Source organism: Podarcis muralis, chromosome 11 (assembly GCF_964188315.1).
Source record: "Podarcis muralis chromosome 11, rPodMur119.hap1.1, whole genome shotgun sequence".
Lineage (NCBI taxonomy): Eukaryota > Metazoa > Chordata > Lepidosauria > Squamata > Lacertidae > Podarcis > Podarcis muralis.
This window is the reverse complement of record NC_135665.1, coordinates 41,526,004-42,432,450: the sequence shown is the minus strand read 5'-3', so window position 1 is coordinate 42,432,450 and position 906,447 is coordinate 41,526,004. Positions and strand designations below refer to the sequence as shown.

General features: G+C 42.7%; 11 protein-coding genes and 1 long non-coding RNA gene across 44 annotated transcripts; 6 read left to right on the top strand and 6 right to left on the bottom strand.

Annotated features, from left to right (window-relative positions):
* Positions 1 to 15,981: 15,981 nt before the first annotated feature.
* Positions 15,982 to 54,599, bottom strand: DEPDC1B (DEP domain containing 1B). 2 transcript variants are annotated; one of them, XM_028748658.2, is made up of 11 exons: positions 54,450 to 54,596; positions 50,315 to 50,580; positions 41,791 to 41,926; positions 40,552 to 40,679; positions 38,669 to 38,799; positions 34,980 to 35,027; positions 33,014 to 33,154; positions 26,243 to 26,409; positions 25,046 to 25,222; positions 21,626 to 21,811; positions 15,982 to 18,015 (listed from the first exon to the last, which is right to left on the bottom strand). In XM_028748658.2, the coding sequence occupies exons 1-11, from the start codon at positions 54,522 to 54,524 to the stop codon at positions 17,854 to 17,856; spliced, it is 1,617 nt and encodes a 538-aa protein (XP_028604491.1). In that variant the 5' UTR covers positions 54,525 to 54,596; the 3' UTR covers positions 15,982 to 17,853. The 2 variants fall into 2 exon arrangements, with proteins under 2 accessions (XP_028604491.1, XP_077792466.1); XM_077936340.1 differs by lacking the exon at positions 15,982 to 18,015 and adding an exon at positions 19,257 to 21,084 and having other exon boundaries at positions 54,450 to 54,599.
* A 2,391-nt stretch (positions 54,600 to 56,990) lies between these two features.
* Positions 56,991 to 96,584, bottom strand: ELOVL7 (ELOVL fatty acid elongase 7). The gene is made up of 8 exons (XM_028748887.2): positions 96,412 to 96,584; positions 72,219 to 72,308; positions 69,218 to 69,408; positions 66,939 to 67,019; positions 66,101 to 66,157; positions 64,351 to 64,456; positions 58,627 to 58,763; positions 56,991 to 57,690 (listed from the first exon to the last, which is right to left on the bottom strand). The coding sequence occupies exons 2-8, from the start codon at positions 72,280 to 72,282 to the stop codon at positions 57,481 to 57,483; spliced, it is 846 nt and encodes a 281-aa protein (XP_028604720.1). The 5' UTR covers positions 72,283 to 72,308; positions 96,412 to 96,584; the 3' UTR covers positions 56,991 to 57,480.
* A 14,754-nt stretch (positions 96,585 to 111,338) lies between these two features.
* ERCC8 (ERCC excision repair 8, CSA ubiquitin ligase complex subunit) lies at positions 111,339 to 149,184 on the bottom strand. 12 transcript variants are annotated; one of them, XR_013394702.1, is made up of 13 exons: positions 148,989 to 149,183; positions 145,402 to 145,497; positions 142,399 to 142,500; positions 139,232 to 139,355; positions 138,074 to 138,155; positions 136,120 to 136,188; positions 133,757 to 133,823; positions 130,119 to 130,222; positions 127,148 to 127,272; positions 119,140 to 119,337; positions 118,971 to 119,049; positions 115,012 to 115,098; positions 112,184 to 112,235 (listed from the first exon to the last, which is right to left on the bottom strand). XR_013394702.1 is itself a non-coding variant. In XM_028748275.2 (12 exons), exons 1-11 carry the CDS (start codon positions 149,063 to 149,065, stop codon positions 118,987 to 118,989), a joined length of 1,107 nt encoding a protein of 368 aa, XP_028604108.2. In that variant the 5' UTR covers positions 149,066 to 149,184; the 3' UTR covers positions 111,339 to 112,235; positions 118,971 to 118,986. The 12 variants fall into 12 exon arrangements, 10 of the variants coding, with proteins under 10 accessions (XP_028604108.2, XP_028604105.1, XP_028604112.1 ...); XR_003708808.2 differs by lacking the exon at positions 112,184 to 112,235 and adding an exon at positions 115,713 to 115,770 and having other exon boundaries at positions 115,035 to 115,098; positions 148,989 to 149,184; XM_028748275.2 differs by lacking the exon at positions 115,012 to 115,098 and having other exon boundaries at positions 111,339 to 112,235; positions 148,989 to 149,184.
* Positions 149,185 to 149,283: 99 nt separating this feature from the next.
* NDUFAF2 (NADH:ubiquinone oxidoreductase complex assembly factor 2) lies at positions 149,284 to 203,436 on the top strand. Of its 2 annotated transcripts, none has more exons than XM_028748281.2 (4): positions 149,284 to 149,560; positions 190,502 to 190,591; positions 197,100 to 197,140; positions 202,918 to 203,436. In XM_028748281.2, exons 1-4 carry the CDS (start codon positions 149,320 to 149,322, stop codon positions 203,170 to 203,172), a joined length of 627 nt encoding a protein of 208 aa, XP_028604114.2. In that variant the 5' UTR covers positions 149,284 to 149,319; the 3' UTR covers positions 203,173 to 203,436. The 2 variants fall into 2 exon arrangements, with proteins under 2 accessions (XP_028604114.2, XP_028604115.2); XM_028748282.2 differs by having other exon boundaries at positions 149,321 to 149,564.
* Positions 203,437 to 204,900: 1,464 nt separating this feature from the next.
* On the bottom strand, positions 204,901 to 649,021 carry SMIM15 (small integral membrane protein 15). 5 transcript variants are annotated; one of them, XM_028748284.2, is made up of 3 exons: positions 210,451 to 210,585; positions 207,856 to 207,934; positions 204,901 to 205,644 (listed from the first exon to the last, which is right to left on the bottom strand). In XM_028748284.2, exon 3 carries the CDS (start codon positions 205,614 to 205,616, stop codon positions 205,389 to 205,391), a length of 228 nt encoding a protein of 75 aa, XP_028604117.1. In that variant the 5' UTR covers positions 205,617 to 205,644; positions 207,856 to 207,934; positions 210,451 to 210,585; the 3' UTR covers positions 204,901 to 205,388. The 5 variants fall into 5 exon arrangements, with proteins under 5 accessions (XP_028604117.1, XP_028604116.1, XP_028604118.1 ...); XM_028748283.2 differs by lacking the exon at positions 210,451 to 210,585 and adding an exon at positions 210,021 to 210,111; XM_028748285.2 differs by lacking the exon at positions 210,451 to 210,585 and adding an exon at positions 208,519 to 208,742.
* Positions 210,412 to 228,225, top strand: LOC114606831 (THAP domain-containing protein 3-like). 6 transcript variants are annotated; one of them, XM_077936349.1, is made up of 6 exons: positions 210,412 to 210,552; positions 222,265 to 222,468; positions 224,236 to 224,443; positions 224,853 to 224,972; positions 226,085 to 226,174; positions 227,905 to 228,225. In XM_077936349.1, the coding sequence occupies exons 2-6, from the start codon at positions 222,389 to 222,391 to the stop codon at positions 228,025 to 228,027; spliced, it is 621 nt and encodes a 206-aa protein (XP_077792475.1). In that variant the 5' UTR covers positions 210,412 to 210,552; positions 222,265 to 222,388; the 3' UTR covers positions 228,028 to 228,225. The 6 variants fall into 6 exon arrangements, with proteins under 6 accessions (XP_077792475.1, XP_077792472.1, XP_077792476.1 ...); XM_077936346.1 differs by having other exon boundaries at positions 226,085 to 226,201; XM_077936348.1 differs by lacking the exon at positions 210,412 to 210,552 and adding an exon at positions 210,639 to 210,787 and having other exon boundaries at positions 226,085 to 226,201.
* Positions 276,297 to 378,109, top strand: ZSWIM6 (zinc finger SWIM-type containing 6). 4 transcript variants are annotated; one of them, XM_077936338.1, is made up of 14 exons: positions 276,297 to 277,044; positions 327,855 to 328,211; positions 334,693 to 334,841; positions 337,414 to 337,564; positions 354,831 to 355,010; positions 357,483 to 357,659; positions 357,937 to 358,083; positions 360,481 to 360,612; positions 361,287 to 361,547; positions 363,651 to 363,786; positions 367,654 to 367,811; positions 369,616 to 369,779; positions 372,268 to 372,349; positions 375,073 to 378,109. In XM_077936338.1, the coding sequence occupies exons 1-14, from the start codon at positions 276,312 to 276,314 to the stop codon at positions 375,933 to 375,935; spliced, it is 3,690 nt and encodes a 1,229-aa protein (XP_077792464.1). In that variant the 5' UTR covers positions 276,297 to 276,311; the 3' UTR covers positions 375,936 to 378,109. The 4 variants fall into 4 exon arrangements, with proteins under 4 accessions (XP_077792464.1, XP_028603802.1, XP_028603803.1 ...); XM_028747969.2 differs by having other exon boundaries at positions 360,466 to 360,612; XM_028747970.2 differs by lacking the exon at positions 327,855 to 328,211 and having other exon boundaries at positions 360,466 to 360,612.
* On the bottom strand, positions 379,579 to 384,700 carry LOC144329157 (uncharacterized). The gene is made up of 2 exons (XR_013394580.1): positions 384,576 to 384,700; positions 379,579 to 379,999 (listed from the first exon to the last, which is right to left on the bottom strand). It is a non-coding gene; the product is annotated as an uncharacterized LOC144329157 (long non-coding RNA).
* Positions 603,415 to 650,129, top strand: KIF2A (kinesin family member 2A). 4 transcript variants are annotated; one of them, XM_028748253.2, is made up of 21 exons: positions 603,415 to 603,691; positions 619,381 to 619,475; positions 620,955 to 621,071; positions 621,701 to 621,755; positions 623,351 to 623,473; positions 624,766 to 624,866; positions 626,141 to 626,236; positions 627,105 to 627,159; positions 631,073 to 631,235; positions 633,180 to 633,270; positions 633,845 to 633,908; positions 634,821 to 634,912; positions 635,125 to 635,267; positions 636,600 to 636,804; positions 641,177 to 641,287; positions 642,831 to 642,898; positions 644,619 to 644,732; positions 645,314 to 645,464; positions 647,028 to 647,129; positions 647,715 to 647,850; positions 649,206 to 650,129. In XM_028748253.2, the coding sequence occupies exons 1-21, from the start codon at positions 603,628 to 603,630 to the stop codon at positions 649,289 to 649,291; spliced, it is 2,232 nt and encodes a 743-aa protein (XP_028604086.1). In that variant the 5' UTR covers positions 603,415 to 603,627; the 3' UTR covers positions 649,292 to 650,129. The 4 variants fall into 4 exon arrangements, with proteins under 4 accessions (XP_028604086.1, XP_028604087.1, XP_028604089.1 ...); XM_028748254.2 differs by having other exon boundaries at positions 603,416 to 603,691; positions 623,351 to 623,416; XM_028748256.2 differs by lacking the exon at positions 644,619 to 644,732 and having other exon boundaries at positions 603,418 to 603,691; positions 623,351 to 623,416.
* A 1,982-nt stretch (positions 650,130 to 652,111) lies between these two features.
* DIMT1 (DIM1 rRNA methyltransferase and ribosome maturation factor) lies at positions 652,112 to 663,332 on the bottom strand. Its single transcript, XM_028748264.2, has 13 exons — positions 663,171 to 663,332; positions 662,350 to 662,500; positions 660,692 to 660,765; positions 659,151 to 659,237; positions 658,363 to 658,424; positions 658,180 to 658,273; positions 658,030 to 658,079; positions 656,396 to 656,519; positions 656,174 to 656,266; positions 654,977 to 655,041; positions 654,178 to 654,241; positions 653,949 to 654,055; positions 652,112 to 652,679 (listed from the first exon to the last, which is right to left on the bottom strand). The coding sequence occupies exons 1-13, from the start codon at positions 663,330 to 663,332 to the stop codon at positions 652,637 to 652,639; spliced, it is 1,176 nt and encodes a 391-aa protein (XP_028604097.2). The 3' UTR covers positions 652,112 to 652,636.
* Positions 662,647 to 733,595, top strand: IPO11 (importin 11). 5 transcript variants are annotated; one of them, XM_028748258.2, is made up of 30 exons: positions 662,650 to 663,022; positions 668,284 to 668,427; positions 672,868 to 672,968; positions 676,536 to 676,608; positions 679,466 to 679,669; positions 680,758 to 680,890; positions 681,957 to 682,015; positions 683,089 to 683,137; positions 683,881 to 683,951; positions 684,298 to 684,490; positions 684,607 to 684,759; positions 684,993 to 685,036; positions 687,419 to 687,509; positions 688,437 to 688,484; positions 689,008 to 689,113; positions 690,127 to 690,253; positions 692,587 to 692,620; positions 692,746 to 692,786; positions 693,815 to 693,931; positions 694,507 to 694,620; positions 696,051 to 696,166; positions 697,727 to 697,803; positions 701,431 to 701,510; positions 703,339 to 703,419; positions 706,084 to 706,179; positions 709,461 to 709,574; positions 710,954 to 711,075; positions 721,663 to 721,758; positions 723,572 to 723,656; positions 733,227 to 733,595. In XM_028748258.2, the coding sequence occupies exons 1-30, from the start codon at positions 662,984 to 662,986 to the stop codon at positions 733,389 to 733,391; spliced, it is 2,973 nt and encodes a 990-aa protein (XP_028604091.2). In that variant the 5' UTR covers positions 662,650 to 662,983; the 3' UTR covers positions 733,392 to 733,595. The 5 variants fall into 5 exon arrangements, with proteins under 5 accessions (XP_028604094.2, XP_028604091.2, XP_028604095.2 ...); XM_028748262.2 differs by lacking the exon at positions 662,650 to 663,022 and adding an exon at positions 663,230 to 663,353; XM_028748259.2 differs by lacking the exon at positions 662,650 to 663,022 and adding an exon at positions 663,439 to 663,588.
* On the top strand, positions 711,083 to 718,099 carry LRRC70 (leucine rich repeat containing 70). Its single transcript, XM_028748263.2, has 2 exons — positions 711,083 to 713,996; positions 714,363 to 718,099. Exon 2 carries the CDS (start codon positions 714,374 to 714,376, stop codon positions 716,282 to 716,284), a length of 1,911 nt encoding a protein of 636 aa, XP_028604096.2. The 5' UTR covers positions 711,083 to 713,996; positions 714,363 to 714,373; the 3' UTR covers positions 716,285 to 718,099.
* Positions 733,596 to 906,447: the final 172,852 nt, after the last annotated feature.

Here is a 906,447-nt window from a genome sequence, read left to right as displayed (position 1 = left end):
GGGGGAACCATGAAATTATAGGCCAGTTAGTTTAGCATCTATTCCAGGAAAACAGAAGGGAAAATATAGCACGACCCTCCTTTCTTCCAAGCGGGCTGCTCCCAATTGATCTTGGCAACGCAACAACTTTGTCACAGGTGGGGCTTTTCTTCAGGCTAGCCAGCAGGTTCTCCACGAGAGATGTGGATCTGGCCAGCAAACTGCGGACAGAGGGAACTCCTTGGTAAGATTGCTAAGTTAAATTTATCTTTTTAAACTTTTAAACACAGAAGGCTTTTAAACAAACTGAGGCTCTTACTCATAAGTAAGAAAGAGATCTTTATTCAGGCAGGTCACAGTACAGATTCAGTAGCAGATGCAGAGCTGAGGAATTACAGTTCAGGGTGAAATTATCACATATGTCCCAGTAAAGTTCCCTGACCTTCCTGCCAAGCCATTAAAGATGAGGCAAGGCGACATCACTCACAAGAGACTCTTGTCCTGGGGGAATGTTGGGATTGCAAACATGCACTATGTCAGGGTGTGTGGGTCTGCTACCATCAGTGAAGGCAGCGCCTGATTCTGATCAAAGCACTGTGATGGGTAAACTACAGTTCCCAGGATTCTTTGGGGAGAGCCGTGATGGGTATAAATGTGATTTAAGCATATGGGATGCGGGTGGTGCTGTGGGTTAAACCACAGAGCCAGGGCTTGCTGATCAAAAGGTCGGCGGTTCGAATCCCCACGACGGGGTGAGCTCCCGTTGCTCGGTCCCTGCTCCTGCCGACCTAGCAGTTGCACATCAAAGTGCAAGTGATAAATAGGTACCACTCTGGCGGGAAGATAAACGGCGTTTCTGTGCACTGCTCTGGTTCACCAGAAGCGGCTTAGTCATGCTGGCCACATGACCCGGAAGCTGTACACCGGCTCCCTCGGCCAATAAAGCAAGATGAGCTCCGCAACCCCAGAGTCGGCCATGACTGGACCTAATGTTCAGGGCTCCCTTTACCTTTACCTTTAAGCATATGGTGTGGATGTAACCTAATACATGTATAGTCAAACTGTCCCCATTACCTGGGGATTGTTAAATCACTATCAGTTTGCATCCAGGAAAGCTTTTTTGGTGTGTGGTGGAAAGATTTTTGATTTTTTTTCTCAGTGTTGCTGGACTACAACTCCCAGCAGCCTCAGCAAGCATGGCCAGTGGCCCGGGAAGATGGACATCTTAGAGTGGCTGGGGCAACCTAGCCCGATGGACAGGGTATAAATAATAAAGTTGTTGTTAGTTCAGCAATGTCTGGAGAGCCACAGGTTCCCCACAAAGGCTTTAGGTGTTTTCCAAGAAGCATGGGGCCACTTAACTGTGAACAGGTCACAATCATCTGGGAGTATGTTTAAAAATGTCTCTAGCATAGAGGCATGAAAGACCCTCATGAGGAGCTTCTAATCACATAGTTGAGTGATTTAGAAGTTTAGAGATGTGTCCCTGATAAGGCTGACATACAGTCATACACACACACACTCCCCCCCCCCAAAACCCCCACAATAAATTGGACGGCAGAGCACATGTTTGAAGGAACAATGCTCAATTGTTGGACTGGGAAAGATCTGGCGAGCTGCTGCCAGCCTGAGTGGACAGTACTAGTCTACATGGGCAAATGCTCTGGCCTAGCATAAGACAGATTCATACACTGGCTGCTGTGGTGTGCTGCAGACACACATATTGTGGCATGAGCTTTTCTAAACATTTGTAGGGACAAATCAGAAATTTGTTTCAGCTGCATTTTAAACCTTATTAATTCACCAACCTGTGACTTATATGCAGATCAGAATGCAGCTATAAATTGGATTACATACTTCTCTGAAGCTGCATCACAAAATTCAATTACAATGAGAAAGCTTATTTTTAGGAGAATTTAAGTATGAATTTTCCATAGCTTTTTTTAAAAAACAAACAAACACAATAAAACCCAGGGTGGAACAGACCTATGACTGAGCAGATGTGAAACTGAAATAGACAGATCCCTCAGTATCCACCAGATGCTAGCCTTGTATTTCTGCTGAGTTTGCCATACAAGGTCTCAAAATATTCAATGGTAATTAATTTTATGTCCATTTGATACAGCAGGAAGCCAAGACATCAGAGGTTTACACAATTAGCTCACAGATCAGCCCAGAATTGGTATGGCACATATTAAGCATATACGATCCAGCACCACACCGGAATAATTTGAAGTCCACTAATTTCCCCTATGGGACGCGGGTGGCGCTGTGGGTAAAACCTCAGTGCCTAGGACTTGCCGATCGTATGATCGGCGGTTCGAATCCCCGCGGCGGGGTGAGCTCCCGTCTTTCGGTCCCAGCTCCTGCCCACCTAGCAGTTCGAAAGCACCCCTAAGTGCAAGTAGATAAATAGGTACCGCTTTATAGCGGGAAGGTAAACGGCGTTTCTGTGTGCTGCGCTGGTGCTGGCTCGTCAGAGCAGCTTCGTCACGCTGGCCACGTGACCCGGAAGTGTCTTCATACAGCGCTGGCCCCCGGCCTCTTAAGTGAGATGGGCGCACAACCCTAGAGTCGGACACCACTGGCCCGTACAGGCAGGGGTACCTTTACCTTTTTAATTTCCCCTATAAGTTCAAGTTTAAATATTGGATATTCTTCAATATATGACATGCCTGGAAATGTTTCAGAAATGTTTCCCCCCAGTGTCTGTAAGCAAAAATTCCACATTAAAGGACTTGAAGCAGAAATGCACTGCTGTTAAATAGCTGTGAAGAAGGCTTAATAATTTAGCCTGCTGTTTTGCCAGATGCTTGAAGGACATAAAAGATCTTTATGTGATTGCCAGAACTCTTCTCTCCACACACAAAACAGAAGGAAGGAAAGTATGTGAGGAATTAAGACATGTCATGGCTTGAGCAGCCTTCACACAACCTGATACCATCCTGACGTTTTGGATACCAGTTCCCATAATTCCCAGCCACCATGGCCAGGGCAGCAGGTTGATGAAGGCTAGAGTAATGTCAAATGCAGAAGAATCTGAATACTACAACAGAAATGCAATGGTGAGTAGGGATTTGCGCTGCGAGCACAAGGAAGCACCAGAGAGGTTTCCCCCTCCGCATGACTAGCAGCCTGGTGCCAAATGCTGGCCGAGGGAGCTCTAAGGCTGACAACAGTGAGGATACCAGCTGTGCTTCGCAAGATACGCTTTGGGGATTGGACGTATACGGATTGTTCGTTTTCCAAGCAAGCATCCAGATTTGACTGCTGTCGGTTCCGAAACAGAAACACAAAATGCCAACAGAGCATGAACTTTCTCTCTGTGCTTTTTTAATGCTGCTGAGACCACAAGGACAGTCAGATCCTGCAAAGGTCCCAGTCCATGGTGGGTTGGTGGTGCTAGCACATACTACAAGGGATGGATGTAAACTGAGAGCCAGCTGTTTTGTGCAGCTGAAGAATTACCGTATTTTTCCGTGTATAAGACGACCCCTGTTTTTTGGGACCGCAAAAAAATAATAATGGGGGGGGGGGGAATTGCCCAAAGTTGTTCAGCTTTTTTGGGGAGGTGGAGATTGCCCAGAGTTGTTGAGCTTTTTGGGGGGTTGGGTCACTGCCGCCAATCGCTCTACACCCTGCTCACCACTGCAAATCGCACGCATCACCGCGGCCACCAATCGTCTACAGGCTCGCCACCAAAAGCCCACCTGCCCACTTGACGCAACCACAGCTGATTGCACGCATGCCTCGCCGCTGCCATAAATCAACATCCAATTGCCACAGCTGCAGCCAATCATCAGTAGGCCTTGCCACAGCAACCAATCACACGCCCGATCGCCGCTGCCGATCTCCTGCTGGCTGCTGCTACCAATCGCCCATCCCCTCTCTGCTATCCATGTACAAGACGACCCACAATATTTGCCTATTATTTCTATGGAAAAAATATAATCTTAAACACAGAAAAATACAGTACCCTTGCACAATGAGGTGGAATCAGAATTGCAACTATGGTTCTGCACTGCATCTCATCCAGGGTTTTTATCACAGAGGTGACTTCGTAGGGTCCCCACTACAAGGCAAAAGTGGGACAGCATTACAGAGATGGGACGGGCATCCTTACAGCACAATCTTAACTATGCTCTTTTTCCCCCAATGGTCCTTATGTCCTAAAAAGTTTGCAAAGGTCTCCACTCTAAAGTGGTTTAAAGCATACCTGCAACATGGTTGAAACTTCTCTTCAATCACTTCCTGAAGTGTTTTCCCTTCTGCCAGATCCCCCCCCCGTGCCCCCCCCCCACTCCTCAATTACTTGTGCCATTATTTTTACTGGCCTTGCTCCTCTGCTTTAAACAGCAGCCTGTCCAATGGTTAGCAATGCAGCTGGAGCTTTTTCCACTACTTATTTCCATGCTAGGAAAAGCTATACCTGCTTATTTTCTGTGTGGCAGGCTGCTGCTAAAAAGTAATTGAGCAGGACTATAAAAATAACAACACAGCAGCGACTGCTCTGGTTAGAAACAAAACAGCATCTGCCAGTAGCCTAAAGATTAACTGCGCAATTGCAGCATGAGAAGCACCTACCTTGTTATGTGCACTTTCAGAAATGAAAGCCCTTTTCTCCACTAAGCTTCCTTTTACACCCGTTGTTTGCATACACTCTGACATCCCCAAAACCTCTGAGCCCTATTGGCACAAAGCACAGAGCCCCCATGGTATGGTTTTCACTAGCCTTGCCCTTCTAGGGCGGCCACTTGTGCATCACCCCCACCCCCCAAAAAGAGGACACATGAGCAAACCGTTTTCACTAAGCCAGATATTGTTGGACTCCCAACATCACATCGACACTTAGAATTGTAGAGTTGGAAGGGACCCTCTGAGGATCATCTATCCAACCCCCTGCAATGCAGGAATAGGCAGCTGTTTCACACAGCCATCAAACCTGCAACCTTGGCATTATCATCAGCATGCTCTAACCAACTGAGCTCTCCAGGCAGCCTGAACCTGATCAAGGATGATGGGAGTCCAACATCTGAACAAGTCCCCCAGCCTGGCATAAGCTAATAGAGTATCTGGATAGATTAAAAACAAATAAGAAAAAGGCTATAATTTAAACCTAAATATATATCTCAGCATAGCAGAGAAGACTGCAACCAGGTTACCTTTGCACCTGCTTGGTCTGATGGCCAGGAATTAGCAACTAGAAGACCTTTGCTCTTCCTTATCTTTCAACTTATGACTGGACAGGCCTTCAAACAGATGACTATTTCATTTAGAGGACTGTCCTCTGTAAAGCAGGGCACACCACCACTCTATTTACATCTGGAAGTTTTCCCTCTGGTCTGCCACAAAGTCCTGCCCCTGCGCAAGCCAGCTCCCCCTCAGATTGGCTGTTAAAGCCTCGTGAGCGTTCCCCAGTCTCGGCATGACTAGAAAGGAGGGGGGAAACCTCTCCCACCTGCTCCAAAACCAGGAAGGAGCCAACCACCCACTACACCTGCCTTGCTACAATTGCCACCCCCAACAATATGACGAGGACAGGTATTCATTTCACTGAAGTTAACTTCTGCTTTTGCACAGAAACACTGTTTGCTAACCATCTTGACCACTGTCAAATTATCAAACAGGCTAACCAAGGTCAGGCCTACTGGAATTGGCACAATACTGTATGCCACCCGCCACCCCCAAAATTTCCTGGTATAAGGGCCTTTCTCAGGAGCGCAGGTCCTTTTCAGTCTATGGCACTGGTTTGGGATTATGTCAGTGCTGAAGTAAAAGAACCGATATTGTGTTACCGTTAGTGTAATTGAGCCCCTGTATTGCAACATACAAGATTCACGTCTCTGGGGAGACTGACATGTGTATAAGTACTATTTGGACGCATTAGCTACTTCAGTTGTTTACAGAATCTAAAAAACGGTCAAGGCTGAAGTGCATCTAAGAAAGGAGTTTAACTGACACGGAACTAGCCAGCAAAACCAGTTGTGTAAAGTTCAGTAAGCCTGATTTGCCAAGTGATCTGGGATTTGCCAAATACAACAGCTTTCACCAATGGGACCGTGGCAATTGAGACAATGCGTAACATAAAGGAGGGAAATACACAAAAGCAAGTGGAGCTACGCAATTTTTCCATGCTCTCATCCCCCAAGCTCCACAAAGCCTCCCTCACCTAACCAGGTATCGTGCAAAATCCTAGCAGAAACCTTGACTATGTACAGCAGCCTTGATTTCAAGTTAATTAGTCTTCTTGCACTTTTTTTTTTACATGAAAGAAGGGCTATTGATGAACTGAGAACAATGCCATACAGAGCCACAACACATTACTTCATAACCTAGCAAACCAAAACAAAGCCCCAATCTCCGAGCAGTGAGAGATTCAAGGTATGCTTACCCAAAGTTCGGTTTCCTTAGAATGAAGTTCATTCTGTTGTGTGTTTAGGATACAGTGGTACCTTGGGTTAAGTACTTAATTCGTTCCGGAGGTCCATACTTAACCTGAAACTGTTCTTAACCTGAAGCACCACTTTAGCTAATGGGGCCTCCTGCTGCCGCCGGAGCCCGATTTCTGTTCTAGGTTAGCGGAGTGTGTAACCTGAAGTGTATGTAACCCGAGGTACCACTGTATATTGTTTTATTTACACATATATACAACCCGAGAACAAGATGGAGGGGCTCTAAGCATTAACACCCCAGGAGATCTTGCTTCCCCACTAAGCTTCCAGGGGAGCCCCAAAGCCCAGTACAGATCAAGAATGTCTATATCTCCAGTTTCAGGCCTGCTTCCAGCCTACATCAACAGCAGTGGCTTTTGCTCTCCTACCTAACTGCTGAGTGAGCAGAGGTTGGGGGGAAGGCCCACCCATTTGTTCTATGGCACAGAACAACTTCTTTGTTTATGCTACTTACTTAACTAACTAGAATCATAGAATCATAGAGTTGGAATAGACCACAAGGGCCATCGAGTCCAACCCCCTGCCAAGCAGGAAACACCATCAGAGCACTCCTGACATATGGTTGTCAAGCCTCTGCTTAAAGACCTCCAAAGAAGGAGACTCCACCACACTCCTTGGCAGCAAATTCCACTGTCAAACAGCTCTTACTGTCAGGAAGTTCTTCCTAATGTTTAGGTGGAATCTTCTTTCTTGTAGTTTGGATCCATTGCTCCCTGTCCGCTTCTCTGGAGCAGCAGAAAACAACCTTTCTCCCTCCTCTATATGACATCCTTTTATATATTTGAACATGGCTACCATATCACCCCTTAACCTCCTCTTCTCCAGGCTAAACATGCCCAGCTCCCTTAGCCGTTCCTCATAAGGCATCGTTTCCAGGCCTTTGACCATTTTGGTTGCCCTCCTCTGGACACGTTCCAGTTTGTCAGTGTCCTTCTTGAACTGTGGTGCCCAGAACTGGACACAGTACTCCAGGTGAGGTCTGACCAGAGCAGAATACAGTGGCACTATTACTTCCCCTGATCTAGATGCTATACTCCTATTGATGCAGCCCAGAATTGCATTGGCTTTTTTAGCTGCCGCGTCACACTGTTGGCTCATGTCAAGTTTGTGATCAACCAAGACTCCTAGATCCTTTTCACATGTACTGCTCTCAAGCCAGGTGTCCCCCATCTTGTATTTGTGCCTCTCATTTTTTTTTTGCCCAATTGCAATACTTTACATTTCTCCCTGTTAAAGTTCATCTTGTTTGTTTTGGCCCAGTTCTCTAATCTGTCAAGGTCGTTTTGAAGTGTGATCCTGTCCTCTGGGGTGTTAGCCACCCCTCCCAGTTTGGTGTCATCTGCAAAGGCATTACCTTAATAAAGGAACTGGCTTGGCATGCTTGTTCTTATACATTCTACTCTCACAGATACATGATTCCAATTACTAGAAGGGACTCAAGGTATCATCCAGACTGACCCCACCTCTCAAACTCAGAACAGCGTTATGGTTTAAAATTTTATCATGTAACTCTAGCAAAACAAAACAAAATCAAAGAGGCAGGTCAAATATGTATGACAAAACAGAACAGTTTTTTTTTCAATAGCATATCCAATAGTGTATATCAGCAAAGCACAGAAATGCATTCCTCATTCATCAATATTCTATATTTTTCAGGCATTTTCCCACTCACCTTTTCACATCATGGAAAATGTTAAAGGAAGACGGTTGCTAAAATGAGAGCTTGATGGGATAATTGTTCACCTGTGCTTTTCTGCTGCTTTTCTTCTTGCTTCAGAAAGATGCCCACTGTGCAGGAGTCATTGAAATACGAAATTTGTTTATTGTCTGTGTTGTGATAAAGCACATGCAATGGTGCAGGGGAAAGGAACAAGTTCATAGCTGTAGGAGGGGCCTTCTGCCTTCCAGAGGCAACAGAGAAAGATGTCGCCCCTGGGTGTTGTCTGTGTATTTGATAGGATGGCCGGCTGCTGTTAGAAGCTCTAGGCCTCAGTTTTGGTTTCTATTAAAGCAAAAATTAAGTTCCTTTGTTAAGTAGCAGTGCCTGTTCTTACTGAAAGCCTGCCAACCCCTCTGGCTCAACTACAGCATATATGTTACTGCAGGGTGGTTCTCTTTGTTAGAGTCACTGAGGCAGCTGTAATAATTAAGGAAAAGGAATACAGGTGACTTCTGGTTCTGAGAACCAATCAGAGGCTTGGAAGAAAAGGAAGGCCCAACAAGGCCACAATCACACCATCCATTTAAAATGCTATAATACCACTTTAAACTGCCATGGCTTCCCCCAAAGAATTCTGGGAACTGTAGTTTGTTAGGGTGCTGAGAGTTGTTAGAAGGCCCTTATTCCTCTCACATAGTACAATTCACAGAGTTCCCTGGGAAGCAGCATTGTTTGTTAAACCACTCGGGGAACTGTAGCTTTTTAAAAACAAAAAACAAAAAAACGTGATTAAGAATGTCAATACGTTGTTGTATGAGCTGCTGGGAGGAAAGTAAACATATAATACATACAAATAACATGGATATGCTTTACAATGCAATCCCATGCATGATTACTTGAAAGCAACCCCACCCGCCTTGTGGCCAGCAGAATATACTTTCATGTAAACGCGGCAAGGAGTTCAGCCTAACTCTCCTGCTGAAATCATGGAGCTGAAAATAGCTAACTTTTGGTTGTTCTGCAGGCTTGGGTCAGTGGATTCTTCTGTAATCTTACTGTCAATGTGACCAGGCCTCTGTTATTACATTGCTCCTTACATGAGGAAGATACTTTGGTGGGTGATTTATTTATTTTTATTAAAGTCCTCAAACGTTTATAAACAGGAAAGGAAAAGCATGGTAATTCTTAAAGTGTCTGGAGCCTTCCCTTAAGCCAACTTCTAATGAAGGAATTTTAAAATAAAGATAATGCTTATGTTTTGTTTTGTAAGCCTTTTCTTACGTCCTGCTCAGTCGTAGGCTGAGCTTCTTCAACAGGAACATCTGATTGTACTGCATGACATCTGAAAACCAGTTTGGCACCAAAACTCTTGCTTCAACATTCCTCACAGTCTTATACTGCTGGTCAATCTAGCTCAGTGTTGTCCACACTGACTGGCAACAGCTCTCCAACATTTCAGCCGTTTCTGCAGATGCTGAGCCTTGAACCTGGGACATGGCTGATGCTCTACCACTGAGCTACCTACGGCCCTTCCTCTGAAGTCATCATTGCTGTTTCTGAAAGGAGTGGTCCAGGTGTGCTTGGGCCTCTCTCTTTGGATCCCAGCCACATCCTCTATCCCTTATAGGTGTTGCAATTGAACTGTCCATCCCCTTTGCCTTTGAAATAAATGTTCAATTAAAGTATCTGACAAAAAGGAGGAAATGATTCGAGTGTTGACCTTTTAAGTATTTATGCTTAATTATAATAAGCCTAGACCTGGAACAAGATCGACTCTTGCATAATGTTTCGTTTTGTTTGGTCTCGTTTCCACAACATATGGGATGGGTTCCGTGCTGGGTTTCTTTAAATTATATATTATTTTAAAAATAGACTCAATGGGTGCATTGTCCAAGGACTCCAGTATGTGAGTCATCCCTCTCCATTTCTAGATATTTCCTTTCCACTTGCTAATAGAGGCAGGTAAGGATTCCAGAGGACTCTCTCTGTGTGGTTTTTGCTCCCTGCTGCTGGATGGGGAGACATGGGGTGGACGAGACACCAGAGAGTGGTCTTTTTAAGTACAGACACATAGAAGTTATACAAGGACTGGTTTTCAGTGTAAGGGTCTGAAGATGAGTGTGTACACAGGGGCTTTGAGATCCTTGCTGAGCCCATTCAAATCTAGAACTGGGGGAGAAATGTGATTCAGTTTTCATTTAAAGGCAAATCTACCTATTACACACTTTCTGAAACAATATACAAACTGGAACACAAACACCCATCAAAATTTGCACTTCTCCAAACAATGTAATGTATTGAATAAAATGCACATACTAGATAAAGCATGCCTTAAAATGCATATATTTATGAAAGTAACAGACGAAAAAGCATTATATTTGAGGAAACTGTAGATTATGCAAAATTGCAGACAAAAATGTATATATTGGGAGAAAATTCACGAGGGCTTTGATGAGGACTAAAAAAAAAAAAAAAAAAGGATTTGAGAAACTGAAATTGACCGATTCACCCATCCTTATAAATCTCAGTGTCAAAGCTAAGTGAAAGATGTGATGTACTTTTCTATGCATATAGCATCACAGGATTACTTGAGAAGGCTAGCTCAGTTGGTAGAGCACAAGACTCTTAATCTCAGGGTTGTGGGTTCAAGCCCCATGTTGGGCAAAAGATTCCTGTAATGCAGGTTGGGCTAGATAACCCTCATGGCCCCTTCCAACTCTACAATTCTATGAGAAGTCAGCCTATGGGAATAATTTGCTGCATCTGAAGAGGCCCACCCACATCCATCCCCACTCCACCCCACACAATCTAGATATACGAAAAGGGAGGACCATTTTCAACATTTTGTACTTATCTGGATTCAAATTTCCATCACACTCCGTGAGAAAATCGATACTCCAAGATCATAACCAACCAGGGATCAATGTCACATAGTGTCCATTTGTTTCAATGGGACTCATCCAGGTCATCCTAGGACTGCAATCCTAGGGATGCTCTTGAATAAATGCACATAAGGCGGGTCGTAAGGCTCCAATTCTCAAACCATTTTCCTTGTAATCGTCCCAAAGCCCGGTTGCTGCAGCAAATTATTCAAGAGCTGAATTCCAAATGGTTTCTTGTATGTAAAGTGAATGGCTAATAGCAGTGATCAAAAGCAAACTGTCAGTAAGTCTGAGCAATGAACAGTTTTGAATGATGAGGGATGTCCTTTCCTGCTCCTAAGTAAGGACTTAAGAAACGTTGATGGAATGCACAATTCATAAATATTCTGACTGTAACCATGAGTTCCTTGTAACAGACAGCCTCTGTCCCTGTTACTATTTCCCCCTTCAACACAAGATGTAGGATGGGATGGAACATCCTGTTCCATTTTAAATTCAGTTCCCCACATTTCCTCAGCAGTTTACAATTAAAATACAATAAATCCCCATTAAAATATGCATGGAACAACAAAGTAAATAAACAGGGAAGATCAGCTCATCTGTAGCTGTGGGGCTGTTAGGAAGACAGGAAAGCTCTTGGATTTGTGGGAGGAAGCAAAGGATGTAAATTCAATCAATATTGTCCGGGCCCTCACTGCCAGATGAAGAACTCAAACTCCCAAAGGTTTCTGCCAAAGACTTTAATGCTTAAATCAGAGCTGTGCATAAGCAAGGCACAATTACAAGGAAGGTGCAGCAAGAGTGCAGGAGAATACATGTCCGGGAGTCAGCTAAGGTGTTTCTTATGGTTCCAAGGGGTTGCTCGAGAGCAAGCAGGCAAATGCCTCCCTGCTCGGCTGTGAAGCCTTGCTTTTGATGCCAAAATACTTGATCTGTCCAGAGCGCCACTCTCCCGTGGCTGGCTCATTCACTGGCAGAATCCGTGAGTGGGCGGTCCTTAAACCTTCCCCAGCAAAGTAGTTTCTTGACGCCCAGTCTGCGCCTCCCCTCTTGGCGCGAAAGCTTACTGCGCAAGGAGGGCGTGGGTAACGGAGGACCTCTCTCCTCCCCGCTTTGCCCAGGCAAGGTATCCTGGCACTGCCTCCCCTCCTCCGAGCCCTGAAGCTCCTCTCCACTGGAGGCATGGTTACTCTCCTCCGCTGAGGAGGAGCTGCTTCCCACGATCTTTGGGGGCTCTCTGTAATCCATCCAGCTTTTCCCCTCTCCCCCCTGAGCCGATGGCAGTTCCCTGACAGTGTTGATCCATCAAGTAACATGCCTCCTGCACCTTCCTTCTACCAGCCAGAATCCCAAGACCGGGCAAGCGAATGGAAACTACAGCTGGGCTGAGCTTGCAAGGTCCGTTTGTGTCAATTCTGGCGTCTCTGTGCCCTAGGAGGTGGAGATGGAGTCAATGCCTGTTTGGCGTCAGATTCGATCTCAGCGGCCTCCCTCATCACTGACAAGGGAGTGTGCTGGAGGTGGTTCTATGACAGGAGGGATCTGACTAGCTGTGTCCCATGTCACTAGAGCAGAATGCTCCTCTGCCAACCTGCTTGGTCCCTCCCCAAGAACCAGCCCACCATCCTCCATGCTCCTTCCCTGACCCTTCTTGGTCATGTCCCACTGATGCTTTCCCAATCTCTGCTAGGATGCTCCCCAGCTCCAGCTAACTGTGCTCTTCCCAGTCCTCTTCGGGATCAAACTACCAGCTCCACGACATAAAAAAAAAAGAAAGAAATAAAATCCACTTTAATAATCACAGCAATCAGATGGTGGTAAACTTTAGATACAGACCTTCATGCAAGGAAGTTTCCCTGCTGCCAAATCGGCCTGTACCAATTTCCTCTTCAAAACTTGAAGAGAGTCAATTACATCTGATTGTTGTTATGTATTGATGTCATCTCCACAATGACCTTGTTTTTATGATGCTGTAGGTACTTGATAAAAAGCTTCTTATCTTAATGAGCCGTATAGCGCGAGGAAAGGACGGCAAGGTCGAGAGCGTATGTGCTAATAAGACAAGCATTGGAAGTATTTGTGTACTCAGCATCAAAACAAATTGCAACACCTTCCACCTTCCCTGAGAACATTGTTTACGGCTGGCCAAGAGACAGCGTTCTCAACAAGGCCAACGTAAAATTGATTGCATCTGTGGAACAGCCAGGAATAAATAAATGAATTGTTTTATTATAAGTAGCGTTTTCCCTAATAACACAAAGCAGATGAGGCAACAAACAAAATGGGGTGTTTGTGTGTTAAAATCTGTAAGTCTGCCCATTATTAATGCATTACATATTTGCATTACATTACATATCTTTGTTACCTACATAGGCATATATTTCTTTCCCCTCTATCTCTAGTAACACCTATTGAACTCAGTGGGGCTTATTTCTCAGTAAGCATGTATAGAATCATTCAGCACTTTACATAAAAGAGTAAGCAAGCAAATAAATAACATTTTAAATGCCTGAAAGCCTGTTTTTCTATTTATTGTTTTAAACATCATAGCATCAAGAGTTGGAAGGGACCCCAAAGGTCATCGAAACCCACCCTCTGCAATGCAGGAATCACAGCTGCATTTTGAGGCACAACTTGTTCTGCAGCTGGTTAATATTTTGTTATTTTAAATTAAAGCTTTTTTGTAGCCTAGGACTATTTCTGCAATACATAAATAAGAAGTTAAAAATAAACTGAAATGTTATAATGAGGGGTGACCGCTCTTAAACAAGTGGCAAGGAATATATTTTTTCCCACTTTCAGTCTCTAAATACCCAATATATTAGTAGCTCAGGGCATCAGAAAGCTAAGCGATGCCACTATGTATGTAGCTTCTACCTCTTTCATTGAGGTTATGCACGCACATCTCTACTTTAGTTGCTACTGTGGGCTGCCACAGGACTGACCTCTGCTGGAAAGAGTTTTGATTGCACCGTAAGTTTTCATGCTCCGCACAGAACTCCTCAAAATAAACCAAAAATATACATACCTATATTTGAGATTGAGCTTCAAAAGCATCCTCCCTCGTTCCATCATGCAGGTTCACAGCCAACGTATTCTGGGGCAAGAAAACTGACATCACACAGGAGGTTAATCACGTAAAGAGAGCCTCTGGCCAGCAACTATTCCCTGAATCAATGAACTGGAAGTGCCATGTGACGGCTCCTGCTTACATAATTTTCTTGACACATCAGCATTATAAGTAACCCAACGATGGACCTTTGCAATAGATCATGATGACGTTTAGCACTAGGTTCGCCAAAGATGCCAGGACAGCATTTAGCACACCTGGAAGCAAAATGATTATAAAGACGGAGATGGCGAGGGAATAGAACAGAACATCAGACGCAAAGAAACTTACAATATTACCTCCTATCATATTGGGTGCTTCTATAGCTTCAGCCAGTCCCAACAACCTTGTGCTGGTTTGAGCGGGGCCTGACAAGCCTAGTGGCCAGCAGAAAACTAGTTTCTCTCATATAGAAGTTAATACCTGTCAGGGAACTGACATCGGAGCAAAATAGAGAGGCGAGGCTCTCCAATGATGCCGGAGAGGGAACCAGTACAGGAGGAGAGAGGGCTCCCGCGGGGGAAGGAAAATCAGGTGACACCAGGAAGAAAGGAGGGTTGGAGAGCACTTCGGAGGGGAGGCTCCGAGACTCTTCAAGTGAGGTCAGTGAGGAGAGTGGAGGACCACCGATAGGCACGCCCACTCTGCCGCGCAGAGAGGCGAGAAGGAGGCTGTCCGTTAAGGAATTTTTATGTTGGAAGAAGTTTAGGAAACGCCCACTGACGGATTCTGCCAGCGACTGAAGCAGTCGTGCCCAAGGGGGACTGCTCAGCCGGGGAAAACGCAACCGCCTCATGCAGTTCGGAGCAGGTGGAGGTTTACACACAAGCAACCCCAATTCCCATGATAATACCCATAGCAAAACAAATTCCAGAGGCTCGGTTGTGCCCTGTTTGCTGTCAGACACAGTCTTTTGACAACAAGCTTCTGCAACAAGAAATCTATTAGCCTTATAGGTGCCACAATAATTTCTCTCTCTCTCTCCTTTTCTCTTTCTCCCTACCCCTTTTGCCTTGCAGAAGGCCTTTCTGCTAGTCTTAAGCCACTGTTGGATAGACTAGATCAGTGTTTCCCAAACTTGGGTCTCTAGCTATTTTTTTGAACTACAACTCCCATCATGCCTCACTAGCAAGATCAGTGGTCGGGGATGATGGGAACTGTAGTCCAAAAACAGCTGGAGACCCAAGTTTGGGACACTGGACTAGATGGTAGATAGGGAACCTGTGGCCCTCCAGACGCTGTTGCACTCCCAACTTCTATCATCCCAGACCATTGGCTGTGTTGGCTGGAGTCCAGCAACATTTAGAGGACCATAGGTTCCTCACTTCCTGCAACAGACACTTTAAAGGGAAGAATCATTCTCAGGGAAAAGTGAGTGACCTACCACGGAATGGGAGAGAGGAGGCAAACCATCCAATAATGAGCGAAAATAGATCTTTGCCGTGGGTCAGTTTTCTAGCAGGTAGAAATATTCAGTGGAATAGCACATGCCCTCTTGTAGTGCCTCTTGTCAGTAAATCAAGTGGGGTTTGCACTGAGTAGGGGGTAATGCTTTGGTATCACGCCTCAAGCTACAGGTGGGACACACTGAAAAGAGGCTTAAAAAATTGCTTTGAGTCCCTTATCCAGTGAGCAAGGGGTTTCTCAAAAAAAAAAGCTTATTCACAAAATTGCTCTATTGTAAATGACGTTGGTTCCTCTGCCTCCATTGCAACTCAACGCTAAGTTTACCTGGAATTAAATCAACAGAGTTAATTTCTAGAATATGTGCTTAGGAGTGCAAGCATGGCTCAGCTCGAACGGCACCCGCTACAAGTTTTGTCTAAGCAAGCCAACAAAGTTCAACAGGAAATTCTCCCTCACATGAAGTGTGAGATAAAAATGGGCCTGAAGCAAAAACCCTTTAAACCATGGAAGATTTATTCCTTGAAATGTTTCAGAAGTGCAGCATCTTGGGGTACATTCAAAAGTGTTACATTTACAGTATGAACACACAGAGACTTCAGAGTGCCTAGTACAGAGCTGAAGGATCCACATTCAAGTTAGTGCTCAACCATGAAACCCATTAGGTGACCTTGGACCTACTGATTGCGTTCTCTCTCTCTCTCTCTCTCAGGCTAACCTACCTCGCAGGACTGTTGCAATGATAAAGGGTTGGGGGGGGGGAGAGACGACACATGTTTGTGGGCCTGAGCACCTTGGCAGAATGGAAGCAGGATAAAAACTGCATGTCTTTATGTTAGGAACACCAGCTTAGAGGAGCTGGAACCCATTCATTGGTCATGATATGCTCCTGTTGGGTTTTCTGCACCAAAAGGTACAAACTGGAAGCGGTGTCTCTGTAGCAATAGAATTGTTTCAAGTGTGTGGCCATCTTCTCCCTAAGGACAGCACCCACACGAGCCCTACATGCGTGAGAAAGAATGCAGGGGTTCGTGAGAGAAAAACTGTAGAAAGCGATGGAGGCAAACTTTCCAGACTGTGGCAAAAAAAACACCAGTAGCTGTGCAAGCAAGAGGCAGGGGGCACCACAACGCTCCCTGCCCCCCCCCCCCCACAACTAAGACCAAAATATTTCTCCATGATTGGTCTAGCTCTACAATCGAGATCACATGTAGAGCACCTGAAGGCATGATCCTGCACCTCGAGGTCCCTTTCTGAAATGGCTGTTCTTCATCATGCCTGTGACCAAGAACGCAAGCCTGTTGTTGAAATCAGTAGTACAAAGTTTAATTAACTATCTGATCTACAGCTAGTACAATTATCCAGTGTTTCAGGTTCATTCAAGTAATTACAGTACTTTACACCCTTCAGAAATTCGACATTGCCTATATACACAGTAGTTTAAGCTCCTTTTAAGGCTTTCCAAAGTAAGCATGAAGGTTTCCAGAGAGATTGCTGCCACTGCACTCCAGGCAAACCACTCAATGCTTCTTCTTAAGTTTCCAGCTCACGGTTTGCCTAGAGGAGACAAACCATGAACCTGGGTTCAGATGACACACTAAACCATGGCATGCTCAGAGCAGCAGCAGCAGCAGCAGCAGCAGCAGAGACAGTGATCAGTTTTCTCTCCAGGAACCCTCAGGCACATGAGCTCATGCTAAGGCATGGTTTGGCTTAGTGTCATGTCAACCAGTTCACTCCAAGTAGTAACAGATATATAAATGAGCGTTTATCCCATGAACACAACCCCTTCACTCTTCCCCCTTTGTGTCTTTAAAGCAGGGAGTCTTTAATTAACCATGATTGAAAGTAGCCAAGATATTGAGCGAACTTCAAACCCTGGTTTAAGATCCCGGCCTCTTCCAAAGTTCCACAGCTCCCCAGTTCAGATAAAATAGAAAACTATAGTTAATTAGGCTTCCTTGTTTGGTTATAGCTCGTTTAAAGGGAGGAGCAAAAGGGACAGCATGCACAGCCAAAAAGCTTGTTCCGATCTTATGTTGTTGAGATGCGATCATCAAACCAGCTCATTGTTTAAAAAAAGAAAGAAACACAAAGGCTTGGATCCAGACTTTAGTCATTACCATAGGCCTATTGAAATCATGACTAATTTGTCCGCTTGTTTTCCATGGGTCAACTTTAAGCATAGCTAAGTCTGGCTCCAACTGAGTAGATTTACAAAAGAAAAATACTGATAATGGCTCAGCGCAACAGTTTGCTGCCCAGAATTATTTTCCCTCGTTCAGTGTGACTTCAGTAGTCAACGAAATTCCAGCTGTACCAGATTCACAAACCTGGTCATTAATGAGATGCAGTTCATTCAGAGTCTTACATCCGTAAGCTTCTTGTTCTTTGAAAAGGCTGGAAAGGCTTTTTAAATGCCCACCCCAACAGCATTGGTCTCTGTTTGCTTTTTTCTGGAAACAGAACTGCTTCACTTTCAGGAGTAGGAAATCGCTCCTTGTACACCTCAGGATAGGATTTCTGAAACTAGAAAGGAAGCATGCAAAGATTAGCTAATGAATTTATTCGGGCCATTTGAAAGTGGCTTGCTTATTCAAGCAGAACATGTCCAGTCTCTGACTACAAGGGGGGGTGGGGAATGCGTTCATCTCTTGCCAAACATTATGGCAGAGGAACTTACTGCATAACAGTGCTGTGCTGGGAGACTTTTGTTCCACTCTTTGCTCACTAACATCTGGGGTCCCATCTTGTCCCCTCGTGCCTTTCAACATCTACAGAAAGCTGCTGGGAGAACTCATTTAGAGGTTTGGGCTGAGGCTTCATCAATACAGTGGTACCTCGGGTTAAGTACTTAATTCGTTCTGGAGGTCCGTACTTAACCTGAAACTGTTCTTAACCTGAAGCACCACTTTAGCTAATGGGGCCTCCTGCTGCCACCACGTTGCTGGAGCATGATTTCTGTTCTCATCCTGAAGCAAAGTTCTTAACCTGAAGCACTATTTCTGGGTTAGTGGAGACTGTAACCTGAAGCGTATGTAACCCGAGGTACCACTGTATACAAATGGCATGCAGTTAAACTTTCATTTAATTCTAGGAAGGCAGGTGATACCTTGAGCCACCTGGGGGCAGTACTGAGATGGAAGAGGACTCGAAAAGCTGGATCTGTATCCAGATAAGAGGAAAGTACTGCAGCTGGGGAAATCTGCTAATCTGCATGGAGATTTGAATCTGATTCTGATGGGGTGAACAGTCTGTGAATAGGTACAAGGGAGCTGCAGGTGGCATTGCTTGCCAAGAGTGCTTTTGACCGGCAAGGGCTAGGTCAGTAGTGCAGCCCAGTTTCGGAAAAACAGTCCTAGCCACTGTGATCCACCCCCAGTTAAATCCATCTTAGATTACAGTAATACTGTGCCTGAAGCTGCTCTTGCAGAGGATTTGGAAACTGAAACTGCAGAGCAATGTGGTAGTGGGAACCTTTGCAAAAGTTGGGCACACTTATCTTATCTCACCTCTTGCGTACTGGTTAACTTGGTCACCCATTTTCCCCCATTTTAAAGTGCTGACTTTAAAATGATAACATCTGGGGGATGTTATCTGAAGGACCAGTACACCTGTATGAGCTGGCCCAAGTATCTGAAAGCCTCCTCTCTGGGCCTGCAGCAAGAGCTTATAGGGATTTCTCAATGGCAACACCCTTTGAACTCCTTCCCCAGGGAGGTGTGTGTGGCCTCACCATTGCTGGTCTCTTTTTTTGGTCTTTTTTAAAAAAAAACAAACATGTTTATACAAGTCTGCATTTGGCTAAATAGTTTGTACTCAGAAATACATTTAGCTGTTAATTTTTCAGTGTGTGTGTGTCTGTGTCTGTTGTAACTGTATTTTCTTTAAAAAAAAATCAGTATGAAACTTTTCAACGCACAATACAATAAAAGCCAAACTAATCTACCGTATTTTTCACCCTATAGGACGCACTTTTTCTCCTCCAAAAATGAAGGGGAAATCTGGGTGCATCCTATGGGGCAAATGCAGGCTTTCGCTGAAGCTTGGAGAGCGAGAGGGGTCGGTGCGCACCACGCTGCGGAAAGCAGCCTGCCGCCCGGCGGGCAGGGCACCCTGAAGCAGAGCGCCCCGCGTGCCGGACAGACATCCGCAGCGTGGGGAGCCCTGCAGGAGTTCCCCGCAGGGCTCCCCACGCTGCGGATAGCAGCCTGCCGCCCGGCGCGCGGGGCAACCTGAAGCAGGGCGCCCCTCGTGCCAGGCAGACATCGGCCAGCCCCACAAGCTCGGGGGACAGCAGGGAGGCGCAGCGCCGCCATCCCGCTGTCCCCCGACCTGGTTCGGTTTCCCTGACCTGCTTTTGGGGGGGAAATAAAGGGGGGGGGATTTCCTTTATTTCCCCCCAAAAAAACTAGGTGCGTCCTATGGGACGAAAAATACGGTAAATAAAAATAGAAGAGAAAACAAAACACACTAAAATATAAAAGAAAGAAAGAAAGAAAGAAAGAAAGAAAGAAAGAAAGAAAGAAAGAAAGAAAAGAGAAAAAGCAGAAGAAAAGAAAAATACTATCAGAGGGGATCTTAACCCTTGTCCCACACAAAAGGTGGTGGACCCTTTCCAGCTCTCACCTGTATTTTCAAGTCCTGTAAGCTACCTTCTGAGGGCTGTGAGCCCTAAAAGGGGAATCAAACCATTCTTAAACTGCCTCATTCTGGAGGAGTTCCACACTTTCACTACCCTCAAGTTTGTAACTGATGGCGTCTAAGCCATGAAAGTACAGTGTGGTATTTAACACCACACAAACTGCATTTAAACCATAAATTGGTATAACATTTCTGCTAGGCAAGCCTATATTTAGGGACCTTACGATAATGACATCCCATACTGTCATGTGAACCAGGAGGCCTATTATGTCTAGAAAGGGTATTATGGTTAACAAATGGAACCCAGTTGGTTTTGCCACATCCTGAAGGCTATCAGGCTTGTGAGGACATAGAAGCAGGGTTTTTTTCGGTTGGTGGCACCAGTGTTGTGAAATGTTCTCCCTGCTGAAATAGAGCACACCACTTTTGGTATTGAAATTCCACCAACTCTTGGAGACATACCTATCCTCCTCCTAATCTCCTGAAATGAACCTCCTGCTTTTACTGTTGTTGCAACTGTAACACTGTTTTAATAGCCCTGTTTATGATATATTTTAATTATGGATACAAAACTACATGCATTAATTAGAACCACCATGGTGTAGTACTTAGGCGTGTCAGACTGGGAGAACCGAGTCACAGAACTGTATAGCTGATCGTCTTAGTCCAAGCCCTGCAATGCATAAGCATCCAAAAGGGAGGGGGCAAACCCAGACCGGAAGAACTAGCACTTGTAGAGCTGAGATATGAGACAACGTGTACATATTCTTCTCATCTGTGTGTGAGGGAGAAATTAGCCTGCCTTCTCCTGCCAGAAAAATTCCTGTCCGTGCCTGAAAGACCAGAGCTCCAGTTCCAATTCAGCCATAAAGTTCACTGGGTGACCTTGGGCCAGTCACAGTCTATTCTAACTCGGAGGGTTGTTGTGAAAAGCACGTATGCTACCCTGAGCTCCTTGGAGGAAAAAGGTGGGATATAAATGGAATAAAGAAGTGATTTTAAAAACAATCCGTACAGGGCCCACACACATACAGAGCTGTGTTTGTTGTGGGGGTGAGGTGCTTGAAAAATGACTGGGAAACCTGCCAGGACCAGGATCCTGATCTCATGTAAAGAGAGCAGGGGTGGGGATCCCTGGTCCCTAAACCACCCCTGCTTTGCAAATGTTTCCCTTTACAAACATCAAGGGTTTTTTTTTCTGTAGCACTAGTGGGAATATTTACATATGCAATACGTATGCTCTTGTCACACAAATATTTGCAGATGTTCTCATGCCATGAAAATCTTCCAGTGAGTTTACAGGATCAGAACCAACACAAGCAGATTCAAAGGTGACAGATAGAAGGGACAGAGGAAGAAACGAAGACCGGAAGACGCCTATTTACCATTCCCCATGATAGATAAGAGTAAATATCACATCAAAATCCTTTTTTGGGGCTGGGGAACAATGTGAAGAGGAAAGCTTTAAAAGAGAAATTTTGACCATTTATTTTACCTGCTTCAACTTTTTCTTCTTCTCCTTGATGGACATCTCCCGATTCATCACAATTTCTTCCAACAAACCTACCAAGGGTTCTTGGGAGCCATTTGTTCTTTGGTGTTCAAACTCATCTGCGCTGATCTGATGACAAAACGACGGTGCAGGCAAGGTCGAATCTGCATCAGCTCCTGGATATTTTATCTGTGTTAGAACAGGTGGGAGGTATGCTGAGAAAAGGAGCTTAAATTTTGGTATCCCAGGATAAAATCTTTTGTGCACGCCTCCCTCAATGGTTATGATTTGAGATCAGGAGATATACACAGCCAACACTGCAGGACCTTTAGGTGCTATCGCTTGCTTGTCAAATTCCCTCTTGCAAGAGAGATGCAGGAGCAGCGAAATATTTTTATTTTGCCAGGCCTCTCTCCACAGGGACCTACGCTCGTTTTAGAAATCGCCTTGTCTTTTGTGCTGCGTTTTATTAACTGCGCCTTTCATCTTAGCTTTTCAGAACGGATGTTGTAAGCCGCTTTGGGGACACGGTTGAAAAGAGGCACACAAATGCAGGAGTAATAGTAAAAAAATAAATTGTGTGAGAAAGACATTTGCATCTTGGCTTGTGGGTAGATGCCACTGGATGAGTTATTTTCATCTTGTGTTGCAGGTGATGCCAAAGTGACTTAGGACCAAAGGATTAAAGGATTAGAAAGGAGCTTCCAAGGCCCAGGGCCGGGATGGGAGAACATTTTTGGCTCTACGGATCAGCCCTGTGGGCCAAAGTTGGCAGGTAAGCACTGCCACCCACCTGTCAAAATTCCTTGCATGGGAATTTCCAGTTGAGGGCTGGCAAAGCAGTTGTTTCCTCCACCTTCCCACCACTTGACGGGTACAAGATAAATAAGGCAAGGCCCAGCGCTAAGCAAGTTCAGCTGAGGTGAAAGGAGAGTAAGTAAAGGTAGAAAGGTAAAGGACCCCTGGACAGTTAAGTCCAGTCGAAGGCAACTATGGGGTTGTGGCGCTCATCTCTCTTTCAGGCCGAGGGAACCGGCGTTTGTCCACAGACAACTTTCCGGGTCATGTGGCCAGCATGACTAAACTGCTTCTGGCGCAACAGAACGCTGTGACGGAAGCCAGAGCACACGGAAACGCTGTTTACCTTCCAGCCACAGTGATTAATCCACTTGCACTGGCGTGCTTTCAAACTGCTAGGTTGGCAGGAGTTGGGACAGAGCAACGGGAGCTCACTCCGTCGTGTGGATTCTAACCACTGACCTTCCAATCGGCAAACCCAAGAGGCTCAGTGGTTTAGACCACAGCGCCACCCACTGTGATCCTGCTTAGCACTGGGTTCCGGCTTTGTGTGGTGCTTCCGAGGCTCCAAACAACCAACTGGCTGCCGGGTGCTTTGGGAGCTGCACAGATCAGACCTTGGACAAGCCCAGCTTTCATCTGTGTGATGTCAGGTGTAGGGCTGAGTGGCTATGATTGACACTTTGCAGCCCCAAACGGGGAAGGCTGGTGGGCCGCCAAGTGTCAGGAGCCTGAGTCAAGTCAGCAATAAAAAACAAGGTTAACTATTTATTAAAGTATTTTAAAATATTTTTTTAAAAACTAAGTTATCTATTTATTCAAAGAATCCAAAACAGCTCAGGCCTAGTGATTCCAGGGACTTCCCAATAGGTCTTGCCCCAATGAGGCAGTTGTGAAGACTGAAGGTCCCCACTATCCCACCCCTTTCTAAGGCTCCTCCTCTCTGGGGTCTTTTCCAAGCAATCTCAAACTGTGTTGGCGCACAACCAATCTCTGTTCTGCTCTTTTCATTTCTATGTCTTTTTAGGGGTCGCAGGAGGAGGAGACTCCTTGGATTCTTCAGCAGCTTGACTCCACTCCTTCCGAGCCTCCGCTTCAGCCTGGGAGTCTAAACTGCTCTCTGCCACAGCCTCTCCCTGCTCACTAAACCCTGTTACCTCTTCTGCTTCTGACACCTCCTCCTCCCAGTCTGCTCCCTCATTGTCATCTCACCACCAAAGCTGGTGCCTTCTTCCACTCCTCTGCAGCCAGTCAGCCTCTGACACCAAGACTGGCCTGCAGGCTGGAGGTTCCCTATCCAGTGCAACTTCGTGGTCAATTCAGGATCCACAACACAGCATGCAGCTACTGCATCCCTGGCAGGTGGCCATCCGACCTCTGCTTAAACACCTCCAGCAAAGGAGAGTGCACCACCACCTCCCAAGCCAGTCTGTTCCATTGTTAAAGCAGTTTCTGCTATTAGTGTTGGCGCTGGCACCTGCTTCCCTGCCAACTTCTATGCACTGGTTCTTGTCTGGAGCAACAGAGAACATGCCTCCGCCATCTTCTGCGAGGCAGCCCTTCTGATATTTTAAGATTGCTATTGTGTCCCCCCTTTGCCTCCTCTTCTCTAAGCTAAACATGCCCAATTCTTTCAACTGATCCTCACAAAACTTGGTTCTATCCTGGTTCCCCTCCTCTGGGCACACTCGAGGGAAAAGGGAGTGTTGTGGGAACATGAGGAGAGGGGTGGACCCTGCCATCATCATCTGAGGCCCTTCTTCATGTGCCTCTCCCACAAGAGGTCTAGAGGACAGCAAGAGGACAGCAAAATGAGAATGGGCCTTTTCTGTGGTGGCTCCCAGTTCATGGAATGCTCTCCTCAGGGATGCCTGGAGCCTTCATTCAACCAGGCCTTGGGCTGATTAACATTCTATGGCATTTTAAATGTGTCGCTGGAAGGTGGGGTCTCCACCACTGGTCCAATTCTCTTTCACACACAGCCTTTCCCCTGCACACTGTCACAAATGTGCCCTTCCTCCTCGTCCAACCTTGTACCCTACCTCCTACCCCATGTCCAACTGACGGAACTGGAAGCAACCAAGAAGCATGAGGGAGCACAAGCCCTGCTGGTTGTTCCCGTTACCAAATCAGCTGGGCAACTGGAAGGCGTAGGATGGAATCTTAGTTATGCCATCATGTGCCTCTGCTGTATGATTCCTTCATCCTTTCCCCCCACCCCCAGCTGTTTGGCAGGCCATGGGGAACAAGAATGCTAGTATGGGGTTATTTTGATAGTGGAGCCCTGGTTGGGCAATCTGTAGCAGGCTATAAGAAAGGCCTGAAAGAGCTGCCTGCTGCCCACAGGTGGTCCAGAGGCTCACAGGCATTAATGGCCAAAGTGTGGCAATGGAAGATATGGACAAAACAAACAAGAAATGTAGCAATTCTAGAGCAGCAACCTTAACAATACAAATGCTCAGAAATAAGACCCACTCAATTCAGTGGTGCTTACTCCCTGATAAATGCTTATTGGATTATAGCTACATGTCACTTTATTTGTTGCATGAGAAGAACTGGTTTGGTTTTAAGAAGGTAATAAAGAACTGAGTTGGGGAGAAGACATTTCTGTTCTACAGCTCTCACCTGGACCCTTTGGAGATGTGCTACATGCTCCTCTATTTTAGCTTTCAGGGCACAAGGTACGCTTAAGATCTCTTGAGATTTGTCCATCAAGAATGACACCAGTTTAGCAGCCAGAAGTTCATCCAAGTCCACATCATCCTTGGAGCAAAGAATACAGCGAGAAAAGGACTGAACCATCTGAAACAAAAGAAGACTGGTTATCACAACAACACTTTCTTATTCATGGGTCTTCCCCATTCTTGCCATACCAAACACTCTCAAAGTGGCTTGCAAAAGGGGAGCACAGACTTCAGATTTTCAGGAGGTACTTTGTGCTTGACTAGAACCCCCAAAATCCACCAACAGGACCCAGGTGCAAAAGATGTACACTTTGAATTAAACAGCAGGGTGCCTCTGAGCAGCTGCTGAGCCCAGGGATTCGTTTCAACTTTCAGAACCAATCTCAGCTCACAGACCTTTGACGCACAACAACATTCCTGGCTACCTCCAAGTTTTCTTCATTTCAGCCGCCTAATCAGCATTAGGGGAGTCACTTTTTAAAAAAGCTATTTGAGACATTTTTGTCTACCTACTGTACATGAGCAAGAGATCTACCAGAGGATCCCCATCAAACACCTGCTGACCCCTGGGCTTCCTGGTCCCATCCACCCTCAAAGATGGCTGAGCACTTTGGTTCAGTGCTGGTGCCATTGAAGACCTGCTTCCAGAACTGTCAACAGCTGAACAAGACAGAAGCTGCCACTGGGGAGGGGGAGGGGAGAGGTTTCCTAGAGAAGGCAAGGTGAAAGCCAGGCTGCAACCTGAGAATGAGCGCCAACAAAACTGGAGGAGAGATTCCTCCCCCTGTCCTGCCCTTCCCTATCAGCTCCCACTCCCTGCAGCACACAGTATGTCTGATGCTGTGCAGCAGGAAATGCATGGGGAGAGAGACAGACAGAGGGCAGCGATGGGAACTGGGTGGGAGAACCCACAGCTGCTAACTCTTGTCAGCTCTATCAAACACACAGCGTCTGCTGCAGGTTGCAACCTGGCGATTCATGTTACACAGGCAGAGAAAGGGAGAACTTCCACGCCACACCCTCGGTTAAATACTTTGCTGCTTTCTTTTTTGTAACTAAGGAGAGTCTTTCCCCCAAAGCAATTCCAGGAAGATTTCGCAAGCCCAGCTCGGTCTCTCAGTTCCCAGAAGACGCTCACCAGCGTTCTCGTCCCGACTGTATCTGAGAGGGGTGGCAGATCTTTATTTGAGCCAATCCTGGCCAACAGAGTCATCAGCAGCTGCAGCTTTCGGCGGTTCGCTGGTGGAAGGAGGAGGCAGCAAACCCGCAGAGCTTCAATGGCCAGCTTCTCTTTCTGCAGGAGACCTGGGTTGGAGAACATGGAAGGAGAGCACACTTCAATGTCGGACGCTTCTCACAGCTTATTTTCCAAAGGGGGGGGGGGAGGTCTAATTCTTGCAGGCAAGACATCTACTGGCACACTATTCAATGGTTAGCAGAAACCAGAATCGCCTTGTTAACCATAGTTTGCAAATCAGCTCAAGCTCTGGCTATTTGCAGTGAGAAACCTCATTAGCTTTAACCACAGTGAGTGCCAGGGCACAGAAGAAACAATAATCTATTGTTGAAAGGGCGGGAGGGAACTTTGTGATCCTGAAGAGAGGAGGAGGAAGGAGAATTTGAGTCCAAGGCCTTCTCTCAGTCCTATAACCATAAGAGACCAGCAGTATCTCTCAGGGCAACATGCAAGTCTCTCAGGGCAACATGCAAGTCAAGTCTAGGCTCCAACCAAGCCTTATCTGTCAGTTTTGCTAACAGGTTCTCTCTCTCTTAACTTTTCTCTCCCTCCTGATTGGCTGACACTTCACCCAGTCTCTTCTGGGTCTGCAGGAAGATGACCCAAGGTCTGTCCATCACAGAAGTTAAGTACATGTTCATCTCCCGCTTTCATTGCCCTCTGTTGCTGCCTTTCTCTGTGGTTTCCCTGCACCTCTTTTAGATTGTAGGCCCCTTCAGGGCAGGATCTAGACACACCTGTTTTTTGCATATAGATGCTACTATATCATAATTACCATGAAGAATTCTCAAGATACTAATGTACATAAATCTCACATCCCATTCCAAACATACCATTTAGCTTTACAGTCAAACTCTTATCCAACAGGTTTTAAGGGGTGTGTGAGAGAGAGAGCTATATAAAGGAGAAATTAATTTCAGCCAAAAATGAAATGTCAGCAAGCCAGCAGACTAACCATAAAAGGCATATATAGTACATATACCTCTAAAAAGTATATGTACAATTCACAAACATATCCTTCATAAATCTTTTTTTTTATTTCAACACAGAAATCTTCTAATTGATGGAGAATGCAAGCCAAACTCTGCCAACTGCATGTGAAATAATAATAATAATTTATTATTTCTACTCTGCTCTGGGGTTTCCCCAGCCACTCTGGGCAGCTTTCAACAGAACATTAAAACCAGAATAAAACTTCAAACATTAAAAACTTCCCTAAACAGGGCTGCCTTCAGATATCTTCTAAAAGTCGGATAGTTGTTTATTCCCTTGACATCTGATGGGAGGGCGTTCCACTACTGAGAAGGCCCTCTGCCTGGTTCCCTGTAACCTCACCCAAGTCAAACATAATGAAGTATCAAAGTCATATTAGCAGAGACAACATAAAATAAATTCTATAAAAAGCCTGAGTTTTCGCTCCTATGGCCCAGTGTGGCTCCCAGAGCCAGTGTGGTGTAGTAGTTAAGAGCAGTAGACTCGTAATCTGGTGAACCGGGTTCGCATCTCCGCTCCTCCACATACAGCTGCTGGGTGACCTTGGGCTAGTCACACTTCTCTGAAGTCTCTCAGCCCCACTCACCTCACAGAGTGTTTGTTGTGGGGGAGGAAGGGAAAGGAGAATGTTAGCCGCTTTGAGACTCCTTAAAGCAGGATATCAAATCCAAACTCTTCTTCAGTGGTAAATGGTTTTGAGGTTCAATCCATAACCTTGCTGCCCTGCACTGATAGATCGCCGAGCCTAGCATATTCTAGGTACACGTAACCTTGAAATCCGCAGAACCGGCCTAATTAAGGTTGCAGGCTTCCACATTTGGCTCACAAGGTTGTTCTGGCCATGCTAAATGCCCTGGCCCTACAACTGAACAATATATGAACTCACTATGGTAGAGCATGAGTCTTGCTGGGGCTTGTATAGAGTTCTGTGCATGGGGCTAATCACTGGGGATTGCAAATCACTGTGCCTTTGATTTCAAACTGCATGAGCAGCACATGGTTGCCTGATGAACCATTTCCCCATCCCTGCTCTAGATTCTGCCTAGCCCACAGCCTGCGCAAGAAATGAAAACACGGTGCAAAAGTTTTAATCTCTTTTGACAATCTCCCAGAGAGAAGCTACGTGCATGGACTGCCGCCCTGTACCTGGCCAGGAGTGGTGGCCCCTTGCAAAGATAATTAGCAATAACTACATATGTTCTAGAATAAAATGGTGTGCCGGAGCTTGGCTTCCTGCACAGGTGTTGGAGAAGGCGGCAAAATTGTTGTGCATTTGTGACACATCCAGTAGCTCAGGGTTCACTCCCAGGGCTGAGTGTGAACCGCCAAATAAATTTGCAGTTGCAGGCAAAGACAAATGGCAGCAGCTCTGAATCACTAAGAAATGATTCAGTTCCCACATCACTGCAACCTTGAATTTCAAAACATCTCCTGAGATAGTAAACACGATCGTTCAAGACTGGTAAACTCTGACTTTTAACAGTTATATCTTTCGGGAATTAGCATAACCATGTTTAGGGTGCAGTAGATTCCTAGAGTTTCAAGAAAACCGCAGTAGCTGCAACCTTTCTGCTCTTCTCTTTTTCTTTTCTTTTTAAATGATATTTATTAAGAATTTAAAATTTACAGAAAAACAGAAAAAGAAGAGAGCGAAAAAAGAAATTAAACAATACAAGTCAACAAAAAGTAAAAAAAAAATGCAAAACACACAATGCATCAAAACCAAAAACAAAAGCAAAAAAAGAATTAAAAACAAATCCAATATTCCCATACCTTTCTGTTCTTCTCATCTGCACTGCCTCCCTGAAAAGAGGTTTCATCTCCAGGCTTGGGAGAAATCCCAGGTCAAAGTTCTTCCCTTCAATCCCTAGCCATGCCTCCAGCAGTGGAGTAACTTTACACCCACCTGAGACCTGGGGCAACCAATCCCCCTCTGCACACAGACTGACACCCTTCACGTCCATATGATTTATTGTGTTTTATATTCTGCTAGAAAACGTCCAGAGTGGCTGGAAAAACCTAGTGGGGCACTGGCACTGGTGGGGCACTGGCAGTGTTCTTCCAGGGGCATTGCGAGTGTGAAAGGGTCTCGTGGTAATTCACAAAGCCCTAAACAACTTGGGCCCAAAGCACCTCAAAGTTGCCTGATTGCTTATGGAATCTTCAAATTGCAGAATTGGAAGGTACCCCCCCAAGGGTCATCTAGTCCAACCCCAGCCATGCAGGAATCTCAGCTAAAGCATCCATGACAGGTGGCCACCCAACCTTTCAAGGAAGGAGAGTCGACCACCTTCCGATGAAGTCCATTCCACTGTAAAACAACTCTTATTGTCAGAAGTGTTCCTGATGTTTAGTCAGAATCTCCTTTCTTGTAACTTGACGCCATTGGTTTAAGTCCTGCCCTCCAGAGAAGGAGAAAACAAGCTTGCTCCCTCTTCCACGTGACAGCCCTTAATATATTTGAAGATGGCTATCATATCTCCCCCTGGAAAAGACCCTGATGTTGGGAAAGATGGAGGGCACAAGGAGAAGGGGACAACAGAGGATGAGATGGTTGGACAGTGTTCTCAAAGCTGCTAACATGAGTTTGACCAAACTGCGGGAGGCAGTGGAAGACAGGAGTGCCTGGAGTGCTCTAGTCCATAGGGTCACGAAGAGTGGACACGACTAAACAACAACAACAACAATCATATCTCCTCTCAGTATCCTCTTTTCCAAGCTAAAAATACCCAGCTCCTACAACCATTCCTCATAAGGCTTGGCTTCCAGACCCTTGACCATCTTGGTTGCCCTCCTCTGCACGTGTTCCAGCTTGTCAACATCCTTCTTAAATTGTGGTGCCCAGAACTGGGCACGGTATTCCAGCTGTGGTCTGACCAAGGCAAAATAGAGTGGTACTATTACTTCCCTTGATCTGGACACTAGACTGCCATTGATGCAGCCAAGAATAGAATTAGCTTTTTTGGCTGCTGCATCACACTGTCGACAATGTTAAGCTTGTGGTCCACTAAGACCCCTAGATCCTTTTCACATGTACTGCTAATATGCCAGTAGTGTCCCACCTCAGTTGCTGAGATCCTTCGACAGGCCGTTTTTGGTGCTCCCAAATGCCCCTGAGGTTCAGTCAGCCTTTATGAGGCACTGAGCTTTTAGTGTGACAGGTCCTCTCTCCTGTGGAGCTTTTCACGGACAGAAGAACAGTGGGAGGCATCCTTATTTTCCACCACACGTATTTCAAAGATGGCACTGTTCAGCTGGAATTCCAGACTGCCTTTGAAATTGACTTTTTTATTTTAAAAAATCAACTAGTTTTTGTTGACATGTGTGTTGCTGGTGCTTTTGATAGCTGGATTCCCTGAATTGGGACCCAGCTGGATCCCATGACCTGGGGCCAGATGTCAGGACCCACAGTCAGCCCAGCCCAGCCCACATCTTTGCTCATGTTCTCTCACAGTTTGTTTATGTAGCACATATTTCTGATACCTGGGTGCCATAACTCAAGAGGTTATGGTAACACTGAAGTCTACACATCACATATGCAGCTGAACCCCGAGTCTGCATAAACACACTCCCAGTCACAAGTACAAGATGTTCCCACTGCTGCAACTACAAGGCCAGTTACGCCTGGGCTGGCCTGAATTCAGGATAAGGGTCAGGAAGCAATTATTCTGTAGTCAAGAAGAGAACTTAGGCATGCTTTGCCCACACACATTCCTAGCTAATAGCAATAGTAAAAGTAATAGTAATAATATTTATTTATTTTTATTTATACCCCACCCATCTGGCTGGGTTTCCCCAGTGACGCAAGAACTCACACATTCATGTGCTTGCTACAATGGTGTAAATGCTTTGTGATCTCTACACTCAGTCTTTTTGAGATATTCTGCTGAGACTCACTGTTGCAGCTTTTAATTAACTCTTTTTACCCTTCCACCCACTGTCTCTTTAGTGGCTTGGTGGCGACAGCGTTCTGGACTTGGTAACACTTTTACCAATGTTACAGTGGCTTTGTGTTGTACACTGCCTTACTATGTTTCCTATGTAAGCGTGGTTTATACATATTCAAATAAACAAGTGAATGAATTATTATTTTTTATTAATGAGGCTGTCGTTTTTGTTTTATTAGCTTTGGGCTTACCCTGAAAAGGGAGACCAGGATATAAGCCATAAACAAAATGAAAACTCTGACTTCTTATTGTGCCTGAGGAGACCAATTGCCTCAAGAACATGTTCCAGCCAGGCAAGAACGCTTGAAGAGGTCATGGAGCAGAGGCAATGAGGGGCATGACTTAGGGAAGGTGAGATGGGAGCTAGGGAGAGCCCCAAGGGCCAGGCATGGAGGTCTGCAGGGCTGCATTGCCCCTCAGGCCTGAGGTTCCCTACTCCTGTCTTACTCAGTCATTATGGGGGACGAAGCCCTCCTAGTCATGGCGCAGGCTATGGTACCATGGCTAGGAGCCACTAGAAAGTGGGCCTTTTTGACGGATCCATTTTCCCTCTGAGTTTAGGAGACCACCAATGATGTCCAGGTGTCTTTTAAAAACATACATTTGGGCTCCTAGGCCTTCTCGGTCTCATTCTATTATAAGATTTTTTAATCCTCCCCTAGGTTTTTTAGTTGCATTTTCTTCCTGTATTTTAATATCTTGATGTGCATTTTAATATTGTTGCATAACACATCAAGACTTGCCACTGGAGGCGATACAGGCATGCTTTAAATAAACAAATAGTTTATAGTGTTTTCATTTTGCTATTGCATTTTTTTTGTACAAGGTTAGCTGCTCTGGGCTCCCTTTGGAGGCTGCAAATAAAAGGACGACGGCGAAATGCTCGACATTGAATTTTTGTACTGTTTTTTATTATCATTATTATTATTTGCTTGCTTGTTCACTACCAGATGTGTACATTTCTTGTTCTAGAACTTGCTAATGAACATTTGCTCCTCATTATCCGCTGGATTTATTGCTCCCCGAAAACTCACCTGTGCAATTTTAATTTGTATCCTGTTTGTGTTCCAAAGAGGAAATTTATTTATTTAGTCAAAGTATTTATTTATTTATTCAAATTTTCATACCACCCATCATCTCCAAATTCCACAGTGGTTTATAATACTTAGAACACAACAAGGTAAAAACAGCTCGCGCCAGAGACACGGACAACTGCCACTCAAGCATTATGTCTGAATTTGACATGTGCAGCAGGCCCAGGGCTGCAAGTAACCCCACCCCTGGTCACTACCCAAAAACTTTCCTGCCTGCTCAGTGCCCCCAACCTTCCCACGTTGGGCACGGGAGGTCTGAAGGGGGCCTTTACCTACTTTTGCTGGAATATAAGTAGAAGCTTCCAAGCCTGTATTATCAAATAAACAGCAGCTTCTACTTTTCTTCAAGCAAACGACAGCCATAAAACTATTAACTTTAAACAGGAGGGCAATAAAGCATCCCCACTGACCAGGATTTGCCAACCAGGTGCCCTCCAGATGTTTTGGACCACATCTGGATAAGGTTGGAGAAGACATTGGCAGGTCATTCTGCGACTCAACAGTTCTCTCAGCCTGACTAACCAACAACCTCAGGGAAACCCCCGAGGCCTGGATGAAGAGACACATCTTTACAAGTTAAAAAAAGCGGGGGGAAATAGTCAAAGAGTGACAGACCTCTAGAGGGAAAGGGTTCTTACCTAGCACATTGACGAAGAGATCAAAAAACTGGAAAGTGAGAAGAGGCTCCTTCATGTGGCCATAGTAATCCGCTATGGTTCTGAAGACATCTCGTTCAAATCCTGAGTATGTCGGTTGTTTCAGATCCGGACACCTGGGCCCTATTGTGATGGGCACAAAGGAGAGAGAAGAAATGAATGGCATTTCTTCTTCGACAGAAATTATCAACAGTTACATTTCTACTCAGTATTGGTGTGTCCACAAGAGCAAAGAGGAAACAGACAAATTATTTGACAGGAGGGGGGAACTGTGTGACATTCATCAGATCAGAGTAGGCTAGAACTCTGCCTCTTCCTCAGAACACTTTTTCTGACCAATGAGTGACCAAGGATTTCTACCCTGCAAGCCAATCAGAAATGAAATGGTACAACCCTCCAACTCCATGCCAGAGCCCAGCTTTCCCCCAGACCAGTCTTACGCAACTAAAGAACTTCAATGCATCAATGGGCACTTAGTATTTCAAGCTTAACCCTTCATATAACCCCATATACACATTAAACTCTTATACGCTGTATACAGAACAAATCCTGCCCCGGTGAATTCTCCACAACAAATTGGGTTGGCAGAGATGCTGCTTTCTCAGTATTACTTTCCCCTCTAGGATGGGAATGTGAGGAGGACCACATGGCATATACTCTGGCATAGTGGGCGGGTGGGGGATTTGGCCCAGGGGCTTCTAGTGGCTCACATCCCATGAAAGCATTGTACATGGAGGGAGATCTTCACAAAGATTGCTTCAGATGGAAAATCACACAGACGTAGCTGCCCATATCAGTCAATTCTGGGTGATGGTTGATCATGTGATACATCATAGCAGGCCAATGCCCAGCATGAGGATTTAAGATGAGGACTACCACACAAGATACCCATAACTGATGAGCAGCCAATGTTTCCAAATAAGCAGCCAAGCATCCCAGAGCCATATGTGTGAAGAGGAAGAGGAAGGGGTAGGGCTATAAAGCTGCTGAGCTGGGGCTTAGTCAATGATGAAGCAGAATCCTAACCTATTGTGCTCCCTGTGACTCTATGCAAGACAGTTTTCTTGTCGTCCTGAACGTCTTGATCCACTGGGCAGTTCCTAGGGCTCTCCAGTAATACAAAATTTGAAGTCAAGGTAGTAGGAATGGGATACTCTACTATGAACTAAGTTCCACCCATGTGAGCTTGGACCTCTGTCCTTACTGAGCAAACAGGGAAGGAACAACACTGTGCAGAGTGTGATGATGAATGAAGCCTTATTGACAGAGCGAGTTGGAGTTAACTCTCTATTAGCAAAAACAGGATCTGCCCAGGAGTGTCAGAACAAATGAGCACAGCAGCTCTTCTCCAGCAGGTCTTGCCCACATGAAGCAGTTGCTAAGAATGAAGGTTTCTGCCTTCCCACTGTTGCTTTAGCCTCCCCCGGGGTCTTCCCAAGCAATCTGAGACTACGCCTGTCTCTGCTCCTCCCTCTTCATACGTCTTCTGGTCCTGGGATGCCGGGAGGGGAGCTTCTCACAGCAGGAGGGGGAGACACCAGTGATCCTTCACCAACCCGACTCATCTCTGCCTCTTGGCCTCCCTCCTCTCTGCTTCAGATTCCGCCTCTGATTCTCGACTTCTCTCTGCTACACTTTCCCTGCTACCTAAGCCCTGTTGCCTTCAGCTTCCAACCCATCCTCTTCCCAGTCTTCTCCTTTTTCTCCCTCTGACCACTCATCGGTGTCCTACTACCAATCCACGGGCTGAGCCTTCTTCCCTTGGTGGTTCCCCAGCTGGTTCCTCCCACTATTCCTCTGCGTCCAACTAGCCCGTGACAAACGGACAGCCTCACACTGCGGATTGTAATGATGAATGAAGCCTTATTTGCCCTTGTCAAAGTGGCTTTCTTAAAACAGAAAAGGGGGGGGGGTTTCCCTAATCACACTGAAATCAAACGATACTTACAACTTGCCAGACACTTCATTGCCGACAGCACCCAGTGAGGCAGCTCCTCTGCAGTGAATAGAGATGAGAATTTTCAAAAATCGTTAAATAGATCAACACTGACTTTCATGAAGCAGAGGAATGGATTTACAAGCTGCAGGAAAGCCTCATCCAGGAGCTCATCAACAGCCATAGAGTCATCCCAATCAACTCCAGGGTGGTAGCCTGGCAGAAGGCTTTCTCTATGGCAACCCAGGTTTTGGAACTTCCTCCCAACAGGGCTACATCTGGAATCTTTGTTATACATCTTTCAACAAAGCCTGCAGACTCTTCTGTTTACCCTGGCTTTTGAAAACTGGGGTGTATATTTTCAGGACCCGCCTTATTTCTGTGATTGCAAGTTGTTTTAAAAGGTTTTCAACACTGTGCTTTAATTGATGTAACCCGCCCTGGGAACTTCGGGGAAAGGGCAGGTAAACAGTAGTGATGATGGTGATTAGGACAGCGATTTCCATCAGAGAAGAACACAATACAGTCTCCACCTCAGTCTTGAGCCATAAAAAAGAATGGCATGTATCTCTGAGGACAGACATAGTCACTCTTTGTCAGGGTTTCCCAAACTTGGGTCTCCGGCTGGTTTTGGACTACAACTCCCATGACCCCTAGCTAGCAGAACCCAGTGGTCAGGGATGATAGGAATTATAGTCCAAAAAAACTACTGGAGACCCAAGTTTGGAAAACCCTGCTCTATATCTTTGGACAGTTTGTATTGGCGGCAGCTGCTCATTTCCATCCCAAGAACCACTTCACATATGGCACAGGTGAAAACAACTATGTCCTACTTAGACCCATTGAACCCAAGTTAGTCATGTCCATTAACTTCAATTGGCCTACTTTGAGTAGGACTGCCATCTAACTCCAACCCAACACCATTGCAGAACAAGTGCTATTAGGACCCTCGTATGCCCCACGGGTGGCGCGGGTGGCGCTGTGGGTAAAAGCCTCAGCGCCTAGGGCTTGCCGATCGAAAGGTCGGCGGTTCGAATCCCCGCAGCGGGGTGCGCTCCTGTTGCTCGGTCCCAGCGCCTGCCAACCTAGCAGTTCGAAAGCACCCTCGGGTGCAAGTAGATAAATAGGGACCGCTTACTGGCGGGAAGGTAAACGGCGTTTCCGTGTGCAGCTTTGTCACGCTGACCACGTGACCCGGAAGTGTCTCCGGACAGCGCTGGCCCCCGGCCTCTTAAGCGAGATGGGCGCGCAATCCCAGAGTCTGTCAAGACTGACCCGTATGGGCAGGGGTACCTTTACCTTTACCTTTACCTTTATGCCCCACGGAGGACCTTAAGGTCCATAAATAGCAACACCCTAGTGGTCCCGGGCCCTAAGGAAGTTAGATTAGCCTCAACCAGAGTCAGGGCTTTTTCAACACTGGCTCCGGCCTGGTGGAACGCTCTGTCTCATGAGACCAGGGCCCTGCAGGATCTGATTTCTTTCCAAAAGGGCCTGTAAGACAGAGTTGTTCCGCCTGGCCTTTGGCTTGGAGCCAATTTGATTCCCTCCCCCTCTTTCTTTTTTCTTTCTCCTCCTGTGATGAGGCTGCATTTTAATATTTTACTGTTTCACTATTTTACTGTTGTATTTTAATCTTGTTTTGAAGTTGCATTCATTCAGTTTGTTTTTATTGTAGCTTGTTGGCCGCCCTGAGCCCGGCCTTGGCTGGGGAGGGCAGGGTATAAATAAAAATTATTATTATTATTATTATTATTATTATTTGAACAGGATAGTCGCTTGTTGTACAATAAAGGTTTCCAATCGACCTCCATTTTTTTACATGCATAAGGACATGTGTGTTAATAACAATAATAATAAAATTTAAAAGTAAATAATAATACATTATAATAAAAACATTTGCAGTGGATTACGATCTGTTAAGCACCCCCCAATAATAGCAGCAAAATGCTTCAGCAGCACAGGATCACCTAGGTTAACTCATGTAGTCTAGCATCCTGTTCTCACAGTGGCCAACCAGATGTCTGTGGGAAACTGACAACAGGACCTGAGAACAAGAACCCTCTCCCCTCCTGGCGTCTTCAGCAACTGGCATTCAGAAGCATTGCTATCTCTGACCATGGAGGCAGATTAGCCATTGACAGCCTTAACCTCTGTGAAGTTGTCTAAATCCTCTTTTAAGGCCATCGAAGCTGCTGGGCACCACGGCTTCCCACAGGAAGGAATTCCGCAACAATATGCTGCAGAATCACCATAGTGCAACAAAGACCTATGTGCACAAATGCGTCAAATTTGGAAACAGGGAAGTATTTAATTTTGAGGAGCGACAGGGAGCCTTCTAAACAGATGTAACTGCAGAAAAACAAAACTCATGCTGCCTTCAGATTACATGCCCACAGATTATGTCCATACAAAGGATGTGTCATGGGGGGAAGCCAGCCTTAATAAGAAACAATTACGCCATGTTTGTTGGTTGTGTAAGGTAAAGGTAAAGGTACCCCTGCCTGTACGGGCCAGTCTTGCCAGACTCTAGGGTTGTGCGCTCATCTCACTCTATAGGCCGGGAGCCAGCGCTGTCAGCAGACACTTCCGGGTCACGTGGCCAGCGTGACAAAGCTGCATCTGGCGAGCCAGCGCAGCACACGGAAACGCCGTTTACCTTCCCGCTGGTAAGCGGTCCCTATTTATCTACTTGCACCTGGGGGTGCTTTTGAACTGCTAGGTTGGCAGGCGCTGGGACCGAGCAGCGGGAGCGCACCCCGCCGCAGGGATTCGAACCGCCAACCTTTCGATCAGCAAGTCCTAGGCACTGAGGCTTTAACCCACAGCGCCACCTGCGTCCCTTGTTGGTTGTGTACTTAGCCTCAAACAGGTTGGCATCACATAAAAGGAAATTACTCAGCAAGGTGATGTTGAATCATGCAACTTTAACACTTCTGCTTATCCACTTAAAGGTAAAGGGACCCCTGACCGTTAGGTCCAGTCGCGGACGACTGGGGTTGCGGCGCTCATCTCGCTTTATTGGTTGAGGGAGCCGGCGTACAGCTTCCGGGTCATGTTGCCAGCATGACTAAGCCACTTCTGGCGAACCAAAGCAGCGCACAGAAACACCGTTTACCTTCCTGCCTAAGCGGTACCTATTTATCTACTTGCACTATGATGTGCTTTCGAACTGCTAGGTTGGCAGGAGCAGGGACCAAGCAACAGGAGCTCACCCCGTTCAGGGATTCAAACCGCGACCTTCTGATCGGCAAGTCCTAGGCTCTGTGGTTTAGACCACAGCACCACCCACGTCCCACGTATCTACTTAGATGATAATAAAGAGCAGCCTGTCTTTTAATTATGGATTTCTTTACCTCCATAAAAATAGTGTACAATTACCACCTAATGCTCTTACTGGTTCAGAATGTCTTATAGAAAGGACATGAAGTTGTATTCGTGGATAACTTATCAGAAATCATTCAAAAATATACAATAGTCCAAACTTGAGAAGCCCTACAAACAACTAAATAAATGTAAATAACATGACACTCCCCAATATACTCTTTGATGGTATATAGTAATTTTCTTCTTCTGGGGAGAAATGTTTATCTTTATGATTCGGCTACAGCATGTTCCTCCCCTCTCCCCGCTGAATTACCATATTATCAAGCACAAATCCTAGAAAAGCTGTAACAAACTAAACAAATCACTCTACTTACTTGATTTATCTTCTAGGATGACAACCCCCTGCTTGTTAACATTATACACATTCTGAATTATATGCTTTGGATTCACAAGTTTAATGTCCAGCATGTCATTCAGAGAATCCAAGCCTAAAGTCTTTTGCAAGCTGCAGTAAGAGGGTGGGAGGTGGGGAAACAAACAGGTTTATCAGACTAGCATCACAGTTAGTTGTAGAAGCACCGCACATCACAATGAAGTACTTTTACTGGAATACCGTACTTTTTGCACCATAGGACGCACCGGACAATAGGACGCACCTTGTTTTAGAGGGGGGAGAACAAGAAAAAAATTCTCCCCCTCTCTGCCCAGCGCCCCTTCAGCGAAGCGGCAGGAGGCGCTGCGCAGAGAGGGGGAGAATTTTCACCCTCTTGTTTTCCCCCTCTAAAACAAGGTGCCGTTTAAGGTGCGTTCAGTCGCCTTCAAGCAGCTACCTTGGAAGCCTGGAGAGCGAGAGGGGTCGGTGCGCACCGACCCCTCTTGCTCTCCAGGCTTCAGGTTCCTTTCGACCTGCTCTTTGGGGCTGGCGGGGGGAAGCCCACCACCAGCCCCAAAGAGCAGGTTGGGGAGCAGCGGAAAGCTTCTATGGCTTCTTTAGCCCCACACGCGCTCTCCCAGCTGGAGAGGTGGCGCGTGGCTAAAGAGGTTGCTGCCATAGCCGTGCTTCACCTCTCCAGCCGGGAGAGGGTCGCGGGGCTATGGCGTCTTCGCTCCATAGGACGCACACACATTTCCCCTTCATTTTTGAAGGGGGAAAAGTGTGTCCTATAGAGCGAAAAATATGGTACAAAAAGTTCAGACAGGTGCAGTATTTTTTAATAGGCATCACAAGCCGCCTTGAAGCTCGCAATACCAATAGAAAAAGCAACATTCTGGTTTAAAACGAACGCTTAACAGCGCCCGTATATTTTAGATACATGTGACTATAATGCTGAGGTTGCATGTCATAATGAAAAACCCGTTCTTACCCATCAAAGTGCATTTTATAAATGCCAACATCCCCCCAGTTGGGAAAAACCAGTGAGAGTGTCCACACGCTAGTTTCCCCACCTGCTGTAGAGAACAAAACAACCCCAAAATAACTAAATTAACTAACCAAAATAACTAAAGGCATTCCAGCAATATTCTATAGTAAACAGTGGTACCTCTAGAACAGTTTCAGGTTAAGAACGGACCTCCAGAACAAATTAAGTATTTAACCCGAGGTACCACTGTGCGTGGTTACACGTATACCACATATACAGGGGCGCGGGTGGCGCTGTGGGTAAAACCTCAGCGCCTAGGACTTGCCGATTGCCAGGTCGGCGGTTCGAATCCCCGCGGCGGGGTGTGCTCCCGTTGCTCGGTCCCAGCGCCTGCCAACCTAGCAGTTCGAAAGCACCCCCGGGTGCAAGTAGATAAATAGGGACCGCTTACTAGCTAGCGGGAAGGTAAACGGCGTTTCCGTGTGCTGCGCTGGCTCACCAGATGCAGCTTATCACGCTGGCCACGTGACCCGAAAGTGTCTTCGGACAGCGCTGGCCCCCGGCCTCTTAAGTGAGATGGGCGCACAACCCTAGAGTCAGACACGACTGGCCTGTATGGGCAGGGGTACCTTTACCTTTACCTTACCACTGTATTATTATTATTATTTTTAAAAAGCTGGGCATTGCAGTTCAGGGGCTTGAGTCAACAAGCCAGCTGAAAAAAGGCAAAAGAATTTCAGTTTATGGATTACTGAATTGCTGACTTTGTATTTTCTTAGTGGCAATTTGGAATATTTATTTATTTATGCATGCATGCATGCAAAGCACAGCCTGTTGCTTTCTGCTACTTACTCTCAGCTTAGGTTGACAGAGAAAGGTTCATGCAATCTACTTACTGTGATAGAGTCATGGACCTCCATATATCTTCCAGATTTGATTCTGTTAGTTGTCGGCGATGTATGAGTTTGCATGTTGGTACTTCTCCAATTGCAATACTATGACGTTTGAACCACATTTCAGAATTCTACAAGAGACGAGAAAGATAACAAGTTTTAGTATTGTATATAATAATTCTTTCCCTTAATGAGGACCCTAATCCTACACCGATCCAGAGATGTTAGTTGCAAATAATTGCCAATTCTTCAGTACATTTCTAAGCAACAGTGCAGAAAAGATAATGTGTTCAGCGGCCAGGTTGCTCACCGGAGCAAGACGGTTTGAGCATATTACACCGATCCTGATCTGACTGCACTGGCTACCACCTGGTTTCTAGGCCCAATTCAAAGGTTATAGGTTTTGAGCTATAAAGCCTTAAACCTCAAGGAACACCTCTTCCCATATGAACCTACCTAGACCCTGAGATCATCTTCTGAGGCCCTCCTTCGTGTGCCTCCTCCTCGAGAGGTCCAGAGGGTGGCAACACGAGAACGGGCCTTCTCTGCAGTGGCTCCCCGTCTGTGGAATGCTCTCCCCAGGGAAGTTCGTCTGGTGCCTTCATTATACACCTTTAGGTGCTAGGCAAAAATGTTCCTTTTTAACCAAGCCTTTGGTTGATCTGATTGACATCCCATGCCCTTATAAAATGCAGCTCTCCTTTTTTGGAGGGGGGGGGTTGTCATTGGGTTGCTGTTTTTATTTTCATTATATACATTGTTGTTTTTCTGCTGATCTCTCTTGTGAACCGCCCTGACCTCTGGGTATAGGGCAGTGTATAAATTCAATAAATAATAAATAGTAAGATTAACCATAAGCTCTTAATTGCTGTAGGGAAGGCAAAATCCATACCACACCACATGTCGTGAGTAGGACTCCTTTCCAGTCCCTACAACTATTGACTAATCATAGTCCACGGCAATTATGTTCTCTACCCAGAGGGAGGAAGGGAAAGTTGGTGATGGCAATACCAAAGCCACAGCCCAGCATTGTCTGGTCCACACCCAAGTGGAAGTCACCTCCAAAAGGTGTCAGGGACTAGACTGGGTGTAGCAACACTTCTCCACAGAGCCTGATTGGCTCCTCTGTTGCTCGCCCCTTGGGAGGAACCAAAGGATGCCTTCACAGATATGTCAGTGAACAGGAGCTTGTAGTTAGCATCTTCCGCATCAAAATGATATTCGTACAGATGGAAATCTTACCAACATGAGGGGCTTCCCTGGGATCTGTTCTCGGAAAGTATCCCTTTCAAAATCATTCCAGTTTGGGAATTTGACAACTTCCTTTCGGTACGGGGATCGTTTGGGATATGGTTTGAGTGGCGAGAAAGGAGGAAATCTAAAATGAAAAACAAAACATTAAAGCCACAATTGAGTCCAGCTTGTGAACATTGTGAGGGGCAGGGAGAGAGAGAGAGAGGACTCCCATCTTCTTGTTGCAATCTAATTGTTTGAGGCACATGTGAAATGTTTACACACTGGCCTTCTTGACCTAGAAGCTGATTCTGGGATGAATCCAACGAAGTCATCAATGTGCAAAAGGAAAGGCTGGAACCCTTTCATATTATGCACAGACTTTGTTGATGGAAACAGCAGAATAATATTCTATTGCTCCATCAACATGGACCCTTTCCAGAGCTGGGCTGGTTAATGAAAAAAGTAATGGGCCCCATCTGCACTATAGATTTAAAGCAGTATCATACCACTTTAAACAGTCCTGGTTTCCCCCAATTAATCCTGGGGACTGTAGTTTGCTAAGCACACTGAGAGCTCTTAGGAGACCCCTGTTCCCCTCACAGAACTACAGTTTCCAGAATTTCCTGGGTAGAGGGTTGATTGTTAAACCACTCTGGGAATTGTAGCTCTGTAAACTGTGGGTAAAACCTCAGAGCCTAGGACTTGCCGATCGCATGGTCGGTGGTTCGAATCCCTATGGTGGGGTGCGCTCCTGTCGTTCGGTCCCAGCGCCTGCCAACCCAGCAGTTCGAAAGCACCCCCAGGTGCAAGTAGATAAATAGGGACCGCTTACCAGCGGGAAGGTAAACGGCGTTCCGTGTGCTGCGCTGGCTCGCCAGATGCAGCTTGTCACGCTGGCCACGTGACCCGGAAGTGTCTGCGGACAGCGCTGGCTCCCGGCCTCTAGAGTGAGATGAGCGCACAACCCTAGAGTCTGGCAAGACTGGCCCGTACGGGCAGGGGTACCTTTACCTTTAAAAGCAATAAGCACCTCACAACATCAGCACCCTTAACAAACCACAGTTTGCAGGATTCTTTGGAGAAAGGCATGACTGTTCAAAATGGTATGATACTGCTTTAAATCTATAGTGTAGATGGAGCCAAGGGGAAATGCCCACATGAGGAAAGTGGATGGGTGAAAAGCCAGGAGCTAGTATGTTCTTCTAGGGAGCAGTTTCTCTCATTAAGTTGCTTACAGAATTATACAGCAGCTCAAAACTAGTACAGCTCATCAGCTGGAGTGTTATCCTTTGACCCTAAATCAAGTCAAACCACAGAGCCAGTTGATAACTTTTGCTCTCTTTTCTCTGCCTGTGAAAAAAAGAAAGGGCAACTGACCCAAGCCATTATTCTGAAAATAACAAAGCTTAGATTAAGGCTTTAGGCATCATCAATTGCTGTGTAAATAAGCTTCCCCTATGTGTTCCTATGCTATTTAATTCATTTATGAATCACTCGCCATAAAACATCCTGAAGGAATTTAACAATAAAGACAGCAAAAGTAAAAGCAACTAAACTCCCACCTGCAATAATTACTAGGTGCAGGGGGGAGGGGGAGAGAGAGAAACTGTTGGCAATTGTCCACCAGATGGTGCTCCAAATATATCCATTGTCCTGAAAGTTAAGAAGAAGAACACGCTTTGGTAGATAAGATATAGACCTCCAAAGCCACAGCTTCAGTTTACTGCATTGATCTCTGGCAAGTTAATTCACTCTACGGGGACAGCCATAATAAAAAAACTGGCAAAAGAATACGAAACTGCTGAACAATTAACACCAAGCACTGCTGAAATCTGAAAGTTCCTTTACATTTTTTTTAAGAAGGGAAAATAGTTGAGAACCATGCTTTGTCACTGCTCTATTCCATATCCTCCTTGAGTGGTTTTGCCAGTCTGGAATGTGATGCTGAACTATGATAATGCTTCTTGCTTGAGCCTTGATGGAAGGTGGAGAGAGAGGCGTGTGTGTGCAAAAGCCTCTGGATTTCTGCATGGCTGGAATGTAGCCAACTGTACAAAGGTTTGAGTCACATATTTTGATCCACCCATTGTTACCTTTGCCCTGCCTTACATTATTCTATAAAAACATATATTTGTTTCATCTTCTGATACAGAAGCAGGTAGAACAAATGCCAAGACAAACAGAACAGAAGGAAGGAAGGAAGGAAGGAAGGAAGGAAGGAAGGAAGGAAGGAAGGAAGGAAGGACAGTCCAATAAAAGAGAAAAATAATCCAGTGGAAACACAATTATTATTTATTAAATTCGTATATCTCCCTTCATACCGGTTCACAGAATAAAAAGATGATTACTCAGCATCATGTACACTATGGGAGAAAGCACCACAGGGATACAGTGGTACCTCGGTTTTCGAACGTAATCCGTTCCGGAAGACCGTTCAAGTTCCAAAACCGAAAACTCAATATGGAAAACTCAATACAGAAGCTGTGTTTCCTGTTTGATATCAAAGGTATGTTCAAAAACCGAAGCATTGACTTTTGGGTTTACGGCGTTCGAGTTCAGAAATGTTCGTCAATGGAGGCATTCGAAAACCGAGGTACCACTGTACAGGAAAAATACTGCAAAATATATTTTTGGCTCTATGGACAGTCACCATCCCAGACCATGGGTCTCCAAACGTTGCACCCTGCTCCCTTTTAAATCTGGAACTGCCCAACACTGGCATATGGGCCCTGGAAGTCTGGCCACAATGAAATTCAGCCCACAGGTTGTAAAAGGTTTTCCCATTTTGTTTGAAACAGAATAGTTATAGCCTTAATTTTTCATGCTTGATAATACTACTGACAAATACTAACTGGACAAAGAGAGGTTTTGTGTAACTCCTTCCCTAAAAAAATAGCTTCTAGCTTTTTAAAAGTACTTTGATACACATTCTGGGAACTTGGGGCAGGGGGGGCACATGTTTAAGATGGGGGAGGAAGCAAAAAAGGAGAAACCGACTTCAACCTAGAGAGGGAAAAGGTTGGTTCAGAAGGGTCAGGGGACCAATCCAGGAAATCAGAAGGGAGTTACTTTGTTCTTCTTTCATGAAGATCCTGCTACACCACGGGTGTCAAACACAAGGCCCACGGGCCGAATGCAGCCCGCCAGACCTCGTCATGTGGCTCGTGTAGCCGCCGCCGGCCTTCACCTTTTATTCTCGCTTCTTCTTTTTTTTGACACAAGAAAGCCGCCTCTTCAGCGCATGCGCGGCAGCCTACAAGCCAGAGAACGTCTGCCCTCTAGTGGCGCCGGCCGTTCTACACAGGAAACCTCCACTTTACATGCATTCAGGAACCTCCACTTGTTTTTATATTGAGCGCATGCCATCCTGTGATGTGACAGATCCAACGGCTGCCTGAACCCTTCTCTCCTGTACTGTAAGTACATATGATGTATGTGGGGCGGGGGGGGGGGGTCTGCTTATAGTCCTACAGATACAACATAGTCCTACAGATACAACATAGTCCTACAGATACAACCGGCCCTTTGAGAGTGACCAAACTGCTGATGCGGCCCCCGATGAATTTGAGTTTGACACCCCTGTGCTACACCCTGCATAGGGCATGTGTTGGAAGGAGACCTGGATGTATTGAATGAAGGTTCCGCTTTACAACACTTCTAACAGTACACTAAAGTTAGGGGGAAGGATAACTGCTCAGTTGTGCTTTGTATGCAGGAGGTCTCGGGTTCAACCCCTCTCACCTGCACTTAAAAGGTCAGGTAGCAAGAAAGGCCCATGGAGAGCTACAGGCAATGCAATGCAAATGAATTGCACTGGGCAATGCAAAGCTAAATGGGCTAATATGTGTGGTACTTACATAATGCCGTGAGCCTATTTCATCATGCTAATGCTCATGAACTTATTTCATCACGGCTGCAGCATAAACAAGCAGGGATCAGCCGCCATGGAATAAAATCCATTATTTTGCAACCTATTACGACATCATTTGTATAAATAAAATGACTGGTACACCCAAGGGAACACAACAGTATAATTATAAAATTACATTATGGCACTATCTGAAAAGATTAAAGTTCAGCATTGCAAAAATGCAAATACCCAATTGGTCTTAAAGGTAGACCAGTGAGCAGGGACACTTATTTATTCATTTCAGTATTATAGTTTCATATAAAACTGTGTATACTGTGTGTTTCGTATTGTAACATTCATATTGTAACACACAGTATTACAATAAAACCAAAGAAAAACGTAAATAAAAGAAGAGTCCTGAAATAACATTGTTGGGTATATTCAATGGAGACAACCAAGGATTATTATAGAAACATTTACTTATTGGTTACTTATTAATGGCAGCAAGAATAATGATAGCTAAGAACTGCAAAGGAACAAAGAGTTTAAATGGACAAAATTGGTATAATGTAGTTTCGGACATAGCACTTTATGAGAATCGGATTCAAAACTTTGTGTGGCGAGAGGGCAAGAAACCCAAGAGAAATTCATGGCAGGCTGGTGGCTGTTGATCCAGCACACAAGCAAAGACTCTGTAGGACAAAACTGTACCTGCCTCCTTCCATAATATATGGTTGTATTAATGTTTTCCTTCATATTTATATGAGCAGCTTTCATTCTCTATCCATTTTAGTGTCTGTATGAAATTTATTGTTGTTGTTTACATCTGAACTCTTTTTTTTTATTCTTTAAATAAGGAAAACCCATCAGGTGAAGTTGGCTGGCAGAGAATCTCAGGCTTGAAAAGCCACGATACAGTTTTTACAAGACCCCTAAAAACAAGCAAGGTTGGCTCCTGCTGAACCTCTCTTGGCTCAGCCCTTTGTAAAGTCTCAATGAACCTCAGCAGCCTGTGACTCTTATTATTATTATTATTAATAATAATAATAATACCCCGCCCATCTGGCTGGGTTTTCCCAGCCACTTTGGGCAGCTCATCCCAAACCATTTAGTAGGATAATGCTCACCCCAAACCATTTAGGACTTTAAAGCTTAAAAACCAGTACTTTCAAATGGAAATAAGCCAGTGCAACTATTACAGAACCAGTATGAGCTCTGACTGCCTAGCCCCAAACCTAGCGGTTGCATTCTATAGCACCTTCGGTTTCTCAGGCTGCATTCACACAGCAGTTTATTCTGTTTCCCCAGCATTTCCCTAACTATTAATTTCTGTACTATATTTGAGTTTACACATAACATAAAGACCACTTCCGGAAAACTAATAGTATATAGTGCATGTTTAGCAACCATTCCCATGTTTTTTTGATTCCAGGAAAGAAATCTGTTTGCAATCCCCTTAACCTGGAAAATCGCAGGAGAAAAGTGACAAAATTTGGTGTGGTGTACGAGCATAAAGTACTTTCTAGCTGTTTACATGGGGGAATCAAGGATGGATTTAAGCACATGTGTGTGGAAAGTATCGACATTGTCCAATGACACAAATTCTTGAGCCACACCATGACCACTGGTGTGAATGTAATTTAGAATGACATAATAATAATAATAAATTTTATTTATACCCCACCCTCCCCAGCCAAGACCGGGCTCAGGGCGGCTAACAACCAATAATAAAAACAAGTTGATTAAAATACAATTTAAAAAACAAGATTAAAATGCAACATTAAAACATTAAGATGCAGCCTCTTTACAGGAGGAGAAAGGAAAAAGAGGAGGAGGGAATCAAACTGATTCTAAGCCAAAGGCCAGGCGGAAAGAAATCAGGTCCCGCATGGCCCTGGTCTCATGAGACAGAGCGTTCCACCAGGCCGGAGCCAGTGTTGAAAGAACCCTGGCTCTGATTGAGGCTAATCTAACTTCCTTAGGGCCCGGGACCACTAGGGTGTTGCTATTTATGGACCTTAAGGTCCTCCGTGGGGCATACCAGGAGAGGGGATCCTGTAGGTATATGCCAGTATATTGGATAAAAAGGCATAACACAATACTCCACATGCCCAAATGCACACTCAGTCATCTTCAATGGCAGCCCCACACAGACCATATTACAGTAGTCTAGTCTGGCTGTAACTCAGGGGTGTCAAACTCAAATTCATCGGGGGCCGCATCAGCAGTTTGGTCACCCTCAAAGGGCCGGTTGTATCTGTAGGACTATGTGTCCACTCTTTATTATCATAAATTATTGTCACTGCATTCAATTATTACTGTTTTTTTGTAATAATGTAAGTAATAACTAGCTCTGAAAGCAGAAACATAGTCAGAATAACAAGCTAACATTGTTAAAAGCCTGTCTCTGCTCAGGGCACACCTGTTCACATACCTTCAGCATACACTGCTTTACAAATGCACCTTCTGAAAAGCACTTTGAAGCTCGCGCAATTTCTTCAGCCACAAGATAGCTGGCTTTCACTGCTGCATCATTTTTTGCTGTCATTTTTGCAAAAATATTCCGTTGAGAATGCAGGCTACCTTTTAATTCTTGGACCTTTTGTTGCTTTTCCTGGTAGCTAAGGTTAGCAAATTTGGCCCCATGTTTGGTCTCAAAGTGCCGGCGTAAATTGTATTCCTTCATCACTGCCACTGCCTCATAGCAAATAAGACATACCGGCTTGTCTCCATTAATCACAAACATGTATTCACTTTCCCATCTCTCCTGAAATTACCTCCCCTCTGCATCAAATTTTCTTTTCTTGGACATTTTTGGGTTATTTGATTGTAGTTTATGGTCCCTATACCACTGTAAAGTGACACTGAAGTGGTTTCCTGAATGCATGTAAAGTGGAGGTTTCCTGTGTAGAATGGCCGGCGCCGCTAGAGGGCAGGCGTTCTCTGGCTTGTAGGCTGCCGCGCATGCGCTGAAGAGGCGGCTTTCTTGTGTCAAAAAAAAAAAAAACGAGAATAAAAGGTGAAGGCTGGCGGCCGCCGGCGGCTACACGGGCCACATGACGAGGTCTGGCGGGCCGGATTCGGCCCGCGGGCCTTGTGTTTGACACCCGTGATCTAAGTCATATTAATGTTGGCCAGTTATTTCCTTCATGCTAGAAAGTAATCATTGCCAAGGTACACAAACGTGTAATCTCCTGCCTACAGTAACCAAGGATATTATCACATTATTTTAAACTCCTAATTTATTGTAACTGGTGGGTCCAATAACTGTACAGGGTTATCTCGGGTTAAGTACTTAATTCATTCCGGAGGTCCGTTCTTAACCTGAAACTGTTCTTAACCTGAAGCACCACTTTAGCTAATGGGGCCTCCTGCTGCCGCCACGCCGCTGAAGCACAATTTCTGTTCTCATCCTGAAGCAAAGTTCTTAACCTGAAGCACTATTTCTGGGTTAGCGGAGTCTGTAACCTGAAGCGTATGTAACCTGAGGTACCACTGTACTCTTAATCAATGGATCTCATCCAACACTAATAGGTCATACCAGTTTAATTAAAGACTCTTGGACAATCCATATTTGCTGTTTATACTGCACATTGCTTCCTTTTTATGAAAAAATAACCCTTGGGTGTAGTCAAACATTTGATTAAGGTTTTAAAAGCCTTTGCTACATGACCTGTTACCCATTTCCTTTTTATGAGGGCGTGTTTAATGCCTTAATGTTTGCAGTCTACAAATAGCAACCTTTGAGCTTTCAAATGTTATCTGAAGACCAACCCCAGTTACTGCCTTGAGCTAGTGGAAGTTTAAAAGCATTTCGGGGTAAGAATTCATCATGGGCTGCCACCAAGAATATATGCAGCCAGAAGCTGTACCCAGTATCAGTTCCATGAAGCCCAATTTATTCACTGAGTGGGAAGATTGACAGAAAGCAGACAGCACAAACTGGAACCTTTCCCACCAGAAAGTACATATATAATCATGATACCTTTCTGCTCTACTTCCATTTATCACCTAAAAACTACTTAAGAAATTAAAAAGGGGGGCTCTCTCTCATTCATACCATTCACACCTGAAGACTGAATTTTACCTTTTTTGAAAATGAACTTCTCTTGCTACACAGAAGCAACAATATGGTAGTCAGTTTTGTATTTAGAAATGTAATGGTAGCAGGGATGTTTTCATAATTCTTTTTCAGAAATTGTGCATTCGTCATGGATACTTTTTTTGTATTGCTGCTTGAAAACATGTGTTTCCAAACTTGAAATATAGGTGTGAACAATGTGTACCAAAATAAAAAAAGAACAAGAGTTAAATTTGATAAAAGTTGCAAGAAGGTGCTGCAAAACCACAACGTGTGAACGTGATCCGTGCGGGATGCACATTCGCAACCCGCAGCGTTTGCAACCTGTAGCAGTGCGTCTCCGCACGCACGGGTTGCGATTCGGCACTTCTGTGCATGCGCAAAGTGCAATTTGGTGGTTCTGTGCATGCACGACCTCCGAAACCTAGAAGTAACCCGTTCCAGTACTTCCGGGTTTCGGAGCGTCCGTAAACTGAAAAAACGCAACCTGAAGCGTCTGTAACCCGCTGTATGACTGTAGATTACAAAATCTCCTGCAGTTAAGTCTGTCTCCCTCTTTCATATTTCAACCCAAATAACCATAGTATCCAGTTATTTACCTATATAGGTGACCATTGTCCTCAAAATCCTCTTTGCCCCATCTTCCTTTGATATCTTCGATAACGTGGTTTCTCAGGAACTTTTTGAGGAGCTGAACTGTTTGGGTGCGGGTCACTTCTGGGCTGAAATTTTGATTGTGCTGCAGCAGTCTGTGTAGCCAGTCGACGGCCTCCGAAGCTGTGAAGCAGCGCTCATAGCTTTTGAAGCGACAGCGGTGCTTCCGTAAAGGCATCCCACCTCGGAAGAGCTCAATAGTCTCATTCCACTGGGAAGACAATAAAGTATACAAAAAGATTTACCCAAAGCCAAACTAGTGCTTGTTTGCTCAGACATAGGCAGTTCTAGGGAAGGTCAAGGGAAGAAGGTAAAGAAAACTTACTTGGAAGTGGAGGGCTTCATAAATCAGGAAAAGTATTGCCCCCAGACCTGCAAGTTTTTCTCTACATACCAAAAAAGTCATTTCCTTATACCCCAAAGCTAAGGGTTTGGGGGGGGGTTCCTTAAACTACAAGAAATTACCCCCAAAGGCAGTAACTAGCAATTATACTTCAGTGCAAAATACCCTGCAAGCTGACACAACTGAACAACCTCCAAAGAGATTGTTAATTATCCAGACACTGGCAAGACAATGTAATCGTAGTATCTCCAAATCTGGGAGAATTGTGTACAGCTATTAACCAAATGAAAAACAACAAAGCCAGCGGACCTGATGGGATACCTGCCAAAGTCTTCAAAGTAGAGGGAACTGAACTTACACAACAACTTCACAAGCTCATCAAAAAAAATATGGGAGAGAGAGGAGAGCCCAGAAGACTTTAGGGATGCCAAAATTATCAATCTGTTTTAAAAAGGTGATAGAACGGATTCCGGAAACTATCAAGGCATCTTTTTATTAGTGGCAGCCGGCAAATTTTTTGCAAGGATCTTAGCAAACAGTTTTCTAACAATATCCGAGGCTACCCTTCCTGAATCCCAAAATGGTTTTCAACCTTCTAGGGGGACAATCAACATGATTTCACAGCTGCAAGAAAAATGTAGAGAACAAAACCAGCCCCTGTAAATGGTGTTTATTGACCTAAGACCTTTGACACTGTAAATCGTAATGCCCTGTGCCCTTCTGAAAATTGGCTGCCCAGATAAATTTGTGAATATCCTTCAGCTCCTCCACGATAATATGACAGCAACTATCACAGATAATAATGGCTCTCAAAGTGAACCATTCACAGTGGGGTCAGGTGTTAAACAGGGTTGTGTTATCACCCCAACTCTATTTATTATTTTCATTGCCATGATCCTACACTTTTTCAAAAGTAAAAGCCCCACCAGAGTAAAAATAATATATCGAACAGATGGAAAGCTCTTTAATCTGAGTAGGCTGAAAGCAAAGATGAAAGGGAGAAACGAGCTAAGAGGAAGGCACGATTGGCAAACCCTCACCATGATCAACTCCCGCCCAGAAACCAATGTCCCCACTGTGGAAGGACATGTGGATCCAAAATTGGCCTCCACACTCACTTACGGACTTACTGTTAAGATCGTGTTCATGGAAGACAATCTTACTCGGCTACAAGTGATCACCAAAGAACAGAAGATAAGGGGGGTGGATGGAAGGGAAACAAAATGAAACACACTGATATGTGTAAGTATGTGTATAGTGGACAGCAATGTTAGAAACTCATATATGTAATCTAGGTGGCAAATAGCTCCTTAAACCAGTATTACAGTCACCAAAACTGAATGACTAGTTGCCATTTTGGTGCCAGATGGCTCAAAAGTCCTATTTTTCAATACACCTTCAAGCAGAGCAATACATTTGGTACCAGCTTGGCTGCAGGAATTGCTGGAAGGAGGTGTACAAGGTGCCATCCAACCGACTTAGGTACTCCACGCTGAATTTGTGTAGGGTTGGTGGTGGTAGAGGCAGAAGATAAAACTCACCTGTGTAAACCATGGCCTGGTTCGCACAATGGACCAAGCCACTAAACACAAGCTGTACCCAAGAGAAGACTTGGCTCAGCGCAGCGCAGCAGCAAAACGTACCAAAGAGGGGGAAAGTGGCTGTGTGCTTCTTTCCAGAAGTCTGCAAAATAGTGTCACCTCTTTAGTGTGTTGTGCCAACCATCTACTGCCTTGGTGGGAGGTATGGTTATGCAGAGAATGTAGCTCCATTGTGGTGGAGAACTTTTGCCCACAGGCCAGCTTTTGATTTCAAAATCCTGGCATGCAAAGAAGAGCCTCTTTTCCACAGAGGCTTCACTGGTCTGGCCCAGGGGAACAGCAGATAAACTGGAGAATTTTGGCACTTCCGCATGACCTGTTTATTGAGCATGCATCTTTATTTGTTTGCAGGGAGATTAAATGGTTGCATCAAAGCAAGTGTTATCCCAGAGTTTCCACGACATTTTTCCATCACTTGCTTTATCACAAAAATTGTGCAACCTGAATTTATCAGTATGTGATGACATCCCACTCGTAAATAGTGGCATCCTGGAACCAATCTCTGAATGAGGCAAGTAGGTTGGCTTGAAAAAGATGCTTCTGCAAGTTTCTGGAATGCTCTCCTCAGGGAGGTTCACATGGCACTTTCAATCTATGCCTTTAGGTGCCAGGTGAAAAGGTTCCTCTTCAAACAGGCCTTTGGCAGATTAACATTCTATGCCCTTTTAAATGTGTTGGGGCGGGCAGTATTGGTTTATTTTGTTCTTATTATGTATTTTGTGTTTTTATTTTATATTTTTATGCCGTGAGCTGCCCTGAGATCTTCAGATAAAGGGCAGTATGCAAATTTAATAAATAAGTAGAAGTCTGGGAGAACAGAAACTTCAAATGTGCAAAGACTGGAGGACTCATCGTTCAGTGCTTCGAAGAGTTTCGATTTCGATTTGATATCCCGCTTTATCACTACCTGAAGGAGTCTCAAAGCGGCTAACAATCTCCTTTCCCTTCCTCCCCCACAACAAACACTCTGTGAGGTGAGTGGGGCTGAGAGACTTCAGAGAAGTGTGACTGGCCCAAGGTCACCCAGCAGCTGCATGTGGAGGAGCGGAGACGTGAACCCGGTTCCCCAGATTACGAGACTACCGCTCTTAACCACTACACCACACAGGAGGTTCTGGATTTAACTTCTGGCTTCAAGGATCACCTAGTCAGTGATAGGAAGGACCTTCTACCAGAGTCCCAGAAGAGCTACTAACAATCAAAAGCAGCACTGCTGGCCTAGAAGGTCTGACCTGGACTGACATAGAGCATCTTCCTATATTAATGCTGGAAAACAGGAAATGCTGCCAGCTGCCTCTGTGGTCCTTCTAGAACAGGGGTCAGCAAACTTTTTCAACAGGGTGCCGGTCCGCTGTCCCTCAGACCTTGTGTGGGGCCAGACTATATTTTTGGGGGGAAATGAATGAATTCCTATGCCCCACAAATAACTCAAAGATGCATTTTAAATAAAAGCACACATTCTACTCGTGTGAAAACACAAGGCAGGCCCCACAAATAACCCAGAGATGTGGTTAGGCAAATTACCGGTAAGGCACGGGGGGGGGGGGCCGGATCCGGCCCAATCGCCTTCTAAATCCGGCCTGCGGGCAGTCCGGGAATCTGTGTTTTTACATGAGTAGAATGTGTCTTTTTATTTAAAATGCATCTCTGGGTTATTTGTGGGGCCTGCCTGGTGTTTTTACATGAGTAGAATGTGTGCTTTTATTTAAAATGCATCTCTGGGTCATTTGTGGGGCATAGGAATCCGTTCATTTTTCCCCCAAAGTATAGTCCGGCCCCCCACAAGGTCTGAGGGACAGTGGACCGGCCCCCTGCTGAAAAGGTTTGCTGACCCCTGTTCTAGAAGGGCAACTCCTGAGTAAGTGGCACAGCGCGCTTGAATCCCCACGTTCATTGTGGGGACTGGTCGCCGAAGAACGGGATGGCTGGAGTTCTAGCTACCTGGTAGCCCCAAACTTCCCGTGATGCATTCGTGCGAGGCTTCGTCTGAGATAGGCTCAGCCCTGGCGGAGCGGCAATATTGAGATGAATGCGCCCCTGAGCATGTGCAAAGTGCGTTTCTCGCTCGCGGGAGCAAAGGGAAGCCGGAGCCCCGGGCAAAGAAGCGCGGCCTCCGCTGAGCCGCCGTTCACTTACCAGCCGGGTGGCGCGGTAGGGCCCAGGCCCCACCAGTCGAGGCTCCATCGGCCGCCACGACAGAAGAGTACTCATCGGCCCGTTTCCACGGCGACCGGCCGACACACCACGCAACCCCCGCGAGGGGAAAAGTTTGAATCAAAGACGCGCGAATCCTGATTGGGCCGTGTTGAGGTCACGTGGCTACTCGGGACGCACCCGATTGGAGTGCGGCACTTTAAGGGGCGCGTCTTAACCCTTCAGTCTCATTCTCTTTTCTACACGCACACGTATATATTTAAATAACCTCTAGTTCTCTCGGCGTCCCCCACAACGCAAAGAGTTGATTGGCTGTGCTTCAAAAACGTCAGGGGCTCGTTTTGCATAGCTGCGGGTGATGGCCAATGGGCTTTCTCTCTCTTACTACCGGTTAGCAACAGCGGGGGCGGGCTGGGAGGAGAAGCAGAACGTGCCCTGATTGAGAATTCTTGGAAACACGGAAGGCGACCCTGCGCATGTTTTGCTGGAGCGGAGCCAGGGAGCGCCGCGCCGCTTCTGAATTCCAGGGTCTGCAGCTGCGGCGGGGGTGGCTCTCGCGCGCGCTTCTTTCCATTACACGTTATTGTGCCTCCGCCGCCCGCGCAGCCAAGGTCACTTATGCCGTTGTTCCATTCCTGAGGCGGGGCTGTTGTTTTTTGCACCCTGACTGACTAAACCCGATGTTTATGGGCCTGAGCGCAAACAGCACGGCCCCCCTCCTCGCGATTCCCAGCAAATTGGTATTCGGAGCCATATGGTTCGGCCTCTCATCATGGGCATGAAACAGTCGCTGGAAGCCTCATTCTCTGCCAGGCCCTTTTTAAAACCACCGGAACTGGTGGTCGCCACTACAATTTGTGGACAGCGAATTCCGCGTGTCTGTAATGCATCTCCCGGGATTCAGACCCACCGGGTGGCCCCTCTTCTATCACCAAGAGGGCAAAAAGCCATTCATAATTTCACACAAAAGCCTTTCAAAACAAACCATTCGGGTTTCTTTTACGCATCTTCCTCTCATTCAACTGTGATCACTGTAGTTCCCATGTTGCAATCTCTTCCAGCTCCGTAGTATTTTTAGGTGCATGATTCGACTGGACTTAACCATCCAGGGGTCCTTTTACCTTAACCTTTATCTTTAGATAGCGGCAGTGGAGACACAGCTTTGCACCGCTACAATGTTTCTATAATTTGTCTCCTGCCTTACACAGAAACTAAACTACTTGGCTCATCTACTTAAGTACTGTTTATGTTTTCATATGTGTAACATATATGCTGGAGTGTGTTGCACCCCATGCAGATTACTTGAAAGAATCTAAATCTTTTAGAATCAAGGTTTAGACAGTATCAAAGAACTGGTTATGAAACCAACCCAAAAGCCCTTTCATTGTGTTTCTAAATTTAGAGGATGTGTACAGTGAAATGGTTACTATCCTGCCCAAAGAAGGAAATATGTTGATTTCAATCTATGGAGAGGGAGGAATAATTTCCCTTGTACGTATAAACTGAGCTATGTTGAAAGAGCGGAAAATGAATTGTATATTAAAACAGTTTGTTGAAGGATGGGTGATCTTTATTATATTTTGGAATGCGAACGTTGGTGAGGATGTAATACAATATTCATTGTTTACTCCCCCCCCCCTTAAACCAAAACATGTATGTTTATATTATATGTGTGTGTATGCCCCTTTTTCCTCTTTTTTTTGTAAGAAACTCATTAATTTTTTTTAAAAAATGATTGGCACTCTAGGATTTCATACAGGAGTCCTTCCCTTGACAGGATTCCTTCAATGGAGATGCCAGGGACAAAACCTAGGGAGGTCCTTTTTGCCTGTGAAGAATGTGTTCTAACTACTGCTAAGGAGACAGGGTTAGCCTTTCAAAAAGAGGTGGAGGTCAGAGCTCTCATAGGATCTATTTTTTTGCAACATGAAGCTCAACCTGCAGAAATGCATGTCTACAAAACAGAGGTAGCCAACCTGTGTGGTCTCCAGCTGTTGTTCATCATCCCTGACACTTGGGCTCGGAGGCTGGGACTGATTTTAGCAGCAGGTGTAGCACCACAGAATTGCCACTCCTGCCAAAGAGGAACTAACTTGATGTTTAACATTTTGGGACTTAAGAGTTTACACTAGCTCCAGATGTGCGGTACATAGTCCTTCATACACAGATATAAGCATTGTATCATTTTACAGCCCACTTCTAACATACATTCATGTGGAAGTTTCAGTAAACTTAAAATTATTTTCACTGCAAGTTAAGTAGTGGTCAGAATCCAAGGGAAGTTTCTTTCCATCTTCAGTTTTCCTTGAAACATGCAACCCATAGGTATTGATATTCTCAAGTACATATGATTCGGTTCAAATCAAGCTTAAGCTCAGGGTACAGGCAACAACCATTGTCCCTCAAACAAGAGGCTTGAGATTATCGTTGCAACCAGTTCAACCTTTCCAACAATACCTCCTTCATACCCTAAGGCACCTTAGAATTACAAAAGTCCATTTTTAAGACTAAATAGTCATAGTATTTCATATGGTACAGTTTTATAAAATACATTAATGTTTACAGTAGCTGTATTTGACAATGAGGTCTATAGTTGATAAACTGAATTCCATTTCATTGAGTAGCCTTTAGACCTTAGTAATTTACAACACCAGCCCAAAACAATTGTATCTTTGTCAGTGTTCAAAGTACTTTTGTATACTTATCAGGCACACTTCATTTCCATAATGAATATTCATATGCATCTCCAAGAGTGCAACGCAGTATTAACTTATTTCATACATTTTTTAAAAATATGTACATTGGTGCTGAAAATTTCAGGTCAGTGCCTCTTCTTAATCATTAGATTAACCCCCCCTCCCACATAAAGATTATATCCCAAATAATTTATAGTAAAAATACAAGGTTTTTTGTTTTGTTTTGGAAAACCACATATAAAACAAGTGTGTGCTGTACACCTATGCATCTTGATTGTCAAGTCAAAACATTCAATCATGTTTTGTGGCAGAATCTTTCATTCAGTTTTGTTTCTGGTAATGCCGTTTTGTAATGTCTTGGGGGGTCTTTTGCCTCTGGTGTAAGCATGGTACCAAAAGTGCATGAACAGAATTAAAAACAAAGTGCCATAGAGCCAGATGATGAACATAAAGATTGGATACTGGTATGGGCAATGATCCATAAAGTAGATTTGTCCTATATGGACGGTAACCATAATGAACTGGATCTAAAACAGAAAAAAACATAGTAAATCATTAGGTATTTGTTTTAATCACACAGTGGAGGTGGGGTTGGGGGAGTTGCAGCACACGAAGGAGGGAACTTTCTGTGTAAAGCATCAAACGTAAGTAAGGATAGTTATGCGGAACTAGTTCTACATCCTTGGTGATGGGGAGGTGAGGGTATTATGATGCTCAGCTCTCAAAGCAGGCTACTGGAACTACTTTACCTTACTTTGCTTTACTTACAGTTACCACCACCCCATAAATTGTGGAGAAGGGGCTAGGGTGCCTCTCTGAGGGCCTCTATTGGTGGAGAAGAGTCCTAATGGTTGAAAGGTTTTCACCATGACAGAGACCTCAGTTTTGGCTAGGCAAGTGGTGAGTTCCTGGCAGCCCCCAAATTGGATGTTTCTTTGGATCTGCTGCATCCAAAACCCCATTGTTAAAGAGTTTTTAATCTTCTCTGGGAGGTCAGGCTAAATGGTAGCAGTTCAGGAAACAGGGTGCACAGGCCATGCAATGAGTTCAGCTAGCTCACAGCCGTTTACAGCATTCATATGCATCTGTGGGTTAAACCACAGAGCCTAGGGCTTGCCGATCAGAAGGTTGGCAGTTCAAATCCCCGTGATGGAGTGAGCTCCCGTTGCTCGGTCCCTGCTCCTGCCAACCTAGCAGTTCGAAAGCACATCACAGTGCAAGTAGATAAATAGGTTCTGCTCTGGCGGGAAAGTAAATGGTGTTTCCGTGCACTGCTCTGGTTCGCCAGAAGTGGCTTAGTCATGCTGGCCACATGAACTGGAAGCTGTATGCCAGCTCCCTCGGCCAATAAAGCGAGATGAGCGCTGCAATCCACAACTGGAGCTAATGGTCCCTTTACCTAAAGTCAACCTACTCCTAACAGATAATCTAGCTTTCCCCTATGTGTTCTGAAAGTTACTCACCAGTTGTATAGTCGTCAGATGCTTCTTCCACCACAAGTATTTGTGGTAAGCTGGTCCCAAGCAACAGAGTCCATAGTAGGTGTACATGATCACATGCACAACACAGTTCAACATACCATGGAATGTTCCCAAGCCACCTGTGAGTAGAACAAAATCCAGTCTTGAAACAATCTACTACCAATCCAAAGTACATCATCTGGGACAAATCAGATATATGAGGCAAAGAAAAGCAAAACTTGAGGCTGTCTCTGGTAACCTTGCGATCGCTTTGTATGCAACCATAATGGCGTGGCTGTCATTAACAGAAATAATTCTGTGAGGCAGAAGCTTCATGCAGTGGCTGTAAATGTATCTATGGGTTGCATCATATATGCCAACTCTGTTGTTACAGAGCCCCTATACCCGCTCTACATCTTCCTGGGGTGGAGAGACTATAGAGAAGCAACAGCTCTTATTAAAAGCCTTCTGCACACATTAAAGCAGGCATTGGAGCCCTCTAGCACTTCAGTAGAAACAGCAATATCCTTGTACCTAATCAAAACCTATGTATGGAAAGTCCACAGACTTTCATGCTTTATACTCTGTATATATTTTCCTATGACATTAATATCTCGTCTTTCCTCCCAGGAGCTCAGGGCAGCACACATGCCACCCACTCTGTCCTCAAAATAACCTTGAGAGGTAAGGTGCTGTGATGCCCTCCAAGAGCTGCTGGACTTCCAACTCCTGTCATCCCTATCAATCATCCTTGTTGGTTGGGGCTAATGGGAGCAAGGGAGTTCAGCAACCTTAGGAGGGAACCAAATTAGCTGCTCCTGGGCTAGGTTGAGAGCTGGCAAGTGGTCTCAGAAGATGGTTTAAGAGTGTACCTTCGGAGCTGAAGGCAGTTTAGTGACAATTTAAACTCTAGTATCCCCAATCCAGGTTCAACACTGCAATCAATATCTTCACATGCAATAACATAATCAATCAATCTGGGTGTGCCTCCTGCCCTGCAATACTGAGACACAGGGTGGTGGCCTAATTTGGGAATTCTGTCCTCAGCCTATGGACGGTATTTAAATTGCAACTAATCTGCACCTGTTCAGGCAAAATAAATGCTGAGCTTGATTTTGCAGGTCCTCACTTGTTTTAGTTATGCTACTCTGAAATTACTGTCTTCAGATAAGAACTTCAACCAGTTTTGGAAATCTTGACATGCACACTTGGAATAGGTCCAAGCTCCTTTGAATTCGTTTCCAACTATTCTTGTGCCATATTTTTAAGATTTCCCTAACTCACTCTCCCATACCCTCATCTTTATATTCAAACTCACATTCTCACTGCTTGCTGCCCCTGTTTAGGCTGCCTCACAACCATGAACTTCGAGGTGTTCAGCACTTCTCATTTCTGGAAATGCATGCGGGTTCAAGACTGGTGCATCAGTTAAAAGTGGAGAAAAGTAAGTTGATGCAGACAAAAAGTTGAAAGAAAGCATTAGCTGCCTGGTCAGGCAATCACAGCAGAGCTATGAACAAGTTCTTTTCCAGCCCCTTTGTGGTACAAACAATCAATCCAGAAAGTGTATCATTAACCAGAGTTTCCCATTTCATTTTCAGCTTTGGAACAAGCCATACTATTAAACCAACTGGCTTAATATCCTGTCTCGTTCCAAAAGGTGGCAACCATAGATGTCCTGGTTTGGAGGAAGCACTTCTTGGTTTGATTGCTCTTCCCTCTGCAGCACAAGCAAATGGGCAGCTTGTATGAGCAAAAGGCATGTGGTGCTTAAAAATTCTATTATTATTAACAAATAAAGGTAAAGGTACCCCTGCCGGTACGGGCCAGTCTTGCCAGACTCTAGGGTTGTGCGCTCATCTCACTCTATAGGCCGGGAGCCAGCGCTGTCCGCAGACACTTCCGGGTCACGTGGCCAGTGTGACAAAGCTACTCTGGCGAGCCAGAGCCGCACACGGAAACGCCGTTTACCTTCCCGCTGGTAAGCGGTCCCTATTTATCTACTTGCACCCGGGGGTGCTTTCGAACTGCTAGGTTGGCAGGCGCTGGGACCGAACGATGGGAGCGCACCCCGCCGCGGGGATTCGAACCGCCGACCATGTGATCGGCAAGCCCTAGGTGCTGAGGTTTTACCCACAGCGCCACCCGCGTCCCTATTATTAACAAATACTATTAATTAAATTATGATTTTCTCCCAGGGCGCCAAACATCGTAGTAAAATAATACAATTAAAATAAAAATATATCAAAATCATTTAAAAGCAATTAAGGACATCTAAAAGCAGTTAATCAAAATGAGAAATAATTATATATATATATATATATATATATATATATATATATATATATATATAGTTTTGTGTACTTTTGATTATGAAATTTAAAAGGTTTAAATAAGGTTTTTTAAGGGGAAAGTAGCTGGTCACTGCAACACAAGTGTTAACTCAAGCAAGCATTTCCCCCATGGCTGAGTGAGGCTGAAGTCTTGCTCTAGAATAGATTCACAAGCAGTTTCCAAATTACAAAACTAGGTTACTGAGAACTGACACTTGGCCACTTTTAAATGGCAACAATATAATTCGGTGGTTTTCATCATGATGGGCAGGGTGGGCCACATTTGACACATAGGACTTGTGCAAAATACTGCATACTAAATTCTGTTAATAAAGAGCAGTTGGCTTTATGTATTTGGGATGGCAGCCTTGAAGATTCTCCTAATTTCTGAAGTGCCTAACCTTACCACAAGAAAGAGTCAGATCCATCACACATAAGCTGCAATGACAGAAACCATCTCTCTGTGTGTGTGCTGTGGAATAATTAAAACTCGCATGCAGAAACCAGAAAAGCAATCTCTCCTAAGCCAAAAATGGAAACTCGCAACCTACTGATATGTAACAGTGCCTGAAGGATTTGCATTTTCATGAAGCCAGTTTAGCAGGAATATCCAAATTACTCAAGCAAGGAAGCCTGCCAAATAATCCCACACAGTACTTGAGGGGTGTGTGTGTGTGTGTGTGTGTGTGTGTGTGTGTGTGTGTGTGTGTAAGGGAATATTGTTAAACGTTTTACTGCTGGCTTATAGTGGCATTAACTCTGATGGGCAATTGCCTTCTTCAGGTGCATAGTAGAGCAATACATGCAAAGTGTATGAAAAGGATCTCTGGTTCTTTTATGTCGTTTCGCAAATGAGATCTAAACACACTGTGTTCTCTACTGGGGGGGGGGGGGATGCAGTTCTCCTCTTGGTAACTGCTTATCACCAAACACTTCTCACTTTATTCTAAAGCCCATCAAACCCAAGGAGCAAAATAAGACATGCACTCCACAGAAGACCCACTCCTTCAAAACCTCTTGCCATTGGGTACATCAATCTGGGCTGTGGCAGCACTCAACTAAGACTACAGTTAAAATTCAGGTGGATGCAAGTGGATGACTATTTCTGCTTTGTGCCACAAACTAGCAGTTATTGACCTTGTTCACATCGTGGTAAACCAGGTGTGACTTGTCTGTGGCCTTCTACATGTTGGACTTCAACTCCACTGCCATTCCTGATCCTTGGCTATGCTGGCTGGGGCTGATGGGAGCTGGGGCCCAACAGCATTTGGAGGGCCACAGGTTAGCTACTCCTTCAGTAAATAATTGCTACCCATTTGGGATGCTTTCTCTCCCATGTACATGCAAGGAAGAGCAAATGATAATTCCTGACTTATTATTATGCCTGAACAGTTCGTTCTTGACTTACTGATAGTCATCTTTTCCGGGGGGTGGGGCAGGGAGATCTCTAGTTCAGACATAACCCTTGGAGCTAGATTCCCCTATCTAGTTGAACTAGTGGGAGGCAGTGTGACAAGTTCTGCTAGCACAATGTGGCTTTTTTCCCTGCCCAAGTTGGTGGCAGAGGCATTTGAGAGAAGCCCAGAACAGCATGAAGAGGAAGGAGAGGTGGTATCATTCCATTAGACGTGCAGAAATGCTTGCAATGAGTTAACAATCTCCTTAGTGCTACTTCAGATTCTAACCTAAGCCAGGTTTGTTTCTCCTAAGTGCTAAGCATGGAGGCCAGATCAGCAGCTTCATGGTAAAACTATTAACTAGTTTACTGCAGTGTGGGAACTGGACCATTGTGATGTTTTGGATGATTCTATTGCCATTCTGGACGACTTCTATAATGAAGGCCAAAAGTTTTTAAAGCAAAAAATCCAAAGCACATTAACTGGGAGAGTTCACAATGCTGATTAACACAAGGGCATCTCACTCAAAAGTACTCAATTTCTGTCCACAGAAAAATCCATTAAAAAAGACCTCATGGCAAACACTTGGATTAACATAAATTAGTATTAGGCAGCATTAAGCTAATCATTTTTAAAAGCCAAAAAAAGGAGAGTAAATAGGATGGAATACATCACTACTCTTCCAAGGGATAATAGAGGGCATCATTTCATTTGTCAAGATCTAATATAGCCTTCCAGAGAAGAGAGCACACATTTATGAAAACTAAACTTGTCTTGTTCTAAATATATCTGCTGTGATAATAACTTTATTTTTGCTGTTTCACTGTATATCTCCTTGAGTCAATTGTGTAGAAGGCAATGAATAAACTAATGACACTATATTATTAATAATATAATTACCATCATCATTACTACCACTGTTATTAACAGGCTTCTCCCAAGGCAACACTGCCTCAGGCTCCCCAGGTCAGATGAGATGTCCAGATTATTACCATCTACCACCCCACCCCTTCAAGAGACGCTATCTATGAAATTTGTCAAGTCCCAGCACACAGTAATATGAATCTGAGAACAATAGTAATCTGGCAATAGAACACGGGTCAGAAATCGTCTTCTAATTTTTAAAAAATAAAATAGTCTTCTGAATGCCTGTAAAAGCACAATGCAACCTTTAGATGGGTTTTTTTTTTTTACATGGTCTTTGCGTTAGGAAGTTAGGAAAACCTATAGTTTTCCCTATGCCCCACTGCTCTCCTTTCTGTACCTCCTTTTTTTGCCCAGGTGTGTCCAGTTTCAACAGGCACCCTTCAAAGGCAGAGAAGGCGAAGCAACATGCAAAAGAAAGGGGTTTGCATAATTCAAAGTAAATAACTTGTTGCATCTATGCTAATGCTCCCAAAAGATTTCAGCTTGCTATGGATTTTGGGCCTGAGAACATTCAAGGGTTACATAATAGGGTGGGAAAAGAAACTAGAAATCAGATGGAACTACTGGTCAAACGCCACTATCAATAAACTGCTAAAGCTGCAAAGCTAAAATAGGGAGAAAAACAAAGTTCTTAATCCAACAGAGAGCTAGGCATTCCTATGCTAATTTAAGCCAATATGTTTAAGAGCACCTACTTCTGTGCTGGAACCAGTTAATGTGTTGAGACAAGTAAGAAACCTTAATAGGTTTAAATGATACACTTGCTTCAGAATCTTTGTATTGTTTGCCTTTTCCTCTGTGTCACTTTAAACAAAAAGCCTTGTGCGAGCTGTCTTTTGTTTAGCCACCCAGTTGCAGGAACCAGCCAGAGACCAAATTTGCAGAGTGACATGCCAACACCACCTACCTGGGAAAAGTTGATATGTACACATGACTTTCTAAAGCAGGTGGGGTGCATGCACAGAATTTTAAGGAAAACCCCATAGGTAAAGCAGCAGAAGGAAGGAAATTTCCACTTAGAAACATTGTATTATTTATAAAAGCAAGTTTCAATTTAGAATCGGAACTACCTGGAGCAAATTTGACTCCAAACCACCAGGTCCAAGGCATGATTGTGTGATGGAATACATGGAGAAACGTAATTTGGGCATTCTTCTTTCGGAGCACAAAGAAGATCTGGAAGGATTTAAACAGGTATTATTACTGCAAGTCACACTTAACGTCAGCAGCATGCGCAATTCAGTCTGTGCGCTGAATAGCTCATCATGTTTTCATGGCATGTATAAAAATGCATTTATTCACACTGCCGTTCCATGACTATTAGTACTGACTACACATACTACTGCCCAAAATAGTTGCTAGAGTAAATAAATAAATAATCTGTTGGCTTTTGTTTTACAGAAGATGCAGGTGGTTTTAGAGTCACTGGAGTACAGTATATAGAACACCAGCTTTTCCACACAGTCTGCTCACAATGCACCCTTGTGATTTGCCACTTGCACTGTGTGTCTCCCCACCACACACACACACACACACTGGTGCAGGGGCGGACAAAGGGTGGACAAAGGGCGTGCGGAGGGGGCGGGCTGCTTCGAGTGTCACTTCTGAGGGGGGTGACAAAATGATGGGCGGCACTCATGGGGAGTGACGCGGTGGCTTGGGTGCCTGCAGGCTCTGCACTGCCCCAAATGGTCCGCCTGCCGCCTCCCCCTCAGCTGAAGGGCAGCTGAGTGGGAGGAGGCAGGCGGACTCCTCAGAGGCCCCACAGAGTGCCCCAGCTTGCCCTACGTCACGGGTGGCTGGCCCGGCCCTGGGCGCAAGGCACATGTGCCGTCCCAGGTGCCCAATCGGCTTGCTCTGCCGCTGCACTGGTGTCCAGTATTTTAAAAAGACATACCAACTTTCACATGGTTTGTCTGGAAAGCAGTCTTGTGCTGCTGTTGTTTCTAGCCACAGCTCATCTGCTACTGGATTTTTTTTATTTTTTGGAGTGGAGAGTGTGGTGCAATACTGCAAGCTATGTATCAGCTCAATAAACACTACATAGATTTCTTAGAGACTAATCATAACACATTGAGAAGAAGCCTATTGGATCAGGCTGAAGTACCCATCTACTCCTACAACTTGTTCTAACAGTAGTCAACCAGATGCCCCCGGGAAGCCCAGAAGTAGGATCTGAGTAGAACACTACCAATGATTCCCAGCCATTGGTACCTCGGTTCTCGAATGTAATCCATTCCGGAGGATTGTTCGAGTTCCGAAACATTTGAAAACTGAGGTGCAAAGGGCTGTCAGCAAATTCAGTTGAGAAAATTGAAAAAACATGCTGGGGAAGCCATTCGACTTCCGAGGCGTGTTCAAAAACGGAAGCATTTACTTCCGAGTTTTTGGCATTTGGGTTCGGAAACATTTGTCAATGGAGACATTTGAGAACTGAGATACCACTGTATTGTGAGGTATAGTAAATAGAAAATGTAGCCATGGTGACTAGTAGTCACTGAGAGCCTTATTCTCCATGAACAAAGTCTTAGAAACTTGAAGGCTAAATATAGTTGACTAAACTACAGACATCATCACTATGAGAAGCAATTATTATGGAAGCCTTCCCACCCATACAAACTTCCCTGCTTCTCTCAATGAGGAAGAAAAAATAAAAGGTTCTCCAGGTGTCCTCACCACTCAAATAAATTACAGCACGTGGAAAGTTTACATCCACACAGTGGAGTTAACACAACCCCACCTCATGGCAAAGGAGAAATACAATCTGAAGTATACAAAGGTGCTCCTCGTTCACTTGTTAGATTCTACGATCGTGCTTACCGTGTCTAGCAATTCAATGAATTTCGAGAAATAATACAAGTAGCAGGCACGAACCATCTGCAGAGAAGAAAAAGATGTGTTAAAAACTGAAAACATAATGGAGCTCAAATCTAACCTTAGTTGAACTTTATGAAGGTTTTTCAAGCTTTCAGTGATGAATTTATGTGCAACAGCTTCATGGTGCACCTCATCACCATTCACCAGGTGATACAATCCAAGGAAACACCAGGGAGGGTATACAGTGGTACCTTGGTTCTCATACTTAATCCGTCCGGGAATCCAGTCCGTTCGACTCCTGAAACCATTCGAAAACCAAGGTGTGGATTCCGATTGGCTGCAGGAGCTTTCTGCAGTCAAGGGGAAGTCGCGTCGGACGTTCAGCTTCTGAAAAACATTAGTAAACCGGAACACTTCCGAGTTTGCGGCGTTTGGAAACTGATTTGTTCGGCAACTAAGCTGTTCGAGAACCAAGGTACGACTGTACACACAGAGAGTGGAGCTTCTGTATATTTCCTACACAGCAGCATGCAGCGCCCACAAACACCTTTTAAAAACTTCTGCAATGCAATGGGAAGGTGCTAATTAAACTTTCTCTCTCTCTCTCTCTCTCTCTCTCTCTCTCACACACACACACACACACACACACACACACACAGCAAATCTTTTCTGCATGTGTGTAAAAAGCTGCATTGGTGTCCATGCTTCTCATGGCTGCTCTTTTCATTACACATATATACACACATTCATTTGCAACTCTTCTGTTGTAGCCAATGCAGTCAAATGACAGCACACATTCCTGGAACTTTGTGAATCACAATAAAGTCATTACATGACTCACCCTTAGAGCCATAGGTGACCTGGAGTAATCAACTATGTCACAGCGATAGGTATAGCCTGTAGCCCAGCCAGACATAAGGAACTGTAGATGGAATAAGATAATGATTCATAACAATAACGGTAACAATAATTTATTTAGATATACAAAGTTCAGGGGTATTTTTTTCCAATTGCATGATCAATGTTTCATTTTTTTTGGACTGAACACAATCCATGTGTATGTTTTAGAAACAGTTAGCACTTCTAGAAGTCTCAACAAATGTTTCAGTTCTGTTAAAGGTAAAGGTACCCCTGCCCATACGGGCCAGTCTTGACAGACTCTAGGGTTGTGCGCCCATCTCACTCAAGAGGCCGGGGGCCAGCGCTGTCCGGAGACACTTCCGGGTCACGTGGCCAGCGTGACATCGCTGCTCTGGTGAGCCAGAGCCGCACACGGAAACGCTGTTTACCTTCCCGCTAGTAAGCGGTCCCTATTTATCTACTTGCACCCGGGAGTGCTTTCGAACTGCTAGGTTGGCAGGCGCTGGGACCGAGCAACGGGAGCGCACCCCGCCGCGGGGATTCGAACCGCCGACCTTTCAATCGGCAAGCCCTAGGCGCTGAGGCTTTTACCCACAGTGCCACCCGCATCCGTTCAGTTCTGTTAGCCAAAAACACATACATACATAGTGTTCAGTCAAAAAAATTAATGAAACATTGATTATGCAATTGAAAAAAACACCACCATGAACTTTGTATATCTAAAGGGTTCAGAAGTAGGTTTTGTTTTTTGCTTTTGTTTTTTTTACTTCTATCACAACAGGTGTAAAAAGCTACTTGCCCTGTCACTAGGGCAGCAAAGAGGTTATTCCGGGCAAAGTTAATAGTAACTGGAAGTGGATTTATTTCTTTTTCCAGTTGTTCCTGTTGTCCATTATTTTTACAGAGGTGCATTTGGCAGGGAAACTACTAAATATATATTTTAGGTATGCAAACATTTGGATACTTATTACCAAGGCTATATAATCAGGAGCATCTTACTGAAACGAAAGGTTGCAAAAATTATAATATGGAGATCACTATGAGCATTACAAAAGAAAGCAATTTTTGTGATACACGGATCAAGTGCCCTCACTGAAGAAAAAATTGACAAGACAGCCCAGAAGTCAAAGACTGTTTCAAGTATCTACAAAGAAGAAGAAAAAAGTCACAAAAGCAGTTTCATAGCATAGCTCAGTGACAGAGAACATGTTTTGCATGTAACAGGTCTCCGTACAGAGTCACCCAGAGAAGATGATTCTGAGCTAGATGGACCAGTGGTCTAACTCTGTATAAGACAGTTTCCTATGCTCAGTGAAGTCATGCTTCTTATTTCAACAGCCTGCACCTACAGGTATAGTTAGGTGACTTCTCAGTTAGGTTCCCAATTCACAGGCAAAATATACCTTGTGCTTCCCTGTCCACACATCCACTGCCTCATATATATAACCAGGCACAGAGGTGACATCACTATACAGGGATTTTACCCAACAGAAATAATAAGGAATGGGGCTTAATATTCCCCTCTCCCACCTGGCTCCTCATAAATATAGGGAAGCGAAGAAGAGAGATGCAGATATACCGCCTGGTTAACTTGTTCACTTGTCACTGTGGGGACTTGGGTGTGTGAAGCCTGCAAAGCCTGCTCCAGGTCCTTCTACTCTGCCCAGTAGTATTCTGGAACAGTAACGGGAAACCTGTGGCCATCTGGATGTTGTGAAGACTCGCATCAACTCCAGCCAGCATGGCCAACGATCAGAGATGATGAGAGATGAAGTCCACCATTTAGGAGGGCCCACAGATTTGTCAACTTTGACTTTAAATATTAAAGAGCCACGTCATTTTTAGGATAATGTTGTTGCTGGGAGCATACTCGTGTACAGTTAACAAAGGGAGGAAGGAGGATTCTTACTCCCACAAACACACACTTTCCCCAGGAGTAGAGATAGAAGCCTAGTGTGGACTCATCCATTTGCTTCACATGTTGGCAGAAATATTTGCTGCATTTCCCAACTGCTAGGCTATGGTAGAGGGAAATACAATTTAGAAGGCAATCCCTAGGCTTCAAAAAGCTAAGAGGGACAATGAATTTTCCCTGGGAACAAAGGATCACATTGTGGCATTCAGATTTGATGAAAGTGCTTCTAAACTTTGGTGTTGCAATCTGGCCCACAGCAGAAACCCATTAACATTTTTTTTGGGGGGGGGGGAATTTGTGCACATCTAATCGTCATAATGAGTCTATTCTTAGGCAATACTTACCTCATAAGTCATATAAATTGAAAGAGCCACTACAATGAAGTTGTAAAAAACCATCAATTGCCTCAAATCAAAAGGTTTCCTGTTCTCCATGAACTTTGGTCCCAGGTTGGTGACAAAATAGATATATGCTCCAAGAATAAGTGTCTGTGGGAAAGGTGAGGCCATAAGCGGGTAGCCATCGACTCGTGGATCTGGAAGAGATTTAGTTTAAAAGGGACCAAGTCAGTCAGCTACCATGATTAATCAATCATCAAGTATATTATTAAGCAAAAATAGGCTGTTCATTCGAACAAACATTTTCACCTGTACAGGCACATTTGTTGTTTACCTCAGCTTCTCCCCACTTTACACAAAAAGCATACATTACGCAAGGAAACAAAAACCTGCATCCATAAGTTGCAACAATGAGAAACTTTTGACAATGGCATGACCGTGTTATTTTTTCCTTGAATACTACAAACAGAAGTCACGCGCTCTTGAAATGCATCATTAAATTTTGCTATTTTGGCTAGATTTGAGACCTAGTGCAGCCACTATTTTGGTGTTTGATGAGTTGCATCATTTACTTCAGCAGTAGCCAACCTCAGGCTTGCCTGATGTTACTGGACTACCCAGCACAGCCAATGATCAGTTGAAATCCAGGATCATCTGAAGGATCTTTGATTTACTCATTCCCTGTATTTTTATCGCTGTCAAATTTCAAAACAGAATAAAGTATTAGCCTTCATTGACCCACTTGACTAGTCTAGCAAAATACTTACAAGATTTAAAAGGAAGTAACTTGGTCATGTATATATTCCACCAATTCCTCCCCAATGACTGGGACATCACCAAGAATGTCCAACACCCACCCCTATCATTAATGGCATATAATAGGGATGTCCAACCAATCGATCACGATCTACCTGTTGATCGCTGGGTGTCCCTGGTCAATCACGGGACCCTGATCAATCGCGCCCCCCCCCAAAAAAAACCCTCAACAACTCTGATCAATCCTCCCCAAAAACAACTTTGATGAAGCTTCCCAAAAAAAAAGCTCTACAACTCTGGTCAATCCAATGGGGAGATCACTGCCAGTTTGTTTGTTTTTTTATAGTGGGAGTAGATAGCAGTCTCTTGGAAGTTGGACATGCCTGGTATATAATATACATTAGTATCCTCAATCTGCTAAGAATATTTCATTTTTTCCCTTTTATATTAATGCAATACTCTTAAAAACAGGTACTAAATTTATCCCCATTAGCAAATGGAATTCCTAAATAACCTCATTGCTACACTGCTCAGAAATAGCAGCTTTGGTCCCTCCCTATACCCAATAATATAGTCTTCTTTACACTGAGTTTATCCAGTAATCCAAGAAGTATTCTTGGTGGGCATCATAACACTTTCATAAAGGAGACTCGTTTGGAGACAAAACAACTTGGTATTCTGTGGAAGAATGTGAAAACACAGAGCGAGGGCACTCAGTGCCTTCTAGGTTTTAATATTTGTGAATGGCAGAAGTGCACAAGTGCACCATCTTCCTTTCCTCCTAGGCATTAACAGGAAACATTATGCACAAATTGTTCACATGCGATATTCATGTTTGACTGAAGCCAGAAGCAAAGCCAGAAGCAATTTTGGGAGCGTCAGTTAATGTCTTCCTAGGATGCTTATTAGTGTGGAGCTTATGAGTATTTGTACATCCTGCTGACATATTGTTGGGGTATTCTAAATGTGGCATTAGGCCCTGTGTGTGAACAAGCATGCATAATTTGGCCCCTCCAGGTGCTGAGGGGAAGTGCTGTGCCTTTCAGGACCTGTGTGTGGACTTCCTGGAATCACCTGGCTGGCCACTCTTGGAAACAGGATGCTAGACTAAATGGAGCTGCGATCCAGCTATGTTCTCAACAGCTGTACAGGCATCACCTTGATCATAATTTTTCCCGAATTTATGGTTATCTATCCCTTATTCCAAGACAACTAATGCTCTAAAACTGGAAACCAGTTATGTGCCATTTCATAGTTGCACAAGCATTACTTTGGCATTCTACTTCAGTGGAACTCTTAATAAACAACACCACAACAACTCTGATATTTTGAGAATCCTTTCCTTGTAGAACGCCTAAATTTAATTTATACACATTTCCATTCAAAAGAGCTGGGATCCCAATCCAGAGGTGTGTAGAAGGGATCTGACAATACTGAGAAAAGAAATGATTCCTTTTTCCTGATGTGACAACCAGCCAATGGATTTGCATGTGCTCTACATCAAAAAGTAAAATCCTGTGCCTAAAATCCTTGGCCTGTATGAATCCACAAATTCAGTAACATTGCATAGATTCTCCAGAAGTGCAATCACACCACCCAGTAAAGGGCTATCAATGGGTACAAGCCACAATGGCCATGTGCTCCCTCCGCTGTCAGAAGCAATGTCAGTTGCTGGGAATCACAAGTGGGGAGATGGTTATTTCGCTCAGGTCTTGCTTGTGGGCTTCCCACAGGCATCTGGCTGGTCACTGTGAACAGGATTCTGGACAAGATGGGCCTTTGGACAGTATTGCATTGTGCTTTTTCTGCACTCTCAAGCAATCACAGGATGCAAAGACCTGCTTATTCATTTTTCAGTTAAGTAATACACGTGTAAGATGGTATGCATGACCTTTCTGTACATTGAAAAGACTGATAAACATTGTGCAACATGTAACTCATAAAGTTAAATCCTGTTCCTCTGGAAGCAACTCATGGGTGAGTCAACACCATGTAATCTCTCACTTGTTAAACATCTGGTGCAATCGATTACTCATTTTGTGTTCCATCTTCAATTATCCCAAATTAACACCCGACTTGTTCCTTCCCAAAGCTTCCAATATGCCCACGTATCCTGGAATAGCCAAGTGCACAAGGACCTACTGGCAAACAACTGTACATTTCAGTTTTACATAGATACTCTTAATAATACTATTTCAGCTGTTGTTAAATACCATAAAACAGAAAGTCACTACTGTGGAGCAAGACTTACCAGCATCTTTAATCCACTCATCATAAAGCGATGCAGCCTTCAGCGTCAGATTGTTTAGGGCCATCTCCACCGTGGTGAGAAGGATCTCTCCTGAGGTGCAATAAATTGGACATATTAAAATATGCAAAGAAAAAAGAGGGTGGAAGTCTTCACACAACTGTCAATGAAATTGTTGCAGGGAAGCAAGTTGATTGTAGTGTACACTAGGCAACAGTTTAAGGACATTTAACATCAACCTCATTTTCTATTTTATGCAATGCATACCCCAGTCACAATTTCATCTTTACACACCAAAAAACACACACACATACACACATGCCTGACTTGTAAAAATGGTTACCCAGAAGAAAGCCCTGCTGGATTTCATGGACATGGCTTTCCGAGTATTCAGGATCACTACTATGGTGAAGATCAATTTAATAATATCAGAGTGCCCTTATTCTCACCAGTGCAACTTAAAGACTCTACAATCAGATGCTGTGGAAAAAAAGAGAAGCTTCTCTGTTGTTAAGCTCAGCTTTTTCTTTTCCATTTCCATCTGCTGAAGCCACAAAGTGGCAGGGCAGTCTTAAGCATTAAACCTATTATGTATGGATTTAGAGTGGGGGAAGTAGACAAATGCAAAGATAATAATGAGACCAGACTGTACTGGGTGTCCCTAGATCTGCTGAATGTCAGTTCAACCCATGTAGATCACAGCTAACCACTAGCTCAAGAGTGGCTAATCCTTAATGAGCTCCCTGAGCAAATTTTCTGCTTCCCTCCCAAGATCCTACTGATTCTGCTGGTGGCAGAAAAACGGGGAGGAAAGTAGACAGTGATGGGGTGGGCAGAAGCCAGGAAACAAGTTGGAATGCAAATGGCCCCCTCCCTGGTCTTCAGATTGATCAATTTAAGGACAGAGAGGAGGTGATAATCTATCATCAACTGATCTGTACTGAAAAGCTGAGGGAAGGGCTGTGTATGTGTGCATGTGCATGCAAGCATGAGGTGTGGCCACATCCACTACTAGCATACACACTAAACAAAGGTTAGCAACTCCTGACATAGGACCAATTTATCCAGGTGGTTTAGCTGCTATCAGTGGCAGGAACGTGGCTTCCATTGACCTGGGTTGACCTGCCCTGCTGGTATGTTTTTCACACAGCTGCAAGCAGAAACACAAGCAGAACTCACTGCATTGATTCTTGGCCCCACTTTCCTCTAACCATGCCAAGAGGCCATGCAAATTGGTCCTCCAAGCTTGTTTTCCAAACTTCTTCCATGTCTAAACAAGGTCCAGATCAAAAATATGCAGGGAACCAATGGTAGAACTCCTCTAACAGGGTTGTAAGAATGCTCACAGTTCAATGACTACATCTCCCTGAAAATGGAAAGCCAACCTATCAGGGGAAGGTTAGAGTAGAAATCTTGTTTTCATGTTTGTTTTTATGTTTGTCTCATTTTGGTGTTCATCTTAGATAGGGTGGAGTGGTTTTGTTGGGAAAGAACCCTTTTACAGTAGTACTACATTCTTGAATATGTTTTTAACATGCTTACATTATTTTTATTATTTTTACTTTGGCTGTATTTTGCTTTGTGACTTTTTGTAATAGGAAGTGAGAGATATATATTTAATAAACCTAACGTTGACCCTAACCGGGTAGTCATTTGCGAATCAGGGTCAATTCCATCACCGCTGTATGCCCAGGTTGTCAACGGTAATGATAGCATGACACTGCACAGCAAAGTCTTTTTACTTTTCTTGTCCCCTTAATCTTACTGCCAGCTCTATAAAAGCAGCTTCCCAACCACAATGCCAAAAGGGCTTCAAACTCAGGACAAAGTCTTTGAGCTGCCAAGTTAACATCCTGAAACTTCAAGACAGTTCAGTATGACCAAATTCATTAATAAGTACAGTGGAACTGTGAATTTTACAATGAGCTCTTAAAACAAATCCACGATGTAAGAAAGGGTTGCTCAAGCCATTCAAAAGAAGCAAACTAAAATATTTCACAAACACCATCCCAATCACAGTTTTAATCATCAGCATCATAATTTTATCATTTATACCCCACCCATCCGGCTGGGTCAGCCCAGATAACATGATTAACAGCATTTACATATTGCTGCAGAGTATTCAAAATATTGGTTATGTGCTGTGCAAGTCAATCACAATGCCTTGTTTCCCTTAATCAATTTAGTGTTAGGCAAGCAAATTCCTTTGGGAATCAATAGGCGATTGCAGGGCGAGATCACTGTGGGTTTCTTCCCCCTTATAGGACTCCAGATCAGGGCTGTGATCTCATCAATACTGGCTTTCCCAGGGAGAAACTATTTTTTTTCCGGGGCCTGATCCTACACGACAGATATAAGCCTATCAGTTGGAATTCTGAAACATCCATTTGGGTCTACATAGCACTAACTGAGAGTGGCTCCCATTTAAAGATAAACATATTCCACCCCTACCACGAGTTTCTAAATTTGTAATCATTCTGCAGAATAGATACATACGCTAGTCTAACATCTTCTCAGCCTTTCCTAATTCAGACCGAATGAAGAGAGAGTGCTGCTACAAATCCCTGAATGAAACCTCCCAATGATATTATATGAATGTGGAATAGCATAGGAAACAGAATGGACCCTTAAGGGAACCCACAGAGTCAAGCAAATGTCTCCTAGGACTCAGCTACATTAGTTTTTTTTTTTTTTTTAAAAAAAGCATTTTAAATGTGTTATAACACTGTGACACCAGATAGCGCTGTAGGGTTTGAACCTTTGGCAACGTGATTTCCCATTATGAGTTTTACAGCATGTTTTCCTGAAATGTTTTTTTGTTTTGGGGGGGGGGGTTAATGTCTAGATCAAGCCCTAGTACAACTTTCTGGTCGTGAGCCTGAAGGCAGGACTAGAGCCACCATGACAACTCCTGCCCCTGTGGGGTGCATGTTTCTCTCCTGATATAGGTCATTAATCAGGGTGACCAAGGCTTTTTGGTGGCAATACCAGGCCTGAAACCAAACTGTAATGAAACTAGATAGCCTGTTTCCTCCAGGCATACCAGCAGCTAGCTGGCCAAGACCCTCTCAATCACCTTGCCCAGGAAGGGAATATTACAGACATGGTAACAGTTTTCTAAAACCTCCGGATGCAGTGACCTCTTCAAGAGAGGTTACACCGCCACCTCTTTCAAGGCAGTGCACAACTGTCTCTCATAGTGAGGCACTAACTAATCCTTGGACCCATACAGTCAGTCCCTGTTACTAGATTTTATCAGCCATGATGAGTGGGGATCAAAAGACCACACAGTCTGCCTCACCACCACAAGCATCCTGCCCACATCCTTTGGCTGCAACAGTCAAAAACTGATCCCACAAAGTGACAGTGCTTTAGGGACCTGCAACAGACCTGAACCAATCATGGCATCAAGTTCAGCGCAGATCTGAATGATTTTGCCCTCAAAGTGATTTACAGAGATGCCTCCCAGCAGGCTACTCAGTGGCCCATTTTCTATTATGCAACCTTGTTCTGAACCAGCCAGTTTGCTACTCTCAGCAGCCGTGCTGGGCAATTCACCAAAGATGTGAAAGAGGCTGAGAGAGATATGATCTTTCGGCCGATGCCACCACCATGTAGTAATCAACTTGGCTCTCTACCTGGCCATTTTCATGGCAGGACTTACCTGTGGCATCTGACCTGCTTGGTTGCCTTGTGCTCTCAAAAAGCCAAGGAGCCTCTCAAACTCTCTGCAGCTGAATAAGGCACTTAGGGGCAATCTTATCAATAGCCCTCTCTGTCTCACTATTCCAAAGTGGACCTAGGGCATTAGCAGGAGAACCACATGGGAAATCCTTCCATCAATCTCTGGGGGTAGACGAGAGGGTCACAGGCAATGCAACCATCATCAGGGAGCGGTCCATCCATGACATCCACGATAACTCACCACCACCCCATTCACTGTATTATTTTTTTCCAGATCCTGCAGCTTGTGTCTGACACATATATGTATTGCAAAAGCCCCATGGTTATCATGGCAACCACAAAATCCTGGGCTGGTCTAGATAAGGCAGAAACAACATGGGCATTGAAGTCCCCAAGAATAGTGTCCTAAGATTCTGCAGCACCACAATAGAGGCTGCCACCACCAGGGTCATATCTAAGAGGTGGACAGTAAACCAACAAGCTCCCCATCAGGGGCTATACACCATCAACATCTGGCTCCCTTTTTATCTGTCCCAACCCAACAGCCTAGCAGTCACTGGGAACTAGGATCAGATGTTCCAGTTGCTCACTCAGCCAGCCACTCCTCCACAGCAGCTTTCTCTCAAGCAGACCAAGCAGCAGTGATTGTTTCACAGGAAGAAGAGGTGTTTGGATTTGATATCCCGCTTTATCACTACCCAAAGGAGACTCAAAGCTGCTAACATTCTCCTTTCCCTTCCTCCCCCACAACAAACACTCTGAGGTGAGTGGGGCTGAGAGACTTCAAAGAAGTGTGACTAGCCCAAGGTCACCCAGTAGCTGCATGTGGAGGAGCAGAGACGCAGACCTAGTTCACCAGATTACGAGTCTACCACACTTAACCACTACGCCACACTGGGGTTTACTTGGCACTGCCTCTCCTCTGCTCCCACAAACCTCACAAGCCTGGTGAGGTACTTAGCTACTTAGAAGGCGCCACACAGAAGGTGCTACTTAGAAGGTGCCACACAGCTGGCTTCTTTTTTAATCTCTCCTTATATTGTGTCCTTAAAACACTCAAAGTCAGCTAATGTGTGTATGCTGCCATTGCAAGGCAAAAAATAAAATAAAAATGGGTCCACAGGTCCCAAAAGGTTGGCTGGCGACGCCTGGGCCAAGAAAGACATAATGCAGGGTATCAAACCTCAGAATAATGGGGAAGAGGGGCTCCAATCTCAACCAAATCAGAAATGCTAGAGGAAGGTCATGTAACCCTATCTCATTCACTATTTCCCACAGATGGTCCTGGGACAGGGTGGAGGAGAGAGAGACATAGGGACATCCTTAACTCTCATTTCACCCTCCATCAGGACCAGCACCACCTTGGATGGTGTATTTAGATTGAGAAGACATATAATCTGCGTTGAGCCCTATTCAAAGTGCTCCTTAACTTTAAAGCCATGAACAACTTTAGTCCCAATTATCTTAGTGTATACCTTCTCTCATATGAGTTCTGCAAAACTTAAGATCCATCCAATGAAGACCTGCTCTTCTACTAGGGACAAGGACATTTTGAATTTTCTCTTTCTTTCTTTGGCCCTTTATGCACTTCGTTGCTGTGGTGTTTGTTTTAATTTTTTATTATTATTGTAGTCTATATTTTTGCATTCAGTAAGAAAACATAGGGTATAAAGTTTTAAAAACACAAAAAATCCAAATAAACAGGACTACTGGTTAAGTGATTTCAAAAACCTGCATTACCCAACAACAAAATATGATTGTTGTCTCTTGGGAGTGAACAGAATGGAAACCTGTACCTGTTTGTTTAAAACCCTACCTGACCAGAGACAGACAGCACAATAAAAACCAATTAATGAGTATTCAAAGGCAATGATTCCATCTTATCCCTATTCATTATTACCGGTACTTCTCTTCTGGCTTTAGTGATACCATCTCTGTGATACCTAGCTCTTCCCAGCTATGAAACGCCCTCTATTGCAGTCCTAAGCCTTGCTAATTTAAAGAAGTGTTGTAAGGCTTACCTTTGGGGCTGGCCTTTGAGTCTCAGAACATGCTAGGAAAATTTCAATTGGCTTTATTCAGTGTTACTGGGTGAAACAGGGTGTTGGTTTTTTACCTGTCCTGAGTCTTTGTGATGGGTGGGTTATTATGTATTTTTAGAATGGCTGGCCCCCCAACTAAATAAAACCTTAAATCAAGCATATGGTTTTCACTTATAAAATATGCATATTAGTAAAAAGCAAAACAAGATACCTTGTTTTATGTAGACTGGGTTGGCTTCGTATTTGGGGGCCCATGAGAAAGATGTATTATTTAGATATACACCCCACCCCCTTGATTAGATCCACCTTCTTGACAGTATTGCAGCTGCTCTTTTCCTTCCCCACTCCCTCTGGGCCAAGTTCACACCAAATGGAGAGGGCAATATCCTCTCAATATTGCTCATATGCTCAGAAAGCACACACTAGAGGAAGCCAACCTGCTGTCACCCAGATGTCACTGAACTGCAACTCACATCAGCTCCCACAATTGGTCATGCCAGCAGAACAGAAGAAAATTTTAATCCCAACATCATGTAGAGGACACCACACTGGCTACACAGGTGCAAGTTACAAAACTGCTACCTGACTTGACCAGAGCAGCTTTTAGTAAACTGAAAGGTTTAGCTGATTGACCTAAATGATAGAAAAAAATAGTATGCAATCCTATACAAGTCTACTCTGACGCAGGCCTGTATGGCAGCCTTCACCAACTTGGTGCCCTCCAGTGTTCTAGGCTACAAACACCATCAGCAGCCCCAGGTAGCATTCCTAATTTCTAGCTAACAAAATTCTAAAATGTTGAGTTTGCAGTTTAGCCTCAGTGCAACTTTTGAACAGAAGTTGTCTTTCCTTGGCAGCTAAACATCAATAAATTGGCTGTACAACTGATTTGTAAAGAAGCGTCACTCCAGTGAACAAAAGTTGCTGGTGAGAGGAACGGGAATATCAGACCCGTAAACCAGGCAGGAATATCTTACCATGCAGGGAATACTTAAGCGTTAGTAGGCATTTAACACTTTCTATTTTCTATGTGTTTTTAAAAGCAAGCTCAGCTACCTTACTTGCCCATGGGTGGGAGAAACACAGGCACACGACAGCTAACTCCCGAAAACAAAATCTACTTTTCCTATTTTCATTTTAGTGCCAGAAGAACAGGCAGTTTCTCCATTTGCATCCACCATCTCCCCCTTGGCTTTAATCACACAGTTAATGGCAAAAAGGAGCAATGCCAATTTCTGAAAAGCAAATGGTAGCCAAAGCAAAATGAAAGAGGCAATTGCCTAGCAACATTCAAGCATGTAAGGAATTGAACACTTTCCCAGGGGGAAAAGCAAGCAAACTTTGAAACTGTGTCAGCAAAAGAAACAGAATCAGCCTCTCATTGTTTTAAACACCCTTTTCAAAGATTGTGGAAAACCCATTTAATTGGTGCCCCCTTTCCAAGTGCTGCTATATTTTTCAATTTTATGGAATGTATGTCTGGTCTTTCCACAAAGTTCCTTTAAAAAATAGTTTTGGTATCCTAAACATATGTACGGTACTATAAACCAGCAGTGGCGTAGCGTGGGGGGTGCAGGGGGGGCCGGCCGCACCGGGCGCAACATCTGGGCTTAGGGCAAATCCACAGGTTAGGGGGCGCAAATCCACGGGTTAGGGGGCGCAAATCCATGGGTTAGGGGGCGCAAATTACTTGCCTTGCCCCGGGTGCTGACAACCCACGCTACGCCACTGTAAACCAGATACACTGGAAACAAATTAGTACTTGTTCTGAAATTCATGCTAACAAAGGTGGCCATGCCTCAAACTAGTATCACATGGACACACACCCTGACAGTCAAAATAATCTATGCATTCGAGTTGGTGGTAGTAAAGCCCTAGGAACTGGTCCCTGCTTCTTGTCTACGTAGCAGCCACCCCCTTTAAATACATGCCATTTAAATGCTACATCACAACATACTTAAATACCAGAAGGTACTATAAAGGTACTATACCAATGATGAACTCAAGACTATGTCTTCATGCAATACCAGGCATCTGGCAAAAGAGGTAGCGAGAAGAAAAGAACAAGAACAATAATGTTACTACTGAATAACTCCTTAAACCAGGGTTACAGTTGCTAAAACATAATGTATAGTTACCATTTTGGGGCTCGAAAGTCGTATTTTTCAATAAGACTTTTTGGTTCCTGAAATTCATTCTGATTGTGAAGATAAAATGTCACGAATAAAATTCTACAGGATGTGCTGTTAGCGTGTGAAAACAGGTTAGATCCAATAACCCCAGCCATGCATCGCCATATGGTAGAAACATCAGGAGCCATCCTGGTGCCTGGGCAGCTTACCGTAATTTGTACACGTGGCCAATAGCCAGGTGTAAAATGCACCTGGTTAATATTAAATGCTGATTGAGACAGATTCAAAATAGGAATCTAAGGTAGCATTTATTGCATAATGGCAGAAAGACTCTTACACTCGGCAGTCATCTAGGATAGCACGAAATGTTCAGAACATCCAAACTACTTAGGATGAATATGTCTAGTTGTGGAATATTGGTGGGGCTATAAGCCAATGGGGAAAAGGGGAGGCAGGTGAAGAATGACACATAGGTAACATAAAAGAAAGAGGAACCAAGAGGTGTAGAACAGAAGCTAAGAGAAAGGACAGCTGATGGAAAGGTGACAGGAAGTAAACAGACCATCTAGCAGGGCTTCAGGAAAGGATGAGCAAAAGAGATATGAAACTGGGGAAAAGAAAAGTTCGGGTAAGCTGAAGGAAACTTTCTATGGACTTTTGGATAGAAGTGCAGTGGTACTTCGGATTAAGAACTTAATTCGTTCTGGAGGTCTGTTCTTAACCTGAAACTGTTCTTAACCGGAGGTACCACCTTAGCTACTGGGGCCGCCACTGTGCCACCGCCGCACAATTTCTGTTCTCATCCTGAAGCAAAGTTCTTAACCCGAGGTACTATTTATGGGTTAGTGGAGTCTGTAACCTGAAGCGTCTGTAACCCGAGGTACCACTGTACATGCATAGACAGGCTGAGTGTTAGGATCACAATAGATTCTTTAATAAAGGTCACATTTTAAGAACTGGAGTAGGGAAAATCCAATTTGAGAGGTGCAAAAAGTGACTAGGGATAGGAGCGAAACTGTCTCAAAGAGGGAGCCCAGGCTTAATGAGGTATTTGCTTTGAATACTAAGGAATCCAAAGCCACACATGGGATGAGGTGTGACTGCCTAAACTATTCAGGGAATTTTCAGCTGTAAATCAGCTGGTGAAAATGGATCAAAGTATTTCTGTAAAAAGATTAGCATTCCCTCCCCCCATGCACACAAAGGTGAAGATGCAGTAAAACATCCCTATGCTGGAAATTCACTAGGGAACTATACACTACCAAGAATAGTCATGTCAACCATGCATTGAGTTTTATTTACATTATACTAATAGGGCTGCAGCACCTGGGACATCAGTGCTAATACAGGATTACCGTACATGGGATATTGTGGGAGGCAGATGGGCCTACAGGGCAGCAAGGGGGAAAGGGTGGGGTTTTCATAGGGAGCAGAAGACTTTCAGTTGTTGGAGGGATCTCAAACCATCCAAATTCCTGATGAAAACTAATGAGGCATTGGGCATTTCTGGCGAAGTGGGGGTGAAGGAAGGGAAGCAGAAACTGTTGGTGCTCAGTTGCTTTAATAGCATGCAGTAAAGAGCAAGAGCACGCAGTGGGAATAGAACACCACTCAAAATCAGCTAATGACATCTGGGGAGGGTTATCAAAGTAAAGCTCCATCACATTACTTAGGAGGGAAGGTGCAATGTATTTAATATAATGGATGGTAATTGTTCAGGAGAGGGGGAGAGGGAGGGAGGGAGAAAAATATTCTCAAAAAGCCCACACAAAATGCATTTGCCATTCTTCACCCTACTTTTTATTTACATAAATGGACAATATATAAAAGGTTTTATATATGCACACAACTAGGAAGGAGTTTAAAATTAATTGCTTCCATGGGAAGTTACCAATTTGGAAGTTTCCAAGCAGGCCTTAATTATATACCTCCATCTACTTAGAAAGATATTTTAAGATGTACTCAGAGTGTTCTACCAATGTTGATTTTTCAAGTTCATACTCTGTTTTAAACACATGAAAGCACCCAAAGATCAAACACAGCCATTGCTAGCTAAAATGGTCTATAAAAAGGAGAATACACTGAATCACTCCCCTCTCCCTATTACAATGATGGTCTCACTGCACTGGAAGTTAAGACAACCAACTTTGACTGCACTCCTATGCACACTTACCTAGGATTCAAGCCCTATTGAATTTAGTACATAGAATTTTTTCTTTTTGATAGTTACCCCTCTGAATAGCTCTCAAAACAAGGGTTCTCTTTGACTTTTTAAAAAGTGGGTTAACTGGAATACAACACAAAAAATGCTGGACAGTTTCTGCAAACTACAACTATCTGTATCATAAAGATGAAAGTCAACTTGAGCCTATTGTGAACATACTGGTTCATGTTGCAACTGATGCCAAAGGCAGCCAGTGCTTCCAGAAAGTCAAGATGCTAAATGTCCCTCCCACACTTCCCATTATTTTCATGACTCTTTCTTTTGGCTCCAGCCACCCAAGAGGCCTCTAATCTGCTGCAATATCAGCCATGATAGCTAAAGAAAAGCACCATGCTCAAAGATGAAATCTTCAAAGCGTTAGCTGCCAAGGACACTCATCAGATGTTGGCATCTAGAGTACCTTCCTTTATTCCTTGGACTCTATCTGGCTAGAAAAAGCTTTGAATGGAACACCGTGACCAGATACACCCTTCTACAGAGGCAACATTCTGGTGCAAGAAGTGAACTCTGAATTACCATTCCAGTGCCTCCCACCTATTTAATTGCTTTTGAAAACAGAGTCTCCAGGTCCCCTTCTAATTCATTTCCCCTTTAATCCAAAATCTATTCATTTCCTTTCTGGAGGCCGCAGAAGTCAGACAAATCTCTCTTCTTATCCCATCTTGGTCATAGGACTGCAGAAGAGTTTTAAGAGGAAGAGATGGGGAATGTGTGTCTGTGGTGAGGACTTCCATGCTGCTTAGTAACACACACTGTTACCCTCTTCTTTGACAAAGACCACCACCCCTCTCCAGAGATGTGAGATGCTCACAAAGTAAGTCACACAGTTGCAAAGGTATTAATGGGCAACTGCTTTGCTGCTTCCATCTCAACCATCTCTCCACAAAGAAAAGGACAAGCTGTTCTTGTGCTGTTCCTGTTTCACCTTCTGTGGATGTAGGTAGTCAGGCAACAGATGACCTCTCCTGGCCACCCCAGCCAGCCTCTTGACTACATTTCTGATTTAATGTTGGGAGGCATTTTTCTAGAAAATGTAGAATGAAGTAAAAGCCAGACCACTAAGGAGATGATGGACCGCAACCCCTTCAGCACTATTTATGACAGGTGGTCAGACTCTGAAGCCAAAATGACCCTTTGTCTTTATTGGTTGCAGTGACTAAGAGCTACTGCTAGATGCCACCACACATACCATTACCGCCGGCACTTTCTCCTACTGAATGCCAGAGTTTCAAATGGCATCTTATCAAGCAGCACAATGAAGTGTCATTGGCAAAGTTATCAAAAGCTTTCTTACATGCCTAAAATGAGGCATATTTAGGACACCAAAACAGCTGTGCTCATGAATACACCCAAAAGAAATGCCTAGACAAAAGCAGCGTAATGCACCCAGGGTTCTTCCTTAAAAGAATATCCATACTTATGTGCCTATACAGTTGGAGTAGCTACTGCATAAACTGAGGTTCTAGGAACATTTTTTATTTTTATGCAAATAAAAGAGGAGCTTTAAGTTATTCTCTTTGCACTGTGTTCTATAGCTTGGGTCTTTGGTCCAGGTTTCTAACAGAGAGTTACTCAGCGAGTTTAGGTAGTGGGGGGATGCATGAGGACAACTGCTATAAAGTTAAACTACTTGCACACAAGTGTTTTAAAAACCAATCCCATCACCTAGCAACATGCAGCAAGCCCTAAAACAGCATGAACAATACAACTACTTGCTCTTATCTTGACTCCTAGAAAAGCAGCTCATACTTCAAGGAGGTGTTGGACCTCGGTGTATGGTTTTTATGACAGTGAGACCTACACATTACACACTACCATGAACATAATAATACTTATTAAGGGGTTAATAAAGTAACCTCTCTTTTTCCCCGGGCTTGAGGACCAACATAGCAGCAGCAATGCCCAGCATAAAAATGAAAAGATGGTTTTGTGGTTGTTGTGTTTTTAAAAAGAAAAGGCTTTTCAATAATGCACAAAACATACATCTCAGGCATATGGATTCATGCCCTTACCTACCTATCCAGACCTGCACAAAAGCTAGAAAGGCTGCCAGCTTGACACCTGTTTCACTAGCCAATTTGAGACAGATGGCCGTGGGGATTAAATAACCCTCATAAACACACGCAAAGAAATTGACAGCCACAGGAAAGTCTTAATTTCTGACTAAAACGAACCCTTTCTCTATCCCATCTTGTATGCCTACATTTGCTAATTAAAGCAACCTCTATTAATAAAAAATAAAAAGTAGGACACGCTGGCTCTTTTCACCGTGGGCAAAAATGTGCTTAAGGTATACAAGCTTTAGTCTCTGAACTGACTTCAACCTTGGAAACAATTCTTCTCACTTTATAGCACAGCTGCCATTTGAGTAAACAAGTGTCAGTCTGCCCAGAAAGAGGCTTTTATTTTCATTTATTAAATTTGTATACCACCTTTCATCCAACGATCACAGAGCAGTTCACAACAGAAAAACATAAGATGAAAACACAAAATACATAATAAAAACAAGAACAAAAATAAACTAATAACCCCCATCCCACAAACACATTTAAAAGGACACAGAAATGTTAATCACCCAAAGGCCTGGTTAAAGAAATATGTTCTTGCCTGGCATCTAAGATATGTAATGGGGGCACCAGGTGAGCCTCCCTGCAGAGAGCATTCCACAAAGTGGGAGCCACCACAGAAAAGGCCCGTTCCAGTGTTGCGACGGGACCTCCATGTGGATGAGGCACATGGAGAAGGGCCTCGGATGATGATTGTAGGGTTTGGGTCGGTTCATATGGGGAGAGGTGGTCCTTAAGGTATTGCGGTCCTGAGCCATTTATGGTTTTATATGTCAAAAACAGCACTAGTGATGAGAGACCTCTTCTATGTGAGTCAAGTTGACTGTATATGCAGAGAAGCTTCACAAATCTTCTCAAACAAAACTAGTTTTCTTCCAGCAATGGGTGACTGCTCAATAGAACCCCCTTATCTGCTTCACTACTAACATTTACCGATAATGGACACTACCATCAATGGGTGGAATTCACAGTTTCTATTTGCCAAACTCTGTTTACCAACCGTCAAGCAAAAGAATGTAGAGAGAAGCAACTCTCTCCAAGATGTCATTTGCGTTGTAAAATGAATAAATATAGTAATGTCAACAACAGTAGGGAGAGAGAAGTTTCCTACCCAGTTTAGTATCTAAAGCTTGTGACCTCCTGAAAAGACTAATCTGACCTGCAAATGTCAGAAAATGCCTACGGGATACTGAGGCTGGGATCTATGTCAGTACACAAAGTCTATTGTTAGTTATAATTAATGTTTGCTCTCAGTTGCAGATGCAATTGGCAAAAAATATATATTTTTTGGCTTCTAGGAATATGATTTTTCCCAGGTGACTAAATAGCTGAGAAATTGTGACATGATTTCAGAGGTGTTCATGAATGTCAGATATACAGCAGCAGAGGCCAAACCCAAACACCAACACACACAGCATTTCTAGAGGTATAGAAAGAAAACACCTTCCCTGTATACCCCAATATAGGCCCTTTTTTGCATAGATAAAAGTTGTGTGCAAACCAGCTGCTATAGGCACATGATTTACTTTATACTGGGTCATCTGCTGCCTTGTGGGACGTCTTCGGGAGAAAGCTATGGATTAAGCCCCACACAAATCGAGAGTGGAGTCGCTAAGACGGTTGGATGGTGCCTCATACGCCCCATTCCTGCAACTCCTGCAGCCAAGCTGGTGCTAAACATATTGCTATGCTTTCCTTTGGACCAGATCAGCGAGGCCAAGAGGGAGGTCTTGTTGCCTGGCCATTCCAGGACCTCTGTGCACACAGCTCAGGCTTGTAACCCAGAGAGGTCACTTGGGTGCTGCTACTGCAGCAGTTTGATTTCATCCCTGGAGGAGCACTCCATCGCCTCTTGAGACAGACGGATGCCAGCAACAGGAGAAGTATAAGAGATTAAAGCATTAGGCCCTGCTAAATGTTTGCCACTCACATACAGTAGATAGGAAGCCTGCGCTGATATGCTGATGTGCTCATCAAACCCACAAGCTTCACCACATGCAAGTTTTTAATCCGCAAGCTCTTTTGGGATTTTGCTTCAGTACTTTTCACAAGAAAAAGAGCAGAAGGAACCCACGAACTAGTCAAATACTGCTACCTCTTAAATACTTTTTGGACATGGGCATGGTGAATTTCTGAATTTGGAGCAGGCATAGGCAAACTCGGCCCTCCAGATGTTTTGGGACTAAAACTCCCATCATCCCTGACCACTGGCCCTGTTAGCTAGGGATGGTGGGAGTTGTAGTCCCAAAACATCTGGAGGGTTGAGTTTGCCTATGCCTGATTTGGAGGGTTAAAAGGGCTTTCCAAGAAGCTGTATTAAAGAAATGTGAGGTGGGGGTCATTTAAACCCTGGGGCTTCCAGACTTTGCCAAAAAAAAGTAAGAAGAGGTTGCAGAAGAAGCTGGCTGTGTGAAATGACCCACATACAGCAAATCCATTTTAATATATGACACTCAGAGAAAAGCATTATTTTAGAGCAGAACAAAAAATAGAAGGAAAGGGCAATTCAAGTGACTTTGAAAGGCTACCATAAAAATAGATACAGGGATGTGTCTGCCTATGTATAAAATGCTACTTGGTTGCACATTTTGAGTTGCAGTGAAACAATTATATAAGCAGAATCAACTTTCCTAATGTCAGAGTTAAGAACAGTCTGAATGGGATTTCTTCAGGATTGGTGACTAAGCTTCAAGCCACAGATCTCAAAGGAGTGCTCTGAACATTTGTATCATGACATGCAGAAAGACTCTTGCTGCCATGCATATGAACAAGGAATGAGAAAAGGCTTAGTTCAGAACACAAAGGAATTGGCAGAAGAAAATTAGCAGTAGTGTCCCAGTGGTAGTTGGTTCTACACTGTACCGGCCAGGGAAGGACAAATTAAAAAAACAACAGGCATCACAGCAACTGCTGACTTAGGGCATCATATGTGATGCCGCAAATTGCATGGTTTGAAGTAATAAAATATGGTAATTATATGACTGAAATAAAACAAACTGCAAAAAGCCATGATGTTCATTTGCAGTGGTCAAATAAAACGAACAGTTTCAATACTACAGCAGACTTCTCTAAATATGTGAATGGTAGACAGACATTTTTCACTTTGGTACAGATTACTTTTTAATGCAAGGACAGCCAATTTGATGCCCTCCAGATGGCCACAATTCTCACCTCTGTATTATCAATTTAGATTTCAAAGAGAGGGGCAAATATCACTAAGCAAGCACCTTCTGCTTTAACTTTTAAGCAGTTTGCTGAAAGTTATGTACACCGCCTCTCTGGGCCCATCTTTGGACTGGGCCCAGTCCACTAAGGCCTAGCCATTCACAAGTGTGCATCTTCCCTGGCCCCACCCATATGTTTGGCCTTGAAGGTCAATATTTTAAACTTTGAACTTGCCTGAGCAAAGACACCTTTGTACAATATTCATTCATACTGCAGCTGCTTTTGTTCTGTTCAGCAAACAGTACTAGAAACAGAGTAGTAGCCAAACTGTTTCCATTTCTCTTAGTAAGCCTTCTGAATATGTGCCTGGAATTCATAGTTCATAGCTAAGCACCTTGAAGTTGCCATGGACTAGACACTCTCGGCTCCACCACTGGATCTCAGAATGACATAATGCAAGTAAGTGCCTGAAAACCTTGCCAAGTACAAACACCACATTTCAGATGACATAATCCATGCACTTCTAGGCCTAACATTACAGAGAGATCAATGAATTGATCTAAGAAATGCATCATGACAGGCACCACGAGGATAGCATCTAGTGAATATACGATGCACTCAAGCAGCAAGTATTGCAGATGTGACTCAATTAAGTAACAGAATGAGCCGCTTTTTAAACACTGCACAATACAGTGCTGCTTCAGAGGCTGAACTTTTAAGTGATCTAACAGGTGTTGGTTGACATATGGAAACACCATTTACAAACCAGTGTACCTTTTTTCCAAAGCTGGATCCAGAACATGCTGCAATTCGGAAGGAAGCTATTCCAACTGAAAATGCTATCATGGTGCTAGATTAGGAGCATAAACAGAAAGCAGAATGGGATGTACTAGGAGATCTGAGTAGAACATGGGTAGGCAAACTAAGGCCCAGAGGCCAGATCCAGCCCAATCACCTTCTCGATCCGGCCTGCGGACGGTCTGGGAATCAGTGTGTTTTTACATGAGTAGAATGTGTCCTTTTATTTAAAATGCATCTCTGGGTTATTTGTGGGGCATAGGAATTCGTTCATTTTTTCCCCTTTCAAAATATAGTCTGGCCCCCCACAAGGTCCGAGGGACAGTGGACCAGCCCCCCTGCTGAAAAAGTTTGCTGACCCCTGGAGTAGAACTTAGGACCAGGTCAGGTAATGGATTGCCTTCATTCTCATAACAAACACGCACACCTCTCAGTGCAATGTGCCTGTTCTCTGGAATGCCTACCCATCCAGGAGGCTCCATCTGTTGTAGAATATTTTAAACCCTTACTGAAAACCCTTTTCTGTTTAGGCATTTTCCGATTGTTGATCACTGGATTATACTGCTTTATCATTTGATTCCCCCCCCCTTCTTTTTGATATTTTATCTGCTAGTTACCTGCTGTATTTAATATTTATTGAATCAGATTTTTCCCCCTATATGTAGTATGTAGTCATAGAATCAAAGAACTGTATAGCAGGAAGTGAGCCCCAAGGGTCATCTAGTCCAACCCCCTGCCATGCAGGGATCCCAACTGAAGCATCCATGACTGATGGCCATCCAACCTCTGCTTAAAAGCATCCTATTAACTTGACTAAATTGACAGTGGGCCAGCAACAATTCTGACTGTCAACTGTTTAATCATAGCAGCAGCAACAAATAGTAGGTTTGGCAGAGGCAGATGAGGATAGGACTCCTGCACCCTTTAATACTTGTGGATTTTTTTCTGCTAAAACTTTCTCTTTCATACAGCCATTAAAGGCACAGGAGGACCATCCTCTTTTACACCTGATCACCCTAACAAAAAAACTCTACCCCTTCCAAACTGCAGAAAGCTGGTGTGAGTGGGATACCAGGACAGACATTTTTTGTGGTAGGACTGTGAGGTCAGCTCCGCTTCTAAAAACAAATTTCTGCAATGATCAAATGCTCAGAGGCATCCCATTCCTTAATAATAAAAGCCTGTCGGCCCCTCTTACCTGAGCCACCATTATGCACCTGGTGACTCTCTGAGGTACAGTAAAAACAAACAAAAAGAAAGATTCTTCAGGCCAAAATTTGGCCTGCCCCTGAACTGGTTTATATGGTGCTCTGGGCTAATGAACAGGTAGTCTATTTCACACAAAAATTATGCTACTTGGTTATAATAAAACCTCAAAGTGGTTGATGAAAAGAATAAAACAATACAATTATCAGTTTAAAAAAAGTTTTAAAAGCACTACTTAAAACATTTAAAAAAGAATTAAAACCCTCAATAAGTTTTACCTCTACACTCTAGCAATTCAGTCTCCAGTTTAGATTTAATATTTGCAAAGCCGTTATTTTTAACATCTTCCTTAAAAACATCATGAAGTTGGAGTTATTATTCCAGCAAATTTCTATTATCTCTTCCAAACCTCATACAATGACTTCCTTGTGATATGATTTAGGAAGCTTCTGTGTGCCTTTACTTTGTCAGACGTGCCAACCAAATCTGTTGTTGAAACCTTCAAAATCCAATAAATCAGTATTTTCTAATAAAACCCACTCTTTCAACCAACAGAAACAAGACACTTCATAATAAATTTTAAAATCAAAGATGTATAATCTACTATTAGAATGGCATACCAAAGATGAGCAAGTCAAGTGTGTTATGATAAAATGGGCAAAAGATTTTGGGTATAATATACAACTAGACGGCTGGGAAAGGCTATGGAAGAAAGGATTAAAATTTACTGCTTGTACTGCTTTAAAGGAAAATATAATGAAAATGATGTATAGATGGACTGGACACCAACAAAATTAGCCAAAATGTATAGTACAAGTGACAATCTATGTTGGAAATGTAAAGGAAAAGAAGGGAATTTCTACCATATGTGGTGGACTTGTCCTAAGGTAAAAATTTATTGGGATATGATATATAATGAGCTTAAGAAAATATTTAATAATACTTTTCAAAAGAAACCAGAACCTTTTTTGTTGGGCATATTAGGTGATGAAATCTCTAAGAAGGATTATAATATATTTCTTTATGCCACAACAGCGGCAAGGATTCTTTTAGCCCAGAAATGGAAGCAGCAAGAAATTCCAGCACTAGAAGAATGGGAAACTAAGATGATTGAATACGCAGAACTGGCAAAACTGTCCGGGAAAATCCGCGACCAGCGAGACCAACTGTTTGAAAAAGACTGGAGTAAAATTATTTTATATTTGAAAGAACATTGTAGATCTCTGACAACACTAACAGGATTGATTTAAAGGTTTTTGCAGTTTAGAAATAGAAACTTATCTACAATGAGAAGGAATTTTAAGGAATGAAAGTAGGTAGATAGGGGGAATTGGAAATGCGAGGAAATTATGTAAAGAAGATAGAAAGTCAGTTTGGGGGGATGGAGGGGAGTTAGAGGCTCAAAGGAGCCAAATTATAGGTGATGAAAAGATATGTTATAAATGTTTGGCTGAAAAATGAAAACTTAATAAATATTATCATAATTTATTTATTTTTTAAAAAAAACCCTCAGTAAGTTAGAAACCAACATTCTACATGTCGGGGGAGGCTGGCCAAAAAATGGTTTTAAGGAGGTGCCAAAAACAGAGAGAACATGTCTGCCTGATGTCAATGGTCAGGGAGTTCCAAAGCTTAAGTGCTGCCACATGAAAAGATCAATTTCCTACAAGTCTGGAACAGGTATTTTGTGGCATCTCTGAAGCACTGTAAGTTCTGGAGATCAAAACAGCTGAGTGGGCATATATGGGGTGAGGCAATATTACAAGAAAACTGTTTCCAAACTGTTAAAGGTTTTATATGCTGATAATAACACCTTGCACTTGGCCCTGTAGCAAACTGAGAAATGCATGAAAAGGTGTTATATTACAGATGCTAATTGATGGCTCTCACGTAGCAACAGCAGTCTGCACAAAATGCAGCTTCCAGATCAAGTACAAGGGAAGCCCTACATAGAGCACATTGCAGTAATCGGATGCTAAAGTAACCAATGCAAGAACAACTGCAGTCAAGTTTTCGCAGTCCAGCAAAAGTCTGAGCTATGGTACCAGTTGCAGCTTCTAGTCATTGAGGCTACCTGAGCTTCCATTGACAAAGCTGGATCCAGCCTGCAAAGATGCTCCATTAGGGGGGAGTGTGAGTCCATTCAGCATAGGGAAGTGACCATTTTTTTCAGATATGGGGACCACCTGGCTCTTGGCTACTTGCAACAAAGTGAAGATGCCCAGGCACCAGGATGGCACCTGATGTCTCCACCATCTGCATGCCTGGGGATCCTTGGCTCTTGCCTGTTTTCACACACTAACAACACATCCTATAGAATTCTGTCTGCGATATTTTATCTGCGCAATCAGAATGAATTTCAGGAACCAAAAAGTCATGTTGAAAAATATGATATTTGAGCTGTCTGGCCCCAAAATGGCAACTAGACATTCCGCTTTGGTGACTGCAGCATTGATTTAAGGAGCCATTTGGCACCTAGCTGATGTACCTGAGTTTTTAATATTGCTCACCACTGCATCCAGGCACTGGTGCAAAGCCTGCATGGGCTCTCCTGGTTCAGTTGTTATGGAAGAATAGAACTCAGTGTCATTAGCGTAGTGATGGTAACTTGTCCCAAAACTCCTAATGACCACTCTCAGTGGCTTCATTAAATAGCACCAAAGACAATGCTCTGCCGCACCCTATAAGGTAGTTAAAAGCATTCATTCCAAGATCTCAGTTTTCACACCAGGTAACAGCCTGGACCTAGGCACATTTGCTCAGACGTAAGCTCCACTTATTTCAGTAGGACTAATTCCCAAGTGGGCAGCCAACTAAAGAGTACTAAAGCTAAACACTGCTTGCACACAAACAATTGCTGTCAATGCAAGAATAGACTCGGATGCACCTGCTAGCTTCCACTTCTCCTTAAAACCACATATCCAGACTCCCCATTTACACCCCCACAAAAAGCAGGACTAGACCAGGCAGCAAAATGTTCTTTCCCTAGGCTCAGTGTCAACGCGAATTACTTGAATGGGCTAGCTAATAAATGAATTGAACTAATCCTTTTACATTTCTATACCACCTTTATTCCATGTTGTAAATAAAGGTGATGTATGCAAGCATCTCTGAAGGTCAAAAACTGTGTAATTCAGGCAGGCCTTTTAAACCTGAGATTCTTTGCTAACCAGCTTTTCCTGATGTCTGGCATTCTTGCTTTTATGACAGCATTGGACTTTGTAATATTTTTTTATGAAAATGTCATTTATAAATACTTCAATAATAAAGAAATAGTACATTACTTGAAATGCATATTTAAATCCTGTGTGTTTTATTGCTTTAGAATTGGCATGATATGGGCGAACCAGGTCACAGTCTAAATCCTGGCAGCAATATCCTGTACTAATTGAAGCTTCTAAGCCAGGCATCCTCAACCTTCGGCCCTCCAGATGTTTTGGACTACAATTCCCATCATCCCTGACCACTGGTCCTGTTAGCTAGGGATCATGGGAGTTGTAGGCCAAAACATCTGGAGGGCTGCAGGTTGGGGATGCCTGTTCCAAGCAGTCTTCAAGGGATAGCCCCACTGCAGTGATCCAACAGGGAGGTTACAAGGAAAACTCTTTCAGGAAGCATCCCATCCCAGAGCTGTATACATACCAAGGCCTTTCATAAATCATCTGAAATAAATATTGGTAAATATTCCAAACCATCTACATTCCTTAATACACAAGGTCATGTCTATACAAATACTAGCCAATGTTGCACAGCCCTTCACTTAAAGACATTGGCAAACCATGTGGTCTGTTTCTGTTTTTTTAAATAAAACCTATATACCACAGGCATGGCAAGAAGCATAAAGAGAGAGAAAATAAAATAAGCCTCTCTTCCAAGGTGAAGGGTTCAGGGCTGAGATGGTTAGAGGACTTGTGGGAGGTGAGGGGAGATAACAGAGGCCATGCATTTGACAGCAGTAAGAGGCAGAAGTTCAACAGGTCAGTTTTTGCCTATCCATGGAAAGTTGAACTAAACCTTCTGAACATACTGTATACCTGTCACACTGAAAGCATAAAACAGATGGGGGAAACAGTAGCTAATAGTTGCCAATATAAGCATGCCAAATAATGTATCCTTTCCAGCCCTGTGGCAATAAGATATGGTTGTGAAACCCATGGTTTAACCTGCTTCCTCCCTTCCTCAATCAGTGAGTTTAATAGAAGCATTATAGGAGATACTGTATCCATCTGGTCCACCTATCCACCTCAATGACATATCAGCCACCTCCCAGATTGACACACACAACGCCAATACGATGCTGGCCATACAAAAGGTACCTAACAGAGCACGTCAAGTACCATGAACAAGTCAAGCCACATGCTACAGGCAACAGTAATTACCTAGCATCTTTCCCAAATTAGGTTGCCCTCTGGGAGGAAAACACCTCCCCAATCCTAAATGTAGCAATTAGCCAGACTGATTGCCAGAATAATCCATTTAGACCTTTGAATCCTACACGCCGCTTAGGGCCTTGTCATGCATTTTTGTCATATATGCATTTTTAAGTTGTGAATGCAGCAGGCACGTGAAGAACCTTTGTATGGTACTGGCATTATTATAGAGCCTGAATTCACTGCAATTCCCTGTGGCAAATCTAAGATTGCTGGTGTGCACTTTGTAAAAATGCACCTTGGGCACCTAGACCTACAGCATAATCAAGTGCATCCCAACAGCACCTCCATGAGACTGATCACTTTTGTGGCTTTTCCTATTTTGCGGGGCAAGAGGCCAGTCAATTTCATGGCTGATCAGAAATGTGAACCCAGCTTTTACAGCTCCACAGACCACTGGAATGCAAAGTTTTTGGAGGCAGAGGGAGATCAGATAATCTAAATGTAAAACTAGAAGAAAGGACTGGGGAGAAAATAACTTGGGAAACACTCTGGTTGGATTTTGAAAATGGCTTGCACCATCTTTTACTGCAGGAGAGTTGTTAATAAAGGATGGAAAGAAAAACAGCAGCTGGAGAAACAGGACTTAGCAAACTGTTTTATTATTCCTATTGCTGCAAGAGAAGTACCGTAATTCATTCATACTTCTGGCGACTGGGCTGGGTTCAGAGCTGGCCAAATGTTTTTTTCTGCAAATACTGAAAAATACTGTTTGACAAATGCAAGCGTGGAATTTTTCCCAAGCTCCTCTCATTAATGAGCGTTCCCACTCTGCCAATTCGGTGTGTCAGGCCATATCAGTTAATATCAAATAGTTAAGAGTTACTGCCAGTCTTCACGGGCTTTCAGGCTCTTTTAATCACGGTGGGTGGAGTCTTGGGAAGGAGCCGAAACTTAACCCTTGGTAGTAGGTGGATTTCTCCAGCAGCCACCGCAAAGACAGGCACACAGGAGAGAGGTCTCGAGCGAAGTGCGTTTTGCAAAAGGCAAATTATGCTTAATCCAGTCACCCCATTCCAGTTGCATTATCCAAGCGTGAATAAACCCCTTCCTACACCCTTCAGGGGTGTGGAGACACCCAGCTGAGAACCACCCAATTCCCAGCAGATTGCCATCACTTGCTCAACGCAGAAAAATGATGTCCCATCGCCTGTTTTCCATCCTCGGCGCTAACTTGTCCATACAAGTTGCGACTCATGCCAGCCCATTGCAACAGCCTGGAAGGGAAGACTGCAGTCGTCTCTCAGGTGCCAACTACGGATGGAGGCTGCCTTTGATCAGCAGGCACACAGCCTCCTAAAAGCATTGGGACTCCTCCCGAAGGGCCAAGCGCATCCACGGACACCACTTGCAGGAAGGAAGGCGGCGCAGAGGTGGAGGAGAGCACTCGCGATTTGCAAGTTCAACAGAGGCTCGAGAGCCCAGTAGGGTTCCGCCAGCAAACAAACCGCGCCGATATCCCTATCTTTCGCCGCCTCCGGGCCGGGCAAAACCACAAGCGAGCGAATAAGACAGGCAGGGCAGCTCCGAGGCCGCTTCCGTTTTGTAGGTCAGGCCGGGAAACACCTTGGCTTCCCTTCCCTTGGGCCTCGAGCCGCTGCCTCCTTAATCCGACCAGAGCAGCGCTTCCCACGTGTCCGCGCCGGTCCCTCGGCGGCGACGTCGAGAGCGGCAACAAGGACCACTGGAAAAAGTGCCCGCGGTTCAAAGGATCCCAAGGAAAGCCCACCCACCCAGAGCGCTCGGGTTATGCCCAGGTGGGGCCGGAGCTGCTCTTCGGGGGGGGGGGGGGAGCGTGCGCTTCGCATGCAAATAGCCTGGATGGGTGAGGGAATCGCGCCGTCCTCCGCCCTACCCAAAAGAGCCCCCCACACACACACAAACAACCCCGATCTGTCACAACACATCAAGTCCTCCACCAGCCAAGCCATCGCTTTAGTTCAAAAGAAGGAAGAACCATTAGATCAGGGTGAGCCAGACCAGAAACTCCCCACAGCGAACCATGCTCTTCTTCAAGTGTTTTGTTTTTGAGAGGGTTTAGAAGCAGGTTATCAGTGGAACTGCAACGGTGAGAGGAGGATGCCCTACTCTGACCTCTATTGTTATGACTATTTCTATTATGACGACGACGACGACGACCAGCCCCAGCAGCCCTTGCCCGCCGTGTCCCGGAGTGAAATCTCCACACCGCACTTCTTACTGCTGGTGCGTTAAGGGAGCGCACACTCCCTCCTCCTCAACTGCCCTCTTCCCCCGCTCAAAGACCCCTCAGTCCCCACCAGAGAGTCCCTTCCTCGGCTCCATCCTCTCCAAGCCTAAGTCGCTCGCGAGGAAGTGGAGGGTCCGGGGCGGAGAGCGCGCCGCCTCCTCCCCGAGTTCAACAGGCCTTTCCTCCCCGGGGTAAGCGCGCGGGAGAAGGGAGGCGCGGAGCGACGAGAGCCTCACTTACCCCCTTCAGCGAGCCGGGCTCCCTTTCGCGCCCGCAGCAGCAGCAGCCGACGAGCGAGTGCGCTAGAAAAAGGAAGCGGCTGCCAGTGTGCCGCCCCGCGTGGCGCGGCCCAGCCTTGCGCCCGCCCTCCGGGCCGGCCTCGGAACCCGCCCGTGGGATTGGCCGCAGGAAGCCGTGAGTCACTGACTCCTCTCCGCCGCCGCTGCCGTACACACGCCCGCACGTGACGCTGGGGGACAGGCCCTTCCTCTCCTCCGCCTCCCGGCCGCGGCAGGCAGGACAGGTGGAGGGCGGGAGGCGGAGCGAGCGCCCACCTGAGGGAAGCGGCTGCCAGGAGCCCGGACTCCGCTCCTCGGGCCGCTTGGGCGGGAAGGGGAGCCGAGGAAAGGGCAGCAAGGGCGCCGCGCTTGTTTAGGTCTCTCGTGGCGGACGGTTAAACAAAACACTGTTTTCCAGCTTCAGGGCAGCCCTGCGGTCCAGTGGGAAATATATCCAGCAGACACCTCTTCCCCAGTCTCTCGCCTCTTCAGTGGCACTGTTGCCACAGACCCCCCAAGCGCCCCTGTTTTCCAGGAACTGCCCTAGATTTACAAAAGCCATCCTGTTTTGATCCCAGAATGTCCCGCTTTTTCTTAGGACGTCCCTATCATCATTTGAGAAACGCTGGAGGGTATGGAATTCTCAGACCCCCTGAGCAAAGGAGATAAGTAACTCTACAATCTTTAGAAGACATCTGAAGGCAGTCCTGGATAGGGAAGTTTTTTTTTGTTTTTTAAGTGTTTTATCATGTTTTTATATATATGTTGGAATCTGTCCAGAGTGTCTGGGGCAAGTGAGATGGGTGGGGTTTAAATAATAGGGGGAAATGTTGGAGGGTATGTTGTCATTGTTCAGAGTTCAGGACCAAAAAGAGCTGCCTGCTGTGAAAAAAAGTACTTAATCATACTTGTTTCGGAGTAATTTTTGCTGTTTGCATGCAAGTACAATGCAAAAAGAAAAGAAAGTTATGGAAATGCTTCATCTTCAGGTGGTGTTGTCCTACTCTGTCAGACCACGCATTGCTGAACTCGTCAGACAAGTTCCTTTGCAAGATAATGGCCATAGCTTTCTTGCTTTGTTGGCAGCCCATGAGGGGGGCGGGAATAGCATGTTGCTTTACAAGTGCCTGGAATCTCTTCATCGTTTGGAGATTGGTGTGGCATGCAGCTGTCTTCTACTTTGGCCAAACTTTAATGAGAGCTTACCAGCTATCTGCTGGAGAGGATGCACACGATGGGAGGATTATTATTACATGTGGTGGCAATGCTCAGTTGCACAAGACATTGGCGCAAATGTTTTCCAAACTATTCCTTCCATAGTGCAATAACTTCTTCCTCCGGAGTGACCCAGGTCTAGCAGTGCTATCACACTTTCCAGAAACCATGCAAAAAGTGTCACACAAAACAAAAACCAAATTATCCACCTAGTCACAATGGCAAGTCTGGAGTTGGTCCATCACTGGAGATTCCATTCCCATTTCACTCTAAAGGGATGATGGAATAAGACATGGTCATTAGTAGAAAAAGTCACAGAACATAATAGGCAACTTTGAGGGGTTGAATCTAAAACATAATTCTCAGTTATCTGGTTTCCGTTTGATTGATTGATCACAAAAGAAATTCAACAATCAATCAATCAATCAATCAATGAAAGTATTGTGTAAAGGCCTTTACAATGAACAACAGAGAGGAAAAGCAAAGCTTTCCTCTGAAATTACACCACATAACCTCTAAAAGTTTACAGCATAAAATTTTTACAGCATAGTTTTAAAATTAGAAAGCATTAACATAGCTGAAATGGAGCTACATAGCTGCCAGAGCAAATTTGGCTACCAGGTGTGTGATTTGTAGAACTTTTATTAGCTAAGAATTTGTTCTGTGACAACAAGGAGCAGTTTCTGCCCCCCCCCCCATCTTATGGACTGGTATTGTATGTAAATATTGACCTTTAGTTTAAACATGTATAAAATACTTTAATCTTTTTGTAAACCACTTTGAGATTTTCTTTTACAATCAAGCAGTGATTTATTTTATGAAATAAAAGCTCTCCATAGGCACCAGTTGCTCTCAGTGCTATTTTTCTGGAAAAAGAGATGCCGGAACTCAACATGAACGCCCCCCTTGTTCTCTTATCATGGCAATGGTGCCCACCTGAGAGGTGCCGGAACTGAGTTCTGGTGAGTTCTGGGGGGGAAAGCCCTGGTTGCTCTTGGCCAGAGGTAGGAAACCTAAGGCCCGGGGGCTGGATGCGGCCCAATCGCCTTCTCAATCTGGCCCACGGACAGTACGGGAATCAGTGTGTTTTTACCTGAGTAGAATGTGTCCTTTTATTTAAAATGCACCTCTGGGTTATTTGTGGGGCATAGGAATTGGTTCATTTTTTTTCTTCAAAATATAGTCCAGCCCACCACATTGTCTGAGGGACGGTGGACTGGCCCACGGCTGAAAAAGGTTGCTGACCCCTGCTTTTGGCCATGCATGTCTGCCTCGTGCACCTCTCCTACACCTCTGGCACCCATGGAATGAGGAAGTCTATCAGCAGCATCTCTTCACTTTCAGCCTTCTCACCCTTCTCTGCAACACTTTCTCCTTTCCTCGCTGGCCTTTCATCTTCCGCTGTTGATACCCAAGGAGTGGTGGAATCAATTAGCAGCTGGACCTCAGTCCCAGCCTTCTCACTCTTCTCTAAAGCAGTGTTTCCCAAACGTTTTTGGGCAACGGCACACCTGTTTACTGAAAAAAAATCTCGCGGCACACCACCATTAAAGCCCCGCCCCGTGACGTCAGCGCGCAGCGTCACGCCGGGAGGGACGCACAAAAGTGAAAGTTTTCTCCCGCCGCGCAGGAGCGATGCCTCTCTCTGGCTCTCCCTCCGCGCAGGCTGAGGGAGGGAGGGAGGGGCGCGTGTGACCCGTCTCTGCTGGGAGACCAAACCCAGCGAGGCAGAGTCGCGCGGAGGCGCCCAGGCAGCGCTGCCGGCTGCGAGGAGGAGCGCCAGGCAGCAGCAGGAGGCGCGGCCTCTCCTCGCCGCCGCCGCCCCGCCTCTCGCCGCCCGACTCGCCCGCCTCCCTCCAGGCATCTCGCGGCACACGAGGCAACGTCTCACGGCACACTCGTGTGCCGCGGAACACCGGTTGGGAAACACTGCTCTAAAGAGCTGTCTTCCTCCTTTGCTTCAGCTACCAACTGCTTCTCTTTGGAGCCCAAGCCTCTCAGCTGCTCATCCATTTCCTGGATCCCTTCAGCCTGGGTGTTCTGAAGCTGGACTTCTGGAGAACCCTCAACCCCTTGTAGTATCTCACTCAAACTCTGCTTGCCATCCAACTGCTTGTACTGCTGCTCCATTCATTGGTACATAGCATTCAACTGCTGTTCAAACATCTTAGATTGCTGGATCTGTTGTTCCAAGAGCTGCACGCTTTGCTGCTGGAGCATCCATCTGAATTGTTCCAGGAGTGTTGCCTTTTCTTCCTCCAGGTCAGCTCAGGCACACCTCGCTCACAGGTCCTCCTCCAGGAAGCACGAATCCCACTTCTAACACCACTGTTGCACACCACCCCAATCTATGAGTGGTGGGAGATTCCAGGGGTTCCAGGTGCTTGCCCAGGGTTTGGTTTCTTTGGAATGAGGGACAGTGAAAATGGAAGGGCTCACAGCCTTAATACCCCTAAAAATATTGCTTCTCTCATAGTCACAGCCTTTGAATCAAGCAGAAATTAAGCATGGCTGTATCTCTAGCTGCTGCCTGCTTCTAGCTCAGCTCACACACAACTGCAGTAGTTATTGCTCTTTTAAGTACAAGCCAGGTAAGGGCATCATCACTTATTTTGTTATACTAATGCCCTTAGGTCCTTTGGTGGGAACTATCACCATTCTCTCACAAAGAAATTTCCCACTAGTTAAACAACAGAATCCTCCATTAGATTTTAACCCTTGCTGGATCCAGGACTCCAGGAATTAGAAGGGGTTCAGGCACCATACAGACTAACTCCCCAAACTCACAACACTTCTTCTCTCTAACAACACGTTGGATGGCCATCTGTCATGTATGATCTAGTTGAGATTTTTGAATTGCTGGGGATCTGACTAGAAGACCCTCGGGATCACTCCCAACACTACAATTTTCTGATTCTACAAACAGCAGACTAGCAACTTCCCTGTAGAGAAATAAGTTAACAAAGTTAACAAAGACATCAAAACATACACAGTTACACTGGTACAGTAACAGCTTATTCTTTTAAAGCAAGTTTTCTGTCCATCACAATGCATAGGAAGCTCTGGGCAGTTTCCTACTTAAAACATTTCCCTGCCCCAATTACTAGTATTTACCCATTAAGGTGTTTACCAGGCCCGTGCAAAGCTCGTCTGAGGCTCAGGGTAAGAGTCTTGTTAGAATAAAGTTATAAACTCAAACAAAGAAAGCAGCCTGTCCGGGGGGGGGGGGGAGCCAGCCATCTTAGCCCTCTGGTGTGATGCCTGGGGCAAGTGTACCTGGCTCCCCTCTGCATGGCCCTGCTGTTTACTGTAAACAGCACCTTTATGGGGAAATAGCAGGCCAGGAGAGATGCTTTTGCTTGGAAATTAGCCCTGGGACTCAATCTGTATCATGGTTCTGCACTTCTGCTTTTCCTTCCAACAAACTGCAGGTAGCTTAAGAAATGCAGGGGAAATGCAGACACTTTTTGTAAAAGTGTCTCTGTGTGCTTTCCGCAAAAGTATGAACATAATATTGTTACACACCAGCCCAGTCTCTGAGTGGTGAGAAATTCCAAAAGGCCCATACACTTTCCCCAGGGTTCAATTTCCTGGGTATGGAGGTCAATGGAGACTGTGGTGTCTTTAAGATATACGGTGTATGGTTTCATCTACACACATAAACAACCTGAGCATTGGGTGGAGCAGCTCACAGCATTCACACCCCAGATTATCTTGCTTCTTCATTAGATAGCCACAGATGCACCTTATGCTCAGAAGAGAGCAAGACATGTGTCTGTCTCCAGCTCCTAGCATCCAGCTTTCAGCTCACACCTGCAACAACTCTTCTACCCAGCCCAGGTTTCAGCTATTGTTCTCCACCAAAGGTAATGTGTCATCAGTCCAGGCGAGGGGAGTGGGGAAAAGCCCCACCTCTCTTCCTGGAGAGCACCATTGTCTTACTGCAGCTTCTGCAACCTATCTGCTTCTTTGAGATCCTGATGAGATCCCTTATCAATTAACAATTTTTAGCTAATTGCTAAAAACTGGGGGGAAAGAAACTGTGCCAACAAAAAAGGAATGGCAAGATAAACTGTTAGAGTATATTGAACTGGCTAGATTAACAGAGGCAATTAGAGATCACACTAGACAAGAGTTTCAAAAAGCATGGGGGAAATGCAGAGAATACTTCACAAAACAGTGCCCTAAAATACATACCTGGACTTGTTTCGATTGATGTCTGCAGGAGACTTTGTGGATATTTAACTTATAATTAGAAAAATCTTAATACGGTAACTATTCATAAAGGAAACAGTTTATAAGAAGTAATAAGGAGGCCAGATACAGGATAATGGAAGTATTTTATTTGGTTGTTTGTATTGTTGTGTGTTATGCTCACTATGTTATGTTCATGTTTAATGAGGGTGGATTAATATATTGGGGGTGGGGGGTTGTGTTATGTTGTAAATAAAATTCCCATAAAAATTTAAAAATTAAGCTGTCGATAAAAAATAAGAGAGAGAGAGAGAGAGACTCCTTCTGTGGCCAGTTAAAGTCATTTTCTTACAAAAAAAAATGTCTGACTGGTTCAGCAACCTCTTCTACTAGATTCTCACCCTCGCTGGATACAGAATCAGTGGCCTGGAAGGGATCCAATAACATCATCCAAACGGACTTCCACAAACTCGTGACACTATGTAGTTTGACCCTTGGGACAGATGCAGAGCAATCCTATGTATACAGGGATGGTCCCTGCTCCGTTGAAAGAAGTTGTGGTGCAGCCTCTCCTGAATAAACTGGATTTTGAACCTTGGGATTGGAACAATCAACCTGTTGCAAATACCCTATTGAAGGAGGTAGTGGAGAGGGTTGTGATACGGCAGCTACAAGCATTGTTGGATGGCAGAGATTATTTAGATCCTTTCCAACCTGCCTTCAGATCTGGCCATGGGGCTGAGTTGGCTTTGGCTACCTGGATGGATGACGTTTGCAGAGAGTGGGACACGGGGAGTATAAGGTTGCTCCTGCTTCTTGACTTCTCTCTCTCATATATACATAATATGTATTATGTGAAAAGCCTACACACACACACACACACACACACACACACACACACACACACCCCGGTATATGATTTTCATATAATACATATTAAGAACATCATACACTACCATTCTTATGTTTCTGTGACTTCCCATATCAATAAGACGTTATATCTCCACTGTCTGAACTGTCCTCTTGTTTCTAACATGACACAAAGTGTAAAATATAAACCTGAAAATAACATATTCTTGTTCTTCTGTTGCACGAGATATACATCCATCTCATATTGGACAAGAAATAAAAGTATTTACGTGTAATCCGAAAAGGGTTTCTATTCTTCTACAAAAAAACCTCATCAGTAGAGGCTCTTAGTCTAGCAGGTAATTTTGCCATTTTGGCATAGTCCATCGGTTCTTCTTTTGTGGGTATTGCCATTTCCTTCCACTTCTGCGCATATAAAATCCTTGCTGCAGTTGTACATCTCTCTTAAGCTGTCGATAACATTGGCCATGGTATTCTCCTAGATCAGCTCCAGGGAACAGGAGTTGGTGGCACTATGGGGGTTAGATTTTCAGAACAAGACTTCCAATTCCAAAATTAAGCAATGAGACAGCAGCAAACACTGCACACACCCCTTTAAAACAGAAGTGCCGGAATTCAGTGGTGAGATGGATGAGGAAAACAAGCTTAGCTTAAATCCTGGTAAGAAAAAGGCACTGTGGCTGAATGGTTCCTGTGTCCAAGAATTTGGTCAGTTGCTTGCCCTCCGATGGACTTGCGCTCCCTATACAGGAGTGGGCTTGCACTCCAGAGGTGCTTCTAGATCCAGCTTTGTCACTGGAAGCTCAGGTAATGTCAGTGGCACCTGGATTTCAGGGAGATGCCTTTCAAATTGCCGCTTCCATTGAGAGATAGAAAAACACCTCCCATTTACAGAAGACTCCTAGTTCCAGACATACCTAGCAATTGCAAAGCATTTTGGGACATTTCAGGTTTCTATTTAGATTTGATTGAAACTGGGAGCCAAAAAAGGCAGAAACTGACAGGCTGAATCCACAACACCCCCAGAGGGGATTCTTTGGCATTAACCCCAAAACTGAACAGAATAATAAAAACCACCCACAGTATAAGTGATGCATAGCTCTTCCTATATATCCCAGAGGAGTTCCTGCTTGTGTCTGAAAGCTTTTGACTGTCACAGGTATGATTAGCAATGGAAGTTGGGGGCATGGAAAGCTTTGGATAAAAAAGCATGGTCCATAGAAATACCAGAACTCACTTGCAGCATAAATACAGGGTTCATTTTCTCTCCACACATATATAACATTCGAGCAGCAAAGGGGGCAATCCTGTGCACCATTTTTTGGAAGCCAGTCTCACTCTGTTCTGAATCACTTTGTGCATTAGTGTGACATGATAGACATGTTTAGAATAAGTATTCGGGAATATATTTCACTAAATGCCACACTCCTTTAAAGGCCCAGGATCAAGTTTTGGACCAGCAGAAGACAACAATGCTGATGTTCCCTATCTGAGAATGTGTTCCATATTCACTGATCACACCGTTCATTGTATCAGACACCTTCAGACTACTCTTCCCTCTTTGGAAGTTTCCCAGTACCAGGAGCAATTTCTTTTCAGTCCTGCCCTGTATTGGAATGCAGGCTCACTCGAACCTGTCTGCTTTTGCTGATTCCAGCCTCCCAGCAATCCCTTTGTATAGAACAGGCTAGTCAGAAATTTACCTTCTCATTGGTTGTGCCTCTTCATGAGTTCATATCCTAGATCTAGCCCATTTCTCCTCCCCTCCCCCTCTTTGCTTCACCTTCCTGCTTTCATTAGTGAATTTTTACTACCTTGGGGGCCTCCAGATGTTTAGACTTTAGCTTCCACCCCCTTCCAGCCACTGCCCTTTTAATTTTCTACACCAGGGTTGACTGACCTGTGGCCTTCTGGGTACAGTGGTACCTCGGGTTAAGAACTTAATTCATTCTGGAGGTCCGTTCTTCACCTGAAACTGTTCTTAACCTGAAGCACCACTTTAGCCACACTGCCGGAGCATGATTTCTGTTCTCATCCTGAAGCAAAGTTCTTAACCCGAGGTACTATTTCTGGGTTAGCGGAGTCTGTAACCTGAAGCGTCTGTAATCTGAAGTGTCTGTAACCCGAGGTACCACTGTATTGTCATATTGCAACGCCATCAACTGCAGCCAACATAGCCAATGGTCAGGGATGCTGAAAGTTGCAGTCCAACAATATCTGGAGGGTAACAGGTTTGCCAGCTCTGTTCTACACAGAAACCCCAATCCAGCATTATCTGATGTTGATCTCAGCTGTTAACATCTCCAAGTTATACCCAACTGAAAAACATAAACTGATCAATAGCTTTATTTCGATTTGTGACCCCATTGCAAATAAAAAAATGTGCAGGGTAGAGTCTGAAATTCAGTGTGCTGAGCAAATCCCTTAAAGAGGGAAGTGTGTGGACAATTGTGGAAATTAATTAGTTTTGCTTTGTCGGTTCCAATGTTATTCCTATTCACAGGGCTCTGTGTGAAGTTTTCAAAATTGGGGTAATTATCTTGTCCATTGGAAATTCCACTCTCCAGGTAGTTTTAACCCATGGCATTATTTTCAGAATACAATGACTCATTAGGTTGAAGTATTTCATAAGATGTGTGTTTTTCCATAGAAAAATAATCATCACTAAAGGAGGTTTTGAATTAGCTTTGCTGGAATCCTTTGAAAACCCAGCCTCTCTCTGTATGTGTACAAGGGGGGGGGGGGGAGGAGAGAATCTGAAAAAGGAAGAGAATCTTAAAATTGCAGTCTAGAACACATTAGGAAATGTATGGGAGATCAATGAAGGAAAAAAAACTGACTTTCAAAGCATGCATTGGCTAACCTTTTTACAAGTAGAAGTCTAGATGTGTACAGTGGTACCTCGGGTTACATACGCTTCAGGTTACATACGCTTCAGGTTACAGACTCCGCTAACCCAGAAATAGTGCTTCAGGTTAGGAACTTTGCCTCAGGATGAGAACAGAAATTGTGCTTCGGCGGTGCAGCGGCAGCAGGAGGCCCCATTAGCTAAAGTGGTGCTTCAGGTTAAGAACAGTTTCAGGTTAAGAACGGACCTCCGGAACGAATTAAGTACGTAACCCGAGGTACCACTGTATATAAAAATGATTAGCACTCTCATCTGGGCTTGGACTTGCTTTCCTTTGTCTCCCGCAAAACTTCCAGACTTGGGACCCATGACTGTGACTTCATTTCTCACCAATGTGGCTTTAACTCAAATCAAAATTCTAAGACACTTGGCTTTTTTAAACAAAATTAGTTCATTAGCCAACCTAAACAAAATGACAGCCAAACTAAAATCACTGCTAGGACTTTGCTAAAAGCAGACCCATTCTACTTCTCGCTGTGCTACAACAACCTGTACTTATTTCTTTTCTGTTGCATTTCCCCCATGTAAATGCTAACTTGTTCTCCTTAGGGAAGATGACATCTCACATGCATTCTGTACAGTTTCCAGACAGTCTTCAAAGACAGCCTCATGTACAGGTGCATTAATTTTCTAACCTGGAGCCTCTTCTAAACCAGTGGCTCCCAATTAGCTAATTATTGAGGACTGCCTATTTTTCAAAAGCCAAGCCACAGACCCCCCCTACTTTTGAAACTTTTGATAACTCTATGGTAGTTACCTGTACAAAGCAATTTTTTGAAGAAAATGTGGGGTGGCCCCTAATAAGCAAAGGATCTTCTGTACAGTAAAAAACAGACCATAAAATTTGTGATATTACCACAAATTGCCTATCCCCAAACAGTAGGAAAATCTTGTCTCCACTGAATTTAAAAAAGCAATTGTGTCCCTAATTTGCAAGTGTTCTATATGCAGAAGGCTATTTATATGAGAGAGTATTCAAACATGCTCTTCTTTACTTCTAATCTGAGATGGTACATTTTAGCAAACCTTTGCCACAGATGGTTCTGCTAACTGAGGGATATTGCACCTTCAAGACATGAGCGAAGGCTTGGTCAGGGCTTGCTAATTTATTGGTGAAGACTGAGTAGGAAAACAGCTGGAATTTTGTAATGTTGGTAATACAGTGGTACCTCGGGTTAAGTACCTAATTCGTTCCGGAGGTCTGTACTTAACCTGAAACTGTTCTTAACCTGAGGTACTACTTTAGCTAATGGGGCCTCCCGTTGCCGCCAGAGCACGATTTCTGTTCTCACCCTGAAGCGAAGTTCTCAACCTGAGGTACTATTTCTGGGTTAGCGGAGTCTGTAACCTGAAGCGTATGTAACCTGAAGCGTATGTAACCCGAGGTACCGCTGTAGTCATCATTGACGTGGCAGGACAGTCCAATATGTGACCTGAGGGCTGCACACAGCCCTTGAGGCCTTTTTTTTTGCAGTCCTCAGCAATATTTAATGCCCCCCATCCGCCCTGCAGCCCTCGTGTGGGTAAGCAAGGCAAGGAGTTGGGCTTCGGGCAGAAGGCAAGAGGGCTTTGGCAGGATCCTAGAGTCCCTCAATCTCCTTCCCAAAGTCTAGTTAGCATAGGAGCAAACTCCTGGGGACCGAGGGGGCTTCAGTTCCCCCATAAAATATTTGAGGGGGCCAGGTCACCCCAAAGTTGATGGGCACTTGCCATTCAAATGGTGTGTGTACACCATGTAATGCGATTGATTATGTGGGGCAGGGTTTACCTGCCCCCCCCCAATATTTTAATCAAGTTGGCACCCCTGCTAGATCTGCACAGGTTGCTGATTTGTTACTGGGCCAAGTTATATTAGCATATACCGGTAACACCCTTAACTAAACCTGTAAATTAAAATCCTACAAATGCTTACCTCTGGATCTTTGGCATGAGAAGCAAGACAGGCAAGGCTAGCATGCACTGAAGCACTTTGTTTACTGCAAGGATGAAAAGTGCTGCTTGCTAGCAATCATGTGGGCTGGGATTCCTTACATTCTACGCGTTCTATGCTCTCAGCTGCAACACCAAATTACAGTTCACAGATGCCATTTCTCCCTACAGTAAGTAACCTCTGGCACCACTGCTTTGGCAGTAGCAGACAGCTGGATAGACACATTCTCTATTGTCTCAATCCCCTTGCTTGCAAGGAAGGTGGAGAAAAGGAACGTGGTATTTCCGTGTCTCCTCGGTTTTTTGATGACAGCAGCAGCCTGTGTGCTTTTCCTCTGCAAATGAGAAACGCCTACTTTCAATTGATTCATTCAAGCCTTCTATGAACACACTGAAGAGCACTAGCCACCTGTTTGCAGCGAAGGAGGAATAACCTTTCCATTCACAGTCTCAGTCAAATGTGACCTTCACACTAAAGCTCCACATTTCATGTATTAAGTACTGTACATCAGTTTTAAACACCTTACAATCAAGTTATTCTGCCTCACACACAGGGCAGCAAGGGATAAAAATATTGCTGTTTGGGCATGATTCATGACAAAGTTATACTAATCTGCTTCCCACATACAGCTTTCTCCACCCACCCTCTCTCAATTTTGCTAGGATTTAAACTGTGAATAAGTACTTTCCTTTGGATTTTCTTCTTCTCCTCCAAGCCCCAGGGCATTCCTGTTGCCTTACTGTGAAATAGTCCAAACACTCCCATGCTCTTGTCATTCCAAACCAGAATCACGCAAATGTCTTCGTAACCCGTTCATATCAGGAACGTGGGAAGAGAAAGCAACACCTGTAGCTGCTGAGTAAACCAAGGTTTACCTGGCTTTTTCTCTTCTCTTTAGCCACAGCAGATGCTGTAACTCTCCAGTCGTTTGACTTCACCCCTGAAGTCTTCCATTGTTTCGAGAGACAGACAGATACCAACAACAAGAAGACCCTGCTTACCCTCTAGTTCAGATGGCAAATATGGTATCTTGCATTCAGACTCTCTGTGCTTTCTTTATAACACTGAGAGGAAGGGGATTGGAAGTTTTAATTATTTAATTTAAACTATTATTTCAATCAATTCATTCATATTTAATTAAAATAATTATTGTAATTATCTGGTGCAGAGGCTTAGCCCCCTTAATGGGAATGTAAACTGAGTGGTTAATCTGTTTAAAAGTGGGCCATTCTGCAATTGCACCAGGCCATGTGGAGAATGTGAACCCTTGCCTTGGACACAGGACATTGTGGGGCTGCAATTCTTATGAAGAGGAGCGCTGCTGCTTCCACTTCATTGCACAGGAGTGTTCCTTCAGCACAGCAAAACAGCTCTAGACTGGAAGCACTCTTTTAACTAGTTTATTCCACGTCCCAGATGAGGGATTCCTCATCAGAGGACAACCTGAAGGCCCCATCATTACATGAAGCCCTGAATTAGGCTCAATATGGGGGTGAGGAACCAGGATTCTCAGAAGAAGCTAAAGAAGGAATGTCTGCACCAAGGGAGATTCTGACCTCTGGCACTGAGGCAAAAGAAGTCAAAGCCTGAGGGGGAGATGGCACCTCTGGGTGAAGATAGCTGATAGGAGTCATCTGAGGTCAGGAGTTGGGTCAAGCAGTTCCAACTCAAAAACTTTAATGTTAGGCTGGAAGAGAAACACCATCTCTGCGCCAGTGTTCTGCTTCATCTGCTATCTAATCTCCTGCCTGTGGTGAACCTGACCTGGCCTGTCTTGCCCATGTCCTTATTTGCTTCTGTATCAATTAAATGAGGAAGACAAACAATAAAAAATATTATTTATGGGGTGATATGAAAGCAGAGGTAGTATTTGTATTGCTCAGTCTTTTCAGGTGCCCTGCTGCAATTCAAAGAGGAAGAAAAAGCAATTTATGGATGCAAATCAAAGGAACGCTGCAGAGATTATGTACTTTCCTTTTGTGTTGTTTAGAATTTCAATTAATTTTGTTCAGTTGATGTATTCAGATTTGTCTCACCCAGCTGCACTTCAGGATAGTCCTACTTAAAAAATTATTTATATGGGAAACATAAAATTCCTTTAAAAATAAGTAGTAACTAGGGCACTTTCTCCAGCCTGTAAACATGGTTTTATTGAATTTCACTAGTGAGCTCTGAATTCCATGCAGAGTGGCAGCATCTATAACCAGCAAGGAAATAATCATATTTCAACAGTGTACTGTCACTAGTAACTGGAATCGGGCCTCCCACCTTCTGTAATTGCTCTGTATAGGGCTTGCAAGCTCTCCTGCAGTTTTGGGCCACAGGCCACAAATCAGGCAGAATCATGCCATGGTTTCCTTCAGATTTTCTCAGGTGTGTAGCTTCTGAGAGCCAGTGTGGTGTAGTGGTTAAGAGCGGTAGTCTCGTAATCTGGTGAACCGGGTTCGTGTCTCCGCTCCTCCACATGCAGCTGCTCCTCAGTTTGGGGGTTTGCAGCTAGTGTGGTGTAGTGGTTCAGAGTGGTGGACTCGTAATCTGGTGAACGGGGTTCGATTCCCCGCTCCTCTACATGCAGCTGCTGGGTGACCTTGGGCTAGTCACACTTCTCTGAAGTCTCTCAGCCCCACTCACCTCACAGAGTGTTTGTTGTGGGGGAGGAAGGGAAAGGAGAATGTTAGCCACTTTGAGACTCCTTAAAGGGAGTGAAAGGCGGGATATCAAATCCAAACTCTTCTTCTTCTCTTCTTTCTTCAAAATTTCAGCTCCTAAATTGCAGCTGAAAATTAGGTCATCCTAGGTGACAACTGCACTAATATCAATTTCTGTTCTGTCAAGTGTAATCTTTTTACTTGTTTACATAGCTGGCCACATTTCAAATCCGCATGTCTCTAAGCTAATCCGCATTGTAATATTAGGTCAGACTTATATATAATTTAACAGTGTTTCTCCCAAACTTTAAGTGCATTATATATTAGAACACTCGGTCGCTGGCTTCCAAACTGTGGTTGCATTGCAGCTCTGATGCAGCACCTTCCTGTACAAGGAACAAATGCACTGTAAGGCACTGTAAGGTATTCCAATAGCAGGTGCTGCAGGTCTTTGGCTGACAGGCACCTAGCACAATGGGAGGCCAGACGCTTGCTTGCATTGACAGCAACAGTATGCTGGCAAAAGGTCTTTCCTATTTCATGTTGGTTAATGCAACACTTCTGCACATTCCCACTTCTAGTGGGCTGACAGTCATTACAACACAAAATCAGTGTATAGTCCCTGAAACACAACCAAGCTTTTCAGCCAATTCTGAAATGTAAACAAATTTACTGTATACACCGAGAACTTCTCAAGACAGAAATATTTCAGGCTTGGACCCAGATCCAAACAGACTTGCTTGCAGTGCACAGAGATTTCAATTACTGTATTTTTCCGTGTATAAGACTAGGGTTTTTTTAAACCAAAAAATTAGGTGTAAAATTGGGGCTAGTCTTATACACGGGTAGGTGTTTTCTCAATTTGGAGTCCCCCAAAATAGGGGGCGTCTTATACATAGGGCCGTCTTACACATGGAAAAATACAGTATGTCTTACTGCCTGCCAAACAGAAGTAATAAGCAGTGCCAGTAAACAGTACACAATGTTCATTTTGGAGGTCAGATGTGGGAAGATGAAGAAGCTGCTGAAGCTGTAACCTTGAGTTGCTGGGAGAGATAGTTCGCCATGATACAACTTTAGAATAACATTGGGAGGTTAACTGTGCTTTAGAAAAGCTCATTAGATAGATAGATAAACTTTATTTGCATTAGCCAACAGCCATAGCAACATAAAACAAGCAATATATTCAATTAAAAAGACAACAATGGGTAAAAAGGACAATCAAATGATCAAGATTATTGCTCAGATAGAAGCCCTTAATCTCACGGCACCCTTGATAAGCTTGAGAAGCTCATTTTTCGACTGTTAGTAGTATTTTTGAGCTTTGTTTTAGAATCTGAACTATGTCAGATGCCAGGCCTTCAAGAAAGTGTAAGGCCTTGGGGGAAAAATGATTAGTTAACGCTTGCCAGCTGATCACCTACAATTCTGAAGCACTATTCCTTAAGAACTGAAGAGTTTTGCCTCGGGACATCCTCAAAAATACTTTAGGTTCAGGTGGGGAACCTGTGACCCTTGAGATGTTGATGGACTAAAACTCCCATCAGCCCCAGCCAGAATAGCCCAAGGGAACTGGAGTCCAGCAACACAGATAAGAACACAAGAGCCTGCTGGATCAGGCCAGTGGCCCCTCTGGTCCAACATCCTGTTCTCACAGTGGCCCACCAGGTGCCTGTGGGAAACCTGCAATACTCTCCCCTCCTGCAGTTTCTAGCAACTGGTATTCAGAAGCATTACTGCCTCAGACCACAGGAACTCATGGAATTGCGTTACCCAGCAGGCCTGTTTTTATGAAGTGGCAAACAGAACATAAAAATCTGGTATTATTTTAAAACAAGAAACACTGCACAGTTGAAACAAAAGGCTGTTGTCTGGACCTGTGGTTTAATATCCTTTCTTCAGAAAATACTTGTGCATGGCTGAATGTTTCATGTCAACAACCTATTAAGAATTCATCCATCCTCATCGCTGCTACTCCATGCATCTTCATAAGCAGGATTCAGCCGCTGCTGAGGCCGCAACTGGAAAAAAGAAGAGAAGATTCCATCAGCGATTCCATCCAGTCCAGCATTCTGTTCTCACAGTAGCCAACCAGACGCCTGTGGGAAGCACACAAGCAAGAGCACAACAGCAGTCTGCCCACAAAAACTGGTAATCAGATGTCCTGTCTCTGACAGTGGAGGCGTGGATTTCAGCAATCCTCTTTAAAAACCATCCAAATTTGTAGCAATCACTGTCTGCTGTGGGAGTTTTATGGTTTAACCATGTACCAGAAGTACTTTGTTTTTTCCCTGCCCTGAATCTTCTGACTATATGATTGCAACATTCAGCTTCATTGGATGGCTGTCCATGAGTTCTTGTATTATGAGGGAGGGAGAAAAACTCCTCTATTCACTTTTCCCATGCCGTGCGTAGGACTGAGAGTAGCTCAGTTAGTAGAGCAGGAGACTCTTAATCACAGGGTCTTGGGTTCTAGCCCACATTGAGCAAGATTTTCCTGCATTGCAGAGAGTTGGACTAGATAACCCTTTGGTCGCTTCCAACTCTACAATTCTGTGATTCTATCCTGTCACCTCTTACTCACCTTTTCTTTTTTTAAATTTTTTTTTTGTGAACCACCCTGAAATATATGGGTGTAGGCAGTGCTTTTTTCTGGGGGGGACGCAGGGGTACACATACCCCGAAACAGTTCGTGAATCTTTGTACTTTTGTCCATTTACTGTATTTATTTTTCCCGATTTGAACAATAAAATGGTGATTTTCTTGTGTCAAAATGAGAGTACCCCTAAACATTTTTTAAAGAAAAAAAGCACTGGTTATAGGGCAGTAAACAACACACACACACACACACACACACAGAGAGAGAGAGAGAGAGAGAGAGAGAGAGAAGACAATAAGACAAAAGAAACCAGTCTAAATAAAGACAAAAACAGAGAGAAAAAGAGAAAAGGAAATGCAGAGTCCTCCCTCAAAAGTTTTGTCTCACAAAGACAGTGGTAGACTCAGCTCTCACCTGGGAGCTTTCATTTCTCCTCCCAGTCTCTCACTCTGGAAAGTCTTCCCTTTTCTCACCTTTTCTCTAAACCCAAATGCGGCAACCTTTCCTCATAGGGCCGCCACTCAGTCCCCTTGATCATTTTGATTGCCCTTTTCTAAATGTTCTCCAACTCTCGAGGTGACCAGAACTGTAGAGTATTCTAAATGCAGTTGCATTTGTGGAATCAAGCCAGTCCCCCCCCCCCCAGTTCTGCATGCATTTTATTCTGTATCCTAAGTTCTCAAGACATTTTAATTTCCCTGACCACAACAATAATTTTATTATTTATAAAGGAAAGGCTAAATGCAGAAGGGAGGGGACATGCCAACTGGATCTAGATGGATAGGTAAAGGTACCCCTGCCCGTACGGGCCAGTCGTGTCCGACTCTGGGGTTGCGCGACCATCTCACTTAAGAGGCCGGGGGCCAGCGCTGTCCGGAGACACTTCCGGGTCACGTGGCCAGCGTGACGAAGCTGCTCTGGCGAGCCTGCACCAGCGCAGCACATGGAAACGCCGTTTACCTTCCCGCTATAAAGTGGTACCTATTTATCTACTTGCACTTACGAGTGCTTTCGAACTGCTAGGTGGGCAGGAGCTGGGACCGAACGACGGGAGCTCACCCCGCCGCGGGGATTCGAACCGCCGATCGGCAAGTCCTAGGCGCTGAGGTTTTACCCACAGCGCCACCCGCGTCCCTAGATGGATAGCAGGGCCAAAAAAAGAAGACGGGTGGGGACAGAACAGTACTTTGCACATGTTGGGATGCATGTGATTTCTGTGTCCAGGGCAGCTGTCTACCAGCTCCATCTGGTACAAGTCTCTGGTACACAGGCTGAGACTTGTCTTGCCAGAGTGGTGCATGATCTACTTATCTCCCACTTGGACTATTGCAATGCACTCTACCTTTGAAGTTGACCCAGAAACTACAACTAATCCAGAATGCGGCAGCTAGACCGGTGACTAGGAGCGGCCCCTGAGACCATATAACACCAGTCCTGGAAGACCTACGTTGGCTCCTAGTATGTTTCTGTGCACAATTAAAAGTTTTGGTGCTGACTTTTAAAGCCCTAAACGGCCTCAGCCCAGTATACCTGAAGGAGCGTCTCCACCCACATCGTTCTGCCAGGACACTGAGGTCCAGCGCCAAGAGCCTTCTGGTGGTTCCCTCACTGTGAGAATGAGGTTACAGGGAACCAGACAGACGGCCTTCTCGGTAGTGGCGCCCGCCCTGTGGAATGCGCTCCCATCAGATGTCAAGGAAATAAACAACTATCTGACTTTTAGAAGACATCTGAAGGCAGCCCTGTTTAGGGAAGTTTTTAATGTTTGTTGTTATTTTATTGTGTTTTAAATATTCTGTTGGAAGCTGCCCAGAGTGGCTGGGGAGGCTCAGTCAGATGGGTGGGGTATAAGTAATAAACAACAACAACAACAACAACAACAAATAACATATAGGATTCCACACAATTCCAGGACCTGGAATTCCATACTATGCTTTCTATTAACTATTATCCAGTACTGATGTGATGGTTCTGCAGAGGAACGCGATGTATCAGGTCCTGCATTACAGCAGCCTAAACTGAATGGATACCTCGTTCAGGCTTATGGAGCTACAATCCATCATCCCAGCCATGTCAGTGAGAAATCTTTCTTACAATGACTTCATTGCTCACATGCAGGGATTTCTTCCTTTACTATCATGTGCAGAATATATCCCTTGTGTACAGATGCTCTAATTCTCATTTTGCTCTACCATTACCTCTTCAGAAGTATCATCAGGCTCTGGCTCTCTCAGAGATGGTACCCAGGCAAGGATATTGCCGTCTCTCCCACCACTATAAAGTTCCTGCCATGAAGGAACCAACAAAAAGTCACAGATCAGTTACTGAATACTGAAGAAGGCGAGCTTGAGGCAAAATAGGAATTGGGGGAAAGGAAGTAAATTATCCACACTGGAGTCTTCTCCCAATCATAGCAACTTCAGTGGGACTAATAGTGTGATCTTGAGCATAAAGGTAAAGGGACCCCTGACCATTAGGTCCAGTCGTGACCAACTCTGGGGTTGCTGCGCTCATCTCGCTTTATTGGTCAAGGGAGCCGGCATACAGCTTCCGGGTCATGTGGCCAGCATGACTAAGCCGCTTCTGGAGAACCAGAGCAGCGCACGGAAACGCCGTTTACCTTCCCGCTGGAAGGTACCTATTTATCTACTTGCACTTTGACGTGCTTTCAAACTGCTAGGTTGGCAGGAGCAGGGACCGAGCAGGGATCCGTCGCAGGGATTCGAACCGCCGACCTTCTGATTGGCAAGTCCTAGGCTCTGTGGCTTAACCCACAGCGCCACCCGCGTCCTCCCACAAAGAGCAAGAGGACTTACTCCCAGGAAGTGCATTTAAGGTTGGATCTCAAGTCATTTGCTGCAAAGTCACGCTGAAGCTAAGCCCAATTCTATTCGCATACCTCATAAAAGCAACATAGTTGTACTGAAGTTGTAGATGAGGGGATTACAGAATTAGTCCTGCATGAAAATATAAAGTAACTTTTAAAAAGTATAGCACCTAATTTACAATGCATGTATGCAGTGCATAAACGTATCCTTTTTCTGTAGTAATTTTATTTTAAAAACACTGATAAATAACTTAAGCTTGCTGAATTTTTTATTTCCATCTACTTCATCTTACCTGCTTAAAGCATTTTTACCCTGCTATTCAGCCAAAAAGGCTTTCAGAGCAGTAGACAAAGAAGCAATAAACGAGTTTATTCTATCTTACTTAGGAATTGACTTATGTTTACTTTAACTTATTATGATTCATGACCTGCTATAGGCCAAAGGTTGAACTGATGTTAATCAGTAGAGTAAAGCAAAATGAGGCCTAATTAACTAATGTTACGGAAATGACAAACGGGGGGGGGGGGGGACATCTTTAAAGTTGTTACAATGTTACAAATATTATGCCTGAATACAGTGGTACCTCTGGTTACGGATTTAATTTGTTTCGGGGTGCCATGCACACCCTGAAAAATCCGTAACTAGAGGCACCGCTTCTGTGCATGAGCATGTTGCACTTCTGTGCATGCAGCAAAACCCAGAAGTATATACTTCCGGGTTTGTCACGGCTGTTACCCAAAGATTCCATAACCTGGAGGTTACGCAACACGAGGTACCACTGTATATTCTTTCGACTTGACAGGTCACGGAAAATACCTAGCTTTATAAATTTGTAGAAAATCCATACTTTAACCGACTCTCCTCATTCCAACGCCATTTTAACCTTTAAAGAAAGGTGAATTTGGGCTCTACCTCCCTCCCTGAACCAAGAAGCAGGAAATCACTGTAGGCAGCAGGAACAGGGCATCCTGCCATAACTCCCCAAGTGTGAGAGCACATACATGGCACCCCACCCAGGGAGTGACCAAGGGGGCAACAAGAGACATCTGCAGAGGCAGTTTAGCAAGTCAGGTGTTCTGAAAGCCCAGCTCCAGACAAGTCCTGAGGGCAAGGATATGTAAAGAGTTTTATTGTTCTTTTGGTGTTGAGAAAGGTGTCTCATAAAGTGACCTAATGTTGAACTTGTAAGCCTTGTATACCCTGCCCCATTTGTGACATGCTCGTGATGTAGTGATGATGTATCAATGATGCTGCTCGAAGTGTATTCTGGGGGAAAGAGGGAAGTTTTAAAAGAGGATGTCACCCCATGCTCGGGGTTCTTACTCCTGTGGAGACCTGTTGCGCAACAATAAAGATTGTGGTCTACTGACCGCTGTTTTGCTCCAAATTACTTGGCTGGAACTTCCTTCTTTTACTGACTGCATAGACCTGCAGGGGACTTGCACCCCGATGAGCTGGGCTGTTGAGTAGTCTCTCACCCCGGAATTTTTTCCAAAACACTAACTAGATATTAATAACTAGGGCTAGGAATCCATGGCAAGCTTATCTTAAAACTTATTCTGGTTTTAGAGTATCAGTGTAATACAGGCCCAGGTAAGCCCCACCCCAACCCACATAATCGATCACATGACCCAGTGCAAACACACTATTTGAATGGGAATGCCCATCAACTTTGTGGGGGCCTAGCCCCCACAATAATTTTATTGTGGGGGCCAAAGCTCCCACTGCCCCTAGGAGTTGGCTCCTATGGTATGTGTAGAAACCTCTGGCCTTTGCATGCTTGAAATGCAACCTACCATATAAGAGTAAGCCACACATCTGTTGCCCCATCCACTTGTTTTCTGGCCACACTCACTATTGGCATATAGCACCCAGAAGGATGCCCACTATTGGCATATAGCACCCAGAAGGATGCTCTGGGTTGCCTTGGGGAAAATCAGTGACTAACAAATTCAATAAATAATATTGATAGTGGCAATCAGGGCAGACTCAGGATACCATTTCAGATGTGGCACAAAGCAGCTACAGCAGTTCTCGAAAACTTACAAATGAATCTTTCTTTAAATGACTTGATTCTAGAGGTGTTGGGACAAGACACTTCAGGGGGAAAGGCTTAACAAGTCAATTTATTTCTAAATTGAGCAAAGCAGCTTTAGCAACCTCGCCTCTTTTCACATCACATTCTAAAAATATTTCCCATGGAATCTGAATACAGTTAGGGCGCTGCATGTGTGCACAGCTCAATCAGGCAAATTGCTAGGCACAAGGAAGCCTTTATTGAGGCCAGCAAACCCATTATAATTTACGTCAGTTATTGCATAAATGTTACACCATGCTGCCAGCCTTTCAAGTTAGGATTTCGTATGTTTAATAGCTGTGCTAGTGGCAATTTCATATTAGATGTCCCATTAGAAACACACAGATTAAGATAAAATGTTAAGGTTAGGAGAGTGTTATACAACGTGTGCCCTGCTTAGCATCATAGCCAACTTGCGTTCACACTTGAGCACCATTATGTGCCTTTAGTTGTATTTAAAAAACAAAAACAAAACATTGGGGTGTTTTTTCATTGAAAGCTACTTCATTGATGGCTGCAATGGCTAATAATTTCATTATGGTCATAGGCTATATAAAAAAAGTTAAGTACCTAGTTTAATTCCTCAAGACGATACCAGCCACAACAGTTTAAGACAGGAGAGGATTCAGTTGACTAGCCCTGCCAGTAGAAGTCCTGTGCAAGGAGTTCCATTTGTGCAATAAGGCTTCCTCTCCACAACTGGGTTGGGAGAACCCACACAACAGCTTGCAGGGGGAGAAGAGGGGATATCTTTTCATATGGGAACCTGGAATGGAATTCCATTCCCAGTATTTGGAGGGAACTGTACTGGCAGATGACGTAGAGGGGAAGTATTGTTTTATATGAGAAATGTTACCTCAATAGAGATACAACGTATCACTATTCAGCATCAGATAGCAAGCTAAATTAGTATTTTTAGTATGCTCTCTCTCTCTATATATAGTATATATATATATTTAGTATATATAATATGCAGAAGAGAGAGTAAACCTCAATCTCTACAAATAATGTTATGTATCTTTTCAGTGATGTTCCCAAACATTATTTCAATACATTATGGATATTTTCCAGTCAATTTAAGCACTCATAGGCAAAAGGTGTGAAACCTATAACCCTCATATCTATCACTTTTGAGTATTAATTATTTTCAGGGCGTGTGTTTTTAAAACACAATTAAGATGCTTCTTCAGTGAGAACCACTCATTGCTAATGCAGTAATTTATTTAATTGAACCCTTTCAGATAATACTGACCACTCCTTCTGGCCCATCAGTCATAACAGCAAAGAAGATCCTTCATGTACAGATGCAGTATATCTCTTATTATCGGGTACTGAGGCAAACAAAAGTGAAAGGCCATTAAGCATAACTGGTCTGTTTTTAGGCTAAATAGCCTAAAAAACAGCCAGATGACTTCACTTACCTGAAAATTAGGGTTAAAGACACAGCAGTCGACGGAACTATAATGCCCCCCAAGCATAGCCATTCGATTTCCTGAGTAAATTGTATAAATAGCAATAGTGCTACCGTATGGCACAAATGCAAATTCTGGACTGCAGCCATGTGAGACTGTAAATTTGAGTCCTTTTCTACTTTCATTGCACACCTTCCCGTAATTCACCTGTAAAGATGTAAAGATACAAGATTTTAAAGCTAACTCCTGATGTCACAATGCAGGTATACGATGATTATTCATTACATTTACAAACTGTAGCTCACTTCCTGTCATTATACTGCTGAATGCATACTCACACACCTGTCACATTTTATAGAGTTTCAGATTTGACGTTGATGGCTCAGGGTTATCTTGTAACTTGATAGCATCAGAACAAAACATGAGATCAAAAGGGGAAGCAGCTAGCCAGCAGGAGTAGACTCTGTTTCCTGAAGACTATTTACCTGGTCTTGAACAGACCATAATATATATATGCAGCATATTCCTAGAAAGGCAACCAAACCATTAACCAGCTGGACTAGACTCACCTGTGTTTACTAAGCTGGTGCATGTGTATTTTCATCACAAAGACATGACAGAGTCCTTCAGTCCATGCATTCTTACAGGCAAGGATATATGTTTTTTAGTACAGTCGTACCTTGGTTCTCCAAAGGAATCTGTTCCAGAAGTCCGTTCGACTTTCGAAAACATTCAAAAACCAAGGCGCGGCTTCCAATTAGCTGCAGGAGCTTCCTGCACTCAATCGGAAGCCGCGTCGGATGTTTGGCTTCCCGAAAACGTTCGCAAACCTTACTTACTTCCAGGTTTGCGGCGTTCGGGAGCCAAAACATTCGAGTCATAAGGCATACAAGAACCAAGGCACAACTGTATCTGGCTATCTCTAATGTGATGGCCAGATTATAAAATTCTCTGTTTTGCATAATATTGCTTGGGTGGCATACTGTATGAGCCCTATTGTGCATGAAGGGAGCACACAGTGCCCTATCCCAAATGTCCGGGTGTGCCAGCTCAGTCCCTTCATTCCTCACCATTGAGCTTTTGGTGCGCTTGGAACACAACCAGGTTGATATAGAAGCAGACTCTACCTGGGGCCCAAACCACGTAGGGCGGGCACGTCCAACAGGTAGATCGTGATCGACCGGTAGATCACTGGACATCTGTGGTAGATCACTGGCTCCCCCCAAAGAAGCCCAAGAACTTTGGCTCCCCTAAAAAAAGTTAAACATTTTAGCCCTGCAGCCCATAAAAAGAGAAGCTCAACAACTTTGACCTGAACCCACTGCCAGTTTTTAACTGTGTGAGTAGATCACAGTCTCTTGGGAGTTGGCCACCCCTGACTTAGGGCTTTAAAAGTAAGAACGAGTTCTCTGAATTGGACTTGGACATGGTCAGGCAACCAGATAAATTCTTTTAAAGACTAGAAATTTTTTAACTTGTCTCAGAATCTGACCAGCTTGTATCCTGCGTTAACCATAGCTTTTGGATCATCTTCAAAGTAAACTGTCTTGTCCAGGTCTTAGACAAGGGACACAAGGGAAACCACAGCTGGCCATAATGTCATAGTAACTAGTGAGTTAGGCAGCTGTGTGAAGATGAGAAGGTTAAGTACTACCCATTTAATTTATGGAAGCATCACTGCAACTGAAATAAAGGCACATCAAATACATTGTGTGTCAGGAGCTAAATCCCAGCGGAGGTAATCTGTTGAAAAATTATAACCCAATAACTGAATCCAAGGGGCAATATTATTGTAGAAACTTACTTTTCGGTTCTACTTGAGCAGTGAAGCCTTGTGTGGCTGCAGGAAAGAGCAACCAGAAACCTAGATTAGTCTCCAAGCCAGAGGCCTGGAGGAAATGACAGAGGTTGGGAGGGTGATCTGGCCCTGGAAAAACCTTCTGTTCGTTTTTTCAGCTGAAACAAGTTACTCACTTGTGAAAATTCTTCCTGCTTCTTAAATTAAAAGTAAGCCGGAGTGAGAAAAAGGGAAGATGATTCATGAAACAAGCAGAGATCCACTTACTGTATTGGCGATGTGCAATAAAGTTGATATAGGCTGAAACACTTAACCTGACATTACAACTAACAGCAAGTTTTGTTTGCCCAAGGGAGAAGAAAATAAAAGCAAGAATAACTCCTCTTGCTTTCAGCAGATTGTCTTTCCTAGTTGGAATTATACATGCAGTTTCCAGTGGCTTACTGTACAGTATGGTAGGGAATTGGAAAACAGGCAACATGAAAGGCATGCACAGAGATATCACCTGGAATAATGCAATAAACTTTTGTTTCAGAGAGAAAGATAACAAGAATATATGGTGAATTACAGAATAAAAAGTCCACTGTCTCTTTGCAAAGTACTTTATGTGCAGCTTTTCACAGGAAGAGTTCAAGTGAATAGTGATGAATTAAATTTGTAGATCTTGTAACATGCAGTGGAAGGCGATTACCCTTCTGGAAGATTCGGGATTCAAGAATATAATTGCTTCCTCAAATACCTTTGATTATGGGATCATAGCAACAATATGACACACAAAGTTTCAGAAGCAGCCACCCATTTGTGCAACATAAGCATGGATTAAATAAATTGTAGATTCATTTCAATGAGTTGGATGGTGCAATCAGAAATATTTTCAGTAGTTCGCTGCTGTATCATCATTTAGAGCGAACATCTGTTCTTTGCTGGAGGCCAAATTGTTTGGAAAACTACTGTCATGCTATGCAGCAAGACCTCTGATGACACCAACAAATCAGGACAGGAAAGCCAAACGGAATCTTTACTTGCCACACACCTGATGTCAAGTATAGGGGAGGTGAGTGTGGCTTGCTCAAAACAGCCTGGCAGGCCAAATGAAGACACCCGTGACACAGAGGTTTCCTTCCACTGCTCAATGACTTTGGCTTCAAGTGTCACAGAACATCTTTGAAGAAGATACAGACCAAAATCCAGATAAACACTACTACTATGTTTGTACATGCTAGCTCACTGGAGCTATACACATTGTTGTACATACAACTGCTACAGGAAAAATCAACCTACAACTCAGGCATCAAGATTTTGACATACTGTTGTATGCCATTTACTGTAACTCAGATCAAACCACAAAAGATTTACGGTTTTCATGACACTTGCCAGAGTCGTTTATATGCAACTAAAGGAAGGTATGCTTAAAGATTTGTTTGTAGTTATCTTCTTCTAAGGAGACAAGATACACTTTTAATTTTTAAGAGCTGATTGTAGCTTTAACTTTAACCAGAATTAATCCAGAATATATGTGAATTCAACAGCGCTTAGTCTGTGTTTGGTTGTCAGTTTGTTAATGCTGTTGATAATGTTCTGTGGAATATGACTGTTGTAATGCTTTGTGAATTTTATAATGTGACTTTTCTTGTGGCTGTGCTGTTTAGCCTATTTTTTAAGTTGCTTTGTAAATAGTGTTTTATAGACGGTGGTTGTTTTACTGATGATCTGTAATTGTTTTACTGATTATTTGTTAATTATTTTATATGATTTGTATTGTAATTGCTTTTTAAAATTATTTTTATTTCCGCCCCCAAATTATTACAAATCGGAACAAATTACTTTAATACAATTTCTTAAACTCAGGTTTCTCATTTCCGTTACAATTGTACGTCCAAGATATTCCCCTTTCACTGTTTCCTTTCTTATTTAATCTCCAGCTGACATTCTTCACTTGTCGTTAAGCCATTCTTCCAGCTGTCCGCTTTTCCACCTTACAAACAGCAACCTCGGTTACATCTTATATATTTATAATCGATTTCAGGTGTGCAGTCCTTCATCTTCATTTCATTCCAGACCTGGTGTGTCTTTTGAGTTCAGTTCCTTCTCTTGTTGTTCCATTCTTTGTAGTGTTGGCCTGAGTGGTATAAGGTCACATTCCATTCCATTCCGCTGTTATCGAACTAACATGAGAACCACAGCCATAGATAACCCGCAGAGTGAACTTTCTAGACTTCCGCCATTAAATTTCCCTTTGCAATTCTTTTTTGGCACACAACACACATATTTTCTCAGCTTCAGCCTCTCTTCAACAACTGTCCAGTTGTGGGTCATTTCCCCTTTTTCTCACTGCATTTATCCAACAACACCCCCATCCAGAAGTGGCAACTACACACGCCTCTTCGTTGTGTAGAGGACAGGAGAGAAAAAGACCATGAGAAAACCATAAGAAAGCACAAAGCACCTTGTCCTCCCCATTTCCTTTCACGGCTGTTGTAGAGATTCTCAAGCTTCAGAAAACCTTTCAAGTACCTTCAGAAAACCAGTCCCAGTTCTTTTGGCAGCTGATCGATTGTAGCCCATTTGCATATGATGCTTTGGAAGCGCCTCTTGATTAATGCCAATTATCCAGATTAAGGAAGAACCTTCCACAAATTATGCTGGTAACGGAGGGTTGTCCATGGCAGGGGCACACTCCCTGATCTCTCCTGTTCTGCCTTCTAAATTGGCAGACACAGGACTGTGCGACACTGCAGGATGCAGTGAACTCCCTAGACCCCACTGGAGAGCATCAAGAGTATTTAAGCCTCATTTCCTCCCTTTTCCCTGCCTGAACTTCTTCCTAGCCCCCGGAGGACTGCGAAGAACAATCCCCATTGATTGTGGGCATGGCTGGAAACCGATTTGTGTTGTAATTGCGATGTTCTGCTATGTTATTATTTATTGTATGTAAGCCACTTTGTGACTCATGTGAGTGAAAAGCGACACAGAAATATAATAAAATAAATGAAAATACAAAATTTGTGGAAATGTACTTTAAATACACTGACTTGGAACCTGAGCTGCTCTTTCATTTCACAGGGCAGAGTGATTTCTCATTCCTTTTGCAGATCCCTGCAGCATTTTTCAAAGCTTCCCCATTGTCTTACAACCCTCAAGAGCATATTTTCAAAGGTACAGGAAGCTGAAGAGAGAAGATGGTGGCATGGCCTACCATGAAGGTGTGCAGTTCACAGAAGGGAAGTTAGAATTCAAGCCATGTAAGAACATAAGAGGAGCTTGAGGAGTCAGGTCAATGGCCCATCTAGACCAGCATCTTATTCTCACCGTGACCAACCAGATGCCTATGGGAAGCTCAAAATCAGGAACTGAAAACAACAGCACTCTCTCCTATTGTGATTCCCAGCAATGGGTATTCAGGGGCATACTGCCTGTGACAGTGGCAGTAAAACATATAAAGGCATGTTCTGTTTGGGTTTGTCCAGGTTCCCATACTCTGCTGCCTTCCAGGGATAGGAAACAGCAGGTAGATTGAAAGTTTACTGCAACTCAGTGTGTTGTTGTTGTTGTTGTTGTTTAGTCGTTTAGTCGTGTCCGACTCTTCGTGACCCCATGGACCAGAGCACGCCAGGCACCTCTGTCCTCCACTACTTCCCGCAGTTTGGTCAAACTCATGCTGGTAACCTCGAAAACACTATCCAACCATCTTGTCCTCTGTCGCCCCCTTCTCCTTGTGCCCTCCATCTTTCCCAGCATCAGTGTCTTTTCCAGGGAGTCTTCTCTTCTCATGAGGTGGCCAAAGTACTGGAGCCTCAGCTTCACGATCTGTCCTTCCAGTGAGCACTCAGGGCTGATTTCCTTAAGAATGGATGCGTTTGATCTTCTTGCAGTCCATGGGACTCTCAAGAGTCTCCTCCAGCACCATAATTCAAAAGCATCAATTCTTCGGCGATCAGCCTTCTTGATGGTCCAGCTCTCACTTCCATACATCACTACTGTGAAAACCATGGCTTTAACTATACGGACCTTTGTTGGCAAGGTGACGTCTCTACTTCTCAAGATGCTGTCTAGGCCTGTCATTGTCCTTCTCCCAAGAAGCAGGCGTCTTTTAATTTCATGGCTGCTGTCACCATCTGCAGTGATCATGGAGCCCAAGAAAGTAAAATCTCTCACTGCCTCCATTTCTTCCCCTTCTATTTGCCAGGAGGTGATGGGACCAGTGGCCATGATCTTCGTTTTTTTGATGTTGAGCTTCAGACCATATTTTGCGCTCTCCTCTTTCACCCTCATTAAAAGGTTCTTTAATTCCTCCTCACTTTCTGCCATCAAGGTTGTGTCATCCGCATATCTGAGGTTGTTGATATTTCTTCCGGCAATCTTAATTCCAGCTTGGGATTCATCCAGCCCAGCCTTTCGCATGATTTATTCTGCATATAAATTAAATAAGCAGGGAGACAAAATACAGCCTTGTCGTACTCCTTTCCCAATTTTGAACCAATCAGTTGTTCCATATCCAGTTCTAACTGTAGCTTCTTGTCCCACATAGAGATTTCTCAGGAGACAGATGAGGTGATCAGGCACTCCCATTTCTTTAAGAACTTGCCATAGTTTGCTGTGGTCAACACAGTCAAAGGCTTTTGCATAGTCAATGAAGCAGAAGTAGATGTCTTTCTGGAACTCTCTAGCTTTCTCCATAATCCAGCGCATGTTTGCAATTTGGTCTCTGGTTCCTCTGCCTCTTCTAAATCCAGCTTGCACTTCTGGGAGTTCTCGATCCACATACTGCTTGAGCCTTCCTTGTAGAATTTTAAGCATAACCTTGCTAGCGTGTGAAATGAGTGCAATTGTGCGGTAGTTGAAGCATTCTTTGGCACTGCCCTTCTTTGGGACTGGGATGTAGACTGATCTTCTCCAATCTTCTGGCCACTGCTGAGTTTTCCAAATTTGCTGGCATATTGAGTATAGCACCTTAACAGCATCATCTTTTAAAATTTTAAATAGTTCGGCTGGAATACCATCACTTCCACTGGCCTTGTTATTTGCAGTGCTTTCTAAGGCCCATTTGACTTCACTTTCCAGGATGTCTGGCTCAAGGTCAGCAACCACACTACCTGGGGTGTACGAGACATCCATATCTTTCTGGTATAATTCCTCTGTGTATTCTTGCCACCTCTTCTTGATGTCTTCTGCTTCTGTTAGGTCCTTACCACTTTTGTCCTTTATTATGGTAATCTTTGTACGAAATGTTCCTTTCATATCTCCAATTTTCTTGAACAGATCTCTGGTTCTTCCCATTCTGTTGTTTTCCTCTATTTGTTTGCATTGCTCGTTTAAGAAGGCCTTCTTGTCTCTCCTTGCTATTCTTTGGAAATCTGCATTCAATTTCCTGTATCTTTCACTATCTCCCTCGCATTTTGCTTGCCTTCTCTTCTCCACTATTTGTAAGGCCTCGTTGGACAGCAACTCAGTGTAGCAGTTTATGAAAGCCAATAGACTGATGGTAAGGATGGATGGGGAAAAAACAGAATGTTGTCCATTGTGGAGTGCCCAGCCCTCTGCTGTTCAACAAGTGGCTCTTACAGAGTTTATTTTTAACACTTGATTGAAAGGGCAAACAAATTAAGTTATTAAGAAGTTAATTCTACCATTACAACATCATTCCAGAGATCAAGCTGCAAGATAAATCTTTCCAAGTGACCTGAAAAAGTCTCATAACATGGGTTGCACAGTGTGCAAGTGAACAAGATTATGTTTCCTGGGTACTGTGTGTATATGTGAAATTGCGTATAGTGGGGGACGCCATCTAAAAAGCCTATAAACATCCTCTAAACATCTGGAAATCCTTGAAAAACTCTTTTAAAAACCAACAGCACTTAACAGGCTGACTTGAATCCCCCAAACTCCTCTAGAATCACTTCCACCAAACCTCCTTTCTCAAACTCCAACTCTCCAAAGGTTGGTGCAACGACTCATAGGATGAAGTTGAAAAAGCTCCTAGAATTGCTAGCTGTTTTCCCCACACTTTTTGCACAGTTTATGCAGTTTTCGTACCTTTTTGTGGCCCATTTATGGTGTATACATGGTCGTGAGTGAGTTGAACATGCATAATAGGGGAGTCACATCATTACATTCCTCAATATCAGGACCAACTTGTTTAGTCATAGGTTAGAATGAAAACAAAACTGTACGCAGTCTAAGTTGCCCCCCTCCCAAACCCCAACAACTTCCTCAACTTACTAGTGTGTTCTCTCCACTGGAACTGTTCCAGAGTCTCATGCGGTCATCTGTACCAAATGTCAGAAGGTGAAGTCCATCATTTGTGAAGCACAAGCCATTAACTCTTCCATTATGGGCAGTATTTTCTGTTAAGAAAATATGAACAACACCGGGTACTACAGAGTTTGATCAGGAAAATGTAAAACTCATCACAGCAAAATATTTGTAATTGCAGTGTTTGGAAGGGAAATGGTGCAACAATGTATTCTACTATGTGACAATGCTTGTCGCCAAGGGTGAAACCAAATGCTTAAGTGTTGAAATGTTTAAGAACTTGATATAAATGTAAATGCAGGTCCTGCTATCAGAACACACGTTATCTGCAAATTCACTTATCTGAACATAAAGAATTATGCCCAAATATCGCTACGTGAATGGTTGATTCATATATTTGAATAGCCAGAGTTTGCCCACTTCCTTGTTTGTGCTTTTCTGGTCGGCAGCAACTATTTGGGTAGAAACCATGCGGGGGGCGGGGGGCGGGGGATGGAGATCGGACAAATCAGGGAGCAAGAGAGATCAGACAAATCAGTTTTCCCTTTGTCTCTCTTCTGCTGGTTGGCTGCAGCCATTTCAAGAAGAAACCATGGAGGGAATGGGGCGGGGAGAGACTGGACAAATCATGGATTAGAAATATTCTCATATGGACTTCTGGGCAGATGAATGGTGATTTGGCTATCTGTCTGCTAGCTCCTGTTGACAGAAGATAATTATGTGGTAACTGATAAACAGATAGCCCGACTATTCATCACTCTGGAGTTAAGGGTGATCTGGAAGTTTACCTCAAATGCTTGGATTGAGGCGATTTTCCTGCTGTCCTTGTCTGGAAGCTTGGACGGGAGTTAGAATGAACTGGCAAGCTATTCTGCCCAAATATCACACAATCAACACCCTCTCTTAAAAATACTTCTGGGACAAGAAAAACTGTAACAAGAGATCCCTACATCAGCTGATGAAAATCTACAATCTGAAAATCTGTAAGTTCCACCTTTTGCCATTAAGAAAAACAAAAAGGAAAACTGATTGTTAAAATGTCTAAGGCAGAGTGAAAAGCCAGATCTATGGTTGACAATAAAGATTGAACAAGGAAATCCCTGTGTGAAAAATATTTAACCCCTTTTCTGTTTCCTACCACTAAAGAACTGAAAAAACTGAAGTAAAGCGGCCATTACTAGCCATGGGAAAGAATTTTCTATTAGACATGTTGCGGCTGTGATTTTAAAGTGGGAATGTTAAAGTAGACTGAGTTGCCAATAATATCCAGAACATCAAAAGCATTCAGTATGGTAAAGGTACTTTTCTATCTTCCAGTGACTATTGGTATTATTCAACAGTTGATGGCTGAACAATTAAAAATGATCAGATGAGCGCTTGATGAAGAAAATGAACCAGAGAGATATGAAATGGAAATGGGGAATACTCAAAGGCTTCAGACCAAATTGATGAAAAGTTAGCAAGACTGGATCATGAAATACCGTATTTTTCGCACGATTGGACGCACCGGACCATAGGACGCACCTAGTTTTTTTTGGGGGGGGAAATAAAGGAAAAATTTTTCCCCTTTATTTCCCCCCCAAAAGCAGGTCAGGGAAACTGAACCAGGTCGAGGAACAGCGGGATAGTGGCGCTGCGCCTCCCTGCTGTCCCCCAAGCTTGTGAGAGATGTTGAGCTTGACGAATGAGTAAGTGGAAGAGAAGGGGGGGGGGGGAGGCGTTGGAGATTCACTCAGGACAACACCATTATCCAAGAGGCTGGGTTTTGTAGCCTCCCTCTGTAAATACTGAATGGTAAGAAGATTCTTTGTCTGTGTATGTTCCTGGGCAACCGGCCATGGAGGTTGCTGGCAGCAGCCTGACTGATGTGTACTATCAGATTTCAGAGTACTATATCTGGAAAAAGACGGGGGGGGGCACCCAAAATGGAAGGTCTTAGAGGAGGAGATTGGGATACTATTGTAAACACAACAGGAAATGGAATTTGAGCATATGGAACTGGACATGAACTAAAGGATATATACTAAGAAAAAAATTATGGAATATGTGATCACATATTCCATGGTGGAGGGAATTTAAAATGGACACGGATAGAATAATTTACCATCACTCAAAATGGAATAATGTGATGGAAATTAATAGAGGTAAAGTCAAAAGAAAAAATATGGTTGACATTTATTAATAATAATAACAATTAGGGAACCCATCTTGGACTTTTCGTGGGGAAAAAGAAATGAATGATTCTGAGACACCTTGAACAAAATATATATTGTTTAACAGAGTGGAGAAGATGGATGTTAGCATGGACTGAATGTTGTAAATAATTTTTTCTTTTTTTATGTAACTGGCAGATAAGTTTTCTTTTTGTATCTTTTTCTAATGCTTCTTCTTCTTTTGCCATTATTTTATCTTCCTTCCTTCCTTCCTTCCTTCCTTCCTTCCTTCCTTCCTTTCTTTCTTTCTTTCTTTCTTTCTTTCTTTCTTTCTTTCTTGTCTTTCTTCTTTGTTTTTCTTCCTTCTTTGGAGTCCTATATCTGGGGCCTTTATTAAAGTCCAGAGATTGTATGCTCATGGGAGTGGCAGATGGTGGATGGAGGACCCTTGGTGGGAGGCAGGGAAATGTTGGTCTCCTAAAGTGAGAGGCTGGGAGGAGAAAGGAAAGATCCCAGGGGAGAGCTGGGGGGAGCTATGGTCCTCTGTGTGTGGTAAGGGCTAAGAATTACTTTTAAGAGAGGACTCCATATTCTACCTATTTGATTTGTATTTTTGTAGCTGCTATTTTATTGTATAATAGATTTTTTTAGATAAAAATGTCATTGGGGGGGGGGGGGGAAGTTCCCATATGAAATATTGTAATGGAAATAATCTAACAAACGATTTCCTGGGCATTGGGTTTGGAAAGTGAGACCTGTGTGTACTGCATATGTATACTGATTACCTGCTTCAGAAGATGCTTTTGACTTTTCACCATTATGTTGATCAAGAGTAATCAGACAAGCAGATGCTCTCCTTACATCCCACAATTTCACTCTACTGTCAGCACTAAAAGAAGAACAACACCTTGTATTGATTTATGGACAAGATTCATGGTTTCTATCCAACCCTGCCTCACTCTGTCATAAAGGCAAGTATGTCCTTAGGTTGGATTAGAAATTTTCTGTTAACATTTGTATGGTTATGTGCAAGTTCTTGTTAATATGTACACAATATCTGGTCTTCCCTATCCTGTTATTTTTAATACAGCAAGTTACCGTTTTCCAAGTGAAAAGTTTCTGACTACTTCATGCGCTTTAGAAAAAGGTAAACCAAGGAACGGCTTATTTCTACAAATTCCTCTGTATTTCATTACTGGCCTATTCTGTCAATGAATTATATTCATTCTGAATGGAAAAACAAATGCAGTGTAGTTAAAAAAATAATCTTGCTTTGGAAAGTACAAATTTAACAATTGCTACTTATAAGAGTACCTTATTAAATATATATATATTTACTTCAACATTGGACCTTAGACCTCAAGGCAGCTTACAAAATTTTAAATGGTAGCCATAAAAATGAGACAATTGTTATCAAAACCCAGAAAGTCATATTCACAAAACCTTCATAAAACAAGTAAAACATATCAACAATAATAAACAAATTCTATTACTTGCCACTAAAATGCCTAAATAGTTTTTTTTCCACCTGGCACCTAAAAAACCTTCAGGAATGGCATCAGATGGTTAACTTAACATGCTTTTTGTTTGTTTCTAAGCATTACCACATTCTTTCTGTTGATGTACATGTTAAACATGTTATTTATGGCACATACGAGCTATCTGCAGCCTTGGGTCGATATAAAGCCCTTGGGACTCCCCTTTATATCCTGCTGAATTTGGCCCCATTGCCACCAATTTCTCCGCACTGCAGAAAACCTCCCCCTGCCACAAAAGGCTGCTACTCCATTCCTAGTGTGCTCTGTGGTCTGGGTAGATGCTGGAGTGTTTTTACGGATGCGGCTCAGAGGAAGAATTAGAGTGTGCCAGGTATAGTGTCTACTCAGTATTCCACCTGGCATCCCTTATTGTTGGGCATCACAACTTGACAGCTGGGCTTGACAGCTGTCTTTGGCTGGCTCTTCTGTTTCCCATTGAGATGGCACAAAGGTAAGTCACCGGGCACAGAGGGAAACTGGCTGGGGGAGATCCAAAAAATGACATCACCATGACAAGAAACAGAAGAGCTGGTAGGAAAAGCTGAAGAGGCAGGAGCAGTAGCAAAGACCTTGGGACTCACAAAAGAATGCAAACTGGCTAGCAGAAGAGACAGAGAGACAGAGTCTCTGTGTGAGAGAGACAAAGGAAGAGGGAAGGGATGTCTCCACCCACTTTTGGTTTTGACTGTACCTGCCTCTAGTATGTGTCCCCCAACTATTTTGCCTTTAGGGAATGCGGACCTTGACTCTGCAAAGCTCACCCTTCCCTGATTTAATAATTCTATCCTTGTTTTCAGCCACATTGAGCTGTTTGGAGTAAAAGCGGGGTATAAACGTGTTAAATACATTATTATTGACTTTACCCCCAAAAGGCGCACTCCTCCGTTGTCTCCCAAGATAGACGGATGCCAACATCTATTATTATTATTACAAATAAATCAATGCCTGGTCAAACAAACAAGCTAGCTTTTCATTTAGCTAAGCATTCTGTGAGTCCTCCGCTGCAGCTGCCATCACAAGTGAAAAACTGAGAACTGACCTCCTCCTCCTGGTCATCAGAACATCACTTGTCCAAAATAACTAGGTCAGAGTCTGAAAGGATTGAGATTAAATTGTGGCTGGTTTACTTCTGTTCAGGTATAAAGTCTGTAATTAGTCTCTGTTGGTGATTTTTGTGTAGGCTTTTCCACTTGCACGTGAAGTGACTGAGTTCAGGCAACTACCATTACGAAATGTTTTATTTGAGCAATAGCACTATCTGCCGAAGGGACGCGGGTGGCGCTGTGGGTAAAAGCCTCAGTGCCTAGGACTTGCCGATCGAAAGGTCGGTGGTTCGAATCCCCGCGGCGGGGTGCGCTCCCGTTGCTCGGTCCCAGCGCCTGCCAACCTAGCAGTTCGAAAGCACCCCCGGGTGCAAGTAGATAAATAGGGACCGCTTTCTAGCGGGAAGGTAAACGGCGTTTCCGTGTGCGGCTCTGGCTCGCCAGAGCAGCGATGTCACGCTGGCCACGTGACCCGGAAGTGTCTCTGGACAGCGCAGGCCCCCGGCCTCTTGAGTGAGATGGGCGCACAACCCCAGAGTCTGGCAAGACTGGCCCGTACGGGCAGGGGTACCTTTACCTTTACCTTTACTATCTGCCAGCCTCTCCTCAAGCCTGCTTTTCCCCTTTTCCCAAGCAAGCAAACAGTCAATCAAACAAGCTTGTATTTTTTCCCCCTGTTGGCAGGCAAAGATAAGCAGTTATGTTAAGAGGTGGTAAAACATTGAAAAGTTTGAAAGGTTTTTTTTAAAAAAATATCCTTAGAATAAAGTTTAAAACCTGTATAGATAAACCCCAGGAATGCCACAGAGACGGCTGCTGAACTCCCTGTGAAACTGATTTATGATTCTTGGCTCCTTGGAGAATAAAACAACACTGAAAAGGTCCTTGCCCTCAATAAATCAGATAGCTGCTGAGCCGGGAACAGCATTATCACATAAAAAGAAAAAACAAAAGAAAAAACCAATTAAACAATTAAAACAGACTGTGGAGCTCAGTCCAGAATGATCTTTCTTGATGCCATCTTGGCCGGAAGTCTGTGTGAAGAGATGGTTCCCACCTGCCTCAAAAGAGGCGGTGGTGCAGCTGCTTATAAAGAAACTGGATCTGAACTAATGATGATGATGATGATGATGATGATGATGATGATGATAATAATAATAATAATAATAATAATAATAATAATAATAATAATAATTTATTATTTATACCCCGCCCATCTGGCAGGGTTTCCCCAGCCACTCTCAGTGGCTCTCAACAAAATATTAAGAATACAATAAAATATCAGACATTAAAAACTTCCCTAAACAGGGCTGCCTTCAGATGTCTTCTAAAAGTCAGATAGTTGTTTCCTGATGGGAGGGCGTTCTACAGGGCAGGCGCTACTACTGAGAAGGCCCTCTGCCTGGTTCCCTGCAACCTTACCTCTCGCAGCGAGGGAACCACCAGAAGGCCCTCGGAGCTGGACCTCATAATCCGGGCTGAACAATGTGGGTGGAGACGCTCCTTTCTTTTACCCAGATACTGTTCCATATAGTATCATCTAATGGCTTACCCAGATCTTTTTCCCAACATGCTTTTAAGGTTGTGAGAGATGATAGCATTTGAGAGTTTAATGTTTTGAGGCCTTTATCTCACAGCTATACAAATACTGCACACTCCATTCAAATAACACTTAGTTTTAAATTTCAGTGAAATACATACAAAACACTAGTTAAGGGGAACTCCCTATATTTCAAGTTAAGAGCAAGAGACTAGGCTATGAAAACAATACAGAACTGTTTTTTTTAATGGGTTAATTTTCATTTTAATCGTCACTACTTTATTGTTGGTTCTTTCTTTTACCTTGCAGTTGCTAAAATATATTCATAACGTGGTGACCAAGATACTGCTAGTATTTCTTGTTTGTGACCTAAAAAATAAGAAGCCATAAGAATCCTTAGTGGTATACAACATACTACTCATATACAAACAGCTATGGCACAATTCTTTGGGATTACCAAAGCATCTGACTGAACAGAACCTTATCTCTTCACCACTATTGTAAAGGAGGCACTGTACCAGGATGGAAGAAATGGAAGACATGCCTTCCATATCCTCCAGCATAGGAAGTGAAGGAGGGGGCTAGATAGGGATACAAGAGCAGCCTCCCATTCTCTGAATTGCAATGGTGTGCCATATGCACACCAGGGGGGAGAAAACTGAATTAAGGCCCCTCCTGCCATTTGGAAGGATAAATGCTTAGCCCTGTTTTGTTTTGTTTTGCTTTGCTTTGTTTGCTATGGTAAGAAACCAATTCTTCAATGTATAAATGAGTTATTTCAAAGTAAATAACTCTCTCTGAATTAATTCAGAGAAAGATTGATTGCAATCTACCAACTACTTGAATTGGTTTAGTTCCTTTATTTTTTTGCAGAGCATGTTATGGGATCGCTTTCTAAACAGAGACTTCAGTTCAGTAATGGTCAACACCCTTCTTTCAATGTCCCCCAGTTGAGTACACTGCTCTGTAAATTCAACAGCAAGTTATCTTTAAAAGAAGAGACATGCAGTCCCTCCAGTGATTATTTTGCTTATGAAGCTACAAAACACAATCTGTGGAATCCTAGAGCAATGTTCATACAAGTAACTCTACAGCTTAGGCTAGTTTAGTACCTTAGACTATACAAATTAATTTTTCTACATCAATTGCCTCCTTCTGAGGAGAGACTCAACATTAAATATTATTTTGGTAAATAAGAGAGTTAGGGACGCAGGTGGCGCTGTGGGTTAAAGCCTCAGCACCTAGGACTTGCCGATCGAAAGGTCGGCGGTTCGAATCCCTGCGGCGGGGTGCGCTCCCGTTGTTCGGTCCCAGCGCCTGCCAACCTAGCAGTTTGAAAGCACCTTCGGGTGCAAGTAGATAAATAGGGACCGCTTTCTAGCGGGAAGGTAAACGGCGTTCCGTGTGCTGCGCTGGCTCGCCAGATGCAGCTTGTCACGCTGGCCACGTGACCCGGAAGTGTCTCCGGACAGCACTGGCTCCCGGCCTATAGAGTGAGATGAGCGCACAACCCTAGAGTCTGTCAAGACTGGCCCGTACGGGCAGGGGTACCTTTACCTTTACCTAAATCAGAGAGTTACGCGATCCCAAGAGCATAGCAAGACCTAGTGTGGACAGCAGACTAAGCAAAGTGGAACTCCCTGCAGCTTCTTTCATAAAAATAAATTGGAAACTAAATATTGCTGATGCAGGAGGGAGGTAATATAGTCTGGCCTACAGATGCGGCAGAAAGAGGTGGTAATGAGATGGTAGTAAAATGTGCAGTACCACAATAGACTGTAAGAGCTTTGAATACTCTCCTGCACTGTCAATAGAAAACAAGCACAACAGAGAACAGATTGTTATGCTAGCTTTGAACTAGAAAGGAAGGTTTTGTTCTGTTGTCACTTGGGGGAGCATTCACACTAGTATTCCCTAATTGCTTCCTGAAGTAATACAGTTCATTGTTCCTCTTAGGAATTCTAATTCTGTTGCATGTGTAGGTTAGGCATGGCACATATATTCTTGCCAGCTACTATGTACTAGTCAGCTGTAGCCGGCAAAACATCTTATGTTTTTTATATCAATTGTCATTCTAAGCAACAAGAAATGGGAACTCCAGCACTATTAAAAGTAGTATATGGCATAAGGGGCAGGGAGGAAGAGCAGAGGGCAGGAAACTGAGAGGCTGCCCAGGGTACAGAAATGATTACTTATGGAACCTCCTACTACATCCTTTTTAAAGCTATCCCAAACATTCATTTTTTGGAATACAAAGTTTTATTTCATGGCCTATCTGAATTAGGCTTATCGGCTGCACTCCAATACATGCAAACAAGAATAACCTAGGCAATTGTCTAGCTGATTTTGGGTAAGTGGTTTCCTCAGTTTGCTGGGAACACTTGCCACTTTATATTTTAAGGATGTGAAACTCAATGAATCTAAACTGAACTAAACTGCCCAGCGTTTTCATAGTGACAAATCAATATTTTTACTTCTTCAGACCCACAGTGCTAGAACAATATGTGGAATTTATTGCTATTCTTGCTGTGTCGTTTCACAACTGGAACGTAAGATGTCTGTCATATTACTTACAAATAATATATTGTTTAGAGCAGTTCTTTATGCTGTGTAGTTTACTCAAAGTAGTTATGGTCTAGAATTTATGTTTCAGACTAAGACATACCCTGCAGAATGTGAGAACATGATCCAGACTTCAAGTCACAAAGCTGTACTTTGGGGCTTTTGGTACCAACTGTAAGAAAAAAAGACAAAATACATTAAGGAAAAGAGAAACACACTCTGCAACTTAAAATTGCAGCTATAAAAAAGCACACAGAGAAAGTGCTAGTTGTATTGTATTTTATATATCTTTGGGGGGCTTTGAATAAATGTATTAAAAAAGTTACAAATCTCCCAATATTTTTTTTTCTAGTAACTGCATTCTGCATCTTCATTCAGCTTATTTACCATAACATTAAAATAAACAGAACAGGGTGAACAGATATTCTTTCATTCTTTATAAATTGACACAAAGGCATGTTTCATAAATGAAGCATTTGGAAGTACAAACAGAAGTCCACTGTGTGCAAATTACAAACTGGACACTGTTAAAAGTATTTATGGCTCTTAAGTCTAAATGCTAACTTGTACCACAGTAATTTGAGCCATCTCTTATCTTGAATATTGTCTCAGTATTCTAACAAGGCAGAATCTGAAATACTGATCAATTAATAGAAGACCAATTAATGCATATTTAGAAGGTACACTGTATTTTTTAAACAATGAATACAAAAACATACATTTAATTAACAGCACAACTCTAGATAAAATATTCTGTCTTATTAAGGAAATTACTCTGTTTTGGTAAATGTGTTTGATTTATGAAGAGCCTTAAAGAAGATGCTGAAAGAGCTAGAGAATTGGCCAAGGAGAGAGCGCAGGAAGAACAAGCATGCTCTGTCCCCCACTCTGCCTTCACACCATTGGCTGCTTGGCACCTGCCACTTCAAATATGATTCAGATTTTCATTTATAAAGTAATTCACAATATATAGGCATCATGGCAACAACAAAAATATTCTAACAGTGCAATCAGTCTGCATGCTTACTCAGAAAAAGTCCTGCTGCACCTACTGAAACTTTTATCCTAGTATGTGTATTTTAGCCTGAATGTAGGGGCTGCAGATTTCAATGGCTGCAAAATAGTAGGCAAATAAAAGATTGCAGCACAATTCTTTGCAAATTATTCAGAGGTAAGCCCCACAGCTTTAAATAGTGATTATAGGATAGCAGTCATAGCCTTTTTATCTACCCTGCCCCAAAAAGGTAATTTTAAAAAGCAAGGTTAAAATGTTCTTACTAATCCAGGTTAATCCTTACTGAAAAACACCAAAGTGATTTGTCATCTGGCTGGTGCTTTTTATTAGATAAGATTTCACAATGTCTCTTTAATAATGTTTAGGTGATTTTTATCGTTTGTTTTTTATTACTTTGGTCACAAATCGCTTAGGGATATTTTTAGTAGCAAGAGATGTGCCAATTGGAAAAAAAAACCCAACCCCAAAACCTCCACCCAACACATTTTTCATATTCATCTAAACCTGTTTCCTAAAATTAACTGGAAGCACAAACATCTAGATAAAGGTAATGGGACCCCTGATCATTAGGTCCAGTCGTGACCGACTCTGGGGTTGCAGCGCTCATCTCGCTTTATTGGCCGAGGGAGCTGGCGTACAGCTTCCAGGTCATGTGGCCAGCACGACTAAGCCGCTTCTGGCGAACCAGAGCAGCGCACAGAAACATCGTTTACCTTCCCGCCGGAGCGGTACCTATTTATCTACTTGCACTTTGACGTGCTTTTGAACTGCTAGGTTGGCAGGAGCAGGGACCGAGCAATGGGAGCTCACCCCATCGCGGGGATTCGAACCGCCAACCTTCTGATCGGCAAGTCCTAGGCTCTGTGGTTTAACCCACAGCACCACCCGAGTCCCTAAGTTAACCCTAAAATTAACTGGAAGCACAAACATCTAGGGGCCAACAAATTCACAACTATCTCTTAGTAAGAAGAAACTGAAATTAACTGTAAGTCAAAAGCATTTGCTTCTAGGCTCACAGCTGACCTTTTATGTGAATACACACCTGCGATTAAGCAATGCTTGGTAGCAACTGGAGACATATGATGACTGTACACTGTTTCCGCAAAATGAAACACATCTGCTGGCTGTCAATTGAAAGACAATATGTTTATTTAATTTGAATGTCCTGATCCAAATCTTAACATAAAAATAAGATTTTAAAATCTTATGATTTTATGAAATATATTGTGAAATATGGCATCAAAACCCCATCCTGAGAATGCCTTCAAATTGTACCCAGGCACACACTTACATTTGCAAGATGGGACCCTAACCAAAATTGATATTTCTGCTAAAATGATTAGTTTAAACCTGCTAACTATGACAATGTAAAAAACAACATAGTAGTACGCACTGGGGTATCAAGAAACAGCAGAGAAAATTTTGAGTGAGATTGACTATGCATAAAGAGAACAACAGTAAAACAAACAACAAAGAAAACTATCATTTGAATATTATCCAAGGCAGGTAAAGATGAAACTGGGTTGAAAAGAGGTTTGTAGGCACCTTGAAAGCTCTGTGGAAAGCCTACACACAGCACTTTGCAAGCATCAATAATCACCTTATTGTTGGGGCTTGAAACACCCTGTGCACAGTGCTATGTAAAAAATGTGTCACCTGATGTCATTGTGACATCATGTGGTGACAGGTAGGTGGCTTGTATAACTGTAATCCAAATCTAACTCAGTTTCACTATGCAAATGTTATTAGCATGGCGGCAGAAATGCAGATTAGGAAGAATACATCATGAAAATCACATAATATGGAGCTGTTTGCCCAAACTGCAAAAACATTTGATTATGCCATAGACTTCCTTTGTTTAAATTGTTTAATTTGTCTACTGTCTGCCTCTATTAGTGAGTCAACTGACTTACTTACTCTAAAGGTGATCTTACCAGCTAGATTTGCATGCTTAAGTTTCCCCAAGTATGGGTCCCTGCTTGCCAGACACAGATCCTGGATCAAGTCCTGGTACCATAAGACTTGATCCTGCTGCAAATAATATTTAGGCAGCCTTGCAGAAGTTGAGTAAATACTTGTAATTACTGTTTTTATAATGTATTCTAGAATTTAAGCTTCCCATGAAACCCAAACACATTTCCGCTTTCAAAACACTAAATACTTCCCATGACTTAACCCAACAATTAAAGATATGACTTACTTGTAATGTGTTTGTGTCCCATATTTTCAGGGTTTTATCAAATGAACTTGACGTAAACATGCCAGTATCATGAGGGTACCACTGAACTGTCTCTACACTGAATTTATGAACATTAGGATGGCTTCTACAATGCAATAACAGAAGGACAAAGGTTACAACCGGCAGGTGTTTGCCCTAACTATGTGCTTAAGCCTTTGTGGCTTAAGAAGCAAAACTCTGAAAGACCGGGGTGGGGGGTTGGGAGTCTACGGTTTCTTCATTTAAAGTTTTCTTCTCTACATTTATGATTCGGCAACCCTCCTCTGAATGTTAGTTCAAATTATATTTGTACAAGCGGGGATGGAAGAAATTGGATTATAAATATGGAATATAATATCAAAGGGAACTGCGTGTGCAAAAAAAGGAAAAAGGGAGGGAAGCTCTATTTTACAAAAGGTTTATGATGGAAACTGACTCTTCCCCATCCTTTATTAGTTACGAAGTGAACTGAATAATGCTAAGAGGACTTGGAATTTAATTTAATTGGAAGTATAATTGCTCATATATGTTCAGCTGGAAGGAAGGATGAAAGGAGTCTGTGAACTGCCAAGGTTCTTTACCGAGTCATCTGCAGTTCGACAGACCGCTCTTCTTCCAAGGCTGACAGGAAAAATGGAGACAACAGATAATATTTACTGGGACAGAGTGACTTTTGCAGCTGTTGTTAAAGTTGCAAAACAACGAAGCACGGGGGGGGGGGGGAGCAATGGAGAAATTTCTGGAACAACAATGGGATATCAGCTCTGCCCAAGGCATGATGGGTAACAGCAACAACCGGGGGGAAGAAAGACATAACATCTTACAAGGAGAGGAAGAAACACCACAGACAGAATAATTGCCCTACACAGGAGGAACAAGGATATAGTTTGAGTTCCTCACTTGTAGTTTTATAAATCATTTAATACGTTAAGACAAATAGAAGTTATCAATATTGCAGTTGTTGTATGAGGGATTATTATTATGACCAGAATGTAATTGAAATCAATAAGATTTTGAAATGCAGAAATAAAGAAAACCATCAAATCTAGCACGCCAGGGTGTGTGTGTGGGGGGAACTTCATCTAAATTATATACCGTAATTCAGTATTTGAACGATTGGTATTAATAATTATATTATAAATAAGGTACTGTTATAATGAAACTAATATTGGACTATAATTGAAAACTAATAAAAATTATTATTTAAAAAAGAAGCAGATCTCTGCAGGTAGTGGCTGGGGCACTAACAGCACTAAAGTTCCTTTAATGATTCAAACAGGGGAGAAGGTCTAGCACAGCTCAGGTAACAACCTTCCCAGCCAAGCAGTCTACTTCTACTCAGAGATTAGGCCAAGTATACAGACACACATGGACAATTTCGTGGGGTCACCTGTCTTTTGTGGGAGTGGCTTGCCATGCTACATATGAGGAAGCAGAGGGTTCCACGCCATCTCTCTTTAACTGCTAGAAAAAGCTTTGCTGCCACTGCAATTGGCAGTCATGTTCCTCACTTGAGTATGGCCCAAAAGAAAGGATGCTACATCATGGCATAGTGTTGTTCCCAGAGGCCTTCTTGGTAAAAGAAAAGTAAGGATGGCTGCCACAACTTATAAAACTATGCATGTCTACCCAGAAATAAGTCAATTTGAGTTCAGTGGAGATTAATCCCAGGTAAGTGGGTACAGGATTCCAGCTTAATTTGTGGTAAAATGTTTTCCCAAAATTTTCAGGAATGGAAGAGGATCTTCTTGGAAGCAACAGCATGAAGGAAGTATATAAAGAGATACTAGTGTTATAATACAACCATTGAAAAACAATAAAATAGTGTAATATACACAGAGACACAGCATACAAGACAGCAAAACAGATAAAAACAGGAAATCAATAATAATAGGCTCCAATAACAGAGTTCAAGTAAACCTTGGTGAAAAGATTTGTGTTTATCAGATGTCTGAAGCAACTGATGGATCATGCTTCATGTATGGTAGAGGGAATGGCATTCTACAGGGCAGGAACAATGGCAGTAAATGCCCATTTTGGAGCCACAGTTCTGCGTATTCTATATGTTAGAGTGCTGCAAGTAAAATTTCCCCAGATCTAAGTGATCTTACAGGTCTATACAGGGACAGGCGTCTTTCAGATAACCTGGCGTCAGGTTCTTCAGGACTTTATAAGTCATCAACATGACCCTGAACAAGGTCCAGGAGCTAATAAGCATCCAGTGCAAAGCTGCAATATGTACCAAGGTTCTCCACCCAACAACCTGGCCACAATAAAATCGATGTCTCAATATTTTATTACACCATATAATGATAGTCTGTTATTGGATTACCGGCATAACAATGCAAATTTCACCTACTCCAGACTTTATTTCTTCTTTTGTTTCCCCTTATGGTAATAACAGCTATACAGGTAGATCTCATCTTATGCGTGGGTTATGTTCCTGGCTATCGGGACGTATATGCAAAATCACATGAAACCAAAACAACCCCTGGAATGATCCTGCATGACTATCCCTTCCTGTCCAAAGCTGGCACTTAGCGGGCTTCTTAAGCCGCCTGCCTTGCCTACCATGCTCTGGGAAGGTAGCACAAAGTCTCCCATGAGATCAGTCCCTATTATTTATTTATTGGCGATTTGCGTAAAGCTGTGATTGTGTAAGTAAAATAAGTGTTGTGGGAAGGAGGAGTGGTAGTAATTTCTGCCTTCTGAGTAGAAAGAAGGAGGAAGAACCCGGACACTGAGGTCCAGCACCGAGGGCCTTCTGGCGGTTCCCTCACTGCGAGAAGGCAAGTTACAGAGAACCAGGCAGAGGGCCTTCTCGGTAGTGGCGCCCTCCCTGTGGAATGCCCTCCCACACACCAGATGGCAAAGAGAACAACAACTACCAGACTTTTAGAAGACATCTGGAGGCAGCCCTGTTTAGGGAAGCTTTTAATGTTTGATGTATCACAGTATTTTAATATTTTTTTGGAAGCTGCCCAGAGTGGCTGGGGAAGCCCAGCCAGATGGGCGGGGTATTATTATTATTATTATTATTACTACTACTTACCATGGAGACAACAATAGCTAGCAGTACATTGTAAACATACAGTATAATGCCAATAAAAGGTATATTTATAAGGATTCCATTTGTAAAGAGTACATACCTTCCCACAGAACAAACAGCTTTGCAGGTATAGCATGGTTTTTGGCTAAGGTTTTCAAGATCATACAATACAATAACACCATCAGTGCCACCAGAAAGCATGCTGTAAGAAAACAAATTACAACTAGCTTAGACACATTAGACTCGGGGGGGGGGGGGGGCTGTGTGTGTTAAACTCCCAAAAGGTAAGTCCAAAATTAAGGCTGTATTGTGAATCTGAACATTTTCCTGGAAATTTCTCAGCTGTAGTAAATCAAGTGGAATCCAATTTCCTGTGCATCCAGAAAGAGTTCAGAAGCTATTGCTTACACACTTTTTGAAACTCAGTCTTGTCATGTTGAGTGGACAAACCAACAGTTGTTAACATTAACTACAGTTTGTTTCAAACAAGCCAACTTCAAATGATAGTTATTAAAGTTACTAAAGCTGGCTTAAACCAAACCATAGTTTGAGGTCTGGACTACATACCATTCTGTGATAAATCAGAAGCTTCCAAACTCCTTCTCCCAGTTGTTCAGGAGAGGAAAGAGGATAGCACGTTAGTTTTGAGGGTTGCAAAGAACTATTTCGTCAAAAAAATAGTAATTAGCCATTGTAGTTCAAAAGCTTTCTTTAGGAAGTAATTTTATTGGGCTACTAATACATGTTTTAAGACTAGAGTGGCCACTTTTGTCCTCCTGAGGTTTCCACTACTTCAGGAGTCATTTGCCAGGGATCACATGCCCGTGGTGAGTGGGGCGCGTGTTACATCAAGTGGTAGACCGAGAAAAGATCTCAAAAAGCTTGCTGAAAGAAGGTGGCTTTCAATAGGCCCTAAAAAGATGACAGAGACGGTGCCTGTCTAACATTCAAGGGAGGGAATTCCAAAGAGTAGGTGCCACCACACTAAAGGCCCACATCCTACATTGCAAGGGACAGACCTGCTGATAAGATGGCATCTACAGGAGTTCCCCACCTGCAGTGATTGATTGAGTACATAAAGAGTGAGATGTTTTGTGTGTCCTGGTCCAAAGATGTATAGGGCTTTATACACAACCATCACCCTGAACTTAGCTTGGTATTTGACAGCTGACTGGGGATGGGGGGTGGAATCATCACCATCATTTGTACCCTGCCCATCTGACTGGGTTGCCCCATAGAATTGTACACTTGGAAGGGAGCACAAGGGTCATCTAGTTCAACCCCCTGCATTGCAGGAATCTTTTGCTCAACCTGGGGCTTGAACCCGATTAAGAGTCTCATGCGCTACCAACTTAGCTGTCCCTGGGGATGCAAAGCAGGATGAGGCTCTAGGATCTCCTGGATGGAAATAATGAGCTGTTTCCTTACCAATTAGGGCTCCTCCTCCTTGGCTTAGGTCTTGGGGAAGACAAACATTCCATGGTGTTTGATTTCTGATTGCTGTGGTTGTGTGGGTAGGGATCTACTCATGGTGTTTGCAGCATGGGTTCAAGTCCTGGGAGTTCTCTCTCTTTTGCAGCTTAAATTCCTGCTGTCTGTTTTCCAATCTCCTACCATACTGTGCAATAAGCCACTTGAAAGTGCTGTTGCTGGCATGTGCATGTGGCTCCTCTGGTTGGATGTCCTGGATTCTTCTTAGCTGCTTGGCAGAACAGTCTTTCTGCACAACCACCACCCTGGGTGGTCGTCAAATCTTGGGTCTCAAGAGGGTCTCTTGTAGTGTTAAGGTATCTTACCTAAGGAACTATGAGGCTGTTGTTGAATGGGCAATCAACCTTTCCCTTTGTGTGATGTGCTTGTTAGCACCAGAACAGGATTCAATGTTGAGTCTGTAAAGATGTGTGGGGACTGGCAGTAGTAAGGCTGTTGCTGCCCTTGCCATTGGGACATGTGGAGTAGGCATGCCATGGTGTGCACAGAGTAGCAAAGAGAACGTGACCCAAAACCAGAACTATACTAATTTTTGATGAGGCAGGACATAATTTTGTTGCCTGAAAGAATCTGTTGAACCTGAACTGAACAGAAAGGTAGGTATGTGTGTCAGGTTCACAATCATATTCCAGCCAAACAACAAAACACCTGATGTGATTCATTAGTAGCACCAGAACTAAAATGAGCACATTCAATAAAACCAACAGCTGGAAGGATTTTTATATTTTGGATCTGTACAGACTTCTATAGGTCTTCAGGGCCTGTGGAGGAGCACAGTGCAGCAGCATACTAGCCTAGTAAAGGCACTGGGAATTGGGGAGATGAGTGAGCAGGTCCTCCTAGGCCCAGGATATCTGAATAAATCTTCAGCCCAGACACTGGGGAGTATGGTGTTTGTGTGGGGAAGGATAATTGGAGATGGTATTCCTTTCTGGACTGGTTCTGAGGTTTTCTGCTTCCCGGGGGCTTAAAAGTATGTTGAACACTTTTTATGTTAATGCCCAGTGGTTACCCTATCATGTAGCTCTTATGGTATGAATTGGGCTAGGATAGTACAGTGGTACCCCGGGTTACAATTTACATCCTATGCCCTGTAAAAATGTGATGGGGGAGGGGGGCTATTGGTTTGTTTTTACAGAGGTACCTCAGGTTACATACGCTTCAGGTTACATACGCTTCAGGTTACAGACTCCACTAACCCAGAAATAGTATCTCGGGTTAAGAACTTTGCTTCAGGATGAGAACAGAAATTGTGCTCCGGTGGTGCGGCAGCAGCAGCAGGAGGCCCCATTAGCTAAAGTGGTGCTTCAGGTTAAGAACAGTTTCAGGTTAAGAATGGACCTCCGGAACAAATTAAGTACTTAACCCGAGGTACCACTGTACTTAGTGGGAAGGGAATGTTACTTTTAGGTTTGAATCTGCCCGTTTTGACTAGTATTGTATCCATTCATTATGTTACCAATTTTATTAAACAAAACATTTTCAGAAATTGATTTTTTCTTTGGAAAAAATTATCAATGGGAAATTTTCAATTATTTTATTGAATATATTTTAAAATATGTTTTATACAATACATTCCACAATAAAACATATAGTAATATCATGTACATACTATCGACTTTCCACAGGTTCAATATCCAAGGTGTTAATACCACTTCCATGGATTCTTTCTATATCTTTATCCTTGTTTAACTCCAGGCTCAGCACCCTTAACAAGAACAACAACAAAGTCATTAAGAAATGTAATATATGACACAACTTCAACCTATTCAAAAATTGTCAGTATCAGGCCCTTCAACCTGATCCATCAAATTCACCATTCACTGATTTGTGGACTCACAAATCAGTTTCAGAAAACTGATCTTCTGCATGTTGGTGGAGCATGTTTAGGATACATTTATATTTACATCAAACAATAAAAATGATAAATGTATCAACAGGCATATAATGCTAGAAAGAAAGTCCATAAAACAACAAATCTTCAGTTGTATATATTATAGATATCCAATTTGCACTCACTTGAAAGAGAGTGACATATCTGAATCCTATGCATATTTACTTGAAAGTAAGTCCCAGTCGGTTCAGTAGGATTTACTCCCAATAAGTGTGTATCAGATTGTGGCCTCTGAAACTTAAACTGCATGGTAGACACTAATAATAAATTTAGGACATCTAGTGGACAAAATGATTTGAGTAACAAATGAAACTTCTGTCATCAGTGAACTAGTATTTCAAGTTCAAAAAACTGTAATCATCCCTGAACTGGGGTTCATTAAGGTTGTCTTAATTGGCATACATTCAAAACTGAATGAAGTATCATTGCAATCTTATTCAAGCGTATGGAAAAGCAAGCCATATTAACTATGGGACACACTTCTGAATGAACAATTATAGGATTAGACAGCAAAATACGTCACTAATTTGACAACATTCTGTTTACTAGAATGGCATGCAGTACTTGTTCTTATAGTTTAAAGTATGCATTGTATTACAGACCCGGAAACAAATGGAGTTCAGATGCTTTAAAACAGGTATGGCAAACCTTTGGCTCTCCAAATGTTGCTTAACTACAACTCCCATCATCCCTGGCTGTTGGCCCTGCTTCTGATGGGCCAAAGTTTCCCTATACCTCCCTGACTACTGATAACATGATTAAAAAAGTTAGAAAACCTACTTGTTAGAATATTCTAGAAAGAACTTGAGAATTGGTCTTGAACAGGTTGCTAGGCAGGGTGGATAAAAAAAAAGATTTTTTTAAAAACAAAACAAAAACAATTTTTTTTTACTTAAATTGGATTTTTTTAAATTTAAATTGGATTTTTAAAATAAAATGGTTTTGGAGGAAAAATCTTTCTAAAGATAGTTTTCTACTTAAGTTATACTATAGTCCAAAGGCTATTCATCAGGAAATAAGGATTTGTTTTAAGTTTTTCATGTGTGCTAAAACTCAGTCTGTTTTAAAAAAAAATCGTTTAACCACATCAGTTAACAAACATGGATACCTATGCTATAATGTTATTGTTTTAGTTAAATAAATTGTTTAAATTGTTATTAAGGAAATGATTATTTTTCTCCTTCCAATAAAGTAGAGCAGAAAAGTTGTCTAAATATAAATAATAATTTCATAATTATCTGTTTATGTATTTGTAATAGTATAACCAAATCAGTAATTTTTTATATAATTGTAAAAACTACTCTGAAAATTTCTTATTCCAAAAATGAAACCTTCATCTGGTTGTAAATATTAAGATTATACCAGCAAGAATGAGTCTTTCTGTAAAAAAATGATTTAAATAAAATCTTACTGACTAGTGATTTAAATCATTTGATTTAAATCAAATCCACCCTGTTGCTAGGCAACAGAAAAATCTCCCCAGCAACAAGTGCCTTTTTAAAGGGCATGTGGTCAATAAAGCTCAGTCAGTGTGTAAATGCACAGAAGTGTAAATGAGTCAGCAACTGAGTCTCAGAGCTGGATGGCTAGAGGAGAATGAATTATGTTGTTTTATTTGTTTTATTTGAACCAGTGTAAATTTTTGTAAATAATAATGATTTTATGTAAAAAGAAACTCTGCTGCAAGCCTGAATAAGAATACAACCCAATAGTTCCATACAACTGACAGTTCCAGAACTGGATGTTGCAGAACCAGATGTCTCAGTACTGGATGTTCCAGGACTACACGTTCCAGAGAACTCAGTGAGCACAGAACATAATGTTTCGGAACACCCTAAGATAGGCGTTTTGTGTTTCAGGTTCTACCTTAACATCAGTTTCTCTATCCTGAACAGTTTCTTCACTCATTGCTCTTTGTCTCTTAACCTGTTTTGAATTTTCAGTTTGTCTCTGTGTCTCCCTTTGAGATAATCTCTGACTTGAAGGAAAACACACTTCAGGTAGACATTTTGTCTACCTTGTGCTTGCTCATGAAAAATGACATCTCAACTATTACACTTTTGCTTTTAAGAGAGCAGTCTATACCCTTTTGTTCGAGAATCATAACCAAGAAATTAACACTCTAACTCTCTTGAAGAGAGGTTCCTGCATGTATCAGCTTGAACATGCACAAAACATTTACATCCAAACACACGCAAGTGTCCTAACTTGGGTTTTACAATGTTAGTTACATTCCAATCTATTTGGAATGTAGTTTGCTGTAACCAATGATTCTGCTCAGAAAACCTCTGACAGTTCTCCTTTTAATTGTGCTCTAAGCATTTCTTGGTAGAAGCTCCAAGTCTCTGTGCCCCTATCAACCCTTTCCAGCTCAGAGCGAGGTGTACATAAGCTGCATTGCAACTCTCAGCCCTTCATCTACAGTTAAACAATTTACAATCAGAAGAACAGGGTGAGTCCTAAAAATATGTATCTCAGGTGTCAAAAACCAGTATGAAGTGGTGGATCTTCAGCATATGACAGAAGATACACACTGAATGTGCCACATGAACCTCTTTGGGGAGGGAATTCCACATTTGAGGGGCTGCCACAGAAAGCCAGTCAGTGTAATGTGATCCCCTGCAGTGGTGCAAGGGTAGGACTCAGGGCCAGGGTCCCACTTCACAAAAGAAACAGGTGGTTCCTCAAATACAGAAGAGCTGGTTTAGAGCACTTTGAAGTAAGTGAAGCAATACACATTGCCATCTAAAGAGAGGACTCACCAGAGTTCACCAAACTGCACCACTACTCCCTTTTCTATGTATGCACATACTCTGAACACCTGCGAAAGGACTTGTCCAGAGAGAGTCTTGCTCTGCTGGGATGCAAACCCAGGCACAAATCACAATACCACACAGCTTCTGAATGAGATCTGGCCAGCTAAGTGACACATTACCATGATTCCCCAGATGTGTGTGACATCAGGAATTGCTTTGTGAATTAGTAGGGTTCAAAGACTATAATTAGCCCTGCCTGTACTTTTCTGCACTTCATTTTCCTTCCACCTCACCGTGTACAACCCCCCTCCCCTGTAAACCACGCGCATGTGTGTGTGTGTGTGTGTGTGCGCGTGTATAAAATAACTCAGGATAACACCTTATGTATCTGATGACACGGACCACAGTCCACGAAAGCTTTTGCTGCCATAAATGTCTTAGCCACCAATGCACCCCAAGACTCTCTGCCGCTCTCGGTGCCATAGGAACCCAGACAGCCAGAAAGAGCTGCCAGGCGAGGCCTCCGGCCTGCCCTGAGACTTGCTTTACCTCCTGGTAGACTCAGCCCGGCGAAGCCTCAGCGGGTCTTCCAAGCCTGCTTGGCGGGCAGAAATAAAGCCCAACATGACGAAATGTGATAAGCCGCAGCCACGGCACCGCCATGTTGTGGGAGCGATCTAGCGCTCATTGGCTCCGAGTGAGAGCCCCTCAGCCAATGCGGGGGCTTGTTATTTAAGACGTCGTCTTTCGTCGCCAGTGCTGAACGGGAGCAACACAGCGCCCATGCGCAGAGTTTTGGAGGCGGGTCGGCGCGCGCGCACTCCACACCCCTAGTCAGCGTCGGGCTTAGCTTGAGCTGCGTCAACGGCGGGAAGCGGACATGACATTCAAACGGTTTCTCGACGGTTCGAGGCTCTCGACCGTCACGTGTTTGAATCCTGTCAGTGTGGGGAAGAGAACTCGAGAGAACCGCGCATGCGCCTTATTCTTCCACAGGCATGAGCGGCGTCTGGCGGCTCTTGCGCTCGCTGAAGCTCCGGGTTTTGGGGCCAGCGAAAGAGTATGTCGGCGCAGACCCCCAGGGCAACAAGTACTACCGTGTCCCGAAGCACGAAACCTGGGCAGGTGAGGGGAGGGAAGGAGGCGGGGCGAGTCGGTCGGAAGGTCAAACCCGGGTTATGTTTACGAGCCGCGCGCTCTCCTCAGAAACGAGCCCGAAGGTTTTGGCGTATCCAAAGTTCCCTCTGGCCGAGCTGGAATAACGGCCGCCCTCTCGGTCGCTCACACGCTCCCTGGAGCCTGGCGGGAGTTGAGAGCCCGGCGTCGTCTGAAGGGCCACAGGTTCCCTACTCCTGCCTTTGGCTTCCATTTAGTGGGCGTGATCAAAAGCTAGCTCAGTTGGGCTTTCTCCCAAGGAATGGTGTGTAGAATTATTAATCTGCATATGATGGAAGCTGCCCAGAGTGGGTGGGGCGACCCAGATGGGCAGGGCACAAAGAATAATTTTATTATTGTTGTTACTATTAAGGCTCTGAAGACCATTGAGAGCTAACTTATTACATACTTCAGGATCCTCTGCAAATTTTTAGGGATCTCTGGGCTTGCTGGCAGTGATGCAGGCAGCTGGATTGAACTGTCGCTTTATAAATTAATATTTAATATTTTGTTGGGAGCTGTCCAGAGTGGCTGGGGAAATGGGCGGGGTATAAATAATAAATTATTATTAATTCTTATTATTTCCCACAGTGCCCCAGAGCGATACTTGGTTGGAATTGTGGGGAATTAAAAAGGTAGTTTTACATTCAGCTGTCTGATGCTGTACCAGATCTCCAAGGCAGGCATCGCTAGCGAGCCTCTGGGACATTGACAGCTGCTCAAGGATGCCAACTGCTGACACAAACTCTGTGAATAACTAAAGCCCCAGCCATGTCCACTCAACACTTAAATAGTATTCTGTTAAATGGGACTTAGTTAAGTGAGGCTAGGGTTGCAGCCTAAGGATTGCATGCTTACCTGGAAGAAAGTCTAATCAAACCCTGCAAGTTTTATTCTGATTAAAAATGCCCAAGGATCGGGCTGTATGTCTGATAGATCTCAGTGGAACTTAAAGGTAAAGGTAAAGGTACCCCTGCCCGTACGGGCCAGTCTTGCCAGACTCTAGGGTTGTGCGCTCATCTCACTCTATAGGCCGGGAGCCAGCGCTGTCCGCAGACACTTCCGGGTCACGTGGCCAGCGTGACAAGCTGCATCTGGCGAGCCAGCGCAGCACACGGAATGCCGTTTACCTTCCCGCTGGTAAGCGGTCCCTATTTATCTACTTGCACCCGGGGGTGCTTTCGAACTGCTAGGTTGGCAGGCGCTGGGACCGAACGACGGGAGCGCACCCCGCCGCGGGGATTCGAACCGCCGACCATACGATCGGCAAGTCCTAGGCACTGAGGTTTTACCCACAGCGCCACCCGCGTCCCTAAAAGTAAGTGGAACTTACTTTTGAGTAAACACGCATTATATTGCACAGGGCTTTATTTTGACCAAAGCACATGCACATTTTATCTCCTTCACTGTTTAGGCATGGTCCAAAGTCACTTTGGGGCCTATATATATAATTTCTGCCTTAGTACTGTACAGTGTTCCCAAGTTTTTGATACTTGGCTTACTCTGTGTGTGTGTTAGATTTCAAATAAGAGGTATGCTGCAGTCTTGCCCTACTGAAGGAACATTCCAGTTGTTTTAAAACAGCATAAATTATACCAGCTTTCCTCAAGATGGTGTAAAGTTACACCAGATCCAATCCCATTTTGGAGCAAGCCTACTAGTGACTGAGCTGGCCTAAGCTCATCAGAGGGAAAACAAACAGACTTACACCACCCTTTATGTTGATATAAGTTCCACTGGATTGCTAGGTTACATGACTGAGCAGGACAAAGATAAAATCCAGCTCTGTAACTGGTTTATATATATATATTTTTAAAAATTGGAAGATTTTGGAAGTTCCACATAGAGCATATTGAAGTAATCCATTCTTGAAGTAACCAATGCATGAATTACTGTGGCCAAACTCACTCAGTCCAGGAACAGTTGTAGCTGTTGTACTAGTCACAGCTAATACTAGGTGTTTCTAGACACAGAAGCTAGCTGGGCCTCCAGTGAAAACACTGGATCTAGAAACACCCACAGACTGCTCACTTTCCTCTTTAGGGAAGGAGCACAACCCCATCCAGAACAAGAAATTGAAGATTTTCTCAGGCACTGGAACCACTCGACCACAGTGTCTCTGTCTTGCCAGGATTCAAGCTCAGCTATTTTACCTCATCCATTTTACCATGTATCTGGTAGACTGCACTAATTTCATTAAGATATTAACCAAGTTATTCTGTAAGTGAAACTTAGGTTTGTATTCAACATTAGTTCTACTCAGTTCTACTTAGTTGAATACAACCCTTTGTATTTACATTTTAAAAATCTATTTTTATCTACCGTGACCCTAGTATAGTTAAAATAAAATTCTTTATGCTGTTATTTTTTCTAGTTGCCAAGAGAGCTATGCTCTCTGATCAGAAAGTAGCTTTACTGGAAGGTCACATTTGAGCTAAAGTTCCAATCAGTAATTTACAGATTGGGATTTGGAGAGAGACAGTTTTAGTACAGAAGCTGCCACTTGCCAGCCCATTGTTAGATTTCTTTATGTATCTTGAACGATGAGGCTCTTTTTCCATGAAGTCGTATAGAAATAAATGATTAATAATCACATTTTAGAAATTAGCACTGAAATTCTAGATCTTTGTACATCTATGATATTTTGAGTTTACCCTTGAAAATATGAAGTATATTGTGCACATGGGCACAAGAACAGGGTCTTTTCTGCAAAGGCCACCCAATTATGGAATTTAATTGTCAGCCATATCAGGCCAGCTTCATCTCTTGTGTCTTTTGAATAGGCCTGAAAGATTCATTTCATTCTTTTGTCTTTTAATATAGGATGATGGTTACCAGATTGTAGTTTTCAATCTGCCACTTTTTTCTTATGCTGTTTTTATATTTTTAGAGATCATTGGATATTTTAAATGTATTAAATGTGTTGTGTTTGTATGTTTGGTTGTAAACTGCTTTGAGAGATAGTCTTGCCTGAAAAGCAGAATAGAAGGGTTTAATTTAAATAAATATTATACTGGTATACCGCTTGGGTTGCTGTGCTTTACCGCAGCTTCCTGTTGAGTTTACACGTAGTTGGAGACCTGAATGTCTGCGTGAAAGGACCCTACATAGGATTGTAACTTGTCTCAGCATTACCTGTTCCCAACTATGTCTGTATGACTGCGTATTCTCAGATTTTTTAGCACGTTAAACTTGTTAAAAGATTAGTTTGACAGTGATTAAATAATACAATTCCATCATGCTTGTCCCGAGAGAAACATCCAGGCTAAGTCATTTACTCTGAGATGACTTCTGAGTTGCCACTCTTGAAACTGGATGAGCTGGAAGGTGGGATTGGACACTTAAGCAACCATGATTGATGACTCATTTTTAGTATCTCAGTCAAGTATTTCACTAAAAAGGGTAGATTTATCTGTGTAATACATTTATTTTTTTACTGTATAACACTGTCAGGGCTTCACCATAGCTTTGCTACATGATGAATTGCCCTTGCTATACCAGCCTATATTGATTTTCAAGCTATTCATATCTCAGTAATTACAAAACAAGTTCCTTGTACAGTTTATGCATTTTATTACAACATGCATTCAGTGTGAAATAACTCTTCCTATTTGGTAATATGAATACAAAAATGGTTTGTAATAGTAATAATGAAAAATTATGCTGCAGCATAAAACATGCTAGACATTTAATATCTAGCACATATCCTCTAATGCATATTGTAAATATGTTTTTAAAACTTTTTTTAAAAGTTTTGAGATAGTAGTACAATATTAATCAATAAAACACATATTCAGTATGGCAGCTTTAAGAGAATGAAAGTGGTGGAGGGGAATCATCACTGGTTTGCAACAAATCTCATTTCATTGTCATCCTTTGAACAAAGAATCAGTGCAAGTTTATATATGAATACCATCACTTGGTTAGACAAGATCGAGCAGGATTTTTCTAAATAAGTTATTAGCTGGCACCATTCTTCGAGTTCTTCATTTGAAATGTCAAGTTTCAAATAATATAAATGTTCCCAACCTTTAAACACCATTGTTTGTTTTTCTGACTGCCTAGAATAACCTATATCCAGATTACGTTTTTGGCGGCTGCAAACAAGACACCTAAAAGGTTCTTGCGCTTATAAACGGAAGTTGGCCAATGAAGAGCAACCAAGCAGGAATAATAATAATAATAAATAGACATTTGTATACCACCCTTCATCCGTAGTTCTCAGGGTGGTTCACAACATAATATTACAATATAAAAATGGCAAAAAATATGACAGCGTATGGTCTTAAATGAGTTAATTTGGAAGATGCTTATTCTCACCATCATAAATATGTACTAAGATCACAAAACTTCAAATATTTGGAACCTCAGTTTGTATCCATTTGGTAAGAGTCAGGCTCACCTCATACAAAGATGAGGATGCTCAAGTTTCAGGTTCTCACACTTCCCTCTCTCCTTTCTGTGACGTGCATTTTAATCTTGACTGAACTATCCTGACTGACAAAGAGAAACGTCATTTGGTCTACTTCATAACATTTTTTATTATCTCTTTCACGGTGACACAATTAGTTTTTTTTAAATATGATTCAAGGAATTAAATAAGATATAACATGAACCCTTAGCTTAAACGATTTTGTGGCTTATTGGGTCAGCTAAACAAAGCTTAGCTTGCAGCTATATTTATTTGAACAGAAAAAAGCAAAGTAATATTAATCATTTTTAAAGTTTTGAAAGTTACCTAAAGACACACGGGGTTGCTTGGAATATAAAGGTTACTTAAGATCAGAGGCAAGTTTATTAGTAACAAATAATCATGTTAGTTACAAACATGCACATCTAGCTATTGTTTGGTACTCTGTGGATACACCCAAACAAAGCTAATTATTTTATATTTAAGTAAGGTAAAGGTACCCCTGCCCGTACGGGCCAGTCTTGCCAGACTCTAGGGTTGTGCGCTCATCTCACTCTATAGGCCGGGAGCCAGCGCTGTCCGCAGACACTTCCGGGTCACGTGGCCAGCGTGACAAGCTGCATCTGGCGAGCCAGCGCAGCACACAGAAACGGCGTTTACCTTCCCGCTAGTAAGCGGTCCCTATTTATCTACTTGCACCCGGGGGTGCTTTCGAACTGCTAGGTTGGCAGGCGCTGGGACTGAGCAACGGGAGCGCACCCCACTGCGGGGATTCGAACTGCCGACCTTTCGATCGGCAAGTCCTAGGCGCTGAGGCTTTAACCTACAGCGCCACCCGCGTCCCCATTTTATATTTACATTTGTTTAATTTGAGCCCCTGCACTCCCTACTAGGATGTTTTGTTGCCCTGGGTATGGTTTGTCATAAAAGAGTAGGATTTTAAAGCAAAGATAAGTAATAAATCAGTAGTTTCATTGAGATGATCAAAGTACTGTTTTTAAACTTCACCTTAGTTTCTGAGGCCAGGTGGGTAAATCAAAGGCTGAAGCAAGTTAAGTTGGTGTTAGCACATGATGAGTGACTGTGACCAAGTATAGAGTCATCCAGTTTGTCAGTTATAGTGCACCCTGGGACCAGTTTCAAAGATTCATTCTCCAACAGGATGTAGTCTTTTTATGGAGCAATGCCGGCTCCATTTCCTTGTGGGTAGAAGGAAAAGGTAGGGAATTTCTGTTCACCTCTTCCCCCAATGTGTTCCCCAAAGAGACTGCAGAGGGCTGTGAGACCTGCTGACACAGATTTAGGGGAGCATCACAGATGTTGCAGGGGAAGGAGATGAAGCGGAAATTCTATTGTACAAGCAGAAGTCAATTATGCAACTAGAATTAGTTATTTAGCCATTATCTTCTGTTTTTTATATATCATATTTTCATGCTCTTGAAACATACAGCGGAAATGGCATGTTGCATACCAATTCTGAGTTTCTTTGTTTCCAGTCTTCATCTTTGGAAAAAATGGTAATTGAACCAGCAGAGGGAGTACTAAACCCTTAGAACTATAGGTTTTGCTTTAGTCCTAGTTGGTTTCCTTTTGAATATCCTTATGAAAAATACAGTAATGTTGTATGAATCTAATCAATGCCTTAATAACTTTGGGCAATATTTTTGAAACAGGGTTCTGAGCAGAAGGGGTTGTCCCTAATTGCCCATGTCATACTGATAATGGCATATAAACAACGAAGTTAAAAGTTTTCTAGAGTACAGTTGTGATACTGTAATAGAAGAGGAAGATGAAATGACAGGAGGACTGTACAGGTTGTCTTTTTTCTATGTGCTGATAGGGTCCTAAGAACTGATGCACCATCTGTAATGATTTTTTGCTTTCACTACAGAATCTATTTGGAGTAATTAGAGTTGTTATCTGAATAAGCAGCTACTTGGCTAGATTAAGGAAGGCAGGGTCTGTTTATAAAAGCGTCAACTACTTGTTTGCAATTTTTAAGCTATAAGGGTGGATGTTTTTACGAAACTATCAATTATTAGTACATTCATTGTCTAGTCGCTGATAAAACTGATTTTTCTCGTCTCCTGTCTTTCATCCCATTGTTTCTTTTCATTCTTTTTAAACAATGCTGTAGATTTATATTAATGTATACATTGTATGCAGTATTGATTAGATACTTTGTACCTCAGAATGGGGGGACGACGACTACACAGATACTGTATACAATTTGTATAAATACTACAGTGGCATGGTTTGTGGGAAACTACTGTATTCTTTGATAAAACACAAACTTGTAGAATTTAAGTGTGGCCAGACGGCGGCAGCATTGATTCAAAAAGCTTTAGATTGATGGCTTGTCCGTGCACTCTTGGCAAACAATATTGAGAGATAGGCCATTTCTCCTGCCCTGTTCCATTTTAAAGAGAGATGCTCTAGATTTGGAACAGTACAAATACTTATTTCTTTATGAATCACTTCCCATAAAATATCTCAAAGTGATTTTACATTAAGAACAGCAACAATTTAAAGTGTCACATCATAATCACAATAACAGTGTAGAATCATAGAATTGTAGAGTTGGAAAGGACCATGAGGATCATCTAGCCCAACCCCCTGCAGTGCAGGAATCTTGCTCAAGTATACAGAATTGCATCAAGGAATAGAAACAGTCAAACTACAAAACACAAGAGAGTGGTAATAATACCAGTATTATCCTTGTGACAAATTGGCTAAAACACTAACACAATAAAGTAAAAATTTGAATAATGAATCATGATAGAGTGATGTTCATAAGGTCATTATAGCAATGCCTTATTCTTCAAGGGGCACGTGTTTCTGTAATTTGTACTTCCTTTATCCTCTTGTCTCATGGCATCTCTTTTTTATTTTAAATAATTTGATCATAAATTTAGATTTCACTTACAGATCCAAGCACTACTACCATTTTCCCATTGCAAATAGAAAAATAAGAATTTTGTTTTAGCAGAAATGTGCATTGGCAGAGTACTAAAATTGTACTCCTGTTGACCACCATCTAGTATTTGTGGACAGATAATGTGCTATATCTAAATGGTTTTTTTAAAAAAAAAGTTCCATGAGGGTGTGTTTTTTGGAAAAGAACAGTAAAATAGGTATCTCTCTGTAGCAAGACTTCCCCTCCCTTCAGCCTGACTTCCATTGTTAGGGAAAAAATAGCACCGTAGTCATAGCAGCTATTAAAATTCAAAATTGGAAACAAAAATTGCCTCACATCATTCTCATAGGAATGCATATAGAGCCTTAAAAATAGCTCTTTAAGAGTATGAGCTGCCACCACTCATTTTGATATACTGTTAACATTGATGCCTAACAAATTTTGATAACTTGTTCCTGGGTCAAAACAAGCTGGCTGTTTTGTTAGATTCTATTTCATGGAAATATTTCTTGTATTTTAACTTCAGTATATATGATCACTCTATTATTTTTAAAAATATTTTTACTTTAAGTTGACCTCTTGTAGAGCCACACATCTGCTCTATGCTTTTGTCATCCCCCCCCATCATAGGCAAATCTGTGCTAATAGTGGCTAAATTAGTGTAATATAATACTTTGATTTCATGAGAACTCTTCACTGGGCAGCTTTTAATAGTCCAATAAAAATCTGATGTTTCATCTGCAGTGTAAAGAATGGTCAAAAATCAGTTTTTCCTGTGATGGGACTTTGCCTTCAGAGAACCTGGGGGTCAGCTTCTGATTACATAGTATTGTAAAAATGCTGATTAAATGTATTCATAGGATCATCTCAGTTCCTAACAGTGCAAATAAAATTCATAAATTATTTTTAAGTCAGTGGTGGTATGCAATAATCTTGTTTTATAAGTTAACTCTTTTTACATTTTGTCCTTTTCTATAATCTGCCTCTGGGTTCTGAAACTTCAGATCCCTTTATTATCTGTTTTGTGGTGCAATAAGCAATCTAATATTGTTGTTGTGTTTTGCTGTCATAACTCTCCTTTATCTAGTTCAGTTTTATTTTAAAAATTTGTACACTGCTTAGTTTCCAAAACCTAGCAACATCATTTTAAAGTGTGGAGGAGAAAGAGGGATTTAAACCTTGATTTTAAGTTTTTGCCCAAGTAATTTCATTAGTCCAGTAGAATGCATATTTAGCTCTTGAAAACAGTATTGCACCTCTTTAATGAAATACACCTAGTATTCTGGAATGTTATTGTAATATGGTTACCCATTCAAGTTAATATTAAGATCCTAAATTGGTAATTTAAAAAAGTTTTCCTCAGGAAAATAATTTCCTGATGTTGTTTTGATGACTCCTACATTTTTATTTTTAAGTAAGGATGTGGGATGTTGCTGGGCCTCCAACTCCTTCATCAACCCAGACCAAAGGCCATGTTGGCTGAAGTCTATTGAAGCTGGAATCCAGCATCAGCTGGAGAGCCAGTTCTCCATCCCTATTTCGAAGCCCACTTTAAGAATACTGGCCACAATTTTTAATATATGAAGAAGCAGGCGCAGGAATTCTGTGTGCATTTGGGCCACAAGGGGAAAGGAGGAAGCTGATGCTCTCATGTTTGTATGTCCTTCAGAGGTGTCTTGGTAATATGAAGAGCCAGGCATGGGAAAGGGTAGGTTGGATTTGGGTACCAGGAATGGTGTTTCTTTTTGATTTACCCTTCCTTTGCATCCCAATGGTTTGTTTGGAAACAAATCCTGACTATCATCTGCCAGTGAGTGATACATAGTCTCTTTGTGAAAGTTTCATTGACATCTGTACAGTTCTATGCTGTGTTCTAGTTACTGAGGAATTTTTGCCATAGATGTTGCACATAGTAATGTGGTGGATTTCTTTGTTTTATTGGCCCCAGGGATGCCTTGAAATGTGATAAGATTTACATCCAGCATATTCTATCTTGCTAAGGCCTGTTTGCAGTGACAGGATTTCAAATGGTTTCTGGAATGCATGCATAATCTGTAGCAAAAATGGCACAGTGCAGCTGGTATTAATGAGCTGTGTTTACTATTTGGAGGTTTTAAATAAATTATTTCAAAACTCAAGTGTAGTTTTAAGTGCTTGCCAAATGGCACTTTTTGTAATTCAGATTCCATTGATGGGAATCAGGGAAAACATTAGAAATGATTTCTAAATCCCCATTCTCTTACACTTAAAAAGAACAACACATTTATAATAGCACTTTAAGTAAAAATGGAAAGTGTCCTAGAGTAATTTTTATGTTGCTGAGGAGAGAAGGAGATTGATGTTCAGCATGTTTGGTATAAATATGATACTTTGTATTCTTGTGCAAGATAAGGAAGTCATCAATATCTTTTTTTAATAGTTTAAATTATGGAGTAATATATGAAATTAGAACACACTATATGCTGCTATTTCTCCGATGCTTCTTTGCTAATATTTCATGTTAAGGCAGTTTGAATATTCTCTAGTGTTCTTATAAACAAAATTCTCACACAAGTGTAATTTCTAAGAAAGTTTAGTTAATTGGATGGATAAAGTTGCTAAAATGGTACAGCAGGCTTCAGTTTGTTATTAAATCATTGTTAACCTGCTTTTCCATTAAAAAGGGTCCCAGAATGACTTGCAGATATCAGTTTAATAAAACAGCTCCTGCCCTTAGGCATACAGTCTAAAAGACAGGTCGCAACGGGGAAAGGGGTTGGGAAAGAGGAGGAAAATCAAACCAACGGGTGTTATATTTTAGTTACAAAGTTCCAGCTGGGTTAGAAACAGTTCAAGAATTTGACTTAAGTGTTGGTCATTTTTACTGTATTTTATAATTTCATCATGTATATCACCATGATATTTTTTGAATGAATTGTCGGGTTAGAAATACTTGTGTACAGTGAGGGGGGAAAGTATTTGATCCCCTGCTAAATTTGCCCGTTTGCCCTCTGATGAAGAAATGACCGGTCCTGGGTTAAACCACAGAGCCTAGGACTTGCTGATCAGAAGGTAGGTGGTTTGAATCCCTGCGACGGGGTGAGCTCCCGTTGCTCGGTCCCTGCTCCTGCCAACCTAGCAGTTCGAAAGCACGTCAAAGTGCAAGTAGATAAATAGGTACCACTCCGGCAGGAAGGTAAACGGCATTTCCGTTCACTGCTCTGGTTCGCCAGAAGCGGCTTAGTCATGCTGGCCACATGACCTGGAAGCTGTACGCCGGCTCCCTTGGCCAATAAAGTGAGATGAGCACCGCAACCCCAGAGTCGGCCACGACTGGACCTAATGGTCAGGGGTCCCGTTACCCTTTACCTTTATTGTAGCTGTGAGAGACAGAATAACAACAGGAAAGCCCCCAGAAACCCAGAAGGCAAAAGTCAGAGATTGATGTGCATTATAATGAGTGAAATAAATATTTGATCCCCTATCAACCAGCCAGATGTCAGGCTACCTGGTATCTTCACGGTATGTATTGAGCTGAGATTAGAAGCACCTGCTGTAAGGGAGAGGTCTTACCTGTAATCCCAGCTCATTACAGTACCTGTACAAAAGACACCTGTACACAAATTAGCCACCAAGACCATAGAAAATAGTTGGTAACACACTACGCCTTGAAGGACTGTGATCTTGCAGAGCCTGCAAGGTCCCCTTCCTCAAGACAGCACATGTACAGGCCCATCTGCAGTTTGCCAGTGCACATCTGAATGACCCAGAAGAGAACTGGGTGAAAGTGTTGTGGTCAGATGAGACCAAAATTGAGCTCTTTAGCATCAACTCAACTCGCCATGTTTGGAGGAGGAGGAATGCTGCCTACGGCCCCAAGAACACCATCCCCACAGTCAAACATGGAGGGGGACATATTGTGCTTTGCGGGTGTTTTTCTGCTAAGGGACAGGACATCTTCACAGCATCGAAGGGACGATGGAAGGGATCATGTGTCGTAAAATCTTGGGTGAGCACCTCCTTCCCTGAAAATGGGTCAGGGATGGGTATTCCAGCATGACAATGACCCAAAACACACGGCCAAGGCAACAAAGGAGTGGCTCAAGAAGACGCACATTAAGGTCCTGGCCAGTTTCCAGACCTTAATCCCCTTGAAAATCTGTGGAGGGAGCTGAAGGTTTGAGTAGTTACACATCAGCCTTGAAATCTTACTGACTTTAAGAGGATCTACAAAGAGGAGTGGGACAAAATACGTCCTGAGATGTGTGCAAACCTGGTGGCCACCTACAAGAAATGTCTGGCCTCTGTAATTGCCAACAAGGGTTTTGCCACCAAGTACTAAGTCATCTTTTGCAAAGGGATCAAATACTTATTTCACTCATTATAATGCACATCACTCTCTGACTTTTGTCTTCTGGGTTTCTGGGGGGTTTTCCTGTTGTTATTCTGTCTCTCACAGCTACAATAAACTTACCATTAAAATTATGGACTGGTCATTTCTTCGTCAGAGGGCAAACGGGCAAATTTAGCAGGGGATCAAATACTTTCCCCCCTCACTGTAAATAAAGGAGGATCCAGGAGTCACTGTTAGCTTAGCTTAGCCAATGGCAAGGCCCTGCAGTCCCATCAGTCCTTCTACTTTAGCCTGATGGAATATACTTGAAAACTGAATTATGTTAGCCAGTGCTAGAGATGATAAAAGTCTGCATTCAAGTCAGGTAGTGGAATTGGCAAGTGGAATATCCAGAAGAAAATTGTTCTGGGAAGACTGGAAAAATAGAAATAGCCAGACCTCATAAAACATGCATGCAAGTGTATGATACCTTTATGCCTGTCAACCTAAAAAACTTAGATATTATCACATCTGGATTTTATTTGCTTCCTGAGATGACTGTGTTTACATTATTCCTGCAGTTTGCTTTTGCCAAGGCTATTCACAATTGCCTATTATTCTATCATTCATTTGTATACTAGTATTACATTTGTACAGTAACATTAATTTTAATCACAGAGTTCCATGTTATGTTAAGCATTCCACATTTGTTTCTTGAGTGAGGCATTTGCTTCCTTACAAAAGGGGGATAGTTGCATTTAAGTGTTGGTCCATTTTTTCCAAAATGAAATAAAAAAATCCATCTGTTCATCTGTCACGTGGATGAATGTGCATTATCATATTTTAAATTGACAGCTTAATCTTTCTGTTTCTCAACTTCTACTCTGCTTTTCCCCTACAATTCTTATTTGCATGCAGAAAAGGATCAAAAACTGTCTAAAATAGCACTGTTTCTCCCCTATCTTTTAGAGTCTTTTTTGCAACATCTCAGTGACCTATCAACCCATGGATAGCTATTTTAATAGATCAGGCTTCCTCATACTCGGCCCTCCAGATGTTTTGAGACTACAATTCCCATCATCCCTGACCACTGGTCCTGCTAGCTAGGGATCATGGGAGTTGTAGGCCAAAAACTTCTGGAGGGCTGAGTTTGAGGAAGCCTGCTCTAGATGGCCACTTGTCTTTTCTTCTATAGTCCTAGCATGGTTGTTAACTTGCTGGTTAAACTATTAAAGACTGATATCCTTCCCTATGTGAATGTAGTATTTCTCTCAGCTTCCATTGTTTGACAAATGCAGAATATTTTAATTGTTCATAATTTATATTTGCAGTATATGTTAGTCCTTTTTGAATTATTCAGGCCATTTTCAGTGATATTGCAACACTGTGAATTAAGTCTGTATGAAAATAAGGAGCTGTAATAAAATCAAGCTTGATGGACCACACATTGCTCATCTTAGAATCAGAGGAATGTAACCTTTTGCACGTGAAAGGAGGCAGGACCTTTTATCTAAAAAAGATAGTTAAAACAGTAGTCCTGATTAGTGGTTTGGCCATATTAGGGTGGTAAATGAAATTGAAATATAGTTTCTATCTAGTGGAGAGTTCACCTTTACAACACACATGTGCAATTGTGGTTCACACAGAATTTTCTCCCTTCTGTATGTGTGCCAAAGCTATTCACTTAGCAAAAATCAGGGAAAACTGAATGTACAAAATGACCCCTTGAATGCTGGTGAACAAGAGGCATAAGAAAGGAAAGCGTACTCAAATATAAAGAGAGAATACATTATAAAAAGGGAAATATATGATTCTGAGCCTTGGATTCATCCAGTGGAGATGAGTGATGCATTGTTAAAGATGACTGAAAGCTGCTAAGAACTCTTGAGAATGATGAGTAAAATGTAAAGAAATGTGCAGTGCTATTGAAAATTGATGTGGGAGACAATGTAAAGAAGTGGTGTGTGAGAGAGAAAGAGAGATATGTTTACAGACTGTTGAAAAACAAAAAACATCACCACCACAATGCTATATTGGAAATCTAGAAAAAGAGTGACCATGGGTAACTAGTAAAACACCAACACTGAAATGCTGAATGGCATTTAGCAGATTCTTCAAATAAGTATTTGAGGAGAAGAATGTTAATAACACCATTCAAAGATGTTTGAGGGCTCTTGAGAGAGAACTGAAAGAAAAAGCATTCCACTGAAAAAAAGAAAAGCAATTACTTAGGAAATGGAAATATCTACATAGTGAAGGGTCAAGGCCAAATTAACCAGTAACTTTATTGCTAGTGAGAAAGTAATGTATTTGGGAAGAGTTAAGTATGGGAAGGCATGCTTCATGTATTCACAGGGGCTACCAAGCACTCCAACAAAGGCTTTGTTGCCTCACCAGTGGTAACAACTTTTATTAGTGAATACATATTTGTTTGCAAATACATTTGCTTGCCAAGAACTTTTAATACTCAAATGTCCCTTTTTCTAGTTTTTATAGCTTATGCAAATAAAATATTTTCTCAGGCAGAGGCAGTATACTGTTTGTGAGCCTTCTTCACAAGAATGGAGCTCTTCAATCCCAAAACAACTCTTTTTTTGCAGAGGCCATTGCTTTATCTAATTTTGCTCACATTCCTCAATATGTCACACACTTTGGCTTAGAGGAGTGTTGTAAATAAAAATATGCCCTTTTCCCTTATGGGGTATCCAAGAGCCCATATAGAGTCCTTACATAGGTTCCCTATTGGTAGGAGAAAATAACAGAGGCCAGCCAGAGAATATTGAGAAGCAAAGCAGCTAGTAAGCTTGATCTTTATTGATCTGTTGCAACAGGGTGCTCCCCCCACACGCAGGAGAGGAGGAGGACCCACAAAAATGCTGTGCAAGGGCTTATAAAGACTTGAAATTCCCATCCTGTAGATCAAGACCACCCCCAGAAACATCATGCATACATCACAGAAGGTGTGTAACCTAAGACCACCCCTCGTATCCCACCTACATCACAGAAATTTAAATGTTGTTTTTCTCTTGTCCTTGTTTATTTCCTGTCTGGCAGGTTACTTGATTGGATTTCCTTGGTAGCTTGGCCATTCTTTTGTAATGATAAGGCTCACACCCTTATTCAAACACAGACATACCCTTAAGACAGGATTTTTGAAGGAAAAGACAGTGGGGAGGTTTTTCCACTTTGACCATGCAGAGAAACATTTGCTCAGTTTAGGAATCAAAAAATGGCTTCAGGTCAGTCTTCCTGTGCTTGATCTATGTACGTTCAGTTATGAACATTACCATATATCTAGACCTCAAAATTCCTATCACAGAAGCAAGCACAAAGGTGTGAACTATAGTACCAAATGATTGGACCATGGTCGGTTTGCCAGATTTGCAAAATAGCAGCAGGAAACTGTCTGCAGAGACGGCTTTCCTCTCATGAGAGTTCTAGCTTGAAAAGCTGGGTTTCAGTCAACAGTAAATGGGTATTAGCTGGAAGGAGAGATTGAACGCTTTATAATTGGAATAGAAAAAGAGGGCAGTTGTGCCCTTGAGAAAGTGAGGTGCATGGAAATAATATGGAGTACAGTATTAGGGTGAAGTTTATTGTGAAACATGGTAGAGTTGGGAAGACGAGTCTTGGGTGGAGCTGTGAACCATTTCTGTTTCATTTGTCTTTGGACCAAACTGTATGTTGCATCATGTTAAGTGTGCTTAAGATCTGAACCAGGGGTTTGCACCAGTTTCCGTCTCAATCACCCTCTGCCCGATCTTCTATTTGTTCCCAAAGGTGTTTATTGCAAATATGGTGCATGGTCAAATGGTTCTGGGGTGGCATTTTTAAATAGGAGATGCACAGATTTTCATAGAGCCATACCTACCTTGTCTTCAAAATAAGCCAGTTTCAGCATGCTTTTGAAGAGGTGTGAGTAATGTAATATGTATTTGGTCCTTTGTCTCATTCAGGGATTCGGCTCTTTTCTATCAGATTTTACTTTGCTTTTTATGTTGTTACTTGTAACATAGATTTTCTTTTAGTCTACTGAAGTAGAGTGTTAGTGCACTAGTTTTGTGTCCTCTCTCACTCTGGCCACTTTCTAAACATGTAAGGAGTATAGCTTCTTTGGTAAAATTTGCTGACTTAATTGTGTTTCCAATTTTATGTTTAGGCTATACCTTTTTTATTGCTATCTCCTATTACAGTACATAGTCAAAATGGATCTTTGTTCTGAGAGCCTATGATTATTCAAAAATCCACAGCTGCTGACAAAGCACTGCAAGGGATCAGATTCAGGCTGCAGAACATATCATGCTCTGATGCTCCCGTAAATCAATAGAGTGGTGTGTTCTTCCCTAACGTTGGCTACCCAGAACCACTTCTGATATGTAACCTGCAACGCCTGTATGAATGGTAACCTTTATGAAGCCCCACATATAATGTCTATGAAATAAGAATTATTAATCTGAACAAGGTGTTTTCTAAAGAACAGTAAGAAATTTAAATGCATAGGAGGTGGATTGAATAGAAAAGTATACTAGGAGAAACTTGCATCGATTTCAAGATGAGGTTGAAAGTACTAGTGGGGTAAGACTGAAGGAAATGCCAATATTGATTTGCTTTTGGAAAAGAAATAAATAACTGTCAAGTTGTCTACTGGGTGATCTATTTAATATATTTTTCTTATATTTTAATTCACCCTCTCTCATCTTACAGGTGTGCTCACATATACATAAATCTGCAAATATTATGCACAAAGAAAGAACTGTAGGTTATTAAATGGTTATGATTTTCATCTCAAGTTGCACATATAGATTTACAACTCTGAAGAGGATTAAATACTTGAATTAACCCCATTTAACAGTGCAATCCTAGGCACATCTACTCAGAGGTAAGGCCCATTGAATTGAATTGGGATTCTTCCCAGATAAGTAAGAATATGAGTGTGTCCCAAGATTTATTGTATGAAATGAGACTAAATTCAGTCCATGCATTTTTAAAAATCTTAACTAAGCTGAAGGGGTATGGGTGCTATGCTTAACCCCCCCACCCCCGCTTTCTGCTACTACCTATATTATACTTGTGACTTCTTACCAAGGAGGATATATATGCCTCTGTCAGAAAGATTTCAGGTTTATTTGTATATGATGAGTTCCCAGAAGTTCTAAGAAGTGGTAGGATATCATATGTCCTTTCGAGGAAGAAGCACCCCAGAGAATTATGAAATCGCAAGGCAGGAGTACATTCAGAGAAAGAGGAACTCCCAGATTGACTCTGCCTCATGCAGCAATATACAAGACTCCTTAAGGCTTCTATGTTAAGTGTGGGGCTTGATCTCTTTTTAAACACTGCAGCAAGTATTCTCCCATCAGAGTTTGTAGGAGGGGCAACTGACCTTCAGGTTTTCTTTTTGAGGAAGATCAATCATCAAACCACTAAATTGGAGGAGTCTTCAAAGCCGTCTAGTCCAATCCTTGATCGGGTTTTCCAGCACTTGATCTGAAAGTCTTGCCAGTATTCAGTCTGTTCACCTTCAGAATAAATCCAAGACAATGAAGTAATTCATGCATTATTGAGATAAGGGAGCAGAAAGAACAGGTCCACTTTCTGCTGTCTTGACAGAGACACCACCTGTGTTCTTCTTCTCTTGCAGCTGTTGTTCAAAGTGGTCCAAAAGATTTGATAATTACCCACACAGGGCGTAAGAAAACCATGGTTCATGGAACTGATAAACATTTCCTTGTGTATGTTTTGGTGGCTCCTAAAGATAGTATATTTCCTTAATCGGGATACCATTGAGGTCAGAAGTGGCCTGTGTACCAAAGTATATGCAACAATAACTCTTTAACTCTGCTCTTGACTACAGCCTCCCTCACCTCACCCCATTCTCATTTTCTACACACACACACACACACACACACACACTTTGTCAAGGGCACAAGGGACCCTAGGTACACCTCTGCCTCCGGAGCAGGAGAAAACAAGCTTGTTCTGTCTTCCATGTGACAGCCCTTTGATATTTGAAGATGTCTCTCTTGTCTCCTCTAACTCTCCTCTTATCCAGGCTAAACATCCCCAGCTCCCTCAACTGTTCCTCATAAGGCTTGTTTTCCTGACTCTCGTACAGAGATTCTCCACTTTGACTTTTAGTAGGGTTCTATTGAGGCATCAGGCATAAGCCTGCATTTTATTAATGTTTGATCAAGGCTTGTATATTAAAGAGGGCTTAGATTCTTAAAAGTTTCACGCCAGGCAAGAAGGCTAGCTGCTTAAGAAAACACTGACAGTGTTTTCTTCCTAGACAAGGGGCCCCTTGATTGATAGCAGAAAACAATTCTCAAAGTCGTAAAAGCTGAAATTACAGGCTGAGAACGGACACTGATCCTACATGTTACAGAAGATAACAAAGGCAGAGATAAATATAATTAGGAATGAGTAAATAGTAAAATTATACCAATGTGCCTCCCAGTAAAATGAGCTAGATCTTCTTTCCAAGGTTAAAGACCAAATGGAGAAGCATCTGGCTGGCAGAAAGAAAGCATTTTTGGGAAGTCTTTTTAAAGGCAGTTTCTTTCTTAAACTGAGAGAGTTTAAGGGTAATAAATATTGGGAACAGCTAAAGAGGAGAGCAGATGGCTGAAGGGGGGGTAAACTGAAGGGGTTCCTTTTAAAACCTGTTTTTTACTGAGTTCCTTCCTTTCTATTTTGAGAAGCTTTATTCTTTTAAAAGGTTACCTATGATAATGTATGAAATATATTAGCTTAAATATATTGGCTTAAATGTAACTATGCAAAGGATTTAGAAAGTAACAAATTTAGATGTTAGATTCTTATTTCATAGAGTCCTAGAGTTGGAATAGACCACAGGGGCCATTGAGCCCAGCCCCCTGTCAGACAAGAAGACGCCATCCAAGCAGCCATCCAAGCAGTCCTGATATATGGCTGTCAGACATTTGTTTAGAAACTCTCAAATGAAGGAGATCTTTCAATGTTGATGTGAAACTCAAGATCCTTGACATATGTTTAAGATAAAAATTTAAGATTAACCATTTGTTTTAGAAGGCAATAGGGCGAAGAGGGCAAGAGGTGAGCTGGTAATTAATATTCCTTGTTGAGACACATGTAAGATATATTACTACTTATTTGTCATTTATAGATGTAACAATATATAGCTCTTTGTGCTCCATATAAGGACAGGAGGATGTGGGTGTATCTTTTGTGATTGGATATAGCAGGCAGCCAATAGGAAATCCAACCAGGCTGATTGGACAGATGCAGCCAAGGAGGAGCAAAGGGGGCTGGATTAAGGGAATATAAGTGCTGGCCATAATGGCAGGAGGCCAGGCCAGAGCTTGGTAACCATATACCACTGTGCCTCTCATTTATTTGTCTGACAAATAAATTATTATTTTAATTTCTCTATTGCTGCGTTGAATATTTCATTCCAGCTAAGCGTTAACCACAAGCAGGGTGCTACATTTTATGGTGCTCCTGTGACTCGGATAAGTGGTCTGCTGGAACGCAGCCCCTTCGCTCTACTGAGCAGGGTACAAGAGAGAGGATCTCTAAACTGCCTACCCAGCGCACATGGAAAAATTTTTTCCAGGGGAACGCAGAAGTCTCGTCTGTCTGATACCCTGCTCACTGGCAGCGACGGACCGGGGGGAAACGGAACCAACCAAGGGGTAAGTGCACAAAGGGATTTTTGGCCCTCCAATTAATTGGGAGGAAGAGAAGTCTTGATCAAACTTCTGCGTCTCAGTAAGTGGGAACTGAGTACGCTAGGTGGTTGGGTATATCAGATGGTGGTCTGGTGGGGGGAAAGGGAAGAATGGGAGGTAGAGTGTGGTGAAGTATCTTGCGCATTGTATGTGTGAGAAAGTACAGAGCAATCTGTAGCTGACCTGAGTGTGGAGTGGGTAGTACTTCGGTTCCCAGTGAGGCGACTCCATCTGGGCAAGGAAACCCACGAAGCGTGTGTGTGAGTGACTGAGTGGATACTTCACAGGGCCATACAATGGGAGTTGGGGGTTCAAAGGGGGGAAATACACCTCTTGAATGTATGTTAAATAATTTTAAGAAAGCCTTCTCAGGGGCATATGGAGTCAAAATGACGCCAGAGCGCTTGAGAACGTTATGTGAACTAGAATGGCCAAAACAAAATACTGGATGGCCATCTCAGGGAACTTTTGATATAAATTTAGTAAGCAAACTTTGGTCTAACATCACCAAAGAAACTGGAGGGTGCCCAGAACAATTTTCATATATAGATTCCTGGCTGAGCACATTAAATAAAAATCCTCCATGGATAAGGGAATGCAAAGTCCAACGATGCAAATTATTGGCTGTAAAAGCCGAAGCTAGGAAAGGAATCTTGCCAAATAAACTCAAACCCATTTTTGAGGGACCAGAGGAAGAGGTGCTTCCACCTCCACCCTATGCTCCACATCGAAGGGAGCATAATCCAAACCCTCCACCAGTTGTAACCCCAAGGCAAGAAAGTGGAACGAATAATGGGGGTAGAGACACAGAACTTGACTCCTTGATAGATTATGATAAATATCTTCAGGAGGCATTGGAGTCCTATAATGAAGCCCAAGCAGAAGTGGTTATTCCATCTGTGAGTCCCAGTAGAACTCCATCTACAGTCTCTTTTAGTGGAACAACTGATTGCCTACCCCAAACCCCTGTACATCCAAGTCCTAGAGAATTATTACAGAAGTTACAGGGAGACCTTAATCGGTCAGCAAGCAATACAGCCAGGCGTATTAAGCTGCTAAAAGAACGCCTTGGGACAAATACCATCCCATATGATTTGAGGCCCCTAGAGCAAAGCGAAGAGAAAGATCACGTAGTAGCCCCTCTCAGAAGAGTATTTGATGCACTTGAGGAGCCTGTGCTGGTTAACGGGCAACTCGGACCAAGGCCACCTCGAACTTCGACCCTTCAGTACATTCCATTCACAACTACGGATCTGATGAATTGGAAAACACACACCCCATCTTTTGCAGAAAAACCTCAGGCTATGATGGACTTGGTGACTTCAATAGTAAATACTCATAGTCCTACTTGGACAGATTGTCGCCAGCTTCTGAATACTCTGTTCACCACTGAGGAAAGAAGAGACATAATTGAAAAGGCACAGATATATTTGCGTGAGCAGGCCAGAGTGGGAAATATTTTTAATATTGACCGTCATCTCCAAGATAACTTTCCCTTGGAAGATCCTAATTGGGATCCAAACAATGCAATTCATCTGGCCAGACTTACCACTTACCGCCAGACGCTTGTGCAAGGTATTCGCAGGGCATGCCAGAAGCCTACTAATATGTCTAAAGTCTCAGAAGTAGAACAGAAACCAAATGAGAGTCCGGGAGACTTTTTAGAGAGGCTGCAAGAAGCCTATCGTATATGGACTCCTTTTGACCCTGAAGCCCCTGAAAACAGCAGAATGATTACTGCTACATTTGTGGCCCAGTGTGCTTCTGACATTCGTAAGAAAATTCAGAAATCAGAAGGATGGGAAGGGATGCTGATGAGCCAAATTATGGCCATTGCACGCCGAGTTTATCGGAATAGGGATGAGGCTGAGAAACAAGAGAAGAAGAAGTGGCAGAAGGAAAAGATGGTAATGCTAGCCACAGCAGTGAAGCAAGACTACCGCCCCTTAAATGGAGGAAGAGGGCGGGGAAGGAATCCACCACTGGGAAGGAATCAATGTGCGAATTGCAAGAAGGAGGGTCATTGGAAGCGGGAGTGTCCTGAACCCCTGAGGTTGGAAGAAGTACGCCCAGGCCCAGGCCCAGGCCCAGGCTCCGGCCCAAGAAACCAGGGACGGGGACGGGGAATGATCCGAAATGGAAGATATCAGAGACCTGGACAAGGACAGAGTAGAGACAATTTCATTGGACTGGCAGAGGAGGATTTTACCCAAGACTAGGAACGACCGGACTCCATAAAGTTAGGCTTCCAGGAGCCCACGGTCACGATTCAATTAGGGAGCCATTTAATAGACTTTATGATTGATACTGGGGCTGAATACTCAGTACTCCCAGAACTATTGCAGAAAAAGGCATCCAAAAGTGTAGTCATTAAAAGTGCCACTGGTCAGTCAGCTAAGAGGTCTTTCCTCCAACCTTTGGAATGCCAGATTGGGGGACATCGTTTAACCCATCAGTTTTTGTATATACCTGAGTGTCCAATACCTCTCTTAGGTAGAGATATGCTGTCCAAACTGCAGGCCCAAATCACCTTCACTCCTCGAGGTCCAGAAATGAAACTGCCATCAAAGGCAGCAGGAATAATTACCCTCTCAGTACCTAAGGAACAATCATGGCGCCTAATGTCAGCCTTGCAAGTCCAACCCACATTGGATACAGAATTAAACAAGCTCCTCCGAACCCTACAGGTGCCACCAGGAGTATGGGCCGAAAATAGCCCACCAGGAATGGCCAAGAATATAGCTCCAATTGTAGTAACCTTAAAACCTATGGCTACCCCTGTATCTGTAAAGCAATATCCTTTACCCCGGCGAGCAGCAGAGGGCATCCAGAAACATTTGGACCGCCTATTAAAATATGGTCTGCTTAAGCCCTGCCAATCAGAATGGAACACACCCCTTTTGCCTGTTCGAAAACCTGGGACAGATGAATACAGGCCAGTGCAGGACTTGAGGCTCGTAAACCAGGCTATCGAGACCTTGCACCCAAATGTACCAAACCCATATACCTTGCTGAGTTTGATCCCACCAGAAGCAACATTTTTTACTGTATTGGACTTGAAAGATGCATTCTTCTGTTGCCGGCTGGCACCACAGAGCCAACCTATATTTGCCTTCCAGTGGGAAGACCCTTTAACAGGAACAAAAGGCCAGCTAACCTGGACAAGATTGCCCCAGGGATTCAAAAATTCCCCAACTTTATTTGGCACTGCCTTGGCGAAGGATCTAACAAGTTACCCTTCAATACCTGGAGAAAAGGTGGTTCTGCAATATGTAGATGACCTTATACTAGCAGCAAAGGATTTTGATACCTGTAAAGAAGGGACAGAGGAACTGCTCCACTTGCTCTGGCAAGCTGGCTACCGAGTTTCCCAGAAAAAGGCACAGTTATGTTTAGAAAAGGTCAAATATTTGGGCTTTGACATCTCACACCAACAACGAGCATTGAGACCAGAGAGGAAAGAAGCTATTTGCCTTATCAAGGAACCTACCACAAGGAAACAACTTAGAGGATTCCTAGGAACAGCAGGGTTTTGTAGACTATGGATACCTGATTTCAGCAGTCTGGCCAAGCCCTTACATGAAAGCACTCGAGGTGCAGAGAAGGACCCATTCGTATGGGGACCTGAGCAGCAACAAGCCTTTTTAGTTATCAAACAACGACTTATGGAGGCCCCAGCCCTTGGACTGCCTAATTCGGAAAAACCCTTTCAGCTGTATGTACATGAACAGAATGGGATTGCAGCGGCAGTCCTGACCCAGAGATTAGGAAGTTGGAACCGTCCAGTAGCTTATTTGTCAAAACAATTGGACTCAGTAGCAAAAGGATGGCCTCCATGCCTAAGGGCAGTAGCGGCCACTGCAAGCCTTGTCAAAGAAGCTGATAAATTTACCTTCGGCCAGACGATGTATGTGAATGTACCTCATGCTGTTCTGACACTCATGGAATATAAGGGTAGTTATTGGCTAACGAACCCAAGGATGGCTAGATACCAAGGCCTATTGTGTGAAAATCCCAGGATTCATCTACGAGTAGTGAATATGCTCAATCCAGCGACTTTGCTGCCCCTACCAGAGGTAGATGATGAGGAATCACATGATTGTCTCCAAGTAATGGATGAAGTTTATTCCAGTAGACCCGATCTGAAAGATGAACCATTGAAAAATCCAGATGTTGTATATTACACTGATGGTAGCAGTTACCTGCATGAAGGTGCCAGACGAGCAGGATATGCTGTGGTCACCAATGAGGAAGTTGTGGAAGCTGAAGCTTTGCCTGCCGGCACCTCAGCACAAAAAGCTGAACTTATAGGTTTAACTAGAGCTCTGCAATTGGCAGCCGGATGTAAGGCAAACATCTATACTGATTCTAAATATGCCTTCTTAACCCTGCATGCACATGGAGCTCTATGGAAAGAAAGAGGTCTAATAGGAGCCCACGGGAAGGCCTTGAAATATGGACCTGAAGTAGAAATCCTGTTAGAAGCAGTATGGGCTCCAGAACAGATTGCTGTAATGCATTGCAAAGGTCATGGACGAGGAAGGGATCCAATAACCAGAGGAAATCATGCGGCTGACAAAGCAGCCCGAGAGGCAGCCCAAAAGCCTGTGGGAGGATTTATAGCAGCCCTCATACCAGAGGTAGTTCCAGAAGAAGTTAAACCTCACTATACCCCAGAAGAGAGGAAGTGGGCTGAACAGGAAGGAGCAGTTGTGAAGGACGGTTGGATGATCCTGCCGGACAATAGGATTTATGTACCTCATCATCTAGCAGGCACAATTGTAAGAAATTATCATGAATCTACTCACCTTGGCGGTACTGCAACCAGAGAGAGTCTCAGTCGGAAGTTGTATATTATTAACCTATCACAATTAGCAACTTGCATTTCACAGAAATGTGTTCTTTGTGCTAAAAACAATCCCAGGCAGGGACCGGTACAACCTCCTGGAATCCAACATGTGGGATATGTCCCCATGGAAAGTCTAATTGTGGACTTCACAGAGCTGGTCCCTTCTAAGGGATTCAAGTATCTCCTTGTGTTTGTAGACACTCTTACCGGATGGGTTGAAGCCTTTCCCACCCGAACTGAAAAGGCACGAGAGGTAACTAAGAGACTCCTCACTGAATTGATCCCGAGGTTTGGATTACCTAGATGCATTGGAAGTGATAATGGGCCAGCGTTCATTGATCAAGTAGTACAAGAAGTATGTCAAGTCCTACAAGTGAAATGGAGACTGCATGCAGCATATAGGCCTCAGAGTTCAGGGAAAACTGAAAGAATGAATCGGACTCTGAAAACCCAATTGGCAAAATTAACCCAGGAAACGGGATTGGGATGGGTAGATGTGTTACCCATAACACTGTTTCGTGTTCGGTGTGCACCCACAAAAAGACTTAAGTTGTCACCTTTTGAGCTCCTGTATGGGAGACCGCCCTCCTTTGTTCAGGATATTCCAGCTGACCTTAAACAACTAGGAGACCATGTGACACAGGGACAAGTGCAATCTCTCTCCCGTGTTTTTGTTTCTCTTAACAGGTGGGTCCTCGAGCGCACGCCGTGCAGCATTGCCGAGCCGATTCATCAGTTCCAGGCTGGCGATAGCGTATGGGTGAAAGAGTGGAAACGTGATCCACTCGCACCTAAGTGGCGTGGACCTTACACCGTCTTGCTCTCTACTCCAACAGCGGTGAAGGTAGCTGAGGTGACCCCCTGGATTCATCACTCTCGTTTGAAGAAGTCCGAAGGCAGTTGGACGTGCAAAGGTGACCCCTCTAATCCTTTAAAACTGACTCTCTCCAAAAACCCCTGTATCTAGCCCTACCGGGAACGGGCTAGGTCACGGGCAACATTAGACGACCGGCCTGCTGCAGCCACAACCTGGAAGCTGGCTGACCTGCGCACGCCTGAAGCTTGAGGAGCGTCTGAACCAGCGACTGTGAACGGGAAGATTCTCTTATACAATTGATTGACTGCCCCCTTGTGGAACAATTATCAGAGATATTACTCACTGGGGATCCTTGGGATATATGTTTTGGTCTTGGTGGTTCCCCATTTCTGTCACTGGGGGAATTATATTGGGACTAATATTTATTTGCTATCACAATAAGGTACTCTTCTGTGGAAGGAATGCATATGCTAGACATCAACATGATTCTATTATTAATCCTGATCCCTTGGGAAGGGGAAGGGTCCTTGAATCTGACCAAATTGACTAAATATGGATTCCGCCATGACCACAATATGTGGGTAGGTTTAGCTGAAATGGTAGCCAATGTTGCAAATAGGACCAATTGCCTTGTTTGCTCTCTTGGGCCAGATGATTCAGAGGGAGGTATGCCCTTATTACCGATACCATTAGATGCCATTGGTATGGTAAGCGAAATACCACACCAAACAGAATTACAGAATTTCCACGGATGGAACTCAACTAAACCATTACGAGTTATACCTGTACAAGGGGAATTCTGTGTACATAAATCATCAGATGCAGCTGATTCTATCATGATAGGCTCTTCTCATTGTCACTATACTTGGGATTATTTTAAGAATAGTCATACCTGGGCACACGGTACTACCTATCGAACTCGGAATACCTTGCCCTGTGCACCTCCTTTTATTCATGCATGGAAAGTGGTATGGAACATAACTGTGACAGAAAAAGGCAATCTAACATACTGCACTGTGAACTCTCTACCTCTTTTGATATTTCGCCTTCTGTACTCCACGTACCAAAAACCTCAGACCCGATGGTTGTGGTGGATATGTGGAGAATGGGCATACAAGAAACTCCCTTCCAAATGGAGTGGGACTTGTTTCCTGGGATGGGTATTACCACCAATGTGGATTATGCCTACTAATTTGGCCAAGCGTACACGAAGAAACGCTGATATTTCTCATATAGCAGGAGGAAGTACCCAAAGTTGGAGCGGTACTGATGATTGGCCACCAGAGCGCATTATAGCCTATTATGATCCTGCCTCCTGGAATCCTGGTGAGCTCATACAAGGGGCACGGGATCCTATTTATAATCTAAACAGAATAATTCGATTGCAAGCAGTAGTGGAACTTGTAACCAATGCAACGGCCCAGAGTTTGAGACTTATTGCACAACAGTTGGATGAAAGTAGAGCCGCCATTTTGCAGCTGAAAATGGGAATGGATTATGTACTTGCCAAGCAGGGAGGCCTATGTGGAGTCTTGAACTTGACAGGGAATGCCTGTTGCTTTAACATTTCTGATAATGGTGAGGCAATCCGTGTGTTGGCTACAAAGATGGAGAATATAGCACATGTCCCAGTACAAACATGGGAAGGATGGGATATGGGATGGCTCACCAATTGGTTACCTAATGTCACAGGACTCAAAGGGATACTATTGTCTTGCTTGTTTTTCTTGACAGTAGTGGTAATGGTTTTATGTATGATGCCATGTATCATTTCATGTTTTAGAAGTACAATTAGCAAGATGGTTTCAAATGAAACTCTACCTCATATCATGGCCCTATACAGAGCTTTACCTCAGGAATATGATGAAGGTCAAGCTATCAAGGACACTTGGGACGAAGGTCCTTGAGCTTGAAAGGGGGGAATGAGGCATCAGGCATAAGCCTGCATTTTATTAATGTTTGATCAAGGCTTGTATATTAAAGAGGGCTTAGATTCTTAAAAGTTTCACGCCAGGCAAGAAGGCTAGCTGCTTAAGAAAACACTGACAGTGTTTTCTTCCTAGACAAGGGGCCCCTTGATTGATAGCAGAAAACAATTCTCAAAGTCGTAAAAGCTGAAATTACAGGCTGAGAACGGACACTGATCCTACATGTTACAGAAGATAACAAAGGCAGAGATAAATATAATTAGGAATGAGTAAATAGTAAAATTATACCAATGTGCCTCCCAGTAAAATGAGCTAGATCTTCTTTCCAAGGTTAAAGACCAAATGGAGAAGCATCTGGCTGGCAGAAAGAAAGCATTTTTGGGAAGTCTTTTTAAAGGCAGTTTCTTTCTTAAACTGAGAGAGTTTAAGGGTAATAAATATTGGGAACAGCTAAAGAGGAGAGCAGATGGCTGAAGGGGGGGTAAACTGAAGGGGTTCCTTTTAAAACCTGTTTTTTACTGAGTTCCTTCCTTTCTATTTTGAGAAGCTTTATTCTTTTAAAAGGTTACCTATGATAATGTATGAAATATATTAGCTTAAATATATTGGCTTAAATGTAACTATGCAAAGGATTTAGAAAGTAACAAATTTAGATGTTAGATTCTTATTTCATAGAGTCCTAGAGTTGGAATAGACCACAGGGGCCATTGAGCCCAGCCCCCTGTCAGACAAGAAGACGCCATCCAAGCAGCCATCCAAGCAGTCCTGATATATGGCTGTCAGACATTTGTTTAGAAACTCTCAAATGAAGGAGATCTTTCAATGTTGATGTGAAACTCAAGATCCTTGACATATGTTTAAGATAAAAATTTAAGATTAACCATTTGTTTTAGAAGGCAATAGGGCGAAGAGGGCAAGAGGTGAGCTGGTAATTAATATTCCTTGTTGAGACACATGTAAGATATATTACTACTTATTTGTCATTTATAGATGTAACAATATATAGCTCTTTGTGCTCCATATAAGGACAGGAGGATGTGGGTGTATCTTTTGTGATTGGATATAGCAGGCAGCCAATAGGAAATCCAACCAGGCTGATTGGACAGATGCAGCCAAGGAGGAGCAAAGGGGGCTGGATTAAGGGAATATAAGTGCTGGCCATAATGGCAGGAGGCCAGGCCAGAGCTTGGTAACCATATACCACTGTGCCTCTCATTTATTTGTCTGACAAATAAATTATTATTTTAATTTCTCTATTGCTGCGTTGAATATTTCATTCCAGCTAAGCGTTAACCACAAGCAGGGTGCTACACTATCTGAAATTGTTTTTTCTTCATACAGGCATGGAGAGCCTGCTTGTGTCATTTAAATAATGTTCCCTAAGTAAAAAGATCTCTGATGGTTGCTATTCCTCACATCATTTCTGCTTCTATTTTCTTCTTCTGTATGGAGTAAATTGTTGCTGCTGCTGAACAAAAGGTTACTTTGAAGCACAATCTTATCTGAGAACACCTCTCTCAGATGTTGCTTCATATGGATTAGGATACATCTCAGGGCCATCCCAGTTATCTACCGTAGTTTTCGCTCTATAGGACGCACTTTTTCCCCTTCAAAAATGAAGGGGAAATGTGTGTGCGTCCTATGGAGTGAATGCAGGGGGGAGGCAGGCAGGAAAAGCCCCCAAAAGCCGCACACAAGCTCCGGGCGGCTCTTGCGGGCTTTTCCTCAGGAGGGAGAAGGGACTGACGTGGCCAGTCAGTCCCTTCTCCCTCCTCATAGAAAAGCCCACAGGAGCCGCGCGCTCCTTAAAGGGTGCACGGCTCCTGTGGGCTTTTGGGGGAGGTGGGGGTATTGCCGGAGAGGTTGCGCAGGGCTAAAGAATCCATAGCCCCGTTCAGCCTCTCCCGGCTGGAGAGGTTGCGCGCAGCTATGGCAGAAGCCAAGACAGCGAGCAGGATGCGTCCTGCTCACTGCCTTGGCTTCTTTGCTCTTTGGGGCGGGGGGGGGGGCGGGCTTCCCCGGCAGCCCCGAGAAGCTCGCGGAGCAGCAGGAAGGCTGCGCGCCTTTCCGCTGCTACAAGACCTGCTCTTTGGGGCTGGCGGTGGGCTTTTCCCCGCCATCCCCAAAGAGCAGGTTGAAAGGAACCCGAAGCTACCAGAGCGCAGCGGGAACTCCCGCAGCGCTCCGGAGGCTTCGGGTTGCCTTCACTGAAGCCTGGAGAGCGAGAGGAGTCGTTGCGCACTGACCCCTCTCACTCTCCAGGCTTCCAAGGTAGCCGCCTGAAGGTGACTGAACACACCTTGAACAGCACCTTGTTTTAGAGGGGGAGAACAAGGGGGGAAAATTCTCCCCCTCTCTGCGCAGTGCCTCCTGCCGCTTCGCTGAAGGGGCACTGGGCGGAGAGGGGGAGAATTATTTTTTTGTTCTCCCCTCTAAAACAAGGTGCGTCCTATGGTCGGGTGCGTCCTATAGAGCAAAAAATACGGTAAATATGATGTCCTGCCACTCCATTGAATGTAAATTATGTTCAGCAGTGCTGTTCTGGGTGCCGTCTTTGTGGGCGATCTTAGGCTACATGCAGTGTTAGAAACAGATATGAAAGCTAGGAGCTAAATGGCACCTTAAATCTATGTTATGGGCGCAACAATGGAATGTCTAGGCACGCTTATTTATAACAATACAACAAAGCTGAAAATGAATGAACTGCAGCTAAAATTATGTTCATTTTTCACATGGTCTAATCCTTCCCCTGCCCAGCCCCCTAATATTCTTAAGAGGGTCTCTTCTCCAGTCTTCAGAGAGTAGCTGGAAGTGGGAAGACAGAAAAAGCTCCTCCTTTCCTTCCACTCTGAATTTTAATCGGGAATCTTAGGTGCAGTACTGCACCCAGATCTCAGAAACTGCTCGCGCTAATGAAATTCATTGTCTCAAAATGCTCCTAGAACAATGGGAATTTCAAACACTGACTACATGTGAGTATATCTTCATGGTAGGATTGTCTGATACCTTAAGAAGATTAGGTGTGTTCTGGCTTAGGGGCAACACAGGAGAGAGTTAGTAGTTTTGTTTCCATACTTCCCTCCATGCTGAGCTGTGTAAATGATGAAGCAATCAAAGAAAGGCATTGCAATCTCCCTGCAATGATTGTGGCAAATCAGGTACTGAGTAAAATCCTCTTATTTGTGGTCTGGGACTGCCAACTGCAGTGCAAGGGTGATGGGCTATGTCTGCTTCAGGGTCCAGTAATTTGACAGATTTAAGGGGGGGGGAAAGTATTTTAACTTGCAAATTGCTGTGCAGCAGGAATCATTTGAACCTTCTCTAAATTAATTTTAAGTTTCACATTTGGATTAAAAAGTGCATCTCTGTGTGGGAGTAAGAACTGAGTATGTTGCATGTGATAGCTGATGTATCATCTCAAATCCCTGTGAGGCATGGAAGCCTTTTCACCTTTTAAAAGAAAACTACAGAGAAGCAACTAATCCATGGTTTCAAATACAGCTATTAGCAGAGCTGGAAGTAAAATGGAATCTCCTGAGGCCTTTCCCACATGGCTGTTAAAAGCAACACAATGGAATGAAATAAGTATGAAGAACTTGCTGTGATTCCCACGGTTGGTGAAATTTCTTGTACTGAGTAAGTGTGTGGGGGTTCAAACACTAAAAATGAGCTTTAATATTTAATCATCTGTTCTTCTTCTGAGACCTATACCTGATTTCTTTAAGATGTAATCGAGAAGAAATTATTATTTCTATGGTTCCACCATTAAATATATACTGACAATATAGGCATATTCATGTACCAGGATGCTAGGAACAAGGTATAAAATGTGGAAACTGTCCTTAAACCTTGTTTATAGTTGGAAATGATAATTATCAGATTAAGTCAAAAGTAGGCTGAAACGTTAGCTTTTGAGGAAGGATTTTAATGAATGGAGGAGGACTGTGCAAATGTCCAGGGAGGGAGTTCTGTGCAAGGGAGAATGGACAAAGCAGGATATACAGATTTGGTTGGTTGAGGATGGAGGAGCAGTAGAAGTCAAGGTAAGGACATAATGTAAAAAAGGGTAAAGTAATACATTGTTCCAAGGCTGTGGAGAACTTTAAGGTAGAGACATTGGGTTTGTGGTAGATTTAATTGGGTATGGAAAAGATATCCTCTTAGGAAGAGAAGAGGATATGGATGTGTACAGGCCATCCCCTCTTCTAACACTCCTTCCATCTATTGGATTTCTGGTTGCTTGAATACTGGGCCATCAGGCCTGGTAATGCGGTTACTTGATGCTGGCTTGGTTCATAATAAGACTTTGATTGCAGATGTGGGAGTGCTGAAACCTGCATGGATGAGCTTAGTGTTTAGAGATGTTTTTAATAACTGATGTTGTAATGTATTTTTAACCTTCTGTTGGAAGCTGCCCAGAATACCCCGCCAGATGGGCGGGGTAGAAATAATAATAATTAATAATAATAATAATAATAATAATAATAATTATTATTATTATTATTATTATTATTATTTTGATCTGACTCAGCTTTGGGTACTGAGTGCAATCCAGGGTTGGCAGTGCTATGGCCTATAGATTGCCATTTTATAGTCATACCTCATGTTACGGAAGTAACGGAAGTAACAGAACGGATTACTTCTGGGTTTCGCCACTCGCACATACGCGCAAAATGACATCATGCACAGAAGCAGTGAATCGTGACACGTGCAGACGCGGGTTGCATTCTGTTCAGGTTGCGAACAGGCCTCTGGAACGGATCCTGTTCGCAGCCAGAGGTACCACTGTACTCACCAGAAAGTGCCCCTGCAATGGGAGGGGGTTTGAAAACCTGCACCTGGTGCTGAGAAAAAAGACAGATTGGGATTCCTGCTGGTATATTTCTTACTCTGTTGCCTGACAGCTTCCCTGACCAAGGTAACTGTGGTGGTTGTAGTTGAATAACATCTGGAGGGTATCACGTTGGTTACCCCTGATCTAGACCCATTCCTGTCTCCATCTCAGTTCAGACTCAGTTTGGGGATGAAATTGGTCTTTGTCACCTTGATGGACTACCTTGATCAAGAGAGGGACAAGGGAGTGCCACCCTATTACTTGCTCTCTCAGTAGCTTTTGGTGCTACCAACTATGGAATCCTTCTGGACCAGCTTTGTGAGGTGGGAGCTAGGGGAACAGTGTTGCAGTGCTTCTGCTCATGCTTTTGGAGAGTAGCATTGGTTAAGTGGCAGTTATGCTGCAGAGTGCCCCAAGGTACTATTTTCTTCCCAGTGCTGAACAGCATCTATATAAAGCCACTGTGTATAGCCATTGGGAGATTTGGGGCAAGGTGTCCCATCTTAATACCTCCCTTCCATTTCATCCTCAGCGTTACCCCCCCCCCCCATGCTGATTTCTCTGATGATATCCTGTTGCCATTTTGGGAATCAGGGTGGAGAGGTGGTAGTAATAGTTCAAACAAATGGTGTATCATGCAAGCCAAGACTTGATCCCAGTGATTCTGTGTTACTCCCAAGTAACCAGTCTATTAAAATGGTATGTCTTATGTGTGGTAAAATCTTGGCAATTACCATTTGTATCTTTGCATTCTGTAATAAAAATTGAAAAGAAGAGAACATGCAGGGGATGGATGGGGAGCGATCCAGTGAGCAGTATCAGCATTGTTGAGAAGATATTTAAAGTCATGCACAGCTGCTGGAGGGAAAAGTAATAAGAAGAAAGAAGGGAAAACAACACTTTGCATATTTGGGATTTAATATCCTTGGAGGAAGAGACAATCCATTCTAAAATAAAATATTTCACTTGACATAATATGCTCTGTCTCTTATACATTTTCTTTAAGCTATTGTAAGAAATAGCAGCTTGAATAGAAAATTGCCATCTTTTAGAGCCGCCCAGGAGAACAATGAACAGTTAGAACTATGAGCTAGCGGCCCTCTCTCCCTCTCTTTTTAGCAATTTAAATTAATTTTTATATTTTTGTATTTTCTCTTCCATCAACACTTAATTAAAAATAAGATTTATATCAAAGAGGAGGAGGCAGCAGCCTTTCAAAACTAAACTTTTCCTACTCAACTGTTTGACTGTTTTGACACCATTGAATCTTTTTAAATTTTGCCAAGCTAATTTCTGGATTTTAATCATTGCAAGATTCTGGAAAAGGAACAGTCACAACAATAGATAAAACATGTAGCTTATCTGAAAAGCATAAAAAAGCCCACTGAACATCTTTTTTATTCTCCTATATTTCTGAATGGAATAAAATTTGCAATGTAGTTTAATTTTGTATTGCTTTTTAAAGGACCAGATATTGTTCATAGCTTTTTTTTCTAAAAAAATTAACTCTTTGAATACTATGCAAAAATTTTTTTTACCTGTCCTAAGCTGATACATGCTTTATGTGAGCTAGTTCTGTTTTAGTGCCCCTTAAATTCAAACATGAGAAAATTGCAAAAATTTACAATTCAATGCGCGTTTCATCAGGGAGGAATCCACAGATTGTTTTGACACTCAGTTACAAATTCAGCATGAAGATGGACGTCTCATGAAATTTGCAGCTGCTGATTGAATTTATATTTCCATAAAGCCCATCAACAGTTGCAGCCTGAAGGGAAGTGTGGGGGGGAAATGACAAAAACTGTGAGGCTAGCATTTTTCTTCAGACTTATAATGACAAATTACTTGTAATAAGGTCTTACACTGACCAGGATTAAACGAAAAATATAGGCAGCCAGAAGGGAATGATTCTACTCCCCCCTCTCTAATTGATTTGAACTAAAAATGTCTAGAGTTGATATCTAAATATATGTTTAGTCATCTGCAGAGTGTGCGAAATGCATCCACAAATCAGAAATGTTCCAACACTGAAAAATAAGGCACTTGCAGGTAATTATAGAGGATTTATCATACAGGTAATCTTATTTTGTAATAACCTCCCATTCTAGAAGATGAATGTTATGCTCACATAAAAGTAGGTCATCTTCATTAGGTTATAGGACACCCACCCCCCACTGTGGTCTTCTTCCTCTCAGCTCTGAAATTGGTTTTTCTGCAGAGCAAAAACAATGTATGTCTAAAAGCCATAAACCAAGAAGAGACTGCTCTGACATTCAAATACTCATAAAACAATTAGTGAATTAAAAATAATTGTACAGATTTATTCTTGTTTTAAAATGTTAAATGTGAAATTTTAATCCTATGTTTCCATAGAGAGAAAGGGAAAAGTTAAATGTTTTATTAGGTGTTGGGTTTTATGGCTATAATATTGTCGTTATTATCCTTGAGAGAATAGAACTCCCTTAATATCCAAGTTTCCAAAAAAAATTGCGTGTCTCAAGACTATTGGAAAGTTAAACATTTCAGGACTATAGCCATTTCATTTAATTGCTAAGGGATTTACATGTATATTCATGCATAATTTGGACATTCTCATCAAGCTATACTCTCAGGACTTTAAACTGATCGTTTGAATTTGTCCCACCCTATCCTGAAGACATGAGGCAGGTAAGCCTGCTTACAGACAGGTAGCTCGTAGCACTAACATAATTGCTGTTTCACTGTTAAAGGTACCCCTGCCCGTACGGGCCACTGTTACCTACAAACAAAATTGCAATTCACTTTCCACACTACTGGGAATATTGCATCCCCACATCTATATTTCATTCATACCAGTGTATATGATATAGTGGCTATGATGCTGAAGAGTAAGGTCCAATTCAGCTGAGCTGCCTTTTAGGGGAGGGAGGCAGATTCCAAGGGATATCTCTCCCTCCCTATCTCTCTCTGTGTGAATGTGTGTGTATAGTTTGAAAGTGTTTAATTAGAACAGAGCTTTCCAAACTGTGTGTCATGACACATCAGTGTGTTGGCTGCAATGTGTAGGTGTGTCACACGAATACTCCTTGCACTTCTCCCAGGGCTGGAAAGGGATTAGTTTAACCTCTGGTTTGCTAGTAAAAATGATAAATGTTTTGTATCACCAACATGAAACGTTTGGAAAGCTCTGAATTAGAAATATAACAACAAACAAAATGTGACAGCAAACTGAGCTCTCAGAGCTGCTGGGCTGTTGCAGCAGTGTCAAAGGGTGGGGAGGGAGGAATTGGGGTTAGTGGTAGGCAAACATCCTGCATGGACAACTCAGGCCAGCAAGGAAGCGACTGACCCAGGCAAGTGGGTGGCCCTGGCAAACTGTGGAGGTTTGACAAAGTCTACAGGGAGGGATGAAGCATGGTTTTGATGAGTTCTAGTAGGTGAGAGGTGGCTTTGGCAAGGAATAAGGTGATGAGGTAGTTTTCGTGAGTTTTAGGAGGTGACTTTGGTGAGGTAGAAAGGAAGGGGATAGGCAGAGTTGGTAACTGAAACAATCATGGACACAGCTCCTGGTATTGAATATGAATGTAAGGAACAGAGAAGAGACTGCACAATAGGTTGAGGGAGGGTTTCAGATGGGGGTGCCCTACCTGCACTAAGTGAGGGGCCCACATTGACCCCCAGGAATACCAGACCGTCTCTCCTCCAAACCTAACTAAGAAGAGGTTACAAAGGTTCAGGAAGATGTTGAGGCTGGATTTTTCTGGTTTTCAAGGGCAGCCATCTTGAGTAAGATGTGTGATCTGATTTGTTCTTCTGTGTGAATTATAAGGAAAGAGTGCCCAATGGGTCTGTGGAAAACATGAATTGGATAATGAAGAGAGCAATTTCTCATGTGCCCATGCTTTTAAGCTTTGTATGGGTTAAATCAGCATTTTCTTGTGTCATGCATCTTTTGGCCCTCAGTTGTGCTGGGTGAGCTATAAAGAAGCCAATGCAGATCTATCTAGGAGCACTGATATACTGACTAAATGACTAAACAACAACAAAAGTGTGTTTCATACAGAAGCTATGGTTTTTAATTGGATTACATGGACAGCTGTGCCTAACATGCATTACTTTAGTCTTGAGGCAGAATTTGTGGTGAGCAGAAAAATTTGGTTGGCTACCAAGGGACCACTGTACATCATACATGCACAGGTTCTTGAAGCCCTAGCATTTCTAAGATGATTTCACATGCTCATATCTGTTTCTCAGCATTTTTTTTAGAAGGGTTAGAATATATCCAAGGACTAAACAAACTGCAAGCACAAAAATCTTATTAATCTTTAAATACCTGCAAATTGGAGCAAACACTAGCAGTGGAAGTAAATTGACAATCTTTGAAAAATGGACTGGCTGGCAGAAGCATGATATAATTATTTATAAAAATTACTTGCTCTAAATTAAGAATGATTATGTTCAGTTGTACCGTTATGCAACAATTCATATGGTTTGCAATGGTATGTTGAGCAGAGGACAGTTTTCATTATGGATGAGAGCTGAAATGAGTTTCAAAGAAGAGCAATTCCCAGGTGGGTTTTAAGTCTGATCTCTCTAGAGTATTTTCCAGCATTCCTCAGTATTAAATCCTCACATTTTAACTACAAAGAGTGTTGCTAAAAATGAGAAAACTACAGAACTAATTATTCTGCCTGTAAAAGAAGGGAGGTCAACATACAGGTATTCTTCAGTGTCTTAAATAAAGCAACATGAGCACCTTAAGCCTGAAATGTCATTTTCTACTGCTCTGGCTGGATAACTTCCCCACCAGCAGGATCCAGCAGAGCTTTGAATGCACCATTGGCCCCAATGTTCCCTGTTGCAGTTGCTGTAAATCTCTTCTTCAAATAAAATAGTTATAAAATAGAAATAAGTAGGTGGAATATAACTTTCTTTCATTCTTTTAAATTTGAAACAATTTTGATTTACATTTATTTATTTTATTTTTACATTTATAGCTCACCTTTCCTCCAAGGACTTCAAGGTGGTGTACATTGTTTTCTCCTTCCCATTTTATTTTAACAATCCTGTGAGATAGGTTAGGCTGAGAATGAGTGGCTGGCCTAAGGTCATCCAGTGAGCTTCCTGGCTGTAGCAATTTGAACCCTGGTCTCCCAAGTCCTTAGTCCAACACTCTAACCACTATACCACACTGGCTCTAATGAACATACTGCATTTTGCAGTGGCATTTCAAACACATAAAATTACAGGAAATAATCAGTTGGATAAATTGCACATAGCATTCCTTCAAAAATGTGCCACATATGTATTGTTTCCCTTTTAGATTCCCTGTATGCCAAGAATAGTCCTTACAATGGTTGAAGCTAAACCAGCATTTAGAGTTCCTTGATCAGGATTTGTTAACCATCTAGTTAACAAATCTGTGTGAAGAGGCAACAGTTGTCAACATTAACTGTAGTTACATTTTGTGGGGAGGAGTTGAGGAAAAATCACATGAGAGGAAGAGAGTGGTGAAGAGAATGGTGAGGTGGAAGATTGCTATGGACAGCTGGCATTTTTGGTGCTTGATTTTTCAGTAATACTGAATGTCTGTGATAACGGTCCTGAAAGGAATTTGTTTAACACTGTCATTGTGGTGACATGGACTGAGTATGTGCAGAGATCTGAATTCAAATCCTGTTTTATTCCATGAACTTTGCTAATTGGCCTTGGTTAGATCAGTGCCTCCATTCTTCTTCAAAGCATTTATGCCAGGAATAAATGAAATAACTGCTTTGAAATTAGTAACAAATTTGGTGGTTTCTATCCCAAAATGCCTTAATCTTGAAAACTAAAAAAAATCCTACTGCCAGACTTAGTTTAACTGTAGGAGTTTAATCTAAGGATAATATTCAGCTCTGTTTGATTTTGGAGATAAATATTTCAATAAGAAATGAGTTGAAGAGCATGTATTTTCAGCTATTTGAATGATTAGAGTTAATTATGTATCTCGTTAATTGGTATATAGTAGGACCTTTCCTATGTGTCTGTTTTGTTTGAGTTTTAATTGCATTTCTTAGTCTTCTGTAGCATGTCTCGCGTGTTTATTTTGGAAATGAAAATAATTTACTGGCCTTGTGACAACAGTGGTTCACGTGACAACAATTTCAGAATAGTCATGTTAGTGTGGTGCTACACAATCAAAAACAAAAACTCCAAGGAGTCTTATGATACTTTAAAGACCAACACACCTATTATGGCATAAACATTTGTGGCTTAAAGTCAGCTTCATCCAGTGTATGAAGTGGACACTAGGAAAGTTTATGTCATAAGGAATTGGTTAGTATCTAAGGTACCGCAGGGTGTGTAATGGCTGAATAAAAAGTGTGTCTATGTGATGGGAAGCATCCAAGATAGGAAAAGAGCTCTTCTTAAGTTGCTCAGGTATCTGTACAGGACACACTGGTGACCTGTGGCAATATGAGTAGATACACTCAGTCTCTACAAGCTGCTTGAGTAATCTTTATACTTGCAGTATGAGTGTGCTATGGTCCTCCCCTGAACTTCCCAGCAGGGGCAGCTAGTACATTTGTGGGACCCAGTCCCTTTCTTCCTGTTGCTGCTGCTATTTGAAAGGAAATAATCTTCCTTTCCCCCGTTCCAGTCAGTGACAAGTTGTATCTGGAGCAAGTGCTGGGAAACATGCAGCTCTCATAGCCACCCCATCCTCTGAAATTAGGAAGTCTATTTATATACAGAATTTGCACCCTGCTTTTGAGCTCAAAGGGCTCTCAGAGCAGCTTACAAAATCACTACTAGGACTTTCTCCTTCCCCTCAGGCTCATAATCTGAAAAGACAGTTCAACTAAGTCATTATGCATGTGGAAACATTTGCCTTGCATCAGTAATGGACTGGATGAGAGCCAACAAACTGAAGCTCAATCCAGACAAGACTGAGGCACTGTTAGTGGGTGGTTCCCTAGACCAGATGGGTGGGAGGTCACCTGCTCTAGATGGGGTTACACTTCCTCTGAAGGAGCAGGTTCATAGCCCGGGGGTACTCCTGGATCCTTTGCTGTCACTCGAGGCTCAGGAGGCCTCAGTGGCCCAGAGTGCCTTCCATCAGCTTTGGCTGGTGGCCCAGTTACTCCCCTAACTGGACAAGGATAGCCTAAATACTGTTGTCTATGTTCTGATAACATCAAGGTTAGATTACTGCAATGTGTTATATATAGGGCTGCTTCTGAAGACGGTTTGGAAACCAGCTAGTGCAGAATTCAATGGTCAGGTTGCTCACCAGAGCAAGACAGTTTGAACATATTACACCAATCCTGGTCCAACTGCGCTGGCTACCAATTTAAAGTGCTGGTTTTGACCTCTAAAGCCTTAAACAGCTCAGGACCACAATGACTCAAGGACTGCCTCTTCCCATATGAACCTACCCAGACCCTGAGATCATTTACTGAGGCCCTTCATTGTGTGCCTCCTCCTCAAAGGGTCTGGAAGGTGGCAACATGAGAACGGGCTTTCTCTGCAGTGGCTCTCTGTCTGTGGAATGCTCTCACCAGGAAGTTCGCCTGGCGCCTTCATTATACGCCTTTAGGTGCCAGGCAAAAACATTGCTTTTTAACCAGGCCTTCGATTGACATCCTATGCCCTTTTAAAATGTAGCTCTTTTTTTTGGGGGGGGGGTGTTATTGGGTTGTTGCTTTTATTTTGATTTTATATATTGTCGTTTTTATGTTGATCTTTTCTGTAAACCGCCCTGAGACCTCCGGGCATAGAGCGGTATATAAATTCAGTAAATAATAATAATAAAAAAATAATTGTCATAACTTTAGGAGGAGTTAATACAGTCTTGCATTTTCCTTAGTTCATTTGTAAAGCAGATAATGTTCAAACAGCATGACACTCTTTACAAAGCAACTTTCTCTTAGACATTTATAAATAATACATAACTTCATAAAATAGAATTACTTAGTGCTTTACACTGTTGACCAGATAAATAAAACACTCAGTGGGAAGCAGAATTTGGCTGCTTCTACCCAAAATGTTCCTTAAGGCAAGATACAGTCTAGCAATGGTGCCATACGTTGACAATGAACCAAACAGATCACACATCCTTTCATATGTTTTGTTAAAATTGTAGCTCTTGGAGGTAGGGCTATAGAAGTGGGGTGAGATTCATAGAATAATAGAATTTAGTAATCTAGTCCAACCCCCTGCAATGCAGGAATCTTTTGCCCAATGTGGGGCTCAAACCCATGACCCTGAGATCAAGTGTCTCATGCTCTTCCAAAGTCTATCAATCTCTTCTAATTTGCTTCCAAAACGTTTAATATATGTGACTTCCTAATAAAAGGCTGTACAATTGTTTCCCTTTAAATCCAATACTAGAATGATACAGTGCTTTAATTATTTTAATAGTGCAGTTCATTTACAATTACTGAAAATATATAGAGTGGAAGAAATTATCAAGTACTGTATAAAGTAGAGAAATAACACCCTCCTTTCCCTTTTCTTTTAAGTGTAAAAAGAAGTGAGATGTTAATGGGCCACTCTAAGGCCGCAATTCTATGCACACTTACCTGGTTAAGTCCCATTCAGTACAATAGCAAATATAAACTTGCATGGAATTGAAATCTAAAAGGCTTTTTAAACCCTGCTCTGAGTTGAAATCTTCCTGTACTGTTTTTAGTCAATCTATTTCTGAAGTCTAAAGTGTAGCTCCATTTCATCTGATGCAAAGTAGAAGCGACTTCATCTCTTTGATTGAGCAGATCCAGGTTTACACACTCAACAACTGCAGGATATTATTTAGTTGCGGCAAAGGTGCTGAACCCTACCTACACCCACTCCTAATCTTGCTGTTGCTTCTCTCTTACACACAACTTTCTCCCAGCTTAGTTTAGTTTACTTCCATTATTGTAGCTAGCTTGAGAGAAAATGGTGTGTGTGTGTATACTGCAGATGGGTTAAACCATGAAGCAAGAGATGGGAAGGCAGACAGACCTAGATTTAAACAACACCTAGTGATGAGAAAAAAGAGTATATGATTTTCTCAGTCAAAATATCTACATAAGTAATAGCATTGAAGAATATCAAACGTTCACCTGTGCATGTGAATGTTTTATGTAATGTTCTTAATCAGCCATTTTTCTCTTTGAAATAGGTCAGCTCATTAAAGAGAGAAGATTTGTAGAAACTTCTGGTATAAAAGAACACCAGTATGAAGCGGGGGACATACCCACAGAATGGGAAGGTAATACATTTTTGAGACATCTAAAGTAATGTATGATAAAGTGACTTGTAATTCTCCCAGGCTGAATTGAAAGGACACAAAAGAGCATCTAAGCCTAGCCCTTGCCTAAGATTTCTTAAGATGGTCAACTTTTGTTTCCACTTGACACCCGTGTTCTGGCTTGTCCAGTTGTTACTTCTCCCTTAGTCCTTTGTGGCAAGTGGAGGAACCACTGAAAAGGCTATTGCAGCAGACTGGTATATCTTGACGTACCACCTCTGAATTTTCTGTCTAACCTCAAACACAATGGGTGAGATCCAGTGTTGAACCAGCAGATGCAATGGAATTTCTCTTCCTCCCTTCCCCGCTGCCACTCATCTGTCTCAGAGGCTCCCCCAAGCCTCCAGAGCAGATTTTGGGAGCACATGAAGAGCTGCAGAGAGGAGGAGAAGCAAACAAACATTCTGCTTGTGGAAATGGAAGTACTGTACATTATGCAGGTGGGATGCCACCTAATTTTCCTCTCTTTGAATTCCGAAAGTATGGCTCTTAAGTAGGGAAAGTAAAAAGTACATATGTTTAAAATGCATCATATGATTTAACATCAAGTAGGATAAAAACAATGCACAACCCTATAATTAGGGATTGAGAAAATGGCCTTGTTTTAAGTGACCATGGATAAGAAAAGAAGACACAAGTGCAAAATGCCTTTTTTCTATGGCTTTCTGAAGCGTGGGATACATTTGCAAATCTGGGCAGTTTATTTGGCTTTCCAGCACAGAAAATAAACCATGTGTGGCAAGGCATACTTTTATTAGCAGCATTTGCATTTTTAACACAACACTTGCTCATGCTTATAATTACCATAACATTTTTTTTCCTTTGTGATTATAGTGGCATTGAATTGGAAGGATTTGTGAAGAGAAGGGAAATAAAAAGTGTTATGAATAGGCAATGGTCTCTTTCTCTCTTTAAGCACAGTTCCTTTCAGGGAATGGGAAGAAAATGTTCAGACTGCTTTGTTTCCCCATCCATTATTTGGGCAGAGGAGGTGTGCAGTGTATTCTTGTTTATGACAGAGCAGAGAAAAATGTAGGTGCTTAAATGCAAAGAACAACATTAACTGGATTTTTCCAGTTAACATGTTAACTGCTGAAATCTTCTGTTTGGAAATGGTGGGAGGAAATGAGAATCGTATTCTCCTTCTTATTTATCTGGGGCTGTTTCTGTAATAGGAGAAAGAAGTAGGTTTTAATAATACTGTACTGGAATTGATATAACTTTTTTTTTAATGTTCAGAGCATTTCCCCTACATTATCTCAGTGCTTATAACAATACTAGATAGTGAAAATTGTTGCTCATCATTAAGGCCTCCCCTGTAGGATTTCATATTTTTCCAGTTCTGTAAAACATGAACAAGATTGCACAGATTTGGAAGGAGGTGATGGGTGGGGTGCCCTTGCAGATAGTTTATGGGATTATAACTACAGTGGTATCTCGGGTTACAGACGCTTCAGGTTACAGACGCTTCAGGTTACAGACTCCGCTAACTCAGAAATAGTACCTCGGGTTAAGAACTTTGCTTCAGGATAAGAACAGAAATTGTGCTCCTGCGGCGCAGCAGCAGCAGGAGGCCCTATTAGCTAAAGTGGTGCTTCAGGTTAAGAACAGTTTCAGGTTAAGAACGGACCTCCGGAATGAATTAAGTTCTTAACCTGAGGTACCACTGTAAATGTATGGCTCACTTCTTTAACAGAATGAGCTTCCAGTACGCCCCTCTCCCCCAGTTTTCTATAGTCTGTTTTCTTCAGGCTTGCTTTGACCAGCAAACCTTGAAACACAGTACCATTTGATCCAATTTCCCTTTCCTTCACTTACATTGTGATTGCTCATAGGAACCAGGAATGCATTTCGACAATAATATATCTATGCCACTGGTACACAGAAGAATATTCTTGGTGGATGTCTTTCGACTGTGGAATTCCTCAAGGATTGAAGCTTGTTCTGAAGACAGGGTTTTTAGACTTTTGGGATGTCCAGGAGTTGAAGTCAGCATGTCATTTGTTTAAGTGGACAGTTTTTTGTGGGGGTTTCTCCCTCTGTTCTAAGAGTCTGGGATGTGTACAGCACCCCCCCCCCCCAATCCTCCCAACAATCCTGAGAGGTACAATTAGACTAAGTGTGTATGATTTTCTCCATGAACACAACACATAAGCTTCATGGCAGACCAAGTATTTGAACATGAGTGTCCCATGTCCTAACCAACAATATGACAACCATGGTTTGAGGAAATACATGAATGAGTCCCCAATTAGCATGGATAACATGTGTAAGTAACACCTTTCCTTGCTCTGTCAGGGTTCCCTTTCAAGAAAGGAAGCAATGTGCCTTTTGCCAAAGGCATTATCTTGTGGATGCAGGCTGTCAATAACCTTTTTATCATTTTTATTCTAAATTGTCACTTACTGTATCTAGTAACTTACCGTCTTCATACATGTCACTGGTCCTCATGAAAAGGTATCTGTCATTTTCTGTGTCGAGATTTAGGAGTTTGTGTGCCTCATGCTGCATTTTACAGCCTGTCTATTCTAGTCCTTCACTCTCTCTCTCTTTTTAATGGGTACCATTTAGTGATTAATGGGAGTTTTAATTTGCATGCTCACTTTTACGCTCATTACAATGCGTTATATGCCAGTAGAAGCCTTAAAGTTCAATGAAAATCTCATGCATACTAATGAGAATGCAAATGAGTGCTGATGAAAGAATGCCAAGGTCTCAAGGTATGAAATGTCCAGTTTATCTTGCTAAATTCCTTTCAGACAAATGTAGCGTTATCACAAGCACAGACTGTGGATAGTACCATACCGTATTTATATAATTAATTACAACTATGTAATTAGAAAATTGGAATTGCAGTCAGTGGATTTACAAAAGGTTTGATGAGAACTTTGTAGAATTGGACTTCATCTGTATGTGTGTGTGTGTTTTCTTTGCCTTTTATACTGTTCCAAATAGAAGCTATTTTGGCTGAGACTGAATGAAAGCATTCTGGTTTATGTAAATGTTTTTCTAGAAGTTGATTGCACTGGATGCATTTTCAAGCTGAAAGGGCAAAGAACAATTCTAATAATTGCAAAGATTTTGTCTGCCTTCACATCAACAATGATTTTTTTAAACTGCAATGGAGGTTTTACTGTCCTGCACATCTAGAAGAGGTTTAGTGAAAGTAAAGGAAAAATATGGGGGAATGGATGCTAAGCAATAATAAAGATGAGATAAAGAATTTATGGATTTGAAGAAGCTGTATTTTTGGACAATATGAAGGTAAACATTGTTATTGGCTGGAATTAAGCTTCTTGTAAACATCCTCTGTTCAACTCTGTAGAGACTATACGTTGTGTAAAATAAATAATATTGGAAATGCCTGTCATAAGGAGCCATTCCCAAAATGAAAATAAGAGTAAAATCACATTAACTACATTTTGTTCTGACTCAAAGCTTAGTATGTAGGTAAGAATATTAGAGATATCAACAACAAAAAAATGCACTCCCTTTAACCCTTTGGTTTTGTGATTAGTATTACTGATTCTTTTTCATTCTCATTTTATGATAATATTGCTCAACCTCATTGCCACTTTACTAATAGAAAGACAATTGGTAAGAACAAGAGAGAGGTGGCACTGTGGGTTAAACCACAGAGCCTTGGACTTGCTGATCAGAAGGTCAGTGGTTTGAATCCCCGCAACGGGGTGAGCTCCCATTGCTCAGTCCCTGCTCCTGCCAACCTAGCAGTTCGAAAGCACGTCAAAGTGCAAGTAGATAAATAGGAACTGCTCCGGCGGGAAGGTAAACAGCGTTTCTGTGCGTTGCTCTGGTTCGCCAGAAGCGGCTTAGTCATGCTGGCCACATGACCCGGAAGCTGTACGCCAGCTCCCTTGGCCAGTAAAGCGAGATGAGCGCCGCAACCCCAGAGTCGGTCATGACTGGACCTAATGGTCAGGGGTCCCTTTACCTTTTTTACCTATTTTGTGGTTTGATTTTGGCTCATTAACCAAGATGGCTTCATGTTCTGGTATGCAATGATTTTAAACCACAGTTGGCAGTACTGAAACAACTGCAAACACATTTGAAGACGCCATGATAGTTGAGGTTAGGGAGAGGTATGTGGGCCTAACTCTCATTCTTGTCTTAATAAACTAGGGTTAGGAATTATGCTGAAGTGGCACAGGTCCTGTTTTTTGCTTTGTGCAGATAATGGTTTTATTATACTGTTCCTTAGTGCTGTTTTATTTTGTTGTTGCTGGTGGTAGTTTTAATACTGTGTTTTAATTTTGAAAGTATGGTATTGAAAGGATAGATATAAATGTTGGAATAAAATTACAGCTTGACTGTAAGCAGGTTCTTGTTTAATTAATTATATTTTCTTTTACATCCAATTCTGGTCCCTACATTTCTGAAATACATAAATAAACTGAGAAGGAGTTAGAGGAGGGCAGCAACAATGGGAGGAAAGTGTTTGAGAAGGAACATTGGTCTAGAAGCATCATCAGCATTGTTTGGCTGTGCATAAACTAATTACAGTTATTGCTGTCGCTATAACGTTAGTAATAACTATGATCAGCAAAGCAAAGACAGCTACATCAGTGGTATACCAAATTCTGAGAAGGCAAAGGACTCCCTTTCCATTCTTCTGAGGATAGAAACAGACTTTCCAAAATAATCTTTAAAAGATAGGGATAAGGTCCACCGCTTTCTAGCAGATTTACTCTTCTGCCTTGAGTAGGGAAGACAGGTTATGTATGGCAGAAACAACTTGTCATTCCCCCCCCCCCCACCTTTCGGTTATCAGCAATAAGGAGATTTGTCCACCTCATTTCTTTGCCACAATTAGAGTTTGGGCCTCATCTTGGAAGCAGTGGCGGAGCTTCATGCTCCAGCACTGGGGGGTGGAGAGTAGACGGGGCGGGGCTGGTACGCATCCCGGAGGCGTGGTGTGCCACCTGCAGGGGTGTGGCACACTTCCTGTGGGTGTGGCACGCCACCTGCGGAGACGGGGCGCCCGGGGGGGGGGCAGCTGCGATTGCACCCCACCGGAATTGCGCTGCCGGGGGCGGTGCACTCCTCCCGCACTCCTCTTCCTCCGCCAGTGCTTGGAAGCAGAATTTGTATTACTTTTTACCTTACTCCTGATGTCAGTCAGAGGAGCCTCAGTGGGTTATAGCCAATGCTAATCATACTGGGAATAAACCCATTGAAATTCATGGACATGACTAACTTGGGGCCATTAATTTCAGTGGATCTATTCTGAATAAAACTTAGTTGGGTACAACCTACTTGGTTGTATTCAACAAAGTCATCCTCTTAGTACAAGGACTTCCACCCATGCAATGAGGCTTCCTCTTCCTTTCCCTTTCATTTTCCCCCATGTCTCCTCCCCAAATCTGTACTGGAGGGCACATGAGGACAGGGAGGAGAAATCCTGTAGAGCAGGTGGAAGTTCTTGAGCTAATGAGACAACTTCCTCGGATACAACACAATATATATGTGCTTACTGACTTTTTACTCATTGGCAATACAACAGGCACATGTAATGCCACCCCCGCTCTTCCAGTGTTTCCCTTATGACATTTTCTAGGAATGCAAGAGACAGTCTAAACAGACAAAAATCTTACCTCACATGTTCACCTGATTAACAGTTACCTGTCCCCTCCCCTTACCCTTGACAGGATGATCTACACATGACAGAGCTAGTTTGTTATGAGAGAGCTTGTCCAGGAGCTGAATGGACTTAAAGAAGGCCAGAGTTAAAGTTCCTGCAGTTTTAAGTCAGAAATTAGGAGGGAAATGTTTTGTTATTACGTGTACCCTTCCTCCAAGGAGCTAATGGTGGTGTACAGAGTTCTCCTTTTCTATGTTTTCCTCACAAGCAACCTTGTACGGTAGGTTAGGCTGAAGGATAGTGATTGGCTTAAGATCAACCAGTGAGTTTTGTGGTTGAGTTTGGATTTGAACTTGGGTCACCTCCATCGTAGTGTTATATTCTAACCATTATGCCAGGCTAGGTGTCAAGAATCTTGCTTTAGGAATTATTGGATTGATCTTTTATGCATTGCTGCTTTTTGGTGGCAAATCATTTGGCGTTCTGAAAACTTCAGTTTCAGTTCTTGCAGAACCAGTTCCTAAACCTTCTGTGTGTGTGGAAGTGCATTTCATGTGTTTAGTGGTGTCAGGTGAAGGTTTAGAAAGTGGAAACTCAAGTGCTTGTGGAACGGGGATGTCCTGTGCTGTGGGTGCTATGTGTTGATGCCATGCCTAATTTTCTAGCATTCTTGATGACAGCTATTTTCTGCTGCTCTGACTGCAAGAGCCATCTAGCACCAATCTCCATGTCCTTCCGTAATTCATTTGCCTTCTGGCATTCAAGTCCTTAATTTAAGTGGCCTTCAGATACATAATCTGTACTATTGATACAATTATGAGGAGTTTTTTTAAAAAAATGTTTGACCTCTGTTTTAATATTTTTTTGCAGCTTGGATTAGGAAAAAAAGAAAAGATCCACCCACATTTGAGGTAAGAGAGACTACATTGCATCTAGGTGAAACTACAGATTTTTTTATTTGCCTAATGACTTCAGTCAGAAAGCAGTTCTTTGTGCACAAATACAAGATGGGGGACACATGGCTTGCCAGTGATACATGTGAAATGGAATGGATCTTGGGTTTCCCTGGACTTCTATACTGAAGTCTCACTTGTGTTGCACCATGGTATCATTCTCAAATCACACCAATGCACAACAATGCACTATGTGCTGTTTGGGGTGCATGAAATGCTGCCTTTTAGGCCTCTAGGTCCTGTCTGTTCTCTCTCACCTTTCTGTCTCTGTCTTGGAGCTCTCCTTGCCTGTGAGGGCTCTATACTTCACCTGTTTTGTTTGTATTTTTATAGTTATTATATTGTTGAAAGCTTTAATAAAAATAGAAGAAGTAGTAGTTGTTGTCTGAAATGGAGCTCTCCTGGCCAGTGTGACAAATCTTAGGAAGAGAGGGAATCTATAAAAATGGCTGCAAGGAATCCACGTGGGAGGATTGTTCAAAGAGTTTGTAGCTCCAGTGTAGTGTTCATAATTGAAAGTGGCTTTAGTCAAGAATTGTTCTGAATCAGTGTACAGACCCTGCACCTCTCTGCTTAAAGTTAGCTACTAACTGCAGCAATATTGATAGAGCTTTCAAGCAAAGGAAATTTTTAGACATAATTTCTAGATTCTAGAACGTCCAGATTTTATTCCTAGTATTTGCCCCACTCATATATTTGCCTTTCATAAAGTATTTTTGTGTGAATCCAAACAGTTATTTGGTTCCTCATCTCCAAACTATATCAATATATTATTGCTGCTTCCACTAATGAGTAAGTCTGTAAGCCTAACTGAAAGTTATTTTTATTTATTACATTTTTGTACCACCCTTCTTCCAAGGATCACAGGATGGTTTACAGGATAAAAGCACAATACTTAACATAGTAACAAACAAAAATATTGCAACCCACCCCAGCCACACACAATTTAAAAGGCCATAGATTGTTTAATTAGTCGAAGGCTTGGGAGAAGAGGAACGTTTTTATCTGGCATCTGAAGATTTGTAACAAAGATGCCAGACAAGCCTCCTTGGGGAGAGCATTCCCCAAATGGGGAGCCACTGCAGAAAAGGCCCTTTCTCGTGTTGCAGCCCTCTGGGCCTTGTGGAGGAGGCACATGAGAAGGGCCTCGGGTGATGATTGCAGAATCCAGGTCGGCTCATATGGGGAGAGGTGGTCCTTATGGTATCACAGTCCTGAGTCATTTAAGGCTTTATTGGTCAGAAGCAGCGCTTTGAATTGGGCCCAGAAACTAATCAGCAGCCGGTGTTGTCTGGTCAGGATTGGTGTTATATGCGCAAACCACCTTGTCCCAGCAAGCAACCCAACCTGGCTGCTGATTTGGAGTAGAGAAGTGGTGGGCAAACTAAGAGTTAAGCACCTCATCTGCTTCAAATCTTCCTCCAGTGGTTTGTCTGCAAGTGGTTTTGTTGCAAGAGTTCGTGTGTAGCATTTAGCTGAGCCCTTGTTCTCCATCTCCCCTTTCAGAAATGCTAGAACCTGGGGTCATCCAGTGAAGTTGTATATTGGGAGATAATAGAACAAACAAAATAAAGTACTTCTTTACACTGTACGTAGTTAAACTATGCAATTTGCTAGCATAAAATATAGTGATGGCTACCAATTTGGATGGCTTTTAAATGGGATTAGACAATTTCATGAAATATACTATGATGGCTATATTGCCTCCAGTTGCTGAGGACCTTGAGCAGGAGAATTCTGCTTGTGAGCAGAATTTCCATATTCATCTGGCTGGCTACTGTGAGAACAAAATGCTGGAACTGTTAGGACTTTGGGCTAATCCAGCAAGGCTCTTCTAATGTACTCTGGTGTTTTCATTGGAATAAGCTGAATGCCATCTGGTGAGTTAAGTTTTTAAAAAAGCTATTCTGCTTCTTTAAGGCTGGAGATAGTGGGCTGTTGTTTTTTATTTTTTTTAAAGCAAACTCTAAGTTGCATTTTAATGTGAAATTGAATTCATTTGTAAGTTCCTTTAGCTACTGTGGGAAGTCTGAAAGTGGCTTGGAATAGAAAATACGGTAAATAACTGCTTTTCATTTCTAATGCACCGTGTGTTTGCTATGCAGTAATAAAAACTAAATGGCTTCTGAATTGCACAGTTGGATACAAGGTGAAATGTTAAAAAGAAGAAACTTTTTGTGACAGCTCCTGTCTTCTTTCAAACTATTTCTAGCATTTCCATAATTATCTGTTTTGACAGCCTCCTTGTCAAGGGAGGAAAATGTACTCCAGTGAGTAGTAATAAGCATAAAGTTTAAATTATTATTCTCTCCCCCCCAGAAGAGAATAATTATATTGGAAATTACATTATGTTTAGTTACTGCAGTGCATACCCGCCTTCCTTATTTGATCATAAGAATATTATTTATTTCAGAAGAGGCATGATGAAAACTAACTTCAATCATGGAGGTTCATTTTCATAGAATTCCTATTCGCCATCACCAACCTGAGATGTGATTTAGAAGTACTTTTGCTAGATGACAGTAGGAGCACAGACTAGATTTTTGATTGTCTTGCTTTTAAATTCAGTCAAGCTTAGGGGGTAGACTGTATCATTTAGTTTGATTGACTGATTAGACTAATCAATTAAAAGCCTCTTGGTTGATGAAAACATTGTTCCTGATTGATCAAGCGGCAGATTTTTTGAAAATATGTATATTCTTATTTTCAATATAAGGACATTCTAAAACTGCATTTGAGAAATGCCTTCTTGGAAGAGACATTCACACAGGAAAAAATGCTTTTTCTAAAATGGTGGCTAATATAAGCATGTCCATAGATCATCCAAACTATATGTTCTATAGGAGAATGTATGTTTTTCCCATTTTTAAAATGCAGGTCTACCATGCCCACCTCACCCCATTGTATGTAAATGTCTCTCTGCCACCTTGGAAGCCCAGCTGTGTCCAGGGGGGCAGAAAGGTTCTACCAGCAATTCTGCTGGCAATAATACATGGAAAGCCCTAAAGGGGCATTGGGGTGGGGTGCCGGGGGCTTTGGATCTCAAGCCCCATGGATCGCCAGAGGCAGACACACTTAATGTTCAGAAACAGAGCACATATGAGCACATGTTCAGCCTGAGTATTTGTTTTTAGTACCAGAACTAAGTTCACGCTCCTCGCATACAAAAATCTACCCCTGGATTTCCAGTCCCCGGTTTTCTTGATTTCATCGGGGTTTTTGGGTTGGGCAGACTGCTGTTGTTACAGTGTGTGTCATAAACCCACATGCATGTCCAAGCACTCATATATAATCATACACACCAATGAGAGTTTTGGGATCTTTTTGTTGAGATTATGACATGTGCATGTTATGAATATGTAATAACTGTTAACCATATACCCACAAGAATTTTGCACACTAAAGGAATAAAGAAAGCTTGCTTTATTATATGAAATAGAGGTGACAGACTATATAAATGCTACTTCAGATAGCAAATTACAACTTAAGCAGGCAGCAACTCAGACAATACATACACACCTTGATCTAAAGAGTAACAAAGATAACCTAATGGTCCTAACCTAACAATGTAATCCAGGGAGGAAGTACATAAGATCATCTCTTTTTTTTAGAAATTCCTGCCAGAGCATTAAGGAAGTGACCTCATACAGTCCCTTCTATTTTGATTCAGGAACTCTCTGAGTGCCAGCCCCTCAATGTGCCTGTCTGGCAATCATGCATTTGTGATTTTGACTGGAAATCCTACATAGATAAAATGAAATAAAATGTCATCTGGGGGTTTCTTTGGATATGCACTGTTTCTCTGTAGCTATCTGGTCAATGTCACCTCTCCCTCTCTCCCTCCTCCTCTCCATAGTCCAAATGTTACTGCAAATATCTGTATTCCTTAAGGGCCTGACCTTTCTATTCTAGAAAAATTAGTAAGTTAATTGAAGTCAATTGAATTGTTTTCAACCAGCATTAGATACACAGTTAGGTTTATTACTTTGTGATAATGGAGATTCATTACTCTGCAATCTCAATTTCATTTTGATATGGGAATTTGGTTTTCTTTTGAGCTTATATTTGGCAAAGAGTCATTTGATTATCTGTAGTCATTTCCCCCCTCACTTTATCTAGGTTCTTGTGAAATTATGTTATATACTTGTTCTGTTTAAAACCCCCTTTCCTTTTTCTGTCTCAGAAAATTACTGAACTGGTGTGAAGTCAGCATATTTACACTATTCTTTTGGTAAAGTGTTACAGTAAATATTTTCATTATGCACCAGGTTTTTTTTATTAATCTGTTTGTAATAGTGCAGGCACTTTGCAAACAATGCATATATTATGAAGTCCTGGCTTGAAGTTGCATGATGGAGTTATTTTGCTGAATCAAAGCAGATGTAGAGTGTCTGTAGAGGGGACTGCCTTGAGACTTTGTCATCCCTAAGAATGGGAGCTGTAGCCCAAGAGTTCTTTGGTTCAAATTTCGCAGTACCCATGATCTCAAGTAAATGGTTCTAAGCAAGTGATTGTTGCTTCAGCCTGTTCCCTTCTCCCACCCCATCCCCCCAAAAATGTGTACGTGTGGTACTGCTAATACTAGATTGTGACAATTTTTGCAAGTTGAAACCCTTGAAAATACCAGTACTGTACTAAAGCACTTCCCCCTTATGCAAACACTTGATAGCATCCTCGCCTGTGATGCCTCAGACAGAATGGAGGGAGCATTCCCTACCTCACAGAGAAACTTGGATGTCTGGACTAATTTGGGGTGGAAAGCATCATAAAAAAGCACTGTATTTGTTTTTGACTTCCTGATAATTAAGTGGGTCCAGTAGAATTAAATATCTTCAGCACTGTGATCAATATGAAGCCACATTTTACAATACTATGCGCTATTTCCCATTGGCATGCATCCAGAAAGTGCACTTTTTATATATAGATAAATGTATCACTTAATTTCTAGAATACTCACTACTTATGTTGCCAAACCCTTTGGTGCTTTAGATACCTTCATATCTTTACTGACTTCATCTCAGCATGATGCCAAGGGGACCTGCTGAAGTCGATTAACCAGATCATTAGCAATTAATCCCCCTCTGTTCCAGTGGGACCATTATCACTGCCTTGTGCTAAGCTTTTACATCTGTTCTCTATGTTGAAATATCTAAACTCTACTGAAGTCCATTTGGTTCTTTCTAGATTATTGACCTAGCATAGAAATCAAATTGCAGAGAAGATATCACGATATGCTACACATTTTATATTTCTTATAGTTTATATGTTCATGAAACCCAGCCAATATATTTTTAACTTCCTCTTAATAATTTTTGCAAATTTGTTTGAATTTATACACATGAACTACATTTATGTGAAACAGTCATACAAAAAAAGTAAGATACTTTTAAAAAAGAAGTTTTGTTGTGTTTCATTTATGTAAAGGATTGGCTGCAAACCCAGTGATGAAGAGAAACATGTTCAGTGTTAGTAGCTTATCTCATGAATTTTCATTTTGTTTCATAGGGCTTTTATCCATTGTGAGAGATTGATACTAAAAAATCATTTTGATATGTATATAAATATTAGAATTAAAATATACTTTCAGACTCATTCAATTAAAACAGTGAAATTATTCCAGCGGATGGATTTTGACTTCTGCCTTAAAAATTACCGTACTTTGTTTAAATCATTGCCTTGTGAGACATTCACCTGTTTCTTTCAGTCACTTAAATGCATTGTTGCATTTTTCACAGGAAATTCTTAAGAATGTGGATTATAAAGAAGGAATAAAGAAGAAGATTGAAGATATTTATGAAAAGGAGAGACTCCTGCAGGCGAAAGAGTACGAAGAGGGGCTTGTAGCAGAACCACTTCAAACTCAGATTAAAGGCCATGCATCCGCCCCTCAGTTTGGAAAGAATGAGCCATCAGAAGATCCAGTCAGTACAGCGAACACTTTTCAGCCTGGATCCTGGATGCCTCCCAAGGACAGTATCCGTAATAAGTAAGGGGCCCATTGCCAAAGCATCAGAAATTAGATGAATAATTATGTTAATAAGCAAAAGAGCAGAATATTATTTTCTTGAAGTATGATATTATGCACACAGTAAATATATACATTTGAAAATTCAGCAGCATTTTTAGAAATGGTAGCTCGGATTCCAAACACTGCAGCTTCCTTACGTTACTAGTGGAATTGATTTCATGGAAATAGACAAAGCTACTGGTATTAAGTTGTAAAACCAGATTAAATGTTTACCTTCTACAATTCATTCTGAGACATTTTCCATTCATTTCAGGTTTAAATTAAGAAACATTAGTGCTGTTATATCATTTAAACTGATGTCAGTACTTTGAAATTATTTACTAATCTTATGCAAGATTTCCATGTGCGTTTGTACTATTGGCTCACAAGTGGTGAACCCTTAATGAGTTAACTCCTGTAAGCTTTTACTTAGGCTAAACATGAGCTGCAGTCTCACATGAGTTCACAGCTTCTCATATGCTAAAATAATATGCACAAGTAGCAAATTTTATTTTCATGAAAGTAGACCAAAGATTTGTTTTAGAATCAAACAGTGTTGCTTTGTCCATCATGTTTCTACTTAATAATATGTCCAAGTGCAATGTGATAGACCCGGAGCAAAATAATTTGCGTGCTTTTCAGATAACGTATATAAGCCTACCCTACAATTTAGACGCTCATTGTTCTTCAATAGGTTCACAGATTAACAAAGCCAATTTTAAAGTATCATTTATTTAAAGTAGAAATTTAAATAAGGTTAATGTTGTTGCATTATTTAACGGTGCCAAGAGCAATATGTAATATTTACAACATGGGCATAGCCTAAACCATTTTGGGTGGGGGGAACCATACGCAATTCTGCGAGGCTGTGTTTCTAATGCGTTTACTAGATGAAGCTTTAGGTTTCCCTAATCTTATCAGTCCTTACACTGGGAAAGGGCTGTAGCTCAGTGGTAGGGCATCTGCCTTGCATGCAGAAGGTTTCAGGGAATGTCCCCTTTCCAAAACCGTAACACAGTACTGTACTGAGCTAGATTGGCCAATGGTTTGACTGCATATAAAGCAGTTTCCTATGTATACCAGCAAACCATTGCTCAAGATAATGGACAATGGTCACTTGTTACCAATGCAGTATAACAAACTCAGGGCAAAATACTATCAACTGATGCCAATCCAGGATCTCATTGCTGTGTAATAGGCCAACACTCTTCACTTTTCTTTTGACAATTGTGATATAATACAAAAGGTGTCATGGCACTTAGGAAGTACTGGGTGTAATTTATTACAGAAACCAGTTTTTCAATAGCTGGGGTATTATGTTGCCTAGGAGGAACGGATACTGTGGGGCACCTTCACTGGCCAATAGGATTGATGCTTTAAATAAGAACCAAGAACTAAGCTTAGTTAGGAGGTACACCAGATTCTGTCTAAATGTTGATTAGGACTCAGAGTGCCCTCCAATGTACATTTGCTTAAATATAGCAGCATTGTATGTGTCTACCACATTCCCCAATACATAATTATTCTTTGTGTAAAAAGAATGAAGCTGCACCTAATAATCCTATGTGTTCACATCCCACTTCCACATCACATTCATTTCCATGGTCAGTCATTATTCCCAATTATTGGTCATATTTCACATCCCCCCTCATAAAAAAGTAGGTACCCAGTAAACACCACTGCCATTTACGCTAAAGAAAAAGGGCAGACATACACTTCTGTAAGAATGTTAATTACCATGTAAGATTCCATAGTCAAGGTAGTACAAGTTCCAACAAATGAATTGATCACTGCAAGATGAAAATACTGACTTTTACAATGAAATCAGGAGAGTCTGGTATATAGAAATAAGTCACAGTAGAAAGAAGCTATCCTGTTAAGTCTGTAGTAGAAAAGAGTGTAGAAAATAAACAGTACATTTTTTTACCATGCTATAAAATCATAAGTAATTAGGTTTTCAATCAATGAAACAATAATTTTAAAAAGACACTTTAGACATGTACTGTAGTGTACAAATATACCCTAAATTAGGAAGTAAGTCCTAATGAATTACCACAGACTAACACAAAGTAAAAAACAAGTCATTTCAAGAATATTCAATTTTATGCACATCCATCTCTGTTGAAGATTACAATGCAAAGATGCAAATTTAAGAACAGTGCCTTTTTGAGAAAAGTTCTGTCCAGTAGGATTGACATCTTAGTCCTTCTTTGTTCGTTTAGCTTTAGCAATATTTTCCTGGCGCTTTTGTTTCTTCTTTTGCTCTCGCTCTTTGGCTTCAATCATTTTCGCTAGTTTCCATGACAGTACTGCACTTGCTAAGAATAGAGGTGTCAGAGCTAGGATCACTGTTGTAAGAAATCCATAAGGATCCTTTGCAGCCCATTCCACAATATATTCAGCCCAAGATTTGATATAATCAAACATCTTTCCTGCCACCTAATTGGGGGAAATCCTAAAAAAGAAGCGGTGACACAATTAGATACACTAAACAATTGAATTAATGGGTCAGCAGATTAATTTAGGTATATACAGTGGTACCTCGCAAGACGAAATTAATTCGTTCCGCGAGTTTTTTCTTCTTGCGAGTTTTTTGTCTTGCGAAGCACCGTTTCCCATAGGAATGCATTAAAAATCAATCAATGCATTCCTATGGAAACCGCTTTCAGACCAGGTCCGGGGACAGTCTGTCCCCCGACCTCTTCTGAAGGCTGGGGGGGGGGGACAAGGGCTTTTCTTCCCACCGCCAGCCTTCAGAAGGCTGTTCTGAAGGCTGGCGGTGGGAAGAAAAGCCCTTCTCCCCACCTCCCGCCCCACAAGCTCCGGGGACAGGAGGGCTTTGCTGCCGCCCGCCAGCATTTTAAGATCGCCCCGGGACAGCGGAGAAGTCTCCACTGTCCCGGGAAGGCAGGCGGGGGGGAGCAAAGACTTTTGCCCCCCACCGGCCTTCAGAAGAGGTCCAGGACCTCTTCTGAAGGCCGGCGGGGGCGAAAGTCTTTGCTCCCAACCACCAGCATTTTAAAAGAGGTCCCCGGAGATTTCCCTATGGGCTTTCTTCTTGTGAAGCAAGCCCATAGGGAAATTCGTCTGGCGAAGCACCTCAAAAAACGGAAAACTCTTTCTTCTTGCGAGTTTTCCGTCTTGCGAGGCATTCGTCTTGCGAGGTACCACTGTACAGTATAATGCAAATTAAATTGCCAAAACTGTGGATGGCAAAAGCTCTTTTTTAAAAAGGTACTCTCTCCTCTAAGATCATGCTTGCTACGATGCATGCATAATCTCAAAACAAAGTAGGCTTTCTTTCTTTAAAATGATTGGTTTTTCCTCATGGAGATTTAACCATTTGTTTAATTGACTACCTTTATTTAAACTGGGTGATATCCATTATGGAGATCCTAGAGATATTCATTCCTTAGTTCAAGGTCAGCCTTGAAATGACTCCAGGAAGAGTAGTTAACAGTCCTGCTATGGTATCTGCTACCAATTAGTAACATATACTGTAAGTACATTTGTACCATGCTATGGGGCAAAGGGTAGATGGGATTATCTCTGGCCTTTAAACACAACATCCTAAACTGGGATGACTTCTTTAAGGGTTACTTGGTTCCCCCAAATATATATATTTACTGAGCATTTTTAATTGTATTCATGCAATTAATGCAATTTATGTACGTATTTAATTTATGCTCTGAACTGCCTTAGGTCCTGCACTGAGAGAAAGGAAGGTTATAAATAAAATAATTAATATAACATGCAAACATCCACTCAGATTACAGGAGAACTGGCACAATTCTGTGCTGGTCACTCCTTGTAATAAGCAAGCCACTCAGGTAAGGAAATATTTCCACAGAGAACAGAATTTGGCAATGTATTTAAAACTACCATAACCATGTTTGCATCACTGCAGCTTACGATGATTCACAGGACCAGACTGCCTGAAATTCTTCTTCCATGGGTCACATGAATACTTTACTCTTTCCTCATAAAATTTAATAATTTTACACACTTCTTGTTCATAGTTAATGCCAATACTGTATTTTAAACCACAAAAGATAAAATTGATGTTATGGTGAAATGAAAACACAGTAGTTAACTATGCTTTTCCAATCCGGACACTTAATTCTATTGACGGATGAATCTTCTCCTCATGCCAGTGGTACACCCATGTCTGCATTGTGTGCTTATCATAGGCCACTGACACAAATAGGAACACATCTGCACTCAGCACCCAGCAGTTGTTTCACATGACTACAGCTGGATCATAGCCTTTGGTCAATGCCTTGTCCAGATGAGAATGCATTATGGGTTGGATTCAAGAAACAAGTAAAGGAAGATAGCTACAAGCAGTGTTCTACTGCCAGAATTCCTGCAGTGCTACAAAAGTTCTCATGCTTCTGCAGGAAGTTACAGAAGCAGCTCATCTTAGATTCAGTTTATTTTTCTCTCTCAAGATGAGCTGCAGAGTACCTTTTAAGCACATCCAGGGTCTTGAATTCTGCCCTGTCATATCTCTCTTTTAAGCATATGTAAAACGGCTTTGCTAACTTCATCTTTCTCTTCTGCTGCCATGACCACACCATCATCTCAGGTCCTTTCACTGGGATCCCAAACCAACCCCTATTTTTTACAATTACATTAATATAATGTACCAGTAAATAAGACTTACCCAAGAGGCAAAGAAGCTCCAGTTTAACTATACGCAACAGAACGGGATACCGTTGTCATAGAGAACAAAAGGAAATCACCTTTAAAAAGGTAAAGTAACTTCAGATTATTAAAATATAAAACAATCCAAACTTAAACAATACTTGCATGTTTGGTTGTAAAGGGCTGCACAACATTCAATCTGGAGGGCTGACATAAGACCTTCCTTCTGACCCTACTATTACTGGAGGGGCGCAGAAAATACAGATACTCACTTTGGAAACATGAGTCAGGCTTTAAGCCAGGTACAGGGAACCTGTGACCCTCCAGATGTTGCTCAGCTACCACTCCCATCACCCCTGACGGGCTGATGGGAGCTGGCGTTTCATACATAAATGTGGCAGATTTATGCGCAATTCTCACATTTTGGAATTTACCATCTGTCGCAATCAAGATGTTAGAATAAAGAGAGAGAATCAGATCCACTGAGGCTAGTGCAAGAAGCAGTGTTTTAATGACAGCCGTTTTAGGCAAAACATTTGCACTCTGCTATGAAAAGATAAATGGATGCTAGCTTCTTTCCATAGTGTTTTTATCCCCTGGAAAAGGCAACCATTACAGGTCTTTTGGGAAAAGGGAGCCTGTACTAAACTGGATTGGTCTAAATGGCTACTAGAAGTCTTACAGTTCATAGGGTTGTCACACACAATTCTTTTAAGCTTTCAATTCTATCTCCAATTTCATGTGCATCTAGGGTGAGTTCATGCCTCAGACAGCAATTCCATAAGACTGCCCCAGGGTCATATCTGTATGGAGAGTTGAAATTCTGTTACTTGAGTCTAACTCTTCATCGTGGACACAGCCTCCACTTGTCAGCAATAATCTCCACAGTGACAGATGAAAGTACACCTGAAATACCCCTCCTTTGCTCCTATTCTGTTCTAAACAAGAATAGATAAGAGCTTTGGAGAAGGACTTGCTAGCCAACTATTTCTGTTCGAAAGTTAGGAGCAACTGATGTAAACAATGCATGCTCAGAACTGCAACTGAATACTTGAGGACTAGCAGCACGGTCTTATTCAGAAGTAAGCCCTATGTACGACGCGGGTGGCACTATGGGTTAAACCACAGAGCCTAGGACTTGCCAATCAGAATGTCGGTGGTTCGAATCCCCATGATGGGGTGAGCTCCCATTGCTCAGTGCCTGCTCCTGCCAACCTAGCAGTTCGAAAGCACATCAAAGTGCAAGTAGATAAATAGGTACTGCTCCAGCGGGAAGGTAAACGGCGTTTCCGTGGGCTGCTCTGGTTCACCAGAAGTGGCTTAGTCATGCTGGCCACATGACCCGGAAGCTCTACGTTGGCTCCCTTGGTCAGTAAAGCGAGATGAGCACCACAACCCCAGAGTCGGTTATGACTGGACCTAATGGTCAGGGGTCCCTTTACCTTTACCTTTTTAAGCCCTATGTACAACATTGACTTAATACTAAACAAGGCATACTCTCAAATAAGGAGAAGGGATTGCAGTCTAAAGCTGGTTTGACATAAGACTGTTACTAGAAAAGCACGAGGCAAACACTTTTACATGTATACCCAACCCCCTCAGCATCTTTTCATATTTACACTCAAGGTGGCTAAAGAATGGATTTTTTTCCACACGCCTATGGGGATAGGGGCCACAAAAGAGGATTTCTAATCCAAGGCGACAATCTAGAGTTCAAAACCAAGACTAGTAGCTAAGGACATATTTGCAGATGTGGAGGGGACAGGGTACCCTATGTAATTTAACAACTACAGCACTGCTTTACAGTTGAGACTTGCCACTGGAACATTTCTAAAATTAAGACTGCCAGCGCTTTTCCTAGACGCATAGGCAGGTCCTCATGTTGGTTTCGTAGAGACAAAACCCAAAGTTAATGGCAGGGGGATGCTTTTAGCAGGACCAACGGAAACCTCCCCGGACAGGGACAATGCGGTTAAGACTTAATGCAGGCGTTAGAATAAGACACGGAAAAGGAGCACAAAGCCAGCAGCAGCAGCAGTTTATCCGAATGTCATGTACGAATCTTAAACGGCTGCTGCTCTTAAAAAAAAGCATATGCCCCACTATCAACTTCTGAAACGCTTCGGCAGCAGCCGCGTGACTGGGAAGACGTAGGCGCGCCCCCGGCCCTGGGAAAAACCACACCTGTTGGGCTTCTGCCTGCGCGAGGCGGCCGTTAACCAGAAGAACGCAGCGTGGGGGGAGGGGCGGAGCGCGAAGGGGAGAGGTTTGGCCGAGGAGCGCGAGGGCCGGAAGCGAGACCGGGAAGGGCTCCTGCCGGTTCCTTCGGGGGAAAGGACAGACTCCTCCCCCGGCGGGCTCGAGGCAGCGGCAAACCTCAAAAGTAAGCGGCCTGGCTTGAGGTTTAGGAGAGGAAGCGGGTATCCTCCGCCCGGCGGGGCCCGGCCTCCCTCTCCCTCAGCGGAGCCTCATCAAGCGCCAGGGGACGCGGGAGCCGCCTTTCCCCTCACGCCTCAAAGCCCCCCCCCCCCCGCCAACCACAATGCCTCCTCCCATTGGAATCGCCCAACGCAACCCTCCCCTCCCCCCGTCCCCGGCTAAAATATTCGCTCACCCTCCAACCGGAAGCAGGAAGAGGGTAAAGGAAGTCCACACACCCACTCCGTTTCGACTCTGTTGTCTTGAGCGATCATAGAGGGTGCAGTCGGCTAGAAAGGTCAGTAGCAGATGCTCGCCGCAAGATTTATTGTCATATGCAAGCTGTAAATCGCCCCGCGGTCTGGAGACGGAACTTCCGGGTGCCCGTAGACCCGATTCGCCTTCCTCCGCCTCCCGAGAGCGGTAGTGAGAGCTGCCGATAGAAAATTGTGGAGAAGCGAGGAGGGGGTGTTTATTGGTTGCTTAGATTATATGAGACCGTAGCATGTCCAGCAAGAAACAAAAAGCATCAGGTACGGTGCTTCTCACTCGCAAGCTTCGTTTCAGGTGCAAAATGTGCACATGGCTTATTTAAGGCTGGCTCTGTTGCGGCCAACGGTCCATTATCTTCGTGTTGGGGGTTGCTAAAAGAGTGAGGGCTGAGGCAGGCTTGGGTTTTCAGTCAAAAATATTCCATATAAAACACCTCTCAGGTTGGAGTAAAGGCCAAAACCCGCTCCCAGCCACGATCCAATACTTAATTGCACGTGGAAGCCTTGCCCTCCATAGTCTTGTGTTTATAACTTAAAAAATCCAATAGAATTACAAAGTTTTTGACGCAAATAAGATCTGGGTTTCAAAGAACACGACCCTCCTGCTTTGGCTAATCCTGCTCTGGAGCCAGTGTGGTATCGGACCAGGACATGGGAGACTAGGGTTCAAATCCCCACTTGACCTCGAAATTCTCTGGGTGATCTTGGGCCACTCTCAGCCTCTCAGCGTAACCCACCTGTTTGTGGGGATTGAATGAGTGGGGAGCCACGTACGCCACTTCCAGCTCTTTGGAGAAGGTGGACCATAAAAGCAATCAATTAATAATCGTTTGACAAGGATATGGAGAAACCTAATTGCCTCCCTGCTGGATCAGGCCAGTGGCCCATCTACTCCAGCATCCTGGCCTCAGAGTTGCCTGCCAGCTGCTTCTATGGGAAGCGCAGTGCTACCCAGCAATCCTCAAAACACGCTCTGCTGCGTCTCTCTCTCTTTCTCCATGGTTTACTTACGGGCAGCTTTCTCTTCCCTCCCCTGTAGTTTGTGGGGGGGGAAGGAATCGGGAAGTGTGAGTGTCTGATTGTTAGAGCAGCTGGCTACCGTTTGAGACACATACAGTATATAGCTCTATGTTGAATCCGCAAGAGCGGTCACGTGGCTAGAGGCGCGCCTGGGCCGCCATTGCTTTGTGGGGGTTATTGCGTGTGTGAGGGGAATGAAGGCAGCCAGAGCGGAATCTGGAGCGAGGAACTTCCGGGGAAAGGCGGTAGGTTCGCTCCGCGCAGTAGCGAAGCGCTCGCCAGCGGCGCCCTTTCTTTCCCGCGCCCTGAATGGGGCTCCAGCGAGGCGGGCGGGGCACGTCGCTCTCGGGCTTTTGCAGGAGAAGGATGCTCCTCATCCAGAGAGGGCTGGGGTTTGTTTGCGAGGAAGACCCGTTGAACTCCTCCTTTCTGGTGAAATGGTGCCTACGGTTGGGTTTGCGCACCGTTTAAAGTCCCTCCGCACACCCGCAGGTTGCGGAGGCAGAGACTGGACCCAAGGAATCAACACAACAGCAGCATTTTATAAATTGCCAGGCTGTTTTCTTTTTTTAAAAAAAGACGCTCCCGTATGTTATACACACATACATGCAAAATTCGTATAGAAATGTATATCCCTGGGGACCCTTTCAGCAGGTTTACAATCTGAATTTACACATAGCACAAGACAAGTAAATAAATAAATAAATCAGGATTGGGTTTGCAGGATAAGCTACTCTTGATTTCTATCAAAAAGCAGGGAATCACAAAGTCCTTTTGTCCCTAAACCTGGCCACAAGGTGTTTCTCATAAGGTGAAATGCAGAAACGTTACAACAAATAAAATGATTTAAAGTCTACTGTTTGCTTATAATACCATAGATACTTGTTTACACACACACACACACACACACACACACACACACACATATATATATACACACACACACACACACACACAAATATGTCCGGAAAGGGTTCGTGTAGTACTTGCTTTCAACATTATTTGTTAATAAGCTAGATGTTAATTATTCTAAACTTTATCAGAAGCACCACACCAACACTTGTAAAAGTGTAGCTTGAGCAGATGTATTTGTATCAAAAAGTTCCCCACTGATTTCACTAGTTTATATCTATGTAACTATATTTTGAATCAGCCTTCATGCTCTGTTTTACCATGGTATAAGCTGGGCAGTTAGGTATACCTTCTACTGTTCTTATGACTGTGCATTTAAAATGTAGCCTAAAAACAGCAACAGAATGTTAAATAGCCATGGCAGATACCTTTGGAAAAAGATTTCCCCGAGTGCTACTTTGTGCTGTGCAAACTGAAATTCCTTTTATTCATAAATAAATTCATTATCTTGGACATTGTAGTAAATGATGTAGAACACCTGCTATAGAAGCAAGTCGTGAAAGTAAATAAGACCATTTAAGTTGAAAGATAAGACAAAGCAAGGCAAACCCAGCTGAGCACAGAGTGGCTCGATAGCATTAAGGATCATGATAGAATTTAAATTCTATAAAGGAGGAAGGATACCTGAAAATATTTTAAGGATTTTTAGCCTAATCTTTTTAATTTAATTGTGAAAGCATGACCTCATGTCATATTTACTCTAAAGTAATCCCTCTTCAGTCAATGGGATTTCACCTAGGGTTCTAGCCTTACAAACACTTACTGGTAATTGAATTTTTCTTAGCTTGGGGAACTTGTGGTTTTCCAGATGTTGGATTCCCAACTCCCATCAGTTCTAACCAGCATGCCCAGCAGACAGGGATGATGGGAGTTGTGACCCAGCAACACCTAGAATCTCAAAGCAATACTGGAACCAGGAGCACCCTGAAACTATAATCCTTGAGTCTGCAGTGGGAGCGAGAAACTATCCAAACTAGGCTGATTTCCTTTTCCTGGGCAAACTGATTTATTGGCCAGGAACACTTCTGTCATGTCTGGATCAAATATGCACAGAATTGGATTGCATATGGATGTCCATTGTGTAAATGTGTTGTGGCAAAATACAGGGTGTGTTACTTGACATCTTATTGTGAGCATTTCATAAGGAAATTGTTTGGGTTGTATCTGTTAAGGTAACTGCAGGAGAGGACTGCTAAGAGAGTGTTAGTCTGACTGTTGTAAGTACTCTCGTAGTTTCTGTAGTCTGCAAGAAAAAGCGACTATCAAATTTAACAAACAAACAAACAAATAAATAAATGATAATGATAAAATATAAGGGTGGTGATTTACTCAGCTTTACCCACCCAAATTAATCAACATGACTAATTTAAGTCCATTCATTTCAAATGGTACAAATTAGTTGAATACCACCACAAGCTTCCGCCAACTGACAAGACATATTCATTAAGGTGAACTGATGATGGTCAGGACAAAAAGTACAATCTAGTCATAGTGGTAGCTATTGATTATATTAGCCAGAAATGGACTTCTTTGGAGCCATTCCTTGGAGGTTTTTAAGCAGAGGTTGGATGATCATCATGTATCATTTAGTTGAGATTCCTGCATTGCAGGGGGTTGGAATAGATGACCCTCAAGGCCCCTTCCAACTCTACGATTCTATGATTTCAACAGAACCTCAAGTTGTTGTTGTTGTTGTTGTTGTTGTTGTTGTTGTATGTTTAGAACTGTAGATTTCCCATAAAGGAAAAAGGACTTAGGAAATTTGCATTTCAGTATTTACAATATTCAGCCATTATGATATATTCTTGAACTATAATAGAATGTTCCGGTTGTCTGGCAGATATGGGATTGGTGATATATTGGGTCCACTCAGAAACAAAACTTCTCATTTTAGAAAACATTGGTGGAATACTTATGCCTTGTCATAGTGACATCAGAAGATTGACGGATGGGTGGCCCCACCCACTTATCAGAGTGGTTCCCAGAGGGCAGGGTAGCTCAAAATCCACCTTACTGGCTGGATCCTGTTCCCCACCCTTATTATAAAACATGGCAATAATTGGAGAAAAGTAAAGAAAACCCAGATCACTCAAATTTGAAAACTAATCCAAATACATGTAGCAATTTGTTTTACAGTACTTTGAAAATAAACTTTCATTTGGTTCTAATGGAAAACAAGTTTTGTTGTTTATTTTATTGGACACATTTTTATGACAGTTTAAAAAATATCCCCCCCCCCCAAGGTGGCTCATAAAATGAAAAAGTGGAACAATAATAAAACAACAGTTTAAAAAAATTATACAATATCAAATAATATTCAGTGCATTTCAATACCATAAAGCACACAGTGGAAGCCAATACTGAGGCAACAGACTCAATATGTAATTCATCACAATCCTATAAATAAATTCATTACAGCCTTCCATAGTAGTTCAGATTTTGTATTAATCCTGTATAAAATGCTGCCTTTCTGTGCTGTACTCAATGCTGCTATAGGAAAAAGAGCTCAGGATATGGGGGTGTGTGTCAAAATTTTAGGTGTAAAATAATAAAATCAAACAAAGACTTGTTCTGAGGCCACAGTGCAGATAGAAAATGTTGGAAGTGTTGAAGCTGGGCAAATCTTGCTGTCATTAAATACAAATAATATAATTTTACAATTTATGCATGTATTCCATTGGTCCATAATTCGTTAGTGAATCTTTCAGGCTGAATTTCAGTCTATCTATTGTCCCTAAAATCTTTTGTGTCGTGTGCATCTTTCTGCTACAGATTAATCTCAGGGGTAGCACTGTTGAATTTAGTGAAGTTATATCAGGTATGAATTTTAGGCTATTGCATCCATAAAGAATCATCCCCAGGAGTGAATTATTTCTTTATGCTTCTTCATGAACTGTTTATCTTGCATAATTTCTTGAATCTTGTCTATTCCACCTGCCGAATAATATCCCCCTTGTTTCTGGATGAGTTATGCAGCTCCCCCTGCAATGGCATGTTGGTGAGTGTTTTCTGAAGGGCCATGAAAATTAAATTTTTCTTGTGCTTCCCCCACCCCACCCCCAGCTTGTAAAGTGAGAATGCTTTATCAGCACTTTGTCAGCCATGTGTGACAGATCTGCAGCATTTGCACAGCAATAGGTAGTATTTCTTACAGTTCTAGTAGAGCCAGCCAAACCTCTTTTGTGACATTGGGAGTTAGATCTTATTTTAAAAACAACAACAATGCCCCAATGTGTTGTGCAGCCATAGAATGCACAATATAGCATCGCTTCATACCATTTGGAGCCTCTGTAGTCATGAAGGGAGTGAGGCTGTTCCTTAAAGCACCTCAGTGACAGCACTTTACTTTAAGGAGAAATGCTGTCATTGTTCTGGCCTGACCTTGACCAGAAGCCCAGAAGGCACACCAGTTCACCTGAGAGCAATGCAAGTAAAGGCCAAGGTTCCAGCACCACGGAGAGCTCCAAGCCTCCCACAAGCCCTTAAACCTCAATGGGTCTTTTTATCAGTCTCAAGCCTGCTCTTTCTTGGAGCATACAGAGTTTAAAGGGCCAGTCTCCTGGCCTGGGGCCTAGCACACCCATCTCATTCCCATTAGTTCTCTCCTGGTTCAGTTCCTGTGCTCATGATCTGGTCACTGAAGACATAAGAGCCCAGGTCTAGGGATGGTCAATTCTTTGAGGACCTCAGGGTTTGGGTCTCCGTTGATGTGACAGGCTTTGGCTCAGACCCAGTGTTAAAGGCCTATGCCTGAGTCTTGCTCTTCCATTGCCTTTGTTGCCGCTACTACTATTATGGCTTATCCTTCCTTGTCAAAGTCCAAGCTCTTAAGGGGACCGTGACATCATCATCGTCATTATTATTATTATTTCATTTCATTTAGAGACTAAGTGAATGTTTGATGTTTTATTATGGTTTTTGTATGTGTTGGAAGCCGCCCAGAGTGGGTGAGGCAATCCAGCCAGATGGGTGGGGTATAAGTAATAAAATTATTACCATTATCATCCTCATCCGGATTACCCATCAAGTCTCACTGTGCTCAATGGGACTTACTGCCAAATAAGTTTGCATAGGTCTCCCTAGAGTTGTGTTGAATAATTGAGAACAACTTGGTGCAACTCATTTGTGGATTAGTCTGTGTGGGCCCAGCACTCTGCAAAGTACAGGCAGAAGGCATGACTGAAGTTTCACTACACAGTATATGTCCCCTCTGGGCAGTAGCAACAAAAGGAAATAGCTTTTAAATGACTGCTATTGGACAGTGTGCTATTGTCTGTACACCTGTCGGGCTGTGAGGTCCCAGACCTGTGCCCAAAGGAGGATTTGAAATGGAGGGCCTTTCAGAAGCTGGGCTACAGTGCGAAATCACTAACCTCTTTGTATACAGGCTCTGCTGCAGTGTTGGGGAACTTGTGATCCACCCACCTGATGCTGTTGGGACTAAAACTCCCATCATCCCTGGCCATTGTCCATTTGGCTGATACTGATGGGAGTTGCACCTTGTGATAATAATTATTTAGCAGGGTGGTGATTGGCCCATGTGACTGATGATTCCATTTAAAAAGTGAGTCTTTTATTTCAGGACTTACCGTAGTTATTTATTTATTTATTTATTTATTTATTTGCTTGCTTGCATTTCTGTTTAATAAATAGATCCAAGGATCACAGGGCGGTTTACAATATTAAAACACAAAAATACGTAACATAGTAACAAGCAAAACGAAAATAAGAACAAAAACAAATGAAGAATTCCTTTCCCACAACACATTTAAAAGGGTATTGGATGTTAATCATCCAAAATTTTAAAAGGCAACAGATTGTTTAATTAGCCAAAAGCTTGGGAAAAGAAGAACGCTTTTGCCTGGCACTCACTTGGGTCCTGAGCTGAGTTCAATAGTAAATTAGTTTCCCTAGATGTAGCCATTCTGCTCCCTTGAGTTATGTACTAAAGACTGAACTAACCTATATTCTGCCCCAGGGCTTAATGGAGGACTTCAGCAGAGAATAATTGCCAAGAGGCTTTAAGGCCCTTTGGTACTACTAGATTAATGCAAACTGGCCTCTTCAGGCTTCTTGAGGTCTAAGCATTTTGCTTTGCCAGAAGGGATGACTGAAATTCATTTCATACATTGCCTTTAATGAAAAACAGTGAGATACAGTAAATGCAGATTAATTGTGCTGCTGGTCTTTAATTCCTCCTCATGTTACATTTGCAGTCATATGAAAGAGAAGAAGGAGACCAAAAAATCATTAGCCTCCAGGCATATTGCTGGAAGCAGTAATCTCTTCTTATCTGCTGAGTTAAGTGCTGGATGAATTCTTGTGTGGTGTTTTGAACTCTGTCTTTATGCATTGACTACCTGACATGGAATACACCTGGCCCTGAACTGACCTCCCTCCCACTTCTGGAAGTGATCACAGCATGAGGCAATGTGCCTCCAGGCTAATGATCTTTTTTTAATGTCTCAACTCTCATACATGAGCAGAAATGACGATTGGAATTGCTGTCCTAATTTGCACAATATATATTGCAGGCAAAATTATATTAAAGGCAATGCATAAAATTAAGTTAATCAGCGGGTATTTTCCAAATTGAAGAGATGACTGTGTAAATAGGAAGATGCTTTATTATGTGTAGGTATATGAGGGGGTGTGGGGGAACAGCTAGAATTGTGTATCAGAAGCTCTCTATATTTTGGTAGAATGGGAATGGACGTTAGCACTCTATTTCATTATTGCCTATAGTATAAATACATAGGGAGACTGAAATCCAGTGCCTGCTCACTTTGCAAGAGTGTTGCTGGTACTTCACCTTTGTTGTGTGGGGTCTTGCTGCCCCTGTGGTTATTTTCTGGGGTCTGCACATTTTGGCTGACCTTAATATTTGCAGATGCCACCAGCTCTGTCCTTCTGTCCTGTGTCTTCTGGCGTGCCCAGAGAGCTAAAGAAAGGGATAAAAATCTCTCCCTAGCTTCATGATGTGCTTTGGAAATGCTCAAAACTCCTGTAACATGGAGACAGTGACCAGTTCTGTCAATGAATCAGGGGTAGCCAATGTAGTGTCCTCCAGGTATTATTGGATAGCAGCTCCCATCAGCCACAGCCAATGGACAGGAATTATGGGAGCTGTGAGTCCAATGGCATCTGGAAGGAACCATGTTGGCTACCTCTGCTCTTTCCTGAGGTTGGTACTCATGAAAGATGTGGACTCTTGTCTCTGGCTTAGCATTGCACTTAGGTATTCTCTTTGGTGAGAATCTGGAGCTGCAGTTGTTAGCAATACAATAGGGTTAGTAGCAGCAGGAATTTGCCATTCTAGAGAGATTCACAGAGCTTCCAATATCAGCACCGTGAAAAGCTCCCAGTGAGTCTAGTCTGCCTGGTGCGTTTTCCCTCCTTAGATAACATTGGGACCATGTTGTGACAGCAAGGAGATGGAGCTGTCTGAGGTCACCCACTGAAAAGGGCTTGTCTTCTGAGACCCCAGGTTTGGGGTGATGGTAACACTAGGCTTAGAGCAGGGTTGATCTCTGACCTCCCACTGCGTCTCCCAAGTGTCAAGAGACAAGACCCCATCCCTCTCCCAAGGTCCGGCCTCAGAGAGAAGGAAGGAATGGTTCCAGATCTTGATCTCCTTTTTCATGGTATTACTGCCAGAATTCCTTCAAGCCAATGGCAGTTTTCTGCAGGCTTCTGCCCAGGTTATCCCTCTCTTACTCCTTTCCTCTCTCCCAGCCGTATCTTCTTATGATCTCTTTTGACTCTCTCAGGTATTATCTGTGGCTTTTACTGAGTCTGCCTAGTTCCATTGGGGTATAGGAGGGGGAAGGCATTCCCTACCCTGAGCAATGATATTTCAGTTTTACTGAGTTTGGGGGGCCCTTATAGTTTGTTGCGTGCCAGAAGACTTGCCAACCAAGGATTTCAAAATGGATGGACCTTTTTTCTTTTAAATACTGAATTAAAACCTTACTAAGATTAATAGATGATCCTGGCCATGCAAATAACTACAAAAGAATTCCAAAGCCACATTGTTAAAGTATTGAAACATAGACCACAAATTCAAGCTTTTTTTCAAAAGCAAAATGACATTGAGCCATCCTTTATTCGTATTGGCATTGGACATTATTTATTAAGCACTTAAAGTTTCCAAGGCACTGTACAAAGATGTTAAAACACAGCATTATCTAACAGATGTGATGCAATAGGGGGGAAATGATGGGGAATGGGGGGGGGAAAGCAAAATTCAAGCACTAATTTTTCACAAAGTTACATAATATAGCAATGAATTTTGTCGTCTTAAGGTTGTGGTAACTGATGAAGGCTCTGCAGGGACAATGATGCCACATACCAATTCCCGGGGCTTTAGATGTTACTGCTGCTGTTCCAAAGGCTGCTACTTTTGGTGACCATGGGGGAGAATAGTACCTTGCGAGAAGTATGCTACCTAGCAACCCAGATGTAGCACCAGATGTTTTGGTTCATAGAATGAGTAGGACACCTTCTTACCTTGGCTATTCCACCACTTCCAGCTCTTTCTTGCAGCAGGGAAGTCTAGTTTCATTCTTCCAAACACATTTAGAAATTCTGGCTGTGTCTTTGTGCCTGTTTGCAATAATAAGCATGGAGACTGGATCTATTTATACTGTGCTGAAGTACAGTTAGAAGCTGTTCTGTGTACTTTCCGTCCTGATTGGCAGTGCGCTTGGGATGGGGGTGATGCCGGTCTGTTGTCTTTAGTCGACCTTCTTCAAACACTTTTAAAAGCAATGTATTTACAGCAGAACTATGTCAAGAAGGAAAGTCCACATAAATACACATAATGGCTGCGTTTGGATGTTTGTCCATATACCCATGCATTCCTCTCCTTTCCCATCACTTGTTGTGCTCTGGCATAGGGATTTAGCCAGTTTTCCCTGCTGGCAAACTAGATTGTAACAGGAAACTCTGGCTTAGCCAGTATAAAGTATTTTAACCCCATGCTTGCTTCCTTGGAGGAAGGAGGAGACATACATGTGACAAGTATATGACTAATTGTCTCTAGCTTCAAATTAGACATTTCAAGCTTTAAGGAAGCTTCAAGAAGTTGTGGAACTTATGCTGATGCAGAACACAGTGGAGAAAAGGCTAGAGCAAGGGCGTGCTGGAGAGAGATGTGTCCCTTGCCCATTGTGGTGAATTTGAGAGTTTTTGGTAAGAATAGCTAGTCATTCCACAGAGGTGAAGGCAATTGTTATTGCCATCCTTGTGAATCTTAAGGTTTGAAGCAAAGCTCTCAAGTGGACTGCTGCAACGGCCTTGAGCTCTTTAAGAAAGAGACAATCTCAGTCATGGATCTTGCAAATTCTTTAAACAGATCACTGGTCGGGTGGGTTCACAGAAGTCACAACACTTGTTTTTTTTCTATTGAGGTGGATAATATCACCCCCTTGGTGATATTTTCATGGCAGCTGTTGAGAACAAAAGGTGTGACCCACTGACGCTGAACAAAGCTTATTTTGCATTTTTCCTGAAGCTTAGATAAAAAATATAGAATGTGCCACTGCTCTCATTTCTGTTACCTTCAGTACATGTACATTTAAGAAAGGATTAGAGTTTTCAATGGTTTATTTTGCAAAATGGATATAGTTGATTTCTCTTGGCTGATGGGTTTTGCTATTTCAGCAGTTCAAAAACAGTACAAAAATGTGATCTGGCGTTTTCTGCTGCATTTAAATTAAAGCCTGTTACTATTTACTCTGAATGGCTGTTAGCTAAATGCATTTAATGTAGAACACATTCTGACTTGCCCAAAGAATGGCATTTTCCAGTGCTGAGAAAATGGCCCTTGAATTAGAGAATTAGCTCTTCAAAAATGTAGCCAGGGGAGTAATACCTCTTTCTGCATAATTGTGGGGAGGGTGCTCATGTTATTGTTTGAGTGAGTGACACAAAAATAATTGAAAAGCGCATAATAGAAACAAATAAGTGGGGACTCCCTGGGAGAGGGAAAGGTTGGGGAGAGGAGGGCAAAGAGAAGGATTCTCCTCCTCTTGCCCTTCCACTTCCTGTTCTGGAAGAGAGATAAAAGGGAGTGGGGATTAAGGCTGCTTATTCTCCTTTGACCTTTCCTTTGACACTGAATCATTGTGGTGGTGGTAGGGAGCTTGCACACCCCCCACCATGGTTTGGAACCCTTATAATCCATACAGACACTGTGGCATACACACACACCATATGCACAAATCCCAGAAAGAGGATGTGTGTGACAATGATGTGTTGATAATAATGATACAATACTTAATACTTGCAAGCTATGCAAGTATTGCAAGAGTGTGTAAACCCACAACAAATGCTCTTCAATTCTATTGCTCTATGATTCTGCCCTTGAATACGTACAAGAATGGGCCTTCAGCCTTTGCACATGCACATGTGTGCTTTTGGGTAATCATGTTTAGGACTGTGCTGTAAGTGTTCAATAAAGTAGTCATCTCTGTTTAAAATTCAGAAAATTCTGATTCAAAATGATAACTGTCATTTTGCTGTCTTTTGGATGAAGATCCAACATTGCACCAGAACTTCTCCTCTCTTTCCTGCCTCTTCCAGCTACCTTGTTTCCTCAGTTTGCTCTGGAGAGCAAATTTTTGGGAAGATGCAAGCGGGGGGGGGGGGGGGGGAGAGTCCCATTTGCACAAGAGGAAATCTGTTGTGCAAGCAATACGATACAATTAGATATCATTCTTGGTATGCCTTTCTACATTGAAAAGAAGAATGTAACTTAATCTTAACTCTTTGACAAAAATATTTTTCTCATTCCCTTCTTTCAGCCTTCTACGTGGAAATGAACTGCAGCACCTTCTCCAACGGAAGCTTTTCATCCTAGTGTATTCTTTCCATGTGCTCTGCTGCTTAGAATTCTTCTTTTCTACAACAGTTTGAAGGAGAATTACCATGGTGAAATATTGTGCAGCATATAACTGCACCAATTCAGACACAAAGTTGAATAGGAAACAGGGAATAACTTTTCACAGGTAAGCGTGAACTGCCTGAGCATAGTGTAAACCCTGATCTTTTATTAATTATCATTGTTATTGCAGACTATTAGGCATTTGCCCACAGGAATGAATGTTTGGAGGAGGCATATTGTTCAGTGTCTCCAAAAATAACATTGCAGGCTACTCCAGATCCTGTTGCATGTTGTGGAGATATTTAATTTAGCTGCCACGCCTGTGCTTGAAATTGCACAAGAATGTGATTTATGTAAGAGTAGAAATGTGGTAATAAATTTTGATAGTCTTATTTTGGACGACTTGTGTTAATACCAGCATGGAGCAGTATTCCATAGTGGAACATTGTGCAGGGATGTTTGGGAGGAACAGTTCTCATTAGTTCACAAAAAGGATCTGTCGCCCAAATGCACTATCCCACTTGTGACTCTTTCCAGCAAAATCCAGGAGGACCTTTCATTAAAATATAATTATTTTCTACATACAGTATATGTGGGTATGTATTGGAAAGATATTATGTTCCAGCTTTCCACTGAATATAGGCAAGGCATGTCAGGCAGGCTGTAGATTGGCAGAAGGCAGAATAAGATCTGTTAGTAGATCTATAGTTGATTCACCATAGATCCTGGCTCCCAACTGTCTAACTGTAGCAAGGTCTTAAAGGTTTCCTCCCTGTCGAAAATTAAGCTGCTGAAACAAAGAATACCTGGGAGAAATCCAGGAGTGAATTTTCATTCTGGGCTGTGCATGTGCTCAGAAATACTCTGCTCTTCATTCTTAAAATGTGTCTGAAAACTAGAACTGTTTTGCATGTGGTTCTAGTTGATTGATCTCAGGGTTCAGGGGTGGGGTGAGGAGATCCTGCAAGTCTAAAATCTGCTCACAATTGTTCTAAGCATTCCCATAGAAGAACATTTTACACCAGTTGATGGTTTTCAACCAGTGTGCCATGGCAGCCTGAGGTGCTTTGAATGATAGCCAGGGTTGCCACAGGGGTATTTTGTGCACAGCACTTGAAAAATGAGTATACTTACTTTGTAGATTGGGGGGAAATGTTCCTTCTGCATGATTCAGGCCTCCAGCTGCCAATTTGTTTACCCCTCTGACAGTCCTATACATTTCTACTTGGAGTACCATATTTTTCGCCCTATAGGACACACTTTTTCCCTCCCAAAATGAAGGGGAAATGTGTGTGCGTCCTATGGGGTGAATGCAGGCTTTCGCTGAAGCCTGGAGAGCGAGAGGGGTTGGTGCGCACCGACCCCTCTCGCTCTCCAGCCTTCAGGAAGCTATCCGCAAGCCTTGGGAGCCCGCGGGAGTTCCCACGGCTTGCGGAGAGCTGCCTCTATCCCGAAGCCCGGGTGCGCTGAGCAGTCACGCCCGGGCTTCAGGTAGCTCTGCGCAAGCCGCGGGAGCCCTCCCACGGCTTGTGGAGAGCAGCCTGTTCTGGGGGGGCTGGGGTTGGGGGAAGCTCGGGCTTCCCCCGCCCCAGCCCCGCGCCTGGGAGGGAAATGAATTTTTTTTTCTTTATTTCTCCCCAAAAAAACTAGGTGTGCCCTATGGGCCGGTGCGCCCTATGGGGTGAAAAATACGGTAAGTCTCATTGAGTTCAGTGGTGCTTACTCCTAGGTAAGTGTGTATAGGATTGAAGCTTTACTACCCCAAAAGCTGGGCTGTTGAGCATTTAGCCTGGCAACCACATGTACATAACACTTTCTATATGTTTGTTCCAAATGTGGTTGTTTATAATATTACCATAAGAATACTTGGGTTTTATTTGCTCATAACAAGGTTTCCCAAGGATAATGCAAGAAAGCAAGAATGGGCCATGTCAGTACACCGAGCTGACCCTGTTAGTGGCAAACTTTGGATGCCATCTCAGTGGGACATGATTTGTTCTCAGCATTTTAGCCCAGAGTGCTTCAGAGAAATTAATGGAAAGAAGTTCCTCAAGGAAGAAAGTTGTCCTTCTATATTTTCCTTTCCTGACACTTCTAAGGTATGAGATTTGTGTGATATTCTAATTTTATTATACTGTTTCTTTGTTACTGGTCCTCAGTTTTGATGGACCATTCATTCAAGCTTCATCTCTTGTTGCCTTCAGGTGACTAGTGAAGACATTCCTGTTTGGCTTAGTGTCTGGTCTTAATTTAGGGGGCTTTTTTCTGCTGCTGCTATGGGTTGTGCTGCTATTCACTTCCATTTTTAGCTAATTATATTTCATTATTGTGATTTTATTTTGTCTGTGTGTGTGCTTTTAATTGCTGCCTGCTGCTTTCTGGGGTCTTGTTCTCTAAAGGTGGGATAGAAAATGTTTAAATAAGTATACCATTCAAACAGCAGAACTTCAGAATGTAATTGTTCCCACATTTTCAATGACTTCCTAGGAGCTGTTCTTTGTTTCCTAGAAAATACATGCTCCAAAAAGACGAAGAAAGAACTCCAAGTGGGCTGGAGCACTTGACCTCACTCTTGTCAAGGCAAATGGCAGCAAAAATGAGATGTGCAGTCAGCAGATCATGCAAACTGTAAGCAGAAAGGCAAAATGAATTATCTGTTTTGTGGAGATTAGTTACCTACCTTTACTTTAGTGGATTGTTAAACTGCTGTGTAAATTGTAATTTACTTTTAGCTGGCTTATTGCTGTAATTAGTGTATATTCAGCATACTGAAGGAAAAATTGCTAAGGTAAATAGCCCCTGCGAAGTTAGATTGCTGCAAAATTCCCATTGATTTCAGTGCATGTTGATTTGCACCAATCAGGGCTGGCCCTTCCATTAGGCAGAGTGATTCAGAGTGAGGGAGCTGCCTCAGGTGGCAAGTTCAGAGAGGCAGAAAGAATCATAGAATCATAGAGTTGGAAGAGACCACAAGGGCCATCGAGTCCAGCCCCCTGACAAGCAGGAAACACCTGCTTGGCACCAGCAGGAAAGTAGCTAGAGTATCCGTGTTTGCCCTGCAGTTCCTAATAGGCTAGCTTTCTGCCATAGGGTGCGCATTGGAGGACTCTGCTCCATCACCAGAGCTGAAGTAAAATTCAACTACAAGTCTAGTGAGATTTTGTGCACAGAATGGTGAATGCACCATCTCATCTTTCACCTCAGGTAGCAAAATGTCTTGGGCAGCTCCTGGAACCAATCTCTGCATGTGTGGAAATTATAGTGAGCCAATGGTTGTGTACAGAGGAATATTTCAGATAGGATTGGACTGAAAATGTAGTAAGCCAAATTCCACAGATTATTTGTAACAGTTATGTAAAGGACATCCAAGTACTGTTTGTCACATCCAGCCCCAAAACAGATACAACAATCTTTCTTGTGGCATTTGAGGAATAAGGATGCACTCTTTGGAGCCAGACCCATGCCTAGAAGCATAATAATATTGGAGCTTCTATGCATTTGTTTGTGTTGAAAAGAAAATTAATGCGCTATACATTTCTTTTTTTCCAGAACAGGTGCATATATTATAGCATGAACATGATATTTTCATCTTTATCAGTATGTAAGATTTCTGATTTCTTCTTGCTCAAGAGAAAAAGAAGAAGAAAAGCAAGGAAATGAAAATCTATCTTTAAAACCTAGCAAAGCACAAAAAGTTACTTTTCTATCAATGATTTAACCACTTTTGGTTCTTTCTGTAGACACCAGCTAGTGATTCACAAAAATCACTTGAGCACAAAGAGCATAAAGTGGATCTGAATAGCTTTTCTTCAAAGATAAGCCCCACTGAGGTATATAGTGCAAAGTATACCCTCACAGTAAGTATAAAAGCAGTAACTTTGTCAACAGTCCTCTTCAGAATCTAATGATTGTAAATGTTGAGTGCAGAAACAGTTGCTTCAAGGTAGGTTTTGGCCCAATCCTGAAATTATGATTCAGATTAAATCTTTAAGGAAGCATGAGATATCAGGGCATTCCGCACAATAATAGGACTTTAAATTGAACATGTATGTTAAAGTTCAAAATTATATTTAAATGTTGTGCTTGGGTATGTAGAAGCAGAGCCTCAAATTTATTGACTGCTTTTGAAGAAAGGGTTGGTGCTGTGATGTTTTTACTGTTGGTGATGTTTTTGATGGATATTTTTATATTATTGTAATTGCATTAGTGTTTAATTGCAGTTTAATTATTTCCCCCCCCCCTAGGTTTTTAGCATTTTCTATTTTATCTGTGTAATCCATCTTGAGTCCTGGACTAGGAAAAAGGCAGGATACAAAAATAAATATAAAAATTAAAATAAAATAATCTCACAGCACTAGCTGAATTTACTGTGTGCTTGCCGAGAGAGAGACAGATCTGTTGTCTTTCCCTTAACCATTAAAAAAAATTAATACTCTTCAGCTGCTAGCATATAGCCAATGTTTTGAATAGAAGCTATTCATTACATTCTTACTCCTGTTCCCAGGGAACAGATGCCTGCTTTTCATAACTTCAGCAGAACAGGTCTAAAATTATCTTGATGAATATGACAAGCAATTGTCTAAGTAGTCTACATTCACAACAATACACGTTGTTCTTGATATCAAAAGTGGATAGGTCAAAAAGAGGGAAAGAGAATGGGAGGCAATAATAATGCGGGGCAGGCAGGAAGAGTTAATTTCACATGGAAACTAAGTAACCTCTGGATAAAAATGCATAGGATTGTGATCTTTATCACCCCAAAGCATATTGGAGCAAAAAAGAGAGGTTTATCTGTCTCTGGAAGAAGACAAGTGAAATAGACAGTCAGATTGCCTGGGGAGGAAATTCTATAAATTCAGGTTCACTACAGAAAAGTCACCACTGCTATCTAATAGTGTGTGACATACAAGAAAGATGGTTCTTGAATTCATTTGTGACTGGAAAATTTGGTATGCAGGTGAGGTGTTCAACAAGGTTAAAAACACTTTCCATGATACTTCATGATTTCTACAAGCAAGCATCTCAATGAATTATGATGCACAGAAACATTTTAAGTTGGATGTAGAAAAGATCAAGTAGATCTCTTCTCGCACAAGGGTTCTTTTTTTGTCTTTTCGCTGCCACCACTGCCTCCTCCCCACTACAGATCCTTCTGTCAATCAGAAAATCTACTCCTGGATTAGATCACTTTTAAGTATCTGTGTGAGATGGGGTGGGCAGGCTACTGCAAGACAGGGAAATTGGTGGAGTTTAGCAGGGCTGCTGAACAAGGGCAAAAAATGCTTTTCCTCTTGTGCAAGACATCTCTGGATCGAAGGCATTAGATTGTGTGTGGTTATATATTTTCAGAGAGTGCATTCCTCTCTATACCAGTTGCTGCAGATCGTTAAGTGGGGAGAGTACTGTGGGACTTAGGTCCTACTTATGGGCTTCCCCATAGACATCTCTTTGGCCACTGTGTGAACAGAAGGGTTGGAATAGCTGGGCCTTTGGCCTGATCCTGCAGGGTGCTTGTGTTCTTCCACATTACACTGAGTTGTTTTTTGTTTGTTTTTTGTAGACAGAGCATCATTACCATATTACAGATAGTCCAAAAACACTGAAAAGGAAGCTAGATGAACTTTTGGAGGAGAATGATGAGCTGAGAAGAAGATTAAGGAACAGACCTCCCAAAGAACAATGACTCTTATTCAGATGTGGGTGTTTTAAATGGACAAACATTCTAAGGACATGCATCCAATGTGGTATCCAACAGTGCGGCCTTAGATGAATGCCAGGACTCATCTCTCACCTGTACTCATTAATGGAATATTATGTATCCCACTGTATTTATTTACATAAATGTATTCAAGTTTTCATATAAACAGATTTGGCAACTCTGTAGGGTTTTTGTTTGTTTTTGCTGAACATCATGGCTACAACAAAACTTAAGACTATTATAATAAATGGGTCTAAAGTTGTTTAGTGTTTAAATTGAAGCTTTTGTATGAGAGGGTAGATAACAACATCCACCCTAAGCAACATATACATTAAAAATACTATAGAGATAGTGTACAGCACTTCTATTCAGTACTATTCCCAGTAATTCTGGGAAGAGGTTTATGATTTTGATCTACATTTTCCCCTGTTCTGCTTAACATGACCATCCACAGTGTCTACTTCCAAAATCATGTGCTCTAATATATATTAAAATTCATGGCATGGAGGGCTTCAGTAAGACTTGAGTAAATTGTGGAGAAATGATAGGGATGCATTTCAGAATGAGTTATATATGCACAGCTGTTTGGAAATGCATATACATTTGCCAGATAAGAATTTCAGAAGTATGACACTTTGTACAGATGTGGTGCTCACACAAAGGAACAATAACTTGTAATTCAGAATATTGGCAATGAAACATCCAAATGTTTGCTAGGCATTGCTTCAAGTTCTAATTTGGAATATAACGCGATCAGCCTTTTCTCATTTAATGCTTAAAGGGGGGCGGGGTCACCTTCTGTCAGACATATCTACAATTTGTTTTCTGCAGATTTTCTTGGATGCAGAATTCACAGCCTAGTGTAGGGTTTGCACTGGCAGAGCACGTTAGATGTTCAGTAGTTGCTTTCAACAACATTTGAGGCTGTGAAATGAGCTGCATGAATGTTCATCAAAACTGCAAAAGGAAACTGCCTGTAAGCGCCAGCACACAGTTGTATAAAATTTTGTTGATCCTCTCCAGCACCAGTAATTGTTGTAACTTATTATCCAACAGTATCGTTCCAGACCCAGACTCAGTGAGGGTTTCTTTTCGACCTTTTATAAAATTCCATTGAAAGATCAAACTCTTACATCTCCCACATTAAAAAAGATAAGAAGTAAACTGCAATAAGCAGCTGTGAGTATGCTGTATATTTCATATAACAAGTGATATGTAAAACTGCAGTCTTATTGCAGAGGAAATGCTCTAGTGCACATCTTTCCATTTTAGTCATCTTGTTGCTGCTACATTCTCTTCATATTTGCAATTTAATTATCCTCAAGGCATACATATGAAGCTAAAAGTGACTTTCAGTCATGTCACATATAAATGGCTTTTCCTCTGTAGCTGTTCAGACAGGGGGATGGGTTCTGTTTGACTTTGAGCAATCTACAAGGGGAAGTTAATCTATCAGCTCAATAGAAATGGCTGCTAATTTTAAATGGCCAGCTTCATCTTTCTTCAACAGAAGAGCCCATTTTCCCCCTCCTATAAAATTGTCTCATAATCTAAATGAAGCCATTCCCATGCGTGTTATCAAAAGGTAATAGTTCATGCCTCAAAGTTCTCAAGGGTGCGATTATGATGATAACAACCATACTCTGTATCATGTCTTATCGATTAACTAATAAAATTCAGGAGGGGGAGGACTGAAGACATTTCAGAGGTCACTCTACACATAAAAGAAGTATATTTACCTTGCTTTACCATCCAAAAACAACCACCACCCTAACCCTTTTGAAAAGGTTTTTGTAAAGGTGCAACTAGCATTCAATGTCATGTCCTACTTATAATTAGTACATCATTTTTGTACAACTATACATGGACATATAGTAGTCCAGCACAGACATCTTCAATCAGAAATAAATCAAGACCTGCAAACTCTATGAACAAATAACCATGGCTGGAACCCTAAATTTGCTCCTGCAGGCAGCAACATATTCTGAGCAGAGTTCTGCTCCTGTAACACTCCCACCAGTGGAATTGGGGCTGGGTGGGAGGGAGGTGATTCTTATGGATGGTCCCTTGCCCTTGCAACCTAATGTGTAACCCTCCCATAAAATCTGCTTCAAATGAATTGGGCATCCTCTGGAGCAGCATAAGAGCTGGTGGGGGTGGGCTGGCAAAAATGGCCTCCTCCTCTGGATCTCAGTCACAAACATGAGTACAGTCATACCTTGGATCCCGAATGCCTTGTGAGTCGAACGTTTTGGCTCCTGAACACAGCAAACCCAGAAGTGAGTGTTCCGGTTTCTGAACGTTCTTTGGAACCTGAACGTCCAACACAGCTTCCGCGGCTTCTAATTGGCTGCAGGAGCTTCCTGCAGCCAATCGGAAGCTGCGCTTTGGTTTCCAAACATTTTGGAAGTCGAACAGATTCCATTCAACTTCCGAGGTACAACTGTAGATTAAACCCTTCTGCTTGTGGAAGCTTAGGATCCAAGCCAATGTATATATTGCTTCATCAATGACTTATTACACATTTGAATCAGGGTCTTTTGGGGGGCTGAGGTATATAGTAATTTTTATAGTATATACAACTGTTCTAAATGAAGGTGGCTAATGAGAATATGAAGCAGCCTACCTTCTCAGTTGCTGGGAGTGAGCTCTGTTTCAGCTCTGAGTCCCCACCGCCACCTTTGTTTTTACATATATCATCTCCAAAAGTCAGTTTTTAAAACACTCTTGAAAACATTTAACAAGCCAAATGTCCAGGAATTGTTCTGCACAAATTTGCTTGAAGCACTTTAGCAGACCTATTCTAGTAATGACCCTTTTGGTACATTTTGCACAAAATGAAACCATTTGTGGCAAGGCTGATACTGTGGAGTTCAGCTGTGCCTCACCAGCAATTTAAGGCCGGTCTTGACAGTTTTTCATGTTGTAAAAAAACAAAATGCCATTTGCTGTGCTAGACTATGAAGTCACTCTTTCTCCAAAAAGTTACTGCAGTTAGCATCAGAATTCAATTTAGATTCTAGATGTAATTCTAAACCATAGTTTGGTATCATGAGCCTGAGCCCTGTGGTCATGAGCTCTCTCCTCCTGCTTTCATCAGCACAAACCATTAAAAAATTATTATTATTATTATTATTATTATTATTATTATTACTACTACTACTACTACCTTTGTTGTTGTTGTTGTTGTGTTTATGTGGCACTCCATCACCCAAGTTTTCTGGATCATTTTCTTAAAAGACCGTAAAATCTAATCTGACATGGCATAAAACCTGCAGAAGAAGATAAAATCAATGCCTCAGAGCTCACTTCAGCACCTGAATTTCACAGATCTTAAAACTCCAAAAACCACAACTTGCCCTTATGTCTGAACTACTACACTATATTTATATTTCTAAAAATGGGGGATCAGCCATGGCATGGCATGTTTCTTCTTTCCAGCAGTCCTAGGCACAACTCAAAACCTGTATAGCACTTAGCACATCTTTGTTTGAATGCCTGCTATCTCCTCCCACATCCCACCTTAAGACTGTGACTAAGGACAGACTCTGTGACTCCAACAGCAGACAACTTTCCCCACCAACATTACTCTTGCTCTGTTTACCATCCAGCCTGATGAAGAGCACTGGAGAACTCTGAACTTAGCACACAGTTTTCTGCCATTGTAGTTGGTCATGTGGATTTTGGTGTGTATGTTTTATTAAGCCATAGCCTATTTGGAAGAGCAGAGCATGTGAGAAGGCCAATCTGTAAACCAGCTGTAGTTTTAAAAATTCTACTTTAGTCATGCAAACATTTCCAGATTTTAAACAGTGTGCATATTGAAAACTCGACTGTTTTTGAACACTAGAATATAAAAAGGTGCTTTTTCTAAAATATAGTCACCCTTTCTTTTGGCTAGGCTTTCAGGGCCTTCATTGTCCTCCCTATTTCCATAAAGAGGCTGATACCAAGAGGTTCACCGCAGGAATTGCAGTGGGACATAGATAAAGGCACTTTGGACAGTCTTACCTCACTAGGTTCACATGTGAGGAGATGAGTCAAAGTGGACAGGATAGCCTGCATAAAAAATGAGCAGTTAAGCCTCAAGGCACAGGAACAACATGATTTCCGCCCCAGTGCTGTGGAAAGGATGACTTCAATGCACTCACTCCTCTGCTGTCACATTTTTGACATGTTACGGATACTCACGTCAGAGCTGAACAGATGTAATCTTCTGCGTATGCTTCAACTGTTTATATGCCTTCAACAGAAGTGTCTAGGCCCTGAGATCACCAACCTTTTTGGGCCCATGGACACATTTGCAGCCTGGGCAACACACACAGCAACCAAGCCCACACAATTTATTATAGTGGCTACAACAGAATGCTTTTTTCAAAGCCTAATTTCAGGGAGGACCCTATGTGTGTCAGGGGAGGTTTGCAGGTGCCATGCTGGCAGCCCCTGTTCCCGCCAGACAGCTCCTCACCCCAAAACACACTTAGAATGGCTTCATATACACATTGTACATTTAAACACAACTTGCCCCAAAGAATTCTGGGAGCAGAAATTTGTTGAGGGTGCTGGCAACTGTAGCTCTGTTGGTAAACTACAGTTCCCATGATTCTTTGGGAGAAGCCATGTCATTTGAATGAATGCTGTGTGTGCAGTCAATAGTTTTCTACTTTGTCTATATAACTAAGACAGCTTTGTTCTAACCCTGATATTGATTAGTTTGATGTAATCGCTGGAGGCATTTATTTCTGAGGCGGTGTATATACCATACCTTTAAAGCACGTGGCTGCCTTCCAACACAGAATCTGGGGAAATGTAGTTCCCACAGAGCTACAATTCCTAACACCCTCAACAAACTATAGTTCCCAGGATTATTTGTGGCAAGTCATGTGCTTTACATATATGAGATATATGACACGTGCACATCTGGATTGGGATTACAGTGGTACCTCGGGTTACAGATGCTTCAGGTTACAAACTCCGCTAACCCAGAAATAGTACCTCAGGTTAAGGACTTTGCTTCAGGGTGAGAACAGAAATTGCGCGGCAGCGGCAGCAGGAGGCCCCATTAGCTAAAGTGGTACCTCAGGTTAAGAACAGTTTCAGGTTAAGAACGGACCTCCCGAACGAATTAAGTTCTTAACCCGAGATACCACTGTAGAAATTTAAATAAGGTTAATGTTGTTGCATTTGTGGTGGGCTAGAAAAGCTAGTCTCTCCTTGAGTTCACCTTGGCATCAGAATGTGTCCCAGAGTGCTAGAAAAGCATGATGCCATAACTCGACTTGTGGAGAAAATATCACCTTAAATGGCACCTGTGGCAAAATCCCAAGTGACTGAGGCTAGTCTTGGCGCTTGTAAATCACCTCTCAGTATGAATCCCTCAAACGACTGTTTTATTTTTCAGATGTACCTCAAGTTTGCCTGTTGAGTTAAATTGTCAAGAATCATCGTTAACTAAACAGGAAAAGCAGCGTCATAAATCACTAGGAAGAAAAACGCACTACAGGCCTGGCGCCTGGGAAACAAGAGCCTAGCAAAACAAAAACACCCTGACATTGTGGGGCATTTGGAGTTGATTTTAGGTTTGCTTATCTGTTTATAACAACCATGAAAATGTTGTTAGTGTTGGAGACAAATAAAAGCGACAAGGGGCAAAACTCATTTCTGAGTTAATGGAGGAGTCAAGGAAGGCTCGCCTCAGGATTTCTTTCGGATTAAATGCCAAATGCTGATCTCAGTGCAGCAGGCGTGACTCCCATTTGAAGTTCATGGCTGCATGGAGTGGCTGCTGAGGAGAGGGGACTTCGCCTCACTTGCGGTCGGTGAAGACTTGAGCACTTGTTCAGATTTTGTTTTTTTAAACTACTTTCTAGCCCTCACAGTTCCAGACTGCTCGTAATGGTGATCAAAGTATGTCTCAATGGGTCAAACCCAGCAAGCGATTTAAAATAAAACCCTCACATCTACTTGCCCTGTCAGAGGCCTACATTTACTGTTATGCACACAGAAAGCTCACACCATAGGGGTGCTCCACTGATTTCTGCTTATGTGTTTTATTTAGATCATTTCTATTTCTTTATTTGCAGATATCTTTAACAAAATCTCTCTTTTTCTATTATTTTAAAATATCACTCTAATGCAACTTGAAGAATTTAACAAAAGAAAATGTGGGAGGGGATGCAATTCTTCCGAGGTACCATTAGATAATAACATCATTCAGGAGTGTCAACTTGAATAAAATATAGGAGGGGCCCAGGTAATAAAGTGGGCATTGCCAACTTGAATAAAATATAGGAGGGGCCCAGGACACAGTTCACATACACCATTTGAATGGCAATGCCCATCAACTTGGGAATATTTTATTGGGGGGGGGGGTGAAGCCCCTAGGAGTTGGCTCCTATGACATCATTATTATTTGTTTGCCTTTGCAGTTGCCTGTGTAGGGGTTGTAAGACCCATCCACGGTGCCAGTTTAGAAAATTTCTATACTGCTTTACATTAAGAAAAAACAACCTAAGTAATTCACTTCATATCTTAAAACATCACAAATACAATCTTGCAAAATGTCAGAATGCTATCAACACAATGGATATTTAGAGTTTCACCCTCCACTAAAACAAACAGAAAACTGTTCAGGTCATGAGCCTCTTGTATACAATCTCTCTAATCCCACAAGGAATTTTTCATATACTGTATGCACAGATGTTTGTTTACATATTTATGATAAGTATTCTGCAAATGTTCCACACAAAGTGCCTTACAGTATAGGCCAAACTAGTATAAACACATTTTAAAAGCAAGATCATAAAGACCATCATATATTTAAAAATATAAAATACAGTATGAAATACATTAAGCTGAAGACACCAACATTTTAGTCCAGGACTTCAGAGATAAAGCAAAGAACAATGACAGTTTCAAAAGAACACACCAGAATCAGCAATCTGGAGCAGTCTGGAATATAAAAGTCTTTAAGGCCCTTTTAAAAGCAACTCAAGAGAGGCAAAATATACGTCCAGGTTACATGTCAGTATATCAGGACCCCTGGGTCTACAGACTGCTAGACAGTATGCAAAACTCAAAATGTCAAGATCATTTTGCTCTCCTATGAAATCCTGTTGTTATATCACCACTTAAGTTGCACTGGCTGTATCTACACAGATATAAAAAAACACTTTTAAAAAATGCTATGCGACTTTAGATTCTGCTCTATAGCGCCATCTGGTGTCACATTTTTATAATGCATTTTAACATTATAAATTGACCTTTGTAGCTGAGTCCTTAGGAAGACAGCAAGATATCTAGGCCTGGGCTGCTATGTACTAACTTTCTACTCTTGTGACCGAAGGGAACAACTAAATCCTAGCTCATTTTCTGCCTATTGACAAAGCAGGACTCCATGTTTATGAGGAAATGTCAGTAAAACTACTCTGCGAAACCCAGATGCTTACCGGTGAACTAAACTTATATCAAGCAGAATGGATAGTACCATTATTAGATAGGTAAGGAAATCAATGTAGACAAGCACTTAGAAACACAGGGAGGGAGTCAGACCATTGGTCCATCTAGTTCAGTATTGTCCACATTGACAGGCATCAACTCCCCAGATTTCAGACAGGGAGTGTTTTCCAGCCCTACCTGTGGATGTCAGGCAGGGATTGAACTGGGAACTTTCTGGTTGCAAAGCAGATGGTCTACCACTAAGCTCGTAGACGAGCAAGTCCAGTGAATCTAGTATTTTTCCAGTCAGCACAGATCTCTTTACAGATTGCTAATCACTTGAAAGAGCTTGTTATGAAAATTAGCTGTATGTTTGCCCTTTTGGTTAGCATAAGAATAGCCTATTGTAATTTTAAAAAAGGACGTTGAGGGACAAGCATTTAAGTCTGTTTGCAATGGTATATTCTGATGAGATAAAGTCTTCTATATTTGGAAGCTAATCATTTGATTGGACTCTTGTTTTTTTGCAGCTGTGCGAGGGCTTGTTGGGCACAAAGGCTTTAAAAAAATCCAGAATATACAGAAAATGTTAATGGACATTTTTCCTTTATGTGGATATGAACATAAGAAGAGCCCTGATGGATCAAGCCAAGACCCATCTAGTGCAACATCCTGCTCTCACGGGATGCCTCTTGGAAGGCTGCAAGCAGGACCTGAGTGCAATTGCACTCTCCCCACTTGCAGTTGCCAGGAACTGGCATTCAGAAGCTTATCGCTTCCAAACTCCAAGTCACATTTTAAGCACAAATACAAATCACTCCTTTAGTGTTGGCCCCGCCACTTTTGTAGTGTTCCCCCCACTTCCTACATTCAGTGCAAAAAAGCGGGCAGTGAGGTACAAGTTTTAAAACTAATCACTATAATTACAGGGGAGCAATCGGATTTCACTGAACTTTGGGAAATGTCATACCAAATAAATTCTCCCTTCCGAGTTCACCTATGGCCGAGCAGCTTAGTCCAATTATCAAACTTTTCTTTGTTTAAAAACAAAAACGGCCCCAACAATTAATTACCGCACATAGTTTCGCCTGCACTGGCCATGCAGCAAAGTTGTTTCCTTTCAATTGTCTGCCACTCAGATATTTAGACAGGCTGTCATTGCCTGCCACCCACTGCCCCTGCTGCCTTGCCCCAATTTTTTCAAGCCCTACAGCGTTATTGTTTGATGTGTCTGGCGAGGGAATTAAAGTAGATGAAGACTGAGGATACCACTCCCTTAGGTAATATGTATTCCAATTCCCTCCAGCTATCTTGCTGCCAATCCCATCCTCCTCACCCCAGCCTGACTCCCCTGCACTGGAGACTGTGGAATAATTAAAACTCCTCTCAATTAGGTGTGGCAGAGTTAGAGATGCAGCTGAGATCCTGCAAAGGTGTACATACAAACTAGCTGGCCTGTCAAGATGGAGTTTCTTGTAAACTACACAGATGCAGGTTAACTAGCATGCACAATCCAGCAAAAAGAAGGGTGGGGGAGAGGAGCAATGATGTGCCAGAACAATTCTTGGAACCTACTTGAACCCTATAAAAAAATTGAGTGTGAGGGACACTTGATTTTGCTAATCATCTCAAATACATGTTAAAACTGCAGGAGATGGGGAGAGGAATGAGAAATAAAATATTGTGGAAAGGAGAGAAAAAAATAAATATGGAGAGAAGTGTTTTGGATCTAAGGAAGATATGTACAAAAAAAACATGGTGGAAAAATGAGTAGTAGAAATGTGGAGGTAGGGGAGAAGATAGATGGCAAGAGAAATGTTTGTATATTAAAAGGAAGCAGCATGGTCAGGTCTACAGACAGTAGCTTACATGGAAGAAGAACCCTGATTCCTACTCTCTTCAGTAACACAGTTACCAGGCCCCAACTTTTAATTGCCCATGGCTACTGAGTGCCTGGGGTTTTGCATCCTTTGTAAACAACTGTGAGTGATTATTATTAAGCTATAATAATAATAATAATAATAATAATAATAATAATAATAATAATAATAATAATTTAATAATAATTTATTATGTATACCCTGCCCATCTGGCTGGATTTCCCCAGCCACTCTGGGTGGCTCCCAACAGAATATTAATAGTACAGTAAAGCATCAGACATTAAAAACTTCCCTAAACAGGGATGCCTTCAAATGTCTTCTAAAAGTCAGATAGTTGTTTATTTCTTTGATATCTAAATCAGTCTTTAATTCTCATCCAGGAACAAACCCTGAAATTGTATTATTAACTGACATGGGTGTTTAAAAACAGCACCCTCAAACTTGGAAGTTTCCCAACATTTTCTACAAGGAGCTTTGATGCTGAAGACAGATAGCACAAAGTGGTTTATGATGCTTTTCCCTTTCCTGGTCTGTCCAACCTCCTCTGCCCCAAACACAGTTGACTGTGGCACTGCCATACACAGCTATGCACCCCTTCAGCAACTTAGCTTCTCCCTGCTGGCCCATGAGGCAGACTGAGTCAACCACCTCAGGTGGCAGAATTCAAGGGATGCCTCTGTGGGCACCCACACAGGTATGTCCCCTGCCACAGCTGTGGGGGCTTCCAGGCTCCAACAAGATCTTGCAAGAGCCCCATGAAATCTCGCAGAAGCTTTGTGGAGCTCTCACTAGATTTCCTGGGGTTCTTGCATGTTCTCAGCAGAACCTGGAAACCACAGTCTTATGAAAGCCAGATTTAAGGCAATTGTAACATTATTTCAAAACCCTTTTTATTTGAATGTGTTTTGATGACATTACAGTTTGCTATGGCTGGGGGAATGCATTCTAAAATCTGCTGCAGCTTGTTTTCATATAGTATTTGCAAACAAGTCTGACAGGTGCAGCACAAAACTCTACTAATGACAGCCTTAAGGTATAACCCTAAGTAACCAGTCAAGGAATCAAGCTGCAGTTTTCTACACATAATTGGGTATGTAGAATGAGTGCTAACATTGAGAAATCAATTACTCAACACAGAAAGTTCCCACAGCATTTGTTTAGTTTCATGACCTGCACAAGACCATGATGCATCAATAAGAAGCAATCCAGACACACCAGAAAAGAGACACAATTTTGCTAAATTCACAGCCATGCCTTGATTTTCAGTATTTCAGTATCCTAACTGGGCCAGACTCACTCCTCTTTCATTGTCTCCACCATTTTTGTGTTGAACTATTTATGGTATTATGAACTACAAAACAAACACATATTTGCTTGTCTAGATGCTTGTAAATTGTTGCACTTATTTACCTCCTCCACCACACGGCATCAGTTATCTTTTTCTGGCTCAGTTGCATACTAAACACATGCATGGAGTCAGTGCCCTTCTTCTGTCTAACCTATACACCCCTGTGTGGTTTTATATCTTTCATTGTTACTTTCCTGGCCTGCTTTTTTGGTGTACTCCAGTTGGGTTTTCTTAAAAGACTGTATTTCTAAGCATTTCCTGAGAAGGCTGGGTCTGCCCTCTGCTTTCCATACATTTCCAATATATGGTTGGGCTAGCCAAAATGTTTGAAGCACCTTTCCTTCCCCATATCCTTTGCTCAGTATTATAGCCCTATAACCTGTCCTTATTCTGAAAAAGTATTTGATGTTTTCCTTTTATGGATTCGGGAGTACTCATGGTGAAATCTTAGTTTATGGAGACACTAGTGTCTGATTCTGTTGTTTTTTAATTCAGTATTTAACAATGTTTTTTACTCAGTCATGGCTCACACAAAGGCTATGAACAAAGGCTTTGCCCACTTTAAAGATGCTCCCATTCTTTGCCTCTTGAAATACTTTACCATCTATTATCTTGTTCAGGATTATTTTGTTGATAGGCATCAGCCTATGTCCATTGCAACAGGGAAATTTTTATATTCTTAAATAAAACATGGTGGCTTCAGTAGGAACCCAAGGATTGATTAATGGGATCAGGGTGGGGGGTGGGGGTAAAATACAGGGCTGGATTACTGACAACCCCAGACAGTGTGACCTATTTTGACAGGCTGACGATGTGTTACCTCTCCTATTTCTGTCTTGCTTATTATTGCAATCTCAACCATTTCTCACTCTCATAAGATTGGCTTCCCTATTGCTTTGCATATGAATTTCTTCAGTCAGTCAGTCATTCAAAGAATCTTCCTGGTTCTTTCATTGCTCTGCCTCATAACCCCAGATTAGTCAACTCTTTGCCTCTTATTCTCCATCTCTGTATTAGTTACTAAGTATATCATCTGCATATATGTGTAATCATGAATCATCCGACAATTTTATTTCAGGAACGGCTTGTTCAAGCCACACAAAGTTACATTTGCTTGATCTTAAGTTATATCTTTTCCCCTAATAAATTACAACCAGCATCGTTTGGCTACTGAAAAATCCCCTGAGCAAGCCCTTCTGATATTTGTATCTATTTATCAGTCCTAAAATTATTTGCAACCATTTTGATGTTCCTCCCAGGCAAAACAATCAATGTTCTCTATTAATAACATCCAATATTATGCCTATATTCTGCAATGTACTTTGTGATGACGTATGAAAAGTCGATCATATTGTTAAAAAAGTAAAAAGAGCATGTTGGCCCTGTAAGAATGGCCCCGTAAGAAACAGCTAAAAATCAATACTATTACCGCACCAACCAAAATATTACCAAAAGTTTTTGTGTGCTCCTGAAATCTTTGTCAGGCTACATGGTAAACAGATTTGGGAGGAGGTTATTAAATGCATGGCTGATGTTGAAGCCATAGAGTCTGCATCTGGTTAAAGTCTTCAAATAGAATGGGAGTGGGGGAATCACAGATATTCAAATGTCAGGAACAGCTGGTATATCAATGATTTGACTGATGAACAGTCCATTCTATGTGATTAATCATGTGGAAAGTTTGTATTAAGGCCTGTGACCGTCCCTTGAACATGTGGCAAAATCTCAAAACTGACTTATTGAGGGGGGCTAGAGTTTATGTTTTGAGGCATGTAACAAAGAACATTTCACAACATATAATTCACAAGTAGAAAAGAAACACAGGCTCTTTCACATGTAGGATGGTGCTAGGACACAGGATTTGGGAAGACAGATTGTGGGATGTGAAACACAAGAGCAGTCAAGTACAACATCCCTAGAGTGGACATAAAAGGGGATGTCTGGACCAGCCTGTCGGAACTTCCTGTTTCTCCTAAGCTGGGACAGACTTCCTCTGCATGTGACTAGAGGTGGGCGTGGCCTCACCTGTGCAGGTAACAAAAGCATAGGACTGGCCGCCATCTCTGACTACATTCACTGGAGAAGCAACATCTGCTTAGCCTAAAGATGCTCTCTTGCCTTCCAGCCAAGAGAGGACAAAGGGACTGTCTCTTTATGGGATAGTTTCCAGGTATATTACTTTTCTAAGCTAAGTCTGCCTTCTGGGATCCAATTGTGAACAGAATGTTAGTGAGTAAACTCTTTTTATACTTTTATAGGTGACTGTGTCGTGTCTTATCTTTTATGAGGGACTAAAGGGGAATTACCATTAAAACGTATTATAGAAGCTTTAGCGAGCCTGAGCAAATGCATCCGCTGTAAGTTTAAAGAGGGGAATGTTACTCTGCTAAATTGTGGAACTTGTTAACACAAGTTGGAAAGGATATAATCAAACAATATATCCTCTTCTGCATCCCTGAACATTCCCACACAGGTGAGACCGATCCACACATATCCAAGACAGACCAAGAAAATATCTGTATGTGGGGAACATAACTAGGAGAATCTAAGATTTTATTTACCAATTATGACAAATCTAATCAATTTCACTTCTTTGCTAGTGGGTCAAAACCCCACCAATACCAGACTGTAGATTTGGGCTGCCCATCCTTTTCCACAACTCTCCCACTTGAATGTACAATTACCTCTCATTTGGCTATATAATGAATTTAGCTACTAGGGCTATGGATGGAAGGAGCAGTTCACATCCACAGTTTTATGTTTTTTCATCCCACAGACATGGATTTCTGCTTTAGTATCCTTGATATTCTTACTTTAAGGAATTGTGTTGCAATCATTCTGATACACATTTAAGTACAGATGGCCTTTTCTCCCAGTAGGATTTCCATTCTTAACCTTATCATACCCCTGGCTGATCACCGAAGAATTGATGCTTTTGAATTATGGTGCTGGAGCAGATTCTTGAGAGTCCCATGGACTGCAAGAAGATCAAACCTATCCATTCTTAAGGAAATCAGCCCTGAGTACTCACTAGAAGGACAGATCCTGAAGCTGAGGCTCCAATACTTTGGCCACCTCATGAGAAGAGAAGACTCCCTGGAAAAGACCCTGATGTTGGGAAAGATTGAGAGCACAAGGAGAAGGGGACGACCGAGGACAAGATGGTTGGACTGTGTTCTCGAAGCTACAAACATGAGTTTGACCAAACTGCAGGAGGCAATAGAAGACAGGAGTACCTGGCATGCTCTGGTCCATGGGTCATGAAGAGTCGGACACGACTAAACAACAACAACAACAATACCAACACCCCTGGCTAGCTTGCACATCCAGACCCCAATAACTTCCCTGCCCCACAACTGATAGTAAATCAGAGAACTGAGCAGAAAGTGGGTTTGGGATAATTGCCCACTTCTAGAGAGATACAGTATCATTTTCAGAAAAGTAACCTGCTGAATTATTGCCACACCCTTAACTGTACACTAGCTTCTGAATACTGTATCCCCTTGCTTTTTATCTTTCAAGCATGCAGAGAATGAGGACCAAACCAGACAGATTTTGAGAGGGCTCTTTAGATGTCAGTGATTGGCTAGTGGAATGGCTGACACATATTTCAGAAAGCACCCCATGTAGTTTTCTGGGATGGACCACCCTTATCTCCACCCTATGCTTGTAGGTTTCAGAACTGCAGCTCTAGACATGCTATGACTTACATTACAGGATGTGTAATACTTAGAAATCCCTGCAGGTTGCATTCATTTACATGCTTATTTTTATTTAAAGCATTTTTACCTGGCTCTTCAGCCAAAAAAGGACTCCTAAAGCAGCTTACATAAGGACACCTAGAGCAACAATCAAAACAACCACTGCCTACAAGTTTTACAATTTAAAATATGCAAGAAAAACAGGGAAAATATAAAGGAAGAGGAACACAAACAAAATCAGGCACCAGTTCTTAAAGTTACATAGTAGCTCTTACAATAACCAGTTGAAAAGAAAACCATTTCCTACTTCCCAACACTCCCTCTGCTGGAATAAGTTTCAAAGTTTGTGGCTAGCATTGTCAGAATTCATCCAATATTTTTCTTAAAATAGTTATAATGACAGAAACAGTTTGGATAAGAGCTGAACTGTTTAATAATTAATCACAGAGTCTTGTTTTTGGATGTGGGCAGAGTCATTGTCATCAGTGCCTTTTAAGAAGAGATTATTGAAGCACTTCACAGGCAGCTGTACTTAATGAGAACTAAAACATGGTTTAGAACAAGTTTCTGGAAAGTTCCACGTTCTTTCAAATAATACAATTCCTCTCCTACCAAAGAGAGAGGTAATTGCTGCCAGAGAAGTATAATGTACAAGTACAGGTGAATTAAAGTGCAACCAAAGCAATCACTGATGCACTGTGCATTGAATAGTGTATCATTTACATTAATCAGACCAATTTTCTCATCACTGTGAAGCAGCCTTCAAGGATGATCGAAGTATTTTGACACTCACTTCCGATGGTGGCAAAATGCCATTAATAACAGAAAGTCTTAGAAATAGTATAGCCAGGCACTGAAGAAAGAGATGAGCAGCAAGAATGTATCTGTCTACTCAGCAGGGTATGATTGCTACTAGAGAGTGCATGTTTGAATTAAGAAGCTAATCAAAAACACACAAAAATCCCTATTTTGAAGCAACTGATTGGCATCTGTCATTCCCACTCCAGCAAAACACCCCAATCTAATTCTAAGCATGCCTACTCCAGAATAGGTTCTGCTGGTTATCAGTGACTTCCCCACCCCCTGCCTCTCCAAGGAGGTACATTTAGGACTACAGCTTAAAGGATCTTCTACATCCAGAGATGAATGAACAAAGGAAACACCACAGTTAATTTCTTGCAGTATTCAGACTAAATATTCTCATATTTTCTTTCACTGGACTGATTAAGCTTTGAGAATCAGGAAAATGCTTGACAATCAGTTTGCTTTGTTCTCTGGTGACTGATTATTCACATAGGCCACCAGAGGGAGTGGCATTCAAAGCCTGGAATCTGCGGGGGAAATGAAAATCATGTTCCAGGACACCACTATACTTGACCCTCCATTTTCATAATGCAAAAAGAGTACAGAGGGCTCCCCAAATTCCTCATACATTTTGTTTCATCAGTGTCTGTTGAATATAAGAAGTGCCCTTTAAAAGAAACAGACTTCCTCATTTTCGCCCATGTCCAATGTTACAGGTATCATTCTGATCACATAATAAGCCTTTTTTCGGTCCATGCTGAATTTTTGATGTTTCCTATACTGGGTTAGATCAGGAGAGAAGCATAAGGAAGGAGTTGCACCCCACCCCTGTGACAGCAGAGCCATACTGATCTCCTACATGCTTCTAATTTTTTGTTAAACTAATGGTAGACATCTTGGTTATTGGTCTCTTAACTGTGAAGTGCTCCAGAAAGACCTCACAAAACTGGGTGATGGGCAACAAAATGTCAAATGAAGTAGTCATAAAATGGTGTATGCCATGGCAAAAGAAACATTGCTTATTAGGCAAAAGGTGTGGTCCTGCTGGCACAGAAATTATCCGGGGCCCAGTCATTGGTAGGCCAGTTTGTTGTAAACTATAAACGTATATGCTCAGCCATCCCAAAGCTTGGCACAGTCTTTCCTTCAACAGTAACTGAACATTAAATGAAGGAAGAGAATTGGCACAGGGATTCATTCAGGTAATGTGAAGAAAAAGGAATAATACAATGATTGGGTTTTGTTGCCCATTAACCAACCTCCTCCTCATTATAAAATCTCTCTCTCTCTCTCTCTGAAGGCACTCAAAAGCTAAGGGTATTATATACAAATGACATTGCAAGTCTGTCCAGAGTTTATGTTTCACAGCAACCTCTAGCTACATTTAACAATATGTTCTGTTTTATTTTAAGTATAAGCAGAAACTTATACTGAATACAGTAAATCATTTCAAGCAAATGCCTAACTGCCATTAAAAATGAAGGACAAAAGCTGGCAATGCTTTGACTGATCTGACTAGAGCATCTCAAGCTCAGAGGCTCTCAAATACCAAATAGTGAGAATGAAGAATGGGCCCATTACCATGAGATAACACAGTCTGTCAGGATTATTTTCTCCCCATAGAGAAGCAAGGTTACGGTATGAAGTGCTGAAGTTTTCATATCTCATTTTTAGAAATTGGAAAAAGGCGGCACTGCTTGTACTTTTTAAAGACATGCACGAGTTCTCGTTAATTTATGTTGTGATTCTTTGGATTTTTAAATTAAACCCCAAAATAATTCTAAATTTGGTATGAAGACCTAAGCAATCTTAGCAACTGTATTATTCAAGCCAGTCTAGTTTGCCACAATTAGACCCTCCTTTATATAATCTTAGATGCCAAAATCAACAAAAGAAACAATGTTCTTATTCTCTAAGGGCAACTATAGGCCAAGGTATTTTCAAACCCTTCTTTGAAGGCCCATCCATATAATGATGTGCGTAGAAGTACTGTTAAGAGCTATGCATAGATTCTCCTGGCCGAAAGTAAAGTGCTGGGAATTTGCCAAAAATACAACCATGCTTTAAAGGAAACCATTTTAAAAGCATCTACTTGGGCTTCTTTATATACAGAAAACCTCCTGGTTTTTCATATCACCTCTGTGGTATAATGAAAGCTTTATTTCCATAAATAGGTTAACTACTAAGGATTTGTTATTATTGCTGCATGCCAATTTCAAATATATTTATTTTCTTAAAATTGAGAATATTTCCTCCTCAAAAATCCCACAAAATAAAATATGCTTTATCTGGTGGAGGGAAGAAAGATTACTAGTACTAATTGCTCTGTCAATAATTGCAACCACTGGTTTCCTTTCCCTGTTTACCTTTACTCAATATGCAATCTGCTAATGTAACACTCATTCTCTTTACAATATTTGTCCTTGGCACCAGATAATAACACTATTTTGTGGGCCTAAAAGCAGCAGACAATCCAAGAGTTGCACTCCAATACTGTTTACGAGGTTTTAAAAGAGTCTGCTGTGCAGCCATTGGAGGGAGCAGAATATCCTAAGCCTTCCATAATTTTACTTCTCTTTGGTACATATAATCTCTTCTCTAGAGTTCATAACTTTTCTCTTTTTCAAGCACACTTGCATATTCACTGATTATTCTTTCATCCCACTATATACAAAAGCTCTCACTTGTCATCCCCACCCAGATGAATCACTCTAGTACAAGGCCTGCAGCATGGGTGGCATCTCAGCATCTTGGCCAAGCCTGGCAAACTGGTACACCTGCTCTGCCTCAAGGCTAAGGCAGCAGTGCTGGACAGATCTTCATCTTCTCCTCCCCTTAAATCAAAGCCATTTGAGAAAATGAACAAATTGCTCTTATTGTGGGAGTTAAAGCAAGAGAAACGTTTACACACATCCATGAATGCCTGGCTTGAAGAGCACAATAACTTGATGCTGAAGAGTATTCTTGCACTGCCCATTTTTATCCACAAGCCTAATGTTCTAATAGGCCAGCGTTCACAGAGGACACACATAGGATCTCTCTGACTTGTTGAAGGAAGGGATTTATTTCCCTCACAAGCACAATTACCCCATATATATGAGATAAGCCAACAGGTGCAAGATCAGTCAAGCCAGTTGTTATGGCTGTGCCATCTATATACAGTGGTACCTCAGGTTACAGACGCTTCAAGTTACAGATGCTTCAGGTTACAGACTCTGCTAACCCAGAAATAGTACCTCGGGTTAAGAACTTTAATTCAGGATAAGAACAGAAATCGCACGGCGGTGGTGTGGTGGCAGCAGGAGGCCCCATTAGCTAAAGTGGTACCTCAGGTTAAGAACAGTTTCAGGTTAAGAATGGACCTCCAGAATGAATTAAGTTCTTAACCCAAGGTACCACTGTAAATGAATAGGGCATGTCAGCCCAGGAGTCAGCCAGTGAGTGTCAGGGAGAGTTTTGAGAAGGCAGTTGGAGTCTGTCTTATGTTTTGAACTGCTGAAGCAAAAGAAATACTTTGTACTTGTATGTATATATCTGTCAAAGTCAAAAGGCTACAAGCTGTATGCATATATCAACATCCAGAACTGTGTTACTGAAGCCTTTTTATTCTGCAACAATAAACTATTTGGACCTTAAGCTGCCTCTATGTTGTGAATGGAATTGGGGGTCAACTTCCATCTTGTGGGTATCTCACCTTAGATTCCCAGGGTGACGTGCCCCTGAAATAATCATAATTATTGTTTATTGGATTTTTAGTCACTTGTTACCCAAAGATCTCCAAATGATTTACAGTGGCCTACAGAGACTGACCCACATTACAGAAATCATCTGTAGTACACCAGACATTCTGTTCCTAATAATAGCTAGAATGTCAGTATTAAAATGTTTTTCTATATATGGGAATATGGCTGTTGCCCCACTAAAAGCAATAGTCACTGCTTTTAGTTGCAAGTAATTTTTACAGATACTTAGGAACAGAAAATATCTAGTAACTACACAGCCTCAGGTGCCACGTAATACCCATTTCACATTTGTAAGAAGTCAATCTTTAAGTGTGGTGGTCCTTACACTTTGAGACACCCTGCCTGTTGAGATCACACAGGTGCCTTCATTGTACTTTTTTCAGCACCTACTGAAAACATTCTTGTTTAGAAAAGACTACCCAGATGCTTAGAAACTTGAGGTAATTTTAATCTGTTTTAGTATTTTAACTTTAGCATGTTTTAAAGTATGGTTGTAATTTTTTCTGGATGTTACTGTTTTATCTTTTTGTAAACTGCTTTGAGGTTGTTTTTTTTTAACAATCAAGCAGTGTATAATTTTTATTAACTAAAGGGAAGCCTCAGAGTTGTGCCACGGCTTAAATTGCCCCCAGCCACACCCCTAAAGCAACCTGATTAGCTGCCTGGCTACATGGCATGGCTGGGGTCTCCCCTAGCATGATGCAGGAGGGGAGTTGCCAGGAGGCCTGACCACAACCCGGCCCCACAAAAAAGTAGAGCCGATTTAGGAAAGCTTGTTTAATTTCTGAGATTTTGTGCTCTATTATAGGAATAAATAGCCTGTGTATTTACTAGATATTTTCTGTCCCTAAGTATCTGCAAAAATTACTTGCAACTAAAAGCAGTGACTATTGCTTTTAGTGAGGCAACAGCCATATTCCCATCACCTCCTGGCAAATAGAAGGGGAAGAAATGGGGGCAGAGAGAGATTTTACTTTCTTGGACTCCATGATCACTGCAGATGGTGACAGCAGCCACGAAATTAAAGTCGCCTGCTTCTTGGGAGAAAAGCAATGACAAACCTAGACAGCATCTTAAAAAGTAGAGACATCACCTTGCCAACAAAGGTCCGTATAGTAAAAGCTATGGTTTTCTCAGTAGTGATGTATGGAAGTGAGAGCTGGACCATAAAGAAGGCTGATCGCCGAAGAATTGATGCTTTTGAATTATGGTGCTGGAGGAGACTCTTGAGAGTCCCATGGACTGCAAGAAGATCAAACCTCTCCATTCTTAAGGAAATCAGCCCTGAGTGCTCACTGGAAGGACAGATTGTGAAGCTGAGGCTCCAATACTTTGGCCGCCTCATGAGAAGAAAAGACTCCCTGGAAAAGACCCTGATGTTGGGAAAGATGGAGGGCACAAGGAGAAGGGGACGACAGAGGACGAGATGGTTGGATAGTGTTCTCGAAGCTACCAGCATGAGTTTGACCAAACTGCGGGAGGCAGTGGAAGACAGAAGTGCCTGGTGTGCTCTGGTCCATGGGGTCACGAAGAGTCGGACACGACTAAACGACTAAACAACAACATAGGAATAAATAGGAATACAATCTTGAATACATAGGAATGCAATTCTATGTATTTACTTGGGGATTATGTATGTACTATTGAATTTTGTGGCTATAACTTTCAAACTCTAGATATTGTCTAAGATGGATTATTGCAATGCATTGTACATGGCTTTAGAATACAGTGGTACCTTGGTTTACAAACTTAATCTGTTCCGGAAGTCTGTTCTTAAACTGAAACCGTTCTTAAACTGAGGCACACTTTCCCTAATGAGGCCTCCCACTGCTGGTGGTGCCCTTCCACCATTCAGATTCCATTCTTAGACTGAGGTAAAGTTCACAAACCAGGACACTACTTCTGGTTTTGTGGAGTTCGTAAACCGAACTGTTCATAAACCGGGCTGTTCTTAAACTGAGGTACCACTGTACAGTTGAAAAACTTCAATTAGTGCATAACGTGACAGGCAGACTGTCAGTGAAACCAGCAAAGAGCTAACTTATAATGATTCTGGAGCACCTGTATTGCCTGTCAGCTAGTTTCCAATAAGTATTGTCCCACATTAGCCTGCCAGGATACTGATTTTATCACCTGAGATCCTTCTCTTTGTTGCAGAAGCCCAGAGGGTGGGCCAGAGGGTGGCCCGGAGAATGGGCCTTCTCTGAAATAGTACCCCAACCTTTGGAACTTTCTCTCCAGGGAGGCATGCTTGGTGCTACCTTTAAGTACCGGGTAAAAACCTCTTTATTCTCCTTAGCATATGGTCAGTTTTAATTATATTGTTGTTACAATCCATGCTTTAGTGTGTGGTTTTATAATTGTTATTGCACCAATACTTTGCACTGTTTAATATGTTTTATTATGTTCTGTTGTAGTATTGTAAATCCCTTTGAGACTTTTATTTTAGTATAAAGCAATATACAAATGTTCTAATCAAACTGCCCTGCTTTGTTATTTAATGTTTTACAAATCTGTTGGTTTGCAAATCCCAAGTAAGAATAATAATCCTTCTAATGTCTGAGAAGGATAATGTTAGAACTGTAGATATTATAATCCTCAAGACAGAGCAACAGAGTAAATAATTGTATATAAATATTTCTATTTTAAAATTCTGTTCCTTCTATTTTGGAGGGAGAGAGGATTGCTAGATGTAGATGCCGACAGTTTACTGGAATTTGACAGAAACTGTAATAATCAGCTTCCATTTCTAGTGCCAGCTCTCTCCACATCCAAATCCCTGGGACCCTCTACTGCCAGATCTTATTTGGGCTTCCAGTGCTCCTGAGGTTGTTTGTTTACTATCACTTTAATGTGGAGGCCTTGGTACACCTTAAGAAGGCTGAGTGCTTCTCCCACCAAAGCTGACAGCCTTTTGGGATATATCACTCCTGCTTCAGGGCACAGGCAGATTGGCAGAAGATGGAAAAATAAGTGGGTTCAAACACACTGGGGTCATAAGTGATGCACTACTACAGATAATGCAAGATTTTTACAAAGGGAAAGTTGAAGCCTACCGTAATTGTTTCCCTTTAACCCTCATTTTCAAGCTCTTGGAACATGTAGCCCAAAAGTTATTATCATCAGTTTTAAGGACTAAGCAAACTATTTAATTTTCGTGCTTGAAAATTAGTATGAGGATATAGTATAAACAATATTGAGACAGCAGGAATAACCATAACAATCTCTCATAATCATCCAAGTGTTTCAGTTTCTGTCTGAGCAAATGCTCATTTGACCATCACAATTCACATTGGCTTCTAAAATTAGAAACTAAGTACCATTGGGTGGTGAGAGAGATGACAGTGCTGTGACATTACAACATGGGTACATTATCCTAGCTCAGGCATAGGCAAACTCCGGCCCCCCCGATGTTTGGGACTACAATTCCCATCAACCCTAGCTAACAGAACCAGTGGTCAGGGATGATGGAAATTGTAGTCCCAAACGTCTGGAGGGCCGGAGTTTGCCTATGCCTGTCCTAGCTATTACAGAGGGTGAAGGGAGAAAGAAACATTTAGTTGCTCCCTGTAGGCAGCCATATGTACAAGGTAACATGCCATTCAGGCCTACGCCACTAGAATCTGATAAAGCACCACCCACCTACACCATCTAATCATTACGCAATAAGAAAGCAATGCATAAAAACAACAAGAGTGATGCTCTTCAGATGGTTCTGTATGCACAATCACACAGTAGACACCATGCACACACGTTAGCTACTGAATACTCCACAGCATGGAGCATCCTCTTCCTTTCCTTTATGGTTTAGTCACCTTTCTGTTTCATCAGTTCCTTCACAGAGTTGTCACAAGAGCTGCAATACAGCATGGAAGATTGTGGATTGTGTGACTGCACAGAGCCACTTGGAAAATTGGGAACAAGTAGGTACTGTACAACCTTTTATCTGTCTTCGTAGTTCTTGTGTAGCCCCTATGGGATCTGAGGTCTCCTTTTTTTTAAAAAAAAGGTATCAAATAGTACCCTCTCAGCATTTGCCTCTTTTCTTGCATTAACATCAACTGATTAAAGTTGAAGGCAAGGGCCAGGTTACTGCTTTGCGGATGGTCTCCACAGCTACTATCTTCTAGACAGCTGCAAATGTAGCTTGCACATTATCTTCTAACAGACTTTGCATCTGAGCCCAACCATAACAAGTTCTAACAGTTGTGACACAACCCACCCTGAGGTTGTCTCCAAGCCCCTAACATATTCCTTTCCCCTTTTCCAAAACAAATAAAAATATGAGACTCCATCTTGAAGTCTTGTGTCCTTTGTACAGTAGATAAAAAGATAAAGCTGTTGGGCCAGTAATGAATGGTCTCGCGTATTCTGAGCATTGCGGAAAAGGCAAGAAAAACACAGATAAACACAGCATTCTGTGTAGCCTGAAAACATGAAACAACTCTAAGCAAAAATTCTAAACAAAGGACAACCTTTTTCTTTTCTTTGTTTCTTTTTATTTTTTATTTTTTTTAAAAAAACTTTATAAATGGAGGATTGTACCTCAAGTCAGAAAATTTGCAATCTGTGAGCTAAAGTAACAGCAACCAAAATTACAATTGTAACACAAGGTCTAGAGGACATGCAGCCACGGGCAGAAAAGTTTTTAACATCTATCTTGTCAAAACTAAAGATACTTCATGGAGACTTACTAAATAAACACAATTTAAACAGCCTTAAAGGAATGTTTCCAATAGTAGATCTTCCCTCAAAAGGTACATGAAATACTGCAGTACTTGCTGATAAAATTAACTTGTAATGAATGAACTGACAGATTTACTTATAGTAAGCAAATAATCAAAGTCCTCAGATAAACATTTGGGGAGCCGAATCTTTCACAGGCTAACTCTGAAACCTGCTGCATTTATTATTATACAATCAGGTTGCACAATCCAATCTAGTATGCAGAACAACACTACAAACCTCCTTAGAATGTTTAATATGGCAGAGTCCTCCACACTATGAAATGAAGGCACAGCACATTATAATAAATTCCCATTCCCTTTCCATAGCAAACCAGGTCTGGAACAAGGACTCTACGCCTTAGATGTGAAGGCTGTTTATGTACCTGGAATCACTGAAGGCACAATGAGTCACGTCCCACTTGATCTCCTATAGCACCTGAGTCATTAGCTCAACTGATGGGAGTGCATAAGAGAACTGAACAGACTACAATAACAAAGAGCTACTGCAATGCTCTTTGTTTAAAAACTTTATGTTTTTATCTTTAAAAACATTATGGAAGGTACAATTGACCCCAAAAGCAGTTGCCCCAATGCTGGTTAGAACAAGTCAGCTTGTTTTACACCAATTGGTTACCAATTTGTTTCCAACTCAATATAAAATGCTAGTATATACCTCAGATGCATGTATTGCCAAGGACTGGATTATGTGAAGACCCCCACATGCCAATATGTACCTATCCAAGCCCACAGATTGGCTTTCAAGATGCTGCTCTCTGGACTGTCATTAGATAAGATCTGACTGGTGGGTACTAGAAACTGTAGAATTCTCTCTCTTACTGTCCTCAGGCATGTGGTGAAGTCCTTTTTGTTTCACAAGCCTTTTTATAAGAATTGTTTTATGATCTCTGTACTGGCTGACTCAGATTTACAGATATTCTGGTACTGTCCAACATACCTTTTAACTGTTTTTATTACTGTCTGGTTTGTCTTACTGCAAGCTGGAAATATATATATATTGAAAGATGAGGTATAAATGAATAAATAAAATAAAATAAATAACAGGACAGCTTTTCTTGTATTCTGTTAATCCCTCAACATCTGCAATTCTTGAGTTGCTATTCCGCAGTTGTAGGGATACTTTGAATTTCAGTCTGTGGCAGTTTCTGATGGAACCAAGACTGGTCTCTGCAAGGTTGCACTCAGTTGGGACAAGTGTCCTTTACCCTGACCCAAACTGAATATATCTCCCAATGACAAAGACGTCTTCGATGGTGCTATTTGAGATCACTTTAAGCCTTGGAGGTCAGACGACACCTGGTATACTCCCCGAAGACCCTTTCTCTAGTCATTACCTGCCTCATTTCTGAAGGTAGAGAGACTGAAGCAAGTCTCTGAGGAAGATCTTAATACACCAGCAAGTTCATGCAGGTGAGGACCTGACCTGAGTCCCAAACTATTTAGGTTTTAAAAGTTAACATCAATCTGAATTGTGTCCAGAAATAGACCACAAACCAATGCAGATTTTAAGATCCGCAGCACAGGTTCCTTTCATCCAATCAGTAATCCACCTTCTGCTGTTAGTCCTTTCTGAAGTTTTTTTAACAATCTTCAGAGGCAATCCCATGTACAACACAGTCTGAGCTGGATGTTACCAAAGCATGGAAAACTTGCATGGAAGTCTATGTCCAGATGTCAATGGGAGAACCAGCCTCCGCTGGTGAAAGGTAATTCAAACTACTGAAATAACTAGGCCTCCAAAGTTAATATCAGAGCAAATAGTTATTCTATCCTGCAAACGTGATTAATAGGAGTTATGCAACCCCATCTGTAACAGGCTGATCACCACCACCATGGCAGATGTACCACTGATCAGCAGTGTATGGCTTGAGTGTCAGTTTGCTGGCCCTTAACTAGTCCTTTACCAGTTCACAGTACTGATTCACCACTTCAATTTGATGAGAGGGAGAAAGTCTGTGTGCTGCCTATCTAGATAAAATTACGGAGATTCTTTCTAACTGAAGAAGAAAGAATCAGTTCCGTTACAATCAATTCTTGGTATATCTGGATATTTCACAATATTGGTATACCTTTAGTTTAGCTGTTTTATTAGTGTGGTTGCACAACAGGCAATATTCCATATTCTTAGACTTAAAAGATAAGAAATATTAAACATAGCATTCCATTCTAGCATGAAAGTGGTAGCTTTAAATTACTTAACTGTAAATTACCTTAAATTTTGCATAAACCAGCCTTATGTTCAGAACTCTCATAGACACATCTTCCTATGACAATATATCTTAAGATATACAAATTTAAATAATTTAGCTAATTGGATTAAATCTAGAAGCTTTGATCTAGATAGTTGACAGCCTTACAAAAAAGGTCTTCTAAATAATTAAAAGTCAGTCTAGATGGTACAAGCACCATTCATTTCCTATACTGTGAGCAGAAAAGTACAAAACACATTAATGAATAACAGATTTAAATGTCTACTAGAACAGATTTACTAAGTTGAAGTGGTAAAGCAATTTAAGATTGAGAGAATGGAACATCTTAAGTTTTAAATAAAACATGAAATCAATTGTGGGAATTGTGCATGTTTTGGGAAGGACACTGTATATTATGTTTGATATGTGATCCATAATTAGAAGAAATTTGTTGAAAGAGGGATGATACCTGTCAATTATCAGCAAGCCAAAAATTCAGCTTACATACATAATTCATCAACATGCTGTCCTTTGTTGTTAAGGTGACTGATATAGCTCCCTAACAAAATGCTTTATTCAGAAGAAAGTATTTAATTCAAACAAAACCTGTTCTATTATATTGATTTAGAAATAAGTACATCCTTCTAAATTTGTTGGGAGAAAACAGCAAAGCCTACAGATTTCTGTGTACACACATATCTGTTGCATAAAGAAGCAAACAAAAGCACTATCAGTGCTAGATATTCATTACAGTCCCTAGCTCAGAATTGTTCTACAGTTTAGTCAACTGTAAAATTTTAATAAGGATGACATCCATTTGTTTCCTTATTTCAGCTACTGTACTGCTCTTAAAATGTTTTATCTTTAGCTTATGTAAATTAAACAACGTTGACAAATTAACCAGAGAGACAATACATTAAAAAAACAAAGTCCCAAACACAAACTAAGTGAAAAAATACAAACTTTAATATCAACACTAAAAACAATAGTCAATGGAAGGGAAAATCCTGAGGCTTCCAGGTGTGGTTTTTGGTTTTTGTTTTTTAAATTAAGATACATACTGTGGTGGGTATGGAAAATGAGACTCAAACCAAATGGAGGAAAGCATTAAAAGAGGTGTAATGGTGTGCTGGTTAGGCAGCACTCTGCTGCCTTTTCCTTACTCTGTCATCAGTGCTTTGCATTTTTGCTCGTTGCTCTCTCGTTCTCTCTCTCCACCCCCTCTCGATCTAGAGCAGGGTTTCTCACCCTATTGCATACCCTCCAATACAATGTGAGGGGAAACCAGGATGCTATCTTCCAGGGTTGCACTCCCATATGAGTCATGTGACCTGCGTGAGCCTGCTGCCCCAGAAAAAGCGCTTTTTTCATGAGATCACTTTTGGGGGGGTGAGATCTTGTCCTGAAATCATGCGAGAACACAGTGCCCCAAACAGCCGCCATGTTCTCATGGGGAAAAATGGGATGTCCTGGTTTTTCTGGGGCAATTGAGGGGTATGCTATGGAATCTTATGAACAAGCAAATCTATGTTAAGACTTAGTCTGCTGCAGTCACCCAGTTTCTGTGCCCTCCACTGTCCACTGTCCTTGACTATTAAGACTGCAATACAATCTTGTTGGATCAGACCAATGGCTCATCTAGTCCAGCATCCTGTCCTCACAATGGCTGACCAGATACTTGTGGGAAGCCTGCAAGTTGGGCATGAGTTCCCAGCAACTGGTATTCAGATGGTGAAGCCAAAAGAAGATTGAGAGGAGGGGTGTCCCTGCCCACTTTTGGCATTTTGGTATTAAACCCCAACCAGGCAACTCACTGTTTGTGCTGGGCTTGTGTTCTGTGTCATTGCACTTCTGCGAAATTGTGTGTAATCAGAACACAAATTGAAAAAGCCTGCAAACATCCCATTCCGCCCCTTTTGTGATGTTTTTGGGTCACTTCCAGGTTCAGCGTGATGCGTGTGTGTGCAGTTGCGCACATATCGGACATGCCTAAAATGGTCACTGTCTGTACTCTATAAATGTTGCCCATTCTTTGTTGGTCCTTTCCATGAATAGAAAGATATATTCCATTCACAGAAGCCTAGTAGGATTCAAGCCAAATGCTGGTGTTTCTTTTTCAAAAGGCATTGAATGAAATTCTTTAAAAGAATAGCCGTCTTCCAATTAAATAAGAGTATTACAGTATCAGCCTTAATTACTGTAATGTTTGTCTTACTTTGCTTCTAATTTAGTTGCCATCTAAATCACCAACCCACGTTTGTCTCACACATTAATTCCTTTAGAAATTAAAACAAATAACTTATTTTAAATGAAAGAGATCCTGTCTTTGGTTCAGTCTGTAGGTTCTCCACCCTTAGTAGACAAAAAACTGAATTTAAACATCAGGATATGGCAGCTAAGTTAAACACAAACTAGCACAGCAAGTTATACAAGACATGCTACTACTGATAAAGACATCATATATATATATATATATATATATATATATATATATATATATATATATACACACACACATATATCCTACACAAGAAAAGAAAGTGAGACATTGAATATTCAGTATGTTTGATATGTGCAAAGTTTACATGAAAAATATTTGAACAATGAACAGATGCTCACATAACTGGCACATGCCTTCTCCCATGTGCCCAACATCCTTATTGCTCTCAGACAGCACACAAGCTGGGCCTCAGATGCAGATCTCAAAAATATGGGCAGCATGATATGGGCGAAGGTAGTCTTTAAGGCTCCAAACCACTTAGGGTATAAAATGTTTAAACCACTACTTTCAATTATCACACTGGGAACCAGGGGCAACTGGTGCAGCAGAAATGCCACATGCCTGACCCTCACCAATACCTGAAAGGCCTCAGTTTGCACCAGCTGAAGTTTCCAAACTATTTTCAAAGGCATCCCCACAGAGAAAGCATTTGAGCAGTCCAACCTAGATGTGATTAGGTAGCTGCTAGTTATCCAAGACTGCAGAACTCTGCCGCCACCACCTAATGGCAAGTCCATTGGTCAGTAAAGGAAGCAGCTGCTCCAATGCTTGTTTCCCTGCTCCTTCTTGATTGCTTTTGCACTTTGTAATGCAGCTATTAGATTGCAAGGTTATTGGCATGAGGTGTATTACCTTTTAAATATAGTGTAATATAAGTTTTTTAATAGGCAATTTATATGTGTTTAATAATTAGTGCATAAATAACTGATGCAAGGTCCATCTGTTCTGGATAGGGTCCCAGTTGCTGCTACAAACTAAGCAGGTAAAAAGCACTCCTGGCCACACCACCTTCTGAACATTCTCAGTTAGTGCAGACTCCAGAGCTCCCAGACTACAAACTTGGTCCTCAGGGGAACTGCAGCTCCATCTAAGACTTGTTGCAAACCTGATTTCAGAGTAGCAAGTTTCCCCAACCCAGTACCTCCTTTTTGCCTGGGTCAACTTCATCCACTCAAAAACCTCCATCAGATATCAGTTGTAGTATTCAATAGCCTGCCACATGTGGTGGGAATGTCCCAAAATCCAACTCTTCTGGACATCAGTCATACAAGAAATATGCAAAATAACTAAGCAAGTATTAGAAGTCACCCCAGAACTGGCCCTACTGAACATCTTCCAAGCTAATAATGCCCACTCACATTACAGAGCTCATAACACTGGGCAACAATTTTTTACTTTTTGAATGTTGTCTAGATTTCTACAACTGCTTTAGGGTATTTTTGCACTGCCGAATCAGGAAATGGCATCCGTTTCTCTCCATCAGGTCAGGTTTTTGTGCTATGTTGATTTGAAAAAAATCAGATCTTGTGACAAAATCGATTACATTTTTGTGGCATTATCAGCTGATTTTTGTCAACACATATCATCCTAAATATATTTTTAAGAGAAAAAAATGTTTTTCCAACAACATATATTGATTACCTGATAGAAACATTGATTACTGTAAACTGAATGGTGGGCATTGATAAAGGTAAGTACATGTAAATTGCATGTTGCTTCACCGTTTTTCAAACTTCAGGGCTTGAACTTCCGTTTCTTGGAACTCCTGGAATGCTCAGCGGCAGGGAGGTCTCTCTTCAGAGTCCAACAGTACTCAGCCATCATGATTGCGTCCCAGCGACCCTGATACCTGGTCTCCATCTCTTTCATGTCCTGATGGAATCTCTCCCCCTGCTCGTCACTCATTGAACCCAGGTTCTCAGGAAACCGGTCCTTATATGTGAAAATAGGTAGTGCATCTTGACGCTCATGTTGCAGCCCAGGTTTCTGAAAGCAGTCAGCATGTTGTTGACAAGTTCTGCGTAGTTTCTGGCCTTATTGTTGCCAAGAAAGCTCTTCACTACCAGAACAAATGCCTTCCACGCTTCCAGTTCCACTTTGTTCACTGAGTTTCCGAACTCTGGATCTCTGAAGAGCTGACGGATCTGAGGACCGTGAAAGATGCCAGCTTTCAACTTATCCATGGTCAATCCTGGAAAAGCCTGGCACAAGTAAGTGAAGCAGTCACCATCCTTGTCCAGAGCCTTGGTGAACTGCTTGATTAAGCCGAGCTTGATGTGCAGCGGTGGGAAGAGTATTCTGTCTCTGTCCACCAGAGGGTCGTTGATGACGTTCCTTTCTTTGCAAGGCACCAATTCCTCCCGCACTCACCAGTCCTTCTTCGTGTAATGCTGAGCACGGTCCCTACTATCCCACATGCACAGAAAACATGGGTACTTGGTGAAGCCAGACTGTTGTCCCAACAAAAAGTTTACCATCTTCAGGTCAACACAAATAAACCACTTATGCTGATCATAACCAATTTTCTCCAGCACATACTTCACTGCTTCATAGTTCTCCTTCAGTGTACTTGAGTGAGCCAGGGGTATAGAGGCAAACTGGTTGCCGTTGTGTAGCAGAACACATTTCAGTGATCGCTTGCTGCTGTCAATGAACAGTCTCCAATCTTTGGGTTCGTACTGTGGCACTCCAAGCTTGAGCAGAAGCTGTGCAATATCTGCACAGTACACCAAGTCCTTCTCTTCCGAGGAAAAACGGAGGTACTCTTGATGCCTGTTGCGGAAGAAGCTGATGTGAGCACTGTCAGAGAGGAGGTTTTTTTCCTTCAATCTGGATGCCAACAGTTCGGCAGAGTCCTTTGACAATTCTTCGTGGGGCAGCTGCCCCATTAACTTAGTTTTGATCCCCCAACTTTATGCTTTGCCGCACCAATTTATGGAAGATTTCGAGGTTTTATGACTTCAGACTGATCCATTTTTGACATAATCACCCAGAACTATCGGACCTGAATACTTCTTGTCATTAAAATAATCATTTCCAATCAAAACAATTATTCGACATGGCATTTTACCCCCACCAACTTCTTCTAAAATGCTCCACACAAGGGTAAAAAAGGCAAAGGTACCCCTGCCCGTACGGGTCAGTCTTGACAGACTCTAGGGTTGTGCGCTCATCTCACTCTAGAGGCCGGGAGCCAGCGCTGTCCGCAGACACTTCCGGGTCACGTGGCCAGCTGCATCTGGTGAGCCAGCGCAGCACACGGAACACCGTTTAACTTCACGCTAGTAAGCGGTCCCTATTTATCTACTTGCACCCGAGGGTGCTTTCGAACTGCCAGGTTGGCAGGCGCTGGGACCGAGCAACGGGAGCGCACCCCGCCAACCTTTTGATCGGCAAGTCCTAGGCGCTGAGGCTTTAACCCACAGCGCCACCCGCCACACCGCCACCACACAAGGGTACATGTGAACAAAAACGTAAAAAAAGACATGTGACCATAACTCAAAAACTTGACCTGATTGAGCAAAACCAATGTGATTTTTGGATTCAGCGCATCAGATTCGTCCTAAATCAGCTGAAAAAACGCAGACAGCAAATTTGTTGTTGACCAGTGTAATCCACCCACTCTCAGCAGCCAGAAGCATCATGGCCACGCACTGGATAGATCTGTCAGGAGTAAATATGGACCAATGGTATCAAATAGTATGGGAAACCACCTTACTAGAAAAACTAACCAATAAACTGAAACTGACACAGGGACAAAGAGAAGACACCTTCACCCCGGTATGGTTCCCCTTTTATCACATAAATAGCCCAACAAGGCAACAGCAAGAATCCAACAACAACATACAAATCAATATGGCTTACCTGACCCAAAAATCCACCCCCTCACACACACAAATAAATCTCACTACAGCCAGCCAGCCAACACAACCAACCACACCCTAGGCCACCCCCAACCTCTTTCACCACCAAGGAAATACAACAAGTGAATAGAAAGAGAACCCACACAAGTGACACTGACACAAAATTCCACATATACACTAAATAGAAGAATAGAAGCATTACCACCCCACCTCATGCACCAACCCCACCCTCCTCCTTTCCCTCCCAACCTAATACTGCATGCAACACTAATGTCTTACAACAAATCAAACTGATCTGTAGAAAACACAGCTTGAATAATGAGACAATGCATGTATTTTTGTAAACTAATAAATCTTTAATAAATAAATTAAAAAATGAGGTTGCTGCTGATGCTGAATGGAGGAGCCTGATGGATATATTCAGGAAAGGTTAACACACACCCCTTTGTCCAGCCAAGTTTTAGATCCACAAAACAGCTTGGCATGTTCTTTCATGATCAGGTTAGAAATAATAGACCCTTCACAATTAACAAACCTGACATTCTTAAATGGCACCTGCATACTTAAGAGGCCTACATAAACTACCAAGGTTACCAAGGCTGGAGAAGGGAGAAAATGCATTGATTTTAGCACTTTAAAAATAAATAGATGTGCTATCAAAGGTACTCTAAAAGTAGATATGCTTCCATAGGCTGGATGATCAGCACACACAACAATTCTAATTGTATTCAGATGTGTACTTTAAAATTATCTTTAGCAAAATAAAAACCTCAACAATAATGGTAGATCAATACAACAAATATATAACAGTTCAGAAAACATTAACATTTCAACAGATTTAATAAGAGTTTTAACTTAATTTCAAGTAATGGAGAACAAAATACAATTTCTACACAAGAAGAAAATTAAAAGTCAAGTGTTCAAGAATATAAAAAGGGTAAAGGGGACCCCCTGACCATTAGGTCCAGTCGTGACCGACTCTGGGGTTGCGGAGCTCATCTCACTTTATTGGCCGAGGGAGCTAGCGTACAGCTTCTGGGTCATGTGGCCAGCATGACTAAGCTGCTTCTGGCGAACCAGAGCAGCGCACGGAAACGCCGTTTACCTTCCCGCCAGAGTGGTACCTATTTATCTACTTGCACTAACCAAGAATATAGTCATTCCCTAAAACATGTTTGGGTTGTAATGAAATAGTATAAACAAAATGATCTATTTGTTTAATATATAGTTCTAAGCAATCCTTGTGTTCAGTCCATGGAAGACTGCCTCTTTAGTTAAGAAATATAAAGTACTACTGAAACTCCTAAGGTCCTCACATAGAGTCAACTGTTTGTCAAGATGGCACTCATGAACAAGATAGCTTCCTTTATCCAAGAGCTTTTGAAGTTAAAGCCCATTATTCAAAAACTGCATTTAGAACATTAAATAACACTTTTCTCACTGGAATAATTTCTGAATGCCTTCCCTCAGCTTTATGTGGCATTTAAGAATGAATAAGCTATAAATAGACAAACATTTCCAAAACATTTCCTGAGGAACTAAAAACCTAAGTCATTCAGCCTCCTGTAACATTCTACTGTTAAATAGTATGCACTGGATTCAAAATACTGGTGATGCTGTCAGAAGAGATAAAACTTCAGATTTCTTGCAGTTATAACAATTTTAGAACTAGTTACAGGTAGGTAGCTGTGTTGGTCTGCCGTAGTTGAAACAAAATAAAAAAAATCCTTCCAGTAGCACCTTAGAGACCAACTAAGTTTGTTATTGGTATGAGCTTTCGTGTGCATGCACACTTCTTCAGTGTATCTTCTTCACTGCTCCTCCATGTTGTCTCCTTTCTCCAAAGCTACCTAATTGTTATGAACCCCCTAATCAGTGTTAGTAATAACTTTTTTTCTGAGAAGAGGAAGCAAATACAGTTGATAGAACCATAGGGACCAGCTCTAAGAAGAATAGTTATACACACTTAATTGTATGTTGCTGCACTTTCAAAGGTGGAAATTGCACTATAAATATTGGTAATGGGAGCACAGCGGGGTATCTTTATGTATTCTTCCCTAGAGTCATCCTGTACTTGTCTGATGTCACCAAATTCTCCCTCATTCATTTCTGCATGCTCTCCATAAAGGTCATCTCTACAGCTACTGCTCACTCACAGGGAACCTGAACTCTATCCAGCCTTCTTCCAGAATGCTTTGTGTAACTACTCTATCCAATGATTTGTATCCACTTCAGTAAAATAACCATGTTCCCAGCTAGAGCTAAGGTAGAGAGCCCCAGTTTGGAGCACAGTACTGATCTTTAAGGAAACAGTACTTTAACAATGAACCATCCATGTGCTTTGCTTATAATTTTATTGCCTACCTATGTCAAAGTGATGGTATTCCAGCTGAACTATTTAAAATTTTAAAAGATGATGATGTTAAGGTGCTACACTCAATATGCCAGCAAGTTTGGAAAACTCAGCAGTGGCCAGAGGATTGGAGAAGATCAGTCTACATCCCAATCCCAAAAAAAGGGCAGTGTCAAAGAATGCTCCAACTACCGCACAATTGCACTCATTTCACACTCTAGCAAGGTTATGCTGAAAATTCTACAAGGAAGACTCAAGCAGTACATGGACCAAGAACTCCCAGAAGTGCAAACTGGATTTAGAAGAGGCAGAGGAACCAGAGACCAAATTGCAAACATGCGCTGGATTATGGAGAAAGCTAGAGAGTTCCAGAAAAACATTTACTTCTGCATCATTGACTATGCAAAAGCCTTTGACTGTGTCGACCACAGCAAACTATGGCAAGTTCTTAAAGAAATGGGAGTGCCTGATCACCTCATCTGTCTCCTGAGAAATCTCTATGTGGGACAAGAAGCTACAGTTAGAACTGGATATGGAACAACTGATTGGTTCAAAATTGGGAAAGGAGTATGACAAGGCTGTATATTGTCTCCCTGCTTATTCAACTTATATGCAGAATTTATCATGCGAAAGGCTGGGTTGGATGAATCCCTAGCCAGAATTAAGATTGCGGGAAGAAATATCAACAACCTCAGATATGCAGATGACACAACCTTGATGGCAGAAAGTGAGGAGGAATTAAAGAACCTTTTATTGAGGGTGAAAGAGGAGAGTGCAAAATATGGTCTGAAGCTCAACGTCAAAAAAACGAAGATCATGGCCACTGGTCCCATCGCCTCCTGGCAAATAGAAGGGGAAGAAATGGAGGCAGTGAGAGATTTTACTTTCTTGGGCTCCATGATCACTGCAGATAGTGACAGCAGCCACGAAATTAAAAGACTCCTGCTTCTTGGGAGAAAAGCAATGACAAACCTAGACAGCATCTTAAAAAGTAGAGACATCACCTTGCCAACAAAGGTCTGTATAGTAAAAGCTATGGTTTTCCCAGTAGCGATGTATGGAAGTGAAAGCTGGACCATAAAGAAGGCTGATTGCTGAAGAATTGATGCTTTTGAATTATGGTGCTGGAGGAGACTCTTGAGAGTCCCATGGACTGCAAGAAGATCAAACCTATCCATTCTGAAGGAAATCAGCCCGGAGTGCTCACTGGAAGGACAGATCGTGAAGTTGAGGCTTCAATACTTTGGCCACCTCATGAGAAGACTCCCTGGAAAAGACCCTGATGTTGGGAAAGATGGAGGGCACAAGGAGAAGATGTCGAGATGGTTGGATAGTGTTCTCGAAGCTACCAGCATGAGTTTGACCAAACTGCAGGAGGCAGTGGAAGACAGAAGTGCCTAGCGTGCTCTGGTCCATGGGGTCACGAAGAGTCGGACACGACTAAGCGACTAAACAACAACAACAACCTATGTCAAAATGGACCAAGGACTACTCAGACTTCGCCTTTTGCCTGACCCTTTATTGTGCATCCTGCTTGCTTATTTGCTTCCCACTTTGGTGTTGCTGCTAAGTTCCCTGATTGAGAACTGATTGAGTTGCCCAGTGAGAATGGGACAGCTGAAGGACTTCCAAGTCCTCTGTATGCTATACACAATCAGTCTGTTCCTTAGTCTTGCTGTCCAAAGTGTATTGAGTAGTGGAGCCTCTTCATGCAGCCATTGCTAGGTGAAGCCAAATTTCCCCCTTCCTTGGATTGCTGTCCATGCATGGTGCCTTTACAGTGAAAAAAAAAAAGCTGAGAAAGGAACTGTTAGAACTATTTTTTGTGAGCATGTGCAAAGCTCTTCTAGCAGAATAAGCACAAAGTGGGTTCTGTGTATAAAAAGGGTCTCTGAGGCTGACTGAGTCATACTTTAGGTTGTTAGTCATGCCAGAAAATGGAGAACTTGGGAATCAAATTATCCATGAGTTGCTAAGTCTTTTCTTATGGGCAGCATTGAGTGAAAGCTTATTGAGGGTGTTTTCCTCCAAGAATTATATTTCTGCATCATACAGAGTTTGAACTTTTAAGCTTGCCAGTTTTACTTATGTGAATGCTCATTTTCATTTATTTGTTTTCAGCAACTGCTGTTTCTTCTCTATTTTTTACATTCAGATATAAATGGTTCCTATAATGTAATAAGGCAAATTGGAGCATCACTGCATACTGTTCATTTAACTGTGCTGCTTTTCTATTCATTCCATTTCAGATATTAGAAGGGAGTCATTTTAATCTTTCTTCTCCTCTGCAACAGCTGTGAAATGTAGCTGCCTGCCTTCTGAGGGAAAGATTGCAGCAGAGGAGAGGGGCACAGAAAATCTGTAACTAAGCAGAGTTCTTATTTAAGCAAAGCCCAAGTGGGCTATTTAGTCTTGGGAGTAGTTTCATTTTGTGTGGCTCTGTAGTTTGGTGAGCATTTATGGTGGACAAATAAATCATTAATAAATCATCCTATTTTATATATATAGCAACAAGCCATAGTTAGAACAAGCCAAGGTAAATAAGCCAACAACAACAAACCATGGCTTACTTTCCTGATTGTGCTTTGTTGGGAACAAAGAATTTGTGCTTAAGTGATGGGCTGGGTTTGCATGATCAAACAAACCATGGTTTAGTGTTACATGTAAAGTAGGCTATTTGAAGAGTCTTCAAACATCCCATTCCATTATGTGGAAGGAGGCTTGGATGAGGTGGAGGAGTTTGTCTACCCAGCTATGTTAGGCTGTGTTGGGGTGGGTTCAGACACTGTAAAGCTTCCAATAGTGCCTACCTAAAATGCACACAGGCAGAAGCCACCAGCAATGGTGGTCCTCAGGCATCCTGCTATGGGAATGTTAATTTTCCTGTTGCCCTTCTGCCCTGGATTGTGTGAGTAGCGGGACCACTGCCCAGCAGGCATTTTGGATTAAGGGGGCTCCTTAATGGAACATTTAAGTGTTGTTTCATAGAAACTGAAAAAGTTATTTCCAAGTCATAGTAGACTATTCTGACAGTACAATTCTGACTGATTGCAATCAACCTAAAACATCATCATCATGTGTGAACAGATAAGTGTTACTTTCTGATCTCAACTCCTCACCACTAATGTCTGCAGATATGAATGCACAACCCACATATTTTAGGCAGGCATACAAGATTAGAATTTCTCAGTCTTAGGTGCTCAGCAACATGTAATAAACCCGATCATGGATAGCAATTCAGATCATTCCACAGTTCTGCTTTACTATTTGAAGAACACATATCTAGACACAGCACTCAGAACATAGCTTTATTATTTGTTTCATTATCATTAAGATTATATCCCACCTTACCTACAGGGAGCTCTAATTTTATTCTCAAAATAAATGTCTTCATTTTATCCTCAAAATAATTCTATGAGGTAGACTAGGCTAACAGATGTGACTTGCCCAAGGTCACCCAGTGAGCTTCATGGCTGAGTGGGGATTTCAACATGGTCTCCTGGATCCTCATCTGACACTGTAACCACTAAGACACACTGGCTTATCACTTCATGCAAGATGAAAGAAGCCTGCTACTGTTACATTATATGTTTTGACTCCTGCTACATAAAACTGATCCATACAGCCAAGGACTTTACAGAAAAGAAAGCAATGCTCTCAGGACATGGAAAACCTGGATTACATATTGCTCCTCTTTCACAGTGATAATTCAAAAATATTTTGTGAGGAGGCTGGTGTTCCTTACTTACTGATACTAAATATTTATCTGCAGCAATTCTTTTCTTTCTTCAAAGACTTTGGATTTTTGAGTCAGCTGTAAAAAGAAACTCAACAGAGAGGCACTATTTTGGCTGGCAATTTCAAATGTGCCGTGTTTAGTAAATATTGCAGAATAAACACATTGGATAAGAATAACATAATTTAGTCAAGGTTTTCAGATTCCCCTGGGAATCAGAAAGGCAGCCTCCAATTCAAGATAGTACCTCCTTTTGCACAACTCTGATATGGCCAAGGATCTCCTCAGAAATATATTACTTTTGAATAATGAAGAGGAAAGGGGGATTTAATCCAAAATTAATATTTTTTCCTTAAAAAACAACAACCCACTAGGACATACACCAGGGGATCTTGCGTGATACTTCTTCATTGCAGATGACAAACAGGTAAATTACCTTTGCAGTTGATCTTACCCATTGGAAGCCTGTGGGCCAATTAGAAGCAAAGTTTTTGTGTATGAAGAATGAGCAGGCTACTTACTCAGCACAACAACTATGCAGACATTTTTTAATGTAATTACTTACAGGAAAATAAGGATCAGAATGTCTCATAGAAATACTAGACATAGTGAAATAAGCCTACAGAAAACTATTTTGACTTGATTTCTAGCTTGCAAATGATGTCAGGCACCTCTGCTCACATTTTACTGACACATCAAGATAATACCGTGCAAAGGGTCCATGACAGAGAGTTGGAGATTCATGCTTTGATTCTGAGAGTTTAACACTGTAATCCAAGGTTTGGGAATGCATGGTTGTGATAATGCCAAGATTGCAAGTTCGATCCCCATATGCATATTCCTGCATTGCAGGGGGTGGACTAGATGATCCTCAGGGTCTTTTTCCAACTATACAATTTGATGATTCTATGATCTACCTACCTGATATTGTTGTACTCTCAACTCCCATCAGCATGAACTAGCATGGTCTCAGGGGTGATGGGACTTGTAGACCAGCAACATGTGAAGGTCCACAGGTTCCTCATCTATAATTGTAATTCACTCAAAACTGCCACTCAATATAGAAGTTTACTATAGCAGGTGAAAAAATTATAGCAGTGAGGTTTGAGCCAGAGATAAACAGAGCAGAAGGAACTAGATGTTTCACACACTAAATAAATTATAAGAATGCAGATGCAAGCATATCTAACAATCTAACTGAAGGAAATGGCATGCTTATGACTGCCCATGCATTCTTAACATCTGTTCCCATATACTGTAGCTCTCCGTTCTGTACACTGAATGAAAAAGGCAGAAATATTCTGAATAAAATTTAATTGTATAAAGTACATTTCACTATTTTTACTCAAGTTCAGTAACACGAGGCACCAGAAACAGATTGAAAAACTGCTTCGCTGATTACAATTAAAACTAAGACATACTTAGCTATTATTATCTTTGGGCATAATTGTAAGTAGTTGTTTTGTTTTTGCAGTGTAGGCAGATAAATGAACTAGGATGATATTTCTTTGGCTTCTTTCCCAATCCCTTCCTCTTAGCATCACACAGCTTTAAAATTCTGGTTTTCAAGCTTATCAAAGACCACCCCCCAGCCACCCTGGGCTCTGTGCTACCTAGGGAAAGAAGATCTGGTTACAAGGAAGGGTGCTCTTCTTTTTAAATAACTTGCTTCCATGAGATAAAGGGGAGATTATTTCTACAAGGCTGCTCTGTCAATCAATCCATAACCCTTGTGTCCATCTGAAACCTCTAAAGATAGCATAGTTTATGGCTTCTAGGTATGGAGGTGCTAAAACAAGACTAGACCACAACAGGAAACAAGAGCTAAAGTTTACTAAGACAAAAGCATGGAGTTTTAAGAATTATATATCATATGTAAAAATTACAGAAAATCAGAAAATTACTTTATGAAACAACCGATGAAAGAAAGGTTAAATGCAATCTTCTGTCCCTATCTGTAACCATTCCCTTAAGAGTGAATCTTATGCTCCTTTGTTGTACTCAGTGTTGATGTCTCCCAATTTCCTTCCTGAACTAATTGCCTCTAGGCTGGATACCTGTAGATATAGCCTTTGGCAGGGGGCAGGTCTCAAGCTCCACCAGCAGGCTAAAAGAAGTCTTGCAGCCCCTCCCTACCTTCTCCCCACCTCTGCTCTTTCACCTTTCTGGCTCAAATTTTTTCATCCTTCATGAAGGGGAACAGATTATGCAGATAATAGCAACAACTAGTTTAGCTCATCGAATTGTGATTCAGTTCATGACATTGAGCAGGATGATGGCGGTGGCGGCAGCAGCAAGGGCAGTAGTTGCCTCAGCTGAATAACTCACAGTACCCAGATTCTTCTCCTTCATCTCTTGTGGAACCCAGGTATTATTTGTTTTGTGAGGAAACTAGGCTGCTCCCACTTTTCAATGTTTCTAGTAATGGTTGACCTGTTCTCTGATGCTTATTCGGTTTTTGGGGTTATTTACCTGGCAAAGAGTGACATAGAGAATTGGATTCAAACTTCTTAAATTATTTTTCTTTCATTTTGAATGAACTGTCATGGACTGGATCTAGGAAAGTATGAGGAAAGTTTTACTTGTGTAGGACCTTTCCTCATCCTTTCCACAGCAGTCCTCTGTGCCCACTGAAAAGGCACTTCTAAGGCTCAACGGATCTGCCAAAGCAGCATGGGATGAAGCATAGGAAGCAAAAGCTTGAAACAGGAATTAGCAGCAATTAGGACTCCCTCCCGCTCATGAGCACAAGTGCCCTCCCCTCACAAAGGAGTCTGTGGAGCCAGCTCAGTATTTCCTATGGGAAGTGCAACATTACACTTAAAACTGCTTGCTAAAAATTAACCAGAGCAGATGGTTAATACCAGTATTTTTATAGATCCCTTTAAACATTAAAGGTTTTAATTGCATCCAATTTGCTCACAATACACTGTGGCATAAAGTTTTTCACCTTGGGGTGCCTGTATTTATTTAGGTTAGACCATATGTTGTGAACTTAAATGTAGATGCAGAGTGTAATATAAGTAATATCAACTGCAGAATAAGGTAGGCAAAATACACTATGTTGTTTTGACGGCTCACAGCAGTTCAAGAACAATCTGCTGCATAGGTAACACCTGTCACCCTAAATTTTGCCACAGCAGCCAGATTTTCATTCTGATGACATAAAAGCCTTGTTGCCTCTCTAAAGCTACCAAGATCATGAGCTGTTTATTTTCCAGAAGGAATAATTCTTATACTGGGGTATCACATTCCCCTACTCTGCCACACTAGAGACTTCATAGCTAAAAACCTGAGCCTCTCTCACTGGTTAATGTTGCAAGGCTTGTCCACAACATATGCGCTCTATAGATCCAAGAAGGAAGTCGCAATGTGTTACACACAAATTACACACAAATGAACATTAAAAAAGCACAATGTACTTTTCTTTAATAATTAAAGAACCATTTCAGAAAAAGACAATTTGAGATGAGGAAAACAATACTGGGGCACTTAACTCTCATCCATAATTTTCCCACTCCAAACCTCCCCAGTAGCTCCCTCTACCCAAAGTTTCAAATGCATATTTGCCATAGAAAATGTATGTTTGCCTTGTTAGGTCAAACTTCCATTTGATATCCAGTGGAGGGAAAAGTCATTGAGCTGAATGAGACTAGAGGAGAGGAAAGAGTATTAAGCACCCACTACAATTCCCCTGCTTTTAACTGCCCCTTGCCAAAAGGGCTTTTTAAATTGGCACTGAAGTTCCAATACATGCATCTGTGAATAATGTATTGTTATCTCTAAACCACTTAGCCTGCTAGGAAAAACATAATAGCTTCACAACAGTCCACCAAAATGACCAACTTTCCTTTTTTTTACTAGCCTTCCCCTAACCCCACCCTGCATGCCTCCCAAATCTGCTTCAGAGAGCCCCCTAACCCCCACAGAGCTGATTTTGAGGGTGTGGTGTGTATGTGCATGTGTGTGAAGGGGACAAGAAAATAAGATGAAGCCACATTGTGTGAATGGAAGTCTATATACAACCCAGTGTTTTGGGTGTGTGGGGTGTGTGTGTGTGTGTGTGATATTGCACCATTAGTCTTGCAATGGAGAACTGTCTTCAATGAGAACTGTGGGATTTTAAAAGGCATTGGTTAATGGGTACTGTATTGACTGCATCCTAAATACATTTATTTAGAAATAAGCCCCATGAATACATTAAGACACTTCCATGGAATAAGCATGGAATCAGAGTTCAATTTACCTTTTATTTCCCATAAATATTGACAGCAGGGTTTTGCAGTTAAAGGTGGACCTATATGTTTCCTTCTACCACTTAACTTAATGTGATCTAGCTTGCTTTCCTCAGTCCCAGAAACTATTTTCATTATTAGGCTGAGCCTAAGTAACTATAACCAGCTTCCCATACATAGGTACAGGAAGTTTGCTAATGTACTACTGTACTTAAAAACACCACAACAGGCTCTGTTTTCTGTAGGTGGCCATGTTGGTCTGACGCAATCAAAATAAATAATTTTTTTTAAAAAAAATTGTCTAGTAGCACCTTAGAGATCAACTAAGAACAAACTTAGTTGGTCTCTAAGGTGCTACTGGACAATTTTTAAATTTTTTAAAATTTATTTTGATAGGCTCTGTTTCCTGTAAGAGATAAATAGCTACAGGTCCTTCAAACAAGGAGTCACTAACCTTTCCAAGGACTTGCCTCAAGGCATTCAGAAGGTGAAAATAAGCCTACAGAAATAAACTAGCACAGATAATCAAGCTGACTCAGACAATTAGGTACAAAATACAAAGAAACTATCCTGATTGTATTACAAAGCAGGAAGCTTCAGGTGAAAGTGAAATTACCAGTCACAGTAATTTCAGCATGTGTAATTGGCAGTTTACTCAGCCTAGGTGCAATGAAAGTCCCTGCCCCAAGATAAGTCATTCTGAAGAGGAGCTGCAAAGAACAAACTTTTAATACCACCTAGGACAATTTATACTGCTACCTGACCACCGGTTATTTCTATGCCTGTTAAAAAACAGATATTGATCAAGTTGTTGTGTTATGATCTACAAGTTTCCATTCCAGATAATGAGTTCAAACCAAGATATAAGATTTAAGTTGTACATGAACTTCAGCCGGATTACTCCCTGAAAATGTTTTTTTGCTGAGAATACGTTTAAAGTGACCTCTTCCTCATTCTATCAGAAATACTGAACTGCTAGGTTTGAGTGGAAATATTTAAATTATTAATGTTTCCCAACAGAATAATAGAACAAAATGTTATTTCTGAAATATACTCTTCTTTTAAAACAGTTCATACTTAAATCTAAACCTAACAATTCTTTTTTCATTTTTATTCTTAGAGTAGCCTAATTAAGATTCACTATATTGAATAATATACAAAAACTTAAGGAGCTGTGAATTGTCTCCAACATTTTCTCTTCATATGTCCCACTTACTACATCAGTTTAAATATTCTCGGCCAAAACAAAAACATATATACTATTCTTGCTTCTGCTTCTTTTTCTCTAAGCAACAGAAGAAGATACACTGATACTTGCAACCTACGCTGCTCTAACAGCATTTGAAGCCATAATTCTCTTATTTCCAAATTAGCTTACCAAACTTTGTATAAATACTTTTTAAAATGCTGACTTACAAAGAAAGGTAATGGTATTGTAAACTCTGTGATTAATGGTATACATCAAAGAAATGTTAATACTACTACTCATACCTTTAAAATTCCTTTCTATTTCCCTCCTACTACCACAGCCCTCATACTGGCATAGAATAATAGCTGGAAGAAACCTCAGAGGTCATCTAGTCCAATCTCCTGCTCAGTGTAGGATCTGCAATGCAGCATGCAACTACAGCATTCATGACACATTACTCTCCAGCAGCTGTTTAAATACCTCCAGTGAAGAAGAGCCCACCACCAGTTATTGTCTCTTCCAGGCATAGGAATGGAGTATGAGTGCGTGCAGCATCCCACTCTAATAGTGTAAAATATATTTTGCTCATGCAGTGCAAGCAGGGCTTTCTGCTTAAAGTTGGCAGAGCTCTTCACATTTTGCAGAGAAGCCACAACAAGATAGGCATGTGCAAATGACATGTCAAACAACATTTACCATATTTATCCTTATAGATGTGACATACAAAAGGGAAAGGAAGTATGGGACAATTTTAGAGCAGCTGTGCACTACTGAGGTGTGGGGGAGAAGACAAAATGGTCTCAGGCTCATATAGTGTAGCTGAGATTTGGTAGCTTTCTGTAAGAAAACTACTGTGCATCTGACCTAATTGTTCAGCAAATAGAGAAAATCTCACTATTTTGTATCTGCTTTGTCCATTTTGTATCTACTCTGATCTTCCACTGGTGAAAAGTTTTTCAACTGCTCATACCACTTTCACAGAACCACCAGGCCAAGTGTTAAAAGTTGCCAATTCTAATCTATTTACAGCAGTGGTGGCCAAACTTGGCCCACCAGATGTTTTGGGACTACAATGCCCATCATCCCTGACCACTGGTCCTGTTAGCTAGGGATGATGGGAGTCGTAGTCCCAAAACAGCTGAAGGGCCAAGTTTGGCCAGCACTGATTTTCAGGGTCAGCTTGCTAACACATGCAAATACTTATAAACAACTCAACTCTGTATGGAGATGAAAGTTAAGCATCTTTCCAACATGCTTGATGAAGAGTTCTGGAAATCAGTCTTGTATTTAAGGCTTAAATCTTAAGCTATACCCTGGTAGCCATAAGTGGCAAGGAACTGTATCAGACAATTGAGTGGGCTGATGGAATCCTCCAAGCAGAGAAACCAAACAGGCTGCCAGAGGCGGGAAGCTCCTTCCCTGTAGCTGACATAGATAGATAGATAGATAGATAGATAGATAGATAGATAGGGGCTGCTGTGGGAGAGCTCCATCACTCCTTCCCAGCCCCCAGCAGGCTAGTAAAGATTTATGTATAGAAACATGTGAGCTTATATACAAGCCTGCTCTAAACAAAACATTATTTTCATACTCCAAGTATCTGTTGGTACAGGATCTTGAACACGTATTAAGCCATTCACAAGTCCAGGATGCCTCCTTCACATGTCCCTTCAGCCCTTTATTCACTTTACTGGTGGACCAGCTGATAGCATGGATGGGGGGGGGGCAGGGAGGAGCAGTAAAACCATAGAAATACTTAACCAGCTGACCAATCATGTCAGTTCTGCCCCCTCTAACAAAAGCCCTGCCCCCCCCAACAAAAATCCTGGCTACGCCCATGGCTGATAGGGCTTTCTGGCATAGTCCAGTCCATTCCCTAAAATGTCTTTAGTTGAGGCACCTCAAGTGCTGCTCAGCCTACCAATGATTCATTCTTTTCAAATGTCTAAACTTGAGTCTAGTCTTAGTCTACTTGGGCACATTTTTAAACTTACACTTCAGGAACACAGGGCTTGCCTCAGAGACACTCTGGGAAAAATCCAACTGAATAAACCTAGTTACTCATAGATACTTCTTAAACATCTCACATCTCTTAAGACTCTACATTAGCTCAGAACCACTCCATCACATATTCTCACTACTTATTCTAAAGTGTCAACAAGTAATACTCTGAAATACACTGCTGAAAAACAGTAAATATTCCAAAACTTAATAAAATCTCTAAGTACCATCATTCCAAAACACATCCCATAGTAAACCCACCTTTGCCCATGCCTCAACATAACTCTTATGACACCTTATTTTTTATAGAAGTCACCTCTTCGTAGAAGAGCAACAGAGACAAGCTAATGGCAGAGTGCCAGGACACAGATGAATGGCTGGAGGCTATACTCACAAAGCTGGCATTTCTGCAAAGAATGACTGATAGCACAGTCCTAACCATATCTAATCAGAAGTAAGTTCCACTCAATTCAGTGGGAATTACTCCAAGGTAAGTGGGGATACCTATCCATTCTTAAGGAAATCAGCCCTGAGTGCTCACTGGAAGGACAGATCCTGAAGCTGAGACTCCAATACTTTGGCCACCTCATGAGAAGACTCCCTGGAAAAGACCCTGATGTTGGGAAAGATGGAGGGCACAAGGAGAAGGGAACAACAGAGGACGAGATGGTTGGATAGTGTTCTCATGAGTCTGACCAAACTGCGGGAGGCAGTGGAAGACAGAAGTGCCTGGCGTGCTCTGGTCCATGGGGTCACGAAGAGTTGGACACGACTAAATGACTAAACAACAACAACAAAGTGGGGATACGACTGCAGTTTTACTTAAGCATTGGTAAGTCCATTAAATCAGGGACCAAAATTACCAATTTAATCATTCGTATTAGCCAAGCTGAAATGCCACCCTCTGCCTGGATAGCTCAGTTGGGTAGAATGTGATGATGATAACACCAAGGTTGCAGGTTTGAAACCCATATGGGACAACTGCATATTCCTGCATTGCAGAATATTGGACTAGATGACCCTCAGAGTCCCTCCCAACTCTACAATTCTAGTTGGCTAGCCCTAACTATAACATTTTTAAAAACGAAAAGAATAAATGGTGCTAGAGATCACTCCCAGTGAGGTCTGAGAGGCCTGGCTGAGGTGCTGACTGTCCTCCTCATCCACTGATCTCTGGGTGGTCATTTTGTGGGGTCTGGCATCCTCATTTGATTTACAATTCCCATCATCATGTTTAATAATGGAGGATGGGAGTTGTAATTCTAAACATCTACAGCGTACAAAGTTGATGAAAGCTAAATTAAATTGTGTACTGTATGTACTCTAGGCTGCTGTCGGGTCTGCATATTTGAAAGCTTTTCCATATGGCAGAGAAAAATACTTCCAGAATGTAAAAGAACTGAACTAAGGGAGAACCCTTGTCCCCTTTATGTGTTGTGGGTTATGTATTCAGTCTTGTCAGGGAGCGCTTAATGGAAGCAGACAGCCTGTCCACCTGTTTTTTTGTTTACTAAAAATTATATATACCGCCTTATTGCAGAAAAAAAACTTCAGAGCAGTTTACAAAAAGAATATACAGTAGGATTATTAAGTAAGAGCAATCAAAACGTTCAAAAACAAATTTTAAAAGTTTATTTCACAAAATAAACACGGGAAGGCCGCGCAGCGTGAGGGGAACCTCCTTTCCCAAGTTTGCCCTGCAAACTTAATCCATTCGACCGCCCCCCGATTAGTCGACCTACCTCAGGGAGGCGCTAAAAAGCGTGAAAATCAAAGCGCCTTGCGGGCACCGACAAATTTATAAAGGTTTAACCTGCCCCCCTTCCATATCACACCCCCCAACACACTTTTTAAAATTAAAAAGCGCAGCGTAAATGTGTTTCCCACTTCCCACAGTGAGGCTGTCCGACTAACCCATCGCCGCCGCTTTGCTTTTGGTCTTCTTCTTCCCCTCAGACGAGCAGTGAAGAGAGAACGAGGATGCCTCAAGGGCGCACTGTCTGTCTGTCTGGCCCGAGGGCAGCGACGCGACCGTTAAGAAGCGGCCGGGCGCGTGAGGCGACCCAACGGCCGCTCGCTTGCTGCTACCGTATTTCCCCAGCCGCGCGAGCCTTGCCGCTTTCGCTCCCCTCCTCCTCCCACTTTTGGCTTTTGTTTATCCCGCCTCCCTCTCAATGACTTTTCCTGCTGAGCTCAGAGGAAGGATGACCGGGTGGAGGAGCCGCGCGGCGGCCACACCCCTCACCCGCCCTCCCTTCCGTAAATGGTGCCACAGAGGGGTCCGGCGGGCCCCGCCCCCTTTTCCCACCGCGCGCGAGGCGGGCTGGCATTGGGTGCCGACGCGTCAGAAGGCCGGCCCCCCTCCTCCATGCTGCGGAGACAAGATCGGGTGTGTGTGCGTGTGTGTGTGTGTGTGTGTGTGTGTATGTGCGCGCGACTCCGTCCCTTCCCCGAACTGCCCTCGGCTCTCCCCTCCCCGGCCCCGCCCTCCCACGTTTGAACAACACCGCCTCCCCGTCACAGCTGACGCGTCGAGCACACGGCCGCCGGGCCCGTTCTATTTATGTTTGTGGCCTCTGGCTTTTGCATAGCCCCACCCCTCCCCGCCCCTTTCTCCGAGGGCCGGGCGGATGGGCACCGCCCACCTTTGCCCATATATGGAGCTGAGGGGCGGGGCCCCGCGCTCCGGCAGCCTCTCGCAGCGCTCCTGGTGCCGTTTATAGAGTACAGCCACTTCCGCTGTCTGTTTAGAAGCGGCGCGATCATGGCGGAGCGCGGTCAGCTCCCTCCCCCCGCCAAGCGCCTCTGTTGCAGACCCGGCTACGGCGTCGGGTGCAGGCCGGGCCAGCGAGCGGGCGGCGGCGTCGAAGGCGGCCTGGGCGGCGTGGGCGTCGGCGGGTCGCTCTGCATGGCGGGGCCTTCGTCGGCCGCGGTGGCCGCCGCCTCGTCGGCCGCCGCCGCTTTCCCCCCTGCCCTGGCCGCCGCCTATGCCGCGCTGGGGGTGCTGCCGCTGGGCAAGACGCAGAGCCCGGAGTCGCTGCTGGACATCGCGGCGCGGCGGGTGGCGGAGAAGTGGCCGTTCCAGCGGGTGGAGGAGCGCTTCGAGCGCATCCCGGAGCCCGTGCAGCGCCGCATCGTCTACTGGTCCTTCCCCCGCAGCGAGAGGGAGATCTGCATGTACTCCTCCTTCAACACCGGCGCCGCTGCCGAGGACGCCGCCGCCAGCAACCCCGCAGCCGCCGCGCCCGGCGGGGGATCTAACGCCGTCGGGTCCACGGGCACCGCTGGGGGCACCGCCTCGGCCGCGACCGCCGCATCCAACAACAACAGCGGGGGAGGAGGCGCCGGAGGAGGAGGAGGCGGCGGTGGCGGAGGCGGCAGCACCGCGCCCGGCGGCGGAGGAGCAGCGGACGCCGCTGGCGACGAGAACCGGCTGCCCTTCCGCAGGGGCATTGCTCTGCTCGACGGCGGCTGCGTCGACAACGTCCTGCAAGTCGGTGAGTCACTCGGTCGTTGGGGGGCAGGGTGGGGTGGGACCGACGGGGAGGGCGAGGGCTTGTTTCCTCTCTTTTCCACCCCCTTCCTTTCCAGTCACTGGGTTTTGGGTCACGGTCTCTTCTCCTCCCACATTCTCCAAACATGACCTCCCCCCGGCTTATCCACCTGTGCAGTCATGCCGTCCTTGCTCCCTCCCCGTCTGATACTCCCAAGCTTTCTCCCACCGCACCTGCCTCCCCTAGTTAAAGACACATTTTTCTTTTTCTAGACGTTAAACTCCTCCTCCCTGCTCGCCTCTCTAACCTTGCACCCTAACAGTCTAAGTCCATCCCCGCAGCTTCCTCTCCCTGGCACACATGTCGCTAACCTTAGCTAGCCTTTTCTCTTTCTCTCCCTTTAAGTCTCCTACTGTTAAGCTGTCCTGTTTAATCGTTATTCCGCTTTTGCCTCCAGGCAAAACCCCCGCAGGATTTCCTTGGGCTCCCTCCCCCTAGGAAAAAACATACACAGGATTATCCCAGAACATTATAATCCTGCACTAGTAACTCGTCCCCTCCTTCTCTGCCCCCTCCTTCTAGCTTCTGCTGTCTGTGTGATCAAAATACCCTGAAACATAGTAAGAGATGCTCCTGTCCGTTTTATTTCTCTTTTCCCTTGTCCTCTCCCCCCCCCCTCCCAACCCCGACCCGAGGCATCAGGGAGTGCGAATGGAAGTGAATCAGCAGAGGGAGCCCCCAGGGAAAGTGCGGGGGAAAGGGAACAGGAATACCTCCTTATCGCTAAACAAAGACATTTCTAGGACAGTGGCAATTGAGAAGGAGATGCAATCTCCCACTGGCTTTGCACAGACTTCTTGGATGCTCATGTGGCCAGTGTGCATGTCCCCATCCTCCTAGATTTTGTTATTGGTGGCACTGGGGGTAGGTCATTGGGTCGTAAAGCTGTCAGATTGCTGATGAAACTGGGACTGAAAGGAGGTCTGTCTGCGATGAAAGGGGGGGGGGGAGAGAAGAGAGCTGGCTGCCTGCCTAGGGGGAATGCTGTGCAGGAAGGCAGAACCATCTTCAAATGCTGCCAAATAGCTTCAGGATATAGCAGGGTTTTTCCGTCTCCTTTTCTTGATGGGAGGAAATGCTGATTTTTCTATGAAATAATCCTCTTCTCCCCTGTTTATACTGATCCTGATTCTCTGTGGTGGAGAGTTTCCATTCATTGCATTTAACTCCTCCCTTCTTTGAATCAAAGGGCACTGGAGGTGGTTCTGCTTCACCATTCCATCCATCTCGAGTGGGAGGGCGGCAAGGGATTACTTCTGTCATGAAAGGGTGTGTGTGTGCGCGCTGGGTTTCCGTGTCTGGCTTTACCCATTTCTCCTTTCTGGCTCCAAAGTCTCTGCTTGGAGAAACAGGCAGATGTGTGGTTTATTTCCCTTTTAAAACTTCCTGCTCAGGGTGAGGTTCTCAGTGGAGCTGAATCTTTTTTGTTGCGTTTTTAAAGAGGGTTATGTTTTGGCTGCACATCACCAATGCCTTCAGGAAATTCCCCTTGGAGGGAGGACCTGGCACCTCGCTCATTTTCATGTTTGTGTCCTTTTCAGCTCTCTCTCTCTCTGTGTTGGTGTGTTGCTCAATGAAAAGGGGGAACCAAACAAAAGAGTCTCTTTCATTGCTTTTCACTGCCTGCAAAACAGCAAGGATCTGACAAAGGGGAAGGAGATCTGGAGATTTTAAAGCTGCACAGCTCAGTTTTTCATCTGCTCAGTTTTGCTCAGCTTCCTCTCTCAAGAAATTTAAATTCCAGCTGCGTGTTTGGGGTGTGTATGTTTCTTCACCCTTTGCCTGCTGGCTTTTGAACATGGATGGAGTGTCTTTTTTTCTTTCTTTTTTAAAGTGTGCTGAAACCCACAAAGCTCAACATCATAGTTCCTCCTCCACAAGATCACCTTTTACTGGTGATGTTTAAAGATGTGGACATGTCTAGCAATTCAAATTTTAATGTAGTCATGCCTGTGGACGAGTGTGTGGTGCCATTCTCTTTTCCCTGCAAATGATTTAGCTTTGGGCACTCCTCTAAGTTCTAATTAACATTCCTCAGACTTCTGGATCTGTCTTTTTAGTAGGGGTTTCAGGCATCTCTCTTTTTCCTGGTGGCACCACCAGAGCTGCGTCTCTTCTGGTTTGGCTGGCATTGCCAAGAGCTTGTTTTTGCCTCTGCTTGACTCCACTTGCAAGGGATGAGGAATGACAGGAGTGCACATAGGGAGGGTTTTTTGGCTGATTACATTTAAGCTAGGAATTCACTGTGAAAATAAAGCCAAGGGGTGATAAATAAAAGATGCAATCTTCTCCAGGAGACAGACACCCAGCATGGGCTTAGCTTTTGCTTGCTTTCAGCACTTAGAAGAGGCCTCATTGAGAACTCCTGAAGGGAGGGGAAAAATAACTTGTGCTGCTTCAAAAAGGGGAGGGCCCTTGAGTGATGTTGGCAAAGGTCAATGTGAACAGAGGAAAATATGCATAAATAGAACTTGTGTCCTCTGCTGTTTCTGGAAGACTTAAATCAAAAAGCAGTAAACGCTTTACACACTGGACACACACTTTCATTTCTTCCTGACATGATCCTTTTGGAAACCATCCAGGCTATTAATGTATGGAAAATTTGCATTTCACAGCAGTGTTAAAATGTGACTCTATATGGGGTGTGGTGAGCGACGAGCATAACAGATGCTGAAGTTTTCCAAATCTCAAATATTTTCCTACAGCAAATGTTGGGCTCATTAAGATTTGTGTAAAAAGGTTTTTACACAGCGCAGAAACAGCCAGTGAATAAGCTTCTGAGATAGGTAGGACATTGTGAATCGTCCTCCTCCCATGTTTCACTAGATTTTTGTGAATGGATTTGAGATAATTGGCTTTGTGAACTGACTTTATAATGCACTGTTAGCATTTTATGTCGTAGCCTCCTTTGCTTTTGTTGCAAGTTCCCCTGGGGGCTGATTGGTTGAAAGGTGGGGTAAGTATAGCACTGTGCAATGAGTGGCTTTGCGGATTTCAGCAATCATCTTTTTGTAATCTCCAGACTTCACGTCTATAGTGTGCATTTTATCCACACATTTCAAATTCAGTGAAAGGATTCTGAAATGTTTCAAAATGGTATGGTCTGGGCAAGGTATCTATGAATACCGACTTGTATCCTATTGATAATGAAGAGCTTAGATTTGCTGGCTATGCTTGTGTAAGTCATTCAACCTTTTCCATGATATATCTTCTGAAATCTGTGAATGCAGATGAAGGCAGTGAATATAGGAAACCGCCTTAATACCATTTTGGAGCATTGATCCATTTAACTGTATACTGTCTACACAGATGATGTACAGCGTTTCAGGCATATGTCTTTACCCAGCTGTGTACCTGCAGATGCTAGGGATTGAACCTGAATGTTTCATATGCAAAGCCAGGTATTGCTGACCTGTGAGCCCTATTTCTTGTGTAAGCCCGCATATGTTATTCTAAATGTCTGTACAACCTCTGTTTTGGGAAAACCTCATGCCGAAACCATTGGTCATGATGAAATAGTTTTACATGTGTTTGCCACTTCACCCAGTTTCTTAAGAAGTTAGAATTATGTATAACACAGAGAACCTATTACATTTGTTGATTATTACATCAGATTTCACACTCTGAACTCATAAATCTCTTGTAAACTCTTTCTCAAACAATAAATTGTTGCCAAACCTACTACCTCAGAATTTCTCAAAGCTATAAAGACCAGTGCTTTAGACAGTATGCCACCATATAAAGGAAATACACAAATACTATAAAATTCTGCCTCACTTCTTCATGAATATAGGGCAATGAAAGTCATGTCCATATGGGAATACGCTATTACTTACTATTATTAATACAGACACACATCTTTTGTAACCATGGTTGCATATTGTATTATCTGAAAGCAGCAACTGGGGTTGTTGGTTTTTTTTAATCCCTTAGCATTAATTTTCAGGAAGGAAAACACAAATACTCATCTATCAGAAACATGGGTTTGGTAAATAAGCATATTTCAGTGGGAAAAAATTTGGTTAGTTTCTGTAAAAGAATTACAACAGCAATTTTAAGTGAGCTAACATTCATATTAACTTTTAGTGGTCATACATGAAAGTGCAGGTCTAGTATCAGCAGAATTGTGCAGCTTTGCAGCAATTACAGTTGTTCATGGGGAGAGGGGTGTGATGTTTCTGCTAGTCGTATCGAATAATAGGGAATTTGCCATTCCCTAGTAAAGAGCCAGACCATGTGGAACATCCATTAATTTACAAATGGAACAAATAGTGGTTTTTCCTTTCCGATCTGTTTCCCATGAATATGAATACTTTGAAATCCATCAGGATTTATTTAGAACACCAAGCAGTTATCTGCATTTGTGGACCTTTGAGCAGCTTTACGTATGTGTGGGATAGCAGGTCTTAATATTTCTGACGCATGCATGTTTGGTATTTGTATTTTGGTATTTTAATAATCATAATAATAAATAATAAAATTGTATTTTCAGTGTTTAAGCTCCGCTATCAGTAATTGTTTTCAGACTCTCACTACAATTACATTGTGGCTTACATTTCTATCTTGGCTATTTCAGTTAATGACTATCTACCTTTGCTCCTCAGCATTTAATCATTCCTGTGCTGGATTTCTTGCTTCTGCAGAACTGTAGGCTATGTCATGTCAGTCCCAGTTGTAGCTCTGCTATTGGAGCCATGCCACAGTTGCATCTTGGTTTGCTGGAGCCCTGCATGTTTCTGAAACTGTCAGAATGAAGTGTGGCTGGAGCTTACAGCAGGACATGTTCTGCTGCAGCATTTCCCAGGCACATTTCCACTCCCTCCCTGAGCCTTGCCGTTCTCCATGTGTCTCCTGCCTGTGCTCCAAATGCCAGTCCCTGCTTTAAAGCCGAGAAAACAACTCAATTTGTTTTTCTAAGGGACTGGCATAATTATTCTTTCTGCCTGTGTTCTGATCTCAGGGGTGAGGAATAATTCCACTTCCAATAAGACCTTATATAACCCCCTCCCCCCATTTGTTATGTTGTCATCATAGTAAATTACTTTCCATGCTTTAGGTTTTATAAGCAAACGCTTCCACTCTGCACATTACTATACATGTTCCTGAAGTTTATGCTTATAATTTCTAAAGTAGTCTGAGTTCAAGTCAGTGAAACCGCGGGTCAGTTTTCACATAAGCCTATGAACTGAGAACTGCATGTTCTGGTTGGCATTAACAGCTGTGGTTGCTACAGTCATATGGAGGGTAGGGTTCAGCAGTGCCACTGCTTGCCTTCTCACACCGAGGTGATGTGGCAGTGATTTTATTGCCTCTCTGTTGTTGCCTGGAGATGCAAGCATTGCTCTAGCCGTGCTATGGTGAGGGCTGAAACAGAGCTTTCTGACTCTCCCAGCTGTCAGACTAACTAACAGAAGGCTCATTTACACCTGAGGCTAGTTCTCAAGGTTCCTGTGCGAACCCGCCCTAAATTTTCTTAAATCCCAACACCTAGTCTTAACTGGCTTGTTAATCAGGTTGCTGATTAAGTTTTGTAGCATGTAACTGTTCCTGAACTCTGGCCCAGTTGTGGCATTGGCTGATGCTGCTGATATATTCCTAGCTGTTGAAAGTCCATAAAGGAAGTATTGAAACTAAGATGGGTATATGGTGGGCTGGTACTAGGACTCAAAAGGTAGTTGAAACAAGAACAAGTTAACTTTGCATAAAAGTGAGGAAATAACAATGTTCTGTGCAATTTCAGCTGTCTGCCTGGTGGCTGTGCGCACATGGTGCATATTTTTGGCACTAAGTAGCACCTGCATAAAAACCCCACCCTGAACATCGATGAAATCAGCAGACTGCTGATGATGGGTAACCCACTTTACATTGCACAACTTAAAATGCTTCTAGGGGGTGGGCTGGTTAGAATTTCACCTGCCAGTTAATCCAGTTTTCATGCCAAGAACAACTTGGGTGTTGGAGCGATGCAACACTTGTGTCGTGCTGGCACATAGCCGAGGGAAGTGGGTGTACTTGACCCTCCACTTTTCTGGATCTGATCTGGAAGGGGGTAAACTTAGCAACTTGAGATGCATATCAAATGGATAGCAATGCTAACCCAATCCATCTTCAGCACAGTAACTGATTTAGAATGCTTATGCGTGACAATAGTTTTTGATTAAATGCAATCAGCATGCAAATAACAAAGTTCCCTCCTCTTATTGTTGTTACTACTACAGTTGTTTATATCCTGCCTTTCAGGTTAGAAATCATTCTAGGCAGATTGCCACTTTCGTGATCAATGCCCACTAAAATGTGTTCACAATCAGCAGTCTCAATATACAACAAGTCTTCAGGATCTGTCCCACAGTGGAGCTGGGTAGTAGGTGCTCCTGTGGCAGGATCAATCAGTGTGGCTCTGAATGTCTTCTTCATCTGCCTCCTTTGCTTTCCTGGGATCTTTCCCCGTAAGACAGCTGATGGTGGTTGGTCCTGTGGGTGAAAGGCAGTCCAGATGGAGCAGGCTGTGTTGACTTCTAGGAACTGTAGATACCTTTGACACTAGGGAGTGGCAAAGGTATCTACAGTTCCACACCAGGCATCAGAGGTTACAGCTGCTACCCTGAAACTCTGGGCCTTGTAGGAAAATAGGGCCAGCCTGGGAAAGAATGCCAAATTGAGCAAATGATTAGTCTCTCACAGGGCAGGGCTTTCTCACCCAGGTTTTGCTGGTGGTGGCAGAAGCAAGAATCCTTCTCTGTCCAATCAGTTTCAAAAAAAATATCTTGGCATTCTACAATCTTCTCTCTGGCTTTCTGCTATCTTGGTCCTCTAATTTCTGTTTAGCACTTTGCTCCCAAAATTATTCATCTTTTTCATTACTTGGACCATTTACACTCCTCAGATCCCTGCTCTGGCTTCCTGCTTGCCCTGATATCCAGTGCAAGTTTCTCAATGAGCACTTCCAGTGATGCTATCCTGTTCCTTCAAGCGATTCCCTTTGTACCTAGAGTTATCTTCCAGATCTGGTGATGTAATCTTCCACTTCCTTTAAATCCCCCTCCTCAATTCTCCCCTTCTCTGAAGCCCTTGGCACAGCCTCCAATCTCAGTACCATAACTATAGCTCTACAATTAGCTAAGCCCAGCTATGTGGACATAACAGACTACCACACATGCTTGCTTTGCTCATTTACAAAAACTTTAAAATGTCCATACACTGTGAAATCTAATATTTTGTGATTCAGACTTATTGTCGACCATTCCTACAAAGCTGATTTGGTGGGCATGTGGGCAGGCAGTTTGATATCACACATTGCTCCTCCTTTTTTTGGCACTTAATCTTGAATATATCAAGGATCAGACCTTTAACCCTTGGTGGGGATTTGCTTTTGTATGGAAATAATTTCCCTTACCTCCCCTTGCTCTTGTGAAATGGGTCCCTGTAGTGTGTAATTGGTTTATAAAAGCCTGTTTACTAAGACTGTACTTCTTGCCTCCTGGTGTTAAGGCTGCAAGCTAAAGTGATGTTTCCCCCTAAAAGCAAGATGAATTCACTTTTGAAGAAGCCACAAGTGCAGTATGAATGAACATCAGTTATTTAAATCTATAAAGTATATTAGAGAACCTTGGAATGATACGCATCACCACACCTGGAAAAGGATGGCTTAAGGTTTTTTTTGTGGGGGTTTTTTAGAGTATTGCTTCTTGTTGGAAGCAAGTGCATTTGACAGCTTTGAAATTGCTGGAAGTTGTGTATGGGCAATGGCTGAGAAGGTCTGACATTAATTGGAAAGATGCTGTAGAACCTGTCAGTAAGTTTAAATCCTTGCTACTGGAGTTAGCAATGATTGGATACATTGGAAGTTCATTTACTGAATTAATGTGTTGAAGAGCCAGGTGATCTACCTCTTGTCTTGCTTTAACAGCCTGTCTGTTTTTATAAGTCATCTTCTGTTAATTGGTGTCAGATTAATAACGGATTTTATGGAAGACATGGTGAGGGTGGGGGAGATAGCACACAGACCCAGAGCCACACACACTATTGTACATTCCCTTTTCCTTTGGCCACAATCTCCTTTTGTTTCAGTGATCCTAGAGATGGATAATGTCAGGTTTTCTTGGATCCATGTTAGAACAGCTGGGTTTTAAACATTATCTAGTTTCTTGCACTTATGCAATGCTTGCTGGTGTGCCATAAGGTTAGCTTATTGCCATTTTTTTGTAGTGTCCTGCCCAGTAGGATTATTAGATTCTTAAATACTGAACTGCTACATGGTTCAGTTTATACAACCCAAATGATGTTGGGTTACGAGACGCTGGACTGGTTATACATGTAGCTTGTCTTGCTATTTGTTGAAACAGGTTCCAACCACAGCATCTTCCCCTGGGATGGAGATTTGATCAGTGGCATTTACTCCCTTCCCTATGGATTGGTGGCTTTGGGGCCTCAGGCTTTGGCAGAATAGGTCCTTATAGGTTAACTAACCTTTAATTAGTTAAAAAAGAACACAGCTTCTGTTAGTCCCTTAACCCAACTTCATGCTGAGCTAAACTGTTCCTCTTTTCTTATTCTTATTTTTACTGTAAGTATACTGGTTGCATTGCCTACAATCTCTGCGGGCCTTTCCTTTACGATTCAGGCCAGAGAACTTGTTAACAGCAGTAGCCCGTTCCTTGATCTAAGATAATTGCTTGAAACTCCCCCCCCCCCTTAATGTAGCCTTTGTTTTGAAAGATGGTTATCTGTCCTTGAGGGTAATTTTCTGAAGGACTACAAATTGTTGTGGCTTTCTCAGGAGGCCCTGACAATATCAGGTTCACCAGGGATCTAGGAATTCCGTGCTGGAGCTGGAGATGCAAACAGTATCTATTCCAGTCTGACTCAAGAGTTTCAAATGATCGGTCATAGCTTTTCCACTGCTTGCACTTTAGGGAAAGGCAGCAATGGTGTCAGTTTGCTACATTATAAACATACTAGGCAACATATCTGTATTGTCTATAAATCTTTCTTCCTGGGAAACACCCCTGCCACCCGGAAATGCCATTGACGCTGCAGTATGGCTTAGGTGAACGATTACTTACGAAATGTAGCTATGTAAGTGTTTCACCATTTGTTGTCAGCAGAAGCCCTTCCCCCAAGAGGCAAGGTCTCGTTCCTGGCCAAGTCTCTGGAATGAAGCACGAGTTCAAAGGGAAACCTCTTGCTCCTCTCTCCAGCTCTAAGCTTGGAACGCAGGCATCAGAAAACAACAGAAGTGGAGTCTGGGCAGATGTCCATCCTTCTTTTGCCCTGCTGGATACTTGCAGGATCAAGGCAGGCCCCAATTGTCTCCACCTGCTCTCTGTAGCTCGGAGCTCAAAATGGGAAGCAGGGACTTCTTAAGGGCTTTGCAGTTGTGCTCAGCATGTACACCATCCAGCCAATTTTCGTGCACTAGTAAAACACCCCATCACGTTTTTTTTCATAGGCAGATAGCCAGGGAAAGGTCAAGAAAATGTCAGTATGTTGGCACAAACCATATAATGTTGTTTGGGGACATTCCTTTAACAGAGGACAGCTTTCTTGCAGGTTTTTTTTTTTAAACTGGACTAGAAAAATCCCTCAAATACCATTAACATTAGTTTTCAGTTGTAAGACATTTTTCTGAGACAGTTTATAATATTTTCACAACATTTTTACTTTAAAAAGATGTTTTTACTTTCAATTTCAAACAATAAAAACTCATAGCTTACTACATTGACTGTGACTGGTCAGGTGTTTTTTCCCCTTTCATAACCTAGATAAACACAATTTTTTATCTTCAAAAGAAATAAAAACTATGCGGCATGGGGTTTATATTTAACTTACAGTATTTTCAGTTAATTCACTTGATAATGTGTTGCAGAAGGAGTTTTTGCAATCTTTCATATTGAGTATTTGGTGACTTCTTGGTTTATGCTTTTGTAAATGTTAGAGATTTGGGTACATCAGCATGTATCTGCTTGTTATGTGAATTCTTAACTATTTGGATGTTGCACTGAGGTTAAGCACTATCTGATTGCTTTCCCCTCTTCCGTTGGCAGTAGATAGTGCCCTGATTTGGTTAGAGTGGTTTAGGAGTGTGGCAAACTTATCTTCGAATGCTCTGACGTTGGAAATGTCAGAGTTCTGAAAGAAGTGTCCAAGCTCAAACTATCCAAAGTTGAATGATTCAGTCTTCTGGAATTGATTTCTGAATAGGATATTTTAACAAGTTAACCCTTGATATTACACACAGTGGCGTAGCGTGGGGGGTGCAGGGGGGGCCGGCCGCACCGGGCGCAACATCTGGGGTTAGGGCAAATCCACAGGTTAGGGGGCGCACATCCACGGGTTAGGGGGCGCAAATTACTTGCCTTGCCCCGGGTGCTGACAACCCACGCTACGCCACTGATTACACATGACACAATCCAATCAAATTGGGCATTGCTCTCAATGTGAGGGTCAAGCACATGCTTAAATCTGCCCATTTATTATTAGCAAGAGTTAAATACTTAACTTTGGCTGGACGGTGTCCAGAGAGAACACTGTCCATATGGTGTGTGGGTGTATAACTGTACTCAGATCTGCCATGTGGATGTTCCTGTCACTTGCTTTTAGCTATTGCAGTAGGTGGTTTTTAACCATGAAACAACACCTTTCTGAATTGGTATCAGTACATTGTTAACGGTTTTCTGCTGCTGGTTCACGGTGACTAGAAGAATGCAGATAGAAAAGGCTGTGCAAAAATGCAAGTTACTAGACTTTCAGCAGTTGGCATCTTTGCTGTGCAGGTGTTGTTTATCTGGAAGCAAACAAACCTACCGATCCCACAACAGCTTCTTGTTGCGTCTTAGGCTGAAAACTCTCCATTATTCAGTTTCTTGTAGAAAAATTGTTCTAACCTATATTGCCTATGAAGTGTTGTTTTTGTTTTCAAGCTTCGGTTTTACCAAGAAAAATGGTTACCTTCTGCTAACAAACCAAAGATGCTATGAAATGATTTCTCCTGTATTAATGCATAGCTAGGCAATGTGCTGTAAATCCTGAAAGAGACACTGGTCCAGTTTGCATGTACCGCTAAGCCAAACCATATCTGCAAGTGAGAGAGTACATTGGTTGCCAGAGCAAAGATTATGGTTGCTGCCCTCCTCTCTGTGTCCTGCTGCATTACACCCAAACCCAGGTTCACAGAATCCTAGAACTGTAGGGTTGGAAGCTACCACCAGGGTCATCTAGTCCAACCCTTCAGTGCAGGAATCTTTTGCCCCACCTTGGGGCTCAAATCCACGACCCTGAGGTTAAAAGTCTCATGCAGTACTGACTGAGCATGTTAGTTTGCTTTTGACCACTTGTGACCAAGTGAAGATGCCTGGGCGCTAGGATGGCACCTGACATCACTATCTGGAAGTGCATGCCTAGAGATCATTGGATCTGGACTGTATTCACACGTTAATGCCCTGTCCTGTAGAATTTTATCAGTTGTATTTTATCTCCACAAGCAGAATGAATTTCTGGAAGCAAAATGGTTTTTCTGTGTAGCCTGAGCAGGAACAGTCACCATTAAGAAAAAGAGGCCAGAATACGCCAATATATATGTGGACTTTCCCTGGATCAAGTGACTTTTTTCTGAACTAGCCAGATGATTAACTGAGAATCAGTCACAGTCTACGATTTGAAAAATATGAATTTAGAGCCGTCTTGCCCCCAAAAGGCAACTAGATATTCCGTTTTGGTCTAAGGAGCCATTTATATGTATCTGAATTTCTAACACTGACCCAAAGGGTTGTAGGATTGGGCTAGCCAGTGGTGTCCAAACTGTTTTCAGAGAGGGCCAGATTTGATGAAGTGAAGGAGTGTGAGGGCCGACCAGAGCGCAGACAATGTTGTTAACCTTTTTTTAGGATTCAAGTTCTTGAGCAAGTTCTTGAGCTTTTCTTAGGATTGAAGTTGTTGAGGTTTTTTTTAGGATTTTTACCCCAGGAAATAAACTGCCACAGATTAAACCGACCGGCGGGCCACATTAGGCCCCCGAAACGGACTTTGGACATGCCTGGGCTAGGCTCTTTGCAACTTAACACACATTGCTCTTATGCCAAGGCCTGGCTGAGAGGAGGAGGTAATGTTCATAATGCAAGTTCACGAACACAGACTTAAAGAGCCCTCAGTGTTCTCACAAAGCTAGCAGCCAGTGTGGTGTGGTGGTTAAGAGCGGTAGTCTCGTAATCTGGTGAACTGGGTTCGCGTCTCTGTTCCTCCACATGCAGCTGCTGGGTGACCTTGGGCTAGTCACACTTCTCTGAAGGCTCTCAGCCCCACTCACCTCACAGAGTGTTTGTTGTGGGGGAGGAAGGGAAAGGAGAATGTTAGCCGCTTTGAGACTACTTCGGGTAGTGATAAAGCGGGATATCAAATCCAAATCCAAACTCTTCTTCCTGATGTCTGTACTTTTTTGCTTTCTGAATGCTCAAGCTCCCCCCCCCCCCACCTCCCAAATCTGTCTCAGACTCCTGTTTGGAATTTTTGCTGGCTGCTGCGCTGTGGATAATTTCAGGTCTGACTCATTTTATTGAACACTTTAAATTGTTGCTCTTCCCCCATGATAACAGTGGAGTTTCTTGAACAAAATGTGTTTCTCACTTGAGTCAGCATGAAAGGATTTTCTATTAAACCAGTCAGCTGTTTACTTGAGAGCAGCTGACAAAATTTCCTAGTTTTAGGCTCAAAGGGTAAAATGATCTGGTCCTTTAGGCAGGTCTGGATAAATTCCAGGCTTCTAGAAACCTGAGCCTAGTCTCTGGGGACTGGAAACATGTTTCTTTCCTCTTCTTCTCTCCCCCTACCCTCAAAGCTTTGCTTTCTCTGTAGAGCAAAGGTCTGGTCTGTAAAGAGAACTGGTGGTCTGCTGAATAATTATAGCAGAGTAATACTGGAAAATAGATGGCTATTTCAGTATAGTGATGCTAAAGTGTTAAGAACGGGACAAATGAACTTTAACTTAGAGCTGGCTGACTAAAGAGGCTGGCAGGTCAGTTTCAATTACAACGGTGGTAATTAATGTATTCATGACTGGCTGAACAAGGGACTCTTACTGCTTAGATATGGGATAACCAACGTATTGCCCTCTGGAAACCAGTGTTAGAAACTCAGAGATATAAACTAGGTGCCACGTGGCACCTTAAACCTAGGTTACGGTTGCCACAATGGAATATCTATTCATCAAGGGGTTGGACTAGATGACACTCAGGGTACCTTTCAGCACTACAATCCTACAATTCTATCTTCTCAACTACATTGTTTGACTGTAGCTTGCTCTTGCAACGATTCACTTGTCTCAGTGTGCAAGAAGGAGAAACACACACAGTGGGAATGGAATTAACTATGGGCTACAACAGAGGTTTTTAAACTGGTCTGTGTCTTGTGGAAAGGCTGTGGCACAGTCAAATCTATCTGTACACAACCCTGCACTTACTTTCCTTGATGTGATGATGCCCAGCAAGAGGTTCATAATTCACGCAGCAGTGCAGAAGCACAAGATGTGCATCTTGTGCTGCGCATGAGTTAGCTGGCTCAATAGAGACGTCATTTGTGAACCTGGCACCCAGAAATCTCCATGTAGTCGCGGCTGGACCCTCGCCAGCAGCAAAATGCACCTGGCATTGGGAATTTCAAACACTGCTAGAAGCTGTTTGGCTTCAACTCCCATCTACCTCAGCCGGCGTGGCAAGTGGTTAGGGTTGATGGGGACTGTAGCCCAGCAATGTCTGCAAGGCACCGTGTTGGGTACTTCATTGTGCTGTTACTTCTTTGCAGACCTGCAAATTCCATATGCCTCTAAACCATTTGAGGTCCTGTGTGACAGTCTCTTCCTCATTCTCTGCAGGCTGTGACACTGACCGAGCTTTATCTGACATTTTTGTTTCTTTTTGGTCTCACACTGTCAGCAGCAGCAAAATGGCCAAGCCATCTTGCCTCATTTGTTCCCCTTCTGGCACTTTTGCATCTGAGTTTAAATAGTGGCCAGTTGCTTAGCACCATCAGTTCCTCATAACCCTGCTGCTCACCCCTTACCTTCCCCAACACACAACACATGGTGACTGTTTGGGTGGGTAGGAGGGGACCACCTTTGCTGTTAGGTATTTTGTGGTGGAACTGAGAAGAAGGAAGGTGGGCAGATGGATTGTGTTGAAATGTCACCAAGTAGAAAACAGCACTTACTATGCTGAACTGAAACACTAAAGCATATCTTGTGGGTTCACCTCAGCACTTTGCTCAAGCTGATTCTCAGACTCTCTAATACTGTCCCCTCGCAATTGGGGCATGAGCACTTGTCTTTTGAAGTGACATGAAGTCCGTAGAATACCAAATATTGCCTGCTACATTTTCAATTTCTTAGTGCTTATTATACAGCAGAGGTGATTGTGGATATCTTGGAGCTGAGTTATTTGCATTGCTCTTGCATACGACTATGTCATTTCTGTTTTTGTATACCCACAGCATTAGACAATAAGAGCTTTTTTTGTTTCACTAATTCTTTGTTGTTCATTTATGGCCCATGACCTTCAGTAAGTGGTCTTGGTAGGCATAATTTTCTTTCTACCTTGTGAATGATGTGTCCTGGTGATGATGTGACGGTGGTGGCAGAGTTCAGACTGTTTACAGGATTCCAGCTCATCAGTAATGAGTGGTGAGTTCTGATGTCCTACTTGACAAACAAATGCCTTATTTTCTTCTCTTGGCTCACATCTGTCAAATTCTGATACTGTTTTCTTTAGGAGAAATAATATTGGTAGGAAATGAGGCATTGGAAGCAATGATCTTTATGTTGTAGAAAAGGAGAATCCAAACATAATAAAGAAATGTCTAGTTTTAAATCCTCTGTAATTTGTTCCTGGTTGTCAAATACATACTTTGTTAACAATATCAAATTTTAAAGGAATGTACTATTTAAGGTAGGTTGTTTTAAATAAGATAGGCACTACTCTTGACAACTTAATTCCCCGAATAAGGCTAAAGCTCAGAAGAATGCAGAAGAACATGATGGGAACATTGTAGGCATCCAAAACAAGTATAAACCTTTTTGTTTGAAATAACGAGTAGCAGTGATGAAACTCGACTGTAGCTGAATGCATTACTCAAGCTTGGCAAAGCCAGAGTTTCTTCTGGAGGAGTTATAAAAGGCTTTCTAGATGACTTACCATTTATATTTTGCACTAAGTTGTTGAGAGTAGGAAATAAGACTTCAATCATATTGGATATTACGCTTTTTAAAGGTTTGGTATTTGCAAGCAGAGCATTGATGATCTTGGATATAGCACACTTTGAGCTCATAGAAATAGTTAAGTATGGAATACTGATTCCAGCTCTGAACATACTGTGTGGAATCAACAATAAAACTTGGTCAAAGGTTGTATCTTATAGATGAAGTGAAAAGATTATTGACTCTGGCATTGCTCTGCCATCCAGGCAACCAAAATAATGATTACAAATGGTATTAGTGGCGTAGCGTGGGTTGTCAGCACCCGGGGCAAGGCAAGTAATTTGCGCCCCCTAACCCGTGGATTTGCGCCCCCTAACCTGTGGATTTGCCCTAACCCCAGATGTTGCGCCCGGTGCGGCCGGCCCCCCCTGCACCCCCCACGCTACGCCACTGAATGGTATGCATATACTTATGTTAAAGTTCAAATTGTTCTACTTCTCCCATATAGAATGACCACAGAACTTCCTAGTTTAGCTTTAAGTTTAATGTTTAAAGCTTTAAGTTGTCATCAGACCCAGTGATGATGACCCAGTGTGGTTGGAGCTGGAATATGTGAAAGATTTGTGAAGGCCCTTGGTTGAGGATTCCTACTTAAATTGCTGTCCTTGTTGAAAAATACTATATAGTGGTACCTTAGGTTAAGAACTTAATTTGTTCTGGAGGTCCATTCTTAACCTGAAACTGTTCTTAACCTGAGGTACCACTTTAGCTAATGGGGCCTGCCGCTGCTGCACGATTTCTGTTCTCATCCTGAAGCAAAGTACTTAACCTGAGGTACTATTTCTGGGTTAGCAGAGTCTGTAACCTGAAGCGTCTGTAACCTGAAGCGTCTGTAACCCGAGGTACCACTGTAATAGATAAACAGCCATGGCTCTCTCCCACAGCATCCCCCAGAAAACAAGCTCTGAAACTGGTCAGGCATTTTTTTTTTTTTTTTAAAAGATGTCATCCCTTTTTAGGAAATAGTTAGCTGTTCATCAGATTGCCATAGCTGTTATCCTCTGTGGCGTCAAGGCATTCCAAAAGGAGGTAGTCTCTCCTTCCCCATCAAATGATGTGCTGAAAAGGTATTTAGAATCCCCTAAGATGCTCCATGATCCTTAAATGTGTAAGCTCCAGCCTTGTGAAGGACAATCGTTTAAATTTATTGACTTTAGTACCAGTTTCAGGAAAAAAATATTGTTGCTCTCTATAGCGTAAGCCAGTTCTGCAGTGTACAGATTCTAAAGAGTAGGAGCTGGGAAACTTTCTGAAATTACAAGGGAATTTTTATTTTTATTTAAAGCTGAGTGTGTTTGTCTGTGCACAGGAGCTGCTGGCTTTAAAAACTCACGAAGAAAGTTTGACCTGCGGGCAGCAAGTCAGACTTGCCAATTGGAAAGCATGAATTTTGCAAGGACGGGAACAGATATCAGTTGTAGAAGGGAAAATGCACCTGAAGCAACTGCACTGAATCAAATGGCAAGACTAAAGTTTCAGATTCCTGGGTGGCAGCTGGGATTTTTCTGTGCCTAAGCAGGCTAATAAACCTGTTCTTGTTGATATTGTAGGCTGATTTGCTTGCCGTTCTATTTAAATCTATGTATAGGTGATGGCTGGCATGGGATTAGTATGCGAGGATTTTATTGTGTTAGGTTTCAGTGTTAGAAAACCAGGCAAGATAGTACACTCTGCTTACCGTATTTTTTATTTTCTTTTTAAGAATGCCTTTGATGCTGTATGGTGGAAAGGCAGGATATAAATCTTGGTAATCGGCAAAGCTCCTTTGTGAACACTGAGCAGCCAGTAAATATTTGAGCTTTCAAGGGTAGGAAGGAATCTTACTGCCCCAAAGAGGAGCAGTACTTCTTCAGGACCTGCATCTTGTGTATAATAGCAAAGCAACTTCTCTTCCCTACGCATTTGGAGCATAATCCATCAGGAAGCTTCCCCACAGATGCCTTGTTGAAATAAGCAGGAGCATTAACAAGAACACAGTTGCTGCTTCCATTAATTTTAATGGGCTGGGCATAGGAGATTTTCCTGGTGGGTTGTACTTCATGGGGGAAACCTCTATCCCGCTTCTGCCTTTAATAGCACCCAAAATCTGCTTCCTGATGCACACGATAGGAAAACTTGAACAGCAAGAAATGCAATATTTCCTGTGGGAAGTAGAACTTCTGCTTTTCACAAGTATAGGTTGATGCTCAACAATTTAATTCCCCAAATAGAAGTTCTGTTAATCATGGCTTAGAACCTAAACCAGGCGTAGGCAAACTCGGCCCTCCAGATGTTTGGGGACTACAACTCCCATCATCCCTGACCACTGGTCCTGTTAGCTAGGGATGATGGGAGTTGTAGTTCCAAAACATCTAGAGGGCCGAATTTGCCTATGCCTGAACTAAACCCTTGCTTGAATATATGTAAGCAGATACATTCGCAAAGGTGTAACTTGTAGTTTTGTGTGTGAGAAATAAAACCGGACCAGATAGCTTGTTTAAACATTTTTTAAAAACCCAATTCCTTATTAAATTTGTAGTGCTGCCAGAAGGGTGTTGCCTAAAATTTTTGGGAGTCCTAAAATTAGTTGGTGCTGCTTTTGTTTGGGGAGATTGGAATGATGGCTCGCATTGGCGCTGTTACAGAGGATAGGGCACAGTCAGGAGTCCAGAGATCTTGTTCGGAGAGAGCTTGTTACATTAGCTGAGCTGATAAGGTCTGATCAGAATGAACTGCAACTATTCAGCCTAGTTTAGGTTGCTGTATCAGGCAAGTTTAAGGGCCAAGCTTTGTTGTACTAGTAAACTTTAAGCTCATAAGATCAACTAAACCCTGAAGAGTAGATGATCACACTGATTTGCTCAGAATGCTAAAACGTTGATTTATTAAACTATGGCTTACTATTATGGGTGAACCCTGCCCAGTGGCTCAACGATATTTTGTTTACTGCCAGCAGAAATTGTTTACTGAAATCATGGTTTGTTGTTGCCTTCCAAACCTTGGTTTTAATTATGGCTTAGTGTTGTGTATGAACCCACTGCCCTTCTGCAATGGTGGTTTGTTTGACCACCCCAATCGGAAACAGAAGCATTAGGAAAGCAAATCAGTTGAAGCTATGGTTTGCTGGATCATCTGTGGGACAATTTGTAGCTAATCAGGAGTTGCCATTACTTTGCATTGGATCTCTTACCTGGAAAGTCATTTCACACAGGCAAAATAAACAGGTGTGCTGATTAAATTTCTTCACATTTTTGTTGATAAACATCACTAAATTTGTGTCTAGATACATGTAGAGTACTTTAATTCCCTTAGAAATTAAAAAGTAAATGAAGAAATGTGCTTAGAAGGCTGTGGTGAGGCCACTGAAGGATGCAGGCAAGCAGGGAACTTTGAAGTTGGTTTCATAAGTTACGGTGTTATTATTTTTCCTATAAGCCGTTTGGCATCTATGTAGCACTTAATAAGGTAGCTTTCTATTCCTAATATTGCTTAAGCATACCCTTTAGCAATTCTGTTGCATTTCCTTAATGTATTTGGTACATTTAATGGCAGTGTTTGTCTTTTATGTAAGGTTGCAAATGAAGTCTGACTGGGAGTTTCTGATTGCACCACATGAAAAGTATTGTATTGCTCTTTCGCAGACTTAGCCTACCTGGTGCCTTCCAGATCTCTTGGCCAGACATAGGTCAGAAAGAAGGAAAGTTGTGACACACAACACACCATACATACCGCAAGTGACACAACTCATTGGGGCATAAGACCTTCAATTTAACGACTAAACAACAACAACAACAACAAATGCTTTTTAACTGGGGAGTAAGTAGATATGTCGTTGGACGCGGGTGGCGCTGTGGGTTAAACCACAGAGCCTAGGACTTGCTGATCAGAAGGTCAGCGGTTCGAATCCCTGCAACAGGCTGAGCTCCCGTTGCTCGGTCCCTGCTCCTGCCAACCTAGCAGTTCGAAAGCACGTCAAAGTGCAAGTAGATAAATAGGTACTGCTCTGGCGGGAAGGTAAACGCCGTTTCCGTGTGCTGCTCTGGTTCGCCAGTAGCGGCTTAGTCATGCTGGCCACATGACCCGGAAGCTGTACGCCGGCTCCCTCGGCCAATAAAGCGAGATGAGCACCGCAACCCCAGAGTCGGCCACGACTGGACCTAATGGTCAGGGGTCCCTTTACCTTTTAAGTAGATATGTCACACTTTAAGCCAGCCGAGTTATCAGTGGTCTGTGTTGCACTCATTCATTTAGTTGGGTGAGTAGGATTTGTTCTGCTTAAATACATTGTTGGATTAGTATTTCAGGTTCTGTCTGTTGCTGTTTATTTGATTTTAATGTTGTTGATTTATTTATTTTTTACAGAGGAAGTTGTTTTGAGGCACTTGAGTGCAAAAACATGTCCGATAAATACTATCAGTAATAATAATTGCTGCTGTTCTCAAGTTCCTGGATCAGGTCTATAGCCCACTAATGCAGTGTGTGGCTGCATTGGGATGTAAAGCAGTGCAATAACCATAGTTGGGCAAATTAGGTTGTCTGTTCATGTTGAGCACCACTCCCTTGCTCTTCCTTCCCCCCACTGGGGAAATTCACCAAGCCTTATGTCTGAACCAGTACTTGTGGCTTCTTTCTCCCAAGCAAATTGTGACCAGGAAGACACAATTTGTTCTTGGCTTCCTGATTGCGCTTTGTTTGGCCAAAGCAAATGCTGTCTTGGGTGAAACAAAGGCAGGGCATGGTTGGTTTTCCCACTGGGAAGGGAGGAGCAATGAAGGAATGTTCAGGTTACACTAACAACCTAATTTGCCAGGGCATAGTTGCATGTGAACACGGTCACTGTCCCAAATGCATCACAAACCAGATACTTTAGAGTAGGTGTATAGTGCTTAGAACAAACTGAGGCTGTTCAATACAGCTAAGGATAGGGCAAACAGTTATGTATTCTCCAACTCCCACCCCCACCCTGTTTTCTGACATTATGCCACCAGCTACAAAGATGAATTTCTTCTATTCTTTCCCCCACAACCCAGTTGCAATATTATTAATCTTTGTGACATGATGAATTGGGAGAAACTGCGTTTTCCCCTATACATGCATCAGCAGTCTCTTTCCATATTTATGCTGTGCTACATAAACAGCTCATACACAGTCATATAGAACTGACTGGACAAGATAAATCCCAGCTTAATCTTAAAACCTATATGGCCCAACTTAAGCTTACTGTGGATTTCTGCATTTAAGTTCTAAGTAATAGTGATTAAGCAAATGCAAGTCGTTCAGTATCTTGGGCTGGGCACGTTTCTCTGTCCCAGTCTATCACTCCGGATGGTTGTAAATAAAATGGGTAATCTCATGTCTGGACAGGAAAGTTTGGATAGAAATGTGAATAAATAAAATATTTTCTTGAGGCCTGTCCAATTGAATAATTTGAATAAATGCTTTTAAATACTTTTATATGAAAATATAAAATCTTCACATCCTAAAACTATTTTGAAAATCTCCAGAAGACTTGAGGTTTCTCCCCCCTCCAAAACAAATATATCTAGGAATCAGGTTAGCTAAAATATTTTACCCATGTGTAACCTTTATAGGCTACACCTGAGGAGCAGCATGGAATGCAGTCATATCAAATAGCAATCTAATGGTGTCCTATTGATTTATTTATTTTTTAGGTGTATACATGACATTACTGTTTGGTTTTTGATTGCAAAGTAGAATTATTCTGTATGCGAATAGGATCTTTCAGGCAACCCACATTGTTTTCAAAATGAGTCTTTGTATTCCCTCCTTTCTGCCCCCCCCCCCACTTTGCAGCAAGGAATTTGTTGATTGGTCTGCAGGTCAAGGTTGTTTGGGGCATTTGCTTGCATTTGTGCTTCAGAAGGCATTTTTTGCTTCAAGTACTACCTGCGGAAAGCTTTTTATTTTAAAATATTTTTATTCTGCCTTTCCAAGGCTCAAGACAAACCCAGAAACAATTCACAGTGAAAAATAAGCTGGGGGGGGGAATTAATATATAGCAGATTTCTAACATGCCATTGGCTCACAAAGTGCTGTATGGCCTAGATTCGGACAAGGATGTTGAGATTTGAAAAAAAATAGATATGTTCGTTTGGAGAATGCACTTGATTAGCTATTTTATTTTTTATTTGCACAACAGAATGGCAAGGACTCTAAATATTTGGAAGTCATTCACCCAAGTCACTGGCCCAGATTCAAGTAACCTAGCATGATAGAGGGAAGCCAGTTCAAGAGCTCTCAGTAGCACAATGGGTCTTTCCACCCTCTTCCCATGTCCCTCCCCAAAATCCACTCTGGAGGGTCAGGATGACTCTCAGGAGGGAGGAGAGGCAGGATCATTCCATCTGGCCCGCAGAAATGCTTCTGCTGATGGAGAGCAAGATGTTGAATTCTTTCCATAATTGTGCAAACGGTTAGTTAAAAAGCAAAGTCAGTCAAGTAATCTCTATCTAGTGTAGAAGGTTTATTTTGCTTACCGGAAAGTGCTTGAAGAATTGAACTCTTGTAGTATTTGCGGGGAAATGGGTCTGTTTAATGCTTTAGACTGTTCAGAGCCATTTATCTGAATGTGTTTCCCCAACAGATAGCATAACCATAACATACATCTATTATTCCCCAAGATTCAGTATATTCAACACATAATATGTACCAGGCAGAGTTACAGTCCCCATAGCAAACATAACTTTCAGATCTTGACTTGTGTTCTCAGATTTAAACAGAATTAGGGCAGTACTTTCACATTTAAGAGGGAGTGGGAAATAGAAATAGTTTCCCAGCAAATCTGCTTACTCCAACACAGCAAATTCAAGAGTCATATTTAGACCTATTGGTGGTGGGGGGGGGTGGGGGGGGTAGAAGACTATTTTTATACTTTGCTTCTGCAGTAAATATTTGTAATAAACCTTGTGTGAATTAAGACTGTTACCGTTCCAACCACATACATATAGAACTGTCCATGTAATGAGTTGTCAAAATATTGAGGCCCCCTCCCCAATTCTTGGCCATTATGTGTCACTTGTGCTGCCGAGATGGATCACGGCAAAAAGGAAAACGTCACAATCACAAACAATTTAAATGGTGCTAAATTGAGCTCTTTCTCCGTTTAAAATAATGCTGAGATGGAAAACTGAATTAAACCTCACCTGGAGTACTGTGTCCAGTTCTGGGCACCACAGTTCAAGAAGGACACTGACAAACTGGAACGTGTCCAGAGGAGGGCAACCAAAATGGTCAAAGGCCTGGAAACGATGCCTTATGAGGAACGGCTAAGGGAGCTGGGCATGTTTAGCCTGGAGAAGAGGAGGTTAAGGGGTGATATGATAGCCATGTTCAAATATATAAAAGGATGTCATATAGAGGAGGGAGAAAGGTTGTTTTCTGCTGCTCCAGAGAAGCGGACACAGAGCAATGGATCCAAACTACAAGAAAGAAGATTCCACCTAAACATTAGGAAGAACTTCCTGACAGTAAGAGCTGTTAGACAGTGGAATTTGCTGCCAAGGAGTGTGGTGGAGTCTCCGTCTTTGGAGGTCTTTAAGCAGAGGCTTGACAACCATATGTCAGGAGTGCTCTGATGGTGTTTCCTGCTTGGCAGGGGGTTGGACTCGATGGCCCTTGTGGTCTATTCCAACTCTATGATTCTATTCTATTCTATGAAACCAGGTAAGCAGCAGCAAGGTTGACTGGTACTTGAACGCTGAGAAGGGACCATGCGAATGGGTAGTGGGAGAAAGTTCTGGCGATGAGGTGCTACAACTCCCATTCTCATTGAACGTATGTGATTAAGAGTCTGAGTAGTATTGGGAATCCTGGATGTGAAATGGGGTAGTGGTGGATTCCCTCAGCCCCCAAACCAGTTATACTGCCTCCTCAATTTCCTATACCCCAAAAGCCTTGAGCCAGCTTCCAGCCAGGGGAGGGACAAACACCATCTGTCTCCCCTTGCAGCGAGGTCACCCAAGTCTGGTTTCCTTTCCCTTTCTCTTACTTTTAAAACTGTAGCAGGAATGCACATGACATGTAAATTTGGGAGCTTGTTGAGAAGTACATGGTCACTGCCCTCCCCCCAAATTCCCCCAGAGAAGGTTAATTCATCAGCAACAGGGAGTAAAAGTATAAAAGAATAAAATGTGGTGGTGGTGGTGGTGGTGATGATAACAACAACAACAGCAATGTTTGGTTGTCATTTTTTAAAGTTTGGAGTACATTCAAACAACTGAGCAAGGGAAATCATTATCCCCCCCCCCCAATAATCCACATTAACAGTGGGCCAACATGCATGCAGCTACCATTGGCCCTTTATGTTGTCCAGGAAGAGGCCATTTCCTATGGGGAATAGTTTCTAACCTAAATTGGCTGAGTCACACATTTATCACTGTCACCAACAAACTGCCTAGGAAGGTGAGCATTCGTCATCTCACTTGGGATGGAAAGGAGACGTGAAGAGGAGCTGGAAATTTAATGGGTATTCCACTTCCCTGAAAGACAGTTACGGAAGTTTTCCTGTCCATATTAATCTTTAAACTTGATTGTTAGTCACCTGGACTGCCCCATCTTGGATGACTAATAATTTGAATAAAAATATGGCAGCTTTTATTAATTTTATTTAACAAAATTTATGTACTGTTTGATTGTACTTGTTTGGACTGTGACACTGCTCCTCCGCCCCTTGCCAGTTGTCTCCATTGTAGTATGAAATTAGTTTCACTGTTTTCTGGAATGTTGCGCGAACGATTGAATGTGACTGTCTGAAAGATCTTCACCGAACAGCCTTGCCTTAATGTAAAGTTATTTTCTTGACAGTGTTGCTTTATAATTATTTCCTTGGTTTTGCAGGTGCTTTGCAGTAAATTATTTCATATTTAAGCTCACATATTCACTGTTGTTGTTTTTTTAAAAGTTGTGCCACACAGAAGTGCTTTAACTTTGGCGGGATTATGCCCTGGGAGCCTTCAATAGCACACTGTCTCTTCAAAGGAGCAAAGAGTTAAGCATGTGCTTTAACCGTCCTTTTTTCAAAGCCCCAGGGGAGTCCCCCCTCTATTGTTCTCTCCTGTGAATAAAGCCCTTGACACTTTATTTAGGATAGGTGAGGAGAGGGTTAAAGGTGGAATGGCTGAGGCATTATGCAAGCTGTTAAGCAAAAAGGAAGTGCATTACAAAATGCTGAGCTCAGTAGTCTGGCTTCCAGCCAAACCTTGCTTTCTTCACTACAGCTGAGGGCTTTCTAAGCTTCCCACCAGTGGGTTTATCTGAACTGTTTAGGAATGCTGCCTCAGCCGCCAGCTGACGTCAGCACAGGCAGTTCAGCTGAGGGCCAGGCCAGACTGACAGTGTGGATGGGAGGGGCCCGGTGTAGGCTGGCTGGCTGGCGCTCTCTCTCTCTCTCTCTGTGTGCGCGCACACACACACACACACACACACACACACACACACACACACATAGAGCATGGCAGGAAGAGTGAGGCTGCAGTTTCCTCTGCTGTAGCTGAACTCGGAACATTGGCGTCTTGCTTTCTTTATGACTTTTCTATGGAAACTTCATATTAATCTAGCGCTCCCAGTCTCCTCCTCTCTCCGAAACACTGTTTATTGGCTTGCCTTGATCTATCTGCGTGCTGCCTTATTTTTCTTGACATAACTCTGGAAAATGAGGCCATTAGAGCATTGATTTCAAGTGCGGGCTCTTCAGGGGCTCAGGGAGGGTGGAGAAAGCAGGGGGCGAAGATGAGATTCCTTCACAACTAGGAGCTGTGGTGACAAGAAGGTTATTGCAGAGGTGTTTGTGCGTTTGCAGGGCAGATAGGAACTGTTTGTTCTGCTTGAGTTTTTGGGTATTCGCCTTTTTGGTTGGAACGTACTATGCCATTTTTGTATTCTCTCCCACCCACAACGTGACTCTTGCAAATGTTAAAGACAGACAGCAGCCTACGCTAGGGCTTTGGCTGAGCTTTTTGCTAAAGCAGCCTTCCAAAAGTGTCTCTTTATAAAATGTGTTTTGGCCACAGAAACAGAAACCTCCTTGCTATCGAGAGTTAATCTCCTTTGTCGCTTCTAATTTGATTAGTAGAATGTTATGTAGCTGAAATCTATGGTACAAATGAGACGTTTATACAGAAGCTACTTCAAAATCGGAATCCGTTTCACTGCTGAAACAAAGTTTGCTTTGCTTGCCGATTTTCAAACATGAATAGTTAATCAAGCTCCTTTCATCTTCATGACCCAGATTTGTGTGCATGCTCCATTGCACAACTTTTGAGAAGGAAAGGACAGCTGATGGGAAAAGAAGGATGTGCAAGTACACTTTATGTCCATACGGTGGTAACATGAATTGCAGAGGTTGGCTATAAAAGGTATGGTTTAATCATTCAGCAGTCGCATTCAAAGGTTTGGAGGAATTTTGTGAGGCTTCAGTGGCTTTTGCCGTCTAAAAGGTAGCCTGGCTGCTCCATGTGTTTCACTGCAGCATTTAAAAAATGGAAAAACCAGCTGCATTTAGAGTGAAAAGCCCTGTGCCTGGCCAGCACAACTCATGACCCACTGAGCCAAATGTTGTCCACCAGTTGTTTTGTATTCCCAGTTTAATGTGCTTAAGTTGGCAACTGGCAGACTGGAAATTGTTGTGTCCTCTCCAAGCTGGGAACCCCAAACACGTTCTAAATTGTGCCCAAATTTCTTCAAAGTTCAACCTGGCTTAGAATAGGTTCATCTACTTGCTGCTGTTACTGCTCTCTGCTCTTTCCCATTAAAGTAACTTGGTGATAACATGAACTGGTGTTTCCAGTATGTCTTTGAACCCAGCTAACCATCCCAAAGTTCTTGGCTACACAGGTTTACTGGAGCAATATTTTAGGGCATGATGGAAGCAAGAGCCTTCCATTGCCACCTCCAGATATGGTTTGGGAAAAGGGAAGAAGGCAGTGAGGAGGGCTTCGGGGGCTCTGGTGAACTGGGACAAGCACTCATGCCCAGTTATGATAGTAGTGGTTTGGAATGTGGAAGGTGTCCCAAAATTTGCTATGTGCTCACAAATTGAACTACATGTGTCTGTGGGGGGGGGGCAATGTGATACCTTTAAGAGGAAATTGTACTTGAAAAACAGATACTTGACTGATTTTGCTTTGTTTACCAGATTGAGCTCAAAATGATTGGGTTTTAGACACATCTTCTGAGGACTGTGAAACAGACCAACCCATATGGTAGATATTTTGTATATGAAAGTACCTGGGAACTACATTGCCAGGAAAGAGAAATATATTCTGTAGGCAGGAGGGGAAGTCAGGGAGGAAAGATTCCAGTCCCTGAATTCTTGTATCAATTGTCCTGGGAATACCAACTGGCCGTCAAAATTCTAGATGTAAATTTCGGAAATTAAAAGTCTTTCCCGGTCTGCATCTGTGTTGGACTTGCCTTTAAGATGTTTTTCAGATGCCATTTTAAGTTGTCTTTAAGATGTCACTTGTTTGCTGCCCTGTGCTTCTTTGAGAGGAAGCGGGGATATAAATTTAATTAATAGTAAAATTCTTGCTAATGAGAAGCAGTGTCCTTTTTTGATCCATGTAAATGTTTAAATACATAAATGTGTAAAGCATGAACTATCCTACTCTAGTGAAGTTCATTCCAATAAGCTGCTCAGCAGCACCTTAAAGAAGTTGGACAACCAAAACCTCTTCCAGAATTAAAGCTTAGAATATAACATTTCTCAATTAAATGAGGAGCCAACTTACAGTAATATCCACAAATCTGGAAAGCTGTAAAAATAGGACCACCTTTTCTAAGACCTTTAACTAAATGGACTTGTTTTATGAAACACAATTTTAATTTTGCCTATAACAGTGGTCTTGACTGCTCTCCCATTTCCTGTGTCTCTCTAGCAGTATTGGGTCCTTCTGGAATGCATATTGCTCCAGCTGCTAACAAGATGACAGACTTCAAATTCTTTTCTTCATTTTTTAAAGGGCCTTGTATGTCTAGGGGAGTTGCTTCGTGTGGTATCAAGTATCTTGCCTACAACACAAAGTTTCTTTGTCATAGTGAGTGAAGCTCAATGATCTTTCAGGCTGTTGAGGAAACAGGTGCCTCTTTTTTCTTTAAGCAGGGGAAAACACACTGCACCAAGGAAAAAAAAACATGTGCAGGAATCCTGAAGAACAGAACATCTCTGTTAAGCCCATTAAAGTGTGTGGATGAGAAAAGAATACTGATCTTAACAAATGTTCATGTGTTGGTAAATGAGAGGAGCACAGCTGTCTTCAGAAACTCAAGCTAGCAGAACATTTTGAGCCAGACTTGGTAATATTGAGGTCTTTCTACTAGTATAGGGGAGCACAAACCTTTTTGCATAGTCAGTTTGCCCAAGGCAAGCTTATGAAAGTAAGGCAAGATGACATTGTTCACCCTGTACTGTCAGCACTATTTAGCCTGTGGGGAAAAGAAATGAAGGTGTAGAACTCATAGGTACGAGGAGGAGGGAACATAGTTTCCTATGTTGTACTGATACTTGGAACCCTGCCTTCAGGCTCAATCAAGGTGCTTATTAGCAGCAGTTTAACACTCATTGCTCCCTGGAGAAACCATGCATTTTTCAAGAGATCCACCTCTTGCCTTGAAAACCACTATATTAGCGATAGAGTTGGAGAAAGTGTCTGGGTGGAAATAGTAAGAGAGAGAGAGAGAGAGAGAGAGAGAGAGAGAAGGTCAAGGCGATACACACAAACAATTAATCTTAAGGCCATATTACCAAAGCAATAAATGAGCCAAGAGTAGGCATGGGAATGATGGGTTCTTGTCAACACAGGAAATAGATGGAAACACGCTGAAATGTTTGATATAACCACACACGTCTTGGTAGCCTGATGTAATGCTTTCATTTCTCTAAGAGGGTCAGATGGCAAATCTTGTTGAACCAGTTTTGTAGACATTAAGGATCCGGAGATATCCAGTATTAGATTTCTGTGTATGCTGTAGCTCATAAAGTAATGAGATCTTCCTGCGCAACCACTGCATGCTGTTCCCAGTACAAAGTTAAGACTAGAGAATCCTCTTAAGCTCTTGTTGTGGGGAATAATGAACCATCTTAGAGAAAGACAGCCACATCTCATCATCTCTACCACACATGAGGGTAAGAGTCTTTTCCCTGTATCCCCACCAGCATGTAAGTGAGACAGATGTGGTAGCGTCAGAGTGGCTAAGGGACCTTTGTCTTATCAATTTCAAGAAAGATCCCTACACTGCAGCCAGGACAGATTTGAGAAGAAGTTGTTATTTCAAATTAGTGACCATTTGTAAACAGGGACAGATTTGGACCCCCAGAAGAAGTTTTCAAACCGCAAAGCATCCCTGTCATCAGAGATACCAGCATGTTATAAATAGAAGAAGTTCGCCCTATGGTTTCAGGTGTCGCATTAACACATAGCGTCTTGAAATTAGTCAAAGCTTGCGTGGCTTGCTGAGTGACATGAGGGTGGGTTGCAATGTGGTGAATTTGGTGTAACTGAAGCCAGGAAGATCTAGTCCTTTGAAGCTGTTCTGGCACTGGAGTAGTAGTGATGGGGTGGCCTTTGACATAGTGTTTTCTAAATCATCCGTGCATTTCAGATTTTTTTTTGGGGGGGGAATAATCCACTCATAATCCAGAACAAGGGATGATTAAGAAAAGGGAAATGGTGGGAGTTTCCTCCAAAGACTTCCATAATTGTTGTGCGTACACAAACACATTTTGTTTGAAACTGTATAACCTGTTAGCAGAGCCATTGCTACAGTGGTGGTGGGTAGCCACGTTTCCCCCCCTGGATGAAGCCTCCAGAGGGGCGCCAATGAGGGTCCCAGCCTGTGTGTATGCAAATGTACATGGGGGTGTGTGTCAAACAGGGTCTTTGACCCGGGTGAAATAAAGCCTGGCACGCCTGCCTGTTAGTCTCTGGCTTAGTCATGTTGCCAGACAGGCTTCTGCATAACTACAAGCCATTGCCATGGTGGACCCTTGAAGCACCTTTATTCTTAAAACGTTGAAACCCACATGGCGCTTTCTGTCCAAGGGTCTTAGCTGAGTAGATGGTGTTGAAAAACAAATTTTCCACAAGGAGAATTTGTCAGCTTTCATCTCCTTGTATTGGGGCAGGAAGTAAAAGAGCAATCTGCTTTGAAATACGTCTGAGGGTAAATGGAAATCCATGCAAATAGGGGAATACCATATTGATGATCCTTAGCGTTACTGGGAAATATGGTAACAATATCACATCCTTGACCGACAGTACATCTCAGCAGGAAATAGACTGCATCTTTGATGTAAAAGAGCCACACCACTAAATTAGAGGTGACTTATGGAGGAGCTTACAGTTGTTACCTGATCCCCCTTTGAGCAACCTTTGCTCAACAACCCTGTCTCCCACGTTTCCCCCCCCAGTGGTTTTGCAAGTGAGATGCAGCTATTTCTGATGAGGACGCGGGTGGTGCTGTGGGTTAAACCACAGAGCCTAGGACTTGACAATCAGAAGGTCCGCGACAGGGTGAGCTCCCGTTGCTCAGTCCCTGCTCCTGCCAACCTAGCAGTTCGAAAGCACATCAAAGTGCAAGTAGATAAATAGGTTCCGCTCCGGCAGCAAGGTAAATGGCGTTTCCATGCACTGCTCTGGTTTGCCAGAAGCGGCTTAGTCATGCTGGCCACATGACCCAGAAGCTGTACACTGGCTCCCTCGGCCAATAAAGTGAGATGAGCGCTGCAACCCCGGAGTCGGCCACGACTGGACCTAATGGTCAGGGGTCCCTTTACCTTTACCTTTGCACAGAAGAACAAATTTGGCAACAGATTTATAAAGTAAATTTATAAAGCTTAGAGTCCATGTAGTGTGGTATACTGTTTAGAGAGTTGGACTAGGACCTGGGAACTGCTAAGTTGGCAGGAGCAGGGACCGAGCAACGGGAGCTCACCCCGCCGCGGGGATTCAAACCGCTGACCTTCTGATCAGCAAGTCCTAGGCTCTGATCGGCAAGTCCACAGCACCACCCACATCCCAACAGATTTATACACCAGATTAAATAGTTTGGGCTTGCTGTGTCTTTCCCAGTAGCAAGTGGAGATGGGTATACTGCAGGCACCATTTTCTTTTCTAGTAAATGCAAATACTTGTTGGTTTTGGAAATCGAAAGAAATGTACTGAATTGCAAATGCCTGTTCTGGGTGTTCTTTGCCTGCACAGACAGTTCTGTACACATTACTAATTAAGCCAGAAGCTTTTCAAATGAGAATTGGTACATGTTCATTCACTGTGGAATGCTCATCCTCGAGCTTTTTTTTTTTTTTTGGAGGAATTGTGAACTTGGGTGTTGCCACACTAGTTTGCTGCAAAAGGTGCTATGTGTGTCTGGCAGGTATCAAACAGTGCTGTATGTTTGGTGTCAAGTACAGTGGTACCTCGGGTTACATACACTTCAGGTTACAGACTCTGCTAACCCAGAAATAGTGCTTCAGGTTAAGAACTTTGCTTCAGGATAAGAACAGAAATCGTGCTCCGGCGGCGCGGCAGCAGCAGGAGGCCCCATTAGCTAAAGTGGTGCTTCAGGTTAAGAACAGTTTCAGGTTAAGAACGGACCTCCGGAACGAATTAAGTACTTAACCCGAGGTACCACTGTACTTAAATTGGGGAGGGGACATTTAGCTTGGATGGAAAGTTTAAATAAGTGATTATGGGGGAAATCCTGTAGTAGAAAAAGTTGGTATTTTTAAAGTAATGTTAAGTTTGCCAGCTCTGAATTTGAGGTACCTTACTAGTATAATTAGAATCCCTTTACCTGAAGCCCTGGTCTTCAGCTGGCAAGTTTTGACCCTGAACCAAGTCACATCCTGATCTAAAATTGGTTGTGTCAGTGGTTGCCATCCTTGTTAATATGTTTATAAGAAAAGACTGGGAGCCAGAGCAGACATAGGAGAATGGAAATCTGCTGTGTAAATTGAGTCTGTTCTGTTGTAGGTCGGGTGGATCCTGGGTCTGTGAAAGTTGCCTTTAGAAGACTTTGCAGAAATTCTGAAGTTGGTAGGGGCAGTATCGGGTAACTCTTCAACTAAATTGCTTAAAAGTTTAGGCTTTGTAGGGATTCCACACAGAATCTGGTGTGGTACTTGCTTTAAAGGGTCAGGAAACCTTTATTAATGTTGTGTATGAACTATTGAAGAGTTCTTCAGTGGTGATGAAACAGTGATTTTCCTTCTACACTGTTACACTTCAGCCAACTGGCTTAAAACCTGTTTAAAAATGAGGTTTAATTAAGATATAGTTGGCTTCTGCTGACATGGACATAAAATCAATGCTTAGTTTGCTTGAGGAAAGACTATTTTCCTTTTGGTTCTTGGCTAAGTCAGATTTTTTTTTATTTTATTTTTTTAAAAAGATTAGGAATTCAGAAAGCAGAACCAAATAGCCATTTTTAAAATTCATGTCCTCCAAATGTTAATTTGATGCTTTGAGGCATAAATGACCTTTCTAGCCAGCTCAAACTTGTCAAACAAAGGAGCGATAGAAACAAGCTGCTGTTTGTTCTAATACAACAGCCTGCTTCTCTGGGAGATTTTCACGGCAATGTTGCCTCCCCCTTCTCAACAACATTAAATGAAACTTTGGCTGGTGCAGTGCTTGGAGTTTGGGAAAAGAAATGTTGACTGTATATGCATCATTGGTTGGATGGTGATGAAATCTGGACAAACTGGACAAATTGAGCCATAGAGTCCAACTTTAGAAGTACTAAAGACTTGAATAGTGCATCAGTCCATGTCCACCCAAGCTGGCGTTTTTATGTGCAGTTATCTTTTAAATGGATAACAAAACAAGCCTTTTCAAAACTGTGTTTAAGGCAGGGCAAAATGATTTATTTTCAGGACTTGAGTTACACCAACAACTCACTTTGTTTATGGCCATTGTGTCCAGGAAGTAAGCTTTGCCACAGAACGCTCATACTGACGCTGGGACTTCCGGCGAGGCAGCATGGCGGCAGCAGCAGAAGAAAAGAGCTCCTGAAGCCAGCCAGAGTAAAAGGCTCTGGTGACCGATTCCCGGACCCCCCAGAACTGCTGCTGCCAGCACTGCCAACGGAGAGGAATTGGGGGTGCCCGGGCATCTATCAAAGGAGCCAAAACACCCCCCCACGACCTTGATTGAGCCGGAAAGGCACCCGACCCCCCCCCAACAGCCGAGAGGAGCTCCAAAACCCGGAGGACAGTGGAACTAACGCAAAGAGGGAGAAAGAAAGGGAGAGAGAGGAAGAAGAAGAAAGAAAGAAAAAGGAGCCCCAAATTTACCGTTGCTGCCCCCATCTCTGCCGACGGGAAAGCAGAGGAGAGGTAGGTGAGCACGGTGAAGGTAAAATAGGCTTCGGGGAGGAAGGAAAAAAAAAACAAAAACGCACGTGGCTGAGCCCTACCGGGAGCTCCAGCGGCAAGGAGAACACAGAGAAGCTGCATAACAAAGGAGACCACAGAAAAGAAAAAACAACCTCCCCCCCCTTTTTTTTTTAACACCCCCTTTTTTTAACCCTTTCCTCCCCCTCCCTCCCTCCCTTTAAAGAAAATATATATATACATCTTTCTTATCCCTCCCCCCCATATACCTACTTTTACCACTTTTCTTTTTAAAAGAGGGGCCACTGCTGCTGCAGCCACCCTTTATTTGAATCTTTACTTTTATTTCTATCTTTTCTACTCACTATTTAAAGACACACTTTTCCACACACACATCCTCAATTTAAACCTCATTTTATTTCCACCTCAAACCCCCCTCTTAAGATTTAAAATGGCAGTACCCAGAAAACAGCCCTGAACCATCACAGGCCATTTCCTGGGACTGCCACTCCGCCCCAGACTTTCCACTCTCTTTTACCTACCCTCTTTTACCTATACTTTACTCATTTAAAAAAAAATAAAAATAAAAAGCTTTATTTAAAGACACCCCCCCTTTTTTTTTTACCTTTAATTCTCATTTTTATCTTTTACCCGTACATTTTTGGTTGCTTTTCTGCAGACGGAGAGTGGTGGCGGTGGTTGGGGGGACATATTATTATTATTATTTTTTAAAAGACAGAGCAGAGCCATACAATTATTCTTCTTTTCTTTCTCTTTTTAAAGCTCTTGTTCGCCTGCTCCTGAGGGGGGAATCTTTCGCCCCCAGCTACGACCACCACTCTCTTTTAAAACAAAAATTTCCTCCATATACCCATTTGGAGAACAAAAAATAACTGCATGGTTTTGTTTGATTTGTTTTTCTTAAGAATAATATTTCCCCCTGGTTATTGTTGTTATTTTTTGCTTGTGGGAAAGTAATTAAAAATGGAGGAAAATTAAACATATACCCTCTAATCTCTTGCATCTCTACCTGCTAACCCCCTTCCCTTTATATGAACTGTCTGTCCGTTAGTATACCCATCTCTACTTACCTGCCCCCCCCCGCCTCGGCGGCACCGCTGAGGCATCTACAGAAGCCCTAGAGAAGTTCTTAAAACACAGGCTAGAAGTGACACAAATGACCACCTAATCGAAACGCTCTGTAAAAGCCACCAGCCAACAAAGCCTGATCAGCTCAGCAACCCAACAATACCCAGGAATCACCACTGCCACAACTCCTAACCACCACACGCCCAACCCCAAGAGGACGCCAAGCCAACCTCAAACCAAAACCATCAGGGAGACCGAGATGACACCAACCAGGGAGATGGCAAACAATGCTAAGATGGTAGCTCCCCTTCAAGATGATGACCACCCAATAACGAAACGAGATCTGAGGGAAATGGAAGCACGATTAGAAGAAGCACTGAAGGCCACAATGGCTCCCATGCAGGTACTAATCAACAATCTAACCTCCAAAGTGGAAGCTCTAGAGAACAAGAACCAAATGCAAGAAAGAATAATAGAACAATACCGGGAGGAGAACGCACGTGTGAACAAGAAACTGGACGAACTGGTAAACCAAATGGAAGCAGAACACAACGAGATGAAAATTAAGCAAGCCGACCTTGAAGACCGCAATAGACGTTGTAACATCCGCTTCCGCAACTTTCCTGAAAAAACAGAGGAGAAAAGCCCAGCAGACCTAATTATACGCTGGCTGAAAAACACAATCCCAAGCCTGAAACTTGAGGCAGAGGACTTGGAGAGGGCTCACAGAGCCCTAAAACCTATGCCAAAACCCAGCGCCCCCCCGAGAGACATCATTGTATGTTTCACACGCTACCGAAAGAAGGAAGAAATATGGCACCAACTCAGAAACTCAAGCAACCTTCGATATGGAGAAACCCCCATTCTGGCCTTACAGGACCTATCTCAGGATACCCTAAACCGGAGGAAAAGCCTGCGCCCATGCACCCAGCGTCTCCAACAAGCAGGGATCAAATACCGATGGGGCTTCCCCTTCCGCCTCATTGTAACAACGAACACAACACAACACATGGCTACCAACATACCTGAGGCCCTGCAACTACTAAAGAACCTTGAACTCGACCTCCCGCCGGAATGGAAACCGACAAACCCACCAAGCGACAGCCCCAACCACGAGGAAACAACAGCAAACAACTGGACAATGGTACAGAAGAAAAAGATACAACAGAAGCGGCGCAACAACGCAAACCAATACAGGCAAGCATCATGCTCAGAACCGTCCCGCCGGCCATACGACACAAGAAACCAGACCAAGATCAACCAAACCAACTCATCGCAGATGGACAACCCTACAACAACAACAACCCCGGCTGAAAGAAGCAACCAGGAAAAAACCACAAACTGAAGGACTGGTGATTCCCCCCCCCTTTTTTCCCCTCCCCCCCCAAAACATAGATTTAGTTAACACCATCAACACCCCCCCCAGCCCCGCACCCCCACAGAAATCCCCACCCCAACACCAGTCCAGACGACCTCAACCACATTCCCCATCACCCACACCTTCAACATCCTCATACTCCATACTAAGGAAAAACAACTCCAACCTTAATAACACAACCCACAATCAGGCTAAAATCTGATACCCAACCAGCACTATGGTGGCACCAGAGCGTACCAGCACCCACATCCCCACCCCAACACACCAACAATGTTGCTCATAATACTGGCAACACTGCTTACAAACCTTATACCTGACAGCGACGTTACAAAGTCACTTCACACTGTCTCGCTGATCACCCCCTATCGCAGACAACAGGGGGGACGGCCTGTCCTTGAACACGGCCTTCCACACCAGCTGAGACCTAGGACCAACTGGCTAAATGCCAGATGGCCCAAAATACCCCAAACAAACACCTATATGACTACATATAGGAAACTCCCTACAACTTACCCCCTACTCTTTAACCCAAATCTCACTCTAATCCTACTAGCCCCCCACCCACCACACCCTAGGTCAGCGCAACCCCACTGGTTCTTTAAACAACACGAAGAGAGAGACACAAGACAACCCGAACGGGTTGGCAGGGAATCGCCCCACATAATAGATAAACAAAATGGCTAACCTAAAAGCAATTACATTAAACGTGAGGGGGCTGGGAAACCCCATCAAAAGAAAACGCATCACCTCATACATAAACACCATGAAACCACACATCACCTTCCTACAAGAAATACACAATCCACCCAAAGGCAGCAAACTCCTGAGCGACCCCCGCTTTAGTCAACAGTGGGTCGCACGAGGCTCAGGGAAAGCCCGTGGTGTAGCCATAATACTCAGTAGGGACCTGAACTTCACTGCCACAACAGTCCTCAAGGACAAAAAAGGCAGATTCATTTTCGCTAAAGGGACACTAGATGGCAAAATCAAACTGACAATCGGCTCCATATATGCCCCAAACACGAAACAACTAGAATTCTTCCAGAAAACACTAAACAAATTCCTCTCCTTCTCTGAAGGGGAAGCAATCCTAGGAGGGGACCTCAATCTAAATATGAAAGGTATATCCCTGAAAGATATCCACCCCACAACCCCATGGGCAACCTTCCTCCGAAGGAAACCCCCAACAACCAGGAACTCTTACAAGTTACTAAAAATGCTAAAAAACAGGGGTCTCTATGACATTTGGGGTGAGCAAAACCCGGGAGACATCAGCCATACATTCCAATCGGGACGCCATGATACAGTGTCCAGACTGGACAGCATTCTACTCACACAGGGTCTGATTCCCTCAGTAGAATCAACAAACATAGGTAACATTAAAATCACAGATCACGCCCCAGTAGAAGTCACTGTTAAAATAGGAGAAGGAACACAAACCACCCCATCCTGGTCCTTCAGTCCCATCCTAACTACAAACAAACAAATTAGAGAGAGTCTCACAAAAACCCTCCAAAACTACTTCAAAGAAAACGATGTAAACAATACAACAACCCCCCTCCTATGGGACGCAATGAAAGCGGTCACCAGAGGAGCTTGCATAAAAGAGAAAACATTCCTTAAAAAACAAACCTCCTCAAAAATTAGCAAAATAGAACAAGACATCACAGCCCTCTCATCACGCTACAAACAAACAGGATCTAAAAAACTCCTCAAACTTATAGAACAGAAAAGGAGAGAACTAGACTCCTTAGAAATCAACAAAACAATGATCAACATTCTATACTCTAAACAACGTTTCTATGAATATGGAGGGAAAAACTCCAGATTACTAGCAAATAGATGTAGGAAAAAAGCACTCAAAACAAGAATACACTGCATCACCAAAAAAGACGGCAACATAACATTCTCCCCCAAAGAAATAATTTCAGAATTTGCAGAATTTTACTCCAACCTATACACCTCCCATAACCCACCAGAGAGGGAAATCAAAAAATTTCTAGCAGGACTGACCATGCCTACCCTAACTGATGAGGAACAGGAATTCATGGATAGCCCTATCACCCCAGAGGAAATAGATGCGGTCCTCAAAAACTTGAAACCACACAAAGCCCCAGGCCCAGACGGCTTCACAGCAGAATTCTATAAGAAATTCAAAGAACCCTTGATGCCCTACATGACCCGCCTATTCAACGACATCATAAAAGGAGGCCCCATCCCCAAAACCTGGACCCACTCCAAAATAGTCTCCATCCCAAAACCACTAAAAGACAGCCTCAAAGTAGAATCATACCGCCCAATCTCATTAATAAACCAAGACTACAAGATATTCACATCAATCTTGGCCAACCGCCTAAAAATCTTCCTACACAAGTTAATAGCCCCAGACCAGACTGGCTTTGTCCCTGGCCGCAATATAACAGACCCCATCAGGAAACTACTGAACCTGATCGAACACAGCAAGGCAACCAAACTCCCATTGACAATTATGTCCCTAGACATACTCAAAGCCTTTGATTGCTTGGAGTGGAAATACATATTAGCAGTACTAACTAACATGAAATTTGGCCCCAACTTCCTACAAATCCTCAAACAAATATACTCCCAAGCCTCAGCAAAATGCAGAACTAACAATATGGATTCTAACACTATAGCTATCCAAAGAGGCACGAAACAAGGATGCCCACTGTCTCCCTTCTTATTTATCCTGGCTCTGGAACCCCTAGCAATCCGCATCCGAGCAGCCGCAGACATCAAGGGAGTGGAAATAAAAGGCAGGACCTATAAATTAGGGCTCTTTGCAGATGACCTAATGGTCACAACACCAGACCCCATAAGCACAGCAACCTCCCTAATCAGAGAACTCAACGCATTTGCAATGGTGTCGGGCCTACAGGTAAATTTCACAAAGTCAGAAGCTATGTGCTTCAACACCCCTCCTCACACCCAAAAAGAACTCACGAAGGTCACCAAAATAAAACTTTGCCACACCAAGTTCAGATACCTAGGGGTACAAATAACCAGAAACCTCAATAAATTATACCTCCACAACTACAAGCCCCTGTGGCGACAAATTAACAAAGACCTAAAGAGATGGAATAACATGAATTTCACTCTCTCAGACAAAATAGCCATGATCAAAATGATCACACTCCCAAAACTAACCTACCTATTCCAAACCCTCCCAATCTGGATCCCCTCAACCCAACTTCACAGTTGGCAGAGAAAACTACACTCTTTCATCTTCTCACATAAAAAACCAAGAATAAGCCCCAAATACCTGCACCTCCCCACCTCAGAAGGAGGATGGGGAATCCCCAACATAGAAGCATATTACAACGCCAACCAAATACGCCATATAATCCCATATATACTAGAAGATGAGACAAAACAATGGGTACACCTAGAGAGGGACACAATTGAAAACACCTGCACCACAACATACCCACTCCTCCCAAACAAACTAAAGAAAATTCCCACAACACTTAACAGGTACACACAGACCATGCTCAAAGCATGGAAAACACAAATAGGCAAACTATCCCCAACCCCATCCCCACTAATCCCCCTGGCACACCACCCATTATTCCACCATGCAGCACAAAACCTCAAGATAAAAACCTGGCGAACCAAAGGCTTGTATCGCCTAATAGACTTTTATAAAAATAACAAACCCTTGTCAACACAAGAAATACAAGACAAACTAGAAGACACCCAAATGCCCTGGTTAACACAACACCAACTACATGCCCTCTTAAACAACCCAACAGTAAAATCAGCAGCAACTAGGCCCCTGACAACCTTCGAAAACCTCCTCCTAACAACAAAGGGAAACGGTAAAGGGATGGTATCCGCAATATACAAAATACTACTCCAAAATCTCGCAAATCCCCTAGACGCAATCAAAAATCAATGGGAGAATGACATAGGCTATGAGATAAACCCCACTCAATGGACCAGAATGTGGTCTAAACCCCCCTTTAAATCCATATCAACGAAAAGAAAAGAACTCACACTGAAACTCACCTACAGGTGGTACCTAACACCAAGGAAACTAGCGCTAATACACCCAGGAACCTCACCAAAATGCTGGAGAGGGTGCACCTCCACAGGCACATACTTCCACATGTGGTGGGAGTGTCCCAAAATCCAACTATTCTGGACAACAGCCATACAAGAAATTTGTAAAATAACTAAGCAAGTAATAGACACCACCCCAGAATTGGCCCTACTAAACATCTTCCAAGACAACAATGCCCATTTACACCACAAAGAACTCATAACCCACCTGCTCTCAGCAGCCAGAAACACCATAACCAGACACTGGAGAGACCTGTCAGGAGTAAGCATGGACCAATGGTATCAAATAGTATGGGAAACAGCCCTACTAGAAAAATTAACTAATAAACTGAAACTGACACGGGGACAAACAGAAGAAGATGCCTTCACCCCGGTATGGCTCCCCTTTATCACACACACAGCCCAACAGGACAATGACAATAATCCACCAACAGCATACAAATCAATATGGCTAACCTGATCCAAAACACCCACCCACCTCACTCACACACGAAAACAAAGATCACCACAGCCAATCACAAGCAAACAATCACACCCTAGGCCAACCCCAACCTCTCTCACCACCAAAGGAACACAAGTGAACAACACAAGCAACGCTGACACCAAACTCTACATACATTAAACATAATAGAAACACCGCCACCCAATCCCACCCTTATCCATCTTCCCTCTCTCCACCCCCTTTCTCTTTTCTCTCCTTTTTTTATTTTTATTTTTATTTTCTTCTCCCCCTAATGCCTCAACAAATGAAACGGATTTGTAAAAATGTTACATGGGGAAAAATATATATGAGGCACTACACTTCTGTAAAACAAGAAAATCCTTAATAAAATATTAAAAAAAAAAAAAAAAAAAAAAAAAAGAACGCTCATACTGACACACAGGGGCAAGTGATAAGTGAGTTTCTCCTGATAAAAGAATCTGCGGGATCAGTTTTGCCAGGTTGGTGGTAAAATAAGGTATATGTCTGAGGTCTACGTAGAACCTGAACAACTTCCTTTCTTTTATCATAGCACAAGCATCTCTTAAAAGGATGTGTTGATGTGCTGCCTCAAGGCAATATTGATTTCCCCCCCTTCCCTGTAAAACACTTAAAGGATAGCAACATCTTCAAGAACACAGCCAAGTACCAAAGCCCAGTAGCAAAATACTTATACGTGACCAAAGAATTGATCAAGGAAGCAAGAAGGGCTTGCATGGGGTGGGAAACGTGCTCATTCTTGTTAACACGAGCATCTGATTTATGCTTAGCATCAAAATAAAATTATGAATTTTAGGTGCCTCAAGAGAAAGGGGTGTTTTTTTAAATCTTTTATTTCTGGTGGTGGTGTATTGTACAGAAACTAAAAGGCTATGCTGGAAGGACCATACCAGCGCGATAGTAGGAGGGCCATACAAACTAGTAGAGCAATTACTTTGCCTAAAGAAGGTCTTTGGCTCAATCCTAGGCATCTTCAGGTAGGCATCAAATGACTTTCTTCTGAAATGTTGGACAACTGCTGTCGGTCAGTGTATACAGTACTCAGCTAAGTGGACCGATGGTCTGATTTGATATAGGGTAGCTTCATCTTTAATATCACTTAGCCTTTTTTCAGTACAGTGGTACCTCGGGTTAAGAACAATTCATTCTGGAGGTCCGTTCTTAACCTGAAACTGTTCTTAACCTGAGGTACCACTTTCGCTAATGGGGTCTCCCGCCGTCGCTGCGCCACCACCACTCAGTTTCTGTTCTCATCCTGAAGTAAAGTTCTTAACTCGAGGTACTATTTCTGGGTTAGCGGAGTCTGTAACCTGAGGCGTCTGTAACCTGAGGTACTGCTGTATATGAAATGAGACAATGAAGGAATGATTACTCAAATAGAATGTGCATGGCTTCACAGCCAGACAGGAGAACGCAGGGTTAAAACTGGCTAGGATTTATTTATGTTTTTACTAAGTTGACCTGGAGATAATGGTGGCGGTATCCCATGCTATGCGCAGAAATAAAAATAAAAAATTCCTGTTCCTTGGAGGGTAGATGTTGAAGAGCAGGCTGGAACAGAACACTTTTTCTTAATACAAGTGTACTGTGTTCATAAATCTTTGGGGGTTTGGAGAGGAGGGAGGAGAGCATTCAGTCACATAACTATCAACAATCTGAGCTGATACAGTCCAGAAATAGTTTTACCATTTGACATACTGTCTGTGTAGTCAGCCTCTTAGTTCCTGGAAGGAGGGCTGGAACAAGCCAGGATGCTTGGTTGCCCATGCATTTAAAACTGACATTTTATTTTTAACCCAACTTTCTAGCCTTGTTTGAATCATTTTACGTCAAGCTATTTCCACATTAAAGGCTTGCACTTATGGGCAGTGTGAATGAAAAAGTGATGTTGGATGTGACCCTATAGAATGGGCTTTAGATAATATAAGCAAGTGTTCTTCAAAATAATAGCATATTTCTTCGGTGTAATTTCTTCTGTGTGCCAGCTAGCAGTGTGCCATTTCAAAGAATGTATAGATAGCTGCTGTGTGACCTCTTGGTTTCTTTTAATTGCAAGGTTTTTTAAAAAATGAAGGAACAATAAGGATCACACAAGATGAAGCTAATTTTTTCATGTACAGTTTTCTAGAATTCACCATGAAACTGGTTTTCCTGATTTCGTGTAGAATTGGTATAGTTGCTTTATCTTTGACAGGGAGTCCAAATACAAGCTCCTGTAAGGACTCAATTACCCACAATTATAAATTCAAGCAATACAATTTTATTTATTGCATCTAGTGCACCTTTCTAGAATTGATGCAATTCTATCAATTGCATATGTTTTAGATATCTGCATAGATAGTAATCATCTACATTAGTTAGAGGAAAAGAGTAAAACGGGATGCCCCCTTAACTATTTTGATAGTTTCTATGAACCCAATATTCAAGTTGACTAAATTGCACCTTATTAAAATCGTCAAAGATATCACAGGGGATTGACTATGATTGCAGTCAAAATGGAAAAAACCCTTTAGCAATGCAATTTTTAATATTTATTTTGCTTACTCTTAAGGCGCATGGTTTATTAGGAATGGTAACAGATTCCCTTTTATCTTATTTTGATCCAGTACCAGGATAGCATGTTAGGAAGTTTGGGAATAAAGTAGAATTTAGGAGTGAGGTCCAATTGTGGCAGCCCACTGACACAACAGCCAATCTGCTTGCAGGAATCCCAAATCCAGTGGATGGTGTGGGCTAGTGGAAGTGTACACAGTGTTAACCTATTGTATACTTCTGCTTGCACTATCACTTGCACAATGAAAATCACCTGTGCAAGCATGCCAGCTCTCCTACTTCTTGCACTAAACATTATGTTTGATCTATCCCTTGGTAATTAGTTTTCATTAAAACTGTGTGGATGTTGTATGCCTTGATACCTATTTCTAGTCTCAAATATTACTTTAAAAAAAATTTAACAATTTCAACATAACAAAATATCAAAACATATCATATTCATTATTTCCCCCTTTCCCCCCACCTCTCCATCGAAACCCCCCCCCCGAGACTTCCCTCAGCTCCTCTCTCTGATTTCTCAACACATGTTATTCTCTTGCCACTGTTCTTTTCTCGGGGTTTCCTCATTCTTCCATCCTTGTGCTATCAAGACTCTTGCCGCTGTTGTATGTTATCGTGGCCTTCTAAGTCCAATGCTTCTTCCTTTTCCAGTTTTATACAGTCCCTGATCCATACCAAACATGCAGCCTCATAATATCTATTCTCAAAGATTTAAACTAACTTCCTGCAGTGCAGGAATTGCAATGTATTTTGTTGGATCTAGAGTTGGGATTCCATGTACGGACAACAGTAATCTATCAGAAGCTTCTGTTGGAGGAATAGGAGAGACTTATTTTTAGTGATTCCCTCCCCAATCCCCTGTAGTCCTCTGCAGCAACTTTTTGAGGGGTGTGGGGCCCCTGGCAAAATCAGTGAAAATCACCTCCCCTTTCTCATGTAAGTGTCATTTTGCTGAGCACAAGTGTAACATTTTATGCCCCCCCCTGAATTCAGTATAGACTGAAAACTCTTCAGACTACTTAAACAGTGTTTTTTTCCCCCTCTTGAGGAGTGTTAGCTGAACGAAATGAAGCCATTTAAAATGTTGGGTATAGCTGCTGCAGAAAAGTCAGCGTAGCTGCTGCTTTGGTAAACAGCTCTGTAACTAGATGCAGTAATGTTTGACATTAAATGATCTGGGCTTAGAATTATCCAATTGGAATACATTGTGCTTTATGGCTTTGAGCACCTTAAATTTAGTACACAGTACATGCGTTCAAATTATCACTGTAATAGCTTGAAAGAACAAATACACCATTGTACAGAATGCAAATAATGCTTATTAAGCTTGCAGTTGATTCTTTCTGATAGATGAACCAAATTGCTGTCGGGCTGTATTTACTTGCACACAAACAGATGTGATTTTGCTCAAAATCAAGATAATTACTCCAGGCGTAGTTGTGTGTGTGCGCGCGCGCACACACACACATGTATAGAGTAAGCAACTGTTACGGCTGTATTTTAAATCATTCTGGCTTAATGAACAGACTTTCATGTTGCCCTTTTGAAGGAGGCAGGCAGCCTTACTAGTTTCACCAGCATAAAGCACTGGTACAACTGGTGAACTAGTTATTCCAGTTTGTGGGCTGAGAATTGTAGCTGTCGTTTAATAACACCTGAACATGCCTTATCTGGAAATTCATTGCCAGCTCTTTGCCTACTCAAAACAGTTGTGGTATATAGCTGAAGGCTGAATTGGTCATTACATGCCCTCCCCATCTCCAGAGAAAGGTGCATTGGGAGAGGCTGATGAAGTAGAGAAGTGGGCGGGTATCTTCAGCCTTTCCGAGCTGTAAAGATGTGTTTGTAATAGACTGAGCACATTTCCCCCTGGCAGTTCTACGCATCACTCTTTCCCCACTCCCTCAGCTGCTTTGCATGGGGTAATTTACCAATCATTTCTGGGGCTTAATCCTGCTTCAGTTTCCTACTGACATGATGCAGGCAGGAATGAAACCAATAATACAAAAAATTGTTCTCCAGGTTTTAGGCTCTCTCTCTCTCTCAATAAAAGCATTGGCGCTTCGGTTCACTTGGTGGTTACAGAGTTCTTTTGCCTTGCGGTTGGGCAATGGGTTTGTTACATCGCCTTATGCTTTTATACCAGGTTTTTCATACGGCCGTTGTGTAACAGTTCTGTGTTTGTTGTGCATTTGAAATGAGTAATGGCTGGTTCTATAAGGTGATTTTTTTAAAAAATGCACAAGATACTAATACAGTGGTACCTTGATTTGCGAACAGCCTACTTTACGACCATTTTTGGATTACGACCAATTCAAACCCAGAAATGCACATCCTGGTTTGCAAACTTTTTTTGGATTATGACCCTTTTTTGGATTATGAACAATTCTTTTGGATTACAACCTGTGGTTATTTTTGGAGGCCCCATTGGCAAAAGCGTGCCTTGGGTTACGACCTGTTTTGGTTTACGAACGGACCTCCGGAACGGATTATGCTCATAAACCAAGGTACCACTGTATTAGTGCATAAGCAGTTGTGAGCCAAAAATAGTCCCGCATCCAAATTATTTTGACTACAACCTTTAAAGGACACAAGTTATTCACTTTGGGGACATAACGGGTATGTTACAAACAATGCTAAGAAATGGAGGCCTCGAAGGGAATAATTTTGAGCAATGTTACTTAGGAGTTCTTGATATCCGAACAAGCAGGCAACGAACAGCATATAATCTGCACGTTGTGCGGCAGCTTTAAATATATATTAGGAAAGAAGCAGATGCTTTCGTTGTGAAATTGACATGTAAAATAGCAGTCTCCCTCAGCAGGGTGCAGCTCTATCTGTGACTCCTTCACATGTAATGAATAGCTAATTTATGCTCTATAGTCCACAAGAGACTGGAGGGAGATGAGGAGTTGGGGGAGTGCTCTGGCAACCAGCGTCAGCAGGATGTGGTGAGATGTGCTTTTAATGGAAGCAAATCCAAGGATACTTTGGGGGTGGGTGGGTAAGGGAGGGTTAATTTATAAAGAGGATTGCTCATCTGTTACTTTGTGTTAAATTTCATTTATTGCTACAAATGGACAGGCAGACATTTGTTCATGTTGCAATAAGAGGAACTGGCAGGCATTGGTTTCTGAATAATGGGGAGGGGGAAGTTGTGAGGAGATCTGCTGAGGAATTTGCACTGGAGAATGGACCAGTTTTCTCTCTTCTCATCCAGTGACAACTGCAGGCTTCTCTCCAATCGCTGTCACATGAATGCCCATCTGTTGAGGAGACCTCAAATTTCCAAGAGGTATATGAGTAGAGATACATTAAACCTCTCCCCTCTTTTTGTGAAAATAGTTTGTCAATAACTAGATACCTGATCCGCTAACCATGGTTAAAACCTAAATTATGTAATAATAGCATGAAATTTGTAGACTCAAATATAAGCCTTTCGACACTCTCCCCACTCCCATTCTTAGAGGGTAAAGTAGTTTTTACAGCATCTGTTGTGATTTCGCAACCAAATGGTGATTCTGGAAGAAGAAAACAGAGGAAGTGTTTTGAGGCTCTTGTTTTCCGCAGTTGTTATCAGAAAAGACAGCTTTCTACTACATAAACAGGAAAGACAAGATAAAGTATTGTAGTAACCTAAACCTACAAATCTTTGTTAGACTGTGGCCTCATTCTCACTGAGGTGGCAAACCTATGTCTGGGCTCTGTGATGCAAGGCTGCAGGTAGGAGCTCACATGACATAATGCTCCTTATGAAATTCGTTACATGAATATAGTTCTTCAGAAGTCACTAGTGTTGCCCTTCACTTTGTGTGTGTAGGCTTTGATTGGAGTAAAGTAAAGGTCAAGGTGCTGTAGGGAGAGTGATATTATTTTGGAACAAACATTAATTCCTCTGCATGGAGACAAATTTTTAACATTGCTTTACCGTAGCTGAAAAGTATTGAACAGGAAGTAATCTTTGGCTCTTCTGGGAGAATAGAAACAAAAGCTGTAAGTTTTAAAAGTGAATGGAAGGGTAAAAAGAATGGGTTATTTTAGGTTTGTTTTAACATGTGATTGACTTAGTGAGGTGGCTGAACATTTCTCTCTACATCATACTTGTCTGTCTGTCTGTCTTTTTGTCTCTAAACTGATATTATGGGTGGTTTATGTGTGGCAGCTGAGAACTCTGTGACTTGGTTTGGCAGGTTCCTGCCAGTAAAGTTCTTAGTTTTGCCTATTGGAAACAACACACCCCTTTGAGGAGCTCAGTGTGCGTAGTGCTGTGGCAAGGCAGTTAGAGAACATTGGATTTAGTGTGATGTCCTCATTTATAGAATTATAGAATTGTAGAGGTGGAAGGGACCCTGGGGGTCATCTAGACCAACACCCTGCGATGCAAGAATCTGAGTTAAAGCATCATGGAATTGTACTGAGCTGTGCATATTTGTGTCTTGAGATCTACAGATCCTTATGGGGAAGGGCTGTAGCTCAGTGGTAGAGCATCTGCTTTGCGTGCAGAAGGTCCCTTGTTGAATCCTCTGCATCTCCTGGTGGGACTGAGTATTTCCCCCGTCAGGCGGTATAGACGATACTGAGCTGGAAGGACCAATGTTCTGACCAATGTTTAGTCATCCAGTACAGGTTTAACGTTGAAGGGAGATGAGCTGAATTCTTGCTGTGCATACTACAGTGGTACCTCAGGTTACAAACACTTCGGGTTACAGACTCCACTAACCTGGAGGTAGTACCTCGGGTTAAGAACTTTACCTCAGGATGAGAACAGAAATCCTGCACCAGCGGCACAGTGGCAGCGGGAGGCCCCATTAGCTAAAGTGGTACCTCAGGTTAAGAATGGTTTCAGGTTAAGAACGGACCTCCAGAACAAATTACCGTAAGTTCGTATCCAGAGGTACCACTGTACTGGCTTTTTCAGCTGATGGCTAAGTTTGTGGGATATAGCAGCTACTTGACATGAAAACTGATCAGGTGGAAGTTGAGAATAACAGATGGGTGCAGGGGACTAGCAAATGGAGTTCTGTCAAAAACATTATCACTTGGCCTTGTAGTCTGAACTGGGTTAAAGATGCAAGTGGTCATAATGAGAACAGGAAGTTCTGTCTCAAGCAAATCTTACTTTAACCTTGGACATTATCACTTGTTTCCTCTGTGACTGGATGTCTGGCCATTATCATGCTTGGTCCCAGTTTGTGGGGTGTCCGTCAGCCCTTGTGCCCCTTCAGAGAGAGCCTAGTTTAGGGTTGCCTGACCACAATGTTAGGCACTTGACTAGGAGCCTTGGTCTTTCCAGGCAGCTGGAATTTTGAGGTTGGTGTCGTGTGACCATCCCACGTCCTCATCTTGGAAGTGTTCGCTGCTGCGGTTTTCTGTGGCCTTTTATTGCTGTCTTGACTGGAAACTATACGAGGTTACAGTAAAAAGTAAAATTATACCGAAGAAAGAAGGATAACGTCCAGAAGAGAGAAAAACCTCCATATGAAAATTGCCAACAGCATGTATAGCAAGTCTCAAGTTGGCTAAATGTGTTTGTGTTCCTTCTTCTCTTGCTTAATCATTTCAGTTCTAGAGCTGCTTTGTAGTTGCTACAAGCCATACTTGAATCAAGAGAGGCCACAGGTGTTCTTTGGGTTTGTATGAACCCTGTACCTGTGTTTCAGTACTGTATAAAGGTAAAGGTAAAGGTAAAGGTACCCCTGCCCGTACAGGCCAGTCTTGACAGACTCTAGGGTTGTGCGCCCATCTCACTCAAGAGGCCAGCGCTGTCCGGAGACACTTCCGGGTCACGTGGCCAGCGTGACATCGCTGCTCTGGCGAGCCAGAGCTGCACACGGAAACGCCGTTTACCTTCCCGCCAGTAAGCGGTCCCTATTTATCTACTTGCACCCGGGGGTGCTTTCGAACTGCTAGGTTGGCAGGCGCTGGGACCGAGCAACGGGAGCGCACCCCGCCGTGGGGATTCGAACCGCCGACCTTTTGATCGGCAAGCCCTAGGCGCTGAGGCTTTTACCCACAGCGCCACCCGTGTCCCTCAGTACTGTATAGAGCCATGCAATATCCTCACAGTTAGAGAGGAGCAGTTGTGGGATGCTTCCACTGGTAGAAAAGGGACACTATTGCCACTGATTTCTCCTTGCCCCTCCTCTTCCCTCCCTGAAAATCTCCAGATGGGAGGGCTGTGGAGTGCTGCAGGGGAAAGGGTTAATCGGCACAAATCACCTCCACCATTAAGAGTCTCTGCTGGATCAAAGACCCTTCTGTGAACAGATGGAGCCCCTCCTTTTGCGGAGGGGAAACTCAAGATCATAGAATCATAGAGTTGGAAGGGGCCACAAGGGTCATCTAGTCCAAATTCCTACAATGCAGGAATCTTTTGCCCAACGTGGGGCTTGAATCCACAACCCCGAGATTAAGAGTCTCATGTTCTACCAAGCCACTGAGTTGATATCAAAACTTTGCATTACTGTAGATGCTTTTTTAAAAATAGTACATTTCAATGGGGTGGGGGGAGCTGATTGCCTAAACATTAATGCTGGGTAAGACTTCTGGTTTCCCCCCTGTAAAGACAGTCTCTCATCGACTTTTCATACCATTGACCATGGTATCCTCCTGGACCATCTCTGGAGAGTAGGAATTGGGGGCACTGTATTACAGTGGTTCTGATTCTCCCTTCAGGACCGAGTCCAGAGGCAGTAGCATTGGGAGAGTGTTTTTGCCCCCCTGGTGGCTACGTTATGGGGTGCCACATTTAATACCTCCATGAAGCCGCTGGGAGTGGTCATCAGGTGTTTTGGGATGAGGTGCCATCAGTATGCTGATGACACTAGCTCTACTTTTTCATAACATCTTTTTTAGTGATACTGTTTTATCTTATTTGTAAATCAATTCAAGGGTTTTTTTTTAAAACACACTCAAGCAGTATATACATTTTATGAATAAATTAAATTAATTAATGTCTTTTATGGTCAGGAAGAGATTACTAATTGAAAATTATGTGGGAAATGGATTGGATTCCTATGGGCAGGTAGAGAACCAGTGTCGCTCCAAAAGGAATTCATGAATCATAGCTCAGTGCTTTAGTTCTCTTCCCTCCCTTTCCGTTTTGGTTTGTCTTGCCTTTCACTTCATTAACATTCATTTGCTAACAAGACACACCCGAAGTTGCTCACATCAATCTTTTGTATCACAATGCTTTGGACATGCAAAATTGATACCCTTTATTTAATCTTTGATACTCCTTATCTAATCGTTGGTACAAGAGTCGTGTTGGTACTGTGACTGGTTTTATTTGAAATAGCTTTTAATACATAACTACAGGCTAGGACAAATCTACAGTCGACCTTTGTGGACAGAGGACATTTCAAAAGTGGATTAAATGTGCAGTAAAAGTGCACTGTAGGTCCTTTCCTGGATTGTATTACTTTGCATTACAGGCAAGGTATCACATATTTAAATGCTTTCCCCACAACTAAGTATATATGATAAATTTAGCACAGCACAGAACGGTAGGATACGCTTTCCTACCCCGCATGCAAGTTTTCTGAGTGCAAGGGATCCTCTTCTGCATGGGGGGAACATTATGTCATGCAACTTTCCTCAGTGACATGTACATCCTCACAAAAGTGTTTTGCCATGGTTATGATGGTGTAGCTTGGCTTTTCTTCTCCTCCTCCTCCTCCAAAGTCTGTGCTGAAGTTGCAGTAGGCATATGTGGTACTTGAAGGCCAATGTTAAAGTTTGTGTAGGCCTATTAGGAGTAAATGTTATAGCAGAAGGATGTTCTGCTAAGTCTGTGCTGAAGTTGCAGTAGGCATATGTGGTACTTGAAGGCCAATGTTAAAGTTTGTGTAGGCCTATTAGGAGTAAATGTTATAGCAGAAGGATGTTCTGCTAACTGCACTCTACCTATTTTGGCTGCATACACATTTACACAAGGGGAAAATATGTATATGCATAATGGCCATTTCACTCATGTGCATTCTTCCCTTAAGAGCACTGCATAACTAAGATTAAGTGTTTGTGGTATTTCTAGGTCTGAACACATGGGTAAACTCATCAGTGATCTAGAAATGGTTATTTCTTCCTGTGAAGGTGTATTCTCATTATCAGGCTGTGAAACAAATACAGATGAACAGTATAGAATTAATTGAGTAACCTCTACAGAACCACTGAATATTGTTTTGACATTCATGTGAACTCTTTTTCTTCTTCACACTGAAACCAGTTAAGTCCTGCCAGATTCCACTGATGGAAGGTTCTAACTAGTGTTTGCTGTCTGTGGAGCTGGAAAATGTACTGCCATGAGAGTTCTAAAGTAATGGAGGCTTAGCGCACTGGCCTGTTCAGTCTGTTTCCTGTTTTTTTCTGTAGTCATTTTCTACCACAATGACCACTTTGTGTGTACGAAGCTATTTATATGCACACTGTTCCTTTGGGTGACTTTTAGTGGCTGCTGCCGAAGACCACAGTTGCTGTCTAAGACTGTCTCTATTTAAAACTTCATTCTACTTGTTGATGAACTACAGTGCTTTTCTCACTTAAAATGGCAATCGTAGACACTTGACTGAATTGTCCTTTTTTATTCTTTTGTTTCTTCAATGAACAGGTTTCCACCTGAGTGGCACAGTGACGGAGCCTGCAATGCAATCGGAGCCAGAAACTGTTTGCAATGTAGCTATCAGCTTTGATCGTTGCAAGATTACCTCAGTGACCTGTAGCTGTGGAAACAAAGACATATTTTACTGTGCCCACGTCGTGGCACTTTCTTTGTACCGGATTCGCAAGCCAGATCAGGTCAAACTGCATCTTCCCATTTCAGAGACTCTCTTTCAAATGAACAGAGACCAACTACAAAAGTTTGTACAGTATTTGATCACAGTGCACCATACAGAAGTTTTGCCAACTGCTCAGAAATTAGCAGATGAAATCCTTTCTCAGAATTCAGAGATCAATCAAGTTCATGGTGAGTTAGCTTCCTGTACAGCGTACAGGCTTACTGATATTCTTCTATCTGTGGTGATGTACTGGACTTTATGGATTCACCTGCAAGTACAGTTACAGCAATAAAAGACACATTTCACCTTGGACTTCTTTAGGCAATGCAGTGAAAGACTTGACTGAAAACAGCTAGTAAGGAACGTTACACATACTTTTCGGAAGGATGATCATAATAGGCCCAGTTAATACTGGGAGGGAATATAATACGTTCAGTTGCTTGAGGTCCAAGCAGATATGGAATTATCAGGAACAGGACAAAACAAAGGATGGCTTCTGTAGCTGCTTAAGTGTATATTGTGTGGGGAGGCAGTACTCTGAAAACTTCAGTAGTGTCTAATGCCATCACTATGATATGCCTGGATGGAGAGCAATACTTGACCAAACCATGTTCCAAAGGTTGCAGATGATTGCGACTTCATATGGTTTTATAGGCATCCTATGATAGTTCTTGAGCAACTATAGTGTCAAAAACTAACAATGGTAGTTAGTCCCATAAATAACACAGGAAGGATTTTATTTGGAAACATTTGTATACCAGATTTCAGGCAGTGTATAGCATGGAACAAATACAAAAAAAAAACCCCAACCTCCTCAATTAAGACAGCAAATGAAACTTTAAAGCAGGTGGAAACTTTCAGTAAATCAGTAAAATCTGTTCAAATACCTGGGTAAAGAAACAGAATGTTTGGTAGCTAAATGTTAGACTTCTGGACACGTTGAACTATTTTCAGGGATACCAGGGTCCACAACATGACATACGTGAGGCTGAGAAGACACAGGGGTTTTGCCTAAATCTGCATCTTCATCTTAGGAATGTCTTATCAATAAGCAACATAATGAAATAAGTTCACAGCAATGACTGTGTAAACACAGCCTTAGAAATTTTCTTGTACCATGACTGTCCAAAATATAGGCTCCTGGAGTCCTCAGTGTGGGCATCACAGGACCTTTTGCTTCACTCTGCTTTACTTGGAGCTAGAGCTAATATACATGGAAGAAAATATAACTCAGCAATGGATAGCACAGGGTTGTTCAGCACCAGTATCTCCCATTGTTCCCTATAAATTAGCAACTAATGTGTCAAGGATTATGCGATGCATAAGGCAGCGTAGGGATTTGAACACGAGCCTTGTGTATCACTTGCTTTTTACACCCAAGAGGGAAGGGTATAGAGTGGTTGGTGGTGTGCAATAGATGAGTACTTGAATGACAACACCTGTTTAGGGTACCAGGATGGATGAGACAGCTGTTTTGGCAGATTTTTAAGGGTTATGTTAAAGTAGGGTTTATATGGTGGAGAATTGCCATCTGTGGGAAGGAAGGATCCTTTGGGGTGCAGTAGCAGTGGTGCCAAAGGAATTTGGAGTGGCAGTATATGGAAAGGAGTCATATTGGGGTTGGAAAGTGAGGCGTATTTTGTAGAAGCTAACTGGGTGCTATTTACCAAGGCAAGGGATTTATTCTGAAAAATGTTTATGTTGCTCCAGGCATCTGTGAGGTGGGGAAGTTGGCTTTTCAACCATCTTGAGTTCCAACTCCTCTCACCCAGCAACCCATCCCCCTTATTTAAGTATCTCCCATTTTAATTATTCTGTATATAGGAATATGTCCTATAAAGGGTGTGTAGAAAACAGTGTTGTTTACATGGTACACACAAATAGCCTGCCCCATGGAGCACTGAGCTGCTACGATAGAAAGGCAGTTTCAAGTGGTGTCCCACTGCCATACGCTCCTGAGATGGCTTTCAGTCTGTTTATGGAGGTGTTTACAGAGAGGTTCTGAAGATTTTATGGAAGAAACAAGTTTTGAATGTGTTCTAGAGCTGTGTCTAGATACGTTGAACCTCTTCCGTCTCCATATGTGTCATTCTTTTAGTTTTTATAACTAAGCTTGACAAAAACTAGTTAGTACTGAAGTAAAAAGTATGAGGAAAAGTCTGTTTCAGCCTTTAATATGGTAAGCTGTACTGTCTTGATTGTGATACCCATCCCTCATCTGAAAACTACATAATAGTTGACTTGTGGCAGTAGATTTTCTTAGTGAACTTTGTCCCCAAAGAGGTATACAGAACTTGTTTGGTTGCAGCTGTTGGAATTATTAGAACATCAGTCATGAATGTCAGTCATGCAGCTGATAAGATGGCTACACTGACCAGAGCTGTTCTGATTCTGCGCATTAGCTCCTTTGCAGAAAAGGATTGAAACAATGAAGTCCTACCTGTGAACCGGGATTTTAAAGCACAGCTTGGCCACGTTCAAATTGGTAGATCAGGCGAATAATTCTCTTGTTGTGGCATTTTAAAAACAAAAACAACACTGGTCAAACTGGCCCTGGGAAGACTTAAATGTCACATGTTTTTCATTAGTCCCCCCCCCCTTACAGTTTATCTTTAGAATGCCACTAGGATGCTTTCAACAGTCTTAATTGTTCTATCATAAACTTTGTCCTGGGACATTTATAGAATACTGACTAGAAAAACTCGGCACATCTTTATTTTCTTGCTGGAAAGGTTGTGTGGTATTTGCAGCTCTGATTACCCAATTCTTTTCCTCCCCTGCCCTGTAGTTATCAGAAAGGTACAACTCCATAGGGGATACCATGCCCATTCAGTTATGCAGTTACCAGCTGCCCATGTTCATGATACCGGTATCAACCATGTAATGTTAGGTGCTGGGAATGTCCACAGAGTCACACCACCACTGTTTTGGATCCCTCAGCCTCAAATTAAGTAGTGCAGCCTTTCCCAACCTGTCTTGAACAGAGCTGATGGAACTGTAGTGCAAAACATCTGGAGGGCACGAGATGGTGGAGGCCTGAGCTGGTGCTTAGGGGTTAACAGTTTCAGGCACCAACTTGAGTTCAGAATGAGACATTCCGGATGGCCTTGGCCTGAGAGAATGTGTGTTGTTCAAGATACTTCATAGGTAAGTTGAAGTAGTTGAAATAGTCTTTGAAACTGTGGAATATGGTCTTGAAAAAATGACTAGCTAGCAAAAGGTAGGCAAAATAATAAGGGAAAAAAAGTTGTTGTTGTTGTTTTAATGGCTGAATCTCATATATATGTTATGGTGCATCCTAATTTGACTAGGTGAATCGCCACAACTTCAATGGAAGGCATCTTAGAGCCAGTGTATTACAGCACCCAAGACTAAATTTTATAAAACTGGTTTTGATTCATTGCTACACTTTGATTAACTATTATTTCTGTATACTGCCTTGTGAAGGCAATGTACATTGAGAGTTGGGTTTAAAAAACAATTTAATAAAAAAGAAATTAAATACATGAAATGCATTGTGAATTAGGAAGTTAAATCTCACTAACTCACTAGGTGGCTTTAGGCAAGTCACCACAGTGAGCTTGAAAACCAACTCCTCAACACAGTGCTCAGCTTTGTAAAAACACACACATGACATTTTGAAGACACGAGTCTAGAAGCTAGAAAATCAGCAAGGGTGTGGAGGAATAATTGGTGTTTTCCATAATATGTCACATATTATGACTGACTGTCTCCAGGGCAGAAGTCATGGGTGTGTGCTTGGTGCACTGAGCTGTTAGCTCTTGGGGAATATTTGTTTGTTCCTTTGAGGCTAAGATGGCAAAGCTGAGAAAATCAGAGAAGTATGTAGATGAAACCTTTAAGGATGTTGACAGCATCTCAGCTATCTCTGGCTTCTTGGAGGCATCTGGGCTGGCCATGGTTTGACTCAGGATGCTAGCCTAGCTGGATCCTTGATGTAAAATAGTAGACATTGTATCATATTTTCCCCTTAACCCACCAGCTATAATATGGTGCAAATCGCTTCAAATGTGTTATTTCTCTGAAGACTTAGTGTTTGTTTGTTTACCTAGAACAAGTTTTGTGAATGAGCCTTCAGCCTAGTGTTTTCAATACAGTATAGAGTAATAGGCTTGGGAGGAACCTCTGAGGTCATCTTGCAACATACTTGTGAACATACAATGTTTTTTTCTAGAAAAACCAGTTTCCAGTACAAAGATTTCTTAACAATCCAATGGCATCTTTATATATTGCCTATCTTCCACACACTGGTTCCATACACTTGCAAGTTACTGCAGCATAATCTCAGACAACATTATGAAGATACATGATGCGGTTCCTGCCCAAAGCTAAGCAGTTCTTGGTTCCTGGCCAGGTGAGTTTGTTCTATGGGAGATGTATGGAAGCCACATGTGCCAATCTGAGCCTCTTAGAAGGTGGTACAGGAAACCAGCACAACAATTTAATATCTTTGGTATTGTGCCAACATGATGATTGCCATATCTAGTCCTAGAGTTCTAAGTATTTTATGCCAACTGTGCAAGAGCACAGCTTGCTGTCACATACATATTTTGCTGCTGTTTATCCACACTTGTACTGGAGCAATTACTTGTTTTCAACTATTTGCAAAGTAGTATCAGTCTCTGGTGTTATAGTGCCTTGTTACCATGGCTTCCCTTAAAGAAATGTTTTTGGACAACTTTCAAGTTGCATCAAGTATATACTGATGGCATGCATTAAAAATGTCTTAAAATGCCACAAAAGGGGAGAGAACTTTTAAACAAGTTTGTTTATGCCTTTAGATGTGCTTGTTTGATTCTGAAGGCGGTTAATTAAAGGTAAAGGGACCCCTGACCATTAGGTCCAGTCGTGACCGACTCTGGGGTTGCGGCAGTCATCTCGTTTTATTGGCCCAGGGAGCCAGTGTACAGCTTCCGGGTCATGTGGCCAGCATGACTAAGCCGCTTCTGGCGAACCAGAGCAGCGCACAGAAACGCCATTTACCTTCCCGCCGGAGCGGGAACCTATTTATCTACTTGCACTTTGACGTGCTTTTGAACTGCTAGGTTGGCAGGAGCAGGGACCGAGCAACAGGAGCTCACCCCGTCATGGGGATTCGAACCACTGACCTTCTGATCAGCAAGTTCTAGGCTCTGTGGTTTAACCCACAGCGCCAGCCGCGTCCCTTTCAATGCCACAAAAGGGGAGAGGACTTTTAAACAAGTTTGTTTATGCCTTTAGATGTGCTTGTTTGATTCTGAAGGCGTTTAATTGGGAACACTTTATATAAAGCCTTAAACAGGAATTGTTACCATGTTTGAAATGGGTGCTGACTACGTTGTTTGGAGAAAGCCTAGTTTCATTTTCTTATATGAAGAGGGTCAAGAACTGTCTTGAAGTCTCAAGTGTTTGGTCCTCAGTGTTTCTGGTGACATCTGGCCTTTGAAGCTCTTCAGTGAGTTTCGAAGCGAGTGCAACAGTTGTCTGCCAAATTACGACAGATATGTTGTGCAAATGGTTGGAACATTGTGCTTAAAATATCCAGGTTTTTGTTTGTTTTTAAAAAGTTGGTACTAGTAGCTTACACTTGAATGTGGCTTTTGGCCTGTGAGGTAGAGAGTCCCAGAGGGATCCATGTTCAAATCCCCACTTGGCCATACCACTCGTTGGGTGGCCTGGGGCAATTCTCAGCCTCTTGTAGGTTGGTTGTGAGGATACATGGGGAAGAACAACGCATAGTGTTTTGATTACAGTATTATAGATTTATGCTAAAAAAAGGCAATAAAATGTAAGCGTAAAATCAAAAACAGAATAAAATCAGCAGGAGGATAAATCCAGGTTTGAAACCAGAAAAGAACAAGAACAGTACAAAAGGTTTTTAAAAGCACTAAAAAATTTGAGATTGAAAAGGGGGAAGGTCCTTGGGGAAAAGGGGACTATAAATATGGCTACATAAAATGTTGGTGAGAGGTGTATCCATATAAATGGTGTGTCCAATGACAGATCAATACTATGAAAGGCTCTTTGTCCAAGTGTGTGCTTAATGAGGGTGATTACTGGCTGTGAAAAGACCCTTTAACTTGCAAATCCATTTTAACTAAGAAAAGAGACTATGCATGTTTTCTTTGGCTTTTTCAGTGTTTGCCAGTATCCCCAGCTGTTAATCCATATCAAGCATAACAAACATAAGGTGGTGATCTTATACAGAGTCATACCACTGGCTCTCTAAGATCTTGGGCATAGACCTTTCTTAGACTTGAAAGACTTTTAAGCTGAGATTCTGGAGGCTGAACCTGCAAAGCACGTACTCAAGCAGTGACCCTGTACAGTTGTTCTATATCAGGCTGTTGCATGTGTTCACCTTTTTAAAACATTGGCTCTGTGTTCTGAGGTTGCATGCAGGCAGGCTGATTTTCTTTTTCTTTTAAACACGCCTCTCCAGTCACTTGGTGTGTTAAAAGTCACTATGTCTGTGTACAGTGGCCTGATTGTATAGAGCCGGTAGCTAGAATTCATCACCCATGACTGCAACCACAACAGAGATTATAATAAGAAATCATTCATAACTTCACCATATTTTGAACGGGAACAGCTTGATCCCCATGCACCAAGAATACCACCCCCCCTCTGTCTGTGTATATATGTATAATTTTTCTATTGTGGTTGTAGGTGCTCCTGATCCAACAGCTGGTGCTAGCATAGATGATGAAAACTGCTGGCATCTGGATGAAGAGCAAGTCCAGGAACAGGTTAAACTCTTCCTCTCCCAGGGTGGATACCATGGATCAGGGAAGCAACTCAATTTGCTTTTTGCAAAGGTAGGTAGGAAGGAATATTTGTGGCTGTCATGAATGCTCCATCCACACATCACCTGTTTTCAAGTAGGCCCTTTCAATTGGCTTGCTTCTTCCTTAATGATGTCCCTGTTTGCTTATTGGAACACTGTTTGGTATTACTACTAAGTGGTCTCCTGTGGAGGAGTGCAAGTCAATGTGACTTAAAATCAGTTGTTTTTCAGGCTACTAGTGGTTTTGGTGTCAGTATATGTAAAGCCCCCAACTGCTAAATGCGGGAATACAAGGGCTTTCAAAAATAAATCCAACGCTCTTTGTTGCTAGGAAAATGTGGCTGTGGTGTGTTTTTAGGACTCAAAGAAAGACATGCAGTGTACCCCACAAATATTTTTTTAGAAGCTTGCAGCTTTGAAGCCTGACTCATGACTTTCCACATGTTTTGAGCTTGCACTGAAGAATTAGTACATTCAAGTGAGAAGTTTTAGTATGAAAGCGGAATCATTTACGAGACTGGCTTTTTGTTGTTGTTCTGGATGTTTGAGGTAGCTGGTGTTGAAAACGATAGTCCAGGCCAACCCATGCTAGCTCTCACTCTCCAGGTAATGGGAAGGTTTTGAGCTGGGCTAAGTAAGATGGAAGTTCTCCCCCTAGTCACTGTGTTGCCAACAGCCTAAGTGCGACAGCTGCAGGGATGAGTCTTTGGTGGCCATCTTAACAAACATTTGCATGCTGCTCCATGCTTTTATTAACAGGTTTATACAGGAACATCATATTTTTTCTGCACTAAGGTTTAGAAATGTGGCACAAGTAGAAACTAACGGTAGAAAATTGGAACACTTGCCATCTGCTTGAAAGGCTGGCATAGTTGACTCAGTCCAGACTGGGATGTTGAAGTCTGGAGTCAAGAGCCAAGTAGGAGCCTGAAATTAAGCTCAATTCTTTGCATGGAACTGGGGCAGAGGCAGTTAAAGCTGCAGGTTGCTGGTGTTAGAATAATGTAATGTCAAGACAGAGTGGAGGCAGCAGACCTGTCCCAGATCAGTGTGTGCCTTGCAGCTGAAACAGGGCACCAGTCGCACTGAACAGACTGACAGAAGCCTGCAAAGACACCTATTTCTCCTTCAACCCAGTATTTGAAATGGATGTTAAAATATACAGAACCCAAAGGACAAATGTGGGAGGAGAGGGTAGGGAGTATAAAACAAAACAAAACACACGAGTGTGTTCTTTTCCCAGTACTGTATGTCATAAGGAAACTTGGGACACTGATGCACTTAAGCTGTAAGAGGACAAGATGTGTCGATTATGTGTCTCAAAGAATGATTCTTCCAGTGCATAGTACCTTTGAGGTGGCATGAAAAAGCACAAATTTCCTCCCAATATTATGAGGATTAATTTCCTGTCCTTTTTCATATTAAAATACATATTGCAGTCCAAACCAGGAGCGGTTGAGGTATGTTTAGCCTGGAAAAGAGGAGACTGAGAGGAGAAATGATAGTCATCTTCAAATATCTAAAGGACTGTCACATGTAAGAAGGAGCAAGCTTTTTTTCTACTTCTTCTCTGGAGGCCAGGACCCAAACCAATGGCTTCAAGTTACAAGAAAGGAGATTCCGACTAAACAACAGGAATAACTTTCTGACAGTAAGAGCTGTTTGACAGTGGAATTAGACTCCCATGAGAGGTGGTAGACTCTCTTTCCTTGGAGGTTTTTAAGCAGAGGTTGGCTGGCCATCTGTTATTGATGCTTCAATTCAGATTCCTTCATTGCAGGGGGTTTGATTAGATGACTCTTGGGATCCCTTCCAACTCTGCAATTCTATTATTCTATGTACATTTGCTCATTCTATGATTCTGTGTACATTTGCTCATACATTACTATCTAGGTTGCATAATTGCACAAAGAAAAATTAGTTCGTATGTGACTATCAGGATGAATGTTCATACTTTAACGTGAGGGTTTTTTTGTATTCTGCACATTCATCAGTGCAGCTTATTAGTACCATCTATCTACTCCCCTTCCATGTGTATTAATTCTGTATTTGATGTGATGGTGGCAGCTCATAAAATTGTATAAGAATATTGTATTCCTCCCACATTTGGCATATTTTGTTCATTTCCAGTAATGTTAGGTATGCTGCTATCATGTTAAAAACAAATTCATTTCCCTGTCATTGGCCTTCTTTTTGTGTAATTTGAGAGTCAAAACTTTGAATCTAGCGGATGATCACATTGAAAACTCCATAAGAGAACACAATTCCCCATATCTCAATATGAGATATAAGAAAGTGGCTCCTTATATTTTCAACACTCGAAGTTGCCTTTTATATTTGCCTACTTTCCAGTATATTGCATACTTCTAAGTTGAATTACAACTTTTCCTCTCAGTTGGTACAAATCAACAGTATCTGCTGTTCCATAACTAAACTCATACTTCCAGTGACCTTTATCTCCATTAGTTCTCCATTTTACTGTTTGTGATTTGCTTCCAATTTCTCCCTCCCCTCTTTTTTTTCATTTTCAGAGGATAGCATGTTTTATTTTGGGCACCTAACCTATTATTTTGTTTCTGTTGCTTTGATATTTTCTACCCTAGGTTCGAGAGATGTTAAAGATGAGAGATTCGAATGGTGCTCGGATGTTGACATTGATAACGGAACAGTTCATGGCTGACCCTCGCCTGTCACTCTGGAGGCAACAGGGAACTGCAATGACAGACAAGTATAGGCAGCTCTGGGATGAACTAGGTAAAAGCAACTCTCTAGCAGATTTTGAAGTGAAGGAAACACTGTGTGTTAAGAGGTGTTGGCTCTTGTTAAAGGAGCCTGGAATAATTGCCAACCTTTGGGAAATATGGCAGCCTGGGCACTTTGTTTTCATGGGCAAAAGCGGTGCATTTTTGCTAAACCCAAGGACGTTCAGCCAAAAATAACTACTACATGACATGTTTAATAGTAAGAGCTGGAATATAAACACTTCCTAGGTAATAAGTAATCCATTGTATTAACAAAAGCTAGGTTTGCGGGCTATTAATAGTAAATGTTTACCTTTGTGCTTAGGTCTGCCTATCTCTCAATTCTGAAATGTCTATGAAAGGACATACGGCTTCAGTAATCAGTTTTCGTTTGGTGCGGAAAATTGTGTGGCCCTCTGTTTAAGCTTGACAGATGGTATAGTGTACACCCGGGTCCCTGAGTTCACAGTTTAGTCAAGCGGGTATGTTTACATGGGCTGTTTAATATAATGTGGCTCATTTTTGTGCCATGCTTAGGTTTGAGGGGTAGTAGGAAGGCAGGAAGATGAAAACGCCGTTAAGTGATCTGGGTGGTGGTGGTTCATTTTCCAAATTAGACCACTTGCTCAGCGCCTTAATCAAACTCTCTCTGGCCTTGTGTATTTAAGAGCTGCTGAGTTTGCACAAATGATCTTTAGAATGAAGAGTATAGTAGTACTTGTTGGCTTCAGCTGGTAATAGCAGCTGAACTTCATACTGAAGTTTGTCCCAGGACAAGTATGATCGTCTGCTTGAAAATCAAAAGAATGCAAAGCTGGGAATCTGCCTGTATTTATTTTATTTTTTTATTTTTTAAAAAAGAAGGGCCCATATGCTGTGAGTATCTTAATCTACCTTAATGGAAACTGGAACTAAAATAACTGCCACGGTTGTAATTCACACCTAGTGTTATTTTGGTGCGTCATGTATTTTGGAATAGGGGTGCCATATTTTTACATTGCTTGGTATGAAATGAATATAACACTGAAAGGTCCAGAGGTGCGAATTGCAAGCTGCAGCTATTTCAGTTTATCTTCCGCGTAGACAAGCAATCAGTAAGGGAATCCTTGCGACGCATTCCATCAGCATTCTTCTGGACGAACTATATTTAATAATGACCCTGTGCATGTTATAGGGATCTGGCTGGATGAGAAGAGAGAGCTGTTTGGACCCGGTAGCTGACAGCTGGATATTCTCAGTTCTGGGGTAGTTAGTGGAGGGAATGGGTTGCTGTGGTCTATAAGGGTTCAATCTGCTTTCTGCAATCCATTTTGCATGTTCACACTTGAAGCTGAAAGTGTGGTACTGAGGACTTTGGGGGCTTCAGCGGCACTCTGGGGTTGCCTTTGCAAGCCTTGCCCAGGATTTCATAGCAACCATGGCTGTGTCCTCCGTGTGGATGTTGTGTTCTGTAATAGACAAGATAGGCGAATCCATGTATGAGGAAGCCTCTAACGCCTTTGCTTAGAACAGATTACTTACCTTGCTAAGGTTAGAGCATATATCCCTGTAACCTCCTCAGTGTTAGTGGACTTTCAAAGGCAAATTGATCTGGATGGTTTTACGCTAGCCCCGGGAGATAATTCAGCAAACTCTGCAAACTGTTGTTTTGAAGCTCTTTGAATAGTGAACTTGGGGAGTTTACACAGTGGCTCTTCTTTCCGAATCCCACACGTGTACAGGGAAGTGAGGGCAAAGAGTCATCTCTTAGAGTACAAATGTGCAAACTGCTTTGAGGGTTTGTTTGTTTGGTTTTACAGTCAAGCGGTGTATAAATTTTATGAAATAAAATCAGTAAGTACTGGATAAATGGCCAGTCTTGACTGAACATGGATTGGAGCCAGTTTGAAGGCTTGTGCTATGACAGTGATCTTTCTCTGCCCTCACTGAGAGTGCGTTCCAAAAATGTCTGCTGGAGATTGCACAGATACTGAGTGGAGAAGGCATTGCTCCAGTATAATGTGCATTTTTATGGGGCTTTAGAACCTTCAGTGGTGGGCTGGGAACAGTTTTGCAGAGTGCTTTGTAGATCAAATAACTCAAATCATTCTTTCTTGCATTCCACTTTAGTAGCAGGAATTAGAGCAGAAATGTCCAGCGCCTCCTCTTCAGATTTATTGGATGAATTTCAGTTGTTGACGCCTCATGATGTGGATCAAGTGTTTGGAGTTGTTGACATTACTGCTTGCTCATTTGACCCATGCCCATCCTGCCTAATGTAAGTTTGGCAGGAGAGGCTATTGGATTCTGTGCTGGTTAATATGAGCCCTTCACTACCGCTTTGAAGGAGGCGGCAGTGCAATCTATCAAAGAAATGTCTTCTCGGAAACTTATTTTTGGTGAATATGGCTATAAGCAGGCATATTTGGATGAAACTGATAATCTAAATCAATTTCAAACCCAGTTTCAGGATAGAAATTACTCTGATTGCCCTGAACAGGCCACACTTGTAGAATAGTAGGGAATCCTGTTGGATTCTCTTGATGGTTTTCAGTGCCATCAACCATGGTGGTCTTCTGGACTGCTTGTGTAGGTTAGGAGTAGAACATATCATTCTGCAGTGGCTCCACTTCTGCCAAGTAGGGCTGTTTCAGTTTGTGCTGGGAGTACTGCTCCAGTTGTGTTGTGGACTTCCATCTTATCTCTAGCGTTAGTTAATAACTACATGAGGTCACTTGGGGTCTGAAGCTCTGTCCCGTAGCAGATGATAGCAAACTATGTTTCTCCTTCCTTCTGTGTCCTATGTGGCAGAATTGCCTGAAGCTGGTAAAGGCCTGGATATGAGTATGACAAAGCTCAGTTGGACAATCTGTATATTAATTTAATGCAATCATGCCCAAAATCATCTCTCAAATCTGTAAATGCAATCCTCAAAATAGTTGTCCAGATACACAGCCCTCAATATAGTTGTTCCCTTATTATGTGGTTTACATTCTCATCTGAAAACAAAGGTTGTGCCAGGGTCAGTTGAAGTGTCTGTCCTTAAGCGATAAAGGTTGACCAGGTGGTTGGTCGGTGCGTTCCTCCTTTTCCAAAAACTGAAGAAACACAGTGTTGGGCTCTGAGCCTTCTTCCCTTGGGGGTTCACCAGTTCCTCCCACCATTCCTCTGCATTCAAGCAGTCCATGACTTCTATCAGAGTGGCCACAGGGGCTTGGGGGATGTCAGGATCCAGCCCACTGGCCAGCTCCACTTTCCCCACAGCAGTCCTTGATGCTCAGCTAAGTAATGCATACTTAATCAAAGCCTAAGCAACCACAGTGTTAATAATTTAGTATAGGGCTAGTCCTCCCGTAAAATTGCCTGTTACCCCTGAATTTGAAATTGTCAATTGAAGCCCATGCAGTAAGTGCATGCGGGGGGGGGGGGGGGAGCCTGCTTCAGTTACTAAGGTGGCGGAGTGCACTGATCCCACATACCTCAAGGGCTGAAGTGAACCCGCAGCTGGAAATCCCACTAAATGTTGCCAATAGCAAACCAGAGGCAAATGAAGTATTCATCCAATGTTAACTAATTCTTCTTTGGTCCAGTTTGGAAGCAAAGTCAGATTTGGAAAAGCTTAATAACAACAATAATAATAATAATAATAATAATAATAATAATAATAATAATAATTTGGTTTTTCAGATTAAAATTTTACTCATATATCAAACATACAACAACAACAAAAAGATTCCAAGGAATCTCTTGGACTTCTCTCCTTCCCCTGGTTAATAATTTCCTCTTGCATCTTTTATGATAATCCAAATCTTTTACATCTCCATTGTGTCCAAGGTTCACCATTAAGCTACAAGTGATTTTCCAATCAGATTTGGAAAAGCTTTTGACCTCAAAGATGCTAGCACAAACTTTCCTTAAATTCAGTGGGAAGTTTGCAGAAGTTTTCTTTTTCTTTTTCTGATTATATATATATATATAGAGAGAGAGAGTGTATCGAATATATTTTAGTTATCCTGTTTGTGAGCCAGTGCAATGGAAAGGCTCATCTGAGAAGGTTTACTTAACCCCTCTTGCACAAGGACATGTGCATTCCATTAAAAGTGACTCTTCCAGGCTGTGCCTCAGTTCAATTTAGCTGCCACCAGTTCCTAGATGTTAGACTATCCGGCTTCAAAGTGACAGCTGCCCTCAGAAGAGTTCCTGAGGAGGGCTTCTGCTTGGAAAAGATCTGATTACTCTGGGCACTTCTAAAGCCTTCCCACCCTTCTCCCTGAACCCACTACATATATCACCCTCCAGCTTTTTAAAACAAAGGTTTTCGTTGTGATAAGTACAGATTGCTAAAATTGTCAATGCTCTTTGGTGTCTCCCAGACAGCAAAAAGGAAAGTTTACATCTATACCCAGGCTCATACCTGTATGGTTCACAGGCCAAACCTAGTGTCTTAACTAGTTCTTTGGCTTTGAGAAGTGCATCTTCAACTGACAGATGGAAAGGAATTCCTCTCATCCCACAGATTAGGCTAATGTTTTTTCCCCTAATCTGGAGCAAGCCACCTTTTAATGAGGATGCTTTTTAAAAAGAGGGATTTCCTTCCTACAACTTTTCTGGAAGGCTGAGCTAACTTAAGATGCTAATTGAGATCCAGCCAACACTAGCAAGAATCCTAAATTCAGGTGGGAAGCAGACAGTACTTCCTTTGAATACTACACTTCACTTAGTATGCTAATAGTGACTACAAAGGACTTTCCCAGTTAGGATCCTTTCTAAGGCCAAAAAAGGTCTAGCTGACAGGATGGCCCATTAAGATAAGGGAAAGTGTCCTTGTTTTGCAAGAGATGTTCATTTACATTTGAAAGATGCATCAAACAAGTGAAAACTAACCAAGGGGAAGTGGTGGTGATTATTTTGAAATCCACATTTTCCAGAATTGACATCACACATTTACACAATAGACTGTGATATGGGTCAGCTCTCCCTTACAAAGCAAACATTTGACCACATCTGTAATTACAAATACAGTAGTTGTTCACACCTAAGATTCAACTAGGATTGATTCAGAGTTTTAACAGTAAGTTTACTGTTTGCAGGATTTTGCCTGCATGTATGTAGTCACTGTGCCAACTAAATATTTTTAAGACCACCCTGTGACCGAACATGGTTTTGGAAAGCAGTTTATACAACTATCCTTATACAGTGGTACCTCGGGTTAAGTACTTAATTCTTTCCGGAGGTCTGTACTTAACCTGAAACTGTTCTTAACCTGAAGCACCACTTTAGCTAATGAGGCCTCCTGCCGCCGCCGCACCGCCGGAGCACGATTTCTGTTCTCATCCTGAAGCAAAGTTCTTAACCTGAAGCACTATTTCTGGGTTAGCGGAGTCTGTAACCTGAAGTGTATGTAACCTGAAGCGTATGTAACCTGAAGCGTATGTAACCCGAGGTACCACTGTACTGGAGCAAGCAGACTGAGCTCATATTGCCAACCTGTCAGTTGGCAAGAAGCCAAAATATCAAGAAGTGATAACTCTTTTTATACTTGGTCTATTCTGAATCACTCTTTCCCCGAAAGTGGGGGAATTAGGGGTGGTGTGCATGTTACTTATTTTCTAGTGCCTGTTTCAGGCTGTTAGCTGGTCAATCTCTCCCACTCCCAGGGTGGGGGTGGGGGGGTGGAGTATGGGACCTTATCCTCTTTCACTGCATCTCTGGAGCTTGAAATTTGCAACAACTCTAATAGTCATTTGTCAGAAAATTAGGGCTGAGTAGTTTTTGGGCTGACCAAATGAAAAACACTTTGTTTGTTTGGGGGTTGGGAGAGATTTGACTTTGCACCCCTGCACATGGATCACATTGCTGCAAGGCTGTGCTTTGGAATTAAATGCTGAGGACTGTCAGATGCTAGACACAGAGAAGAGGCTGAGTTTTGTCAGCAAATGGGATCTGCAAGTTAATTGGTGTTTTCTGCAGGCTCCTGGCTGTGATATGAAATTGGAAGCCCTTTAGCCACATGGATAATACAGGGCCTGAATACAAATGTCACAAGTTGCCATCGAGATCCGCCGAGAGACAAAAGCGCTCCCCACTTGAACGCTGAACTATTACTGATCATTTAAATATTGGGGGGGGGGGGTTACGTTTTTAAACTAAAAGCCCCATTTGCCTTTTAATGGCAATTTAAATGTCCTCTTAGCAAAAGCTAAGTGACAAATTAAATGAAAAAAAAGTGTCCACATTTTTTTTTAAAAAAGTTGTAATGCAAAACAATCTTTTATTGCTTCTCATGTGCCACGAATAAATCATTATACTTGTCAACCCTAAACCAAGCCATAATTGGTGGAGCTACTGTTATCAAAGTGGGGCTGCTCTTGTGACAGCTTAATAAAGCTGAAACTGTTAAATTAAATCTCTGATGCTTTATCTGTTGAGAGCAGTCAAGCAGAAGAATCTGTAAGAGGAATATCTATGCTTGGTGGAGTGATGGAGCCCAACAACTTGTCAACACTTAGATTACAGGATCAGATATTTATGTGTGTGTGTGATCTCTGATTTTCATTATCTCTTCTAACCTTCCTCTTATTTTAAGAGTGAGGAAACATCACACAAGTATTGTATTTCAAAACAAACATTTTATTCTCCCCCTCCTCGGACATGTATATGAACAAGAAAAGCTTCAAAAAAATAAAAGTATGGATCCAGAATCAAATGGCTGTTGTAATGAATGACTGAGAGATGTTCAGAGCATGCCTATGCTTATCTGAGGCAGAAATGGATTATAAAGTAGTTTGTGAAAGATTCTTAGCTTTCGTTTGCCATTATTCACTTGGTTGAGTTTTGGCCTTTTATGCTACAAAATAACCACAGTTTCCCCAAGTTTCACAAGTAGTTTATTTTATTTTTACTGCTCAGCAGTGTTCTCAAATCAGTGTTCCATCAGATTGGCATTCTCCTTGCAGCAATTGCTCATTGATTTTCCCTGTTAAATATAGGAGACATTGCTGATATCCTGTGGGAGTTGCTGCCTCAGTTCTTCAGTTCTCTTGGAGTTCCAGCAGAAAGAAACACTTTCCTAAAATGTTTCTGTATTTGCTGGAAGCTGCCCAGAGTGACTGGGGCAACCGAGTCAGAACGGTGGGGTACAAATAATAATAAAATTATTGTTTATTATTATTATATTGGGAAAAGTTAATATTGCTAGATGTATTTTGTCAGGCCTCATGCAGTCACCCCTCTCACTTCACATGGGAGCACTCCAAAAGCTTTGACTCCTAAACTAGTGACCACAGTTTGCATCTAAGCTTGGAATTATGGTATATTGTGATCTTGCTTTTACTCTCCATGGTTATGCTCAGATTCAAAACTGTGCTGTGTTCTGATGAAGATCTGCCATTCAAAAGCAAAGGCCTTCAGTCTGTTCCTCTCACACATGAGGGAGCAGGAGAGGGGATGAGTGCACAAGCCCAAGGCTGGCCACATTACATTCACATGAGGGGAAACAGGGGTTTCCAGTATAGTCTGAAGCAAGCCCAACACCTGCTTCAGAGGAAGACACAAATATTACTGAAAACCTTGGAGCAAATTGTCAGTACCCCATGTCTGCCTTGGGAAGGTAACATGTTGCAATTGATTAAACCTAAATGAGTGGTGGGAACATTGTTGTACGTACTTGCACACATAGCATGTGAAATAGGCCTCCAGCACATGTGTCTTGTCTAGAATGACTTAAGCTGATTCCTTACCAGATGGTATTTTGTTATAATGCAGGTTCATATTTTAAGCATGCTGTATAGCTTGGTATTCCAAACCAGAGCACGTCATAAGTGGTGGTGTTACTGGTACTAAATGCATATTATGAAAATTTAAAGATGAGATTAAAATAGTCCAAAGGACTGAGAGCATCAAACTGTACCACACAATCAAACTTTTGGAGCACCTCTCATGTGTATTTGTGTACTTAAAAGGTAAAGGTACCCCTGCCCGTACGGGCCAGTCTTGCCAGACTCTAGGGTTGTGCGCCCATCTCACTCAAGAGGCCGGGGGCCAGCGCTGTCCGGAGACACTTCCGGGTCACGTGGCCAGCGTGACATCGCTGCTCTGGCGAGCCAGAGCCGCACACGGAAACGCCGTTTACCTTCCCGCTTGTAAGCGGTCCCTATTTATCTACTTGCACCCGGGGGTGCTTTCGAACTGCTAGGTTGGCAGGCGCTGGGACCGAATGACGGGAGCGCACCCTGCCGCGGGGATTCGAACCGGCGACCTTTCGATCGGCAAGCCCTAGGCGCTGAGGCTTTAACCCACAGCGCCACCCGCGTCCCTATTTGTGTACTTAAATGGCATTTAATTGCACTTCCAAAATAGTCCCCATTTAATCTTGGCAAGTGGGAGAAATTATTCAGAATGATTTCCTTTTTTTAACCTAACCAGTTTACAAGACTTGGAAATAAACATACAGCACTTTTCGCTGGTTATACTGATGTAGAGCAATAGAATCTGAAACCTGGTAGCATCTACTTACTCTTCACCATAAACACCTGAAGACTTTCCACACCTAATTTAAATGTTTTAGGAAGTTGTTACAGGGTGGGTGGTTGTGTGTGCGATATGTATTTTGGCTCTTTTCATTGTAGAGGTCCTGGAAGGAACCTTGCTGAAGCTAGGTAGGTCTGGTCAGGACTTAGAGTGGAAACATACTGGAAATTCTTTTCTACCCCTTTTAAGTTCCTTAGCTCAGCCAGAATCCTTCCTTGCTCCACATTTCCATTCAGAGGGGTGTTTTGCTGGTTGCCACCGGTGATGCCAACAGCAGTAGCTTCCACCTTCCTGCGGTTTGGACAGGTACTTTAAGGAGCTCCACAAAATCAGAGCTCTCCTGCCAGTGGGGCCAGGTGGAGATGCACCTCTGTCTCCTTAGCACCACAGATTGGGGATTTGGATTACTGTGCGTGAGTTTGCTTGTAGTCTTCACCTAGCACCAACTTGTAATTTTATGAGTGTGACCTTCTGAGCAAGACTTAGGTTAAGGTAAAGGTACCCCTGCCCGTACGGGCCAGTCATGACAGACTCTAGGGTTGTGCGCCCATCTCACACAAGAGGCCGGGGGCCAGCGCTGTCCGGAGACACTTCCGGGTCACGTGGCCAGCGTGACAAAGCTGCATCTGGTGAGCCAGCGCAGCACACGGAAACGCCGTTTACCTTCCCGCTAGTAAGCGGTCCCTATTTATCTACTTGCACCCGGGGGTCCTTTCGAACTGCTAGGTTGGCAGGCGCTGGGACCGAGCAGCGGGAGCGCACCCTGCCACGGGGATTCGAACCGCCGACCTTTCGATCGGCAAGCCCTAGGCGCTGAGGCTTTTACCCACAGCGCCACCCACGTCCTGGGCAAGACTTAGATGGCAATAATATTGACTTGATTTGGAAAACAGCTTCACCTGGAGCATCACATCCCTAGGTTTGCCACATCAGTTGCCAAGTGATCAGAGCAGTTCTACAAGAAGTATTCCTTGCACTAGAAGTGTGGGATGTTGCGCTTGGTGGATGTGAACATGGAGACAGGAATTTGTATTCATTCTATGTTATATAGATATGTGGGGTTATTGGCAAAGCTGTGCCTAAAATACTGTGACTAGCCCCCTATCTCTGTTGACATCGAAACCAACCTTGAGATGTAAATCCTCCTTTGAATGGAAGCAAAGCTTTAAGGAAGTCTCTGTGCTGTGTTCCTTTGTTACACCCACCCTACACCACCATGTGCAGAATGTAGCTTGCAGAAGGGCCATAATTCCCCCTTGCCATCAGTGCTGCAGGTAATCTATTGCATTAATCAGCCAGCTAGTGTGAAATGCATGGGGAGTGATTATACTATCATACACAATACAATCAGCATGAAGCACTTGTCAAGACCAATACATCAAAGTTTAATTCAGTAATAGAATGAATTAGAGCAAAATGAAGCATCCTGTACTCCAAGAACCAAAGCAGCCATTGCAGGTTCTTCACTGAGTGCTCTGTCGGAAAACCAGATTCCACTGAGGGTGTATGTTTATGAATAAAAATAGCCACCGCCTCAATAGCGCATGTTCAGATTCACAAGATTTACCATGGAAAGTGCAGCAGAGATATGCTGACTGTGTATTCTTTGTTCATGATGGCACTGGTTTAATTAGATTGTTCTCCAGTGGGGCCTGTGACTTCTGGTAGACATTAGATTGAATGGACAGAGCTTATTTTGATAGCAGTTGGGGGCTCTTGATTTTTATGGGAGGGAGGGTGTGGTGGTTAGGTTAGATCGAAAGATACCTTGCATGGTGATTCAACAGCCTGCCTTGTCTTCTAGTGAAACTGTGATAACAGCATGTATCTGAAGAAGTGTGCATGCACAAGAAAGCTCATACCAGTAACTTAGTTGGTCTCTAAGGTGCTACTGGAAGGAATTTTTTTTAGCATGCATCTTGTTTGTTTGGTAATACTTTCTTAGTCTGAAATATATAAATCTGATCCGTTTCAGCTGCAACACTGCCAATATCCTAGCCATTAAGAAACCAGCGTCACAAACTTGCATACTTCTTCACCCCACCCCACCCCAGTTTTTTGTCAGAGCTATGGTGCGGTATTACTGTTTGGGTGTCAGTGAAGACATGACTCTCCGAACCAGTTTGAAATCAAGGGTTGACACTGTCTTGTAAGCTTTTGTTATAGTTAATCCTGGTGAGTTTCATTGAAGACATAACACTGTCAAGAGAGGAAAGTTAGTATTGCGTAGTGAAATATTAGCATAAAACCTACCGTATTTGCATATCCCAGAAATATGTGGGCTCAAGTGTATTCACTGGATATACTTATCATCAAAAGCTTCTGATGTGTGGCAATGTATTGTTTAACGCACAACACAAGTATTGCATATATGGACTCTTGATCCTTGTACTTATAAGGGAAGCATCTGAGATGTTCTGTACCCTACAAATCCTTAAAACTGAATAATCTGTTAATCTTCTAAGTGCTTCAACACTTTGTTTTTGCCCCGTGTTATAGGTGAGAAACTGAGACTTCTGTGTGGGCCCTCCCTATTTAGTTCAGAGAAGATAACCTCTCTAACCCTATTGGGGGCTTCCCCAGGAAGAGATGGAATATGTGGGGAAGGTGAAGTGAGACCATACCACTGGCTATTTGACATCCTGAGCATAGAGACATCTGCAAAGGGCTGCATGCTTGCCTACAACTCCACACATGTAGGCATTTCATGCGATTGGGACCTCTGATTGCATGGGATCTTCACTTACGTAAGCCAGTAGTTCCTGTCTTCCTTTGTAAACATCATGTTAAAAGTGCATATGCAAAGAGGGCAGGCAAAAAAGAAGCAGCAGCAGCAAACTGAGTTTGGTGAGAATTGCTGCTGGAAATATGCCCCCGATGAAGGATTTGTTCCAAAACATGTTGGGCCAGAAACAAATATCACTTCAAGCACCTGGTATTTTTTCCACTTCTTTGCCTGCTGTTAATGCTTTTTTTGCAGTTTTATGGTTGGTTTTCTGCTCCTGCTTTCAGATTTTTTTCCCCTATGGGAGGAAGCAGAGCCAGCGTTATAGCTGCTGCCCCTTCCATGTGTCTTGCCTCTGTGTGAAGAAAGTCTGAATAGGGCTTATAATGGGTAGTTAAACAAGGTCTAAGTTTACGGGTCTGGTAATCTGGTTGGCTGAACTCCTGTTGCAAATAGCTGAGTGTATATTTCAGGCCTCCACAAATGTGAAGCCTAACACAGCCACTTACAGTGACCTTCAAGGTGCCTGACAGCCGCTCTCCCTTATGTTTTCATTGTTCCAGGCAGGCAGCAAATCCAGGGGACTTATTGAGTCTCTGTTGAGCCACCATGCAGCTGATGGGCTGGATTTGGCATGGTGGATCACAAAGATGCATAGGCCTAGTAGATTCTCATTCTGTATCTGGAAGTTTTTAATGTTTGACCTTTTATTATGTTTTCATTGTGCTGGAAGCCTCCCAGAGTGGCTGGGGAAACCGAGCCTGATGGGTGGGGTGTAAATAAGAAAATTATTATTGTTATTAATCTTGAGAAGATTTGCACTCTCCCCCCCCCCCAGGTGCTCCTGTGTGTCTGGTTCAGAATAAGGCAGCTTCCTGTATTCCTACAAAAACAAACTTTTCTGCTTCAAGAAAAACTAAAGTCTGACTTGACTGAATTATGCAATCTAAATGGTTATACTATCAAGAAACTCCTGTGGAGTGTGTGTGAGTAATTTAAGCACTGCTGCTCAGACCACTGGAAACTTTATTTAGCTTCTTGTTGGGATTCTGAGATTTCACCAGCCATTGTCCACTAGGGTTGTCAAACATACTTTTGCAGCCATAAGGGCTAGGCATTTAAAAATAAACAGCAAGCCAATTTTTCCACCCAATGTTGTGCTTTTTCTACTTTTGTGCTGAAATCACAGGATGCACGTTGTTCTACGCTGCACAGCAATAACACTTCTCCCTGCCCACCGATTTATAAACCAAACCACCTTGGTACTTACGGATTGGAGTAGCTGTGCCAGTGTTAGAAACTGAGATGTGAAAGCTAGAAGCTAAATGGCGCCTTAAACCTAGGTTATGGGTGCAACAACGTGTGTGTCTAGGCGTACTTTTTTAATAACAAGAATAACAAAGTTGAAAATGAATTAACTACAGCTGAAATATTAGGTTCATTTTTCACATGGTCTAGTCCTTCCCCTGCCCCCTCCCAATATTCTTAAGAGGGTCTCTTCTCCAGTCTTCAGAGAGTGGCTGAAAGTGGGGAGGCAGAAAAAGGTCCTCCTTTCCTTCCACTCTGCAGTTTTAATCTGAAATCTTAGGCGCAGTATTGCGCCCAGAGCTCAGAAACTGCTCACACTAATGAAATTCCCTGTCGCAAAATGCGCCTAGAACAATCGGAGTTTCAAACACTGAGCTGTGCCAAGGTTATATCATTACTGCCCAGTGATTTAACCATGCTGTGCCCTCCTTAAAGGTCCGTTCGCTACCTTTTTAAAAATACTTCTGTTACAGCAGTTGGTGTGTTTTTTGTTTTTTTTTAAACTACTTAATTTTATATGGTATCTTATCTGCTGTCTGGCATTGGTTTGTTTGTTATTAAGCATGTGTTTTTGTCTAGGACTCTTGATATGAATGTCGTTTTGATTCTACATAGTTGATATCCTTGGCTGCCCTTGGATGGAAAGACAGGGCACCCATTTACAAAAATGTCATCTCACTCTTGCACTCTCTCCCCCTTTTTTTTTAACAATTGAAGTTTCACCGGATTTGTAGGAAGCAAGTATTAATCTCAAATGAGCAATTGTCTGTGTACTTCCTTGGTGCCTTATGAGGCTGCTGCATGCTGAGAAGCAGTTAGTGGCGCCTACCGTTAGTATAACGTAGCACTTTAATAATGCCACCTTGTATTTATTAGGTTAAATACTGATGTAAGGAGAAACTTCAGTCTCTCATCTCATTCTTCTTTTTACCTGATGGATGATAAAACACTGTCTGAAAGGTCTTTGTAATGTCTGTGTTGGAACTAGAGGTCTGATACGGCGGAGCCACCTCTTATTCAGGTCAAGAGGATGATTGTGGAACTGGAACTGACAATACCTCACTAAGATGTGACAGTTTTAATACTCTTTCCCTTGTGTGAAATTAATACCAAATTGCAGTCGCAGCATGATGCGTCTTCCAATTATCTTCAGGGAAATATGAAATTTACATATTGGTTTATGTGTGTTCGCCTCTCTGCTGGGAAAATTTCATAGTCGGTGGAGTTGCATTGCTGGTAAGGAGGGGCAAAATCTAGGCATCCACCTTCAAAGACCTTGTATCTCCAAATTCAAACTGGGTGCAAAATTCTGGTCTTCTGATTTTACTGTAATGGATCTGGCAGTTTTGAAATTGAGAACAGGAGAGGATTTTGGAGGAATACACTCGACTAATACGTTGGTACCTTATGTTACCTAAGGCTGATGTTTTTCCTTCAAATTTGTGGTTGTATGTGAGTGGAGAGGGTGAGGTTTTATGTAAAAAACCGTTCACCAAGTTGCATGTTTTGTGGTTCATGTTTATATAGAAAATAATAAACTTCTTTAAAAAAAAAACCCCAAAAGGAGTAGTTGGAGACTGGACTCAGGTCCTGTCAAATTCCCAGCAAAATCAGAAATTAGTCAATTGGAGAGGGGGAGAGACCTCCTCACTGGAAATGACTGGGACATTGGGGCTGTGCCAATTATCATTAGTTGAGTGAGGGTACATGGAACCTATGAGCTGTTTGTGCTTTCTCTCCACTATTGCAATGCCCGCCAGCTCCCAAGGACTGAATGATCTTTAAATTGGTAGAATGCAGATGTTTGGGACTACAATTCCCATCATCCATTACCACTGGTCCTGTTAGCTAGGGATGATGGGAATTGTAGTCCGAAACATCTAGAGAGCTGGAATTTTCCTATGCCTGATCTAAGCTTAACACATGTTGTGGGAAGCACAAGGTGTACATTTTGTAACCTAAAGCATATAAAGAAGGATGTCACAAGCTCCTAGCATCCCTTCACAATGTTGAGAATATACTGTATTACCTCCCTTTGGACCTGAATTGCTTTTGAGGATCAGCATAATATAGCAACCTTTGTTGCAGACACACATTTGCATTCTTTGTTAGTCACATTTGGCTGCTGCATCTCCCTCTCTGAAAGGCTGTCATTCATTTTTAGCAAATTCTGCAGGTCTTCGAAGTGTGTAAAAACTCTTCCTTGATGAACAAATGAAGTGTTGCTAAATAGTACTTGTAGATGTCTTCACTCTGCTTGTCAGGAGTCTGCAACAGCAATAAGACAGCTGATTTTAAAAGCAGTATCTTTATATTTAAAAATGTTCTGGCAGTTCGTGATTTATTCATGCCTCTCCTGGCATGCAGTGTCAGGGACGTAGTTTCTTCATTGGTTCAGAGTTAAATGTCAGCAGAAAATTAGATCTGTAAATTCTTGCGAAGGAGAGTTTCTCGTGCATAATTGCAGGAATAATTACGAAGCCTCTTTCTATTCTTGGAAAGAAAGGGCAACCACTACTGCTAAAAGTAAAAACGGAAATGGGAATTCTCCCCTCATGTCATAAAGAAGAGTAGCCCAGCTTGTGGTGCTAAAGCAGAATAAAGATAAGGATGGGAAAGATTGAGATTACACAACAAAATTTTAGTGTGCAGTGCTTCTGTTCCCCTTCTGCCCCCTCCATTCTGCTCTCCTAGCCCTGCCAGTATGCTTAGTCCTCTTGGACGTCTAATGGGTTTTCCCCCTCCATTTTTTCCTTTTGGCACAGGAAAATAGAAATTGTGCTGCTCAGTCCCAGGTACATTGCAGTCTGGGATTTCATCCTTGTCCACAGGCAATTCTTAGTGTGAACCATGAAATGACCTACCCAAACAATGAGATTATTTATTCAGCATAAAAAAGGTAAAGGGACCCCTGACCATTAGGTCCAGTCACAGATGACTCTGGGGTTGCAGCACTCATCTCGCTTTACTGGCTGAGGGAGCCGGCGTACAGCTTCCAGGTCATGTGGCCAGCATGACTAAGCCACTTCTGGCAAACCAGAGCAGTGCACGGAAATGCCATTTCCCTTCCTGCCAGAGCGGTACCTATTTATCTACTTGCACTCTGACGTGCTTTCGAACTGCTAGGTTGGCAGGAGCAGGGACTGAGCAACGGGAGCTCACCCTGTCGCGGGGATTCGAACCGCCGACCTTCTGATCGGCAAGCCCTAGGCTCAGTGGTTTAGACCACATATATAGCCTGTGTTTCCTCCCTCCTCCCTTTCAAACCATGTGATTCCATTGCCCCTCCCAAGTGGTTGAAAGCTGTTCCCCACTCAAGATGTGTTTGGGCATTTGCTGAATCCACGGGCAGGTCTTCCGTGTCCTTGTCGGTGCCCACTCAGTTTCCAACCATCCCTGTGCTGAACATTATTTCAGGGGGGATTTTCAGCTTGAATGCGAGTAGAATGCGCCTTTTCTGATTGGAGATCCTGGTTCATCATGACCTCCAGTCACGCCGAAGAGGGTTCTACTTGCATTAAAGGGGACACAAGTAGAAATTGGATGCTGAACGTAAAGAAGGGGATTGAGCGGGTGGGGCAGGGCTTGCAGGTGTACTCCCTCCCCACCCCACCCAACAAATACAGCTTCCTGTGTTCAGGCAAGCACCTGAACACTGTCTCACAACCTCCTTCCTGTGTCATTGAGCTATTATGGCAGTTCCCTCAGTGCAAGAAGTGGAGTTACAGGGAACCAAGAAGAGGGCCTTCTCAGTAGTGGCTCCCACCCCGTGGAATGCCCTCCATTCAGATGTCAAGGAGATAAAGAAATACACAACTCTTAGAAGACACCTGAAGGCAGCCCAGTATAGGGAAATCTTTCATGTTTGATGTTTTATTATGCTTTTATATTTGTTGGAAGCTGCCCAGAGTGTCCGGGGCAACCCAGTCAGATGGGTGGGGTAGAAATAATTTCGTTCATTCATTCATTTATTTTATTAGGCTGGTTTTGAGATTTATATCCTTTAGAGTTTTTTCTAAAGATTTATTTTGTGTGAACCTTAGGGTTACCTCATGTCTGCTATTAACTGCTTTCTGGGTGGTGTAGTTTTGGCTGTGCAAGTGCGGGCAGCAGAAGATTTGGATTTGCATTAGCATATAGATTAAATTGTTTCAGCAAATCTACCCAGGCACTCAGTTTTAGCATGTACTTTTATTTTGAATAATTGTTTGAAAATTGCAAATTTTATTTGTATTTAAAGTATTGTGTTAACTTGTTTTTATTTATTTTTTTAGCTGGTGTGTGTGTGTGTGTGTGTGTGTGTAAATGAATAAATAAATAAATAATATTCTAGATTGTTCTTGATGAATTACTTAGAGGTCTTCTGTTGAGTAAGCAGTGTTTAATTTTTGTTAATGAATATAAATGAACAGGTTTAAGTTGATATTTGTGTAGGCTGGAAACTTAGTATTGTCACACTTCCCGAATACATACATTTGAGAGAGAGATTGCTGTTTTGTGTCTCCCTCCCCCCAAAAAATTGGCATTTCAGTGTGAGTTTGTTAGTTTTCATACAATTATTTTTGTCATGTTGCCTTTAAGAGACTGGAACAGCATCGTTCATGTGCTTGTGACACTGAGGTGGCAGATTGGCTAATGTGGTTTTGCAGCGTACCTTTGGCATCCATATAAAGCTTGCTATGCTTTCCCTAAAATTTAAGGTAACTGGCCCCACTGCATTTTCTGTGTCATTTAATAGGTGCTCTTTGGATGTGCATAGTCTTAAATCCTCATTGCAAGGTGGAACAAAAGGCCAGTTGGCTGAAACAGCTGAAGAAATGGAACAGTGTTGATGTTTGTCCCTGGGAAGATGGGAACCATGGAAATGACCTGCCCAGTCTAACCAATGCTTTGCCTCAGGGTGCAAATGCAATCCAAGGTGAGCCCTGACTTAATTTACTCTCTGAGACACATGAAATGCAATTTAGACTCTCTGCCTGGACCATCATGCTCGTTTGTCTAGCAGCAACCTTAGTCCATCGTCTTGTTCATATTCATGGCTGAGGATTGTGGTGCCACTGCTGGTGGGGAAAACAAGTCTACAGGCTCTGTGCTAGAGTTGGGCAACTTACGGGTAGCATGTTTATTTTTATTTTGATAAAGCTTTGTTAACAGTTTTCACATTACAATAAAAGACAAACTAATCACACAAAAATAATAAAAATAAAAGGAATAAAAGAGCAGAGAAAAGATAGAAGAGATAAGCACAGAATCCTCTCTCACAGATATATTTTAAACTTCTGTCACATACAGAAAAGGGTGTGTCCTCCCAGCTCTCACCTCCCAGGTAGCTGACCCTCCTGCACTCATTTGTCTCCACTAGGGTGGGTGACATCACCTAGGGAGAGGTGAATCATGGAATATTCATTCAGCCAAACAGTCTCCCAGCGAAAGGTTTGTGGCATCTTTAACCTCCCGGAAAAGAGGGCATATTCTAGCCTTCTCAAGCTGCGCTGTAGCTGCTGTCAAAATGGTTCTTGAAGGTGAGAGGGATCTAGGCGCAAAGCACAGCTTTTTCCTAGATAATTTAGATATCCTAAATTCGAGTATTTCCTTTGCATCACCCACATTTGTAGACTCACGATGCTGACATGTTGCAGGAAAGGGCAGCGCTGAAGCACACGCACCTCGCCAAATCATCCCAAAACTTAACTGTCCAACTCCCCAAATGCAACGATCTCACCAACTGGAGCACTCCAGCTCAGGAAGTCTCCGAAACACCAAAAGCGCAGAAATAGCTGATCTGGCAAGGAGGCGAAAGGAGGACACCCCATGGCCGTTCCGGAGTTTAAACAGCAAGTGGCCATGCCCCCAGCTGTGCCGAGACGCGGCTGGGAGTCCCCATGACCCAAGCGGCATCCCTCCACCCTCCCACCGGGTCACTGGGAGGTCCCGGATGCACTCCCACAAAATCCCCCCCCCCCCGGGAAGGAGAGCGGACTTGGGTCCCTGTCATAGGTTCCAATCCAAATCTCTTTTGTTTCTTCTGTATGGACCTATATTCTTTAAGTGCAAGTTCTCATTTCAATGTCTTCCACTAGAGCTATGTGATGACACATAACTTGTTGACTGCTTGCATCTGTTGCTCTCCCTTACCACATGCGAGAGCATCTTCCTAGTTTTGTGAGTGCTTCTGGGAGAGATTAGCTCTGCTGCAATCTTTGCTGCTGGCATAATTTATTTTAATTTAAAATAAATTAGCTTCTCATTCAGCATAAACACAATGCTTGGAGATGCATTGGGTAGGAGTCACATGCACTTGCGGTGGGGTTGTAGTAGCACAGCAGTGTGTGTCTCCTGACAACCCAATACCTCCAAGGGCCATATTACGTGAGAGCATTCAGTGCTCTTGCTATAACAAGAAGTAACTTGCTATAACATGTTGCTCCTCAGGTCTTTCATACAGAGTTTCATCTACCTTGCTGACTCTACCTCTTGTGTGACCCCCCTCCCCAAGCAGGCATTACACAAGGATGTCTTTTCTAAAACATTGGCAGGGGCCGCAGCATGTTACACAACTGTATGGAACTCTGTGTCTGATCAGCTGATCCCATGTGGAATTACAGTTGATACCATTGTTTGCTTTTTGCTAATCTGTTTGTGTGTTTGTATGGAAATTAAATGCATTAATAAAATGGGACACATGCACACACCCTTTTTTCTGTGTCTGTGTCTCATTAGAATTATTGTAGAACCCTGCATATGTTCTGTACACACAACCAATGTAATATTTTTTTCTTAGTGAACAGATATATGTAAAATATGAGAGCAATTTTTATTATATTGGTTGCAATACACACACACTATGCAGCCAAGGGTTCAGGTGTCTCTTCTGCTGCTTAGAAGCATAGTGCAGTTTTTTCTCCTTTTTTATGGCTCAAAGTGGTTCTGTTGAATCCACTGTTTAATTTTGCAACATACAATAGAAAGCAGTGTATCTAAGCCTCATTTCTATCAATTCAAAGCTGTATTTCCATGGTGTACATATTGACAAACCACCCAGGAATTTCTTAGGCATTTCTGTAATTGTTTCTGCACATGCCCAAATGTTCAATATACTTTGTGTTAATATACAGTGTTACTCTGTATATTAACTCTGGTTTCTCTTCAGATCGTAAATATACAGTGTTAAGACAGGATACGTTTTGGCCCCCTCTGGTGTGTATTAACTTCAATAGAATCCTGTGTGCTTGTTTTGAAAAAGAAATAGCTTGTGTAGGGTAAACCTGAAACTCTGCTTGTTAGGAAGCATGTATTGATTGTATTGGAGGAGGAGAGAGTGGGGTGCGAGTTGGGTGTTACCCATACGGAGGCATGAAACTGATTCTGTTTGAACTCGTGGGCCTGACAGATTCATCAAACAGGTCTCACCGGACGGTGTTCACTCGAGCCATTGAGGCGTGCGATCTCCATTGGCAGGACAGCCACTTGCAGCACATTATCAGAAGTGACCTGTACACCAACTACTGTTACCATGATGATGCTGAAAACTCACTCTTTGACTCTCACGGGTGGCCCCTCTGGCATGGTAAGTGGCTCAACCGGAAAGAGGTTTCCATGAGTTGCTGCTTTGTTCCATTTCTATGGCACTGTTTTTGGGGGACGGGGAGAGGGAAGAAAGGTCTGGCAATAGCAACAGAGCTTCCCTTCAAACGGTCTTTTATTCCCTTGCCTTTTAAAAGTACTGTTTTCTTAGATTCTTCAACAAACAACAAAAACCCCGTTCTGAATGCTCCCCCGGGATGGGGGTTGCTGCAGACGCGGGTGCGCTCTTTAATAATGCTTCCCCCTTTCTCTCTGTTCAGAACATGTGCCTACAGCCTGCGCGAGGGTGGATGCACTAAGATCTCATGGCTATCCAAGGGAAGCACTGCGGCTAGCAATAGCTATTGTCAATACTCTAAGGAGGCAGCAGCAGAAACAGCAGGAAATGTTCCGGTTCCAGAAAAAAGGTAAATGCGGGCAAGATGATGGCAAAAGGTTGCAGCCTGGGGAGAGGAAGGCTGGAATGGGGCCAAGTGCAAGGAATTGCTGCTTGGAGGTAAAAGACTGCGGCTGTGCAGTGGTTGACTGTAGCTGGCAATGGGGAGGCGGTTCATTGCCAAGGTCTCCATAGGGCTATGGCAGTGTTTGTGCCTCTCTGTAAAAGAGCCATAGTGCTGGCTTAGAGCTTTTAGGTTCTTCCTACTCCCACCAATGCCACATCTTTTGAATACCTAAATTCAAAGCAAGGAATGTTGTATGTAAATATGTTTGTAAAGCAAGCAACCAAGATGGTCTCTAAAGCAGAATAATTTGGACCGTACTATTTTCTACTCCCAACCTTGGACTCTCTCTGCACTGGCTCTAGAATGGGAAGAGCATCAGTTTGCATGTAAGCCTGGCGATAAATCTGGAGTGGCTGCTTTGTAAATGTGTGAAAAAGATGTGTTCAGTTAACTAGTGCAGTGTTGGATGGGTCTAGTCATTACAGTGGTACCTCGGGTTACAGACGCTTCAGGGTATGTGATTTCGGGTTGCGCACTGCACCGAACCCGGAAGTACCGGAACGAGTTACTTCTGGGTTTTGGCGCTCGCGCAGAAACACCAAATCACAACCTGCGCATGCACAGAAGTGGCGCTGTGGGTTGCAAACGCTGCGGGTTGCGAACGTGCCTCCCTCACGGATCATGTTCGCAACCCAAGGTTCCACTGTATTCATAGAAATAAGGGTTGCTGTCAAACAGCAAACTGTTGCTTGGTTGCTGGATCCAGGAATTAGAAGGGGGTTCAGGCATACAGCACCTCCCCCCAGTTCCTAACACTATGAAGGCCCAGGAAAATGAAATATGAAATGAAATAATGAAAATGTGTTTTTGGGGGGCGCATTTCTCTGAAGTTGCCTTTTGTTTTTTCATGAAACATTGAAATTACTTTGAACTCCTGACACGGACAGTAGTATTTGGCATGTGTCCAAGTAACCTTTCAGTCAATTTCACTTACAAAAGTTAGTGTTTGATTTGCCCCAAACTGCAAAGGAAGTGTACATGGGTGGGGAAAGTGTACGTACAATTGTAATCCGGAATTTATTCCATTGGGGTAGTGAATTCATTGGAAAGGAATTTGGGTGTGTGTCTTAACCGCTTATATATCTGTAGTTCCGTGACTTGTTCTCTGTAGTAAATTGTGTTTACCTGGTAGTAGCTGGAGAACATGACAAAGTATACACAAACAGGGTTTTGCACAAGGATTACACAGGAGCAGCCTGCACTGGACAACTTATTTGCAGGGCTCCCTTCCATTATTCTAGACACCCTACTCTTGCTTCCACTCATAACTCATCTCTCTGAGGCCAAAAACAGGCACTGTAGTTGATCACCCTTCCTTATTGGGAAATGGGAGTTTGCAGGTTCTTCAGAAGCTGCATAGTGTTAGAATGGACAGAAGGAGTGTATGAAGGCCTCTCTGTCTGATGGAAAGGGCACCTGAAGGATCTCCTGCAACCTGACAAAGCATGTGCCTTTCAGCTCTACAGAGAACAGCAGTAGTTTGGGGCTTCTTCTTTGCCCAGTATCTCTACTTGGCAGTAAGCCCTCTACTAACCAGCCTGTGGGCCTCAGCATAGGTGCCCCTGACAGTGGACCCTGTCGACAGGGGATCTGTTACCTTTTACATTTTGCAAATAAGGCAAATCTAGCTGACTTGAAAGGTAGATCTTTTAAGAGTTGTCATGTGACACATGCCTGGGTTGTTGTTTTCCCCAGTTCCACAGGATTAGCTTAGTTAAAATAGTGCTCCTTGTTTTTCCCAGCAAGGAAACTAAAATAGATATCTCTTCTGTGCATACCACAAGTGTGCTTCCTGTTTATAAATCCTTCAGCAGTGACTCTAGAGTTTGGATAGCTTATAATCAAGGAGTCTTGCATAGACAGTAGGGTAGGCAGTCGTGATCTATGGCTTGCTCTGATAGGCAGTGAGAAATTGCTTTGCTCTAATTGATGCACAGTAGAACTGGCTTTGTATTTCTGTTTATTGGTAAGGGGGGGACAGAACAAAATGGTATTCTGTGTTAAGCAAAGCTGTGTTCGATCAGTATTCTTCTGCAGTTGGCATTGATGCATCTCCCTGAATGAAAAACTGCCATGGGCCTTCTGGATAATGTGTTCTGTTATAAGATACAGTATTTGGGTTCAAAATCCAGTTTATCTGTGGTCATTGATGGTGCATATGCTGTTGCTAGCTACAGTTTCCATGTCTGAAAAATCAGGATGATGAGGGGGGAAATGCAAGCTGTTTTGCCTACTAAAAGTACTGTATGATCACTAAGGCTGCATGCATTTATTTTTCTAATGTAGAACTTCTCCACAAAGGTGTTACCTCTATAACTAACCTGGAAGGCTGGGTTGGGCACCCATTGGACCCAATTGGCACCCTTTTCAGCAGCCTTATGGAGGCCTGCAGGGTTGATGATGAGAGCTTCCATGTGTTCTCAGACTTCACAGGTAAAATTTGATCATGGGTCAACTTGATTCATTTTTAAGCATGCTGTGGTTTTAACTTTGCTTTAGACCTATTATTTGCAACCATGCTTGCAAAAAACCATAACTTAAACATTTGCTGAATAGGGGTGTTGACAGTGCTTAAGAGGGAGGGATGTAGTTTGCATGTGTGCATACAAAATAGTAATCTTGCCCTACTGTCAGAATATATGAAGCTGCCTTCTACCAAGGCAGACCATTGGCTTGTCTAGCCTACTGTTTACCCTGCCTGGCATCAGCTCCCAGGACAAAGGTCTTTTCCTTTAAAACTGATCCTTTAAAATTGGAGATGCCAGAGCTTGAAGTTTGGACGTTCTGCCTGCAAAGCAAGTGCCTTATTACTGCTAGTAGTATTGTCATTGGCATTATTTACATTATTTACAATACTTTTGCTTAGTGTTTTCAAGTGTACTTGACATTTGTGCACAACCCTATGAGGTAGTCAGTGCTATCGGCCATATTGTAGATAGGGGGTACTCAGGCTAAGAGAGTGGCATGCCCATGGCTACCTTGTGAGGGTGGCTGCCTTTGTGAAAGTTTGCGGGAGGCTTGCAAACGATGCAGGAGGACAGGCACAAATAAGGCGTGTAACCACAAGTAAACTATTGAGTGACTTGATGTTTTTTTCCCCACTCCAGAGAATATGGGCCAGTACAAATCTTTGGAGTATTATCACCTGCCTGCCCACAAATTCTTAGAAGAAGGAGAATCTTATTTGACGCTGGCTGTGGAAGTGGCATTGATAGGACTGGGGCAGCAGCGAATAATGCCTGATGGCTTGTATGCACAAGAGAAAGTTTGTCGGAATGAGGAACAGTTAATTTCCAAGCTACAGGAAATCGAACTGGATGACACGCTGGTGAAGATTTTCCAAAAGCAAGCAGTCTTCCTATTAGAAGGTAGTTGACTATTGATGCTAACCACTTCTTTCAGCAGTTTCTAATAAAAAGACCAGGTACTCCTCTGGGAGTTGGCTTATCTGGTAATTATCAGGTTCTTAGGAATCTAATGGTTGCTTATAGATCTTCCATCAGACACCCAACGCCACCCCCATACTATACTCAAACATTGCATTGATGTGGAAGTGGAAGGGGCTTGCTTATGTATTATCTGAATTAAAAGTATCTCTCCCCGCCCCCCGCCCCCAGTTAGTTTAGGCTAGCATGTAAGGAAACTGAAGTTCATAATGACACCACCACTTTCTAGCGAAACATTGTAAATGTGTGAAATTAAACTTGCCCTAGACACTCATTGCACTGGCCCAATTTAGATTGCTTATGAGGAATTTCATACTGTGAACTTGATGGGGACCGAAAGTAGCTTCACATGTAAAAGTGTGATTTTTGTCCTACGTCAGAAATCACACTCTGATACTTGTGCCTGAAACTTTGCAACAAAGAAGTTTTCTTGCAGTGTCACACTGTAAATCATTAAAACACAAAGGAAAGAAATACAGTGATGTGTTTTTATCGTCCTTTAGAGAAAGTGCATCGCTTACAAGACATGCACACGATAATCCAAAGCATAAGGGTTTTCCATTGCTTAGACAGAGCAAGAGAATAGGGCTGGTCTCATGCTGGATTGGCAGAGGCTACCTGCCAATCATGACGCCCAGAACGTCTTTCTTAGCAGTGCAGTTCAGCCAAGGCCCATGCTCGTGACAAGCGAAGTTCCTATTTGGTGGTTGTAATCTTAATGTAATTAACAGCTAAAGAATGTAAGAAGAAGAAGCTGGCACTATGGGCACTGTGGGATTTGTGGGTGGGTGGGTCTGTTTAAAAGTAGTGCTAAGTAGTGAAAGTTGTAGATGTCATTGTTTTCTTTAGAAGAAGTGTGTTCAATCTGGCCCTTCTGGAAAAATGAGAGAAAACATTACGGGTTTTCTGTTAGCGTCAAAATGATGTTATATATTAGCATTAGGGAATCTTTAAAGAACAAGTGCGTGCCTTTTTAAAAGCATTTTTTCAGCATTACTTTGGAGCCTTTTGTCAGTGTTTTTTTTTGTGTTGGTTGGGGGGTGTTTCCTTAAAGGATGGATTCATCTAGTTTTAGCTTGATTTCAGCGGGTGCTTCCAATTCTCTACACTTCAGTGTTTTCATAGAATGTAGTTCTTAAGCTGACAACCTCCGCTTCCCTTTTAAAGTATAGGAAGCTACCTTCTACTGAATCAGGCAAATGGCCTGTCCAGCTAAGTACTGACTTGGCAGCTGCTCTCCCAAGGTTTCCCAGAGTTTCTCAAATTAAACCTGGGACCTTTTTCATGCAGAGTTTGTGCTTTGCCATTGAACTATGGCCGCCTCCTCCCTTTTAGCAAGAGGTGCAGCCACTCACCCCAGTGCTACAGCCCACATACCTCAGTAGCAAACAACATAGGGTCTGAGGAAAGGTCAGAAACCTTTTGCGATGTTACATGCACCCGCGCACCACATGCAAGTGTGTGAGCACATGCGCACACTCCTGTCCTCTCCCTCTTAGGCACCTATGTCTAAGCTCACCTATGTTGCATCATTTGACTACATCCAAGGGTAGTGAGGGTGGTGATTCAGATACCTTGGCTTGACGTGCATGGCAGAAATCTTCTTAGTCAGCTAACTCCCTGCATTTTTGCCACTTTAAACTGCAGGAGCAATTTTCATAACAAGTCAGCTTAACGTTAAAGAAAACATGGAATAGCTTCTATACCAATGAATGAAAAGCGAACAAATGAAGTGTTCTGGGCTCTTTGAATCCAAGAAGGAAAGCTATAGCCAGGCCACCTTATTTGCTTCAATAAGATATATTTATCACCACCATTTTCTTTTAGTACTGCACATTTCTTAGAGGACCCCTCACCAGAGAGCTTATTTCTCTTCACTGTGAGTGCTTTTTTTTTTGGCAAGGATTATTACTATATTTCTAGATAACTTTTAGCACTTTCGATTTTATGTACAATCAAACTACAGCACTATTTATAAGACTTTCTGTTTTGTTTTTTTCCTTTCCCAAATCCCTTCCCTCATAGCTGGACCCTATAGCGGTCTAGGTGAAATCATCCATCGAGAGAGTGTTCCAATGCACACATTTGCCAAGTATCTTTTCACCTCTCTCCTACCTCATGATGCTGAACTAGCATACAAAACTGCACTGAGAGCAATGCGGTACGTGTCTTTAAACCTCATTTAGAAAAGAAGCATAAACCTGGTCAACGGTATGAGCTCCCTTCATCCATAAAGTCATGAGGGAAGGCCTTGCTCCACACACCTGTTCTTTTCGGGGGTAAAAAGGATGGTGACAAGGAGCAATGCCTTTTCTGTAGTGGCACCCTGTGTTGTGGAACTCCCATCTCTAAAGGGGCTCACCAGGTAAGCTCCTTTGACTTTTAAGAAGGCTGGCAAACAACTTCCTCCTTTAAGGAGAGCGATCCTGATAGAGGATGTACACAATGTGTTTGATTTATCTGTGTGTTTGTAGTAGGTTGTTGAAGCCTATACTTTCAATGCAAGTGTTTCTGCACTTGTCTTAGATATAGTTTTTGAGTATCCCTGGAGACCTGTTTGGCTATAGAATGGGAAATCTAAAGAGTGGGTGAATGAACAAGAACCGCAAGACTGATTTAAGGAACAGGTGGGTTTGAACACAGGTTAGCACCCAATTAACTCACACGTTGCGTAGCATGAGTTAATTTGAAAATGTTCTCTAACTTCTGTTTTTTAACCTTCTGATACAAGCAGTTCAGTTGCTTTAATCCTCTCCCCTGCTCCAAAAATGAAATTCCCAGCAGTAAAAATTCAAGAGATAACCCTATTTTCAACTTTCTAAAAAAAGATATCTGCTGTGCTTGACACCAAAAGCCTCAGTCCTGGGCTTTTTGATGTTGTAATAAACAGCACTGGGGCGAATTGCCTTGGTAGGTCTTCACCTTTTCAAGTATGAGCAGCTGTCTTGCAAACACAGACTGACTTGGGAAACAATGGCAAAGTTTCCTCCTTGCAGCTCTGTGCATTCTGTGGAAACCTCTCTGAAGTACTCAGTTGTGTTTATCATTGTTGGTAGTAAATCCCAGGGCTCTAATCTGTTTAGTCTGTCCTTCAGGGCTGCTTAATGGGCAACCCTTCCTGTTCTCTCAGAGCTGGTGAGGGTGGGGTAAGGAGAGGATAATGTTCATGTTAGAGCTATGCTGCTGCATGGTCAGTCCAGTTCTTTTGTCTGTTTCATTACCAGCCATCCTTGGGCACTCCTGGATAGAAAATTGGAATTAAATGAGGTGTGTCACAGCATTAAAATAGCTGATAGTCTCCCTTTTGCTTTCAGTTCTAGGGCGTTAGGCCTGTCCCAAGGGAGTGTTGAACTGTGGGTGGCTGTGAGTTTATATATCTCAAAGGAAGCCCTTTGGGAATACAACTGTGACACACACTATGAGCAGGGTGGAAATGGGACCCATCTGGTCTACAAAGAGAGACTCTTCTGTTTGACCCACAAAATTTTCTATTAGAGCTAAGGCAACTTGAGACAGTAACACAATCTGTAATATGAACAAAGTATGCTACTGTCCATTGCATGCTTGGGGCAGAGTACAGTCGTACCTTGGGTCCCGAATGCCTTGCGACTCGAATGTTTTGGCTCCTGAACACCGCAAACCTGGAAGTGAGTGTTCTGGTTTGCAAATGTTCTTTAGAAGCCGAACGTCCAGTGGGGCTTCTGCAGCTTCCGATTAAGTGCAGGAAGCTCTTGCAGCCAATCAGAAGCTGCACCTTGTTGTCGAATGTTTTCGGAAGTCAAATGGACTTCCGGAACGGATTCTGTTTGACAACCAAGGTACGACTATACTCTACATTTCAAGAACTTAATTTTTTCAAAAACTGAAAATTAAAAATCATATGAATTGGATTCTGCACCAAGAGAAGCAAGCATTATGAAAACGTATACGCATGGCGCAAATTAATCAAGACTTGCATAATTTCGCTTTCATTTTGTATGATATGTTTTGTAGTTTTAAAAACTATTACACATAAATTATTCTGCTTATGATTGTTATCAAGAGAGAGGAATACCACCAGACGCTTTGTAAACTAGGCTGCATTGGAGGCAAAGCTGTGTTTGCACACATTAACGGCGTCTTCTGCTCAAGGGAGGGCTGTTTTGCACCTCAGGCTATAAAGTTATTCAATTAAAGGTGGAAGAAATCTAAAGACAGCCTTCTTCTTGTGCAAAATCTGGTGGAGCCTCTTGCACAAGTAGAAGCAGGAAAATGGCTGTAGAATCCGTGGAACTACGTAAAACTGAGTGGTGCCAGCATCTGTAGAAGCCGGAGGGCACCATTTAACTGTGAAGCAGTAGTAGTGATACTAATTCTTCAGAGGGCCGTCCTGATTCAGAGGGCCATTCCCAATGATGTTGAAGATAAAATCCCACAGATGCACATGTTCACACAGAATTCTGCTTGTTGACATTCCTTTTCCAACTGTCCTTCATTACTTCTTTGACCTTTGAAAGGCTGAGGCTGCTCTGAATCATCGTGATAGGGAGTTCATGCAAAAAAAGAAAAAAGGAAAAAAGCCAGCTATTTTCATTCAAGTAAATTACAGTGTAGACCCTTCTAATAATAGGTCTGTAGTAGGAAGAGAAATAACTTATCAGCTTAGGGCAACTACCGTATTTTTTGCACCATAACACTCACTTTTTTCCTCCTAGAAAGTAAGGGGAAATGTCTGTGCGTGTTATGGAGCGAATGCCTGCGGGTGGCGGGGGGGATCTGCTGCAGTCGTGAGCAGAGGATCCATGGTTCCCTTTCCTTCTCTCCTCCGTGGTTACAAAGCATGGATCCACATGGATCCTCAGGATTTTTGCATTGGGCTACTCCAAACTCACTGTCAGATCACATGTGGCCACAGCATGAACCACAAAAATCATATATCCACTATTTCGTTTAGAATATTTTTTTTCTTGTTTTCCTCCTCTAAAAACTACGTGCGTGTTATGGTCTGGTGCGTGTTATAGAGCGAAAAATACGGTATTTCTTGTTAAAGCTATTGTAACCTTTTCCAACCACTATGTGTAGGTTTGCTTCATATTCACTTCTTTGCATTATGTTAGGCAGAGATTTTTTTCTTTGCAAGAGAAATTGCGGTCACCAGAATGGCTTCTAAAATGATGTTCACTAGTTTGCAGATAGCTAAATGGCTGTCTGCTAAATTGGCAGACAGCAAACCATTACCAGAATGTCCCATTTTTCCACTAAAAAAATGGAGGTGAGGAAAGTCATATCAGGAGAAAAAATGTCCCCCCCACCACCATTTTTGAAACTTAATTTTAAACACAGAAGCTAAAAATCCAAAGCATGGAGAATTTCTTATTTAAGTTCTAGTTTTCTTAATTAGGTGAAACGGGTTCCTCCCTGCCCTCAAAGGCTGAGTTTGCACCACACCATAAGCCATAGGGTTTGTTCTTGTTTGAGTGAAACAAACTATGATCCCTGGCTTGGATATAATGATTAAGCCAGGGGTTGTGGCTTGTTGCTTGCACTAGGGAAGGAGCAAAGCAGGAACAATTTCTGCATTCACAGCAAACCATTAACTATGGTTTAGTGCGACAAGCAAGGCCGTTTTGCCTATGACCTTGTTGAGACATAACACCAAACCACAGTTTGTCCTTATGATAACAAGCTTTGAGCTCACATGTTCTCCTCCTTCACATGCAAGAGGAGGGGATCAAAAGCTTTTGCCTTTGAACTGCCCACAGATCTGTGTGATAGCTGAACTGAAGGGAACTGGTTTTGTTTAAACTTTGCAAACAAGGGTTGCCACAAGGAACTGCACTCCCTTCAAAGACAGGCGCTTTCAACCTCCCCCTGCTGTGTTTGGAGGAGGAGAGGCACAGCGTATGAGCCTGAAGCTCAATGCAGGCTTAATCTTGTAATGAGAAACTAACCAGACCTTTGTCTACATATTGCAGCATTTCTGTAGAAGGCACAACTTTTCTCATGACTATAATTTAATTATCCACATATGTGTGTTTCCTGTTTACAGATTACTAGTATTGGAATCCACAGCTCCATCAGGAGATATGTCTCGTCCACATCACATTGCATCAGTCGTTCCAAATCGGTACCCCCGTTGGTTCACTCTAAGTCACATTGAATCTCAGCAGTGTGAGTTGGCATCAACTATGCTAACTGCAGCCAAAGGTACAGTGCTGGCAATTAAGCAGATACCTATTTTTAGTTGACTATATACATGAGTTTATATTGGTCTTGTTCACCAATGTGGTGCTAATGGGTATACATAATGTCTGCATAGGCCTTTCCTGGTACTCCCAGGGTTTCTTCTCTCTGCTCAAATTAGACTCGAAAGAAGCATTCTGTGGCAGATTATAGAATAAGTTGTGTTGTACTTGGTTGCAGTGTGTCTGTGGTGCCCACAATGGTTTTTCAAAAAGCTGGACAGCCCCTTATTACATGAATGAGCTCCCCTTTCTCTTCTCGTCCTCCGGTGCAGTTGGAAGCAGGGAGACTGGAAGCTTCCACTTCCCTGTTTAACTAACCCACGGTTGATCATTGTATCCAAACTCTGACAAAGTGTGGTTAATCTTAACCAAGGTTTAGAGAAACAAACTAGTCTCAAAACCATGATTTATGAAATTGATGTGTTTCCTTAAATATAGATAAGACTAACCAAGTAACGACAGTTTAGGGTTCAAATGTAACGCTCAACAGCAGTTAATTGTGTATGGAAGCAAAAGCTTTTGATCTCTTGCCTCTGCTGAAGCAGAAGATGAGGAAGAGGAAGTGTAGCACATATATCCGCATTGAGCCAGGCTAAGTAGCCGAAGCAGTACTAAATAAAATGTACACAAGCACATCACTTGCTGTCCATGTGGCATGTCCAGCTCACGTGTGCAGCAGATTTATTTTGGTACATAGATGAATTCCTATAGAAATGGAAAACATGGATCTAGAATGTTGGGTTTAGTATCTGTTCACTAAGGAAGTCTTTGAAATATTTATTTCCATTGTTTGTAGATAGATAATAGATCAGTAAGAATATTCAGCATTTGAAACAAATAAAATATAATAAACAATGACAGCAGCAGTACTGCAGTAAAAAGCAGAGCTGGCTTAACCAAGTCCTCTCTAAGCCTCTGTAAACAAGTGTGTTCAGTGAGGTAGCTGTCTGTGCTTCTAAGGGAAGAGAGATCCACACCAGGGATATAACTGCTGAGAAGTCACTGTCCACATCCATACACAGTGAGCAACATTTGCTGGTGGGATTAAAAAAATGACCCCCTCTGCTGTCTCAAAACATAGGAAGACTGCTGTGGATAGAAACTTTGCATCAATATACCTAGGTCCCAAGTCATTCAGGGCTTCGCATGTTAACATCAGCACCTTTCAACTGAGCCCAGTAACGTATAAGCAGCTAATGTCGATCCTGCAAGATAGGTGTTATATTGCTGCACAGCTAAGTACCAACCAATGCTCTAGTAGCAGCACTCTGCACATAGCTGCAAATTCCAGACCATTTTCAAATATAACCCTACATAGAACACGTTGATGAGCAGTTGCCAGAGGCTGCAAAACTGTGTGGTCAGGCTATGCTGGTGAACTTGATGGAGCTGCAAATTGACACACATTGTCACTGAAACCATGTGGGCCTCCAGTGACACAGATGAAGCGAAGAGCAGCTCCAAACTACACACCTGCTTCTTCAGGGGGAGTGCAGCTTGACCTAAAGCAGGACAGATGGAAGTTTCTTGGACATGAGTAGTGTCTACCAACCGCAACTCCATTTCCTAAGGATTTAGCTCCAGTTTGTAGGCTCTCATCTAGTCCATTGCCACCTTCAGCACCATCACAACTTGCATCTGCTTCAGATGGTATGGAGATAACCACATCAGATGCATATTGATGACACTGTCTGTGTGATGGCACATTGCAATATTCCTGTCACTTGCTTGTGTTCATGCATATATATTTTTGGCTGACCTTGCAGGTGATGTCCGAAGGCTTGAAACAGTGTTAGAATCTATCCAGAAAAACATTCACTCCTCATCGCACATCTTCAAGCTTGCCCAGGATGCATTTAAAATAGCAACGCTTATGGACAGTCTGCCAGATATCACTCTTTTGAAAGTCTCTCTGGAGCTGGGTCTTCAGGTATTTTTCTTCTTAATGCTGTTTTAATGCTTCAGTAAGATACTATAAAACCTTGGATCAATTTTGAACATGTCTTCTTGGCACAACCAGTTTATAACGAACTTTTCCTACTCATCCATAGTCGGTGAGCTCTTCTTGTTCTACTGCTGTACCAGATGGCATGGCAAAGGGAATTAAATGGAAAATCTTTATTAATTTTTCACTTAGCTGGCTTTAAAAAAAAATGGTGCCCTGCTGTTACAAGTTGTATGACGTATCAGTAGATTTACCTTGTATTTTTGGTATTAAAGAAACACACAGGCTGACAGACAAAGCATGTATAAATTGTGTGGCTGCTTTAGAAATGTGCTCCAATCCTGTCCTAGAACTAGACATCTGAAACCATCAACCCTCAGAAGTATGGACACTAAGGCTGGGCGATGTATTGGCCCCAGCTGGCGATATGGGAGTTGAGGCGCTTTCACCCTGGTGTCTCATGGGTTATGGCCAATACATATATATAATCTTTATTACGGTCCAACGACCCATAGCATAGATACAGAATAAAATACAGACTCATATACACTCATATAGACTTGGAAGGGAGACCGAAGCGTTATTTGTTTAGTCATGGGTATGTTGATCTTTGATTGGTATGACTACTGAAAGAAACTTTGCCACAGCCACTGTGATATCGTTGGACTTGTCGTCCAGAAGATATTTCCTATAGTAGGCTTCGGATTGACCCAGCTGATTTGCCAATAGTGGTTTAATCAATAGTTCCCTCACTTGATCATATTGTCCGCAATGCAATAAAATATGCCTCATACAGTCAACATCCTGAGAGCACACACAGATCCTATTTTGATAAGGGATACCTCTCAGTCTGCCATTTAACACTACTGATGGAAATACATTTAATCTGGCTTTGGTGAAAAGACGCCGGTATGTTGGTACAGACAAATTTCTAAGATATGCAGGTGTCTGAAAATCGAATCCATAGTGGATTCCTACTGGTGAAAAGGAACGCGGGTGGCGCTGTGGGTTAAACCACAGAGCCTAGGACTTGCCGATCAGAAGGTCGGCAGTTCGAATCCCTGCGACGGCGTGAGCTCCCATTGCTCGGTCCCTGCGCCTGTCCACCTAGTAGTTCGAAAGTACGTCAAAGTGCAAGTAGATAAATAGGTACTGCTCTGGCGGGAAGCTAAACGGTGTTTCCGTGCGCTGCTCTGGTTTGCCAGAAGTGGCTTAGTCATGCTGGCCACATGACCTGGAAGCTGTACACTCCCTTGGCCAGTAAAGCGAGATGAGCACCGGCAACCCCAGAGTCGGTCACGACTGGACCTAATGGTCAGGGGTCCCTTTACCTTATATAGCTGGTGAAGCTGCCGCCGCTTGAGTTCCACTACCTCCAGCTCCAAGTTTATTTCTCCCTCAGCATGCTGGGTGATGGAGGCAGAGGGACTCGAGCGGTGACGGTTTCACCAGTGATATGCCGCTGAGTGACGCTGTCATTGCAGTTGCCCCCACATACTGGTCCTGGGAGATATATTGTCCAGGCCTAATGAACACCTTGCCTTTGTTAGATCAGTGCTCTAATGCAGTGATTCTTGAACTGTAGTCTACACTGTGTGAGGCACACATAAAATAGACCAAAATGCTGACTAACTCTTCCAAAGAAACGGTGGCAAAATACCACTTAATGCTCTACTCATGGTGCAGCTGTACTGAATGCATAGCCATAGAGTATGGGAGCATATTAAATATTACTAGGTAGTAGGTAGAATTTGCTCAATTTGTGTGGATGCTACTATCTCAGCTGACAATCCAGGAAACAATTATGTTAAGAGTACGTAGTCCAGCTGCATTGGAACACAGAGAGTATTCAGTTCTTTGGAAGCCTTCCACGCAGTAACCATAAAATGTGGTGGATTGCAAAGAATAGGCAAACTAGAGCAGCAGTCTGCGATATTGAAAATGGTAAGAACTACTGCTATTTAAGGTTATGATGTTTATCTTTAGATCCGAAACTGCCTGCATATCTCCAGAATATTTTGGATCTCCCGGCACACTGGGAGAAAAGCAGATTACCAGGGAATTTGTTCCAAAATGTCCAAGGATCTGCTCACCCTAGTTCAGCTTGGGGATATGGAGAGGAAGACTGGGAATCCTCCCTGTTCCTTACTTTCCTTTGGCATCATAGCAGTTGGAGTTTCTGGGGGAAATCCAGAATTTCCACATTATTAGATTACAAGTGGGTTAGCCTGGGGAAGTCAGGGAGCCTGTAGCCCAGAGAAGCTGCTTTCTGGATGTAACATTTTCCTCTCTCACTTAAGATGTGTAAGAAATGCTTCTTTTTCTTGTGGCAGAGTTGATGGAGAGACTCCAAAGAGCCCCTTTTGACTAATTTCCAAGCAATGCATATTCTCATTTTTCTTGTGTTGTGACAACTCTATTCTACAGTTTTAGTCTTGAGTCTCCCTAAAATGCTCATCTTTTTTGTGAACAGGTGATGCGCATGACTTTGTCAACCTTGAATTGGAGGCGGCGGGAGATGGTGAGGTGGTTGGTAACATGTGCAACAGAAGTAGGTAAGTGGTGCCATTGGTCTCTGATGAATTCTGATTTAACTAGCACTGTGAAATGGTATAATCAGTCAGTCAAGCATTTTATTTGTATGCTGCCTTTCCAAAGTTAAAACCATGCTCAAAGTGGCTTACAACATGCAAAAAAACCAACCCACATAATTACAAACAAAACAAAACAATATATAAAACTTTAAGAAATGCACAACCAAATTGAACTATTTCCACATAAATCATAAGATAGAAAAAATATCAGTAACAACAACCACAACCACGACAATACCCCAACCCAGGAACCTGTTCAGCAGCCTCACCTTTTGTAGCTGGAGTCAGTCCGGGCCCCGCCCTCCCAGACCAGATGGCACAAAGCATGCAAGGCAGGGAGCAGGTCTTCCAGGACTCGCAGCCAAGATGGTCTCTATATGCTGCTCTTCCAAGAAGAACCTGGGTACTTCTACATCAAATATGTATCTTGTGTTTTGTTTTGTTTTGTTTTGTTTTAATTTACCTGTCTCTGTGCAATAATGCCACACTGACGTGAACTGAGAGTACAAAACTTAAACTGTCCTCAGCAAGAGAGCCTGAGCTCCATGCAGGAGATCCCAAACAGACAGAGGAATGCAGCCACCTGAAGCAGCTTAACCTTACTTGCTATGTCCCCAAATAAAAGACTGGGAACCTCCTTTGCAGGAATTTATATAAGGATAGAAGCTGAAAAGTGTTCCCTTATATGAATTGTGTCAAGGAGGCAGGAGAAAGGCATTCCCCTCATAGTCTCCCAAATTTAGAGCAAATTATGAAATGCCAGTAGTGTTCCAATGATTGTGCATTCACAAGAACAGTAAAGTTCTCTACAAAGTTATTCAAATTAAATAACTTTTTAGAGAGCTGCATGTTCTCTTAAATGCCACATCGATCATGCATGCCTCTCTTTCTCTCTCTCTCCTTTCAGTGTGTCTTCTAAAATCATAAACTGATTTGTCCAAACCTTTGGCTGTATTCCTAGTTTTATCTGTTACTCACGGCTGCTTTATGGTTTGCAGCTTTCAAATTTGGCCACCAATAGACTTGTGCAGGAATGTAGAGTGCCATTACTTTCTGAGAAACAAAGGAAAACCCAATCTGTATTCTGTTTCTGGTTTTATGAAGATGGGTGCTGTTCCCCAAGCAGATTTTCTTCGTCACTGCAACACTTAGTGGTCAGGATTGCATTTTCCCTGTGTCTGTTGAGTTTACTATTCTTTGCTCTCCTATCAAGCGATGCTATCAGCAAATTTGCATCCTCTCTCTTTCTCTTTTTTAATAGCATGTTTGTCTTGGCCAAGTTAATTGAAACCTAGATTGAGTTCTAGATATTAGAGGGCAAGTGTGTTTTGCTCAGTTAACTATTGGCAAGCAAATTGCTTTTTTATTCCGCTGTACATTAGCATATATATGTATAGCTTCCATAAGGAAGCTGTAATGTCAAGCAAAGATCACCTCTGAGACTCTAGGAAGTTTGTAAATGAGGGACATGTTTGTTTATGTAAATGAAGGTCTGGCATTGAGTGGATGGCCTCAGTGCCTAGCGTTGGGTAAGGAGGGGGTATGTGTATGCATGCATTATAGTACAGCAGGGCCCAACTGAGCAAAATAAGGACCTCTGGGTGTGGTTAGATGAGTGCACAGATGTGTGCAAATTACTTTGAGTAATAATGAGGCACTCAAGCTGCCTATAAGCTTCAATTTATGAAGCCCATCAGTCATTGTTTGCCCTCGCAAGAGCAACAAAAGGGTACTAAAGAAACCTGCACATTTCAGATCGGAAGGCTGGTAGTGACTCTAGATGAAGATGTTGCCTTTAAGGACAGAGATTTCTATTTTCCTGCTGGGGTTATATCCAGTTCAGTTTTGACTTCTTCCTTTTTTTCCCATGGAAGGGGGTGTTAGTTCTTTAGGAGGGAAATACATTGAGCATTGGGACATTTTGGGAATGAGCCACAAACACTCAAGCTTGGGGGGGACCAGTTTGTTCACATAAACGGCACAGCAGTGTGTTGTCTTGGTATGCTAATCTTTATTGGAGCCGTATCATTGGGATTCTCAATCTAGTTTTCATCGCTTCCAAAGATAGGGGCCAAGGGGTCTTCAGCCCCCCCAAAGTTGATGGGCATTGCCATTCAAATGGCGTGCATGCACCACATCATGTGATCAATTATGTGGAGTGGGGCGTACCTGCCCTCCCCATTTTTTATTCAAGTTGGCACCCCTGCTTCCAAATGAGTTGTGCAGGCTAAAGTACAGTGGTATCTCAGGTTACAGACGCTTCAAGTTACAGACTCCGCTAACCCAGAAATAGTACCTCGGGTTAAGAACTTTGCTTCAGGATGAGAACAGAAATCGTGCTCCAGTGGCATGACGGCAGCAGGAGGCCCCGTTAGCTAAAGTGGTGCTTCAGGTTAAGAACAGTTTCAGGTTAAGAACGGACCTCCGGAACGAATTAAGTTCTTAACATTGAGGTACCACTGTAATAAGAACCAAAGTTGCTCATAGGCTGTGATAGGTTGGGTCTGTTCTTCAATTTTATTAGGAATGCTCAGTCCACCAATACACGGACATTGGTGGGGTCTTCTACCGAGTGTTACAGACAAGGACCTCCCCCCCCCCCCCAGGTCACAGGTTTGTTCTTTCTAGATATGTGTTTGGGTCCGCCATATTTGGTGACAAACGTTTCCTTCTGTGCCTCACAGGTGTTTATGCACTGGATAGCATCATGCAAAGCTGGTTTACACTTTTCACTCCGACCGAAGCGACTAGCATTGTTGCCACCACGGTGATGTCCAACAGCACTATCGTCCGCCTGCATCTGGACTGCCACCAGCAAGAGAAGCTTGCCAGCAGTGCTAGGACGCTTGCTCTTCAGTGTGCCATGAAGGACCCTCAGAACTGCGCCCTCTCTGCGCTGACCTTGTGCGAGAAGGATCACATAGCTTTTGAGACGGCTTACCAAATTGTCCTCGACGCTGCTGCAACCGGCATGAGCTACACGCAGCTCTTCACTATAGCGCGGTACATGGAGCATCGCGGCTACCCTATGCGGGCCTACAAGCTGGCCACGTTGGCCATGACGCATCTCAACCTGAGTTACAATCAGGACACGCACCCTGCCATTAACGACGTTTTGTGGGCCTGCGCACTTAGCCACTCCCTCGGGAAGAACGAGCTGGCGGCGATCATACCTCTGGTGGTCAAAAGTGTCAAATGTGCAACGGTACTGTCGGACATCTTGCGTCGGTGTACTTTGACCACTCCCGGGATGGTGGGGCTCCACGGGAGGAGGAACTCGGGCAAGCTGATGTCATTGGACAAAGCGCCGCTAAGGCAACTCCTGGATGCCACCATCGGAGCGTACATTAACACCACGCATTCCCGGCTCACGCACATCAGTCCCCGGCATTACAGCGAGTTCATAGAGTTCCTGAGCAAGGCCCGAGAGACCTTCTTAATGGCTCACGACGGACACATTCAGTTTACACAGTTCATTGACAACCTGAAACAAATTTACAAAGGCAAAAAGAAACTGATGATGTTGGTTCGCGAACGGTTTGGTTGACAATAAAAATGTGTGTGAATGGGGGGTGGGGTGGGGGGGGAGCATTGGGAGGGTGGTATGTTTTTACTTGAGCCTGCCTTTGTATCCTTTTTAACTTAAAACAGAGCCACACCGGTATTATATGTGTATAGTTATATACTGAGTTTGCAAAACTAAATTGTCACGTTGTGAAAGTTTGTGTGTCGTTTTTTCCCTCTCTCTTCCCCTTTCCTTTTCTGTTTTCGTATGAGAGATTGAGAGGCTTAAAAAAATAAAAAGTTTGGTTTACACTGAGTATATGTTGTCAAGTGGCAAAAGCCCACAGAGCTCTCCTGTTCTTTCTGTATATGTTCACAGCCTCAAAACAAAAAAAAAGAGAGAAATATATTGCAATGGCTTTAAAAAAAATTACAAAACCAAACAAACACCTCCATCCTGTGATAAGTACCTCGAATGGCTCCAGCTTTACTCCTTTGTAACTCATCCTGACATTTCAGCTTATTTAAATGAACCAACCAACCCAACCACACAAATAACTAAATAGTTTCAAAGGCTGACCCACGTGGCTTTGCAGTGCTTGTTCATCCAGAAGCATGGCACACGATGCTTGTGCATGTGGAAACTTAGCGACTGTCAACATACATTCTCAGGGATTTATCTGGAAAATAAAATTAAAAAGAATGAGAGCATTTATTGTACTGTATATATATATATATTATACTATATGTCGGAATATTGAGAATAAAATATAACATTAACTAATTTATAAAGAAAAAAGAAAAAAAAAACCTATAATGCAAAATACTTGAAGCTGCAGTAGCTTGGTTTTTAAACAAACAAGGAAACGTATTGGAAAAGACGAAAGTGCGCCCAGCTTCAGGGCTGGCTCAGGTGATGAACTGAATATGCTGGGCATCTATGCAGAGCCACCTTTTTGGATTGAATTGTTGGATGGAAATTGGGGAGAATTTTATACATATATATATATTTATACAGGCGAGTGTATGCATATATACATATGTATGTATCCACACTTGCGTGCTTGTAACAGGTACTCTAGTCAAGAGGGGACAACACAGCCAGAGCAGCAAGCCTTAGCATTAAGAATACATACAGTATGCCAGATTTGGGGTTTGTGCCTCCTAGCCTAGAAAACTTAAATATCCCTTTTTCACACATAGGATGGCTACAGATAACGTCGCCCCTACGTTGCCGCTACTTGTAAACTTATCAAGGTGTGCACGAAACCTGTGTGACATCCTGGCCACGTGTAGCACCTGGCTATTGGTAAGGTGACATTTTTAAGAAACTGCTGGTCTTGATCCAAACACAACAGGGAAAAAAGAGTTGTGCCCTAAAAATTCCCTTGCTACGCGGCCGGACGCTGCAAATGGCCAGTTTCCCATGTGGTTCATACCCACTGTGGTTAGTTCACAAGTGGCAACTGTGAGGTAGAAGTTTGCCTGTGGCTACCTACAATGTTTCCCAAAACAATTGACATAATACATTACACCTTTGCAGTGAGCTAATAATAAGCTAACCTTTGTGCACAAATAACATATATATTATATATATATATAAATATATTCTGCATAGGTATTTGACTTTGTGCAGGACAGAAAGTTGTGTAGGTATGACTGTTCTACTTTTCAGTTCGTTTTTTCAAAAAATATTTTTTATTTCCTCTAGAATTACTTCAAAAGAAAGCAGCCTTCTATCTTGCCTTGTCTTAATGCTTTAAAATAACCAAACTGGAGATCTAACTACCAAACTGTTCATTATCTTATTATTACTGTTATTACCAACTTTGGTTACAGTATAGTGTCCTTTATTTTAGCTGATGGTTCTGTACCTTTGTGCTTTTTAAAGCATTTTTTTTTTTAACATTTTGGTGCAAAAGTTGTCCCGTGTCTCTTGTTCCCTTTGTTAGAGAACATGCTAGAAGTATGTTTGTAGATTTTGTTTGTTTGTTTAGAGGGGGGGAACCTGTTTCATGCTCTCCATTTTATTTATTATACTAGGGGGAAAAGGTTGTATTTCATCACCCCATGTAAACATGCTCATGAAGTTGAAAGTAATTAAGATTTGATACACTGATATCAATTTATTTATGTAACTAAATCACTGTTTTATAAACTTGTTAATGATCAACAATTTTTTTTTGTTTTGATTAAAATTAGTTTTTTGAAAGTTGATTTTGGACTCCTTTTTGATATCTGTTGCTTGAGAGGAAAGTAAAAACACCCACTGGTGCTGAAACTTGCTTATGACTGGGATGAAGCCTTCCTTGGTTACTGGGAAACAACCCAAGTTCCTCTAGTCAATTTTGCACTGAGTTTAAATACTAATGGCTGCCCCTGGACCAAGAGGCAAGAGAGATGCTAACAATATTAGAAGTGCTCAGTTCATGGTGGGCATGTATAGAAACCCAGCGTGGAGGCAAAAGCTCTCATAAGTGTCATCTCCATGTGAGACCTGCCCATCCATTAACTCAGCAGCAGCCCCAACTTCCAAGGTGTTGGCTTTTGGCTTGTTCAGCCCAGACACTGAGCTCCAGCGCCGAGTGTCTTCTGGTAGTTCCCTCACTGCGAGAAGTGAGGTTACAGGGAACCAAGCAGAGGGCCTTCTCTGTGGTGGCGCCCGTCCTGTGGACCGCCCTCCCATCAGATGTCAAGGAAATAAGCACCTTACGGCAGCCCTGTATAGGGAAGTTTTTAATGCTCAATGTTTTGTCACTTTATTATTATTATTATTATTATTATTATTATTATTATTATTTATTATTATTCTGTTGGGAGCTGCCCAGAGTGGCTGGGGAAACCCAGCCACATGGGTGGGGTATAAATAATAAATTTATTATTATTATTATTACAAATAAGGCATTAATACAGCCTAGTTACGTTCCCTGTGTGCTTCTGAAGGTGAAGACTGCAGTGTAAATCAGCCCACAAAGAAGCTGTTCCAGGTGACAAGTTGTTTATGTTTGGGGTTTTCCTGTCTCCCTTCTCAAAACCACATGGCAAACTCAAGATTCATATTCTGGAAAGTCCGATGAGGGATTCCTACTCCCACCAGCCCCAGCCAGCAGGGCTACAAAGATCACAGTTGTAGTCCTGCAACAACTGGAAGGGCTAGGGATTCCTCATCCCTGCTCTGCAAGTGCTTTTCCTCCCTGCTTTATGCATATGTTTTCATGCTAAACTGCAGAATTAATAAAGGTAAACATGGCAGAAGAATGCTAACGAAGCAGTTCTAGGCAGTGAGGTCTACTGCATCAAGGGGCTTTCTTCCTACCAAGTGTGCTGAGGATTGCACTAAACCAGAGAGGTTTTTGAACAATGGAATGTCTCCTCTAAAAGCGCTAGAAGCTTAAAGTGTGACAGTGCACAAGCCTCATTCATATTTTGATGACATCTTAGGGAAACATGTGAAACAATTGGCTTTCCTTAATAGGCTCTGTCTATGCAGTGCATGTATGTGCATCTGTCTGTCTTTCCTGTCTGCATGCATGAGACGGAATGGGTTTCATTTACACAGGAGAGAATACTTCAGCCCATTCCAAACCTCAGTCATCGTTTGGAATTTAATTTTCCCGAGGTTTTGCAGGCAACAAATCCTACCAGGGCTTGCCTACCACAGCTGTCAAGAGGAATCTCCTCATAGCTCAAAGGACACAAAAGATTCAGCAAAGTTTATTGATGTGGGATAGCTCAGTTGGTAGAGCATGAGACGCTTAATCTCAGGATTGTGGGTTCAAACCCCACGCTGGGCAAAAGATTCTTACATTGCAAGGGGTTGGACTAGATGACTTGTGTTGCCTTCCGATTCTATGATTCTATGATCTGAATACCTTTGTCCATGGAGAGGAAGGAGCGGATCACCGTAATAAAAATCCATAGATTTCTTTCTTGCCAGCCAATGTTTTGAGCAGGTTGCTATGCCAAATGTCTCCCCCTGATCTCCTGATGACAACGCGTCTTGAGTGGAGGAAAGCAGCATGGAGGAAAGCACGTCTCGTCTTTAGAAGCTGGGACAGGGGAGTGCTTCAATAGCCCAGGAGATTTCTCTGCTTGGTATTTCAACAGCTGCAGCAAGAAAAAAGGAACTCTGCTAGACAGGAACTTGTTTCTGTGGAATGGCTGCCCTTCTGTTCCACACTGATGCTCTGTCATCCCCACCCTTGTTGATACGACAACATTTTATACTTTGCATCACCAAAGCGACTCTGGTCCATAAATATCTCTGACTTCAGAGCTGGCCTGTCAGGCCTAGCTCATGCAGCTGTAATGCCACCACAGGCTGCCCTGTGTTCAGAAATGTGTAACTTGGCCCAAGGTATTGCCACTTTGTCACCAGTCCAGGGAAGGCTCTTCCTCCTGGTTCCAATTAAACTGGTAAATGGGACTTTGCAGCTTTGCTCATCATCTGGTGAAATATTTTCATGATGTCCCACCTTTTCCTCCTTGCCAGGATCCTGTTGTCTGGCTTAGGCTGTGTATGCACCATCCATTTAAAGCGTCTTTCCTCCTTTTCCAAAAGAGAATCCTGGGAACTGCAGTTTGTTAAGGGTGCTGGGAATTTTAGCTCTGTCAGAAGTCAACTACGGCTCTCAGGATTCAGGGCAGAAGGCTGTTGAAGTGTGCTTTAGATGGGTGGTTTGTGTGCAGTCTTTAGTTACATAAACGCTTGTTCCCTTGGGTTCCCTTCCAACTCTACAATTCTACGATCTATGGTAGCCTTCTGCAACCTGGGCCCTCTAGAAACTATTGTTCAATTCCCATCAGTCCCAGCCAGCAAGGTTAGGGATAATAGGAGTCATTTCATAGCATCTGAAGGGCACCAAGTTGGAGAAGGCTGATCTCTAGTTTGAAGTTTGCCAATACAGAAGATGTGCTGACAACTTCCAACTACTTCCGCAAAGCATTAGATACTGAGGTAACCCTTCCTGTACCTCTAAGTCCAGCTATTCTGGCTCTGAAGGCACATGAGACTTCTGTCTTGCTGAAGTAAAGCCAGGTGACCCCCTGGAAAACACATTTATGCAATGTAAATCCTACTCAGAGTAGACCCAAGACTGACTTGGGTTCATGAGTTTCAGTGGGTATAATTTAGTTGGATGCAGACTATGTCCAACACCTTGGTTTCCATGTTGGAAAAAGGTGAGATATAGCTATAAGAAAAGGCATCCCCTTCATATAATCATTACTTGGGGCTACTGTTTTCTGACAAAGGAGTCTTACCCCTTTTGTAGAAGCATAATTCTCATAAGTCTTTGGGAGAGGCCACAATATGTAAACCAGCCTTCGCCAGCTGGGTATCCTCAAGCTGTTTTGAACTACAACTCACAGCATCCTCAGGAATTTCCTTGACTATTATTTCAGAGGGGGCACCTCTGTTTTCTAGAGTCAGCCAGATGTAGTTTGAAAAGTTGTTTTGTAATGGGTGGTCTTTAATACCAATTCTATTTTTGAACTCCCTCCCTCTCTTCCTTCCTTTATTTTCCTACATAGGAAAGGAAAAATGTTTGTAAGTGTGCAGATACAAGGTTGATATTTATTATTTTCCCCCAGGAAGCATTATGTTTGCAAATAGTATATAATATAATTCTATCAGGTTTCCTCTGTTCCTTTCCCTTTGATCACTGCCTCCCTGCTTGTGTTTTCTCTGTGTTAAAGGTAAAGGTAAAGAGACCCCTGACCATTAGGTCCAGTCATGACCGACTCTGGGGTTGCGGCGCTCATCTTGCTTTATTGGCTGAGGGAGCCGGCGTACAGCTTCTGGGTCATGTGGCGAACCAGAACAGCCCGCGGAAACGCTGTTTACCTTCCTTACCTATTTATCTACTTGCACTTTGACGTGCTTTCAAACTGCTAGGTTGGCAGGAGCAGGGACAGAGCAACGGGAGCTCACCCCGTCGCGGGGCTTCGAATGGCTGACCTTCTGATCGGCAAGTCCTAGGCTCTGTGGTTTAACCCACAGCGTCACCCGCGTCCCTTTTTCTTTGTGTTAGGACTGTGTATTCTGAGCATTATGGGTTGTTGTTTTTTTGTCTGTGCCATCACCAGTTCTTTGTAGGATTGTAAAAGTGAGAAGTTTCCTGATCTGGGGAGCTTAAATGTACGAAGGGAAGGAAGAAGGGAGTGAAGAGGAAGAAGAGAGACAATCACTCAGGCTGTCAATGGCCTTTATGACTATGCTAGATCTCCATGGCTAGAGGCAGTAATGTTTGTGGAAGCCACAGGTAGGGAGAGCACTTGGGTCCTCCTTGTCAGTTTCCCACATGCATCTGGCTAGCCACAGGTTGACCATGTTCTCCAATTTGTATAATGCAGTTTTGTGTCAAGCACACTCAAAAGGTTGGATTTTTGCGTATGCGCTCCTGATCTGCACAGTCCGCTCACATGCCTTCCCATCACAGCTGATCTGATAGTGTTATGATGCTGTCAGACATCCCTGAATTCCATCAGCTTCTGCCCTCTCCCATTGCATATTTGAATTATATTAAACCATGCTCCTGCATTAGAGCGACCGTTTGCGCATCTCCTGCCTGAGCCAAGGGAACGTTGATTTTGTTGCCATCGGCTAAGAATTTGGATTTCTTAATTTGTCAGCACATTTGCTCTTCTGTCAGCTACCTCCATCCTGTGAGAATGCTTATTAGTTACTGGCAATGGCACAGCAATAGTTGCTCAACATCCGTTACGCTTTGCAAGCAGCCATCGTAAAAAGGGAAGTTTGGGAAGATGATCAGGCTGCGTCATCGAGGACTGCAGATTTGGGTATGCTTCTCAGCACATGCTTGGTAACTGTAGGGCACTCAGTAAGAGAAATCAACAGGAACTTTGTTGCTGGTAAGCAACAATTACGCTTATCAGCATATTTCTTCAGGGGTGCAGAAATCTACTGAAGGTGATATTGGGCACAGAATTCATCTCCTTGAGAATCTCAAAAGGGGGGGGGTACTTAAAAAATCCCCAACCATTTCTAGTCCTATTTATTCTCAGGGGAAGTGTATGGCTAATACCTGATGAAATCTCATAAACCTGGGGAGGACTGAGTAAAATTGACAATGGGACTTCAGTACTGCATGTATCACTTTGTTACACTAATGACTGAAAAATCAGAATTACTGTATGCAAAGTAAGAAAAATATTAACATTCACTTGATTTGCAGAATTTATACAGTGTGCAGATTTTGGATAGCTTTTGCAAAGCACTTCCTTTTCTCCCTCCTTCCTTCCTTCCTTCCTTCCTTCCTTCCTTCCTTCCTTCCACACATACAGCCCAGCTCATAATACTGTATTTCAGACATTTGGACATTCTCAGATAGAGATGTCTCTGTTTCCACTCAAAGTAAAGTTACCTTTATATCCCACTGTCCGGTGGTTCTTGGAAAATTACAGGCATAATTTAAAATATTGAATTATTTAAAACAAACAAATAAGCAGCATAATCCACCAAGCAGCAAGAACAATTACAGGCATCAATTTATAATTACTGCACAGATGCTAAAAGCCTACCTACGTAAATGAGCCTTGCCTTTCTTTCTAAGGGGCAAACTAGACATTATCCCCAATTGTTAATTTGTTTTTAATAAAAAGGAGCCTCGGGGGAGGCTTGCTGATGGCACAAGATGATAGTGCTTAACCCTTCCCCAGCCAACCATTTTCCCACTCAAAATGTCCCCCAGGTCATTTCCCCCCTATGCAGGTGAGAGGGAAAGCAACTTGGGAATGGGATACTGACTGGTGAAATGACCAATAGGAAAAATGTTAAATCCCACCTCCCCTATGTCACTCCTCCACCCAAAACTGCTGCCTCACCAAACCCAAAGAGTGCTCACAAATGGGTCCTCTTCATCCTGGTTCTGTCTTGGGCTTGTTGTTGTTCAATGTCTTTATAAATGACTTGGACGAAGGAATTGAAGGGATGCTCACGAGATTTGCAGGAGCCACCAAAATGGGAGGGGTGAAGCTGAGGCTCCAATATTTTGGCCACCTCATGAGAAGAGAAGACTCCCTGGAAAAGACCCTGATGTTGGGAAAGATTGAGGGCACAAAGAGAAGGGGACGACAGAGGACGAGATGGTTGGACAGTGTTCTCGAAGCTACGAACATGAGTTTGACCAAACTGCGGGAGGCAGTGGAAGACAGGAGTGCCTGGCGTGCTCTGGTCCATGGGGTCACAAAGAGTCGGACACGACTAAACGACTAAACAACAGCAGCTAATGTTGCAGAAGACAGATGACCTTAACAGACTGGAGAACTGGGCCCAAACCAACAAAATGAATTTGAATAGGGACAAATGGGAGGCTCTACACTTAGGCAGGAAGAACCAGCTGCACAAATACTGGATGGAGAACACCTGGCTTGTCAGTAATACATGTAAAAAGGATCAAGGGTTCTTAGCAGACCACAAGCTTAACATGAGTCAATAGTGCGATGCAGCAGCAAAAATAGATAATGCTATTCTAGGCTGCATCTCTCCAGTAGGAAAGAGCCCCCATCAAAGTTTAAAACAGTCACAAAGTTAAGCAGCAGCATAGCATGGGAATGTAGGTTGTGAGACCCCTTATCACATGCTGTTTAGTCTGCTTATAGTGCTTGCCCCCCCCCCCCCGATAATGAATGCTGTTAAGTAACTTTAAAATGATTTACTTACAAAATCCAAAGGTCTGATTCATGCATTGTTCCACGCAACAGGTAGAATACATGTAGAATACTCTTGGGTACAAAATACAGAAAGTTAGCTTCAAGCTGGAGCAAGCTCAGACATGTCCTTCCTGGTTGATTACCTGGAGCAAAGAGAATGAGGAAAGGAAGAGAAGCCGCTTCACTTCCTCCCTCACTGGAGGTGAGGGGGCGTGACCTAACCGAGTCTAGGAACACAGCTCTGTAGTCTTAACCCCTTCATGCAATAACCAGCACTCATGCATAATGATGTTTGAGTGCTATCTCCCACTTAATGCAGAAGGGGCCACAGAGTGGTAAGGCTGTTTTCCTTGCGCTCTCTCTCTCTCTCTGTTTGGTGGAATTTCCACCCTACTTTTCTATATAACAATCAAAGCTGCTTACAAAGGCAGCCTGCTCTTGCAGAACACATTGAAAGAATCCCAAGCTTTGGTTGTATGAATTGTTTGGCTGTCAAACAGAAACCTCACCTAGAAAACAGAAACCTTTTAAAGGTGTTTGCAATATTTGTGCTTTTAGTGTTTCGTTCTATTCTATAGCAATGCGACTGATATCTAGTCAGAGGGAGATGAAATATTTATGTTGCAGCCATGCATTCTAATAAATGTCTGAAAGCAACAACATGTAAAGCATTTTCTGGAATTTAGACAAGCACACTTGCTTTTTATTTCCTCCCCACCCCCCTGCCCCCAGAAGTTGCTTTACATATTGTGTTTTGCATAACAACTATAGAACATGGAATATGAAAAGCAACTTCTGGGGGGAAAGGAAATAAACAGGAAGGTTGCTTGTCTAAATTTCAGCAAAAGTGTGTGGGGGGGGGAGGGGCGGTGCGTTGGCTGTTTCTCTAAATTGCGTTTTCTCATTCCAGTAAAAGTGTCACATTGCCAGGACAATTTGCTTACATGGTGATGTCACTGAAGGCACACAAAGCTGATTCAAAGTCATGGCAATGCTTCCTGGACAGCCGCTTCTCTCACTCTAGGTGGTTAACCTGTAAGCTTCTATGCCAACGTTTTTAAAAATAAAAATATTAAAGATTTTCTTGGTTTACAAAAGTATGTGCATTGTCTCTTCTTTCAGGTTGTAAAGTCTTCTCTATGAATCAGTTACATTTGATATGAGACATTAGTGTTGTATACAGTAAGGTCGGGGAAGAAGAGAGGGGAGACAGGGGTGCCATGTATGGGGGGCTCAGTGCCGGAGCACTCACAAAATTTTGGGCAGGGCCCTCACGCAACTTCCGAGGTCTTGCAAGACCTCAGACAGCATCTCAAAGATGCCTCAGAGATGCTTTCTGAGGCCTTCTGAGACCTTGGAACCTGACTTCCGGAGCCACCAGAAGTCAGGTTCTGAGGTCTCGGAAGGCCTCAGAAAGCAACTGAGGCCTTGCGAGACCTCCGACATGCTTTCCAAGGCCAGGGGCCGTACATGACACCATTACATGATGTCACACATGCTGGGCACCCATAACCTGGGGCGCTAGTTGGCTCCCCTGTGGGGAGAGGAGGGGTGGTGTGGTGAAACATATTCTTTTATATAGTGTACGTGTGGGGTTTTGTGTTCATGTCAACTGGATAGGGTTCACCTTCTATTTGCTTATTACATTTCCTTGGTAGTGAGAAGGAATGGGGGTGGGGAGGTGCTCAGGGTGTGTTTGGTTGTCTATAGTTGGCTGCAGTGAAGTTTGTTTGCTTCTATGCCAACTTTTGAATGCCTGCTGCAAACTTTTCTTTTCTGCCAATTCTTTCAATCTCTCATTTTTCTAATGTCAAGTTCAGTGCGGCACATTTCCACAGGTTTGCGAATCTCATAAGATAAACATTTTTGTATCAGTGGTGTGCAGTCAGTCTGGGGTCTAGGCTAGTCCCCTGAAGGGTCCAGGAGCCCTTCCACAGCCTTCCCAAGGCCTGCCTGGCTTAGGGAAGTAGGCAGCAGGGCTCCAGCATTCTGTCAGAGGCCTGGCACCTGCTTCCTAAGGCCCAGGAAGCTTCTGCCCAGCTTAGGGAGGGATGTGTGATGTTCATGTGTGCGACATCACACACCCACACACCCCACTCCAATTACCCTCACAAGCTAGCTATGTGTTCCCCTACGAAAAATTTCACCACACACCTCTGTTTCGTATGGAATTTTGCCTAATGTAGACATTTCTGCAAGCATTTCACGCTATTAAACTTATTTCCATGCTATTTTCCCCAATATATGCATTTTAATGCACACTTTCCCCTAATGGAGCCATTTTTTATTTTATTTTTTGTTAGGGGAACTGCATAATTTGGAGAAGTGGAAATCTTGAAGGATAACTCTTTTGCATGTTGTTTCAAGAAGTGCGAATCAGGTAGGTTTGCATTAAAGGCAAACCGAACAAATTCCCTGCCCTCCTCCATCTCAACCTAAAAACAAGTCACATTGGACCATTTTTATCCCCAAAGGAGTCAGCTTTTATGCACCCAGTCTTGATATCTGTGCAATGTTGATATCTGCAGTATGGTGTGCCCTTTCAATCTGGAGGGTGCTCACAAGGGAAGGGGCCATTTTTTGGTGGTAACTCCAACCCCATCATAGTTCCTGTGCCAAATGAAACTCATAAAAGGCGGTCCCATACCCTCCAACATTTCTCCGATGAAAATAGGGACATCCTATTCAAGAACAACAAAAATAAAACCAACAACGTTATTCATTTATATCTCACCCATCTGACTGAGTTGTCCCAGCCACTCTGGGCAGCTTCCCGACATATATAAAACATGATAAAACATTAATTTGTTTAAAAAACCCTTCCCTATACAGGGCTGCCTTCAGATGTCTTCTAACAGTTGTATAGTTACGTTTCTCCTCAGTTTGGGGGTTTGCAGCTAGTGTGGTGTAGTGGTTCAGAGTGGTGGACTCGTAATCTGGTGAACCGGGTTCGATTCCCCGCTCCTCCACATGCAGCTGCTGGGTGACTTTGGGCTAGTCACACTTCTCTGAAGTCTCTCAGCCTCACTCACCTCACAGAGTGTTTGTTGTGGGGGAGGAAGGGAAAGGAGATTGTTAGCTGCTTTGAGACTCCTTAGGGTAGTGATAAAGCGGGATATCAAATCCCAAACTCTTCTTCATCTTCTTCCCTACCTTCCAACATTTCTCTGACGAAAATAGGGGCATCCTAAGGAAAAGCGGGACATTCTGGGATCAAATAAAATACCAGGATGGCTTCTGTAAATCTGGGACTGTCCCTGGAAAATAGGGAGACTTGGAGGATCTGTGTTCCTAGCAACTGCAGGCATTTAGCCCTCCAATGAGCATCCTACCCCCCCAAACAACCCACCCCTCAGGAAGAGTGCAACGCTGTCCAGAAAAACAACTCACTTGATTTCCAGATCCATTTGCCCACTGGACCTCCATCTTGTCAGGATTTAGCTACAGTTTATTGGTCCCCCGCCCCTCCTCCCTCCCACTGCATCCAGGCATTGGGCCAAGGGGACCTGAACAGCCTCCCCATCTCAGATGCAAAAGAGGAATATTGCTGAATGTCATCACCATATTACCTACACCAAGCTCCAGATCCATGGCTAGGAAACCTCCAGGGTGGATGGGTGGAATGGTACTTTGACTCACATCTGCTCTTGGTGTTTGCTGCTCTGGGAGCCTCTTTGGCTCAAGGGCGGGGAGGAAATGCTCCAAATAAATTAATGGACTGGCAGCATCCATATTTGAAAGCCTTTCAAGTCAGCTGAAGACGTTAGGAATTGTACCTGGGAGGAATTGGACCACATACACACACACAGAGAGAGAATATGAACATATCTACTGTTTCTTTGTTTTGAAAGGTTTGTCTGTCACGAAGACAATAACATCACATTGTTCTTTTGTCTCATTTCAGAAACACTTTTCTTTTTAATGACTTGAATCTGTGAATGTTGGCACAATATCTTTTGCCACTCAAATTAGCAAACACTGAAAGACAGAGGCCTATAATGTAAAGGATGACACATCTTTAAAATATGCTGATGTGAACAAGGCGCTACAATAATGAATCCCACCGAGGCTCTAAAAAGATCTATGTGCTGTTTTGGTAAAAAGATATCGGCTGGTGCCTCTAGTGAAGTGTGTCACTTCACTTTGTCATGCCATTCTAGTCTTCAGTGGCCTATAAGTGTCCCCCTATTAGTATTAACACTGCTGAAAGTGACCGTATATAAGCAGAGTAATGGTTGAGGAGAGAACATAGCATGTGATGCTTCTCATTTCCTAGAGCAGTACAAGGTTCAATGAGTAAGCCTTTTTGCAGGGTCAGTTTCAATGGAAGCAAAGAGTGGTGGTGTCCAAGTGTCGTAACTGTTTATTTATGAACTCACGAGTAGGGAAGGGTGAAGCAGTTTATTTCTGGTGTGTGCCATTTCCACACGTATTTACCCATATGTCTATCCTGTCCTGTTTCTGCTTCAATCTGCAATTAAAAAAAAAACCAAAAACCAACAGAAGATTGGCATTTAAATATGTATTTTTAAAAGTACATCCTCTCAAAACATGCATTTTTGAGCCAAGAACTGTGCTCGAACATTTGGGAAATGACAGGTAACCAAATTCCAATCTGCATATTATTCTAGGAGGTACAAGTTCTGGTCAGCTTCTCCTGAAATTTGCAAATATTGAGTTTTCCCAGTGTTCCTACTATGTGAGCAGGAGGGAGCAGGATCCTACAGGATGTCTTGCACCCCAGGCACCTCGCTGCTAGCTAGCTGCAAAAACACAGATCTCAGTCCCATTTGCTGTCTACATTTGAATTGTCAAACTGTTTCTTTCCAGACTCCCCCGCAGCAGTGTAGGGTATGTGTAACCACCATCCATAAAATAAGAATAAAAAATTGATGCTCATTGAAGTGCACATTCTCTTGGCCATCCATACACACTAAAGAAGCCTCTTTAGCTCTTGGGTGAAAGAAAGCCTAGAAAAAAGAGATAGTGTTATCATTCAGTACAAGTTCTCCCACTGTCCCTCATTCTGATGGCCAGCTATAGTTAATGCAAGAGAGAAGGATCACACATGACAAAGAGATTTTCTACATTCTGCAAATGCTTTCTACAATGCTTAAAGGTTTCCGCATGGTGGAACGTTATTCAGAAATGGAGTTGCTAAGCTTTTCAGGCCCAAAGGCTGACACATCCATCCTCTGGTGTGCTTGTGTGTGTATGCTAGTAGTGGGTGTGGCCAAAAGTGGGTGTGTCCACCCCACATTCACTCGTGAACATTTTTGCATGCACACCTACAAGGCACACAGTCCACTCTCATACAGATCTGGCTGAGGAAGAGGGATTTTATTTTGCTCCCTGCTCATCCAATGAGCAACCATCGTTCTGCCCGGACGCTGAGGTCCAGCGCCGAGGGCCTTCTGGCGGTTCCCTCATTGCGAGAAGCAAAGCTACAGGGAACCAGGCAGAGGGCCTTTTCGGTAGTGGCGCCCGCCCTGTGGAACGCCCTCCCATCAGATGTCAAAACGATAAACAACTACCTGACATTCAGAAGACATCTTAAGGCAGCCCTGTTCAGGGAAGTTTTTAATGTATGATATTTTAGTGTTTTTTGGTTTCTATGGAAGCCGCCCAGAGTGGCTGGGGAAACCCAGCCAGATGGGCGGGGTACAAATAATAAATTATTATTATTATTATTATTATTATTATTATTATTATTATTATTATTACTAGGGAAAGGCTAATTTGCATCCGGGGCAGAGGAATGGGGGCATGGTGGGGGTGGACTGCTCCAGGTGTCTTCGCTGAAGGGGGTGACATTTGGCAGTCGCGGGCAGCGCGCTGAATGTCCACCATTGGCGGCTTGCTCCACCCCCCCCCAGCTGCAGGGCATGCACACCACTCTATGCACCCAAGTGGCTATCCTGTGCCTGGGAGCGCACCATCTGCACCCCATCCCCCTTGGGATGGTGCCCGTCCTGGGCAGCGCGGGCATATGCTCTACTGCTCTTTGCATCCCCGTTATGCTGCTGGGCCCTGCCCATCCCAGAATGCTGTGTCTATTTTTATTTAATGTAATACATATATATGTACTTTGCCTCTAAACTAGGTTGGGTCTTGGAAGAAAAAATTGAAACCTTCTTCTCAAGGTCCTATAGATTGAAAGCAAACCAGGTTGGGCATTTTCAGATTCCACTCCTGCCCTTGACCAGGAGGGATAGTGGTGAACCAAGGGATCAGTTTCAATCAGAATGGTATAATGGCAGAGGAGGGCTAGGGGAGACTCAGATTCATATCCCGGTTCAGTCCTGGAGTTTGATGGGAAACCGGGAGCTGGTCACTATCTCTAACCCAGCTTACCCCACAGGATTATTGTGAGGAGAAAATTGGGGAACAATATATGCTGCCTTGAGCTCCTTGGAAGAAAGATGGGGAATGAATGAGATCTCATGGCTGCAATCCAGGATTGTTGTTGTTGTTGTTTAGTCGTTTAGTCGTGTCTGACTCTTCGTGACCACATGGACCAGAGCACGCCAGGCACCTCTGTCCTCCACTACCTCCCGCAGTTTGGTCAAACTCATGCTGGTAACCTCGAAAACACTATCCAACCATCTCGTCCTCTGTCGCCCCCTTCTCCTTGTGCCCTCCATCTTTCCCAGCATCAGTGTCTTCTCCAGGGAGTCTTCTCTTCTCATGAGGTGGCCAAAGTACTGGAGCATCAGCTTCACGATCTGTCCTTCCAGTGAGCACTCAGGGCTGATTTCCTTAAGAATGGATGTGTTTGATCTTCTTGCAGTCCATGGGACTCTCAAGAGTCTTCTCCAGCACCATAATTCAAAAGCATCAATTCTTCGGCGATCAGCCTTCTTTATGGTCCAGCTCTCACTTCCATACATCACTACTGGGAAAACCATGGCTTTAACTATACGGACCTTTGTTGGCAAGGTGACGTCTCTACTTCTCAAGATGCTGTCTAGGCCTGTCATTGCCCTTCTCCCAAGAAGCAGGCGTCTTTTAATTTCGTGGCTGCTGTCACCATCTGCAGTGATCATGGAGCCCAAGAAAGTAAAATCTCTTTTTAAAAGCAATCCAGGATACCAAAGGTCATTGGCATTCAGATCATTTGAGCTCTGGCTGGGGTCGGGTACTAGGGTCAGATACTTCCGTTTTGATGTCATGGCATCGGGTGTGGTAAGGACTTGGGAGGGTTTCTATTTAAAAGGAAATAGCCTTAGCTCATGTTGTGAAAGTTTCTGGGGCTCCACACCCAAGATGCTTAATGACGTCAATGAACGTTAATGGCACTTTAGGGAGAGCAGTCTGACAGGGCTGTTGCTAAGCCCAGTTCCACAGTAAACACAGTGTGCTGCTAAATTATGGAACCTGAGACATCGGAAGATGGAGCAGAATAACAACAATATTTCTCAAGCACCTGAAAGTAAGGCGCTGTACTCCATACAGCCTTTGTTTACCATCATCCCACCTACCCAGGTTTACAAAGTAAATAAACAGGTATCTAAGGGGAAAGGAAGGAGAAACGGTAAGGAAAGATATATAGAAACTAAAGGATTGTTCCATCAGCATCTGGCGAAAACTGGTGTGAAGACTAATCAGCAGTAAGCATAAGAGAGGGTGCGCTATCACAAATAAGCCAACATGTCAGGAAATATTGCTCTGAAAATAAATCAGGATACAGCCTTTGATTACTGTGGCCTGGGGGGGGGTGTCCCTGTGGCCTCCCAGCCCCATTCCCGTAGGCTCTTGCCGAAGGTGCATTGCCTCTGCAGATGGGATGCAATCTTTCCAGCCCAAACTCTACCTTCGAGAATCTTATCTCGAAGCGGCTATAGCTATAATGATGCCCCCAGGTGAGTTATTGAGAAATGGGAACATAGTTGGAAATCAACTGGCTAATTCATTAAAAGGGGTTAGATTTTTTTGGATAAATTATTCATTGCGAACAATTCTACACTCCGATTCCCTCAGCAGTTTTTGGCAATGTTGTCTTCCGTTCCTAGGTTCAAATTAAGTACTGGGAGCGAATGTGAGCCTTGGAGTTGTAAAGTGTTCTTGAGTGAGACAGTTGCCATTGAGACAGGCTGATCCAATGGTCCAACCTCCCTGTTGCAGGGCCAGCCCAAGACATTGTGTTGCCTGAGGTAAAGGACAAGGTAATACTCCCCTCCCCTCTTTCATCCCACTGGCAACTGAATCTTATTCACAATCTTCCAGGCACAAACAGTATTGAAAGTGGGATCACATATGAACACCCCAATATCATCATGAGCACAAATCACATTGTATGCACAATTAAAACAACATCTGGAAGGGTCCTTAGACTATTGCCCATGCTATTGGTTGAGCCACAAATGCCCCTCTCTCTCCTACATTTTGTTAGTGATATTGCCTTGACTGCCATTTGATGCTCAGTTATATATTACTGTTGTTGTTTGTTGTTCATTTGTTTCCTGCTCCCTAATGATTAACTCCATCATACATTATTGAGTTCCCTTGTTCCCTTGCATTAGAACTGCATTTCGGAGAAAGCAAGGGAATATTTGGTTGCAATATTTATTTATTTTTTTGGTCATAGATGGGTAAACGTTGCCTTTTCCTGCAAGGTTGAGCTATTAACACTTGGTTTCTCATCTGTGCAAACAGTTCCCCAACTGATTTAGATCTTCTTATTAACTTGTCTCAAAGTGCCATGTAAAATTAATAAGCACAGAGAGAGTTGGTGCCTTATTCTTGGGAGAAGTGAAGATTATGAACTTAAAATATGTGGCAAAGAGGCCAAAAGGTATTTTCGTCAATACTGAAGGCTTGGTAGCAATTTCAGGACACACAGTGTGGCCCTCTTACAGCTGCTGCACCAAGAATAGTAGTTGTTTGTTTGTAAAATGTCATCTGCATCTTTTTGTGCAATACAAAAAATGAGGGGGAAATCCCCATTTTGGTTTACAATCTAACAAGAAAAGGATGGGAAATGGGACAAAGGAGTAATTAAAATTAGCAAAACAGTTTTTATGTTTTGGGCAGTGTCATTCTCCACCTATCAGAGGGTCTACGTATCTTAAATTACCCTGAGAAGTAGTTACCATAACAGCTACCAGATTAGCTGTACAAATTATTATCCACATTATTACCACATGCTTCCTCCAAGGTACTCTGGGTGACATACATGGTATTCCCCCTTTTATCCTTAAAACAACTCTGAGGTAGGCTGAGAGATTGTGCCTGCCCCAAAGTCATCCAATGAGCTTTGTGGCTCAGAGTATAATGATTTGAATTTAGGATTCTTCTAGGCAAACCTGAAACCTTTATCCACAGTACAACTCTAGCTTCAGTTTGATCTGTTTGCACATTAGAGCTTACCCTTTGACTAATCCTCATATTATTATTGCCCTTTGACCAATTATTCGGAAATTGTGAGCAACCAAGGGAATATTTTCACTGACTCAGCTAATACACAACAATGACTCATCAGAATCATTAAAGATCTCCAGGCTGGATTGAACAAGCACGTCCCACCACAACCCCACCCTCTGCTGTCTGGTAGTAGCTACAATGTACAACCAAAGTGGCCTGGAACAGATTATTGCACAAAACTCTTCAGACTTCATGTGCTTATTCCACTGAGTAACCACACAGTGGTCGGCAGGCATTGTTCCATGCAGGCTAGAAACCCTGCTTAAGGCCTTGCAACCACAGTTGCACATTAACCAAGTCTACACACAACACTAAGCCAAGCTATACCTTAGCACACATGCATGGGCTCCAGAAGAACACATTGTGGCCACAAAGCTCCTCTTTCAGTCCCGATTTATTGTACTATTTTGTTGAACCTGGTGTTGGGGGTGTTGGGGGTCTCAGGAAATATACCGTAGGCATTTCATCTAGTCTTCCTACCTGATGAAAGGGGTCTTGAGCTTGGTGTTGAACCCTGTTGATCCCAGGGGACTTTAATATCAACACTAAGTTGCGTGAGAGCTGGACCATAAAGAAGGCTGATCGCCGAAGAATTGATGCTTTTGAATTGTGGTGCTGGAGAAGACTCTTGAGAGTCCCATATACTGCAAGAAGATCAAACGCACCCATTCTTAAGAAAATCAGCCCTGAGTGCTCACTGGAAGGACAGATCGTGAAGCTGAGGCTCCAGTACTTTGGCCACCTCATGAGAAGAGAAGACTCCCTGGAGAAGACCCTGATGCTGGGAAAGATTGAGGGCACAAGGAGAAGGGGGCGACAGAGGATGAGATGGTTGGATAGTGCTTTCGAGGTTACCAGCATGAGTTTGACCAAACTGCAGGAGGTAGTGGAGGACAGAGGTGCCTGGTGTGCTCTGGTCCATGGGGTCACGAAGAGTCAGACACGACTAAACGACTAAACAGCAACAACAACAACAACAAGTTGCGTATACACCCCAGCTGGTGGGAGCAGCTGAGGACTTCATAGCCACCATCTTGAGTACAACACCTGTGACAGAACATGCTCTTCACTGGGTATTAATGTATTTTTAATAATTTGTTGGAAGCTGCCCAGAGTGGATGGGGAAACCCAGCCAGATGGGTGGGGTATAAACAATTATTATTATTATTATTATTATTATTATTATTATTATTATTATTATGCAGGGTGTCGTAGTCCTGTGCTGCCAACCATGGCAGAGCTCAGTGGAGAGAGAAGCCAGCCAACTAGCCTAGTATCAGGGGGATACTTGCCTGGAGGCAGAGTCCTTATACAAGGTTCAGTCCAGTCCTAAAGGCCAGGAGTATCTCAGTTCAAGTAGTCAGACGATCTGGGGGGGTCAAGAAAGCCGAGGGTCCAGGATCACAAAAGCAAAAAAGCAACAAGGTCTGGCCAGAAATGACAAATGTTGTTTCCAGCAACTGACTGAGGCTGGAAATCCTGCTTCAGAAAGCTGGAGCCATCTGATTCTCATCAGGAGCAAGAAAGCTGATCAGCGGCAGGTGGAGTCACTTTGCCTTCTGCTCCTTCAGGCTGCTGCTCAGCAGGTGAAGCCGACTCCTGGCCCATGACACAGGGGTAGCTAACATGATACACTCTGCATGTTGTGGCTTACAACTCCCACCATTCCCGACCTGTGGCCATGCTGCCTGAGGCTCTGGGGAGTTGTAGTCCACAACATCTGAAAGAAAATTTGTTGCCTACCCTACACAGTAGGAAGAACTTTCTGATAGTGAGCACTCACACTTTACATTGTGGGTGCCCTTTGCGGGATCACGCGCGGTGCTACAGTTCCCAGGGAACTTACTGGCAAACAGGGACTGGCCTGCCTCTCAGTGTTAATTTATGGAGGTTCACGCCCAGTCTCAGTAGTCAAGTTTCATTGCTGGGAGGTGGGACGTGGGACCAGCCCCATTTATAAATAGAGGGTGGAGCTGACAATAGCCAGGCAGTTGGCTCTGGAGATTTACCCTCCCTACCCTCCCTTAGTTTGCAGGTTAACTTTTTTCTTCCTGTTTAGCAGGTGCTGCTATGGTCTATTACTGGTTGCTGTTGAAGGACTGGGAAGAAATTTTCCTGCATTGGCAGGTTTTGTCTTCCCCGTAGCAATTCATCACAACTTTGGCGGTTATGGCCTTGGGTGGAATGCTTTAGTGTTTTCTTCCTTATAATGGTGTGTGTGTGTGTGTGTGTGTGTGTGTGTGTTAAGTGGTGACACCCCCCTGCGGCGGTGATTCCAGGGTCCCCCTCTTAAAGGGGTTATATGTATGGGTGTCACTGGCTATACACTGAAAGGTCGTCAGTGAACTACCCTGTGTACGGGGATATGGGCTGGGCTGCCTGCTACACTTACGTCTTGCAGAGCACCCCCATATCCCATTTACCCTGATGAGCCCCAGTTCCCCCCGGCTGGGGGGCTGGGAGGGATACACGCCAAGGTCTTCCTACATTCGGAAGTTTAATAAAGTTGTGGCCTAGTTTTAATTCCATATAACGTTGTCAGAGTCTTTATTCCTTCCTTATGATCCCTGGGGGCTGGGGCTGTCGCTGCCTGGTCACGCAATAAGAGCCATTTGAGAGTGGAACAGACTCCCTTGGAAGGTGGTGGAAGTTTTAAAGCAGAGGTTGGATTGCTATCGGTCAGGGATGCTTTAGTTGAGATTCCTGCATTGCAGGGGTTGGACTAGATGACCGTCGGGGTTCCCTTCCAACTCAACAATTCTGGAGTAGGAGCTTATTGGATCAGGCGGAAAAAGAGCATGCCTAATTTGTTGGTTTTTTCAGGTTTGCCAGGACTTTCTCTAGACCCTTTCAAGGGTTTCCCCCCTTGATTTGCGTTGACATATGTAAATGATAGTAATTTTCTTCCTTGTTAAATAGTTTATACTTAGGGTGGGGCGGAAAGGGAGATGTCAAGATGGTGGTGGTGGGGAACTGTTTGATGTTATAAATTGTTAAAACTCTATTAAAATTTAAATAATAAAACAGTGCTGCGCGTAATGTAGATGGAAGCTGTTGCCGATTTCCAGACGCGAAGATTTCTGCTTGATTTGTTGTAATTGCTTTATGAAATTTTTATTTTGTTATCCACCTTGAGCATACCAATACAAAGGTGGAATATAAATAATGGAAACAAATAAAAATTGCCTAAAGAATGCTATATAAAGGGCTGAGAAAAGAGAGAAAGGGAGAGAGGACTAGTCCGGACATCCACTTCCAATTAGGAATGGCTGTAGCCATGAAGGCTGTAAAATATCTCCACTGTCAGAAGCCTCTAAATACCAACTTGGGGGTCGGGGAATGCATGCAGGACAATGCCATTTCACCTGTTTCATGCTTGTATGCTCCCCATGGTTAGCCACTGTGGGGAAAATGGACTGGACAGACCTTTGGTCTGATCTAGCAGGCCTCTTCTAAGGCGCAAGAGGGAGGTCTTAAACTGGGTCTCCCAGCAATGAAGTCCTGCATCATTTATTTCCACTGAAGGTCTGGTGACCGCTGCTGCTGCTCACTGCCAGGTAAGCCCTCCAAGGCTCACCCGTATAGGAGGGAGCCTGCTGACATAGATGCGGGTCCTCACTGAAGGCATGTTGCAAAGAGCCCTCTCAAACCTGGAGCTGACCCTAAGGAGAAGGCAGCTAGCCATGTCCTCACACCAGAGACACATTGCTCAGAGTGGGAAGCAAACTCTGAGGTCAGGGCATTATGGCACCTGGCGGGCCTTTGGGTCAGCTGATTACACCACATTTAACTAGTCCTGCAGTACAGGTGCTGCCTTTCTCCCACATTCTTTGACATGCACTTCTGGTCCTCAGCTATAGCATGTGACTGCATCAGCCCTGCCGATTGGCTGGAGCAGGGCAGCAGCAAGAATGGGGAGTACTGGATTAGTGGAGAGCACACAAGGGTGGTGGCCCCAATGAGCTCTCTGAGCTGCTTTTGCCACCACAGCCCATAACCTAGACCCTAAGAGGACAAATTATCCCATTTCTGCCCTACCATTCATGTTTGTCAAGTTTCTCCCAAATTCTTCCCACTGCCTTCATTCAAATATGAGGATGGCCTTGCCTCACCTGATCTGTGTAACTTTTTCAAAAATGGCAGCTATAGGCCTTGAGCTTCTAGGATGGGGAAGATTGGACATTTAAATAACCCCCCTGTCCGCTCTCCTCTTTGCTACCTTGGCCTCCACTCTTAACTCAATCAACTTTAATTCACTTCCAGCTCTCTTACTGCCTTCAGCAACTTCACCTCTTCTCCCCTGGCGCCTTTTTATAATTGCAACTTTCTCCCAGAACACTTATGTTGTTTCACTTCCCTCTCATCTTCCCAATCGCTCTTTTAAAAAACTCCACTTTGTCACAAAGCCTCTTCCTTCTCACTGCAATCTTGCTGCTGGATTTGTTCAGGATGTTTGTATTCTTAACCCTTGCACCGCCTTGCCTTTCTCCTGCTCCTTTGAGACTTCTCTTTGCTGGACTGTGCACACAGAAGTGCATGTCTCAAGGGCTGCTGTAATTATGGCTGTTGACATTGTTTTTACTCCGTTCTGAACTGCTTTGAGTGTTCACATATGAAAAATTGGGGCATACGTACTTGCAAAGAGAGAACATCATTCAGTGGGAAAACATCTGCTTTGCATTCAGAAGGTTCCAGCGTCAATCCTTGGTGTCTCCAGGTAGGGCTGCGAATGTCCTCTATTTGGAACCTTAGAGAGCCTCTGCAATTCTGTGTAGACAATACTGACAGACCCTAAAAGTGTCCCTCTTTTCCAGGGACACCCCTGATTTAGAGAAGCTGTCCCGGTTTCTGATTTGATTCTGGAATGTCCCACTTTTCCTTAGGATGTCTCTATTTTCATTGGGAAAATGTTGGAGGGTAGGGACTTGTCTGACCCCTGAGCCATCTGAGTCCTGTATAGGGAAGGTTTTTTTTTAATTAAAAAAATGTTTAATGTTTTGTTATGTTTTTATATATGTTGGAAGCTGCCCAGAGTGGCTGGGGCAACACAGTAAGATGTGTGGGGTATAAATGCTCAAATTATCATTATGGAATGGGACGTCCATAGAAAGTCTACTCTCAGAGTTGGGAATTGGGCAGATGTGCCAAAGCCTTAACAAAACAGCAAACTTTATTCCAAGGGCAATGCAGCCTAGACCATGGCAGACTAAGAACCAAACTGCATGTTGCCTTAAACACACACTTCCTATTTGCATCTTAAAAAAAAAAAGGAGTCACACGTGGGGGCGATCATTGGAGTAGACGGGGGGGGGGGAGAATCCTGCCACTTTGAAAGGTAGGAACTTTTGTTGATGGTTTGTTTAATTTCTTTAAAGCATCACTGGTCAACTAAGTTGTGTACTTTTTGCAGACTGAATGAACATACAGTCATTTAGGCCAGGGCAACATCATGAATCTCTTGAGGTTTTCTGTATTGAACTTCTGTCAAAATATTTCTTCCAAGATTTCAAAATGCCTGTCACTTCCATTGTGTTTCTGCAGAAAAGGCTCTTGGAAGGCATATATACATGTGCGCGCACACAGACATGCACATACTGCAGCATCTTTTGTGGAAACTCCTTGGCAAAGCCTCAAGAAGCCATTTCCCTTTTTCTGTAGCATGAAAACACAGGAGAATTATAGCCTAAATAAGCACGTCCATCTTCCTTTTCCAGAGGCCGCTGCCCAGAATTTGTCTTTTATTGCATGACTGCGCTGGTGGTTTATTGTGGGTCAGGGCCAATTTGAGGAATCTATTCAGCATCCTCCAACCTGCACTGTTTTCCTGGAGCGCATACTAGAATATGCAAAGGCAAAATGCAGCACACACCATGTGAGCCAAATGGTATCGGCTCCTGATGAGGTGGGAGCAATTGTATCCACTTTATCTTGTCAGTTTGGGCGCAAATCTCACAAGGTAGAGAATCTAGTTCATGGAAATGTGATTCCTTCTGCAAACACACAGATTTCTCTGAAGCATACTAAGGATACCTACAGGCAGTGCTATTTTTCTAGAAAAAGAGGTGCTGGAACTCACAACGAACACCTCCCTTGTACTCTTATAATGGTAATGGGGCCCACTTGAGAGGTGCTAGAACTCAGTTCCATTGAGTTCTGGCTGGAAAAAAAAAGCCCTGCCTACAGAAACATGCCTTATATCAGGGGTGGCGCTGTGGTCTAAACCATTGAGCCTCTTGGGCTTGCCAATCAGAAGGTCGGTGGTTTGAATCCACTTGACAGAGTGAGCGCCTGTTGCTCTGTCCCAGCTCCTGCCAACCTAGCAGTTCGAAAGCATACCAGTGCCAGTAGATAAACAGGTGCCACTGCAGTGGGAAGGTAAATGGCATTTCCATGTGCTCTGGTTTCCGTCACGGTGTTCTGTTGTGCCAGAAGTGGTTTAGTCATGCTGGCCACATGACTCAGAAAGCTCTCTGTGGACAAACACTGGCTCCCTCAGCCTGAAGCGAGATGAGTGCTGCAACCCTTTGCCTGGACTTAACTGTCCAGAGGTCCTTTACCTTTTGCCTTACCATCTAGATTTGTCTGCTTTGTCTGATGGAAGCTTCTCAGGTCTTTCCTCTCTCCTGTTATGTGAGCCTTTAAAGTGGTGAGGCAGGGTGGAAAAACCAGGGACTTTCAACATGCAAAACATCTTCCACCACAGAACTATGGTCCATCCCTAATTGCTAAGCATTGCCCCTTCTGGCAAAACGCTTCCTAAGTGCAATTCCATCCCTCCTCCCTACCCCAGCACATTCTCCTGTTTGTGAACCTGCTTTGCTTCCCATATTCAGCCTATCACCAGATCTGTACAAACCATACATTTGAAGCACATGGCCAACAAATCCTGGGAACTGTAGTTTACTCCTTATGATGAAGCTACAGTACCCAGCACCTTACACTATATTTTTTTAAAAATAATAATATTTAAATTTAAAATAATATTTATTGTTTTTAGCCAATAATAATAATATATTACTTATACCCAGCCCATCTGGCCGGGCCTCCCCAACCACTCTGAGTGGCTTCCAACACGATATTAAAACACAATAAAAGATCAAACCTTAAAAACTTCCTTAAACAGGGCTGCCTTCAGATGTCTTCTAAAAGTCAGATTTCCTTGGCATCTGATGGGAGGGTGTTCCACAGGGCGAGCGCCACTACCAAGAAGGCCCTTTGCCTGGTTCCCTGTAACCTCACTTCTCACAGTGAGGGAACCACCAGAAGACCCTTAGAGGTGGACCTCAGTGTCTGGGCAGAACGATGGGGGTGGAGACGCTCCTTCGGGTATACTGGGCTGAGGCCGTTTAGGGCTTTAAAGGTCAGCACAACACTTTGAATTGTGCTCAGAAACGTAGAGGGAGCCAATGTAGGTCTTTCAGGACCCGTGTTATACAGCTACAAAACAAAAGACATTATATGCACCAGACCAGGACAAATCTACAATGTCCCAAATTTAGGAACTATAGTGCCCAAGGTTCTTTAGATGGAGCTTTGTGCTTTAAACGCATGGCATGAGTGTGATCCTAGTCTGTCCTTTCTGTTTTGTTAACTACAACTCTGGCTCATGCCATGGTCATCTCCTGACTTGCTTACTTCTTCTCTTTGGGCATCTGTTCTCACATGTCAGGCGTCTGGGCTAGTGCTGAGTAGGGATGCCAGACAATTCTGAAGAAAACAGAAATGGAAGCAGAAATTGCTGGTGTCAGCTTATCTGTCCCATGTCCGGAACAGAAATCAAACCAGCAAATATGATTGGTATTCATTGTTGTTGCTTTCAGTCTGCAAATTATACCACTCCCTGTTTGCATTGCATCTCCTTTCAGGGTAAAAAGGTAAAGGTAAAGGGACCCCTGACCATTAGGTCCAGTCATGACCGACTCTGGGATTGCACGCTCATCTCGCTCTATAGGCCAAGGGAGCCAGCGTTTGTCAGCAGAAAGTTTCTCGGTCATGTGGCCAGCATGACTAAGCCGCTTCTGGCGAACCAGAGCAGCACACGGAAACACCGTTTACCTTCCCGCCGGAGCGGTACCTATTTATCTACTTGCACTGTGTGCTTTGGAACTGCTAGGTGGGCAGGAGCAGGGACCGAGCAATGGAAGCTCACGCCGTCACGGGGATTCGAACTGCCGACCTTCTGATCGGCAAGCCCTAGGCTCTGTGGTTTAACCCACAGCGTCACCCGCGTCACCCCTTTCAGGGTACAATAGCATAAATTATGTAGTTTCACCACAGTGGACCAGTAACAAAGCTTTTGGCAGAAGAGGAACTGCAGGTTAATGGAAACACTGCTGCATGTGATGAATGAAGAGTGAAATGAAAAATCAAACAAACAAAACCCTTTCTTACATCCCAGGTGGTGTGGGCCGAAGGTGAGAAGCAAGGAATAACCTCTCCTGAGAGTGGGTGATCACTCTCAACCCTGAAACTTCTTGTCCTGGAAGATGATGGAAGAAAAACAACATGACACATTCCTAATGCATCTCTCTCAAAATACTGCATGAGGTGTTAACCATAGATGTGATTAGTGATGTTTCTTTGGAGTGAGATTGTATGTGAAAAGTGGAGTGTGGGAAGGAGTTTAGCAGTGTATGTTATTGATAAGGTTGAGGAAAAGGGATGCTCTCTGACATCTCCAAAGAAGTTCATGATTTATTGGAAGCACTGAGAGAAATATAAAGCCAAATAACAACATAATCCCCCAAGGAAGGTTTACTTTGCTCTCTCTGCAAACACTCGGGCTTAGATAAAATACACACAGAGGCAAATGTTGAACCTGGGGTTGTTGTTTTTTTGAAAAATGGCATTCTTTGTTGTTTGATGCCAAGAGACTACAGTCATGTTCAGTCCTCAAGTGCAGAAATACTGCCTCCAGTTTTAAATGATAAATGCCAAAGTTCACGGAAGCTTAAAAAACGGAGCCAAAGCGTTTGGCAGCAGGGATGATAATAAAGACCCTCCCCATTACATTCACATATATATTACTGTATTTTGCTATGCTATGCTATGCTATAGTCTAAAGGCAGACATTGTATGAGATCTGCTATTTAATTATAATTTATCATCATATTTGTGGTATTTTATAAGACCAGTTCCACTGAAAGCAATGTACATTACATTGCTGGAGTGTGGTATATCGTTTTAGCTTAATTTAGGTACTTTTTGGAAAGGCAGAAAATAAGACACAAGACTGATTCTCCTGTATTTTTTCAAAATATTTCAAGACTTTATTACAAAGTTAAAATAGCAGTCCAATAGGAAACAATAAATAAATAAAAACCCAAGTAATTCCCCACCCCCCAAACCAGGGTTCACAGCCATTATCTCATAAAATAGAGTACAGTGGTACCTCTGGTTATGAACTTAATTTGTTCCAGAGGTCCATTCTTAAACTGAAACCGTTCTTAACCTGAAACCGTTCTTAACCTGAGGTACCACTTTAGCTAATGGGGGCCTTGCGCCACTGCTGCACAATTTCTGTTCTCATCCTAAGATAAAGTTCTTAACCCGAGGTATTACTTCCAGGTTAGCGGAGTCTGTAACCCGAAGTGTTTGCAATCCGAGGTGTTTGTAACCCAAGGTACCACTGTACTGCTGTGAGCTTGGGGGACTCCATAGCTGAAGTAGCCAGGCAAGGGCCATAATGCCCCCTAAGTATGGGTCATTAGTATAAGAAAGGAAGCTGCTCTGTGCTAGAGGGCAAGTGGGTGAGAAGGACAATAGCCAGAGTTGTGTGAGAGTGGGCTACAAGCCAGAAGGAGGCAAAAGCCGGAGAGTGAGAGCCATGCTTGATTTCTGCTAGAATCCAAGGCTGAGGCTATGGGAGAAACAAGACATTCTGGGGTGTTAATGCCATCATAGGTTCAGGTTGTATATATGTGCCAATAAGCCATATATCACAGGGGTCAGCAAACTTTTTCAGCAGGGGGCTGGTCCACTGTCTCTCAGACCTTGTGAGGGCACGGATTATATTTTTTTGCAGGGGAAATGAACAAATTCCTATGCCCCACAAATAACCTAAAGATGCATTTTAAATAAAAGCACACATTCTACTCATGTAAAAACATGCTGATTCCCGGACCTTTTGCAAGACAGATTTAGAAGGCGATTTGGCCGGATCTGGCCCCCGGACCTTAGTTTGCCTACCCATGATATATCATAAAGGACCTTATTCCAAGGAAACTGAACAATCCCTGGAATCTCTCGCTGCTCAGAGATTGTGGTGCCATGCAACGGTACGTTCTCCAGAGACTAAAACACACATGATACAGAGAGAATACACAGCAAATGTTATGAATACCAAATAAAGCCATATTTCATTGGGACTGCAATGCCCCTCATCGGTACAGGATATATGTAACAAATGGGCACCACATTCATAGGGAAAAATTCACAGGTTAAGTGGCACTCTGAGTTCTCCTCAATTTATGTCAGTTCCTCAGAAATGAGAATAAACATTCCTCATGGAACCAAATATTTAAAGAAAAACCTGAGGACTCTTTGACCATGATATGGTCAAACGAGCAGCTGCTAATAGAAAAATGATGTGGTTTACATATTAAGTCCTTATTTGACTCATCAAAAATTGATAAAGACACGGTTTGGGGTTTAAAGGCACCAGTATACCTATTGTTTCAAATATTAACTCTTCTCAAAATCCTCCTGTATTTTTTACTGTTTGTTTTTATGATGCGTTTAATGACATATATTTTTTGCCATGCTCTTACATTATGTTTTCATTTATATTGCCTACAACTCATTTTTTTTTAAAGTTAAGCAGTGTAGTCATTTTCCAAATAAACAATAAATAAATGCATGAATTTGCTTACCAAGAGTAGAATGTTACAAAGCTCCTCTTGCCTTTCAAACCCATTAAGCATCTGGAAGGATGAAAAACAAAATAAAACTGGGACATCATGTGTACAAGGATTTATGTTGTATATTAACTTGTACCAGTGGTGACTACATATGTGCATAGTTTATAAAAAGTAATCATGTGAACTGTCCTTAAGAAAATGGCAAAGAGTTCTTTGCTGGCTAATATTTTAGCAATCTTGGCCACCTCATGAGAAAAGAAGACCCCCTGGAAAAGACCCTGATGTTGGGAAAGATTGAGGGCACAAGGAGAAGGGGATGACAGAGGACGAGATGGTTGGACAGTGTTCTCGAAGCTACCAGCATGAGTTTGACCAAACTGCGGGAGGCAGTGGAAGGCAGGCGTGCCTGACGTGCTCTGGTCCATGGGGTCACGAAGAGTCGGACACAACTAAACGAATAAACAACAACAACAACAACAACAACAACAACAACAACAACAATACCATAGCTGTCAACTTTTCCCTTTTCTTTCGAGGAATCCTATTAGGAATAAGGGAATTTCCCTTTTAAAAAAGGGGAAAGTTGACAGCTATGTCCTATACCAACCTGCCTGGGAGTAAGCGCTTCTGAATGCAATAGGACTTACCTCTGAGTAGAAATTTAGAAGTTTGCACTGTCAAACTTACTAACACGTGCAAAAGCTAGCTAATGGTAATGAAAGATTCATGCTTGTTTCTCAGTCTCTACATACAGATGGAAAAGCATTTCAACAACTTTTTTCCCCCTTGCTGGTGCTGCCATCTTCATTTTCTCCTTCATAGCATTTTAGCAAAATGTTTGTCAAGGATTCACAGATGAAGGACACTACAGTTCTCGTGGAAATCTGCTAGGAAACAAAGAGGATGCAGTCGCCTCTCTGAGGTTTGAAACGGGCGAGAAGATTGCTATTCTGTCAGACCTTTTGGTTTACAAGAACAGCGGGGGGTGATTAGCTGACTGATTTGGGAGCCTGCTAAGTTATATTATTGTTGGGCTTGTATCTATTACGCTTTCGGTTTTATGATTCTTTTTATTGGATTTTAATGATCAGATTTAATTGTCTTTATGTATATTGTTATTAGCTGCCTTAGGGGCTCCTAGTGAGCCAAAAGGTAGGATAGAAATGTAGAAAATGGTTAAATAAATAAATAAATAAATAAATAAATAAATTCCTTATGGAAAAGGTGGTAAGATGTGAATACCTTATTTTAATTGGTGGTAATCTTTGATATATCATCATCATCATCATCAATCAACACTTATTTCCTCCAAGGAGCTCAAAGTGGCATATACAATTTTCCTTCTTCTTCATTTAACCCCCACAACCCTGTGAGGTAGGTTAAGATGAGATTGAGAGCTACTGGCCCAAGGTGAGATTCATGGCTTAGTGGGGATTTGAACTCTGGCTCCCCGGGTCCTAGTCCAACAATCAAACCACTACATCACCGCCTCCTCCTATTATTATTATTATTAGCAATAATTTTACCTGCTCGTCACCCTAAGGCTTCAGAGCAGGTTGCCACAATGTAACATATAACATTAAAAACAGTTTAAAACAACTTACAACAACAACAACAACATGGTGGCTCTTAAAATATGCAAATGTGAAAGGCCAGGGAAAAGAGGGGCATCTTCAGCATTTGTCGAAAGCTGTAAAGTGAAGTGGGGAGTTCCACAACTTAGGGGCTACCACAAAGAAAGCCCTCTCCCAGGCTGTGCCCTCAAGCTTCTGAGGGCAATGGAACAACTGTGAGGCCCTCTCATGCTGATCTTAACACCTATAGGGAAGCAGGTGTTATTTCAGATACAGTCATACCTCGAGTTGAATGTGCTTCATGTTGAGTGCGTTCGAGTTGCACTCCTTGGCAACCCGGAAGTAATGGAGCGTGTTTTTTTTGCCACTCGCGCATGTGCAGACGCTCAAAATGACGTCATGCGCGGAAGCAGTGAAACGCGACCCACGCATGCGCAGATGCGCCGTTGCAGCTTGTGTTCCGTTCGGGATGCGAACAGGGCTCTGGAACGGATCCAGTTCGCATCCCGAGGTACCACTGTACTTGGGTCCTGCTTGCGTGTTTCCTGCAAGTATCTGGTTGGCCACTGTGAGATCAGGATGCTTGACCTAGCAGGGCTGTTCTTATGTAAGGCTGTGGGTGCCATGTGGGCGCCCTGTGTCCCATAAGCTAGCTAGCATTTGTTGGTTTGAGGGAAAAATAGGTATAAAAGGAGAATTCCTGGATGCCAAGATCCAAGTACTCTTTGGTGAAAGAACCCCAGCAGAGATATAAAGTCACCAAATATGAAGCAAAATGTGGAAATATAGGCTGCTAGAACTTTAAAATATGCCCTTCCAAGTTCCGCCAAAAGTTTCCTTCTTCCCTAGCATAGAAAAAGACCACATGTTTGTTAAGTTCAAAATGGTTTACTTACAAACTCTCCAAAGGTCAGATTCATGTGCTTTTCCATATAGCATTCAGAAAAGCTGCACAGGCAGTAAAACTTAGTGTAGTATGCTACAGAGACTTGTGAGAGGTATGCAGCTGAGCTGGGGCAACCAGCTCAAACGTCTTCACATGCTGAGCTTCACAGGTAGACTAAGGGAGTTGGGGACAATAGGTTTGATTACCCATTTCTTCCCAAAGTAAGGGGAAGTGACCTAGCTAGGCTTCTCAGGATAGCTTACTCTATGGTATTAATCCCTTCATGCATTAGTTAGACTTAAGCATGTTGGTTATATGAGACTGGTTGTCCAACACCATTGGAGTAAGATTCAACTGCCATCTTCTGTGCATTGAATTGGGGTGTGTGTGTGTGTGGTGTGGAGTGTCCTCTTGTCATTCACTTCAGAAAGCAAACGAAAGGAGATCAGGTCAGCACACATGGTTCCCCTCCTTCAGTATATCCTCACACAACATCATTGTGAGGTAGGTCTGGCTAAAAGAGAACGATGGAGAGACTGCTGCAAGGTCACCAGGTGAACTTAGTGGTAATGTGAGGATTTGAACCCAGATCTCACCCATCCTGGTCAGGCACTATAACAATCTCAGCATGCTAGCTCCATATAGGTAATAGCCATCAATAAACATTTTGACCTTAGTCACTGAGCATGGGGTTTAAAAAGGTACCCCTGCCCGTACGGGCCAGTCTTGACAGACTCTAGGGTTGTGCGCCCATCTCACTTAAGAGGCCGGGGGCCAGCGCTGTCCAGAGACACTTCCGGGTCACATGGCCAGCGTGACAAAGCTGCATCTGGCGAGCCAGCGCAGCTCACGGAAACGCCGTTTACCTTCCCACCAGTAAGCGGTCCCTATTTATCTACTTGCACCCGGGGGTGCTTTCGAACTGCTAGGTTGGCAGGCGCTGGGACCGAGCAACGGGAGCGCACCCCACTGCGGGGATTCGAACCACCGACCTTTCGATCGGCAAGTCCTAGGCACTGAGGCTTTTACCCACAGCGCCACCTGCGGTTTACTTCTATGTAAACATGCATAAGATTGCATTGCTTTTCTGTGGATGTGGCTAAACCTTTTTTAAAAAACCCCAAGGTGGTGGTCATTGCACGGCAGAGGGACAGAAGGGGTTAACAATTCCTACATTGTCACCTTCAAAACATTTTCTCTCATGTAGGCCCCTTATAGCAGAGCTTGCAATGTACACTCTCTTTCAATTATCTGGATATAGTTGCTGCACTCTCTGAAACAGAACTGAATTAGAAATGTTCTCTATGCCCTGTGAAATAGGATATATACATGGTACTGTGAAACAAGAACCGAAAAGCTTTCTCCTGATCCCATTGAAATAAACATTTACAGCATTTCTGACCTTTTCCCATGGATCATGTCTAGACCTTCATTAGGTTTGGTATGATTTGAAATTTCAAGCAACACTCCCTCTAGGCTGTTACATTTAAGTCCTGGATGGGAATGAACCTTCAAACTCAATTTGAAAATTTCCACCAACTTCCAAATTTATTACCTGCAGGCAATCATGACAGGATTAGCTCTGCTATTTTTTTCACTGTACTTTTTTTTCGTACAAAATATGTCATTTTTCCATTGCAGCACTGGAAATGGATTGGCCACAATCCCAGAGAAAGTTAAGTGTGCTAAAGCTCTGTCTTGTATTCTGATCATCAGTTACTATCTCATTTTTTCAAAAGGAAAACCAGTATTTAACATTTCTTAATTTCATCTCTGTTTATTTCTAATTTTACATTGCTGAATGGGTATACGGAGTCAGCATAGTATAATAGTTAGAATATCCAGCAAAGTCTGTGCACACACCATACATTTCAAGCTAATCCTGGGAACTGTAATTTAGCCTCCACAAGGCTGCAACTCCTAGAACACTTCAGGAACTACAGTATCCAGGATTCTTTCAGACTGGGAAGAGACCCGGGTTCAAATGCCCTTTCAGCTGTGAAGTGCACCAGATGACCTTGGACCACTGACAGACCAGGAGTATTTAGGGATTTTCCTGAATGCCCCTAGGTTCAGAGGATGGACAGGGCTGGATCCTTCTTTTCAAATTCACTGGGAAGTTGATGACACTGTGTGCTGTTTGTTAAGTTTCTTTTGATTCTATCAAAATGTAAATGGCCTGGAACTTGGATATATTCTTTATCACTGATTACCAACAAGTGAAATTTTGTGGCTTGTGTATTTCCTCCTCTCCCAAATCATTCAGCAAAGCTTTCCAAATCTGTTTCAGATCACTGCATATCAATTCATTTTATTTTTATTACTTAATTAAATGTATTAATTAAATGATTCCTGCATTATTATAATAATTTAAGTGATTCCTGCATTGCAGGGGGCTGGAATAGATCACCCTTGGGGTCCCTTCCAACTCTGCAATTCTATGATTCTATACCCTAAGCTTATTTCCAGGTTGATGTTTTGATGTTTTCCACCACCAAATTCTAAGATGATGTTATTTTATCCTATTAGGTGTTTCTGTGTTTTTCGATTCTGGTGGCTGCTGCTTCAGAACTGTCATCTCCCTGCTCCACCCCACAGCTGTTGCTTCTTCCATCTTGTTGGATTAGTCACATGGGTGATTCCACCCGGTTAATGATTACAAACGGAAAAGGATGACATCACAAAGCTATGTGATGCAATTTTATATCTGCAGGCAAGAAAAGGCAGTGTGGAGGAGTAAATGCAGTTTAATAAGGAATGCTGCTCTCCACTCCACCACCTCAAAGAAAGGGGGAAAGCATTCTTTTCTTTCAACCTTGTCAAAAATGTTCACAAAGAACTGAACCATTTTGACCAAGACTGCTCTTTTTCTTTTTTCTTTTACTAGTAGCTGGATAGCTGGAATCTATGGGTGAAAGCAAACAGACAGTGCAAGTAATGTAGAGAGAGAGAAAATGTTATCAACAAAGCAGGAAGAAAATGAAATGCAAAAAACCCCTGCATTTTTCTGTTGCATTTGGAACAGTTTTCTTGCTTTTGGAATTGTCATGATTTCATCTGTTTTTATAATAGTATATTATATTATTATAACCAAACCTGAGACTTCACAGAGGAGGGCAGATAAGAAACCAACCAACCAACCAACCAACCAACCAACCAACCAACCAAACCTCCCCAGAAACCTACCCGAAAACCTAGCCTATGACTGCACCAGCTAACCATACCCAACATTTGCCCTCTGCCCACACCCCTAACCCTTGGCCAGAAATATATTTGGGTAGCTGGAGGTCTCCTGCTTCCCCCTTATGCATTCACTGAGACATTTGTCATTTGCATGAAGAGGGCTTCTGTCTTTACTGGTTATTTGTTGTACCACAATCACCTGTGATAAACACCAAGACACTGCATAATAATCAGGAATATCATAGGGCCTGGTGCTTCTCCACTGACATCTCACCTGCCATTGATGTTGGTTACTTATCTGTTAACAGATTATTTCAAAGTATGGAAATTTGTGCTTCAAAGGTCAGGCAGGTCTGGCCACTGATTTGATGAACAGAAAGTGATTCCAGACTGTCACTATCTCGGGGTGGGATTCCACAACAAATTCAGGCTGCATCATTAAAGCTGATTTGGAGCTCTTGAGAAACAAGTCCGCTTCCCAAAAAGGCCAGACTTCTTGCAAGAAGGAAAGTGACATGAAAATACATTGGGAAATGTGGGACAACACATGCGACACAGTCTAATCTCTCACATGCAAATCAGGATGGATGAATGTTAATTAAATAGCCAACATTGTCTAATCTCTCTGCAGATTTATCAGGCTGAGTTTGCACTAAACAGATAATCTGGAACAGGGCTGTTCTCTGTGTTAGTCTGCATTCTCTGTTTCTCATCTTTGTACATTGGCTTTTGCGCTATAAAATAATTATTTCTTTGGATTTATAGTCTCCAAGTCACCATCACCATTATTTCCATCCTTAACGTTGTTTAGTCGTTTAGTCGTGTCCGACTCTTCGTGACCCCATGGACCAGAGGATGCCAGGCACTCCTGTCTTCCACTGCCTCCCGCAGTTTGGTCAAACTCATGCTGGTAGCTTTGAGAACACTGTCCAACCATCTCGTCCTCTGTCGTCCCCTTCTCGTTGTGCCCTCAATCTTTCCCAGCATCAGGGTCTTTTCTAGGGAGTCTTCTCTTCTCATGAGGTGGCCAAAATATTGGAGCCTCTGTCCTTCCAGTGAGTACTCAGGGCTGATTTCCTTCAGAATGGATAGGTTTGATCTTCTTGCAGTCCATGGGACTCTCAAGAGTCTCCTCCAGCACCATAATTCAAAAGCATCCATCCTCAACACATTCCCCTAAAAGCCAGCCATCTGCAGATTTTCTCAAGGCTCCTTTTAATTTTGCACAGTGAACCTTCCGACTCCCATTTTCATAAAAGATCTGTTGGTGTCTTGGCTCAGAAACATGCCAGAGTACAACATGTACTTGCAGTTACTGTTCGGATGTACACCAACAAGAGATGTGATACTGGTGCTTATTTCTTTTATAAACCATCTGTTATCAAACACTTTTCGCCTAATCACATTTTAAGAACATTTCTAGAAGTTCATACAGCTACATGGTGACCTTTTTAGAAAAGCAAAACAAGTTAAAGGAAGAAAAAAACAGGGCGAGCGAAGAAATTCTCTGCTACTATTTAACAAACAGTAGATAGTGATTCAGTGCCAAACTAGTCATTACACGGCAGATGCATGCAATAGTCTCCCAGAGTATTTCCCCTCCTTTCCTAATTGAAAAGCCACTGTGTAAAGAAATTGTGCTTGTGTGTAGGAGAGAGAGGGAAGCTGCTTAGTTATTGTCCATCTGGCCATATCATTTCCCCTACAGGTAGAAAAACAGTTTGGGGAGAAGAGTAAAGCAGATCCCTATCCCCACCATTCCTCAAACTCTAAGCCACCCATCACTGCTTTTCAAAGAATCATAGAATCTTAGAGTTGGAATGGACACGAAGGGTCATCTAGTCCAACCCCCCTGTGATGCAGGTATCTCAACTAAGGCATCCAGGACAGTTGGCTATCCAATCTCTGCTTTAAATCCTCTAAGGAAGGAGAGTCCACAACCTCCCAAGGGAGACCGTTCCACTGTTGAACTGTGCGTACTGTGAGAAAGTTCTTCCTGATGTTTAGTTGGAATCTCCTTTCTTGGAACTTGAATCCATTGGTGCAAGTCCTACCCTCCAGAGCAGGAGAAAACAAGCTTGCTCCCTCTTCCATGTGACAGCCCTTAAGATATTTGAAGATGGCTATCATATCTCCTCTCAGTATCCTCTTTTCCAGGCTAAACATACACAGCTCCTTCTACCATTCCTCATAAGGCTTGGTTTCCAGACTCTTGATTAACTTGGTTGTCCTGCACTCGTTACAGCTTGTCAATATCCTTCTCAAATTGTGGTGCCCAGAACTGGACACAGTATTCCAGGACTTTAAAACAATGCTGGGAGACTCTTTCTTGCTCTTGTGGGGCAATCTCTACTTCAACGTTTAGATCTAAAACTGGCCTTCAGCTTTGTGAGATGTAAAACTATTTTTGCAATAGGAAATGCTCTCCCCTAATTTTGCAGAAAGCACCATGTCATTCTTTTCCAGGCAAATATGTACTGTCTTTTCACACATACATTTCATTTCCTGTGACTAATCTTGGCAGGATTAGTTGTGGTGGGGGAAGACTGTGATGAGAATGTGGAACTGGAGAAACTGGATTCAGAAGGGAGGCCCAGCACGTTGGGAAGTGCTGATCCAGAGCCGAGAAGACAATCAAGGGAGAAACCTGCCTCAGTGCCACATCACAGAAGACTAACATGACTCGAGTGTTGCCTTCTGTCTGTGAAAAGCCTTCCTGGGGACAGGTCAGACGATAAGCCAACCCCATGGACCTTCATTACCAAAAAGATGGAGAAGAATACGCCAGAACTGATAGGCTCAGCAAACCCAACCGACTTGGAGGAGGGCTTGTTTGCTTGCCCAGTCCCATGGCTTGGGACTCCAACCACATGCCTAGCCAAGTTATGGTGTTGGCATAACATATTAGCATATGCCTAGCCATGTACTTCAGTGTCTGCAACACCTGTTAACTGGGATGCTTTGTAACTTGATCTATGTATTGTAATCAGGGTTGGCCCAAGACATTTTGGCATCTGACGTGAACCACAAAATGCTCCTTTCTAGGGAAGAAGGGGTGAGTAAAGATCTACATCAGGAACAAAGGGGTGAGCTGGCTGTCTCCATTTATACACATCATATTTTTATTGGATCAGATTGTTATTATTAATGTTTGACGTTTTATTATGTTTTTATGTGTTGGAAGTTGCCCAGATAGCCGGGGTATAAATAAAAAAATAAATAACAACAATACAGTGGTACCCCTGGTTGCGAACGGGATCCGTTCCAGAGGCCCCTTCGCAACATGAAAAGAGTGCAACCCACATGCGCGTGACGGCATTTTGCGCTTCTGTGCATGCGCAAGCGACGAAACCCAGAAGTAACCCTTTCCAGTACTTCCGGGTCACCGCGGGACGTAACCTGAAAGAACGCAACATGAAGCAAACGTAACATGAGGTATGACTGTAATAATTAATATATGTAAATACATTTAAATATTAGAAAAGACAATAATGTCTTTAGTGATTCCTCATTCCCAAAGAAACCAAATCTGGATAAGGGCTGCCTCAACTTTTCACCACTCAGGCAGGGAAGCAGTGGTACCTCGGGAGACATTGGACTTTTTGTGGTAAGGAAAGTGAGGGGGAAATATGGTGGAAAGCATGGGATTACAAACACTTGATGCGTGTCACATAACTGCTGCATTTACAAATCAGAATGCCCAAGGAACACCAGGCATTTAATAACCTCTGCAGAAACTTTGTGTAGCCAAATGAATGCCCAATAACCAAGTTGTCCAGAAGAAACGTTTTGATCCTGAAAAAGTGCATGTTTGTATAAAAAATGTGAGAAATGCTGCTTTAAACCACCTGACTTCTAGGATGTTTTTTCTTTTCCCAGTGTACTTTTGAGCAGAGAACTGCTTGTTCTAGAAAATCGTATGTAATTCAGCTCTTGCGACCTGATTGTGGCTAGACATTCTTTATTAGTAAAGGACTTTCTGAGCATCTTGCTCAAAGCTATAAGGGACTCTAGCAAATCTGGCAAGGTGCTTTTAAAAAAAGAATAAATTAAAATTGCTGGCATCTTGTGAAAACAAGCTTTTTCTTTTTCTTTTTTTAAAAAGAGGAAATCAGCAAAGACAAGGGTGCGGATATTTCACTTTAAATCTGGTATTTTTCTGCTTGACTTTTCCAGGTTTTCTCCAGGGCTGATTACACAAGGTTTTGCTATGTAGGATCTGTGCATGCCACTGGCAAACACCTCAATGTCAAGGATGGGAAGTAGTTTTGCTTGGGGGGAAAGACAGCTAGATTTATCAGGGTCAAACAAAGGGACTTGCAGCAAATATGTTTTTTCTTTTAGACGCAAGCAGCACCACACACAGAACTTACACAACAAAGTGAGAGACGATGCATTATGCAAATGCACAAAGGTATTTAAATGTAATGCAAATAGAAAACAATTAAATGTAAACAAATATTATAGAAGTAAATAAATTGTAACCTGGCAAGATGAATCACCATCTTTAGCACAAAGGAGTCTTTGGCAGAAGCTCTACCTTTTCCATTTTATTATATTCATATCCAGTGCTTTTTTTCTAGAAAAATAGGTGCTGGTGCTCACCATGAAATGAATTCCACACTTTTTAACAACAACAAAAAGAGGTGTCGGTACTGCGTACCCTTGAGTACCCCCTGAAAAAAACCCAACCCAACAACCACTGTTCATATCTCACATTCCTTCTGCCATGGAACCCAAGGGAACCAGCACAGACCCTACCCAGATCTGCTTCGCTTCAGCGAGGTGGAAGCCTCATGTGGCTTCCAGCTAGAGCCTAGGACCACACCTAGATGCTCCTTTGATCTTCTGCATAGCCACTGAATGCTGAGGGAGGAGAAATAGTCTAGACATTACATTTGCCACTGGGAATTGGCATCCCACTGGGAAGCTGTCTTGCCCTGGAGCGATGCTATGTCAGGCATATTGTGGGAAATGCAAAGTGGTGCTTTGTGGCTGCCTGCCACTGCCACCAAGGAAGCTCACCAGGTGGCCAAGGGCCCCTCAAAACTAGAACCGGTCCTGAAAACGTAAGAATCTGCCTTATACTGAGCCATATCATTGTTCCATATAGCTCAGTATTGTCCACAGTAGAAAGTGGACAACCTGTAGGCCTCCAAATGATGTTGAGTTTTCCACCATGACTCCAAGATCCTTTCCTGTTCAGTCACTGCCAGCTCAGACCCTGTCAGTAATTATGCAAAATTACTCCCCATCCCACTCTCTTATATGCATCACCTGACAATAAATTATATGAATAAGCATTAGCCATTACTTCCCATTTTGGAGAGATCCTCTCTCATGGCTAAGATGGTCTGGTGCAGTGGTCTTCACTTGACCCTGGATATTGATTGGCATATTCATTAAGTGTATAGCTGTGTTTGGACACGTACAGGCACTTCTCCTGTTCCCAGATTTCAACATCACTTGGAACGCTTAGGGTTTCTTGGGCCACATAACAACTCCCAAGAGAAGGTCAGAAATGACAAAGCAAACAAAACTCCGCACACCACCAAAAAACTGCTACGGAGCAGTGTCACGATCAATGTGGGTTGACTAAGGAGCCACACTTGTGGTGGTGAGGTCATCACACAACTCTTTCATCAAAATCTCCATGAATGGAGACATTTTGCCTCACTGTGTAATTTGGAAGGCATGGCCCAGCATGCTTTGCAACTTTGCAAGGGCTCTGTGTGTTTTTGTGTGCATGTGCACCTTTTGGATCATAACTAGCTTCACTGGTGCTCCAAAGGATATTGCCACTGCTAATGGCTTCTTCAGATGCTCATGCAGCTGGTCCAGTCTAGCAGGCATCCATTCAAGCCACATTCTCAGTGTGCCACAATCTAGTTTTGTGAATGGCCCGAGTGAGATAATATGACTCTCAGACAAAAAACGATCCCCTTCCTTTCAGCTTTCAGGATATGGCTTTCAAGTTCTAAGAGACTCATCCTTCTCCACTGTTCTCTGTTTAATCTGATTATCCTGCCTTTCTTCCCTAAACTTGTATAAAACTGGCTTAGGAGAAAGCAAGATGCTGAAGTGTTCTCAAGGTTAAGGTGCTAAAAGATGCAGTGTGTGTGTGTGTGTGTGTGTGTTGTGTGTCACTCCCTGGAGGCCTGAGATCATTACTTCCCCGATGCTCCTAGTCTTAGCTAATTCTTAGAGCAAATAACCCAAGGTGGCTAATGAAAACCACATCTCCCTTTCAACAGCACATGGTGATAGGTTGTTAGGCTGAAGCTTGGTGCTTCACTCCCCAAGCTGTTTTAATTTCAGTGTGTATTGCTGTTCTTTTAGCCTCTCTGTGGCTGGAGCCTTCTCCAGCACAGATGGAAAATGGGCCCCTACACCAAGCAATCTTCAAACTTGAAACCTTGAGGGGGGTGATCTTCTGAAACTGCTGCACGTCACCAAATACGCAAAGTAATTGGAGAGCGTGCGGCACATCCTTCTCTCTTGCTCTACATGGATCCTAGTCAAGGACTTTCTTAAGGGATGTGAGACAAAATAGGAAATGGCATAAAACACAACAGGCTGTTTAGTCTGCGCTTTGGAACTCATCTCCCCCTAGTGAGCACTGTAGCCTGCTAATTGCCTTGATGAGCTGTTGCGATCTTGGTGCAGGAGCCATTTTCAACATAGCAAAGTGGGAGGGAAAATGCTGTCTACCAGGCATCCTGAGAGGGCAAGATGTGGCTGGAAGGGATTTCTTGAGCTGAAGGAAATGTGGCTTATATATTCCCTGAGTACTTCCCTTCTGGTTAAGTGAATCAGCCGCAGCATTTATACAGCAGGAACTGCAACTGTTTCTGCTTAGGCAGTGACAGTGGGATTTCTTGTCTTCATTCCACAGATGGCAGCCCTGTCCTCACCTTGTCCTCCTTTTGTGGGGTGAGTGGGACTGCCAGGGCTGGTCCTGTTGGAGGGCAGCACTTGCAGGCACACCTTCCCCTCTCACTCCAAATGCCCAAAGAAGGTTGTTTTGAAAGGATCTTCTACAATATGTGGCAGCATTGTACTCTTTAACAATACTTCCACAATGGACATTGAATCTGCACACAAGAATACATGGCCTAAGGGAGTTCTATACTGTATATATCCAAGAGAAGACGTATAATGTTTTCAACAATGGCTCAGCATAGTTGAAAGGCTGCCCTTGGAAAAAATATCATTTGACCTTGGACATGTTAGTTCTGTGCACACTTTTAACATATTCCTATCATGATAAAGATCTGGACTATCATATAGTTATTACTTCACAGTGTCATTCCTGGTGTAGGTTAGGGTTACCAGACGTCCCCAGTTCCTGGGGACAGTCCCTGGATTTGCAAATCTGTCCTCAGACAAATTCCGTCCCTGGAATGTCCCCAGATTTGCAAATCTGTCCCCGGGAAACGTGGCAGCGGCAGCCTCAGCAGCCTGAAGCCAGCCTGGTAGCGCAGTTGGCTCTGGCTGGCTTCAGGAGCTTCTCGCTGCTCGCTGCCGTGGCGCCCGCCATTTTTCCTCACCAGAAGTCCCCATATGATGTGTCTTGTGCGCAACACATCATATGGGGACTTCTGGCAAGGAAAAATGGAGGGCACCACAGCCACGAGAAGCTCCTGAAGCTAGCCAGAACCAACTGCGCTACCAGGCTGGGTACGGGCTGCTGACTGCCGCTGACGCCACCACTGCTGAAGGGGAACCGGGGACGTCCGGAGATACAGATCTCCTGTTCCCTGCCCCCTTTGTTTTGACTGATCGAGGGAGTTTCGGGAGTTGTGGACGGGGGCTGTTGCCCAGTTTTTTAAAAAACTTTGCACCTTTATGCTTCACAGGGTGTGAAAGAAGGGCTTTGCACCTTGCCTGGCAGAGAAACCGCGCACCTTGCACCCCTCCTGGGCAACGGCCGCCTGCCCGCAACTGCCGAGCCTCTCTCTATCTGTCAAAACAAAGGGGGATGGGGGCAGGAGATTGGGGAAGGCTTGGGAGTCACGGGCAGGTTGCCAGTTTTTTTAAAAAACTCTGTTGCTACTCAGCTTCAAAAAAAAAAAGTGTCCTTGGATTCATTGAAAAAAATCTGGTAACCATAGTAGGTGAGCTGACCCTTGCTTTCCTTTGCACAGGAATGGCCTCCACCCTGCAGTCACAATAGCAAGAGATGAGCTAGCCAAGTGGTTGAGGACATGGTTAATGACATTACCTCAGCAACAGAACATTGCAGTGCTGCTGGGGGATGCAGTACCCTGGTAACAGAAGTGCTATCTGCAGAAAACTGAATTCCCCATGATAAGTGAGTAGCAAGTGCCAACTTATTATACTTAAAGTGGTAGTTTTGAAGGGTCCCTCATTGCTCTCCAGAGGCTAAGGGGTGAAAACTTTCTTTCTGTGAAATTCCTTAGTTAATGTGGTCTTAGGATCCAGGCCAATCTCTGCGTGGCAATTTGTTTAATTAATCCTTCATCGTTAATACCAGCAAAATACATGTGGTGTTCAGGGTTGTGGGAAGGCAAGCCATCAAAGCAAATAGGAAATACATGTGATTAAAACATGGCTCCAGTGCTAGAGCCGAATTTCCAGATGTAAAAAAAGGACAAAAGCAGAGGGCAGCATAGTGTCTGGCTTAAGGGCCAATTGCACGAGCTGCTGCTAGGCTGGACACATCTTCTTTGTGGCTTCATAAGACTATGCAGCTGCACACATCCAGCAGGATTAGGGGCAAAGCTGAGACCTATTCCTGCATTTGTCCTCCATGCAGGAGGGCTGCATAAGGAGGAGCCTATGCAAACATAGTGGTCCCCTCTTTAGGCCTTCACTGAATGTGTGGTGGTCAAAGGGGTGGAGCTGCACATAGGAGACATCTGGGTTGGGGCCAGGAGGTACAGCCTTTCTCTTTTTTTTAACACGGTAGCTCTTTATGTATGAATAGGGTTTGAAAGGGCCAGTGGAACCTTGCTCTCCCATGTGCCCTTGGCGTCAACACCTGTTCAGGTGGGCTTAAACCTGTATAAATGAAGCAGCTGGACTCATCCAAGAACTAGCCATCCAAAGAAAACTGCATCTCTTTTGACGGCAGGCTGGGTTTCCTTGTTCCTGAAGCCAAAGTCCAGCCTGTGCCTATGGTTTTAAAATTTTACATTTTTTACATTTGCATTTTATTTATTTTAATTTGCGAACCATTCAGAGGACATGATTAGTTGGGTGGTATATGAATGAAACGAACAGCAGCGCAGTCTGAACAATATCTGTTCAGAAATAAATCCTATTGAATTCAATGGCGCTGACCCTCAGGTAAGTGGGGTTAAAATGGCAGCCTAACAATTATTTGGATTGAGCTTCACAGGGAGCCGTCGAGGGGTGCTACCTGCTTTGCCTGATCTTTGCTTTGCCAGCCTTTGCATCACCAGGACTAGAACCTCGCCTTGTTGGACATTACCTTCCTAGAGCCTCAACGTTTGCTTAGCACCCCCTGCTCAGATTGGAACACTGCACGGGACAGAACATGGGTGGGGAGCAGGATTGTGAACAGAGGTAGCTGCATTATATTTCCCAGACTATTCATCCATCTAGGGACGCGGGTGGCGCTGTGGGTTAAACCACAGAGCCTTGGGCTTGCCGATCAGAAGGTCAGCGGTTCGAATCCCTGCGATGGGGTGAGCTCCCATTGCTCTCTCCCAGCTCCTGCCAACCTAGCAGCTCAAAAGCACGTCAAAGTGCAAGTAGATAAATAGGTACCGCTCTGGCGGGAAGGTAAACGGCATTTCTGTGTGCTGCTCTGGTTCACCAGAAGCGGCTTAGTCATGCTGGCCACATGACCCAGAAGCTGCACGCCGGCTCCCTCGGCCAATAAAGCGAGATGAGCACTGCAACCCCAGAGTCATCCATGACTGGACCTAATGGTCAGGGGTCCCTTTACCTTTACCTTTATTCATCCATCTAGACCCACTGATGACTATTGACAGCAGCCTGCCAGAGTCTCAGGCAGAATCACATCTTTCAGACGGAGTTGCCAGGGATTGAACTGGGCTATGATTCCTCCCAGAGAATGAACACAACAGAGATTAATAAAGCACTCTTCTACTTTAATGATAAATAATAACCAGAAGACATTGTGTCAGCAGTTTTCCTGGGTTTCATCTAAAGAAGACAGGAATATGTCCTTACCTATATTATTCCTAATATTCAATGCAAACAGGACATAAAATTTTCTAGCAGGAGCCACAGTGTGTGTCCGTGGGACAGAAAGATAGTATTTTGTGGTGATCAAGTAGTTTATTTTAAAGCTAACACAGAATAAGCATCTCTTGGCGTTTGTTGGGCAAGAAGGTAGGAGGGAAATTGATCTTAAAGATGTTGTCGATGGATTTACAGGTCTTATCGACTTGCATGCTGAGTTGCTGCTTCCAAAATAGCTCTGAAGTCCTGCCCTGTGCTGAAGACTTTCCATTTGTCAGTTTCCCGTGTGGCGTTTGCTGTTTCTCAGCAGTTGCAAAATAATTTCCTTCCTTGCAAGTGTTGGCCTTGCAGATGGCTGTTTTGTTAGGTTTTCTTTTTTCTTGCAAGCTTTCTCTCTAGTACCAGACATCAGGGTGTGGGAAGGTGCAAACTGTTTTGCATGCCTTTTTGGTAACAGGACTGAAAACAGCAAAGGCTCGTGGTTTCCCTCAAGGCCTTTTCACATGAGAAGCTCAAAACATTTCTCACATCATAGGAAACTGGCTTATTATGATTTGAGTTATTGCTCCATCTAGCTCCTTAGTATCTACATTGGCTGGCAGGGGCTTCCCAGGGTTGCAGACAGGAAGCTGTCCCTGGAGATACCAGGAATTAAAGCTGGGTGCCTTCTTCGGGCAGGGCATGAGCATCTGAGCAAACTACCCTTTGCTACAGTTTCAGTTTGGTTGTTGTGCAAACATAAAGCCTGAGAATGCTCATCCGTATCACCATTGCTTCACTTCCATTTCCCTCTTCTGTATCCAAAATGCTGAGATGTCCATATGGGAGAAGAGTGGCTCAAAGGCATTTGAAAGCCTCTTGTATAAAAACATGCAAAGCAACTGGCTCAAGGAGTTACAGCCAGATTGTTGATTGTTGACAATCAGGTTATAAGGAGCATATAAATTTCAGGGGCTGGTTGGACGATGAAGAGTGCTGGGCGACTCCAGCCCCCTAGGGAAGCCTCAGAAGAGGAAGACTCAGAACCAGGGGAATGGTGGGGGGACATGGAAGACAGGTCAAAGGATGGAGTGGGCGGGGCAGAATGGTTGGATGTTGAACAAGCAACAGGCTTGAGTGAGTGAGAGGAAGAAGAGGCAGAAAGCACTGCAGACGTAGGACAGATAGCTGAAGGGGAGGTGGAGGCTGAGGTTGCAACAGATTCACAGGAGTCTGCCAGTCCTGCTGTATTCAGCTCCCCTCCCCATCTTGTCTCCAAGGACTCAAAGACTTTTGCATGCAGCAGAACAATGAGCCCAGAGGCCTTTCCTTTCTTGCAAACATATTTCGTGAGCGAATTTTTAATTTTCACTTGTTTTGTCAGCCTGGAAAGCTCAGTTGGTTAGAGTGTGGTGTGGATAATGCCAAGGTTGCAAGTTTGATCCCCATATGGGATGGCTGCAAATTCCTGCGTTGCAGGGGCTGGACTGGACGATACTCAGGGTCCCTTCCAACTCTACGATTCTATGATTCTACAATCATTGTTCTTGTGAAACTCTAAAACATTGAGACCAACTTTGAAAATATTAAAGATCCTTTTTGAGAAGGGTAATTATTCCTTACATAAGAACCAAGAGAAGAATGTGAGGTTTCTTTATCCTTCCTATACTATATATTCTTAATGTTTTGCTGTGAGATTGCTTATGGACTTTGATTACCCTGGAAAAATATAAGTTCCCAGCTGTGATAATCACTGTCACTTTCATGGCACACATGAGGGAAGGGAACTGAATGCATATTAATCTGCAGAAGGGTGAAAAGCAAGCGGTGATGCAGTGAACGAAGTAATAGTACAAATCTAGATTGAAGATAAGTGTAAAATGCAATCAATGTCCAAGCTCACTGGCTGTTTTTGACTGCATTTTCTTTCTTTCCTTATGAACAATGACATTTTAAATGCACTAGGGGTTTTGCTTTGCTTTCGTTTTGTTTTGTTTTTACTTCCAGTGAGACTGGTAGACTGTTACCATGAGGAACCTTAGTGGGTCTAGTATTGTCTCTTATGATAAGGTAAAGGTAAAGGTACCCCTGCCCGTACGGGCCAGTCTTGCCAGACTCTAGGGTTGTGCGCTCATCTCACTCTATAGGCCGGGAGCCAGTGCTGTCCGCAGACACTTCCGGGTCACGTGGCCAGCGTGACATCGCTGCTCTGGCGAGCCAGAGCCACACACGGAAACGCTGTTTACCTTCCCGCTAGTAAGCGGTCCCTATTTATCTACTTGCACCCGGGGGTGCTTTCGAACTGCTAGGTCGGCAGGCGCTGGGACCGAACGACAGGAGTGCACCCCGCCGCAGGGATTCGAACCGCCGACCTTTAGATCGGCAAGTCCTAGGTGCTGAGGCTTTAACCCACAGCGCCACCTGCGTCCCGCATCTCTTATGATAGATAGAGCCAAAAGCATGCACATAAGGTGCTACTATTACTATGACTATTAGCTTTCTGCACAATTGTCTCCTGGTGATACACAATAAAAACAGCAAACGACAACTAAACATAAAAATAGCAGATATTTTTTAAACCAACAGAAGCAATCCAATATCGTCACTTATGCAGAGACTCATTCATTCAGCTGGGAAAGCTTGTTGGAACAAAAACATTTCCGGAAAGTGCAGGTAGCAGGCACCTTTGATCTCAAGAGGAATCTCATGCTACAGAATGCTACTATAGGTATGTTGTGTTTTCTGAAATACTGAATTGCACCAGGAAATAACAGAGGCATAATTCTGACGCTCTGGCAGACATTACTCTGAATGCATGTAGAGGGGCAGCCAAATAGTGCCCTCTGCACTCCCACCCTACTTTTTGGGAAAGGGTCCAAAATCCCTCTCCAGCTGCCTCTTCATCCCCATTCTGTTGTCCTGTACATTTTTGCAAAGCAATTTCCCCCAATGGAATGTATTTCACTAATATATGCATTTCTAGTATAATGCATCTTTGTACATATTACTTGGCTGGAGAACGGCCTTGCAAAATCTGGAAGAAGGATGGGTTTTTTTTGGTTCGTGTATTGTTTCACATCATGCAAGTTACAAGTTACCTTTAAATGGGAACTGAATCAAATTTCTCACCCATTTTCAGTCTTTAGAATCATACAGTCATAGAAGTTGTAAAGTTGTAGAGTTGTAAAGCAGAATCTCAAAGAGTCTCTATTTTCCAGGGACATCCTTGATTTAGAGAAGCCATCCCGGTTTCTGATTTGATCCTGGAATGTCCTGCTTTTCTTTAGGATGTCCCTGTTTTCATTGGAGAAATGTTGGATGGTATAGAGTTATCTAATCTGAAGGCAACCCTGTATAGGGAATTTTTTAAAAAATGTTTAATGTTTTATTATGTTTTTATATATGCTGGAAGCTGCCCAGAGTGCTGGGCAATCAAACAAGATATGTGGGGTATAGATAGTAAAATTAGCATTATGGAATGGGATGTCGCTATTTTCATCAGAGCAATGTTGGAGGGTATGTACAAGGGACATCTGGTCCGACCCCCTGCAATGCAGAAATCTTTTGCCCAAGGTGGGGCTTGAACCCACAAACCTGAGATTAAAAGTCTCATGCCCTGCTGACCAAGGCAGCCTGAGCTTTGGTTCTACGAACTGATTGTGATTATCGAAGGTCTCCTTGTTCCAGTTTTGTGGATTAGGCTGTTAACATCCCCCTCATCATTTTCATTCTTATAGTTTTCATCTTGAAGTGATTTCACAGCACAATAAAACAACTGTCTATTATACAAACAGTTAAAACTATTACATATATTAAAAACAGTTTCAAGCCCAGTACATATACTGACAGGAATAAAAATAATCAGAAACATTAGCAACAAGAAATGAGAATCTCACTGAAGGATGGTTCCATTTAATTTTTCAGATTCAGTGGAAACAAATTATTTGTGAAGTAAAAGAGCATAATATTTGTACAAACATTTTCTTCCTTGACATGATTGCCTCGTCAAGTTACAAAGGCTGCTAAATGCTGAAAGTAGCTTTATTTTTCGCACCTCAAGTTTTAAAACACAGAGGTACAAAAAAAGAAAAAGGCCAAAGGAGAACATTTCTAGACAAATGACCTTAAAATGCCCACATTTTTGTGTCACTCACAGATTTTCTGGAGGGCCATGTCCCTGTTTAAGGACTAATGTGTTTGGAGAGCAATAAAAAGCTCCCCGTTATTAGGGAGAATCCCTTTTATATACAGGGAATTGGATCAATTTGACCCTGATTGTCTCTTTTCGCTTTATTGTCCGTCTACTTCAAACACCAAGCCCTTGGCATTATCTTAAGGAAGAGGCTGATTGAACCGTGGGCCTGACACTTGTCAGTTGTGGATAATGCTGGTTTCAGTCTGTCATGTTCACACATAAATGAGCAGTGACAGAGATAGACTGTTGAATAGAAAAAGCAGTTTTACTGTGGATAACCTTTCCTTGTATAAATGCAACAAATAATAAGGCCTGAAAATAGCCTGTGTTCCTTAGAAAGAACACTCTGAAGCATATAACAGGATGATGTATTATCTCTTTGGCGATCAGAAATTGCTCTGTTAAGAATGGGCAAAGGCAGAAACGGACCATCATTAGAAAAATATACCCCTGACCACACTTCCAGATATGCTTGTCTATATAATATTTAGCAACTAGCAAAACCCAATGCCAGTCTGCTACCTGAAAAGGTGTTGCTATGTATAGAAATTATGGCACATCGTTATTTGAAAAATCTGTCCTTAAGAAAAGAAAAAAGATGTCGATTCCACCTTAATTAAAAGAACAGGATGATCTAAATCCTTCTTCTTAATTTTTTTAAAAAGTCCCATTAGATATCCCCCAAACACTCTGCTTGAATTAGCACATTTTAAAAGCACGATTTGTATCTGGAGATCTGGAAATGAGAATATGTACCGAAAAGTATTGTAACTTATACGTACCCATATGAGAGTCTGAAGCTCTTTTATATAGAACGAGAGAAATGTTTCTTTAAAAGCAAATTTAATTCTGCCACAGCTTCAGAGCAATTTGCATAAATGTCTATACTGTGATTTTTTTATTTATGGCCCCTAAATTTCTAATTAAATACTAATTAATACTATCACCAGAATTGTCTCCCATCCCCAGCTCTTCATAGCTTTGTCACTTTGATTAATGCATAGTCATTTATTAACTTATTTAACAAGCTGAGGTGCTTCATGACAAACCAGATTAAATTATCCTCATAACAGTCTCATTACTGTGAAAAAAAGAGAGGAATTTTAAACTTAATAAAAATTATCCTCAATAATGTTACAGCTTTTTCACAACATCCTTAAAAGATGGAAATAGGCTCCTTGTTTGATTTATAATGTATGGGGTTGTATAAAGCATCCATTAATAAAATTTATATGTTCATTTAAGCAGGAGCACTACAGTGGTTCTGTAGCCCTGAGTGCTTATTATTTAACTTTTGCTGTAGTTATGAAAATAATTAATGTCCTGACCAGACAGGGACTAAAATACCCACTAGAATGAGATAATTAGAGGCATAAATAATGCTTAGGTCTAGTGTGTTGGTTTCTAAAAATATTAATTGCTTTTGCTTTCCAGCTAAACTTTATCAAGGAGGAATAAGAGTTTACGTAGGCTGTTAACTTTAAGAGAAATAATGTAAGACTAATTTGGAGATGCAGGTTGTAGCAGTGTCAAATAATGGGCCACTGGTGAGCCTAATGAGGAGAGGAGTTTCTGGGGTAACTGTGGAATACCCACAGAGCAGCGGAAGAGGAGGTGCTCGGCTTTTCCTTGACCACCATTTTCTTGTGCAACCTGGATGATGGGGGTGTTGGGAATGCTGGACAAGTGGGGGAATGTGTTTGGAGGGAGGAACTTCTAGGGTGGGAAGTTTCAGGTGGAAGAAGAATTGAAAAAAACCCAACCTTGTGTGTGCCTCTCCTGCAAATGCACAGAGTTGTTGTCTGGCATGTTTCATACCCAGTGAATTCCTAGATCTTCCAGAGTAGGTTCATAAACTAGTTTTTGAGGAGTTGGGTTACAAGAAGTGTGTATTTGCTCCTGTACATTTCACATGAATCGTTCTTCTTCTGCTCCCGTACTTTTCTACCAATGGCTAAAAGGTCATTGTCATTCCAACATTGGCTCCATTGCAGGAAACACATTTCCCTGTTGCCATTTGTTTGAGTTATTTTCTGTGGGAAACTTCAAGAAATGTATATGAAGTGCTCTGCCAGTCTTTCATATAGTGGCCTTCTCTCCTACCCCATTCACATTTTACTACGCAGGTTGCACTTAAATAATATTGATAAGTCAAAACAGTATCATTAGCAAAACGTGCAAGATAGAAAGTACTATGGAGGACATTTAACCACAGATAAAGTGCTGCTGAGCCCGTGACTTTACAAGCGACAGCTTTATGAGGTTGCCCTCAGTTATTATTTATTAAATTTATATCCTGCTGCTCCTTGAAACGGAAGCCCAGCATGGCAAACAAGATAACCATACAATTAAAAACATCTAAAAACAGCCACATATCCTCACAGCTAACAATTTCAAGGTTGTCAGGAGCAGTATCTTCCAGCCATCAAATGCCTGGGTGAACAGGAATGTGTCTTAGATTCCTGCTGAATGTTAATAATGCGAGAGACAGGCACACCTCGCCAGGGAGGGCACTCAATAAACGGGGAACTTCTACCAAGAAAGCCCTGTCACGAGTTACAGCTAATTGAGTAGCACCCAGCAGTGACACCACAACAGGGCATCCCCTGTCAATCTGTTTACCCAGCCATAAACTGCAAGGCCTAGAGGATGCTGACCCAGCATGGGTCTGGCTGCTGAAAATATGCCACATCCACTTTAGCCTGGTTGGTTTGCTTGCTTGTTTGTTTTTTTGCAGGGTGGTAGAAGGGACCCACATATCTGCTGAATTTATATTGTTCTGTTGGAATGGGTTTACCTGGTTTTATCTGTTTTTTAAATTGTATTGTTGTGAGCTGCCCTGAGGCAAAGGTGATGTGAGACTTCGGGGAATCTGATCCCTCCCACGGTAGTAGCCAAGAAGTAGATAAAACAGTAAAAATTCTTAACATGTAATTTATTAATATTCACAGAGAGAGACGAAGGAATGCAATCTCCTTTAGATAATGGCGTTGCTCCAAGTAAAGTCCCACCTCCTCCATCTCTCTTATTCTACGTCACCCCTGCATCGGCTAATCTGAGCTTTCTGCCTCTGAGCTTTCTGTTCTACCGCCCTCGATGCCCGCTTAGTCTTAGGAGAGGGGCTGGGGTCAGGAATGCTTTCCAAAGACACTGAGTCTGTCAGCTGTCTCTCCCCTGGTGCTTCTTCTTCCTGCTGTTCCTCTCCCACTATTCCCCAGCTTTTCTCCTCTGCAGCCTCTGAACTATGACCTTCTGCAAACCACTATTCTAAATCTATACTGTCCTCCTGTTCTCGGGAAGGTTCAAGAGAAGGGGGAGGGGAAGGGCAGTCCCCACCATTCCTCCTCAGTCCAACCCCTGACAGGTGAGTAAGAAATTATATAAATATGCACCCATATGATCACTTCAATCTGCAGACCTGGTACTGTTGCAGGCAGCACACAGTACTTATTCCACACTCATAAGAAATTATTCTATTAATGTGACACACCTTGGATTCCACAGCTTTGTGACAACAGGCAGGCTCCTTCACTGTATTTTTTTGGCACCTGCTTAAACATTCATTTTGTTTAGGTAAGACTCTCCAGACCCAAAGGTGTCGACATGATTTAATTTCTTTTTAGTTTACTGCTGATTTTAATTGTTTTTTAATGTATTTAATTACTTGTTGTTAAGTGTTTTCATTGATACTTTTAATAATTTTTTTGTAGACCTCTTAGAGGTATTGTTGCAATCAAGTGGTATGCAGAGTTTGTTAAAAGAAATAAAACAAAAATCCTGGGTGAGCAGTTTGCCCCTAGGAGTTCTCACCACAAAGAGAAGTGAAGTGAGCATAACAGGGTCATTATTTTGGTTTCTGTAAGCTGCTACTGCCAGACCTGTTGAAAATAACAAACAAACATGACTTTGAATAGCAGGTTAAACAATATTTTCATGTTTTAGCTGAAGGACTGGGATGAGAAGATGGCTTTGTTTTGTTTTTTATTCTGCATGATAAAGGTGATGTTCTCAAAACGCTGATGAGATTTCATTAGAATATTGGTTGCCCCTTATACTCTATTGAAATTCAAAGTCTGAAATATGCTTGGAAATATGACCTTGAATTTTCATCACAATTGACAGGTGGCTGGAAGGAAGGTCATTGGGAAGAGAATTTCTCTTATTAAGATTGGTTGATGGGCAATTGCATAGTTTAGATAAAGCCAATCCATTGCATTTGGTGGATGAATCTGTTTCCCTTGTCTCACTGCCATTCCTGTTTGATGAGGCTTTGCAGATTTTTGAAGCGCTACAAAAATATGTGAATGGAGATGATATTTTATTCTTGTCTTAATTTTATTCTTTAATGTTGCACAAAAATTATTTTAATTGCTCTGGTATCCCCCCCTTTTAAAAAATAACCCTGTACATTTACTGAAACGTATAGAAAAGCTTCTGGCATCTACCCAACCAGGTCTATCATACAGCTTTCCAAAACTGAGTCAAAGTGGTGTGGGTGATTGTGTGCGTTTCACAAACATTTTTCTCTTCCTGCAGAGACTAATTTGCCTGCAAAGATAATATGCATAATAATAATAATAATAATAATAATAATAATAATAATAATAATTTATTATTTGTACCCCGCCCATCTGGCTGGGCTTCCCCAGCCACTCTGGGTGGCTTCCAAAAATATATATTAAAATACTCTAATACATCACATATTAAAAGCTTCCCTAAAAAGGGCTGCCTTCAGATGTCTTCTAAAAGTCTGGTAGTTTTTGTTCTCTTTGACATCTGGTGGGAGGGCATTCCACAGGGAGGGCGCCACTACCAAGAAGGCCCTCTGCCTGGTTCCCTGTAACTTGGCTTCTCGCAGTGAGGGAACCACCAGAAGGCCCTCGGTGCTGGAACTCAGTGTCCGGGTAGAACGATGGAGGTGGAGACACTCCTTCAGGTATACAGGACTGAGGCCGTTTAGGGCTTTAAAGGTCAGCACCAATACTTTGAATTGTGCTCGGAAACGTACTGCCTCTTATCATACTTTCAGAGGACCTGTGCTTCCCTTGTACATGTTGTGGGGGGGTGTCATGTTGTGGGCTTCTTCAGGGTCCCAATTTGCAGGAATGTAGCCAATCAGGTGTGTACCTATGATGACATCACTGAAGACAAACAAAGCTAGTTGGGAGGAAAAGGCCTATTCAGGAAGCACTGCCCTCACTCTGAATTAGTTTTGTTTGTCCCCAGGGACATCATCACATCCAAACCTGACGGGTTGCATGATAGTGTCAATCTTACAAAGATGCACTATGTTTGATATGGTGCTTAAGCTACACCCAATCATAGCTGAGAAGGGGCATGTAATGTAATAAGTAAGGTTTGGGGGATTTTTTGTGGGGGAAACTTCTCTCCTCTTCAGTCACTTTTCACTTTGAAAACAATTGCTAAAGAAAAGGAAATTTCTTTCATCTCGGGGGGCTGGGATTTACCCTGTCGTTTGTCTTCAGCCTTAGTAGGGAGTTGTGAAATATCCTGTAACATTTTTGAATCTTCATTCTTCATGGCTGCTTAAGAGGAGAATATTTTTTGAGAAGATGAATGAGTTGAAATATATATCTCATAACCTTTAACAGGGCTGCCTTTCTACTCAGACAGTAGCATGCAGGGTCCCTTTGAGATAAGGGAACTATGGTTACTCCTCACTCATTCAATGGATAAAATATAAAGTTAAATTTCATGGTGGAAAAGCATGCAGGAGGTTTCCTGGTTTTCTTGAATGCATGAGACGTTTTTGATACCCCTTCATAGGACCTTTTTAAAAAAATCCTTTTTTTGTATACCGCAGAGTTGATAAATGCATTAAATGCATGTAATATTTATTGCTCCGGGAACAGCATGCATCATGAGAAGAAACGAAATCTTTCTGTACAATGCCTCAACATATGAAAATTGAAACTGTATCCTCTCCCTCAAGTCAGAAACATTATGCAAGTGACAGTTTTGCGGTTTTGAAGAAACTAGAGAACAAGGATGCTTGATTACGGGTTTGCAACAACAACAAAAATCACATTGCTTCTTTCTTTTTGTAACTAAGTCACTGTGCAAACCGAGGAAACAGCTGCTTTGCTAGTGACTCTCTCTCTAGGATGTTCCAATTTAATGTCTGCCACCAGGTAAGATTTAACAAGATATGTCAATTTAACTACATGGAGGTAGATGACAAGTGAATCCCACATTAGGAGAGAGAGATGCTGTGTGTGTGTTTGAGTGTGTATCCCTCATCTCCCCTTCCCATTGTACAGACTGTGCATTAAAACAATATTTAATCACGGAATGGAATGCCATCATTAGTGACATGTTCTAAATAAGACCTAGACTTGGTGGGTGGGTGGGTGTGCGTACACACACACACACCTACCTCCCGATCAACCATAGATGGGTCTGTGGTAACAAAAGCAACATCCTAGAAGTTCTCCCCATGCTTAAGAATTCTTCAGAGCTTGCTTTGGGAAACTCCTTCATGAGGCAGTAACATAGCAAATAGAAAGTTGGACACAGATCTGAGTTCATGTCCTGCATCTGTCACTGACTCATTGCTTGCTGTCTTCAGCAAGTGCACCTGCCTGTGAGTTTTCTTGGATGCACCTGGGCCAAGCACTCATGGAAACAGAATTTTGGTCCCTTAGAAACATAGGAAGCTGAGACAGTCTGTTGGTCCATCGAGCTCAGTCTATACTGACCAGCAATGGTTCTGCAGGGTTTAAAGCAGGAGTCTCCCACAGCAGGGCCAGATGAAGACCTTTAGAAGCAAATTTTTCATATTTTCAAAACATAAACAGTAATAAATTGTAAAATACAATTTTTTTTAAATGAAACAAAATCTACAGTAAGATGGAAGATAATGTTTGTTTTTGTATACTTCCACTTTATTTATATTTGATTTTTTTCCTCCTACTTTTTCTAATTGCAAAGTCTTTGATCAGATCTATGAAACTAATCTTGCACAACACATCTACTGTACTTCTAGACTTAATAGAGATAAGGCCACCAGCCTGCCTTGTTGCACAGTTGTTCTGTTGGGATTTTTCATATACATTCAGCTGAGAAAACGAATGCTCAGCTGAGCAATTTGTGACCATTAATGTTAAAAACCAGGCAATGGAAAATTTCTGTGGTGCCCCCCATTCCCTTGATGCCCTAAACATGTGCTTATTTTGCTTAATGGTTAATCTAGCCCTCTCTCCCAGCCCTACGTGGGATTGAATTTGGGATCTTTTGAATGCAAGGTAGGTTCTCTAACACTGAGCTAGTGCCCTTCCATAGAGAGTGATGTGTTCTTGTGATTCTGGACTTGCCCTCCAGATATTGTTGGACTACATCTCCCATCAACCCTGACCATTGTCCAGACTGGCTGGGGCCGATGGGAGTTGAGGTCCAATAGCATCTGGAAAGCCACAGGTTCCCCATCCTTGCCATATGACCAAATATATATATTATTTGAGCATGAGAAAGACATGCTTTTGCATTATATTAAGCAGAACAAACAAGGCATTATATGTCAGCTGCATCTTGTAGCCCACAAGTCCCACCCTTCCTCCAAAAATTTTGGAAACATTTAAAATCTTCACTTCCCTCCAGCGAGAAGACATAAATGATGATGCACTACTTTTGAAATCTCTATTTTTAGTATGCCATACAAATACAGCTCTTACATTTTCAGAATCTCAGCACTTGAGTACATCATGACAAAGTTCCCCTATCCAGGATCCAAGAAAGAAAGATGGCATGTTTACCTGTCAAGTAGTGACACGGCTTTTACCAGTGGCAAGGTAAAACAAGCACTGTACCTATTAAAGAGAGACAGGTGGATAACACGGTAAAATGTGCATTATTTAGGTTCCTCCACATTATGGAGGGGGAAGAAGCAAAGAGAAATGGAGCACATCTTTTGCATGCAAGTGGCAGTGCTTGCCCAGACTCCAGCCTGCTTCTCTGCCAATCTTTTCAATGAACATGAACATTGGTGGCGCTTTCCTGCATACTGAATGGTGCAACAGAGGAAGAAAGGGAAGAAACAGCCTGAAACTGAGCCAAAGGAACAGGGACGGAAGAATCCTCTTCGTGGCATATTCAAAGCAGGTTGGGGGAGAAAAGAAAGAAGGATTTCTTTTCTTTGTGAACAGTGAGCTAAACACCAAACTGTATCCATTATAGTGGGAATGACAATTAAGGACATGCCATTAGCTCTGCTTGAAAGAGCAGCTCCACCAGGTGTCTCCTGCCCCTGAATTGCTTCCATTGCCACGTGGCCATTACAAAAAAACGGTTTAACATTAAGGATTGGTGCCTGCATTTGCTCTCCCCTCCTCTTCCCTCCCAGTCCATTTTTCCTTTCATGTCTTGTCTTGTAGATTGTAGGCCTGTGGGCATGGATGGCCTCATTTTAATCCAGGAGTGGGGAAACTGGATCTGGTCGGTGGGCCAGGTCCTTTTCTATCCCCCCCCCCAAACCACACACAGGTCTTTGCAAGCCAAAACATCATCATTCGGCACTGCCCAAAGGCCAGCAACTTTTGGCTCCTCTTCTCCTCGAATACTTTCTATTCCAGCTGGTCATTCATACAAACTTTATAACTAAGAACCAGTGGCTGGATTTACTTTATTCCCCCCTCCCTCCTAATCCCTTTTCTTTTTGTTTTGGGTTGTAAGACTGAGGGCAGGGACTATTTTGTGGCTATTTGTGGACTGCTCTGAGAACTATTTTTACCCAGGACATATGGCAGGAAGAGGTGCAGTTGGGTTAGATATTACGTGTACGATAACATTTCCAGACACTGAGCCCAAGTAGGGTTGCCCGATGTTCTTCATTTGAAATTCCTTTTGACAGTCCAAGCAGGTGGGTGAAGCCGTGTCCAGGCTAAACTCTATGCATTCTACTACACTTTAAACAGATGACATCCACATTTAGCTTCCGTCACACTCCATTAATTAGTTTTGTTCTGCTCAAGTGTCAGGCTTTCATAGTGTGGTGGCTAAGAGGAAGTCTCTGGTTCCGATTTCGCCACAGACATGGGCTCACTGATTATATGTCCCTCTTTACACTGGGTAGCTTTAGGCAAGTCGCCATCTCTCAGCTTCAGCACACTTCCTGCAATACTGACCTACCTTACAGGGTTGGAGTAGGCAGGGGTGAAAAACTTCTAGGCCAGAAATATATGAAAAACAGTAATTCCCATCACCCCAACCGTTGACCCTGCTGGCTGGGGCTGATGGGAGAGGGGCATCCATCAATGGGGCATCCATCAGCATATGGAAGGCCACAGGGTCACCATCCCTGTTGTAAGGATTACCGAGATAATGTCTGGGAAAGCGTGTTCTCATTAAAGAGAGAGCACGTGTTGCGGATGGGGCCAGACAAAACATCCCCAGTTACCAGCTAGGCTGTTGCAAGGGACTTGGAGCTGATTGGTGGCGGTTGTTACTGGGGTAAATTTGATGTTGCCAATTTAGGGGTGGGATCAGAGGTTATTTATTCTTGGTCCACAGCTTGTTCCTTTCTCTTTCGCTGTGGACACCGGATCACCCGCCCGCCCTCCCTTGAAAGGGCTTCTGCTTGACCTTGCTATGCCTGTCATGGGGTCGTTCGCATTGGTGCGAGGGCCTGGTAGGAATTTTTCTTTTTGGCTGATTAGTGTGTGCCAATTGGGTTTTGCCTACTGTGTAGCAAATCGTCACAACTTGTAAGGTTGGCGGTTAGGCATTGGTTAAATTGGTTGGTGGAGGGGTATGGATTGGCTGTGCCTACCCCTCCAATGCTGCTGCTGCATGGGAATTCCGTTAAAGGAATTCTGGGGCTTACCATCCCCTTGTCCAAACCCCTGGAATCGGGTGCGGGCCGTGTAAGACCCCAAGGAGCATGCGGGGAGGAACTGAAGGGTCTGTGTCGCAGCCCCAGTTGCCCTGATCTTGTTCCTCCACACTGACTCTCGCTGGAATCCGGGAGTCAGTGCTATCCCCCAAGGCGGGGGGGATAGCTAGTCATAACCAATGCCTAAGCAACCACTCACAATTTTGTATGATAATAAAGTTGTGGCCAAAATTATGCCAAAAACCTTAAACAAAAATTATGTGTGATGTGTGAGTTATTGGGGTAGGGGTGTTTTGGGGGACCTCAGCACGCAAATAAGCTTGAAGACAGATATAATATCAAAAAGGCTCCTTGTGGTATTATGAGCATGCCTTTCCAAGCACTTGGGGCAGTCAGCCAGTGTTCAGTTGGCTGATGACTAGCGCTATGCCTACGGTCAAGAAAGACCTCATTCCACCTCAAGTCAGATGGAGTGGAAGGTGTTTTGGCTTTCCACCCCCTATTTTTGCTGAGGTTACTCCACATGAGGCTAGTTGAGGGGTCCAGTAACTGATCCCTTCAGTCACACAGCTTTCTATTTAGCAGATCCAAAACCACCAGCATCCCAGCCATGCCTCACTGCATTTCAGGGCTCTCTACCTATTACAACTGATGGGACCAGGACTGGCAGCAGCTTTCCATTTGCCCATGCCTCTGCCATGCTGGAGTTCCCCTCCGCCATATTGGTGGCACTCTGCTCTGCCAGTGGAGCCTGGGAGAGAAACACCAATGCACCTTAATCCCCTTCAGCTAGCGACAGTGTTGGGGAAAGGATTGCCCTCTGGCTTGAAGAACAGTATGAAAGATGGTCATAGAGCAAGTTCTTGTTTGTTCTCAAGTGGCAATATAAATTATTGCCCCTTGTTCCAAAGTATTGCACCCACTATGGTCCTAAATAATCAATGCTCCATACTTCAAACCCTCTAGCTCTGGAATGCCCATTATTTTTTAAACATGTTGATCTGGCATCTGTTTTCTCAGCTGGAGAACTGCTGTCTTTCCTTTATTTACACAAAGCACCTGTCTAATCTGATCACTCTGGGGATCAAACTAAAGCACAGTCAAATTTGCCCTCTGGCTTGCTTTCTTCCTTTCTTTCCAGAGCCACTAACAGTTTCTCCAGCACTGCTTAGCCATTCTGAAATGGGCTGAGATCCCACTTGTTAATCCAACGTCAAATGTCAACTTGCTGGAGAATTTGACTCCTGAACTCCCTTAAGGTTGCAAGTCAGCCATTGTCTCGATTCGAACGGTGTGCAATGAGTGGCAGGATAGCTAGGGAAATTATCTCTTAATTGAGGGAGAAGTTTCTGTAGTTCTTTTGACTAGGCCTAATATATTGTGTCAATACCTTGGTGGTTGCATTGTTCAGTGTCCTTGATGTTTTATCTGAAGGGCAGCACCAGCAGACTCCTAATGACACCTATAAAGGAGATATATTTCATCAAGTCAGTTGCATTTTTCCGTAGATTTTTTTTTCATGTGTGTGTTTTACTTGTCCAGTGAACAAATGTGTTGGTGCAATCCATTTCTAACTTTCATGCAGCAAGATTTTTTGGTGCTATTTTATATAACATGAAATGTTGGCTATAGAGCATCGTTAGCTGCTTTATAAACAAAGTGTTTTAGAAGGCAGTGGGTATGACTGCTGAAACAATATCTAGTCCCACTGGTTTTTAGTGTGAGAGATGTCTTTATTTTACAAGATTTCTTATGTGCCATACAATCCTATATATTGGGAAGGGGAAACTTGAATCCTCCATTTGTTGTTGGACTCCCAGTTCCATTTGCCTCAGCCACCATGGGACACCCACCCAGTCAGAAACTGCAGTCTATCAACATCTGCAAGGGCACAGCTTCCATGTCCCTATTTATACAGAAGCAAGTTGGACTGCATTCTTCTGCTGAATGTCTCCTGAACGTGCAAAAAATCTCCATTCCACTCACATTAACCCCAACATAATTAACATCCAACTCACAACATTCCGTTACATTTCAGCATGACCGAGAAACACAGCTCAGCATATGGTTAGATACAGAAAAGGGAGTCTGGCTAATACAGCTGGGAGCCGATTTGATTCTCAAACGTGGGGCTGGTATGAAGCAGTGGGCAGGTTTAACCCTCCCCTCCCCAATAGCAGCCTTAAGTGCACCCTTTTAATTTGACTTCTGTACCGGATATTTGTTATTCATTTCTCTGTGGGGACACTGCAGCAGTGAAGAGAAAACCTGCTATTCCTGACATTACTGAGAGATGAGAAGTTCCAAGGTTGCAACCCTTGTCCTTAGGTTTCCTTTGGAATGAGGTCACTGGAGGCTTATCAGTGCTTTGTAATATTTGAGTTTATTTATAAATATATCAGTTGAACGTAAGTGAAGGCACAGTTTAAATGAATGATTATCAAAGTTCGCTGCTTACACATGAAATCTCTAGGAAGACAACCTAAAATGCTCAAAATCATCTCTCTCACTTTACGTTTTGCAGAAACGAAGGAGCGTCTCCACCCCCGTCGTTCAGCACCCAGGGCCTTCTGGCGGTTCCCTCACTGCGAGAAGTGAGGTTACAGGGAACCAGGCAGAGGGCCTTCTCGGTAGTGGCGCCTGCCCTGTGGAACACCCTGCCATCAGATGTTAAGGAAATAAACAATTATCTGACTTTTAGAAGACACCTGAAGGCAGCCCTGTTTAGGGAAGTTTTTAATGTTTGATGTTTTGTTGTGTTTTTCATATTCTGTTGGGAGCCGTCCAGAGTGGCTGGGGAGGCCTGGCCAGATGGGCGGGGTATAAGTAATTATTGTTGTTGTTGTTGTTGTTGTTGCTGTTATTATTATTATTATTACATGCAAAATCTGCACACCTAGATTTTACCATCTTCAGCAAAGCATTTGTTTGTGTGCGGAAGAGGTACCCCCCACTTGACAGAGGTCAAATTGAAAGGGTTCACTTCATAAGACCAGCTTTTGAGAGCAATCGGCCAATCTCCCCAACAAAAGGAAAGTACATGGAAACTTTGCCAAGACTATTAAGGCAGAATCCAGAGGTACTCCTGGATGCATTCATCTGCCCCACCTCCCAACTGCAGCACTGTCTTTTGCTCTTTCCTTCCTTCCTGCTTCTCATTTTTCTTGCCGTAGCTCTAGTGACCCAGCGGTGAGAACTTTCCGAATCCCGTCCCACAGGTTTGGGTGTTGTCTCTCCACATGCGCCAAGGAGCAGCCCCTGGAGCTTATTTCAATGGTGAGTAATGGTGGAGCAACAAGCTTCAGGGTTTTGTGGGGAGTTCTAAGAAAGGAGTGGACATCTTGGAATACAGCCATCTTTCTTAGAGCTGTCTCTGAATGCAGAGGAGGAGGAAAAGGTATGCAAATGACCTAACATCTGGAAACAAAAACCTGAGCCATTGTAGACTTGAACAGAATGAACCACTGATACTGAGAATGCTACTAAACCTTTCGTTCCTGTTTGCAAAATGTCTGGGACGAAGTCCTACAATCTTCTGCAATGTAATAGGCTTCCCTAATGGCTTCCCTGATGTTTCCTGTGACTTATCCACAGCCTTCAGCAGCAGCTAATTCACCTCTTATATTTCCAGGCTGGGGACCACTGTGGCTAAGAATTCCTAATCATTATTATTAAGACTAGCGATATACCCAAAAGAAAATCCTATCCCAAGAACCTGCTACATTAAATAAATGGGTCACATCAAGCAAGTTTGTACATAAGTGCTTATTGTTCATACTTCATTCTTTCTGTATAGCTATGGAGGTGTGTTGTATCCAGGCACAGTGAGTTCAGTGTGATCTGTCCCTTAAGTCAGTGTTTCCCAACCTTGGGCCTCCAGCTGTTTTTGGACTACAATTCCCATCATCCCTTGCCACTGGTCTTGCTAGTCAGGGATGATGGGAGTTGTAGTTCAAAAACAGCTGGAGGCCCAAGGTTGGGAAACACTGCCTTAAGTGCAGGCCAGGATCCCGAATCCTCCCTCCCTTCAATAGGAACCTTTAACCTTCCAGGTGTTGCTGGACTACAGATCCCATCATCCCTGAACATATATCAAGCTGGCTTGGGCTGATGGGAGTTGGCATCCAACAACATCAAAGGAACCACAGCTTTTCCATTTCTGGACTAGATGAAACCTTGCTGCAGGTCTATGCTCTTCTGGGCTCAACCCATTTAATCTTGCTCAACCCACTTAGCTGCTTTCTCTGACTTGTGATTCAAAACTGCTTGTAAGAATGGTCTATTTCAGGTGTGGACAGACTTCAGGATTGTGGGCTCTTCTTTGTTTTCAACGTATCACCAAGTGCAAATGTTGGTTCAGGAAGCAGAGCCAGAGGTTCTTCCAGAGGTTGTTTGAACTCCAACTCTCGTTATCCTAGACTACCGGTCTTGCTGTCTTGAGCTGATGGAAGTTGGAGTCCAATAACATTCTGTCCTGAGCCCATTGTTAATCAACATTATATTATAATCAAGATTATATTAGGGGGAAGTGCTTGAAAAAATATGTACAAAACTGCATATAAAACTGTGTTTATTCGGAGAAATTCACATGAAAATGCTGACAAATTTCAATGAGAATTTTTTCTCTAAAGAAGCAAATTGCTGCAGAAATGAATTTAAGTTGGGAAAAATGAGAAAGTGAGCGAACCAAAATGGACAGTTCCTCCCTTTCGCTAAAAAGCAAATCAGCTGATGTATCCTGCTTAGTTCACTGTACACTATATGCAATGGTGACAAAATGGAAACCCCAGAAGGTCTAGTCTAAAGTGCAAACCCATAAACTAACGTAGAGGTTGAAATGGTAATATTATAATTAAAGAAGCTCTCAAGAAAACCCATTGTAAAAAAAAAACAAAAAACATGGTAATTAACAGGTTCTTCAATCACAGGATGCATCAATCATCACTCCATTTATTCTGAAAGCATTCCCACAATTTTCTGTATAGCTAAAAGTGTCAAACCTAATATGTGGTAGCCCTGAACTGTAGGTAAATATTTTTTTTTTTAGTCAAGGGGGCTTTAGTAATATAAGACACATTGGTCTAATTCTTAGAAACAGAAGATGATTATTGAGTGTACACTACAGGAAGTGGTTTGCAAGACTGAATGAGTCTCCATACTGGGGGTGGCGCAATCAGGATGATGTGCACTTCAGTGCTAGAGAAGAAGAATTAAAACTTGAAATTCTTAAGGTTCACAAAATGGTTGGTCTACTCAGGGCCAGCTCAAGATTGTTTGCTGTCCAGGGATGTAAAGATGGTGCTCCTTCTCCATTCCATGTACAGAAGCTAACTGGATTGGCAGTTGAACTGTACATTAACGCTGGTGGTGAGACAGCATCTTCCATTCCATCTGAAGCAACAACCCAGATTTGGGAACCCAGGACAGGCCATTTTCCAACAGAAGTTAATGACATGGGAGTTCAGGAGTAACAGTTGTGGAATGGTGCCCCATAGCAACTGTTGTCTACTCAGCCTCTGAGTACGGCTGGCCAATGATGGGAAAAAGTTAGATCTTTTGTCTGTCCTTCCCTTTTCCCTTTTTCAAAGAAGGGCTCCTTGAATGGTCCAGTGGGGAAACCCAACCTAACCCAGCTGTCTCGCCAAGTAAATTGCATTGTTTTATTGCACTGTCTGTGCTTTTGAAGCAAACCAAAATGCATGTCCATTGGTAGCTGATGAAATTGAGAGGCATCCAGAAGGCTGGCAGACTAGTCACCATCTGGATAAAAGTTTTTGTGTGATGCAATTTTCTGTAAAACGATTATCTGTAAAATGATTTGAGTGAAGAAACTGCAAAAGATTTTATTTTCCAATCTTAATATATATATTTGCTGGCATGAAAGTCATTCGTATATGTTGCCTACCCTCTGAGAAACACGCTGAAATGCACACTACTTTGTTGTCCATTATCCTTTAACTCGTTTTCTCCTTACATGCAAACCCAGAGTTCCACCCCAATCTTTTTTAAAAAAATGAAAGTTTATTTTATAACCCAAACCTTGAAAGATGGCCTTATCTCAGAGAAATGCACCAATAAGTGGCCCTGTGCGCAGCCATATATATGTGCTCCATATCTCTTATTTGCTGTCCCCAAAAAAACCTGCATTACAACTCATATGGTCATATTTTGCATCTTATATAAATATGAGAGGAATGCATTGGCTCTCTGTGTATACCCTCAACAGCAAGACAGATTGAGATGACTCTGTTGGGAAATAACTGGTAAATACAAATTAATCCGGAAGTCCCACATGTGTGTGGAACTACAAAGAAAAAAAATGGCTGCCTGCCTGAATTCAGAATTGTGTGCGGGGCTTGACTCACTTTTTAGCCAAAACAGCTGCCAGCTGTTTTCCCCTGCTGTTCTCCCCTGCCTCTACCCTTCTCAGAGTGAATAGACCACAACCTTAAGTAAGTTTAAATGCTTTACTTACAGTAAGCACAGGTCTCATTCATACATGGTTCAACGCTACAGCAAAAACAACACTGGTGAAAGCCTCTTCAGTACAAAATGCAAAAAGTATCTTCAGACATGGCGTCTGAGCTTGGGTCAGTTATGTGTTTCAAAGAAAGAGAAAGAGACGGGAAAACAGGAAGCAATCCTTACTTCCTTCTCCCTGAATGTGAGGGATTGTGACTGAGCTGAGCCTTCTCTAGTAATTTTCAGCTCTGTGGTCTTTACCTCTTTACTTACGGGCAATTATGCACAGTTATGGTTGGCTGCATAAATCTCCCACAGACTCAGGAAAGACTCTCATTCCTGTGTTGGATGGCACTGTTAGCAATGCATGCCAATTTGTATTAAGGGGTCCCCAATCTTCCATTGTCTCTCATGCCTTGGTTTCCCCAACAAGTTTATTTGCCCTATCTTCTTCCTCACACTTTAAAAAATGTTAAATTGTCCATGCTCAGAGTACTTTCTTTTTATCATGGCTGCTAAAATGTTTCTATTTATGTTTTGCTGAGAGTTGTGAAACTGAACATGTTCAGAGTATTATTATTATTTTCGTTCGCAAATGTTTGTGCCATAATACATGTGTACAACAAGACTTATTTTACAGAGCCTCAATTTGTGGGAGAAGGAGAGCTCTGTTTTGGGAACTGTGCCAGTGTCCCCAACCACCTTAATCCAGCCTTGGAAGTGAGCAAGGGCTGCAGTCCTACTAGTCTGGGAGTGCATGTGAAGAGTGGGTAATATAAAATAAACTCATATTCATATTGCTTATTACTTGCCTTGGGCAGTCACCAACTCTTAGCCTCATCTACCCTGCATGGCTGTTGTAAAGATTACAGAAGGAGGTACACAATGACTGCAAAAGGCAATTTGGTGCTTTGTAGCATAGGCATTAAATGTTGGTTCCTTCAAACTATGTGGTGCATTTTTGTTAAAGCTATGGTTTTCCCAGTAGTGATGTATGGAAGTGAGAGCTGGACCATAAAGAAGGCTGATCGCCGAAGAATTGATGCTTTTGAATTATGGTGCTGGATGAGACTCTTGAGAGTCCCATGGACTGCAAGAAGATCAAATCTATCCATTCTTAAGGAAATCAGCCCTGAGTGCTCACTGGAAGGACAGATCCTGAAGCTGAGGCTCCAATACTTTAGCCACTCATGAGATGAGAAGACTCCCTGGAAAAGACCCTGAAGTTGAGAAAGATGGAGAAGGGGACAACAGAGGACGAGATGGTTGGACAGTGTTCTCGAAGCTACCAGCATGAGTTTGACCAAACTGCGGGAGTCAGTGGAAGACAGAAATGCCTGGTGTGCTCTGGTCCATGGGGTCACGAAGAGTCGGATACAACTAAACGACTAAACAACAACAACATGTGGTTCATCTTTGTCCTATAAAGGGAGATCAGCAAAAATAAATAAATGCTGTCCCGCCTCTGGACTCCAATGGGAGTTTCCATAGGCTCCCAGTTCCCTCTATGAATGGAAGGAGCCTCACAATTTGTTGAGGGCAAGGCAGGATCTAAGCCAATAATGTTTCCCTTGTTTCTGGGAGAGACGATTAGCATGCACTCTTCCCTGGTGGCCTGGGGAATCTCATTTTTGCTTAAATGGGAAGGCGTTGCACACAGTTGTGGTTCCCAGACAGTGAATGCAACATGAAAAAAAGGTACACTCAGTTTGCAAGTATGGGCAGTGGGAGTAAAGGCAGGTGCAATGATTTTGAAAGGCACATTAACACAGGTAAAAAGAGCCAGAAAGGTGAAAGTCTTTCCCATGTTAAAAGTATAGATTTCTCTTCCCAGCTCTCCTGCTCTTGCTCTCTCTTTCTTGAAGCTGACATTTCCCCTATGGTTAAGGTGGAATTTACTACTTTAAAGAAACTGTGACTCACACAGGCCAGGTGACAGTTGCTCTTTTCAGTGTTTAGAACTATAATTCTTCTCAATTATCAAAGACATAAATTACTATTATTTCCTTACCCAGATCGAACATCTCCCTTAAACATGTGAAGGAAAAATTGCAGGTTGTCTAGTGAATTTTCCTCTTGGAAAAAACTGCTTATTCTTAATATATAAGTTCAATGAAAGTTCAAAAGTTTATCGGTGCAAAGCCTGCTTCCTATAATGTATCTGCTAGTGTCTCTATCTATTATTCTAATATTCTGAGCCAAATAGGCTTTTTTGGGGGGGGGGGAGGGTGTGTGTGTGGATATTGTCTTCTTTAGAAAATTAATCACACAGCACATTTCTACTCCAGAGTGTGTTGCAATGCCTATTGATCATAATCAAACCACAGATGGTGTTAGCATAAGAGGAAGCTGGCTGTGGTACAGGATGTGTCAATCATGGGAACAAATTGATTTTGACTGTCGCAGGAAAATATTCTTTGAGACCAGCATAATTCCACAAGGTTCTGTTGCCTGAAGAATTTTGATAAGGCGGTATTTCTGGAAAAAATAAAGAGGAGAGGGAGAAGTGTCACTGCATCAAGTTACTGTTGAGTTTAACATGATTACTGAGGGGGAGGGAATGTTGACTTCAGTCTGATTTCCATGCATTCATACCTAGGGTTGTAGCCCTTGCTGTCTTACTCAAAGAAGACCCATTCAAGTTAATAATGTGACTAACTAACACAAGAGTCAGTGGGGTGTAGTAGTTGAAGGGTTCAAACCCCACTTAGACATGAATTATTATTATTTAGAAGACATCTGAAGGCAGCCCTGTTTAGGGAAGCTTTTAATGTTTAATAGGTTATTGTATTTTAGCGTTTTGTTGGAAGCCGGCCAGAGTGGCTGGAGAAACCCAGCCAGATGGGTGGGGTATAAATAAATTATTATTATTATTATGAAATTCACGGAGCGACCTTGGGCCAGTCATGGTCTCTCAGGTAGACCTACCTCACAGAGTTGTTATGGGCAGTCAATGAGGTGTGGTAGAACTTTGTACGCCACCTTGAGCTCCTGGGATATAAATGCAACAAATAAAAAAATAAATATAATAAATAACTTGGATTCCTCAACTTAGTTGATTACACCCCCAAATGCTTCTGTACTGCAGGAGTGGGGAACTTTTTTCAGCCAGTGTGTCGCATTCCCTTCTTGGCAAGCCCCTTGGGCCATATGCGAGTGGTGGGCAGGACCAGAGGAAAAATGGGAGGAGCAATCAATGCAAATCTTTCCTTTGTGCAGTAGACTAGTTTCTACACATACTCAAGGGCATGTTCCAGCCAGGCGAAAACACCCATGATGTGAAACAGGAATGGTCAGCATTGTAGCCTGGGATGAGTACTAAGGGCCACATAGATAGGTCTTTGAGCCCCAGGCCTGAGATTGCCGCCCGCCTTGCTGCATTGCAAGGAGGTAAATATTGTTGTATTGGAAAGCATTATACAGGTAAGGGTAAATGAAAATATGGGTTTACAGAGAAGCCTTTTGAAAGCTCATGGCTGCATGCAAATACTGTACTAACAGTTTGTTAATATTTTGCTCTGTTGCAGTAACTTATGCATGGGGACCTCCAAGCACTTTGCATGCATTAATGAAACAGACTCCATTGGGAGGCAAATGTTGTTATATGGATTTTGCAGGTGGATAAGTGCATGCGTTGAGAAGAGAAGCAACTGTAATGGGGGTTTTTTGGCCAAGAGGGAATGAATTTTCTTTGTGCCATTATTATTGGCAAGGCCAAAGCTTGGAGCAAACTTGATGTCTTCAATAAGACTTTACTCAGGAAAGCCTTTTACTGTTGTTATTAAAACAGAATAAACATCTGATTGTTAACAAGATTTGAAACCGAAGACTTGTGCAGAGTTAATCCAATGTGCATGGAAGTCCAGCTGATATTGAATAAAACTGAGGCTGTGATCCTATACACACTTACCTGGAAGTAAATTGCACTGGGGCTTACTTCTGCGTAGACAGATATCTGAAATGCTCAGAAATCTCTTTGAACAGAAAGTCAATGTGAGTAAATAATAATAATAAACAAGGGATTAACTCATCTCATCCAAAATGTGGTTTAAGTTGCATTGTAAGTGCCCTGTACCTACATTAATTCTCCATTGCCCATTTGACGTTCTCCTCCAAATCACTGCCTTCTCACCCTTACCCTTCCCTCAGTCCAGATTTTCTCATACCAAGGATATTCCAAAAAGGAGAGGGTGTGAGAAAATCCGGACTGAGGGAGCAGAAAGTGTGAGAGACACATGAGCAGAGCTTATTCAGTGCTCCTGCTGGTATATTTGCACTGTGTCGGCCTCACTGCTGCCTCTTCCCTCCTGCCAAGGCACAGCAATGCTGGTGTGGGGAGGTTGGATAAGTGTCACCATCCCACAATGTCAACCACTAATGAATTTGTCTGCTCTCCATTAAAGCCATCTATGCTGGTGCCCATCACCACCACATCTTGTGGAAGTGAAATACGTATAGGACTGAATCTTCTTCTTTGATGACTTGTAGCTGAGTGAGATTGTCTTCCATAAACACAGTTTTAACAGTGAGTCTGTAAGTGACTGTGGAGGCCAATTATGGATCCACACATCCTTCCACAGTGGGGACATAGGTTTCTGGGCGGGAGTTGATCATGGTGAAGGTTTGCCAAGCGTGCCTTCCTCTTAGCACGTTTCTCCCTTTCTCCCTGAGTTTGAGTGTCTTCAGAGCCCATGACACCTTTGGTAAAGGCTGTTCTCCAATTGGAGCACTCTCAGGCCAGTGTTTCCCAGCTCTACATTTTTTTAGATTTGCCTTGAGAGAGTCTTTAAACCTCTTTTGTTGACCACCAGAATTACACTTTACATTTTAAAGTTCTGAATAGAGTAGTTGTTTTGGAAGACGATAATCAGGCCATCGCACAACATGACCAGTCCAACGAAGTTGATGAATAGGTAAGAATCCATAAAGAATGATTGCCATGGCATTGAATATAACATATTTCTTTTAAAACTGTTGTCTTAGAACTCAATGGGATTTACTTCTGAGCAGACATGTATAAAATTGCACTTACGTAGTATGTAGCTTAGACACACTTCTATGACTTTATAAGGGAAGGGGTCATAGCTCAGTGGTGGTACACCTGTTTCCTTGGTAGCAGAACTGAGAAATGTTACAGTAGATGTCCAAAGCTTGATGCATATTGCATTCACACCATCGCAATTTAGGATGACATTCAACAAAATGTTACTCAAAATAGATGCACTGAAACTGCATGACTAAGATATGTCCATTAGTTTTGATGGCTCTGTTCTGAACAAAACTTACTTGAATACCGCCTGAAGGTTTGTGAATGTCTCAAAAACTATTTTTCCGCTTTTCAGATATTTATCAGTTAATGGTGATTAGGATGGCCACTGGTTTGTCTCCCGGTGTCCTGGACGTCTGTGATAGTCAACACTCACGCTACATTCCCAACATTTTGGACATTTGCTGCAATACACACACTTTCAGACACAACTGACTCTCAGGTATGCATAATACAAGAAGAAACGTTGAATGTAAAGCAGCCATCCACTATTTAATGTGAAAGATCACATGCTGACTATCTGAAATTTTCAATATTCAATGGGTATCTCACTGCAGGCAGTGGAGATTGGGGTGGATTTATGGGTGTACATTCATTCTTCCTTACAGCAATATGTGCCAATAGTTCATATCCTCTTTGCTTGCTTGTCATCTCGTATTTTCTGGATGGCATCAATAAATAATAAGCAGAGCCTGACACATTTTCTGGCATCTCAGATTACATGTGCCTTCCTAGAGTTTAGGGAATGCCTCACTAGGGGGAAGCATTTAGGCATGCCACATCTTTCTATGACGCCTTGGATCTTTCCCAGGCATTCTCGAGGGCTTTGCATGCATTTTTCCACGTAATGTTTATGACTCTATGTACATAGTTAATGTCAGCTTTGGCATTCGAAAGTAAATCTGTTTTATGCTGGCATCTCATGTGGTCATTAGAGGCATTTCTGTGTTCATGTATTTGCTTTTGAAGTAATCAAGGTGGTTTCTTTATATCGCTACAAGCCTTAAGTGAGTTGCAGTTGTTCAAATGCGCTCCATTTGAAGTACCTGATGCTCGGGGGTCACATTTGGCCCTTGGCCTAATTTCACATGCCCCTCAGCATCAAAGCCACGTCAGGAGCTTCCTTATATGAAGCCAGGTGGTTAGTCTGTCTGGCTTAGCACCATCAACATTGACCACCACCAGCAGCTCCCTGTGGTTTTGGACAGGGATTTTTCTCACCCTTACCAGGAGGAGGCAGGGACTGAAACTGAGTCCTTTGGCATGCAAGACATGCTCTACTACTCAGCTACAGGCCTTCTCTGCCACCCATTTCTCCAAATCTATCACTTGATAGCCCCTCTGGAAATTGAGACAGTATGGGGCAGCAGAGAGCGGGTGAGTGAGGCAATGCTACAAGCCACACCCACTTTTGGCTATGCCCCACCCACTACCATTTCCCCTCTGTGTTAACAGCCCTCCATAGGAAAATGGGTTTCCCACCTCTGCACTATATCCTTAGCTAGGGTTTCCTTCCCTCCCAGGCAAGTACAGGGGAATAGTCAACCATCTGCTTGCCAAATTAAAACTTATAGATATCTCCATTGTTTTTGCTTGTCAGTGTCAAAGACATAGAACCAATCCAAGAGGCACTAGTATTTGCTTCAATGCATGGGTGTAGACCTGTAGCACAGTATGTCCCTCATATCTGCTCCACAGCTATTTGCATCTTCCTTGGGATCCTAGCATCCTATCCTATGTGCTGTTACTGCTCCACACTAATATGCAAGGCTTCTAAATCATAAAGGGATTAGGAGACATAGGGTGGGGCTGAGGGGTGAGTGAAACATATCTGTTCTGAACTGAAAACAAAGGAAATGATAAATATACACACACACAACTTACTATTTAGAGGGGGGAAATAACAACCCCAAATTCATTTATGCATAGGCTTTCTTAACAAATTAAGTAGTTCATTTATTGCGGAATTTTATTATATGATTTGTTTGCAATTACATACTTGCATTATATTAAATCAGAGGCTGCAAGATTTAGTAATAAATCCCAATAACTCAGTAGGGCTCACTTCCATGTAAATGTGCTCAGGACCATGCTGTCAATGTATTCATGTTGCATGTAGCTGTAATGGTCTTGAAACTGTATGTTATTGTCAGTGACAAAAAGGGATATATACCAATGTATAGCTTTCCATGGAAAATGCATGTTAAATACATTTCTGTTTCCCTTTTGGAAGGCCCTTGTTTCATTTCTTGGAAGGCCCAACTGTCACAAATGAGCCCATGGCACATTCTGGCACTAGTGGCAATAGTGTAAAGTTCAGCATGGAAATGTATGTGCCTTCAGAAAGGCCTGCTTCAGAATTTGAAGACGGTGGTTCAGCCATGCCAACGGTGCCTGAAAATTTCACAACAGTTTTACTCTTCCAAATATTTTGTGCATTCTTTTCATCCAGTTGTGTGACTCAGATGAATAGAACTTGAAGTGGGCGTATGTGGGAGGCATTTTATATCACTCACTTGGGTTCAGGAGACAGAATTTTGCAGAGCAGCCAAAGATTATCACCAACTCTTTCCAAGGGAATATGGCAGAAGTTACATTAGATGTAATTGTTTTCAATGGTAGCAATAGGAATGTTCTTTTTCTAGAAAAAAAACACACTGTTGGAAGGGATATTATGCTACAGATGCTGTACGGTGTAGAGGGGGGGGACTTTTAGAAATGCAGACCCTCCAAATGTCCCTGTTTTCCAGGGACATCCGTGATTTAGAGAAGCCACCCTGTTTCTGATTCCATCCCAGAATGTCCCGCTTTTCCTTAAAGGCAAAGGGACCCCTGACCATTAGGTCCAGTCGTGGCCGACTCTGGGGTTGCGGTGCTCATCTCGCTTTATTGGCCGAGGGAGCCGGCGTACAGCTTCCGGGTCATGTTGCCAGCATGACTAAGCCACTTCTGGCGAACCAAAGCAGCACACGGAAACGCCGTTTACCTTCCCGCCGGAGTGGTACCTATTTATCTACTTGCACTTTGATGTGCTTTCGAACTGCTAGGTTGGCAGGAGCAGAGACTGAGCAACAGGAGCTCACCCCGTCGTGGGGATTCGAACCGCCAAACTTCTGATCAGCAAGTCCTAAGCTCTGTGGTTTAACCCACAGCACCACCCGCGTCCAGCAGCGCCACCCGCGTCCCCGCTTTTCCTTAGGAGATCCCTATTTTCATTGAAGAAATGTTGAAGGGTATGGAGTTATCTAACCCCCGAACTGTCCAAAGGCAATCCTGTATAGGGAGGGGGTTTTTATGTTTAGTGTTTTATTATGTTTTTATGTATGTTGGAAGCCATCCAGAGTGGCTAGGGCAACCCAGTAAGATGTGTGGGGTATAAATAGTAAAATTATTATTATGGAATGGGACGTCCCTATTTTAATCGGAGAAATGTTGGAGGATATGCAAATGGGCCCCGCTTACTGCAGTAGGTAGAGGAAAAGAGCCCTTAAATATATAGACAAACATCCATTATTCGATTTTTCTTCTTTGTATGCTGCTCTTTGGTTTATAAACTGTGCAAATATACTTTTCACTTTCTTAAACATACTAAATCAGTGCAGAAATCAAAGGCCTGAAGAAGACGGGAGTTGAATGGAAAGGAACAGCAGGCTGGTTACTGTAAAATGCCTTCTTATTCTGTTTCGTGATATGTACACACACACACACACACACACACACACACACTTCGTTCCCAAAGTTTTAAAGCCTTGTGTTTAGGCTTTCAATCACATATTCATTTCAGATGCAGGCGCAGTGTTTTGAAGGGCACTTTGTAATGGTTTTATCCAGATTCAGATTATTTGTAATCCAGAGGGAAAGCGCACATTCTCTGCAAGGCAAGGAGAAAACATATCTGAGCACAAATCAAAAGAATGATTACGGTATTCGCGCTCTGTACCCATTACTGAATCCCCAAGGCTCCCTCTGTTTGTTTAGGCACTTTTTCTTCTCCTGCCTCTGGTTGGACTGGGTGTAAACTCAGCAATGAATAAGAATGGTTAAAATGGAGAACATAAAAAGATGTGACATTCCTGAAGGATCCCATGTTTCAAACTTAGATTCAAGTGAAAGCTACTAAAGGAACACCTCCCAGTGGTCTCCAGTAGACTTTTCATCAGCACATCAGAGGTTTTTGTATCCCTCTCCTGTGGGATCCCTATCTGGCCTTATTTTAATGTTAGGTTGCCATTCTAGATGGCACTTGCCCAAAGTGTGTACACGCGTGTGTTTATACGTTTGTTGGAAGAGAGTGAAAGAGGTTGCATGTTTAGCTCTGAACTGCTCATGAGTTTGGCTGGAGACAGATGGTAGTTTGGTCTGGGTTTTTTCTTTTTAAAAAATTGAAGTTTAAAAGGCTTTATGGTGCATATTTACTCACCCCATGCCCAACTCTGGGGAATCAGGTTCAGCAAGTTTGTTTGAGTTTTAAAAACCTGCAATACCTGTTTGAGCTGTAGTGTGTGTAAAGCACACCAGTGCAAGTAGATAAATAGGTACCACTGTGGTGGGAAGGTAAACGGCGTTTCTGAGCACTCTGGTTTCCGTCATGGTGTTCCGTTGTGCCAGAAGCGGTTTAATCATGCTGGCCACATGATCCGGATGCCGGCTCCCTCGGCCTGAAAGCAAGATGAGTGCCACAATCCCATAGTTATCTTTGACTGGACTTAACCGTCCAGGGGTCCTTTACCTTTATGTAAACCTCTTGCAAACCATTTACCACTCTCTAACAGAAAGGTAGACTGTGCATGCACCTGCACCCAAAAAGACCTTGCCTATTTCTCCCCCTTTCCCTCCAAGAAACCTACTGCTGTTATGTGCCATCCACAGGTTGAGGGTCTACTGAAGAAATAAATATCCCCTGGGAATCAGCAGCCAAAGCTTTTTACAGGCTGCTGGGACATGAACATGATCACCTGCTAATGTCTTTGTACCAAAGCTTCTGTTCAAAGCACAGCTCCAGTGGCCAGCTGAAAAATGGGCAACCCTACCAGTCATATGGTCAGCCCCTGGAAAGAGCATTTGAGAATTCCAAGTCAAAAGGGGCTGGTGTTGTTTTATCAGCCAACCCAGTCTGCCCCTTAATAATGGCCTAGTGTAAACATCTGACATCAGCTGCTTTCAAGCTCTCCTTTGTTTAGGCATGAATTGTTCATTTTTATGCCTTTTGTACACTGCCTGAAGGAAAGATAAATGATACAAGGGATGTTTTACATTATCAGTTGTGGCAGAGGTTACGCCAGTGTTTATCTGATCCGTTTCTATTGTATTATAAATGGTGAGATACTTTCTGTGTCATACAATAGCCATTAATTCTAGCACACATTTGCACATAAGATTGGGTTGTTGTTGTTTTTAATTTAAAATTTATTAGATGCAAGATAACTCATTTTGTCTAAGGTTTCTTCAGATGCCAATTTTTTTTAATAAAAAAAATATACCATGGCAATCTCATTTAATAGAACGCTTCCCTCTCCCCCAACTAATTTAGAAATATGAGCTTCCTTTCTGTTTGCATTAGAAAAGCAACTCTTTCTATGGATCACATGCTATCCCATCCGGGAGTCGCTCGTCATCCAGATTAAGCCAAAAACCTTTCCCTGCCAACAGCTACTCACATAACCTGGGCCTAACAGCTGCTTCCCATATTTTATTTTAAACATACAAGATGACTCCCACGAGCGGCTCCTGTACCCAGAGAGATGTGCAAGTGTCATGTAGGAATTTAATTATTAATTTGGATAGATCACCTGCCCCATCCCAAAGGCTTGGGCTGGGTATTGATATGGGAATGCAGTGCATAGATTAAAAAGCTACTCATGGCAGACCATAGGGATCATGGCAGTTATGTATTTTCCTAGGTACATTGAATCCAAGCTGTATGACAGCTGATGACCAAAACTTTGAACTGTAAGCTGCAAAACCATATAAAGCAAGGATAGGGACCCTATGGCCATCCAGGTGTTGTTAGATGCCAACTCCCATCATCTCTGATAGCATGGCCAATGACCAGGGGTGATGGAAGTTGTAGTCCAACAAGTTATGGAGGACCAGAGGCTCTTGGCTAGGGATGAAAGGAGCTGTCAATTTTGGTTGTCTTGTTTTCTCATTTTCCCAGTCTTAAATTTGGTTCTCCACATTTATACAGCAATTTGTGGATTTTCTTTTCTAAAATCCTCACGAAAATTCTCCCCAGCGTTTTAGTGCAAATTTCTCCCAACAAGCAGATTTGGGGGTAGGTAGTTTTTACAAGTTATTTATCCCAGCAGAATGCATTTTGTGTGTGTTTTTAAAAATTATATATTCATGTTTGCACACAGGTTTGCCTAATATATGCATTTTTGTAAGTACTGGTTGGTTGGAGAATTGTAGCGCAAAATTCAGGTATGTGTGAATTTGTAAGGATGGCTGTGTTTCGGTTCTCATGTTGCTTCAGAAAGTGTAAATTTCATAAATTTGGATTTAAATGCAGACTGAATTGAATTTCTCTCCCATGCCTCTACTCCTGACCCCTCATATACACAAAGCCTGCAAGAAATCTGACCTGCCAAGTGGAAGTGAACCCTCCAGTCAAATGTTGTGACCTGCTATTTCCGCCTCCCTCTTCTTTTAGTCCCAGACAGGCACCAAACCCAGGAGATTTACTATACCCTTGGTGGACGGCCATATAGGGTGGTGAGGTGTGTTTGGCTTGGCAGGTCACGAGCTTTGAATGAATCAGTGCAGACACAGGATCACCTATCTGTTGTGCTGTCGATGTTCCAGTCCTAATTGGAGTGGATGCTGGAGCCTTTCTTGCGTCACTAATGGTGCAAAATGGCTACCTTGTTATGGGGGCTGGTTTCCTTGTAGTTCCTTCTTTTGACCAGACCTGGACGGTGGTGCACAAGTAAAACCTATGTCTGACATTATGTATGTCACTAGCTCAAGACTGCACTCTCAAGTTCTGTTTCTTTATTTGGCTGTAAGTTGCTTTGGGTTGCCTTGGGCAAGATAAAGCAACTAACAAATGTTAATAATAATAATAATAATAATAATAATAATAATAATAATAATAATGGGCTGGGCAGAACACTGCACATGACCTTTTAACTTCGTTTCTTAGCAGCTGTACATAGAGTGCATTGCTTTGAAAGCAACACAGTACCCAGAGAGCACCTGCTGGGCATTTCAGTGCACATCCAGTTAGGCGCATGATGCCATAGCCCTGCGGTAATGAACAAGATTAAGCAGGTCTTTAAAAACAATGGGTACATTAAATTATTTTGCAACATTGTAAGTCTCATTGAGAGCAAGGCAAAGTTTGGTTGGCAACCTCCCTCCCTGTTTCCTTTTTGACTCCCCTCCCCTTGAACTCTCCTCTTGTTCATAGATAGATAGATAGTTTCATTTCATTTCATTCTATAATGTAGGTTGAATTGTTGTTATCTATGCGTCTGATGATGGGAAATACAGACATAGAACAGAAATTAAGGTGATGTCAAAACGTTGTGATCAAATCTTTTGAAAGGCAACATTTCCCCCTCCTGTGAACGGCTCTATGCAGCAAGTGAAATGGAGCATTGGGTGATGTTAAATGCATGTGAACGGGGAAAACAATGTACGTGATTGTGGGTGACTGATGAGTGAAGTCTGCAGGGATTGTTCATTGTTAGTGGAGCAAAAGCAAGACACTCCTCTAATAACATTCTGCATAAATGGAAAGATACATAATTTAAAGCAGTCCAGCACTCCGCTTAATATATTCAGCCTTTCCCCGTGATATATTATGTTTTATGAAAGGGAGAAAAAACACGCACATACTTCCCCCCTAGCTCTGTCATCTCCTAACCTTTTAGTGCAGGCAGCACTCAGATGACCCTAATATGGGAAATCAAGTCCACTGATTCATTGCTTCCAGTCTCCACATGTGGGCTGCTTTAGGCCCAAACTTACCATGTAAATCATGGAGTTTTCTCTTGCGAACAAGGCGCAGAACTTGTGGAGTGAACATAGAACTAAGTGGAGTGTGTGCATGGAGAATGAGGTCTACTTGTGTGACAAAACCTTTTCACCCTCTCCTCTACCATGCCTGCTCCAAACCTGTTCTGGCTTTCCCCTCCCAACCCCCCAGAACAGATTTAGTGGATTTAGGCCCACACAACTTAGCTGAATCCTGCTCAAGGCTTTTCTACCATAAATTACCAGTGTGTTTACTTTCAGCTAGATCTATGATTTCTCTGCACATACATGGGCAAATGATTTGGGGTGCTCTAATATCTTCTTTTAGAGCAACTTAAGTTGTGTTTTCCTTGAAATTCCATTGTATGCAACAGAATGTGCACCCCATTTTCTTGAAGTGGAAGCACCTCGTATTCTCAGTTTTTCTGGAACATTCTGAAAAACTACTGCTCAGTGTTCTTCCCACATGTCTTCTCCAGAGTGACCCTAGAAGCCAATCCTCAGTGGCTGCCTCACTCCTTTCTCTCTGTCTCTAATAATAATAATAATAATAATAATAATAATAATAATAATGATAATAATAATAATTTTATTATTTATACCCTGCCCATCTGGTTGGGTTTCCCCTGGTAGCTGTACTTCTCTTTGACATCTGGTGGGAGGGCGTTCCACGGGACAGGTGCCACTACCGAGAAGGCCCTCTACCTGGTTCCCTGTAACTTGGCTTCTCACAGTGAGGGAACTACCAGAAGGCCCTCGGCACTGGACCTCAGTGTCCGGGCAGAACGATGGGGGTGGAGACGCTCCTTCAGAACAAAGGGTGAGAAAACTTCTTAGTGGCTAAAAAGCTCCTCTTTGATGTTCATTGAGCAGCACTGGGTGCTGGCGACAGGGACCCTGCTGCATAAAGAGTAACAGGTTTCTGACCCTCTGTGACTTCAGACCACTATGCCTCTGATCATAGGTGCATTTAACCATGATCATTTGAATCTGTTCTAAACTTCTCTTACTGTGGATACTGCCCATGGAGCAGGAATGATAAACTCATCTTGGAATCATTTGGGACAAAAATAAAAGAGAGCCAATCTTCTAGACATCCTCTCCAAAGTGTTTCCCCAATGTCCATTTTCAAGCACTGTGAAAATTTTCCCCTACAACCGATATGGCTAGCAACTTTTTCATCCCTGCCTGTCATGGCCGAGAGTTGTTAGGAAGCCCTTATTCCCCTCATAGAGCTACAACTCCCAGAGTTCTCTTTGAAGAGGGATTGATTGTTAAACCACTCTGAGTATTGTAGCTCTGTGAGGAGAAAGGAGTCTCCTATCCACTCTCAGCACTCTCAACTAAGTACAGTCCCCAAGATTATTTGGGGGAGGGAGCCATGACTGTTTTGAGTTGTACGATACTGCTTTAAATGTAAAGTGGAGATGGGACTTCTGCCTTTATAGGATTCTTCAACATACCTAGTTTCCTCTCAATTCCCTCAAAACCGCCCAACATTTGAGGGCAGGAATCAGCCCTACCCACACCAGGTCTGGTGATTGATCAGAGGCTGGTTCCTCAGCCTTGCTATGAATATTTTCACAGCTAAGATGTTGTACGCTTCACAAATATTACCTTCACAAATATGCTTGAAATGCAGAACAGTATATAAACAAATCACCAACCCAACTCGATTCTGCAGCATGACCTGTTCAGCTTTCCCCCCACTCCCCTATAACTCTTCCAGTGAACATGATTCCCAGCCATTGCAATTCTCTATTAATTACGGTTCTTTGAAATAAAAGACAATCATGGAGAGTCGTGCATACTGTATTTATATTCATATAATGTTTCAGTTCGTGTTAAAAATAGAAAGCGTGGTTTAAATCACCGAGGGAGTGTACTGTATGCTCAAAAAGGAAAAAAGAATAAGGGGGGGGGGGGTGAGAGAATCTCCTAATGCAGCAGTGCAGAAGGAAATTATGTAATTCTTTTATGCATAGCGGCAAGGCTGTGGAGTTTATTTCTAATTCATAATAAAAAATTGAAATTGGTGAGCAGTGGTTTGGGACGTCAGTAAGCCTCAGAGCAGTAACTAGATTTACACACAAGACATAGATGGTCATTTGCAGACTGCCTCATTTTACTTAAACAAACGCATAAACAGCTACAGCTACCTAAAGAGAAGATTTTGAGGTATAAGAATACGCCAGAGTGCGGGGTGGGCAGTTTCAGAGGGGTTTTTTGGGGGGGAGGGAACAGACAGAATATCAGAGACTCCAAGAGATCAAAGGTGAGTCAAAACATAATATCACCAAGCAAAGCAAGGAAACTCCCTTGTGCCCATAGGTAATATTTTGCCAACAAGAACCTTTCCAGCCAGAGTTTGGAAGTGTGGCGTTGGCTAGGGAGCGGGGAGCAATTTCTTGTTTCAAACAATTTTTGTGCTCCTAAGGAAAGAGCTGTAACCTTAAACGCGAAACTATCGTGAGCTCCCTTTTGTTCCAGTTGGTTCAGGGTTTGATGGTTTGCTCTGCCAGTGAATTAAAAGCCAAAACAAGCAACTGGTTCAGCATGCTGGTTAGCAGTGCAATCCTATTTATGTCATGTTTTCAGGCTTCCCATACGCACATGAGAACAGGATGCTTGACAAGAGGGGGTGTTTGTCCGGATCCAGTGGGGATGTTCTTATGTCTCCTCAGAAATATGTCCCATTGAGTTCAGTGATGCTGAATCCTAGGTAAGTGGGTCTAGGATTGCAGCCTTACAGGCCAATCCTGGTGGGGTAGGAGAGGGAGAATCTCATGGAGGTCCTGCAAGTTGCATTTCTTTTCCATTTCCCCTCCCATTGGTTCCAAAATAGACATGCTCACTCTGTGCCCTGTGTTCAGGAAAGGAGGTGCCTTGCATCCAGCTTCCCAAAGCCTCCCCTGATCTCTCTCCGCCATGTCCCCAGACTGCCTTCTTTGGGCTCTTAACCACAGCAGTGGAGCATGGTGGGTGAGCACCAAGGAGGCATCTGGGGGATGGATTTTGCTCTGCACCCGCACAGAAGGAAGTCCACTATATCCCGTGGGACTTCTAAGGCCCTGTAGCTGCAATCCTATGCACTCTTACCTGTGCATAGAAGGGAACTTCCAGGTAAGCATGCATAGCATTGCACTGCAGAAAAAGGTTTGACACAGCATTGAGTGATGTGTTTCCCCCAATGGTAAGGAATCTTACAATAAAACGTAAAGGTAAAGGTACCCCTGCCCATACGGGCCAGTCGTGTCCGACTCTGGGCTTGCGCGCCCATCTCGCTTAAGAGGCCGGGGGCCAGCGCTGTCCGCAGACTCTTCTGGGTCACGTGGCCAGCGTGACAAGCTGCATCTGGCGAGCCAGCGCAGCACACGGAAATGCTGTTTACCTTCCCGCTAGTAAGCGGTCCCTATTTATCTACTTGCACCCGGGGGTGCTTTTGAACTGCTAGGTTGGCAGGCGCTGGGACCGAGCAACAGGAGCGCACCCCGCTGCGGGGATTCAAACCGCCGACCTGACGATTGGCAAGTCCTAGGTGCTGAGGTTTTACCCACAGCGCCACCCGTGTCCCTAATCTTACAATAAATCATTACAAAAATGAAGTGTGGGAATAACCAAAATGCCCAGAGATTCTTTGTTGGGGATTAAAATCATATAATTATTATCCAGCCTTTAGTGCGGCGGCAGCTATCCTTTTGAACTCCCACCTGTTACTCATCAGATGGGCAGCATCAACGTAGCATTTTTCAACAAGCCTTTCAAGTGGAAATCTTTATCCCACTGTGCATCTGTATATTGGATTTGAAATTGTCTTTGTCTCATAGTCTCCCCCACCCTGAGCTACTATTCCCAGAGTTCCCTGGGAAGAGGGATTGACTGTGAAGCCCCTCTGGGAACTGTGGCTCTGTGAAGGGGAATAGGGATATCCTAAGAGCTCTCAGCATCTTTCACCAAGTGCAGTTCCCAGGATTCTCTGGAGGAAGCCATGGCTAATTAAAGTGGCACGATGCTGCTTTTAGGGGTCTCCTAATGGCTGGGCTGGCTGGGGCTGATGGAAGTTGTGGCCCAGCAATATCTGGCAGGCACCAGGTCAACCAAGACTGCACTAGCATACACAAATTGCATGCAAATCTGTGTTCTTTCGGTCCCTTTTTCCCCAGTGATGTGTGTGTGGCCACCCTGTTTCCAAGACAAAACTGGAGAAAACTGTAAGTTTACTAAGGAACTTCCCAAACCCCAAGTCAAACTAGTTTCTCCCCTCACCATGGATGTCACTAAAGTCCAGACCCTCCAAGTGTCACTATTTTTCAGAGACAGTCCTGGATTTACAGAAACTGTCCCAGTTTGTGATTTGATCCCAGAATGTCCTGCTTTTCCTTAGGACGTCCCTATTCTCATTGGAGAAACGTTGGCTGGTATGGAGTTATGCGACCCCCTGAGCCAAAGAGATATGTAACTATACTACCTTTGGAAGACATCTGAAGGCAATCCTGTATTGGGAAGTTTTTTTAAAAAAATGTTTAATGTTTTTATATATGTTGGAAGCCACCCAGAGTGGCTGGGGCAACCCAATCAGATGAGCGGGGTAATAATAGTAAATAATAATAATAATAATAATAATAATAATAATAATAATAATAATGGAATGGGACAGCCCTATTTTCATTTGAGAAATGTTGGAGAGTATGCAAAGCCCCTCTTTGCCTACAAAGGTCCACCAAGCTGGTGGTTGTGGTTACCTCTGAACAGCGCTAGGCATCATTTTATTGAAAGGCAGCATGATCACTTATTTGCTGCACTGGCTGGAAAGCCACATGTAGGAAAGGAAATGGGCCCAATGCAAATGGGCTTCTAGCCACTGATAGGGCCAGTATGCCTCTGAATGCCAGTTGCTGGGAATTGCCAGTGGCGAGGCGGCTGCTGCGCTCATGCCCAGCTTGCAGACTTTGCATAGGAATCGGAGTGGCCACTGTAGGACGGGATGCTGGACTCGATGGGCCACTGGCCGGCTCCAGCAGGCTCTCATGTTCCTGCGAGGAGGATCATTGAGAAGACTGTTCAAAAATTTATTTTTATTTTATCTATTAGATTTATATACCGCCCTTCATCATAAAATATCAGGGCGGTTCACAGAATAAAATACGGGATAAAAACAGGTAAATAAGTAAAATGAAACAGCAAAACAACCCACCCCCTCCCACATACATTTAAAAAGCTGTAGACTATTAATCAGCCCAAGGCCTAGTTGAAGAGGAACGTTTTCACCTGGGGCAATTAAAATATACAGTGGTACCTCTGGTTGCGAACGGGATCTGTTCTGGAGGCCCGTTCGCAACCTGAACAGAACACAACCTGCATCTGCATGTGGGCAGGTCGCGATTCGCCACTTCTGCGCATGCACGTGACATCATTTTGCGCATCTGCACATGCGCGAGTGGCAAAACCTAGAAATAACCCATTCCATTACTTCCAGGTCACCATGGGACGCAACCTGAAAATGCTCAACCTGAAGCAAACGTAACATGAGGTATGACTGTATAATGAAGGCGCCAGGCAAACTTCCCTGGGGAGAGCGTTCCACAAATGGGGAACCACTGCAGAAAAGGCTCAGTGTGGTGTAGTGGTTCAGAGAGGTAGAATCGTAATCTGGTGAACTGGGTTCGCGTCTCCGCTCCTCCCCGTGCAGCTGCTGGGTGACCTTGGGCTAGTCACACTTCTCTGAAGTCTCTCAGCCTCACTCACCTCACAGAGTGTTTGTTGTGGGGGAGGAAGGGAAAGGAGAATGTTAGCCGCTTTGAGACTCCTTCGGGTAGTGATAGAGCGGGATATCAAATCCAAACTACTACTACTACTACTACTACTACTACTACTCTTCTTCTTCTTCTTCTTCTTCTTCTTCTTCTTCTTCTTCTTCTTCTTCTTCTTCTTCTTCTTCTTCTTCCTCCTCCTCCTCCTCCTCCTCCTCCTCCTCCTCCTCTTCTTCTCATTCTTGTGCTGCCACCCTCCAGACGTCTTGTGGGGGAGATCCATGAAGAAAAGCCTCAAGAGGATGATCTCAGGCTCTGGGTTGGTTTATAATGGAGAAGCAGTCCTTGAGGTATTGCAATTTTGAGTCATTTAAGGATTTATAGGTCAAAAACAGCCTGGAAACTAATAGGCATCCAGTGCAGTCAGTCCAGGATCAGGGTAATATGCTCAAAATATATATGTTTTCCTCTTTGTTTGTTGTATGCTTTTGACCAACATTTGACCAACATTTGGGCCCCTTCTTTAATGCCACTGCCACCCCTGAAATCAATTTTCTTTATTCTTAACCTTGCCTTGGCTGGTTCCCGTTTCCCTCCTTTTTTAAGATGAGCTGCAGCCTTGAACTTATTTAGACCTTTGCCCGTTCTCTTTAGGTAGATGGATACCCACTGCGGGAGACATTTGTATAAGGAAATGAAAGCCAGAAAGGGCTCTCCCGACAAAGCAAAGAAAACACACACACACACACACACACACACACACACACACACACAACCTGAGGCAAGATAAGCAAACTGGAAATACTCGAGCTTACATTCAGCTCATTCACAGAAAACCTCCCCACCCCCCAACACTATTAGCCTGATCCTATTTAGTCACAGTGCTGCAAAGGCAGCCTACCTTGCATGTCTGAATAAGGTGCTTTAGATAATGCCATTTATCCTCAGACATGGAAGGAGTATTTTCACAAGGCAAAAAAGGGACGATCCTATTAAATGCCTAGTTCAATAAGCACAGCCACAGAAAAGGAGAGAGAGAATCGTTCACGGTCCCATACTGCTGCTTAAATTTGTACTTTTAGTAATAGTCTAAGAAAGATTGTAAAATTTACAATTACATTTGTGTAATTTAGCACTTAAAGCTTTAATATCCTACTGAAATGTGCTCATAGAATAGAATCATAGAATCATAGAGTTGGAATAGACCACAAGGGCCATCGAGTCCAACCCCCTGCCAAGCAGGAAACACCATCAGAGCACTCCTGACATATGGTTGTCAAGCCTCTGCTTAAAGACCTCCAAAGAAGGAGACTCCACCACACTCCTTGGCAGCAAATTCCACTGTCAAACAGCTCTTACTGTCAGGAAGTTCTTCCTAATGTTTAGGTGGAATCTTCTTTCTTGTAGTTTGGATCCATTGCTCCATGTCCGCTTCTCTGGAGCAGCAGAAAACAACCTTTCTCCCTCCTCTATATGACATCCTTTTATATATTTGAACATGGCTATCATATCACCCCTTAACCTCCTCTTCTCCAGGCTAAACATGCCCAGCTCCCTTAGCCGTTCCTCATAAGGCATCGTTTCCAGGCCTTTGACCATTTTGGTTGCCCTCCTCTGGACACGTTCCAGTTTGTCAGTGTCCTTCTTGAACTGTGGTGCCCAGAACTGGACACGGTACTCCAGGTGAGGTCTGACCAGAGCAGAATACAGTGGCACTATTACTTCCCTTGATCTAGATGCTATACCCCTATTGATGCAGCCCAGAATTGCATTGGCTTTTTTAGCTGCCGCGTCACACTGTTGGCTCATGTCAAGTTTGTGGTCAACCAAGACTCCTAGATCCTTTTCACATGTACTGCTCTCAAGCCACGTGTCACCCATCTTGTATTTGTGCCTCTCATTTTTTTTTGCCCAAGTGCAATACTTTACATTTCTCCCTGCTAAAGTTCATCTTGTTTGTTTTGGCCCAGTTCTCTAATCTGTCAAGGTCGTTTTGAAGTGTGATCCTGTCCTCTGGGGTGTTAGCCACCCCTCCCACTTTGGTGTCATCTGCAAATTTGATCAGGATGCTCTTGAGTCCATCATCCAAGTCGTTGATAAAGATGTTGAATAAGACCGGGCCCAAGACAGAACCCTGTGGCACCCCACTAGTCACTCTTCTCCAGGATGAAGAGGAACCATTGATGAGCACCCTTTGGGTTCGGTCAGTCAGCCAGTTACAAATCCACTAAGTGGTAGCATAGTCAAGACCGCATTTTAACAGCTTCTTTACAAGAATATCATGGGGCACCTTGTCAAATGCCTTGCTGAAATCAAGGTAGGCTACATCCACTGCGTTCCCTTCATCTACCAGGCTTGTAATTCTGTCAAAAAATGAGATCAGGTTAGTCTGACATGACTTATTTTTCAGAAATCCACGCTGACTATTGGTGATCACAGCATTCCTTTCTAGGTGCTCACAGACTGTTTGCTTAATGATCTGCTCCAGAATCTTCCCTGGTATTGATGTCAGACTGACTGGGCGATAATTATTTGGGTCCTCTCTTTCCCCCTTTTTGAAAATAGGGACAACATTTGCCCTCCTCCAATTAATTGGTAGGGATGTTGGCAAGCAAACACTTTGGGGTGTGGGTTTCCAGGAGGGCCTGCCATGGGGTAGACCACCCAGATAAATGTATAGGCTTCCTTCAACTTTAATGAAGAAGAAAGTTAAAGATGGTATTTCCTACTCACAATAGACCAGTTCTGATGTAAAACTAAATTGTGAATGCGTCAACCTCACATGCCCTGCTCTACTCTTCTGTTGAGGAGGAGATTTGAAACATCTGCTTGCCTGTTAATACTAAACCAAATTCTCCATTACATGCGAACTCTGGGTTAGTTTAAAACAAGTCAGGATTGTAAGCCATGGTTTGATACTGACTTGTTTGAATTAAGCATAGTTTTAACTAGACATATTTTCAGTGCTTGAGTTTGGATGTAATGGACAAGCCGTATTGGTTTAAAGATGGAATCAATCCTTGCAGCCATGCCAAAGAAGGAGGGAGAAAAGGAAGCTCATGAATTCAAGGTTCATGCAGGCTCATTCACATAATGCTAAAAGATAGTAAGTTTTATGTCCAAAAAGCTGAATGGTCTGGTTCACATGTTATGCTAAACTATGGTTTATGCTTATTGTTAGGTACATGAATCTCAGGGATGCCACATTCCCTCCCCTGTGTCTCTGGCACAACCATGAGGAGGAGATTGGAAGCATTTGCTTCAATTTACAGCTAACAATGGTTACTCACTATGTCCACACCCAGATAAACTGTGATTAAAGTTAACTATGGTTTAGGAAAACAAGAAAACATTTTAATGATCCTGACTTATTTTCCTAAACCATAGGTAGCACCAACCACACATTTCAGTTTGTATGAAATGAATAATTGTTGCTTTCCATCACACACACACACACACACACACACACACACACACGTCTCCTCTTTTGGCTGAGAAAGCTGCCAGCTATTCAAAGTACAAATGCTGACTCTCAAAGATGAAGTGTTTATCAGTTCTCTCCTTGTCAATTGTTAAAAGCATCTCATCCAGGCTAAGATGTTCTGAGGCAGGGATGGGGAACCTGTGGCCCTTCAATTACTGTAGGATTCCAAGTCCCATCAGCCCCAGCCAACATGGAAAATGGTCAGGGATGAATGCCATTGTCATCCAACAATGACTGCCCCCCTGGGGGGCGCCTTTTGCGTGTTCACGTGCAGCCCCCCGGATCCCAGTGCGGCTTCTGTAGTTTGGGCTGGCTTCATCCTCCCCAGGCTGGATACCTGGAGGCCTCTGCCTACCTCAGCCAATCACCCAATCCCACCTGGGGAGGCGTTCTCAGGGCATCGGCCAGGTAAGGGGAGGGACCGCCCTGACCACACAACAGAAGGTGAATCTTACCTGTGAAGCATCAGTTGGCTTCAGAGCTTCTCCCACCCTGCCCTCCCTCAGTTAAGTCTTCTTTTGCAAGTTAACCTCTTCTCCACAGGTACGTAGGCGCTGCTACGTCAGGATCGGTGTTGAAGGGCCGGAAAGGAATTTTCCTGCATTGGCAGGTTTTGCCTTTCCTGTAGCAAAACATCACAACTTGGGTGGTTTCAGGCCTTAGGCGGAATCCTTTAGTCTATCTCCTAAATGGGGGGGGGGGGCTGAAGTGGTGACCCACGCCCCCCTTGCGGCGGTGATCCCAGGGTTTCCCTGGGGAGGCACTGGCCATACACTGAGAGGTTGTCATTGCTCTTCCCTCCAATGGCGGCGAAACGGGGGGCAGGCTCTCTGCTTGAACATATGTTCTCCAGAGCCAGCCCAATCCCCACACATTCTGGATAACCCTGATGTCTCCCAGATCCCCAGCTGGGGATTGGGAAGGATAAACGCCCAATACCTGAGCCAAGGTCTCCCTACATCTGAAACTTAATAAAGTTGTGGCCAATTTTAATCCCATAGCATGCTGTCTTGAGTCATTATTCCACTCGGGGATCGCCTGAGGTTGGGGGGACTCCACCTGTCCATGCAACAACTGGATTGCTACACATTTTTTTCACTAATATATGCATTTCTATGCACATTTTGTCCTATATGCATCTTGTACACTGGCTGAAGAACTGGCATTGAAAAATTCAGAGAAGTGCAGATTTTGAAGGCTGGATGTGTTTCAGTTCATGTACTGTTTCAGAAAATGCAAATCATGTAGATTTGCCTTTAAGTTCAAATGGAACAAAATTTGTCCCTTAACCCTAATAGCGGTTCTTCAGTTATGCTTAGAATCGGTAGGCTAGGTTTGTGTAGTGGGTGAATAGTAAATGTAATTTATTATGATGAACTGTTTCCCCGCAAGACTATTGTGATGTTTTAAAGACAATGCAATGCAAAAAAACCCCAACAAAACATTTTAGAAATATAGAGCATTTGGGCACTATACTAGGTGATGCATGGGTTTGACTACCCAATGGCTTTGGCCCTCCTCTCTCTCTCTCTCTCTCTCTCTCTCTCTCTCTCTCTCTCTCCTTTCCTTTCCTTTCCTTTCTTCTTTGCTCTCTCTTTGTCTAAACTCTGCTATCTGCTCAAATGGCATTTATTTTAAAAGCATTAAGCATGCATTAATTTGGAATGACATTATTTTCAATGGCATGGTACATTTCATATGGTTAAAAAAGGTCTATTTTAAAACCTGATCAAGGGACATTCTTTATGCATGTGTTTGGATCTCAGAGATAACTGCAATGATTCATATTAATGCTGTCCTGTCATCTGGCACCTGCTTCCAATCTATAACTTACACATAGCATTATTTAACTTTTATAAAGACTGGCTGCATGTTGATTGGTGAGAAAGAAAGGGGGAGGGAAGAGAAAGAATGCAATTTATACAATAATTACCCACTACAGTGGTACTTCAGGTTAAGAACTTAATTCGTTCCAGAGGTCCATTCTTAACCTGAAACCATTCTTAACCTGATGTACCACTTTAGCTAATGGGGCCTCCCGCTGCCATCGCGCTGCCATCGTGTGATTTCTGTTCTCATCCTGAAGTAAAGTTCTTAATCCGAGGTACTACTTCCAGGTTTGCAGAGTCTGTAACCCGAGGTGTTTGTAACCCGAGGTACCACTGTACTGTTAAAATTAATGTAAACTATAAGTAAAGGTAAAGGTACCCCTGCCCGTACGGGCCAGTCTTGCCAGACTCTAGGGTTGTGCGCTCATCTCACTCTATAGGCCAGGAGCCAGCGCTGTCCGGAGACACTTCTGGGTCACGTGGCCAGCGTGACAAAGCTGCATCTGGCGAGCCAGCGCAGCACACGGAACGCCGTTTACCTTCCCGCTGGTAAGCGGTCCCTATTTATCTACTTGCACCCGAAGGTGCTTTCGAACTGCTAGGTTGGCAGGCGCTGGGACCGAACGATGGGAGCGCACCCCGCCGCGGGGATTTGAACCGCCGACCTTGCGATTGGCAAGTCCTAGGTGCTGAGGTTTTACCCACAGCACCACCCGCGTCCCAATGTAAACTATATATGGACACAAAAACATTTTGGCTAAATCCAAAGGGCTGTGTGTAATCTTTACTTGGGGGCTGCTTAGCTCCCTTCTCCAAGCAGCAGCCCCCCCCAAATTTACCTTAACGATCAGGAGGAACCTCCTCCCCACAAAAAATCTGTATTCTATTAGATAGCGGCTGGCCTGCTGCCCAGCAGGGGGAAATCAGCAAACACATCTCATATGTAGAACCATAGAATTGTGGCATTGGAAGGGACCATGAGGGTCATCGAGTCCAATCACCTGCAATGCAGGAATCTTTCCCCCAGCCTTGGGCTTGAACCCACGTCCCTGAGATTAAGAGTCTCATGCTCTACCAACTACTAAGCTACCCTCCCAGGATGTAGAAGTGTTTTGCACAAGTTCATGCACCTCCTTGACTCAAGCCCTTGGTATAACTAGGCTATATGTAACAATATGGTTAATTACACATAACAATGCATGAAACAGGTCTAGGCAGCCTAAGCCCTTCAAGCCAGGTGCGGCACTCCCTTTGACAGTTTGCCACCCTCTGGGGGGATTCAAAATGGCAGGTCATATATTTATTACTTAACTGTACATCGTTCTTTCTGAAGGTGCCCAGGGCCCTTAACAACATGAAACCAGATAAAACACTAGCCAGTGTGCAATAATTAAAATGACAGTCATTAAACCCCAGCACCTAACAATACCTATTTCTTTCTGAACGCCTGAGCAAATAATAATAATAATAATAATAATAATAATAATAATAATAAACCCTCTTCAAATTCCTCCTGAACAAGTGTGTGTATGTATATATATTAGCAAAAACTCATAAAAATGTACTGTTGTAAATCGCTTACAATTATTGTTATAAGTCTCTTTGAGTTACCTTTGTAAAAAAAGTGGTTTATAATTTTAATTGATAATAATTTGTCAGCTTTTCAGCGTGTGTTTCTCTTAAATATGTACATTTTTGTATTTAATTTTGCTTAATTTTTGCAAGCAATTTCTACTAATGTAATGCATTGGCATACAGGCAACGCCCCATTTACATGTGCTCTATTTGAGCTCAACTTCATACACATACACAAAGTCAGGATCCCAGAACCTCCTGGCTCATGAGGAGACCCTTCCCAGAGCCCAAAGAGGACTCTCTCTTCAGGGTCTGGGGAAGGTCTTCTCACATGCAGGAGGCCTCCCCACCTAGTAGCTGAAATACGGGGTAGCGCAGCAGCAGCAGCTTCATTGACCATCAACTGTGTGAGAGCTGCTCTGTCCCTCGGCTCACACACTTGAGCTGGAGAGACAGTGCTGCTCCATGGACTGGCACAGCTGATGGGCAGGGAAGAACATTCCACACCTACCAGTTGTGTGAGAGCTGTGCTGTCCTCCTGGCTGGGGCACGAGAGCCGAGAAACAGAGCGGCTCTCACATAGCTGACAGGTGGGGAAGGTTCTCCCCCACGTGTCAGCTGAGCTGATATAGGTTACTCCCTAATTTACACAATTTTACGTATGTGAGCGGGTGTTTGGAATGTAACTCCCACGTAAATGGGGAACCACTGGTATGTTATTTTCACTGATATATGGGTTTTTATGCATCCTTTACTATATGCTTATTTAGCTGGATAACTGCACCACAAAATTAAGAGAAGTATACAGTGGTACCTCGGTTTAAGTACTTAATTCGTTCCGGAGGTCTGTTCTTAACTTGAAACTGTTCTTAACCTGAAGCATCACTTTAGCTAATGGGGCTTCCTTCTGCTGCCGCGTCGCCGGTGCATGATTTCTGTTCTCATCCTGAAGCAAAGTTCTTAACCCAAGGTACTATTTCTGGGTTAGCGGAGTCTATAACCTGAGGCGTATGTAACCTGAAGCGTATGTAACCCGAAGTACCACTGTAGTAGGAAGTCAAGAGATAAAAGGAACAACAGGCAAGTTTGGCCTTGGAGTTCAAAATGAAGGAGGACAATGGCTAATTGAGTTCAACAAGCTGGTCATCACAAACACTCTTTTCCAACAACACAAGAGACGACTCTACACATGGACATCACTAGATGGGCAGCATTGAAATCAGATTGATTATATTCTCTGCAGCCAAAGATGGAGAAGCTCTATACAGTCAGCAAAAACAAGACCTGGAGCTGACTGTGGCTCAGATCAACAGCTTATTGTAGCAAAATTCAAGCTTAAACTGAAGAAAGTAGGAAAAACCACTGGACCAGTAAGATACAATCTAAATCAAATCCCTTATGAATACACAGTGGAAGTGAGGAACAGGTTTAAGGATTTAGATTTGGTGGACAGAGTGCCTGAAGAACTATGGATGGAGGCTTGTAACATTATATAGGAGGCAGCAACGAAAACCATCCCAATGAAAAGGAAATTCAAGAAAGCAAAGTGGCTGTCCAATGAGGTCTTACAAATAGCGGGGGAGAGAAGGCAAGCAAAATGCAAGGGAGATAGTGAAAGATACAGGAAATTGAATGCAGATTTCCAAAAAATAGCAAGGAGAGACAAGAGGGCCTTCTTAAACGAGCAATGCAAAGAAATAGAGGAAAACAATAGAATGGGAAAAACCAGAGATATGTTCAAGAAAATTGGAGATATGAAAGGAACATTTCGTACAAAGATTACCATAATAAAGGGCAAAAGTGGTAAGGACCTAACAGAAGCAGAAGACATCAAGAAGAGGTGGCAAGAATACACAGAGGAATTATATCAGAAAGATATGGATGGCTCGTATACCCCAGGTAGTGTGGTTGCTGATCTTGAGCCAGACATCCTGGAGAGTGAAGTCAAATGGGCCTTAGAAAGCACTGCTAATAACAAGGCCAGTGGAAGCGATGATATTCCAGCTGAACTATTTAAAATTTTAAAAGATGCTGCTGTTAAGATGTTACACTCAATATGCCAGCAAGTTTGGAAAACTCAGCAGTGGCCAGAGGATTGGAGAAGATCAGTCTACACCCCAATCCCAAGGAAGGGCAGTGCCAAAGAATGCTCCAACTACCGCACAATTGCACTCATTTCACACGCTAGCAAGGTTATGCTTAAAATTCTACAAGGAAGGCTCAAGCAGTATGTGGACCGAGAACTCCCAGAAGTGCAAGCTGGATTTCGAAGGGGCAGAGGAACCAGAGACCAAATTGCAAACATGCGCTGGATTATGGAGAAAGCTAGAGAGTTCCAGAAAAACATTTACTTCTGCTTCATTGACTATGCAAAAGCCTTTGACTGAGTCGACCACAGCAAACTATGGCAAGTTCTTCAAGAAATGGGAGTGCCTGATCACCTCATCTGTCTCCTGAGAAATCTCTATGTGGGACAAGAAGCTACAGTTAGAACTGGATATGGAACAACTGATTGGTTCAAAATTGGGAAAGGAGTACGACAAGGTTGTATATTGTCTCCCTGTTTATTTAATTTGTATGCAGAATTCATCATGCGAAAGGCTGGGCTGGATGAATCCCAAGCCGGAATTAAGATTGCTGGAAGAAATATCAACAACCTCAGATATGCAGATGACACAACCTTGATGGCAGAAAGTGAGGAGGAATTAAAGAACCTTTTAATGAGGGTGAAAGAGGAGAGCACAAAATATGGTCTGAAACTCAACATCAAAAAAACGAAGATCATGGCCACTGGTCCCATCACCTCCTGGCAAATAGAAGGGGAAGAAATGGAGGCAGTGAGAGATTTTACTTTCTTGGGCTCCATGATCACTGCAGATGGTGACAGCAGTCACGAAATTAAAAGATGCCTGCTTCTTGGGAGAAAAAATGACAAACCTAGACAGCATCTTAAAAACTAGCCCTCTTCAGTTTGTTGGTACAAAAAAGGGTAAAAGGGTTCTTGGAGTAATTTGAGTTGTGCACCATGGATTTTGAGCATACCAGTTTGGAAAATAAGTGGAGAAAATCAGCTAACAAAGTACACAGTCATTCCATCATCCTCCAGCTATGATTAAAGCAAAACTCTAAAGATGTTATCATTTAACCTGTTAGGCTTGTGCCTGTTTCCAGGCTTATTCTGAAAAAAAACACAGTGGATGAGGTTTAGTCTCCATCCCTCGTGGTCTTCTGCAGGAAGGCCATTTATATGGTCCATTTTTCATGGGATGCACACAAACATACACACACAGAATGTAGATTCTTCTTGTGCCACCAAAAAACAGACCAGGAGAGTGTGCATATTTTTTTTAATGCACTTTTAGTTGCTAACCGTCTTTTCGTTGTGTGTTTTGCTATTGTTGTTCGTTGTTGCAGGAATTCCAGAGCATTGTCTGCTTCCTAGCAAGCACTGGGATATATAGTTTGCTATGGTGGATCTCAGCCATTTTGAATTCAATAACCTTGGAAGTCTAAGAAAATGCACACTCTTCTCTTCCATACAGCTTGCTTTGCACTTTCTGTGGCAGTTTATTTCTGCAAATCCTGGCATTTCCCCCACCCCCACCTCCCCTTACCCAAAGAAGTGAATTAATAACTAGAAAACGAGACAAACATGAGATCTAGAAGGGGGCCTCAGTTTTTGAATGTCACTGTAAGCAAACAGCACTGGAGAGTAAAGGTTCCTTTCCATCTTTATGTTTACTGCTGTCTGTGCATTGACTTGTTTCCTGACACATGAGCCATGACTTGAAAGGAATTCAGGCTCCAGCAAATTTTGCATTGCGCTTCAATGTGGCCTCTGGGATTGAATAAGGGCAAATCTATTATACTGTTGCCATGGAGACCCTGGCACAACTGCTGATAAAGACTGTCTGATGTTTGGTAGGCCCCTGTAGCATGGTACATACCATTTAAAGGTGGGGGTGGAGATAGGTGGGGGTGGGAGGAAGGAGAGGGATTCACACACAGAATATGTGGGCATGTGTTTGGGAGGCAGGGGGCTTGATTTGGAATACGATGAAGGAATGTGAAACCTCCTCGCCGCAAATTGTAAAGAACTTCCTGCCTCCTCAAAGCGGGGGGGGGGGGGGGGCAAGCAAAAAACCAACCCAAAACAAAACGGTAGTCAAAAAATGTTCACAGTCAAGACAGGTGGGGGCAGCAGAAAAGACAAGGTCTTCCTTCAGAGTCCGAGAAAATTAGCTTTTAAGATATTTGGGGCAGAATTGAGCTAATATGCTAAAAGTGCAAATGCTCTGCTTTGCTTCGTTTGATAAGAGCTGCCTGCATCCCATCCTTTAGCTGTTTAGAGATCAATAGTAAACCTATAAGGATGGCCTGCTTTTTACTAAGGAGAGCTCTCACACAGATGAATTTTAATCAGTAAAATGATTTTATAACAAAGAAACAAAGGACGCTCGTCTTTCTTCTCTCCTCCCCCTCCAATTCTCATGAATAATCCTCTTTAAAACGATATTGATTTTACCCACTCTGACAGTTTATTTCCCCTTGTGAATTTTAATATTTAATTTTTTGAATTATTTTTTTTCTTGAGACTGCCCCTGTGTAAGTTATCCCTCTAGAAACTTTGCATTTTTGCCACATCTGTGACCCACTCAGCTTCACCATGCAGTAACTATTCTTAAATTATATGGGAGTCTGGGAAAGGTATCTCAGCCAGCTGATAATATTAAAACTATTAGTATTATTTATTATCATGGTTATTATTACTAAGATTGTTTCAGAACGCACAAATAATTCGTTTCCTTCCTTCCTTCCTTCCTTCCCTCCCCACCCCATTTTAATTTTTTTTGCTGCTGCTTTTGGCAGACCTCTGAAGGCCTTGTACTCTGAGATTTCTGCATAGTTAATTTGTCAGTTTATAAATTACCACATTATGTTAACGCCGAATGCTTCAAAACACAAATATATGCACAGAGGGCTTGAATATTTGAAGTGTTTTAGTACTATAGGGAAGTAATTTTGTTGTCAAGCTGTGGCAGATATAGAAGTGCTAAGGGATACATGACCATTTCATCAGCACTGTGTCGATGATGGCCTATGAACATCCAAGGGGGGGAAATCATCTTTTATCACTATTGTGTACCGTGCAGGTCCAGATGGAGGATAAAACATGCATGAGTTGCCCGCAGCTCTGAAAATAATTATACTCATTTGCCAGAAATGTAGAAAGTGCACCCAACCAAGTTACCACCCATCATACTGACACTCGGTTTGCATACTGATGAAGCTTAAAGCCTGAGACAATGGTTTGGATATCAGTAGCAAAGGGGGGCTGGGTATCTCACCAGTGCTATAGGATTAATAGTACCATCATTTTATATTATGCAGCAACTCACTTCTGCTGCATATCAAAAGGTTTTCGCCTCCTCCAGTGCTCACCTAGCTGCTTATAAGACTAGAGCTTGGCTCAAGGCACTAAATGCAAGGAGAGGGTGTTTCTTTTTAAGAACACGCATGGAGGTGATTAGACCCACCGTATGTGGAAAACGCTCCCTGCACTGCTGTGAGCAGTGAAGTCTCTGCACATACAATCAGATCGGAATGTGTGCATCAGCACACGAAAACCCACATTTGCATCCTGCCTCATCTTCCCTCCCCCGCCCCACCCGACCACCCGCCTTTCCATCTTTCTTCAGAAGACTGCATTGGAATATGAGAGAAGATAATATGTGCATGCTAAGCTCCGGTGCCACTGCAGAGTAATTGATGAATGGGTTTTTAAAGTGTAGAATGAGAATGAATACAAGTAGGGCCCAAGAGAATAATTCTTTATATTGCAATCAGCACTGCTTATGTGTCACCAGTTTAATATTAGAAATCAGCAATAAAGAATTTAGGCTTGGATATTTAATCCTTACAAACTGCAGAGAGAAAGCAATCTTTAGAGTGGTGCCTCTCTAATTAGATATATTGTTTTAAACAGCCTCTTATTTAAAGCCATTGCTCAGTTTTAAAGGGCCATAATTTAAAATAAACAATCAATACGGTTGTAAACGTTAAGACCCAATAGGTCCTTTTAAATATTTAACACTGGTTGTGTGTGTGTGTTCAAGCGCACACCATACATTATATGATAAATACCCTCATATTTAACGGTGAATGTATAATTCTAGAGTCACACAATGGCTGGAGTCCATTGGCATAACTGTTCCATGCCAACCTATTGGTTTGTGACCAATTGTGGGTTCTTTCTTTCTCTGTCTTTGAATTTGTTCTAGTTATTCATTGAGAAGTTGCCTACATTGGTGATCTAAAGCTCATCTCCGATTGTGCTATTGCATCTGTGCTTGTTATTCCCTTCTTAATTAAAGAATGTATTCAGAAATCTTAGCAAAATAAAAAAACCGGGCATAATTATTTTATTTATTGACTTCTGCAATGTCTGTTGCAAGGGCTAAGCACTTATTGTAATATCATTTGCTGTAAAATAATCACAGGAACAGCCTATGTTAGAGGCTAATGCATCATCACATAGGTAGTAGAATAAATTAGATGTATGCTATGGAGATTCATCTTTCAGGGCTTCTTGTTTTCCTTTTTTTTTTTTTAATTGCACAGAACTGTGAATTGTATCCCAAAGCACTTCTATTAAAAGGAGGCAGGTGTTTGTACACATACAGTATGAGATTGTGGTTGCACTTTCAGGATAATATGATTTAGCTAAAGCTAAATACATGTTAAGTTCAGATGCAGCTAAAATTTAAAAAGATGATTTTGTAGTGTTTGACTGGCCTTATGATAACATTTGATAAGATCCCAGCTTTCTCACTCTTGTTGCCTACCTCCCTCCTTTTTGCCATTATCACTTGAGAAGTAATGGATAAGTTAGGGTGAGGAAAGCTTGATCGCAGAGTACCATAGATGATAAATAGTCCTGCAGGTGCACAGACTTGGAAACTAAATGGTTAAGGGTTAGAAGTACCTTCCCTGTGAGGAAATGCTAAAGAGTTTGCTGGTGGTGATGGGAGTTGTAGTCTAAAACATCTGGAGATTAGCAGACTGGCAAAGGCTGTGCTTAGGGATGGAGGAGAAATTTGATTCTGTTTGCATTTAAAGGTGAACCAACCAAATCCACATTTTTCCAAAACAGTGCACATTCTGAAACATAGCCAATCTTCAAAATGTTCAGTTCTGAACTTCACAATCCAGTTCTCCAGCTGAGTAATGTGGATAGCAATCCATATACTAGAGTAAAGTCTGGATAAAAATGCATGTACAGTGGTACCTCGGGTTAAGTACTTAATTCGTTCCAGAGGTCAGTTCTTAACCTGAAACTGTTCTTAACCTGAAGCAGCACTTTAGCTAATGGGGCCTCCTGCTGCCACCGGAGCATGATTTCTGCTCTCATCCTGAAGCAAAGTTCTTAACCTGAAGCACTATTTCTGGGTTAGCGGAGTCTGTAACCTGAAGCGTCTGTAACCTGAAGCGTATGTAACCCGAGGTACCACTGTATTAGGGGTTCCAAGTATAGCTCTGGTGGCAGTGACCCAGCAGTGCTTTATTCGCTAAGCAGAATAAAAAAAAATCATGTATTAGTGAAAATAACATGCAAAAATGGAATATATTTCTAGAGGGAGGACATGTCAGACAAAATTGCATATAAAAACGTGTATATTAGGAGAAATCCACACTAAAATGCTGATGACTTTTCATTCAGACTTGAATGCTAATTGCAGATAGTTGAAGAAATGTGTGCCCCACTTCTTATTGACCACTGTGTGAAATATGGAAGTTCTTCTGCATGGAAGTTAAATTGTACCCTACTTTGAGTTTATGTGCTTATTGTGCATCTGCATGATCTGCTCTCCTCAGAGTAGGAGCTGCAAAAGGCTGGTACAAGCTTGGCAGATGATTTGCACGTGTTTGTTCATGGCTGGAATTGACTTGAACTTTTAAAAGTGGTTTATGTAATGTATAGAACAATAACATTGCTCCTCACATATGCCCCAAGGACTGGGCATGCATCATTCAAATGTGACCTTTGCAAAAGTAAGTCTGGCAGCTGAGAAAACAAAAAAACAACATTTGGTCATTTGGGGAAAACAAACCAACCCTTGCTTCATGAACTACGGAGCAATCAACCAATGGGGAAAAAATATTACTAAACAAATCCATCACTTTTAAAAATGGCATCGCAACCAATGCGACAACGAAGCCCAAGTGAGGAATGATCTGGCTGCACCGTTCCCAGTGCCCCTCCCAGCGTCCCTGCCGTGACCAATACTGCTGCTGCTGGCACTTCCTGTTCCACAAGGGGCTTCCTGGGTGTCAGTATGGAGCATGGGCCAACAGCCAATCCTATGGCAGAGCAGGAGGAAGGAAAGAGAGTGTCATACAGTCACTTACCCAATGTGTGGCCTTCCATGCTTAGCTCCTGTGCTACAGTTCCCAAGTGGTAGAGTGCCAAATAGTAAAGAAGGTGAGCCATTTTAAATCACTTGGCAAGCTTGTTTTCTGATGCTTGGGGGCGGGGGTGGAGTAGGAAGAAGAAGAAGAAGAGTTTGGATTTGATATCCCGCCTTTCACTCCCCTTCAGGAGTCTCAAAGCGGCTAACATTCTCCTTTCCCTTCCTCCCCCACAGCAAACACTCTGTGAGGTGAGTGGGGCTGAGAGACTTCAGAGAAGTGTGACTGGCCCAAGGTCACCCAGCAGCTGCATGTGGAGGAGCAGAGACGCGAACCCGGTTCCCCAGATTGCAAGACTACAGCTCTTAACCACTACACCACACTGGCTCTCAAACTAACAGATCCACACTGACCCAAACTAACAGATCCAAATAACACGAAAGGAGTTTCTGACTAAATGTTAGGAATAACTTTCTGGCAGTAAGAGCTGTTTGATATGGAATGCACTACCTCGGGAGGTTGGGTGGCCATCTGTCACGAACTTCAGTTGAAATCCCTTCCAACTCTACAATTCTATGATTCTGTGAAAAGCAATCTTCCCCAGCTGTCTATAGGAGATTACAGTTACAGTTGGTGACCCAATTGTGGGTTATATCCAGTGGTGTATCTGGAGGAGCACAGGGACGGTTGCTCCAAGCTCAAAATTGTTAGGGGCACAAAATTTCGCCACCTAGTGCTGCCTCAATACATTGCTGGGCTCCATTGAAAATGGTTTCTCCATGCAATCCAGGAAGTGACCTCTCCAGACAATGGAACAACTCTTCTTTTCTTATCTCTGCAGCTACAATCTCCTGGGTGACATGGGCGCTGTTAGGCAGTTGAATGTGTGTGTGTACTCTGTACATTTCCTTGACTCCCACTCCTCCCCCTCTGTGTGGGCCCAGGTAATGGCAACCCATACTACGCCACGGGTTATATCCCTCATCGGGTTTGACCATCTCTTAGTGAAAACTTACTACAGTGGTACCTCGGGTTACATACGCTTCAGGTTACATACGCTTCAGGTTACAGACTCCGCTAACCCAGAAATAATACCTAGGGTTAAGAACTTGGCTTCAGGATGAGAACAGAAATTGTGCTCTGGCGGTGCGGTGGCAGCGGGAGGCCCCATTAGCTAAAGTGGTGCTTCAGGTTAAGAACAGTTTCAGGTTAAGAACGGACCTCCGGAATGAATTAAGTACTTAACCAGAGGTACCACAGTACGGTTTTAATCAGTGGGAGGGCTACTGCTGAGTGAATAGGAAGGTGCTCCACATCCACTCAGATCTTAATTAATGGATGAATGTTCCAATGACAGACAATTTTTGGTCTCATACTGAAATTTGCACAAAGGGCATAGCAGAAGTGTTGTGACATGGGACTTCTTATTCTCTGAGTTCATGCAGATTTCATGCAAATTATGTCAATTGTATACAAATAAAACAGAACGAGCTGCTGCTGCAGGGCCCCTGAGCCCTAGCCCCCAAGCAACATGCATATGTGACATATAAACGTGCATTTTCTTACATTCATTTAGAAGGGTGTCTTTGAAATGTGACTAATTGCATAGGTCCAGTACTTTTCTTCCTTTTAAAATGATAAAATTAATGGGCCTTCATTTTACACCCCCTTGCAGATGATCACCAGGCCATATAACCACAGCATGCAGCTTTTCACAATGCTGAATGTGCATCTAAGCTTCTGGTGAAAGGCATAAGCTGTGGTCCCATTTCTAAGGTTTCAGTGCAAAAACACATTTCCAGCAAGGCAAACGATGAAGATTTACTCTGAAAATCTGTTAGAAAACTGAGAGCCAAGGTTCGCAGAGCACTAAGTGGAGACAAAAAACCTCAGTGGCAGCCCAAAAATGTAAAATGTTTTTGCGTGAAATTACAATAAACACTTGCAAGAGGAGAGAGAAAAAGAGATGGTTCCTGAAATTTTGAGGAAACTCTCAGGTTGTTCTCTCCAGCACCTACTATCAAAATTTCACCTGTCTTCAATGAAAGGAGGTTAAAGCTCATTTTGTTTTTTTCTTGACTAGCAGTTTCCACAAAACAAGTTCACACTGCTACCAGATTGACCAGTTCTCTTTAAAGGAACACATTACATTAAGAAGATTGTGGTGATAACAACAACATATTTATTTATCCACCCATCTGACTGGGTTGCCTCAGCTACTCTGGGCAGCTCCCAACAACAAAAAATAGTAAAAACACACTACAACATCACACACTAAGAATTTTCTTGAACAGGGCTGCCTTCTGATGTCTTTTAAAAATCACTTTGCTGTTTATCTGTTTGACATTTGCTAGAAGGGTGTTCCACAGGGTGGGTACAACTACCAAAAAGGCTCTCTGCCTGGTTCCCTGCAACCTCACCTCTTGCAATGAGGGAACCACCAGAAGGCCCTCAGATTGCACAGAAATAACTAATGGTGTACTTGCAGCCACAGACTAATGGAATGCATCAAATGTAGCCCACATGGATTTAACTGAGCACCACCGAGCATGATCTTATCCCGCGAAATAACCCCAGTGTTGCTAACTTAGTGGATGTAATTCACCGGCAAAAGAATAATGACTCTCTTACACAGAACTTGTAGCAACTATGAGTCAAACCTGATTGACCAAATCAGCTCCAACTTGAGCAGCTGGCACTTCAAGAATAGGAATGGGAAGAAATTTGATTTAGAGGCAAACCTACCTAATTCATACTTTCTGAAACAATGCGTAAACTGAAACACAGTCGTCCTTGGAGATTCATACATCTCTGAATTTTGCAGTGTGGTTCTCCAGCCAAGAAATGTGTACAAAAATCCATTTACTATGGTAAAGTCTGCATAGAAATGCACATATTAGTGTTATGGGAAACTACTTTGCAAAAATATGTATATCAGACAAGATAAAAAGGTAAAGGTACCCCTGCCCGTATGGGCCAGTCTTGACAGACTCTAGGGTTGTGCGCCCATCTCACTCAAGAGGCCGGGGGCCAGCGCTGTCCGGAGACACTTCCGGGTCACGTGGCCAGCGTGACATCGCTGCTCTGGTGAGCCAGAGCCACACACGGAAACGCCGTTTACCTTCCCGCTAGTAAGCGGTCCCTATTTATCTACTTGCACCCGGGAGTGCTTTCGAACTGCTAGGTTGGCAGGCGCTGGGACCGAACAACGGGAGCGCACCCCGCCGCGGGGATTCGAACCGCCGACCTTTCGATCGGCAAGCCCTAGGCGCTGAGGCTTTTACCCACAGCGCCACCCGCGTCCCTGATCAGACAAGATAGCATACAAAAATATGTATATTAGGAAAGATTAATAGATTTTACCCAACAAACCAACAAACAAATCACAAGCTGAGGTGGAAATGTGAAAGGTAACAAAATTGACAGATCGACTTACCCCTACTCAAAAAAAGAGTAGGAAAGCCCAACTCAAGGATATATCTTAAACTGTGGTACCCATTTTGCAGGCAAAGTCCACAATTTGTATACAGAGGCAACCAGGAAGATATAGCAACAGAGATTTGCTGTGGTCTAAACAACAGAGCCTAAGGCTTGCTAATCGGAAGGTCGGCAGTTCGAATCCCTGTGACGGGTGAGCTCCCGTTGCTTGGTCCTAGCTGCTGCCCACCTAGCAGTTCAAAAGCACATCAAAGTGTAAGTAGATAAACAGGTACCACTCCGGTAGGAAGGTAAACGGCGTTTCCATGTGCTGCTCTGGTTCACCAGAAGCGGCTTAGTCATGCTGTCTACGGACAAACACCAGCTGCCTTGGTCTATAGAGCAAGATGAGTGCGCAACCCCAGAGTCGTCCACAACTGTTCGTAACGGTCAGGGGTACCTTTACCTTTAAATGTTTCATAGAGTCTTGTAAGATTGTGTCTTGTCAGGTGCCTAGACAGTTTCATGCCTGGCTTGGTCAAGGGGAAGGTGCTAGGCAGGACCAGGAAAAGGCACAGAGGATGAGCACACAGGTAAAACAGGGAAAGGAAAGTATGACCAGATCATAGGAACGTAACCTTGGTTACAGACTACCCAAAGGATGCTTAAAAATGGCGCAGACAGTCATTGGTGTTTGGGGCAAGGGAAAGAAGACATTGTGGGTGGTATTCAACGTGACTCCTACTCAGAGTAGACCTACTTCTGTCAACAGACATGACTATCTTAGGTTCATTAATTCCAATGAGTCTAATCTGTGTAGGATTAGTTAAATACATCCCTATGGGAGGAATCCAGCGTTGTGCTAAAAACAAACCTCACGTCAGAGCAAGCATTCCTGCTTCCCCAATACAGTAACCTTCCCTCTCCTCCCCCTGTTCAGTGGGTTCTCCCAACCCCCCACAGCTGATTGGGGGGGGCACCAGGGGAGCCAAAGCACTGTTGTGCTAGTGGGAGCCCTTGTGTTCGCTCCTGCTGGCAGAACTATATATGTGGACCTAGCCCCCTGTTTTTAAGGCTGTTTTCCTGCCCTCCCATTTTGAAAACTACCCTTTGTTCTGGTCACTGTCCCAAGCAATGATATTGTCAGTCACATTTTCCTGTAAATTCAGCAAACTTCACAGCTCATTTGCAAGTTATGATGCAATAAATATGAACTTTTCTAAATTTAAGTGGCTAGATAGCAAATCCTAAGATCTTTCAAGCAGCACTTGTAAGTCTATAGATTGGAGCAAATTAGCCTCGGGTTTTGCTAAGTATCTTCAATAATTCCTCAGCCAAATTATGCAGACAATAACTAGGGCAAGAAAAGAAGAATACCTAGATGAGAATAATGTTTTAACCTCTCAGAAAGGCAATATGAAGTGCCTTCAATTTTATTTATTTATTTTGCATTCAGGATTTTAAGAGTACAATTATGGATACAAAAGTTAGAGTATCTACCTTGAGTCTTTTTAAAAAAAAAATCTTCACTTTAATTAGGAGTGAAGCTGAGGGAGCCACATGCTGATGAGTGGAAAATCAATTGTGTAAGGCATGTGTTCCATGAAGGAACTAATATCCAAGATGCTGTTATCTTAATACCTTTTGCAGGTTCTGCTGGGATGCTAGAGTGACTGGTACAAAGCAGACAGAGGGAACAACTTTGCAGCCACAGTTCTTTCCAGGGCAATATGGCAATGCTGATGAATGGCAGGCAAGGCAGGAGAGGGAGTGAAGCACGATACCTCAGAGCTGGTATCAACCAGGAAGGGATTGCTGGATTAGTTTCCTTGTGGTCGGTCTGTGCCGATTTCACATACAGTGATTCCTAAGTCTATCCCATTTCTACATCAATCTCTTAATTTTTGTTTGGGGGAAATGTATGAAAGTTTTCATTATTAGTGAACACGTTTTCATTAAAAAATGTGCATTTTACCCTAAAATACATATTTGCATGCATTTCAATCTAAAACACACATTTTAATATGCATTTTGGTACTTTTTAAAGCAAAAGAATGATATCACAAAATTCAGAGAAGTGCAAAAACCTAATGATAATTGCATTAAGATCAACGTAATAGTCAAGGGACTGTGAATCAGGTTGGTACACCTAAAAATATGGAGTGAACAAAATCTTCAGGCAACCCTACTACCAGAGGGAAATTATTATTTCATGGCCATATGCAAAAAGCAGTGGTAGGTACCTTTCTGATGAAGTCCTGCTTGCCCAGTTCCTTTTAAAAAAATAATCACTATCCTTACTAGTATGACTTTGGCAATCATTCACCTCAGACAAATGCTATGGTTTGAAAGATCACATGCATGAAGAAGTCTCTTTAAATGAACTTAGTATAATTGGACAATGGCTAGATTTCCAAGGGGAATTATACTCATTTTGAGGCATTTAAATTAAAAAGTCATGTGATCTGCCTGCCATTATATGTAATGATGCATTAGGGTTCTCTCACCTTAGGGATTTCTATCATACATAGCTATGATACATGCTGGGACATTTATACCACGGTGAAGAGACCTGCTTAGAAGAGATCAGTCCAATACTTTAGTCTCCTTCCTTACATGTTTAGGGTAAAAGATATCAGGTACTTCTTTTAAGATATATTTTAAAAGCTGTTATCTGTAGACATCAGAGAGGAAGCATAAACTCTCATGTGGCACTCGCACCTATGAATATTTACTCAGAAGTAAATCCGATTGAGTTCAAGTACATATGCAGATGATTAGACCCTTAGAAGATGGGGAGGACAATTATCTGTGGGGTTGGAGGGAGCAACATGGCCGATTAACCGCCACAGCCAAAGCCCAGCATGCTCACACTAGCCAGGCCAGCAGTTGGTGGTGACTTTATTTTAAGTATGTCTTTGTTCCAAAGCAGGGGTGGGACTCAAAATACTAAACCATAATAAAATGGATTTCCTATCAACCTTACGACTAATAACCAGATAGTGAGACAGCACTAAAGTTCTTCCAGCAAAACACTGAGAGCGATCAATTTACTTGTATGGAAGTCTTCTATACATAATGCTTTGGGTACCCCGAGTAAATCAATTGCCTGAGTGGTAGGAAGTTTCCTAGCACTAACTCTGTACTTACAAAGATGAATTACCCTTGTAAAGAGAGATCACTGCAGATTCCTTTTGTAACATTTTGTTTCTAAATATACATACAGTCATACCTTGGTTCCTGAACGGAATCCATTCCGGAAGTCCGTTCGACTTCCAAAAACATTTGAAAACGAAGGTGCAGCTTCCGATTGGCTGCAGGAGCTTCCTGCACTCAGACAAAAGCCGTGGAAGCTGCGTTGGACGTTTGGCTTCCAAAAAACGTTCGCAAACCGGAACACTCACTTTCGGGTTTGCGGTGTTCGGGAGCCAAAACGGATGAGTTCTGAGGCGTTTGACAACCAAGGTACAACTGTACTCTGAGCATGAAAAAAGCAGGCAGGTACTCTTCAAGATAGTGGTGGTCTTTAAAGCACTTTCAGCCGTCGGCATCCCCTCCCCGAAAAAAGCAAAGTGCATGTTCGTGTAGCCTCACCCAGGTTCCTTCTTGAAAGGCAATGGCAAGAATTCAGTCTTCTGCCGCTTCTGCCGTCCAAGGAGCAAACCCTTTCAGCTGCCATTCAAGCAGATAGAAAGGGGTTCAGCATTTATTGTATCTGACTCTTTGTTTTAAAACATAAAGTTGTAAACTGCTATGGGAAGAGGTTTTTTTAAAAAAATAATTATTTGTCTAAATTTATTGAATAGCTCTTCCTTTTAACACGGATGCCCCCCTCCCAGTTTCCATTTCAATGCTTTGATGACTTTGTTCAATTCCTATCTCCTTGCAAAATGAGAGATTTCCCTGGGTTGCTGGCAAATGTCTATGATTTTATTCCCCAATGATCTTGTTCTAATTTCCACCTGTAATTTGGCTCTGTTCTGCTCTCAGGTTCCGAGATGGTTTGCTTCTTCTTCTTCCTTCTTCTTCTTTTTTACACACGCTTGTATACACATGAAACAGAGAAATGTTGAATCCTCTGTGACTCTTTCAGCTTTCTTACTGTCTTCTTGTCTGATCACTGCTACATTTTCCAGTAGATACAAACAAAGAATTCCCACGGGGTTAAAAAATGTTCCAGCAATAACTACAGGAAGGTGACATGGAAGGTAAATTGCCATTCTGTGTTCAGTTCTTACACATTTCATACTTTTCAAGTAACGAGAGCTTGAATTAACATTGATGTTTTATGATTCCTGCTGCTTTCAATTATGTATATTGAAACTAAAACCTGACTCATCAGCAGGCATCATTATTATTGACACATTCATTAGAAAGAAGAGCTCTCTGCATTTCCCTTTCAGAGCACAAATGCTTTTGCTCACATACAGTTTCTTCATAATTTCAGAGAAGGTAACTATGATGAAGAAGAGAATTCTTTTTTAAGGCCTTTGCACACATCTAGCCGAATAGGATCCTAGAGATATAGCAAAAACCGTGCAAGAGATGTCTTGCTAAACCACAAGGGCAATTCCAAGACCTGCAGGTCAACTTTCAACTTTGGGAGGGGGCAACCACCAGCTACCTCCTCAGTCACCACTAAGTAGAAATAGGTGAGGGATTCGGTTCAGTTTGCATTTAAAGGCAAACCTGCCAGATTCACACTTCCTGAAGCAATAGACATTTTGCAAAATTTGTTTTTTTCCAAATTTCACAATGCAGTTTTCCAACCAGTTTTATCCTTGCAGCAACCCTGTGAGCAGAGCTTTTTTTTTACCTGGAACTCACCAGAACTTAATTCCGGCACCTCTCATGTGGGCACAATTGCCATTCTAAAAGAACAAGGGAGGCATTCTTGGTGAGTTCTGGCACCTCTTTTTCTAGAAAAATAACACTGCCTGTGAGGTAGGTTAGGCTGAGACATGGTGACTGGTCTAAGGTCATTCCAGTGAACTTCATGGCTAAGTGGGGATTTGAGTCTAGGTTTCCCTGGTCCTAGCCTAGCACTCTGACCAGCAGACCACACTACACACTATTGCCTGGCCTGGCCAGAATTTAGCTAGCATAGAAGCCTCAAACTGAGGAGGGTGGGATGCTAGGAAGTCTGCTGGTTCCCTGGTGACAATTTATCACTAGCATCTTCTAAATTCATTGATTAACAGTATAAACTTATTTGCACAATAAAAGTGTGTTTATGTTTTTGAAATGTTAATCTGTTGCACGTTTGATGACTCAGAGCAGGGAACATTGTGTAAAAAGGCATAAAAGCATTCAAAGTGTTAAGAGCTGCCATTCAAATAAGTATTAAAGTCACCCGCATATAACTGATGACTGCAAAATAGTTGCCTTTATTGCAACGACGTGCATAGTTTCTGGAAATTATCCTGGCTCAGGCTTTGCTGGACATCTGGCTTTGCAAGCAAATGTTGGGGAAATGTTGAGACCCCACAACCTACAGCTTGGTCACATTTCCAAAATCGACAAACTTCAGTGCTGCAGCCTGTGACAAAGGAATCAGCAGCACTGTACCCATCCACCCAATTGTAAAATTTTAGTTTTACAAGTCAAACGATGTTTGTAGATTGGCCTGATTTCCCATTGCAAAGAATTTGGCTTGATCCTTAGCTGTTTCTACACAGACTCCTGCATTTGCTAAGATAACTCCTAACCTCTTTCCCCTCAAACTACGAAGCATCAGAGGGAGTGTTAGGAAAGTGAATAGCTATAGCTGCAGCATGGAAGCCAAGTGAGCTGAGTGTGTGTGTCTCTGTGTGAAAATGTGTGTGTGTGTGGGGGGTGTTTGGCCCCACTGGTATGCACCCCCCAAACACTTCCCCCTGAAAAAAATGCAGCCCTTGGGGGAGAAAAGATTCCCCACCCCTTGTGAAACAGAGACAGCTGAAAACCACCCCCTCTGACTTGATGCTCCATCCCTGCCTAGCTACCATTTGGGAAAAATTCCTCTGTTGAATCTTCTTCCTTCATGTTTATCAACAACAACATGCTTTTGCTGGTGCTGTCTGTCTTGAGAACAAAGGCATGCAGAATGTTGTTTCTGGATTGGAATTTTGTACTCCTTGCTGTTACCCAAAACAATGGGTCCCTGCCAGGCTCTCTAGGCTCTTCCCAGGGATTCTGTAACAGGGCTTGAGTGATTTCTCAAGACCTAACCTCTTCCATTTTATAACCCACAGATTAAAGCATCAACTAGGCCAACGTGTCAAACGACTCTCGTGCCTCTTGTCACTAAATAGGGTTGCTGTCTACCTATTCCTTACACCGCCCGAAATATTTTTTTTAAATTATCTTGTTAACTTTATACACCATGTGAGATCATGCCACACCTCCCACCCTTTAGAACTAGAGGATGCCAACCATTCATCATAGGTAGCGATGGTTCATTTTTGTGATAGATGTGCCAAGTTAGACCATGTCCATATTGTGCAGTTCTGTCACCTCCAATTGGAGCTAAGTCTCCAGGATCTCAGGTGGAGAAGGGTTTTTTTTCCACCTTGTTCCTCCTGAGGTGTTACCCTCTGTTGGAGAACAATACTGTGTGTTCCAGGGAGTCTGCCCTGCACCCCTTACCCAAATTTGCTGCTTTCAAGTGCAGCAGACGATGACTCCTTATTTCCAGTGTTGAAGTAAAATTCAATCACTAGTCTCATTAGTGTCTGTATGTGGAGAGTGGTACCTTGTCCTTTACTTCAGATGCTAAAAATACCTTGAGCTGGCTCTGGAGACCATCTTCTGAAGTACCCTGAAGTTTTAGATACTAACCTTCAGCCAGATATCCATCTGTGTTGAACAATACAGGGCTTTACATCCTTTTGATACATACTTTCTCTTCTTACATATCTTCACACTGTTCACAGATGATGTTCTTGGCAGATTAACGGAAGGCCTTTGAGATTCCTTCTCATCCACTTGTATGAAATATAATGACTATTTACTCTGTTCTTTACTTCTGTTACTCTTCAAGGACCTTCCATTGGCTATAATCAATGTTCTTATTAAACCTTTGTCCTTGTTACAGTCACTTAACCACAATAATTATCTCATTCTTTGCTAAGCAAAATGCAACTCAAGCATTTAACGAGGTCTTAGCCCTCCAGCAGATCTTCTCAAAGCCAGCCAGCCAGCTCAGGGTCAAAGACATAAAGCTAGTTTGTTAAATATTGCATTTGGGTACTGATCAAGTCTCGGTTTGCTTTATAAATTAGTGTTTGACCCAGCGGTGGGATCCAAAAGACTTCCGTATGTGTGGCCTAGGACTTCTCAGGCTCTCCTCTTGCCTTGCTTACTCCAATGCCCAACTATGTGCTCTGGCATTTTGCCTCTGTCCTATCTCTGCTTCCCAGCAAATCCACATCTGGTAATGTAATGCTGTCTGCAGGTCTTGCACCTGAGATGAATCCCTCTAAAAGCTCTTTTTTGCTACTTGGTAGGACAGGGATCCACGGAACTGTTCTCCGCCAGCCTTCAGGGCCAATTTTCTAAATCTTTGTTTCTGCCGAAAGAGGAGCCACAACTCAGTGGCAGAGCATGTTCCTTGCCTGCAGAAGGTCTTAGGCTCAATCCCTAGCACCTCCAGTTACAAAAAGGGTCAGGTAGGAAGTGATGAGAAATATGTCTTCCAGAGACCCTGGAGAGCTACTGCCAGTAATAAGAATAGCTAACTCTAGATGGGTCTCAGTGGTCCTGCTTAGGAAGCCTTCAAAACACACCTTTTCCCATGGACCTGTGGCTTAGCATTTTAGTGATCAAATTGGGATATGAGGGTTCAGGTGGAACTTAAGGTACCCTGGACCTAAGTTGTTTGGGGCTTTATAATTTAATACAGGCACCTAGAACCTATCTCAGTACCAGATAGAAATGGTGGTGCCCCATCTTGTTCATCCATAGCAGCAAAATGTTTAGGTGTGGCCTTGCCCCTTCATCCCTTGTTTCCCTTCTGTTTCCCCACCATTTCACCTTCTGTTGCTTCCCCCATCTCCTGTCACTCAAAATTTAGAGTGAAAGCTCCTCTGGGCAGAGGTTTGCCTGCTTTGCTTACATCAGGGGTGGGGAACCTGTGACCCTCCAGATACTTGCTGGACTACAACTTCTATGTTCATGTTGGCTGGGGCTGATGGGAGCTGGAGTACAGGAATGTCTAGATAGCCACATGTAAAGGGGAATGTACAGTGAGGGCACTGTATAAATAGAAAAGTATTATTAGGGTGGGAAATCATCATAGTTCAAAATATCACTGTTTTGCTTTCCATTGAGAAATTGTGCAGTGGGGAGAAGTTTGAGTTTTAATGAGGGTTCCCCCCCCACACACTTCTTCTTTCCTGCTTCTAATGCTATGACTGTACCAATTGTGAGTGATTTACAGTGGTAATGATCTCTCCAAATGCTAATGCCCAGAAGAATCAGTCTATAAAACAGTCAATAGAAAACCATTTAAAGTGGGGGTGGGGGACTGGATGAATTGTATGCTATCTTTTATCTAGGAAAAATAACCAACGGAAAGTATTGACTCACCTTGCAGACATTTTCTTACGTTATGGAGAAATAATACTATGTGGCATGCTATGCCAGTCTAAGTCTCTTCTCAGATATACACGAGACACATTCAATGACTTCTTTATTTATTTAAGCTCCCCCCCACCCCCCATCCAGCATTTCTGCCTACACACCTTAGCTATACAATCATCACATCTTATACATGAAAATACAATCAAATCCTCATGAAAAATACAAACCAATAAAATGTCACAAGTGAACTAAGCACACGGACAAGATGATTAAGAGGCAGCAGATTGATAGAGAGCATTTGGAAAGGCTGGCAGGCATGGGAAGGGTTTACAAATCTTTTTGAAAAATGGCGGGAGTAGTCCTCAGCAGCTGCGACTGGTGAATCTGCTCCATGTTACTGGTGAGGGCATGGCCCAAAAGGCCTTGGGTGGATCCTGATCGCGACCTTTCTGGCACATGTGGATAACGGAGTGTGTGGGTCAGTGTGCATGCATTGTCTTTTCTGTGTGATCATTTCCAGCTGTGAACATGTTTATGATTGTCCAAATGGGAGAGGGTAGAACTTGCCCAGAGGTGGGGAATCTACAGCCAATGAAGCTTCTCTGCCTGGCCCTTGAAACATTCTCCGGGCCACACTCTTCAATGGCCTTGCTCCTAACCCTCTTCGAATGATTTTGCCTTGATGGAATGTGTTCTTAGATTGAGATAATGCCTTTTGATTGCTTAGATGCAGACGTGTGTGCATGCAAAAACCTCTGGGGTTTTTTATTTCCTCAAAATAGCTGAGTTTAATTTAATTGTTAGATTACTTACAAATAGAGTCAGAGTTTTAGGGTACGAGTACCTCGCTCATAATCAAATGAGTCTTATGAGGAGTGAAAACTTGTATTATGAACCCATTATTTGTTAACTTATCAACATTACTACTAGTAGTCTTATATTTTCAAGTAAAAATTATATTAAGTACCCCAGAGACCTTTGATCTTTGTTATTAACTTGGCTGATGTTTATAGTTGGTGCAATATCAGAGTAGGCTTCTGATGTTAGGCTAGAGAAGGCATGGCCAAACGTGACCCTCCAGATGTTTCGGGGCTACAATTCCTATCATCCCTGACCACTGGTCCTGTTAGCTAGGGATAATGGGAGTTGTAGTCCCAAAACATCTGGAGGGCCAAGTATGGCCATGCCTGGGCTAGAGGGACAGAGCTGGTGTCAAGTGAGAGACCTTTTGCTAGTATTCGGAGAGACAAGGCAATCATGATGAATGTGTGGATTGTAGCCACCTGGGGAGTTAAGACCTGTGGGAGGAAGATGTGGTAGGGACAGGTGAGTCTGTAGGTGCCAGGAAACCAATGAAACAACACGGTAGAGGCAAACCAGGTGCAGGAGGCTAGAGATGAAGTCACGATGAGCCAGGTTCCTCATTGAATAAACCATTTCATAGAACCATAGAATTGTAGAGTTGGAAGGGACCCAAAGGGTCATCTGGTCCAACCCCCTGCAATGCAGGAATCTCAGCTAAAGCATCCATGACAGATGACCAACTTAAAAAACTCCAATGAAGGGGAGTCCACAACTTCCTGAAGGAGACCATTCCAATGCTGAAAAGAGGAGGAAAAGAGGAGTAAACAGTGGAGAAAAAGGAAGAGGACCCAAGTACAGGGGGGTCGGCTGTAAAGGGCACAAACACAGCATACCTGGGTGGGTGGATTTTCATACAATGACTTGGAATTGACTTGGAAGTGAGTCAGTTATGTCCAGTCAGGAGGCTCATAGCTGCACCCGACAAGGCAAGAAAAACAAGCCTTCTGTTGTTGAAGACTGAAGATCCTTATGGGCTCAACTTGGGAAGCTTTCAGGGTTGATTGTGGAGCTACAAGACATTCCCATGAGCTTATTGTTGGACAGCTCTGCCACCAAATAGGGCAAGGTCAATGTAGTGGTAGACTACATTTATCTCTTAGGAAGCTACCTTATACCAGTTCAGATTAGTTGTTCAACTAGCCAAGTATCATCTACTCTTATTGTCAGATGTTCTCTAGGATCTCAATATGTGCTCTACCGATAAGGTATGTTGATATAAATGGCCACTGTCTTGTCTTTATGCTTGGTCATACCTTTGATCCATCTCATCCTGTCTATATGAACTGGCAGCAGCTGCCTTTATCCTGCTATGCAATATCCCTTTAACTGGAGATATCAGGGTATGACCATTGCATATTCTGTATGCAAGGCATATGCTGAACTATTCAGCCCATTGTAGCAGAATACTCTGCTTGCACCAGAGCAGCAAAACCAAAGAGAAGGTCTCAATTCTCCAATAGGACTAACTAAAGGTCAGCTTTCTTTTCAACAGAGATTAGCTGAATTGGTCTCAAGAATCTGATGCAAGACGGCAGCTTCATATTTTAATTTTTAAACCATTTCAGCTCCCCTGTAACTGGAGCAAATGGTTTGAGGATCACAGAGCTAGTTTGGCAAGCCAGCTGGCCAGTACTAAAGAAGTTAACATATTGAAATGGAGCAGAATTATATATATATATCTTGTTTTCTAGGGTAGGGTGAACTCCTGGCTTTGAGCCCTGTGCTGGCCATTTCTATCCACAAATCCATGAGTTTTCATGCCAGTTCTTGCATATAAGTCCCACTTAGTTTAATGAGTTGTAAAGGGAGCATAGGACAAGGTTAGTAAGATGCCCCCTGCTCAATAAATAAAATAATAATAATAAAATCCACACATTTTTATTTTTTTTTAAAAAAATCTTCTTACAGTTCCCACTTAATCAACAGAATGTACATAGCGACTACCTCAGGAATGGCACCCAAGTCCATTAATTTTAATGCTTGTCAGCTAAGGCTGAAACAATGCCATCAAGTATTTGGTGCTACACCAGCCAAAGGTTTGGATGCAAGCATAACTGGCAGGCCAGATGAAATGAATCAATCTCATAAAGTGATCAACAGTGCCCTCAATCTTTTCTGCTGTCTACCGCTGATTTCCAGGATAGCATTATCCCTTTATATACCAGTTCGAAACATCCCAGCCTATTCTTGATATTCCGTTGCGGCTCCTCTTCCTGTGTTTCTCCCATATGGGGGCACCCTGGGCCACTTGGCTTCTCTCAGCTTCCCTCGTGTGGTGAGGGATACGTTCTGAAGCAGATGAAATGCGTAGAGAATGCTGTGTAAAAGGGTACAATAATATCCATTTTAGCATACTGTGCATGCAAATATGTGCATTTTAGGCTGAAATGTGTACAAAAATAACGTCAATTTTCAGCTTCAAAAAAATGAAACACAACACATATTGATGTGGAAACGGGATTTGATGGACTTATGGATAAACACCTGTGAAACTGACACAATCTAGAAATAGACCGTCGCTAGGCCTGACAGTGGTGGAAAGCCCTATCCTTTATCCCTTGTGACCTCAGCAGAGGCAGTTTTTATCACTCCCAACTTGTTTGGACCATTTACTTTGTCCCATACAAGTCAATAGCTCCGAATGAGAAAGGGAGCAGCCTGCTCTTGGGGAACCCAGTAAGTGGGTAGAGGACACAGAAGACATGGGACAAACCCCCCAAAGACCATTGCTCCTTTTGGCTATCGTTTCCAATCAGGCAGAAGGAAGTCTCATCCTTTCATTGAATTAGATGAGTCCCTTAGTTCCAATATTATTAATTACACAAGTTACTGTATGCCATTTAGAGCAGCCGACTATTCTTCCTCGTTTCCTTTGAATTAACTCTTTCACTTGCTGTTGGTTAGGTTAATGGAATTGCCCTCAACTGGCAACTTCATTAATTCAAAAGAAAAGGGGGAAAATTATTATACAATAGCAGTGGCTTTGTTTTGGGAAGATAAATGCATGCCATATCTCCTAGAAGAAAAATTGCGGCAACAGCCTGTATAATTCACAAGTGCTCGGTTTCATGTAATGGGAAGAAAGCAAAGGGGTTAATTTTGTCCTCTAATCTATTGTTATAAGCCTAATTATTTTGCATGTCTTCATTTCATTAATGAATTGCTGCATTTTGCCTCCATCTCCTTCCCCATTGCTTTCGCTGAAACCTCCTGGTGGGAAGGGACAGATTAATTTTGTTGTGCCTTAATGAAACTGTATGCTACATTAGATTTAACCATTTGGTATGTGCTGCCAATATCACTATTACGTGGAATGAATTATTTTTTTTGTCGCAACTCCCAAACTCACGCAGACTTTCAATGTTCCTCTCTAGATGTTACGATGAGACAGCTGGCAGGCCAGCCAAGTTCACTGACCATCTTGAACTTCTACAATGCTCAACAGCTTCAGGACATTGTTACCTGAGCTGAGTCTCAGAAGCAACTTTTGACCAAAACAGAGATCACAGGGATATTTAAATAGAAGAAAGAAAAGGAATACCTGTATTGTTGGCTGCCACAGCAGCAACACATAATACTTGCAGGTAAGTAAGTAAGCATTTGCCACCAAAAAGCCTAGCAAGTCATGGGAATGCACCAGTTCTCAAGCTTTTGTTTTCAGATTTACTAAGCATGTCAGTATCTGACCCTCTTCTAGCATGAAATGTGTTGGTTGCTAGACATACAAATGGCCTGAGTTGAGAGTCAGTATTGGAGGGATGATCAATGGGTGGAAATTAACTATGTCAGCTCCATGGCCGGCGCACTTGAGGGGTGGTGTTGATGGCTAGAGGGCTGAGGACCCTAACCCTTCTCCAAGATGCTCCAAGATGCTCCATTTCAGCACTGCAACAGCAGAAACCTGCCAGTGGGACATCTATCTTCAGAGATACATGGTCATGCCAAAGAGCCTCTGGTGGTGTGGGTGCCATCCCAGCAATTGCCTCCCTGTCCACTAGTGGAGTTACACCTATACCCCTTCTTAAGGCCCTCGTGAAGCTGATGCTCCAATACTTTGGCCACCTCATAAGAAGAGAAGACTCCCTGGAAAAGACCCTGATGTTGGGAAAGATTGAGGGCACAAGGAGAAGGGGACAACAGAGGACAAGATGGTTGGACAGTGTTCTCGAAGCTACAAACATGAGTCTGACCAAACTGCGGGAGGTAGTGGAAGACAGGAGTGCCTGGCGTGCTCTGGTCCATGGGGTCACGAAGAGTCGGACACGATTAAACAACTAAACAACAACAACAAGGCCCTCCAGCATGCCAAGTGTGAGATGCAGGATTGTACCCTTAATTTATTAGTATTTTGGTTTTTTTAAAGCGTTTCCAGTCCATATCATTGCAGATGGCATTTTGCACATTTCACCCTTGAAACACATGATCTAGAAATAGCTTGGGTTGACTGTAGCAGAATAGGTTCACAGATAAATTGCTCTTTCAATGAATTGAATGTATCCAACTCACATTTAAAGGACATGTGCAAATCGGCGGTTGCATTTCAACTTGGGATGCACTCATTTTATGATGAGCTAACCTTGATCTAAACCACGTTGGTTGAACCAGATCCTGGAATGGCCTCATTCATTTCGAACAACATCAGAACTTTGCAGGTAAAGCTTGCTTTGAGTATGGTACGTGTAGCAAAAACACAAAGCCCACCATGAGAGATTATACTTTTAAAACTGATAATTTGGGAGACAATTGCAACACACGGCCTAATTGGGGATATATATTTTCCCCTCCTTTCTAGGTAGATGTGGTAGAGCCTTGCAGATGTCATCCATCACCTCTGAACATGTGTGTGAGAGGCAGCCTTTTTAATCTCTCCCTGTAATCAGCTCCCAAGAGCCCAGGCCTTGAGATCTGTATAAGGGACCAATATTATTCTCACTGAAGTAATGCAGCGGCACAGGATGTTGCCAGTCCCCAAACCCGTCTGCAGTTGGAGCTTCAGCTACAGGCACCGGTGTGTTTAATAAGCTGAGCGAGATTCTCCATCAGAACTTGACACGATGGCAAAATAAAGCTTAGCGCAAGCTGATTCTCTGATCCCATTATTGATAAGCGCTTAAAGCTTGTCAATGAAAATTAGGACTGGCTAATCCCGTACATTTTTCACTGGCAATTTTTAATTACAGGGAGCAGAAAGCAAAGGATATGTTTGTGCGGCTGCGGTGGGGGTGGGGCGGAGGGGGGGGGAAGCGGTGGTGCTGCATATTAAACTAAATTTGCAGCGATATAGTTTTGTTTTCTCAAGTGTCCTTGGAAAATGCAAACGAGACACCCAGCCAACGCCACAGCAGTTCAAACATTTTCCTTCGCTGGCGAGACTTCCCGCAAAGAAATCTTTCTTTGTTTGCCAGCAGACAATATTAATGACAATGACTGGACCTGAAAGGAATTAGCACACAAGAACTGCATTATAGGAACATTAAGGGGTGCATTTGCTTGGTCTGATTTATTTCAAAACCACAAGCGCGAGGAAATGCAGTGTCCCAGATGAAATTCTGGGCCAGCACTCTCCATTTTGCATGCTTAGGGACTGTGCGCTTAGCATATATATGATATATTGTCAAATTGCCTTAACACTCTGCAGAAGGCAAGCGGCAAAGCTTCGTAGCAATGTTCCTGATGCAACAGAGATGCAAAATCTTGTTCCTTCTTAGGTTTGACCTTTGACAAGGATAATCAGATTTTAAAACAGGTATGTGAGCTTCCATATAAGAGACATTCTAGGACACACACACACCCCAATTAAAATCATCTGCTTTATAGCTAGAATAGTGCACCCCCAGCACGTGGCTTGAATTTCTTTGACAAATTTCTGACCTCACTTGGAATGGCAAAAATATATATCAGTCATGCATTACAGAAGGGGTTCTCTTTGAACGGCATGGCAAATCCAGCTGCATTTTCTTTTAGGATGTGTCCTTCCTCTCTATGCCTTCTGCTAATACCCTTGTCCACAATCCACTTGCGCCTATAATCTGCTCTTTGCTGCTCTTCCTTTCTACTTCATTGCTCCACTCCTGTCAATTTAGAAAGCCTCAGCTAAACTCAGCTGTCACTCCTGACACCATGACCATGTCACTCCTCTCTTTACAGGCTTACAGTGGCATATTAATGCCAAAATTTACATTTACCTGAAAACTTCGGAAGCATCTTTCCACAGTTAGATACACACACACACACACACACACACACACACTGTGTGATGTTTTTGCAACTGCATCTCATTCCCGGTATATTAAGGGCTGGCTCATACAACTGACAGGCCTCCCCACTACAGTAATTGCCTCCAGATGTCTGGTGTGTGTGTGTGTGTGTGTGTTGCTCTGTGGCTTGCAATCTGGGCAAAATTGCATGAAGTTTCAGATTGAAGGAACCAGAGCTCCTCTCTGTGTGTGTATAATGTCCAAATATTCCCCCTATACACATATATGGAAATGCAGCTTGAAACAGGAGCATAAAACTGGAGGGGGAGGTTAATCAGTCGTCAGGATTGTGTTAACCAAATAGGTACCCTTGGCCAAAGAACTCTAGCATTAGATGCTGATTGGTATGTAACCCGCAGTCAACTACAGATATGCAAATTCAATAAATCCCGAGCCTGTGCAATAGGTACCATTGAAAGGTATGCTGATGTAATGCACACCTGATGACCTCCTGTTGGGAAGCTTTTAAAGAGACCACAAGCACCCTGAGAGTGCTTTGGTGTGTTATCTTTTGTGTCCTTTCATCTGTCTGTTTGTTTGAATATTTTAAATGACAGACTGCCTTGACTGTGTCGCAGAAAGGCAGTAAATAAATGCTTCCTCCCATTGCTAAAATGTTGAGGGGGGGCTTTGAAACTTTACATCTGGTAGTGCAACAGAGTGATGGGCCAGAACTTGGGAGACTCAGGTTCAAATCCCAGCTCAGCCATGAAGCTCACCAGGGTGACATTGGGCCAGTCACCATCTCTCGGCCTCCCTCACAGGGTTCATATGGGTTTTTTATTCATATGAATCCTAGTCCCTCTGTCTACAACATGCAGCAATCCCAGACCAGATAAAAAGTCACCATTCCTATAGGAGTTCTAGAATTTACTCAGCTAAGCTGATGTTGTATTTACGTGTGTCTCTGTATTTATTTCGATGCCACTTAGTGTCAAGATAGGCTTCTAAGCAGTTTGCAAAATATAAAAAACAGTTACAAAAATATCAACATCCATAATTAAAATACATGGTAAAACAGTACCGTTCAAGCATTAAAACAGAAAATTCATAATTAAGATGCACAATAAAACAACCTGATTAAAAATGCCCAACAATTTAAACGCTGTTCCACTGTCATACAGCTCTTACCATCAGAAAGTTCTTCCTGATGTTTAGCTGAAATCACATTTCTTGTAATTTGAAGCCATTGGTTCAGATCCTACCCTCAAGAGCAGGAGAAAGGTTGTTCCGTCTTCCATGTGACAGCCCTTGAGATATTTGAGGATGTCTATCATATCTCCTCTCAGTCTCCTCTTATTCAGGCTAAACATTCCCAACTCCCTCGTAAGGCTTGGTTTCCAGACCCTTGATCATCTTGGTCACTCTCTTCTGCACATGTTCCAGCTTGTCAATATCCTTCTTAAATTGTGATACCCAGAAGTGGACAACAGTACTCCAGTGGGGTCTGACCAAGACAGAATAGAGTGGTACTATGGCTTCCCATGATCAGGACCCTATACTTCTGTTGATGCAGCCTAGACAGCATTTCCATTTTTTGTTTTGCTGCTGCATCACACTGTTGACTCATGTTAAGCTTGTGGTCTACTAAGACTCTTAGATCCTTTTGACATGTACTATTGGCAAGCCAGGTGTCCCTCATCTTATAGTTGTGCAGCTGGTTATTCCTGCCCATGTGTAGAACCTTACATATTGTCCTGGGATGGGGAAGCAAAACATAGTTTTTAGACAAAATATGAGGACTTTACTAGGCCTGGCTAAGCCTGGCTGTGAAAGCCTCTAAGCAATGAGTTGAACCTCTCTGTTCTGTTCTGTTCTGTTCTGTATTTTGTTTTTGTGTTCATTTTTATGCAATGTTCATTACTTAATATTAAAAATGATTTATTTATTTTTTAAGCAACAACCACCAGGTAAGACTATATACAGGGTGGTTGTTGTGGCACCCAAGAACCCAGCTAAAAACAGGGAAGCACCAATAGCAGGCAAATGGCAGATTGGTTTGGGTTCCTAGTTCATGTCCACATCTGTTGCTCCACCTAGTCCTGGCTTTGCCCCACCCAGTATTTGCACCTTGTCCCTCCCACCCTGGCATGAGGCTCTGAGAAAGTTGAGTTATAAAGGAGTTGGTTTCTTGAGCTGGAAGAATATTTCTTTGATCATGTCCTGTGGGTGCTGTTTGATCAACAGGTACAAAATTAATACACACAGCCTTCAGTGATTTTAGCACCTCCCATCAGACTCTCACCAGCCAGGATGGCCACAAATCCCTCAAAGACATATTCTGGTCTATAATAGCCAGTGTTTATGGAAACTAGCAAATATCATGATTGGCAGCAAATAACCACACACACACTGGTTTTGATGGTTTATTGGCAAACAATGTATGAATTAATGATGCAGCTCCATCTAAGGCAGAAAAACTTGAGCAAATCTACTGAAGCTCCCTGTATCTCTGAGGGATGAATCTGACTCCTTCCATTTCCTCCTCCTGTCTATTGGGAATTCATTAGTGGGGCCAGAGGAATCCAGTGATTTCACCAATTATTTTGTTTTACCAAGCTGCAGCTCGGTGACTTTTAAATACACACACACACACACACACACACACCAATTCACATGCGGTAATGACCAACTCAGGTGGCAAGCTTGCATTTAAAGAAATATATTTATCACAAGATAAGGGAATTAATCACTTTACAATTCATGCGCTTCCTCACAGGGCAATAAATTTCTACCTGCCCCCAGTCAAGGGTTTCCTGCCACACAGTGCACAGCAAAAGGACACATATCTGCATTTGCCCTTGTAACAGACCAAAGCCCTCTGCCTCCTTCTCTCCAGAACGCCCCCATTTCTGTACAAAGATTCTTTTCATCCACGATCCTCACAGCAAGCCAACATGCGGGCAGTGAGTTGAGTTGTTTTTAAACCGAATGCACAAAGGTATGCTTCCTCCTGTCTGGCAAGGAGGGAAGGAGACATTTCTGCGAATACACCTTTTAAGGTTATTTCCATGACCTCGACACTAAGTATCACCATCCGTGAGTACATCCTCAACCTCAGAAAGGCAGACACCTTTCTGATGGGATGTCAACCTTTCCCGTATGCCAGCTCCCCTCAGGCAAAACAGCAAAAAGGCTAGTTTTTGAACACGCTTTTGCCTTCACCTTTGTTCACCTGGGAGATCTTTGCCACTTTATAGGGATAAAGCAGGTCTTGTGTTGAGGGCATATTCTGCTTGAAAGTTACTCAGTCTTCTTTAAGATGCTACGCTAGTCTAAGATTAGCCAGAAACTAAAATCTGCTGTTTTTCTCTGTTCACTTGTCTGAAGCCTTAATAATAAAATACTTTAAATCAGAAGCCTGAAGTTAACTGATTAATTGTGGGAGGCATACAAACACATACTGGGAAATTTAAGTTTGCACAATTATTTGCACAGTTAAAGTGTTCCGTCACCCAGGGCAACAGATCCAATTTAAAAAAGAAGCAGACTTTTTGCTGTTAGGAAAGTGATGGGGGAAAGGCATTGGAAAGTGTGGAATGAATGAATAACAGGAAGGCATGTAAACACCCTGCCAGCGAATCAGGATGAATGTTCATTGGCATACAGCATATGTGGTGGGGAAAGTGGAGGAAGGAGACCCTGTCAGTACCAGGGAAGGCCTTTGTGGACACACATGTGCTCATCAAGGCGCAACATTGGCAATCCCTGATCTAATGAATGCTAAGGGGATTTCCTCATTTCATTACTGTATTAATTTTTGTTCTTAAAAAATAATTAATTAATAGTTCATTAAAAATCACATGTATCTTCACTATTCACTTTTATTTGTTCTCTTACTCACATCAACTCTTTGTATCAGTGGCATCAGTGGGAGACAGGGATATAAGAAGGCAACAATTTCCGTTCCAACCCATGTTCATCGCATGCGGCACCGTTTGCATTCAGCTGCAGTTCGGCTTCTGGCAAAATCTATGCTGTTCGTTTCGCTGTCCTCTGTGGCAAAATTTCTACATAATTAATCACACGATTAATTAATTTATTACTGTGTTAACACACACCATTCATTTCAATGCAAAGGGAACAATACAAATGGTGTGGGAAGCAATCAATTAACTATCATTCATAGACTGAAAACAACAGGCTTGATTTCCATTGTGGACATGAGCTGCATAAGCAGACATCGTTAGTTTCTCTGGCATGAGTAGTGGCTGAAGAGCTGGTTTCAGCTGCTGCTTCTAGGCAGCCACAATATTATTTTCCCAGAATCCCCCTGATGAGGTGGACTGAGGCAGCTACCTTTGGTGGTAGAATCTCCTGACCTGTCCCTGCCAAAGAAGAAAAGAGAAGCAGCAACAGCTTCTGGCAAGATCTTGCAGGGGGTTGGCAGTAGTAGGGGAGACACCTTCAGGTTTCACTTCAGGTGGCAAAATGGAACAAGCCACCCCTGCTAAACACATGTAGGCTGGGACTGCCACCCTATGCAAAGGTTCGTTCTATGTATTTGGGTTGCCTGAAGAGGCAAGTGACTTAAAACCTTCACACATGCCACAGCATCACAAAAGTGAAATGTGGCTTCACTACATAGCCAGTGGTGTTGTGATTCGGGCAAGGTGCTTTCACGCTCGCAGGTCTTTGAAAATAATGGACATGTTGACTCCCATTACAAATAATAACGCAACAAACTCCGCATATTGGCTGGCTATGAATAATTATGAAGCAAGCTGATTTCTGTATAAAAAGTGTTTTATGTTTTACAGGCTGTAATGCGAAGCAGCTGCATAGTCAATTAAATAGTATTCACTGAAGTCAGCAATTAAATAATATGCATGAGAATTGGGTTGAAAATGCACATCAGGCAAAACACTTGAGGTGGAGGGGAAGGAAAGCATTGATTTAGCAAGGGCTCCTGTCAGATGAATTGTATTAGGACCAGTTTAGCCTTCACCTGTCATTGACCCAGCACTCTTAAAATATACATTCGCTGCTATCAAAGATTCTACAATAAAACAGGATTCTGCAGTAATTCCAGGGGAAGAAGCCTTGTCAAGAAAATCCAGCAACCCTCTCAGTTAGCAATGCTGCAATTTCACTGAATCAAACCTCATTCTATGCTCAGGAGATGAGCTGTTGAATTAAATAATTTTCACAAAATTAATTTCTAGAAATAGTAAAGACAGAACTGAAGCAGGGAGGGATTAATTTTTCTCCCAGTTTGATTTTGGGGCCAAAATTAGTGCTTTTGGAGAGAGAAAATGTTTCTGGGAAAGCTCTTCTATTGTGAGATGATTCAGTTTTTTAAAATCCTGCTTGCTGCCATTGCTTCCTGCTTTCATACCATTTCTTGCTGGTGACTACTTTGTTCTTCCCAGATTTGTCAGGAATCACATAATGGATGGAATGCATTACTGTGACTCTATATAGCCACACTTGGCTATGTGCTTTATTTCAGTGAAATCGTGAACACGGGCAATGCTTCCAGGATTAGTCTTCCAGGATTTGTCACATGGGAAATCCTAGCATATCAGGAATTACACAATGAATGGGATGGTCTTAAAACACAATGCCACCAATATATTGCAATGATAAGGCAAGGAGTAGACATTCATTTGAATGAATGGGTGAATATGTTGTAGTTTTCAGAAAATAAAAAAGGGAGACTGCTCAGATGAAGAATGGAGGAAGAGAAAGACAATCACTGAATCAGTGTTTGATTCACTGAGTAGGACGTCTGCCCCTGAAATTCCAGAAGTGAGAGGAAACCATTGTCATCCTGCCCTTGAAAAGGGGCCCACAACTACTGGCTTTTGCTCCATTTTGTACAAACTTTGAGACTATCATGACTTTGAGACAATTCATTATCCGCAGTGGAACATCTGGCTAAGGTTTGTTTCCAGTGTGGTGTAGTGGTTAAGAGCGGTAGACTCATAATCTGGTGGACCAGGTTCTCGTCTCCGCTCCTCCACATGCAGCTGCTGGGTGACCTTGGGCCAGTCACACTTCTTTGAAGTCTCTCAGCCCCACTCACCTCACAGAGTGTTTGTTGTGGGGGAGGAGGGGAAAGGAGATTGTTAGCTGCTTTGAGACTCCTTAGGGTAGTGATAAAGCGGAATATCAAATCCTAACTACTCCTCCTCCTCCTCCTCCTCCTCCTCTTCTTCTTCTTCTTCACTGCTCTGTGTGAGGCAAGCACACCCTTGCTCCGCAGATAATCCTGTCATTGCTTAGGAGAACATTCTGCTTTGAATAATGATTGGTCTGATGCATGCACTTCTATAATCTCTTGTTGAAGGTAAATTGGATTGAAGCAGATGTGACAATGCCATAGAATAGTGGCAAAACGTTTAGACTGCCATCTATGGGCTTCATTGATGTAGCAATTGAACAAAGGCATTGCAATTTAAGCACAGCATGGTTAGGCTCCTCTAGGTGGTCTGTAGGGATGGCTGGGGGGGGGGGCGCAGATTTTGGCATTTAGTTTGCATTTAAAGGTGGGTTTACCTAATTTGCACTTTTTAAAACAATGGGGGAACTGAAACATAGCCGCCCTTTGGAATTCACGCTTCTATGAATATTGCAATGCAGTTCTCCAGACAAGTAATCTGTACCCAAAAAAATCCATATACAAGCATAAAGTATCCATAAAAATGTATGTATTTGTGCAAGCAGCACACAAAAAATGCATTATTTGCAAAGAATGTATATACAGTGGTACCTCGGGTTACATACGCTTCAGGGTACATATGCTTCAGGGTACAGACTCCACTAACCCAGAAATAGTGCTTCAGGTTAAGAACTTTGCTTCAGGATGAGAACAGAAATCGTGCTCTGGCAGCGCAGCGGCAGCAGGAGGCCCCATTAGCTAAAGTGGTGCTTCAGGTTAAGAATGGACCTCTGGAACAAATTAAGTACTTAACAGGTACCACTGTACTAGGTAAAATTGCATGCAAACATATTTCTTTCTTTCCCCCCTTTTTTTCTTCTTAAGAGAAGTTCACACTAAGAAGCTGATACATTTTGGGGGGTTTTTTTAAACAAAAACGCTCCCACAAAGTGGTGTGGAAATGTGGCAGACTGAAGGCTTGGAAAATGAGAAACTGAAATCGACAGATTCACGCAGCCTTGGTGGTCAGTGAATGTGTGCCTCAGAGAAATGGGTGCATAATAGTGAATGAGTTTAATAAATAGAACCAGATAATAAAGGCAAAATGTTTGTAAATTGATGGAACCTTGCTGTGGCTGGAGGGAGTAGTTTTTTCTACAAAACTTGGGTACTCTGTATCTTTCTCAAATTTGCAGTGAGTGTGGCGGCCAGGGGAAAGGCGGCAGCCAAAAATTCTGTTGGCCCACAGACAGATCTCTGCTAACCGAAGGTCTGGTGCTTTGCCGACCTTCTCCAATTTATGCTTGCAAGGCTCAGGGAATCCTATGCAGCTACTCATTTCAACTTAGGCAGGTCCTACATGAAGGATGGGACGCAGGTGGCGCTGTGAGTTAAACCACAGAGCCTAGGGCTTGCCGATCAGAAGGTCGGCGGTTTGAATCTCTGCAATGGGGTGGGCTCCCGTTGCTCGGTCTCTGCTCTTGCCAACCTAGCAGTTCGAAAGCATGAAGTGCAAGTAGATAAATAGGTACCGCTCCAGCGGGAAGGTAAACGGCATTTCCGTGCGCTGCTCTGCTTCACCAGAAGTGGCTTAGTCATGCTGGCCACATAACCCAGAAGCTGTACGCCGGCTCCCTTGGCCAATAAAGCGAGATGAGTGCCGCAACCCCAGAGTCGGTCACGACTGGACCTAATGTTCAGGGGTCCCTTTACCGTTACCTTTACATGAAGGATGCTGTTTCTTCCGCAAAGGTGTTTCTGCTTTAGGCAGGGGTCTGCTCTTGTACACCCAACAAATTTTACCAGAACTAACCATTCTGACTTCATATATGAGCCAAATGAAGATCGGTTTCAAAAATGAGGTTTAAATTGGCTTTGCTTTAAATTGACTCATGGGGTGAACATAGGATCTATGTTGGCCGGACTGCAGATTTGATTTCTCTTTGAAATTGACAGCATTTGTTTGTGATGGAAATGTGGTGGCATGTAAACAAAAGCACACTTTATTCAGCAGCCAGGGCTCACCTGTGTTGTCAATGGTAACAAACACATAAATTGTGAAGGTGAGAATACTCCCTGGTACATGCCCACTGTACCATAGTATCACAAAGGAATAACATTAATTACGATAAAATGCACAACAGAGCCCTAGGCACTCAATCTAATAATTATAATATAATAGTAACAGAAGGATATTATTGAGCTATCCCTCATCTGTATGAGAAGAGTAAAAACACATTTCCAAATTTCACTAAAATTTGTCATAGTAAGTCCAACATATCTCAATCTATTTTTCATAATTCAGCTTCTCAAAATATTAATATGACATTAACCCATATATCTAACTTGGTCCTAAGCAATATCACTTAGTGTAATGAATAAATTTCTGTACCATCTTGCCTAAAGTTTCCTTGCATTTGTTTTCATTCTCAAAATCTTTTTTTAAAAAAGATTCAATTTAGCCATAACTGTGAAATCCCAAATCTTTTCAACTCAAAGAATGAGTAAGCCCCTTCATAATGAATGTGGGTTACTTCTGGGTAAACCCATATAACATCAAGCTGTTAGTTACCTTTTCTGCAACTTTCCCCCAGTCAAGCCACTCCCAATCCAGTTCTGCAAAAGCAACCTAATCAGTGATTATTAGGCATTGAAACAATATTTGCATTCATTAAAAGATAAATGCAACATAAAAAGTATTGTTTAGTGGAGGGGCAGATTAAAGGGAAATAAACATTCTTTTCTAACTTCTCTATTCATAAATATGTATTCACTACTTCTTTGTAAGTGGCTAATCATTATCAAGAGTAGGAATTGGAAAATACCCCCTTTTAAAAGGAAGTAATTCAAAAGGATAGGAAATCCCATTTAGCTGTCTCCATATGCATGTATGGGGAAAGCAATATTTCTTTATTCTTTTTGAAATAGTTTTGTCAGTATATCTTCCTAAAATTAGGCATAAAGGAATGGAGAGAAATTGAAAAATATTATACATCAGTTCTGAACGTTTGGTCATACAACAGCAAGAGGTAACCAATGTGGTACCATCACTTAGTGTCCCATCCTGTGGTCCAGGCATGGCAAAACTTGGCTCTCCAGCTGTTTTGGGACTACAGTTTCCATCATCCCGGACCACTGGTCCTGTTAGCTAGGGATGATGGGAGTTGTAGTCCCAAAACAGCTGGAGGGCCAAATTTGCCATGCTTGCTGTTTCCTTTTCTGCTGCAGTTTGTCTTCTACCGAAGCTACATTATTTGTCTTGCTGTCCAACAATGGCAAAATTTTGTGATTTAAGTAATTTACCTAATTAATTGTGTAAATTACATTGTCATTATGTTATAGTCCACCCAATTCATTTCAGGGCAACACAATTCAACTGGAAGAATTGGAATCATTTATGTATTATTTGCAAACTGAATATGGGTTGTATTCACTGGAATGATTTCCATTCTGGCCATGGGGCCAACAAGCGAACATTGGCAATTTCCACTCCTGTTTCCATCAGAATTCTCCAACATTCCTGGGCAGGGGTGGGGAGTGCAGGGGAAGAACCCATTGAATGGTGCCGAGGAAAGGATTTGAATTACCGTATCTCCAGTCTATCAAATGTAGTGGACAATATAAGAAAATGCAGTAAGATATAGATAGCATTGTGGTAGGTGTGATTTTATTTAGGTTGAATTGTAGAAACCCAATGGATTTAAGCATAATTACTCTTTGCTGGATTTAGGTAATCACTTCCAGAAATCATTTTAATGAACTTAACTGCCAATGCAATGGAGCCAATAAAAAACAAGACTCGTTATTCGCTTACAGTGGAATCCTAAGCACACTTACTAGGGGAGTAAGTTTCCATTTGGCACAATGGGGCTTACTTCTGAGTTAACTTGCTTAGGATTGTGCTGCAAATCTCTCACTGTCAAGGGGGAAGAAGTGTTTCACAAAGTTTTATTTATTTGCAATACAATCACAAAACCACTTTAATTAAAAATGGCTTTTAGCAGCACCTCGTAAATTTGTTGACATTTCACCTTTTACAGTTATAACTTCCCATGCTTGGTTTCCACCCACAAGAGATCTTGTTTACAAAAAGTGTGTATGGTACAAAAATCTCTTTTCTTCCCCCTGGTTTTAAATGTAGTTTTCTCCGAGAATCTCTCCAGGTATTATTAATTGCACTGAAAGAAAGAAAATCAAGGTGAATATATATAAAAAAATGGAAATTCACCATATGGCCTGTCTTCAGTGAGGAAGTTAGGCACAGAGAAAACCCTGAATAATTTGTCATCGTTTACTCAAAAGACTCAACATTGCAAAGCTGGACTGATAAACAGCATTTGCAGCGGTGATCAACAGCTAGGTGGAGGGAGAAAGGATAGGAAGCTCTCCCATTCAGCCATTCCAGAAAATCGCTCACCTGTCAGGAATAAAAGCATCATTGGACTCAATTCACATATAGTCTACTCCATGGGTAGGCAAACTAAGGCCTGGGGGCTGGATCTGGCCCAATCGCCTTCTAAATCCGGCCCAGAGACGGTCTGGGAATCAGCGTGTTTTTACATTAGTAGAATGTGTCCTTTTATTTAAAATGCATCTCTGGGTTATTTGCGGGGCATAGGAATTCATTCACCCCCCCCAAAAAAATATATATAGTCCACCCCCCCACAAGGTCTGAGGGACACACTGGACTGGCCCCCTACTGAATAAGTTTGCTGACCCCTGGTCTAATCCCAATAGCATTGTGATAGATCCTCTCCTAAAAGGGACGCGGGTGGCGCTGTGGGTAAAAGCCTCAGGGCCTAGGACTTGCCGATCGAAAGGTTGGCGGTTCGAATCCCCGCGGCAGGGTGCGCTCCTGTTGTTTGGTCCCAGCGCCTGCCAACCTAGCAGTTCGAAAGCACTCCCGGGTGCAAGTAGATAAATAGGGACCGCTTACTAGCGGGAAGGTAAACGGCGTTTCCGTGTGCGGCTCTGGCTCGCCAGAGCAGCGATGTCACGCTGGCCACGTGACCCGGAAGTGTCTGCGGACAGCGCTGGCTCCCGGCCTCTAGAGTGAGATGAGCGCACAACCCTAGAGTCTGTCAAGACTGGCCCGTACGGGCAGGGGTACCTTTACCTTTTTAGATCCTCTCCTTGCCCCTCTCTGACAACAGTCCGTAGTGGATCCCACACTGCATGGGACCTGCTTCTCTGGCTATCATGTGGGCAGGGCCACCAGTCACATGGCTTTTCCCACCTGATCCAAACTTTCCTGATGATTTCCTTCACCCACATGCTTCCAGTGTTCTCATACACCCCACTGCCGCATAAGATTGAAACTACAAAATGGCTTCTTGCATGTACAAGTTTTACAGCAGAAAACAATCAGCAGAAGAACACACTAAGAAGAGTCTATATGGATACAGCCTAAGAATCTTCCAGATCCACAGGAAACTGCCTTATACCATGTCAGACCATCGATCCATCTACAGTAGCTCCACATTATCTAGACTCAGCATTTTCTGTACTGACTGGAAGTGGCTTTCCAGAGGTCTCTCTCAGCCCTACCTAGAGATACCAGGGGACTGAACCTTCTGCATGTAGATGTTCTGCCACCAAACTAGATCCCTTCCCCTTAAAGGGTCTTTCAAGTTGCCTCCCTTGTTGCTGGGATGCTGGAAAGTTATTCAGAGGTGGAATGTAGAATCATTTTGGTTGCAGAAAGTAAAGACTATCAGAAATAATTTTCACAGAACTCATAAATGTTCCATGTATATCTGAAGAGTGATCATCTTCACCTAGGTATTGTCACATCGGCAAAGTCAGAACCGATTAAACCGTGCTTGCTTTATCATCATTGTCTCAGAATTTCACAGATTAAAGTGGAAACTAGTCTAATAGCACACATGAGCAAATGGATAAAAATTGATGTGCCTAATTGTTTTTGATGAACTGGGCCCGACAGTGGCCTGATAAACATGATGGTATTTTATGATTTTTAATCAGGTACTTAGCAAGTTCATTCCAGTTGTTTTTTAAAAGAAATGTTCTGACATTTAATCTATATGCTTCAGAAAGTTGTAGACTCAGCCTTCCAAAGAAGGGAAATATACCACAGAAATCGCAGCCAGAGAGCTGGGTGTCTTTTCAGAAGAGATCTCTGAAATCAGAAGGTCCATGGTTTTCAGGCCTGTTTTGGTAACATTTTTAGAGCAGGGTTATGTCATTATGAAGTATTAGCACCACATTCAGTACTTACTTCTTTATTACAATTATACTGTGACGTTCAAACTGGCAGACCCCCAAGGCTGCTTGCAAGAGAGACAAAACACATAAATAATGTGAAAACATTTATTTAAATTTCATTTATAAAAAAATATTTGTAGACTTCTCACTCATATAAAACACCAAGAATATGCATGTGCAATAACACATAGAAATACAGAAGAACCATAAGGAAGACTGGAGAGTTGCTGAGAGATTGAATAATAGTAACAGGGTTGTGCTCCCCCTGCCCCTTTCTTGATAAAGCTCTTCCGTCAGGGTGATCAAGGCTCATTTAATCCTGAACCCAGATTCACATGGATCCACATAATCAGTGTCACCCAGGAACACTTACATTGTTCATCGCAAATTCATTGCAGTAGTTAAAACCTTAATTCTCCAAATTAACTTGCAAGATGCAAGTTTTGTCAAGCAGAGGAGCATTGTAGGACTTTTCTAGCAAATCCCAAAGGGCAGGGGCCACTACTGAGAAAGCCCGGTTCCTCGTGACTATAATCCATGCTAGGTTCAAATGGCCATAGAACTAAGAACAGAGACTTATATATTATCCAAGAAGTGCAGGTGTGGGGTGGATGCAAACATATTTTTCCTCCTAGGATAAACTGGTGGGGGTGGGGGACAGGAACAATTCTTTACGTTTTCAATTTGAAAATTGAGAAAAGTTGGCTCTGGATATCACCTACTGGCCAATGCCCATAGCATCATACAGACGCCATCCTTGCCTTCAATCCATGGAGCAGTTTTCCACTTTGGAGGAAATGGTTTCATGGGGTGTTTTTGATAAAGAGTGGACATATGATTGACGCAAAGCACAAGTGTTGCTTTTTCGAAAGGCAAACATTCTATTATATCTGCATGGGCAAGAGAAAGGCAGAAAGCTAATCCAGCATTCAATTTGCTGGAATTAAGATCCATAATGTAAGCTCAGGCGAACAGTGTGAGTGAAGTAGTTGCTGTGATTTGCTCTGAAAACCTGCAGCTGCACAAATGTTCATTTACAAGCCCTAGAGTTTGCAGCGAAATGGATGGCATAATACAAGTCATCAAGAAACACATTCAGGGGAGCACGAGGGGGAAAATGTGGCTGTGTCTCCACTTAATAAAAGGTAACTATTCCCTATATCTTAAGGCTACTTTTTTACCTTCCAGTTTCTTTCTAATTTGTCTGCAAACTTTGTAGTGAATGGTTACATTCTGCCTTGTCCCCAGATGAGGTCTTGAGAGGCATAAATACCCGCAAAATGGAACACTCTTCCTGAGGCTCAGTCGAGTAATAAGTGAAAGGTTTCCAAAATAAATCTGAGATGATGGTTGCCAAAAATGAAAATAATATTTTTGCTGAAAGTGGCACATTCCGGTATTTCAATCAAGTCAATCATACTTAAACAGAAATCCAGATAGGCAAAACTTCAGCAGCCTGGATACCAGATGTGATGGATGGTTTCATCAGGACAAACCAGAGACTGATTAAAAGCTCTGCTTTTATTTTTAAAACTAGGCTTCTGCAGTTAGTAATCCTGGTTATGTAACTCTGTTCTTGGCACACACTAGGGCAGGTATCCTGGGCCCAGATGCTCATCAGCTTTTTGAATTGGTGCCCACCAACTCCTTCAATAATGTATTCTCTTTTGCTAACTCCATCTAACAATCTGGGCTTCTGTACATATCATGATAAAGGCTTGCTGTTGAAAAGCTTTTTGTGATCCTCTTGAAACATGCATGGCATCATTAGGCAGCATTCTTGGGCAGCTGTTAATCAGGGCTGGCCCATACATGAAGCAAGGTGAAGCTGCCCCCAGCATTGCGCCAATGCCAGCCCTGCGACGTTCTTTGCCTGCAACACCACCACAATGCTGTTGCTGGCACCACTGTGCCTGCCACACCATTGCCATGGTACCCACTGTGCTCTCACTGTTGCTGCTGCTGCATAGTGATAGCAGCATGGATGCAGGCGAGGGTGTAGTTGTGGTGGTGAGGCTGGAGGCAGCATGGACATCACAGCGGGTGAAGGGAGGCAGTCTTGGTCTGCAGGGGGTGGCATTGTAGGGGCAGTGGTAGAATCAGGGCATTTTGTCTGCAGCAGCAAAATGACTCTGGCTGGTCCTGCTGCCAGTGCCCCAGGGCCCAGTTGTCCCTCTGAAGATGTCTGCCATGAAGTCACTTGGAACAAAGAAGCAAGCCTTCTAGCTACACCAGAGTTGCCATAAGTCCAGAATTTCCCAGACATAGCTGGGATTTGGCCATTGGAAACAGTGTCCAGGTGGAAATCACTGAAAAGTCAGGGGAAATCTGGATGCATGGCAACCCATGCCAGAAGTGTAGATTTTGGATTTTCACTTTTTGAAATATGGCAACCCTAAGCTACACAGTGGCTTTTTTCTCATTGGACTTGATCTGGATTAAAGTTCTCAGTCACTGCTCCTTTAAAATGTGATCAGATTGGATCCATGGTCTTAAATGGATTCATAGCCATTGTCAGTGAGATTGTCCTGATCTGAATCGTACCCAACTGCTGTATGCACGTGTTTGTGTATTTCCAAAACATCCAAAGCACCATTCATCCAAATGGATCTCAGGGTGGTGTAAGACAACAAAATACAATGAAAGCAGAGCATAATCCATTGTAATTAAAAGCCAAAGCAACAGCGAAAACCTAAAAGCAAACCACAGGAAAATGTAACCCCTGTAAAATGCCATCAGCAAACAAGGAAGGCTTACATCTGGCACCGAAATGATTGAAATGTCAGCATCAGTCAAACCTCCAAGGATGATGTTCCACAATTGGGGTGGCACAACAGAACTGAAAAATTAAAGATATGGAAATGCAAGCGTATTGTCTAGCTTGGTTCTGAACTAGTACTGCCACCGTATTTAGTGGAAGTGGATTCTATTAGCTAATTATGTGTTGTTCTTTTACTTGACTTTTCCAAACAGCATGTTTTCATACTTCTGCACTGTGTAAATTATGTCCACCTTTTGTCTGTCCTAAACCTACAATCAAGTTCACTGGCTGATCTGTACTGCAAAGATCTAGATGCCGATTGTTCCAGAAGAGCAGTGTTGGGGAAGAGGAGGCTGAGGATATTTACTTCCAGAAGAGAATAAAATCTAAGGTTAAGTGTGGGAAGCCGTTATATGAAGGAGGACATGTGTGATGGGTCCTTGGGCCTTTTTATGGAGAAGTGGTTACATAAGTCAAAATATAAGCATTTCAGGAGACAGCATATGATGGAACTTTAGAAGCCCCAAAATGAATGCTATGTGAATAATAGATCTAATCCCATCACTAATAACAACCCAGTGGATGGCAGATTTGACTGAATAGAGATATAGGGAGACAGTTCTCATGGAAACCAGGTGAACGACTTGCTAAGGAAATAGCTGAGGGGGACATTGGAGGAAATTGACTAGTAGTGACAGGTAGATGCTAATTAACAATCAAAACATAATTGAGATAAACAGCTGTTTTTTCATCACATGACTGCCACCGAGACAGGAGAAGTATGAAGATCAACCGGGATATGCAATAATTTCTTTGATGCTGGATTTTTTTTTTAAAAAAATAAAAAACTCACAATACTATATTAATATAGCAAGCTCTGGGAAACATAAAAGGGATGAAGAACTGCACTGGAAGAGATGAGAGAGAGAGTCAAGTTGACAGGCTAGAGAAGACTGGATGCAGAGAGAACCAATTACACTGAACATTGAGGGAGGGACAAAAAATATGGAAGTGAAAGGGAATGTGATTTTTTATTTATTTAAAAAATGGAATTGAGCCCGGGCAAATTAATTAGGTCCCTTCATGAGCCCCAGCCCAAACTGAAACATGTCTAAGCAACATTCAGTGCTGAGATCTAGACAGCTCAAACTCAACAATTTCATCATAAATTTAACTCAGCAGAATGCATGTTAAAGAAAACCCCTATAGGGAGCAGAGAGACAATATGCAAAGTAGAAGTACAGATAAGCTTCAGACATCTAAGGACCAGCCATAGTTAGGGTTTCTACCTGTTTGTTTTCTGGCTCTGCTCCTCTGCAGTTGACAGCAGATGTTAAGCCACTGAAGACATCATGTTAGTGCTCTTCATCCAATTCATGCTATTCCAATCAAGTTCAAGCCATGGCTGCAAAGGAAGAATCAGACCGATGGTCTGACTCGGAACAAGGCAGTTTCCTTTGTTCCTAAGAGGAAGAACTTTTTAACCAGAGTTGTGATGTCCAAAGATGCTTCCATCTTAATAAAGATTACTTTACTGGGATGGGGTGTTTACTTTCAAATGTTTCTTACAGGTGTGATGAACTATGTCCAGAGCAACTCTATAATTAATCAAGGTTTTGGCCTCTATGATTAATGACGGTTTTGGGCCTCTGATTAATGAAGATTTTGGATATGGGTCTGATAGTAGTGGAGAAGAATCAACCTATGTGGAATACTTGACCAATGGAGAAATTTAACTAGGGAAAGAGGTTTTGGGGAAATGCAGTTGGACAAGTAGAACAATCTGGTTGAATTGTTAGGAGGGAAGGAGGGACAACCAAACTTCAAAGGGATGAATGCCAGATAAGATTATCCAGACAGACTTCAAGACTCATCCAAACTTCTGAACGTCAGGCATCCCTATCTTCAGATTGAATAGGCAGCTTGACAGCAGAGTGACCTTAATAGGATCAGAGAATGGGCTACTGAGTGAGGTCAGCAGAGATGATCCAAGTTAAAATAGGATCTCAAAACTGTGGAGCAGAAAGGGAAGGACAGACGTTTGAGAGGGAAGACTGATCAGACAGTCAAGGTTTTGACATGGAATGAAAGGGAAGTGAATTCATTTTCAGGGTCTTCAAATGCTTTCTCCCTTTCACACTGGAAAATAAGGCACTCCCAGGTCTTTATTTGTGAAACAATAATGCGACCCTAGAAAGCTGCCTTGTGTTGAGCCATGCCGTTAATTCCTGAATTATCACAAGGATGCTATTTGTTATATTTTCATCCGACCTTTCCTTCAAAAAGCTCTGTGTGGTATACAAAGGTTCCCCCTTTGTTTTTATCCACACAGCGAATAAAAATGTGGTAGTTTAAGCTTAGAGATGGTGACTACCCAAGGTTCCCCACAGAGTTTATGGCTGGGTGGGGATTTGAACTCAGGTCTCTTTCTGATGCTAATCACTATTCAATGCTGGATATCATTGTTCTAACAGATATATTATATGTTTTGATGCAAAAGTCAATGGAAAGCCATATGAACATATCACTGGAGACTTCAAAAGATCCATCCTACTTGCACTGTAACCTGGTTGATTTCTGGTAATCCTCTCTCCAGATCATTTTACTAATGTATAGTTTCCTCTCCACCCCACCATTTAAGACTGTGATCAAATTCATACTTATTTGGGACTCAATAGAAGGGTGCCAGGGTAGATTTAAACCTGTTTTGATCCACAGCTGACCCTTCAACAGAAGAGTGATATCTAAAAAGTATATGCAGCTTTTAAGCCCTGGAGGATCACGCTTATTCAGGAATAAGATCTATTGAATTCACTGGAATTTTCTTCTGAGTAAGCATGTATGGAATTTGTTTGTATGTAGACTTACTTTGGGCATTCCAGACTATACCTTTGTTGAGATTTATTATTTTCTAAAATCCCTGCAAACAAACTTATCAGCAGATATGTTCTCAGAAACAGTAATTCAGCAGGCATGTTCTGTTTAAGCTTTTAAACGCCTACTGAAAATTTCTCTATTTTGTCAGGCTTATGCAAGCACTTAAGAAACATCTTTCCACAACCGTTACCCAAATATATGGTTTTACGTACAGTTGTTGTGTACTGCTGACATCTCTGCATTGACTCATGTGTATGTGGTGTGCATTCATGTGTACAAACCTATGTGCAGTGGCAGGACTACACACAATCAGGACCTCTGGAAAAATCAGGGGTCTCAGTCATATTGGCCCTGCCTGCCCACAAAGGATTGTATGTGTGAGCACACATCTCAGATGAGCATTGCAACAGATTGATGGGGCTGTCTGCACATTCACTATTCATTACCTGAATAGGCAATAAGGTCCATCATCACCTTATTGTAATGTGGGTCTTCTGAAGGTGTGATGTGGACAATAACCTGATAGCTATCTCCAGAAATACACCCTCCCCTTTCTCTTTCTCTCTGTTGTTTTGAATACCGTAACTGTTAAAATTCGCAATGCACAGAGGATGTCAGAAATTGGAAAAGGGGGGAGGAAAACAATTAGCAATTAATTATGTAACGTTTTGGTTCATAGGCAAAAACAAGAAAACTAACCTGAGATTGGAAATTTGCAGCAAAGGGTTTAATATAAGAAATGAAGCCAAAAGTAACATAATGTGGGAATTGCCTTTACCTTGCCTGAATCGCTGAGTGATGATTAGCAGACAAATGAAGGACATCAGCCTCCAGGTGCACCCTTGCTACATATCAAGATCTTACCTAGATTACTAATTAGAGGCCAAACCACTGAGTGCAAGCCAACTCCTATGCAAGCCCAAGATGTGATCTGGAGCAATTCCTGACAAATTGCACATATAGCACGGTGTGTTATGAAGGAAATCGTGCATGCTGGCTACCTGCTGCATAGTGCAGGTGTAAGTGATGTGCATATGGGCATCAAAATTTTGCATAGTTGCATCTTTATACTAAGAGATGCCTCACATGTGGGATATTAATCAAAACACCTCTTCTCTCTCCCCCTCCCACAAAAATGCTGCACAGGCTAGAGAGATATGGACCCACATTTCAGATGTAAGCACAACCTCTCAGACTTTCACACTGGTTCTGTTAATGCCTACAAACCCAACTTCTGTGAGGAGGGAGATCCTAAGACAAGGGGAAACCTCTGGCCACCCAGATTTTGTTGGACTCTCCCATCAGCCTCAGCCAACATGGACCAGCCTTCATGGCTCAGATCACCCTGAAAATAGAGGACTCCCTCAGCATTGTATATTATATAATTATATTTTGAGCTGTCTTGGTTCAGTTCTGAGAGAGGTTAGACGTTAAAATAAGTTAATCACTCAGCTTCTCTCTGCAACAAAGACCGGCACAGTAGAAGGTGCAAAAATAATTTGAAGAGTTATAGAACTAGAAGATTGCATCCATTCTGCCCCATGTTTGTCTGGCCATAATGCAATTCTCTGCTTATGATTGAGTGGCATTTAAATACAGTTATAATTTCCCATTAGCAGTTTCAGTCCATAGATCTGCCATGGCTCCACGGTAGAACGCCAAGTTTCCATAACTGAACTTGACAGCAAAACTTTATCTTGCAATTTATGAATGCTGAAATGGTGAAATCTTTTGTCAGGCAATGACTTGGTAATGACCCAGAATGCCCCTTCATGGTCAACGGCAAAGCTTTTCCAGCCATGCCTTTGTTAGGAAAGTTACGGGGAAACGGCTCAGAATGGAAGCAGAAAGAAGCTGGATAAACCCAGCTACACAACTAGCCTGGATGGAACCGGCCTAGAGATGGGGATTAAAAGCATCTTTCTCCCATGGCATCTGAGGGTGTGCAGGTCTGGCCCTGCAGTGTAGATACCATGCATGGGTGGTGCAGCGGGGGGGCAAGCACCCACTCAAACAAGGAGCTCACCTCCCCACTTGCCCCCCCCCCAATTGCTGGACTCCTGTCCTTAACACATGCTGTTATTTTTCTTTCAAATACTTGAACAGGTGGGATATAACTCACCTACCTAGAAATATACTTCATTTCTTCTGTGCCTCCCCACATTTTTTTCTGGTGTCATGAAAAGGCAGCAAGTTCTTATTTATTTTGATTATTACTATTGCATTTATAGGGACGCGGGTGGCGCTGTGGGTAAAAGCCTCAGCGCCTAGGGCTTGTCGATCGAAAGGTCGGCGGTTCGAATCCCCGTGGCGGGGTGCGCTCCCGCTGCTCGGTCCCAGCGCCTGCCAACCTAGCAGTTCGAAAGCACCCCCGGGTGCAAGTAGATAAATAGGGACCACTTACCAGCGGGAAGGTAAACGGCGTTCCGTGTGCTGCGCTGGCTCACCAGATGCAGCTTTGTCACGCTGGCCACGTGACCCGGAAGTGTCTCCGGACAGCGCTGGCCCCCAGCCTCTTGAGTGAGATGGGCGCACAACCCCAGAGTCTGTCAAGACTGGCCCGTATGGGCAGGGGTACCTTTACCTTTACCTTTATTGCATTTATGCTGTCAAGGTGTGGGAGAGGATCTTGTGGGAGGGAGACTTGGCTGGTATTCAATACTCTATATATGAAACTTGAAGAGGGAGTTCCATTTGCTCCTCTGCCTCAGGGAGCAAATTGCAGTGGGCTGGCCCTGAGAGGGGTGAGTGTTCACAAGGAACAACTACACAAGGCCAATGTGGCTCTGTCAAAGCCACCTCTCTGCCATTCATATTTGTAAGTGCTTACAAATATATGAGAGAATAAGTGTGTGTGTGTGTGTGTGTGTGTGTGTGTGTGTGTGTGTGAAGCCATCTTCTTAAACTGCTTCACAAGCAGTCCAGTTGTAGCTGTAATTTTCCAGGCCCCCGCCAAAAAAATCAAAATCAAAAGAGTGCTGATTTCAAGTTTATTCTTCCTACCAAAGGTCAGTTTATCAGGCAGTGTGTGCTTTAAAACAAATAGAAAATGCTGAGTTAGAGACTGTGGCTATGTTGTTCTCCAACAACGGAAATAAAATTAAGCCACAGGGGCAGGCAACAACACATTTCAGAAAAGAAGAATATTGTCTTGAGTGGTTTAGCGTTGCAGAAATATTTCATACTCCAGCTACATGTTGGCTGTGTTCCCAGACCTGCTACCTGTGGAAGATGGTAGTGCCAACACTTACATCTTGGATGGCATTTTCATCTCAAAGCCCTTTAGAAGCACTGATTAATTCACAGTACAACCTTTCGTAGGCAGGCTAACTATGATAATATCCAGTCCATGGGTGAGAAGAGAGGCTTACAGCTCAACCCTATACATTTCTACGCAGATGTAAGCCCCAGAATTGCCGTCACAAGCTCTGTAAGGCTAAACTTGTAGATGATGAGCACCTTCCATGTGTTATTGCTAAAGCACAGCAACCGTCCCAATGGTACATGGCAAGCTGCCTTCCACCGACTCCATCTAGCTCAGAATTGTCCTCAGAATTGTTCACACAAGCTTCTCTCCCAGTCCTGCTTGGAAATGCCAGAGACTGAATCTGGGACCATGCAAAAGCTAGAGATGGGAAAATCCAGCAGTGTTGGTTTCTGTCCATTTCTCATTCTTCTCATCTTAAATTCCATTCTCCACATTTCCACACTGATTTGTGGTTTTTAAAAGTCCTCATGAAAGTTTATCAGCTAATTCTGCCTAATATACACATGCCCCCATCTCCAAGCGGCAAGAGAACCCAGTGTTTCCAGAGCTTAGCCAGAGTTCAGTTTCCATGGAATGATGGTAAACAGACACTGTCTTTAGGATATATGGCTTCATTTATACATATATACTGTCAGGGACCGTGCTGAGGAGGGCTGCACTGAGGAGGAATGGTGGGAGCCTCAGCCTCCTCCTGCTCCTGATCAGGATCCTGAATCTTCCCAGGAGCAGGAGGGCAGTATAGATTTGGAACAGTGGTTTGCAGAGGGACATAGTTCAGAAAGCAGAAACTGGGAAGTACTGGATGGGGAACAGCTAGGAGGAGAAGCACTGGGAGAGGGAGAGTTAACAGACTCACTTTCTCTGGAATCTGTCATCCGCTCAGCCCAAGGTCAAGAAGAGCAGATAAGGAGGCAGCACAGAAAGCACAGTGGTTACGAGATCAGGTTGCAAGACGTGGGTGACTAGGGAGGAAGTGGGTGGAACCCTTAATTGGGAGCACCTTCATTCCTAGGAAATGGATTCTTTGTTCTCTCACTGTGATCATTAAAGTTTCTAACTGGTAAGGAAGACTCCTTTCCCTTTGTTCTGCTTGTTGTTGTTGTTGTTGTTTAGTCGTTTAGTCGTGTCCGACTCTTCGTGACCCCATGGACCAGAACACGCCAGGCACCCTGTCCTCCACCGCCTTCCGCAGCTTGGTCAGACTCATGTTTGTAGCTTCGAGAACACTATCCAACCATCTCGTCCTCTGTAGTTCCCTTCTCCTTGTGCCCTCCATCTTTCCCAACATCAGGGACTTTTCCAGGGAGTCTTCTCTTCTCATGAGGTGGCCAAAGTATTGGAGCCTCAGCTTCACGATCTGTCCTTCCAGTGAGCACTCAGGGCTGATTTCCTTCAGAATGGATAGGTTTGATCTTCTTGCAGTCCATGGGACTCTCAAGAGTCTGCTTATCTACTGCCAAAGGGGGGAGGAAGCCTGTTCCCTGAAGCCTGACATTTACACACATATAGCCTCAGGTGGGGGCAAGGCTCACAGCATTAACTCTGTAACACTGAAACTTCCATAAACCACCCCTTTGGGTTCAGCACAGAGCAAGATATGCCTCTGTGTCTCCAGCTTTCAGCACCAGCCAAAACTCTCACACACAATTCTTCCAAACATGGTTCCCTGTGGCCTCTTGTTCTCCATCCATAGTTCCCTGTGAAGAGGGATTGGTTGTTAAACCACTCTGAGATCTAGAGCTCAGTGAAGAGAACAGGGTCTTCCAACAACTCTCAGCACCCCTTAGAAGCTACAGCTCCCATAATTCTTGGGGGGGGGGGCTATGATGCCGTGACTGTTTAAAGTGGTATCATAGTGCTTTGAATGTATGGTGTGAAAGTGGCCTTAGCCAAACTACTAACACTTCACATGGATACATGGGTATGGGAATCACAGTGTGCTGCAGGTAGAATGTCGACCACAAAGCCACAGAGAAGATCAACAGCGTAGACAATGAATGCCATGCATCAGATGTACAAGAGAGAAAATGGGGGCTGGTGCATGGGAGTGTGTGTGAAAGAGAAGAGGAGAGAGATGAAAGAACAAGATTAGGACCTTGGTCGTGCTCTAATAATGGGAAAATACAACTGCTCTCCCCACTGCAAAATCTGAAGGCATATGTTACAGCTTACTATTTTGTCTAGCCCTGATAGAGCTACATCAGACCAAGGAGAAAGCCACAAGGACTCCATTCACATTTCTGAGTGTTTGATTGTCCACACTTCTAGAGACTTCAGTTCACCGTGAGAATTTGTTTTGAGGAGGGTGGGGTGTGTGGAGAAACCCCTTGCCCCTCCCAAAATTGACTTCTTCAAAACAGACGGCCAAATAAATCATTTCCTTGCAACTGCTGCATGCGTTAGTCAAGCAAGAGAGTGAAAGCAGTGACGCTATTCACAGAATAAATCAGTGACGCTATTCACAGAAGCCTGGGTAAAATAATGATAATAATTGTTAAAGAATTGCTGAGTGAAATCAGGGCTATCACGCGGGTGGCTACTTAGGCATCGTGAAGAAAACAGAGAGGACACGATGTGTATAGGTGAAATTTGAGAAATAGCCTCATTTCAACAGAAGTGCAATGTGTCCAGGTGCAAATTGTTAATGGGCAACTTCTGGGCCCTTCCTGCTCTCCCTTCTTGTGGTTCTTTATCTTTAAATTGGTCTTTGACCAGACAGCCCTTGAGATAGAGGACTCCATTGAGGAGAGGCCAGTCCTTTATAAAGAAGAACATGTGGCCTCCCTAATTATCACATCATTTAACACTTTACTCAAGAAGCATAATGGGTATTTTAAAAAACCTAAACAAAACATGCAACCACCAAAAGACTAGAAGTTGTATCCTGCTTGTGAACACTAGCACAGAAATGGAGAAAAGCACACCTCAAAGGTGCACAAATTTGTAAAGGGCCAAAGCTTTTCGTATGATGCTACTGAGTGTGTCTCATCAGAAGACAATCAAACAAGGCTGGCTTGGCCAATCTGTCTCAGAATATGCCAGGAAGGAGGAGTGCGCGCACGCACACACACACACACACACACACACACACGCACACACACACACACACTCCGTTCACCCAATGTACCTGCCCTGCTTCCAGTGTCTCCAGGTGTCTGTACAAGGGTGTAACATTCAAATAGGCCCTACAGGCACAAAAGCCAACACACACAGGTCCCTTTTGCCTGGCTGATATTTCAGACAAAGCCATGCCCCCACGTGGATCTTTTGCAACACTGGGAATAGGACTACAGGGCATGCTGGGTTATAGGGAAGGGAGGTCCACACTCATTGCTCACCACGTGCTTGGGATAGATCCAGAGATGGGTATTGTTTTGATTTGGCCCCATTTTAAAGGGACCTCTGTGTATGTGAATACGTGTGTGTGTGTGTGTGTGTGTGTGTGTGTGTGTGTGTGTGTGGATTGTGAGAAGGTTATTGGAAAGGATGTCTATGTAGTTGCTGTTACATTTATATCCCACCTTTCCTCCAAGGAACTCAAGGTGGTGTACGCGATTCTCCTCCTCCTCATTTTATCCTCACAACCACCCTGTGAGGTAGGTTAGAATGAGAAATGAGAGAACCAAGTTCAAATCCCCACTCATGCCATGAAGCTCACCTTGGGCCAGACACCAAGTCCCAGTCCAGCGCTCTGACCATTATACCGCACTGGTTCTCTCCGTTCGTTCTCTTACTGACTCACTTTTAATCGATGAATAACTATCCTATTTCATTTTAATCTCCTTTCTGCAGCAAATGTTCTGCAGTGGGCAGGCTGGGGAGGGGGGAAGCTTCAGTGCATTGTCATTGCCTTGCAGTTTTGTTCCCTTCTGTTAATTTTCAAATAGGTCCTACAGTGTTGCAATATTGCTAACTGTGGTTTTGCTTATGTCTCTTGTTTCTGCAGATTCTCTTATTACCATGTGGCAGGGCACCCCATAGGCCTGATAAATAAATAATACAACACCGAGAGCAGGAACACAACTCACAAAAACACATTATTAAAAAAAATAAAATTAAGAAATATCTCCCCCCTCTTACCTAAATAGAGATTGATTTTATAATTTGAAATGCTGAGGAGTACTTCGTGGCGATATATTGGGGCTTTGGGACAAGGAGAATACAAAGCAATGGACATTTTTTTGCTCTTGAGACTGGGAGCGGGGAGGGGTATCTCTCAGTGAATAGATGGTGTTTCCCAAACAGAAGTGAGAATCTGTCAGTACACTAGCCAGGTATACAGTCATACCTCGGGTTACATACACTTCAGGTTACATACGCTTCAGGTTACACACTCCGTTAACCTAGAAATAGTGCTTCAGGATAAGAACTTTGCTTCAGGATACGAACAGAAATCGGGCTCCGGCGGTGTGGCAGCAGCAGGAGGCCCCATTAGCTAAAGTGGTGCTTCAGGTTAAGAACAGTTTCAGGTTAAGTACGGACCTCCGGAACGAATTAAGTACTTAACGCGAGGTATCACTATAATGCATTCCTTGCTTTGTCATGTTGCATTCCAGGGGGATGGGAATATTGAAGGCTACCCCTGTATTCCCCTAGCATACACTGTTTTCCATTTCAAGCGGGAGTCATAGTTCAATGGCAGAGCATGTGCTTTGCATGCAGAAGGTCTCATGTCCAACCCCTGGCATCTCTAGGTAGGAACTTTCCCCTTCCTCCCACGCAACCTCCAAATCTCTTCTGCCCCCCCCCCAACCCTCCAGAGCAGCTTTGGGGTGGTGCAGGGGGAGGAGAAGTGGAAGTTCCACAGGGCAAGTCAAGTGCAAATCCTTCCACTGGTAGAACAAGTTTGTTGGATGCCACCTATAGAATTGAGGGTGGTGGTCCAATGCCAAGATGAAGGTCTACCAGGCTCATTTGATGAGCACAGTGCTTTATGGAAGAGAGTCATGAGCAACTTACAGCCACCTGCAGAGATGCCTCTATGCCTCCCACTTGCGCTGCATCAGGAAGCTTTGGGCCATTGCATGGCAGGACAGAGTCTCAAACGAAGATGTGCTCTTCCAAGCCCATGTTCTCAATCCCTAAGCAATTCATTAATCAATTGAAAGGCAGATGATGATGATGCTACTAAAGATCTTGAACTGGTTGATGACCCTAATACACATACACATTTTGAAAACAAGTCTCATGTAAATCACATTGCGTGGCCAGGCGGAGACCCCAGGAGACCCCCGGCAGGAATAATGACTCATGACAACGTGTTATGGGATTAAAATTGGCCACAACTTTATTAAACTTTCAGATGTAGGGAGACCTTGGCTCAGGCATTGGGCATTTATCCCTCCCAGTCCCCAGCTGGGGATCTGGGGAACATCAGGGTTATCCAAACTGTGTGGGGATTGGGTTGGCTCTGGAAAACGTATGTTTAAGCAGAGAGCCTGCCCCCCATTTTTCTGCAATGCAGGGAAGAGCACTGAAAACCTAACGGCGTATGGCCAGTGACTCCCCTCCAAACAACCCCTTTAACAGGGAACCCTGGGATTGCCGTTGCAGGGGGGCATGGGTCACCGCTTTACCCCCCCTCCCATTTAGGGAAGATAGACTAAAGGATTCCGCCCAAGGCCTGAAACTGCCAAAGTTGTGATGTTTTGCTACGGGGAAGGCAAAACCTGCAATGCAGGGAAATTCCTTCCCGGTCCTTCAACAGTAACCATCAATGACCATAGCAGTGCCCACATACCTGTAAAAAAGAGGTTAACCTGCAAAGGGAAGGAATAAACTGAGGGAGGGCAGGGTGGGAGAAGCTCTGGAGAACTGGAGGACTCTCAGGTAAGTTCCACCCTCTAGTGTGTGTGCAGGGCGGTCCTAACCCTACCTGGTCAACTCCCCTGGCAACACCTCCCCAGCTGGGATTGGTTAACTGTCTGAGGTTAGGCGGAAACCTCCAGGTATCCAGCTTGGAGAGGCAAAGCCAGCCTGACTAGCCGGGGATCATGTAGGGCCAGGGGGCTGTGCACGACCACGCAAAAAGCACCCCCCATTTGAAGTGGGGAGCGGTCATTCAATAATTCTTCAGCAATGTATTTTTTAAAATCCTGAAATCACCCCATTCACCTTCTTAATCCTCCGATCCTAAACATTGTTTCCTCAGGATCAGTCCTATTTTGTCTAAGGCTGTCGCTACATGCACATTTACTTGGAACCTGCAGCACAATCCATTAAATATGTTTTCAGAAGCAAGCCCCATGGACTTCATCACGACTTTCTGCCAGATAAGTGGGTATAACTAAGCAGTAAGCATCATGAGCCTTACTTCTGAAATCCAGGCTGGAAATAAATATTTTTTGCATTCAGGTATAAAGAGTAGGCTAATAATAATGCTACTGGGATGATTGTTGCCGAACAGGTTAAGTCGATGTTTACTATCATTTTCCAGCGAATTAAAAACTGCCTTTTGATTTCTGCCTTGTCTTACAGGGATGTCTAGGGCTTAATTTAGGTCAGATGTCAAAATCAGGATATTCCATAGTCTGTCAGTATGATTTTGCATTATTCGGCATGTTACAGAAATGTATTGAGCAGGTTGTTGGCATTTTCGGGAATAAGAGCAGCGCTTTTGTTCCATCCTCATAAATAGAAACCCACAGGGGAAGTCCTAGCTCCCCTCAGTTAAATGTATCTAATGTCTGTTGGTCATTCTCTGCCCATATCCAGACTCATTGTATTCTGACCCAGTGGAGGTCATGCAAGGAACATGCAGCTAATATCTGTTCCTCTCAGAGGACCAAATTACCAAGGTCATACAAGCCATGGAAATCTCTCTCTGTGCTTAAGTCCTATTCCCTGCCCCCCACAGAATGTGGGCCACTGAAGGAAGCCAGTTCTTGATGGAAAGAAGACATATACAGCTTAAAACAGGGGTAGGGCTCACAGGTCAAATGTCTCTCTGCTGGCTCCTGGGACTCACCCCAGGCCATGCCCCCTTCCCAGGCCACACCCCTTACTGACCCTGTTTCACAACCTCCTTGAATGTTTCTACCTGACTGGAAAGTGTCCTGGAATTCCGATAGTGCCTCTTGCTTGCCTGCAAAGAGGATAGAGAGAGGTCTGTGAGCATGTGTAGAAACCTACAAGGAAGCATTTGGGGGTTTTAAATTTAGAGACAAGGCAAGCAAGAGAAGACATGATTAGAAGTGTGTACAATAATGCATGGTATGGACACAGTCGTTAGAGAAAAGTTTTTCTCCCTCTCTCATGACACACTAGGACTCATGGGGATCCAATGCAACTGAATGTTGGAAGATTCATAGAACCATGGAATTGCAGAGTTGGAAGGGACCCCATGGATCATCTATTCCAACCCCCTGCAATGCAGGAATCTCATAAAGCATCCATGACAGATGGCCACCCAACCTCTGCTTAAAAACCTCCAAGGAAAGAGAGTCCACAACTTCCCAAGGGAGACTGTCCCACTGATGAACAGCTCTTACCATCAGAAAGTTATTCCCAATGTTTAGTCAGAATCTCCTTTCTCGTCATTTGAAGCCAGGATTGATTCAGGGCAGTCAAACTGTGGGAGGCAGCGGCCAGCAACTTGGGTGGCTCTAAAAGAGGATTAGGCGAATTCACAGAGGATCAAGTTATCAATGGCTACCAATCCTAATGGCTGTTTCCTACCTCCCTTGTCAGAGGCAGTGATGCTTCTGAATAGCTGTGGCTGGAAACTGCAGGAAGGGAGAGTGACGTTGCACTATGGGAAGCCCACCTGCTGGGGGGGGGGTAACAAGAAGGCAACCCATGGGGTGCTTGCCCCAACAACCCCAGGTGCGGTGGCGTGAGCAGCCATCGCGCTGCCGCAACTACATGTGGAGGATCCTCTGTTTCTGGCTGCAGCCGTGAGCAGAGGATCCCGCCACTGTCCGTGTTCGAGCGGCACTGGTGGCAAACTGCTACATACAATGCATGCACTGTACGTAGTGACACCACACTTGCACTGTACATAGCGCTTTGCCACTGGTGCTGCTTGAATGCTGTACAGACGGCAGTGGGATCCCTCCATCGCCACTACAGCCGCAAGTGAAGGATCCCTCTGCCGCCACCGCTGCCGTGAGCAGAGGATCCCGCCACCGTCTGTATAGTGCTCGGGCAGCGCTGGCGGCAAACCACTATGTGCAACACATGCGCAGTGTTGCACACATGCGCTGTACGCAGCGACGCTGCACATGCGCCCTATGTAGCAATGCCACACATGCGTCATACGTAGCGGCGCAACACATGCGCAGCTGGCAGTTTGCCCCGCCACAGGTGTCGGTTAGCCTTTGTTCGCCCCTGCCCATAGGTGCCTGGCTGGTCACCGTGAGAAGAAGATGCTGGACTAGAAGGGCCACTGGTCTGAGGCAGCAGGCTCTTCTTCTGTTCTTCAAAGAGGAAACTGTCCTCTGACAGCCTTTCAAATAGAGGACACATGTCCACCCAAGTCCCACTCTTCAGAATTACTTTGGGTCTTTAGCTTAGCCTATGACAATACTGAAGCGGATAGCAAAGCATAACGCCTTACAGTCACTCTAACATGATGTGAACTTGTCTCACTGGGTCTTCATCCTCTTGTCATCCCACAAAGAAATCTTAAGCCATCAGAATGTGAAAGAATGGCCACTAGTTATGTTTCTGATGCTGCAGAAAAGAACAGAGGGAAATGGATTGCTCTCTGACGTGAATATCAACTAGATAAAATATCCGAAGGGTATTTATTCAGCAGATGAATTAAATTTTGAGGCTTCAGAAATAAACATCAGTGGAAGTTTTACACACACACACACAAATCCTCGGGTGTGTTTTCTTTTACCAGATTGTTATTTACTGACTTGCTCTTCCCTCCAAAAAGTAGAGATGCCATTTGGCATGTTGATGGGGACACATGGGGTTATGCTTAATGCACTGCTTTGAATGAAAACAACTTGTTGTCTATTATAAAATGCTCAATTAGGAAAATAATGCTGTAAATCTTCCAGAGCAGCAAGGGCATTTTGCGTCTCACACCCAACCCACTATTTATCTCCAACTTTAAAGTTATCTTGGAAGTCCCACCCAAAATTGCAAGAGCAATTTTGGTGCAGAGCCAGAACAACTGAGCTCAGAAACAATTATATTTCCAAGCAGACAGTGATATAATTACGCTAAATATGATGTCTCCTGTACTAACCTGCCCATTCCCATCCAGTAGAGGATAGCATGCTGGGGCACAGTTGCTTACCTGACCTCCCAGCAGGTGATTTGTTGCTGCTTACTGAGAGGGAAAGGGGTGAGGCAAGAGTAAGGTCAGCATGGTGCAAACAACACTGGCAAGAGCAGTGAATTAGCTCTGCTAATGTGTTTGTACCACACTGAACTCATTGACACCTCTACCTGCAGCTGCAACTCACCTGCCAGGATGTCAGATGAGTGCCTCTGCCTCATCACACTGTCTGCATCATCATCCAAGGCCCTGTCTAGATGTCTCAGCTTTCATAGGCTAGGAAGGTGGCAACCAGGGGCAGAGCCTTTTCTGTGATAGCATCATATCTTTGGGACACCCTACCTCCCCACTAGGGTGGCCAGGTGAAATAAAGGACAGGACTTTTGCACTTTTAGTAATTGTATAGAAGAGGGAGTTCAGTGACACCTGTTGGCATCCCATCTTCTGTGCAACTATTTGAGCTGCAAAAGCCCTGTCCCTTCCCCCCACCCCCGGCCATCCTACTCCTCACAAATGTCTGCTTGGCACCCACATGTTCATCATTTAGGCTCAAATGGAAGGTCAAATTATTTTTCTGGGCTTGTGCTGGAATTGAAGTGTGACTTTTTGCTAATTCTGCTACTGCAGCATTTTTAAAATGCCATTTCTGGCGTTGTTCTGCTTTGTAAGTAGCTTCTTTTTATTACGGTTTTATCATGATTTGCTTTGAACTCCTATATTGTAGTTGACTACGCATGATGGAAAAGTGGGATAAAGTGTTCAGTATGAAGAGATTAATAAATATTGTCTGCCCAAGGTTGTGTGCTGCGCTACCCTGCCTGCGCTGCAGCAAGAAACTAGTTGAAAGGTGCTGAAATTCTTACCTCCTAGTATACTTTTAACTCTCTCTCTCTGTAATCCCTGAATGTTTCCATGTATGAAGTGTTGGGAAGTCACAGTTACATTGCTTAACCCCAGATGATGTCACAAACACTGTCCAATATGACCAAAGCACATTTGTTGCATGGGAAAAGCAATTGCCCAGAAATGTCTTTCTCACACAGTGCAGCAGTCACATTTCAAAGGGTGAAGTTAAGGTCTGTTTTTGAGGGTGCAATCCTGGGGAGTAACTCCTTTTGGCCTCAGTGGGATTCTGAGGAAGCATGCCCACAACTGGGCTGTGTGATAAGCTTCACAATATTTGTAGGCGGGAGATGTCAGGGAACAAATCTGGGAAATGCACAAGAGATCGAGAAGATAATGCTTAGAAGAATGTAAGGAAAGCAATTAAAAGAATTCTGGGGGTTGTTTTCTGGTAACTGCTTAAATGCCAAAGGTTTAATTAAGCAGTTGCATTTTTTTCCTTTTAATTTTAATGACTTAATTAATTTGTATAAAGTCAGCACTGTTGGACCTGAAGCTGGGGATGCCATTTATTATTTACCTTATTCAGTAGGGACTCCACCAGATTGTGGTGAACAGGCTTACAATTATATCAGCGTAAATTGATATCAATCTGTTTGTACATAAGGCCAAATAGGGATGTAATGTCAGATGGTTTGACTCTCTTAAACTTGATGGAGTTACATTTGCTCATGTCACCCCCTGCATCTGTCCCTCAAGCCTTACCTTCGAAGGGTGCATCACAATCTATTTAGTTAATCAGGTTAACCTTTTATCTGGACACACGGCCATGTGCGTATGTGTTTGTACATAGAGAAAATCTACAAATTACTCAAGGCAAGGTACATTCTTTGGATTTCTCTTGGGATGTGACATGAAATATTCCACAAAGCAGTTTGATGCAGCAATTAAAAACAAGGGAATGAATTACACTAACAACTGTCAAGGAGGGAAAATTAATTCCCTCCTAACTATGCTGCCACTGTACTTAGAGTACCCTGGGTGATTACAAGCTGATTGCAACTGGAGTATTGCCAAACAAGTGCAGGCAGAAGCAGGTAAAGCCAAACAATGCCATGATCAGAGAGACAAGAGAGAGAGAGATCTTATTCTGCCATCTTGAGTTTCTGTGACATGTTTCAGAGAATTTAATGGAGTTCAGCACCTCTTTCGCTCTCTCATGTCCTGGCTACTTCTCATGGTCAGTGTGCTATCTTCATCTTCCTGCACCTACCCAGAAATACTACAAAAAGAAGAAGATGGAGACATGCGTTCAGTCTGAAACAAATTTAAAATGGAACAGAACAGAGCCAGTTTGTTTGTTTTTTCATTAGTTCATTCATTCTGAAATGAATGCAGAGCTGATGAATGGGTACAAACATTTGCCGTGCTTCTCATTTCACAGTGGGGAACCTGTGGCCCTTTGAATGGTGATGGACTCCTCTTGCTCCTAGCCAACATGTCCAATGGTCAGGGATGATGGTTTTTGAAGCCCAACACAGAATCCCCATCTTTGCCATTCAATTGGGAGCAGGGAGCCATTTCAGCCTGAGGGCAGCATTCAAGTCTAAGCAAGCTTCTGGGGGCACATGCCAGTGGCAGGTGGGGCCTGAGGCAAACGAGGGCAGAGCAACGAACCTTAGTCCCGTAGGCTAATTTCTACGCACACTCTCACACAACCTTCTCTGTCCTCCATCCAGGCAAGCAAAAGCCACGGTAAGAGTTCAATACCTCCCAGTCAGGCAAAAACTTGAGGAAGATGCAGAGCAGGCCACTGAGAGGCATGGCATGAGAAGATGGGGCTTGGCTGGCAAGGGTTGGTGGTGTGAGGAGAGTCCCAAGGACCAGGTGGAGAGGCCTCCATTTCCTCAGACCCAGCCTTAAATAGTGTGAATTCTGGACAAATGTGAAGTACCTCTGACCCTCCAGATGTTGCTGAACGACAACTTCCATCAGCTCCAGAAACAAGACCAACGACCAGAGATGATGAGAGTTGCAGTTCAGCAACATCTGGAGAACCATATTCCTGAACTCTGCTTTTTGGTCTTACTGCAACAATGGCAGTGCTGAATTTGGCAGGAGCTTCTGTCAGTTGTCATTCTTTGGGGCGACCACCACTGCCCTCCCAATGGCCAAATATGCCCCAGAACTTCCCTCGTGGGAATGGGGTGGGGGAATGGCAGCAGCCTGCCACCAAATTCAGTTCTGCTGCCACTGCCAAAGCCACAAAAAGAGAGAAGAGAGTCGTGTCCACTGTAGAGAAAACAGCACATGCTTGACAGTTTATTTCTGTTCATGGACACAATCCATTGAAACATTCAGATGAGAATGGAGAGATCCTATTGCTTCCAAAGGTGCTGTATGTGCATTTGCCCCCCCCCCCCCAGTGAACTATCTAATCCTGAATCTGCTTTGGCATCAGTTGCATTTCCCATTGGAAACACGCCTGGGGGGCACACGCAGCCCCCAGAATGAGACAAACCTCTCCAGGCATCTTCCTTATGAAGTGCAGCTTGGGACGTCCATAAATCTTTGGTCCCAGCACACTTCCGGCGACACATATCAGAAGACTATGTGCACGCTCACTCAGCAGAGTTTAGCAGAAAATAAGTGGGGCGCTGGTGTGTGCATTCTAAGTATTTATTAAGCAATATATACAGCACAAAGCAATCATGGCGTCTCTCCTCCTTCTTCTCCAAGAGAGATAGAGAGAGAAAGTACAACAGTACAATAGAGCGGAAGAGAGAAGACTAGCTTCCGTTCTCACACTTTCCAAGCCTAGAAAGCCAGTGTGGTGTACTGGTTAAGAGCGGTAGACTCGTAATCTGGTGAACCGGGTTCGATTCCCCGCTCCTCCACATGCAGCTGCTGGGTGACCTTGGGCTAGTCACACTTCTTGAAGTCTCTCAGCCCCACTCACCTCACAGAGTGTTTGTTGTAGGGGAGGAAGGGAAAGGAGATTGTTAGCTGCTTTGAGACTCCTTCGGGTAGTGATAAAGCGGGATATCAAATCCAAACTCCTCTTCTCTTCTTCTCTTCTAGAAAGTAAACACAGACATGTGATGTAACAATCATACATCCAGCAACGGAGGAATGAAATGCTAACAAAGACGTGTCCGTGGAACAACTCAGGTGGATTATGTCCACTGTCTCCATAACCTGGCACTGTTGCTGATAATGGCCACTTTGGAACAATGCTGCCTAGTGGCTCATTCATGTGAACACCTCTGGAAGACTAAAAAGGAAGTCTGGGCTGCCTCCATTTGTTCTCGCTAACCGCCTGAAAGTTCACAGGGTAAGAAACTCTTGTCACCACAAATGAGCTATAAAATGTATTTCAATATGTGAGTAATTACAATTGGCATTTCTGAGGCACATAATGCCCCCCCCTCCAGTGGATGTGGTAATCATAGTGAAAAGCGCTAAAGTGACATTAGCAGAGTGAAAACTGTATAGAGAGGTTGGAAACCTGGGTTGTCATTTTGAGAAATCTGACTGCCAAAGGATGTTGGCCCTTTTTAAATTGCCAAGCATAAAAGATGGTGTTTGGTTTATCCCCAAATTCACCCACAAAACTGGCTTTCAAGCAACGCCTCTCCCCCCTTCCAGCCTTCCACCAACTTAATGTCACAAGTCAAATAGCTTTTCTGCGAAATCTACACCTTCATCACTGAGCTCTGAAATGTCAGCTATAATTATAACTTCCTTTAAAAAACAACAAGCAAACACAAATTGCATTGTTTATTTAAAAGGACAAGCATTTCTTATCTTCTGGACATCTAAAATTAGCAAAATGAAGTTTCCCACTCCCCTTTAGATATTACATGCGAGCATGGCCACATTTAAGAGAAAACAGAATACGTTTTGCTAATTCTAAAGGTTCAGGAGGTCAAAAGTGTACCCCTCAACTGTCCTGATTTGAGCAGAACGTCTTGGAAGCCAACCTGGCTTCCGACTGGATCCTAGAATGTCCTGATTATTTTTGTCTGTCTCCCTGGTGGGAATTTGCTGGCTCACGCCAGAGCGCCTAACCAAAAGACGTTCATTTTTTGTTCTTGCTGGCTCTCACGCGAATCAGCTGGCTCACGCTCAAAAGACAAGCCTTCTCTGTGGTGGCCCCTAAGCTGTGGAACTCTATCTCTGCAGAGGTGCACCCAGCACCTTCATTATAGAGCTTCTAGTGTAATGCTGAATGCATACCTCTTTGCCTTGGCTTTTGACATGAGGAGTGTGTGTGTGTGTGTGTGTGTGTGTGTGTGTGTGTTTTGTGATTGCAAGCTGTTTTAAACTGCTTCTAATATTGTGCTTTAATGCTGTAACCTGCTCTGGAACCTTAGAAGGGAAATACCACAAAGTGATTCATAAAAAGAATAATACAATAAAGTGGTCTGGAAAAATAGCTACAGTGGTACCTTGGGTTAAGTACTTAATTCGTTTCGGAGGTCCATACTTAACCTGAAACTGTTCTTAACCTGAAGCACCACTTTAGCTAATGGGGCCTCCTGCTGCTGCCGTGCCGTCGGAGCACGATTTCTGTTCTCATCCTGAAGCAAAGTTCTTAACCCGAGGTACTATTTCTGGGTTAGCGGAGTCTGTAACCTGAAGCGTATGTAACCTGAAGCGTATGTAACCCGAGGTACCACTGTATTTAAAACTTTTTAAAAAATTAATCAAAATCAATGATGAAAAACTAATTAAAACACATGCCAACATCCTGTATTCTTGGGTAGGCTTGGGTGTTTTTTTTTTGACAAAATGGTTTTAGCAGGCACCGAAAAGAGTACAGTTAAGGCTCCTGCCTGATGTCAATAGGCAGGGAGTTCCAAAGTCTGTGTGCTGCCTCAGTATAAGATTGATTCCTTACAAATGTGTAACAAGTGTGTTGTGGCACTTGTAGCTGTGCCAGAAAGGCGATCTTCAAAGTAAACTGGTCCCTGGCATGCAAACGTCAATACTGCATCCCATTTAGGATGACATGGCGCCCATTGGCCATCCAGGAATTATACTGGGGCCCATGTGCAATGAGTGGGAAAATTCCACATTCATTTGCTGAGTCTGCCGCTACAATTAATTCATTTTGCACCATCTCCTGTCCTCATTACATTTTTATTATAAGAATTAATATATTTTGCCATTTGCTATTCTGGTGAAATCAGGAGAGGAGCCGTGAGAATGAATACATTTTGTTCCACTTTGTCCTCATTATAATTTTAAGGTGTTCTCGAGAATGGATTAATTTGATGCCACTTCTCACTCTTTATCATAAGAATGAAAGCTAAAATAGTTATGAAACTCTGACAGCCTTTTGTCTGGAACTATTCTGTGCTCAAGATTTCTTTTTTAAAAAAAAATGCATTGAGAAGAGGAGGGGAAGGTTATAAATGTTCTGTGAGGGTTTATAAATGTATAGAAAATGATTGGATGCCTCTGAGGGAAAGCCGAAGGAATAAACAAATGAAACAGATGACCACATGCTTGTGACTGTCTCAAGATCATAATCTGCCATTCAGGCTGGGTACTCTAATCACACAGATATGATTTTCATTAAATTATTCCTTCCCCAACAGACAATAAACAACTACTTACTGATAGATGGCTGGATACTGGGCCATTAATATAAAATGCCAGCTTCCCGCTTTACCAGAAACACTCAGAATCTCAGTCACTGGATACATTTGCAGTAGAAATGTGGTTCCTCTATGTTACTGTTTAAATACAATAAAACAACAGAGAGAGAGAGAAACAATTGCAGTGGCAATTAAGTTTCATCCTAAAGATAGAAACAAAAGGGAAGTTCCATAAAGGGGTTTGGGGGAATTTATACATTTCACACACACACACACACACACACACACACACACACACACACATTTCATACAGTCCAAAGTAGACAACCCAAAGTCCAGAAGGATTAGAAAATGTGAAATGCGAATGTATTTCCCCTACAAAAGTTCAAACACTGGAATTGCTCCCAAGAAGGTATTACTCGGTGATATCCAGCTAAGGCTGGAAACTTAACCACACTACCCTAGGAGTAAACCCTGCTGAATTGAACAACGCTTACGTCTTAATAGACATATGTTTGCTTGTTCATTTTAATTTATTTATTTATTAAATTTCTATACCACCCTTCATTCATGGATCGTGGGGTGGTTAACAATATTTTGTGGTTTATGCACACACAAAAAGCCATAGTAACAAACATGGAGTGTATTCAACTATGTTCTGCTCAAAGTAAAAGGTAAAGGTAAAGGGACCCCTGACCATTAGGTCCAGTCGTGGCCGACTCTGGGGTTGCAGCGCTCATCTCGCTTTATTGGCCGAGGGAGCCGGCGTACAGCTTCCGGGTCATGTGGCCAGCATGACTAAGCCGCTTCTGGCGAACCAGAGCAGCGCACGGAAACACCGTTTACCTTCCCGCCAGAGCGGTACCTATTTATCTACTTGCATGTTGATGTGCTTTCGAACTGCTAGGTTGGCAGGAGCAGGAGAGACACTGAAATGAATGAGTCTATTAGTCATGACCATTAACCTGAATGGGTCTACTCTACGTAGGACTAGGATGAAATGCCACCCATTATTAGGACTGTGCTGTAAGTCATACTGAGAACAGACCTATGGAAATTTAGGACTTAACTCTATTTATTTATACTCTGAGTGTGGCACTGTGGGTTAAACCACAGAGCCTAGGGCTTGCCGATCAGAAGGTCGGCAGTTTCGAATCCCCGCAACAGGGTGAGCTTCCGTTGCCCGGTCCCTACTCCTGCCAACCTAGCAGTTCGGAAGCACAAAGTGCAAGTAGATAAATAGATACCGCTCTGGCGGGAAGGTAAACAGCGTTTCTGTGCGCTGCTCTGGTTTACCAGAAGTGGCTTAGTCATGCTGGCCACATGACCTGGAAGCTGTACGCTGGCTCCCTCAGCCAATAAAGCGAGATGAGCGCCGCAACCCCAGAGTCATCCGTGACTGGACCTAACAGTCAAGGGTCCCTTTACCTTTATGACAACAGAGATCACCTACAGTTATTACTATTATATATTCAATTTATATATCTACCCATCAATAAGTGTTTCCTTGGAGGTTTACAATAAATGTTAAAAAACACAATATATACCCATGATTAAAGAGCAACAGCAATAAACAAGTAAAGGCAGCAAAAAGCAAAAAGGAAACATCTCCATTGAAGCCACACCTCTGAGGAGTTGGCCTCCTGGATCATAGCTGTTTCTCTTAAGAGAGTCATACACCAGGTTTTTAGTTGATGGTGAGGACTGTTGCCTTAATTTTACCATCACCCAATGATCAAATCAAATATCTTTAATACGGTCAGTGACCAGAAAGCAATTTATAAAAATATGACATTAAAAGTAGTATTGTGCTACAAATAACAGTAAAAATATGGCAAACCCCAATGATCATTTTTGGTATATTTGTTAAAGCCATCTTCATTCTGATCCATCCTAAGCGCAAGAGACAGGCATTCCCTCACCGCGTTACTTAGACATAAACACCAAATAATATCTTGCTGTTCCTTTCCTTAATTTCAAGAAATGTCTGTGACTTGCAGGGGGCAGCAAAAAGGTATAGAGTATGTCACTGCACATCCATGTCATATGCAGAAAGCAATCATTTAGTTGTTATTTATTATGAGAATGAATTCGTGGAAAATGCACTTCGCAGCTCCCTTTGGTCTTCTCAAAATGACAGCTCGCTGTGATAATGCTGGTGGCAGATTGTTGACCTATAATATTCAGCATTTAATAGCGTTTCCTACTCACCACTTCCCCGTGCAGTAGAACTTTCCAGAGGCAAGATTGTGTGAGACCTGTTTCATTGCAAGGAGTGTTTTCTTATTGGAACCGTAAGATGCATTGTCTAATTTCACGTAGGCATTTGCAAATATACAGACTGAGCATATGGGAAGCGAGTACGCAGGCAGACTGTACTCATGCTCAAGCTGTATGAATTCATCCCTCCAAGATGCAAAATCCTGGCAAGCTGCTTCGGCATCCTTCAACACTCTTAAGGAACATTTCCAAACACAGGACTGTGTTGTTTTTTCTCTTCCCCGCGCACATTAAAGTTGCAAGCATAAATAAATAAATAACAAGTTGTGTCCAGACTCAGGTAGTTGAACTTAGGTCCCACTGAAATCAATGGGACAAATTATTAATGACTTAACTTAAGCCCTATTGATTTCTACTGGAACTAAGTTCAATTAACAGGCTGGATCCGGCCCAATGTTTCTTTCAATCCCCCCTCCCCCCCGAAGAGACTGTACAAATTTCAGCAGCTTGGTACAGTCCCTGACCACCAAAGGCCATTTCATGACTTTATCCACAATCAAGTGTGAGCTATACAAAAGCTGAAGTGTATGGAGCTATTTTACATAACCCAAAAGCATCCTAGACCAGCCCTGTCCATAGGAATAGCAGCAGTATCTTTAGAGAAGCACCCATTGAGCTCAATGGCTGAAGCCATGGAGGGTAGGCTGAATGGGGCACTGCCCCACCCCATCAGTCTGCCCTCAATGAGCCCCTGGCTTCTTACTTGCAACCAGCCAGGGGTGGTGGTGGTTCTGCCTACCAGCTTCTTCCTTGGTGTTGTCCTTGCAGAACTCAGCAGGAAGGAGGATGAGGACAAAATTAGAATTAGTTGGCTGCATCTGTCATTACCATTGGTTTCCCTGCCTTCTGCCCAACCATTCCCAATGGACATAAGCCACCACTGGGCTGAACATATGCTCTGTATGCAGAAGGTTTCAAGTCCACCCCTTCCCAAATGTCTCAAGTTAAAATAATTTTGGGGTCCTCCTTGGGACATCTTCACCAGCCACTTCTGGCCTCAATGGACCATATTGGGCTGGATGGGATGAATGGCCTGGCATTGTATAAGGCAGCTTCTTACATTCCCAGGAACATGCTCAGGAAACTTTATGAAAACCTGCCGAGGTGTTAACAATCCAGTCCAGAATACACCCCCTTATACTATACAGCTCAGGACCAGGTTACTTCAGAGACTGACTTATGCCTTAGACGCTGCGGTCTGTGGGAGACAGCATGGTGCTGATAACTCCAAGGTTGCAGGTTCAATCACCATAGGGGACAACTGCATATTCCTACATTGTAGGGAGTTGAACCACAATGACCTCCAGGGTCCCTTCCAATTACATGGTTCTAGAATTCTTGTGTGAGCTCCAAAGATTTCAGAAGTAGGTCTGCCTCTCCTCTGTGGAATATCATTCCTGTTGAGACTCAACAGGCACCCACTATCTGCACTTTCCAGAAACAGTTGAAGACATTTTTGTTCTGAAAAGCTTTCCCAGCTGGATAAACAAAGCTTTTCTATGGGTGTTCACATGTTAAGATTTTGAGTCTTACTTCAAATGTATTGGTCATGTTTGTGCCTTTAACTGCCTTTAATTATCTTCAGTGTAAATTGCCTTGAGACAGTGGTTTAGGTGGTGATGAATTAATTGTAATGAGACCTTTGTTGTTGCCCAAAGCTGGTTGCCATTCTAGCAGACATATGATGTGCAAGAACCAAGGCTTTGAAACTGAAACATGTGTTGTCCTGGGTCTGCAGTGCTGGAGGACAACATGCTGGTCACAGTGGCTAAGGGCCACTGTGAGGCTGCCTTTGTCTCCCAGGAAGATGATTTAATTTAATATACAGTGGTACCTCGGGTTAATAACTTAATTCGTTCTGGAGGTCTGTTCTTAACCTGAAACTGTTCTTAACCTGAAGCACCACTTTAGCTAATGGGGCCTCCCACTGCCGCCGCACGATTTCTGTTCTCATCCTGAAGCAAAGTTCTTAACCCGAGGTACTATTTCTGGGTTAGCGGAGTCTGTAACCTGAAGCGTCTCTAACCTGAAGCGTCTGTAACCCGAGGTACCACTGTATACAATTTAACCCACCCTGAGACTATCACTGAATGGCCGGCTTATAAATTCAGTCAGTCAAAGGAGAGGCCAACCTGGCTTCGTCCATCAGTCAGAGAAGGAGCAGCTGCAAGGAGTTTGCTTCTGTCCCTCCCTGCCAGAAAGGACACCTGGCTCCACCTGCCAGTTGCCATGAGACTACAGAAGCAAGCAAAGGCTGTGGGGAGAGACGCTCCGGACTCCATCCACTGGACAAAGGAACAAGAGCCACAAACTGCTATTCAAGCAAGAACACCAGCATGGGAGCAGAAGAACATCGGAGGGATCACACCAATGGTCCATCTCACCCAGCATCCTGTTTGCTTAGTGACCAACCTATAGGAAGCCTGCAAGGAGAATAACAGCAATCTCCCCACTCGTTATTCCCAGCAACTGGCATTCAGAGGCATACTGTCTCCAACAGTGTAGGGAGAACACAGCCATGAAGGTTAGTAGCCATTGACAGCCTTAGAACAACAACAATTTTAATATTTGTACCCCACCCATCTGACTGGGTTTGCCCAGCCACCCTGGGTGACTTCCAACAGATATAAGAACACAATAAAACATTGAGCATTGAAACCCTCCCTATACAGGGCTGCCTTCAGATGTATTCTAAAAGTTGTGTAGTTCTTTATCTCCTTGACATCTGATGGGAAGGCATTCCACTGGGCAGGTGCCACCACCGAGAAGGCCCTCTGCCTGGTTCCCTGTAACCTCACTTCTCACAGTGAGGGAACCGCCCTCAGAGCAGGACCTCAGTGTCTGGGCTGAATGATGGGGGTGGAGATGCTCCTTCAGGTATACAGGGCCGAGGCCGTTTAGGGGTTTAAAGGTCAATACCAATGGTTTGAATTGTGCTCAGAAATGCACTGGGAGCCAGTGTAGATCCTTTAGGACAGGAATTATATCTTGTGTGCAGTCACACCCGGTCACCATCTTGCTGCCGCATTCTGGATTAGTTGTCATTTCTGAATCACCTTCAAAGGTTGTTATCCTCTAATAACTTTTCTAAATGCCCCCCTTTTAAAATCATCCAGGTTGGTGGCTATCATCTTGTTGGGTCCATTTCCATCGTTTGTGCTCTGTGAAGAAGCACGTCCTTTGTCTCTGCTGAATCTGCCGACATGCAGCTTCACCGAATAGCCTCTGAGTTCTAGCATTATGTGTGAGAGAGGAGATTGCCTTGACTAAAACTGCTGATTGCTCTCCCCTTCCTTCCTTGAACTGTGGACTATAAATACAGTCAACCAACAAACTGTGGGAATGGATAGCTCAGGCGCCTCCTCCTCGTATCCTGGATGCTTTACATCTCGCTGTCAGCCCTGCTGCATTCAATCACACGTGACGGCACTTGCCACAACTGGATCAACAAAGTCCTGTTTTCCTTCAAAGGCGTGTATTGCCCTGAGAAGTTAGCAAACTGGCACATCCCTGGGAGCAGCTGAGTTAGAGAGGCGCCTGCATATTTCATTCCTCTTAAAAGACTCCATTGCCCTCAAAGAATGGCTGGCTGATGTCTCCTCCACTTGAATTTCGTTACAGGATCTGTAATTAGCAACTAATAGAATCCCTCCCTCCTCCCTGTAGGCCAGCAGCAGGTGCTCCTATTTTCAGATGTATATGAAATATCTGCCAAATCATTTGGCAGATTTCAGGGAGAAATGTGCCAAATTACCTGTCACAGCAAAACTGCCTTTTTAAAGGAGAGATAAATGTTCCCGGAGCTCTAGTTCTACTGAACAACAGTGCCCCCAAGTGGCTGCTTGCACCGGCCACAGGTCTCGGGATGCTCCAGATTTCCTTTGGGATCCAGCTCATGAAAAACCTAACACATTATTTTGAAGCTAGGTCTGCATGCTCATACTACATTGGGCAGAAGAAACCTTATGCCCTAGAAGAGCATTCCCTGTTAAGACGTTGAAGGTAGGAAATGCTAATGTTTCATCATTTTGGAGGATGAGAAAAGTCAATTCAGCACATTCATACAAGCCTTACCAAGTTATTAGGCTTTCTTCTCTGGGCTTTGCAAACTGGGTTTGGAAGAGTCAGTCCCTGATTTATGTTCTTGGCATGCCACAACTTTGAACATGTTGAGTAAAGACATAGACCAATTTCCAACAGTGCACAAATTGGCGCTTTCAAACGGAATGAAAGTTCAAGGTGCCCAAAGTTTAGATTTGGATTTGGTCAAATACCCAAGAGAAAACACAGCATGGTGGGGTTTGATCTGTGCCATTCCGTCATCCTTCAGCAGGAGAGAAGGGAAGCAAGGCAACCTCATTGGCTCTGCTGAGAGATCAGGTGCTTTGCCTTCCCCCTCCCCAACTGTTTCCATTCCATTCCATTCTGTTAGAAGAATCTGTTGCCTTAAAGCTGATACCTGAATTTGCTTTCTGCCCTCCTCACTCCTTTTTCCTTTTGTGTCATGTCTTCTAAACCACAAGCTGGACTGCAGGGTCTGCCCTTACCTGGTAAGACTTACAGAGTTTATGTATAAGCCATTCTTGGGCCTGATACATTCAACATGGTAACAGCATGGATATCTGACGGCAGGATCAACATTGTAGGAAGCAGGAGGGTCAAAGTCCTCCAGGAAGCAGGTGCCGGTAAGGAAAAACATCAAAACAAGTGAACTCAGAGACCTGAACTGACCCAGTCTGATGCTCCAATCCATTGCCTCAGAGGCAAAACTAGCCTTTATTTAATCCAGTTTGGCACACACATTTGTGTTCACAGGCTGGGAGTTTCAGACACCCCCCCCACACACACACACATGTTGAACGTCTGGGTGAGAAGGGTTGCAAGCCTGCATGCAGCAACCACATTCCCTGCCACTGGCGCAGCAGCCACATGTCCAGCTATCTGTGCATTCTGTGGGCATGTGCAGAGGCCCTGTGCACATACCGATGAACATCTGTAGAGATCTTCCACCTGAAGAAGGGCCCTGATTGGACAAGGGTCTCTCCCTCACATGCAGGAGCTCTGTGCGCATGCATTGGTATACATGGAGAGTCCCTTCACAGGGGTGCAAAATGTGAACAGGGGAACATGGCAGGGGGTAGGAGTAGATTACCCTAGAGGTCACTTCTAACTCTACAGTTCTATGAATGAATGAATGAATGAATGAATGAATGAATGAATGAATGAATCTTTATTTGCGTCAGCCACCGACCATAGCAACACAACAACAACACAATATACAAAGAACAGAAATAAAAAGTCAATTATATAAAACACACTTTAGGGTCCTGAATCAACAGTCAAATTGTAGACCTTATTCTAATTGCCACAGCTAAAAACCTTGCAACCTTCCATGACTGGCCAACAGGTATAGCCCTGGTGATTTTGCACCCCATGTATTTTTCAGTGGGTGTGGGTGTCTAAACTCCCTGGAACTACAGAAAGCTGGTTAGGCAAACAAAGAACCAAATACATCTTTCTATCTAGTTATACTTGGGTGATACCTAGGCAACTCAGAAAGCTTCATTCTGTCTACCAGTCTCAAGAGCTTAATTGCATACCTGTATCCCACTTCACACCTGAGTGGTCTCTAAGGCACACACCTTCTCAGGTAGCTCTAGGCTAGATCCCAGCTGCTCTTTTGGCTTGATGCAAGCATAATTCAGGAGGAAGGATAATAATTGGAGAGAAACCCCAATGCAATGCAATTCAGAGACCAAAGGAATCCCACCCTCAGCAAAATTGCATTTCTGAGTGAAATTAACTTTCATTTTTTAGCAAGAAAGAGAAGAGGTTGGGAGGGACACGATGTTATTAATATGAGTTGATAATGGCAGATGAAATTCTTTTTCATCTGCTGCTTGAGATGTCATTCTTGGATTTTTCCTGGTTTAGTTTCCCTTTTATCAGAACCTCGCATTCTCTCTTTGGAGAGTTTTAATTAACTTGCAAAGTGTTCTTTCAGTATGAATAAATGATTATGTTATTTATAGCTGCTGTTTTTGCAAAATCTCGTTGGAATCCTGTTAATTCTAAAATGTTAATGATCTGGTTCCCTGTTAACAGTGAAAAACATTTGACTTTGCATTATCACACTCCTCCCTGTTCCTCAAACTTGAAGCCTCACGCAGCCAAACTACAAAATTGAAGGAAGTGTTCTCCATTTGCCCATTTGTAAAAGGAAGAGCTTTATGGCAGGTACCTTTCTATGAAGCTTCACTTTTGGAAACTCATTTGAGGCCAGGAGGGATGAATAGGTTTGTCAGTTTCGGTCTCTCTCCTTCCCCCATTTTTCCATTCTTAACTTCAGTTCCACATTAGTTTTCATTTAAACAGCAGCTCCTCATGAACAATTTAAGGTACATTTCTCCTTAGAGAGACATTGTTTTGCATGCAATTTTTCCTAATATAACACATTTTTGTACATTATTTTCAGCAAAATATGCATATTTATGCACACTTTCTCCTAACAGGCACATTTTTATTTAGAGAAGTGTGAATGTCAAAGGATAGCTCTATTTTGGTTATATGGTTTTGGGAAGCACAAATTAGGTAGGTCCACCTTAAATGCCAGCCAAACCAGATTTCTCCCCCAACCCTAGAAGCCAACCGACTCCTCCAGTGGATTTTGCAATTAACCACAGCTCAGCAGTGATGGGCAAGATTTACCTAGCTCATCTTTCACTCATTTGCCCCAAGTTTCCATGAAAAAAACAGCAGCAACACAAGAAAGCTCAGAAAAAAACCATGAAAATTATAACTGACCATTCTAGTAGGGTAGCCAACCAAAACAGTAGGGAAAGAGAGGGCATAGATGCACATAAAAATTACATGTTAATTTATACATATAAATAATCTCCATAATGCATCTCACCATAGTAGGGAAGACTGTGATCAGATGATGCTGGTGTCTGCTTCATTTGCTGTCAAGGTGCTAACTGCTGGTGGGCAACTTCAAGGTCTCTGCTCTCCTTCCTTTGGGCTATTTATCTGTAAACTGGTCAGTCCTTCAAGCACAGGACCCCCTTTTGTAAAGTAGGACACATGGCCATCTCTGGTCTGCAAGTAGGGAGGGGACTGGCTCCTATGTACCTGATCAGTTAGTGACAAGGTTTTTGTAACACAAGCTCGGATCGTTCTGTTTCACATTTTGTAATATAAGTATGGACTCAGCCCGATGTGTCGAGTTACAAAAATGTCATAACCGATCTCTGCTGTCTTGTCCCAAGCCTGTCTGCTCAGAAGAAAGCTCAATTAAATTCAACACCACTTACTCCTGGGAAAGTGATGTATTTGTTTACTAAGCAGCCACTTATCAAGAACCTCAGATATGCAGATGACACAACCTTGATGGCAGAAAGTGAGGAGAAATGAAAGAACATTTTAATGATGGTGAAAGAGGAGGGTGCAAAATATGGTCTGAAGCTCAACATCAAAAAAACGAAGATCATGGGCACTGGTCCCATCACCTCCTGGCAACTAGAAGGGGAAGAAATGGAGGCAGTGAGAGATTTTACTTTCCTGGGCTCCATGATCACTGCAGATGGTGACAGCAGTCACGAAATTAAAAGACGCCTGCTTCTTGGGAGAAAAGCAATGACAAACCTAGACAGCATCTTATAAAGCAGAGACATCACCTTGCTGACAAAGGTCCTTATAGTTAAAGCTATGGTTTTCCCAGTAGTGACGCATGGAAGTGAGAGCTGGACCATAAAGAAGGCTGATCGCCGAATAATTGATGCTTTTGAATTCTGGTGCTGGAGGGGACTCTTGAGAGTCCCATGGACTGCAAGAAGATCAAACCTATCCATCCTTAAGGAAATCAGCCCTGAGTGCTCACTGGAAGGACAGATCGTGAAGCTGAGGCTCCAGTACTTTGGCCACCTCATGAGAAGAGAAGACTCCCTGGAAAAGACCCTGATGCTGGGAAAGATTGAGGGCACAAGGAGAAGGGGATGACAGAGGATGAGATGGTTGGACAGTGTTCTCGAAGCTACCAGCATGAGTTTGACCAAACTGCGGGAGGCAGTGGAAGACAGGAGTGCCTGGCGTGCTCTGGTCCATGTGGTCATGAAGAGTCAGACACAACTAAACAACAACAACAGCCAGTTAAGAGGGTGTATGTAAAGACAGAGACTTCTAAAATTGAAGGCTTTCTTTTCTTTTTGGGGAACAGCGAAACATGCTTTGAGTTTGAGAACAGTCACAGGGATTTTGGTGTGAAAACAGTTTTTTGTTTTTTTGAAGGCACTGATGACTTATTGTGAACTCTTGCAGAGAAGGCAGCAGATTGCACGCTAACAAGAGTGAGAGCTACAGGCAGGCTCCCTTTTTGTTCTCGTCTTATGAGCTTCATTCTCATCTTTATCTGCAACATAGAGCAGGGACAGCATGCATCAAAAGCAGAAAGAGCACTGTCTTGGGAGAGCAGGATTTGCTCTAACCTTCATTTTATGAACATATTAAAGGGTAATGCAGCTGGAACATATCAAATGCAAGAGAAAATGAACAAGCTAGATGTTTCAGCCAAGGACATTTAATCATTTCATTATGCCAGTTTAAAGTCTTCTCCCTATTTACTTTGATCTCTTTCCTCTTCTTTAATCTCCCATTTTGAAAGCATAATATGCCACTCCCCTTTCATTTGCATTTATCTTACTCCTTTTTTGTACGTAATATGAAGAAGTATGTAAAAGTTGCTATTTGACAGAAACTGTGGAAAGAAAGTTTTATAACCTTCGGGCATGTTCAAGCCCATCAGTTTACAAGGCTATGACAAATGTGCATCATGCAATAGTATTAATAAAATAACACAGAACATGCATAACATAATACTTAACAGAAAACATATTTGAACTTGAATCTGCGGACGTGAAATGGAGGCCGGCAGTGGAAGATCACTGTCAATACTGAAGCTACATACACATTAGCAGCTGAAAATGCAGCAAGGTCATTCCCCCCTTACGGCATTTCAAGTCACGATCGCATGTTGCTTTACATCCCAGAGAAAGGTCAAGGATGTCTTCACCCAATGTACATTACCAGTTTGGTATCCCTGTGCCTGCAAACTCCTCCCTCAAAAAAATCCTATTTATGAATCTGTTATCTGCGCATGCACAACAGCTGTCTCAAATGTACACACCTCAGCTTAAATGCAAAGTCAATGTGGCTTACATTTTCAAATCATATGGAAGCTGATTGGTGGGAAAATATATTGAAGAGCAGTGTTTCACGAGGAACTACAAGACACATGTATGGATTGTGGCTAACATCATGCATGCACAGCTTCAAACGCTGGCAGTGAGCATTCACTGACGCCAGAATGGACGGTAACATACACACAGCCAGAGTGCCTTTAAAATCCACATCACACAAAGAGGTGCTGGAGAGATTTGATCTGTGTGACTGACTATTCAAAATAACTTGATCTGCATCTCTTGGACTAATATGAATTTAGTATAGATTAGATTTCATACTTCTCTGAATATTTCAGTGCACTTCCTGGCAGTTTAAATGTTCCCAAAGTCTGGATTTAATTCACAGAGTTGCAGAGAGACCAGGGACTCAAAAGGTCCAACCTCCTTCAATGCAATAATTGCGTAGAGAAAATGCACGCTTCAAAACATATTTTGAATTAAATAAACATCTAAATATATATATATTTTAAATGCACATTTTGCATTTGTATATTTCAAAAATATTCACAGGTTAATGCAGAAATTGAACTGAATTTTGGAAAGAAATATGCTAATGGATTTGCCAATACTTAAATCAAAAGCCAGTTCATGCCACCACAAGTTAGTCCTTGGGGCCTGGGAATCTCATAGTAACAAGAGGTGAAATAAATCTTCCAGAACTCCACTATAGATTTTGGTAGTGAAATTGGCTGGAGCTCCCCCCCCCCCCCCAGATATGCAAATATTTGTAGAATTTGTCATCAGAGTTTGACACCCAATGATTGTGTAGTAAGTAACTGCCAGCATTTGACAGTATCAGACATGTAGCAATCAACCTTTGACAGTAACTGACAACCAGAGTGGAATGGCAGCCCGTATGTGACAGCTTCTGGCAGCTGCATTGCAAATTTTGTACTAATTTCATTTGTTCAGTTACAGTGCAATGCTTCACAGGTTAATTCAGAAATAAGTGCCACTGACTTCAGTGAAATGTACTCCCAAGTGAGCATGCATAGGACTGCAGTCTTAATTTCATTTGTAAAATATCCTCTTGAAGAGACCAATAAACCAAAGTACCCTTATTTTGAATTCTGATGTCAGGTTTTAATTCGAAACTCGAATGTTGCATTTAGGAGTCAAATTTCAACATCTAAATCCAAACTGGGGCATTTGAAAATGTTATGAGTTTTGATTCCCCTTCCCTCCAATTATTTATTTAGCTAAAGCTCTGATGGAGATCTAGGGGGGAATATATGGGAATATGGAGTAGGCCTGAAAGCAAATGGAGCCATCATTATTGCTTGCAGGACCAAAGGTATATAGAGTTACATTACATGAGCTAATGGCTGCTGGAAATTTGAGAAGACTGTACATTTCACTTTGAGCGAAAAGATAAATACAGCAAAAAACATGGTGTCTATGTCTGATTAGAACAAGTTAAAGTACAGTTTGGAAAAATGGATATCAGAGAGAGATTACACACACACAACACACAAACCATGATGGTTTTTGGAAGGCCTTTGCTCCAGAAAGAACGTGGTTTCCAAATTGTAACAATCATTAAAAAAATAAAAACACTATCCATTTTATCATTTTATTAAATAAAAGCAAAATCCTAAAACATTAAAAAGAAAAAGAACAGAAACCACAAGACTAACAGCAAGTAAACACTCTTAGGGTTTGTCCACACTTACGCTTGTCTTTCCACTATCCCCCATGAAAACTCACTTGTTACAGCTGAATCGGGACAAACATCGACCAGCTTTTCTATGGATAGATGTTTGGTCTGATTCAGTAGTAAAGAGCAAGTATTCCTGCGGAAAGTGGTGGGGAAATGGAAAACCACGCAGACCATGAGCGTAGCTGGGGAGGCAGGGGGGCAGCTCCCCCCCCCCATTCAATAAAAATCCATAACAAACTGAGGTTCTGGCCCCCCCCAACAAAAATCCTGGCTATGCCCATAACTCAGACCCATATCTAAAACGCATGGCACAAGCTGAAAACCTCCTGGAGCCATGCTTTTTTTTTTTTTAGGCACAGGACAAGTGGAAACCCTTAGATTACAATTAAATTAAAAACTAGCCTCCCTTTCAACTGGATGCTGGAATAGAAAGATTTGTGGCACCTTCCTAAAGATTAAGAAAACCAGCCTGCTCAGTTTACCTGGGGGAAGAATTGTGCATTGAGGGTGCCCCTGCTCATTGCACCAATCAAAATTTGGACAAAAGGGGGAAACAGAGCTGGGATTCATGTGAACATCTTACGCTTAGTAAAGAGGCCCACATGGTATAAGGCACTCCCTGAGATAATCTGGGTCAGAGCTTTTGATCCAGGTACAAAGAGTCCTTATTCATGTTAATGGGAAAAGTTGATCACATCAAAGGAGGCAAGGGGCCTTCTTGGATGGTCACTGAAATCATTCATGAAAGTCCCCTCCTTCACACCTTTTTCACTTCCTGGTCCTGTCAATGGTGGCAACTGCACTCCCCACTGCTCCTTGGTACCACTTTTGTCCTTATTCCTACCCACAATGCTGTGGATGTGGGTGAGTGTTTTGGGGTGCATTAAAAACATCGCCCTCTCTCTGAAATGGATTCAAACATTGCCTCGTTAGCTCCATAGCTTCTTCATTTGTCCACACAGTCCAGTCCAAGTGAGGGGAGTGCTTCCTGTCCTCACTATGATTTGGCTGCATGACGCCATGAAACCCACAGCAGTGATGATAAGCAGCAGAAGGGAGTACAGTTGCCATCACCAGTAAGTGGAGTGAAAACTTTGCCTCTGTTTGCAGAGTCCTCCCAAAGGTGTCCGAAATACCTCTTCATCTTTGCAGCCTGTGAACAGGGCAGCAAAATCACATGAGTGCACTTAAGCTGAGCCCTAACATAAAAGCTCTTTTCTTGAAATGTTGTCATTCACTGTGGGGATTTGGAACATCCTTTGATTAAGTCTTCATGCAGTGCACAGTGAAACTGTGGAAGTTATTCCTACAGGAGACAGTGGTGGCCACCCATTTGGATGGCTTTAAAAGTGGATTGGATAAATTCATAGTCGAAAAGGCTATCAATGGCTACCAACCATGAAGGCTACGTTCTACACCCACTGTTGGAGGAGGTGTGTCTGATTATCAGTTGCTGGGATTTGATAAGTGGGAAGCGTGCTGTTGCCCTTATTCCCATCCTGCAGACTTCTCACTGGCATCTGGTTGGCCATTTTGAGAACAGATGCTGGACCAGATAGGCCATTGGTCTGGTCCACCAGGCTCTTATATTCTTAAGTCCCTGAAGTTTACCCAAAACAAGAGTGGAGATGTCGAGAGAGTAAAATGTTTGCAAGGGAAGGTGAGGACATCTTCAGAAACTCTAACCAGACGTGGAGATATCCCCCTAGAAAGAGGAATTGAAGTGGTGTTTGAGACCCCCTGCCTTCCCTTCATTTCTGTGGCATTTCTTAACCAGGGGCTTCTGCAAGTGCCCTTAAACACTGCATAGTTCACATTTATCTTCCCAAAGCCAATGCCCAATCATCTCCACTTCCTTTCGATTTTTCCACTGCTGCTCTTTATTGTATATGACATCTATCAGAGAGACTTGCTCCTCTGTCAGTAAACATATCCCTGACTTTGCTTTGTGTACAGTTTTCTCCCCTTGGCATGCGGCTGCTCCCAACGGAATGGAACTTCTGTTCTGACAGCTGCTTGTTCTGTGTAGAGGAGGAATGAAACTGGAGGAAACAATGAGATCGATCAGTGGGCTCAGATAAAAGCAAACAACGGAAGGGGGTGTCGGGGAAATAAATTGGGAAAGGGATATTGCCACCACTTGGGAGGGGGCATCAAAGAGAGGGAGAGAAGCTTGAAAGAGCAAGAGGAAAATGGCAGGCGGGCAAATGGATCTGTGTGGCATAGAGGCAGATTCCCTGCTTCTCCAGAACGTCTTGTTTCATGAGAGTTGCTGAGAAGCTGAAAACTCTGATCCGAGAGAGAGAGAGAGAGAGATCAAAACAGGAATGTAAGGAGACCCCCTACACCAGGGCTTGGAAACCTTTTTCAGTCCCAGGTTTGCATTTCTTCATGAGCAACTTTCCAGTGGCCACCTGCCAATGGTGTGCAGGGCAAGAGGAAAAAGTGGACAAAGCAACAGATTTGACTTTTACCATTGTACAGTAGGTTACATACCAGACACAGCAACTGAGAGTTTTCTATATGCACACACATCTCTCCATCACAGTCCAAAGACACATTCTAGCCGGACAAAGGCACTTGAGCAGGGTCACTGAGAGATGGATTCAAGGAGTGTGGCCTAGCAAGAGACCTAACAGAGTCCAGAGAGAATGACACAGAGGCCTGGAGGTTCCCCACCCCTGCCATACACTGTGGCAGTCCAACAGCCTGAGTGCATCCCTATAATAACTAGTAGAGGTCAGTTATTATTTATTATATTGCTAAATGATTGAGAGGTTGGTTTGGATGATGTCTTTGGGCCTCAACCAATCCTGTGATTGTCTACCAGCAAGACTGTGGCCTGTATTGGAGGGAACCTGCTAAATTGGTCAAACTAATCGCTTTGTTGCGATAACGGCCCTAGCTGGGCCTGTGAGCATCCTATCTGTGTGACTGAGGAGTTGGCCATGTTGCCATAGAGACCACAGTCCTCCAGAAGAGCTTTTACTCTGCTCAGGTGACACTGCATCGTCCTAGAGGTAAGAGAACAATACACCTGGGGCTAGCATTAGTTTGGTCTGGCGCTTGAAGCTGAAAAGACAGAGGTGAACTTGCTGTCTGTGCTGAGGTTCAGAACTATGGCTCCCCCCCCCCAGGTTGTATATATGTGTAAATAAAACCAGATATTCTAAAGGCAGCACAGCACCTTGGAGAGCTACTGCATGTCAGTGTAGGCAATGCTGAGATGGATGGACTAATGGCCTGATTCAGTATAAGGCAACTTACACTGTGTCACTTGGGATTGCATTGCCCACCCATTAATGGAGGTCGATCAGTAGCTCCTAGTTACAATAGACTATTGATTATTTTAGCTAAATGGAGAGACAATATTGCCACTAAATACCAGTTACTGAGGAGGGCCAGCATAGCAGGTTCTTGCCTTCATGAGTTACTTATGGGCTTATCGGAGGCATTTGATTGACCAGGTTTTGAAACATGATAGATTAGATGGGCCTATATGGTCTGTATAGCAGGACTCTCATTCAGACTTTAAGTTTAAAAGAAAGAGAGAAACTTAAGGCCTATACAGTTTTTACATTGCTATATTTTATGGCCTGGTGCATTCCTTTGTAATTGGGATTTTCTTCTCATTAAATATAGAATAAGACATAGTCTCTTATTGAACTCAAGGATGCGTTTCAAGCAAATAGTTTTAGCAATGCTATAACCTAAAAAAAAACCAACCCTCACACACAGTGTGAAAAGTTTATGAACAGCAGCAGATAGCGGAGGTAAAACTACTGTCTTGGGATTTAATGCGACCGTGTAATGTTATTGGGACAATTGTGCACAGGAATAATTGTTTCAATCATATTCAGCACGAGTAAGGCTTTTGAAATTAAATAATTTATAATGTATATTAAGTTAAATAATCTAGACAGTCAACCCAACGCATTGCAATTGGGGGAAGTACATATATTAACCTCGAGGGAACAACTGCTATTCCTACTTAACTGTCCAGGGCTGCTATGAATGCATTTAATGTATATTATTGCAGCCGTAAATTGAAAAACAAGATGAGAATTCCTAACGTTACTGCTGACCATGATGGACTTGGAGTGGGACTCTATAAAAACAGCCTAGAATATGCTTAATCCCTTTAAAAGAGAGTCTTAGAGCTCAAGGCTGCAAGGAAAGCATAGCCTCTGGTCCAATTCTAAATATGTGGGGTCGATTGTTGCAACTTCTAACACATGGGGAGCCTGTGCAGAAAGGCTCATCTCTGGGCTGCACAGTAACACCAGAAAACTCCACTCACGTGGGTATCCATCTTTCTAAGTGATTGCCAATTGCTTATATCAAAGAGAGGTTACAGCTATATGAGAAAAAGCCACAGCACAAAGTCCACAAAGACTGTGGACATTGGCCATTTCAAGTATTGTGAAGAAATCCTGCTAAAAGGAATAGTAGTGTCCCCCTGTGGCCAGAGGTTGGCTGAAACAACACCCTACATAAGGAGACCAAAATAGCTGTGAGCCTCAATACCCCTAGTTGGACACCCCACTTCTGGATATTCCAGGCTCATGAGATGGCGGTGTAATGCCAGAGTCTTTCCTTCCATCTGGCTTACTTAGGGGGAGTAGGCAAGTCCTGTGTAGATAAAGGTCCTGAGAAGATACTGGAAGAGGCAGGTGCATCGTGCCCAGTCTGAAGCCATTAGTCCTTGTCTATTCAGTGCTGATGCAACAACTCTCAGAGGAAGCTTCCACCTCGCTGTGCAGATGGAGCTCTGGATACCTCTGGACAGTTCCTTGGGTGGCCCAGGCCTCCTGCTCAGTACCTGCTCTGACTGATTGAGCCCTCTACACTGCTCAACGTCAAAAGAAGCAGACACCCAGATGTGCTTGATGCTACTGCAGGCCTTGGAGCAGACTGTGGCTTGAATGGCAGCAGCTGGGGCTTCCTGTCTATCCCCTCACTGCACCAGTAGATACATTTGGCGTAGGCGGGAAGGGTGAGCTAGTCAGTTAGGGCTCTGATGTCAACAGGCCCTGGTGTACGTAAAAAAAGATAAGTCAGTGATAATGATAACTTGAAGCTACGTTCAATATGTGTACATATAGTCAGTTCCTAGGTCAAGGGGAAGAACTTGAAAAGAGAACTTCCTGTGAAGGTGAATGAGAGGAGGAAGCCAGTTTGGGCCAGGAGGCTTAGAAGTTAAATTACTTAACTGTACTTAAATTAAGCTGTTCATGTTTGAGATTCATGTGCCTCAAGTCTGTTTCTGTGAAAGACAGCTGTGATGGTTTGTGTATGTTCTTCGCAATAAGCACCCTCTGCTCGCTCAGATAGATATTTACAGTTCTTTATTTTACATATGTACAAGCAGCACAGTGCAATCACGCATCCGAATCGTTTGTCCGGTTCAGATTTGGGAAGTGGTCTTCTCCTGCTTCTTCTCCAACAGAAGAGGCGGGGGGGGGGCTTCATGGGACGTCTCTGATCTCTGCGCTTTAATCCTCTCCTTTCCTGTGCCGAACACACAGGCATAGGCTCTACGTCTGTTCCCGAGCTCCCTGTGCGGTGCTGGGGCTCTGTTTCAGCATCGGAGAGCCTTCCCACCTCCTGGCTCTCTCCCTCTTCCCCTTCTGTCACTTCCTCTCCGTCTCCTTCTGACTGTTCCTGCTCTGACTCTTCTCCTCCACACCCTCACCCCAACTCAAAGGCGTTCCTTGGCAGTCCTTGCCCTGCTGGGCAACAGCACCATATGCACCCCTTTTACAGTAGCAGATTGAAGATACTTGCTGTGGACAAGTGGATGGGTGTGATTTGAAGAGGAAAGTGAAGGGCCATGGGGCCCACTTATCCCCCTGGCCAAGGGCCCCCATTAACCCGGAGCGCCCTGAGCCCTAGTCACTAAAGCATCATCTTATTACCTTTTTGGCAGACCCAGTTAGATCAATGACCCTCAACACAGCTATGATTATTACCTGCAATACCAGCAAAAAATCTGTATCTTTGTCACAGAGCTACTTTACACCATCATTTCTCTACATAAAACTTGGTCATAAACTGACAATTTCAGCATTTTACTATATGTAAAAGCATTTTAAAAACCTGTGAATTAGGTCTTACTTTAGTAACCTATCTGAAGCTGCTGACTTCAGTCTAAGTATAGCATAGTCAGGCCACTTACATCTCATGAACTCTGCTGGATTGCAGCATTTTCTCCATTTCCAAAGGTTCCAGTGCTTTCCAAGTTTATACAAATGTCTGTTGCATCATGCAGATGAGGATTTTATTTTATTTTATTGTAGTCTAAGCTATAATTGTGTGGCACTCCCCCACCATGAGGCCTATTTGACTGAGGACTTTGGACTGCACTGAAGCAATACCAAGAGAATTCCATAAATGTAAACATAGTGATTACTCCATAAAAATTATATGTGCACTCTAAAATAATACATGGCATAATATTGTATGCTAGGCTGTTAAGGCATTTACAGAGGTCATAAGGATGATATATGTATGAATAGCAGCACAGCCAAGACTTAAATGCAATTAAGATGGTTTTTATTATATAAAATATTACATCCCACACAGAAACAGCTTCTATTTAATTATTTTGTCCAACGTGCCTCTTTTCATTCCCCCTCCTTCCTTCTCCTCCTGGCTACATTACACACTGGAGGAGGTTATTCTGCCTTCATGGATTTTAGCTTAATTAATTGGCTAATCTCTCCAAAAACAGTTTTTATCTAAAATGTTTATGCACAATCTCTTAATTAACAGAAAGAAGAAAAAAATGCTCATGGATTGGTAACCAAGTCATTTGCTGCCTCTTGCAATTACATTTGACCCATGACATTGCCATTAGCATTTTTGAACTAAAGCATATTTTGCATTTGATTTCAGGGTCATGTACAATAGGCTGCATAGGGTTACATAATCTACATAATAATGCTGTATGGATTCAAGCACAGAAGGTCCAAGGACTCTTTCCATCTGAATTCAAATGAGCAATGCATGCTCTATGTTACCCTCCCTCATGTGCAAGCTGTAGTGGCTTTTAGAGGTGCACCAAATGTTCATTTTGATGCTGAAAAAACAACAACAACCCAAACCCTAAAACATTTTTGTTGTGTCAGTCCTGCTTTGAGGAATGTTAACTCCTCTCTCTGCCCCTTTCACTGTTTTCTTTTTTTCCTGTTGTGATTCAGTGTCTAACTGGCAGCTTCAGTGGCTTTTAAAAACAACAACTGGGGTTCTTTCTCCTAAAACACGACCCTTTCCCCAACCAGGGATTATATGGCCTGTTCCTTAGGCAATAAACGAGGGCATTTTGACAGACACATAACTTCAATCCTTTGTAAAAATACTGAAAACCAGTATTGAATGAAATTCTTCATTGGGTCAATTGTACTGGTGAGGTCTCTTCCACCAGCACTGGATTTAGGGTGGCACAGGTAGTTCCCCCACACAGGGTGACAAGCCAAGGGGGCACAAAACAACAGCAGCAGCAGCAGCAGCAGCAACAACAACAACAACCTATTTATCATATATATAGGGAGCTGCCAATTTTTGTCCTCGCTTCTGTTAATAACCCTTTTGTTATTTGTCATGTTGGAGAAAATAATAATTTCATAAAACTGTATTTTGATAATTCTGATTTCTTTTGAGCCTATGGCCTAGCTAACCTGAAAAGGCCTGTGCCTGCCCACCTTTTACGGTACAGAACTAGCTGTTTTAGGTACTGTGTGTAGCGAACGTCCATTCCAAAACACTGAAAAGGATAAACTGTTAGACTCTATGGTGGCCGTTGTATACATGAAAAGAGAATCAGCTAGGCATGGCAGTTGTGATTAATCTTGAATTTTTTTGTAGATAGATGAAAGAGGACATTGGAAGACATTTAATGAATAGGAAAATTAGTCAAAGTCTTAATAAAGGAAGACACTGAAAAATGGTTATATGTAATCACATGATATTATGGTGAGGGCTGATCTGAAGAGCCAAATGGTTTTGATTGGTTCATTTGATTGGTGAAATGAAATGCCATATTTGATCTGGAAGTGTATAAAAAAACATTGCTTTGAATGTGGTTCCTTACAGCCTCTTCCTTATTTCTGAAGCTGTCCTTATATGTATTTGTATTTCAATACAACTGGAGTCTGCATCCTTTTCTTTCGGTTTCTGTGTGGATAACTTTCAGTCTAGGAACCTCTTTTAAAATATCCCCAACAGTCTCTCTGCTTTTCTACCTCTCTGGTCAGATATCACCCCCCTTAATCCTGTTGTACTTCTGCTTAATCCCTTTAACCTTTTGAATTTTGAAGAGTTTAGGAAAGATACAGTTATCTGTAGCTGATTCTTCTTCTCTCACTTTGATCATGGCTGTATTTCAACAACGTTGCACCTGAAGCAAAAGTCAAAACAACATCAGTCTCTCCCATTCATTTTGAGGGATAATGACACAGAAGGATAAATGTTTGGAGGCGGGGGGGGGGGGAATGGCACTGAGATAAACTGCTTCATCGTAAAGTCTGCCTTGAGAATGATATTCATCAACAATCACAATCGATGAAAAAGGTGGCAGCAATTAATTGCTCAGTAGATGTCTAATGATTTGAAATTACTATTAATACAAATTCTTATAAAAGTTGCAAACTGCAAGTGCTTTCTTGAAAGAGGCAGCCCGTCTAATAATAATAATAATAATAATAATAATAATAATAGGAATAGGTGGTATTCAATTAAGCATTATTTGGAGTAGACTCACTGAAACTGCTTCATATCTGATCAGATCACTGTGTTAGAAAACATATAGGATGCAAGGCAGGATACAGATCCGCTTCCACTGTGGTATAGTCCTTCCTTTACTACTGTGCTGTGGTCCTTATCTGGAACAGCAATGTTCTCCTAATTTCCGATTGATATTCTCCCCAATATCCATTCTAGACCTCCTGTTGCCTCTGTTACCGGTATTATGGGTTGGTGGCTTCAATGATTTGTTATGAGTCATAGTTTCTAGAATGACTTTGTTAAATTCAGGTTGTATATCTTTCAAGGTTCTTTTTCTTCCAGTTGTTTCATTGCTTTCTTCAATCTCAATTGGTTATAATGGTCCTCTCTGAAATGCTATAATTTGCAACGCATGAAATGTTGATAGCGTCGAATTGAAAACAAAATGATGGGGAATAGCATTCCTTGGGGTAATGACTCTATATTCACCCACTCCATTTCCCCCCAAATGTCCCCCAAATATTGCAGGTTAGGATCAATGCAACATGGCAGCCTGTCAAGAATCTTGCCATGATGAGTGCTGAGTTTAGCAATGTTTGCACAATTATTTATTATTTGCATGATTCCTGTTGGGCTACTTTGGCTAATAGTTAACTGCAAACCTATTTTGAGACATTTGGTGCATGTTACAGATCCTGAGTTGTATCTCTTGCCCTTTGTTGAATTCAGTTATGCTCTTGGCTCCATTTATCACTTGGGGGCATTTTGCAGAAATTGTCATGTGTTTTGCATTTTGTCTTGCTGTTGCATTTTTGAATTTTTATCATTTAAACCACCTTAAGAGATCTCTACTCAGAAAGGGAGCCTATAAATATATGTTTTTTAAAAAAATTGTCAAGGTGATCTGAAACGGAAGAGAACTGATGTAGCTGTTTTGCAAATACAGTGGTACCTCTACATACGTTCACCTCCGGTTACGTATCCTTCGGGATACGTGCGCGGCAAACCCGGAATTATTTTCACTGCACGCACATGCTCAGAAGCACTCTACATGCCGCGCGCATGCGAAGAAGTGCTAAACCATGCCATGCGCATGCACAGAAGCAGCACCTCTGAATATGCACACCTTGGGATCCGTCCGGAGCTCCGGAACAGATCCCATGCGCAACCGGAGGTACCACTGTACTGTGAGTATCTAGTCATGAAAAAAGCAACCCTCTACGCTTGCAGTAGCCATTTCTGAATCTAATATGGCCACCATGATGGAAATGTTATGACTAATCTCCAACATTCGCTTGGTCATTGAGAATAATTTTCTGGCTCAAATGCAGCTGAAATCTTGCCCCAAATGTAAATTTGCAACAAATGCAATTGATTCCAATATGGCACCTAAATGCACTACTTGCCAAATTGACATCATTATTTTTCTGGCACAGGCTGACCACTTCTAACTATAAGAGACGTTTGTCATTTGTGGCAACCAGTGTCCTATGACCGCAAAATCTAGGGGGTGCATCCAGCACACAATGTGAATGTTCCATCCTTGCAAGGATTTCCACTTGCTCAGTGTTATACCTCCCTCCTGTACCTGCTCCCTCCAATTTTATTTTTTTTAAATCAATTTTAGGGATTGCCCCAACCCTCTGGATGAGATTGGGGAGAGCACATATGGGGAGAGGAGATGGGCATAAATTCCATTGTGCAAGCAGAAATCCTTACACTGATGGAGCACATTTGTTGAATATTTCACTAGAAATTTTATCGGTCACTTTATACTAATATTGGGAGTGGGGAGTTGTTCCTATCATCAGTGTATATGATTCATTTTCAGCCTTTTTTTTAAAAAAAATATCATTATCCTTAAGCAAAAAAGCACTTATAGGCACCATGCCACAGTACAAGCTCAATTAGCTCTCCTTGAACAAGACCAGAACTTTCTTCAACTAAGAAGGGAAGTCCATTGACAATGTTGGCCAGCTGGGGCCCTATTGGGCAGCCAGGTCACCTGATCCTTGCTGAACTGAAAAGGGCTGCCAGACCCCTCTGCCAGCAAGCAGCCTGGGTGGCAACCCAGAGAATAAGATGCCTTGGAAAGGCTGCCAGAGCCCCCGATTTGAAGCCCCTGTTGCTTGACAAACGTGTGTTCAAGACTGTAACTTTGAAACATGATTCAGAAATTAGGAGAGGCATTTCTTTTTTTCTGCCGCTGATTGGAATGGGCTTACGTCACTCCATTTCAGTTGGCATTATTGAATTGTATTAGCACACAGTGAGCCAATATTAATTTCCACGCATCTATAAAAGCAGCACATTTTTGAACTAATATCTCAGTGAGGCTGTTTGCCCAGTTGCAGGTCAGGGCAATGCTAATCTACAATGTATTAATATAATACAAGTCCAGTCAGTCCTTCTATGCTACAGCATTTCTATTGCCAGCTCCTAGAAAATGTAATAGGTTTGCTGCACTTTTCGAGGTGCACTTTTGACCTTGGTCTCTGGAGGGAATTCTCAGAGGCCAGTCATCCATGTACTGAAAGAAATTAGTATTTCTGCTCTGGGATGAGCTGCTGTAGCTGGTATATGTCTGGGGATTGTGTGTGTGGGATGCAACTTATTCCGAAAGCTAATACAGCAAGGCAAGATTGATTTGCATGGCATCATTTGAAGGACTTGGAAAGGAAGAATAATTGCAGTTTGCTGTCCGAAAGAGATGAAGCATGAAGAGATGTATGATACATTTTTCATCAGATAACTTTTCAGAAGAGCAGCTCCCAAACTTATTAATATGATTCACCATTGCAATTTAATTTTTGCTGCTGCTGGTGGGTATCCATTTCTCAGTCACCCCACAAGCTGGAAGAGATCCTATACTTGACTATATGCAGTGCATTGTTTGCAGAGGCTTGGAGGCCAAAAGCAGCCTTCCAGGGCTCTCTGTCTGATCCTTTGAACTCTCCCCAGGCCGCACTTCCACCCCATCCACACCCCCTCTACCCAAGCCTTTCCTCTGAGTCCTCCTTGACTGTTTTTGCCTGGCTGAAATGGGTTGTTGAACTCTGATAATGTCTCTTGCACACCTGGATGGGGGACAGAAGGGTGTGTGAGAGTGTGTGGGGGAACAGTTAATTGTTTGATTGCACACTAGAATGCAGAATGCCTGTATGTACATATTGCTGAAGGGTTTAAAACTGAAATATTCCATTGGAGTATACTAAGCTAAAAGAGTGCTCTCTGATCTTCTAGCTGAGCTGATAATTAATTGTTTGTGTTCTCTGCTAGCTCTCAGATGTGTGTTTAACCTTAGATCTCATGAGGGTATTCAACTGCAAAGTTGCCCCCTTGACGGGAGTTGCCTATTAGTCTTTCTCTGGACACCACAGAGGCAACAAAGGATATGATAATGATACCTGTCCAGGAACTACATAGCTTTAGACTGGATGCAAGGTAATGTAAGCTAAGGAGGAGACAAGGCATTGATTTTTGCTCTGATCATAATTATGTTATATATTTAAGAAGAACCGCCAATACTTGGATAGGCATATGTTTTATGGATGTATCGCTGATGATTTTGTACCTGTTTCGAAGAAGTTCTGGTAAGTAAAGCTTTGAATCATGATTATGAGTCTGGACAATTTTTATTCCAAAAGGAGTCAGCTTTTATGCATCCAATAGCTTCATGCTGCATGATATTAATATCTGCAACAGAAACTAGCCTACTGTACAAAAGTCAATATTATATTTATTGCTCCACTCTGGTTCCACTCACCACTGGAATGGCCCCTGTAAATTTGGCCAGAAGGGAGTGTGGTCCTACTGAGAGCTGAGCATGCTCAGTAGTCACAAAATGCTAAATGGCTGTTGAGTAGGGAAAATAAAAGTGTGAGAGAGGGGACGGAATGATATATCATGGGAAAGGATGAGGCTGGCTGGCACAACAAACGGGGCATTCAACATACTTCAGAAATTTGTAGCAGGAACCACTTGTCATGGCTAATAGTCATTGATGGATCCATCTTCCATTAATTTATCCAATCCCCTTTTAAAGCCATCTGTGAGAGCATTGTCTTCAGAGTACTTCTGTTTCTGCCTCTTTGCCTTTCTGGTAAAATTTCAGCTGAAATTTCATAGCTTATTCCAGAGTTGAATCTCCTCCCCTCCCCCTTTCCTGAAAGCAGCAACATACAAAATTCACTGCTGACATCAGCACCTGAAGATCTAATGAATTCACTGGCCTGTGCTTTCAGCAAATTTGGCTCAGCATCCCTAGTGAGCAAAATGTCACATTACCTCTGCTGAGCAGGACATTTCACATAAAATATTAGCAAAAACAATTAACTTTAAGCCATTAATCCCGTGGATGCTACTTTCCACCACATAAGGATTTAAGCCAATTCCCTGTAAATGTCTTTGGCTTAATAGATTATATTATGAAATGTAAAATTGAGAGATACTAAATTAGCTGAAATATTATTTCTATATCAATTTTAGTTGAACAAATAAGAGCCAGCAAGTAATAGGGCAAAAGATTAATGTTATATCAATATACACAGGTACAATTTGCATATTTTATTTTGCATTTCATTATCATTCATTTTCACAAAATTATTTGGGAAGGCAGAATATAATTTAGAACTTTGCATAGAAAGCATGGAATGAAAGCAAAGGACCAGCAGAAAAAGCTCCTTTCTCCCATTGCTACATGCTCCAAATGAGTAATGGAGGCATACTTTCAGATGCTGTAACATGACCATGACATCTTAGGTGGAGGTCAGGCTTAGGTGAATAAAGGAATTGTGAGGGAGTTGGGAAAACTGGACTAACTCAAGACTAACTTGGGGAAACCGGTAGGAGACAGATGCAGCCAGCGGATGGATAGGTTGGGTTGGAGGATTTCTTTCTTTTGTTATATATATTTTTATCTTGACTGATCCAAGGAGGCTAACACTATTGCAGTCTTTAAAAATAATTACACAACAGACTGCAACAACTAACTTGGAGGAGGGAACGAGCAAAAACAACAAAAGCAATAAAACCCAGCAGATATTCAAAACAGTAACAGCAGAGCCAATAAAACAACAACCATATTCTTTCAGTCCAAATGCTTCTCAAAACAGCCAGAATTTAGCCTATTGTTTGAAGCTGCACAGTATTCTTTGCTCTGTCACGTTTCCCTGGAGAAGGCATTCCATAATGTTGGTTCCATAACAAGAAAGGCCTTGCTTCTAGTGGACCTTCGCCGATCATGGTATCTCCCCTGCTGGACTTCACTTGGTGGAGGTTATTAGGACAGTGTGGCCTCTTATACATCACCCCACAACACAAAAAAGACCAACCCCCCCCCACAAATTTGCATAGAGTTTGCATATGCTAATTTATGGGCCGGATTCAACTAACTGGACCTTCTGGCAAGCCTACACAAGGACTTCCACTAGCTCAGGGGGCTTTTACCCTCTCCTCCCCCCGCATGCTCACATGTGCCTCCTGCAATTCAGGTGGAGGGTTGGGAGAACCCCCAAAACAGTATGGGGGGGCTGCTTAAAAGCATTCCATTGGGGAAGCAGAAATTCTTGAGCTGACAGATCATTTGTTACAGCGTGAGGATGAATTCCTCTGTATATGCTGAGTCACAAATTTAGACATCAAAATAGTCTAAACAGAAATACAATGCATGAACTACACCAGGGAAATCTATGACTAGGGACCTCTGTGCTTAGTCTGCTTTCGAGATGCCAAGTGTTTATGGGCAACCTCAAGACTCATTCTCTCCCTTCTTACCTTAAAAGCAGACCAGGACTGGACAGCACGTGAAATGGAAGACACTTTCAGAGGACTGTCCTTTGTAAAGCAGGGCTTGTGACCACCCTACACTCACAGCCAGGTGAGCAGCAGCAGGGAGTACGGAAGAAAGAAAACACAATATAAAACAGGGATGAGAAATGAATGTGTTGGAAAGCAAAATGGTCAAGACAGAATAAAGCTGCTGACTCCTTTATATGGACTGAAGAATGTCAAGGGATGTTCCACTGCCTGTTACAACCCCATTAGCAGTATTCCCAACTAGAGCCAGCTGTGCATGTAGATAACAAGCCATTAGGAAGTGGGGGTTGGCTGAATTCGTTCAGCTTAGTGGGTCACAGGTTGTGCAGGCTCCTCTTGGTGGAATACTACAAATCCTTTAACAGCACATAACTCCAGTATTCAAAAGCGTGCAGTGGCAGCCCATACGCTACCAGGCTAGCTTCAAGATTATTGCATTACTTTACAAGACCCTTGACAACTCTGGTTGAGGATACCTCAGGGACTGTCTGATTCCTTATATTCATGCCCTATCCTAGGGGTCTTTGGGGCAGTTGCTGTTGGCTCAGATGCACAGATCTCATCCACCAGGTGCCAGGTGTTCAGTTTTCTGGGCCCCATTTTATAGAGTTCCCTTCCAACTGAGGCCTGACTGGTACACACACACACACACACAGAGTGCTTTTTTCTGGGGGTACACAGGGGTATGCATACCCATAAACATTTTGTGACTCTAATGGGTGAAGAAACTAAAAGTTTTAAAATTTTTAGTTTCTTCTCTAGCACTGTGAATCGTCAGTTCCGTTGCTACCCCCCCCCCCGATGGCGGCCTCATTTCCTGTCACGGTGTTTCCTGAGTCTCAGCCAGAAGCGAGCGTTTAATGTGTGAAGCAGTGTGGAATGTGGATGTGTGGTGTTTGTAACGTCATGATTTTTGAAAGGATGACATCTGAGGCAACGCATGTTCTTTGTACTTTTGTCCATTTACTGTATCTATTTTTCCAGATTTGAACTATAAAATGGTGATTTTCTTGAGTCACAATGAGAGTACCCTCAAACATTTTTTTAGGAAATAAAAGCACTGGATATATTCTAGCAGGCATTTGCGCTGAATTCTGATTTTTCCAGTTTTAACTCCATTTTTATTTCCACTATATTGAGCTTCTTATACACTGCTGAGAGACACTTGTAATTAAGTGGTATATGTTAATGTAGTCTAAATATATAATGTGGTTGAAACAGAAGAAGCAGAACTTGGTGAAAGAAAATGGCAGCATCTCACAAGCCATAGCAAAGGGGGCCTGGTGGAAAGGGAAAGAACACAGAGACGTTAGGAGGCTCCTTGAGGCAGCCTGGGCACCATTTAGTCTGTCTCGGTTGTACCATTTCTCAAGACCAAATAATTCCTGTCTCCAAAGATCCCAGTAAGAGGTCTATTGTGACTACTAAATTCTCTCTCTCAAAAAAATTTTTTTTAAGAAAAAAAGGAAATTATCCCTCCCAAACCAATTTCCCTGCTGTGAATGAAACCATTTTTCTTAATATAGCAAGCAATTAAAAAGCTTTGCATAGCACCAAAGTAAATGCACTTTACAGAGAGAGAATGCAAATGCCTCAAGTTGCAGTGGTTTTCCTTTGCCAGCTCTCAGCAAGCGGCCATTTAGCTTTAATTGTTCCTAACAGTGTGGGCCAATTAAGAATGACATCAGCAGAGCAAGGATTATTTGTTAATCTGTAAAATGTATATACTAGACAGTTCCTCTTTTGGCCATGGTTCTCCCCACACAGCGCATGGGAGAGGGTGGAGAAGGGAAGGGAATTTAGCCAGCTGGAACTCTCCAAGAAATCCTTGGATATTAGCAAGCAATTGGTGATAAGCAAGATAAATGGACAAAGGTAATGTAAGAGAACCAAATTTAGAAAGCATGTGCTTGTTTCTGGAAAGATGGGTATGGCTGGACATGCAGCCAAAATGATAAGCAGGATATAAACCTCTCTGTCAAGCATCCAGCAACTGCCTGACATAAATTTATAAAATTATGCACGATGCAGAAAGCAGATAGAGAAATTCTTTTCTCCCACTCTCATTACACCAGAACTGGTAAACATCCAATGACCTGGATGTTGGAAGTTTCAGGACAAATAAAAGAAAGTACTTCTTCACACAGCACAGAGGAAAACAGGAACTCTCTCCCACAGAAGGCAGCCATGAATTTGAGTGGCTTTAAAAGAGGATTAGAAGAATTCATGGAGGACAAGACTAAAATGGCGCTGTCAGGCCAGTGTCAGGATCCAGTCAGCAGTAACTCAGAAGGTGTCAGTGAAGTTAACTATTCAAAGAAACAAAGCAGCTTAGGCCTAGCAGGCACAGCAACTATTCCCAGCAGATGGTGCCCCGATGAGGCAGTTGCAAGGACTGAAGTTTCCCACCATCCCACTGCTCTCTAAGTCTCCTCTTCCCCTTGATCAATTCCAAGCAACCTGGGACTTCTTTGCTCTGTCTGTCTCTGCTCCGCTTCCAAAAATGCATTTGGACATCCATTTCTTAATTCGTTTACCATTAATTTGTATTGTAGTAATGCTGCTTTTGCAACCCACCTTAGATCAGACCTTGAACTGGTCATTGGTCCCAATCCAATCCCGTAGTCTCCTTTGACTGGACTTAACTGTCCAGGGGTCCTTTACCTTTTTACCTTTTTTACATTAGAATATAGGCCCTATATTATAGGGACTCATCACAGATAATGAATTCATCATTATCTTCATACACAAGCTACCATTATGTGTTGCATTCACTGTGTGCTCAGCTGGACTGAGTGGCCTTCATTTACCTAGAAGGAAGTCTCGCTGATTTGAAGGGTAATTACTCTGAAGTAAGGATGCTTAAAGGGACGCAGGTGGCGCTGTGGGTTAAACCACAGAGCCTAGGACTTGCTGATCAGAAGGTCGGCGGTTTGAATCCCTGTGATGGGGTGAGCTCCCGTTGCTCGGTCCCAGCTCCTGCCAACCTAGCAGTTCGAAAGCACGTCAAAAAGTGCAAGTAGATAAATAAGTACCGCTCCGGCGGGAAGGTAAACGGCGTTTCTGTGTGCTGCTCTGGTTCACCAGAAGTGGCTTAGTCATGCTGGCCACATGACCTGGAAGCTGTATGCCGGCTCCCTCGGCCAATAAAGCGAGATGAGCACTGCAACCCAGAGTCGGTCACGACTGGACCTAATGATCAGGGGTCCCTTTACCTTTTTAAGGATGCTTAGGATAGTGGTTGTGAGATAGATATACAGTGGTACCTCGGTTTATAAACTTAATCTGTTCCGGAAGTCTGTTCTTAAACCAAAAGCATTCTTAAACTGAGGCACGCTTTCCCTAATGAGGCCTCCTGCCACCAGTGCCCTTCCACTGCTCGGATTCCATTCTTAGACCGAAGTAAAGTTCACAAACCGGGACACTACTTCTGGTTTTGCGGAGTTTGTAAACCAAATCGTTTGTAAATAGGGCTGTTCTTAAACCGAGGTACCACTGTAAATATATAGATAGACATAGGGTGGAATTCAACATTGCACTGATACAATCTTCCCATCAGTGCAAGAATTTATTGCCAGATAACAATAATCTCTCCTCTCCTGCATGGGCAAAAAAAATGAGAGGCACAAATACAAGATGGGTGACACCTGGCTTGAGAGCAGTACATGTGAAAAGGATCTAGGAGTCTTGGTTGACCACAAACTTGACATGAGCCAACAGTGTGACGCAGCAGCTAAAAAAGCCAATGCAATTCTGGGCTTCATCAATAGGAGTATAGCATCTCGATCAAGGGAAGTAATAGTGCCACTGTATTCTGCTCTGGTCAGACCTCACCTGGAGTACTGTGTCCGGTTCTGGGCACCACAGTTCAAGAAGGACACTGACAAACTGGAATGTGTCCAGAGGAGGGCAACCAAAATGGTCAAAGGCCTGGAAACGATGCCTTATGAGGAATGGCTAAGGGAGCTGGGCATGTTTAGCCTGGAGAAGAGGAGGTTAAGGGGTGATATGATAGCCATGTTCAAATATATAAAAGGATCTCATATAGAGGAGGGAGAAAGGTTGTTTTCTGCTGCTCCAGAGAAGCGGACACGGAGCAATGGATCCAAACTACAAGAAAGAAGATTCCACCTAAACATTAGGAAGAACTTCCTGACAGTAAGAGCTGTTCGACAGTGGAATTTGCTGCCAAGGAGTGTAGTGGAGTCTCCTTCTTTGGAGGTCTTTAAGCAGAGGCTTGACAACCATATGTCAGGAGTGCTCTGATGGTGTTTCCTGCTTGGCAGGGGGTTGGACTCGATGGCCCTTGTGGTCTCTTCCAACTCTATGATTCTATGATTCTATTATTGTTCTGGACCCACTACAAATATATTGCCTCGGGTGCCACTACAAAATGGCTGCCATGGGCAGCAAAAAAAGAAGTGACGTTACTCTGTGCCGGTGAGTGCTTTCACCCCACAAAAAGGTTTGTGTGTGTGTATAGTATCTCAGACACCTGCCACTCTAGATGGTTTGTTTGTAATGGGCACAATACAGCACAAGTAAAAATACAGAAAAGTTGTTTCAATCTGCAGATCAGAAGTGCATGGAGGTGGAATGTGAATACGATGTTCTTTCTGTATATTTTAGGCTGCTTGCAATCCATGGCAAGAAAAGAAGAGCTTCTCTTGTTCCTTGTTCCTGACTGGAGCTGCATTAAGAAGTGTGCTGGGATTCCCAGATTGCTATTAACAACTGCAGGGATTCTATCATTTTTGGAATCCCTTTAACAGACGACTCCATCAGCATCCCTCTTTTTCTCTTTTCTCTGTTGCTTTTCTGTGCTGATATGAAGAGTGATATGTCTGCTGGTGGTGATGAAAAGCTACATCACTGCCGGCTTCCCTCAAGTGGAGGCCTGCCAGTGCCAATCATTGTTACAGCAACTAACTCATCTCAGCTGTCCATGAAATCCGAAATCTTCCTTGGGGTTTTCTGCCATGCTACAGACAATCAATCCAAAGATGTTGAGATCTAGAAGTTTAAAGCAGATGCGGCTACAATTCTTGACCCGGCAAGTGGCTCTGGGATTTAACCACAGTCTTCGAGACCACAACCAGCCCAGCTGTGAGGATCGCAGTGCCAGTAATAATAGATCACATGGCTTCTGCAAGGAACAAAATTAAGGGTAGGTTGTGACCAAAGGATGGGAAACAACACTGAAAAAGCCTTTGAGAGACATTATGTCAGAATGATTGTAAATCATTGCAAGGCTGAGAACTTATCAATGGTATGTACTTTATTTATTCTTACTGTTCTTGTGATTGAGGATGGTCTCGGTTAACATTTCTGAAAATGTAGTCAAAGTCAGCTTCCCTGTATTCTTTACATATAATATTATACTATATAGGTAGATGGTAAATTTGGGGGGGGACTTCTATCCAAATCCAATGTGTTAAACAAATTTTAAGTATACCATATCACTCCTACAACCCACAGATTAATCAACAACAAATCATAACTGATACTTCTAGCATTTTTGAGTCATAACATGCAGTTAGATTTCTGTCCAATTTTGCTGCACAACTTCCAGCAGTTTTCTTATATTCTGATATTTATTCTTGTTTTTTGCTTCTACTATTTTTTGCAACACATATATCCCAGATTCATGGGGCCAAATCACTGCTTTTCCCCTCCCCTGCCTGAGAGTGAGCTGAATTTTCAGATTTCTGACCTTGAACACGTTGGGAGAGAAAAGACACTCATTTGCATTCACAGAGAAGAAGGAAAGCTAACTCCCCCAGCTTTGTAAGGTCAGGTGCTTGTCGGTGTGAAGATAGAAAGTCCAGGATGAAGAAGAAAATAGAGGAATCTACTGACATGAAAGTGGCAAAGGAAGTCTCAGAACTGTATTGGAAAATGTCCAGTGAAGGTATAAATACATGATGAAGCAATCTGTGAAAGACTGCCTCCTTCCCTATGGGTCCTCCCATGTGCAGAGATCAGCAGATAACCCTTTGGGTAGTTCCATCATCCTCAGAAGTTTGCAGGTGTGGCGACCCACAAGAAGGCATTCTCTGTGGTGGCATCTAAGCTGTAGAATTTTCCTTCATTGAAGGTGCACGTCTTTATCCTTCCTTTGACAGCTGAGAGAGAGAGAGAGAGAGAACCTATTCTCTTGATGCAGTTGCTTTTAACTGATTTTAATATTGCGTTTTAATATTATTTTGACTTCCCCGGAACTTCTTAGAGAAAGGTGGGTAAGAAATCTTGTCAAAGATAACGACAACAGCAGCAACTGTTGTTATACTGAAGTGTGAGAATAGCCCCATGGCAGCATGTGTGTACCTCATAGCACTATAACTTGTCAAGGCCAAGAGTAATTTATCCGGGTCTCTCTTGCTCTCCTCTGCTCCACTAAACCTGGAACAGCGTCACTTGTGAGCACTGTAATTCGTTCAAGAGTGAAATTGTGTCCTGTTGGGAAGATGCTATTTTTGTTCGCTGTTGTCCTAGCTGAGCTGGCTGCTTTCTCTCGTGCAGTGACAGAGAGGCCGTTTCTCCCACCTGTAATAAGCCTGTAATCTCAACGAAATCTCAACGAAAGCATCCATGACAGACAGACACCCAACCTCTGCTTAAAAACCTCCAAGGAAAGAGAGTCTACCACCTTCCAATGGAGTTCATTCCACTGTTGGACAGCTCTTGCTCTCAGAAAGTTCTTCCTGAAGTTTAGTCGGAATCTCCTTTTTGAGTCCTACCCTCCAGAGCAGGAGAAAACAAGCTTGTTCCATCTTCTATGATAGCCAAGAAGATATTTGAAGATCAGTCTACTCTTAACCAAGCTAAACATACCCATCTCCCTAATCTTGATCGCCTTCCTCTGCACATGTTCTAGCTTGTCTATATCCTTCTTAAATTGTGGTGCCCAGAACTGAACACAGTATTCCAGATGTAGTCCGGTCAAAGCAGAATAGAGTGGTACTATTATTTCCCTTGATCTGGACAGTATACTTCTGTTGATGCAGCCTAGAACAGCATTAGCTATTTTTGTTGCTGCATCACACTGTTGACTCATCTTAAGCTTGTGGTCTACCAAGACCGCTAGATCCTTTTTACATGTGCTACTAGTAAGCCAGGAGTCCCCCATCTTATATTTGTGCAGCTGGTTCTTTCTGTCTAAGTGTAGAACCTTACATTTTCCCCTATTGTTAACATTAGTGTTGTGTTTTGATCATTGTAATAAGCCTGGTGGCATGTTTGAATATGCCAGATGGCAGACTTCTTTTTTTAAACCAAGGTAAATAAATAAGTGTATGCCTTGTTTGATACATGCATTTGAAAGCTTTTTTTGTGGCTGGTGTGTTTAGAGAGCACTGCACAATACTTCTTTGGCATCTCTTACTCCCTACAAGGATTAGTTTTCAAATCCGTAGCGTAACTATTCAAAAAACCCAGCCTTACACTACTGTATCGCCTAACCTTTGAAGAGATCAGCATGACCTTAAAGGATGGAAATTACATCTGACTGCCATTAAACAGACTTCCATAAAAAGGCTTGTTTGATAAGGGCAAACTACAAGGAAATGTTTGATTCCATAAGCACAAAAGCAACATAAAACATGAAGGGAAATGTTAAAAAGTCAAATAGTTGTCTACCGTAATACTGTAGAAAGAGGGAGAGAGAAATATTATCTAGTTTGCTACTTGGAACCAATTGATATTTGTTTAGGTATTTAATTTCTGAACTCTTGGGTTGAAGCCTACACATGTTTGAGAGCTAGATTGCCAGGTTGCTAGAAACAGAAATTGGACCAACAGAGCCCAAATGAGGCCCAGAGTTGGTATCAGACAGAATTCTGCAGGTGGCCTTCCATTTTGTTCCCTCACATGTTAAAATGAGTTGCGAACAAGGCGAAATAGGTCTGCATGACTAGGATGTGCCTCAGGGGCTAGGTAGCATTGGATGGGGGTGGTTAGGGGGGCGAAATTAAAGTAAATACAATTTAAGCAGCACTTACCTCGTAAGAAAGGGATGAGGAACGTTGTACTGCAACTCCTGTCAGCATGGCCAATGGTCAAGGATGATGGGAGTTGTAGCCCAATAACATATTTTCTTGTGTAGCACCTGCTGTGCCTTTGAACAGTGCTTTGCCTATGTATCACACTGATCTAAGCACCAAAGATTTTGGTAGAAACTGCACCCTGAGTCTGAGTTCCTCATTGAATGGGAGCCAGGACACACAGTTCCCGTGAGCAGAACTCTGTTCACAGGACAATCTTGCTAGAAGAAGTATGGGGCAATTTTATTTGACTTGTTGTTCTTTCCCCTTTCCAGTAATGTATTGTCAATTTGTAAATATATATTTTTTTTAATTTAAAAATTTAAAAACTAGGATAGAATATTTATTCTATTGTATATGTTTCATTTCCTCTGAGGAAGTTCACAATACGACTTCTGAAGGGCTGTCACATGGAAGATGGAGCAAGCTTGTTTTCTCCTGCTCTGGAGGGTAGGACTCAAGCCAATGGCTTCAAGTTACAAGAAAGGAGATTCCAACTAAATATCAGGAAGAACTTTCTGACAGGAAGAGCTGTTCGACAATGGAATGGACTCCCTCGGGAAGTTGTGGACTCTCCTTTCTTGGAAGTTTTTAAGCAGCGGTTGGGTGGCCATCTGTCATGGATGCTTTAGCTGAGATTCCTGCATTGCAGGGGGTTGAACTAGATGACCCTTTGGGTCCCTTCCAGCTCTATGATTCTAACAGTCCTGTGATGTAGGCTAGGAATCACCTAACACAACCCAATACACTTTGTAACAAAGCAGAGTCTTGCACCTGGATTCCCCACATGCAAATATGAGAATTAAACCGTAAAATATTTAGTAATGCTCCTTGGAAGCACTTCGTTCAGTTAGCATTTCATTGCTAGCCCATATTGGCTCTGTTGTAGCACTACAGCTGCGGTTTGAGATATAAATGGCAAGAGTCAACGTGCTGAAAATTCAACACATTCCCCGAGCAGCAAAGGGATGCAAGACAAATGTTACAGTATTACTGACAACACCAGTAATGCTTATGTAAGCATTTGCTTCATAAAATACAAACTGGTAACATTAAAACAAAGCATTAAAAAAAATCTCAGCAGCAGAATTTTCTGCCCTTTGTCCCTGCTCTAAATCGCTTTCCCCACCCCAGACTATTTTTAACCATATTTAAATAAGCAGGCTTATTTAAATTTTGTTGCTTTCTGTTCCTGATATATATACTAATAATATTTTCTTTCAGGGCTTCTTCTTTGTGATGTGGCCCCTTTTCTTCATTACTCCCTCTAATAGCAAACACGGTGTTCTCGTGCCAACAGGACTGAAGCCAAAACAGGGTCGCTGAGAACAACAGGTACAAAAAGACATATCAACATGCTCAGATGAATCAGAAGATTTGAGGGGGCAACCTCCCCTCCAAATACAGCCCATTGATGATGGACCATAATGACTGCCCTGCACCAGTCATGGAATGTGGTGTGTAAGATGGGAAATGCACACAAAACAGTATTTTAGTGTACATTGGTATAAGACTTCCATGCAATCCTATGTCTATGGACTCACGAACAAATCCCACTGTGTTTGAAAGGACTCCAAGGTAGTATATTTCTGTATCTGTACCGCAGGTGATTGCTTTCACCAGGAGGGGTTATATGGAGCAGGCAATGACAGATTTGTTATGCCGTTCAACGTGTGTCTGAATCTTAACTTCCCTCCATGACCTGGAAAATCATTGAAAAGGACAAGCTAAGCCACAACCTAGGCATATGTTCAGTCATTCCTGAGGTCAGTTCAATATGCAGAAATCTATTGAAATTACCACTTTGCTGACTGCAGTATTTTTTCCAAAAGATGCATGAGAATACTCTCTTATTTGAGAGAAACAAAGCAGAATGGCTCAACAGTAGAATTTTGTTGGATCAGGTCTACGGTCTGTCGGGCCCAGCACTCTGCCGTCCAGTCAGATACCTTGGGAAAGCTCATAAACTTGAAGAGCTCAGACAGCAGTTTCTCCTCAGCATTTGGTAGTCACTGATATACTCAGCCTCTAAATAAAGATATTATTTCTCTTTTAATTACGTCTGTCTCCCGGCCTTCCTCCAAGGAGCTCAAAGTGGTGTACACAGTTCTCCCCCTTTCCCATTTTATCCTCACAGCAACCTTGTGAGGGAGGTTCGGTTGAGAGAGCGTGGCTGGCACAAGGTCACTCAAGGAGTTTCTAGGCCCCACGCACTCTAACCACTACACCACACTCAGCCAAGGGTGGGGAACCTTGGTCAGTCCATGGCCGCATACCCTCCAACATTCTGCCAATGAAAATCAGGGTGTGCATCTGTTGGTGCCGGGCTCTGGCAGGAGCCAGCTGACTTGTTTCGAGAAAGCGGTACTGTTGCAAGCTCCATCACCACCTGCAAGCATCAGCACTGGGCGGAGGCAACGGGGCATTCCAGGATCCAATCAGAAGCTGTGGTGGCTTCTGAAATTCTGGGGTGTCCTGGGAAAATCAGGACAGTTGAGAGGTACAGTGGTACCTCGTACCTCGGTTAAGAACTTAATTCATTCTGGAGGTCCATTCTTAACCTGAAACTGTTCTTAACCTGAGGTACCACTTTAGCTAATGGAGCCTCCCGCTGCCACTGCGCCGCCGCCGCACGATTTCTGTGCTTATCCTGAAGCAAATTTCTTAACCCGGGGTACTATTTCTGGGTTAGCGGAGTCTGTAACCTGAAGCGTCTGTAACCTGAGGTACCACTGTATGTGACTGCATCCCTTTCTGGGCAGCTTTCTGAGGGGATCTTGCCAGTGGTGATCAGGCATCTGTGGGTGGTGCAATGGATGTGCATTTTACCTTTGTACAGTAGACTAGTTTCCACACACACCTTGATAAGAACCAATTCCTGGGGGCCGAGGTCTCTTTGTCCCCCCCAATAAAATATTTATTGGGCATTGCCATTCAAATGATGTGTTTGTGCCCCATCATGTGATTATGTGGGGTGGGGCTTACCTGGTCCCCGCCCCCCATATTTCATTTAAGTTGGCACCCCTGCACACCTCTATCATCCATCCAGACAACCAAGAAGCATTATCAGAACTCAAGGAAATATTGCAGCCAGAGAAAATACTTGGAGTGTTTGATGAGAGGGGAAAGAGTCTCGAATGCCAGACAGAGAGGCCTGGAAAGGCACATTTGGCACCAGGGCCTGATGCCGTTTACTTCTGCACCAAGCTATCCTAGCCAGCAGCCGTTCATCCTCAAGAAAACCACAAAACATGCACATACAGATGGAGAACAACAGAAGGCAATTCTACCCTGGTCTCAGTTAATGGTGATCAGTTCTCCCCTTTCTGGAAGCAAAAGAAAAGCTTCATCCACTGAGCTAAGGCAGGCCTTCACAACCAGACCATTTTGCCCCACATAGCATTTCCAGTTGTGGCAAGTGCTGATGCCTCAGAAAAATGGGATGGAACCCCAACAGGATCTCAAACTGTGTGTTGTGGTGGGATCATTCCTGACTAGTGGAAGGTCTGTGCTGAGGCAGCTGATTATACTTTCTCTATTTGAGCTTCTTCGAGAAGATGGGGAGTGAAAATCTGTTCCTTTTTTTCCCCTTTCCCTTTCCCAGTGGTCTAAGCCCACTTAAAGCCAGGGAATCTACTCAAAGGTAAGCCAAGAGCAGCACTGAGAACTATATGAAATGACAACTGAAAGAATTGGTAGTTACAAAGTAGCTATGCTGCTAATCCCCAAACTGTCAACACGCTTTTATTTTTTTATTTTTTAAAAAAGTAAGACTAATTTTTTCCCAGGTGAGCCATTAAATTTCATAATCAAGAGAAAGCTGTGGTGGCAGCTAGACGCCCATCGGTGGTGACGGAGTACCTGCCTCTTTCCACCGCTGGGAATAATTAGAGCGAAATGAAACTGCAAACATCAATAGCGAAGAGGGGAGGGAAGATGTGAAGAATTCCAGTTAGAAATCCTGAGATTTGTTCTTGCTTGTTACTGTGAAATATAGATTTTAATGCCCTAAAGACTTTAAAACCACAATGCCCATTCAAAGGCTTTGAAATACAAAAGAAACAAAAGCTTAAGTTTTCAAACAGAAGAAAAGGCATATATATATATAAAATTTCAAGAGACATATTTTGAAAACAGAATCTAGGATCCAGGCTGCATACAAAACCCCATACATTTAAAGCACAGAACATCCCCTAAAGAAAGCTGGAAACAGTGGTTTACCCTCCATAAAGCTACAATTCCCAGCACCCTTAATAAACTGCAGTTCCCATAATTCTTTGAGGGAAGTCAAGTTATTGAAATATATGGTGTTTATGCAGCCACAATTGCATTTACAAGTGTGTGTGTGTGTGTGTGTGTGTGTGTGTGTGTGTGTGTGTGTGTGTTGCAAAGGCTTATGGAGAGGAAGAGCAACCTTGGAGACTGCCTTCTCCTCCTCTTGGTTTTCTTCCGCAGCTAGTATTCACACAGCTCAGGGCAAAGAGCAGTATGTGGACTTAGGAGGACCTCAGGACCATGAGATGGAGCAAAATAAAAGAGGGGGGGGGAGTGTTTCATATTTCATACACTGTTTCATATTTCAACAGAAATCTCTAAGGAGCTAACAAATACCAACAAAGAGGAATCAATATAAGAAATACAATATAAAGTCCACACTCAGAACCAAACTGTACTACTACTAATCACCATTATCATCATTTCACATTTTAAGTAAGATAATTCGATATCTCTGAATCAGAGATTTAGGAATGACCTATGACTCATGAAAACAACTGGAAAGCCACTGATTCTCCACCCCCGGGCTAGGTGTTGCCAATCATACACAAATAACCTAAAACCCTATTTTCATTCACACACACACACACACACACACACAAATATAGTCATGGTGGTGGTGGTGGTGATGATGATGATGATGATGATGGTGATGATATATTATTTATACCCCACTCATCTGGCTGGGTTTCCTCAGCCACTCTGGGCGGCTTCCAACAAAAGATTAAAAATACATTAAGACTCAGTCATCAAAAACTTCCCTAAACAGGGCTGCCTTCAGATGTCTTCTAAATGTGAGGTAGTTGTTTATTTCTTTGACATCTGGTGGGAGGGCGTTCCACAGGGTGGGTGCCACTACTGAGAAGGCCCTCTGCCTGATTCCCTGTAACTTGGCTTCTCGCAGTGAGGGAACCGCCAAAAGGCCCTTGGTGCTGGACCTCAGTGTCCGGGCAGAATGATGGGGGTGGAGACACTGATAAGTTTCCCTGTTGCCAGAATGGATTTAACAGGCAGGCAGGGAAGGAAGAGGTTCTGGGTTTTTTTCTGGCAGTGAAAAGGGAAAGTGAGGAGTGGAAAACACAATTATGGAACGGGCAAAAATTATCATTTTTGTAATCTTCAATTCAATTCTCCACACCTCCTCAGGAATGTGTGATTTATTTACTTTTTAAAACCCTCAGGATTTTTTTTTTTTGCAGCATTTTAGTGTGAATTTCTCCCAATAAGCACATTTTTGTATGCAGTTTGGACTAATTTATACATCCCCCCGCCAATTTTTCTCTAACATGATGCATTTAGTATGTCGTTTTCACCCCCATATTGCACACCCATCACTAATATATGCATTTTTGCTACACATCATTTGATGGGAGATATGCATTGTGCAATTCAAAAAAAAAGCATGAAATCAAAGGATACTTGTGTTTTGATGCATATATTGGTTCAAGAAGTGCAAATTAGGCAGCTTTTCATTAAAATGAAAATACAATCAAATTTCTTCCTCCACCCACACATTGAGGAATATAATTTGGGAAGCCGTGGATTTTTATTAATGAGGAAGAAAGTAAGTGGGCTGATTTTCACATGTTGGGAACAAGATCAGCAATTTGCTTGTGCCTAACGGATGCTGTTAGCTTTCTTCAAAATAAACACAGACAAAGGGCAACGAATTGCGGGCTTGATTCTTTCTATAGTGCAGCCTCATTTACACAGGTAGCCTGGGGAACATCCAGAACATTTAGATAATCAGGGATTTGATAAATGGGAGTGCTCTGAGCACAAGGTTAGATCAGCAAAGAGTTATATAAGGGATGTGCGGTGATTTAAGCTAATGATTAATTTTGGGTGACTAAGGTTGCAGTCTCATGCATACTTACTTCGGAGTAAGCCACACTGGACAGAGTCAGCCTTACTTCTGTGTAAACATGCATGGGATTGTGCAAGCTCAGTGCGATTTACTTCCCTGGCAAAGCATGCTTAAGACTGCATCACATCATGCTGATAGCAAGAGTTCTACTCTATCCAAATAAGTCTGCTCTGCTTTCTTCAATGTAACCAACAGTATTGGCACCTCAGGCTAATTTGGTGGAAGTGCTTCTGGAACTGGGCCCACTGTGTGCTCTTCCCCTTTTGCTTCAGAGTTTTCCCTCCTCAGCCCCTGAAGAAAAGGAACCTGATTCTAGACTCGTGACGGAAAGCACCCTGGAATGTAACAGCTGCCCCCAAAACTACCCATCTCTCAGGGAAGCTGGCAATACGAAGCAATATTCTTCAGTCCCCAGTAGGCCTAGAACAGTGAGCATTTGAGTCACTGGATTCCGTAAGTCGCCATATTGCTAGATGTGCCATTCTCTTTAATAGTTATGCTGCCTGAAGTATTATATTTCTAGTTAATTATAAATGTGTTAGAATTGCTATTTCTGGCAACACTTTTAAAAAGAGCAATTGGAGGAGAAGAAGAAATCCCCAATGGTAATCACTGTGACAATATTTTTCTTAATAAACTAAATCAACATCAAATGAGAAGGGTCTTAGTTTAGCTAGATCATTATTTACTGTTAAGCCCATTCATTTACACTAATGATTGTACGCCTGTTGGGAGTTACAGATTTATTTATTTTTTTTAATTTAGCAAATAGGCAGATAAATAATAAGAAAGGAACAAAGAATCTTAGAGAGGGAAGCATTTCTTTGTTTGCAGTTTGGCTAATCCAAAGGCTCAGAACGAGTTACCTAATGTTCCAATTGTTTGTTTGTTAGCTTGCTTGCTTAGACTTATAGCGCACCCATCCTCAAAAATTAAGACTGCAGTCCTATACACACTTACTTAGGAGTAAGCCTCATTGAAATCATTGGGACTTATATCTGAGTAAATGTGCAGAGAATTGCACTGTAAGAATATATTTGTGCCAGCATAGGCTTGCCTAAATAAGAATGTTTTATGCAGGTGCTAAAAAGAGTACAGTGAATAGGCCTGGTGTCAATTGGCAGTGAGTTCCACAGTGTAAGTGCTGCCACACTAAAATATAGTTTTCTTACCAGTGTAGAATAAGTATTATGTGCCAGTTCCACAGATCAAAGCAGTCAAGTGGGCATGTATGGGGTAAGGCAATTGTGCAAATAAAACTGGTCCCAAGCTGTTAAGGGTTTTATACACCAATAGCCGTATATATTGCAAGGAGCGTAGATAGAAGAAATTGTCAGGATACACCGGTGGCCCCATGCAGTCCCTGAGATGAGACGAAACCTCTCCGGGCATCTTCCTGGTGTTGCGTAGCTCCGGGACGTCCATAAATCCTCAGTCCCGGCACACTCCAGTGACACGCAGCGGATGCTTACGTGCACACTCACTCAGCAGATTTCAGCAGAAACGAAGTGGAGAATTATGTGTTCATTCTAAGCTTTTATTCATCAATATTTACAGGACAAACGATCATGGCATCCTCTCACTTCAGTTCTGAGAGAGAACCGAAAGTAAAAAGTACAAAAACAGAAAAGCGGAAGAGATAAGGCTAAACTTCCCTTCTCAGGCTTTTCCAACCCTAGAAAGTAAACATGGACATGTGATGTAACAATCACCCACCAGCAACGGAGGACTGATATACTAACAGAAATGTCATGGTGTATCCAGACACCTTCATTTGCCCCAGATGCAATAAAACTTGTCTTTCCTGTATTGGTCTCTGCAGCCACAGCAGGCGCTGGAACTCTCCAATGGTTTGTCTTTATTCCCAGTGGAGCGTTCTTCCATTGTCTCTCAAGATGGACAAACAAAGTAAAACCTTAAACTTGGCCTGGTAGCAAACCAGCAGCCAGTGCAGATCTCTGATTGGTGTTATATGTTGACAGGCTCTCACTCCTGTCAGCAACCGTGCTGCAGCATTCTGCACTGACTGTGGTACATAGAACTAGCACAGTCTTCAGTCTTGAAGTCAGCAATGTGAAAAGATTCGTGCAAGGTCAGCCACCCAGTGAGCTTCATGGCTGAATGGGGGATTTGAAACTTGGTCTCTCCTGAGTCTCAGTCCAACACTTTTAACCACAAAAAAATCCACACTGGCTCTAATCTGCAGTCAAACAACATCTCCCCACCTTCTGAATTTAATGCTGGCTTGGGGCGCATGCCTCAGGATTACTACACCCAAGCACTAATGTATAAATTAAGCTATTTTGTCTTATGTGGGTCAGCCCATTGGTCCACCATCCCTGCATCACGCCTGCTAGTGGCAGCATTCCAAGGTCCCAACCCTGCAACTGAGAACCTTTGGACAGAAAAGCCCAGCAATTGACCTTGGAACTATCTCTGCCATTGAGCGGTGACCTGACTCAGCGTGGTGGCTCACAAGTTGGGTTGACACATTTACACCTGACATTCCTTAGAGTGCGTGGGAAACATTTTGCAGATGTATCTAAGTAAAAATAATAATAAAGTGTGTGAAATAGCTGCTGCCAAGCCAGCTTCTAGAACATGAGCTACTAAAAGTTCTCCCTGTTCAAGAAGGCCAAAAATAGAACTTACATGCACGCAAATCCCTCCCCACTCTCCATCCACCCTCTCCTCATTCCCTTTAGCATCACACCCTTTAATGCTGAATTCAGGTGGGGCGTGCCAAAGGTTTGTAGGCACAATTTATATTTTAAACCACCCTGTGATCCTTGGATGAAGGGTGGTATAGAAATAATAATAATAATAATAATAATAATAATAATAATAATAATAATTGTAGAATAGTGGGTAGGGTAGACATGGCAGACGACACAGCGATTTCTCCAAGCAGCTCTTTATTTTGTAAGCTGGAACAGAAACTGAACAGCAAACAGCTCAGCCGGCCTGCTTTTATAGGCAGCCAGCTGTCAACATTGTAGCAACAACAACCCAGGGTTTCCCGCCTAAAATAACTGACGTGGACCTGAGTGAAAACTATCTACAGTATCCCCCTGCTGGCCCAGGGTGAGAACTTCAGTAAATAATAATAATAATAATAATAATAATAATAATAATAATAATAATAATAATAAATTGCCCCACCAAGTAGAAAAGGGGTATCTGCATGCTTGGGTGAACCCTGAGGTTTGCAGAAGTATTTGTTGTTGTTGTTTTTAAAAAACTTTATATCTACAGGAGGCCACTCTCATCCCCCAAAACAAACAGGAAAACATGGTCCCATGCACTTTTCAGGGGATAGGGAAGGATCAGGGCCTGAATTCAGAAGTGTGGGAGGCAGGCAGCCAAGCCACCGACTCACAACATGAGCTCTCTGTATGTAGAGCAATGCTGGCAAGTTTCTGGCTCAAGAAGACAAGGATGAGGAAGAAACAGGTAGGAGCAAGTTGGAGAGCTTGATTTGAAGAGAAGGACATGGAGGCCAGCGGGCAGGGGAGAGACAAAAGCTGAGGGAAGGCAAGTTGCGCACTGAGCAACAGAGCAAAGAGGAGAAGAGAGGGAGACGGGAATGGGGTGAAGCGTCAGAATGGAGATGGGTCAACTTGCAAGAGGATTCATAGAATCCAGCAACACGTTAATGCTCAGATGCTTCACAAGACAATACAGGACCAAGACAATGTAGGGCATCTTTGCTGGTCCCAGACACTTCATCCTCCCCATCTGGATGTGACCAAGGGAAAGTGGGGTTGCCTGAAGACTCAGTTTTAAGCAAGCACAATTCACGATACTGCAAAATATAACTTCTGATCCCTGGGCATGTCTGTTAAGGCATCAGTCTTAGCTTCCAGTTTCCTGGCTTTGTGGAACTTAAGTCAAAATGAGAGAGCTTCAACTCTGATCTTAAATTGGCAAGGGTTGGTTTAAAAGAATAAATAAATCATTAAATAATATTTTGAACCCATTTTTCTTCAGGAAATCGTTTAGTGCAGTTCATCCAATCCAACTGAATGAACTATTAGATTGATTAAGGAGGCCTTTTATTTTTCACAAAACTGTGTCAGGAAGTGTTGCGGTTGTATTACCAGTGGGATGCCTCTGAATAATGCAGCCTCATTCTTTCCGATAATTAAAACTAAGTTCTGAAGTTAGCACCTTCTTTCCCTGGAGACACTTGTAAAAATGTCAAGTGTCTCTCCTGGCGGAACCAAACTCCATCCCACAGTAGAGACTAATATATTATCCAGCATTCTTGTCTCCTTTTTTTGGCCACATGGTTTCTCACTGGAGCAAACGGTACATTAAATAGTAGCTTGTGAAATAATTTCTGATCAAAGGGGCTGCTATTATTATAAAAAAAACTAGCTAGACAAGTATATGAGCATCACAGATAAGAACTAATGATTCCCTTTTCAGTGTAAAGCTAAACCTTTAAATATTTACTTATTGGTATCTAAAAATAAAAATAAAACGCACCAAAACATTTTAAATCCCAGGGTTGTAACAGCGTTTACTTGTAAAGAAAAGAGTGACAGTGCCACCATCTGGACAGAAGAGAAACTAAAGCCAGCCAATTTATCTTAAATTCTACTTTGGGGGAACTTTCATTTACTGTACTTTTGAATCCAGAAATATATTTGGTTAGAAAGTTAATAGCATTGGGTGGGGTTCAAGTAAAGAATCCTGCTAGTGGAAGCCCATGCAACAACTTCAGCTAGCACAATAGACAGTCTCTCCTTTCTCTTCCCCCCATGAACCCCAAAATTGCCCCAGGGGGGTCATCAGAACCCCCAGAACAGTAGGGGGAGAAGGGGAGTCATTCCACCTGGCAAACTTACACTGACGAATTATTGATATAGTGTTACATTGAAACCTCCCCACTGTAAATATATTCAGGCTATATGGCAGCAGAATCAGGGTGGCGTAGTGGTGCTGGACTCTTCTTCTTCTTCTTCTTCTTCTTCTTCTTCTTCTTCTATCACTCGTAGCTGAGTAAGATTGTCTTCCGTAAACACAGTTTTAACAATGAGTCTGTAGGTGACTGTGGAGGCCAATTCTGGATCCACACGTCCTTCCACAGTGGGGACACTGGTTTCCGGGTGGGAGCTGATCAAGGTGTAGATTTGCCAAGCGTGCCTTCCTCCTAGCATGTTTCTCCCTTGTGTCCTGAGTTCGAGTGTCTTCAAAGCCCATGACACCTTTGGTAAAGGCTGTTCTCCAACTGGAACGCTCGCAGGCCAGTGTTTCCCAGTTGTCAGTGTTTATATTACATTTTTTTAGATTTGCCTTGAGACAGTCTTTAAACCTCTTTTGTTGATCACCAGCATTACACTTTCCATTTTTAAGTTCGGAATAGAGTAGTTGCTTTGGAAGACGATCATCAGGCATCCGCACAACATGACCAGTCCAACAAAGTTGATGTTGAAGAATCATTGCTTCAACACTGGTGATCTCTGCTTCTTCCAGTACACTGATATTAGTTCACCTGTCTTCCCAAGTGATGTGTAAAATTTTTCGGAGACACCGTTGATGGAATCTTTCGAGGAGTTGGAGATGGTGTTTATAAGTGGTCCATGTTTCACAAGCATATAGTAAGGTTGGTAGTACAATAGCTTTGTAAACAAGCATTTGGGTTTCCCTTCAAATCCCCACTCAGCTATGAAGCTCACTGGGTGACCTTGGGATTGTCAGTGTCTCTCAGCCCAACCCATCTCACAGGCTTGTTGTGAAGATAAAATGGAGAGGAGGATAACCACCTATGCAGCCCTGAGCGCCTTGGAAGAAAGGTGGGTTATAAATGTAATAAACAAGACACATGAAAACTCCAACTTTGCACATCGAAAGGAACTGCAAAAGGAGAGAACAGAATTGCTCTGACCCTTTGGCCCAGCTGACCTTCTTTGTCAACTACATTTGACCAAATTGAGCCAAGCAGCTTGAAATGAAAAGGGGCCTGTGTTTCTCCCCTTGCTTTCAGGCTGTGTAGCCATCACACAGTGTGACCAAGATGTGTTTGCTTGCTATCAGAGGCTGCAGTAGCAGCACTGACTTGAATGTCAGAGGATCACTGTCCCAGGATGATTGAGAAGGCAGCTTATAAATGAAGGGTGTGTCCTAGGGTCACTGCGTGTAAAAAGAGGATAGGGTTCCTGAGCCTTTAATAAGGAATTGCAGCTTGCATGACAGGCTACCCTGGCTGAAATGTCATCTTCCACAGAACTATTAAAGGTGCAGGAAGTGTTTCCTCTTTGTCATGTGGATCAGGCTGTAAGAATTATGAATTGGGAAATCTCCTGTTTGACACTTACCTCTGCCAATGAGTTTTACTAGATGACCTGAGACATACAACTTCCTTGCACAGTTGTCATCAGCCTGGCGTCTTAAAGGTTTTTTTCCTTACAATTCTTTTTGTACTTTTGTGAACCTTCGCATTCCCCCCAAGACTGCTGATACCTCTCTCTTGTGCATCAGTGGTACCATTTTGGCTACATAAGCAATGGCACTGGCACCTGAGCATTGGAAATAGAAGGAATATCTTGTGAAGCGCCCTGAGGTCTTTTGATGAAGTGCGGTATGTAAACCTAATAAATAATCATAATAAAGAAAGATACATGGAAACAATTGGCTTGCCAGCTGTAGAACTTCCTGGAGGACCTGGCTTACAGTGTCGCCTGCATGGGAGTGTTTCTAACATCTGTCTGGAAACTTCAAGTAGTGCAAAATGCTGCTGTCAGGCTATTGTCTGGCACTCCAAGATCAGGGTATGTAACGCACATCTTATTTTATCTTCGTTGGCTTCCGATTTGTTTCCGGACTTGATTCAAAGTGCTGCTACTAAGCTAGAACTGAACCATTTGGGGGCATTGAAGGCTATTTCAGAAACTGCCTATTCTTATACGGACTTGCGTGACCTTTGAGGTCAGCCTCAGAGTCCTTGTTCTCTGTCCTGTCTAAATATGAGATCAGGTGGTCAGGGACAAGAGACATGGCTGTGGAACTCCCTTCTCGTGTGGATTCATGAGGTTCCCTCTCTTGCCATTTTTCGGTGGATGACAAAAACGTTTTCAAAGAAAACCTGCTGTTTTATGCTGTCCTCAATGAAGCTGGAGTATTGCTGCCTCTTGCTGTCTTTATTGTTGGTTTTTTAAAAATGGTGTGTTGTTTTATTATTGCGTTGTTTGCATTATATTTCCTTCTTCTTGTAAGCAGCAAGGATGTTCCCCATTCTGTGCCACTGAACCACAAGTAAGGCCTATAGCAGTGGTAGTGGCCTCTAGAAAGCCCACTCTCCTTTGTGGGCTTGGCAACTTTTTCTTCCGAAGGCTCCTGTGTCTTTGAAAAGTGGGTGGCACAGAAAAGTGAAACAGGAGCAACTAAAATGAACATGGAGATACAGTTGTCTTTGTCACTCCTCTTATCTGTTACTCTGTCTGTTACCTGCCATTCCCATAAGCACAGAGCCCTCTCAGAATACAATATCGTTGATTCTAATTTCCATATGACACTGTCAGAAGAATGGTACTCACAGAGACATTTGTGGCTCTCTGGATGTTGTGGGATCCAGCTCCCATCAGCCATACCCAGCAAAGCCAGTAGTCAGGGATGATGGGAGTTGCAGTCCAATGGTATCTGAGGGTCCACAACTTCCCTATCCCCACCCCAATAAGGGAAAGTGAGGGTAAATACCTTCCAAAAGATGTAACTTTACATTTAGTTTCTTTGCACGATTTGTGCTCTCTCTCTCTCTGTTCTTCTATTCATGCTGAATCTTGAGTGCGTGCATCGTATCAAAACAGACAGCTGGAAACATATCTGTAGCTAAATAAACCTTTTACTTTCAAAGAAACTGTCACTGCAACATTGAAATCAGCATTTCTGTTATCTGATAATACCATTGTTTATAAACACCATTACTACTTTTCAAGATCAAGCTAAAAAGCCTCTCATAGTTGGCCTTGCAGGGCTCTTCAGTTAAAAGGCTTTTGATGTTTTCATTATGATTTATTTTCAGGTGACCTTACAGAAGCTTGAGTTGACATGTAGGTACAAAAAGCTCTTCAAAAATACATTACTTCTCCCTGTGACCTAAAAACTGATCCGGAACAAGGCAGAAAGGAGTAAACAAGCCAATTTATTCCAGAGCATTCAAATCTTTCATATAATTATACTATTTATACAACCTTGTACTAATTCTGACCATGACTACTTAAAACAATTTACACTGCACCATTTGTCAAAGTGGAAGATTATTGAAAACATGTTTTTAGATGGTAAATATTGCATTAGTTTACACAAAACACTCTGAAAAGGAAGGTGTGTGTGTGTGTTCAACTGGGGGGAAGGGGGAAGGAATAATTTTGGTTTTTAAAAATAATGGTTCAGTGATATATTTGATCAACAGTGAGAGACATCATCATTATCTCTTTTGATATTCCCTGGCTTTACCTGATTTAGATCTGGCTAATGATTTGCCACCTGAAAAAGAATGATCAAAGGTGTCAATCAAATCATCATCTGGAAGAAATGTTTTCAGGCTTATATATAAGAGGTCTTCAGCTCTAAAGCCCCCATGCAGACTTCCGGGCAGGCCTGGCCCTACCATTGGCAGAGTGAGGCAGGCATGGCAGCTGGCAGATGCTGGCAGGGAATGGGCAGGAGTATGGAATGGCTGTAAGGTGAATTAGCAGAGAGCTGTGTGTGCTACATTGTCTGCCCATTGTGTCCCACAAGCTAACTTTCTGCCCTCAGTTGTGGTGGTGAAGACCATTCTGAAGCAAGATTCAGTTGCCAGTCGGGGGGGGGGGCGGGGGGGGCGATCTACGTACATTAAAAACATAGTGAAAATGCTTTTTTAAAAAATCGTTTTGAAAAATGCATTGAATTTGCTATAGCCATCTAGTGTCACAATTGTATATTGCACCCTACAACACATTCCAAACGTTTTTATTTGCAGCTGTCTAGCTGAATCCTGGGTAGCCTCTCTGTATTGTCCAATCTTTCATTTCTGGCAGCAAAATGCTTTGGGGTAACCCAAAGTAAATGTATCTCTGCCTTTCAAGTTTTTGTAAATCGCCACTGTGGGGTGGGGGAGGGGGGGGAGAGAGAGAGAGAGCAGATCTAGATTGGGACTGTAAGCATGAAGGAGAGGGGAGTTAACTTTTTTCCTCACATCATTTTCCTGGTGAAAATCCTCCCCTCAAAAAGCTTATTTTTGCCCTGAATATATGTGTGCCTGTGCGTGCACATTTGTATAATGTAAACAGGTGATGCTGAACACATGGGACCCTGCACAGAGGAGATTTCAAAAAGTGTCCAGCAAAGCAGACCTCAGAGCCAAACTAGACAGGACAGTGGATGTATTACTGCATTTAAAATTCCCTTAAAAATGGAAATGGCTGCTGTTGGGGGAACCCAGCAGACCTGGGACTGTGGTGGGTGAGGAGGAAGAGTTTAACCCTTTCCCCCCAGCTGTACTCCCAATCAAAACTGTCTCCTTCATGATGTTGCTATTTGCAGTTTCCCAAAGGGTTAAATTCATCCTCCCTGCCTGCCATGGTCTGGATCCTTCTCTGTTTCCCCTGAAGCTTTTAGGTTTAGGAGCACATTAAACCAATAATGTATTTAACTTGATGTCTAGATTGGCTTAGCTTTCTGGATGAATTAAGACAACCATGCCCTACACATCTTCCCCAAGTTTTGCCAGTTAATAATCTGGCTAATATATGATAAATATTTTCTGTAGGGATCTGGGGTGTCAGTTTGGGAGATATATATATATATATACACATACAGCCACTAGTTTGTGGCCATGAGCAAAACAGAGATTAGGGATGAGAGGCAGAAACAGAAATAGAGATGACAAATACTGCCACCTAGTGCTATAATCGCCATTGCGTACATCTGTTAAATGAAATAAAATAAATCTAGCAGTGTGTATGAAAAACACTTGATATCCTCCCCTTCCTGCCCCACCACACACACATATGTGTGTGAAGTGCTCCCCGTAGTGGTCAGTCAGATTTCTTCAGGAAGCCCATGAGCATGAAGTCAAACTCACTTCCATGCTTTTGTCCCACACCTACTGTTATTTACTGGCTTACGTTCTACTTAGTTATCACAGTTAATAGCCACTTATAGATTGATCCCCCAGGGAACTGATGGAGGCTAGATGGTGGTAGAATTGATGGAGGCTAGCGGGTGGCGCTGTGGGTTAAACCACAGAGCCTAGGACTTGCCGATCAGAAGGTCGGCGGTTCGAATCCCCATGACGGGGTGAGCTCCCATTGCTTGGTCATTGCTTCTGCAACCTAGCAGTTTGAAAGCATGTCAAAGTGCAAGTAGATAAATAGGTACCGCTCCGGTGGGAAGGTAAACGGCATTTCCGTGCGCTGCTCTGGTTCGCCAGAAGTGGTTTAGTCATGACCTGGAAGCTGTACACTGGCTCCCTTGGCCAGTAAAGCGAGATGAGTGCTGCAACCCCAGAGTCGTCCGTGACTGGACCTAATAGTCAGGGGTCCCTTTACCTTTACTAGACCTAGTAATTGTTATCACTCAGCCACCAATTAGCTAGTGGGCTAAGTTCAAGGTGCTGGTATTGCTGTACATCCACCCAACTGATCACCACACTCTGCTGGAGAATCCACAGTAGACAGCATCGAATCAGGAGGTCCATTCTGTACAAAGTCAGAATTGGGCCTCTAGTGTGGTGGCACCTACCCTTTGGGACCCCCTCCCATTGCTTATCAGACAGGCACCATCTTTACTGTCTTTTTGGTTTCAATAAGCCTTTTAAGTGGATAATTTTTTATCCACTTAAATCTGCATCTGTATTGGATCTGAAATTGTTTTTGTATATGTTTTATTGTTAAATCTCTCTTTTTTTGATAATAATTTTTATTAGTTTTCATTCACAATCCAATATTGTTAAACGTCTTTGGGGTGTTTCATTGGAAACAAGTAAAAAACTGAACTAAGGAAATTGGTTGGGCTGAGCTGAATTTCCCCAGAAAATAGTTTTTTGACATTTTTAAAATGAAAATGTTTTTTGACAACTCTGGGAGTACTACATAGCCGCAAATAATTTAAGCTAAAAATGAAGGAGCATCTCCACCCCAATTGTTCAGCCCAGACACTGAGGTCCAGCTCCGAGGGCCTTCTGGCAGTTCCCTCATTGCGAGATGTGAAGTTATACAACATTCCATAGACAGCTAAAGGCAGCCTTGTATTGAGAAACTGTTAATGTTTGGTGTATCATGTGATCTTTTGTATTCTGTTGGAAGCCTCCTAGAGTGGCTGGGGCAACCCAGTCAGATGGGGTGGGGTACAAGTAATATTTATTATTATTATTATTATTATTATTATTATTATTATTATTATTATTATTATTATCTATTTCACCCTGCAAACCTGGGCCAGGGGATGAAAAGCATAGTCTTTAAATTGCTCCAGGTTTCTCCCCACAATGGCCAAATTGCCAGTAGACTGTCCCCATACAAAAGAGGTCAGGGCTTCTGCGCAGCCGATCATTGTCTAGAAGAGGGAATTGTCATGAAGCTGCACCTGCTGAAATCCCACCCACCCCCAACTTGCAGAGCCTTGTCCTCTTTTTGCTTATTGGCACCCTAATTGGCAGTGACATGCAGTAAACCTCTGCTGCAGATAAGCAGAGTCTCATTAGTGTCACTGGGCTTTAGCCTAGGATTGTAGATGAGTTAGAGGGATTTTCTCAAAGGTGCATATGGCTAAGATATGAAAATGAAGCATCTTTTTTTAAAAAAAAAGAAGAAGAAAAGATCCCAGCTTCCAATAAAAGATTCTGCAGCAAGCGTGAACAGTGAAAGCTTTTTGACATGGACTGGAGTTGTTAAGAAGGGTCCAGGAATCCGTAGTGATGGAATATCCAAGCACCAATTACAGTTGCTGTAACAAAGAAACAAAGAACAAAAAATATACTTTCTCTGCAGTCATTGATTAATTCAGCTCCCTTCTCTAGGTGAGCAGGTTGTTTGTATCATCAAGACTTAACAGAAACACAGGTCACTTGGTCAGTATTCCCCAATATGGTGAGATGGATTGCATTTCTATTTATTTAAGTTATTATTTCTAAATTTGCATCTGTACATATAAATTAGCATATGCAAGCTGGTGATTTGCAACTGGTCATCATAATGCTAAACCACTTGGAACAAAATGAAGCCAAAAGGCTCTTGCATATTTCTTGATGAACACTTAGGTAGTTTGCTAGTCTCTTTCCCCTCCAGTGCCTCTGCTGTGTAAGAGTGTAATTCTCAGTTGCATCTCAATGCTAAATGTTCCTGCTTGCCAAAGGTCAGGCTCCCGCAGAGGACGCCAGTTTCTATAACAAAGAGTTGTCAAGGGATTAAGCTGTGGTGTCACAATCACACCCTAGCCTACAGACATCAGATTTCCTCCTGTATATGGGCAGATCTTTTGAGTAATGTTGAGAGCAGTCAGCAGATAGCATCTCAACATAAAAAACTCACCACTGCCCAGGCTCAAGGCAAAAGGTCAAAGGCAGAGGACAAATAATGAGGAACTGCAGGGGCAAAAACCTGAACAAGGAACGCTCAGGGAAGAAGTGTTAAAACGATTACAATGCTTGCACCAATTTGTGTTGGATAGGTCTTAGATGATGGGGTTAAGCTGCGGATAGACATAAGCCTATTTGGGCATTCACACACAATGCAAATTGTGGCTCATGAAGGCTCCAAATTGTGTGGGGAGCTCCCACAAATGCTTCTGACATTTCACACTCCAGCACAGGGAGAGCTGTAAGCAAGACTCTGCTCTATCTCATGTGGCTTGTGATATAGCCACAAAGTGTCCAAATAGTAGGGTTGCCATGTTTTTTTAAAAACTTGTTGAACTTTTTTTTAGTAAAAGCTGCAAGGATTTTTGAGTTTTGGAGCTTTTTTAGGCATATTGTCACAATTTAATACCTTCTGCTGGCTTTCCAGGACATTTGCCCAATTTCCGAAAAATAATCCAGGACACCATTTTCAGAGGCAAATTCCAGGACATGTCCTGGAAAATCAGGATGTATGGCAGCTCTACCAAATGGTGTAATTTTTATCCTTACCCTGGAGGTTTATAGCCTAACATTGTGGAAAGTTTTGGGACCATGTCCCTGTAGTGAAATGGTTTTAATGGTTAGAAGCTGTCCTATTACAATTTTTGATAGCTTTTTATCCCTTTTCTCTGCTGTTTTGAGGCTACTTAGTACCGTATTTTTTGCTCTATAAGACATGCCCAGACCATAAGACGCACCTAGTTTTTAGAGGAGGAAAATAAGGAAAAAAATATTCTGAATCCCAAAAGCCAGAACAGCAAGAGGGATCGCTGCTTTCGCTGCATGGCGATCCCTCTTGCTGTTCTGGCTTCTGGGATAGCTGCGCTGCCTGCATTCGCTCCATAAGACGCACACACATTTCCCTTTACTTTTTAAGAGGGAAAAAGTGCGTCTTATAGAGTGAAAAATACGGTATATTATCACATATTGCTTCTGAAGTTTTAAATTATTGTTTCAACATAGTGTTGTTAGCCAACTGTGTTCCCATAAAGTAACTCCATTGTCCCAAACTGCCAAGCCTGTTCTGCTCACTTTTTAGCCTGGGACCCACTCAAAGAGATCCACCTGAGAACCATGAAATTGTTTGTGATGGCTGGTAAGGAGAGAAATGGGAAAGGCCAGAATGATCCTTCCTAGCAGTCTTACTAACCTTGAGGCAGTTTTCAACCTTGACTCAGTTTTCTCAGTACTAGGGAATGAAATACCAGACTTTCAGCCTAGAGTTCCCTGTTTAAGGAGTTCTGCCACATTCCCTTCTCCTAAAAACCCTGAATGTTATTTGTGCCAGCTGCTAAGATGAGAGAAATCACCCAAACCACCTGCAGCTCCCTCATTAGCACATTTTTCCTTCAGATGTTATTGAACTACAACTCCCATCATCCCTAGCCATGAATTTGCTTGTGAGAGCTGATAGGAGTTGTAGTTCAGCAACATCTGTAGGGCCAAAGGTTCATCATACCTGCCTTAAGAGGCCCTGCCTGGACCCAGAAATATTTAAAGCTACCACCCTGCTGGTAGCTCTACCACCAGGTGAAGCTTGTGAGAAGGCCTTCTCTGTGGTGACCCCCAAGTTGCGGAATGCCCTCCCCTATAAGGTACCATCTGATGTCATCACTGTATACCTTTAGAAGTTATGTCCAGAAATATGTTTTGTTCAGGTCTTTAAGGTGAAAGATGCTCCATGGTTTAATTGCGCTGGACTGTTAGTAACTCTGGGTTACAAACTGCATGGTAAAGGGCGTGCTATAAATAAATTTTATAAGAGGCGGCTGAAAAATCTCACCCCATCAGTGTTCAAAGGAATTTGTGGATCTTAATGTGCAGAACCTCACCAATGGTTTTTTTTTGTTTTTTTTTTTTTTTTAAGGTATCAAGAGCTGCCAGGAATTCTATGCCTGGCTCTCCCACCCATAAAGATTTTTAGTCAACAGTCTTTTGTCTTCTGCTTTTCTTAAAGATGTGGTCCAGGAAAGGCTCCCGGGACTGGAGGGTGGGGCAAGGCAGGTGGAAAAGGCCATTGCCTTACAGCCAGTGCAAAGTCCCTTTTCCCCTCACAATTCTTTGTTTGGAAACAGCTCCCTTATGAAGACTCCTAGAGATGGAGGGTGGGGCAAAGCAGATGGAAAAAGCCATTGCCTGATGTATCATTTTACACTTGTTTACACTGAACTGCATTTGCCATTCTACTACCCATTTATTGTGGGATGTAATCCATTGGAACAGTCAAATGCAACATTCCTTATTTCCCTAGGCATAGGCAGGGGGATGTTACTCCAGTCGGTGTAACGTCCTGTTCCACTGGTCTGGAGCATCCTCCCCCTGCATGCGATCTGGGAGATGGGCATGGCTCTGACTTGCTCCATAAAAGAGCCGAGTCATGCAGCCATTTTCTCTCTTGCTCTCATCTCTTGTTTGCTGCCCTCTTGCTGTCATGCTGCTATCCTGCAGCCATTTTTTCCTCTTAATGTAATTTTGCTGTCTGCTGGCTCTCAGCCAGCAGCACATGATCTCAATCTCCATATGAGATAAACTCAGTTATGTAACTGCTAGCTAAAGCCTGCCTTTCAGGGATCAAATCGTGAAATGAAATGTGAGTAAACTTCTTGTTACTTTGAAGGAAAGACTCTTGCGTCTTTATTCTTTTAAGAGAGATAAAAAGGGGACACCAGGAATAATCCATCTGGGCAAGCCAGACTGGATTACTTAACTAAAGAGATTCAAATGAATCTGCAAACTAGCTTCCTGCTATATTGAGGGGAATCTGTTCTGCTACATCACTCATTAGCGTGAGTCAAGGAAGGATAATACTTATTCAATATATCCTTTCCTACTATCCTTAACATTCCCACATTTATTCCATTTGGAGGGGGTTTTTTTTTGGAGCTCTTTGCAATCCGTTTTTGCCTTAATAACCTTGAACAGTTTAGTATCAGAAAACGTGGCCACCACACTGCTCACCGTTAACTCTGGATTTTTTTATGAACAAATAAAAAATCTTATGTCTCAATACTGATCCTTGGGGGACTCCACTTTCCACATTACTCCATTCAAAGAACTGTCCATTTATTCCTATTCTGTTTCCTGATACTTAATGAATTCCTGATCCACAGGATGACCTCTCCTCTCATTCCATCACTGCTAAGCTTACTCTTTGGTGAGGTCCCTTATCAAAAGCTTTTTGAAACTCCAAGCATACTATGTCAACTGGATCCAGTGGCCGAGTTTCATGCTCTGGCACCGGGGGTGAATAGAAGGTAGGGGCGTGGCTGGCGCACGTCCCGGGTGAGTGGCACACCACCCACAGGGGCGTGACGCACCACCTGCAAGGGGCATGGCATACGCCCCGGGGGCGTGGCATGTGTCCTGGGGGCGTGGCACGCTGCCTGCGGGGGTGTGGCGCCCAGCACGGGGGGGGGGGAGACAGCCACGATGGCACCCCACTGGGATCGTGGTGCCAGGGGCAGTGCACTCCCCCCTCTTCCTCCGCCAGTGACTGGATCGCCTCTATCTATATGCTTCTTGACATTTTCAAATATCTAATAGGTTTATGAAACAATGCTCAATTCTGTGCCTCCCCAATTTAAATTTTCATTGATCATCTCCGTCCTGAGTGGCTGAGTGGGAACTTGTTCTAAACTTACTCTTGCTCATAGTAAGTGGTTTCTAACTGTGGTTGAACCCCTTCTCCAGTTCTGTTGCATTCTTAAGCCTGGAAAGTCATGCCCTATAAGGCTTCTGTATTTACTAGACAACTGGCCATGAAAAACAACAACAAAGCAATTTTACTTCTATATTTATTTTACAAAAAAATGAATATGAGAAGCGTCAGCAAAAGTAGCAGCTTCAAAGACGTTACTCTTCAAGTTAATTACTTTCCAGCTTTAGATTTTTTTTGTCTATGGCAAACAAACCATCTGATTCAGAAATCACACACAGCCACCCCCACAACACTTGTGTTTTCTCATCTATTAATATTTCAGTTGCATTTACATCATAGGATTGGCACTAGTGAAGTATTTGCAGGATCAGAATCTTATATTACAGTCTGAGGATCAAATCACACTCTTTAGCTTGTGTTAAACCACCTACACTTGTGAAAAAGAGGATAAATCAAAGTAACTAATATTAAGGAGCTCATGTGCCCTTTACAAAAAGGCATGTTCTATTTTCAGTGCTTACCATAGGCTGGCTGTTATTCTGCTTCTGTTCCTTGTCACTAACAGCCATTTGATCTCAAACATTTGCTGGTGAAAATGCTTATATCCATACTATGATAAGTTTTACCTGCTGGTAAAGCCTGTTTTTAGACACAAGTGTAGACAAGGAAGTTTTTCCTGGTCAGTTGGCAACCATAATTTGATACTTTTACTATAGGCCAAATATCTAGAAAAGGGCTTTGTTGTTTTTGAAACATACATAATCATGTTTGCTGTTGAGTAAATTATTTTGCTCAAATTTAATGATGAACAGACTAAATAAGGTTTCAAGAAAACAAAATGTGACCTAAATATTTTGCATACTTGCCTTTGAAGATTTATCTTCTAAAATATTAAAAATAAGTGAGCTTTATTTCCACAGAAACAGAAATAAAGCAAGCTTATTGTGCTTTATACTGAAGACTGGCACAGCTGTCTGATCATCAGCTATGATCTTGCTTTCCACTCAAACATCAAAGCAGCCTTTTGTGACTTGTCTTACAAATGAGTGTCAAAACCCAGGTTCTTATTCTATTTCACAAAAATGCTTCAGATTTCAGAACTGATAAGAGAAGCCCTAAATAATACTTTGCTGGTATGATAAATATTTTGTTCCACTAAAGCCAACAGTCTCTGTCCATTTTATATTCCTGCCACAGCGTTCTTTAGCCTTCTTTGTAGGGAAATTTCCATCAGAAAAGCTGTGACAGCTTGAAACAGTGTAATACCTTATTTCAAAGATTTAAAAGCATTAAGCCTCATGCCAACAAGCTCCATCCTAATTAAGGAAGAACTAGATTCTTGGCCACCTTTGGTCTGTACAGTCCGCCAATCCTGCACTTTGCAAAATCAGATTACAAATACATTATAATGTTCTAGATTTACACTGGTGAGATGTAAAATGTCATATTGTCAACATTGTTATTTTAAATGTAAGATGGAAGCAGTCTTCAGATTTGGGTTCCCATCCTTTTTTATTTATGACCCCATTGCTGTTCTTTCAAAAGCAGATAGACATACAGAAGTTTTGCAAGTGAAGCTTCCCCCTTCATTTATCTGCATGCCAGAGAAAGCTTCTTCTAATTTTCGCTGTAGCTGGCTGCTCTTAAAGGAAATGAAGAACCAATAAGAGAGCCAACAATCCTATCACACTGGTGTGAATAAGAATGTGTCAATCTGAACTCTATGGTTTATTTTTGTAAATCATGCCATAAATAAAAAGACTGACATAACTAGTATTTGACAAGACACCTTCCATTATGAACTTTCTTGAGCCCTGGTACCTGTCTGATCTTTAAAAACAAATGTCCTGAGAGGCATTCAGGAAATGTCCTGATCTCCTCACACCTTGTATAAGGATCAGCACATGTAAGTCTAGCTACCATTAAAATCTATTTAACACCTGACTGGATTGCCATCAAAATAATGTTGGGGTAACTTTGAGACAGGAAGCAGACAAGGATGACCAGTTTTGCTATCCTTCTTCCACCTGTTAATTAAGCAAGACGGGCAAAGTGGGAAGCAAGCACAAACCTCTGGGATAAAATTCAATAGGACAATAAAATTATGGAAATTATAGGAATTGCTCATCCCAAAGGCTCCTCCCTTCTCCATTAGAATGTGCTGCCTGAAATTGGGTTTGAAAGCCCTAGATTTTAAAAGTTTAGCTAGCTCTCAAAGCTCCAACGAGAATTCTACTGAGTGCCTTCAATGAATCCAACATCCACTTTGCCCTAAGGACAGGTATATTCTTCTCTCCCCCTTCTATTTCTTGACTATCGGTGTGACTTTTGTGGTAAAATTGCTATGCCTCTTTCTATATGATTATTGGGGATTCTTTCTCTCTTCAAATGAAGGTGTGTATGTATGGTAGGACTTGCAACATTTAAGAATTATAAAGATGTGAGGACTGTTAACAATTATGATTACAAAGACAATGTCACACAGGATAGATTTTATAAGAGATGTGGTGTACTGGCAGTTGAATTTGCTTAATCATGTTGAAAAAACTCTTTTCCAAGTGAGCTCAAGATAGAGCACAGAAACAAACACTGCACTCACATAATTAATGCAATTTAATGTGCACATTTTGATTAATTTTGGTGTGCATTCTCTAGTTCCATGATTTGTCCCAAATAACAAAACATAAAATACAAGATGAGGTTAACTTACATTGTAGAGAAGACTTGTATTATAAGACTAAGACTTCTGCAGTCATTTGAAATAGTAGCATACCTTTTGTTTTTGTGCAAAGTGGTATGAGTATGTGCTGGGCAGTAGGAACAAATGACTGGGATACAAGTGACCAAGTCTAAAAAGTAGCCCTTGATCCATATGGAACACAGAAACTCTGGGTCCTGGATATTGAGGCACACAGATAAGACTGCTGCTGCTGCTTTGACAAGGCTCATCACTGCTGATCTCCAAACAAATAGCAGCTTTGCAAAGCTAGTGGCATTGCACACAACCTTCTCTGTATAGTGAAGTATAGTTAAGGATTTGGATGCATTTAATTGTGCACAGCACACTCATGAGCACGAGACCCAGTCTGAAGGACACACCACACATTTTGTTGTTGTTTAGTCCTTTAGTTGTGTCCGACTCTTCGCGACCCCATGGACCAGAGCAAGCCAGGCACTCCTGTCTTCCACTGCCTCCCACAGCTCGGTCAAACTCATGTTCGTAGCTTCGAGAACACTGTCCAACCATCTTGTCCTCTGTTGTCCCCTTCTCCTTGTGCCCTCAATCTTTCCCAACATCAGGGTCTTTTCAAGGGAGTCTTTTCTTCTCGTGAGGTGGTCAAAGTATTGGAGTCTCAGCTTCAGGATCTGTCCTTCCAGTAAGCACTCAGGGCTGATTTCCTTCATAATGGAGAGGTTTGATCTTCTTGCAGTCCATGGGACTCTCAAGAGTCTCCTTCAGCACCATAATTCAAAAGCATCAATTCTTCGGCAATCAGCCTTCTTTACGGTCCAGCTCTCACTTCCATACATCACTACTGGGAAAACCAAAGCTTTAACTATGCGGGCCTTTGTTGGCAAGGTGATGTCTCTGCTTTTTAAGATGCTGTCTACGTTTGTCATTGCTTTTCTCCCAAGAAGCAGGTGTCTTTTAATTTTGTGACTGCTGTCACCCTCTGCATTGATCATGGAGCCCAAGAAAGTAAAATCTCTCACTGCCTCCATTTCTTCCCCTTCTATTTGCCAGGAGGTAATGGGACCACTGGCCGTGATCTTAGTTTTTTTGATGTTGAGCTTCAGACCATATTTTGCACTCTCCTCTTTCACCCTCATTAAAAAGGTTCTTTAATTCCTCCTCACTTTCTGCCATCAAGGTTGTGTCATCTGCATATCTGAGGTTGTTGATATTTCTTCCAGCAATCTTAATTCCGGTTTGGGATTCATCCAGCCCAGCCTTTCACATGATGAATTCTGCATATAAGTTAAATAAGCAGGGACCAAACGTGATCCACCTAGAGCAGGAACGGGCAAGCCACTCCAGTATCCCTGCCAAGAGAACTCCATGGACAAAGTCAACAGGCCCCACATAGAAGCCTGCTTCTGATTACTCGGTGGATTTAGGCATCTTCCCTGAAGCTTTCAAAAATATACCTCACCAATCATGAAGGACAGAAATGTGCCATTTTTATGAGGTTCCCAGGATCCAGTGGGCAGACATATTTGAAAGGTGATCACTACTGACTTGATATGTTTGTACAAATGGGCACTGCTTTGCATACTAAAATCTGCAGCAGCTTTTTTTCTGCTTTCAAAGTACTGGCTTATAGACTGGCATGGGAAACAGCTGAATGGTAGAACATATGTATCTTCACATGTAGAAGGTGCTGGGGTCAAATCCTTGTACCTTCTTTTTGGGAAGCTCTTCTTCTGTGGAGACCTAGAATACACCATAACGGACTAGATGGGTCAGTAGTGAGATGACAGCAGTTTTGTGTCAACATTATACATTTTGAGATAGCAATGTAAGAATAGAGCCCTCATTAGTCTTATAATACAAGTCTTCTCTACAATGTAAGTTAACCTCATCTTGTATTTTATGTTTTGTTATTTGGCAAGACCCAAAAATCAGTTCTATTTATTTATTTGAAGGATTTTAACCTGCTCTTCAGTTAAAAGGGCTCCCAAAGTGACTTATAAAGATGAATAGTAGGACAGTTCCTGCCAAAGTCCTTCAAGACAAAGGATTGGGAAGGAGAAAGAAAAAAGTTGTTATAAAGTTGCTTTTCTGTCATTAGCAAGACATTGTTCTAAGAGCATTTAATGACACAGATAAATCTGTTGTGCTTAAAAAAAAGGGGGGGGGGTTACAAACTGAATTTCACGCATCCCAAGATGCTTAGAGAGAATCTAGGGCTCAATAATATTCAGAACAAATGTTCAGCTGCTAGCTAATAACACTTTTTTATTATCCCTCACTAAAGAATCCCTTTCAAATGTATTTGACTGAAAAGCAATGCCCAACATTAAAGTCTAATTTCATTCAGTTTAAGAGATTGCTAGCTTGAATTCTTCAACAGCTCCATTTGGCAAGGTGCAAAGATACTTCTGGATAGCTACCAAGTATTTCTTTCCCCCAGCAACTTGAAGTGAATGTAGCTGCAGGGATACACTATCTTCTGTCTTAGCAGGAACAGTGCACGCTGCTGATTCTTTAAAAAATTTCCAATAGTAGCATGTTCAAACTGGATTTTCAATGAATATTTAACTGGGGAAGGTATCTCATTTTCCTCTCCACAAAGAGAGGCCTGTGAACACAGATTTACAATATGACAGGAATGAGTAAATCTAGTCTGCATGGATCCTGCTGTGACTTGGGGAGGGAAAAAGGAAAAGCATGGAAATGAAATTAGCCTATTAACTCCAGTGGGTGCATATTTAGTTATGACAGTTGTTGTACTGTCGTAACTTTATGCCAGCACAGAGAGGTGGGTTTAAAACTTGGTGGAGGAAAAGACCCTGCAAAGCAGGCTACTCTTCCAATCCTCCCTAGCACTGCCAGTTTCTTTTCCTTGGCAGGTTAACAATATTTTTATTTATTTCTTACATTTATATTTCATCTTTCCTCCAAGGAGCTCAAGATGGTGTACAAGGTTCTTCCCTCCTCATTTTATCCTTACAACAACCTTGTGAGGTGAGGGAATGTAGCACCTACTCTGGTTTATGGTTACAAGGGCATAAAAATACCCTTAAACCAGCATAACTCTAAATTACACTAGTGTAAGGGACTGAGTAGTGGTAATCTTATCTTCATCCAGAGGATAGGATTGGATTGCAGGTCAATTTGAAATGTATTTCTTCTTCAATTAAGCTTCCATTTCTTTTCTACAGCCTGACAGTAGAGTCCATACAATTTTCTGACTTAGCTGATCCTTTCTAATGCTTCATTAAGGAAAGTGGTAATGAAGGAAAGACATCTACCATTAGGAAAGGTCTTGGGACCAGAAGGGTCAACTTCTGCAATTTTCTGAAAAGAAATCAAACTTGAACTGTGCCCTTCAGTGAATGTTTTCAGTTATGTAAAAGTGAAATCCAGTTAAGGGAGGGAAATGTTTCTAAAAGCAAGAGAAGATTTAGGACACAATTATTCTGTCCTCTGGACACAGTTTACAGAAGAAAGGAGAAATATGAATACTAAATAGTACAATAAAATATATTAATATCTGCCATATTTTGAACTGTAAAAACTCTGCATATTTCAGTTAGAATTAAGTAAACTTCAGTTATTAATAACTGTTCTTTTTATTATTAAACAATCACCTGTCTCCCTTGCCCCCACCAATACCTAACACCAAGATACAGCCAAGTTCACTTAATTGGTTTCAGCCATAAGCGGTAATGAACACAAACATTTACAGGAGAATATTGTTGCATACCACCCTCAATCTCTGAGTGGAGCAAGATTCCAGGGAGTTCTAGACATGCTTACCCAGGGTCTGTTTCTTTTGGAAAATGAGGCACAGAAGACAGTGGTGTCTTTAGATATATGGTTTATTTATACATATTAACAACCAGAGCATATGATAGAGGGGTTCCTTACATTACACTCCAAGAGGGTCTTGCCTCTTTCAAATAGACCATTAGCCATCATGCCCTGCCTTCTGCCTTTTTGCTTTCCCATCACGTAACTCCTCTCAGCTCTAAGCTCTTGAGGGGCTTCACCCATTTGCTTTTTTGCAAAGCGTCCCTTTGATCCTCTGTAGTCTTCCTAATGGCCTTGCTTAATTTACTTTCCTCTTCCTCTCTCTCTCTCACACACACCTCATCTTCTGGCATCTCCACAGGCACTGATTCTTCCTGCTTCCTCTCTTCCACAGAAAGCACACAGGGGGTGAAGAAATCAATTAACAACAGCCACTGCACACTTACAGGCACCCCCAATCCCTCCTGCTCCTTTTCCACAGCAGGCTCCCAAGGAGTAGAGAAATTAATCAGCATTTCCTTGGCTTCAGGCAGTGCACCCTTCTCGGAAGCATTGTCTTCTCCCTTGCCTTCAGCTACTGACTGCAGCCCTTTGGAGTCCAAGCCTCATAGCTGCCCATCCATGCTCTGGATCTCTTTGGCCACCCATTCCTTCTGGATGCCATGCAGCTGTGCTCCTGGGTCACTTCTAACCCCCTGTAGCATCACATCAGGCACACTCGCACATTGCATGGAGTCACACTTTCCACTCCATGGAGACTTCCCTACCACTCTGCTAGTCGTGGCTCTATTATATCAAACAACTGGTTCTGCTGCTCCGTCTGTCACCACTGCTGCTGCTAGAGCATCTGCTCAAACTGCTTGTTCTGATGTTGTTCTATTCTCTCAAGCTGCTCAAGGTCTGTAGCTATTTCTCCTCCTATTTCAGCACAGGTGCACCTTACACACAGGCTCTTCCTCCAGGAAACCCCACTTCTGACACCAGTGTTGCACGCCTATTCTTGACATGGCCATAGTGCACCAGTAGTGGGTTTATTCTGCTTAATTACTTGTTCTGCAATGCTTCCCCAATGCTTCCACATTATTGCACCAAAAACAGGTAAAAAATAAACCAGAACATTTGTGGGATAACAAGTTACAGGATTTCAGCAGGAAGTGATGGGATATGCACTGTTTAGAAATGAAGCCGTGTGACTACCCCAAAACCTTTGCAAGCACAAACAGTATCGAAAGCAGGATCACGTGTGACCACCCTGATATCATCATGAGCACAAATTGTCATGAATGCACAATAAAATGGACATTTGAGACAAATGTGGTACTTACGGTTTCAGAACACTACCTGCATACTAATTTTCACTAAATAGAAATCTAAGCTATATACGCTTAGATATTGGATATAAATGCTGTTGTTGTAAAAATCTTTAAGAAACATCACTTTAAATTATATTTCTACTCAAAATATGTGCAAGCTCAGATATGATTAATTTTTGAAATCCATCCTCTAACCTCAATAAACATTATCATGGTGATGGCTATATAGCATAACCAAATATTATTTCTTGACAGAACTATAGGAAATTGAATAAAATGCTGTGTGGGGATTTTTCGGTGGTGTCGTTTGTCTTTCCCTACACAAAAGTCTACTTTTTTATTTCAGAGCAAAAAGAATAGTTTAAAGCTTTGTATCACTGTAGATGTAACTGTTCTTGTATTTGCAGTACTTTGTAGTCTTGCTTCCTAATGCTATTATTCATGAAGTGTTATACTCAGCTGGGGGTAGTGTTAAAAAGCTACACCATACGGTGAATGAGATGCTTAAAGGGGGATTGAGTAGGAAGGAGGGGACTGGAAGAGAGTTGAGCTGCTATTGCTGCTTCAGTGAAGTCACAATACTAGGAAACAAAAATGTCCACTTTCAGCTATTCAGCTACCATCAAATCATCTTTTCTATTCAGTATTTGTCATTTTCCAAAATCATATCTATATCTAAGGCTTATTAGTTTTTAAAGATATCATACACATGAATAATAATGTGATAGGAATGACAGAAACTCAGTCCAGAGTGCTCACCTATTATTGTTTAGTGAAAGATTGTCCAATACAAGAGGATTTGGACTTTTTCAGGTGCATAAATTATATGCAGCCTTACTGTTTTATGTGAACAAGTGTCTGAATTAGAAAAATTAGGAGACAGAAGTGGACTGGTGAATATGCACCAATTTTATTTTGGTCAATTAAGAGGAATTGCTGTTCTTAATAAGGTTAAATTGTTCAGGTGGGAGCAGGAATTAATACAAGCTGTTAGTTTTATTGAGATGATTTTACTACAATTGCTGAAAAGGGGAAGCTTAAGCACAGTTCTGGGGAAATTAGTTTTGCTCATGTGCACAAAGAAATTAAGACTATTGAAGTCCTTTGGGCCAAAAGGAAAAAAGGGAAGTGGACCAATATAGCCTGGTGGACCTGCTCACATTTTAGGTTCCTTAATGTTAACTAAGTGTGTATGAAAAAGTAAATTAATTCATTAACATACTTAGATAATGCCAATGTCTTAAAAAGTTTCCTGTAAAAAAAGTATTTTAAGAGGCCAAACTTGATGAGAGGATGTTTCTATTTTTTCTTAAAAGTAACTGATTTGGATTGATGTAAACAGCCCTCTCCAAAGCTGCTATTTGCCCCACCTTTAGATCAGGGAAACAGCATGGGATAAGGTTAAGTCCTTCTTCTGCAGTGCTGCAACCTTGATACTCCTCCAGAGGCTGCTTTTAAGAGTATATAGAAAGCTCAGGGGGAGAGAGCTGGGTATTGACCCTTAAGCAGAATCTCTTGAATTCTGATCTTATACACCATCCATACTCACCTTGGGAGGAAAAAAAGATGTAGGGTGTTCAATAAATACAAGTTGTTTTTAAAAGTATGAGTTACCTTTTAAATAGCCAATTAAAAAGTGGGAGGAAGATGCTTATATAAAGCAAAGCTACCAGCCTAACTGCCACAGCAGGGCTGAGTATCAGGCCTAAATCTACATTAATCAGTGTTCTCAAACCTTCCTCCAGTATTCCCAGGAGAAATTTCATGGGAACAGACTTAAGGGGATGTACTCTTTCATGTGCTTCCCTTACTTTTCATATTATAGATCACTAAATTCATTTTGATTGCCTTTGTTCTCTGGAATACCCAGATCAAAACTAAACACTGAAGAATCCATGAGGAAAGACAGGCAAACTATTAGGTAGGTCACCAGCTCGTTTTGACAAGGGAGTACAGTGGTACCTCTGGTTACAAACTTAATTGGTTCCAGAGGTCCATTCGTAACCGGAAACAGCTCGTAACATGAGGCTAATGGTGCTTCCCGCTGAGCGCGCGCCACCGGACTGCAACTTCCGCTCGCAGCCCGGGGCAAAGTTCGCAACAAGGAGACCTACTTCCGGGTTAGCGGAGCACGTAACCCGAAGTGTTTGCAAAGGAGACAGTACGTAACATGAGGTACCACTGTATGGCAGATCAGACTCCTGATGGATGTCAAGGCCCACTGCTGAAGATGCTTCACATTCACACCCTTTTCTTGCCTCTAGGGATGGAAAGTGGGGGGCCAGATTCAGTACAGGGACAGAAGATCCTTCTGATCTTCAGAAGGAATTAGGTGAAGAAATACAAAGGTTCATATTCAGGATCATTTAGATAGAATTAGTTACTCTCTAAAAACCATATCACACTAAAAAATAGGGAGGTCAAAAAGGAGTGAGCAGAGGATACTCCCTATGCTTTCAATTAGTATGCATTATGTAGGAACTCCAATCCATGTTATTTATGTGTACAGAATCAGGCAAGTTGTTAATCCAAGGCAGTTACTGTGAATTACATGTAGTGATTTTGTACAAAGGGCACAGGATTAAGGTCTTACTGTGTTGTTTTGTGCAGTTGTGGAGATAAAACTTTGCAAGCCTAGTCAAACAGGTGTTTACACTCCACCAACACAAGCAGGTGTTTATACTCCACCAACACAACAAAGGAAGCAAATTGTGAATGTGTCGGGTAGTTAAAGCATGCTTACAGCCACTATGATAAACTGGTTTGTGTTGGATTTGGAGCTGTATTAAAATTCCTGCTTGGGCACAAAGCACACCGGATAACTGGGTGAGACACTGGATGATTTCTTCCTCTCAGTTGTTTTAAGGATAAAAGGGGTAAATACCTCGAACTACACCAAAGAAGGTGGAGTATAAACACTTGTTGCTTATGTCAGTAACTGGCAGGATGGGCTAAGCCAGTTGTGAAGAATCTTTAGATCACCAGATGTTGCTGGACTACAACTTCAAAGCTCCAGAAAACATGGCCAATGGCCAAGGGATGATGGGAGTTGTAGTTCAACAACATCTGGAAGGCCAAAGTTTTCCCACACTTGGGTTAAACAGTGGGGTAGGGTCTTGCCTGATGCATTACATGTGAGTAGTACCATTGCTGCTTGGGGTGTGATATGTGTAGCTATACTGGACGACAATACCAGTAATGAAACATGAAAGCATGTTTGGTAAGCAATCCAGCTGATTGACCACAGGGACCAAGAAAGCTGCACCATGGCAGTATAGAGGTGATAAGTGTGCTGATTTTGAGGAGGAATGGGTGGATTGATTATTTATATTTCAGTGCATGTATAGGTCAACAGATCTCCCCTTCTAAAAGGTTCTCAGAGGACTTACATAGAATATCAGGTTACCTTATTAAGTTCACAAATCTTGACCCATACATATTTTCTGTTGTGAAATGACATTAGTAGGGGGCAGTTTGAAGCAAAGTAAAGCTTTACCCATCCATATCACTGCTCCCAATCATCTCAGGTTCCAAAGCAACCCGATGTCTGCTGCAATTATTTTTCTCTCATGCATCATGTTGCAATTCCAAATTCAGCATAAATTTTGAACTCTTATGTCATTCAGTGCCAAACACAACCTCCTATATGGTGAATCATCATAAGGATAGTCAACAATGCTAGAAGACCCCTTCCCACTGTTTAAACCACCCTGCCAGCTACTGTCTAGGGCTAGGCAACAAATAGTCACAAATCAGCTCACAGATTGATTTATCTAATGAGGCTCAGGTGCTTCATAAGGCAAAGCAGGATGAGGGCAACATAGGTGCTTCATCTTCCTTATTTGAATTTGGGCCTGAAAGAGCAAGGGAAAGTGTGGGCGCATTAACTGTAAGTTGTAAGCACAATTTGTAATACTGCACATCATTAGCGATTATGGGGCAGGACTGTTAAGATATCACTTAGCTTCCAACATCCTAGCTTTAAGAACTTGATTCAACATGAGATGTCTTAAACTGCTACGTTTTTTAAAACAACATCATTGTGATTCTTTGCGGTTTCAAAGGAAATTATATTAAAATATTCAAGTTCTATAAAATATGAAAGTAGTTGCTTGATAATTACTATTTTTTAAAATGTATTTTAGTTGTTATAAATGCACTTCCATTAACAAACCCTGCAGTGAACTGCAACTTGTGGTTAAATGCAGCAGATTCAAGTGCATTTCACAGTGCTATAGCATGAACCTGCACAAAGTTGGGCCTAACAATATTTTTTTTATGCATGGCATTTCAGTTTTGAAAGTTGAAAAAAAAGTTGAACTGTGTGTATGTGATTGCAGGTAGTGCCCATGAGTTTTCTGGGTTTCTAAACGTGCATCAGGGCCCAAAAACATTGGCAATCCCTGTTCTAATCTTTACACCATAATGCCATGCTCTATAACAAAAGAAACAGGCACTGCACATAGAATCCTTAGGTTGTTCTTTCTGCAAATGTCGTAGAAGTGGCAAAATTCTCAATTCAAAATTTAAACTACACGTACACCATAGTTTTTGCTGGGAGTTGCCAGCATAGGCTTCAATAGGGCAGGAAAATCTTAAATTTTTGAACCACTGCCCAGAACTTCCACAAACTAATGAAAGCATGCCTTCTTCTGCAAACCTGAATAAAATACTGTACACCAGCAGTTTATCAAAATGGGAAAGAGATGTATGAGATGCCTGTATCAAAACTGGGAGTAAAAAGGGTCAAGGTGTCCATTTTAAGCACTATTTAACTTTCTGTACCTGTATAAATTATTATCGGATCAATTTTGAATCTGGCACATCCATAAACCTTTATTTTGGTTGTCATCCATCTGTGTTGGGAGACAATGGAGGGGTAAAGAGAGTTACAGCACCTGCTGTGGCTAGAGACAGATACAAGAGAGTCATGTTTTATTGCAGTTGGGGCAGATGAAGGCGTCCAGTTGCGCTGATGGAGGTGTACCATGGTGTTTCTTCTTTCTGTGCTGCTCCCAGCAGGCATTTCTGCTCTGGTCACTGCTGTGATTACATGACCTGACTGTCTCCAAGTGCTGCATTTATATACAAGGGATTTCCACATTGCCAACCTTCATGTTACATTTGCAGAGCTCTTAACCAGAGTTGGTCTGCCATTTGGCCTAGTGCTTGAAGCCAGCTCTCTGGGGATCTTGCCATCTTCCATTCTGTGGACATGACCAAGCCAGCGTAGACATCGCTGAGAAAGGAGTACGAACATGCTGTGAATGTGGGCTTGGGAGAGCGCATTTCTGCTTGAAACTCTGTCCTGCCATGTGATGCCCAAAACCTTCCTGATGTGGCACATGTGGAAGGTGTTGAGGTCATGTTCCTGATGATCTTAAGTTGCCCATGACTCACTTCCAAAAAGAGCATGCTCAACACACAAGCCTGCTAGACCTTCATCTTGGTATTGGACCTTTGCATTGCATTCTCCCCTACCCTTTTGGAGAGGCAAGCCATTGCCGTAGATGCCTTGCCGATACGCTTGCCTCAGGGGCAGGCAGCTGATATGCCAAGTATATATATGGCTTGGCAGGTGTCAGTTTTATAAACTACCATAACTTTGAGGCTTGCAATGTCAGACCCTGCATGCTTTCTTTGCTACTCACCTTATAACTCAAAGGGCACTTTTGTGCCCCCTTTTAGACTCAAGGCAGTATCCTGCGCAAGGAGCTGAGCGTTGAACCTGAGTTCAAATTTCACCTCGCGGTTCAAGAGATTCACTCGCCCGCCTCAGGCAAACCGCGCACCCCCTCCTCGCCAAATGGGGCTAGTAGTAAAAGGTAAAGGGACCCCTGATCATTAGGTCCAGTCGTGCTAGTAGTAGTCGGTACCTAACACCACACGGAAGTTGGGCGGAGTAGGGCGGGCTTGGAAAGGGCGAAGGCAGCAGCTGTGCACGTCTGAAACGTTAGGTCGCCCAGCGTGGCTCCTGTGAGGGAGCGAAAGGGGAGCGGGCGGCAGAGCCGGGGAGCCTCTCGGCCGCGGGCGCCCCAGACGAGAACGAAAGGAGCGCCGAGCGGCGGCGGCCCCCGACGTCTCCTCACGCCAAACTCGGGCAACTCGCCGCCTCCGCCGCTACTCCAGCGTCCGCCCCGCCTCCTCCCGCCCCTTCAAGCCGGTCCTGCCGTGACGCCTCCATTGTGTGCGCAGCCGCAGCGGCTCCCGGCGACTGTTGTATCCGGCCGGCGCCTTTTTCTCCTCCTCCTCCACCACCTCCCTTTCCCCCCCTCCCCCTTCCCCGTAGAAACTGCCGCTGCCGTCGCGGGCGCCCCTTCTCCTTCTCTCGCGCCCGGCGGGGCCCCGAACAGTCTCTTCTCATCTCTCCCTTCCCCTCCCCCCCCCCCGCTACCGTCACTCTATGACGCGATGGCAACGGCCAACTTCGGCAAGATCCAGATAGGGATCTATGTGGAGATCAAGCGCAGCGATGGTGAGCCGGGAGGAGGGAAGGAAAGGGATGGATGGAGGGATGGATGCAATGGGAAAGGAGGGAGGGAGGGAGCGCCGGCAGCCTGCTTCCTCCTGCCGCCTGGCTGCCGCCCTTCTCCTTCGGGAGGGGGGAGGGGCCGGGGCCCTTTATGCGCGCGGGGCCCGCGGAGGACACGAGCCGCCCCTCCGCCGGGGCGTGCGGAGGGTTGCGCGTGTGGGGCGGCGGCGGCGGCCGTGGGCCTGTGGCGTCGCCCGCTGTCGCTAAGGCGCTTTTTGTGTCGCCTCCTGTGATGGTGGCAGCGGTGGGGAGGGAGTGGGCTTGTGAGGGACTCGGGGCGTGAGGCTGCTGCAGTGCTGTGGGGAAGGGCGGGCGAGGAGGAGGAGGAGGAGGAATGAAAAGGGTGTGTGTAAACGTGTATGTTTATAAATGCACACATATGGTGTGTGTGTGTGTGTGTGTGTGTGACAGGAGGCACGGGGGGGAAGCCATGGGGCGGAGGGGTCAGTCTCGAAAGGTTGAGGGAGTGACAGGGGAACGGATGGGGAGCTGGTAGGGAAGGGCGTGACCCCCGCCCCACAATGCGTGTGTGGTGGTGCAGGAAGGGGGTCGGGGTGTGTGTATGGGGGGGGGGATCGGCGCCCGCGATGGTGAGGTGGGACAGCTGCTTGGTATGTGTAGTAGCATAGGAAAGGTGAGGCTTTGGAGTGGTTTGCTCGATCGCTTGGAAGAGGAGGAGAGTGGGTCCCCCCCCCCCACCTTCCCCTCCACAAATGCACTGAGCAAACCTGTCATCTCCCCAACAGGAGCGTGCTTTAGAAGCACACAGATCGGTATGAGCTTTACATCAAACGGCCGGATGCAGTGACGCCAAGGGAGCTTTACCTCTCACCCCCCCCCCGCCCATCGCCAATTATTCGACAAAAATCTTACCATAGTGTGTTAAATGAAATAGAATCACACACAGCCTTTTGACACCCGGATGTTTGTATTGCCCCCCTCCCCCCTCCCTCACAAAGAATAAGGTTCCTGTGTTGATTCAGTGTTTCCCTTTTTTGCCCTGTATTTCCTGGCAGCAGCATGTGCGATGCTTTCTATAGATGCAGATGAAGTTCGTGGGCGGGTGAAGCTTGGGAGCGATTACCCTTGGATAGTATGACTACAGCGTATTGGAAGGCTGCAAGCAGAGTGAATCGATGGGCCCATCTCTGTTGCTCAATGGATGGGGGTGATGTCGTCTGTTGCTAGCTGGCCTGGTTGATGCTGGGGTGGGGTCAGCTTGGGATTCTTCCAACAATGCTAAATAATTGGGGAGAGGAGGGAGGACATCAGGTGTTTATGTCGTAGCAGAGGTATTTAATGCTGATGTACTAAAAGGGAGAAGAAGCACATAGTATTTTTAACTGCTTTTCCTTTCAACTCTTCTAATTGCACTCTGAGGACTGTGTTTTTATTGCAGCGTTACAGCTACACATACTCATATAATGGAATTAAGTGTGAGAGGGTGTGTGAGGGATGAGGCTACTCATTATTCAACTGTGTAATTTAAGAAAGGATAAAAATTCTTATTCCAGCTTCAGAGTGACCCAATGGGGGGGGGGGTTTGGGTTTTCCTCCTTGCCACAGTTGAGACAGGTGGGTGAATGAAGCAGACAGGGTAGAATAGTAGTCTAACTGAGTAGAAATATTTTCTGCATTGGAATGGAGGCATTCTGTACTTCTGATCCACAAACCCATTCTCATGATTCTAAGAAGTAAAACTCTGGCATTGCTTGCTTCAGGCAGTGGTGGAGGAAGGTGGGAGGCCCTGGATGCCATTTTCCTACTTGGAGAGATGCTTTGATATTCCAGCCTTCCTTAATGTATGTGCCTTTCAGATATTTGGACTACAGCTCCCATTAACCTCAGTCTGCTGGCCGGGACTGATGGGAGTTGTAGTCTAAAATGCCAGGAATGTGCTATGTTGTGGAAGGCTTAAAATGTAGTTTTCTGGTTTACATTTAGCAATTAATTTGGTTTGGTTAGTCACCTGCCATCACCAAGTGTTTCTAAAAGTCTGTTTCAAAAGTGGTTTGACAGAATGACTGCTGTTGGAAGAAAATAACTATAAGGCCTTGAAAACAATTCAGTGGTTCTTTAGACGAATTGAGTGTTTCCAAAACAATGAGATACTTAATATCTAAAATCCCAAGGGGTGATATTTCTGTCAGTTAAATGAAAAAGCATTGGGATTCTGTTTGTGTGAAAATTGGTAACCACATAAATTTGTTTTGATGTTTCCACTGTATCTTTCACTTTTTAAAAAATAAACAGGGAGCTCTTTTCTCCCTGGTTTTTAAAACTGCCATACTCAAATAAGACCACCTGCAAATAGCCTTGGATCTAGTCCTTTTAATTTTAAGGAGAGACTCCTGGCAGGATGGTTTTTTGTGGATTTCTGCAAGTACAAGTGAGGTTCCATGGGTCCAAGTAAGTTTAGTATAAAATTGCAGGAATGTTGGGTAGCTTAATTGCTTTAGAGAGGGAAACAAAGGTATGTTGCTGTCAGAACTGTGACTTGAAAATTTTCCGGCATTTTTATTAATACAATTATAAAATTTAAGACTTGGTTATAGTCTGCAGTTTGTAGAATCACAGTACTTCCAGTTTATAAAATATTTACAAATTTAAAACAGTTTTTGTTGTAGTTCTTGTATATCTTTTGTTTAAAAAAAAAAGGAGGACTGACCAACATACAAAGCTGCATAGGGTATAGGTGATATGAAAGTTGACTATTTAAAATTATCCCAGCAATTGTTACTCCAGTTTTGTAGGGATGGAAGGGATACTGAGGACCATCTAGTTCAACCCCCTGCAATGTAGGAACATGCAGCTGTTCTGTACAGGGATCTAATACAGGGACCTGGATACCATGCTGTAACCAACTGAGCTATCCATGTCATATATAGATGAATGGATGGGGTATTTACCGGAGACACATTGGAATATATATATATATTCTGTCCCTTGCAGTTGCTGTAACTTTCCACTGTGGGCAAGACAGAAGCAACACAAGCATTTATTTCTTTAAATGATTTGTATGCTGCCCTTCAGTTCATGAAATTGTCAGGGTGGCTAGCAATTCCAAGTAAAATACTGTTAAAGAAAAACAACACATAAAATTAAGTTAGTACAAAAATGAAAAACATAACAGTATAAAATCAGTCTGTTAACCCCATCTTAAGTGACATACCTGAAGGCCTAGGCATATTGGAATGTATTTTACCAGGTGTCAAAAGAGCATCATGTTTGGTGCTAAGTGAACCTTCTTGAGGAGGACAATTCTACTTGTGGACACAACACCACAACTGTAAAGCTCTTCTCTCCAGTTAGCACCCATCTAATATGAAGGTGATAAGACTATGAGGAGTGGTTCTGAAAGAATTTCTGTATAATATTCAGGCACTTGCATGTGGGAAGAGATGTTCCACTGGCCAGTTTCTCTTGATGCCTACATGTGATCACGTATGTTTCTAAACACTGCTTGTTTCATTATAAATATGCAGTTTGCCATTCATTTTCAACTGAAGTGGGTGGGTAGGCAAGTGTTTCCCACCACCTCCTGGAAGCCGCTGAAAGAGCATTTTGTACCTTAGGGAATACAGAGCAATCACTTGTTGTTTCCCATCGTCTGGTGTACGGACAAGACAGAAGGAAAGTTTGGTCAAACAATATGTTACATGCAGATGTGTGTGTAACCCTTGGCTCAGCACTTGGCTGGGGGAAGAGTCTAGGGGATATTCTATTTATATAAAATTTTTGCTGAAGCCCCAAGCCAAGAAACCTGGGACTCCCAATTGAATGGCTGAGTAGCAGCCCTCCCACAAGGCACACCCACTCCTAAGGTATGTGCAAGAAATGGTGTCCTGTAACTAACAACAGTGGATCAACAAGAGGTTAACAATGTGGGAAGCAGTACACAAATCGATTTTAGTCTAAAATGTCCTACTTTCTTCCAAAGGAAGTCTTACGCCCTTACAGTTAGTTTAGGGTGCAGTGCAAGCAGCAACTCTCAACAGGTGGCACCAGAGGATGGTTTCTGTGCCTTTGCAACTCCATGCTGATAGGAATTGCTTCTCTTAGGTGGATTTCTGAAACAGTGATTTCAGACAGTAGTATTATAGCAAGCAAAGCTCAGCGATCCCTAATTGAAACATTATACTGTATGGGAGACCAATTTTCTCCTCTTCACAAAGAGAAATGTATCTTTCTCACCAGATCTGTGACCGCTACTCTCTAGAGGCCATTTTCTGTTGGGTGAACTAGCATCAGCACAAGTGATCTAGGCAGCTCTGGCCAACATACAAATGAATGTGGCATGCTGGGTTGAACACTTATGTTTTCTCTGCACTTTTTACTTCCGCTTGGTGTTACCTTCTCTACAGCTTAAAATGTGTTATGTTATCTCATGGTTCTTTTTCACAGGCAAAGCTACTTACAGAGCGTTGCTTGGAATCATGAGCACAGGAATACACAACCCCCTATTTCCTGATTCCAAATTGCTCCTACAACTGGTTTTCTGTTTCTTCCAGTGTTCCACTTGAATGTTTGCGTATATTTGAAACTCTGACGGGAAAAATAAAAGAGAATTTGGAATAAATAAATAAATGATGAACAGGGAAAGGGTTAAGCACCAACAAAGCCACAGTTTTGATTACTCTCTGTTTCGAAAGAGGTCATGGTAATGCGGCATATATCTGGGTGTAATATCTAGTTTGTCCTGAGGGAGGGAGAAAGCCAGGAGCAAAAATGACATAGGGTTTGTTTCCTGTCCTCCTCCATCTCTTGACTTGGGGATTCCTCAACTTCAGTTGGATACCTGGACACGTGGGCATTAATTAGCAAAATAATTTGCTGATCAGGCTGCCAAGACAGCAACTCACATTACTTTTATGAAAAAGATAATCAGTAATTTATCCCAATCTTTTAAGTTCCTGGAAGACAAGTGGCAAGACCAGTATTTTAGATTGTGGTTAAATATGTAATTTCAGAACTGAAGGAATAAAGTTAGTCTGCCTCAGATAATGATTGGCCATGCAGTCTATTCCCACCAGTATTGAAAGAGGCCCCGCCTACATTGGCATGCTGGTGTCCATGATTCTCAAGTGCATGGCAGGCCTTTCTGTGCACCCAGTTACAATACTTAGCTTCAATTCTGGGTTGATCTGTCAGCTTTATCTGCTCCTGTACTCCTTGGAAGGCAAGGCTGTCTGAGGGGCAGAGGGAAGTCAGTGACAAAATAATTCTTTTCTATTTGCAACTGTGTGGTGTAATATGACCTAACTTCCACTGTGCCATGAACTTCAGTATTCTTGTCTTCTACTTCCTGGTTAGCCAGCTACTACCTTAGTCATCCAGAGCAGCTTTGTTTGTTAGTGCCTTATGTGTAACACCCCATTGTTTCCTGCTGCTGTGCAGTGCTAGGTAATTAGCAGCAAGAAAAATCACCAGCAAACATGCCACGGTCTGGATTTATAGACAAGCAAGAAAACTTCATACATGAAGAGGAATATTTAATTTAATGGGACAAGGTAGCTGTGACTATGATGAGTTCTATTAACTTCAATGAAAACGGGACATCTGCATAGATGCTCTGTTGATATATGCTGAAAACGGATAGAATGCACACTGTGGTTTATTTGTTGACATTAAGACCCCATTACTTCCATTTTTTATGTCCACTCGCATTTTGAAAGTTAAGCCTTGTACTTAAGAAAAAAAAAAAACTTTTATACTTTGTCGAAATGCCTGATAATATAAAAGCTGCTAGAACTGCATCAACATTATCTTTGGGTGTGTGTGTGGTGGAACGGACGTTTAGCCCATTTAGTTCAGTAGTGCTTACTTCTTGGGAGGTGTGTTTAGACTGGCAGCTGCAGCGGGTAGAAGAGAACTGAGGTATTGAAAATTTGTTAAAATTAGACTGCAATCCTATGCCATTTACCTGGGAGTATGTCCTATTGCACTCAGTGGAGTTTACTTTGTAGTAGTCCGGTAAAGGACCGTACTGTAATTCTCCAATTTATCAAGTCATGAAAAGATTTGCACATGAATTACGGTAATGCACTTCTGAGACCTAGCCACCTGAAGAAGCTAATTCAAGGTTCAGCTCCCTCATCTTCAGCTACATGGGCCTCTAGTAGCAGGGCCTCCCTACCTGAGACTCTGAAGAGCCTCTGCTAATCCTTGTACATAATACTGGCAAGATTGACCTGTGCTCTGACTCGGTTTAGCATTAGGCCATTTCATACATTTATATGATGAGTAAGCATTGCCCCAGAGCAATTAGATGAGTTGGCATGTGGCTATTAGCTTTTTAAGGATAGAATATTGCCTCCCGTGCTGTTTAACTTTCCATTCTTGAAAGGGAGAAAGTAAGAACCCTACACCTTGTTTCCACAATACTCTTAAGCTCAAAGGAAGAAACAAGTTCTAAGGCTTGAATGGTACTGTTCACTTTTCCAGCTTTAGTTCATGAGCTTTCATTCTAGAAGGGGGACTCCAACCTGCAGTCTGATACAGCCAAGTGTAGGGCAATATTAGTGCTGTCCTATGTGCCCTAGATTGAGGGCACAAGGAGAAGGGGACGACAGAGGACGAGATGGTTGGACAGTGTTCTCGAAGCTACTAATATGAGTTTGACCAAACTGCAGGAGGCAGTGGAAGACAGGAGTGCCTGGCGTGCTCTGGTCCATGGGGTCACGAAGAGTCGGACACGACTAAACGACTAAACAACAACAAATGTTCTCTAGAAATTGAGGCTGGACAGGGAGCGGGGGCACAGAAAAGGAATTTGGGAAGTTAAGTTATGAATAGTAGCAAACTTAAAGGTAAAGGGACCCCTGACCATTAGGTCCAGTCGTGAACGACTCTGGGGTTGTGGCACTCATCTCGCTTTATTGGCCGAGGGAGCCGGCGTACAATTTCCAGATCATGTGGTCAGCATGACTAAGCCGCTTCTGGTGAACCAGAGCAGCGCACGGAAACGCTGTTTATCTTCCCACCAGAGCGGTACTTATTTATCTACTTGCACTTTGACATGCTTTTGAACTGCTAGGTTGGCAGGAGTAGGGACCGAGCAACGGGAGCTCACCCCGTCACGGGGATTCGAACCACCAACTTTCTGATCGGCAAGTCCTAGGCTCAGTGGTTTATACCACAGCGCCACCCGCAAATAGCAAACTTAAGTGCTAACTAACCACTAAAGTTTTATTTGTAATGCTGCACTTAGACTTTCTGTTTGCTGCTGTTCTACAGCTTAGTGTTTGGGGCATAGATTTTACATTTAATGAGCAATGGAAGGAATAGATCACCATGCAGATATGTAATTAATGCAATTAGATTGAAGTGCAATATTATGACTCAAGCTTTAGACTAGTTTTTTTTACTTCATGTCTTTGGTGTCTGAATCATACAATGTGTAATATTATAAAGTAAAACTAGAACAGGCTTTGTGGTTATAATAAATAATCATGGATTGTGTAGCTTGAGGTGAGGAGCAAAAGTGTAAGAGGAACAAGTCAAAAGATTTACATCTTAGCAGGGTGGGGATAAGGATATTTCACAGATATTGTCAGTGTCTTGCACAGTGAGAAGTGTGCCTCCATTTCTGGTAATCTTTCAGTCATGTACATTTTCCATATTTTCCTTTTATGGGAGATGCTGTAGAAAGAAGACACATCTCTCTGACACTTTAAGTCACGTTGCAACCCCTGAATTGGGCATTGAAGAAGTCATAGGAGCAATTTTTGTGAGCTTGTTTGCAGCCTTGATAACCTGCAGTTTGGGTGTCTTTGTGATTCTTCAGAAGATTGCCTTCACTCTAAACTAGTTTTGTTCACTTTTGGTGAAGTTGGCTTATAGCCAAATCTCATTGGCTGTGAGGTGAGGCATCACTGTTGCTAGAAAGAGGAACTATTTTCATACACAAAATCTTGCCAGTGCTGCAGTTCATGAGGCTGTGAATGTTGGTGAACCAGCACAATGAAGTAAGCATTTGGCGGGGGGGGGGGGGTGACGGGGTTAGAAGCTATTTGGGGGACCTTGGAGGTCTCCTCACATTAAAAAAGCTCAGTGGGAAACATGCATTCCTACAAATATGTGGAGTGTCAACAGGAAGAATGGAAAAGAACTGCTCATGTAGGAGAGATAAGGATAACAAAATGTGAAGGTAGGGAATTGCAGGAAGAATAGACCAGATTATAAGGAAATATTCTGGGTTTTTTGCAACCTTTTTACTGGAGTATAGACAAAAATAGACTTGTTAAATATTTAGGATTCAGACTGAATCATTTTTGAATATAACGGGTAGCATGCCTACCTTTCACTAATTAGTTTGCTTGAAGGCTTTGCAATGCCGTTTGTGTTATTATATAGTATCTTATTTAACTTTGGTGAAAAATCCATTTGGAAATGGTTTGAAATCTGTTTTTTCCTTGGTCTCATATATCTGAAATACTCAATCTAGTGCTTAAATAGTTAAAAAGCTGTGCTAGATCAGATGAAAAGTCCATCTAGTCCTGCATCCTGTTTCTGAGAGTTACCAACCAGAAGACTCTGGGAATCTTGCTTATAGGTCATCAAGGGAATAGCACTCTCTTACTGCCTCCTCTAACAACTGGCATTCAGATGCACACTGTGTCTGAACCTGGAGGTTCCATATAGCTAGGAGCAATGGATATATCTCTGTGAATTTAATCCCCCTTTAAAGCCATATTAGCTAGTGAACATGACCATATCTTGTGGCAGTTTTGTCTGTTCTGAATCCCCTGCCATTCAGTTATATTGGGTGACCCTGAATTCCAGACTTACTTGAGAGGGAGAAGAATCTATTATGTTCTCTTCCCTTCCCTAGGCATCTTTTTTTCCTGTAAACGAAAATCCCTCAAATGTGTTACCCATTTCCTTGTAAGTCCTCTCTTTGTAGGGAAGTTGCTTCAGTTTCCTGATAATTTTGGTTGCTTTTCCTTGCAACTTTCCCAATGCTACAATGTCCTTCTTCAGACGAGGGAACCAAAAATCCACAGTTACATCTTATGTCTGTGTCTAGGATGTGGAACTCCTTGCCCATTCCTACTAAGCTTCATTGGTACTTTTTTTTCAGGCACCTGCTGTTTACACCATTGATTATTGTGCACTGTCCTGATGTTAATGGTGCTCCAGTTGTGGAAAGGGATAAGAATATTGTCATACTGGTCTATTTTATTTTCAATCCCAAACATGGGATTTGCCTTCTCATAGGTACCATATCATGGGCCATTGTTTTGATTAAACTATCCATAACTTCAAGATCTGATTAGTTATACCTCAGCAGTTTACTACTCCAATGTGCATCATTTTATACATACTTTACATAGAATACGCTCATTTGCCATTTTATTGCCCATTCTGTTTACCAACTTGGAGAGTTCCTCTTGGATCTCCATGCTGTCTACTTGAGTTTTTACCTTCCTGAATAAATTGATGTCATCTACAGACCTGACTATTTCACTGTCTACCTCAGCTCTAGATGATTTATGAACTAATTAAATAACACCTGTCCAAATACAGATCCTTAGGGACACTCCAGTACTTGCTTGCTTTCATTTGCAGAAGTTTCCATTTATTCCTACCCACAGTACCAGAAAATAGTACCAGAATCAGGTATTAAAACTTCATCAGATCTTTAAAGCCCAGGATAATAGGAATGTCTTCACCTGTGTCTATAACAGTAATCTGTAGCAGTGTTGCTGGTTGTCCACCAAGTTGGGGAGCTTCATTTGACAGCAGCACAAAACCAAACCCACCCCTGTAGAATTTCTTCCAGAAGACTTTCAAGAGGCACCTTCTATATTAACCATCAAATGTTTGCTGAAAACTTCTCTTTGTCACCAAGCTTATGCAGACAATTAAGAAAAACATTTTCTGTAATAGTCGACTGGGGATCTGTTTTAATTTTTATGTGGTTTTTATTGCAATGCAATTGTTGGTAAATGGTGTGTTTTTTTAAAATATAAAATTGTGGCATATAATTTTTAAAAAATAGTTGAAGCTCTTTAAAATGAGGAGAACAATTTAAAGGTGATATAATCTATCTGTACCAATAATGTAACACTGAGCAGACTGCATTGCTCCTTTTCTCGTGCATCTTTGTGTAGTATTTTGATATCTTGACTTGAAAAAACCCTTGTCAACTTTGTTGATAGCCATGAACTGAATGCCCTTACTATAAGACACTAAATCATATATGTAATCTCACTTAAATGAATACAGGCAGTGACCATTTCGCACAAGGGTTTCATTCCCAGCCCCTGTGTGTGTCACGGAGTGTGCATAAGTTTGCCCTGCCCTGTTATGCCCCCATTTTGCCCTCTTCTGCGTCCAAAAGGACCTGTGCGTAAGTGATCGCACATCAATTGGACACATGCTTAAAATGGTTGTCACCTGTATTCACTTTTTTACAAGGAACTGTCCAATTTATGCATCTTTATGGAACTGTAGAATAGCTGTGATTCCAGTTGAGCTATCTGGGTGAGAGCTTATTTGAGGCTCTTGTTTACTTTTTAAAAATCACATTTTTGTCTTGCCTTTCCTCTAAGGGTCAACTTTACATTTTTGCAACCTTAGGGTGTAGGTTTGGTTGGAAAAAAACCAAGTAGGCCAAGATGACACAGCGAGGTTCTTGGGTGAGTGGGAATCTGAACTCTCTGTTTGTACATGCCACTAAATCAAACCATGGCTTAGTGCAAATAAGGAAATGTGTGAATTCTTGTTGTGAAGCTCATGACCTCTGTGCTCCTCCCCCAGTCCTGTTGCTGTCATGCCACCAAGGGTTAAACCATAATTTGGCGCTGCTCTAGGAACCCGCTTGTTTGTGCCAGACTATAGTTTGTCTTCATGTTACATACAAACCTGGTCAGTGTATACTAACCATCTCAAGGTGGAAAGCATGATTTTTCTTCAACGGTTGTCACTCCTTCATGCAGTTGCAACTGTGTTTCTGGAAAGAAGTATTGGGAATGGTGTTAGTCTACCCTGTCCTATTTGTTGCATGCATTGCTACTACTGAGGGTAGCATATTACTGAGGGTAACAATTCTGCAAGTCTTTTGCCATTGACTCTTCTCTACTTGTGATTTCATAACTGCATTGCCAATGTGACAGTTGGTAGAGCTAGTTGACTAGGATGCTGATGCATTGGTCAAGTTTATTAATAGAAACTTAATTTTGTATCAAATTGCATATGGATTCCATAAGTGATGAAAACTAGTACAAGGTGCCAGATAGCCAGGACAGTTAAGATAGCCAGGACAGTTAAGTGACCAAGACTGCTTTTGAAATAGACAATGTAGGGATTGACGTAGGAAATGTCCCTTTGTTCTGTGCCTCTTGGTGGCCTTTGGCATGGTATCTTTCTATTTTGTAGGGCTGCCCATGGAAGTTGATGCGAGTGATCTCCTAGATTGCTCTTTTTTGAATTTCTGAATTATCAGGTTGGGGGATGGTTTATCAGATCCCAAGGAATTAATCTCTCTGTGTCACAAGGTACATCTTAATGCCCTCATCTGTTGGAACCGTTGAGGGATATTGTTTGAAGGTTGAAAGTGAGATACCATCAACATGCTGAGGACACACACTGCTTTATTTTTTGTTGCGTTAGTCTAGGTAGAATACTTTCTGGTTTTGTCCAGTCTAGCTACAGAAGATTTATTTTTGCTTATTGGGAAACCGTGGTACCTCGGGTTACAAACCTAATTCATTCTGGAGGTCTGTTCTTAACCTGAAACCGTTCTTAACCTGGGGCGCGCTTTCACTAATGGGGCCTCCTGTTGCCGCACATTTTCCATTCTCATCTTGGGGCAAAGTTCGCAACCCGGAGCAACTACTTCTGGGTTAGCGGAGTTTGTAACCTGAAGCATTTCTAACCTGAAGCGTTTGTAACCCGAGGTACCACTGTAGCAATATGCTTCATATACTGTAACATGGGGACCTGAATTTATTTTGTTCTTCTGAAGAATCTGTTACTTACATAGCTACTGTATCAAGTGGATTCATAATCATTTTCCTAATTGCTTTTAATTATATAAATAATATTTCAAATAACAAACATCCTAAGATGTAGCTGATGTCGAAGCTTTTCTCAGGAGATTAATTTGACTCCTGCTCACTAGTATTTGAAATGGAATCATTCATATGTTTGGCAAGCTTAATGTGGCCCTAACTGATTGTTTATCACATTCTTATAAAAAGAATATATATATGTGAATTTAGAACAAAAAGCCCTTTAGAGCTAGGGCAGTCTATATCAGCAGGTAACAGAGATATATCCTCTCACAGATTGTTATTAGTTAACATATTCATTTATTTTCAAACATTTGTCAGTTCCTGAATTCTGTGAGTTCAGTTCTGTGAGTATTGTATAGTAGCCATAGAACTGCAGAAGGCTTAACCTTGGGAGGTGGGCAGTTTCTTCATGTTATGAAGAAACATACTTTGGGGAATCTACCGTCTTCGTGGTTGTGACACATCATATTTGAACAGGAACAGAAAAGCATTATGGTTACCTCCTAGTCTGACCAATACATCATAGGTTTTAAAATTTTCACAAGATAAAGTGGAGAGGGGAAAGGTCAGACATAATTCCTGTAATCCAGCCAAGGAAAGTTGTGTGCAGAAGCAAGCTTACATGTGAACAACCAACATGGATGCAGGTATCCATTTTTATTCATATAGGCTCTTGTTCCAGTTGAACTGGCTACTTGTATATTTTTATGATTGTGGGAATGTGCATCACAATCCAGAACAACTGCCTGTTGTGCAAGACTTGTATGCAACAAGTGCTAGATTGCGACCATAGTTCTGTGAAATTCCATTAGGTCAAGAAGTATGTATAGTCAGAATGTTAGACAACACCATTCTTGGTTAGTTTTTAAGGTTCTGGTTCATTCTTAATTTTTCTGTCCCTACAGGTGTAAGTTTGTTCTTAGGGTTGTGTCCATACCCTTACCCCCCTCCGCCTCTGCTCCCCCAATTCTTAACCAGAAGTGGTTCCCATCAAATCCCCACACCATTCTTAAAAGTATATTGAGTTCCAAAAACAGTTCTGGTATTTGGAAAGTTGCTGCCACATGCATGGTATTTTTCTCTGGATGTCTTTAACCAGCTGTTCATTCTCAGATTCTCAAACTGCATTTTGAGCTCAACAGAGTTTTACAAGCATTTTGAATGGTATCTTGGGCATCAGATGAAATTTTACAAAAGAGGAAGAAAAGTTTGTGTGAGAGTTTAGCATACACAGGTTATCTCAATGTCCTATTGGATTGTGTATGCCTCCACCTCTCCTCTCCTCTGCCAGAAGCAATAACTGGGTATTTTCTTGGATCCATTTCTTTTGCACATATTCTTACCCTTGCTTCCAGGTAGGCAAATTTAGCTTTATAGCTATGGTATTCAGGAACACATCACATCTTTTTGGATGCGTTGCTTCTCTCATGGCAGAAATAATTATAATATAAGAAAGTTGTCATTTTAATCTTAAAGCATGTGTCTTAAATCCTTTTTCTGTCCCTTCCATGCTTTTTTGTATCCCAAACCAGGTCACTGTCAGGAAAGAGATGCTCCCCACTGTTTAAGCATGGTGTGCTAAATTCTATCATTCTGTTAATTGGCAGAAGATAACTTCATCTCTGGCTAGAATTGATTTGAGCAGTTGAAGAAGCTGCATTAATTAGTTCCACTTTAGTACAGAAGAGCACAAGCCATTTTGTTCAAATATATACTCAAATGGATGCTGTTGAGATAGAGAGAGGCAGAAAATGGAATTGAAACTGGGAAAAGAAAAGTAGGTTCCAAGATGTGTGGGGAAGCACTGAAGGAATGAGAGAACTGTGTATGTTGTGAATAGGCGATTAATAGGGTGTTGCCTTTATGTGCTGTGTCATCTAAAGGCTGGGTGTGATCAGTCAGTACCTGAAATAGGAAAGGGAAATAAATTGCTAACATTGTTTTTTTGTATGCAAACTATAACAATTATTCTGTAATAGAAACTGAATGGCAGAGTTTATTCATTTAGTAAGGTAGAGCGATACATTTAGAAAGGTGCACACTACCATGTGCAATCTGTTGTACATAGGCAAAATAATTATAAGATTAGTATCAAAAGAGAAATTTTATGACATTCCTCTCTAGATTTTCTCCTATCTTTTTCAAACTTCAAACGCTGAAAGCAGGACCAAGTGCTCAGGTGTGCTTGGGTAGGTTTGCAAATTGTCACCTGCATAGTTGCCATTGGTGAGTAAGAACCTCCTTCAAACAAACAGGCAACAAAGCTTTTGTAAACTGGAAAAGTTGTTTTTCCTTCTCTCTTTTAGGTCATTCGTATCACATTGCAAATGATTAGCATAGGTATATGAAGGAGTTCCATGGGCTTATTTGTAAGGCTGCCCTTATGGGCAATGATCCAAAGGGAGGGAAATGTGTCTTCAGCCAGAGTGTTCTTTGTAGTTTCACAGCTGCAATTTCTATAGCTCAAGACACTTTAAAAACTGGTCAGCAGCTCACCTCATCACCTGTGGAAGTTACAGTGGTACCTTGATTCTCAAACGGCTTAGTTGTCGAACAAATCGGCTCCAGAACGCCGCAAATCCGGAAGCAAGTGTTCCATTTTGCGAACGTTTTTCGGAAGCTGAACATCCGATACGGCTTCCGCTTGAGTGCAGCCAATCGGAAGCTGCACCTTGGTTTTTGAATGGTTTTGGGAGTTGAACAGACTCCTGGAACAGATTAAGTTTGAGAACCAAGGTACCACTGTACAACAACATACAATTTTGCACCTTCCCTGATAATGCCCTGATAAATGGAACCTGCCAGGACGGTCCCATCACTGGTCTGCTTCAACCAGTTGATGAAGACCTGGCTTTTTAACAAGACCTTCAATTAACTGAGTTATTTTGCACTGGCTTAGTTTTATGTTTCTTTTGTCCTGCTGGAATCGTTAAATCTGTTGGGTATTGTTATGGCACTATTTTAACTGTGTGTGGGGAGATTACGGTAGCTGCCTTGGGTCTCTTCAGAGAATAAGTTGGGATATAACTTTTAAAAATTAATCTTCACATAATTGTCTCTGGCGTTGCTATGAAAACTCATTTATTGCACATTTCTGTGCATATATTGGAGTATATGGGTGTTGCTCCAGAGTAGCCAATGTGGTACCCCCAGTATGTTATTGACTTCAGTTCCCATCAGCCCTAACCAACATGGTCAGTGGTCCAGGATGATGAAGCCAGCAACATCTCCAGGGCACCATGTTGCATACTCCTTCTGCAGCTTCTGACGTAAGTTCTGAGTGTCATTTGACATTCTGAGATTGATTGATAGCAGTGTTTGAGGAAAAATAAAGGGGAATATAAGCCATACTGAAATTTTTTTAAATAAGTATTTTATTAGAAATGCAATTCAGGCTGAAGGCCTGCATGCATTGACCAGATAGTAAGTGTCACTGAAAACAATGGAATTATGGAGTAGACATGTGATTGCATGTCAGTGATATAGAAATAAGTGTGATGCATTTTTTTAAAATAATGAATTCCTTTGCAAATGAAATAATAGAGATGGAATAAAGCCGTTTTGATGGAAATTCTATAAATTGTTGAAGGAGTACTTATATTTCCATTCCAGGTCGAATACATGAAGCTATGGTGACATCTTTAAATGAAGATAACGAAAGTGTTACTGTTGAGTGGATTGAAAATGGTGATACTAAAGGAAAAGAGGTACAATATAATCATATTGACTATTAAAAAAGTTACATTTGTTCTCAGTTGATCTTGGTTCAAAATTGGCCTAATGTATAATATAACGGACCATAGGCATTCAGAATGAAATATAAATCTCTGTGACTGTTTTGAAGATGTACTGGTGAAGTGAAGGCCAACAGAATAGGCTATATGATGACATATGAAAATAACTATTAAATGCTTGATTCCTATAGATCTGGTTCACACGTCACATTAAACCATAGTTAAAAGAAATGTGAAAGTGCAGTGTGCTAGTGCATGCTGCTGAAATTACAAGCACTTTGTTCTTCCCTTGCTCATCCTGGCATCAAACAAACTATGAGTCTGGTTCAGATGTAATGACAAGCAAGACTATAGCTTGTTCTCCAGCAGGGTGGAGGCAGCAGGAGTGGGGGAGGAAAAAAGTGCCTGTTATATAGTAGCTTCTCCCCCATTCAGCTGTCCTTTTTGCATGCAACACAAAGGAGAAATAGAGTTAAAATGCTGCCATCAGCATAAAACAGAAGTAGTATCTTGGTATATAAAACTAAACCAGTTGTTGCCATGGTTGCTTGAGATATGTGTTTACACAAATCTGAAACCTATGTTCAGGGACTGACCCCTCTGGAACATGAAAAACTAATGTTTGGGGCTGATCTCATCCCTCTGTGGCCCTGTGTTTTTCTGGAGAACAGGCTGCCTGTCTGTCTAAGACAGCTAGCTCAGAAATTAGCACATTTCTGGGGAAACTGGCAGAAGGAGAAGGCTGGAGTGGGGCAGGGGGAGAGAAAATTAAACCCATTCCTCTTTAAAATACAGGAAGGAGGAGGCTTCACCAGGCAAGGATTGCTGAGTGAGGTGGGGATGCAAAGATGGCTCCCCAAAACTGAAAGTTCTAGGTATAAGGCTGAGCTTACCCTAGCAAGGGCCTCTCTGGAAATTGCACTGCTTTTAGAAGTCTCTGTCACATCGTGTGTGTGTGTTTTTGTTTTTTTAAAAAGCTAATAAGAGTGGAGTGGTACCTGGAAGGTACATAAATAAGAGATGAATTAACTTTTCTTTTTGGCAAAGGAGTTTGTGTGCCGAATTCTAGAGTGTGTTGCAGTACTGAGAAATTCAGGACTGTTATCAGTCAGTTGTTAAATGATATATGGCTGTCTTGATTGAATAAAAATGTTCCCAGGCCAGAGTATAGAAGGGTGGGATACTCCCTTTTCCATTTCAAAGGGTTCTAGTAGGAACTGCAGATTCACTTTGTGCTAAGTAATTAGACATTGCCGCTAATCTTTCCAGGCAAAATAAGGACTTTTTACCCAATATAATGATGTGGAGGCTTCAAATGGAAGTGAGCTGCTACTCTGTGGCAATGAAACCATGTAGCCTGTCTTGGGGTTTTTATTTTTTTGGTTTTTTGGTTTTAATTAAAATGCAGTATTTATTTGTTTGCTTTGAACAATCTATCTTTCTCATATGCAGATTGACTTGGAGAGTATTTTTTCGCTTAACCCAGACCTTGCTCCTGAAGAAGATGATCCCAGCCCAGAGACCCCACCACCTCCAACACCTTCCGCTAAAGTGAACAAAATTGTGAAGGTTGGTAATACATAATGCAATGTCATTTACTCTTGTTCAGTTTGCCTGTTGCTACATGATGTTCTTTATTTCAGAATTCTAGGTTTAGCTGTTCAATTGTTTTTATAGGCAGTGCACAGAGATGAATTCTTCATTGACCTTTGCCTTTCTTCATGCCAACAACACATTTTATATAGCACTGGTCTCCTCCATGGCCCAAGCTTTACCAGTGAGTGGGGCTGTTCACATGACATCAAGTGACCTATTTTACCCATGCAGTTTGAATCAAATTGTGCAGGCAAAGGCACAGCGCTCTGTAAGCCCTGACAATCAGCTGACCCCTTTTAGGCCCAACCATATCTTTACCTGCCTCACACCTGATTACCAATAGCTTAACATAATTTGCTATTTTACAGCTCATTTACCCAGTTTGAAAAGATTCATTTGCAGGCAAGCTATATATCAATTGGAAATGTAGAGTAAGTTTGCTGTTTTTCTTGGGGAAGGGTGTAAAGGATTTTTGAGAATTTTGTTGACTTGCTGATGCTCCCTAATTGCTGAAGGGCTATGAATCAGCTGAGCACTTAGTTTAAAAAAAGAAAAAAGCCTGCAGATTGGCTAACAAATTAATAGTGTCTGTCTTTCTCTAGAATCGAAGGACAGTGGTACCTGCTAAAGTTGAAGCTCCTACTAGAGACAACAGAGGTAAGTTAGCAAATGATTTATATCCCATTTGAAAATGCAGAACGTAAGGTGATAAATTCCACTTTAATTGTCCAGATCTAATAGCAAAACGTTTTGTCTGTGCCTTACTTCCCTGTAAGCTCACTGCCTGGTAATTTTGTTTTACATTTTACCTGCACTCAACCAGCTAGGATGTCCAGAAGTACAAAAGGAGTTACCGTATTTTTCGCCCCATAGGGCGCACCGGCCCATAGGGCGCACCTAGTTTTTTTGGGGGGAAATAAAGATTTTTTTTTTATTTCCCCCCCAGGTGCGGGGCTGGGGCAGGGGAAGCCTGAGCTTCCCCCGACCCCAGCCCCCAGAACAGGCTGCTGTCCGCTAGCGGAGAGCTGTGCGAAGCCCGAAGCCTGGGGCGTGCTGAGCTCAGCGCGCCCCAAGCTTCTGGGTGCAGGCAAGCTCTCCGCTAGCCGTGGGAGAGCTGTGCGACTTCGCGCAGCTCTCCCATGGCTAGCGGAGAGCTTCCTGAAGCCTGGAGAGCGAGAGGGGTTGGTTCGCACCGACCCCCATCGCTCTCCAGGCTTCAGCGAAAGCCTGCATTCGCCCCATAGGATGCACACACATTCCCCCTTCATTTTTGGAGGGGGGAAATGCGTCCTATAGGGCGAAAAATAAGGTACTTCTTTTGTTCTTGAGTTTATGCTATAGTTGGCCCGCTGTGAGAGTAAGGGCCTTTCTTCTTTGTCTCTGAGTAATCTTGCAGTTGTATAGACAATTCCCGGACCACTCAGAACACATCAGCTACTGATAAGCAACCTGTCCTTTCATATCTGAGTTGTTTTTGCTTCTTATTTGCAGACTTGCTTTCTAGTTGGCTGATAGAGGGAACTGCAGAAGAGAACTTAAGCATTTGTTATATTCAAGCCATTTGAGCATGACAGCAGAGGGGGCTTGAGGGAGAGAGGGAGAAAACTGCCTGGGATGAAAATCTCTTTGTAGTTCATTCCTGTCCTGTTCTTTCACTTCACTCCCACACCAACCAGAGGATTTGGTAAATACTCCTCTGCTCCACTTCCTTGATTTATCAGTTCCAGTAGCAGTATGAATATTTATACCTAAATAGGGTGTGGGACTCCTCCTACAATCTGCATGCATGTGTAATATCTGGGCTGATATACAGATAATAAGACCCAACTAGATCCTCACAAAGGTTCATGGAACATGTGATTAACTTACCACCAAGCCCTCTATTTTTCCTCCCTGATGCAACTTGTTTTGAAATATAAAGGGAGAATTGCTTCAGTAGTTCTGCTGGCCTGGAAACAACATCTACCAATGTGTCATATTGAGGGATTAATTTCATCCCCCCCCCACCAGCAGTTGATAATAGTTCATGTATATTTGATTCTCATATTGGTTTGTCTCATAAAATAGTCACCTAAAGTACCAGTTCATGTCCCAAAAGGAGTTTTATAAAGTTTTTTCTTAATTATAAATTGTTTTGGTTTTACACATTATTCTGTTGATTAACTAATCGTTCTGTTTAGAAATTGGTGCAGTTCCTTCTTTTCTGTTTATGCTCACTCTTAGTAATATTTTTTTGTTTTTGTTTTTTGCAGTGGTTGGTTCTGCACGTGCGCGGCCTACTCAGCTTCCTGAACAGTCTTCCTCTACACAACAGAATGGTAGTGTTTCAGATATATCTCCAGTTCAAGCTGCAAAAAAGGAATTTGGACCCCCTTGTATGTAAATCATGTATCAAGGATTCATTCATTTTAGGCATTACATGTACATTCTCTTGGGAAATTATATAAATTCATAAGAAGTGAGTTGTCTGCACAATGTTATGCTTACTTAGAAATCACAATGTGATTGTTCTTCCATCATCCTGTTGGTAACAGAGTATCTGCAGAATGTTAGTTTTTCTAAAATAATGGCCCATTATTGAAAATTGTCCAGACCTTTTATTAGGTCAAACCAAGAGAATAACATGTATGTAAGTTGGTGCCTGCTGTGTGTTGTTACATTTCCCTGTCCATATCCCTTAAACTGTGCCTGCAGAGGTGAGAGAACTACACTGAGGTAGTAGGGAGGTTAACATTGACTACAACTTCATTGGCTTACACAGAGTTTGAATTGGTATAGGGCAAGAATGTGACTTTCCTGCAGCTCTGCTGCTGTCAGCTTTATTACTCAGCCCACATCCTGGAGAAAACATGAGGGGATAGAAAACAGGCTCAAACCAGCTATGGTACAACTGCGGTGACCATTCCTTGGATGAGGCAGGCAGGACAGCCCCTAAGCAGGGCTGGACCTTAAAATGACCCTCCCCTTGCCCCCACCCCCCGATTCCAGCCCTGTTAACCCTCATCCAAGGATCCTATCATATGCCTCCAATGCTAGTCATAAAGCTGTGGCAAAAACAGAAAACATAGAAACATAATAAGCAGCTAAAATATTGCTATGGTGAAGGCAGCCCTCCTGCTTTGCTAGGCCAATCATTATTGAGGGTAAAATTCCTTCCCAGTCTTATCAATTGAATGGCTAATGTATGTCCATAGCAAGGTAATCGATGAGTACTGTAAATGAGAGAGAATGGATGGGATGATGAAGTCGTTGAGATTAAACTGGACCTCTTAACTTGTAACCTGGGATTGGACAAGAAGGACGAACTTCTGTCTCTGGTTCACAGCAAAGTACTGCCCCAAGCAATCTGCCAGCACAGCTAGGCATTGGGGGACCAGCCAGGTGGAACTGGAACCACAGCATGGCTGAAAAGTAACCATACTGTGTTCCACTTAGCAATGCCAGCAAGACATCAGCAATATCTTCAGCTGCCCCCACCTCACCTTGTATCAGCACAAAATGAGTGAGGACCCAGGACTGTTCTGAAAGAAATCAAATTGCCGAAATTAAGCCCTGTTTATGCTGAACAGCTTAGGAAGTGTAAGCACTTCTCAGTTTCAGTGGTAAAATGATTAAAAATTTGAAGTAGTATGCATATAAAAGAAACTTGCTTTTCTTCCCCTTTAAGCACGTAGAAAATCAAATTGTGTGAAAGAAGTTGAAAAGTTGCAGGAAAAACGTGAGAAACGAAGATTACAACAGCAGGAACTTAGAGAGAAACGCGCTCAGGTTTGTTTTTATATTTTTGTTCACTTGCTAGTATTTATAATCTGTATTCTAGCAAGTTACTTCAACTAATGTTGAATTTCCTGGCTCATTAGCTACTGCTTCCCAAGATGGTGTAGGCAAATCATTACTGCATACTTGTTACGAGGATGCCATATTTGAGAAAGTGAGGTTTAAGAAGTGTTACTTAAATAGCTCTGTAAGCATCTCAGTGAGTAGAAAGTGAACACGATGCTACAATCTTTATTTCAAAAAGTTGCTAATCTTAAGCAAATCCGTTAACATTAATGAGTCTTGTCACAAAGCAGGAGCTTTAGAAGAACCACTTGCATAATCCTGTTGGCAGCTTGCATGTTATGTCCCCATGTATCTTCAGTCTCTTATTGACGTAATAAGAAATATTGGTACTCAAGCAACTTGATGTTGTACTGATGGTCCTAAGCTGCTGAAGATTTTTCTGTCCCTAGTTGTCAGAAATTAGCAAGGAACAAACTTTTTTGTTCCTTTTCATGAAAAAGAACTTAATACGCAGATTGTAATTTTAAAGCCTGGATGTGTGCTCTGATGCTGATGAAGGATGGGAGTGGGTTTTCATGTTGGGAGCAGCTGAGCACCTGGAAACACCTTACCTTTGAAGTCAGTTGGACTGCCTTTACTTATTCAGAAAAAGCCAGCTTATGTTAAAATGTGACATCCAGTTTGAGTCCTTTAAGGCGTCTTTGAATATTTTGCATCTAAGTAAATGAAGCAGAACATGAAAGGGTCTGGAGAACCCCCAGTGCGGTGCCCAGTTGGTGTGGGGAGAGGAGGGATTGGTCCCTTCTGGACACGAAATTCTTGTGCTGATGGAATAATCAGAAGGGTGTAATGTTGAATCCCTCTCTTATATATTTTTTTAAGGAGAAGAAAATGTAGTTGATATATTTTGGGTGTTGTTGAGCAACAGAAGCACTTTTGAGTGCTCAACTTAATTAGCCAACTACGAATCCATATTAATGAGGAGCGGTTTTCAGTATCTTTGTCCAAATGATACAAGGAATCAATTATATTTTACGTAGGAGGGTCTGGAAAAGAGAGAAGGAAGCTTATGCTTTGTTGCAAGATGAAATATTAGCAAGCATGATTTTTGCAATTCTTTAAAAAAAAGTTTGGAAAAATGTCACTAAACTGGCAAAAATGTTGTTAAATTGCAAACAAAAAGGTATCGTATCAGAAGATAATGTATGAGAGAGAACTATTCTATCTTATAAAGCTGACAGCCATTTCCCCCCTTTTAGGAAGTTGATGCTACAAATCCAAATTATGAAATTATGTGTATGATCAGAGATTTCAGGGGGAGTCTGGATTATAGACCACTGACAACTGCAGACGCAGTAAGTTTTGCTACAACTCTCACAGTGTGAGAATTTGGGAAAGTTTAAAATAAATTGTAAATGACAGTGTGGTGTGGCCACATAATAAATACCATATTTATTCGAGTCTAATGTGCATCTCTTTTTTTTTTTGGCCAAATTAAGCTGCAAAAAATTGGGTGCGCATTAGATTCTATGGTGCATTAGACTTGAGTAAATACAGTATGTGGTGAGGCTTATATTTCAACTATTGTACTTCCACAAGCTTTCTGGTTTTAATATGCTCTGAATTTACAAAGATATGTGTGGGTGTCATATATTTTGGTGAGCTGGGAACTGGCAGATCTCAGTCATGGCAACCTGTAATCTCAGAGGCTCCTAAATGCACCTTTGAGATTACAGTAGTTATGGCTGGAGACTGTAAGATCTTAGCTCTTTTTCTAAACCTGTTCCTGTTTGTGATAAAAGTGGCCCAGCATAATATCTGATCAAACCTTAACATGAATAATTATGCAGATGGCTTGCATAACAAGTAATTCAAATAGCAACATGCAAATTTTTCCATCACTTTTCAGGTGTTTTCCAAATGGCCAGGAGAATCTGCCTAGACTACAATGATATTGAGCATAGTCCTGAAAAGCTGTAAGGAATATGTCCTGCAGTTTGAGCTTTTTGCTCTGTGGAGTATTTTATTTCAAGGTCATTGAAATTAATGAACCTGTTAGCCATCTATTAATTTCTGTAGCACTAAGGTTGGGTATAACCTGCTGCTGAATCCTTTTCTTTTTGATCATGTACATCACTATAATTATTGAAATAAACTGTCTTTAAGTTTCTGTTTCAGAATTGGTTCAGAATTACTAACTTCATTGACTCTGTTTTTTTTAAGATTGATGAGCACAGGATATGTGTGTGTGTAAGAAAACGACCACTAAATAAAAAAGGTAGGCCTCTTCTTAATATGCAGTCTTTTATCTAGTTTCTGGGAGGTGGGTAATAACTTTATTTCATATTTGTCTTGATGCTGAGTTGATTTTTTTCAGGCTGCCCCGAAAAGTTTCCATAAGGGAGGGTGAATAAGTTTTATCAAGTGGGTACTAGGATAACCAAGCATTTGGATTCCTCCTAGAGCACATTTGGAGCCAAACTACCAATAAAAAATAATGGACCATTTCTGGTTTTTACACTCTCTCTCTCTCTCTCTCTAATTTTGGTTTTCTGGATATGCTTGTATAGGCTAGATTGAATCCAGGAACCTTTTTATTTGGTCATATCTAGAAGTGATGTCTCCTTTTAGCATTGCTCTGTACATATGGACATCAGAATTTGTAAAGAGGGCTTGTCTTTTCAAAGATCAAGGCAACTTACACGAAAAGTACAATAATCAATGAAAAAAGGAACTCTCCCTTCCCTTCCCTCCTTCCTTCCTCTCTGTAAGACCGAGTAGCAATCCAGACTTCGGTAACTAGAAGGATTTGAAAAAAGTCTTCACATTCCCTCTGAAATGCCAAGAGGAAGGCAGGCCTAGACTATTTGAGTTCTCTCAGTTAAATATAGTACCCCCCCCAAAAAAAGATGAAATGTTGTGGCAGTACTTTACCAAAGTGAAGGTTATTTTATTCATCCAAACCTCAAATGCCTGGTTCTATGTAAGTAACGCTTCTGTTAAAAGAAACACCTAGTTTATTTAGAAGCTTCTAATGTCCTCATAACTAAATTAGGTATTAGTGTAAATGCTGAAATTGTGATGGAATTTCTCTGGGGAGGGGAGTGCTTGGGAATTATGTAATGAGATGGTTACATAATGTTCCATTTGAGTGTCTTGTGAAGAGCAATGATGCATTAAATATTATGATGCTAGCAGCTCTGTAGAGCGTATTTAGCTATAACTTAAGTTCTGGGCATATTTGGCTTTCTTCATGCAGGTCCTTGAGCATCACTTTGAATATCATGGTATTATGGTTTGGAGCCATGTTATCTCATATAATGATGAAAAAATTACCTCTGCAATAGAAATCAATTTAAAATTTGGGGGCTGGTTAATATTAGTCCATGATTAATCAGACACTCCATCCTCTCCCATCAGTCTGTCCAGGTCCTAACCTGCAGTCATTGCCAACATGCAGTTCTAGGGCTCAGACACATCTGAAGTATCAAGAAAATAGGGAGACTCTCCCACATAATTTGATAACCTGTTAATCATGGCAGTGCCAATGCTAAAACCAACCAAATAATGTGGGAGAAGAATGCATCTTTCTGATTTCTCACAGGAGCCGGCAAGAGTAGGAGAAGAGCTGATATATCTTCCCCCAACTGTAATGGGGCTCTATATCTATCTATCTATCTATCTATCTATCTATCTATCTATCTATCTATCTATCTACATAAGGGCTTATCTATAGTTGCCTTTCCCCTGAGCTTTCTGAGTACCCTTTTTTTCTTTTTGTTCCGGAGCTTTACCTGGAAGAAACTTGCTCTTTAAAGCTCAATCGGAGCAAATGGCAATCTGCTGAAAACCCAAATTGCTGTTTTCTCAAATTCGGCTTTAAAGGGTGGGTTTTTGTGGAGAGAGCTCTGGAGCACAGAAAACAAAGGGGGGGGGCACTCTGACATGGAGCTTTAAAGCATGGACCTGTGTCTGAAAGAGGGAAAACAGCAGGCCAAAAGGCAAGTGTGGATAAGCCCATAAGAGATATGGGATGGGGGAGAGTACTTGCACAGGTTGCTGAACGCTTCCAAGGCTAGGAAGGCAGGGCTGAACAGGAAACATTCTGCAGCTCAGCTTATTTTGTCGGAAGCTGAATCCAGGTGGTAGATGGATGACAACGGGCCAATTTCCCCTTCTAGTACTAAGATAACTTTGGAATTATCCTGGTCTCACTATGTGTAATCAGGATGATCTCAAACCTCCCATAGATTTCTGTATGGCCTCAGTTGAGTTCACGACCGTGTCTGCTCCTTACCTGGGAAAAAGCTGGGTGGAAGTAATGAAGTACTGCTGATGCTTTCAGAGGGTGGTGATGGGGATTCCTCCATATCTATACGGCAGTTGTCCAGGCCATCTTGGTAGTTTCCATTCCTACTTTGGCTCTTTCTCTACCCTTTTCTCCTTTGTATTCCTCAGATGGGGGAAGGGAAGTAGCCTGCTTTTCTCCTCAGCTCTCTGACTCATAACTGAAGACAGAGGGTCTGTGACAGCTTCCCTTTGATGTGCTGGGCAGTCCATTGATGTGGAAGTTGCCCTACTTCTCTGCCCTTCAGTTCAGAATGAGTGTAACCATCCTGTGGTTATATAGGATGTTACACATTGACTGTATCACAGAACTCTTGGAGCCTACTATCTTTCAGTCACCGGATTGTAATGTAGATTTTATTAGGAATGTAGGCTGTATTCAACCAGTTGATGTATTAATCAACTGAAATCTAATTGTTGTAGCCATTTACACACACACACACACTTACTGCCCTTCACTGTAAGGTCCCAGGGCAGGATACAGCATTACAAAAAAATTTAAACAACCCACAAGTATAAAAACAAGGTGGGTCCCAAAAACATACACCTCAGGTGTCAAAAGCTAGGGCCTTCAGATTTGCAGCTGGTCCCCATATAGGATTTGATAGGATTTCATTTTCTCTGTCCTCACCAGGTTTGATTGGGCAAACTATTACAAGACAATATATTGAGGAGGTTTGGTGCTATAATAAAAGTTTATTTAATTAACTTTTCCAGAATTTTCACCTGGGCATTCTAGTTTTTAAAGTGAAACATGAAATGTGAGCGTCTTTAACTCTCTGAACTTAAAAATATAATTCACTCAGTGTTGTAAAACCTGAAGTTCCAACTTTATTCTGAAGGTCTGAGTGACTAAGAATACCCTTAATGTTTTCATTTATAATGTAACGAGATTCATTGTAATCTTCCTAGGAGACAGATCACAATCTGTTTATCCTGCTTGTATAACCAATATTAGCTAAATTAAACTATAGGAGATGTTTGTCTTTGTTGAGTTTTGGCATGATACTTAAGATGTTTAAAAGTTGTGAATTTGTGTATTCAGATAATATTTTTTTTTAAAGAACAAAATTGGGGTCTAATGGGCTTGAAGTATAATCAGGTCTGTAATATAGTGTGCCCTAAGAACCATCTATTGAACTTTTTCTTTCCAGTAATATTTTTCTGTGTTTCACTTGCAAATATAGGGCAGAAATTTCCATTTTATTTTCCTGCCACATGGTTACAACACTTCTCTCAAAGCTAAACTTTATTTGCTTCCCAGTAACTGGGTGGTTAGGTGAAAGGTCAGAATCAAAACACTTCAATGTAGAGCTCTTTGTATGAGAAACCTCAATATATTCTGATTTCTGTCCTGAGGGGTTTTTCCCCCTCACAGAAATAGGACACATTAATGCATTTGACTGTACATACAAAGCACCTTTTGTTTGCATGTCTCTTGGAACATTGGGCTTTGTGTATGTTGTTGCTGACTCAGGCATTTCATACAATTAACAATAGCTAATATTAATGAATGCACAAACTGATGAAATCAAGTTGGCTATCTTCTGTTCCCTTGAAGATGGGTAATGATTTCTTTATGTACTGTTCCTGCAACAAGCTATTTATGCATGCAGATTAAAAAAGCAAATAGACTGAAGATGATTCTAGTTTAAACTGAACAGCCTGAAAACACATGTACATATGTATTATTTTTTCTTCCAAAGATGCACATTATAGTAATACCAGATTCACATAAATTGCTTTGAAAAGATTTAACTATTTTGGATGTATGACTAATGTCTCAATTAATTGTGAAGTTTGTATATTGAAAAAAATTAATTCACATTTAATTGCTTTTTTAGAAACTGTAATGAAAGATCTTGATGTAATAACAATCCCTAGCAAAGATGTTGTGATGGTACATGAACCCAAACAAAAGGTAGATTTAACACGGTACTTAGAAAACCAAACTTTCCGCTTTGACTATGCCTTTGATGACAGCGCTCCTAATGAAATGGTGTACAGGTATGTGTTCCTTGTCCCCATTTTGAAGTTTGTTGCTGTTTTCTCCTGTCAGTAAGCTGATGTTCTGTTTAACTTGGATTCCTGTGTGTTGTTACTGCAATTCCTATGTGTTTGTCTCTTTTTCTACTTTGTCCTCCCAAAAGAACATATTTTCCTAGCCACAGTTATATTTAAACTGTAAGAGCTTTATCCAGTGTGAGTGTTTTTGTGTCACTGTACTGGGCTTCCCGCCTCTATTGTGCTTAGGCTTTTGGAGGCAGAAGATAATTACACAAAGGGGTTAAGACCTCATTTGGAACCTGAGAGGCAGGTCAGACTTGGAAGATCTGGGCAGAAGAAAAACAGACTCTGCTAGGGGTTTCTTGAGAAGCTGCTAGTATTTTTCCAAAGTCAAAGAGGCAAGAATAAGTCTGGAAATATTCTCCTTTAATGCTACTTCTCTTAAGATAGTTTGAAAGGAAGGAAAGGCCTGAAAAATGTGTGAATGGGAGGGAGTAGGTGGCAGGAAGAAAGAAGAAAAGGTTAGTTCCGCCTACTTATGACTGCCATCCTGCCTGCTGCTTGGTATGCAGCCCCTGACAGATTACCCCCAAGTCAATGCAGCTCTTGGCAGAAACGGTCGCCCATCTCTGCTCTTCGTGGTACAGTTTGAATCTCAGTCTCCTTCTAGGACCAGGAGGATCCACAGTTCCACTCCTGCAATTAGTACAGAGAATACAGAAATGTTCAGAAGCTCCAGGTCAGCACTGCAGAGCAAAAGGGCTCTGTGTGCATCATTTTAGGTCAATAGGGACTGCTTGTTTCTCTAGAACGGGGGTGGGGAACCTTTAGCCCAGGGATCAGCAAACTTTTTCAGCAGGGGGCCGGTCCACTGTCCCTCAGACCTTGGGGGGGGGCTGGACTATATTTTTTTGGGGGGGAATGAATGAATTCCTAGGCCCCACAAATAACCCAGAGATGCATTTTAAATAAAAGGACACATTCTACTCATGTAAAAACACGCTGATTCTCAGACTGTCTGCAGGCCGGATTTAGAAGGTGATTGGACTGGATCTGGCCCTTGGGCCTTAGTTTGCCTACCCATGCTTTAGCCTATAAGCTGGTCTTTGTCCCCCAACAGGGGAGGCCTGATTTGGCCCACAAGGCCATATCAGTTTTCTTCACTTGGGACGTCAGCTGATTGAAGGCATTAGCTGTGAGTGTCTGTTGCCAGGAGGGAACAGGTGTCTGCAGTCAACACAACAAGATTTATCTGTCTGTTAAGTGGGGGGTTTAATTCTGCCAAAGAAAACCTGTAAAATGCAAGCAGCTTCTTTGCAGTTTCTGTAGCAGTGGTGACTGGGGCGGGCAGCAAAGGGGGAAAAGGTGAGTCTTTTTTGCTTTGGCCCACCCACCACTGCTGTAGGAAGTGTGAGAAAGAAGCCTGCAGAAAAGAACTTATGGGAATGGAGGAGGACCTAAACACTTCCTTTGGACTTCTGAAAGCATTATTTAGAAGGCAGAAAATAAGATCTGACTGCTGCTGAATCCAAAGTTGAATGTAATTTGTGTCAAAGTGCTCTACTACTCTCTCTCTCTCTCTCTTTTTTTTTTTTTTTTGGTCTAAACTGCAACAGACATTTTCAAAGATTGCTTTTGATGTTTTTGCTTGGATGGGTTATACAAGCTTTATTTCTTACGTAAAGTTTTAAAAAGCTATTATACTAGGCACTCTTGGAGGAAATGATTTTCTAGATCCATTTCAGTCAAGGGTTTAGGCCTGGTTTTGGCACAGAAACTGCTTTGGCTAGTTAGCGTTTGTTCTTGTTTTTGTTATGCATTTTGTGTTTTTATCATGTATTTTATGCTCTGAACCACCCTGAGATCTAAGGATGAAGGGCGGTATACATATGTAAAAAATAAAATAATAGCTATGTTTTTATTTCTTTTATTTCTGTGCTAAAGGTTTACTGCAAGACCACTAGTAGAAACAATATTTGAAAGAGGGATGGCTACATGTTTTGCTTATGGACAAACAGGCAGTGGAAAGACCCATGTAAGTATTTCTGGTGAGCGATACATGCTATTGAAGTGCTTTTATTATAACCTGATAACTAGAAAAGCTGTGAATGTGTTAACAACATAATTGACTCTCTTAAGGGCAAACGCCTCTTGGGGACTGGTGATACGCTATAAAATTTTGTCCCAGGTCCCACTTGTGAACCTACTTTATGGAACTTTAAAGGCTGCTTGCCGACAAACTTCATTAGAGTTAGAAACACATGCATACATTCTTAGAGTGTCCACTGTTCCCGTCACTACAAAATGCTAAAGTAATCTGTGTCTTAAGGGAGCAAATCCAGTTATTTTTACACAAAGCAGTGGGTCTTCTCAATGAAAGTAGTTATTCATGCATGACCCTTGATAATGAAAACAAAAAAAAAATTCCTTCCAGAAGCACCTTAAAGACCAACAGTTGGTCTTTAAGGTGCTACTGGAAGGAATTTTTTTTTGTTTTGACTATGGCAGACCAACACGGCTACCTATCTGTAACCTTGATAATGAGTATGTGATGTTTGATAGTTGCCGTTTTCATGCTGTTTATTTTATTGTATTATATTTGTCTTTAGACAATGGGTGGTGATTTTTCGGGAAAGAACCAAGACTGTTCAAAAGGAATTTATGCACTAGCAGGTATGTCCTTTGTCTTTGGGCTTGATACAAAAGAGTCTGTATCCTGTACGTATAGCTATACACTTTATGGTATATGGGTACCACTTAACATCTGAGATTGAGAGATGTAATACTATTCACTAAATGCATGGTTAAGTTGGAAGTTGGACCTGTGCGAAACTGCAGGCAGAAGGAAACTATCAGCAGGGGACTTGCCTGCTTCTTCACCCCTTTGCAGCTTCCTGTATTCCCAAAAAGATGTTTCTGGGGGGCCAGGGCAGCCTGTGGATTGAGTGTGAAGGGATATTGGGTAAAAGGAAGTGACTGAAAATGGGGCGAAAACATCTTGCAAGAGCAGTATCCCTCACGCAAGGTGCTTCTGTTCTATTTTGACAGTTCCTCTTGCACCCCGTCCCACTTTGTTTGGGAGGCTCCTCTAACCATCAGAAGTAGCTTTTCTGGAGTTACTATAGTAACAGAGGGTTACTATGGGAGAGGGGTGGTGGGGAAGCCTCCTTTCATGTACTGTACTTTCTTGGAAAGCTTATAGTCTAACATTCTAGCTTCCGTCCTGTGAATCTCTTTGCATTTTATTAGCTTCTCTCCAAAACAAATGCTGTGAATTTTACCTGTAAATTTATGGCCTATTGTACAGGGTTCTTGCTTGCGTTACAGAAAGCTAATGTATGTGATGCATGTTAAACACATGAAAACGCCATACAAATGCTCCTTTTTTATGGCTAACCACATGGAACAATCCATGCTACTATGTGAACATCTGTCATGGATGCTTTAGTTGAAATTCTTGCATTATAGGGGGTTGAATAGATGACCCTCAAGGCCCCTTCCAACTCTACAGTTCTGTGATTCAAACAGCTGTACATTTAACATTTTTTCTGTCACTCAGTCGATCTCTTTTTAATCTATTCACAGCTAGAGATGTCTTTTTAATGTTGAAGAAACCAAACTATAAGAAACTAGAACTTCAAGTATATGCAACATTTTTTGAAATTTATAGTGGAAAGGTATGTGATACATACACATATATCTATTTTAGAATAAAAGTCTTATCTAGCAAAGCTTGTTTTGTCGGGAGTTCTGAGTTTTCGTCTCTGTATTTAGATCTCTTTGTTTTGCATGGCTGAATTGTTTTGTCAGACAGGACTAAAGTAATGTTCTAAAGACCCCTAAAATAAAACATCTCTTCTCCCTCTCTTTCCCCTGCTCCCTGCATAAGGTTTTTGACTTATTGAACAGGAAGACGAAATTGAGAGTTTTAGAAGATGGCAAACAGCAAGTCCAGGTGGTGGGATTACAGGAGCGAGAGGTTAAATGTGTTGAAGATGTACTCAAGCTTATTGAAATAGGCAACAGTTGCAGGTAGGATTTTTATTTTTTATTTTTTTAAAAAAACAACCTGGGAGTTTACTTGCCAGAAGAAAACTCCTGTTCTGTAATAGCTACTGAGAGAAATAGAACGTGTGTGTGTGTGTGTGTGTGTTTTAGGAGCAGTGTTGATTTGTGTTATCAGCTTACTGTCTTAATGTTTTGCTAATTTATTGACATATTGTTACATTATTACATCTGGGTTTCCAACTAAGACTGTAACATTCAAGTTCAGGCTTAAAAGAAGTTATAACTAGCACTTGCATAGTTATAACTACACTCGCCTCTTCAGTCTGTGTTTAACATTAGAGTAAATTCTTTGAAGGTGGTCCAACGCTGATTTTTAACTCTTGTCTGACTAGCTCACATTGTAAAAGCCAATTTCCCCTTGTGCTGGTGTGGTTGTAAGGTTCAAGGAATGTATTGACACATGTATTGGGAGTGTAACTAAGTACACATGTTCTGGAAGGAGGTTGTAACAGAGATTGTTATTGTTGTTGCCAAACAGCGGTCCCTGGACACTAAGTTATGTCTCTTACCTATTTTTGATGACACCAATATCATCAACACTTTTTTCTATATCTGTTGGTTGTTGCTTGTCTAGTGATCTCTCAAGGATGGAGGGGCACATCTTGTTATTCTATGGATCTATGGTTTTAAAAAGTAGTGTTCATTGCCTATTTTTTGAAAAAAGTGACTCATAAAATATGTGCCACCATGAGTGATTTGGACAGCTCCGACTTTGCTTCAGCTTGGGGGCTGTTTGTGACTTAACATGACCGAACAATCTCATGGTTGGCACATTCCCACTAAATATAAGTATTTGGCAATAATCATGATGATTTAATATGTTTGGTATTAGTATGAACCTGTATTCCACTATGGGATTTATTTTATGCCACTCATTCTTTTTCAAACTTTCTGTGATTATTATGATTATTATTTTATTATCTTGCAAATTTATTTTTTATGACTGTTTTTATTCTTTCTTTTAGCTTGATGCTTCATTTTTGTTTACTGTAAAATAAAAATAACTAGTACTTGCTTCTAAAATGTAAAAATATTATTAAGTGAATTGAAACAAACGTGGTTCAGTGAGTGGTATAAGAGGAAAATGCAGATGCTCTTCTACCTCTGTCTTCTGTCTTCTGCCATAGTTGAAGACAGAGGGTAATTGGCATATGTGTACTACAAATGAGCCCCTTGTTTGTTTTGTATTAGAATAGAACCTAAAGTGTGCTTTAAACTATCAACAGATATTGTAAGCCTGACAAGCCTTGTGGTGATGTGTAATTCAGTTGCGTTTCTCTCCTCCCTTTGCTACAGAACATCTGGTCAGACATCTGCAAATGCACACTCATCTCGAAGCCATGCAGTGTTTCAGATCATCCTCAGGAGAAAAGGGAAGCTGCATGGCAAATTTTCATTGATTGACTTGGCTGGAAACGAAAGAGGAGCTGACACTTCCAGTGCCGATAGGCAAACACGACTGGAAGGTGCTGAAATTAACAAGAGCCTTTTAGCACTTAAGGTAAAAAAAAAAAAAATGCCTCTCATTGTATTTCTACCAAAGACCCTCCAGTTTTCCATATTGCAGCAAATGCAGAAATTTCTAAAGTTGATATTTGCCTTCCATGTTTAATATGTGTGTTGTTACATTTGTACATTCAAAGAGCTCTGAGCAATACTTTAGATTGGTGGTTGATTTGTGAGCTAGGTTAAGCTGCAGGAGACTGATTTACCCAAAGCCAAACACCCAGTTTGCTTTCTAGCTTAGCAGTGATTTACTCCTGGCCCTCCCACAATCAAGCTACTGAAATAAACAGATGCTGAAATTTTTCATAAGGTTAGGTAGCTTTGTAGACTTCTGCCTATACTCATACATGGTTTTTGATTTATGATAAGAATCTTGGACTGTTTGAGAATTGCAGTAGGTAGGAGTCAAGTCCTCTAGCAGCTGGTGGTCAGGCACAGACTGAAACTGTGGAGTCGAACCACAATGCGGAGGGCTTGCTCAGCAATAGTAGGAAGCCAGAACTGTTAAGCTGATATAGGCCATGGTCTGAACATAAAGCTTGGGACCACTCAAATGTTGTTGGACTACAGTTTCCATTAGCTCCAACCAGCATGGGCTGTGGTTAGGAATGGTGGAGGTTGTAGTTCACAACATTTGGAGGGTATCAGGTTTTGGAAGGGCTGCACTTGGGTGCTAGCTGTAGGAATTTAGCTTGGGGCTTTTGATGCCATCTGCCCATTGTTTCTGGTAAAAGACTGCGGTCTCTTTGGGTAGTTGACTCTACATGTGTATACACGTGTCCATGTGTTTGCATATGGAAGTGGTATGGGAATGCTCCCATACATACTACATCTCTTTCCCTCCCTTTAGTCTGCAAGTATTTATTGATAATATTTATTTCTGGAAATGCCATTTCAGTGTTATACAAACTTAGCTTTTTTGTCAATGTATGTAGATTTTCTGTGTGCGTAAACCAGCTGTTGCTTTCTCTCTCAAAGAAAATCCTGTATTGGTCTTGTAGTTTTGGACACTAGATATGTAGCAACCCTAGGGAAATGTCAAAATGTAGGATGAACCATCACTATAGCGTGGAAGGAGGCAGGTAGAACAAATAGGTGCAGCTGTGCTGTAAGTTTCCTAGGGAGTAATATATGCATAAAAACGTGGTTCTAAGTTTATGGTTGTGTAATTAACACAATTGTGCAAGGGAGAGAGACAGATGAACAGTGTGGACTTCGCCTCTGTTTTGGTTTATTGTGCGTATTTGGTATGATTACAAAACACACCGATACATACTGCATAACTAATATTTAACAATACAATGAAGACCCTTGTGGCACTTTAAAGACTAACAAATTTGTTGCAATGTAAGCTTTTGTAGACCAGACTGCCCTTTTGGGGGAATACTTTGGTCTAGGAAATATTATGCCACATTTGTCAGTCATCACAAGTTTTTGTTTTTATTGCAACAAGCTAACACAGTTAGTCCTCTAGAAATAGTTACTTGATAATACAGTACAGCTGCCCTCAGACATGCCTAATTTGACTAACCAAATAATAAAAAAGAGCTTACACTGATTTGTGCTAACAAAATACAACCAGTGCATGGCTTTACTGTGAGAACAGGTTGTTTTTTAGACAGGGCAACTTGCAGTTAGCATAACATATATACCTAATTGAGACACACCAAAATGTCTTATCCTGCTTTATAATCCTATCCCTTGTTTTGCCCTTTCTTCTTTTAACATTTTGCAGCTAGATTCAGTGAATAAATTGGATCTGAACACAAACAACAGCTTCCTCCAAAAAAGGCCAATTTTTAAAGCTCTTGGAAATTTAGTCTCACACATGTCCTCCTTATCTGTAATGTAGCTATTTTGCCAGTATTCACTTCTGCAGTTTGTGTAGCATGCTGAAAGATTTAATTCCACATTAAATATCTGTAATGTACATATTTGTATTTATGTGCATTGCAAATTCAGTGCATGGAAAGTATCCAGATTTCGTGTTTATTTTTACTTAACTGCAGTGAACTGTTTTGCTGTTGCTCTGCTTTGTTTGTCATCTTCTAAATGTCATTAATTATATAGGGGAGCAAGAATAAGCAAGCAGCTACAGATGTTCCAAATTACTGTTGTCAGGAATAAATGGAATATTTCTAACCGAACTACTTAATCTTCATTTTCTGACAGTCTTTGTATCATGAGAAAACTGAAGGAGTTGAAAATCCTCCAGTTCATTTGTCAAAACATTTCAATGCTTTTGAAATGTGGGCTTTGCCCCATTAGAAGTTGTCTGTGATGAGCTTCCCATTGTTGGAAATATTTAAAAATCTGTTTACTGTAACCAAATAAGGGTTGCATAGTCAAATACTTAAGTATTACTAGTGAAGAAAGAAGAATTATTTAAAAGTAATATTGTATTGCTGTTTCATAAGCCATGTCCTCTTCTGGGATTTGATCTTTAATCCTAAATGGAATGTACAGTCATACTTCTAGTTGCGTTAGGTTCATGTTGTGAATTTTTGGGTTGCAAACTCGGCTAACTCGGAAGTGTATACTTCCGGGTTTCGCTGCACATGCAGAAGCCTTCTGCGCATTTCGTGCATGCGCAGGAGCCCTCTATTGCGTCACACGCACACACAGAAGCAGCGCCCTACTTATGGACTTTTCGGGGTGCAAATGGCACCCTGGACTGGATTGCGTCCGTAAGTAGAGGTGCCACTGTACTGTAAATGGCTGTAGCTCCATGGTAGAGCATCTCCTTTGTGACCAGAAGGTTTCAGGTTCAGTCCCTGACATATCCAGGTAGGTTTGGGAAATACTTCCTGCCTGAAATCCGGGAGAACCACTGCCTGTCAGTTTATATTGTACAAGATGCATTGTTGGTCTGTTGGACTGGTGCCAAGTTTATTGTGTCCTAAATGATCTTTAGTCTCTTACTGCAGCCTGCCTGCCTTATTGACCAAGCACTGAGGAGAGTGAGTCCATTGAGGTGCTGATACTGTCTGGGTCCCCTGGCTGTTACCCTCCATCTCATTATAGCCTCCATGAATGGCTGTATAAGTGCATGCCTATTTTATGTGAGGTTCCTTGTGAAACACAGCTGTGGAACTGGGGAGCCCTCAGTCACTAGCTGGAGCAGAAAGATATGAGAGGGGGGAGGCAGAACCTTTTAAGTTGGTTAGATAGGCTTGGGTGGGTATGAAGTCGTCCAGGGCTGCCTTTTGAAGGGCCATTATTTCCAGGTCATTGAGCAGGATTGAAGGCCTATCCGGACCAAGGCAATGATTCCGTTGAAATAGCCCAGGCATAGGCAAACCCGGCCCTTCAGATGTTTTGGGACTACAATTCCCATCATCCCTAGCTAACAGGACCAGTGGTCAGGGATGATGGGAATTGTAGTCCCAAAAAATCTGGAGGGCCGCGTTTGCCTGTGCCTGAAATAGCCCTTTGTAAAAAGTTTTGAGAACCATGGCACAAAACTAGTCTGGTGTTCAAGCAATTTTATTTTTATTTAACTTTAGAAAATGTTCATACATTTTCCTTTAAAAGTATTTTATTTTAGAGTGAAATAGCCAAAAATAAAAAATATTAGGTGAGGATAAAATTAATTTGTTTTTCTTTTCATGGTTTGTTGCTCTATTAACATAAGCACTGTCTGCTGGATCAGGTTAGCGGTCCTTTTAGTCCAGCATTCTGTTCCCATGGTGGCCAACCAGATGCTTATGGTTTTCCACAAACAGGATCCAACATCAAGAGCCTTCTCCCCTCCTGTAGTTTCTAGCATTTGGTATTAAACCCTGCAGAATTAGACATTATTGGTAAGAACCCAACTCGCATAGAAAACCCTTGTGAGGCACAGTGGACACCCATTTCCCTTGGTTTACATTTTATACACAAAGAAACTATTAGCCTGGAGGATTTTTTAAATCTATCTTTCTAAGCTGAGTACCGACCTAAAGATGTTTTTTTTACAGAATGCTGAACAGCACCTACAATAGCAAACAATGTCGTATTAAGTGCTTTCTTCCTTAATCTCTGATACAAGTAACTTGTCTAGTGCTGCAAGGCTCCAGAAGTAGTGAAGAACAGTAGCAATTAAAAGCACTTGCCTATAGCTCAACATGTCCATGAGAGTCTAGAATTAATATTGTGCTTGGACTTAAAACGCAAACTCTGGCAATGCCTAATTACAGTGCTATAGTAGCCTTGAGGTTTATTTGCATTTTTCTTAATTAGAAATACTGAAAACTGATGTAATATTTTAAGACTGGCTTAAACGAGAGCAACATGTTTATTTATCTGGTTTTGTTGATTGTGCTTGTATTAATATTTTTGCATGTGTCCTGTGGAGCAAGAAAACATAAACATGTTTACTCTTACAGGAGTGCATCAGAGCCTTAGGCCGAAATAAGCCTCATACTCCATTCAGAGCGAGTAAACTTACTCAGGTCCTAAGAGATTCATTCATAGGAGAAAACTCTCGCACCTGTATGGTAAGTTTAGTGTGTTGCATTGCTGTAGAAAACAACAACAATCTATTAGTAGTAGATCAACGTAAATACACCATAGGCGACATACAAAAGGGATGGAAAACCCTGTATTCTCAGGTGGCACGCTAATCTTTAGATAGCAATCCTTAGCTGGAAGTCAGTACTGCTTCATAACCAGACCCACTGGTTCTCTCCTGATTATTTCCTTGGTCTTAAGCAGTGCTTTTTTTCTTTTAAAAAATGTTTAGGGGTACTCCCATTTTGACTAAAAAAAAAATCACCATTTTATAGTTCAAATCAGGAAAAATAAATACAGTAAATGGACAAAAGTAGAAAGATACACAAAATGTTTAGGGGTATGCGTACCCCTGCGTACCCCCAGAAAAAAAGCACTGCTCTTAAGACTTGGATTTAAAAATACTATAAGAGATGTTTATAGCCAGTGTGATCTTTCTCTTTGGGGCAGTTTGAAGATGGCTCCTTGATATGCTCAAGTTTCATAATATGGTTCCAAAAGCTACTTAACAGAATTAAGTTTCTTCTGTGGGAAGTGTTTATAGTCCTTAAGATTCCAACAGCTTCCATATGTTGTTTTTGTTAGGTTCTGTTGGAATAACCTATTAGTCAATGTCATTTGTGGAAAAGGTACTTGTGGAGGTTATTCTGCCCTGCATATGCTAGTATCCTATTTCCAAATATGCCTTGTACAAATCCTAGTTACTTGTGCATAGAGTAATACTGTTCGTTCCAGCCCAAAATTGCATATGTATTTGTGACGGAGACAGTGGGGTTAGAGAGACTGTGGTTGCCCCTTACGTTTTACAGCAGTGAGACTACGAAGTGTCATGTGAAATTCATATGGAAGATGCTAACTTGGACAGCTGAACTTTAATTTTTCAATATTCTATATCCAAAGTTAGTTTACTATTTTGTGTATGGTACTGACTGCCGTGTTGAAACTCAAGTATACATTTTATTTAAATTGTAAAAGTTTGTGATTGTATTTATTTTGTTCCTGTTTTTGATAGTATTGATATGGCAACTTGGAATAACTAGGCCCTGTTTGCTTAAAACAAAATAAAGATGGCTGCCCATGCTATCTTACCTTCATCATTTTGATTATTCTGATTTAGAATTCATGCTATCTTCTTTCTCAAGGGTCACCAAATATTAATAATGGTAAGAGGTGAAGAAGTAAGTCAAGAAATAATAATTAAAGTGGAAACAAGTATTTATGTTTATTGCATATATCAATACTTGCTGGAAAGCAGTACTTTTCCCTAATTAGATTGGGTGGGAGAGATTGGAAATATAATGTATTAGAAAGATACCATATTGTACAGATAAGTAGGTGCTCTAAAATGTGGATTCATTTAAAACTGAATATAGGCTATATCAAGTGCTTACTTGAACACAATACTTAATATTTTCAGTGTGCATAAATTTAATAAATATTTCCTTCTTTTAAGTAATAATACAGATTTGTGCATATGCTCTTGACTGTTGTTGTACTTGAAAAATAACTTTTGATATCCTTTCCTCCCAGATTGCTACTATTTCTCCAGGGATGGCATCTTGTGAAAATACTCTAAACACACTAAGATATGCGAACAGGTATGAGAATTTATATTTATATCATTGCATTCCCTAGCAGCGTTCAAAACCTAGAAGTCTTTTTTCAGGCTTCAACTTCCTCATACTTTCTGAATTGCTATGAGGAACTACATTTATACCAATACGGTTCACAGTTGAAGATGGCTGGCCTAACTTTATGCAGAAGGTCTGAAGTGGAGTTGAAAACAGGTTCTCTCACCTCAAATTTCCAGATTACAGCTGAGCATCATCTCAGTTTGATTAATCTATCCTTTCAGTCTGGAAACAGGAATATAGGTCTTGAGGTTATGACAATTATAGTGTAGAGTGCATTAGTGAGTAAATATCTGTTGGTGTCCTATAAATATAGCAACAAGCAGACTAAAATAAAAACCTATTTTTTTAGTTAGGCTGGCATTTTAACTGAATTCTGATGTTAGTGTAAACCAATTATTATTTTCATTGTGTTGCATTTCTTTTACACCGCTTACAGACATTTATAACCAAGCATTATATAAATTGTTCAAATAAATAACAATTTAAAAGGCAGTAATAATTATTTATAAATAATGCCATTGATGTATGTTTAGCATGTCTTTCTCTAAGGCAGCAGTGAATATTTGACCCTTAAATGCTGGGTTGTTGATTTTTTTTAAAAAAAAACACTTCTTCCAAAAGAAGAGCAGTTTACCGTATTTTTCGCCCTATAGGACACACCGTCCCATAAGGCGCACCTAGTTTTTTGGGGGGGAAATAAAGGGAAAAAAATTTATTTCCCCCCCAGGCGGAGGAAGCGGGGCGGGGGAAGCCCGAGCTCCCGCACCTTGCGGAGAGGTGCGCGAAGCCTGGGTGCGCTGGGCTCACCGTGCCCAGCCTTCGTCGTGCAGGCAACTCTCCGCAAGGTGTGGGAGCCCAGCGCAGGGCTCCCGCGCCTTGCGGAGATGTGCGCGAAGACTGGGCGCGCTGACGCCACTCGCTCTCCAGGCTTCAGCGAAAGCCTGCATTCACCCCATAGGACGCACACACATTTCCCCTTCATTTTTGGAGGGGAAAAAGTGTGTCCTATGGGGCGAAAAATACAGTACCTCTGGATCAGTCCTTGGATGAAATAACTGCAAATGTCAGTTGTTTTGTAGCAGGGTAGACATGTTGTGATGTTCACCGAGACACTGGGCTTATATAGAAATACTGGCTTCTTTGACATGTCTTATAAATGTTCGTGGAATTTGCTTATGTATTACACAATTTAGCTAGTAAGTAGTATACAAGTCTTTGTTTTTAATATACCACATTCTGAGAATTTATATGAATAGTGGGAGACTTCTATGAATGAGCTGCATGACCACATAGTTCGTAAAGTGTATGATTACAATAACACTAAGACCTGGGTCATAATAGTCTGCTAAAGCTGCAGTGATTTGTTTTTGTTCCTGAAGTTGTACAAAGTAAGCAACCCGTATGGTGCATTAGTGGGAATGTTGAACCTGGAACAATCTCCTTGCATTCCACCCAGCTCCATTCCACTCAGCTGTTGAAGGATGACCTTGCTTAAGCCAACATCCTTTGACTTCAGTTCCCCATCTTGTAGTAATGACTATTTTCTCTTGGAGGATTTGCCAAGGTTTATTTGTGCCCTAGCAAGCGTGTTGCATAAATGACTGATTAAATATTAGAGGCTGTGATTTCATTGTCCTTACAAGAACACTTTCTTTTAATTTGCTGCTGTATCTTGCTGCTGCAGAGTAAAGGAATTTGGAATTAGTCCTTCGGACATTCCCTTCTCACAGGGTAGTGGCAGTCGCTCTGATCTCTCTCCTTCCTATGAGTATGACGACTTTTCTCCTTCGATCACCAGGTCTACTTCAGTCTTTACATGGACTCTCTATTTTCTTTTAGTGTTTTCCCCCCTCTTCAGCTGTGTAATTTTACAGACAAACCTTCACCTACTTTCCCTGTCTTGAGTCATCACCGCCTTTTTGTTTCCATTTTGTTTGACAGGTGGTGACACTGCATGGCCTGCAACTCATTTTCCCAATTATTATTCATCTTTTCTTCTTTTCAAACATTTCATGCCCAAGCTTGTTATTTCCCCTCATGTGTAAGATAGTGGTGATGTCAACTTTTGTAGTACTAGCAATTCTACATCTGAATAATGGAAGTGCAACACTGATTCACTTTTAAATGCATGTGAAATAATTATAGTATAAAATAATAAATGATTCAAACTCTTGCATGAGCACAATGTTTAATATTGTAATCAAGGATATTGTGTTTGACTCCTCATATTAAGGGTACACTCCTATTAAGGATACACTCATTCATGATGTTGACATCACCATTATTTATGTGGATTGCCTGTGAATTGATGAAGGTTTTTTTTTCTGTACTAAATGAATGGTACTCATTTTAAAATGAACACCTTCTTTGCAACTGTAGAGTAAAGGAACTGACAGTTGATCCCACTGCTGCTGGTGATATCCGTCCAATCGTTCATCATGCTCCAAATCAGATTGATGACTTGGAGGCACAGTGGGGTGTTGGTAGTTCACCTCAGAGAGATGATCTCAAACTACTTTGTGAACAAAATGTGAGTATCTAGCAAACCTCAGTGGCTCTTATTGCAGTACAAATGCAATGCAAACATTTAGTCAATTAGTATATGTATATAAAGTTGCTTGGTGTGTTGCAAGGATAGTCTAGACTCTTTCTCTATTAAATAAAAACTGAAACTAATCATATGTTGCATACATTAGTCTCCTGTATTATAGTGTGTTGACAGAAATGTCTTTCTAGATTTTGTTTCAGGTTTTGGAGGGGGCAGATATGACCAGCCAAACATGACTCTAAAGAGCATTCAGGATAGCTTATATGCATAGCAATAAAATGAATATAAACAAGTATGAAACAACCATTTATACTCTCAATTTTGTTCATACTCTCAACTTTAATAAACCACTATCATGTTATCCTCAGACATTACCTTCTAAACTTAAAAAACCCCAACTTCTCATGCTTTGCCCTCCTAAACAAGGTGATCACAACCTTCTGGCTATATACTTCCATGTTTCTATATTTGAAATGAGAAACCAATATATCCTTAGTGAGATGGGGCTCCCTGTCTTGGGCTGCTTTCTGGGGGTTTTCCTGTTGTTATTGTGTCTCTCACAGCTACAGTGAACCTACCATTAAAATTATGGACTGGTCATTTCTTCGTCAGAGGGCAAACGGAAAAATTTAGAAAGGGATCAAATACTTCCCCCCCTCACTGTAGATCCCAACTTAATTCTGTCATGGAACTCAAGGTGGCCAGCATGTGGTGGTCACTCATCCAGACACTGTCCAAACCTGCCTAGCTTCAACAAGGTAGTGTCCTCCAGACCATACAAATAATTTGCTAGACAGCTCTTTGGAGTCTCTTTCTCACTGTTTATATTTCATGAGCAGATAATGCTGTTGCTTCTGTATGGAAGAATATTTTAGTGGCCCTTTGGAGTGACAATATACTATTACTGAACTTGGCATTTTAGTCAGTAAACAAATGGCATTTGGGGCAAACATCAGTTCTTGCTGTTGTGTGGGGTTCCCTAGAGATTTTATTTTTGTTAGGCTTTCCTGGAGATGCCTTGCCTATACAAACCAATCTCTTGCTCTGTATTGATTCAGGTTACCATGTTTCGTTACCTTCTTTTTTCTCGTTTTGTTTCCTTGTAAAGTACAGTGGCACCTTGCAGTTGCTCATTTTTTTTTTTTCTCAACTGAAGTGTATCCCAAAACTGGACTGCACTCCGTACATTGTAATAAACTTATGAATTAGCCTTGTTCAAGAGAACATAAGCCTTTGTCTTGCTGAGTCATGGATCAGTGTTTTATCTCCAAGCAGTGATGATTCTGGGAACTTTACAAGTAGGGTAAAATAGACATAGTCATCCCTAGATAGTTGCCTTCAGCTTTGGTAATCGGTGCTGCCCATAAAAAAGTTGCATTGACTCTGAGCTTGATCTTTCTAATTTGCATTATTATGGCTAGTTACTAGATATGAGGGTCACCAATTTCTGTCATTTGTTCTTCAACATGCTGCTTTCTGCTAGCTTCTGTTTTCAAAATGTTTTTTGAAATGTAGAGTTATATTGAGCTTCATTGTTTTTAAAAGGAGGAAGAAGTATCGCCACAGTTGTTTACTTTCCATGAAGCTGTATCACAGATGGTGGAAATGGAAGAGCAAGTTGTAGAAGACCACAGAGCTGTCTTCCAGGTAAACGTGGAGCGCTGATTAATACAGAGGCTGGGATCCGAAGAACTGTTGAGCACTGTGCAACCATGGGGCCTTTGGGCTTGTTTTTCTGAAGCTACAACTTCTCTCATCCCATAGAGCAAGGTTCCATTGACACGGAAGAGATTTTCAGAAACAGTTAATGATTTGCATTGGAATTGGCACAGGGCATGTTCAAGCCCTTAGAAGTGCTTAAGTAGTATTTTTTATGTTGGTCAAACTTCCCAGTTGGGGCAATAAAAATGTTTTGAAAAGAGCTACAAACAACTTGCGGTTTTTGTGCAGTTTTCCTAATGCTTATTTTTTCCACAGTGTCTTTGCAGCTTGATAGTTGTGTAAACTGCTTCATCCCTGTTTCCTAGTCCTTATCTGAACCACACTGAAGCTTCTTGGAAATCATTGAAACAGGAAACTGTTTGTATTTGATATTTATAAAAAGGTTCCATCGTAGGAAAGTTTGTTGAACTTATCAAAATTGTTTGTTAATTTTTGTCAGTTCGGCATTGCACTCCACATTTTGTTGCCTGCAAATTGATTGTTGTATGTTCTATCTTTGGTTTTTATTAGGAATCTATTAGGTGGCTAGAAGATGAAAAAGCTCTCTTGGAAATGACAGAAGAAGTAGACTATGATGTGGATTCATATGCTACACAACTTGAAGCAATCCTAGAACAAAAAATTTACATTTTGACTGAGCTTCGGGGTAGGTGTTTATACCTGCTTAGATATACTTCTTAGATATTGAAGAATTTGTTGAAAGTGACAAGTGGCTTGCGTTAGCATTTAATGGGTTTCAAGATTTATATATTTTTCACAAGCCAGTTTTAGTAGGGGGAGAAAATCAACTGATATTGACAGCCATATAGTGGTTTATAAAGCAAATCTGAGGAGCTAAAATTTGTAAGCATTTTGACATGTAAAGTACAGTGACACCTCGGGTTAAATACGCTTCAGGTTACAGACTCTGCTAACCCAGAAATAATACCTCGGGTTAAGAACTTTGCTTTAGGATGAGAACAGAAATCGCGCGGCAGTGGCGCGGCAGCAGTGGGAGGCCCCATTAGCTAAAGTGGTACCTCAGGTTAAGAACAGTTTCAGGTTAAGAATGGACCTCCGGAGTGAATTAAGTACGTAATCAGAGGTACCACTGTATAGTAGTGTAGCATGTGATCTCATTTTGATTACTGCTGCAGAATTAAAGGATAGCAATGCATCATCTATTTCTACCTGCTGTGGTCCATTGCAGCCTTTCTTTTGACTTGCTTTTTAAAGAAACACCTGGTTTCTTAAATCTCTAGTGAACAAATTTCAATTTGCATCTATTGCTGCTTCTAATTTCATTACTGGTCCTGACGAACGCATGTTCTTCAGACTTTAAATCTTGATCCAGACATTGGAAGAACTGCTGAAAGAACATACCAAGCTCTTTTCCATTTGGTGCAGTTGTCCTGCTTTGATTGTATCTGTCTTAAAACAAAGTTGTCAGAATGGGAAGCTCAGTTTCCACTTGATCCAAAGTGGAATTGGTACTATGTGTTGCACGATTACACCTCTGTGTGTTCTAATATGTGTTTTTATTTATACAGTACATAATAGAAAGTGCATGTAGCATTTATTTACAAGTAATTATGGCGGGGTGCGCTCCCGTCGTTCAGTCCCAGCGCCTGCCAACCTAGCAGTTCGAAAGCACCTTCGGGTGCAAGTAGATAAATAGGGACCGCTTACCAGTGGGAAGGTAAACGGCGTTCCGTGTGCTGCGCTGGCTCGCCAGATGCAGCTTGTCACGCTGGCCACGTGACCCGGAAGTGTCTGCGGACAGCGCTGGCTCCCGGCCTATAGAGTGAGATGAGCGCACAACCCTAGAGTCTGGCAAGACTGGCCCGTACGGGCAGGGGTACCTTTACCTTTTTACCTTAATTCTATATATTGCCTTTCTACGGTGAGATATTCAAGGCAATTTCCAATAATAAAAGAGACTACTTTATGCCTCAAGGTCTGGGTACAGGAACTGTGCTAAAATTATTCAGCTGATAACTGACTTTCCTTTCTTGTTTTAAGATAAAGTGAAATCCTTCCGCACAGCGCTACAGGAGGAGGAGCACGCCAGTAAACAGATCAATCCGAAGAGACCACGTGCCCTTTGAGGCAATCTTCTGCTGCTAAAGGATGCCTGAGCCTTCATTGCTGTACCACCCCGTTGGTTGGAAATGAAGCTCTAAGAAGTCAACTACTTGAAAGAGCGAAAACTTTTGAAGTGTCTGTGGAAATGCCCCGTTTCTTCTTCCCCTGGCTGACATTTCAGTTGTGTGGAACACTCCTAAGATGTCTGCAAAATGCTTCTAGACCAGATAGCACAACCAGGCAGGTTTTGGAGATGGGAAGCACTTTTTGTTTCAAATGTTTTAACTTACTCAAAATTGTGAATTTTGTTTTGGAAATATTTGCCAATTTTTTAAAAATAATGAAGTAAAATGGTGGACTTGTAAAAAGAAAATTCACAGTATTTTGTTTCACTTATGTCAAGTTTTGTTGCAAAGAACAGCTGTGCAGTTTTGTATTTGCATGCATGCCCACCTCATCCGTGATTGTATATACCTCCTCTTCTAGACAGCTGTGCTCACCTCTTCCCATTTGTGCCTTGACCAAGGCGACTTGACCCTATACGTCCTCTCTAAAGCACAGCCTTAATAAATGACATTCCTTATTTGTCAATGTAAATTACTTTTATTGTGTGTACATTTTAATGTGTGTTTGGGTTTTCATTTTTTGTGACTAGTTCTTCATTTCACAGTATGTGCCATATCATTGACCTGGAATTAAAAACATGTTGGTGTGGATTGACGGCAAGCCATTCCATTTCCCCCCTGTAAAAATCTGGAATCATGATTTATTTCAGTTACCATGAAGAGTCTCTAACATTTTCTTTGTAAAGAACAAATCTATAAATTAGTGGATGTATAATAAAAGGTAATTGATTATGAAGGAGAGTTGTATCTTAGGATAATACAGATATACGGTATGTGTGCTAGTGTGATGTCAGAATAAGGTGCAATCGAATCTCTGCATATGGGTAGGAAAGGTATCCAATGACTAGGATACCAAAGTAACCCTGTCACGTACTACTAAAATTGGCTTCTGATGCATGGGAGTTTACATGTGCATTAACTGTAGTCCGCAGGTAGTTAGTACTGTTGCTTTAAAAGAAAGTAGCTAATGCATATTTTCCATTTGTACAGTGCCATCAGCTGAAAAGTGAGGTGAATTTGTACCATTTGAGGATTTGCACAATAAACTCCACAAAACTTTTCTGATGCTGAAGAAATTCCACAATGATGCCTGAAAACTTCACAAATGGCACTGTGTGTCCAGCACTTTTTAAGATGGTGGCACTTCAATTATTTTTGCAAATTAATATAAAAAAATTACCCTTTATATGTTTTTTTTTTTGTCAGATGAATTGTAGACCTCTCTAGGAGTTCTCCCTATTCCCAAGATAGATTCCAGGTGCTCATATCAACAACAGACATTCCTTGGAACTGTTTCATAGTTAGTTTCTGGAACATAAGCCCATCTGTGCTGTGGCTGAGGGAAATAAAGGGAAAGCAATGAGAAGAGAGCTTAAATGAGCCAGAGTTTCTCAGTATTCAACATAATCCCCATAGAAAGGTAGCCCCTTGCCATATCATGGTGACAAAGCGCCTGTCTGTAAACATGAAAACTGAAACAGCAATGTAGATTTTACACAATGTGTTTAATAAATTTAACTGAAATATAAATTAGAGATGAGAATTTTACTTCTATACAACTTTTTGTAAAATGTCTTCTTTCGTAGCTGCATCCTACTGTTAGGATATTTTAGAAAAGATTCATGGAAGATCCTTGCATCAGGAAATTGTGATTCTGTTCAGCTTTGCCTTACATCAAGCTATATCACTAGTGACACACTACCTCTTACAGCATATTGTAAATATGCAAGCTAGGAAATGCATGTCTATGTGGGGAAGTATGTGTCCCCAAAAGAGATGCAATTCCTCAGCTGCCTTCAGATGGCACCATAATTAGAAGAGGCACAAGCTTTTCTCTTACCTCTAACCCATCTCTCCTTAAAAAAGCAGATCTGCCTGGAGCAACTGACTTGACCCTATCTGTGATATATAAGAAGGAAGTCTTCCTTGCTCTGAAAGGAGGACACTTATTAGTTCCTCTGAAAAGAAAATTAATGATGTGCTTTCCAAAGGGAGAGTTATCTCTTGTCATGTGAATATCCTGCCTTGAAATCACTTACTGGAATAGAATGAGGTATTTTACTAGTCAAATGTAAGACCAGCTATGAGGACTATCAAATGCTGGTGGTGCCATGATAATCTTATACAGTGGTACCTCGGGTTACATACGCTTCAGGTTACAGACTCCGCTAACCCAGAAATAGTACCTCGGGTTAAGAACTTTGCTTCCAGCAGCCCCATTAGCCAAAGTGGTGCTTCAGGTTAAGAACAGTTTCAGGTTAAGAACAGACCTCCGGAACGAATTAAGTACGTAACCAGAGGTACCATTGTATGCAGTTTCTACACAAATTCCTTACCACAAGGAAGAACCAAGCCGACTGGTTGTTCATTTATTATTCTTTCTTAACCATGGATGGAATATCAAGATGCACTGTGTTATTGGTTTCCACAAGCCGCCTGCATTTGACTTGGTCCAGATATACAAAGCCTCAAGGAGTTGTATCTTCTTTTACTAAACTGCATATTCAGGGGTCACATTAGGAATCTGAAAGAGCATGGATACCTCTTGATGTGACTCATACACACATCTACTAAACTTGTAAGTTTATGCTACTTCAGGTAAGAAACTAGCAAAATGGAGATGAGTCTTGAAGCCAATGTGCACAACCCACCACATCACAGATCAGTGGCTTAGAGTTGAGGTGCTTGTAAATGTTGAATGTTTGTGGAAAACACTGATACAAAAAGCATTGTTTATTGCAATGCACCGTCTAAGAATGACTACAGAACTTGACACACACACAAAATCTAAGGAGTGGGTTTGACAATTAAGAGAACCTAGTTTACATCTTGGATCATGAATTCTTTAATAAAGGAATAGTATCTGGGTTGCAATATCAAACATAACAGTTGTTCTTGGTTGGGGTGCTTTTTGTTCGGAGCAGGTGGTCACTGTGGCTTAGGCAATGCAATAAGAAAAAAGGTGTATTTCAGGAGACCCTGAACATGGCTGGAGAGTTTACACTCTGCATCACATACGTTCTCTTAAAAAAAACCTCCAAAAGGAGCAGAGCAGAACAAAGGCATGGTGGCGATTGGCGTTGTCCTTGAGAACCCATTTTGCACCAATGGGGTAATTAAACAGCTGGATGTGCATGTGCAGCATGGCACACATAATCTCGGGTGAAATTCTGATACCACCTTTAGATAGTTCAGTTCATCCTTACAAAAGCATTGCTGCTCAGCGTCTCTTCCATCTTCCCTTTAGGAAAAGTGGATGCCTTTTGCGTTGAAGCCATGCAGAACACTGGAAAATGAAAATATTCATCTCTCACTGACATTTTATATGACATTAAGAGTGCCACTTGTAGGTGGTCCTGGGTCCCTCTGTGTCCAATTTCCAAGGCAAGAGAAAGTTCTCTCCTCTTTTTGTGCTCCTGCTTCTGAAGTCTTGGAACCAATAACTCTAAAACTCCTAATTTCACTACCGCACCTACTTCCTGCTACCCTCGGAACAAGATCTGTGGCAATTTTGTTTGTTTAGTCATTCAGTTCCTGCTCTCTCTGCCCTCCCCCCCGAAGGAGTCCAGTTGGCATTGGAAAAGCAGGTAGGGATATCATTTAAGAGCAGTTGGCAAGATTTAGGATATGGGCTTGCATAAGACTTCAGAAGCAGTAAAGAACCACCCAGGATTTCTGGCTTCTTCTTGGAGCCTGGGAGAAAACACCTAGTCCTCCTTTCCTCCACTGAAATCACTGCAGCCCAGTTCTATGGTTGGGCCAAGATGGCAGCCGTTCCTACAATCATCAGTCCAAAGGACTAGATGACAAGACCCCTCCTCTCAGCCTTGCTGATGTGGTCCAAAGGAAAGCAGAAATATACATTTGGCACCAGCTTGGCTGCAGGAAGGAGGTGTACAAGGCAACATTCAACCATCTTAGGGTCACCACCCAGGATCTGTGTAGGGTGTACTTAGCCTTTTATTCTCTCAAAGATGTCCCATAAGGCAGCAGAGGTTTATGGTTACGAGTTTTCCTTCTCCCAGATGGCACCTGTCAACCTCCAAAGGTACCCCATCTGCCCCTCACTACTCTCTACAGCACATGCGGAAACCACCTTTCTGACTGTTACACCCGCTATTGGTCTCGTCCACTCAATCTGCCAGAGCCTGTCCTAACTCCCCAAGGGTTGGAGACCCACTGGCTACCCTCATCTGGGCTTAGAAAATAACAGCCTGCCTCGTTTGCAGCTAGTGTGGCAGAGTAGTAGGCACAATCGTAAAAGTTCCCTTCCCGACCCCCAGGATGTACAATTTACACATTGGGGTCATTCACGTGTGCGGACTGGTCTCAAGCGCACTTCCTCTGACATTGCATATGCGGTAGGAAGAGTGGCCTGCCCAACTGGTAACACACCGCAAGGAAGGCAAAGTGCAGAAGCATCTAAGTATCAAGGGGAATCTCTCCCACCTCTGCCCTCCACACTTTTTTTCTTTTCATCTTGGAAATAGGAGGCCTCTGTTTAAAGGAGAGCATGCAATGCACCAAAGCTTGAAAGAAATGCCCTTGGCTTCACCTGATGAAGTCATCAATATCCATGACTCGCGCACGTTTTTCTGCATAACCAGTGTCTTTTAGGATTCCCTGTATGAAACTTCCAATACTGAAATCTTCTGGAATTTCCTGTCAATACAAAACAGAAAGCAGAGAATTTTGCTTATACAGCACGTATCAAACAAGTAGCAAGACACTGATGCTTACATGAAGCTTGTTTGGGGGAGGTGGAGAATGCTTGAAATGCTTACCAAGTTATTTTGTGAACAGTGAATCCGATAATTCTTTTCCAGCAGCTTTTTCACAGCATTGGAACTGAGGAGGAGGAGGAGGAGGAGGAGGAGGAGGAGGAGAAGGAGAAGGAGAAGGAGAAGGAGAAGGAGAAGAAGAAGAAGAAGAAGAAGAAGAAGAAGAAGAAGAAGAAGAAGAAGAAGAAGAAAGTCACGGCATATAGATCTTTCGGGATGAGGGTGGGCAAATACAAAATTCCCTTTTCAAATCCATTTCCCTCCAGCTGGAGCCCAAAACATCTGGAGAGCACCAGATTGTCTCCAGCTGTTTTGGACTACAATTCCCATCATCTCTGACCACTGGTCCTGCTAGCTAGAGATGATGGGTGTTGTAGTCCAAAAACAGCTGGAGACTCAAATTTGGGAAACTCTGCTCTAGTCTATAGATCCATGAGTGCATTCTAAGTTGTCTTGGTGACTTTTGGCTCTCAAGCTCCCTTCTTCCACAATGATTGAGATAGAAGAAAATGCTGAGAAGCTAGGTCCACCACCTTCTCCCTCCATTCTCTGCTCTTAGTTAATGAAAGATGGAGTGACATGACAATTCTTAGCAATCGAGTCATCGGGCCTAGTGCTTCCTATTGTCCACGAAACACACACACTTCTTCCAAGGTCCAGAAGAATAACACCCCACCCAGTCTCAGTCCACAATGGTGAGCATGATTAACAAGTCCGCCAAGGAGAAACGGTTGACTCTTGCAGGAGGAAAGAGACTGCCTTGCAGCACACCAAACATTTCCTCCAGTATGAGGTAACTTACTTAAAAACTGCAGCGAGTGTCTTGTTTTTCCTGACAAAGACTATCCTTAGTAGGCCATCCCACTCCTGAATAAAAATGAAAAATACACTTTGTTTAAGCAACCTTTTCAGAGGAGTTTACAGAGCTCCTGCTACCCACCACGCCTCCCCATTGCCCATTTCATTATGTTTGGGTTCCCATACATCTCTCAAGTACCCCAATCTCGCCTCTTCTTTTTCCTTCTTCAATCTGCAGATTAGCTGTGTGTCTGCCTGTTTTCAAAATTCTGCATCAAGGACAGAGAACCTGTGGCCTATCAGAAGTTGTTGGGCTTCAAATCCCCTCAGCACCAGCCAACATGGCCAATGGTCAGGGATGAGGAGCGGTGTAGTCCAAGCAACAGGCTGCCCATCCATTTACCTGCTAGTAGGATATGGCGGTATTCAAAATGTGTTTAACCCCCTGTGAGAGAAGCCACTATGAAAAGCCCCATTCAGGTTTTACAAATTTCTCCCAAGTCACAAGGAATGTGCTTTCAAATGCAGTATAATCAAGGCATACTTTGACAGGTCTCTACGTGGATACTCAATATTTAAAGACTTACATATCGCAACAGGTAGAACAGAGGCTGACGAGGACTCTGGCTTTCAAGGTACCACCCTGCTTTAGCCTCAGTGGAAACTATGAAGCCTTGGCATCAAAGCTTAGCACCATTAGGGCTTTTCATTCAAGCTAATGAAAGCTACCTTTTTACCACAAGGAAGAGATTAGCCCTCCTCTTTCCTCTCTAAAGGCTAAGCTTTGTTTTGCCAACACCATTCCAAATCACAAAATAATGCTCTGAAGAAGGCTCAGGTGCACTCTGAAGTTTCCACCTCATCATCTTGCTTTCTTATTAGTAACTGATGTTAACAAGGTGCGAAGCAGGGATGGGGAGCCTATGACCCTCTGGTTGCTATTGAACTCTAACTTCCATGATCCTTGACCACTGGCCAAGTTGGGCAGGGCTGCAGGGAGCTGGAATCCAAAAACATCTGGAGGGTCACAAATGCCCTATCCCTGGTGTAAAACGCTAGGCAACCTTCACAACAATGGTTGCTCAACTGTTGTTTAGATACTATCTTGAGGAGAATATTCAAAACAATACATTGAGGACCTTTACACATTAACTACGAAAGATGTTTTCATGCATATTATATTAATATCGATGCGTCTCACCTGAAAATTGATTGGCGGTGGAGGGTTCCTTGGCTCTATTCTCACAACACTGGATTCAACTTTGGGTGGCGGTTTAAAATTATTTTTCCCTACCTGTTAATCATTATAAAAGTTAGCTCTCAGGGAAAATAATAATAATAATTTTCAACCTCTTAAAAGCTTGCTTGCCCACCCTAGCCTTTGATCCACAAACCCAGTTTTGCTATTGCTTATTTTCCTTACCTTCATCAGATGATCGACGCGAGCTAATAGCTGAGTATTAACAGAGAGTCTGCAATATAAGGGAGAGCCTGGCTTTGCGACCAAGCGAAGAGCAAATTCTCTTTGAAACATGAGGACTGCGCACCTGGAAGTTAAAAATGAGTTGCAAGCATTGAGCCATACAGCCTTTAAGCAAGGCCAACAACTTAGCGACACTTGTTCATCAATAGCCTATGTACAGTTATGACTATTAAGAGGATACAGACAACAGTGAATGTAACAGAAGCTCTAATTAAACCCTGATTTCAAACCATTTCCTTTATTCATTTACTGCCTCCTCGCTATGTTTAAGGCAGCTGATGACAATATTATGGCAAGAAACAAATACCTGACATGTCAACGACAATGGAGATTCATTTGACTGGCACGTCAGGTATTTATTAATTGCTTCCATCAGATTTATATCTGTTAATTACTGATAAAACTAGAAACTTTGTGACAATGTCTATACCCCCCCTATTGGAAAAACATGTATCTTTTTCTGTCGATCATTGTTTTTAGTCCCCACCCCCAAATAATATTGTTTGAGAGAACTGTAATGCATCTAAAGATTTGCAGATGAAATCTAATGAAAACTCAACTTGGGAAATGAGACGGGAGAGCAAAAATAGGACAACCACCTTCAGTCTCCAAATGTCAGACTCCTTGGGGAGATGTAAAGTGACAATGCTTAGCTGTTTCGATTTCAAGAATAAACAGCTATTTGTGTACGATCCACATAGAGACACCTTCCTTCTTAGACATACTAATCATAACTCCGAATGTAAAAGATGAAAGTGTTTTTAGCATTCTAGCTTGACAAATTGCTCACCATTTGTTTTCTAAATCATTTGGTTGCTAATACCAACGCACTGGGTTGAAACCAACAACACATGAATAGATTCCTTCTTGCTTAATAGGACTTTCCCTTCCTCTTCATTTCCTGCACTCCCCAACCCCCCCCCCCAACCAACACCTTTTGAGCAGACTGGGGTGGGGGAGAGCATGTGGGGTCTGCAGAGAGGAAGGTGAAGTCCTGTTGTGTTAGTCAAAGTTTGCTCTGCCCAGTGCAGACACACCACAGGATACAAGTCATTCTCCATAGTTACCATATTGGCCTGAATATAAGCCTCACTTTCCCCCCCAAATTCTGACCGTGAAAAGTTAAAGTGTGGCTTAAATTTGCGACCTTACAGAAATGGGCTTTTATGATATCGCTGCTGAAACAGACATACGGTAAAACAGAACAAAAATTTTTTTATTGCCGATTTGCAAGCTTGAGACTGTTCATTTGTCATTTATGGGTGTGAGTGCATGCGGAATTTCAGCAATTGAATAGTGATTTGCGATTTTAGCAATTGTACAGTAACTTTTGCGGGCTTGCAAGATCAAAGGCTTAAATTGGCTCCGAGTTACAATTCTACCAACCGCAGCAATTTTCAGCCTGTAACCCAATTTTAAGCGAGTGGCTTATATTCGGGTATTGTCTCTCCCCTCCCCCCGAATTTTAAAGGTGCAGCTTATTTGCGGGTGTGGCTTATATTCGAGCCAATACGGTAATTATGTGTAAAAAGCACCTAAAATCCTAAAATCTATTAGATACAATATAGTTGTACCTGAAGAAAGGCCGGTGCAGCAGTAGCTTAAAAACAAAGGGGGAGGAAATCTGAAAACAAGGGAAAAAGTGTTAATTTCTTGGTAGGTTTATTACTGCAAGCCATAAATTATATTGGCCCTTTCCCCAAATCGGTTGGTTTTGCTCTTACTTGATAAGGCAAGTTAGCCACACAAGCATCAAAGAAGGGCAGGTCACTTTTCAACACATCTCCAATCTTTATTTCAAGTTTGTTAGCCAGAGGCCTGGGACAAAACAAAATTATTCCATTAATACATTTCCAAGACAGGTTCTAGGTGAAAAACAGTTTCATTCCACCGCTTTTTGCACTTACGTGCCCTGGACTCTCTTCTGAAGTTCACCAGCAAGCTTTACGTCCAATTCACAAGCAATAACCTGAAAAAGAATCCTATACAAATCACTGCATATATGATCCATACACATTGTAGGATTTTGTACCTATGTAGAATCATGATGGAACGTGAGCCGCATAAGAACCAAGTGTTTTATAGAAGCATTTTCATTTCATTTATTTTACCTGATTTCCCCTCTGAAATGAAGCCCAAAGTGGCTAACAGCATCATAGAAAAAAACAAATCTACTGATTTCAGCAGATAACAAAACTCTATAAATCTGCCGATGAAAATGTTATAAGACTATAAAGAAAATTTATAACCAAGACAATTTCAGTGAACAATTCAAACAAAATTCAGCAACATATCTGTAAAGAGGGGGATAAAGAAATACAAGACACAGTTTGGCCAAAAAGATACACATTTTTATCACCAATCCAGCACCTAGACCATTAGTTTAGTAGAATGAAGGAGAATGGTAGAAGATTCAGAACAGACAAGAGGAAGTTCTTCACACGTTGCGCAGTTACAACATTTATACTCTGTGCTTTAGCCAAAAGCTTCTCTAAGTGGCTTACAAAAATAAATTCTAAAACCATCGTCACCGTCAGGCTCACAAAAATACCTGAAAGATGAGGAAAAAGGGGAAAGCAAACTCAAGCATAGGATCTAAGAGTTCTCTCTGTAGTGCAGTTCTCTTCCCAACTCCCCCAGTAGCCAAATGTGAATAAAAAGAGAAGAACATCTTTATTACTTGGAAGTTCTTTACCTTTTTCACTTTTTCTAACATTTTTACTGTCATGTTTCCAGTGCCAGGACCAACTTCTAGAACAACATCAGTAGGGTACAAGGAAGCCTGAAAGTAAGTAACATTGGAAATTACATGAAAAACTGGTTTTAGAAAAGCAGCAAGTACAATAATACCTCTGGTTATGAATGGGATCCGTTCCGGAGGCCTGGCCACATCCTGAAAACTTTGTAACTGGAGGCGCCCTTCTGCGCACGCGATTGAGCGCTTCTGCGCTTGCGCACATGGCAAAACCCGTAAATGTGTTTGCCGCGTTCGCAACCTGAGGTTTACGTACCCAGAGGGATACATAAGCAGAGGTACGACTGTACTTGACAGAAGTACTAGCTTGGCCAATATCAGATGGCACATTAAAGTAGCTCTGATCCAGTAGTCTGTAGGAGGATCAGGACAATGAGAAGGGAAGTCATCATCTTGGCTTCCACCTGGTGTTGAAGAGCCTGGTGCGCAGACCTAGTTGTCACGTCAGCCACAGACCTTCATGCCGATCTGGAATGGCCACAACTACATGCCTGGCTCGTGAGAGGCGACACCTGAAGAATATTGAGGTTCAATGACAACCTCAACCATTCTGGCTTCCCATCCACAGGCTTTTGTGTGATAGGCATGGAGGAAAGAAGTTGAAGGTGTCAGTTGTCTTGGCCTTTTTGTAGGAAGGCCCAGAGCGGGATCTTCAACCAAACATGTTGAGAAGACAAGCAGCCACCCTTAGAGAAATCCCATCTAAGCCACTCTCCCACCCTTATTAGGTTCTCATCATTTAGCAAGGTGCTTTATAATAAAATAGATAATAATAATAATAATAATAATAATAATAATAATAATAATAATAATAATAATTTTTTATTTGTACCCCGCCCATCTGGCTGGGCTTCCCCAGCCACTCTGGGCGGCTTCCATAGAAACCAAAAATACACTAAAATATCAAACATTAAAAACTTCCCTGAACAGGGCTGCCTTTTTGAATCAGATGGTGCTTTTGAGGACACCACCTGTTCATAAATACCGAACTCGAGACCTACACAGAGTTCTCAGGATCTGACCAAGCCTTCCCCTGAGCCTCTGAATAGTAAGGCTGCAAGCTGTTTCACTTATTATTTGGGGCACAGACACACAAATCATTTTAAGCCATTTTACACTAAATGAGTTGCATTCAACTGAGTTTTATTCAGCGAAGAAGTATTGAAATTAATGAACTTAACTTAGTCATATTCATTAATTTCAGAGGCTAAGCTCCAAGTAAAACTTAGCTGAATACCGCCAATGTTGTTTAAACTTAAAATAATGTTCATTATTTTCATACGGATGCTGTCTAATTGTTCTTCTCAATATCGTTCTTCATTTCTAGAAATCAAGTGATAGTGTTTCACAGTGTAGTCATATACATGTCTACTTAGGAGTAAGCTATTGAGGTTTACTCAAAGGTAAGTGGGCATAGGATTGCAGCCTTAGCCATTCACCTTTAAACACTTCTCCTTATATAAAAAATGCTTATTACCTACCTTTTCTATAATGCTGTTAACAATGAGGGGATTTTTCAAAATATGTTGACCGAGTCCAGTGTTGAACCTGATACCTATTAGTAAAGACAAAATAGTAGACAAACAAAAAGAAAAGTTAATCACAGTGCTGTTTACATTTGTTAATGAACTGCAGCATTTAATAGTCTTCAACTTTATTATAAAGCATAAGTCAAACATCCACTACCTCTTCCCATCTGTAATTGAAGAGTGCATGAAGGACCAGCTGTTGAATCTTAGAACTGGAATCAGAGTTGCAAGGGAGCCGCAAGGGTCATCTAGTATGAACCGCTGCAATGCAGGAATATACAGGTGGCTAATAAAGCCTGGGACCTTGGCGTTATAAACACCAAGCTCTAACAACTAAGCTAACTGGTGTTTTGCTCCTGCCTAAGCAGCCAACATGGATCACTTCCTGGCCGTGGCGAAGGGGCTTGAATAATAATAATAATAATAATTTATTATTTATACCACTCTAGGCGGCTTCCAAAAGAATATTAAAATACTGTGATACATCAAACGTTAAAAGCTTCCCTAAACAGGGCTGCCTTCAGATGTCTTCTAAAAGTCTGGTAGTTGTTGTTCTCTTTGACATCTGGTGGGAGGGCGTTCCACAGGGCGGGTGCCACTACCAAGAAGGCCCTCTGCCTGGTTCCCTGTAACTTGGCTTCTCGCAGTGAGGGAACCGCCAGAAGGCCCTCGGTGCTGGACCTCAGTGTCCGGGTAGAACGATGGGGGTGGAGATGCTCCTTCAGGTATACTGGACCAAGGCCGTTTAGGGCTTTAAAGGTCAGCACCAACACTTTGAATTGTGCTCGGAAACGTACTGGGAGCCAATGTAGGTCTTTCAAGACCGGTGTTATATGGTCTCGGCGGCCGCTCCCAGTCACCAGTCTGGCTGCTGCGTTCTGGATTAGTTGTAGTTTCCGGGTCACCTTCAAAGGTAGCCCCACCTTCTCTGAATAACTCAGAGAAGCTATGAACTATGCCGAGCAGGGCACCCAAGATGGACAGGTCATAGTGGAGAGTTTTGACCAAACGTGATCCACCTGGAGCAGGAACTGACAAGCCACTCCAGTATCCCTGCCAAGAAAACTCCATGGACAAAGACAACAACAAGCAGCCAACAACACAGCTACCCTGCTTGGTACAGGTGGTACAGGTAGCGATCCAATTTACATGCATTTATATGCCTTCAGGACGTCATACACAGTTCTCCTTCTACCCTTTACCTTCACAACAATCCTGCGAGGTAGGTGAGGCTGAGCGATCACGACTGACCCAGTGACACTCGGGGCACTTTGTAGCTGAGCAAGGATTCAAAACAGGCTCCCTTCGTATCCCATGTCCAACTTTCTAACCACTACCTCACAACTCTGTTTTTATCTAGTACACGTTTTATGCCACCTTTTGAAATGATGCAACAAATTCGCGAGGCCGGGCTAGACTGGGAGACGGCGGACCCTGGGCCAGCGTCACCCCGGTGACTTTGATGGCTCAGTAGGGAACCGAATCCCGGTCCGGCGGCACTCTAACCACTACACCGCACCGCCTGCTCCCTGTGGCAAGATCAGGTCAGGAAAGGAACCTGGGAAAAGTCAGTTCCCGTCTCCGTCCGCTGGAGTCTTTCCTCCTCTCACCTGGCGCTTTTCCTTCTGGGCGCTGCTGCCTCGAGCGCGGCTGCTTCTTTACCTTCGGCATGATCAGTATCACGGTCAGACCCCCACCAGCCCACGTTGCTTTCCTCGCTGTCGCGGAGAGTTCCGGGGAGGAAGCCGTCACGCGCACAGCCTGCTGGGACAAGTAGTTTTATCTATTCAGTGGCTGAACACGGCCAAGCCTTTCTGGCGACTACATTTCCCGAAAAGCCCCGCGATCAAGACTCTCCCATAGAGATAAGGCAAATGATAGACCGTGGGAAGTGGGTCGAGAAATTGGTCCTAGGCGCCTTCTTCAGACGCCACCTGGTGCTGGAGAATCAGTGGCAGAGCTTTGTGGCACCTCGAAAAACGCAGCACGTTTATTGTGGCTGAAAGCTCGGCCCACCTCCTCACTACACGTGGCTGGGGAGGGGACTGTGACGCGCACGTCAGGATCACACTTGGTGCAGGAAGTGGACGACAGTAAATGGAAAGTTGTTGATCTTTAAGGTGCCGCAAGACTTCGGGCTGGTTTTGCTGCAGCAGGCGAACAGGTTGCCCGTCTGAAACTCGGGGTGCTGGCCAAAGCCGTTAGGGATGATGATGACAGGCAGCCAGAAGAACGCCCCATAAAATGCGAGCGCCGTATAGTTCTCTCCCAAAGATATCAAGGGTAAAGAGAGTGCATTCACTTGTCTTAAATTACCGTTTCGAATAGACCTTGTTTATTTGTACACCACCCTTCACCCGAAGGTGCCTTACCAGATAAAAACCAAAAAAATACATACTGTAATAAGTAACAATAATAATAAGCCCCCCACCCGGAGTTCAAGAGGCCATAAAGATATGTAACGAAGGCGGCAGGCAAGTCTCCCTGGGAAGACTTCAGCACAGGGAGAGCCACTGCAGAAAAGGCTCCTCTCGTGGAGGAGGCAGACGAAGAAAAGCCTCAGGTGACGATCGTAGAGACCAGATCGCTTCATATCCGGAGAGGCGGCCTTCAGGCGAGTTTTAATTTTCCTTTCCCCACTTAACGCCTCACGCTCGCCCGAGCAGCTGCAGGCCTCGGTAACCACGGCGACCCGAGGGAGGGGAGGGAACAGGGAAGTCGAGGGCGGCGTCGAGCCGCGATGACGTCAGTGGGCCGCGCCGCCTCGCCCTGGCACGGTGTGAGAGCCCCGGCTAGTGGCGCGAGCTTCGGAATAAGTGGGATCCGCGTGCGCGAGACCGAGATCGCGGGTAAGGAGCTCAGCCCTGGGCAGGAGGAAGCGGGGCCGCGCGTGCGCGTGCGCGTCACATACCCACAGAGAGCGAGCCTCCCCCGGCCCACCACTCCGGGCAGGTCCACTTGCGTGAGGGGGCGGCGATGGCGACGGCCGGCAGCCTGCCTGCCGTGCCATCCCTCGAGCAGGCGAGGAGCCCGGAGGCTCCCAGATGCGAGTCCTCTTCCCACCCTCCTCGGGAGTCCAGAGCTCTTGTTCGCCTTCAGGATCTGGAGTGGGGAAGCGGGGCTTGTGTCTTGTGACTGGGCTGCCTGTACCGGTCGACCTGTGGGGAGAAATCGGGGTGGGAGTCACGACCGTGAGGCAGGGCTGCCAAGTGTGGCAGAAGAGGACACGGCCGTCGCACCTGCCCTCAGGTAGGAGCTTCTTCCGTGTCGACCTGCTGCCCTAAAGTCGTCTGGTGAATGCTGAGAGCTCCCTTGCACTGTTGGTCCGCAAAAAGGTTCGAAGAGCCTGTTGGATCTGGCCATCGGTCCATCCAGTCCGGCATCCTGTTCTCACAGTGGCCGACCAGGTGCCTGTGGGAAACCCGCAAATAGAACCAGAGCTCACAAGAGCAGCTTCCACCCCCCTCCTGCGATTTCCAGCAACCGTTATTCTGGAATTGACGGTGGAGGCACTGCTAGCCTTATACTCCATGCATTTGTCTATTATTATTATTTTTTAAGCCATCCCACGGCCTCCTGTGGGAGAGAGTTATGCCGTGTAACTATACACTGCTTGAAGAAGTGCTTTCTGTAATCTGTCCAACGTTCAGCTTCAATGGATGTCCACAAGTTCCCATGTTATGAGAGAGAGAGAGAGAAAATATTTTTCTCTATCCACTTCCTCCATGCCATGCATAATTTTATAAACTTCTGTGGTGTCACTTCTCATCTTTTCTCTAAAGCATTGTAGCTTTTCCTCATAGGGGAGTTCCTCCTAGCTCAGCATTGTCTACTTTGACTGGCAGAGGTTCTCCACAGTTTCATGCAGGACCTTTGGGAGGCAAGGGGGAAGCCATAGTTCATAGCAGAGCATCTGCTTTGCATGCAGAAGGTCCCAGGTTCAGTCCCCGGTATCTCTCGCCCTGGAGAGCTGTTGCCATTCAGTGTAGGCAGTGCTGAGCCAGATGGACCAGTAGCCTGACTGTGTATAAACCAGCTTTTTATGTACCTGGAGTCAGCAGAGATTGAACCTGGTACCTTCTGCGTGCAAGACTTATGCCCTACCACTGAGCTATGGTCCTTCTCCCAAGAACCTGCAGAGTTCAGTTTCTGGGCAATGAAGGGGAGGGACTGATTTTTTTTGTAGTAGCACCTTCTCTTTGAAATCATGACCTTTCCAAATTAAGGGGACATGTCCAGTGACAATACTGTTCACTGGGTCACACAGGCTTATGTGCATGGGCATGTTTCTGGAATAGACTGGGCTGCAGAAGAATAACTGTCACTGGGGAAGCAGAGCCTATTGCATTTTCAGTGGGTAGAATTGTTCAACATTTTTCTCTTGACCTTATATAAATGATGCTTTTGGGTAGTATTTTTATTACTAGCATTTGCCTTCTATTCATGTGCTCTTTCCTTAAATCCTAAAATACGCATCTCAGTGAATTGTTCATTAAACATTAACCAACAAGCAAACACATGTCTTCAAACATTTTATAGGGCCAGTTATGCTTCTACCTGAGTGTAAAGCATTAATAGGATTATAGATGCAATTCAGAATTATTCACAGAACTGGGAATTTGGTCTTTTAAAAAACTTTTTTCTTTTTTTGCAATTTAAAAACTGGCTAGATTTTTTTTGACAACCAAGTATACTTCAAGGGCTCCTTCTCCTGTAAGTTCTCTGTTTTCCCATTCAGCTGCTCATTTCTGAAGATTTGCTTTGCCTGAGCACTGAATTGTTATTGTTTTCTGTTATAGTTATATTTCAACTTTATATTGAGGACACACTATGGTGGTAAATTTTGTCAGTGCTGCATTTTTATTTCCCTTATTCACAGTGCAATCCTAATTAAGTCTACTCAGAAGTAAGTCCTATTGAAATTAGTGGAGCTTTCTTCCATGTAACTAGGTGTTAAGACTATACCCCAAATCACTTAAGCTGCAATCCTACCCCCACTTAACTGGGAGTGAGTCTCATTGAACTCTCTGGAACTGTACTTTTCAGAAGACATGATGACTCTAACACTAGAGACATGGTGTGCAGAATTGCAATATGATAGCATGATTGAGAACTCAGATATGTATGTGGAAAAGAGTTGTGTTTGAAATTAGCCAGGTGCTAGGCGCATTTTGCACCTGGCTATCGACCACTTGCAATCAAGTGAAGATGCCTGTATGCCAGGATGATGCCCGACATCTCCACCATCTGGGGATGCATGCATTGGATCATGACTGCTTTCACACACTTTTACCGTACCCTGTAGAATTCTATCTATTATATTTTATCGGCACAATCAGAATGAATTTCAGGAACCCAAATGCTTTTTCTGTGCAGCCTGAGCAGGGGTGAGACCAAGAGGGGGATCTCGTCATCTGGGCAGCCCAGGACCTCCATCTACACTGCCCAGGCTTGCACCCTGGGGAGGTTACTTTGGTGCTGCTAATGCAAATATTATACTTCATTCCCTGCCCCCACTCCATTGCTTTGTGTAAAAGCTTAACATATTAACACCTCAAGGACAAAGCTTGCTGCTTGTGCCTCAGCCCTGAGTCTGTAAGGACAGCAGGGCTCTGCAGGCTGTGTTGTGTAAGTTTACACCTTTCTTTAATAAAGCACTAGAACTGGCCATTCTGGCATTTTTTTACATCCTTTGGTATCCCTGCACCAAGCTACTTTGGGCCTGCGGATCAGGACACACAACTGCAAATGTGTTCATAGTCACCTGAGAATACACCTCATTGAACTCAGGTAGTACTTGCTTCAACAGTATAGAGGTATAAATAAGAAAGCTTGCATAACTTTTTTGAATAATTCTCTGTAAATGTTTACCTTTTGTATACATTGTGAGCCTAGTAGAACAGTTTTGTTTGCTTCCCAGTTTCCTTTTAATTATGCTAAAATTGTTTCCCCTTCTAAATTTGACAAAGTTGTATTTTTGCAATCTTGCTAATGAAACATTGAGGTTCTATTATTTCTGTTTATTTTTAATCAGATAGTTGGGTCACTGTAATTCACATTTTAAAAGGGGAAGACTTTTGAGAACAAATTTATGTTCTGTGAAAAATAACTAATTACAATTATCTGTTCAGCAGAATTGGTTTTTTGTGCACGCTGAAACAGATGCCTAAAAGAATGCAAATATACCTGGAAAATGCCTCCTTCTGTGTGTTTAATGCTGAAGTTCTACAGTCCAGGCTTTCATTGAAACGTAGAACATTTTGAGAGCAGATTGGGAGCTGAGAAATTATAAATGGAACTACAGTTGTACCTCGGGTTACATACGCTTCAGGTTACAGACACTTCAGGTTACAGACTCCGCTAACCCAAAAATAGTACCTCGGGTTAAGAACTTTGCTTCAGGTTGAGAACAAAAATCGCGCAGTGGCGGCTCGGTGGCAGCGGGAGGCCCCATTAGCTAAAGTGGTGCTTCAGGTTAAGAACAGTTTCAGGTTAAGAATGGACCTCCGGAACGAGTTAAGTACGTAACCAGAGGTACCACTGTAGTTTCCTTAAGAAAATGGAACAGGGAAAGCATTTGATATTGTAATTGTATAAATGGGTAAGATTTCTGTTTGTTGTTTTTGGAGTTGAGACAGCTGCTTCTGATTCAGATTTTGCTCTGTGTATTGTGCTTTGGAGAAGAGCATTTTTTAAAAAAATTATTGGTATTTGTAAATGCTTTTCATATTTGTTAGCCACCTTGAACATTTCATGGAATGGCAGAGAAGTGTTACCGTAAGTGGTGCAGGATGTTTCAGTGTTTCAGAGGCTTCTTGCTGCGAGGGAAACTTGAATCGTTTGCTTATTTTCTCTTTAATATGTGTGACTCCAGTTCTAAAAAATTGCACGTATTATTTGTCTTTGTGGAATTAAACCAATGCCCCATCTGTACCTTACATTTAAAGCAGTATCATACATGTATCCATGGATTTCAACAAGTCTACAGTAAGCATGTCTAATGTTGGCTTTCACTCTATATACTCAGTCTTAATATGATATATAGTGGTTCAATTAAATATTGATTTAAAATCTTGGGTTCAGTGAATACTTAAATTTCCAAATACAGTAACAGGTGAAGTTGCCATATAGAAACTCAGATATATAAGCTAGGCAGCAAATAGCTCCTTAAATTAGGCTTAGTCACCAAACAGGAATGCCTAGTTGCCATTTTTGGGCAAGACAACTTGAAAATTGTATTTTTCAGTATGACTTTTTGGTTCTGAAATTTATTCTAATTGTGCAGATAAAATATAATGGATAGAATTCTACAGGATGTGTTGCTAGTGTGTGAAAACAGTCAAGATCCAGGGATCCCCAGGCATTCACCTCCAGAGGGTGGAGACGTCAGGCACTATCCTGGTGCCAAGGCAGCTTCACTTGGTTGCAAGTAGTCAATAGTCAGGTGCAAATTGTGCCTGGTGAATTTTGAATGCTGCAATATAGAATAGTTAAATAGTGTATATACTTATGTCAGTGGGTTTCTCTTGAAATATCTTTGACAGATTTTCATGGATCTCAATAGTGCCAGTAGCATTGTTCTTCAGGTCTTGACCCAAGCCACCAGTCAAGATACCGTTGTGCTGAAACCTGCCGAAGAACAACTGAAACAGTGGGAGACACAACCAGGGTTCTATTCAGTATTGTTGGTAAGTCTTAAGTCATTATTGCTTCCTTCCCCCCCCCCCCCCTTCACTCCTCTGACTTCTTTCTTGGTCAAGATATATATTGCTCATCCCAATGTATTTTTTTTTTTTTAAGGCAAAGGTGCTGTTTCTTGTAGCAGTTAATAAATTTTCAGCAGAGTTTTAGCATTGAGGAAGGTAGACATTAGGGCTTATGGAAGCTATTTTGTCTTTTCACTAGAACCTCAAGGTCCACCAACTGAGATGTAGGATTTAATTATTTGTTTTTGTAGATTTACAGGATACCTGCAGTCCACTCCTGCCTGCCATTTGTGAACTGGATAGGAAGTGGGTGATGGGAAGCTCCCTAACTTATTGTAAGGTTTGAGGCTGACACAGTCACAGGCAAGGGGGCTCGGTACTCCTCTTTCCTTTACCTCTCCACTCAATATGGCACCATCCCTTCTTCCTCGTCTTCAAGGCTGGGTATGTTTAGCCTGGAAAAGAGGAGACCGAGAGGAGATATGACCGGACATCTCCAGATATCTTAAGGGCTGTCACATGGAATAGGGAACAAGCTTATTTTCGCCTGCTCTGGAGGGCAGGACTCAAACCAATGGCTTCAAGTTACAAGAAAGGAGATTCCAACTAAACATATGGAAAAACTTTCTGGCAGTTAGAGCTGTTGGGCAGTGAAACAGACTCCCTCAAGAGGTTGTGGACTCTTCTTTCTTGGAGGTTTTTAAGCAGAGGCTGGATGGCTACCTGTCATTGGTGCTTTAGCTGAGATTCCTGCAATTCAGAGGGTTGGACTGGATGAGCCTTGGGTGCCTTCCAGCTGTTACGATGCTATGATTCCTTGATAAGACTTACATGGGCCTTGAAGCTAAGGAACAAGAGAGTGGGTAGCAGTGCAATTCTGTACATGTTTACACATAAGCAAGTTCCAGTGTCTTCAGTGGGGCTCACTGCCGGGCAAGTGTGCATAGAATTGTGGCTCAGTACATATCGACATTATTTCTACATATGTCTATTATATCTATATACGATGCTTGGACCTCACTCATTCACTGACAGAGATATCAAAGGGGGGATAATTTTAAGTCTGAAAACAGTATCTTTCTTTTACGCCCCTTGAAATTCAGAATACGCCTGCCTCATCTAGGGATCAGCAGTGAGCATGTCCAGCCAGACCTGAAATAGAACGGTGGGCTTCAGAAGTTCATTCGCCAGCAGATGCGGTGTTGATTGAAATCAGCATTAATAGCAAGTGGCGCAGTGGCTCCGCTTGCATGTAAAACTAAACCATAACTCATGGTTTATTAGACAACGCTGTGTGGGCACAAAGTCTGAGCTTTCCAGCTTCACTCCTCTGTTCTGCAAGTGGGTCCACAGACCATTCAGAGGGTATCTTAGTGTTGCATCAAAACATAGGCTCCTGGCTTGTTTTGCCCTGACACATCGTTATTGCTAAGCCAGTGTCAAGGCCATGGCTTCAAGTTGGCTTGCGGCTGCAGCTTGTTTGCCAAAGCAAACCGTGGTCTCAGGTTCAGACATAATGCTGAGTTCAGCTCTTTTGGAAAGGAGGAGGGAAGCAGAAGTATTTGGCTGCTTGCACAGCCTTCGCCTACCTGGTGCCCTCCAGCTGTTTTGGACTACAACTTCCATCAGCCTCAGCTAACACGGGTGTCCTGGCTGGGGCTGATGGGAGTTGTAGTCCAAAACTGCTGGAGGGCACTAGGTTGGCCGATCCTGTCTTAGCATTATGTGCAAACATGACCAGTCTTTCCTGCATATTTAGATACTCCTTGTGTGAAACAGAAACATACAGTTGCAAAAACCGAAGGCGAGGAAGGAAGCACACTTGCTTTTCTAGTTTACTCTGACCTAAGTCCTTTCCAGCAAATAAGGGAATTTATTTGTTTCCAATTAACAAAGCTGAATTTGCCCTCAAACCTTAAAATTTGAATGTCTTTCTACCTCTTCTAATTAAAAGCAGCCCCAAGGCTACTTATGTTAATTCATTTAATTGAATAAGAATTTAACGTGGCTCACATTTCATAAGATGGAAACAGAGTTTGGACAGATGATTTATTGATGTGATAGCTGATGGCGTGGAATATTAATTTTTAGCAATGTTATATAAAAGACAGAATTTGGAATCATACACCTCACTGTGTGCAGACATAATGATAAACTGCTGCTGCATGCTGCTCTCTTGCTCCTTGCAAGTTGGATATAAATAAACAAGGAAGTCTTGACTTTACATTGCATCCAAACCAGGGATTGTGGCTTGTTTCTGCCTAACAATCCCCCATTTACTAGTCATCCTTAAGCCATGTTGCTTTAATGGACTCTGACTTGTTAGTATACTATGATCTTTATTTAGGTGCAATAGGTAGCCAAGTCTTCATGGTTTGTTATTCCCACTCATACCAAGGGAAGAGTGAAGTGAGAGCAATTGGGCAGCATATACCAGTGTGTTGCTTGGTTATAGTTAACCATGAAAAGTCAGAAGCCCTAGCATATTTTAAGTGTTAACTTGGTCTCTGTGTGCAAGAATCCTAATGTTAGCAATGCTCTCCTTAATTCTGTTAAAATTTCGTCAGGCCAATTGATGAAATGGATGGTGGCGATCTCACCCTACTCAGTTACTAATTACTGAGTGCTGTGAGCTTCCTTACAAGCCAGGATCTTAACTTCAAACCATGGTTTAAGATCCTGGCTTGTTCAGGAGCAAGTAACCATAGTTTCCCGGTTTGAATGAAACATGAAACTGTGGTTAATAAGAGACTTCCCAGTTTAATGACAACTGTGCTGAAGGGGCTGTGTGAGAAAGAGAGCTTAATATGCCAAGGTACTGTAGCCTGAAGCAGGCCTCTGAATTTGTTTGACAAAGCTTGCTCATTTTGCTGAATAATGTCTATGTTCTCTCCTTTTGATGTGCAGACTAATGATCTTTTGATAATTCTGCCTTCTGATTTTGAAAGTGCTGGATATTGGGCCTATTTTTGGTACATTTGATAGGAATTTATTTGCGGTTGCTTGTATGAGAACTGGGGGATGTTTCCATCCTTCTCATGTGTGATTACCGTATTTTTCGTCCCATAGGACGCTCCGTCCCATAGGACGCACCTAGTTTTTTTGGGGGGGAAATAAAGGAAAAATTTTTTTCCTTTATTTTCCCCCCAAAAGCAGGTTGGGGAAACCGAACCAGGTCGGGGAACAGCGGGATGGCGGCGCTGCGCCTCCCTGCTGTCGCCCGAGCTTGTGGGGCTGGCCGATGTCTGCCCGGCGTGAGGGGCGCTCTGCTTCAGGGCGCCCTGCCTGCCGGGCGGCAGGCTGCTATCCGCAGCGTGGGGAGCCCTGCGGGGAACTCCTGCAGGCCTCCCCACGCTGCGGGTGTCTGCCTGGCGCAAGGACCTCCCGCAGGGCTGCCTAGGCTGCGGATGTGTTCCCGAAGCGCCGGGCGCTCTGTTTTCAGGGCGCCCGACGCTCCGGGAAGCAGGCTGCTATCCGCAGCCGAGACATCCCTGCGGGACCTCCCGCAGGGCTGCCTAGGCTGCGGATGTCTTCCTGAAGCCTGGAGAGCGAGAGGGGTCGGTGCGCACCGACCCCTCTCGCTCTCCAAGCTTCAGCGAAAGCCTGCATTCGCCCCATAGGACGCACCCGGATTTCCCCTTAATTTTTGGAGGGGAAAAAGTGCGTCCTATAGGGCGAAAAATACGGTATATAGTGGATGGATGCATAGGCTGCAGCTACACTGCTGTGTCTTCAAAAGCCAACAGGCAGCTAGTGCTTCACTGCAGAGCTTACAGCCTGGGGAAATTCCACTTCACACTGAGATGCTTGTAGTTGATCTCGTTTTTGGAATTAGTCCAGTGTTGTGTCCATTAAAACATGATGGCCGGGAGAGAACATAAACCAGCTTGTTGATGATGTTGAATGAGGAAGGGAATGAAAGTGTTGGCCTTATTGCTTTGGCAACATCCAGTATAAATTGGTTTCCATTATAGAGTCCCCCCCAGCCCTTTTAAACGCCACTGCAGTAGATTGGATATTAATTACAGTAGGCATCTGTAATATGAGTGAGGAATGAGGCAGAGACTGGGGCTCTCCACTGTTTTCCCCAGCCTATGCCATGTTCTCAGACATTCTCTTCCCAGAGGTATTGAGTGGCTTATAGCAACTTAAATTAAAAAATAAAATAAAATACAATGCTTAAACTCTGCATATTCTTCTGCTGGGGGTCAGGCTAAAAAGTAAAAGCAGATTATGTATTTCCTGGTCAAAGATTATGACTAAATTCACATTACATCCAATATTGCTTTTGTTAAAACCTTATTTTCTATCCACACAGTTTAGTATAATATGGAGGCTTCCAACCATTATGCCATTCTCCAGTGCTAAAATGATGTGTACTATAGAGAGAGAGCTATGTTTAACTCTATACTTTTCTTCCAGAATATCTTCACAAATCACACCTTGGATGTAAATGTGAGGTGGTTAGCTGTGCTTTACTTCAAAAATGGAATTGACCGCTATTGGAGACGTGTGGCACCACAGTAAGGAACACATTCTCTGTGCTCTTATTTTGCTATATATTCTTTTAAAAGTTGCAGTTATGAGAAATGTTTGTGGTTCAGACCAGATTGAAGACTTTATATCAGGGGTCGGCAACCTAAGTCCCATAGGTCAGTAGCGGCCACGGGGCTTGTCTATCTGGCCCATGGTGACCCCTGCAGCCCCCCGCCGCCCGCTCTTACTGGCGCGGTGTGGTGCAGGGACCGACTTCCGGGTTGATGGCGCCTGTGCGTATGTGCAGGGGCGCTCCTCTGACCTGGATGTGAGCCAGAATAGCATGTGTGCACGCGTGCGGGACGGAGAAGCGCCCGTGCGCATGTGCGCACGCTATTTCTGGTGCACATCTGGGTCAGAGGAGCGCCAGAAATAGTGTGTGCGCACGGGCGCTCCTCCGACCCAGAAGAGTGCGCGCGTGCACACGCTGCGGCCCATCCTCCAACGGACGGAGCATGGACCAGCCCATCGTTTGGTAAGCTTGCCAACCCCTGCTTTATATCCTATCCTGTATATCCCTTTATGCAGTTTACCAAGGCAGAGATTCCTCTATTTGTTTCAGAATTCTCTAGCTCTTTCTGTGCTGAACTGGTGTTAAGACTTGTGTGGAGATCAACCTTAATCAATGGCTAACAATAATTAGGGCTTGCTTTTACAAAGGGTTTGGACACCAACTTCAAACCCAAGTTAACAATAAGCTCTGGTTAAGACTGTACTGATGCAAGCCTGTGCCATGTTTGAGGCAGGGGGAAATTGCTGCAGCAACATTAGGCAAATGCCATCACTATACAGTGGTGCCCCGCAAGACGAATGCCTCGCAAGACGGAAAACCCGCTAGACGAAAGGGTTTTCCGTTTTGGAGGTGCTTCGCAAGACGAATTTCCCTATGGGCTTGCTTCGCAAGACGAAAATGTATTGCGAGTTCCTGCAGGGTTTTTTTCCTCCCCCCCCCCTTTTTCCCAAGCCGCTAAGCCGCTTATCAGCTGATCCGCTAAGCCGCTTAAGAGCTGATCGCTAAGCCGCTTATCAGCTGATCCGCTAAGCCGCTTAAGAGCTGATCGCTAAGCTGCTTATCAGCTGATCCACTAAGCCCGCTAAGCCGCTAATAGCGCTAAGCCGCTAATGGGCTTGCTTCGCAAGACGAAAAAACCGCAAGACGAAGAGACTCGCGGAACGGATTCTTTTCGTCTTGCGAGGCACAACTGCATTCTTTTAGACATTTGTTGAAAACTTTCTGTTTTGGCAATCCTATGATTTAATTGATGATATTTTTTAAAAGTTTCATTGATTTTTATCTGTGTTTTTAATGATTATGTATCTTTGCTTTAAATTGCTTTGTGGATTTTAACCATTCCCCCCCTGCAATTGTATTTGTATGCTGTTTGGAGAATTCTTTGATGAAGTAGTTTTTACATTTTATTAATTAATGAAAATTAGCTTCTCCTGTTTGTTTTTTACATCCTTGTTTTCATCAGTTCCTATAACTTTAGGTTGGTATCTTTCATAGGACTAAATATTTAATGCAACTTTATGCACGTTTAACTTAATTTGTGACATGTATATAGGGGAAATATGTTGGTAGAATAATTCTGAGATTTTTCTGAAGGTAGTTCTAGAACTTGGTGCAAATATATTTTATTACTACAATATAATTTATTTATCTTATTTCATGGGTTTAGCTAGCTTCACAAATGTTATCTAAGTAATCAGATTTTTTTTAGTGGTGGAGGAAAATGGCTAAATTATAAACCTGGTTGTGTGACACTCCTGTGTGGGGAATAAAGATCACTTCTACATTCCTGCAGATGTCAGTATTGCATCACATGAGCAGCTTCCAAAAGGCTGTTTTGTTTTTTCATTTTCAATATCCACACAAACCCTTATGCTTAAAGTGCTTTAGGAAATATTGCACCTGGGTATACCTGTAGGGTGAATTTATCCTTTTCCATTTTCTGTTGTGTTATGCATTTTCACAGTTGGAAAAACGTTCCGCTTGCCTAAAAAGTGACAAATCTCTTCATTCCGCATGGACTTCCACAAATGTATTTATACATGGCACAGAAACATTTCTTAATGCTAACATTTAAATATGACCCCTAATGCTAGTTAAATTCCTAAAATACTTTGATGGTTTTTGAAAGCTTGGTTTCTTAGCTACGATCCTGGGGAAAATAAGGGGAGAGCCACATAGAGTGGAAGTATCTTTCTCAATAGCAGCTATGCCTTATTCCACTTATTGCCTTATTCCACTTATTGCCATCTGATTTTAAAATTCATCTGAGTCTTTTGTGCGAATGTTTGCGGACATAGCCCAGGAAAGAAAGAGAGACTGGCCTCTTGAATAATTAAGCTTTTTATCAACTTCATTATGTTACAGTTTACTGATAAAATGTAAAACTTTTCAACTGTCTCTTCAGTTAATCAAACAATCATATTATTTGTATGCGGCCTTTCCAAAGTTAAAAGCAGGCTCAAGGTGGCTTACAACATATAAACAATAACAGTGGTACCTCGGTTTTCGAATGTAATCCATTCCGGAAGACTGTTCGAGTTCCGAAACGTTCGAAAACCGAAACTCAATAGCCGACAGCTAGGCTTCAGGATCTCGCACTCGGTGGAAGCTGCGTTTCCTGTTCGACTTCTGAGACGTGTTCGAAAACTGAAGCATTTACTTCCGGGTTTACAGCATTGAGAGTTCTGAAACGTTTGTCAGTGGAGACATTCAAAAACCGAGGTACCACTGTACATAACTACAAACATAACATAGCCATAACCAAAACTTCAAAAATACACAACCAAAGTAATAATAATAATAATAATAATAATCCAACAAAACACTAAAATACAATAACCTATTAAACATTAAACATTAAAAGCTTCCCTAAATGGCTGCCTTCAGATGTCTTCTAAAAGTCAAATAGTTGTTTATTTCCTTGACATCTGGTGGGAGAGCGTTCTACAAGGCGGGTGCCACTACCGAGAAGGCCCTCTGCCTGGTTCCCTGTAACTTGGCTTCTCGCAGCGAGGGAGCCACCAGAAGGCCCTCGGTGCTGGACCTCAGTGAACAATTTCTACATCAATAATAAGATCCAAAATAAAGATTCAGCTTTTATTCTCACTTGCTGACCTATATGAGCAAAGCAAGCGAAACCTGTGCATTCCTCCTTGGGTATCATAAAGTTGGATCCGAAGGTATCTTCCACTTCCAGAAGGACTGTTTTACTCTTGCTGCTATTCCAGGAGAAAAGTGGAACTACACCCAACTTCTATTCTTCAGCTTGAGCAGCAAACATGTAAGAACTGCAATGGAACCTTTTGCGTCAACACTTATGCAAGCTCTTGTACAAGTCTGCAGAATAGTGCTAATAGCTATTTTCTTTCAGCACATGGTTCTTTGGATCCAATCTGTAGACTTTAGGCTTGTCTCAAACATTACTGGAAAATATGTGTCATTCTTCCAATGTTCTTGCTAAGTAGAAGAAACTCTCAAAACGTTTAGATAGTAAGAAATGAGAAGTTGCATCTATTATGTGTATTTATTTCTTTAAAAACAGTGCTCTTTCAGAAGAGGAGAAATCTACATTACGTGCAGGGCTTATTGCCAATTTCAATGAGCCAATAAATCAGGTTAGTGATTATTATAAAAAAAGAATCATATTAACACTCTAAGGCTGTATCTTGTAATTTTAAAGTTTAACATTAGAATTAAGTGGTTTTGGGATTATTATTTTTTTATGAAAGAGGCCTATTAAATGAAGAAATAATTCCTGCTAAATCTCATAGAGATGATATTATTAATGGTGGTAAATTAGCATAGCCGGCAAGTGTATCCATTGTGCATGTAGAAGACAAGTCAGAGATTTGTAAGGTTAATAATTTTTACTCTTCACTTTCTGTTCCTAATTTTCAATAGAATTGTTGGCAGAACAAAACCTTAGCATCTAAGTGACTTATTTTGCGGGATGACGGCCTACTTTTATCAGATTTATCACCTGATCTGAGAAAGCGGCAGCTGTCAGGTGTTATGTGCATTTCTGGACAATTAAATGTGGGACAGCACAGCCTTATCTGTGGGGTGAGATGGGCAGGATGATAAAGTGTTCAAGCTGGAGATAGTTGAGTGTGAAGTTTGTTGGAGCAAAGACAGGCAAGAGTCTTGTGGACTTTTAAAGACTCTTACAGAAAAGGCAACCCAAATTATTAAGGGGGTGGGGCAGTTCCCTCATGAGGAAAGGTTACAAAATTTGGGGCTTTCCAGTTTAGAGAAAAGTCACGTAAGAGGCAACATAACAAAAGTGTATACAATTATTCATGGTGTACAGAAAGTGGGTAGAGATAAGTTCTTAGAATGCTACAACTCATGGACATCCCCTGAAGCTGAGTGTTTGAGCTTTGTCTGTGTAGATCAGTGTTTCCCAACCGGTGTTCCGCGGCACACTAGTGTACCGCGGAACGTTGCCTTGTGTTCCGTGGGAGGGAGTCGGGCGAGTCGGGCGGCGAGAGGCGGGGCGGCGGCGGCGAGCACACGCGGGGCGGTGAGCGAGCTCCCTCCCACATCCCATCGCCGCTCGCTTCGGCCGGCCTACTGGAGGAAGGCGCGAAAACCTCGCGCATGCGCAGGCCTTCCGCCTGCGACAGCCCAGTAGGCCGGCCGAAGCGAGCGGCGATGGGATGTGGGAGGGAGCTCGCTCGCCGCCCCGCGTGTGCTCGCCGCCCGACTCACCCGCCTCCCTCCCACGGCACACCAGCCTACCTCCGTGGGAGGGAGGCGGGCGAGTCGGGCGGCGAGAGGCGGGGCGGCGGCGGCGAGGAGAGGCCGCTCAGCGCGGGGCTCTCGCCGTCTGCCTGCCTGGCTGCCTGCGAGCTCAGCGGGCAGCGCTTCCGCCCGCAGCGCCCGCCTCGCGGCTCTCATTCCCTGCCCCTGCCAAAGCTCACCCAGCCAAGCCGCGCTCTCCTTCCTGCCTCGCTTTGCTGCCTCCTCCCCCCCCACCCCCAAAGCTTGGAGGTTCCCCGGCAGGAAGGAGGGAACTTAATCCTCTCCAAGGGCTGCGGAAAACAGACATGCAAATGGGGGCTTGCCAGCTCTTCAAGCGCCGCTGGCTTTCTTCGGGAATTACCGCCCGCCGAGCCCGGTAACGCTGAGAGGCCGAGCCTAGGGGCTTGGCAGCGCAGCCGGCAGAGTGTGGGAAAGGGCGGCCGCCACGCGCCGGGGCAAGGCGAGACTCGACGGGGAGGACACCGGCAGCAGCGCCCCCCCCCCCCCAGAAACCCGCTCCGGGCAGGTAATTCACAGAGAGTGGACAGAAGGAAGCCTTAAAGGGCTTCAGCCTCCCAGAGTGGCGGGGAATAATAATAATAATAATAATAATAATAATAATAATAATAATGATGATGATAATAATAAAATTGACAGGGGGTGTTTTTCTAGGTAAGGGGGTGGGGACTGTAATAACAAAAAAATCAGCTCTATATCAACCGCTGTTTTGCAATGAGAAATTGCAAATAATGAAGATCAAAAGGAGAATGTTTTTTTGGGGGGGGGACTCTCTTCCTCTTCCTCCTCCTCCTCTCGTTCTTGCTCCTCTTCCTGGCAAAAGGGCTGCTGAGACCCCTTCTCTCTTGGGTGCCGGTGGGTGCTGTGACGTTGACGCTGCTGTGGCAAGTGCCTTTACTTAGCAGAGTGCATTCCCCTTTACACAGGAGGGGAGGGGAAAAAATTGAAACTTACACTTTCGTGCGTCCCTCCCGGCGCGACGCTGCGTGCTGACGTCACGGGGCTGTAATGGTGGTGTGCCTCGAGATTTTTTTCATCAAACAAGTGTGCCTTTGCCCAAAAAAGGTTGGGAAACACTGGTGTAGATAAACCGTGGAAATCACCACAAGAATAGTGATTGCCAGCAGCTTAGATGGCTTTCAAAGATTAGGCAAATTCATGGAGGATAAGATTACCTCCACAGTGGGAGGCAATATGCCTCTGAATATCATTTTTTGAATATCATTTTTGGGGGGAATCACAGGTCAGGAGAGTGCTGTTGTGCTCAGGTGCTTCTGGCAGGTTTCCCATAGGCTTCCCATAGGTTGACCACTGACTGTGAAAGCAGGATGCTGGACTCCATAGACTTTCCAGATGAGGAAGGAAAAAATCCTATGAGCTGGGAAGACCCAAAAGACCCCATGAGGACTGGGCATGCTCAGTGGCCATAGAATACTGACTGACTTCTGGCGCAGTGGAAATAGGAAACTGGATCAGAGCAGGAAAAGAATAACTGATTGGAAAAATGAACAGGAACATTCCTTGTTCTGAAATCTTAAATTTTGAATTGAGTTAACTTATCAGCTTTGCAAAATGTTGGCTGAAATTTCATCAGATGTGTGAGGCTATTTAAAATGGAAACCAGTCACTTTAACCAGGACTGACTCCCTTTTGGATTGTGGCCATATGCGCCTGCTGTCTTAACTGTGTTTCCTTTGGTTGCCTTTGCAGATTGCCACTCAGATTTCTGTGTTGATTGCCAAAGTCGCGAGGCTGGATTGCCCTAGGCAATGGCCGGAACTTATTCCCACTCTTGTCGAATCTGTTAAAATTCAAGATGATCTTCGACAGCACAGAGCTCTACTTACCTTCTACCACGTCACAAAGACTTTGGCATCTAAACGGCTTGCTGCAGATAGAAAACTTTTCTATGATGTAAGTATCCCTTCCAATAATGCAGTCTTTGAGTCAGATTAGTTTCTCCTATCAGGCATGCTATTTCATTTCTTCTGATCCCCACATTTTAGAAGAGAGTAATATGACAGCAGCATGCAACTGGAAACACAGGAAGCTGCTGCCCAGGGGAACTCCAGGTTGAAAGTATTTCTTTTTAACCTTTGTTGTAGTTGATGACAGCCTGCTGGCAAAATGTGTCATTTTGATCAAGTGCTCCTTTACAGCACAATATCAGACAACTCAGTCAATTTAATGTAATGTTTCCCAGTCTCCTGACCACGATGAAAAGATCTACTGTTGAATCCCCCTACTTCCACTGTCATGATCTAGTGGTTAAAGCACCGGCCTAGACCCTCGTAGACCAGGGTTCAAATCTCCACTCAGCCATGAAGCTCTCTGGGTGATCTTGGGCCAGTCATTGTCTCTCAACTTTACCTACCACACAGGATTGTGAGGATAAAATGGGTTGAAGGAGATTTACCGTATTTTTCGCTCTATAGGACGCACCGGACCATAGGACACTGAGGTCCAGCACCGAGGGCTATCACCATAAAAAAATACACCACCATGCTACTTCGGGTTACATACGCTTTAGGTTACATATGCTTCAGGTTACAGACTCCGCTAACCCAGAAAGAGTGCTTCAGGTTAAGAACTTTGCTTCAGGATGAGAACAGAAATCGTGCTCTGGTGGCGCGGCGGCAACAGGAGGTCCCATTAGCTAAAGTGGTGCTTCAGGTTAAGTACGGACCTCCGGAACGAATTAAGTACTTAACCTGAGATACCACTGCATTAATAACAGTTTCAGTTAAAACAGTCATGAGTGAAGCTGTATTCCAAAATACACTTATTAAAAAGTAAACCCCTTTGAGCTCACTGAGACTTATTGTACTTTGCATTGGGCTGCTGTGTCCTAATAAATCCATTGGAACAAGTTAGTCATGACTACCTTAAACGCCATTACTTTCCGTGGGATTTAGGCATGATTAATATAGTTGGATTGGTTCACTGTGTTCCATTAACAAGAACTATTTTGACTAGTAATTTGTTTATTTTTTACATTGCAGTTAGCTTCTGGAATTTACAGCTTTACCTGTTCCCTGTGGAATCACCATACAGATACATTCCTTCAACAGATTTGTACTAAAGATGAAACTGCTATGAGCAACTCGCTAGAAAGAACTCTTTTATCACTGAAAGGTAATTAACAAAATGTGTCAGATCAGTATGAATGTGCACAGTAAGGTGGGCTTTCAAATTTTCTACTAATGGAGTAAGAGTTGCATTTGCATAGGGATCATAAGAGATTTTATTTTATTGGTGTCATTTACTGCTTGCTGAGGGGTATGCAAAATTCTTTCCAGCACTTGGTGCTTTTCTAGACTGGTCTTGGAATACAGATTTATGTTAATTTTGAAAGCCCATGATTCCTAAGAGCATTTTGTATGTCTCTCCTACAGTGCCAGGTAAAATTGAGCCATTCATATTTTATACTGGTAGGATGTTCCATCCAAACACTCTTTGTTCCAAACTGCACATTCATTATATTCTTGGCACTCTTGGTTTCAACTTGCATACATGTTTTGTCTTGAGCCGCAGCTTATCATAAAAATATTGAAAGAGCAGATTGGATTCCTGCTTTAAGACATGGAAGTGTGGGTGAAAAGATTGCATTCACTCTTGTGGTGTGCCAGTGTAGTGTAGTGGATAAGAGTGGTAGACTCGTAATCTGGGGAACCGGGTTCGCGACTCCGCTCCTCCACATGCAGCTGCTGGGTGACCTTGGGCCAGTCACACTTGTCTCTCAGCCCCACTCACCTCACAGAGTGTTTGTTGTGGGGGAGGAAGGGAAAGGAGAATGTTAGCCGCTTTGAGACTCCTTAGGGTAGTGATAAAGCAGGATATCAAATCCAAACTCCTCCTCCTCCTCCTCCTCCTCCTCCTCCTCCTCCTCCTCCTCCTTCTTCAAACAGCAACCAAAATATTCTGTGACCCTTTGGAACTGGTTTTGTTAGATTTTCTTTCTTTTATCTGCTGCTGGTTTTACTCATTAGTGGAATATTAACAATGTCATGATAGGGTGAGAAGCCAAATGTTTAAAACTTCCAGTTTACCTGATTTTGATTTTTTAAAGAAATGTTTGATATTTTAAGAAATGGAAACATTTTGCCGCAGCGGTTGTTCACTGTGTTGGCTATTAGACCATGAGTAGCTTTCATAGGAGTAGTAATATTTCATGGGGCAGTAACATTACTTCATTTTTCAGTGCTTCGTAAATTGACTGTTCATGGGTTTGTGGAACCTCATCGGAACGTAGAGGTGATGGTAAGCAAGGCGGATCCTTTATTTTTATAAGTATATTGGGCCTCGCCCCTTCTTTCCCATTATGATTTAAATTTCATCTTCAAACTGTGACAGTGTTAATACTACAATGGATGTCTAGAAAAGATTTGTCTGGCAAGAAGTTAGGAGTTGATGCTTGTACGGGTGCCCTTTGGACGCATAGCCATGCAGGTTTAGAATCAGCGTAGCATATTGTGAAAGGGACTCGGGTGGCGCTGTGGTCTAAACCTCTGAGCCTCTTGGGCTTGCCAACCTAGCACGTCAAAGTGCAAGTAGATAAATAGGTACTGCTCCGGCGGGAAGGTAAATGGTGTTTCCGTGCGCTGCTCTGGTTCTCCAGAAGCGGCTTAGTCATGCTGGCCACATGACCCAGAAGCTGTACGCCGGCTCCCTCAGCCAATAAAGTGAGATGAGCGCTGCAACCCCAGAGTCGGTCACGACTAGACCTAATGGTCAGGGGTCCTTTACCTTTACCTTTACCTAGCATATTGTGGCATCTCCACCCCTATAGTTCAGCCTGGACACTGAGGGCCTTCTGGCGGTTCCCTCCCTGCGAGAAGTAAGGCCACAGGGAACCAGGCAGAGGGCCTTCTCGGTAGTGGCACCTGCCCTGTGGAACGCCCTCCCATCAGATGTCAAGGAAATAAACAACTATCGACTTTTAGAAGACATCTGAAGGCAGCCTGTTTAGGGAAGCTTTTAATGTTTGATGTTTTGTTGTGTTTTTAATAAAGTGACTGGGGAAACCCAGCCAGATGGGTGGGGTATAAATTTTACTTATTTACTTATTTATTGAATTTGACTTGATTTGATTTTCCTGAAAGCTTTTAAGGTAGTGACAACAGGTACAAAAGGAATGTGAAGTATGCTGCCGTATAGTAGGCTTGTTAAAAATGTATATATGTTGGAGAGAGGTCCCCCAGTACCTATTATGTTGATTAAATACTTTTTAGAGCAGATAATAATGTTGGTCAAAGAAGCATGATTGCTTATAGGTTGACATGTGGAATTCTGTACCCTTTTGTACTTTAAAATGTTGCTTTTACATCTTCTAGGGATTTCTCCATGCAGTATTTGAGCGGTTGAAACAATTTTTGGAGTGTAGTAAGTATTTGAAGTATTGTCCCGCCTTATGGATTATATTTTACACCTCAAGGTAAATAGTGCCATCTGAGGTAGCAGGGGAAAAAATGTGTCATGCAGTGCAATACTTTGCTTGCTGGAAGTGGATTCTGCTGTATCCAAAGAGACTTGCTCCCTAGTCAGTTTAAGGTTGCAGTTCTGTGCATGCTTACTTGGGAGTAAATCCCATTGAACTCAGAGGATCTTGCTTCTGAGAAGATCTGTTTAGTTTCTGTTGCCAAACGACAAATGCTTCTTAACCAAAGGAATTAATATTAGCAACAGTTAACAGCAAAAACAGAAGCCATTTAACCAAGATGTTCACAAGAATTCATGTATGGGTTTTGAAATTCAAACTGGAAACTTCTTGACTCAGTCTCTTTGCCACAACTACAGCAACTATGTGGAATATCCGAATTCCTATCCATTATTTACATTATGTTTCTCTTGAGTGTGTTTTGTTCATCACATCACAGCTTCTATGTACCTAAAATGTGCATTTTGCTCAATTGGAATATTGTTAATTTTGAGGCACCAACTTTACTTTACAAAATATGGCAGTTTTCAGTTACACTTAAAAGGAAGCTTATGCTGCAATAAATCTGTTAGTCTTTAAGGTGTCACAAGGCTTTTTTTCCTTTTTTTGCGTGTTTACTACAACAGACAAGCATGTCTTCTCCTTTGGCTGTCAATAATAATTGAATTTTTTTGCTGTTGTTTACCAGGTAAAAGTATAGAAGCAGATCACGTCTGCAGAGATCGCCTAGAAAAGACTATAATTCTTTTTACTAAAGTGGTAAGTTTCACTAAAGTGGTAAATTTCACTAGATTATTTTCAGCCAAATAATCTTAGCAAATTAGCTTCGTGGACTAGTCAGTTTTAATACTGTCTTTTTTAAAAAATGGATCAGTTCAGCAGAATAAAGAAGTCACAATGAAGGGGAAGGGCCTGGGATGGAGGTAGACACAGAACATCCAACTCATCATTCTAAAAAACTGACTATATCAACAAGCTGTTTTCAATTGTTTTTTTGGTTTTTGTAATACACTTTCTTATTTATTTATCTCTTATTATTAACCAATTGTGTTTTTGGTTTGTATTTCTCTTACGATAATCCTGTTACTGTCCCCTTGCTTTTTAGCTTTTAGACTTCTTGGACCAGCATCCTTTTTCATTCACCCCTCTAATTCAGAGATCATTGGAATTTGCTGTCAGCTATGTTTTCACAGAGGCTGGCAAAGGAGTTGTGTTTGAGCGATTTATTGTCCAGTGCATGAATCTGATTAAGATGATAGTCAAAAATTATGCTTACAAGCCATCCAAAAATGTGGAAGGTAATTTGGCTCTTTTCATTTTTGAAATGTTATATAAGTCTTGATAGTGATTTATTCCTTTTTGGACATAGATGAATGAATTATGGATTTATTTCACGTGAACTATTTTACTGCAGATAGCAGCCCTGAAACTCTTGAAGCTCATAAGATAAAGGTGTCGTTCTTCACATACCCAACATTAACAGAGATATGCAGGCGGTTGGTCACTCAGTATTTCCTGCTAACTGAGGAAGAGCTAACAATGTGGGAAGAGGACCCAGAAGGCTTTAGTAAGAAGCTGTTATTTATTTCAGCCAAATTTTAGTTTAAGGTACAATGCGTACTTTCCATTATTATCTAGGAATAATGTTGATGTTAGCAGCATGTGTAATGTTGTATGATAGTTAACTAATTCCAGAAGCCCTTTTATATACAAAGTTGCACTTTTTTATTTAACCAACATATGTAATTTAAAAACAATATGTACTTGATTGTGTAAAATTTATTTACTTTTATGTTGCAGCTGTGGAAGAGACAGGTGGAGATTCTTGGAAATATAGTATCAGGGTAAGCATACTGCTTAACATTCATGCAGAGATCTTACATTAAACTTGACATTTTGGGATGCAATCCATATTTTAGACGTTACTGTATGTACATAGTCCTGACAGGACCCTCTGGCACGCTACCAAAGACCTCTAAATCCAGGCAGACTTTAGGCTATGCTACTGTTTCCTACATTGTTTTCTTCCTGGCTGGAAGGTTTCACACTTGCTCTGACCATTTGCTCCGGTGCTAAACCTCCCACCCAGGAAGGGAGCGGAGTGGTGATAATTGTGCAGTCTTTGAACTCTGCAGTTTTCAAGTCCCAAGTATTCCTGGAGGAAAGAATAGAAAGCGTTGTGATCAGCACAGCGGAGCTCTTCTGTGGGTTCATGCTCTCTGTGAAATTGGTATGTCATGCTGATATAGATGCAAGTAACAACACCCTTGTTTATTACTGGATAGAAACCCTTGCTGAAATCTTTCATCAGACTTGCCCATGGCATAAAGCAAAGCAGATACCGTATTTTTCGCTCTATAAGACACACCAGACCACAAGACGCACCTAGTTTTTTGAGGAGGAAAATGAGAAAAAAAATATTCTGAATCTCAGAAGCCAGAACAGCAAGAGGGATTGCTGCACAGTGAAAGCAGCAATCCCTCTTGCTGTTCTTGCTTCTGTGATAGCTGCACAGCCTGCATTCACTCCATAAGACGCATAGACATTTCCCCTTACTTTTTAGAAGGGAAAAAGTGAGTCTTATAGAGCAAAAAATATGGTATTTTGTCGCTAGGTGCAGATGGCCTTGGTCAGGGGCTTTGGCATGTGTGTGCGTACACACACACAGAGGCTTCCCTAAGTTCCTCTCCTAACAGCAGAGATTCTGTATATTTTCAAGCATTTATTTCCACACTTGTTATGAGTCTTGTAGATACATCATGGAGGGGATGGTTAGATCCAGAGGAGAAATGGGAGGAGCTTGTGGAGTTGGAGCTGGAAGGGTCCTAGCAGGATGCGGGAAGTGAAATCAGGATCCCAAGAAGTATCTGAGCCCAGGGAGGAGACCAGTAGTCTAGGGAGTGGAGATTTGGATCCAGGGGAGGGACCGGGCAGGTTGGCAGAAGAGTGTGACATTCGACACCCCAGTTTAATACCTCCTGCTGTAGAGCTGCTTCTGTCAGAGAGGAGTCTTCTTCTGGGGGAGGCCACTGAGTAAATTGGATGCTGAGCTGGCGCCAGCATTGCCTCCATTTGCAAGGGCATGAAGATGCCAGCACCGGGGCAAACAAACCTCACAGACCCAAACCCTTAAAGGGACTGTCCACTTGCTTGCCAAGTCCAGGGTAGTAGACCAGTATGAAGTAAGCAGCACATAAGCGGCACACAAAACACTACCAAACTGTTCTACGTTCTAATCACCCTGTCTAACCCTTGTGTGTAACATCACCAACACTTCGCTTGATCAAATTTACCTTTGTTGATATCTACAGGAGCCTGGCTAAAGGAACTTTAAAGACTGAATCTTCCTTTTGGACACAATTTGAATGAGTTTTCTGTTTGTGGCTAAAATTGTGTTCTCTCAATTTTTGGATTATTAATAAAAGATTTAGAACGTAGAATGGTTTGGTAGCGTTTTGTGTGCCGCTTATGTGCTGCTTACTTCATACTGGTGTACTATGACGAAAATTGGCAGCATAGGTTCATTTTTTCAAGTCGTAGGATAGTGGCTGCTTGCTCTTTTAAGAGCTGTGCCTGCCCTGCCCGTCAAAAAAGAAGGTGCAGGGAGCATGTTGCTTGTTGGATCAACGTCTTGGCTTGGGCTTAGCAAATAGTTCAGGCATGTTCAAAGTCTGTTTCAGTGGCCTAATCCGGCCAGCTGGTCGATTTAATTTGGCCCCCGTGGCTGTATATATCCTGGGGTAAAATCCTAAAAAAAGCTCAGCAACTTCAATCCTTAAAAAAACTCAAAAGCTTTGGTCAGCCCTCATGCAAGTTCACTTCATCAAATCTGGCCCTCTTTGAAAAAAAGTTTAGGCACCTCTGAAATAGTCTATACCTCTTATGTAACTGCTGCACCTAGTGCTAGTGATGGGTGAAATATTGCCACATAATGATTGAAAGCTTAAGCCCTATTCAGTTATGATCATGGTTCACGCTGTTTCAAGCGAATTCTGTACTCATTATTTTCGGTCAGTTGTGTCTATTTGGGGCTCAGTTGTATTAATTTATTTTGTAAATGCTCAGTTCATACCTTTAAGAACAATTTCCCAATGTTTATAATTACAGGATGTGTTTCACTTTTGCTGTCTTGTCATATTTAGCAATTTCCTCAATAGTGCCTTTTTAAAATGAATTTGCTTAGCATATTTTTGCCCTAAATAATGAACAGTTCTTTTCCTCCCCAGCCATGCACAGAAGTGCTCTTCATTGATATTTTTCACGAATACAATCAGACTCTCACTCCAGTTCTGCTAGAAATGGTTCATACTCTACAAGGTACCTTTTTTTAAAAAAAGTTTTGTTTAAAATTATATATTGTGTGGAACGTTGAGCAGCACTTAACATTTTCATTGTAAAATAGTAGTCCTTCTAATTCTTTTTGTATCGTTTGTAGTCAAGCATGTGTGCACAAGGATGAAACTCTAGAACAGGCATAGGCAAACTCAGCCCTCCAGATGTTTTGGGACTACAACTCCCATCATCCCTAGCTAACAGGACCAGTGGTCAGGGATGATGGGAGTTGTAGTCCCGAAACATCTGGAGGGCTGAGTTTGCCTATGCCTGCTCTAGAAGACTTTCCAAATCAGCTCAGTGAACTCAGTTTCTTGAGACTACCCAGGCAAGCCCTACCCCGGCTGCGCTCCCCGCTTGCCTGTACATTCAAACGTCCTTCTTCATGTAGAGGAGCTCCATACATGTACACTGGTGGGCAAATAGAACTCTCTGTTGGATGTAGTTTGAGCACGCAGACATTGGGGAGTGTAGAAGGGCAGACTTTGCTAATGTGGTCCTGTGACCTCTTTACAGTCTTTCAATACACGGAAGCAGGGCTTTAATTTCACTGCATTCTGCATATTATAGTTGCTCTATACCTTCACCTTATCTTGCAATAAAATGAAAAAATTAACCCCCCAATTTTGTTCCTACTCAAATCCTATTTGCATTCTAACATTTTTACACTGTGTTTTAAAGTATTCAACATCGATACAATGTAATAAATTATATTGTTAGGCGAATCTCCTAAATACTTGCTCCTCATAGTTTCTCTCTTCCCACATTAAGGGGAAGAATAAAAACCTTAACGCATCAGAAACCTTGCTTTTGCAATGAACACGGCATATTATTTATTTAAATACATTTTGCTGCATTATGGATTGCTTTTTAATTATTTATTTCACATACACACACTTTGCTTTATTTCAGGTCCCACTAACATGGATGATACCCAAACTCTGCTGATTAAAGATGCTGGTAAATTCCGGGGTTTTTCCTCATTTTAAATGAAGAGACTGGCAGTTGTTTATTTTTTTAATCTGCTCTAATAACTGACAGCATTAGAATGTTCCAAGATTTTGAAAGCCAATATTGGAACAATCAGCTGAAGTTGGGAGGGCTGCAACAGCTTTGGGATACAGCTTTTGAGGTGTAGTTTTTGTGGAACTACTGTTCTATTAAGTTGCTTTTAATAAAGCTGCACTCTTATACCATCTTAACTGGGGAAGCCTCATTGCATGTGGGAAGTGGGCCACGGCAGGAAGGAGAGAAAGGTGAAGAAGTCCATTGCAGAAGTCCGTTCTGATTGCGCACAGATATTACTGCATACATCTCTCTCTCTCTCTCTCTCTCTCTCTCTCTCTCTCTCTCTCTCTCTCCACACCCTTGCACCTGAGTTCCATTTCTTGTTGAATTGATGTATTTAAAAGACATCATTCAATTAAGTAGATACATTTTGCAAAAGAGGCTACAGTATTTTGTTTCATTTCCCCCCCTTCAGTGTACAATGCGGTTGGACTGGCAGCATATGAGCTATTTGACAGTGTGGATTTCGATCAGTGGTTCAGAAACCAGCTGCTAGCGGAATTGCAAATCACTCATAACAGGTACAAGCCCCTTTCTGTTGGCTGTCAATATGAATTCAGCAAGCTTTGGTATGAAGTCTTAACTCTCCTGTTACGCTTTGCAGTTCTTCACTTTCACATTGGTATTTGCAGTAGATTTCTCTGCTTTCAAAAAAGCAATAAATATGCAGTATCTTTTATTGATGCATCAGCTTTTGATCTGGCAGCATGCCTGTTTTGAATTGCATAGAATTCTCCAATGGCTTGCCTTCTTGTTCTAGATCTGGGTCCTGACACAGCTGTTGGCCCAGCCAGCTGCCTCGACTGCTTTGACTTCTCTCAGTTCTTTCTCCATGTTGTGTGGTTTGCTACGGGCAGGTCTTATGGGGCTTGAAATCAAGTAAATCGCCCTGCAGCACCATGCACCTTGGCAGCACTCTATAAGTAACAACTTCACTTGGGTTGCAATAATGCAAAGTATCTTAAGATTTACTGTATCATAATCCCCGTATTGTCAAGGCGTAGTGTTGAATATTCTTTGAATTAGCTAACTGTGCATCATAATATAAAATTAAAATCTAAAAACTTGATGACCGATCTTTATGAAACTAAGGTGTTAGTTCAAGGGCATTTACCTTTTTAAAATATAAAAGTTCTGTCCTTGACACTAATTAATATTAAGAATTGTGAGGATTGTAGTGCCAAAATATCTTCCTAGAGACAGCAGAATCTGTTCCTCCAACAGATTTCACTCATGGAATGTTTTCAACATTAATATTCTATGATTTAAATAAGCAAATTTACCTGTTTGAAATTAATGTGCATTTTTTCCCATAGAAATAGACCTTTGGAATGTTTATTCTGCAGTGTTCTGCAGGGGCTGAGGTGGAGACCTGAGCAGTTTGATGTTGATTATAAAAACAAACACGTGTTCACACTTTATTGGCAGAAATTACAGTACTGAAAAGCATGTTTGATATTGACCCTTAAACAATTTAATGCAATACAATCTTAAAAGCCCTTTCTTCACGTAATAATTTTTGTTATGTTTAAAGGTATAAACCAATCCGTCGGCGAGTGATCTGGCTAATTGGACAATGGATTTCTGTGAAATTCAAGTCTGACTTGAGACCAATGCTGTATGAAGCAATTTGTAATTTGCTTCAAGACCAAGACTTAGTGGTACGTATAGATCAATCTCTTTGACAAATACTCCGTACTGTATTTATTTTTCATGTAACTGGCCTTTCTCTTCTACCTTGCAAATAGTCTGTGCTTTTGTTCATGCTCTCGTGTTAGGAAGTCTCTCAAGCTTTAGTTCTGTATAGGCTTACCTGACAGTAAGTCCCATTAATCTCACTTCTGAGTACATGCATAGACTGAGCTGTTTGTGAAGTTTTATTATCTTTGATCATCTCTATGCACCTCATAGTTGTAGAAAAGTGAACTATAGTTTTGTATTGAAACTTTTCTAGACCACCCCAGTCCTTACAGAGGACTAGTTGAATTTGTGAGAATGATCCGCCGTTGTATATATTTGCAGAACATGTATGCAATAGATCATGGGTCATGCTGTATATTGGAGAAATTTTCCTACTTTGCCAGCAGGCTAATATCTACCATCTGAGGGATCAGTCCATTGAGTCACATTTGTAGAGCTGCTTTAAATGTCCAGACCAGATCCAGTAGGCAGGCCTTGAGTTGCAATGATCAGTCATTTTCAATGCCCATCAAGTGAGAGTCTTGGATGGGCAAGAACAACCTGGATGAAAGTCAGATTGCTGTCTAGTGCAATATATCTGCTTGTTTGATGGGTAGCCATTGGGTTTGATATCTTGTACAGTTCTGTCAGTTGATTTCATTTGTCTTCTGGTGTTTTTGCAGTGCACATTTAGTAGAATGGATGGAGTGATTGCTGATCGTCTTTAGGTGATTGAGAGGGAGATATTGGAGTGATTGGATGGATGGTGGGATATTGTGTAATGGTGGATGTCTATGAGGTGTGGGAGAAAAATAGGATGAGTAGTGGTACTGAATGATTTGTGTTTCTGTGGTAGTCAGATTGGTTCAGAGTCTATCTATACCAGATCTGGGTGTTAGTAAGTGATGCTGCATATTGTGAGTCAGGATGTGCCAGGTGAAGTGGGAAGGGATACCTGACTCGAGATACTTTCAAGAAGGACTGCTACGTTTTGCTTTGGGGGGATTTTTATTGTTTTATTTGTTACTGCAGTTTTCCAGTTCAGTTGTTTGTTATATGTATATTTATTGTGTATGTTATTTTTGTAAACTGCTTAAAGATTGTATTGGTATTAAATGGTGTATCAATATATGAAACAGAAATAAATGTGGGACATAGAGTTGCCTTCCGATTCTGCAGCTCGGTAAAGAAAATATTTTTGTTCTTCTCATGGTTGAATTGCATAGGGTGAGAAATAGTGCACCATCAATAGACCTGCCAGTACCCAATGTCCATCTCTCATACAATAAGCACTTAAATATCAAACTAAAAATAAAAAATACAATATAATAAATTTCCAGTACTTGAAAACGCAAGTACATCACATTTGATATATGGATTGGGCCCTCAAATTACTGGACTGAGCTGATAAGTTTTACAGGAATAACTACACTGTTCACATTCATGCAAGCAAAGCCGATTAATGAGCCTTTGATACTTGACTACATCTACATAGTTTTGCTGTGATCATAAACTTCAGTTTCTTTATATTTTGATTGTGTAATATTTGACCCACCCTTCTGTCACTGAATATATATTTTCTCTGTATATCTTTAACTTGAACAAAGTATATCCATCTCAAAATCAATTCAGATTGTGTTCCATTATGAAATTAAAGATATAAAGTTTGGCTATAATGCCGTTTACAGCAGCTGAATTGGTAGTTCTGACTGGCAGCTTGTTCAAATAGCAGGAAGAATAGCCTTGTAGAAGGATAAAATTTTAATAAGAAAGATAAGGCAAACAGTAAGGCATATCAGTCTGAAGCAAAGCCATATCGCACTGAAAAATTTCCACCCCAGACTTGTTACACAATATTAATTTTCTCTTTCTTCTCAACCAGAATATCTTCAGTACCAAACAAAATAGCCAACAACCTTCAAATACACTTCCCCCTGTGTCCTCAAGTTTGACAACTGAGTACCATTTTGAATTGTCAAATCTGAAACAAAGGTTGTTTGATCATCACATCAATACACTCATTTTGGATACATTAAAAATGAGGAATTTGGGAATAGAGTGAAAATAAGGAGGTGAAAAACACTTGGTGAAATGTTTAAGGAGAAAATGGTCTCTCAAGCTCTTAAATATAAGACTCTCAAATAGTTGAATTTGTTATTCTGTTTCTATGTCGTGGGGCAGGGATCAACCAATAGAAATGAAAGATATAGTTTGTTGGACTGTGTATCAACTTTGTGAATATCTTGTGAAAATGTTTTATAAACAAATCTAACTGACCAACATGATTTGTTCTTGTTTAATTATTTTCTTTCAGGTCCGTATTGAGACAGCTACAACTCTGAAACTAAATATCCTTTTCCTTATTTAAAGTATTCCATTGTTAACTGAATCACTGAAAATGCTTTGGTTTAATGTTGCTCATTTCAAAATATTAACTGCACAAATATTTTGGTTTTCCTTAACTGCATTGTACCTGTGGATGACTTCGAGTTTAGGACTGATCAGTTTCTACCAGTAAGTGCATGTGATCCTCCTCCCTGTGCCCCAACCATGTACTAAATTCAAAAGCAAGTAAAAAACCACTTAATTGAAATGCAATCACTTACTTTGGTGTGGTTAGAATTCAGTAGTGTTTCTTAAGAAGTGAAAATTAAAATTCCATTAGAACGTTGCATGAAGAAGTAGGGGAAGAAATTGGGAGTTGTATCAAATGTTGTATGTGCAAAATTTTACTTGCACAGCACTGCCTTCCCTTCATCTCTTTCTGAACACCCCTCCACAATCTGCTTCAGAGAGTCTTCCAATCCTCTGGAGCAGATTTAGAAGGGGTGCTGGGGAAAGGAGGAGCAAAGTTGTCTCTTGTGCAAGTAGAATGGCACCATTGGACACATCCCTGGATAATAGAAGTCATTTGTAGGATCTCTAAAATACACTCCTGTTCTGTATATGATTAGCATCTTGCAGACCACACTGACATTGCATGGTGGGATTACTATAGTGTATTCTTAGCAAGGTAGTTATTTGGGCTGTTTATAAGTCTCTGCCTCACCTTCTTAAGCCTTTTGCTGAAGTGCTGGACCTACATTTTGCTGCTTTACAACAGGAAGCCATTTTGTGGTGTGGCATAGCTGCTGGTGTTGCGCCATTAGTGAAGTCTAGAGTAATTCATTGGGCAAATTGAATAGACTGAGAAGAAGGGGCCTATGGAGTGGGATGAACAGAGAATGTACAATGTGAGGGAAGAAATGGCAGAGAGAAAGTAAGACGTTGAGGAAAGGAAAGACTGAGAAGAAAGGTGAGGCCTGGGGGCAATATGGTGTAAGTAGTGGTGGATAAGTCAGGATTTGTAGCTTTGGATGTTCTGGGAGTTTGGTCTATGGGAACAGAGAAGAGGGATTTAATGTAGCACAGGCCAGTATTTCCCATGTTAAACTGACACTAACCAGATATTTGTGGCTGGTCCCTAGAGGAATTGAATTAACGATTAAGAACTGTTATCAGTGTCCTTACTAACTCAGACCCATGTTGTCTTTCTTTTGCAGTATCTGGAATCTATGTTTACGCTGCTCTTTCAGCTTCTTCAAGAAGTTCGAGAATGTGACACAAAGATGCAAGTTCTTCATGTTCTGTCTTGCGTAATTGAAAGAGTCAACATGCAAGTAAGTTGACGCCTCAGAGTGGAAAAACTGTTGCACATCTAAATTCATAGGAACACAAGACTTTGAAACCATTAAATATTGGACTATTTCTGCGTTTGCAGTTCCAACACTATTCCAACCCCGCTTTAAGCATTTGAACTGTTTGAACAAATCCCTTTAGACATGTTGAGGGAGTGGGGGAACCTTGATAGTGTCCAGCCACTCACAGTTCTGTAACAAACCCGCCAGACATTGGAATGTTTTCTCAGGCATTCTATGTGTGTCCCGATCCTGAACAAGCAAGTTGAAGTTGTTATCTTTAGTAATTTATCACTTACTTTACATGGGTTGTGAACGCATTGCTGTTGATTTCCATACAGTTGTAGCACTCCTTATTGGGGGGTGGGGGTGGTGACGACGACCCAAAGCAACTAACAGTAACTGGGGAAAAGACAGTAAAATTCTAATTCATTTGAACCCATGATACCTTTTCTCCCCCCCTGAGGCTGTTCCTACAAAATCTTACATGGAGGGTTGTAATCTATGAGAACTTAAGAGCTAACTATTAAAATTGTACCACTTTATTTTAACCACAGATAAGACCTTACGTAGGATGCTTGGTTCAGTATTTACCTCTCCTTTGGAAACAAAGTGAAGAGCACAATATGCTGAGGTGTGCTATCCTTACTACCCTAATACATCTTGTCCAGGTAAAATATCTGATGTTTTTTCTTCTTTCCACTCTCTGATCATTAGCTTGTGTTGTAGCTTGTTAAAACTTTAGATAGAACAAGTGGGAACCCACATCAAAACCTTGCAGCGTACCTTGAACCCCTAAGAAGTGTGCATTCCTCCAATGCTAATCCTCCTTCCAAAATATTTATTACAAGCTTTTAGGGCCTTGAGCAGGCCGGCTTTGTATGTCTCTCCGCCACTGCCCCTGCTTTCAGTTGCCTAAACGTTTCACAGCTCAACTGCCTTCATCCATAAGTTTATGCAAGATAATACTCTGGAATAGCTGCTACTCCTCTCCGTACTAATTATTTTCTTGGGTTAGTATTGGCAGTCAGCACAAAATCAACAAGGAATGTGTTGAAAGACCCGTTCTTTAAACACAGTGGCAACACTTGCACAAGGTCGTGTCCTTTTACTGTCAATTAATGTATCTGGAGTTTAGTTTGGACAGAGCTCGCATAGAGTCAATAATATACTTAAACCATTAAGGTTATTACCGGGATTTGATGTGAGTAATTGCTTAGGACTTAGCCTTGGAATCTGTTTTCTGCACCGGTTATGAGTCCCTGGGATGTGTAACGCATCATAAGGAGAAGTGTGTCTGTAGAATTTTTACCTGAGTAGCAGTAGCCTGTCCACAAATGCAGGTTTAAAATTTAGGGCTGTTTGGTGTAGATTGGCAGCTCTTGTCATATAAATCAAGCTCTTAGTGACTTCTAAGTGAAACCCAGTTTAGCTTAATTCTTTCTAATCTTCATTGGTGAGTATTATGAGGAAGTGTTCTCAGAGGGGGGAAAAACCATGCCAGCCACATTGTGATAATTTTTTGTTCTTTAAGAGTCCATATTCCTTGCAATAAGCCCTCCTGTCCAATCTTTCTCTCCAGTCTTCTGAACTGGAAAAAGAGGGCATTGGAGCGTTTACTGGTACATGTTTTGCTCCCGTTGCTTCTTGGAAGTTTGATGTAGAACCATAGTGTGGAGTCAGGAGAGTGGCATTTCAACAAAAGAAAGTTGTTCAAGCTGAGAAAGCTGCCCCTTTTCATGTCTAGTCTGTGAACCAGAGAATACAGTATTGTATCTAATCCTGTTTCACTGAGGTTCGTATCCCACTCAGCCAAGCCTTATCCAAAAAACTGACTGTTCTAATTACTTCAAAGTAGAGTCACTTGCCGGCTTTTTATAGCGGCTAGTTACTTATATCATAGTATGATATATGATATATATCATAGTGCTTGGCAGGGGGTTGGACTCGATGGCCCTTGTGGTCTTTTCCATAGAATGATTCTATGATATCATTCTTTTCCTGAAAGCCTTTTCAAAAATTTCAATAATCTGCTATCGCTCCTGTTTGTAGCAGCAATTATTCAGGTGTTCTGATCAATGTGTTATTATTATTTCTTCAGGGCTTAGGAGCAGATAGCAAGAATCTTTATCCATTCCTGCTCCCGGTTATTCAGCTAAGCACTGATGTTTCCCAGCCCCCTCATGTGTATCTTCTAGAAGACGGACTAGAATTGTGGTAAGCATTTTGTGCCACTCCCTTCAGAAAACCAGAGCAATTTTATATTTGAATTTGAGTAAGGAATGTGACTGGGGTATGTTAAAGGATCAGAATGTGTGGGGAAGGGGTTGTGAGCCTTTGGCCCAGGGGCCTCTTTATCTGGCCCTCAGAATTCACTCTGCCCTGTGTTATTCAGTGCTTCAGCCTAGCAGGAACAGGCCCTCAAACTATGATAATCCTTGTGAGGGGTGCGTATGTGTGGCATTTGTCTGGTTTTATATTCTGATTTTATCCTGCGAACTACCTCGAGGCCTGTGGGTATATATATTCTAATAACAACAGTAATGATGTAGCCTGCCCTATGAAAATAAGAGTCACATCCATTGTGCCACCCATTTATTGTTTTGGCCAGGCCCACCATGGGCACGTGCCCCCAGACAGAAATGTGGCTCTCAGGCTAGAAAAGATTCCCCACTCCTGATGTAGGGTATTATATTACCGTATATACTTGAATATAAGCCGACTTTTTCAGCATATTTTTTTATGCTGAAAAAGCCTGCCTCGGCTTATACTTGAGTGAGGTGGGCGGCGGCAGAGGGACAAGCGTCAAGAAAGGAGCCCTTTCTCGCCGTTCGTCCCTCTGCCGCTGCCCGCCTCTCACAACGGCAGGCACAGGAGCCGCGGCTGGGAGAGGCGCTGCGCTGCGCTGTGCTGTGCCTCTCCCAACCGGGCTCCTATGTCTGCTCTTGTGAGCAGTGGAGGTGGAGGAACGAGCAGCTGCTCCTTCCTCTTCCTCCGCCTTTGCCGCTGTCAGTGGCGGCTGTGGAGGAACGAGCAGCCTGAAAGCAGCCCTTTTGAGCTGCTTGTTCTTCCTCCTCCACTGCCGCCACCACCAGGTTTGTGGTGTGGTTAACCCACTTATACTCGAGTCAATAAGTTTTCCCAGTTTTTTGTCCTAAAATTAGGTGCCTCGGCTTATATTCGGGTTGGCTTATACTCAAGTATATACGGTAGTAAATCACTGGGGCAGCTACTTTTTTTTAAAGGGAAAAAAAACTCCAGCATCTTTTAACCCCCCTTTCCTGCATTCTGATCCAACAGTTCCTTTCCGGTTTTACTGCTGAATTTAATGCATTAGTATTGTTTTATTATTATGTTTTGTACACCACCATTATACTTTTGAATGTTGAGCATTTTATACATGGTTTTAAATAAATAAATGTATTTGTAGTCTAGATATCCAAGCATGCTTTTAAATATTTTAAATAATATGTGTAAGTGACAGATTTGGAAACAGCTGACCTTGAGAGTTGACCAGAGTGCAAAGCTTCACTTTTAATAGTTGACTCTAGGAGTATCATCACATGATGACAACCTTCGTTTGTAGTTTGACTGATAAAGGAGTTTAAAAACATAATAATGTTCATTGAGTTCTAGGGTATACAGACATAGAAAAGCTACAATACCTGTTGCAGGTCTTTCTTATTTCAGAATACAAACCATAAAATAAGATCTAAAGAAACATATTAATGGAAACAATGATAAATGAGTTTTGTTTTTCCCCCCTCCCTTCCCTAGGCTAGTAACATTAGAGAATAGCCCTTGCCTTACCCCAGAGTTGCTGCGAATTTTTCAGAACATGTCTGCTCTTCTTGGTGAGTTATCAATATTTAAATCTAATATGAACTACATGGATACCATTTACATTCATAACTTATCTAGCAGTATTTCATGTGCCATGTTATTTACTATTTGTACTTGTTCATATAAGCAGATGAACAAGTACATCTCTTCCAAGGAAGAGCCTAGTGATAAGATCTAACAATTTTAAAAAACAAACCCTGAATCATATCTTGTACACAATTTGCCATCTGTATATTTAATGCATATTCTTCTGCATCCATAAAAGCCGCAATCCAGGGACAGTTAAGAAGCTGAAATTCCACTGGGATTTGCCCAGTTTAAGTGTGCATATCATTGTAGAGTCCTTATTTGTATCTACTCTATTTCTAGCGATGTGTTGACTGCATCCTTTTTTTTTAAAACACTCACTATTTTGTAGTATTTTCATTAACCAAGTAAAACCTTTATGGTTCATGTTTTGGAGAACCTTTTAATAAAAGTAGGTATTTCTTAGCTCTTTTGAAAATGTATACCATTACACAGTTCTGTGACACTGCAAGCCTTTCTTCTTTGCTGTTTCCTGTCCCTGTCTCTGCACATATAAAGGAAAGTGCTTTCTTTCTAGAGGCGCCTGCATATCTGTCTGGAGGGCATACTTAGAGGCTTTGCCTCAGCTTGGAACCTCTTTTTTCCAGAGGTCTGCCAAAGCTCAGACTTAAGTATTCTTTATGGGGGACACCATAATCTTTTCAGTTCTCTAACGGTCTTAGTCCAGGCATAGGCAAACTCCGGCCCTCCAAATGTTTGGGACTACAATTCCCATCATCCCTAGCTAACAGGACCAGTGGTCAGGGATGATGGGAATTGTAGTCCCAAACATCTGGAGGGCCGGAGTTTGCCTATGCCTGTCTTAGTCCAACCCTGGATGCATTTTATTTTTTGATCGGTTTTGAATTTGGCTCTCAGATTTCCACTACAGTGGTACCTCAGGTTAAGTACTTAATTCGTTCCGGAGGTCCGTTCTTAACCTGAAACTGTTCTTAACCTGAAGCACCACTTTAGCTAATGGGGCCTCCTGCTGCCGCCGCGCCGCCAGAGCACGATTTCTGTTCTCATCCTGAAGCAAAGTTCTTAACCTGAAGCACTATTTCTGGGTTAGCGGAGTGGGTTACCTGAAGCGTATGTAACCTGAAGCGTATGTAACCCGAGGTACCACTGTATTAACAAATTGCCAGAATAATGATGACATGTAAAAAAAATTATCTCTAACATTGTTAGCACTTGTTTTCATAGAGTAACTATGGCTGCATTTAGACCAACTTCTGTTTTGATGTGAGCATTTCTCCCTTTTCTTGCTGTTTTTTGCACTTGGACAACCACTCATCTAGGGGGTTCTTCCTCTGGGCAAGAGGGCAAAAGCAGGTGCAAATTACCTTTAGAGGTGATTGATTTACAGCTTCATCTGCTGCGTTTCCTCCAGGGCAGCACATTTCACAGCAGCATGTGATGCAGTGTAATGTGGGTCAAGGGAGGACAGGAGTTGTGAGATTTTATCAGACATTTTCCCCATACTTTGAAGCCAGTCTTTTCATACACAAGTGCTTGAAACATTTTTTTTATTTAAACTAGGGGAAGAGTTGAAAAGTGCCCATTAAACCTCCACTGTTCCCCTTTATCTCTGATGCACAGAGATAATATGTGCTGATGCTTCTGTAGCTAAAGCAACAACATTCTCGTACAAGAGGGAGGCACCGGCAGGCTCCAGAAAACCCCAGCTTTTAGAGAAGTACCTTAGGGAGGAAAGGATCGAGCATGCTCAGTTATCCTGCAGTGCTTCCTGGCTGTTGGGAAGGGGAAAAACAGATGGCCAGAATGGAACGGAGTGTCGTGGAGGAGGACATGGCTGGCTGAATAGAAAAGTGAATAGGATTGCTCCACACTGCAGCATTTCGCACCAGGTCCCCACTTCAGAAAACAACAACAACAAAACTTATTATTTATACCCTGCCCATCTGGCTGGGTTTCCCCAGCCACTCTGGGTGGCTTCCAACATAGATTAAAAATGCATTAAAACATCAGTCATTAAAAACTCCCCTAAAAAGGGCTGCCTTCAAATGTCTTCTAAACGTCAGATAGTTGTTTATCCTTTTGACATCTGATGGGAGGAACGCCACTACCAAGAAGGCCCTCTCGATGGGCACACACAGTCATGACAATAACTAATCAAAATGTAGTCACCATAATCTATCATAGTGACAGTTTGAGTTGACAGTACAACCTTAAATAGATCCATTTAGATAATGTGGCCTCCAGCCTGAAAATAGACAGGAAGCATAGTTCAGTAGTAGAGCAATATACATGGATAAAATCCCAAGTTCAGTCCCTGGCATCTCCAGGTCAGGCGGCAGGTGATAGGAAAGGCCTCTGCTCTACCCAGTGTGGTGTAGTGGTTCAGAGCGGTGGACTCATAATCTGGTGAACTGGGTTTGTTTCCCCGCTCCTCCACATGCAGCTGCTGGGTGACCTTGGGCCAGTCACACTTCTCTGAAGTCTCTCAGCCCCACTCACCTCACAGAGTGTTTGTTGTGGGGGAGGAAGGGAAAGGAGAATGTTAGCTGCTTTGAGACTCCTTCGGGTAGTGATAAAGCGGGATATCAAATCCAAACTCTTCTTCTTCTACTCTTCTAAGACCCTAGAGAGCTGCTGCTGACCAGAGGAGATGGTCCTGGGGTAGATGGGCAAATTGTCCAATCTTGCGTAAAACAATTTGCTAGTCCTCTAAATTACTTCTAGAATTCTCTTTGGCTGCATTGCAAAGTCCTTCTGCAGCATAACTTTTTAGAAAGCTTTTAGTGCCATCCGGTTGGGTTGGTCTAGGAAAAGAGCTCTGATTTCAGCAAGCGTTCTGTTTTCCAGAGATCCAAATGAGATGTTCACAATTAGGTCTGTGAATTAACTCAGTTATCCAAACCTACTTGGCCTGCTTTGTATAAGCAAGTTAATTGGGTCACTTGGATCAGTAGTTTGGAAAACCACCAGCGAGAAGCTGAGTTCAGCAGTTGAGTCTGGCACAATGTGGTTCTTTCACTAGAATTAATAGTTTGCTGCTGCTGCTGCTCACCAGCAAACTCTCCCTCATGAGCAGTTGTACAGTTTTATGTGTGCTTTCCAGCGGTTGCTGATGAAAGGAGGAGAATGCTCTTTGCACATTGCAGTTACAAACTAGACTTGAGAAAGTAGCAGTTATCACGAGATACTTTTCACATCAACATTAACAAGAAAGTTTTTTTATTCATCCTGCTGAACTGTGGCTGTAATCGTAATTTAACAGCCTTTCTGTTACATTAGTCCAAGGTACCAATTAAATTGTAAGTGAGATTTATGCACTTATTTCTAGGGCAGCAATACCTCATTTTTAACAATATATATTTGGTTAAGTTTTTTGCTTAATTAACTTCAGAGCTTGTCACTTGGATGCTCGGAGTATGAGTGGAGAACCTTAGGTCTATAATTTTTCATGTGAACATAAATATGCATGGGTGATGGTAGAATACATCATAAGAAAAAAATGCAGATAAATACAGTGTGTGATAATATTTGTTAAGGTGGTTTAGACTGTGGCAAAGATCCTAACAGGATGTGATGTTTATTTTTTGTAGAACTAAGTTCGGAAAACCTCAGAACCTGCTTTAAGATCATCAATGGCTATCTCTTTCTATCTCCATCTGAATTTCTTCAGGTATGTATAAAGTCGGATTCATTGTTACATATTCTCTGAAACTTTCTAAGCACAGTTTTGCTTTATTTATGGTAGCTCACTGTGCTGGCCAACTTTGCTTTTAGGCAGAGTGAGCACCTCAATACTGTCTAGGACTATATTCAGAAATAACAAAGTCAAAGCATAGTTTGGAATTATATCTAAACCTATACTGACTTACAAACCATGGTTTGCAGGAAGCTTCCAAAGCAGGATATCATAACATGGTTTGAAGCTGGTGTGCTTTGTATGGTTTGTTGTTTTTGAATTTATGAAGTGCTCAGCAGATGGAAAATCATACAAGTAGCACTAAACCATGGTTTGCCTGCTCTGCACCTGGAAGATCAGCATCAGTTTTAATACATTGCCCACTACAATTGCTTTATTTTTAGCTCTGCCAAATTGTTTCCAGTGAATTGGTGGTGATCGGAGTCAGACCAAAAGAAAAATATTTTGGAATAGTTAATTAAGTCACACCAGACAAATGATGAAAATGTGTGGATGCAGCAGTAACTGAAATATAATAATAAAATTAACATAAAGATGGAGCATGGATAACTTAAGTTCATATACTCTGAGTATGATGTAGTATTTTTAACTTTCTGCTGTTTCACAAAATTTATATACTGCCAGATTGTAACGAAACATCTAAGAAATATTAAAATTACCACTAAACCAGGTAAACAGTTAAAAACACTTAAAATGAGCAGTAAGCTAAAAAGATTAAGACACATCATCATTTATGCGTCTCTAGATAGACCTGCCTAAACAGAAATGTTTTAAGCAGGCACTGGAAAGAATACGGCTTAGTAGGATACCCACCTGTATGATAAAAGCATCTGTATACTATTTGCACAGCCAATTAAGTATTTTATTATTTTGTTGATTACAATGGATGATTTGCTTGAAAACAGAATCTTTGTTCCTGAGTGCCTCTGTTCCTTCTGTTGATTACTGCCGCTATTAATTCTTCATATTTATAGTTATGGTGCTAACTTTATCAACAATAGGCTGCCCCAGAATCCTTTCATTTTAAATTGGGGGAAGCATATAATGCCGTCCTTTCAAGTACCGTATTTTATCATGATATCATCAGGATTTCTGACTGCAGACTCCTCCAGTTTCAAAATCCCACTGCACATGGGAAACTTAGAGATGGCAATTGAAGCTTGTAGCTCAGCTTGCTATGAGCGTGGGCTAATGATGATCATAGGTGCTAGTGTTTCTCAAATTTTAAAGTATTTTCAGAAGATGATGATTTTCAGGTACTTCCCACCAGCCCTGCCCCCCACAAAAAATATCTTCCTGGCTGAATTAGGATACTGGAGATGCACAAATTTTCCAGGCAGGTACTGGGCTTCCTTCTGTAGCCCCTTCTCCCATTGCTCACTCTGGAGCAGTGTGCAATGCAATATGAAGGAATGACCAATATAGCTTGTGTGTTCATCATGCAAGAGTATTCTCTGTTCAGGTATGGGTCTCTTTGAGTCTGAGCTGTAGTAAGTCAAAGCACTTAGTTCTTGAACAAGTTCTAAGCCTGAGATTATATTCAAATCAAATGGAGAAGGAACACCTACAGATGGTAACAGGTAGTTATTACGATTATCTTTTCTCCAGCCAGTTCAAGATGGCATACATGGTTCTTCTCCTCATTTTCATCCTCACAACAACCCCGTGAGGTCAGTTAGGCTGAGAGATAACAACAGCCCCAAGGTCATTTGTTCATGTGAACGTCAGTCTTTTTGAAGTATGAGATTGATTACAGAATTGTGCTTGGTGTGTGTATTGATTTGTGCTATTTTCACTTTAGGTCTATGCAGTGGAACTTTGCAAATCGTTTTGTGAGGTCTTAAAAGATATCAACATGGATGGTCAGGTTCAAGTTCTGAAGGTAAAGGATTAATTTTCCAGTTTAAAATATGTTTATTTTCAAGAACAGCCAAAATTACAGTGTGTGCACATTTGTTTTGTCCTATTTTCATGTCTGATTTTGTAGAATTTTTAAGTAGTACAAGAATGAATTGCTTATAGTGCAGTAAGTATACTACACAATTGAATCTGCTTATGGGATTTGGAGTTTAAATTTTGCTGCTGTTGGGATGTAACAAAGTTTTAAAACATTAAATTTTCCTCTAGTAACTTCATTGACTATTAATGAACAACCTTGGTGAAGACTTTACTCTCTTCACCATAAATCAAATGAAGTTTATTGTTTTAGGGGAGGGGTGGGAAACGTTTGACCCTCCAAATGTTCTGCTCTACAACTCCCATCAGCCTGAGCAAGTATGGCCAGTGGCCAGGAATGATGGGAGTTGTGGTTCAGTGGCAGCTGGAGTGCCAGAAGTCCCTCACATCTGTTCCAAGGCATAGGTAGGCACTTATAAGGTAAAGGTAAAGGTACCCCTGCCCGTACGGGCCAGTCTTGCCAGACTCTGGGGTTGTGCGCCCATCTCACTCAAGAGGCCGGGGGCCAGCGCTGTCCAAAGACACTTCCGGGTCATGTGGCCAGCGTGACATCGCTGCTCTGGCGAGCCAGAGCCGCACACGGAAACGCCGTTTACCTTCCCGCCAGTAAGCGGTCCCTATTTATCTACTTGCACCCGGGGGTGCTTTCGAACTGCTAGGTGGGCAGGCGCTGGGACCGAGCAACGGGAGCACACCCTGCCACGGGGATTCGAACCACCGACCTTTCGATCGGCAAGCCCTAGGCGCTGAGGCTTTTACCCACAGCGCCACCCGCGTCCCATAAGGCACTTATAGTTGCAGTCATATACTATGTGTACTCATCTTTCCAAATCACAGAAGGCATATATTTGGGGAAGGGAGTATTCAAAGAATTTAGCTCCAAAGGCAAGAGCAAGGGAGGAGAAAACCCTCTTGCTTCTAAAATTATTTAGAATAATTTATAAGCTGCTGAATCAAAGACTCCCTAAGTGGAGTATATAGAATAGGTATACACCATTTGATTATGTCTCCAGATAGGCTTGCCAAAACAAATATGTTTTCCCCCCACAAGGATGCCTGTGTAATGTTAACTATAATATTAAGAATAAGATTAAAAATTCTCTTTTTATGAAACCTGTAAAGATTTTAATGGCAACTTAGAAACAATTCAAGCTGTTGAGGACACAGCAGCTATTGCTAAAAGCTTTTGTTGTTGTTATTGGATGTAAATGGTAATATGTTGAGCATGTGTGTATTTTCTAGGAAACCAGAGGGAGACAATTGGAGGATGTTAATTAAGATGTTGAAATAGTGCTATTATAGCTTTGCAAATTGGATACTTTCATTAGGATATCTTACTGCAATACTTATTCAATCTTTGTTGTGACTACTAATAATGGAATTTACATAATCACTTAAGTAAAAGTCGGCAAGCAATTAATTTTTCACAAAGCAGTGACAGCAGTCATGATCTTTGTGAAATTTATTGTCTGTGAAAACAAAAGTTTTTGAATCATTTCACATGAAACTTGAATAAAGGCATAAATTATCACCCCTATTATACTCTACTTTTGTATTTTTTTTGCTGGTTTTAGTGCTTTATATTAATGGTTTTGTTGTAAAGTTTTGTAATATTTATGTTGCTACAATATATATGAATACAGCACTTAGGGTTTTTTTTTAATATTATGAGGTATAGAAATTATATGTGTTTGTGTGTGTATGTGTAAATACATAGTCACACATATTTTACTAAATAAAAATATGTGACCGGCCTGTAGAGTGAGATGGGCGCACAACCCTAGAGTCTGGCAAGACTGGCCCGTACGGGCAGGGGTACCTTTACCTTTACCTATAGATGATGGTCTGCTATCTTTCACACCACTCTGATAACATCCGTTTTCTCACATTCTCATTTCAGGGTAAAGACCATTTCTGTTGCTTAAACTGAAACAGCTCATTCTGAGTAGTATGCAAGTTTTAAAATAGCCTAATCATCTTTGATCACTAAGTGTAAACCATGGCCATTTAGAGCGATGGCTCTCGGGCATAGTGAATGTGCTTGCGTATGTGTGTGTTCTCTCCTCGCACTCAACTTAATTCAATATTTCCTGTTATAATCAAACTAGACCTTTCTGCTAGTAACATAGCAGCAAGCTTTGGTTTCATTAAAATCAAAAGTAATTAATTCAACCGTGCATGTGAGAGGAGGAGGAGGAAGGAGAGAGCACAAATCCCCTTGTCAACACAGACACAGAGAACTGTGGGTATGGATAAGAAAATATATCCTATTAGTCATTCCACCTTTTCTTCCTGTTGATTGAACCAGGAATTATATACAGTGGTACCTCAGGTTAAGTACTTAATTTGTTCCGGAGGTCCATACTTAACCTGAAACTGTTCTTAACCTGAAGTACCACTTTAACTAATGGGGCCTCCTGCTGCCGCTGGAGCCCGATTTCTGTTCTCATCCTGAAGCAAAGTTCTTAACCTGAAGCACTATTTCTGGGTTAGCGGAGTCTATAACCTGAAGCGTATGTAACCTGAGGTACCACTGTATGATCATTTACTTGAACTGCTTTATAACCAAAATCTGCATCATGTCTTTCAGGTGGTAGAAAATGTCCTCAAAGTCAATCCACTGTTGGGCCCTGAAATGTTTCAACCTCTTTTGCCATCTGTGTTTCAGGGAATTATAAATGGGGAGGTAAGAATTTCTTATTTGTGGCAAATGGTATCTATCTATCTTTTTTGAAAGTAACATATATCTATAATAGCTTTAAGAAAGAAAAATGTATATGTGTAATCGTAAGCGGAATGTTTCCTTGAAACATCCACAAACAAATTGCCAACAAAACAACAGGGGCTGAGGTGATCCTCTTTTTACCCTATGTTCAAGTTTGAAGGTGCCTGGCGCAAAATGCCACACACTTTCTGAAATTAAGCAAAATTCATAAAGGGGCTACCATTTTTGCTAATTTCATCCAATTAGGCCAAGGGTCAGCAAACTTTTTCAGCAGGGGGCCGGTCCACTGTCCCTCAGACCTGGGGGGGGGACGACTATATTTTGAAGGGGGGAATGAATTCCTATGCCCCACAAATAACCCAGAGATGCATTTTAAATAAAAGCACACATTCTACTCATGTAAAAACATGCTGATTTCCGGACCGTCCGTGGGCCGGATTTAGAAGACGATTGGGCTGGATCTGGCCCCCGGGCCTTAGTTTGCCTACCCATGAATTAGGCCAATGCTTCAGATTTTTCAAAACTCCAGAACAGGATCCAATCTGAATATTTTCTTTTGTGCACACTCCTGCTGTTAGCCCTCTCTTAGCCCTTTAAGGCCAAGGAAAACTGCCACAGTAGCAATCTTGCTACCCCTCCTGGAAGTGTTGTTTATTTCTGGCAGTATGTGGCTTCCAGAGCTCAGCAGAAAACAGCAATGCAATGATACTCTGACAGTTGCTGAATTGCATATGAGGATATGTCTACTGCCTTAAACCCAAAATAATATTAGCAGGTAGTATCATAGAAGGGACCCCGAGGGTCATCTAGTCCAACCCTCTGCAATGCAGGAATCCTGCTCACAGCCACCCCTGGGTCAGCTTGAACCACCAACCTTCTGGTTAACAACCAAATGCACTGACCCGTTGTGGTACTATTATTATACATAAATAAAATGCTTCTTGCAATCCTATCATTTTTCGGGGCATATGTTCACTTGAACTGGTTCCAAGTAGACATGGATAGGATTGCACTGCTACTGTGGATTATTTCCTACACTTTAAAACTAATTACGGTTTTATTTTTAATATAATTTTTACAGAAACCCCACTTAATATTCATGGGCAGCATAAGAGAAATTACAATTTACAGTATATTGTGTGTTAAAATGTAGCTCCAGATAAAGTGTTGAAGAGATAATTTTTTCTGCATTTGAGTTCTTCATGAAAGATGGTGGGCTTTATTAAAAAAATATACATGCTGTACTAAAAATTATACATTCTCATGCTGTTTGGAAGGTATTCCTGCTTCTCCAGGAAGCACATACCCTGCTGTTGCCTTGGACTTAACAGAGCATTTGGCTTTTCCTAAAATTCTATAATGAAATACTTCCTGAAGGATAGACATTATCCTTTCCTGTGATGAAAAACAGGAAATTGCAGCAATTCCTATTGTTTTAAAGAAAAAGAAATTGAGCCGAAAGGATGCCTTTACACAAGATTATTTTGATTTCTTATTTGAAATTTCACATCCCATAATTGAAACCATATACTTGTAATTTTGGTTCATTTTTTGGTTGGGATTAGTCTTTCAAATGCAGCAGAACTACTCTTTCTTGTTTAAAGGGTTTTCAATCACTTCTCTGCTAAGCTGTTTCATAGCCCATTTTTCACACTCCAAATGCAACGTCCTCAAATAGCCCGCAGTTGATAATAGGACGCGTTAAAATAACATAATTTAACACATCTAGTGATTGTTTTTTCAGCCATTTGTGTCACTTCACTACACCGTTCCATACAATCTTGGCAATGAGAAGTGTTACCACTGAGAATAGCAACAATGAGCTACTTGTTGGATTAATAGCACTTTTTCAAAGTAGAGGGGGAAAGCCCTGGTTTATTAGATGGTGAAAACCTATTATCCATCTTCTTCATCTCCAAAATGGAGAAGGAGGCAGAATAATATACATTCTAGCTATAACGTACACTCACTAGTGATGAAAAATTTCGATTATGCAAAAACAGCCTAAGTTTCTTTTGCTTATAATTCTATCTTCCTCCAGCCAGGGGTGCTGTTGTATAAATCTCATATTCACTGATGAAATTCAGTACTTCTATCTCATATCTGAAGTTTTGGAACAAACTTTTCCTAATGATGTGTACAATGTCAGAAGCAAACTTTGTAACTATTCTGCTTGGCCTTTAAATGCAATAACATTTCCTTGGAAGTTTATATGTAACCTATACTTTCAGTTATTGTTGCTGTCAAGTAGTATATTGCAATCCAGAGTGTGCACAGTGCCATTAGCAATAGTGTTATGGGAAGAGAATTATTATTATTATTATTTATTCATTAAATTTGTATACTGCCCTTAATCCAAAGACAACAGGGCGGTTCACAACATAAAAATACAAAATGAAAACACAGAATATCTAATGTGAACAAAACCAAAACTAAACCCATAACCTTCTCTCCCACAAACACATTTAAAAAGCCATAGAATGTTAATCATCCAGAGGCCTGGTTAAAGAGAAGCGTTTTTGTCTGGCTCCTGAAGACATGTAATGAAGGTGCCAGGCAAGTCTCCCTGGGGAGATCATTCCACAAATGGGAGCAACCACAGAAAAGACCTGTTCTTATGCTGCTACCCTCTGGACCTCTCTCACAGACATGCACAAAGAAGGGCCTCAGAGGATGACTCGAAAAGAGATACAGAAATCTGTAGTTACCAGTGAATTTCTGTGATGGACTAAAGCTAGCAGGACTAGGAAGGCAGTCTCCTGTGTATGATGGAGGAGGAGGAGGACCCTCTTCCCATAAGCCCTAGGCACTGCAATCCAAAGTAGCATGGCAAAGGGCCAACTGGATGGAATGCCGTACAAAGATAGTTCAGTGCTTTGGTTGTGCTGTGGTATTTTTCATCTCCAATTTTCAGCATTGTATGTGCCTTTCATAGCCAATAGTTGGGATTGTCTGCCAAATAGGGAGGATGTGGCTGCCTACTTTATCTCACAGGGTATTGTTTGAACATCAGTGACAGTATTTCAAGTCAGTGTTTACACAGCTCAACTGGGCGGGTCAGTATTTGCTTAAAATAGGAAGTGATTTGATTATAATTGATGTCCATGCATGTTTATTGGTGATGTGCTGTTAGATTTCTAACTTGTTTGATTGTTCTCTTATTCATTTTCTGCAGTATGCTTTTATCATGTTTATATTTTGCTGCCTGATAGGAAAGCTAAGATGAACTGTTTTCATTTCAGAGGTACCCAGTTGTAATGTCTACTTACTTGGGAGTCATTGGTAGAGTCTTGTTGCAAAATAAAAGTTTTTTCTCATTGCTTCTGAACCAGATGGCATGTGAGTCTGGACAGGAGGTAAGTCCTTACATTTTACAATGTTGAATTAGTTTTATATGCAGGACATAAGTTGGTTGTACAAATCATATTTCCTTCCACCACATAACCTCTCTGGATCCTATTTTGTACTGCATTTGTTCATAGCTATGAGCCATAGCTTTCTGAGTCTTCTGGTTTGAGGAGGATAGAGAAATATCCTGAGTGCATGCCATGGGCTTTTTAAGACTTTGAAGCTAAAAGCAAAACATCACATTGCTTCAAGACACCCAAGTCTACAGTTTTAGTGCTTAAGGAGCAAATAATCAGACCACTTCTGATTACTCATCCTTGTCTTGGATGTGGGATCCTGGTCCATTTATAGTAGCAAAGCTCTTTCCTTCTGATGGTAGACTCTCATGTCTCATTGGAGGCTGTTCCAGAGGGTTTTCAGTGTTCAAAGGGATGTTTCAGAGATGTGTTTCAGTGTTTCAGAGATGTGGGGAGCTGCCACTGAAAAGCCACATCTATGCAGAATACCACCCACAATTATTTTGATTCCAGCTGTAGCTCAATATAGGTAGCTATTTATTCAACAAAAATGTCAGTAATAGCACCTGGAGTCTTTAATAAGATAATTGGACGTATCATTCAGCTGCAGATAAGGAGACATCTGTGTTCACTTTCCCTTTTTAAAAGATCACCATGACTTTTTTTTAAAATAAAAAATCATATGGTTCCCAGCTAAGTTAAATTAATTTTAATAGCAAACAATATTCTGTTAAAGCAAGTGTTTTCTGTGTGATGCTGAGAAATAGCTGGCTTGTTAATTTTATACTATTTCTATCCAAGGAAATGAAGTTTCATGCAGCAAGGGATACCCTTAAAGATAAATGTTTTCTGCTGCTTAGCAATCCCATTATAGTCAAATAAATGACAAATTTGAATTGGTTTTTTAAATTGATTTCATAATGGACAAATATACAATCATATGAATCTACTGAAAATAAAGGATTTTACAAAGTCCATTTTGGCATCCCCTTTTGCTATAGAGCTGATTCAATGGAGTTTTGTTTGAATTTATCCTTGTGAAATGGAACACTAATATTTAACACAATTGTGTGTGTGTGTGTGTGTGTGTGTGTGTGTGTGTGTGTGTGTGTATACATGCACACACAAACACCAATTATAATTATATATTTATATACATGTGTGTATATGATCATCCCAGTTATAGAGTTAGAATGTTATGCAAAAAACTTTAGATCCAAGTTAATCACTTAGGCTTGTCATAGTAACAAGAACTTCTGAATAAGAAATCATACTTTTTCATTTCTACCCACCAGTTGTAAAATGGCTAAGTAGTTTGATTACCGTATTGCTTATAAATAAGATTTTCAGCAATCTATTGTTTTTTCTAGCCTCACCAGCTCCTTGGTCACATGATTGAAATGTGGGTTGACCGCATGGACAATATAACTCAGCCAGAGAGGAGAAAACTTTCAGCTTTGGCATTACTTTCCCTTCTGCCATCGGATAATAGGTAAGCAGAATTTTATATTGCCTGGAGTTCCAAACAGCAATGCTCCGTGTCATATCGTATAGTACTTTTGGAACCAGGTTCAAATGCGTAGGAGGTTACTGTACCAGAAATACATAAAAGGCCTCTTGGTGTGGAATCATAGAATTGGAAGGGACCACGAGGGTCATCTATTCCAACCCCTGCAATGCAGGAATCTTTTTGCCCAATGTGGGACTCAAATCCATGACCCAAAAATTAAGAGTCTCATGCTCTACCAACTGAACTGTCCTACCAGCTAGTTGCATGGTGCTTAGCATCTTGGCTTCTTATTTATCTAAATGGACCTGTATGAATGTCTTCTCTTTCTCTAAACTTTTGACACAGGCCGTCCTTTAATTTCTCAAAGAAATAAAAGGTTCTGTCAGTGCAATAAAATAGGAAAGAATCCAGGCTGCATTATAAATTCTGCTGAAATCAGTTTAGATTTAAGTAGCTATGCAAGCTCTTTTGATATAGAAAGATGAAACCATGCCTGTTTTCCTGTGGATTATACCAATAATAAAGAATGTATATGGTCGATTGGTTATTTGATAAAAAATAATTGAAAATAGAACATTATAAAGTGTTCTTACCTATTACTCACTTACACAAGTTGAGTTATATCTATCTAAACTCCCTGTTGCACGTTACATTGGTCATTGTCCTTATCAGAGACATTTGTGTTATATGGTTGCACCTATCATGTGGTTTTCTGCGCAGTGAAGCCAAGAAATAAATGTAAAGCATGTTTCAATGTACTGTGTAAAACATCATTCATTCATCACATTTATATAGCACCAAGGAGCTCAAGGTAGATCAGGCTAAGAGGTGGTGAATGGCCCAATACCACTCAGTGAGCTTCTTGGCAGAGTGGGGATTCGAATCTTGCTCTCCCGGGTCCTAGTCCAACGCTCTATCCATGATAGGTCATAACAAGTATGTTTCCAAATGAAACTATGAGATGCATATCATTTGTCTTAGCCTTACTGAGTAGTATCTGTTAGGAGAACAGGAAGCTGCCTTGCACTGAGCCAGACCATTGTCAGCGGTGACTGACAGGGGTTCGTCGGAGTTTCAGGCAGCAGTCTTTGCCAGCCCTCCTTCAAGACACTCAGGACTGAACCTGGGACCTTTTGCATGCAAAGCAAAGGCTGTAAAGTTCAGCCATGGCCCTTCCTTCTGGTGATGCTCAGGTTCAGGTTCTAGGCTTTGCCTCGGTTCACTCATCAATCCCGGGTATGAGTGGGCATTGCAAGGCTGCCTCCTCACCATGCAGCCAGTCTGTGGGGTGAATGCTGCACTAACATCTGACTGTGCAGCAAGCTTGTTCACATACCTCTTGAAACATTTGTGGAGCAGACCCCCTGAAGCATACTTTTTCAGCTGGCGGCTAGTCCACTGTCCCTCAGACCTTGTGAGGGGCTGGACTATATTTTGGGGGGGGGAATGATGATGCAAGAGCACCACGAGCCCCGGTGGCTGCTTACCTGTGTCGTGTGAGCGGCAGGGGCCGGCGGTGGCGGGATGATGAGTGGCACGTGAAAGGGCTCTGGAGAGGGGCTGCGTAAAATGGCGGCTGCTGCTGCTGCTGGTGCCAGTAAAGCCCAGCCCCCTTCCTCCTCTAGGCAGGGTGGGGAGAAACCAGGAGGAGGAAGAGGGAAAGAATGTGTGCACTGGCGATCCACCCTGCGATTCCCAGACCGTCTGCGGGCCGGATCCAGAAGGCAGATGGGTCTGATCAGGCCCACGGGCCTTAGTTTGCCAACCCATGCCCTGAAGTCTATTTGTCTGCTTCTTCATCATACTGCTTGCAGTGCTTCTCTCAGCTAAATGTATTACCGGTAACTGGAGTGATGTTACAACTTTATTATAACCCCACCTTCCTATGTGCCTACAGATTTAGGATATCGGTGGCGGTTTGTTTTGTTTTGAAGTCATTTCATCTTATAAAACCTACAGATACTGCGTTAGATCTTCCGCTGATTTGCCAGGTTCTTTTCTACGCCCTAATTCCTATTGGAAAGAGGGATTCACACATATCTATTTGCTATTATGGCTCAAAAGCCTCTGCTCACTCCCCAAGGACCACTTACAGTAAATTTTATGTAATAGCACCGAGAGCTTATGGTACATTTTAGCTAGTAGCACTTTGATATCTTACCTTTTCTATAAATTAGAAATTGTTTCTTTTACAACAGTGCGCCCCATAAGGCAATTTATTAAGTCTCTTCTGCTGCACATTTCCACATTGGTCACCTGAGGCTCTTCCCTGTGTCAAAAATGTTTGTGCTCCAATAAAATACAGATGAAAAAATGTTTTACTCAGTATAAAACAAGTACTGTTTGAACTACAGTATTTGATTTGGTGGAATAATACTTTCTAAGTGCTGGAGTCAACTTAAGAGCATTGTCTTTTTCTTTCCTGTGAACAGTTGCTTTTACTGGTTATAAACTAGTTATAAACACATCACACATTACATTGTTTTTATACTTAAATTAGCTTAAGCACATGCAGTCTTTATTATACACAGTCATATAAAGCAAATATGGACTATTATTAGCACCGTGGGAAGACAGATAAATAAATCCAACTGATTTTTAGAGGATTGAATTGCAGAGATTCCCCCCCCTCCCCAACAGTCCTTCAGAACTGCAGATAAAATAACTTCCTGTCTCTCAGTTTCCTGTATCCATGGTAACTTTATTTTATCCAGTCATTGTGGAGGAGCCAGTGGGGAAGAGTAGATGTTTCCTGTAGGAATAGTTGCAGAACCTGCAACAAAACGTAAGAAACTAGCCCGTTGTCTAGAAAGTTCTTAAACTCCAGCGTATACATGTACTAATAATTTTACTGTGGTACAGAAGAAGAAATTTTAGCTGATAAAATGAGCATCACATTCTAGGTGAGAACTATTTTAATATACTTTAAACTTGGAATAGTTAAAGTGACATTAAAAGTTTAAGAAGTTACCAGGGGGATGAATTTAAGTGGGATGGCTCATTAAAAAGCCGTTAAGGAGCTTCTGTCTCTGAAAGCTGTTAGTTTTACATTACTTTTAAATTTTAACTGGTGAGATTGTTAAACCATCTTGTTTATAACCATCTTATAAACTAATAAATTGTAGACATAGTTACAAGCCAGAGAACAATAGTATAAGAGACAACATTCACAAAATAGTAGAAATAACATTATAATATTGCATGCTTTTATCATAATGAAATCGGAGAGTTTTGAATAAGCATTTTAAAACTTTTCTCCCCCCTGATAGCACAATCAAAGATGACGGGAAAACTCAAAGTCTGGGATATGTGTCAACTTCACCCCTTTGAGTTGGTTTGGAATTCTCTTCCTTGTTTATTTCTGTTGCTGATCCAGGATATACTTTGCTGTCCATCTGTTTGCCAGCAGTGTAGAGGCAGACAAGCTGACTGCCGTGATTCAGGTCTTTCCATTGTTCCAAAGAATTTCCCACAACATACCGTCTTTGTATATTTAAGTGGGAATAACATATCACACCTAAATCCAAATGAACTGAAAGGCCTCCGGCAACTGGCTGTGCTACACCTGGATAATTCTAGCATTTTATATGTGTACCCAAAGGCATTTTCTGAACTTAAGAAATTGTGGTACCTACGTCTGAATAATAATCAAATAAAACACTTGGATCCTGGAACATTTGAAGGACTTTCAAAGCTTCGCTCTTTATACCTGCAGAATAATGAAATAGCTTTTGTTCGCAAGGGATTATTTAGTGATCTTGCTTCAGTTCAATATCTGATGCTGCAAAGTAATCGTCTCAGGATTGTTGGCAGTGGCATTTTTGTCGGCATGATTAGTCTTCGGATTCTTAACCTAGCGAACAATAAGATTTCGTGGATATCACACTCGGCATTTTGTCACCTTGACAACCTCACATGTTTGTACCTTGACGGTAACAATTTAACACGTGTGCCGTCAAATGCATTTGCTGCATTGAGCAATCTTGAAAGACTTTCATTGTCACATAACCCGATTGGATCAATACCTCCCTTTGCATTCAGAGGACTTGACAAGCTTCAACATCTATCTCTAAAAAGTGCCAAAATAAAAGCTATCCATGTGAATGGCTTTACAGGTCTAAATAATCTTAAAAAGCTACTTCTGAGCAATAATGATTTGCAAAACATCAATTCCAGTACCTTTGCACTGTTGGAGGAGTTAATGTTTCTGCAACTCGATAGAAACAAAATAATCAAGATTGCAGATAATACATTTGAAAAAATGGGATCCTCTTTGAAGATACTGAATCTAGCATTTAATAATCTTACAGACTTGCATTCTAAAGTGCTTAAGCCTTTGGTCTCTTTAACTCACTTACAGGCAAATCACAACCCTTGGAATTGTAGCTGCAGATTACTTGGGTTAATTAACTGGCTAACATCTTCTTCCATCTCTATTAAAATTCATTGCCAAGATCCTTCCTATTTGCATGGAAGGCACTTGAATTATGCCAACTGGGGTTTGGTTGCAAACTGTTTCAACGCTACCACAAGACCTGGAATATTCAGGAACGTAAAGCCAGCAGGTATCCATCAAAGTACCACTACTTTATTGATGAGATCGGATAACCCCCCCTCAAGCAATGCAGTTTATGAACATTCAAAGGATGTGGAAGCAAATACAGTTACATTATGGGCAGAAGTGCCGACCTCATCGGCTGCTCAAAATCTGGATGGAACCTATTCCAGCAGGAAGCTGAGACAGGCAGCTATAGTGTTCTCAGTGCTAACGGTGCAAATACCAGCGCAGAATATACCTGTTAATTTGACCATGGAAGAAAGCAGAGCATCTCCTCCAGAATCTACTTCTGTCTCCTTGAAAACATCTCTAATCTGCACACAGCAGGTCGAGAAACTACATCAGGCATTTGACATTTTATTAACCTTTTTTATTTTGGCCTGTGCTGTGATCTTCTTTTTGATCTACAAAATTATTCAGTTCAGGCAGAAGCTCAAAGAGCAAAATGACTCTGACAATGGCATAGAATACTATGGCTTTTATCAAGCTGGAAGCTACAGCATAACGGATCCAACTCAGCCTGTACCTCAGCACTCACTGGGAAGTTCAGAACTGGACCACGGTCAGCCTCCTAAACCAGCAGCACTTCAAAGCCAAGCGCAGGTCATCTTATTTGAACATTCTGCATTGTAATATACTCAGCAGGGATTTTTGTGGCTGCATGTATGAAGTCTATAAAGCAACAGCGTGAGATATTTTGTAGATGAAAGTTCAACAACTGCTATGGGGGGGGGGAATCTAGCCTGTCTTTTTCAACTATTGCCATATTTGCTGTCATTTTAATAGCTGCTTTTTTGTATGAAACTTAACTTTTTGTGAATTTGTGTGTGTACACATACAGACACGAGGGCCACCGCTTGCATCACCAACCTCGATCCCCACCCCTTGTCAAACCCACCCACCCACTAGACTTCCCCAGCCCTTCTTCACCCAGTACTAATCCATTAGACCAAGGCTCCAGCAGCATGGGCCACCTTTAACAGGCAGTCAGGGCAAGTCATCTGTCAATCACATAGCCCAGGCATAGGCAAACTTGGCCCTCCAGATGTTTTGGGACTACAGTTCCCATCATCCCCAACCACTGGTCCTATTAGCTAGGGATGATGGGAGTTGTGGTCCCAAACATCTTGAGGGCCGAGTTTGCCTATGCCTGACATAGCATACTTGGTGCATGATGGACAAGCAGGTTGCCCCACTTCCCTGTCCAAATCCTGAAGCCAGTGGTTGAAAGCCTGACTCATGCTGATCCTTCCAAGCTTTTGTGATCCTCTCCAGCTTTTCTTTTTGCCCCCTTTGGAGGTGCAAAGGAGTGTCAGCCCCACCTACTGCTCTTGCGAATCCTCCCATGTGAGACCTCCCAAAGCCTTCCTTGCCCCTCCCCACAGTTAGATCTTTTTCCATGAGGAGGAGGGGACAGTGGCAAGTGACCCAAGCGAGTTATAGAGGAATAGTTTTGACAGGCTGGGGCAACTCCATCCTGCTTTCCTGCTGCCCATTCAAACAGCTCCCATGAGGTGGGCAACAGTGGTGGCTGCCCTAGCCTGTCATGACTGTAACCTCTACTGCATGCCTGGGCTGGCCACTGCTGCTGTGAAGGCCTGGCAGCTCTCAGAAGGCTGTTGTCACACTGTAGCTTGCAGCGCCATCTGTCTGCCACCAAGCTAACTGCTGCATGACAACAGCCTTAGGCAAAAATATAATGGGAGATATACATTTCCATTTTGTTCTGTCTGCCTGTGGAAAATCATTCCTCAAGAACTAACTTTGCACCCCTATGTGTTTAGCCACTTATATCAGATGTTAAGTCCTTATCTATCAGGATCTTAAGAGTTTTCAAATATTTATTTGTATTAAATGATTCTAGGAGCACTGTAAGGCAACTTACAAATGAGTAAGTAAAACTGAACTGTAGCTGGCAGCATCATGAAACTCAGTTACTTGTAGAACTAAATAGCTTTTATCGGGGAGAGACTGTGAGATAACAGCAACATTGTAATGCACCATGCTACTCAACAGAGTGCAGCATTCTAACAGGACAGGTATGTTTGTTCTAATGAACTGTTTTATGTGTATTTAAAGTCTGTTGCCAATGTATCAACTGCCTGCATTTTCCCCATGACAGATCTTTGTCCTGGATACATAGACAGAACTAACTAAAGTTAGAAATTTATAAGAAAATCTGTTGATATTGTAAGAAATACTACGTTTTGCAGTTTCTCGCATCACAAACTGAAGATGTTTTTTGAGAGATTCATTTTATCCGTGGAACGTCTTAACGTTAAACTGTGGTAGCTGGAAAAATGGAATGGGAGAGCAACATCCTAGCACTTATCTGTGTTGAGAGCTGAAAGAACCAGTGCTGACATGGTTGTTTGTGATAATGGGATTCCATTCTAAATAGATGACATGAATCTTTGCAATGAATTATGCTTTAGTAGAGGAATTTAATTACCATTGACTCTGTAACTGTTGTTTGTTAATCAGATGGGTAAAGTGGATTAGGTAATTATAGCATCCAAAAATTATACTCAGATTGCCTTGACAACATGAAAAACTTGTGTGGCTACCCACTCTGTTTTCAGAAGGGCCCATGTACATGTCTGTCATTGCATAAATTGAGTCTTGTGATTCCTGCATTTGAGCTGTATGAGTTGAGCTAGATGACCCTTGGGGCTGCCTCCCAACTCTACCATTCTGTGAACATTATCTGTGCCTGCTGGACAGTTAAGTGTGCGCACCTGTTTTCTGTGATCTTTCCAACTCCCTTTGAGTTGGAAGAATCACAAAAATGAAATACATTCAAGATATCAATATACACATAACACCAGAAGAGCAGTGGTGGGCCTGTGTCTGTTAACACAAAATGCATTACTACATTTGAGGCAAGCCAGCACATATTTTCAAGCAGATCTGACAGTTCCTTTCCGAAAATGAAAGAGACCTATCCGTACTACTGTACTGAGGGTATCTCAATCATACCTGAGTGTGCAAACTTGACTACATAAAACCAGTTTTGTCTTGGAAGTATTTCAAAGATGATTTTTCGAGGTTGTCAGCAGCATTCCCTAAATCATAGAAACCCGAATTCAAAGACTTGTACAGTGGTACCTCGGGTTAAGAACTGAATTCGTTCCGGAGGTCCGTTCTTAACCTGAAACTGTTCTTAACCTGAAGCACCACTTTAGCTAATGGGGCCTCCCACTGCCACCACGCCACCGCCGCACAATTTCTGTTCTCATCCTGAAGCAAAGTTCTTAACCCGAGGTACTATTTCTGGGTTAGCGGAGTCTGTAACCTGAAGCGTCTGTAACCCAAAGTACCACTGTATAGGAGAAGAGGATCAAGCTTAATTGGTTAGAGTGTGGTGCTGGTAACACCAGGGCTGCAGGTTCTATCCCCATATGGGCCAGCTGCATATTTCTGCTTTGCAGGGGTTGGACTAGATGATCCTCAGGATCCCTTCCAACTCGGCAATTCTATGATTCTACTGCTACTCCACTCAGAATCGTCTACACATCACTGGCCCTAGCCTTCTGATCAACTTATATAATGCTACGGTGTGCCTTGATCAAGGTGTATTCAGAACCGAAATATTCAGTTGTTTAGCACTAGGATCCGATTGATACTTTTAAACGTTGTTTGGCTGAACACAAACCTCCTCGTGATCAGGAACCCTTCTAAAGGAAGCTTCTAGGTGCATCAAACTGAATGTACTTAGAAACTCTCTTCAAACCTTCCTACTGAACATACGAAGGCCTGAAGTTCAGCCATCATGTGGGAACTCAGAGGTTTCCTGTGCATGCCACTGCTCCCTATTCAAGCGCTCATGTGTTTGCTCAAATACCCAAATAGGGTTACAGTTGTCCTCTCCTTATTTGTTTATTTTAAAACATTTTTACTCCATCTTCAGCTGAACTAGCTCTCTCACAATAAATAAAAGCGGGGCCATCTCTGCCTGCAGTCTCGTGATCTAAAAGGCACGACCCCAAAGGGAAAAGGGATGTGAAAGAAAACAAGCAGACCTCAACCACCAATTCTCAAAGTTAAACATCTGGAATGGAAACAATTCACAGAGAGGACGTCAGTAAAGTTCATCTCCCTAATCTCCACTAAATAAATGTGTCTGTGATATACAGGCAATGACCATTTCACACAGGGGTTCTGTTCTCTCACAGAGCTAGATTTCCCTGGAGAGAGGGATTGATTGTTAAACTACTTGGAACTTCAGCCCTGTGAGGAAAACAAGGGTCTTTTAACAACTGAGCACCATTAACAAGCTATAGTTCCCAGGATTCATTTGTGAGAAGCCATGAGCGTTTAAAGTGATATGATACTGCTTTAAATTTATAGTGCTGGTGGACCCGTACGCTGTAATCCTAACTATGGCTAGAAGAGTTTGGATTTGATATCCCGCTTTATCACTACCCTAAGGAGTCTCAAGGGACACAGGTGGCGCTGTGGGTTAAACCACAGAGCCTAGGACTTGCCGATCAGAAGGTCGGCAGTTCGAATCCCCGCGACGGAGTGAGCTCCCGTTGCTGAGTCCCTGCTCCTGCCAACCTAGCAGTTTGAAAGCACGTCAAAGTCCAAGTAGATAAATAGGTACCACTCCGGCAGGAAGGTAAACGGTGTTTCCATGCGCTGCTCTGGTTCGCCAGAAGCAGCTTAGTCATGCTGGCCACATGACCCGGAAACTGTACGCTGGCTGTCCCTCAGCCAGTAAAGCGAGATGAGCGCCACAACCCCAGAGTCGGTCACGGCTGGACCTAATGGTCAGGGGTCCCTTTACCTTTACCTTTAAGGAGTCTCAAAGTGGCTAACAATCTCCTTTCCCTTCCTCCCCCACAAAGACTTCAGAGAAGTGTGACTAGCCCAAGGTCACCCAGCAGCTGCATGTGGAGGAGCAGGGAATCGAACCCAGTTCACCAGTCCACTGCTCTTAACCACTACACCACACTGGCTCAGAAATCCTACTGAACTCAGTGGTGCCTACTCTTAAGTAACTGGGGTTAGAATTGCACCCATAACCTGGGCTGTTGCTTTTAAAATGAAAGATTCTGGAGGGGGAAATATGTTCTTGAGATTCAATAAAATGCTTCTGCTTCTAAAAGTCACCATCTTTCATTGCATTTTTTTTATATATATTCCCCTTCATTGGCGAAACCCCTGGACATGAAGGAAGTGCAAGAAATAAAAAAAGGTCACCTTTGCAGCAGCCATAATAGATAGAGAGACGCACCCTGCAGGCATCCCAAGATGGGATCAGGCTGACAGATTAGGTCCTTCACATACATTGATTCTGAGCTTTAACCACAAGTTGTGGACACTGAGCAACAATTTCAGAGATGAGTTTCTGCATCTTGAATTTAATTGTACGCAAGACGTACCAGTGCTATTATTAATTCAAGTTGCCACAGAGCAAGCCATGCATTTAAAGATTTTCCTCCGATCCACGGGGAAATCAGCACTTCAGATGAGGATTCCCTGTAAATTGATATTCAAGATCAGATCCTCAGTTATCGTTCCCGTCGATGGACCCCCTCCATATAGCACTTGGGGCGGTGTACACATTTCATTTCTTCTGCTTTTAATTGGGTTCACACGCAGGCGTGACAGATGTTTGGTGCTGTCAGTTTTAACAGTAACTGCTTGGGGCAAGAGGATTGATTCCAGCCCACCCCCTTTCCTCCAATATGTGATTGGCACTATCAGAGCAAACCACGCCAAACCTGTTTGGCAGGTAAATGCTTGGAGCCAGTTATTGGGGAGGGGGCTATGCAAGTGTTGTTTTCCTGGTGTGTGTTCTCTCATTTTCCCTATGGTCAGTTTTGCAGTTGCCTACGAGACAGAAACTACAGAAGTTTCTGTAGTTTGGAGTTGCTGCTTGCGAGTTTACTTGGCTAAGCTCTAAATTAAAGGAAGTCGCTCTCCAGAGGTGTTCCCTTTAAAAAGTGCCGAGGAAATTTCCTGTTTAGTTAGTTGAGCTAAACCGTTTTCCTGTTCTTTTCCAGTATTATCCAAGATAAATTTTGCGGCATCATAAACATTTCCGTAGAAGGGCTTCACGATGTCATGACTGAAGACACGGAAACAAGAACTTTCAAAGAGTTAAGTGAAATGCTTAATTTGTTTGCGCCTGCTGCATTTGATAAGCTGCCAAGATCATCTTGGCTCAACCTTGTTTACGAATGTTAAGATGAAATTTGTATGCTTTGATACTTAAAAGTGTGAACTAGTGTGGCAGTTCTAGATTGCTAATGCCTTAATAGAGGTTGGCTCACAAATGTAAGTACCGTATTTTCCTGTCTATAAGACGCCTCCATGTATAAGACTGCTTGGGGCAGTCTATTTTGGAGGACTCCGGTTTAAGAAAATGGGGAGAGATGTATCTGTGTATAAGCCGCCCCCAAAATTTTGACATTATTTTTTAGGGGGGGAAACCTAGTCTTATACACAGAAAAATACGGTAATCATTTTGCATTCAAGTTTTATATACATCCATTGACAAATGTCCATATTTATGTGTGCCTACTTTTTTGTACAGATGAGCAAGACTTGTTTAGTTTAGATCAACTTGCATCGGTATAAAGCCTGCTTAAATAAGCCTCTCATTTGGATTTACGGAACTGTATGCAATTATTGAAGGATTTTAAAGTAGCCAATTAGGAGCATAGATTTTTAGCTAATGTAGTGCTAACAAACCATTCCGTCAAAGATTTATGCTTGTGCAACCGGACCCAGCCCCCTGACACTTCAGAGAGCTTTGGAGAAATCCAGAGCAGTTGTCGGGAAAGGAGAGGTGGGGAGGGCCTGCTGCACAAGCTTAAATTCCTTTGCAGATGAGACAGTTACTACACTGAATACAGGCCAGAAAAAAATGCCTTAGACCGAGTCAGGCCATTGGCTAAACTAGCTCAGTACTGTCTCCACTGATTGGCTGTGGCGCTCCAGGCTCCAAGCTGAGGTTGTTGGCTTGTTTGGTTGCATGATATCTGCATATGGGTTCAGAAACGACAAAAAAAAGTTCTCTTATGTATGATAGTGTATAACCAGTGTGGCGTAGTGGTTCGAGTATCAGACTGGAACCTGGGAGACCAGGGTTCAAATCCCCACTCAGCCCTGAAGCTCACTGGGTGGCCTTGGGCCAGTCACTGCCTCTCAGCCTAACCTACCTCGCAGGGGAGGGGGAGAGCTATGTATGCCTTGGAGAAAATGGTAGGGTATAAATGCAATAAATAAATAAAAATGCCTGCAGAGGAAAGCAGCAATTACAGAAGACATTGGCATGTTACAAGCATACTTGAGACCACTCTTCACTTCCACCTGAAAGTATTGTTCTGTTGTGTTTCGATCCGTGTTTTCTCTCATCCTCATCAAGAGATTTCTGGTGTTGCTGGCATAGCAATCTGTGATGATTGCTCTGGGTGCCTGGCTCATGAACTCTTTTTACACAGTCAATTTATCATGAGATTACAATTCCAGAGACAGGGAAGTAGAGCACTGATCAATGGGGCTTTTACATTCATTGCCTTCTGTTGCCTGTATCCAGAAGAATTTGGAGTGATGCTATAAACAGAGTTCAAGAAGCAGTGCAGGTTCCCTCTTGTGTTTATCTATCTGTGAACAACAGGTAAATGTTGTTCTTTGTTTTATACCCTTGCTTTGAAGCCCTCACACTCCATGGAGCTTTAAAAGTTACAAAACAGATCTTTAAGGATCCAATCACAGACCCAAAGATAAACATAACATTGCATTTGTGACCTTGTGTTGCAAGCACAATTCCCTTTGTACAGTGAACCTATATGAGGATGCAACAAACAGTTTGAATGAGAAGACCAAAAAAAAAAGTATATTAGACTTTTAACTTCTCTTGGCATGCCTAAGTTGAAAGCCCTAATTTATTTGCATCCTGTTTTTTAGTTGTATGCTGATGTCTCTTTCTGAAGAGCCCAAAGTGACGGAAGAAGAAGAGCCTCCCACAGAGCAGGACAAAAGGAAAAAGATGGTACGTGCCCAGCACTTTGAGTGTCGAAAGATGTAATTTAGCCATGCATAGACCAACTTTTTTGTTCCTCGGTTTAATTGCTATCATGTCCGTAGTTCCTGAAACACTCAGCCCCATCCTGCACTGTGCAGTTAGGCTGTGATGTTTATGCTTCTACTGTTCATGTTTGTAGAAACAATGCAGCATAGACAGGATTCTGGTAGCTGGACTTGGGAACAGCATCTTTGGATTCTAAAGAAAACTAGAACCATATTCAGACAGACAGACAGACACACACACACACACACACACACAGAGAGAGAGAGAGAGAGAGAGAGAGAGAGAGAGAGAGAGAGACAGACAGACAGACAGACAGACAGAGACTTATAGAAGAAGTTAGAAGATTAACTGAGGAAACTCAAAAATTACCCAGAGGATTCTCTAGAATTCCTTGGGTTGTTTGACTTTTGAAGAGCAGACCAATGCATACCACACCACATGCTGCTTTTGAAAATCCCCTCAGTTTCAAAAGCAGTTCTCTGTCTGACACGGAGAGCCACTATTTGAGCAACATAAGCCCAGTGCCCCTTTGGGTATGCTGAACTGGTTGCGCATGTCATTGGATCCTAGAATGCTGCCATTTGGCCCACCATTCATTTGCTTGTTTATTTCATGAAATTTATACATTGCTTGGTTGTAAAAAATACTAATCTCAAAGCAGTTTACAAAAAGATAAGACAATAAAATCAACAACAATTTACAACCTTACTTTAAAACTTACAAAAGTTAAAATACTAAAACAGATTAAAATTACCTCAGATATTCTTTTGTAGACTTCAGTTTTCATGTAAAACTGTGGGGGCCCTTCCTCCTTTGCTTTCTACATACCAGATTGCCAGTATATTTTGCTCTAAACATTAACACTGCCATTCTTAAAAGTTACTAAAGACTTGGCTTTCCCCATCTTGTTCACATCTTAATTTAGCACCTCCAGGGCCTGTAACCTGGAGCAGGGAACTTAATAATCTAACTTTTTGCTTTTTAAAAACATAGCTCAGGGCAGTTTATGACAGACTGAGGAGTTATTCCTCACAAACTGAGAATAACTTACTCCTGCTTAGAATAACTGCTTTAAAAAAAATAAAACATAGAGTGTTGAAAAAATGTGAAACAATGGCTTGGAAATGATCAAAAGTAAGGAAACATTTTATGCACAGAGGATCTTCTTTAATTCATGTGTGTGTTTAGAATAGTGTAAACCTACATCAATAAATAACAAAGAAAAGCAAGATAATTGATCCCCTTTTATATAACATTCAAAATATAGGGCACATGGATAATTTAGTATGCAGTTGATTAAAAAAACTACACATATGCACACACACACACAATATGTATACTTATATGTATATGGTCTGCAAAACTTGCAAGAACAAGATTATAATTGGGGAGGAAATACTAGACAACTGGTGATAATTTTATTGACCAATGGTTCCACATAGTAGGGACTGGCATTTGGTTCATTCTCCCTCCTCTGAGTGAGCAGCTGGTGTGAATTTGGTGCTCCATGCTAGCAGAGACCCAGAAAACATGATTCTGGTCTCTGTCTAAAGGGGGTAGGAAGATCACATGAAGAAGTTCTTGTGTGTGACTCGGCAAGGGAGCTTGCTATCCTAGCAACTGAGTGCTAGTCCCAGCTCATAGGGCAAGGAATAGGAATGTGCATACTCCCGTTTGAAACAGATTAGGAAGTTCATCCTGATGCTAGTTTGCTTTCATGCCCAGTTTTTAAATTAGGTTTATTTCAAATCATTTGCCTTTCCTGATTATGAAGTTTGTGGGAACCACCAGCTATATTGACAGGCTAACAGAATGAGGAAGGAGTCAGTGATTGTCATGCATGTGGGCACCAGTGTCACTGAGATTTGACCACTGGCCCCCAAACCATGGGTATCCATGCACTCTTGCTTCACTGGTCAATAATACTTCACTTTAAATAATGTGTTCTGCAAAAGAAGGGGTGGGGAGTGTTTCTTGGTCATTTAATATTATCTCAAATACCAATGGTGTTCCTCACTGCTGAAAAATCCAGTTGTGTTCTCTCAACACAACTCTATCATCCACAAATTGAAACTCTGCTGTTCTAATTGGCCCTGCACATGACAGAAATAACATTCCTGAAAATGCTTCGTTAGAGACCCTGAATTTTAAAAGTTCTACTTGATAATCTAAATTGAGTTTCAGGGCACTCATTCCTATATTTCTAATGGCTTCACACTACAAAATGTTACTGCACATAGACAATGATCAGAAATACGATGGAACTATTTTAGGATTCCATATTGAGACACAGCCATGCTTCCGTGAAGTGCATGTAGTTGCTCTAGATTCTGTAACCACCCAATGAGTCACAGATGTCCATATTATAATTAAGCAAGATAGAGTGATTAAAACTATAAATTAAATACAGGGAGGTTTATGGTTTTGTTTCTATGGGAAAAGATGACTCACATGAGAGAAATAAATACTGTCTTTGCTGGGTTGTTCAGAGGGATACATCTGAATCCTAGACATGTTAGCACATAAGTATGTCCTGCTAAGTTAAATGGAACTTACCTCCAAGTGGGTGTGCATAAGATTGCAGCTTCAGAATTAGATATGTTTTACTTATAAGCCTATAGCTTGAAAATGTTACAGCAGTATGAAGCACTAATCATCATTAATGAGGAATAGAAACGGAAGGAAGACATAGTCCAACATGCAAGAATAAAAGACATATTTTGTTGTATAAGACACAAATAAGGCAAAGGGAGAAAATTCCCCTATATGAATGACAAGAAATAGAAAATTACTATCCAGGCTCATTAATGGAATTCTTTTTTCTACTTATCAAAGGTTTGTGGGGTTTGCTGAAAACTTGGCTGGTTTACCTAGGCCTTTCCTGGCCGCTAATACTAGGTATATTACACTTCAACTGCTGACACCAACTCTGAAGGAAACAGAGAAACAGAAATTGAGTTGTGAAATGTCTCAGCTTGTGAAGTTAGACTGTAGTACTTTAAACTTTGGTGAAGAATGCCTCCTGTTGGCTAAGTGAAGAACTATCACAAACCCTAGGAATTAGAATGAAAATAATTCCAATTTTTTTGGTCATAAAGTTAAAATCATTTTTCTTTCTACTTAAGTAGATTTAGTGACTGCTGAGCCACTTAAAGTCACAACGCTTCTTTGGTTTTTGAGAGCTTCTTCTTTCTCGTTGAATCTGATTAGTCTGAATGGCCTTGTTTGTGATTAGAATTAAGATTTGATCTGATTGGTGGTCCTCAGCAAAATTTCTGGGAGCCATTTTAGCACTGAAATCCTAAATCATCACAAATTGTATTCATAAAGACAAAAGGACATTTGTGTGCTGTGAATGTTTATTGAGCATTGAGCTAGCTATTTGATTTCTATTCCACCCGCTTTCATTCCAAATGAATATATCATAATTTTAAATTTTAAAATACATATATCTTGCAGTCCATGTGCACACACAAAAAGGCCATCAGCTACTAACGTGATTTCCAAGTGGATGGATTTAGATGCCCCAAACCACACAGTAGCCTCTTTGGAATTTTACTCTGTGGCAGGTACAACCATATGAGTAAGCAGTCATTCACAACCTCTGACTCATACAGCAAAACCCTATCATAGCTGTTCCAAAACACATGCAAAAAAAATGTGTTTTAACACTTAATCCAGCCATGTTGTGCGATACTATTAGAACCTCTCCTTATGGTAAGCACTTAAGGGGCTATTGCCTAACTCCCAGTTGCCTGAATACACTCTTTATTATGTGTTTGCAGTTGATTTGTAGTTAGAATTTTTCAGCTCGTTCAGAGTACATGGATTTTTATGCTGAGATTCTGAGGCGAAAACTAGACACTGGGTACAGTTGCACATTGCCATGGCTTGCTGTGAATGCACATGGCTTAGTAGTGCATGCTGCTGAATCATTCCTGTTTTGTTCCTCCCTTTCTTGGCCTGGGAGCCATGGCTTGAAGCACAAATCTTGGCTTGCCATGGTGTGTGAACCTGTGTTCATGGTTTGTTTCTCTGCAAACAAACCAGAGTGCTAGGCCAAGATTAGTTATTGGCTTACATGGTTTCTTTTGGAGAAACAAACCATGAGCATTGGTCCACATGCCCTTATAAACAAAGGCCAAGGTTTGTTCCTTCCAGTTCAGTGAAGGGAGGAGAGAAATGGGAGCGATTCAGCAATGTACTCACTGCTTGTTCATGATAAACCATGGTACAGTAGTACCTCAGGTTACATACGCTTCAGGTTACAGACTCTGCTAACCCAGAAATAGTGCTTCAGGTTAAGAACTTTGCTTCAGGATGAGAACAGAAATCGTGCTCTGGCAGCACGGCAGCAGCAGGAGGCCCCATTAGCTAAAGTGGTGCCTCAGGTTAAGAACAGTTTCAGGTTAAGAACAGACCTCCGGAACGAATTAAGTACTTAACCCGAGGTACCACTGTACTTCACAGATTCTGTCATGGTAGGCAATGGCATAGGAAAGACGAGGAGACTCAGGGCTGCTGCTTTTTGTAAACTCTAGTTCCAGTCTTACAATTCCTTATATTGTAGTAGAAAAAATATAATCTTGCTTTTTAGAACCAGCAATATATATTAAAAACCCTATTTTGTGACTTAATCTTTGTTTAGCGTAATATGCTTTGACAATCTTTAAGAATATGCTGATTAATCATGAGCAATTTTTATTTGCAGGATTTAATAGCATTACATTATGAATTGTGGTTTGTTTAGTCCCCCCCCCCCCTTCTACACTGTAATACACTCTAATTGAAAAATACATTAATGACTGAAATAATTTGTCTCTTTGTAGTGATTGATTTCAAAGAGTATAATTAGGTTACCTCTCAGTTATTGACATGAGATCACCTAGAATAAGTTTTGGATTCATTAAGCATGAAATCAAATCTCATTAGCGTCGTACTTCATTTGAATTTGGACGTTTTCGATACATTCTTCATTGAGCGTAAATGATATAAAATTATTGTTCTAGCACTTTTTAATGGGGGCCAGTATGAACCATATACAGCGGTACCTCAGGTTACATACGCTTCAGGTTACATACGCTTCAGGTTACAGACTCTGCTAACCCAGAAATAGTACCTCGGGTTAAGAACTTTGCCTCAGGATGAGAACAGAAATCGTGCTCCGGCAGCAGCAGGAGGCCCCATTAGCTAAAGTGGTGCTTCAGGTTAAGAACAGCTTCAGGTTAAGAACAGACCTCCGGAACAAATTAAGTACTTAACCCGAGGTACCACTGTATATTAATGAAAGGATGGAGAGTTTGGGATAAGGGTATTGTTGATCTCACCTGGGGTGAGGAGGCATTTTATAACTCTTACATGGATTAGATGATCAAATCACGGCTTAATAAGCCAGACATACACAGAGCCAACTTTAAAGTTGTGAAATGAGGAGCAAAGCAGTTGTGTGTGGGGTCCATAAAGCTTGTACATGCCAGGATTTAATCATCCAAACAAATATACTAATTTTATTTCTTACATTTTAGTCAAGATGCTCTAGAATTAAGGAGCTTTAGAAATATATATTGCCTTTTTGAAGGCGCACTCCCCAAAGCAGGTTCTAAAAGGAGGTTGCTGTATGTGTAAACAAATATAGATTTTTTCATAGAAGGTACACTATAAAATATAGACTGTGTTTCCACCTGATAGTGTATGTAAATTATGCTAGAACATAAATTTATTAATTCAGTTCTCCAGCGAAATTGGTAGTTTATGGGTTTCCCCCATTCCCTAACAGCTTTACTGCTTAGCAGCAATAAAGCTGCCAAACTACAAAACTATGGAGCATTTAAGTCAGCAGTGTAGAATTACAGGTGTTGTTTTTATTAGCATGCTATATTTGTATGCCATCTTTCAGCAGGAATATTCCCAAAATGGTTCATGTAAATATGTTGAAAACTAAAGTATAATATAATATACAATAACTTAGAATCAAGGCTAGGAACAGCAATACAGATTTCTGAACAAAAGCCAAATTATCAGTCCCCCCCCCCCCCAAAAAAGCTCAATTTACCAATAGCCAAAGTTTGCCAGTTTTCAATAAGATGCAAGAGAAATTGAGGTCACATCCATACCACACATTTAAAGCACAAGGCTTAAAAAAATCCCGGGATAGAAAAATTCCCAGCATCCTTATCAATGGACAGTTCCCAGAATTCTTTGGGGGAAACCATGTGCATGGTGTGGAAATACTGTAGTTCAGGGGCCACCACAGAAAAAGCCCTCCTTTCACCTCACAGCCAAGTAAGGCTTGCTGACAGTAAAGCCTGGGCACAAACCCAAGTTTGTGATATCTGTGTTGTGTTGTTTCACTAAAGACAGTCTTTTTAGTGCTAGTGTTTTACTATAAACATTTGAATATTCTTTGATTAAACCATAATTATAAGATATGAGCAAAAATAGGCATTAAGTGGCTGTGTAGCCAGACAAACTTTATAATGGAGTAAAAAACAATGCACCGACTAATTGTACAAAATATTAATTATTAATGTGATTTTCAAATTGCTTTTCTCTAGGATACTTAAGCACTTGGGACTATTTAGTCTCATTGCCTCAGAGACATTTGCAGATCTGCCTAAATTTCTAAAACCCAGTTAAATATTAGTCTCTTGGCACTGATGTTCATTCCGCGGTGCAGCTTGTTGTGTTCTTATGGAAATGAAACAGCAGCGGCAGCCATTGCCACAAAGCTAGTTTTTAATTTCCAAAAAAAAATGCCTCAAATAACATAGTCAGGCACCACATATTGGAGGTGCGCCCCTCCTAAAAGCACATGCAGAGGGTGTGTGTGTGTGTGTGTGTGTGTGTGTGTGTGTAGTTGTTACTTATTTCTATCCTATTTATATGCCAAAATGGCCACCTCACATCAACCCACCACAGCAAGCAGTCAGTGCTTTTAACTAACTGATAGATACACTGGGTTGTATCCAACTGTGAGTAATTGGGCATGCGGACTTGACTTCCATGAACGCAGTGGGACTTCCCTCTCCCTGCTCCCCCGCCACCAACGTATGGGGGAAGTTCTGTGGAGCTTGCGGAAGTTGTTCCAAACACACAATGAGTTTTTTGGACACAGCCCTTAATCTGGGAAACTGTACATGGCTATAACATCTACATGGGACTCAGGTGGTGCTTTTGTCTAAACCGCTGAGCCTCTTGGGCTTTCCGATCAGAAGGTCGGCGGTTCGAATCCCCGCGACGAGGTGAGCTCCCGTTGCTCAGTCCCAGCTCCTGCCAACCTAGCAGTTCAAAAGCATGGCAAAGTGCAAGTAGATAAATAGGTACCGCTCCAGCGGGAAGGTAAACTGTGTTTCCGTGCGCTGCTCTGGTTTGCCAGAAGCAGCTTAGTCATGCTGGCCACATGACCCGGAAGCTGTAGGCCGGCTCCCTCGGCCAATAAAGCGAGATGAGCGCCGCAACCCCAGAGTCGGCCACGACTGGACCTAATGGTCAGGGGTCCCTTTACCTTTTATAACATCTACCTTTGTAATGCCACCATTAGCTTTGTACATTTCCACGTTGATCACTTTTATTCTGCTGGATTCTGGAAATACGATAGCTTTAGTAAACTTCCATTTTAACATTTTGTTGGGATGCGGCACAGCTAACTAAGCTGTTTTATCAAGGAAGCTGCTGCCGGCTAAAAATATTTTGGAGAGGCTCTCATAATTAGAAAACTGCTAAGGTTGGTTAAACTAGTCTGACAGAATAAGTGATTTCTTATTGTTGCCTAGGGAGATGAGATACTATTAATAAGTTGACAGTTAAACTGCACAGGATGAAGCAGGGCTACAGTACTATCCCTATTTAGGTCTTTGTTCAGACAACAATACTGTGACAGGCAAATAATCGTTAATTTGGCAAAGTAGTACATAACAATTTGCAGAACAAAATTGCAGAATTTAGCAAATTATTTTTTTCAGTTGCTCTTAACACGATTAAAAAGAAATATATATCAAGACAGCTCTTTTTCTTACATCCCATTCTCTGGTCCCACTACTCTAGGGCCAATGGCACCATAAGGTACACTTCACAGGGGAAATTCACTTTTTGGCATCACAGAAGACAAGAGTGACGTTGTACGGGGGGGGGGGGGAGGCACAAGCAGGTCTAGAATCGAAACTTCTAGTTCTGCAAAGTGACACTCTAACCACACAACCACAGGAACAAACATGAGAAAGGATTAAAGAGAGTGCAATCTCAGAAAAGTAAAGAATTTAAGGATGGGAAAGATTTGGAAACCTTCTTCCAACAGAGTTATTCTTTATTTCAAAAGAGTAGAAGAAAACAGAGTTTCTTGACCAGTAATGGACAGGTTCCAGTCTTTCCAAGCAAAGAGCATCCATATTTGTTTTTGTTCCTAATATTGCAACTTCCCATACTATAATTCCTATTAATCCTTCAGTTATATCTTATTGATGTTTGTGGTGGTAAACTCACTTTTAATTTTAAACCCAATTCCAAACCTTGGACACAGAGGCTACTATTAATTCATTGTAAATCACCATGTAAGCTTCTGTTCGAAGGTATAGTTTGCCATTTTAGAGTTTTCTTCAAGTTTCTCTCCCCTTCATTGAATGATTTGGGGGAGGGTATTTCTAAAATCAGTCAATCTGTTGGAAATGCAGTTTTAAAAAATAGCTAATGTTACACGACATAAGGTGCTTTTCTCAAACAGAACTTTGCAATTTATGTTCTCAGTTTCCCTGTAGATTTCCCCATAGATTTCTCCGAACAATATCTTGCACAGTTAGAGGACATGGTTGTTTTTATGGCTGAAGGAGATTCTTCAGCAATTACTTGGGAAGGAGATAGAAAAAGGGCTTTCTTTAGTCTCATTTTCCATAGCAATTCTGTTTCGTAGTTGAGGTCTTGAAACTTGGTATTTTCTAAACCTTCACTTTTGAAACGTTGCCAGAAGGCACTGTGTGTATCTCACTGAGCACTGGAGAATTGAAAGAGACGCCACAGCCTTCAAATAATAAATATATATGTTTATAATCAGAGGGAGAAAGATCAGTCAGACCAATCTGAAAGTAAAACTGCTTGACATTTGGGCTGAGGCTGCAGCTCTGTTGATGTGCAGATCTTAACACCTATTTGCTTTGCCTCACACTTTTTTAGCCTGGGTATTCTGAGCTATTTCTTGGTGTAGCATCTGTCTGAGTTGGCTGATGAGAAATTTAACAGTGGTACTTAAGCTTTTAGAATTTCCTGAGAGAGGTAAAACTGCAAAAATGAAGATATCTGTCGTTTGGGGATGTGAGCAATGTTAAATTAATGAGCACTGCAGCTAAAGATTAATTTCAATGGATGAAATAGCAGAGTTCCTCTTTGGAAGAATTTGGAACGGGCAGATGTAAGAATTGCAGAAAACAAAAGCTTTTTTTTTTTACTCCAACTTAGATTATAAAATAGATGAATGAGTCATCGTTGCCCTGGGTTTGCCTGCTGTTTTCATTATTATATATTGTTCTTATCTGTATCCCACAGCTTGCACTGAAGGATCCAGTACACACTGTGTCGCTGCAGCAATTTGTATATGAGAAGCTAAAAGCACAACAGGAATTGCTGGGAGAACAAGGCTTTCAGGCGCTCATGGAAACTGTGGATACAGAAATAGTCACTCAACTCCAAGACTTCTTACAAGGCTTCTGAAAAAGCAGAGACAAAAATTTCTACTTCTCTTTTCTTCACTTCAACATTATAAGGGCAAACTAAGCAGCCTTACATCTAACTGCAAAACCCAGCTTTTAAGAGAGAATTTCTTTTGGCAGCTACGGAAAAAGAGGCTATGGTGCTGGATTATTGTTTTTTCCAATTAAGACAAGATTGAAATAATAAATATAAACTCTCTTCTAATTAGTTTTACATGCTTGTTTCACGAAAATGCAATTTGCATATGGAGTAAAGGTGTTTAATTTACTGTTTCTAGAATGGCCGTGGCTTTGATCTTTCAATCATGTCCTAACACTTAAGAAATAGTGGCTACAGATATTTTTTTTCTGGAAGGATATCAGCTCTCTTAGACTGCCTTACACTTTTGTTTACTATTCAACTTGTAATAAAATGTAAGGTTTGAAGAGTGGAGGGAAGGAATGTGAGGTGAGCAAGTCCTCAACTGAGTCTTCAATTTAAATAGTATAAATAGTGGCAAGTATTCTAAGGGCTTCCTCTGTGGGGAGTTGGACGTCTTTTGCAAAAAAAGAAAACCAATAAGGTCATCCAAATGTTTTGAATTTACTATGTTGATTACCTGTAGAATGTAAAGGTTTAATAAATTTGCTTTTGTCTTAGCTCCTCAAAAATGATTTTGATTTAAAATGTAGCACGTGGACCCAGTGGTGGATTTGTCTATGTGTGAGTTCAAAATTGATAACCCGGTCTCAGGATGATGGGAGGTGAATATATTATACACCCTAAATGAACATGGTGCTTGGGTATATGTATCCTGTGCCTCCTTTAAAGTGGTTAAGTGTTGTGAGATAGCACTTAATATCTTCTGACTGATTCTGGGAGAATGGGAATGACAGACCTCAAGTCTATCTGGGAAAATGAAGAAGGCTACACATCAAGGAAAGGGAGTTGAGAAACTTGTAGGTTCCCAGAACCTTCATTCCATTTCCTCCTATCTCACTTCCTAATCTCCTATTTTAAGAAGAGGCTTGGGGGTTTTTTTCTTTTTAGGCAAGGCTTCTTAAGTCCACCTGTTCTCTAATGTAAGAAATCAATTTTTAAGGAAACAAGTCAGAAATATGCAATCAAAACGTTAGTATGATACTTGCTGCAGGAAGCTGGCAACTATGCAACTGTGGGGAGCCAGGTTTGCCATGTAAATTGTAGGTTACAAAGTACTAGAAAATAAAACCTGATGTTTCCAGAATTCAAAAGAGTAGAATTTCAATTACATTTTCCAGCAATACCCCACTTCTTTCTTATTCTCTTAGACTGCATAGAACTCTTATCAGTAATTCAGAGGCAGTGCCTCCTTTAACACACTTCTTGTAGCTATAAAGAATAGAAGTGCAGTGAATTTTAAGTAGCAATATTGCCATATTGCATTCCATTGTGCATCTCCCATGACCTTAGGTTTAGTCAGAGATTTATATTGCAATCCCTTCTCAGGAGTTATTCTCATTGAGCTCAGTGGGACTTACTCCCAGGTAAGCATGTATAATAAGATTGTAGCCTAAGGCCAAAAAAAATGTTGCTAAAGCCAAAATAACATTAACATTAAGATACAATTAAATGTGTTGTAAAATGTTTTAGTGGTAATGCAACCATTAGGATTAGGAAATTTCACAAAATGTACAGCTTTAAACCTGACTGAGTTTGGCTACTAAAATACAGTAGTACCTCAGTTTAAGTACTTAATTCGTTCCGGAGGTCCGTACTTAACCTGAAACTGTTCTTAACCTGAAGCACCACTTTAGCTAATGGGGCCTCCTGCTGCCGCCGCGCCGCCGGAGCACAATTTCTGTTCACATCCTGAAGCAAAGTTCTTAACCTGAAGCACTATTTCTGGGTTAGCGGAGTCTGTAACCTGAAGCATATGTAACCCAAGGTACCACTGTAGCTGCAACTAAATTTTGGAACATTCATCCCTCCCCACCCCCCCCTGTGTGTGCTCATGATAAGAAATCTCATCCCTAGACTCACAGCTCCCATCAGTCTCAGTCAGCATGATCAATGGTAAAGGATGATGGGAGTTGTAGTCTATCAACATCTTTAAAGGTCTTCATATAAATGATAATTCCTTCTGCGAAAGAGAAAGAACCTTTAAATAGTCAAGTGATGTGGTGCATCCTGAATCTCAGAAAGTCAGAATTTAAAATGATGGTTTCATAACCAACAACAGCCTCCTTCCACTTACATCTGCTGAATATTCTTGGCCTACGGAGTTTAAAATTGTCAATATTCATGTGTTTATTCAATCAATAGGCCTATAGCCTGCTTTTCCTTTTGAGGAGCTCAGAACTTCGTTGGGCTGCCATCAAGTATGACTTTTTGATTTGTAGGGATTAGTGACTGATCAGTGGAAATCTCTCCTTTTCATAGACATCCCTAATAAATCCCACCTTAATTAAGAAGCCATATTGCTGCAAAATAAGAATGGTGGTAATTTCTCCCTATTATTCTGAGTGACTGCTGCAGTGATCTTCTAGATTCTCCTGCAGAGTTCCTTGCATGTAACCCCTTCATATTAATAAGCAGCTTTTCTGCATAACAATTAGACGACTTAAAAGTTCTCCGTATTTCATATTTTTTTATGTGATCTGGCATCTGTAAATGGTCCTACAGTCCATGGAATAAAGTAGAGAGAGTGCCTGCTTGAGCAACAGCCAACTCAGCTGCTACTGAGGGGGATGCTTGGGGAGTTGGGGCTACAACTGTGTGATGCATTGCCTCTCATGCATTTTTATTTCAATACTCTATAAAGAACTGGTCTCCTTGGAGCCCGAGCTTCAAAAACTGTCGGAACTGTGCTCTACCTTCCCTTGAAGGAAATCTGCTCTTTTGCAATCCTGTGATCTATCGCCTGAGTTTGAACAGCAAGTTGGGAGGAGGAGGCTGTATCAACATCACTCAGAAAACAGTTTCACAGCGTTGGGAGTTCTACAGAAAAGATCCTGGTCCAGGTGAAAGCCAGTTTAGCTTCCCAATAAGATGGAGCGCTTATTGGTCTCATCGAAAGATGGGTGTGGGCTGGTCAGTGCTCACAGGGGAAGAGGCATTGCCTGAGAGAGGTGTCAGGTCTGCGTGCAGGAACCAGGCCCTGTGACCAATCGGACTTTGCAGGACTGGGGCCTTCCTAAGTTTGTTCTGAAGAGGCAAGGCCTCACAGTTGAGGCCGATTGGCAACTCACAGCACCTGGTGGCAAGAGCTGGGAAGGGTTATAAGGTCAGCATTTCCCTTCAGCTCTTTGCCACAGCAAGACGCTTCCTGCCTTGCTGCGTTTGGCTTCTTGCTTCCTGTTCCTGAACCTCGGCCTCTTGACTTCTTGCTTCTTGATCCTTGGACCTCTGACTTCGTGCCTCCTTGCTTCCTGACCCTCGGACCCTTGGTTTCTTGACTCCCGGCTCTCTGACCCTCAGATTCCTGGCTTCTGGACCCCCGTTCCTGCTCCCACCCCTCCATCTTGCCCCCAGTCCTGATGTCCCCTGCCAGGACTTTGATCGCCCCTGAACCGGACCATGACAATAGGGACCAAGCTGTTTAGTTTTAGCCCGAACAACCTATCAAGCAGTATCTTGCCCTGTAGAACTTCTTGCTGTCTGGATGGATCTGACCATCTGGAACCCAAAATCATTTCCCTGGACTCTGCTGATTGGTGCTCTTCTGATATCTCAATTTAGATTTGGTCACTTGCAAACTATTGGCATAGCTGGGACAAAGCATAAGAACATAAAAACTTGTAGGAGTCTCTTTTTTTGTTCCTTTCCTCCCCTTAAGAGCTAAGAGGAAATAGGTTGCTTGCTTGCAAGGTGAATCTTTAGAATTCTAGAACTGGGACATCTGAACTGGACTTATTTTTATTTTATTTTTTTAAGTATAGCCCATATTAAGAACCAAACATTTTAGGTTTCTCATTCCAGTTCCATTGCTGCTGAATAGCACCAGATTCCATTTTCACTATCCTCAAAAGATAATTGTATAGCTATAGTTTAACCCCTAGACAGGTCACAGACATGAAGTCCCTTATAATTTGGCTTCAAGAGATCTTCAGCGACTGGTTGTAAGAACTTTCAGCAGTGCAACTGAATTACCCCAAGAGTGGTTTGCACCACAACAGTGGTGTGTGTCCTGGATATGGGAGGTGGGGCTACCATGATTCATTTCCCACCAACTACTCCTGAGGAGGAGGAGGGAGGAGAGCAATTGTAGAATCCCATGAAGGTTTTGTTTCTCAGGCTGCTCAGTTGCAGCAGTATGGGGCTGTTTCCAGTGCTTTATATGACAGTGTGCTGTCATGTCCTAAAACCTAGGAGACTGGGGTTCATAACCATTCGGCCATGAGGCTCACTGGATGGCCTTAGGCCAGTCACTGCCTCTTAGGCTAACTCACCTCACAGGGTTGTTGAGGGGATTAAACGTGGGTGGACGGGACCATGTGTGCCACCCTGAGCTGCTTGGACCAAAAAAAAGTGGAATCTAAATTTAATAAATAAAACATAAGCCTTTCAACGTAGGGCAATTGTAGTTATGGGCAAGCTACTGTGGCCAGGTTAAGATCATGGGATCCTGCTTTCTGTTTCAATTCTTCCTAGCACCACTCCAATAGCACTTCACTATTCGTCCAGGGGATGTGGGTGGCGCTGTGGGTAAAACCTCAGCGCCTAGGACTTGCCAATCGCATGGTCGGCGGTTCGAATCCCCGCCGCGGGGTGCGCTCCCGTCGTTCGGTCCCAGCGCCTGCCAACCTAGCAGTTTGAAAGCACCCCCGGGTGCAAGTAGATAAATAGGGACCGCTTACCAGCGGGAAGGTAAACGGCGTTCCGTGTGCTGCGCTGGCTCGCCAGATGCAGCTTGTCACGCTGGCCACGTGACCCGGAAGTGTCTGCGGACAGCACTGGCCCCCGGCCTATAGAGTGAGATGGGCGCACAACCCTAGAGTCTGGCAAGACTGGCCCGTACGGGCAGGGGTACCTTTACCTTTACCTTTTTATTCATCCAGTTTAGTTGTCTGCGTGATAATTGCCAGCAGTGCCTTTCTGCATTCTGGTGAGCCAGCCTTTGTGCCATAGCATAAATGGGCATATGCCTATCTGACTTCAGACGTAGCAATATTCAAAAACCAGATGTTTCAATCTCCTAGGAAACTCTGAAACTTACATTAGTGGCCATCGTTGAACAAAGGAGCCTCAAAGGGAAACTTCAATGTGAAATCCCTGAATTACAATGCCATTACAGGTTTGGTGCTATCACTTGTGGACTCAATCAGGACAAAGGTTTTTTAATCACACTATGTGTGTTAATTGCCTTACCAATGCCAGGATGTCTGTATTATCAACAGGTATTTCGTAAATGACCACTCTTAACTGCATAATTGTCACTGTTTTTTTCCTGTGTTTTTTTCTGTTAAACCCCCCCCCCCAATTCACTGAACCCCACCTCAAAAAATTCAAATGTTACCTGAAAGTTTTTGAACAGATTCTAAATGTACCTTTATAAACCTTCCCATAAATGTGCACATTTTGAAACTTTAATTACAGGGGAAAAGCATCATGTACCATTCTCTCTCTTTGTCTTTAAATACAGAAGGGGCGAGTCCTACCCCCCAGTGTAAACAGAAGAATGTTACTATTACTTTTAAAGGTTATTATACATGGTCTTTATCTCTTAGAAACATATTCTTCCAAACTATTTTCCATTGCCATTAGTGATGTTTGCATTGCAAAATGTCAATAGAAATCTCAGTAATAAAATGTTACAGCCCTCTAATAGTTCAAACAGTTCAGGAGCTTATGCATGGCTCTTTGTTTTTTTAACTTTTCTTTGTTAAACTGAAGTGCTAATTCATCCTGGCCTTTTCCAATAAAGCTGAAGGTTGTAATTGTTAACACTGGTACCAGAAGTCCATAAAAATAATGTTAGCATACTGTGAAGGGGAATCTGGTTTATTTCATGCACCCACTGATGTAAAAATGTCACCAGCAAAATATATCTGCATCCTGACTACAAAATCATCAGTCATAGAGAACTTTAACAACCATCATCAAAGTTTAAAACCCAATGCACTTAGTATACCTGTTTCAGAATGTTCTTATTTCAGCCTAGCGGGTGATTAATGATGGACAGGCTTCTCTTCTTCAAATTCCTGTGTGGTGCACCTGGAGAAGTTTATTCTTTCTTTTTTTAATATGAGAAAAGAGATAGAAAAAGGAAAAGTGAGAGAAAAGGGGAGAATGAAAACATCTGCTCGTATTAAAACTACAAGCATCTATACACCTTACTTAATTGAAAAATGTAAATGAATATATGCCATCCAGATGTTCAAAACAGCTTTGTGGGGTGAGTCCTTATGGTTGTCAAGAGACTTAGACTTTGAACCCTGAGGAGGTGGACAGCTCAAATGGTTAGAGCAGTGGTTCTCAACCTTTTTTGGGGGCCATGCTCCACCTAAGCATCTCTAAAATCCTGATGCCCCCGTGACATATAATTCTTCTTATTCAAAAAGTGAACTATTCACGTGGAGGAAGCCTAAAAGGCCACTCACTGTTAATAATTCATTCTTGAATTGTGCCCCTTAAAAATAAAATTGCCCCCTGGGGGAGGGTGCCTCATGCTGGGAACCACAGGAGTAGAGCGTGGTGCTGACAATGCCAGGGTTGCAGGTTCGATCCCCATAAGGGACAGATGCATATTCCTGCATTGCAGGGGGTTGGACTAGATGATCCTCAGGGTCTCTTCCAATTCTATGGCCTGAGGACCTTACTGTCCTGGCTACATTTGAACACATGTCAGCTTTGTGGGGATAGCTTACTCAATAAGTTTATTCTGCCTCCATTTTGTGCAGAAATGCAGTAATATATCTAAACACCAACCCTCTGGAGCAGTATGAAATTCTACACTACTGTGAAAGGTAGCATGAACAGAGAGCAGCAGCAAAGATGAGTCCAGCAGAGGTCCCCCTCATCTTGGTCCTGGCCCTCTCAAGGGAAGAGAAATGTTAATCAGCATGGAAGGCTGGTCAGAACTTAAAAGTCTGCAACGAGTGCTGTGCATTGGATCCAGCCAAATTCTGGCTTCTGAACTGAATCAGTCTGATTATGGTCAATCCAGGATGTCACTGGATTGGGTTGAAATAGCCCTGGGCCAGATCTGGAGCTGTCAAGATTGTTGGGAGGGGATCTGGCTGTGATGGGAGAAGGAAGCAGGCAGCCTGCCAGGCTTGCATGACAGTGCAAGGCCCCTGAATTGGGTGACCCCAGATTGGATTGGGACCACTCTGAAGCACTGGATTGGGCCCCAGATCAGATTGGCATGGAGGGGCATGAACAGACCTAGATCCCTGCAGTTCCCTCAGAGGCTGAATTTCCAACACAGAATCGTAGAGTTGGAAGGGACCTCAAGCGTCATTTAATCCAAGCCCCTCCGTTGCAGGAATCTCAGCTAAAGCATCCATGGCTGATGGCCCTCCAAGCAACCTCTGCTTTAAAAATATCTCCCATGAAGGAGAGTCCATCACTTTGTAAGGGAGTCTTATGCTGAATAATGAGCTTGGCTCAGAAACCTTTTATTACAGGAGAGCACAACCGTCTTCCCTCTAGACTGTAACCTGGTGACTTCTGGCAAGGGAAAGAGCCACGTTTGTCACCCTTCAGTGCAAGGATCAATTCCTGCAGACCATGGAAGTCTAGAAACATTTGGAGCTGCTGATTGTGAGGGAATCTTTCATTGTAAAATAAATAAAATAGCAGTACAGGAGCTGAAGCAACCTCATCAGCTTTCAGGCCCACTCTCTACAAATATTTACTAAAAAAATGAGCCTAGCTTTACTGCGTAGCTAGCAGCTACCAATACCCATTTGAGCGCTCATCCATTTTTCATATTTGGGGATCTGTAAGTAAATCCACCGCACTTGATTATTTCATTTTACAGAAGTGCTTTAAATGTGCTTTAAATGTATGGTGTGGATGCAGCCCCAGTTGCTGGGAGGCAACAATACAGTGGTACCTCGGGTTAAGTACTGAATTCGTTCCAAAGGGCCATTCTTAACCTGAAACTGTTCTTAACCTGAAGCACCACTTTAGCTAATGGGGCCTTCTGCTGCTGCCGCCGTGCCGCCGGAAGCAAAGTTCTTAATCCGAGGTACTATTTCTGGGTTAGCAGAGTCTGTAACCTGAAGCGTATGTAACCCGAGGCACCACTGTATCCTTTTGTGGACTTCCTGGAGGCATCTAGTTGTCCACCTTGGGGCACAAGATGCTGGAATAACTGGACTTTAATCTGATTTCACAGGGCTTTTCTCAGGTTTTTATTTTCCCCAAGCGACCTGCTTCAAATATCAGTCACATGTTTTCAGAAAAGAATGCAAGGCTTTCCTGTTCAAGCTTCTAACCATGTTTAGTGATCCATTGGGCTCTCTCCCTTTCCCCTCCTTTTCCACAGTCCTTATTTTTGAGATTTATTTATTTTTAGATTTAGATTTTCAACAGATACAATAGATTAGCAGTGATACCCATAACTCTCCCCCATGCCCAGTAAATCCAATGTGTGCTTTTCAGTAGTCAAAGTTAAGTCCAAATATATTTCATGCTTATTTTGTAATGATGCTTCACTACTTGACAGTTTCCACCACTGGATTCCATAGGCGATTGGCGAAGTCCTTGCTGCATTGCTCTTCGGCGGCCATTATTTCTGTTTGCCACTTTTTAAGGTGGGTAGGTGAAGCGATGTTGTTTTTCAACGTTGGCTGGGATTCAAAGAACTGGCCTCTAAAATAATGCAGTAGAAGTCAGATGCCTGAATGAGGAAGTACAAAGAAGCAGGAAAGAGTCTGGTCTCCCCACTCTCAATCAAGCCCAGATGACTAACAGCCTCTCCCAGGCCTTGACTTTAAGAATAGCAGAAGCAGCTGGGAAGGGAGAAGACTTTAGGGATTTTTTAAAAAAATACTTTAATAAGTTGTGTGCCTTCATTTCTCAATTTGATTCTTTTACATGGTTTTGTAGGTATGGTGGTATTTTAAGCTTTGTGACTTAGTTATTTCTAGTGGTCATAGTTTAGTAATTATTTATTTATTGTAATCATTAAGAGTGAATTTCTCTTTAATTATTATTTGCTGATGTTCTGAGAGTCAATTCTATTGTGTTCTATTATATTCCAATAGACTATTGAATATTTCTTTATTTGATGAAAGTTGTTCCATTTTAAAATGTTTTATTGTGCCTTCTTGTATCCAATCCGATTATTATCAGGTGTGTGCTCTTTGTTGTAGACTTCGTTGCTGTAAACAGCTTTGTTATAGTAATATAGAAAGACAGTTTACAAATTACAAGTGAAACGAAAGGGGGGCTTTCCTCAGGCAGCGACAGCTCACTTTTGAAACCTAGGGGACTTCCAACACTAATTTGTGATATGACTTTGGGCCTGCTATTAAAACAAAGCACACTAGTCCCTTGCCATAGCTTCTGGATTTCTTGTGTGTGTACATCTGTGTGAAATATTGGTGTTTTGAACTTCTTGGTGATGATATAAGCTGTCAAGGTGCCATTTGCTAGCGTGTGCCAGTTGGTTGTTGATTAAACCACCTGTTGTGGGAGAGGTGACAAAGCCTCTGATAATCCTAATAAAAAGTTTTCAGCTAAATATATGGGACCTCATGAAGAGCACTGAGCTTGTCTGATGCCATTCCAGGAAAGGGCTTCCTGAAAGGTAATTTATCACAATCAATTAGAAGCAGGCATCCTTCATCACACTGCTCGTGCTTTCAAGATATTTGCTGAAAAGCAACAAGGGCCAAATGTAGAGAGTCTGTGTGCTTTGGAGGGAGGGAGATCTGTTAGACTTAGATAGCTGTCTAGAAGATTCTCACAGATTAGAGAAAGACAGATTTGTTTGCAGAAAGAAAAGCCATAAGCAACAACAACAATCTTTCCTCAAACTGCATACAAATGCCACAAGGTACCTTTTTTTCCTTCTCCCGATGTGAAAGAAGAACATCGCATTATTTTGTGAAGCTGGGGAATGAGCCCAAATAATTTACAGTAGGAACCCAAGGCTATACAGAGCACAGCAAAATAGCAGCACAGCTGGGTTTGGATTACTGGAAAGAGGCCAGTGGTATGGAACTAAAGCTTTATTATCTTGCAAGAGAAAAGAAGAAGGGTGTAACTGCTGCAGATCAATTGTACTCCTCTGTAATGCCAGCCACGTTTTTGCCCTAAATTGTCTTTGCTCTTCTTCAGCCGCTATTGATGGCCCACCATTGTCTTGAACAATTGTCTCTTACTGCCGGGAAATGTACAGTACTTCTCCTTTAGTTTAATAGGATTTATATCTATTCTTTAAAAATGCCCAAGGTTGTTTCACACAAGGGTGACATAGGGTTGTTTTCAGATCATCTGGTCTTGTTTAAAGCGGATGGGTAACTGCTAACAGAAGCTGGTCCTTGTGTGCTTTCAAAGCTCCAGCCACATCTGATTTTGTGGCAGTAACTGTGGACAGGATCTAGAGGAGACTTCTCAGCACTTCTGCAGCACACTCATGAGCAAAGAGGATTCCTGATTGCTCTTTCTAGGGAAAGGAGCTCACTTTTAATGGAAAGCTGCTCTGGAAGATCCCTGAGCCTACAGGATGGCTATTTGGAAGGCTGCATCTTCTCAGGTATCTCCCCTTACTTATTCTGAGACAAGAAGGATGTGTGCCAAGATTAATCATAGGATCCAATGATGGCTGGTGACCATTGGGAAAGGCAGGGTAGAAGGTAAGGAGACCAACAGTAGGTGGAGCTAAGCCAGTGATAGGCAGAGCTACCTCCTGGCCTGGTTGTATGTAAGAAGGCTAGCAGGTGGGGATTGGCTGAGGTTGGTGGAGCAGCACCCCACTGACCCTAATGGACCAACCTCTACTGAGAGAGTCCACTCCTTACTCTCGGTTGACTCCCACATCTGATTATATAAAAGTAGTCCCGGTAATACATTAAGTTGTCAACTTTACTTCATTGAATCATTTGACTATTCCTGAAAAGTTGTTTTTTTTAAAAAAAATCTTGCTTGATGGCTCTTTTATTGGACTGTGTTTCAAGAGTTGAGAGCTGGTGTTGTATGATTGCTAGAGTGTTGGCCCATGACTAGGTCACTAAGATTTGAATTTCCACTCAGGCATGAATTGCGCTGGGCCAGTCATCACTGCCTCTTGGCCTGACCTACCTCACAGGATTATTGCAAGCATTAAAATGGGAAGGAGGACTGTACATCTCACCGTTAACTCATTAGAGGAAAGGCGGGATGTGCAGGCAGTTAATACAGAACTATTAAATGTTATATTTTAATTGCTTCAGGCGCCTGCAGGAAAGGACTGCAATTGACAGACAAATAAATAAATAAATTACGCAAGGTTGTGATCTGAACACAGTTTCCCTCAAGCCAGAGTCTAGTTCTGCAGCAGATTATGGCACCAAATATATTTTGAAATTAATACATTTTTAAATGGAGCTGAAATACATACAGAGGAGGCTGTCTTTTCACACATGGTTATTCGTAACAGAGCTTTCAACAGGAAATCTCTCAAGAGACCTACTTCTGATAAGACTCATTTGACAGCCTTAAGCAGTTTAGATCAGTTTTAGATCAGCTGTCTGACTTCTGGATATTTAACTGAGTCCAACCTCTGAACTTTCTGAAGTTCACAAGATAGGACTTAATACTTTATTCAGATATGAAAGAAAGTGTCAAAAAAAATAAAAAAAAATAAAAAGCTTCTCCTTTTCTGTTTAACATTCCTTTGAGAGTTGGCACTCTCTGAGTCCAAATCCTTCAGGCAATAGTAGGAAAACAAAATACAAGTTTGCTCTCTGAGCTTGTGTGTGTGTGTGTGTGTGTGTGTGTGTGTGTGTGTGTGTGTGTTAAAGCAAAAACTACTTCTGAAGAGTTAGGAAATTAAGAGTGGAGGTAAAATGTATGATGATTGCGAATTTGATAGTACAGTTCTGATGAACAGCCTAAGCTTTGAATTGTAATGAGTATTGTTGCATAACACCCAAGTAGCGTGAGATTCCAGAAGTTCCAGACACTTACCCAGTGTTCCCGTGTCCTTTTGGAAAGAGGCACAGCAGAGACTGCAGTGTCTTTATGATACATGGTTTATTTTCACATATATATCTACAACCTGTGCCTATGATGGAAGGGCTAACAGCATTGACATCCCAAAAGAGTCTTGTTTCTCCCATAGATTCAAGCCTTGGATTCAAGCAGAAATCAAACTTTGTTCTCAAATGCTGCTCTCTCTTTCCAGTTTGCTGCTTTACTCCTAGGTCACATCAGTGTTCTTTCAACCCTAAACTCTGGCTTTAACTGTTGAGGGAGCGGGCCCAACCCATTTGCCGTCTTGCACTGAACCCCTTAATCCCCCTTAATGGCTCATCACTCAGGCTATCACCCTCTCTAGGAGGCAAGCTTGGCTATTTCAAGAATCAGAAGCCCTGATTAAATTCTAACACCTACTGGATCCTGGGATTAAAGGGGTCTGGCACCCAGTTTAGCACCCCAGACTCATAACACTATGTACTCACAGCTTGAAATATCACTGCCTCTACATATTCCCTAACTACGTTTAGGAATATGGTCGGTGTTACATTTATCCGCCAGATCCTATGTTCCACTACTGACAGCCAGGTCTGGTGTGTCACCCAGTAGCCCCACCCTCAGTGTCACATGTTATTTGGCTGGAGAACTGCATCATGAAATTCAGAGAAGTGCAAATTTCTAAGGATAGCTGCATTTTGGTTCACACATTGTTTCAGGAAGCTTTTGTTCTGCTTCCTGGTTTCCCACCACATCTGATTGGCCACTGTGAGAACAGGGCACTGAACTAGATGGGCCACTGGCCTGATCCTGCAGGCTATTCTTATGATTTGGGGTAGGTTTGCATTAAATTGTGAAGTGAATTTCTCTTCCATCCCTAGACAGAAAACTTAAGAATGAGGCATAATAGAGTTTTGAAAGCAATTAATAATACTACCTAAAACCATCAGGCCTGGGTGCGGGGTTTAGGATAAGGCTATTGGACTTTTTCACTCAAAATCCAGCAGTTATTCCTAGAGCATCTTGCATGCGGTCAATATCTGCAGCATCTTCATTGCAGGCATTCCAGAGTTATCTCAATTGATAAAGAAATGGTCTGTATGTGTTTCAATCCGATTAATTAGGTTTGTAATTACTTCACTCTATAGTATTAAGAAAAGGGTGCGCTATCATTAAATACATTTTTCATTGTAGATTGGAAGGCACTGGCTTAATAGGCAATTAAAATGGATAACCTGGAAAATAGCCAAGTGGCCAAAAAAAAAAAAAAATGTTTGAAAAAGAGTGATTAAGGATTTTAGTCTGGGGTAATTTGGTGGATTGTTTCCTCTGTTACTGAAATATTTTAATCTTACAAATGCATACAAATGCAAGGCCAAAGTTCATTTTCACTTACACATTTTCCATAAACTACCCAAGGGGGGGGGGGGACCAGCTGCAGAGCTGCCCTCATAGCTGAAACATGCAGCCAAAAGAATCACATAATACAACTCTCCTTGGATGATAACATTCAGACATCAATGAGTGATTGCATGTATGTATTTATGTTTATTCATTTGCTGTCTAATAAACTTCAAGCCCCTCCAGACGTCTTCCTTATTGCACATTCATAGAATCATAGAGTTGGAATAGACCACAAGGGCCATCGAGTCCAACCCCCTGCCAAGCAGGAAACACCATCAGAGCACTCCTGACATATGGTTGTCAAGCCTCTGCTTAAAGACCTCCAAAGAAGGAGACTCCACCACACTCCTTGGCAGCAAATTCCACTGTCGAACAGCTCTTACTGTCAGGAAGTTCTTCCTAATGTTTAGGTGGAATCTTCTTTCTTGTAGTTTGGATCCATTGCTCCGTGTCCGCTTCTCTGGAGCAGCAGAAAACAACCTTTCTCCCTCCTCTATATGACATCCTTTTATATATTTGAACATGGCTATCATATCACCCCTTAACCTCCTCTTCTCCAGGCTAAACATGCCCAGCTCCCTTAGCCATTCCTCATAAGGCATCGTTTCCAGGCCTTTGACCATTTTGGTTGCCCTCCTCTGGACACGTTCCAGTTTGTCAGTGTCCTTCTTGAACTGTGGTGCCCAGAACTGGACACAGTACTCCAGGTGAGGTCTGACCAGAGCAGAATACAGTGGCACTATTACTTCCCTTGATCTAGATGCTATACTCCTATTGATGCAGCCCAGAATTGCATTGGCTTTTTTAGCTGCCGCGTCACACTGTTGGCTCATGTCAAGTTTGTGGTCAACCAAGACTCCTAGATCCTTTTCACATGTAATGCTCTCAAGCCAGGTGTCCCCCATCTTGTATTTGTGCCTCTCATTTTTTTTGCCCAAGTGCAATACTTTACATTTCTCCCTGTTAAAGTTCATCTTGTTTGTTTTGGCCCAGTTCTCTAATCTGTCAAGGTCGTTTTGAAGTGTGATCCTGTCCTCTGGGGTGTTAGCCACCCCTCCCAGTTTGGTGTCATCTGCAAATTTGATCAGGATGCCCTTGAGTCCATCATCCAAGTCGTTGATAAAGATGTTGAATAAGACCGGGCCCAAGACAGAACCCTGTGGCACCCCACTAGTCACTCTTCTCCAGGATGAAGAGGAACCATTGATGAGCACCCTTTGGGTTCGGTCAGTCAGCCAGTTACAAATCCACTGAGTGGCAGCATAGTCAAGACCGCATTTTACCAGCTTCTTTACAAGAATTCTTTACATTCAAGAGGATCAGTTCATACCCTCTAACTTCCTGCTGAAATCTCATAACGTTTCATACTGTAGCCCCTCTGGACAGCAATAATGTGCTAGTGTTGGGGAAGCATCGTAGAACAATTAATAAAGCAGGATAAATCTACCACTAATGTACCACAAGTGTGCCAAGAAGTCTATTGCTGAATAAGGTAAAGGTAAAGGTACCCCTGCCCGTACGGGCCAGTCTTGACAGACTCTAGGGTTGTGCGCCCATCTCACTCAAGAGGCCGGGGGCCAGCGCTGTCCGGAGACACTTCCGGGTCACGTGGCCAGCGTGACATCGCTGCTCTGGCGAGCCAGAGCCGCACACGGAAACGCCGTTTACCTTCCCGCTAGTAAGCGGTCCCTATTTATCTACTTGCACCCAGGGGTGCTTTCGAACTGCTAGGTTGGCAGACGCTGGGACTGAACAACAGGAGCGCACCCCGCCGCGGGGATTCGAACCACCGACCTTTCGATCGGCAAGCCCTAGGCGCTGAAGCTTTTACCCACAGCGCCACCCGCATCCCTATTATTGCTGAATAAATCCACAATAAAACACCAATTTGAGGAGGTTCGTCATTTCTAGGCTGCTTACATACTAATTCATACCTGTATGAAAGCTCATATATACAGCTGGATAAAGCATATGCTGACAAGATGGTCTAGGCCATGGGTAGGCAAACCAAGGCCCGGGGGCTGGATCCGGCCCAATCGCCTTCTAAATCTGGCCCGCGGATGGTCTGGGAATCAGCGTGTTTTTACATGAGGAGAATGTGTGCTTTTATTTAAAATGCATCTCTGGGTTATTTGTGTGGCATAGGAATTCGTTCTCCTTCTTTTTTTTCAAAGTATAGTCCGGCCCCCCACAAGGTCTGAGGGACAGTGGACTGGCCCCCTGCTGAAAAAGTTTGCTGATCTCTGGTCTAGGGAGTCTTTCGTGCTCTCATCCCTGGTCTTCCCTGGTGTCACCCTTCATTCACAATCTTCTAAGCCACAGAGCTCACTGAAAACAATCGGAGCATGTGAATGGGTGGGTCCAAGCAGCTGGAAATTGATCCCCTCATGGTGGAGGCAAGTCTTCCTCCAGAAGTTCCCATGACCATGGAAAACAGACTGTAGTGATGCTTTTTCTTTCCAAGATACAAGAGTTTTAAAAATTGCATTGAGCTTTTCCCCCGATCTGGGATATCATTCAAAACATCTGATCTAGCAACTGCTCTCTGAAATGGCTTAGCCCGCCAAGTGCAGCACGACATGATTCCCCCGATGGTATGCTTGAGCTATCAAGCCCTTATTATCAAGAGAAAAAGTAACATAACCACCAATAAGACAAAAACAATAAAGCAAACAGCGGAAATACCTAAAAACTGCAACCATGGCGCAGAACACGGCAAAAGTGGTGTAAACAGTCCAGAAAGATGTTCTGGCACACATTACTTATGGGTTTCCATAATATTGGGCACCTCAGAGTGGACATTTGGCTGAAGCTGTGGCCTTCTTAGTTCCACTGCTGTGATTTCAGTTGCTGTGCTCTTCAGCCTGATGGCTGGGAGGATATAAATGGCTCCCTGTGATTTTCCATCTCTCTTCATCTCTGGATCAAGTTAATTGACTAATTAATTTGAGTACGTTTCTTAAAATCTATTGCTGAAATGAAAATGATCGAACAGCTGCCACCTGTGGCATCCAGTGCAAGATTGCCGGCATTAGTTTAGATAATTGTGTTATTCCTCTTTTACGGGGGCCAAGGGGCAGATACTCTCTGTGTATTTATATAAAATGGCATTAACCATTAACAATGGTGTCTTCGTTTCAAACCTGTCAAGGAAAGGACATGTTATTCCTATTGGTGGCTTGTCTAATTAGGGACACATCCACATCACATGGCATCCCCCAAAGATTCTTGGGAACTGTGGGAGTCTCTCCTTCTCCTCCTCCTCCTGCTCTCCAGCAGCCATTACACGCTGCTCAAGGGAGGAGGCTGGCAGCAGCAGCCATAGAGAGGCCACGGAGAGGCAACAAGATGCTTCCTCACCACTGCTGCTGCTGCTCAGGACAAGCCGCCAGTGGCAGCAGTGGCACTGGCGGGGGAAATAGGGACATTCCAGGATCAAATCAGAAGCAGTGTTGAAGCTGCATGCTCTGGCACCAGGGACGGAGAGCAGGTGGGGGCATGGCTGGCGCACATCCCAGGGGCATGGCATGTCACCCATGGGGGTGTGACGTGCATCCCGGGGGCGTGGTATGCTGCCCGCAGGGGTATGGCATTCGGCGTGGTGGAGGGGTGTGTGGCGCGTGTCTGAGGGGGCAGCCATGATGGTGCTGCCCTCCCCGATGGTGCTGGGGGTAGTGCGCTCCCCCCGCCCCCCATTCCTCCACCAGTGATCAGAAGCCCGGATGGCTTTTGTAATTTCGGGACTGTCCCTGGAAAATAGGGTATGCTGCCCCCAGGATTACTTTCTGCCACCTTCTGAATAAGATTTTTGCTTCGTCGGGGCTTTGACCTATATTTTGTGTGCTTGTCGCTTTCTCTGGAAATTGTTTTGTAATTTCTGCTACCTTTGTGGTGTGTTTGTTTATTTTAAATTGTAATATTTTAATTTGAAGGTGTTTAAACTATTACGTTAGCTTCTTTGGTTGTGAAGTATGATGTCTGGATCAGGCTGAAGTGGAAGCAGTGGGGCATAGATTCTAAAACAAATGCAGCTGCCATTTTAGACTCCATACAAAAATATGTGCTAAATGTGTTCTTGCAAACAGGAGCCAATGATTCATCAGAAATAGTGGGGCAGAGAATGGGAATGAACCCCCTCATTCTTCTCTGTCTGCTCTTTGCATACCTTTCAAGGGCAGGGGCAGAGGGAGGAAAGACGAGTGAGGCCCACAGTACCCTACCACCTGAAACCCAAAAGTACCTCAAGCAAGACAGGCTTCGAATAATGAAACCCAGAGTCCTTTGCTCTCTTTTATTTTCCTCTGTCAATCTTTTGCAAAGAGATTCTGTATCTGTGGCTATAAAAGGATACTTCATCAAAGGAAATGCCATTAACCTTGGTAAATTTTGCCAAGAGAGACTGGATTCTTACCGAGGATCTGAGCCACTGGATACTAAGTGATGAATTTTCATATTTATAACAAAATGCTTTAGAATCATGTAATTTTAGAACCAGAAGGAGTTTTAGCATATTCTGAGCTGCTTAGAAATGGCATAAATCTCGATTTTTTTAAAGCTGCAAACCTAGGCAGACATACTTGGAAGTAAGCCTTACTGAGCCTCTTTTCTCAATAAACATGCATAGCACCAGGCTATTAGCTTTTGCAGGTCTTCATCTGTTTAACACTTCTGGGCGAGGAGGTTCTTTCGTGAGTTGTGAGTTTCTAGAGCAGAACTCTAGCACAGCAGAACTTCCTCTCTTCCATCTCTGTGCCCCCTGGAACCTCACCCGCCATCCGCTCTGGATTCCCTCCAGTCCTCTGGGGCAGATTTGGAGGGAGTATGGTGTGTTTGCGGGGAGAGGGAAGAATTTGCATTGCATTATCATAAGTTGTTGTGTTTGTGTAATCATTTTGTTGGAACCTGTGGCTTCCCTGGACAACTTAGACTTAAACATGAATGTGGTAAATTCACCATGAAGTGACCTATCTCTGTCGTTTGGAGTGGTGACTTTTTCAATGTAACGTTCCCCTCATACGATGACATACCACTATAAATATGAGGACTTGCCATTTTTAAATGAGTTGCCAGACAAAAGAGAAGAACATTGTGGCGCAATCTTGACTGGTCAAAGCTTGCATTTTCACAAGAAAGTTGTAGCTAATTGTAGAAATATATTCATATAGAAATGCCCTTCATTTTGTTTCGCCACCTCTGCCTTTTCGAATTCTCATGATCTCCATTCGAAATGTATTTTTTACTCTGCGTTCCGTGCTAAAAATACTTCCTGGATTGTATAAATCCCCCAAAATAGCTGAAACCAGGACAGAACAATACAGTTCACAGGTACTATTAAAGTGGGTTTTGCTCCAGGTGGGGCAGTTTCTTCACCCTCTTCACGCATTACTGATTAGGGGTGCCTGGTCTGGCTTACAGATGGACACTGCTTTTATGTAGGCTTCTTTCCTGCTCAGGAACATGCCAAGACTATATAGGTGGGGCCAGACAGCATTCCCCATGTTGGGGGTAAGGCCAGGAACGTGTTCCCATTTATTAGCAATCACATGATGCCCCTTCACATTAATTAAGCATGATGAAAAGGAGTCTGAATCTTACCACATGATGAGATCTATACATGGATCAGAATGGAATAGTAGGCAACTGAGTTTCAAAAATACAGTCGTACCTTGGAAGTTGAACGGAATCTGTTCCGGAAGCCCGTTCAACTTCCAAAATGTTCGGAAACCAGCTAATCGGAAGTCGTGGAAGCCCTGTTGAATGTTCAGGTTCCAAAAATAGTTCACAAACCGGAACACACACTTCCAGGTTTGCGGTGTTCGGGAGCCAAAACATTCGAGAACTAAGCTGTTCAAAAACCAAGGTACAACTGTAGATTGTTAGGGCTGGCCCTGCAAGTAGGCAGACTGAAGTAATTACCTCAAGTGGCAAATGCTGGGGGTCAGCGTGCTGTAGCAAGGAGGACAAAGCAGCGTGTGCCACTTGATTTACTAGTCTGCTGCCCTCAGGTGAAGTGGGAGGATGCTGTTCTGTCACCAGCATTGAGCCAATATTCAACTGCCGGCCCAGTCTGCTGCTGTGTGGGTTGTGGTGGTTGTGGTGGGGAGAAGAGGGGAGCACTTTCGTATTTCACCTCAGACAGCAAAATGTCTTGGGCTATGGATTATACCATTTGAGGCTGCGAGTGAGGGGTGCCATTTTAAAAGTGGTGGTGGGGAAGCCCACTGCAAATCAGAAAGTAGTACCTCAGAGAGAGTTTGTGGTGCTGCCTTTGTTTTGCTGTTTCTACTCGTAGGATTATTATTGCTGTTGCCTTACGTCAGTTTAACATTCAAAATAAGCGTCCCGTCCCCCCAGTCCACCTCATTCTGGTACCTGTGTAGGGTGGTCAGAGAGGGGATGTCCTAAGTGCAATATTGTGCATTCTTTCCCTCACAACGCTTCCACACAAGATCAGTGAAACAGGAACCTGTGGAGAAGAGCGTATCACATTTAATCACCCATTTAAAGCACACACCTTACGCTGTTTGTTTGACACAGATTCCCCTGCTTTTCTTTTCCTTTAACTGATCTTTTTGGAGAAGGTATAGGCCAGAGTGTGCTAGCGAAAGAAAACAGACCTGACATCTGATAGAGTGATTTCCATTAACTGTTGCCCCAGAGCTATTTCTATGGGAACATTCGCCACATCCTCTGCCGAGAACATCACAGCAACCGCGTGAATTATGAATATGTTATAAAAGGGGCTACTCAATAATTCATCTCTGTTTGCCCATTTGATGCCAAACTCCAACACCTCCAGCCCAGCCAACATAGTGCATGGTGTGTGCAGGGGGTGGGAGGTGGAGACAACGACAGTTGCTACAGATGGCCGTGCCATATGTCTAAGGAACCAGTTGAAGGGGGTTTGGTTTTCTTGGCTCTGAATTGCCATTTCACAGCTGTCCAACTCCACGGGTCACTTGTAGCCAAGCTCCCCTAGAGATGCTCTTCAGAAAGAGTGCAAACAAACCTAGAAGCATCCTACGCTCAAGTGGTCAGAGGTGAGCTGCCAATGAGAGTGGGCCTGAGCACACAAAGACAAAGATTTATTGCTGTTTGTTCAGATGCGTTCCAGAAAAAAGTAAGGCCTCGCTTTCTCGCATAGATGTGCTCTCTTGATAGCTGCTCAATTTGAATGGAAAGATAACATGTGTGTGTCTTGTTGCATGAATACAGAAGGGAGACAATAAATGCAACCCCCACACTGTCCTCAAGAACTGAGGTAGAAAATTCCAACCACAGAGCCTTCATGAAATCTCAGTGCTGTATGTGACAGCTCATGATTAATGAGTTATGCCTGGTGTTCAGTCAAATTCCAAAAGCTTTCATCCTTACCTAATCTCTCAGTATGATACAAATCCTTATCCTGCTAGCCCATAATTCATGCCAAGGAAAGTCCACTTGCTCAGTTCTCTTCAGTTACTCATGCCATTCACTTAAGCACCATTTCAATCTTCTTGGTTAGATTAGAACTGAGTGCTATATTCTGTATCAAAGCTACTGCCATATGATGCATATGCTGCTGTTTCTGTAGGAAGGGACCAGTACTTTGCTCCTAAACATCTTTTTGTTTCAAAGCTTATGGTGTATGGCAGTTGTTTTTTATTATTATTATTATTATTATTATTATTATTATTATTATTATTAAGCCTGAGTAACGGGCATCTAAAAGGGACGCGGGTGGTGCTGTGGGTAAAACCTCAGCGACTAGGACTTGCCGATCGCATGGTTGGTGGTTCGAATCCCCGCGGCGGGGTGCGCTCCCGTTGCTCGGTCCCAGCGCCTGCCAACCTAGCAGTTCGAAAGCACCCCCGGGTGCAAGTAGATAAATAGGGACCGCTTACTAGCGGGAAGGTAAACAGCGCTTCCGTGTGCTGCGCTGGCTCACCAGAGCAGCTTCGTCACGCTGGCCACGTGACCCGGAAGTGTCTTCGGACAACGCTGGCTCCCGGCCTCTAGAGTGAGATGAGCGCACAACCCTAGAGGGGTACCTTTACCTTTACCTTTTAACGGGCATCTAGATGTTACAGGAGAAAAATAAGAATTTCTTTAATTCAAAGTGTTGCAATGGAGAGAATTTTTTTTCCAATTCTTTATTTTTATTTTTCAATCATCATTCATTTCATTTTCTAGTTATTAACTTGTTAATTGGTTCCTCCACTGATTTCAATAGGATATCAACCACTCTTCAGCTGCTTATAACTTCGGTGTGTTCTAACAAAATAGCATGGAATTTCAAATAGATGAGACAAACTGTCTCCATTGTAAAGGAAATAAAAATGTGTACACACAGTTTAACTGCAATAGAAGCTAAATAGACTGTTCCATTCTTTCCGTTTCACTGTCCTCTCTCTGTTCCCTGTTCTCTGTAAACTGAACAGAGTTCTAGTCTATTTCTTCAATGCAAAACAATGCCTGTAATGTATAGCAATTAAAAGCAATCAATCAATTTGCAATTTGTATTCATTCATTCAAATGCCCATTAATTTTCTACTATAAAAATGAATGGGGGTTCATTCATTAAGCTTCTCATTCATTTTTAAAATGACTGCATAACCTTAACGCTAGTTTTGCTGCAGGCCTGGAGATATGTAACAACTCTGTCCATAAAGCTTAGCATTTCAATGGTAAGCCTACAAGAAGGCTTTGAAATGTTACTTTTTGCCTCTCTCTCTTTTGTATAGCACTTAGCATTTGGGGCTAGTAAAGCAAACCAGGTGACAGCTAATAAATGCAGGATCTTCATAACAAAAATTAGCTGTCTCAGTGAAAAAAGAAAGACAGATTAGAAAGGTATTAACTCCTTGAAAGCAATCTCCATTGAAAGGATATTCACTGTATAGTTCCTAGTTTTGTTGGCTGTCTTGAAAAATTTCCATCTGCAAATCATTAAGCTTCCTGATCTATGCCCTTCATATAATGCAAATCTCTTTAAGTGTCTTCATGGTCTACTGATCTTAATGGAGGTCAGGCCTATAGTGCTGCTGACTGTTAATAAAGATGATCCTAATAATGGAAAGCAATAAAAAACAGGTTTTTTGTTTTTTAAAAACACCATTGAAGTATTGGGTAGTGTTGTAGTCTTTTTGGCAATGTGAAAAATAACATATTATTTTTAATCCTAATGATACACTACAGTGGTACCTCTGGTTACGTACTTAATTTGTTCCGGAGGTCCGTTCTTAACCTAAAACTGTTCTTAACCTGAAACAACACTTTAGCTAATGGGGCCTCCCTCCCGCTGCTGCCGCAGCACGATTTCTGTTCTCATCCTGAAGCAAAGTTCTTAACCTGAGGTAATATTTCTGTGTTAGCGGAGTCTGTAACCTGAAGCGTATGTAACCCGAGGTACCACTGTACTAGACTGGTTGCATATTTGTGATTTCCATCAACTGGTATGCCTTGCTGTCTTTGATGGCCCTCTGCTCCATGTTTGTTTGGCTCTTTTTAACTGTGAGGTGTCTGATGGGGAATGGAGAATCTGCATAATAATAATAATAATAATAATAATAATAAATTTATTACTTATACCCTGCCCATCTGGCCAGGGCTCCCTAGCCACTCTTGGCAGCTCCCAACAGAATATTAAAAACACAACAAAACATCAAACATTAAAAGCTTCCCTAAACATGGCTGCCTTCAGATGTCTTTTAAAAGTCAGATAGTTGCTTATTGACTTGACATCTGATGGGAGGGCATTCCACAGGGCAGGCGCCACTCCCAAGAAGGCCCTCTGCCTGGTTCCCTGTTACCTCACTTCTCGCAGGGAGGGAACCGCCAGAAGGCCCTCAGAGCTGGACCTCAGTATGGATGATGGGGCTGGAGACGCTCCTTCAGGTATACTGGGCCAAGGCCGTTTATGGCTTTAAAGGTCAGCACGAACACTTTGAATTGTGCTCGGAAATGTATTGTGTTTAAAAAACACAATGTACTTTTTTTAAAAAATGAGTACTGGGATGCTGACTAATTACCTCATTACTAACATTTGTGATGGATGGATAGAGATTAGATAGATAGAGATTAGATAGATAGATGATAGATAGATAGATAGATAGATAGATAGATAGATAGATAGATAGATGATAGATAGATGATAGATAGATAGATGATAGATAGATAGATGATAGAGATAGATAGATAGATAGATGATAGATAGATAGATGATAGATAGATAGATAGATAGATAGATAGATAGATGATAGATAGATAGATGATAGATAGATGATAGATAGATTTGTGTTAGGTAAAAGTCACTGGCCATTTATTTACGAATCTGAGAATACAAGCATTGTTTTGCCACTTTTAATTGAATGGTGATGGTAACTATGTTATTCTTCTTCTCCTTAAAAAAATATGTTCAGTATCATAGGCTGCTGAGCTACTTCTGAGCCCCCAGAAATCAATCTAGGTTAAGTGGAAGTTCTGAGCATTGAGTTTGACTTGAGGAATTCCTTGGCAAAGTTGCAGGATTAAACTTTTGAAGCCTAAGGCTGTTTACTTCAGAACCAGAAACCTTTAATCCTCTTTGGGGAGCTCTCTCTCTCTCTCTCTCTCTAATATGGAATCTTAGATTGGCTTCAGGAGACAAATAGCCATGTCTCTTTATATATATATATGTACCCAGCAATATGATATATGTTAAGAGAACTGTCAGCCTACAAACTGATGTTCCCGATTCAATTATTTTTTATCAAATAAAATACTGTCCTTTCCAATTGTCCTGAAACAATGTGGGGGGGGGGCACTTTTTAAAAGCCAGGAAAAATAAGAGTGAAATGAAGAAGAAATTCTGATGAAATGGAAGAATGAAGTAGCTCCAAGAGGTGTTGGGGGGGCACATAAAATGAGGCACTGTGATTCATGAAATGGAGAAGCAACATGTGTTGGAGCCCTCATTTTAATATGACATAAGAACCACCTTGCTGGGTCAGTATTGTCTGCCCTGACTGACAAGTCTTTTCTCAGCCCTACCTTGAGATACCAAGAATTGAACCTGGAGCCTTTTTCAGGCAAAGCAGGCAACTTCAGTTCATGGGGGCTTCTTTGGAGTCCTGTGGGTTTGGGATACAAGGCAAGGCTTGCAGAAAGCTGTTGGAGGCTGTAGTGAATCTCTCAGATAACCCTTCATTTGTCTCCAGTAGTGCTTTCCACAAACTGCACGCTTTGATTCATTTCCATGATGTGCTATAAATTACAGGATTTGTCCCTGCTTGGTTATCAGTTCTCATCTAGGAAAATGTACTCAGGCATGGTTCATAATCCACCCCCACCCCCGGCAAACAGCTGCTGCCCTTTGCAGCTCTGCCCATGCTTACAATCATGTGGTGATATATTACTGCGAACTTTGTTGTACAACCGGTAGCCTGCGATGACAGCCGCCCCTTCAGCTGTCAGGTGCAGAGTCAGTTTGGTTATGAAACTGCCATGGCTGTACATAGTTTCTTCACATCTTTTCAGCTCAGGAGGGGTGACTAGTGGCCACATCCGCACCATACATTTAAAGCGCTCTTATACCACTTTAACAGGCGTGGCTTCCCACAAAGAATCCTGTACTTTGTCAATAGCGCTCTATAACCCGAGGTACCACTGTATCAATAACAAAAAATAATATAAGGCTTTTGAAAAGTTGAAATAGTAACAAAAAAAGTTCTTAAACTGAGGTACTATTTCTGGGTTAGTGGAGTCTGTAACCTGAAGCATCTATAACCTGAAGCGTCTGTAACCCGAGGTACCACTGTATCAATAAGAAGAATTAACAAAAAATAATATAAGGCTTTTGAAAAGTTGAAATAGTAACAAGCTTTCTAAATATCAGAGTATCGGAGTGTTTTAAATGTGTGGTTGCAGATGGGTAGGACTGGCCCAAGATGCTCTGCAGCTGTAGGCAAAATGCCCCGATGACACCCCGCCTCCACAATGACACCCTGCATGCAGATCCGGTCCCCCGGCCCCTCCCGGCCCCCGCTGTCACACTGTGCTGCTGCCAACCCCATCACTGCAACTGTACCCTCACCTGTGGCTGCGCCCACACTGCCACCGTAAGGGGGAATAGTGCTTCAGTGGGGTATAAATGCTGTAAATAAACAAATTACCGGTAAATAGTGGAAACCGATTGTGTGGTCCAATCTCTGGTGTGTATTTATAATGTATAGTATTTGGTATATGTATCCCTATGAGACTCAGCTATAAGCAGAGTACTTTGATCAATGCGAGTGGAAATTTCCCCAAACTGTACAGCACATTAAATAGGAAGCAATGTTAAATTGCCCAGCGCTTGCCAAGAGTGTCATCTAACATTTTTTTTGCTGTCCTTGGCTTATCTTAAATGGCTGTAATTTATATCAAGTCTTGGCTATACAAGGGGGACCGATGTGTGTAGTATGATGGATCTTTGAAATATTAGTAATAATGCTGCTTCTGTAGACTAGGCCTTGACTTATTTAATCAAAACCCCATTATTTTATGACATAAAATACATCATCGTGGCCAGACCATAGCCAGTTTTACAGGAGATTCTTAAACAGCGGCAGAGCTTGCTTTCAACACGCCTCTTTTCTTCAAAGCTGAAAATCGAAAGGGGACTTGTCTCCAAGAAGCTCGGTTTAGAAAACATTGGAGAAAAACGTGTTTGTGAACATTTTATTTGATTGTTGACAAGGAAGGCAGACATTAGGATGAAAGGATGAAGTCTGTAAGAAAGCGATGGGCTTTCCCGCCCTGAAAGGAGCGACGCTCTTTGTTTTCAGCCCTCAGAAATTATAGAATGACTTCTAGACTGCTGCATTATCAGGAAATGAAATGGAACTAGCTGGAGCTATTGTATTTCATTATGATAGCACTAATCTCTCTGTTCTGTTTCCAGAATGTGAAGTGGCAGCTCTTTTATTTGCTCAACAATGTCTCATCTATTCAAGGGCGAAGAGTTAGGGCCAAAGGAATTGCTGGTTTGAACTGGTAAAAAGTAAAACTAGGGTTTCTTTTTTCTTTTGTTAGACCAGTCTCCATACATATGTAACAGAGCTTTAGGGCAGGGATGGGGAATTTGTGGACTTTCAGATGCTACTGGACTACAACCCCTATCAACCCCAGCCAGCATGGCCAATAGTCAAGGATGATGGGAGTTGTAGTCCAGCAACTTCTGGAGGCCCACATGCTCCTTATCCCTACTTTAGGTCACAATCCTGGAGGGCCAACATGATGCCCTCCAGATGTTTGACTACAACCAACATCATACCTGATTGTTGGCTGTGCTGTCTGAGCTGATGGGAGCTCAGCAGCATGGGGTGGGCACCACTTATTTATTTTATAAAATTTATACACCTCTTGTTTGTACAAAAACTGCAAAGTTGTTTACAGAAAGGATAAAACAAGAAAAGAATCAAGGAAAAAACCCAATAATTTAAGTCCAATGCATACCGAAAGCCATCAAAGATGACTATGTTTTGGTTCATATTCTCAGCTATGTTAACAATGATGTAAGAGATTACCTTTTATTTTTAAAAACACACCTCTAGATCATTTTGTACAGAGTTATTTTTGGACAGTTGGTCTGTTGCAACAAGGCACTGAATAGAAACTAGCAAACTGTTCCTGCTTGTGTACCAATAATGGGTGTTGCTGTGATAATATTAATAATAATTTCAAAATTGCAATGAACTCTCCTTAAGAGTTTAAGATTGCCATGGAATAATAATGCTCACTGCAAAGAAGAAGAAGAAAGCCAGTGTGGTGTAGTGGTTAAGAGCGGTAGTCTCGTAATCTGGGGAACCGGGTTCGCGTCTCCGCTCCTCCACATGCAGCTGCTGGGTGACCTTGGGCCAGTCACACTTCTTTGAAGTCTCTCAGCCCCACTCACCTCACAGAGTGTTTGTTGTGGGGGAGGAAGGGAAAGGAGAATGTTAGCCGCTTTGAGACTCCTTAAAGGGAGTGAAAGGCGGGATATCAAATCCAAACTACTACTACTACTACTACTACTACTCTTCTTCTTCTTCTTCTTCTTCTTCTTCTTCTTCTTCTTCTTCTTCTTCTTCTCTTACTTTCAAGCTTCAGACTTGACTAACCAGAGCCCAAAATAATATACATGATTTTTCACAGCAGGTATGGGGAACCTTTGCTTCTTCAGATGTTGCTGAACTTCAGCTTCCATCAACCCTGGCAAGCATGGCTGGAACAGGTCATGCTGTGGGTTAGCAGCAATGGGTATATATATGTGTCTGTCTGTCTGTCTGTCTGTCTGTCTGTCTTCCTATGACGTGCAGGTCAAAAACCTAAATTAGATACATTGCTGAGCAAGGCCCCAAAATACAGCAATAAAAGAGACAATGTGTTTGCCACTGTTTCACTACCTTGCCTAATACACAATGCCGTTTTGTTACAGGAGTTACGATGTAATTTATTTGCAGGGCTGCAAAGTCTCTTTCATGATGCCCTGGTGGCATATAAATCAGGGATGTGTTCATCCCTTAAGAACTCCTTGGCCACAACCCAGAGAGCTGTTCTAGCCACACTGAATGGCTTGTATAGGGTTTTCATTTTTTCTTTCTTTCATACCACCATGCTACCAAAACAGCCAGGGTCCTTTACATTCTAGAATAACAATAACAAGAAAATTGGAAGAAAAGAAGGTGGTGGACTCACCTTCACTGGAAGCTTTTAAACAGAGGTTGGATGACCATCTGCCAGGGATTCTTTAGCTGTTGGACTAGGCGATTGGACCACATGGCTCTTGGGGTCCCTTCTAACTCTACAGTCCTATGGCACCAGGTGAAAACATTCTTCTATAACCAGGCCTTTGACTGATTAAACAGTCTATGGTCTTTTAAAATGTGTATTTTTTGTTCTCATTCTGTATTTTTATGCTGTGAACCACCCTGTGACCTATACAAATTTAATTAAATAATAATAATAATAATAATAATACAGAAATAAGTGGAGTTACCCAAACTTTCATTCCACTAAGCCAATGGAATGGTGTGAAATGGTGGTCAATGGAGGAGGCAGTTCTGGGAGGAGAAGAGACAAAATGAGAGTTGGCCAACACAGGTGGCCTCGTCGTCTCACCTCTCCCTCAGATGCAACCAGGTGGGACAGCCACCCATGAATGTCGTTCCAAAAGGGGAAGATCCAAATTGGGGAGTCAATGAAACATAGGGACATAAGTTCAGCCTTCTGTTTCAGGCCAATAACCCACCTAGCCCAGCATAGTGTTCTCACAATGTAGGAAATGTATACTTTTTGTGTGTGTTCTGTGATTTGCTCTTGATGTTAAAAGCATTAACATTTTCAGAATGTTCATTTGATGTAACTACTTGGACGTTTCACCCCAGAAATGCCTGTGGGAAGCCTGTTTTGTCTTGCGTTCTGTTTTCGTATCAGTCCATATTGTGCCATTAATACACATGATAGGTGTGTACACATCCTCCCCCTCAATCCATCCCATAGCTACAGCCCGGGAGGCATCAACTCCCTGGGCCATCTTAGGGACTGCCCCCTACCTTGCCAACCTGGTCCTGAATAAGTTTCAGGGAGGGAATGATGTTTAATTAGGGAATATAGTCGGGACAAGGATGGGGGAATAAGACCTTGAGTCTCCTTCCCCACTGTCAACTGAGGTTGGGGGTGCCTCCCCTCTCATGATCCAAGTCCGTTGCTCAACAGCTGTTGAGCAGAGGAGTTGAGCCTAAAGGAAACCCACTTGTGAAGTATCACTCACACCCAGCAGGATAGACCCTTCCACAGAACACCTGCAGAGGGATCAATCACCCACATGCTGGAATCAATCCTGCTGGGGATAATGTTCCACAAGTGGAGCATCACCTTCACCCTGCAGGACTGACCACTTGGGTGGGGAATTGATGGTATGAGTGCTCCTTCATGTATAGGAAATAAGATGCTGGTTTAGACTCTTCAGTCATCTAGCTTCCTATTGTCCACACCAGCGGTAGCCAACATCGTGCACTCTAGTTGTTGTTGGGCTACAGTTCCCATCATCCTTGGCCATTCACCATGCTGGCTGAAGGGAGTTGTAGTCCAAAAACTATCTGGAGAGCAACACCAATTATCATTGGTCTACACTGATTGGAAATGACTCTCCAGGGTTTCAGACGAGAGTCTCCTTTCCCAGTCCTGCCTGCTGATGCCAGGAATCAAAACTGGGACCTTGTGTATGCCAAGCGTGTGTTCTGCTGATGTGCTGGGGTCCCTCCGCATGCAAAATGATGCCTACACCCCAGCAAAAAGCTAAGCTGGAAGTGAAATCATCCTTGTTGGTTGTTATGGGCAGAACTATTTAATTTCCAGAACTGAAGGCTTTGAGGAGATATCATGGCCATGTTGTGCATCCTCCTCTACCAAAGCAGAATCCTCCTTATCAAAGTGCCCTAAGCAAATTAGTCCACATCATTTGTATTATATTCTGACAGGAGCAATCAAGGTGCACCAGGGCAGAGATGCCTGTAGGGCAAGAATGGACACGATGTACCTGCGTTTCCAAGTATTATTGATAGGGTTATCGCAAAGAGCACTTGAGGAAAATAAATTAAGTTGAGGAGAGAAGGAAAGTGGTTATGGATTTTAAAGTGAGAGGATTAAGGGGAATAAAAGTGTAATGAATGACAGCTCCTCTGAACGAAAGAATGTTAATAATGGGCCAGCAGGGAAATATGCTCCTGCATGCCTGTTATAAACCCATTTATTTATGGGTTATTTCAAGACATCATATACATTATAAGAATCCCTCTGCTTTAGAACATTATAGGGGTGCTCATGCAGGGCACCCTAAGTTACGTTCATTGTGATTTTCTTTGATTTTCATCATTGTTCTTCCACAAGTCTGACATGTTGTGAGAAAAATCTTTGTGCAAGAGGCAAAAGGTTATTAATGGAATCACATTATGGTTAACTTTCTTTTAGCATAATTCCACTGCACATAAGGGCTGGTTTACATCTGTCCCAGAATACTGTTTCTACTGGTGCCCAGTCAATGTCTTTAGGAAGCCCTACTTTGGTGTTTCTTCTCCACAGCTGAGACTTTACTTCTGTACATAGAGATACCATTTACCTATCATGGTCATGAATAGACCAACCTTCTCTTAATCAGTCTAATCCTTTTCTTAAAACCATTTATACCAGCAGCCATCTCCACTTCCATTTGCCTGTGTTGGTTCTAGGTAAAGGTAAAGGTACCCCTGCCCGTACGGGCCAGTCTTGCCAGACTCTGGGGTTGTGCGCTCATCTCACTCTATAGGCTGGGAGCCAGCGCTGTCCGAAGACACTTCCGGGTCACGTGGCCAGCGTGACAAGCTGCATCTGGCGAGCCAGCACAGCACACGGAAACACCGTTTACCTTCCCGCTAGTAAGCGGTCCCTATTTATCTACTTGCACCCGGGGGTGCTTTCGAACTGCTAGGTTGGCAGGCGCTGGGACCGAGCAACGGGAGCGCACCCCGCCGCGGGGATTCGAACCGCCGACCTTTCGATCGGCAAGCTCTAGGCACTGAGGCTTTTACCCACAGCGCCACCCGCGTCCCGTGTTGGTTCTACTTCAGATCAAATGAGTTCTAGTTTTCTGAGAGATGTAGGATGGTATCCTTGCCACTTGCACCGCACTAAAACACTATAAACCTCTACCAGGTCCTTCCCTTCAAATTATTCACCCTCCAAACTAAATTATTTTTAGTACTGTATTTCCTTTTCGGTGCTTTTCCCCACTCTTGGTGTGTCCACAAAAGTGAAGTCTGTGAAATCAAGAATAGTTAAGCACACACACAATACATTTAAGGCACCTTTGAAGAGCATGATTTCCCCCTCCCAAAGAATCATGAGAACTGTACCTAGGAATTGTACTTCTGTGAGATGTAAACTACAGTTCCCATTATTTGGGGGGGGGGGAGAAGCGATGTGCTTTAAATGTGTATGCTGTGTACCCAACTTCATTGACCCTGCAATTGACTGTGCATTTTTCATATGTGTTTCTGCACCAGGACTAGGGAAACTGTGGTCCTCCAAATGTTGGACATTTGGTGCATTCAGACATGGGGAAGATTGACTTAGTTTTCTTGACTATAATGCTAGTGCTTCTCTCCCATTTTCTAATGTCCCTGACACTAAGCTCCATCCTAACAAAATATGTACCATTGGTGCACCTAGACTTCTTAGTGATCCTTCCACTCCGCAGGGAGGTGGGACCGATTAGAATGGTCCTCCCCTACCACTTAATGGATCCAAAGGGTTTCCAAGGGGTTGTAGGGGATGTCTTATCTCATGTTGAATGTGGAGTTAACCAGGGCTAGCAACTCTCTGGCTCCAGTTGCATGGAGGCTGGAAGGCACCGTGGTTTTTTCCGGGAGCTAAGGGCAATGAAACAATTGCTGAGAGGGCTAGAGCACCAGTGGCAGGAAATTCAGACAATCTGTGGCAGCCTGAGGGTGGAGCTTTGGGAGCAGACCTGAAAGCTGCAGCCTTACATTGTGTGAAAGTGCAAGCACAATACAGAAATGAATAGTTAGGGAAACTGGATAAACTGCCATGTGAATGCAGCCCATAACTCCCCTCACCCCAATCACTGAACATGCTGGCTGAGGCTGATTTGAGTTTGAGTCCAGCAACATCAGGACTTGTTGACTGTGAGGGAGTCTTTCATTGTAAAATAAATCGAACAGTACATGAGTTGAGGCACCTCATCAGTTTTCTTGCCTGCTCTCTACAAATATTTACCCAAAAAGAGCCCAGCTTCTTTATTGTGTAGCTTCAGGCTACCAACATCCACTTGAATGCTCATCTATTTTTCATATTTGGTGATCTGTAAGTAAATCCACTGCACTCGATTATGCCGTTTTATAGAAGTTGTTCAGTTTGTGCATAAAGGGAGAAAAAAAAACACCCAAGCAACATTAAGAAATCAGAATTAATAAGTTTTTCTTCTTCTCCCAAATGGCACAACCTTCTGTTTACATGTGTTTATTGCACTATAGCATTCCCAAAGACAAAGAGGTTCTGAGGGATGCAAACTAGAAGCAAACAAATACATCAGCTATAAACTCTTAAAAACTGTAAATAAAAAAGATCTTTTGAGCCAGTGAAGTGGAATCCCATAGTGCACTGCCTCCCTTTTTGCTTGATGTGTTGCTAGATGTGCTGTGGTTTCTCTTTATCACTTATTGCCATGAGACACAACATTTCACAGGCTGAGCAATGTGGCAGCAATGCAAAGAGAAGAGATCAAGCATTGGAAAATCAGAGAGGTACCATGAAAGATGTGTGGGCAGCCAGCTTTGTCTTTCCGTGTTTGTTATTCCCTGAGAGCTGTTTCTCTTTGTGACACCATGTATTAGTTGTCTGTGATAGTGCAATCTGCAGCAAATGACCACGCTCATTTGGCCATTGTCATCTGTTGTATGTGAACATGAAGATTTGTGCAGGGTTGATTAAAAATAAATAAATCACTGCCACTACTATCAACAGCACATGATTGTTTTAGTCTTTTCCTCCCTGCAATTAAGAAGGTTACAACAAGGAATATCATGGGTGAATAAGAAGCACAGAATATTAGTGGAAATCATATATATATATCTCTTCCTATATACATAAAAATGTAAGGCTGTTGTCATGCTGCAGTTTGTTCGGCTGCCTATAAGCGACATACTAGATGGGCCATTGGGTTGATCCAGCAGGCTCTTCTTATGTTCTTAAGTGCTCTTCATGGGACTGAAAAGGGACCACCAATCAGCTGATTGGCAATGCCTGCAAATTCAAGTTGGTTCAGCTACATCTTTACTTGCCCCATACCTGATGTCATATCTGGTGCCAGGTGTAGGGCAGGCAAACAAATCTTGGCCAAAAGGGCTTCACTGTACAAATTTTAGGCCTAATTAGGCCTGCTGGGCAGAGGCACTCTACTCCTGCCCTGTTTGAAGAAGTTTCTTGTTTGAAAGGCCGTGTGTATGTACAAGACCAGTTCAAAGATGAAGAACCATAAGAAGGCAGGAGACCCTTGAAATTGCCTACCAACTGTTAACACTTGGAGAGCAGGCAGATCACCCAGTATTTGACTATATCATCTTCCATGTGACAGCTCTTCAGATATTTGAAGATGGCTATCGTATTTCCTCTCAGTCTCCTCCTCCAGGTTAAACATACCCAACTCTCTCAACTGTTCCTCATCAGGCTTGGTTTACAGATGCTTTATCATCTTGATCTCCTCTGCACAAGTTCCAGCTTGTCAATATACTTCTTAAATTGTGGTGCTCAGAACTGGACGCAGTATTCCAAGTGTGGTCTGACTAAGGCAGAGTAGAGCAGGACTATTAGTTCCCTTGATCTGGACACTACCCTTCTGTTGCTGCAGCCTAGAATAGCATTTGCTATTTTTAGCATTATTATTTTTTGCTGCTGCATCACACTGTTGTCTCATGCTAACCTTGTGGTCTACTAAAACCCCTAGATCTTTTTCACATGTATTACCGGCAAGTCATCTTATATTTGTGCAGCTGGTTATTCCTGCCTAAGTGTAGAACCTTACATTTGTCCCTATTGAAATTCGTTTTGTTTGTCTTGGCCCAGTTCTCCAATCTGTTAAGGTAATCTTGAATACCAATTCTGTCTTCTGCAGCATTAGCTACCCTCCAGATGTTGCCAAAGTCCCATCAGCCCCAGCAAGCATGACCAATGGCCGGGGCTGACATAAAACCACCACAAAAAGGGAGAGTGGGGACAAGTGTATTAAGCTCCAATGCCTTCCACCTCACCATCCCTGTGGGGAGCCACCTCTACTTGTGGAAGCTTCCTGTGCAATTTAGATCTCTGCAAAACTGGAGTTCTAACACATGTGGGGAGCCTCCACGGGTAGAGGAGGCTTCCTGATTCCATAAGTTGGAGGGAAAATGGGGATAGCAATTGTGGGGGGCGGAGCTTACGACACTTGTCCCCACTCTTGCTGCTCACTGTGCATGGGTTTTACAGGCCCAAACAGAGCTTCCTTCAAACTGCACTCAACTTGTTTCACTGTCAAAGTTATTTAATACATAAAATAATCTGCTATCATCGCTGATGCCGCTACAAATGTCATTTCAGCAATAAACAGGATAGACTTCTACTACCATTTTTAGCAAGCAATTGAGGGTTTCTGGAGTTGGCCCCAACATCCCTTATGGGTATTCATAAAAGTTTAATTGTGTAAACGTTAGACATATATGGAAGTTAAAAGTGATTTGTTCAGTAATTTTCCAGGCACCATGCTGTTCAGCAGCTTCATTCTCAAGTCTTCCTTTGACCTTTTAACACATTTCACCACGGAAGGAATTTTGCCGTGCAGAGAATCTAATCGCTGAGAGCATTTTAGGGTGGGTGGCAGGGCTTTTCATCTTCGCCGAGCTTTAAACTTAGTGGTGGCTTTGAAGATATTTCATGTTCCTTAAATGAGTTCTTGAATAAAGGCATATTACTGCGGCTCCCTTGACTTTTCAGGCTCTGACACTTTTTGAAATCCTTCACACTGGGGTTGCTATTGATTTAAAATATTGTTCTTTTTTTTTAAAAAAATGGACTTGGACCAGGCAGTCATTCAAATAGAGGACTCCTCCATACAGAGCGCTGTCCTCAGAGGGACCATCAAATAGAGCAGATTTGAGGTTCACTAGATCCTAGCAACCAGAGCCAAGTTCTAAAAAGGAGTGGGGAACCTTCTTTGGTCTGAGGGCCACATTTCCTTCTAGACAGCCTTTCGAGGGCCACATTCCAATGGTGGGTGGGAGGGATCATATGCCAAAGTGGGTGGAGCAATGAGTGCAAATGTTTGCCTTTATATATAGTAGCCTAGTTTTTACACACATCCACACACCTCTTTCTGTCTTCCATCTAGACAAGCAAAAGGCATCGTCAGAGTTCAAGGATGCATTCCAGCCAGGGAAAAACACTCAGAATTCAATGCAGGACCAGAGAAGGGTGTTGGCTGGGGCAGAAGCAGACAGCAGAGTTATGTAGCAGAGCTCACCTGCATTGCTACTGCATGCTGGAATGGGGGAGAGTGCATGAAGGATGTTGTTGTTGTTGTCCGATATTTATTTATACCCCACCTTCTTCTCCAGCAGGACTCAAGGCGGCTTACAGATTAAAACAAGAACGGCTAAAATCAATGATTATAATACAATTAAACCTTGAAAGAATTAAAACTATATGAATATTTAAAATCTGTTGAAAACATACCAATAACTGCGATAAAAGCAGAATGGCACCAAGCCTGATTAAAAGCAGTCAATTCCCAAAAGCCTGTAGCGACAGGAAAGTCTTCTCCTGCTGGCAGAAGGACAGCCTGTCTAGCTTCTCTAGGGAGGGAGTTCCAAACTCTGAGAGCAGTGACTGAGAAGCCCCTCTCCCAGGTCCCCACCAAGCAAGCCAGTGAGGGTGGAGGGACTGAGAGAAGGGATTCTCCCAAAGATCTCAGAACCCGGGCATACTGGATCAACATGCAAATTGGAACACAGCTATCTGTTGAAATTCGCACTTCTCTAAATTTTCAAATGTCTTTCTCCAACCAGTGTTTACAAAAATGCATATATTAGGACAGGGGTCAGCAAACTTTTTCAGCAGGGGACCAGTCCACTGTCCCTCAGGCCTTGTGGGGGGCTGGACTGTATTTTTTTGGGGGGGATGAATGAATTCCTATGCCCCACAAATAACCCAGAGATGCATTTTAAATAAAAGCACACATTCTACTCATGTAAAAACACACTGATTCCCCATGGGTCGGATTTAGAAGGCAACTGGGCCAGATCTGGCCCCCGGGCCTTAGTTAGCCTACCCATGTATTAGGAGGAAATGTGCACAGAAAGTCACATATAAAGTGAAACAATATAGGAAAATATATGATATAATGGAAACTGCTTGCAAAAAGGTATACATTAGTCAAAACCTACAGTACATGAAAATGTGTTTCATTAAGGGAAATGCTGCAGAACTTTCACGATAACTCCCCCCCCCCCCAATTGCAAATAGCTGCAGCAATGTGGTGAACTGAATTTAAGATTGGAAAAATGAGAACAGGAGGGAACCGAAACTGACAGACCCTTCCACCCCTAGCAGAAGAGCTGTTAATAGATAGCTTTTTAGAACTTTGTAGTTTTGTTTGTTTCCTTGTAAAAGTGGCTCTCTATGATTCCAAATGCTTGGGGGGGGGGGAGAGCAGCCTTCAAATGTGGCAGCTATTCAGATGCAGTAGCAACCAATCTCTGCAGCTGACGAGTCAACTGATTTGCTTATAATATCCTCCAAAATTAGTGGTGAGGGTTCACCCACCCTCCTTATAACTGAAGCCTATGAGGGTGTAAGGCTAGTGGGGGAGCGGCAGCAGATGTTCTGGCTGCTACCCATTTATTTAGAAAGGGAGAGTGAGCCAGCCAGTTCTGCTAAGTGTGTGGCTGCTTCTTGCTTCCTGAAAAAGCAGACTTGACAAATGTTCCAATAAAAAGGTTTATATAATCTCTGTTGCTTTATATTGCATACAGATGACTCAGTGCATCGGTTCCCCAAAAACTCTGGGAAAAGGAATCTCCCCAAATCTAGAGAGAGTTTGTTTGTCTTCTGCAGTCAAATTCCAAATACAGAGATATCTGGATAAAGCTGGAATTAATCTGATCATAGGTGTTCTAAGGCTAATATTCGATGAAACTGGAAGACAAACGGAACTTTAGAAAGAACTTAATGCAATGTAATTATATTTGTTTGAACAACTAGTTTCAGCAAGGCTGAAGAGAAGCTGCACTCTATTTTTCATGTTTTATTGCTAACAGGCATTAAAAACTGTCAAGTCTTAGCCTTGGTCTAGACTTGCAGCAGAATAAAGTGGTAGAATAGACTGCAGTTGGGGGAATGCCATTTCACACATTCATATTTAACACTTGGTTGCTTGGCAGGGAATTAATCATAGAGGAATGTGTGAACCTGTTGCAGATCCATGGATTTTGCCTGAAGTTATTATGAAAGCTTTGTCTGCAGCATTTGATCTGTGACAGTTCTCCCCCACCCATCCACCAGTTTTTGATGCCACAGTTATTCAATGGCTAATATGCTCATGAGAGTCGACTCATAGGTATATGCTTCAGAGATGCTGTATAATGCTGAGCCTAATGAGTAAAGTCCACATCTCCAGTCAATGTAAATTTGGAGACTACCCTAAAATAAAAAGGAAAGCTGAACTTACTCCTTGTACTTCAGGTTTCTTCAAGCCTTAGAGGTGTATGCCCTTAGACAGTGCAGAAAAGACATTTACTAATTGCAATTTTTATCAACAGACCATTCCTTCCTTTGAGGTGCAACTTGGGACTTGAAGATAATTTTCCAATTACGAAAGGGGGAGAATTATATTTGAAGTACATGATCACAAGAGACCTGAACCAACCAGAGTACAGAAGACTATAACAGGATGGAAGGCTCTAAAAGTATGTATCTTGCTTCCTTTCTCTTAGGGTCATAGCCTGTTTCCTTAATAGTTCTATGGCAAGGAGAAACTCAGAATACCCTGCAACTAATGCTTCAGGGTGCTTGATTCACCAGTTCACCATCTACTTTCCACATCTGTTGTATGCCATGTTTATGGGCACAGTTGTCATGGCCAAACGTTCAATGCCAGCTTATCAAGTATTAAAAAATGTCTAGACTTTTGTCTGGAAAAGTGGATTCTCCTTTTACCCTACACCTGAACCTGGAATCTATTTAGTACATTTTTAAATAAAAGAAAAAAGTCTTTTCTAGCAGAACACATAGGCCCTACTATGGCCCAAAATGTAGCTATTGGGGTTTTAAGTGGCAGATTCCAAATGCAAGGGCACCGTTTTGCAATTCAGTTTTACTGAACATACAGAGTAACTGGGCTTGGACCCAGGCAGCCCATTTATCTGGAACAAAGTAGGACACTTTGCTGCGCCTATAGGCTGTAGCGTCCTAAGTGTACATGCTTTACAATTATTTAGTATGTTGATTTTTATGTATTAACACAATATATGCCAAATACCACTTCCTCCTTCCTGCCAAATAATAGTCAGAGATGAATCAGTGAGCTCTTACATGATTGGACAGAACGTCAGTTTGGGCCTTTAGCTCTTTCTATAATCAAGGCAAGAGGCTTGTTTCTGCCACATAAGATATAAATCACAGCTTAATTTAACATATTTAATTGATATATCCAAAGATGTTCTGCATAGTGACTTCTCTGCTCTAGGCATCCTGCATCTGTTTCCTTCGCAGACTGAAGTTCAAGTGTGTGCCACACAGGATGGGAGAGGAGAAGACAGTCATACTGAACGGTTCCATGGTCAGCTATGACTGGCTGGCTCTTGGTTGGAGGGGGTCCTCAGCAAAGTGCCCTCTGGTATTTTTCTGGCCCCGTCATGCCAGTTGCTGGGAATTGCAAGTAGGGAGAGCGCTATGTACTCAGGTCTTGTTTATGACCTCCCATGGGAATCTATTTGGCTGCTGTGAGAACAGAATGCAGAAGTAGATGGGCCTTTGGCCTGATCCAGCAGGGCTTTTAAGTTATTCATGCTCATGTTAAATTCTCCACAATGCTCTCGAGGTAGCATTGCTCTGGGGCATTGTGGGAATGGCTTTGGTTGCGGCGACATTGAAGCAAGCATAAGATGGCTCACAGATGCACGTTTTTCAGTGTGTGGAAGACTTTGCTGGGGCAGCTGCCCCAGAGTGTCAGGTGCTGGGCCTGAAGATGACAAAGCCCAACTGAGGCCTGCTAGAACAGAATTTAAGGTCCTCCTAGTCTAGAATTTATTTTTTGGCATTCAGAGATGCACTACTTTTGGGAACATGGAGGTTGCATATAGCTACAGTGGTACCTCAGGTTACATACGCTTCAGGTTACATACGCTTCAGGTTACAGACTCCGCTAACCCAGAAATAGTGCTTCAGGTTAAGAACTTTGCTTCAGGATGAGAACAGAAATCGGGCTCCGGCGGTGTGGCAGCAGCAGGAGGCCCCATTAGCTAAAGTGGTGCTCAGGTTAAGAACAGTTTCAGGTTAAGTACGGACCTCTGGAACGAATTAAGTACTTAACCTGAGGTACCAGTGTACTATGGTTAATAACTGTGATTACTTGGAATCACAACTGGGGAGAGTGCTGTTGAGCTCATGTCCTGCTTCTGGGCTTTGCATGGTTGGACATGATTAGATCATAATGCTGGACTAGATGGGTCTTTGGTAAGGGCTTTTCTGAATATTGAGACGTTATTTGCTCTGAAAGTGCTAGTACAGTGGTACCTCGAGTTACAAACGCCTCAGGTTACAAATGCTTCAGGTTACAAACTCTGCTAACCTGGAAGAGTTACCTCGAGTTGAGAACTTTGCCTCAGGATGAGAATGGAAATCGTGTGCCGGTGGTGCAGCGGCAGCAAGAGGCCCCTTTAGCAAAAGCACGCCTCTAGTTAAGAACAGTTTCAGGTTAAGAACGGACCTCCAATATGAATTAAGTTCGTAACTAGAGGTACTCTTGAGTTCATTGAAGCTGAGTTATGCTAAATTCCACACAAACTAAACAGCTCCTAATCAACTGGCAGAATTCATTGCCATAGGCTGCTGACAGACATTTACCATGTAGATTTTACCATGTAGGCTACCCAAAGTGTTACCACACAAATGCACCTGATATATCATCTAACACATACACCCCTTACCATGTGGTACTATGATGTAGAAGACTAAGCTAGACAGGCATGAAAGAGGTCAGTTTGGGGTAGTTTAATAATCCATATGAAGTTAGGGCTTCTTTAAGAAAATGATAAGAAAATTAATAGAGGTAGTGTCAATGATGATAAGACCTAATATCATAAGAACAGCACCTTGCTCTTTGGCGGAATACTTCAAATTATCAGATGCAATGGACAAACAAGAGCTATTATGTTCTTTCTTTGGAACTTCCCATAGATGTTTGCCTGCCTGTTGTAATGATACAATAGGACAGGACAATATGGACTTTAGACTGATTTTAAAAAGACAGTTATTATGTTCTAATGTTGCTATTGCCTAAAAAAAAAAGTATTGTAGAAAAAGTGATTAAAGACATGTGCAAGGAGCTATAATTGAGCCCATTGTTTAACCATCTGTTCTAGTCTAGTTGTAAGAAAATTAATCTCCTGCTAATTTACTTGGTCATGTGTGAAGTTTAAAATTGAATCACATCCCAGGGATTGCAAACTTCCTTTAGCTGATTTGGAGATTGATGTCAGCTCATGTAGACTGATTTCCCCCCCATGATGTACAGAAGGTGAAATTAAAGTTTGTGTGCAAGAGTCCAAGTGAAACTGAGGTAAATGGTTAACCTTGAATACTGACATTTTAATAATGAAAGACTCTAATGAGACTTTGGAGATAAATGACTTTGGCTATAAAGAATTAACTATTTAATGACCCAAATAATGAATCCTTGGAAGATGAGAACACAGGAGATTCGCAAAAGTTGTTCTTCTTCCTCCTCCTCCTCACCTTTAAGTTTCCCACTTTATCTTTCTGGAATAATTAGCAGAGAGTTCTTTACACTTTCAATAAAGGCAGTGAGTTTGCTTGTGAGAGGTATAATATTTTGCAATATCTTTAATAAGCTGGTACAGTGTAGAAGCCAATAATGTAAAGGCAGCTGTCAATGTTCTAGGGAGATCTGTTGAAAATGCTGCTGTTGCTAAAAATGGCGGCTCCATTGTCATGCTTTCCCCTTCTGTAACATATAATAAAACTTACCCCATCTCCTGATGTCTAAATCTTATACATTTCTCTCCCTCAGCCAGCAATGGTCAATGATGTGGAGTGAAAGTGGAGAGATGCATAATGTGAGAACATCAGGATGAAACATCATTTTCACAACTTGTTCCCCACCCATGGATTATGTAAAACACTGCTGCAGACCTCTGTTAAGAGCCCTGACAGAGAGCTGTATATATCCTTATTCAGTTACCCAAATCACCTGCAGTCCTGAGTACCATAAAGGTCATAACATAACTGGCTCAAAAAGATTGTACATATTGCAGTTATGGGAAAAACCTACAGTACTCATAATCTGCATCTGCTGAGGGGAACTGCAGAGCCCGAGAATTATATTTGTTTTTGTTGCGGGCCTTTATGAACTTAGTAAATTATATATCTTTAGGTGCCAGGCAAAAATGTTTCTCTTCAGCCAGACCTTTGGCTGATTAATATTCTTACAATCTTGTAAATGTGTTTGTGGGAGGGGGGGTGTTATTGTTTAGTTGTTTTGTTTTAACTACGGTATTTATTTGTCCTTTTACCTTGAGTTTTTATCTTGTGAACCACCCTGAGATCTTATGGTGAAGGTTATAGGTCTAATCATCATCATCATCATCTGACAGTGCTGCAGCCTTATGCCTTTGAACTCACTCGGACATACTTCTGAGTAGGCATGCATTGAATTGCACTGTCATGAAGATCAAGTGTATAAACAGCTAACCCAGGCAAACAGCTCTGTAGACGCAAAATCCTGAAGGGTGAAGTATAGAATACATCCAAGTTAATCCAAACCTCTCAAGTCATTCCCCTTGGTATATTGAATTTTGTTAAATCCTGACATCCTACAGGAAGCCATGGGGTTCTTAAAAAGGTTGCCTTGCTAATTTCTTTTCACTGCTTCAAGTTTGTGCTTAAGGCAATGGCTGCTGCTGGCTCTCACCTCTATGACTGATATATGCTCAGGGATCAGAAAGATGGGAAATCTCATCTGACACTTCTTAAATAATTCCTTTTTCTGGGCTGACCTTGTACTTTCATGAAAATGGATGAATGTTTTCAAATCCTGCTGTATATGCAGCCCAACTGTGCTACCTCCTCACACCAGAAAACGGGTGAAAAGTCAATATGGGATGATTTTCAATGGTGTCCACACATTCTATGAATAATTTTACAGAGAATTAAATGTACAGTTATCTTTGCTCAGCTCTCCATTCATCTGAGAAGGCCCATCCTATTTTCTGCTGCAAGGTATTTTTTTCTATTAAAAAAATATATTTTTGTTAGACTTTGCCTGTGATAAAAATAGAGGAAAGTACGGCATATGTGTTTGTGTGTAGTTATTTTTTCTTTTGTCCACAAAGTTCTATAAGTATTGTTTTGCTGATACATTGAAATAAATGGGGCAAGTTAGTCACAAAACTACCTCCATGCATTAATTTCATGTACAAGCATCTTTTTCTGGATTGAGATCTTTATGTGCATTGACTTCACGTTGGGCAAAAGATTCCTGCATTGGCGGGGGTTGGATTAGATGACCATCATAGTCCCTTCCAACTCTATAATTCTATGATTCTATAACTCTATAATTTAACTTCAGTGTCAACTGTCAGCCCTGCTTTTGGCACTTTGAATGTGCTATTGATTCCTTCCTCTGAAATTGCGTCACCTGATGTCATGGTGATACCAGGGGATTGACATAAGGGTGCCGTGTAATAATGATAATATAATAATTTATTATTTCTACCCCACCCATCTGGCTGGGTTTCCCCAGCCACTCTGGGCGGCTTCCAACAGAATTAAAAGCACAATAGAACATCAAACATTAAAAACTTCCCTAAGCAGGGCTGCCTTCAGATGTCTTCTAAAAGTCAGATAGTTGTTTATTTCCTTGACATCTAAAAGTGGTCCACTGGAGGTGGGGGAGCTCAGGATCTGGCCCACTTGCTGGATCCTGATCCTCCATCCCATTATACAAAGTATATGCTTGACATGCACGAGGCCGCAGGTTCATTCCTCAGCATCCCCCTGTAAGGATGGCAAGACCCAGTTCTGATGATGCAGCAGTGAAATTGTGTGACGAATGGGCTCCAGTATAATCGTTCTCCTGCAATGTAAAACAGACTTCCTAATGCTCTTGTGTTACTTATCACTGTTCTCCCTACACTAAATCTGGATGTTTCAGGAGGAAGAAAAGAAAAGGGGACATGAGTACTAGGATACATATATGAACACTCACATCTGGTATAAGTTAGCTTCCTTTGCATCTAACATTACACTTTTCCAACTCTCCAGACCCTGCCCCTAGCTATATCTGTATGAAATGTTCAGTTTGGGGGCTGACAGATTTCTATTTAAAAAAAACAAGGATGAGGAACCTGCGGCTTTCCAGATGTTGCTGGACTACAACTCCTACCATCCTCAGTTATTGGCCATGCTGTCTGGAGTTGATGGAAGTCAAAGTCCAACATCTGGAAGACCATAGGTTTCCTGGACATGTTTTAAACTGAAACACATAGGAGTTTCAGAAGGAATGGCAAGATGTTTCAAAAACAACTGAGGTGCTTTTTCACAGGTTGATGTGTCAAAAAAGACGGAAGCTGTGCTGAATGCGCTCATTTCACTCACAGGGAAATATCAAGATTAAAAGCAAGTAAACAACAAAAGCAAATGATTAAATGTACTCTCAGAATCTGGCAGAAGCCAGAGAAGCTTGAGTTGGATTGTTATGGATGCAAAAATAAGAGTTGCAGTAGGTCAAACCTGTTACAGTTCAAAGCGGTGACCTAGACACTGCTGTTAAGGTATTTGTCCATTACTCAGGTCACCCCACCAGCGTTCGGAAACTGAGCTTCTTGGATAATCACTCAATCATCATTAGAGTTAACAATGACAAGGCAACCTGCAATATGATCAAATATCTGTTGACATTCTGCTTCCCCATCCAATGTACATGAGACCTGCAGATGAAATGATTTAGAAAGAGAATCAAATTAAACAAGGGAAGCCTCTCCAATTTTACAATAAATAAAGCCCCTACCCATCTCCAAATCTTTATTAAAATCTGTGCTTGGTATCTTCTGCAGCAGCCGTCTCATCTATAGGATAAGAAAAGGAGAGGAAATAAAAAGAGGAGTGAAAAAAATTGCAGACTCAACCAAGTTGGTTGGGATAAAGTCTGAGTGTCTCTCTCGCTAGAAATTTGGCTTCCTCAGAAGTACTGGAAAGCGAATGTGTTATTTTCTCCAGTGTGTGCACTGGAGTTCAAATTTTGTAGACGGAGAAATATAATAGTATTATTATAAAAGAATCCAAAGGAACCAATCTTTTGCAAATAATTTCTCACATTTTCTGGCAGGGCACAAAGGCTTCAAAGCATGCTAAACTGGTGGGGGAAATGATGATTTGTTTTCATCCAGTGATTTGGACAAATCATCCAAAACTTATCTGCCTCAATTTTTCAGCCTGCATTCATTTATTCTGTTCCATTTCACGAAGGTACAGTTATACAAAAACAACAAAGATTCTTATAGCACCTAAAAGACTTAACAAATATATTATGGCATAAGCTTTTGTGGACTCAAACCCTCTTCATCAGAGGTTTGTGAAATCTTAGTGAGTAGAAAATTGTTGAATGGCAATGAGATGCAATAATAATAGCCAGTGGTAATTAGAGCTTAAATTTACTGGTACAGTGGTACCTCTGGTTACATACTTAATTCGTTCCAGAGGTCCGTTCTTAACCTGAAACTGTTCTTAACCTGAAGCACCACTTTAGCTAATGGGGACTCCCGCTGCTGCTGCACTGCCGCCTCGCGATTTCTGTTCTCATCCTGAGGAAAAGTTCTTAACCCGAGATACTATTTCTGGGTTAGTGGAGTTTGTAACCTGAAGCGTATGTAACCTGAAGCATATGTAACCCGAGGTACCACTGTATGTTAAAAAGGTACACCTTTAATGTTTTACAGTAGCAGATTGGTGATAATTTACTCAGCATTGTTGAGAGGATTATATTTACACCTATAGAGGGGCAGGGAACCATTTGTAGGAAATATCCATAGACAGCACCAATATATGTGTGTTAGCTAAGAATCCTTTGTCTTGATTTAACCCACAAGTGATGGCATTCAATATCTGGATTACTGTAATGAAGCTGTTTCATGTTGTATTCATCCTTTGAAGTTCCTTGTTCCAGACTGGCCTCCTAAAGGTTAGTTATTGCCATGGGCTGGTTGGACACAGAGGAATGGTGGGAGGAACTAGCTGCAGAACCCCCAAGGGCAGAAGGCTCTGGGCCTAGGGATTGGTGGTGGGATGATGCTGAATGGTTAGAGGGAGAAGCCTGGGAAGAGGAAGTGGTGGGAGCTGAAGAGGTAACAGGGCTTAGTAACCCTCCTGGTACAAGTAATAAGTGAACCCAAGTTCCCTAGATTGAAGTCCAACTTTCAAGTTACTAGGCCAGTGATGGCCAAACTTGGCCCTCCAGCTGTTTTGGGACTACAGTTCCCATCATCCCTGACTACTGGTCCTGTTAGCTAGGGATGATGGGAGTTGTAGTTCCAAAACAGCTGGAGGGACAAGTTTGGCCATCACTGCACTAGGCAGTGCTGGTTCTTGTGGATAAGTACATTTTGTGTAGCTATTAGCCTTTTGGCTCCCAAACATTTTACTAAAGTGGATTATTGTTGGAATCCGCCCCCCCCCCACATCCCACTTGGAAATAGCTCATTGCTGATCATGTTGTCCTTGGTGCCTTCCTCTTACCAGCTTAGCAATCCACCTAAAGGTAAAGGTACCCCTGCCCGTACGGGCCAGTCGTGACCGACTCTAGGTTTGCGCGCTCATCTCGCTCAAGAGGCCGGGAGCCAGCGCCATCCGAAGACACTTCCGGGTCACGTGGCCAGTGTGACGAAGCTGCAACTGGCGAGCCAGCACCAGTGCCGCACACGGAAACACCGTTTACCTTCCCGCTATAAAGCGGTACCTATTTATCTACTTGCACTTAGGGGTGCTTTCGAACTGCTAGGTGGGAAGGAGCTGGGACCAAACGACGGGAGCTCACCCCGCCGCGGGGATTCGAACCGCCGACCTTACGATCAGCAAGTCCTAGACACTGAGGTTTTACCCACAACGCCCCCCGCATCCCCCCAGCAATCCACCTACAGCTCACCAATTTGGAATCACCATGTAGTTTCATAGAGGAGAAAGAACTACTCAGAGACGAGTGCAGCAGCAGCAACCTTTGTGGGCCAATGAATGGGATTTCAGTGCTCCATTTTTGGATTGGGTCACATGAGTGGGGAGAGCACTGTTGTGCTTGTGGGCTTCCCATAAGTGTCTGGCTTGCCTCTGTCAGAGCAGGATGCTGGACTAGGCAAGCCTTTGGCCTCATGTTCTTAAACTGCAAGGATAGTTAAAGGAATTCAGGCAGGAGATGGATAAGTGAGCAGCATTTTAGCATTCCACTTAAGGTACGAAGATGAACACTCTCTGCAGAGCTGCAGAGGCAAGATGCCGCACTGTGCAACCAATGTTTGTTTGTTTTATAAAGGTAATAACAGAGAGGTATGGCAAGGGATCAGGGGACTTCATTTAATTAAAAATAATGGAAGAAGATTAGTGGAAGTCTCTGAGGGATCCACAACTGTAGGGCGGCTTGCCTTTATATGATCATGAGTATTTTTTGATATTTCCATTCAGGAACTTCCTGGGGGCGGGAATCAAGATTGCTCGCTTTTCAGAAAGTTTCCCAAGGTAAAAAGGGTAATGCAAAACAGGGAGTTTCAAGGTCAGTGAAACTGCTGAGAATGCTACAGGGAGCAAGATGCATTGTAGTGTCTTAGTAGGCTTGCAAGCAGAGAATTGTCTCCGTAGTAGGCAGAGTTGCCTTGGTAAAAAGGCAGCCTAGACATTTTTGTCTCCCTCCCCACTGCAATCGCTATGTAAACCCCAGATCTGTGGGGATGAGCGTTTTGTTCCTAAACAGCTCTCCTCTGTTTTGCATCCCCCCAAGCCACATGCCCACATTGCACACAAAGAACATGAGAAAGGTATGGGGGCATTGGGGTGGGCGTAGTTATGCCCAAAGACTAAGCAGCACCATTAATGGTGAATCTCAAGGACAGACATTACTGATTCAGCTGTGGTTTGCTGAAATCACAGGCTTGTTTCTCCTTATGGAAACCCAGCACTAAACTGCTTTCACAGATAGCAGAAAAGGTTAGGCCAATAATTACTTGGTCAAGTGGATTTTGTAATTAATCTTAACTGCTGTGGGCAATCAGCAGCGCCACTTTTGTTTGTTTATTGGAGGCATCTGATGTTTCCCTACAGCCAAGGTCAGTGCTGTAACCTACTGATGCAGAAATACATCAGCATCAATATAATTCTAGTTATTACAATACACAACATCCTTATTAATTTGCAAAGCCCCCTTCTGCCAATCTACAAACATACTGAATGAATCTTAATCGCATGCGTGTGCAGGACAGCACACTTTGTTCTGTTGGCCAAAGTATTACAAGTCACAGTGTCAAACCATTTATAGATGTGCTTTTAATTTTGAAGATGACAGCGTGCGAAACCTGAGAAGGATTTTAAAAAGTTCCTTGCCTTCACTTTTTTTTATTTTAATTGATATTTGACTTTGCATTTATTGAGAGGGTTGAAACCACTGTCTGAGGACTCATCAGTCCTCTAACAAGCAAACTTGAGAGCTAAGGGGCACCTTACTTTGGAAGTGAAACAGTTCCAACCAAAACAAAGTCCATTTTCTACATGTTTGGGAAACTATTGCCTTTGACTATGAGGGGAACAAAATGCATTTTTGCAAAAACTTGCATTAACTGTATGGGACAGGAGCAAAGACCAATCAGAGCTTGGCAGAAATGAGTCAGACATCATTCAACAACCAAAGGTACTTTGCAATTCAGTTTGGGGTGGGTTTTGCGATATGCTTAATAATTGCATGCCACTGGAGCCTTTGTCAGTTTGTTCTGTTGTTCAGTGGCATGATATTTAAATGATTGTCAAATTATAGTAGCACAAAGGACAGAGGTAGCTCATGAATAGGGTTTTTTAGTCTATCACTGATTATTGATAATTATTAAGGTTTAGAAAACAGTTGTGCTAATTTAGCCAACAATTAAAGTTAGCCAAATTAATGCAACCATTTTCTAAAGCTTTAAGAGTGGGAAAAGGAAGACAACAGATGACCAGCTTCTATAACAGATGGTCATTAGTTATCTTCTTGAACAATCCCTTTCATGAGTACAGGGGAAAAATAATGTTTTGTTCCTTTGAAGAACTGCTTTTGTTTTTAATTATGTTGTCAATTTAAAATAATAAATTCAGTTACTTTTTGAAAAAACCTTCTAGACTCTTTTCTATATTAAACTTTCTCATCCTTTTAGTATTTCACAATTTGAAATTGCTTGCTGCCTGGAAGATGAAGTTTTCTTTATATCACACAAAAATGGTTTTCTCTTACTACCGAATCTTTAGCCTAAATCACAGAGATTTAACCACTGCATGTATTTCTCCTCTGCAGGTTACTGTGACCCAAGAATCCCTGCAAATTTTCTTTTTAGCCAATCCTTTCCCAAATCCAAACATAAAAGCATGTTCCTTATGTGTCAGTTTAGGTTGTGCTGCTCTTAAATGGGGCAAGCACACTAAACTCACCAACCCAACTTTGGGCGGCAAAGTCTGATTCAGGAGGTTTTCCTCCACCTTCACTGTGAGAGACATCATGTCTCTAAATACTACTTGCTGGCAATCACAGGTGGGCTGTTTCAAACTTTCAAATTCCAAAAACGAGGGGTGCTAAAAAGTTGTAATATGACTTGGGAATTGAAATGATACTTTGATTAAATTGATATAATTTTGTTTTCTTTGGCAAGTAAAATGTGTGAAAAATTACATAGAAATAATTAAAAATGATTGCCAAGTGCATACAATTTATTATTATTATTATTATTATTATTATTATTATTATTATTATTATTATTATTATTATTATTATTATTTACCTAACATTTTCAGAAGGTAGAATTAAAATGCTTTGGTTTTTCCAAAAGCAGTTTATGTGCTTCTTCATACAACGTTAGTTGGGATTGCTTCTCCCGTAGAGCTACAATTCCCAGCACTCTTAACAAACTGCAGTTCATGTGATTCTTTGGGGGAAACTGTGCACTTTAAATGAATGATATGGATGTGGCCGAGGTGTTCTTGAGCTTTTGCCTGTCATGTGTTTCTAGTCTTGCTTTTTGGTCCTGACTCCTAGTTTCATCCTCATTGTCGCAGCTCCCAGGTCCCCTGACTCTCCCCAAATTGTTGCCCCTTGACTGCCTGGAGATGGTGTTGTAACTCATTTCTGGCATTACATTGAAGCTATCCATCATATACTAGATATAGCCCTTCAGCCACAGTATGACGTTTCCGAGCACGATTCAAAGTGTTGGTGCTGACCTTTAAAGCCCTAAACGGCCTCGGTCCTGTATACCTGAAGGAGCGTCTCCACCCCCATTGTTCACTGAGGTCCAGCGGCGAGGGCCTTCTGGCGGTCCCCTCATTGCGAGAAGTGAGGCTACAGGGAACCAGACAGAGGGCCTTCTCGGTAGTGGTGCCCGCCCTGTGGAACGCCCTCCCATCAGATGTCAAAGAGATAAATAATTACCTGACATTCAGAAGACATCTGAAGGCAGCCCTGTTCAGGGAAGTTTTTAATATGTAACGCTGTACTGTTTTTAACACTGATTCCCCAGAGTGGCTGGGGAAACTCAGCCAGATGGGCGGGGTATAAATAAATTATTATTATTATTATTATTATTATTATTATTATTATTATTATTATTATATCTTGAATATAGGATTGCACCAGGGTAAGCATCTGAGAATTTATATTGGCATTTCTTCTTACTTTATTGCTGCACTGTGCTTTGTCTTGTTATGAGTTTTATGAGTCCCTGTTTTTTAAACTGTTCTTTTATTATTTTACTGCATGCTACTCTGAGAGCATTGCTGATGAGTGGCCTATAAATATTTAAAATAAATAAATTAAATGACTATGAGAAACAGCAACCCTAGATTTTTCAATCAACTTTAAAAAAAAATCAAATAAGAGCCAAAAGAGACTGTGTAAAATGGATGCATGGCTTGATAGAAACACTATTTGGGGAGAAAGAGAGAAGATCAACAATAAGCTGAGGACCAGAAATACCTTGTTATCTGCAAGGGAAAGTTATTAAACAGGATACTGAAATTAATGATAAGCAAAGAGAAAGAGAGAAAGGCTCAACTGTATATTTAGAAGTTTCCCCACATGCTTCAAATTAGGTGAAGGACTGAGATCAATAAACTCTGCATGTTCCCAAGTACTTGCTTATTGCTTTGGGACTCGATTGCTGGGAGTGATTTATTACCCTTGCGTGCATTTAATGGGAATCATTGAAAGCAGCGGCACAGCTAAGACAGCCAGTCAGGAAACTGCAAAATATCTCTCCTCGTGTTATAAAAGAGCCCAAGATAAATTCTTTTGTAACAATACCTAAACTGCTATTCAAAACACCATTTTATAAAGCAGCATTTATAATGCTGCCTGTCACTGCATTTCCTCTTCTCCAGAAAGGAGGCGTTTGACAGGATTATGTATCTTGCTCGATGGATGATTAGCACATTACTGCATGAGATCATGTATGGTAATGACAACAATCCATCAACAGACATTACCTGTGTGGTATGTGGAGGCAAAAGAAAACTTTCAAAATCCCAGAATTTATTAGAGCTGTATTGATCGTGTCCTTGGTATGGGGGCTTTGAGAGTTATTTTGGCACCAAGTATATATTACAGATTTATATTTAAATCTACAAACCGGTTCTTTGATAATCTGGTACTGTAGCATATTGAGCTGGATAAAAGGGTCCACCTCAGTTTATGGCATTCTGGCATTGAGAGCCAAAACTTGATTCATCTTAGTACCTCAACGGCCAGGCTAGGAACATAAGAGAGCAAGCATTTCCGTTCTGACCTAAATTCATCACAATCAGCGCTGTTTCTATTCCCCTGCGGTTCGGTTTCTGCCCAATACTACTTTAGTAGTCTTGCTGTCCACTATTTAATGTAAGTTACATAAATATTTATGTAACTTGTATATCTCACGTACAGTGGTGGAGCTTCATGCTCCCGCACGGGGGACCGAGAGCAGGCGGGGGCGTGGCGGGCATCCTGGGGGCGTGGCACGCTGCCTGTGGGGTGTGGGGCCCAGCGCGGGCAGGGGCGCAGCCACAATGGCACCCCACTGGGATTGCGCTGCCAGGGGCGGTGCGCTCCCCCCGCACTCCTCTTCCTCCGCCAGTGCTCACGTATGTTTCAATTAAAAGAAAACATCAAAACAATGTAAAGCAATAGAATTAATCAGGAGGACTTTAAAAACAACAACATGTAACAATGAATACATTCAGTTGAATGATTTCCATTCCTGACCACAGAGAAACACATGAACTGAAGCCATGTGCATGTCCTTTTCCTATTTTTGTTGGAATTCTATGACAGCTGAGTTTTAAAATGGGTCTGGGAATGTTCATTTCCAAGAGTACAGTAAAGGAAATAAATGGGTGTCCCCATGGAGTGCACTCATCTGTTTTTTTTAAAAAGATATTTATTAAAGTTTTCCAATTTAATACAATAAAAAAGAAGCAAAAAGCAAAAAAGTTTAAAAACACATAAAGTTCACAATGCTTATTTTTCAATAACATATTTCCCTGACCTCCTCATACCTCCCCTTCTTGTATTCCAATTCAAATTGTTAGTTCAGCAAATCCTTATCAGTAATTTTTAACCTATTTCTTTACCCCTTCCCCCCCCCCCCATATCACTCACAACATTACAGCTAAAAACCTCTTAATTTCTATCCAACATCATTCAACATTCATTAATTTTACAATATTTCTGTAAATAACCCTTGAATTTCTTCCAATCTTCTTCCGACGACTCTTCTCCCTGGTCACGGATTCTGCCAGTCATTTCTGCCAATCCCATACAGTCAATCATCTTCATCTGCCATTCTTCCAGAGTAGGTAAATCTTGCGGGAGTGCACTCATCTGTTTGTCCATGTTATGCTCTCATGTTATGCCTGATTTTTTGTTAATGTGTTACACATTTGATGTTAGCTGCTCTGAGCCTGGTTTTGGCTGGGGAGGGCGGGGTATAATAAAAATTATTCTTATTCTTATTATTGGATGCTTGCTACACATTAATGGGGTATAATTCCCAGAGCATTTCTGGTCCCATTTTAGAGCACAGGGCTTCACAGCTGCTTAGAGCAGCTCTTATCTTTTGAGACAGGTACAGTATTTAAAATGGGAAGCGGAGCGGGGGGGGGGGGGGAGAAGCCATTAGACCTCCTTGTAACTGTATGTTGATTCCCTGCCCCCCAAGACAAATGGCTCTCCCTCATGGATGCAACCAATTTATCCTCCCCCCTTTGTTGGAAAAGAAGGTTCAACAGTGGTGACAGAGCTTTTTGCAGGCCTATCAGTCTATTCCTGTGTCTTATACTTACATCCAAGGAAGAAGACAGGTATATAGCAAACCCTGAGAAAATAACATCTTGTTCTCAACAGGGAGGCACAGTGAATCTAGAGAGAAAGAGAATTAGTTAATTTTACATTATGCATCAGAGTAGATTCATTTGTATCCCATTTTTGCATGTGGAAGATGCCCAGGAAGGAGAAATGGACACAATACGCTTCTTCCATCATGTTGTTTGTACAGGCAAGGTGATAATCATTCACTGCTGTGCTGCTGACAGGAGCTTTTGAGTCTGGAACTGTTTGTCCATTTTTTAAATACAGTATGTTGATTTTGAAGTCAGCAGCTAAATGTCCTGGAAGGTTGCAGTGTTCTTCCACTGTTGACACAAATATTCACACACACACACACACACACACCTATACTAAAAGACTTCAAAGTGAAGTTCCAATGTGAAACACAGAATTAAAATTTATCAGCAAATTCTATTCTATTCAGTTTGGACTTAAAACTCAAGATTTCTTTCCTACAACTGTTGCCAAATTATAAAAGAGGAGGGAGTATCATTATAGTGACTTGCTGTTGTGAGTGGCCATTTATTGTGATTGTTGCACCATTTGTATCTTGTATAAATTTGGGATCTGAACAGAAATCTCTCACACACATTCATGCAGTGAAGCCAAAAGGCACACACATATATATTTATGCCACAGTAAATCTGTTTGTCTATACATGTAACAAGTCTCTCTCTCTCTCTCTCTCTCTCTCTCTCTCTCTCTGTCTGTCTGTCTGTCTGTCTTGTGAGAGTCAACAAGTCTTTGCTGGAAGTGACAAACACAGCTACCCTTCTGGAAAATGAATGGTACTGAACTGTATATTAGCCTTTGCCTTAGTTGGTAGAAAATATATCACCTGTGAATACCCACAACTGTTGATAAAATGAGGATTTCTAAGAGGCTAACAAACTACTTTCTATATGCGATCGATTTATCATATTGCTATTTAATTGGGGTCATTGATTGGTTTATTCATGCAGTGCCTAGAAAATGGGAAAATGGAATTGTAACACATCTAGGGATTTGAGGGCCTACTGCAGTGAAAATAAAAAGATATAGGTGAAATACTGGGAGAAAAATGCCATTTTAAAATATTACAAGTGTGCATAGTTAGATCACTAACAGAAGCTTGATGGTCATCCTAGAAGAGCCTTTGCCAACCTGGTGCCCTCCAGATGTTTTGGACAGCAACTCCCATCAACCCCATTCAGTATGCATGTATGTATACAAAAATAGCTTCTTCTTGTACTGGACCAGGATGCTCCTGAACATCTGGAGCTATAATTATTTTTTTCATTATCTGTATGTATTTACATCATGGCCTCAGTGTACAAGGTGCCCCAGAGTACAACCCCCTACTTGTAATATCTACATGTCTACTTGGCATGACTTGTTTCTAAGTCAATGCATTTAGGATTGCAGCATTTGTGAGTTATGTAGGCTACTTCTAGACAGGTCTTCTAGGCAGGCTGATACTTGTCAAGCTAAGTTGGCAGAAGCTGGGACAGAGAAACAGGAACTCACGGATTCGAACTGTCGACCTTCCGATCAGCAAACCCAAGAGGCTCAGTTGTTTATACCACAGCGCACACCAGTGCAAGTAGATAATTAGGTACTGCTGTGGTGGGAAGGTAAATGGCATTTCTGTGCGCTCTGGCACTTGCCACGGTGTCCTGTTGTGCCAGAAAGCTGTCTGCGGACAAATGCTGACTCCCTCGGCCTGAAGCGAGATGAGCGCCACACCCCATAGTCACCTTTGACTGGACTTAACCATCCAGGGGTCCTTTACCTTTTACCTTTACTTGTCAAGCCTAGTGCCTTTGAGGTCTACAGCCTACCTGGTTTGGAAATGTAACCACATGGCAGAACTGGCATTCCATCAGATCCCTTGCTGGTTTTTGTCTTTGGAAATGGTGATGGTCAGAGATATTCATCTGAATAAGAGACTGATAGAAGTGAGATAATAGGATTGTTCAGTATTATCCACCAACCAATTTAAAATGACCAGCGTAACTCTTAGATAATGCAGGGCCCTTTCTCTCCCTCCCATCTCTTAGGATATATTAATTTAATCTACAACATGTAAGTGCTAGTTGCTAAGAAGCTGGCATTGACATATTTATACTTTGTTTCATTTATTTTTCTCTTGATTTGTTTTAGATTCTTCAGAAGATGCAAAGAAAGCCCAAATAGCATCACAATTAAGGTGTTTTCTGCCCCAGGGCAACTAAGGTAAGAAATTTGCATTTTCGGTTTTAAGAACCATATGGTGAGGAAAGCTCTGTATAAGGTTTGGATTAAGTATAAAGACCTGTTTGAAAGTAAAACCCCCAGGTGGTTGTCACCAATGGAAGCAAAAGAGGTGAAAAAATTGAATATGGGTTCTAATTGGCCTAAATATTGTGAAATTATAGAACAAGATGGTGAAAATGTAAAATTGCAGAGTTTTGAGAAACTGAAATTTAAGGTGAGAGATTGGTTACATTATCGACAGATAAATGAAGTATTTAAACAGGACAGAAAGAAAGGCTTCCAGGTGGAGAAGTCAAAATTAGAAACAGAACTGTTAGAACCCAATACTAAAAATTTGTCAAGAATGTACAACTTGCTGTTGAAATGGAATACTCAAGATGAAATGGTGAAATCTAATATGATTAAATGGGCACAGGACATTGGGCATGACATTGAATTTGCAGACTGGGAGCAGTTATGGACCACTGGTGTTAAATTTACGGCATGCAATGCCTTAAAAGAAAACATTATGAAAATGATCTACAGGTGGTACATGACTCCTGCTAAGTTAGCAAAGATCTATCATTTGCCCAATAACAAGTGTTGGAAGTGCAGTGAAACGGAGGGAACCTTCTATCACCTTTGGTGGACCTGCCCGAAGATTAAGGCTTTCTGGGAAATGATCTATAATGAAATAAAAAAAGTTCTGAAGAGAACGTTTGTCAAAAAACCAGAGGCCTTTCTCTTGGGTATGGTGGGCCAAATGGTGCCAAAGAAGGATAGGACATTTTTTATGTACGCCATCACAGCAGCAAGAATTCTTCTAGCAAAGTATTGGAAGACGCAAGATTTACCCACGTTGGAAGAATGGCAGACGAAGGTGATCGACTATATGGGACTGGCAGAGATGACTGGCAGAATTCGAGACCGGGGGAAAGAGGCGGTGGATGAAGACTGGAACAAATTCAAAGTTTATCTTAAAAACTGTTGTAATTTGGAAAATTAGGGGCTCAGAGTTATAAGAGATAAAGAACTACAGTTGTATTAATAATTAACTGAAGTTAAATACATGAAATATATTTAAGTTAAGATCAGAGGGTTGCTAAAAAATCTTGAAACAAGAATGCAGGAAAGGGGTGGTATGGGGAAGTCATGTTTTTGTTTGTTTATGTCTATGTTTTTGTTTTGTTTATTCTTTATTTATGGAAAACTAATAAAAATTTATTAAAAAAAAAAAAAAAAAAAAGAAATTTGCATTTTCTCTGAAGAATTAGAATGTTAATTTTTAATCATCGCAGGTTGCCATTAGTGATATTCTCCAGCTGAGCATCCTGTGAGCACAAATGTTTGAAATGGAATTAGCTTCACCTGTGAATTTTTAATCACTTTCCCTGTTTTGATACAGATTTTGAGTGCTCTGAATGCATAGCCTGTGTGTGCGGAGTTTCTTAAACCCATGAGCAAGTAGAGAGTGGGAATGTGCATGCCTTCCTCATCACCCTCATTGAGCTAGAGGGCAACCGTCTGTTCTACTGCTGTACCCCCCATGCAATGTAGAGAGACCTGGAAAATTAGGGTCCTACATTGTGTAGTGGGTCTTCCCAAGGACCGGAGGCTTCCCACTGCAGATGGTCATGCTGTGAACGTTGCATAGCATGGCACACTTGCTACTTCGCCTCTCACATGTTCTACTGACCATCTGCACTACACTTTTAAAGCAGTATCATACCACTTTGTACAGCCATGGCTCCTCCCCAAGAATCCTGGGAAGTGTAGTTTGTTAAGGGTCCTGAGAATTGTTAGGCGATCCCATTTCTTTCGCAGAGCTCAAATTCCCAGCCTTCTAAATATGAAGAAAATGTTAAGCAAAGAACATCAACGGGACCTCTGTGTTTGTTATTTACTCTCTTAAGCAATACTAGTGATGTCTGAATGGATGGTGGACTGCGTAGCTCTAGCCTCCAAGCTGGTTAGCTCTGCTATATAAACCATTAAAAAAACCCACAAGAACAACAACAACAAACAAGGAAAATACAGAAAGTGGCCTCACTGGTTCACTCATGCACCTGGGAAAATAGGAATATTTTTGCTTGATGGCAGAAACCAACCAGGATCTTTCCAGGGGGGAAGTATTCTGTGGCTGGGGAAGCTATGACAGAGAAAGCTTTCTTGTGCCTCACTGCCCCGTGGACCAATACTATCAAGCATGGAAGCATCATTACTGGTGAGCTGAAGTTTGGTGTAATGTTCGGCTCAAAACAGAGTGTGAAATTGGGGCAAAGGGCTGTGTGTGAAACATCTCACTTTCTCTCTTTGCAGCAGGAAAGAGTGCTCTTTCCAGTGGTTGATGGCTTCCCACCCATCCCCAATAATTATTTGGGGGTAACATTAATCAAACAGAAATGCCATTTTCACCCCAGATAACAGGGAAGAAATGGCAGTTTTCCTCATAAGACTATATTATCTTGCCCTCATTTCACCCATTCTCCTGAAAAATGGCTGAAATGATGGTGGTGGGTGGGGAATTTTGACTTGCAACTATTATACGTACTTCAATAGCATGCCCTGGACTGGGAGGTTAATGATATCCTAGAACAGAGGTGGGGAACCTGTGACCATTCAGAAGTTCATGGAACCCAGTTACCACCAGCCCTGCAGGTTTAGTTGATGCTGTCAGTTTGGCCTTGTTAGCAGCCTCTCTGCCCTCCATGCTCATGTCAGTGTTGTTGCATCAACAGTCTCCCTCTCTCTCCAGATACATAACAGCTTAAATGTCAGACTCTCAAAGAAGAAGAAAGACCTCTATTGGCAGTATAAGTAAACCATGCTAGTGATGTGCAGTGCATTCAGGAGGAACTCTGTTCCTAGTCCCATCTTCTAAATCCAAAGCAGTAGATTCCCGTGGGGGCTTTGTCTCCCTATTTAAATGTAGGCTAGTTCCTTTGTTCTTGCCTGCCTTCTTTATAGTCTATTGTCCCATTCAATAAATGGCGCTGGATGTGGCCGCGCGCCGCTTTTCGCTCATGGTCATAATGCATCAGAGGGTTTATGGCCCTATTTCTCTTTTGCCTGGTGCTCAGAGAATTCTTGCACTCCTTGTCCTTATTTAATGTCTTCTTCTAATGTTTCCTTTCTGTTAACTCACTCTTCGGATCTCTTTCGGTCCACTTTCTTTAAACACTTGCAGTTCCACAGCAGAAAGTCTTTCCCACCAGAAGCCACCACAAGGCCAGAGCAACCCTGCCTGCTTTGGAGCCATCATTCCATAGACACCTGGTGTCAGGATGTGTCTCCACTAGGCAAGACTATTTTTAAAAAGTTGGAGTCCCAAGGAGAAGGTAGGTGCAGAGAATTTGACAGACATGGTCAGAAGAAGGAGAGATTTTGGGGAAGTCTTCTAGGCTCATAAATCCTAGAAATGAAAGTTTACCCAGCATCATTCAAAATCCAAATGAATTCTTTGTTATTCTATGCACATATCTGCTGCCACCCCTCAAATCATCCTTGCCACACATACACTCCCCCCCATTCCCAGCTATGGCAGTGGCTTCCAGCAGATCTTGCTTTGTACTGTGGAGACAGACAGTTCGGTCATGTATATCCATAGCAATGACCAGAGGAGGAATGACTACTGGGAGGAGCACAGAGAGAAGATATGCTATGGTGCTTCTGCAGCAGCACAATCGGACACCTTCATCTGCCCCAGCTGCAATAAAACATGTCTCTCCCATATTGGCCACAGCAGACACTGCAAACTTCCAACAGTTTGACTTCACCCCAAAAAGTGCACTCCTCCATTGCCTCCTGCAGATGGCAGATGGATGCCAACAACAGTGTGTCAAGGGCACTCCTATCCTCCTGGTCAGGACATTGTCACCTGCCTTGCTTCTGACTCTGATGTAGTGTGTGCATGTAGTGCTTTAGGGGAGAAATTGCTTTTTTCCAAGGGCGAGGCAGCCACAACCTGCACTGCCATTGGCTGTAACTTTAAGCATTAGTGCTGGAGCTTGGTTTCCCCTCCTCCCTCCCCCTTGCTTTTTCCTCGCATGTCATATCTTTTTAGATTGCAAGCCTCTGGGCAGGGTATTGCCTTAGTACTTATTTTTTGTAAACTGCTCTTATAGCCCTTTTTTATACTAAAGGGTAGGATGTAAATGCAATTAGTAAATAATAACTCACATATACTGTTTTGGCTGAGAATGCACTTCATGGGGATCTAGTGAAGACAGAGCAAATGGATTTTCATCCAGGGGCTGCATTTTTCCCACCTACCTCTTGGTGTGTGTTTAGATTAACGATCTTGTAAACACAAACTAAGCTTATTGTGTCAGCACCAAAGCAAGCAGCACGTGACCCATCAGGAGCCCTGAGATGTACTCACTGGATTCTCATGCAGCTATCATGCAATTAGATCTCACGTTTCTTCAGATGGAGTCAATAAAGTACAGCTGTCACTTTTCAGGGACCCAAATGCAATTATGTGCTGCTAGTACTAAGGCAAAGAACATCTTCCCTTGCAGCTGGAGCCAGGGCTTTTGGATTTTATGCTGAGAAGTATCTTTCCAGTTCAAAAGATGCACAGCGGCACACAAATGCAATTGTTAAATAGATGCTGCTTTTAGCCATTAAAGTCACTTTGATGCATAGGCTCGTCCTTGTTATTTTTAGCTTTGTTTTCTTGAGCAAAGTTAATAGAGTGTGACCAAGACTGTGAACTTCCCAGCTATTTCCCAGTGAGAAGTGGTATTAATCTACGACAATATTGCATATACATTTTGAATTTGAAACATATTGCCGTAAGATGTTTCCATAAAGGCCGCTCATGGGGAACAAGGTAATTAAAGTGAACACTGATCTCTGCTCTGTTATTGAATCCAAAGGGAGAAGATGTACTCTTTTTTATTTTGTTTTTAAGAATTGCACTTTGGAAACAGAAAGGCCTCCATGTGTCTTTCTCCATGTTCTTTTGCTTGGATAGGCGGTGATAGCACCAGCCATGTGGAAGGAGAAGAGAGCCAAGGGCCAGATTAATTACTGGAATTGGGGCTAACATTCTGACATGCTGTGCATACAGACGGCCTTAGTTGGATTAGGTCCGTAGCTGTATTATTACTAGGCTATTATCAGCCTGGGTAGCTCAGTTGGTTTGAGCATGGTGGTGATAACGCCAAGGTTGCGGGTTTGATCCCTGTATGCAACACCTGCATATTCCTGCCTTGCAGGGGGTTGGACTAGATGATTCTCTGGGTCTCTTCCAACTCTAAAATTTTGAGCTTCTATTCTATGGTTCGGGGTGAGCTCCCGTCGTTCGGTCCCAGCTCCTGCCCACCTAGCAGTTCGAAAGCACTCTTAAGTGCAAGTAGATAAATAGGTACCGCTTTATAGCGGGAAGGTAAACGGCGTTTCCGTGTGCTGCGCTGGTGCTGGCTCGCCAGCTGCAGCTTCATCACGCTGGCCACGTGACCCGGAAGTGTCTTCGGACGGCGCCGGCTCATGGCCTCTAGAGCAAGATGAGCACGCAGCCCTAGAGTCGGACACGACTGGCCCGTACGGGCAGGGGTACCTTTACCTTTTATTCTATGGTTCTATTTTATTGGTATTGTTTTTATGGATATGCGTTATGGATATGTTTCGTGTTTTATTGTTGTTTAGCTGTAAACCACTTTGGTGCTCTGTGGAGTGAAGGGTGTGGATATAGAAATAGTTTTATAAATAAATAAAAGTTTAATTCTCCAAAGATAAAAACCAAGCCAGATGCAGCACAGAACAAATTGTTTGAAATGAAGAAGTTAGAAGAAAAGCCTGTAGAGGACACACAACAAACACCGATAACTTGTTTACGCTACGTTTTCCTCTATCTGGGAATAAGAATAAGAAGTTGTATTTTGTGCTCCGTAAGAAGCATCTATGGAGCCGAGTAACTATAATCTGTTGAATGCACAGTCTGAACCACATCGCTTGTTTGCAAGAGTGTTGCCAAATATTTCCCTCCCAAACACATCTGCAGAGGGGGAAAGGACACGAAGTGACTTATGGCCTGGTGGTAGATGATGCACTGTCTGTCATTAATCACAGCAAGTGTTCCAGAACCTACTGTCAGATATTATGCACCAAGATAAAGGTTTCTGAAGGTCAGCTAATACAGTAATGAATAAAGGCAAGGAATTCCTTACCTGCCTTCCCTTAGGCTGGGTACTTTTTCAACCTTTATCTTCATTGCAAGTCCTGAGGGAACACAGACCACTTGGAGAAAGAAAACAACATGTAAAGGGATAAGACAGCAGTGATACAGATTCTGAGAGCCAACAAGAAGCAAACCATCACTGCCAACCATTTAATAATCCAATATGTTTTGTTGCCCCAAGAGCAGAGAATTCTCTTTTAGCCAGGAACTCACCATAGCAGCCCATGATCCTCCTGACCTAGAGATTCAGATTATTATGACCCAGTTACTGGGGTTGTTGTTGTTGTTTAGTCGTTTAGTCGTGTCCGACTCCTTGTGACCCCATGGACCAGAGCACGCCAGGCATTCCTGTCTTCCACTGCCTTCCACAGTTTGGTCAAACTCATGCTGGTAGCTTCAAGAACACTGTCCAACCATCTCGTCCTCTGTCATCCCCTTCTCCTTTCCCAACATCAGGGAGTCTTCTCTTCTCATGAGGTGGCCAAAGTATTGGAGCCTCAGCTTCAGGATCTGTCCTTCCAGTGAGCACTCAGGGCTGATTTCCTTAAGAATAGATAGGTTTGATCTTCTTGCAGTCCATGGGACTCTCAAGAGTCTCCTCCAGCACCATAATTCAAAAGCATCAATTATTCAGCGATCAGCCTTCTTTATGGTCCAGCTCTCACTTCCATACATCACTACTGGAAAAACCATAGCTTTAACTATACGGACCTTTGTTGGCAAGGTGGTGTCTCTGCTTTTTAAGATGCTGTCTAGGTTTGTCATTGCTTTTCTCCCAAGAAGCAGGCATCTTTTAATTTTGTGACTGCTGTCACTATCTGCAGTGATCATGGAGCCCAAGAAAGTAAAATCTCTCACTGCTACTGGGGAGGGGGATACAAAGGCTGTCAGAATTCTCTCAGTCTGGATAATAATAATAATAATTTTATTATTTATACCCCACCCTTCTGGCTGGGTTGACAAGCACCAGTTTCTGTGTCTCCTGATCTCTGGCTTTCAGTTTGCCAGCTCCATGCCTGCTTTATATGGGGTGCCTACCTATTAGAGTTTAGGTTGCTTTCAGATTTTTGTAAGCACCCCCCTTTTTACACCTCCTTCCAAGCCTCCTATCTCTGAGCTGTCAGCCTGCAGCTTGCCTTTCTTGGAGATACCTGTCACTGAACACTCAATGACCGCAAACTCAGATTCACAGTTGCCAGCTGGATTAAAGGCTGCCGTACCACCAACTGAGGAACTGAACTACCGGTAAGCTCCCGCTGCTGATCTTTCAGAGCCAACCAAGCCCAAGGCTGCTGGTTTGGAATCCATGGAACTGGAGGCTGGCAGTCCAGAGGCTACTGGGCTGGGACCCTCAAAAACACACATCTTTCCATGTTACGATGTGAATAAATTTTCAGTTCTATAATGAGCCAGCTTTTCCATTAGCCAAAGGGAGCTGGCTAATTCTGAATGTCATAAAGAATAGCAGATCACTAGTTCAATAGATGAGTGGATGGAAAAGGCCTAGGAATCTGCTGTAACAGCAAAATTATCACACTTGGGAAGTGAAGAAAAAAAGTCAACAGTAAGATAGGTTTGTAGAAAACTAGAATCTTTTTACTGAGTATTGTATTATGAACTTACTACTTCTGCAAACAAAAGTTGGGTTTCCAATGTTTTGAGATATATAGACAATCTTATGATAACGGATAGGTAATATAAATAGTTAATGTGAAGACTAGGTCTAGGTGAAATGTTTGAAAAATTGCTCTTTGTTTGATATGTATATATTGTATCAGTAGTGAGAGATAATTTCTTTAAAATTTAATAGTTGCTTTTCTATGAATAATGCTGTACAGTTTATTATAGATATTAAAAGATAACAAAAATTGTTCTTTAATTCATTATTTTTGTATTTTTACTGGCAGGGATGGGGAGAGATGCTTCTGGGGATTTCTACCTCAGGTACTAAGAGAATTGGGTTGGCTTTGGATTCTGTAAATCTTGAGGGCATTTTCTACTCCACCTCAAGGCTGGCCCTGACACCCCCCCCCCCAAGGACCTTGAGGAAACATGGGACGCCTTCACTGACTCACCCTTTCAATATGTTTTAATTAATGACCTCAAGGAAACTGCAACTATTACTGGGTTCTTACAGTGGTGAATATAAGAGAATTCAACCAAATACGCTGTAATGAGAACAGAAGAGAATTTAGCTATTTATTTTATCCCTGCCCAGCTGAGGAAGATAAAGGAAGACCAAGAAAGGGATTTAGATTAGAATTTCTCCTTCATATGCTTTCCCTCGATAATAAAAATATGAGGGCACGATCTTTCCTTTGCTGTTAAGAGTGTCATTCACAAACAAACAAAAATACAGGATACCGGAGCTTAGTTAAAATTGCCTCAAGATTCTCCTTCACATGATGTTTTCTAACAGATATTTTCTACTTACTTTCTTAGAAGAGGATTCCATGCCCGCAGCTTCAGTCCCCGACAAAAGCCACCACATAATGAAAACAATTAGATCTGCTCAGAATAAATTCAGATTGACCGTGATTCACACAGAAGTTTATTTTTCATTTTCCATCTGCTTGCCAACAGCTTGGTGTACATATTTGCAATGACAGTATGCATAGGAGTTGGCCTGGAGGGTTCCTAACACTACGGGTTGTTATCAGGCTGCATTAATACTATTCTTATTTCCATAAACTGGAGGGGAAAATGAAGCATTACAAATGCGCAGAGCATTCACATCAGAGTGAAATGGCTTCATGCCTGTTGAGGCAAATTAATGATTTCCTCCTCTGCTCCCTCTGTGGAAAAATAGAAAGGTGGCCTCCCCATCCTCATCTGATCTTTCTTTATACAGTGACATTTGGACAGAATGAAATCTAACACAGGCAGAAATTTTAAAAAAGGGCCAGCTAATTATGGAAACATTATTTTCTGCACATCTGTTCTGTGCTGCTGGTGGAACCTTCCTCTCAAACAGACCTGCTGCATAAGACTTTGCTGCTCAGAAAGCTTCTGCTTCCAAGAGGAGGCCTAGCAATGACTCAGCATTTCCCAACATCTCTGGCTCATTGGACCTTCATTTGGAGGCAGGGTTATAAGAGTGGCACTGTCCTAAGTGACAGGGTCACCACCAAAGGAGACCGCCCCATAGGAAGACCAGGAAGCCAAGGGAACTCAGCTCATCATTCGTAGTTTCTCTCAGGCAGCAAGTGGTAGACAATGGGACTATTAGGAAGAAGGATGGGCAGATGGGGAACACTTGGCTTCCCAAAGCTGCCACTTCCACTGGACTGATTGCTGTCGGGGTGCAGGAGAGAAAGAACTGGGAAGCACATGCACCATAATTTTCAACTCCCCCCCCCCAATCCTGTGATTCTCAGAAGCTAGATCTAAGAGCGGGTTTGGGTCTATGGTTGGACATCATTTTGAAACAAGTTAGCAGGCTAAACTGTTCCGAACTGAACCGATTTGGTTACCTCAAAAGATGACATTGCCCAGTTTGGCATGGCAGTTCCTGAGATGGAGGAGTGGGTTTTGGTCTGTGTTTGGAGACTGTTGGGTGCCATTTTCTGTAGACTGAGCCTTTCAAAACTGCAGTGATTTTAACCATGAAAATAAAAGGGCTGTGACCAAACCAAATCAGGCTGACTTGGGTGGCTCTGGGCTTCAACCGAGTCAGGTCAAGATCGCCCCAGATCACCAGCGGTCAGATCACCTGGAGCATTCAGATGTTGGGTGGGAAGAAGGAGAGGCAAGTAGCCCCTCTTGGGGCAGCTCAGGGTTGTTGCAAGAGGGCTTGTAAACAGCACTTGGACTGCATGCATCTGTCCCCAGTAGTGCACACATGCACACAGCCAAACTAAGCAGAATTGAACCCTGCACTCACCAACTGGTGCAATCCTGCTGCTATTTAATAATTTGAATAGGCCTAGAATAGTCTTTCCCCATCACATCCATCCATGTTTTAAAAAGACAGGACTGGTTTGGCTAGTCCTCGGTGTGCTTTCATTCACTGTAATTTGAAAAAATGGCACAATAGCAAGATAAGGGGTGATGCTAGATTGATCTGTTGGGAACGAAGCATGAAGCAGAAATAATATTGCTTCTTTTCATATTGATATTAATGCTGCAGGGCTGAGTGCATTAAAAGTGTTTTGATTATGCCACTGAATATAGGAATTGCACGGTAAATATGTTTATGTCGCCAAAATATTCCATTTGTGTAAAAGGATGCCAGGAGCCCGAGGAATGTTTTTAAGATAAATAGATACAATATTTATGTATCTCATCTCTGAAAGCTGCTGGTGATATATATGATAAATATCTTTAATACTTAAAAACCTGCTTGTTTCATAGCCACTCAGAAATGACCACAAGAAAAGAAATATTGTACATCATAGGGTCTGTGGTTTCTTTGTTTTTGCTGAAGTTCTTCCCTGAAAATGCTATACATGAGCACCCATTTTTAAAATCCTGTTAGAAAGAGTATTAAATAAGCAGTTCGATTTTTCAGAGCACAGCATTGTATTCAATGATGGGAACGTCCATTGGTTCAAGAAGCTTCCATGAGCAAATGGACGTTCCCATCAGCAGAACATGGGGGCGAGGAGAGAGGAGGGAAAGGAGGGTCAGCCTTACCATGAGGCAGCTGCTTCAGAGGGCAGCAGTAATCCCCTACCCCATTCCCCCTTCTTCCTATAAACTAGACTGCTCTGCACCTCCTAAGCTCACCAGATATCCTCAGATTCAGTGGAGGATGTTGCCCCCATTGCCAGTGTTCAAATAAAAGTGTAGTAGAATGCTGTATGTGGAATGAGGGGTGATATCTTGTCCTCCTCAGTCTTTGGCCAACATTTGGGAGGGAGGGTATTTCTGAAGTATTCCCAAGGATGTCCAACAGGTTGATGGTGATTTACCGGTTGATCACAGGGCATCCCTGGTCGATTGTGGTTGATTGCATGATCCTGATCTGATCGATTGATCCCAAAAAAGCTCAACAACTTTGGTCAATCCAATGGGTAGATCACTGTCAGTTTTCTTTTTTAATAATGGGAGTAGTTCACAGTCTATTTGGAGTTGGACATGCCTGCTATATGCTTCTTACTATTACACTGCACTGTCTCCCGGATAACTTCATTCTTTAGCATGGCTTACCATGGAATCTTCCATATATCTACATAGAAGTAAGCTCTATTAAACTCAAGGGGGTTTCTTCCCAGGCTTTGCAGCCTTAGCATCATGAATAAGATGGATTATATACCATGGAAATACTGCTTACTTCTTAGGAAGAATGGGCACTAGGGTTCTGATTATTTAATGCCTCATTCTGCTATAATTATTCTAATTTTCTCAGCCTTAAATACGGCAGATGGCCATACATTCTGTAGGCTGAAAAAACTGTGAAGCTTGTCAAAAGCTGATTCATCATTTTGAGGAAATAGTGATGATCAAAATAAATTACAATGGTGAAGTCAAAGAGGCTCCCTTGGCTTAATCTAGGCTCCTTGTTCCAACGTCCCCCAAACATGCATTCCTTTAAGAAGAATCCATTGGATTCCTAGCTCTCCCATGTGCCTGAGATAACTGCTCACTGATTTTGTTTAAGCGAAGGCCTTCTTTTTACCTTTACATTCCCTGCCCTACACAGGTTTCTTTAAAAGTAAGATGGCTTCGCTTAAAAGACAAACAGCAGTCGGAAACCTGTGCAGCTTCCCACATATATCAGAAGGTCCAGCCAAGACATAGAGTTCAAATCTCTGCTTGAATTTCTTTCAGTTTTTTGCAATGTTCCCAGACATTTGCACCCCTGTTTGCACTGTAGAAGGTGATGGTTCCACTGCTAGATTGAAACCAGACCGCAGGGTTTTGTGTGGGGCTCCTTTTGCCCACAGTACTCAGCTGCCCCAAGGCAGAAGAAAGCTACACAGCTTCAGAAACCTTGTAACCTCCACTTCTGACACCATGTAATAAGTTTAGGTTCAGTGTCTTGAGGCAATAGTTAATATGACGGTTTTTATTAAGTAGCAGTTACAAGAAACACAAGTTTTCTGCTGGAGACCTGTCAACCAGCTAGGCCCCATGCCCTGGCCCCATTCTTTCAGGATCACCTCCAAACTCCCATCCCAATGTCTCTTGTAAGAAAATGTTTACAAATCACCACAATCCCCTACAGACATCTGATAGGGTTTTCAGGACATGCAGGTACCTGAGAAGGCTGCTGATTTTAGACGACAGGAGAGATGATTTGCAGAATGAAAGAAAGGACCTTCGTGAGACTCTTCAGCCACCTTAAGCGCAACAACAAAACCCTCCCCACCCATGAGAATCCCACTGAAAGTCATTCTACTTTTTGATCATTTTAGAAAGCCATTTATTTTCTTGTTAATTGATGGGGAATGGCTGGGTGCGGTGGGGGTTTAACAGAAGAAATTTTCAGCACAGCGCCAGCTGAGTTTGCTCCTTCCCAGTCACAAATGGTGAGAGTTGAATCAATATGGCAATGCAAAATGCCAAGGGGATTGTTTTGCTCTGCTGGTCAGTAATCCATGGGAAACCTGCTTAGTGGCATCTTGTTCATCCATCAGGAAAGAGAGCTCTACATCGGGCCAAGTCTTAAAAAGAGAGAGTGGGAGAGAGCATGCTAATCCTGCTTTATCTCTATGGGAAGCAGTAAGCATTAAGCTAGATAAACGACAGTCTTCTGTTTGGGGTTTTGAGAACAAATTGGAAAGCATATCTATGCAACCAACTAATCTTGGCTCTAATGCCAGTGCTGCTGAAAAGGAAACTGAAGCTAATGGAAATAAAATGGAATCTAAAGGGCCTCAAGCTTTAGCTGATGTATTAACTATAACCCTACCTGGACAGAGATAGCTTTCTGACAGTTATTCATGCTTTGGTAACCTCCCAATTGGATTACTGCAATATGTGATATGTGGGGCTGCCTTTGAAGATTGTCCAGAAATTGTGGCTGGCCCAAAAGTAGGGCAGGAAGATTGCTAATGTGGACAGACAGACATCAGAGTGTAATGCCATGTTGTGTCAGTTCATTTCTGGACACAATTCAAACTGATGGTATTAGGAGCATAAGAAGAGCCTGCTGTATCAAGCCAATGGCATGTCTAGTCTAGTATCCTAGATTGTGGAAGCCCACATGCAAGATTTGAGTGCAAGAAGAAGCTCCAATGGTAGAGGGAGAACATAGGCCTCATGGCTAGTATGTAGCCATTGGCACCAACTCCTAGGGACCCAGCTCACCGCCCCCATAATTTTTTCAATGTTCAATATATATCAGGGGGTGGAGGAGGCCAACCATTGAGCTGAGCATGGTGCAGGTTCAGTGGCCGGTTCCTTCTCCTCCTTTATAATGGATTCTTAATGATGAGAATGAAGAAAGACAGCAGTTCTTTAACGGCTTATTACAAAGTATAAACACTAAAATTAGAAACAAGAAAATTCCCAAGAGCACACCATAGGGATAGGGCAGGAGTGGGAACTTGTGGTTCTGCAGGTGTTGCTGGACTCCAGCTGAGCCAGCCAGCATGGCATATGGTGAAGGATGAAGGGAGCTGAAGTCCAACAACTTCTGGAGAGCACTACATTGGCTACGCCTGTATTAAGCAATTGCTCAGAGACTTTAAGACCTTTAAGCTGTCTTCATTGTGTTTTTTCTTCATATGCATTTTTATATTGAATGTTGTCTTTGGCTGACGGTAGACAAAGTGGGAGGAATTTGAGTAGCATCTGAGCGTCTGACCATATGGTTACTCAGAGCATGGGGGCAAGGGGAGACATGGTCATTATAGAAGAAAAGTGAGTGACTGTGTCCTGGTGTCTTGGTCACTCTGATCTGGTCATTGCTGATATCTTTTCCAACCATCAGCTTCCTCCCAGTGGCTATGGTGACAGACTCCCAGGTCTGAAAGTTGGGGTGTTGAACAGCAGATCAGTAAACAGGAGAACAGCAGCCATGCAGGCCTTGAGCCTGAATGCTCAGTTGGCTGAGACAACTGTGGTGCCATTTATTGTTTTGTTGAGCCTTGCTTTAAAATGGATCCTAGGACATTGTTAAGCATGGGAGAGAAGTTAGATTCAGTTCACATGCAAAGGCTAACTTCATCTGTTTCTGAGGCAACACATGAACTGAAACACAGCCACCCCTCACAATTCACATGTCTCCAGATTTAGAAATGCAGCCCCCCAGGCAGGTAATGCGTACAAAAATGCATATATTAGGGTAAAATGTACATTAAATGCACATGCTTGTGAAAATAACATACAAAAATGCATTCTGTTAGGGAAAATCGGTTTGTAAAAAATAGTTGATTAGAAATTTTTATGAGGACTTTGAAAAAAACAAATAACTAAGTGATGTGGGAATGAAGAGAACTGAAGACTGGAAAAATGAGAAAACCAGAGAAACCGAAATTGATATATTTTGTTCTCCCGTCCCTATGCATTATACATGTGAGTCATCTTTGGGAGGGGACGCGGGTGGCGCTGTGGGTTAAACCACAGAGCCTAGGACTTGCCGATCAGAAAGTCGGCGGTTCGAATCCCCGCGATGGGGTGAGCTCCCGTTGCTCGGTCCCTGCTCCTGCCAACCTAGCAGTTCGAAAGCACGTCAAAGTGCAAGTAGATAAATAGGTACCACTCCAGCGGGAAGGTAAACGGCGTTTCCGTGCGCTGCTCTGGTTCGCCAGATGCGGCTTAGTCATGCTGGCCACATAACCCAGAAGCTGTACGCTGGCTCCCTCGGCCAGTAAAGTAAGATGAGCACCGCAACCCCAGAGTCGGTCACAACTGGACCTAATGGTCAGGGGTCCCTTTACCATCGTTGGGAGAGAGGCCTGCTTTCCTATCAGCCTGCCCCCCTTTATTTAGTAGAGTTCCCACCCCCCATTCACTGACTAAGGGAAACTGGGGGGAAACTGTTTAGTGGTAGCTCTAAGTTTAGCCCTTACATAAGATGTTTTTGCTCCATCTCTGGCTTGCAAGTTTAATGAATATATTAATACATTCCTTCCTAGTAAAACCTCTGTGGCATTCAACTCTAGATACCATCACAAGTGAAAGACAATAGATGTCTCTCTGTCTTCCTGTCCAAAAGAAGCATTGAACATTAACCCTGGAAGTAGCAGCTCAAATCTCCAAGTTAACTGACAAGCCCCAATTGCCCCTGCCACAGTCTTGCTGCTTATAAGTTCACTCTTTGAGAGACGAAAATCTCTTATTTATTGGTCTGCTGATAATGTATGGTAATGGGTAAATTTGCTGTGAGGTCTGAGTTACCGATAAGGGAATGTCAAGGAGCAAAACAACACCTCCTTGGCCCAAGGAGAATTTGGATTTACAATGTTGCTTTGAATGCCCGTGTAAAAGTCTAACCCCCCTCCAGCCCCCTAGCTGAATCTTTCAGCTCCTGATAGGCTCACAAGTCTTTTTTGTTTTTGACACTAACAGTTCTCGTCTCTCTGCCCATATCACTTATTGATTCTCTGGGAATTCTCTGCCCTGTCATCTAGAGCACTGCGTGGAGAAACCAGCAAGCCATGAATTTTAATGCTGACTGAAGATTGCGCCACTTGATGTGAGCATTTTCTAAGAATTTTCAAAATGAAAAATAGATTTTCAATAGCTAGGCCTGCTACCTTTGAGAGACCTTTCAGTTTTCCTTCTCCCCCCCCCCCCCAGTTCATCATTGTAATTATGTGGCTTTTCAGTTCCAATTTCTTATAGAAAGGACAATAAATTGGTAATAAAAGCCTATAAATTCTGCTGTAGTCCCTTCTGCTGGTCTGGTAAGATGCTGCTGTTTCTAGGAAGTGAAGCTTTTCAATTTCTCTGCCTTCTTGGCCATGTTTACTTACTGTTACACTGTCAGAAAACACATGATGTATTTTGTAGTAGGGAATAGCTTTATAGATTTTAAAGGCCCAAGATGCGCAATGAACATGGGCAGTGAACACCATCAAACCCAATAAATATTGAATTAGAGTGTCTCCACCCCCATCGTTCTGCCCAGATGCTGCGGTCCAGTGCCAAGGGCCTTCTGGAGGTTCCCTCACTGCGAGAAGCAAAGCTACAGGGAACCAGGCAGAGGGCCTTCTCGGTAGTGGCGCCCGCCCTGTGAAACGCCCTTCCATCAGATGTCAAAGAGATAAACAACTACCTGACATTTAGAAGACATCTGAAGGCAGCCCTATTCAGGGAAGTTTTTAATGTGTGACATTTTAATGTATTTTTAATCTTTGTTGGAAGCCGCCCAGAGTGGCTGGGGAGACCCAGCCAGATGGGTGGGGTACAAATAATAAATTATTATTATTATTATTATTATTATTATTATTATTATTATTACTACTACTACTACTACTACTACTACTACTACTACTATTAACAATTCCACAGTCATAAGCACATCCTCTCCCAAATATACTACACTATCGGGAAAGGGTGTGGAGGGAAGACTATGCCTATCATTGTTTACACACAATTGTGGATGTTGAATGGAGGTTGTTACTTTCTTCCTATGCTGCCATTGTGTGTTTAAGGTTAGCTATTGAGCAATGAGGACCAGTGGCACAGTTTTTCTTCAACAAAAATGCCCCCACCCACAGCCTTCTTGGTGCATAGACATCACATTGCTGCATCTATCTCTGCTGACCAGTTGCTTTTGCCATGCTTTGAAGCAGTTGTGGTCATGACAGGGTTTTATTTTGCAGGGTTTTATTTATCATGGGTTGACTGTTTGCCATGAATACTAAATATCGAACTTGGTAGCAATAGGCGAGAAGCTCTTGTGCGCTGACTTCAGCATGCACCTCAGCCTGGGATATCACAGCTGGGGCTCATTACAAATGGACTCAAAGCTGTGGCTGCCACATGTTTAACATGATGGAAAGGGGGGAGTATAAATGCCACGAGTGAATGAATGCTGAGAGAGTCTAGAGAATCAATGGGCCCTGATTACAAGAAGATCATGTTAGTCAGAGCCAGAAAGAAGGAACTGGAAGGAAAACTCTGCCAAGACATTTTGCTTCTTGAGGAGCAGCAGCAAATGCCCTCCTCCCTTCAGTTAAGGTACAGAGTACTCAAGGTCAGGCAAGTTATCAGGGCACCTGAAGCAGAAGAATAACTTGTTTTAAAAAATAGGCACTTCTCTCATTCGCTGACAAGAAAAATGCAACAATAATACAGGGAATAGCTAACAATGTGCTGATTTTTCATGACTCAGAAAATCAGTTGGCAGAGGCGACTGCCTCACTTTCAGGGGCAGCCCTACTATTAGGCAGAGTGAGACAACAACCTCAGGCAAAAGATACTGGGGAGGAGAGCATCAGTGAGGTGCTGGAGGACAAAACTGTGAGTTCTCTATGGCTTGTCCTCTGCCCTAGAAACTAGTTTGTTTCCACAGGTGTAGTTGGTGGATGATACACTGCCACCACTGATGTTGAAGTAAAATTCAACTACAGTCCTGGCTACTGCCAGGCCAATGTAGCTTGTTCCTCCCTCAGTGATATGAGGGCCAGACCGTGATGGCAGCTTCACTCGGCAGGATATTGCAGGTGGAAGAGCAGCCACTCCTGAGTGCTGAGAATTTCCATTCCACCTTAAGGAGCAGACATGGAACTGTTGCGTGTCACGTGTCTGTTTACATTCCTGCACAGTATGCCGGGAACTTCTGTTGTATGTATAGCTTTTGCTTTTCTCTGTCTCTCTGAGAAGACAAAGAGAGAGACGACATGTTTCTTTGTCCTGATTTATGATTAATAAATCCATAGTTGTAGTATGCTTCCACAAGCCTCACGCCTATTCTGTGTGCACAGTTTGGTCTGCTGATATAGTGTGCCCTGGCTTTGAAGCCCAGATTGCTGATTTACATCGGAGTAGAGGCTGATGGTCTTTGCAGCAGGATGGCTGGAAGGAGACGACCCAGCTGGGGCTAGCCAGCTGGCTTTGCGACCCTCTGCATGGCGACACTGAGTCCCTCTGCCACCAGCTCACAGCAACACGGAAGCAGCCATCATGGTCTGACTCTCATACTGATCCTGGACAATGTATTGATACATCGCCCGGGCCTACTAGACATTTTCTGGAAAAAGCACAATTTGGAGGTTCTTCTGTACGTTCCCTTTTAAAAAATAGCAATGCTTCAAGATACACTTATTTTCAATTTTAGCCCTTTACAGAGACGGATTCTGTTTGGAGAGATGTGTATCAATACCAATTTGTCTCAGTTCTAAGACATGGCAAAGCCAATGTTATGTTTCCCTTCTGACAAAATTTAGTACTTACCTGCCGTCAAAGTGGATAAAAAAGCATTGTCTCGACTGCCCGACGTATCAGGGTATACATAAAGCTGATCCTTTTATTTTACTTTTTTCTATAATGATCTGTATGTTGTTCTTTATTTTATATTTACTTTAGATTGCAAGGAATTTGTATTTTTTATTTTATATTGTGTGTTGATGGACTGCACTTTTCTGTGGCTTTTTGTTACTGTCTAAAATCAATAAAAATTATTTGGGGGAATCAATACCTAAATCTCAATTCTTCAGCTGCCAGGAAACAGCTGTTTCCTTTTTTCCTGTCATTACATTCAAAATGAAAGAAACAGTATTTCATATTATTTATTTTGTATGACTACTCCAAAATCTGTTGGTACAAATCAATGTGGTCTTTAGAAAACACAGACAAGTCAGCTACCAATCCAGCAAAGTCTCTTCTTTTGCACAGATTGCCACATATTGGAAGCAAAAAAGTGTTTGGGTGAACTCTGCTCATATCCTCTATTACCTTGGAAAAATTCACACCATCCATATTCCTCTGACACCGAAGAAAATAAGAACCAGCCAACCAATGCATCAAACCTTCCTTTTTAAAGCTATTATGCATGAATTCCAGTAAATGCATTGATTTCCAGTTCCTTTTGCCTATCTATAGGGTTATTTTAACTTAAGTCGTCATCGGAATGTGCTGTATTGCCAAAGCACAAGTTACTTGAGGATAAACTGTGTTTAAATACCAGTGCCGGGCAATGCCAGCAGCCAGTGTGAACATCTTTCAGCTAGGCTTGCTTTCAGTTGCCAAAACTGAGCTGTGACTTGTGTGGGAGTGCGGATGCTTGTGTGTGTTGAGATTTGCTGTGTTCTATCTCTTTGCAGCTTGTATCTTTTAATTGCATTAGTAGAAACAAAAAGATCATTACACATGATATCACTCCATGCTTGATTAAAGAAACGAGGCCCCAAGGCTCAAGCGAGTCTTGAATGATATCTTCTGATTTTATATGTGTCTGGGGGTAGGAAGGGAATCAATGATTGACATTTACTGCCATTCACTGGCAAGGGAACATAAGAAGAGCCTGCTTGATCTGCCCAGAGGCCCACCTACTCCAGCATTGTGTGCCTGTGGGAAATCCTCATTCAGGATCTGAGCACAGGCGCACTCTACTCACTAGTGATTCCCAGTAACCAGTATTCAAAGGCTTACACCTCTGACAGCAGACATAGAACATAGCAAAAATGGCTAGTAGCATTTATGGCCCTCTTCTTCATGAAGGGCCATGCACAGTTTGCACGCCCTATTGCAGATATTAATATTTTGAACCTTGAAATAATAGGATGCATAAAAACTGGCTCTTTTTGGAATAATAATTTTTCAGACCCATAAATATGATCCAAAAGCTTTACTCACAGAACTTGCTTCAAAATAACAGAACAAAAATAACGATACATCCAAATGGTTGTATAATATCATGTGCATGCCAAGCAAAGGTTTCATATTCAAAATAACTCAGAGGTCTCTCTCTCTCCACAGCCTCCATTAGCCTGGAGTTGTTTTCTCTTCAGGGGAGAACTCATTAGCACATCCTTAGTTCACTGTGGCTTCCAGAGAAAGGCTCAAAGACCAGCTCTCCAAGATGGTGATTTGCAGTCAAATACCTCTCTCACATGATCTAAAGTTAAACATGTGAGAGCTAACAGAGAACATCAACAGTTAATTATCAACCCATATACACTCAGAGAGCTCTTTTTAACTTCAGTGTAGCTCAGTGGAATTTCCCAATGTTGAACCCTCAGCAATACACATTCAAATACATACAGGCATATTCCACTTCAGTGTCAATCAAGCAATTATATTTAACACCCCCTGCCTCCCAGAAAGTTCAACATGACAAGAAGAAGACTACCCTGGGCAGACTGCAGGGAGAGGGGGGTTGCTTCTCCCACTTCCCCACATTTGCAAACTGGAGAAACTGTTGTGCCCACCCCCTAAACATATTGCTATCAAGCACCCTCTTCTGCCACCTATGTCCAGAGAAAATGCTTGTTTCAGGCCTCATTTCATGGATTGCGTGTGAGGGGAGCCTGCAGGCACTAGAAAGATTTTCTGGGCACATGCAAATCCACAGACACTATCTGTTGGCAACCCGCTGGTGTAGACAATTCTGAGCTAGATGGCCCAGTAGCCTGACTCATTATTTCTCTCTTTAATTTGTAAAGCCATTTATATACCGCCAACTCACGTAAAATATCTTAGTGGTGTACAATATACACAACATAACAAAATAAAACCCCATGAAAACAATGTGAAAGGCAGATTTCAAGGCAGATCCCTCCCACGGATCCTAGGCCAGGTGTGGGGAACTCTCCAGATGTTACTGAACTGCAAGTCCCACCATCCCTGGTCGATTATCATGCTTTCTGAGGCTGATGGGAGCAACATCTGGAAGGGCAAAGGTTCCTCGCCTCTGTCCTAGACTCATATTAAACTCTGGTTTCTATGTAATCTAAGTAAATTTCTTTTTACTTGCCCCGTCTCCTTATAGCATTTCCTGCTTTGCAATCATTGGCATACAGCTAAACACGTTATTCCTGGCTTGAAGTGTGGAGGGTATAAGCATCGTCCTTCACTGGCGACTGCCTATCAGTTTTGAGCCCGTTTCTGCTGTAAGAGTGTACGGAGGAGGTGAACGGCGCTTTCAATGGCATATGATCTCCTGAGAGATCCCTTCCAAACAAATAGTTCTGAAAGCATTCAGCCCAAAGCACAGAGGAAGCAAAGTGGAGGCAATCTAATCTAAGAATGCCTCTTTGCACCTGTCGCCAAAGAGTCATTAAAAATCTGGCAGGAACACCTAAAATGTACAGCAGGATTTGCCGAAATGTCATGTTGTATTAAAATATCAGTTTTGCATTCGAAAAAAGATGAGGAGGGGGGAAAGGGAGTTCTTTGAGGAAGAGGGGTGGCACTCCTAGGAACAAGGCTTAGATCTAGTTAGAGTCAGAGTACAAGGGGAGTAAAAAAAAAAAGATGCTCTTTGAAAGGATGAAAGGGATGAGACAAATCATTCCTAGGAGGATTGCTTTGGTAGTCGGGAGTATGATTGAAATCTACATCACAAAAGCAATAGAACTGAGTGTATGTTTTGTTGTTTGAAATGACTTGGGGCTAAGGGAAAACATGTTTGTTAAAAGTTTATTATAGATACTAAGTGTGCCGATCAGGGAAAGAGGGCTTAAGTCTTAGTTTTAACTCCCAAAGCAAGCTGGAGAATTTCTGAATTCAGCTCGAACCTAAATGTAAGTGCCTGAAACTTTTCCCCTGCGCCCACTACTTTTGGCAGTGCTCTTTTGTGATCCTGTGACTGCAGTAACCGGAGTGAGCTTCACAATGCTAAGATGGTCCACAGTAGAGTCAGGACTACCCACAAAAACCACCTGGTAGATCAGCCAAGCCCTGGACACATGGTAGAAATGAATGTGTGGGGAGATTATGCCTCCTTATGATTGAGACTATGCCTATTGACTCCATCCTGGCCTACAGTTAATTATCTACAGCAGAGATTTTTAACCTTTTTGACTCCATGGCTCTTTTAACCAACCACAATCTTTCTGCAGCACTCCAGTGGGACTCACAAGCCCAGTTATGTCACCCCTTGCCTGCAGAGCTGGCAGCCCCTCACCCCTTTTCCAACACCCTCCCTTTGGAGCAGTGGTGTAGCGTGGGGGGTGCAGGGGGGGCCGGCCGCACCGGGCACAACATCTGGGGGGGCACTCGCTCGCACTCGCAGCTCTCTGCCCCTACCTCGAGTGCTAAAATCCACAGGTTAGGGGGCGCAAATTACTTGCCTTGCCCCGGGTGCTGACAACCCATGCTACGCCACGGCTTTGGAGTGTTCCCTCAGCCTCCTTTCCTCTCCCTCTCCTTGAGAATCCTCCAGGCAGATGCTGCTGCTACAACCCCCACCCCAAACAGAGGTGACTCCCAGAGGCACCATTTACATGTGGAGCTTATAGCCAGGACTGCTGAACTAAACAGCTGTGCAAGCCTGAGGGCATCAGAGGAGGGAGGGAAGGAAAGAGGGACAGAGGCCAGTGTTGCCTGCAGCAACCTGACCATCATTCAAGACACTCCAGAGTGCCATGGCTCACTGGTTGAAAACCACTGATATACAGGGTCTTTTGCTGGCATCTCCCAATGTGCATAGACTTTGGAGCAAAGACTCTGCCTTCACTTTTTGAAGGGACCAGATCAGGTGCTCTGAGCCAGTGTTTGCTGGTGTCAGAGGTTGTCATTATTGGGTAGCCATAAAGTCCATGGAACCACGTGGCCTCGCTCCTTCTTCCTCTTGCTGCTTATTTGCATGCCAGCTCGGAGGACCAATATTGAAGTGATATGGCTATTGCTTTTGAATGTCACAGGAGGCAGGTTTTTTGGAACTACAGCAGGTAGGGAGGTTTTTATATCCTTTGATGCAACATCAAAAGGGGAAAATGCATCCCCCAAAGAGATAGCATGGATCTGCATATTTAGAGAATCTAAACAGAAATACATCACACCATAGTGGAGCCACCTGTGACTCACGTGCCTGCTCAATCTGCAATCTGGGTGCTGACGGTTGATGGACATCAGAGCTCCTGCTCTTCCTTCTTATAATTCTTTATCTTTAAATTGGACTTGGACTCGGAAGCCTGTCAAATGTTGTGCTCCTTCAAACAGAGGAATGTCCCCTGGAAATTAGAATACATGGCCACCCGACTTTGGCATGCTGAGCACATATAGGGCCACTGAACTATGGTCTCTTCCAATATACAGTTGTACATTGGTTCTCGAATGCCTTGGTACTCGGACTTTTGGCTCCTGAACGCTGCAAACCCAGAAGTGAGTGTTCTGGTTTGCAAACATTTTTCGGAAGCTGAATGTCCAATGCACCTTCTATGGCTTCTGATTGAGTGCAGGAAGTTCCTGCAGCCAATAGGAAACCGTGCCTTGGTTTCTGAATGGTTCCAGGAGTCGAATGGACTCCCGGAATGGATTAAGTTTGACAATGAAGGTATGGCTGTACAGTGGCCTGGTTCACACAATATAGTAAGCCAAACCATGGCTCACTGAGACCATGTAAATTTGTGGGTTCTCAGAGGGAAACTCACAGCCACATTTCCTCCCATCCCCTGGTCTTTTTTTCACTCCCGTGCTGTCTTGTGCTAAACCAAAGTTACTATTAAAGTTTATATTACACCCTTTAGGTATATTATCCAGGCAGCTTACAATAAAATATTTAAAGCACCATAAAAACCACACAGGGAAAAATCAGCATATTGTTCTATATGCCATTCCAATCCTCCTTCATCTTTATAATTACAAATTACAGAAACAGCAAAAAAATTATACAAGTAAATATAAGCCTTTGTAGAGTGATAAGAGTTTGTTTTTTTCTTGAGTGGAGGAGTACACACCTCCTTGTCAGTGCCAATTAGAAAGCAGACGGCACTGTTGAGGGACATTCCTCTTTCATTACTTTATTTATTAACTTCATGCAAAGACTTGAAAAGAAGCCAGTATGCTGGCAAGTTCTCCTTCTTCAGCAATTTCCTATGTATGTAGGACTTTTATGGAGTATCTGCCAGGGACCTTTATTCATGAATATCCAGGCTAAGCAACGGAGCGGAGTAATAAAGAGCAGTTCAAGTGAAACACAGAGATATAAAGCGACGGCATTTCAGAATGAATTCATTGAAACCAGGGTCAGGAGAAGTCAGAACACATCATTTGGCTTATTACCATTAAAATGAGGCTGAAGGCATTGATCTGTAAGTGAATAACCAAAAGAAGAGCCAACAATTTTGCACAGGAGGCTTGCATTTATTCTCCAAATTGTGCTCTTGCCGCCTTGCCGCCATTTCAATCGTAAATGGAATACACAGGCACAAGGATTTAAGGAGCACATTTGTAAGGGACTCCTGGTCCTGGCTGCTGATTTAAAACAAATGTAGAAGTCACAACAAGGGCATCTTTTGCCATGCTTTAGAGACCTCTCCATCACTCCTCACATATGAATAAGTGGCTTATGTGGCCTTTTGGTTTAAATTTATTTGTCTGCAAAGAAATCATTGGGATGACGTGATGCATTAGGTGCAACCCCACAACCAATTTCCGATGCTGTATAGCTCATTCATACCATGCTCCAGCTCCAGCTAAATCGGCACATGCTCCAGCTAAATCGGCACATAATTCACACTTTGATGTACGAGGGAAGGGACAGATTTACTCCTCTGCACAGACAATGGCCAACGAATGTTTCTAGAGCTCAGCTTCACACAAAAGAACAGCCATGGAGTCCTATGAAGGTGGGGTACTTGGGGAGGGACAGATTACAAATAACACAGGTGGGTAGATGGAAATAGATGGATTGGTAGTTGGTTAGATAGGATAGAACAGTCACTGCCTGTAATTTTTGCATTTCAATTCCCACTGACCCACTGCTCACATACAGTCCCCCCACTGCAACTCAGGTTAACACTTTATGCACCTGATGAAGTGGACTCTAGTCTACAAAAGTACCCCATAATAAAATGAGGTTTTCTTTAAGGTGCCACGAGACTGTTGATTTTGCTTCAACAGATTAAGGCTACCTACATGCCATACAACTAAAGCACCCCCCCCCCACCGCACACAAAGAATCCTATGGTGTGTACTGTATGCAGGCTAATGTTACCCCTCTGGGCATGAAACAAAGGTAACCCTGCCTTATTCAACATGGCCACATAGTTTCACTAGGAGTTGTCATCTGGACTGGAACTGACAGCAGCAGAAAAATTCCCTTGTAAAACTTTTTTTAGAATAACAGGGAGCTGACTTTTAGGTGAAAAGGAATTGAATAGAAAATTCAAGGTATAAGGCAGAGTGCAAAGAACAGCAGTAAAAGATTCTAGACATGCTTAATAATACTCAAGCTAGCCACTGTTCTGGGCGAAATGATTTAACAGGTCTGGGAATAGAACAGACAGCTTTTTCAGTGTACATGCAAATGCAATGAAGGATAATCCCTCTGATAGCAAATCTTATTCAAGATGTTTGACTGCATTTATTTCAGCTAAAGCTAGTCTGGCTGTGTATGGAGACTAAAATATTGGCTACTACAGGATTCCCGGCAGCCGATTAATGTGGAATCTGCATTGGCTTTACTATTAATAGTTCCCCAAAGCCCAGGCAAACTTTGCTCCCCGCTGGTGCCCTCCAGACGGAGATCCTATAAGGGATGCTCACCATTATTTTGAGAGGGGCTGTAGTCATGTACTCATGTACAACAGGCATGTGCTGAAAAATTGAAATTTCCCATCCATGCACCACACACAACTAATAAATGGAGGTTTCTGCTGCAAAAAGAAGTAATGGCCATCAGCTCAGACAGATTTTTTGAAAGGATTGAATTCATGGAAGATGGCTGTGAAGCACAATGGCTCAAACCAGCTCTGGATATGAATTTTTGGGGAGGGAAGAACAATAGAAGGCTGCTATTGGAGATACAGAAGCTTGTCTTGCTCTGTGCTCGACCCAAAACTGTGGCTTGAGACTTTCTTGGAAACCTAATGGGGAATCAAGATCTGTTGGAGTGTTAATGCTGTGAGTCCTTCAGTCTGATACTAAGGTTGCATATATGTGTAAATAAAAACACATATCCTAAAGACGCCATAGTCTCTCTCCACTGATTTTCATTCCAAGAAAACTGAACTCCTAACGTCTCTCAACCCCCCCAGAGACTGGGGTGTGTGGAAGAAATAGAGGGACTGGTATTCCAAGCTAGTATCTATATCTGCTTGTCTCTGCTCTAAATTGGTATATATACACACATGCATACTTGCTATTGAGATAGATATAGATGATAGATAGATGATAGATAGATGATAAATGATAGATAGATAGATGATAGATGATAGATGATAGATGATAGATAGATAGATAGATAGATGATAGATAGATGATAGATAGATGATAGATAGATAGATAGATGATAGATAGATAGATAGATGATAGATAGATGATAGATAGATGATAGATAGATAGATAGATAGATAGATAGATAGATAGATAGATAGATGATAGATAGATAGATGATAGATGATATAGATAGCACACAGTTGACCAAGGCTTCAAGGCCGAACACTGTAATTTCTGAAGCCCTTTAAGTCCTTTCAAATAAACAAACAAACACTTGCCAGTGTTTCTGGAAGAAGGTAAGCACGAGAACATAGAAAGCAGAGGAGAGGAGTTTCAGAACAGGTTTCCTGAGGCTTTAATAAATAGCTTCTGTGCCCCAATTCTGTCAGTAACAATATTCTTTGCTTAGTCTTTCCTTTACCACTCCTGCTCTTTTCTCTGTCTGTCTGCCAGAGAAATAAAATTCTCTTTCAATCTCTATTGTTTCAGGCCCTGACCTTTCACACCCTCTCCCCCTTTCAGTTTGTCTGTCCCCACCTCCTGCCCTCTGGTCTATTGTACCTCTTCCAAACCCACCTTTTCTATGAAATTATTGGCCAAGTAAGGCTAGAAATGGGGATGGGGCAGAAATTCAATTCAGTTTGCATTTCAGGGAGACCTTTCCAAAACGATATGCATACCAAAACATAGCCTTCCTCCGAAAACTGCACTTGTCTGAATTTTGCAATGCAGTTCTCCAGCCATACAATGTGCACAAAACTGCATATGCTGGGGTGTATGAAAACAACATGCAAAAATGCATTATAGTCGGGGGAACTGATGAGTGCAAACTGTGTATATTGGGCAACATTGCAAATAAGATTTTGTATATTAAGGGAAAGTCACATGAGAAAGGTGGTGAATTCTCATCAGGACTTCTCTTAAAAATTGCAAACTGAGAGGGAAATATGGAGAACTGAAGAGTAGGGAAATGAGAAACTGACAGATTTTTTTATCTCTAGTCTGAAAAGAAGCCTGAGCACAAGGAATGGAAACAGTAGCCTATTTTCGCTCTTTATCCCTCTCCCCTTCGTTCCCTTGCCTTCGTTGTTTCCTCTGTGTTTGAAAACCACACAAAGCCCTTGTGGGTTGCTTTTGTGGCACGCTTTGGTTCAGGAAGGCAAAAGGAGAACTTTTTATTTCTTTTGAAACATTTCATACAACCTGGTTGGTTGGTCTTGTGAAGGGTGAACGCAGAGTGAAAAAGAGAAAGACAAGATCTTCAAGCGAGGGATTAAATGATATGCAAGCTCAATGAGATCAAATAGGCTGGCTGCTATCAGGTGTGAGAGAGAAAAATTACATTTCAAATCTTGAAAGCTCTGATAATTTAGCAGTCCTTCTTTTGATTAGAAATGATCTCTTCATTTCACATCCTCTGCAATGATTACAGCTGTGTGATCTCAGTGGCATGTCGTATTCCTTGGAAACTCATGTTGTTTGTCTGCTAAAAGGTGACTCTTCCTGCAACCAAATGTTAATTAATCGTTTGATCTAGTCATTCCTCCCCTTCTCCACACTTGCTGATTTTTAGCTCACTAATGTGCTTTACAATTAGCTGTGTCAAATTAAAGGCAATGCCATTTATTTACTTAAATTTAAAATTCCGTGCATTTAACCGTGATTATGTCTGCAGAGGCACTACAGCCCAATATAGGAAACTGCTATTACATTATGGGTAAGCACTGACAAATTTACTGAACTTTAAAATTAGGTAAATAAATGACATCAACTTTAATTTGATACTGTGTTGATAGGCAAGAGTCGTGGTTTGAAAAACTCAGTTTGAAAACAGGGCTTGTTTTTTGCACATGATCAAGTAGCTTTAATTCCCTGCTTACATATGAGGAATGTGTTTTGCCATTCTCATGTTCCCAAGATGATAATGATAATCCTTAATTATGGTCCATACATTACTCTCTGATACTTAAGAGAAAAAACCACCACGTGTAAAACAGTCTAGTCCTATGAGCTTCCTAATGACAGTGATAAGAAAATAGGAACATGTTTTATTTATTATTGGGTTGTTTTCATGACGAACATTTCCCTTCACAGAGAGAACCAAAAGTATGCAATTGCTTTAGATGCCGTTTTGACCAATGAGGTTGCCTGACTGTCATGTCAATGCCCAAGGTCAAAGAGATACAGTAATCCTTAGTTTAACCCAGCTATCAACACTCAAGCTCAGTAAGCACATATCCATAATCGTTTGAAATCCCTGACTCTTTGAGGATCAACTAATCTTCAAGTTATAAGCAACACCTCAATGAGTTCATAAGAGGACAGCAAGCCATCTAATCATTTGAAGATCTGTTGGATTAGTTTAAAAATATATATCAAATGGACAATGTAATGCAGCAGTTATAACTGATTTAACGCAGCCGTTAGATCCTTGTCATTGAAGGGCAGGTGAGCGTTCGTAGGATTCCCCTCTCTTGCTTTTAGTAACACTATTTACAGTTGTGTGAGGATTTAGTGTTGATTTCTGAGAAGTGTGCAGAACATTAAGCAGAACCGGTGTCATTAAATCAAACGCTTTCCATAAAAATGTAACATATAGTGACAGCAGAATTATTGTTGTACTGCACAATTGCTGAGTCCTCCAATGATAATGCAAGGATGTGTCAGCATATCGTCAGCACCTTTGCAACAAAACAGTACTCATTATCTCCATTTTGAAGCTTTGCCTATTGATTTATGAGTCCCAAGGATCTATATTGGGAGAAGAACTAGCAGCTGATACCTTCCTGAAGGATCCTGGAGTCCACGGTGAGCAGCAAGGTGGCCAAGTTTGTGGATGGCTCCCAATTATTCAGGGTGGGGGAAATGCAAACAGGTTGTGAGGAGGTCCAACACCTTTCCAAAGTAGGTAATAAGATGGGAAAGGAGATTCAACGTAAGGAAGTGTTAGGTGATGTATATTTGAGGTCAACATTTCCAACTTTTCATTGTTAGACACACTTAATGGGTCTAAGGTGGTGGTGAATGATGAGCAAAGAGATATTGGGGTCGTGGTGGGTAGGTTAAAGAAGACAACAACACATTATGTTATTGTTTTGTTTTCTATTCTCTTTTCTTGTTTTTATCTGTAAACTTCCTTGAGTCCCATCAGAGAAAATGGCAGGGTATAACTAAAGATATAATAATAATAATATGCATTTGTAAGCTGCATTTATGCTATCACCTCAGATACAATTCCCCAGCATTCCACCTCTCACTAACACCCCCCTCCCCAAAAAAAAAACTACTCCTGGGAGAAAGGCCATCCTTATCACAGAAAGTAATCGGAAGGAAAGTTTCTAGAAATGGTCCAACATACAAGCAATAGCAGTAAAGGAAGCAGCATTCCTTTAAATTCAGAGCACCAGAACCAAAACACAATTACCCTGCGGTAATTTCTGAGACAAGCACCGGTCCTATTTGAATTCCTGGCCCGCCTGCGAGTCCCTTGTTGTTGCAAAACCTGATGATATCATTATTGTAAAGAGAACAAAAGTCCCGGAGTTGTGTCTATGTTAAGAATCTGTTTGATGGGCAGGATGCCATATGGCAAAGGGGAATCTGTGGCGCTACAACCAGGCAGCTCTTCTGTAACCCAATGATTGAAACATACATGCTGCTGAGAAAACACAATGGCGCATTGTTCAATGTGCAGCCTTGCCAGACGTCAAGCATACAAAAGCGATGTTCTCTCTCTCCCCACTTGTAATTAAGAATGAATGAGCACATGGCTCCACATTAGATGAGGCATATGTTTAATAGGGACCTTTTGTCATTTAGAAGCCACAAAGGATTCCTTCGCTGATGATACAAATAAAATAAAATCAAGCCATTGTCATAACTCAAGTGTCTCACATAAGCACTTCTGGAATCACATCATGATAGGGCCATGGGTCTTGCATATTATTACCTATTACGGGATAAATGCGTTAGAGATGGGATGCCAATTAGCGTGGGAAATGCTCAGTGTTTATGTACACAATGACATAAATGTTCCATCTGATAATGAAAAAGTTCATCTGAGGATTCTTAGACTCTCTCCCTCTCTTTCTCTTTCTGTCTCTTGGGTTCCAGCTCTCCTGATTAGTCTTTGTGGTTGTGTAGACAATTCACAGTGCCTCGGAGCAGATGGCAATAAGTCAAGCTCAAGAGGAAACCAGGGTTGTTTAAGAAGTGTGATAGAATTCATTCTTCTTCTTCTTCTTTTTAAAAAAAGGTCATGACTGGTGTTGAACAGAAGTGATGAACAGAGGAAGCACAAGGAAGCAATACCCAAAGTGAATGGTATGAAAGCAATAATGGTATGCAGCTAAGGGAGACTGCAAGGTCCTTAAAGGGCTTGGGATACAGGCCCGTGATGCACATTTGCATACATTTCACAAATTCTAATTTATATGCACAGATGCCTCTTGGAAAACTAAAATGTTGGGTGGCTAGAGCCTCACCACTACCATGCATTGTACTTCACCCAGAAGCAAAGGGGGGGAGGGGGGATGAGGAAAGGAGTAGGAGATCTCAGATCTCCTAGGTCACTCCCTAAGAAGGCAATGATTTCCATTTTGAACTGTATTTGCCACGATCAACGCTGTTTCCACTCCACTGCAGTGCATTTCCCACTAAATACTGCATTATGAATTTCAGTATTCACTATTTATCATGTTTTGCAGGGTTGCTGTATTTCAAAAAGTAAAAAACCAGGACACCCTGGAAGTTGAAGAGCTTTTTTTTAAACCCCCCCCCCACACTTTTTTTGATTGACTTGACTAAGATTCAGGACAAACTGCTGGCTGCCGGAAATTCCCCTCAGACATCACTTCCACCTTTGAAATCCCAGGAAAATCCTGGGAAAATTCAGCCTCAGTTTGTCTGGTCAATGATGATGGAAGTTGTGTAGTCCAACCACACCTGGAGGCTCACAGGTTAGCCACTCCTGAACCATGTGGTCTTTTGTCCTGATCTCGCAAGGCTCTTCTTCATGTCACCTGAGATAAATTAAAATGCAAAGCTTCTGGATAAAGATACTTATCAGGATTTTACTGGCTGCTTCCAGCACTTTCATTAGAAAGGCTATTATAACTGGATAGCTAGTTATTCTCCCTTTGGGGGAATCCCATGGAGTTTTGGCACTCTAGCTCCAACGTGACAGTAAAATCTGTCAACCCTAATTATCTTTACTTTTGTGAGTGGAAATGGAAATAAATAGTGTAAAAAGCTGCTGCACCTCAAGAAGTGAGCAGGATCAGCCCCAGCTCTCACTCTGCCACCATCCTTTCAAATCTGTAAACATAGTGGCATTTGTGAAATGAGCGTATGCTATTTCTGTTTCTGGCTGCAGCTATTAAGAAGTAAAATCTATAATGACTTCCCTCACATCTTGAATGATCTCTGTAGCCAGGTTTGATTTCCGAGATGCCAAGCTTCATCAGCCTAATCTGCAGAGGGCAGAATAATTTTCCACGCTAATTTTCCTCAGATGGAGTACAAACGCGGTTCGAGAATTTCAGAGGAGATATTACTTCTTGAACACAGGAGCAGTCCAGGCACAGCACAAGACAATTCGGGGGGGGGGGGGGATGCCATCAAAATATAACTGAACCCCAAAATTTATTCAGCACTAATTAGAATACCTCAAGACAAAAGTGGCCCTCCAGGTCACTCTGTTTGGCCCTGGGGACTCTTTCTAGGTGCCCCTAAGACACACCTGTTACTAGACCCATGCTCTGCTCTCCTCTGGTGCTTTATCCTGACTGGAAGGTGTCCTCAAACTGATTCAGGGACTTTTGCACAGCCAAAATGTGGATGGTCTTGTGGTGAGGGGAAAGAGAAGGAGATGCGCAGGCAGCCTGTGGCTTTGTGCTTCTTCTTGAGCCTGCCTCTGGTTGACCAAATCAGATCAGGATCCAGGTTACAGGTGGATTCAGCAGATAGCCATGGTAGCAAATGCCTTGACTTTTATGTGGCTGGGTAGCCTGCTGTACAAAAGTAAGAGGTCACATTCTTTGCTCCACCCACATTTATGTCTGCCCCACCCACTTTTGCATCTGGCCCCGCCCCACCTATAACTGGCTCCCGACCCCATGAAGGCTAGCCATGGTGGCCCTGGCCCTCAGACTGAAATAGGTTCCCCACTCCTGGTCTGTGGTAATGATCACCTCTGCATAGCCTGCTATCCTTGTTCTGTTCTCAATATGCTCAGCATTTAATCTGGAGATCATCTCTGTTTCTAAATACAGGCCAAGGCTGCCAGAGGCAGAGATCTAGAGTCAGTGTAAGGAGCAGTAATTACTAGCAGCCAGACTGATTTTGCAGTTAAAATGTAATCATACTTTTGACCTTTTCATTCAACAATAACCTACACTAATGATGCCTATACAAACAAGAAAGATACTCAATTATTTCACCTTATTTAATGATGTGAGCTACTTTAATGCTCTGTCAGAGTAACTTGATTTGGAAATTCTTAATAAAAGATAAATACCAATTCTGAAGATTCTGTGTTATTGCAGCCCAGACACAGGGGAAGAAAAACCCCTTATCTGTTCACATTCATCTATTCCATCTGCCATTTACTGAACTTTCTGCCATCTGCTCTTATTACTTCTCAAACTCCTCAATTCCTTCTCCTTGATTTTCTGGTGCTGCCTGCCCTATAGGGATGTTCTTGCATCAGATTAGATGAAATGTGATGCAGACAACTAATCCTGCCATCTTTATGAGAAGCTACCAAGAGTGATAGATCCCACCTGTCCAGGCATTTGCCAAAAACATCTTTTGGATATAGTTGTTCATTCCATTCCTAATTATACTTTAGAATGTTCCCAAATGCTATCGTAAGATATCTCACATTAGAGCTTTGATTTTGTGACCAGCTCAGCGATTACCACTGCTATACAGTGATCGTCTTCCAAAGCAACTACTCTATTCCAAACTTAAAAATGGAAAGCGCAATGCTGGTGGTCAACAAAAGAGGTTTAAAGACTGTCTCAAGGCAAATCTTAAAAAATGTAGTATAAACACCGACAACTGGGAAACACTGGCCTGTGAGCGCTCCAGTTCGAGAACAGCCTTTACCAAAGGTGTCATGGGCTATGAAGACACTCGAACTCAGGACACAAGGGAGAAACGTGCTAAGAGGAAGGCACGCTTGGCAAATCCACACCGTGATCAACTCCCGCCTGGAAACCAATGTCTCCACTGTGGAAGGATGTGTGGATCCAGAATTGGCCTCCACAGTCACTTACGGACTCACTGTTAAAACCATGTTTATGGAAGACAATTTTACTCAGCTACGAGCCATCGCCAAAGGAGACAGTGTACATTTAAAGCACACACACCCTAAAATATTACTGAGAGCTGTAGTTTACCCTTCAGACAGGTGCAATTCCCAGCACCCTTAACAAACTACTACAGTGGTGCCCTGCAAGACGAATGCCTCGCAAGACGAAAAACCCGCTAGACGAAAGGGTTTTCCGTTTTTCAGTTGCTTCGCAAGACGATTTTCCCTATGGGCTTGCTTCGCAAGACGAAAACGTCTTGCGAGTCTTGCGATTTTTTTCCGCTCCCCCCCCTTTTTCTAAGCCGCCAAGCCGCTAATAGCCTTTTAGCTGCTAAGCCGCTAAGCCTTTAATAGCCGCTAAGCCGCTAAACTGCTAATAGCACTAATCCGCTAATAGGGTTGCATCACAAGACGAAAAAACCGCTAGACGAAGAGACTCGCGGAACGGATTATTTTCGTCTTGCGAGGCACCACTGTATTCCCATTTTTGGGGGTTGAGGGGAGGAATATGCTTTAAAAATATGGCATGTGTCAAGATGGTGGAATTAAATATATGGCATTAAGTCATGGTGGTGACTGGTTAGCCATTGGCAGATGAGTACAGCTAATCATTCTGTGAAAACTGGACTGATCACTTCAGGGCTGGCATCGGGGTTGACACTGTTGGGCTTCTGACAAGGTCCTTGCCCCAGAGGGGGACCCGCTGCCAATCCCTGAAGCTGCCTGGTTCTCCTCTTCCTCCTCCTCTTCTCTCTTGCTGCTTGTGTGCCTGACCTCTCCTTGAGGAGTGGTGAGAGGAAAATTGAGAAGGAGCAGTAACCCTGGAATAGTGTATGCCTGCCCTCAAACAACATCATATATGTTGGAGGGGATCTTGGGGGCCACAGCCCAAACCCTCTACTTAGTGTAGGACCTACAATGCAGCATGTAGCTATAGCAGAGATAGCTAACCTGTGGCCCTCCAGATGTCATTGGACTCCAACTCTCAGCAGATCCAAGCCAACATGATGAATGTTCAAGAGAAGTTGGGAGTTGTAGTTTAGCAATATTTCATAGAATCATAGAATCATAGAGTTGGAAGAGACCACAAGGGCCATCGAGTCCAACCCCCTGCCAAGCAGGAAACACCATCAGAGCACTCCTGACATATGGTTGTCAAGCCTCTGCTTAAAGACCTCCAAAGAAGGAGACTCCACCACACTCCTTGGCAGCAAATTCCACTGTCGAACAGCTCTTACTGTCAGGAAGTTCTTCCTAATGTTTAGGTGGAATCTTCTTTCTTGTAGTTTGGATCCATTGCTCCGTGTCCGCTTCTCTGGAGCAGCAGAAAACAACCTTTCTCCCTCCTCTATGTGACATCCTTTTATATATTTGAACATGGCTATCATATCACCCCTTAACCTCCTCTTCTCCAGGCTAAACATGCCCAGCTCTCTTAGCCGTTCCTCATAAGGCATCGTTTCCAGGCCTTTGATCATTTTGGTTGCCCTCCTCTGGACACGTTCCAGTTTGTCAGTGTCCTTCTTGAACTGTGGTGCCCAGAACTGGACACAGTACTCCAGGTGAGGTCTGACCAGAGCAGAATACAGTGGCACTATTACTTCCCTTGATCTAGATGCTATACTCCTATTGATGCAGCCCAGAATTGCATTGGCTTTTTTAGCTGCCGCGTCACACTGTTGGCTCATGTCAAGTTTGTGGTCAACCAAGACTCCTAGATCCTTTTCACATGTACTGCTCTCAAGCCAGGTGTCCCCCATCTTGTATTTGTGCCTCTCATTTTTTTTGCCCAAGTGCAATACTTTACATTTCTCCCTGTTAAAGTTCATCTTGTTTGTTTTGGCCCAGTTCTCTAATCTGTCAAGGTCGTTTTGAAGTGTGATCCTGTCCTCTGGGGTGTTAGCCACCCCTCCCAGTTTGGTGTCATCTGCAAATTTGATCAGGATGCCCTTGAGTCCATCATCCAAGTCGTTGATAAAGATGTTGAATAAGACCGGGCCCAAGACAGAACCCTGTGGCACCCCACTAGTCACTCTTCTGAATTTGGAGGGCATCACATTGCCTACCCTATCTAGAGCATGTTGTCAGTACAGATGAGTCACTCTTTTTATACAAAGGATTTATATCTTTGGAATTCTGTGTTAAGTAAGTTTGAGTATGCACACTTGCTTAAGGAGATAAGAAGTTCTTTGCTGAATCAGATGAAGATCCACTTCATTCAGCATCCTTTCCAAGAATCACAGCAACCACTTGCTTAAGGATATAAGAAGTTCCTGCTTCTCCTGTACAGTCTAGACCTGTTTGCCTTATTTTGAAGGCTATTGGGTATACAATGTATATTTTTATTGTCATAAGCTGCTTTGCGACTCAGTTGGTGAAAAGTTGGATATACGTTTTAAGAATAAAAACAAGAATTGTCTGAAGCATGATGGAAGGTCAAGGTCTAGAGATGATTCCCTTGTCCTTCTTAGATGAATTCCTCCACTTGATTTTGGTCTCCCTAAGCATATAACTGAGTTTCAGTCTTTGATGTTTAAATATTTCCAGGATAACTTCTGAAGATAGAGACTCTTCAAGTGGTCTTTATCACTTTGTAAAAAGGGAACGCATTGCTGTCTAATCACAAGAGTCCTGAAAGTTCATTTGCTCTTGGCCGTGCATATTTACAAATGTAAGGTGCACAGCCCAGGTTTTTCAGATGCTTTACAGGAATTTGTTCATATTTCAACAAAGCATTTAATTACACACCTGCTTGATGCAGAAGATTTGATTAGAGATAGTAGAAGCCCCCAATCCCATTTTCTTCAATGTCAAGATGAAAATCAAATCATTCTCTTTCTCGCTGACTCACCAAAGCTGCAATAATGTTGGCTCACATTTTAAGCAGTCAGCAAGCTGTTTGTTGTCCCCTCAATACATGGGGGGAAATTAGCAGAAAAGGGTGGGAGTTGCATTTTAAGTTATTGCTATTTTTTCTTCTGTCCTGCATGTAGGAAAAAGGATTAAATATTCACTTATTTTTCTTTTAGTTTTAATTAACACAGAAGAGGAACATCACAGTACAAATGAGGGCAAGAATGCTTGGCTCTGCAAAGGTCTGTCTGATCTGCTTCTTTCCTTAACTACTAACCACTTGGAGCAACTGTGAGCTCTCTGATGCACTGATCAAAATTTCAAACATAACTCAACATTTATTGAGACATCCAGCTCTGCATTTCTTAACTGGTACAGATATCAGTGCTATTTTTCTGGAAAATGAGCTACCTGAATTTTCCATGAACACCTCCCTTGTTCTCTTATAATGGCAATGGCACACACCTGAGAGGTGCTGGAACTGAGTTCCAGTGAGTTCTGGCTGAAAAAAAGCCCTGGAGACTGTTATTTAAAAAAAATTATGTCAGTTATTCCACTCTTCCCTTTATAAGAGTCCTGGGTAGCAAAGAACATTTAGATGGAGTTTTTCAGGTATGATCATCCAAGTCCTGTTCAGAAAATTCTATTCCATACGTACGTGTCAGGGGCTCAGGAGCAGAGGGACAGGAAAGGGAGGAATTAGAGACCGAGGGGGAGGAATCCGAGGGGGAAGTGAGTGATGAGAGCCGCCCGAGGTCTCTAAGTCTCTCCAGCGAATCGGAGGATTCACAGAAAGGGGCTCCCGTGGTCAGAGCTAGGGGGTTGCCAGAGGGAACACCTCAGGAAGGAGGGGCCAGAGGGGACTCAGAGAGCAGCAGCTGGAAATCGGGACCAGCTTCCCCACCGGAGAGCAGTAGGGGGGAGGAGTCCCAGGCATCGGCATCAGGCAGCCTTCCGTCAGAGGAAGGACATGAGTCAGGGTTAGCCACGCCTGCATCAGAGAGCGAGGAAACGGTCAAAAGGAAGGTCGGAGGCAGCGCGCGCGCGCCAAGTTCAAATGTACAAGAGGGTGGCGCAATGAGCAGCCCAGATAGGGAGCCAGGTCCTAAAGCCCGCCGAAGGGAGGGGGAAGAGTCCGAGGGGTCCGCCTCCGAAGCGTCCAGGAAGGAAGGGACCCCGGGGGGTGGTAGGACCCAGAGGCGGAAGGAGAGACGGGAAAGGTGGAGTAAGGCTAGAGTCTTAAGCTGGTGTACAGGGGGCGGAGACTCAGACGGAGCTTCGCCGGTCTAGTGTCCAGACGTAGAGACGCACGCTAGGGTTTGAAAATGGATAATGTACTTTAATAAAGACTTTTGTATATTACCGCTGGCTAGCGTTGGTCCTCTGTGAGCTGGGACCTGGAGGCAGTCTCTGACAGTAAGCTCCGTCTCAAATTTCATCAGTTTTCTTCACCGAAGGAGTCGCTGCGTGAGTATACGCAGCGCGGGAAGAAGACTGGTGCCTCGCGAGCTCACAAGAGTCAGGCGAAATGACTACCGAACAGCAAATAGCTGCCTTGCAAAATGCGGTGACACAACTCAACGCGGAGGTAATCGCATCCAGGAAGAGAGAAGACGAAGCGGCTGCTGCCTGCAGAGAGCTCCAAGCCAGGTTGGAAGTGCTTGCGAAGCAGGGGCAACCGGGACCCAGATCCGAGGGGATTGGGTTGGGGAAGAGAGGAGGCAGCCTTGTATCTCAGTTCGATGGGAATTTACAGCACTACCCCAATTTCCGAGCAGACGTGCAGTTTGCGCTGAAACTGCTGGAAAAAGACTTTAGAGATGAGCAAGAGAAGGTGGGGTTTATCTTGTCCCATTTGCAAGGGGACGCGAAAGCATGGCTGCGCAATCTGTGGAGAGATAAGGATCCAGCGCTCCGGAGTGCAGATGCATTCATTAAAGCAATGGATTCCTGCTTTTTATCAAACATTGACATTGACATTGCCCGGAAGGACATATTTGGGCTAAGACAAGGGAAAGCCAGCGTAAGGCAGTTTCATTCCCGCTTTTTTGCATTGGTCAACGTCCTGGGTTGGGATAAGGATTCTCCGCCTGTTAGAGACCTCTTTTGGGAGGGATTGAACCCGCAGGTCAAGGATGAGATCGCAAGGGGGGAGAGACCCAAAAGCACTCAGCAAGTGGTTGAAAGAGCGCTAACAGTGGGTGTGCGGCTGGAAGAACGCCCATGGAGCAAAGAAGAAGGGCGTTGGGGACGCACACCAGCGAGAGGGCCCCCCCTCCTGCCCAGGGATGTCGCGCGTGCGCAGTCCACGCCTCCACAGGGAGGGGGCGAAGAGCCGATGGAGATTGGCGGTGCTAGGGCTCACTCAGCAACCAGAGCCTTAACACCGGGAGCAGTCAAAACGAAGCCGCCTAGAGGGAACAGGAAGTGCTATATCTGCGACAGTGGACAGCACATGGCGAAAGAGTGTCCCCAGAGGCTCCACAAGCACACTGCAGCTTCATTGACAGTAATGGAAGCAAATCAGCAGAGAGGACCACAGCAGGGAAACGACGGAGTCTGGCTGGAAACGGAGGCACTGGGGCCCAGCCAGACGAGTCAGTGAAGAAGTCCCCAGAGATTTTGCAGCCCACAGACCCCCTCCCGCCCAAACCAGTGGTGCAGCTCACCGCATCGCTCCAGCTGCCCAATGGACTCACCTTAGAAGTGCCTATTACGATTGACTCTGGCAGTAATGCGGACTTTATAGGACTGGAGTTTATTCAGCAACACAACATAGCGCTGCTGCCAGCCACGCTGCCCCTGAAGGTGGTCACAGTAGATGGCAGGGAACTGCTGGGGGGGCAGGTGGTACAGCAGACACCACCTATGGTGATGCAAATTGGGAATCACCAGGAAGTCATCAGCTTCAATGTCACCCAATTGTCGGACACGCCCGTAGTTTTGGGCATGAGTTGGCTGCACAGGCACAGCCCAGCATTGGCTTGGTACCAACGCCAACTGACTTTTGGCTCCTCCTACTGTGCGGAGCATTGCATCCTACCTAGCCCATAAGGGGAAGAGGAAGACCCGCAGCTACATTTGGGCACGCTGCAAGCAGTGCCTCTCAAGTATGCGGAATTTTTGGAGGTATTCTGTGAGAAGGAGGCGGACAAGCTACCTCCGCACAGACCCTATGACTGCAAGATTGACCTCCTGCCGGGGGCGACGCTGCCAACCGGGAAACTGTATTCCATGTCTGAGGATGAACTGCAGGAACTCAGGGAGTTCATAGATCACAATTTGAAGCGCAGGTTCATCCGGGAGTCGAAAGCGGTGGGAGGCAGCCCAGTATTCTTTGTGAAGAAGCGGGATACGCCCCAAAAAAGACTGGTGGTGGACTATAGAATTTTGAACTCGAAAACCAAGCCCTCGGCCTTCCCCATGCCCAAGATAGACGACCTGCTCGCGACGGTGAGGAAAGGACGCGTTTTTACCAAGTTGGATCTGCGAGGGGCGTACAACCTGATTCGCATGCGGGAAGGCGACGAGTGGAAGACGGCCATGTTCACGCCACTGGGCACCTACGAATACAGAGTTATGCCCTTCGGATTACAAAATGGCTCTCACTGTTTTCAAGCCTTCATGCATCACGTGTTGGCGGGACTCCTTTACAAGAAGTGCGTATGCTTCCTGGACGACATCCTGATATTTTCTGAGTCGCGAGAAGCGCACGAGAGGGATGTCAGGGAAGTTCTGCAGAGACTGAAGGAGCACAGGCTGTACGCCAAGCTGGAGAAGTGCCAGTTCGACATGACGGAGGTGGATTTCCTAGGCTACAAACTGTCGGACAAGGGGCTCGCCATGGACAGCGCCAAGGTTCGCTCAGTATTGGACTGGAAAAGCCCGCGCAATCGGAAGGAAGTCCAGCGGTTTGTCGGCTTTGCCAACTTTTACCGCAAGTTCATCAAGGGGTTCGCTATGCAGACGGCAGCCATCACCGACACGCTCAGCTCCAAGAAGAAGAAATTCATCTGGACGGAGCAAGCGGAGCAGTCCTTTCAGAAACTCAAGCGCCTCTTCGCGTCCGAAGAGCAGCTGCTGCATGTGAATCCCAGCAGACCGATGAGGGTGGAGACAGACGCCTCAGACAGAGCCGTGGGAGCCGTCCTGTTGCAACAAGACCAGCAGGGGGACTGGAGGCCGTGCGCCTTCTACTCGAGGAAGCTCAGCAAGTCGGAGCAGAATTACACCATCTGGGACAGGGAGTTGCTAGCCATCCATGCAGCGTTCAAGGCATGGCGGCACTTCCTTATCGGAGCCAGACACACAGTGCAGGTCCGCACGGACCACAAGAATCTAGAGTACTGGCGCACGGCGAGGTTCCTGAACCAGAGGCACATTAGATGGGCGGAGTTCTTCGCGGACTTCGACTTCAAGATAGAGTACATCCCGGGCGACAACAACGTAATGGCGGATGCATTGTCCAGAAAGCCGCAATACCTCGAGGAGGCGGCACCGTCGGCGGCCAAGCACATTTTCGCACCGGAAGCGTGGGCATGCGCTTCGGCAACCGTGGACCTGGACGCCGTACGTCAAGCGCTGCAGGAGGACCCCTTCGCACGAACCAAGATGGAGGAGGTGCACAAGGGCACGGTGAAGGACGACGAGTTCCAGATAAGAGACGGGTTACTCATCCGCAAGGGAGCGCTCTACGTGCCGGGAGACGACCTCCGCGCAAGGATACTGCAGCAGCTACACGACGCTCCCACCGCCGGGCACTTTGGCAAAGAAAAGACGGTGGAATTAGTGGCCAGAGACCTTTGGTGGCCCAAGATGCGGGGGGAAGTAGCCGATTACGTCTCGAGATGCGACACCTGCCAGAGGGCCAAGTCAGTTCACAGACCGCCGGCGGGACTGCTGGAACCGCTGCAGACACCGTCGGAACCGTGGGAGAGGGTGGCCCTGGACTTTGTCACGGACCTGCCCAGTTCGAGGGGAAAGACAGCAGTGCTAGTGGTGGTGGACATGTTCACCAAAATGGCACACTTCATTCCGTGTGCGAAGGTGGCCACGGCGGAACAGACCGCCAGACTGTTCATAGACCACGTGTTTAAAGTCCACGGTCTGCCACGGTCTATTCTCTCCGACCGGGGGCGACAGTTCATCTCGAACTTCTGGCAGAAGCTGATGGGCATCCTGAACGTCAAGATCAACCTAGCGTCGGCGAGACACCCACAGACCAACGGGCAAGCGGAGAGGGTCAACGCCATCATGCAGCAGTACCTGAGATGTTACGCCAATCAGCAGCCTACGACATGGGTAGACTACCTACCCCTCGCAGAGTTCGCGTACAACAATACGAAGCACGTGTCGACAGGGGTGACGCCGTTCTTCGCCAACAACGGGAGGCATCCCAGAACCTTCCCGGGTTTAGAGAGAGTGGGGGAGGGGGAGCCACAGGCAGCGGAAGCCTTAGCGTCGGAGTTGCAGGAAGTCCACGAACAGCTCAGGAGGCAGTTAGAACTAGCAAAGCACGCATACAAACTGCAGGCTGACAGACACAGAAGAGTTGGGGAAGACATACAGGTGGGAGACTGGGTCTGGTTAGCAGCGCAAGCAGTGCCGACCAGATCGTTAGCGAAGAAGAAGCTAGGGCATAAGCAGCTAGGGCCTTACCAAGTCCAGGCACAGGTCAATCCAGTGGCCTTCCGGTTGGCACTTCCGGAGGGTTCCAGAATGCATCCGGTGTTCCATAGATCGGTGCTCACGCCCTACAAAGCACCTCATAGATTTCAGGAGCCAGGCACAGCGCCAGACCCGCTAAGAGAAGGGCCCAGAAAGGGAGGGTCGCCAAGAGGGGGACACATCAACGAGGTCACAGAGATTTTAGACTCGAGATGGGGGGAAGAGGGAGTAGAATATCTCCTAGCCAGAGAGGGTACCCCGGCCAGTGCCAACAGTTGGGTGCCGGACTATGCCTTGGAGGAGCCTCTGCTCAAGGAAGAATTTCATGCCCTCTTCCCAAACAGGCCCATGCCAGCCGAGTATTTCGACGACTGGCTCTTCACACCCACACTTTCAGCCAGCACGTTCCAGGGGTTCGCCTCGGACGAGGAACCGGCACCAGACACACGCTCCCCGGAGGGCTCACCCTCGGGGTCTGCCTCAGACCGCTCTTATTGGTGGGACGATCGACCAGAGGAGCAGTGGCGCAAGAAGTGGCTGGGGGGTCCTTGGCAGACATCACCCTCAGAGGAGAACGGGGGCAAGACGGACATGGACGTGTGGGGGGAGGACGTGGGGTTCGAACACGAAGGCAGAGACATGGAAGCAGAGGAGATCGACGTCAACGAGTGCACGGAGAACGAGCCGGACCTAGCCGGTTTGATGTACGACACGGGGGACGAACTGTATCCGGCACTCACCCCCGCTACGACGGAGCACCCAGTACCCACACCGGAAGGAGGGGAGGGGGGAAGGGGGGGCTTCGAGGGGGGGATGGATGTCAGGGGCTCAGGAGCAGAGGGACAGGAAAGGGAGGAATTAGAGACCGAGGGGGAGGAATCCGAGGGGGAAGTGAGTGATGAGAGCCGCCCGAGGTCTCTAAGTCTCTCCAGCGAATCGGAGGATTCACAGAAAGGGGCTCCCGTGGTCAGCTAGGGGGTTGCCAGAGGGAACACCTCAGGAAGGAGGGGCCAGAGGGGACTCAGAGAGCAGCAGCTGGAAATCGGGACCAGCTTCCCCACCGGAGAGCAGTAGGGGGGAGGAGTCCCAGGCATCGGCATCAGGCAGCCTTCCGTCAGAGGAAGGACATGAGTCAGGGTTAGCCACGCCTGCATCAGAGAGCGAGGAAACGGTCAAAAGGAAGGTCGGAGGCAGTGCGCGCGCGCCAAGTTCAAATGTACAAGAGGGTGGCGCAATGAGCAGCCCGGATAGGGAGCCAGGTCCTAAAGCCCGCCGAAGGGAGGGGGAAGAGTCCGAGGGGTCCGCCTCCGAAGCGTCCAGGAAGGAAGGGACCCCAGGGGGTGGTAGGACCCAGAGGCGGAAGGAGAGACGGAAAAGGTGGAGTAAGGCTAGAGTCTTAAGCTGGTGTACAGGGGGCGGAGACTCAGACGGAGCTTCGCCGGTCTAGTGTCCAGACGTAGAGACGCACGCTAGGGTTTGAAAATGGATAATGTACTTTAATAAAGACTTTTGTATATTACCGCTGGCTAGCGTTGGTCCTCTGTGAGCTGGGACCTGGAGGCAGTCTCTGACAGTACGCATCACTCCAACATTTCTCTGACGAAAATAGGATCATTCTATTTAATAATAATAATAATAATAATAATAATAATAATATCATTTATACCCCACTCATCTGACTGCGTTGCCCCAGGCATACTGGGCAGAATCCAACATATATAAAAACATTAAACATTTTTTTAAAAAAAACTTTCCCTATACAGGACTACCTTCAGGTGTCCTCTAAAGGTTGTATAGTTACTTATCCCCTTGGCCCTCTAAAGTTTCTCTGATGAAAATAGGGGCATCCTAAGGAAAAGCAGGACATTCTGGGATAAAATCAGAAACTGGGACAGCTTCTGTAAATCCATGACTGTCCCTGGAAAATAGGGACACTTGGAGGGTCTGTGTGTGATTTGGCTTCTTAGTAGTAGTCATGCCACTAGAATGGTGTGTGAATGTAAACTCAGTACACTGCAGGCCTTTAAAAGGGAGGGAAATGTGACCATTATAGTATTCCACTGGGACTAAAGGACAAACTAGATGTGACATTAATTGCATGTTTGATTGTTTTTAAATCTAAACAGCAGCTATGGAGGAACATGAGAAGTACGGGAAGTGCAGTGGGTGGAGAGGGAGAATTTAACTCCAACTCTGCTGTGGTCCTAATGATAATCCCCTCCACACACTGCTATTTGCATTAGGAGAGAAACCTTCATTGATCCAAAAACAATAAAAAGAAGCCTTAAAATCTATATTGAACCAGTAGCAGAACGGTAGAAAAGGTGGCTTGGGGGTAATTCCCAATCGCGACGTAATTTGGAAAGGGTCGCTCATTTGTTACAAATTCATAAGGCAAAGAGTGGTGAGCACAAATGGAAAGCCAACCAAAGCTCAGGGAAGATTGCTTTGTATAAAACATTGTACTTCTCAATATCCGCTAAAGACATTTTCTGTCATGACATCTGACAGCTGAAAGCAGTTCTAGTGGGTGCACCCTTTCATTCCTCTAACTGCGCAATGTAATATTAATGATAAATCCGATGCTTCCTTTGTACGAGATTTTGGAAGATCTGCCATGCTGTGTTAACCAGCAAACTGATAAGCCTGTTGCCCTGCACCGAAATAGATTTCTTGTCATCTAAGATCCAAGGACCAAACTAGATGACATGATGGAGATCCCTAATTGAGTGTCACATCTCATTAAATTTTGGTAAGCACTTGCAAAAATAAAAGAAAAAGATGGAGAAAATGAAAGCATTTTCTACTCAACAGTAGACGAGGGGAGAGATTTTCAGAGGCGAAATGCTGTAAGGCAAAGGACACAGGAGCACATATACGCATGATGCCTCTAGCAGAATGCCATCCATAGCTGATATTCTTTTTAACTAAAATTTGTGGGGAGTGGAAATTAATCAAACTTGGCTCTAAAGGGTAGGACAAAATCTTGAATAAATACTGACACTTCAGCCCACCTGATAAGTTTCATCAAGTAGGAGGGTGTTTGTTGGTTTATTTTTGTTCTTATTATATATTTTGTGTTATCATTTTGTAGTTATGTTGTGACTCACCCTGTGATCTTTGGATAAAGGGCAATATACTACTACTACTATTACTACTACTACTACTACTACTACTACTACTACTACTAATGTTGACATCAGCAGCTGGCAGCATTTTAAAATACATAAATCAACAAATTGTCATGATGAAATCATGAAATAGTCATTAAGGCTGAGTTCTGTGGGAGTTTTTTGTTTGAAATTGGACGGGTGTGTGTTGAGGGAAGCTAGTTTGATCCTGCTGCTGCTGCCACCACCCAAAATATTTAGAATATTTAAAGAATAATATTGTAGGTGATAACGAAGAATTTATTCATTACTTTAAAAAGGTATGGCCTCATACATTAATCTGTAATAACTCCACTATTAATAAATTGTTATAAATTTAAACCATGGCAGATTCATCTATTGACCTAATTCAGATGTCATGATCTCAGTTTGATAAATCACGATTAATTATTCTCAATTTTCTCCTTTACTTTTTCAAGAAAGAGCCTGTTTTGAGCTAATTTTTCTTCCTTGTTATACCACAGTTTCCTGTGACTCCTCAACCCGGAAACTGTGGTTTAATGATGAACAAACTAGGATGTCAAGCCAGGATCTGATCTTGGCCATGATGCCTAATCTAGGCCATGATGAGTAATCAAGAGAAAAGTCATACCTAAATATGGCAGAATGGGGGGCGGGAATGTTTAGCACACTGGAATGGTATATTTAGGAATGTTTACTTTTATAATATGCACCATCATTTCTTGTGTAAGTAACATGTATGATTGTGCTGTTTGGTTTAGTGTTTTTGTTTGAGAACATGGTAAGAAAAAAATGAAATAAAATGGATTCAACTAGGAGAGCTTGGTAAGATCTCTACTTGAGACCTTGAAGTGTCAACAGCAGACAGAGTAGAAGATAATGGTTCAAGATGAACTGTCACCTAAGCAAGCTTCATATGTCATCTATGGACTTGACACCACCATCATTCTCATCACATTGCCATCTTCAATACCACATGGTGGATCAATCATGCAAGCAGACCCATTCAATTAAATGGCATGTCACATGGCAAATGAAGGGGACAGAGTGCTTTCAAGGTTGGAGTTGCTGCCTCTCTTTTGTTATTGCTGGTTTTAGAATTTCCATCAGGAAGCTGAGGGGGGAGAAACATCTGGAAAGCTTTGAAATGGTGTGAGATAACCCAGAGAGAATGGGCAGGAGAGAGGGAGGGAGGGGATGTTTCTAAGCTGTTGACATTGGTCTGGATGGGATACCCTCAGGGCCATTGCTGGTAATCACAAAGAACCTGCTGAGAAAAGGTGTCAAAAATCAATTTAAAATAAGTGGCAGAGAAGCGGCAGAAATCCCAGGAAAATTACAGGAGCAATAGAAGATAAATAAATGTGGAGTAAAACAAAATCTGTCAGGGCAGAGTGGGGTGGAGGTAAGAGATGGCTTGATGACTCAGAAGCTAAAGGCTATTTTGATGAATTTGCTGCTCCAACTTATTCACTTCCAATGTATACTTAAAAGAACCTTCAGACTGATGGAATCTTGAAATGGCTTGATCTGGATTAGCCCATTTGACTTCACTGCCACTGCTCTAAGGAGCTGTTGCCATAGAGGCGACAACCCTGTTCAGGTGAACACACTTAGAAGCCTCCTCACGACTGAGAACTCTGAGAAGACGGGGGAGGATTCTACGAATGTTCTTAGATTCTCTTTTCAGACCTTCCCTCTCAGCATAAAGAAGGTATGAAGTGGAGCCAGCAGTGGTAGTGATGTTGGAAACAAGGGTCTTGTGCATTCGCCTCCCCCACTTTCAGCCCACATATCTGACCAGCAGAGTCAGAGGCACATATCTGACCAGCAGAGTCAGAGGCAGAGTGAGGCAACTACCTCAGGCAGCAGCCCATTCCCTAGCTAGATCTCTCTGTTGGAGGAGAAAGCTATGTGTGTCATCAAGTCTTCTGTCTGCTCCCTAAATCAGACTGGTCCCCTTGGGTGCTGTTGAGGATGCTGCCCCATCGTGGTTGTTGAAATAAGACTCAGCTGCCAATCGAGTCAGCTTCCACAGGTGGAAAGAGCAAGGTGCCTTAGGTCGGCCATGCCCACACCAAATGGGTGAACAACGCCTGGAGATTGCTTTCCCCGCCATTGCCTGTCTTTTCCTGCTGCTTTCTGCACCTGCATTCACAGATCTCACCCCAATCCCTGTGTGAAAGCTCTCCCTCACTACCGTCAGCGCAAGGCAGATATATGAATATTCTTCATGTGTGGGGTGAAAAATTGGAAACAAATTGCACATTATATCTACAAATAAGAACCCATTCCCCTTTTTGAAAGTAGTAGTGATAATAAGGCAAGAAATGGTTTGTGTAATGAATATATGCAAATTGTCACTTGGAAAATAAGTGAATAATAACAGAAAAACTTGAAAGAGAAGACAAATGAAGTTGGGAATCAAAAGGATGCCACAGTTGCAATAATAAAACATATGCATTTTGATGTAATTTAGTCGGGGATTTGGTTAAGAAGCCTTATGTTAATACATACTGATACGCATCTGATTACATCTTCCTCTTTTAATATAATCCCCCAGACACCTTTTTATTAGCATATAGTTGGTAGAGCTGCAAATTTAGATTTTAGATTGTATTTCATTTAGGAAAACAGTGAAGAGTGTGATGGGGATATGGTGAAATTGTGGGAGCTTCTGTGTTGCGGTTTAAAAATTTGACTGAAGTCTCTGTGTAGCGGTGCAGTCCTTGTGTTCGAAAGTGTTTAATTCAATCCACTAAAATTGAAATCTATAGCACAGGTATGTACAGCCTAGTGAGCCCAGCAAGGGGGGCGGATAGCCCTTGCTTGTGTTTCTTCTTCCAAAGCTTCTGTTTTGGTACCAGGGATATAATTATGATCCAATCCCTGTTTGCTTGACTTTGAAATTCACCCATTATAGCATGGAAAAGATGGTTTTTATGAAAAACCTTCATTCATTGCTTTGGAATCCCAGGTTTACCCTCAAGGCTCCCCCCTTTCCTTTTTGGGGGACGATAGGGAGGAATACGTCTACTTGTAAAACCATTTATGCCTTGGGGTTTAGGCTCTAAGAAGGGACCCCCCTCCACACACACACAAAGGCTCTTCAGAAGTAAAATCACATCCCTCCAACTAATACAATGAAATATGAGAGCACAGAGCATGGGCATTGTTAAACAAAGGGACACATCAGTGGGTCACAGTTACCAAAATCTTGCAGGCTTTTAGAAGACTAAAAGGTAAAGGAAAAGGACCCCTGACAGTTAAGTCCAGTTGCAGACGACTCTGGGGTTGCGGCACTCATCTTGCTTTACAGGCCGAGGGAGCCGGCGTTTCTCCGCAGACAATTTTTCTGGATCATGTGGCTAACATGACAAAGCTGCTTCTGGCAAAACCAGAACAGTGCATGGAAACGCCATTTACCTTCCCGCCGGAGCGGTACCTATTTATCTACAGTGGTACCTCGGGTTAAGTACTTCATTTGTTCCGGAGGTCCATTTTTAACCTGAAACTGTTCTTAACATTAAGCACCACTTTAGCTAATTGGGCCTCCTGCTGCTGCCGTGCCGCTGGAGCACAATTTCTGTTCTCATCCTGAAGCAAAGTTCTTAACCCGAGGTACTATTTCTAGGTTAGCGGAGTCTGTAACCTGAAGAGTATGTAACCTGAGGTACCACTGTACTTGCATTTTTGGTGTGCTTTCGAATTGCTAGGTTGGCAAGAGCTGGGGCTGAGCAACAGGAGCACACTACTGAAGACTTGTTGTTGTTGTTTAGTTGTTTAGTCGTGTCCGACTCTTCATGACCCCATGGACCAGAGCACACCAGGCATTCCTGTCTTCCACTGCCTCCCACAGTTTGGTCAAACTCATGCTGGTAGCTTTGAGAACACTATCCAACCATCTCGTCCTCTGTCGTCCCCTTCTCCTTGTGCCCTCCATCTTTCCCAACATCCGGGTCTTTTCCAGGGAGTCTTCTCTTCTCATGAGGTGGCCAAAGTATTGGAGCCTCAGCTTCAGGATCTGTCCTTCCAGTGAGCACTCAGGGCTGATTTCCTTAAGAATGGATAGGTTTGATCTTCTTGCAGTCCATGGGACTCTCAAGAGTCTCCTCCAGCATCATAATTCAAAAGCATCAATTATTCAGCGATCAGCCTTCTTTATGGTCCAGCTCTCACTTCCATACATCACTACTGGGAAAACCATAGCTTTAACTATACGGACCTTTGTTGGCAAGGTGATGTCTCTGCTTTTTAAGATGAAGACTACCTAATTGGAAATAGAGAAAGGGGAGCTGTGATAAGCTGCTTTTCCAGTAGGTGGCGATCATAGAGCCTGTTTAGGTCCTGGCATGCTATTAATCTACTGCAGCAGCAGTTCCCCTGCGAAAGCTCTCTTGGGCTGTCGAGATGTTTCAACACTCTGGCTGTTGGGTTTAAAGCCTTCAGTTATCCTAGGTGAGAGATGCCAGTATGGTAACTCTCCTCCAGTCCCGAGGCCCTTTACTTCACAAATACCAGGGAAGGTTTGAGCCTCTGGTTATTCAAGATCTTGTAGGCAATGAACACAGAATGAATTGGTGCATGCATTGAAATAACACTTTGCAGCTGCCAGTTTCACCCCTTATTTAGAAGTATATGTGCTTGACATTCATTGCCTGATAAACTTTGCATAGTGCATAGGTGGAATTGCTCAGTGCATCGGGTTGCTTCCATTCAGTTTTCAAATGTAAAAGCACTCCAAGCCTCAGCTACCTTTCCCTTGAAATTAAGGACCCACTGGCCATCCTTGAAATGTATTTCTGATCTGTGTACTACATGCAGCAAGCAGCCACTTAGCCCTATTCAGAAGGATGGGTGAAAGAGCAGGAGCTTTTGTCAGTGCTTAATTTGTACAATGAAAGTGTCCAGGGCTGAAAGCCACTTTCTGGAATCCCAGAAGCTTAGATGTTATGTGTTCTAGTTTCCACCATTAAGGCATAGAAAAGGTAGAGTCCTTGTAGTGCATTATGTGCAGATTATTGTCTGATGTCCAAAAACAATAGATAGATAGATGATAGATGATAGATGATAGATAGATAGATAGATAGATAGATGATAGATAGATAGATAGATAGATAGATAGATAGATAGATAGATAGGTAGATAGATAGACCCCTGACCATTAGGTCCAGTCGCGGACAACTCTGGGGTTGCGGCGCTCATCTCGCTTTATTGGCCGAGGGAGCCGGCGTATAGCTTCCGGGTCATGTGGCCAGCATGATTAAGCCACTTCTGGCGAACCTGAGCAGCACATGGAAACGCCGTTTACCTTCCCGCAGGAGTGGTACCTATTTATCTACTTGCACTTTGACGTGCTTTTGAACTGCTAGGTTGGCAGGAGCAGGGACCGAGCAATGGGAGCTCACCCCGTCGCGGGGATTCGAACCGCCAACCTTCTGATTGGCAAGCCCTAGGCTTTGTGGTTTAACCCACAGCACCACACGTGTCCCAGATAGATAGATAGATAGATATTCCAAATTATTGTTGTCATTCATCTGTCTTGGGAGGCAATGGAAGAGTGTGCTTTTGGGGGTGAAGTCAAACCATTGGAGAGTTACAGCGCCTGCAGAGACCAATATGGAAGAGACATGCTTTATTGCAGGTGGGGCAGATGTAGGCATCTGGTTTTGCTGCTACAGGTGCACCATGGCGTTTCTTCTCTCTGCTCTCTTCCCAGAGGTCATTCCTCCTTTGGTCACTGCTGTGGCTACACGACTTGACAGTCAGTCTCTACAGTACATAACATTGTATCAATTTTGTATGCCTCAACTGAGAGCCATAGAATAGTGAACTAGCAAAGGATGATGTACTGGTTAGCACGCTGGACATTGGCAGAGGAGGCCTGGGTTCACATTCCTGAGCTGAGTTCACAGGTTACCTTGAGCCAGTCACTGTCTGAGTCCAGCCTACCTCTCAAAGGGGTCATGTGCCAGCCCAGATGTGTCCTCCAATCCCACAACCTTACAACATTGGCAAATGCCCTCCTGCAATATCACAAGCACACGAGCAATGCTCCCTGTGTTCTTGCTCCACTGTGACCATGGTTCTGACCACATCAAGTTCCTTAGACTGTTCCTTCAGAAAGGAACGAAACAAAACCTTGATCAGATAGAAAGAATTCTTAGGGAAACGGTTAAAACAAACATACACCTTAAAACGTCAGAGTCGTTCTCTTCTAATAATAAACTAGACTGCAGCAAAATTACTTCTGTCATACTGACAGACAAACTGGAAATGCTGCAGAGATGTGCGGAGAAATCAAGTCACCGGGAAGCGGATTTCTCGGGCTGAATAAGCAATTGTTAAGTGCTTTATCTTGACTTCCTCTAGGGGGGATTTAAATGAGTATCATATGAAAGCAAGATATCTGGTGGCAAAGCAATGGATGTTAAAAGTTTTAAAATATCTATCCTATCAGCCCATTAGGGATTGTGTATTCAACCTGCATGTTTTGACTGGCCAACACAGACAGCATGACAAAGAGGTATTGGATAAAAATGGGTTTGTGTTACTATGTTGTCATTGAAATGTTTTTCCATTTCTCTTGGAAAGAACAGCCAAACGCGCACGCGCGCGCGCACACACACACACACACACACACAATGATTTCAGAAGATAACTACCAGTATGTGCAATGTTTTTTCCCCAAAACTCCCAAACATTTTGCATAAATGCATAAATGCTATTTTGGTTCCTAAATAAATATTTCTATGGGTTATTTTGAATCTTGGGGGCATAGGGATGGCACTGCACATCTTATTCTCTGTGTTCCTCTCCTTGCAGAACCAGTGACTTTGGTGATCCCACTTGATAGCCCATAAGACTAGCCAGACACAGTTCGCTCTGTCAAAGGCTAACTATATTTTCATCCCTTTTCATATGGATTTTAGTCTTGTAGAAAGAGATGTGTTATTGAATTAGTACTTTGACCCAGTGCAAATGAAGGCATTATTGACAAACTGGATGTATTTATTTATTTTTGCTAAACCAGTTTGGCTCTGTACTCAGTTCAGCAAGTGTGAACTTGATGTCAAGTACCAATAACAAGCCTTCTGCTGCAAAATATTAACCGTATATATTGCTGTGAGAGTTTTAAGGCAATATCTATGTGGTATAGATTGGTGTCTTCCAGGGATGGGCAGTGGGGAAAGATGCCAAAACCACCCGAATCAAGCAAATATTTCACTGCAGTTGCAACCTGGACTCCTATCCAATTTTAAAACAAGGTGGTGCATATAGGGGTACACTTGTAGAGGCAGTAAACCCTGCAAGGGGTGGAAGGAATTTTGTATAATTCACTTATGAATGCAGAAGCAACTACTGGCTTCTGAGAGCCCATCAGATAAAAACAAAAACAACACAGACCAGAGCTGAGTTAATGTGTAGAACTGAACCTGCAACAAAACCTAATAAAGAGTGCTCCTGTTTGGGGTTGCAGGCATGCCTACTGCCAGGATACTCCATTCTTTTCCATTCCTCCTGTCAGGGAACTGCCATCAGCTCAGAGGTGAGAGGTGGAAGGGCAGTTGGGTTACAGGGAGCCTCCGAAGATCAAGATCGTGAGAAGCAGTTCTTCCTCCGGGGAGGAGGGAAGCCACGCCTCCAGTGGGGAAGGGATGCTGGCTCGGAGGATGCAAGGGAGAACCACAACACCGAGCCTGAGCAAAGCGGGGAGGGGGAGGCAGGTCCCCCTTTGCCCACGCCCTCTCTGCGCAGTCGCAGAGAGGGGAGGCGTAGGATGGGGGTCAAAAGACTGCTCTGCTGGGGAAAGTTTAAGGACCGCCCACTCCCAGATTCTGCTAGTGACTGAGCAAGACATGGAATTGAGACGTTCTGCACTGTGAATGTTTTTGCACCGATAATAAAGCCTTGAAAAGACCAGTGGGGGTCTTGCCTGTTCGCTCTCGAGCAACCACGCCAGCACACGTAACACCTTCTTCCACTTTTCCTTGCGTGCACACGCACACACACGCACACACACACACACACACACACACACACCACCCTCAACCATCTGTGGCTGCTATGCCAAGTCAGTTCTCCCCACCCACTTTAGGGTTCCTCCCCCCCCCCAAAGATTTTCTGCCCTTTTGCAAACCTTAGGGTTCCCTGCAGCCTGCAGATAAGGAAGGCGAGTCCAATGGAAATGGGAACAGAAAATGCAGGCGCCTGCTTCTTCATCCCACGTCTGGAATGAAAACCAATCCAGCAAATACGATCAGTATTCATATTTGCTCTTTTCAGTCCATGAACAATGCTTAATTGAGCATAACCCCCTCTTGCAATTTGCATTGTGTTTCCTATGCATTGAAATGATTTGGGATAACAAAATTAACTACGTACAATTCCTCCATAGCAAAAAGTGAGATGAATAACAGGTTTTGTCAGAAGCTGAACTGCAGCAGAAAGGAAACAGCACTGCATGCAGTAAACATGGGTCAGAATGGGCATTGATGCTTGCTTACAACTAAACTCCTGGTTCCTTGGTACCATATTAAATATGTCTGGCTGATCACAGTGGCCACACTTCCACTGTGGCACCACCATTCTCTCATGCCAAGATCACAGGAGATCACATATTCTGGCTAAATTCCAGTGTGAAACATTGCAGAAATGGAAGAGCAGTCTTCCATTTTAAATCCTCTTGGAACAAAGCGAGACTTCAATGTAGTTATGAAACATTTTTAAAAGCCTCTGTTGCCATGGGACAGGTGCAAAACAGAGCTTTGTGCTCTGTGTGCTGGGTTCTCTTCTCTTTAAGTATCTGTAAGGAACAGACTCTGCTTACAGAATTTTATTTCATTGGGTTTCAGCTGCCCCAGACTATTTAACCAAATGCTAAAAAGAAGGAAGAAAACATCACCAATATGAGATGAATGTCACATTTGCACACTAATGGGAACTGTTATTTGATGGGGTTCTTTCTTTATTGTAGGCTTGGTGACAAAATCCCATCCAATATGTGAAACACTTTTAGTGACCAGGCAATTTTGAACTCCACCAATGAAAGGTGTTCCTCTCCTCCAGGTAACAAGGCCAGCTTGTTATCACCACTTCAGCCTCAACTAGATTAAACTTCACTTTGCTTCATGCTCATTTATATCCCACAGTGAGGGATTAGATGAAAGCGAGCCAGACAAAGTTCATAGATCTAATCCTCTACCATGGCCAAATATTTAGTATGCATGGCTTTTGTTTGTCATAATCATGGATGAATGGAAGCTCATTCAGCAGTAATACATAATGCACACCCCTCCATTTCCATTATTATGAGTGTATATTCAAACCAATCCTGTAATGTTCTCCTCTGGCTTATATTACATTGACTATAATTATCCCTGTTTGATATGTTGCTTACTAAGGCTTATTTAACCCTATTTGCTGTTACTGCTAAGTTTACATCCATCCAGCAGCAAACAAAATTAACTTCCTGCACAGAATGGGGGCTGCTTCCTCTAATTTCTCCCCAGGAGCTTTTGTAGCACCAGTGCTTCCCAATGAGCAAAGGAAACCACCCCCAATAAGGGATAATTTGAGTTTAAGATCAAACTTGTCAATTTATTGTTGATTCTACGCTTACCCTTTACAAGAGGAGTTGCCGACCTTTTCTGACCAGCAGATCTGCCAGTCACAAAATGGCTGCCATAGGGACATGGCATAACAAAACGTGGCTGCTGGGGGGAGGGGGCTGGCATTCCTGCTGCCACCCACCCTGCCCAACTTCATGCTTGCTGCCGGAAGTCAGCTATGGTCCTGACTGTGAAGATCACACAATGGATTTCCTCCTACACACACAAGCACACACACACACACACACACTTTGTTGTTGTTGTTGTTTAGTCGTTTAGTCGTGTCCGACTCTTCGTGACCCCATGGACCAGAGCACGCCAGGCACCTCTGTCCTCCACTACCTCCCGCAGTTTGGTCAAACTCATGCTGGTAACCTCGAAAACACTATCCAACCATCTCGTCCTCTGTCGCCCCCTTCTCCTTGTGCCCTCCATCTTTCCCAGCATCAGTGTCTTCTCCAGGGAGTCTTCTCTTCTCATGAGGTGGCCAAAGTACTGGAGCCTCAGCTTCACGATCTGTCCTTCCAGTGAGCACTCAGGTCTGATTTCCTTAAGAATGGATGCATTTGATCTTCTTGCCGTCCATGGGACTCTCAAGAGTCTTCTCCAGCACCATAATTCAAAAGCATCAATTCTTCGGCGATCAGCCTTCTTTATGGTCCAGCTCTCACTTCCATACATCACTACTGGGAAGACCATGGCTTTAACTATACGGACCTTTGTTGGCAAGGTGACATCTCTACTTCTCAAGATGCTGTCTAGGCCTGTCATTGCCCTTCTCCCAAGGAGCAGGCGTCTTTTAATTTCGTGACTGCTGTCACCATCTGCAGTGATCATGGAGCCCAAGAAAGTAAAATCTCTCACTGCCTCCATTTCTTCCCCTTCTATTTGCCAGGAGGTGATGGGACCAGTGGCCATGATCTTCGTTTTTTTGATATTGAGCTTCAGACCATATTTTGCGCTCTCTTCTTTCACCCTCATTAAAAGGTTCTTTAATTCCTCCTCACTTTCTGCCATCAAGGTTGTGTCATCTGCATATCTGAGGTTGTTGATATTTCTTCCGGCAATCTTAATTCCAGCTTGGGATTCATCCAGCCCAGCCTTTCGCATGATGTATTCTGCATATAAATTAAATAAGCAGGGAGACAAAATACAGCCTTGTCGTACTCCTTTCCCAATTTTGAACCAATCAGTTGTTCCATATCCAGTTCTAACTGTAGCTTCTTGTCCCACATAGAGATTTCTCAGGAGACAGATGAGGTGATCAGGCACTCCCATTTCTTTAAGAACTTGCCATAGTTTGCTGTGGTCGACACAGTCAAAGGCTTTTGCATAGTCAATGAAGCAGAAGTAGATGTCTTTCTGGAACTCTCTAGCTTTCTCCATAATCCAGCGCATGTTTGCAATTTGGTCTCTGGTTCCTCTGCCTCTTCTAAATCCAGCTTGCACTTCTGGGAGTTCTCGATCCACATACTGCTTGAGCCTTCCTTGTAGAATTTTAAGCATAACCTTGCTAGCGTGTGAAATGAGTGCAATTGTGCGGTAGTTGGAGCATTCTTTGGCACTGCCCTTCTTTGGGATTGGGATGTAGACTGATCTTCTCCAATCTTCTGGCCACTGCTGAGTTTTCCAAATTTGCTGGCATATTGAGTGTACACACACACACATACAGACAATTATCCTGATGCTGTCTAATAACAACAGGTATAAGGGCTGGACTGAAGGGGATGAGATTGAGGAGGAATGATGGAGATCACCCCCCCTTCTCCTGAAGCGTCCAGGGAAGAGGAAGGCACTACATTGAATTACAGCAGTGGTTTGAGGAAGGTCACAGCTCAGAGACAAGTGAACAGAAGAGTTGGGAGGTGTTGGGAGAAGAGAAGGCAGAGACAGAGCAGCCAGCTGACACGTTGTCACTGGAGAGTATTTCTGACCCCCCCTTCTCCCAGAATTTGGCGTTCATTGAGAGTGCAAGAACAAAGGACTCAGAGACAATTAGCCCCTGGCGGCCACCATAAGGGGAAGTACTGTTGCTAGGAAGGGAAGGGGGGGAGCTCAGTTGGAGCAACGCCATTAAAGGGATGGGAGACTACATTCTTTGTCTCTCACTGTGATGATTGAATAAACTTATTAGTAAGAACTTTTTGTTTTTCTCTGCTTCTTGCTGCCACCAGGAGAGGAAGAGAATTCCCCAAAGCCTGACAACAGGGGGCATTCCCCAGTACCAGGAAAATTATACAAGGCAGTGACGCCATACTCCCTCTCTCTTGTGCAAACAATACATGCACACTTGCCACATACTGTACATGCGGTCCATAGACAGACATGCATCTCTCTCTCTCTCATGCACATGCGCGCGCACACGGACTTACACACTTTACATATAGACAGTTACAGTTATATCTCTCCTGTTTGCCCAAGTACGTCTCTTCCTCTCTCACACTAGCCACACATACAAAGACAACACATACATCGCTCCCTCTTTGCCCAAGGGCACCTCTCTGAAACACACCTACACATAGGGACATACTCGAGCGGCCATACACCCCTTTCATAAAAGCCCTGACACAGGGATTTTTTTTTTAAGAAGTAAAAAAAATCATTTAAAAAAAAAATCAAAAAAAAAAAAATCACAAGGGCCACTAACCTGGCTGGTGACCCCTGCTTTACAACAACATTTCTGAGAGAAACTCTGTATCAAAGAAAGCCATGTTACAATGGCATACAGCAAATGCATCGTGTCATTTGACAGGGTCACCTTACAAAGCATCTTATTTCCCTAGAGCTGTCATTTAAATATGAGCCAGTGTCCATTTACAAAAGAAGAAAAGGGGGGAATCAAGCTATAAGAGTTAAACTCATAAATGCAGCAACCCAGACAACACACAGAAATCATTTTTCAGAGGCAAAATATTCATATTTCTTTACTGGAAAACCAAGGATTAATTTTAGTTAAAAGGTCATCCGATCATCTATGCCTTATATAAAGAGGGTGACATCCACCTTGCCAGAGACTCTCATGCAGATTCATGAAACGGGTCAATTGAACATGCCACGTTGAGTGAGAGCTGGCATTTAATACACCAGGGAAATGTTCGCTCTCAATGGTTTGTTCTGATCACATTAAATATGAGCTCTTGCCACATGAGGGTGCATTCAAACAGCATATCTGCTGCATGCAAAGTGAACAAGTCCATTCACCTCATAGTGACTCTACCGTTTCCAAAAGTAACATGTGAATCAAGCTTTAGTGATCACTGCAGTTCTATACCTCTGGCTTTGAAGAAGATCTTCATTCATTCAAGGGAGGGACTGCAGTCCAGGAGTAGAATGTATTCTTTGCACTCTGAAGGTCCAAGGTCCAATTCCTGACATCTCAACTTCTGAAAGTCAAGTAGCAAATGATGTACAACAGCTTTTCCTGCAGAGCTACTGGAGAGCTCCTGCAAGTCACAGTAGTCTAGCCTTCACTGACCTGGTGCACTCCAGATCTTGGACTACAATTCCCATTGGCCTCCAGCCAGAACCTGCTGATGGAAGTTGTAGTCCAAGTTGTAGTCATCTGACCTGGTATAAGGCAATTAATTCCCAATGTTTCTAAATGCTATCTTTATTTACTCTTGAAAAAATTATGTTCTGCTTACTAACAAAAACCTCTAAAGCATCTAAAACAATATAAAATTGTTGGCATTCATCTGTCTCAAGATACAATGGAAGTGTGTGCCGTCTGGAATATGGTCAAGCTGTTGGAGAGTTACAGCACCTGCTGTGACTGTAGAGCCCGAAACAAGAGAGACATGTTTTGTTGCAGCTGGGGCAGATGAAGGCGACCGGTTGTGTTGATGAAGGTGTACCAAGGCATTTCTTCTTTCTGCACTCCCCCCAGCAATTATTCCTCCTCCGGCCATTGCTGTGGATACACGACCTGACTGTTTCCAGGTGCTGTGGTCATCTGCAAGGGATCCCCACATGGCAAGGCTAATGTTGCCAGCCTTCATGTCACATTTGCAAACATCTGTATAACGCAAAGTTGGTGCCAGAGGCAAGCTCCCTGTAAATCACATCTCTGGGGATCCTTCTAACTTCCATTCTGTGGACATGTCCAAGCCAGAGTAGATGTCGTTGAGACAGAAATGCAAACATGCTGGAAATGTAATAAAATCACATGGGTGGGATTACCTAAACAAACAAACAAACCAAAGCAAAAAGGGGTTTAGCAGGTCTCAACAACAATACATAGCAAAGATACCTGCCTCTTAATATTAATGGGCAAGAAGTTCCACCAACTCATTTTTAAAAAGAACAAAGGGAATTACTATTTGCTTTTAGTTTGTGTGCTAAATTACTTTGTTGGGGTGTTTCCAAAAAGTAGCATTTAGGATTGAGGATTCTTGTGCCAAGCTGACACTGGGGCAAATGACTGGCTTTATTTTATTTTATTTTTATTTGCTGCCAGTAAGAGACTGGTGAGGAATTGTACTAGGAGCAGCTTCTTGTGGTTTATTGTGTGCAGGGAGGCATAAAACGGAAGAGACATTTGTGGTGTTTGGGTTAGGCCGCTGGGTGATTGGCATGTACAATCCAGGTGCAAAGTGGGTCTAATAATGTCAGAGATGAAGGGGCAGAGTGGAGTTTTTAGAAGCAGAATGGAAAATCTGAATTTGACTCAGAGCTTGATAGAGCCAGTAAAGGTGTTTTGAAGATAAAGGTGATGTGAACCCACTGCCTAGAGGCAGAGTGTAATCTGGCTGCTGCATTTAGGACCCCTGAAGTTTCCTGGCAGGGAATTAGGGAGACCATGAAAATAGAAAACTAATAGTCAGGACAGGCAGCGATCAAGGCATAAAGAAGGATTATAGAGGTTGAGAAGTGTGTGTGCGCGTGCGTATTGGCAAAGTTGCAGAGAATATGATAAAGTACACAAGCAAAACAGGGGAGGGGGAAGAACAAAGAGAGGCTGGGATTAATTTGGAGGATCCAAGTGTCAAATTAGGTCAGCATTTGGCCCCTAGTATTGCAGTACATTTCAAGAAGAATAGGTCAAAAATGCTACTGCTAAATCTGGATGTTGTGTGTGTGTGGGGGGGGGTGCATTGTGCCTGCGTGCATTTAAGCAATTTTTCATCCTTCTCTGTTTTCCATTGGCATTTTAAGTTGCTGATCCATGCAACAGCTTTAAGGATTTTTCAGAAGGAAGGAAGGAAGAGTACTCTTCATCTCAGTGTTTTTCAGATTTTCTACTGTCACAGTTTTCAGCTGAGGAAACATGTCTCACAACAGATCTTCAGTATAGTGCAAAGGGTTCTGGGAAGTATTCTAAGGTATACGTTTAAACTCGTGGTGTGATGGCCAGGTGCCTTGGACTTTATCATACTGGCCCTGCATGTGAAGGGAGGCCCTATTTTGTAGAGGGTTTTTCTTCTTCACTTTTTCACATTTCTCTGCAACTATATGTAGTTGCTGGATCAGGCAGAATATCATGGTTTCTCTGGCTGCAGTGGACAGCTTCATAATGGCACAAATAGTTTTGTGTGGCAGACACATTTGGGTCACTGGCATCCAAGCTCTGACAGGAGAGGCCTCTTTCTTCCATCTCCCAGTCATTTGCGCTCTTTCTCCTTTAACAGTGAAAGTGAAAAGGGTAACTTTCTACCACCACCACAACTCCATCTTCATCATCATTGGTTGACCTCCATTAATGGAGACAGCATGCTTCTGAATACCAGTCCCTGGAAACCATGGGAGGGGAAAGTGCTATTGCACTCAGCTTCTACTTGTGGGCTTCCCATAAGAAGGCAGGCCAGTGTGGGCTGGTTGAAGGCAGATGGAAATGGATGGAGTCACCCTAGACCCAACTGATCAGTCCCCAAGGCACACTTTTTGTGATTTTTAAACAGAGGCTGGATGACCAACTATTGTGGGTGAAGTAACCAGTGCTTTCTTCTGGCAGTACTCCAGGGTACGCACTACTGGCACCTTTCCCAACCCCCCCCCCAAAAAATGTTAGAAGTGTGGCACTGACTGCAACAACTTCATGGTGGGTATTGACACTTTTTTTCTATAAAAAAGAAGAAGAACTGGAAGTAATTGATTGCATCAGCAGGAAGCTTAACTAGATCACCTCTGCATTCAAACTATCTTCTATGATTCTTCATGCTCTCCAAGAGAGTTATTCCCCAAACCTAATGCTCAATATCCTTTTCATGAGTTCAACCCTTGAATCCATTTCGGATTAGACTCCAGGCTCTTGGGAGTCATCCCTCATTTCCAAAGGACCTGGAATTGCCATGTTCTAGCTGCAGCATTTATCAGGAGCCCTTTCATCTGACAAGTCAGTTCATCTAACATAAGTCAATTCATCTACTCCACATTATCCCCTTAATGCATTTGGGGTCCCCTAGCGCTGGCTTCTCCACAGATTAATGTTGTACTAAGTTTAGGTTTGTTTGAGGCAACAAAGCAGTTTCTCTCTCTCTCTCTCTCTCTCTCTCTCTCTCTCTCTCTCTCTCTCTTACACACACACACAAACAAATACTTTAAGTTTGGGAAAGGTGCAACGCTAGTCTATCAGATCCTAATTGGGGCTAATTAGCTAACTCTTAAGCCATTTCATTCCTTACCTGCTGCTGTTTCAGAAAGTTGCACAATTATTGCATTCTTGGAATGTAACCAAGAAAATCACTTCCAGGCTGATCCAATGCCCCGAAGCTGCAGAGATCATTATAATCAGGGACAGACTCATCAAGCATATCTCAGATGGCATATGTTTGAAAGGCAGAGCCACTATAAACAGTAAGCAAGGCAGGTTGCTGCCGTGTTTGATAGTAGGGCTGAGCTGAAATGGCTTCTCCAACTGCGCCACTGTGTTTTCATCATTCAGCAATTTGGAAGTGGGGGCTGAAAACAGGAGTGAAGTGATTGTCTCACTAGGCGCTGGCAGGGACCAGGTTCCCCATTGGCCATGGATGATGGGAGTTGTAGTCCAGTAACATTTGGAGGGTGGAAGGTCCTCCCACCCCAGTTTTAGAAGTTGAGCAGCTGAGGTGTAATGAATAGAGCAGCTATGAATAGAGCAGCTTTCCATATTTCCATGTTTTCTCTTGGCTTTTTTGTGTGGGGTGGAGGGAAACCCTTCTGAAACAAAGACAAGCTCGCAAATAATTTTTGTTTTAGAATTATTGGAACTGGAAGTTTTGACTTGACATCAAAATCCATCCCTAACTTTATCACTATTTGTACATTTAATTCTATTATACTTGTATTACATACATCACTCTCTTAATAGGTTTTGGTCGTGTTGTGAGAAACTTTCCTGCCTAAAAACCATTATTATTCATGAAACGGCTTTAAAAAGGCTGATTGGTAACACTTAAATTAATGTGCTTTTATATAAATGTTTTATTCATATTTATGCCATGATTACTAGCTGCTGCCACAGCCATTCTCATCTCATTATAGAGCATGTTATAAAAATATATTAATGATAAAGGTCATGTGTTCATGATGATACGCCAAGCTTCCCTCCCACCCCAAATACCAAGCTTCTAGCAATTTTATTCTGCAAATACAATTCTTGTATTTCTTCATGAATAAATAGGCTACTCTTTGTTGGGCAGGGACATGTAGATGTTAATTTGCATAGCTGGTTGGAAGAAGCTAAACATGGGTTCACACAATAACATTTTTATCTGTTGTGCTCCAGTCTCTTTAGACCTATGGCCCTCCTGGCTTCAACTCCCATCAGCCTCAGTCAGCATGGCCAGTGGTCAGGAATTATAGAAGTCACAATTCCAACAATAGCTGGAGGGCCACAGGTTCCCCACCCCTGTGGTAGTCTGTGTCCAAACAAACCAAGTCTGATGTAGTGCTTTATGCAATTCCAAGGATGAGAAGGCAGTTGGTGACGGATACTCATGATGGCCAGCTGTAAAACTGTGACAAAGCCCACGTGGTATTTGTGATAGACCCATTCTAAGGCTAAGGCTAAGAACGTAAGTAGATCCCTTGTGGATCACACAAAAGGCTCATCTAGTCCAGCATCCTGTTTTCGCAGTGGCCAACTATGTAGATGACTGTGGGAAGAAGAAGAAGAAGAAGAAGAAGAAGAAGAAGAAGAAGAAGAAGAAGAAGAAGAAGAAGAAGAAGAAGAAGCAGCAGCGGAGGAGGAGGAGTTTGGATTTGATATCCCGCTTTATCATTACCCTAAGGAGTCTCAAAACGGCTAACATTCTCCTTTCCCTTCCTTCCCCACAACAAACACTCTGTGAGGTGAGTGGGGCTGAGAGCCTTCAGAGAAGCGTGACTAGCCCAAGGTCACCCAGCAGCTGCATGTGGAGGAGCGGAGACGCGAAGCTGGTTCACCAGATTATGAGGCTACTACACTTAACCACTACACCACACTGGCTGAGTTTCAATAGCTGGCGGCTCCTGTTGGGCACTCAGCCTCCTGCTGCTGCTGCCACCACTGGCCCACAGAAGCTGCTTCCTCCCTCCTTCCCCTCCACGGCAAGAGGTGGTGGAGCTGCCAGCCACTGAAGCCATGCCTTGCCATGATCGGCTCTGTGATTGGCCTCCTCCACCCCTTGACTGTTGTCAACATTGAGGGCTCCCCAAATATTTTATGGGGGGCAAAGGGAGCTGGGCCCCTAGGAGTTGCCACCTATGGCAGGACATGAGTGCAACAAAACTCTCCCCCCTTGGGATTTCCAAGAGAGGCATACCGCCTCTGATTGTGGAGATTGTACATAGCTGTCTTGGCTATCAGCCACTGATAGAATAGTCGGACAGAGGGCATTCTGAGATGAAGAACTGCAGATTTTAGTCCCAGCGCTCTGTGTTCATACCTTGGACCTTGCATTAAAACTCTTGTTGTCAGAGCTGCCCTAGGTCCCAGCTCACAAAGGACCAACGCCAGTTCGTTGTTATATAAAACAGTCTTTATTGAAGCTCAGTTTCTTTTTCACAGCCGTGGCGTGCAGCTCTACGTCTCAAACTCTAGACCGCCGAAGCTCCATCTGAGTCTCCTCCCCCCAGACACCAGTTTAAGACTCTAGCCTTGCTCCACCTCTTCCTCTGCTCTCTTCTCCTCTGGGCCCGCCTGTCCGCTGGGGTCTCGCCTCTCCTAGACTCTTCTGACGCAGAGTCTCCTGAGTCCTCCCCCTCCCTCCGGCGGGCTTTAGGACCTGGTTCTCCATCCGGGTTTCCTGCTGTGCCGCGCGCCTGTACATTCGAACTTGGCGCGCGCGCCCAGCCGGCCACCTTCCTCCTGACCGTTACACTGCTCCTGTCACTGCTTCCCCCTTCGGGGAGGCTAGCTGCACCTGACTCTCCCTCCGTTCCCTCACTCTGCGATGGAGGCGTGGCCACCTCTGGCTCATCCTCTCTCCCTGCTGGAGGAGAAGCTGGCCCTGATACATGTGACTCTTCCCCCTCACTACGCTCTGGTGGAGGAGCTGGTCCTGCTCTCCCGCTGCTGCTTTGGGAGTCCCCGCTGGCCCCTTGCTTCTGGTGTGTCCCCCCTGGGACCCCCCTTGCCCTGGCCATCGGCGCCCCCCTCTGGGAATCTTCTGATTCGCTGGAGAGACTCATGGAATCTCTCGGGCCGCTTTCATACTCCCCTATGCTGCCCTCAGATTCTTCCCCTTCGCTCTCCATCCCCTCTCTCCCCTGTGTCTCTGCTCCTGAGCCCCTGACACTTGTGTTTGCTTTTGAAAGCCCTTCACCTTGCTGTCTTATTCCTGAGGGTCCCAGTGCACTGTAACTAAAACAGTCAGAATTCTTAACTTGACCTCTCTAAAAAAATAAAGGACAACAGACCCTGTTGGGATTGCTAATACCCAAATAAAGATGTTGAGGGATTTGATGTTGTTTGTTTTCTCTTTTAATTAACTTGTGGTTGTGTTTTATTTTTGGACAAATTAAAGTGGCTCCTGGAGCAAACAAGCCCTTTGGAAAGTATAACCTGTCGTGGTCTGCTTTAGGAAACAGGTGCTGATAGCCCACAGAAGTCATTTATTAAAAATTCATTTGGTGAACGGTGTGAGGTAAATCATCACACATTTATAAGCATCCTTTGAAAACCTCACAGTCCTGGTTTATTCCATTTAGTGATACCAATCTAGACAAGCTGTGACATTCATTTACGAACGGCTAAGGTTTAAAATTTAATGAAGCTTTATGGATCCCAACGACCTTATCACCACGGTAATAATTAAATAGACAGCACTAAATGTGCTATTCACAAAACTCCAGCGCTACTGATTACAAACTTCACAGAAGCAGAAGATTTCCGCAACCTCAAAAATTAGCTCCTCTTTTGCTTAACCAATACTTTGAAAAACTTTTTTATAATAAGTAATTTTTCTATTAAAAAACCCCCACACGTCTATATCTTATGTTTTTGTGTTTAATATAATGAAAAGATCCAGTCAACGTGAGTCCTTTTGAATCCAACATTGATTTTACCAGCAGTCTTAGCTTAAATCCTAACCACATTTACTAGGGAGTAAGTCCTGCGTTGGTGGTGCTGTGGTCTAAACCCCTGAGCTTCCTGGGCTTGCCGATCATAAGGTTGGCGGTTCGAATCCCCGCAATGGGGTGAGCTCCTGTTGCTCGGTCCCAGCTCCTGCCACCTAGCAGTTTGAAAGCACGCCAAAAATGCAAGTAGATAAATAGGTACCGCTCTGGCGGGAAGGTAAACGGTGTTTCCGTGCGCTGCTCTGGTTCGCCAGAAGTGGCTTAGTCATGCTGGCCACATGAACCGGAAAAACTGTCTGTGGACAAACGTCGGCTCCCTAGGCCAGTAAAGCGAGATGAGCACTGCAACCCCATAGTTGATCACGACTGGACTTAACTGTCAAGTGTCCTTTACCTTTACCTTTTTAAAAAAAGTCCTACTGAACACAGTGGTAAACATGTATAGGACTGCACTGCTGAGCACATGATTGTCTCTTCCAATGAAATCAACTGGGGCTTTGAAAGTGCTGTTCTGATCATCACACTTCTTCAGGTAGTGAGAAGTTACAGAGGTGTCATGCATACCCAGGTTTGGTTTCCTATTACAGGAGGTCACTGGCGGCTGATTGGTGTTTTTCAACGTTGAGGAGGCACATCTTAATACTCCAACAGCCAGCCAGAGTTCACTGCTCCCACAGCTGATCTCCAGGGGAGACTGTCAGCACCCTAAAATGCTTAATAGACCCAAATAAATTCTCTTTATCCGTGCATTTTCTTCATGTCTGTCTAACTCTCTCTGTCTCTGCCCAACTGGGGCAAAGGGGGGGGGGAGGGGAGGAGATCACCCTATTTGTAGCTGGGCTGGGGGAGATATCACCCTTTCAAGAAGTTCATACCCATTGTGGCACCAGTTGCAGTGCTGCCCTCACCCAGACAGAGAGTACTAAGAGGTATGATAGAACAAACTCAGACAGACAACAACCCTACTTTATTAATGTACTAATCTGCTTGCAGCACAATTTTTGCCAAGGGAACCCTCATTGTATATAAAGTTGTACATACAAAACAGAGCTATAAATACCTCACTCAGCACAGGATTGCAGCCCTTAAACCTGCTGTGAAATTGCATCATGGTGCCCAGTGCTTTTTTCCCCTGGGGGTATGCAGGGGTACACATACCCCTAAACATTTTGTGAATCTTTATACTTTTGACCTTTTACTGTATTTATTTCCCCCAATTTGAACTATAAAGGGGTGATTTTCTTGAGTCAAAATGAGAGTACTCCTAAACATTTTTTAAACAGAAAAAAATGCACTGATGGTGCCTATTCAGGTTTCGTTCCTGAGGAAATTAGGTGAAACAGCCTTTAGGCTTCCTTTCCTTCTCTTCCCCACCTCAGTCATCATCTGAGCTCTGATGGAATCCTCTTTGGTCTGGCTGCCATTAATCTGTGACTGCCGGTTTCCAAATGACACCCTCTTCCTGTTTCATTTCTCACTTAATCATGACAAGGGACCTTTTGTTCACTGCCTGGCAATGGATATGGCATTCCATTCCCAGCCTCAGCTCCAGTGTCATCCACACCATAAACATAGGTTTAGTAGAAGTATTGCATTGCATTGCCAATGGCAGTTGAGCAAAACATATCATTTCTTGCACAAGTTTCCTATGGCTTTTTATTCACTCATGCCATCAAATCATTCAACATTATAGTGTGCTGTAATATACTGCCGTCTCACCAATGCTCACCCATACAGCCCCAATGCTGCACTGATCTCCTTTTTACGGTGCAACAAGATAAAGAAGATACTGATGTGCTTAAATGATGTGTTACGGGTTTAGTGTTTAATGGGTGAAAAATGTGCACCGTATCCAGATAATTCATGAATTACCCCGGCTAATTACTTCAAAGTCAGAATGATTCATCAAGATTAATTACAATTCATGCTTCAGTTTGCTGGTTTGCACATTAGCTAAACCATCTTCAATAACGTTATCTGAGAGAGCTAGATAATATGTCTATGTACTAGTCAAATAAATCCTGGAGGGAAGTGTATCATTTTCCTGGCTGGGAACTAAGAGTCTCTTGAAAGACACATGCTACAATCCACAAAACTAAAAGTGAAATTGTTAATCAACAGCAGAAAAAGAGAGTTTCCATTGTGGTTAACAGCACAGTGGGCAACGTCTGCTACTACAGATTTAGGCCTCATTAGCACTATATATTTAAAGCAGTATCATACCACTTTAAACAGCCATGGTCTGTTGCAATCCCTGCAACTGTAGTTTGATAAGGTTGCTGATAGCTGTTGGAAAACCCTGCACATAACAACACTCCCACAGTAGTTTATCCATCAATCCCTCTTCCTGGCAAACTATAGTAGCTACGTGTAGGAATAGGGATCTCTTAACAACTTTGAGTACCTTTAATAAGTTACAGTTCCTGAGATTCTTTCCATGAGTCCATGACTTCTTAAAGAAGTATAACAGTGCTTTAAATTAGTGTGCAGATGGTGCATCAAAGGCATTTAAGAGTCATTCCCTTACCGGGCAAACACTAAAAACTCTGGGCAGTTTTTTAGAAAGGTGCGGTACAAATTTAATAAACATATAAAATAAAATAAACCTGTAGTTTTGTAGTGGCGGGGCTAAATAAGCAACTTGAAGAGAGAATTTGTAACACTTCTATCTTTTGTCTGTGTTTTAATGTTCACAGCAAAAAAGGAGGGCGCTTTTATTTTTAAATAAAGGAGAGAATAAAATCAAACTTCCAGCAAATTAATTCCTTGGATTATGAGGAGGAGGAAGCTGTGTTGGTTAAATTGCTGATGAAACTGATATTTAAGTTCAGAGCTGTATTTGTTTTGTGGATGTTAAGAAATTTCCATGATTATACAAGCAAGGTGTTTGTCACTCTGACCTCCTTCTGTAAAGGCTACGGTTTACACACATCCTGATCTGAATTGGAGTCCAATTTGGTGATTTGGATTGGCTCTGACCAATGATGATATGGACTTGGCTGGACCCACAGATCTGAATTGTTATCCAGAAAAAAACCCCCAAATATTCAGAAATCCCGTTGACCTGCATTGGGAAACAAAACAAGCTCAGCTCTCTCTTTTTTTCCACATAGGTACAGGAACTTTGAGAATGTGCTAGCCCCTTTGGAGGAGATTGTATGGGACATGGGTAGCGCTGTGGTCTAAACCACTGAGCCTCTTGGGCTTGCTGAACAGAAGGTCAGCGGTTCGAATCCCCGCGACAGGGTAAGCTCCCGTTGCTCGGTGCCTGCTCTTGCCAACCTAGCAGTTCGAAAGCACGTCAAAGTGCAAGTAGGTAAATAGGTACCGCTGTGACAGGAAGGTAAATGGCATTTCTGTGCTCTCTGGCTTCCGTCACAGTGTTCTGTTGCACCGGAAGCTGTTTAGTCATGCTGGCTACATGACCTGGAAATCTGGACAAACGCCAGCTCCCTGAGTCTGAAAGCGAGATGAGCACCGCAACCCCATAGTCTCCTTTGACTGTACTTAACTGTCTAGGGGTCCTTTACCTTTTACCTTTTTTTACCTATAGAGGGGATTAACCCTGCCTAATTTCAGACAGATAAGCCACAGGAGTTTTTGTACTACCCACCCATAAAGTTTGCTTTCCAAAAAGTGTGGTGGGTGTGTATGCATGTAGTGTCACTGATACACACACAATATGTGTGCTGCTTATGTGCTATTTGTGTACAATGTATACAATGTACGTGACTAGGTATAATGCACTCACAAGACTTCCACATAAACATGACAAACTGCTAAAGACAGAGGATGGTGTTCAACTAACATTTACACAAAGTAGACCTGTTGACTATAATGGACCAAACTTAGCCATGTTCATTCATTTCAGTAGTCTTCTCTTGACTGAAACATGCTTAAACACCACACAGACACAGAAAACAGCTGTAAATAAAATACAAACTCAATCTTAAGTGGGGCACAGCCCCATTTCCTGGCCATGTTAACCATCACATAACCCTTCCTTGAGTGACTCCACCCCTACAGGGCTAAACCAACCAATTCATGGAAATTACACTTAAATGCATTAAGCTGTCATCATGTGGTAAAGGCTGGCTACAGCTAATGGTGCTGAAAGAAGCAAGGCAATGGCGTCAAAACATGACCAAGTTTTGACCTCCTCAATGTGGTGAAAGCGGAAGCCCCATTTGGGGCTGTAAACCCATCTTAGCTATAGCAACTAGTTCCAGCATGCAACCTAAAAATGTCAGTGAATTCAAACTCCAAGGCACGTGGAAATTAAACAGTATGGGCCTGAACATGTAAAGGATAAGTAGTTATGATGAATTTGTTCAGCACTTTCCCCCTATAGCTGATTTAGCATTACTTTTTTTCCTTTTCATTGTTCCATCAGTGAAATTCTCTCTTCGGCAAAACTGCCTCGCTCTGAATGCTAATCATCAATGTCAGGATAATAAGTTAGCACCAGAGCTCGACTTGCAGAATAGCTAATTATTCTGACAGTCGTTTTCTATCCATCCTCAAAAGAGAGCAGATAGGAAACCTACACTAATGATACAATAATGCAATTTTTTTTCCTGTGGATCTATTAAGAGTTGCTCTTTTTTTCCTAAGGAAGGCAGCTAAGTGTCTTCTATTGAAATGACTGAATTAGCTAATCAAATGACAGGATTTGGTATGAGCTGGGGAATATTGTTAAGCGTTTGTGTTTCCTTCAGAGGCTATTTATAAGCCATGATGAAATTCAATGGCATTTTACATGAGATCACTAATTTATTCTCCCCCAGGTACAGTGATGAGGAGTATTGTCTAACAGACAAAATTAGATACTTTTTTCCCACGGTTTGTGATTTAAATTCCTGGTTAATGCATGCATGTACAAGTGTATTATTCTTAAAGCTGCGCACAAATGGCTTCCCAGAACTGCCCATTCTATTTGTGGACAGAGAAATTAGGGGTGAACACTATTTCTCAAGGAGGAGGAGAAAATCTCTGAAAGTTTCTCGGCGATTTGGCACATCATTATCAGTGGCTGGCGTGCAGATCCCCCCACCCTTTAAGTTTTGGTTTTATTTTATTGCTTTCACTATAAGTGGCAGCTGAGGTAACTTTGTTGGCAGTCTGGCCGCCATTTTGCATCCTACACAATGTCACAGAGCTAGCTTTGTTTCAGAACATTGTGTGTGTGGATGTTGGCCACCAAACAAACAAACAAAAATGGTGGCGAGTATTTTGAGAAAACGTCTTCTGAGAAACACACACAAGAGGGAGATATTAGCAGGCTTGGGCTAAACTCAATAGTTATTCAAGTAAACATTTTGTGGGAAAGGGGCTTAAGAAGTGGGATCCCAAAGCAGCCCAACAAAGATTGAGCATGCTTAGCATCCACAAAGCACTGAGTTATGGGAGACCATTGGGGACCGGCTGGAAGTGGCCAGTGAAGAGAAGAGTGCAAATCCGGAAGTGTTCGAAATATTGCTGAGCAGCTGGCAGGCAGGCAGGAGAGGCTAGCGGAAAGAGAAGACAATGATTCATTTGAAGGAAATGAGCAAGGGGACATGGAGTTAGAGATGCATAAATAAAAAAGGGCAAAGAACCACTCCATTTCCTTGTTCACACCAAGATGCTGTTTTTTAAAAAAAATATCCTCAGTGAAAGACAGAAATGAGAAGAGCTGTTGTTAGAAATCAACAGAGAAATCCAAGATTTTAGTTTGCCTGGATTGGGCAGCAGTGCGTCCATATACACCCCACCTCCTCCCACCCTGGTAGCAACAACAAGAAAAGTCCTCCTACTCCTACTCCTTCTCTGAAGCAATCACTCAGCTAATGGACATGCCAAAGCACATGGCGTTAATTGCCCTCATGTATCAGGTTTGATAAGGGATGAGGGTGGTGCTGTGGGTTAAACCACAGAGCCTAGGACTTGCCGATCAGAAGGTCGGCGGTTCGAATCCCCGCGATGGGGTGAGCTCCCGTTGCTCGGTCCCTACTCCTGCCAACCTAGCAGTTCGAAAGCACGTCAAAGTGCAATTAGATAGATAGGCACCACTCCAGCGGGAAGGTAAACGGCGTTTCTGTGCGCTGCTCTGGTTCGCCAGAAGCGGCTTAGTCATGCTGGCCACATGACCCAGAAGCTGTATGACGGCTCCCTCGGCCAATAAAGCGAGATGAGCGCCACAACCCCAGAGTCGGTCACAACTGGACCTAATGGTCAGGGGTCCCTTCACCTTTTATCAGGTTTGATGGGGCTTGGAGGGTCTTGCTCATAGCACAGAATACTCAGGTCAGGCTCTAAGTGGGTTACAACAACCCTGCAGTGCTGCCCAGTTGTATTAGACTCCTGTCGCTGGTTGTGGGGTTGGACTGAATCTTATAACAACCTTGCAATGTAATCCATTGCAGGTTGTGCTGAGAGAGCAGTGTGCAAGAATCCTGCAGTGTAGTTCACTGTTACGACACCAGAGCACCTTGCCAGGATGGGGCAGGGGCAGGGCTGCAGTGTGTCTGCACATATATATATTGTCACATCTGAGAAGTCCACTGTTGAAGAGTGGGCTATTTTGATTTTGTACGTAATGTGACAGAGGCAGTATTCATGTCAGAGCAGAGTTTCAGGGGGCTATAGCAGACTCTGAATCTTGGGATTAGCCAGTCACTGCATTTTTCAGAACCGTGACATTTAATTGTGGATAACTTGTGCCGTAAGAATTTCTCTTACTATATGGACGTTTACTTTAATTTCGTATTTTGCCCTGGTATTTAGAGATGACAATGATCTTTTAAGAAGGTTCGGTACATTCTGAAGATTTAAAGACTTCAGCCCTTGATCTTCTAAAATTAATACCAAAAATCCTACTGATTTTTTTAAGTACGGCAAATTAATTGGAAAGAAAGGCACATGTAGGATGTATCAAGGACTGGGGTGCTGTTTTTTTACTTGTTTCTTTTAATAAAAAAGGAGAATACTAACCTGGAAAAGAACAAGACCAGGTGTCATGTATAACCATATTCTTCATGGTGTTCAAACAGATGTACATTGCCACACAAGTATTGGTTTAGATATTGTGCCATATATACAAAATTAAAGATTTGTATATTCCAGATGATCTTGCAAGGACATCAAGTTCTCCAGCAACCTAGTACCAGTATGTAAAGGTTGGGAAACCTCAAGTGCAGGGGTCAAAGCAGACCCCTTCAATTGTCCCTATTTTTGAGGGACAGTCCTGGATTTAAAGAAGCCAACACAGTTTCTGATTTAATCCCAGAATGTCCCTCTTTTTCTTTGGACACCCCTATTTTCATCAGAGAAAGTTTTGAGAGTATGGAATAGGATGTCCCTATTTTCATCGGGTAAATGTTGGAGGGTGTGCAAACGTGGCTGTGAGGCCTCATTCTGCCTCTTGGAACTTTCCCTAGAGCGATCTTCCACCCCAGGCCATACTCTCTCCCCCCACCCCTGGTTTTTCTTTTAATCATCAGTTTTTTCTGCCCTGTTCGAGTGCCTTTGCCTGGCTGGAGGGTGGAGGAGGGTGTGTTAATCTCTTATTTTTGTGCGGATGGAATGTAGCCAACCAGTACAAAAGCAAGAATCACATTTGCTGCCCTGCCCACTTTTTTCTCTGGCCCCGCCCACCTCTGGCATGGGACCTTCAAAAGATTGATTGCCCATGAGAGAATATGCCCCTTTAGGTTGAAAAACCTTCCCCAGGCCTGTACTGTACTGTATCATCTAGCAAGCTAGGTTTTGTGTGTGTGCTTGTGATTTTGAATTAAGAGACTACCAGCATCTTCTGAATCTGGGGTTCCCAAACCGTAGTCCATAATTCATTCAAGGTGGTCCACAGCATGTCCACATTAAATTGTAAATTTTATTGAATCTTTGTTGCTTCCTTTATTTCTTCTGTGGCACTGTGTTGTATTAAGATCTGAACTCTATTCGATTCATGTTGTGATACAATCAAATGCAATGTAAGAAATAAAAGAAACAATAAAAAATGGCATTAAAAATCAGAAGAATCATTAAGTGGTCTGCCAAGATCATCAGCAATTTTCAAGTGGTCTGTGGGTGGGAGGGGCGTAGTTTGGGAAGCACTGTTCTCAATCTCCTTTTTTTAATCCTGGAGTTTTCTTGCTAATCTAGAAATGAAATAATACTGCCTTTACACAGCATGTTGGTTCACTTAATTGAGTGCTTGGACTTGCTGCTTTCCATCTTTAGGTATCTGAGTCCAAACTGATTATTTTTTGAATGGGAAGAGAGTTACTGAGCCCCCAGAGTCATTAAATATTGTGCTGTCAGGAAAGGTCTTTGGGCGCAACCTTTCTGCAACATTTCATTGACTAACAAAAATGAATATGATATTACTTTAGCGCTTAGCCAGTCACAAGATAGATGTAATTTGGCCTGCCGTGTGTACTGTCTCTGAAAATTGTATTGTCAATGCAATATAACAGATTCTCCCACACGCCTCAGCATGTTGCTATTGCTGTAGCCTTCGACTGAAATAGGTTCCATTAAAATATTCAGCTACCAGATAATGCATTTTGCGTGTGTGGGATTTGGACTTTTCTTCGATATTACATGCTTTTCATTTCACTCTTTAATACCCTGACTGGAGGGAAAGCATGATTTGTCCATTATTAAGGGAGCCTTGAGTGCCTTGAGGTAATAAAAACAGTAAAAACCAGTTTCTCAAACCGTTAAGAAAACTTAGAGTTGCATCCAAAATATCGAACCCTGTGAGTTACAACTCTGGTTATCTTATGTGTCATACCACTGAGGTAATATTGGCAAGATTAGGTAAATTTTATTGGTGAGCTGATTATGATTAAAGTTCCGTTCCAGATAACTAGTTGTTCTATGGAGTGTGGACTGTATGTCTTATCACTCTTGTATGAGTGGCTTTGAAATAAAAGTATTTGTAGGTTTACTCTTAAAACCTAGGGCACTCTGATATTTCCATCAGATGTCACTGGAATGTGAACCCAGCTTCATTCTCCAAGCCCTGGCCTTCAGTGGGATTTGGGAAGAATCCAAGGCTTAAATTTTGATCCACAGCTTGGTCTTGTGAATCAGGTTTCAAAGAAGGGATGCCATTTTTTATTTCCGAAGAGACAACACTCACTTTTTCTCATCACAGTAATTCTATACTAGGAAATGTTAAACCTACTGAACTTCTGCCTCTTTAAGACAGAGGGCCCTGCCTCAAAAAGAGATGACAACTCTTTTTCCCACTCAGCTGAAGAATTCATTGGACGCATAGGAAAGGTATACATCACATCCAGCCCTGTTCTGTATGCCCCCACCAAATGAAATGAGGGGAGTGGCTGGCTATTAAGGAGAGAGGGCCTTTTTGGTGATGGCACCCTGGCTATGGAATACCCTCCCCAGAGAAGCTCAGCTGTATTATTACTGTTGTTACAGTTACTGTTACTGTTATTGTTATACATCAATCTTCATTCCAAAGGAGCCCAGGGAAGCAAGCACACTATGAATAAAACTATTTTAAACCCATCTAAAAACATTTCCAGTACAGACTGGAAAAGACCTCTACTTAAAAAGCTTTTTGCAACAGGGAGGTCTCAGGGACGCGGACTTATAAAAAATATTGGGGGGGGGGCCGGGAAAGCTCATGAATAATAAATAAGCTCATGAATATGCAAATAAAGTGGCGCCGCCTCCTCGTGAGCGAATAGGGGAGAGCGTGCTGCGCCTATTAATCAGCTCCAAAGGAAATTGGGTGGAGCTTTTGCTCGGGAGGGAGGGCAGGAGGCATGCAGCCCGCCCCTCCCTGTGCATTTTGGGCTGGGGGAGGGGCGGCGATGGCGCTCTGCTGGAGGGGCGCCGGAGATTATTGGGGGGGCGGAGCCCCCCCAAACGAATTTTTGAGGGGGCTCGGGCCCCCTCAAGCCCCATGGAGTCGGCGCCTATGGGAGGTCTTCAGTAAGGCCAAAAAGATAATATAGTGGTACCTCGGGTTACAGACACTTCAGGTTACAGACGCTTCAGGTTACAGACTCTGCTAACGCAGAAATAGTACCTCGAGTTAATAACTTTGCTTCAGGATAAGAACAGAAATAGTGCAGCAGCGGCACGGCAACAGTGGGAGGCCCCATTAGCTAAAGTGGAACCTCGGGTTAAGAATAGTTTCAGGTTAAGAACAGACCTCCAGAATGAATTAAGTTCTTAACCTGAGGTGCCACCATAGTGCCAAGGAGGCTTAGTTTGGTCAGAACTGAGTATACACTTTCAGAGTTAATGCTAAATGAGCCACCATAGTCACTAGAGGGCTGTGAAAATTTGTGCCCCATGCTCAACATCAAAAAACTAAGATCATGGCCACTGGTCCCATCACCTCCTGACAAATAGAAAGGGAAGAAATGGAGGCAGTGAGGGATTTTACTTTCTTGGGCTTCATGATCACTGCAGATGGTGACAGCAGTCACGAAATTAAAATACGCTTCTTGGGAGAAAAGCAATGACAAACCGAGACAGCATCTTAAGCAGAGACATCACCTTGCCAACAAAGGTCCGTATAGTTAAAGCTATGGTTTTCCTAGTAGTGATGTATGGAAGTGAGAGCTGGACCATAAAGAAGGCGGATCCCCAAAGAATTGATGCTTTTGAATTATGATGCTGGAGGAGACTCTTGAGAGTCCCATGGACTGCAAGAAGATCAAACCTACCCATTCTTAAGGAAATCAGCCCTGAGTGCGCACTGGAAGGACAGATCCTGAAGTTTGGACTGCAATGAGCTCTTTGTGGCACTTCCTTTGAAGGTGACCCAGAAACTGCAATTAATCCAGAATGCGGCAGCTAGAATGATTACTGGGAGTGGCCGCCAGGACCATATAACACTGGTCCTGAGAGATCTGCATTGGCTCCCAGTACGTTTCCGAGCACAATTCAAAGTGATGGTGCTGACCTTTAAAGCCCTAAACGGCCTCGGTCATGTATACCTGAAGGAGCGTCTCCACCCGGACACTGAGATCGAGAGCCGAGGGCCTTCTGGCAGTTCCCTCATTGCGAGAAGTGAGGTTACAGGGAACCAGACAGAGTGGCTTGGAAAACTCAACCAGATGGGTGGGGTATAAATAATAAATTATTATTATTATTATTATTATTATTATTATTATTATTATTATTATTATCTGAAGCTCCAATACTTTGCCCACCTCATGAGAAGAGAAGACTCCCTGGAAAAGACCCTGATGTTGGGAAAGATGGAGGGCACAAGGAGAAGGGGACGACAGAGGTCAAGATGAGATGGTTAGACAGTGTTCTCGAAGCTACGAACACGAATTTGACCAAGCAGCAGGAGGCAGTGGAAGACTGGAGTGCCTGGTGTGCTCTGGTCCATGGGGTCATGAAGTGTCAGACATGACTAAACAACTAAACAACAACAACACCCATGTACTATCTGAAACCCAAGGGGTGCATTGGTTGCCAGATGTGAACTGTTTTCAGCTCTCCTACCCCACTATAATAAACTAGACTATCTGACCGTTCAGTCCTGCCTCTAGATTACTTACAAATATAGGTCAATTGAAATGTTAGCATGCCAATGTATCAAGATCCACTTCTGCATGGGGGAGGGCCTCCCTACTGGTGGGTGTGATGTTGTAAATGTCCGTTGCCCCCTACTTTGGTTGAGACTCAAACAGTGACCCAGCCATCAGTAGGGATGTGCAGCTTTCCAAGAAAGCTTTCCCCAAAAATCTATTGTTTACTTCCATGTACTGTGAAAACCACCAGTTCCTTCTTGTCTCACACAGTGCAATCCAATACATCTTTACTTGGAAGTAAGTCCCACTGTATTCAATGGGATAATACTTTCACTTTTTAAAGAAAATATCCTTACCTATTATACCTGTATACCTGAAGGAGCGTCTCCACCCCCATCGTTCAGCCCGGACACTGAGATCCAGCGCCGAGGGCCTTCTGGCGGTTCCCTCATTGCGAGAAGCCAAGTTACAGGGAACCAGACAGAGGGCCTTCTTGGTAGTGGCGCCCACCCTGTGGAATACCCTCCCTTCAGATGTGAAGGAAATAAGCAGCTATCCTATCTTTAAAAGACATCTGAAGGCAGCCCTGTTCAGGGAAGTTTTTAATGTTTAACGCTGTACTGTTTTTAACACTTGATTGGGAGCCGCCCAGAGTGGCTGGGGAAACTCAGCCAGATGGGTGGGGTATAAATAATAAATTGTTGTTGTTGTTGTTGTTGTTGTTGTTGTTGTTGTTGTTATTATTATTATTATTATTATTATTCATCAACTTTGAGGGATAGCCATCTTTGCACTCTTTTGGACTTTTGTTAAGTTATTCAAGCTTTTATTATAGATTCCTTTTTAAAAGGGCGGGGGCAAACAACCTCCAATCTTCCTGAAGGGATTTGACCCCATTGACTGTACCCTTTTGACTAATATACTAATTTTGGGGAACATTTCCCTTGCCTGTTTTTGAGGCGTGCTGGGCTAGACCTAATGAAACAGTGAAAAGTGCAGCAAGCTCTCACTAATAGGCAAACTCCTGCCTTAAGATGCCATTGATAAACATTCTGGAGGTTTACACAGTAATTGCATTTGACCTTTTGGTGATAGACATGCTCTATTATGTGACTGATGGCTGTTGTCTGCTTACTTAATATTTTCAGTGTGCCAGGATAAACAAGCAAGTTTGGAGTTTTAAAACTGGATTCACTTCCTTCCCCATACCAATGTTTGATGTTCAAAGTAACTGAGGCCTGTGCCAGTGTGGGCTCAGAGCTAGGAGTGGGGCATTTGGTGGGGGGGACTTGCACTTAATAATAATAATAATAATAATAATAATAATAATAATAATAATAAATATTATTTATATCCCGCCCTCCCCAGCCGAAGCCGGGCTCAGGGCGGCTAACAACAATCAAAATAGTCCAACATTCTAAAAACATTCATTATAAAATTAACTAAATCAAATTAAAATCAAATTAATGGCAACCATCAAGCAAAATTCTGTGCAGATTGCCAGAGGAGGGGGTCAGGCTGCGCCCTGACCAAAGGCCTGGTGGAACAGCTCTGTCTTGCAGGCCCTGCGGAAGGATGTCAGGTCCTGCAGGGCCCTAGTCTCTTGTGACAGAGCGTTGCACCAGATTGGAACCACAGCCGAGAAAGCCCTGGCTGCCTAACCTCTCTGTGGCCTGGGATCTTTAGGATGTTTTTATTTGCAGACCATAAATTTCTCTGTGGGACATACCAGGAGAGGCGGTCCCGTGGGTACGAGGGTCCTAGGCCGTATAGGGCTTTAAAGGTTAAAACCAGCACCTTAAACCTGATCCTGTACTCCACCGGGAGCCAGTGCAGCTGGTATAGTACCGGATGGATATGATCTCGCAGCGAAGACCCCATAAGGAGTCTCGCCGCGGCATTCTGCACCCGCTGGAGTTTCTGGGTCAGTCTCAAGGGCAGTCCCACGTAGAGCGAGTTACAATAATCCAGTCTGGAGGTGACCGTCGCGTGGATCACAGTGGCTAGGTCAGGGCGAGAGAGATAAGGAGCCAACTGCTTAGCTTGGCGGAGATGAAAAAATGCCGCCTTTGTTATAGCTGTAATCTGCGCGTCCATAGAGAGTGAGGTATTGAAGATTACACCCAAACTCTTAACGGACGATGCTGGCACTAATTGCACCCCCGCAAGAGATGGGAGGTGCCCCCTCAATCCCATATCGCTCCGTCCCAGCCAGAGGACCTCTGTCTTCGAAGGATTTAACTTCAACCGGCTCCCACATAACCATCCAGCCACAGCTTCCAGACATCTGGTCAGTGTATCTGGGGCCGAGTCAGGATGGCCGTCCATCAACAGATAGAGTTGGGTGTCATCGGCATACTGATGGCAACCCAGCCCAAAACTCCGGACAAGCTGGGCGAGGGGGCGCATAAAGATGTTAAAAAGCATCGGGGAGAGAATCGCATCCTGAGGCACTCCACACACCAAGGAGTGGTGCGATGACAATTCCCCCCCAAGCGCCACCCTCTGTCCCCGACCAGAGAGAAACGAGCGCAGCCATTGAAGGACTGTGCCCTGGATCCCCACGTCGGCAAGGCGGTGGTCCAGGAGTTCGTGATCGACCATGTCGAAGGCTGCTGACAGGTCTAGAAGAATCAGCAGCCCCGACCCGCCTCGATCCAGCTGCCTGCGGAGATCATCTGTTAGGGCGACCAGAGCCGTCTCGGTCCCATGACCAGCGCGGAAGCCGGACTGGAATGGATCAAGAGCCGATGTTTCATCCAGAAACCTCCCAAGCTGTTCAGCAACCGCTCTCTCAATCACCTTACCCAGGAATGGAAGATTCGAAACCGGGCGGTAATTGGATAGATCTAAAGGATCTAATGATGTTTTCTTTAAGAGCGGACGCACCACTGCCTCCTTCAGTTCCCCTGGGAATATCCCGGTGCCAAGGGACAAATTGATGATATCACCCAGGGGGGCCCGCACCTCGTCTGGACATGCTCTAATCAGCCAAGACGGGCACGGGTCAAGAGGACAGGTGATGGGCTTTCCAGCTTGGAGGAGTCTGTCCACATCGGCTGGGGATATCCGGTCAAAGTGGTCCAATACTGCACCCGAGGACAGTCGAGGGGCCTCCAGTTCCTTTATTGTATCCAAATTGGCAGGGAGGTCATGCCGGAGCAACAGGACCTTCTCCGCAAAAAAGCTCGCAAATGCCTCACAGCTGTGTGTCGAATTGTTATTTAAATTTGGCTGTCCTTCAAGGGACGTTAAAGACCTAATTATACTAAATAATTGCACCGGGCGAGAGCTAGCGGAGGCAATGGAGGCCGAGAAGTAGGACTTCTTAGCGGCCTTCACTGCCATCTCGTAGGTTTTCATAAAAACCCTATAAGATGTTCTTGAGGCTCCGTCACGGGCACCCCGCCATACTTGCTCTAGCCGTCTGAGGTCCCGCTTCATTTTCCGAAGCTCCTCGGTAAACCAGGGAGCCCGGTTTCTGCGAGGTCGCAGAGGGCGCCTAGGTGAGATCTCATCGATGGCTGCTAGGAGCTGGATATTCCAGCCCTCAACAAGCTCAGTCAATGAGTCGCCAGGGGGAGCAAGGTCCCGCAAGGCCTGACGGAATCTATCAGGGTCCATCAGCCTCTGCGGGCGAGCCCAAATTGGCTCATCACCTAAGCAGGGTGGGGGTGGAAAATCAATCCTGGCTTTCAGTGCGTAGTGATCAGACCATGGCACCTTCATCGAAGGAGACATGATCACATCTATACCGGCGCCAAAGATCAAATCCAGCGTGTGGCCTGCTTGATGTGTGGGGCCATGACTTAGTGGCAGAACACATGCTTTGCATACAGAAAGATCTCAGGTTTAAGTCCAGGTATCTCCAGGTTCAACTGGAAAAGACCCCTGTCTAAATCCTCAGAGATCTGCTGTTAGAGAGTGTAGACATTACAGAGCTGGCTGTACCAATGATCTCATTCAGTATGAGGCAACTTCCTACGTACTGTGCAGATGTGCAAAATATTGATTTCCACAAATACACAAGCGAGGCCTGCAACAAAATGTTGCCCTATACCCCTGGTATGTGTGTTTTTCACCTCAGCCTGTGGCTGAGAAGGTTGCAAATATATACATGCTGCGAAAGACTACATAAGCAGTACGGATCCTGCAATGTACACTGGTGTGGAAGCACCTCCTTGTTTCCTTTCCGTAACTGTTTTATGGAGTTGTAACAATGTATATCTTGAAAGCAGCTTTGAATGGTTTCTTGAAGGGAAGGATACTTTGAGGAAGTGTTTCAAGTGCTAAAATACCGGTGGCAACAGATAAAAATATTGCAGGGGAAGAGAAGTACAAAAGTGTCCATGAATTTCTGGAAGGGGTGTGATTTTGTAATACATGGTAGATCTCTGCAAGAAAAGTAAATTATTTCATATTAATGCTCCCATCCTAAACGATTTTTCCTCTAAAGCAGTAAATCCTATTGGTTTTGATGGTGTCTGTTTTCAAGTAAATATGGTTAAAACTGAAGCCTTGTTTTAATTTACAGTTCATTATTCAGTTATCATAATTAGTATGTGAGAAATGCTTCTCCTTCAAGTAACTACATGGGTCCAGCAGTGATGTTGGCAGGGTGGGGAGATATATTTTGCAGAAGTGAATGAACCACAGAAAGGCATTAATCTGATTGGCACAGATGCCTCCAGGCAGAGGCATCAGGGAGCTATGGAAGGTCATATATTTTTAACTTTCAGGGAAAGATGCTTGCGGGATTTTACTGCCTCAAAAGTGCAAAAAAAACCCCCCCACAAAAACCCCACCCCTTGACTGCTCTTGGGTACTATGCAGATTGACTGGGCAGGGGAAGAACAATTTGCCTCAGGCAGCAAAATGTATTGGGCTGGTCCTGAGTGGCTGGTGTATCTGTAGACATGGGGGTGAAGAAGGCTCACTGTCAAGAAGAATATGCTAACCACACAGTCAGGCAGGGCGGGAGAAGCACTCTGTTCTCAAGGCTGGCCCAATCATTAGGCAGAGAGAGGAGGTTGCTTCAGGCAACTGGTTGTGGGTGTCATGAAAGGGCAGCAAGTTCCTAGCTAGAAGTTTTGTGGAATTGTTACTTCCAGGGAAGGAACGAGGCATTTATGGGAGTTCTTGCTTCAGACACCAGAACAAGCTGGCTGGTTTTGACTTGTGGGCTTTGACTTATGGTGGTGCTCTGCCTCAGGCCACAGAATGTATTGAGCCATACCTGCCATGGGGTTGATTTGGTTTTTAGGACTTCGCTTATGTATTTCTTGTGTTATAACAAAGCCAACCACAGCACAATTCTTTAAAATCACTTTTGTAAAGTTCCAGAAGTATATTTTCAGTAAGCACTTAAAAGTAAATAAATGCTAGGTTCTATTCCAACAATGTATCCGTGTACGAAAACCTCAGTAATATGTGCACTAGTACCTGCTGCAATGCAAACTATGCAGGGCTGTACTTGAAGGTGAGTTGGAAACTTGAACTGGCATAAAACCTGACTGCTCTGTTTTTGGGGGTGCAAAGTGATCAGAACATGTGGCACCAGTTCTCTGCCAATTGGACTGCTGTTGAAGTTTAATGCTCTCAGAAGTTTGTGACCTCCATCTTTTACGGTCTGCCTATATCCATATGATTGTGCCTGGGCATCATGATCTACCTCTTAGCCTTCTCATAAGCCCACTGTAGTATTAATTCTTTTGGCAGGGGTGAGAGACAGGACCTTTTATGTGATAGCCTCCAAATTGCAGAGCTCCCTCTCCTTGGAGCTGTGTTTGGCTCCAATTATCCTGTTAAGGAAATTGTAGCTCAGTTAGAGCTCGGTTGGTAATGCCAAGGTTGCAAGCTTGATCCCTGTGTAGGACAGCTGCATGTTCCTACATTGCAGAGGGTTAGAGTAGATGATCCACTGGGTTCCTTCCAACTCTGCAGTTCTATGTTTCTATGATTATCAGCACTGCTGGAAATTCGTTGGTTCATAAAGTTGTGTTGTGCATTTTGTTGGGAATAAGCAACAACATCTGTAAGAAGGTACCTGGACCAGTAGGGGTGATAGATGGAGAGGGAACCTATTCCAAGGTCTGGGAGCAGTTACCAAGAAGGCCCTCTCAATGGCTCCACCAGAATCCTAGGGTTATGTGGGGCATAGACACTCTTAGTTTCTTCCGGTTCTCCTCAAGATTGCCAATGGGAAGCCTGGGTATTAGTTCTTGAATGCCTCCCTATTCAATTGACTGAGCCAAGATGCACCAGCACTAACAGATTCTCTGGAGCGTGCTGGATCAAAGCAGAAGAATCAAAGCAATTTAAAAGAAACAGATAGTAACACATTGCAGATTAAAAATTCAAAAGCGTGATTTGCTTTAGTCCACTGAAAACCTTTAGATGTTCCGAACAGATTCTGCATTGGCCACCGGCAGCATTAGCCCGTGGCAATGACTTTCACTTAGATCAGCAACGCTGAGCAAGTGGCATAAGTGTTGCGTGCTGCAGAAAAAATAAGTTCCCTTTTCATCCTCCTTATTGTTGGTGTAGCAAGGGCTCCGTATATTAGCAGCTGAGGGCATGTTTGTAATTTTCCATTGTCATATAGCCACTCCACCAGCATTCTAATCTTTTCATTGTTGCTGCACTCCAAAAGGATGCATTGTTTTGGGACACTGAGCTATTCATCTGTTTCCTGTGCTGCTGCTTTAATTTACTGAGGTGGAAAGCCTGTTATTAAGCCTTAAAGTTGCTTGTGTTGTGTTGATGATTCCTCCAAGAAAGAATAGCACTGAGACAGATATGATTAAGAAATCCTTGCTCTTGATCTTTTATAACCTACAGGGACAGGCCATATAGAACTGCCCTTTTTTGTACTGCATGCTTCGTCTGTCCCAAGGATACTTCTGCCGACCCCCTCCAAGAAGCAATACAGTCATATTTTAATTGCAGTGCTATCGTACCATTATTATGTATGCACAGATAGTGACTCGAAGCTAGTGGGCCACTTAAAACACCTAGTTGTAGGGAAGGGATAGATTCAATTTGAAGCCAAACTTACCAGATTTGCTCATTCCAAAACAATATGCAAAGTGAAACACTGCCATCCTTCCAAATTCTCACTTTTCAGAATTTTGTCCCTCCAAGTGATGTGTGCAGAAATGCATATATTAGAGTGATGTGTGCATAAAAAGGCATATTGTTACAGGCCACCCCAATCTCTGCTGAGCGGTAGAAAAATTCCAGGGGTCTTGGCACTTAACCAGGGTTTGTGTTCTTTTGGAAAGATGCACAGGGGAGACTGTGAATATGGTTCATTTTACATGTATTTACAATCTGGGCTTTGATGGAGAGAGAGTTCACAGCATCTACATCTCAAAAGGGGGCTTGTCCTTCCCAGCATCACAGCACTGGATCTAGGGGCACCATAAGTGCCAACCCTCTCTTTCTCTTTAACAGCTTGCTCCAGCCAGCCTGCATGGCTGCTGTCCTTCATTCCCCACATAAAGTTCTGCTCACTTCCTCCTTCTCCTTCCCAACAGCACTTGCAGAGATCAGCTCATCTACTTCTGCTTCCAGCATGTCCACCCCACGTTCACCCTGACAACTGGCATACAGAAGAGGAGACTGAAAAGGAGCAAGTTGCTCTAGAGGTCAGCAAGAATGTGGATCTTAATAGATGCCCAGGAATGACAACTCCTGATATTATTCAAATATTATATAGTCTATTTTTCCCCATGCATATAACTGGTACAGCATAAATATGTAGTATGTAAAGCAGGCCACCTAGAATAGTCATTTAGAGAATGCTACAGAAGGAAGGGGGGGAATTAAGTTAATGGGATTAGCTTTCAAATTACAATAAATGATTAAAGTTTTTGAGACTAAAGCCAAAGATCAGCTTGAATACGTTTGATGTAATTCTAGGGTAATTGTGCTGCTCTGATAGACCAAGTGATATTTAATATGTCATATTAAATTAATTGTAATGACCAAGTGTTCATTTGGGCACTGTCATAAAAAGTTGTTAATTAGCACCAAACTTTTAATAAGCTTAGCTGATTAAGGTTTGATTTTTCGGAATCTTTTCCTCCTATGCCACACTCAACATGCAAACTGATGCATGATATGCCACAACAGGTTAGCTGTTTTCTCCTGCAATCCTAATCACTATGTAATGTTATCCTCCTCCAAGAACTTCTAAGGTTTTGCTCTTGGCATTGATTCTGGATACTCAAGTGCCTGCTGTGGTCAGGAGTTTCTTTTGTTCACCTTCAGCTGTGCCCCTTCCTGGGAAAGGTGGACTTGGCCATTGTGATACATGCCTTGGTCTCCTCCTGATTAGATTACTGCAATGTCCTATAAGTGGAGATGTCCTTGAAAAGCGTTTGGAAGCTGCAACTGGTGTAAAACTGCTTTTTGGTGTGTGTTTTAGGAACAACAGTATGCTGGTTTTATGACAACTGCGGATTGATTTCCAAGGTCTATTCTAGATGCTGGTGCTTGCCTATAAAGCCCTAAACAGTATCTGAAACACACACACACACACACACACACACACACACACACACACACCCTATGAAACTGCGATCATCTTCAGAGGTTCTGCTACACACAGAAGTTTCTGTGGCCACACCCTGGCTGTGGAATTCCCTTTTGAAAAATGGTATGATGGAAGGAAGGAAGGAAGGAAGGAAGGAAGGAAGGAAGGAAGGAAGGAAGGAAGGAAGGAAGGAAGGAAGGAAGGAAGGAAGGAAGGAAGGCCACTGATGCTTTATCATTTAGTGTTCCATTTTCCTCCTATGCATGTAAAAGAGAATGGGGAAATATACACAACTCCCTAGAAGTGTACAGATTCCTTCCATATACATATACCCCTCCGGACACACACTAAGATGTCGACATCATGCAAAAGCTGATTGAATGAATTGACTCTTGTGTTTTCTCCTCATGTTAAACTACTTTAAACTGTGTTGTTTCACTGTCTTAGACATAGAAATCCAAACTGGTGGTTTTCTAAGAGTGCGAGTCTGATACAGTTTTTTCTAATGATTGTTTTGACTGAAAATAACTGACCAACCTCATCACAGACTATTTACCAACCAAAACATTACCCATGATTTATCCCGCTGAAGCCTGGCTTCTTTCTGTTCAGTAAATTATGTGTTTTCTTGGAGTGTGATTAACTACAACAGTGAAAAGGAAAAGGTCAACTGACCTCTTGAGCAACATTCATTTGTGTGGCTGGGACTGTCAAATAATTTGTGAAGAACCACACAAAGCATTCAATTAAGCTTGTAATAATAGTTGCAGCTCCCTGCATGGACATTTATTCTATCACTCGACTACAGTAAACAAATTAGCAGCAAATCTTCTGTGAGGCATGTATTCAGTGTCGGCTGTGTTTCTGATTTGTAGCGGTGGTCTCTTGTTATTAATCAATAATATTGAAAACATATAGTTTAATACTAAGATGCCTCAGTGCTTTTTCAGTCATTTGAGCCATATGTTCTGTTCTGTTTCCAAAATGCCTGAAATACGGATAATTTGAACAAACACAAGTCATGGATGGCCAAACCTCCCTCCCTACAGAGGCTGCAGCACAAACCAGAGATCTTTTAAAACAAAATATGCAGCTTTAAGAACATATTCTTACATGACTGAACATTGTTCATTGCGTGCCCACATGCAGTAGGGGTGGGGTGTGAGGTAACGGTAATGACTTTGTAGACTGAGGTGGTTTTTAAATGACCACAAATTTATTGGTTATGACTCCCAGAATTTGGCAAGGCATAAGGCAACTGTCCTAGAGGGACGCGGGTGGCGCTGTGGGTAAAAGCCTCAGCGCCTAGGGCTTGCCGATCAAAAGGTCGGCGGTTCGAATCCCCACGGCAGGGTGCGCTCCCGTTGTTCGGTCCCAGCACCTGCCAACCTAGCAGTTCGAAAGCACTCCCGGGTGCAAGTAGATAAATAGGGACCGCTTACTGGCGGGAAGGTAAACGGTGTTTCCGTGTGCGGCTCTGGCTCGCCAGAGCAGCGATGTCACGCTGGCCACATGACCCGGAAGTGTCTCTGGACAGCGCTGGCCCCCGGCCTCTTGAGTGAGATGGGCGCACAACCCTAGAGTCTGTCAAGACTGGCCCGTACGGGCAGGGGTACCTTTACCTTTTTAAGGCAACTGTCCAATCATCAAGCAACCTGAGTGCTGACTGATGCCACCATCCTCACTGAAGTGCTGGGATGACGTTCAAGAGAATTGCCTGACTCTTGGGCCTAGCATGCTATAAAGTGCCCCAGAAAGGACCCTTCGAGCCACCTGAGAGTGTAACAGTCACAACAGCCACCTCAAGCTAGGACTTTAAGGTAACACCCAAGATCCTTCAAAGGGATCTCCCACTGGGAAGTGAAGTGTCCTCTTCTAGCTACCCCAACTGTGGATTTGTCCAATACCTCTACTGACAAATTGTGACAGGTTCCAGCACAGGTAACGCCAACAAACAATGTTGCTACCGGGGAGGCTCAGTCATATGTCTGCATAAAAAATTCTCCCCAGACTTATCATTAAGCAGCTAGCCTCTGTCTTCAACAATGAGAACTGCAGCCTAAAATAGGGAGGGTGGGCAGGGAAGTCAGCCAAATGTGGACCCTGATGTGGACCCTCTATTTATGGTCCAGGAGTGGACCAAGAGTGGTCTGCTACCTGCCACCAAGAGCCCCTCAGGCTCTACTGATTGGATGCTGGGGCAAGGCCTGCCCAGGCAATGGTACGGTTGACTGATGGTCCTCCTCACAAGTTACTGGCCTTGTACCTTGGGTGATCAGGGGTTTTCCCTGCCTCCACACAGGAGGCCCAAACTAAGCTTTGTGGTGGCTGGAAGATCCATGGCATGCCCACCCATACACTCTAAGGGGAAATTAAAATGGCCAAAACTTTATTGGTAACCTTGCAGGACTCCAGGCAATCTGATTGCTGGCCAGTGCCATCCTCCTAGCCCAAGTGCTGAAATACCATTCAAGAGAGTTGCCCATTTCCCACTCATACCCTGGTATGAATTGCTCCTGTGGGTCCTTCAAGCAACCTGGGTGTGTGACTTTCATTAGACCATTTTCCCCAAAACCTGGTACCCTCCAGTTGTTTTGGATCATAGCCAACATGGAGAAAAACACATTGGACATACAGTTTTAAGTTTATCTTTTTCGTAGCTTTAGGGCCTAAGAACAGGTGGAGTAATTTAAATTAAATGTGCTCCCCTCCCCAGCTGCTGAATTTTGCACACAGTACAAAATTCTGCATATTTCCTTTACTTGTGCATGGGATACACACAACCCTGCTTATGGTGTCTTTCAAAATGTTCATCTGTTTGTGTATTAGGAATATATTTTATGCTTGCATCTGTTATACAAGGACAATTGAGCAGTAAGTGGAGATAGATGAATGTGCTTTCATTTCCTCCTAGATTTCCCTCTCCTTTCCTTTAAATACAGCATGAATAGTGCGTGCTGCACATTTTCAGTTTGCAATTGATCCTACTTTGTAGGAATCTTCTGTATTTTCTGAGTTATTCTTTCTCATTATGAAAGTTGTTAAGGCTCTTCTTGGGAAGATGTACAGTTAAACATTATACAATGGAGACAAGAAAAATTATAACTAAGCCGTATTCATTTCAGCAATATTGAACTGGATGGAGAGTGAGGGAGCAAGGGAGATAAGAATATAAGGAGCTCTGCCAACCAGAGCAATAAGCACATTCAGTGTGTAGGCTTTTTGTTTATACCTTTTTTGGAGCATGTAACAAGGATTTCAAGCCAGCACAACTTACAGCAAGAACATAAGAAAAGTCTTGCTGGATGAGAGCAGAGATCCATCTGGTCCAGAATCCTGATTCTAGCTAGATTCTTCCAGGAAGCCTACAAGAAGTCAATAGATGTCCCTTGATGCCCATAAGAAGAGCCTGTTGGATCAGACCAATGGCCCATCTAATCTGGCATCCTATTCCCACAGTGACCAACCAGGTGCCTGTGGGAAACCCTGAATTTCACATGTACGCCTGTGGGGTCTGAACTGGTGGCTACAGGCAGGAACAAAACCTTGGGGTCGTACTATGCTGTTCTACGACCATACTAAAGATTTGGATTGGATTGGGGTCATAGTAGACAGCTCAATGATTATGTTGATGCTGTATGTGGCAGCTGTGAAAAAGGCAAATTCCATGCTAAGGATCATTAGGAAAGGAACCGAAAATAAATCTGCCAAGATCATAATGCTGTTATACAAATCTATGGCATGTCACATTGGCTTATCGTGTATAGTTCTGGTTACCTCACCTCAAAATGGATGGTGTAGAGTTGGAAAAAAATCAGAAAAGGGCAACCAAAACAATCTATTGACTTCATCTGTGTTATTTAAGTGGCTTTGCTACCAGTTTCTACATGCACATCTCTTCATTCTCTGTCTAGGCAATCCAGAGTTATTATGACAGCAGTGCTGTTTTTAGCATATGCGCCGCCAGGGTGCAAAGATCTGCCCAGCGCCCCCAAATTTAGTTTAGCCCCCAAGTTAACTTTTATTATGCTTATGTCAAACACCACGCTTATGCCTTATCTCTTGTTTATGAAAGAAGGGAGGAAAAAGAAACAAACTTTTTTATTTGCTCATTTATTTACAATACACTTATACAATAAACTTATACAACACCACCACTTAAACTTATAAGTATTGTTTAGGCACCTACTTAGGAGAAACATCAGTTGTGTCAAAGGCGCCGCTGACCCCGCTGCCGCATAGCAGCTCAATACAATGCGTAACATAATATTTTGATGTAAGAGTTAATTTTGCGTGCACAGCGCAGTTGTGAATGACAAGTGCCGTTGTTGAGTCTGACAAGCGCCGCCATTCTGAATGACAAGCGCTGGCGCTGGCGCAGTGCGTCTTTGGTAAATGAGTGCACAAAGTCAAACGTCCTTTAGTGAACAGTAGGTATACATTTTGGTAATACAGTGGTACCTCGGGTTACATACGCTTCAGGTTACATACGCTTCAGGTTACAGACTCCGCTAACCCAGAAATATTACCTCAGGTTAAGAACTTTGCTTCAGGATGAGAACAGAAATTGTGCTCCGGCGGCACGGTGGCAGCGAGAGGCCCCATTAGCTAAAGTGGTGCTTCAGGTTAAGAACAGTTTCAGGTTAAGAACGGACCTCCGGAACGAATTAAGTACTTAACCTGAGGTACCACTGTACCTAGATATATATGTATTTTGTTTTTCTAGCTTGATCAAAAGTATTTATTATTTCATGACAGGTAGATAATTAAGAGCCAAGGCGGCTTCAGCAGTGGGTGCCTGGCACCCCCCAGAATTCAGCACCCAGATGCCCCACACCCCTTGCACCCCCAAGTAAAGACGGCCCTGTATGACAGTTGAAGAACACATTCCATCCAGCCAAAAGCACTTGAGAGGATATGGAACAGGGCAACTGACGGATGAGGCTTCAGGAGAGTCCTGAGGGAGGGACACATTCTGCCCCCAGGCCTGAGGTTCCCCACCTCTGGCTTAGTGAACCATGTCAAGCTGGTTGTGGCAGCGGTCTGACTTCCTTGTACCTGTGCCTCAACTAAAGACTGACATTATTTCAGGGGCAGAAGCTTAGCTTTTATCTAATGAGACAATGGAACTGGAATCATATAATTACTTGCGAAATAGTAAACCCTGGAACAACTGAGAAACAGAAGGCCTGCGGGCACTTCTCTGGTATTAATTTGAATATTCAGTAATTGAAAATTATAATCTGAAGTTAACAACTACTTAAGTACTATAAACCCAATCACATCAAAATAAATTAAATTAAAACATGCCCGCTCTTGAAAGAACATGTAGTTCAAGAACTATTTATCACTAATGTACTATGAAGACTACAATAGCCTCATTTTAAGTGCCAATTTTGTCATCAGGTTTATTTTGAATTCTTACAACAGTTTCAGTTATTGTTTTGTGTATATTTATTGTTTCAGTGTTGGGAAGCTGCCTTGAAATAATTGATATAAGGCAGTATATATATATATTTTTTTTAAGGAAATGAATACATAAAATAATAACTTTACATGTGATGCAGGTCGTGCTCACTTTAAGGCGGTTGTGTGCCCCATGTTACAGAGGTCTGTCATTGATCTGAAAGGCTGTCAGAGACACTTCTCTGTTTAAAGGAATCCTCTGTTTGGAGGGCTGTGCAGTCCAAGCTTCGTTTACAGGCAAAGGGAGGACAGTAGGGGCCCTGGAAGTTCCTTATCAACAGCACCCAGACAGTAGCCTGAGCAGAATGCACAGAACAGTGTTAGAAACTGAGATATGAAAGCTAGGAGCTAAATGGCACCTTAAACCTAAGTTATGGATGCAACAACGGAATGTCTAGGAGCACTTTTTAATAACAAGAATACAAAGCTGAAAATGAATGAACTGCAGCTAAAATATTATGTTCATTTTTCATATGGCCTAGTCCTTCCCCTGCCCACCTCCCCAATATTCTTAAGAAGGTCTCTTCTCCAGTCTTCAGAGAGTGGCTGAAAGTGGGGAGGGAGAAAAAGGTCCTCCTTTCCTTCCACTCTGCAGTTTTAATCTGAAATCTTAGGCACAGTACTGCACCTAGAGCTCAGAAACTGCTCATGCTAATGAAATTCCCTGTCGCAAAATGCACCTAGAACAATGGGAGATTCGAACAGAGGTCACCTGGTCCACCCCACTATGGTAAGATGGAATGCATTTATTCCTATTTAAATCACAGCTGTAATTTCTAAATAGTAAAGGTAAAGGTACCCCTGCCCGTACGGGCCAGTCTTGACAGACTCTAGGGTTGTGCGCCCATCTCACTCAAGAGGCCAAGGGCCAGTGCTGTCCGGAGACACTTCCGGGTCACGTGGCCAGCGTGACAAAGCTGCATCTGGCGAGCCAGCGCAGCACACGGAAACGCCGTTTACCTTCCCGCCAGTAAGCGGTCTACTTGCACCCGGGGGTGCTTTCGAACTGCTAGGTTGGCAGGCGCTGGGACCGAGCAACGGGAGCGCACCCCGCTGCGGGGATTCGAACCGCCAACCTTTCGATCGGCAAGCCCTAGGCGCTGAGGCTTTTACCCACAGCGCCACCCGCGTCCCCTAATTTCTAAATGGACACCTATAAATATACATTAGCATGTGCAAATTTTATTCAAAACTGCATCCTTCTTTGTGGCAGTAGCTTCCCTGACTCATTTAGAAATGCAATTTATGTGCTCCTTCCCATCAAGAAAGGGGAAAAAGAAGGTGGAAATCAGACGTCCACTTTAGCTGTAAGAGAGCCTCCACACCATGTGGTCTTCTCCTAAGAGAATTATACTGAGAAAAATAATCAGCAAAGCTGCAGGTTTGTAGTCTATCTGGATACCAATGGCCACTGATCTAGTCCCCTCCTCTGCCCTAGCTTGGAATTACGAGTTGTCTGGCAAGAGGCATCTGTGCCATGCTACTGACCCATAAAGTTGCCTAGCAACCAAGAGGGTGCAGTTTAGGCCTAGTTCTCACTGAAGTGATAATTCTTTCTCTAGACTGTAGCACTTCATACTTCATACTGATATATCCTGAATCTCCCAACATTCTGTTTCATTCTCTGTCCACTTTCTCCTTGCCTTACATGATTTCATAGACTTCTGTCATGTCCCCTCTTACTCACTTCTTCTCTAAACTAAAAAGTCCCAAATGTTGAAACCTTTCTTCAGAGAGGTGTTGCTCCATCCCTTGGATCATTTGGGTTGGCCATTTTCATGTTTCCTCTTTACAAGGGAAATGTAACAGATATCTGGGAACAAGTCCATCTTTACCCAGGGGTGCAAGTGGTGTGTGGCACCCGGCACCCAATTCGGGGGGGGGGGGGGGGCGACACCAGGCACTTGCCACTGAAGCCGCCTAAGCATATTGTATTGAGCTGCTATGCGGCAGGCAGGCAGCACAAGATCAGTCGTGTCAAAGGTGCCGCTGACCCCGAGCGAAACTTTGCAAATTGTGTTTTAATTTAATTTCATCACTTACAGTTCAAATTCGTTTAGAAAGTCTTGCTCACCAAAGCTTGGAGGAGGGGGAGTGACAGGAAAGAGGGACAGAAAGACAACGCGCTTATCTAGTGACGGGAGCGCGCACAGGCTCCGGAACCTTCCCAAGAAAAACTCTTATGTCCTCTTGCAAGAGCCCTCCCAGCTCCTCAAGAAATAAGGTTGCTCCCACAATGAAAGGCTGCCCGAGATGGCTCTCCCATGCATGTGCACAATGCCTGCCCACCTCCTCTTTCAGACACCTCGCATGTGTGGAGTCTTTACACCGACTCCCAATGTGTTCCTTGTCTTCTTTAGAAAAGCTGGTTTTAAACAAAAAAAACCACAAAAAAACCTCCTTTTGGAGCCACACAGACATGAGCGCTATTTAACAAATGAGAATGGTGACATACGCATAATAAAAGTTAATTTGGGGGCTAAACTAAATTTGGGGGCGCTGGGCAGATCTTTGCACCCCGGCAGCACATATGCTAAAGACGGCCCTGTCTGGGAAATCTCTTTAAGCAGCAGTTCTCTAAAGTTTCAGACAGGAGACATTGCCAGCTCGAGACCCCTGGCGGCAGGCAGGGAAGGACAGCTATGTGCCCCCTCAAAATTGTGTGCCTGGGGTCACGGCCCCCTACACCACCACCACCCCCCCAACTATGCCCCTGAACTTCTGCATGCAAAACTATTGTGGGAAGGAGATTTTGGGGAGGGAGAAAAGGGGGTTTAGAGACTCAAACCCTGGTGATGGGTATGTTTAATTTGAGTCCCCTTGGAAGTAGTTTGCTTATATCAGAGGCAATGTGATTCGAGCTGGGAGGAGGGATTCTGTGTATGTGTTTTTAATTGATTCATCATAAACTTATGTACAAACTAACACATACCCATACAAACAACAGAACCATGCATGGAGGAATTATATTACTCCAATATGACCTGATGGACTGTGACAGTGAGGAAATCAGGGCGCAAACTGATCGACCATAGGGCTTTCTCTGTGCTCCATATCAGTATCAATTTCTATAGTAACATTTATCTATTTGCACAAAACATGTTGAAGGGGCTATTCTCAGCAAAACACATGCTGAGAACAGTGTGGTGCCAGATGGAGCTTTAATGGCTGTCATTGCACTTGCTGCCTTTTTGGCAGGCAACCTGTCTCCAGCATCTGCTTTGCTTCTTGATGGGCTTAAGCTTCTTTTCTTTATAGTGCATGCTAGTTCAAGTAGGGTGCCCGTTCCATATCCGCTTGAGATTGCCCTTGGGTTGCTCAAGGGAATTGGCTGGCAAATTCACTGTCAATATATTGTGCGTGGAGGGATGGTTGAACACAATTTCTCATCTCCTTGACAATCAATCCTGGTGAGTTTTCCAATTTACCCTCTGCAAAAAAAATAAATGAAACCTAAAAAGTTACAATGCATATTATATAGACATATGAAGTAATCATAGGATAGGGAACCTGTGGCCCATCGGGTGTCATTGATCTCCAACTCCTACCACTGGTCAGTCTAACTCAGTATTATCCACAGTGACCAGCAGTAGCTCTCCAGAGTTTCAGGCAATAGTCAGAATTGAGGGCCATTATCGTCCAAGAATGTCTGGAGGGACACAGATTGTCTGTGCCTGTTAAGCTGTGGAATAGCATGCTTCCATATGTGCTTAGTCAACACGGCCATTTGTTTACACAGGGGGTTGGTTTCTAAGAATCTGTCCTTCAAGGAACATATCCCACGTCAATGGCTGCTGGGTTGCTTGGACCCCAGCAGCTGTCTGAGAATGCTACATGCTGATGTTGGGGCTGATGGCAATCATGGAAGTAGTGCAGAGGATTCCGGGGAGTGTTTTAGAGCACACACAATCCACCCTGGAAGTTCATAGAATCATAGAATTGTACAGTTGGAAGGAATCCCAAGGGTCATCTGCTTCAACCCCCTGCAATGCACTCCTGCTGAGTCTCTTCGCTACTCTGAGTTTCACTTTAGAGTGAAAGATCAGCAGTGAGCAACTGAGGATCCTCAGGTTCAGCCCTTGACAACTCCAATGAGAGCTAGGAAGAGATTCTGCCAGTCTGTATAGACACTACGGTACTGATCTAGATGGACTAAGGGTATAAGGCAGTTTTCTACTTTTCTGATAAGCATTCAGGAAAATCCAGGGCTCTCCCAAACACAGTTTGAAAGCTACTTCCATAAATCTCAATCCAAGAAAGCTAAGCCCCCTTGATGGGTTTCACAAGCCCACACTGTTTTACATAATCTCCACCCCACGAGCCTCATGGTTGAAGGGAAATTTGATGCTTGGTCTTCCTGCCTCAGCCCCAACACTCTAACACAGCCTTCCTCAAACTGACATCCTCCATATGTTTTGAACTACAACTCCCATCAGGCCTGACCATTAGCCAGGCTGACTGGGGGCTGGTGGGAGTTATAGTCCAAAAAACCTCTCTGGTGACAGGCTGGGGGAGACTGCTCTAGCCACTGCTGTCAGAAGTACAGGAAAATTTATGACATGCTTTTTAACCCCATTACCTGTCATTGAAGGAAAGCCAGCTTTGGATTGTTTTTGGCAAGGAAACACTGATACAGAGCCAACATTTGTCTTAAATAAAATAAACGAAATGCACTGAACATATGCTTAAGAGAACAGCAGTTAGCATAAAACTATCGCAATCTCTACCCAGCTCAGTTTCTTGCTTCCCTTTCACTGATGTTTGGACCTACCAGATCTGAAGGGAGAAACGCTGGAGGTGTATAATTTGAGTAGTATTATTGACCATGTAATCACAGCATGAAAAATCATGCATCGCAATCAATTGCTGACGTTGTCGAAAAGGCTAAAGTTTGAATTAACAAATATTCTCCCTTCCCGAGATCAAAGCTAAGTCAGATGAAAGGGAGACATGAATAAACTTTCCGTGCTGCTTCATTTCTGTCCCTCCTTATTTATCTTGAACATTTGCCTCCTCTTAATTTGTCATCAATTAGTAATCTGCCCCACATCCTAAAGTCACCCAAAAAGTAATGAACTAAATTAGCTGAAAAAGCAATGTTCAATGTTTCCATTAGGCTTCAGCGGCTCAGTTTGAGAATCCCACAAAATGCAGGGTTGATGAAGCCCTTCTTCTAGCCTGGGGGGGGAGGTCATATTCCCTCATGGGCCACATTCCCTCTAGGGTCACATGTCATTTATGGGCAGGGCAAGAGGCAACAATGGGCAGAGAGAGAGGCAGAAGTGGGTGGACCAATAGATGTGGCTGACATCTATTTTCAGGCAGAAAAATACATTGGGATGGGCCCAAAGACCATCTGTTCTCCATCTTGCCCTCCAATAATTCAGCCACAAGAAAACAACATGTGCCTTCAGAGGAGGCACTTAAAGAACAAATCATTGAAGTATACTCATAAAAGCAAGCCAAGCCAAGCCAAGCACTCCTCAATCTGGTAACTTCTATATCTAGTGCGGAGCCACATCCAGAATCTTTGTGAATGTTTCAGTTGTATTGGTTTCAGTTGCAGAAGTTCCATTTTCTACTACCTGAAACCAATGAAGCTTCCCACAGCTAGTGCTGTTGAGAGTATACAGAACCTACTTCCCCCATATTTCTAGGTTTTATTTTGCCTCAATTCAAGAAGTTTTATTACTTCCTATTTCTGTAACTAGAATACGTATGATAAATTTCTCTAATTTGATTCTGCTTCTCTCAGAGTCAAATCTGAATTGTGCTGAGGAGACACACACAAAGCAAAAGATCATATTTTGCTAACATGGAGCACTCCAGTTGAGATTCCTGAATCACAGGGGGTTGGACTAGATGACCCTCGGGATCCCTTCCAACTCTACAGTTCTTTGATTCTATTATTCTGGAAGCCGTTCAGAAACTCCAGCAGTAGCCTTATAGATCAGAGAGCCATCCTGGAGCTAGGCACTTACAGTGGTACCTCGGGTTAAGTACTTAATTCGTTCTGGAGGTCTGTTCTTAACCTGAAAGTGTTCTTAACCTGAAGCACCACTTTATCTAATGGGGTCTCCTGCTGCCGCCGCGCCGCCAGAGCACGATTTCTGTTCTCACCCTGAAGCAAAGTTCTTAACCTGAAGCACTATTTCTGGGTTAGCAGAGTCTGTAAGCTGAAGCGTATGTAACCTGAAGCGTATGTAACCTGAGGTACCACTGTATAATGATTCAGAATATTTGTGTGCATTTGGACATTGGAGTGACTTATAGAAACAAACACCTGAGTTTAAAATATAACACAAGAGACAGCCATTGGTTGAAGAAACTGGCTTCATCATCCATCCTTGTTTTCTACTTTGAACTATTTGCTAAATCTGGAGACCGGTGGGCCAAACACAAAAATCTGTCGCATACGCTGATCTACTAAAATGCAAGGTGTTTTAATTAATTACTCACACCTGCATATTTCCAGAAGGGGAAAGTGGGGGTGGGTAGGCGCAGGTGGCCAGCAGGAGAGGGGGTGGAGAGAGAAACGCATCTAAGCTGGACAATGTTTGTGTTTATACTGTCATGCCGACAGCCGAGCTGCTGTTAAGCTTGAGTTGAGACTTCAATTTAAAAGTCAGATGTGCAACATTTATTATCTTCCAAACCGTTTCAAACTGCCAGGCTGAAACCTGGCAAACAACTTATCAACTGGGGTATAAATCTTGCTCAGAAAAGAGCGTACAAAATTTATTCCCTTTAAAAAGGGAATAAGCCGGAGCTCATGGTGTCCTAGGTAGCTCTGGGGCACAGCAATCCGCACGGGGAACTGAGGAAGCATGAAGCTGCATATTTCATACCCTACAACATTTCTCAGATGAAAATAGGGACATCCTATTCTACATCAGGAAGTTTCTCTTGTGTTCGATCTCCCCCACACGTAGATGTCATAGACACAGGGCTTTTTTCAGCTGGAACTCACTGGAACTCAGTTCCAGCATCTCTCAGGTGGGTTCCACAGCCATTCTAAGAGAACAAGGGAAGGTGTTCAGGGAGAGTTCTGGCACCTCTTTTTCTAGAAAAATAGCACTGAATATACACATATACACCTATCACCTTGAGGCAATTACAACCTCTCTGTCTCACCAACCACACAGGATTGTTATAAAGAAAAAATGTGCGAGGGAAGGGATTGTGCACAACACCTTCAAAAGATAAATGGAATGAAACAATATTTTAGCTGTAAGCTGCCTTGAGTCCCTGTCAGGGAGAAAGGCGGCATACAACAACAACAACAAAGGAAACTCTGAGATCAGGAACATGCCAGAGAGTACGGTATATCCTCTTGAACTCAGTGGGACTTAGTTCTGAATTAAAATGATTAGGATTGCAGTGTAAGGAAACATGCGGAGTCTTTATCCAGTTACCTGGGAGTAAGCTCAATTGAATACAGTGGGACTTACTTCTGAGTAAACAGCGTAAGGCTCCATTTACAATAAAGGAATAAACACTCTGCATGTTTCCTAAAAATTAATAATGGCTTGCTGCTGAAAATAGGGACGTCTTATCATGCCCTCCAACATTTCCCCGATGAAAATAGGGACATCCTAAGAAAAAGCAGGACATTCTGGAATCAAAAATCAAATCAATCAAATCTGGAACTGTCCCTGGAAAATAGGGACACTTGGTGGGCCTGATATTCACCAGTACATTCCCAAAGGTGGACTAACAAGAGCTGGGTGAAGAATGCGACCCATCAGAATATTGCAATGGCTCTCAGGGCAGGGCTGCTGCCGCCTGTTTTATTCTGCTCTGAGATGCATCCTGTAGGAGCAGTTCCAGTGAGAAGAGAAAGGGTTGGGGGTGGGGAGGAAACACAGCCTTTTTATTTTCTGTTTCTCTTCACTGGCTGCTTAGATGAGCACCCAGGGACCTTGGATGCCTGGCCTGCTCTTAAATAGCATCTTTAATTGCTGCACATGGCATTAAGTTCATCCAAACAATTCGGCAAATAACAGTTGATGAATGGCATTCTTTAAAGCTGTGCGGAATGAATGGATGGAGACAAATGGCCATAATCCAACACAAATGTAAGCACTCATGTCCCCATTGATTTCAATAGGCTTAAGTACATTTCTGTGCTAAATTGCGGCCAGTGTTTCCTTTTTCTGAGAAGGAGTGCGAACCCTGTCAAAGGAAAATAAATGGAGGGTGGCGACAGTTTGTGTGCACATACTGCCTTAAATATATGTTCAATAAGGGTGCTTGGACAAACGTGCTGATAGGTGGTTCAATATTTCATGCTTAATTATCAAAAACGCTACTGTATTGAAGTGGCACACTGTGTCATTAAAAAGTTCCTATCACATCTATCCAAAACTTATTTTGCATGTTCTTTTATTAAAGAAGCCCAACAGTTATTTATTTCTGGTTCTTTCATCTTAAATAGGGCATATTCCCAATCCTCAGTGTAGCTGTTGGGGCACTCCTGAGGTAGTTTTTTTAAAATATAAATTTACATCTTTGAAAGTGAATGCTCAGCATTTGCTATTGCTGCAAAGGGGTAGAAATGCCACCAAGTGTTTCATTTCCAATATAAGAACTGAAACACAATCGTCCTAGCCCTCGTTTTAGTTTCAGGTTCTTAGCTGCCATACCAAGAGGCACCATTTTCTCATAACAGTAACTAAACTATACAGTCGTACCTCAGAAGTCAAACAGAATCTGTTCCGGAAGTCCATTTGACTTCCAAAACATTCGGAAACCAAAGCGTGGCTTCTGATTGGCTGCAGGAAGCTCCTGTAGCCAACTGGAAGCCACGGAAACCCCATCAGATGTTCGGCTTCCAAAAATAGTTCACAAACTGGAACACTCACTTCCAGACTTACGGCCTTCAGGAGCCAAAACGTTCGAGAACTAAGCTGTTCGAAAACCAAGGTAATACTGTATTATTTTCCTACTGAGCTTCGTGCCCCCTGCATTCCCATCACCCGCTATGAATTGGAGCGACTGCATGTGCAGACTCTCACGTGATGTAGGCTATTGATTTCCCAAGGCTTTAAATTGCACGGGGAGGTTCCACAAGTACAGGAAGCCGCCTTCTTCAGTCACCTTTTAACTCTTGGACACTTACAGGTATGGGGGTAGAGCTGTCCTGCACCTCTCCCCTCCACTGCTCATGCCTGAATAGGGCTTAAGGAATTGCAGTAAGCAACAGAGAGCCAGTGTGGTGTTGTGGCTAGAGCGTCGGACTACGGCCTGGGCAACCAGGGTTCAAATCCCCACCCAGCCATGAAGCTCACTGGGTGACCCTGGGCCAGGTACACCCCTTTGCCTAACCTGCATCATAGCAATATTGTGGGGATAAAATGAGGAGGAGAACCATGACCACCATCTTAAACTCACTGGAGAAAAAGCTAGGATAGAAATGCCATTTTTAAAAAGCTGGGCATGCCCAAAGATAGTAGGGTTTACAGTGGTACCTCAGGTTAAGTACTTAATTCGTTCTGGAGGTCCGTTCTTAACCTGAAACTGTTCTTAACCTGAAGCACTACTTTACCTAATGGGGCCTCTCGCTGCCGCCGGAGCACAATTTCTGTTCTCATCCTGAAGCAAAGTTCTTAACCCGAGGTACTATTTCTGGGTTAGCGGAGTCTGTAACCTGAAGCGTATGTAACCCGAGGTACCACTGTAGATCCTTCATCATGTCAACCATTCAAACAGTGCAGGCACAAAAAAGAGAAATTACTGAATCTCAGTTTTGGTTATTAAAGAGGTTACAATTCCATTAATTCCAAGTCAGGGCTTGTGGATGTGCTGGATTCTGTGTCTGGGCAGATTTATTATTGAGTTTCACTAGCATCTGTAAACCTCACAGGAGGTTCAATTGCCACAGGATAGAGGTCTGGTCTGGGGTGTTGTTTGGGGTTTTTGTTGTTGTGGGGGAGGGGGTTGTTGCTGTTGCTTCCTGTATCTTTATTTTAGATCTTCTTGTGATCTGTGTGGAAATGGTTCCATTTGGTTGTGTGTTTTTTAATGTTTTATTTATTTTTCATGACTACTTTTGTTAAAAAATGCTGTCATTTCTTTTAGGTGAACAGGGAGATGGGGGAAGGCATTTGCTTATCCTTAACTCAATGTTTCTTTGTGGGGTAAGAGAGGAATAAAAGGCATTTCTTTTGCATCTGATATCTACTTTGGGAACAATCCACTAGGAAATCTCCCATGCAAACACCCATTGAAAAGAAATCCTGGTGAAGTTTGCTGTTTTGGTATTTACATCAGTGAGGCTTGCTTGCTAGCAGATTGGGCATAAATATAGCCACGTGCAACACAATTTTTCTGATAGAGCATAAGGCCTCCTTTAGAAGGAAGGGTAGGGTATAAATTCAACCAATAAATAAGGGGCTGGAAAGATTTACTAGCTCAATATGAGAGTTAATACAGTTTAGTTAACGGTAATGAGAAAAAAATTATACTCAGTGCTGTTTGGTATGCCAGCTAAGAACCTGAAACTAAAATGAGACTGGAGGGTGTGATGAATTATAGCAAAAAGCAAAACAGGTGTGACATAAAGCTACATTATCTAAATGAGAGATTTGTGCTTTCATAAATTGATTTATAAACTCATTTTATTTTTAATTAAATTTTGGACAGCAAAAGTAAAATATCTTCACCTTACATTCTGCCAGACAGTCCTGATTCTGTACTTCATTATTTTTCTGCTTGCTCAAAGCGACGAGAATGACAAGACAAGAGAATTTCTCTTTCCGCCTAGAGAATGACAGAGGTAATAATAGGCAGCAAAACTGCAGATACAGTGAAAGATCCATGGAGCTGTGGTATATAACTAAAGGAAATTAAGTGGATAGATGTTCCTGGCACATTTGAGATAGGACATTGCACTTACTTCTGCTTTTGAGCTCACAGAATAAACCTGTGCATTTTGTTGTTCAGCAAAGCGTGTTCTCACTAAAGGAGAGCACGGGTTGCGGATGGGGCCGAGCAAGACACCCTCTGGGTTGTCAGGCAAGTTAGGCTCAAGGGCTCGAACTAGATTGGTGGATGGAGTTGCTGGGGTAAAATTGATGTTGCCAATTTTAGGGGTGGGATCAGAGATTATTTAAGCTAGGGCCACAGCTTGTTCCTTTCTCTTTCGCTGTGGACACCGGATCACATGGAGCACTTGGACTGTCTGGAGGACAGTGATGCAAACTTCTCATTGTCTGGTTACATTTTTTTTTTAATTTCCCCCTTCTTTTAATCCTCTTTAGTCCCTTAAATAATTTAATTCCCCTTTTTCCTGTTCGATTTCCCACCCCACCCCTTACCCTGCCCTGTGGGAAGATTCTCCCTGTATCTGTGGCTTGCCTTTCTTTCGCAAAAAGGTTTCCCCCATTTCTCCTGTTGTAAATTGTGGGGCTAGTCAGGGCTGTTCCAGCTTAGCTGGAATCACTTTCGTTTATAGCACCCCCCCCCCCCCCGAAGGTTGGCTTTATTTGAGTGTGTGCAGCACTGATGGCCAAATTTTAATCTAGCCTTGGGCGGGAGCACTATTTTGAGTTCCTTTAATATTGCTATGAGACTAAGATTCTCAAGAGCAGAGGCATGGAGGCCTATTCGGCCTGCACATAACTTCCAAGCCTAAGTCTGCTACAGGTAGCAGTTAATTGTTAAGTCTCTGACCTCTCTATAAGAATGTACCTGCTTGCAGGCTCAGTTGCTGCTAATGTATATCTGAGGCAGACAGAGGGCGGCAGAGGCTCTCTGTGCCTCCAATGACTATGAGCACTCTGTATATGCTCTTGAACTATGCTGTTTCTGAACAAGTTTATTTTCTTTAAGTTTGTTTTGCCCTGATAGTGGCGACTGCCATTTTAGAGACGAGCCATTGTGGTTTAGTGGCTAAAGTGTAGGACTAGGACCTGGGAGACAGGGTTCATATCCCCCTCTTAGCCATTGTTATAACAAAACAAAACAAACTGCTCCTTTTGGGCTATTCTGTTGCTGGGTAGTTCGGCCTATTTGTGATAAAAGAACTTTGGGTTTCTTGAAGGGATGCTTCCCTCTAAAAGGGCAAGCAGGGGTACCTGGACAAGCTGTGGGCTGCCTCAACTCTGCTATTTCACTGGAAACATTTACGCCTGGCCTAGCAGGTGATCCTAGGGCTTTGCCCTAGAATTCGATGGCCTGGAAGCGTTTCCGGCCTGAATAGTGTCCCCATGTGGTCCATGAAGCATTGGTTTCACCGGTTCCTTACATTGTTTAGTTTTGCGGACTATGACTGGGCTTTTGCAAATGCCTCAAGAGCTTGCCTCTCCTGCAGGGGATGACTTGCGGACACCCCAGGTGCCTTCTTCCAGAAGGAAGCATCTTTGAAGGCTGCAATCCAGGAGGAGGGCAAAGAGGAGCAGGGATCATGATTCAGACATCACCTTGGACCTCTACAGGGGTCAGGGTGAGGCTGTCCTGGGTCTTTAGGGATCATCCTGGATAGCTCAGCTGGTCAGCGCATAGTGCCGGTAATGCCTAGGTTGCAGGATTGGTCCCTATATGGGACAGCTGCATGCTCCCCCATTGCTCTACCTGGACACTTAGGTCCAGTGTCGAGGGCCTTTTGGTGGTTCCCTCACTGTGAGGGATGTAACAGGCGCCACGTTTGCAATATGCAAGCGGGAGAAAGCATCTTTGTGTGCCTGCACTGCAGTTTGCTCTGTGCGTTGCAGGGCACAGCGATGCACGGGCTGCATTTGCATTGCATTGCGTGAGAGATTTGCATTTGCATTGCACAGAGGTTGTGTGCATTGCACAGAGGGTGTGTGTGCATTGCACAGAGGGTGCGTGTGCATTGCACGGAGTGTGAGTGTATTGCACAGAGAGTGTGTGCATTGCACGGAGGGTGTAGTGGCATTGCACAGAGTGTGTGTTGTTGTTGTTTTCTTTTTTTTCTTTTTCTTTTTTGCATTGCACAGAGAGTGCATTGCACGGAGTGTGTAGTTGCATTGAACAGAGGGTGTGTGCATTGCACGGAGTGTGTAGTTGCATTGCATGAAGGGTAGTTGCATTGCACGGAGTGCGTTTTTTGCATTGCACGGAGTGTGCAGCTGCATTGAACGGAGTGTGGAGTTGCATTGCATGAAGTGTGGAGTTGTATTGCATGGAGTGCGTTTTTGCATTGCACGGAGTGCATTTTTGCATTGCACTGAGTGTGTAGTTGCATTGAACGGAGTGTGTAGTTGCATCGCACGGAGTATAGTTGCATTGCATGGATTGTGTGAGCACTGCACGGAGTGTGTTTTTGCATTGCACAGTGTGTGTCTTAAAAGGAAGCTGGCTCGGCGTCAGTTTTGTCGGGACATTTTTAGGGGTTCTGGCCAGCGTCGGCCCTGTAAATTTACGTATTATGATGGCAGCACAAGATGCCCCCTGCCTAAGCGGGGGCTGGAAGCTGGCAAGCAATACCTCAATACCTTTTGCCCATATTCCCATTTTATTTAGGGATCCAGTTGGATATCGTTGCTAAAATATACCACTTGCCTATGGAGAAGCTGTCTGCCTTGAAGGAAGTTATTTTGTAATACTTCCTCTGTAGCAAGTGATGCTTCATCAGATCCGATCTTGCTGGGTCACTTAATTAATCTTGCATGCAGAGTGGTTACCCCAGGCCGCCCCTTCCCTTCCCACTAGGCCAGGCTGCCTGCGGCCTGAGGTCCCCTTACCTTTCTCATGCAATGGTTGCAATTCCTAAATGTTGAGGTCCCCTTACCTTTCTCATGCAATGGGATCTCATGCAATGGTTGCAATTCCTAAATGTATGCAATAGTAGTTGGCCATGGCAGGATACTTGCACAGGGATTTTTCAGGTTCATGCTGATGCTGCTGGATCTTTGCCCTTTGGTTTTTTATTTCAGGTATGGTGAGGCAATCATGTGACCTAACTTTGAGTTTTCCCCTTGTAGTAACAGTTCACATGTGGCCCGAGGAGTTCAGTGACCATCGGATCTGCTTTTGGTCTGATAACCAGGTAGTGGTGAGCGTCTTGGCTAAACAGTCTTCACGTTCCAGCAGAGTCTCCGCCCCTCTGCTCACGCTTTTGAGCTGCACCGCTTAAGGTTTAATATTGAGCTTTCTGCTCTCCTGATTACGGGATCCTCTAATGATGTCACTGACACTCTATCCCAGTTTCAGATGGAGCGCTTCAGATCCTGGGCTCCAGACACTCAGCTATTGCCAGACTTTTCCAGACCACCTGTGGCATTTTGTCAAAAATTAGTAATTACAGAGAGCAGCAGCTTCCATTTCCCCTTCTGCTTTAGCTCTTATGGGAAGGCCTGGATGGATTTCTTAGCCTTAAGCTGGCAGTTCTCGGCTATTCAGATGAACTGGCCCCCATCCTCTGAGCAGATCCTGCAGTATTTGGTTCACCTGCTGCAGATTGGGCGTGCTGTTATAACTATCAGAATTCAGTCCGCTGCAATGTCTGTTATACTGAAGCTTTATTTTTCAGAGACCCTTGCATAAAGTTTGTAGTGCGCAGGGCCTTGGAAGGTTGGAATAGGCTCCAACCTCATAGGACAGTGGGCAGGAAGTCGGTCAATTTTACCTATGCAGTATCTGCAACAAGTTAAAACATGTCTGCTGGTAAAAGATCAAGGCGAGACTCCTTTCAGTATTCCATTGCATTTTGGTGCACTGAGGGTTGGGGAAATGGTTGTTGGAGCCAGCACGGGGCTGAGAGTCTGGAGGCTTATTGCTTCAGGACTTTTCCTTATCTGCTTTGGAGCTTGTCATTAGAGTTAGGAACTCTAAAACAGACCTAGTGGGCAGGAGTGCCACCATCAGGCTTCCCCTCACAGCTGAGGAGGACCTTTGCCTGGTTATGGATACCAGAAATATTTGGCTCTTCATTCCCCTGGGGGCTGGCCTGCTCCTAGTGCATGAAAATGGGTTCCTGTTAGCCAGGCATTAATGTGCTTACGTCGTGCACCAGTTATTACGGCCTGCAGCTTGCCTACCACTGAACACGCCTCATTCCTTCCGAATAGGGCTGCTGCAACGGCTGCACATTGGGGGCCTGTCAGTAGACAGGATTGTGAATACGGTTCATTGGAAGTCTGACGCTGACAAGGGTTATATCAGGAAGTGTTACAATGATGTCTGTGCTGATGCTTGTCTGTTATTTCCTTTTCTCATAGGAGCAGCGGTGCACACTTGGGCCACAGCATTGTACACTGGGCTGGCAAGCGCGCTGACAAGTCTGGACTGGGGCGCCATCTCAGTCTTCCTGCCCATGTGAACATATACTGGATGTCCAGATGGAATGCTTTGGGAGGAGATCCTTCCTTTGGTGCGGTCGAGTGTGACCTATGCAGGTCCTCCCGCAGTGCTGGTGGTACAGCTAGGCGAGAATGATTTGCCATCTTCCTCCAGCATAAGTTTGCATTCCTGCATGCAGGAGTGCTTGGTTTGAGTTGATGGCAACTCTCCCTGGACTCAAAATAATTTAAGGCATTGGTTCATGGTGGTCTGGAGGGGGGGTTGGAGCACCTGTCCCCTCCAATGCGCAAAGATATTCCATTGAAGGAAACCAAGGATTTGCCATGCTTTTGTCAACCCCTTTCGAGGGGTAGGGCCACGCAAGAGTCCCTGGGAGCATTTGGGGTGAGCTTGAGTCTGATCCTGGTTCATTGCTCCCCCACGCTGTTTACTTGTACTGACGATATGGTGGGGCCCAGTCGTCAGTGCTGCCCTGCTGAGGTCAGGTGCAGCTAGTCGGGAACCAATGCCTAGACAAACTACCACCGAGCAGGCCAGAAAGCATGTTAATATGGCGGTGGAAAATAAAATAAATTAAATAAAGTAAATAAAATAAAATAAAATAACAAATAAAATAAAATAGGTCCTTGCTTTAGGTGGTTCTGTGATATTACACCCTGCTATTTTCTTCAAGACTGTTCCCCTCTTTGGGGCAGATGGGGGGTGCATCTTTCCCCTATGGGGTACGACACCTGGCTGGATGCGGTTGCTTTGGGATTCATTGCTCCCCCACAGTGTTGCTGGTACTGACGATATGGTGGGGCCCAGTCGTCAGTGCTGCCCTGCTGAGGTCAGGTGCAGCTAGTCGGGAACCAATGCCTAGACAAACTACCACCAAAGAGGCCGGAAAGCATGTTAATAAGGAAGTGTAAAATAAAATAAAATACAGAATAAATAAAATAAAATAATAATAATAAAGTATAATAGGTTCTTGCTTCAGGTGGTTCCGTGATTTTGCACCCTGTGATTACCTTCAAGGCTGCTGCCAGCTGTAGGGTGAATCTTTCCCCTATAGGGAACGACACCTGGTTGGCTATGGTTGCTTGGGGATTGAAGGAAGGGTTGCATTTGTGAGTGGTTTGGCGGTGAGCTAAGGCTCTGTGGCGGTTAGGCATTGGTTAAATTGGTTGGTGGAGGGGTATGGATTGGCTGTGCCTACCCCTCCAATGCTGCTGCTGCTGGGAATTCCGTTAAAGGAATTCTGGGGCTTACCATCCCTTCGTCCAAACCCTTGGAGCAGGGTGCGGGCCGTGTAAGTTCCCAAGGAGCAAGCAGGGAATAGCTGAGGGTCTGTGTCGCAGTCCCAGCTGTCCCTGGTCTTGTTCCTCCACACGCTGACTCACGGGAGTCAGCGCTGTCCCCCAAGGCGGGGGGGACAGCTAGTCATAACCAATGCCTAAGCAACCACTCACATTTTGTATGATAATAAAGTTGTGGCCAAAATTATGCCAAAAACCTTAAACAAAAATAATGTGTGATGTGTGAGTTATTGGGAAGGGTGTCTTGGGGACCTCAGCACGCAAAGCGTGTTCTCACTAAAGGAGAGCACGGGTTGCGGATGGGGCCGAGCAAGACACCCTCTGGGTTGTCAGGCAAGTTAGGCTCAAGGGCTCGAACTAGATTGGTGGATGGAGTTGCTGGGGTAAAATTGATGTTGCCAATTTTAGGGGTGGGATCAGAGATTATTTAAGCTAGGGCCACAGCTTGTTCCTTTCTCTTTCGCTGTGGACACCGGATCTCCCGCCCGCCCTCCCTTGATTGGGCTTCGCTCTGACCTTGCTATTGCCTGTCATGGGGTCGTCCGCATTGGTGCGGGGGCCTAGTAGGAATTTTTCCTTTTGGCTGATTAGTGTGTGCCAATTGGGTTTTGCCTACTACGTAGCAAATCGTCACAACTTGTAAGGTTGGCGGTTAGGCATTGGTTAAATTGGTTGGTGGAGGGGTATGGATTGGCTGTGCCTACCCCTCCAATGCTGCTGCTGCTGGGAATTCCGTTAAAGGAATTCTGGGGCTTACCATCCCTTCGTCCAAACCCTTGGAGCAGGGTGCGGGCCGTGTAAGTTCCCAAGGAGCAAGCAGGGAATAGCTGAGGGTCTGTGTCGCAGTCCCAGCTGTCCCTGGTCTTGTTCCTCCACACGCTGACTCACGGGAGTCAGCGCTGTCCCCCAAGGCGGGGGGGACAGCTAGTCATAACCAATGCCTAAGCAACCACTCACATTTTGTATGATAATAAAGTTGTGGCCAAAATTATGCCAAAAACCTTAAACAAAAATAATGTGTGATGTGTGAGTTATTGGGAAGGGTGTCTTGGGGACCTCAGCACGCAACTCTGGAGTTCTGTTGTAATTATATGTCTATCAACTTAACATGAAATGCATTCCTTTTTGTTCCAAACAAGTCATTTATTGGTATATTGCACCAATGTTCAGGTAAGCTGGACATGTTCACACATCTTCATTTTTCCATTTTTGAGGACTGTGAATTCTTCCCTTTGTGAGTTCCAGTATGAACTGACCTGATCCAAGCCACCCAGAGTAAAATGCAGGTTAGTTATACCTACCAGCTTTTGCACATCCTGAAAGTTCAGAAACATTTTTTTCTTGGGTTTAAAAAATGTATCAAAATGAGTTTAAAACTGTGTGCTGTATTATCAGAAGAAGAAAATGTTAGAAATGCATACAGTGGTACATCTGGTTACGTACTTAATTCGTTCCGGAGGTCCATTCTTAACCTGGAACTGTTCTTAACCTGAAGCACCACTTTAGCTAATGGGGCCTCCTGCTGCCACCGCGCCGCCGGAGCACAATTTTTGTTCTCATCCTGAAGCAAAGTTCTTAACCCGAGCTACTATTTCTGGGTTAGCGGAGTCTGTAACCTAAAGCGTATGTAACCTGAGGTACCACTGTATTTTGAAGCCTATGCTTAACTGCGCACCTAAATGAATTCATCTTGTACAGATTAACGTGGAAACAGGACTTCTGAATAAATACAAATGAAAGCGGCATGAACTGGATTTGTCCATTCCTTTTGAGGACTGCAGCACAGATTACATTTCGCATATGGAGGAGAATTAATGCAAAAATATTTTTCTTCTTGATCCCCACTTTCTAATTATACCTCTGTGCTAAGGGATTTAATAGGCAGAAGTGTTGCTACATCTTTTAATTAATCAGTATTTATGTACTTGTCTTATGAGCATTTGTTGCCTGCCAAAGCTCTGATCCAAATATTTTTGTACACAATAGCAATGAAATCACCAGTCTGTAGTGACACTCCAAACCGCAGGAGAGTAGCCAGCAATGCTCCAAGACCCAGGTACAGTGGAATACCCCAAGTCCCTGCTTGGAATACAGTGGAATGCTCCAAGCCCCATTGATTTCAGTGGGGCGTAATTGCATTTATCTTAGTCCACCTCACACACTTTCTTTTCCAAAAGAATAGCCATAAAATTAATTGCACTTTTGTTTTCCTCATGATTACATGAACTCTGACTATCTGGAAATGTCTCCAGCATAGGAGAAGAGCTGCAGATACAAGCAAAACCCAAACCAGAAGCATTATGAGTGGAAAACAATTCCAAGTGAACAAGCCCCAAATGTCACTCATTACATCACCAAGTGGGATGGCTGAAATCCGTTCATTTGGTACATCTATACACATTGACAGCAAATTTTCTGGGTGAAATTTTGTGTGTTGCTGCTCTGTTAGTAAAGTACCTTCATTTTACATTAATGGACCCATCCTTCAAAGCAAATTAGGTAAGGTAAAGGTAAAGGGACCCCTGACCATTAGGTCCAGTCGTGACCGACTCTGGGGTTGTGGCGCTCATCTCGCTTTATTGGCCGAGGGAGCTGGCGTACAGCTTCCAGGTCACGTGGCCAGCATGACTAAGCCGCTTCTGGCGAAGCAGAGCAGCACACGGAAACGCCGTTTACCTTCCCGCCAGAGCAGTACCTATTTATCTACTTGCACTTTGACGTGCTTTCGAACTGCTAGGTTGGCAGGAGCAGGGACTGAGCAACGGGAGCTCACCCCGTTGTGGGGATTTGAACCGCCGACCTTCTGATCAGCAAGTCCTAGGCTCTATGGTTTAACCCACAGCGCCACCCGCGTCCCCATTTGGTACATATTCATTTGGTACATCTATACACATTGACAGCAAATTTTCTGGGTGAAATTTTGTGTGTTTCTGCTCTGTTAGTAAAGTACCTTCATTTTACATTAATGGACCCATCCTTCAAAGCAAATTAGGTACTTTGCTGTAATTATTGGTCCCACAAAGTAAGGAGCTTTACATGCACCATGGCCTTGAATGCCCTTCTGCCTCATTGTTGCATGCATAAATGTACAATTTTTAAGAAGCTATCACAGAGTAAATGTCTCCACTGACCTGCTAGAAACAGGTCTCACAAGGGAAGTGGAGTTTTGCATAAGAATGGACATTACAATTAGCAGAGGTTCTGCATGGGAGGGACCTTTGCTGCTGGAATTTCCTTTCCTCTCGTGGCGAACTCTCATTCTGAGAAGGAAAAAAACACACACACACTCGAAATGGCTCTCATTAACTGGAGACTTTACTTTGTATTAATGGAATAAAACTGCGAAAGAGCTGGAGTTTGCTGACCTTTGGCCATTGCTATATGGTTTCCGTATTCACTTAGGAAAATGAAATTCTGTATGGACTAAAGTTAACTAGGAAAGTTCTCTGCGGAGCTATAATCACCTTCACTTTTTTTGGAAGCCAAGAAAAAAAACACTGAAACTCAGTGGCATGGAGTATATTGATGGTGCTTATTAATGGAGGGGCGAGGGACCTTTTTGTAGCCCAAGAGCTGCATTCCCTCCTGGGCAAACTTCAGAGTGGGTGGGGCAGAGACAAAAAGGCGTAGGGCACTTGTACAACAGACAATTTCCTACACACTCTCACGCAGTTGTAGAAGTCAGTTGGCCCATAACTTGTTAGACTTGGCCCCATCATTTGTTGTCGATACTACACCACACTTCGACCAGTGTGATCAGCAGAGTATGCACATCAGTCTTGAAGCAGAAGACCAGAGTCATCCTGCTTTCCTGGTTAAGAAAACTCCTCTCCCACTGAGGTGGAATCTACACACATATAAAAACAGTTCTGGAAATGCTTTTTTTTTTTTTTTTTAAAAAGAGCATTTTTAAAAATACATTGAATTTTCCATAAAGCTCACCATCACCATCTCATGTCACATTGTATATTGCACTTAAAACTGTCAGCTGTATAGCCAAGTCCTCAGTTTTATTGTCTCATGGCACAATACAAGCTACCTGAACTTTAAGTGATGGAAGTACATCATAGAAGCCAACTCCTAGGGGCTTTATTGCCCCCCATAAAGTATTTGAGGAAGCCAGGCCCCCGCCCCCCAGTTGATGGGCATTGCCATTCAAATGGTGTGTGCACACACTGCATTGTGTGATCAGTTATGCAGGGTGGGGCTTACCTAGGCCCACCAATATTTTATTTAAGTTGGCATTCCTGCGGTAAATCATTAACTAATCTACTATAATACCATTCTTCCGATCTTTGAAGTACAGCTCATGGGGTATCTGTCTAAATGAGCTTGAGTGTGGGTAAGAAATGCAATAGGAATAATCCCATGCTTGATTTCTAGATAAAGAGATGCTTAGATCATTCCAGTTGCATGTTCAGAACCCAGAAACCTCCCCCCTAAATAAATTCACACTTGACTCAAATTTTAGTTTGGTTTTTGGCAGAATTTAGGCCACAACTTTATTGATTACAGAAAGTGAGTGGTTGCATAGGCTTTGGTTTGACTAGCTCCCTGCCATGCAGGGAGCGCTGACCCAGGGTTCCAGCATAGGTCAGCCAAGGGTGAACACCTGGATAGGCAGAAAGTTGGGAACAGACTATGTCCACCACCCAGATGTCCCCCTGGACTCAGGCACGGGCACAACCCCCTCTCAAGGGTTGACCAAACCATTTGAGTCCCTGGATTCCTTTAACGGAATACCTTCCACACAGGGATGGTGAGAGCGTTCTCCCATCCCTATCACCTGAACCAGAGCCTATCCGCAACCTTACAAGTTGTGGTGATTTGCTACACAGCAGGAAAACTCAAATGGCAACAGGCAATCAGCCAAGTGGGAACATTCTTGCCGTGCCTTTGTCCCAACGACAGGTGATACACGATGGCATAGCAAGGACAAGCGCAAAAGCCCTAAAAGTAAGGAGAGGTGGACGAGTGTTCTGAATGCACGCGCCGAAAGAGGAAGCTCTGGGTCATGTGCATGGGTATATAAAGGTCCCTCGATCCATTTGGACTGCGCTCCATTGGCCAGATTGAACCCAGCATCGAGGGACCTACCAATTGGGTGTTGTGGCTGACCAATCTTACCCACCCACAACACAGGGTTTCGGTTTCCAGGTCTCACCGCAACACACACCCTCTTTAAGGGACGACACGATATATCAGAACCTCTGAAGGTAGAACTAAATATTGCAAGGGAGATAAAACTCTGAGTCTCTTTCTCTTCCTGGTGCCATCTAGTATAACATCGCATGTGACATGACATCTTACTGCCATTGGTCAAAATCATGAGGTGAGGGTGAGGAAGTGCACTGCAGAATGATACCAGAACTAAGTGCCATTGCAATCATAGGCTTCTTGAGTTCATATTTTGTGGGGATTTAGCCAAATCATGACAACAGACCCAATCCCAAAGTGAAGTAGGTCAAGAATACAATCGTCCATTTCTAAACTTCAATTCATTGCTATAGGATTTCTACAGAAGAAAGTTCCCCCAGCCCCCCAGTAACAATCATTTCTTCGATCTTTGCCATTTTATTTATAGATTTATTGTTGAATGCTAAAATAGGCATCTAAGCGGTTTACAAATGATAAGGAAGAACTTTCAGAACTGTTTGATTGTGGAATGGATTCCCTCAGAAGGTGGAAGAGTCTCCTTCACTGGAGGTGTTAAACAAAGGTTGGCTCTCCATCTGTCATGGGTGCTTCAGTTGAAATTACTGAATTGCAGGGGTTGGACCAGATGACCCTCAGAGTCCCTTTCAACTCTACAATTCTATTCTGAACCAAAAAAAGATGGAATATGAGAAAAGCGGTGAGTCATCACTGGCACAGCTACCGCCAAGTGTTAGGCTGTAAAATACTTACCCGAGAGTGTTAATACATTTCTTAAGTGGAAAAATGTAATCCACCAAGTTATATTTCTTCATGGACTCCAGCAACTGCTCTCAAGAATAGACCACCAGTGGTCAGAGACTCCATCTTGCTTATCAGACATTATGATTTTATTTAATCAATAACATTTGCATGCAGCTCAGCAACTGACATTATCCAGTAGTGTTAAGCTGTAGCTTAATAGCCATGATTTTGTTGTAAACACACACAGAGAAAGAAGCAAGAGCTAAGATAAAGAACCACAATAAAATAGAAAAGCTAAACCAGAAAAAACAACAATAAAACCACCAGCAGCAAAGAACATAAAACAGTAGGAAAACAAAACAGCACTACAATAAGTTAGCTTTACAATTGAATAAAAATAAGGTATTCACTTGCTTAAAGACCCATGTGTCCTTTAGGGAAGATAAGCCCAATGAAGAAACTGCCAGTGAAAAGCTGCATACTCATCACACATTTAAATCACGTTGAAAGCATGTGACTTCCTTCAAAGAATCCTGGGTATTTTGCAAAGGGTGCTGGAAATTGTAGCTTATGGGGGGGAACACTATAGTTCCCAGAATCTTTGGGGGAAACAATGTGTCTTCAATGTATTATTTATGATGATGATGATGATCATCATCATCATTTGTATACAGCCCTATACTCATAGATCTCATGGTGGTTCACAACATAAAATGTGGGTATCTATGGTAGCTTTTTGGTTTTGAAAGTTTTATTTAATTTGTATTTGCTGCTATATTTTGTCCACTTGTTTTCAACTGCTGCTTCATTGATAAGTTTTTGATTTTATGTATGTTTTATTAATTTGTAAACCACCCTGGGATTCATTTGAATGGAGAACTGTTCAGAAGCACAATGAATGATAAAACAGTTGTTCTTGAGTTATTTTGAGGCCAAAAGGTTAACTCTCATAGTTTCCCTCCCCCATAGATTATAAATGTGTTTCTTACAAATCTCAGGGTTACCCCAAGCTTGCTGATTTCTCAGTTGCCCTATTTTGTCTACAATTCGGGTAACACTCACCACTGGAGTTTGGTACTTGAAGGAGTGATGATACGGTAATGAAAAGCAATGAATGCCTGAGAGTGCAAGTCAATTGCTTACTGTGTTTACTGCTAAGAAGTAAACGAATCATTAAAGTGAAATTGCACATAGATATTTTTGTATAATTTGGCTTCTGACTGTTTGATGCTGTACACATTTCCAGCTAGACATGTAGATTAGATGATTTATATATACTTTATATAATGCTTTATAGAGAGAGAGGTAAGCTCGCATTATAATGTTGCTTGCACTTTTTTTCTTCAACCTCACAAAAATTCAAAACAAATGTTTGGAGGCTCTGTTTGTATTTTGTCGATACCTGGCCCTGAGGCACATGATTCCGGCTAATCAAATAACGTGCACCAGCATTGTGTTCACTAAATTACCTTGCAATGGAGAGAGGATCAGTAAATGAAAATAATGAACGGGAAAGGATGAAATGGGCATACCCTGCCTTCAAGTACAAAGAATACTTTTTTGTGTTAACATAAGGAACTGTCTATTTAGACTACAAAACACAGCTCTCCCAATATGTATTTATCCATCCATCCTTAAAAGAGTAAATGATAGCATATTATGGGGCTATCTCATTTTATCTTCCAAATAAGCCTGTAATCCAGTTAGTCACAGAGATAGCGGCCTACTTGAGTCAATCCAGTGAGGTTTCTCTCTCCAAGTCTCCCTGTTTTCCAGGAACAGTCCCAGATTTACAAAAGCCATCCTAATTCCTGATTTGGTCCCAGAACGTCCCACTTTTCCTTAAAGGTAAAGGTAAAGGGACCCCTCACCCCGTCGCAGGGATTCAAACCACCGACCTTCTGATCAGCCAGTCCTAGGTTCTGTAGTTTAACCCACAGCACCACCCGCGTCTACTTAGGATGCCCCTATTTTCATATGAGAAACATTGGATGGTATGGAGTTATGTGACCCCTGAGCCAAGGAGATCAGTAACTATACAAGCTTTAGAAGACATCTGAAAACAGTCCTGTATAGGGAAGTTGTTGAATGTTTAATGCTTTGTTATGTTTTTATATATTTTGGAAGCCGCCCAGAGTGACTATGGGAACCCAGTCAGATGGGTGGGGCATAAAATAAAATTACTATTAGTATTGAATAGGATGTCCTCATCTTCATTGGAGAAATGTTGAAGGGTATGTGAGAGCTGTTTAACCCATTATGCTTTTTAATTGGGCATCCCAGTGTTACTTAAGACACACCTAAAATAACAATAAAAGAACACAAGAAGGGCCTTGACAGATCAGACCAAAAGTCTGTCTAGTCCAGCATCCACAGGGTGAACCCAGATGCCTGTAGGAAGCCCACCACTAGCCCTCTCCTCCTGCTGCTTTGTAGCAAATGACTGTCAGAAGAAGAGGTATACTTCTTCCGAATCCAAAGGTTCCACATTATCACTGGTATATTTAGAATTTTGTTCAAGAACTTTGTTTGTGATTCCCACTTCCTGGACTAATGCATGGATCTAAATGAAGTTGTTATTCAGTCTTTGCATTTCTCCAAATTTTGGGGCACAGCTCAAAAACATGTACCAAAATGTATATACAATATGTATACAAATAGTGTATTTAGCCTGCATTTCCTTCTGTTCACACCAGGTAGTCAATCACTGGGGAAAGAAAGAGGCAATGAGTAAGCCACTCAGACGAAAGCAGAAAGTCAACATCGGTGGCACACCTCATTTTATACACAATAAACCTGGACACCGAGGGAAAATGAAGAAAAGGATTCTGCAACAGCATTGCTAGCAGAAGTGTCAGGAGTATCTTCTTAGCTCTTCAGAAGGTGCTGGGAAAGTATTACAGTTGTCAACTTTGCCACCTCGTTTTGCTCTCACGGCACTTATCTGCTTTCTGAGGGAAGCTAAGAGGCTTGCGTTCCTGGGCTCGCTCTTTGGGATTCTTACCATGAGTACCTTTGAAAAGCAGCTCTATCTCTGGGGCCAGAAGACACTGGGGATCTCATGATTATCCCTTTTCGTCTCCTCAGTTGTCCCAGGAGACAGTCCTTCAAATCCCAAACATCCTCTTTTTCAGTTCCGTCAGGGTGTGAAAAAAGGATTATATTTTTGGTCCATTTTCTATTCAAGGCACAGGGAATGCAGAGCCTCAATACATTTCCTTGGCTGTGTCAGCCAGGACAAAACATACTTTTAGGGTTTCAAACTATTGATATGGGATCTATAAGTATTGGCAAACGGGAAAGAATCTGCAGTGGTAGACTGCAGCATCCTAAACCAGGGCCAGATTAAGAACTTTAGAGGCCCTAAGCACTTAAAAGATTTTGGTGTCCCCATATATACCTAATTCAAACTATAAACAATAATAAACTGTAAAATAAAATTTTATTTTTCAAAATGAAAAAAATCTACAGTAAGATGGAAAATAATGTTTATTTTTGTCTACTTCCGCTTTATTTACATTTGATTTTTTTCTCCTACTTTTTCTAATTGCAAAGTACTTCAGCAGATCCTCAGAACGAATCTTACATAGCACATCTGCTTCTGTACTTAGTAGAGATAAGGCATCCAGCCTGCCTTGTTGCATAGTTGTTCTGTTGGGTTTTTAATATACTTTAATATACTTGGTTATTACCAACAGAGAATCTTGAGATTTTAGTGTTAAGTTAGCTGCATGGAGGCAAAATCTGAAACTAGGACATTCCAGATTTCCACTGTTATGCAAAGATAACCTCAGATGTAGAGTCGATCTGTTCAGCTGTTTAAAAGCATCTTTTCGTGATTAGTTATAATTTTCTCTCGGAGCCAGCATTTGAGTCAATTCAATGAGGAATCATTCATTGCGTAAAGTCTCTGCAAGCTGCAAACAATTTATCCCTGAGGGGACAAGACCAAATGCTGAAGCGTATCAACTTGCTACTGAGTAATTTCGAAGTGTTCATAGAATAAGAATATCCTCACGTTGGACGGCTTACAATCTCACTTTTTGCTATTGTTTGCTACCGTGCTTTGGTGCAGATTAAGCTTCCCAGCCATGAATAAAGAAAATAAAATCTGAACTGATCCTTTTCCTACTGCAGAAGAGGCACTGGCCATGGCATTGTCAGCAATCAAAACTCCCATATGTGTGCAGACAAGCAGGTGGTCCTGTTTTGCATAGATGCATATTGCCAGATTTTTATAAATTTGTGCTTTTTGCAGGAGGGTCTATTTTAGCCCATTTTGCATAAGGTATACCCCTCTTTGCTAGGAAGGTCAACACATGTCCAACATTATAATTGCTACAATACTTTCATTTCCCTAGCTAGCTAGCTATCACATTGGTATCTTTCCCTACCTCCCATATAAAGCTTGATTTACATGGGATCATCACTTGTATCCTAAGATAAAACTTGTGGTCCAGGTATGGCTAAAAGTTCAGGTCACCAGTCAGCTCCTAGGTTGGGACTTCCTCACAAGTCTGCTAGGTGTAAATCTAATGATCTA

Bases quoted from the DNA above. Each gene is read 5' to 3' on its own strand.
- ZSWIM6 (XM_028747969.2), top strand. From the start codon at position 276,312: ATGGCGGAGCGCGGTCAGCTCCCTCCCCCCGCCAAGCGCCTCTGTTGC. The intron at 355,011-357,482 runs GTGAGCCCTGAC...TGGGCCTGACAG, and splicing joins GGGTGCAAATGCAATCCAAG to ATTCATCAAACAGGTCTCAC. The intron at 361,548-363,650 runs GTAGTTGACTAT...CTTCCCTCATAG, and splicing joins AGCAGTCTTCCTATTAGAAG to CTGGACCCTATAGCGGTCTA.
- IPO11 (XM_028748258.2), top strand. From the start codon at position 662,984: ATGCGAGCGCCGTATAGTTCTCTCCCAAAGATATCAAGG. The intron at 676,609-679,465 runs GTTAGTGATTAT...TTGCCTTTGCAG, and splicing joins TCAATGAGCCAATAAATCAG to ATTGCCACTCAGATTTCTGT. The intron at 679,670-680,757 runs GTAAGTATCCCT...TTTACATTGCAG, and splicing joins ATAGAAAACTTTTCTATGAT to TTAGCTTCTGGAATTTACAG.
- DEPDC1B (XM_028748658.2), bottom strand. From the start codon at position 54,524: ATGAGTACTCTTCTGTCGTGGCGGCCGATGGAGCCTCGACTGGTGGGG. The intron at 40,680-41,790 runs GTAAGATTTCCA...CGTCTCTTGTAG, and splicing joins CAGGGAAGCCCCTCATGTTG to AATTCTGAAATGTGGTTCAA. The intron at 25,223-26,242 runs GTGAGCGTCTTC...CTTTTGTTTCAG, and splicing joins CAGTCGGGACGAGAACGCTG to ATGGTTCAGTCCTTTTCTCG.
- ELOVL7 (XM_028748887.2), bottom strand. From the start codon at position 72,282: ATGGCCCTAAACAATCTGACGCTGAAGGCTGCATCGCTTTATGATGAG. The intron at 67,020-69,217 runs GTAAGTATTGCC...TTCCATCTACAG, and splicing joins CAATTTATATGACTTATGAG to TTCCTTATGTCTGGCTGGGC. The intron at 58,764-64,350 runs GTAGTTCCGATT...TTCTACTCACAG, and splicing joins TGGAGTCAAATTTGCTCCAG to GTGGCTTGGGAACATTCCAT.
- DIMT1 (XM_028748264.2), bottom strand. From the start codon at position 663,332: ATGAAGCGATCTGGTCTCTACGATCGTCACCTGAGGCTTTTCTTCGTC. The intron at 660,766-662,349 runs GTGAGAGGAGGA...CTTTACTAATAG, and splicing joins CCCAGAAGGAAAAGCGCCAG to GTATCAGGTTCAACACTGGA. The intron at 652,680-653,948 runs GTGAAGCCAAGG...TTCATTTTCCAG, and splicing joins GATATTGATGACTTCATCAG to TGTTCTGCATGGCTTCAACG.
- NDUFAF2 (XM_028748281.2), top strand. From the start codon at position 149,320: ATGACATTCAAACGGTTTCTCGACGGTTCGAGGCTCTCGACCGTCACG. The intron at 149,561-190,501 runs GCAGGTGAGGGG...TCTTTGAAATAG, and splicing joins TCCCGAAGCACGAAACCTGG to GTCAGCTCATTAAAGAGAGA. The intron at 197,141-202,917 runs GTAAGAGAGACT...CATTTTTCACAG, and splicing joins AAGATCCACCCACATTTGAG to GAAATTCTTAAGAATGTGGA.
- LOC114606831 (XM_077936346.1), top strand. From the start codon at position 222,389: ATGGTGAAATATTGTGCAGCATATAACTGCACCAATTCAGACACAAAG. The intron at 224,444-224,852 runs GTATGAGATTTG...TTTGTTTCCTAG, and splicing joins CCTTTCCTGACACTTCTAAG to AAAATACATGCTCCAAAAAG. The intron at 224,973-226,084 runs GTAAGCAGAAAG...TTCTTTCTGTAG, and splicing joins GTCAGCAGATCATGCAAACT to ACACCAGCTAGTGATTCACA.
- LRRC70 (XM_028748263.2), top strand. From the start codon at position 714,374: ATGACGGGAAAACTCAAAGTCTGGGATATGTGTCAACTTCACCCCTTT.
- KIF2A (XM_028748253.2), top strand. From the start codon at position 603,628: ATGGCAACGGCCAACTTCGGCAAGATCCAGATAGGGATCTATGTGGAG. The intron at 621,072-621,700 runs GTTGGTAATACA...GTCTTTCTCTAG, and splicing joins AAGTGAACAAAATTGTGAAG to AATCGAAGGACAGTGGTACC. The intron at 621,756-623,350 runs GTAAGTTAGCAA...TGTTTTTTGCAG, and splicing joins TCCTACTAGAGACAACAGAG to TGGTTGGTTCTGCACGTGCG.
- SMIM15 (XM_077936352.1), bottom strand. From the start codon at position 205,616: ATGTTTGATTATATCAAATCTTGGGCTGAATATATTGTGGAATGGGCT.
- ERCC8 (XM_028748272.2), bottom strand. From the start codon at position 149,065: ATGTTGGGCTTTATTTCTGCCCGCCAAGCAGGCTTGGAAGACCCGCTG. The intron at 142,501-145,401 runs GTATGTACATGA...GTTTTCTTACAG, and splicing joins GAACCTGTGGAAAGTCGATA to CATGCTTTCTGGTGGCACTG. The intron at 127,273-130,118 runs GTAATCAGTATA...TTTTCTTAACAG, and splicing joins AAAAGCATCTTCTGAAGCAG to AAAATACTGCCCATAATGGA.